The 987929-nt window shown below is 39.8% G+C and overlaps 9 protein-coding genes and 2 long non-coding RNA genes across 32 annotated transcripts; 5 read left to right on the forward strand and 6 right to left on the reverse strand.

Annotated features, from left to right (window-relative positions):
• Window positions 1-231: 231 nt before the first annotated feature.
• ACMSD (aminocarboxymuconate semialdehyde decarboxylase) lies at window positions 232-30043 on the reverse strand. 5 transcript variants are annotated; one of them, XM_085584870.1, is made up of 10 exons: window positions 28832-30043; window positions 19147-19191; window positions 16454-16550; window positions 12660-12709; window positions 11127-11363; window positions 8984-9077; window positions 7329-7424; window positions 6691-6863; window positions 612-710; window positions 232-397 (listed from the first exon to the last, which is right to left on the reverse strand). In XM_085584870.1, the coding sequence occupies exons 1-10, from the start codon at window positions 28859-28861 to the stop codon at window positions 335-337; spliced, it is 984 nt and encodes a 327-aa protein (XP_085440996.1). In that variant the 5' UTR covers window positions 28862-30043; the 3' UTR covers window positions 232-334. The 5 variants fall into 5 exon arrangements, with proteins under 5 accessions (XP_085440996.1, XP_021404373.1, XP_021404374.1 ...); XM_021548698.3 differs by lacking the exon at window positions 28832-30043 and adding an exon at window positions 22338-28816; XM_021548699.4 differs by lacking the exon at window positions 28832-30043 and adding an exon at window positions 19325-22314.
• A 42-nt stretch (window positions 30044-30085) lies between these two features.
• LOC146766878 (uncharacterized) lies at window positions 30086-39697 on the reverse strand. 3 transcript variants are annotated; one of them, XM_085584874.1, is made up of 4 exons: window positions 39169-39697; window positions 37701-37771; window positions 34675-34811; window positions 30086-30896 (listed from the first exon to the last, which is right to left on the reverse strand). In XM_085584874.1, exons 1-2 carry the CDS (start codon window positions 39695-39697, stop codon window positions 37704-37706), a joined length of 597 nt encoding a protein of 198 aa, XP_085441000.1. In that variant the 3' UTR covers window positions 30086-30896; window positions 34675-34811; window positions 37701-37703. The 3 variants fall into 3 exon arrangements, with proteins under 3 accessions (XP_085441000.1, XP_085440999.1, XP_085440998.1); XM_085584873.1 differs by having other exon boundaries at window positions 34675-37771; XM_085584872.1 differs by having other exon boundaries at window positions 34675-39697.
• On the forward strand, window positions 39468-124587 carry TMEM163 (transmembrane protein 163). Of its 2 annotated transcripts, XM_021548733.4 has the most exons (8): window positions 39468-39804; window positions 44738-44857; window positions 91443-91486; window positions 92582-92673; window positions 106209-106305; window positions 119102-119213; window positions 122405-122546; window positions 123433-124587. In XM_021548733.4, exons 1-8 carry the CDS (start codon window positions 39651-39653, stop codon window positions 123491-123493), a joined length of 822 nt encoding a protein of 273 aa, XP_021404408.1. In that variant the 5' UTR covers window positions 39468-39650; the 3' UTR covers window positions 123494-124587. The 2 variants fall into 2 exon arrangements, with proteins under 2 accessions (XP_021404408.1, XP_021404410.1); XM_021548735.3 differs by lacking the exon at window positions 44738-44857.
• Window positions 124588-130361: 5774 nt separating this feature from the next.
• MGAT5 (alpha-1,6-mannosylglycoprotein 6-beta-N-acetylglucosaminyltransferase) lies at window positions 130362-241409 on the reverse strand. Of its 3 annotated transcripts, none has more exons than XM_021548729.4 (17): window positions 241341-241409; window positions 199179-199567; window positions 195375-195542; window positions 183538-183614; window positions 182003-182092; window positions 173980-174051; window positions 172751-172912; window positions 171697-171866; window positions 170694-170828; window positions 164896-165029; window positions 160854-160987; window positions 151388-151537; window positions 144861-145007; window positions 142074-142190; window positions 141191-141265; window positions 138651-138808; window positions 130362-137448 (listed from the first exon to the last, which is right to left on the reverse strand). In XM_021548729.4, the coding sequence occupies exons 2-17, from the start codon at window positions 199414-199416 to the stop codon at window positions 137250-137252; spliced, it is 2226 nt and encodes a 741-aa protein (XP_021404404.1). In that variant the 5' UTR covers window positions 199417-199567; window positions 241341-241409; the 3' UTR covers window positions 130362-137249. The 3 variants fall into 3 exon arrangements, with proteins under 3 accessions (XP_021404404.1, XP_021404406.1, XP_021404405.1); XM_021548731.4 differs by lacking the exon at window positions 241341-241409 and adding an exon at window positions 221445-240699; XM_021548730.4 differs by lacking the exon at window positions 241341-241409 and adding an exon at window positions 214743-215002.
• Window positions 241410-275556: 34147 nt separating this feature from the next.
• On the forward strand, window positions 275557-692225 carry NCKAP5 (NCK associated protein 5). Of its 6 annotated transcripts, XM_085584141.1 has the most exons (22): window positions 275557-276163; window positions 286743-286848; window positions 307509-307661; window positions 360329-360457; window positions 458427-458500; window positions 497006-497069; window positions 521187-521320; window positions 563784-563874; window positions 578204-578353; window positions 599579-599647; window positions 606044-606082; window positions 611293-611412; window positions 630286-630390; window positions 633833-634021; window positions 634494-638329; window positions 639029-639206; window positions 643227-643305; window positions 660915-661232; window positions 663412-663548; window positions 664995-665124; window positions 667612-667799; window positions 690606-692225. In XM_085584141.1, exons 4-22 carry the CDS (start codon window positions 360389-360391, stop codon window positions 690885-690887), a joined length of 6252 nt encoding a protein of 2083 aa, XP_085440267.1. In that variant the 5' UTR covers window positions 275557-276163; window positions 286743-286848; window positions 307509-307661; window positions 360329-360388; the 3' UTR covers window positions 690888-692225. The 6 variants fall into 6 exon arrangements, with proteins under 6 accessions (XP_085440267.1, XP_077641043.2, XP_085440265.1 ...); XM_077784917.2 differs by lacking the exons at window positions 275557-276163; window positions 286743-286848; window positions 307509-307661; window positions 360329-360457; window positions 458427-458500 and adding an exon at window positions 471079-471515; XM_085584139.1 differs by lacking the exons at window positions 275557-276163; window positions 286743-286848; window positions 307509-307661; window positions 360329-360457; window positions 458427-458500 and adding an exon at window positions 471079-471515 and having other exon boundaries at window positions 639086-639206.
• On the reverse strand, window positions 460506-471744 carry LOC110480605 (uncharacterized). The gene is made up of 2 exons (XR_002467134.4): window positions 471705-471744; window positions 460506-470948 (listed from the first exon to the last, which is right to left on the reverse strand). It is a non-coding gene; the product is annotated as an uncharacterized LOC110480605 (long non-coding RNA).
• Window positions 692226-693188: 963 nt separating the features above from the next.
• LYPD1 (LY6/PLAUR domain containing 1) lies at window positions 693189-709882 on the forward strand. Its single transcript, XM_021548633.4, has 3 exons — window positions 693189-693486; window positions 694451-694588; window positions 708008-709882. The coding sequence occupies exons 1-3, from the start codon at window positions 693435-693437 to the stop codon at window positions 708241-708243; spliced, it is 426 nt and encodes a 141-aa protein (XP_021404308.3). The 5' UTR covers window positions 693189-693434; the 3' UTR covers window positions 708244-709882.
• Window positions 707214-810835, reverse strand: GPR39 (G protein-coupled receptor 39). Its single transcript, XM_021548632.4, has 3 exons — window positions 782966-810835; window positions 781857-782865; window positions 707214-709129 (listed from the first exon to the last, which is right to left on the reverse strand). Exons 2-3 carry the CDS (start codon window positions 782722-782724, stop codon window positions 708606-708608), a joined length of 1392 nt encoding a protein of 463 aa, XP_021404307.3. The 5' UTR covers window positions 782725-782865; window positions 782966-810835; the 3' UTR covers window positions 707214-708605.
• A 155-nt stretch (window positions 810836-810990) lies between these two features.
• SLC35F5 (solute carrier family 35 member F5) lies at window positions 810991-841411 on the reverse strand. Of its 8 annotated transcripts, none has more exons than XM_077784920.2 (17): window positions 841363-841411; window positions 837204-837271; window positions 835554-835632; window positions 832646-832787; window positions 831476-831619; window positions 829522-829584; window positions 828283-828364; window positions 826743-826933; window positions 825517-825598; window positions 825104-825191; window positions 824484-824548; window positions 824047-824151; window positions 823414-823573; window positions 821894-821984; window positions 820058-820212; window positions 819482-819570; window positions 810991-818561 (listed from the first exon to the last, which is right to left on the reverse strand). In XM_077784920.2, exons 4-16 carry the CDS (start codon window positions 832778-832780, stop codon window positions 819489-819491), a joined length of 1443 nt encoding a protein of 480 aa, XP_077641046.1. In that variant the 5' UTR covers window positions 832781-832787; window positions 835554-835632; window positions 837204-837271; window positions 841363-841411; the 3' UTR covers window positions 810991-818561; window positions 819482-819488. The 8 variants fall into 8 exon arrangements, with proteins under 8 accessions (XP_077641046.1, XP_085440273.1, XP_085440275.1 ...); XM_085584147.1 differs by having other exon boundaries at window positions 835446-835632; XM_085584149.1 differs by having other exon boundaries at window positions 837176-837271.
• Window positions 841412-854458: 13047 nt separating this feature from the next.
• On the forward strand, window positions 854459-883356 carry ACTR3 (actin related protein 3). The gene is made up of 12 exons (XM_021548646.3): window positions 854459-854624; window positions 869444-869499; window positions 873051-873175; window positions 873753-873863; window positions 875255-875350; window positions 875892-875999; window positions 877947-878090; window positions 878842-879015; window positions 879381-879473; window positions 879920-880045; window positions 881596-881679; window positions 882073-883356. Exons 1-12 carry the CDS (start codon window positions 854581-854583, stop codon window positions 882166-882168), a joined length of 1257 nt encoding a protein of 418 aa, XP_021404321.1. The 5' UTR covers window positions 854459-854580; the 3' UTR covers window positions 882169-883356.
• Window positions 883357-931836: 48480 nt separating this feature from the next.
• On the forward strand, window positions 931837-947428 carry LOC146766879 (uncharacterized). The gene is made up of 3 exons (XR_014956691.1): window positions 931837-935109; window positions 942674-942802; window positions 943612-947428. It is a non-coding gene; the product is annotated as an uncharacterized LOC146766879 (long non-coding RNA).
• Window positions 947429-987929: the final 40501 nt, after the last annotated feature.

Genomic DNA, 987929 nt, shown 5'->3' on the forward strand with positions numbered 1-987929 from the left:
AAGTGTAGTCAGTACATCATTTTCTCAGCTCTTTCCTTCTTGGGAATCAAATCCTAATAACTTGGCATTGATTATAATTCAGAGATTCTTATAACTGCAAAAGATGAAATCTCTCCTTTATTATGAAAGCAGGGATTTCAGAATTGTTTAAAAACAGCTTAAATCCTCAGGCAATACCTGTGCATACTCATTTCCAGTACCCTTGCTTTTGCTTTGGACATAACAGGAAACTGTCAGATAATTGCCAATTTTATTTTTCATGAGCACAATTGCATGTACCAATAGAAATGCAAGGCTATTATTTCCAAGGTTTAGCCACCTTAGTACTTCATCATTATTCAAATTGTTTTCTGCTAAGACCCAAAAATTCCAGAGCATTTCCAGCCTTGAGTTTATCCTGTAAAAGCAAAACACATAGATATATTTGTGCTTAGCTCATATTTAACTCAAATGCTTTTACTTGTGCTTTAAAAGGAGCTGCTGCAAAGAGACTGAAGGGTCTCTTCCACTCATTGAAGAAATCAGCGTACTATACTGATTTTTCAGTGGTTTATCTCATGTCTTGAACAGAGACTTATAAAGGAGGGAAAATTCAAATGTAAAAATCATACCTTCAGTTTATAATCAAAATCATCCATTGAATCAATCAGTTTTCCAGGTTCCAATTCCCCAAGTGGAAAAGGGTAATCTGTTCCCAAAATAACTTTGTCCTGGTAATAAAAAAGAAGTGTACATTTTGTAGTAACATTAAACAATAGAGTTTAAATAATATGGATATTAATATGTACAATATTATAGTAACATTAATATTATATTTTAAACTAATATTTTTTTCAGATTTTTAATTTCTTTTTAATTAACATTAAACAATAGAGCACATGCTTTCTGGAATGTATAATGAAATACAAGAAATTAGATGTATATATTGGACTGATTAATTATGAAAGTGAATATGAAGATCATAACTTCCACTAGGAAAAGAACAAAGCTTAAAAACAATTACTCAAGAGGTTTTTTGATGAATTTTATTTGGAAAAAAATGCAGGTCATTTGTTAATAATTTTTGTGGTATCTAACTGAAGTTATGCTATCTAAATTCTCATAAGGAGAAAGTTGAAAATGCAAATCCAAGGCTTCAGGCGTGTCTATTGCTTGGGTGAATAAAACTCAGTCAGAACTCGTTATAATGTTTGTTACCAGAGTTCAATTCTGAAATAGAGTGGAGGAAACATAATTCAGTTATTTTCTGAAATGGTTTGCTTTTCTTACTTGTCAAAGGCTTTTTAAAAAAAATAATTTTTAAAACACATTTCATACTTAGACTGATTTTCTGTACTGTTGTGCTGGTTAGAAAGGTAACAGCCCCTGCAAGTGGTCTGCCTAAACTCAAGAATTAATCTTGGTTAAGTTGCCATAATTAAATGGCCAATAAAGGATACACACAATTCTTCCTTCTGAGTTCTGCCTTACTCATTTCATGCTCTGCACTGGTGTGGGAATACAAAATATATTTGAGACTTTTGGTTACATTTCTTTAAGAATCTCAGGAAGTTCTCCACCAAATTCAGGGAAGATGGTTGGATTAGCAGTCCTGAATTTGAAATTTTTGGCTAAATACATCCACATAAATTTAAAATTATCAATGGATGAGAAGAATGTGCAATAAGAAATACAAAACAATAAAAACTATCTTCTCTGTGCTACTTTAAAAGATGTAATATTGGCAATGGGGTACTACTGAAAACATGATACAATGTAAAATTACTACAAATACATAAATTTGAAAAAAGTATTAAATTTAATTGGTATTCAACTTGAGATAACAAAACCTAAATCTCATTTACAAAATTTCATATATTTCTGGAAGTCTGCAGCTTTTTTAAAATGTCACTGTCTTTGGCTGGGACTAGATATTAACTGTGGGTTTGAAACATGTACCTGAAAATATGGGTGACATAACATGATTTGTTTCTGAAAGAAAGTCAGTGAGAAGAAAATTCAATAAAAATCTGTGTGCAACACCCCTTGTTATCAGAGATGAAAAGAAACTAGCAGATCCTGAATAGGACCATATTGCTACAGACTCATTTTCTCTCTGGAATGATATTTCCCCATTTTATCAGCCTTGGAGAGGGCATACTGCCAACTCTCTTGATTTTATCAAAAGTCTGTTTTCCTTTACACTTCATCTCCTACAGACAGGAGTATATGAAAAAAACATAGTTTTTATTTAAAATGTATGTTTTGAAATGTCTCATGGATTTGAAATCAAAATTATTGGACACTTGTTATAATGTTTGAATTTTGGACACTTGTTATAATGTTTGAACTCTGTTACCAGAGTTCAATGCTGAAATAGGGTGAAAAAAGCCACCTTTCAGTTATTTTCTGAAATGGTTTGTTTTTCTTTTTGTCAAATGATTTAAATTTTTTTTATCTCCACTAGATGTCACCCAAAAGTCTCTGAAAGAACGTACACAAACCTTTGCCCAAAATCTAAACAGAAGAGACACATTCTATTGTTCTCTCCTATGTTCTGTCCTGTGTTCTCATTTATTATAGAAGAATTAACATAAGATTAACATAGGAAAATTTACACCCTCTGTCTAATAAATCCAGTTCTGAGCATAGATTATACAAAATAGATTTGGATGTGTGTACTTTGAAGCAGCTAAATCTATTCTTTTATTAATAATGTTCAATACCAAGATGCTTTATTCAGATAAGCAAAACAAATGTCATGTATTTTATGATAAAAATAACTAACTAAAAAAAATACCAGGTTTATGAGAGAAAGTGGGTTTTTAAGTAAAAGAGAAGGAAATGTAGAATTTGTCCATCTGTTTACTAGGGAAGGTAATGTAAGACAGGAAGGTTTGTATATTCCTGTTTACATTTCCTACATAGTAAACCATCTTCAGTTTTGTACCCATCTATAAAATACCTGTCTTTAGCAACCGGCTTCAGAGGAGTGCTGTGAAGCCTCTGCAGATGAATAATGCTCCTAGCATAAGGGAAGTACTGTTATATTCTTCCAAACCATATCAACAAAGTCAATTTTCCCTAGAAGACTTGGAGGTCATTTCCTTAATTAGCACATCTCTCCTATTAGAGAGGTACATGGGGCTAATGATTAACCTCAGTGGACCCAGCTACTCAGCACAAATTTTTTCACAGTAATAAGGACCTACATCTGAAAATTAATCTCAGAAAGCTTTAAGCATGACTTCATCCTCTTGCATAAGGAAAACTGTATTTGCCTTGAATTTTGCCTTCTCTCCTACTGCCATGATGCACCTGAAGAAAAGTCCAGAACGCTGTGGTCAGTTCAGCTCCAGCTTCTAGCCAGAGAATACTTTGCCTTTGGATGATGACTCTGGAGGAATCACCATGGGGAAGTTTTTGCAGAGATGCACTGAATCATTTAATCCCATGTCAACCCAGTTCTTCACTTTTTATAGCCAGCAACATTGGGGATTTTGTGTTTATTTGTATTCACCTCATGCTACCTTGTCATGGGGGGAGCAAAGGACTGCAGCGATTCTGCACTCTTACAAGGTTCTTTCTCAGGAGTGTGTATTTCTGCTTCCATCCCCAATTAACCTGCACCCCAAACTAAGAAGGGAGGAGATTAAATGGACACGACTCATCACAGCTGTCAGTGGATTTTAACTCTGATCAGCTCAAGGCCAGCCCACCACACGCTGGTGTCAGGAGTGCCTGCTCCCCAGGGGCCCAAAGCCATGTCCAAGCACATCTTCTCTCACGCTCATCCCTTCCTGCACAGCTCTGAGCTGTTCTCCGGAGACCTGGCCTATTTCAAACCTCCAGCTCACAAAGTTACAGTGTCAGCCTCAAGACTCCATCAAATTGTTTTTAGCCCAGCATTTATTAATCTTATATGTGTTACTCTGCCAACACACGTCTGCATTGAAAGCGCTGAGATATTTGGTGCTTAAATATTTGACTCATGGAAGGGTGTTATGTGAGAATGTCAACTTTCCTTAGAAAAAGAGGGAACTTTTTAATCTTCACGGTTATAAAGTTTAAAATCGTGATGTGAATGTTTTTGTTTTCAAGGACAAAATGCCTTAGGCTATTGAAAAGAGAAAGAAAGTTCTCCTGAGTGTAAAAAACATGTTTTTGGTGTCTGACTCATGACTTTTCAGCACTGAGATTGCACCTGATGTCACATTGTTTTAGCTCAAAATACTCAGAGGAGAATTAGACACCAACATCCTGTGTACTATGCTGGCCAAATTTATTGTGTTAAGACTCTCAATCTTAATAGTCTGTTGCAAAATAAATAAGACACCAGAGAGGCTCATGCTGAGTGACATTTGGATTATCAAATTACAGTCCATAATCTCTCTCTCCTGAAAATTACAGTTGTAAAGACTAATTACAGTTAAGGACCAGAGTCTATGTGTAGCTTCTTAGGATGAAAAGTAGAGACATTAAAGTGTGGTGCAAAGACAGCAGCTTTCCCACAACAACAATAGTTTAGAAGAGCCTTGAGATGCAAAACTTCTGACTCTAATGCAGAAGTACCCCACGACCTGTGTGCTACACAAGTTCAGACAGAAAAAACTTCAATTCTTCAGCAATGGATTCAGCATCCTGTTGTACTTTCCCTCCTGCTTTGCTCTTGACATCTACAGTTCAGCTTAATGGATTCAGATCACAAAAAGAATCTGTGGTCTCAGCCAGCCTGAGTCACACAGCTGCTAATTTACCAAAGTCTTTCTAACAATGGCAAAAAACTTCCCAACATTTTAAAATGGATAAAAAGAAACAAGCGAGTGATCTTTTCGCCTTGCACTGGCAATTTAAAATTCAAGAGCTAGATTCATCCTTGTGTACTAGAACTGCATATACAATGAAAATATACTTTGAATTAACATGGTCTGGATTTGGGGAGATTTCTCAGAAAAGGAGGTAACAGAGGCAGGTGTTGAACTTTTACTCCATAAGTCTTTGGGTGTCTTGTAGAACGGATGTGCACATCACACAGAATAAAATTTTAACATCTATTGTAAGAAAACACCTTAAAGCCACTTGCTTTAAGATACAGTAAGATTCAAAAGATAATACATCTCAGAAACTACTGGGCTGTGGACCATGATTTGTTTTCTATTTAGATGCTGTCAACAGAAAATAAAAGAAATCAGTATTGGGCAGGAGCCCTAGAATTTTATTAGTAACCCATCTGGTGCCTAAACTTAATCTCTGGCACAGAGATGGCAAATGCCACTTTAGTCAATACTGACTGATGTTATCAGAACTTTCCAGTACTAACAGCTTATTCCAGACTTAATTTTTTTAGTAAATTGACCTGGGTTTTATCTTACTTGTTTTTAATGCAAATAGGTTCCATGGCAGATTTTTTGCACATTTTATGGGGCTCCTTCCATAAATCTATTTTTGGTTCAGTGTGGTTTAACCAAAAAGATGTCTCCACTCCTTAGAGCTGCAGTGTTACTGTATTGTACAAAGATATACATGTTACAAAAGTTTCCCTACTATTGTTTCAAGCTGTAGTTGTGCTGTCACATGGATTTTCCATGAATCTTCAAATGCAAAGTTTTCCTATAAGGCACAAGTCCTGCAGTGGAGCTGCAGGCAGAACTCCAGTCACAAAGCTACAGACTTCAGGTGCAGTATGAACTGAAAACCCACAGATTTTAAAGTGTGATACCTGAGCTCAGAGTACTGCAATAAAGAAAGCAATAGTGCTGCATTGCTATTTTTGCCTGGCCTAGCCAAGTCACTTCTGTACCAGTTCTAGAGCAGATTTATTGCAGTAACCTGTTCAGACTATTAGAAATGGGAAATCAACAGATTCTTTTTTGTAGAAAAAAGCCCCAGTCAGCTGAGTGGTGTTTGTGAACTTTGGTCATACAGGAGGCCCTGATGACACCAACCATGTGAGTCTAGACACTGATGTACAGGAAACAGGACTGCAGCTGTTGAGACAAGAAAATCCCTGTCAGAGCTTGCACTTCTGATTTGACATCTGGGAGGTATCTGCCTCTGGCTGCAGACACTGTGAGGTGCAGAGATCAAGGCACAAACATAGGTATCTTGTTGATTGTAGTGATCCATTGGAAGCTGGCATGAGGGATTCAATCCCTTCCTGAGCATTTACTAAATGAGAAGGGATTATTTGAATGCTTGAAGATTTTTCTGTCCCATGCTGTACCTCATTTAAATGGTTTGCTAAACTACAAAGATTTCTTTACAAACAACTAAAATACTTCTGCAAACCCATTATGTTTAATTCTCTCTCTGAGGTACTCACAAAAGCTTTCTTTATTACTGATTTTTATTCTGTGTGTAACTTCCCAAGTGAAAATACAATTTGATTTTTTCGAGCATGCACTTGAATTTGAAAATTAAGCCCTTAGAAAACCAGATTCCAAATTGAAGTAGTCTTTGCTTGAAGTCCCATCCTGAACAAGCTCAGAGAGGGATGGAACTAAGGTTGAAAGTGCATTATTTCCTGGATTAAACCCACCATTTTAATAAATCCATATGGTAAAAGCATTATCAACATGGCAGAAGCCCATCAATTTATTTCCCTGTGTGACATTATCTTCTTCCTTCTCCTTTCTTCTCTTCTCCTTTCGCTATTTCCTGTAAAATTAACTGAAGAGTGACTCACCCGCGTCTGGAAGCTCTAAAACTCACCTCTCCTACTACACTTGTTAGCAGCCTTAGTGCCCCACCGTCGTGGACAAGACTGTCTGTGTAAAATGAGCCAAGGTATTTTCTTGGATCCACCTTGTTATCCATGGCACACAAATCAGGGCGCATGTTGAATCCATGGGAGATTCGACCCACTGTGTATGGAAAAGCTCCGCCTGCAAGAAGGAATTTTTAATAACTTTCAATAAACTGAAAATATGTGAAAAAAGGGAGAAAGCCACCTTATCACCAAAGATCCATAAGTTTCCCTGTCAGCTATTTAGAAAGTAAGTGCTTTGGCCCAGTGGTTTTTTATTCCTTTACCTTCATTAGCTTCTTTCTCAATTTTTCTCACTTCTTCACTACTGTGATGCCCAAATTCCTCCTGTTGCTTCCTCTTCCCTTTCCTTAAACCACCTGCTGCCTCCCCTTTCCTTTTGTTTTCCTTAACTGTTGTAGCAGTTCAAGCCCTGCAGGTTAGAGAGTGATCATAAAAGCAGCTGATCTCTCAGACTGTCTTCTGTGGGGTGACAGTGATGGTGGCAGGCTTCACATGGTGACCCCATTAGGTGAGATACCAGAAAATATAACTGCACCATGGTCAGCCAAAGAACAGGAGTTTCATGTGGTACACTACTCACCTCCATGTGCAAAGCAAACTTTCAGCTTAGGGAATTTTTCAAAAATTCCTCCCATAATCATGGAGCAAATGGCCATGGTTGTTTCTGTTGGCATGCCTAAGAAGAACAACATCTTAATTGTATAAGAGCTTTACTTTTTAAACTTCCTATTGGATTTTTAAATGTTATTTTAATTTTCTTCCATTAGCCTTGAGTCAACTGAAAAAGTAATACTTGCAGGGCAGCTGCCAAAGGTCATGCATTATTTCTACTGGAGGGACACAGAGTTGAGCTCTAATTAACTGAAATGAAGATACAGGCCTGGAAGTGAAGGTGTTCTGAATTCTAAGTCCAGTTTTTGCTCCATACCACTAGGACAGATGATGGGTTGGGTATGTCCTGAGATACCCTGTACAGGCCTGATTCCCATTATCCTCACTCAGAGCCAGGGTGTCTTGTCACCTCTGCTTGTGGGTTTGTGTGGAAAGTGTAGTGATGCATTAATGGATAGTCCAACACAGATTTGGGGTTTGGTTACCACATGATGCCAGATCCAACACTTTAGAATTAACCTGTCTCTCTCTTTGCTCCTGGCTGAGCTGGATTCCCAGTTAGGAAGAGAATAGGAATATATATTCCTACAGCAGACCTCAGCTTCTGATCACACCCAATATATTTAGAATATCATGCCATTTTAAACACCCAACTTCAGACATGCAGCTTGAAATCAGGAATTGAGTTCCCCTAATTTATGGGGGAAACAACACCTATCCAGCTCAAAAGGTTATTTTTATTAATGTTTTACCATACACTCAGATGCAAAGCATTATTTGGCTTAGTAAGAAAACATTCTATTTACACTTTGTTAAGTAAATGCAATAATTTTATTTTCTTCTTAAATCTGTGCTGTTGAGCCTGATCTGACTAAGACTAACCAATAAATTTTCAAAATAATGCACTGGTGACTGGGACAGCAAGATTTTCCAAGTATAATGTGTATGATATGTATGCTGTGTTTGTTTTTCAGAACTGGTGGCAGTGCAAAACCATGCAAAACAAACCAACACAGAAGAAAATACATGAGGGCAGCATTAGGTCTAAACATTTCTGGGTAGCAGAATAAACCTGCTCCTGTTATTCAATGGTATGATTTACCTATCAAATGGGGGAAAAAAACAGTAATCAGATAATATCCCACACCTACTGACAACTTTCACAGTACATCTTGTTTCAGCTACAGCTGATGTAAAGTTAGATTTATTTCCTCTCTGGTCAACCTGTTTCTAAGAAATAACCCAAGAAATTCTAGGAAATAATGTTTGGTTTTGCTTATTCCTTCATTCACTCCTGTCATTTTTGAGGAGCCAGTTTCTGAGATGATTCACTTCTTACTTGTTATCTGCTCTTTGTATTTAGGGCACGAGAGAACATTATATTCTGTTGCTAGTCTGAATTATTTTAATTTGAAATATTTAAAAGAAAAGCCGAACAAGCTTAGAAACAAATGAATGCTGAGTTTACACAACTGACTTTATCATAATAATAGATGTAAAAAAAAAGAAAGTTTGACAGAAAAATTATATAATTTTCTCCGTACTTGTACTTTACTTGGCAGCAATCTCCTGGACATAATCCAGTTCATAAATGTAGGTTAAGCAAAGTAAATATATACTTACCTATTAGCCAGGGAAACCAATATTTGGACATCCTCCCATCTGTCGGCATGTCCCAGGGATGCACAAAGAGACAGCAATTTAATTTCTCAGCAGCCTGCAGCAAAAAGAAAAAGTCTGAATCTTGACTAATCATAGCAAAATGCATCTTAGATCTTAGTCATGCTTTTCAATGACCTGCAAATCTGTACTGAGCAGTAGTACTAGTGATGAAAATAGGCCCACATGTAACAACTATAAGCTATATTGTTTGCTATATTTACTCCTCTGAGCCATATTCTGAAGTCTCCACTCAGTTTCACAGTTCTTCCTGTGACTACAGAACTGGAAGCATAGATGCTAACATCTCTTTGGTGAACCAAGTGTTTCTCAGAATAATGCAGTATAAAAATGCTTTTCCAGCCATGCTTTTCAGCCATCCTGTAGTATAAAATCAGTTCAAGAAAACATTCTTTTGGTTTCATTACACATATGAGAATGAATTCCCATATTGTCCTATCAAATAATTTGAAGATGGTTTTGCAGCAATTTGCTGCATGCAGAAATTTTCATTGAGTTGCACTACATTTTTCCCCTTTGGCCCTATGCCTGGTTTTAAAAAAAATTTAAAATATTCCTAATCCCTTCTCAGAGTTCAAAATCTGGCTATATTCTGATCAATAATCCATCTCTACTCAAGTACGGTAATTTTTCCAAAACTACTGACATAATTGGAAAGGAAAACAGAAGACTAGTGTTGGATGCTGACTCTGACTGTAATTTAACTGTGTGCTTAAATTTAAATACACAGTCATTCATACGCTTAACCAGGATTTAGCAGCTCATTTTGTCAGATGTATTTCTGGACATGTTCTTGTTGCTAAGGAGATTATCACACATTTGAAAAATTTGGGTTTATTTACCCATACATGCATAAATAAAATCTGCAACTTTTGGATTGTGGAGAATAATTGCCATCTACATTTTTAAACTAAAAATAGCAATTAAATAACTGGCCTGGTGGTTTGACAAAGTTCATTATCCAATATGGCTTAATTTCATAATCTGTATTATCCAGAGATGTTTCTAAAAATGAAAGGGGTTACTTCCTACATGTGTGAAACATAAGTTGAAGGATGTACAGTATACAATATACAGTATACAGAGAGATGCCAGAACAAGAGAGGGAACTCAGTAGCAGAGACATGGAGTTACTGGAGAGAGTTCATCTCTCCTGTGAGGAAATGATGAGAGAATTGGGACTGTTTGTCCCCTAGAAGAAAGGGTTCAGTGGAGATCAGGAAATTTCAGTTTGCCCAGAGGGATTGTGGAGTTTCCATCCTTGGAGATATTTAAAACTTGGGATCTGGCTGTAGGTGGCCCTGCTTGAGCAGGGGGCTGGTCCAGGTGGCCCCCAGAGGCTCCTCCCAACCTCAGCCACGCTGTGATTCCATAAATGTGGGTATCTCCAAGAGCAGATGTTGATATCTGACTGGATATGGCCATAAAAACAAGTAGTCCAGGTGCTGCACCAACAGAGTTTTTGAATAAATTGAGCATCCTGCAAAACAACTGTGAATCAATTCCCGGCTGAGAGCTCTAATAACTTGAGAAACAGATTCAGAATGGACATTGATTAAACCCCTAATTTTGACAAATTACCACCCTCATCTGGACTTCAGGCTATTTAAGAAATGCTATCTATTAATTAATTTGATAATCAGTACATTCAGTTTGGAAACTTTGGTCCTGTTTACATAGTTCTGTGTGGTACTTTGGTGCTATAGGTATTTCTGATAATCTTAGGGGGGTTTATCAGTTATTTAAGTAGGACTGGATACAGTAACTTGAATTCAAATGCAAACAGTGCAGAAGTGCTTTATTTGATGTTGCACTTATCCTCACAAATCAAGAAGGCAGATCCACAGTGAGAACTCGTATAATAAAACAAAATTTTTTATTCATTATTATAAAATATGTTTCTGAATATGTTGTATCATTGCCATCATATCCTATAAAAAATTACCATTTACAATTAAAGCTGAGTCTCTCTGATCACTAAGCAGATTAGAAGGCTGAAATGACGACTCAATGTGCTTCAAGATATTTTTAGACAGATTTCCATATCACAGAATTCCCCCAAAGAAGGGAAGCAACAGCTACTCACAGCATAAACATCGTACAGCTCCGGGGCATTCAGGTCCCAGTCATTGACATGAGATCCAATCTGCACTCCAGGAAATCCAAGTTCATTCACACAGCGGTGCATTTCCTTCACAGCCAGCTCTGGAGCTTGCAGAGGTATCGTGCCCAGCCCAATAAACCTCTTGGGGTACTTCTTTACTGTAGCAGCTAAGTCGTTATTTAATATCTGGGCAAGATCTAAAGTATCCTGAGGTTTGGCCTGGTAAGATAGGAAGCACAGCAGTACATTTAAATATAGTTCTCAAATGTTATCACCTTTGGAAGTTATTGGATAAATGTCATTGCAAACAACTGGCAGGGTTTGAATCCAAATTTGCTTTACAGTTCTGAATAGATGGAAACCAGTGGGGCTAAATTCTGCCTCACTTTAAAACCTCTGGGTGCAGTTCTGCTTTTTCTTGTGAATATTTTATCAACTGCTGTTGCCCTTACTGCTCAGGATGAGTGTAATTAAGCCCAGGTTGCTGATGCACATAAATACCTGGTCTTTTGTGTAAAACAGTCCCTTGGTTTTGTTTATCCCCATGCAAAAACCTCAGTATACAATTTTTATACATAGCAATGAATATTTACTCTCCTATTACTGGAACTGAAGAAACAAAAATAAGAAATGGGAGATGCTGGAACATGTGAATTCTACAGAGAAAGCTTGAGCAAACTTATCTAACATTTAGAAAGAAATAACATCCATAATTCTAATAAGGAAGTGCAATATCCCTGCAATTAACCTGTTTTTTTTTTTTTCCCCAATACATATTTAATGGAAAATATTCCCTTAGATACAAGAATAAAATTTTGAAGAGATGTTACTAACTAGAACTTCTGAATATCAATGCTATTTCTTGTATGTGGGCTTAACACAGTGGTTCTAAATGCACAAATCCATTTACATATAAGCATCCTTACCCGTGCACATTGCTAAATAGTCACATTCAGAATGTATTTAGAACAGCATTTTGCTGTGATTTATCTCCTCAGCCTGTCTTTGTTTCTTTGAAGCACTCAAAATCACCATGTGGGGAACATAAGAACTTAAATTTGCTCCTGAATTTTAAGATTCAAAGCATTCCAGGTTAATGAGTCCCATGCCACATTTAAAAGGAAGTGGGACAAGGCACAAATATATCCTTTATGTCTGGGGTTTTTTTTTCCCCTGAGAAAGTATTGATTGATGTCTAGCTTTCATGGAATGTGTACATATATGTCTACCTGCCAACCATGGATTCATTTTGGATGATTTCTCTCAATTTCCAGCTGCCCCCATAAAGCCCCCAGAAGAAATTCAGTTGCTGTTTTATCTTCTCTCTCTGTGTATGATCTGGTGTGGAACTTTGCCAGGACATCCTGCAGACATCTTCTCATACCTGCACTCCTTTCTTGCATTTTCATTTTCAGCAGAGCAATTCTAGTGACTGCTTCAATTTGTAGGAAGATGCTTTTGTATTTTAAAAACGTTGATACATATGAATTACAAAATATGTTAGTTGGAACCTACCCAGTAGCTGAACATTACAGGGACTGTGGACAGGACTTGGACGGTGACTCCTGAGTAAGAAAAAGCAAATATTAGTGCTTCCTTTTTTGTTGTCTGTTTTTGATAAAATGTTACAAATAAGAAAGTACTTTGTTTTGAAAGGCAGAATGTAAAAGCTTTAATGATAAAAAAGACTGATTTGACAGTGACATCGAGAAATGATTTTTTTTTTAAATTAAGGATCATGGCAATAAAACTCATTGTGTATCAATTTATTAGAATTTGGATATTTTTGCTAAGTAGAAAGAAAAAACACTACCATTGTCATACTAGCTAATTTGTGAAATTAGGGTTTTTAGAAGGATTTAGTATGCACATGTACAAACAATTAAAATAGCAATTTAGTATTACTCCCACATGAATGAAACTGACATTAAACCAACAGAATATAACTCAAGTTTACTTTGGGGTGAATTTGTTATATATATTAAATAAATTAATTAATTAGCCCAAAGCATTATATTAACAATAGTTATTAAACAATGTTTTCCTAAGTGTTCCCAAAGCTATATTGTGTTAGGTTTCATTCATCTTTTGTCTGGACTACTGAGGTTGTAAATAAAAAAAATATGCCTGTTTTCAGAAGTAACTTTGATGTTAAAAATAAAAAGAATTAAGCCCATGTTGTTTTGTTTCTGCTCAAGCACAAATCTGTATTATAATATTGTGGGTGACAGGTTACAGGAGTGAAAACAACAAACCTGGTAGACAAATAAAATAAACAATAAAAAGTAATTAGAACTTCACAAAATATTTACATGCAAAACTGTTTTATTTTGGTGGTTTTTTAGGTTTGTTTGTAATATTTTTGCACATCTCTTGTCCTGCTTTAAAAAATTTAACTTGGTTGTTAGTGGTAAAACTACTAGAACAAAAGATGGCAGAAAGAAACTCCATGAAAATGAACTCTAGGAGAACTCTAAATGACTTGTCAAAATATTTGAATGATTAAAATGATTTATCCTCCTCCACAGAAGTTTAAGTAGGAAACAAGAGAAGAAGCTGATTCAGATTGCTACAAGATCTGATTAATGTTATATACAGCAGCAACAATTTCGAGGTAAGGATTAGGGCTGCAAAATTACATAAATACTGAATTATGCAAGTTAGATCATCCACCAATATGGACACTTGATTAGTCTGTTGAGAACATTATCCATGTTTTCAAAAATAACCATTGTATCTGCTTTCAATCCATTCTTACACTTCTGAGCAAATTTAACATAAACCTTAAGGTTTCCAAGCTGACTGTTCCTAGACATTAGCTTTAGGGAGAAGAATCAGCACAGAAAAGCCTCTACTTTTTTACCCTCTTCAGAGTGTTTTACAAAGAGAAAATAACATGGAAAGGAAGTTAGGATGAACTGATATATTTCCTCAAACAAAATTGTGATGATTTATGTCACAGAACTGTGATGTTAATTACTTTTACAGCTTGTTTTATTGAGTTACATGGATAGCTTGCTTTATTGAGTGGATCAAGACAGAAGTATGCACATCAATTAAACCTATGACATATGGTTGGGAGAACTAATTGAGTCTCTTTTGTCCACTGGAGACCATTTCTTAATATTGGCAAGATTTCTTGGGCATTGCACAAACAAAGCCTTTTAGCAAACAAACTCTAAGTTTTCTCTCCAAGTTAAAAATACCTTTCAGTGACTGATTTTAATTTTGTTCAGCTGGGAGATTCCTTGTATCTTTGTCCCAATATTATGCCATGTTTGGAGGTTAAAATTTGGGTATGATCTATCTCAGCCTGTGTAAGAGAAAGCAGTCTTTGAACTAAGTAGTTACAGCTTTCCAAACTGAAAAGGAATAAATGTGGTCCATAGTCTTTATCATTAGCTGAAAGATGAAAGAATGAAAAACACTAAGGCCTTCCCCCCTGCATAATTAATTGGCTGATGCCTGTATGTCTGGAGTTCTGTAATAAAAAGGGACATTTTTAGGGCACAAGTCACCAGATGGTGCTGTAACATACAGGTTTAGATTATTTTTTAACCAAACAAGCACTGTTTAGTCCACGAAGGAATATTGTGATGCTGCTTTCATGATACATTTTATTTTCTGGAGAGCTGCTGCAAAAATTTGGAAAAAAATCCTCCTGTGTTTTCCCTCTGTCTACAACAAATATATGGGGCAGAACTGTTTTGTAGAAACTTGCCATTAGTGCTGAGGGAAATATCTGAAAGAGAAAGATGCCCAAAGGCTATTTATGATCCACTGTGTAGTTGAATGATTTGGTAATCCCCAAAATCTCTGAGCTAACTCACAGAAATATTCCAGTCTAGTTATGATTCTATGATTCTGTGACAAGACAGCATATTTCAGAGTTTGCAAAGTCTTTCTGGCATTCCTATTAAATGTCTAATGGTTGTAGTTTCAAATACTGCACGGTGAAAATGAAGTAGATGAAAATTGTCTAAATTGTGTTTACATAAATTGCCCACTACCTGGTGAGTTCCCAAGCTAGCCTATGTTATGTGTTGCACTAAACCTCCCTAAGAAAAATAACCCTGACTATCTCCTAACACAGAATCACAAAATAATTTAGGTTGGAAAAGACCTCTAAGATCATTGATACCAACCATGAATCCAGTTCTGCCAAGCCCACCACTGAACCATGTCCCCAGGGACCACATCTACACATCCTTTAAATCCCTCCAGGGATGGAGACTACACCAGGGCTGTTCTAGGGCTTGACAACATTTCTAGTGAAGAAATTTTTGCTAATATCCAATCCAAACCTGCAATTTCAGGCAGTTTCTTCTTGTTTATTATTTGTTATCTTGGAGAAGAGACCAACTCCCCACTGGCTACAACCTCTTTCATGTGCTTGTCGAGGGTGATAAGGCCTGAGAGGAGGAAGCAATAATCATAAAGATGCTACTTGTACAATATCTGCTCTTTTAAGCAATTCAGGTGTTTGTTCCTTATGATAAGTTGAAGATATTCAGGTTGTGTCTACTGGGAAACTGATGCAGAAATTATTCAGGCCTCAATCTAAGAAAAAATAATCTTTAGTAACATAATACTTCTTTTACAAGAGTAACTTGGAATTACAGTATTAATAAGAACTAGTAAAAATAATTGATCAGCCTAGAAATTCCTTCCCTCATCCTGTCTCCCATTTTATCAACCTTATTTAATGGTTTGCATGTAACATGATGGAAAATAAATTTGCAAATTTGGCATCTGGTTAAATTTCTAAATGAGGAAAATCCTTTTCTGACAAAGGAATTGTACCAGTTCTCTAGGCTCAGAGTCCTACAGCAAAAACACAGAATGAGGCCGCAACAGGGCCAAACAGAAAAAAAGGTATTAGAAAAGGAAACAGACATACAAGAAATCCTATGTGTAAAAAAAATATTTTTAACATTTGGAACAAAAATGGAAGGCCTTCCTCCTCCTTTGTGAATCACGTTTTAACTGGAATGTATGGTGCCATTTCAAGTCCAGGGTCACTCATCCTTACTTTCGTCAGTGAGTTCCTTGGTATCTTAAATCCCACCAAAATTAAAAATTTCTAGTGGGGAATAAATTGCTACTGAGAAGGAGGAAAGTTATGGGCTCAAGTTCCTTCTGAGTATAAAGAATATCAGTTTCCAATTATTTTCAACAGATTTAAACCAAGTTATTTGTATGCTAAACCTTTTTTTTTTTTTAATATTGTTGAACACTTTCAGATGGACTGACAGAAAAGTTGTTATTCTAAATGAAGCACAATGATTTGAGTTCCTTTGTGGAGGTACCTGACTGGTCCATCTCTTTAATCCGTACTTCTGGATCCCAGCAGTTCTCTTGAATAACTCTAAAAACCTTTCCATCCTTCATCATCTTTGCCTGACCCTGTGAAATGACATTTTCATATATTATAAATGTGACAAAGTAGGACCTGCTAATTTATAGTCTCTTGATATATTGTGCTCCTTACAGAAATTCAGTGGCAAAATTTTGATCTTTTATTTCTATTCAGTAGGTATTTTTAAACAGAAACTATTTTAAAAATAGATATGAATAAAACAGTAATTTGTAGTTCAGATTTAATTCTTGAGAATAATAAAAAAATTCCCTTCCTTTTGCAAGGTACATCACTCTACATTTATTTGGAAAAGATACCAGGTACCTTAATCCAAGTTTATCCTCAGACCAAATTTTGACCTCAAAACAATGCTCTAATTAAATCTGTGCTAAATTTTCCCTTTGGGTATGTGTGTGTTCTTTTAAAGTCAATAGCATCACAATGATTCCAGTAACTACAGAAATAATTGTGCAACACAGTTAATTTCAGTCCAATGATTTCTTATCACCAGTGATACTGAGACAAAAGGAGACCTATTGTGTTGTCTTCAGATTACATCTTCTCCTTGGGAAGAAAAAAAAAAATATTGAAGAATTTGGAAAAAAAATCTCAAACAAAACTTATACACAGTATAAACCCATGACCTGAGTTAGTGCAAAACCTTTCTCATATGCCACCAATTTCCAGACATAGGAAGTTCAAAATGTTATCACAGTCATGAAACTTAATACTGTTCCTTTATCAGCATGGAAAATTTTGAAATGTCATATTTGGTTGATTTGTGAATTGTTCCAAGAGAGAAAGTGCCACCACATTAAGCAAATTGCCTGTTACAATTTGGGGTGCCCACCAGCTGCTACAGACACAACAGGATTTCTGCTGGCACAAAGGGATGAGATACAATTCACCAACACCTGCAAGCCCTGAGTATTTCTTGGTTGTTTTAATCTACTGCAAGGCTAAATGGAAAGTCAGAGGATCCCCTGGTGCTGGGCACGTGGGGTGGGTCAGTGCAGTCATGCAGCAGAGGCACTGGGCAGAGAACACTCTCCATCTGCAGGTAAAAACTGAAACCCACACAAGAAAACCCTGCAGCTATTCCTTCACCTTCCCACTAAACAGGAGCTGAGGGCAAGGCAGTCTTTGGGCCCTTCCAGAAAGGGAGTTCTCTCTCTCTCCAAAGGCCACTTTATTTTTCCTCACAATTTTTCTAAAGAAAAGAACTTGTTAAATCAGAATATTTACTACTAGTGTGCTCAGCCGGGGAGCTTCTGTCCCCCACTTCTGAGAACTCAAACTGTTCTTAACCTTGAATTTGTTACTAACTTCATACATCATTCACAAATATACTGTCCTAATGAATATTTTAAAGCCATCCTCAGAAAATCTAAGTGTGCTGCCTTGGCAACCTGTCAAGTTACTTGTTAGCTGTATCACAGGTTGTGAAAATTACTTGAAATTTTAAAACTACAGGGTCCTGATCCCCTGGTAAAATACTTCAGGTTTTTTTAAAACTGGTTGTCCAACCTGATGGAGAGGTTTACTCAAATACATTAAGAAAAGTTTAGTGCATTGATACATGTTGTCCAATAAACAAAAAAAATTTTTGGGGTATGAGAAAAAGGCAGAGCAGAACTGAGCACTTCTTCACATATGAACAGATCACATGGACTTGTTCCATTCTATTCTATACTTCTCTACTCCATCCCATCCTAAAAATTATCTAGTATTTGTTTTGATTAATGTATGTGGAAATTAATTTAAAAATTAAGTCCTGCAGGCTGATTTGGTTCAGCAAACTACATTTAAAATACTCCCGTCACTACACTACTCAGTCACATCCCAAATTGCACTTTTAAAATAAATTAAATTATTAATTAAAATTGGATGTGATTATTTTCTTCCAGTTTGACCCTGGTGCTTCTTCAGAGAATGGTATGGGAGGCCTTTGGAGTTTCTTTAAATCCTAGGAGTTAACATCCCCAGTTCCACATGTCTGAACAGGATTTTATTTTGCCATGCACTTGTCATGCAGAATTTCCAGACAGAAGTAGGCCGGATGGAATTCTCAGTGGACCATGTAAGGCCATTATTGACTTGCCACAAAGTTCCTCTGCTAACTATTTTTAGCACAGAATTTTAGCATCAGACCTGTAACAAAATCACCAGAAATGTGTCCAATCCCTGTCTCCTTCCTGCAGCTACCAAGTATCCCAAAAGCTGTGCCATCCAAACACTGGTTCCACAGGTGGCTTGTTCTTGTTTATTAAAATATTAGTTCCTTTAGGGTTAGCTTCTCATACAGATGACTGCATCTGACTCAACCCAATCTGCATGTAACCTGCTTTAGGCTGACCAATCTTGTTGGAAAAATTTTTTCAGAGCTATCCATTCCAAGTGTTAAAATGAGATGATAAAGAAGAATGGATGCTGGTTCATACAAGAGAGTGTGACTTTCATCTTTCAGGCAAAATGTTTTGGTGAGGTATATTAGGACTTAGCCTGATAGGACTAGACCTCTAGAGAAATCTGTATCAAAGACAGAGCCAATCTTATTGCTATTTTGCTTCTCAACAGATCAGCTGAGAGTTTCTATTCCTGATGATGACATAAGATCAGCTCTGAGCACCAAACAGCCCAAACCTTGCAGTGATGATCCAGCTGTACCCATCCACCGTATCCATATCTCTGTGGAGGAAAGAAGAGAAAGCCAGGGCTAGTTAATTCTCTGCAGTAGTAATAATAATAACAATAATTGTAATAATAACAATAATAATAATTAAGTTCTTACAAAAATATTTCATTCAGGAGAAACACTTACATATGCTCAGCTTTGAGCCAGAGTAGCCTCACTGACTTCACCAGAAGTGCCGAAGTGTAGCTGGACTGGACTAAGGGTATTTGTAAAGCTGGAATTGTAGTTTCCAGTTCAACAACATTTTTAAACAACTGCTTTAAAAATGCTTGAAGTTGCTTACTACATTGATGTTCTAAATGAAATAATTCTGACACTGAAAATATTAAATTAAGCATCTGGCAGTGTGAAAATTGAGCCGACAATTTTCCTATCTGTGATCAGTTAATCATTAGCACAAAGATGCATTGATTCTTCTTTTCAGCTTCCATGACTCAGCAGCAGGAGTGAAGGTCAGCCTCTTGTCTGTTAATATTTAAACAGGGAAGAGAAGCTAAAAAGGAAAAGCTTAGATGCTCATTGATTCTTTCAGAGAGATTCAGAATTGTTCATGCAAAAAATGCAAAACATACATAAGGTGCTGATTTACTTTCATAAATTATCAACTAGAAAGGAGTGAACTCTTGAATCTCTGAGTGAAAGCAATGCTCATAATTCCCATTTCTCTAAAAAAGAAACATTTAAAATGAGACTAAGCAAGAGCAGGCATTTGTTTTGCTGAAGTGTAAACAATTTGGACACAGTCCTGAATTTCCTGTGATACCAAATCACACTTAGTGCCACTGTGAGCTTTCCTAATATGGGTGTGAAGAGCCAAACCTCCCGACCTTAGCCAGAGATGCAATCACTGTGTGCTCTGTTTAACTATGCAACTATGTAGATTTCATTTAAATTTATACATTTATGGGTTTATACACATATAAAAATACTGAAAATTTGGAAAAATTGAATAAGTGACAACTAAAGAGAACCTTAAACTAGATCCGTGCTAATTGCAATTGTAAGCTGAGCAGAAAACAAGTATCTGAAAAGGGTACTGAAGGAGCCCATAGGCAAAAGAGAAACTCACTGGTCTGGTTTTTCTGTTATTTTTCTATACTTGTGATATTTTCCTAAGCTGTTAAATCAATATCTTGACAATAAAATTTTCTAGTTTGACGGTCCAATATTTACAAAGCTGGAAACAATAGAGAGAAGTTTAGCACTAAATAAATGTATGCATGTTAAGATGCCTCATTGGTTTTCTTTGCATGATCTGTGTTAATGGCTTGAATTTCCAGAAGACTCCAGGGAATTCTGAGAGTTGTTTTCTATGCTGAACCCATTAATAAACCATTGAATTGCTCAGAACAGAGGGAAAAAAACCTAGCAGGTGGAAATTAAATTTTAAAAGTTTGGTATTTGCCTTTTTATCTCTGTTTAAAGAAATACAATGCTGGCCCACAGTGTCTAACATTAGTGAGTTTAGTCTTGATGTACATCTGTGAACATCAAGGGTCATTTTATCTCAGTGAATTGATTATCTATTTAAAGTGCTTACAGACAAATGTTGCCCTGATTTTTAAAAGTGTTAAGTTTTATTTTACAGTTCTTTTGAAAGCCTTAAAGTTCTCATAAAACTTCTTCAGCCTTCTGATCTGTTTACATATTTCCACTGGAGTTCTCATGCACTGTCATGTAAATAATTATCATTTTTCATTCTTCTTTGTGAGAGGACAGAGTTGATGGGCTGTTGGTTTGACCACTGTGGCTGGAGAGGTGGTAATTTCACCCTCCAATCCACAGTCACCTCTGGAATTCTATAAATATCAGATGCTCGAATAAAACACTCTCCTTTTTGGCCTTTGAACTTACCAAGTATTTGTGTACTTATTTTGTGTCCAATAGCAACAGACAAAAATATTTAATTTAAAAAAAACCCCATATAACATCAGAATTAATTTTATAGGTGTTTTTATGAAGTTTTTGCACAAAGACAACAAAATCTGAAACGCGCAAAAGCAACCCGTCTTTCTAGTACAGTTATTTAAACTCCTATCCATTTAAAACAGACCTATTTATTCTAAAAGTCTCTGTATCCTCACCTACATCATCTAGTGTATATGTTTTTCATCAGAATCTGTTTTTATTAGAAACAGAGTGTTCCAATAGATATTTATAAAAATCCTCCTATCTGAACAAGGAAACAAACATTCCTTTCCAGGAGGTTTTATGCATAATGATGCTATTTTTCACAACTAATGACGAAATAATTCTATGTATGTGTTCAATATCAGGTTTTCTCATTACTTTTTTTCTAATATGCTGTTTACATTTACCAGCTGCTCTCTCTCTAATATTGACTGAAACTGGACTGCTTAAAATCACAGATACCCAGAGCTAATAGTTATGAAGTCCCTTCAGACTGATTACATTGAAACTTAAATGACATTCTTAGTTCTAAAATACATTTCACAGGATCATGAAAAATATTGTGGACAAGAATACAAAAGCAGCAGCAACAACAACAACAAAAACAACAAGAAGTTAACAGAAATTCACTTATAGCTTCAGTGTTTTGACAGCTGAGATTTTCTATTTTAAATACAACAGGCTAATTCTTTCCAGTAACTGAAAAAATAACAGATATTAGTAAAATTATCATCATCAATTAACTGTACTTAGAGTGATCCCACTCTCATTGAAATTAATGATTTCATGCCTGTGGGTATAATGATGTGGATGAATTTGTCTTAGTTAACATTAATTTTATCTAATATTTGATTATTTATTTTATTTAAAACAAAAGTGAATACCATTTAGGAACAGAACAGCTCTATTTTTATGAAGAAAGTGGAATTTATACCTTATTGTCCAAAAATTTTGTGCCTCAAAAAACTCAAGGAAAACTTTATTAATTGCTTCAATATACATAAAAAATGGGGAACGGAGCCCAGTTTTGCATCTCATTCTGACTGGACTCCTGCTTTTCAAAGTAGTGCAATATAAATATTTTACAGTTGGAAAAAAAAAATCCCAAATTAGACAAAAACCTAGAGATATTTACCCCAGAACCCTTACTTCATTCTTCTTTCAAAACTCACAGTGGTAGAAATGGTTGCTGATAACATAAGGCACTGAATATCTAAACTCTTATTACCTTTTTCAGGTCAGGCCATTCCTTAGGTAGAATGTGGCTATGAATATCAATTTTCATTTTTGAAGTGCCAGAGGAGAAATACTCCTTCAATGCTAATGTTTTGTGTGTGAGTGCTGCTATCCCTGCTGTCCCTGGGTCACAGGTTATTCACTTTGGCTGCTGTCCAGATCCACCTGCTCTCCTATCAGGAGAATGGGATGCAGTGGCCAACCAGAGAGCCTAATTCCAGAGGAGTGGCTCTCCAAAAGAACAAAGAATTTGAGCAGGAAGTCCCGAGGGCAAAGGGAAAATACTTGTTTATATCGGCACTATGAAGGGATTTATTTTACACGGAATCTAAAATGACAAAAATAATTCAATAAAATTGAGTTAGTATAAACGTATTAAGCATGCTGACTTGAATTTCTTCCTTTCTCCCTCTTAGGTTGTGAAATTATTTGTAGAGTGCATATAATATACCCTTGGAAGAGCCAGACATCCTCATCTATTCTCTTTTTTTGTCATGTATTTTCTTTACAGTTATATTAAAGCCCCTCTAAAATATTGAATTTTAGTCAAATCTATGCTCTGCATTTTATATTCCCCCTCCTCATCATTGGTTCACTCAGGATATTTACACAAGCTACTGCATAATGGTGCTTATAGCCTCTCAAGATGCCTCAATTATACAGTAATACATAGATGTATTTCAAATATAACAGCTTCTACATCCTAAGTTAAGCTTAACTGGAGCTATTTCAGATTTCTTGTGAAACTACATCTCATCTTTTGCCCTTTGCTCAATTTAGAATTACACTTTGCTTAAGATACCCTTGCTCTTTATTTGTGCCATATTTTCGTCTGTAATTTATTCCCCCTGTAGTTTTATTTCAGTATATGTTACTCACACAACATCCTCATGTGTTTGTTAACCATTCCCTGATTAGTTTTTTAGTGAAAAATGCTCATTTTTTCTCTCAAACACTGTTGTGAATCTTGCAACTTGAAATCAAGCATCTTGAAAAATAAGCATATTGGCCCATTTTGTTTTATCCTTTTCCTGACTTGTCTATTTGATTTGGGCTTGAAAAAAACCCCAGACTCTTGTATTTCTGTACTCGTTCACTCATTAAGCAAGTCTGCTTTGGATTTGGTCAGATAACTTTCACAGGAGTTATTTTTCATGTCAACTTCTTGTGACAGGGTTGGTTGGTTGGTTGGTTGATCTTGTACTTCTCTGAAGCAAGAGGTCACTGAAGACTGAATGTTCCAAAAAAATAGGACGCATCAGTTTTGGGAAAGTATTCCCTAAATATTCCCTAAATGTTCTCTAAAAGCCAACAATTTGCTTTAACAGATCAAAAACCTGGGATTGAAAATAGCAATTATTTCTGTCCCAAAACCAAACTCAATCTCTTTATGACCAGGCTGCCAGGAGAGAGAGCAAAGTTGCTCTCCTGCTCCCAGGTGTGACAGCCATGCTGTGTGGTGTGGCACTGCAGTGTCAGCCTGTTGACAGCAGTGTTCCTGCATGGACTGCAGCTGACAGAAGAAAGAAATATTGATTCAGCTCTGGGAGCTCTGCATCCTGAATCCACAGCTGGGAGGCACACACTTAGAGTGAGCCCTCCAATGAAGAGATGTCTGGAAGACCATTCCCTACTTAAGCACAGAAAGCAGAATGAAGTGAGGGAGAGGGGCAGGGAGAGATTTGTGCACCTGAATAGTCTAAGGCACCAAGAGTCTTCAGTCACCAAAGCTGCAGGATTCCATGCAGAGCTCAGCTGCATTTCTTCAACACTGAGCTTAATTTTCCTCTGCTCTAAAAAAAGCTGTAGTTGTTAGTTACTGCTCCCAAGACACAGCTTAGCTTGCAAACACTGTAGTACTCCCACGCTGCATTTCATTTGTCAAAACACATTATTTGGAAACCACACCAGTTGAAGGCAAAATGCCACTTGATCAGAGGGCAGTGAGACACCTCTCTGTATCCAGCATTATCCATTGGGTCACCAGCAGAAAGACCTTCACTGGTTGGGAACAGAAAGCTCTTCAGATAGGCAGGCACCCAATGTACTCTAAACTGGAAAACATGACTAACAACTCCTTCAAGGACAACCTAGCTAGAGACTGTTCAGCCAAGGCTGATTTCAGATACACACACACAAACCTAGCAGATCTACAGGGTTTTATTTCACTGTAGGGACAAGTACTAAAGTGAAAATGGTGTTAATTGTAGGGCAGTAAGTGCTCTTTTCTGAAGCTATTTAGCTGCTTTTCTGAAAAAAAGTGCAGAATCTGAGATTTTGAGTCTTCAGGATGGAAATTCAGTGTTATGCTCTGACTTTGCTTATCAGGTTTCTTTGTGTTAGTGGGAAAACCCTGACATCTTCAAAAGAGTCTGCATCAACAAACACTGGTAAGCTCTGCAGAGGGCTCTGCCATACCCATACTCCAAGGCAGCCCATTTCAATTAGGCTGAACAAAGACACAAAGAGGCAAATTCAGGATGCTGATCTTAGTACTAAAGTACTCATGCCAGTTTTTTGTACCTTCCATTTTTCATGCTCCTCTCTGGCACCTGTTCTTGGAAGTGCACATTTGATTGTGCAAATTGTCTGTTTTACACATGTGCACAGCTACAGGAAAACAAGTGGAAAACTCTTTGTGCTCAGTAGCTAAGATGAAGTACTTAAAGAATACGTTCCTTTCCAAATGAAATAAATGTTGAGCAGCACACTTATATTGGTTGCTTAGCAACAGGTTATCCTTTGGCTGTGCTGGGGACTGCATGGGTCCTTTGAGACTGCCATTACAGACCTGCTTGGAAATGTCAGATTTGGAAATGATGCAAAAGTCCATAATTCTGTTGTTTTTTTTTTTTCCTGTGGTATCAAATAATTAAACCTCTCCTATTAAATTATCCTCATCACAGAACTTAAACCTCTTCTGGGACTCTAAAGCACACAGACTTCAGTGGGAGTGGTGTGGTCTGAGTTCTGCAGGGAAGAGCTGCAATGGTTATGGTTTCCCTCCTCATGAGGAATTACATCATGCAGCATTTCCCATGTGTAGCTCTCAAGTCTATTCTTCTCAGGAAGACATTATTTCACCTAGCACAGCTACAGCAGGAGGACATATCCAGCTACAGCCACACCAGTAAAGTCCTTAACCAAGATGTATCCCAGAGTGTGGGTGGTATTATGATTCCCCAAACACTCCAGTGTGGCTGCCTAAGCTCCTGGTGGCTTGCACAGCCAGCTGGACTGCAATGCCAGGGCTTCCTTTATAACATTTACAGAATGCAAAAGGCACACACACCTCCAATCTACAGCCAACTAAACCAACTCAAGGTGGCAGCAGTGCAGGTATACTCATTAAATGCTGAAGAGCGGTAGATTTTTCACTTTGTTATTAAAAAGCCTTTGCAGAAACAAAGAACTGTGAGTCTCTGTTTAGACAGACATCAGAGCTGCTGCTGCTCTGCATCTTGAGCCCATTGAGCCTTGCAGAGCATTTGGGCTTTTTAGCTCAGGTGTGGCACTGTACTGGTGCCTCTCTGATGCTTCCAAGATCTCTATTAACTATTAACTCTGCATAGTGAAGCTTCAAGGTTGCACAAGCTGAGGGTGGTGCTCTCCAGGTGGGCTCTCTATCAGACCTGCCACAGCCTTTTTGTGTCACTAAAATCTGAAGTGTAAAGATGTCCAGGAGGTTGCTGACACCTTTGGCAACCCTGCACTGCTCTGTGACCACCATCCTACAAGAGTTCTGATGAATCACACAGTGGTGAAACAAAACAATGCCCTCTGCCAAATTAGTGACCATTACTGTGTTCTCTGTACCTAAGTGAAGCCATTAAAAAAATCCTTATTTCTAGAAAATATTACATAGTTGAAATTCAACTGCCATTCTAACATAATAAAAGAAAATTATATGGCTACCCTTCAAATAACATAATTATTTTTTTAATACACTACAGTTGCAATCCTGCAATTTACACTTACTGTGCATTTATCTTGCATAGAGATATTCTACTAAAAATGTAAATTAAATAGGTATTTTCTAAAATGTCAGTATGAAAAAGGTAGAACTTCATTTTTCCGGTGTAATTAGACTCAAGCAAATAAAAATTACTCTATTTAAGCATGAACCAGGCCAAGGCTCACTCCTGTGCAGTGGCAACAACCAGACAGATACCAGCAGCATAAACGTGGGCCAGAAAGAACAGATGGAATGAAGCTTAAAGATACCAAAAAGTTGTAATTTTCAGGTTCATAGTCTATGGTAACATCTGAAATTGTTTCAATTATTTAGAAGGCTGGTGCCTAAAACAAATAAATAGTAACTTCTGCTGTATGTTGTCTCAGCAACTTTTTTTCCTATGTGCTAGACAGCCAAACCCTCACTTTTCCCTCTTTGCAGAGGCCTCTCTGTGATACTCTTTGGGCACATCTGAATTCTGGGGACAAGGAGAGTGTTTTCAGAGCTTTCAGTGCTTCAGAGAGGAAGTGAGGGCCAAGGCACAGAGCTCTCCAGATCTGCAGATGTTTTCCATGTAAATGTTTGGGGTTTTGTGCTCCAGCTACATTTATTAATTCATTTGGAGGGGGGAGTTTGGCAGAGGAATTCCTCCACAGAACATTTCTGGAGCCTACTTTCACTTGCTGAGTCCAGCTACAAACAGGCCTTTTGTTTTTTTATTCTGACATTAGGAATTTAATAACACCCTCTGAGGATGAGACACCTTCTCCACAATTACTAAAATAGATCAACGACTTCCTGGCTATGTTTAAACATGCTTTAATAATTTTCTTGATTTTTTTAAATTGATTTGCTAAAAAAAGATTAAGAAATTGGCACTTTCTTTTTCACAACTACAGCCAGGACTGTATTGCAGATACATCAAAACATCTGTGTTAATTTCTGAGTGTCAAGATCAGAAAAAAAGCTGCTCCTAAATAAGATCTATTTCCCCCTTCAGAATATTGCCACTCATGTCCACCTAATGTTTCATTTAAACTTTTTAACATTTGAAAAAGATTTCAGATGTTTTAGAAGAAGTATATGGTAATGAATAATTTCAGACCCAACAGAGATACCCCTTAAGTCGCCCAGTTTCTACAGAAGAGATCAATCAAGTGGAGATTGAAAAGTAATTTTGATCCCCTGGAAAGACAGACCCATTTAAATGAGGAATCACAGAGAAAACACCTTGCCTGCAGTTTAGTAATTAAACACCAGAGTGCTGCTTTTGGACTAGGTGTGATGGCCCGTGCCAGCTTGCTGCCTCAGAAGCAAGATGTGCATTATAAAGGAGGAATTTTTAAATAATGTTGGAGCAGCTCCCTGTGAGTGCTGCAGGCTGCAGTTTGTAGAGCAGCAGGCAAAGCTGCAGAGCTCCCAGGGAGCACAGATCTCCTATTGATGGCCCTGGGCTTTGCCTGTGGGACGTGACCGAGGCTGGCCTTCCCTGGCCCATGCTGAAACGTCAGAGCAGCACTGGGGAGAGCTGCTGCTGAGCACAGTGGTGATTTATCATCAGTGTTTCACACATTAATATCATGCACTGGCTGGGGAATGGGTGTTTTACAATCCCTTTGTCTCGAGTAATTCAGCTTTTTTAGGAACAGAAAGGAAACACATGCCTCCAAATATCCATTTTTCTACCATGCTTGCTTGTCTCTGCTGTATGTTATTGAACAACTGGGTGTATTGGAATCCCCTGGGGGCTTGAAGCACAACCATTTGGATCCCAATGCAGGCTTCAAATACCAGGATTGGGATGTTGCTTTTCACTGAGTGTTCACCATTGACTAAATAATAAAGGAAATTTCTGTCACTAACCTTTCCATATGAAAATCTGTTAATTAGCAATACAATTTCATACCATTTGTGAAATCCCAAGTTTTGGATCCTAGTAATGAAACATGTGTGTTTATTAAAATTAGTCAATAATACAATTAACAATAATTAATGTCTACTAATTTATAATATTATTAACTAAATAAAAGCCACATTCAATCTCTTCATCTCAAGTGACAAGAGGAAACTAGTTGCTCTAATTCAGTGGATCTATACCCTAGTTCATATCTGCAGTTTGTAAGTTCTTCAACAATTTAATTGAAGGCAGCTCTCATGAGGTATTTTTTATAACAGTGTTACAAAAAGGTTGAATCCCAACACCCATCATAGGCAAATACAAACCATAAACACTTCTATGTCAAGGAATCATACACTGCATTATCTACAGCCATGCACTGCACAGGACAATTAAACTCACGGTTTATCAAACCTCAGGACATAGTATGAGTAAAATAAAGTTTTAAACAGAAAACACAAACAGTTTAACAGCCTGACTTCATGGCAATCTTTCGGTAAATTTCTCCAGGTGGCATCAATCTGCCCTTTTCACAAAAGCCAATTTAGAAACCAGCACAGGTTCTACTTTTCTATTATGTGTTCCAACAGCATGAGGATTTAAAAGACATTTTTAATACTAAGCCAATATTTACCTGATTTCTTGTTCTTGGATACTTCTCCATTATTGGCCCAGGCTAACTGAACTGGTTCATCCAGCTCATATTCTACACCTCTCTTACAGTAAAATGTTGCAATATTGGATTTTCCCTTTCCAGCCTGGAGCCTCTTACATTCTACATAAAGAATAAAGAAAAAAAGCCAGTTCAGAATACAGAACACAGGGAAGTGTACCCTGGATAACACATATCTGATCAGCTCTGTTGAAGGTGTTGGACTTCTGCTCTGCCTTAGATGGCCCTTCACTGGTCAGGACCTTAGGTTCTCGAAGCCTCACTCTTGAGCACCACATAATTTTGTAAAGGGATTGCTAATAGTTCATCTGGGTGTAGGAAACAGCAGCATCTCTATATTTAAACTTGAAGTGATAAATTATTCTGATTACCTATCCTGAATTAGCTACTAAATTAAAAAAAGAAAAGTTAATGTGGGGCTCTTTATTGAAAAGCAATCTTCAGCACTGCAGCTTTACTGAGCTCCTCCTATCACTTCAGCTGAAGCCATGCAGCCAGAAAGGAAGCAATCTGCAGCATTGAAGTAATTCTTTAAATGTTAAATGCAGAAATGGTTGGACAAGTTTTATTCTAAAAAGCACAATGCACACATGATCAGATATTGTTGCCATGGCTGACTTCCTTTATTGCTTTGAGTAAATCCATATTTGATGCATTAAGGATTGAGTGGGTTGCTGTTAGGTTGTAGAAGTAGGTCAAGTGATTTTTAAGCCACAGTCCTAAGCATAGACTAAGAACAGACACAACTGATCATTTCTTATTTTTTAAATCTTTAGCATGTGAAATTATAGTCAACCTATTATTAATTTGCACTTAATGCATAATGCCATCTAGTGGGAAAATCAACAAGTCTAGATGCAACAAGTCTGGATATCCCATGCAATATCAGTCTAATTAGTGTTGCAACCACTGGACAGTTTTAATATGGAAATAATTTAAAAGCAGAAGAACCTCCACAAAAACAAATATTCACAGATGATCACTAAGGTCCCTTCCAACTCATATTGTTCTATGACTCCATGAAAATTTAAATATCTTCCAAACATGTTTTATCCTCAAAGTTAAGATAAGCAAAACAATCTCAATTCTATCTAAACTTCTATTTAAAATGATTATGGGATGCGAAACAGACCTCGGTAGCTTCTTGATTTTATTTCCTGATTAAATTTCATTTAGAGATTGAATTTTTGGTAAACACAATTACACAAACTTCAGGTTGATAAAGGAGACAATTTGAAGTTTATTGATACATCAGCCAGAACAACCTGTAATTGCAGAGAGTTTCGCAATTAATGATCTTCATAAGCATGAGGTCACTTTTCTGTACCCATAAATAAAAAAGGAAACAAAGTAACCAAAATTCAAAGTTATATAAGGCAAAGGCAGTAGACATATCATACAATGATAGAATAGAATAAAGGGCTTAGATAGACGATCAGATAAATAATGTACTCCATTGAGAGTCCTTCTAAAATCAACAGTAAAGTAATGATCCAAGAGGAGTAATTCACCAGGATTTTATCCTTCAGGAAAACATAGCACTTGTCCTTTATGGGTAAATTAACCTGCTCTTAGGCTTGAATTATCATCTTCTCTAACCCTCTGCACATTTTGTGTCAACCTGCTTTGATATTATTTTATTTATCAGTTATAAGGTACAACCTTACAGCAGTATAACCCCTGATGTTTACATTGGTTAAATCAAAGAACTTTGGGCCTGAAGGACCCTGTGGAGATCATTTAGTTCAACTCTCTTCTCTGGGAAGGACCATAAGCACCACTGTCCTGGGTCAGCTGTGGTTACCTGTGGCTTTTGTGGTAGCTGAACTTAGAAATCCTCCAAGGGACAAGTTTCCACCACCTCTCTCTCATTAACCTCTTCTGGTGATGGATGCACAACATCATAGTGAAGAACATTTTCCTAATGTCCCATCTGAACCTCTCATGACACAGTTTGTGACTGGCTCAGGTCATTCATTCTCATTCTCCTTCTTCAGTTTTGAAAAGGGAAGAAGAACAAGCAATTCTATGGTAGAAGTAAAAGAGATTTTACACAACAGAATAAGAGAAAAATTTATTGTATTAAAAAATTGACTGTGCCCCCCCAAATTCTCAGCCTGAAAGTAAGACTCAAATGAGTAAGGCAAGAAAGAGCTATCCAGAGCAAAGTTAGAGGAGTATAAGTTAAGAAACATGAAGCAAAAAGTCAGATCTATCTTATAACTAAGTAACAACTACACCCAAACGCTGATAATCTCTTACAAGTCTTTTCTGGTGCAAGAAGTGTGCTCAGCTGCTCCAAGGGCAGAAACTGGGCTCCTTTTGTGCATTAAATAGGTCTGTATGAGTGTTTTGAGGCTGTGACTGCCACAGTGAGGCCTTTATCTCCTTCACATGTCTGTGTTACAATATTGGTCCACTTGTTAAAAGTCCAACTAATTAAAAAACACATCACCTTGCCTCTGTTAGCTGCATTTCAAACTTTATAGGAAGAAACTTTTTTTCCTTGTGACATGCACAAAAAATCCTCTCTGACCCAAATATGGCTTGTAGTTGACTCAACCTGAAAAGTCACTATGTGATGCATCTCCTGCTAACAAATTATACATTGGTATCCTAAATGTGACAAAACCCAGAGATGTGAAATGAAGACACTTCGGTACAAAGATAGGACAAAGTCTGTTGACAGGTTTTTAATTAAAGAAAAAAGTGAAGAAAGCAGGTACTTTTGGATACACAAATCCTGAAGTTAAGAAGACTGTACACCTAGCTACACTTTCTGAGCATATTATTTGGAAATTAATTAAACCAGTTGGTTTAATGAAACTTATTATTTCTATTTACAGATATTGCCTCTGTTTGCCTAAATATATAACTACAATTTATTTGTATAGCCCAGTATCAGCTGTGCTAGTCAGTGGATAGAGCAAAAGATAATCAAACTATATAAATTCTGTCATTAAAATACAACATCTTAAAATACCCATTTTCTAATAGAAGAATGTGAAAATTAAGTGAAACTTCTGCGGCTATTAAGGCATCCCTGCACCACAAAACCAAAAGTATCAGTGGTCTTGATTATGGAGAGGGAGCTGCCTGCATTACTCTGTGACTGCCTGTCCCTTGATAACTTTTAGGCATCATCAAAAGCTTAAGGCAGAATCTGAAAGAGACAGAAATTGACTTTCATCATACTCTGATCAAATTATAAGACTGACATTGTCATCCTTCTTTTTGGTTACAGGACAATTTTATTGTGGCAGAGGTTCAAAATTTCACTGACATTTATTTTGAGTTTCAAACTTCAATTGTATTTAAATTTTTATTTTATTTTTTGTTTAAGAAGGCATTTATAGGTGGAGTGGATTTAACACTCTTCATTCTACAGAGAAAAGTTCTTCAATTTCCTAAAGGCACTCGTCTCTCTTGTAAAATTGGCAAATGCTAACAGCCATGCACAACTCGATCACTGCTAATATAACATAAATGTTTTATTGGGGCTATTAACCAACTACCTTATCCATCTTCCATAAATTCAGATCTGACAGTGTTCACTATGGATAGACAAATGTCAATATTCACAGTGTATTTCCCCATGCAAGACCAAATAGAGATCCATTGCTTTTCCTACTGCTGCATGCAGAGAAGGGCCCGCAACCTTTTGGGTTCAAACTTTTGGGGTTGAATTCCACTAGAAAATGGCCCCCATTTCTTCTTACAAGGAGTATAACATGAATTATGTGCTTCACTCTTTAGGAGGATGAAAAAAAAACAAGCAATATACCATGAAAATAAAGAATGCAGAAATCTATTATCGCTCCCCTGTATGTTATTGACAATATTTCCACCTTTTCCAAAATATTAGTATCTGGAGAATTTAATTATTTTACTACAGCATGTCCCTTCATTAAAATGAAGTATTCAACCCAAATGAGTGTCAGGAATCAGGAAACTAATTTTATTTCCTCCAGGAAAAAAAAGCAACCAGTAACAATCAAACAGGCAAAAAACATTAAGTGGGTAACAGATTCCTCTAGGTATTAGAAATCTTATGTTTATCAAGACCTAGCAGAATTTGATTTAAAGTGTCAAACATCTGCTTGATAAGGTGTCAAAAAGCCCCCAAAACTGACACACAGAGAAATGTGTATGGTTTTCTGGCTATGAAGAACATGTTTTACAAAATACTCATTTTGGCAGAGGCTATCAGGCTGTTTCCAAACACCCTCTATAGTTATCCTTGCTAAATACTCAGGTGGGAATGTGCAGATCCCCAGCAACAATTCATTTGGCATCAGAAAAGGATTAAATAGTCTTCAATAATAGACAGAAATATTATCATCTTATAGAGTTTATCAAACAACTCACAGCAAAAATGAGCTGTGCAGTACTTACTCAAGACCAAAGAAGAAGCAATCTAAGTATTATTGCTATAGAGAAGTAGAAAGGTAATTCCCTCAAACACTCACACAGGGTTTTTTGATAAAGATGAAAATACAGCAAGAAAAAGAAATTGTGTTGCTGATGACACAAGGAATAACATACTAAACTAAATCACAAATTAAAGCTTAAAATATGAGTAAAGATGTGAGTTGGGCACTATTCCCCTTAAAACCTATTTTTTATTTTTCTTTTTCTGTCTTTTCTGACATGGGTCCTTACCTTCAAAGTAGGGATTACAACTCTTAATTTTTTCATTTTTTAAATGCACAGGATAAAATTTATAAACTGTAAATATTTCATACATGCATGAGGGGAATCTGAGTATGAAGTAAATGTGTATCTACCTTTTCATGCAGCCTTTTTTAACAAAACCTGGGTCTGGCATGGTGGGAAAAGGGCTCAGTGGACATATGCATCAGGAGGAATGGACTTAGCAAGAGGAAAAGTGACTCAATCTATATATGATAAAAATAATGTTTTGTGATTTCTGTAGTTCACTTATCTCATGTTTAATCATATGAACTTAATGGGAAATAGTGTAAAAATTTTTTAAATTAATGCAAGAAAACTTGAAGTTATGCAAATACATTGGAAGTGTCTGGTTGTTAAGATGCTTTAGGATGGGAATTATCATCAAGTAATTATAAGCATTTGCATAAGTTTATTACAAAATTATATTATTTTGCTTCCTAGGAATTTCCCAGCTTTCCTTTTTTCTCTTCTTTGATGCAAAAATGAAATATCACCTGTTTAAAGTCACATTATCCAATAGGCTATGTTGAAGTCTCACTGGAAATAAGATCTCTCTACGTAGGAAAAAAGTGAAAAAGAGGAAGATTATGACTTAAGTAACAGGTTGTTCCATCTTGAAAATGAATTTTCCCTTTCAGTTCTCTCCAATACTTGTGATATTAACAATGAAATAAAACCACTGTCAAATAAGCCACTTTTATTCAGTTACACAAAACCTGGAAATGAGAGGTCTACAGTGGTATAAAGAAACAACATTGTTTGGAATAGACACATTTAGTCCTCCTTAACTGCAAAATATTTCTCTGAACAAAATTGTCAGGTTCGTTTTTATGGTTTCTCATATTTACACAGCAATTTTATCTTGAATTAAAAATGGCTCTTAAAATAGTTGGAAAATGCTTGCTGTAAAGAATATTTTCCAAGATTTTCTGCTCATTTTCAGATGAATATTCTGCAGCCTCTGCTTTTATTCCTCCTTTGTTGCCACAATGGAATCTATTAGTGTTTGTGGCTTGTGCTGGCTGTGGCATTTTTTGCAAATATGATCCTGCAACACCATTGTATAGGGAAAGGGTAGGCGCTTGTATGAGGTGTCATCAATTACTTACCAAGGTCACTGCATGCCGTGTTCTCTGGGAATCGTATTATGGACACTCTTCACAGCCCGAAGGAAAAGGTACTGAATTATCCTATTCTTTTGCCAAAATAACATTCTGATTACTTTTGACCCAAGTTAATATTCAGTCTAAAAATGCCAAGAAGAGAGACAATTTCAATTTAAACTCTATTTAACCCAGTGCAAGAGAAAAACACTAAATCACCAACATACATTGGATAATAATTTAAGCAGGTTCAGTGATTGAAAAATTAGTGTAGTGTTGTGTACCAACAACATTATTTTTTGTTCTAAATTAAAAAAACAAGGTGACTAATACTAGGCTGAGAGGTAGCTAGACCAGGTTAAAAGAACCTGGTGTTCTCATCCTATTGACCATTGAAAATGCTGTGGGGCTACAGGTGAGCTACAGAATAAGAGCAAAATCTGTGCCTGCATGCCACCCAATAAACTAGTGAACAAACAAACAATGAGTTAAAAAACATTCTACAGTGTGTAGGCTAACTGGTTTGTAGAAGAAAACTGTAGTAAAAAAGAAGATTATGGCAGCCAATGTCACACAGGATTGTTGAGGTATTATTAAAAGAAGTTATAAGGTTTCTGAAAAAAGAAGTGAAATACAGAATTCAGAGGTTTTCATCGCTAAACATATTTAATCTAGTCATTAGAAAAGGACATGTCTAAATGATTCAAGTATCTTATCACCTCATCCACAGACAGACATGAGTAGGGAGCTGTAGTGCAAACCTGCAGAGCATTTTAAGCACCATGAACACTTATGGAAGGTGCTTCCTTTTGGAATATCAGGATATCTCAGTTTCAGACTTTGGTCCTACAGGAGTGACACTGAAGATGAGCTATAGTGATGACCTTTATGGGACTGATGGGAACCTTTAGAACTGGATTGGTTCTTAGTTTTGTCTGAGATGTGTCCCTGCAGCGCTGCTCCTGCAGTAGGGCCATGAAAGGCATATTGATCAAGTAAGAAGTGAGAATTATCTCTTGACTCTCAGCCATGAAATGTCTGATAGACCAAACTAATAAACCATCCTGGCTGACACTTGCACTTCCTGATACTGCAATACAATGCCACTGACAAACACAGCATTTTGCTGCCAAAAAAGGGCAGTTTTGTGTTTAGTATATGTATGAAATGCAACCCAGCAAACTAAATGGTGTATGGGATTATCTTGCTCTTATGCCTTTAAGCACAATAGAAAATAATCACCAGGTCAGCTGACCAGCTCTTTCCAAATCTGCAGGAGTGCTCTTAATTTAAGTGCTGCACTTAAGATGTTGGTCAATATAGAACATGGACAAGTTAACATCAATGAAACCAAGGAAAATTCCTTCTCAGAGCCTTTGAGTGCGCCACTGAGTTCTGCTAATTCAAGTGAAAACATTCCAGTCAGTAGTGCTAAAAAGAAAAGGAAAACCAGAAATTCAAATCTGACTGATATACTCATTTATAGGAAGGAGAGAGGGAGGGAGGGAGGGAGGGAGGGAGGGAGGGAGGAAGGAAGGAAGGAAGGAAGGAAGGAAGGAAGGAAGGAAGGAAGGAAGGAAGGAAGGAGATGAAAGAACCACAACAAAGTGAGACCACAGACAATACAGATAAGGAAGAAGTTCTTTGTGTTGCTGTTTGCTGTGGTGCATGAGACTTCCATTTAATTTCCTGAAATTTCCTTTCTCTGGAAGTCAAAATGTTAGGGAAATTACAGGCAGCTCCAGCTGGGAACAAAGTTCTGCAAATGTGTATTAATCTTGCAGCAGCTATAAAAGAGAGGATGGTGTCAGTCTACTTAGACTGAATCCAGAGACATGCCTTTTTTTTTTTTTTTTAAATTGATTTTGTCTTTCCATTATTCCTATCCAACAAAGGGAGGTTTGGGGGACCAAGAAATAATATAATGTATTAATATGGCTATTAGAGTGAGGCTTTTTATCTTCATTAACTTTGCCTATGGGTTTCATACACAAGAAGTCCAACAGGGCTGGAAAACAGGATCCATGCCTTTAAAAATCTAGCCCTACATCTTTATCCAACTGAATATACTTTGTGTGGAAGTAATGAGAAATAAGAGACAATTCTGGAAAGCAGCTTCCAGCAGCTATGATATGACAGTCTTTCTGCTTAGTAGCCAGTTTGTATAGAAAATGGTATGATCTGAAAGGCCCTTCATTGTGGATCTGCTTAGTGTTTTGAATTTGTATTTGCTAAATGCAGTGTATGACCCTTCTAATGCTGTGTTTGAAAGCACTGAAGAGAGTCATTTAAAAGAAACTATAATACTCTTTGCAGGCCTCATATTCTTTGCTATAGCCTGAACACTATAGCAATTATACAATTAGAGATAGCTCCAGTCCCTGCCAGACACAGTTTTATGTAAGAACAGCAATTGAGGGCAACTGAAAAAAAGAGAAAGAAACCCATTAAAGTTTAAAACCTGTGCTTTGGTGTTCCTAGTTCCTATTTTTCTCTAAATCATTTGGAAACCTACACCTTTGACCTCCTTTTAAAGAAATGGAATTAGGAATCTCCAGGCACTTTCCTCTTGGTTTGATTTCTGGAAGTTCTAAGAATACCAAAATAGCTCAGAGAGACTTAAGAGAAAGGAAGTAGTGTTCAAGGAAAGTCACTGATCAGATTCACATTTATCAAGGAATAAGAAAGTTCTTACAGGAATGGATCAGATATGGATTTATCTCCATAAAAGATGAGGGATCCTGCAATAATTGCATTAGGGAGCATTGTATCTATTGCAGCAATTTCAAGGTACTCTTCATGGTTTGTCCTGGCTGCACTCTGCAGGGGATGGTGTCACCAGAGGTTTCTGTGTCCCTGTGAGGTCCTGAAGAGTGGTTGGTCTCCATTCCTTCTCTCTGATCAAGTTACAAAACTGGTTCTACTCATTTAAGGATTCTCACTTTACAGACACATTTTAAGTGAAAGAGACACATCACAATCTATTTTTATGGTAAGCAACAAAAGGTGAGGTTTTTCTACTTTTCATTTACCTCTCACATGCATACATCCATCTGCTGTAGCATTTTGCAGGTTCTAGGTAACCAGAGCTTGATAAAGAGCCCTTAAAGAAAAAAATCCAATTTTTAAATGCAATTACTAGTTTTCAACCCCTCCCAACTCAGCCCAAACCTCAAAATAACAGTTCCCTCAAAAGAACTCACTTGTATTAACTTATGCACATGACAGCAAAACTCTTTTGACATTAACATCAGATAGGCATGTTGTAATTTACTATCCATTTCATGAAGAAAAAAGCAAGTAATTTTGGCATTGCTTATATTCATATTAATGCTGATCCAACTAGAAGAGCAAGAACTCTGGGATCACAAAGCAGGGTAGCTGCTCACCTAAATTTCACCTTCACCCCTAGCTAAGGATAGTGAGGGGTGAAGGTGAAATTTAGGTGAGAGGCATGAAGGCTTCAAAAATATTTCATACAGTAGTATGGTATACTATTCAGGAAGAAATCGTAAGATTAGGTAAAAACACCAATCTCTCACATTAAAAGAGCCATCTCCATTCCATAAGATTGGCAAAATGCCAATCAGTTTCTAAACCAGTATTTTATATCACTTAACATTTACTTATATTTTACTTACACTTCTTCAAATAATTAATGATTTAAAATTCAGATGGAAAGATTTTGAAGATTAGTATACAGTTTTAAGAGGCATTTCTTAAAATGAAGACATTTTGGTAATAACGTTGCACTGACCATTTTTAGACAGGTGTTACTAAACTGCTACAAAACTTTTTTGTAAGGCTGATATAAGCAAGATTCTGACAGTTCTTAAAATTATGTCCCTATGTTGGCATAAATATTAATTTCTTGCTGGCCTTTCTATACTTCCCAAATTCACTTATTTCTCAAAGGAGAAAGGCAACCTGATCTTCAAACAACTAAGATGGGGATTGTATCACCAAAGGACCAGAGCTGCAAGGTCTAATTGTCTTTTGATATTTTCCTGGGCAATTTTTTCAAGTCAAAACACACTGCAGCTTCAAAATATATCTGCATGCTAGTAAGCATGCAACTAGGAGACTGTGCTTGCACAAAGAACGCTTTGTTTATTTGCACCTCTCCATCTAGTCATTAGAAACCAGCACAGAAGAAGCAAGCAGCCCTGGCACAGATGTATCTGTAAAATTTTACATTTTAAAAAACCATTTCTGCGCTCCTGAGATTTTAGTTTTCCCCCTGTGTTCTTCTGCAGCCCTAGGAAGGGCAGGTGAGCAACCTGAGGACAGCTCTGAACGCCAGCAAGTCTAACCCCACGTTTCAGCAGGAGATTGCTGCATGCTCCAGGGCAGTCTTAAGGCAACTCGGGGTTTGACAGAACGTCAGTGCCGCGGGGTCCGAGAGGCGCCTGTGTGAGACGATTCTGCTCTGATCCCGAAAAAGGGCAAAGTCACAGGGAGAACGGACAAATCCCCAGCCAAGGGGAGCTGTGTCTTCACCTGTGTGAGGGGACGCGAGGCGGACGGGGCTCGCTGCGCAGGGCCGGCACCCGCAGCCCTCAGGAGCGGCGGGAGGGCTCCGGCCCGCGCAGTCCCCGGGCGGCTCTTCCCCCTCAGGCTCGGCTGAGGGAGGAGGAGAGGAGGAGGAGGAGGAGGCAGAGCGCGCCATGGCGAGGGCAGGCTGAGTGAGGAGGCTCCCGCTCCCTGAGCCGGAGGAGCTCGGCGGGGCGGGGAGGGGACGGGCAGCGCCGGGAGGCGGCACCGCGCTCCACCTGCCCCTCTCCGCCGCGGGCAGTGATGAGGCGGCCGCGGGCAGCGGCTGGCGCGGAGCAGCCGGAGTTTGTTCGCTGCCCGTCCTCGTCTCCCTGATGCTCTGAGCCGGAGACTCCTCCTCTCCCCGGGCTCGCACCCGGGCTGGATGCTCCGCTCGCTCCTCGCTTCCCTGCCACAGCCGCCGGCCGCTGCCCGCCGCCCCGCAAGAAATGGAGCCGTCCGCTGCCCCCCTGGACACCACTCCGGACCCCGCCATCGTGCAGCCCCCCGGGGCCAACCCGCCGGGTGCCCCCCGGGAGCAGCAGCAGGAGCAGCTGCGGATCGGGGAGAGCGGGCAGTTCAGCGAGGGGCTGGAGGACAGAGGTGAGCGCCCGTCCGTCCGTCACCCTCCTTCCTGCACGCTGCTCTGCGCTGTGCCGAGCCCCACCGCCTCCCCCGCGTCCCGAGGCGCCTGATACCCACCCCGACGGTCCTCCGACACCCTCTGCGCAGCATCCTCTCGCTCGCTCTCCTGGACCCGCACCATCCCCATGCCGCCGCAGCAGCCCTGCCCGCCCCCTTCCCTTCAGCCCCACACGGGTTCTTGCCCCCCGAACTCCCCGCTCCAGCCCAGGTCGCCCACCCCTCATCCCGCCGCCGGCAGCCGCTTAGCATCCCCCCCGCGCCTCCCTCGAATCTCTGCCCCGTTTTAGCTCCCGTGCGAGCGCTCCGCGACAGCTTTGAAGTATTTTTATAAACTCTATTCGTGGCTGTTCCCACCTCGCCAGAGAACTTGCCTGCCTGGCGGCGGAGCGGCTGCCGGCGGCACATGGCTCCACAGGCGGCGCGGGGCGCGGGCGGCGGCGCTGCCGGGGCTCCCGGGAGGGCCGGGGCTCTGGGGCTCTCCTCGGGAGCCCGCTGAGCTGCCCGAGCCGGCGGGGTGGTCGCTGCCGCCCCCCGAGCAGGGCCACAACGGGGCGTTTCTGGGGTTCCGCCCCAGCCGGGCTGGGGGTTGAAGTCGGGGCACTTGTCTCACACCTTGTGTCCCTTCCCCCACCGAGCTGTGCAGTTCCGCACAACTCGTTTTTTGTTATTTACTTAAATACCTGAGCAGGGACGGAAAGCTGCCTGCTTCCAAACCGCGTTACGCTTTAGTGCGAAGCACATCCATTTCGGACATCTGTTCAGGGCTCACTCACCTGCCGCCCACAAAGGCAAGCTGCCATTTTAACCCTCCCCACTGCCCTGTCCTCCACAACGCCTCCAGGCTCCTCTTCCACACAATTTGTCTCCATCTTTTAATTTCATCTATTGGCTTCCGTTAACCTCTCTCTCTGTTGCCTTTTTCTTCCTTTTCCATTTTGCTTTCAGCATCCAGGAGTCCCTTTTGTGTTCTCAGTCTTCATCCATAGCCCTTTTACACGTAACCCCCTTCTATGTCCTGTTCTTTGCCCAGCTTTGCTCACAAATCGTAGACACAAAGTAGAGGAGCCAGGGGGAAGAGCGTTCACCACCTTCCTGACAGCTTCCAGTCATGTCAGGGCTGGGGACAGCCCTTACTCAAGGGGTACCCTCACTGTCACTGCCAGTGGCTGAGGACAGACACTGTGCCTGCCTCAGGGCACTCTGAGGCTTCAGCTCTCTTTAAATGAGGGAGGAATTTTGATTATGGTTCGAACATGGAAGTTTGGTTACAGAAAATTTTAATTAGTGCCCAGTATGACAGAGGCAAAGGTGAAAGCTGTTCCTTTTGGTATTAAGGGTAATTCCATAAAGATAGTAGTGTGTGTTGTATCTAACCTATCTCTTTCTATGAGGGAGATGAAACTAAAGCTGCTGATTTAATTTTCTTTCTTGCCTCCATGCTCTTTCTATGACCCTTGCAGTACCTTTTTTTTAGCCTTTCCTGTAGTTACTGATTCCAAGTATACCAGGATAATTCCCAACCACTGTAGAGGGAAATATGGTATGCTTTTTGCAGGTTGTCCCTGTTGAAAATGTTAACAGTCTGTCCTTTTAGATTGTACTTTTTCCTACAATCCTTTCCAATGAATCATACCAGAAACAGTTATAGAGATGATGCTTCCATGCTTGCTAAAAATAAATACTAATCCTAAATTTTGGAACTAGATATTTGCTCTTTAAGAGCCAGATCCAAAATTGGTGATAATTTTGTGGATGGGACCCTTAAATTAACATCCTTAGGTGAACAGGTTTTTTATTAGCCTTATCTCTTCCACAATTTCTAACTTGACATTTTAAAATGATCCCTTAGCCAAATAGAAAAGTACTTCTGGTAAGTCAGCATATGGTAAAGAATATCCTAGAATCACTTCACAAATATGCCAAGCTTGTGTTCTGCAACTGTTAGGCAGGTTTTTTTCTCCTTCTGATTTTTTATGGGAAGAAAATCTGTTAATATGTGAAGATGCTGAAAGATAAATTAAAAATCCAGTGAATTTAATCAGTTCACCATCTTTTCTATACCTTAAGGATATCCATGTGTTAAATAAATTTTTGGCAATAAAATTACTCAGTATGTTAATTTCAGGGCGGAGGAATTTCATTTGTAGGTGCCAGCTTTTTATTTTTGTAGCAGTGCAGGTCATACTGAAAGATTAACTTTCATCCTCCTGTGGATGCTTGCTTTCTTATGGTCAGTGAAGAAATATGGAAGTTTTCCTTGTGAATTTTGTTCTTTGTGTGTAGATTAATGAGCTGTTGTTGCCTTTAAATAATTTTTATTCTATGGGCTTGGTAGTCATGTGAATGAGTTTGTATCTTTTGGGGCTGGCCTCAGGACACTCGTAAGAATTACATGATCTTTCTTGGGGGTGGAAATTTTAAACACAGAAAATATATTTGAATTATTTCAGGAAGGAAGGGATCACATCGCTGACAGCCAGAATATGCCAGCCATTTTGAGAGACAGAGACACACACACACACGGCAGAAGTGGATGAGTTTTATAAAGACTGCAGTCTCTGTCATACTGGACATGTGCTTGACATGTGAATAGTAATCGGGAGTCTTGCACTAGCTCTGGGGCTTATTATTCATTCCTCAGTTTAATTAGGATATTGTTTGATTTGCTAGTATCAACTATGGATGTTGGACTTCCCAGGTAGTATGAGCTGTAGCCATGAATTAAAGGATGCCTTAAAAGAAAGAAAGAGGTGAGGCTATCTGTCATTCTGATCTGTGTTCATTTGAGGTTTGAAATATTGAGAGTCAAAATTGGCTGAAAAAATCTTTGCTTTATGTTCCAAAAAGATTTGGACCATAATTTGAAATTATTGGTTTGGGGAGGGGACAGGAGGGGTGAATACACAAAATGTGAGAAGATGTATTTTCTCTATGGTTAGATTAGTAGAAATCCCTCCTATGTTTCAAGATGTGTTGTTGAATTACCTCATAGCAGACAGCAATTAAACTGTACATTGTTATATATAGTAGCAGAAGATAGGCCAAACATTTGTGGGGGAAAAAAAAAAAAATCTTCGCACAAATGAAGGCAGGCATGTGAGAAATGGCTGTGCAATCAGTAAAAGACTCAAAGCTTTTGGAGTTGTCATCTATCAGTTTTTTTTTGTATTAGACAGACAAAGAATGCAGGTAATAAGAAATGGACATAATTTCATTATAGGGATGGGTCCATGCAAGTTTGTATATTCTTTTCCATTCATAAAGGGGGGAGTGTGTAGCACAAAGCGTGATAATGTTTTAAATTTTCTAAAAATACAGTATAAGCATGAAATTCTCAGACTGGCTTTCTGAACTCCCATAAAGAAACTCTCCATGCTTTATTGTAACTGAGGTGTAAAAAGCATAAAGAATTTTTCCAAGACAGCATGTATCCCACCATTATGCTAGGATTACAACCAGTAATTTTAACAGTGGCAGAATAAAATCTGATGGCTCAAATTTGACCCCCCCCCATATGCCTGCCCCTCTGCTGACATATTGCTGCCCCCAAGGCAGAGATGTCTGATTCAGTTCTGAATTGATTCCAAAACCATTGCAATTTTCAGCCAGTATATTACAGTCAGTTGAAATTAATATCTGTAAATGTTAATAAACTTGGTTAAACATGGTGTGGATTCAGGAGTACACTGAGTCCCTGCCTTGAAAGTGGCAATAACCACCAGAGAGAAAACGGAGGAAGGTGAGGATAGTACCAGCTTCAACTCTTATGTTTTAATCTGATGCTGAGTCTGACACAGCCCCTGTTCTCCACCCTTTGTCTGAGACCTGAGAACAGCTACTGAAAGTCGTTCTGTTAAACCAGTGTCTCAGTTCAATGCATTCAGTGCAGGCAAATCTCTCTGAAAAGTGCTCATCATCTGAGAGGAACCACCCACAACTTCTGGAGTAACTCATTAAGAAATTTAAAGCCATCAGGTTTTCTCTCCAGTAAAGCAGATTTGAGCTGAAACATAATGGTGAGAAAGAATGTATGTTTCAAATTACATGAATGTATTAAGCATAAACGAATCAGAATGGGATATACAGAATGCAAATATGTAAAATTCTGAATGCATTTTAGAAGTGGCTTAAGACTCAGATTGAGAGAATAAAAACCAAAGAATGTTAATTTATGTTTAAGCTGCATTCTCTGTGATGTAAGACCAGTGGACAAAAGACTTCCACAGACTGAAAGCATCAAAAAAGAGAAAAAGCAATAGCATTTCCTTGTGTTCAACAGCCTTCTGCATTGATTACAGCAAGGACATAATTGGTTCTTCAGTTAGTTCTAGACGGAATGGGTTCTTACCCCAAATGAAGGACAAGGTGCTCAAGAGGCATTTTCAGCAGTGACAGCTTTGATTCTGGGGCATGCCCACTTGTGCTTTGATGATCAATATGTGCCGTGTATCCCTGTGCCTTGGGAGGCCATTCCACAGGGACTGGTGAGCAGGAGTTTTCTCCTATGTTAATTAGCCCCAGGATCCTCAAGTTCTGAAACAAGTTTTGACCTGAGGGAGTATAGGACTGAGCCATTTCTTGTGCATAGGTACAGGTGGAAATCATATTGATTGTGAATTTCCATAACTGGAAGACAGTGCTTTTTTTAAGGGATTGATGTGTGGGTCTTTCTGTGTGGAGTCAAAAGAGCTTGTGTGTGTTCTTCTTGCTTATTCACATGTTCCTGGTGGCCTCATTCTCTTAACCTTAATAATATGAGCAGGGTTTGATTCTGTTTTGCTTTTGTGTGTAATATAGAATGTAAATGTGTGTTCTAGGGCTGAACTAACACAGCTGTGTTTTTAAGAGGAGCAATGCATTGTTCATACATTCTCTGCTTATTGCTTATCAGGTTTACTAGAAAGCAGTACAAGGCTAAAACCTCATGAAGCTCAAAGCTACAGAAAGAAGGCATTGTGGGTTTCCTGGGTCTCCATTATTGTCACACTGGCTCTTGCAGTGGCTGCTTTCAGTGAGTATTGGGAATATTTTAAATTTCACACCTCTTCCTTTTTGTTTTTATTTTGGTCTCTTTCTTTCTTTGTAGAATCTTTCTCATGGTTTTTTTTCTTTGCAACTGCTAAAGAGGTTTTTCTCCAGACTGCCTGTATCTGCATGGTGCTTATAAATTAGTAAAACTGTTGGGTTTTTTTCTGCAGAGTATAGGGTTGTTGAAGGTCGGAGAAAGAAACAGGAGATGTTGATTCCTGCTAGCATTTATACGTGTGGAACTGTTCGTTTTGGAGAATAGTGTAAAAATCATTATGCAGTGGGTTGCCTTTTACTGAAGAGGTCAAATATGACAAATCTTATTCTGTTTGGAATTTGTAGTGGAAATGCTATAATAAAGAATAGTGAATTTTAAGGGAGAAATATATAATTTATCTGTAGTACACTGACAGATAACCTAAGGCAGTACTAATCTGGAGGAGAAATTCAGTTTTCTTTTTAGAACAGTGTTTTTCTATAAGTTTCATGACATTTTTCTAGTTTACCTTTAAACAAAAGGATTTGAGTGAGGAAAAAAATCCAAACTAAACCCAACCCACTTTCATATGAGAAAAAATGAAATCTATTTTTTTTTTTATTTCAAAACAGGAAAAAATGAATCATTGTGTAAATACAAATTTTAGCTCTATGCAAATTTGAGAAATACAAGCTTTCTATCTTGGGCAATGAAGTAACACATGAAAGACAAAAAGAAACATGGAATGTGGAATAAAATCTTTTCAGTGGCACATTCTCTGTTTTAGAGAGGGAAAAATCAGAAGTGATTGAATTTATGATTTAATACAAACAAAAGGAAGGCTCTGTCTTGGAGACATCAAAGAAGTCTCAAAACATCATTCTTAAGCTTGATAGAGACAGACTTGTGTTGTTTTTCTTTTTCTTTTTTCTTTTTTTTTTTTTTTTTTCCTTTGGAATCACAGCAGCATGTCTTTTGTTATTCTAATCTGCATTGTATGACCTGCTGCTGGAAGCTGGTGTCAGCTCCCAGGAGAGGTGATTAAAATCTGACCAAATGGTCTCTGAAAACTCAACATATATTACTCAGAGCAATTTATATGGAAACATAGGTACAACAATTTGGTTCAGAAATAAGAAAAAAGATGAGGAACACTTAGAAGCAGAATCTGACACTGTAAAAAATCTGAATGTTAACAAGAGAGTGAAACAAGTTTCCATTTTGTTCTGCTTCATGGAAATGCAGTGGTCTGTCTTTGCTACTGAAGCAACATAAAGGTAAATACTATGTTACAGAATAACCTGGTTACCTCTAAACACTGTAGTTTTAAGGAAAATTGTGATATGGCTTAATTTTATTTTTAATTTTCATTTGTCAGCGTTGCAAGAATTAAATGTAATATAGATAACTAAAACTCTATCTTTTAAAAGGATCTTTTAAAACATTTTAAAATATTATTTAGGCTGAATTCTTTTTTCTTTTCCTCGTTTCTGGCACTCTGGTAGTGTTTAGAGAAACAAACAACAGCAAAGAATGTAGTGCCTGTCTGGATATCCTGTGGCTGCATATTCACCTGGAGTTCACCTGAACTACTGAAATCAGAGCAGACTAATTATATGTTTTTGGAATGTATCTGTCCCCATAGTTTGCTGAGGCTAAATTTATGAAGTGTAAGAGAGAAATCAGCACACAGATACATATTAAATCTGTATGGAATCTCTTATTAGGTAGTTGGCAGTTAACTTACATGCCACAAAAGCCTTGCCAGGGCTTTTCATGTGTTTATTATTAATGTTTTTCAATCTTTGAAGAAAATACACTGACTTCTGGGATCACTTTGTTGTCCCCATGCAATTTCAGAAGTTCTGCTCATTTTACTGCCTTGCACTGGCTGCTCTCTTCCTCAGTGCTGTCCTTTTAGCAGGTTCCTCCAGCCAATCCATGAGCTGGGAGAGATGCCAGGTGACCAGAAATTGCTGCCTGTTTGATAGAAATGTTTAATTGTCACTTTGGGGTATCTGACACTGACAATTTAGCAATAGAAAATAACTGCTATTTAAAGCATCCTCTTTCCATTTTACCTCCTATCTGTAGTGGTGAAGTGTTGGAAATACAGCCCTGATGTTCCATTTCAGTAAAAAACAGGGACCTGTTCTGGTAATTGTCAGGCTGCACTGACTATATTCACTGCTCTTCCTTATTTCTCTAGAAATTCCTCATTTAAATTCCTGTTTTATCCCCTTCAAAATGCTTTCTTGCAAGTGCATGCCACATGTTATAGTCAAGATATTATGCCAGGGAACTGATGTTATTTGATTACTATAGGAAAAATGCTAAAGCGAGAGTAGGGAAGAGGTTCAGGAAGCTCCTTTTCCAACCAAGTGCTTGTAAGTAGACTTCCTTCCCTTTTTATGGTCCACTCCTCACCCTTCCTTTCAAGGCTGGTCTAGTTGCCTCCAACACTGCATTTTTCCAGCATTAGAGTAAATTGTGATGGTTTATCTTGATTGGTATGAGGTGTTTTCTTTTGGTGGGATTATGATGCTGCCCTAGCTGAACTCTGATCGTTCACTTGGTAATTTTGAAGGAGACTGAAAAATCTCATGTTGATCTGAATACATAAAGCAGTTTCCTTATTAAGTAATGTTTATGGCAAATAAGGTTTGAGATTATGGAAATCATAGAATTTTAAGGTTGGAAAATACCTCTAAGGTCATCAAGTCCAACTGTTAACCCAGGACTGCCACATTCATGGCTAAACAGTGTCCCTAAGTACCACATCCACACGTTTTTTGAAAACTTCCAGGGGTGATGACTCCACCACTTCCCTGTGCAGCCTTTCCCAGTGCCTGGCCACCCTTTCAGAGAAAGCTGAAAGCTGGGTATGGAGCAGAATGACTGCTTAAGGGAAAATGAAGTTGTCACCTTTCATTCACTAGTATTGACAAGTAGGACTTAGACCATGAAATCAGCTTTTCCACTTAGCTGAAAGAACAGATCTCTTACTGTCAAGCACTTAATAAACCTAATTTTACTGCAGAAATGCTGTACTTGTAAAGGACCATTTGGATGCTGTCTCTGATGCTGCTTCTGCACTCTGAGGTAACCAATGTGGTCTCATGGCTCCGAGAGCTGTTGCAGATGTTGCTCTCCAGCATGAAATTGCACAAGGCTTCAGTAAAATCTCTGTAGACTTAAATGTGTGAGGTCCTTAAGGTGAAAGGAGCCCCATGTATCATCTTTAGTGGCTGAAAATTTGGTGCTCTCAGAATATTCTGGCACTGTTGTTTTGTGCAGTACTTTCATGATCGAATGCGAATCAATGCCTGGTCAATAAATTAATTTTGCTCTTCATTTCAGGGCTGTCTGAAATATGCTTACTTGTAGAATTCTCATCAAGAGTGGATTTACTTTATTATAAATATATAGCAATAAACAGAGTCTGAGCATGATAAAAATTATTAAAATGAACATTAAATTATTCCTTAGCACCCCAAGTAGGTGCTAGAATAATAATTCTAATATAATTATTTCTGGATTACAGTAATGTAAGAAAAGAATGATAACAGAATAAGAACATATTTTTGTGCAGTGTATATCTATGTAGTATAAGACTGCAGTCATTTCATAATAACAACTATTATTTCTTCCTGTAGCTGCAGTATTATGTGTTCATACTGAGCCTAGTTTAAGAATCACAGTAGAGAGCAGGTGGTATAGAATTCTGGTGTTTTGAAACCCATTATTCTTAGTTTCTTGACATTTATATTACTAAAGTATAATTTTGAAAAATATACAAATATAGCTTCTGCTGTTGCAGTTCAGTTTCTGCTCAGGCAGCTAATCTCTGATAATATTGTCAAAGCAGAAAACAATCTTGTTCTGTCTGGTGTTTTTTGTCCAGTATAGACTTGTGATTCACAGAAAGCAGAGTGTTCATTCATCTTCCTGATCTGATCAGCCAAAATTGTTTCACAGTGAATGGAGGAGTCCTAGCAATGCATCAAAACAATGTACAGACCAAATTCTGCACTGAGGCTTTTCTTTGTAGCTGGAGACTGAGAGAAGGTTTAGAATGCATGGGTTTGTAAATGTGAGCTTTGTGAAGGCTGCAGCCAGGCTGTCCCAGCGTGCCCAGGGCAGGTCTGCACTGGTCACTGGGAGAGTGGAGGGGCTGCTTGCAGAGTGCTGGGAAATGGCAGTGGGTGCTCACATCTGTCCCCAGGGCTGCTCTGGAGTTCCCCCCTTTCAGCTCATCACAGGTAAGGTTCAGCTGCACAGAAATAACCGAGTGCAGCAAAAAGTCTCATCCTGGTGTTTAGTCTGGTGTAGTAAGAGGTGCTGGTGTTTTGAGAAGGTGAATTCCATTTATATGTATCAAATCTCAAGTGGAAACTCAGTAGGTAGAATTCTGTGAGTGTGGGAGTATTTTACAGGATTAGCTGTTGGCCCATGGATAAGATGTTAAATGTAAATGCAGACACTGATATTCTGATTTTATATTAAAAAATTATTTGTGTTTCAGAAAGAATTGCTTAAAAATGATTTATCACAGTGAGCTCCCACATACTGGGAGGCATTTTGTTTGAAATATATGGTGCAAGTGCTTACAAATTTCAGGGTAGGTTTTGCTTTCAGATTAATGCTTTATGCTAATTCAGATTCTAACAATTATAAATGCCAACAAACATAGAAGTTGTGTATCCAGGCCCACTTTTTTCATTGGAATGACTGTATTGAGTCATAAAGTCTCATGTGGGTTAGCTGTAGGACATGACTACTGGTTTTTCTCTATTCAGGTGCATGCAATTGAAATTACATGGGACAAGCATTGAGCAATTGAAGTTGTTGTCCTGTGAATGCTCACATGTGGGTGTACTGATGTAATCTGTCACTCCTCATCTTAGACAACTGAGATGGGGAGTGATTATATTACTTTACTGATGAATATATAATTTTCTCTGTGGGCCATTCCTATTCATGCTTGAAAAATTAAATATATGTGGGCTTTCCCTGATGCTTGCACAATACTTAGCATACCCTGGGCACAGCTGTGAATCATAATAACACTACTAAAGAAAAATTTAGGGGAAGGTTCATGGTTCTGAGGCTCTTTAGTTTGGATATTCTTTAAAGGCCATTACTTTCAGACAAATGATGGACATTCAGCACTCAGGCTGAGGTTAGAGTGTGTCATCTGGGAACCTAAACAAAGCTCTTCAGGATCACAGAAAATATGAAAAGTCTTGGTCTTTGTGTTTTCTCATCCAGTAAGGACGCAGAATTGCATTTCTCACTCCTAATGCCCAAGAAAAGGGTTTTTAAAATATTTTTATTTTCTTGAGCAGAGTGCATTACATTTATTCAGAAAGTTACATTTCAAGTCACAATTCCATGCAAACACTTAAAACCAATTAAAGACTAAACAGAGAGTAAAGCTCCTCCATGGCAGTATACAGATCCCTCCCTTTGCATGTTTCTCAGAGTGTTTAATTATGTCAGTTACAAAAAGAGAGATGCTTCAGGGCTGTAGCTTCACAGAAGCGTTAATGAAATCTGGAACTCAAATTCCCAAGGAAGAGTTCTGATATTGGTGACTCTTGTGTTTTCCTGTCATCCTCGTTACAGCTGCACCGCTACAGGTGAAAATAGAGTTTGGTCCTAACCATGTTACACACAAAAGCTAAAAGACAAAAAATCCTAATCATGTTACACGTAAAAGCTAAAAGACAAAAAATCCATTGCCTCTGCAGCACTGGCAGAAGACAGCCTTTTGTATAGGTCAGTCTGTACTTAATGACAGCAAAATGCAATTTTCATTCACTGAAAATGAAATGAGAGGCCAGTAAGGGCCTGTCTATTTTTTTTTTTTTCAGGCACACAAAGCTCTAAGTGACTTTCTTGGGAGGAGAAAATAACATATGGATGTCAGGTTCAAGACTGATAGCTCTTGAGCAGAAGTGTGGGTCTAAAATCTGCAGTGCTTCACACTTCATGAAATCTTTTCCTTAGTTGGCAGGGAAAATGGTGGTAGAAGTCTGTGAAATCTAGAACAGGCTAGATAATGATATAATATTTTTGAACAGCAAACAATTAAAAAATTATTGCTGTGCTGGAAGTTTGTTAAAACAGCTGAATTTTTGTTTAAATACTAACCTTTAAAACACACTAGTTTGTTGTGCATTTTTGCATTAGAAAATTGCAATTTAATAATTGCTTATGTTAAGTATACTGAAGAGTTTTCTTTTCTTATTCTTTTCTCATGAGAAAAGTTTGTCCTGAAGAATTTTGAAATTAAAACAAGGCTGAAGATGAGGGAAAAGCAACACTGTAACATGACTTCATGAAGAGTGAGAAACATGCAAGTACATTGTTTAGGCTGCTTAGTGTAATAATCACAATCACAGTTGCTGTTTTATTCTTCCTTTACAAGGTTTTGTTGGAATTTATTTTGTGTGGAGAAGATTGGAATGAGTCTGTGCAACATTTAGACCAGTAAGAATGGCAAATGAATTGACATCTATGTTATGTAACATAGGTAATATATGTTGTATTTAAATTATAGCAGGAGGTTTTAGACACTTGAAATTTGCTCTTCAGTTTTGCCATCAGATCCCTGCTTGGATTTTGTCAAAGGCAGCTCTGTGTTTGATGGTTCAGAGGTTCCAATGATGAGAATACAGTTGTGTAGCAAAGTGCAATATACAAATAAGTATAAATAACTAAGTATTAGGTAATTGTATGGATGCCATGGGTCCTACTTCTATCCCTGAGAAAATTCTACTGTGCCCTTACAGACAGGTGTGGGTAGAGAGTTAATTTTTCTTATGGGAAAAGAATTTAACCCTGAATGGGGAGGATTTTAGGCAGACCTCTTGGTGCTAACTGGGTGGTGGGGGACGATGTTTCCTACAGCCATCCCTAGCTTGTAGTGAGTGAAAAATGTGTATCTTGACTAAAACCAGATGGAAGTAGTTGGGAGAAAAAAAAAAAAAGATGTAATATTAAGTTTATTGCATGTGATTGGTGTTAACTGTTATCCATAAAAAACCTGCTTGAATTTTATGTATAAAATTGAAAAGAAACGATCCTCTAGCACAAGTCTCAATTGTTGCTCTTGCTGTATTTGCTGGATCACATAGGTGAGTGTACATCTGCCCTTTGAAGGACCATCTCTGCAAGCTGAAAAGTCTAATGTATTTTCAATCAATTGCTGTAGAATCACTTCCACAAAGTAGTGCCTTAGCTGTTGCAGGTTTGTGCAAAGGCATGAATGTATAAACAGATTTCTTTATGAATGCCTGATATATCAATAGCATTTGGTTTTCATAGATAATTTCATATTTTCTTTGCTGTCCCAATTTAAAAATTCACTTCTTTTCTTATTGGCAAAGTTGAACTTGTAATTCTTTGTATCTGGAGCTGAAAATCAACAATAATGACATAAAATGTATGTTTAATATTCATTGTGTAGTTTCACTTTATTGTTTGAATTTTGAGAGTTTTTAAAGCACTGCTGGATTCAAACTTCACAGGAAGCAGTGAAAGTAATGAAAGTAAGTGCACAACTTTCTTCTTAGGTTTCTTCTGCCAGAAATTTAAAAATATTCATATTTTTTAACTTAATATGCAACAAAATGTAACCTGGTACCTCAGTTAATTTTTTTAATAACATTTGTAACTTTTACTTTACTGGGGAGGTTGATAGTGCTTGGTGTTTCCTTTTTGGCACTTATTTTCTGTGGTTTTTCAGTAACAGTGTTTGAGTTCCTTTCATTGAAAATATAAATTAGTTAGATTTTAATACTTTCTCAGAACAGAATATTATTTGTAAATAATTTTGTAAACTAATTTTATTAAAACTGCACTGTAGGAGAACTTAGTAAAATAATCTCATAAATGATATGTGTTCTTTACCTTGCCCTTGAGCTCCCAGGAGGTCCATCCCTTGGAGCTGGATGTGAAGCCATGGTAGTGTTTGATGAGAATTGGGAGCATCTGGGAGCTGGGGGGGATTCACAGAGTGGGAGCAGAGAAAATAACAGAGAATGAGGTTGGGTGAATAGGTGGCACCACCCCGATGAGGTCAATAACCCAGTCTGAGCTGAAGGACACTTTGGTTTCTGAAAATACCCCCAGCAAGAGCATAAACCTTGTGTCCTGGGTACTGCTCCAGGTCACATGCCGTGACACTTTGTGAGAGGAGACATAAGGATACTGTGTGAAAAATCCAGTCTGGTAGATCTAAAAGTTGGGAAACTTTGATACTTTGTGCTAAATGGTGGTACAACCTGGTCAGATTCATGTGGCTCAAGTAAAAATCATCAAAGTCTTTGGTAAAGCCTGAAACAAGTTTTTAATGGACACTAACCTTCATCTGCAAAGCTGTCTTCTTCAGAGAAGCCATAAAGAGCTCCTGTGTATCTCTTCTGACTTTTGTGTATGACTTCCATTACTGTTCTTTTCTTCTCTGGGTATTGCAGAAAAAGGGACAGAGGAGATTATCTTCAGAGTTCAAAGAAGCAGATTAGTCAGTGCTTAGTCAAAGAAGAATGACCAGAAATAACCAGCTGGTATTTTGCTAGACAGAAGAACTGCAGAGGAAGTGGGATGGTCTGACAGATACCATAAAAATAGGTAGACAAGAGGCATCTGCCTTCCAGGAACTGTTGCAGGATAAGTGGCTTTTGGCACTTGCACCACAAGCTCTCCTTTCTGGAGAGATCTCTGAGCCATTTTTGTGCCAGGTGTGATGCTGAGAATGAGTAACATCTACTGCAGAACAGGATCTTTGGCTGAATCCTAAATGGAATTTTCTCATCGGATATGAGGATTGTTTATCTTCTGCTATTAAAGATTTTGCTTCAAGGAACTATTAAGTACAATGTATCTTTTCAATATATCAAAGTGAAGAAAATAAACATCTAAGTGCATTGTCCACAGATCACATTCTTTAGTGAAACATTTTAATGGCCAAAGAATGACAGTGTTTCCCGAGGCTCTGAAAGAAAAATTTTAGAAGACAGATTTATTATTGTGTAGTGGGAGATTTAATAGGCAAGAAATGCAGTCTGCAGTGTCAACTAGGATGCACAGTTGGGGAAAAAAAGTAACTCCATGCAATCCCATTTTGGTAGGGAATGATAGACAGGTTAAGGTATGCTTGAAATGTTGATGTTAAATTCACATTTAGTGTGAATTGAGTTTACTGTTGCTCACAGGTCCATGAAAGGCACAGGGCAGAGCCAAGGACCCAGCATCAGACCCGGCCAAGGCTGTGGAAGCCAGAGGCAAAACTGATGGTGATTGCAGTGGTGGCAGATCACTTCCCAAATGCAAGGCTCAGGGGCTGTGAGAAAACTGCTCAACAGCTCCAGACAGCCTGTGCAGCACTGGTTTATGGGCATCAATTTGCATGTGTACTGGAGCATGCTGCCAGGAGTGAGGAAGACAGATGTAAGGCATCAGTCTCAGCTTGTTGTGTAAAACAGGGCTGTGTGTATGCCCAGAGGATTATTGTGTACCTCCCAAATTGAGAGACATCACTATTCTCTGACTTGCTGCTGAGGCTGACATATATCAGGCTATAATGTCTAACTATGTGGAACTAATAGTACCCAAAAGAGCCAATTCATCTGCTCATTTTTGTGGCACATTAAAAACTAATAGTAAACTGTGTCTCCTTTTCATTTAGCATGACTTGATATTTCTGTGTGCAATTGCCTGCAACAAAGAGAGATTGTTTAACAATCTTTTCTAGCCATGAAAAACTGAGTCAGCAAATTAAATTATTAAGATTTTTAGTTAAAGAGGTAGAAATCATAGTTCTGTGCCCTTTACCATATGAGTTCTGACTGTGGGAAACCTGTAGTTACTGCCTGTGAATGTGTCAAAAACCCAAACCCACAATTATCTCATACTGAGAAGTGGGCAGGAAAATGATTCAATTTTTGTGTTTTGGGTCCTGCCACTTGAGCAAACCCTACTTAAAGTGAAATTTCCTGTTACTCTCCCACTAAGAGATACTCACTGGGTTATTGTGTGTACATTTGCCTGCTGAGAAACATCTGGTGGATGAAAACAAGGCTGTGATTTAAGGGATAATGTTGCAAGTGATGTTTAATGGCTTATGGAATCTTTAGACTCGAAATCACCTGAATACACTTAAGGTAATTTATAGGGACAGATTTTCAGCTGAAGGCCATAGATTTGTTGACTTCCTTGGGTTTATTTCAATTTGAAACAAATGAGCATCAGTCCCTAAAGCATATGACAAATAATAGGATGAACTTGTATTAGAGGAGGTATTTTCAGACTCCGTTTAGCATTACCTTTGTGTTTTGGTAGTAAGTTTTTTCTCACTTTTGTGAGGAAATATTTGCTTAAGGCAGTCTGTCTTGACTCTTACAAGCATTTTTAAACACCGGGGAAAAAAGGTGAATTAACAGCAACTCAGATCCTGCTAGGTTCACAGAGGCTGGGCCAAGAATTTGCTCCAGGGACTGTTCTAATCCTGGGCATGGCCCAAACTTTCTTTGTGGCTTTGGGCAAATGATTTTACTGCCATAAATTTGTTCTCCATCTGCACACATCAGGCTTTGATAAATGAAAAGGTAACTGATTTTTCTGCCAAAAATTGGAGTGTTTTGCTATATAGTAGCTGACACATTTATACACAACCTATGTCTTTCAGAGTGACAACATGCTCTGAATTTTGTATGTGCAGGAAGGCATTGCTGGCTGCTCCATCTGAGTATTAGACCTACTGATTTGTGGGGTAATTTCCAGAGTTTGTTGTGGTTTAACTTGTGGAAACTGTTTCAAAGTCCCAGGATTTCTAATGCTGTAGTGTACTGAATGCATTTAGATGTTTTTGACTTCTTGTTGCCTGTGCAGGGGTAAATTTACATTGAGTAATGTGTTTTGGGCTGGTGGGTTTTGAGGAATGTGGTGCTACTCCTGATGTGTTTTGGTGGTGCAGTAAACCCAGTTGAGCTGGAATAATTTGCAGACAATTTAGAGTAAGAGGAGAGGGTTGGGTAGTTGTGTAGGGTGGTGGCTGCTGGTGGAATAGCTTCACTTTGTGCAGGGCCTCTCAAGGTCCCTGAAGTACTGAGGGGCTTGAATATTTTTTTTCCTGCCTTTTTTTTTTTTCTTCTCCCTTTTGTAGGTGGTAGAGAAAGGTAAATGTTATTAACATTGGTTTTTCAGTGCTAGTAAGCTTATCTTTGTTCTCTTTCTTTGAGTAACCATTCTTATTGGTCAGGTAGAGGTTGGAAAAGATTTTTACAACTTGAAACTGCTGTCAAAGGAGTACAACTGAGAAATGAAAAGGGCAGGAGAATGCTATGAAATAACCTGCCTTGAGTTCTAAGTGCATGCAGTTCTTGAGATCAAGGAGGAACTCTTTACAGAGGATGACAGTTTAAAAAATTTGGAAGTCTCTTCAAGCAGCAAGTAAGATGGCTTTAACTGTTGACAGTTGTCTGGAACACATTAGTGAGGCCTTAAATCTCAAGGAAGAACCTATTTTGCCATGTATCTGTTTAACCCGATGTTCAGTGTAACTTTTCATGACTGATGTTATTTTTTGCAGGGCTATGCTAGATTTGTTGCATGTACTTTTTCTCTTTTTGGGAAAAACTGAGCTGGAGGTTTTTGTAACAAAGCTCAACAGTCCAGAGTTCAAAGAGAGGTTTGAAAGCTGTATAAAAAGTGCAGTTGGATTCCCTGAGGTTATCAAATGTTTTCCTCTTTTTGTTTTGCCAAGAGTTGAACAGACATTTGAGGTTTGTCTAGCTCAGGTGTGGCAGTCTAAAACTAGGTAAGTTACATTATTCACAGAATATATAGACAGATTGGTCACTGCATTTACTACTCTGTAAGAATCTGCTGGTAATTTGTAACTGAGCTGTGAATATTTTTCAGGGCATGACACAGGAAAGTGAAATGGGTGTCTAATAGATCAGATTAGGTACAGCATGTATGTCCCTGGAGATTGCTGTGGTGTTGGAGGATGTTTCCCTGCCCCTTGTAGCTGAAAAAATAAGCAAAAATTAATTTATGAAGGCTAAGGAAGTGTGCCAACATGAACACTGTCAGGCAGAATGGTGTCCCTGATGGTCTTTTTAGGTGGCTGGAAGTTTGTATTCCCCTATTATAAAATGGAGAAGTCAGTCTTTCCATGTTGTCTTAGAACCCTAATAAACAGCTTTCTGCATATGAATGTTCCCTTTATCTCTCCCCCTGGTGTTTTTAGAGTTCACTGTGAAATAAATGCTGTTCTGCAGTGACCGTGAGGCACACTGGAGTTTAGTGAGTTGGTGATTTGTTACCCTGGCTGGGTACTCTGCACATTTTCTGCATAGGCTTCCTGCTGCAATGCAGGTTTCTGCTAAGCAGTAAAAACCCTTGCTAAGTTTTGCTTTTGCAAAAAAAAAAGTCAAAATAATAAGCCAACTTCTGCAGTAGAGGAGAAAAGGCTTGCTAAGTATGGTATGACTTGGACAACATAGAAAAGCACCCCAAATGCTGGGTTAAGTTTGTTTGAGAATTAGGGCTGATGGTGCTTATTATTGATGGAATCCATTTTTCATGACCAAATGCACATCACTTGTTTAAAGTACATGTTTCTGTGATGCTGTGCTCTTTCCTGAGCCTGTTATACTTATTATTCCTGTGCATGGAGAGGAACTTCAGGTAGATGATTTCAGGAAGAACTACTAAAGGATTGCTCTCTTGCCTTATCTTTACAGCTACTGCAGCCTTGTGTGGCATTTGAGGATGTGGATGGGAAGTAAGAAAGTTCTGAGGAACAGGAGATTATGTGCTAACAGTGCATCTCTTGGGTCTACAGGTTAATCCTGGGAAGTGTTTTGTGTGTCACAAAGTCCTGTTGTTAAATCTTTGAAACACATTTTGTGTAAAGAGCTGCTTTCAGTCCCGGTGTCTTTGCTATTCTCATGTACACTGGCAAAGCTCAGTGTTCCTAGAATGAGGATAAACCAAAAGTTTTTTTTTTAATCATCATATGGGCAGATGTCTTGGGTGTTTTTAGAGGTGGGAATTGTTCTGATGGTTGGTTTGCCTTTGTGCATTCTTGGTTTTACTGTGCTGTTGTAGAGAGATGAGTACAATCAACCTTTATTTCAATGGCACTCTTAAAAATGTAGTTGGGCCTGAGGATTCCATGACTTTCATCTAACTGAAGGAAGCAGACATACTCTCAGTTGGAAAGAAAGGATGGAACTCGGTGACATCAATGCTAAACACAAGTGGAAACAGACTCTTAAGTGGATCATCCAAGGTAAGACCCATCAAAACTGGCAGCAAACTTCTTCATAAACAGGGAGGCGATATTCCATCATCCTGCCCTACATAGGAGAGGACATGTGGGAAAACAGATTGCACAACTGGGTTGCAAAGAAGCTGCAGGACTAACAAATTGGTGTGGAAATCTCATACAAATGTATAAACAGAAGTGTGCAGGTCCTGTGGTTTAAAACAAGGGCACAAATGATGGGTCTTGCTAAGTACTATGTAATAAGAAATGACTTAGAGGGGATGTAGTGCTTCTAAAAGCATATTCTCAGTTCCTGAGCAAGTCAAAGCTCTCAGGAGAGCTGGGGCAGCTGAGGACTAAGGGTTATAAACCCAGGCTTGCACTCTTGTTCCCTACAGTCACTTCCCTTGCTGACACAAGGGTGTTTATGGCATAATGGTATAATATTACAATACTGGTTTTATTCAGGAGTGTCTTACACTGTCAGCATTTGAAACACTCAGAAATCTTTGGAGAAAATACTCTTCTGAATAGAAATAATTGAGTTTTCTGGAGCTTCTGATATTCAGCTGTGTTTGTTTTAATTTCTCATACAAGTATGACTTGGTTATTCAAGAAAAGTAAAGGTCACATGATGAACTGATTACCTTTGCTTGTAATTAATCTACTTAACTATCATTCAGGTGATACATTTTGCAGTTAGTTTAAGAAATTATATTGCCACCTGTTCCTTACAGGCAGTTTCACAGTTACAAAGCAGTTTCAGTCCAAAAAGCAGCAGCTTTGATCTTTGGTTTAAATGTGTCAGTCTCTGGGGTCCAATTAGGAAGGAATGGAAATGGTTCTTCTCCCTTCCTGGTGGCCTGGGCTTCACATTTGTTGGCAGATAGAACTGGAAAAAATATTAGTTACTACACAGTGGAAAGACACCTTTTAGACCATAACATTTACAATCTGTTTTCTTTTTGTGTGTGTATACAATGATTTCACTAGGTTAGATAAGGTGCAGGGAAATTAATAAAATGTATCCCATTAATGATGCTGTGTAGCTCCCCTGCTCACAGAATGTATCTGCCTTGATTTCACTTCTGCAACTTTAATCAGAATTGATTTTTGCCTTTATGTGTTTCTGTCTTGTGATGCTGAAATTAAGATAAGAAATGTCGAGGTCCTGGGTCAGCAGAAGATGTTGATAAAGGGGTTCTGTTTGGGAGATATTTGGTACTCATTATCTTCTCTGCAATCAGTAGGAATCCTCTGATGTAGGACAACATCAATAGCTGGGAAGAGTTTGACATGCAAAAACTTGCATGGCTTTAGGAAAATCTGAATTTGGTTTCCAGTTCTGGTGCTGGTAGGGCATTTAACTTTTCTGTCACCATGTTGCACTTAGATTTCAAGGGCTGCATTTGGTTTTCGTAACTCTGATTTAGGATGAAGAATTAGAAATTAAATAGAAATTAGAGTTTTAAATGACTGATGTTATTTGTTTTGTTTGCATTGAGATTTTTCACATTGTGCTCCTAAGCCATAGTAAGATCCATGATCTTGAGATTTTCAGGAAAGAATGTATTTTTCTAAGTGTAGATATAGTAGAATATGATATATAATTCCTCCAGTTTTAGGCAAAATGACTGTGCTAGTTAGTTAAAGAAAGCAAAGGAATACAGAAGAAGGTACTTAGGATCTTGAAAGAGGTTTAGAAGCAATTACATGTGGTTTTGTTGAATTTCTTCCTTTTAGCTTCATCTATAATAAAAACTCCAAACAAGATTGTTCAGAATTCCAATAGATAGGGACAAATCCCCTGGCCTCAGAGGTGGTTTTGTAGGATTCTTCCTCCTTCTTCAATAGGCTCAGAATTTAATTTGCTAACAGTATTAATGATTGGAAGGAATATTTGGTATTCCCCTTGGCTCAGATGACCCTTCTGGAATGTTTTCTGCCTTTGCTTACTATGATGAAATCCCCAATGTGAATACAGTTTTCTGTACATGAAACATTTGTTAATCTTGCTATGTTCATTTTCAGTGGTGGTCAATTCCAAATGGAAGAACAAAATCTAATCCTTTATGTCCCTCTGCTTTCAGTGGCAGCAATACAGGGTGTGGTAACTGATCTCCTTCTTACTCCATGCAGACTTTTGTCTGTTTGACAGCTGGAAGTTTGGGCACTGAGAGTTATTAATCTTCTCAAATATTCATTCAGCACCTGTGGCAAGGGCTGCCCTGCTCTGTGTTTCATTTCACAGCAGCTGTGGTCCTGAGTCAGTGCCTCCAGTGCTGTGCCCACTTCCACAGGCACTGGGGAGGGATGCAGAACATCCTGTTACTTTGCTGTTTTGTGAAATGGTGATTAAATCTGAGCTCTTTAGCAAATAACAGAGTGATTCATAGCGCTGCACAGAGCAAATGTTGAATTTGGAGATTAGTAAAAATAGTAGGGATGGCTGCTTCGAGCAACTATCAAGTTTCTGACTCAAAAATTAAATGACAATTTCTTTCTTCTTTTTGGATTATAGAAAGACTGAATTTAGCTTTAAGGGATAAGAAGGCAACAGAACCTGGAGACATTAATTCTTTATGCATTTCTATTGTTTTCGATTAAATGAAACAATTTTTCAAATAGAAAATTTCTTAGCTTTTAAAATATTTCTAAATTTTTTATTGTGAAGATAGATGATTTATCAAACAGATAAGGGATATTAGGCAACCTCCTCTCTTCTGTGCTCATTGTAGAGATAGTGGTGCAATATTTCAGATATTTCATGATACAGACTGTCTTGCTGATGTAGTTCATATGGTTAATTCCATTTAGCAAGAGTTAGGTTAGTCATGAATGTAGTAGACTTCAAAGCAATATGTTTGAATGGTTTTCAGTCCCTAGCAACTGAATGGCTTGTCATCCTAAAAAATTAAATTAGGTTCTCCAGAAGTACTTGAGAAAGTAATTGTTTTATAATTTAGGTTTTGGAAAGGAAAGGTTGGAGAGGGAGAAGCAATCTTATTCTGGAAAAGCACATTACTCTTAAATGCTGTTTGTTGAGCAAGAGGGAGATTGAGGATCCTAAGAAAAACAGGAATTGTGTTTGCCTGTACTTCAACACCCAAAAGAGTAAACAAATATCTCCTGCTCCTCTCATCCAGATGGAGAGAAAGAGAACACATGTAGCCCAAATTCCAGTTTTCTGTTGAGATGCTACTGACTCTTAAAGGAAGATGAATACAAACTCAGAGTCAGTCTGGTGGATGTGGTGGGTTGTTGAGATACTATCAGTGTGTAACTTGTCCCCTCTGATATTTCTTCTCTTTAATTTTACTTTTATCTTCTGAAAAATAGGAAAGATTTTTTATTTTCTGAATAAAAAGCCCATAGAAGAAAAACTCCATTAGAATTACATTACATGCTCAGTAATATAAGATACTATTTTAGAAGTTATACAGTTTTAAAGAAGTGTATATTCCCTTTCTCTTCCTCTTTTTTTTTTACCCCCTATACTTTTTGGTTTTGTGTTTCTTTTTTTTTCAAGTGCCCACTTGTTTTGAATCTCAAGTTATGCTTTGTTCAAGTACTTAAACAGTACATTTCAGACAATTCTGATCACTGAAAGCTTTATTTTTTATTTCATTTTTGTCATTCTTAGGTGAAAGTAAGTGGTCTTGGATTGTATATACAATGTTTATTGACTTCAGAGGCAGGTGCCTGTTCTTAAGCTATTACCTGGCTTTAAATAAGATGAGCATTGACATCCTTGCTGTGTGGTGTCAAGGGCATTTTAACCAGCTCCTCTTCGTTTCTGTGGTTTCCCTGGCTGTGACTCTGTTGTTTTGATCATGTCTCAGAAGTGCAAATTCAGGTCCCAACTCTGTACTGTGTTGCAGTATTTTATGCTTCTGGTTTATTATTTATCACTAAATGCCTGTGAATCATATTTACTATTGCATGCCACTGGGAAGGTTACACTGAAGCAGAATAATTTGAATACTGATTTTAGAAGTCTGACTCTTAATATCTCAGATCACCTCTCTGAACATTCTCCCAGTGGATAGTTTTGCATTACATGTTGTTTTCTTAAAATGTTTAGGAGGAGTTGTTATAGAAATAGTGCAACTTTTTCCCATATCTTCTTCATTTTAAGAGAAATCTGTCTGCAATATTTTCAGAGTAATATTTATGTTTATTAATGCTTAAGGATTCATAGGCCAGGGCACTGGCCTTCCATCAAGTTTGGTGTTTTCAAGATGTAACCCCTTGCTGGGGATTGGCAACTCGGGATTTCAGATTTAATTGTGTTTGTCATGCTGTGCCCTGTGTTAACAGGCAGCTTTTGAAATTGATCAAGTCAGGGATTGAAGTCGATGAAGTTGTGAAGTTTGAGTCAATTCTCTGCCAGCATTCAGAATTTCAGGAGGAAACCCATGAGTGGTTGGTTAACAACTGCTTGTGAGGAGTGTTTTTGCACCAAATATGTCTGGGAAACCCAGTGCTGGTGAAGCACATTTCACTAGGAACCGAAGATGAAGGAATGGTTGTGTAGCTGAGAAGTACATTAATGAATTACTGACAAATATTTACGCATTGTTGGCTTCTGACCTGCAGCCTGACTTGGGCATGTGTTGGGTTTTCATGTGTAACAACACCGTAATTATCAGACAGAGAGCAGAGCATGGTAATAGTCCTCATGGGTACTTCCAGTAATAAATATAATTGAGTTCACTGAATAACAGTCCTAAATGTGCATTGATTTCTGAAAAGAGAAAGAAATAGCGAAATGATTTCCAATTAAATATTTATTTTATTAGTGCAGGAGTTCAGGAGGAATCTTAAAATTTACCACTATGCTTTGAAGCAATCTACTGGGGGAAATTGTAATTTTAAAAATTGCACCATGAGTTAAATTTATACCAACTCAAAATACCAAACTGTTTTAACAAGCTGTGTGCTGTATAAATGAATAGATTAAAGCTGTGTTTGTGTCAGAACCTGAAGGTGCTACCACTGTGGAGTTCTACTCCAGCAGCTTTCACACATCACATGGCAGCTGTGGAAGATGCATTGCTATTAAATCAGCAAGGCTATCAAAGAAAGGCCTCTGAGGTGTCTGATCTGTTTCATCTGGTAATTAAATGGTAATTATGCAGTCAGCCATTCTAGTGTAAAAGTTTGTTTAAGGCAATGTTGGAAATTAAGATCTTATGTAGAGTAGAGACTTTTTGGGGGGTATGCTGCACTTTTTTGTTTGCTAAAATTGGGTGTATCAATAAAAATGTTCATGGATCTAGAATAAGAATGACCACTGAAAGAAATATCAACAAAAGGATGATAGAAAATTTAATTTAATAATTCCATCCTTTAAAGCATCCTGTTGCTTTAAATGGGAAATTATTTTTTAACTAAATCAAAAGCCTACTGTGGAGCTCCATACCAAGAGAAACATGTGACAAATCTTTCCTGCATAAATATTGGAACTAGGAGATCTAGTGTGCAAGGACTGAAAGCTCGCCTCACTGAAAAATATTTTATAACCTTGATACTGTGTATGCTGTGTAAAAATTGATATATTCAAGAATACACCCTATTTCCCCTTCTGCCATATGAGAATGTTTCCCTCTATAGTGAATTCTGTCTCCCAGATGCAGTATTTTAATTGACTAATTTTGCTAGCCCAAGTTTTCCATATTATTTTCTAATACTGACATTTTATCATCTAGAGATATATGTATGTAGTCACTGAAGACCAATTCAACATTGGAATGGTTGCACTGTGAGCTTCACTATTGACTTCATAGCATGAGTTTTTCTGGTTCTGATTTTGCAAGTTGAAAACATTTGGAGGAACTCGAAAATCTCACTTATATTTTTGGTAGCTAATATTTTACCTAAGGGGAACAGCTCTTTCCAACTTATGCAGTGATTATTGCTAATCCTGGAATAGTGCCTTCTGATGTCTTAGCATTTGAAAGTACAAGTGATACTTGATATAAATTATTCAGTGTTCTTGAAATATCATTTATAATACAGTATAGTCTTACTGGTGGCTGCAAGGCATACTCGGCCCTTGGGCTTATTTTGTGCAGACCTGGACTAAAAGGACTGAGAAGAGCAAATGAGATGGGAAGAGGTGCTTCCTTGGAGCAGTTCTTTGGTTTCCTGCTTATTCTATCCTTTGAACATTTATCTTTCACTCTTCTTAAAACAGTGACCTCTTTCTGAGCTGGGTGGTTGAGTCTGCAAAGGAGAAGGTTCAAAGCTTCACTGGGAGAAACAAATGTTCTTAGTGGATTTGTTGAGTTGATCACATGCTTTATTTAGATTTGCAATCAAATGCATTTCAGCTCTTCACATGTATTTGCTTCTGAAGGTCTCACAGTGCATGCACAGAAAGAGGTGTTTGGCCCATTTTCTGTCTCCAAGGGGTTCTGCAGTAGTTTAATTTCAAGGGTATGCAAGAGCAACACTGGTTCTCCAGACATGTCTTCAGCAAACCTCAGAAGTCAGTGACATTATCTAAAGCTCTTGCCTTTTAAAGAATAATGTTCTGCTTTGAAGAAAGGAACTCCTGTAAGTTATTGATTACTGCTCGTGCCATTTCTGAAGTGGTTATGAATTAAAACTTAAGCAATGGACTTTGATGTCTGACATAATCAATCTGGCATGAGGAGCCTGAGTAAACATTCAGAATTTGCTCTTCTAATGCATTTAGAGGTTTAAAAATCTAATGGCGTTGCATAGGTAGCCCCTAGACTTTTGACTGAAATACAATTATCCCAGCCCTTAGACTGGGATACAATTTAAGGATCACAACCATCAGAGATCTTTTGATAGCTGGGCTTGATGTATTTTGCTGATGGGATAGTACTGACTAGTGCATGTATATTGAATTGTCCTATTATCATTAGTGGACTCTGCAGAGAAAGACAAAGTCCACAGATACAAATCATAAATATGTCAATAGAATGTAAGTGAGGCTTATTTAACCTTGTTTAATAGAGAAGAATCACTTATAAAGTGCTATGGGATATTTCATTTATGGTTTGATACTTTGTTTTTCTTGGAAGAGGCTACTCTTTGGAAGCATAAACACATTTTCTGCCATAAAAATGTTTAAATCTAATAGTTGGACATCATCCTTTGCTAATGCTCAAGTATAGCAGACAGGGCTTTGCTGGTGTCTTCTTGAACAGCATGCAGCATGATTAACTGGACTTGGGACAACACACAAACAGAAACCTAGAGGATTTTCTGTCCTTGCTTCCCTCACCATCCCTATCTCAATTTTTTGTGGTAATCACAAATGCCTTGGCTTAGCCAAAGTTCACTTGGTTACACACCCCAATCCACTAATGTCTCCTGAAAGCAGACAACAGAGGTGTCTCTCCCTAGCAGAAGAGAAGATGGCTTTTGTAGATCCACTGCCTTTCCTCCCTCCTGCTAAGTGTTTTCTTCTGGACCAGGGTGAGTCCCTGGGAACCATGTAGGTGTTCTTCTCATTTGCTCAGATTCGTCAGGGATATGACACAAAATAGCATTTTGCTGTCTGTGGCTTAGCAGAAGCTTCCTTTTAGCTTTTTATTTAGCTGTTTACCCTAATAGTGTTTTAAGTGGTATTTTTAATTTGGCATACCTGAACAATCAATATCATTAAAATGCATTTTATGGAGAAGGTATTGAGTGATTTATTCAGAAGATGCAGAGCATGGACAGGAGATAATTGTCCCTTGCCTGTATAAAACACATTCTAAGCACCAAGTCTAATGACAATAAAAAAATCCCAGTATTTGCAGTTGTAGCTATTAATCTTTCTTAATGAATATAGGGGTTTTATACCTTAGTTATGCAAAAACTATAACTTTCAGATGGGAAGATTCTGAATTATTCATGTTTCAGTCATGCATCAACACATATGTGTCCCTTGAGATACCAGTGCTGTGTATTCTGCTGTTTGTTGGTTTTGGGTTGGTTTTGTCAATATTTTGTGGGGAGACTGGCAATTAGTAAACCAGTGTAACAGAAAACTGCTCTCATAATGCCAGACATGGAAAAGATAAGTAATTTGACCCACTGGAGAGGATTATGTTTAAAATGTATTTGGATTTTATTTTTTTCTACTTATTTTTTATCTCCCTGCTAATTTCATTCTTGTTATCTTTTAAATAAAATCAGCAGTAATAGAATTACAGATCCATTGAAATCTATCTCTGCAGACTGTGCATGATGGCTGTTGCTATGCAAAAGTGATGTGGTCTCATACTGAGAAGATTCCAAGACTCTTGGTGGTACATTGTGCTTAAAAAGCACTTTTCCCAATGATGACTCCTTCAAAGGTTAGTTTTTTATTTATTAGACTATGGGCTCTCCCCCAAACATTGCAAAGTACTCTATAAATAGGGCACAGAAATACAAATACCTTTAAATAGTTTGCATGCATAATGATTCCTAGCAATCCAATGATAACCTGGATTTCTGTGTGTATTTGGAGAGCACAGCTGTTCTGACTGGAAATGCTGTCTGCCCTGGAGCTCTCCCTGTATTTTGTGGCCCACCAAGGAATTGTTATTTGGGGACATACAACATTATTTAGGGTAATTAGTTAGGCAGTAGTGACTTCTGGGTTTCTTCCAGCAGTGACACATCATCTGAATGCTGGTTTCAGGGACACACTGCTCTGGTAACATGGATTAAATTAAACAGGGATCAAAGGGGTTTGCTAATTTATTGATGGCAAGTAATTAGCTGGCAATCAGTAAGTTGTGCATTAAGGATCAACACCAGCAGTGCAATGGATAAGCCACAACATTAAGACATTTGAAAAATGTCTATTTGCTACATCAAACTCTCTTGTACAACTAACCCTAACCTTCCCGAGGTTATATGTGCACCCCCATCCCTTCATTACAGAAATAAAGTTTGGAGCCTTCCCTGGCCATGTGCTGGATGTGTTGCCACCCCTCCAGTGGTGACAGATGTGCGGGTTCTGTGTGTCCTCCACGGCACATCCTGGGCACTCCCTGAGGTCCCTGTGTGTTCTGGGTCCCACCTGTGCTGTTCCTGGTGGTGTCCCATGGCTTGGAATGCTGGCTGCACATGGAGCCAGGCAAGGAGGCTGCTCAGCAGCTCCTGGGCAGGGCTGTAGTGCTGCTGGGGGGACTCCAGGTAGTGCCAGACACCCTTGGATTGCAGCTATTCCCATGCTGTTTCCTGCTGTTGTTACAAATGCTTATGTTTCTTTGTTTCAAAAGTTTCTTCCTTCTTCCCCTCGTTCCATCCTCTTTAGCACAGCCAGTTTTGGGCACACAGTTCATTTCTGTCTTCTCATCATTCCTGTAGGGATTACTTGTATCCTGACATTTTGTTCTCATAGACAGGGAATGCTGGATGTTCACCCCCTTTCAAGTAAGTGTTTCAAAGACAGATGGATGTTTCTTATTCTCTCTGTTACGAATTCATCAAGGCAGGGCAAAATTTACAGAGCTGATTGGGCCCTGCAGGGATTGTTATGTTTTGCATTTTGTATCATTCTCTCTGAAGTCACAGAATCAGGCAGTAGCAGAGGTCGAAAAGGTACCCCAGAGATCAGACTGCCAATTCCTGGCCTAAGTGCTAGAGACATCTTTGCCTTCTTGTCCTGGAATTCCTGCCTACTCCAGCCTGTTCAAGTTTTTCTGAAGTTCAAGATAAGTATTTAAGTTATGATGCTAATTGATATTATATGGGTTTCTTATTTGCACTAAAGTCTCCAAGCATTTTTTTTTCCTTTCAGAAATAGCTTGAAGTTTAATAGGTTTCATGTGGACATCCATATGATGAGGGACCTGCAAAAATCTGATTGTAGAAAGAGGATTGTTCCTGGGATTTGATTCTTTGTATTGAGGAGTAAGAATTACAGCCTTCAGCATTTCTGGAAACCTTGGAAGGTGTAAGCATTGGCTTAGCTAAAGAGCTGAGTAATTCACTCAGAAAACAGTGAACAGTCTGCAGAGTGGGTTTTTTTTTTCCTTCTGAGCTCTGCCAATGTATGTTATGGAAAAATGGCTAAATGAGGAAACTCATGAAAACATTTCCTCAATTCACACCTCCCACTCAACTGACAGTTCAAAAACTGAGTCAGAAGGGCTAAGAATTGCTCAAAAGTACTGTTGGAATTTGGCAAGCACTTTGGAGCTAGGATTTTATCTCTGATTTGTAGTAAGACAGCTACTGCTGTGATCAACTGCCATAAGTTTTGACCAGTGAAAGTCCTTCACTGAAGAGTAATGGTTCAAATTCAATTATTTTTTTCTTGCCACTTACTCAGATTTTTGATATTGGGAATCCTTAGAGGCTCTGTTTCTTCAGGACAGTAGCAAACTGCTGTTGTGTTAAATTCAGCTTCCTCTACTTGCTCCATATTTTATTAGATTGTGCTTAACTGCATTGTCCATGGCTGCAGTCTTCTAAAGAATTGAAATACTGCTGGATTGCCCATGTAATGGTAAAATAAAGTGTTAGTACTGTGAGCACCAGGAGGCAGTTTTACTTCAGCATTCAGGTGTTTGATGTCTGCCTAACACACCATTCCCTAGGACAGCCACTGTGGGGTTAGGAGGGTCAGGTCCTGCTTCACCAACCTGATCTCCTTCTACAGCAAGACAGCCCTCAGTGGATGAGGGAAAGGCTGGGATGTCTGTACCTGGGCTTTAGTAAAGACACCACCTCCCACAGCATTCTCCTGGAGAAGCTGGCTGCTCATGGCTTGGGCTGGTGCAGTTTGCTGGGTGAAAGCCTGTCTGACATCCAGTCACAGGGACCGGTGATGACTGGATTTACACCCCGCTGGGGCTGTCACCAGTGGTGCTTCCCAGGGCCCAGCACTGGCCCAGCCCTGTTTAATTAACATCTTTTCTGATGATCTGCACAAGGACATCAAGAGCACTCTCAGCAAGTTCATGGACAACATCAAAGTGGGCAGGAGTGTGGATCTGCTGGAGGGCAGGAAGGCTCTGCAGGGGAGTCTAGACAGGCTGGATCAAAGGGCTGAGACCCTTGTGAGGTTCATATGGTGATCATGAGATTTAGGTATAGTGGGGGGAAAAAAGGGCACCTTATTCTTACAACTTTGGTTATAATTACTTTTGGCTTCTTTATTGATAAGGTTTGCAGGATGATATTCTTAGAATATCAGACTGGGTGGAAGGGCAGAGCTTGAGAAAAATGGTTGTTTCAGAATAAGCAGCAGTATTATATATTACTTATTTACATTTCTTTCTTTGAAATTTTAAAATTTAGTTACCATTTTACACAAATGGAACTGCCTCAGTGCATGTGCTAGAGCTTGAATTGAAACTGTTTCATGGTTGAAATCTGAATTTATTTTCAGCCCAGTTGTGTTAGCCATCTCCAGCATGATTTTAGACCACAAGTTGCTAAATCCTATAAAGGTCTGTATGTGACTCTCCAATAGGAGTAGAAAAAAGTAAGTTTCTAGGGACTTGGTGTGTGCAGAAGTATTTTTAGCAGCAAAATTGATACTACACTGTACCAGAGCAGGATGAGTTTTGTACTTGTGTAGAAATTTTACTCTGGCCTTTTGTGATTTTATATTTTCTTTGAAGTGTAAAATAGAATCTGATCTGTTTGAGTATACATGGGTGTTCTTTTTGTTTGGTTAAACAGAACTGGCATAATATAGGTGTGGAATTTTAATTCTAATCTCGCTATAAACTTCTAAACTCTTACTCTGTATTACACTTATATGTCAGGTTTTTGGGAAAGGAATGACCACAAAAATACAGTGGCTCTAAACCCACTGGAATATCCAGTATTTATGTGGAAATTTTAATGAGACTTCCAAAAAAACTCTACCTCTAATGTGAGTATTTAATATACTTTAGAAAGTTTTGTGTTGCAGTAGACTATAGTGGCATGACTGATGTTACTAAGTGCATCTGTTTTGCTCATAAACAGACATAAATACAAATTATTTTTGTTGTTGACATTAATATTTATGTTTCAGGGTCTGTGTATGAAATAGGGATTCTGCTGGAAAATGAAGTTTGTTTCAGGCTGCTTATTATACATATGAAGCTTTGTACCCGTTGTTTTATTCCAGTTATTTTAAAAATAGAAATCAAACAGATTTCTTTTTTCCCTAATATACATATTGGATATGATACAAGGACTTTTAGACTGCAGACAACTAAAGAACATAAGACACCTTTTATTTCATTATTTTAACTTGGAAACTTAAGTGCCTTACTTCTTTACAAAAGCAATCCCTCAAGGATGTATAGGCAGTGCTGTGAGGTGAACATTTAATCCAGATGTTTCTAAGGTGCTCTAAAAAAGCTATCGACTCTTGTTGAGAAATTTGTACATGTTTTTATTTTCTTTCTGTCAAACCAAAAAAATCTTCTGGTTATCTCAGCAGGAAAATGCTATGTACAAGGGCTACAGGAAAATAATATGCATTTTTTTGAGTTTACTCAAGCTACAATAACATGAAATATCAGCACGTTACACCAGAAATGTAACATAGGAGGTGTTTATGAATCAAGTATAGAGAAGGATTTTACCTTTCCTTTAAATCACCAAAAGTGGGAGATGATTTTTTTTTTTTTCATGTACACAACATTTTTTGGTTTGTTTTGTTTTTGTCCAGATTTCCAATCTATACCCAAGGCACCCAAATTCTCTAACTGCATAAACCAATGCTTGAATTTCTCTGAATGTCTCTCTTGACTTCAGTGACCAGGTTCAAATCCAGTTAAGTACTTGGAGGCTAATGAACTTGGATGATATCTTTGTGTAGTGGTTTTGGTTCACCAATTTCAGATTTAGGATTAGGTGAGATAGGATTTAGGTGAGATAGGATTAGGAGAAAGGTTTTTGTGGCCCTGGAGCTGCTGGCAGGACATTTCCACGCTGCTGAAACTTCAAACACCCTTGGCTGTGTCTGCTGCTGTCCGACGTGCTGCAAAGGCTTGACTCAGCAGCAAGCAGGGCTGTGCTCTGCAGCTGCCAGCTTTGATCCATCCTTTCTCTGGATAGCTGCCTGAGGTGTCATTTTGCTGGTCTCAGTTGCATCAAATCATGTTGCCTGCACATTGCTGCTGAGAATTTGGGTGTGGGAGATCCTGGAACAGACCTGGCATTTCTATACCTTGGAAATAATGGAGGAGGGTATGGCAGCCACCAGCTGGAACAGCTAGAAGCAGCAGCCAGAGCTCTGTGCCATGTTTTGGTTAGCTGGGAGTAGGTGAAGGAAGAAAACTCTGCTGCTGCTAGGATAAGTCTGACAGCTCCTTCCTCCTGTTTCATCGTTTCTGGCTACAGATGTCGAATTTGTCAAGGCAGTTGCAGTTTGGGGGAGATTCACTGGTTTTAGATGCAATCTCTGGGTGGACGTGGAGAAACTCAAATCCCAGAACTAGGCAGCTCTTGTGCCAGCTGGTCACATGAGGATCCAGCAACTGCAGTTTACCTGTGTGAGGGAAAGACAGGAACTGAAAAAGGTCTGTAAGAATGAACAGTTATCAAGGCAAGGCTGGAAAAAGAAGGTTTATCCAAGCACATACTGGCTGATAGTGCTTGTTTATTACCACATGTCCAGCTCTAATGGAGGCAGTAGTTCAACATTTCTTGTTCAGCCCATTTGACCAGTAGATTGAGTCATTTTGACACCTTTATTTATGTGGTAGTGTAAAAAGCATGTAGGCAGTAAGACTGTGTAAAATCTTGTGCCCTCCAAATCCTGGAAATACTGATAAAGTTGTAACCTTACCCAAATACATCAGAATCCTCAAATTTTAATTCATCTGCCACAGTGTTTTGATCATGTGCAGAAGTTAGCATGCATGTCTTAGTGGCAGTAACCATGTTGTGTGAAAAGGGATTGTCAAAATACATATTATTTACCAGGACATGAGCTGTTCTGGCAGAATGAATCCTGTTAGCATCATATGACTATATCCTTAGTGTAGCCCATATTAATACTTTTTTAGGTCTGGCAGAAAGGGCTGCATGCTTCAAAAGCACCATCATGTAATATCATAAGACTATTAATACTTTTTTAGGTCTGGCAGAAAGGGCTGTATGCTTCAAAAGCACCATCATGTAGCATCATAAGACTGCCACAAACAGCATTTCATTAGTGAGGAAGTGGCAAATTCGTCTTACTTGAATTTCATGTCAGGATGAAACATTACAGGTAAAACTGACAGATTAATAAGTTCCTAGTAGGGAACTTTATGAGAGAAAATTCCCAAGTAAGTGTTTCTGTTCAGGAGGAGACTGCATGGGAAATTGGCTTCAATCAAGAATTGGTTCTTGGTCATTAAAAATGCAAAAATCCCTCCTGTGTCTGCCCTTAGCTCTGCTAGCAGAATGGAAAAAAAGGAAATTCCCACAACTAATAAATGACACATAGCTATTAGACATCACACTTATTTTTATGTCTGTTTACAAATCTGTCAAGGAGTTGCTTAAAGACACTTTTTAGTGAAAGAATGTTATTTTAAAGTCCTGTCTGGTTGAGTTTGAAGTCTGGTTGACCTTGGGTATCTGTTACCCAGAGCAGTTAACACAAGTAGGTTGTTACACCTGGAATGTAATGGTTGAAGGATTCCAGAGCATCTCTGGGGCATTCCCATATTACTCTCCATGTAATATTCCAGGTTTTTTAGAGAAATCTCAGAATTTCTTTTTTTTTTCTTTCCTCTTCTATGTATTTTTCAAATGCTGAAAACCTACGGAGAATAATTAGCAAATAAACTTCTGAAAAATTTTCTAATTAATGGGAAATTGGACTCATGAAGCTTGGCTCTAGAGTTGAAAGGAACATGTGTCTGTGTGCGCAGCAGCCCTGTGTTCTTTCCTTAAAGGATTTCAGGGATGTAAAGTGATATGTTGGGAAGACTCTAAATATTTTCAGAATTAACCTATAATCTACTAAAATAATGAGAGAGTGTTACATATAACAATTTGGGTAATCTTGGCCAATTTAAAGGAGATATTGGACTTGGGGGAAATTGCCAGTTTCTATGTGGTAGTTTACAGAATCAGGACTTCCACTTGATATTTATTTATTAGTGATGTTCATCAGGATCCTTTCTTTAATGCTTATTATGACTAAATGACTTTTTTTTTTTTGCTATCGTATAGAAGAACAGCAAATTTTGCGCCATCTTATGTGGCAAAAATTGCTATGCTCATAAGCTTGATATTTCCTATTAAAATTAATAGGAAGAAAAGATAGTATTATGTTTCAAGACTGTATTAGTTTGCTTAATAAATACCTTTGTTTCAGTGCTAATAACCGATGTGTTCATATAGATTAAGAGTCCTGGGAGAGTAAAGAAATCTGCAGCTCCAGGCCTGCACGTGTTTCCTTTTGTGACTCGCACGTTTGGGGTGGGTGCGGGTTTTCAAATGCAAATGAGAGAATCCTCATTAGAGGGAAGCAATTCGGCTTTAGAACAACCCCTTGGCCTTTTCCCCTCCATCCAAACCTCGCCTGGCACAGGCAGAGCCCCCACGCTGCTCAAAGAGCAGACGGGGGCTGGATCTGATGCAGAGGCACGTCCTCTCTATCCCAAGGAGCGAGTGTTGATTGAACACGTTTGCTGAACGTCCCTTGAGCCCTGCAGCTCTGTTCCGAGCACTTGCCTTTGCTCTGGAGGGAGCTGATTAACTCTATTTAAATGCTACAGCAGCCACCAAAAGTGGGCCTGAAAGAAAAATGAGAAGATGAAATATCTATCTGCCTTTCTATAAATAAAATGCAGGGAATGATTAAAGATGAGTCTGACCTTATTTAATGCATTCCCTTACAGGTCTTTACAACACTGCTGTGTATTTGCTAACAAAAATATCCTGCTCCCCAGGGTCATCTGATTCTGCAATATATGTATATAAGTAATAAAAAGTATAAATATGTGTTATCAGACCTCAGTTAGAAGCTCCATACTTTCTGCTTGGAAAGGAGGGGACAGGATAGAAAGCTCACACAAGAGGCTGGTTTCTGTTGTGTGTGGTTTTTATTTTTATTTTTATAATACCTACTGCCTTGAATGTCTTCATAGGCCTTTGCTGTGAAAAACTGATTTTTTTTTTAAAGGGCCGACTCTTCTATTTTTCTCTTTGTTTTCATATCTGTTGTTAAATTATTTTAATCAAACAGAAAACTAGAATTATTTAATTTGTTTTTAGGTTTATCTCAAATAATTTTATGAATATAGAATTAAAAATAATGGAATCACTGTTAACAGGTTTGCAAGTACATGCTTTGAAACTCACCTAGAGACACATGGGAGTGTTATTATCCTAAAAAAAGCTGTTCAATGTTTATGATTAGTATCCAAAAGGAATTAAAAAAAAGAGATCCAAACCTGTTAATTGGAAATCTCCACAAAATATTCACTTTAGAATATTGAGACATTTGAAAAAAATTGACACACCTTAAGTTTCTTAGTTGTAAGTAAGTTATTGTGAAGGTCTTGCTTTCTGATAGACCTAAATTTTTAAGGAGTGCAAATTACTTGAAACTGCTTATCTGTGCTCAAGATACAGAACTCCTTACTATGCTGCTTCTCAAAAAATATTAACTTTTTTTTCTGTTTTGCACTGTTGAAATTCTTCAATGTTCAGTGAATAACAGCATGACTGATCTGTGTAATATTTCTTCCTCAAATAAAACTAAGAGGAATCCTGCCTTCATTCCACAAACAATAGCTGCATGAGATATATTCAAGATTTATGTTCATTTATACAATATTTAAAGTGAGAGCAATTCCCAGCATAGGGAGATGTCAGTGTTGCCATGACAACAGATGAAGATGTGGCAGGATGGATGAAGCAGGTCTCAGCCTTGCCCAAGCTGGAGCCAAACCTCACCTGTGGCTTTGAGCCTCTCACCTCAGGAGCTGAACTGTGCTGCTCTCACTGTGGGAGGTGAGAAAAGGAGTAGCTGGCCTTGGAGGGTGAATGTGAAGAGGTTTTTTTAAGCCTCTACACAATTCCCCTTGTTCTGCCCCATTTGAAGTGTTTTCTGCTGGTGACACAAGGCTGAGCAGGGATCTGCTGGTGATGGCTGCTGACAAGTGTGACTGTTCCTGTCTTTGATGGCTTAGGCCAGCACTGCTTCTTCCATTCTGTGTTTCCACAAATGTCACAAATGCCATTTCTGTCAGCTCAGTTCGGTTTACCTTCCCTCCTCCTTGCATGTGTGATTGTGCCTACACACACATGGAAAACACATGGAGGCATTTGTTTAGCACCTTTCCTGAGCTACACTGTTCTTTTCTTCAGTTGGAAGATGTAAACAAGTGGCTAGTTTGCATTTGATTTGATGTGAATTCTGCTTTGTCCTTCCTTACAGCTTCTCAAATCCTCAGTTACACCTAAGGGCTGAGGGAGTGGTTTTGGCCAGTTTTTTTTACTGTTTTTCAGTACTTGAGCAGCTTTAGGGATGGTGCTTGTTCTGCAGTAGTTCCAAAAGAAGCCAAATGGAAAATAAGAATAGACATTGGTGTAATTTTCATGTTCTGATAACGGACTTATGTGTCACAAGAAACACACTGCACTAAAATCTATTACAGAGAGGACCTGCATCTTTAAAGTAACATCAAGGTATACCATTAATTGACCAAACTCTAGGAAATCATCTCATCTCTGCAGGACTTGCTGTGCAGACACTCCTCTGTCTTTTTAAAGTTTATAATAATCACTACAAACCTGCATAATGACATTACACAGGGTTTTCTTTGATGCTGTCTCTAGATATTTTTATTCACACAATATTTCAGTCTGGTTGTAAAATAAAAGGTGAGTTAAAAATTGTTTTTCAAGTTACATTACGGTTTCTTTAGGAAAGAAAGGATGTTTTCATTATCCTTGCTGTGATAAACTTTTACACGGATTATTAAATAGTTCTTTTGAAATTTAAGGATGAACTAGTACCTTACTAATGTGCTTTGTTTTAACAGTTGTTTTGCCTGTGGATCAGAACTTTCTCACAGAGTTAATTTTATAAGGAATTGAAAATGTTCTTGGTATGGAACTGTACAAATTTAAAGTGGTGCTGAGAGGAAACAGATGCTGTACATCCATTTCAGGTCAGCTGCCAGAGATTAAAAAAAAAATTTAACACCAGCAGATTTTTTTACTTTTCTAACAGTTTGTCTGAACATCACAGAGTGTTTAAGGCTCAGCCCCTGACTATTATCAAATCCAAATTTGCAAATAATCAAAGTGACTTTAATTAACCTTTTCTTAAGGTGTAAGAATCTGAATCTGTTTATTGCTGGATGCCAATTCAGACTTCTGTCTAAATCTGCCAAACTAATTGTATCAATAAATGATAAAGACTGTATTTTAGACAGGTAGAAACTGAATTATATAGGGAAACTAACTGGGCACAAGCAGGCAATCTGAATGCATGTTAAATGTCTAATATTACTGAGTATTTATAAAATTGTTTCCATTTGCTTGTGCATATATTCTAGCTGTCTCAATGAACTTTTCTGAGAGTGCTCTCCAAGGTACCTGTCATGAAATTAATCATCTGGCCTGTGTTCAGTACTGCAGTTCCCAAATGCCAGCCCCTGTTTTTACAATTGTTTTCACTGTAGAATAGAAGAATTCATTGATCCCATTTGTATCAGTATAAAGCTGCAGACTTTTAATCCTGAATTTATTAAAGAACATCAAAGATATTGATCAAATAATCACTGTTTCTTGTTGTTCCATGACATGAAATAATAGCAGAAAAAATTGAGAGAATAATTTGTATTAATATACAGGATGAACAAAGATAATTTGCAAATTTATTTAAAGTTCTTGCCATTATACTTACTTAATAACTCTTGATAAGCACTTTTTACTCCTTTATTGTATTTGCTTTTGAGTAAATGCTTCCTTTGCAGCAAAAGCAATACTTGGTGAAAAGTCATTACCCAGTTCTTAAGGAAGTGGCTTATTTTGGACCCTACTTCATCAGTATCACACCCCAACAAGTCATTATCTATTGAGACTCTGATATTGAAAATATTTCCAATTAAATTAGTGTTAATGCAAGTGTTCTGCTAATGCATCTGAGTCAGTGATTGTCAGATCTCTGCCCAGATAACCAGTGAGGTCCCAGCTGGGGCTGGTGCTGTGTCACTGTGAGATGAGATCTGAGCCACCCCAGCACCGGGGAGCAGCCTTGGACAGTGTGGGTGCCAGTCAGAGTCATGGGGAGGAGATATTTGAGCTACTAATGGGCAAGATTAATTTTATACATAATTGTAATTGTACAAGAACAGGAGAATGCAGGTATTTCCCTTCTAGGCTGGAAATTAGAATAATATTAAAAGCCATGCCAGTGAGTGAGTTCGCTCATAATTCCCACTGTAAAGTTTGTAACCTGTTGATTTTGTTAAATCAAAGCCCAACTCTAACAGTAAAATCAGGTAGGAATCAGTGTTGGCTTTAACACACAGCTGGCCAGGTAGGGATCTGTCATTTTGTTACTGTTATAACAAAAGCAAATTCCAAAGAAGTCTTTTATACAAAAGAGGGATGATTTTGCTGTGCATTCCTGGGAAGATCACGCATGTGAAGGAAAAAAATGAAAAAAAGTAAATAAATGGAATCTTTAGAGTATGATTTAGACTTTTGAGCTATTCCTCCTCTGAATTTTCCCTGTTGTGACTGGGATCCTTCAGGCCACGATCAGGACTTTGGTTGCATCAGTTTGAAATGTTGAAAGAGAACTGTCATTCCAAGAGCTCATTTGTGTACCAGGGTTTTGGATGACATAGCTGGGGGAGTTGTGCCCCAAGATCCCTCCTGGATAGTTTGTACGTCTTGTGGCTGATAACTCAAAATACAGTTCAGTGCTAAATGTCACAAAAAGTGAGCTTTTAGTGTACCTGGTGACTGATCTTGAGCCATGGCCCTTGTTTTTTTTGTCACATATTTATAAAAAATGCACAGGAGGCCAGAAATAAGTAATTATTTTATTTGAAATGATGAGCCTATATATATGCATATTATAAAGATTGCTTTCTGTGTCATAAGAGCTTTCTTACACATGACATACTGAAAATTCATTTAAAAACATTAGAACTACATGTCTGCACTGTGCATGTTCAGAGTGATCACCTCCTTTCCTGTACCAGGATAAATTCTTGCTGCAGAAGAACTTTCAGAATTGTTCTTAAGCCCTTTCAAGACTTTATGTGTGAACTGTGACTAATCTCATGGCTTCCATCTGGAGCAGCTGTGTCATTCCTATTTCCTACCCCAGAGGAGTCTCAGCTCTAGCTCTGAATTATTTTTTTTCTCTCTGGAAATTCTTTTCAATTGCCTTTTCTTTATTTTATTTTTTGACAGAATGAAGTAGTGTATGGCAGTATATTTTTTAAGAGATAGTATGCAGAAGGAAGTAATCACGATGCTTAAGAAGCTGTTAAAAATTCTCATTTGAAGAAAGCATATTATCTTTCAGCATTTCAAACCTTATATTTGCAAAATAATGTTTTCACTTGTAAGTATTCTTTTATCCAGCACTATCGTTTGATCAAGTTGTCTCAATTTCCATGGAAATTTTTAGACTTTACTACACTCTATTCAAAATGGGAAATTTTAAATTTCAGCTGAGTGTTACAAACACAGACAATTGCATGAAGGTAAGATAATCAAGTAGCATAAATAAACAAGCATATGTGAGGAACTTGGTGTAAATTTACACAATCTGAGACTCTGGACTCGTACTGCTATGTATGTAATCAAGTTACCATGAAATACACAGCGAGATGAATTCAGAGTACTCTGGAACTCACTGTAATTCTCTTTGCATGGGTGACAAAAAGTAACTCGTTCTTTCTTCCTTCCAAAAGTAAGCTGCTATTAACATAATAATATAATCTACTTTTTTGAATGTTGCAATAGTCTCTCCTCAGGGGTAGAGGGAAAATATTTGTTAGACTCTTCTATAACAAGGATATAAAGATAACTAATTTGTGTGCTTGCTTGCATTAACTTCAAATAATTTACATTCATTTTACACTGCTGATTTTTATATTCTTGATTTTTCTCTTAAAGTGGCTGAATGAACTTGCTGCAGTGTCTTTTGTGCTGCTGCAAAGCCGACTTTGCATTGCCTTATGGCCCTGACCATCAGGCAGCTGGAAGGATGAGTAAGAGCAACCCAGGGAAAACAATGCAAGAATTTGTAAACTGAGAAGGATGTCTCACCTGTGGGGGAGGCTGGGAGGTCATCAAGAGCAGTGGCTGAGCTCACATAGGGCTGTCAGTGAGTATGAAATACCTGTTTTGGCTGGGAAGGTTTGGCAGAAGGAACGCGTCTCCCCCAGCAGGCAGCAGGGAGGGAAATCCCGGCCGGGATCCATCACCAGGGGCAGAGGGGTTTGTGTCATCTGGGGACCCGGGCTGGGCTGCACGGGGCCACCAGGCCAAGGAGGTTTAAAGCCTCGCCTTGCAAGGAAGGAAAACATCAAGTTGGCACAGTGGGAATGGTGAGCAAGGCATCTTTGCTCAATCTGCAGTGCTGCAGCAGTGTTACAATCTCAGGCATCACAAACCCCACCTCTTCTTCTGAATTAATCTCAGCTTCAAGGGTCAGGATTGGTGACCACAAATCCAGACCACCAGATTTTTTGTAAATATAAGTCCAGCGTTCTGGTGTTAGTAATTCTAGGTTTCTTGCTTTTTTAAACCAGCAAGTATTTTCAACATGATTTAGAAATTAAATTAAAAAACCCAACCCAAACCCATCATTACTGATATATGGAGCCAGAGAGTGAGTAGATACTGGCTGATCACTAAAAAGAGAACAAATGAAGATCTAAGAATGATAAAAGTGTGTGTGTGTTCCTGTTTATGTGTTTGGGGTTTTTTGCTTTCAATAATGTGAAAAAATGTTTTAAAGAATATAGTCTTGCCAAAATTTTTAAAGACTTTTGCTGTCTGATGATTGTAGAAAACATTTTAACTCATTTAAAGTTACATCCATTTTCAGAAGGCTAACTGTAGAAATCTTGAAACTGGATTTTCAGAGACTATGATTGTAATTTCAGAAAAATTAAGTCCAGATGTTTTGGATGATTCCATGTATTGTTGGTGCTTAGTGTCTTCCACTGAAAAGTCATTAGAACTCCAGGTGAACTGCATATCAACCCACCCTGCTTTAAACATTCCCTGTATACTGATCCATAACATTTTCATCTTAGTTGTGAAGGCAGCATAACAGGAAAGAAAAGCAGAAAGATCAACAGCAGAAATCCTTTATATATTAAAAAATATGTATATGCTGCTTGGCATAACAGGTTTTATCCTGGGAATATGTTTGTAAGGCTTTCCAAGAGCTTGCTCCTTGGAGTTGTGCATGCAACAGAAAAAAAATAATGCATGCAGTTTGAGTTTTATTGTTGTGATTATATGTTGTAAATAGTGGTGTACAACCTTGTAATATCCCTCTGTCTTATCATCACATTTTTTATGATGTTATCTGGACTGCTTTCTGTCCAAATAAATTAAGCTCATCTCATCAGAGAGGATTGCAAGTCTTCTGTTACTTTGATCAGAATTAGCAGAAGATGTGTCAAGCCAATTACTCTAAAATTGGGCAGATGCAGAGCAGTGTGGTATGTCAATCACTTCAGGGGTTTTCTTTTAGTTTTACAACTCTGGCTCTGTCAGGGAAGCTCTTCCCAGTCTTTGAATTGCTGGGTATGATTTCCTGTTGCTGCCTTTTGTCAAGACCATGCAATTGGAAGAAAACTGCAGCAGTTGTAAAATGTTGTGAGGCGCTTTATTTAGAATTGCTACATTTAAAAGCTACTAACAGGGCTTGTTTAAACAAACACGGAACAAAGGAAATTTGCTAGTAAGGCTCATATTTAATTTTCACTTTTGTTTAATGATTTGGAGCTCACAGCTGATGTGATACATTGGGTTTGCTCTTGGGCTGTAGACCAAGCCTGAGTGCAGAGCTATTTTGTGTGTGCTGTGTCTGTGGCATCCTTGCTGTCAGAGCATCCCCATGCTACAGCACTGAAGCAGGATTGATGACAGGGTTCTTTATTGCAGCCTTAGCACTAGATTATTGAGATTAACACATTGTCTGAGCAAGAGATTTGTCTGAAGGGCCTGCAGTTCCTTCCTACAGTTACATTCAACAGAGAACCAGCAGCCAGTTGCTTCTCTCCCCAGAAGGTTTATTTATATTTCAGCTTAGAAAGATAAAAGATAGCACAGAGGACTTATTTTTTCTCTTTTTCTTTTTGACTTTTGATCTGTTTAGCAGAATTGTTTGTGTTTGGAACTTGACTGTTTAATTAAATTTGTGCAAGAAGGGTGAATTTGCATGTCTTGGTGGTTTTTATTAATGGAGTATTAGTAATCCAGTTCAAACTTGGAGATTTCCTGGCATTCCAGCAGCTGTATAAGAAGTAGAGCCAGGATTTGCTATCTTTTAATTGATGAGCTGAAATGAGTCAATTTTACTTGAATTACTTGGACTATTTCACTGCTTTGTGCAAATAACATAATTTTCCCTGAGTTAGTTTAATGTTACTTTGATTGTGACCCATTATAAAATATAAGGAAATAAGTGATAAAAATCTGCCATTTGATCTAACTGAATGAAAAAAGCAACATTTTCAGTCATCTCCTTATAACAAGTTACCTGACCATAGAAATGAGTTCTTAGTGTAACAATCTAAGTGATAATCTGCCATGGATTCTCTGGCAATGCAGTAAATGTAAATAAATATTGATAGGACAGTACTGAGATTAAATTATGAATAAACTTGCTGATTCAGAATGACCATTGTTGCTTTGACATTTTGTAGGTTTCTTAGCAAAATGGACCAGTAAAATTTATGATAATTGTGGTAGTTTTCCAATTTGCCCTCTGTTCCAAAGTATCTGTTACTTTATTCCACTATAATCCTTCCAGGTGTGAATTTTGGTGCTTTGTCTATGTGCCTCATAAAGAAATTCTTGAACATACTGACCAGTAAAGGGCCAGCAAGTGATTTTGCATTTTTAAAACTGCAGATTCTTAGAGTGTCCCCACCTCTGTGAAAATTTAAGTAGTTTATGATGTTAAATGGCAGAAATTGAACTCTCACTTGTTAAAACTGAAGATTACATAGAAGGATTTAATGGGGTGTGGAACAGCTGTTAAAAAGTGTGTGGAGGTGTCCTTAGCATGACATGCTGTGTGCTTACGTTCTGAGAGAAGGTTTTCAGGCTCATACATGCTAAAATGGGCTGGAGAAATCTGGTCAGATGTCCTTTCTCCCAGTCAATTGAGGTATCTAAATTTTTTCCACATCAAAAAGCACTTTTAATGTGGAATTCTGTTTAGACATGTATGTCTAGCCAGGTTTTAAAGTTTCCCCAGTAAGTCACTTGGCTGTCTGTGATGGTGGATTCCTAATCTCTCTTTTTAAAAGGAAAAATTTCTAAGATTGTGCTGTATTCTGGCAGCCTGCTTAATTGTACTTGGCAGCTTGTTTTGGCTCTGCAGCTGCTCGCCAGCCTTCTAATTAAATAGGGGTGCCCTGATATGTGTCTTGTCTCTGAAATCGATAGGGATTATGAAAAGGGCTGTGAAGGCAACTAATTATCTCTCAACAACCAATGCTTTTCAGTTTGGATCTTCCCTGGTTTTCATATTTCTAAGTTTATTAAAATGCTCAGAGAACAAACATTTAGTATGAGATGAAACCTCATGAGTGTGAATTTCCTCTGGCCTTGTGCTCACACACCTTGTTCCTTTCTTGGCAGGTTCAGGAGAGCCATATATAGAGAAATAAATAAATAAATAAATAAATATATATAAAATATAAATCTCCAGCTTTGGTTTTGTTCATGGTGTGCATGGGCTCCAACCAGGAGCAGCCTTAGGTCTCTAAATCCCAAATGTAGACGTGAAGAGAATTTATTCTATTTCTGTTTATCTTCCTCAAGAACAGCATTGCAAGACAACCACCTGTGAGTTAAGAGAGGAATCAGACAAAAATATAATGGAAAATGCCAAGCAAATATCTTCTTATAGCTTCATAAAAAAAATGGAACACAGATAAGTGGTTATATTAGAAATAATTTTTAAAAAAAGTTTCAGCCTGCCTCTATGTTCTCAGGTGCCTGACTTTGAATGTAATTTTTAATAGCTCTTTCTTATAATTTTTTTGGGTGTATTCATTATTTGGTGTCCAGCTGACAGTTTTGTATGGACTCCTTTTTCTCTGTTCCAAATTCAGAACTTTTCAAAGGGAGCTAAAATGAAAGATGCTTAAAATAGTTACCTTTGCATTCATGGCTCCACTGCATTTGTGTTCTAGATGTTTCAGCAGGACAAAACCAAGCTTTAAAACCTATCAGTGGAGGTGCACAAGTCATATAAGTTTCAGTAATTATAATTAGAGTATACTAATGCAAGTTAAAGGACAATGCAGAATCATTTTCAAAATGAATATTCTTTTTCAGCACTTGATACACTTCTGAAGACCTGCTGTATTTCTCTATAGAAGGAAAATTGCTTTGATTTTCAGAAGTCTGTTCAAATACTTTTAGTATAAAAATAGTCTCTCACAACTGTTGAGCTGTGGGAATGCCATAAAGCTCCTCCAGATTGTTTCTAATTGGGGTAATTTTCCATGGGTAAACTTTGCAGTTCTCAAAGTGAAGGCTTTGACAATGTGAAATATAAAAGGCAGGTCATAGCAGGACACACTTTATTGAAATAGAGAAGATATTGATGGTGCCTGCTGTCACTCTTTGCAGAATTACTCCATTTTTTTGTAGGGGGAAATGATTTTCCCTGTGTGTAACCCCCTGGACTGTGGAAGCACTTGCACCCTGTTTTGGAGACAGAATCCTAGGAAATGTGGAAGGGTTGGCAGTAGGGTGTGTGGGACTGTGCCCCACCTGGATTTACCTGCCTTTTCACACAGTTACACTCTCTCTTCACAGTCCAGTCCTTCTGGATTATTAAATTATTCCCTAATTATTATAATTATTAATTTAATTATTAAATTAATACCCTGAATCTGGAACTCCGGCACTTGGACATTTCTGATATATTTTTTCCAGTCTAAATCTGTCAGACTTCAAATTGAGCACCTTTGTAAAATGAAACCAGTAGGCTTCCTTACAAACAAATAACCCTGTCAGGGGCAGGGGATGCAGTTCTCACTGATTATGCTCTTTCTTGGAAGTGTGCTGTCCTTCTAAATAAAAGTTATTAGCAATATATTTTTCTGACAGACACCAATATACAGTCAGTATATTGCACAGCCAATTATATTCATACACTTATTGTTGGCTGTGCTGCAGTTACCCTGAATCCTTGCATATAAATTCTATGTTAATACATCTGAGCTTTTGTACAATATCTGTCTTTAATTATCTTTTTGAAAGGGTCTCTTCATCTTTCTAATGTGACCACAGGACAGGAACTTACCAGAACCTGAGAATAATGGCAGTGTTTCATCTCTTTGATTAACAATTCAAAACTTTCAGTGATTGGTAAAAATGTTTAATCTGTGTCCTAGCTGTTACAGGTTTGAGGATGCATTTGTAAAACATGAGTTGTTTGAACCAGTATGAAGATTCCAGAAGCCCTTTAGATCAGTTAAGGGTCTTCACCTCAGTGTCCTGACTTATTCTGTTAATTTTGTTTTAAACCAACTGGTCAGACCCCCAAAACCAGGTTATTTTCTTTTGTGCTAAGTACATCCTCAATGCTTCTCTTGCCTGCAGTCAGTGAAACAAAAATAGGGAGAAATTTTGTGTTTGGAGAGTCTCCCAGGTCATTAAATCTAGATAACCCTTGTCTGGAAACAGCAAGTTACAAATCTTGACCAGAGGGCTTTAGGAACAGCTGTTGAGTGCTTCTGGTGTATCACCCAACATTTGTGGTAATTTGTGGCTTTTTTAGTCAGGGTACCACTCCTTGTCCCAGTTCAGGGTCAAAGAGCTTCCTTTGGTTTTGGAAGCTAACTCCAGGCTTGAAATGACAAAGCTTGTGGATTGTAGGTATAAGCTGCAAAATCTCCCTGGTAAATGTTCAGTTACAAGCATTTGCAACATTCTAGGCCATTTCAGTTGTTATATTTGGAGTTGGGGCATCAATAATACATAGTTTCATTAAAAGACAATGTGCTTTAATGTCATTGCAGTAAGTTATTTTGGGCATTTCAAGTGACCCCATTTGAAATACAACAGATGAAAGTATGCACCTGTATATTCAGTTGCAGAGAGTTTGCACCACATATCTAGCTGGTTTTTTATAGACCTAAAAGTTTTATTATTTCTATTCTGAAATGCCAACATATGCATTTAGTATCCTGATAAAGCTCAACTGGAGCTGTAACATATGGGCCCTCCTTTAGCTCCGGCCCCCTGGAAAGCCAAAATGAAACAAAAAGACCAAGTCCTCCTTTGCTCTGATTTATTTGTGTTCTCTTTTTTTTTTGAGATGATCTTGTTTGAAAACAGAAGGTTGGCACCTGAGAGAGGAAGCACGGGCGTGTGTGAAGCAGTGGGATGCCAGACAGGAGGGATGCTGCTCTCTCCTGTGCTTTGCAGAGCACTTGCACATGCTGGAATATTGCTGGAATATTGCTCCTGAGCAGTCCTGGAAATTACTGCTAACTCTGCCTGATGGGAATTGCCTGATTTCTGGCTTTACAAACAGTTTTCCCTAAAGAAATGGTTCCTGGTGTTCATCTCTAGCAATGCTGGGAAAGAATGCCATAGAAAAAGGACAGCTCTGCTATAGCTGGCTGACCATTTATTAGTGCTCTACTCACTGAAGGGTGGCAGGGAAAGCTTGCTGTAGTAGAAGATATTTCAGCAGCTGTTAAAAGATATCCCAGACATTTTTTCCTTAGTTTCTGAAATCAGGGACAGATCTACTGTCAGTGCCTGTGTGTCTCTGTCATTCAGGGGCTTTATACCAGGCTTCTTTATATCACTGCTATGCTCAGTTTGCTGTGTGTTGCAGCTGGGTCACTGTGTTCTCCACAAGGGGTAATGTTTTCATCATTTGGGAAGTTATCTCTTGTTTTCTGTAGTAGGATTATTTCACAGTTCAGGATTGGGCAGTCCTGTGGGTTTGCCCACTCTGGCCCATTTGTGGGACATGCCAGGGGAGGCCTGGCTGCTCTTTTGCTGGCAAAAGGGGAGGTGAAAACAAACAGAAGTGAATCTGCAGCCTGAGTGAGGTTTAGTTCTGGACTGTTTTGCCATTCTTGGTTCTTTATATTGCTGAGCACCATGGTATAATGGATAATCAGTTTCAAATGGAAACAAAAACATGTAAGCAAAGGGAGTTAGGGGAGAACTGGCACTTCTTTTCAAGAACTACAAAAACAGGTGTTAAAAACTTGTATAATTGAAACATTAAAAATGAAACAATATAGAAAATACTGAAATCAGCAATAATAATAATAGTAATAAATAATGTTAAAAATCTGCTAACGTGAACAAACTGGAAAGAACTGTTTAAATTAAACTCAAGGGAAAACCTTTGAACAAAGTCCTGAAACTTTCTTCTTCTATTATAATGAGGAATACATTCAACTTATATATGCTGTTGTATCTCACTGCAGGAAATGAAATTCTAGAAGTTTGTAGCTGCTAAAGATTTGGCCATGGCCAAGCAAACAAGCAAAATAATTAACTGCATAATAAACAAGGAAAGACAATTATTCCTGGAAGGTTTTACTACTACCGATAGCAAAGTTTCTTGTCTTACTGAATCAGCAAAGATTTTTTTCAGGATACCTTGAGGATTTTTTTGTGCTTTCTTGGCCTGAGAGTGATGCCCCAAGCAGTGGCAGAGCTGAAGAGTTGATGCCTGGTCTAGAGCCTTGTTCACTCAGTCCCAGAACTGAACTTCCCCAAGGACTGAAATCTCCCAGGACTCTCCTGCAGTTCATTCTGCACAGCGTTGCTGTGACACCTTTCAGGCAGGTGGAAAAATGAACCCTCTTTGGGACTTCTCTAAAATTGATCATGAATTCTAATGAGATGAAGATCCAGGTTTGATGTGCATGAAGTTAAGGCTTCACTTGGTAGATACATCACAGTATAATGGTCCTGAGCAGAAATGAGGGCCTTTAAATGATGCAATATAAACTGAGAAAATGAGCCAAAGGTTTTGTATAGATCATGTTTTTACACTTTTGCCAATTACTTTGGGATAGAAAAATGGATCTAGAAGGATGACACTGATGAATAGCTCTGGATCTACCCATGAAGATAAGGTATCTGGTAGACTTATGTCTCAGATACTGAATATGTGGCAGCCATTTGTAGATGCTGATGCAGAAATTTAATGCATGTGCATAAAAATCCTTACATTTTGCTCTACTAGAGTTTTTGGGAAGGGAGAAGGCACCTGAGGCACCTGTTGATTTGGGTCAGTAGCATTTTTAACAAGTATTAACATGATCAGATATGTCTGTTGTTTGCCTTCAGTTGTTGTGAGGGATTTCTAGAAAATAACTGCTTACTTGTTTTTCTCTATTTGGAAGGGATTTATTTTGAAAAATTTGTTTTAACATTAGTTTAGATGTTTTACCAACACTAGGCAATGAAAACAGACTGTATTTCAGTCTCACTTGTGATTCAGCAGAACTTCCAGTTCCTCTTGCTCGTGACTGTACAACCTGCAAGATCTGCATTGTAATATATAGAGATATAAACCCACCACTTTCAGCAGTGTTCAAGTTGCCCGACTGATTTCTGCCAAGTGCAGGTCATGTGCTTTTGAAGCCTTGGTATTTTATGTGCTGACATCCAAGTGTGTCTTTCAGAAAGTCTAATTTCAAAGCAAACATGATGGAGTGATTGTCCCATCTAGAGGAGCTGCCTAAAAATAATTTTTCACTTTCTCAGTAGGTAAAAAGAGATTTTTATGACAGATGGAGGAACACTATTTATGTACCATCTCTCATTTGTAGTCAGACTCATCCGAAAAGTTTTGTTTGAAAGACCTGGAGTCAGAGTTAATTTTCTATCCTATTTCTTGTCTCCTAGCTTTGTACAAAAAGATGCCTGGGAGCCCTCCCAACACAGGGGAGGAAATGAGAGTCCCAGGGTAACGGCAGGGTCCTCACCCTGGAACGAACTTGAGCTGGATTAAACCTGCCAAAGGTTGGTGGCAGACTAGATGTCTGGAAAGTTAAATTGAAACTATTCTGTGGAGTTAAGGCCCTAGTTACATGATTTCTCTCTGAGGCACATGAAATGAATAAAACCCTTATTTTATAGAAGGTGTAGGAAATAAGGTATTTTTTTAAATAATTTGGAATTACTTTGAAAGAGGTGAAGGAATTGCAGCAAAACCTGACCTACAGGCCAGCAGACTTCACAAATTGATATTGCTGTGCAGGTGGAGACAGAGGTAGATTTGTTGCTTACTGTGCTGGCTCTATTTTTAGCTTCTTACTGCTTGCAAGTTCTGTTTACAAATGTCAGGAAAATGCATTAGGATTATCTGCTTTATTGTAGAGGTAATAAAACATTGTCCAATTTAGCCAATAAAACAGCTAAAAGCAGGCTCCCACTGTCATGGCAGTGCAGCTGCTAAATGTGGCCTCACAGTGGTTTTATGCTGCCTGCTCTATTCTTTCCTCATTTCTTGTTTCCCACCATTGTTGTGGCTCAGTATGGAGATTAGGAATCTCTGGGGGGTTTTATTCCCATTTGGGAGTAGCTGAAAATGCACTTTGAGAAGAGGGAAGGTGAGGGATCAACAGAAGCTCTGTGGCCCATCCCTGCAGTGCCCTCCTGGAGCCCAGCAGTGGCACTGGAGGTGTAAGGTCCACAAGTATTCCTCTGCCCAGTGCTCTCAAATGCTTGGCTGCTAAGAAATCCCTCCCCAAGAGTCCTTTCAACTCCAGTCTGGAGTGGGAACCAGTTGTTTTTAGTGGATGCGGTTGGTCTGGTGCAGCCTGTATTGGCTGATGCCCTGTAATCCAGTATTAGAGCTGCTTTCACTGCCACAGAACCTGTATTCAGGGACAAACATCCTGTTTAAGCTGGGATGGCTTACTGGGGGGCTTTATGACTGTACTTGCCAGCTAGAAGTATTAATGTGCTTAGTTCAGGGCTGAAGGCGCTTTAACATTGTAATTTGACTCTGAAAGAAAAGAAAATGTGTTGTTTATTCCATTAGAAAACCAGTATGTCAATAAATAATACAGAAATATGTCTTTCCAGTGCTTAAAAGGTCTTTATTACCTTTATTATGGCCTTCTACCACTAAAAGTTAGTGTTGTAGGATGCCAGTACTAGTCATATTCACTAATTAGCAATAAGGTTTGAGCAGAGTTGTGACACAGAGTTGTGTTAGTTAATACTTGTTTTTCATTGCTGATTTAGATGGCTCAAGACAAACAGATTGTGTGTTACTGCTGTGATAGAATACATAAAATAAAAATAGTTCTCATGCAGAATTCCCTGTGCTTTAAATATACCAAATATGTCCCTTCAAGCATCCTTAAGGTGTGGAACTGCTATCTGTATGCAGTTCATCACCAGAGAAATTACATATTCATTTTTAAAGGAACCATACAATTAGTTAGTTTCAAGTCTGGATGTGAGTTAGGAAAAAACCTGGCAATTTAGTAAAAACTGAGGAGTTAATTCCACTAGAGGGGTAAGCTAGAAATAGGAGTAAATGTGTTGCTTTGAACTGCATCATATGGAAGCAGCAATGACAGGAACATTGCAAGTTTCTATGTACCTGTGAATCCCCATCATTTTTTTTGCAACTTCTGCTGATTTTGAAACTATATGCCTCTGAGGAGGCAGACAATGAAAATTTGATAGGCAATATATTATTATGCAGTGAAGTGTTGAAATTTGCAGATCACTGGCAAGTCTGACCAAGAAATATAGCTTCTTTTTTTTTTTTCCCTAGGGAATGAAGTATGGGAAATGATGGTTTAAAATGAGAGGGAAATATAAATCTACACTGTTTCAGTACTCTTCATCTTTGAGAAAATTGGAGTCTGGAGAGGAACTTTGATGACTTGTCTTTGTGTTTTGGCCAAATGTAATGATAAATTCCAAATATTTGTGACATCTGGCTTGCTCGTGACCACACCTAGGTCTTAGATCTATAACAAAAGGAGTTTTTTTCCAAGAATTTAATTTCTGTTTATCCAGATAAGTGCCACAGAACTGCAGCTTGCTGTTAACTGAAAAGAACAGTCAAATCATAGCGTCTCTCTTCTGCCAAGCTGCTCTAATGAACACTGAGAATTAGATATTATGTCTGTCAGCCTAACATTGAGAAAGTCATTTATGAATCTGGTTTTTTGATTTATTTGGTTTTTTTCCCTATAAAAATATGTTCTTCTTAAGTTAGCTGATACCTGTTCATATAAAAGTAGTCAAATCAGTCCTAGGCTTTATTTCAAGCCCTCTTAATACTGCAGCTGGAGTTCTGTGGGTTTAATCAGGGAGCAGAGGTTCAGGTGGCCCTTCACAAAACACAAAAAAAGCAAGAAGGATGGAGTGCTCAGTGCCTGAGAGCTTTCCTGGACTTGCTGTGACCCTGAGAGCTACATTTGGTCAAGTCCTCTCTCCAGGAGACTCCTCTTCCTGCCTTCTGCCTGCTTGAGGTATTAGTTCTGGCATAGGCCTTCCTAGAATTGGAAACTGAGGTGATAAAATTAGGATGTGAGGAGTGAAATTTTTAAAATTGTATGTTTTTTTCCTAGGTGTTAGCACATTTTCAGTCTTGGTTATTTTTTAGAAGATACTATATGGTCAAAACCTGGGCTGCTCAAAATTTTTCCTGCTGATATTTTTTGTGTTGGAAGCCACTGAAATGATGGGATCTGAAGCATTTCTGGGGCTGTGTGAGTTACCCTGGGGCTTTTTGCCTAAAAAGAAATCTCAATGGGCCTGTGTGGTTTTCTGTCATCCACTTCAGGTGGCCTGAAACTCCTGGCTGGAGCAAGGAGCACCTTGAGATGTGTGAAATTTTCTGAGAATTTGATATTGTAGTTTCAAAATGTTTTTGTTCAAATCTAAAGCACATCTTGTTTCATGAGCAGACTTTCTGGATGCAGCTCAGTCTTCCTAGTTACAGTCTTGGAAGAAATCTCTTAAAGTGTTCTGACCATTTCCTGTGGCACAAGGTCTTTTGCAGACATTTTTGAGTGTTCTAGTGGGAATTGGGTAAAAATAAATCCATGTGTTAAAACTGGTTTTGTAGCTCTTGAACAACAGAAAAAGAAAAAAAAAATGCAAAGAAAGTTTAAGTGATTCTAAATAGTATTTTCTTTCCTTCAGCTGTCTCCGTAATGAGATACAGTGCATCATCCTTTGGATTTGCTGTAAGTAGAGATACAATTGAAATATCATCTACTCTTTTTTTTCTTTTCCAAGGGAATTTTCTGAACATGAAATACTGCATTTTTTCTTATGGTAAATTCATGGAAAGTTGTGCAAGGTCAATAATAGATTAGAAAACATATTGTTGAAGTCAAGCATTGGAAAGGGTGGCAAAGATACTCTAATTATAGTTTCTCAGTTTCTGCCAATTGAGTCCTATCCTGGAGTTAAACTTTATGCTTATACTTTATTGTTGATAGATGTTATCCAACAGATATGGTTTTCTTATACAAAATCTCTCAACTAAAAATCAGTTTGGTTATTGAACTTGAACCAAATTCTGAAGTTCTCTTCTGAACTGTTCCCATTGAAGCTGATGGTAAGACTGCTCTTGACTTTGGGATGACAGCTTTCCTCTCCAGTCCTTGCCATGACTTTCCAGATTAGTGGCAGAGCAAAAAATTCCTAACGACAAGCAATGACTCATATCAAATAATTTATCTTTAGCTTTCAATTTTGAAGGTCGAATTGACTCTGTAGGAAGTTTGACATGAGAACGAAAGTTCTTACTGTGGGACAAGCCTGGTTTTCAGTGTTCCTGACACCACATCTGCATTAATTGGGAATACAAACATGGCAATTTTGCTGATGATATAGAATAATAAATTCATATAGGATGAAATCTGAGTGGGATTTTGCAGAAAAAGTTAATATTTTCTTGGTTGGAAACAAAAACTATTGGAGGAAATTAGTGACTGCAGAAAAAAGGAATGCTTGACATGCATTTTTCTACACTTGCCTTTGCATTAGGATCATATTAGTATTTTAACTCTTGAGGTGCTACAGTGGCAGACTGTGATGTTTGTTTCTTTTCTTGATAGATTAAAGGTTCAATTTTTTTAATCCTTTGATTTACTTTCTGAACTCTGAAATGTATCGCTGTGCAATAATACATGGTGAAAACATGAAGATCAATTCAATAAACATAAATTGTGCTTTCCTTAAAGCGATTTCTTTGAAGCTGCTTTGTGCCTGTGCAGCAGGATGGTAAATGCATTGAATGGCCCACAGAACAACTGTCTCTGTCTCTCTTGCAGTTTGATGCCACCCTGGATGTTTTGTCGTCGGCGATAGTTTTGTGGCGTTACAGCAACGCGGCCGCAGTGCACTCTGCACACAGGGAGTACATGTGAGTACACTTCTTCCTTCTGCCTGGGGCACGGGCCTGCAGAGCTTCTGCAGAGCCTACAGATTCCAGAGCTTTGACAAAAACGTTTTCTCATATCAGCAAGTATTCTTGCCTTCTGTCAGCTGCTCGCTCCCAAACACGCAGCCTCTCCTTAGGCAAACCTCCCTGTGCTTGTGATTTTCAGTTTCTTTTTAGCCAACATAGCAATGGTTAGGCCTTTGCAATTTGTTTTCCCTTGCAGAACCTGTAGCAAGTGAACTGTATCTGTAATAGATTTGTAAATCTTTCATTTTGCATCTTACTGAATTATTCTTACCAGAGTGTTTTTTGATATTGATGCTTGTATTATGTTTGTACTTCTCTCAAGAAGTTTGAATATGAATCACTTTAATTTTTTTAAAAGTAAGAGTATAACAGTGATTCATATCTTCTTTATGCTTACTTTGCAAGCAATTTTTTCCCATATTTAATGTTTGATGTGTTTGTCCTATGAGGGAAAAAATGTCTTTACATATGCAGTGCAGTATTGATCACAGTGGGAATTGTGTTCTGCATCATTGTGCAGCATTTCTATTGGTAGTTGAGAAGATCAGGAGGAGACTGAATCAAGAATTTTTCCAAATAGTGCATTTAAAACATTTAAAATTCCTACTCGAATTTTGGGTATCTAGGTAGAGAATTGCAGTACATTTGCCTGTTTTTGGTTTTTCTGTGAACTGCCATTGCTGGCAGCATTCCATCTGGCTGGAAAATAGCTCAACTGCCCCCTGGAATGGACTGCAGTTTTACAATAAAGGGGGATAAGGTAGGTTCTGTGCTGAAACACCTCTAATGATGTCCCTTTAATAAAGGGTAACTTGATGAAACTGAACATTGCATAACTGGTAGGATAAAAAAAAAAAATACAGAAAACCAACAGAAAAAGCCACACTGAAGGGTCTCGGTCACATCTTCACAATCTTTTTATAAAAACTAAGGAAAAGTAAGCAGTATTTTTACATGCCTTAGCTCAGGCTTATGCAACAGCTTGCCAGGCCTGCAAGCTCCTTTCTGGCAGGGCTCCATATAGAACAATTTGGAATAAAAGGCCATAAAGGACTGATGTGGCATTGATTCATAAAAATAAATTCAGAAAAATGTGATTAAAATTAGTCTTCCTGCACAGATTTGGAGATTTCAACAGACATTTTCTTAGTATCTTGCTTTTGTGGGTGTCCACAGAGATTCCTGTCAACATTCAATTAACATATTTTTGAAATCTTCTGTTGTGCTTTTTCAAGTGAACCTTATAAAGTATTTAAAATAGAAAATAAATCCCAGTACAAAAGAAGACTTAACAAATCCCTGTGGTAAGCCAATAAAGTGAACAGGCAAAATAGTAAACATATTTTCCTGTTTTTTTATGCTCATTTTTAATTTGCTTTCATATAATCTCTCTGCTTTAATGAGGCTGAATTAAGTCAGTGAATTACTTGCCATGCCCAATAGTTGCAGACAGCTAGGGTTTCATGATGAGTTCAGTATCAAGTGAAAGAATGTTCCCATATGCTGGGAATATGAATCACTGGATAGTCAGCCTGGTTATCCCTGTTTCCAGAGCTGACAGGAGAGCCACCACAGTACTGACAGCAAAGAGATGGTGAGATGGTTGTGCTGCTTAAGGCAACTCTTACTGTGTCAGATTTTTGAGGGTGGAACACAGCTAATTTCCTGTTGTGTTTAATCAATCTCTAGCTTAAAACACTGCATGTAATTATTTTTCCTCCTTGATGCTGGGAAAATGTTGCAGTGATTCTTGCTGGCTGCTTGCTCAATTTATGAATAATCTTTGCATCATATCTGCCTCTAACTCCACCTGGTCTGCCACAATCCCTGTTTTCTGGGGGCCTCCTCCCTCAGACTCCTGGATGGTGTGGTGCAAATTTGTGTGGGTGCTTAGGCTGTGTTGTGTGTTATTCCTGCTTTTGTGTGTCTAGTCATATTCTGCCTTAGTGCAGGGGTCTGTTTACCAGAATAAGGAGTGCCAGAGTAGCTTCAGTTTAGTTCTTTACTTATATGTCTGTCTTTTATTGGTTTAAATATTACACTTGTCTGTGTATCCTAACATATCTGAAAAAAACCCCTTATCTCCTTGGCAAAAGGCAAGTGGAATTGCCAATTAATTGTTTTGCAGATTTATAAAACTTTCTGTTTCATGAACTTGACAGCAAGAGATTGATCCAAAATCTGTTAAAATCATTGTAAAGCCTCTCATGGGAAGGCAGTGTTAGATTCAGTCCTAGCTCTTGGACGTCATTGAGAGAGAACATAGACTGAAAAACACACCCCCAGGAAAAGGTACAGAGAATACAGCCTGACTCATGATGTGCTATGAATTAAATACTGAGAATAAAATGCTAAGATGTGAAAGAAATGCGTAGTCTTACTTAAGCTGTAGCCATATGGCAGTTGGAGCTGCAGCATTCCATGGGCTGGCACTCCCAGGAGTACAGAAGTGCTTGCTGTGCCAAGTTCTGCTGAGAGGAACCAGAGCATTTCCATTTGACTTCAGGGGGACTGGAGTGCTGAAACCATCATGCAAATGTGTCCTGCTGAGCTTAACTCTGTTTAATGCATTTCATTTTTATTAGATAATTTGATTTCTCTTGTTTTCTGGGGTGAGATGAGAAGGTTCTTTTTCAGAGTTCATCCCTTTGGTTCATCCCTTCCCTCCAGGGTGTCAGCCACAACACACAGCTCAGAAGAGGCTGAACCCTTGGCAGTGGCACCAGCCCTGTAACCATTTGTTGATTCTCCAGATTCAGCCATCTCAGATCTTTCTGCTTTGACTGGGAGGACTGATGAGAAAACTCCTTTTGCTCCAGAGTCCTTTACTGCCACTTCTAGAGCTCTGTCACCCTTCCTGCTGCTGCTCAGACTGCTCTTGGATTGGTGCCCACATAAAATCTGAGGCTAAAACATTCAGCAAGATCAGGAATTAAACCACTGCAAGGTTGTAGGCCCTGAGATACTGCTTGACTCTGCCTAGCTGCCTCATTAATAAAAGAGAATGTGGGAGTGGGATGAATATTTGATGTTTTTTAGAAGGGTCCTTGAAAGAATTGTAGGTCTTGAGGCAATGCAAGAGTTGGGAAGGAGTGCAGATATCTGGGAAGAGAGTCAGTACATGCATAGTTCATGAGTACTTGATCTGCTCAGTGTGATCTGCTAGGTTGTAAATTAACATGCAGAAAATGTAAAGGTGCTGAACAAGTCATCAAAAGAAGCAATGATCAAGGAATTAAAGAAAGAAAAAAAGTGCTGAAATAACTGGAGTAATAATTTGAAATCTCCACTAAAGATTAAAATTTCCAACTGAAAATGGCTGAGGCATTTGAGATGTGCAAAGAAATGTCAGTGGTCCACCTGGCTGCTCTCCATAACCAGTTTACAAATACCTTGAATATTATGCCCTTTAGTAAACCCTTAGCAACTTGGTAGCTTATTGGGTTGCTGAAGCAAATATAAATCTGTTGAAGGAAGAACTTTATTGACACTGGTTTGGCAACAGTGGTTTTTCATGTGCTTAAATAAACCCAGTAAATAGCTGAAAGAAGATTCCCATTAAGAAATTTCTTAATGGAAGACTGGGAAAATGTCTTATGAGATGTTGAACTAGTCACTGGCTATACAGCCAGGGGCAGCTTTTAGCTTGTGTTAAATTCAGGAATGCAGGACTCGGTTGGAGTGCATGAACTGTGTCTGAGGAGAAAGTGAGAAATACCACCAAAAAAGAAAGGATGGGAAAAACAGAACCACCAACAAACTACATGTACGCAGCCTTGTGGGAAAACTTTAAAAACCAGAGTTTTTTCAGTACAGTTGGTTGGAAAAATCTTTATTTTCTGTACAATGCAGTACAAGGACCCAGGATCTGCCTATGCCTGTGGGATCCATTGATTCTGGGATTTTTGGCTACTGGGTTTTTTATTGCAAAACCCAACTCTGTACAGCATATTTAAAACAGTGATTTTTGACAGTTGCAGCTGGTGTTTGCTATATATTATTTTGTTGATGGTATCAAGTTAGATTCTGTGTTTCCCAGGAACCAGTCTGTCAACATCTTTCTTAACCCAGTGCCAGAGTAAATAGGAATCCTGACTCATAAGGAACATTCTGGATTATGGCAAGAGCAGAAAACATACATTTCTTATGTTTCTTTCACTGTTTTGGTGTAGTGGTTTTGTTTGTTTGTTTCCTTGGGGTTTTTGATTATGTATTTCAGACTCTGGCTAATGCATTCCTTAATTACTTAATAAGAAAATTAAGTTATATCATGGACTAATCATTTTAAACACACTTGTGGTGCTCTATGTTGCCATGACATAATACATAATGGATGCAGATATGTCCTTTCTTTTTTTTCTGTTGGTGGAGCTGTTGTCTGAAACATGAGCAGTAATACTAAAATTACAGGAATTAAAATCTACAGTGTTGTAGACATGGGTGTAGATATCTGTCATACCTCCACCTGCTTCTGAGAAAGTTTTTGCCAGAAGAAGAGAGTCATTTTGCAATTAGACATTACCTAAATGCTTTGCTATGTGCCTGTAACTTATTCTTCATCTCCACACCTCAGCTGTGGCTGTGGATTTGGTACCTTCAGGATGCTGAGCTCATTTGCCCTGTGAAGAATTCCTGTTCTGGGGATTTGCTTCTTAATGGGTTCCTAAATTATGGGGAGGAAGAACTGGTGTTCTCACCTGTTTTGACATTCAGAAGAACACAACTATAAGAGCTTAACCCAAGAATTTCTTATTTAACTTATTAAAGAAATCTTTAGAAAAGAAAGATATTTGATTCCTCCTCATCAGAAATTACCTGAGAAATCACATGAGAAAATGTGATGAGACCCTAAGACAGAGAGAGCCTCTCCCTCCAAAGTAATTGTTCGTGTTCACATGACACCCCTTGGAATCTTTACCCTAGTATGTGTTCATGGGGAGTCTTGCAGGAGTTATACTGAATATATGTGCATTATAATTAGGCATATGGGGATTGTGATGTATCCTACTTTTGCACTCAAAGCTTGAAAGAATTAGAAGCCACCTTTTATGACTGTCACACTGCGAAGTTAGGTCTGGCTTTTCTCTCTTCCTCTGATTCTAAAATAAAGCATATTGATCTATATGGTTCCAGGGCATATTCTCTCTTAATTCATAGAATTAAATAAAACCACCCAAATTTTCAGTATTTCCATTGTATTTAAATTTTCATGTGAGGATTGGCTCTGCTGTACTGGTTAACCCAGCTAAATGAGCACTGTCTATTTAGGTAGTGTTGAATGAAAATAATCCTCTGGGTTCAGACCCAACATATCAGTCACATTGAAAAAACTGTGGATAATTTTATCTATACCATACATACGAAAGAGACTCGAAGCACAGATGGCAAAATCCACACCTACCCACAGTTCAGGGCAAACCTCTGTGGCTGGAGGCAAAGCTCTTTTGTGATGAGTGAATGGAATACCTAAGGGATCTGGAAAATGTCAAATGCACGAAGCTGCAAACAGCAAAAAGCTCAGAACCCACCTCTGCAGCTCATGTGTGGTTCTCAGCTACCAGGGGTTTGGCCTCACACCACATTTTCATGTCTCTCCCACAGAATGAGGCACAGTGAAGAGTTCTCAAAGGGAGTGCTCACCTGTGCTTGGATATCTGCTTTATAGGAGGAGAAGTATAGTTTCTTCTTAACCACACTGAAAATTTCCAAATCATTCTTTCTTCTGAAATATTTGGCCATAATTCTACATCCAGGTACAGTGCTAGATACAAGAGGTGCTTCATATGGCTGATTAAATTACATAATAATTTTTCCATAAATTCATTATCCCATATTCAGACAAAAGTCAATCACTCACAAACTTTGCTCTTACCTAGACAGAAATGGATTTATGTCTATGGTTGTGCAAGCACACCCAGAAAAATTATTGCACATACAAGTTTTATTAAATATGAAATAGAAAATGTATATATTTATATATTCTAAAATCTGTTTCAAAAACTGTGGCATCTGTAGTCTTGGCAATGATTTTTCTGGAGCTAGATCCAAAACCTATGAAAGCCTTTCCTTTTACTTGACTGGTAGTTGATTAAGCAGGATTTGTGTGTATTGCCTAGTATTTACACGTAGGCCTGTGTATATTAACTCAGGGATATGATGTTTTCTGTGCTGGAGTTTGATGATCACCATAAAAATGAATATTATAAAAGTTCTCAAAAGGCTTTAATTTCCTGGTTCAGGGGAATGGCAGAGTCTCTGATCATCTGCTGCAAGGGAGGAGCAGTGCTGGAGCCAGGAGGGTGGTTGTAAGGCAGGTGTACTCCAAGTGCAGCTGCAGAGTCTGTGCAGACATAGGAGCTAGAAAATAGGTCTTGAGAGTTTTTGAATTCCCCCCAGTTGTAGAAATGTCTGTTAGCTTTTTTCTGGCAGATATTTCATACCTGGAGTATCAAATTATTTATGGAAATGTTGCCCCAGTTCAGCTGCATGATGTTAAAAGTATGTAAATACCCTGTTCTGCAGCAACTAGTTGAAATCCTAAGGGATAATAAAAGTTTTAGAAGGCCTGTAACACTTTCAGCACGAAATGGCTCCCTAGCAGAGCTGATCTGAGTCTCAGACATAAACAGCATTTGCCCTCCATGTCTTTCATGAAGTCAGACCATGTGGCATCACAGCACACTTTTCTAACACAATAATTGAAAAATTGATTTTCAGGGGTCATTTGGACTATTACTTGTATTCTCTTTATTGTGTAATCTAGTTTGGGCTTATGTGTTTTTATGGTGAGAAAAACAGAGTAGCTGTAATGATGCTGATCTGGATCCTGGCAGTTGGGGGTGGATTATGGAACATGTGTGATGAACAGCAAGCCCACTTCCTTCCTTTTAAAGAGTGTCTTAAATTGACTCCATTGCCTCCTCAGCCAGCACCAGACAGGTGTAAATACCCTGAACAGCTGTGATTCTGTACAGTTTGGTGTCCAAAACCTCTTCAGGAACTACACCTGATAACAAAGAAGCTACACCAGTAGCTAATGTAACTGCCTAATTGGACACAAGGAAGCTTTAGATTAGCAGTAGAGCATGACAAATAAGCAGGAATCTCAAGACTGAGGCTGATATTGCATCTTCTGCCTGTGTATTCCCATAATATGTCACAGTGGCTAGTTCTTAAAGAAAGTCCTTAAATGAGTTTGAGGCAGATGTTATAGTTGGAGTTCTGGATGTCGCCCTCATGAAAAATGAGACTACCATGTTGCAGAACAGCAGTAGATGTTAGTGAACAGCTGCATTGTAATTTGGATTTCTCCATTTAAAGGAAAGAGCAGCAGAGCTGTGGCACAGTGTGCTGTACACTGGACAGGTCCTTCCTGCCACAGAGGTACAGTCCCCAAAATAGAGCTGCTGCTGCTGCCCCTGCTGTTTCTGGGCTGTGCTCAGGGGTGCTGTTGCTGTGCTGGCAGACATCCCCAGCTCAGCTGCTTGGGGCTTCCCTCTGCTGCTTTTCACACCCTTCTTTCATGGGAGGAGTGGCCCTTGCTCAATTCCTCACTTGTGTGACAGCTGATTTTCCCTATTGTGCTTTTCATCGTCTCCATCAAGCAGATCCCACTGATTTGCAACCAGAAAATCATTTTTTGGTGACCAAATTTGAACCTTTTCCTCTGGCTTCCAACATTCAGTTTTGACTGCACTTGAGAGTTCCTGGGCTGGCTGTAGCTGCATTTTACACTTGGCTACTGTAAGTAGGCTATGAGAGCTGCCATAGTACCAGTGTTATGTGAAGGCAGGCATAGCTGAGTTTAAGCAGGCTGACAGCCTCCCACCCAGAAGAAATGTGGTGCAGGTTATTGCAAGTTCCAAGTTATTAATGAAGGAGCAGTCACAGAATGTAATTTGTGTTTGGTTTTGGGAAGAAAGAATGAAAACAAGAATACCAGCGGGGCAAAGAGATAGTAAAGGGTTCCTCTCATGTGGTTAGACATAGAAGACAATTGAGAAAAAAGTATAGATACAGAATTAGGAAGTGAATGAATACTTCATGCTCAAAGATATTTGCCTAACTTCTGACAGCAAAAACCTCCTGGACAATTGCCTTCTGTGTTACACCATGTGACTTCCCCTGAGTGATTCCCTACATGATATTCACTCTGTCAGCCACAAATACTGAAATCCCTTCTAATCACAGGGAAATAGGATTTAGCACTTTTACAGTTTTTATTAAGATAATTATTTTTATAATTTTTTTTTTTCTTCCTTAAATTCTAGTGGTTTTATTGGTGGGTTTACTCAAAGATTAAATTCCGTATCCATCATAAAAGCGATTTTCTCAGCTTTGCTGAAGAAGCTCACATTACTCCTGGGCTTAGAGCTTGTATTTTTCTTATTGGCCTGTAGCTCATTTTAATGTGAAGTTACAGTTCCTTGCAAAGTAATATTTTTTACCACTTCAGTGGTGAAAACAGTCTGCAGAGATTTTAACATTTCCTTTTCTGTGGGCTATTAGGAGTCATTAGTACTGAAAGATCTTGACAGAGCCTGCAGAGTTAAAGATTTTGTGACTAAAAATGAATAGGTTCACAGGATACTGCAGGTTGGAAGGGGCCTCAGGAAGTCTCTGGCACAGACTCTTGCTCAGAGCAGAGTGATCTGTGAGATCAGAATAGGGCACTCAAAACTTCATCCAGTCAGGTCTCTAAAACTTCCAAGGATGGAGGCTCCATGGCTTTTTTGAGAAAATGTTCCCCTATTAACCCACAGTGGAAATCTCATTTCCCTTGGGAAAATATAATGTGGTAAGATTCTTAACAATCAGGGAAATGCAGAATTAAAATAGAGTAAACCAGCTCTTGCAGGATAACCAGAATACATGTAGAAATTAGAAGTATTGTCTTTTATTTACAGCATTGCAGCTCCCAGAGAATTGGATGAGGGACAGGAGCTTGTTTAGATGGCAGCTTTGGAAATGTGAGAATAGAGTTTCTATCTCAAGAATATGAATACAAATCCTAGTGGTTTATACAATGATATTTTTTTTCCAGTTCTTTTTGTCATGTTTACCCTTGTAGCTCAGCTAAAATGATCAAAATGTTTTCCATGAATAAGGCAAGTAATCTTGGTACCAGAAAGGCAAGTTTTTAGAGTGAGAACAATCAATCACTGGAAAAACCTCCCCAGGGATATGGCAGAGTCCTTGTTGTGGGAAGTTTCCAAGATGCAGTTGGACAGGGTGTTAGAGAATCTCATCTCGGCACTCCTTTGCCATGAAAGGTTGGACCAGATGACATCTGGAGGTTCCTTCCATCCCAGACTCTTTTGTTCTGTGAGTCTCTTTGCTTTAGTAAAGTAATTAACTCCCCCAGCCCCACCCCAAAATAACCCATACAATCAAAACAGTTTAACTAATCTGGGATGCTGTAATGAATGAAACAGGTGGGAAAATAGAACAAAACTGGGAAGTAATTAGACCACTCTTGACAAACTTGTTTTATTCCACATGGTGTCATCATATTTCAGGCATTAGTTTAATGAACTTGAAGCATGGTGGTAAAATAGTTTCCAGGCTGTAACAGACAAACCATCAAGCACATGGGACCCTTTTCCCTCCCCACTGCCCCAAAACAGCCCCCTGTGAGCTGCTAGGAGAAAGTTAGCACATTTTTACAGATTGTGTTCATATGCATCACTAATTTTTTTCTGAATCCTTAGTTCTGCTGTAGCACCTTTGCTGCATGAGAGCAGATTGGCTTGAGAGGAATAATTACCATGGGCTTCATTGCAAACCCTCATTGGTACTGTGCTGCTGTAAAGATTTGCCAGAAAGAGAAAAGGATGATAATTGAGAAGGGAAAATTTTTGCATTGGCTGCTTCATAGCAGTCAGTGGATATAAGAAAGACTTCATTTCCAGTCAGATTTTCCCTGATTTTGAGGTAGTTTATGACAGAGCTCGTTACTCAGAACATATTTGTAATTTCCTTGCTATTATCGATTTATTTTTTATAAAATGTTTCCAAACAAGTAGCTGAGAATCTAAACCTGCAGTCTTAGATCAATCTGACTGCTGCTTACCTGGAGGAAAGGAGTCAACTCATGGAAAGGGTGTTTAGTGTGGCAAGACCATGCTAAAGGTAAAATTCCTTCATTACGTTGAATGTTAATCACCATAGAAATCTGAGTGAGATTAATCTCTTATTCTATGTTGGCAACATTACAGAATTTTAATCTTATCACTTTCTGTAGGGAATTACAACAAAGAATTGCAAACTATGAGATAGAATTAAGGCTAAATTCATGAATTAGAAGGCTGTTCTGCTGCATCTGCTAAATGCAAATGAATTAGATCGTTGGAGTTACTTTCTTTAGGAAATTAATTCTATCATAAAATGAGGGGGAAAAGTGCCAACGTACTAATAGCAGCTTGAAAATTGAGTTTGTGGAGATGGAAGCCCCTGAATCTCAGTACTTTTCACAGCTACCTGCTTAAAAGCTGTTGACTTATGCAAAGCAACAAATTTTTGATTAAGGAAAAGAATATCACATGCTTACAGTGATTGATTTCCTTTTCTGGTTTCCTTATGAGTTTTGAGAATTTGTCATCAAAATGAGGAATTATGTCTATTAGAGCTCCACACAAGGAATATGTGATGGAAGAGGTGAGGTGGCAGCTGTGTGTGCTGTAATGAAGTTACACTCATCTGCTTCTGATGGGTGTGAAATATCCAGGGCTGCTGTAGTACAAAATGGGTATTTATAGGGCTGTATAAATATAAATGGGTTGTATGTGGGTTGTAATACTGCCTTCAAGAAAACATCTTTTGAAAATTGTCAAGATGTAGCACTCAATCCCAGAATCAAGCTTTTGTTTTTAAGATTTATACAGGTGTCTGAATTCCACTAGGAATGATCTAGCAGGGACATAAACTCCAAAGCTGTATAAAGTCTTTGATGGTTTTGAGAGTCTAAATTATTTCACTCTCAATGCCTGAGGCTGCAGTACAACCAATGTAACAGTGTTTCATCTGTGACAAAATCATACTGAAAATTTGACAGAAGTGATGAGGTAACTTCTAATACAATGAATTACACTTCATATTGTCCTCATATTGCCTAAAATCTTCTGGATTTTCACATACAAATACTGCCTCAACAACATGTCAAGAAGTATCTTGGGCATATCATGATCAGCTACCAACACCTACAGCAAACTAAAGAAGACTTGATGATTTCACTGTTAAATCTATAATATTAAATTCTCTTGTAGTTTTCATTACTCTTGCATTCCATGCCACTGCTTTAAGGAAAAAAAAAATAAAACAACCAAAAAACCCCAGCTTTGAAAGTTGAGTTAAAAGTTGGTTGTTGCCTGAATATCAGATAGATGCCCTCACCTTGTTCTTTGTGAGTTAGTCTTTTATTCTTCAAACTATACTGCATTCTGAAAGATTCCAGAAAGCTTATTGTTTCTGAAAACCAAATAAAACTTTTACACTATGTTTTAAAATGTTTTGACTAAATTTTCTCTCTTCCTCCTTCTTTTTAGAAGCAATATATTACATGAGATGGAGATGATTCCAGATTCATGCATTCTTTATTAGAGCTTTTCTGCTGCCTGTCAAACCTGTAGCAATCAATTCTTTTGCGTTACAGATCAATTACAGCTGTAACTATTTAGTAGATACTTAGTGGGAACCTCTGACACTAAGTCAGGTAGAAATGGCTGTAAAATAAGGACATGATCTTCAAGAGGTTCTGGAGATGTGAGTCCAGGGTTAGGACAAAGCTATCAGGGCTGTCAGTCCACCCTCACTTCTGTATCACTCCTCTTTCACTAGTTTTTATAGGTACTTCTGAGTTGATTTAAACCTGTTTAGAAATGGCAGTTTGCTCATCTAATTTAATTGAATGTTATTAATGAAATTGCATTTGCCAAGCACCTTGGCACTAACACCCTTCATGTGCAGTTGGAAACACTCTTTAGTTACACAGCAGTGATTGTTAGCAGATGGAAGTGAGCTGGCTTGTATTAAAATTTTTGTGGTCTAGTACAGTGAAAGTAGAGCATGCTTACGATAACCAATTGCAGCTTGTTTATTATGTACTACAGTTTCTCAGATTAATTTTAGGAGGTTTGTTATTTTTTGTGTTTGTAGTTGAATTTTGCATGATTTGCAGGCTAGTTAGAAATTATTTCTTTCTAGCAAATGAGATTAAAAGAAGATACAGTGCAGTGTTGTGTTTTGGTGGTTTTGCAGATAAATCAATACGCTCAAGAAGGCAAAAACCATCTGTTTTTTTGCTTGAAGTACTATACTCATGAATTTTGCATGGCTGATTCCAAATGCCAGCATATAAAGGAGAAGCTAGGCTGGCTAAATATGACTACTGAATGCTTATTCAAACCTCAGCCTGCATTTCCTTCTGCTGTTAATACCCTTGTCACTGTTGTTATAATCTTCCTTTTCTTCTATCTACTTTAGCTATTTCTGGGTAAGTAGGTGGATAGGAATTCTTTTGCCACGGTAAAACTGAGCTGGAGAATAAGAGAAACAGATCAAGATTGCTGAAGCTGTTGTGTGTCTGCTGGCAAATTTGCTAAATATTTGCTGTTAGACTTGGGTGTTTGGCAAGTCCACAGAGATAAATAGAGAGTTTGGGGTTATGTGGGAACAAAATCCAGCCAGTGGTCAGGGCATTCCGCTTAGGGGATGTCTTCCCCAGAAGTGTGCAGGGAATAGAAGCTGTGCTGAGGGAAAGGGAAGATGCATCCAGCAGGCATCCAACGGTAGGTATTGCTACAGGAAGTGGGATCCATAGTGCCCAGCTCACAATTTGGGGCTGTATTGTTTTAAACCTGTTGAGGGGGATAGAAAAGCTTTTCTTTCAGAGTGGCTGTCAGATAAAATGTCAGCATATCCTTGCAGGAAGTTCATGTATCTTATGTCAAGCAGTCACTGGCTTAGCAAGGGGCCTTAGGCAAGTCAGCCAGCTTTTATGGACCAGTTCCCGAGTCACATCATGCCTGACCGGGGAGGAAAGGGGAGGAAACAGATGTTCCAGGTTCTGTTATGCTAATGACAACATTTACCAAATATCTCTGCTGGCTGGATAAAGAGAATGAAGTTCCCTTCATTATTTCTAATGGGACATCCTAGCAAAACAAATGAACACAGAGAAACAGTCCTGCCCCAGAGGACTCTGTGATAAATCACCAAGAGCAGAAGTGGCAGGTCTTTCTCTCTGAAACATCAGAAAAAGGAACATCATCTGGTATGGCCTTTCTTCTCATACATAATCCAGGTTTTAAGAATGGGAGAGGAACTGGATGAACTGGATGTTTCATTCTGTTCTTTAATTTAAGCCTCTATCTCTAGCTCCTTAAGACATTTTTTTGTTATTAATATTTTCTCACCCTCTGTAACCCTGGAAGAGTTGGCAGCTTTAAATATGTTCTTAACACTTTGTGTTTTTCTCTTTTTCTTTTCGCCAGGGCTTGTGTTATCTTGGGTGTCATATTCCTGCTGTCATCTATATGTATTGTGATCAAAGCCATCCATGATCTTGCGAAGAGGGTGCTTCCAGAAGTGGTAAGGTGATTCCTGTAATTTTAAATGTTTTCTTTATTCCCTGCCCTGCCAGTGGGACTGAGAATTGCCAGTGTCTCCTTCCAACAGCCCCACCGAACTCTGTGGAGATCTAGCAGGTGCATTTCCTGCCTGGTCTTCCAGCAGTATTTTTTATTTTTGTGATGGAGTCTAGTCTACTTCTAGAGTTTAAATATGGATTTTTTTATAGGTTTGACCCCAAATCTCTCTCAGCGTAATCACTTAAAACTTCTACACAGGACTGGAGGCCTCTCTGGGCTTAATAAATGTACTAGAATTTTATGAGAAGAATGTTTCCACAGTGGCTTCAGTATTTTATTTTCAGTGTGGAAAAATATTTTTGGATTATATTTTAATGTCTTCCAGCTCTTGCCTCCAACTCCAGAGTCATGTATGTGTAGCAGGGATGAAACACGTGAGGGGAGCATGCTGGATGAAAGAGCTGGCTTTTAGACTGACTCACTATGGAGCATCACAAAGGGCTTTTCTCCTGCTCTCTGCTTTTTTGGCTGTGAAAGCAGCCCTTACCTGGCCTGTAGGGTAGCTTTCCCCAGTGACCTTTCTCTCAGCTCTGCTCTGGCCTGTCCTACTTGCTTCCTTTCAGCACTGGCTATTAACTTCTACTCATCTTAACAAGGTGCTCACTGGGAAAACCATTTGGCAGTGGTTCCACTCCCACAAGATTCTTCCTAATGTGCTCAAATAAAATGAGGCTTCAGTTCAGTTGTTATGTGCACAACCTGACTCAGAGCTTTGTCTTCAGCCTTTGTGAAGTTTGGTCAGGTTGTGTGCTCAGCCTTTCACATCGAGGATTCACCCTGCCAATGCCATTCTCAAGACAGCACCACACAGAAACCAAAACTCCTTCCTTTCAACCAGGAGATGGAGGCAGAGCTGGAAAATCAAAAAGCCAAGATGGAATTCCATCAGGTACCCACTGTCAGCCGTGCAGATGAGCTACTGGGTCCTGTGTTCTCATGGAAACCTGCAAGGAGTTGGGCAGTTCCAGAAGCTTGTTTTCAGCAGTTTATTGAAATCTGGGGGAAGATGAGTAGCACAGCCCATGAGTGAGCATGTTACTGAGCTGCAACCAGGTGCATTGTTTGACTGCAGGTGATTCATGTTCTCTTTGCATTTTGCTTGCCCTCCTTTCCAGTCCTCATAATTTACTGCCTCCTCAGCTTTGCCAGCATTACAGCACATGGAGTTCACCAGCCTGGTTCTGTCAGAATGATCTGGGTTAGCTTAAACACTTTCAGTAGTCAGTTCTTAAACCCAGTCAAAACATTTTGACAGAACTGGGTTGGGGAGTGAGCATGGGGCATGTGCCAGTGAGGCTGAAGAGGAGGCAGGTGAGGGTGAAGGGAGACCCTGCTGTGATGGTCAGCTAAGGGACAACTTCTTAACTTGTCTGTAGCCAAACAGTGCAAACTGGCTACAGTTTGACTCCTGTATAGTGAGAAAATTAAATATATCGTCCTGACCCAGTGACGGAGAAGGGAAAAGGGAGGTTACAACTGTAATTCAAACACTCATTTTTGTGAAATTTTTGGTAGTGTATATCAGGTTAACTTGGATATCTCAGTCTAATTCATTACAGGCAAATAATTATTTTCCCAGTAGGAACTAAAGTTTAAAAGTCATGTTCTCTATATTTCACTCTTTCATCATTACAAGTTCAACATACAAGAGAGGGTTCTATTTCTGACATGGGGCTAAATGTCTCATATTTGGATGGTGAACATTTTTTGTTATTTGCATTTTATGATTTTCATGATTTTTACGATATTGTACTTCCTCATTTTTAATGTTTTTAAATGCAGTCACAGAAGGAAAATATATGGAATCAGACCTATAAATCTAGATGGATAATCTTCTTCCTGTGACTGCTCTCACACATCTAGGCACTCAATACTACCTACAGTTTGAAGGCTGTATCTGGCAAGGCACAGGCTGTGGATGACTGGTGGCAGGGTAAAAGCCACACACACAGACCTAAAGGTTCATACATGGCAATTCTGCCTGCAATGTCGGCTGGAGCATGGGATGGCAAGAGATGGTACTTGTGTTCAATGTCTCCTAAATGACATGGCAAGAGTTTTAATTTCAAAGCCTTCAGTACATCTCCCTGTGGGAAACTGATTCAGCAGGGGTTGTGTGACAGGTGAAATATCTCTGTGTAAACTCAGAATAACAGTGAAAAATGGGAAGGCTCAGAGGACAGCACCACTGCTACAAGTCATGGCCAGTGAGGTATAATGCCTAGGGGTTGCCAGCATTAAAAATAATTGGGGGAAGAGGATGTTGTTGAATAGAAACCTTTCCAGTTGCCCTAGCTGTGCCTGACTGTGACACTGATTTTCAGGTTGCTTGTTGCTCCCTTAGCTGCTCTAAGCAGAAATAGTTGTAGTTCTCAGTTGTTTGTGTCTTTGTTGATTGATTGGGCTCCCAACAAAGCTGCACCTCTCCAGGCCATATCATCAGCATCTGAGCAGGGGGGAAATCTGCTCAAATTTCATCAGTAGGAGGCAGAAGTTTCTGCCTCTGCTCATTTATCCAGGGTGCTGTCTTCTACTTCTTGGGCCACAGATGAACTAATTGCTAATGATACTAAATCCTGTAGTATATTACCATGTAATTTGGTTTTAATGTATGGATATATATCATATACATAACAAGAAAAATGTCTTCTGTTAATAGTTTTTTGCATAGCAGTGAAGTAACCAGTTCTGCATCAAAATGGTGACCTGAAGTATTTTCTGGTGGTGATACCTGTGTTACTGGGATTTGATATTAACTTGCTATTCTGAGACCAGGGAATTATCCTCATGGTGTGAGCAAGAACAGAACATTAAGACCAAGGAAAGGTAGTGTGCCTCCACTGGTGTCCCAAACTGGTATAAAACTGGGGTGAAAGCTCAGCACTAAATTAAGAGGATCTGTGCCTCAACAGAAGTTTCACATGTGAGTCAGAGTTTTGTGATTTTTTTTTTTTTAAACAGTTTACATCCTTGTTGCCCTTTATTGCAGCAAAGGTCACTGAAAATGTGGGTAATTTTTAAAGCATCTTGTGAAATTTTAGCTGTGTGACTTCAGTCTTAAGGGAGATAACGTGCCAAAAACCCAACTGGAAAATTATGATCTTGATGTTCAGATGCTGAACACAAAGTTGGTACTGTCAGCCCTGAAAAGGGAGATGGTTTGGAATGCACTGCTCTACGTGGAGAATTCAAGATTAACCTAATGATAATAATAATCCAAAGCAATATGACTGACTGCATTGTTCTCAGAGCTATAAAGTCACTTTTTATGTCTTTATTTCTGGTAAAATTCAGGAACATTGTAATAATTTCTCTGAGTTAATTTTAAATTACAGAAGTTTTGGAGAAAATACTATGATATGGACAAGTTTAATTTTAGAAATTAAACAGATTGGATACTTAAGTATCTACTTGCTAATTGTAAAGAACTATGAATAAAATCCTAAAAGCAGAGTCAGTAACTGTTGAATGATTCTGGATCAGTTATAGGAAGTTCATTTTATTTCTTGTTGCATTTGAGATACACTGGGTATATATCTGTCAGTTCTTAGTATGCACATAGCAAAAAAGTTTTCTTGGAAAAAATTTTGAATTCTTTGATGTAGAGATTATGTTGTCCTTAAAGTGAATCTTGAAAAATTTGCTTTCATGAAAATACTAGCAATTAGAAAAAAATATAAAAATCATGTGATTAAGAAATTATTTGAAATATTTTCCAAACATTTTGAACAGATATTCTTTTACTTACGTGGACACTTAGAAACCAGGAGTCTTTTGTATTGTTGTCATTTCATATGATGCTTTCAGGTGCAGGTCTGGCTATCCTCAGAAGGATTCAGAGAACCAGGAAGAGAATGACAGGTTTACTGCACATTAATGGCATTTCCACCTTGACTTCCCCATTCTGTAAGGGGCTTAAATGTCCATAGATTCTTGCTGGACTGCAGAGAGGTGCTCAGTTTACAGGGCAGGAGCTCATGGTTAGCTCAGTCAGGCATTTTCCAGTCACCCATTTGAATTCTCTTTTCTTCCCTGCTGAATGTAATTCTGTTGAAACCCTGTGAATGACAGTACTCTTGATCTGCACTGGCACAGGAGGGAGGACAATTAGAGCTCCTGACTTTCTGTATTTCTTAATATTGCTTCTGCCTTCCTTTCCTGCTTCTTGTTTGTGTTACCTCTTGCTGTGTAAAAATCAACAGTGGGTAGTGCTCCATCACAACACAGGCTTTCAGCACAAGCAGTGATTCTGTAATTCTCTTGAATGCCTCAAAACCTTGGGAAACACAAAAATATTGTATTTCTTCTTTTGGTTCCCTAGCTTGCTATGCTAAGGACTGTAGTTAACTTTGGCATAGCCTGTAAGGCAGGATAGGAATCACTAGGTAGATTAATTAGTTTAAAATAACTTGGATGAGTTTAATGAGAATTGTTTGTCTGGAATTTTGACTTTGGTAGTGTGTGTATTTCCTACATCCAACAGCAACCATGGTCCTGCTGGCCCAAAAGGCCCAAATTTGGTTTTCAGTGACTTTCTTCATGCCTTTCTTCCTAATTTTTTTCCATCTTTAAATGAGGAAGCCTGGAGAGCCCATGGAATTCAAAGGATAAGGGTCACCAGGGATTTATGCAATATGTTCACTTTTGCAAATTACTGTTTAGCACTGAATTGATATTTTTAGAGAACTTTAACTGTAGATTTCATTTTCTGTGGTTAGCAGCAAGTCCAGAAATTGTCATTATTAGGTAAACTTAAGGTTTTCCCTTTTCACTGCACTTTATATTTATATTATAATTAAAAAGAAGCTTCCCCTGAAAAATGATATTCTGTGTCAGGAGAGTTGGCTAGACAATTAATTATACACTTACTATATAATTCTGTATTTTTATGAATTATACATCTCTTAACTGTGTGGAAAAGTTCATTTTCAAGCAACTGAGATATAATAATAATTCTCAGTGTTTAAAACACAATCCCTTATGTTTTTTGGTATTTGTGATGTAGAGCAGTGTTCTTCAACAATGATCCATAGAATGGTGTATGTCTTGAAATTATTTATTTAATGAAGTAATGAACTTCAGGGCTGATGATAAGGTAGATGTAGAATTATTGCAACAGAAGAGATCTGTTTGTCCAAGAGGGCTGTAAAATGAATATGTGCAGTGAGAAGTGGAATGGATCTTTTTCTCCCACAGTTTTGAAGATTTTTACATTACCTTTTGTGAGCATTAAAAAACATACGATGGGTCTCTGATTCTTGGAGAGAGGAGTAAATGAGTTTTCATGTAGAGTTTTCATGTCACTTCCAGAGGGGATTTGTCTCCCATGTAATCTCACCTTGGATTTGTAGAGATGCTTCATTTTTCCTTTGGAGGCAAATTTGGGTGTGGGAGTGGAAGCAATTTCTGCCAACACGGACGCCCCAGTCGCTTTGTCGAGCTGCGACCTCCATTCTCACTTGCCTGAAAATATTTTTAATTAAAGCTTTCTCATTTTGAGAATTTAGAGCTGTGCTGACATTTTCCACTTGCCTTGGAGCACATTTGGAAGGAAATCTTGCTGTTTCTCTCCTACACTTGTATCTCTAGAATGCTTTTTGGGTAAGATTCCTGTACTGTTTTGAGCCCACACCCTGCCCCCAGCCCTTTCCAGGATCTTTCATTGCCACTATCAAACCCCCAAAAATAGGGAAAGATCACAAAACCCAAAGAGACCAACTTTTATACAGGAGAGAGAGATGTGCCATTGATGTGTGGGAACATTACAGCTGCAAATTCCAGTTCTTTCTGTGTTCTTGTCCTATTTTTTATGTAGCTGGAATTTTTTTATTTAGCTGGGAATATTCTGTATGGGCCTGCTTCAGCATGACATGCTGCAGTTATTTCAGTTTCATATCATTGATCCCCAAGGAAATATTTTTCACCAGTCAGATCTTTGACTTTTTTCCCCCCCTCCCTCCTTTTTTTTTCCTTTGTTCCAGCACTTGCTGAAAGTGTTAGATGAAGTAGGCCAGCTGCTCTTCTTTCTGGAGTGTTTGGAATTAAAATTTCTGATAATTTTAGCTCTTGTTCAATACACCTGAATTTAAAAGCTAATCAGTAATTGACATTTGGAAGAGAAAGTCTTCATTTTTGTTTACCCTTCAGGTTAATTTTAAATGAATATTTTTCAGATAATGTAATTTAAGATGGGTTTTTTTCCTACAATGATGAGTGTTGAACCTAAAATAGAATAATTTCTTGTTGGCTCAGAAATAATTTACTGAGGCTCCCTTTCCTCTAGCTATGAGATTCAGAATATTTCCCTTATTGTTACTTTCAGCATTTGTTCTGCAACCTGTGTTAGCCATAATAAGATAATTCCCAATAGAGGAAGGAATTACCATTCCTTTATTGATGTTTCAGAGAGCAATATCCACAGCCAATGCTGTCCCTGAGGATTTGATACACACACATTTCACTACAAATAAGAAGGAATAGTGATTTTGCATACTGTTGATGACATGCTTGGATTTCTAGGTAAATTTTAGTGATTTTTGACATTTTATTAATATATTGAGAAAGGAATCTGAAAATCCTTGAGTGTGGGTTTTGAGCATCGTTTTGTGTTTGCATTTGCTGCTGTTAGTACTTGCCAGCTTTGTGATAAAAAAAACCTTCATCATTTGCCCCTTTACCTTTGTCCTGTCAAGTACTAGATATTCTTGGGTAGTGCAAATATAATTTAGATGTGAATTATGTGCTTTATTTTGACCACTGTCACAAAGAATTTGCAGACTTGTTTCTTGAAGAAGGCTCAAAAAGCCCAACCCAACCACACTGAGAAAGACTGTTTTAATTTCACCTGGGGTTGTAAATCAATATCCATTTACTATTCAGTTACTGCTTGCATTTCCCTGGGTAATAGTATAACACATGTAATGTCAATGCAGTTTGGCATTTGTCCTCATTAGTATGGCAAAGGACACTTTTTTGCAAGAGTAAGCAAGCATCATGCAATATTTGTGACATTTCCTGCAGAACAAAGGAAAGATGTAATCAGTTTGGGTATGAAGGACGTGCACCCATCTCGTGTGGTGCCTCCAGTGCTTTTATAAATGAAATCTCTTGAAAAATTAGGCCATATGTTATTTTATTGTATGTTATTGATTACAGCTGAAAAAGGAAGGTAGGGGTGACACGGTGTAGATTTGTGAGCTCTAATTGATTTATTAGTTTAATGGTTTAAAATAAACACATCATAAACATATATTCAACAACGTCAGCGGTTGGATTATAGGCCAGGAGCAACATAACAAATAACACTTAGTATTGCATACACATATGTCCTTATACAGGTTTCCCTATACATTTATAAACCTCATACATAATTTATTGCTTGCCATTTCAAATCAGAGTATCATATACATTAATTATACATTAGAATCTTGCTTTATAATGGTTATTTCTATGTATGGCTTGGAGTTTGGCCTAAAATACATGTGTTTCTTGCAGGTTATTGAGAACGTTGTGGATACTTGAAGAGTAAGCCAGGGTTAGGGCAAATGAACAGCTACACATCATTCTTTTCTTAGGTGAAAAGCCTAGTTTCCAGATTTTACCAGAAAGAGATTTTTCCAGATTTTATAAGAAAGAAAAGCTGGTGGCTGCTCCCCATTTGGTGGGTGATGTGGAATGCATTGCTGGTCTCGGCTCCCTGCTCATTGGAAAAATCAGTCTCGCTCCTCTGAGGGTGGACAAATATAATTTTAATTTATGTTTCATAACGGTGTTTAAACAGTGTGGATGAATTCTGGGAGAACGGGAAGCATGACTGAACTAATAGTTAAGCAGACCCTTTGCAGGAGTCCTAAGGTCACCTAAGAGAGTTTTCTGCAGCTCCCAGTCCCCCAGCTCCAATCCCCCGTGCCTTGCCATGGCATCCAGCACACCCTGTCTTTGTTATCTGTTTCTTGAAAAAGCATTCTGTGCTGTGGGATTGCTTTGTCACACCAAAGACAAGTTTAAACATTCATGAGATTTTTTTTTTTTTTTGCACTAATAATAGATCTTTGTATCTCCATGTGAAGAGACTGTCTCCTGCCTGAGTCAAGACTGGGCTGTTGGTTTGTTTTCTAACAGTGAAGTGCAATTAAAACTCATCCCTTTTGAAGCTTGCTAGTGAGAGAGACCCTCTGGCTTCCCAGGAGCTGCCTTTAGACTGATTATATAAACTATTTATTAAGAGAAAATGTGATAGAGATTTCGACTTTTTTTTTTTTCTTTTTTTAAGTGTTCGTATTAGAAACATCTCTGTTGTTGCTCTCTATATAGTAACATAATCCTTCAGGGGAAGAAGAGGGAGTCCTTTTTGACTGAGTAACTGCTCTGCTGAGAGGCTTTTAGTGATCCCAGTGTGCCCAGATGACTTGGCAGCTGCTGGGGGAGCTGGAGGAGGCTGGAAGGCTGTGGGAAGTGTGACTGTAGGGATGGGGAGCAGGGTGGGAGCAGAGCCTGGCAGGTGCTGGGGGAATGGTCACCAAGCACCAGGACTGAAGAAGGGTCATTGCTGGGTTCCAGGAGACAGATGGTGAGTTGCAGAGATGGGCAAAATTAATATTTAACAAAACAAACTCAGCTCAGTTTGGGCCAGCCATGACTTTGCTCCTGCCAACACCATCTGTAGCATTCCAGAAACACATCCCTACCTCCTCAGCCAAGAGGAGCCAGGCTCAGCAGAGGAGAGGCAAAACACTGTGAGACACCAGCTTCTCTGGAAAGGGAAAAAATGGCATGAAAAAGGCAGTACCAGTAATTCCCAGCTCCTGCAGGAGTGTGGAGGAACTTTTGGCTGGTTCGGGGAGAGTGGAGAGTGGAAGAAGGTCTGCAGCTGTTGGAGGGGGAGAAGCAGCTTGTTCTGGGATTTTGCAGTAGGATGAGTGACCAGGAAAGGACAGAGCTTCCAGTGAGAGCTACCAGTGAATATCTTTTAACTCCACGCTGTATGGTGCATGAGAACATTTTTATATCCCAGAAGTGGAAGGACTGTAACTAAAGGAGAGGGCGGAGAGAGGAGCTGGTAGAAATAATGCATGAAATCAGGGCAAAGTTTTAGGGTCAGAATTAGAAATATGCATTCTAGGGAAAGATTAGGAACACAAATTATCTGCAATTTTGTTACTAAGCTAGGAATAATTGGGTTAACATATTTCTACGTAATAAGCCAAGCGCTGAAGAATCCATTGGAGTTTTTTTTATTTTTTTACATTCTACAATAGATTCAGGAAGAGATCCAAGTTGCAACATAGAAACCAACAAACTTTTTCTTAAGCCATAAGAGTACTGCTGCTTTTGGTGAAATCCTTGAAAGCAGGGACAGAACTGTTGTGACAATTTTGCAACCCACTCTTCTCAACTGCACAGCTGGGGACAATGCATTTGGATAAAGTGGAGGAAAGCTGCCTGCTGACTTCTATTATTCCTTTCTTAGGAATGGTAAAAGAGAAAAAGATTTTATTCCTAGGAAAGCTTTCTTCTGGGAAAGAAAACATAAAACCACAGTATAAAATCTAACATAAATTAAATCTTAAGCAGGAACAGTGTAGCTATAAAAGTGCTGTGTAATGAGAAGGTAACCCAGGATGGGCACCTTGCTTTATGTACAGTGCTGATCTATACATGAAGCCATCTAATCAGATATAGGTGTCCTTTAATGAAGGTCTCATGTGCAGTGTAGTAGCAGTGAGGGAATATGATGAAAAGAAATGGAAAAGGAAGGCGCTTTATTTACCACACTGGGAAGCCTTTATCGTATGGAAATGATCAGAATTTAAATTTTTATCATCTGTCACAATTTGCTGCTGCTTTAATTAAAATAACACCAAGGACACGTGGGGTGAGCCTGGCTGGATGTGCTCCGTGCTCCTAATGACTGTCAGATGGGAAGGCAAGGGGTACCGAGAGGGCAGGGCTGCGGGAAGATCCGGAGGGAGATGGTGCCAGATGGCTCGGCTTATTTTATTAATTTAGATCTCCATTACGGCTTTTCTTCCCTTCATCTCTCCGAAGGACGAGTTCGTTTGATGGGAATCATTTCGCAGCCGCCGGGGTGACGCGTTTAACTCTCCGGTGCCCGCAGCGCGTTTGTCACGCGTTTGTCACAGAGGTGTCCCACACCTCTGCTCCAGCCCACAGCAGCCCTCCCTCGGCTAATTCATTGAATCCTGCTGTCCCAAACCACTTCCAGCTGCTTGGCAGCAAAACAGTGCCAAAGTAACGTCGTGAGCTGTTTCTCTTCTCTTTCACCCTCGCCTGCTCAGGGAGCAGCCCGGCTGTCCGTGCGGCTGAGCATCCCCGCTTTGGGCTGCGCTGGTGCACCCGCAAAACCTTCTTGGCAGCAGCAAATAGCCTCACTCTTCTTCTTCCAGCTCCGGGGCGGCTGGACACCCAAAAAGAGCAGAGAAGTACTGAAAAAAGAGAGTTTGAAAGGCTTTTTTTCCCTCTTGGGTTTGGTGCTCGCAGCCGCGCTCGGTTCGTGCGGGATCTGCCGCCTCCCGGTGGCTCCTGCGAGGAGCTGCGGCACAGAGCTGCTGCTTTGGGTTCGGAGATTTGGGGTGTGCTTTAGGGATCTTGGGGGTTCTTTAGGGATTTTGGGAATTGTTCAGGAGTAAAACTGGGAATATCGCCTTCCAAAAAGATGTTTGGCACAGCCGAGAGCGTCTGCATTCAGAGCAGGGTTTTTTAATTTCTTCCCTTTCTTGCATCCACGGTGATAACAAAGGAGCTTTGATTTGTTTGGTCTTTTGCTTTATCAGTGGTTATTGGATTAGTATCGAGAACAAAATGAGTTTTGTTGTGACACTATAGTCTTATGTGATTCAGTGGGGAGGAAAAAAAAAAGTCAATCTTAAAAACAGTTTCTTTATCCTGAATATGTATCCTCTATAAAAAAGCCTGTTCAGCAACTGGAGCCTTACACTTACCCTGTATATTAAATATTTGGTAAAATATTAGATGAGATTAGATTAACACATCAGAACTTGTTAAGCTATCAAAATGAAGTCTTTGAGCACTGAAAACACACATTTTTGAGAAAGATACATCAAAATTAGAGGCATAGTTTTGACAAGGATCTCAAAGTTTGAGTGTTTTTTGCAAAGCTTGTCCAGACTTTTGAAGCTTTGTTGGCATTTCAGACCTTCTGAGAGCTCTCAATTTTCCTTGTTAGATTGACAGCAACCAAATATTGCCACTATTTCCTTAGTCCTTCCCTAGCACTCGGAAATTGCCTGGATATTTTTCAGCTGTTCTGTTAAAATAACTTTATGAATGCTTTTTATCCTACCTTTACCCAGTACTTGACTTCAGTGTTCTCTTTGCTTTTATTTTACTCTCTTTCCCTCAGTACATTTTGTCTTAATATTGTTAATATTGTACCAGGTCTAGAGAGAATGAGCTCATGATGTGAGTAAAGTAGAATTTCAAAATCATATGACATACAGAATTGTAAAAAAAAAAATTGAATTATTTATTTAGGGATATGAGTACATTATACCAGTAATCTAATTCCCAGTATCTTCCTAAGCAGCTTTCAAACCCATTTTTTGATTTCTTTGGGTTTCAAATTGCTGCTAAAATAATGAAAATGGATGGAGCTGCTGCTGAATCATCATGACAATGTTTGGTATCAACGGGGACTTTCACCAGAGTGTTTTCATCTGGAACAGGGTCCCAGTGGCACTGGCCCACTTAGACCTGCAGATACAAATTAAAAAAGAATTTTTGCTATTTCCTTTACTTGCATTGGTGTTGCAACAGCTTGAATTAAAGCTTCTATCAAGAGTAATAAATGAATCTTAACTCAAAGCTCTGTGGTTAGGTGGCAGGCAGGCTGAGCTGTGGGTTTTTCTGCAGCCCATGGGCTGAGGTACCTCAGGGGGAAGAAGGCACAGGGACCCCCTTTAGGCACCTTATTGCAGCATGTCAGCACCCAGCAGTGTCCTCCCAGCCCAACCAAACACAAACCTGTCAGCAGGAAGGGCTGGGGGCCTCCTGATGGCCTTTAGAGAATGGTGTTAAACAGTAATAACTAACTCTTTGCCCTGCACTGACACACAGCTCTCTCCTGAGGGAGCCTGGGGAACCCATGTTTCACGTGCAAATTAAGCAATGGGAATGCTTCTGTGAAATGGAAGTCCAATGAAAAATTTGTTTTCTATGAAAAAGCTAAACCTTACTTTGCACATCGGCATCAGAAGTTTTATGGATGTAGTTTGAACCAGACTTTTGAAAAAGGAAATGAAACAAAATCAAAGCAAGCCCAGAATCAGAAACAACATTAAACAGTTATTTCTTACACCAAGAATCGATGTTGGTCTGGTAAGTGGGATTCTATTTTCAAGCCTTCCTCCTGCCTGTGGAGACTTCATTACTGCTGGCATTAGGCACAGGATGACCTGGCAGTCTGCACTCAGCCCAACAGGTAAATATAATCTCCTGACTCTGAGGAGGCTGGGTCAATTCACAGTTTGTTGATTGGAGCTGTCATTAATTATGGCTGCAAAAGCAATTGCAGGTGACAATACAAGCAAAATCAGCACCAGCTGTTGAGGCAGTCATAAGGTAGGAAATCTTGATCTCAGGTTGTGTTTCTCAGTAGCACAAATAATTGCACAGTAATTAGTACTATTTTCATTTATTAGGTGGGACATGACCAGAAGACATACTAATGTCTGACATCTCTTTTTTTTTTCCCCCAGGATGATTTTCTGTATAGTGTCTCTGTTCTAAGTGGGATCCTTTGTACAGTCTTGGCAGTAATCAAATTTATGCTGGGAAAGGTCCTTACAAGCAGAGCACTGATAACTGATGGTGAGTGTGACATTGATCCTGCTGCTTTTAGAGACTTCCAGGGACCCCTTCATGATGACAGCTGTGAGAGAGCATTGAAGTAAGGCAGCCACTGAGAAATGGGAGAAAACCCAAACCCTAGAACAGGCTGTGGTACCACTGGTCTCTAGCACAGAAAGCTCAGCTGAAATGGAATGCCTGGTGGAAGCCAAACAGTGAATGTGTGGCTAGTAAGCAATAATAGAGTTGGAGGTACAGCAGATAATGGATTAGAGGTGTATTAGTCAGCAGGGGGATATGACACCAATTTAGAGAGCTTTGGTTAAGTCACCTCCATCCTCCCTGCCGGTGCCTGGAAAGCTCAAATGAAGCAAAGTCTGCTGCAGAAAATTGCCTGCCTTGAGCAGGGATCACCAGCAGCACCCACAGTGCTGGTGGGCATCCTTTTGGTGTCATTTGTCAGCAGAGGAGCAGAGCTGCTGGGGCAGGGCAGATGTGAGCTGCCCTGCCCTGCACTCCTCTGGCCCTGCTGGGGCTTGGCACAGGGTGGATCTCCACGGCATCCTTGGAGCCCCTCACTGCCACCACTGCATCAGCCCAGCACCTGACTGCTTCTGGTGATAAGGGAGGTTTGAAATCATGCTTTAAAAGTTGGTCCAGATATTCCTCTTACTGACAGGGCTCAAGCTCCTGAATCCTCAGAAATCCCAGGGATCTGCCCTTCAAATGGGTGAGGCCACAGTGATTGCAGAAGTTTCACAGCTCCCTGCAGATCTCTCCCAGTTTTATCTGCCAGGGAAGTTTGAAATACTCAGTAAACAGACACTGTAGGGGTTCATGACTCATGGGTTGTGCTGCCTAAATTATTTTACTCTTTGCTACAGATTTCATTTTAAGGAAATTCAATTTTCAGTTTACTCTAGAGATACATAAATTTTGCTTTAATTTAAGCAAATTAAACATATTTTTTTTCTGGATGATGTGTGATAGCACGTATTATGAGTATCTCTATCATCCCACTTATATAAATTCTTCATGAGTAATTTATATTTTAAATCTGAAAGAAGCAAAAAAGGCATCAGAATAGCAGTGAGGGGGTTACAACTAAGATATTGCCTCCCTGCATTTGGGATTATCTCCCAACAGACTTCCAGCTCAGAGATCTTACTCTTTCCAATGGGCTCTGCCACTCTAGACATTTTAAAACAAAAATAGCTCCAACCTGCAAAAAGGATTCTGGAAAGGATGCTGGGAACTGCAGCCCAGTGAGTCTGACTTCCTTCACTGCCAGGGTGGAAGTGGGACACGTTGGCCATTTCAGAGCTGTGCCTAGGCAGGCAAATGAGGAACCCTCCCTTTAAAAAAATTTAGCTTAGTTTTGAAACAAAGCAGTTTATTCAGCCAAAATATTAACTGAAAATAACTCCAGCTCTGAATTGTTCTCCTGTATGACAGAGAAATCTCTTTTCCCATAATTACATCCTCATGCTAATGATACTGCTTCTGAGCTGCTCATTCTTTGATTAAAAAAATTAGGGAAAAAAGTATACAATTACCTCAACCTGGTTTTTATATCTCTTCTCCCCTTTAAAATTACTTTAGAAAATGTAGGAGGCTGATCTTAACATGTGTGGTTAAATATCTGCTTTCACAGGGTATATTTACATATGTACTTGATTTATTAACGATCAGGAAGAGACAATGTGATTCAGCAGCTGAGACAGATTTAGCAGTCCCTTGCATATCTTTTTTTAGTGTTTTCTGTTTCCTGCTAATTTACCTCCTGTGATCCCTGGCTCCAGATCAACAAACTGTTTTGAATAAAAGGAGCATGAATTTTTCTTCCTAAAAAATAGGCTTATTTTCAGAACAGCAAATTCTCTTTTAATTTTTTTTGAATGATTTTGTTTTAGAGTAGGGCTTAACAGCAATATCTCTTTAAATCCTAGATGTACGAATCCTAATGAGGCAAAATGTCAGTTGTACTGTTTGTTTATAGCAAAAGCTCTTGGTCTTTTGGGTAATAAAAATAGTAATTTCCTGCCTTGAATTTTGTGACATCCCAGAGGACAATTCTGTGACAGTCAGTGATGTCAGCCAACTTTCCTGCAGGTTTTAGTTACCTGTTTCCTATCCAGATTTAGCCACCTGTTTTTTCCTCTGCTGGCCTTACACTCAGAACAGTGTCTGGATTAATACCTGCAGCCATTACATGATTTCCTGCCACATCAGCAAAGAAAGGTTTGCCTGAATGAGAGTCAGGAAGGGAAAACAATTTCCTTTGCAAGTAGCTTTTAAATTATTTGGAACCATCAGCCAAAAATGGCATGAAAATGTTTTATTATTTTGTGTGAATCCATCGTGCTGATGGATTCTGTATTAAGCTGGAGCAGAGGAAGTAACACTGGTTTAAAAATTCTAATTATTAATTTATATTTTATATTTGTTATATCTATAGACACAATATACACCATTTCAGCATGTGTTAGCAGTATAAATGAGTAAATAGACAAAGACTGGATGTGAGAAGGGTGGATCAAAGGACAGGCTCAGGAAAAGTGTCAGGTGTATCATTGTTGGCAGTCATGGGGAATTGCAAAAACCTGCCTAACTCCTGTAAACAGCAGCTGGCTAGAGCTGATTCACCAAGCAATAAAGAATATTTCAAGTCTAATATTTCATTTGTTATCGAGGTTAAATAGTGTATGGATCTACCAAATTAATGAATTCTCAGACTTTTTTTTTTTGTGTGTAAAACAATAGGGGTAACTTTTGGGTTATTGTGGAAAAAAATCAAAAAAAAGAATTTGGAGTTGAAAAACAGAACACAAGGAATGACTTATAAAACCCCAAATCAATAATCAATCAAACGGGAGTTGAATGGAAAAGGGCATTAATTTTTCTATTGGAGAAAAAAAGAACAAGTTAAACAAAAAAAAGGAATCTAAAAGGATGTACATTAGAATTGTAAATAGTAGATAAGAAGCTACTGTGGTCTATCTAAAGCATAAATAGAAAATATTACTAGGATTATCCTGTATGTCATCAGCAATGTCTATAGCTCTAAGCAATGGTGCCAAGTATGTAAATAAATATATGGAATGGGATAAAAACTCCAAGAGAGGGCCTTTGACAGGTCACTGTGCAAAACCATTTTCTTTCCATGAGCTCCTGGTGTTCATCCTTTAATTATTTCTTTTCTCCCCTTCTAGGTTTCAACTCTCTTGTGGGTGGAATAATGGGATTTTCCATCCTTCTTAGTGCAGAAGTGTTTAAACACAATTCTTCTGTCTGGTACCTGGATGGCAGTATAGGAGTGTTAATTGGACTTACAATATCTGCCTATGGAATCAAGTGAGTATCTCCTGGGAGCAGGCAGGGCCCTGTGTCCAGTAGATGAGCTGGCCCTGAGACATAGGAGGTCACACCTATAATAGTTTAGGTAATTCCAGTGAAATCAGTCCCTGGAATTTATTAGACAATGCTGGAGCAGAGTGTGTGGAAAGGGTTATAAAGGCCTGTGTCCTCCACATCAGCTGGAAAGCAACCAGGACTTAAAAAGAAATTGGAATACTTTTAGATTCTTGTATACTTGAAATAAAATATCTCCAAAATAACTACAAATTATGGATAAAATCAGTCCTCCTTGCATTTATGGCACATTTCTGAGCTCTGCTTTGCCTTTGGATTAAAGGAAAGGTGCTCAAGTTTTTAAGAGAGATCTTGCTATTGATTTCCATCCCAGCCCCACCTTTGGCAACTTCTGAAGGTTCCTGCTCATGTTTCAGATGCTGTTTCTCTTGAATATTAAGATGCTTTCTTGATTCACACCAGAAACAGAATAAAAAACAAAACAGAGCTCTGCCATGCACTTCTGCCACAAATTTTTGACTTTATCCATTATGGCTTATATGCCACAAGAGAAAGTGGAAGATGGAGCATCTTAGTTGGAATTATGCCAGTTGAGAAGCAGCCCTTGGCCAGGCTGCAGTCAGCTCTCAGCTGGAAGCTGTGTGGGTTTGGCTTTTGTTTTTTTTTCAACTTGGAAAATTCAATTAACATTTTAATGGGAAGTACCGCTCTTAAATAGGTGGGTATAATCACAATTTCCACTGTAAAACTAACAGTTCTGGAAAACTCTAAAGGCTGTTACGCCACCTGAGCTCTTTTTTATTCATAAATATTTAAATATTCAGTTCTGGGGCTGTCCTGTGCATGATCCTTTGTTCTCTCCCTGCAGGCTGCTCATTGATATGGTGCCCAGGGTGAGGCAAACACGCCACTATGAGATGTTCGAGTGAGGCTGCTGCCCTCTCCCTGCAAGGACTGTAAAACCACAGCATCCTACGTCTTGGCAAGTGGTGCCACTGGTATTTTCCTGAATATGCAGTTTGTTTCCCCGTGGTCTGTTTCTGTTGAAGTTTGTTTGAATGGGAAATCTCTCTGTAAATTTGGCATATTGTGCACACTGCTTGCGATTCAGCCAAACAGCAGCGTTTTGGTTTTTTCTTTTCTTATTTATTTCCAGTATGCTATTGATTCCTGTGACAATAACATGCAGTTTGCAGCTTGAACTAGCTGCCATGTTGTATATTCCAGAGTGAAAGTGTTCTCAATGGTGTGGTAAGCCTGTGGGTAAAGAAGTGCCAGTTTCAGATTTGAGTTTTGGATTTTTTTTCCCTCTGGCCTGTATTTTCCCAAACACATGCTGTAACAGGAGTACAATCCTTGCTAACCTCTTTGACTAAGAGTATCTTACAGAATCTGGACACCAAGAGCTGTGTTGCTTAAAACACTCAAGTACTACTACTTCCACCCTCTTGTTGAAATAGACACCCCAAAAGAGCAGGTACTGCCCTTTCTGTGATCAGAGAGATACTGCATTTTAACCCCAAATTAACTGAAACGATACCTCTTCAATTTCAATTCTATTTTTCCTAATGAGACACTGTTCATAGCTTTGCATGGACCAAACAAGCACACACAGTATTACTGTACAGACCAAAACCAAAATAGTCATGCAGGGAAGAGGAGCTGCTCAAGGAATGGGATTTTCATCTCCCATTTTACCATGTGCAGCTGTACCAGCGTGTGTGATGTTGTGGTTGCTCTGTAGTCTGACAACGGCACAGCAGCGGCTCAATCTCGTGGCGAGATACAGATCTATTTATTAGATTTAGATTGTCCTGTAAAGTGTTGCTCACTTTCCACCACACATCTTATATATTACTTAATAGCAGGTTAAATGATCGAAGAATCTTGATGTATAATCAATAAAACTGGTATCTATTTTATACGGTATCTGTAAGTAACATTTGAAAACTATTTCCAGAATGTATGATAGAACAAAGTCTTCCTGTATAGCAGCCTATTAAACTGGATTCCCTGGCTATAACCATTTTCTCTTTATTTGATGTATTCCAGGTCCCGTTTTCACAACAGAGAATCAGTATTATTGCTTCTATTTATCACAGGTGAATAAAAAATAGGACAGACCACTGTAGAGTTTGAAATAAGGCCATGGTAAGTAGGTGAGCAGCTAGAAATGCCCATTTCTAGTACATAACAAGAGACTGGATGAGAGTGGATGTACAATTATACTGATCAGTGAGGGATGTACAGTGGAGACACTATTTTTTTCCCATGTGTGATGTTAAAACTGTATTTCCCATCATCTGGGACTTGACCAGGTATAGTAAAAGCCCACTCCCACTGATATGTGTTGGAAGAGACCCCCCAGTGGTTTCCCTGACCTGGCAGTACCCATATGAGTGACAGCATTGGAAAGAGAACATGCCTTGATACAGGATTCCTTATGGCAAAATGAAATTTGCCCTGCTGCTATAGTTTGTTTCATGTATTTTGGATGAATTAAGTTTGCATAAGTATTTGTATGCTAAGTGGTGCTATCAGTGCTGATGCTGCTTGTGCCTTGCTGCCACAGGATGATGTCACTCAGCTGTAAGGTGACAAAGGAGCTACTTCAGAAGAGCATTCAGCAAGGACTCCAGAAGGACTGGAAAGTGTAGGACTGCTCACTGTACTCAGCACAGGTGGATTTTTAAATATCAAATGCCACCCCAAGACCCTGTCTTCCTGCACAAGACCTTAATGTGTTCTTATATTTTTGCTTTTCCCGTTATGTTTCTTCTCTCAACACCAGTTCCATGAAGGGAGCTGTGAGCTGGTATTTCCTCACTGTTTAACAGTGTTAGGCATTTTCAGCCTCAGAATCACAGAGCCAGGATGCAAACCTAGCAGTATTAGACATTTCATGGGTTTGTTAGTTTTCTTGATAGTGTTTACCCTTTTTCACCTCCCTGAGGGCTTTATTCCCACTCAGTCCCACTGCTAATTTTGAGAATGACACTTGAGAACTGCAGAAGTGCTGCTCCCCAGGGCCATGCAGTCTAGCAGCCTGTTTGTAGCCCACTCCTGCAGAAAACTGAGAAGTGACATGCTGGTGGCTGAACTCCTGATATAACTTTTGCCACACCAAAGTCCTAAACCACTGGAAGCATGCAGGACACTCAAACCAGCACCCAGCTGAAACATTAAATAGTTCTGTTAGAATGCTGAGTGTAAACAGGAGCAGAGATGTGCTGCTCTTGCACACAGGAAGGTTAAACATTCAGTTAATGAAGTTTCACACTTCTGGAACTCTGGAATGCTCTGAGGATGTTTCTAAGTACAGACACCTGAAAAGGGAAAGTGGTTAAACAAGTTAATCATACTCTTATCAGATTAATTTAAAGCAGTTGCAGAGAGTTTTCAATTACCACAGGTGCTTCAAAGCATTGCTAGTATTAGCAGGTAAATGCAAGAAAATAACAGAAATACTTGTGATACTTAATAAAGTCCAGGAAAATATGAATCTCAGAAATGGTGATAAAGCCGGCTGGCATCAAGGATACTCTGTGTGGTATGTGACAATAACAGAGAAAATAACTGCTCATCCATCTCCTGTGACACTGCTCGAGCCAGCCACCCTCAGAGGGAACAGTTTCTATATGAGTTTTCTTTATTAAATGTCAGTGCCAGTTGATTTTTTCCAACTATGAGATGGCAAGTGTGCTTCCAGCTAGGCTAAGGGAAGGTGGACGTTTCAAAAGCTTCAACAGCTCAAAAGCACTCGGACTAATCACCTGAACCTTGGCACTGGCCAGCATAATAACCTGCCTGGTGATCACAGCAGCCCTCAGCACTGCCAAGGGTTCTTTGTTGTGCACGGGGAAGGAGCTCAGTGCTCACACAAGGAACAGCACTGGCCAGAATGAGGCTGCAAACTGACACTTGTTAAAGTCTGGCCAAGCTCAGAATTGCAAATTAATCCCTGAAAGTGACTGTGACACTGAGCAGATGCTTTGAATCTGGCCATATTGTTCAGCAGAGAAGGGAGCTCAAAACCTCTGTCAGGATTACACCAGCTGCTATCTTGAATCCCCAGCCATGATGCACACACACCAGGTAGGCATAGGAAATTATAATGTTCACTTATAGCTAAAAGTCAGATTTTTTTAAAATTTTGATTGTCATTTTAAAAAATCACCAGAATAACATCTGCTGCTGATTTATTCCATTTTACTTCTTGCTATAATAGGCAGACCATAAATAAGCATCAGCTAACCATGGTGGAAAATGAGCCTCAAAAGAAACTCCCTGATGATGTTCCAGGAATGTACCCGAAGCAGAGATCCCAGACAAGAAGCTCCTCAGATGTGGGCAAATTCAGCTGTAGGTATGCCTGCAGCTGGGAATGTACCATGAAGGTGCTCACCCTGCTAATACCACGTTCATTTATGCAATCCCAGCTGCTTGGGAAAAAGTGAAGGCATTTCTGGCATTCTTTTTTGTGGGCCAGCTCATGGAGATACTATGCCACGGGACAAGGATTAATAGAATAGTTTAGGGTGGAAGTGATCTTTAAAGGTCATCCAGTCCGTCTATTAAGCCTTAATACCATGCAGACCAAGAATGTTTGTTCCCAACCTGACAAGGCATTTTTCCTTGGCAGTCAGATAAAGAGCTTAAGGAAGCTCCTTGAACAGAGTTTATCCCTGGAATTCACAGACTTGTGTAGATGCTTCACACAGTTTTGCTGTGCTGGCAGTGATTTCTCACCTCTCTGCCTGTGTTGGGTGTGCTGCCACCGAGAGGAGCTGTGACAGAGCCATTCCTGTGCCTCTGGCTGTTTATCCAGGACCAGGAGCTGCACAGGAGTAGCACACAAAAACACATTCCTGTGGCCTGGCATGTGAGGCCAGGTTATGCAATGTGAGAGCATAATTAATGCAAGCAACAGACCAGCCAGGGATGCTTCCCTCTCCTGTTCCCCCGAGAATGGGAGCTGCAGTTTTCCTTTCAGCCAGGGGATTGGTATTGGAGATAGCACTGAACAGTTCCTGCTTTTTCCTTGTTCAGTGAGATCAGCTGCCCCATAGTGGGCACAGCTGCCCCCAAGCCTCCAGCCCACTCACCTGGAGCTGCAGGAGAAGGGGACCTGAGTTCAGGTCCTGCAGGGGCTGACACCAGCACCACCACTCAGCTGCAGGCAGACCCAAAGTACATTTTCTCCCAAGTTAGTTTGGCAAGTAGCTGGGAAATGTCCCATTTTGTCAGCTCCCACTGCTGGCACCAATCCCAGCAGCCTTCTGAACTCATCTCATGCAGACACAGGCTGCAGGATTATTGTCACCTCTCACCTCACCACAGAGCAAGGAGTGGAGGCTCCTCTCAAACAGACCAAGTGACAACACCAAACTCCTCTTACTGGGCAGATCCATTGGGCAGAACCCAAGCAGAGCTCAGGCTGATCACACCAGCTACACCCTCCTATGGAGGTGAGGAAATTAAAGCCAGGAAGGGTCTCTAGGGATTTGGCAGCTTCCCATTCCACCATCCCCTGTACTTAAATGGAAGCACCAGCTCTTACCTCCTGAGCCACCAAAGGCTCTCACCTCAGAACATTTTCTTTGAAATTGTTATTCTTTCAGCATTTTTGTGCAGCACTGGTTTGCTTTGACATGTCTCTCCTCACAAAGGTGCAGGAAGCAGATGTCTTCAGCCAGGCAGTGCTTCCCTGAGGTCCTGCAGGAGCAAGGACCCCTGAGCCAAGGCTCCCAGCAAAGCAGGACACGCGGTGAGACCGAATAGCTGGAGTCTGTTCTCTGCAAACTGTCCCCAGGTTTTTTTGCTACAAAGATTTACCACCTAGATTTCAGCTAAATGCAATCTCCACTGCCAATAAAATAAAATAACAAATCCTGACAAGCATGAACACAAATACAGAGGAGTGTGAGGCAGCAAAGTGGGTGCTCCAGCTCTTGCACGCTGAGGGGAAGTGTTTTGAGAGAAGCACAAAGTCCCAGCAAAACGTTTCCATCTGTGGACGCTCTACCAGCTGGAGTTTGACTAAACCCAGTCTAAGCATGTGAGAGTTGAAGTATCCAGTATTTAAGCTCCCCCAAAGGAGCTTTCCAATACAGCTGCATGGTGTATTTTTTATTCCAAGTTCCAATTTTCAGATATTTTTTTTCCATTATGTGACTGCAACACAGCCCACATCTAACTCTAGCTGCTCACCATTTTACAGATGTCTCTTCAGCTTTTTAGATGTCAAAGCTGAACAACAATTAAGAGAATGAAACAGGAAGGAAAACATTTCCAAAAATAACCAGAACAAGAGCTTGAATGAGCAGTGTCCTCCACTAATTCATTTTGATGGTAGGAAACATTTGGAAATTGTTGTATGTTGAATAGCAACACAGAACCAACAACATTTTCACCCAATTTAGTTCAAGGGGAAGTATGCCAAGGACCATAAAAAGGGGCAAGTGGTGAAGGATATTCACATGCTTTTCCTCACTGAAACAGCCATAAAGGCTCTTACAGCAGCACTGCACAGTGGAAAAACCACCCTCTGCAACCACAATGCACAGAACTCCCCAGTGAAGAGACTGGCCAAGTGGATATCCAAACCCACTGCACAAACCTCTGCCAGCCTGCAGGAATCTGTTTGGCATCTTCATTTATACTCTTGCTTAGCAGGGGTGTGTCATTAATTGGGAGAGGGGCAATACAAGGCATCTCAAGCTGTGTTACTGACTCCTGTACTCTTCTGATTCTACAGTACTCAGTTATGTGTGGCCACATTAAAAACAAAAAACAAAATCTCAACAAACTTAGAAGAAGGTAATGCTGGAAAAAAAACAAAAAAAACCCCAAAAAACAAAACTAGTTGTTGCTTCTCTCCAGTGTAGTTGTGTTGGTTTTTTTTAAATACATAGCAACTGTGTTACAAATGGACATTTTTTTAACAGATAAAGAGCTGTCTTTTAAATTTTACTATTATTTTTTCCAGTGCATCCTGCTCCTGCATTAATTGCTCTATTACTCTTGGATGCCTCCACCAAAACCTCCTCATATTCCCAGCAGCTGACAACAGAGAGCCCTTCCCTCACTCTTGGCTGGGCTAACAAAACCCGAGGTGGGCAGAAAAGGCTTGTCAGCAGGATGGGTGCCACTGAAACACCCTGACAGCTCCCCTGGAGAAGTTTCACTCTGGACATTTGTATTTGTTCAGAGCTGCCAAGGTGATTTCATGTGGCAGCTCTTGAGTGCACTGACTGCACACCCCAATCCCATGTGGGCCAAATCTTCACGCCTGAGCCCTTGTTCCTCATGCAAATATTTCATAAGCTCCCCAGGGCTCTGCATGTTAAATTGGATCCTGCAGGAGAACACTCTCGAAAGCTGCTGTTTTACCACAGTGTAGCTCCATCTTTCAACTCCACAGTGCATTGTGCCACTAGGTGTTGCAGGCCTGAGAGCCACTGCAATTCCAGTCTCACTTTGCCTTTCTCCCAAATTTACAGTGTGCTGTAACTGAGTGTGCTGTACATTTATAGGAAAGCAGTAATTCCTAACTACTGCTGTGACAAAACTGCCTCCTGAAAGGAGACTTGATGTAACCCATTATCCAACCCAGGTTTAAAACAAAACAAAGCAAACAGTTCATTACTCACCTGATGTTCTGCTGGCTATGGTGTGGGACTTACCTGTGCAGAGGTGGGGCAGCAACAGAAACACCCAGCTGCAGAGTGGGAAGAAGCCACAGAAATGCAGTTTGGGATAAAAGGCATTCCCATTTAAGCACAAAGCAATCATAAATCCAAATCACACAAGAAAAAAGTTTATTGAAAAATAAATTCTTCCTAGCTTTTTTTTTTCTACAACAGTGAAAACAAAGCATTTTTCTATGCCATTACAGACATTTATTGTTCTAAAAAAAAAAAAAATTAAAAAAAATCCCATCCTAATGAACCCCAGGAACTTGGCAGTTTCTGAACCAGTATCTGTTTGAATCCAACTGCTTGAACGTAATATAGTGGAACACAACCATTGAAATAAAACAAAGGATTAACCTATCAGGGGAGAATTCAAACCAAACACCCCGTAGTACCAGCCTGATCCTGAAGTTCTTGTGTCCATTTAAAACCCCTCATTGACTCCACATTATTGTTTGCAAAAAGCATTAATTTACTTTTAGTGAATTCAGTTGGGTTTTTTCCCCAATTTACATTGCTACTGGGCTTATTCAGACTCTGATCCTCTTCACCCATGAAGAGGGAGATTCCTCCAGAGAATGATGCAGACTAGAACCCAAAGAACTGCCTCAAACAGCACTCTGGAGAATCTCCCTGCAGTGGTCAGCTCAGCAAGCTCACGGGGATCAAAGTCACCAAGCCCAAATTAGCTTTGTAAATATTCCCTGATATTTTTCTTTTGGCTCTCTTAGAATCTTCAGGGTAGCTTTCTCACAAAATTTCCTTTCTTTTTTCCTTTAGTAAAAACTGCCATTTCCTCCTCCTCTCCTGCATTCCTTACAAAAACCAAATCAAACCCACGACGCCTTAAAAAATACTTTTCACTGTCACTGTACTGCAACAGACCTGATAATGAACAGAAATTAGTTCTGGGTATTACACCATTAAAATGAACTGCCTTCAGACAGCAATTGAACTTGATTTATCGTGTGCCTATTTGATATTTCAAACTACTTTGCAGCTGCTGGAGCCTGAGCCAGGTGGTGTTGCATGCACTCGGTGCCCGGATGGCTCCAGGAATGCCAGGCGTTATTTACATGCTCTCCTTAAAGCCAAGATTTGGTGGCTCCTGCAGGACCCAGGGCTGGCATTTGCAGTGACAATACAGATGGGTTTTCGTGCACCAAAAGCAGCCACATGCTTTGGTGGCTCTGGGGACAGCAGGGTCCTCAATGCTTCAGTTCTGTGAGCCCTTACAGGAGGTGACAAATTCTGGTCCCATGCACAACTCACTTAAGTGAATTGCACCTGCACTGAACTGCCCAGCAGAGAGAAGGGTTTCAATCACTTGAGCACAACTAATTTTTTAAAGCAGTTTCTGTGTGTTGAGGGTGAAGTTATTACTAATTTTATAAAAACTTTAGGACCTGGTTTTATTTGCTCATTTAATAAGCAGGTGGCTTAGTGCTCTTGAGAGAGGTCTCCTGAATTAAAACACACTTTTATGTGTTCTAATTACATGAATATGCAAAGGATGACACTGTTAAAAATGAACAGGTCCCAGTTTGCAAGGCACATCAGCAATGGTTGTACTTTGTTACTTTTCCTGGAAGAAGGAATAAAAAATGATGCCTCACAGCTGAGGCACTCTGGGGTCTAGCCTCTGGTATTTTCAACACATTCCTACAGTAAACATTTTACACTGGATACATGGAGTTGCTGTTTACACATTCCATTTAAATATAATTACATTTGGAAGTTACAAACTAATTTAAAAAAACCCCTACATAACCACTTGAAAATGTGTGGATGAGATTTAAGTCACTGCCCATAAAACAGTGTGTTTTGAAGTTATATTTACAGCAATATTATTAAAGCAGATCTCAATAAAATCCTCTATATTCCTGGCCATTTCAGCTCCAATGAAAACACATCTGTCAGTGCATTATTCTCCTTGAGTTTACAGCAATCCCTACAACAATGGGGCCAAAGGAGATGGAAAGAGATCACAAGTGAGAAGTTGAAGGCATAGCAGCTGCAGGACAAACATCACAAGGAAACAGCCATGCCAAAGGTTAGCACCCCTGAAAAAAAGACTGGGAAATCAGAAACTGGTAACTCTTGGTCTCTCTAAAAATGAACAATGAAAAATGCCATTCCTCAAACTCCCAACTGTTGACTGAACAGCAATTTAACCACGTTTTCAACTGATACCTTAATAATTAATCAATAACATCAACTTAGAGCTGATCTTGTGAGCAAGAAAAACTGGTTGCTGATATGTGAATAACATGCCCTGGAAGTGTTTGGTCTTTATCATTTAAGGTACAGTGCTTTACACTTATTAAAAAGGGAGGGCTGATTCTTTAATTTTAAGAAACATTAATGGAGGAGTTGTGCTATCACTGAAGGCAGGGGGAGTCATGAAGTTAATGAGGCTTGGATGAGATTATATCCAGCCCGACTCATCCCAGTTTATTTATTTTACTAGCAAAATCTGGTCCTGAAATGAACTCTGAGCAAAAGACATACCTGAGAAAGCAATTTGGGTTTTGTTTATATGAACAGTGCTGCAAACTCAGAAATCACTTTGCAATTCAGATGGGCCATGCACTCTGAGAGGGGAGGGAATGTCTTTTATATTAAGAACAAATGAAGGAGGCTGCCTAGGATTTTAAAGGGCAGTGACACAACATGACAGCCTGATTTGGAGCTGATGATATCAAGAGAAATTTTCAGTGAGTCCAATTCTTGATAACCAGCAAGGTGCAAAAGCTGACACAAAGCAGCTGGGAGCAGAGTGAAGCTGGAAGGTGCAGAGTCCTGGCTCTGGCTACAACCCCATCCCAACTGAAATCTGATCAGCAGCTGCCTTTGCAAAACACCATTGCAGAAAAGTAGTAGCATAAAAAAGGAAATCCATCTGCAATAAGCTGACCAGTCCCTGCACACTGAGAGCTGCCAGTCCAGCTGTGCTGAAAGGCCTGTGTGCTCTGGAAGCACCAGGAACCGCCCCGTGTGCATCCATGCAGAGACATCTTTATCTGAAAAACCCACACCTCCCAAACCTCAATGTGGATCTTCAATTTTCCTGCCCATCAAATCAGCTCTGGCTGTTCCTGGAGGTTTTCTGTTATCATTGTCTCCCTGGGGAATGTTCATGGCTTTCCTTTGCTCCCTGGTCAGTGAACAGACATCCTGTCCCAGCAGGAGCTCTCATGCCAAATCACAGATTCTCAGTACATTGCATTCTGCTTGCAGAAGCAATGTTTTGCAGGAATTATTAAAAGTTATAGTATCTTTTATCTTATTAAGTCTTATCTAGTTTTAGAACAGATTTCTCCACTACTTAAAAACATTCAAAATTCACAACACTAAGTTGTAGAGTCATCAGCACAATTTACCTGGAATTAGTGTTCCATTATACTTGTTCAGACAGTATCCATAATCCAAACATACATCCAAACCCCAAAGAAAGTAAAAAAAGGCACATAAACATTAAATACTTGTAGAAACATAATCTGATATGAACAAGCAAACACACTGCTGCAACTATAAATTACAAAAAGAAACATAGAAACTAAGCAAAAAATGCAAAAAGCAACTCTATTTATACATGTGCAAATCAACTTGCATATATGAAATAAATGAGGTTTTTATTGGCATTTTTAAACAGTGTGTATTTACCAACTTTACCTTTCAAAGGCAAGCCTTTTATGTTAATTTTAATAAATATGTAAATGCTTCTCTCAAGTTTTCTAATCCTGTAGGAACAAGATTTTTGAAAAAAACTAGGTCACATACAAAAATACAAAATTTTAAAACAAAGAATGTCTTGATATGAGAGATATGTTTAAAAGCTTGTAAAATGGTTTTGTATTCAACTTTTGACATTTTTTTTCCCATCAATCGCAGATCAATATATTCAAATGCAGTCATGCAAAAACCTGACTTCTGAGCAAAGGAAGCTGCAAGTTCTACTGTCAGACTGAAAAGAGCAGCACAGTCCCCTCTCTGATGTCCTTGCTTGAGTGCAAGAACTGGACCACACACCTCTATTCTTCAATTAGGAAAGAAGATAGTTACGGAACTCAGACAGAAAGTTGCCCCCTAGCCTGAAATGTGGATATCTAAAACACGTTTCAGTCAATAACTCCAACTTTTCCCTAGTCCCACATGGAATTGCCTGAGTGTTTATCTGCAGGAGGATTCACTAATTGCTCACGGGGAGCGTGTGTGGAGCTCAGTGAGCAATGCCTGCAGAGTCTGTGCACTTACAGTTGTCATGACAGTCTCCTTTTACAGGAATATAGACTGAAGATGTAGGTATTGATTTGTTATTCTTCAAGATTAGTGAGTCTTCTCCATAGGTTTCAGTGGAAATAGGATCAGAGACCACTGACTGAAGCAAATTTGGATGTTCTCTCCCTGGCTGAAGTGCAAGCGGCATCGGTGCTGCTGTTGCATTTTTGCCAGAATGTATAATTCAGTTCAGCAGACTACAAAGAGTGCTACAGCATGAAAAAACAGAGCTTATAATAAACTCTCCCTGCTGTGGTAAAGGCAAACTTAGCATTGAGCAAAGCACTAGACCAGAAAATGTTATAATAACAAATACCAAACCCTTCCCATCTTTAAAGGTTTAGAGGCAAAATCAAATGCAGTATGTATTGCCATGTGGGCCTTACAGCAGGGGGAACCAAGCAAACATGTATTTACAGCAGAGAATTACACTACAGCAAAACCCACGTTTTGCATCCTTTAAGTGCACGAGCACAAATCTTTGTTTCCAACATAATTCTGTGATATCCCAGTCTGAAATCAATTCCTGCCTGAGGAACATCAGGCTGAACTACTGAAGACAAGTCCTGCTGTTGCCTTTACTTTCAGCACCAGGTGGAAAGTCATACATTGTGATAGGCAGGATTTTCTAGTTGCACAAATATGCACAGGTATGCAGGGGATATTTTATATAAATACAGAGAGAATTGTTGTGCCTGCTCAGACCCATTTCCAATTGTCCTCCCCCAGCTTTTCCAGGGCAGTGAAACTATGGCAAACTACATTTGTGCTGACTGAAGCAAATGCTGAGCTATGGCAGCAGGAGGGATTTTCATACAGGTTTGTGTTTGTTTTCTTTTCATAGAAAAAAATTGCCTCCCATTAGAGAACCCAGCTGTTCTGTTTCTGGAAAATTAATCTAAAATACAGCAGATTTTTACATCCTCAAACCCAGATCCTGCTGACCCTGCTGCTCAACAGCTCCCACAGACCCTTTTTGGATACTCAACAACCTCCTGTGTTGTGCAGAGCAATGTTATGGAGTGTACAGGGTAACACTGTCAGGAGTGTTGAGGCAGGAAACCAAATGCTTGAAAAGGCTCATTCACTGCTTTTAAACTGGAATTTAAAATGTAGACAGTTCTGGAGGATTTATCCACAGTGCAATAGCATCTCCCTTGCCTGGTCTTTGGTAGGTCACCACATCCATCAATATTCCCACACAGATAATGAACACTGCTTACCAGAAAAATCCGAACCAAGATATGTCTCAGAAAGACCTACAGATGCTGACTGCAGATTTGTTTCTTACTAATCTTAACATGTAACTTCCTGACAAATTATGCTGTCAAGCATGTCCCCTTCTGCTGAAAATAACAAAAATTACCTCTGTAAAAAGAAGGTAGTTTAGAGGAGTTAACTTGCTTCTCTCTCAAAAAAAACCACCACCAAAAAAACTCCAAACCCAACTTCGATTTAAATTCTGAACTCTTGAATTGTTTTCTTCTAAATTTGTAATTGGTATGCCTGATCAAAAGGGAAGAAGAAACAAGGAACATGCAGAGCCCTAAAACCAGAAAAACAATCAAAGAACCCAAGAGGACTGATTAATTCTTTTCTTTTCAGTTCTTTGTCTCCTCTTACTTGAACTCCAGAAAAAAATTTCTCGTTAAAAACCTAACTAGTTGTGAAGACATTTTACATTTCTACCATACAATAATTATAGTTAGCTTAGTTTAACCTTTCTATGTCATTCAGCAACACTTAACTACTGGAAGCCATAGCAAACTGAGGCTCTAACAATAATATTGCTCCAATGATGCTGAATACTTTTTGCTTCACACAGTATTTCTAGTAGACAGACTACAACAGAAGCGTGGGCAAATTCCAAGGATTACTCTCTAAATGGGACCAGTAAACTGTGATGAGTCCATTCCAAAAATGGTTGTGTGTTTTTGTAGCTTTTCCACACTGAAGAATGCCACAACCCCAGTGAGCTGTGCAGTCACCAAGATGTGTCACACGCTGGCAACTGCCTATTTGCTCATTTGTGACACTCTGCTTAGGCTGCTCTGGTGCAGCAGCTGTGATGCAGACAATACCTTGTTGTATACAAATATTTAATTTTTAAAAAAGGAAAAAAACCGAAACAACAAACCTGGGCCCAACAGCAGGGTACAGAGCTCTCTCATTATTCCAAGTTCTTGTGAAGTAAACCACTTTATAGCCATTCAAGCCAAAGCTGTACCCAAACCAGTGAATAAAATGTTAGTCCTCCTTCCCCAGCATCCGCTCCCTCAAGCACACTTTTTTCAGTTTTCTATTGGAATGAAGTTGAGATCCTTTAGCTAACCATGATGGGGGATGTCATAACTCATTTAAAAAAATAGAAAACACTTCACCCAAACAGCAAAACCAGAAGTTTGATGGGTCTGGAAATTTTCTACAAACTATTCTGTGCAGTCATCTTCAAATTACTGTCGAACACGAGACTCATTTCTCTTTGCAAACCGCTGAAGGAATCTGAAGAGTGATGCTGCAAATGTCCTTACAGGAAGAAAAGATCAGTTATAGCTGTTTATTATGAATCCCTCCTCTCTTAGTAGATAATTCTGCCCAGCAATGATAGCTCTGCCTGCAGCGGCAAACCTGGACCAAAGTGCAGGAAGTACTTAGGAACTCCTCTCCAAAGGACTCTGGTTGTCCCCAGCTGGGAGCAGCCCTGCTGCTGCTATAGGCAGTCCTTGCAGAGTGCAACCTGCCCCTTGATATAGTCCCTGCAGGGGCAGATCCTTCTGTGGGCAGGGTGGGAGCCAGCACAGCTGAACAGTAGCAGGTCACCTTGGAAAACACAGTGCTTCCTCCTTCCATCAAAAGAGGGGACCAGGATATCATTTGCAGACTCCATGGTGAGACATTCGATATTATGCCTAAAAAGCAAAGCATGTGATCTGTATCACACCTGGTTCATGAGAGTTTGGTACAGTTTTCAACCTTCCTCACTAAAAATAACAAACCCTGCTCTACTAGATGCTAAACCGAGTGCATTTACAAATGCAGCTTTCCAGAACATGACTTCTCTGCTGTACAGATTCTCTCTGCAGAGGGCAGTACAGCCCTTACAGCTTTCCTGTTTCCTAAAGATTAATAAAAGAAGTGAAAGAGAAAAAAAATGCTTTTGACTATTCCCCAAAAGCTAATATTTAAATACACCATGGTTTTTCAGTAGGACAGACTCAAAGGATCTGAAATCAGGAGATACTCTCTTTGATTTCAGGAAGTCTGTTCCCCAGGGAAGCCCCACAGAGGCAGGCAGCCCTGGGCAGCTGGAGGTGGGTGAGCTGGACTGGGAGGATGAGGGATGCTGCTCCTGGGCTACAGGGAACAGGGCCTGCAGCTCCCAGGAACCAGCCAGCAGGAAAATGAAAAATGCCAGTTGCCATTTCCTGACCACAAGGCTTAAGCACCAGGGTAGCAATTCCAGCAAAACCTTGTTTTTCACTTATTCTGGAAACATTGGTAACTTCCAGCATTTAACAGACAGGGTTTTTTTTCCACAGGATTATGATTTTGTCTAGACAGCTAGAAAAGAAAGTTTTTATATGAGCTGCTTCTGAACTCCACTGCAAATTACAACTTTTCAAAGAAAATACAACCCCCAAAATCGTCTACAATGTTATTTAGCAAAAAGTGGGGATGGAAAACCTAGAAAGCAGATTCCCCAGCAGCCATTTGTGGGAGCCTGGTTTGAGGACTTTGTTTTCACTCTAAGAGGAACACAGACTCATTTCCAAAGAGCACCTAAAAGCAGCATTCCTTTCCTTAATGCATAGCTGGTGAGTTTTACACATCTGCACCAACACCTCCAGTGTAGCAGGGCTCACAATTCTCTTCCCAGGACAACAGAGACAGAAGGGTTGTGTCCCCTGTGCTCCTGGCAGGTGCTCTCAGCAGTCCCCACCACTACCACACACCCCACAAAGCACTGCCAGGCCCTCACTCACAGCTTGCTGCAGCCAGAGCTGCTCTCCCCACCTTCCCTTCTCACTCAACTTGTGCTTTAAATTCCAAGTGTGTTAAAAACCAGTGCAATAAAGAGACCAAACAACATATTTGTGCTAGAAATACTTACCTAAGCAGAGCTTTGTCCTTGTTAAGATGCTGGAAGAAGGAAGGCTCACAGATGAGCTGGCTTTCCTGACAAACTTGCTTACAGGATTTTCCAGGTTCAGCAATTTTGACTTGAAGGGCACTTAATGGGGGCCACATCACCTGCCCGTGACAGAAATCCTGCAGTGACAGATCATGTTTTGTTATGACAGGTTCAGACAACATTTCACAATACTCAGACTGTATTTTAACATTTGGCAACTCTCACCAAAAGGTGATCAAATAATTTGGGCCTGGACCATCATGTTTTGCTTCCTCTGGTTAAACCAAAACTTGTGTGAACTCATCTCCTCACTGTGACCCAAGGCCCCCAAAGTCATTTACTAGTTCTCAATATCAGCTTAAGCTCTTTTCATTGTTTTGATTTCTTCTCCTGAAGGAGCAAGTTTTCATACTTCCAGGTCTAAGCACAAAAGTAATATTATACAGTCATGAATCACAAAGTATCCTGAGTTGGAAGGGACCCACACATTTCAAGGTGAGACCAAAGGAGGTGTCCTCCTTCATCTGTCTTTTCTTGCTCTTGGGTGAATGTTCTCACTCCCTTTGCCAAACTCTGGGGCTCAGCTGACCCTCTGCTGAGCCAAGTCAGTTTTCTGACCTCACAGAGTCCTGCACCAAACATCTTCTGCTGGGTTATCAACTTCTCTGCTTGGCCACATCTTTCAAAGTCAGTGTGTCTGTTCAATCAGCCCAGCCTGCCTCCTCCAACAGCTCCCAGATTTGCAGCAGGGAATCCCTGCTGCTCTGGCTGTGGTTGCCTGGCTGCTCCTTTGACACCAGAGCCAAAACTGAAGCAATCCCTCCTCCCTCTGGTTCCCAGCCTCTGCTGCTGCCTTGCAGAGCAGACACAACTGTGTGTGCAGCCACAGAGCAAACGGGAGCAGGGGTGGGCTCAGCAGGGGTGGGCTCAGCAGCCACACTGGGCTGCTGGCAGGGGCAGGGCACTGCCAGGATGGAGCAGCTTGGAGACAAGGCTGGTTTAAGGCAGCTGAAGGTGGCACTGCAGGCTGTGCAGCCACAGCCCACAGTTCTCTTACCTCAGACCATACAGGCCTTCAGCTGAAGGTATGGAGAGTTCACCAAACCTTTCTTGTGAACATTGTCCTCCCTCCTGACCCTCTGCCAAGGCCCCAGAAGGGGAACTCTGGACACCTTTAAATGCTACAGCTCCACTGTCCACAGAGTGACCAGTGGGACAGGGTATCTGACCCCATCTCTTCACACTCAAACATCCCCTGAAGACCCCACTGTCATGGTCAAGGCACACAGCCACTGAACCAGACCAATTCTTTATTCCAGCATCTTTGCTCCCATTTCAAGCTTGCACTGCTTTCTCTGTTCTTCCTGCCTCCACCACAAACTAGTCAAAATAAGGTCTCAATCTTTATTTTTTCTTTTTATTTTTGGTTCATCTGACATGTTAATTAGGCAAAGTGTTAAGTACATGCAGCTAAAAAATGTCCTTGAGTATCCTGGGAGCTGTGAAAAACCACCGGCTTTCAACCATTAGTCAAAGCAATGAACAAAATTACAATATTCTGTGGATTTCTGAGAAGCACAAGGGAGGGCTTAGCCCTTGGGGGTGGGCCAGAGGGAAGAGACAGGTTTCAGCCACAGGTGCCATCTCTTGATTGTCTCTTTTTCTCCCTTACATTGAGCTCCATTTCTTTCTGATTGACAAATGCTCCCAATTATAACTAACTTGGGTAGAATAATCAAAAGCAGTAGTGACACTTTTACAGGTTTTGCCATCAATACAGCAGCAAAAAGCTTAAAGTGTTCATTGGCAGGGAAGTGGGAATAGCTACACTGTGTTTACTGCCCTCCTGACCTGGAGCTGTGTTATCCTTTAGGACTGTCTTTAACAGCACCCACCTTCAAAAACACAAGTACAGACAGATGTCCAGTGCCCTTGAAAGAAATCCTGGCAATTAAATGACATTTCAGAGATAAAGGTTATTCCTATCTCTGTTCTGCAGCTGCCAGAACAAAAGGCAGAGCTGGCTACTGCAACAGATCTGGCTGGCTTGGGCAGAAGTCCAAGCAAACACACAATTTCAAGAAACCAGGATCCCATGTAAATCTCTGCAGTTTATTACTCAACTGAACATCTTCTGCTGCTCTCAGCTGGCAGTAATGCCCAGGGACCAAAAGTCCTTTAAGTAACTGAGTTCCAAACCATTTAAATCTTTATTGATTGAAACTAAATACTTGAAAAATCTGCCCAGAGGCTGCAATTCTGCCCAGAGACTGCAATTCTATCAAAAAGTACCACTGTATTTAAGTGATCCTTCTTGATCCAAAGCTTTTATGTGTGTACACAGCTAAGGAAGTCACACAGGTGCTGAAAAATTGCTTTGCCTTTCTGCTTTCATATAATGCCAAGGTCTGCACAGCTACTATTCCTACTTGGACAGGAACAGTAGCACTGAGCTTTAAAATGGAGATGGTCCCCCTTTCCAACATAATCCAAGAGTCATCCACAACAGAAGTTCATACCTGTCTTTCAATAAAGGCGTTCATCCTCTGAAGCATTCCCTCACAGGTAAATTCATAGGGCAAATAAGGGTCAATCTGTGGAGACAGTGTTAAGGTTAGGGGGGGTTTTAGTTTCAATCAACTTCGTTGTGTACTCTGTGACAGCAGCTTCTGGTCCAAATACTCCATTACAGCTTGAGTAACAACAAAAAGTTACTAATAAACTCATTAGCAAATAATAATTTTACAAAAATAATTTTATAAAATTATACAAAATAATTTTACAAAACCATCAGCAGGTTTAGCTGATTTTTCTCCTTTTTAAAGGCAATAAGAATTGCTCCATGACTATCTCTATGGAAGCTCAGGGTACACTGCAAAGTGGCAGATGTAAGGCTAGTCTGAGACCCTCTGGGATTCCAGAGCTCCTGTTTTAACTAAGTTTCAGTTCTGAAGTTGAAGTGACAAAACAGAATGTGATATCTTTGAAAATTCCTTCATACTCTTCCCCACCTTGAAGTGCCCTCATTGCCATTCCACACTGTGAGTGCACAAGCACTTCTGTGGGAATCTGAAGGCTACAAAGTCAGACTTGAGCAGAGCAGAGTCTGCAATGCTCCAAGAATCAACAATGAAACCTCCTCACTGAATGCACAGAGAACACATCTTGCTGTATAATTCATATGTGAAATTCTCATTTCTATACAAATTCACCCATTTTTTCAAGAACCTGACATATTCAATACTAAATCATGAGAATCTCTATACCACAGATAGAAATAACCATTTTTTCCAGTATCCTATCAAAATGCTGCACTCATTAGACTAACATTGGGAAGCACTGTATGTGCAGTACACACTACACCCTCAAGTGCTGATAGCAAATTGAAGAGACATTTCTCACCTTTTGATTCAAAATTGATTTCACGGCCTTCTCAACCTCAGAAAGATCATTGATGTCCACAGTCCACACATGGGGCTTCCCAATATAAACTTCAGCATAGGGATGCTGAGATGTCAACTGAAAGAAGAAATTATATTGGTAAAAATTAATGTGTAAAAATACCCTTGCCTCTCACTCTCTTAATCACACTTTTTGGATGCAATGCACTAGGATAGTGCAAAAATTCAGTTAGAACACAACAGTCAGCATCATTCCTTCTGAGTTACTTTTCAGATTTTCTCTTTAAATTTAGAGTGTGAATTTAGTTGGAAAACTGCAAATCAGATAACACAGATCACAAGTAAGACATGTGCACCCCTGATTTGTGGCTTCAATTCTCACAAAGACCCACATCACAGAAGACTTGATGTTTACTGAAATTATTTGCAGCCTGATCCTGCTTCCCCACAGCTCAGCCACAGAGCCTCCCTCCTTCTTCACAACCTCTCACAGCCACAAGTCCTGTTAGACCTGCATGGCTGCCTCCCAGAGATGTCATCCTCACCCTGCATCCTTCAAATATCAAACATTTCCAGAGTGCTGTGAGCAACAGTGAGCAAAGTAATTTTTATAGCCAGGGATCAATTCTGACTCTCATGACAGAGTAGAAGAGTAACGTGACCTCACCAAGAGTGAAAACCAATATTTTGCTCACCAGTTTGTCAGAAAACAATAATAATGAATACCCAAGAGGGTAACTAAGAAAAGCTGTATCAGAGTTGCTTTCAGAACTAGCAGGACAGCTCAGTAAGTATTTTTGGTGACCGGTCACCCAGCAGTGAGAACATGTACATGAACACACAAAAGGGAGCAAAAGCTACACAAGGAGAAGAGGTTCACACCAGCCTTGGAAGAAAACTGCATGTTCAATAAATACCAAAAACCCCACAGGACAGGTTGTTTATAGGCAGTGTTTATACAGCTGCCTCTATGCTGTCGTTAGGATAAAAAGACATTGCAGAAGATCTGAAGCAGGAAGCAGTGTCTGTTGGGAAGAACCTTCTGCACTAGGAGATATACTGTACTTGATCTTTTCTTCTGATCTGCAAAAAACTGTTGCATTCACTATTAAAAAAAACCATTAAAAATAGCCCTTACATTTCACTTGTGGAGAATAGCAACTTGCAAAGGTTACTTTACAAAACCAGAAAAGCAGACTTCAAATTCTTGTATGGATAATCATGTCACAGAACTACATACATTCTTTTTGTTTTTCTTTAGCACTTGAAGAATGGAGAGAAGCATTTAAGGGCTTTCTTAATCCCAAAGAACCAGCATATGGATTACTGACAATTGGATCTAAATGCAGCTGTGAAGAACAGTCAGAGAAAATATCAATCTCAGGACAGGTGAGCAGGGCATGTGAAGGCAGCAATATATGGATAAGTATGATGTATTTTGCACTTGAGCAGTCAGTAGGGATTATTTATCTGTACAAGTCAGGTACACAGCATTTCTGTTAGTGCTGACACATGCCATCAGGATTTATCATGGCATTCCAAGCCCAGAAATTCCCACAAAGCACTTAGATGGGTTCAGATTATTTACTGAGCCTGACCAGTTATGGTGTTTGGGCACAGAACAACTGGAAATGAGACCAAAACTGAGGGACTCACTGAAGAAAAATATATAAAGGTGTCAAGTCCAAGGAGAAAGTTTAAGCAGGCTTTTATTCCCTTATTGCTGTCTCTTTGTTAGTAACAGACTGAGAGAAGAGGCAAGCTTCAGCTTGTACAGGACAAGAATTCAGTGTATAACAAGAAAGGCAATTACAGTTGGGGATCACAAAATTATAAAGAATTTTTTTATGTTCCTGATTGAAAATGGGAAACTCTTCTGCTTATCAACCAGCTGGTGCTGCTCAGGACACAATTTATATGGCCCAAGCATAACCTGAATTGGGAAGTGTGGCTGTGCAAGGTTCTCATCACCTGCATGTTACCTGAGAGCTTTCCCTTGATGTAAATACATAAAGAATATATGTATATACACCTGTGAGCAAGCCATGGCCACAGACATGAGTGCTGATGTCAGAAATGGCTCTGTGACTATTAAATATTTACAAGTATAGGCTGAGTTTTACCTACACTGAATAAAATAAAAATATTCCAAAGTCAGTGCCAGGATGAGGGGTTAGTTTACTTAGCTTCAGTCTTCTCTCACTAGAGCCTAAACACACTGACTGTTTTAAAAGCTTGGAGTTTGGTTTTCCTGTTTTCTTCAAGAGTCAGTTCTGCAAAAGTCTTCAGCATTTAACCACACCACAGTGGGTAACCATTAATACCTTAACTCAGAAAAAAAAAATCCCAAAACACACATAACCACCCACAAATGCCCCTTTCATAATTTACTTAAACACCTATTTACTTCCTGCACAGTACACTGCAATGTCTGTTTCTTCAACAAAATAAAAACACTTTCAAATGCTGTATCAAAATGACACGATCTGCTCCTGGGCAGAACATCAGGTTTCCAAGTGAAACTTCAGTTTATGATGTCTCAGTAAGAAGTAGCAGAATGTACCTAAAGGAAATCTACAGGTAAAGCTTGAAGTGTGCCAACAACACCATTTTAATTGTCCTACAAAAATAAGGATTAATATTCCCTTTAATGACTAAAGAAAAAAGCAGTTGCACACCTGTGGCAATAAACCCTGAACATTAATGCAATTTCTCCTACACACTGTTACTAAAAGGAAACCCACAAGCATTTTCAATTCAAAAAATTATCAAGATTAATAGAGCTTACCTCTCGGAGTGTAGGTTTGCCTTTGAAAAAATCTGTGTTTTTGCTACTTTTTGGTGGGTTAAATCTTAAATTTAGAAAAGCACATCCATTGGCAATAGCCTCCAAGGGAGCTGGCCCTTCATATGGAAATCCAAGACCAACAAACAGCTGAAAAATACAACACAAGGGATATTTCAATTTTTGTTATTCACAAAAAAAGCTAAGAGCTAGCTTAAAAGAAACAAAAACCCATTCTAAATATACCAGCCTGACAAAAATGCAATGCTAAGAAGAAAACAGGAGGAATTCAACAGCTCACCACCTCCCACCCAAGCAGCAATGGAATGTCCTGCAAAACACATTTGACAATCATCATCTGTAATGAGCTGAGGTAACAAGAAGACCCTTTTAGGGCTTTTTTGGGCGGGGGGAAAAATTGGTGTTGAAGTGGAAGGTTCTAAAGTAGCCATCTCCAGGAACAGCTGCACCAGTGTTTTCCCACCTCCCAAACCAGCCAAGCCGCTGGCTTTGCCAACACAACACGCTCCTGCTACACTAATTAACAATCCTAATTAAAACGGTAGGTGGCAGCAAACAGCAGCTCACGACACTGGAGAGAAGCAGCAAGAGCCTGCAGGGGCTTCAGAGGGTTCAACACCTCCAAGGGAAACCGGAGCAAAAATCCACCCCAAAGCTTTTCCCCCTCCTGCTGAGATTCCAGGTGCTCTAGAAAAGGCTCTGCTCCACTGAGAACACATTACGTGTTTTTTTGGAGTTGTTTGAAAAAAGTCTTGACCCCTTTCCTGGCCAAATATAATGGAACCCCCTGAATTAAATATAGGATTAATTCTTGATCTTCATTTGAATGTTTGTGTATAATGGGAGAACTACAAGCTCTGAGTTGGAACAACAATTTCTCAGTACTGCTGCAAAACAATGTGTATGTATATCTATATATATCTATATCTATATATATCTACTGCTTTTATCAGGACAAATAAAGCACAACTTTCATAACTATGAGAGTCATGCAATCAGGACATATATTCAAGGAGGTCAAGGCATACTATTCTGCATTAAATCTTCTGCAACACAGAAATGAATCCCAGTAACAGAACATTCACAGCTGGAGGCTCCTCCTAGGAGCTGAATCTAACATTGATGTATAAACCTCCAGTCAGCCCTGTCGTGCACAGGCATTGCAGCATCAATCCTCCCCAACCCATGGCAACAACAGTATAAATTCAGAGTTGGCTCATTTTAGAAAAGCAAGTTAACACTTCTCAGCATAGCTGGGGACACACAATTTGCACTGCATGGAGCTGAATATTGTAATTTCAGTTTTCAATATTCAGGTTAAAGAAGTTGCCTACTTGCAAAAAGTTTCTCAACTCTCTTACAGATTTATACATCTTACAGAAATTCTCCAGTGGCTGACAACAAAAAGATCCAGAAGCTATTTCTACTAAAGATAAGTTATATAAATTCTGGTTTTATATATGGCATAAAATACACCACCTTTCAGTCAGAGAAATGCATACTACATATAATCTCAAAAGAGGCTGAATTTATAAAAAGATAATCTGTTGAAAACAATAAATGAAGGACATGAAACCATTTCATGCAGTCTGCACATAAAATATTATTTATTTAAACTATCCTTAGTTCAGGCAGAAAACCAGCTGAGAACCAGCAATTAAACCTATCTGAAGTATTAATTCCTCCTATGATCCTGTGTTTGTCAGTTATGCAGGGAATGCTGGGTTGTTTGCTTAGTTTTGCACTCTTTTAATAAACTGCTGCTGTGCACTGCTGAGTTCTGTGTCTGACTGGTCCATTTATTTGGGAGGAAGCTCCATGGGAAAAGAAACATGGGTTTATGTTTTGGCAGCACGGAGAGCACTGCCATCACTTAATCTATAATAAATAGCTTACCACCTGTTTCCCATCCATTTTCCAACCTCACCTCTAAGCAGCACTGTTCCTTTGAAGGAAGAAAGAAAGAAGGATGTGTCTGATCCCTAGAAAAGGGTGTGTGTGTTTGCTGCCTGGTGGCCTGAGGTTGCAGCCTGGCTCACAGCTGCCTGCAGCCCCTCAAATCCTTCTTTCAGCCCTTCTATCACCCTCCAGCACATCATCATCATCAAACCAGCTGAAATTCCCAAACTCAATCCAAACCCTTCTCCTTATAAATTGTCCCTTCTAAAGTGTCCTTGCCTATGGCAGTGGGTGGAACTGGATGACCTTTAGGGTCCCTTTCAGCCCAAACCATTCTGTGAGTCTCTAGAATTACTGTTCCTTGGTTAGGGAGTCAGTATTTTTGTCTGGCATAAAGAGCAAAACAGAAATATCTTACATGCCTCAAGAAAGTCATATGATTAAAAGAGCAAGTATTAGAAAATACAGGCCTTTTCTGTAACTCACAATGCTTTCATTTGCTAGTCCTTTGAATTACATGCAGTTTGTTATTGCCAGAAAAGCTGGAAATAACAAGGTGCTTCCTAAGAGTATGCAAGTCACTAACTGAAAAATAATTGAAAAAAAGAAAAAAGTAGAAATAACAGTCAACCATTTTCAGGTACCAGTGAAACAAACATCATCATCAATACAGATGAGGCTATGGGGAAGACAAGGCTCTGTCCCACAGAGTGAAGATTTAGACCAGACTGTGTTTCCCCTAATTTGTGGTGTAGCTGCACACTGCTGCCTCCACCACTGCAGGTGCTGACTGTGATTTCTCATCAGAGGGAGGTCTGGTCACCCAGTACACCACGGGAAGGCACCTGCACCCTAGGCCTGAAGATCCATATTGCAAAATATTCCTGCAAAAGTCAATCCTTTTGTGATTCAAACAACTTGAGAAGAGAATCACTAGGTAAATATCTTTTCAGCTGATTTTATGAAGTGTAAATATATATTCCTTCATAAAAGGCAATATGAAAACAAAGTTTGTTTGCCTGTGTCTGTGTAAGCAGGATGTTGTTCCTACTTTTATTAATCTCCATACAGGAATCACAAAACCTACTTAGTAAAAGAATTTGAGCTCTCTGAAAAATTCACAAGGACTTGAAGGAAAAAGTTGAAACTTTCTCGAAAGGAGAAATATTTCTCAAGAATTCAACACTGGTCCCTCCAAGAGAGCCTGGTCCAACTCCTCCAGCTGCCCACTTGGCAAGGAGCCCTGTGAGTTGGCAGGAAGGCTGCCAGCTCGCCTGCCCCATTCTCCTCCAGCGTGATGAATGGCTTTCCATCTCCTCATTAGGAACTGGAGCCATGGCTCGTTTTTGTCATGCTCTCCACAGCTGAAGCAGCCGTGGTGAATCTCAAACAGCCCCTCCTGCCTGCAGAACTCCCTCCCTCTGAAATCTGCTGCTTTATAGCACACACACAACGAAATGGCAGCTGCACGCTGCCTGGAATAGCTGTGTCCTACAGCTACTGCAGGGACCAAAGACATTTTGGGAATGCAAAGCCCTGATTAACAATCACAGGCTGAGCCCTCACCTACTGGTATTTTGCTGTCTAAGGACAAAGTGAAGCAGTGCAGCATAAGCTGACACTTCTGACTAGGATGAATCATGCGATTTGTTAAATTATTATTTTGCTCTCCCTTTCTGAAAACCAGAACATTTGTCAGCTGACCTAACAAAAACCTGCTAACACAGTGCTGAAATCACAATCCATGATAGGCCATTCTTGCCCTTGGTCTCAACACATCTGAAGGTTTCTGGAAGTTTGAGGACAAAGGCTGCTGACTCCTCACGATGCTCCAGACAAGCACTGCACCCACAGAGGTTCCCAGCCTGGAGTTATGGCCCTGATTATTCACACACCTGCAGCACAGGGATAGTCTGGTGACAGAACCCCATAACTAAATTCATTAGGGGACTCTGGCCATGCTGCCTAGTGAATGAAGTGATTATGATTAAAAAGTGTCCTTGAACTTCACTGCATGCATGTGCACATGGGGCTCCTCCGGGCACAAAGCTCCTGTTCAAGTCACCTTGATTTTTGTGAGAAACCTGCACTTACTTTAGCAATTCAATCCATGATCCATCTGATATAAACACAATTGACCCACATAGGCAGCAGATGGCCACTGGTGACAGGTGAGAGTGTTTTGTACTAAGCTGTGTTCAAGTATTGCCATTTAAAGAGTATTAAAAACTGGAACTGTGAATATACAGGCAGCAAGAAGACTTGGAGCAAGTGTGTCTGTTGATCAACACTGACAGGTAACCATATGCTGAGGAAGAACAGCCAGAGTACCTATGAGATACAAAGCATCAGCCACCAAAAAAACCCAAAAACCCACCCACCCCAATCCCCCTCCAACTGAAAAGTCCAAAAAATGAGATGGGAGATCTCAGTTTCCACTTTCAGTGCCAGGATGCTGCTGTTTTACTTTTTCTGCTCAATTAGATATATTGGAACTGTATTAGGCAGGAATAATAAGCAAAATGCATGATCCAATAAGCCATATTTAATTTCATTTAGTTGAAAAATCAGAAATACACTGCACTCTCATTTCCCTGACAATACTTATGCATTAGGAGAAGCAGATGGACTATTAACAGCTTATCATCAGGGCAAAGTTTTGTTAGCCTGGCTGTATTCTAAATAAATCATTTCCTTAAAAGGAAAACAGCTTTTGTCATTTGCAAACCTGCTAACGTAAGTTCAGCAAAGCTATATAAAAATACTGCTTGCAGATGTAATTTTTAAAACCCTGACTTCCTGTTATGGGGTTCTGAAACACATCAATGATTTTCTCAGTACCATCTACTAAGAAATGCAGCAAATTCTGAAAATTATTTTCCACAATGTTATGAAGGAAAAAACTAACCATAACCAATGGCCAACATCAGAATAAAAATCATTAAAATCTGAAATGCTCCAGGACTCTGACAACAACACAGCACAGATCCATGCTTTTCACCAGATACCTTTCGTGAAAAATAAGCAATTTGCTATCTCAGGAGCACTTCACAATCCCAACAGTCTCTTCCATCTGATGTTGCAATTACTGCCCAAAATCTGAGTGGAAGTAGTCTGCTCCCTCCTGTGTCACAAAATCCATACAACTAAACTGCAACGTGTAGGTATCAACTTGAGTTTGTCCTAAATTGAATGTGACTTTACATTGCATCTTAGAGCACAGCAAATATAACCAATAACAACTAGATGAGACATCTAGTTAATACTGAAAAGCAAGCTTTTTAATGTGATACATGCAAGATGGCTGATAAAAAATGAGAGAAAGGCTTAGTTAAACATAACTATTATTATGAACTGGTACTTGTATAGGGACCTCAGTAATTCTACAGAAAGTTCATTTGCTTATTTTACTATTTCAGTGACTTGAACACATGTTTTTTTAGGAGGTAGTCACTGTTCATACCTGGGGCTATTACAAGGCAATATTCAATATTCTTCCCATATTATGATTAACACAGGGATTTCATACTCCACACAGGCAAAAGCTGTGTAATCTCAGATTATCTATTATGAAAGCAAATGTTGACTTTTAAATATGAAACATTATGTGTATCTGCATGCATCAAGCACATACACACAGTGGTTGTATTTAAAAACTCATAATTTACCAACAGCTGTCACACAGAGATGTCAAATTACCATCATTTTCCCAGGTACTTCAAAAAGGAGCTCTCTGCACTTGTGTGGGAAGCCTAAGAGGTGCTTTTTTTTTTCTTTTTTTCTTTTCTTTTTCTTTTTAAAGAGATTTTTCTGTGGAAGTGCACAGCAAGAAACTGTCAGCAGTGGTGCACTTCCACAGATTCTGCTAATGTTAAACACACAACTCCCTTCTTTCACCAACTTGAAGGTAAACATCCTATTTAAATGTAATCTAGTGAAGCATTTTAATGCTACAGAGTGCCACAAAGATGATGGGAAGGGCAGAGAACCCCAACAAAACTGTGGGGACAAAAGTTGATTTCCATGTATATCCTGTCCCTCATCTTGAGTTGCCTTGGCTCTGGGCCACAGGCAAAGCACATCACAAAAACCACTCCTGTGCCACTCTCTGGGCACAGCTGAGGCAGGGCAGGACATGAATGGCAACTGAAGGAAGGGCAGCTTTGCTCTCCTCCCTGAGAGCAGGGCTGCTCTGGGTTAAAGCCACAGGGAGGGCACAGCAGGCACGTGGCTGGGCAGCTTTTGGATGTCACCTAACGTTGACCTCAGGGATGTAAAACAGAGCATATTCTCAGCTGATAATCTCCTTGAGCTGAATATCACATTCAAGAAAATGAAAAATGCATTTATCCCTGTTTCTCGAGCTGGTTGTTAAATGGGACTGTAGGTTGTCATCCCAATTTTCTAATATGAGCTGTCAATCCACCAGACAGACATGATGAAAAATGTATTCTTGGCACACAGAACACAACTTAAGCTCCTTTACACATGATAATTTTTTTCCAATGCTTTTAAATTAGGAGCTTATTCATAGGAGGTGAAATGCAGGCACTTCAGACACCCTCTACTTGGAGATATTTTTTGCCACCACTTCTGCTTGACAAACTTACTTTGGTTTCCCTCAGCAGAAACTGCAAATCCCTTCCACTGAGTATTCCATGGTTCTTGACATAGCCAGGAATGTACATGGTGCTTGTCCCATGAACAGTTCCATGGACCTCCATATAGGTGTGGATGACATCCAGATAAGCCTTCTTATCCTGTAATGGCAAGGAAAAAATATTTTTAGTCGTTACAAATTTGAAGCAGCAATATTTAATCAGAGTTGGCTTTTCAATCTCCTGTATCACAAAAGCCAGGGAAAGAAGTTCACTCATTCCTATTTGATTTCTAGAATGTTTGATCTTTAAATTATTAGTTTGGTTTTCTACTAAACTGGAAGAAAACTGCAGCTTTTTCATTTAAAGTTAAGGTATAAAGAAATGAATACCAAGACCCTCTTAATTTCTAATTGGACACAAACCAGGGTGCTATCAGACAGCTGTAATCTCAGTATGCTGAAAAAATACTTGGCCTAAAAATACTAAAAACCCATTTTGAAATATCACATTTTCACTGTTTTGGTCAAAGATGCAAAATAATTATCTTCTCTGTGAAAAAAAGGGTGAATGTCACCTTAGTAAGATGCAGTCTTGCCAACTGAATAACTGAACACACCCTTTATCTAAATACCAGTGCTGGAGTTCCATGAGAGACCTACAAATGTTCTGCCTACCTGAATCTTTAAAAGCATTTTGGAAAAGACACAGAGAAGAGCAATGGCTTTAATATTTCATTTAAAAAAAAAATAAGAAAAACTAGTACACCATCCTAGTTTGCACACAAGATTTACTTTAATTTTCAATGCCATATGTTTTTTGAGTTTTGAAGACTACTGGCATTCCAAGGCAATTAGCTGAAGACTGTATTTACACGTAGTCTGCAACACAGATCAGAAGACTTTCCCTCAATATTTGCACATAGTTGTAGTAATAGCTCTAAAATCAGGCAACAAGTTGCTCTTCTTGGCAGCAAGTGAGTTTTTACCAATTCTACTTTCACTCACTATTTTTGTCATGTAAATTTTGTGCACAGTTCCTCCACAGCCCTGTGTGAAAGCTGGCCAACAGTTTTACTGAAGTTCATTCAAAGGACAAAGCAGACTGATGAAAATCCTGTCTTTTCCAACCCTGGAGGAGCAGATGTCACACCTAGGTGGATGAGTGCTACTTCTTACATCTTTTCTTGCTGAATTAATTGCTGCAGAGGGTGTTTAATGTGTGTGACAGTGGCTTCTCCCCTCAGCCTGCTCTGCTGGTGCTGGGCAGGATGGGCTGAGCCACCCCTGAATGCCCCTTCTGGCAGCTCTGCCAAGGCTGCACCAGCCAGACACTGTCTGGGAAAAGTGTCACCTAAAACAGCCAACAGATAAAGACAAAGATGCTTTCTTGTTCTTCTGGCTGCTCTTGTTATTAATTAACACAAATTATTCAAAAAACTAAAAGCTTGTTCCATTTTTTACTTCGAATCTGAATTGCTCTGCAAGATATGTTCCTCATGTAATTGCTAAAAACATAATTACAAACTGTGAGAAACTTGTACACTTTGTCAAAAGAAAATCCATTTAGAACTTCTTTGGAAATGAGCATGAGAAATATAAAATGAGTGGCCTGGCCTTGTTTCCAGAGGATACCTTCATCCTGCCTGCCTGGCTTTTAACACATGCAGAACTCTGGAGTGTTCAGGGTTCTGAATGGAAGAGAAGCAGCAGCTGCTACTGACACCATCCACCTGTGGCCACAACATCAAGGCATTGCCTCAGATTTACTGGCTCATGGCACAAACCCTGGTGACACAAATGCACTCTAACTCAAAAAAAACCTGAGCAACAAGCAGCTAGAAAGATCAAAACCAAGATTACCTAAAATTGCACTTCTTTTCAAGACTGCAATGACAATTTTACAAACCTTTTACAGAATACTTAGCTATTTAAAAATGACATTAACCATGCACAGTCAAAACTCGGAATAGTACTTAGGCATATAATCAACTTCTTTCCCAGTTCAGAGTCTAAAACCATAAATAAAACATTTCTTATCCAAATGAATGGATACTTTATCCAACCAAAATCTCACTCTTTTATTTCCTTACTTTGAGTCAAAACCAACTGCTTTCACAATCACCTACAAAGTACCATAAAAGTACTATTAGCACCTTATACTTCACCTAAAGCTCACTAAAATTTGTCTCCTTTTGCCATTAAGTAGTCCTGAATTTCCACATTCCTTGCAGACAAGTGTTATTTTGGATCATAAAAGTAGATATTCTAGGAAGCCACCTCAGAAAAATGATCAGGACACATAATCAAATTCTAGACATTAAAAAGGGTGAATTAGAAAATGAGAGAGTGCAAAAATGGCATTTAAAAATAGAAAGGCTACATGTAAATAAAGCAAGAAATGGGACTTGCAAACAAAATACTAACATTCCTTCAACTATTTATTTGTTTTTTGAGTTGCTCACTTGGGAGCAATTATTCTTTTATCTTAAACCACTTGAACTTTACTTTCTCCAAAGAGACAAGATCATGAGCTGCTGGGGACTGATGCAAACCTGACATTCTCTGCAGTTTCTGTCAGGCTGCACTGCTCACCCTGCTGCCCCCACTGCAAACCTAGACTTAGAGGATGGAAGATAATCACATTTTAAAAAAGGCAAATTATTTCTCCTCAGAAGCAAAATGAAAATGTAACAGTGAGTAACAGCTACACAAGCCTTTTCTGAAACAATTTTTCAGCAGCTAAAATAAACATGCCATTCAGAAAAGGACTTTTTGTTGATCACTGACTGTAGAACTGCTATTACTGTTCATCAATCACTTCCACCTACTTTTAAAAGCATCATGATAAAGCCTTTCTCACCAAAGAAATCAAGTGACAACTGTTTGATAAGTCTTTCCCTAGGACAATGTTGACAACAAGACACAGTATGAAGAGGTGAAATTTTAAGTTTGGTGGGTAAAAAACTTAAAAATAAAAGCTACAAAAATATGTGGTGGAAACACAATTCATCAAGAACTAAAGTCTGTTTTTAGTTTTCTCAGTGTAGTAGCTGGTGGCAATTAACAACTCTGCTTTATCAACAGTTTGCCAATCTAAGGTAATGACAGTATTGTGCAATTTTGGACCATTTGGGTGCCCTTACAGAACACAAAAATTTCAGCACTGAATGAAATCAAGCACCACTACAGGCCAACTGCATTATAGAAGAGTTTGATTCAGAGTCCTCAACTGTTTTATGGCTTGAAAGTTCAGACTACAAAACATATGTAAAACAGCCCATATATCCAGCCTCACTTCCTTGCATAGAAAGATTCAGAAGGGAATGGTTTTATAAAGCTTGACAAATGTAATTCAGAAAAGCAAGTACTGGAATACATCTTTGTGTATCCTAAATGCATACTGTAAAGTAGAGAAGTCCCATCATCTGAGTGCTTATCTGTAGAAGTGTCAAGTCAAAAGTAAGCCAAAATTCAGTGTACATGCAATGTATGACAATCAAGATTGTGACACAAACATAATCTCTGCTCAAGAACTGTCACCCTCTCAAAGACTTCTCAAGACATGCCTGAATAATGAATATCCTGTCTAGCAGGGAGCTAGAAGAGTGCACAAAGGCTGGGGAATAGTAAGAGATTAAAATGCATACAGTGTTTTACTCACAAAGAGTAGATTAAGTCTCCTCAAAGTCAAATATGAAACTTTCAAATTTATAAATCTGAATTTGCCCTGAATTCATAAATGGATGTGGAGAAGATTCAGTGATTCATGACTAGTAAGTACAAATTCTCCACTGACCAAGTAATCTGAAATGTAAATAAAGAGTTAACTATGTAACCACATAAACCCATCAAAATGACAATTCTTCCTGTCCAAGCAAATCCTCTCTCACCAAACTGGTAGCATTTTCTAAAGAAGCCAATCAGCTTGTAGGAATTCTCTGGAGTTCTTAAAGGAATTAAATCTCTTGGGGAGAGATTGGGAATCACTCTTGTGAATGAACAGTCATCATGTGAAAGAGAACAGAGAAGTGACACAAGGAAGCTGTCATTATTCACAGCAACAAAACCCAAACTAACTTCAAAATGTTGGATAAAAAATCATAATATTGAACACCTGGGTTTTTAAAGCTTGGGGAATTCTCTCAAAGCATGCATACTCAATAACTTAAGAGACCAGGCTATAGTCCTGAAATTAATGCATATTCATCACATTTCCTGAATACATGCACATGTGCTAATTATTGCTATGGACTTGTCTGATATGGTTCTGGCTCTTTTGCTGCATTTTTTTCTCCTTGAGAGTATCTCAAATATGTCATCAAGTCATAATGTACTTCTCTGATCCTTCTTTTCTCAAACACACAATCCTTGTTCTCAAAACTAAGATAGCAGCCAGTACATATTCATCACTAATTCAAGTAAACAAGGAGGCATTAGCTGGCACAAGACTAGTAAGTCTCAGACACAGGGAGTTAACACAAGACCTCATTAATCTCTGGCATTTGTACTAAGCACTGCATGGTACAAAACTCAGCATTAACCATGAATATGGGGATAATAAACTATATGCTGAAGTTCAAAGTATTTTCCAACATCTTCCCCTACTGCTGCATAGACTTCTCAAAGAAATAAAACCTGTTTGGTAACTTAAGTAAAGTGACAGAAATATTGAAAACCAGTCCTCACTTCAAGTGTGGAAAGAAACCCCTGAGCCAACCAGTGTCACTTTGCATTATAACACCACATGAAAAAAATCAGTCCATTATTCAGTAGCAGTCAGTCCACTCACCAACCAAGTAAATGACAGGAATTTTTTGGAAAGAAATTCAGAAATAAAGATAGTATTATTGAACTATTCTGTAAAAAACATTCTCTCTGTCCCTCCTCACACACTGCTGCATTTCTGGTCCATTTTCTCAAAAAGAAGCTGAAAACATTGGACAGTGTTCTGCGAGGGGTAAGAAGGATCCAAGACACAGGACAGTTTCCACTGCTACACACAGAAATCTGCAAGAAATGCTTTAACAAAGTTTGAAAAATACAACTACTCAGAATATGAGGGAGGTTTAGAAACCCATAGTTGGCATAAAGAACGTGGACAGCGACTGACTATTCAAAATGTCCTATACAAAGAAATCCAAACAAAGCTCATAGGAGACAGGTTTAGGAAAATGCCCAAGTTAACTATTTCCCCTGCAACAGGTCAGAAATTTGAGGGACTCAATGACAGAAAAAGCTGACAGAGGCAAAGCCAAGTTTGCACAGGTTCATGATCAAACACTTTGAAATCACCTCTTACTGAGATCTCAATAATGTGTGAACAGACAGTTTATCAACAGAGAAACACATTCAGGAAATACACCAAATTAAAAAAGCTGGAAAGAGAGAGAATTTGCAAGGGAAGTATTATATAACTTTGCCATGTTCTTGCTCTTCCTGAATGTCCATTTATAGTATCTTTTTTAGGCACCATTTATCTACGAATAAAACACACATTGGCACATATATAAATGCTGCACAAAGAATGAGTGTAAAACATCTCAGTGAAGGTTTAGGATTTCTGGCAGAGCTTGAAGAACCTTATCCACTTCCCTATCCTCATCTTTTTCATCCACGAAGGTTTGGGGCTTTTTAAACAGAAAAAAGTTTTCCTAAGAGGTTTTCCCAAGATTTGACAACTTCATTTTCATGCAATGCACACCAACACCTGATCAGCAATTTCCTGCCCTTTGAATGGATATTTCCAGAGCCAAGGAGACATCCTTGTTCACTGTAAGTGCTGAAGGAGAAAAGTGAAGGGGGTACAGATGAAAATAGGAAGTGGGACCAGAGGAAGAAAAGGTTGTGTTGGTCTTGTGCTAACCAAGTAACAGTAGATGATTCTGTTAATCTGTACTGTGAGAGCTCAGCAATTCATTTTGCTGCTGAAGAGTTCTGCAAAGTGAGAAGCTGATCACTGGCAGGCAAATATCCATGAAAAAAAAGTAGATTTTTTTTCTTCATTCATAATAAATTAAACTCTAATTTTCATAATGTATGTTAAAGAATAAGCCTTTAAAAATAAGTCTTTAAAGCTGTATGCTTATTTACTGCACTCATTTTTGACTGACTTGTTTATGATTCATACTGCTCTCAGAAGGAAATGGTGAATTTCAGAAATGTTGCTGAGCTAAAGTGTCTGGTTCATTCCTATTTGTTAAATTTGTGGCATAGTGCAGGACAGTGCCCCTAGTGCAGGCTCTAGGGTTTGAGCCTAGAGCTCAAATTGATCAAGTGATCAATTTTGATCAATTGATAAGCCCCCAGTGTTGCTGCACATTGAGAGGAACACAGAACAGAACAACCACAAGACAAGTTTGTGAGTGCAGTGACCACGTGGGAGAAAAGGTGAGAGGGAACTTCTGTCCTTTTACTTATTTTTCTTTTAGTTTAGAAGTTGAAATAAAATATTTATCCAAAGCACTATCTTAAATGTGAAGTACAAAAACAGACCAGAAGGAAGGGACTTTCCTCCCACTCCATGCAAGAGGGTGTATGATGGGGAAATTACATTTCATCACATGTTCCCTGGAGCTATAAAGGAACATTAGTGTGAACAGCCTCAGTGATGTGCTTTCCCATGGAGAACAAGCTGAAGGTAACCATTTCCAGTGCAGCTCTTCAAAAGTTGCTATGCAGGCAGTAGATATTTAAGGAAAATGCCCAACTTCTCAAGTGGCATTAGTAAGAAACTCACACATTATTTTGTCTCTAAATATACATATATTTTCAATATTTGCTCCATTAGACTACAATAAAATATTAAAGCAGTCATCATATGTTATGCATTGATGCCTATTTTCAGATACAAGCAACCTTCTGACTTCTCTTACAGCAATAAAAAAAAAAACCAAAAAGAGAAAGAAATAGTAAGTACTGGAAAATAAATTTTACTTTCTCTAGGATTAAGGGTCAAATTAGTGGGAGAGTATAACAGTAATTTGCAGGAAGAAGAACAAAGAAAAGACTTAGAAACTGGAGCTAAGGCAACATGAAAGGCTTCAAACATTCTCTTTTAATTGAAATGGTCTGTAATTAAAGCAAATTTTGATAATAAGAGAGCATTATGGGTTTCACATACATTTTATCAATTCCTTTTTTCCCCCTCACTTTGGCATAGATAGGACTCTCTTTACTCCCTAGTACTGCCAAAAATCCCAAACAAAACCCCAAACCTCTTATGCCAACAAACACTTTCCCAAAACTTGGTAAATGCTGCCCTTCATAGCTTACCTCTAAAGATAACCTTTAGAAATGTGGCTCTAAAAATTCTTTAGAGCCTTCTATTTGTTATCCTCAACCCACCTAGGGTGGATTTAGTTATCAGAGTGAAACAAAGCAGATTTGTCTTACACTCTGCACCACAGCACCACACATCCCTCCTGAGCTCAGGAGATGCACCCAGACCTGGCCACTGTGGGGTGGGGTGGGGTGGGATGGGATGGATGTCACTGGGCTCAGGCACACAGAAAAACCCATATCCATGGCTATAAAGCCATGGTGTTTTATCCAGCCCCAGGGTGAAGAGGTCCTGTGCACACCTCAGCCCCACTCGGTTTAAAATAAACAATTTTTTGTTTATTTAAATAATTTGCTTGGTTTAAAATAAACAATTGATTCCCAAAAGCACCAAAGTCTGGGGACAGGAACACTCTCCCCTCCCCACTGTGCTCCTCTAATGACTGATCAGCCCCAGCACTGCCACATGTACTCTGTGCAGATTACACTTCTCATTAATTGGCCATATTCAGTAGAAAGAACAGGAGCAGGATAAATAGATTAGTCTGGTTCCATACAAGCCGTGGTGGCAGATGAAAAGAGCACTGAACAGGGAAAATGAAAGAAACGTGAAATAAGCAAATTACACAGACACAAGATTAGTTCACGCTTTCTCTTGATCACAAGAATTGGATTTTATCACCCCAGATAAGAAATCCCACACTGTAACTGATTCAAAGTCTATCTGCAGTGATTTGCACTTTATATATGAGTGCATATGGGCATGACTGCAGTTACAATCTGCAAGTTACAGCTTTAATCTGCTCGATGTTACCAGCACACAGTACACATTTTAATATGGCCAGATACCAAATCAAACATCTTGGAAAAAACAAGATAGGAAATACTGATAAAATGCAGCAGTGACTTGAAAAGCAGCACTTTAAGAAATGATACAAAGGTCTTGGCTGAGAGTTCCTAATGGTGAAAAGGGGACCTGTCTAAAAATGAGACAGTATTTCCTTTTTGATTTGATGCTGGTATGACCCACATGCCCTTTGCAAACACTCACTTTTCAAGAGGAATGTGAATAATCTTGAGAAGGTTCAGAGAAAACAGACATGTGAAAACTCTTAAGGATTAGAAAGCACAAAGCTCTCAGGGGCTCAGCATATATAGGATTTTCAGGAGACGACTGTGGGTTACTTTGACCTCAACCTATATATTCCTACAGGGCAACAGAACAGAAACATCATCAGACATGTTGAGAAAGTTTATAGCTGCTGCTAAGACTAGAAACAACCATATGGAAATCTGTATCAGAAATAAAGTCTTAAAAGAAAAGGCAATTATTGGAGGACTTCACCTGAGGAAACAGTGAGCTTTCCCATTGTGTGCTGTTTAAAAATCAAGACTGGGTGTTTTTTCCCAAAAAGCCAAGTTTTTGTCTTAATCAGTCCATGATAAGGAGGTTAGGGGCATACAGAATATTTGGGCACACAGAGGTGGAGGTAACTTGGAAGAAATCCAGCTACTAGTAATCTCTTTGAAAAGTGCATGAGGTGCACTTTTCCCAGGTGTGTCAGCCTGGAAGAAGGAGCCACAGAAAAGGATAATGGCTGAAAGAAAGAGGACCATTATGACTTTAAAACACAATATACTTTAATTTAGTGAAAACATCACCATTGGTTTTGTTATTCTGCTGTCCTCATCTGCAGATGAGAGAAAATACAATAATGGTAATATTAAATAAACAAAACTCTGATATTATTACAGGGAGATAAAATGAGACTGCACACTTTTAGAGCCTTTAGTGATACAGCCTTTCCATCTCAAAATGCAGCCCATTTTTTGTTGTAGCTATAAGAACAGAAGCAATTGAAAGACAGGTTTGCTTATGATTAATGATAGTTCACACCTTAAATTCTACATTATGTTTACCAGCCTTTTGCATTTTCTAAAATTATTGTGACATTAAAACTATATTTTTTAGTCTACCAGAAAGGTGTACAGAAATAGCAAAGGACCCATATCAATCTAGACAGAAGTTTCTCTAACAGAAAGACTTCAAAATGTTCAGTTTAATTATTCATATGCATTTGTTTCCAGAAATAGAATTTAATGGGTTTAGACAGATGGGAAACTTTCAAATTTCAAATGATGCTTTATTTTATTGATCAACATAAATTTACTCAAGTATATGAGTATAAAAAACTCACCTTCCAGAAATTATCTACTTTGCCATAAACGAGAGATTGATTCTGCCTTTTGATGTCATTAATGTGTTTAATGTCACTGGAATTCAGATGCTGCTCTACCACAAATCCAAGGAAGCTGTTGTCTGGAGTGTGAGCTGTAAGAAACAGAGCAGATTCAGAACCTTTGACAATATTGCCTAATGCTACATTAGAGTGAATGTTGTCAGAAGAGAAGCTATAAGGAACATATTATGCAACTGATCACCTCCTCCTTCTTAGTACAGAAAGACACATTTGCTTGCTTTATTATCCAAAATAGTTTTTATTAATTTTAAGTCCTGCTTCATACGCCTACTGGAGTAAGCAGCTATTTTCTATCTTGTTTCTGATATTAAAAACTCTGCAGCTGGACTGAGTCCAATGGTAATGATCTTTTTTGTCTGTGTGCTAAGCTTTATTTTATTATAAGAGATACAAGAAACAGAAGAAATTCAGCTTGACAAATCTCACAGATAAAATACCATCAGTTTGAAAACCCCCTGAATTTATGCTTGCTAGCAAAGATGCAAGCAAAAATGGATGTTGCTCAATGGCATAAATAAATTTTAGCAAATTTCTTGGGTTCACCTCCTACACTGGAATTACCAACAGCAACCACCCAACTCTCTGTGTATTATGTACCCAAGCTAATTAATGGCCTATCAAGTCACACTATGCAAATCAGAATACAAATTGCATTGCCTAATTCACCCAGACACAGTGATCATAAAATATTTAAATGTGGCAACTAAAGACAGCGAAACTTTTCAATCTAATCCAGGAAAAAAAAACAAAAAACAAACCAACTAAAAATAAACTGTGTGCAAAGGATATGCAATTTATTCACAGTTTTTTATATTAATTTTAGCTCCTGTTGGTCTTTTTTCCAGCAGTGCCAGTCAGTGTTCTCCCCCCATAAAGACACAGATATTTAGGCTTATTAAAAGTAAGGGGTTTTGCTGTTTTGGATTGTGTTTTTTTTTGTAGACTGGGTGTTTAATTCCAGTGATGGACTCCAGCTCTCAATGCTTCAGGTAGAAATCCATCCCTACTATATAAAAACTATTCCAACACATGGTGGGGGGGTTTGTCTCTAAAAGTGCCATAGCCTCACAAGTGCACATAGAAAAAGAAAGATCCTGCAATAAACAGCAGGATCTCCTCTCTAGGCCTCCTGTTAAATTCTGGCAGACAAGCTGACAATTAATCACATTTTGAAAAGCCTAAGAACACAAAACAAAACAAGAAACTCCTAAATCCAAAGACAACACCCCAGGCATTTTTGATATGTGCAATGCTAAACCTCTACTAGAGTTATTAAGGAAAAAAATTCTATTGCAGTTATGAGGATTTGCATTTTTGTTCCTGAAAAATCAGCCAAGTGGATAATGCAGGAGAGCAGAGAAACCATGCACAGTGTACACGTCCCTCTGCCATTACATTTAGTCTTTCAAATGACAATTACTCTTTTTCCACAAAAAATGCCTCAGCAACAGCCAGGCACCCACTTAGACCCAAGGACTTTTTAGAATTTTACACAGCAAACAGCACATTTCAAATATGTCTGAAAAGGGGCATTTTTTCCATCCTTTCATATTTTTGGATGAGAGACTGCATTCAAAGGAGAGGCAAGGCAGTACACAATCAAAAGAAAAATAAACCTTTGTTAAAGTTAGCACTTAGAACTGGTGGAATTCAGTGCCTCAAGCATCACGGACAGGAAGCAGCACTCAGATGGATTTTTAAGCAAGATCACGCACTTTCACAAGTACCAGTGCTGTTATTTTGCATGAAGGTATTTGAATTAAAAACATGGAAAACATTAAAAGGCAGAAAAGCTCTCACACTTCTGGGAAACTCAGAGAACAGTCAAGCACTTGGTAATATGCCACAAGTTTGAATATGGCTTGCTTGTTGCTCAGGATAATTTTCTGCCCTTATAATCAGAGTTCTCAAAACATAATAGAGTCTGGGGATCTTGGGAAGCTGTCCAGGGTTCCAATCTGCCATAAAATCTTTACTGATGCATAATGTGCACTTTTAATCACAACCCCATAAAGATGGTGCTATCTCTGCAGCAGAGAACAAAACAACAAATATAAACTTTAAATATCACAAAACATGTTGACTCTTCTGCACCTAGTACAAAAAAAAAAAAAAGAAGAAAAAAAAAGAAAAATCCTTGAATAATCCACAGCACTGAAATCACTCCTGCTTCAGAATTAGTTTGCATGCAATGTATTTACCCCTTTTCCTGCAGAGGAAAACCCACAGTCATTTCCAGCAGTAAAAATTTGAAATGGTTATTTATTAAAATTCCAATACAGTCATACTCTTTGGAAAATTCATTATGAAGCAATTTTCTCTGCACAAGAGACTGCACCAGTGGCAGTCTGTACTGCCACAACAGAGATCTCTAGAGAGAAGATTTACTTTTTTCTGCATTTCATGGAGTGGGACTGAGCAGTGCACACACAGCACACAGCTGTACCACCAGTGTTCATCCAGCTGCTTTCACTGAGTGCATCATCCCCTTGGTGCTATCTTGAACAGGACCTCACATCTGAATTTCCCAACAGCTGGACAATTTAAACAAAGGAGTCTCTTTTCCATTTAGGACATAAGGCAATAAATATTAGCAAATGTGGATATAAAACAAGCTCTGCTTACTAATATCCAGACACAAACTCTGCAACCACTTTCAAGTCACATTTCACCACCACATGTTTTGTTACTTGCTTCCCAACAACTGTGAATGCAGCCTTTTATCTCTTGAACAACCTTCACTTATATTTCTCTGGAAAAACTTGCACAGCAAATGTTGACAGACAAAATATGCCTCTCTCAAGAATTTTACAGGGCAACTGAAATCAAAAGCATGTCAACCTGACAGCAGCATGTGTAATTCTGCTGTGAAAAGCAGGAAAGTTTCAAAGGTTGATGATGAAAGCTGGTGAGAGAGAACAGAGCTCTGGTCTTTATATCAGACAGGGACCAGCACCAAACTCTGGAGGTGGGCTGCTCACCTTGAAATGTTTCCTTACAGGTTTGGGCTGAGCAGCCTCTGCACCCAGCAGAAGGCACTGCCTGAGCCTCCCTTGCCCTGCAGCAGTGACCCTGCTCCTGTCAGAGGTAACACACCTGAATTACTGCTACAGCAGCCAAGAGACTCAATTCTGGAATCCACTGCCATAAAGCCAAAGATTAGGTATAGACCAGGTCACACTAATCATTTAATCTGACCAAATTTATAGAGGATTTCTACCTTTTTTGGTGTCTCATATATTTTATAGGTTTGGCTAGGGTCACTTTGAAAGATAGTTATTGATGCTTGAAAGATCTACAGCAGTGCTGAAATATATGACTTATTTCACAATAGCTTTGTACACTGCTGGCAAATAAATGTTAGTCAGTTTACCTGAGGGTAAATACTCACAATATGAAAACAAGCTAGGTAAAATTTTTTACAAAGCCATAAAAAGGTAGATACAAAAGATTTTTTGCTGAGAGGCCATTTTTAAATTCTGAACACAAAGAAACAGTGAAGGGATGCTGCTGCTGAGCTGTTGAGAAACAAAAGCAGAAATGCCACTCACTAGCTAACATAGTTCCAAACTTCAGTTCAACATGATGAAATGCAGGACTGCAGTTTATGAAAATGTAACCTAGCAAGCTCCTCAAAGATCTATTGCTTCATAATAATATTAGAGAAAGCAAAAGTAACAAAAACTTTTGTTTGTTACTGATACTTGAGAGAAAAGCCAAGCACCATTTTCCACAGACACTCAGTGCATAAATTATGTTCCCTAGCATTACTTATATTAACTCAATATTTTTATTTTCTTATTGCTAAGTGGAAGCACAACAGAGCTTTTGCAGTCTACAGACACTGGCACAATTCTTCCCATTTAGCAGTTGCATTTTATTAAACTGTGAATTTGTCTTTCATAATGAAAGAAAATCTTCTCAATGACAGCATTCCTTTTTAAAGCTCTAAATTATTTACAAGCACAGAAGTACTCACGGAACATTGTATAAAACTGCTGTGGATTGAGGTTCCACTTTCCCCATGGTGTCTTGTGGCCTTTAGACTGGGCATAATGGGCATGGTTAAACTCTGGCTCAGTCCCAAAGGAGTCCAGAACTCTTAGCATACACCTGAAAAAGAAAAACAAATTTCCTGTAGGTACACCTACATATGTCTACATAAGAATATGCATATATATACATATACACACACACATAGTCGTGATAATTAAAATGTGTTCTGTGGAGAACATATAAACTGAAGGTACATTTTAATTTCAAACATTTATTTTCATATTACATTCACAAAGATGTTATGAAGAGTAAATTCAAGGATATATCTGATATTCAAATAACAACCCTGGAGCTTATTTTGTCCTTACAGAATGAAGCTATGCTTTAAAATCCACGTAGAGCTTATGGGAATGCCACAGTGGCCACCTGCATTTCCTAGGGCTCTGGAGTAGAATTTAGGCAGAAGAAGAGAGGATTTTCCATGTGTTTTCTGAAGTTTTCAACCATTAGCACAAAGCAAATGAAGTAACCAGGGGCCATATGCCAAGAAGATCAGAGCAGAAGAGGACAATTGTGTTTGGTCTCCAGGTTCTGACTTTTAGACCTGCTGTAAAAGCACTGAAGATGGTTTAATATGCTGAGTTCTTGCAGTCAGCTCATTTATTTGTTTATGAAACATTTTGTCACAGACTTTTGAAGGAACAAGATAAAAGTCAATTACCTGCATCACCCAAAACACAACAGAGAGAAATCCTGGCACTGGATTACAAAGGGCCTGGGAAGAGAGAATCACACTCACCCTTTATTTAAAATCCTAATTTCTTGAAAAAGAAAGGGCCAGAAAAAGTGTCAATATGAAGAAGACAGTACATGTTATAGGATGGAGATTCTAGAAGTTATGTTTCCAAAATGCTGCCTGCCAAATGTTTGATATGACTTGGTCATACTGACCACTGCCACTGTAGTGCATGACACAGCTCCAGAGCTGCTGACTCTACCATTCTTCAGCCCTCTACAAACAGAAAACTGCAGAAAAGACTTACACAGGAATTAAATACCATGTGCAATTGTGTTACAAACACAAACTCTTATCAGTACACATTGTATCATTGGGTTTGTGTGTGCTAAGGAAGGGACACAACCACATGGGTGGCAGAGAAGGGAGGCAGCTGCAAAACTTAAAATTAAAAGTGGCTATTTTTCCCAGTCTTCAACATTTCCCATGCTCCAAGCCCATATGCACATTCTGTTCACTAAAACACCTGATTTTGGTGTTTAAATGTGAAAGAATTTAGCTTTCACAATGTGAAAGAACTTATCTCCAACCATTTGTCAACTTAAAAACCAAAATACTTTAGTCCCCAAAATAAATTTACATGTTACTTGTATGTTGCTCCTTTCTCTAAAGTATTTAATAATGTGAGAAATAGGAAAAAAACCCCAGCAACTTTTAAACTCTTCTATGAAATGCTACCTTTGTATTTCAAAATACAAATTGAGAAAAATGATGTGTTTTTTTTAAACCTTCAGAGAGATATTTGAAACAAAAGAAAGTCAAAATATACAACATATTATGATTCACCAAACAACAAAGCTGACAGATCACTTTCTGTGCAGTGTTTTCTGTCAACTGTTCTCAATGAAAATATTTTACAACAGTGGCAATTATCTCTGCATCACACAAAATACTCCAGCAGGACCAAAACAAGTTCTGCACTGATGAATCATTCAGTAATAAAAGCCCTCTTATTTCTTGGCAGGTCTTAAAACAAAATTCCTCTCAAACATACAGCTTTTGGCCAGGTACTTGAGTAGAGGAGAATGAAAAATAGGAGAAAGCTACTGAAAAACTGCAACATTACTGGAGTTTGTCAAGAGATTTATGTAAGGACCACCACACTGCTTTGTTGCCTCTTTTTTTCCTGAAGTCAGATGTAAGATAAAAAGCACTAATGGTTCACAGGGATATGAGGAACCATGTCCAATACATGCAGGGTCTCTGAATCAAGACAGGCAATGTGATGCAACAGAAAGCAGGAAAGTGAAAACAATATTTCTATTATTTGGTATAAACAAAGAAAAAAAAGATGACAGAAGAAAAGTGCAAGTCTGTGCAGGAATGGTATGAGAGATCAAAGCTTCAAGTGGTGAAACTAATCCCTGAAATGCAGAAGAAAGGAGCTGGTAAAGATTTAAAATTTAGAAATGAATGTAATTAATACCAGTTATGCTGAACTGATATTTTAATATATGTAGGAATGCCTTGATTGTCTACTCTACTACTACAGTCTCCATTTGTTTCACTTGATAATTTAGATGCCTTTCATTTTTAAATTATTTTTGCATACAATGCATTAACCTTTCTAAAGTGAAATAATTAATTTTGAAAATGATAAAACAGCATTTTTTAAAATAATTGAGGGATATATTTTAAATTAAAATGCGAATATGGTATACCTTTAATTTCAGTTTTCCCACTCTTCCTTCCTAAAATGTCACCTTAGCTTTAGCAGTGAAGCTGCAGAGAATTGCAGCGTGCCCTGAAATTGGTGTCAGAATAAGTCTATTCTCTGCCTAATTAAAAAGAGGATTGGTAGGTAGTAAATTGCTTTAGAAACATCCATATTAGTCTTTTTTGTCTAGCACATTAGAAGTGACAATTTTAGGGTTTATAAAAAAAAAATCAGACAAAAGTAACCCAGGATTATTTAAAGGGAGCTTTTCCTTCCCCTTGAGTATTGGGCAGAAGCACAATCTTAACAGAGCTGACCCAGTGGAAGTATTTATATTTATACACATTTTTTTTGTATCCTTCTCCCACTTCATCAGGCCACTCAGTATTTGCATTTGAAATCTCAGGACAGAAAATAACCCTCCTAAAAAAGATGTGTTCTAGAGAACACGTACAAAGCAGGAATGTTGCTCATTTCTCAGGATAGCTGTCACGTTAATTTATTTCAAGAAAAAAAAAAGCCAGCTGGATTGTTGGCATATGGGAATGAGTCATTGCTAGAGAGACTATGGAAAAATGAAAAAATACCAGATTTTTATGTGCTGCATGGAGGATGAGGGTGCTAAGAAATATTACACTCCTCAAAGTATATTAAACTATTAATTTGTATGTTGATTCATTGCACACAAGCTGCAGTCAAACATCCACACCTCAGAACTGAAAAACCCAGCACATCCATCCTTGGAAATAAGGTGCACTCCAAAATGAGATGTGTTCTGCTGTGCTCCTGCTATTTGCAGCACCAATTAGCCCACAGATAAAGCACATTCTACCAGAAGTCACTGGTGCTCTCAGCTGTGCAGAGGAGTCTTTCAGAAATACTCACTCCCAAAGCAGCAGGGTCATTCTTTTGAGCTTGCAGTTCCAGAAACCTGATTTGCAACTACCAAAAATTTCCTCAGGGCTCAAGTTCACCCAGAAAGATTATATAAAGCACTTTTAACAAGAGACTGTTCTGAAGGGAGAGGCTTATTCTGCCACTCTATTCTGATCTGAATTGAATAAAAACATTTTAATTCATTTCTTTCTGAGTCTGGTCTGTATTAACCAGACTGAGCTGACCTGCGCACATCCACTGAAAAGCTTTTTTTTTTTTTTTTGAGACAATTATTCCTACTGGCATAACGTATAACTGAGAAGGAAATCAAAGTTTGTAAAGAACAAGGGCTAAAAAGCAGCTTTATTTGTGAAAATGTTTACTTTACTGGAATTAAAAGAAATGGATGCCTATGTTCTTATAAGGCATTTTGTGGTTTTAACCTCAAAACATTCTAATGATAAAATTTATAAGATAACTCATGATGCTGGGAGAAAAAACAATGATTGGAAGAGGATCCTGAAATAGGAGAGAGACAGCATGCACGCAGCTACAAATTAATTCCCCTGCTTTAATCAATTCTGTAGTCTCTGCTAGATTCTGGATCTTCTTTTGTACACTGAACTTGAGAAAAAGCATCACATAATTAGAGAGATTCACAATAAATGCAACAAGTTTCATAAAAGGTGTACAAAAGATGAATTGTAAGTAATGATTCAAACCCCCTAAATGTATGTATTTTAAAAAAGCAAATTGAAGGAAAAGCAGTAGAAAGGCTGGCAGAGAAGAGAAAGAAGTAATTTATTCTCCAGAACCTTATTAGAATTACCAGTAATGGGCAGTTAGCAAGAAACCAGGCCAAGAAAAACACTTTAATGAACAGCTTAACTATACAAAGCAACATGCTGGGGCATCTTTTTCAGTCTTCAGTGAAAGATGAGGCAAAAATCTCCCATGAAGTACAAATGCATCCTCATCTATTTTTCTGTCGGGTTATGGACTGGATGAGATTCCCTTCCAGTCCATGAAATGCAGTGTTGTAGAAGACACACATTAGGATATTTTTTCTCCCCCAAAAGTCTCAAAACATTCTACAGTACCCAAGGTACTTGGAGTTAAATGTAATTCTGCTCTCCTAAACAAGAAAACACCATTCATTACCACAAAATAGTAATCAATGAAAACCAGATTGATAATTGAAGACATAATGAGTCTATGAAGAAAGAAAAATTGCATAGCTAATCTATAATCTCACTATGTATTTCCATAGCTCTGTTACAGGATATAGCAGACAGGTAATTGCAAGCAGACAGGAAGAAACATTTAAAATTTATAAGAAGGTTTCATATCCTGACCACAGTGCTGCATGTGATCTCCTAGTGACAATTACATCTGGCAGACAGACAAGCAACTGCTGCTCGGTGGAAAATGGGATTATCTTTATTAGCAGGCTCCTAAAAACTAGAATATCCATTTACCCCCCTGCTTCAAAAAAGAGATTAAGAGTAATCTAATCTGCAATGTTGATCACAGTACTCTCATTTAAAATTACACTAGAAAGATCCAATGCTCTAGAAAATCCTGAGGCTGAAAGAAAACACTTTCTCTGCCATGAACACCTTCCAATACCTTCCCTCAAGTAGGATTTACTGGACTTCGTGGCTTATGGAACACAGCTAATTTGAACATCTATAGAAAATTCAACATCAGTAATTTAGATGTGGGGTTCTTTCATGCTGATGTGTATTTGTACAATGCACAGGAAGCTTAATGGTTTAAAGCTATTGACAAAAAGAAAAGAGGTTTTAGAACTATAGAGGTGAAGAAAGGTGCAAAGTAATTTTTGAGTGCACCCTCATCTTACATTGCCAATGGAAATATGTTTATAGATTACAAAAGCAACAATACCTGCAGTTTATTCTTCAGACCTGCCCCTGAACTCTCTGCCCAATATCTTAAGAAATGGAACAGAAAATTGCACTGCAGTTGTTGGGCAATACAATTAGAACAGATAAATCTGCACAATCATTGATCCAGTGTTGTTACAAACACCAACAAGCAAAACATGCCTCTGGTATTCCAACTAAACAACAAAATGTAGTAATCTCTCAGCTCACCTACTAATTTACAGAAAAAATGGGGAGGGAGAAGTGCATGTAAAGAAAGGAGGGAAAGAGGGGCAGAGACAATGATTTATCAGGAGGATAATTAAGATTTTTAAGATTAAAAATATTTGATTCCAAGAACCTCAAGCTTCCTGGGGACGATAATGAGGGCATGCAAAGAACAAGTATTAGGCCCTTTAATCCTAAAAGCTAAAGACAACAGAAAAGTGCATTTTCACTTCTAAATAAATTCACGTAAATGGACTTATTTCAGTATTATGACATGTGTCATTCAACAAAAGCTCCTTAACAAAGCAGTTTAGAGGGCAAGTGAGTGTTATACTTACTGGTAATGAACCCATGATGGACCAAGGGTTTTCTTAAACTGAGTCAGTCCCACAATATCAATATAAATGAGTTCTACAATTTTATCCCCCTGGGTCGGGCAGCCAGATCTGTTACCTACAACTTTCTTCATAATCCTAAACAGAGAAAGAAGCAACATGAAAAAGCATTACTTTCCAAATACCTTGAATTGATGCTGTAATACTACTTATTCCAATAATTCCTCTTTCTAAAAAGGTTTTACTCTTTTACTGTTTTGAAAACATGAACCATGTAAGAACACTGAAATGCTAGAGATGCTCAACATTTATTTTCACTAAATGCTCAACTAATTTTCACTAAAAATCTTGTCTAGTTTAAGCAAAAGAATGATATATTTGAAATGCTTAAAAATAGCGTACTTTGCAGTTATTCAAAATAATTTCTGCCTTCTATTGACAGCTTTATAGTATAAGAACTCTCTATAAAACAATGCTGTCATGTAATTTAAAAAAGAAAGCTGCAGAAAAAGCACATGTGCTCAAGCTTCAAACAGATGTTTTATGTTGGCAAAGCAAGACAAGGAAGAGTAAGGAGCAATTTGACCTAACACAAGCAATTAACTACATCAAAAGTAACATGTTTAAAGAACTTAAACCTTTATCTTAGAATAAGATACTGAGTGAAGAACAGCAGAAACTGAAGCAGAGGACACAGAATTAGGCTAGTCTGTAACATTTCCCATTGCAGCTGGTTAAAGCACCTGGAATGTTAAAGACTAAGCTGCTTAGCTAGAATTTTACAACATTCATTTATGAAGTCCCAGGAGCCTGAAGCAATAATGAAAACACATTATCCTTTCCATGGCACATATACTTAGCTCATGAAAATAATCTTATCCTCTGTTTAGTGAATTATCACTTTCATTTTATGCTTCAAGAAATTATATACTGTTAATAGAAGCTTCAAGAGTTTACAATTCTTTTCCTCTAATTCTAGTTTCAAAAGTGAAAGTAATCTCCTTACTCCTTGAGCTCTGCCAGTGAAGCTGAAATCCTGATGTCATGGCCCAGTAAGTAGAGAGATGTAATTAAATCACTCCACTGGACTAATTCACCAAGAGGGCCACCACTAAACGCATTTTCTGCAATCTTGAATCCTGATTCTTTTGTCAAAAGCCCCAGATGAACAAGGATCTGGAAAGGAAAGTCATACATTTGAGTTATCAACATTAAACATGCAACTGTTATACATTACAGCAGTTTTTCTTTCTATTAAATTCCAACTATGGCCAAGAAAAAAAAAAAAATCAAAGCAAACAAGCCAATACTTCCACCCAAATAAATTCATTTTGTAATGAATGCAAGGACTGAGAACCTCCAGCAAAGAGCTGAGCCAGGCAGGCTTAAGAGAAGGTAGAAATATGGATATACACAGGGCTGCTGTCACTCAGAACTGGCTCCAGAGATAACAAGGCAAAAAAGCAAACCTGTATGGTGTTTGCAACTTTTGGCTTTATCTTAACCAGCTAAGGTAATTAAAAAAAATTAAAATTCTATCAAATGAACTACACCTTTTCACTTTAAGTATCTCATGGCTTTAAAATTGGACTGATTACAAGAGGTCTAAACTGATCCAATCCAAAGTTTTGGTCAACTTTAAGTCTACTCAAATCCAAACCCAAGATACACCATTTAGAGTCTCAATTTTGGACAACAAAGATGTACAGTTGCTGTTTCCCATGACTACATAAAACACTCCAGTATCATCAGCTTGCAGTAAATTCACAGATTCTCCCTTTAGAATATACTCTGTATTTAGTCTACACAGTCTCTATTTTATCCAAAACTGTAGAAGTCAGAAAACTTACTCCAAGAGTGACTCATGCAAAACACGTAAAACTATCTGTAAAGCAAACACCCATTGCAACAGAATTTCAAACAGCAAAATACTTCTTGAAAAGAGTATAAACATGAGCCTTTTATATTTTCTTTTCCCACTCTGAAGCTACACCTGGAACAAGAAGCTCGAAAGAACCCAGGTAACAGCAAGTGACATGAATAAAGGTGTTCTCATTTACCTTTTTTCGTTTTCTTTTCTCCAAATTTTGTTTTTCTGCAAGTGATTTAATGGCCTCAATCCAGGTATCAGCCATTCGTCTGATGCGCAACATCATCCACCTGAATTCCTCGTGTCTTGACATCATTTTGTACAGATTATCAAAGTTGATACGGATTTCAGCCTTCAAGCAAAACATTAAGAAACACCCCAAACATTAGTTATTCTTCAGCATACTTTCCAGAAGTTATAAAACTGTTCAAATGTGAGCTCTTTATATTCCTCTTTGAAAAAAAAGGAATAGAAATAAAAAAAAAGTTACACTCCCAGCACGTTAAAATTTTAGTTCAAGTGTTAAACATATACTTAAACAGACATTTCTAAGCTACATAAATTACTGTTATTTTTATTAGTAGTACTTGGTAGCCCAGAATAAGTTTGCAATGTTTCACAATACATTTATTTCTGTAATATAAGACCTGGTATTGCTTGTGTGCTTCAAAATGAGGTATAGGTATGTTTAAATCATAATACAGAATAGTGGGCTCAAGATTTATGTGTATCATGAATCTTCCAAACACAAGGAAGTCTCCAATTACAACAGAAAGGAGGAAACATTACTAGGGTATAAATTTTAAAGGAAATACTTGTTTTAAAGATAGACTATTCTAAGATAAATTAGTGTTAAAAAATGAGGCAGCCTATACCTCTATTATGTAATAAGTATTCATATGCAGCCCAGTAATTATCTTAAATTATCTTAAAATACCTAATTACTACATAATTAGGCTGTAACAATTTAGAAACAACTCCGTGTGTTTATAGTATTTAATGGGAAAAAACTGGGAGTAATCAAAATATTGCTACAAACCTGAAATGGATATAAGCCTATCCCATTAATGCAGCTTTGTAAAAAAGATCCATATTTTTGGGACAATAAAAATGGACATTTTCACACATACTTAACACTGGTGAGAAGTTTGTGGATTTGTGATTTTTCTCAGTATCTGCATAGAGTATTTCATAAACACAAAAATGTTTTTAATTAATATCTGCCAGCAAAAGCACAATACAATGACTGGATACATGAGCTACACACGTCAAGAAGGATTCCTTTCAGCTTTGAAGAATTGAGGAGTAAAAACTGTAAATAATATTTTTAGCATTTATGTGGCATAGGATATTTTGCATCAATCACAATTACTGAATTATTGCTCCTGTTTGCCCTTATAAGGACATGGTTGTTCTTACCACTGTTTTTTGATCAGTTTCTTCATAGGGATTTTTTGCTCTCCAAGGTAAACGAGGACACCAATTTTCAACCTATAAAACAATCACATAAAAATAAATAATGTTACTTTATTTTTAGCTGCTTGACCAAAGCCCTCACTCACTGCCTTTATATTACACCTTTATAGTTAACCTGATGACTTAAATAAGTAATCAGCTGATAATAAGGTGATAATTTCAAGATAAAACTGCTGTTTTTGCAGAAAAGGCTTAAGATTGCTTTCTGCAATTCAATGCTCTTTTAACCCAGCAAATTTGCCACCAGAAGTCACATTTAGATATTCATTCAAGATAATGAAAACAGAAGATCAAGGCAGAGGTCAACTGCTAAATGCTCAAAATACAATTTCTCTGAGCAGTTCTAAAATGTTTTCAATAAGATTTTTATGCTTCTATACCTTACAAAAATATGTATTTTGGAACATTTTCATCTCCCTAGAATATCTTTATAAAAAGACAATGCTTGCTAAATCAAAGGATCAAAGTTCTGCCTTGCAGCAATGCAGACCAAAAAGTAAGAATCATTATAGAATCAAAGCCACCATGTTTGAAGGCTGTAAATAAGGTAATCATAACAGAAGTAACAATATTCACAAGCATCAACAGCTGTGATTCTCAGAGAAACACGATCAATGCAAATGAAATACTTCTATTATTGTCCACTAGAAAATAAAGAAGTACAACAGGGAGCAGTCAGTGAAGAAATAGCAAATGGATGCAAGTCACTGAGAGCTCCTGAGCTGCCCCCAGGAATCCTGCCTGTTGTGTAGAATCCTTATTATTTATATACCTTAAGAAATGAGACCACTTGCTCTGGGGAAGAAAGAATCTCAGTGTTGGAGGCAAACTCATGAAAACTGAAAGATGACTGCATTGTGAAAAGGGGGAAATGCAAAAATTTATCAGCTGGCTAAGACACCCCATCACTACTGATTAAGTTCACAACTCTCAGAGAATTGAAAGTCAGAGTTGGTTTTATGGTTTCTCCAATCACAGACCTGTCAAAACACAATTTTAGCTTAATCATGCTGCAGAAGGCTGGAGCATTACAGATTAAAGGCTTAAGATCACACCATATGATTGCCTAGAGAGCCAATCACATGAAAATAAATGAATAGCCATCCTCACCTCATTAAAAGGAAGAAATGTATCAATCTTGGGTTCCTCAGACAAATTATAAAAAAGCATTTGGAATGCTATGACTTAGCCTACTCAATGTGTTTAATATAACATTTGAAAGCAGTGACTTATCAACCTCCTTTGAAAATATCTGATTCTTCAGTGGTCTGCAACTCTGGAACCACACCAGAAAGTGCAATTATCAATCCTAACTTTTACAACTATAAAGTTGTGGCAGAAAAGAGTTGCAAGCTCCACATTATAAATCATGCACAGTCACAAACTCTCTGTTTTCCTTTGTTTTAATAGTACAAATTTTGCATTATTCCTAGCATTAGAACTGATCTAAATTAAGATAAGACATTTCAAGGACTACTGTATGTGCTCCTTTTCTGACTTTATGCATTTCACACTGCACCACAAGGCATCCTAAAGGAACTGCAGATTTTTCAGGGCTGCCAAGGACAGTTCTCTGCATGCCTCACTGCCTGAAAAACAAATACATTTCTTTTGTGCTTTTAGAAATATTCCCTCTAGTCTAAAATAAATTATAATAATTCTCATCACAAATAAACACTTAAGGAATAGATTCAAAGTAATATCAGTGTCTGCAGTTGGTCTGACTCTCTTATTGATATTATATTTTCCCTTATTGATCTTCAGCAATGATGGCAGAAAGGATTATGATATCATTAAAGTAAATCTAGATGAAAACTCCATCAGAAATATACTTCAACTTTGCAGCTGTTTAGGCAATACAACAAGCCCTAATTTTGAGCAAGGTGAAGGAAGGCAGTGATGTTCATTTGGATTCTGCTCTTTAATTTGTTCATTTGATCATTTAAGATCAAACACTAAAATTGCCCCTGAAGAAGGAACCAGGGCTCCTCTTGCCCATTTCCAGCACTGCCTTCCTCTCACTGAGCTACCATCAGTTCTTTCTCAAATTTACTCCCTCCATAGCAACCTACTGTTGTACTGTCATGTAGATGATTTAACAGGAAGGATGTGATACCAGACAGATCAGCAGGTAAAGATGACTTTTGGGAAGCAGCAAGTGCAGATTTGAAGACAGACCATTTTTTGGATGAGTGATATAAATGTTAAGCTATTATTCAGAACACACTATATTTATCTTTGTACTGTCATATTTTTGACTAAGACCAGCTGTGCCTCCTGTTCCTGGTGCTGAATTCAATGCAAATCAAGGGCATTAGATAATCTTTGATCTTGCTCAGGAAACCGTGTCTACCTGAGAAGTCAAGTGTTCCCTGCTTGGTTTGGAATCCCATTAGTCACAGCACTGCCTGGAGTGTAAGTAGCCATCTCCTTAAGGTTAAGTTGCACTGCAGTTAAAAGTTCAAAATTTAAGTGCTACATCATTTCCGATACTAGAGAAAAGATGGTATTCTGAACTGCTCTGAGGTGTTAGGCTAGGTTTAGGATGAAAAAAAAAACCCAAACAAACCTAATAAACTTGAAGAGTATTTGCTTTATAGAAGCTTTGCAGGTGTCTGTTCCAGTGACTCTTCCTCACACACACTGAAAGTGAATGCAAGGCAAGATTGCAGCACTCAACTCTATTACAGAGCAAATACTTCAAGGAGAGTTTTAAGAACCTGACAAACATCTGTAGCACTGGAGTAGTCTGAGCATCTTCAAAATTGAACCAAAGTATACTCTGCCTGCAGCTCTCCACATCCAAAATTTCAGAAAGACCTTTATGCTTTCAAAGAGTCACAGTGGGAGTTGAATAAAGCTGGAGCTGAAGGCTACGCTCTGAGCACTTGGGATAATCTTCATTTTGGATTCTGCCAAAGGGCAGGTGGAGCCCATCCACAGAGAAGCTAAAACAACTTTCTTTGCCAGGTAAACACACTGCTCAGTGTACTTCTATCCATGTTACAGTGCTGCTCTTAAGTGTCTTAAGTCAGTCCAAGAGAGAAGAATACACAAACAAAAAAATCCACTGCAATATGTGGTGAAAGAAAGTGCATCTTTAAATTTCTTAGGCAGTATGAATGCAGGTAGTGAACTTGTAATGTCACAAATCTCTTTGAGAATTTGATGTGAAAGGACAGCTCCCATTGGGAAGGTGACTTGTTCAACTCCTGTTTTTTGTTTAGCATTTTCCTCAGTGACAGAATCCCTTTGAAGAGGTTTCAGAACCTGTGATGTGCAAGATGAGTGCCTGTCTGGTTAGTGAAATGGAGTAGGATGCAGGCAGCTTTGGATGTGGTTCTTTCAAAGGCAGTCTCAAATGTTGGGTGTTAGGTACCCACAGCCCCAGTGACATTGCAACACAACATTTCACACATCAATCAACAAACAGCCTCTTGTCTGCCTTCAGCAATGGGCACTGTATTTGATTCCTCTCATATACTGGCATTTATGTCTTTTCCAACAAGTCATTAAAAGACTAATCCCAGTTTAAGGTGACAGAAGAAGAAAAAACAACAGCCCAAATCACCCAAAATCAGGCCAATCTACCAACAGGTAATTCAGGGATAAAGTGCTGACTATCATTAGCATTTCACTTTCTTAGGGACATATGTAAGATGACTAAATATGTCTGAACTTTTGGTGATTTACATTTCAGACAACAACACTGGTTTTGTGAAAATTCTGATTATTTGCACAGAATTGAAAGAAGCTGGTTTGATGTTACATTACACTGAAGAAATGCAAATCATCAACTCAATGTCCAGGATTAGCAGCAGAAATTGTGGAAAGGGGACTTCCCCATGGACATAAGCAAATTGCAGTAATTTAGAAAAACCACAAGGATTAAAGGAATCTCTATAATTATGATACCCAGGAATTTTCACTAAACTGTGCCTCAGACTACAGCTTGCACCCTGGAACCAAATCCATGTTCAAAATCACCTTTGGTTTGTATTTTACTGCTTTAACCCTGAAAGCAGAAGTAAGAATATGAAGAAAAATACTCCCACTACCAAACTGTGCCTTGTGTTTCCATCAAGTCTGAAGAACTGAAAATGAGAATTCTCTCCAACAGTGTATTAGCACATATGCAAAAGCTACAGGAGTCTCACAGACTGGAATTCAAACCAGTTTTAAATCTCTGAAGTGCTGGATTCCAAGATGGGTACCAAAAATTACATGTCCACCTGAAAGGTGAGCTGGAGATCCAAAACCTGGGATTTTAGAGAGACCTGCCCAGCTCCAGCAGGTAAGCACCAGTGTAATGGGAGGGGGTAACTTGCACCACAGCTACCAGCTGACCACCAGTCCCACTCCTGTGGAAAGCAGCCCTCCCAGAGAAACATGTATGTAGCTAAAAAAAGAAAGAAAGAAAAAAAAGATCTATAAGTTCCCTCCATTTTCTCCACTTTTTTTTCTTTTTAAAGCTTGGAAATAGTGTGAAAAACTCATTTTCTAGAAGATATTTTTAAAAGTGTCATTCTTCAGCTGCAAACTGACATTTTGCAGTGAAATATATTTTTATACTGCCTAGAAATTAATTTTTCCCATTTCTGCCCAGAGGCAATGCAATCCCTGAAAATGATAACTGTGCCAATGCTATTACAGTGTTAAACAACTGCTTTTTCCATAACTGAATGCTAAGTTTAAAAGTAAGTAACTCTTCTCTTTGGGCATCACAGTTAAAAAGAAGCAAGTTTAACTTACTTTTTAATGTTTGCTATTTCTAATCCCTGTCTGGCTCTGTATTCAAGACAATTTAAGCCTGGTTTTGCTATTCAGGCCATTTCTATCTCACCCACTCTTAAAAGACTCCAGCACAATTTGTATTCTGAGGACCAGAGGTTGGTGGAGCAGAGGCTGCCCACAGAAGCTGTGGCTGCCCCATCCCTGGAAGTGTCCAGTGCCAGGCTGGACAGGGCTTGGAGCAGCCTGGGACAGTGGAAGGTGTCCTGCTCATGGCACGGGTGTGAACAAGATGAGCTTTGAAGCCCCTTCCAACCCAAACCATTCCATGAGTCTATGATCACACAGCTGCTTATCACACCCCAGAGAAGATCCAGCACCTGAAGCAGAACAGTGAGAAAGAAGTGCAAAAATTCTCTGTTTCACCTGCAAGTTTGCACAGAGGTCAGCATTAAACAAAATGCAGAAGCCTGGACATGCTGGGTTGCTTCTTGCTTTCCTTGGGCTGCCACACTTGCCTCCCATTCTGCTCAAGCAGCCAAGACACAGAGCACTGGAGAAGAGCTGTGTTCCTGCAGGTGTTCCTGTCACCCAAAGCAAGGCAGAACTGCTGGTACCTGCACTTGAGCAAGCTCTTCAGGAGGGAACACCTGGGGCAGCCTGGATTTTGTCAGCATTGTTTCTGTTTGCAGACACTCATGGGGAAAACATAACAGGGCACACGTCTGATACCCAAAGGCTGGGCTTATGCCAACCTTTTGTTTCTAAACCTTTACATAAACTGTGGACAAATTACTTTCTGTCTCTGTGGTTCTGACCCATATTGCACACCAAAATTAAACATTTCAGGCTCCTTTGTTTACAAGTTTAAAATTACATTATAAAGAGTACTGGATGGGCATAATGGAACACCCTAACTGAACTGCTTCAGAATAAAAAAAGTAGATCACAGAAGAGTATAAAAGAGCATCGACACTTGTCACCATTGACTGTAGAGGTGATTTCAACAGTAAAAGTAGATATATGCATAATTTCATGCACATTGTTTTTCCAAACTGATGTTGTACATAATTTGATGCATACATTGCCTTTTGAAACATGCACATAACACAACCATCTCACTCCAATAGTCTAACCTTGAAGTAAAAATGAAAAATCTTAACAGTAATATCCTTTCCATTACCCTAATGCATTTTAATATTTTAAATCAGCAGTTCTGACTTGAGAGCTCTGTAGGCACATTTATCATTCAGCTGTACAACCACGCTATAAACTGTCAACTCTTCATCACTGTCCACATTGACAAATTACTTTGCAACAGCATTTCCCAGTTATCCCTAGCAGCCAACGCACCTCATAAATCCACATCATTGTAGTGTTATTAGAATTTCATTTCATGCTTGCATTCGCAAACATTTAAGCTTTCAACCTCTGCTGCTGGACATTAATCATGAAATTAATCATAGGATTAAGAATGCCAAATTTAAACTCAGGGTTAATAACACGCTCACCCAATATTAGTTTTACATTCTGTCATAAGAAAATACTCTAAAAGTAAAAAAAAAAAAGAAAAAAATACCTTTTTCTGAAGTTACCAAATATGTCCACAGGCTAATTGCACTTTTATTCCTTCATGAAATGAAAAGTTGACCAAATTAAATATTGCTGCTTAAAGAAAAAATTCAAATCCCAACACCCTTGAAAAAATAACCATTTGGCCTCTGAAAATCTGTTCACATCTGGCCATGAAAGATCAATTATGAAAGACCTAACAGCATCAACTGACTTTTCAAGACTGATGATAAAGGAAGATTGTCACGTAAAAACTTGGGATTTAACAGAAAGGCAAAATAATAAATGTCATTGAAGAATATTAGAATCTCATGTTCAGCTGAGATACATCATCATTTTTAAGATATATCTGCACTGAAACCATGAAGCACCTGCTGGTTGACAGAATACTAATGACCAAACATAGCTCTTCTGATGCGAAAACAAAACCTCCTAGTAGAAACCTTAGATCAACTTCAGATGATTATGAAACCATATCTCTAGCCTCTATGATAAATAACAAGATAAATAATATAGTTGTCCTGTATCTTCTCCTTCCACAGCTTCACAGCCCATAAATAAATCAACACGTGGTGCTAGAAATGGAATGAGTCAAAACTGTGATTCAACCCAGCCTTTGTTATGCCTTCAGATAAATGTTTTGGATATGCATTTAACTACTGCTGCTTCAAGCAACACCCCCAGAAGTTCAATGACAGTCAACTGAGTAAATCAACAGTAACTGCTTTGATTAGAACTGAATTATTTATTATAACAGACTTACTGTTTTAATCTCAGATATATAATTCAAAATCCCAGCCCAACCCTCCCAATCCTACAGAAGCTACGAAATTATTATTAGTTGCAATCCTGCAGCCACATTGGCTCTTTCAGCTCTTTGCAAGCAGTGAGCTACTGGATATCAATACTCCTTCTAAGATCAGTTGCCATAAGTTATCAAAATTTAATTTATAAGAAAGAAGAGGCTGAGTGATCAAATACACCTGACTATTTCTGGTGCATGCACACTTCAAGCCAATAATAGAGCTCTCATGATAATTACTTGACAAAATTAATTCTTGGGAAAGAATTATCACCCAGGAAATAGAAATAAAATCTCACCAGGACAAGTGCCCTACTCAGCTGTGTACAAAACACATCAGGCTGTGACAGGTACCGAAGGCTTTAGCCAATATAGCTGCAACTTCACTCAAAAATGTGACATTCAGGTTCTCTTGTTTTGTTCCTGCTTACAGATTCCACAATTCTGAGCAGGAAGTGGCCATGCTGCTTAGGACAATGGACCATCTAGCACCATTTTATAAATTTTCCATTCCAAATGTCTCCCTAGTAGTACCTCAGCAGCTGCATTAAAAGCAACAGAAAAAGTGTTTAAAGGCAAAGATCTCTGACTGAACTTCACATGCAGGTTTAACAGGATATCCAACGTGGCCTCCCTGGAGAGCTGCTACGTACATCACTGCAGTTACAAACATTAGGATTCTTCAGGCTAGAAACCCCTACAGAGTTTATGAATAATAGCAACACACTTAATAATTCAGTTTTAATAACTTTTTCCTCTTTACCCAATTATTCTGAACAAAATGATGATTTCTTTCGGGAGAGGTAGAAAGCTATGAAGGCAATATTATGTTCCCCTTCTGCAGATGAAAAGATGACTGACCTCACTGAGGTAAATAAAAAAGGAGCATGTGGACCCATCTACACCATAGCTCGCGTAGCAGGGATCCGATCGCCACATATCTTTCATCCACTGCAGCAGAACAAAAGACACAAAAGTTTATTAGGCTCAAGTACAACAAAATAGCTTTGTTTCACACCCAGGAATAATGGAGGAAGTGGCAAAGTGACTATAAATATCACAAGTAACAACCCAGGAACTGATTAATGGTTAGCGGCACTGTATCCATGCTTCCAGTAATGCTGGGGAAGCAACAGCACAGCAGATGTGAGCACAGCTTATACAAACTGGCAGCCAGGCCAGCAGAGACAAATATCAAAAGGAGAATTAAACTGGGATCCAGACATTTGGCTGTGGCTGGAGTTGAATGCATTGTGTGTTTCCCACCATGACATGCTTCCTCTAGAATTTCACATATCATTTCAGTTACCAAGACTGAAATCTGCCATTTCTGCAGAAGCAAATAATTAATTTCAGTTCATATTTCAATATTCAAATAATTTATTACATAGTTACTATGCAGCCTGTTTGCCAAAACAGATCAAAACACAGACCAGAGATTCAAAATGTAGAGGCTTTTAATTTCATACATACTTGAGTATTTAAGCAAGCAGAAATTTTACTGTTGTCCACCACTAATCATAGAATCACAGAATACTTTGGGTTGGAAGAGAGCTTAAAGATCATCTCATTCCAATACACCTGCCATGGGCAGGGGCAGCTTCCATTAGACCAGGTTGCTCTGAGCCCCTTCCAACCTGGTCTTGAACTTTTAGGGATGGGGCATTCACAGTAATAAATAGATCTTGGAGGGAAAAAAGAAACCCCTTTAAAACCTCCATCTCTGCAAGTTTGTTGGAGTTTGTTTCTTTGCTTTTGTTGCCTTTTTCTTTCTTCTTTTCCAGCTAAAGTCTGATGGGTTGTAATATTTAGGCTTTCCAACTGCATTATTAGTAAAATACAGCACTTATGTAGAAATGCACTGTGAATCCCAGAATTCTGGCTGCACACTTAGGCACTGGTCACTTGTGAGCAGAAGAGCCAGAATGTTTTCAAGGGAAAAGGGGAATAGTGGAACCACACAGACCTGTGGGCAAAGAGATGAAAGAAGTGCAAAGAAACATCATGCTGGAAAAGGGGCTGGAGTGAGGTACCCACAGAATCACAGTCCTGGGACAGGGGTGCCCCAAATTACTCATCATGGGGAAGAAATCAAGGCTTTTCCAAAAGGAGTAGTTTCTGAATGAAAAGATAGCATTCCAACAATAAGGCTTTTCAGTAAATAATATAGCATTTTAATATGGCAGGTTTTGCTGCCTGAAGAGGATACCACTTTATTTCTCTGCAGCACTAGTATTAAAGGCTTGAGGAGAGCAATGCTGCAGTGACATACAGTCCTAAATATCCTATTTTTTGACTCAGTTTTTCTTGCTTACTTCACTACTGAACAGTGACCTCTTGCAATATATGTTCTATTTTTAATAGAATGCACATAAGATTAAAACCAGTTCACTTACCTTTATTTTCCCTTCACAGTGAGGAAAACCATCCATAGGAGGCAATTCACACTGTTCCTGGGCTCCATTTATGAGATCTAAAAAGAAACACAGACCATAACAGCTTCATTTCACAGTTCTGGCAGATATCCTGATGAATCCTGCCTTTTATTTTCATGAATCCACAGTCCAGACTGACTGAAGGGTCCTACTGGGTTATATTTGTTACAACATTAAAACTCAATGTACTCCTTTTTGACCACATGAGAAAATGGTTGCATAGATTTCAACTCTGACTGGAAGTGAAAATGCTGAATTACAAAAATCAATCTATGAAGACTCAAAAATGAAGCTAATCCATACTGAAAATAACAAGAAGAAAATAATTTCCTAATCAAAGTGTGCTTGAGACTACTGAATTGCAACAATTTGTTTTCATTTGTCAAACATTTATGGGATGTATATATCTCTTAAACATAAAATTAGTTTTTCAAGCTCTGCTATCACTTGATCAAATACCCATGATCCGAAACTTGGCACCAGATATATGACCCAATTAATAAATGTTGCAATATGATCTAATTTAACAACTGAGTAGCACTACATCACATCTCACAAGAAATATTTCCTATGGTCTCCTAAGGTATTTTTTCTTCTTTTTTTGCCCATTTTAATATTTTTTTCATTCTAGATTATTGAAACACATTAAAGACTGTAATAAAGAGCAGGATTTCTAGCCCATGAGCCAAGGAAAAAGCAGTGGTTTTAAAGGACATCATCCCTTCAGCACCAAGGGACTTTCTTAGAAGAACCCTCTAATGCAGGCCTTTAAGGCAAGAAAAAATTATTACCATGGTGGAGAGATTCCTGCCAAAGGCAGTGGAGGAGGTTTTCAATTTAGGTAGTTCATCCCACAGTTATCTAAATTATACCTACATCATTTCTGGCTTTTTCTACAGGCAAGAATCAAGATCATTAAAGTCAGCCAGCCATCAACCTGGGAACACTTTATACTGTGGCAGCAACTGTGCACCAATTTCATCCAGAATATGTTAATTAGAGAGCCCAGAAGAAAATACAAAAAGAAGGTTGCAGTATTACAATAGAATAGTGACAAAAATCTGTGGGTAAAAGTTAAAATGTTGCATTATATTGTTATATGCAAGACCCACGACCTGATCTATCTATTTTCCAATTTTTTTTTTGCAAATAGCTTCTTTTAAAGGTAAAATTTGAAATGTGAGCCAAGAATTGCAAAATGAACTTGATAGGGAAAGAAGGAAGGAAGTCCCTACTTTTTTGTCAGTCTCTGCAGCAGGAGAGATTTGACAAACTGAGCTGCACTGCCAGTGACAACAGCACTGAAGCAAAGCAGTTTGTACAATGACTTTGTAATTTCAAATCAATAAGCACTTTCAAAATAATCTGCCTATCCTCTTATCCATGTGGGATTCTTGCAGACCAGACCACCGACATCTAAGGCTCCGATTTCTGCTCTGAAGAAGAACATGCAGAGCATGCATACAGATAGCAGCAATTTAAAGCAGATTCTCAATTCAGTCAGTAGAGCTACATAATAATAGGACATTTTGCTTTACTGCAGTTCAGGAATCAGACCTTCCACTTGCATCACACCAGAATCAGTACATGAGATCAAACAGTAATAAAAAGTCATGGTTACTACATGGTAATTTTCAATAATAGTAAAATTCCATTAGAAGACCTTTATGGTCTAAAAGGGCTCGTGTGGGTTTTTTTTTTTCCTCCTAAGTCATAAGTCTGAATGCAAAATAACAGTTTTACGCAAGGCATGTCAATGTCAAGATCTTCCTCAAACAAAAAAAGGCCTCTGAAATGTCTGGTACAACATCAGAGATGCAGCTCAACCATAGGGAAAGTTTAACTTTCAGCATCATACTAAATTTAGGGTGGAAAATACTGAATGCCTGGGTATAGCTTGCCAACAAGAATGAGCCATGAATTTTGTCATTAAAAAAAAAAAAAGTCTTCTATCTCAAGTTAATTATGCTATCATATGATGGCTTTCCTCTTCAGAAGGTTAGTCAAGCAAATCCTCTCTTCTACTTAAGACCTATTAAGTACAGAGTAATACATAAGCACAAGCTATAATTCCTTATTTTACAGCACACAGTGCCAAGTCTATCACTTAGACCATATTTCATTTTAATGGGAATCTCACGGCCTGTTAAAGAAAGAAAAGATGGAGGAAAAAACCTCAAAATCCAGACAACAGCCTGATTTTTGGTAAACACAGAACTGCAGTTTACATGTTTGCTTCTGTCATGTGTGAACACCTTCTCTGCATCCCAGTGTGTTTTTGTTGAGGCAAAGACCTTTGCTGCTGTTCATTACTCACAAGTTTTACAGGATCCCTGTATTTGTAAGATCTATCTGCAAGAATAAAACCCCTCTTCCAACAGTCACACACTGCACCAGCCCCACACTGCCACAGGTCCCATCAGCCGTGGCAGTGCCACACAGAGACTTCCCAAGCACAAACCCTCCCAGCCCTCCCTGCTCCTGACCATTCCAAAATGGAAAAAGGAAGAGAGAGACATTTTTCTCAGCACAAGCTACAGACTTTCTCAGGCTTCTGGTCTCCCCTGTGGCCAGCTGCACTAAGGCTTTTTCAGAGCAGTCCCACTATTGTTCTTCCACTGGGATGGGTTACACACAAACAGAGCATGGATCTCTCCAGGCTAATCTGTACAGGGAACATGGAACACTAATGCCCACCTTTATCACCTCTAACCATGCTGAAATATTAATGTGGCTGGGAGTATTACCAAGAGTATCTGACATCTTTCCTCCTTTTTGCCAGCAACAGTAAACACTTCTAGGACCCACCTTCCTCAAAAATATTCACGTTTTTCTCCACCACAGCCCACAGACAGAGGAGAGGCTTCACACAATCACCAGCTTCCCACCCCCATCTTCTCATTCAGCCTTACCATGGATCTATATCCCAAATATGTACATCAGCTTTCATTTGCTTCATTCTCAGCTATTAATCAGGTAATAGCCCTGTGAAGGAAATTCTATATAACTTAAATACAAACAGTCCCATGAAACAATTTGCATAAAACTACTATCCAAAGCAGAAAAAAAAAAGTTGCAATGTGTGCATACAAGGGAAATGAATGTGAAAGAACAGGAGAAGGAACAGAGAAATGTAACTCTGTTCCATCTGAGTATTCCCTAGAGAAGCAGTCTTTCCTCTGTGCCCACGAACTGGGAGCCAGCTGATGCAGTCAGACTGGAAACACATCTACATCAAGGACTGCTGTCCAAAGCAACAACTGCCTGCAGAAATGGGCAAGTCAGTGCTAGTCTCCACACATAAGCCTGAGAATTCAGTGCAGAGCTCTGAATTCACCAGTGAATAATCCTGACAGTTCCAGTGAAGTACTACTTGCTCTGATCATACCCTTTCTTCTTGGCCACTGGCAGTGGGAGTTCTGGGTTGAGAATCATCCCTCGCAATTTTTTTTCTTAATGATCAGACCCTGTATGAAGAATTACATTTCTGCTCCTCTTGCTGCTCATCTGAACTCAGCATGGAGGTGTGTTTGAGCTTGCTGGGAACACCTCATAGCTGTCTCTCCTTAAATAGGAATCCAGAGGTGAACAAATCTTGTGTTTGCCATGAGCAGCTGAAACCAAGCTCAACCAGAGACCAGCAATTCACACTTCTGAGTGTGATCATAAAGACAAGGGAGATGAAGAAGTGGAACCCTGGGGATACCAATCTACACATCAGGATCTTCCAAAGCATGAAAAGCAAGCATTAACATACAAGTCAAGACTTAGGAGGTTTTCATCATTTGGAGATAAAACTCCAAAGCCTAGTATCTCATCAGGATTCTTGTTAAAAAGTCTGGATAGATGTATTATGCTGTTAGCAAAATCTTTCCTGAAGGGGAAAACTACATTAAACCAGACATTACTTTTGTTAGAAAATAGTATTTGAGAAACCACAAGAACTTTTACCCTTAATTAGGATATATGTAATGTAATATGCAAGCTCTGAAATCTCTTTTCCCAGGCAAAACTTAGAACTTACAGCCATAAAAAGTTATAAATACAGCTGTCAAGTTAGTACAAAACAACAGCAGTTAATAAACACACTTTCTTCTCCTAAACTTTGTGTGAGCCATTATATTAATTTATGTTTTACACACACCTGGTTTTGAATTCATGCATAGCTTTTCTCCTCTTGACTGCTGCTATGAAAAGACATAATTATTAAACATTTATCTCGTATGATGTTAAATTAAAAGTCAATGTATTAACAAACTAAAAACATGAGCATAGCACATTATAAACCTAAAAGCATGCAGTCGGTACAGATAATCCTGAGAAAAAAATAAAAATACTGATAAAACACCGACCAACTGCAGATTTAAAAGAAAACCTCTTTAAATACTGTTTGTGAGGTCCTGGGATATTTAAAATACAACTACCAAACTCCATCCTCATGTTTAGAAAGGAGCCATATGTTCCCTTCACAGATGATGTACAGCTTTGCAGCAGACATCGTTAGAGCACAGCAGGTGAACCTGAACTTGTGAACAATCCTCAGTTGTTTCAGTGCAAAGTCTGGCACGTCAGCATCAACGCCGAGGCAGATCTGAGCTGAGCCACCAACCCTGCCCTGGAAAAGAAGCTTCTCTCTTGTTGCTTGCCATGAGCACTGCACCTGCTAAAGCCCCAGGCCTTCAGCACCTAAACACCAGCTCACAGATGCAGCTCTTCATTGCCTCCTGCATTTAAACTCCACAGGTTTTATTTGTAATAGTAAAGGTTTATAACACCCACGTTGAGAATGATGCAGCTAAAAGCACAGTCTGTGGTAAGGAGCTGATTTTTGTTTGCTTTCAAGTTGCTCTTTAATAAAACAGTAAAAATGAGCAATAGTAAGAGCTACATGCATATTTCCTCCCTTTCCTACATCGCACGTCCTTCAAATAATGTGCTTTGTAATAGGCTAAAAAACTCTGTTTCAATTTATCTCCATCAGACAGTTAGGAAGTCTAGAAATATTCCACTAAGACAGTACTCTGAATAAGAGTTATAATTAGCCACTCAGCAGTGAGTGCTGTTTGATAGGTGCTCTGTTTGTCACAAGAGTTTTAAAATAACAATATTGGTTAAAGCAAATTAAAAGGCTGCAATACAGCTGAAACTGCAAGCTGACACCAGCAGCCTAGCTACTCTGCTAAAGACCAGCTTGGTGTTCTTCTGAGAATAGAAATGTATTAAGAATTTAACACGACACTAAAAATTATGTACTTTGGAACCTTGAGGCTTAAACTCTGATTTTCAGACTAGTGCATATTAAAGTATTTTTGATGATATACAGCACAGATAATAGCTCAAGTCAAAAGTGTTCCCATCAGCAGATCTCATACAATGCAGAACCTCCCTAGTGTTATAAGGTCAGAGTAATCACATCTGATCAAATATTCACCAATTTTATCTCTGTTCTCCTTCTGGTTTTAATCATTAAATATAAGTACTATTCTTACTTTAATTCATGAAACGGCCCTCTTGTTTCTATTTCAGTCCTGAAATCTGTTATCTGTGGTTAGACACAGACTCTAGTTAAGGCTGGTTTAGTTTGTGTAAGGTCTTCTTTTCCTTCTCCAACTAATTAACACATTCTCAATTCAATCCACATTTTTCATCTCCAGCTGGTAAGATTTCTTTAAAGAGAGAATCTGCAGTGTGAGCTGAAAGCACTAACAACATATTCAATCAAATGAGCTAAAGGTTTCAAGATTTTAAATGCAGAGCACAAAATGCTTTCTACCAACATTTTCGAAACTTCTGTAGCAAAGTGTTCGTATGATTTAAAGAAAATTAACTTTTCTACCTCTAGTCCATCCTCACACAAGCTGTGCTGCTGTGTTCCATTAGCACTACTGAAATCAATGCAGTGTTAGGAGAATTCAAGTAGTAGTCAAGTGGTTAATCAAAATGCAGCCCAGGGGACCACTAAGAGCCCCTTCAGCATTACTAATACAGCCTTGCACTGCAGTGGAAAATATTTACCAGTGGTCTTCTGCACACACCACACTGTGCTGTGACAGCCAGGTTTGAGGGCACAAAAAACTCCCCAGATCCACATACCTGCTTCTGTGGGAGGGGGGAAATCTTAATAAATACACATATACAGTGTGGAAAAAGAATACGAGTAAGGCACAGTAAACATGAGTCAAAGCAAAATATCACCTCCAGGAAGCTGCTATCTTGACTATCAGAGCCAATGCAGTCCCAGACCCTGCTACAGCTGGTACACACTGGTGCCCTGTGGGCACAGTCAGTTTGTGCTCCAAGGCATGACACCATGCTGACTGAAGAAAAGCCTACTCCAGTCCTCTCAACACAGGAAAGCAGCTTTGGAATTTAAAACAATATGCAGTATCTTAGCTTTTTTAATCTCTGCAAGTACAGGACTATGTGGAACTGTGGTTTCAGACTGCTAAACCCAACAAGGCTGAGTAACAAAATTCGTCAGAGAGCCATGGAAACAAATTCACTGATCCTGAGGTTACCTGAGTCTTTCCCCCCAACCTAAAAGGCATCAGCGTGGCAGCCCCAAGTCCTCAGGAATAAGGACATGGAAATACCACGACAAAGGTCCTTCTCACCATAGTAACATTATAAAAAAAAGCATTCTTGTAGCATTGCCAAAGCTGACTTGTCAGCCTGCCTTGCTACAAATTCACGAAGGATGCCAGATATCTGACAGGCATCCAAGCCATCATGTCTTAAATGACAAGTATACACTGAAGTCTGCATCTTAATGAGTGACTTGAAAGATGTTAAAACTGAAGTTGCTAAAAGGGAACTGAACAGCCAACACAGCAGAACAAGTTAATGCACAAGGCAGAAAAGCTATGGAAGCTTTGAACAGATAGACAAGAAATGTCCTCCCTCACTGTGCACTGTGACATGCAGCAACCCGAGCCTGGCTGTCCTTAGGCTTAGCAAGGGTCCTCCAAGCACCCTGTACACCTCCAGCTGTGTACAAGGGGAAGGCTGAGGAGGATTTAACACAGACCTGCACTTGCTCAATTTTGTGGGATCAAAGACACAATTAAAATCTCTCAAAGCAGCACTTTCCAAGGCAAAAGAATGTTTTGTAAACAACCAGTCTGGCAGAGTTTTCAGTACTATTATTATATCTGGGGTGTTAGATGGTCAAGATTATCAAAAATTTAGCTTGTCACTGAAAAAGCACAGAAAGAGCAATGACCACCTCTAAAGAAACCTATCACACAACACAACATCCTAACCCTACTCCCACTGCTTACCAAAACTATCACATGAAGAAAACAGAGGACTGATTCTCTGATCATGTTTCTGCAGATTTCCCTATCTGATGAATCATGACAGTGCAATTCTGTCCCACAAAGATCAAGGATTTCTTTTATCATTGTCTTAGAAAAGCACAACTGTTAAAAACTAAATTGCCTAAACCAAACCGATCCTGTGCCTGTCACATGGAACCAAAGATGCAGCTACAACAATAGCAGCCCTGTAGACAAACTCTGCTTCAAAGTGCCATGGTTTTGTATTTCCCCATTTCTGTTTAATCACCTCTACCACAGCAACTTTAAATCTACTTATGGTGTCACTTGTGGCAGTGCTTCTAAGTTTCCTGTTTTAAAGGCTGGTGAGAACTCTTATCTCCTAGACACTCAAAGTTTAGATTAATACTTTCCTGTGTGTATGGGAATATATTACTCCCCACAGATGCAAAAAGGATGGCTATCAAATATCTCAGAAGCTTTTCACATACAGGATAGATAAATAGAAAAAAGAGAGAAGGAAAGATGGCTTTATTGCTCTCAAAACTAATCAACCAAAGCTTTAGAAGCATCTATATTAACAATTCACTCTTTCATGAACAACATGGAGGTTCTGAAAAAGCAGTTGAATATTGTCAATATCCAAACCACCAGATTGTTTGATGGTTTTGTGGAAGGAAGAAGAAAAAGCAAAATATGCTTGCAGTTTTATACATGGATCTAAAAAGGGTGGGGGGGGGAAGGGAAAGTAACACTTAAACTTCAACTCAAGCTCCCCATGTGCTCACAGCTTTGCTTTTCAACATATTCTGTGCAACCTCATGCTCTAGCACAAGTCCCATCCTCAACTCCTCTAGGATTAAAGATATATATGCTATTAAGAGCTTATGTTCTACTATCCTTTCATACAACCAAAAAGAGAAAAAAACCATTTTGCTCTTAGGCTTCCCTTAAACTAACTTCAGAGGGAGAACCAGGTGCAGGACCACACTAAAGCTAAACACAGTGAGGGTATGAATACACACTACAGTGTACATATACACAGCAATTAGATTGAGAGTCACAAAATCAGAGACTGGTTGGGGTTGGAAAGGACCTTAAAGACAGTCTTGTTCCAATCCCCTGCCATGGGCAGGGACACCTTCCACTAGACCAGGTTACTCCAAGCCTCATCCAACCTGGCCTTGAACACTTCCAGGGATGGGGAGTCCACAGTCTCTATGGACAACTTGTGCAGATCTCAACATTCAAATTTCTTCTTAACAGCTAATCTAAACGTGCCCTCCTTCAGCTTAAGGTCATTTGCTCTTGTGCCATCTCTCCATGACCTTGTGAGAAGTCCCTCCCCAGCTCTCTTGTAGCCCCCTTTAGGTGCTGGAAGGGCTCTAAGTTCTCCCCAGAGCCATCCCTTCTCCAGTCTCTCAGCCTGTCTTCATTAGGAGAGGTGTTCCAGCCCTGTGATCAAAACTCAAGATTGAATCAAAAGAAAGTTTGAGTTCACCTACTTCAGAGACAGTTAAGTTACAGTCTTTGCTAAATCCTCAATAATTTATACTACCATTATCACTTTCTTATCATGAAGAAGTCTAATCCAGATGGATTTTCTTCAAGTCCTTTTATCTACCAAAAACTCCACACCACCACAGAGTGATATTTCCATGGCAGATTTCACCACTGCTGCCTCAGTTCTACACCACACTTGATAGACGTTGTGGAACAACTTAAAAAGAAAAAAACTTTGTTTCATAACTCAAAACAAAGATAGGTATTTTTTCCAAACTGCTAAACAGCTTGATTATTTTCAATGCCAATGCTTCCTTTTTCTTCTGCTGTCAGGCTTCTTCAGAGAAGTTATTGCTCATTCCTTCAGGAAGTAAATTACAGTGAATTATAAACTCCAGGTTTCCACATGTCCTGGCCCAACACTGGACTCCCCCAGATTTTGTAGCCCACCTTGCTTTACACAGTCAAGACTATGTTTTGTTTTGTTGAGTATGGCTTAAAACAAAGAAAAATAAGCTTTTCTATTTATTAACGTCTATGCTTGCAGAGATGCCTCAGAAGAAGAAATGCTGATAAGAAAGTCTGCTAACGACATTGCACTGTTTCACTGACAAATAAGGCTATAAATCACTTAATTTACTGCAGAGCTTTAAGCAGCAACTCTTGAGGCAAAAAAACCCCAAAAAAACAAACCCTGAAAAACTCAAGAAGCCTTTAAAAAAGATTACCACAATTATTAAACATTGTGTTAATCAGATGTTCCACAAACACTATGTGGAGCATAGTGTGGTCCAGACAGAAAGACCAAAATTATTAACAATTGCTAACATGAATTTGTCTAAAGTCAGCATTAAAATATTACAACTGGTAAAGAGAGGATGGGTAATCCTAACATCCTTGTTGTGATCATTTCATAGTGTAAGAGCTGAATGTTATAAAGAAAAGTATCATCTGTATTTCTACACATACCTCTTTCAACTCCAACAAAATGACAAACTGTTGGGTAACAAAATGCCTTCACCACAATTTTCACATTACCTCAATTGCTCTAACACAACATAAAAGGGATATAATTGAAATATTACAGACAAAACAAACATTGGTATTGTCACAATGTCCTCACCTAGCTCATTTTCTGAACAATTCCTTCCTAACAGAGAAGATACTTATATTCCAATTATGCTGGAATCATATGGATTTCAGAGTGTGCTGTCAGGAAACTGCCATGAAGGAAGAAGTAGAGACAAGTTTTTCATTTCCATTTGACTGCCTCTGATCTGAGTAATTGCCATTGACTGCTTCAAATGGATGAAGAGCAGGCACTTAACACGGGGGTTAGGTTCAAGCTGTACTCTAACCCAAGGTACTATTCAGTCCAGAGGTACCCGAGCAGTGACATTTTCCAGTCATCAGCACAATACTTTAATTGAACCTTAAGGAACTTCTACCTAAAGGTTTTTCCTGTTGCTACTGTTTAATGGTTGCCTCAGACATTTTAAAATCAGCGTACCAAGAGTCAGAGGTAAAAACCAGTGGCTCTGATGAGAGGAATTGTGCTCTTTGCCACAGAGCAAGCATCAGGCAAAGCAATGAAAACATTTCAAATGGAAAACTCTTACCAAGCTCCTTCAATGTTGCTCCTGAATACCAAAACTGTGAATCTAGCCCACTCCAAGAATAATAAATAACATTCAAATCATCCTAAGAACTGATGAAACATGTTTCCTTTTCACATAAGAACAACGAACCTTTGCCTATAAATTTAAAAGCAACAACATGAATATACATGTTCCAATTATCTGCCAATCTAAGGAAATAACAGCTCTTTTGTCCAGCTAATAAAGAAAACATACAGGGATGTTTTTCATTTTATATATGGCCCAGAAACTCTAACAGTGCTGTACTCATTCACTTTCCATCTCAGTGGAAGTTTTTCCAACCAAGATCTTGTGCTGGATGCCTTGTGGCAAGAAGGTGGCAGAGCCTGCCAGAGCCCTGCAGGTGCTGCACCTCTTCACCTTGTTCCTGATCTGCCTTCAATTCTGCCGAGGCAAGGCAGAAGGGGGGAGGGAAAGGTGTGTCTGACCAAGAGATAACATCACTTCAGCACCCTGGTACAGAGAAATGCAGTTAGGACTGAGCAGCTGAGAGCAGCTCTGCTGCCACACTGTCATCAGGCTATCACTTGCAAATCTGCTTTCCCAGACTTGTTCCAGTGGCATTTCCCTACCAAAGGCTGCATTTGCTTCTCTATTTTGAGAATTTCAGCAAGTAACACCTTCTCAACAGAAATACTTATTTTTGCAGGAAACCCAAAGACAGACAAGACATAGGAGCACAGTTATCAACTTATTTACCAATTTGCCTAAACTCTTCTGCTCTGTTCTTTTTTGGGACTGCAAAGATCATTTGACTTAGACTCAGACTTTCCTATGAGTCAGGACTGCCAGTATCTCTTTCAACCTGGTGGCAGAACAAAACAGTCCATTCATTGAAGACAAAATTAATGACTTCAAATGCCATCTCAAAACATGTTTTTATTTTAACTGAATGTACCAGGTAGGTGATCTCTCTGTGTCTAATCCTAAGAGCCTTTAAACACTGTAGGGAAAGACATTTTTAATCACCAACAAATATAATAAATGTTTTCTTTCAGTTAATAACCAATAAAGTGGATATGGTAGAATGGCAGAGGAGATTGACACCAACTGAAATTTAGAGAAAAGATCTCCCCAGTTTCATCATTCTATGCAACCATTTAAAGCATGAAACATCTACTATAAATGTGTGAAGTATTCCCATTAGCAGAGATTTTGATATTCTAATGTGCTCAAGTTATCACAAAAAAAAAAATCTTCCACTGAGCTTGGACTTCAGTTTATCACTGATAAAGGCTAGACTTTGAATTTTGTTTTCTAAGACATTTCAAATATCTAACTGAAAAATCATGTTATGCTCAAGAGAGAAAAGGTTCAGATTAAACAGTTTATAAATAATTTTAGTAGTTACCATACACACCTGCTACATTAAGCTTTTCAGCTGCTCCTAAGCTGGGAGCAGAAGTGGTGGTATTGTTGGTCGAGTTTGCTCCTGTTCCATTAAGTACAAGATTTTCCACCTTGGACTCCAACTTCCCAATGCGCTGCAAGATATTATCCAACAGAACAGCAAGTGTCTTTTTCAAATCTGCAAATGAAAATGAAATGTTAAACTGCTTAACAATGCAGTGCACACTTGCCAGACAGATCAAAAAATAGATTCAAGATTCAAGGATGAGACTGGATATACATATATATATACACATACATACATACACACACTTTCTCTGTGCAAATCTTTGCCATTAGCAGCTCTATGCACACATGTTCATTACTTTGTTCAGCCTGAGATCCAAGTTTCCTTGGCCATGGCACTTGTCAGCCTGTATATTTTATGAAGCACAGTGCTACTCATAGATATCCACATTCAAGGTGAAATGTGAGCCTTTACGGGAAGAGAAAAATGCTTGCTTTGCAATGGCTCAAGTAATAAGAAGCTGCTTAAATAATAATGAGTCTAAACCTAAATCCATATTCAAGCACTATCAGAGGAACAGACTGTTGCTACTCAGTCACCTGGGAACAAAAATCCCCTTCCCAAAAAGGACAGCTTTAAGCCTGTACAACAGCTTCTGCACTAGGAAATTAAAAATAGATAATAATTTCTAAAAAAAAATTAAGTTCAACCTTTCTTTTCTTTGTAGTCAGAAAGCACCAAAAATCACCAAAAATGTCTCCAATCTGCTGGTGATTGTCTCTGTTTGGTATGACACAGGGCTTCCTTGGCATGGAAGGCAATGAACAATAGCAGGAATTTGCATATCAAATGACAACATGGAAAGAGATCCCTGATATTTTTTCCCTTGGCTTTTATTTTGTTCAGATTCCTTGAAGGAACACAAGACACTTTGACAAGTTAAAAGAACTGAGGGCAAGAAGTGAAAACTAGATCACTATCACACAAAACTGTATAATTATAATGGCAAGAAGCCAAAGAAGATGAAACTATTATTTTTTATTCATTTACCCTTGTAAAGAATGAAGAATTTGGTACGAGGAAATTATATTATTTTTCCATTTAATTACAGAAAATAATTGCACGTGTTTTGGTATAATGTATTCTGGTTTTCACAACTTTAGAATCAAATAATATTCTGATCTATAACAGAAAACTTTTGCATACATCTGAAGACATTCTACTGTCTCTACAGCAGTTGTAGTTTTGCCACATTTATTCCATGCTTTTTTTTTTGTTTTCCCATGACTATCTCAATTCTTGTGCAAATGAGAGACTAAATAAGAAAATGCTATTATTTTAGAAAGCATATAATTGTTTTCTCCAAGCAAAAGGAGAATCATATTTATTCCATGGTGCCATAAAGAAAGCCTTTCTCCTTATAACTGTCATTTCCTTTCTCCTGTAAAGACCAGAAGGTGGAATCTGAAGCAGCAGTCCACACATCTGGACTATTTTAAAAGGGGTCCAGAAGTTATTTAATGGCACAGTATGCAGAAGAAAAGGAAACTCTGGATTTAACATGAACAAAACTGTGGTAGAGAAGGAAGAACAGTAGTGAAAATAATTCAGGAAACAGTGAGGAAGAAATGTAGCCTACATAAAAGCATACACAGATAATAAAGACAAAAGATGTTTATTTAAATTTATAATTTTTTAGTTCTGATACCAAGATACTGATATGAGAGACATCTTGTCAGAACAAAAAGGGAAATGGAGGTTAGTTTGAGAAGGGGAAGTCAGAAGCACAGATTCACAGAATTTTTGTAAAATAACCATTTACTGCTATAAAGAAAAATCTAATATTCACTGTGTATATCTGAACTACAACTTTTAAAAGGAAAATGTTTGAGCCACCTACCTGACAGGTGAATACATGGCAGAAAGAAAAAGTGAGAAAGTAAACAAGCTGTGCAACCACAATTAAGGAATGACTGAAAACCTTTCAGGTAGGTAAAAGCAGCCAAATGCAGCAAACATTTAATTTATTCTTGAACATAGGAATCACAACTGTGCTCACTTAAAGCAATCAGAGGATGACATTAAGAAAAATAAAAAGGCTAAATAAGCAAGAGCATTAATTTTCACAGAACATTGAAGAAACCTCTACCAATTATTATTAACATCAGTCATTAATGTGTTTATTTATGAAGAGCTAACCTGATTATTTGCTAGCAGCAAGTCATTTGGTATGCCAAACAAGACAAATTAACTTATTAAGTAATTACCCTACCTAGTTTCATATGCTATTATTTAATACGGTCTAATTCACTCACCACAGTGCTTTTCCCTAAAATATTTTCAATAACTGCATCACCATTATTTTCCATCTTTCCAAACTACTCTGTTGAAAACACTGGGCTAAACTTAAAATTTAAGTCTTTAATCTTAAAAATCTTCTCAGCCATGGACTTGAAATTGTAACACAAACCTTGGCTTTCCCTTCACAGAAGTGACACAAAGTTATTTCACCCACTTCCAAATGCAGTTTAACTTCTCCTTAGGAACTTGACCAGTGTTTGGAGACAAGTCAACTTATTCCCCAGCAGGATTTGGAACAGGAAATTAATGCCACAGGCAACAAGCTGCAGGGGGAACTTTGCTTATGGATATCCTGTACCCATTTTAATCCAGTTACCTTCAATATCTGGCGCCAGACTGTTTGGGTTTTGTTGTCTATTTTCTTTCTCAGTTCATCCACCATCACACCCCTGCACAGTAACAGGACACTGGTAATGGCTATACAGCAGATAAAGTTTTGTTTTGAGCATAATCACACAAACCTCTAAGGATCTCTACTGGCTCAGAAATCCTCAACCCAAATATTGATCTATACCACTCTGTTTTGCTTGTGATACTTTGTAAGGCTACAGCTCCAGAATAGCTCAACATGCAGCCACAAATCTGGAGTTCCAGAATAAGGACAGGCTGCTATTTAAGCAATGGAGAAATTTAACTGCTAGCAAATCTAATTGACTACTTAGTTTTCCAGACAGTCTGGAAGTGCATAGGTAAGTAGGAAAGAAAATAAGTCTAAAAACTGCTAAACAAGTAAGGTGTATTATGTGATCTTAACAGATTGAAAAGGAATCACACCTAACCTGAAATTTGGTTATATTTTTTTTTAGTAATATTTTCAGGTAATACGCTTTGTTCTTTTCTGATTCCTTTGTCTGACACATGCACAAAACCTGAACTCTCATGTACAAACTGGAAGAGAGTAAGCATTAAAAACAACTGCCAAACAAAGCACTAAAATTCACGGAGTTTTCTGCCCTGAGGCAAACAGGATATACTTAAAGTTAATTTAGGATTATACCAGATAAATAAACTTAAACATTAAGTAAATTGACTGAACAAAGAAGTGAAATGGGAAAGAAGAAAAAAATAGTAGGTCTCCATTTTAAACTAAAACAAGTTTTACCACAAGGAATTTCTTAGATCACTGAAATGAAAACTGAAAAGCCTCCCAACTTTCTTAAAAACACAAAAAAAGTTTTTCTTTAAACTGAGTTCTAACAAATAACCTAAAGCATACTAGATAGAGCTACTAGAGAGACATAATAAAAATTAGCAGACAGCTTCATTTTCAAGTGACTGGAAATGTAGAGTTTATCCCACTTAAAAGGGAAGGCCATTTTCTCCATTTATACAGAAAATGCACAGGGTAAAGTACTGCTAATTGAGCGGCATTATGAAGCAAAATATTTGGGCAATTGAGGAAAAAGACTTAATCAGATTATCAAATAATCCAGAGAACACACTTACCATATGCTGTCACTGTCCCAACATAAGGCCCATCAACTACATTTTTATTTTCTTCAGCTAATGCTTTGATGTATCTTTTGCTGAGATCTAAAATTTGCTCACGCAGAACTGAACTGCTCTCGTGTTGTGTTTGTTGCTGAATAGTAAAATGCAGAAGCATCATTCCCCAAATAAAACCAAAAGTCACCAGAAAAAAGCCTAGTTTCTGAGAGGACAGCTTCCATGGAGAGAATGCCATGATTCCCAACAGATTCACACAGTTACTACAAAGGTTCCTAAAGCAAGAAGCCAAACAGCAAGTACATGGTCCAGGTATATAAATATCACAGAGCAGGACTCAGTCTTATTCCAACTCCTTTGTCAACACATATCCGTATTTCAGTTCCATCCTGTTGCAAGAGAAGAGAAAAAAGCAGAGTTAGCACACCTCAAGTTTTTACTACCCACTCTAGGTGTTCCCTCTAACTGGTACAAACCAGAAGCAGACAAGATGCTTGTTTTGTAAATGCTTAATTTGCATGTCTCATCATTGTACTGTGGCCGCCAGAGCAAAAAGAGGCTGAGAAAAGCACTGGAAAGACAACAAAGCAGGAGTGATGTGCCCGAGCAGGTGGGGAACACCTCACAGGATCTGGATCAAATTCCCTGCCTGAAGAGGTTTCTAAGCTGTATTTCAAAGTAAGGCTGCTGTAACATATTTATTTGTGTGTGTGTACACAAAACTTCGCGATGCTGCCAGTGTGGCAATTGAAGACAATTCTCAATGTAATTCACTTCTCAGAAAACAAGTAATTTTAGCTGGCAGTGACACTGCTCAGAGCTCCTGGCAAGAGCTACAGCATATGGCTAGATAGGTGATCAGGAAATCAGACTCCCTCAGGGGTAAAGAGGAAAGAAGAAATCTACATTATTTAAGCCAATATACTCTCCTGGCTTCCACTGCTAGCAGTTGGGAGGCTGGAATAATGTCCTGCTCCTGTGTGGCCTCTGCTGTGCACAGCTACTCCTCAGCCATCAAACACACTCCAACGAGCGTGCTCTTTGCAACTAAATTGAAAACACAAACTTCTGAATGCAGCAACATGTCTTTTATATATAAACTATATATATATATATATATATATATATATATATATATATATATATAATATCCTCAGAGCTTTTCATACACAAGGGAAAAGGAATTGTAATAAAGGCCTTCAAGATACAATAGGACTACCTTTTCGAAGTAAACTCAGTTGCACAATGAATCCAAAAGCAAGAAATGGTCTGTGATGAGAGTTAGAAGAAGGGTCCTTAGCTTAAAGTCTAACTAGAAGAGGGGTAATTAAAAGGTAATTAAGTGTAACCTATCATGTTAGAACACAGATTTGGTAAATTGTTATTCTTTTAACTTCATAATGCTCCTGGAAAGGATTAGAGAACATAATGTTTCCTTCCATTCTCTGCTTGCACAAATAATGCAGATGTTGCTCTGTTTTAATAGGATAATTACTCAGATCCCTGCTAGTTAAAATTCCCTGTAGATCTTCTGCTTCTAGTTGAACCAGGAGTTGTGCAGCAGGACAGAAATACCTTTGGAGCACTTACCTTCTATGTGACGAGTGTGCACATTGCACATCACTGATTAAACTGTAGAACTGAAGGCACATTACTTAAACTAAAAGCAGGCAAGCCAGACACTGTCCTGTGCACTCACACTGCTGATAGAGACATCTGCAGCCATCTTTTGCTTAAGGAGGAATGGGGCAGAGAAATTAATTGCAAGTACAGTGAAAAACATCATAAAGCCCTCAAACTGGCTTTTTTCACACTGAAAATATCTCAGGAAAGAAAATGAACAGTCTCAACAGAGAAAATTAAGGACTCTGTTTAATGCTGCTCTACATAAATTTCAGTTAATTTTCCAAGAAATGGTAGGGAGAAGTTTTACTTCTTACTGTTTTTTAACTATAGTCTTGAGATACTTTTGATCTGAATGAATAATAGAATAATGTTACTTCATTAAAACCTGAAAGTTTTACTATTCTTTTGCAATATTGGGTGAGATAAAATATAGAAAATGCCATAGTGTAAAGCAATATCACAACTTAAAAAAACCCCTAAAATGTTCCAGATAAACTTCCTCAGTGACTTAATTTCAAGTAAGCACTGACAACATCCTCTACAGCAATAAGATCTATGGTTAAACAGTCAATATTTCTTCCTCAATTATCATGTTTGTGAAGCAGAAAACACTGAATAAGAAAGTAAACCTATCACCACCATATTTTAACAGATGAGTGCTAATGATTTTTTATGACTATTTGATAATGGAAAAAAATCACCTCTGAACATAATTAACATTAAAAACAGCAATTAAAAATGCAAGTATTTCACAGCCTTCTGTTTATAGTTCTAGAACAGAAAGAAAGACCATGTAAGAGTGTAATGACACTGAACTACAAGAATGATCTTCTTAAAGAGATGTTGACTTTTGTGTTCTATTTATCAACAGAAAAATTAATCTTAAATCCACTTAAAACTCTAAGAAGGCAGACAGTAAATGTTAAACTTGTGTCATAAGAAAGGACAAAAATTCAATGACAGATGGAAGAATGGCCCCCACTATTTCAACAAACAAACACAAACCCCCAAACCCAAATATCACCAACAAGCCTTATTTTTTCCTGAAGCAACTTGATGAGCTCCCAACAACATGTACTTAACTAATTAACTTCACAGCCCTGCTGGTGGCCATGGAGGTTTATAAAGTGCACAGCAGAATCCCAGCACTCCCATGGGCAGCTACACTGACTTTGGTATAAATTTAATCCCAGATCTGACACCTGTCAAGGACTGCAACACAACTATTCCCCAGTTAATGATTACCACATTCCTATAATGAGTCATTGTTTGGTACCTAAGTGGACAGTGGACAGAGGATATCAAGGGGTGATGTGGAATGCATAAAGACAGCAGCACAGAAATGTCTCCATGTATTTTTGTTTTGACAGGAAATTAATAGCTGAACTGAGCAAGAGCTGAAGCTATAAACACACATTTGTCTATGATAATCACTGATGGATCTTGACTGACAAGTTATTTCTCTGCTCATACCAAGTAAGACATCCCAACATTTCAGGTGGTAGTATATTTACCTTATTCTTCTGCACATCTTATAAATCTTACAAAAGAGATAATCTTGTTAATTACTAAGGCTTTTTCCTAGTCTTGTATCCAAATGCAGATCTCTAAAGAGGATATGGACACCGATGTTTGTTTGTGCCTCTAAAGAATGACAGGTTTTTTTTTTTACCCACTCCCCACCCCTTTTTTAAACTTTGGAAAGATGTGGTTCCACTCTAAGACATCTCTTGAAATAATTCCAGCACCCTCTGGAAATTGGATGCTTTAGTTGTGAGTTTGTGAAACTGTTAGGAAGATAACTCCTCCTGACTTAGTCAGAGCAGTTAATGTACAAAAACTAAACACCAAGTGTGAAAAACAGGATGAAAGGATACATGAGGCAAGAACACCTCTAATAAACAGCATCTTTGTCATGTTCTTTCTCAAATTCAACTCTAACCAGCCAAAATCCCACCACAACCAAAACAAAATTATGCGGGGTAGTAGGCAGGTGTTTGGGGTTGTTTTTAAACAGTCTAGTTACAGCTTCTGTGAAAAACATACTCAATTTACAACTCAATTGTCCCTACCCTGAACAGAAATTATTCACATATTTCATTGAAAAAGGAACCTTATACCCATTTATCCAGGTATAATTTCAAAATACTAAATGTATTATTATATAGCTTCTTCAGAAGCACATTTTTTTCTGTTCTGTATTTAATAAATCCTGTCCAACAGCTGGTCAAGTCACTAGGTAGAGAGGATAACATTACCATTCTGATGTCATCGCTACAAAAGAAGCTTCACATTACCAAGAATCATCTTGGATAAGTACCCTAATTAAAGTGATCTGTATGTCAAGGCTGCAAACCACACATTTCTCAGCATTTTAAGATTTTACCTCTTTTTTTTTTTAATGCTTAAAATAGAGTACAAACAGTTCATCTTCATGTGACCAGATTTTGGTGACACATATCCACATATTCCTCTTCACTTTTTAACAAGGAGAATTAATCATCTACAAGAGATTAAGCAAAGTCTTTTTATAAATATGTTCATATACACAGCTTGATAGTCTCTGTCCAATCTGTACCTCTATTAGAAATGGTACTTAGGGTAAGCTTGGAACACCACTATCCTCAGGATACTCAGAATTAAATCAGGATATTCAGGATTAAACTCTTCATCAGTTGAATGCACCATTCATCAGTAGCTACACAGTTCTAAAACCTTAATTGTCTGTAGCCAAAGCAGAAGCAAAGCTTTTGCATCCATAAAAACAGCATCTTAAATTATTAGTTATAAACTCAAACATAAGCAACCTTACACATCATGACTAGTAAACAGTGTATATGTATTTTTGTACCATGTGGCTCAGTAAAAATAGTATTGCCACTACTAGGAAAAGGCCTGTATTCCAGTGCCAAACGTGCAAGGGCCAATTTCTGGCCTCTTACACTTCAGAAATTATTCTAGGAATAACTGTATGAACTAGAGCTGCATACCAGGTGCCTCATGTCATAGCAAAAGCTTAGCTATAAGAACCAAGGGCTGGGAAATACAGGCACAGGTTGAAAGGAGAGGCCCCAAAATTGTGAGTTACTCAGTAATGGTCAAATACTAGTTAACAATTAGACACAATCCTCAATTTTGGAAAAAAACCCTGTTTTTCTTTTAACAGCAGCAAAAGCTGAAAAGGAGGCATAGTAGTGCTTAATAAAAGAAAAGGCATCTGGGACAAGCCCATCAGTGCTAAATCCATGGTACCAGCTCTGTGGTACCCTCTGCTCACAATTTATAATGAAATTTTACAGACTAATTGCTCTGACTATGCAGTAGTAAAGACTAGGATTGAGTAAAACCCAGCCTTTAGTAACAGGTATTGTCAATGAATGTCAATCTACCCAAGTTCTGTTTTAAAATTTAAAGCTGGTTTTAAACTGCCTTGTTTCATCAGCCTCCTAAACCTTCAGTCACAGCCAGCTCTCATTCTCCTCTTACATATATCCACCCAGACACTAACAGCAGGTATTTGGATGCACTCATGCCACCCTGCCTGATCTATTTTCCAGATTGTTTCCTTTAGAGGGCAAGCCACCCTTCTGTTTGCAACTGTTTGATTCTGCAGAACAAGTTGTTACAGACCAGCCAAGGACAAACACCAAGATATGAACCTCCTCTGTTCTTACCAAGGGCGTGCTAACCTAATAGCTGACAATAATTCAAGTGTGAAGCCAGTGGGCTGCCAGCACACCAGAGCTACAGCCAGCAAACACAGAGTGAGTTAAAACACCTGTCCTATCCCAGACCTCCTCTATAAGGGATGCCACGAGTCAGGCTTCATGCAGAAACTGATGCAATATGTCCTAAAAGGGATAGGCAATCCTCTAAAACCTCTTTTCTAGGAGTAATGAGTCCAAACTGGGAGTGCTACATTTTAAAGAGTTTAAGCCAGACGAACTTCCAGTATATACAAACTAGAATTCCAGGCTGATGTTAACCACAGTCTCCTACTGCAGCTGTATTGCCTAAACAGATGTGCACTATACCCTAACCAAATGCAAATTAATGGATTTCCTGGTATTGCAGTTGTTTATTCCTGTGGGAATACCCCAGCAGCTGTCCCACCCCATTTGGCCAGTCTGTGCTGTGAAACAGTGCAATCTGTGCTGTGATTATGAGATGCTGGCTTCCCTCAGTCCTTTTGGAGGCTCAATCTACCTTTTCTTCTTTCAAACCACAGCACTAACAACTTAGTTACGGCCTCCTACTTAATGCAGGCAAGTGAAATCAAAGAACAGTCACATGCTCTGTTGGTAGAAGATAAGAAAGGATCAGAGAAGAGGAAAAGAAGCCTGATTTCTGATAAGATTAGTTGCATTTAGACACAATGTCTGCTCATACCGCTGTCAGGTGCCTTTGTACCACACACATTTGACTCCAGTACTGACACTGCAATTAATTAACCAATACACTTAGGAAATATACTCTATTATCATTAAACCATCCATACAGCTAAACAAAACTCAGTGTTCAGAAGCAGTTGAAGCAGCTGCTGTTCAGCCACTGACCATGTTAAACACATAAAGCAGAGGTCAGACAGCAGAACAACCTAAGGCTGAATCCACACCTGCTTAGGGCGCCAAGGGTTGTATCCTGCCTGAGTGGATCACAGAAACAAAAGAAGAACATTCATTTCAATAGGTCAAGTCATAAATTTGAAGCCACCTCAAAACATTTTTGTTAATATTAAAGCAAACTTTCCTCATACAGTTGTGAACAGTCCAATAAAAGGTGTAAGAAGTCTGATAAAAAAGCTGATAGAACATCCTGGAAGGAGCAGAAGCATGTGAGCAAAGCTGGTAATACTCAGATCTGCAAGTCCTAGGTCTAGGTGAGGGCGTCCAACTGGTTGAAGCTCTATATATTCCCTACACACCTCACAGGCTCCCCAGGAAGAAGAGGTAGCTGAAAAAAATCATGCAACTATAACAGATTTATGCACACTTTTGCTAACTGCACATTTTATAATTTACATTTCTTAATATAGAAAATAAATGCATGAAACAATTTCCCTTAACTGTATGATGGAGTCTTAGTTTTGCTGTTCCTACTGCTGCTCAATTTTATTTTCAGCAATGTTTCTGCCAACCTATTCTCTTCTTCTAGCTGACAGATGTCACTGTGTCTTCTCGCTCACCACCCCTCTACAGCTGATGTGGCACCGTGAAGTGTGCCTGAAGTGGCAATTTGGGATGTAATCCCATGAAGTGAGAAAAGCAAAACAACACTGGGTCACAACAGAAGCAGCAGGACAGATGGACTGAAGGAGACTAAGAGTATAAATACTGCAGGTTTGGGGTTTTTTTAGGTAGGGAAGGCATGTTTGCTTTTGTGCATGTGCATGTAGTACAAATTGGCAGGAGGTGGTGGGATGAAAGTTGAAGGAAGGGAAAGCAGTCTCTGATAAGGTGCCATAAAAACAAGTAAATTTTCATCTTGAGCAAGCAGCTTGCCTTCGCTTTTAAAAATATATTCCCCCACTTAGAAACAATTTGGGTGGCATCCCACTTTAATTCCCCCATGTGGGTCTGTGCTTTCACAGAGCACTCTGAAGTGTTTCAAATTTTCTGCCTAGCACATCACTTGCTGTAGTTTAGTCCTACAACAATGAAACCACCTGATGTTCTTCCTTTCATGCTGTTTGCTTACTGTGATATTTTAGGAAGGAAAGGGTAGAAAAGGAAAGAACACAACCGATAAGGGGAAAAAGGATCAGAAAAAAATCCGTAAGGAAAAATCCTTATGTGTTGAAATCCTTAAAGTACATACACTGTTTACTGATTAGAAACACTCCAGGCAATACATTTAAGAAGATAATCACAAACCAACATTATCTTTAAATAAACTGAATGAATGTTAGGACTAGGAACAGGACTTCAGTGAACTTCAGAAAATCAGAAATGTTCCTGACCTTGAACAGGCAAAAGAAGTGTACATTTTTACAGCCATTTACAGTCAAAGGACAGGGAATATTAATAACCTTCGTCTTGCTGCTGCATTAAAACCACATGCCCAAAATAGCATTTTCTCACTGAAAATACCATTTTGGAATGTCAGCATGCTGACGAGAGATTAAGAAATAGTTTTTGGGTTTTTCTGGGGTTTTTTTGTTTTTTGGTTCTTTTTGCAAGAAAGCAACTTACAGAGCCTGAGAGCCCCAGTCATCATCTACAAAATCACTAAAACCAGTGAAAAAAGTACTCATGAGCATGATTTCATGGCTTCAAGAGTCCTTGAAGCCCACTGCACAAACAAACCTTTAAGCTACTTCATTAATTTAAATGAATTTTAAAAATAGGACTCATGGCCAACAAGTTTTATAATATTTCTAGCGGGGATAAAGTACATATATTTTTCTCTTCCCCTCCTTGCAACTCCTCCCAGTGAAAGGCTAATATAGGACATCCTCTTCTGTCATTCTCAAGTTTACATTTGACACTTGTCCTCTGAAGGGTGAAATCATGGCACCTGCAGAGAAGCAGGGTCTCACCCTTTTCATATCACCTGGATGATGCCCATAGCAGAACCTCCTTGGTTTCTACACAACAATCCCATGTTCTGGTAATGCTCTCCCATTTCTTTAGGGCACAGGGTATCTGTGGCAGCAAGAGCTGCAAGCATTGCTATGAGATTATGCAAAAAGCTTTATTTATTTTTAATGAATAATAAAATTAACTTCAGTCTATAATCAAAGCCACCAAATTATGAGGCACTCCAAGAACGACTAAGTTTATTACATAGAATTTGGATCCATTAGCTCATTTCTTGCATTAAGCTGATAACTCCAGGCTCCAATCTCACCCACTGCTATTAACCAAAAATCAGCCTGTTACATCACATCTTGTGGTCTGTCCAAGAGGAAAAACAAGCAACTCTGAACAGGAGCTCTGTCCAACTCTCATAGGAAAGTGAAAACCTTCTTTGTAGTCAGCAAGAAAGCTCTCATCAATGTGGATGCCCAGCTTCATCCCCTGTCAAATCCATGGTCAACACACTAAATGTGGTCTTCAGCCATCGTGCTGAACCCCAGACAGCCAAAAATAAACACAAGTTCTAAGGAAAGATCCAAACATGTTAATGCTCAAAATACTCACTACATCTTACAGAAAAAGTTTTTCAAAAATAGAAAACAAAGAGTATAAATACATCTGTGTTAAAGAGTTAACGTTTTTGAATTTTCTACAATTTGCTGGGAATTTTAGATAAAATAAAAGTAAATTCTCATTAAATTTGGTTTAAATGAATTGTTGCTACAGGATTATACACACAAACATTTGCAAAGGACAAATACCAAGGGAAAAAACAGCAGACTCTATTAAAATAGAGGAAAGCAGATATAAATATATAGAAAATTTTTATGTGCAAGCTATTAAGCAAGTGCATATCAGATGACAGGGAGGACAAAAAAGTAAACAGCTAAGCTGACATTAAATGAGTCTTCAGAAATATTTATCTTTTGTTGCTTTAGAATTTCTTGAACTTGGGTCAAAATATAACATTTCTTCCAATGGATTTGTTCTTGGCAAGCATGTTGAACAGATTCCAGCTTATGTGGCTAGACAAATGGCTGAAAGTACAAGTTGCATCTCCAGAGAACAAAATTTAATGGAATTAAAATTTCAATACTGTCACCTGTTTGGAAGCAACAGTGCTGCTGATTATTCCATCACTCAATGTATTTAAGACTTTTATTATTGAAAGGATGAAATTGTAATTTGTAATCTAATGCAAAAATTAGTAGGGCAGCAAAATATTTTGACCTATTTCCTGCATATATCCTGTTGCTTAACACTTGTATTTTTCAACAGCTGATAGCACTAAAGATTAGAGAAGCACTTTTAATTGAAATGAAAGAATGAAAACTGCCAGTGTTTCTTATTTCTCTTTGTAAGGAGCAACAATTTGTCATACAGAGATATCAAAATATTTAAAGGGACATACGTGAAGTTCTGTACATGTGCAATGCAGCCCATCAGAAACCTACAGTCACAGAAGACAGAACGTTATTGCAAAGGGCTTGAAAGTAATGTTAGAGGAAACATTAGACAAAAGTTTCACTGTCTACACAGTTCTGATCCATTCAACCATAAAACAGTAATAACAAGAGCCTTCACACAAAACCTCTGCACGTGATTCTTACAACGCTGGTAAGAATTTTAAAGCTTTGTGAGAAAATGCGACAAATACAGAACAACACGGTCATGACCCCAATAATATTTTCAAAGGAGAGCCAGGTGAGGGCAAACATAACCACATTATGTCCTGTCACTGACTGTAACCACTGTATTGCTTGGAGGGCATCAGCTTTCCAACCACCTGCAGGATCAATAAACTACACAAGTTTGCTCTGCAAACAAATGAGCTGTATTTAGTTTATCACAGGGCACGACTTCTGAACTATTTTGAGTAGGTGGAAAACAGCTTCCCCTCTTTCAGTATCCCTAGACAGCTGTAGAACAACTTGTACTGGCAAACTCTGAGGAATAGCTTCGTTTCAGCTGTAGCCCTTACAAAGCTAAATGGGGAGAAAAAAAAGAAGTGACGTGCAGAAAACAGCCGGCACAAGCAGCATAAGGAAAATGAATTAGTAATAGGACTTTGTGGTTTCTCCCCAGACTGCTGCTAGGCAGGGAGAGGCAGTTCAACACACAACCCCACCACCACGATAAAAAATAACGTGAAAATGTCCTAGCAAGCAGCAAAGGTTTCTGATCTGGTGTTTTGCACAACACAGTACTAAAGGATGCATACAGAACCCCCTAAGCTCTCCTCATTGCTTACACAAAATCATTAACTATGTTCCTCTTTTTAGGCTCTCTCATTCCCAGGTTTTCAGTTCTCTAGATAGTGATAAGCTACTCCTCAAAAAAGCTATTTCATGTGCTGGTTCTGGTCCACACTGCCATAATGGTTTGGGTAATGAACTTTCTTTAATGCCTCAATGCTTTTAGTAAATAATCCTAATTACTAGAAAGGCCTCCTTTCCAAAGCATGCTTTCTTGAAGCTATTATCAATACTCCCATTCCAGGTTTGGTAGCAAAAGTAGCTTCATTTTCAGTACGGAAAGGAAACCTTTACTGCCCCTGCAATGCAGTTTCAAAGTAAATGTACATTAACATCCTGGAAAATTTAATTATTTACAATATTGAATGCTTGGGTAGTCATGAGCTTCTTCTTCCTTCTCCAAGGTTCTAGGTAAACTTGAATAAGAAAGTTGTCCTTAAGTAAATCAGAAAATAAAGCCTGAGGTCTGTCTTTAATAGACACAGAATCACAACTTAGGTCTTGAAATCTCTATTTACGTGAGCAAATACCGCAGCAGAACAGGAGCACATCTGCAAAAGAACCCGACAGGTTTTGAGGATGTGACATTCACACCAAAAGTGTTTCAGCTCAGAGGTGTGGGTGTCTGTCAGTGCTGGGAGGATGGTGCTGTGGATTGTATCTAATCTGGTTTTAAAGAATAAATACCAGCAGTTCCACTTGCATTTCTGGAATATTTTCATTACAGAGCAACTCAGTTTGTGGTCTTCTAGACTACTCCATTATGTGTGTGTGTGTACATATATATAAATATACATATAAATCAAAGTGTTATTAGCAGATTATCAATTCACTTCCAAAAGCATGTCTCATGAAAACCCATGTTTGAGCACATTAAACTTCTCTGACCTATCAAACTCATTCATGTTATAGATACAATCAAGAAAATTGCCAAGTAAACTCATAAATCAATTGCCTGTAGTTGTTCTCTCAAGTAATGCAATTTGTAACGTTAATGGCCAAAGAGATATACAAAACCCTTATTGCTTCCTTTACGTGCATTTTGGTTATAGATCAGCACACAACTGCAGGTTTACTAAAAACACAGCTGAAAACAGTTCAGCTCATGCATGAATGAGCTTTAACTTTATCCAAAAGGGTTTCTTGAGCTCCTGCAGCTCTGTAACTTGCTAAGGCTGCCCACACCAGGTATTCCCCCTTTTACAGACCCCTAACCACTGCAAAAAATGCAAATACTGCAAAGATGAATACCAATTCAGTTTTCTGTAGTTTTATTTTTTCCACCTCTTCTGCTTTTTTCTTGTTCCCCATCTTCCCTTACCATAGAAGCAGAAGCTTTCTCAGCCAGCTACTGATTCACAGAAAGCTTGTAGACATTGCATCACCAATTTGACTGAAATTCCAACAGGAATTGGAAGTATGAAGGAAAAAATTGGATGACTGAAAGAGTCTTGTTTCATTGGGAAGTCACAATAGGATAAAATTAAACGAAATTTTGTGATTCCGCATTCTAGGTACAAGAGATTACAGATAAATAATATTATCAATAGGAAAGCAGAGCTAAGCTCTTCCTTTTAATTAAGAGCAAAAACTTGCAAATGTCATCATTTCAAGGATACAGTAATAGATAAAATTTCACAACAGCAGACAGGAGAAGAAAATTGTAGAGAAAACAGTAGGCAAGCTTGAAAATCTGATGAGTGGGGAAATCACTATAAGAAACACAAAGTATTAGGCTGGTAAAGAAATTGAAAGATGAAGAAAGGGGAAGAAAAAAAAAGTACCCTGAGTGAGATGGTATATACAAACATCTAAATGCAAGTCTAAGAGAGTAAAGGAAATGAATGTTAAGCAGATGAAAAGGTACTAAGGAGAGCAGCCTGACAGACATGGGCTACACAAACTGAATGGCTGAACACACCAGGGCAGGCAAGACCAAACACAGAACATGAAATAATGCTAAATCAACACTGTGATTTCCAGCAGACACAAAACCGATTCCAATGCAAGTGGCAAAGCATAACTAATCTGTTCCCATACACAAATAGGACTTTAACCACTGATAGAGGAAACAGTTTGCTCGTCAAGTTATCGCTATTTCCTGATACACCTCAGCTGCTACAACTTTCATCTTGAGTGAGAAGCAAGTGGAGCTTTTAGTTTATGAGAAAGTCACAGTGAACAGACTTCCAATATCAACACCTTCCTTAAATAAAATACTTAAGATAACAGGAAAGTTGTTCAGAATTACTATTTCTCAATACTACCATTAGTCTTATCAATATATCAACTTCATAAAAAAATTAACCTCTCATAGGGTCAGCTCTCTATGTAATTTATCTTCCAAAGACTTGCATCGATTCAAACCATAAGGATCCAGTCCTTAGTAAACAGGGTTTGTTGTACTACATATATATACATTCATGAGTATAAGAATTTCCACAGCTTTCAGTAGTCTTCAGGGACAAAATGTAACATTATCTTCGCATAAGACATTATGGGTCTATGCAAATGTTGCTTCATAGGCAGTCTGGAAGCACATGGTAACAGGAAACAAAACCACAGACATTGCAAGAACATATTCAAGATCTATGTGGAGGATGAGGAAAATATTTGGTATAAATTACATATTAAGCATTTATGGCTCAAGAAGTCCAAAGTCTAGGGTCCCATTAATTACTTAATTAAATTGGTGAATATCATCCCATGTGGTCAGTGACAATTCAGAGTAATACTTTCTAATGTTCCAAACCAGCCACCCTCTAACTTATTTCAGACACTCACATAGGAGAGATACTCAGAAACACCACATACCCACACAGCTAACCACAGGTGACAGAAGAGACAGAAATAAACATTCTTTATAGACTTTGGTGATTTCCATTAGTTCCTCCACATCTATTTTGAGAATAAATTCAGAGCCTCAATGCTCTGACAATGCATAATTAATTACATTTATTGACAGAGGTTAGAACATTAGTCAAGTGTTGTCACATTAAATATTGCACAAGAGTGCCATGAGGCTTTTTTTGATACTGTGAAATCTGAAGATGTTCAAAAGATGATTTTAAACCCACCCTTGTGCAGAGTCATGTTTAAGCAGTTTTTTACAGGAGTCAGTTGGCAGCTCAGTGCCTGTTACTAGCACACCACCACCTCCCAGCCCATGTATTTCCCCCAAAATTTGAGTGCATTCACTTGATCAGGCTTTCAAATTGTACTTTTCTAACAACAGAATATGCTTCCTGAAGGTTGGCAAACATGCTTCATCACCAGCAGCCACACTTTAGATCTTGCACTGGGAATCTTCCACATTTCAACTGCTGGCTGCATAGTGAGTGTCAAGTAGAGAAACACTCCCTTGCATAACACTCTTTCTGCATTTTTATATAAGCACTAACCAAGAAGCACATACTGCTAGAGAACAAAATTATTTTGCTGCATATCAGATTTTTCAAATCTGATAAAATGTACTTGATCAAGTATAATTTAAATATCTCATCTTGCTCTTCTTCCCCTTTGCTTATATGCCATCTAAACTTCAAATCCAACAAAAGAATAATCCAAAATACTTGGTATTAATAACCAACCAAATACGTGGTATTGGCAGAGTTTTGTAGAAGCAGCAGCTCTCATTATTTAAAGTATTATAATGCACTAGAGGCAAAACTTCATGAGAAAAAATATCTCATTCTTCCCTGAAAGTCAACCATTTCTGAGGCAACTCTCAACAGCCAAATAAGAACACTTTTGTCACTTTAGGATAATAAATTCAGTGGAGCAAAAAAAAAATCAATACACAACATATAGTGCACATATGTATACAGCAAATAAAGAAAAAACTCCATACAGGACTTCTTGCAAAATCTGCTTTATAAAAATACACAGGAAAACGACCTTTCAGACTGCATGACAGTGGAAAAAAAAAAATATGGTAGATTGGCATTTTCCCCCACTTAAGTCAACATTTCTATCTTTCTGGATGATAGGGAGAAGGAAGCAGTTTGAAGGACAAAGCAGGAACCACAAATAACCCAGATCTAACATTAGCAGTTGGTGAAAGATAAATGCCTAAGAAGTTTTATGAGCAAAACTGAAGTGACATTGCAAACACTGCAAGCAAATAAACATCAGGAAGATTAAAAATGCAAGCAAGCAAGACTTAGAGAAATGTCAGCAAAACCACTAGCAAAAAACCTCCTCACACTACAGCCAATTCCAAGTACTTTTACTTTTTAAAGTACAAGAGTAGAGAGCTTTTCCCTTTCAAAAAGAGAAAGGCGCCAAGACAGCCCACAATTTTTATTCAAGAACCTTGACAAGAATTAATTTTTAATTTTAGTGTTGCATAACTCAAAAAAAAAGTCATCCACTGAATTAAATTTACTTTAAATAAAAATATATTCACTAACATTTTCTATCCTTCCTCCTTTGCTGAAGTTGTTTTTATATTGCAATATGGCAAGAAAGTTTTGGAAGCTCAGGTCTGGAAAGAATATTAAATTAAATACCTGTTGTGCAATTTTCCAAGAAAAGCAAGCAAATGGGACCAGCTAAAACAGAGTAAAACAAAACCCAAACAAAAAAAGAATTAATTGAAGAAGGAAAGTAGTAACCCATAGTTTTCAACAAAACACATTGCCTCATGCACCATTTACAATATAATGAGAATTCAAAGGAAATAAAATGTATAGAATTTGTAAGAAGGTAAGGTTGGTTACAAATTCCAGTGACACAGACAATGCATTCATCCCCATTTGACCTAAGCTTTCAATTAAAGCAGGAGGGAAAAACTAGCTTTTCCATCAGTATTGTTAAGGGCTAAATTGTCAAGAGGTTTCAAGTCAATATATAAAATGAAATTACAGGGACACGCCACAACTCAAGTAACATATATGTGCAAAATAATATAAATGTATAAATGCAATTTCTGCGAATCACAAAAGCCCCGCAGTCCTGACCATAAAATTGCAACCCTTATGTTCATTTTTCTGTCTGGAAAGTCAGATTGTAGGTATCTAAACACATCAAAGTGGACAATACAATACAGGCCACAAAACAACAATAAAACAACAATAAAAGGAATTTTAAAAAAGGAAAATTACCACAGCTCTGTCCTTGGTAATGTTGGATTTCAGTGAGGTACACAGCGAACACCTCCGATCATACAGAAAGGCTTTTTAAAGCCACACCTACCTCTCCAGACTGGAATTTGCACTGCACTAAATCCTGCTCAAGGATTAGGAGACTTTGCTCTCTGTGATACCAAGGACAAAGTTCTGTCTTGTGCCCAGCAACCCAGCCATGCAGCCAGAGATAAGAATGGATGGACTGGACACACGCAGAAACAAACACACAAAGAAACAAAGCTTGGGAAACGTTGCTAATAAGAGCAAAATTCTCACTTCCTTGTCCTGTGCTCATCACAGCAGAGCAGAGCTTTCAGAAGAGATCTGAGAACGGCCAGGCTTTGCAGAGATTAAAGGGAGATTTCTCACCCATGTTAGGGAGGAGGAAGGCAGAAAGCAAAAAGATGCTTTGCACAGAGTGGATCTACAGGCAAACCCACCGTGGGCAGCGCCTGGGCGAGGTTGGGAACCTCCCAAGCCCTGCTCGGGGAGGAGGATGGGGACAGGGAATGTAAAGCCAAAATGATGACATTTCAGTGGGGGAACAGGAGGGGAGCAAAGGATGGGTAAGGGGAACACAGTCAGACCAGGGTGTATGGGATAGTACAGGGAGCTGTCAGCACAGCAAGGCCAGAGAAAAATCCTTTTACACTAAATTGAGACTAGAAATGGGGGAGGTGTGTTGGCCTGTTAAAACATTTATGCTACATGACAGGCTATACCTCACGGAAAGTGTGTCAAAACTCTGCAAGACTCACGCTTGGGGGTTTTTCTGCCTCTTTATTCTTACTTTTAATATTCTCACATTCAGAATTTGGAAAGAGAGGCTGCTACTGTGGCTAGGAAAGAGTGGGAATGAAGTTTGATTTAAGAGCCTAACAGAGGCTTACTGTATAATATAGGATTTACATGCAAGAGTATGTCACTGCAAAATTAATACAAATTTACAGGTTTTTTTCTTAAATAAAAAAGGTCTGTTACTATCCACATTTAATCACTATAAAGGAGTGAGAAAAAAATCTGAATCTCTGCCAATACCAACATCTTCCTTTACTACAGAAGTGTGCCTTAAATGGAAGTAACACAAAGAAAAGTAAGGGATTTTTTGTCAGTCATGCCAGATGACTGTAAATTTAAAAATGCTCAGAATTTGTTAACAGTTTCTAAAATATTTTTCCTTCTAAATTTCAAAGAATTGATGTCTCAGAGGTGTATCTACAGAAGTGTTGTTTTTACTTTAAAAAGGCTTTTTGAATTTATCATTAAGACTGTTAAAGCACAAAAGGTCATTTTCCTGAATTTTAATGTATCCAACAGGTTAAAGAATCCTAGAGAGATCCTTCATGTTATGCAAAGTACTGTCCTTGAAAGTTTTTGTTGTTTCTACCCTTGAGCCCACAGCATTAGGATTTATTTTAATTAACTGAGAAATATAAGACAAGTGGGGAGAAAAAAAAAAGTCATTTTAATTATGGCAACTGTCAACAGTACAGCAAGAATTTTAAAGAAATCTCAATAAATATGCAGAGGCATGTAAGAGATTTATGAACACGCCCAAATACCCAACTAACTCCCACAGCATTTAATGAGACTCTCCTGGGTAGTCATGTAGGTGTCTGAACACCTTCTACAAAGCAGACTCAGGGTATGGCTGAGCATAATTCACACCTGTAGTCCCCATCAACGTCACTCTGGTGTGGTGGGCTTTTGGCACCTCCAGGAAAGCCCACACATTTAAGTCACTTCTGATTATCTCCATCTGTGCACATTTATTCCTGTACAAAATTATCTCATCTCTGTTTATAGCTTAAACTTCAAGCTTAGACCTTGGGCTCACACATGGAGACAGGAATACTAACAGCAATTTATAAAAGAGTAGGAGTGAGGCTGGAATTTTTCAGCACCAGCTTATTTCTTCTTTCTCCCTCCCCACATCCTTAATGTGTTAAAGAGGGAGGGAATAGAAAAAAATTCTTCAGGATTTGGAATATTATACTTGCTACATTTGGAAATATAAATCATAGCTGTAATAAGTATTCATGAGAGTAAGAAAAGTTTGAGATTTAAATACTGGTACTGAAAGTTAACTTTTCAGCTACTCTTTGTGATTTGCTTAAACATGGAAAAAAATTAAGAGACCTGCATTTTAAGCTTTAAGTATTTCCAATTTTCCTCATAACAAGAAATTGAAGTTTAAAGCTCTGCTTTTTTGTACTGTACCAGTTTAGCACTTGAATTTAAGATATTTTTATAGTAGTGCATTTTATAGGTTATGAATAATCGATATTATATATCAATAAAAATAATATACAGCATATTATACAGAAAAATAGACTAACATAATGAATTAAGAAGAATCTGAAGCAAAAGTATATATATATACACACACATACACTTCACATATATGAAGTCATTTTCCAGCACTTGACTACTTGACTTTTGAGAGGGTGGTCAAAATCTGTTTAATTGTGGTATTCAGAAAAAAAATGTGATCACTTCAAGGACTAGCTATTCCCATAAAAATTGTGTATATTTAGTAAAATCTTTCTTGGCATCATCTTCAGAACATTCATATTAACAGATGGAATAAAAATGTGGCTCACAGGCAGGACAGACTGACCTTCCAGGACAGGACTCAAGGCAGATGGGACAGCAGAGTTTAGGAACACTGCACATTTCTGTCTCCAATTAGTTCAGAAAAAGTTTGTCTGGGTCAGTCACTCAAACCTGAAGACCGAATAGAATTACAACTTCCTCAGGTCCTGCAGAATCATAATAAATCAAATAAATATAAATATCACAGCCAGGACTTGTGCACCAAAACGCTGGGCCCCCTGCAAGGGGATTTATTGCTGTTTCAGGAGCTCACATTGCTTAGAAACGTGGTCCTCAGGAACACAGGACAAGGCTGACAAGGAGCCTGCAGGGGCTGAGCAGGCAGGGACTGCTGCTGTGCTCCCTTAGAACTCATCAGCACTGCACAGCTGATGGCACGGTGACAGTGACAGCCCACAGGGACCCGGCCCAGGCTGCAGTCAAGGTAAGGAGAAGGAGATGAGAAGACAAACCTTGGAAAGCCTTTTTATCCTCTGCAAACTGAAAGAGATTTAGTTAACAGCAGAAGCAGGTGAATGGGTGATCACTGACAGGGTTGTCAAGCACTGGCACAGGCTGCCCTGGGAAGTGGGGGAGCCACTGTTCCTCAGAGATGGAAATGTCACATGGATATGGCTCTTAGGGACATGGTTTAGAGGTGAACTTGTCAGCTACAAAAAAAATAAATCATCATGAATTGCAGCACTTTAAGAGGGCATAACTTTCATCAATCAGAAATCCATCTAAATTATGTTACTCAAAGTGAAAGTGCATTCATTTACAGTACAGAGAAAATGAAAACTACTATAAAATCACCTCCACTCATACATTTTTGTTCCTTCTTTTCTTTTTTTTTTCTTTCTTTCTTCCTTAAGTAGTGAAAGTAGCAGACAGTTTCATTTAGGAAAATAAAACATAATACACTGACTAGTTAACCCACCCACTGAATGCACTTAGGTCTCTTTTTATAAAAGATCTTTAACAATGTACTCCTTGAAGAAGTAGAAGAAAAAGCTTGACCCCCAATCAGCATTTCTCTCTTTACATGTCTGTTTTCACATTGTGCCTGATCTCTCCATCATCCTTAACACCTACTGCAGTGCCTGGCAATGACCCATTGTTACAGCTTTGCAAAGTGACTGAGCAACTCTTTCTCTGGTTTTGAAAAAAAAAAAAGATTGGGGAAAAAAAACCCCAAAAATCTACTTTAATCTTCTTAAAATTCATTCATTTGGCTGAACACAAACATGGTGTTTCTCAATACAAAAAGTGTCCTTGTTTTCTAACACCTGTTAAGTGGTAGATTGCACAAAAGCAAGACTACTTTTGACAGTGTAGGATTTCATATCCAGCTTTTAAAATGGCAGTTGACCTCCCCTTGCCCTTCCTAAGTATTTAATTGCCTTAGTCTACTGACACACTGAGCCACCATCACATAAATCTCACCCAGCACACATTCAATATTTCTACTTTAATATTTACTATTGAAATATAAGATGGCCTTTTATCTGTGTTCTGGTTTTAGAATTAGATCACATCTTTCTCCATTGCTGTAAACTGTTTATTTGGCTTTGTGAGGGATTAATTTTTTAGTCTGTCACACAATTCAAGTAATTCAAACAAATACTACAATATTTGTGATAGTACTCACTGACACAGATGTGTATGTGGAATATACAAGAAACACTGTCGTGGTATTTTGATGCTTCTCACACTTATTTAAATTATACTATTACTACCATAAGCCTATGTTTACCCATCTTGATCTGCTGTAAGTAAAATATTTTCAACACAGTTGTAAATACCAAAGAACAGCATCAACATAAGTCTGTATGTAACCAAACTCAGAGTCAGCAACAACAGCAGCAGTAAAAGTCAACCAAATGAGAACACACACATTGGAGACACAGTCCAAGGTACCAAGCTGTACACTGTGTAGGCTTTTAAAGGATTGCTAAAACTTCAAAGACTAAAGTTTCATGCTTCAAATATCTATTCCAAGCATCTTACTAGATTTATGCACAGTTGGCTTTTAGAAACAAGCCATACAGATAAAGAATTTTGGAGCCATTACTACAAATTTTGCAACTATTTACCACAAAAGGACAATAAAATCTTGCAAAACTTTTTTTTTCTTCCAAGGAATAAGCATTCCTTCATGAACACAATTTTTAACATGCAAGTAAATGTATTTTGGCCTCAAATCTTGGCTGCCTTTATGCGAGTAAATGATACAAGTCTTTTGAAAATGCTTTGAAAGAACTGTATATCCAGTATGAAAGAAAGGATAGCCATAGACATTCTTCCACTCAACAGCTTTCCATAATTACAGCATTTTATCAATGTAATTTTATGCAGGTTACTATCAAACTCATTCTGTTTCCCAGACAGTCCCAGAATACATTGCAAAATATCATTAAGCAAGTGTATGAAAAGCATCTACTTTCATCCCAAGTGATTAAAGACAAGCTTGGTCAATTCTCCTGTTTAAGTTAAGGCAACACCAAAATACAGTACACCTAATTTCAGGTCCCTTTTAAAGATCTTCCCACTGTCTCTTTTCAACAGTACCTTCCTCCTCAGAAAAGAATTCTGGTTTGTCTGAGTTACCTTACGAGTAATACTACAAAGCTCTCTTTAAAATGCCTGTTTACCAAGTATACATGTAAATATGCTCACTTCAGGAATTTGCTGAAAGTGAGTAAAACTTGACTAGCACCTCTTAAATCAGATGCGAGTCTCCACTAGTGTAATGAATGTGCTTATCCCATGCATATAAATTAAAACCATCCCCACAAACAGCCCACTTTTGATACCTCAAAATCTGAGGTTTTAAAATTAAATTAAATTAATTATCCAAATAACTTGAGTATCTAGGCAGTATTGTCTCTTCCATGTGACTGCTGCCAGGTAAGTAAAGAGCAGAAAGCTGAAGCTGTGTGTGATTTATACAATATTCAAATCAGCTTCATAGAAATGATTAAGCTTACCAAATCTCTACAATTTCAGCTTTTTCAGATTTAAGAAACACTCAATAAAGTTCTGCAGATATTTGATATTATTTATTTCTACACTGTGGGGAAAAAAACCAAATGATAAACAAGAACTGCAGAGGAAATCGAAGGGAAAAGGAAGAAATGGAAGTAGATGTGGACAGAAAAAGGAAGTAGAAGGGATAAAAGAGGCACGTAAAGCCTCAGTGAGAGATAATGCTCCCTCTACCCCAACAGCTGTTGAAGAACAGTAGCTGAATTGATTTCTTCCTTAAACACACCCTCGGAAACTCTCCAGAGCTGCTGTGGAAGGAAGCACGGGGGAAAAAAGCCCTGCAAAGTTCACCTTGATGTGCGTGGGAGAACTCCCGGGACCCGGCTGCTGTCTTTCACTGCTGACACTGCCCCCAGAGCTGCACTCTTCTGCCTTCAGAAGCCAGGAGCATGACTGTAACTGGGTTCTAGGATGCAGGGATGTCACATCAGGCATGACATCTCCCACATGAGTGTGACATCCTCCTACTCCCCAGCCTTTCACTTCAGCCCTCTTTCCAGAGAGATGAAGACCTCACCAAGCCATTAGGGGAATTCTCTGTGCCATGGGAACAGAGCAGGTTTCAGTACACAGTGTGCATTGCAAGAGCTCTTTTGAGGCAGTAAAACTTGGGGCAGGGGGACCCACAGAAATTTACATCAAGCTAAATCCAATACATGTCCTTTCACTGAAATGGGCAAAACCTATCAATATTAGCATGCCAAGCCAGCAAAAAAACCCACAAAGTTTAAACAATATTGTCAATACAACATAGTATTACTCATACACGTCACACTTGTAGTGCAAAGTCTCATCTCTCCACCTAAGTTTGGCTTCCTTTCCCATCATAAAGGGCATAGAAAAAGGAAATAAAACAGCTTGAGGAGCTAAAACCTTCCATATAACGTTCTAACATTCGAGATACAACAGACTTTATTTTTCTGCTTCCTTCCACTTTTCACAAAGCTGAATAAAAATTCACAGAGGTGACCTCATAAATAAGGCTGGTAAAGCATTATGGTCACAATCTGTAGGAACAGGTGACAAAATGCTTACCTTCCAAACAGACACACACAGCAGATGGCATCCCCTCACTAAGTGTGGAATTGAGGAACAAGGCTCTCTCTGCAGTACCTGACAAGCACATGAAAGGTAGTGCTAACAAGGAGAAAAACATCTGGAAGAGAGTGTTTATATATGGAACACAGTTGTTGAATAAGCAAACGGAAGTGTGAATTTGCATTTGTTAGTGTATCTATGGTCTGGCTGCTTTGCAAACAGCTACAAGGCAATGTAAGGAAAATCCAGACTGAAAGGCTCAGAATATTTTTGGGGCAATGTGTACACAATGCTTTCCCATATCTCTTTTAGAGCATGTGAAAAACGACAGCTTCAATAGGAGATTTTACTTTTATTTATATATTAAAGAAAATAGCATTTTTTTTTAAACTTGTGCACACAGGAAATAATCGTGTCAGAAAGCCACAGCACAAGACAGTCTGAAATAAGCAAACAATCCATTGCTTTTTCTGTTAAATTTCCAGTTGTCATTCTAAATTAAAACAGGAAGAATTTAAGGAGCTGTCTGTTTTCAGATGAAAATCCCATTCCTAAACAGGATTAGTTGGTAACCTAAAAATATCAGTCAGTAATCTCCAAAAGTCATAAGCTCATGCACCCCTATACCAATCACTAACCAAAAGAAATTAGGTCAGAATTCAAATCAGATCACACCAGAGTAGCATCAATCTTCTTATTTCAGCGCTGTCACATTTTAAATTTTTCACACAATTTCCACATAAATTATTAAAAACAGAGATCTGCCTCCAAACAGAGACTAACTAAAAATGACATTCTAGTTTATTGTGACAGTTTTAAAAAATACATATTTTCAGTCACTTAAGACATACATCTCTAAATGCACCCCATCAAGCAAACAAAAGTTATTTGACAGGCTGCTTTAGTTTCCTTAAAATGATCTGAGATTAGGTGACAGTTCTTCTGTCACTGCCATGGACTACTTTCCTTGTACATACCCATACTTTATTTTCTATACATAAAAAATAATAAACAGTACATAACATCAGGCAATTTTTGAAATTCATTGGTGTAAAGCCACACAATAAAATCACTGTCTCTCCTACAGCTTGGTTTCCTTTTCACAATGACAAGAGTCTTCCAAGATGCAGATCCAGGACACACATAAAGTATTTGAGCATATTACAATAACTTGCATCTGAATGCCATTAGCTGCACTATTAAAGAAGCGGCCACTTCAGCTCACATTCTTAATTTCCACGTCTTGACTGACTGCCATTTGGGCAAAATCACAAATATCCAATGAAAGCATCTCACTTGGTTCTGTGTTCCCAGAAGTGGCATCACTGGCTTACTGACAATTATCACAATTTTTAATGGCTTTTAACCTTGGTGCAGTTCACTGATTGCCACTGCTGACAAGGAGAGACACGGAGCAGCTATGACCAGAAAATAAGTTTCAGCTACAACTTTTAGATAGAGGCTGACTCCACAATGAGAAGTAGCATGGTACTCAAGCCTTATGACATCTTCAACTCTAAAATTCACACTTTATCTACAAACTTGTCACCAAAGCCAAACCAACCGGGTAGCTAATGGCAGCAAGACACTTCAACACTTTTATTTTAACTAATTTTATGGTGACATTTATGAGCTGTAATAAGCTATATGAATCAGTGTCATAAACCTTCATAACACATAACGAACTAGAGGGTAAAGTAAGTGGTCTGCCTCCTAATTAAGCAATAGTTTAAATTCCTGCCATGCAGAATAAACCTCTTATTAAACATCATCATTTTTGACTTCTTATATAACAAGTTTCTGTCTATCCCTGACTTAGTTACAATGACAATCACAAGTCTACAGACCAGCAATTCCTTTGGGAAGGGGCATTTATTGACTGCAGTTTGAGAAAACATAGAAATGTCATGAGAAAAGCAAAACAAAGTTTTCACTCCTCCCACATAACCACCCCAAAAATGCCCCAAAAACCCCACATCCCAAAAACACCAAAATAACCCCAACAACAAAACCCTGCCCAATGATTTAACCAGTGTCTACTGCCTCATCTTTCCTAGTAGAAAAAACCTCCACTTCCTCATGTGCTCTGAGCCCATCAGAAAGTAAAGTACTGTCAGATAACCTGGCACATGAACACTGCTCTGTACCAGCAGACATTTGTATCACAATATCAGTTGTGCAAATGGCATTGAACAAGCAGGGGTTTTGTTTGACTTTGTTCTGCTTTTCTCTCCCTTGGATCAGTTTACTTGCAGTGGACCATCTCTGCTAATTTTAGCTGCAGTTCTCAGTCATTTTCAGCCAAATCCAAATAGTTTCTCAGGAACCCATACTCCCAGGCATGTAACATCACACTGCTTAACTCTGACAAACCAAGTTTGCATATTCTTGCTACAGGCAAAGCAGAAAAAACTGAGTTCTCTTCATACCACAATCTAGCAGTGATGCATAAAAAACAATCAAACCCTGCAGTGAAGAAACCTTCACTTCATGCTCTCTTGTGATAGGGTATCACAGCTAGGAGAGGAGAAAGCAAAACCAGCCAACACAAACTCAGTTTGAATGCAAGGCCCAGTGAAGAGCTGTGGGACCCAACTTACACAGCCTGTCATGGGAAACAGGCATGAAAGCCTTTCTCCTGTCAAAGTGGGCTGACAAAAAGGTTTGCCTGGACAGTTAAATTTTCTTGCTGCCACAGCTGTCAGAGAGCACTCCTGCGTGGCTTGTCACTTGTCTTCAAAATGCAGAAGTTCCACAAAAGAAGGTAAACCTATTTCTTTTCCTCTTCTCTCCCCATCTCCGCTGGAGCTACAAATTAATTAAAAAAGCTCAAGCAACTATAAAAGCCATCAACAAGAGGCAGGGAAGAGTACAATTAAATAAACCCAATAATGTAAAACCCAAACTGCAGGCAGACAACTGAACACAGTATTCCTGGGTTGATGTCAATATAAGGAAGGTTGAAAGAGCATTGTGTTACAATCTAAGCCTTAGGAGTAAATTTATTTACACTCATATCAACATAATAATTTTCTAATGCAGGAAAGAAAGCAGTTCAAACTCCCATCTGAAATACAGACTGAATAGTAATCTCATAACCTTTGTTATCTGTTAAAAGCTTGATGGACTTAGTTAATGTTTATAATGTTACAAAGCATTAGGCCTCCATGAATTGCTTACCTCATTTTGAAATGGGTACCAAGGCTGATGCTTCTTTTCAAGGAAAGAAGAAACTTCTAAAATATCTTGTCAGCTCTACCCAAAAGGCCTACAGAGCTCTTCAGTTCCAACAGGACTGATCCCATGATCCTAGAGCTGCTACTTATGGGTTTGCCCTTGAAGAAAGTCTTGCCAGTGACACAGTACCTGAAGGAGGTGAAACTCTAGAACAATCCTAGCATTTCTCAGTAGTTACACCAGATTTGTTATGAATCAAAACCTACTAATGCTAATGTCAGAATTATCTTCTGACACAAAATCCACAGAACTTTGTTACAACAACCATGAAGAATTAATTAACCTTTACCAGCCTAACATCTTTCTTATCAACCATATTTAAACAAACCAGTACTGCCTGTATGAAGTACAGACAGCCCTTAATAAGAGGTCAAATGAATCAACTTATAAAGACCATTTTATCAAGTGTGTGGCAATATAGTGTGGACACCTTATCCTGAAAATGTATTAATGGCTGCATGCCAGTCCTACTTCAAAGAAGGCTGCCATGCAAGTCATAACTAACCCCTCCTCCTAATCATAAACATGAAAATTCCTTAACTCTTGGACACATGTATTCAAAATTTAAGAGGGAGGGCAGGCAGACAAAAAGGAAAACAAAAAAAACCCATGAAACCCATACAGGACTTATTTTCTGCCAAGGGCAAAACCACCAGGCATTCTCTAAAAGGCTGAGATGACTCTGAACATTTTAGAGGATGAGGTTCTGGGCATCGTATTCAGCAAAAATGCACTAAGAACTTGGAAGTCAAAGAGAGCTTCCACAACAATAACAGGTCATTTGAAAAACAATTATCAGAGCAACTTTGGAGGAAAAAGTGCATATACATAAGCAAATAGGACTGGACAGAAGAAAATAGTTGGCAGAAAATCAAGATCTTTAGATGCAATTGGGAAATACGTTTCCTTCATTTTCCTCATTTCTCTCAAGTTGTTAGTAACCTCTAATTTTCCATCTTTGTTGTATTGCTTAAATTAACTAGTATTTACCGAATGTTTTAAGTACATATTCTAACATTAGATAACTTATTCCAAAACAAAGTTAGTGGGTACTTTTGCTATCACTGTAACTAAGATCTGGGAGAAAAAAAAAAGCCAAACAAACCCAAGAAGAAAGGGTTTTTGTTACCATAACAAACAATAGTGAGGTTTTGTCTACATACTTCTTTGAAGGTCGTCATAATGGGCAATAACAAAGGAATTGTTATCACCCAGGTTAAAATATGATGAATTGTAAATAAAGATCACGACTGCTTATATTTGAGCTGAAGTACTTATGCTGGAAAAAAGTATACATCCACCATCTGGTGCACAGTAATTACAGAAATTAAAACCACATTTCTGTGGCCTGCCTTTAACAATTTTTACTGATACAGTAATACTTGATCTTCTTAGGGAGTATAATCTAAACTCATGCTGTTAAATGATCATAAGACTATGCAGTGCATGGCATAAGCAGTTCATTAAGCTGGAATCTTTAAAAACACTTGTTCCCAGTATTAAGGGAAACAGTTCCCGTAGGTTCACATCACGCCACTCAATTTCATCCACAGCCAAGGCAAGTTAATTTCACACCTGCTGAGCGATATCATGATGGATGGCACCACAGCAGGTCATTAATTTTGTTTCCTTTTGATTAATTTCACACCATAGACTGGACACAGTTTTTTGAGCTACGATGTCTAAGAGCAGGGCTTAATGCCTGCAAAGGGCTAAATCAGGTTTTCACTGCTTGCCAAAAGGCAAAGAACCCAAATGTGGTACAAGTGAAAGGGAGCTTCACTAAGCTTGGCACTGAACTCTGACATGGTTACAGGTATGGCAGGACAGTCTCACTGACCAGTGTAATTTAAATGTACTGTTCTTGAATACAGCCATAAAGCAAAAATTCTGGATATACCTTACCTACAATCAAGAAGACAAAAGTTAGTTTTACTTGCCACACAAACCCTTCCATCATTTACTTACTGGTGATATACCTAATAAGGTATATTTACTAAGGCTACTGTATTTCCCAATTTCAAATTAAAGAAAAAAAAAAACCTCATGATCACACAGGATGAAAGCAGAGGAAGGAAAAGTTAACATTCAAAGATGACAACAGCAGCCACTGTTGCCAGCAGAGCAGAAGGAGAAGCAGTGGGTCATTTTGTCACTCTAGTCAGTGAGGACATCTGGGGCCCTTGGAAGCCTCTGGCCCCACGGCAGAGGGTCCAGGCACAGCAGAGGGCTGAGCTGAGCCAGCAGCTGAGGAACAGCCTAAGCTCCCTGCACTTATCCTGCTGCTCCAAGCCACCCAGCCTCACACCCTCCTTTGTGCTACATGTGCCAAATCACCAGATCCCTCGATGAGCTGATTCAGCTCGTGAAAACAAAAGAAGCCTTTTTCTTACATTAGCTTTCTGCTTGTTTCACAAACCAAGCTGTCTAACAGATGGGTCAGGTGCATATCAAAGCTGGTGAAAATGAAAAGGAAAAACTGTATTTTTTGGTAGCAAAGAGATGTTTAGCTTAGCCCTTCTCCCCCTTCTAGGGAGTGATTCAAGGCAGCAGCCCCAAAAGCCTTGTCCTCTCTATTGACTATGGAAGGACCTGAGCTTCCAAAACTCAGATTAGGATGTGTTTTCATCCCTTCTTTTCCTTTTCTCTGTGCACCCCAATATTCTACAGCACAACAAATATCAAGGAATCATTATTGCTTGTCACTCCTTCAATGCTTTTGCTCTTTTGTTCTTCAAAACAGTGTTTCACAATATAGAATGAGCAAATTTTTAGTCTCTGATCATGAAGAATAATTTACAAAACACAGAAATGCTCATGCTTACCAGCAGCCATGCTAAGCTGAAACTATTGCAGTTAAGGCAAAATAGTGGTGAGAGTGACAGGGACAATGGTTTTGTGATTTGACAAATGGAAATGACATGGGACACGTGATTCAGTACGCATGGCTTAAATCTCTCAGCGTGACAGGCTTAAGTGAGGAAGACACGAACTACTCTGAATCCATCTGTGCCAGCAGACTTCTCCAACCAGAAGTCATTGCCCCCTCACATCTGCCCATGGAATTAACCTCAGTGTCCCCTAGACATTACTGCAAACTAAGTAGGGCAATAATTAATTTGCTATTTCAGCTACAAAGCTGGTCTTGCTAGTTTGATTTGCATAGTTCAGGCTGTGTAGACTGGCCTGTCCACCAAGATTGCAGCAACCTCTCCTACAATCATCCTGCTGTCCTCTTCTGGTTCAGCACACTGACTGACATCATGACTTACTATCAAGTACTTGATCAAAGGCTCTGCACAAAGCTTGAATAGATGCTGATTTGATGTGCTATAATGGTTACCTGTTTATTTGCCAACATGTAATTTTCAGCATGAACTGAAACGTTTTACTGTCAGCTCCTATAAAGAATCTAAAAACAGGATGAACAAGAAGCTGGGTTAATAGGACTTAGCCACAGAATGGAAATTCAAAGTAAATTATCTCAATCATCAGAAGCTGCAAGCTGGATTTTGTGGATGCACCTCCCATTGCTGGCAACCAATTATGACAATTTTGAGAGTAAGGACTACACAAGGAAGAGCTACAGCTTCATCAAGATTTGCAGCAGCTGTTCTTGCTCATCATCACCATTACATGGTTCACATTATGAATGGGAAAGTGAACATTTCAGTCCTTTTCCCAGTTACCCACAATACCATATAAAAAAAAAAGAGTTTGTGAGAGAACTAGTTTTGAAGTTTACATTCTTGAATGTCTAGAGAACACCTGGCCACACTTCCCTTTGTATGTCTCAGTTCTAGGGGCTGCTGAAGAAGCCACTCACTTTCTATCCAAGATCTCTTTGTAGCTGAAAAAATCCCAAACAATAAAACATTCCCTACCCATTCTAAAAAAACCCCACAACCTAAAACAAAACAACCGCCCAAATCCCCCAAACTGAACACCAATCAAAATCCCTAACTAAGCCTCCCAGGTCACATTTCTCAAACTATCAACTTCTTATCCTCCCGTAAGTGTGGTGGTACTTTCAAAATCTAGAAATTTAATCTGCCTGTATATCATTTGAAATTAGGAAACAAGAGAAGTTGAACCCTCAAAGCAAGTCTTAAATTGTTTTTTATTCATCTCACACAAATAATAAAAAATTAAGGTGAAATTTGCTATAAATGCATAGATTAATGCTTACCAATTCTCTTTAATTATGACAGCAATTTGTGAACTAAAACCTAAGTGCAATAAAGAATGAATTTGAAACTGCTACACGTTTGCATATATTCATTACGCACATCACCACATGACAGGCAGAATCTTTGAAGGTGAATCCCAAACAAGTGATTACCACTGAAGCAACATGATGGAGAATGAAGTAGACAAATGATGTATTTAGCTTCATCCTATCTTTGTCCCTAGAGGAAAGCATTTCCTCTAGTGTGGGAAGGGGAGGGGGGGAAAAAAAGCCTAGAAAATTCAAACATGTTTTCCCCCAACACTAATGACCCATTTTAAACAGTCTTATGTAACTCAAAAATGAGATTATATTCGCGTTGTCATGGATTTAATCTTATATTTTCCAGTCTGAATCATATCAGAAGGTTATTTACCTCACCTTCTACCTTGTCTTCCTTCTGAATTTTCTCAGTTTAAGAAATTCAGTCCTCTGTAGCTTTTCAAATGGATTAAACAAAAATAAAGGGGCAAGGTAATTTTGGTGAGGTAATTTTGCACTTGTCTGAGCTGTACAAGGTTTATACAATCTGAAGCTATGTAATTATGTTAAATACCTTGTACCTTCTGAAATTTTTACCAGTCCTGGAATTCCCCCATGTGTGCTCTTCAGCGTGTTATCAAACATGCACGTTGAGCTTTTCCCGCTGCAGTGCTGGGAACACAAGCCAGTTCTTAGAAAACTGTCATCAGGTGAAAAGCTTTTCCAAAAACAAGGAGAAATGGGTCCACTTTGATAACTGTTCTCTAAAAAGGTCACATAAACCTTAGCATTCACAAATCTCTTTGCCACTCATAGTTGTGTGGATGGAAGAGACAAAAAAAATGTTCCTTCTAGCAGCAAATCTTGCTGTGTATCAACTAAAAGCTCCTCCACACATACGATGGACATAAATATGGATGGATATAAATTGAAAACACCACCTATGTACAACAAAATATCTATATATTTGTCAAACATTATCTGAATAACAGGGATAAGATCTACAAGACAGTTAAGTCAGACTTCCAAGGTCCACTCAAAAACATGAGGTCACTATTTAGGTTAGTTCTCCTGTGTTTCAACAATACAAACACATTATAAACAATATAATGTAAACACCAAGGCTTCCTTTCTTCTCCCACAAACATTAAAAAAAAAATCTCTAGAAAATGCCTCCTAAATTGCCTCCTAAATACAAATGGTTTCCAGATGAGAAAGAAAATTCAATAGGCAATATTGTCCATCTCTAGAATGGTGACAGTGAAAAGGTCTGCATTTTGATCTAACAAGGTTCTTCCTAGAGCCATGTTTATGTTAGTTAGGTAAGTGTACAAGACATAAAATAAACCCACAGACCAAAATACTCATATATAAATATGTACTGAAAACTCTACTTTCAGACAATCCATTTGAAAATTATTACAATCCAGCAGTTAATGTAAATGCACAAAGCTGCCAAAAAGATCACTTACAGCTCTGAGCAGAATGTAAATGATCTTGAAATAGTACTGTAGTACTAGCAGAGAGGAAAACAGAGACCACTTTACTGATACTACCATAGATTAATGGATTTCTTTACTGTTTAGTCAAACCTAATGAAGAGAAAAAGATAGGCAGAGACAGAGGAATAGATTTTCTAATATTATGAAAATACTCATTCCTTTCAACTCACAGGGGAAATGTGCTGGCAAAAACATCTTAAAAGTTAATACAAAAAGCCTTTCTCTTTTAAACTGTGTATAACTGGGCTACATTGATTTATCTTTGTAACAGCCAGGATTTGACAGATAACCTGCAAAGAACTATTTAAGGCATTATCTTATCACATTTCAACATCCTGAGCAGTCCATTTGCTGTGTAAGCTACAACCATGAGGGTCCAACACAGACCATGGTATACTATTGTGGCAAGCACATTTCTCTCCCTCTCAGGATTTTTCACAGAGGTGCACAGAGAGAAATGAAAGAGAAAACAATTTCTATTTCTGCTCCTTGTTTTTCCTATGTGGAATGTGTTTGGAGAATTGTTTACCTGGAGTGAGTGCTTGATTGGATTCTGGTGAGGACTGGTTGAGCCTGATGGCAAATCCAATCCACCTGTGTGTGGACTCTCAAGATTGAGAGGGTCACGAGTTGTGTTGGAGTTAGAGAAAGTAGTATGTAGTTGTAATATCTTCCTTTTTATATAGTATATTAATGTATGTTAGCGTAGTTATAATAAAGAAATCATTCAGCCTTCTGAATTGAGTCAGACATCGTCATTTCTTCCCATTGGGTTCACCTGCATTTTCAATATCCTATCTCAGTCTTACACCTGAGTTATTCTGCCTCAAGTGGGTAAATGTGGACTTGAGCCACGTGCATGCAGAGGGCATCAGTGGCTCTGACTGCAGGGGGGACACCAAAACACAACAGCCCCCACTGCAACAGTGGCTGGAAGTGCTCAAGGCCAGGTTGGATGGGGCTCTGAGCAAGCTGGTCTCATGGAAGGTGTCCCTGCAAGAAGGTTGGAATGAGATGAGCCTTAAGATGCATTCCAACACAAACCATTCTGTGATTTTTTTATTAATTCTATTATTAGGTCTGGTCTTAAGGAGAATAACAGTTCAAGCTACGAGCCAGACAAAAGAAAGAATAATTTTTTTCAATAACATTTTCCTCTGTACTTCACAGGAATATATTCCTTTCTGCAGCTTTTATCACTTAATAGTTTCCTATTTAGGCTGTTATTTTAACAATTGGAAAATTTGTACCCTACAGTTTGGACTCAACATATGACTTGAGGTTCAGGACTGAAAGAAGCTTAATTATGAGATGTCAGCAGTTAGCATGGATTTACCAGACATATCAGAAGATAGAATTTTAAAGGTTGTCTAAACTAAGATTTCTTTGCTACCTTGGTCTGTTCAGCTTTCCCAATTCTAACAGACCACAGAGACCATGTAAAATTTCAAACTTACATTTTCTCCATAATATTTTCATTTGTTTATCCTGACTAACTCTTTTGGGGAGGTATAAAGATAGCCTTAGATGAGATTCCTACACATTTATAATAATCAAGCCAAATATGTTGTTCCAATAATATACTGACTATACTAGCAAATGCATGGAAGATAACTCTGGTGCAAATAATCCCAAGACAAAAAAAAAAAACCTGTTGACTAGGAAAAATTACTGGACATGAATGGATTACCCAGTTTTTCAATGTGCTATTTCATTTTCTGTGAATTCAAAGCTCGTGGAACATGGGCAGTGAGTCAGACCTTCAGTAAAATCACCCTCAATCATTATGGACATCCTGAGGTTACCTGAAAAAGCCTCATCAGAAAAAAAAAAAAAAACAAAAACCAAAACAAAAACCTCAACACAAAACCAAAACAAACAAACAAAAAACAACAGGAAAGAGGAACTGTGTGGAAACTTTGTTGTGACAAAGAAAAAGATGAAGATCAACTGGCCTTCTGAAGGTATGAAATCAATGCTTCAAATAATTTGTTTTCATAAATAGGTAATAAGCAACCCAACAGAAAAGTACAAGATGAATGAGATCAGCTATTATTAGCTGATTATAACAAAGATTCAGCACAACTGCACATACACCATTCAGAGACTTCATAGACTTTAATTGTACAGAAAAAAAATCCATTTAGACTTCTCCAATAGGTGGAGCAGGATGAGTGGATTCTCTTTTGGTCAATTCAAGAAGTCAAGGAGTTTAGCAAATAAGGACATTTCCTATCTGTTTTAATATAAAAATTAGGTTATAGAAACTGAAAAAGAATTTCAGAAGAACATTCTGTGGGATGGGAAGGAATGCATGAGGTAAAGCTTACATGTAATGTGTCCCAAAAAATTCCAAGTTGCATGGTGAAATTGCATCCTTGAAGATGAAATGTTTGCAGTGAAATGGCAAAAGCCATTGAGAAGTCTGGGTTAATATAGAAATCATGCTGTTTTTACAAGCAGAACAGGGTATACAGAAAGCCATCCTCACATATAACTGAAATCCCACAACACCAAAGACAAATTATGCATGCTTAGATTGAGAGATCCCCATGACATCCTAAATAAATTGGAATAAAGGAAATAAAGCTGAACCCCATAGTAAACTGCACTGAGGCACACACACAACACAAGTGACAATATATTAGCAAAAGAAGTATGAAAATAACATTTGACAGATTTCTTTCTCTGTTTGTCAAATGCAAGGATGACAGAGCTGGTCAGTACAAAATAACAAATGAGAAGGTTTTAATTCTGCATTTTTGTGGCCTGGACAAACATCTTTATCCTGAGCAATGGGCTTGATCCCCATAGTACAGGCAAGGTAGACACTGTAAGGTTCCTACAGTAATTTCTGCCAAAGTACAATGCTGCATCAGCAGTCTTTTTAATTAAATGTCAAATTTTAGTTAAAGAATAAGGTGGGTGGCATACTTAAAAATATTCTGTAGCTTGTCAAAGGGCAAGAGTACACCTTCATTAAAAAACTCTTTTCATAATGCTCACCCAAAATCAATAGTGTGAAATCTGAGTTGTACATCAGGAATTTATATAGTAAGGAAGCTTTGTTGTTTTTAAATTTGGATAAACAGACATAAAAATGTATGTTGATTGAGGGCAATGGAGTTCAAGTTTTCCATATCCATCACGAATAATACTCAAAGGTAGAACAGACTTGAGATACAAACAACACTTTGAATAGACCCAAGACATTTCTAACAAAACAGAATACTAATGGTGGATGGGGAAAAACAAATCCATTCTTTAAGTACATGGGATGAAGAAAACCTGCACTTCAAATGTAGGGGGGAAAAAAGAACCCCTGCTTCTTAACATTTTTTTAAACCCCAAATAATGAGCAAACATTCTTCAGATCTCCATCTCATACCCTTCTTAAGTCTAAAAAATATAAAATTGATGTAGACCAGTTTTCCACATGAAGTTAAACTACAATACTATTTTTCAAGTACAGCTTTTTAAAAATGAAACTTTTTTCCATTTATAAGGCTCACAGTTTTCTTTGCTCTAGAAGTGGCCACATACATGCCAATATCTCAGTGTGTAAGAAAGTGTTCCTAGCCATGTTTTAAGTAACTCAGTAGTGGAATTCTGTGACATTACACAGTGCAAAAGCTATGCAACCAGTGCATATGGAAACTACGACGCCAGGAAATGAATCAAGGTACAAGGTCTTTAATAGAAGCTGAAGAGAAGCGAAACCTGGTACAAGTTTTTGCTCTGTATCAGCCAGTACAGCCCACAAAGGTAAGTTTAAGTGTACACCTGGGCCTTGTTGTTCTGGTTTTAGTATACAGGGCCAGAGGTTTAAGTAGCATCAACTCAAAAAGAGCTTAAGTAAACTGCAATGTGCCTTTTACACCAGCACAGAATTCACCCACTGTGGTTAAACTCTCCTTACATCACTGGAAAACTCTAGTCCTTTCACCACAGACCTGTGGTAACACTGAGTCCCTGCTGGCAATGAATCAACAGTGCTGCAAGCACTGCTCCTTTACTGCAGGTTCAGAAGCCAGATTGGATCAACCACTGAAGGGGAATTCCAAACTTACAGTGGGGAAGTCCCATTTCCACAGAACTTCATCACAGATGCAAGTATGCAGAAATCTGTGATGGAAACCAAGACCCAGAGCATCCTCTAGTCTGGAACTCCTTCTTGCAACCTCAAATATTCTCTAATTTATCTTGGGGACAATTTTGCCATGATAGGTCAGGTGAAAGTTACTGTAACCTTTCCCTCAAAGAAATAATGAATAATGCTTTTAAATTATCAATCCAGAACTCAAGGGGAGTCACTTCAGATACTGAAAGATTTCACAGATTCACAACTGGGACCAAAACCTGACATCAATAAGCTGCCCGAGAGGCCTCAAACCACCAGGATGTAGATCCAGTAATAGGTCAAATCACTTTCTGAAACCAAACACTCCTGCAACTTGGTTTCATTTGTCACATCATTATACAGCCAGAAGTTTTTATTTTACTGATTATCCATTTTGTTAACTTAGGAATGCTGAGCTACTGAAAAAACTCAGGAAAAGTATTCCAGCAAGACCTACAGCTTATCTATAAGGAGCACAGTTTGTCTTTCAAGAGAAGTTATCAAAATAAGGAATTTTTTTTACTATTACTGGTGATTGATAAACCCTACTGTACTTAAGAAAATGTATATTTAAAATAACAAGCTAATGTTTTATTTTAAGTTCTAACCATAAGCATATTTAAAGTATACCCATAAAATATGGCAACTTGATTACAAGCTCTTAAAAGTAGACTAAGTATTAACATAAACTGGTTAATTTAATCTGTAGTAAAATAGCTGTTAGCTTTAACAGAAAAGCCACTGGAAGCATTCTGCTCCTGCGTGCTTTTCTGCATTCTAGTAAAAGAAAGTAGCTGCATAACAGAAAGAGAGGTGAAGTGTAAACAGAATGATACTGCATTTCACCAGGTTCTTGGAGGATCAATAATCCTGATAGAGAAACTGCCTTTCATGAAAAGAAATACAGGGAAGCAAACTGCACATTTTACAAGAACTTAGAAAACCAAAACAATGTGCAAGGGACTTATTGGAACAAGGTAGCTTTAATAATGTGGTCAGATACTTAGGCTGAAGTCTGAGTGGTAAAGATTGAGAAATCTTTTTTTTTACTTCTCTACAGCATGTTCCACACCCTTCTCCTCTACTGTCAGATCAAACCTGTACAGGGAGGGGCAGAGTCTAAGGAAAAGGAAATTAACTGGAATGCCTGTTACAGAGGTGTAGTGGTGCAGCATGAAACTTTCTTGAACAACTTAGAGCTGGTATTTTCACTCTTCTAAATCTAAAATATAGAAAATTAAGTCACTGCACAAACTGTACTTGAACAGGGCCTGTCAAGAAAAGACTCAGAAATTACTTAGCAAGCAATTACATAATCTTGTTAGGAGCTAAATTATCTGTTCAAGGATTTTTATTATGAATACTATACCAATTTTCGAATTCACTGAATGGAAGAGTTACATATACTATGCAGACAAGGTTTATGTGTCTAATGAAATGTTTCAGATAGTCCATCTTCAATCAAAACACACTTTATGCTTCATTTTATAAAAAAGAAGGTAAAAATAAAAGAGAAAATACATGTTTAGTGATGTGGGTCCTTAAATACTTGAAATTGTCTTCCAGGTATATCACATGCATTCTTCAGAGTTCAAAAACTGCACTGAAGCTGCATTGAACAGTAATAGTTCTCTGCAGAAAAGGATCAAACAGTGAGAAAGGATGAGAACAGAAAAAAAAGAAAGGTGAGGGATAAGACAGCATTTCAAACTCAAGAGAACTACTGCCCAAGGGACTATATGCTCATACAGAAGATTCTTATTAGTAAAACAGTAAAAATGTGTTAATCCACTCTGGTCACACATATTGCAGAGAAGAGGACTATGACACAATGTGGCAGAATCCAAGTGTTCAGTATCTTCCAAAGGTGAAAAACCATCCGGTTCACACAACATAATCTTTGGGCAGGAATGGTAATTCACTGCAGTTTATACCTTTTATGACAATTTAGAATTGTAAAATCTCTTTGTTTGGAAAAGGTACTTGAGATCATTGAGTCCAAGGGTCTATACATCTTTTAAACACCTCCAGGGATGCTGACTAAGCCCTGGTCAGCCTGTTCCAAAGCCTGACAACCCTTTTGGTGAAGGAGTTTTACCTAGCATGCAATCTACTACTCCATTAGTAACTGTCTGAGAAAGCCTTGCTAGGAGCTCAACACAGGTTAAATAAAAAGCTGAACTAATCACAGTGCACATAGGAAGGGAGAAACACAACCTTAACAGGCAATAGGAACAAGCAGCAGTAACTTCATTATCTAACTCTAACAAGAGTGAAGAAAAAAAGCTTTTAGTTTTAAAACTATTCTAGGGAAACACAACCACAAAGAATACATTTCATGTCAAAAATTATATGTAAAGAAATGTAACATACTACATGACCCACGAGCAACAACCAATTAAAGTAAAATCAGGTTCAGCCTGCTACTTGTAACGCAGGAAAATCCTTTTGTCTAAAGGACAAGGTCAAAAGAGGTGGTTGATCACTTTCAAAGATTACAGGATTTTATCAGGATATAAAAATCAGTATGACAACTGTCAGCAGGTTAGACAAATAATCAAGGTTAAACAGTTTGGAATGCCTGTGGGATATATGAAAAAATACAGTTAGCTAAGAGGAATAAGAGGTCCTTGTGAGACTCAAAGGGCCAGGATCACAGAATTCTTAACTCATACAAACCATAAATAATAAATCAAATGAATCACAGCATTGACTTAAGCTTTCCTCATGAAAAGGATTTTGCTATTTGGAGTACTATAAGAGGGAATCCCTGTCCCCCAAAGTATTTCCTCTTGGTACTTTCACTGCAGCGTCTCTCTAGTACACAAGCTGCCACATAGGTATGAAATCTCTTTAGCAAGAAGTTTCTAATAAAAGAAAGAGCTGCATCATAGCCTGAGTGCATGCACAGACCTTGGGCTTGAAGGATTGACCTGATTAAAGCTGACCAGACTTCTCCTTGTGGGAAGGTAAGAACAAAACTCAAAATCTATCTCAAGACAGCTGAACTACTCCAGCTTGAGTAAAAGAAGGCTATCCATTCTGGTAAAAGTCTGCACTGCCACAGAAAGCCAGCCACCGGCTCACACCTGGAGACTGTGTCAGTATTTGTGTTGTCAATGCTTCATCATTATGGTGGCTCCTCCTCAAATGACATCACTTCAGAGGTCTTATTTCATTATCCAAAACCCTCCACTGAACTAGTCTAAGTTTCTACAAAACTCTACTCACCCCTTCTTTGTAGCCATAAATTACAGTAAATTATCAACTCACAGGAACAAGGAAGAAATAATAAAAAACAAAATAGGGTCAAAAGCTACAGAAATCTACCAAAACGTGATCTGAGATTTATACCTCAGAGAAATTACACTTCCTTACATTATAGGTTTAAGCTCTTCAAGAAATGAAAATAAATAGAAAGGAAATAAATAGATAAGGAAGCCTTCAAAACTTCAATATTCTATGCCAATAATAGGAGGTGTATAGAGGAAGACAAGAGGGTTTGAGTGTGCAGGCATACAGAGGGTAGAAAATGGAAAACTCCACTTTTTCTCCTGAAGTATGGAAGGACAAGAGATTTGTTCGTTTTTTGTGTTCTGTGTTGTTTGGGGCTTTTTTTGTTTACGTGGTATATGAAATATAGAGATGCACAAATACTAACTTTGCAAAAGTAGAGAGGAATAAAGAATGACCTTATTCCACTCCAAACAGTTAAGAATGTTTTTGAAATAGAAGATGCAGTAATAGCAAAATTGCTTGATTCCTGAAAGAGTTTCCACTCATCAGATTCCCAGCTGATTAGCACTGTGCAGCATATTCATTTCCTCAGCAGATGCTTCCAATGTTTTTCACCAAGAATTGCTGCTGGAGTACTCTGGTTCCAAAACAGGCAAAGCAGAAAAGTTCTGCAGACGCTTTTGGAACAATGTGATGTAAGTGATAATGCAACCAGAACCTGGCACTTTGATAATCATCACATAATTTTCACATCTACTTAAGAGACTAAGCAAACACTAAGTCAAAAAATCTGTCGGCAAATAATCATGTTTGCCACTGGATCTCACTTGGGACTGCTCTTCCTAACAAAAAACCTGAACTAATTCTCTCATTCTCTCATAAAACACCAAGTCTCTTCTATATCTCAACCTTCTCAAAACATGAACACTGCATTCATGTAAGCCTTCAAGACACCTACCACATAACTAACAATACCTGCTAAGGGCAGTTAATGCCAATGACTCCTGAAGTTCTATTAAAATTCTGGAGCCAAGATGAGGAATTAAACTGCACTCTAAGCTATTTTACCCAACAGAAGCAAAAGCAGAGTGAGCTTGTTAGATGACGGCAGCATACAATGCCAAAAACATAACCCAGCACATGAAATAAAAAAAAAAAAATTCAGACTTGAAGGGAAGGGAGTGGTGCTAATAAAATTCCACGTACTATCTGAAGCATAGAAATTAACAATACAAAGCTTTCTTTTTCTTTTTTAAACAAGGGAACAGAAGGGAATCTGGTTGGAGGGAAATTACTTAAAACTGGAGAGCAGTTGTCTTTATTCAAAGTCATTTTAAGAATTCAGAACGCTTCATTATTTTGCCAGATTCTATTTCATGAAGCAGATTAAGGATTTTACATTATTTGCACCCAGTGTTGCTGGCTGCTTCCCAAGTTTTAGGCAGTCTAGTTTGGGGAGCTTAGACAACCTGATCTTCTTATATTCAGAATTCAGTCACTTTTTCTTTCAGCATCTTTTCAGTCCAGGCGTATAAGCTGCCTTCCTCCAGGACAGCAAGATGGATTTATCACCCAGAAAAGAGGAAGCATATGTTCTTATTTAATCCTTATTCTGTTCATACAAAATAAATCCATATTCTACACAAGAGCAACAAAAAAAAAGTCTGCATATGTGAAATCATGAAGAATAGACATTTTTTTCAGTAAATATACTGCTCCACAGGTCATTTTAGGAATAAACTACTCCCTACATCTCAGATAGGCAAAGAACAGAAAGCTGAAGTGAAAGTGCCTTGTATGCAATAAAACCGCCAAGAAAAAAAGGTGGTTTCCCCCTATTGCTAGGCTTGGTACAACCAGCAGTAATTATGTGAACCATGGGTGCTGCAGTAAGCAGGGTTTCTCATGAAGTACAGTCAGAGTCATTACACAGAGATGAAGGAAAAAGGTAAATCACCCATTCAGACTAAATTGAACTTTGAGTCCCCAGGCAAAATGGTTTCACTAATATAGAAACCAAGAACTAACCGGTTCCTCCTTTTTTGAAAGCTTTTTATGAAATGGCAAAATTATTCTGGAAGAACTGAGATCACCTCATTGATTTGGGAGCAAAGGTATACCCTCAGCCTGGAAACAACTTTAAACACTGTCTCCTAAGGACAGAGATTAGCAGATGAGTACCAGTGACTCCTTCCACCCATTTTACACACAAAGCTGTTTGCTGAGATAAAGCACTTGCAGAGCACTAAATCAAAATTCATTCCTGTATTTAGTATTATGAGTCATGCTGTTGAAAAAGCCATCATACTATTTTACGGGGACAAGGCAAGAGAGCTTTTCAGACAAATAAGAGTGTATAATAACATGAATCTCAGGAGTGAGCCTTCATTTAAAGTGTTCTATTCTTGCTGCAGTTATCAAGAGAGATTGATGTAACAAGATCTAGTGCAAGAATCGAGAATTCATTTTCTCAGGTTTGGTGACCCTAACGCTGGAAGGAAAAATTTGCTCTCAAAAGATGAGACTGATATTGTACCATACCTGGAAAAAGATGCAACCTACAGACTCTTGACAGTGGGGAAAGCCTCTACCAAGATTTACTTCCTCAAAACCGAGTGACATTTATTTTCCCCCAAATATGCTGAAAAGTAACTTAGCATTAAACAGTTGCCAAAACTCAAGAAAAAACAATACTCTGTTCAATGTAGGTCCGCACACCTATGCAATCACATCAGGTCAGACAGTACTTTTGACAGAGAAATCCCTGCGACCAAACCACAAGGTGATGTTGATGTGTAAGAAACAACGAAGCTGGCAAATAAAAAAGCACTGTTTTTTCCAACCCAAACCTCAATGCACCTCAAGCAAATAAAAAAAGAAAAAAAAAGAAAATAAAAAAAGAAAAAAAAAGGAAAAAAAGAAAAAAAAAGAAAAAAAAGAAAAAAAAGAAAAAAAAGAAAAAAAAAAGAAAAAAAAAGAAAAAAAAGAAAAAAAAAGTAGCCGATATGGCAGCTCAAGGCACATTTGGCACTGAGATGACAGCTCTCAGGAACCTCTTTCTCAAATTCACTTCCTAGAGGTTTACAAAGCATTGGAGAGGGAACAAAACCGGCGAACCGGGTGGAACCGAGAGCTTGTAAATGGCATCGTAAGGGGCAGATTTCAGCAGACCCTCGCCGAGGATCCATCCTCCCACCCGCGGCAGCGCCGCCCGCGCCCGCTGGAACCTCTGCGCGCCGCTCCGCGCGCCCGGGGCCGCCCCCGCCCCGCAGCCGCCGCCCGGCCCGGCCGGCCCGGGGGCCCCGCCGCTCCCCGACCGCGGAAGGTCGTTCCGCAAGGTGACGGGGGCGCCCGGGCCGCGGCCGGCACGGGCCCCGCCGCTCCGGGGCGGCCGCTCGGCGCTCCCCCCGTCCCCGCATCCCTCCCGCTCCGCGCCCACCGCCGCGCCCGGGCAGGCGGGGGCGATGCCGCCGGGGCGGGGGGGGGGTGTTGGCGGGCGGCCCCCCCCGCTCGGCTGCAGCGACCCCCGCAGCGGGGCCGGGCGCGGCGGCGGAGCCCCGCCGGCCCCGCAGCCGGTGCCGCCTCACCTGTCCGGGCGGCGCGCAGGTCCCCGCGCCGGGCGGAGCGCGGCGCAGCGCCCATGGCCGAGCGCGGGCGGAGGCGCGGCCGCGCCGCCGGGGGACGGGCCAGGCGGGGGCGGGCGGCGCCGGGGAGCGTCTGCAAAGAGCCGGCCGCGCACGGGGGCGCAGCGCGGCGGGGCGGGCGGAGGGCGGGGCGGCGGGGCGCGCGCGGCCGGAAGCGCCTGTGACAGGGCGAGGCAGAGCCGGGGAGTGTCTGCAAAGTGCGCGCCCGGCGCGGGGCGGCCGTGAGGGGGAACCGCCCGGCCGTGGCCCGCGGGTGTGGGCACGGCGCCGGGCACGGTCACGGCCACAGCCGCCGCCCGCCGTGGTGAGCGTGCAGAGGCGGCTCCCGGCCCCTCCTGCGAGGGTTTCCCTCAGCGAAGCCGTCAGGCCGGGCGCGGAGCCCGCGCTGAGCCGACGCGTTGGAGCGGCCAGCGCGTTTCCTAAGCATTAGGAACAGGTATTTGTGTCTGTTCAGCCGCTTAGGCTGTCCTAAAACACGCTCTGCACGCTGCCAGAAGTTGGCCTGTGGGCGCCCTCAGCGGCGGGGAAGCGGCGCGCTGCTGCAGGGCCATCTGCTGATGGCAGTTCGGGCTGGCGGCGCCGGCTCTCGCTCGGCTCGGCTCGTTTCCCCCAGCCGGCTGAGAGCTCATAGAGGCTGGGTGACATCTCGTGGCCAGTCCTGCTCTTCTGCATGGATACAGCCTTCTTGCATAAGGACAAACATCAAAGTGAAAAACTGTTTCTGGTCACCTCCACGACCTAATATAAATTAAAGAAACATACCTGAAGGTTATAATAAGATGCAAAACTCTGGTCCATATTTGTTGCAATATTCATCACATCTACATATTCATCTGGTTTCGAAATAAAAGTTTTTAAAAATAAAGCAGATGGGTATGATGTTGGTCACAATGGACAAAAATCCTTGCTGGTGTTTGGTGCTGTTCTGGGATTTCTCCACACAGGACAGAAAATGATTATTCACTTCCTCAAGGTTTACAAATGCATGCTGAAAGATACTTGTCTGCACCCACAAGCATCTGCAACAATGCTGGGTACCTGAGAGTTTTGCTTTTCACCCAGCATTGTGCTGTGATCCTATTTAGAAAAGCTCGCTGGCATTTAATGACAGGGTTTGGAAACTTTATGAGTAGCAGAATGATCAAAGCTTTGGACATCCTTCTGTGTAAGATGGGAACTTCCTAAATGATCTGCTGTGGTTTGTGCAATGGGCTTGCATCACAGGGAAACAAAGCAGGTGAAATACCAGCAACTACAGTACTTTCAGTCTTTCCCATTTATTATGGTTTTAATTTGTATAGCTCATATACAGGAGCTGACCTAACACTGCAGTCACTTTTGAGTTTGATATGTTCTTATACAGAATATTATACAACAGTGGTCTCCTAGCAGTGCTCTTCCCAAAGGGAACAGTAGCCCTTATTCACTCACAGTTCTCAAGCTGGATTGTGTCTACCAGCTCCCCCACTGAGGAACAGGATGGTACACTACATAGTCCACAGTATTTATGTCTGATATAGCAATGTGAAAAAATATGGCAGTTATGAGCAAACTACGTGCCTTGAATAGGGAAGTGAAAACTGCATAGGTGAGCAGGCATTATTGCAATTGGGGCCCTGGTGCTGGCATCTCATCTTGCCTGTTTGCATCTCTCCAGGACTCCATGCATGCACTGATCCCCTGACCCTTGGTGCAAGGAGGAATCATTAGAGAAGTAATTAAAGAAGATGGTTGATGCCATCTGTTGGTTGTGTGAAACCCCCTAAACATTGTATAAGGCTGGAACTGTACATCTCAGCCTGTTGCTAACTGAGAACTTTTGGGTTACTGTGAGGCCTGTGTTTTCCTGAGGGAAACAATTCTATTCTGGCAGAGACATTCAAGGTATCATCTATTGACAGTGTTTTCCTGCTTGACTTTGTGTCCAAAACTTGCAGGTACAGCCCTGCCTTGAGTGACAACAACTTGGTGTGATTGAGTGCCAGTCACAGCTTTGGAATAACAGAGACCTCGGGAAGCTGAGATGCAGAAGTCACATCTGTACCAACTCCTGCTTGCTTGCTGTGCACTCAGCAGAAAAGGACAGGAATAATCTTAAGCAGACATTGAACACAGTTGGGACTGTTTGTGTTATGGGAGCAATTCTTTGGCATTTCTCTGCACTGAATTTTGGAGAATTCTGTTTACAGACCAGCAGTGTTTGATTACATAAAACGTAAATGCACAGAAATCACCAGTGCTAACTCCAGAATTGCTTAATGGTACCTTTAAAGTAGTATATTTGTTGAGTTTTCCATCTTCATCTTCCATCTTCAGTTGTTCAAATAATAAACTACTGTAAGGTGGAGAAATGTGACCAGAGCATGGAGAACTCTGGGATTATTCACAGGCAATACTTCCATAAACTTTTCCCTAGAGAAGTGCATGTCAGACGTGTTCCCTTTTGACTTGCAACACTGTATAACAAAACTACAGCACACACATAAAATGTAGTTTGTCTTTCATAACAGCAAAACATGTTATGATGAATTATATATTATTATTAGAGAATACAGACAGAGAAAATAGAGATCTAGTAATCTCTTTCCTGTGAGGGGGACTACGTTCAGCATTCCTGCCTCTGTTGTGGTTCATAGCCCCCCTTTGGGTCAGGCACAGTGTTACATCATGTTATACTTGTATTGCCACAGCAATAAAGCACTTGGGATAGGCACTAGAGAGAATCTGCTTTATAATCTGCATCTCCTTCAAAGCCCTGTTGCCTAGTTTCTGAAAGGGCCTCATCCCTCTATGTAGGATTTCTTTCCTTCTTTTTTAACCCTCTGAATATAATTCTATAAGCTCCTCTGAATAAAGGCTTCTTAGCTTTGCAGACACTAAGTGGACTCTTCAGTGGTAGGCTGAGTATTGTATTATTAATGCTGAACATGACTTCAAAAAAAAAAAAAAAAAGAGAAAAGAAAAAAAAGACAACAGGAAAAATGAAATTTGAACCAGAGATAAGATAAAAAAGACCTTCCTGAGAAGTATCTTTGTCTATTCTTTGCTAAACAAATAAAATCATGCTTGAGGATTCCAAGATATGCTTTTAAATCATTCTGTTTGATGTCTACCTTGGCTTTATTGATGGAATTTAATTTATTGCAAAATGGTAACTGACTCAAACCACTGTGCTAGAAATCAGAAAACTTAGGTGTTCATGTTCAAGAGTGTATCTTGCTTTTTTGTTTGAATGCTCTGATTTCTCAGGACCTCATATATGCTTTTTGAAATGCAGTACAATGCAATTCTGAAAAGCTGAAACAATATCCAATCCCACTAATATTCTGATCACAAAGTGAAGTCTTGAGGAGTCACAGTCTCTCTTCTTAGTCACATTTTGAAATTGCTGTAGAATAACCTTGGTTTAACTCTGATTAAATATTAGAAGAGTAGGTAATAGAAAATGTTCCTGTCCTTCTCCCATAATCAGACAACTGCCCTGTTTTTAAACATGAGTAAAACTTTGCAGTTAGGATTTAACTGTATCCTTTCCACCAAGTTATTATGGATAGTAAAAAGTCAGATTTTTAAAAGGTATTGTAAATCCTGCCCAGCTAAAAACAAACAAACAAACAAAAAACCAAATAAGAACCTATCCAAACACCCATAAACTATTCTTTGAGTCTTGCTTTTGAAAGTTTTCTTCAGTTCCCTGTTCTCAAAAGTAACAACTGGGCTATAAAATTTTCCAGCACCAGAGAACATTAATCTATATTCAGACCTGCTCCTTTCCACAGATATTGTAAACATAAATTCTGCAAGTATTTCCGTTAACTTTGCACTGAGATGTCAAGCAGGAAATAAATTTTTGGGTTTAGGCACCAAACCAGACATTTTTAATAGGTACTTAGTGTGTCCACTAAGTGTACTAAGGAAATTATTTGAGATTTCTTTTCAGATATCACACTAGCATTTCAATGCAAAGTGGCATCCAATTGTAAAACCCCACAAGCACAGTATAAACCTGGTTGAGCTGATTCTCCATTGTCTTCTTTCTTTTGCCATAATTAATAAGAGTGGCCAGGCTGTTCATCCACCTTGCACAGGTTTGAATGACAGCTGGAGGTGCCAGGGACACTCTATGTTCTCATTTGAATGCAAACTGAAATTCCATCATGATTTATTTTACAGACTTCATTGGGCCTGGGAGAATTAGAAACTTCCCTGAGGAAACAAGTCACTGGCCACTCATGGATATTTGCCAAAGAGATTCTGCAGCAGATAAATTACTGATGTATAAAAGGAGAAAGAATAGGAAAGAACAATATGGATGAGTTATATGTCTTAGTGTTCAGTGTGAAGGTAGTAATTTTCTACATTTTCCCTCTTGTATAATCTTTATGAAGCTATTGAAGTAAAATGAGCAGCACCAGGGCTTGATGGTATTTGTCCAAGGGTTTTAAAGGAACTTACATCAGAAATTTCTGAGTAGTTGTCTTTGTTGCATTGTCTAATCAACCTCTTTTTGCAATTATCAGAAGCACGAAATTCAGAAAGGTCTTAGTGGTAATGCTGAAAATTGGGAATGGATGGCTTAGTCTGGCTTCTGCCCTGATGAATCTGCAGAAAATGTACTTAGGCTGCCTATAGAGAGCATGTGTATAATAGGTAAATATCTGCCTGTGATCCTCTCCTAATGAGGGAAACAATAAGCTCTCAGGCTGTTTTGTTATTTGAAGGAGCCAGTAAACACCTCCCTGATCTGCATAATGGTCTCTATTCAGGTATCAGTAAAGTTTTTCACAAAACCGTGAGCAAATGCTGTCGTTAAAGGAATTAAATCTCCTTGGGATGTTATAAAATTCTTCAAAAATGGTAGAAAAAATAGAAAACAGAAATAGGGATATGGGATCACTTCTTGCTGTGGAGGAAATTTGGAATCTCTCAGGACCATGTTTTGCTACCCTGCTTTTCAGCATATTTGTAAATGGTCTAGAAAGGGGAGGAATATTAAGGTGACAGTTGCAGATGTTATAAAATTGCTGAGGATAATAAAATCTAAATCTGATTGCAAAATGTTGCAAAAGGATACTGGGATGCTACGTGACAGGGAAATGAAACAGCAGATATAATTTAGTGTTGGTAGTACTTTGCATGATAAATGCAAAATTACATTAGAAGTGAAAAGTGACTGCCTATATAACCAAATGGACTTTTGATATTACTAATCATAAATGAGATTGTGAAAATACCTCAAGGAGTTTCTGAAAATAGGCGTTCAATGTTCAGCAGTGATCAAAAAACCACAGAGCTGGAAATTATTAAGAAAGGATTTGTGAACAAAACAAAACATCCCTTTGTCTGTATAGATCCATGGTACACTCAGATCTGAATCTGTCAGTTGTCTTTCTCTACATCAGAAAATATACAGTAAAGCAATAAAGGATGCTAGGAGTGAGCAGAGATTTTGAATAATATCATATGAGAAGAGATGAAGCTGACTAGAGATTAGAGAAAGGGGCAGTTTGGGAAGGAGGTGATAAAGTTTGACTAAAACAAGATTATGAAATCACAGATCACAAATGGATGAACAGGGTAGGATTGTTCAGTGTTTGACACAAGAAAAACCCCTGTGTCACCCAATGAAATTTTGAATAGTGGATTTCAAGGGTTTGAAAGAATGGAAATAAAGGATATCTGAACTCACAGTCCTCTGACATCTCAATGATTTTTTAAAAGCTAGAGAGAGCTCAGATGGTTAGATGATCTCTGTGGGATATTCTGCATAATCTGCTGTCAATTACAGAAAATAATTATAAAGTAGACTGAAAATCATGTACACTGAGTTATTCTGAGCTCAGCAGATTGTTAGGCAGTAGGTCCAGAAATGCTAGAATCACAGGATAATGGGATTATAGGCTTTGATTAATTTCCATAAAACATTTCTGCACAATGATGCATTTTTGGACAGCGCTTTTCAGGGAAGCTGACGTGCAAAATATCAGCAGGACATATGAATAAAAGCAGCATCTTCGCATAAGTGATTTTTATCATTAAAGACTACTTTTCAGAATTTACTGTAGGAGAGCTGATAAATCCAGGCCATGAACTCCATGACTGTTCCAAATCACCCTTTAAGATATCATCTTAAAATTTGCTTTGTCTTCCTCACTAGTCATGTGTGAATCTGAATTCATTGAACAGCTTGCATACAAAACTACAACTAAGCTAATGCTGCAGATTCCCTCTTTTTCTCTCTGTTCTAGTCCTCATTTTCAAACCTTGCTTTTTACTCTTGTTCTTCTTTGGCCAAATTAGATTTTGAGCCTATTAGCTGCTACAGAGTCTTGTTGAATATCAATCACAGGGAAGGGAGTCTGTCATGCACAGCACAGGAAACTGTTGAAGGGATGATAACATCTTTCACTTCTAGGTATATAGGCTGATTGGGGAAGTGAAAAAGAGATGTTACCCATATGGGTAGCATTGCATAATTGCTTATCATGTGTGGGTTTGCACCTTCCTCTGAGATAGAGCAAAGACATACTACTAGAATTTGATGGCCCAGTAGTCTGATCTGCCCTGACAACTCTTTATGTTCTGATATATGTGACCTGTCAGTGTCTATACTGGGAAGATAAAAAAATAAGTTATTGGTGAGTGAAGACTAAAGTATGTGGTAAGAGATTTCTAAATGAACAGTTTTCAGTTGTCAGTGTGCAGTGAACCACTGTTGTGGAAATGAGGCAATAAATGGCAGCAATCTAGGTAAAACAATTTACTGTAACAACTAGAGTTCAAATATTTAGCTTTACTTACTTAATTATGTGAGAAAGCACTGCTCCATGAAATAAAGATGAGGCAGCATTTTTAGGGACACAAAACTGAAACTGGGAGACTGGGCTTAGAGTCATTCACAGACTGATTGCAGCTATGCAAATGGTAAGAATTTCTCAGGACTTCATAGAAAAATATTTAGAATTCAGAAAAATTGATTGGCAAGTCCTCAATAATGCATTTCCTGAGACAATCATATCATAAGGATATGCATGGAAGTTGATCATGTAGATGATGTCTAGTGGGCATGGGCATGGTCTCTATATAAAGAGCTCTTAAGGGTCTTTGTAGTTGGACTGTAATTGCATAAATGTATGCATAGATGACTTGTTTATATGAAAAGCTGTGCTCTGTGAGATCCTGAGTGCTGTAAAGTCCTGTCAGCTCTTAGAACAGAATTTTTCAAGAGATCTAAATGCTAAGCAAAACAAAAGACTGTTGTAGCTGATTTTACTTTTGAAATCATCCACTTTTGTTATAAACAGAACAAAATAAATCCAGCATCAAATGTATATCAGGTACCAAATTCCTTAAGGACTGGTAGTTTCTGCTAACTGCATGATTTAGGTGGAATGAAGAAACAACAGAAATAACTGCCTGAAAAGCACTGTAAATACAAGGACTGATGGATAGTAAATTTTATGCTTTGGTACCCCCTTTTTAAGAGACCAGAAAGCTTTTAATCTGTCACAAGAGGTTTCCATCAGATGCCTTCTGCTTGATGTAGCTTCCTTTGGCATTGTGGTTGATTCAGTAAAAAGTTCATGCTACATCCTGTCATATTATCCAGCCTTGGCTTCAGAGGCTTCACAAACACAGCACGTCCAGTTCTGGAAAGGCTGAGTACAGAAAAAACTGCTCAAGAGGAGCATTTGATTTTAACTTGTTCTAGCAGACACTTGGCTTTATTAAGAAAAAAATTACCTCCCTTCTATCATACAGAATATTATCATGTTTCTTAAGGGAACTACATTTAAAATGATAGTAAAGGAGGATGTTTTACAATATGTGTTTTTAAATGAATATTTTATACATTATAAATGCTCTAGGTACATGAATAATATAAACAGGTGCTATCTGGTTGCTCTTATCCTTTCTAGACTTTTCCCATCATTTAAATAATAATTTAAAAACCTTTTAATATGTTGTTAGATCCTTTTTATTCGTCTTAATCTTTTGTATCTCTTTACAAAGATAAAGTAAAGCTCCTGTTAAAGAAGTAATGTGCATAGCATGTTATTGCCTGGATTAATTGTTTGGGACTGATTTGAGAATAATGGAACTCAATGCTTGACTCTTGCACAGATATATGTGTATGACCTTTAGCAAGTCAGTTTGGCCATGGTCTAGGAAAAAGTTAGACATTTATGCAATTAGAAACTAACATTTACTTTAAGGTGCATCAAGGTGCTAATTGCACTTTGCCTCTGTTTCTGTCTTCCTCTTACTTTTTTTAGTTTATACAATAAACTCTTACTTTTTTTAGTTTATACAATAAAAGCCCAAAAGATCCTACAGTGTGTCTCAACCATATCTAGCACAACAGAGTTCCTGGTCCCTGCTGATTCCAAGGAAATGCTCTTACACATCCTGCTCACTGCACTCCAGCTGACCCTAATGGAAGTGTTTGCATGAATAATTTGAGCTCTTTGTATATAATCACATAGGAAAATTGTATTGCCCTGGGAAAAAAGAATGGGCCCTCCTTTCCTTGCAGGATACACGTTCTTTATTGTGGTAGGTTTGATCTCTCAGTGTAGCCTTCTACTCTCTGACCTCAGTGTCAAAAAGCTTCCTTTTTATTGTTAGGTTTTCTTTAACTTGTTCCCATATGTCTGATGCAACTAATGGCAATAAAAGAAATCAAACAAAGAAATTTAGAATTCTCTTAGGAGCCACAGAAATGATGCCCTGAGCTGTCTGTTGATTTCAATAAGTAATTTGCCAAAAGACATTTAATGGACTGTTTTAAAAGTAAAATCAGCTACAGCAGTGGTGTCGCTTTTGTTTGTTTTTCCTGACTCATTATCTCAACAAATGTAATTGTGCTGTCTTGTATTATGGATGTACATGCAGTTCAGACCTCTGTAAACTTTAAAGTATCAGTTACTAACAAATTACTTAAATGCTAGTTGGTTATGTAGCATAAAATACTATAGATGTACTATGGAGTATTTTTATAAACATGAAATTAGAGGAAAAATCAAGAAGTACAAACCAGTTTAAAGCTCAGGTAAAATGAGAGCTGTTCTGAATTGTGGGTGAAATTTTCACCATTCTTGTTTAGAAATTTGAATTCTGTGAGCGGTTTCTATGGTTTTTAACTCCATATGCTAAATGTGTCACTAAGAATATGCCTGAATTTGATGCAGTCAAATTCTACAGCAAGGGTTTATCTCAGTCAGAAGTGCCTATTAGAAAAAATATCATTATGCACTTGCACACATACATGTTTATTTATATATATTTATGCCTTTGGAGCAACAGTGAGACAGCGAGACTTGTGAAATTAGACTAGGTGAGAACAAGAAACAAATTCTTTACACCTTAGCAAATTTGCATTTGTGCACCAGCATTGCAGTTTCCTGCCTTTCTCTTAGACCTCTCTGTAACAGAATCTGTAATAAGACAGGTACTTAATTGCAGGAAGATTGCATCAGTCTCTTAAACTGTAATAAATGAATAGATACCTTGCCAGCGATGGCAGCAGCAAGCCCTCTTCCTCTGTGTATAAAGGTGTATGTGCTGGAATATTGCTTAATCTGGTAATTTTGTTTAAAAATTAATCTAATCCTAGGATTTTACTAATGAATTAGTTATATATATATATCAGAAAGCACTGATGCAAGTTATATCTTCAGTGTTACAGTTTGGATCAAACCCTTACCTGCTGTTTATTTGATATCCCTACTTTTTTCCCGTTCTCCCCAGCTCTGGCACAAACTAAGATCTGAAACACCACCCTGAGCTCCTAGAAGTGCTCTAATATCATACTGGTGTTGTAAGGGCTTTCTCAATGAGTAGCCTTGTTGGCAATATAAAAAGAAGTATTCTTTGTCTGGTGAAATATTCCCCCCAAGCCATGATCAATCTAGGAAGTGCTGCTGGATCCATGGATGTTAATGTTCCATTAGTCCCTGCATTTATGGTCTAAAGTGTCCCTGCAGATCGTTATCTGTCACGTTTTTTTAAACCAAGCAACATCTCTTTCAAATACAGAAGATTAAATTTTGCTTGACGACCCATTTTTTCCCCCTTTCTATGTTTCTTAGACTAATTCTGACCACTGTGAATTTTCCAAAAGGTACTTTTGATTTATAAAAGTCTTTCAGTTAATTAAACCCTGACAACTTTCATGTTTTCCTTCACATAGTGGCAGCACCAATCTGCTGTTCCTGCAAATATCCCTAAAATATAACCTAGGATGGCAACTTCTCAAAAAGCAAAATACTTAGAAGTGCACATGGCTCCTTCTCTTCAGTTTGAAAGCTTGAATTTCCCAAAGGAACCTGCAAATATATGAGAAGGAGCTAAACTACCTCACTTGTAGAATTGCATTTCAATTAGTAATGTAAAATGCAAAGTCCTGATTTAGGTAGATAAACAGAAAAATGTTTGCTGTCAACTAGAATATTTCCTGTTCAAAATTCACTAGTAGGGAAGACTCAAATAAAACAGATTGTATGGTGCAGCCCTGAAAAATACCAATCTTTGCTGAATAAGTAGAGATGAGGGGAAGGATCCATCCTGTAAGATCTAGACATAATAATATGTACTGTTCTTATTATGTGCAGGTGCTTCTGTTTGAAAAGTACTAATTAATGCTGGAATGTAAGCCAGAAAAAAGGCAAACAGTCTAGGATGAAATCTTTTTAATCATAAGAAAGCAGGAGTAAAATAACTTAGTTTATTTAAATTATCAAAGGAAAGGCTTAAAGTAAATGCAATTGCTGCTTACAGATGTATTGGCTGAAAAACACCAGAGAGAGAAAACAACCATTTACCTAAAAGAAAAATCTGGCATAAAAACAAATTAGGCCACAACTACATTTAGGCAGGAAATGATTGCTGAATGTCAGATGTTTGAGTTTCTGCATTGTCTTTCCAGGAAGAGTAATGATAGTAAAAATACTTCTCTCCCCAGAGAGTTTTGGAGATGTTCTTCTGGTCAGCTTATGAAGGGGATTGTGTGACACAGCTGGCTGATAGCAGGAACTGAATTTTTCAGTTTAGAAATTCCATTCTAGCATGTTGCTGTATGTATTGGTAGTTTCTCCTGGGTACCAGAAGCAGGAAGCACAGTGTGTGAGGTGTATACAGGTAGTACACACTCTCAGAGAGCTGTCATGCTGTCAACACTATCTCTAATGAAAACATTCACCATTCAGAAGGCTCTGAAATTGCAATTGCAATTGTTACAACTCATTCAATTTTCCACTGCTGGGAAGTGTACCTTATCTTTAGTTCTTAGCAGTTTGATGCTTTTAGCTTGATCAACAGGCTTAAATGAAGTGTCATTTCTTTTTCAGTTTTTCCATTTTTCTGGCCCATCAGATGATTTGAGAGTCTGAGACAGAGTGTGTGAAGCCCATATGACCAGAAAGGCCATGGCAGCTTTTCCATGAAGTGATTTAGCCAGGCTTTCCCTTGGAAGGCAGGGTCCCTCTTAGAAAGGGCAGGGTAAGTGCACAGGAAACTTTTTTCCTTTTTATGTAGCACATTCTTCCCTGAAGCGCCCCAGCCTATTAATGTTCCCAAAGCCACACCCTCTTAAATACACAAAGAGGGATTTACCTAAAAATACCTAAAAATCCAAGGTGACTAAACACAAATATTCTTGATTTACTCTGTTACGCCTGTTTACTAAGTTCAGTTATTTTTGTCAACGCCTTTCAAAGGGCAGCTAATGGGAGGCATCTTTAGCATGAGAGACAGGCTGCCAGAACTGACTGTCTGGGCTAAGTTCTTACTGAAGTAATGCTTTGAATATCCTTAGAAACTGTCAGTAGCACTGTAAAAATCCCGAGAAATGTTTTTCTCATCAGTTGTGTGGAGGAATCACAGAAAATTTATGAGTGCATAGGCAAGCAAATGATATTGTCTCAGTTCTTTCCTCTCTACAAAAATTATCATAGAAGAGTTCTGATGTCCTAAATCAGTTTACAAAATGTGGAGCATGTATTTAGGAATATGGAATATATTGTCTTTGTAGGTGCTTGTCATGAGAATCTACAGTTTTTTAATGCTGTTTTTCCCTACCAAGCAATCCCTGTGATGAGAGCAAATTCTGTCTCTTTATTTAAATCAATGTCTCATCCATTGGGATAACTTGCTCATTAGGTTAAGCTGCTAACAGCAACTTTTTTTGAATGAAGGGAGGGAAGTTTTTATTTTTAAATAAAAACTAGTTTGATTTAACCAAGTGGTGTAATTTGGTTAAGGGGTAAAAGAACAGGTGATACATGCATAGACCAAAGATATTATTTAAAATATTATCAGTGGTCAGGAAGCAGTACTGAATAGACAGAAAAAAATTGACTTGCAAATAGACCTTTGGGAGGTTATAACTCAAGTTACATGTATTATTCAGGTAGTAATAAAGCCTGGAATCTCCATTTGGAGATAAATATTTAATTGTCTAAAGCAGTGCACAGGTAAAATATAGGGGGAGGGTCCACTCACCCAAATACCACTTTCCCAACAACCACTTTCCCAATTTAATGAGAAAACGTGTGCAAGAAAGAAACACGAGATGCACCATAATAGTGAGTTGTTTGAAATCATTGTTAAGCTTTCTGAAGACGCAGTGGTAGCTTTGCAATCTTAGTTTCTATACGTTACCACTCCATATGTCCTGTTAGTGAGTCATGCCTTTATTTTACAGGAACTAAACAAAATGTACGGCAAAGGGTGAGCAGGTGGAAGAATGATGAGAGTTTTCAGGCTCTCATTTGCAGAATTCCTGTTTCTTTTAGTTCATATTTGTTAGACAATCAAAGTTCACATCTCTTGTCTTTGAGTTAGTTCAATATTTAGCATCCATTTAGGTTGGTTATCTTTTTTCAGAGTTTTTGTAGTGCCAGGGAGCAGCTGATACAGTGAGAGTCAGAGGTGCAGGGACCCTGCCGAGTCTGATTCATCTGCTCATATCCTGCTTCCTCAATGACTTGCATGGGTATTCTGCTAAGAACAGCCACTGAGATAATCTGGCAGGCAAATAATTTAATCACTGTCATTCATTTTCTGTTTGCTGAATGTTAAAGGGACAGGTGAAAAATAAGGATGAAAGGAGGTGAAAGCTCTGTTTTTGGCTCCTGGTTTTTATTCCTTTTAGCTGCTGTTACAAGTACTTTATTATTTAGACTAGCCAGTAGGGACTTGTAATTTAGTAGACATGACAATGGATCCTAACTAATCTACATAAACAACATAGGGCACCACTAACAGTACAGTCAACTCTTATTTTTATCAGTTAATTCAGGAAAAATTATGATGAAGTAGACCACTCTCAAGTTTTCACGGGAGAGGCATGTCAATGACCAATTTTTCACCCACCAGCTATTTCTCTTGGAGGACTTTAACAATAGCTTTAGGCCTTAATTTGAGAATACAAACACTAGTAAAACACAGAAGCTATACTCTCCTTCTCATCAGTCTGTGGGCATGGCCCATGTGAGCTCCTGAATGATTTGTATTTGAATAACCAAGACTGCACCCTCTGTGTGCTCTGCTGGCAGTGGTGGAGGATGGGGAAGGGTGAATGCAACTCACAGTACAGTGTGAGGTTAATGCACAACTTCTGTTGAATGTTTAGGATGCAGGAATTAGGGGACAGGAGAACAAAAGTCTCTCTTGATTGTTTCACTGAAGTGCTTCTCTGGGGTACTTATCACATTAGAAAATACAAACCATGATCCAAGAAATAAGTGTTATAAACAAATCCCCCCCCCCCCCCCCCGGAGGAAAATTTTACTGCCTTTGTCTACAAATAGGACCATTATCCATAATGGAGGAAGCAACTGGAGAGTGCACGGGAGAAACACTTTGTGGTTGTTTAGTTTTAGTACCTTGTATGCCTGTGTGTCCCCAGTCTTTGCTATGATAATTGCAGGCAGCTATCATGAATGGATCATTGATTACCATCTATGACTGAAAGCAGCCAGGGTAGGGAGCAATGTTAAACAGTGATCATTTGTATGTCAGTGTTTGATGGCACTGTATCATGACAAGAAAACAGTGTGGGGATTTTTTCCCTTAAAAAAAGACAAAAAGATGGTTGATACAAAGACATGGTATTAATTACTCATTGCATGGTACCTTTTTAAGTTCCCATTTCAAGAGCTCTTGCTGCCATCTCTATGGTACAGAGCTGGCATCTGCTAATCCACTCTTGCAGATAATAAGTGATTTTGTGCTTTCCAATTTATTCTTTTTGGGAAGAGGTATAATCACATATCTCCAAGAAGTTTATTTTGCTGTGCTGGTGGCTCACACAATGCTGCTAATTGTTCTGTTTACTAAAGCATCTCTTGCCTCTGCATCTGTGAGCTGCTGCCACTGACTGGGTGCATTAAATAAACCAGGGCGATAACATCAGACTTTCATTGCTTCTAATTTGCCTCACGTGTACTTACAAATGTCCTGTGACTGTATACCTACTCACAGCTGTAACACTTGTTTTCATCTGTATCAGGAAAGCTGGTTTAAGTAGGACTGGCATAAAGCCTTCTGGATACAGTCTTTTGAGCCTACTTCCAAGGTTTTTGCTTTTAACAAACAGCAGAGGAAAACAACTTCCAAGTACTCTAAATGTAGCACGACCATCTGTTGGCTTCAGAAATGAGATAAGTAATAGCGATGTATTTTCTGTTATATGTCGTGGAACCAAAGAATACTTAAATTGCTTTTCATTTTCTTTCCTCATTATTTTAAATTCAAGTAATTTCTAATACCTGTATTCTGGATTTGAGCACATGTCAAGGGACACTTCTAATGGTCATTTCAGCTGCATCTGGAAAAGGGCACAGAGACTGGCAAAGGGGGCGATGGGTGTAGGGGGGAAAAGAGCAAGATTACAGTGACACTATTCTGGTCTAAAAATCTCCAGTCACTGACTATTTCTTGTCTGCCTCTCCTGGTAAATGTCACTCTGCAGACACTGATCAGACAGTGTAATGCTTAGGAGTTTATTTTGAGTTAATGGGCTGGTGGAAGTTGAGACTGTGCAACATGATAAAGAAAACTATTTTTCTTTGCAGAAGTATCAATTTCCACAATATAGCCACACCTAAGGAAAAGAGGAGGAGAAATGAACTCCATTTATGGGAAGCCCCTATACATAGTCACCAGGAACAAGGAGGAAAAGGAAAACAAGAGCAACTCCCGTTTGGAGAAGTGCATTTTGATGTACCTTCTGTATCACAATAACTGTAGCTCAATATGGAACTGATTTACATGATGCACTTGAAACGGAAACCCTAGAGACTAGGCATACATTTTTTGGGCAGATGTCCCAAAACACTGTTGATAAGGGACTTGGAAAAAGATTCTATGTACATCCCATCATGTAGGCACACAGTTTGTGGTAATTGGGAGTGGGGCTGTGGCCCAGCCTCATCCCCAGTGGGTACAGCTGTGAGAAGCAATGAGCCATGGAGTGCCCAGGGGCACTGACCAGCCACCAAAGGGACCAGAGGACACACAGATGCAGTGCATGAACATGAGGGTATAAAAGGCTGGGCTAAAGAACAAGAAGGGCCAATACGTGAAGTCTTCTGGAGTGGTATTACTCTGCATATGTTGGAGCCTTCTGAACTTGTATACTTTATGTATCGTGGCCATCTCAACTGTGACTTATGCTGTGACAGTGTCATCCTGAAGGCAATGAAATATCAATGAGGATAACGCAGTAGGAAGTGCAGCCTCAAAGGAGAAAAAACCTTTCATTCAAAGCCTCTGAGATCACTTCACTATTTATATTCAGCCATTCCCAGAAAACAGACTGAAGGAGGAATCAAATAGTTTTATGACTTCACAACTTTTAAAAGTCTCTTTAAAGCTCTTCATTAGTATTCACTCTTCAAAGGCAGTCTGTGGCATTACAGAGTATTAAAGGAACAGTCTGGAAAAAAAAAAGCTTTGAGAACCAATTACTAGAAAGTGAGACTACAAAATGCATTTATCTGTTACCTTATCAAGACTGGATAAAGATTGATTTGGAGAGGAGTGTCTGCCTTCACAACATTCACTGCTGATAAGTCACCTGTCAGAAGTCTCTGGAGAATGTACATATGACTAAAATTAATATACTCATTGTAGTACAAATGATGTCCATGGCTCAGGTTGGTGAAAAAGCAGTGTCCTTATCATTGCTACATCTTCAGCATAAGTCAGGGTAAGTAATATCTGCCTCCATTTCTTGTAGTTCCAGGTTGCTCCCGAATGCTGTAGGCTCTGAATAATGTCTTGTAACATAGCACAAGAAGACCCTAGGAGGACTACATATCTTCCTATTTCTCCCCTTCTCAGGGCCAATACGCTTCTTGACAAATTAATGTGGGATATGGTTTAACTTTCAGGTTTTAATAATTTAATTTTAATAATTTAACTTTATGTATACCTACTGCAATGTTCTAAGGTTTCCATTAATTATGTATTTATATTTCCCTTCTGTCCCTCCCTTTGTTGCCCCTTGTTATAGAAGTGTTTGTGTCTGGGAAGCAGGGATTGGTCAATATTGTGGGAGTTGTTCTTGTCATTGAGTGGACTTATTTAAAGGAGAGCTTGTGTTGCTATCATCTCTAAAGATGCCTGGGCTCTGAAATCATCTCATTTCCTTTGCAATATTCATAGTTAGATCCTTCTGACAGACTATGGTCTATCCTTAGCTCTCATATATGTTTCCCTGACCTCTGAAATTTCTATTCTAAGTCAGCCAAATGTAATACCTTTAAAGGAAAGTTTTTAATAGTAAGAGGAACGAGGTAAGAATATGTGTGCATGTGCATGTATGAGTTGTGGGAGACAAGGATCAAAGGAATTAAGGGATGTCTGGTCTCCATTAGGAAAAGCAAGCTCTGTATGACTCAGGAGGTACCTTCCAATCCTTCCCATATTCCTAGTTTGAATGACAGTTCATATTGCATATTAATTTTAAAAACAAACATTGGCATAAAATGATGTATTTTTTTAGCACTAACACATTAACAGCAATCATAGTAGCAGCTCTGTCAAGAGCCTTTGCTGCAGGAAGAGTTGATATAGCAGTTTGCTGGAGTGGCTGACAAATGGATTGACTGAAGCAAAAAAAACTTGTTGGGAAGAAAGCATATGTGACCTAGACTTTTATGTGGTCAAGCTACTAACAGCCCCTGGTGTGTGCCAGTGGGACAGGGCAGGAAGGAACAAGATGAGATGGGCCCCAGTGAGTACTGGCAGCAAAGCCAGCTGCTGGGCTGTAAGCTCCTTGAGTTCTGCCCTGAGGTTCAGAGCTGAGGCCCTTGGAGTGCTTCTAGGTGAGCATGGCTCAGCTTGTGACCTGTGCAATGCTTTCATCTGGCTCACCACGGCTTCCCCAGAGCAGACAGGGAACAGCTGAGGCAGGAGGAGCAGCCCACAGGGCTGAACCAGCCCCCAGGCCTGCCAAGGGATGGGCACTCGAGTGGAGCTGCTGCTCCTAAAGATGGGGGCTGCCATGGGCAACCCCGAGTCTCTGGGTGAGGCTGTGGCAGGAACAGGATGGTGCTTCTGGTGATCACTGCTAGGAGGGCAGGGAAGGGAGTGCCCTGGGCTGGCAATGGGTTTTGTGGAGCTCAGAGACAGACGTGTCTGCTGGTAGGTAAGTGGGAAGAAGAATCTTCATTCCCAGAGCCGTAAGCTTGCCACTGAAGAGCTGGAATGTTCCCTCCAGTATCCTGCCAAAAGTGCCTGAGGAGCCAATGTATTTTTCCTCCTCTTTTTTCATCACATGGGCTTCCCAGACCAACAGTTATCTCAAGTTTAAAAAAGGAGCTCCAGGAGGTAAGTCTTGAATGAACGTTGACTTCATGGGACCATTGGTTAAGAGACAGCAATGGATGCTGCCCCTCTGTGCACAGACTGTATGAAATCACCGGGAATCAAGGATTTGATTCTGCAGGGTTGATTTTTCATGCTCCTTACTTTACCACAATGTAGCCAGGTGAGGAGACTCAGCTGCCAGAATAGTTTCTGGGGGGAGGAATCTACATGACTTAGAGACAACTCTTGTTTGGTTTCTGAGTCTTTTTTATTCTGCTTTGCTCTGTTTGTATTTGCTAAATGCTGGACTGTAATTGTAATGGAGAGTGTCACACTGGAACAGGAATTTGAGAGATTCACTGCAGATTTACTGAGAAGTTCTTGTGGACTCTGTGCACAGAAGAAATTGATTGAGGTAGACAATAAAAGTTGTGGTTCATTAAAGTATGAATCCAAGACACAAACAAAAACTTCTCTTCCATTTGCAGACTCAGCTGGAAAACTAAAATTGCTGAAAAAGATTTATTTTTCTCTCCTTAACAACAGCAATTATTTTTAATGCAAGTGTTCTGGCTATTTCACATAATTATTTGGATTTTTTTCCTATAATATTCCCCAAATATTTCTAAACCTTTGAACAAAGGTTTTGATTGTAGGTAAGTTTCAATAATAGCTCTGTACATTCAATAATAGCTCTGTACATTCTTCCTTTAATATTCCCCAAATATTTCTAAACCTTTGAACAAAGGTTTTGATTGTAGGTAAGTTTCAATAATAGCTCTGTACATTATGAACAGCAGCATAAGAATTAGTCACATGAAAAATACAAATCTCTCAATTTTAGACATTACAGACATATTTACAAAGTCAGTCCTAATCCTTCACTGTGTGTACACAGACACACCAAGTGTAGATGGATTGTATGAACTTGTGTCTATCACCTGGCACCAGAGCAGGGCTGAACCCACACTCAGTCACTTGTAGCAACTTCAGTCTTTTGCAGTGCATTAAATGGGATTTGAATGACTTGATCTTTAGTCAGAGAAAGGAGGGAACCAAAATTATCTTTGTTTCTCCCTCTTTCCCCCTCTTCTGTCTGCCTCTTTCCAAGGATTTACATTCAGATTGGAACCATAAGTGGTTTCATTCTGTCCTCAGATCTCCCTGCCCCAGAAATTAAAAAAAGCCTGTGATAAAGTGCTTGCATTAAGTAGTGTTATGAATTAGTGGTGCATGATGATAATAAAGAATAAGGGATGTAAAAATGCATGTGTAAACTAGTAAAAAAATTGTAGTTCTAAGCTAAGTTCGTTTGCTTTGTAATTATTTTTTTATTTAAACTGAAATTGTTATAGTTGTTTATTTCATGACCAGTATCTGGTGTGTGATTCATAGCACTATCAAAGCAAACAAGTGCTAACTTTGTGATTACCTTATTAAATAATTTAGGAATAACTTTATTAACTTTATAAATTAAACAGTAACATTGCCTTCTGCAAACAGCAAAATCTATTTAAATTGCCTTTGGGAATATTTCCCAAGCGTTTATCTTTGCTAGTCATTCCATAACAAAAAATGATCTTTTACTTGTGACCAGCTGCCACATAGAGAAGCACTGAAAGCTGCTTCTAACTTTTCCCAAGATTGTTTATTTACCAGTGACTGATACAAAACCAGTGCTTTTGTATCTATGTAAAACATCCTATTTTGGATCATGTAGGCTATATATATCCATTTTACATAAAAAAGATACACATTACCCTGTCACATTTCTAGGATTGAGACAGTCATCTATCTCTCTCTCTCATATTTCCAAAGGGAAAGTTTTCTCTCATGATTTAAATAGAATAGAGTGCTTTCTGTTAAGATCATATTCACCAAGGCACTAAGAATAAGCATTTTAGCAGTTCCTCTAAGTTTTATTTGCACAACATGCTTAATTGTTTTACAGAGTAGCTCAACAGTATTCATTTTCCTACATGTAACACATATTTAGGGATTGTTGTTTGTCTCTTTTTTAGCTGAGGCAATACATGGCAAGAATTTTCATTCCACCAAAACAAAATCTACTGGAATGCAGGCAGTGAAACCAAAGTTTTCCAAGATCAGTAGCTCTAAGCAGACCTCACCAGCTAAATTTTTCAAGCCTAGAAACCCTGAGAATCCAATCAGACATTTTTTTCCAGAGATCTCTGCATTGGGAAGTTTAAGAGCCCAGTTCTGAGTAGCCTGTAACATAATGTTACTGGGGGAAGAGAGCTTATATCATATATGAAAAATATTTTGATTATTTCCTTCCATTAGATCAGCTGCATCATCCAAGCCAGACATTAATTTCTTTCTTTGGAGTCTTCATTAAATGCTCAGTGAATTTTTTTTTTCCCCAGTGTCATAAACTTGGAATGCTTATGTTTGCTCAATCTATTTCATTTAGTACCAGAGGGCTAAATGCTGATCGGTGACCTTGTGACAGTGATCACCTTATGATCTCTTGGTTTTAAAATCTGTAGCTTTCTCTGTGGACAATCATGTTTTTCTTCTCTCCCCTGCTCCATGACATAAGCACTGCATGCTCACCCTGGGACCCAAAGCTGTCAGCCTGTTTTTTTTCCCTACTGATGTAGAATGGGCACATAACCCAAACCCAAGAGCAGGTTCCTGCACTGGCCCTAAAGGAAACAGAGGCTGCTGATAAAAAATTGGGATCTTTGTCCTAAAGCTGGCTGTTCCCAGGCTTTTATGGAGGTACAGAGCTGAAGAGTAGAATTCTGTCTGCTTAGTACAAGGTGCATTGGGTGCTGTGGTACACAGATCCAAAGAGCAACAAGTGATTTAGTCTGCCAGCTTTCCTCAGCTGTCAAAAGTCAGACTTCCTATATAATCTGTGGTGAGAAATAGTCCTGACACAAAAACAAAGCCAGCCAGACATGGTGCTTAAATTAGGCACTCCAGCAATCTTGTATCTCAACTCTCTGGTTATGAAGGGGAGACAAATATACTCCCTGCAGATTTTATTTGTGTTTGGGAGACTGCATCCCTCAATACACAGAAATTGCAATTCTGCTTTGCCTTTCTACTGTACTCAGAAGAAAAGTCTGCAGTACAGATGTATGAAGACTTACAAAATCTGTTTTTAAAATCCTTTTTGAGTATATAATGCAGAGATATGAACAAAAAAATGCTCTGTGACTTGTCATCTATTGTTTCAAGTTCTCTATCAGTCCTGAAGTCCTCATGCAGGCTGGGTTCTGGGAAGTGGGAATTCAAGTTCACTAAAGGTAAAATGTTCCAACAATATTTATTTAATTTAGTTCTTGAAGGAAACAATGCCATCTTTCCCACTGCTCTGCTTGGTACAGCTGCTGCTACTGACTTGTAGTGGTACTTTGAGATGACTTAGAAAAAAGCAAGGAAAAATAAGATTAAATTGTACATTAAATTTTAAAATAACATGCAGATACTTAAAGTACAAATAATTAAAAAATACATTCAAGTTTATCTAGAGAATTATGCTCTCTAATAATGGAAACAAATAGCAAATGTGGGTTTGGGAACATCATGAGACCTGTCAAAAATACAGCCATTGAGCAGGGAAAAAAAAATCATTCATTCATCAAATCCACTGTGAATGAGCTGCTAAATCACATCTAAACTGAAATTATTGCAGAGTGTTTTGTCTAATAATTTAGACAGTTGAATCTAGAAATGGAAACTCTATTTCCTTTCTTCTCTAGTGGCATAAGTCTGTCAAAAATCCTAATCTTCTTGAAATCAGTGAGAATTTTAATCTTGATTGTAGTAAATTTATGGATTTACCCCTGGATCTTGCTGCTGCAAGAAATATCAGTACTAGTGATTCCAGATGCCAAAACTTTTCAGGAGCAATGAAAGAGAACTACTGGAAACTGAATAATTTGATAAGTACTCAACAAGGAGGAAAGGTATAGAAACCAACAGCTCTCACATGGAGTAGATGACATGCCTGAGATGGGAGGGATAAACAAATACATCTTCACAAATACTGAGCCTCTTCCACTGTAGGTGAGAAAATACAGAGGGAAGGTTTGTGAGAAAGAAGAAGAAGCAGTAATTCACAGCCTCTACAAAAAGGAGAGTGAATGTGTGGAGAGGCATAGTACGATATAAGTTCAAGAGGATTAAAAACAAAAAGGGACAGAAAAGCAGCCCCAGTTTTACACAGACAGTGGTTAAATTTTCAGTGGGGAACAGAGCTACAGAAAGCTGAATTTCTGTCTGTTCTGTATTTGCATCAGCAAACCATCGAAGACTGTTTCATATAAAATAAGGAACTGAGATTTCATCTTTTGCTGGGGGGAAAGCACAAAACCACAAGAAACTTCCTGTTTGGTTTATTAAAGTGAACCCCCCAAAATAAAAACTTATTTCAGTTGGAACAGGCCTACAAGAAATTTGTTGCTAGAAGTGAAATACTATGGGAATCACATTCATAATCAAGAAACTGGAATTTCCAGTTACTAAAGCAGAACAAGAAGCAGTAATAAGGACTGTGAACGTGATGGTATTAAAAATTCTCTTTTGTGTGAGGGTTGTCCAGAATGCTTTCTCAGAGAGGAGCGAAATGCCATAATTCCCACAAAGTGCATATGACAAATGATTGTGTTGGAATTGCTACTGAGTGTTTCTGCTGGGAGAGAGATTAACAATTTATATAGATCCAGTTTAGTAGCAGCATTTATGGTTCTTAAAATGGTATCACCTTGGTGAAGGTTTCAGAGCTGTCTGCACCTTGTATAGGTGTAGAGTGAAGCACAAGCATTTTAGTAGGATGTACAGAATATTTGACCATCCATTTTGATACATGGCATTGAGAGGAAGGTGGAATTCCAGCCAGTGTGAGATCTGCATTTATTGCCCAGGACATTCAACGTCCAAACTTTTAAATGGATATCTAGTTCTGCAAGTGTTTTAGTGTTTCTAGTCAGGCTTTGAGGTTTCCCAGTTCTGTGAAGAACAAGCAGTCGTGGCTGGAGGGGCTGGGTGGGGCTGACACGTTCAGCGGCAGGGATGGGTTTTCCTGTTGTGTTTGATGCATTTGACAGTGACATCTGGTGACCAGTTTTTTAAGTGCAGGTGCTTCAGGATTCTGCTCTGCTCTGCTTTACCTCCTCTGAGGTGACAAAAAGTCCGTGATCTGAAGCCAAGGACTCTTAGTGCCTCCCTCCTCTCTCATCACTGGCTGGATGCCCTACAGAATGGAGAGAGCAAATTAGACCAGAGCAGCTTAAGGCTTTCATAATCTTTAGTGAAGTCTCTGCATTCTGCTTTCATCTCTTGTAGCATCTGTCTGGTGTAAATACATTAAAGGAGCAGAGGAAAATCCCTGAGCATTTGTAATAATCTTCCTGCTTACTTTTTGTTTATACTGTGATGTTTGGCAGTAGGGACTCACTCACCTTTTGCTCTGGCAAACATGACAGAGAAGAGTATTCTTAATTTCTACACTACAAAACAAATCTTATGAAAAGGTTGAAGACAATAAGAGCAAGTAAACAGGGAGAATTGTGTCCTAACATTATTGGGATGCAGGTGCTTTCTCCAGACAGGCTTTTCACAGGATAGGGAGAATGTGGATAAAGGCACACATAGGTTATCAGCAACCTTATCATTCAGTAAGCATGGACATGCCTTCCCAGGCTGTTCAGAGCCTGCAGTAGCTGCCCAGACTCCTCTCTTGCTCACCAACTCATCTTGCCTGTTCCTTGGGTAAAGCTGGGAGAGGAATCTTGGCTCTTTCTAAGTCTAATCAATAAAATATACCGTTCCTGCACTGCAGAAAGTGAGCAGCTTATCCTTTGAGGCCAGCTTTATGTTGCTTCTCCTTTTATAAGAGAGTCAGAGATACAATCCTGGACTCCAGTCTCAGATCTGAATGTTGTTGAGTTTGAGATCTGGGCTAATACCAAAGGATTCCTAAAGTTCAGTTTCATCCCATGAGCTTCAGTTTGTTCTTCAAATCACAATTTTAGTCCATATCTGCCCATGTCACTGGTACTTCAATTTGAATATATTATTTATCCATTTTCCCCTTTAAAAGAGGCAGGTCTGGGGGTGTAAACCCAACTTTCCATGCATTTTGATTTTTTTTCTGGAAGTAAATCAACAGTGGAGCATTACCTGTGAACTGCCTGGTGAGCCTGCAGGTAACTGCTTTGGCACCACACTGCTGTATTGCCATTAACCATTCAGCTTTTGCTTTTTTCTTTCTTGCCAAATTTATGTAATAATGCCCAGACTCCAGCAACAAAATGCTTGTTTGTTCCTGCAGGCCTGGTGTTGCTGACTTCCCATCTCTGTGATTCTGTACCATAGGGCTGTACAATTCTCTTTGTGTGAAAACTTGTTCTCTGTAATTTGCATTACCTTTCTCTTCTGTGTTACCTTAAACTTCATGCACCTTGGACCACCTTCTCCTTGGGCCAATGTTTTTATTAAACTGCTAAGCAGAGCTAGGATTAACACAGGCTTGAAAAGGATGTCCTACTTCAATAGTGCTTCTTACCTACCTAACAGTTATTCTTTTAATCTCAATTTTTCCCACTAAAATAATGTCCCTTGAGGCAGTGAAAGCAATTTTTGATTGTGTATTGAGATAAGTTCCAATGGATTGAGTCTGTCTAAAAATCTAGTTATCTTATTGAAGACTCCACAGATTACCACAATCCAGTGTGATAAAACTATGTGTAACTTTAGTTTTAATTTAATTTTCCATCCTAGATTTACTCATTCTATAATAATTGTACTAAAGTCTTCCAAAATGTCAATAATATCCTCTCATTTGCTCCATTTAAAAATACACATAGCATGTTTTCTTTTGCTCTGGGTACAGAACCCTAGACAGTCAAAAAGATATTGCTTGAAAAGAGGCATTTTGTGCATTTGAGGGTTGAGTGAGTGATTCTGTATTAGTTTTTCATTTGAGCATGTAAAATCCCAATTTTATAGAATAAAATTTTGCCATTTACTTATATATATATATATATATATATATATATATATATATATATATATATATGACATATGCATTCTGTTCAACTACGTTTTAGCCACTTAGAGTTATCCAAAGAAGTTCAATCCACAGGCATCATGTCAAACCCTTTCTTCTTTAGGCAGCTGTTTGTGCATCATAAAAGCAACAAACAAACAAGAAGGATGTATTCAGTCTTTTCAGGCTCCATCAGAATTTAATTTACTTACTATGGACTCTCACTGAAACTTTCAGGCATAATACAAATGAAGATAGTGTAGTGTGATTTCTGACAAATAAAGAAATTTCAAAAAAATTAAGAATGCAAAGTACTGATTAAAGAGTATTTGAAATGCTGTATCAGTTTATGAATCATCTGCCCATTGGTCATAATGTACAGAAAAATGAAAAATTAGCTGAAGGATATTAATTAAGGAAGATTAAAAGAAAAAGGCTACTTGGCATGAAAAAATAGAATGTGCTCATTGTTGAAATGAACTTCTAACACTTTAATATGTATATAAGCTTATGATGTGTGTTTCACTCATAATTGTAATATGTGGAATCTGAAACAAGCAGAATGTGCTCCAGAATTGGCAATTTCTTACAGGGTTGAGATCCCTCTCTCAGCCACTGCTTTTTGAAGTGGCTAGGCAAATTTAGAGCCTGGATTTTCCAAATGGTTCCTTTAGGTCAAGATTTTAAGAAATAAAAGTTTTGTCTTTATTTGTAGTCCTTTAGAGAGATATGTCTGGGGACAGTTTCTGTATGGGCTCTTAAATGTTACTGTATTTGGTAGCTTTCTGTTTTATAATACCAAGAAATAACTGTTTTTTAGTGTTCAGGACCAGAATGTCCCAGACATTTTACACAAGTACCCATTTGATTTTGGGAGGTCAAACAGACAAGGTGACGTCCAAAAATTTTTAATCTCTCCTTTTCTGTTCCAGATTCTCAAGAAAGATGGTAGTATTTGGAGCATATGTGTCCTAAGTTTAAGGTCTCCCTGTAATGCATGAATGCAAGTATTACCTTCTGTTGAAGGATCTTCATGGGAAGGAAAATCTATTTTAGGAACCACTTGTGAGTGGGAGAGAAGAGGAAATGAGGTCTCTTGGATATCCCTCCTCCATACAGCATTGCTGTAAACTTTTCTTTCTGAGAAGAGAAAGATTCCCATTTGTTTTTCATTCAAATATGTTTAAATGATTGCAAGAGTAATAAAATCTAATACCTATTATACCTGTATTTCAGTGCAGCAGAGTCAAACTCAAATCTCAAGTGCATTAGTTAACAAGAGGAGAAGCTGTGAAATACTTTCAAAACTATTTTTATACCCAGTTGCTTGGCACTTTTGGAACACATTTTCATCCTAAATGTTGAAACCAGTTTGCTCAGATGGGGGATGGCCAGGTCAAGCATTACAACTTCAGTACTTTCGTGGCTCTCATGGAAGAGCCACTCAAGAAGACTGCCCTGGCTTCACCTGCCCAGCTGTGGTGCAGCTGTGCAGAGCTGCACCGTGTTTGGAGTGCTGCCCTGGGTTTGCCTGGGTCAGAATTCACTTTCTTATGGAAAGATTCAGAAACTGAAGCTCGTTTGAGTGAGGCTACTGGTGATACTGCACCAGCCATGGCTGGTTTAAAGAAGGCTTGTTTGTTCCCCAGAAGTATCAGGACACAGCAGAATGTGTGGGTGACAGCTAATGGAGGAGAAATGTCTCTGCTAAGCCATGCCAGGCTGCAGCTGCTCGCTGGGGAAAGCACATGTGCAGAGGGGCTGGAGACCACTGCAGTGGGGATGAAGGATGTGCTGCCAGGCCAGTGGTGCTCCTTTCTCTGCCAGGTGCCTCTTAACTTGCAATTCTGGCAAGTGCTGGATGTGGTAAAAGGTTTTATTGTTGCTAAAATTTGAGAGGAAAAAAAAAAACAAAACCCAGACTTTAGCATGCAGAAATGCATGTCAGAATATTATCACTCCTTACACTGCCTGTCTGCCTCATCCATTTCTCTTCCAACATCTGTATGTTCTGGGTACTTACACACCTTTTCCACCATAAAAGGGATATTTTCTAGCAAAGTGCTGAGAAACTGAGGGAATTATACAAGGTCATACAAGAACTTGTGATAAACACACAGTTGAACCTAAATTTCTTGTGTTAGGCTGGAGGTCTAACCAGTGTCCCATGCTACCTTAATGGAGGGAAACATCCTGTGGGTATCACCCTCCATAACTTCTGGGGAAGGCTCATTTCTCCAAATCCAGCATTCCTTGCAGTGTGAGTTACCAGCAGTTTACTGAAGGGTTTGCAGTGAAGGAGCTTTCTGGGCTCCTGCTGCTCCTAGCTGACAACGGAATGCCTAAAGTTTTTCCCATTTGTCTTTTTGTGCAATAATAAAGGGCTGAGAAGTGCTGTGAATCAAAAGGTTAGCTGCAATCATACATCTGGCACAGTGAACTGTTCTGCACCCTGCTGTGCTGGCATTGCTTTGTGCTGGAAGAGTGAGTTGTGATGTGCAGGGACAGGTAAAGTGTGCTCTTGCCTCCAAATGAATGAATGCTCTAAAGTGTGCATGTGCATGATTTGGACATGTTTCCTGGATTCCCAAGGAAGGTAATGAATGACAGTGAAGGAAATCTTTCCTACAGAATTTATGGCAGCTTGAAGAATTCCTCTTCTCTAATATTCTTATAAGTGCTGTGATCTAGAGCTGGTTGAACATTCACCCCACTGTAATATTTTGCATCTGAAAGGTGTTGATTTCACTAGTCAAGGTATATCTCTGCCTGTAAACTTGTCTATGAAATTCTTTTGAAGTTACTAATTTTGCTGTGATTGAACCAAAAATAAAGTTATTTGGCTATTTGAATACTGATACTCTCTATGAAATACTTGGGATGTTAAAAATACTTGTCTCAAAACAAAAAAAGAACAGTTACCCAAGACTTTGGAAATGTTTGCTTAATTTTTATGCAATGAAATTATATCTTAAAATGTCAAATTTTCTCCACAAATGTTAAGCTCTACACTTAGAACTTCCCTTTAAGTCTAGATGACATCGCCATGTCAACCCTCTAATAAAAGCATAAGCATGGAGAATATTAAGCTTTTCCCACCCTAATGCAAGATCTGTCTGTAATGCTGCTATGTTGACATGCTTCTCAGAGCTTTGTGAAACACTAATTTGAAAGGTTTTGGATGTCAAGCTCATTTTGGGGCGAGAAGCTCCATTTTACTTCCTCTCACCAGAAGGACCTATTGGCTATCTGGTTTCAGAGCAGGAGAATGTACACTACTCAAAATTCTGCGGTGTTCAGGCTGTGCTGACATTTCCTTCCTCTAAAGATGAAAAGCTTTGACACCCAGCTCTGATCAAGCTTCTCTTTCTATCCACATACTTCATCAGTCTGTGTTTCCTACACTTAAAATTTATCTGTAGAGTACCATTACAAGGTATGTTGCATGATCTCATAAAAGAGGCAATGTGCTGTAGTGGGAATCAGTCATGTATTTATCAGCATACCTATGTGTTTGGTAATAATGTGTATTCGTCTGTCTGCAGTTTTAGCCAGGAAGTGGTCTCAGATCAAAGTCTGTCATATCTTTAGACATCTTTCAATTGGTTCTGCATTTTGGAGTCACTGTTCCCTTCCAGTTTAAAGAAAGGCTGGTTGCCTTTAACCATTTGTAGTTTGTACTGAAACAGAAGAGAATACAACGGACACACAATGACTAATTTTGTGCCTATTAAAGTACACAATTTTTGGATGGAGGCAGGTGTTGTGCATCTCACCATTACAACAGGCATTCTCATTCCACTGCTCAGTACCTCTGCTTTTTTAGAGTTTTGCCACTGTATTGCCTGGAAAGCTGGATCTCCTCTGGGTACTAGAGCTGCTGCAGGTGCTGCCTGTTGCATTTTTCATGATCTTCCTGCAGTCACTTTGTGCCTCCCACCGAGTGATTGTCTTTCTCTGTCTCCTTCTGCTGTGAGAGCAGTCAGCAGGCACTTGTGGGTGCCTTTCCCAGGGAGGTGTCAATCTGACTCCCCCATGTCTCACTCACTGCAATGATCCAATGTAAATGTTGTGAAGACCTATCAATGTCAGAAGAGCTTTCTGTTCACAAAGTGCTTTGATGCTTTTGAAATGTGCTTCCTTGCTCTCAGGAGACTTTATTCAAGGTTAAGTAGTTTTAGGAGAAGCTTGGAGCTATTTGCCATCTAGTTTGAAAGAAGTGATTATAAGAGCAGTGGTTTCTATTCTCTCCTGAACTGGCCCAGGCTTAATAAAATTTGTACTTCCTAAATTTTAATTTTTAGTTCTTAGCAATATCAACCCCAGTAATTCTTAATTTAAAATAATGTGAGATACCGTTTAGGCTCTGAAGGATGATTTTAGGGGTTTTTTCAGTTATTCAAAACCATTTATCATCATATCTTGTTTTCTCCCAGCTAAACAAATTGTTCTAGTTATTCCTTTCAGAGAAGGTCTCATAAATGACTTATTATTTAACAAATCTAGTGTCTGAAGCAATCACCTTTTCTTTTTTTTTTTTTTTTTTGGCACTGCCTTCACACTGCCTAAAATAGCCACTTCCTCTGTCAGGGGAAGCAGCATGTAACTCCAGACTTTGCAGTTGGCTTTTCTGAATATCACACAAGAATCCCAGAATGCTGATACACGAGAGCGCAAGCCCTGTTGAATGTGTCTCTTTGCTCTCAGCAGCTATTTTGTACTTCTGTTTCAGCACTTTTGTATCCATTTTTTTTCATGTTAAAAAGTTTGCACAACAGGGAGAAGGGTACAAAATTTATGAGGCAGCAGTGGTAACTTCAGTCCTAAATGAGCAATTACACTTCATAGTGAAACATGACCAGCTGGCCCAGCCATCTGGGTCTGGTGATGCTTCCTAAGCTTGTTTTGACTGATTTTGAAGGTGTCTCTGTGGAAGTGCCAAAAATGAACAGAGACTTTGCTGCAAGGGGACTTTCATCACCTATTTGTTTCTTCATTACAAAGACACGGGAACGAAAACAAAGATGGCTGTTTTCACCTCTAATTGGGGACCTCAGCTTAGTCATTTAATTGAGGTCAATCATTGCCATCTTGGGTAATGATATGAGGCCATCCCAGGTTGATTTGCCATAATAAAATCCCCAGCAAATAATAAGTTTAGATAAAAGACTTATCTAATACTGGAGGTGCTATTTATGTCTTCTGCAGAGAGCCCATCTTTGTTCTGGTGTTGCTGTTTTGCCACAATTTTATGTAAGCACTTCCTCTGTGTGTGCATTAGCAGCAATAGAAGATGGCACACGTCAAACCTCTTTTGACAGAAAATGCCTTTAAAAATCTTTCCAGGGAGCATTCACTTTACTTTAAAAACCTTTCCTCCCAGTGAGATGCCTGGAAAAGAACTTCATATTTTAACGCATTTATCTCTTCTGTAAAATTAATTTTTAGAAGTGGATATTCCTTGTTTGTGTCTTTGCTCTGGTGCACCTGCACAGCATTGGATTTTTCTTCAAAGTAACATGCTTGAGGGTTTTTTCCCCTGTTTTTAATGTAGCTAAATGCTTCACTTCAGCTCTGATCTGTGCCTTGCCTCAGTGAAATTGCCATTAAAATCCTACTGCTGCTTTTTATCCTAGTGGGCCTCAGACTCTCACAGTTGTGGGAGCTGCAGTTTTGCAGGAATCTGGCCCAGAGAGGAGGGAGGAGGCTCAAGGATCCTGGAGAGCCGTGTGCTGGCAGCTCTGTAGCAGCTTTCAACGTTGTTGGACTCATCTGAAAAAATACAGTTAGGGATAATCTTAAGAAAAGAAGAAACCCAAGAATAGTTCAGAGTGTTTTTATTTTAATAAATTAAAAATCTCATGTTAGAAACCAGAAAATCAGTCCAGTAGAAAATTCTCTGTGTTTTCCTGGCCCTACTCATAAATTATCCACCTTTCTTTGAGTCCAATTATTTTAACCATTTCAATACCAAGTCAAGAGCAGCAGACTACTAGATTTATTTCTTGGCTTTTTGGTGTGTAGAAAAATCCTTTACTTTTTCAGCTTTGTTTACACATCTACAGATATTAGAAAAAGAAGTCAAAACTACTTTCCCTTGCCCTGATATGGTAGAATTAGTTTCCCTTGCCCTGACCCTGTTGGAGCTGTTGTTTGCTTACTTAGGGCTGGGTCTGCTGCCAACCTGGGGCACTCACCACATTATTCCTTTTGAGTTCCTTCCTGTGTCACTCATTGGAAAAGTGCTGCCATTTCTCACAGAAAGAAAAAAGGAGACAGTGAAATGGAAAGCTCAAAAAGCAAAGTGTGGTTAGTTCTAAAGGATAGCACAGTCAGTAAATGAAAATTATGACTGGTTGTGATCAGGAGAAGGACCGGCACAAGTTAATACTCTTCTAGCTCACTTCCATATGAAGAATGGGCATAAACCCATTTGTGTGCTGATTTGTATGAGGACAGGGACTGGCTGGGTGAAAAAGAGCCTGCCGCTCCCACCCGGCACTTGTTGAACCATCCGAAGGCTGGGAGCGAGATTCACTGCCGGCGTATGTGGGAACGCGAGCGACTCCTGTGCCGCCGTCCCAGCCGGGCCAAGCCCCGCGGCTTCTCGGCCGCGAGCTGTTCCCAGCCTGCTCCCGGCACACCGGCCGTCGGGGAGGGCAGGAGAGGCCCGGGGGAGGCCGGTGTTCCGCAGGCAGGGCGGCATTCCGAGCGCGGCTCCCGGCAGGTGTCAGCAGAGCCCCGCGAACGCCGCGGGCTCCGAGCGGCGCTGGCAGCCCGCGCGTCCCGGGCAGCGCGCTCGGCTCCGGGCGGCCAGCGGCAGCGCAGGCTCCGTACCGCACTGGGTAATTGCGGTAATCTCAAATGTTTTCATAGCCTACAGACGAGGCGTTTACAAGCTGGAGTGACTCTTTCTTCAGTGCTGGTGTATGCCCACTGTAAATGAGCTCTCTGGTATTCTTCCTCACAGTTGCAGCCTTTAAAGTGGGTTTTCGTGTTTCCCTGCCTACTTATTCCTAATGAAGCACATGAATTCATAATGCGTATCGAGATCAATTCATAGTGTGTATTGAGATAACATAGCCTAAAGCAGGAAAAAAGTAGAATGACAAGTACTTGGCCTTTACTTATAACTTGGTTGTAAAGGGAAGGTCAAAATTCATATGCTTTACAATGAATTTCTAGCAGCTGTCAACTGCTTCCCAAACCTTATGTCACTCTAATTACACATGATTTTTATACTTAACTTCTAAACTAAAAAAATTACGAGAGCTCAAAATCTACCTTTGTTAACCAAGGGTGGTGATGTGCTGTCTTACAGCTGTTTGATTCATGGATATCAGTCCATGCTTCTCAAAAGCTCTGTAAGTAGTTATGTGTTAGCACAAATGTGCCTATTCACTTTCTATGACCTAACGAGTGCATTTCTGGAGGGTGCACTGAATCTAAGAAATGCTTTGTTTTAAGAGATGTTCTAACATATGCCTCAATTGTACGTTTATAGATGGTTTTAGAATATTCTATTGTTTTTTAACAAGGAAAGCAATACATACAATCAAAACTGTTGAAACTATTTTCAGAAGTTGCTTGGCTATCTGAAAGCTGTCTTATTGGAAGACAAAGATGATGAATAACCACTGTCCTGTATATCCACTTCTGTGTCACAGCATTTTCCATTTGCAGATCTCAAAGTGCCTTCTTTTCTGTGACTTGAGCACTTCCCTGATCCATCTTTTTCCTGGACAGTTCTGTCAGATGAGTGACTTCTTGTTAATGGCAGGCAGAGCTGGTAGGAAATCCTCCTCATGACACTCTAGAATTTAGGAAGATAAATTTATCTCCTTTGAAACACAAGTACATCTTACCATTGTCCTTAATGGAAAATTTCTTCTTTGAATGTGTTCACGTATAAGAAATTAATTTTATTTTCTCCTTTTCCCTAACTAGAACAATGGGGAAGCCCTTGAGCATTACAGTAGATTGTCCTTCTTTTCCTCTTGCCCAGGTATCACCAGCCATGGGTCATGCATTGGAGTGTGGTACACAGCTGTGTGTGTCTAAATGGGAAGTGGTTCAGAGAGCTCCCCTGGGATTACCAAAGTGAAAACAGGCCCCTGGGGCAATGTAGATGGTTTGCCCTTGTCCAGGTGCTGCTGCTGTCCCTGCGGGGCTTGCTTTCCATGTGAACAGCAGGAGCAGGACTATGGTCTGCCATCCCCCTGTTCAGCTTCCATATAACATTACTTTTGTAGGATGCTCAAGACCAATCTCATTTACCTTTTGTACATATTTTTCAATATTTTTTGCTAAAGAGACTTGCTCATCAATATTTGAACTCCAACAGAGAGTTAGTATTTCAGCTGATCTCTATCGATTCTCTCAAAAAGATGTTTTACCAGTAAAAATGGATTGAATTTTATTGAAGTGGCAGAAGATTTAGAAACAAGATATAATGAGGTCTCAGACTTTTTTTTATTTTAACTTTCACTTGCTAAAATCCTAATACATTGAGCATAAGTGAGAGAAAGCAAGATGGATAGGAAAAGGCAAAGTAATATGGTAGTATTAGTCTCAATTTCCTTTGCAGGACATGTATGGGTAATTTTGACATCTTGCTATGTACATTTAGAGAATGGAGTACTCAAATAAGCTGAGCTTTTCCCTCTTCACATTGATCTGGTCAGGTTCAACATAACCTATCACCTGGCCAAAAGCTCATTATTTTGTTAAGTGAGTCAGCTGCATAAGCAGTTCTCCTGCTGAACGTGCTGATCCTATGAAGTTATAAATTATTGAAGACCATTTTTTGTTTTGTTTCAGCCAGAGAAATAAGGACACCTCATCACTTCTGCAGGATCATGTGTTTCTTGGGGTTCACACAAATCAGTTTATAAATGACAGCGTTAAGGGCGAGGATGGCTTTGCTGAATCAGCAGCACTACCTGTCTGTGTCCAGAGAGGAACAACAAACACTGTTCCAAGAGCACAGAAAGAAGGGGCAACTTAGCAGTGGTACTGTGAGGTGGGAACAACAAAGGGACAAACAAAGTGCCCCCAAAACAAACCTGTCCCAGCTTGTGACCGGTTCTGGCCACATCTGTCACTGGCTGTTTGACCTTGAGCAGCTCTCAGGGGAGGGTGGCCAGAACATGCAGGGACCTGAATGCCTGGGCACAGCTGGCACTGGGGCAGGCATCTGGCAGGAGGAGAGGGGCTCCAGCACAGCTGGGCTCTCCTGGCAGCTGTCTGGGGAGGAGGCTGGCTCTGAGGGCAGCCCTGCCACAGCTGTCCTGCTGTTTGCCCTGTGCAGCCAGCCTGAGCCCCTTGTGCTTCCAGAGCTACAGCATCCCATTCTCGGGACAGCCTGTGAGTGAGGATCCTGAAAGCAATGGGGAGCCAGCACTTTGTCTAAGCATAAAAGATCTGATAACTGACTTTTAAAAGGCTTCCCAGTGTGTCTCTCCAAAGAATCAAATAATGGCTGATGATACGTCAGTTTTCACAGGGCTTTGAGGCAGATAATTATACTGCTCAGAGACAGGCTGTTCTGATTACTTCTGCAGGGAATAATATATATTTGATCTACCTTTCCACCAAGAAGTTTCAGTGGAGAACTGCATGGATGATTGACAAACTTGTGCCAATGGAAATTTGAAGGAACTTGCCAGGTATTCTGTACAGGACAATGGCATTATACAGTCTTGTGGCTTCAAGTGGTGCCTGCTAAAAATGAAACCTGACTATTCAATTAAAATGATATTAAATGGTATTCTCAGGCAAATGCTTGTCCTAAGCAGAATTGCAGCTAGGGGTCTCTGTGTACTTGTAGGAGGCAGAAGAATGCCAGGCAAAAAGTGCCTTAGAACTTGTTTGTCACTCTCAGAAGTTTGTCTTGCTGTGTACTGGAAGGATTTTCTAATTCCAGGTAGGTAAAATGCAGACTTTCTGTTTCTGTGGCACCAGCACTTAGACCCACTCCTACTAACACCATTCCTTTTTGTGGGATTGCGTTCTGCATCTGCCAGCACATTGATGATTGTTGCAGGCACGTCTTTCTCTGGCTTTTCTGGGATTTAAGGTGCTCCCTCATGGGTTACCTGGCAAGAAAGGCAGGGTGTGGCTGTGTAGCTGAGTTTGTGAGATGCCAACAACAGCTGTTGTCCTCTGTAACTTTGCCTGGGAGTGTTTTACCAGAAAGAGTAATTTAACATGAGATAAAGAGCTTTTGTTTAGCACCCTCTTAGTGGTGTAAGCTTTTCCTTTCTGCAGGTCTCCATATCCTTTCGTCTGTGTGACCTTGCAGGCATGACAATGACCAGAGGTAGTGATGCTTCCTCTAAGAAAAAGAAATTGTCTTCAGGAAAAACTCTGGCTGACCAGAAGTGCAGTATTACTGATTTGGTCCCTTTTTAGCAATGATACACAGCATTTAAAAAATGGCATGCACTGTGTAGGATGAGGAGCCCAGCGCTGAAGCCATTTGCACACATCTATGGCACAGCCAGGAACAGAATCTCAGTTTCTTAATCTGGAGGTCAGTGGGGGTTTGGATGCAGTCTCTCCCACTAATGTCTGTTCCATAATAACATCCATGTTTTTCAGAACAAAATTAAAATGAATTGTCAAAAAGTGCCTGCAGTAAAGAATGTGATAAGTACACACAAGTGAACAGAGAAGCCATGTAAATCTCCTGGATTGGTTTAGTCCCCAATGGCTGAGATTTTTTTTAGATCAAAGAAATGGAAAAGAATACAGAAGTAGGAACATGAGACAGCCCTAAATGTAGCTGCTCCAGGTTTGTCATTTCGCAGGGGAACAGACTGACAATGGAGGGAAGAGGTTTCTGCCTTCATTCTTGCTGTATTTTTGGACCTCAAGATCGTTATTCTCTATTTGAAGAGTTTATAGATTCATGATGAGCTGCAGGTGGCTTGTGGAATCAGGGTGACAATGTATCATTCATTAGGACACTTTTTGCTGACTAAAAGTGTCTTTTAAAAATGAATTGGTTGATTAATGAGCATTTTTATTAATATTATTAATTCTCAGCCTACTTTGTACATGGAACTGACCCGGAAGAAACTTGTTCAAAAAAGCATCAGAATTTCCCAAGTAGCATAAAGTGAAGTAGCAACCATCTCTCTATTGTGTGCAATCAGTAAAGGAACAATAAAACTTAGCACAACTGGAAACTTCCAATTCTAAAAATAACAGCAGAGTTTTTTTTAACAAAATATGTTAGGAATAAATAGTATATATGTAATGTACACCCTAGCTCATAATAGAAGTAAAAGTTATCCCTTTTACTGGTACAGAATACATATGAGAAAGTGCTGAAAGGGTAAGAGGGGACCAGCCCGTCACAACAGGCTGTCTCTTGCAAAGTGCTTGTATTTCCCCTTTTCACAGAAGTCCACGGGAGCTGAAGGCATACTGCACTTAGCACTTATCTAATATAATCAATTTTTAATGTGGCTTTCACTTTGGGGCATCATGTTGTATATGAAAACCCAATCCAGCAATGTGAAGCAATTGCTAGTTTGTCTAGATGCTGTGGGGTCAGAAAGTACAAAGTCTTTGAGCTTCAACTCTGTTGAAGCTACTGAAGTTAGCTAGATAGACAAAGTGGTTTCACATTTTTCAGTATGTTAACACTGTTTGAAATTCTCATTTCCAGTTTGCATCAGCAGGGCAAAAAGTAGTCTTGATGCTCTTCACACTGGCATTACAAATGCTTTTGTTCTTACTTTTCTGAGGACATTTTGAGCTTTGTCTCTGATTTTTCTAAAATATGAAATTAAGGGACATATATTTATAAGGGGAGATTGTGGTTGTACAGTTGGACCCCTTCTGTTCACACATCAAAGTACATTTGCAGATTATGGAACTATATTTTTCCATAGTCAAAAAAAAACCCAAAACAACTCCCTCTGCACAGTTGGGATATGTAATGTAAATGTTCTGGATGTCCTCAGTCATTTTCTCCTGTGTATGCAGGGCACAGAGAAGTGAGAATAACAAATGCAGCCAAAAAGGGGCTTGCCACTGTGATCCAGTCCTGCTGCTGCACATATATGGAGTCAAATGTTAGAGGTCTGAATCTCTTTGGTGTCTGGTTGACATGGCTTTGCCCTGTGGAGTTCCTTATCCAAACACAGTTTGCTCTTCCAGTTCACTGCTTCGTGATGCTTTGAAAAAACTGAAAACAGAAGCTTAGATAATTATGAAATGTCTCGTCCTTACTTGGTTGTTCACAACTTTCTGGGTTAGCTTCATCTTCCAGTCTTCTTTATTGGTTAGAAAAATATTTGGGCTTACCCTGTATCAGCTACAGTGATTGTGATCATTCCTTTATTTCAAGCTGGTTCCATAGAAATAAAAAGGGCTCATTTTCCTTTTCCACATCAAAGCATGCTAAGCTTCTTGTCTGTGCCTCATCAAAGGAATGATTTCAACACATGTATTTCTCAGAAGATGACAGGAGGAACTAGGAAACAAAATTGAAATGAAACATTAATTTAAAAGAACACAAGCATCCTAATTGGAGCTTTACTTTAACAGATTTCCCCATGTCTGAAAAATGATGGTTGGGAGCATAATCAGGCTTTCGGCAAGCACCATCTCTGAATTGCTCCTAATAACTCCTAAATCTGTTTGCTGTGATTTAAAAATGAATTTAGAAGCTATCATCTGAGTGGTAATCTAAGGGACCACATCTTGATCCTTTGCTCAAGAAAGATGTATTCATTAAAACAGCTAAAACCAGCAAAGAACAGAAGGTCCCTGTGATATTCTTATTCTGAAATTACTTCTGTAGTCTGTACAGCATAAATCATATCTGGGCCAGCTAAGTTCCCCTGATTCAGATAATGTTACATGAGGGATGAAGTGGAATAGAGTAAAACTCTGTGAACCCAAATACAGTGGGTCTCAAAACCATGCTCAGCTCATGCAGCTAGATCATGCAGCTAGAAAACCACTGCAAAAGTGAACATCCCAAATTCTTATCACTAAGGTTCACAGTGGGTATAAAGACTATACTTTGAGGCTGGGAAGTAGGGCCTGGCACAGTGCAGTTGGCAAAAAGAAGCTGCTTCTGTGTCCTTTATAAATGAAATAATTGTCTCATTAATATTAACATAAAGTACCCAGCCTCATTCACCAGGTTAAATTCAATAAGGTATTGTGAATGATTGAATATATTGCAGCTTACATGTGCAAAGACATCCAGTACTAATTCTTTCAGAATACCCCAATGATGGATTTTTGAGGGTTTATAAGCAAGAGATTAGAAAAGCCACACGTCAAGAGTGAAAGCAAGACAGACATACAAACACAGCCTCTGGGATGGAGGAGCATTTATTAATAAAAAGAGACATCCATACAGTGCTGACTGCTAGCTAGTGATGCACACCCATGGAGTGGGTGTGAATTTCCCATGGAATTAGATAAGGTTCAATCTAATCCTGTTTATTATTTGATTAAAAGGCAGGGTAGTGGGAGACCTGCATCTTCTCTGTTGGAGCCCATTTTTTAGTGCTCAACTTTGTGTCAGGCAGTATGAGATGGAAAGCAGCTGCCCAGGCAGTGTCCTGGGTTTCAGGACTGTGTGTTCATTGAAAGGCTGTATATTATTGCATCTTGTTCCTTCATGACTAACACTCAGGAAAAGAAAACAAGGGAGGCAGGCAAAGGACCTTTTGATAAGTTGGACATACAGTGTAATTAGAATGGGTTTTTTACTGCTGCTTTCAAAAATCTCGTCTCACTTTGGTTTTCTACCCTTGGGCTATGCCTTGGTCCAGATTTGCTGCCAGCTCTAGGTCTGAAATGATGACTGCAGCAAGGCCTGAAATAAGCTCTAAATGATAAAACAATTAGGAAAAGAAAGGAAACAGGTTATCTAGACTCTACAAGAGAAACAGGGGAACTTGACCTGGGCCTCTGAAGATAGAAAATAGGTGATGGATGGCATGTGGGATGACAGAGCAATGTAAGTTAGGATGATAATTCTGAGACTTCATCTGCTTCCTTTTGAAACTCTGTATTTCCTTAAGGGAAGTGCTATAAAATATCTGTGTTCTTTGGTCAGGCTTCTGATTAATTTCAGGATCTACTGTTTAATAGGAAATGGTTCAGGAATCTTTCTACAAACTTGCTACTACTGCTGTAAGTAGTTTAGCAATGTTTTGCATTAGTTTTTCAAATATTTGAGTTTAGATAGTTAACAAAAGGAGTATCTTCAAGTTTAGTCCCTCAGGAGAGCCTGTTATACAACTTCAGTGTGCACACTATGGCTGTGTGAGACAGCTGTAGATTCATCTAAGTGTGGCAGAATGGAATTTTGGCTGCTGATGGGTGTTTTTAGGTACAACTGGAATGCAAATACAAATAGCAGGATGCTCCAATAGGCAGTGAGATACCTACCTGAGCAGCTGGGGGATCCTGATCCATAGCATTCCCCTCAACTATGCAGGCTTGCTGTTTTCTCAACACCTCATTTGGAGGCCTGCCTAAAAGCAATCTCTTCCAAAGATTAAGGCAGACTAGATTAGATGATGCTAGAAAACAGGAAAATGGGCTGAAAGGGGTATCTTTGCCCAAAGAAATCCCTTTGGTTAGTGAGGCCAGCAGCTTGAGAGGTATTTTCTCTTTGGGAGTGATAGGACTTAACAGATTCCTAGGGCAGCAGAGGCAACTAGGATAATTGGTTTGAATTTTATTTGTCTAGGAATTTGCTGGTTTTTTTGATGTAGACCATGTGATAGCTGCCTCTGTTTTGTTTGACCTCAGGACTGAAGTTATTCTGGGGGACCACTTTTTGTGTGGTGCATCTTTTTTTTTCCTCTGCTGCTATGTCTCTTTCCAAACACAATGGAAAATGATGACTAGTCAGGAGAGCTGAGGCTACCTTTTGGGCTGTTTCTCCCTTTATTTGCCCTCTTGAAAGAACATCTGGGACTCTTCTTCTAACACTGCTTTGATTTTTTTAGCTCAGGAGGAATGGAAGCAGGATGCTCTCTGTGAATCAGTCCTAACCCCTGTTGGTCTGACAAAGCAAACCCCAAGTTTTTTGACCTTTTTGGCAAGTCTTTTCTGTTTATTCATGAATTTTACTGTGGTCAGGACATGGGAAAGATTTTGGCTTTACATGTTTGCACTGGAAAATGCTTCTTCTTTTGTTCATTCAAATGGAGAAAAGGCTTTTGTTCCCCTCCTTGTACTGCGAGTCTAAGAGGAAACTGCCTGTATTGCCATTGCTGTTTCTACATTGCCATGGGAACAGATTTGAAGTGCTGCATCCATTAAGTCACTTAACTGAAAAGTGACACAGTTTACCCATTCAAACTGCACTTTTGCCACTGCTCTGTGTACATCAGCCTGGTGCAGCACGTTTTTTGCACCACCTTGGTCCCGGAAGAAATATTACTGCTTGGATGGCTCTTGGCTCATGGTTTGGGGTGGGATCAGTGACACAGTCAGAGCATTGTGCTCATGTAGTTGTGATGCCAGCTCACAACCTTAAAACTTTCAGTATCCAGGGTTCTAACATTTCAGGGAGATGGTTCAGAGGTAGTGCAGGTATCTACACTGACAGAACATGACCCTCATACAGCCCTGCATTTCATTGCTCAGCGCTTCCTCCTAAACTTCTCACAACTCTTCATATTCAGTCACTATTTAGTGGCACAAAGCTTTAATATCCTACCCTTTTTTTTGCTCATTTTGAAGTTTTTCTGGGTCTGGAATGGTATATCAGGATTCATGTTACTAGAATGTTGCTAAAGCTTTCAAATACAGCTCTTCTGTGGGGTAGTAATTACTGGTTGTTAAGCATGGCAGAGTCAGGAGAGAGTGAGGAATGAATTGAAGCAAAATGAAGCCTCCTGGAGAAACTACTGTGCTCATGTTTTTGACTGCACAATGCTTAATTGCTAGAGAAATTCTAAGCATATATTAATTAGTATGATAATATCTATCAAAAAACTGTATGAACTTATGTATTCTTACATAGTGTTGATTCTTTTTTCTTTTCCCTTTTAAAACCTACCCCAAGAGTGAAGAATAGAGGAAAGTAATTGTTGAATCCATTCATATTTCAAATGAGACCAAACTCGCAGCCTTTTAACCTCATCTACAGGACCTGCTGGTATGAACATCTTTTATGAGGAATAGCATTATTGTTTCAGGTTCTATATTTGAAAGGACACAGAATGTAGAATATCGATTATAGAAATGTACAAAGGGAGTTGAATGTAGTTGATAAATGCCATTGGTGTTCTGCTAATTTGTGTTTGTCACGCCTGGTGCTATAGGTGCTGCAGAAAAGGTTGTTGGCTGGGTTCAAAAGGGCAATGAATTTGCAGTGGGTTATAGGAGATGGGCTGCTAGCAAATCATACTGAAGTCACCACATGAGAAAGGGAAGGAAGGAAGCAAGGAAGGAAAGAGTGAGCAGATTTTTTTTTTCTTTTCTTTTTTCCTTTTTTTTTTTTTTTTTTTTTCCTGACACCTCCATCTTTAGTACTGCCAGACTTTCCCCAGTTGGGGAAAATATTAATTCTCTTTATCTCTTGCACAGACATATGTAGGCTAATTTCCAAATACCTGCCAACAATAAATAATTTAAATCTTTGCTAAGAATTCATGACATTTAAAATATCTTTAGGCAGTTACTTGACAGTTTATGAAGAGGAAGCTGGGTGCAGATGAGAAGCCAAGTGGTAGTAGCTGAGTATTTGAAAAAATTGAAACAAGTTCACAAGGATCCTAGAACTCAAAAACTTAAAAAAAAAAATCTAACTCTGAAAAGGAAGTTAAAATACTTTTACTCTCCCTACAGTTCTGTGGCACAAATTACTCTTTACATTGATTCTAGAGAAAATGGTGCATTTTGAAGTGCAAGGGAGGGCATGGTTAAGTCTGAGCTTTGACATTTTAAGAACAAGGTGCAGGTTAGAGTGACACTCTATACAGTGGAAACGTCTCCTTTGAGCTTTCTGCAGTGGGTTCTGTGTGAGTGGAATTCTATTTGGTAGCTGATGAACTGCTCTTCGGGAATCTATTCCAATCTACTTGACCCATAGATGATACTTATCAGTAGCACAAGAGTGAGCATTTGGGATATGTCTGAAAAAAGGTTTTATGGCTTAAAATGAGAATTAACCACTTACCTGAGTCTCAGCCACGATGGTCTCATTTAGTGAGAAAAATTCTGCATGTTTTGCTAGCAAAGTGTGTAGAAGATAACCAGGGGGTTCTGTGAATATATGGGGAATAAAGAAAAAAGAAAAACAAAGGAAGAGAGGAAAGGAAGGGTGAATAAGATGGGACTGGAGCAGTCAATGACTTCTTTGTTTTGGTCTTCACCACAGTTAATTATGATTAGACACACCATGAAGTTAATTTTATGAAGGGGATAGTTGTACAAGGAAAGAATAGGTTTTGTGCTTTCTTGTTAAAGAGCTCACTGGACCTCAGGCTTGGTCTAGAGTAGATCAGGAGTCCACTGGAGTAATTTTTGAACTATTAGTGTCTATCTGTAAGATTTCATCAGTTATATCCCAAGGGAGAAGAGGAAAATCAGCCCAGCCATTACCTTTTCATGAGAAAGTGTGGAAGGTCTAGTTGATACCAGAGCAGCCAGTCAAATTTCATTTCCTTGTGGATTCTGTGTTAAGACAACCCAGACATTATTTGACAAAAAAATTAATTTTGGTAGAATAATTGAACTACCAACAGCGTGGAAACAATGTAATTGTCATCTGAGAGGTTTTAAGTACTTTTTAGATAAAGATTTTTTTTTTTTGACCATTCCCAATGCCATTTCTCATATGCCATTTAGGTAAGTTACTCTATGCAATAACAAAATAGTCACTGCCATAATAAATTTTTTTTTTTTTTAAAGCCAACTGTTCATCTGTCTGAGTCCTAAGCCATGGCTTAGTATGGAACTGGGAAGGCTTTTGAAATTGAGGCAGACCAGATGGGTCTGATGTATACTGAGTTCTAGTCAGCATTTTATTTAAAATTAGATAATGAAACAACCAACTCAGTTAGCAAATTTGTTATGACACTAAATGAAAAACAGGAAGGGAATGAAAGATCGTGAAGGATGGCATCAGAACAGAGACTAAAGTGAAAAGAAGTGCCATTATATTTTTGGAAATCAAATACATACGTACCCAAGGCATGGACTAGTCAGCTGTGTGCCAACTACTTGATGCAGTTGTTAAAAGGCAAATATAATTCCAGAATGTTGTAGGAGGAGTGTCAAATGTAATTACTCTGCTCACCTCAGCGCTGTCGAAACCTCAGCTGGAATCCTGCCTTCAGCTCTGGGCACCACACTTCCAAAAAGACTTACAAACAGCTGAGATTAGAGTAATGAGAACAGCAGGTGTTACAGAATACATGAGATTGGAGATAAGTGATAATTCTTTTTTCCTCTCACAGAAAAAAAAAATGAATTGCTTAAGTTGTGGCAAATATTTGCACAGGATTTGAGGTTTCTAATTGGATTTATAATGTCTGTCTGAGAAGAGACAGAGGCAGAGTTGAGGTGGTGAAGTCTTACAGGAGCACCCCTAAACTCCTCATGGGATAACTTTGAAGATGCTTCTGGGGAATTTGTGTTTGGTGTTAGTTTGTCTGAACATACTGGGCTGAAGTTTCTGCAGCCCATAGTCTGCTTCCTAAGCCATCCTGAAGTGTGGCTGGGCCTGGCCTCACCACTTCAGTTCCTGGCTTTAACTGTGAAACATTCAACACATTCCCATTGGGAATGGGATTTTCTTGGTGTTATTCATGTTATTCTGAGCTTTATTTCCCCAAGAGTACTCTATTTCTTTAATACTCTCCTAATACCATCTAACTCTCTTCACTTTCCATATTTTCCAAGCCTTTTGCTTGCTCTGGTTCTGTCAGCCATGCTCCTGGCCTTTCTTTGCTCTTCAGATTCTTGTAGCCCCATGACATTTTCATGATGTTGGTGCAAAGTATGAGAAAGAATTTTCTCACTAAGGGTGACAAAATAATTGTTTAGACCTTCTAAGTCAACCACTTACATGCTGAAACAAAAGCAGTATAGTATGGAGGTCCATTTCATTGTGATTTTGGTGGGACTTTAAATGACACAAAGCCTGAATAATTTACCTAGGGAAGATATAGACTTGTTTTCTCCCATGGAAAGATGCCAGGCTTTTCTCAGAAAACATTTTCTCACCTAAATTGTTAAGTACAGTGTAAAACAGATGTTCTTTTACTGTTTATATGGAACATATAGGATTCATTATATCTAGAGTTTTCAGTCAGTACCTAAATTCAAATTTATGTATTTAACCTGGAAAAGGACCTTGAAAGTGCTTCTCTTACACACATATTTTAGTCTCACTTACCTATCCCTTTAGGCTAGGTAGGCTGCTACTCTTATCTCTAGAGTTGCCATGGAAACAGTTCTACACTCTCCTTCCCTTTCAGTCTGTCTCTCCCAGACAGAATCTGTCTTTTTTTAAATTGTGGCCATGCTAAAATGGAAGTAATACCTTAATTATTGAATACCAAGAGTTACCTCACCAGCTGATATTGAGCGAATAAATTTGTCTAAATTAGTGAAGTAGTGCCAAATGACAGGGTGAGAAACTGTCCCTGATTTTTCAAACCTTTCACTCCTCATTTTCTCCAAAATTAAATTTAAAACTGCTTTGGGGTCCAAGACAAGTATTTGTATGGTAGAAGTTTTTCAAATGAAGAATAGTCTCTCTTCAACTGTGTACATGTTTTTCATCCTGTTGCAGCTCCTGGGTAATGGCAATTGTTTATGCAAATATAATTGACAGACAGTCTTAATGATTTTAAATTTTGAGGAGCTTTCAATGCAGTCTTCAAAAGGAAGATGTTCTGTTTCCAAATATTGGCAGATAGGTATGATCTCTACATGGCAATCAGGTAGGAAGGTCACTCACTGAATTAAAAAAAAGTCAGAAATGTAGGTTTATAAAGTGTTGACATTAAAACAATCATATTAAGCAAAACACATTGAAGTGGATGTGACTTGTCTCATCCTCAAATCTCAGCTTTCAATAGAAAATTGAAGCTAAAAGGAAAGAATATAGAAAGCCTGTATTCCTGTGATCCTTTATCTTGGAGGGGAATTTATCACTGTCTGATAGAAGAGGCTAACAATACCCCTACAAAAAGGTTAGGATTATACACTTGCAAAGTGAACCCATAGCTTTAAGGACAGAAAGGAACTGTGGTAAACGTTACCAACCAGAAAATGACAGGCATTAGTTCAGTCACTACCTGGTCTCAGGAGGATTGACATCTGTGTCTCATGTTTTCTGACCAGAGAGGGGTGGCATGGTAGTCAGTTTTAATTTCAAGTTAATGGCAGCCAGCTACTGTATCAGAATGTTTGTGAAGTAGTACCCCATACAACCACTATATGGTCTAACTAAAAGTGGAGACACCACAAACAATTTAGACTGAATTTCCTTTTCACAGAATGGAATCACAGAATCACAGAATAAGCTGAGTTGGAAGGTACCTCCAAGGACTATCAAGTCCAGCTTCTGGCCCTGCACAGGACCATCTCCAAGGATCACACCAGGTACCCAAGAGCATTGTCCAAATGCTCCTTGAGCTCTGTCAGGCTTGGTGCTGTGACCACTTCCCTGGGGAGCCTGTTCAGCGAGGGAAGAGCCTTTCCCTGATATCCAACCTAAACCTCCCCTGGCACAACTTCAGGCCATTCTCTGGAGTCCTGTCACAGTCACCACAGAGAAGAGATCAATGCCTGCCCCTCCTCTTCCCCTCATGAGGATTTTGAAGACTGAGATGAGGTCTCCCCTCAGTCTCCTCCTCTCCAGCCCAAACAGACCAAGTGCCCTCAGCTGCTCCTTGTATGGCTTCCCCTCAAGGCCCTTCCCCATCCTCATGGCCCTCCTTTGGATGCTCTTTAATAGTTTAATGATTTTTATTATATTCTGGCACCCAAAAGTGCCCCCAGCACTTGAGGGGTGAGGCTGCCCCAGTGCAGAGCAGGACCCTCCCCTCCCTTGCCCAGCTGGCCATGCTGGCCCTGATGCACCCCGGGACACAGGTGGCCCTTGTGGCTGCCAGGGCACTGCTGACTCATATTCAAACTTCTCTCAACCAGGACCCCATTATTCATTTCAGAAATAATTTTCTAGCACCTTTGAAGATGAGTGGTCAATACAAGCCTGGGCTGAGAGTACAAATCATGGTGTAGAGTACATATAGAAAACATTTGAATTAAGAGTAGGGGGCAGAGCTGGACGTCAAGAAGGCTGATGAAGTAGGGATGGATACAGGACAAATGTAAATTGTAATTTACCCTTGGGATAGCATTAAGAACAGAATATCAGCTGGCAAAGCTTCAGCTGGGTGTGGGACTGGAGCTCGAGTTGTTACTGACTTCAGAAAGGGTGTTGGCTCAGTGAGGTATCTTTAGGTCACACAGCCTTTTATGTGAGCATTATTTCATGCAAATCAAAGACTGTGGCACTTTTTGAGAGAGACTAAAGTTCAACAGATCATTCATGTTCTCACATATGCCTTGTAAAAGAGGATATAAAATAAATCTCAGCCATCAGGTATTATTTTTATTTCCTTTATGAATCCTTTAATTGCAATGTGACCACTTCAGGTGGTTTGCCTGCAAAAGTATCTGAGCTATGCTAAACTCTACTAATTTCAGCTTAAATATCTCCAGCTCTATAGCTGCAGCTGACTTAATTTCTATAAAAATTATCCTGACATACCAAATCCTGTAGTGAGGATGTATTGAAATAGAACTATGGTAAAAGTTATTCCCACACACCCTACGTGGTTATGAACTAAATATCTGTTGGATTTCAGCAGATTTAGAATGGTGTTTGTGGTAACACAACTTTTAAGGCAAGATGATACAAGTTTTGAGGCCATGTTATATATTCTTATAAAAAGGGGAATTAAAAATGATTAGCGCAATTAAAGCTTGTCAAAATAATTACAATAATGACAGCAAATATGAGAATTTATCTGCTTATGCATAATATAAATGACAAGAATAGGTAATAAAATCAGCAAATGCAAAAATTATAAAAGTTAATGCTCTAAAAAAACAGAGGATCTATCATTAAAGAAAGTTTCTTTCATCTTCTTATGACTATGTCTATTCATTTGAACCTGTATTGTATTAAACAAACTCCTTTGTATGGTTCAGTGTGTCTCAATTAGGATTCTACTGCCCTGTCATAAAGCTCATGACAGGCTAAAAGTTTTCTTTTATTTCCCTGTTTGTGAAGCCTGCCAAGTTCTGTATAAGCTGTCACTCACTGTATTGCACTCAATGGATGAATAGAAGTTTGTCCACAATGAAGTTGTCCCATATTTCTCAGGGGTTTTTTAGACCATTTACAGTCTATCCTATCTTCCTAAATCCCTTGCACAGAGCCCTGCCAGGCAGAAATGCACTAAAACATCATACAATGGACGTGAAAAACCAGCAAGAATATCTAGCATTTAAAAGGTATTCCTGGCAGTCTTTTTTACAAGTAATTTATAATAAAAAAGTATGGTATGTTAATGAATGAACTGATTCACCACTTTAAATGTGAAATGTTAGGATTGTTGCTAAGAGTGCTGTGTCTGTAACCACAAGACAAAAGGATTCAGTAATAGCTCCTTCTACTTGTCATCCTGACATCACTGCAGTGGTTACTCCTAGAATATGCACATGAAACCTGTCACAGAGGCATCACCCTCTCCCTGCAGAAATCTAAATAGGCTGTGCAGTGTCAGGGTACAGATAAGGGACACTGGAAATGTCTGCTTGCTTCCATGCACATAGATAAGTACCTTGCAGAAAAGCTCACACCAGGTAATAGGTCTTTCCAGTGTCTTTATTTCCGAGGTAAACAGCATTTAGTAATGAATTCCAGGCTCTGAATACATAATGGAGGTATATTTGGTGCTGAATTGCATGAAGATATTAAGCGTGAGTAGCAATTTAGACTATTCCTAGAAAATTTGCATTGATATAAAAATGCAAAAGATCAGAGGGAGTTTTTGATAAAAGGTTCACAAAAGGGGCTCACAGTTCTCTCCAGCTACAATGGGATGTGAGTGTCTCAGCACCATTGTCTTATATAAAGATGCAAAAAAAATAGATTAAAAACAAAATAGTTTTTCAGAGCATTCAGTGTTCAAAAAGGGAGAGAATTTCTGAAGTGTCATCTGCATCTGCTCTGTGGCCTCTATTAAGTTGGATGAGAATGGAAGGAATTACATTTTGGTGACTGAAAAGGATGAGCAATCTTTATCCTTATGCTGCATTACCTTACTGTACCCTGTGTCCTGAAATGTCTTGTCTCTTGATCACTTTAGTTTTTTGAGTTTTATTTGGGTTTGTTTTGTTTGGTGCATATATGCCATGGGATGAAATGAATACCCATGTTGCCCAAGTTAATAAATTTACAGTATTTCTTTTATCAATTCTCCTTTCCTAGTATTATGAGAACTGTGGAAAAGAGCTGTTATTGGACTGTGTTTTGACCTGGCTATGTGTGAATAAATTGAAATATGGTTTACGATTGCAAAGTGACAGGAATGAAAAAGAGTGCTGCAAAGATCATTGCTAAACTTTTCTGAGGCTTTCTTGTCCTCTCTGTCATGTCTGGGTGAGATATTTTGGTGTGATTCACTCTGATTTCAGCTGGAAGGCATTGATTGTATTAGTTTACAATTCTGTAAATCAACTACTTTTAGTTATTCATGATCCTTTTAGGGTAGACCTTGGTTTTGAATCAGTGTCTCAGTGAGATTCAAGCTAAAATTCTAACCCTTCTGAAGTTAAATGGCAGGTTTGGCATTGATGTGAGTATTTCCAAGATTTGCATGTGGTGGAAGCATTGTTCTTCTCACGTTGTACTTAAATGTTATGAGGCACAGCGAGATCTCAGAGCTGAGAGCTCATTTCTCTGGAGTTCAGCAGTATGATTTTCAAACTGGGGAGAACCATAATGCTCCAGCTGTTAAGGATTACCTGTTCTTCTCCTTTACAGGAAAGACATGAGGATGTGGTGCTGTGCATGTGCTGCTGTACAAATACACACAGAAAGCTTTTCCAACTGTGTAATTTGTTAGTCAGGTCTCCAGGAGCTGGAATAATTCTTGGATCTCAGCAGACCGCTGAAGTTCACATGGTGATTAAGGGACATGATAAATAAACCAATGTTTATTTCTGCAATCTGTGCAAGGTTGTAACCCCAGCTTTCAGACACATGCCACACTGAGCTACAGAAAGCCACAGCACTCTTTAAAGAATGAGTTTCACTTGTCACCGTCACTTCCAGCCTATATTCTCAGTAGAAGTAACCCAGTTAAAAAGAACAGTCAACAGTAACATTTCACATGCACTCTTCCAAAGCAAAACTGTTCTGCTGTTAAATTGTATGTCCTGCCTTTGGTTTGAAATTCTTCAATGTCTTCTCTCTCTGGATTCCTTCTGGAGGAATTATTGGACAATTTATCATTATTTCCCTTGTGAAAAGCTAATGCCTGGTCAGGGCCATAAAACATGAGTGTCTTATTTTTAAAGTCACCAGACATTTGCTTAGGAATGAGAGCTGGAAATCAGTTGGAGAGGGATCCCTATTCAGTCTTGAACCCTGCAAGCCTTCAGTGAGCCACACACACACACAAAAAAAACAACAAAAAAAAAAAAAGTGGGGATCCACTCACAGACTTGGAGGAAATTTGGGCTAAAGTAGCCAGCTGAGCTTTTAAGGTGTCTGGGTTAGATGGAAGCCATGCCATGAAAGCCCTGTGAGTGAGGCAGGGGTTAGCTGGTGTAGGGGAAGGAATTTCAACTCTGAGCTCAGACTGGGGATGATTTTCCATGTAGGCAGTCTGGATTTTGTGCTCTCAGCTCCATGGGGGGCTTTGGGATTCTGTGGGGGCAGCTTTGTCCTGGTCTCTGTCTACAGAGAAAGTGCTGCACTCCTTGGGTTTGGCTCCAGGTAGACCACTAAGGAGGGGGTAGATCTCTCTGGTAATTCCATCTAGGATAGGAAAGGTTTGTGAGCTGAAAATGATCCAAAAAATTCTCTAAGATATCTGTAACTATATGTGGTTGAAGTCTACTAAACTGAAAAAGTGTTATGCGGAGTTAAAGGCTGTTCACTGGCCCTAGAAAAGGACTCAATAATTTGGGTAGAAATTCTGTCAAGGAATCTGTGTCTTTCATCCAGCAGATAGAGATCTATATAAATGTAATTATTTTTATTTTAATTAATGATTATGATATACAAGAGACCTCTCTTGCTTATTTTCCTTGGGCTTTTATGCTTCTTGAATTACATTTTTAATAGTGCTGAAATACCTAGAGAAGGGTTGCAGTGTGTTTCCATCCCTGTATCTGCTGACAGGTCTGAAAAAAATATTTGAAGCTGTGTTTCTTTAGTGGGTGATATATATTTTGTTTTGCAAGAAAGATGATTTTACTGAAAACTGTTGTGTATATATATGAATTCATTCTAGTTTTTGAGTATGAAAAATGTGAGGTTTTTTGTATTTCCACAAATATAATAAGATTATAACTTAAAATATTCTAAGTTTTTTTTTTAATTAATAGATTTTTCTTGTAATTTTAGTTGGACTTAGAACACTTTAAAAGAAACTTTAAAGGAAAAAAAAAGCACAAGAAAAAGCTTATCAAAACTGCAAAAAATTTAGCTACCTGTTTTGGAAACATACAAAATAATGTTTCCACACATCAAAAATCTTAATAAAGTTAAATTTAACCTTTATCATATGCAACTCCTCAGTGAAAGATTGTAGAGAGTGGAAACACTGACATTTTTTCGTATTTACCTCTATGGTAGGTACAGCCTGCTTTGTATTTACAGACTTTTTGTACAACTGCAATTCTAAAAGTAATCATATTCACATAAAGACAACAACAGCACCAGAAAAAACACTGAATCACATAAGGGATGATGAAAGTACTTATCATTAAGTGTTACCTTTCATTTGTGCTTCAAGAACACTGAATTCCATTAGTAATAATTCTTTACTAAAAATTAGGATGAAAGTGGTATTTCCATGAGTTTTGGCTGCAGAAACTGACTTAGTGATTAAAGTGCAGCTTTTGAGGAGTGCTGTGAACAGGTTTTCAATATAGCATATATTTTTAGAGCTCTGAGATAAGAAAAATGATGCATCTTAAATTGATTAGAGAACATCTTTTACAGTTAGAGATGCTGCATGACCACTGTGAGTTATGCATAAATCTTATTTCTTTTTGGCAATGATTTTTCTACGTGTTTTGATTTATGTCATGAGGTGAATGCCAAGAGACGAGCAACATAAATCACAAAAATGAAGGAGCCTAATATGCAATAGCTAGTTACAAAATTCATACTTGGTATTAGATGAAATAAATTGTAAATACTCAGGAGATGATAGAGTGCCATAATCTACGGAACTCTTAATCCAGCTCTGCATGCAGAAACTTGACAAGATGACTGTGCTTGTTCCTTTGGGCAAAGGAACCTTTGGGCAAGTTTGGTTTCCTTTTGATGTTAATGGCCACTTGGCTTTCCTGATGCCAAGATCTCACCTTGGATCATGATTCTTCACAAAAACATTTTAACAGGAGGAGCAGAAAGATGTTCCAGCCCCTCTAACCAGTGGAAAAGAGGGAGCAGAGCATTAGAAAAGAGATTTTACACAAAGGCGTTCTGTGGAGCAGATTTTTATGTTGTGTGGTGCTATCAACCTGTAGCAGTTGGATGTCTGTGGAATCCTTCCAGGGTTTATTACAGAAGGCTTTTTTTGCTGTCAGCCTTGTCAACCTCTTTCCTGCCTGTGGTCACAGGTTATGTTTATTTAGGATGTGTCTGAGGGACAGGGCTTTGAAAGCACAACAGACTGTGTTCACCAGAAGTCCAGCCAGTAGTACAAGCCAGCAAAATTTTGTATGTGAGAGTTTACATGAGCTTTTTAGTGCTTATATAAATAAAGAGGGGACATCTCCATCTATTTTTCTGGTAAGGATAAGGAAGATTGAAATGGCAGCATTAAAGGAAATCAAATTTGAAAACATAACATACAGGCAAACAAGCATACAGGCTACAGGATTTATGGAATTGTGCAGCTGCTATGAAAGAGCACTTAATAAACCTTAGGGACAGAAATATCTATGGAGAGGAGAGGCAATCAAAGAAAGTCCTGGGATTTCTAATTTAATTTTGAGACTATTGAGGGGGATGAGCCTAGTGGTAAGCCTGAAAGCTGCAGATAGCTATTTCCCAAGAGGATCTAAACAGCAGGCCCTTTTGTGAGGTAGTTAATGAGGAGAAGAATGTGAATTGAGGAAGGATGATGGAGAGATTGGCTAGTGCAGCTAAAACCAGCTAAAGAGGATGTGAGGGGTAAAGGCTACCAGTGTTAGGTAGTAGAGTGTCATCAAGGAACAGTCGGTCTTTCTGAGAATATGAGAGGAAGAAATGAAGGAATTTCTGCAGTCTGTTGTGTACAGAAGCTCAAGGATGAGCAGTGTGAAGTTCCATATAACATAGTTTTCAAAAACACTGATAACATCTTTAGGATGAACTAAATAACCTCCCTCGTAGCACACTAAGTGAACAGATGAAATTGTGTGGCCATAGCAAGGATGTTTAGTCAACCTGTGCCTGGTTTTCACACATTCAGAAGAGGAGAGGAGGGAAGCCTTTGCACAAGCACATATTGTTTTGTACTCTAAAACAATGCAAATTGTTGGATTTTGAAAGAAAACTATTTAATGACATTGAGGCAAGCTTGAATTTTGAATAGCAACAGAGGAAGATGCAGATTCTGTGTAGCTGTGCAGTGCCAGCAGTGTTTTTTATAAGGAGATAACTCATACTGAACTTTTTGCTATGTTCCTCCTGTCTCTAAATGTACTTGAGGTCTTTTAGCTCAAAAGACACAAGGATTGGCACTTGCTGTATAGTTAGCACTGTTGTTTTTTTCTCTGTTACCTGGTCTAAGACAACTGTAAATATGGTAGTAACACCACCCTTATAGAAATGTGCATTAAAGCTTAGCATAAATACAGTTCGAGTGCCTTAGACTTCAAGTAGGTTATCCCCAACACTAAAACCATCTCAAATCAACACAGTGAAAATTATATCTTCTGGATTTCTGCCAGCTCTCCTGTCACATCTTGCTCTTTCTCCTGCTCCAGCTCCTTTCAGGGCATAACCTGAAGACTAGTAGCAACTTGAAATCCACCAGACACAAAAGAGTATTTGCAAGACAGAGAGATTTTCTTTTAATGATGAGATTTCAAATGATAGGTATGGGAAACATCTTCCCCTCTTCCTTTCTCCTTTCTTTATTTATAACTATTTCATTCTCATTTCACCACTGGATTAGCAGGCTCTGTATCAGTAGATATATGTTTTCAATATATAAAATTGAAAATACTCTGGTCACTGAATGAATGAAAAAATACCCTGCATGTGGTGTGTGAACATCTCTCCATGTGCCTTCTCTTGCTGACCTTGCTGGTGAGACCTGTTAGCATGGGAGCCATTGAGAAGGGCAGGAGACAAACACAGGTTTATGTGCCTAATCTTACTGGCAGGCAATATCCTGGAGAGTTAATAAGATGTGAGATCACAAAACATCTGGAGAAATATCAGCTGACAAAACTTACTAGTTCTGATTCATAAGGAATAAATTGTGTCTGACAAATCTGGAGATGGAGAAAAGCAGTAAAAATGAGACATTGGATTGGCACTTGGAAAAGACTTGGAGAGGAATTGCGACATTGATGCTATGTATAAAGATTTGAAAGTAAAGCTGTAGAAATGACTTAATAGCTATGCTCAGGATGACAGGCACTTGGTCTGGAGAGTTCTTTATGCACAATCTTTAACCTTTAATTAAATTAAAACTTTAATTCATCCTTAATACACAGCTGATCTGTGCTTAGTGAGCTCTGATCACTTCACATGAACTATAATATTTCTAAGAGGGCAATATAAGAAAACAGCAAGTTAAGACAGAATAAAGACAATATGATCTTAATTCTTTAGCTGAATACAGCTCTTCATGGATAGGGGCTTTTTGTAATTACTTGATCTTTAGAACAGACCACTTTCTCCACCTGTGTCAGGCTCTTTAAAAGTGATCATTCCTTGTATTCCCAATAATAACAAAATCTTTTCTATGTATCACTATCTCAGAAGAGATATAACCTAATGTAAACCACAAACTTCTAGGCAGAGGGAAAGTTATGTGGCTAAGGAGAGGATATTATTCTGCTTGTATACAGTATCAGATAATAAATTGCTGTTCTGCAACTGGTAACAGTTTAATATTGATGATCCATGTGTGTCTGTTTGCAACAGGGCTGAAATGAACATTAAGTTATTCATTAATTTGGCTAAGTAGCTGATACTGTACTAGAGGGAATTAACTCTAACCACCAACTTGCTATTTTATCTTCCTGGAAGAGGCTGTGGGAGATTTTCTGCAGTGTCCAGGAATCTACAACACAGTTCACCATCTATTCTGTCTGTTTATCACAGGCTGTAGTTTATTAAATGCTTTGATACCCCTTGAGATTTCAACTGCTGTGCATGTAAATGGGTTAATGTGATCTGGTTCATTTTGTAGCTGTTTGTGGGGAATTATTATGCTGTGTGCAAAGTGCTGAGCTGCCTATATGAAGTTCTAACATAGGAGCTGCAGAAATTATCTGTTTAGAACTTTAAGGAAGCAGTAACCTCCTGTAGGGTTTCACAGCCGTGGTCCTAATGTCAAGTCCTTAATTTTATACTAGAGATAGAAAGAAATCTTTCTCCAGTGAGCAAGATTTTGAGCAAGATTTGCTGTAAACCTGAAATCAGTGCAGGTTGTTTAGAACAGAGCACATTTAGTGGCAAATGTGTATCTGCTTTCTAATTTCCTCTTTGACAGACATTTGGGAGCCTGAGCTGACTCTCATGAGAAACTCTTTCCTCCCAACTGTGGTCCTAAATCAATAAAATACTTGAGCACATATTTAGCCGTAGGTAGGTGCCTCAGCCCTGCAGATTTTAACAAATACCAAGATTTGTTTTAAACATATGTCTTAATTGCAGTTGCTTTCCTCAAGCAACTTTATAAATCCTTGTGTCTGAGCTTCAATTCCTCTTCCACTCCTGGAGGAGACTGGAGTTCATCTTATGCCTGCCAGTGCTATCTAGTATTTGAGGGATGCCTCCCAGTGGAGGCATCTGAAAGCAGAGCACGATGCTATTTTTTTTTTTTCCTAGCTATGAAGGATGAAGGCTTTTCTATAATGATGAAGTTTCTTCCATAAATTATAGTAAACCAGTAAATCTTTTTTTTCCTCTTTTATTTTTTTTTCTCCCAGAGTAAAAACCATCTGCGTATTGCAAATGGTTAGCATAGTTTTTGACACAGGAGAAAGCTTATGATGATGCTATGCAGAGATAAGAAGGCTGTGTGGTATAAAAGTTCATCTATATTTGTCCTTAAGAAAGTCTACGTGCATCAGTGTTGGAGAAAGCCATTTCCCATATGTGCCTCAGATGGGTGGTGTTTGAGGATGAATGGATTTCCCCAAATAATTAACAGCCAGTGTTTGCAAAGTATATCCTTATCTTTTGATGGGCAAGGATGCAAATTCAAAAGTATTGGCAGAGGTTGTTCTGAAATCCTTACAGATATTGTAGATAAACAACACAAACTGGTGAGTGCAACTATCAGTCAGGGAAGAGTGCAATTTGGGAAGATTTTTTTCAGGTGTTATCATCCTTTAGCTCTTGTCTTGGCAAAACGGTTCACAGCAGACAAAACAGAGCTTGCATATTAGAGCTGTTTATGAGGTGTCAGATCTGACCCTGTGCAGGCCAATCCCAGTGACCCTGGCTGGACAATGGTTCAGTGCCATGTCACATGTGCACCCAAACACAAGCCTTAATTGTGCTGACTCTGCAGTCTGTGGCACAATACCATTTCAAAAGCCCTCATTCCTCCATTTTTGTTGGATTTATTCCTGGTTAAACTTCTGCTTCTCCTTTTATCTCCTCATTATTTTTTATCTTTTTTTTTTTTTTTCTTTTGAGGACAATGGATGTCATTTTGTATTACCATTACATTTTCTCTCAAAAAGGCAGAAATGTCTTTTCTTCTTTATACTGCGGGAAACCAACATAGCTATACAGGCCCAGAGCCAAAATAATCATATGCTGATAAATAGAGAACAAAACTCCAATCTGGATTTTTTCCCCAAGTGGGAAAGGTTCCAAAAAAGAAGGGTAGGCAAAGAACGTGTAAAGAATTAGAAACGGGAAGTTCTAACAAACTGTTCAGTAATGTGCTATAATGTTAAATGCATAAGATATTAACATAAATTTTCTTTGGAAGTTACATGCCCGTGCCAATGATTTTTAATATGAATGTAGTAAGATATGAATTCATTGGAAATTTAAAATGCTTTATAACTTTTAAGCAAGTATGTAGTGAAATAAGTTTTCTCTGGTTTTGTGTTTAAGAATTATTTTTGTGAAATGAAAAAAACAAGGTTTCTGCACAAGCAGGGGTTACACAGAAAGAAGCTCTAACAGCTGGAGTCCTTTGACTTTACAGATGAGGGTAATCAATGTAGTTCAGCATCAATCAAAACCTGTCTCCAAATTCAGGCTTAGGCTCAATACCCACAGAACATATGCCAATACCCATAGAACATATGTCCCCCTTACGCATTCAGCACAGTGCAGTTACTGATGGGCAAACTGCAAACTTTATAGCAACTTGGCTCCTAAATTACTAATGTGTTCAATATTGCACAATAACATCCACTTGAAGTCCAGGTACCTCCCCATGAGATGTAGAATCTGCATGCACAGGGAGGCATTGAGAGATACCAACACAGGTACCAGAACAGGGGGAGCTCATTACTGGGGAGTAATTTTTGAGATATATAATGTAGTTTTTCCATAGAGATAAAAATAGGGAAACTGCTGAACCTGCTGGATTGAGTCTTCATTTCTTGATGATCAAGGGCAAAGGAATGACTTTGTGGAAGGTATTTGCTAACTAAGCACATTTTGCTGACTGTATACAGAAGTGAGTGGGTGAAATTCTGGGGATTTTCTTGTTTTGTACTATTGTGGTGTGGGCTTGGGTTTTTTTTTCCTTTTTTAATGCAGGTGTTAGATGAGATGATCTAACGGTCCCTTCTGGCCCTAAGGCAAAGTGCAGCCTCCACTTGACAATATTCATAGAGCTTTCTAAACCCTTTTTACCAGGCCTTTGGGGAAGAAGGTTTCTAATAGGGAAGAATTTTATAGAGCAGAAAAGTGTTTGCCAGCAGAAATATTTGCTGTTGGCAGTTGATTGTTTTGGGGAGAAGGAAAGGTTTGCCAGGGTTTCCATTTGAAATGTCTTTTAAATCTCCATTAAAGGTGCCTGTGGTAATGCTCAGGCATGTCTTTGTATATTTTTCCCTAGAAAAAAATAAATAGGTTTTTTTTTTTTTTTTTCAAGACAGAGAAACAAGAGTTTACATATTATATCATGGCAAAGGTAAATTCAGTCTCATGGTTGTGTGTCAGGGAAAAAAAAAATAGGGAGTATTACTAACATCTGTCTCATGTCACCTTTCTCAGAAACAATGCTTTCCAGCTTTATAAATTCATCCATCTCTTCAGCAAACTGTCAGAGATTTAGAGAAGGAGGGCTGAAATTTGGTTAGTTCTGGTTCACCTAAGAGCACTGTGGGCTGCCCACCTTTGAAAAAATGATGGCCACTTTTAAAAAGCAGACCTAGAAACATTTATAAAAGTAGCGCAAGGTTAACGATGGACTTTGTGGGTAAGTGACCAAACAAACAACTCACCAGCAACCAAGGTGTCAGACAGGCCATTGTACAGGTTATGCACAGCAGGCAGCCCCTGCTCGTGTCTGCAAAACAGCCAGGAGTAGTTCAGAAGTTTGTGGGAAGGAACACCAACAAAATGCAAGTTTTTTGCACTGTTTATCCATCCGTAATTTAGAAACGATAATAACTGCTGGGAAAACACTCTGCCTGGGACCCGCTCCCTTCAGGACAGCGCCAGGAGCCCATGCTGTGCTGCACAATCTGTCACGGAGCCGCCTGAATAGCGCCCACGTCAACCTTTTGTCCACACCACAACAGTGACAACTGGCTCTGCAGCTCTTGGGTGCTGCCGGGTGGGGTGTCCTGCCAGGGGACAGATGTCATTAAGGAGTGATGTACAGCAGGCACCGTGGCTTGTGGGGCACACAATGCCCACAACATCCAAAGGCCATATGCAGCGATCTCATTAGTTCCTTGATTGCCTCCTGCACAGGCTGTTGGAAATGTTTAAAAGTGCAAGTTCAAAAGGGAAAGTGATGTATCATGTTTGGATTTTCTCCTTCGGTCATGCAAAGCAAACAGAGAACCTGCTGTGTTTGGAAGCCAGAATTTTTAGAGACTAAGGCATATCTTAATTGCGTCTCTGTTACGTGGCTTTGCTTCACGCTGAATTTCACTGCTGTCTTCCACAGTCAGAGAGTCCAAAGAGGTATTGAAGATATGTAAAGTCATTTGGGCATTTTCAACCTGAAATATTTATCTGCTTGGTTCTGTTTCAGTCCCAGCAGATATTTATCTTCCGTTAGGAATTTAAGGGAGCCATCTGCAGAGTTTCTAGGATGTTCATCTTTGGATACAGCTGTGAAGAAAAACACATGATGTGGGTAATGTTTTACTCTGTTCTTTTCAGTTTTATTTCTCTGTTCTCAGTTTTAAATCAGTATTTTAGGCAGACTCACGTTCAGCACCTCAATCTGGTGGGTTTGTCTACAGCCTACTTTGGCAACGTTGGGAAACGTTTTGCTGTTGATGCTCAGCAGCACATTGCACTGTCCTCACTCCCTCTTTTCATCATTGGGAAGTTCCCTTCTAGTCCCCTCTTTATGCTATTTAACTGTGATTTCCCAGCTTCTCAGAAGTGCTTCTTTCTGCCTGAACTGGGCAGCCCTTTTAAAGCAAACATCATGTGGGGAAAGTTTTCGGGGCAAGATTTTTAATAGAGGCAACAACTTTGTTTTCAGAAGGATATATTCAATTGCAATTGACAATTTTGAAACCACTGTAGACCCTTTAACTTTTAAACCTAACACAAAGAGATGCTGTTATATTTCTTACCTACAATTGCATATTTTTAAACTGATGCAAAGGCAACTTGGATGCTTTGGCAAACAAAGGCATCTGTAAAGATTTTTCTAATCTTACCTTACCATATAATTTACAAACTCTCCAGTGAAATGCAAACACTCTAGTAAAAAGTGTGATTAGATATTATTATAGACAATAATTAGTAGGAATTGCATTCTGTAAGGGTTCTTCTGTTTTTCTTTCACTGTCTTGCTCTTTCTGATTTATTTACTGTGGAGTGTAAAAGTTACTCTTGATTTTGGATTCCCAATTTATCTGTTAATTTAACTGCTAATTCCCAGTTCAACTTTTTTTTGAACTTTGCTGTCTTCATAGTTCTGAGTTCAGAGTCATCATGGTCCCTATTCCCTCACATCTAAAATCAATCAGCACAGCCTTTAGTGACTCTGTTTGTTCTCCATAGACAGACTTTCCAGAAAGGATTCTGGAAAGAATCCTTCACCCACATTACAGTGCATTGCATTCCCTCTGTCTCCAAATGAGGATGCCTGTGTAGAGTGAATTTGGGATTGGAACAGGAAAATGGTGTGGTATTAGTGAAATATGGCAAATAGTTGTCTGCCTGAGGTATTAGTTCATCCTGTAAATGTCATACATGACTCTAAATTGTGTTTGCAGGCTACACTGTACTGGCTTTGAAAGCCATCACTGTGCTGGGAACTCCTAAAAGGTTTGTGTCTGACTGACTGAATGCAGTGGGGTGTCCAAATCCTGAGGGCAAGTCCACCCTTGTGTCTCCCAAGTGGTGGTGGCTGAAGTTGGAGTCATAGCTCTTTTGTGCATATTAGATTTCTGGTAGGATATCCCAGGGCAGCACATTAAAACTGGCTTCAGTATTAGTCATTTCCTGGCTGCTCTTTCCCTTTAAAGAAGACACCGTCTATGCCTGTGACATAAGAATAAATATTTTAATGTAAATATTTTCCAAGTGGAATTACTCATTATTAACACAGACAGTTCTGAAGGCAAATAAAAACATTATGTGTCAGCAAAAACATTATTATTAAGGAATTCAGACTTCAAACCACACCATGATTCATAGAGCACCTGACTGATTTTTTTTCTTTTTGCTTCTTCTTTTTTCCTCTTCACTAAATATGAAAATATCTTATGGAATATCAGGGTGTTCAGAAGGCTTATATTGGTGTCTGATAAACTGGAAGAAGGAGGGAAAATGCCATGGATAACACGGGTCTGATGAAATTTTTTGGAGTGGTGGCGATGGAGACATGAAGTAGTTAAATTATCTTCAAGTAAATTTTGAATTTCCCTCTAGTTCCCCCTCAGTTTTTCACACTGTACTGAGAAACATTCTTGCAGGGACAATTAGAGTTTTGGTGCAGGTCTGAACTTCACTGCCAGAGGGATAGAGCAGGACTCCTGTTTAGTTGCTGTTCTAAACTGACTGCAAAGAATACTTCTGATTTTTATTTTTTTTTTCTTCTTTAAGAATACTTTACATTGAATCACATCAATTTTTACACTGTTTGAAATAATCTCTTGGAAGAAGAGAGGTTGAAAGATATATAATTAATTGCCAATAATTTAGTTTATAATATTTTAAGTAACTAAATTTTGGTGGCTTCATCTGGTTTTTTTACTTTCATTTTTCATCAAATAAATCTCCTGTGCTCTGTACCTTCCTTCCTCAGGTCTCTTAAATCACATCTGAACCTCTTTTATGAGGCCTAAGGGAAAGTCGAAGGTTATATTCCTTACTTTCTTTTGTAAATATGTTACAGTCCATTTCATCTAGAATCTGGCTCTTTTCACAGCTGGTTGTTGAGTCAGTTGTAAAGGCTCTGCTGTGATTTAAATCACTTAATAATCTGTCTTTTTTTTTTTTTTTTTTTTTTTTTTTTTTTTTTTTAATGCAGAACACTAGCATTAAGGTAGTTCAAGATTTAAGAAAGTACAGCCTGGAATTCTAAAAGTGTTTTATATTTCCTTTGTAGATCTGGTATGTGCAAAATGAAAAATAAAGTAGTCTTCATCCTAACCTACATTTTAAGAAAAATTGCTGCATATTCGATCTTAAGTAATACTCAGAGCAAATAATTCTTTCACTGCTTAGTTTATACAAAAAAATATACCAAGTTTTACCAGATTATTTTCCAACTGAAATGAAGCAAGAGGACAGGAATGCATATTAAGATGAATGACACTTATTTCAGAGGAATAGATGACTGATGTACTTTTCATTGTCCAAAACTCAAGTTCTAATCTCTGGGATGTGGTTTTATTCTCTATGCTCCCGCAGACTAATCAGCAAATCAGCTATCAGAACTTATGTTGAGACACACAAATTTATCGTCCTTATTTTGGTGTGAACTTCATTATTTGAGGAAGTCGGGAGTTTTGTATTTTTCTGCTTTTTAGAAAAAATAAAAATTTCCACAGATTTCACAGCCTCTGTTAATATGAATACAAGCATTTTGTTTACAGAACATTGAAAATAATTGAAATTATTGAAAACCATTGAAATCAAGTGGGTAATGAAGACAATGGAAGGAAACAATACCAGTCCACTTAATGGGAATATCCTTGGTGACACCCCTGCACGTTCTTGGGGCTGCTTTCCTTCCATCACACACTGCAACTCTTGCTCTTCTCTCATGTGGCCGCAATTTAAAGCCTTTGTCTCTTGGGCCAAGTTCACATTTCCTAGGCACAAATATAAAAATGTGGTGCTTTTGCTGTTTGTAAAACAAAACAAAAGAAAAGGAACACTGAAAAGCACCATGGTCTTTTGTGTGAGGAATTTACCAGTGTTTGTGGGAATGGTCTCAACTTTGCATACTGGCTTTATCTATGAAGTTCAAATCAGGATCCTGTTTTATCTGCAGCTGAAGCTGACAGCTGGGAAAGGAGGATAAAAACCTTTGGGGTTTTGGCCCATCATTAACTGCTTTACAGTGAAAACTTTTAAGCGTCTGAGCTAAAAAATGTAATGTGCATCCTCCAGCAGTACATGTTTGTTCTTGATTCTATGATCTCTTGTTTTCTTGCCAGAGGGGTAGGTGGATTTGCTGTGCTGTGGAAATATGACTAAAACTTGGCCTGAAACTTAACAAATTGTACACTCTGCTTATAACTATTAAACCACAGGTTAGCAGATCTATTTTTAAATTAGCAGCAGCTCTGAACCCTGAGACTCTTCTTTCTGCACTAGACATGAATACAGGTGCTGGAGCAGAAGGAGCAGAACTCTTCATGCAACTTTGAGCAGCCCATTGCTCCTCTCATTCGTCTATCAAAGCTCTAGTTTCCACTCAGGCCTCTGGTTTTTGCTACAGCACTCTTCCAGTGATCCAAGATCCTTTTGTATAAAAAATTGCTTTTTCTCCTCTCTCCTCTCCCAGGTCAAGTTTACTAGTCTATGACTTGGCCAGTTTTTCTGTATTTTTTTCTATGAAATGACACAAGTACCACAAATGTGCACTGTTTTGTTCTTGTACAGATAGAATAAATAGGAATGACGACAGAGAATCCTTCCTACAACACAGAATGGAAACAGCTCAGATAACCTGGAAATCCTCAATGTGCTGCAAAGCTGTGGCCTCAGTTGTACAGTGATTTGTCGTGCTGAGGTCTCTCCAATCATTGACCAAATGAATGCATCCTCCTTCTATTACATTTTCCATACAATATGTGCCTCTTCTATATAAAGGCATTGCTGAATCTCTGTAAATTCCCACTCTGCACCTGAAGACTACTTTGATGCTGTAGACAAAAAGCATTGCTTTCTTCTTGGATGAATGTGGCTCCTTATTCCCCTACAGCATGCCCAGTCAACTTCCATCTGGAGATTTTTAATTGGGAAGAAGGAGGTGGCAAATATTTCCTTTTAATTGCAACATGACAGTAGAGTAAAAATAGCATCTCAAATATTTTTTTTCTGCTAGGGCTGTTAAGGCTTATCATCCTCATTTTCAGCTGCCTTCCAAGTCATGAAAAGCAGAACCTGTACATTTTTTCTTTGGAAAGAAAGTAACAACCAGAACATGGTGATAGCTCAGGAAAGCTCATGGATAGCTCAGGAAAGAAGCCATGTGAGGCCACTGAGGCCCTGTGCAGCCCTGTGCCCAATTACTGTGGGGGCTGAGTGCAAAGAATAGTGGCAGAAGAAGAGAACAATGAAATGCTCCCCACGTGCTCCCGTGGTATAGACAAGTCAATCCATCATGAGTGCACAGCCTAGCATCTGGGAGATCCAGATGATACACACTGGAGCTTTCCTGGATCAGCACTAGTGTCTCTATTGTTGCCTTTTAAAAGCACTTTTCTAGTGAGGCCTAGGGCATGATTGAAATGCTTGTTATTGCAATTGCTGTGCCTCAATCAATCTTCATGTGTGATATGAGGCCGTCCTGAGCTCGGGCTCTTTATCTGCCCCTTGTGCTTGCAGGTTTTAAGAACACTCTTACTGACATAAGAGCTAAAAATTTATTTTATGTCAACTGTATGCATGTACCTCACAGTGAAGAGAACACATTTTAATTGTGATTCTAATTGCTCAGAGCAAAAATATTTGTTTTAACTGACTGGTTCCCAGACAAACCTTCATCTTGCTGGGTTTATGGCTGTGTCTTTCTAATGTACATTCCTGTGGATTATTTTGCAAGCCATCCCTTGGGTGTGTTGAGCATCCAAGCATCCTTGCAAACAGTTACTGCAGATTTATAGCTATAATTCAGGTGAATCATCATTCCCCTTGTTAAAGTTTTACAGCAAAATATTTGGCTAAATGCAAATGGGAGAGGCCTATTTGGGGATCAGATTAAAAGCAACCTAAGTTTGTCATGCAAGGAAAATTGCCTTAGACATGCAGTTTATTTAGATTCAATAATTCCACAGCTGGGCAGTACATTTAAAAGTTAATTGCTGGTCTACTGTCAAATTCTCAGGGTATGATTCACTGTCAGTGTGTTATCAACACAAGACCCTCATGCAGGGTTTCTGGGGTGGAAAGCTGATGTAAGCAATCATTTACAAGAGCACTCTGCTGCAAGTGCAGAAGGGTTAACGTGACCTCAACACACATGGTGCTGACCTGGGTAGCTGGAGGATGCATTGACTCAGAGCATCACTGCTGGGGCTCTGCAAACTCTGGCTATAAACAAACACCACATTTGTTCCTGCAGACGTCCAGCTGTCCTTTCTCAGTCCTGCACCATGAATATGCTTAAAAGTGCTTTGTCATCAGGAGATGCTTTAAGTAATCCATTATATTATTTTGAACTTAGATAAAACCCATCTGTGGGCTGTGTGGTCAAGGAGGCACAGGCCAAAAGCTGTGCTGGCACAAATCAGATTTGATCTGGTGAATGCTTATTGTTATCCTGGAAATAGAAACAGAAGAGCAAATTCAGCTGCCCACACTATAGCACCTAAGAGCCTCAGAAAATGGAGGAATAATGTGAAGAAGGAAAAAGTACCTTAAACCTGAATTTCAGGTCAGATAAATTGAAATGCCAAACTTACTGCTTCTTCCCAGACTGGCTGTTTTATTTTCATCCTTTCTTCATCAGGGATTTTGCTTTTTCCTTCCTGTTATTTGCTGGTTAATTGACCAAAATGCTCTTGTTCTCATTGGAGTGTTTATATATGCTCATGTTCACTAATATGAATAATTGTAAATAGCACTATCCTACAGAGGTCTGTTTGTTCAGAATTTAGCCACAATTATTTTGTGAGGGAGAAGTGGCCATATAATTCTCTGCTGTGCTCAGAGAGATTCAGTGGCTTTTGGAGGAAGAGTGAAACAGTAGGAAGATCTTACAGAGCTCTGTGACCTGCTTTAGTTTTGTGACCTAAGAAAATTTGGATCTGTTTACTAGTCATGCTGCAACTCTTTGTCCCACTCTCTTTCCCATGTCCATATAAACAAAGAAAATTCTGCTACAAATCACCTATGCTCAGGAAAATTTAATGCAGCAGTGCATCTATAATAGATTTTTTAAAGAATGATTTCTCAAGTAATAAAACAATGTTCAGCTTCTGTAAGTGCTTTCAGCAGAGGATTTCTTAGTTTAGTTCCTTGCCTCTTTCTACCACAGTCATTTGAGGAGAAAGTTATCCCATTGTGCAGAGCAAGGAACTAAAAGAAGATACAATGACAGTAATTCTGTGCTGACTGGCAGATGTCCATTCTTTCATTTCACCTCATGGCTGTGATTCCTGGCCCAGCTCTGCCTTTATAAACTGGGTTTTCCTTCTGCATCATCCTAGAACCCAAACCAACTACTGCATGGTGACTGCTGAGGGCACAAATCCTCTGCATGGAGATCCAGTCATTGGCACTTGTGCAACACCTGGTACAGCCATTCAGAGCTTGTCAGCCCAGCCCAGGCCACCTGTTACTCCACTATTTTAGTTCATGTTTTAACACAGACCAACTAGCTTTCAAAAGGAGTTTTTTTGCCTTGATTTAGGCCCTTCTTTAGCCCTGAAGCAGATGTAAAACAATCAGCTCTCAATATTAATACAGCCCATCCTTCTTGGTTATATTCCCTTGACAAAACCCTTGGCCCATGGGCAGGTTTGCCTGGTGAGGGCTCTGAGCAGGCTCTTCCCTTTCCCACCTGCAGTGCAGGGGCTGGGCAGCAGAGACATCCTGTTCACCCAGAGGTGTGGGGGGCTCTGTGGTAGGACCCCCGCTGTTGGGGTGGGTGTTTGCTGCTGGCTCTGTGCTAGTGTGGGAAATACTGATGGTATGCTGATGCTTTCCTTAGCACCCTTTGCCTTTAGCTGCTCTTTGGAAGACACAGAGGAAGATGTGGCTTCCTCTGGGGGCTTTCTGTGGAAGGCTTTCAGAGTATTTTTGTTGCCAAACATCCTTAAGTGATGGGGGCCCAAGTTAGAATAGAGTAGGCAGAAGGAGTTCTAGAGAGCCCTGAATCAGTGCTTCAGGTTCAAGAGGAACAGAAGTTCAGCATGTGGCTTCATGTAGAGTCCTGACTTCAGTACGTGCTGCTGGTTTGTTTATTTTATTTTTCTTTTTTTTTTCTCTTCAGTCTCTCCCCATGCATCACATAGGGCACTGAGGCCAGCCGTCATCTCAGAGATCTCACACCAGGCATAAAGCAACCACCACTGAATTTATACAGGGCTCATTAGTGTGGTGGCCACTTGGATGCACTGTTTTCTACACCTACAGATAATAAGTGGTGAGTACTGCCACAAAGAAAACCAGCTGTTAACAAAGAAGGTTATGTAACTTGCCCAAGGACACACTTTGAAGTGGCTGATTCCACCCAGGTGGTTTTTTGTGGTGCACCACAGAAAACAGTTCAGTTTAGCATGAACAGAATCACCTATACAAACTTTTAGCAGTAAGCTAAAACCAAGTTTTCTACACTAAGCAGAATAGACCCTGACTGCTTTGTTTCAAAAAATTAGTTCAGATTGAAATGGGAAGAGGTAGAAACAACACTAATTCCCAACTGTCACTGTATTTCTCATTTGCTGTACTGAGAATCTACAATTGTGTAACAGTGAAGACAATTTTAGACTCTTTTCTGCTTGAGAATACACTAGGTTATGTTTTACCTGTCTTTTCTCTGGAGGAGAAAAGCTTTAATTAAGTCTTACTTTAATTACGTCCCACCTATACTGTACCTAAAAGCATTATGAGATGTCATTTACTATATCCCTACCTTCTGGGAAGGTTTAGATGCTGAATCCTCTAATACTGTATAAAATTCCCATTGCTGTTATTAAATGAATATTTGAAACAAGTTTATTAATATAGTCACTGTTATAATAATTGCTAAGTAGTGGTGAAAACCTGAGTGATTAAAGTACAATCTAGAACTTTCTTCCACCAGAGAAAAATATTAGAATTCTGTGTTCATACAGAAATTTTCCAGTGCTGGTGGTCCAGCACTGATGATCTCTTGGTATGGCTCGTGTCCTGGATCAGAATCTTATTTCACAAAAATTAGTGTTTTACCAGTGTCACTGGTAACACTGTACATTACCATTCTGTGCTGTTCCAAGATATAGTTTAATTAAAAACCACCTGCTCTGTTCAGATTGCCTTACCTTAATTAAACTAATGAGAATGTCATAACTTCTGATATTTACAGAAAATAATGAAATGAACTTTCAGGTATTGTTTTGTTACAAACTGGGAGTGCTTATGAGGAAGAGATTATTAGAAATGTGCATAAGCAAAATTTTCCATTTTGTAGAGGCTCTTGATATCCTCTGCCAAGCATCCATCAGTTTTCCTCAACCTGTTAACTTAATGGAAACTTAAGCTGATAAAAGTAATAAGAATGAACAGTCATGGACTTCTCTGTCTTTCCCAACTTTTGTAAATAACTTAATCCTCAGTGAAAAGTCCTCGAATAGTAGTAGGTGTTTTAAATATTTTAAATAATTTCAACAGGGTGCTCTACATTTTCCACAAGATGAGAGTGACATATTGATGCCTTTTAAAAATATATCGATTTCCTATAGTTCTTCTATATTTTCAAGTTGTCACAGATTGACATGTGAGTCTGCTTGGTTAAAAGGTAAACAAGATTTCATCAACTGAAAATGGCATTTGTCTTTATGCATCAAAGTAAATATTGTTCACTTGAGGATGACGTATCTCCAGGGCAGCAGACTGCCTCCCCTGAAGGTGAATGTTCATCCACGCAGGATGCATAATTTGGATTGGTTTTGTTCCACCCCTGTTTACTTTTGCCCTCCAGTCACTTTTGTTGTCCAGACCTGTTTGTAGTTGATTGCTTTATCCCACAGCCTTTGGTGTCTTCTGCCCTGAAAACTTGAACTCTGAGGCCATGCCCGTGCCAAGGAATGGTCTGGTGACTTTTGTATCAGCCAGGTTTGGTCTTGTTCTCCTCTTCATGACCAGATCATTGCCTTCTCTGACTGCAGTGATTAGCAAAGCATCAATTCTGAATCCAAACTAATGTTTAAAATATCTTTTCCCTTTCCAAGTGAAATGTGGCAACAGGAAAATCATGGTATTTTGATAGGAAAATTTGAGAGGTTGTGGTAAGAAGCCCAGGGACATGAATACCAAAATAAGCTTCAAAATTTGTCTTCATGCTGATTAATATGACTTTATAGCCTGCCAGTTTTGCTGATAGTATGGATTTAACCTTGAACACAAACTAATTGTTATTTTTTGAAGAATTTTTCCATATTTAGCACTGAGGCCTACTTAGAAGAATGTAATAGTGCTGGAAATACCTTATCAGAGGAGTGTGTGTAGCAGATAACAGACCAACAATGCATGCAGCTTATCTTTAGGGAACTGATCCATCAAAGGGTGTCTGTCCTCTCCGCTCCTGGTATTCCCTAACATGCCCAGTGTTCCAGTTCCAATCTCAGAGATGTTGTTCCTTCAAAGGAGTCACAGACAGATGACATTTGAACTCCCAGCAGACCGATGGCATGGAAGCATTTCTCAGATTTCTCTTGCTGCAAGGGAGGAGGGGGTTGGTTTCTAACATCTCCCAAGCCCTTGCAACTGCTCTCAAGAAGATGAGGTCTTAATGTACAGGGAAAGTGAATGTCTTCCTCACCTATTCTACTGCTGCACAGCATCAAGGCCTTGTAATCAGATCATCACCATCCAAAAAGAATAAGAGACATTTTGTATCAATTCTTTCATTTACCAGGTCTCAACTTTTCTATTCAGAAGCATAATATACATTCATAACTGATCATGGTATTGTTAAGCCCTGTTTCCACTGGGGATATGTCAGCATGGATAAGCAGTGCAGTGCAGCAGGAGTGGTGCAGTGGAGTATAATCTTGCCAGGGACCTGCCAGCCATGCTGTGAGTTGCAGAGATTTTGTACAGTCTTCATGAAGATATACCCTATGTGTACGTAGGGCTGAATTGGATGTAATTCCCTGAAGGAAGAGAGCAAGGGATGCAGAACCAGATTTCAAAAGAAGGTCGGAGAAAGAAATGTATTTTAATAAATATACATCTCTTCCCATACACCACAGCATGGAGGGAGTGGTGCATGTCTTGTGACAGCTCTTGGGTGATACTTAGGAAAGTATTACAGGTCAGTGGAGCTTAACTCTGCTGTTATCCTACATTTGTCTGTGCAGATTTGGAAATACTGAAATGTATAGAAGGCAGATGGAGAGGCAGAAAATGATGTAAAATGTACAGAGGAAATCCGACTTTGTGAGAGAAAAGGCTGCAATTTATTCTCTGCTTTCCTTCTGCCTGCCTATTTCTGTTAGGACCAAGGTGAGCCTGATCATCCAATTACTGGCCTGCAGAGTGTTTCACATGGGCAGCCTCTGGATTAAAGAAAAATAATTGAGTGACCAGTGTTCACACCTAGTTTTCAAATGGTAACAATAAGCTTCATTTTAATACTTCCACTTCCTGGTTTCTGGCATACAGGCTAGGTGACATTATTCCTGGGGTCCTCTTCAGAAACATAATTTTTGTAATTTCTCATATGCTTCACTTGGACTCTGCTGGGATGATGTTTTAATAAATCCTACATGCTTGTGTTCTCATTGCCCTCACCTCCTTCATTTTCAGCCAGGTATCAGTTACACTAATAGCATTATATATCTCCTGAAGGTTGTTCTGTTGGACTAGAATCTGGCTCACTGATGCATAGAATTTGCATAAGAGCATTCCAGCTTTTCATTCACTGTGGGGTGTCTCCTTTGCCACAGTTCATTTTTGCTTATGTGTGTGACTGTAATGTGGTTTTTTTTCCCCTCTAGTCCAGCTGAATGCCAAGAGCATTTAGGGAAGGGAGGCAGCAAAGAATTGCCATTAGGCATGGTGGAAGTATTCTTTACTGCTTGATATTTCTGCATTTGAAGGATTGATTATCTTTCCTTTGATAGCCCCCATATTTCTCTCTCTCTTCTATTCTTAATAGTTTCTGAAATTTAAAGAAATGTCTTTCCTTTTCCCTGTGCTTAGGGCTAATAACTGTCTTAATAGTAAACGTGTCTTATGCTTAAGTTTTGTCAAGCCAAGGGTTTCCTTGCAGAACTGCTACCAGAAAATTAGTTTAGTGTACAGCTTTTCTGAGGCTTATTGTTGCTGTGATTTGAATCTCAGATAAGGCTTGAAAATAAATCTGTCCTCTTTAGAAAATCACGCCAGTACTGTTTCTTTGGAAACATTTGCCAGTGTCTCACATTTAAATAATGGTGAAGATAGATATTGAAGCTAAATAATGGCCAATTGTCTTCAGTGTCCTGTAAGAGTCAAGGACACATCAGGGCTTCATGGCTGTCACCACGCAGTCCCTGACAACGCAGGGGATTCCCAGAGTGACAGCATGAATAGTGTGCTGACCTTTCTCTTCCCAAGTTTGCTGCTTGCCCCTCAGCAGAGGCAGGAGGACAGGAGCTGGCTGTTGTCATTTGCCTTCCTGCCTAGAACTCCTCTTCACCCATCACACTGTTCTTATTGATACTCCCCTGGATGTTTACACCCTAGTCCTTCTATCAGGAAGAGTCTGTGTTTTTTTAAACAAACACGTAAAGTCATGTAGGCAAGGCTGTGAAGTTTTCAATGATGCGTGAGTAAGGATTCATGTATGATGTATCTTGTTTGCTTGTAATGAGAAAGGATTTTATTTTAATTTAAAGCTGAGGTCACAGATAGTTCTACAACTCTTCTGTCCTTGCCACCTTTTGAACTCAGGTGGAATTTTGTCATTTGTTTTGGTAGGCTACAGATGAGACAAATATATGCAGCTCTCTAATCTTCTTTTTCTGCTAGGATGAGGGTGAAAGAATCCTGGATTTAAGCCCCACCACTGTTTCCTTTGGCTTTAAGAGATCTAAGGTGCTTCTTCGTGCTTTCCAGCTGTGAACCTGAGTTAGCTCTGATCTAGGTTGTGGCCACAAGTGGGACAATTATAAACTGAGGAAGGCATGGTGGAGCTGGGGTCCTGTCACAGGCTGGTCATAGGCATTGTGCCTTCAAAAGGAGGAAAGCAAGAATATTTCTGTATGTCGTGGATATATTTGAGGATGAAATACATTAAGTGAGTGTGGTTCACTGGGTTACTGTAATAATGCAAACAGAGTCTGGAGAGCTGTTTGGCCCTCTCTCAGTGAAGTATCATAAGGTGGTTGAAATAACAAATTATTTGGCTTCTCATGTTTTATCATCTGCTTTGGCAATTTCTACGTGTTTTCAGGACTTTTAAAAATATTTTGTCCTGTAAGTTCCCTTAAGAACTCAGTACACTAAGGTACTTAGTACATTCAGTACACAGGAATATAAACCAGTTAACTATGGAAACTTCCGGAGTTGGATGGAGTCAAATTATTAAAATATGCAGCTCACTATGGTATAATGGTCTCTCTCTGTGGCATTAATCCTTCTCCTTTCCATACAATGCACTTGACATGCTGCTTTTCTTTGTAGGTGGCAAGTATTGTCATAACTTCACTTCAAGAACTATTCACCTTTTAAATGCAGAAAACAGTTCTCATTGTGCTTCAGCTAGAGAATAATCCCTTTTCTTTTGCTCCTTCATCCTCCACGGCATGCTGGTGATAAGTGAACTCTCAAGCAGTTACAATTTCACAGGAGCTTTCATGGATTGCAGAGCTCTGGGTTTTTCAGATACCATGCGTTCAATCAGAACCACTTGGAATGTTTCTCTGTTTTTAAATCTGACCTGTTAATGTCACTACATTCATCCTAAATGCTGCATTTTACAGTGGGATTTCTTGTGGTTCTCTCCTTAATGTCTTCTCATTTTTTTTTCCTGAGCAGCTGTTGGTAGCTCTCCCTACTGCTGTCAACTCTTAAACCTCTGCATTACAAACTGCAGGCCAGGGTGAACATACTACATTAAATCAAGGTCTGCAAAGCTGGCTTGCAATACACATTAGGAGCCCAAAAATAAAGAGAAATGGAAAACGGAGCCATTCCTAATGTAATGTCCTGAACTTAGTTTATACTTTGATCCATGAATAACTAGCACATTAGAAACTTTAAAAATAATAATATACACAAAAATCTAGCTGGTGACATTCTTGCTGTGCTGCAAATATAGAAACAATAATACCAGTGTTAAGGCCACAGTGCTGCTACATCAGATAGACAAACAGCACAAGAAAGGCCCCTCTGGAAAGAAAGGGATGTTTGAAAACTAATGCTGAGTGCTGTGAACCTGAGACCTCTCCCTAAATGAATTAGCTGATAATCCATTCTAGTCCCAGGATAAGCAAAAACGTAGCAGAGAATTATTAATTACATCACCACACCTATGTAATGGAGTTCACTGTAGTTATGTCGGAGATGAGGGTATTCAAGCAGTTTCTTTTGATGAAGTAATCGGGCTGCTTCTGGGGTCTGTTTCAGCTGCTAGGGGCGTGCTTCAAATGTAAATGACTGCCAAATGGATTCCTTCTAAATTCCAGCCAATTAAAATACATTTAAAGTGCAGCTGGTGGAGAGCAAAAGGCTGACAATTGCATAAGAAATGTTGGAGCATGAAACAAATCCCTGAAGTTTAGTGAACAGCAATTATTAAATACTGCATTTCTGGAGAAGTAGAGCAAGCAAACAAACGAACCTTCCGAAACTGCAGTCAGAGGCAAAGATGACACTTTTACCACCAACTTAAAAGAGACAAAGCCGGGAGTGTGTTTGTTAGGGTGTCAGTTTTCCACCCTTGGCTCTTTAAACCGTGCAAGTTTGGCAGCTTGCCCTATGTGGTGCTGCATACAAATATTGACAGAACAGTGTGGTATTTGTTAAACCCCTTCTTGGGAAGCAAGTGATTGAAACTCTGAAGGAAGATCTGAGAACCGCAGACATTATATTTTTTCTCAGTAGCACTATAATATTTACAGAATGAAACAGAAAATAGTGAATGGGGTGTAATGAATGACCTTCCTTTTCTGCTTTGCCTTGTAAGTAAGGACAGATTTTTTTTTGTTTAATGCTTTAAATGTTATTGTAAAAGAGGTTTACAGCTAGTAGCACTGAAAGATGCCATTAACACTTTTGATTTAACCTCATGTTTTGGGAAAAAGCTTGGCTGATAGAACAGACCATGTTAATAGGTGAAAGACTTTGCCCAGGAAGTTGCTGTGTACAGCTACTGTGGATAATGTGTCCTATAGACGTAGAAACCTTACAGACATTTTAATTCACATCTGTATTTCAATGTTGGTGCTTTCCAGACATTTTATGCTCATGTCTGTATCTGCCTAGAAATGAGATTTCCAATTATTCTGCCTCTACTCTTCCTTAGTAAAATTTTATCTTAACCTATTCAGTTGTACTGATTTTAGAAATGGAAACAAACATTTTATAGGCAGTTCAGAGAGGTTTTTTTTCTATGCAACATTTTATTGTCTTTAACCTTTTGGTATAAAACAAGTTACTGAAATCAGGTGAATCAAAAGTGTTCACTATGTTATCTCAGGTTTTTCTTACTTGAATTAGGAAATAATGAATTAAATATGAAAAAAATGTTTTCCAAAACTAACAAATACTTGTTTCTACCTGTGTTATATCTCACCACACCACACAAAATTCACATGAAATAATTTGAAATTCTTGATTGCTTTCTCTTCTAACATATCCTACTCAATAAGTCAATTTTCAGTTCACTTTTGTTAACTGTGAGTAAAGACTGCTGCAAAGTTTCTAGTGACAGATCACATTGCAGCACTAGGGGTTCAATTAAATGTGCCTTGTTAATTGTTAATGTGAAAGTAGCACAGGGCACGTGCCAAAGACAGTCTCATAAGAAATAAGCTTATTGCTAAAAGAAATGTCAATTCAATTATAAAATCAAGTTTTAAAGATATTTGTCGTGAAACATAAAGACAAGTACACATACACTGAAAATAACTGTAATGCAGTTAATCCCAAAATATTCAAGTGAATAAACATGAAAAATCTCTGATTTTTTTTAAATACCCTTATTGATTGACAATCATTACAGAGGGCAACCCATTGAATACAATGAAACTACCTTGTTTGGTTAAGTCCAGCTGATTCCCAGTCACTGTTGCTAAATTAGGGTCAATGTCAACAGCAATAGGCATGATGGAAGTAAACAAGTCTGTGTGTTTATGAAATACACAGTATATATAAAATAAGTTTTAGCGGCACCTGGCCTATAGCAGCATTAAAGGTTTGGTTCAAGCCCCACAGCAGTAAGGGCACAGCAAGGTGCAAACAACAGTTAACTGATTGTAAGACATATTTTTTATTAGTTTTGAGATCTATAGACCAAGAGTGCAACATAAGTCATTTATTATTACAAAAACACATAACCCCTTTCTAGAGTTGCAAAATGAGGAAGCTGGTGACTAAATGTAGACTCACTGAAAAGTCAGCTCATGGTTTTCTTTTTCTAATGGAATCTCAGGGCTAACAAAACTTGTTTTAAACAAAACCTCTATCTCAAACAGACTTGACTCAGTATAAATCAAAAGATGAATCCAGGTCCTCGTGCATAATAACATTTTTCATGTCATTTGCTTTTCATTTATGCATATGTGCAATGATGGATGTATCCCCTATGCCCAGTGGTTCATGTGATATATCAGTTACCTTAAAGAGAGAGAGAGGTGTTAGAAAGTTGTCAAACAAACAGGTGCAGAGGATGCATTGGCACTTTGCCTTTCCTTCTTGATCTCATTGTACCAGCAGTGGGCTGGGGTTTGGATGTTTGCAAATTAGAGCCTCCTTTGCTGCACAATTAATCAGGGATCAAGTGTCTCTTCTGGGAGCTCACTGGCCTGCAGGAACTGCTGCCATGCTCTGGAGCTTGGAGGAGCTTAGATGGAGCTGTGTGAGAAACCTTCCAAACTGCCTCGCGCTTCAGCACAGGTGTGGATGGAACACTTTGGGAACACTTACAATTTTTTTAGGTGTCCCCAAGGCTAAATATCCTTTGTAAAGCTGGCTTTCTGGATTATTTCCTTGGATATTAGCCCTTAAATTCTGCCAAAACACAGGCAGATTTCTATTGGGCTTTTCCCCAGAATGACTTGCTGAAAAGTTGTACAACTTCGGTGTGTCTCCACGGGGAGAATTACCTAAGTCCGACTGAAGGGTCGACATAATTTAGAATGGCAAGCAGATGAGAACTTGCCTGGAGTTTTCCCCTGGGTGGTTTTACTCAGTGATTCTGCTACAGTAAAAGCCACTACTACTTCATGCCTTTGGCAGGTCAAACTCTGAAATTTTTGGGTATCTGAATATATACCCTCCTTTATTAAAACCTCACATGGAGCTTGCACAGGTTATACTGCCCACAGGACTGGGGAATGGCTGTTCTGCTGGTTTCCTGAACAGTGAAGTGCACTTTGGTTTCTACATTAAAACAGCTATGAATTTTTGGTAGGATTTACTATTCTTTCACCTAAGGAAGGTGCTCTAGAGAATTCTGGAGGACAGAGCCTGGTCCTAGATTTAAGGAAAGTAGTACAGCAGTGGAGGGATATCAAGCAAATTAGTGGATAAAGATGAAAGTTTGACCCAGCCTGAAGCCTAGGTAGTAGCAAAATTCCTTCTGCCTGGGCAGAAAGGGGATTTTATTCTAAGTGTATGTTATTCTCCAATAGTTGTTAGGATGGAGGCCTCTGCTTTTTACGTTGTGCTGCATCTTAATCCTTGATAATGCCTCGTGTATGGTAAAGTACAAAGGAAGGTATTGGCCTAAGGGAGATGCTCCCCTGTGTCAGCCCTGGTAACTTTGAGGTTTGGCACTGGTGTCTGTGACAGGAGCTGCAGGACCAATGTGTCTCTACCACTGCTCTCTCCTCCACCATTGTCACTAGAGCTGGTCCTCTCGTTATCATTATCACTCCAGAGCTCTTGGTCTGTCCTCACATGTGAGGCAGTAGTATAATGGGATTTGAATGCCGACATTTTGCCTCTCAGTGGACAATGGTCTAATGGTCTTTATAGGGATTTGCCAAACACCAGAACAGCTTGGAACAAAATACCTTTATAAAAGCCAAAAATATAGTGGTTGTCTTCCAGATTAAAAGTGAAACTCGCTGATGTTGATTACAAATAGACTTTATAATTTACACCAAAGGAGTGTGTGACAGTTTGCTCATAATCTTGTGACCTGTGAACTGAAAGCAAGTGCAACTACTGCACTGTCTTTATAGAGAGATTGCTGGAAACAGCTAGAGCAGCTCTCATGTTTCTTTACCTCCATCAAACAGTAAACTTTGCTCCTCAGTGAGGTGACCAATTCTTGCCTTACCCTTCCCTTACTGGTAATTTATGTGAAAAGTACAACTGAAAGAACATTTTATGTCCCTTGCTGGTGGTATCATAGACCCACATTGTGGATTGCTCCTGCCCTTTGGGCATGTTACTACAAACTAAAACCTGCTGAGAAGCAGTTCTGGGATTTTGGGGTTTGCAGGATTAAAAAAAATAATTTCTCTGGGTTTTTTATTAGTCACTTTTGCTAGTTTTTTTGTTGATTTGGTTAATATTTTCCATGTAGGAAAGTTGGGGGACAAGTTGTTGTGAGGCTAGATAATTATTACCAAACATAGAAGCTGTGTAATAAATGGAGGAAGAGAAGAAATTCTAAAGTAATATAAATAGTTACACCCTTTCACACAGCCAGTGGAAAACCTAAATGAAAGAGTAATGTATACCAGATGTGTGTATCATGCTGAGTGTAATTTTGCTAGGAATGATTTCCAGTAGGAAACAGTAGAAGGTAAGCAGGACAAATCTGAGTGTACTGCCCTTGCTAACAGGGCTCTGTGAGCACCTGTAAGTATTTGTGGAGCCAGTTTTTGGTAAACTTCCTTATTCCTTATGCCACAGTTTTATGGCATAAGGACAAGTGAAACAATCAACAGTCATTGACTAGCCAAAGAAAAATGGTCAATAGTCAGTGATGAAGCACAACCTTACAGCTATCCTTGAATTACCCAAGATATGGAACTGGCTCTGCTAATGCAGGGTGTCCTTCAATTCTGGGAGCCTGTAGGAGCTGAGGCAGCTCTCTCTGCAGAATCTCACCACCATGGTGAATCTCTCTCTTTACAATCTTTAAAGAGATAATTTCAGTCCTCACACTGTCTGTCGAGAGCCTGTGGATAAACTGACATTAACCTTCTTAGGGCTGCTGACACAGTTTGTTGGTGGCACAACAGGCAGCTCTCCCACCTCAGCAATAAAATCATCATGTACACGGTGAAGTTTTAGTTTTCCAAAATTGGGCAGTTCAGAGCAGTAGTTTAAAACCTTAATTTTGTTATGGTAACTAGAGTTGATAAATGAGGACATCACACTTAAATGAGATTTTTAAGGCCTGATGATCAGTGCCGGTAGCTGTGGTTCACAAAATGGATCCTGAACCTTAGAGAAATTATTGTTCCAGACATATACCCTGCCTGCAGGACCAAAGTTATTTTCCTGCCCAAAGTCAAGGACTTGTCCCCTTGCTGTCTTCTGTGGTAAGAACAACAAAGCAGAAATTCAGATTAATTTTTATATTATTTCTTCTGTGGTAGCCCATGTGAATGTCATCTTTGTTACATCAACCCAGGAGAACTTAGCCTGGAAAGGTACCCAAACTCATGACTGTGAGCTCTATTCCTGTAAGGTCAAACCGTGTCTCTAGACACCAATTTTTATAAATGTGACTTCCCCACCTAGGAAGGAATTGCCTTTATTTTTTTCATTTGTTGGAAGAAAAGTAATTTACTTCTGTTTTCCAGCCTCTCACCCACACTGGCTCAGTTTTGCGACTGGTCCTAAAGGAAAAGCCAATTCTTTATTCCTTCCAAATCACCCTTCTGGAGAAAATAAGAGTAGCTGTGTAGTTCCTACTCTTTCCACCCCTCAGAGCCCATAGGGGATGTATGCAGAGACACAATCCAAACAGGGCCTCTACTTGTAGTGCTCCTCTTTTTTCAGTATAGAAAGGCTGTGTACAGCTCAAAAATGAAACTGACCCACTGCAGAAAATTATATGGGGGAAAAAATGCATTCTTAGAACCATGTTCACATCCAGAGCAACAGTTTTACTGTTTTACTGATGTCTCTTACATCACAAGGTAAAAGGAACAACTATTCCTTGTTTGTGCAGGTAAAATATATATATATTTTTAAAATATACTTTATACTTCCCTGATTCTCCTGTGGAGAAAGACAGGGATTTTTTTTTCTTTCTTGCCATTTTTGTTCCTAACAATTTACATTTAATGTTACAACATATATTTGGCCTGAATTATTTAACATAAATGCATGAATTGTTATGCAGTCTTGTAGCATAGAGATACACGTTACAAGGAATATTTGAGTATAAAATTTCATAGTTTACAAAATCCTCCAGAGAATAATGCAATCCTGCTTTCTTTTTGCAATCTAAATCCAGCTGAGCTGGTTAAGGGCTCAGCTGGGAGGTTTGAGGGATCACCTGCTCTGTGCAGGTAAAAGGGGATATCCATGCACGGGTGGGGTGTGCATTTACTGCTCCTGTGTGAAATGAGTTCTGGTAAAGGGCTTTGTCACTGCCTGGCCTGAGGTGCATGACACAGATGTGATGTACCACTACTGACAGTAAAATCTGAAAGGATAATTCATGGACTGCCTCTCAACAGCAGAGCTTTCTGAGGGCAGAAAGCAAGGCCCTGTGCTGCTGCTGGTCCCCTCGGGAGGCTGGGGTGGAGTGCCAAAATGGAATAATTTTGAAACTGAATATCTTTAAATGGATTCTTTGTTCATTTAAAGGAGATAGACTGAGGAGGACAGAGGCTTCTCTGGGGAATGTCATGGCTTTGTTGTGCAACACAAAGACTGTGTTTGAATCAAGATCTGGGTACTTCTAGCAAGGTCTTTTCTAGCAACATGAGCCACGCACTACAATTTCTTCAGAACCCAATTTCTTACTCTGAAGTTTGTATGGGCTTTTTGAGATTGCCTTCTGTCTCATCTTCTGAGCTAACTTCTCCTCGATGGAGGATCTGTAATGAGGAGCTTCTTTTATTGATCACTGAGAGTTCCACACAGGTTGTGCTGTGATGAAAGACATTTTCTCTTTTCTCTAATGGTAAAGCTGTTGATTTACTGCAAGGCAGCAGGCTGATCTCTATGCCAGCACAATTAATTGGAGGTATTTTTTGCCTCTACAAGGCTATTTTCTTCATACACAAGAAAAAAAAAATAAAATAAGAGGACGTGGAAAGCAGACAGCAGAGCAAACATGGGTAAATACTTATGTTTTTTATAATTTGAATAGATCTTGATATGGGATTTGTTGAACCTACTAGCTGAGCCTCAGTGCAGCTGTGACAATTGGTGTCATCCAAGAATGTGCTTGAGTGACATACTGAGGTGGCTTTAGAGAATAACTTGTTCTTTAATGTGATGTAAGACATTGGAATTTAGGTGCAGCCTCATTTGGGCTTTGTTAATACGAGAGGATGCAGCTTCATGCTGCAGGTGCTGGACACAAGAACTCCCATGGTGGTAGTGCAGGTGCTTGGTTAAAGCACCCCAGGGGTGTTTCATTCATCCCTGCCTGGCTGCTGCTCCTGCTGCTCCCAGCACTAATATTTTGACAGTCAAAATCAACAAACCTGGAAAGAAATTCAGGTTTCTTTCAGACCAGAGATTTGTTTGATGGGTCAGAGAGCTTCAATACTGTGGCCCAAAACTCTGCCAGTTATGGAGTGATGAAGGGAAGAACAAGTACAATTCTCTAGGGATTTAGTATAAAATCCCAACACCTTGGATCTTTTCTTTCTCTCCTCTACACTATGCATTTCTCTTACCTCCCTTGGGAAAATCTTATAAGATGTTTTCCTCTGCAGAACCCCTGTGATTATTGCTTAATTTTTTGTACAATATATTTGACCATTGAAGAGGATTGCTTGAAGCCACATGATCCAGGAATAACTATCCTGAGAACAGTCTGCTGAGACCTCACAGTTTTATTTTATGCACTGGAGGCAAAGGCTTCAAGCCCCTGGCAAATAGTGTTACAGATCTCAGTGAGATCATTTTGCCACTTTGCTCAAGAGAAAACAATAAAATAATTATTCAGGAGGAATATTTGGGAGCTTGAAGAACTTTTTCTCTACACCAGAGCCATGACCTGGCAAACAATAAACAATGGGAAAGTTTGTCTTAGTAGACAATTTAGAAGTATAAAAAAAGCTGGAATTCTTTTAACAAAGTGTGTTCTCTTCTCCTCAGAAATTTTGAAAACTGATGTCACTTGTAATTCTTCAGGAAAGAAAAAAAATCCCTGCAGTTTGCAGTACATCAATGCAGGCATTTTTCTCCTGTCTAATCTATAAAAAGACATTGTATACAAATGTTATTTTCTCTGCCAGAAATGCATTCCTGGAACATAATAAAGGCTTTTCTGTTGTTGTTCAGCAATTTGGATAATAGTTTCTCCATGAAGTCTCATAACATTTATTTACTCCCATAAATTATTAGACCAAGTGGTTTCAGCAAAGCTAGAATCCCTCTGCAATAAGCTTTCCTACTGAAATAATTCTGTAAACATTATGCCTAAAATAATTTCAAATGACAAATTTATAAGAATAACATAATACAGATGTGAAATAAATCTGTAGACCTCTGTGCATAAAGTACAGAAAGTTTTACTGAAGATTCATCAACCATATGGATTAAACTAAGCAAAACTTTTTCTAGAATTATTTTCTAGAATCATTGATAGCCTTGAAGAGTTACAAATATTTCTTCTTTGGAACAACTGGGTTGCAGTTATTGTGGCAACAGCACTTTTATTTTTGCTGCAGCCCCATGGTCAGCCCTATTAGTTACAGTTTAATGGAAGGGAATTTGAGGGGAGTATTCCTCTCACATGGTTTGGCAGGTGTGGGAGGGAGAAGGAGAGGTGTGTCTCTGCTCTCTGTGTAAAATAAATTGTGCTGCATCATGTCTGAGGGCTGAAAGGTCTGACTGCAGCAAGGCTGGGTTGGAATCAGCACTCACACAGCCAAACTTTGGGCAAAGTACTTGTGGCTCAGCTTGTGTGTATCTGCTTCAAGGACACCTCACCTTTGCCAGTCCTCATTTGTACATAACCCACTGGGAGGATGATGGTGCAATCAGTAGTGCTACATCCTCTGTCACTGGAGCTGAAATTCTCCTGCCTTTTTTATTTACTTTGCTTCTTTGGCATCTTGCCTTCACCCACTGATTCTGCTTTACATTGCTCTTCTTGCATGCAGGAAGTAATAATCACTGAAGGTGACCAGAACAATGCAAATAAATGCATTTGAATTAAAGATGATGCCTACCTGTTTTGTATTTTGGGAATCTGTTTTATTCCACTATTTCCTAGAGGTGCTCATTTAATCTGAAAAATGAATCACATGGATTTAACAATCTTCATTTTCTTCACTGGGGTACTAGGTATCATCCCCCTTCAATGAATTAAAGGTTGAAGTTTAAATTGGACTCAGGAGGCATGAAAAGAGGATGCCTTTAAAAACTAATATATTAGATAGTCTTTGGAACTCTGATGTGAGACAAGGGAAAAAATAACAGGTGAAAATACCCACAATTGTTGTGCTGTCTGTGGAGGCAGAATTATAAAGTTCAGTGTGGGGGTCCATGAATGGGCTGGGAGAACCCTCTCCTCTGCCACAGCTGCTTCAGATCTGGAATTCAGGTAATAGAGCAAACCAGACTTAGCCTGACTCTGGTTTCCCAATCATCTAATGTATCCTATGGCTGAAAATATTATGAGTGTCATCACGTATCTCTCACAATGACACCTTTTTTTAGCTGGAAGCATAAAGGATTTCAAAGATATTGGAAGGTGAATATTGTGAATGTGGTATTTTTTAAATTTACTTATTTTTGTTAATAAATCTTTTGATAGACTCTCATTTAAGGCATACTTGTTTTTTGGTTTTGTGTTAGTTCAGTAATACTATCCCCTCCAAAATTACACCTTTTTCTTTAAATCAGACCTCAATTTTCAATAACTTCATGGGGGTGTTTTATTTTTATGAATTGCTTTTAGGCCTCACTGAGTCCTACAGGGCTGAGGTCCCTTTGCACTCCTTTGCATCTTCCTGCTGCCATCAGTGGCTGCTGGCTCTTGGAACAGAATTACTCCACGGAGTGCTGAAAGTAGGTTAGGCTGAAGCTCTCACAAGCCTCCCTGGAGGGAGTTTCAGATGTGCAAATCCCAGTGAACTCTCATCTCAGCAAAATGTCACTGAGACATCACACAGGCAGGGCTGACTCCCTCTGCTTCCTCCTGGAAACTTTTGGAAACTGGAAAAGGATCTGCAGTGTCAAGAGAGGTCAGAGTGCACGTGTAAAGTGCTCCTGTCTGTGCAGCTCGCCCAGTGCTGCTCCTAAAGTTTCCACTGGGACAACGAGTTCTTTTTAGCTGGGCAATTAGAATATGAAACAAAAAAAAGGAGGTCATCTAAATAGGGCCCCTTTGTAATTTCTTACATAACACTGTGCATGGTAAGAACGACTTATTGACCCTACTTAGGGCACAGAGGGATGATAGACACTTCATAATCCTTCCTAGGCAGGGATTGCTTTCAAATTGGTGGTGCTGCTTTTATTGAAAAAATGCTCTTTATATGTATTTAGGATGAAGAAAGCTAAGGTTTTAAGAAAAGAAACATGATTACTGAGAAGATTGCTTTCACTTTTGTGAGATTTCTATCAATCAGTCTAATAGTAATGAAAATCGTTGGAAATTTTTGCAAAGTTAAAAATGGGCTTTGGTCTTGTCCTTGGTATGCAGGAAAGCCTGTCACTGACTCCTGTATCCTTGGAAAGACTGAGGTACTCTAAATCCCACCTAAACACCTTCTGGATGCTAACTGCAGTATATTGCTTGAATAGATTTCAGTTTTCTTCACACTGGTAAAGAACTGAAACTTTATTTTTTCAGTTGTAGGTTTCATTTAAAGTTATTTCTAAATAGAAAAATTGCACAATTATCAGGTTTGGGCTTGTTTAACACACTTGAAGAGAAACTACAGAAGAAAAGCCATGAAATGATACATTTCCACATCTAATTAAAAAAACCCAAAAAAACTATTTTTTTTTTTTCCCTAACCAAAGGAAGTATTTTATTAGAGAGAGTAGTGAAAACTTTTGATCACTGAACATTTTTAGAGTTTTTGGCTCATATCTAGGTAGGATCTTCCTCCAACCAACCACATAAGGATTCAACTGTTGCAAATGTGCAGTGTAGTGTTGATACCCTTTTATCTCTTTTCAACCTTCCCCTCAGTCTGTATGCACACATACAGGCAGGTCTGTTTCTGTGGAATCTAGAGAAATACTGAGTAAATACACTTTGTACACATGAATTGTGTAGTGTCTCATTCTGCATGGACAAAATGATGTAAGATCTCTTTGGTCAGTCATACAGAGCTATGGGTTTTAATTTCCAGAATTAGTAGTCAACCAGGTTTGCAAAAGGTTTTTAATTTCCAGAATTATTAGTTGGCTAGGATTGCAAAAACAGTGTCTGGCTTGCCCAAATGTCCTCACTGTGATATCCCCTCTTTCTCCCAGAGTCTAGAAAAATATTGTCCTCTTGGTACTCACTTTGTGATCTCTATTTAACAAGTAAATGTCAGGGCCAGTGGAGGCTACAGACCTGAAAAGCAGCATTCAAATGGTCAACCCATGATGGTGCAGTGTCTGGGTTTCCTTTTAGCAGTTACAAAGGGCACATTAACACCTGATAATAAAAAAATCATTCTGTTTCACAGTTCTGTGTGTAATTGTAGTGGGGATTCAACATACTTTTATTTATTTTTTTTAAATAATGCATGGGTCAGTGAAATGGCATCTTCTCCCTACCCTCCTGCAATACAAATCCCAGAAAAATCTTTAAAATAATTTCTTATAGTTCAGCCCCACCAGCTTTGATGCATTTCTACCTACCTGTAAAAACAGAGCACAAAACCATAATTAATAGACTAATTCTGACTGAATTTACTAAGCCAAGTAGCAGTTAGGGCTGGTCTGGCTGTTCTGGCTGAGGGCTTTGGAGTATTGAGACTTTTGGAAAGGACCTATCTTTCCCTGCAAGGTGCCTGAACCAAACAATAAGGTATTTTGGTAATCAGTGCATCATTGTTTTCTGTGCCCTATTAGTAAAATGTATCAAATAACATATTTTTCTCTCCAGTACCCTTAAAAAAATAGTTTTGCTGCAGTTGGAAAAAATATTTTGCAGTTTAATTTCCATAGTCAGAGGCTTTTCATTAGCAGAGCTTCCTATGACATTGGTTTATTCTACATGTAGTTCAGTAATATTATGGACTATCACAGCAGTTAAGCATCTAGGTGTACAGGTTTTTGTAATCAGTCCCTGACAACATCTGTCAAAACAATATGGGAAAATCCTGGCTTGTGTTGTCATTACAGAATGGGACAGTTTGTTTATTCAATAGAAGAAATAAAGCATATTGAGGGAAGGCCAGAAGAGTCACTCTGACTCAGTCACTGAGACTTCCAGCTTCCAGCTACAGGATATTTTGGTTCCAGCATTTCACATCAATAATAAACAATCTTTATGGGAACCATTGAATGATGAAAATGAGATCACAAATTGAGAGGCAGGCTATATATTTTTTGATCTGTTGTGTGCTATAGTTTACATTAGGGTCAATCTCAAGATCGGAAAGAGGCAGGTTCTGTACCACAGCATTTCAAATAAATGTTTGCCAGCTACATGAGATACTGTCAATAATTCATCACTGTAATTCTTCCAAGATGGTCTGTTGATGCAAACTGTCAGAGCACATGGTAATAATATGAGCATTTATGTGATTTACAGTTCTACAAAATGGCAAATAACTAGAAATTTCTTGCACTGAAAGTATGCATAGGCTCTCTGGATGTCAGAAATAGTGTGTCTGACACAGCTGCAGCATGCATAAATCATGGTCAACTCTTTAAAAATGTTCTCTGGATATAAGTACATGCTCTTATACTGGCATCTTCAGAGTCCATTTCCAATATCTGAGTGACAGATTGTACTTTATGTAATTGTGCAGTTTCCTATGTTCTTATTAACTCTTTCATCTCCTGATGAGTTCAGTGGTTACAACAGTATATCTTGGTCAGTAGAACTGGTAGAGCTCAAAATACAAACATTTCCCTAACATGTAGCATCTCCAGGACTTGTGGGCTTTTTCAGTAATTTGGGTATTTGGCAATATATTAGAAATAGTATTGCACAAAGTGGTTTATAAAATTTTTGCATGTTCTCTCATTCAGAAAGAAACCAAGAAATGGTGACTCGTGGTAATTTATTTTTGTGTCTTGAAAAAATTCAGGTGAGAGGCATTCTTTGATGGCAGCTGTGTTAAGTGCTGGTTGCAGTGGAAAGAGATTCCTCATGTTTCAGCTCAGTTCCCACCTATGCACCAGCCTTGCTTCCAGAGCTGTTCAGGTCTGTATATGCAACAAAACACTGCCCTAGCAAAAAAGTGAAGTTGTTTCCACTTGTTCAAACCTTTCACGTTCACAGATTGATCTTTTATCAGTGCATGTTAATTTTTAACTGGCTCAGGATTTATCACGCCCTGCACATAACCAGCTCATGAATGTGTGATTTGGAACACTGGTTTAGAAAATGTGTTTACATTGAAAGGAGTCAGTACCACTGAGTTCTTTGGGATTTTTTTTTCCTTTTTGTTTCTGGCATAGCGTGTAGAGTTGAGCCAAATTCCTCTTTTTAGCACCACTATGGGAGCTGAGGGCTGTGGAGACAGAACACTATCCTTTGAACTGGAAACTTGTGTGTCATAAGGATACTTAGCAGCTTCAAGCACTTTACAAAAGCAGAATTTCTGTGTGAAGGAATCTCCATTCTTCCCAGGAGTAGATCCACTGGATGCTATCATTCATACTTGAACAGGAGTGAAGGAAGAGAAATGGAAGTAAAGGGCAATCTCTGGCATTCAGTTAAGGTAGGAGAAGTGGTGATACACTGGATTCCCCCTTGTTTTCCCCTTTTAACCATATAGTCCCATGAAGGCACTTTTGTAGTTATTAGGTTGGAGAGGTAAATGTTGGAGAGATTTGTGTCAGAGCACAGGTGTTTGAGACTTTAAAGGCAATCTGTGCAAAAGAGTAGCCTACTACAAGACTCTTCAGGGGGTACCAGCCGGGTGGCAAAGTCAATACTCGACTCAGTATAGAAGATAAATTAGGTTTTTGTATGAAGTTAGTTTAATAGCTTTATATCTTTCAGTAGAGTGAAGAATAAAACCAATATGCAAAAGTTCAGGGGCACTTTGTGCAAGCACAGCACACCTCACTGCACTGATTGATGTGCAATGGAAGATCCTAGAGCAGCCTTGTTCCTGGACACACACATGGATGTGACTTCATTTTAATGCAGGATAACTGTGGCTGTGTGTGCCAGTCCATTTCTGTCCTACCATTCCCATGGATTTGTCTTCTCTCCTTTTTGAGGTTTCTCAGAAGTGCATGTGGATCACTGTGGACAGATAAGAGTTCATGTGTGCGAGCAGCAGGGATGATTTTCCTCCTGGGAGCTGAGCTGAGTCACCCTGAGCTGTGACAGGGAACAGGGGAGGAGGAGGGAGAGCATTCCTGGGGTGGGGAGAGGGACTGTGGCTGCTGACAGCTCCCTGTGCAGCTCTGGGCTCGGTGGAGAGAGAGGAGCTGTGACATGAGTGACTGTGGATTTGTGAAATCACTGCCATGCCTCTGTGGTTTTGTCCTGGAACAAACCCAGGTTTGTATGGCCTCTGCAGAGTGCCATGACTGAAATGTCTGTCTGCCTTTCCCTGGAGGCTGGCAACTGTCCTTCTGGAGCCTGAGATGGCACTGCATGGCAGGGATGAGCCACAGGCAGCGTGAGGTTTGCCCTTTGGCTTTGGGTCTTGCTCAGGAATATTCTTTGTGGAGGCATTTCTCCTTTGGTGGTGCTCGGTGTGATGCAGCTCATGGTACATCTGCCCAAATCCCATGGAAGGTAAAGGATTCCCATGGACATTAACATTCATTCTGCCAGCTTTTAATTGTGGTGTTAAACACATGCACAAGAGGCAGTTTTGTGCCTCTGCCTGTGGCACAGAGGCTCATGAGGCAAGAGCTGTGTCCCCATGGGGGTCCTTGCCCAGCTCCAAATCTTGCAGCCTTTCCTGAAACTATTGGTTACAGCTCAAGTCTTTTTGGAAGGACATTTTGCCTAAGCAAATGTGTCAATACATGCCTGTTGGAAAGCTCGGCGAAATAAATCATTATTCTGTTGCTCAGTACAATTTATTGTAGTCTGTCAATATCTTGCTTTTAAATATGTTTTAGATAGCAAAAAGGTATAGGTTTTCTTTTGGGGTTGTTGAAGGGAAAAACAATGAAGCTGAAGGGAAAAATCTTGTAGGTGGCTTTGGGAAGGGTGGTAAAAACCCCCTGAGAACTACACTTTAATGTTTATTAAAAATCTGGTGTTTTCACTGAAGCTGCCTTTAGGAAATGCTGTGATTTCATTTCAGTGATGTGCTAAGAAGAAAAACAGAATTTCTGAGCTGTTGTTTCCAGCTTTATATAGGTTGAAGGTTTATTTTCTGCTTATGTTTTGATAAATTTTCCTTGCAGGCATAAGGTGTAGAAACTTTTAATTAAAGCTTAAATTCTAGAGCAAGGAGTAAGTGTTGTGGTAAGGTGCAGGCACTTGGTCATTGTGCAATTCCCAGAAAAGATTTCTGTGAAGCTGAGGTGGCTGGTTAGAGGGCTTGAGCACTGACAAACTCAGATGGAAGATATTCCAGGGGAACACCTTCTTTGGGAACTGTCTCTGCTGTTGCCTTTCTTCCAACACTTTTGCTGTTTTTCCTCAAAAATACTTCCATAGTATGACAACTTGAAGACAACAGCTTTCTGTATGTGTAAAAAACTAATATTTCCTAGTTAGAAGATGTGGCATTAATCACTCTGAGGTGAGTTCTTGGCATTTTCTGGAGAAGCCAATTGCCAATTTAGGGAGAGTGCCAAATCTATTTAGAGAGAGCTATGCCTGAATAGCTAAAATCAACGTTCTTCCTTCTCTTTCTGGAGAAGCGATGATTATTGAGTTATTGAGATTTTAATAACTACAGAGAGCCTGAGAATGTAGACTAATTTGCAAGATGTATATAAAATGTATGTAACCTTCAAGGGAGTTGATGGACACTGTCACTTGCTGGGTTTGTCCTTCTAGGGGATAAAATCAAATGGCTGAGCGTGTATTTAAAAAATTGTTACGGCTGCAGGGAAAATATTGGAGCCATGAAGACATTTTCATTAGCTTGGAGATTAGAGAGGCCTTTTTGGCAGGAAGAAAATGTAGTTTGCTTGTAGCACCTGCATATACTTGCATGTCTATGATCTTCCAGTTTTTACAGCCTGTGGTGCCTATTATCTCCTTGATATACTTGCAAAATTCATATGATGTTCTTCTAGAAGTTCTGCTGGGTGGAGAGGAAATACAGTGCCTAGTACAAACAGTTCCTTCAGAATGCTACATTCCTACATTTATCTGTCATGTAGAAAAAATGCAACTCAATAACCTATTTTTAGCACAGTTTCTGACAGTAGTAATTAAATATATTTTTAAAAATCATACCATGTAACAGTAAAGAAACTTCTGTCATTTTATTTACCATTTCTGGTACATAGCCCCCGTTAAGTTACAGTGGCATTTGTGGTTTTTCTTGCCAACTATCTGGTCATTGAATATTTCTGAAGAGAGAAGGGGAGGAGGAACAAGAAGATAGAAAGCTTATTTACATTATTTTCAGTATATTTTTGTAACATTCAGTTTAGTCTTGGTTGTAATTTTCTCTTTGGTAATGCATCTGGGCAATCTAATTCTTAATCTGTTTCAAGTATGATGGTCAGGATGTTGAGTTTGGTCCAAATTTTCAGGTATGTTGGGCAGCAGCTGGAAACCTGTCCTAGGGTGACATTATGGTGCTTGTATCCCCAATTGTGTGTTCTGTTTGTGCTTGATATTATGTTCTGTGCTTTCAGGATTGACTCTGAAAGTGAAGGTTTGGTTTGTTTTGTTATCAGCCAGCTCACCTCCCGCCATGGTCTGTTGTCTAGGAGAGGCTGGTGCTGGCTTGCTTGCTTGCTCTTGCTCCTGCTTTTGCTTTTGCCTTTGCTTTTGCTTAAATTCAGCTAGGCAGTCCAATTTTTTTCTTGGACTGTTTTTGTTTTTTTTCCTTCCCTTTCCTGAATACCATTCCAACCTGCTCTGGACTGGGACCTGGGAAACACCAAGGAACACCAAGAGCCATCCCCAGCGCCCAGACCTGGGCCATCATTCCCAAGAGAGACTCTCTGTATTTGTCATCTCTTCAGATTGGTGAAAGAGTTTTTGTCATCTGGTGTTGTTCATCTTTTGGTGCTGGGGAGTGTTATGCTTGTTAAATAAACAGGTTTTTCCCACTTCTCTTCGAGGAAATTCTTCCCAATCCAGGTTGGGCCATGGGGGTTTGCTTTCTGGGGGCTCCTTCTGGAGGTTTTCTCCCAAATTTGCCCTAAACCAGGACAAAACCACATTCAGTGAACAGTCCTATTGGATTCAGCAAAGATGCTGAGAGTTATTCCAGGAGGTTCCCAGCACTGCAGGTAGAGAAAGAGAAAAATCTGAACTGAAAACTTCAGTGTCATCTTATCATTTGCCCAGAATTATTAAATATTCAGTCCAAACCTCTAATACCCAAGTAAAAGTTAAAATATTTCAAGCATTCATGACCTTTTTCAGGGGTAGTGTAACCCTGGAGGTACTGCATGCTGAATAAGCTATAACTGAGTATTAATCTGTGAATATTTTGTAAATAAAGTTTTTCATAGATGTAATTCTATGTAAAAGCTTCTGAAAGGCATAAGCCCCAAAAATAGAAATCTGACTTTAGGGTTTTGTCTACAAAATTAGCAATAAATCACTATAAAATAGCTATTCTACACCACTTCTCAGTGCAGCTATTTCTAATGCTACATGGTGAGGTTGCACAGAATGACAGCTGTCCTGTCCTGTCTTATTTTGAAGGAAAACTTACATGGAGACCAGCCCAAAGCCTGTCTAGCTCAATATAATTACTCTAATTTCTCTAATTTGCAACTATACTTCACATAAGGTGAAATGCTGACCCTGCAATGGGAACAAGAAAAGTCTTTTGGAGTAAGCATTTTTTGAATACAGTGGAATACCCAAGCTTTCTACAGAATAAGAATGACTATTATGTTGATATTGGTTTGGGTAATTACAGTTAGATTATATCACAAAATCACACATCAGCATTACTGTTCTGGCTGAAATCCTGATATTTTAAAATCCTTTGAGTGGCAGAAAATCCTAGGTATTAATTTGGCCTTATTACAGAAACAAAAAGAGATCCTGATATGACCTAAGGCTACATAACAATAATTTCCATCTATTAAGAGACATGTGCCAAAGCCAGAGTGCAGCAGAAATTTTTCTTGTCCAAACTTTTGGGATATTTCTGAAATGAAATGGAGACAATGTGCACAATGGGCCTTATTTAGAATTCTTTGAAATTGTCCATTTACCTGTAACATCACATAAACAATACTACTAACACCCACTCATACAGAGTAAGACTCATTTCTGCATGCTGAGAACTTCTGTCATCTGTAATTCTGGAGGGATAAGGAAACAGCAACAGAGCAGGGCAGATGCCAGAGGAACTCTTCCAGGTCTCTGCCATGACTGACCTCTAGGTCAGCACACAAGACTTGACCCAAATCATTCAGTAAAGCAACCTAGAACATAAAGTAGACCAAGAATATCTGAGTTAAAATTGTAAAGGCTTAATATTTTCAGGATTTTCCAAATATTGCAAGCAAGTGGATCTGGCTAGTGGCAGCCAATCCATGTAATTAATACATGTATATCCATGTGTGTATAACACCTAAGTGCATGGCACTTGGCCTTTGAAAACAGATTGGGTTGATCACCTGAATTTCTAAGACTATTTGAAATCAAGGGAATGTGGAGCAGACCCCAGCAGTGCTGGTCAGTGTGCACTTGGGTTTTTGCTCCTTTGCAGGCAAAGACCAGTGACGTGGCCTGAGCCTCAGCCCTTCATTTATCAAAAAGCAAGGGTGAGTCTTGCTTCATGCTCCCACAGACCTTCAAAGGTGGCACTCAAGCTCAGAGTGACTTTTATTCTTTCAGTTATGAATGGTGTTCTAGGCTGAATCAAATGAGCCCACACCACGACTAGGAAAGCCTTTTCAGGTTGTGACTTATACTGTGAAGATAAAGAATTTTCCTGCCTTTTTTCTGAAAGCAAAATGCACACTGTTAATACTTCTGTGGTCATAGGGCAGTGTCGTGTGGAGATCCTGAGCTGGCTCTGAACCTGCTCCTGGGCTGGGGCAGGACTCTAACACTCCCTTGGGTCTCTGCCAAGGGTTTTCCTGAGCTGGGCTCCATGCAGAGAACTAAGGTGGCCAAGTTATTTTCCAGAACCAAAATAACTTGCTTAAAGCTGCTTCAAATGTCTCTGCAAAGCATTACACACACTGTGTGAATTCACCCAGCACCACTGCCATACACTTTCTACAGCCACATATGCTGGAACAAAGGGAATGGAAAATGCAGCTACATTAGCCTGCTAGTATGCTACAAGAATTTATCATGTTCAACTCCAGATGAGCAAAAATTTGTCACAGATCTATTGTTTTCTGTTAGTCGTGTTTGTGTTTATACTGACATCAGTGAGCCAAAGTTGGGTCATGGATCAAACCAAACAGGGACTGACAGATACGCAGGGTCCTGTTGAAGGGTTTGAGAAAAGTTCCATGTAAAAAGAGGAAAAAAGTTAGACAATAAATAAAAGCTATTTTATTTAGATCTAATTCACATGGAAGTCTGCATCGTCTGATTTTATTTCCTTATTGGGGTTGTTTCTTTTAACCATGAATTCCTATTAAAACAGCTCTTTGACAACAAAATTAGTCAGTCATTTAATTTTAATGTGTGGCATTAAGTAAGCTGGGTGGCAAATTGTCTTCTCAAACAGATTGACTTATTTTACCTGTGGGAAAGGAACAGCTGAACAGCTAGGAGGGAAATCTGCCTGATCAGAAAATTTATTGTAACTTCCTCAGTAGAGATGAAATTGTTTGGTTTAGAATGCTAGTTTGCTTTTGATGTTTTAATCTAACTGAAGGATTTGTCATACCATTTGAAATTATCCTCAGGGTTGGAAGCCATCACTGGAACTTGCAAAAGTAATTGATACTTATTCTGTGTTGTTCACTGTGTTTATATGGCTACAAGATGAGTTTTTCCTCTCTTTATAGCATGCAATCAAATCTTCAGCACTGTAGTGGAGAAGGCAGTGTGGTAAACTAGAACAGCTTTTGTTTGATATACCTGTCCTTTTCTATCCAGGGGAACAGGATGGAGGCTTTTACTTTTTGCAGGAAGACTGAGAAAACTTTCTCCTCACAAAAATAATTTTGTGCTTTTCCATCATTTTTTTTTCACAGAGACACTTTGGCCTCTTGTCCTGAAAATTGTCTTGCTATCTGTTATTAGTTGTAATCACAGCATACTGTTGATATCCTAATGTGTGTACAGCTTTCTACAACCCAGGATTTTTTCCAGAGGAGAACTGAGAGGCCTGAGGACTTGCACTGAGGTACTTTTGAGTAAGACTTCATGGTATTGTCCAGGGCTCCACTTACAGTGCTGGGAGCAGTAATTCCTGAACTCTAATCTGTTGGTGTCTTTTCTTGGCCTTGAAGCAAACTGCTTAAGCCTTGAACATTTTTCCTGTGACATGGAACCACTTTCTGCAGATTTTATGGGTGTTAAGAGACCAGAATACTGGCAATGCATTTCAGATCACTTCTTCTTGATAACAGTCATTCATTAAACTGAGACAGTTTTTATCAATTTATGTTGTGTGTCATAGTATGGAATTATATGGTATTAAAAGCAGGCATGTTGTTACAGCTCTCATTTACTATGTCATCTGCTGGAAGCAATTCTTGCCTGCCCTGCTTTGAAGATGGAATGGAAAGACCCAAAGACAACTTTAAATTATAATAACAAATGTGAGAATGACTGTTTTCTTACTTCCTTTAGGACAGGATGGTGCTGGGTGCCAGTTATGGTCACTCTGGACATGTGTGGCCTGGTGTGGTTGGAGCCCATGGTGACACTGATGTATTGTTTCCATAGGCATCATTTTGGCCACTAGAACTGAATAACAGAATGTGTGTGTGTCTCTGTGTGTGTGTCTGTGTGTATTTGGCAAAAGGTGGGTGACAGGACAGATCAGCTTGTTACTAGCTCCTCATCATGCCATCAGTGGAACACAGAAGGGAGATGGCAGGGAAGATTTGTTCCTCCTCTCTCTGTGGCAGGGGCAGGAATTGGCCTTTTTGTGTATTTTCTGTCTTCTGGTGAGTGTAGAAATAAGAATAGTTGCACCCCACAAAAAGAGCTTCAGATGGTAAGCACATAAGAGAAGAGTAAAACCCTGCTAGGGGAAAATTTACCCTGTCCAAATCAGTTCATTACTTATTTTCCCTCCACAAGCAGCAGTACATAGGAAAAAAGGAGAGATAGATTATAATTTAGAGTGAAAATGTGGAGGTGGCTTGCAAATGGCTGAGAGGCAGATGACAGCTTTTGATTTTTGTGATATCCCTGTGAGAACTTCTTTTTAATACTTCATTATCACATTAGGTGTTAGTAGTGCCATGTGTTCATTTATTCGAGGGAATTACTCAGAACTGCTCGTTATGTTGTGGATTTGCATAATATGTTTAATGGTAATTTAAATAAAATTTATTTCAAATATATGGAATCTTCTGTGAAGAATTTTTTCTCTAAATAATCTGATATGCTGTTACCTCTGTGCCACACAGTGTAAGGCTAAACCTTCCAGCCAGATTCTTATCTCCATCTGGTGTGTGCACATGGGAGGACAGTTTATAAAGCCATCTGAAATAAATTTGATCTGAGTACAGTCTCCTGTACAAAGCAGGAGCTATGAAATCCAGGAAATCCTATGACTGAGGGATGAAGAATGCTGTTCCAGTGTTTGCCTTCAGTTTGAGAAGACTGAATGTCAGTGTGCTAGGTGTCAGGATGAAGCAGGACAAAGTTAAGCATGGAGTCAAGAGCTCAGGGCTGTAGGGCTGGCAATCTCTGGGCAAAACTCTCTGCTCTGACATGCACAGAAATGTGGCTGATTACTCCCATCCAACGGCCAGTTCATTGATTAAAAGGGTGAATGGGCTTCCATCCAGGAGTGCAGCAGGAAAACAAACAGCTAGGCTGAAAAACAAGACTATTTAACCATCTGAAAGAGCAAGGGGCCATCCCAGCTGCTGCAGAACCTGTCACAACTTGGCTGCCAAGAAGCCAGATGCTTGCATCAGAGGAATGTGTGTTGCACAAGGCTGCTGCTGACACACAGCGCATGTCCGAAGAGGCAGCAGCAGAGTGCAGATTAGTCAGCCTTGCCATGAGCTGCCAGCCCTGCTGGATCACTGACACCTGTACAAATACATGCTTTCATCAGAAATAGATTATGGGAATAACCTGCTCATAATAGAGACCACTTTCAATATCCAGCAGAGGATCCCTGTCCATATGTGAAGTTAAACACTGCACGACTGATTTAATGATTGGATCCACTGGAATCTGAATTTGCAGAGGCTTACTCGTGTGATTAAGGATATACAAAAGGCCTTCAACATCATTGGTTTTGGGCCTGCTCCAGAATCAGCTAATGCCATTGATTTCAATTAATTCTGGATAAGATCACTGGTGGTTGAATCAATCGTTTGGTTCCAGAAACAACAGGAAAGGCAAAGAAGAAATAATGACTTAAACCTACGGAATTAAGGAGAGCCAGTCCTGTGTACTTATATTTTGTAATCATATTTACAGTATTTCTGAGTTCCCTTGTAATACAAAAATTCAGCTTCTGCCTACTTCTTCCAATTTCAAGTGGCAAACACTCAAAACAAACTTTTTGTGATGTCCTTAATATCAAATTTTACAATGAGGCAATTTGTAGTGAAAGGCTATGTCCTTTAAAGACATCCTATCAATTTTCTCCAATGAATGCTTTTCATAGAATTCTACTGAAGCAAAAATTATGGAACTGAAAAAGATTTAGAAATTGATTGCAAATCACTGCTGTGGCAGGAGCAATCATATATGCTCATTTTAGCTCTCAGCTCATCTGAAAAGGCTAGATTAAACATTTCATTTTAGACTTTCCTGTGTGTCAGAATTGGATATCAGGGTTTCATCCTGACGCTTATGGACAGATTTCCCATAGTGTGGGATGTGAGTTAGAGTAAATGTTTCCCTACAAAGGTGCTCTTCCAGGAAGTAGAATATCATATTTTTCAGCTGCAGGAGTGACAGGGACTGAGGAGCAGTAGGTTGTTACAGGAGCTCTTGGAGAGGGCACCATGGCAGTTCCAGGCATGGAGAGCACAACTGGTAAGGACAAAGCAGATTGCTGATATCCCCAACCCTGCATGTAGCAGAATGGCCAATCTGAACACAGTTACTGCTGTTATACGTTATTTGCTGCTTTCTCTGATGCTTAAATTCATAAATGTGACAGAAGAGAGAGCTATTGTTTGTTCCAGCAGTAAAACCTGCCTTTGCTAAGGACCTTTTCCCTATCCTTGACATGCAGGAGAGGTAAAAAGCTCTGAAAAATCACTTAGCAAGGTTAAAAACCAAATTATCTTTGTGATCAAAAGCTTACCAGCCAATCAAACTACTTCAACTGAAGGCCAGTTTTTGACAGTGAGTATCTGAGGAAATTCATATACAGCCCTCACACCCTTCCTTTTATTCTCTCCACTTATTTCAACTTGTCAGTTTATCTTCTCAGCCAGCTACCTCAGGAAAGTGCTTACTCTGTTTGCTTCTGACACCTCACATCCTTGTAGGTATATGTTTTGTGAGACATAGCTTTGTTGGTAAAAGTGAGCATAATAGCAATTTTCAAAGAATATTTGCCTCTTCAGTACTCTGGAGAAATTTCCATGATATTTTAGGAACCAGCTCAACATTTCCAACCATGTGCAATTCCAAAGTGGGCAAATTCTGCAGCCTACAATTTATTTAGCTTTTTTTTTTTTTTTTTTTTTAATTTGTACTCCAGTTATCTAAGTATTTACTATGGGATCAGTTTAGGATTTTATAGTCTATCATATTACAATCTGTTGGGATTTTAACCTCCTGCAATTTTGCCCTAGACTCTTCAGCCTGTCAGCTTGTCTGCCCTTGCCTCAGCAGTAGTTAGAGAGTAAAACAAGGCTTTTACATGGGCTGGTTGTCTGAGACTGCACTGAACCACACAGGACTCTCAGCACAGTGGGAAATCCCTCGGGGAAAATGTTCTTAGCTCTTCCCACGTGCCTTTTAACTCTTCAGGCTGTGGGGCTGATCACCTCTGCTGCAGCTTTAGGGGTCTGTAATGAGAGACTGAACCTTGACGCATCTGGGTCCAAACTATTTTCTGCTCCTGAGCTGGTAAGGAGTGACCAAGCACATCACAAGTTCAGGGATTCTGGCATGGTTCAGTAAAGGTGCAGTTTAGGTGACTCAATCTCAGCCAACTATAACATTTTCCAAGAAGATGTCCTTGTTTTGGGTTCTTCAGTGAGGATAAATTTTTTGAGTTAATAACAAAGTAGAGTCAAATGTGGACAGTGAACTTGAAATAGTATGGATTTTGTGTTAGTATGAGACATGGGGTCTTTAAGAGATCCTGGCCATACTGTGGGAGGTTAATTGACAAGCTTTCCTAATATCTGTGTATACTTAGATCAGTTTGTAGTGTCTCATCTTACCTGCCATCAAAAATGAGGCAGTACAAAGCTGAATTATTTCCTCAGATACAAGAATCAGTTCAGCCCACTGCACATCAGGCCAGGAGCAATGACTGCAGCTCATGACTTTGACTTTTTAATCTTTTCACTCAACCTGCAGCTAGTCAAGAACTGAATTCTGCTGTTAATTTTGCTCTACCCAAAGTCCTGGCATTCCTGCCAAAAATAAGTTATATCTGCACAGCCAGCAGCTATATCTCATGACTTAGAATAGAAATTAGATGGATAAGTGCACTGACAGGGTGAGCTAATGGCCACTCCCTTAATAAGTGCTGTAATTTGAAGAATGCAAAATCTGTTTGTCCACCCTCATGGCAATTCTCCTCTTGGGAAGAATAACTCGCTGGTTAAATCCACAAATCTCAGTACTCATTTGGTCGTGCATTTATTTTTACAATAACCACGCTTCTGAAAAAGTCAGAAAAATTGCTTTCAGGCAACTCAAGTCAGTGCCTCTGCAGTGCTGCCTGACCAAAGACATGTGAATAGTGCGAGTGCTGTCCTGGTCCTGCTCACTCAGGTGTGTTAAGCCTGGAAATACATTAATATACCCTAGGAAATTTAGTAAGTGCTAAATTTTGCTAAATAATATAAATTCTTCCTGGGACCAGGCTGCAATTTTCCTTAAGGCTCATCCTTTTTTATTTCATTAAGTGCTTGGCTTTTTCAATTAAACTAGTGGTTTCCTTCTTTTATGACTGTATACTCCCTTTCTTCTACATGTGTTTGCATTAGTGTCACAGAGAAAACCAATTTTGTCATCAAGAGAGCCTCAATGTAACCTGTATTTTGAAATTTCATAACTGCTTCTAACGGCAGGAGAAAAAATTAATTTAATTCTTGTCTGAGAAAGCACACTATTAATCTGTGATAGATTTAAGCAAAATCTAACTCTTCTGCTGATCTAATGGGCTTGTTTCTTATAGAAAAAGCTGAAGCCTTCTGGAGCTGTGTATCCAAGCACAGGGCCTTGTTCGTGTTTGCTTAAATGGCCCTTATGAAGCTGGAACTAAAGCTCCATGGTTTGAAATGGATCTGATTCAATATTATGTGTTAGTACTTATTACTCCCATAGCCCACTTCATCCTCACAGTATTTTGAAGACTTCCTGGATCAGACTGGCAAGCTCTTAATGAGCAAGATATAAAACCTTGCTGAGTGCAACAGATGAGGAACACAGCCCTGTGTGTTTGAGCCACAGAGGTAAATATAACTGAGTTCCACAGTGTGGTGTTTCTCATGTGCTACAGGCTGATTAGCCACAGGAATAAACGTAGGGGATTTACAAAAGATCTCCATCAAAAGTAAAAACTTATATTTTGGAGGCAGCAAGTGGCAGAGGTAGCAATTGCCTGCGTGAGCAGTTGCAATGAACTCAGCACCACTGTGTCAGCAGGGTATTGCTGCCACTCAGGGCAAGCACCAAGAAAACCAGGCACTTTGTTATTAAGGTCACACAAATGTTTTTAATGGCACTCTTTCAGGCTAAAAGCAGGATTTCAGCTTGCAGCTGACTGCTCTTGTTCAGGTGTGTAATTGCATCTAGCCTGATTTACAGCAGCTGAGGATCTGACCCAAGATTGGTTTTCTCTCTGTAAATACAGGCAGAATTTGGGGCTGAGGCTTTTATGTGTAGCAATTAAAAAAGCAGTGAAAACTTGGCTTCCGCTCATCCCTCAGCTCAAGTTTCGCTTGTTTTGTTGTTTGTGGAACAGTTTAGGGTGTTTAGATGTGAGTGGCCAGGTGTTTCCAATATTGAACCTCTTCGTGTGGAAACGTGCACAGATAAGAGAGCTCAGCCTGTCACAAGCCTTGCTGGTGCTCCTCCGGCGTTTGAAGTTCTGACTTGAAAGGACTGACTCCTGAGCAATCGAGGCACAGAGTCCCAGCCGCTCTCTTTCAGCAGGAACTCTGTGACACAGATTCAGATTAGGAGCTGGGTTAGTGCTCCAGGGAGTTCCCCGTGCCTCGGTGGGAGCCGGGTGCGTGTTTGAGCCCCACAGGGCTGCTTGGGCTGGGACCTCCCCTCTGGGAAGGCAAGGTCAGTATTTATGCCCTTAGACCTTGTGGATATCTATGTGTGATGCTGTTTCTTTTGCTTCCTTGTATTTTCATCTTTGGAAAGTAAGAGGGTTTTCTTCAAAGTGCGTTGTTACTGAAGTTGAGTGTCTTAAATCTTGCAAAGATTATAGCTTGTAATTCTGTAAGTTTAGAACTTTAGTTTCAACCTACTGAAGTTCTCTGCTCTGCACTGTAAAATCCAGGCAGGTTTGCACCCCAATTGTTTAATAAACAAAATAATTAGGAGAATTCAGTGATAAATTGTGAAATATGCAGTGCTGTTTTTTTTTTATTTTCTTTTTTCTCCCTGTGTTCTTCACGTGGTGAAGTTTAAGTTTTCCTTAATTTTCTGCTTTCCCTGCAAACACTGTTTATTCATTCTAGAAAAACATCAGTTGGGTAAACACAAGTATTTATATGTGTAGCGCTGCAACTCCTACTAAGATGCAAATTGTGCTGCAGGGAAGATAGTTTGGGCTTTTCTTTCCTCCTCGCTTTTCTTTTTTGACAGTCGGTTAATAAAGACTCAACAATAAGCAGCTGCCTGTGATGTCATTTGGGACTTTGTCCACAGAGCTTGTATTTACAAGTACTGAGCAACTACATAGCAGCAGCAAACCCAACTATCAGCAAACTTCATGTCTGCTGTTACTGAAGGACTTTGGTGCTGTGCAGGGTGTAGAAAGCTAACTCTGTTCTTCTAACCACAGACTTTTAAAGCTTGGTAAATAAACACTGGATAAACTCAAGAGAATTTCTGGACTGCAAAGACTTCTTACGGTTCTGAGTTCTCCAGGGCTGGCATGTTTTGACTGAACTGCTGCAAGTAAGGCTTTTGCTGTTTTGGTGTTTTTATCATCTCTGTAAAGCTTATTTTCTCTAGGAGTGTGTCAGCATTGCTATTTGTAGTTTTGTTTTAATTAAAAGAGCAGCAAGTATGTAGTTGTTAGGAGTAATTACAGCCATGCATCTGACTGCGGTTCAGGACAAATGAAAACTTCATTCTGGCTTTTGTTTGTACGAGATTGCACTGAAGTGGCTCTCTCTTAAATTAAGTGATGAAACTTTAACATTCTTGAAAGTCTCCTGAGTGCTGTCATTAACTGAACAAAACCTGGGCTGACTGAGATTGTTCTCTTGTAATTTAATTATATTTATTTGAATATTCAGGATTATTTTGATTTTTTAATAGAAATTCCTTGTAGTTTTAAGCACAGTTTTCTTTAAAAATTATTTTGCTTCTTATGCAGGCATTTATTTCAAACAAATCTTGATTATTTTTGACTTTTAGCTCCTGTTCAAGTTCCGGAGGTGTATAAGTTTAAAAGAGGGAATCACACGGTGCTTTGAAACCTGATGCTTTTTGGAAAGAATAAATTTTTAATTATATGAGAAACTGTAATTTTAGTTTTGAGTGTTTATGTTAGGAATCGCATCACATCCTGAAATATCAGAGCAGAAAACCTAGCTTTTTGGTAGCTGCTGTGAAAAAACTTTGTGCTGCCTGCTGTTTGTGGGACACACCTGTGTTTCTGACCAGAGATTTAACTAATTTTCAGGACAACTAGCTGTGGTTGGCATGGAATTATCTGTGTTTGACAGAGGAGTAAACTGGTCCATAGATGTGGTTAATTAAAATTTAGTTTACCCACTTCAAAAGCTGGTAACAAACCCCAGGTCTCTTGCTTCTCATTTCACTCTTTCACCATAAGCCCATTCTAAATTACTGTAATTTCAGTAGTAGAGACTTTTTCCAGGATGTAACCTAATCACAGTACTGTGTATGAGGAACTTTTTATTACTGTTTACCTCTGTTTAGTGATCTGTCTTTGTGAAGACATTTATGAGGATTGAAATCAGAAAATTATGGTCGGCAAGTGTATGAGGGTAAGTCAGTACAAATCAGTCAGACAGGAATTGGAGGATTCCTCATGAATTATCACTATTTATTTTGGTTTGCTTTGCTGGCTACTGACTTTGTTTGCATGGCCTCTCAGTCCCACCAAGCAGCAGATTTTTTGGGGGCTTCTTATTAAAGTCAGAGGGGCTACAACTGCAATGACCCTGTTTCTACAGCAAATCAAAACTGTCCAGCTCTTCTTTTTTGATGCTATAATGTGGCTTGGCATGTCAAGATACTGTGCAATTCAGGAGCTGTTGTTCTGCCTTTCCAATGGCAGCGTATTCTCCTGGTGGGTGGAGGGAACCAACCTAAATTTAGCTCTTCATTAATACCATGGGAATGGCAAAGGTTTTTTGTGTTTCAAATGGGTGTGTAAATAAGAGCCTGTTTTTATTCTTCAGGTATTCATCCTCATTTTTCAGAAATAATATTTAAAACGTTTATATGGTCTTTAAAAGATGTTTTTGTAGCTCAGAAACTTCCACCAAATGCAGGAGTGAAGAGCAGAGAGTTGTGATAGCGGCTTTCCTTTGGGGAGATGGAATGGGTTTGATCCCTATCACTGACTCCTGGAGCAAGTCTTTCCTTTCCTCTGTCACCTTGTGGCCAGTAAAGATGATCTACTGTTGTGAACTGATAATTTACACTTGCAGAGTTTCAGATATTGCTGGCAAATAAAAGCCTTTGAAATCTTCAAGATAATTAGAACAAAGTGAGAATAAAAATCCCTACTCCAGTTATTCTTCTCACTTGAATTTTAAATGCAAATTGTAATATGAAAAATGTGACTTTTACTGCTTTTAAAGAAAACTTCATGGGTTCCTATGGTATTATTTTTGTACATGAATTGTGTATAAGTGTTTAGGGGGCTTAGATTTATGGAAGTAGAAATCCTGCCCCAGTAAATGTAAAACAGGAGGGTACAATTCCACTTTAGTCATGAGCTAATCTTCAGCTAATTCCCTTAAAAGCAGAAGCAGACACTCAAAACCTGATGAGCACGTGGGCACCCAATTTTCATTTTCCTTCTCACATTTACATTTTCCTTTTATATACCAATGTAGCAAATTAGGATATAGATTGAGCTCACTTTTCAGCCAAGAGATCCCCTGGTTGGATTTTTCTTGAGAAATCTGCCCAAAGATACAGAGTATAATCTGATATTATTCTGGGATGGCATTAAGAGAGATAATTGCCAAGAGAATGTCAATTCTTTGGGCTTTCTCACCATCTGAAAAGAAATGGAATAAGAGCAGACTCCAGCCTATAATCATCTGACAAGTGGGATTGGGGTTGGACAAAAGACATGGAACAAAGGTGTCGAAGGGAATCTCAGCTGGTCGAGGAGCTCAGCACGGTGCAGCCAGGGCCAAATGCAGCAGGATGCTCTGCAGCTCCTGTGTGCCTCTGCATGTGTTCAGCTCCTGGCAGGACTGCAGTCATGCTCAAGAAAAATTCATGCCAAAGCTGCCAGAATACCTTCAGAAGTTACAGCATGTAACATGCTGTTTTATTACTAAACCAGGATAAATGTACAATGTAAATAGAACATGAGCCATTAACACTTGTAATGATCTGTTCTTTACTGTCTACTGACACTGCTTGTGCAGCATGCAGGAACGTGAATTACATTAGGTTTCCCCTGATGGTTACATGAATTAGTCATGATTTTTTCAGGATGAAAAGTTAGATAGCTATTATATGAAAAACACTGGGAAATCTTTTATGTGCCCATTGCTTGGCATTGAGGTGGATCAGATAAACGGGGTTTGTACAGTGGCAATGGCTTCTGGAAACGGGCTGTGACATTGCCTATGGGCTATGAATGAGGCAGACCCTGAAAAGCAGGTTGGATTATAAAGCAGTGGATAAAAATTATGTTGCTGAAATATGGTCTATTAATATTGACACACAGCAAGAACAAATGGCACTGTTAAACTGCATGTTTGATAAGCTCTCCACAGGACAATCCTATTTGTTTCCAGAGCCAAACCAGCCTTGGATAGTGTGTGCACACAATAGGTCTGGACAGAATCAAATGCATGTCACAAATTATTTTCTTTGACAATGCTAATTGATTATTATAATTCATTGTTCTCTAAACTGTTAAATTCAGTACTTTACCGTATCCTTTTGTTTCTTTGTTGCTCAGACATAATACAAAAAGGAAGAGTTAATTACCACATGCAACAACAGAGGCAAATTTCATTGTCTGCTTCACTTTGATTGAAGCTATATTGAATCACCACTGTGGATTTTCAGCAATGGTGGAAAAAAGAAGGAAGCAGGAATTCTTTTGCAGTGAAGTTGCTTTTGGTGGTACCTAGCATTTGTATTTCAAACAGTATCCTTTTGGCAGCTGGACTCTATTATGCTTGTTTTGCCTATACTGAATATTACCTAATTGTGCAAAACTGAAATCACATGTGTGCATCAAGCCTGTGGGGAATCAGTGGCAATCCTTGAGGAACACAGCACGACTTGACACAAGTAGAAGGATTGCATTTGTTCCTAAAATTACTTACTCCTCTAGATATGAGCATTTGGCTTGTCTCTTCAGTGCTCTGTTGATGGCCAGAGCTGCATCTGGTGGGTGAAAGGAAGTAATGCTCTCCTCAAGGGAATTCTGGAGAGATTAAGTGATGACTTAATTTATGTAAAGTCCTAAAACTCTGCTGTACTCTATCTCCTAAGATTTGGTGCAACTGCTGTAAAATGCAGGATCTTTTCTGCTGTTCTGAAATTATCTGCAAAATGGTCCATAGTGGTAAGATTTTGGGGGGTTACTTTGCCAGTAGAGGGCCGTGTTAAACTGGATAAAATCCCTCCCTCTTGGACTCAGATTTTCAGTGAGGAACAGCTTAAAGCATATGGTTGTTTTCAACAGCAAAATGAGTAAATAATTAGATCTTTTAGAAGCTATTGAATGATTAATTATTTAAAATCAGAATCGCATCACTTTTACAGTGCGACACGGTTCTGTGTCAGTCTAATCAGACTGAATTCTGGCCTTTAAAATACATCACACCTACCTGTTTATTCTGAATTGTTCAAGGTTGATAGATAGGGCCCTAATAAGTCATTAAGCTGACGTGATATACAGCAGCAGCATGTGCTTCTGCTATAGTGACACAAATGAGAAAAGAATTGTTTTTCAGAGGTACAATCACGTTTGTTTTTTGATGTGGCCTATAAACTAGAACTCATTATTCAGGCTCTAGTGCTGCAGGAGTTGACCTTTGGCAAAATATTTTGTTATCCTCAATCTTTTATACAGGCCTTTTGTGAACTCTGCTCAGCTCTCATTTTGCTGATTGCATTTAAAATCATTTATTGCACAGTGTTTGCCCTTCTAGCAGATGTTAAAGGATTCCCTGCCTCCCCCTTAAAGGCTACTCCTCTGCAGCATCTAATTATAACCTACACAAAAGATTAACAGATGTTATAATTGTCTTTACTCATTGATTAAATAGTTTCTGCATGATTTGCTCTCTCTTCCTCTCATTGCTGATTTGTGAGGTCTTTCTGGATGAGTCTCGTGCATCTGCAATTTGTTAACAGTGTTGTCTTCAGTTTTTAACTTTTTGTGTCTGTGGTTCAGTTTGACCAGGTTATTGCTATTCTGCTGGACAATGTGACAGAAATGTGTTAAAAACAGGTGCATGAATACTTGCTTTGCACGCATTCATGTCCTTCCTCTTCCTTTTAACTACTCCATCTAAAATATGGATTTAATGGATTTAAACTGGAGACTGGAGGGGTAAATGCTGAGAGTTTCTTAGCAGTGGTTTTGTCCCTATATTTCAGTTGCCACTTGCAGAGAAAATTAGTGGCTGAGAAAATCAGTTAAAGAAGAAAATTCCTAGGAGGAAATTTCTAGTGGGGCTTTCCTAGTAGGACCATTAGAAAACTGTGGGGTTTTTTTATTTTTTAAAAATATGGTTAATCTCTCTCACTTTTCAAAAAAATTAAGATTACTCTGGTTTTGAGCTAATTAATCTCGTCTGTGTTTTGTTCCCACGTTGAGGTGAGGGCTCTGTTCTTGAATGGATCCATAGTCCTTCCCCTACAGCACAACAGTGCCAAGCTTAGCAACTGTTGTTTTATGTTCTTATAAATCTTGTAGCATGTTGAACAGGGCCAGACCAAACAACGTTCCTTTTCAGAGGGGTGAAACATCTTGCACATGTATTTAAACTGCTGGGGTTTGATTCTACCAAAGTGTCCTTCCTGTTGTTTGAATTCTGTACAAGGTTCTCCTGCTTTCCTTCATTAACACAGATATAAATAAATGATAGGTCCAAGGTTTCCATGATAGTCTTGGGAAGTCTCTCAGTTCTATGAAGCTGCAGCTGGCCTAAGCCTGAAGGGCTCTGCCTTGTTTTGCTCCAAACTGGTGTAGCAAGAAAGAAAATTAATGGAAAATATTTTCACACATGTTCTCAGAAAAAATCTCTGAATGGGTTAAAGAGAAAATAATGTGATGCTTCCCCAGCCCATCCCCCAAATCCTCCTCAAGCACAAAGCTGTTTCCTTGGTTCCTAAGTCAGAGAACCACCTCATTTTGAGGTTGGGCTCACCTTCTCTGGCCAAAAATATTTTAGCATTTTTTTACTACCAAAAATACTTGAGTTCTCTGTGATGTCTGGGAATATTGATTCAATTAATGTTGGTTCATGCATATGTGGGACACCCTGTATGAGTCTGCTTTGGTGCTCTGTGTATTCTCTTTACAGTGAACACCACACATGGTGCTGGCTGTGAGATTTTGATAGAGAACCTACAGCACTTTAGGTTTTTATTTGGTTTTTATATGTTGGTACCTAACATATAATTAATGAGTTTTAATAGTATGATTGATAATCTTTGCAGTGCACAAAAGCATTTGTCCAGGGACTCAAAACTGCTCTAGAAACAGAGGTACTTTGTGAGAGATCACTGTATCCTCCTTGTCTTTAAATGACATCTCAGTGCCCCTGAATACTTTGAATTTATGAGCTGGGGGGAGCAGATTATAGATTCGAAATAAGAAAATTCCAGGGTGCCAACTGTGCTTGCAAAGTGTATTTTAATCATATTGACATCTGTCCACTACTTGTAATATTTCTTAGAGGTCATTGAGCAGCCAGCTGATGGAAATAATTTTTTTTCTATATCAGCCTTATCTGAGTTTGAAACGCTAATCCGGAGGTAAAATGCTAAAATCCTAATTATCAATAATCAAACCTGTCTAATCCCCATATTATGCTGGAGGTAGAAGGCCCAGGTTCTCTTTGCATTTACATATGAGAAGCACTTAGAAAATACTAAAAGTTCAGCCAATTCAGCCATTATGGATTTTTAACACCTGCCGCTATGAAGGAGAGCATTAAAATGAAACCTGGTGTAACATTTTAATAAACAGCTCTCTGTTATGTCACTGCCTGTTAGCTTTGACTTTTGAGACCAAGATCTTCATCTGGATTTTGAGGTTGCACCAGTAAATGAAAGAGAGCCCCAAAAGACTGGCAAAGGTAGCACAATCTACAAGGCTTCAGGCTGGCCATTCTCCTTGTGTCTCTGCTTGAGAATCTGTAGACTTGTCTGGAATTTAATTTTTTGCTTTGCCTAAACTAGTAAATGCTTTTCCTTAAGCTGCAATTCTGTTCTGGTGTTATTGATTGGAAATGCATCATGATGTTCATGGCAAACCAATTCTGTCATTTATAGTTACCAATTTGTCTTCAATCAAGTGAATTGCTTTTCTTTTTGATTACCAGGAAATCCTCCCATCACAAGGAAAAGCTTAAATAAGACATTGCCAAGAATTTATCAGCTAGATGATAGTTTTGGGTGCAGACCTGGGAACAGAATGGTTTGTAAGATACTCAGCCACACACAGTGCACCACAAACCCTAGGCAGGGTTTTCCTTGCTCCTGGCAGGGAGCAAATCTTACTGATGGGTCCTGTCTCCCCAGAAAAGCTCTGAAATGTCACTTTTACCCACTGGCTGTTTGTTGGAAAGCAAGTTATGCTTTACCTGTTTTACTTATTCCTCTTTACCTGAATTCCAGGTTTGGATCCTATGTGTCACTGAGGATTCTGAGCTTGGATGCAGAGTTCAAGAGTTCATAAGTCTGGGAAGCATAACTGAGACCCCTCCTGAGATCTGTGACTTAACCAGCCCCAGCTGAGGGTAGATCCCTTTAGCTCTGTTGGATGTGGTGGCTCAGCCAGGTGGGAGGCAAAGCAGAGGTGGAGGTTTAACTCACAGGATCCTCATCCAAGAATAGGAAAGTATGGGAAACTTGTGTGTTTAGGGCACACCTTTAGGCAAGAAGTCCCATGAAGGCCCCACCTAGCTTCTTTTCTTTTTTCTTCCCTTTCCGAGTCCCTCTGAGTTTCTCTTCTCTCCAGTAGCTGCAGGTAATATTACTGTGAGCCAACAAGGAAAATCAAAGGTGAACAACATTAAAGACTGCAGCAACTCTCTTAATTCCCCCACTATTAAAGAAAAATATGGACCTCTATAATTAATTTTTTTTAATGCTGCTTTAATGCTTCCTAGTTTCCCCTGTGAGGAAGAAGGGTTTAAATCTGTGGAGGGACTAGAGGATATCTGTCTCACCTATGTAGCTGCTTTTGGTGGCAGAATCTTTTCTTCATTGGCTTTAATTCAGTTCTAGCTGAATTTCTCCCATCAAATTAATTTTGACAGAACAACAAAGATGTGAATGAGAACTGAGTGTCTTCCACTGCACAGAGCAGAGTCTGGAGAGAGGATTATTCCCCTGTTTGAGTTTATAGTGATGTACACATCTGGTAGATAGAGTAATGACACAAAGAAGCAGCACTAATAGAAAGTTTCACTATTAAAGTCTTTGACAAAGAGGATTTATTCAGTAAATGACACATATATTAGTACCTTCACAGGGCAGTAGAGAAACTGAGACAGGAGAAGTCAAACTAAATCAAACTAAATCTCCAACTCAAAATATGGGCAAACATTTACGGTTTACCTAAAATGAACCAAGTAGATTTTTTTTCTTCCTTGCTGATACTCAAAACTGTTTTTTCCCAATCCACCTTTTTTTTATGTAGAAAAAAAACCCCAAACTTTTAAAGGTTATATTTAGTCCTGAAATACACTCTCAAATTCATAGAGGAACCTTTAGAACATTCAAGTGTATTAACATTTTTCCCTTCCATACTAATAATACTTTTTATTTCCCAGCTGAATTTTGAGCTAAATAGTAATGTTGAATAACTTGTTATTGCAAGTCTAGAGAGGTGCATAAACTATACACTTAAAGGCTTTATTTAAATCTGCATAGCATTACTTCCAAGAAGTAATCTAGGTAAAAATTATCTACTTGGAGTCATTACATGAATTCGATAGGAAAAAATGGATGACAAATTCTGTGCCAACCCAACTGTTGTTTCTAAAAGCAAAGACATCTTTCAGATTTTAGTGAATAACTGACTTACAAATTGCCAATAGTTTTGGTTTGGTTGGTGTTCTTTTAGGGTTTTTTTTTCTTTTGTAGTTGGATTCTTTTTACTTTGCATGTAAAATGGACAGATGCTTGAGAGAGTGATTAAAGAATCCTAATAGTATAGCTCATTTCTTTCTAATATTTTCTGGAAAGTACTGTATCCATGGTCCCAGAGTGTTGGATTATTATCTGTGATGGCAATCTGCATTGGCACTGACATTTCACTTGATAAAACTGAGCACAGGTGAGCTAAAGACTGAGAGAGTGACATAAAACATAGAAGAGCTATGGACCTTTAAGTAGGAAATTCATTATTATTTTTTTAATTTACATTTTTATTACATTTCTGGCAGATGGAGAAATTAGAAATCAGTGTGTGACAAACAGTCTTCACACTGAGGAACTGGAATAAGCACTGCCAGCAGCTGATGGCATGGGGAGGAAGGATAGAGTAACATTTTTTTCATATACAAAAACCTTCATCTCTAATGTGGATGAACTACAGCAAAGTATGGAGATGCTGAGAAGAAAGGCAGAGCAGGCTCTTTTCCTCCTCATCAGGATTTCTGGATATTCTGGCAGCATTCTCAGTATTTTTTTGTACTTCATCCTGCCCAATTTTTTCATATGATGAGTGTTCCTTTTGTTCTCTGCATTGGATTTCACTTTAGGTAATTTCTTCAGATACTCAGCATCATTTTCCCCTCTTTAATTCTTTTCAGCCTACTGTCAATAAAACAAGTCAACTTCTCGCTATCCCTACTGTTAGGATATGTCCTTCAAACTTGTGTGGATGGTCATTCCTTGACATTTTAGTCTCCTCTTTGTCATTGTTTAAAGCTGCTATGAAGGGACTGGTTATTAATTCCCCACCAAGTCAATACTTTAATCATCTTTGCTGCAATTGTACAAATTTCATAAAATTTGTCTCTATCCTTTTGGCTCAGGCTGAATTCAGCAATAGAGATGAGATTGTTCTAAAATTGCAGGGGTAAGAGGTGGAGGGCTGCTTGAAATGCCACCACTGTGCAGTGTTCTGTCCCCATTAAGAAAATACGCATGAAGACAGAACATAATTCACTTTTAATGTTTCCATGATAGTTTTCTTGGCCATAAGCTGAAGGTGGAGTTTAATCAATATGTATCAATTCCTTTCAATTTATGGTCTTGATATCCCAAAGTCCTACATGCTCTGCTGTGTAAGAATAAAGCGAACTTATATTGGCTGGGATATCTCCCTGGGGTTTTTCTTTATGTATTCTCATCAGTGTATAGGGAATACATCCCACGAAAAAACGGAAGGTGGTACAGCAGAGTTGTACTCTGTCACCTTTCTGCTATGACCATGAAGTACAGACACTGCTGAAGGATTAATGAGAGCTGCAGCTGAATTCTTTTAGGTCATCCTTAGGTGATGTTAGGTCAGCTGAAATGTGAGTAGACTTTTAACTTCTGTAAAGGCTGAAAAGGTGGGGAACCAGCTAAAGGATTTCAGTGCCTATTCTTATGGGAGCTAGATTAGTTCTGTCATCTCCAAATTCTGCTATGGTCCCATTTCTTGTGTCTTGTCCATAGCACTGAATAGAAATAACTGCAGGGTCCAAGGACCTGTAGCTGTCCTAACTGCACAGAGTTACAGAGCTCTGAAGGCAATTGCACAGAAAAAGAAGTAATACAGGAATCTTTTTCTGATAGAAATATGCATGGTGTTCTGTGTGGGAAGCACCTGGAGCTGCTCAGCTGACTGAGGCTGTGTGTTCTTGCTTTGCTCCTTGCTAGTCCATCCCTTCAAACCAGGGGCTCAGTTCTGGTTTGGCTGGAAGAGATCAGTGCTGTCTTTCCCCTCTTGTTCTTCCCCAGGGTGGACTTTAATCGTGGTGGAGGAGCTATTTTCACATTATGCAAATGGCAGAGTGGAGTTCTTTCTCAGCTGCCCCCTTCCCAGGTCAGGGAGGGATGGCATGCATTTCACTGTACCTTATCTTCCCTTATTTTTCACAGGACAGAATTGGATTATGAACTTGATTCACCTTCTTTTCTGGGCTGTTACTGAACTAATACCTTAATCATGAGGTTATTGCCTGTAATGTAAGGACAGCCCCTGTCCCACTGGGAGTGTCTGTACAGCAAGGTGAAATGTGAGACACTGTGTTACAACCCACAAAGCCCCAGGTTCATTAGGAACAAATTCTGCAGCCTAGACACTGACATTTCCCTCTGATGCACATGACTTTGGTTCTCTAAGGATGCACAGAGCTGGAAGCTGAACATGTTACTAGTAACTAATGAAACATTTTTTCAATACTTACTTTCTACAGGGTGGTTTCCTTTGAGCCATGTGAACATTTTGAAGTGTCACCCAGTGCTCTGAGGAGTAAAACCAGATGTCTGAAACAATATGTTAAGATTGTTTAATAATTTTTCATATCCACTGAGCTGGAATACCACAGTAAATAAACTTATCTTTTATTCCTTTAATCTTTGCTGGCAAGGAGGACCAAAAGGAGTTGCATTTATTTGGGATATTGTGACCACCACAGACATCATCATGTCTTTGAGCAGGGCAGGTGGAAGGGGTGGAGTGCACACAATGAACTGATGATTTTTAGTGGTCCCTCTGGACTGTGATTACAACAGATGGGCAGGCAAAAGAGATGCTGACTGAAATGCATCTGCCTTGGAGAGGGAGGGATCTTTAGGCACATTTCAAAAGCTCCTACTTCCAATTTCAAAAACTGAATTGGCAATCCACCATTGCTTGCAACAGAGACCCTGATATAGATCTCACATATAGGTCTGAAATTTTTGGACTTTCTTGAGCAGTGCCTTGATTTATACTGATAGAAGAAAAAAATGAGAAGAAAACAAAAATCAAAGTGAGCAAAACATAGACAACTTGACTATGTGTTTTAAATTATTTTCTCCAGTTAGTTGTCTATCAAACTGATTCAGGTGCTGAATTTGATTTTTCTGGAACATATTAGATGAACTGGATGTCACTGCCCCTGAAGATTTCCAGTTCAATGTTTGATGAGATTTTTGTTGAGTCTCTGCTGCCAACCAGCCACTTTACCATGATAAATAACTAGCCCTGTTAATGATGTATTAGATTAGAGGTTACATCTAGTTGATGCCAGAGGAGTCATTATTGGGATATAAATGGAGCATTTGCTTTTGAACCTCAAAATCACCACATAACCCTGTAGGCTTGTGAACAGTAACAGTGAAATTTCCTCAGGTCCCGAGTTCAGCTTCTGCAGGTGGCTGGAACTGACTATTTCTGACTAAGCTCAGCTGTGGTTCCCAAGGGAGACAAATGTGTGTTGAAACCCCCAGAGGCAGCTGCTGCTATGTTCAGAATGTGCCTTTTGCAGGTTGACAGCCTTGCACTGCTGAAAGAGGCTCAGTGACTAAGGGAGTCCATGTTTACCACATAATAGCCTATTTCACATAATTTATAATAGTATTTGGTAATAAGTAATGTATAATAATAGGTGGTTAGAAACTGAGCCAAGAAATGGGAGCTTTGGATCTAATGTTTCCTTCAGCCTGAATAGCCTCAGTCATGCTTAGATGTCTCTTTCTTGGTTACAGGTCTTACAGTGTTCTGAAGGATTTGATTTCAGTGCAGAAGCTCAGGATACAGAAACACCATTGTCATAATCTGTTTTTTATTGATAATAACACTATAATATCTCCTTTTTCTTCTCATGCTGTCCTGACTACAGATTCATGCATTCTATCTGCTTATCTTTCATCATTTTTGTCTTGATAATTTTATTGCATGATATGAATGCTTCATATGTCCCATAAAAGCAAACAGGGGAGGGTAATCCTTTGACCTTTCAGCATTCTTTGGTGTAATTTACTGGTGATTCCGCTCCTCCCTGAGGCATGGCCCTGAAATCCTATGATAAAAATGGACAGCCAATCCAAATAGAAAACACTGAAAAGGTTAAAGCTTTGATTATGTTAGTCTATAAATGTTCATAGTCTCTTTTTTTCTGCCAGAAAGAAAATGAGAGCTGAAAATGGCAATGGATGAATCATGCTTATTACAGAATACGGAAATGATATTGGTTCAACCTGTTCCTGTTAATGCTGAAAGAATATAATCTTGAGCCTTCTCATTTTATGTCACTGCAACCCACCTTATCCTCTTAAATGAATGCATGCATCCATTTAATTAACCTGGTGAGATACTGAGATATAAATCTTTTAAATGCTTCTCATGCAATTCATCTTGACAGCTGTCGTAGTAATAGCATCTTTAATGCCATATTCTTTATTTTCTCATGTATTGAAATTCCTGGTATTATTTTGAGCACACTGATAGGTTTGCTAGATTTAAGCCTTTAATCTTAACTTGTTTAAATCCTCAGAGCAGTGCTATAGAAAGCTTTACTGGTTGTTTAGTTTGCTGAATAAATGGAAGATTACCTTGCATGAAGAAAGCATAAATGTTTTGAAAACTGTGGCTGAAACATGGTGGAATTTAGAGCTGGGATGCTTTCTTTCAAATATATTTCTAAAACATTCTACTGAGTCTCTTTGCTGGCAAGTGATCACCAGTCAGGAATTGCATGAAACCATCCTATGTGCTCTACTGCTTCCCTTCTGAGGGATGGGGTAAGAGCAGGAGAGATCCACAGCATTTGGCTCTCAAATGAGGCAGCATTTGAGACTGCCATGTGTCAATGTCATTGTGCTTCATTGAAATCCCAAAAAGTCAAAGAATCTTGGGATAGTTAGGAGATCATCTAGTCCAACACCCTGCCAAGGAAGGGTGAAAAATGAGAAGGTTCCTTGTCTGGCTCTGGCCTTTCCCACACTTTGGAGCACTACTTTATCATGGCCTGGTATATGATGGGCAGATAGTGGTAGGACAAGGGGGAATGATTTTAACTAAGAGAGATTTGGGTTAGGTGTTAGAAACCCTTTACTCAGAGGGGGGTGAGGCACAGGTTGTCTGGATAAGTTGTGGATGCTCCATCCCTGACAGGCTGGATGGGGCTTGAATCAACTTGGTCTAGTTGGGTGGCACCCCTACACGTGGTGTGGGGGTCAGAACAAGATGATCTTTAAGGTCCATTTCAACCCAAGTCATTCTATGATTCTATGACCTCTGGAAAGTTTTCAGTCAGAATTTTAGGACCACGGGATTAGGGAGTGTTTTGGGTCACAAAATAACTTGCAGGGCACAGTTGAATCTGGGCACTGCCTCTACAGTTCCAATAAACTTTGTAACAGCTTTTGAGATTGTAAGAAATTTGGGGTGTATGAAAATTAATTATTCCACAGGAAAACAACATCAAAAAATAGAACTAGAAAAGAATGTTATTCTGTCCAGATATTTCAGAACCACTTGGCACATATTTTAATACAACTTTCCAAATCCAGTCAATATCTAGGTATCTAGGCAGAGTGGTATAGCAGTGCTATGTTTGCTGTCTTGTAATTCCCATAATATTCTACTCATCTAAGCATTTTAGCTTCCTGCATTGGAATTTTTCTAATTTAATTAACTCATTAATGCTAGCACATGGCACATTCTCCTTCCCTGTCTGCAAAAATGCAGTTTGCTAATCTAAATAGCAACCTAATCCACTGGGTGTGAGTGCATGACATGTACATTAGTGCTAATGAACTGCTGACCAGCCTCAGCAAATACCTGGCAGCATTTGGCATTGGGCAGGGCCTGCCCACAGTGCTGCTGTGAAATACACTGGGGCAAAACAAAAGGCATTTAGCTAAGTGTCAGGTTGTAGAAGTGCTGATGTTGTTGTGGTTTTCTATTTACCAAGTGTTGAATTTTGAAACACCAAGTCAAGGGAGAATTTAGGAATTGTTTTTCTGCTTTGTCACTTAGTCATGGCCAAGCTAAATACCACGATGGGGAGAGATAAGGGTGTGGAAATGAAACCATGTTCATGGCTGCCTTTTCATGACTAGGCAGAATGCTTTGAATACTCTGCTATTAGGGGAAGAAAAAAACCAACCCCCCCAGAAAACAAGGAAAATAATCAGATTCATTAATATAAACCTAATATATTTTTACTGGCCCATGCCTGGCAAGATAAATGTAGTGATTTTATAGAGCTGGACATTGATCTGTTAAACAAACATCAGCTCTTTAATTCTGGAATCTTTTTTTCCCTTCCAGTTCTGGGAGGCCCTGATAAACTGTGCTGGCTATACTTCCCCTGCAAAGACCACAACAAACACCAGTGCATGCACACTGATGTTAACACCAGAGCTGGCAAAAGAAACCCAGCTGCAAAATCACAGACTCAATTTAATTAGGTTCCTAGGAAACTGAATCACTCCACAGATTGGTAATGAGATAGAAAATCTTTCACCTTTAGGTTACCTGTTCATTCTAACTAACATTTGTATTGATGACAATCTTTACTTTCTCATTGCTGCTTCTTGACCTGTGCCAGTGATATTACTTCCCTCCTCCTCTCTTTGCTGAGGGATAATACCAGTTCTGGTTGTTTTCTCTGAGTCTTAGTCTGGCTGTCAAGCAAGCAGGGCTAACAGAGTAGGAAAAGCATTTAAAGATGATCACTGTGTAACTCTGGCCTCATTCTGTTACACAACAGTTAGATTTTCACAAACCACAAGTCCTCTCCTCTTGTTAACACCTGGGAAGGACAAGCTGGCTGCTGAGAGGGAATACCTTGCTGCCCCATGGGTGTTTTGCCTTTTGGCAGCATTAAGTTGTGCAAAGCCAAGAGTGCGGAGGCTGCATTGTATCTACTCTGAATTTAAATAAAAGGGTGCTGATTTGCAGAGATGTCATTTTTGTCATGTGTCATAACTGTTAAATTTATACATGTTTGTAAGAGAAAAATAAATACAGTCCCTTTCCAGTTACCAAACAGATATACTGTATGCTAGTTCCCAGCTGGCATATGTTGGCATAATGTGAAATTTCTGTTGAAATGTGACTGCAGTTTCAAACTGCCTGAAAATATCTTGGATGCTTATCTGAGGAATATGATGTTGTACGTTTTCATCAGCTAAAGCAATATACATCAATCATCCTTTGTTACCACTAGAAATGAAGAGGGTATTGTAATCCAAGAAATTTCTCTCATGGATTCTAGAGAGTGCTTTTCAATGTTAATCACACTATTTCTCGAGGACATACTTTTCAAGCCATCTCCTGAAATAATGAACATTCTTGTACTGAGTACTAAAAATACTGCACTTTAGGATATATAATCAAGCTGATGCCTCGGGCTTGCTGGCTTCCTCAGCAGTGAGGGCAATACCCTCACTTGGGTCTTCCTCTGGGAGTTTTTTCTGTGTCCATACAAAACCTTGAGCCCTGAGCTCAATGCAAACACTGGGCAAAAATCTGGGACCTGCATTGTCTTAGACTGGTCCCCATACACTTCTTGGGGATACAGCCTTCATCCCCGAGTGCTCTACACCAAGTATCTGCCCCCATATGCTCAACATAGATGAGCTCCCCCTTAGGGAAGAGTCCTAGAGCAGAAACATTTCTTGCAGCACAAAGAACTAGAAGGGGAGCCCCCAAAAATTCAGGAATATACACATCTGAGAGCAGTATGGGTGAAGACACCATAAATCAGGTGTGACTTTGCAATAGTTCACAGTTCCACCAAGTTAAATGGGATCATCAGGGCCTGAGTGCTGATCACTGGTATCTTTGCTGTAAACATATTGACAAGCAAATTGGTCAGGGAAGACAGGTGAATTTCCACAGTGCATTCTCTTGGTAACACAAAACCAGTATCTCTGATGTTTGGGCAAAACTGGTTCTCAGCACTTTGGCATTCCAAGACTGTTCCATCTGGACAGCTGTTCTCTTCTGCTGAGTTTCACAGTGGATGTGTTAGCTCCATTTTGAGTTTTTGTTAGTCTTTTGTTTGGTCTCAGAGGAAGAGAGATTTACTTAGGAGGGCCATTTTTCCCTTGTGACAAGCAGTATGATGCACAAAAATGACTGTTCCAAGATGGAAACCTGTTCTGTTTTTCCTAAGTGCTTCCCTCTGATGATCATTTTTCTTTAAAGGCCTCCTGAGATGGGTACTTTGAGGCATCAACATATGTTGGTACAGGTGATGTATTATCTTGTCTGATAATTACCTGTGATCCAAAACTTTGTGTGCTTAGCCTTAGGTGGTTAACTCTTCAGAGAGATGTGTGACAGCCTGCTAAAGGTAGTGTGCAGAGGTGGGAGCTCCCATGGTGTGTGTGGGGGAAGCAGTGGAGCCAGCAGGTCTGCAGCTGCTGTATCAGTACATGAGTAGGTCCTTGTGCTGTGCTAGTTATGGCTAGTAAATCCACTTCAAGTGCCCAGGGCAACATATAAACTATAGGAATAATTAATTATAATCCTTCCTGCTTTTACTTCTAAACTAGAATTTGGGGTAGTTTCACCAAATACCTGCAGACAGAAACTTCAGGCACTTAACTGAAATTAAGTACTTGACCTTCCATGGGGATTACTGGCTCCAGCTGTAGCTCTCACAAGCTCATTTTTGAGCGATTCTGTGCTCAACAAAGTCTCCCTTGGTGGAAATCATGCTCTCCAGGCATGACTAGGTCTCCATGCTCAGGAGAATGATATAATGATTACATAAGGTCATTTGCTAATTTCTGGCATAATCACACGAACAATGTAATGCATTACTGCTGTGTTTGTTTAAATCTATTGCAGTGTTTCTTTTGCTCACTAATCAGGAAACAATGGGAATTATGTCATATCACACCATTGAGATTCCTTATTAGCTGAATTAAATAGCATGTGTAGTTTTAGGGTAGGAGCCACAAAAAAAGCAAGCCAAGGCTTACCTGTAAACCTGAAGAATACCTCACAAGGCAGCAATGAGCACAGTGCAATGACAAATTTTCCTACTATTGTAGGTACATGTTCTCATTGCATATGTTAGATGAGTATATAGAGAGGTTAAATTTAACCTATTTGGGAGAAAAATAGCCTGGATTCTGGTTTTGCATGAGTATAAACCAGAAGTACAAAAGAAGTGAGGAACCACAAGTGCTGTTCAATAGAAGGCTGGATTCACCACTGCATGGCTTGGTAGCTGGAGCACTTGGGGCTTCCCCATGGGAAATGCTTTAAAAGGCAGTCCCATTGTGATGCCCCCAATGATCCCAGGCAGTGCTCTGGATTCCAGCTGGCTTCAGCAGCTGGGCCTGGGGCATCCTGCCCTGCTCTCCTTGCAGGCAGCTGGGCTTGGCCCACGTTCAGGCTCCTGCGTGCCCTCGTGGCAGAGCATTTGGGGTCAGCTTGAGGGAAGAGCTGCAAAGGTTTTATCCGCTTGATATCCCCGCAGCGACAGATGGGATCGTTCACAGGTGCGTGAGAGGCTGAGTCTGTCCACAGGCATGCAAGTGTGTCTGCAGGGCATGTGCAAGGCTGCTTTTGGGCATGCCAGCTGTGCTACCATGCAGCAGGGCTATTTGTGCATCACCTGGCTGTGTGTGACCCAAGGTGATGCTCACAACGAGCAAAAAAGGATCAGAAACACACCGATCTTCTTTTGCCCGGTCTTGTTTTTCAGTCAGTAGGACTGTGATATAGTAAATACAGTCACTGAGATGCAAGAGAAAACTCCTGTGCATGGTTCTCTATGAGTATATCTGCCTGCCTTAACTGGCATCTTAACAGGCTAGATTCTGATTCCTGTTATCATTCTACTACTCTCTGTACATCCCAAATAAATTCATTAGCTTTGCCCGTATTCCTGCATCACAAACAATAAATATCTTAAAATACAAGCTGAAACTTTCAGATATACATAGCAACAAAAACATTTAGGAAGAGAACTGGTAGTTGTTACTTGTAAGCTGTGGCTTGGCTTTAGTGGAAACCACTGGCCAGCAATTACCAAACCCTGCAAAACTGGAAAGATTAATTCCCTCTGTGGTAGCTTTATGGACTGAATTCCCTGGCTGTTCTGTACAGGCAGTAAGGCTGTCTGAATATTACAGCAGAATCTTTGACCTTAAAAATGTAAGGAAAGTGCTGAGAGCATTTCTCTCGATAAGGATAATGGGAGTTGAAAGCTTTTAGAACTCTTCAGGATTAGGTCCAAAATTTGTACATCCCAGTAGCAGCACAGATGTGCCAACAAGCGGGGCTTACTGAGGAGTGCAATTAATGTGAAATAAACTGTTTTCCTCCCCCTGCCCAGCCTCAGGTAATTCATTAGCTCTGCAAATTCAGCTCCCTTCCCAGTTCAAAAGATTATGGAAACATGGGTGTATTGCTAAAGGCAGTTGTAGCAGATTTTTTTACTTTTCTTCCACCTTTGAGAAGCAACCCAAACATATTGGTAATATTTCTGTTTGTAGAGTTTAGATTTTTCAGAACAGAACATTTATTCCTGGAATATAGCCTACTAGAAACGCAAAGTTATTAGCTATTACAAAGTTAATGATGGAAGACAGTAACAGTTTAGTAGGGTATTGAAATAAGCATTTAAATATTTTACTTTTTTTTTTTCTTTCAGTGATGTTGAAAGCAGCCTGACATTTCTAGTCGGTCAAAAGGAAAACAAATAACTACAGCTATGGAGAAAAAAAGACAGATACAGAAAAGGGAATTTGGGAAAAGACTTTCTCTGGACAGCAGTCTTGTGGTAAGAATGAATATTTACTGCATTTACTGAATATATCTTGGCATAAAAATTTAGTTTTTAAGAGGCAGTATTCACAATTACATATATGTTAAAGATGTTTATCTCTTCATCACAATATCACAACACCTTGTGATTATTCAGATTCTCCAACAAAAAAGTACTGGAGGAATTTTACAACATCCTAGGTAGAAACTTGTCATCAAACACGTCCCTGAATTCATTGAATTTGCACAAAGAACAAATCCTGACAATTATAACAGATTTTTTTATTAAAATACTACTCAGCTTCTGTGGGATCATCCTGTGTTGCTTCATACATAGTATATGAAGGCTGTAAGTGGCTGAGGTCCTCTGTCAGAAATGTTTATCAGGACATCAGCAAAAATGTATTCACTGTAGCAAATCTATAAACTACTCTAATACCTACCAAAAGAGAAGTATAAATGCCACATGCTGTAAAAATTGCTTTTCCTGTACCTACAATTTAAATTCCTTGGAGATTGTAGTCTAGATTTATTTTTAGCTAATATTTTCAAAGGATGACTGAGACAAACAAAGAGGTTTTTAGAGCTATATGCTGAAAATGCTCATAGATGCCAGAAAATGCTCATAGACATGGAAGAGTTGTGTATGAGGATAAAAGTGCCTGTGTCAGGTATTTAGCATGACAGTCTGCAAATACTGAAACTGGCACAGCTGAGAGATCCAAGGATACCTGTGCCATCTCTTTGACACTCATAGAGGTGGTGACTGTGGGACTCCAAAGCCCTTTTGTCTGCAATGCCACACCTGTGCTAACCCCATTACCTGCATTTTATCATATTATAACTATGTAATTTCCTTCATTTTATGCTAAAATTATGGTTTGGGCCTTTTTTCTCTCCAAAGTATAAAGCCCACTGGCATGCTAATAGCAGTGAACATGGACTCAGCAGGTTTCAGTCTATCCACTGATGCTCTTCAATCACCTGCTGTGTTCTTTATTGGGGCCAGCAGAGCAGTCCCACCTTCCCAGCTTTCCACCCTTTTAAGGACTCTGCTCCTCTCCCTCAGCTAACAGGCACATCTCAGGTAATGTCAGGCGGCCAGTGAGGAAATGTGCAGAGAATGTTTAAAAAGGGCTCTGTGCTTTTCTTGGCACCATTTCTTATGCTGATGAATTACATCCCTTTTCTCAGAAAAGAATAATTATTTGGAGAGAAATAACAGCAGTGAAGAATAGTGAATTCTCTCCCAGAGTCTGAGCTGCTCAGGACCCTAAGAAAGAACTGTTCAAGCTGCCTCTCTTCAGGCCATGCAGCTCAGGGCTCTGATACTGAGACGTGACTGATTTCAGGTTGCTCAGCCTGCAACAAAATCTGCTCTCTTGGCTTGCATGCACTCAGCAGGTCAGGTCCTGCTCCCAGCACTTTAAAACTCTTTCTAGCTTGTGGGCAGAGAAAGAAGGTTTGGTATGAACTCAATATCTTATGTAATACACCCGGAGACAGACAAAATCTGAAAGGTTTTGTAGGCTCAGAAGTCTGTTTAGTCCCAAGGCCTAAACCTCTGTTATTGGTTCTAGGCATACACAGCCCCAAAACAGACTTCAACCTAAATCCTGCAGCTAAAATGTACTGCTGTGATCTAAACAATCCACCACACACTGTCAATATTTATCTGAAGAAAAGAATACTCATAGAAATTGGGTACTGAAAGCTAAGGGAAATGTTAGCAGTTGTGATTTTTACATAAAGTCATTGTTTAGTATGGCAAATCAGTACTATTCTCCACTAAATGTTCTCACTGATGTAATGGACTAGATTTAGCCTTTACTAAATGTATTAAGATAGAAACTTCCATTTCTCTGGGGTGACTGTAATGTGCTGTGTGGATGGGAACAAAGAACCAGATATTTCTGGCTTCCAGTCCCACCTAGTGGAAATATGGATTTGATTTACAGGCAAGGTAGGGCACTGTGTCTAATTCTTACCCTTCCCTATGAGTAAGGGGAGAGTAAAGAGAGACATTTACCAACAACATAGGAAATACTGTGTGTGTGACACTATCCAAAGTGCTTTGTGTTATAATCAGTGCAATGTGCATATTGAAGCACCCGTAAGGACTTAACTGGAGGAGAATCAGAAACCATGGCTGTATGGGAGGGTGATACTCTCTCCCTGCTCTTAGCAAGGGCTAAGTAGGGTGGGGAGACTGCACACAGCTGGAATCAGGCTTCAAGCACTGGCTTGAGGTCAGTGAATTAGTGCCAACATGTGGCAGCTAAAATTCTGTGGCTGATTAACCATACTGGTGTTAAAGTGGTGAAGAAAATGTTTTGAGTGAAAGAAATATTGCAATACTTCAATATTTTGTATGCCTAAACCCATCATGCTGTCATCACCCAGTTGTAAAGCAATATCTTCTGCTACAGGTGGCATTTACAGGTTGAGTTTCAGGGCACACATCCATTTGCTGTACTGGACTGCTTTAGTCCAGTCCCCTGCTTGTCTAAGTTCTTGGGTCTCTCTTGTCCTCTCTCTTCCTAAGTGTTTTGTGTTTAACCTCAGGCATTCAGGGTTGGACACTCTGCTTGGGAAATCTGGCCTTGATTCTCTCAAATCCAGCTTCTTCTTGTTTGGTGGAGAGTTCAAGCATTATCATATCTCAGAAAGAATTCTAACTTCTGGGTGTTTAAAGAAAATATGTTTCTACTTTTGCACTCTGGACCATGAGATACAAATAGGCGTTTCTGATAACATTCCTTACCCTGCCTGGCTCTGCTGCTTTTCCCATCTGCATCAGATTGTAGTCTTCTGGAATGTTTTTTTCCATGATTTAATCTACAAGTATTGCATAGGGATGTTAAAAAAACAACCCAAAAAATCCTCTTCCTTCCTCCGCTCTTAGACTCTGAATATACAAGTTATGAAGGTATTTGATGGCAGAGTAGGAAGAGGAAAGAGGTGTTTCTGAAGAAAAGACAGGCATTACTTCTCTCTCCTTAGGATATAGATCTGGGCCTTCAAAATACAACCATAAATTTTCATCAGTGTTTTGTTTTCAGGCCTGCCCCATCAAACAATGAGTTTCAGGCTTGAAATAAGAAAGATCCATGTTAGGGACATCCTTCCAACAGGGAGAAATTCCAGAACTAATAAACTATCTTCCTTACATCACGGTCACAGTAACTACTTTTGGATCACTCAGCTAAGGAAGGGTTCAGTTTTATTTCCTCTACTACTCTACCCCTAACATGTGGTGTCTTGGGGAAATAAGCTTTACAATGAGAGCAAATAATAATTTTAAAATTAAAAAATATAAGTGTACAAATATGCTCATAAAATGTCAGTCATAGGGCAGTCCTTTTTAAACTAGGACTGATGTGATTTTTTTAAACTATGAGTGGTGATTAATGTTTTACTGGAAGTTAGTGGTTTGAAACCATGAAGTTTAACAAGCTCCAGAATCCTACCACCATTAAGAAAAGCCAGAGGAATTGCTACTACTGCTGCCCAGGTCAAAGGGACATCTTGCTGTTAGCTTCAATTAAATTAGATTTCTATCAGCTTTTAGTCATAATATCCCAGGTGGTATTCCAGAAATCTCCAGCACAGCCCATGGCTGTTACTGCTCTGCAGGTTTCCAATATTGACACCATGCTGAAGATTTGTTATACACCCATTCATTTACATTTGCAGCCAAAGCAGGTAAGCCTGCAGTGACATTGATGTTTTATAGTTTTGTATTCAGGTGAAACAGTTAGAAAATATTAACTTCATAACAATTCTCACAGGTAATTCTATGAGATCAGTTAGATAGAAAATAATATCTTTGTAATTTCTGCCTGGCATTTAAAACCCAAAACATACCACCAAAGGAGGATATACCTTTTACAGTTTCAATATTGTTTTATACTACCTTGCTGTCTCATCAGCAGTATCTGTGATGCTACTGTATTTTGAGTTTATAAAGTTTTCTTCTGCAAATTGATTCCAATCAAAGCACTGCAATTCTGAAAATCAAATTGGTTTGAGATAGGAGAACTAAAGATTGAATCTTCTTTGTTTTAAATAACAGATCTGCATTTGTCATGTATTTATGACATTTGTAAGGCTTTTTTATTGCATATGTGGTTACAAGATGATAAGATAGACAACAGTTGAAGAATAAAGTGAAACTTTTCATTCTGGTTTGCTGTGCAAGAAGTCAGGACCAAAGTAATTGCTGTTATTGCCACAGTGTTTCTGTTTAGCATGAAAAAACAAACTGCAGAATTCATAATATTGAAGGAGCGCATTTATTTGGAATACATTGCTTAGATGTCATGTAACACGTCTGATTATTTTCTGTTAGAAGAGAAACAGTTCTTTCTGAAGAACATTTTGCTTTGTGTGTCTTAAATCCTTTAAGTTTAGTTAAATAGAACAGCTTTACAAAATGCAAGAGTGTGAATATTTCACGGGTTTAAATTTTCTAATGAATATTTTTTTTCCCTGTTGAATCTTGCATTTAAGCATAACTGGTTGAAAATAAATAGTGAAAGAAACTAGATAAAAACAGGAAGGAAATAGATTTTTCTGAGTCCTTTATTCATTTCAGGTTGGAATATACAAAGAAAACTAACATGAAAATTCGTATTAAAAAAAATGTACTTTGATAGAATTTAGGCACCTTTTTTTAGTATGGGTAAAATGAAGACATATGAGAAGATTTCTTTGTTAATATTTGCAATTTATTATTTGGTATGTGAGGGAGGTAGCTTAGACTAAAAAAGCCTCATGAAAGGATTGATTGTATTTCAGGTTTTCCTTACAAAAGTTCTTAAACAAAAAGAAAAATGAAAAACCCCAAACCATAAATAGACCCAAAGCCAAGCTTTTAAGTAATTTGTGTCAGATGAGGGGAGTGTTAGAACATATCACTGCCACCAGGGCCACGTTGGCTACTCTATTCACTGGGGTGTTCTTTGAAAATAATAAAAGCCCTATCCTTTGCCTGATCCAAACTGTCCAGTTGCCTCCCAGGCCCTTTTGATCAGGAAAAAGTCAATGTTTCAAGCTGTGCTCTTTATTTATGTGGATAATTCCCAGCCTGACTACACACATGGCTCACCCTTACAGCTGTGGTGGCATTTAGCTGGGGAGATTTGAGAACAGAATATCTTTTTGAAGCAGCCAGCATTTATCAAAGCAGAAGTTTTTGTTTTATTTAAAATGAGGCTTTTGCTTCTGAAAGCAAGTTGTGGTGAAGTGCTTCAGTGGTGGCTCATGAACTGTGCCCTGCTGCTTTCATTCTGGTCACAGGCTCCCGTGGGGCTCTGTAGGATGGGCTTTAATGGCACCACTTTGTTGTAATAGGGGTAGAGTGGAATGTAATGAATTGCTCTGGAGCGTGGGAGGAATACCTTCATCTGCCTGCAGCTGGATTGGTGGCATGGCCAAAGCCACCGAGTTCAACTGGAGACTGCTGAGAAGTGTGCAAGTGTTCTCCGGGACTGGGAGCCAGGAATTTGGGGGTTAGGTCTGACATCTGTCACCTCAAATCAATTCCTAACTCGGTTTAATAAATTTTTAATTCAGTTTTTTTATTAACAAAGCAGTTTTCTCGTCAATAAATTGGGTGTTATAGTAATTTCTTGCCTCATAAGTATTCCAGGAATAGTCTGCTATTAGTGTGAGCCTGTGGCTTGCTTTGATGTCCTCAGATGAAAGGTGTCACAGAGAACGTGATGTTGGAGCAGAGGTGTGAAAAGTGCTGCAGCAGCAAGGCAGGAGGGGAACCCTTCATGTCTGGAAATTAAATTCTGGGAATAGCTCTGACTATTTTTTTTTTTTTTGCTAGTTGACTGTGACATTCACAGTGCATCTGACATCACTGTGCAACACAACATAATCCAGCATTTCAAAATGAAAGGTGGCATTAAAAATATTGCCTTGTCAGATGTCGGTTAATGTTCTAAGTTTTGTACCTTGAATACTTTTTTCCACCTAAAAGCTGCTACCAAATTCCTTTAAAGTCTGCAAGGACTCCATTTTCTGTCCTCTCAAAACTTGAATTTTGATTTGTATGCTAATTTAAAATTCAGAACTTTGTTCATCTGGGTACATCATCATGGAATAGCCCATGTCAGAGTTAGGAGCTGCTGCATGAGTATCGTTCACACTAGAAAATGCACCCAGATTATAAGCCTCAAACAAACAGTTTTTGGTGTTTTTCAGAGGCAAGATAAAGCAACCCTAACATCCAGTGCATCCAGGGGGAGAGTAAGTCAAGGAGAACAGTTTAATAAAGGTAACAAATGTGGAATTTTGATGTAGAAGACAGAATATAGGGAAGAACAGCAGTGAAGCATAGGTTGTGCTGCTAACTGCAAAGGTGAAGGTTTGCACATTCATGAGGAAAACCATAAGATATGGAATTGACATAAGGGCTCAGTAAACAGAATTCTAAGAAAAATCTATTCATAGCATCATAGAATGGTTTGAGTTGGAAGGGATCATAAAGAATATCTTGTTCTAACCCCTCTGCATCTTCCTCATGGCAAGGATTGTACCACACAATTCTGCAAATCTGTCAAGGACATCCACAGACTGGACAGATGAAGTGCTATCAACTGCCTGCATAATAAATAGTCCTGGAATTGACTGGAACTTTGTAGAAAAAGAAAATCCCAGTGGGGTCTGAGTGTGTAAAAGCTATCTAAATGAAACAGATTCTGTTGGGCACACCCAGGGCCTTTAGAACCTGGACTTTGAGAAAATGGAGCTATCTATAAACGTAGTGCCAAAAGCACAGACTGCTCTGCATTTGCATTTTTAATAAAGTGAAAATTGAGACTAGAGTTCTGGTGTGTTAGGCAGAAGAGCCATCCAAATGGATCAGTTTACAGCAGAAACTGCTGAGAGGTGAGGAGAAAAGAGAAACCACTGATATGGAACAGCAGTGTTTAGGCTTGATATTATCATACCAGTAATACAAATAATATAGGGACCTGTGGTCTGCATGGATTTAAGGACATCACATACCAACACAGTAGTACATCTAAGATACCAGGAGTGGAATCTACATCAGCTTGGATAAAGAGCACAGTCACTAGTTACACAAAGAGAGATGATGGCACTTCTGGGTAGCAGTGGTGGAGATGGCTGGTTTGGGTTGCATTTGCAGAAAAGGGATTTGAAAATGAAGAAGTGTGTAAAGCACTAGATGTCCTGACAGCAGTTGGTTACTGTAAGTTACATTTATAAACTCTGGAGCAGCCTGGCAAACCTTACAACAAAATTAAGAAACACAGTGGCTGTGAGTCCAAAAGGAGATGAGGATAAACAATGAGCAGTGGAGACATGCTTGTAGAGAGACCAGAAATAAAAAACTCACAGCCCTGAAAACAAATAGTGCATGGAGCATGTTGTTCCTGAGCAAAACTTCGAATAATATTCCTACTGGAATATAGCTCAATGGTTTATTGATCAAAAGCACTGACTCCAACACAGGCAGAAGTGCTTTCTGAGAGAGGAATTGTTTACCATTTGTTGCTGCACATCAAAAGTTCCATCAATAGGTGTATAGGGTGACATGGTGACAGCTGAAACAGTAACCACATCCCCAGAGATCATGCTTTGACAAACTGCTCGTTTTGCTTTCTCATGTCTTTGGCACATAAATTTAAAGTGACAAACACCAAGCTTGAAGGTTAAAAGAGAAGCTTTATAAGAAATGTATGCAGCTGATCTACCCTTGTACATTGTCACAGAACTGAATGCAAAAGTGAAGGAAAAGTAAGAACAGAGAACAGAAAAGATGGTTTTACTTGGGCCTGCAAATTAGCTGGCAGATGGACTGGGAAAAAACAGGGCAATCATATTCTGTTGCATTCTAAAAAAGCTGGAAAATTGGCCTATGTTGCTACAGAATCTCAGTAATTTCACTGTCAGACTTTTGACATTAAAGTATTAAATTCTCAATAACTCCTAATAAGCTTTTAAAGACACTGATTTAGCTGCAGAGGAGGAACTAAAAATGAAAATGAAGGAAAAAGCAAGAGATAAATGCATGAATCTTGGGAGTTATTCAGGAATGAAAGTTCAGCATGGTACAATAGACAATTTGGGTGTTACAAAAAGAAAGGGTGGTAAGTGTTCAAGCTGACAAACTCCATAAATTGAACTGTGTGAATTTTGTGGTAATTTCTAGTTGCAGATAGCAGGGCTTGGAAGAAAGAAAACATAGTTTTATCTTGGTGCAGGGGAGACAACTGTGCTATTTGGCTTTCCTCTTTTGGACACGTTAAGGAGAAATTTTACTGTTTTTGTTTGATAGTGGATTGTTATTTTGGGTGGAACCCCATGTCTCAGAGAAGTTTGATGCTTTGCAGTGTGCACACCAGGCTCTGCTCCCCAGGGTTTTTGGGAGGAGCTGGCAGGTGCCTGCCCTGTGGTGCAGAGCCAGCTCAGCAGCCTCCTGCCTGCTGCTGCAGACAGGGGCCAGCAGCTCCAGGGGTGTGAGCAGCTCCTGGCTGTGATCTCAGGCTGCTCTGTCCCTTTGCCCTGCCCCACCAATTACAGAGTGGAGCTGTGACAGATGTCAGTCCAGCCCCAGAAGAGGGGAGCTCACAGAGAGCTTTGGATTTAAGGGGAGTGTGCACACCTGCTGGCTGTGTGCCATACCATGATGTGCCTCTGTGACATTCACATTCTCTGGACAGACAGACATCATTCTGTCTCTCAGGAGAAGCACAGAGAGAAGAGAAAACAAACTTTATCTCTGCTCCTTTGTTTTCTCCATGTGGAATGTGGTATGGAGATTGTTTACCTGCAGTGATGGAAGGTTTTTTGGGTTCAATGACCAATGGATCCAGCTGTGGCTTGGGCTCTCAGCGGAGAGTCACAAGTTTGTATTTAGTTAGGTAAATAAGAAGTAAGTATGTAGGATAGTATAGTATCTCTTTAAATAGTATATTAATGTAACATAGTATAGTTTTAATAAAGCAGATCCTTCTGCTTCTGCTCTGGAGCAGACATCATCCTTTCCTCCTGTTGGGGGTTGCCTGATTTTCTGATATGCCTCGTGACACGAGGCTGCATGCCATCAGCCTGGCCAGGGATAAGCAGCTACCAAGGGACATGGATGTTCTGGGGACCCTTATCTAGCTCTGGTAAGCTCCCAAAGCTGCAGTGAAATTGGACGCTTTGCATGCCCAGATGTTAAGAGCAGAAGGCTGCCTGTAACAGGAGATCTGAAGAGATTGGGGTTAACTAAGTAGGGATTTTATTGACAAACCTTTTAAAATGCTTCATGCCTTCAGCAATTAAGTATAACACATATCCTGAGAGGCACGAGTCTCCTCTGTGTCTCCCAGTTGACTGATTCAAGTGGAATACGTTTCTAGGGAGAAAAGAAAGGAAAAAAAAAAATGCCCTGTGTTGTTTTATAGTGTTGACATAATTCCCTGCCCTGCAGGACCAAGAACGAATAGTGAATTTACCCTCCTGTTAGGTCAGTTATGGCATCCACTCAAATGTCCTATTCTGAATATTGTTGCATCCATAGGAAAATCTCAATTTCTTTTCACAGACTTGTACACATGCTAATATACAAAGAGAATAAAATAAATCTTAGCAAGAAGATATGTAGGCATTTCCAGGTTGTTTTGTTTTACAAATAGATGTGGTCAACTTTCACTCATGTTCTCGAATTTTGCTAATTCTGTCCACTTACAGTGAATGTGAGATAACCTCAAGTCAAAATTACTGCTCTGAATTATTTGCAAACCAATATTTCCAACCTGTGCTAAAAATGTTGAGGTTTTTATATTTTAGCTCCAGTTGGAAAATTCTGGCTTTGTTCATATGATTATATATATATATATATATACACTTTTGGTCCCCTTGCTCCTTTAATTGCACAGCTATAATAGATGATGCACACTAAAATTTATGGTGTTCAGTGTTTTGCTTCACAAGTTTGATCTTTAGATAAAGCGTGCCTTACTGAACATTTCAGTTAAATCACTGTGTGTTTTGCCTTTGTGGAATAAGTGTTTCCTCATTAAAAACCAAGCTGCCAAAGAACCGGCTAAATCTTCCACGTGGAAAATGTTCTGCTTCATGCTGTCAAGAGAGCCATGCAAAACTCTGCAGTGTAAATATGTCTTTTTGCTTGGACCCCTGGAGGCAGGGATATTTGAGGGTAGGTACCCCGATTCCAGACATTTTTCTGTTCTAGGCAGTCTGTAGGTGCTTGTGGAGCTCTAATTGCTGGGAATGGCTCTGCTCCTGCCCCTCTGAGCCTGCCTGTGTGCTTTGGCTTTCAGGGCCTTGTGTGACCCAGATAGGAAATGAGCTGGGATCATTGCAAGGCATTTAAAATAATTGGGTATCAACAGCTGGCTTTATGGGAAGCTAACAGTGTAAATCCAGAGAGTTTTTATGATTTCAATGGGTATTTTTTCCTAGCGTATAAAGCAGATCCAAGTAATTTTGGCTGGGAAACAGTTTCCCAACTTATTGCTGTAATGATACCTTAGAGTTTTTCATTATAGTGAAAATCTCTAGTAGGTCTGAAGGGAAAAATTACCTCCACTGTTTCCAGACACCCAATATGTTTTTTCTGTACTAGAATTTATGAGTTTTGGCAAAGATAAGTCACAATATGATCAGGTTTCAGGGCAGTGGTTTCTTGCACTGAATCCCAAACAAAAGTGTAACTGTTCAGAAGGTTCCAATGTGTCTTTGGTGATGTAAAAATATGGAACACTGCTTTCCAAAATCCTGCCAGTCTTTTTGTCTCAGTGTATTATTTACTACACAGTGTATTGAAAGAGTTTTTTGAAGTACAATTTAATTCTCATCTTCTTTGAATGTTTTTACGGCATAAATTGCAGTCCCTGTCAAAAAGAGCAAGATTTGACTGTTGATGACAATTATTTTGTTTCTATTGCTTTGTAAGTGGATTCAAATATACCACCTTTCCTGGAAGACAAGTGCTTGAATCAAATGAGAGGTGTAATGCAGAATTTGTCTCAGACTGGGATGTTAGACTGGGTCAGAACAGGTATTTCCATCCTGGGAAATTTGTTTCAATGCTTTGACATTTTGGTTTCAATTAAATTTACTTTTTTTTTTTTTTTTTTTTTTTACTTATAAATGTTGGAAATATCTTCTCTTAAACTGAATATTCTTTTTTTCCATCTTTGTTGCATCTTCTATGGCCTTAAATGCACCACGCTTGAGAGTGCAAACAAAAAGCTTCTGATTCATAGCCAGAAAGGGGTGTGGGTGTGTGCATTGGAGTCATGTAAATTGATGTCCCCAGAAATGAAAAGTCTTCTGTTATCCTAAAGGAAATATGTTATTTTTTTAAGAATTACATTGTCATTTCCCTTCAAAAATTCTGATTTTTCATGTGGAAACTGCAGTCTCCTCTGGAGTAGTCTATAGAAAATTCCCGAATAGCTTTGCTAAAGCTGTAAAAGATGCTGGTTTTACTTTTAGCCAGACTATCTATTGCCTTACTCCACTAAAAAGAAACTTCAGTGGCACTGATTAGAGATATCTCAGACAGGAAAGTGCACACTCCACGTATGTTAAAGTGATAGAATCTGACATTGCAAGTACTTGCATCTTATTCATGTCACATGGAGTTTCATTCCTGAAACTCAATGGATTTGTTCTGATGGTCATTTACATGAGACAAGAATCAAGCTAATGTCCTCCATTTATTCTGTAGGTGTTTCCATTGAAACATTTTTTTAGTTATCAGCTAGTGTGTCCTGCCTGTTCCTCCTGCTCTCACTGAAGGTTGGACAGGAGATTTCTCTCATGTTGTGTCTTTGTAGATTGGATCATCTTGTGATACTGAATCATGCTGGTTGTCACTGGCAAAGCAGCAGGTTCCTCCTAGCCCTCTTCCCTGTGTGGTTCTGTTTGATGGGATTCTTATATGCTTTCCAACCACTTTGTAATCTCAGTTTCATCTGTGACTTCAAGCTTTCCTTTGAGCATCACATCAACTACATTGTCAAGGCTTTCTTTCTTTTTTTTTTTTTTTATCTGCATAGGAATCCAGGAAAAGCTCAGGTCTTGCTGTCTCAGCAGGACACAGAGGGTGTGATTTATGTCTGGATAACAGCACAGGTTGAATTATTGCAGTAGCTGGTTCACAGCCTCCCAGATTGGCTGCTACATGGTGTTCTTAAGTTTGTGCAAAATTCACTCTATGTGCTAAAGGACATCCAGTTAAATGTGTCTGAAATCAGCACACCACACCTGTACAGGGCAGTGAATTATGTTGGAATGTGGCATTGTTTAAGCCTAAAAGGTTTTAACTATTCTCCCCTCCCCACATGCCCATATCCTGGGCTACCCCAGTGTCTGTGTGAAGGAGGAATGGATTTAATGAATGTAACACCCCACTGCAGAGGTTGTCTCACAACCCTCACTCATTGTCCTTGAGGCCTTGGGCACTGCTGGTCGTGTTGCTGCTTTCCTCTGGTGCAGAAACTCTGATTCCTTTCAGAGTCTATCCTAAGTAACCTGGGAATTTCCTTTGACAGAGGTTATGATTTTCAAAGGAATTAAGTTGTTTTTATTTTTGCATTCATCAATTTTATGGTTATAATATTTTGATTTATAATTGCTTAGTTCTGCAGGTTGTTAATTGACTAATGACAGATGTATTACTTTGGACATTCCACTTTGGGTACTTTGTTTACAGGAATGTTGGAAATCTTGAAACAGGGGTCCCATTAAGTTGAACTCTGAAAACTTTCAAACATCTTGAGTCAGTGGTTCTTTTGAAAATCTTAACCAGCATGCCTTCACCTGTCCAGAAATCACATTTACAAGTTGTGCTTGACAGGGGGTTGCTAGCTGCAGAAATTCTTCTTTACCTATGAAACTGAAGTAAAGATTCGTAATCATGCATGGATCAAAGTATTCTTCATCTGTCAAAACTTTGCTAATGCAGATATGATCATTAAAATTACTTTTCTATCTATAAAGTATAGTTTATATGGCACCAAAAGATTTTGAGTACAGAATTAACTTTCTGAAATGAGCAATTATATTAGTTAATGCATTTGAACATTAAGAGTAATAAAAAACAAAATCCTTTAGGTAATTTAGGGATGTGAGATGATTTTTAAAAATACTTTAGTGAAGGAATAATATTAAAATTTTAAAAAGTTAGGTTTACAGTAAGTGCATTTAAATTAATTTCAAACTGTTTTTTGTAGCTACAAGTTTCTTTTTCAGCAGAGATTCTTCTTTCTTCCAAATGGTAAATATATACTCCATGTTCTTCCATTTGCATAAAGGAGAGAGCAGCAGTGCTTTCTTGCAAACTGTTCAGAATAACTGTTAAATCCTACTGGGGTGGGACAAGACTGGAAAGATTCTATTGTTTATCTGATTTTCCACTACCTGCAGAGGCTGGACAGGGCACGTGGTCAATTCCAGCACTCCTGGAGCTGACAGTGGTGTGAGGACATCATGTGCATCATATGGGTCCATCTCAGATGTCACACAGCCCTTTCTAAGGAGGCTGCTGAGGCTGGCTTCTCTGCCTCTTCCTGACTAGAGGTGTTGCTGATATTTGGGTCAAGGACAGTGTCACTCACTACTCCATCCTGCTGATCAGGATCAATTTTAGGCCACAGAAAGGGAAGTCTAACACAGCCTGCAGCTTTCGTACCCACTGTCTCCTCTGTGCCACTCAAAGATGTGGGCTTCTCTCAAAAAGACTTTTACTCTTTTGAGCCTGAATTCAAGATAATACCCTGCACTGTAATAAATCAATGTACCAAGAAATAAAGGTTTTAAAATTCAATTTTTAATGCTTATTTTCAGATGATTAAAATATCTTTACAATCCTTCTGTCTTCACCCTTCTGCTGATGGTGTCAGCTCTAGTTTTCACCCTTTTGCACTGGCAATGTAGTTACATAGTGCTGTAGCTGTGTGCACATGTGCTGCCAGGACAGCTCTCATGCACAAAACTCAGTCCACATGGACTCAAGAGAAGGGATGGACCTGAGCTGGTGCTCATATAAGCTGGTGCTGGGTCAAGGTACTGACTTGAACATTTTTCTTGCACTCAATGGGGAGCATTTGAAAGTCCTATCTGTATATAAGCCTAAACTTGCCTTGCAGAGATGCATGCATTATTTACAACCATAAATGTTTCCAACCCTTTCATAAAGCTAGCCTCTAATACTTATTTCTGTGACATTCTGCAGTCCTGAGGTGGTAAGTAATCAGCTGAGGTTAGTGATATCATCCAGTATGCTTTTAGCCAAGTGTGCTCATGAGGCTTTATAATACTCAGGTGGAAGCCTGAGAGAAGCCAATAAGTTTCTCAAATAGGAATCAGTTGCTATGAATTAAAATTGAGTTGACTCAAATTCTTGGACCCAAACATTTCTTAGCATGTTTAGCTTAGGACCCATCTCAGATAAGAGGCAATAACCAAGCCAATATATTGTCTGCTGGTGGAATTCATGATTGCTGCAGCTTGCTGAGGTAAATATTGTGGGTGAACTTTTAATAGTTCAATAATTTCCTGACCTCATGTAATGGAGATAAAATTAACTGGATCTCTTGCTGCAGGGTATAACAGGGTGTCCTGTAAAGTCAGGAGAAAGTTTGTCCTTTCCTGGTACTTAACTTTCACTAAGATCTCAGTACTGCAGGGAGCCGACTCAATATGCAGCTGGTTTGATCTGTGTCTTGTCATGTGTGTTCCTATAGGATTAAAAGACAAACAAATGCTCCAGAGGTGGAGTTCAGTGTTTTAAATGCATGAAATAAAATTTAATACTACAACAAATATGTTTCTTTTCTTCACATTGATGTTAAAACTTAAGGTGTATTTAGGTAATGTCTTAAAACATGGACCTTTGGAAATAGGGGTTTCCAGTTTCAACCCAGAGATGCATTTTATGTAAAAGTATCAGAAAAAAAAAATTGCAATTTTGTTACAAATAAATAAGGGGAAGCCTTGTAACTCTTGTTGGCCTTGCTTGGACTGTGAGTTTGGAATTTCAGGACTGGAGACTGATAGGTATTTTTATCATTGCCTGTAATGCTCATTAAAATACAAAGCACACTGCTTGGGCTTTGAGCTTGCTCATATTTGCATTCATGTACAAATGTAGGCAAAATTTTATGAAAATGCCAATCCCTCCAGGCAAGATAGGGAACATATAAAGATATGCTTAGACATAAGCCTGGAGGCACACACAGATGTTTGAGGGACAGTGTGCTGGAGAGCTCCTTCAGTCTGCTGGCTCTGTGGAGGTTAAGGGTGGAGATCCACGAGGCAGCAAAAATACAAGGGTTAAGGATGTCTTAGAAGCCATGAAAATGCCTGAGAAGGGTCAGGTAGAAAGGTGATGGGATCAATAGCCCAGCTGAAATGCCTCTACACTGATGCCCACAGCAACAACCAGGAGGAGATGGGAGCCACTGCTCAGCACCAGCGTGGCCAGCTGGGCTTGTCCTGCTGCACTCAGCACTGGTGGGGCTGCACTTCAAATCCTCTGATCACTTTTGGGTCACAGGCTAAAAGAAAGGCCTTGGAATGTGTCTGAGGAAGGGCAATGGAACAGATGATGGGTCTAAAGCACAAGTCCCCAAAATGTTTGCAAAGCACTGGGACAGGTGCCTAGGGAAGTGATGGAGTCACCTTTCTTCCCTGGAGGTGTTTAAAGGACAAGCAGAAGTGGCATCTGGGGACATGGCAGACTTTGCAGTGCTGGGTGGACAGCTGGACTTGGTGATCTTAGAAGTGTTTTCCAACCTAAGGGATTCTTTGACGTAATATATATGTATAAAATCCCTTTTAGGGTGACCTGGGAGCATCAGAAGCAGCTGTGAGATCACAGGCAACCTGAACCAGTCATTGTTTATTTGGAGAGTGGTTTAAGTGTTATGGTAGGATGAGACATGAAGAAGGAGGGAGGGGCCATAAAGTTTAATGCTAACCAGCAAACATCCCCTCTTGCTAATGTACATATTACAGAAAAATTTTTCTGTCAGCCTCCTTTTCAAAATTAAGCTTTCAACTTGAAGCCTCATTGGAAAGGAGAGACAAAACCCGATTTCATTCCCATATGCTTCAGAGTAAATCAAGCATCACTTTAAGAAAGTCAGTGAACCAAGCTCTTATGTGATAGAAGTTGGCATAATCAAGCTATTTCAGTTTATACTAAATAAGAATCAGCTGTAATTAAGAGCTGAACACTTAAGAAGGTGTGACTAAAATCAGGTCAACAGACTAGAAACCTGAAATGTTTCCTTTTGCTAGAGCTATGTAAGGACAGCTTTGAGGCTTTTCCATGAAGGGCAAAGTGGTGAGGTTTCTACAGATTGATGCTGGTCTGAGTGAAGGCAGAAACCTGTGAAATTTCTGTGTTTTGTGAGTAGAAGTCTCATCCGCGTACTCTTTTCTCTGGTTTTCATGGATCTCCATCAGAGGAAGAAGTGTCAATAACTTAAGCACTTAAGCATTTTCAGTGTTTTGAACTGATTGCTTGGTTTTTATATCAACTGCAGAAATCAAGTGCTCACTGTAAGTATCCTTCCAATCATCCTAGGGACTCAGTCTGGATGCAAATATCTCATAACCTGTAGGTAAGTCCTTTCATATATTAGTTAACTGAGACCATGAATATTTTCATGCCTGGGCTACACTGTTCTCATAACAACTTATGGTATCTTACCTAACATCCCTTCCTCTGGTGAATGAGTCAAGAGGATGAGTATCACACAAGATATAAAATGTGTTATGTTAAATTTCCATTTCCTTGAGGGAAAACTTATAAAGAGTGAAAATTACTAATTATCATTTCTTTAACAACTGTAATATTTAACTAAAACTGAGGAGCTTCCCTACAGTTTATTGGAGGAAATAATTTCTTAAGTTAGTGGTGCTAGATGAAATCTGCTGTGTTGCTCCCTGATGTTTGTCTGCATTGGAAGGACATACATCTTGTTGGAAGTTTTTCTAGACCAAAATCTTGGCCTGACAAAGCCATATTCTTATGTAGTTTGCCACTAAGACCTTCTTGGGCTCCTTCAGGGGAAAAGAGGGAGATCTGTAGTGCTCTCACTTCCCCCAGACACCTACCCTGAAGCAGTTTTGCTTGTCCTGAGAGCTCACAGGGTAGAGCTGGAGCTGGAACTAAACAGATGTGGTGCTCTCATAAAACATCATGTGTTCTGCATCAATGGGGGAAGCCTCTTCCAAGGCTCAGAGGAATAATCTTTTTGCTTGCTAAAGTTCATTTCAACAAGGTTGAAAAGTAAAGGAATAATGCAACAATGCAATGGTTAACTTGGACTAGCTGTCTTGAATTGAAGAAGTCAAGGCACTGCTGTTGCTTGGTTGCTCAGTTGGTGTTAAATTTTCCCAGGGTGCACACAGGATGTGTCAGAGCCATGTGGCAAGGAAGGCAATTAGCTGTGCAGAGGAGATAAGCCATGAGCTGGTGCTCCTTGTGTGTACCTAGGGGATAGCAAGGAAGCAAAATGTGTGCTGCATTTCCACCTGCAGTGCTCCTCAGAGCTGCTCATTTCTGTGTGCTTGATCTGAAGAGTTCCTTAAGAACCAGACTGATTTACAGGCAGCCTGAATTTTACACATTGCATCAGAGAGGGAGTTTGCACAGATTGAGAGAACAAAGCACAAGGCAGTGCTGGATCCAATGAGCACAAACATGCCTCAGTGAATAGCACTCCCTGAGCTTATTTAGCACCATACGCTGCAAAATGTGCTAAACAAAGAACAAATTGCTGCTTTAAAGAGCTTCCAGACAAAAGAATCCCAATCCATATGATACAGTGAATAATCTGTGCCAGATAAGCCTTCTAGCTGAAATGTTCAGAAGAAGTTCTTAATTGGAAGGAGCAAGGGAATGTAAGTGGGAGTTATGTGTATATCATTAGGAAGAGAACAAATGTCTCCAGCTTTAACTAATGTTGACTACAACAGATTAAAATAAAATGGAACAAACTGACACTTGATTTGAAGCCTGAGATGAGTGTTAATTTGAATTTTCTTGATATACCTGGTTTGTTTCATAGTCTCAGGATTACTTAATTGGACACTTTGTGCTTTTTTATTCTAAGAAAGGTGAGGTTATAAAAAATTACAAAATAACAAAACAACAGCAACAACAAAAAAAGCAACCCAACCCTAAACAAAAAAAACCCTAAAATCCCTTTCAAGTCAGATACTGTTAGAATTTGATAGTCTGTGACTCTGAATAGAGTTTGACTCACCATACCAAATATCCCCAGATCAATCTCAGCTTTTTTTCAATTCAAGAATTGCTTTCAGCTCTTCTGTCAAATAAGTCGCTGCTGATGGGTACCCTGTGATACCTCTGAGGTGAAGATATTTTTGAGGATGATGATCTTCCACAGAAGTTCAGCTTTTCAAAACTACAGAGGGGATGGGAGAGAGGATTTGCTCACCTAAAACTTAAATGCTAGTTGTTGTCTAAGCAATGTGTATATTTTTCTCATTTACTGATGCTCAGCTTTGATAGGAGGGAGAGTTATGGAAGGACCAAAGGCAGGGAAAATATATTTAAATTTGAGCCCAAAGCCTTGACTCTACAGTGGTCAGGACAGCATTTTATTATTGTGCTTTGTTGAGACATCTCAAGAGCCTGTGTGGCACTGCTGCTTAGGCACCCATTGAAATCAGTTTTAAGGAATGCCAGAGAAATGATATGATGAATTATACTCAGTGAAAGTACAAGGATAGACCATTCAGAGCTTGCTTTTTCATATTCCAGTCAGGTAAAAAAATCTCATTTTCTAGTGGGAAATAGAATTAACTTCTCTAAGACCTCTTGAAATCTCTTGTTCATTTAAAGTTTGTATTGTCTCTTCCATGATTTAGCGCTCTCTCATGCTGAAGTTCCTCTCCTGCTGTGGGAAGGAAAATACAGTATTTAGGGAGAGACTTTACATTGACTCTTAACTCTTTATGTTTGGGTAATTTGCAGGTTGAAATGCTGCCATGTGTAGTAGCCAACATTGCTCATCTCAGGCTTTTTCCACACTGGATCTGTCCTTACTTTTCACCAGAACACATTTTCAATCACACCTGATTATGGGTATAAACCTCATGGCTGCTATTCCCATAAGTAATCTGAGCAACTTGAATGTAAATAATGTCAAAAATGTGACCTTTGTCCCTAATCCTGCTATTCTGAAAAAGCTTTTTGGGGGATGATTTTAAATGCGATACTTCTGTATCCTACAGCATTGTCAAATTTACAGTTCAGTTCCTTGCTTCCATAAACTTTTAAAGCAACAACACTGACAGTTCAAGCAAGCAGAGTTATTCAGTTCTGTGCAGATCCTGAGAGTCTATGAAATTATGATGTCAGAAAGATTCAAGCCTTGCTTTAGTCAACCAAAAATATTGACAGAAAACAAAATTATTTTTTCTAGTGAACCTGGGCAGTTTATCTCATGCATCCAAGCACTTTTCTTGGACATGACAATGTGAGTTGAGAACATTGTTTTATCAAATACTATTCCAGCTGTAGGATCCCATACCCTGCAACTGAAAAGACCTTTAATGTTCTGGTTTCTTGCCGTTTTCTATGATGCCCACTGTAGGAAATATTTCTGAGGTAAATAAGCAATAAACCTGTCACTGGATGAATTCTGTTTGTTCAAAGAGACAATGACTGTCCTTGATGCAAAAGCTGCACTTTCAGCTTTGTGAAAGATGGAACTGCAGGAAGAGAAATTGCACTCAAAATATGTTTCTGTGAGCACTTGTATTAAACCTGAGTTTTTATCAATGTTTGTAACAAGTACAGCAATTCAGAATATTTTTTTTCTCTAATGATGGAATAAATAAGTAAATGAGCACAGCTTGAAATTTGGAAGCTTTTCACATCTAATTTATTTAATGTATTTATTTAACATATCAAGATATTGCAGCTGAAACTGTGGAATTCTTGATGGAAATTAGTATTTGGATTCAACATGCCCATAATTAAACCAGAATTGATGAGCTTAAGCCATGTTGTCAATAAGACCCATGGGAGCACAAAATGGTAAAAATTATGTTTAAATGTTTCTAGCAGAGACACTGATACTTATTTGCCAGTAATTCCACTACAGTTTGAGGAGAGAAGATATATTTCAAATTGTGTCTATTTTTTTTAAAGTTTACAAAATATAAATTAAGTAGGGATTATTTGGAGGATGAGCTTCATCAGGCAGGCACTTACATGTCCTCCTCACCTGGCACACTTGGTAAGAATTTAGGTGTGTGATATCTTCTCTTCATTTGCTCCATCAGCATGTGCTTAACAGCTTCATATGTGAAAGCAGTCAGGAAAAGAAAACATCTGTGTGGGGCCTTTCAGGCAGCAAACAAATGGCTGATAAAGCATTGACCCAAACCAATTGCTGCCAAATGGGCACACACAGGAGGCATCTGCACAGCACAGGATGGAGAAAGGAAAACCACCTGTCTGAAGCTGCAGCATTTCCACACATATAAAGAAGGAGGTAACTGCAGTATTTTAAATATCATTACGTTACAATTTTACAGAGGACTACAAGCCTGTGAGTTACAAGGGAGGCACATTTGATATGGTTGAATGTATAATTTGGTCAAATTATGATGCCTGGGGCATGACCAGTTATCATGAAGGCTTCTCTGGAAAGTGAAATTACTTTTTGTTGAGGCATCCCCTAAAAAAGTAGGACTGTCAAAAGAACCAGCAGCACTATCACAGGACTCCCACACTGCAGGAGGATGTGGGGTACCATGAGTCACGGGGTTTTGGAGCATTTTGGTGCCTGGTCAGAAAAGGAGAGGTGAGAGCTGTGGGATTGTCTTGAATTCTTGTGGATATCCTCAGTGTAGCTTTGGGATACACGAGGTGTTTTGGGAATGAACTCCTCTGCTGCTCCTGTAGCCAGCAAATGTCCCCAGCCTGGCCACAGTGACGTGACTCAGAAGCCCTCCAGGTGGGAATTAGGAGAGCTCTGCAAGAGAGAGCTCATAATTGGGGTAGCATCTGTTGCAATGGGCTACTGTTCATTTGCTTAAAATGCAGATAAATTGCAGTTTGTGATGAAACTTCTCATATGATAGATTGGGCCTTGTTCTGGATAGTTTGGCACTGATACTTCTGTTATGTATTTTCCTGAAGGAAGGAGATAATGCTGTGGGTTTTACTGTGATTTCTCTGCTGTAAATTTGATGCTATTACTGTTTTTTGTTTTTCATTCTGCTCACTCGGCATTGTTGAATTCCCATGAAATAAGGAAAAAAGTAATCTTAGAAGCAAGGTTTAATCATTGTTTTTCCAGTTTTTGAGATACAAAAGCCACGCTAAACTTATTTCCAGACTGTTTTCTTCCATTTTCTCTCCTTTCCCTGCTGATGTTTCTAGGCAATATAGAACCCTAGAGCAGCAGTAACAAAAGGCAGTGTGGCTGCACCCCCAGCAATGTTTTGATCTTTTGCTCTTTCTATAACTGTGAATAACACAGAGTTTACTTTTGTTGATGACAAACAGGCACCATGGGTTACCCTGGAAAACAGACAGGTGCTGGCCCTGGCCTGAGAACTCTGATAAAAACTCCTATTTATATGGCATTTTCTATTAGATCTGGAAACAGCATTAAATTCAAATGCAACTGTCAGGCAACCTTCTTGCATATTCTATCAGTCCCAAATTGCCAAACAATGTCAGGAATTAGAGTAATTCAGAATATAAGACTGAATTCATAGAGCAGCTGGCCTTTGTCTCTGCACAAGGCTAACTCGGATTTCACATTGCCAAGCTGAGATGCTTCAAGTCATATTAGAGATTTCTAACATCTTTAGTCAGACCTTACATCTCTATCAGAGATGCTTATTTGAATGTGGCCATCTGTGAATTGCTGACAGACTTTCTGAGCTCACAGCATATGTTTGTGCAAACAAATATAAAATAGAGCATAGAAAAGTCTGTATTGGAAGGGTGATGATAAAAAAGATTGCCTTATCTCTTGTTGAAGGCTCCAGGACTGGGCTTGACTGTAGACTTAGGTTTGAGCAAATCTGTGTAGAGCTGGTCATAGCTCAGGGCTTTAGGGCAGTGGCTCTGTGCATGTAGATACAGACTGGAGAGTTGATAAATGAGGCAAAGGGCTTGTAAGCAAATTCTGCTCGTTTTAAAATATGGACAGTATAGAGTTAAGCTAGCTTTTACTGTCTGGAATGGAGCAGCCAGTAGATTTCCTCCTTTTAACCTTACATCTAGTCTCAAGAGCTACTTCAGCAAGCAGAATCAAGCATGCCTTATTAGTTCCCTCCTCTGACTGGATTACTGAGTGAAATTCTGTGGCCTTCATTATTTAGGAGGTCAGATTTAAGATAATGGTGGTCCTGCTGCCTGTGAAATCTAGTACTTCTGCACTTCTAGAGGGTTGAGGATCAGGAGCTGGATTTTGGTGTCATGCCCTGGCATTATCTCCCCTTGTTATTCAGTTCACACTATTACTTGTGTGATTCCCAGAGGGGAAAGCGATTTGCAGCATTTTATTGTTCTTTACAAGCCAACAACCAGAGAAAGCAAAATCTGGCATAACTTTTCAAAGATGATGGGCAAAATGGAAGTGAAAAAGCAAAACTGGTAATTAGTGGCTGCTTTCAGTGATAGCTGTGTTTTTAGTGTGGCTAATTCTGTGTCTCAGTTTCATTTTCAGCCTGATGGTCTGTATCTTTCCTGAAGTGCTTTGCAATGCTGTAAGAGTGCTCTGGAGGACAGGGTATCATTTTGGTGTGTCACTTCTATTTTCTGGGTAGAAGTGACCACCAATAGTTTGAGCAACTTCCATCCTCCCCATGGCAGGACTGTGCAGAACAGCTGGAAGCAGCACAGGAGAAGAAGCAAGGGAAGCAGCATGGAGGGAAGCAGGGGCAGTTCAGGGGAGAACTCGGGCACAGTTGCTTCACAGCAGCCAATTGCTCTCCTTTCCATGACTTTTGGGATGGAGGGAAGAGCTGCTGTACTTTTAATAGAAACGTACCAGCTTTACAATTACTTTGCCCTTTTGGCCAGAGGAATGTGCTGTACTCAAAACACTAATTTAAAACCAAGAATTTCTAAAAAAAAGTATGAATAGTATGAATGAAAGAGCCGTTTCAAAGAACAAAGATGCTTTTATATTTATTTTGGGTTCAGCTTGTTTGTAGAAAATCTATCTGTTCCTGTTCTCTCTGGACTAATACATCAGACTGTGACTTGTCCTGTCTGCTTGCATTAATAGCACTGCTTTATGATAAATGTTATAATACAGTGTGACTCAGATGAGTTTCCTCATGCCTTCAATGAAGGACTGTCACAATGAAACCTTAAAGAATGTGCATCTTTTGATTCACCACTCCATCAGCACTGCACTGATCCTCCAGCCATTTTTAGAGCTATTTGTTTTATCTTTGCCATGTATGGCTTTGCTTTTGCTTTTAGAATCCAAATGGAATTTTCAAACTGATCTATCAAAGGCCAAGGTGATCTGGTATGAATAAAAGAAAAGAAATAGGAAGAAGAAAAGTTGGGACTTTTGAAACCTGTCAAATTTTTGTATCATGTTCTTCACATTAGGGCCAAAACTCAAGAAGAAAAGTTTGATTTTTAACACTGGTTTTTCCAGGACAGAAAAGTGTTCCAAAGAAGACCTGGGAAACTCTTTCTGAGAACTGTCGCAACCAGTGCAGACCATGTGATAAGTCTAAGAACAATGTCTTTATTATTTTGTTTTGTATCCAGCAGAATAAAAAAAATAAAATTCTCTAACTCTCTCATAAGATATAAAATACCAGATAAATTTTCTTGCTGAAATGTATCAGATTTTTATTAACGAAGGCCTTTGGCATTTCCCAGTTCAGCATAGGAAAATTCTGAAATGTGTGTTGAGACATTTCTTTCCAAACTCTTTTTTGCATTATTTTTGCATTATCTTGGATTGGGCCATTGACACATCACAGGGAAGTTGCCTTTCCCTAGAAGTGGCATAAATGGTGGAACATCTCCTGAAATGGGAAATTTTTTCAACAAGGAGCTATAGGGCATGAGTGGGGTGAGCATAGAAACAAAGCTAAGAGCTTGTTCTAGTTAGAACTTCCATATCCCAGAAATAGTAATACTTAACCCACCAGGATTTGTGAATCCTAGTCAAATGAAATTACAATGCATGAATATTGTGCCAAATTTCTATTAGCTATTTTGAAGTTATAAATTCTTTTATCATCTCAAGTATGCTAAAATTGTTCCTGATCTCCTGCCTGCCTATTTCATTTTAACCAATGTTGACAGCAAGAGCTGGTAGAAGCATTCTGAATTAAAATGAAAAGTCAGTACAAAAAACCCCCAAATTATTTTTGTAAAATAATTAATTAATTTTGTTGAATGGACTCCATTTGTAACACACTCTGTCCTGTTAAACAAAGATAACAATGTAATAGATCTCCACAACATCCAGACACCTGAGGCAGGCATTTCTTTATAAAATTCAGGGACCAGACTGTCCTCTCCTATTCTGTCTCCTTCACTTTCTGTATGTACACACAGACATATAATTATAAATGACATGTCATTTTTTGAGGGCAGAATTTGGTTCTGAGTTAGGTACAGTGTGTTTGTGGAACTAATAGCTATAATATTTCTTTTGAAATGTTATATTCTGTCTCCTATTTCTATTTTGTTTGCCCTCTAGGTAATCAAATCCATTTATGGTTAACTGATATCAAGTGAGACATGACTGTAGTGATTGTATAAGTTAGGAAAACTGAAAGAGGGAGTTAAGTTTTTTAGATTATCCTCTGCTCAGCAGTCAGTGCCATGTGCTGTTGACAAAAGAAGAAATCACTCTGCAAAAGGAGAGACATATATTTTTGTTAAAGGTCTTGTATGCATAGAAGGCATGCATAGAAGTGGCAAATAACTTAATTTTACTGGCAAAAATAGTAATTTTACCACAAAACTCTTAACATTGTATCATTTGAAGTGATACCATTGCTCAAAAATCTTGTGTGTTAGACTGATGATGCTGCAATAGTAATATCTAAGGGTGAAATGAAAATCAAATGAAAGTGTATGTGGAGCCACTCTGAAGATCTGTTCCTGTGTGTGTTAGAAATGTGATTCTCCACACTGAAGAAAACACACATCAGTGTCATTTCTGGTGCCCTTCATGCACTGTTACAGTGAGTAGTAAAAGGTCTCAGAACTGACAGAATAGAAAATTCTCTTGTGTTTCACAATCTTTGTGCTCTTCCCACTTTTTGAGGCAAGAACAGATGCATGATAAGAGAAAGGAAAACCAAGGGACATCTTGGTTTCTTTGGGACTGTATGACTTCAGGTGTCATTGCCCTGTGCTAGTTATATCCCCATCTGTGCCTGGGTGTGCTGCCTTTTGTATTTGTGCAGGCTAGAACAGCGAGTCAAGAGCTGCTGGGACTCAGAAAACCATTTTTGGCATGAAGTAATTGTGTTTTCTCAAGTGGAATTCAGCTCAGAAGTGGAGGGGATGCCAGGCACTCAGAGATATTGTTCCCTGAATCCTTCTCTCCCCAGCTGTGTTCCTTCAGATGTCTGTGGAGCTTATCCACAATGCTGTGAGAGAGAGGAGCAAAGCTCATGGAAGACTTATGGCAAGCTTTTACTGTGCCCTTGAAGGGTGTGTGGAATCTTGTGCTTATCTTGACCTGCCCAGTTTATTTACCAGATCTTTAAAAACTAATTCAGCATTACTTAGATCACTTCTTATTTGTGCTGGAAATGTCTGCATTTGCATTTTATGTATTTAAAAGATGTAAATCCATTGAATACAGCAGAGTCTAATTGAGAGAGATGATTTTTGAATCAAACTTAAACCAATCTGATATTTCTTTTCTTCTTTATGAATACCTGCATCCCTGAAAGTCCTTTTATATCCAATAATTTGTGTCTCCTGTAAAGATCCAACGTCCGTTCCCTGGGAACAGAAGGCACTGGTTTAGCAGGAGAGCACAGGCTGCCACCAGAGCTGTGCAGCTGACACAGCCTGATGCCAATAGCCTGGGAGGCTAAATCTGGACTGGACCCTTCAAGGCCAGGAGAAATCCTGCTCCTGCTCATGTGTGCTGTGCCCATGCTGTGGCAATGACATGCTGCTGCTCTCTGTGCTGAGAAATCCTCTCAGGGGTTCACAGGCATGAGCACAAGCCATGATGTTGGCTTGTTCCTTGACTGAAAAATTCAGTCCCACAGGAGCCCTTGTGTTGGGTTGGAAGATTTCTACTGGGGTCTGTCAGTGAAGAAGATATCAGAAACTATTCCAGTTTATTCTCTGTAGCTAAGTATCCCACAGTAGGGTATTCTCCCAAAGAAAAGGAAATGTATTTTGCAAAGATATGGTATGTTAGGGGGAAGCTGTCCTTGGCACCTCTTTAGATGCTTTGCGCTCTGTATTAATAAATTCAGTGCCAGCCCAGCACACACCACGTTCACCTCCACTATCCAAATTCATTCCTCTCTTTTAAACTCAGTTTGGTTCAGATCTTATTTTGTTCCCCATTCTATTGAAAGATTCTGCATTTCAGAGCCCAACTGTGTCAGGGGTTGCCACTCCTGGCTTTGGCCCAGGTTCTTCACTCAGGTTCCTTTCCCTGTCTCTGCAGAAAGCAGCAGTGCTGTGGCCCTTCTGTATCTGATACAAATTCTATCATTTTTTGTTGTCTGGTACAGAATGGAAAGAAGTAGCATAAAATATAGCAAACCTACCTCTTTCTGTTTCACTAGGAAATTATTTTGTAAAAAGCTCATTATTGCTCATAAGAGAGGGGTAATGATTTGGTTGGAAAGATGCTTTTGACTTGTAGTTTAAAAAAATCTCAAATTAACACACATTTGAGATTTATATTTTATTTTTTTATAATTTATTTTCTGCTCTAGATACAGATCCTGAGACCATTGCTCTATTACAACATCATCTTTGTTTGGGAGATGTCAAGCAATTGAAGAGATTTTAAATCTATATTGTATAATTTTATTTTTGATGAGAAGGTAAAATATATTTTCTAAACAAATTTTTGTACCTTAGATTTTATTTCCATCAAGCCTACAATTTCATGCTTTTATGAAATGAATGCAAACTATCTCCTAATTATTCTCCTTCCTGTGGGATTTGTTTAATACAAAATGTTATTTGTATTAAAATAGTAACTTCTGGTGTATCACTTTACAGAGGATTAAACTTACTCTTGAATTATTAAGCCTTGACTGTGAGAACACACATTTAAAGATACAATGCTGTAGAAAACTCCTACTTTAAAGTACAATTCCCACAAAGCCTCCCTGTGATAATGGGTGATGTGCAGTTTTCGTGGAATTATCTCAGATCTAGAAAGTGCAATGCCCAATGCCCTGCTTTTGTCACCTCTCCTAAGATCACACAGACCAGGGAACACAAACTGTGTCTTCCCCTGCCCACAGTCCTCCAAAGCTCCCTTCCCCCAAATTGTTCAGTGGAACTATAATATTTAATAGTATTTTTATATTTTTGCTGTTTAAAGGTTTCTGTTTTCTTGAATTGCTGGTTAAGCTTTGCCTGCTCAGCCTCCTAAACATTGGTTTGGCTTGCAGGCTGGAAGCCAGGGGGCTCTTCCTGGCTTGGGAGGCTGTAGAAGAGTCTGTGCTCAGAATTAATGATGCTGGGCTTAGCTCCTTCCTGCACTCTGGGAGGACAGCTTCTGTGCAGAATTCCTTGACACCCCATGCAGCCCATCCCAGCTGCCAGTTGCACAAACCTGGACAGTAACTGGGGTTCTGACTTGAGAGAGGCTGTCAAAAACCATGATAAAGCTGCATTCTTTTCAGAGGCAGAGAATGAGACTTCAGTGAGGAGTCTGGAGCTGAGCTGAGCCATAGACTTCACCCTCCTGTGGCTTTCAGTGAAATCTCACCGAGGTTCTCATCACCTCCTCCTGTTTCTGCTGCCTGGCTGAGAGGGAAAATATTGTTATAATGTACTGTAAATTCTTAAAGGAGAAGCTTGGCTTTAGGACAGGGTGTGAGATAATCAATAGTTCTAATACACAGACTTCCAGGTGATAAACAGAATTTCTGGAGTTGTGTTGGTAAAAAAGTGAAGGACTTATGTGAGGAAACCTGTTGGTATAGGAACTGTAGGTTAGAAGGGTAGACTGCAGAAAAGCTGCAAAGTCCTTTTATTCCATAATGCACAAATTTCAGAGGTCTACTCACTTACAACAAAGGCAACAGTAGTTTGAATTTGTAGCCCAAAATGGGAGAAAATCGTAAATTAGGCAAGATTTGATGTATGAAGAAAAACATTTCATTTGATTTCTGCTATGAAAAGCAAATAACTTATTAGGGAGGAGATATTACAGGAGCCTACCTCTAAAAAGAATAGAGAAGAAATATTATAAGTTGGGAAGCTTATAATACCTTTTCATTTTGAACTTTGCTGATCAGAATGAATCAAGCAATGGCCAGGAATTCACAGACCCATGGCAGATGTAACTTCTGGGTCAATTTGTAAGAAAATCAAGCCAGAAATGGGTATTAGTTTTGTTCATTTTCTATAAGGGAAAAAAAAACCCAAACACTGAGGATCTGCATCATCTCTTACACTAAGCTGCCAATAAAATAGTTGCAAGTGATGGAATTTGTTTGTGGTGAGCCTTTTATTCATTGCAGGGACAGTAGCTGCAATTTTCTGTAGTTTATCACCTCTAAACACTCCTGTGCTGGCATTATTGGGATCTGTGCTTCACTCTAGTTTAGCAGTTCTTACTTCACATGAATTCAGTTGCTCTTTTAATCTACCCTTTCCTTCCTCTTGTTTAAAACCATATTCAATAATTTCTTTGTAAATAGATTCAAATCAGGAAAACAGAGGATTTCTGAGCAACTTCAAGTATTGATTCAGCAAATTCCTGGCACAGCCACAGCTTGAGCCTGTGGTTCTGCCAGTGGCCATTGCTTGAAGGCAGGAAACACTGGCACCAGTTGAGAAAGAATTTGTTGAGCTTGATATCTTTTAAGTCATGGTAGTTTATTTCAGAAATATTGCCCAAAAAGAATGATAAGCTTGAAAGCCCATTTTTTCAAGTGAACTCTACAGGAAAGAAAAGAACTGAATATCTTAATGAGCCTTGCTGTCGAATAAAGTAATTGTGGAGAAATTGTGAAGAATATCACAACAATCTTTATCCAAATGTATAAATTATCAACTCTTGACACATAATTATTGAAAAAAAGTAATTGGCCAATACAATTTGTATGGCTCTAGGGACTCTTCAAAATTTGTGAGCATATCAAATGTCATTAATTATCTCTGTGAACTCCTGGGACCTCAGCTGCTCTCATGTCTGCAGGAATAGACTTCTAAATCTGACTGCTGCAGAACCAGGAAAACATATTATTCTTCAGCCTTTCACTCCAGTTTCAGATCAGTGTCTCCTACATGTTTTTGTGTTATGGTTTAAAAAAATAATAAATAAGATTGATAATATAATTCTTGGACTCAATACAGACTCTTCCTCCCTTTAGTCATTAGGAAAATATTTTCTCTAACTGATCATGTTGTAAAACGTGTTATTTCAAACCACAGATATTGACAATTATTATAAATCAAGCTGAACAGACATAATTAAAATTTAATTTTAAGTTTGTCAAGGTCTTTGGAAGCGTATCCTACAGGCCATCTGTGTCTAGCTCGTGGCTTGTTTCCAGCTGACTTTGGGCCAAAAGTTGACATTGTTGTTGAACCCCCTTTCAAAAACAATTCCCAGGCACTTCAGAGGGTGAGTGCCTGTTAAGCTGAGTGAAAATTAAATGGAGTTTCCAGAATTTGTCATTAAATATGTGTTGTGGGAAGACATGGTTCTAAGAGCCGAGATACTGAATTTTAACTAATATTGCTGCTTGATTTTTTCTGATTTCCTCCCCAGTGCTGACAAATTCAGTGCCTGGCGTTGCCATTGTGCACTTCTGACAGCCTCCCTGAGAATGGTGAAACATCAGAGGGCCAAAATGAGTCTCTGGGGGCTTTTCACGTGTGCATCAGCCTGGTGGTCATGTGGAAAGAGAGGGAGGCTGTATTTGAGGGCAACCTTGCATTCTTGAATTTGCCATGGACTTGTGCCATGAACTCCTGCTAAGTCAATGAGGTTTACAGAGTGTCAAACGCCCTTGAAGGCATGTGGGAATGTATATTTATAGTGAATACCAAAAATCGGTGAGGTGAGAGCAGCTTCTCTAGGCTCTCCTCCTACAAAACCTTATCTATATTTCACTTTTTATTCATTGTGTTTTTTGTCAGATGTCAGCAGCCTGTTTGCAGTACACGTTTTAATAAAGCATGTGCTTCAGCCTGCAAGTTCAAGGCTTTCCTGACTCCAGCATGGTTGTACAGATATTCTGAGCAGGACTGGCACAAGGTCAAAAAATACTCAAAGTGATTCATTGTAAGATAAGGCCTGAGCTGATACAGCCTCAAGCTAGGATAGGTAGATGCCTATGTCGTTACTATAGTAATTTATTTATGAAAATTAAAAAAAAAATAAACCTTGCCTATTTTCAACTACATGTTTACTCTTGGCAAGCTGGAGTGCTGATGTAAATTTTCAGCATGAGTTTGCTTAGCAACTCTTACAAGATAGAAGTAAATTAGAATTATTGTTCTTTCTTTCAATATGGGCACAATCTGATGGTTCTGTTAAAAGGAATTCTGCAAGCAGAGCAGGGAGACAACTCCTAATATCAACACTCATGACCAAAAATATTTAGGAAGTCATGTCTTAATTATTTTTTTTAACTTTCCTTTTGGTTATCTTATAACTGTTTATGACACACAGTTTAAAAGCCAGGGATTACCCATGAGTTAATAATTCTAATACCCCTTCTGTGATTTTGGTGGATAAAAATCCACCAACCTCAGAAACCAAAACCAAATCCTCAAAATCCTTAGACTATCTGTCTTTTTGCTTTCAAATGTCTGAAAGCATCCAGGAGATCATTGGATGTATTTACTGCTCAGCTATATTTCATAACTGTATTTTAATTTTTAAAATCATGATTGCTCTAGGGGCTAGTGATTAGATAAGTGTTCAATATGTTCAATATATTCAGATGGGGACTAAGTACTACTGTTCATGGATGAGGCATTATAGTTACTATAGATAGTTTAATGAAAATGTCAGCTCAATTTTCGGTAGCACCCAAGAAAGAAAATTTTACTGGAGAAGAAATTGAGACTAGAACTGTCTGAAAGTGTTCTTTGAAAGCATGACACTATGCTTGCCATCCTCTTAACACTTTCACTTTGTCAGCTTCTGCTGGCCAGTTTCAGAGCCCTTGATCTGGCCTAGTTTGTCTGTTCTTTCCTTTTCTGATACTTGAAACTCAGACTCTGCTTTGTCACAAATCGCATTGTTCTAAGGTGTTTTTATCATACAGTGAAAGATTTTCTCTCATTCATTTTTCTTGATCTATTAAAAAAAAATATATAAAGAATGGTGAATGCAAGGAGGAAAGAGGATATCTCTTCTTGAAAACTTATTGCTAAGTATCCTGTAGCAATTCCGGAAGTGAAAAGCAACAGCTGACTGAGAAGATAATTGTACTCTGTAATCAACCTGATGGAAGCAATGAAGCTTTTCCAGTGTGTAATGTTTTGCTATTGCTTGGATGTCTGTAGCTGCATAAGCTTTTAGAATGCTTTTTAGCTACTAAGAGATAGTATTATATGCTGTTTAAATGAATTTTTACACATTTTGTAGGCAGCAAATATATTATTTAACTGGAAAGTCACCTTGTAGTTATGAGCAGTCTTTACACTTTGCATTTAGATGTAAGTGCAGCATGAAAGATGCTCTAAAGCAACTGCTGAATTGGTTCCTTACACCCTGATTGTCCTTCTGCCCTCAGTCACAATCTGTAGAGCAGAATGTTTTTGGTAGGATGGGGTCAAACAAATTACCCTTAAAAGATTAAACTTTAATTATTTTGATTGAAGATGAAGATTAACTCTACCATAACTCCAATTGTGTTTATTAATTGTGATCAAATATCATGTGGGATTAGGAACCAGTATCTGCCTCTGGTTCTGAACCAAAAATAATGATTGAGTACATATTTGAAGATTGATTTCATTAATAAAATCTGTCACCAGTTTAGCATTAATGCTTCAGGAAAGGGAAATCAGTGTGGCACAATATTACTTAGCCTACATTGATAACTGTATTTGTAACCTGAGAACTTTGTCAGTGGAATTGGCAGCTTGTAATTACATTGGCATGGCAATTGGAGTGTTTGAGTGTGAAGTGATTAGAATTGATGAACCCTGATTAATGAAAAGCCCTAAAGGTTAGTCAATTATATTTATATAATTGAAGACAATCTCAATTAACTGATAACAGTACTTTTATTTTAAAATCTTATTTTATTAGTCAGTTAAAGATAAAAGTAAGTTTTTGCTTTGTTTTGCATTCAGTGAAGAGATTTATTTAGGTGGGATCAGTGAATTAGTGAATTTGACAGTGATCAGTCATCCACTATAGAAAGTTTGATGATATCCTTGCTTATGCTCTGCATCACTCAGTGACCACCCCTGGACTTCTCTGGCTTGATGAAATTGTAAGTAAAGGAAGAATATGTCTTCATAATAACAATCCCAAACACCATATTAGCACAGCAGCTAAGCTGTCTGTCAAAGCATGGGAGTGTTTGAGGCATTTCATTTTGTTAACTGCTGCTACAGGAGCAGCAGACATGGAGACAGTAATTTTAGCAATTAGGATGGTCTGTATGTGAAGTGATTCATAATATGCTTGTTTGTATCTCATCAAAGCAGATACTGGGTGTTATTATCTATGAATGCTAAACACAGTGATTAATTACACTGATGTGCAAGAAAACAAGATAACTTGCATTTTCATGATAAGAAAATGCTGATTCCCTTTGTCACTATAATAAATGGTTCTGTCTTCTATTTCTTGCCTGTTTAGATGTATAGAGATAATATTAATTACTTTATAATTAGCTATGTGTACAAATGAATACAGCCCAACAAATGCATACATTTCAAAGAATGGCATTTCTGTCTGCATGGAGCACGAATTTGGAGCTATTAATCTGAATTTGTAGTGAAAAAACAGAGAAACTAATACTTTTCCTATGGTGCAGGGACTCCTGGCATATAATCTAAGCCCCTGAATACTGAAAAAATTAGAGACAGAAAAAATGTAAACCACCTCCTGTCTTTCATTAAGCCGTTTAGAAGTGTTAAGCTTTAATCACTTTAATCACAGGGAGCTGAATCTGACACAAAGAGTCCAGTAACACCAGATACTTGTGCCAGGCTGGCAGAAGGCCTCTCCAAGGACCATTTGGGAAATCTGGGCCCTTTGGGCTTTTCTAGAGCTGCAATTTCACAACCAGATTTCCTGTGACTGAGGTAGTTCGTGCTGTCATTGTATGGGGCTGTGCAAGTTCTGCAGAACTGCCTGGGACACTTGTGGGGAGCTAAATTATCTGGATGGGGAAAACAATTGATGTCTCTCTACTAAAGAGATTATGGGCATGGTTAAATTTTAACCAAGGAAGTGTTATTTTATTTTCCATTTCACACTGGTACCTCTCAGATTGGCTGCTCAGCCTTGGCAGCCCTTGCCATGCAGTGGGAGAGGAGCAGCCCAGGCTGTGCCCACCAGGGCACTGCACAAAGCCTGCCCCACACAGAAAAGGGCTTTTTGCAGCTGCAGTTTTGCATACTCATTAACTGTGTAATCTTTAATTTTATCCACCCTCTACTTCCTTTAAGAGGAATATGTACTCGAGCTGGTCTTTGGAAGGAATGCAGTTAATGCTATTCTCATGCATAATTGGGTATGTCCATGGGAAGCAAGTTCATTTCTATTCCTGTGGCCAGATATGACTTGGATCATTTTTTAGCAGCACATTGTCTGTGGAGGCCAATGTTCCTCGGGGAAGTGGACACTTCAGAATTTCATTGTCTCTTGGAAGGCGACTGTCTGGATTGCATGCACATCAGTCTGAAATACATCTGAATCAATGCTGATCTTAATAGGCATTAAAACCTTAATTTTGCTTTTATAACTATGAAACTGAGGGGAACAATAAAGAAGCACCACAAGCAGCAAACAGGCTATTTTGGAATGCGTGTGATGTGAGCATGTTCTGCAGACTATGTCATGCCTCTACTGAACACAAAAAGCTTTTTTCAAAATATTTCTTTTAAAAGAGAGAGAAAGATATGCAAATGAAGTCTATTAGCAAGATGACTAGCTACTAAATGCATGCTATCAATTTCTATAAAATATATGTATAGATTTACCATAATATACTTGCAATAAAAAATAGAGTAGCCTGAAAGATGACTGAAAATAGAATATGATTAGGGGAGTTAAACCCTGACTTTTAGATGCACTAAAAAAATGTAGTGTATGCTCATTTATGTGCAAATGTAATGGAAAAAGGCTGTAGGTAAAGTGGCAAAAGCCTAAGCAAAATAAACACTTAATTTTCTTTTATTGTACTTTGTGACTATTAATAATATGACGGTACTAAGCAGAAACATTAAACTAAGCAGGGGACCAATAAACGTTCCTAGACTGTGCAATGCTGTTGATATTAGTGGGTAATAGCTCCAGAGTTCACATAAAATGCAGATTGAAGTACAAAGAAGATGTTTAGTGAAGTCAGCAGTGGCAGTGAACTGTTCACAGGTGAAACTAATAACCAGAGGGCAGGCACAGCAGGGCATTTGCTGCTAAAGGTATCGGACAGGAACTTTTCGAAGCACTTCATCAGACTGTCTCTGTCCTCAGGGAAGAGATTTGATAATCCCAATTTATTTCTCTTCAAAACGATCTTCTGAAAGCATTAGTAATTATGTGCCATGCTTCCATTTATAAACATCCTGAAAAATGCAAGGACTATAGGGTATGCTGAAATAAAAGAAGTCCACATTGATTTAGAAACATCATGCTGAAGTTATGAGAGCTGATTTGATACCACACTGTTGGGTACGTGAATGAGAAACTGGATTTGGAGTTAATGAACCGTAATTAAGTTCACTCACTGTGACACACAGAAGAATGTAAGACTCGACAGTAGTCACACTGTGCTTTGTTTTGCCTTGCAAATCCGGACACAAACTGTTTCCCACATCTTTATCTGAGAGATCATAAAGAAAGTACTGACTGCACAAGAAATAAATAGCTGTATATTTAATTGAAGAAAGGAGATCTCCTCCTCTCCTGTGCCCTGCATGCTGAATGGCAGGGGGCAATAAAAGTACAAAACTGACAGAGTGTTAGACAAAGAGCATCTTAAGAGTGATGCATTTTACCAGTGTCAGTAGAAGAACTAAAACAAGAATGGGTGTTTAATTATATTAATGTGGAATAAGATCATTCAATCCACAAAGAAAATAATTAATTTATTGAAATACTTTTTTTGTGAAGTGTTTTTATTCAAAACAGTATGTAATTATTTTCATTATTATTTTATTGTAAAACATATTCTGCATTTCTAGGAAAAATTGAGAATATGGGTTTTTTGCCTGACTTTGATCAGCTTATATATTTATCTAATTTTCCCCTCCTTGATTTGATTTATGATTGGAATAATATGATAAGTTAGCAGAGTTATTAAAATAGTTTGTTTGTGTGCACATGGCACAGTAGATAATCACTGATTATGGTATCTCTCCAGATGTCTGTTTCTTCAAGACAAAGAATATAGTTTGTGGATGGGACAACTAGCAATAACTAAAACAAGAATGAGACAAACAAATTGTCCCATTTATTTATGGTTCTACCCAGCTCTGCAGTGAGCTGCTCTGCTGGGTTTCTCAGTGCAAGAAGGAAGAAGCTCAGGCAGGGGATTTCTTCAGTGAACAAAGAGCCAGGGTGCAATTATCCTCTCTAAGTATCTCTGTCTGCATTTGCATCTGTCTAGGAAGAATTAGGAAGACTGCTGGTAGCATTTGGCATATTTTTATCTCACGGGCTAATTAACATGGCTTTACCCAGAATTAGATATGGATAGAAATCTTTTACTAAATAAATTGGTTATGTTTTAAGATACTGAAAAAGACTAGACTTCTTCTTTCTGCTGCGGCATTGAACCTCAGGATAAAACTGCAAGGTTGTCTCCAGAAGACAATCTTAGAATTAAATTGTCAGGACTCTGAAAGTCTCCCTTCCAACAGGAGCCATCTCACTCACTCAAAATCCTGAGATCTGCTGTGATGGCTGAGCCATTGAGCAAACTCTCAGCATGTATGATGGTGAGCACCCAGTGAGAGAGTGAAATGTGAGAACTGGACTGGAAGAGCTTCCCCTAAGCTGGTCAGAGCATGCAATGAAGGCCAACTCTGCTTTTCTTCAGTAATCTATTACCATGGAATCATGGGATCTGTTTAGCAGGTTGGATGTAGATGCCACTATTTTAAATCTGTTGAAGGGAGAGACTAATTTTCCTGTCTGCTCACTTGTCAAGTCATCTCGCTTGGTGGCCCTGCGTTGCCTCACCTTTCTCTCACTGCATTTTAGGAAATTTACCTCTCAAGCCTCTTGTGAAGAGCTGACTTGGCCTTCTGACCCACCATTAGTGTAAAGCTCAACTCACCATTCTGCTTGAAGAGGTGTTAAAAGACATTCTTGTTATTTCCCAGGTCTTCCTCCCTCTTCAGAAAAATGTGTCATTAATAGCCAAAAGATACTGCTCTCCTTCAAAAACCTTTAAAATACATATTTAATGCACCATATATTAAAAAAGAAAAAGGTTAAGGTGACCTCTATTCTGAAATCCCTGCTTATTCTCCTGCCCTAAACCCACATTTTACAAAGCATCACTAAGTTACCCTCCTATATCAAAATCCTAGCAAGAAGGATTAATAGTATTTTCATACAGCAGAAATGGAAACAAGATACTAGATGATGAGGGGAAGGATTCCCATCACTTTCAAGATGTGGATCATCATCCTTTGGAGGCAACAGTACATCCTGATGATAAGTATTTAGTGTTTCTTTAGTGACAGGGATCTCTTTCACCCCTGCCTTTTGCCTTTCATTCCTGTACCTTGTGGTACAGCTGCCATCCATTAAGTTTTTCCAGCAGGGTAGCACATAGTATTTCAGAGCTTAGTTACATGTTCTGGCAAAGTTCAGTTGCCTGGAAACTGCTTGTGAATTTGGGTCAAATTTTCCTTCTCATTTCAGGAAAAAAATAAAAAAAATAAAAAAGCCAAACAGCAAAAGACCTCTGTTATTGAGGGAGAAGGAGATGATTTTGTCCTGCTTTTATGAGGTTCAGTTCTCTGCCTCAAGAGCATTGCAGCCTCCAAGCAATAGGTCATTATATTGCACAGGACATTTACAGTCCCTTTTGTTCACTCTTTTCTACTTTGTATAAATAATTGACTGTCCACTGGTACAGGAATAGGAATCTAAATCTCCCACTACAGAACAAAAAAAAAAAAAAAAAAAAAAAAAAAAAAAAAAAAATCTTTCTGCCTAATTAATTATTCTGTGCAAAGTGAGGAAGCTTCACACAGAGGGAGGGAGAGACCCATTCAGGAATCACTTATTTCAGGCTCTCTCAAATTGGCAGCTCCAGTGGCCTCTCCTCAGTTCATAACTTTTGTCCAAACCACACTTGGGTTCCAAACATGGGATGTCTCCAGCATTCTGGGTGTTATGCTTTCTGTTATTTTACTCAAGCTGCTGAAATTAATTTCTGGCCTCGCTGTCTGGAGAAATGAGATGCTGACAGTTATAGGCAGCTGTGATGAACTGTCACATCAGTACAAGAAAACCCTGAGTAAAATGTAATATTCAGTGAATATTCAACTGAAAAAGCAAGTTCAGCTTGGCCAGCACTGTACTAAAAGATACTTCCTCAGGTCCCAGAACACGTTATGTCTGAATAAACTGGAAGCTGCTGAACCTAGTATAGCTCAGGATTTCTGATGCTGTCAGTCTTAAAGAAACCTGTGAGCTTTTCAATTTTTTATGAGCGTATTTATCGTCACATACAAACCTTTCTCTAGGTCATTCTTTCAGATTACTGAAATGATACTTTATGAACTATAACTTTGCATTCTTTTATATTCTTGAGTCACAATCTGTCTGGTATGGTGCATTTTATACCTTATTTTTTAAATATCTTCTTATCCTGGTTACATGATAGCACTTGAACTGCAGGTTGTATTCATAAAACCAGGGAGCATTCCAAGGGCATTGGCACTTAATACATTGCAGGTTACAGATTTGATTTTAAGCCAAACTGTTGTTTTTGGCAAGTGTATTTTCCCCTAAACCTGATGCATTTGAAATATTGATGCAGAGGAATTAACTGTGGGGATCCAGATCAAGAGACTTATTCTGCTGGATCAGCTGCCTAAAGATGGTCCTTCCTTTCTCATCTCATTAATGATGCAGGACTTTCATGCACAAGTCAAGAGGTGACTTGACCTTCTTTTGCCCTCCGCAGTGCACACTGAATTTGTGTAGAATCAAATGGGCACTCCATGTAGTAGATATTAACACACTATTAACACACTATTTCAATAAATGACAGAAATACTAATAAATCTTAATGCCTCTGGTTTTAAAAATAAAGCAGTGGTGCTTGTAGAGCTCATTGTGTCCTAATACTCAGGTGAAGGATTCATATTTATTTCATCACTGTTTTCCACCATCAATTTGATTCTTTCGACAGCCTCCACAATAAATCGAATTTCAGAACTGACAAATATATATGTCTTTGCAACAGGGACAAAAGCTACAGTTAAAAATTTTCCAGCAATTTTCTTAGTCCTTGAAAGAGAACAAAGTGCAATTCTTTCCTAAAGGAATGTTGGCCCAAAGAGTTAAAAATAATGAGTTTTTCTCAATAACTTAGGTAAATGTGGCCTCAGATTTAATAATTGGATATGCAGTTCTAACCAATGATTCTTAAAATGAACTTGCACTTCTTAGTTAAAACTTCTGTCCTAAACAATGTGGTGCATTCATTTCCCAAGTGCTTTCCAGGACAGAGTTTTGAACATATTTGACCAACTACAGAAAAAGATAATTTGGTTCTCTGATACAATATATAAAACCTAGCAGAACAGAAAATTTGGAGAAGAGAGCTTGATTCTTCTCTTGTTTATGTTTTCATCTTGAGTCCATGTATTCATCTCTGAGTCCACCTGTCCAGTGCAGCACTTTGAATCTGTAGGTGCACAGCTGTGTTTGGAAGTTAGCACAAGTGTGATTAAAATTTATTATCAGGTATAGTTTCTGTTGGATCTATCTCAGAACTGAAAATAGGTAGGAATGGAGACCAAAGCTGTGGGATACGACTGTGCTGTTTAAGTGAAATTCGTCCCATGGTGAAGATGAGAGGTACAATGTCTGTGAGCCACTTACACCCTGCTGCTATTCAGATCTGAGGACAGAAGGGAGAATTTAAACACTTTCCTGCTGGCTTTGTTATCATTCAATTTCTCACAGCTGTGGACTGTGCTGAACACGTTCATCATTTGGCTCACAGCTTCCCTTTCTACTGAGGCTTCTTAGCCACGCTGCAAAGAAAAGCACCAAGGGGTTAAGCATCAAAGCAGTGCAGTAGAGAAGGAGGAGGAGGAAAGAAGTCATATTGGAAATTACAGATGACTGGAGCCTGGAAGAATGAGACGTAGCAGATTATTTATAGTGATGCAAAACTGGAAGTCAGTACATCCAGGACTCTGCTGTAGTTGGCGAGGGAGGAAAACAGGACCTGACCCTGCCTGAGCAGAACACGGGATCCCATCACTGACTGAATTAATGCACATTGCTAGAGTGTGGGCTGGCTGAAAAGTCTTTTTTAATTTTGTTCTTGGCTCTTGTGATGTCTTATGAGTCACAAGTCTTTTATTGGCCTTGTTTTACAGATCAGAGAGCAAGAGAGCCACAGCGTTTACCTATCTCATAAGGAAAATGTGAGGCTTAATTAATGTTTGCAAAGGCCTGGTGGATCATCCACCAGAAATGTTACATCTGTGCTGTGTTATTCTTATCCATTGCAAAAAGTTCTCCCTCGACCTTTTCTCTCCTTCTAATGACCTTTTAAATCCAAGAAAATATTATTGCAAATGGCTTGGGGCTTTATTTAATATGAATTACATATTCTTCAGGGCCAGTGATGTGAGGACATATATCACTTAGGGCCCAGTTGACTTCCCTTATGGTGCTTTCTTAACGAGTACCATGGCTTGTCTGGCCCTGCATGAAGTGCAGGATGGCACTTGGAAATGAGGATACAAATTTCAGGAAGCACAAGCCTGTGACTTTGGGCTCACAGTGTATGAGTTGGACTCCAAAGGCTGTGAATGACAAAAGCCCCGTTTTCAACGCCTGATGCATCAAGGCTGAGTGGCTTTTTTTTTCCCAAAGCATAGTAGAAAACAGGAAATTTTCATTGATGGGAAGAAATCCAATTGACATTACTGATATCTTGTGGAATTACTTGAATTATTTATGATGGTAAAATAATTGTTTATATTGTACTCAGAAAATGAAGGCAAGGAAGGAAATATGAAGAACTGTGCTTGCTATTAGACACAATTGCCATCTATTTTTAGGGATATTTTTAAAACTCAAACCCACAAGGTCTTTATATCTAAGCTATATTTGTATATCCACATGTATGGCTCAATGCACTAATTAGCAAAGCTCAGGAAGTCGTGCAGAAGAGATAGGGATAGAGATGAATGTATGAAAAACCTAAAAATAGGGTGAGCTACTCTCTATACACTTGTTGGTCCTGCACAGAAAGGAGAATTGTGCTTTTTTTTTTGCAGCTGCTCAGTTTGGAATGCACATTCTGGGTATTTGTGGCGTTCAGTGCTGTGTCACAAGATTTTCTAAAACTCACAGACCGTAATTTCCTAACCTCCAAACATCAACTTCCCCAGCGTGAAGTGTGTCGATTTTGGATGTCATTGTGCTGTCATTAATTACTGTGTGGGCTGGGAGCTGGTGTTTGCCCACAGCCCAGTGACCAGAACCTAATTACATTCACTCTGCACAGAGCCAGGCCAGCGCCAGGGCTGTGTCGTGTCAGCGCATCTGAAAATTGTATCTCTCGTGGATGCTGGAGTGTGAAACTCTTTTGTTCCCAAGAAAAGCTGCCTAAACAAGCCGAGGGCAGGGCTGGTTGAACCCAGCAGAGGAACCTTTAGACAATGAAATTAAGCTCTTCCCAAGTGTTGTTTTTTGTTCTGGCCTTACCAAGTCATTCCTCGTGACTGAGCAGCTAAAACCACTGGATTTGTGATCTGCCTCTGTAAATACTTGTGCTGCAGAAGTCAGCCCTGCTCTTTTTTTTTTTCCCTAAGTGAATGAGCCCTCTGGGCCATCTCCAACCAAGCTGCCTGTGGAACTATTGGACTGTAATCTTTCCAAATCTATGAACTGCATCTCTGTGCACCTGCATGTGGGGCACCTCGTGTCCCCAGCTGGATTTGGGTGGAAAATGGAAGGTGGGGAGTCCTCTAAAGCTGCTCCTTCCCCTGTGGTGGCCTGGCATGGGCTCGTGGGCAGGAGGAGCTGCAGGAAGACACAGCCTGCAGCTTTTTTCTCTTTATTTTAGGCATGGGCCTGTCTGATCCCTTTTCTCAAGCAGACTTCAGCCTTTTCTTGTCCTGTGGCTCTTCTCCAGGCATTTGTTGCCTTAGAAGTTAGCACATTTCCTAAGACAAATGCAAACAAGTGACTTAAAAGGGCACAGGTATTATAAAATAAAGACCTTTAGCTGAATCTATGTAAATGATCACTGCTGCTTTGTATTATATAATAGCATAAAGGGTGTCATGGTTACAGACTGGGGATCCTCAAAACACTCAGGAGATCAAGAGAGTGCTGCTGTGGTGATGGGATTGCCCATGGACTTGCTTTTCCAAACTCTGAAAATAATGAGCATTATAGATTCATAGATTATTTAAGCAGACTCTTCCCATGATTTACAAACCTCTCAGAAAGTGTTGATAATTAATAAGCTTCCAAAGAGAAATTGGGGGAAGTATCTGCACAGTGTATGGCGCTTTTCATTATCCTAATATTTCTTGGGATGTGAATGATGGCTTGCTTTCAGTGAGGAGCCATCAGAGATAAATTCCTCCCATCTCTGTGACAAAGAGCAGAGTCTGTTGAGTAGAACTTCATTTCCCCAGAATGGCAATACAGGCGTTTATGAGCTAATCAAAGGCAATGCATCTACTGCCCTTTATTGAAATCCTTGATAGCCTTGCAAAACAGATAAATTTTTCTTCTCGTCTTCATGACACACATTTTTCCCCATCCATTTGATGTAGGCAATTTCCCTCAGCACAGATGGGACTCTCTGAGTGTGTCCCCACTGGCAATGTCCATTGTGCTGTGTCCCGAATCTGGGCACTGAATGAGGGGCTGACACACTCTTACTTTCACTGCTGGGTGAACAGAAAGGACCCCATCATAGGCAGATGTAGCAAAGTGGAAATGGGAGCAGAAAAATGCATTTATATTGGAAAAAATATTCCAATGTTTGTGGCTGCTGTCAAACCTGGGGCTAATGTAGCTTTTTTCCTTTTGGTGGGGTAACCCCTTAGTAAATGGAGGCTGGAATTTGGTGCACAAGAGCACTTAAGGCCAGAGTTAAGTAGTCAAGGAAAACAGCAACAATAAAAGGTTACAGATTAAAAGAGGTGATTCTCTTTCCTGAGCCCTGAGGACTCGTGATCCCAGTCTGTACTCATTAGGCTACAGCACAGTGTGAATTCTCAGTATGGAACTTTGATCTGAGGAGGTTTTGATGGCCTTTGAATGAGCAAGTGGTATTATAGCTAACAATAACATACCTGTCTTCTGTGATCGTCCAAATACCCTTTAAGGAAGCAAGTAATTAACCAAGACCTTTTGCCTTGGCTACAGCAGTTACTGAGACATGATGAGAGCAGAGGATGGTACATTGATGAGATCTAAATCAGTGTATGTAGCAACATATCACTGACAGAGCCTGCAGAGGAGCAGAGTTCACTCCAGAGAAACAATTCAGAGCCAACAAGCTCTGAATTTGTCAGAGAAAAACAGGCAATTGCTCAGGATACGATTTTTCCAAAATTTGCAGCAGTCAGTATGCTGAAAGTATATTGTTACTATTTTCATGTTTTAAAGATACAAATATTGCAAATATATGCAAATATGCCATATTTTTGAAAGAATTTGACAAACATTTAAATGTTTGTGATTTGCCTTTTCTTCCTAAGTTCCTATAAAGCATACTTAGTTGGCCAAATAGAACACAAAGCTCTCAGAAGAGTGGAAGACAATTTTCACTTCAGGCATAACAGCAAAGATTGATTTCCATTTCCTGAATCAGATAAATGACTTGCTTTTTGAGAGGAAAATGATTTTTAAATATTTTGTCCAGCTTTAGGTATGACTACAGGGACAGGATTTTTTTTCTTGCATTTGTGGAGACTACTTACTCGTTTGTACATGCTGCAGCAAGCATATATAAAAAACAGGTTTTAAAAAACAGATTTTAAAGCAGCTAAGAAACCTTTTGACTGTATTCTGCAGTAGTCTCATATACTGCTCTCAAATCTGATCACATAAAGGTTGAAATGGAAGCCTTCAGGCTCTCCAAATTCAACTGGTTTGGAAAATGCCTCATGAAAATTCTTGTTTAGTCCAGGAAGCCAAACACTGAATCAATATTTAGACTGAGGGCTGGGTCTTTAGCTGGCACAAAACCACTTCTTTCACTGATGTGAGCTGGGGATGGACAGACTTTGCAGCCACTATTTCTTATGGTTTTGTTAGTTGCCTTGTGGGTGTTTGGTACAAGATTTTCCTTTCATTCCCTCTAACCCAGACTTGAGGAACTACATGCAGTCTCCATTTGCAGGAAGATGAAGTGTGACTAAGTCTCTTGCCTCTCTGATGTTGTAAAAAGCCTGGAAAACAATAGCTTGGAGGCTCTTAAACTGTAAGGCAAAGAAAACAGATTTATCATTTCAAATAATATGGTTTATACAATGATGTCAAGATTTTTTCAAACATACAGCTAAAGATGCTCTAATTTATCCCAGTGGAGAATCTGATCCTAAATATTAGTCAGGAGACAAAAATGAACTGTTTATGCAGTAGGGATAACCTCCCTCTCTTTTTCACTCTGTGTGTCTCTGGGCTGACTGTTCCTATGGAGATCGCCAGTCTCTCCTACAAGCTCATCTTATATTCTGTCTTGGATGGCTACTTACAGTTGAGATCCACAGGATGCTGGCTCGTTCCCATTTGCTTTGGAGACAGCAAATTTTGGCAGCAGAACAGCTTCCAGTGCCAGCTGGCATCAGGCTTGACACAGCTGTAGTAGTGGGACAAGAATTTACTTACAAACAGATCTCCCTGTTTGAACCCTGTGTAGCCATCCTGACAAATGGTGAATGCACTGAAATGTGTTTGCTGAGCTCAGAGGATGCTGCTGAAGCTCAGATTTGTACAGTTCAGAGTCCAGGGGGCAGCCAGGTAGCTGCACCCCTTCTTCTCACTGCCTCTACTCAATTCCCATTCCCCCACACAATGCCCTTCCAGCTTGCCCAGTGACCTAGAGGAGAAGTAGGTGTTTGATCCTTCTGATCTCAGGTGCTGCTACTCTTAAATATTTATTAGTTACTTGCAGGACCCACAGGGGAAGGTGCATTATCATGCTTTGCCTTATTTTGCTATCTGACTTGGGTGTTGCAAAGAACCTGATGTTTAAAAACATGCAGAAAAGGAGATATTCCTGCTTAATTTCTAAGGCTTAAATGTGGAAAGCAAAGGATGTAAGTCCATACATGAATGAGCAACAGGAAGGCAAATATTTCCTTTATTAAAGTCAGTTCATACAAAGCTTGCTAAGGGCATTCAAAGATAAATATATGCTTTATCAATACTGGTATAATGCATGTTTTTTCATTGCTATGGGTTTATCTCTCTTCTGTTGGATTTTCTTCTAGAAACAAGAGATTAAGAGAATGCAGCCTTATTTAAAACCAATTCCCTGAGCTCAATCTGCCCCTTCTGCTTTTGCCCATTGGAAAAACCCTTTGTAATCTGGTAAAGCAACAAGAGAGCCTAAGCAGGGAGCAGTTTTTGTGTAAAACAGTATATTCCACCCTCAGAGCTTCTGTAGCTCTCAGTCATTAATCACTTTCCAATCAGCCCCTTTCTCTGACTTTACAAACCAATATTCCAACACCCATTTCTTGACGTGGTGGAAGCGGTCGTGTGGCAAGTGTTTTCTAGAGATTTGCAAAAAAATTGGAGTAGAGCCTCCCAAAAAGGAGGACAACAATAGAAACTGAAGTACCTTATTACAAAGGGTTCAAATTTAAGAGGGCTGGATAGAATCATCAGTTTTCTACTGTATATCTACATGGACAGGATGAGGAATAATGATAATTAACATTTCTATGCCAAAAATTCTAAAACTGTTTTACAAAACATTGGACATTTGTCATGTGTGCCTTGTTGCTCAGTCCCTTTGCTTTGTGCAGAGATAATTTGATGTTTGCGGAGTCCTGAGAGTCCCAGATACTCACGTGCCTCCCCAGGAAAGCAAGCAGAGAGCAGAGAAAAGGCAGCTGTCACTTCTGGGCTCCAAGCTAGGAGTGATGCCATATCTGTGACATGTGCTTCCTGTGGTTTTAGAAAATAGTTTGGTTTCAAAGTCTTCCAAGAGTTCTGAGTGGTCTTGATCTATGCTGCCATAGTAACAATAGTCTGCCAGCTGGAGCCGTTTTTATTTTTATGTATTGGATATGCTAACAGGGAGACCTGTCAAAAGTCTGTCTAATGGAGGTCTAGTGGTTCCTCAAGTCCCGAGAAGCCCATTTAAAACCCTGTTTTACAGCTTCTTGATTCCCTCCCTCCCAAGGGCAGCCTAATGGTGAATGTGAAGTATATCATAATGGATATTTTCCTTCAAATCCTTCAGCTTTAAATCCTTTCTTTTTCTAATTCTAGTGCGAGTTCATCTGCACTCTCCCTGTTGTGCTCTTGTCTGCTGTCTGTGGAGATCTAGATTTGTTCTAGTAAGAAAGTGCTGTGTGTCACAACAGATACTTTACACATCCTTTAGGCTTCTTCTTGGCAATAAACAAATAAATAAAGTCAGCATCAGAAAAACTTTGCAGACAAAACCCATACTATTTTGCTTTCCTTTTATCTTCACAAAGAAGCCAAGGAAGATAGTGCAATAGCAACATGTTCATAAATATAAACTGTTCATAAATATAAACACGAGTATTTATGTGAATGTACTGAATTTGGTAATTTCTGCATAGAGACACTTTTCTCTTCAGACTTTTATGCATTTTGCTATCCTTCCCAGGGGCCAGGTGTAACAGATGCTTCTCAGCCAGTTTTCAACTTTTATGATCTTTACTATTCTTTGGTAGATACGAAGGAAAATTATTTCCCAGATAAAGTTTGAAGGAGTCACAAACTCAAACAACTTCCAAAGAAATGACTTTGCCCTCCAGCTGTTCAAGTGCATATCAGCATTTCATTTTCTGTAGCTGTCTTGGTGATTTTCAGCTCTGACCAAGAGGTTCAGCCTCTCTGAGTTTGTTTTGCTAGCTTGTAATGTTAAACTAATTTACCAGGTAAAGTTTATAATCTTTTGTCTAAATTATTGATATAGAAGACATACCTTGATCATAGGCAATTTTGTCATGGATTAAATGTATTTTTCTCCATTTTATTTAAATCCAGCAAATTTCTACTCATCCAGCAGTGGAGATGAGAAAAAGATTGGTATTTGTACTGCCAGCAAGCCTGTCTTGGTTCATGCAGGAGACAATGGTCAAATTAAGCAGATCTGTTCATTCAGAAGCTGTTTCATCCCCAGTGATGTGTTGCACAGCTGAGGGCACCTGCACTGAGGTACTGCAGAGCCTCCTCTGCTGCCTCAAGGAGTTAAAACTTTGCAGGAACAACCCCCACATCCCCTCCAGCTCTTGTCAAAGGTGGCTATTCACAGGCAGCAGGCAGCTCTTTGACAGTAAATGGTTTCACATTTTTCAAACTCAGTTTACAAAAGCTTGCAAAGGATCCAGAGCACTCCAGAAAGTTTGGCTCTTTTATAATGTTTGTGCTCTCTCTGGCTGCTGGGTAAGTGATATGTATTGACAACAGTCACTCCAATCAACAAAGATTTTTTTGTTGTTGTTTCTGGCAATTTATAGGCTGTTACTGCTTTTCTTGCATTGATCGGGCTCACCATAATATTCAGAAAATCCATTTTCCTTTTTCCAAAACAAAATATTTTAAATCTGTGTGGTTCCTCTTAGTCCACTGTAGCTCCTGCTGGTGAGTATCAGCCTTTCAGAGCAGCCTAAAGGAGAACTAAGGGACTTTCTTTCTTTAATGACCTTCAGCTGACCAATGTTTGATTTAAATTTTATGGGTAAAACATGTTGTTAATCGCACAGCTATTTGCATTTATGGCCTGCAGCCATCCTTCCCTGGGTTGTGATCTCTTTCAGTCTCACACTGAGCCAAGCTTGGCTTGCCAATATCTGGATGTTAGATTTTCCAGCATTTCAATATATGGATAGCACGGGAAATGGTGTTTGTAGCTCTTGGGTGACACACTCACCTCAGAGCCACTACAGAACCCCACAATGAGCCAATACCCACTGCACTAGCTGGGCTGTTATCTCAGGCAAGATAAGGGAGCTATAGGATGTATAGGGTGAGGCACTGAGGAGATGAGGTTTTGCAAGAGCTGCTGTGGCTGCTCCTGGGAAAGAGGGAGAGAGACGGGGGAAAAGGGAACAAATTTCCTCATCATTCTCCCTTGATATTCATGAATGAAGAAAAACTGAAGGTAAGGTCAAAGGAGGGTCTTTTCTGCCTCAAGAAAGTTCAGTTGCCTTCTTGTGGAAGGCAATGAAGGTCAAAGAATAAAAGAAGTTTCCACTCCTCAGGTTATAGTTTGGGGCAGGAGGCAGCAAAAGTTTGGAAGGGACACTGTGATGCTCTGAAGAGAAGTTGGCAGAAGAGGAAAGAAGTTTCCTTGTTTTCTCTTTAGTTTAAAAAAAGCTTAGTGACCTTGTAGCAAATGTCCTTGTACGGAGGGATGACCCTCGGGTCACTGGGAGCTGCACGGGGAGAGCGTTCCCACTCATGGGAGGGAACGCTGGGCTGCAGGACTAATTACCCTCTCCACATTGTGTGCCATCAGTTTTATTAACAGTGCCACATTCAAAAATATTTAATGTTTCAGAGACCTTTTGTTTCTTTCTGAAAAGATCCAAATAGAGGATATGGAGAAAGAATTTATTTCTGGAAAGGCTGAACTGCTCAATGCATTCTGTGAAAAGCAGGTATTTATTTTTTACCCCAAGGCCATAGCTGTGTGTTGCACAGTAGTGAGGGTTTTGAATTCCTTCATGCCCAAAAAAGTGAAGTATTGTTTTCAGAAAATGCTATAAACAAGATATTGGGGTGGCTGAGCCTACTATAAGAAAACCATAATATTTAGTGTGACACGTAGTCTGTGTAAGTGATATTTTCATTTATGTGTTTTTTCAGCCATACATACTGAAAAGAAAACTTTAATAATTGATGAACATTTTTTATTGTTTCTCATTAAAAAGTCATGTCTGGTTTGTTGTGTGATGGGGCAGACATGGCAGTGGTGGCATGGCAGTTATGTCAGATGCTGTGTGCTGTACACTGTTCAGATTTTAATGAACAATTCTAAGACATTCTAAGGCAAAGGAAAACGTTATGAGCTTATAATAAGTGTATCTTCTCATTCAGCCTGTGGCACTATACTCAATTTATTTAAGTGACACTGAAAAACAATTGCATTCCTTCAGTCTCTTCCAACATCTACTGCAAAAAATGCATTACCAACACATGTGATGGGAGAAGAAGGCTTATAGCAGTGCTTGGAAATGTATGTTGTCTGATATGTAAAACCTGCATACTTGGATCTTAAAATGCTTAATATGAGTTGAAATCTGTTCCCACTGAGGTCAATGGAAGTTTAATCACTGACTGATTTCACTGGGAACAGAGGCCAAAAGTAAGCACCTTTTACAGTCCCTCACAACAATTCCTGGCACAGAAATGTGGCAGCTACAAAGACAGTTCATTTTTCACCCGAACATAGAGCACGGTCCACAGTTTTTTGGGTTTTTTAAATTTAAGTTTGTACAATTTCCACTGGGGGCAATGAGAATTTGACAGAATTAGCTCAGTGGTCCCTGTGAGACAGTGAGACCTCAGCTGACATGCCTAAGATTCAGAAGGGAATCTGAGCTCCATTTGTTTCAGTGTGTACCAGGAAATGTTCCCCTTTGCACATGCAAAGTCCTGAATGTGCTTAAGAGTTTCAAGACAAATTTTCACTGAGATCTAAAAGTTAGAATTTGGTCTCATTCCCCAAACAGTGAAGAATTTGAGCAGCATAAATATACCCGTCAAGGTCCCCATTTCACTTAAAAAGTTATTTACGAACGCAAAAATGGAAACTTGTGATGGAAGCAGCAGGTAACTCCTTGGTGAGCTGCAGCACAGGCAAGTTTTGGAGACAATTGTCAGAAGCCACATGACCACTGAAACAGCTGCTTTATTCTGTGCTGAAGTGCTCCACAGACCCATTTATTAAAGAGCTAATTCTGCTCTATGTGAAATTTTTGCTCTTCAGTTCTGAATACCATCAGGGGAGACATCAGTTGGCAGCAGATGTGGAAAGCTATTCTTGTTGGCAACCTGAACAGCTTGGCTGGGGAAATTCGTGCAATACTTAAATAAATAAATAATGGATAAGGAGTCAGAATTGCATTAAGTAAACAAAGATTTTCCTGTACCAGGTTCATAGCATTTTCTTCCAAGGCTCATGGTATTTTATATTACTTTAAATATTAGGCAGATTGTGATTATTCTCAGGTTTTCTGCACTCCTCATTATGTTTGCAAACTTTGAATCTATTTGTTTTCAAAAAAGCAGAAAACACCCAAACTTGAACACAACCTTGAAAACATAAAGGTTTTCAGCTTCACAGCAAAAACCCCCAACATTCTAAACTCAAGAATGTAGTCTTTTCTAAAGGCTTTCTGATGTCTAGCAATCTTGTTGAGACCTGCAGATTTCAGTTATTAAATAATTTTCACTGAAGTCACATCCAGTGATAGCTTTTTGAAAGCAGCAACTCAGTCACACCGAAGGTGACCTCATGACCAATCCCTGTGTCTTATCTTGTAATTCTGCAGCCAGATGAGCTCTGTCACACAATATCCCTGTGACAAAACTCCCCTTACCCAGTGCTGGCTCCCTCCCTGTGATTGTGCTGACAAAGGTGAGTCTACAGAGTTTCCCCAGTGAAAAATAACAGTTAATAAGGCATAATTTGAATGTTGCCACTTTTCCCCTTTTTAACCAATTAAAAGGATGTAAAGAGCCACATAAAAATCTTCTGTCAAGTGATCTCCAATGCATTTCCTCCTGCCAAGGCCACAGGCAGTAATCTTGTGCTTGGTGATCTTGTGCTGGGTCTGAGCAGGAGTTTTGCAGCGGGATCCGGCTCACAGCCCCCAGCAGCTGAGTGCTTCCAATGACAGTGTCAGGGAAAGCTTCCACTAGTTATGAAATATGGGTCAGCTGCTTTGGCTATGACTATTGCATGTCAGTTAATATTTATCAAAGACCAAGAGAGTAGCATTTGTTCCACTAGTTTCAGGGGCCAATTGTGCATGGTTTGGATTTCAGAATATAAAATCGCTTCTGACTGTTTGAGGCTCAGCATCTATTTCAGGGCAGGCCGAGGGTTTCAGAGAGCCCTGGGGAAGAGGGTGGGGAGTTAAGTTGCTCAAGAGATTGTTTATAGGTTAAGAATCCTTTTCTATCTGCAATAACCATCACACATATGATTTCCCTGGCTGATAAGTGTCCCCTGAGGGTTCGTGCCCATCAGGCTGAGAGGCAGATGTGAGCTTCTGTCAGCTTTTGGTGATCTGAAATCATGTCATGCTGGACAAGACCCTGTACACTGACCCTGAAACAGAGAGCTTGTTCTCTTGGAGAGAGAGGTGTGGGAATGGAGCTAAGCAGCACTGAGTGCCTCCTGTGCTTGTGTGCTGGTGAGCTGCCTGCTGGTCAGAGAATGGCAGGAAATCTTCCCAATTCTTCATCAGCCTTTGTGTCAGGCAGTGACACAATGATCTTGATCTGATCACTTATTATGGGAACTCATTCTGTACATCCATGTGTACAGAGATATTTTCAGATCTGAATTAGTCATTAATAATGACTAGGTTACTTTAAGCAATGTTACAGGGATGTAAACAATCTGTTTACAGTTCAGCTGGGGAGTACAACTAGGTAGATTCCACCTCTTGTATCTCTACTGCTCCTTGCAGTAGAGTGGTGTGAATCTCCCATCATTTGGTTGAACTGGTTTCTTTAGCTCCAAATATACTTTTTTTTTTTTTTTTTTTTTTTTTTGGTGAAAAAGCATAGATGGAGGACAGGGAAAAAGAGATCTGTGAGGAATATTTGTATATGTTATTTTGAAACCTGTAGCCTTTTTCCACATCTTTTTGGAAAGAGCACAGTTTATTTTTAAAAGTCAGCATTCCATGCCCAACCCACTCCCCAAAAACCTCCCAGACAAGAAATCAAACTAAGACATTGTAACATTCTTTTAAAAAATCTACCTTTTGAGACAAAATGTTGCAGTGAACTGGTAATAATTGACTTCTTAATGTTAACCACTGTAGCTTGAAGCACTATACAGGTTTTGCATCGTTGTTTTTGCTGCTTGGTATTATTAGTGCCTCTTAATTTGGAAAGCAAAACTGTGTTCCATTGAGAACAGTGCTGGCAGATTGCCTGTGCCTAAGAGACACTCTTAACGTGCAAATAAATGTACATAAGTGGTGCAAAACATGAATTCATATGAGCCTGTTCATAGCAGTGGGTGGCTGCATCTCCAGCAAGTCCAACTGAACTGGTTTGTTTGCAGACAGCAAAAACAGCTCTGGCTGTGCTGGAGGAGCTGCAGGAAGAAGGAAGCTGCAGCCACAACTGAGAGTTAGATCAGCCCTAAGGAAGCACTTCCTTCAGCCTCTGCTTAAAAAAATGTCTAAAAAACCACATTATTTTATGCTGGCTTGTTGAAAAGTGTGTGTATATTGGAATTCCTCTGATTATTGGGAGTGATGTTCTCAGTCTGCAGCCAAGAGTGATCAAGAAATGCTGAAAATCCAACAAAGCCCTTGTTTTCTGTGGGTGTTGCTGTGGAACAGAAATCATGGCTGTTTGTTCACCATGGTAGTTTCTCTGGTGCATTGGTTTGGCAACTGCATCATGTGTACATGAAAATGCATCCAGGAAGAAACCTTCCAGGCCAAACAAATGCCTTTGATAAGATATCTATACATGACTAAGACGCTGCCTTGGAAGCACACCCACTTAGTTTGAATTAAAGGAGTAGGATTTAGGACAGGAGATATAATCCAACTTGACAAACTAGTTAAATATTGACAAGAAGCAGAAAGGCAGCAGTGCTTGTGCTGAAGAGAAGAACACACTTCTGCTTCTCTGATTGAGCACAGCCAGGATTTTCATACCCACAATGGATGGCTGCAGCAACCCAAAAGATTCAGCCCAGTCCAATCATGGTTTGTCATTCCTTCAGTTGTTAAAGGTAGGTTTGCTTTCCCAGGCAGCTCCTACCTTGTGAGGGAGCAGGGTGGGTACCTCCAAGCTGCTTTAACTTCAAGGAGGTATTTTTATTATGGGTTACACAGTTGCATGCAGGCTTACACTATTGAAAATTTAATGACTGAAAAAGAGGCAATGGAACATAATGCTGTACAGTTTCTGCTTTGTAAATCAGAATGCTTTTGCACGTGTGTATGTGTGTTTATTTAAAATGTTTATTTAGTTGGTAGAATTATTATAAGACTGTTTTAAACCAGCTATTAGCTAATGGAGAGACCTCATTGCTGGGGTATTAGGAGATTATGGTTTCATTTACCATAATGCACAGAGATAGCCCAAGTGTCCTGCTTTTTATTTGTGTTGTTTAAATTTATATACATACTTTAACCCATTCCATAGCATTTTGTCTTTCAACAAAAATCCTCCTATAATCCAAAAGGTTGAGCAGAGATGCTGCTCCACATGATAACTGACGAGATATCTAAATAAACCCTGACATATTAACTGCCTTAGATTCCTGTAACTTCATATTTAGAAATAAGATAATGTAGTGTAGATATGAGAAACAGCCATGTTTGCTTTTCCAACAAGGTAATTAACAGCTGGAACTTCTGAAACAAAAAACAACTGGAGCCAATCATCTCTTCTGTATTGCCTTAGCAGCAGTGAAATTAGGGCACAGAGGAAAATAAAAAATATGGTTGGGTTATTAGCACAAATGGTTTTATAAACAAATAAAACATAAACCAAATTGTAACAAGCACATGAGTGAGCGAACAATAAAATATTGATTGTTTATTTTTGCATGTGGTCTCCCTGGGAGACATTTCATAAACACATGATGATGTACATGTCAGAAAGTGATTGTTCTGTACCCCCATAACTGCAGCATTGTTCTGTACAGTTCTGGGGAGCCATATGGCCTGAACATACCATACAGTTCATTAGTGAGCATATTACAGCTTTATATAGCCTCAGAGAAATGTGGCAACACGTGATGTAATGCTCATGGACAGTAGTTTGTTGGCTCATTTACCAGTGCTTTAAATAGAACTATGCTGGGCACATTAAATTTTATGGTTTAGCTTCTAAAGCTGGGAAAGAACCCTGCACTCTTTCTTGTTAGCAGTCCCTCTGTATGCAATGTTGCAGGGAAAGGGAGTTGTGGAAGGAGGAAAGCCTAACATTTATATGCAACCTGATGTGCAATGGACATTGCCTGGCTCTGCAAACACTGGGAGCAATGCTGAACCCTGGTTGTGTTCTTAGACAGAAATCACAAGCACGTTCTTGATAAAAAACTTGGATCCTGGCCCATGGTGCCATAGCCAAGGTACCAAACAGAGAAGAAAGCCATTTGTGGCACTATTTGATTAAGGATTAATATGCTGTGGCTTAATCTAATCAGGAATAGTTAATCAATTTTGCCACCTTACAACATGATAACCTTTGGTATTGCAAATACCTTCAGGTCCCAATGTGTACGGATCACTAATATTGAAATCAGTTTTCTGGTTTTGTGCTTTGCCTGAGTTTTCCAAGTGTACCTTGGCATGCTGAACCCCTGTTTCACAGAGCAATGCAGCCAGCATTTGGTAAAAAATGAAAAGCTTTCATTGGTTACTCTTTGGGCACATCCAGAACCCTTCCACATGCAGAGCTGCCTGGGTGTGACTTGCTTTTGCAGTACTGGGGTTTTCTGCTGCTGCAGCTTTATTGAGATCAGGGGAGTTACTGTGGCTTAACCCAGAATTGCACAGCGCTGACATCAGCCTCGTTAATCCAGGAGGGAATTCTGCACATGGAGAGGCATCCAAACTGAATATAGTTTTTCAGAAAGGAAAAATGGAGCTAGGAATCCAATCCAATATAAGGAACTCAGATTATTACATGTAGCACACAGTGGAGTGGTATCTGGTCTACAAACAATTCTGTGAGAGAACATTCCTCCCAAACAGAGCCTGATCATTTTAGAGAAATGGTTCAAATTTGCAGGAGTGGGGTACAAATCCCTGTTTCTAAATAAAGGTGATTAAAGAAACAAAGGAATCAAAAGTTTGCTCTTAGTTTGCTAGAAATGAAGGAAATATCAGGAGATTTGTGTCAGAGCAAGAATCTCACAATAAGCACTGCTAGGGACCTCATTCCATGCATATTTGAACATTAGCTCTGATTTGGCTTTGAATCTGAATGCAGACTTCGTTCTCATGCTGAATCTAGAGACCAAATATATTTTCTCTCTCCCATTTTTTTTCCCAGGCCTTGCTAATTAATAAGATCTGTGTGCATTCCAACCCAAGTTCCAGATTTTGACATCTTAAGGACTTCAGCTATTTAAAGCACAATTCCCATGCATAAGTCATAGTAAACAAGAGTCAGCAGGAAGTTATCTTTCGTTGCTCAAAAAAGTAGTGAGTGCTAAATTAAATAAATAGCATGTCTTTTTAATGTTCTGTCACACAGACTAAAATCAGATAGAGTTTTTATTGAATCTGGCCCAGAGGTTACAGAATAAAATAAATAGAATGAAGCTGATTTAATTCTCCTGTTTGTTCCACTCTAGTTGGAGGAAATATTTGCCTATGGAGGAGAACATTTTGAACAAATTCAGAAACACTTTTAATTTGCATCTCAGAAACTTGTAAGAAAGTGTTGTATTGTGGAGAAAGCTTAACTTTGAATGATTAGACTGACATTATTTTTCAGTGCATTGTCACTTAATGTCACACTCCTATTTATGCAGTGAAAACCCTGGAGCTACTTTGTGTGATTGAGCTAAGCCAAATGTTTGGCAGGAGAATGGGGATTTTCAAAATTAGAAGTTGCTTCTTTTGGTGTCTGGTTTTGTTTAACTATGGAAACAGAAGCTTAAGGGGAAGAAATTTTGCCATGTGATTAAATGGATGGAAAAAAGTGGCATGTAAAGTCTCCTCTATGAAGCAAGGTAGCTGAGTTTTCATGCTTGTTTGAAAAAGAATACAACATCTGTTTTGGTAACCATTTTTGTGGTATTTTTTTATCAATTTGAATAAAAACCGAAGAGAACAGGAAAGATGTAAGAGCAGACTTCTAAGCCAAGTTCACAAATTGGCTTTAAAAGTGATTGATAACCACTCAACATAATCAGGCAGTATAGTGTAATCACACTTGGGACAGAATGAGGAGGTTCATCAGGCTCTCCCTGCAAATGCTACAGAAAACAGTTCAGTTAGATTTTGTGTTTCTGGTGAAGTTCCCTTTAGCATGAAAGGAATTTTGCCATGGAAAGAAACACAGAATTGTCCATTAAGGCAGTGTGTAATCCTCATTCAGAACCAGTCACCTTCCCATCAATAAACAGGGATGTCCCTTGTTCTTTGGCACTAATACAACACTGATCCAGTTGGTGCACTTGATATTCCAGCACTGTGCAGTTCTCCCTAGTGATAATATCTCTGTGTAGGATATACTTTCAATTCAGGCTGAATTTTGAAGAAATAATCTTGCAGCTTGTATTTTCTTTGGATTGTGTTCTGATCCTTGGCCCTGCCTAGAACAGAATTAAAATTGCTTGGCAGCTCCTCCCTGAGACTGGAGCTTTAAAATCCAATTTAGAGATTTTAGATTTCAAATGTGACTTGAATCCTTCTCAAACTTCTTTATCTACTGTGTTCATTTCTCTATGTAATCCACTCCTCAGGCTCCAAGATATGACATAAAATGATATTTTTAAAGACATATTATGTGGAATATTTTGAATGCCTCCAAAGGATATAAATAGGAGAATAAACGTTGGAAATAGTTATGTGTTTTAGAATCAAAAACAGAAATGCCATGTTTCAGCAGTGTATAGTAAAAAAAATACTTCTGAAAATAAAAATGATGGAAGATTGTATTTATTAATTTATTATTTGTAAATAAATCTTAGTTTGTACTATGGACTCTTTATATTCTGTGTGAAAGTAAAGAATGACTGTGAATTATGGTCTAGTTCATGGAAGACAATCAAGCAGCACCTTACAGGTACAATTGTTGTCACAAACAGCAGGCAGAGTCTGCCTGACCCTTCCCCTGTGCTCACCCTGAATACTCATGTCCTTCCTGTATGCAGTTTGCTGGGATTCCATATGGCTCCTCTAAAACTGCCAGACATGTGGGAAAGGAAAAGCCTGGATTGCACACAGGATAACAGCCAGCTAAAGCCTTCAGATATTCTGCACTAAGGTCCAGTTGGCTCAAAGGGTTTGTTTTTCTCCCTATGGCATTTGAATGTGCTGATGGTCAGGTGAGCACTGCAGGAGTTTCCAGCCCCGTCTACTCCTTACTGAACTTCTCTTTTTAATTCCTAGGTATTCAAAAAGGCAGAGGAGTTATTTATAGTATACAGCCACAGGCACAGAAATCAATCCCCAATAATTTTAAACAAACAAACATCTGTTTGGCAAAATATTTACTAGTCAATGCCAGAATTTAATAAGGCACATATAGAAAACACTGGTAGAAGGAATTAAAGGAAAAACAGGAGGAAAAAAGACACTCAGTGAATGCATCTGCTAAAAGGTGGATATTCCCTGTAACTGCTACTGGAGGCTGGAGACAGGATTTTAAATGTGTTTTGGTGGCTGGCAAACTGTCTTAAGGATTCTGCTGGATTCCTGCTGGATGTGACCCTGTGACACAGCTGGTGCCTTCAGGAACAGTGGTGCTCCGTGTCCTGTGTGTGCTCTGCTTTATCTGCACATAAGTATGTTACTTTTTTTTTTCTCAAACCTGAATTTTTGCTTCACACAGTATATGTACATGTATGAATGGAATTTGGTAGCAATAGTATTAGTTTTCTAATTCCTTCTACCAGTAGCAACGGTTTTCACTTTTGTATACAGTAAACTGAAGTAGTGTGAGGTACAAGTCTGCTCTACAGGAGCTTGGAAGTCCAGAGGAAATAGGTCAGGTAGAGGGAAATGATCAGGGCAAAGGAGTCCCCTAATTTAAAACATTTTTTAACTAGAAGAAAAAGCCCTTTGCTGGCATGTTTGCTGGAAGAATGTTCAAAAGCAGACCAGTTAATGCAGACAGGGAAATCTCTTCTGTATTATTTTCCTTTCCAGCCCTGACATGAATCTAAATCCTGGATTTGTTGCTGTTTTATAAAATGTGTTCTCAAGAACTTTGTTTTTTTTTTTTTTTTTACTTTTCTGCCTTTGCAGTATCATTTCCCCAGTGTTCCCAATGCCAGCAGTTGCACCCAGATTATGCTGGGTTTCTGGGTGTAGCAGCAGGGACTGCACTGCACTTCCAGCTCCTGCTTCAGACTCCTCACTTTCACACTTGGCATTTGCTGTCTTTTATCTCTCATTCTGTTCAATATTTTGTGCTCTTTTTTTCAACGACTTGGTTGCAGTTCTGTGGGGCTTATTTTAAAATTTGACATCCTGAAGTTTCATTCCTGACATCAATAAGAACTCTTTGCCCAATATCACTGTCCCCACCATCAGTCACCAACACGAGAATCGTGTGTATTTCTGTGAAATATTTTGTCACCCTAATCAGAACTTCCATATCTTTCCAGGGAGGTATTAGGAAGCCCAGCAGATCTGCTAATGTCTGGGTATTGTGTTGTTTGAGAGATGAGTTAATGCAATCGCATTTTAAATGTAATGACCTAAATACTCTTTCAGCTGACTGTAAAGTAAATGGATAAATGAAGCACATTGTGGTTTATGCTTCATTGTGTAATGTTTTAATAGTCTGTCATGCTTGGTGACAAGGACTTCATCTTAACCCATACTTTTGATGACTTTGTTAGAAATCTTAAGGAGAATTTTATAATCCTAAGGAAAATCTCTCAGGTGGCTTGTTTGGGGTTTTTTTCCCCTAAGTTCTCTGGACCTGCCCACCTGTGACAAAAGTCAAGATAAAGAGCAGTTTGCTGTGCTGTGCAGTGTTTCTCCTGCTGGGCCAGGATAAATCAAAGGCTCAGCTAGAGCTGTACCTTTCAGCTGGCTCCCAGCACTCAATGTCACCTTTCTGTCACCAGCTTAGGATGATGCAGTTTGCTCTGCTGGTTCCTGGGCTGAAAACCTGACCCTCAAGGAAAACCCAGCAGTGTTGCATGTCTTAGGTAGGGAAATGCCTTGTTCATCTCCTGCTGCTCCCTGAACCAAGGCTGTGAGCACAAGATCCTCCAGGATTGTTGCTCTGTTGGGTGAATTCTGCTCCACTCTCCAAGAGGGCATTTTAAGGCTGGGGCTCATAAAAATCTCCATGGCAGTGGAGCCCAAAGCCTGACACCCTGGCTGCCTTTCTGTGCATTTGGAGCCTTCCCAGAATAAGGAGGGAGGTGGTTCCCAGGGTCTGCAGGGAACAGAGGTTCCTGCTCTAATGTCAGGTGCCCAGCTCAGGGCTGCAGGCAAGCACCATCCAGGCACTTACCAAGAGTCCAGAGCTGCCTCTGGATACTGACTGCCCCTGCAATAATAATCAAACAAACTTGTTTGGCAAAATATTTATTAATTTCTGCCAGTGTGGATACTAGGTACACTCTAGATCTGCTTTAGAGGACTTTTAAAATTTAGCTGTTGTCTAAAGCAAGGACTATGGTCCACCTTGTGCAGCAGAGCATCCTCCAGTTTAGGTCCTGCCAAGACAACCATGTTGCACAGCAAATTATCATCAGACTGAAGATTCTGGAGAGTTTGGTAGTTTATGGGTTCACCTATAAGTTTTAACCTTGGCAGATGTCTCATGGATTGTAGTGAGGGAATAATTGGTGTAAAAAACATGGAGTTGCGGTCCTGCGATAAAGATTTGTGTGAAGTACAGAACTTCAATTGGAATGTTAAAGATATATATAGCTATAGCTAATGCACAGCATTTATTGGAATATGCCTCAATAAATCTTCCTTTTATAGGATAATTAACTACAAGGAGAAGAGAGAGTGGGAAAATTATAAGTGGAAAGTCTTTTATTTGCCAAAGCTCTGTGTTTTAGACATTTTACATAGTCAGTTTTATACTGTGCAAAGACAGACCAGTGATAGAAAATCCCACTGGCATCACTGGGGTTTTCTGTTCTCGCCTGACATTAATCTCTGCTTTCTTTACACTCTGATTAACAGTTTTCTGTTACTTTTTGTGGTCGCAACTTGGAATTAAATGAGACAAACCATGTTTAAAAATCAGAATGCATTCTGGCAGACAGATTGTTGGCACTGGTTCCTCTTTCTGTGCTGTGCATGAAGCTGTGCTCAGGATCTCCAGTGAGCAGAACGCAGGCCACAAGTGGATCTGTGCAGAGGAGGATGTGAAGTTGAAGATACTGCAGGTTTAGGACCAGAAAATAAGGTGGCATATTAATTACATTGTAATTACATTGTTTCATATTTTATTAATAGTTTCCTTGGCTCCCTCCTCCACAAAATAGTCACACCTTTTCTGGTCCCCCACTCTGCAGAGTAACTTGCAGACATACACTCTATTAGACTCTTTCAAACTCTGCTTCTGGAGTAAACAAATGGTGGCAGCTTTATAAAACCCTTGATATTGTTCCAGGGTTTAAAACCTCTGTTTATCCAGGATTCAGCAATGACAGAAATTACTTTCATAACACAACTCTAGTAATGCTCCCTGCTAAGCTTGAGTCCTTGAGATATCATTCATTAGCTCTCAAATTTATGTTTACTCTGTATTGTCTGCAGGCAGACTAGTTCTCCTTTTAATGAAGGAGAACTGGATTTTGCTCCTTGATCCATGTAAGTCAGCATCTGATGTTATCTTGGGGATAACTAACAAACCTCGAGTTTTAAATAGAAGGGCCATGAGCTGCTCCCTCTGTGTCAGGAAGCCCTCCAGATCTTCCCAGGCTGCTGCTCTTCACCAGGGGAGGAGGGAGGGACTACAATTTGGTGTGAATGTAAATATACCCAGGATATTATAAAGAAGGGGAAGTTTGAATATAAACAAAATAGTAAAAAGGGCACAAATAGCACAGTGATCTACCAGGAAGTGACAAAACTTCCAAAGGGAATTGGAAGGAAAGAGATGGAGAGGGCAAAGATGAGTGCAGTGTGTCAGTGGACATGAGTTCCCTGGGAAGAAGGGTCAGGGTGGGATGGGAGCACTGAGTCTGACCCTTCTGCCTTGTCCATCCCAGTGAGAAGCTCTGCACATGGAGCACTTCTGGAAGCCTACATCCTTGCATGCTTTAGAGATACTTGTTTGGCTTTGTTTTTACTAAGAGAATCCTCAAATGGATGCAAAACAAAACTCTAAGTAATATCAAGCTCACAGAGGACAGCAGACTAAGATGAAAATCACAATTTCTGGTTCTGGTGTGCTGTTTCTTGGTTTGGAAGTCATCAGCCTCTTGCATATTTGGCAGTGGTTTTACCTTGGCTGAGGTCAAGGGCCTCACTGTAAGGGCCTGTGTGTCCTGTCTTTGCAAACACAAAATAAGATTCAAGGTTCTGAGCTAACAGAGTTGTAAGCATATTCTCAAAAATAAGAGATTCCACACTGAAGAACAATTACTACTTGTCATATTCCTCCTCACAGCTTGTATTACACTCTCAGTATTTTGCAGTGCTTGAATTTTTTTTTTGGCCTGAAATCATTGCAGTTTTTCTAACACGAAGGACAAGTGATAGCTTAGAAGTTACCTAATGAGGAATTGTCTTATCTGCATCCAGGGATTCAGCTCTTGCAGCTTCAGATTGCTTAGACCAGAGGGTTTGGATACCCAGCTGCCCACTGCCACGTGTTTAAATTGTCCCACCAGTAGAATGTGTTGCTTAGGTTTGGTGCCCATAAATCCTCAGTACATCACTGACTGTGGCAGTTCTTCAGTCACCCAGTGAAGGAATTAAATACCAGGTGTTATGTGACTGTAATAATGAATAACATGTATTAAATTCGGATTAAATACACAAAGCTTGATTTGATGGAATATCTAGGTAGTGACAAAGGAACTCTTGTACCACAGAGTGTTTTGAAATGTGCATTTACATGATGCATGTTAATTAATTCATATTAATTCATTATATATTAATGAATTATGACATATTTTAATTATTGAAATTTAATTATTATAACATATTAAATTTAATTAATTCATTATAATATATTTTTTATTATATCAAGGGATATATCAATCCAGCTTTAAAATAGGCACATTTACATACTACCAAGAGTTCTAACTCATGGACAGTGACTTCCTGACATCTGTTAAGCTTGTCTTCACTCAAGAAAGGGCATAACTAAAGTTTCAGAGCAGGCAGACTTTGCTCTGGCAAAGAAAGGCACATCTGGATATCCTGGCTGTGTTTATCAGTTCACTGATCTGTTCTAACCTGGATAAGGAGAGGGTACAGAATTAGACTGTCTTTTATAAAAATAAGCTACTTCCTGATGAATGGATTCTCCCTCCTCCCAGTGTAGATGAATGTCAGCAGAGTATCTCAGCATATCTGTGTCAGTACACACCCTGCTGATGACATCCTATGGAGGCACTCACTGAATCATCTCTTCACCTTTTCAAGCAGTATTTCACACACAAGCAGGCAGCTGTAGTCTGTGTTACTGAGTCAAGCTTGGTAGATTATTTTCTAGAGTAAATAAATTAGACTGCACTGATCTGCAGATGAATTGTCATAGTGGGGCCTGTCTTAAGCAAACACTACAATGAGAATCTCCTGGATTGTGGTGTTGTCTGCACAAAAAATGTGACCTCCAGAGGAGCACAACAGCTCCACTGAATTTGCATATTACTTATTTAATCTGAATTAATGCGGCCAAGTATGCAGGTACACTGAAAAACCATGTAATGCTCTCTTAAAAAGCTGTGTACAGGCTTTGGCCAGCTCATTTTGGTGTGGGAAAGAGGAGGCACATTACTTTGGCTGTTCTTTGTACCCTGAAAAGATGCTCTGAGAAAGGAGGCAGACAAATCAGAAGTGTGACAGAGCTTTTTTCCAAATGTTGTTTGGATTTTTATGTGAACAAAAGTTTGATTAGCTTGGGGTTTTCATTATTTGTGACAAACAAAACTCAGATGCTGTAGTGTCCTGCACTTGCTTGGCTGTCTTTATAGGGACATTTGTGAGCTTGGCACGTCTTTCATTACAAATGAAGTGGAAAATATCCAGCATTGTATCTGGTGTTGGGTTTCATCACATAACTTTCAAGCAATCATAATCTACAGTGAATTTTTACTAAAATAAGATACATGTTTCCTCAGATTTAGTGAAGAGAGTAATAAAATCTGGATTAGCTGCTGAAAACTCCTATGAAAACATATTTTCAATATGTGAAAGGGGGAGGAAATTATTTCTCTGTCTTCACAATGAAATGGAGAGAAATAATTTTAAAATCAGTTCAGTCTCTTTCTCACTGTCTAACATCTATGATGCTCCATGCCCTTTGTACTGGTGTCAGATAGAGAAAACTCATGAATGATGCACCTTTGTAGTCACAACTGCAAAAGCTTCAGCCCTACATGTTTCCCTATGAAGGTTAAATAAATAAAACAAGCAGTCAGTACGTAGTTCTTGAATTCCTGCTGAAAACCAAGATTTAACATCCTCTCAGCAGTGTAAGGTTGGATTTATAGAAAGAGAACTCCATAATAAAAACCCTCACGCTTTTCTCTGGACTACAGTAAATCAACATTTTTCAGTTTCTCAACTTCTTGCAAAGTTCTTGCACACCTTGAGGAAGCACTGGGCAGGGATCTGTGTTTCAGGTCCTTTCAATTTTTTAAGAGATGCTTGCATTATATATTGCACCTACCAGTTGTGGTGATGGTGGCCACATGGCATTAAAATAGAGCTCAAATTTGGGCCACTTCCCCTCACTAATCAGGTGTCAATCTACAAGCAGCAGAAGGTGAAATGCACTACTGAAATTCTTTCTCCTTTTCCTGTAAGGTTTTGTGTTTTGTTGTGTGTTTTTCTTTTTTCATTTGCTTTTTTGTCCTAAAATCTCACAAAGCACTTCCTAACAATACAGTTGCAGTACACTTGTGTGGAATATCAGAATATCACCAGACTTCTGTGTAGCCTGTCAAAATTTCCTCAGTACCCCTTTGCACAAATTATCTCTGATAATTCACGCCAAAGCATGGAGTGATTGCAAGTTTCCATGTGTTATAGGTATTATCCATAATACCCATACTATAGGTCACTCCAATGTTCTTCTCCCCAGTGTGTTTATGAGCCCTTCAGCTTTGTGAGCAAATTTGACCATGGTTGAACTTACATCAAAAGGAGAATCCAGCAAAGCTCTCTTGGTTAGCCCTAACTCGCTGTTTGTGAGGTGCCATTGCTGCCCTGCAGCCCTGGCACCCAGAGGGGCACAGAGGGAGCCTTGGCAGGGCTGAAGGGGCTCTGCTGCAGGACTGATGAATGCACAATTGATGCTTTCTGGAACAGCACTGCAACCTCTTCTTTTAATCACACTCCACTGAGCAGGGCTGCTCTGTGCCCTTGTGGGGAATGCTTTCTGGCAGTGATTTTTTGAGCTGCATCTCCAAGCAGTGGATAGGCTGCCACCAAAGCCACTGCACAGAACAGCTGGCCTAGGTGGTCTAAGCATCCATGAGTCATGGTATTGATTATTGCAGGACATTACATACAGGAATGAAGCTGGACAGACTGAAAACTCTACTGTCGCTATAGGACATGAAAAGTACAACACGAGCCAATGCGATGGCGAGGCAAAAAGAAGGATGTTTATGTTTATTATTTTGACTCTAGCCTTTATACTTTTTTAAAGTGGATTGGAGAGTGAATGGGCCACCTCTCCAAAGACATTGGACAAACTACCAGTATATTAATTTTTTCTACTCCCACGAAGGAATGTAAAACAACATGTTGTTTATAGAAAATATGTGGGAAAGTTTTTCAGCAGAATGTAAACTCAGAAGGCTTTAGAAAATCTTAAGAATTAGGGTGACACTCTACACGTGGAGTGTCAGTCCACACAGCATCAATATGTGAGCGTGGGCATGGTCCTGGTTCTCTGCTTCCTTTGCTGGCTCTCTGTTGAACAGACAGATCAGTGCAAAGTCTCAGCCCCTCATCTTTAAAACCCATCAGCTGACTGGCTCCTGCTACCTTTGAGATCTCTTCTCCTTCCAAACACCTGCATCCCAAAGAGCTTCCAAACAGCTGCATCCCAAAAAAGAGAGAAGCTACATTTTACTGTGGGAAATAGATTTTTTTCCCAGAAGTCTTGTAAAGTAAAAAGAATATAAAACAAGGAAAATACCAATTGTTTCCAGAATTGATGGTCAGATTTAGATTTACATCAGTAATTCCATCCTACATGTAACCTGTTCTGCTGGCTCAGTTGAGTACACAAATGGACACACGGTAAATTGGGCTATTTCTCCTGTAGAATAAGAAGGGAAAAATAAAATAGATTTATTATTTCTCCTTTTATGTGCCCTAGGTTTCTTAGATAAGCTGATGGAGTGGACTACGTAGATTGCAATTTAGGGAAGAAAAAGCTGCAATTTGTTGGTTTTCTTGTTCCTACATGTCAGTGGGCATATGTGCATGTATGGGATGTGAATAGGAGATACTAATGAGTCTCAGCAGTTTGTTAATTTTCTCTTTTGTTCTTTCTGCTTGCTGTGATGAAGCAATCTGGGCTGCATCACTGAAGATAAAAATATCATGCCTTGAAAGTGAATAATAAATGTAATCTATTAATTTTTCTCAATTAACCTAAAAGACTGAACTGTGGCAATACTTTCTCTCCTGGTGACATTGATCTAAGAATACGACTGCAGTCCTGCCTAGCAAAAAATCTCAGTTTAGTTAGAAAATATTTAATGTGCTCTCATCAATGAGATCACTCCCCTCAGATCCTCATCTCTGGGAAGTGCCAGGCAGGAATCAGCAGGGCTGTCACCTCCAGGATAACAGGACTGCCTATCACCAGGTGCTTGGTGCCACATTGCAGCTGGCACTTCAACATGAGCCTTGCTTTGAAAATGCCAGTCTTGCAAAGTTGCCATTCCCAGAGATCATCCTGTTTGGTATAAATACACCTATATGAGGTAGGAACAGAAAAAGATGATCTCAAAACCCATGTGGTGGGCATGTGATGAGTTCAGCGGAGCTCTAATGTTCATTTTTGGGTTGCTGTGTTAGAGCTTTGCATAATTCAGTTGGAAATAGAGGTAGTGGGTGCCTGCATATTTTGGAAGTAGGGTGCATGTGTGGTGTAGGGCCTTGGCTGAGCCTGTGTGACAGGTGCAGTTTTCTCTGCTGTCACTTTTGAGGCTTGGAAGCTGGTACTGAGGGAAGACGATGTATCCCAGAGTGTTTGTTCTGTCATGAGCAGACTAAAAGTTACAAGATGTTATTGAAAGCTGTGCTCATTTCCAGGTTGATTTTTATGCATATACAATATGATAGCCAAAGACTTTAGCTCCTCCTTGTTGTGTTCAAAACACTGACCTGTGAAATAATGCTTAGAATTGATCACAGATCCATAACATAGTCTACCTAATGTGATAAAACTCCTTTAGGTATAAGGCACAAATAAACAGGATCTGAAGACAAGGACATGATGTGTATCTTTATCAATTGTATATTAAATTATTGTTCGTTGTTACTTTAGTACTCTTGTGTTATTCACAGTGTCTATAGATCTTAATGGAATAAATATAGTATCTGAAGGTGGAGAATATTAGAGCTTATTTTGGCATAAACTGCTTGATTATTGGAACTTCCTATTAGAATTTCCTGTAAAGCTCATTTATGGAAATAATTAGAAACAAACTCTTCAGATCCACTTTACCAGACTAATCTCCTTTACAAATTGCCACTCCAAAGTAATTGGTGTCTCTCTGTTCTGAGAAACTTTATCACAAGTAAGAAATGCAATACCAGGTTTGAAAATTAATACACTATAATCTTCTGATGAGTATTGGACAGCACGTAATGAGCTTATGCTTTTGCAAGCAACTGAGTGAGGAGAATATGGCTGAAATGAAGGAGGAGAGCTGGGATGGGTCTGAATCCTTTTGAATTAAATTTCATAACTTAGAGGATAAGTAGAGCTATGATATTTGGTTAGCAGCTGTACAGGGTAAACAGTGTTGTGACTCTTTGGAAAGGAATATTCCGTTTTTAGGGAACTGGGTTTGAATAGGGACGATCAGGAGTAGTTATTTTAGAGACTTGAAACAATACTAGAGTGCTGTACCCTGGCACACACTGAGGTATAATAGAGCTGTAAGTGCAACATAAACCTTTGTCATCTGGCAGAAAACCTCCACAAAAGTAGCTAATTGGAAATGCTGGACAGTGAAAATGTAAATGTAGGTATTAATTTCACAGACTTTGCCATAGATAGGATGCTCATCAGCAATTTCTCATGTCTTATTCTTAAATATCTCTCATGGTAAATGATTACCTTTTGCTGCACAGCAAAAGGAAGGGATCTAATGTGCTTCTTGACTGGAAGAATTTCAAATATAAGTGATTATATTTCTCAAGGAAAAGATCAGCAACCAATATATTGTTGCTCTGTGCTTTTATGAGAATTCATGAATCTGTGAGTTCTCTCCTGGTTAAAGAGTGAGTCTGTGATGGATGTCAGCTGGTAGCATCACTGCCAGTTGCACTGCAACTTAAAACAGTCATCACCAGGGGCTTTTAAATGTCATTTCTGCAGAGTCAGATCATGAAGCCAAATTCCTTGCAGGATAGAATGTTGCCCTCTTCACTCTTGCAGTGTAGCTACTGTAAATCTTTGGCACTTCAAATTTAATATTTTTAATTTTTTTTTTCAAACCAGAGTTTACTTAGCAAAAGAGAAATAAAAAAATCTTGTGCAATTTGTGCATTTCACGGGTAAAAGTGCTCCAGAACCAAAAGCAGCCTCATATGAGTGTGCTGTCAGATGAGACACACCAAGAGGATGGCCCAAAAACCTGAATTCCCCTGCTCAGAGATGAGTGAAAAACTGAGGTTATAAATACACCTTAAATACCAGAGTTATTTACCAGTGTGGGCAGGAACATTCCCTACACTGCCTCAGTTCAGACCCTTAATAAAAAGCCCACTTGCTCCCAGGGCTGAAGTGAGACCTCTCATTTCTGACAGCCCCAGTATCAGCTGTAAACAGCCAGTGTGAAAATATTTGTAGTCAGGGAGCAAACCCTTCACAGAGCCACAGAACAAATGGGTCCTGCAAGGTCCTCTCATTACCCACCTGCTGATTTCTGTTTTATCCAGAGGCTTCTGCCTTTCTGTCCTCACTCAGCCTGGAACAAACTTTGGCCCTGGACGGCAGCTCCCCTCGAGCAGCAGCGTGAGGCTGTCCCTCTCACTTTATCCTGGAGACTACTGCACCAAATGAACTTAAAAGGGCAGTGAGAAAATGGATTGGCCACAGCCAGTACCTGAAAATGACAACAAACATTTTCTGCAAACAGATGTTGATGCCAATCCACACATTTTTCTTATTTCCCAACTGTTGGAACTACCCATGAGTTGGTTTTCATTATGTCTAACCATCTGTAGATGCCTCTTGTTTCATAACTTTATTTCCTGCTCACAACTTACTCTTTTAATTATCTACTCACAAACTTTCTCTTTTAACCATCAACTGTCCAGGAATTACTTGGGAATGCACAAATTGCATCTGCTGCTTAGAAAGAAGTATAAGAATCTTAACTCATTATCTCATTTCTCCATCACAGATCAAGATAGATCTGTTTGCCTATATGAATGTGTTAAGGTATAAAAATATTCTGAAGCTGGTTCCCCCTTGAATATTTCTTTAACATTTGGTCAAATATGAAGCTTTTTCTCAAGGATTTTTTATTCCAATAAAATGACAGTCATAGTATTTGAGAACTGGAAACTGTAGATCCTTCCAGCAGACTTCCAAGGGCTGCAGAGACTTGTTTCTCAATTACTACAGATGAAAATGATGGCTCTGTGCTTCTTATAGGTTTGTGTATTTAAACTACTGAGTATTCTACAGGAATGAGAGATTCACAATACTGTTCTAAAATCCTGCAGAAAATACAATTTTCCATTAAATTTCATGTTTTTTTCCAGAAGAGCTCATTTCTTAAATGAGGGGCAGGCTGAAGGAATAAATAGTGAAAGGGAGCATTAAGATCTCATTAGACAATTAGACTTCACAGAATCAAATATACATTAGTAAAACTTTAAATTGGCTTCATTAACTTCTCTAAATTATGCATGCATTAATGGGATTCTTATTATTAATTCATGCAATTGTTTATACTACTTTTTTGTTAGGGCTTTATTTATTTATTTATTTATTCCTGCTATTCCAGCACTGCATTGATGAGACTCATTAAATGTAATGACGTTTGGCAATTTATCACAAAGCTCTTTCCAGATCACCTCTACTCACTCTTTCCTTTGGAGAAATTTTTTGGCATATATCTGGGAGGCAACGGATTGCACAATTTTCTTGTATGCAGCATTTCAAAACCTGCATGCCTGAGCAACACAGTTGAGTTTTTAACCATCATTCTTTCATTTTCTCTCATTTATTCTTATTTTAAAAGAGCTCTTTCAGACTTTTGTGTTAATTCTAACCACAAAAAAAAAATGCTTAAAAATGCATAGAGTAGTATAACAGCTTGGTTAAAGTCAATAATGGGCTTTACCTGACTGTATTTTATCAACTACATTCAAAAGGTGCTGTGGAATAGCTTTTCAAATACTAAAAAGCTCTATTATTTAATACCATTGTAACATCAGTAATATAGAAAATAATGTATTCCCAATAGTGCATAATGAGGCTGTAAATTCCTTCAAGGGTTCTGGCAACATTATGAACCACCAGAGCAAACTCGGATTTTTTTTTTATTTTGTTTTTTTTTGTCAAAGCAATCAATTTATGCAGCTTTTGAAGCAGATTATCCTTTCAGAGCATGGTGGGACAACAACGAAAATGTTTAAAACCCCAGCCAGGCTGGATGGCAAGGAGGCAGTGCAGGGAGTGGCACATATGAAAGAATCATCCAAAGTCCTGTTGCTTCTGAAATGTAAACCACTGAGTCAAAGGGTATCATAAAGATATTTTTTTTCAAAGGCTTGGCTGTAAGAGATTCTTACTGAAATTCAGGTTTTAATTAAAGAGTCTCCATTTCAGATGTATTCCTGTGCTTACAGGCAGCAGTCCCAAGCAGTAGGTTAATACAAGATTATGTGAGGAAGCCAGCAGTTGCTCTGCACAAAGACACATACACCTCAGGGTGTGTTTGTCCTTCTGTTACAAGCTGCATCTTAATGTTTTTGGTTTTTTTTTCTATTACTGGTGATTTGAGAATTGCTTAGGCCAGCAAACATTCACCAGTAATTGCATAAAAATAAAATTTACAAGGTGATCTGTAGAAGTGTAGTAAAAATGATGAGGGTCACTTATGAGAAATGAAAGAGTGGCAGAAGATGATGAATATTTTGAAGTTTTTAAAGATTTAATTATTTTTCTGCCTCTGTAGCTTTTGCCTCTTCCTTTCCATCCAGCATTACCAGGGTAGTAAAGGACATCACACCTGCACCAACTTAGTGGCAGCCACACGATGATGACCTGAACTGTAGAGTCTGTGACTGTCCAAGGCTTTAGATTTTATTTTGGAGTTGTCACATGAACAGGCTTTTCTAAAACAGCTCCTTGAATTGCAGTTTCCTTATGAACATCTTGTTTCTGTGAGGATATTTCTTTGCTCTCTGGAACTTGCTGGGTTTGTGCTCTGGCTCTGCCTGAAATAGGAGGGATTTTCCTACCATACCCCTGTCATTTATTTAGTTGGATCTTCCATGGTGGAAAAGCTTGGCATGTTCCTCTCTTCTTGTCCACTTGTTTTGCAAATATGTGTGTTTTCTGGCACAGTCCAAGCCTGAGGAAGGAGGGAAGTTGCTTGCTGGTGTGGGGAAGGGATAACCCATGACTTTGGCTGAAATTTGTGCTGGCCCCTGGTTATTGTTCAGCCCAAGCTGGATGGGCTGAATTGTTTGTGACAGATGTGCAGTGATCAGCCACAGTGAGCTTGCCCAGCTCTGAAAAGGACACAGAGCTAAGGATGGAGAAGTTAAGTTTCAAAGAACTGCTGTCTGCATAATTTTCAAAGTTCTCTGCACACAATTGTAACTTGTTTAAATTTATACCATATCAGATCTCCTTCATGGGAAATCATGGACACTGACTGGAGGAATTTTCAACAAAGGAGCTTTATAAATTCCTCTGATGCATTCTTCAAAATATGTACATCAACATCACCCTGCACCAGTTCATATCCATGTGCCTAAAAGAGGGAACAACCTTGTCCTTTGTGCAGTGCACAAAGTTCTCTGTTTATAAAACCTGTTTGGTTTGTAATTGTGAACACCCTGGCAGGTACTTTCTCCTAATCCCCAGGCAGTGGAGAGGAAAGTTTCAGCGCTCACTATTGTGCAGAATTATCTCAAACACAATAGATCTTCCTCATGACATAATCTCCATAGCAACCTCACATAATTATGCACAAGATTTGAATGTAGCAACAAAAATAAGTGTGGCAGGAATTGTAAAGAATAGTTATATAGTGTGAGACAGATGTGGGAGTAGATTACGTATAGAAAACTGAAACACAACTGTTCTCAGATGTAAAAATGAACAACAGACAGAAAGATTGCCTACTTTCTATTTTGGAGAGTGGTGATTAAGTCAATATATTATCTGGAAATTGGAGATGATGGGCTCCAATATCTCCTCATAATATGGAAGTTCCTGATAATGCCATAAGAGTTTGAGGAATGCCAGCAGCAGTTTTATCCCACTTTCATAAGATTATTGCAGCTATAAAAAATGATCTCTGAGTTGTGGATTGGCATGCAACAGCTAAATGTAGCAGGGTTGTTGGGCTTTTTTCCCAAATTTTGTTTCAGTCTGTTTTTACAGATTTATTAAAAGGAGTTTAAAAATATTATGGGCAGTTTTGTCATCATCCTTATTTAATCTGCATTTATATAATTGATCAATCAGTCAATCAATCAATGAATCTATTTGTTCTCTATCTGTTCTTTGGAATTTGGCTGCCAATATCTTCCACATGAGCAGATTTCCATGAAAGAAGGACTTTGATATCTTTTGTTTTCAAAACTGCACAAGGATTTAGGAAGAAAATGGGGGAACAATTTTTAAAAGTTTTTTTAATGTCTCATGCAGTGTTTTTTTTATTTCTCCCAATGCTCCTGATACTTTGTACAGAATCCTAAATTAACAGCCAACCCACCTGTGAACACATTATGCAACACACAGATGATATATTCTGCTTATGTGTTCTCGTGCTGATGAACCCAATGATCTCCTTGTTGGATCCTGTCCATCTCTGAAGTGGGGGCATCTCAGTGGCCCTGAGTATTTTGAGCTTCAATGGTATTCAAGGATACTCAGCAGCAGATTCAATAATTCAATTCATGCTTCAAGGGCAATAATTCTGTGTCAGGACATATCTGTGATTAAATCATCCTGATGGTGATGTTCTTTTAATTATCATGGCCTGATCCAGAGCACCACATTTAACCTGGCTCTTTTGAACTCAGTCAGGTTGTCTCCAGCTGATTTTGACTAATGCCATAAAAACCCTGGTATAATTACATTATTAAAAGTTCAGCTAAAAATATGGAAGAAGAAGATATATTAAACCAATCCATAAAATTTCATTCAACTATTTGTATTCAGCTAATGTTATGTGTTTTATTCAAATTCAAAGATTTATTTTGATCCAAAACAAATTTAAGCCATAAGAATGGATAAGTTCTTACTTTCAATATTTTATGCAACTTCATTTCAAGTCTATCTTCCTCAAATACCAGATCCCATGGATAGCAGAGATAGGTTTGGAATTGCTAATGGTGGTTTTGGTTTTGCTAATGTGGTTTATTGAAGACTCCCAGTTTTGTTCATAGGTGAGGAAAGATAGACCAAGAATTGACCATCATTCCTAATCCATGAGGTTTTTTTCCCCCTGAGGCATTAATACTTTTTAATTGGAATAATTTTTAATGTGACGTGAAACTCCCAAGACATCTCTTTGCCCTTGTAACCTCTAGAGTTACCATCTTTTCCTCTTTGGATCTCCTGGATCTCTCCTTTATTTAAAAACTAAAAGTCTTGTCTTCCAAGAGCTGGTAAATATCTTTACTGCCCTTCCTGGCTAAATGGCAGGCAGTGGGTCATCATTTTGGGTACCTTAAGAACAAATTAGGGCAAAAGTCAGTGTACTGTGTTTCCTCCTCCTCCTGAGAAACAAAAGGTTTGTAGAACTGAAATGTGTAGTTCAGGGTGGAATGGCCTTGGCTTGCCAATGTTGAGCTCTGCTAAATCTAAGCAAGGTTTATCCCATGAGTCTCTGGGTTTTGAGTGCACTGACTTGCACTAATGTGAATTAGTTGTTTTGAATCCTCTTTAATAGAGCATTCAAGATTATATTACCTTCTGTTTTTAATTTATGTCACTGCTATTCAATTGGTTTATTAATGTTAGGTATTAATGAGTTTTGGAAATTTTTTTCTTGCATTCAATATATTGCTTTTTCTTACACTACAATTAAAATCCTTTTCAAATGAAGCAAAGGTGACTACAAGAAAATAATTGAAAGTTTGACTAAGATTTTCTAGAAACAAGGAAGCAAGCACTGCATCCTGTTGAGGTCTATTAACATTTCCTACGACAAAATGTTCTGTCTGCTAATATAAAACATAATAAGATGATTTGTCAGTAGATATACGCTGAACTTCTTATTCCACTCTCAGTCCATTTTATTTGCATATAAAGTGGCACATTTACACCCAACAATAACTAGTCCTGAAGGAATGATATTTAAGGGGAGAATATAATTAATCTATTCAGGTCATAAACATTTTCTTCAGGGCAATGGGCAACCATCTAAGACAACATTCATAATTATTCATGGACATTACTAAAACAGTTTAGAATGAGCTGGCAAAGATGAGAATGGGCTAGATATTGCCATTTTCTTCCAAGGACATCTTTATGTTTGTCTTTTGCAGCTTTTTGAGGATTGTATTAATGAAAAAATTCTTCTATCTTTTGTATTTGGCTTTGTGTTGATGCTGCATTGTGTTCCACAGAGTGCTTAAACATGATGCAGGTATTGTGTTTCCCATCATTTTATGTCAGAACTCAAAAAAAGCATCCAGGAATTTTGCTATTTTTCAAATATTATGACCACCTTGAATGGAAAATTGTTACAGAGCTTTTTGGCATGTCTGCCAAATAAGAAGGTATTTTTCAAGTACGTTTCCATGCTACATTATCTTGGGTGTCTTGGCACATATTTTCATATACTTCAACTATTTCAGTATTATTTGAATGTTACTTAGATGGAAGAGGAGAAGGAGGTGCAGGATTCTGCTGTCTGCTGAGTGTATTAACTGAAGGTGCAAGGAGGGTTCATGTTGGTACCAAATAAAATTCAGAGGATGATGTGGGTTAATATGCAACAGCTGAGGGAGAAAATGTGGGGGACCCTGTCCCAGCTACCTGAGTTCACACGTGCACTCATTGTGACATAGTAATTTAAAAAAAAAATGAAAGCTAAAAGGAAAACAATCCTAATCTAATCCTAAAACTAAACAATCCTATTGACAAAAGTCAATAGCATTTGCTAAACCATTGCTCTGGCATAAGTTTATTGCTGTGGCATAGGCTCAAGCCAGTCTACTCAGCTCCCTTTAATACCAATGCATGTCTTTAAGGCAGCTTTATGAAATAAATTTTTACTTAAAAATATATTTTTGAAATTAATTTTATTTTATTAGACACAAAAGGGCCAACAGATAATGTTTCAACCTAGAAAGGAAGTACACTGAGACACTTCTGAGGCAATGTATTACCCTGTGATGAAGTGGCTTAACCACACACAGATGTCACAGAAAAGTAACAGTCACAAGAGAGAACCTGAAATAACTGGTAATTACTGATCACAGTACAATGCAAACCTGTCTTATGTTGATTAACTGTAACTAATTTATGTGAGTTTATCATCTTTATAATTGATTTTAGCTATTTGTGGATGCTGCTAAAGAAAACAACAGCCCACATTTACCAGGCAGGAACCACTCAGTTATTGCAGATGCAGCAAGAGATCCAATTTGGTCTTTAAAGTCCAGATTTGCTTTAATCTCAGCTTTAATTTGTTCCCAACAAATTCAAACTACTCACAGAGCAGTGTCAAAGGACTGGCCACAGCTGATGATCAATTTGTCATGCTCTTATTATCACTGCACTTCAACTTGGAGGAAAGCAGAGTTTGGTTTGAGCTTGATAGGCAGAGGAACCAAAAGCTGCACATCTCTGTCATAAGGCAGATGGGCTGGTGTCAGCGTGTGCATTTTGCTCTGGGAGAGAGGGAAAGGCTGTGCAGCCACCCTGCATGATTCACAGCATTTTCCTCCAGATTGGATTTTTAATAATCAGACGTCTAATTGGCCAAGCAGACGGCTGCTCAGACAAAAATGAGAAGGCTCTAGGGGCAGAGCTGTCTTTCTGAAGACCACACAACTATTTGGGATTTAGGCCTTCTCTGAAAATGTGTTTCTAATTTTGTCATATCTGTGAGAAAAAAATTCTGAGCCTAGGCGGGATGGAGTGAAATGTTTTACTTTATATATATATATATATATATATATATATATATATAATGTTCATGCTCTTAATAGCTTTTACAAATGTAATCACATTTTTCCTGTGGGCTCTTCATGTTGTCTCACTCTTGGTTTCCTACTGACACCTGTTCAGCTGTGTGCTCAGCACCTCTCCCTGAGCAGGTGAGCAGTTCTGGCACTGCTGATTGCCATCCATGGAGGGACTCCCCTTGTCTCATCCTCTCTCTGCTCTGCCCTCTGTGATGGGTTTTTACCTTCCTGATGAGAAATCAAGCCCTCAGAGTGAATGCAACGGGGTGGGTTGCAGGAAGCAAATGGCAGAGCTGGCAAGGAGAGGGCAACAGGATTTTCCATTGGCTCCATCTCTGCAAATTTCCACTGGGATAAAGAGAGCTGCAGCAGCAGTAAAATTCACTGCACCTGGAGCAGCTCTATGGAAGGAGGATTTCTGTCTGTGGTGTGACAGGAGAGGCATGGCCTGGAGAAAATCAGTGATGAGGCAATTGAGAGCAGTGAGCTGCTCCTGCAAAGTGCAAACTTTTCAATCACCATTGTGGGCAGATAATAAGAATCTTTTCATTTATATTGTAGAAACACGTTCAAGGCAGCAGCAGAGGTGTAATAATAGACTTTGCTTCTGGAGCTGACAGCAGGGGATTGAGATAATCCTCAGGCAAATACTGGTCTCTGTGATTTCCCCTCTTATTTTATGAAAGGTCCTGTTTCTTTCCTTAAATCTGAGGCCTGTTTGAGCTTCCTGAAATCTCAAGACTTCAGTGGAAGAGCTGGATGGAGCCAGGAGTTCAGGCACCTCCTGCCTAAAGCCTAAACCTACCCCACACCACTGGCAGTGACAGAGTTTATAGAAATGGGATTTTACAGGAAAAGGCCACCTCCCCTTTGCCAGCCCAAGCTCCCTCCATGCATTCCCATCCCCCTGTTCTTGTCCTGCTGGAAAGAGACAGCAGTGCAATATAATGAACAGAAAATGTTAAGTGTTTAGGTAAAAGGGAAAATTCACCTGTATTCAATCTACCTTTTAAGTACCATAAATTTCCCTGAGAGAAATTGAACAGTTGTTTAAGGGACTCAGGTATTTCCCGAAGTCCTGCAGTAAAACTTATCTTCTGCAAGACCAGCACTACTGAAATGAGAGGACCCTGAGTTCTTCAGCTCTGTTCTCTCTTCATCACCATCTTTAATGTTTTTTACTCTGAAGAAATGGGAGGAGATCATCAGGCATCTAATACTTTGGGAATGTAGGAATATGGAAGACTGACTTCTGCTTGGAAGTCTGGGGATAGCCCAAGGTTAAAAGCCTTCCAGGAGAGGTCAGCTGTGAAGGGTGTGCTCACTTGTAATGGGGTTCTCTTGAGAAATTTAAAGTCCCTCCTGAAACCCTGATGATCTGCCTTCGGTGTTTCTTTCTGAGTGCCTGCACTTTATTACCTCCTAAGGAGCTCCCAGGGCTCCCAGTGAAATTTGTTCAAGTGTTTGCAATCACACCAACCCACCCACCCAGCCCCATGAAGTCATGCTCATAAACTGCAGGATGTCAAGTGTCGTTGGCATTCCTTCATTGCCTCCAGAGCCCAGGATCCTCCTGCTAGCCCTGACCCAAGACCAGGCTTATTTATGACTTACAACTAGAGCAATGTATGTGGTTTTTATTAAGCAAAAACCCAGGGGACTAGCTTTTAAATGAAGCAAAAAAAAATATGCACAGGAGCCTAAGTATCAGTCATTTCTGTAACATACCAGGCTCTCCAGTAAATCATAATGCAATTGATGCATTGCATAGTTTGTGCTACAGACTAATCATGTCAAGGTGACTGAAATGGGCTCTTCATTCATTTATAGCTTTTTCTGTGTTGTCAAGGATCTAATGCATTCAGTTTAGCTATAATAAGGATGAAATGCATAGTTATTTTAAACAGAAACCACTTTTATGTAATCAAAACACTTTTGGTAAAGTAAAAATTTTGAAGTGTTCATGGTTCAGATGAGCTGCATGACTATTACTCCTGGTCTTGCTGTTTCAACTATTTTACTGACAGTGGCTGGTTACTCTTGCAGGTATGAGGCTGAATTTTGCCTTACATCACTGGAGTTGACTCCTGGACAGTTAATGATAAAAATTTTACTGCAGTAACATTGTCACTTGTAAACTAACACAAATGTTCTAAGTAACACCCAACACCATATGAAGGTTTGAAGTTAAGCACCCACTTATTTTAATAGCTTTATTTGTTTCATTTAGCCCCTAGAAGCCATCATTGACATTGGACCATTGCTTTTAATTGCCTCACTTAAAAAGCACATTTCAAAGTCTGTAATTGTTTATGGGGTTCATGATCATTAAAACATTGGTTGTACAACTGATATAGAGAATTTTTTTTTTACATTTTTTAATTTTCAGCTTGGCAGGTGACACTCAAGTGAGCTGTCCCATGGAAAACATGTTTTCATAGTCAGGTTCCTCATGCAGGGCAGAGGCAGAGAGTAGCTGTGGAGTCACTGGTATTTAATGTGAGCTGGCAGGAGCACAGCTGGCCCTGACATGTGTCACAACATAGAGCCAGCATGTGCATGGAAGGCAGCTCTAGTGACTGGGGAGGTCCAGCCCTGAAACAAGCTTTGGCCTCTTTATTCTCTCCCTGTGCATCTGTTCTTGGCATGAAGGTGTGTTTAGCTCCCTACAGAAAGTGCTAGGATCCTTTCATGAACATATTTTCACTCACTGCCCTGGGATATAGTGATCTCTTTCAGGACAATCCTGGGGTTTTTTTCCAGCAAAATCTATTCTCATACAAACCTGTACATAAACTGCCTTCATTTAGATACACAATCTCTGATCATTTTGCTCTGCCTAAAGAAAAATAAGCTCCTTTAAATAGAAACTTGTGTTTAAAACATCTTGGATAAATGTCCTGCTTAAAAATTCCTACAAAATACACTGAGCTGATACAACCTTTTTCTTTTACATGAAATAATGAAAGTCGAAAGTTCTTGATACTGTCAGGCATAAAATGTGCTCAGGCTGCCAGCTGTGCACCTGCATCCACAGGGAACACCTGTGGATTGCACAGCCACTGAGATGTCACTCCAGCTTTCTGCAGAATTATTTCCCCTTTTTGTTATGTGGAAATTCCGTTGACATCTCTAACTTTGTGAGTGTTCTCATTGCGTCCCTTCTCTCATTACTTATCACCATTTATTTGGGTAATTTTGCAGTAATTATGCAATGAAAACTGGTGCAGTAGGTTCCATAGGTTGGCACAAGGGCACATTGACTTGGGAGACAGTTACCCTGAACTGGATAACAAAAACCTGCCAAACACCAGCAGCAGGTTCTTGGCAAGCAGAATGGAGTATGGAGAACCCAGGGATGCAATTTATCCACGGCTTGTCTTCACCCTCAAAGGTGGGGGAAGTTAGCCCTCAATAGAAGCACCATGCAGGTGAAGTTTGTTCCATGTTTACCTTGTTCTGGGCAGCCGGGCAACAGGAGGTGTGGTATTAAATCCTCCAATAAATTAATCTTCACTGGCATAATGCTTCCCTACTCTTTCATTTCTCATCCCCTTTGCAGCCTGCTTGTTTCCATGTATGCAGGAGAGAAGCATTTATGACATGAGAGTGAAACGCAAAACCTCATCAAAGCTCATGCACTCTATTGCATTGGTACTCCAGACCACTAAACATTTAATAAATAACACTGTGACACTGGCTTTTTTCCTTTTGGAAAATAATTATTAGAAAGTAAGTTCTGGTAAAAGGTCTCAGATTTTTTGATGTACTAAAATTTATAAAGTAATTTAGAGATGCAAAGAACTGGATACATTCTAAGTGTTATTATTCATGACTAATCAACCAAACAATTAACATAAAGAATGGCAGTCCTCTTACTTGCACTTTTGATGTTAAATGAAGGGAGACCAATGATACATAATGAATGAAGATAAAGCCAAATGAATTTCTGAATTTTGTTTGTAGATGAGTACATACATCAAACGGCCATCTGCCCATAGAGAAAGGATTAGAGGTCTGCTGCCACTTTCATTCACAGCTCACAAAGGAAGGGAAATACAGGATTTCTCTTCTGTAGTCTCAGGACAAATCTGTTGTAGATATGAGTCTGATAATTCTTGTGACTCAATATTAGAAGACCATAAAAAGTTAGAAACTGAGGATACAAAGTGCCATGTCAAGAGCCATAGTGAACCTCATGAACTTTCACAGGACAGACTGAAAGGTCTGTGGCTCACTGATCAAAGTGGGTGTAACACTGACTCGAATTAAAAGTCAACATTTCTAGAGAGTTTCTATAGAGAGTTTTTCTAGAGAGTTTTCAGAAAAGAGAAAAAGACGAGAAAGAGAATATATACAATGAAATGAAATGAAATGAAATGAAATGAAATGAAATGAAATGAAATGAAATGAAATAAAAATACATCCATATGCTATAGATTTTGGCAACTCACATCCAAAATTACTTGGAATGGAAGAAGCCTTGCATGTACATTATCACCGAATCTTTTGGTACATCTCAGCAAAGATGATATGCTGTATCACAATTTAGGAAAGATTTTATAGGCCAAGTTGTTAAATACCAATTTAGTTCATAGGCTGCAATTTTGAACAGTTACCTCTGCAGAGTATTTCAATCTCATTAAAAACTATTGTTTTTAGCAGATCACATGAAGGAAGACATTTAGTCTGTCCTGCAATGTTCCTTCTCCACCTGAGATAAATTCTCAGCTAGCAAGAACAAGTGTATTTGGGAAAGCATGCACTGAATGCTCATGCAACACCATACACACTTGTGGCAAAACAAAAGTGAGGAAAGGCTGTCCATGATACAAAACACTGCAAATAGAATTTGGGAATTTTTTATTTTAACAAGCGACACAAATCTAGTTTTCTTCACACAGTTTTCCTTGGATATTTTTTGTTGTATATACAGATTTAAATGCTAAATTGCAGCCTACTATGGATGGTGTACACTGTGTAATACATATCACCTGCAGACTTCAGAACTGAAGAAGGATTCAGGTCCTTTGTGAATCCTGCCAAACACTATCAGCAAGTAAACAGTGTTTTTATCTTCACCACTAAAGGCATTGCTACTGCAGGGTTGAGAGGTGACTGGTTGTGAGCTGCTGCTGAAGGAGCAGCCTGCACACTGGCTTTGAGTGGGAAAGGTGGTCAGAAATAAGGTCACTTATTTTGGGAATACTTGATTTATATATTTGAGACTATAATCTCAGTCTCTCTCTTCAGTGCAAGCTTGCATAGGGTTGCATTTTTCTAGTGTTCATTCATTGAAAATTTGTGTGTTTTTTTAAGATCTAGAAGATTACAAAAGTATGAGTATAATTATTACCTGAGTAAAGAGATTCTACACCTTTGTGATCTATCCAACATGGTTAACATAAAACAAATGCTTTAGAAAATGCCTATAAATTAAGATTTTTCTTCTAGTATTTTCATATGAAACACTAAATGTAGTGCTTCATTGAAAAAATGGCTTTGCTACTTGCACTTGCATGCTTTGTTAGAAATAAAAATATGTATAAAGATTGTTTTCTTCTAAAATCCCACAGTTGCATAGAGAGTGACTCCTAAATGTGTTTGTAGATGATCCCTATTTTAAATGTTAAGTAACTGTTTAATTTATGTAAGGGAAAATAATTCTGCTTTACTGTTGTTATTATTGGCTGGGATCATACTGTAGTAAAAATTGAAAACACTTCTCTTTTAATTCCTGAAATAATGCCCAGTACTGAGGTTGCTGATCCTTTCCCTACAACTGATTTGAAATCTTCTTCCCTAAATCTTGGGATACTGATCGGTACTGTTAGAAACTTCCTTTCAGAATAAGTGGAAGATTAATTTTTTTCTTAAATTTAGTAATAACTCTGCCCTTTTCCTTTCAAGTGTTTATATATGTTTTCTTCACTTCTGTGGGAAAAATACTTTCTAAATAGCAACAGGCTTATGAGAAACAAACTTTGTATATTAAGAACTACTGATGTGTAGTGCACCTCTACATCCTTTTGTGGGTATATACATCTATATCTATCTTTCTATATATATATGTATATACAGTTTGTGAATTTGTTTCCTTCATTGCTTTTGGCTAGCTGCAGAGTAAATGTCCAGATTTTTTTATTGATAACTGGAAATTGCAGAAAGGAAAAGCATCTGACATTGTGCAAATAAAATACCTGTCCCTTTGTCAGACAGGTTTACAGCCACATAAAAACACACAAAAGGAGTGAAAACAACTGCTCAAATGTAGAGCAGATTTAAATCTTGCTTCAATAAAGCTGAAAAATATTAACTGACTTTTGGAGTAAGGGGGGAGATGGAGAACATAATGTTTTGAGGTGTCTTGTGCTGGAGCTGGAAGCAGCACATTGTTCACTTTTAATTTCCAGTGATCAGACACAGTTATGGGAAAGGCACTCAGGTTTGGCATCTTTCCCTGTGCTTAACAGGCACTGAAGGTGACATCCAGGGATCCCAGCTGGGATTCTGAGTGTCTAACCACTTACACTGGCACAGAGCAGGATGTTTATATTTTTAAGCTCTAGAGCTCTACACAAATAGGCCGAAGATTTAGCGAGGACACAATAATTGCTTTTCTTTCAACAGCAGGTGACATATTCCCCACTGAGAAAAATATAAGCCTGCTGCTTTTAGTCATAACACGAGCAACAGGAGGAAAATAGATGAGAAGGTGGGAAATGTCACCAGTTGTGTCTTGGAAAACATGTTTGCAGGCATGAGCGAGCCTCTAAGTGCACAAAATTAAAATGTTAAATGACACATCTATGTTTATGGTCCATGATCCACAAGTCACATAATTTTATCATTTAATAATAATTAATTACCTGAAATATTTAGATTTCAGAGAATGGTGAGAACTGTTTCTTGTTCCCTTTCCTTGCTGTGTGTAGCACACCTTGACTGAGCAGGGAGCATTTCTGTGTGCCTTGGGTGGTGTGAGGACAGGGAGCAGCCTCATGGGCTGGTCCAGGGAGGGCGTGGGCTCAGAAGGGGCTTGGATGCTGCTCTTTGTGTTTACAATGCAGACAGTTACTGATCTATCACCTTACCAAGTTAATTAATAGCCAGAACACCACACCTCTCTTTGTCGCTGTTGGACACGAAATGAGTACACAGAAGCTTGGTAAGTTCAAAAGAGAAAAAGACCTAGTTTTATTTAAACATATGGTATCTATAGAATTCTAAAGGTGATCGTGGATTGGAGGATGGAATTACCACCTCTCCAACCACACTGGTCCAAAGATCAATCAATCATTTCTCTCCACCCACAGAGAAATATGTAAACTACTCTATTTATACATGAAATCATGTGGGAACTCTGACTCTTAAATATATAAACATTATCAGAAGGCTAAAGAAGTTTTATGAGAACTTTAAAACTTACAAAAAAACTATAAAAGAAAATTTAACACTTAAAAAATCAGGGCAACATCTCTTACTGAGTCTCTCATACTGATATTGATCACACTGCGTGCCTTTCTCTCTCACTTGCACTCCCTAAACTTGGAGTTAATTTTCAAACTCAGTCCTCCCTGCACTCTTGTTAGACTGAGATTTTCCTCTGACCTTGGGTGGCCAAGGCATGGACAGCAGGGTAGCTGTGCTCCACATCTGACTGCCTCTCTGGGAGCTAATACATGGTGATGGAGAGAATGAGGTGAACTGGTGGCAGAAATGGTGAAATCCAGTCTAGAATTGTGCTCAGGTGTCACGGGGATTGCAGTGCTATCCACTAGAAAACTTTCCCAAGGCTTTAAGGAAATACAAATAATCATTATAAAACAAATTAGTGCTCTTGTATAGATTACAGGTTAGTAAATACTTCTGAGCTTGCAGTCATGTTCAAGAATTTCCTCTTGATATGTGCCTCATGTCTTTTTCAGATAAAGCAGTTAGAGCATATCAGTGCCATAAATTAAAAATCAGATGCAGAGGAAACTCCCAGATGTCCCAGGAGAATAGTACATCTCTACATTCTTCCAACTTCAAGCTACATTTATGATGTACTCTATTGGCTAAGACTTGAATTCTACCTTTTTTAAAACAAAGGTTTTCCCCATGTTGCACTAATCATGGCTAAATGCATAATTATTGACTTGTGGAAAGCAGAAAACTCTGCCATGATTAATAACTTTGTATTGGATTTCAAAGTAGAGCTCTAATCAGGAGCATTTTAGGAGACAAATAATCTAAAGGTCTTTTTCAGTAAAATTTCAAAGATAGAACAACTTAATATGACTTGAGATTTATCAGCTGATACATATTGGCACAGGCAATGCAATCTGCCAAGCAGCAAACAATCACTGAGATGTCTCTGGAACCGATTGTGTGACTCCCTCATGGGAAGGGCCTCTCCAGGTTTCAGGGCTGTAAGATTAAGTCACAGGATCTGAACTAAAGAAACACCTTTTGAAAGAGCTGTTTTCATGTGTGTGTGTGAATAATGCACAACCACACCTGGCATGTTTTGGATGTCAGGTTAGGATGTCACCAGGTTTCAGGACTGGAAGGACTGAGCTTGTTTTGTTTTCACCCATGGTCCTGCCAGGGTGACTCAGAGAATGGGTCTTGTTCAGTGACTCAGTTTCCCCCAGAATGCAGATCAGTCCAATAATCTCTGTGAACTCCTTAACTTTTTTTGGCATTGCGGGAGAGCCTGAAAACGTTTGCAGTCTGAAACAGCAGACTCGTTTGCCTTGTCTTAATCCTCCTGTGCACCATATTTACTTTGTGGCTAGACAGATACTCTCATATTCAGCATGTCCTTCTGGCCCCAGGCATGTGATGCATGAATGCAAAGTAATATAAGGGGGAATTCTGCTATCCACATAAGTGATTGAGTCTTTCAAATATGTACAGAGGGAATTTTTCTTCACCTTATTCAGTATGAATGCAAGGAAAGGAATTTATAAGTTTGGCTCCCTTGCCCTCCTCATCTCAGAAAATGAGAAGCAAAGCAGTTAGATACACAGGAAGGAATGGGGAGACAGTTTTTTAAATTTACCAAAAGGTCTAGAGGCATTTCAGAAATCTCTAAGGAAGCAGAATGAGCACATACCCCTTAAAATCTCATCAGGTGCCTATCTATGTCTTTAGCTGTTAAAATGCTCCATCTAACACTGTGTTGTTTTTGTTCTTTTGTGGTTTGTGCTCCTCCTTTCAACAACTGGAGTGACACAGGAAAAAGTGGCTGGGCTGAAAGACCCAGGCCATACTGAGCCCTGAGATTTGTTTGTTTAAGTAAACACTGCAGAGTTAGGCATTGTCTGAAATCCTAGTCCAGCATCCTCATCAGGAGAGGCTACATCAGGAGAACTGATCAGGATGTCAGGTCACATCCCAGGTGCGTGGAGACCTTTCCTTTGAAGCTCTATCCCATCACTGCTACACAAAAACCATTGGGTGGAACAGTTTTCTTTTACAAGACTCAGTCATAAAGGGTACTTAAAGAAAGGGAGGTAAGACAAGATAAATGGTTCTGCTCACCTGCAGAACTTTTGAGTGCTTCCCTCCAAGTCCTTGATCATGAAGTGTTAAGGCAGCTTCATGCTAAGAGCTCTTGCACTGCTGTCACAGTGTGCCACTGTCTCCACATCCAAGCAGTGACTCTATGACACTTGTTTGTGACAAAATGTCCACCGAGTCCCACACAAACAGGATATTACTGTTGTGTAGTGAGGTGTTTGGTCTAAACTAAAAGAATTTGGAAAGGAGAAGAGGAGAAAGGTTGCTTTTCACATAAAGGACTTTTTCTTCAAGAGAAAAATTGCAGAAATGACAATGCTATGCATTTATATAGAAGTAATTCAAAAACTTTATACCAACTAGCTTGCTTTTCTTCTTAAAGCATTTGTAGATGATTCATGGAAAGTGTTATTTCTATTGTTCAAGCATATGAAAAGAAGCAAATTAACTCATTGCATTATGTGGACAGTCAAAAGAAGAGTTAAATGGACCATACGACTTTCCTTTAAAACATTAATTTTCTTGTGTTGTCTTTGATTTCCTTCATAATAAAATGTTCACAATAGCCACTGGGTATTACTGTATGAAAGATAAATTAGATCATTCCTATTAAATGTAAATCCTTTTCTAGACTTGTCATCAGGACATGATTATTGTAAATTTCTCTATATATGTGAAATGCCTATCCCTGAACACATTTCCTGTTGGAAAACAAGAGATTTTCTGAGTCTTTTCATTTAGATACTGTCAAGCTGATGGCTATGGAAATGCTTTTTAAATGAATGATTAAGGACTGTATCTAAAGTTTTGAAATTGGTTTTTCTCCCCTGAATAAGTTTAATTCTGCAGCATCAAGGAGACCTGCAGATGCTCAGCACTTCTCACAGCAAAGCCATGCAATATTACCTGGGCATGGCTCAGTTTTCTGATTCTCTGGATGTCTGTAACACCTGAAAACCACATTTACCTGGAGGGCCTCTCTTTGTGTGAGTGAGGCATGAGAAATTCCTACCTCTGTGACTTCTGATGGGAGCTGGGCATCTGGGAGACCTGCCCTGCCTGAGCTGTGATGCAAGGCAGAGCCTTCAACACTAATCAACCCTTTCAAAAATAATAGCTATGAAGGGCATGTTGGTGTAGATTATGCAGATTTGAAAGGGAAAGAAGCACTTTCTGGGCTGGAACCTCTTTTAACTGCTAAATTCTTTTGAAGCTGTTGTTTTGGGATTTTTTCTCCTCTCTTTCTCTTCTCAGATGTAGTGTGAGGTCAGTATTTCTGATCTAGACTATGCACGCAAACATCCTAAGGCTTAGGAAATGAATCTAAATCATTAGCTCTTGAGAAAATCATACAATAAACTGTGAGTCATGCATGGTGTACCTACACAGTTCAGATGCAGAATTTCAGCCTTTCTGTTGTACATCAATTATTGCCACTAGTTTTGAATACTCAAAAACATGAGAGGCTTAACAAAGGCTAGATAATAGCAAGAGGCCATTACATTCCAGAGAGCTTGTATACAATAATTACTATTCCCAAATGAAACTTTTTTAAATCAGTGTTTGAAAATCTTGTGGTCCAATTACTCTAAAAATCATCCATTAACAGTAGAGAGTGAAACCTGATTACTTTCAGCATCTTGTCTGTGCTCATTTTGGACTGACATGGCCTCAGTTAATTCCCTCAAGGTCAGCATGATTCCCAGTTGAAGCTGGCCCATAACACCCTTGCACACTGGAAATGGGATGTTGCCTTCATGTGAAAAAAATGCTTTTAGGTACAAGATTGATAGAGGGTGGGTTTTTTAATTTGCTCTCTCATTGTCTCAGAACAACGACAGCCAAGTCTTCTGCAGGAAATTGTGTCTCTGCCTCTGGTTCCCAAGACAGAGACACTGTCTAAACATCACAAATTTGGCAGTACAGAGCGAATAGACTACCAGGACTCATCACTGGTTGCCATAGATTTTCCAGTTGATGATGATAAAGGTCTTTAAAATGTAATTCAGTTAAATATCACAAAGAACTTTTCCAGTAAGCTTCAGTTAATAACACAATTGTATTACCAGAAATATAAAGATTTATGCTTATATTTCCACTTTTAATTCCTATTAAGTTTCCTGCAGATTAAAGATTCATGTGTAAGAAATATGGACAGCTAAGTATATCACTTTGTATAGCACACATAAAATTAAAGGCATTTTTAAAGTTAGCATTTTGAATGCTAACTGGCAAGATGGTGTATAAAACAAAAAACTATCATGTAATCTGAATTGTGTCTATATATCCCGTGTAGCAGCTGACAATGAATATTTATCTAAGCAAATATTTTCCAGCATTTCATGCTACACTTTGTGTTTGTTTCAGTCTGATTTGAATAAACAGAATGCTCTGCAATAACTGTAACTAATATCTTTAGGCATATAACACTTGAGATGTATCTGCAATTCAGTGCAGCAGTATTCAATTGCAGAAAAATTATTAGCATTAACCAGGAGCTAAATTACACCTCTGATTTCACTGGTACTGCGTTGTACCTGTGAATTTTATAATGCTGAATGAAATTAAACTTTCACTTTAATTTTTATGAAAAGAAAATAGATTCTTGATAAATTGAGCAGCATCATTATGTTTGTTTAGCATCTACCATACATGGCATAATGGAGTTACAAGTGTTCAGGAGACAGAGCATAATAGTACATCACATCACTTATAGAAGCACAAGATAATAATGGTTATTAATACAACTGTAGTATACAGGATTTGAAGAGGGAGGTTTTCTTTGCATCATAAATTAAGGGGGAAGCCTACCAATTCCTATTTTATGAAAAGCTTTGTATGAGGCTCAGTTATTCCCTACACATTAAACTCAACAACTGGCATCCAAATTCACCCCAGGAAATGCACCCCAGGAGCTCTCCTGCTGCCATTGGGCATCTCCCTCTTAGCCCATGGGTCTTTTACTTGTGCCAGTGCAAATTGCCACTGTCCCAGACTGGTACCTATGGCTGTGAGAGTTTATAGCCTTGCTGGGGATGACAGGGTTGGAGTTGCAGCCCAACAAGAAATTGTCCTTGCAGTGCTTTTGTGCTGTCTGTTCCACACAGGTTTGACTTGGAATTAGTGTCTGTAACTAAAGGCACTGCTTTGGCTTAAGTATTTAACAGGCACACACAACATGAGTGAATGCCTGTGTTCTGTTTGCTGACACAAATATTCCAGTTCTTATTTCCTTTCTGGGACTTTATTGAACCTTCTGCTTATAGCTTACCATTAAAGTGAAACATTTTCCTTCCACTAAATCCACTTTCACTAAATCCCTGATACACTAAAAGTTTATCTCCAGCCAAGATCACATGATCCTGTCTAGCCTACACACCACTTAGGAAATGCCAAACTTCTTATGATTAATCCCCTGACCCAGAAAGTCAGGTTCCATCGTGCTGCCTGCCTGTCCTGCATGGGGACTGTGAGCTCCTCACAAGAATCTGCTTTGCAGAGCAGTCCACCTTCTTCTCAAATGGAACTGAATAGTTATTTACAAGAAAATACATTGAATTTTGCAGAGGTGGTTTTCTAAAAATTTTCCTACCTTCAAATACCCACGAGCAGGGCCAGTCCTGTTGTATTAATGAATGCTTTTATTTTCTTGGATATCTTGTGGAAATTAGTCCATGAGTTGGACTTGAAGGGTTGAAGAAAAAGTGTGATTTAGGCAGCAGTTTACAGCTGATCCATGCCTTGACTCAGTTGTGTCCTACAATCAGTCAATATCCAAAGCTGAACCTGATGCAAGTCCTAGTAGTGACAATAAATGTGTTTCAGGCAGACCATGAGTTGACAAAGCTCCCTATGAGCACAACTCCTGCTTTGTTTGCAATAAACTGTGAAAATGCAGAGATATATTTTTGTGTTAGCTTCAGATTAATTTCTTTTTTCTCTGTGCATGGAGTGAAAAATGAATAGGCAATATTTAGGAGCATATATATTTGCAGGTTCCATAATTTTTCTGTGTGTTTGTGTTTATGTATCATGCAGATGATATGGATGGATGTAAGTAGTCACACTAAATTCAGCATATCATGAAAGGGTGGAATGCTGGAAGCAGCTTCTGAGATTTTCTGAGCAATGCTACATTATTAACTTGGAGACAATCTTTTCTTGACTATAGATGTGCACAGGCAAGACATTGCAAACGTGGAGATTAATTTTCAAATGTGCTATAACCAGCTCCCTCCTCTGTGTGAAAATGTTTGTGGCTATGGCAGAGCACAATGGCAAGTGGAAAAAAGAGGGATAGTTGGAGAAAGCAAGTGAAATATGTCTGGAAAAGTGATCCCAGCCTGTGGTGCTGTACATCATCTGCTCATCTCCAGATTCCCTGCTTTCCATCCATACAAACCCTAAAGGGTTAGTAATTTGGGTTTTACTAAACCTCAGGTTACCCTTGTCCTTAGATTGGGGGTCAGAATCTGGTGATCCTCAAATTACCCTCACCTTGTTTTGTCCACTGGTGTTTGGACGTATTTCAGCATCATCAGATTGATGTGCCTGTAATATTGTGTTGGATTTTTAAAATATCCCAAAATATTTTTGAGATATTTTATATGTGGGAATGGAGACTACAAGAAAGACAGAGATTAACTTCTTACAAGAGCATGGAGTGACAGGACAAGGGGGAGTGGATTCAAACTGAGAGAGGTTGGGATTTGGTATTAGGAGGCACTGGCACAGGTGCCCAGAGAAGCTGTGGCTGCCCCCATCCATGGAAGGATGGGTGTTCAAGGCCAGGTTGGATGGAACTTGGAGCAACCTGTCTAATAAAAGGTGTCCCTGTCCATGAGAGTTGGAACTTGATGGTCATCAAGGTGCTCTTTAAACCAGGACATCCTATGATTATATATAGTGTATACTTTATAATTTTTGCTATTGATTTATAATGGTTGAATGAATGAGCATCTACTGTTTGTTTATTAGGCTGCTTTTAGTAAAAATTAAACTATATGAAGATAGGCTTCACTTATGTGAATGTACATTGTTCCTCATCAGAAGTTGCCAGAATAAATGTGAGGACAAGTGATAACAAAGAAATTACAGAAAATGGAGAAAACTTCAGGTCCTGAGGTATTTGTTGTTGGATAGATGACAGTGGTTCAAGTGAGTTTAAAAGTCTGATGCATTCTGAGAATGAAGCATTTTATCTGTGAATCCCAAACATCCCTAATAATCCTAGAATTCAATTTTCCCAACACTGCAATAGACCCTATTAATGTTTTTCTATCCTTATTGTAACTCCTTGTCTTCTTTAGACCGTGGGACTCATATGCAAGTGCCATATGTCTACGTAAGTCAAATGCCTCCCACCAGAAGTTCTTCCATGTGTTGTGGTTGATTTATATTCATAAAAAACATTCAAAAATTATTCAGAAATTGTAATTACTTGGTAATGTCAGAAATTGATTAATTAAATGCTCCGGTGTTTACTCTGCATTTTTAGGACTGCTAACATTTCTGGGCATTTTCGTACAGCATCAGAGTGTTTGCTGGGTGAAGTTTATTAATGTAAATTGGATTTGACATAAACAAGACTACAGTTAATTATTTCATGTAAATATACACACTGTGTAGCAGCAAACTCATAAAATCTGCACATCTTTCTACAACTTTTTTTTTTAAACTCTGGATGTCTGTTTTAGCTAAATGGCAAATTTCTGTCACCTTAAATGACACTGTCACCTTTTCATCGTGAAAATTGATGGGCTGTAAACATTTATGTCTCTCTGACACCTCCTTAATTTACACATGATCATCAATAACTTCCAGCAACCAGGAGCTCTTACATGTACCATTATGCTAAGCTTCAGTTTCTCTGTTCATTTTGTATTTCACTGTACAGAGAGATTTTATACTCAGTGAGGACAAGAACTTTCCATAAGCTGCACTAAATGGGAGAGCAGCCCCAAACCTGCCTGGGAGACACAGCCAGGCTGCTCTGACACAACCTGCTTGTCCATATTCATTCCTCTTCCTGCCAAAAGACAAATTTTTCCCATTTTCTGCTGAAATCTTTGGCTGGTCCAGTGGTGTTGTTGACTTTTTTGATAGGTTAGAAGCTCAAAGGGTTCTTGGTGGTTTCCTTCCTCTGGGACAAGCCCTGATGAGTGCAGTCCATACTCTGCACCATCACCTGCATCTGCTGCAGTTCCTGCTCTGTCACTCAGGGTCAGCCCTACCCAGCCACTTGAACCTCAGGATAACTGGGTATCCATGGAGATTTGGCCTTTATGGAGACTGTTTTGGCTCCATATCCAAATTAAGGACATCCACATTTTAATGCTGTAGGGATTTATTACTCAGTGACTCTGTTCATGGGTCTTAAAAGCTCCACAACTTAGAGGATGCAAGTGCAAACTTTCCTCCTATGTTATCATTCTTCTCTATTTCAAGATGACTATAGTAAATTCTAGGTAGTGCTTTATATTTCTTTTTACTGATTTATACTTTCAGGGGAAGAAAATCAGCTAAAAGTGGCATTGATTTGCCTGTTGGACCAAATGTCCAGTTTCCTTTTCTTCTACAGATAAATGGAATAATTTGCTCAATATTTAGCAGAAATGACATAATTTCCATAACCTGCTATTTGCATAGGAAAAATATTGGTTTGTTTGCAACTACCCAAACCAGCCAAGCACCTGGAAATCTGACTGGGGGTGGGGGTTCCTGCCAAATCTTTTTCTCACCTTCCAGCTTATGGCCTACTGCTCCACTAAGCCAGGAAAGCGCTCTTGCAGAATACTGGTCCATACATTTCTCCTGCACATGAGACAGGAGTTTTGCTCCTAGAAAATGTCTTTATGGAAAACAGAAGGGTTTATAAGCTGATGGGGAAAAGCATAATACTGCAGCATTCTCTCTCCCCATTCTCTTCCCTGTAGGGAAAGGACACTAGCATCAGTGTCACTGAGTAGCAGGGTACCCACAGTTATCCCAGAGGCTGAACTCCTTTAGGGACAAACTGGCAAAACCCAAATGCAGTGGGGCTCTGTGTGCCAACTGCAGATCTGGATATCATTCCTCTGAGAACTGTCCCTGCATCCCTGTCCTCAGAGAGCACAGGGTGCAGAATCTGTCTATCAGCCAATGAGTTTGTGCTGTTTCAGGCTTTACTAAACTCTGCAGTGTCTGTGGATGCTGCTGGTTAATAGGGTGCAAAGTGGAAGCCAAGCAGCAGCAGGAGGAAAACCCAGCTGATTTTTTATGAAAACAACTGGCTCCAGATGAATTGGTAAATCAGTTTTAATCACTGCAGCTGATGAACTGTTCACTGAGGCTTAAGTGATTTTGAACAATTAAAAAATCTGTTCAATATATTTATTAAAATATTCATTACTGCTTTTCCCATAATGGTGTAATGTGCACAAGGGCTCTTTCCAGCCTCCTGCTCCATTGCAGAGGCTCTCAATGAACACTTTCATGCCAGTTTTTAATAAAACTGACAATTAAAATATTGACAATTAAATTAGCAATAATGGCAGTTATAAAAGATATTATTTTCTCTAAGACATACGGTTTAGCTTTCATTGTTATTTAGGACCAAAAGTGAGTAGTCTAGCCAGGTATGGTATTGAAAGGAGTGAAAAATTACTAATCCTAAAGGGTTTTATGTTTTTTTATAAGTGATTTCTTTATACTGTGCAACAGAAAGCTCACTCAATTCTCATTGATATTGCTTTAGGATATGAAAAACATTGTCTAGACAAGAATACATATATATGTATATATAAAAATATATATGCGTGTCCTCTTAGGCTGCTGGGAAAAAAGTCTATTTTCTATCAAAGGTTTATGCAGCAGGATGAAAACAAAAATAAATATTTTATAAAAGTTATAATATTCTCTGAAGTCACTCTCCCCAGATTTAAAGCTTTACCCTAGGGCACTCTTCCAAGATCCTTCAAAAATGACTCGTGTCTCCACACGCAGTGTAACAGCTTAGATATCCCCCTTGTTGCTTTGCTAACATCATTTCCTAATTGCAACAGTCTGCTGTTTAGCTGCAGACAGCTTTGTTGTTGTTTGATTTCTAATAACCTTTCCCTGTGAAAATGTGACTTCCTGAAGTGTAGCAGATGATTGTGGGCTCTCCGTGGAGCTCCCTGTCTGCCGGGCTGGACGGCTCCAGACTCTCAGAGGAACTTGGCTGGGCTCTTATCCCGTTGTTCACTCGGCTTTTCTCTGCTCCCCACTGACCAATGTTTTCCCCTGTGGAGCACAGGAGCCTCAATCTGTGCTGCTGCTCTCCTGCCTGCTTCCAAATACAAATATTAGGGGAATCAAGGAAGTTGATGATGTTGTGGAAGACTGGGCAAGGGCTGCGTGCACAGAATTTGTCCCAGCCGAACCAGGAGTGCAGTTAGATGTGCCAGGGGAAAATGGAAAGCTTTGGGCTGTGCAGGGCTGAATATGATGTTTACCTCCCAGCCGTGCTCCAAAACTGGTCTGCAGGAATGTGAGTGCCAGCCTAGTCTCTGTCCCAGTTTCCCTGCTTTCTGCACAGCTCAGGCAACTCAGCCATGCATGAGGCCCTTTGCTGGGAGCTTGCTCAGGACAGGAGAGCGCTGGCAGGGGGACAGTGGCCGTGTCCCCACGTGCCTGGCTCAGGTGTGTGGGTCTGGGGGAGCTGGGGTGTCTGTGCTGCAGGAGGGGACAGTGTTGTAGTTGAGAGGGTCACAATACAAAGCAACACGCAATTTTCAGAAGGTTGCAAACCTGTTTTTATTACAGCATGCATGTTTTTTATATAGTCTTACAAAATTCATAACTTTACTCACTGGTCATGAAAGACAAACAAAATGCTCCTGGGACTAGACAGTTGCAGGTTTCTCTTATTTATCCTCCTTCCTTTCTTGGTTTCTATGTCAATGACCTTGGTAGAAAATTCTTTCAGGGGTAAACATGGATCCTCTTCTCAAACTTCTCTGTGGCTCCCAGAGGTCACTGCAAAACCTCTTCCACAGGCCAGTCCCACCCATGGCCCTGCTGCCCAGGGCAGCACAGAGCAGCCTTCAGCTCCTGAGTGGCCCTATTGAATTAAGTAGGTAGTCAAGTGATTTGCTGGTATCCTTAATCCTTTTCACATCTCTCTAAGCTCATTAAACTCTCTTTGATACCAAGCTGTGCAAGTTCCTTACGAGAGGCAGAGACTTCCTACTATTCCTTTGGCTTGAATTTATCACCTCCAGCTTCCAGCGAGGGACTCCTGTGCTGGGAGCCTAAGGTTGCTTGAAGGGTTTGATCTGTAACAATGGATGGGAAAATGTTCTGTGTGCTGGATAATTTTTGGTACCCTGCCCAGCACAACAACAGGATTATGCCAGAACAAATACCCAAGCAACCAACCAAAATACCAAGCAGTGGATCCCAGGCCTCAGTGGAGGCTTCATTTCCTTTCTCTTCTCTGTTTTTCCTGACAGTCATCCAGCTAACAAAGAAAAGAAAAATAAAACCCTAAAAAACTAGCAAAACAATTAAGCATTGCAAAGCGAGATATTTAGTCCTGTCAAAACCCCTATATTTAGGTGTGTTTCTAGGCTTGTGCTTCAACTCAAATCAGCAATAATCTGGGTAAAGTAATTCTCTAATGCTCTCTAAATTAGATGAGCTGGTATGTGACATTTGTGTGCCATCTCCTCCTGCATGCCAGAATACACGCAGCTGTTAGAAAGATTTTCTACTGCACTTAAACACATACAGAAGGTTTTTTCCTTAAAACAGTGCCATCACAGGAGGAGAGATGGAAGATTGAATTTCTCATGGCTGAAAGGTAACTAAGTCAGAAGAAAAGGGACAGGTTTCACGCATTATTCTGAAGAGGATTTTAATTTTTTGTTTGGTTGTTTAAATTTTGAACTTCTCAGTAATCCTGCAAGTTGTGGGGAATGGCTGGAGGTAGGAGTGACACTCCAAGCAGAGCCAGCAGTGCAGGCTGCTGAGGTCTAGTCCAGGTGTGGACAACAGCATGGCTGGCACTTCTACCATCAGCACAATTGCTATGTTACAGTATAAACGTACATAAATACTTAAATTTGGAGCCTCCAGCTTCAGATTAAAAATGCTGTGTCATTTCAGAAGTAATGTCCATTGTTCTAGGGGGAGCAGGAATTGTGACCCCCTTTTGAAAGCCTGGGGCTGCTGTGCTTTTACAGCTTTTCTCTCCCATTGGATTGGTCTGTCCCATTAGCATCTGAGTGCCATCATGTCTGCCTACATGATTTTTATCCCTACATCAGAAAATGAGGCTCCACATAATCTTCCAGACTCCACAGCTTTCCGTGATACTCAGAGCCTGCCTGGCACAAACATTCACATGACAGAGCTCCAAGGAAGCTACAAACTGCTTGTATTTCCCCTCTAGATGTGATCTATTGGGCACTGTGAAGTGCTTTAATGAACTGTGTACATTGTCTTGTTGAACATAAAGCCAGAGACTCATTTAGGTTGGAAAAGACCTTTAAGGTCATTGAGTCCCACCATAAAGCAGTGTGATTACTTTGGGGTTTTTACTTACATTTTCTGCTGTCACTGAATGTGCCAAGCTATTCTAAATCACCAAGTTGTCCTAAATCTCAAGTGACCGTTTGCTATTTGCTTCACGCTGACAAAATGATAACACTGGGTCCTGATCCAGGGATGGCAGAATTTGTCTTGTTGGGATGGTTGATAAGAGAAGAGAGCAGAAACCTGGGCTTAGGGACAGGGCCTTGTCTAAGCAGATGGCTCACTGCAGACACAGCTGGCACATGAATGTGCCAGGAGAAAGGAGGTGCTGCTAACCACCATCAAATCATGGCTGATTTTTTTACATCACTTTTGCCCACTGACAAGATTACATACTCCCAGGTTACTGGTTTTTAAAGAGAAACAGAATAATATTTCTGATTTGTCATAAGAAAACCTTAAGGCAGCAGTCATATAGGATAAACACAGGGCTTTCTTCTTCCCCATTGTCCTTATTTCCAAAAAACACTTTTAAGAAAATTGCTTCAGAATGAGGTTTTTATATTATCATGGTAGAATTTATGCAGAATAAAACTGCTGAGCCTATGTTTGCCTGTAGGGCAAAGTGAACTGATGAATAAATCAGGAATATTGTTTAATATTACATTAAAAAGATGTAAAGGTATTAATACTAATTTATGCCAGATTCACTGTAGTAAAAAATACAAACTAAAATAGGCAATTTGTTTTAAAGAACTTGGTGCAGCAACTAATCATCATTATATATTTGTACAGTATATATTTTGTGAGCTCTAATACATGCATATTCCAGAATGATTTTATTTGAATTAGCTTAGAAGAAGCTTCCTGCTTAATTGCCACTTAAGTTCATGGTATTTCTCAGGATTTCCATTATTTAATGTGTTCTGAAAGAAACAGCTATGTGATGCTTCTATTTACAGCAGTTAGAATGAAATTTAAACTTGCAACCACAGAGTTCAATGGAAAGTTTTACAACACCCAAAGCTTTTCAAGCCATGCAGTTTGAACAGGATATGGCTTAGATGCTTTTTGGGAGCTGAGTCCTACTCTTGCTTCCTGTTTGTGCCAGGGACCTTTCCTTGTGCCTTTGCAGACCACTCTCCTTCCCTCCCTCTCTCTCTCTCTGAACAAGAAAATAATTACTGTGGACAGAAAGATAGAATCACTTGGAACAATTCCAGTCCTAAAAAATAAAAAGGTACATTTATATATAAATTATGATCATTAAAATCAGCTATAACATTTATCTTCACCTTGAGGAGACACAATGATATACAGTCCCTGTAGTGGCTGTCTCATATTGCTGGTCATGAAGATAAATGGCTCAAAAGAACCAACTACTTTGCAACAAAAATCCGTATTTGTACACTAAAGAAATAATACTAGGAAAGAGACAACTTCTAATGCAAACAAGAACCCCACAAAGTGGTTCTGTGATGAGTTCAAAGGTAAAACAGTGGAGCTGTAAAATCTGAGCTTTTATCTCCAGAAAGTGAAGATGGATTCTTTACTTCAATATTTGCAATTTCCTGAAGTATGAGGTTCAAGACATATTTTTGCTTTGGTGAGATATTTCAGGACTGATAGACTTTGAGAATAATAGTAATGTGACTGTGTTGGTACTGCTGTCATCCAAATATATCATACTGTATCACATGATGCTGTGGGCTCATTCTGAAATATTTGATATAAATAACACTGATGTTGCCTTCCTCTTGGAAATGAGGTGGTGTATTTCTATTACTGACAGATTTCTCTGCTGAGAATAAACATCATCTCTTTGCATTGAGTTTAAAGAATAGGCTTCAATAGGAAAAAAATCCAAATTTTTCATCTGGTCAAGATTATTTATCAGAAGTTCTGTCTAGACAAAAGTACAGGAGCCTTCATAGAGCTGATATTGCAACTTATTGCATCTGCAAAAGTTGGACTGGAAAATAATATAGGGGCTGAGTTATAGATTCATTTTCAAATAGGGTACATGCTATAGTATTTTTCATACTGTCCATAAAATAAATATTTGAGTCAATTATTCAGTTCACTTTGATTAATATCTAAAGTAAACCAAGTGTGTACCAAAAACAGTGACTGCACTGCTGGGAAGTTATTTTTCAGTCTGGATCCAGGGAAGATTATTCTGGGCCTGGAATATGGATATGAATTTATATGTACACTAATTTATTTGTGCTGCTTTTGTACCTTCAGTGCCTCATGTCTTCCCCTGAAATAATCTCTGAAGTGTGCAGTGCATTAGGCTACTGCCCTGTTCATGTAATATGAATCCAAATGTGAATTTAATCTAGATTTTTACATCACTGTGATTTCTGTGTATGGGATAACTTCAGGAGCAAAATCAAAGTGCACTCCACAAACTGATTCTGACTGTTTTTTTACTCAAAATTTTACAAATACTTTGAACATTGAAAAACTAATATTGTAATAATTTTTCATTTAGGAATATATGGACTCCAACAAATACATAGAGCATTTAGTGACTCAGCTGGAAGAACAACGCTGGAATTTATGGAGGCAAGTACTGTGCCACACATGTTTATTTATGTTGCTATTTTGGAAATGATCCTGCAAATCATAGTTTCCATTTTTTAGTTCAAATGAATGATTGGCTATTCAGTTTCTCCATTTTTTAATTCTTTGCAGACTACCAAATCTTACCTCATGAAATAAGCAGGGCAGCACACACGAGTCGAATCATGCCTTTGTTAATCAGGGCAGTTGCACACCTGCACAGGTTTATTCATGTTAGAGTTTCTAGGCAGTGGATGCTAACTCTACTTCAGATTCTTTCAATTGGAGTGAATTTCAGAAATTGCCTTATATCCCTGAATATAAGTGTTTCCATTGAATGGCACACAAAATCTAGCCAAAATACCACCATAGCAGCATGACCAATTGAGAGTTTTTGAAACTAAAATAAACACAGGTTTACAATTTTGCAGTGCTCTTGATAGTCTGAATTTTCTGTATCTTCTCTGTTCATGTTGCCCAGACTTCACCCTGGTTTAGGCAAAGCAGGGATTGCCACATTGCTGGTGGGTGTTTCTATACTGCCTACAGCAAATTTGCTAACTGCTCAAATCCTATCTAACTTAACATTTAATACAAAGGAAATGGAATAATAGCAGAGATAAAATTCTTTCAACATTCAAAGCAATTTTTTCTTAATTCAATGTTTAACTTTTGTTTTTTTCTGAAGACATATGAACAGTGACAGTCTTTTTAAAACACAGTCACATATAAAAGTATCTTCAGGGAATAATTTAATGTTCATAGACTGAAACCTATTTCACCTCAGTTCTGATCAAGTGAGAAATAATGATCTGTCTGATTTTTCAGGTGAATGCCTCTCATGTACAAAAAAGAGCAACTTTGCACATGCCAGTATTAGTTGTTCTGCACCTCACAAACTTCTTGACCTATGCAATATAAAGCAGTATCACAGCATTTACAGCTTACAGCATTACGAAAACTTATAGGAAGACTCATAAAGTTTGTGCTTAATTCCCCCTTTTCTTAAAAAGTAGTCAAATATAATTGGCTACAAAAAGTTGAAATTTTCATTTAACATTACAGAATTCAGGAGACTAACTTTGTAAGAATGAAGGTGATAGCATATGCAGATGACAATACTGTGGTTAAATATAAATGAATAATAAAAAATTAAAATATTTAAAAGTCTTTGAAAAGTAGCTAGGGTAGTGACTTTATAATAAACAGACATACAGACGTGTTCTGAAAATTCAGTGGTTTTGAAAAACCAAACCCATTAATTTATTTTTAACATTATTTATTTTCATTATTATTTTTATGGGGTGTTGGCATAAAAAGTTAAGACTGGTAATGAGCACTACAAGAAAAACCCTTCTGGTTTAGCCAGTCTTCTTTGAACACTTTATTCCTCTCTTTTAAATCTCTGAGAAGTTTCGTGGTGAGGATTATGCTAATAGCTGGCACTACACAGGGGCAGTGCTGGGCCGTGTACAGCCAGGCAGATGTCCTAATAAATCAGCAGAGCCCTCTCCTCAGCCTTCATTCTGCTCCTGATTTGTGACTGCCACGCTCTGAGCGCAGGGGGTCAGCGGGCGCTGAACCTGACATTGACCGAAAACCCCCACGGTGCTCGGGGCTGGCCCATAAATCCCACACACACAAATCCTGCCCATTTAGCTCCTCCAGCCCCACTCACAGCCAGCACAGATTTATAGTGCCCAGGCCCAGGCAGAGGAGACTAAACCCAATGCCATGGTGCGCACATCAATTTTACATTTCCTTTACATCTCTGCACGTACAACGGGACCCTAAAAGACATGTGGGGGGCAAAGTTTCTTTTCAGTTTGGAGGACAACTGTTTATGCACAGCATTAGCATCTGCTGTGGAACATTTATTGCTGTAATTGCTGTCCCAGGAGGACTGGCAATGGTTAGGTCACGTTTTATGGCTTTCCACTAAAGCAGACCTCTAACCCAGCTTCAGATTCCTCCTTCTTAAAACCTTGACTACAATGAGACAAGTACCTTGGTAGTTTGTGGAGATTTTATTAACACAGCTTTTTTTATACTGGACATTTTACAGTAGTTATTTTCACATTATTGATAGCATAGTTGACTTGTCAGTGATTCCCCTATTTCTCAGATTGGAGCGAAACACATTTATTCAACATGAGACAAATTTGACCCCCATCAATGTAAATCACCAACATTTACCATTGCAGGTGATGTACAGTAGTGGTTGTGCATCTCCATGTACCAGTTTAAAAAAGAAAGGAAAATATTATTATGGATTTTTCTGCCCTACCCTGTCTGAAAATAGCTGTAAATAGGACAGAATTGGGTCAGGTGAGTGGAATCCATTTGCAATGTTGTTTTCTACCTAGTAATTTAATGCTTTAGTTCAGCTAATGTACAGTTTTTATGGCAGAATCACATGGACAATCAACTGAGAAGCATAAATTTGCTCCTGTAGTCTTTGCTAATTGACTTGATGATAGATCTTAATTTTTCAGTCTTGACACACTGATCAGTGGCAGCAATTACTAATTCTCTTAACAGAAGAAAGGAGTCAAAAGTCATAACTCAGCATAGGATGCTTTCCTGAATAAACAAAGGTCAAACCCTGGTCTTCAGACCTTTCCAGGGAATTTTATTAGTCTTGGTACTGGAACCAGGACCAACACTTCAGTCTGCCTTGCTGAAAGCCTGAGGATATGCTGCAGCTCAGACATGACTAATATGTAATAAGTTAATGAAGGTCAAACAGCACTTCCCCACCTTAGTACAGCAATGTAAAACACAGAGGGGAGGGACCAGAACTGCACATGAGCATTGCATTGCATTTCTCCTATGCTGTATATTCAAAACAGAGTTTCTTAAATAGATCTGCTCTGCTTTCATCAGCAGCATTAGCATGCTTCTGTGCCCCTGGTTTTAATGTCTGTGTACTAAAGAGGTGCCAAGTATTAAACAGGTTGCTTTTGCTGTAATAATGAACTTCCATTGGGAAGCCTTAATTGCTAACAAGCAAAATAGCTCAGTGAGAATTCTTAATGGTGAGCACAGATTAAAATAACAACTGTGATTAGCTTTAAACTGCTTGACTAGCAAAAGACTAATCTTAAGGGAATAAGTTGCTTGGCACACAAAGGAAAAACCCTGTGTATGATATTACAGTAATGAAGGCTGAGAAAAAAATCAAATGCTGCCCCAACTAAATAAGGTCATTCTCTGCACAAGCATCTTTTCCTTGCCAGGGCTTAGTAACTTGGCCCAAGGGGAATGAAGGTGTAAGCAGCCAGGTCTTGGGGCCAAACCCCCATTTTAGCCCATTCTGGAAGTTTTCATAACAAACATTGTCTCTGCTCTATGATGCTAGTTTAAGTTATAGACTGTATTTGGAATGAATTATCTTCCAAAATTGTTGTTGTAGTGTATGATTAGAGGTTGGTGTGGTGTGGTGAGGTGTGGCAAGTGCATGAGGCTTCTTGATCCACCTGTCTGGTCATACCATTTTGGCAACACATAAAGCCAGGAAAAAGGGTTTTAGTGCTATTAGCCACTCAAGCCTGCCTCTTATCTCTTCATCAGTCTTTGGTTTTGCTGGGGTAGTGTTTTCTTGGGGCCTTTTTCCTACATCTCTACAGAACTGCTACATGCATATGATAAACTTGAAAAACCCATGCAAACATTGATTCCTTTTAGTTTCCTTAGTATTTGAAGCTGAAGCTGAACGAGGTAGAGTAGAATTGAGTTTGGCAATTAGGAGTCATTCCTAGGTATTCCTAGGAGGTACTAATTCAGATTCTTCCAACTAACATTGTAACATACATATCTCTGTAAAGCTGAGGTTTCTGATTAGTGACCTCATGTGTGAAAAACACACACATAAAAACCATAAAAACCATATAAATCTGTGAAGTACTATGGAGCTCACAGTACTGCTTCAGATGAGCATTTCTACAGAGGATTGGTGTTTAAATATGCACATGAGCATACCAATTAAAAATGTATCTTATTTTTGGCCAAACATGCTTTTCTTTAGCTGAGTATAAATGTGGATGGTTCAGTGAGCAGCACAGATGTAGTTACTAAAAGGCCCCAAAAAGCACTGTCATCCTATTATCTGTGAATGAGAACCACTTGCTTCCTCTGACTCCCGAGCACCATGCCCATGTCACACCACAGCTCTAAAAGATACTTCTTCAGGACCAAATTGGGTGAGAGCAATCTGAGTAGTGAATACTGAGAAAAGCAAGGCTTTTACTGTTTGCCTTTTAGATTTTATTTTTAATAGGGTCACAGAAAAGTAAGAGAGGATAGTTTAAAGATTACAACTGGACCTGATGGACTATGTAAATCCAGTATAAATTCTGAATGTGTAAGCACAGGCTGAATAGCTGCTAGAACTCTTGTTGAAGTTGCAGTGGAAACAGTGCTTTTTTGAGGATTTTATCTCAATGTTCAAATCAAGACTGATCATTGCCTTTCAAGAAAATATAAATGCTTCACAGAAGTTTATACCTGCTCAGATTTTTTATTAGTTCCACTAATTAGTCATATAAAATAATTGTCCTCATCTGATTAAAGTTGATAGCAATTTTATGTGCAGCTCTTTACCAGATCAATAAATAAATCTCTTTCAGCAATGAGCTATTTTAACTCCACCAGGGCACATTTTTGCAAAGTATTTACTAAGCTGACTTAAAATTAAACTCAACTTGATGTGCCCTGGTAAATGAGAAATATGATTTGCATTATATATTCATAAAAGTATTAATTTTAAAGAACATGACTCTCAGCCTGTTTCCTCTAATTGGAAAAAACTCCCATTAACACTGCTCATCAGTGCTGCATGAGTCAGGAGTGAAGTGTCAAGCCTCAGTATTGAAGTCATTACATAAAGGACTGAGAACTATCTGAACAGAAAATAATCTTGATACAAGCAAATATCTCTGTATCTATGCTAAACTACCCAGATTTCAGAACTGCTTGCAAAAGATGAAAAAGTGCTCCATAAAAAGTAACTTCATATGGCTGTGTTTATAAAATTAAATAAATTAACCAATGCTAAATTATAAAATGTTAATAACATTCTGTAATTAATTAGGGATTGGGGTAGTTTTGCACAGATGTATACTTGTCATAATAGTGAGACTGCCAGAGCCATGAATTGATTTTGTTTCTCTTAAATTATAAAACAGAAGGCCTTGAGCAAAATATATTCTTTAGATATATTTGGTAGAATAAGGATCACAAATGTTCCCTACCAAGTTGAAAGGAAAAAAAACTCCAGCAGGGAAGTATGTGGAAGGTCTATTTGGCATATGGATGTTTGTTAAAAGCAAAATGCATGAACAGCCCAGACTAAATTAGTTCCTCATTTGTATGCTGGGAAATGAAATGTATAATCCTGGCATGGTTCTGCATTTGTTTAAGATTTCTCCTAAGAACAAACTCTTTTGTGTATGCAGATATACATGTTACTGTAGTGGCTATTTAGGGTTAGGGAGAAAAAAAAGAAAATCTGCTCTGAAGTGGTTTTGTCTGACGCTGAGTGCGAGTGGCAGGATTTTGTCTGTCCCCTGCAGAGCAGCCTGGCCCAGGTAGCAGCACCGGGCGCTGCACAACTGCTGCACAACTGCTGCGTCGCTGCATGGGGGCACAGCGCTGACCCCAGCCCAGCCCTGCAGGGAAAGCTCGGGGCAGCTGCTCCTCTCACAGCACCCAGAGGGGAAACCAAGATCTCCTCCACACAGCCACCCAAAGAAAGGAATACGTAATTAACGGGTGGTGATGCTCTGAGATTACTACGTTCTTCTTTAGAAATCAAACGTTTCCAAAAGGAAGCTGATCACAAGTCTCATTTTATTATTTGGTGCTGAATTTACTCTTCCACTAATGTCTGCACACAGCCATGCTTACTCAAATTGAATCATATTTCACTCTTCAGATAATCCCAATTATGTTATTGGCTTTATTCACAGAGCAAAGAATAATTTCAATGAGTAATGGTGGCATTTCCCTGAAGTCTTCTCTAAGACTGAACAACTTATCTTTACACAGATAACCCTGACTCCTATTTGGCAGAGGAAAATAGATTTACCTATAGATTTGCCTATAGATTTACATCAAGGCAACAACTGAGAATTCAGGCCCTTATAAAAACAGGATGTCAAAATGTATTATAGAAATGAGGACTGCACAGTCACAGGCTATGAGACAGGGTTTTAGATGGTATGGTGGGTTTATGAAAGAAAAGGAAAATTTATAAATTTGCTATTTTCAAAGGAATGGTACCTTACTGATCTGTTTCACTGATGAAATCTACAGGGCACTGCTGGTGGCAGATGTGGGAAAGGTTGAGAAATTGTACATGAAGTTATGCAAGTCAGGTTAGCACCTTTCCTTCTAAATGACTTTTACTCCTGATAGAGAAGTTAAATAATCAAGTTTAGCATTTTTATTTCATTCTTTAATGCTCAACCTTTTTTTTTTCCCTAAGTTATATTAAAGCAAGAATTTAAGATGCCAAGTGAGAACAGGGCTTCATTGTTCCACACAAAATGTGAAATTGTTTTCATCTCCTCAGCCCCAAGCAACAAGAAATAATATAATTCCCTTTTAGCAAAGGAAAGTAATGGAGCTTGTACAAGAGATCCATGTGTAAGTCAGAGTTTTGCTGTGTTCAGTCACAGCACTGTGTACTGTCAGCCTGTTCAGTCTGAGGGATGAAGTTCCCACATCACTGCTTGAATCTTTAAAAAGCTCTGTGGCTTAAAACATGCTTGGTGGCAACCTTATCCCATGCAGTGTGATGGGAGAGGGTTTTCTTGTGTCTACAGTTCATGCCATGATGAGGTGTGGAAGAGGTGACCTTTGTTTGGATGTCTCCTCTCCAACTCCTCTCCTTGGCCCTTGCCACAGCACAGTATAAAGTAAATTATGTCCTCTCTCAGGGGCTTGGCAGTGGCAAGGTGAGCAGAAGACAAGGGCTCTGTCCTGCTCTCTCCAGGCAGTTCATTTTAAAGTACATGGATGCTCCTGTGTTGAAGAAACCACTGCATTTTTCACACGAAGAAAACCGTGGATATAAACCGTGTGTCATGTGGCTGGGCCTGTTACAAGACAAATACTGCTTGATTTGAAAGCAGGACTCCTGTGCAGCCCAAATACTGCTGTGACATCACTTCTTCCTGCTGTTTAATTGCATGCTGATCCATCACTGTCATCTTCCTGCTTTTTTCCACAGCAGTCAGCACCTCTGTCCAGGCTTTGTGTGAGACTGGCACCTGAAGATCCAGTTTCCCTTTCCCTGAGTTCTGTAGGACTTGGTTGGCTTCCAGTTCCCACGTGGTGCAGGAGGTTCAGGGTGTGTTTTGTATCAATTCTGCCCGCTGTACAAAGTCTTTTTTATGTTAACAAATTATATTTTTCATTGCTTCATTTGTTAACAAAAAGGCATAATAGTGCCTATAGCAATCCAGATTCTGGGATATCACACATTCACACTTTTTTTTTAATCAAGAGTAAATTCCAACATATTCCGCTGTAGGGAAAATATCATGCATTTATAGCACAAACCTGTATAAACATTATTGTAATAAGTTCCACTGGGGACAAGGTTTCAAATATAAAGCAGCATTCATCACATATTAAAGATATGAGCATAGTTTTCTCTTACTTAAATCTGCGTAGCTCACAATTTGCTAACTCTTGCTTATGTAGATACTCCCCTGAGATTTTCAAAATTTAATAGAAGCTTGCAAAATTCAGGGCTCTTAGTTTTATTACCACCTGATTAGCTAAGCAGAATTCAGAAAGTATAACTCAAATAAGCAAAAAATAAAAACCCCAGACTGAGCTCCACCAAATGCTTTGCAGTAAGGAGATGCCAGTTTTTGCAGGTTATTCAGTTTGCTGTCATTTATGTAACACCTTTAAAGATGGCAGAGGGAGAAGATGACCTGCTTCCACACTCTGCCAGAATCAGCAAGTGCTCCTATGCCCTGTAATGAGGAAGTTTGATACTACCTTAATAAATCTTCCCAGTTCAGTTCTCAATAATGCTATAATAAATCCATTATTGTTTTTCATTCAGTATGTTCTTAGTCCTCTGCCAGGCAAGCCAAAAGCCTCTGAAGCCCTTTTGAAAGACATAAGTATATATGTTGTGGCTCCTAAAACATATGTACTTCCTGTATTTTTATGATCTTCCACTCCTCACATTTGGGAGAATTGAAATGCCAAGGAAATATCTATCTTCCTGAAGAGTCCTGGGAGAAATTGGTCCAAAAACACACCAGAGATGTAAACACTCTCAATTCCTCTCCTCCTTTCCTCTAATAACAGTTGCAAATTTTTGAAAAAAATGGCCAAATGCTGTACCCTCCCTGTGACAGTAAAGTCATGAATTCACTTCTGCTCTACAATGTGGAAATGTGCAAGTGGCAGCACTTGACCCTTTTTTATTTAGCCAATTCAAAAGATACTCAGAATTCCCATGAAGAATCTAAATTCTAATTCCACTGAGATCCAGAGAAAATTTTTATGGAATCCTTTTTGGTTTAAATGTACCCATTAGCAGCAGGAGCTGATGTTAACACACATCAGCATGAGGCAGCAGCCAGGCCGCCTGCCTTCCTACAGCTCTGCTGCACTGGGAAATTTCAGCATGGTTATTGGGGACCAGTTTGTTCTGCCACCTCTCCTCCAGTGACTGATTTTTCCTGCCAGCACAGGGCACTCCTTGAGTGTCCCTGTCACTCCTGTTGCACAGCTTTTTGTGCAATAGCCTGGCCTGGCAGTTTTCCTGGGCACACAATCCGCAGAGCTGAAGTCCTCCAAAGGGCAGCGCTGCTTCAGGTCTCACTGAGCAGTGCCCTGTGTCAGGCTGAAAGAGCAAATGTTTCCATTAATGACGTCAGTTCACACCATTTCCACCCTGCTCATGTTTAACAGAGCCCTGCAACACCGCTGGTGTAACCTTGTGGTAGAACATCTGAAAATCTGGTATTGCGTCACCCATGCACAGCCTCAGTCCTGTGTAAGCAAATATATAATTATTAATAGAAGGACGATAAGTGAGTAAAGCTTAATAACTGCATTTCGGGAGGTTTCTTCCCCCTTCCAGATTTTTGAGCAAGAAGTTTCTCTGTGAAGCAGAAACAGTCGTAAAGGTTCCTCTGTTTTTGTTCTTAGACCTCTGCCAGGCAAGCCAAAAGCCTCTGAAGCCCTTTTGAAAGACACAAGTACAAATGTTGTGGCTCCTACAACATATGTACTTCCTGTATTTTTATGATCTTCCACTCCTCATGTTTGGGAGAATTCAAATGCCAAGGAAATATCTATCTTCCTGAAGAGACCTGGGAGAAATTGGTCCAAAAACACACCAGAGATGTAAACACTCTCAATTCCTCTCCTCCTTTCCTCTAATAACAGTTGCAAATTTTTGAAAAAAATGGCCAAATGCTGTACCCTCCCTGTGACAGTAAAGTCACGAATTCACTTCTGCTCTACAGTGTGGAAATGTGAAGTGGCAGCACTTGACCCTTCAGCTGAGAATCAGAAATCATTTTAGGAAGTATCTGTCCCTCCGATGGTAGCTTGGTGTCTCTGAGAAAATGAAACAAAATCCCCCAAATCATGCATTTGCCCGTGCCAGTTGTTAGGTTGGAAATTTAAAACTACGGCTACCAGCCATGTATTGAGCTAATGCTATCATCTACTTCATTTCAGTGTTTTGAAGTATGAGCACTGCAGTTTTGTCTATCTCTCAGAAGCAATGGTGAGCCAAGTCATGAGTTTTGTTTGAAGACTGGTGTATTATCTTGCAAATGCCTATGCTAGACAAAACTGTGCAAGCCTAGGGACAAGAAATAATGATTTGGAACGTATACTTGTTGCTGTGTATGAAACTGAGATACTACTAATCTTGAAGAGACACAGAAGAACAGTATCTCAGCAGTCAGATACAGTGCAGCTTAATATGCATAAAAAACACTTTCAAGTTGTAATTATAGCTTTAAGTTGTAGATAAATATTGGTTCTTTTCAATGCTAAATCACTTCTAGTTACAGAATAAGTGACCAAGTCTGTCACTCTTGATTTCAGTGAATGTAAGCTTAGGCCTGAAAATAATTAACAAACTGGCAATATATATTTTTTTTTGTTGTTGTTGTTGTTCATTTAGCCACTATTAATCTAGCAAATTTGGTGCAACCACTCCATGTTTTCTCTAGGAATTCAGGAAAGGAGAATCATAGAAAGATAAATGAGGTCTTCAAATTGAAACTTTGTATGTAATAATTTGCAGACTTCATAGAAAGACTTGACCCTGACTAGGATAGTATTTTAAGATCTGCAGTAGCACTCCTAGGAAGGGACCATGATGATGCCATTGATTTTACTACATCTGGAGTACCAGTTGCAGTTCTTGTCCCCACTTCAGAAAAGGTGCAAAAAAAACTGGGTAAGTTCAGGGGAGGGCAGAAAAAGGTAATCATAAGCAGGAGTTGGTTTCCATTTATGGGACAACTAGGACTCTGCAGTCTGAAACAGCAGGAACCCAGGCAGGGGAACAACAGCTAAAGTGTGAGCAGCATGGAGAGGAGCTGCTTGTCCACTCCTTCTTTCAGTGCAAGAAATAGAGGCTGTTGGATGAGAACAGGCATTGAAAAACAAATGAAAGGATGACTTTTCACCTAAACAAGGATCAGAGCATCTGCACCACGGATTTTAAAAGTGCATGTGGGTTCAGTTAGAGGCTGGACAGTCATGGAAGGGAGCTAGTGAGATGTACTGAGCACACAGAGGGCAAGCTTGGGTCAGGAGATCCCTGAGCTCCCAGGGGGCTGGAGAGAGGTGAAGTGCTGGATCTTCCCCTTGGTATTTGGGGTTTGCCAGTGAAATGACACCGAATTACACAGACTTTCTGGACAGATCCAGTGCAGCCACTCACATATTATACAGGCTCGAAAACCATGCTGCATTTGCAGTCTCCATCACTAATTAGGAGAGAATCTGGACAGGAGGTTTAGGTTGTCTATTCAAGCAACAGGCATTAGAGTGTGATTATATTTTATTGTTTGGTTTGGTTTTATTTTCTGTTTAAACAAGAAATTAACATATCTTCTATTCAGTAGGTAAAACTGGCTATTACAAGAGTTGCTCAAGGTGTTTTCCTACAGGACAAAACAGTTAAAACACATCAGCAGACAGGGTCATTGTTTAAATGATGAAATCATATTTGAATGGAGAATAACAATCTCTTTGGAGACCCCAAATTCTACTGGGTTTGGAGAGGACCTCTTATGCCATGATTAGTTCCTGCCTCATGCTGCTTTGCAGCTTTCTGTCACACATTTGCAGTATTTAAGAACATCACTGTACCATTTACTGTGATTCACAGTGCTTCACCCCATTACAGTTAATTAAACCCAAGATCTTTGACTAGCCCAGGACTCTAGATCAGCCCTCAGAAAATGAAGCAATTGTGTCTCATTAGGGGAGAGCAAGGTGCCTGTATCCTGGAAAGGACATACTTATAGGTTTGACAGATTCAAGCAATTTTGGAGGTTCTCATTTCACACTGGAAAAAGGAGTTGCCAACCTGGAACAAAATCTGCATTGAGACATCTGGATATGGGTTTATTCAAGACACCACAGCAACACATTTAGCTGCAAAGACTGTTTTCTGTACCACCACAGAAAGAGATCCCTTCTGCAACTTACTGCACTGTCTTCAGACATGGCTAATCTGTTAAACAAAATCTGAGCATTATCCAATGATTTATTTATTCTGAGCTCCTCTGCTAAGAAATCTCCAAATTCAAAATCCAGAACTCCTGCCACCTTCATTTTTGAAGTTCTGCTCCTCTTTGATTCTCAGATAGAGCTCTACTTTTTGCTTCTTGTCTCAGCACCATAGATGAGGATTTACTTTGCACCCTGGTTCCTGCAGTCTCTTCACTCCAGTGTACCCACTGTCTCTCATTTACATTATGTGAGTTTTTCTCACCTTGTTTCCATGATCTCTCACTTTCTCTCACTGGACTGGGAAATCCTGCCTGAACTTTTTCTCACTGTTCACTTAGGTTCTCTTACGCACACCACGTATCTACAAATAACTGTATCAAGTACCAGTTGGATTTTCTTCTAAAAGGAAAAAAAAAATTTACTTGCTATTTTTGGATTAACAGATGCCAAAGCTTTCAGCGACTCTTTTGGAACTGCTTTTTCATATACTACGCTGTTTAAAAGCGTGCCGGTCGTGCCTGTGAGTCTCCATCCACCAGAACTCTTTCAGCCGTGTGTCACACACCAGGCCCTCAGCAGCTCTATGGGCACAGCCGCTGCCCCTCGGTGCATCCAACTCATCCCGGCGCCCCCACCACGCCGCGTGTCCTCTCTCCTAACTTTCGAGGACAGCTGGGACGGCATCCACTCGAGCCGAGCATTCCACTCGGGGCTGTGCGGAAGGAAGGTTTTCCCCGTGATGTGCAATCCCGCGGGCAGCGCTGCGGCCAAGCGGAGCCGCGCGGCTCCCGGAGCCCGGCCCGGGCAGACCCGCCCGCCGCCCCCGGCCCGGGGGCACCCGGGGGCCGCCGCAGACAATGGCCCGGCCTCCCCCACCCCCCCGCCGCGGCGAGCCCCTGCCGCCGCCGCAGATTTGCCGGAGCCATTCAGTTGCGACCGATTGCGATCGCGGCAGATGGGCTGGATCTGACAGCCCCGCTCCTCCGCGGGGCCGGGGGCGGAGGGGCCCGGCCGCCGCGCTCCCCGCCCCGCCGAAAGTGCCACCCCGGGCGGCCGCCCGCCCTCCCCAGGCACATGTTACGCGTCCCGCGGCTGCGGCGGCAGCGGGAGGAGAAGCCGCCGCGGCGGAACAAAGCGGAGCAGGCGAGCGGCGGCGGCGGGGCGGGCGGCCCGGGGGGCGGCAGCCGCTCTGCCCAGGCGGGGGGCGGCGGCGGGGGGCTCCCCGGCCCGCCGGGACGCGCGGCCCCCGCCCGCCGCAGGATGCGCCACCGCGCCCCAGGTAAGGAGCGGCCGCTCCCGCGCTTCCACCCGTCCGTCCAATCCATCCATCCATCCATCCATCCATCCATCCATCCATCCATCCATCCATCCATCCATCCATCCATCCATCCATCCATCCATCCATCCATCCATCCATCCATCCATCCATCCATCCATCCCTTCCTTCCTCTCTCCCTCCCTCCCTCACCTGCCCGCCGCGCCTCCTGCCCGCCCCGCCGCCGCCGTCTCCTCCCCTTCCCCGGCGCCCCGCGCCCGCCCCGGCGGCGCCGCCGCTCCCCCGCCCGAGGCCGCGGCGCTGCGCGGAGCCGGGCGCGGCCCGCGGGCGGGGGGAGGCACCTGCCGCCGCATCCCGCCGCCGGCCCGGCCTCCTCCCCGCCCCGCCGGCCGCGCCGCAGCCCGCGCCGGCAGGAGGCCGGGTCCCGGAGCGCCGCGGGAGCGGCGGGCTGGGACCGGCCCGGCCGGAGCCCGCACCGCCCCCGGAGCGCCCGGCCCCGCCGCGGGGCTCGGCCCGGAGAGAAGAGCAACCCGCTTTTCCCCTGCCTTCTCCTCCCTGATCCACGGGCAAGGAGCCCGCGGGTCTGCATTCTAGCCCTGTTGCTTCAGAGGCAGCAGATTTTGTTCCTGGTCTGTGCCTCTTGAAAGAGCATCCTAATGAGTTTTTATTTCTGTTTAAATTTAATTCCTGATTGTTTAAGGCTTGACACCTGCACATTGCACTGGTGGCTGGATGCAGACTGTTCTCATGGAAGAAGTCTGTTAGGTAGAGAAGAGATCTTTCTGAAATGAGTTGAAGTACACAAAGCAGTAGGGTCTAAGGTAAACGCAGAGTGTTGAGTGACCCGCTGCTGGCCACGAGGCTTTTAGCTGTTGATTCTTTGGCTCTGGCTGGATGTTAGCTGCATTATCCGTCTCCCGAGGTGAGGTTACCCAGGGAGTGACAGAAATAAGGTGGAGTAAGTGTGAGTGGGCTTTGCAGCAGGAAAAATGCAGAGCCACATAAATACCATACTGTTGCAAACTATTTTGTGTGTTCACAATTCTTTTTCTCCGTGTAACCATATAGAGTCCCTTACTGAAATGGTTTTGTAAGTGTCCACTGCCCATCCCTTAAAACCAGATATTCCAGATGAACCCTCTGTTTATCATTAGGAAGCAAAGTTGTAACAAGGGAAGTATCACGAAATAGAGAAGTGATTTACATTGGAGGGGCTGGCTGTATACATTACTGGATTGCAGATAAGCTATGTAAGTAAACAGAAGCACAGTGCTCTGTTATTGTGCATGACTATGGAGATATCATGGGACTCTTTTGCTAGTTAATAGCATAAGGCTTCGTGGGAACTGTTTGATCTGCAGGACTTTTGCTTGGCAGTAGTTTACTTAAGGTTATTACACCCTGTTTGGAGACTTGCATTTGCTGGCCATTATTGCTTTCTTAGCTCCAGGCTTCCCAGAGTTGCAGGTTAGTAGGTCAATAAAAATTGCACTGAAATGCTGGAATGGGTAGTCTACAGTTTTAAATGTGGTTGGGGAATAACTAGGCAGTAATCAGAATGCTGAGGATTTTTTTTTTCCTGCGCATTTTTATGCTGGTCACTGGTGGTGAACCAAAAATATTTTTTTTTTTTTTGCCATGAATGCCACAGATGCTTTTCTTGTTAAGAGAGGAAACAAATCATATAAGGTAAATACAGAATTCCCTTTCAGCATAAAGCTTGGTTGAATTTACCAGGACTTAGTTCCTTTTGCTAGTGAACATTGGGATTAATGCCACTGGCATTACATGAGGCTTGCCAGTAGCAAGAATAAAAATGTCATCAGGTTTCTGCTGCTATGGATTTACACGTTTCTTTTAGAACCTGAAATTTGCTGTGCTGTGGAGGGAAGCAGTATGGAAAAGTACATTTGTGTTACAAATGCTCCAATAAAATTTCGAGCCATGTGGGTTACAGCGCTCGGCGGGCTCGTTGTGACCCGCTGGATCGCGAGGCTGAGCAGGGCTGTGCTGCCCTGGCTGAAGCCCTGCCTGTTCCCAGAGCAGTGCAGCGTGTGCTGTAATCCCCATTCCCACCAATCCTTGGACCTGGAGGTTGCCTGTGTCTCTGGAGCAGTCCCACTCACGTCACAGCACACAATTTACAGAGTTAAAGTGAGACATATGGTGTGTCCCCCCACCTCGGTGCTGTGCTCATCAGGGAGGATGGATTGGATGCTCAGTGCAGAGCCCTGATGGAAAACCAAAAAATACAAAACATTCTCAGTGGTTTCAGCATCTCTCATGTACTTTCCCCTTTCACTGAACATCATGGACAGGAAGATCATATACTTTAGCTCAGAAATATTGTATGTTATTGTATGTACTTTTTGGCTTTTTCAGTCTGGTCTCTAATTTTTTAGAGTGTTTCCTAGCTTTTTCTCATCTGCTTTTTTGCAGTTTATTGCATGTAGTCACTTTTCTTGCTGCAGTATTAATATATGCTTTGTAGTACTTTGTGTCACCCTCTTTCTTTAGCAAAGAACTTCCCTTTCTGTAGTAATTATTCATGGTTAGCTCTTCTGCTGTGCCATGTAGGGTTGGTTACAACTGTTGTAGAGTGTTATTGCTACACCAGTTTGTCTCCACCAGATAAATCCCTAAATAGATAAGCCCAGCAGCAGCCAGGTGTTGTGCATAAATCCACTTCTTACGCTAATTAATTTTCCTTTTAAGACCCTGATTTTGCCACCACTTAGACACCTGCTTAACCTTGGAGTTACAGCATTGGAATGGATATGCTACTCTGCATGCAAAGCTAAGTGTGTGTGTTCCTGTTCACTTGTAGCTTGCAAAGAGCTGCTGTACAAAAAAAACCTCAAAACAACCCAATCCCCTTTTGCTTTGCTCCAGTTCTCAGAAAGTGCAATTCAATAGCTGCTGTTAGTTTGGTGATTTAGCTAAAACAAAATCCCATTGAGTGATGGAACTGACCTGGGACTGGTATTTTAGACACAGACCTGGTGTTACAGTGTTTCTTCTCTTGGTTGATGTTTCTATGGATGTTTAAACCTTCTTTTTCCACCTGCAACTGCACCATGGTGAAGCTGAGACTATCAGAGCAGTAATGCAGAATTTCCACTGCTCAGAAAGGAGAGAATGAAAGGGCAATTTTAATAATATTTTTGTAAGAACATCAGCCAGAAGGTTGATGGTGGGATTTGTGTTTATGCTTCTATTCTGAAGAAGGTCTGGAGGGATTATTACAGCAGCAAAATTCTTTTTCTTGGTTCTAGCTATTTGATATTTAGATCTCATATAATGGAAACTCCTAGGAGTGATGAAAGAATTTATAGTATTAGGACATTAGATGATGGATACAGTCTCTAGCTGATGTGAATGGAATTTTAAAGAATATACATGTAATTTTGATATATTCAAATGATTTAAACCTTAAGAGAAAATTATGCTGCAAGACTTATGTCAGAAATCCTCAAATTGTCTGTTTCTTTGAGAATTTATTTTTCTTCTGTACTTATCATTTGAAATGAAAATAGGAAAGTTTTTTTTTTTTTCTGTAGAAAGAATCGTTAAAGTGCAGAACTTAATGGCTCATAAAAGAGAATCAAGTACTTTTGCATCTTGCTGTGGTGTGTGCACTGACGGTTGGCATCTGAAACATAAATTATTCCTCAGAATGATCAGAATGAAAGTAATATCATGGAGGAAAAACAGAAACAAAGTTCTCAACACTAGTGTGTGCTGTGAAAGAACAAAAGGAAGTGTTCTTCTTTTCCCTGTCTCCCTTTATAGGATTTCTCTTAAATCCTTGTGGTTCCAAGTGTCTGAGCCAAACATATACCAGTTGCTATCCATGTACATCTTTTTTCCACCTTCTAATAACTTCCCTTGCTTTGTGTATAAACCCCTCTAAAAAGGCTCTTGGCTCCTGATGGCCTGTGTTGTTCTAAATGGACAATGCAGCTGCTCTCTCATTATGTCCACTTGAATCCACTCAGTTCTTCTCTGTGCCAAGGCTTTACCCGTGCCCTTGATCTAAACCACTACAGGAAGCTAAAATCCTTATCCCATTGTGTAGTTGATGATGATAAAGTAATTTGTGCCTGGCTATGGCACATTCTTATTCTGAGTGGGTTTTTTTATTCTGAAGATGAGGTATATGCTTTAAGCATTTCAAATTATAATTTCAGGTTTCATTGCCATAGTCATTTCTGTGACAACAGACATTGATCTTTACAGATCTTTTATTCAGTTTCTTTCTCTTTCTTTCCCCTTCTTTGAATTGGCTGCCTGTGTACCTCTTCTCCATGCCCACTGTGTGTGTCTGCATTCCAGTGGATGTTCCTAGTGTCAGGCACAGGAGCCAGCTGGCATTTGTAAAACGATGAGCTCAGTGACTTACTGCACCCTGAAGGGCAGCAGTGTCCTGACTAAGAACACACCTGTGTGACATGTGGTCAGAGGGGAATGTAGGCCAAACCCAGTGCAATAAATGCATCTTTCTGTTGAGTTTGGGAGAAGACCAGAGCTGCCAGTGGAGCCACAGTAACCATGTGTTGTGTCCTGGCCTTCTTGGCATCTGCAATAAAGTGATTCCTGGTGGCTACCGAGCACGAGATTGAATTGCAGTCATTCCTGGTGGTGTTAATGGGAATCTGACGTGCCAACATTCAAGCATATAAAAATATTTTTTCATGTAAATAAGCACATGTGGTAGTAGAGAAGACTGCTGGGAATGCCTCTGGTATCTACACTCTAGGTGGGTGTTTGTAGTTCATAACATAGGAACAATTTGCTCTAAGTTTTGCTTCAGGGCTCTCTCTCAAGTAACATTGGCTTTACTCCTACTGCTAGAGCTTCTGTCCTGGAGATGAGTAAGTTATCCAGTCACCATTTTCAATGTTACCTAATGGAAATGAACAATTACAGTCTTGTAGTATGTGGCTATGGTTTGATTTATTTTTTAATGCCCAGTCTTGTTAAATAGCTTTATTTACATTTGCTTTGGCACTGTAGTAGAGCCCAATAAGGAACATTATCAACTGGCATGGCACAAATGAGAAAATACTTGGTTATTTGCTGTGATCCCTGGTGGGTCCAGGACCACACCTCCACTTCATCTCCCAGCTGGACCAAGAGGTTGCACCAGCTGCTGGTCCTGATCATGCAGCAAGGAGTCAGCTGCTGGAGACCTTGCATCTGTGTTATATCTGGGGTGCTCAGGGTGTTGTCCTGGAGCACAGCTGCAGGGGGAAATCAAGGCACGCTATCATGAATGGCAGGCCCAAGACCTTAGATGTCAACACACATCAAGTTTTCACTGACATCACATTAAATTGGCAGTGAAAATGTGCCTAATGAATTAAAATATGATCACAAAGAATGTCTCCCAAACTTCACATTGTATGTATGAAACACAGCTCAGCTGTGTTGATGAGAGAGTTAGACTGCAGGGTACAAAGAAAAATGAGGAATTGTTAGTCAGAGAGTGAGAATAGATTTGTTTTGATGTCAGGGTTTCTGTTTATTCTCAAAGCCTGACATTCTCACTAGGCTGGATATCTGAAGAGCTGCTTCAAAACTGCTGAGCCTCCGTGGCTGGCACTGTGTCTTACAGGTCCAAATGAGACTGGTGGGTAAGAGGAGCCTACAAACGCTGATGTCTTGGGCTGCCTCTGCCCAAACTCCATATCTGAAAGCCAGGAAGTCCCTGCACATCCCAAGGTTTCCTATTCTGGACTCCATGTAAAACATCTCCTGATTTGAGAGGAGGAGGGGCTTCACAGTTCCCTGATGAGGAGTTAGGAATTGGTTCCTGAGATTGCAGCTCACAGAGGGTCAAACAGCACTCCTGGTGATAGGAACACCACTTCCTCTTGATAGGAAAGACATGGAAGAAAGATGAGTGGCAATGTAGTTGTTCAATGTTCAGAGAATGGAGTAAAATCAAGGATAGCTGTTGTTTTTAAGGCAGGAAAGACTGTAATAGACCTGTATGGCAAGGAACTGGAACCAGGGACAGCAGAAATCTAAGGAAAAGTAAGGAGACCAGGTGAGAGGAGGGACTGAGACATCAACATGATTTGGGCAGGTGAGGAGGAAGGAAATTATCTTCTCTAATTTTGATTAGCTTCCTCTTGGAAGAAAACAGTGAAGTTGTGTTCAGGCAGGTTTGCATGAATTAATCAAAGGCAGAAAATACTTAACTGCAAAGGGATATTCTATTAAGTTTGAAAAGCTGAGTTTGGAAAGTGTCAGAACTAAAGAATAAAAAAAATGAAGTGGAACAACCTGTTCAGTCTTGAGATTTGTGATACAGGTGTTGTGAAGTGTGAAAGAAGGTGTGGAGAAAGATACTAAGATCTGCTACAGCATGCATTTCAGTGGGGAGTGAAACAAGCTGTAAAACTAGGAGAGTAAGTGTGGCATTAACAGTTGTTAGAAATCTTTCATTTTACTGGGACTTGTTTTCTAGGGTAGAGCTACTTGTGTCAAAGAAAGAATCAGATTTTTCGTAACTACTTAAATATTTTTTTGTTAAAAGCCAATGCTCTTAACTTATTGGTGTAGTGTGCACTGTTAAAGCAAATGGTGGATTTTCTTCCTTCAGTAATGAAAACATACTTTATTATTTATTGTGCATTTCCTTGTCTGATTCTGGGTTTTGTGCAGGGGTGGAGGCTGGATAGTTTGGGATGTATCAATATGTGAGTTTATCTCTCCCTTGTCATGTAAAGGCTTTTCTAAGGGAGATATTTTTAGCAATACTTAGATAAATATTATTAGAGTCTGGATTAATCTCCTTAACGTCTTCACTCAGCAGTGTGTAGCTCTGATAGTCTTAAGTACGGTAGGCAAGACAAGGTTTTCAGTCATGGGTGTCTCTGATGGGATTAACACAGGAAAAGATTCAGGCTTTTGGCACACAAACCCTATTGTCCCTCCTTTCAGTTCTGTTAATCTCCTCTTTTCTGGTGGCAGCATGGGCCATGTATTTTTGACTCAGGTCCAAGTTAGCTGAACCATAACTTGGTTTGTTTAGTAGTAGCTGGATCAAACCAAGTGTGGGGCCAACCAATAAATAGTTCTGGTCTGTTTTGGTGCATTTTTCTGCTGATAAAACCATGTAAAGGAAACAGGTGAATTAATGAGAGCTGTTGTTAGATCTAAAATACACCCACAGTTCCAGCCAGGCATGGATTTATTGATGGCACTGTGGGGATCTAGGCATGGCATGATCCTCTTCCCTCCAGTTACCCTAATCAATGTCAGATGCAGAGCTCCTACATGACAGGATGAAGTCACAGCCCTACAGCTGGGTTTCTCTTCCCATTTGAAGCAGCAGTGAATTTCCCTCTGCCTGCAGAAAACTTCCCCCTTTTTGTTGTTGGGTTGTTTTTCTTTCTTCAGTGTTATTACAAATTATCCCATCAGCAAGGTCTGGATAGGATGTGTGAAAGCTCCTTTCCAAATGGTGAGACAGTCAGTGAAATAGTCTTGATTAAGACTGCATTGAAGGTCTTAATTTATTTCTTTGACTGTCTAATAGGTAGTGTAAGTAAATAATATTTCTGAGAGACTCCATCTGCTGCTTTACAAAAAAAGCTGCTCAACATGGCTAATTTATTAAAAATAAGGAACAGGCATGTATTGTTATAGCTGCCAAAAATACAGCTTAGACATCTTCTCTATAAGAGAAAAAACTCATCTGTGGAAAATCATACAGCACTTGCTGGATTGTTGAAGGTTGTGACTAAGGGTACAAGGAGACAGACCAGGGTGACTGGAAAATAATATTTGGGTTTTGCCCAGGGCTGCCCCTGGGGAGTTGTGGCACCTCACCCAGTCAACCCCAAAGAGGAGGCTGTGCCACCCTAAAGAGGGACCTGCAGGGGTCAGAATTGGATCATTTGCTGTGAGCAAGAGAAAATGCAAGAGAAAACATGATCTTGACTGACTTGTTACTTAAAGTAATTCACATTGATTTAAAAACTGAAAATCACCTACTTCAGTTTGGAGTGAGCTGGCCAGTGGAGTAGTTGGATTAGAGGATCTCCAGCAGGCAAAATGGGGCTACAGCAGCCCAGCCTGCTGTGAATCCAGCCTGGGTCCAGCTCTTACAGGCAGATCCTGGTGAGCTGAGGAGGAGGTGGATCCCAGCTCCTCAGTGGCAGCAGCAGCATGGGGATACAGACATATGTGGATAATAGAGATTTCAATCTGTGACCTAAGTTGAATTTTAAAGTTGTTTAAATGTCCTGTACTTTATTTTTCAGTTATTTTCTGCCCATAGTCATATACTTTTTTGAATGAGACCATCATTGATTTGTGGCTGCTCAGAGGTTATCAGGGTTACCCAGTGCCTCAGCCACGCTCATGTTTGGGTTTGTAGTGCATGTCAAGGTCCCAAGGTTTCCAGTCAGATCCTTCAAGAGGTACCATTTGCACAGCCCCCAGCAGACCCAGCCAGTGGAGTGTGGCACTGGGGAGAATTTGTCTCTTGACTGGACATAAACCTGCTCTGTATAACTCTGCCCTTCCTGGGTAGTCTCCATAAGCCATTTAAATAAGATTTGCTGGTGTCAGAGGAGGAGTTTTCCAAAGCAACTGGAGAAAGGTATCCACAGGGAGAGAAATTATCCACTGGAGAATGCCACAGAGTCACAAAATTGTGATGCAGTGGTGGAACTGTGTATATGCTTGAGATGCACGTACACTCCAGCTTTCCTCCTTATAAGTAAGTTTCTTATTGAGTGAAAGCTTCCTATTTTTTGAGTGCTATTCTGGATGGAAGACTTACTTCTTCAAAGGTTTGAGCCTCATCAATGACCTGTGACTACATTTCCACAGGAACTCTTCCGTGGCTGGCAGTGAAACGTGCCACATACATTTGCAATAATGAACCTCTGGCTCCTTTGTGTCTTACCTTTTTAGGGAAAAATCCTTCATAATCTCTGAGCATTCATAAAAAATTATGATTTTGTCAGACTGTATTAGAAATCACAGCTTTTGTTCAGGCTAGTTATATAGGATAAAACCCTTCAGAAAGGAGACGTTTCAGTTAGTGAAATGTGACAGTTAAATAACATTAGAGATTTCCTCTTCATCTGCAAGTATTTAACTGAGTATTTCTATCATAATAAGTAGTACAATATTTTCTGTTAGGAGATTGGATGGTTTTCACATGGATATTTTAGACAGCTGTCTATTCTTACATGTTTTTATGCAATTTTTGACAGGTTATCATAATAATTCTCAGTATGAGGATAGTTTATAAGGCTCTGTATTATCCAGGTCTGTAATAGTGCTATAATATCAGCTTTGCTCCCAACATCAACCAATATTTTGCTGTGGCTAATGTGCAGCAACATCATAGATGTTGATAATTATGACTGGTGCCACTGACTAACCCTCTAAAAGTAGCATTTTGATTTTTTTTTTGTGCTGCAGTGGGATGGCAGCCAGTTGGCCTCTGAAGATAGTTTCCATAGCTACTGTCCTACAGAGAAAGAAAATGCTGCCACAGCATTTTTCCTTTGCACCTTTATAGTTTTTATGCAAGCTGTCAAGACAATTAATTTTCATCAGATGTATTGGTTATTAGCTGTTGAATGCAGGGGGGCATGGGTTAGTACAGATGATGAAAAAGAGTTTTGAACTAAGTCAAACATCAAGAGATTTCTTTATGTACACAATATGAATGCATTTCAGATTTACAAAATCCCATTACTGCAGCATCTGATATGCCAAAATGCAATCTATGCTCAAATGACAAGGTCCTGAGACTGCTCAACTTTATTTCTGAGAATAAGCAAGCCTGGCACTGACTTCCACTGTTGTTTGTTGTTGGATATTATAATCTAGATTTTTAATTCCTTTTCAAAATGAAATGAAAAAGAAAATCCTTGCCTCTCAGGAAAGCTCTCAAACTTTGCATAGTTTAAAATAATGTTACATGCTTCTGTGCATAGAAGAGCATAAAAAGGGAAGTAAATAATAGAGTAGTATGGTGTGTAACAGTGAGAATTGGGTATGAGATTATTTCTTGTGCTTGGCCTGGGTAATGTCTTCATTTCTTTCTGCAGTGAGGCTCAAGGCATGTTGTTTCAAAGTTGGAGTGGTTCTGGGAGTCATTAAATGTGGTTCTATTACCACCTCAAACTGCACATTTCCTGTAGAGTGCTGAGGTAGAAATAAGTATTTGAGTACTCAGATTGTAGTATCTGAGCAATTTGTGAAAATTTATGCCACCATTTTTCATTTTGTGTAAAATAACAGGAGGGGCTCAGTCAGCTCTCTGCACTTATTGATCCTGCTGCTTTAACCTCTTCATAGGTTGTAATGTTGGCTCTACCCAGGTTTGTCCTCTTCTCTGATGTCCAGGGACAGTACACAGATATTTCTGAATGGCTCTGACCATAATCATTGACTTCAGGATCAAACCAAGTTTGCTTAGGAGGGCCAGCACCAAAACACGTGCATTAGAGCTGGTGAAAACTCATTGACTTCAGCAGTGTTAAAATCCTAGTGAAAAGCAGAGTGCTTTGTGGGAGTACAGGAGAGGATGTGGAGGGAATTATAAAATGTATAGAGAGGATGAGCATTGGGGGGTACAGTTAATAAAGTTAATAATAAAGCATGGCTCTGGCCTTCAGTGGGACTGTTTGGCCAGGGAATTCCTGGGAAAATCCTCTGACCAGGTTTAATATCTAAATGAAAAAGTCCAGCCAGAGTGTGACAGTGGCTGGAGGTCTCTCCTGAAGAGGAGATCAGTAGGCTAAAAGTCTCAAGAGTCACAGAGAATTTTCTTTGTGGCAGGGACACAGGACAGGGTTTTATTGCCCTCCCTTTGCAGCAGATCTCTCCCTGTGTGGTTTTTGGCTGGCAGAGGGATGTGTGCCCTCCAGGATGGCAGGAGGCCGTGGAGCAGAGGGTCTGTCATTAAAAGCCCATCTGGGGGATTGTGGCCAGCCCTGGAGGAATGTCCCACAGGTCCTGCTGAGCCACTGGGGCTTCCAGCAGGTGCCTGAGTGCTCCTGCTGGCCCAGGGAGTGGGGCTGAGCCTCTGGCTTGCCAAGGGCTGGCAAGCCCCAGCCTGAAGTGATTTCTAAACCCCGCTGATCTCCAGCTCCAGTTATCCCTCTCCATCATTGTCCTGCCCTTAGAAATCCAGGCTGCTTGTTTGTCTGGGGTAACTCAGCTGATTAAATGCATGTCAGTGGAGATGGGCTGACTGAAAACAGCCATCTGGCTGCCTGTTTAAAGTGTTAAATTACTGCTTGGTATGATTGGCATCATTTTCTAGTGGTCTTAAATACTCTTCTTCATTAATACTCTTGAATGGCAGTACTTGTCTGCACTGAGAAACATTTTCCTCACAAAAGAAAAGCTGATTGGTATTGTTGCAGGTAATGCTCCAAAAAATATTGCTGCTTTTAAAGAAAGTGTTTCTTTGGGAAACCGTGTAGACTATAATCTGTGTATAGGGGAAAAGAGAAATTATTTCCCACCTATCTAGAAAATAAATTGTTTTCTTTATCTGTCACTTGCAACTCCGAGAAATTGGAAGCTCAGGATTTTTAAACACAGCCGTAGTTTTTATAGGTGCATGCAGAAGCACTGTCTATATGGAGGTACAGTTTTTCATAATGGTTTCACAAGACAGTGCTGGGGGAAAGTACCTGTTGATAGACCTCATATGACTTGAGAGTTTATCCTTTTCTATCCTTTCCTTATCTTTATCTGAGACTGGGAAAAAAAGCAGCAGTATGCTAACGAAAATAATTTTGAATTTAGCATGTGGCTTTATTGCCATCTAACACACTTGGACCTTGTGTTGATGCCAAGAGTTTTGCAGACAGAGGCCAGGGAAGAGCTGCTGATGTTGGCTTTACCTTCGTAAGGTAAAGGCTTTGGCTAAGGGCAAGGCAACACCTCTGTGTCTGGGTCATGCCTTCTCACCAAAAATGTTTGATGAAGGGATGAATATGTGGGTATTTTGTGCAAAAAAAAAAAATATCCTGGCATTTCATTTCTGTGTGAAATTAGGTGATAACAGCTTTCAGTGTCAGCTGTGAAAACTCTTTTTTGTGGGATGTGCAGTAATGAGCAGGTATAATAGGGAATGATATGCAACCTAAAAACATATGGGCTTTTTCTGCTTCACTAAAAAAATCCTTAACTTGTCTTCTAGATAACCTCCAAATGGCAGATGAAACTAATTAAGACAATATCTTGTTAAGGAAAATATGTCAACATGGAAGTGTCTTAGCACATCAAAGTCTGCTGGTTCTTGCAGCCTGGTGAAAAAGGAGAAGCAATTCTATTTTGCTTTGGGGACTTTTGGGGAGGAAAGTGATCCCAAACATCTCTTAGATATTGATCCCCTGAGTTCAGAGCAGCTCTGACCGCCTGTATAACAACTTAGATCATTAGTGACATATATTCTGTATGGATAAGTGCTTTCAGCTCTTTATGCACTCTTGTAAATCACTGTGGAAAGCCACAGTTACAATTTTGCTAATGAACCCAGGGAATGGAGGAGTTTGCTCCTGTTGGTTTTCTCTTCAGACAATTGCTGGTTATTGGGGGTGGATGTTAAAGTAGGTGCTTGTTGCAGCCTCATTCTGATACTTCTGTTATTAAAATAAGGTAAAGAAATTAAGGTAAGCTTAGGTTTAAGCAGAAAAACCTCAAGGTATCGATATATGAATTTCCTCTCTGTTGTTTTGATCTTATGTACTACAGACATGGCCATGATGAGGGAGATTTACCTACGAAATTAATTACCTGTTTTATATATGTCTGTTTTAATTCCTACTCTAATAACCTGGATACTTAAAGTGCAGTTCTACTTTATGATCTCTAATATCAAAGAAATTTAAAATCAAGATTAGGGTCACTTACTTAATTGGAAAATACCCTTTATTGGATTTATTTTCTTGTTACAGCTTTTGACTTTGGGATTAAATTCTGAAATAATCAATACCTTGATTTGAAATGGAGCTTTTCCTAATTTTGTAAATGAAGTAATCCTTGTGGTGATGCATTGTGAGCATTGTGTGATTTTTATTTTGCTTTCTGCCAAAGGTGATGTAGCTGGCTGTGGTGATGACTGTAATAAGTTATTTCAGAGCACAATTCATTACCCAGATACAATGCATCTGCTGTGGAAAAAGGCAAAGAGCTTTATTCAAACATCAAATTATTTCAAAACATGCTTTTTTTTTTTCTGAAACTGGAGAAATGTGGAATTGCCTAAGTGTCTGGTTGACATTTGAACTGCTGAAAGCATTTCCATTTTAATACTTCAGACAGTTAGTATTTCTTAATATACATTTAGTATGTTTGGAAATGCCTGAACACTAACACATCTTAATCCTTATTCATCTGTATCTTTTAAATTACTTGTTTTGTTTGCTGTAAGTTGAACTTCCATTGAAGTTGATGCTATTTGAGCTCTGAGAAGTTGGCCTCATTCACAGAGCAGAGCTGGCTGCTGTCTTTGGGGAAAATGATTTAAAATGCCCCAAGAGGGTTTTGTTTGTCTGGGGTTTATTGAAGGTGTTTGCTTCCCTGATGCAGGTTCTAAACAAAAAGTCTTTTTTTAAGATTGTGTTTACTTGTAAAATGCTGACAGTACACTCTTTAGTAATAGCATTTTCAGTCACATCACAAATAACTGAAAAAGTTCTAAGTAACAGTTCTGGCCCAGCTTTGTTGAGCTACTAGCTGGAAGGACAGACAGTACTGAGCTTTCACCTGATAATTTTTTGTAGTTCAATATTCAGAGAGAAAGGCTTGAGATGTACTGAGGCAAATTCAGGGTTTCACATGTTGAGCTTTCTAACTGAGCTCAGTAAAACAACTTGAACAACGCAAGTGGATCGTTGTGCCTGTTGTTATTCAGTCTTCCCTGTTTTATTCCTAGTTGCAATTTGACAGTATGTGTATTTAAACACCTTCATAAATACAGGCATACTGCCATTGCCCCACTGATATGTCTGGATTTCATTTTCAATGTTATTAAGTGTTACACTGGTATATTACGTGGTAAAACTGTCATTGATAACTTAGTTTCTCCATCTCTAGTTGAACATGTTGGAAAGCATTTTGCATATATTGCCATATGCTGCTTCCATTATTTAAAGTGACAGCTGTAATTTCTCTGTTGGAATTGGGCTGTGTGCAGGGCTGTGTGCTCAGTACAAACACTGCTCTTTGAGGAGCACTCTCAGGCTGGGCTGAGCTCCCTGTAGAGCCATGTCCTTTCAAAAGCAAAGCTTTTCTTCTCCTTTTCTAGGTCTACTGAGACAGCAAAGCTTGGGTTTGAGGTTTCAGTTAATCATCTAATTTGTCAAAACACTAATCAGGCAGAGCCCACTGCCTTTGACTTTATCTAGTCTTCTTTTATAGACAGAATGGTAGAAGAAACAATTATATCATTAGCATGGAACTGATTTTATTGCCATAAGGCTGCATGAATATGAATTTGTGTGTTGGGTTACTGAAGGATACTTCAAAGTGATTTTCAGCATACTGCTTGTTTTCTTTCTGGCATGGTGAGATGTGGTGTCGAGAACATTATTTTGTTTAAGGCACAGTGAAACACGTTCCTTAGTCTGGGGGAGGACAGTGGGAAGTCCAGCAGTTTATAACTTTTTCCAGGGAAGTTTGTATTACAGCATCACTTTAAATTAAAAAAAAAAAATATATATATATATATCCTTCTTATTAGCTTTCATCTGTTTTTCTCTTCACAAAACTGTAGCTTATCCAAGTCCACAGAAATTTATACATAAGTCTGAATTTCTTTCTCTTTTGAAAACTTTGCATTCAATAAACAGGATTACATTCCTGAAGCTGAAAACTAAGTGGCAATTATTGCCTCTAGGTAAATCTTTAATAGGTCATTTAAGAAACGCTCTCAGAAAATAATTATTACATCTGTCACTTGCTGAGAATCCTATTGGAAGGCACCTGCAGGGGCTGTATCAAAAGTGCTATATCCAAAAGTGTAATCTCTCTGTTCAGATTATTTGATTTTCTGTATAATGATGTGAGAAGAAATTCTCTTGTATCTCAGGTGGGTTGGTAGAGGACAGCAGGGATGGGTTGCAACAGAAAACACTGCTCCAGGGGCCTGATCTGAGTTTCCAGCTCCTTTGGCCTTAAAATGTACACAGTTCCCAGCAGAAACCTGTCCCCTGACTGAGTATACCAGAAGAGTATTCTTGAGGGTGCAAAATGAGATTACAATAAGAAAACAGTAAGTAAAGAAAATTACTCTTTCTGACCAGGTTTGATCCCTTTTAGTTTTTTCTCTGTGAGTGGAAGATCATTGCAGATTTGTTAGTGATTTATATCAAAACATGCAAGTATTGAACAATTGTGAAAACACAAAAAAAAAAAAATGTCAAGAGTTGTGAGCAAAGTGAGCACAGCATAAAAATCACTTTGGTCTTGTTTCTTATCCATATGTTTTTTACAAGGTATTTCAGAGTTCAGTTAGAACAGGACATGAGTGACATCCAAAAGGTTATAGAGTTTACAATAAATATAGCTTAGAGAGAAAAAAGACATAGCAAGTGCAGCCTGTTAGGAAAACCATAAGTCCTCATGCTGTGGGCTTTCTGCATGGATAGAAATACATCACACTGTGTAACACCTTCCTTTAAAAAGAGATTACAAAGGATACCAGGAATTGTTGTGATGATCTGGGAACAAAGGAGTGGAAAACAGAGGTAAGAGGGCAACCAGTAATGAAGCAAAATCAGGTATCTTCTTTGAACTGTAGCAACAAAAGTGAAAAGCTTTGTAGAGAGCAGGGAGGAAAATCTTTCTGAGCATTCTCACAAACAAATGAGTACTGGGTGTATCTCTTGGGCAGAACAAAGGAAAGCTAGTTATGAAGAAAGCAGTGGGATCTACAAGTTTGGTTTGGTTGAACTTAGTATCCAACACAATGAATTTGGGGTTTGTGCCTTACACCCATTTTCTTTTAGTGTTGGGTTTCTTTTTTTTTTTTTTGGTTTAAAAATGTATTTCTGCCTTTTTATTTCCTTAAATGTACAAGAGGTGGCTTAGGGGTGTGTTTCTGGGATCTCTGGTTTACAGACCTGGTTGAATATAGTCTTCATCACTCTTTGAGAATTTGTTGATTTTTTTAAAGACGGTAATTTACTACCAGGATGTGGAATCAGTACTTTGCATGAATGTTACCCACAGAATGTAAAAGTAATTTGGATTAGGACTAAGCAAATGCTTTCTGACTCTAGTAAAAGGTTTATGTGGAAGGAAAAGGTGCAGTGAGAAGTCACGGTAGTGAACTGACATTTCTTGCTGTTAGTTTGTGTCTGGTTATGAAAAAAATGTTTCCATGATTTTCAGCTTTATGTGAAACGACTTCATCTTTATAGAGGACAACCATATGAATTTCAGCTAACACCCTCTCAGACAGCCTCAGGGGATAAGATGGAAGGAGTGAGAATTCTTCCATGCTTTGATGCATTGGTTGGGGAAGTTACACTCCTGTTAAGTGTGATGCATTTTATGTTAATAAACAAAAGATCATTAACTGAAGACTGAAGTGCTGCCAATCCTGAATCTTTCATGAGCAATAAATTCTCATTAAAAACCCCTTAGGGAAATGCATGTCCTTTCAAAAGAATTTCCACAGCACATCATCTCCACGTGACAAATCTCCAGAGAAAAAATTTATATGAGGAAAAGTGATTGGGAGAATTTGTTAGCTCAACTTCCAAGTCCTTTGCAAAAAGAAAACCTTGTTTGCTTGTTTCTTCCTTTGTTTTTCATTTTCCAAGGTCATCTTGTATCCAGTATCAGTGAAAAAAATAATTCACTTCTGCTAGAAATGGCTGAAGGGGTTTGGGTCACAAACCAAAGAGTTCATCATCTAGCAGGAGAATTATATCTTCTGGACTCCAAATAGTTACTTAAGAAAAAAGCCCCAAAACATAAGTAAACCATACAATAAAAATGATAAAAATCTGTATGCTGTAAGGATCTGATACTTAATGCCCCAACCAGAAACACAAGAACTGAGACTCTAGCTAGTCTAGAGAAAGGCTTGACCCAGATTAAAACAGAACAGCAGGCAGAGAGAGGAGAATTTACACTCACAAGCTGGGAGACACTGCTAAGAGCAGTGGCACTGAGGAGGAACAGCTTTGCTTGCCCTAACAGGAATTCTGTGCATGACCTGCAGCAGTAGGCTGGCTTGAAATCTGGAGTAGAGCAGAGGTGCTGAACGATGTGCCCAGGGCAGGCAAGATGGGAGAGGTGCCCTTACACAGAGTGGTTCCTCTTTGATCCTTGCTCTGTTTCTTCTTCCTTGAATATCCATTAAAAAATAATCTTTTGACAGCTCTATAGGCAGAGCTTCTCCATTCACATCTCAGCTGTTGCTTTCAGTGTCACCAAGTCACAGAAGTAAAAATCTGGCTTGTCTAGAAGCAATATCTGCTTCAGCAGCACCTTCCTTGTGTTGGTGGCTGATGTGTCACCAGGCCCATGTCAGCTCTACCGAGCAGCTCAATGTCACCAGCTTTGGTGCATCCAAAGAGAGCAGGTGTTTTTGGGGATTAGGACAAAAAAAAAGCATCTTGTGGGCCTGTGAAATGAAGAGTGGCAGTTTGTGTGTGTTGGGAATAAGAGGGATTAAAAGGTGGTGACTTACACTGTTGTCTCTGTCCATGGGCCAGACTTTCATGAAGCAGTGACCCTGTGCCTCTGTCTTAACCCACTCTGAACTCAACTGTGCTATCAGGCTAAAATGGGAAGTTTTGAACAACCTGTATGGTTTTATCATCCTGCTTAAAGAACTGGAGCTCCTGGACATATACTGCTGAGGGAGGATCAGGTGAATGAGTCATGTACCAGAGGGACAATTTGCTTTTCACACTCACCTGTACTGAGGAAAGTCATAAGAATAATGTGGTGGCTCTGAGGATGCCATCAAAAAGCAGATAAACACTGCAATATGTTCTAATCAGAAAAATGCAAGCTGTAGGCCTTGTGCTGTGAAAGGATTCTCAGGAAGAAATGTGGTACAATTTAAGGGGTTTGATTAAAAATGCTTTAATTAGTGTAAAATACTTTTTAAAAGTATCACCTGAGAAAAAGAGCAAGTAGTAATTCCCTTAGAAAAGAATGGGGATCTCTGTAGAACAGCTGCCTATATTATGATGTAAAGTTTTCTTTTGCTGAATTAATATTCCATACTGACTTTTATTAGTCCTTTCCTTCTTTTTTTTCCTTTTTGAATGCTGAGGTTTTCAGTGATGATAATTCTTTGAGAACTTGGAAGATTGCCTGATTGTACAAGTTCCCACTGTATGCTTCTTGGACTACAACTTAATGGCAGAAATAATACAGCATTAAATATAAATATTACTATTTATGTAACATTAAAATTGATAAATCAGTCACTTATGTAAAAAAATTCCAAACTACAGCAGTGTGAATTTGTCAAATTACTTCTGCTCTATATTTTAAGGTGTGTATTTCAGAACAGAAACAATCAGGTTTATAGTTAATGTACCACTTTTAGTAATAACAAATTTTGTTATTTGTGTGATGGATCCAGTGCCCATTTATTTGTAGCAGTGAGTTTTAGTAGTTTTTCTGTGATATACTGAATCAAAAGGTTTAAATAGGGAGCAAATCTGTGCAGAATTTGGCCCTGCTAAAACCTTAACTTTGCTTTCTGGTAAATGTAAGGTTTGCATAATGCATGGACTATTTAATTTATAGTGTGAAAACTGGTACTTTACATGTATTTCAGAGCTCAGTATTCTGGTGCTCTTTACTTGGTGTTTTTTGGCACTTGGGTTTTGATGTTTCATACTTGAGGAGATTGCATTCAAGTTGATAGCCAGGTGTAACTCCCCTGCCTGCTGCAATTTACTGCTCTGTGTTTGGGCTGTTTATTAAAAGAAGTCTGTATCTCTCACTACTCTCTGCAGATTCTAGAGATGGTTAAAAAATGTGGGGTTTTCCCTCCATTTTTGTCTTTCTAGAAAAACTCATTTTTGTCGTTGGTCTGGAATCTCAGACCAAAAGAAAGGCTTCAGAGGAATATATCTGAAAAAAGAATTGCAGTTGAATGCATAATCTTATGAATAATGATCATAAAGTGAATGTTCCAGGAGATTTGTAAAATGATTGCTTGGTCTAATTCATAATTATCTCAATGATTTGGCATTGAATCACACAGACATTAATCTTTTATCCTCCAACTGAATATGTGCATAGTGGGGGGGAAAAATAACTTTTTTTTTCTATTTTATTCTTAGTCAAGAAACTGCATTGATTGTGATGGTTGATAACCACCCCCATGTCTTGCTTGGTGGCTCTATTTCTTATCATTCTAATTATTTTGCAGTAACTAATGAAAGTTATTTATAGAGCTTTTGCTCTTCACTTGATTATTTTTCTGCAGCAGCAAGGTTAAAAACCATTTCAATGTTCAGAAGAAAAAAAACCCAAAATTTTAGACTTTGGGTCTATACCTCCTTAACTATGGCTTTTTTGCCTAAATAGGTACAAAATTTAAAAGGTGGGCAGTATTGCAGAGTCAGTGCTAATAATGGAAGACACTCCAACATTAATAAATAGATATATTTATAGATATATAGATATATTTTAAATATTGTCTGAAATGCCAACAAATCATTAAAATTTGCTGCCTTGCACTCATAATTTCAGAGCTGAAAAAAAATCAATGAAATAATAAAAATTGCCAGTGTGAGAGAGGATGCTTGTGTTAAAATTGCATTGCTGCCCATTCCCATGCTCACAGGAGGTGAATTTCCCTGCTCAGGTGCCCTAAGAGTAATTTGTCACGGAAACAATTTGGAGATAACCTGCCATGGACTCCTGATAACCTTTCCCTTCTAATTTCTTTGCCATAACTCCCACGTTTTAGCCAAAGACAATGTTCTTGCTTTTATAACAAAGGCTCTGCCCTCATGATGTTCCTCTCTTTGCCTCCTCCTTTCTTACCTGTTCTCCTGTGATTTCCTCCATGGCATTTCTTTTGTATTTGGTGTCTTGTTTGGATGCTTCTGGAAAGTAACTAGATTGTTGTCTTTGAACTTCTTCAGATTAATCTACATGAAAATCCACTGGAAATTGGTGAGGACCCCATGAGGATTGCTGATTCTTATTTTAGATTATAGTTATAATTTTCTTTTTCCTTGCTGTTAGTGTCACCCAAAGAAAATACAGTTTAAGTAAGTTACTACCCGTTTCACTTGTCCTGATTTGGCAGAATCATGCATAATAGAAGAGAAATTTAATGTAAATTGTATTTTCTGTAGGCTTATCTTTTATTACCAATAAGTTAGCAGTGAATAGGAGCTGCTCCTTGCTGGTGGCTTGCCCTATCTTTCCTGCTTCTGCCTGACAGCATTAGTACTTCCATTATTGTAACTCCAGTCCTTGCAATTATTGTAAAAGCAGTTAAATGAAGCCCGTACTTCGCTCAGCTTTAAATTTGCAATGAATATCTTTTTGTTGTGGATGACTCCTTTATTGGCAGGCCTGGCTAAGGCACGGAGGCTCTGGAGGCCAGTTCCACCATGCTGTGACATTTAGGGAGCGCGTGGCTGCAGGTGAGGTCGGGGGAAGGAGCCTCGCCAAGCGCCGCAGCCGCAGTCGGAGCTGGAAGAGGCGCGGGAATTCACTGCAGCCATTCCACCCTCGGCCCTTCCCCTGTCAGATCTCATCCATCCCATGGGGTCAAGCCTGGTCAGCACTCAGATGGGAAACATCCTCGGAAAACCAAGAGCTGAGAGAAGCCAGGCACAAACTGTGTCTTTCTGCACAAAGTAGCACCCTGCCCCTGGGTCAGTTGTTAGCACTGTGCTATGTTTAATCCGTGTTTGATGGGGTTTAGTGGTGTTTTTTTATGGTTTGTTGGGAAAACAATGCTGTGGCTACAAATAATGATACAGGGGGAAAAAAGTTAAGAAGTAATTTTGATAGGTAGTAGACAAGGAGTGGTTCCAAGGCACAAGGAGATTTTGGAGGCCTTGCAAATTCAGGTTCTGAGTCCCTGTCAATCTTCTGTTTGCTTTTTATCCATGAGAACAAAGTATTTATTAACCTTGTGAATCTCACAGCAGTAGTGTAGAGTGGAAACTTGGCTGGGATTTCACTGCTCCGAAACAGCCTCCAGAAGGCATGGGAGGACTCACTGGAATATGGCTTGGCCACTGTGCTTGGCCACAGTCACCAACAACAAAAATATGTTCGTTGTATTTTCAAAACTTGACATTGTCAGTGGTGATTTTATGGCTTTTCAAATAGTGGAAGTTATGAGATGACAGGGAAGGGTGGGCTTCACTTTGTGGTACAGGACTGATCGCTTCTAATGAAATTGCTTCAGAGTGAAAAATTCCAAGGCAGGATGAAACATGAAGGAAACACATTCCTGCTCTTGAATAAAAAAAGGTGGGTAAAGAAACAAATTTGTAACTTGGGAGCTTCATACCTATTGAATTTTGTTGTGCAGAGGAACAGGAAAAGTTTGAAAAATAGGAAAAGGAAAAGTTTGAAATCTGTATTGATGTTGACACTTGTCAAAAATGTCAGAGCTGTCAATGTGTGCTAGAAGGTTGTGGGGCTGATCAGGACAGGAAAGAACAGTGTCAGGGTGGACAGGGTGGATGGTGCCCTTCTCCATGGGATCATGGGGCTTAAGGTTTGCTGAAATATTAACTTTTTCAGATTATGTCCCTAAGATATTTTCCATTCTTTTTGAGACATGACTGTGTTCTTCATTAAAGATAAAATTACATTTCATCATTTAAACAGTACTTAATTACTATTTACCACTGAAAATACATCCTGGTACTGTATAGCTTAGGTCTTGGCAAATGGATATATTTCAGCACAATTTTACTTTATTCAGAAGCTAATTTAAGTAATATCTTTCTTTGTTAGATGGAGATGCAAAGCCCTAAATCTGGCAGTTTCTGAATCCGAGGTTTCTAAATAAAAATGAAGATCAGTGTTTGGGAAGCTGAAGTAGACTGCTGGAGATTTTGGGTTTATTGTATCAATGTACAGTAGCAATACAAAAAGAACAACTGAGAAAAATAGAGTCTTTCATGGACCCAGTGCAGCTTTTATTGTGGCACTTGATCTGAGGAGCTGTGTTACCACACCAGGAGGAGATCAGCATTTGTTCAGAGCTCGGGGTTTGTGCCTGACTTGACTTCCCTGCCTCGGTCCTGGCGGATGGGGAGAAGCTGGAGCAGCTCCGTGGTGGAGCCCGGAGCTGCTCTGTCACCTGATGCAGAGCTCCTTTTGTCTGGCAGTTGGGTGACTCCAGCCTGGTGGGAAAGGAGAGTGAAGGAGAGATTTTAGTGTAAGGAGAGTTCCCAATATGCAGAATTATTTAGCACGTTTGTGTTTTTCTTGGACTAAATGAGCTTTCCTCAAACTGCTGTTTTTTAGAACAAACTACTGCAATACCTACCAGTGATACTGAGATTTGAAATGTATCTTTCTTCCACGCACACACTGACTACTTTTGTGCTTGGTTCCATCTGGTAAGGATATAATTAAATCCTTGTTTGGCTTCTTTAATTATTTCTTTGCAACGTTTTTGGCTGGGAATTTTGCCACTTACAATACAAATATGCAAACCTTAGAGCATAAACTGTGCTTTCAAAAAGCATTTTTGTAAACCTTTTGTCATTTGGAGGCTTTTCAAAAGAGAACATGAGACCTCCTCAATGAACATCTTTTAATTTTTTAAATCCCCAGAGAAGATTTTGTTTCCTTGCAGGTTGGCTGTAGTTGCTAATTAACTTTGTTAATTTAATATGCTATAGGAATGAAACATGCTTGATTAAAAATAAATAAAACCATATAGCAACAAAGTGATGCTACTGTTTTTTTCTGTTTAAAAGCTAAGATTAAAAAATGAGATTAACTTTGAAGCTGCATGTCAAATGTTCTTTGCATTTGAAATATCTGAAAGGCTAAAGCAGCTAAAATCTTCTGGTTTTTGCAACTCAATCATAGTAAAATGCATATTCAGTCCTAACACCATGTTAAAAATGGGGGCTGAGAGTAGTCACTGAAGGTGCTGCCTGAATCAGAACTGACTGAGATGGTGGGTAATAACATGAGGGTTTATTTGGTCATCCTCTAGACATGAAGGTCCTTGTTTTTTCCTGTCATCTATCTCATATGAAAACTTCCAACACTCCAAATTAGTTTTAAATGCTGTCGGCACGTTCCTTGCCCTGCACACCGGCGTGTTTGTGTGGAGGTGGTGGGAAGTGGCTCACCATGGGCCGAGTGCATCCCTGACAAAGCTCCCTGGAACAGGCTCAGGGATGCCTGTGGTCCACAGGCATGCTGAGCTTCTGCCCAGAGGAGGGAAACCAGCTGCATGGTCTGGCTGTGGGTCCACAGCTCCTTCACCTGGGGAATGCAGGTGGGAGGGAGGAAGCAGGAGCACAAAGATTGTTTGCCTCAAGGCTGACTATTTGTAGACACTGTTGGAAAAGTTGGCTCTTCTGTACCCACTGTGGCACTTTTTTTCCCCTCCCCTACATAATAGGTTTCTTTTTCATTTTCTGCTATTGAAAAGCGGTTGTGTTCCTAACAGCAGCAATGCTATAAACCAAGTTAGAGAATGCCAGACTTTGCTGTCCTTTGCTGGGAAAATTGCTAAGAAAAGCCTTTGGGAATCTCAGCCAGGATCCCCACCCAGATAGGGCAGACCTGGCATTGATGGAGGAGCCTTCTTTGTGAATGGACCTTGAGTGAAATTTATTCTCATAGAATTCCAGAAATGTGTAAGTGATTCCATGCTGAAGTTAACATCGAGTGAGGGAAGTAGGAGTATTCCTGATGTAGGAGACATAGCTAAATAAATCTCTCCTGACCACTGGCAGGAAGTGTATGGAGGAGTGGTTTGTGTGGGGGGGTTGTTTTTTCTACCCCCACCCCCCGCATATTTTCTCATAAAATATCTTTAGGCATTTGTTTTGCAATTAAAAGGTCAAAACCTCCTCAAAGGGAATACTTGCTTTTTCCACTAGAACATATTAGGGCACTGAAGCAGTGCAAAAATGCAAGGGGCTATTTCCAGCAAATGAACTAAATCCTAAAAATAGGATTAACCAGTTTTATAATTTGCCTGTGATAGTATCTGAGCAAAGAAGGGGGGGAGTGTTACTTGTCTTTTAGAAGATGAGTTTAGGACACCTGTGTTAAGGCTCTTGATACTGGACTAATGCCACTTCTCAATTTTCCATAATTTTTCACATGTGCCAAAGAAGGTGGAGAACACAAACATAATTTCTACAGGGCTGTGGCTGTATCATCTTCAGCTTGTCCTGGTATTCAGTGGTTTCAGCATCACCCCTGTTTACAGATCAGGGCTTTGGCAATGCTTGGTGCTAATCTGATACCCACGATGGTTGGCTGAATGCTGAGGGGTGCAGTGAGCACGTGGGGTGCTCAGTGACCAGCACAGAGACTCAGCTTGAGCACCACATCTCCTGCAGGAATGGAGAGGGGGGCCTGGTGCACTGACCCACACTGAGCTGTGCCTGAGTGACAGGAGTGCTGCCATTCCACAGGAATTAGGCAGGCACGTGCAGATTTTCCTCATCAGGAATGGTTCCTGAGAATTTAAAGGCTACTTTTTTTTTCTGCAAGTTTGAGAATGAAATACCATAGAGCAGTTAGTTTTCCATGCTGGATGAGAGTGACCCAGTCAATGGTAGGAGCATTTTCACAGCCTGGGTCCTACTTCTGCCCTGGCTTGGCACCTTTGCGGGTTTTTGGGGGATGGAGTTTCCCCATGCCATACAATGGGAAATTATCTTTCCTTTTCTATGTAAGCTAATCACTACTTTTCATTTCTTTCTTACAACTTTTCAGTGTACTTGAAAATGTGTTGTGGTTGCCAAATCCTTAATTAAACAAATTACTTACTAGTTGAGTTGAGCCAAACATTTGTATAAGGATCTTATATGAAAAAATGCTAATTAAAAAAATCTAATAATTCAGCGGTTGCAAAATGCATCACAATGTATTTATAAATAGAATAGATGTTTTAAATTTCAATTTTATGCATGTATTTATTGATGGTGCAACAGCCTTCTGGCATTTGTTAATATGGTGCAGAATAAAGCTGATGTGCAGGGCTGAGGGAGAATAAATAACACAATCTGATTTGCACAGTCTGTTTCCATATCACAGGCATGATGAGCTACTTTGTTGTTTGAATGAAGCAAATGATGTTTGGATTCAGCTGATTTATTGACAGCTCTGTCAGACTGCTCCGAAATGAAATAATAACACAACCACCAAATCCTGCAGGGGAGCCCAGGGGGGAGAGCGGGGCCTGCCGGGGGTTACCCCAGCGATGTGCAGGAATGCTGCCCCTTTGGGGGAGCAGTGGAGAAGGAACTGCTACTCACAGGCTTTTCTTTCCTCAGGGAGAAGCTGTGTGTGGCTCGGCTGCAGCGGGAAGTTGCCCAGAGTAAGAGCGAAGGAGCCATGGTAAGCTGTGCCTACTCGCTGCTTTGCAATTCTTGTCCTACTCAGGCACGTTTGGTCTGGCTGAAGGTGGTCACCAGAGCATCCAGGCTGCCTTGGACACAACCAAGGGTTGCCAATTTATGTGTTCATAAATATGAGGAAAATCAAGGCTTGGCTTCCTTGGAAAAGCCATGGGAGAGAAAAGCTGCTTCCATTCCTCATTGGAATTAGAAGCAAGGCACAGAAAGGCAATTTCATATCAAAAAGCAGTAGATTTACTTTCCTGTTAAATCTTAGCTAACCACAGAAAAAATGAAAGAACACAAGCATAGAAGCTTAGAAAAACCCCTCAATCTGATCATTTTGTATATCATGTAATGCTCCTTATATCTTCATTTTTCATGTACCAGTTCATGAGATTAGCCTTGTGAGCAAAAGATGAAATGGCAGATTTTTAGTTGATCACAAACCTCTATTTATAGAGTGCCTTAGCTCTTCAAGACAATTTTCTTTGTGAGCCAACATGTGCTGAGTGTGCTTAATTGCTTAATATCTGAGGAGCTGTTTCCATCTGTTAAGGAGTTTGTTTGTCCCTATCTTCAGATAAAATGTCTTAAGCTTCCATGGGATAAAGCAGACTTGTTCAAAAACCATAAAATCCAAACTATCATCTTGAACATACATGGAAGTGCCACTGATCTGAGTGAGTTGCACAGTTGTTTGTGAAAGGCTTTGGTGGTCCCAAGTTTGTTTAACTTTGTGGGGAGCAGCTGTAGCAGGTCTCTGGGGAGGGATGCTCTGTGAACTGTGTGATGCAGGATCCTTAAAGTCTCACCTGCCTCCAGTGAGTGCTATTTACAAACCTTTAGTGATTAACACAAGGAGGTGAGGTTTGGAGGGACCTAAGTGACAGGTGGGAGAAACCAGCTCTGGGTTCATTGCTCCCACCACAGCCCCAGATGTGCCAGCTCAGCTGTGGGAGCCACTGCCCTCTCCCATCCCAGCACCATCCGGATGTTCCTGCCCTTGGGGTCTGCAGTGGGGTTGGGCTGGCCACAAGGAGACTTTGAGATGGGGTTTAAGCAGCTGGGAAGCCTGGCCCGTGGATAATGTGTGAGAATGGGCACAGAAGTCCTGGAGGAACTGAAGAACAAACTTTTATCAGGTAAAGTTGCAATGCAGGAGTCTGTGACTGAGATTAAACTCCTGCTGCTCCGGGAGGATTTTTGCCAGAGGAAGAATGGCAAAGATCCGGCATTGGATTTGCAACTGCATTTTGGTTTTCAGTGTAAATAAATGTCAAAATCTGGGAAGAACTGTTTACTCTATTTGAAATATTTCCTTTATTTTTTTTTAAACTAGCATTCCCTTGGAGGCATAGCAGTAATATAATATATTGAGTGTAAAACATACTTAGTGGGATAATCCAAGACTATATGAAATGAGCAATACTGATTCACCTTCTAGAGCTGGTAAGGCTTTTGGTATGTGCACCCACGCTGTGGTCTCCTCTCTTGCCTGTCAGACACTTCTTTTGCCTTTCACTATGGGTTTGTGGATCACTTCTGTCTGCTAACCAGGGTGTAATTTTGTATAATTTGTTGAGAGGCCAAGTGTTGTAACCCATTAGGAGCTGACAGGTAGCTCTCTGGGGGTGCAGTCTTCCCCCAAGGTAAATACTGGGTAGTTTTTTCCCCCTCTTCCCTGAGGGGTAATATGCACAATTATCCTGCAACTAGAGCCGAGAGCCAGCGCGCCTGTAGAGACGTTGCTTTGAAGCAGTTGATGTATGGAAAGTTCTTTGTGTCTCAGAGCTCAGAGCTGGTCATTTTAATATGAAACACAGCAGTCATTAATTAACATTAATGAACTTGCGGGGCTGTGAGCAGCAAGGGTCCAGGGGCTGGAGTATTTGAACCCAGGGGAGGCCAGGGATTAAGGAAGTCGCGGAGCCGCGTTCCCAGGGCGAGGAGCCGGCTGCGCGCCCTGGCTTTGGAGCAAACACTTCACAAACGCTCCCAGCGAAATTTCGGCGAGGGATTCTGGGCGAGCAGCCCCTTGGCAAGCGGCGGGGCTCCCTCCTGAGCAGTGATGCTGCCAGCAGCCTGCCCGCAGGGTGCCCAGCCCTGTGCTGCTCTTTTGGTGTGATGGGCATCCCCCGGGCCAGCGGGCTGGGCAGGGCCAGCAGCCAGCCCAGGGCCTGGCTGTGCTGGCACCGGCTGCACTCGGCATCAAAGCAGGGCATCCCGCAGCCTCCCTGCCAGTGACAGGCCCCAGCTTTATTTAATCACTCATTAGCTAATCGCCTCCACTCGCCCCCGTTTTCTTTTTGTTTGTTGTGCTGGTTAGGTTGGCGTGGAGGAGCCAGCTCCTTTGAGAAGGGCGCAGGTGACAGCGCGTGGCACCTTTAGTGGCACCTCCCGTGCCTCGCTCGTCTCGTGGAGGGCATTTCTTGCAGTGTGAAACAAAGCAGGCAGCACAGGGAGCTGCCCTGCCTCCTGGGAGCTATGCAGGCCATCACACAAGCCTTTGGCAGGCTGGCACCTCATGCAATACCCACTAGCATTTTCTGCTTCTTTTAAAAAAAAAAAAATTATTTGGGTTTTGCTGTCACAGATAGGTCACAAGGGTAAAAGGTGACCACTTCATGTAAAACATGCTCATTGTAAGGGTGAGCAGAGCAGGGAATGTGTGCCTTGTCCCTGTGGGTGCTGGAAGGATGTGGGGCAGTGGGTTTTCCCTGTCCTTCCCACTCGAGTTCACCCAGAACCCCTGCAAGGGAGACACACACATAACACCAGTGACTAATGAACACAAAGCATGTGCTGCAGAAGCTGCTGACACTGTGGTGGCTTTGCTTACAAAACAGGTCTGTGCATCTGTAAACATCTGGTGAGTGATGATGGAAGGGATGCACACAAGGAGAGGTTTTCCTGAGGCTGAAGAGCAGTCGGCGTGTGCTGTGTGGGACCCACAGCACTCCCAGAAAGAATTGGGCTTTTGATATTGTCCCAGAGTCGCAGTTTTCCTGACTGATTTGTTACTGGAAGGTACTACAGAAGATGAAGACACTTCATTTCAAGATAAATGTTTATCACCAAAACCATACAAGTAATTTGTAATGTGTTTTTTCCATATGTCTGTGTGGAAAATCTGGTACCTCATTGTTGGATTATGTGGATTTAGGATTTATTTGAATTGTGAACTGAATAATTCAAGCTGAATACCTGGCAATTGCTCACGTTTCTTTATTTTATGAACCACCATCAGTAAATATTGATTGTTCACTATCAAAATGTGGAGTTACTGCAAATCCCTCCCTTGAAAGTTCCAGCAGCACTGAGCCAGGATTGTTTGGTTCTTCCTGTCACTCGTGGTCTTTTATTTCATAGTCTGCATATTCACAATTTTCTTAGTCGTGTCTCTTCTGACTCATCAAGGATGGCTCTTTGTGAAGGAAATTGAGATGATCAGTTCATATGTGTACACTTCTCCCTGCATTTGATGGGGACTGTGCAGGTGTCTGTAGTGACAGAGATCCCATCTTTAAAATAAGCAGCTTTCAAAGCAAATCACAAGTTTATTTTAAAACATACTGAAGGCTGAAAATCACGCTAGTCATCAAAGTATTTTTTATATCTTTGAAGTGCATGAATTTGCACCTTTGGACACAAAACATGACCAGGAAAAGTGTTCATTGTTGTGAAATTTTCTTAACAGTAAACAGTGCCAGGTTAGGAAAAAATTGAGAAAAATTTTGCCACACTTTAACAGTAGAGGTCTTGTGGCAGAGTAAGTGTTTTAGCAGTAGTTTAAAAGCCTAAAGTGAACCAAAAGTATATACAATTACATTAAAGTTTAATAATTACCCAGAAATTTTTTTCTGTTACATTTTTTTATTTGATACCCTTATTTGTATCTGTGCTATACAGTTTTGTTAGTTTGTTCTTTCCATGCAAGTCCTTTAGTTCAACTCTTGTTTTCCATTAGTTCAGTGGCCTATAACCTACATGAAAGAAATTGTAGCACTCTGGCAATTTAGCTGTGAAGGTTAAAGTGGGGTGCTTCTGCCTTTTATATCTACATGGGTTTCACTTAGGGTGGGCCCTGGGCTCTGATTTACCATGTGTCCTGCTGCGCCTTTAAGTGATGCAAAGTGATTATCATGGGCTCTTCCTGGTACCCGTCTATTCCACACCTGCACCCTTTTGTTGAAAACACACCATGTTAAGTGAATGTGAGCTCCCCACTGAATAGGTTTTCACCCTCCGGTAATCCTTCTGCATTAGATTGATTTATGAATGTATCAGATTCTTTGTTAGCATGTAAACCACTAATTAATTTAAAGCTCTCTGTGGAAAAATTAAAGCCCTGGTTAAGGCTTTCAACAGGCTCAGATGGTGCTAATAATGGAAAAACAAGTTATATTAATGAGTTTTGATGTGATCAGCACAATTCTTGCTTTACAAACAGTTTTTGCAGTAAAACAGTGGAGGCTGCAGGTTTTTAAATAAAGAGTGGAAGAAGTAAGAAAGAAAAGGCTTAAAAAAACTCAGAGTCAGTAACATGTCCCATTATTATAAGGAACCGAGTCACTTTTGCTTGTTACAACTTTCTTAAATGTAGTGGATTTAGATATATGTAACAGCCTCTTCAGAAACCACGGGAAGTGCAAACCACTCTTGTTGCCAGATTGAAACGTAAATTGTAATCAGCTTTGAGAAGATCTGCCTCTTCTCATCAAGCGCTGCCAAACTGGAGTGTTCACATGGAGATGGATGTGTTGAAGTGCAGAAAAGGTCTTGACTGAAATTGCATAAAATCAGCTGAAAGTTTGACTGTGTTCTCAGCTTTACCAAATTACCCAGGGGTTTGTAATGTATTTTCAGTAATTTGCTCTTTATTCAAGTTCAGTCTTTGAGCATGGGTGCTAGTTTTTTGGTGAGAAGAAAGAGACCATACCCCAGCTTGATGGTGCTTTGTTGAGCTGAGTGGAATGAAGATAGAAAGCAAAATCTTCTTTTTTTTTTTTTTTTTTTTTTTTTTTTTTTTTTGTTGTTGTTGTTTTTTTTATATTCTTGTAGGAAGCTGAAAATGCACGGTTAGAGAGGCAGCCTGTGATTGTAGGAAATTGTGCCTCTCCTGGGAGCTGCATTTACCTCTCCTGGTGCTCAGCTCCTCCAGGGCACTGAGACTGAGGCCATCACCCTGTGGTCAGCTCCACAGCTGACACTGATGCTGCCCCATTAATCAGCTACAGGGTCAGCGTGCTCAACTCCCAACATCTGCACTATGTGCCAGGTTTTTAGTGAGGAGGGGAATGCTCAGGTTGCTTTTGAGCCTGGGTGTTGCAGATGGCAGCACAATGCAGAGGCGCTCGCTGTCACTGGCGTGATGAATCCTGCCATCCCCTCTGGCCGTGGGGAAAGCTGCTCTTGCAGAGGCACCTGGGTCATTTTAAAATAGAGGATATTTAGTAATAAATGGAGTGTTAAAGATGAGGTACAAAAGGCTAAATGTTCTTTCCCACCTTCTGGGTCCTTATGTTCTAGGAAAGCATCTATCTGTGCTTTAATTAGAAAGTAGCAGAGAGAGAGAGCCAAAGTAGCTGTTTTGAAATGTCTCATTGAATATAAAATACCCTAAGCCAGAAAGAAGCAATCTGACCCTCATGCTGCCCTCTCTGTGAAGCTGTGTATTTATGCACAGATAGCCCTGCTGTCTGGCTCCTTTTTCTGAGAAACTTCATCATACAGCCCTCATGGAAACTCAGTGACATTAGTAGCAGCTTTAGCATCAATAATGATTATTGAAATTCTTTACAAGCCTGGTTTAATGCTCCTGGACCTCATTAGTTTTTCATACTTCATTAGGCCAAATGTCCTCATTCACAACTTTGCAGTTTTATCTTCAGTGGTTTTAAAATACAACCTTATGTACTGAGTACCTTTCATTGTTTGCTTCAAATTTGCAAATACGTATTTGCAAATATTTTGAAATTCTGTATTTTAAAGACATTATGAATTTAGGTATTCTATATGAGTTAAGTAGCTGACACTTTCAGCAGTCATTTTCCAACGAGAGTCTGATTGCCTCTGCTCAGAGCTGGCCGCCATTTGAAGCATGGGTTACTGTGGGGCAGACAATGAGTTCCAGAGTGCAGTTTATCCAGCGTGGTTTATCCAGAGTTCAGTTTATCCAGGTTCCAGAGTGCGGTTTATCCAGCGTGGTTTATCCAGGGTTCGGTTTATCCAGGTTCCAGAGTGCGGTTTATCCAGCGTGGTTTATCCAGGGTTCGGCTTATCCAGGTTTCAGAGTGTGGTTTATCCAGCGTGCTTTATCCAGAGTTTGGTTTATCCAGGTTCCAGAGTGCGGTTTATCCAGCGTGGTTTATCCAGGGTTCGGTTTATCCAGGTTCCAGAGTGTGGTTTATCCAGCGTGGTTTATCCAGGGCTTGGTGTATCTAGGTTCCAGAGCGTGGTTTATCCAGGTTCCAGAGCATGGTTTATCCCAGGCAGTTTATCAGGGCTTGGTTTATCCAGGGTTCAGTTTATCCAGGGTTCAGTTTATCCAGGTTCCAGAGTGTGGTTTATCCAGGGCTCAGTTTATCCAGCATGGTTTATCCCGGTTCCAGAGTGCAGTTTATCCATCGCAGTTTATCCAGGGCTCAGTTTATGAAGGTTCCAGAGCACAGTTTATCCAGGGCTCCGTTTATCCTGGTTCCAGAGCACAGTATCCATCACAGTTTATCCAGGGCTTGGTTTATCCAGGTTCAAGAGTGTGGTTTATCCAGCATGGCTTATCCAGGGCTGGGTTTATCCTGGTTTCAGAGCCTAGTTTATCCAGGGCTGGGTTTATCCCAGTTCCAGAGCGTGGTTTATCCAGGGCTGGGTTTATCCCGGTTCCAGAGTGCGGTTTATCCAGGGCTCGGTTTATCCTGGTTCCAGAGCGTGGTTTATCCAGCATGGTTTATCCAGGGCTGGGTTTATCCTGGTTTCAGAGCGCAGTTTACCCATCGCAGTTTATCCAGGGCTCATGTTATGCAGGTTTCAGAGCACGGTTTATCCATCACGGTTTATCCATCGCAGTTTATCCAGGGCTCGGTTTATCCAGGTTCCATAGCGTGGTTTATCCAGGGCTCGGTTTATCCAGGGCTGGGTTTATCCCGGTTCCAGAGCGCGGTTCATCCAGCGGGCTCCAGGGTACCGAGGGATTCCCCGGATTGCTGCGCAGCGCTGCCGGCTCCGGCCGGGCGCTCCCCGCTGCCGCCAGCAGAGGGCGCTGCAGCCACGGGAAAGGCGCCGCTGGAATTCCCGGGCTGCGCTCGGCTCCCGCCGATCCAGAGGCAGCGATGCTCCACCCGCAGCTTCCGCGGCGTTCGCCGGAATCACCGGCTCGGAAAGACCAGCACTGTATCCAGAGGAGCAGAAATAAGCTTTTCCCCTTCAGCTGGAACTCACCGAAGTGGTATCTCTCTCTTCAGCAAGTATTTAGTCAGCGTAAAAAAAAAAAAAAAAGTCAAACAGAATTATGTAAAAATCACTGAACACGGGGAAAAAAAATACAACATCAAAATGCATTTATATAAGGTCTGAAAGTAAAAGAGAGGCAAGCTGTAGAGAGCATGTCATGTTGGCTGAACTGCCCTCCAGTAGAAATTGCCATTTCTAGATAACAAAGGGGATGTGCAAGTACAGAAAGGGCACGGACAAGCTCTTAGCATCCACGGGTGGACGGAGTATCGGAGTGGCAGTTGGCTCCAGCGGGAAGCAAATCCTGCTTTATGACTGGAAGCAGATGGATCCTGCTCTAGGCAATACCTCACTGCCTAATGGGAGTGATGTGCCCATGCACTAATAACAGTGAATTGGAGACATTTTCATATCAAAGGTTAAGCTCTGCAATCCTGAGCTCCTCCAGGCAATGGCGGGAGTTGACTCAAGTAAGCCACACACTCGCTGGATTAATATTTTTGCAAAGGTGACCTGAATAGGGCCACCAATCTGCAGGCTGAAAAGGCAGAACATTTCTGGTCTGGTTTTAGCTCATGCAAAAAAGGGATCTCAGGTAGGACTGGATTAGTCACAACATCTAAGGATGAGGAAGAACAAAGGTGAATGTGCGCACTGGGACAACAGTTTTAATTTAATGCAAACTAGGAAGGTACATTTATACAAATTAATAGTAGTGAAACTGCTGTTGTATACTTGGTGTTGCAACTTAGTTCTTGAAGTATCTGGGGAAATTAGTATGTTACAAGAAGTAAAAAAAAATTACAAGAAGTAAAAGATAGATTTTTGTTGGTTCTGATTTGTTTGATTTATTTTTTGGTGGCCAGTAGTTAAATTATTACTGTGGAATTTATAATACCAGCAATTGCTTCTGTAAAAGGTGTGGCTCTGTTGTTAATTTGGGGAACAGAGGAAAATCCATTAATTTATCTTCTTAAGACTTCTTTTTAATTTTATTTTTTAATTAAAAGTTTTGATTTTTTTTCCTTGCATGGGGCAGAAAAGGTTACCAGGAGGGAGAGAATGTTCCTGTATAAGGAAGGACAAAATTTATATATCAAGAGTTGGTCAGTTGTGCTACTTCTAATAATTTCCCATTTATTTAAATTCATGCAGTGTTCTTGGAGCTTGTTCTGTGAAGTGCTGACCCTTGGAATGAGTCAGCTTAAGCAGTGCTTTAAATTGCAAGTGAGAGTACAAACTCCTTACTGCAACAAGTCTTTGTTCAGCATCCAGCCCATGGAGCCCTGATCCATTACTGCTCCACGGCACCAAGAGAGCAGGGTAAGGTTCTGCTGGCTTGTCAGCTCCCTCTGGGCACTGACACAACAGAGGTATATATATAGGAAATAATCTGCTGGGGGTGAATAAAAGAGAGACAGCAGAAACTGGGAAAAACTCTTGGCCCATTTCTGACCACTGAACAGTAGACAGGAAAACTATTTACAGCTAATCTGAAAAAGATTTGGACTTTATATTTTGGACAGTATTCTTTGTGCCATTAAGTCCCATGAGCTTTTTTGTTGTTTTTTTTTTTTTTTCTTGGCAGAGCATAATCACATCTCTCTGCAACTTCTGTCCAAGATTTAAAAGAAATATTAAAACTTAGTAAGGAAGTAGTGTCTTCCTGTACTAAACCTATTTAGCTTTGTACAGATTCATATAATTCGGGCAACTGTGATTATTCCTGTCCTTTCCTTCCCAAGTCCAGTTCTCATAAACTTTAATTCAGTTTTTGCTTTGTCAGGAATTTCCTTTTACATACTTTTTGTTTGTTTTGGCTCCGTGTCCATTGCATTGTGATAAGGCATCTTTTGACATTCTCCGGGATCTTTCATAATGAAGATGTCATGACACAGTTTTCCAAGTCTGGAACTGGTGATCAGACTTGCTTGCATGTCCTGCAAGAGGAGACTGTCTAGACTGTGGGAATGACTGTGATGTTTGGATTGTGTTATTTCCATACCGCTTGGCATGATGCACTCTCTAGTTAGTCTGGAAATTAATGACAGTGCCAGGCCTGGTGCAGGGCCTTACCTGGCTGTGAAGTGGCTTTTCTTCCTTCTCCAAACTACATGGAAAAGTTGTGCCTTTCTGTGTAGTACCTTGCTGCGTGACTGTAAATAACCAGGTGCTTAAATCCCTTCTTCACTACATTCATTAATGGTCGTGTTCCTTAACTTTGGTGTCCTGCAAGGCCTGTAATTACCTTTGCCACCTAAATCCTTTATAATCTTGGAAAATATTAAATTTCTGATGTAATGTGTAAAACAATCTTTGCTCCGACTCTTCTGCTGTTTGTTTGCCTGTGTGGGTAGTGAACTCTTTGGGGAGGAGGCAGGGTCTTCTAAATAGTGCTGGTTGATGGTTGGATCCTGGAGTGCTGGTGTGCCATGAACAGTCACAGCCCAGGGGCTTGGAATGAATTAGTGAGGGGGGATTTGGCTCAGTGTGTGCCCTTCACACCACTGTCATTGTGTAATTACATCTTTATGATGCACATTGTGATTGGCATCCATGGTGACATTGCTTATTTAGAAATACTGAGTGCTGGGGAAAAATCATTACCTCTTGGGAACATCCTGTTCCTGGTGGTAAGGATTAAAAAGTGCCCCGTGGCAGTGGCTGGCACAGTTTTCCATTTAAGAAACTTTTTCCATGGATGTCTCTAGAGGAGCAGGTCAGAATTTCCAGGTGCTTGTTGGAAATCTTGAGTTATGTACTACTTCCTGATGTCATTCATAATTAACCACCTAAAAAGGGAAAACCTGTGATGTAGGAGATATCGTCAGAAAACACATGCACTAAGTGAGAAGTTGAAAATTATTTTCATACTAAAACTAGCCTTTGAGAGTTGCCAGCTCTCTTAGTCTAAAGGCAGGTTTCCAGTGCTTGTATCTTCCATCAGTGGATAAGGGAAACCTGTTCACAAACAAATGGGAGGAGATAAATGGAAGTGAAGGTGTGAAGACTGCAAGTGATCTAACACACATCAGAAGGAAGAGCTTGAGAAGGAACATGAGCAGGTGAGCAGAAATACTCTTGTGAGCCACAAGGAACAAGAATATCAGCTCTGAAAATGTGTTTAATGTTTAAAGGGGGATAGGCAGGAGAAATTTTTCTTAGTTTTGCTCTCTCCATGTAGCTACTGGCTTACAGCTCGATGGGTGGGCAGGAGCAGGACCAGCATTGGTCCGTGGCATTGGTTCCCATAAACCCACAGCAGCTGAGCTGAACCAAACCCTTGTGCACCTGATTCCCAGGAGCCCAGCTCTGCTTGCGTGGTCATTTGCTGTGTGGGTGGTTCTTCTCAGCCCCATTTAGCCAAGTTTGGTCATAATTCTCCTGTATTGAATTTGATGTCAAACTTGATGGCTTGAGTGAGTGACAGGAGTGGTTTGTTTTAGTAATATATTGCAGGAGTCCCCAGAAGCACTGGGGAAGAGCAAATTTCCTGTTCTGCAAATGTGCAGCAGAATTTATTTCTTGTCAAAACTTAAAGATTATAAAATTACAAAGAGCTTCACACACCTTGTGCCCAGTGGGCTGTACCCAAACTGGCATGGCTGGGATTCAGGAAGCCTCTAAATCCTTGCTGAGCTGCCCTGATTCCAGGCAAAGGGGTCACTCTCCTGCTTTTAAAGTTTCTGCCCCAGTGAAAGACAAAGGAGCTATGTGTGGAAATGATATGAAACTTTAGTGTGCTGGCCAAAATGTACTAAAAAATTCAGAATGACTCTCCTGACTTCTGTTGCAGTGCTCTACATGGTAGAAAATGTTCATGCAAAGTCCTGAGTTTTAATTATGTGATTATGTGTTTTATTGTCCAGGAGCAGAACTTCTGCTCAGTCTAATAGCTGCTGATTTTTTTCAACTAAGTGCTGAAGGTGGAAGTAGCAGAAGAGAGTAGACCTGCACTACTTGGTTCTAGTAGTTAGTTTTTTTCTGTAGAAAAGGAAACATATTTTTTCTCTTCAAAAATATCAAGCTAACATTTAAAATTGTCAACACTCACTATTAAGTTGAAAAAGACAGATTGTTATTTTAGGTCATAAATTAGATGTGTATATGACTACATGCAATTAATAGATGAGGATAAACTAGGGTTAAATCCCATAAAACAGATATATCCTGCATAAAAAGATTATTGTGGTAATGAAGACCAGAGAAGTAAGTGTAAGAGTTTTTATATCTGTTTCTGACCTTCAGCTGTACAAATATATCCAGGCTAGTTGTCCTAATAAGGGGACTAAAGGAGTAGAGCATCTAAAGTCTGGCACTTAGAGTTGAGCTGAATTTGGTCTCTGGAAACACAAACAGAAATTCAAATAGACCTATTACTGAAAAGTGATAGTGCAAAATTATATCAGGTGGACACAAAGTCTTTTAGTTATTTCATTTTGACCAGCAAATGAATTAAATACTGCATGAAAAATTGTTTGGTTTTTGGTTTTTTTTTTCCATGTTCTGCCAGGTACCAGACTTTCAAACTCAGGTTGGCCCCTGAAAGTTGAGTCAGTTCTTTTGAGTGTGTGTGTTGTCAGCACTTAGATTTTGTAGTGGCAGCTCTGTTAAAAATACCGTAGATATGCCAGCTAACAGAAAAACCACAGTATTTCCCTACTGCCTATGGCAATGCCTGCAGGGGTAAATATGGAAAACAGACACATTTGTCAGAAAACAAAAGCAGTAGGACTCTGGAATCCATGCAAGGAACAGCTGAGTAAATAAGGCACCTTTTTTTGCAGTTACTTACCAACCATAAATGGACTCTGTAAGTGGACACAGAAAAACTGTAATAAGTTCTGACATGTTCATGAGGAATGCTCTAAAGAGCCTGAGGAAAAGAAATGCTGTATGGAAAGCTAGCAGCAAAGTAGTGATGCCAGAGGTGTTGAATGTGTCAGCTAAGAAAGGCAAATAGAAGAGTGTGTGTGAAAATGAAATTACTGTTTTATTCCAGACCTGTGGGGGTCTGATGGCACTGCTCACTGCTCTGAGCCACATCTTATGACTGGCATGGTTAAGTTCTACTTCTCTCAGCCTCATAAATTTTCTTTAACCTTAGATCTATTTCAATTAGCTTCTTGGCATCCTATTTACTAGCAGGAAATACAAACACATGAATGAGAAGTGCAGAAAGTGAGGAAGCCCTAACACCCTCCAGCACCAGGGCAAAAAACCACACTCTCCTAACCTGTGAATAAATCCCAGAGCTCCCTGGAACACCAGAGTTCCAATCTGTTCAAGCCAAATAAAACTCTCAGGAGTGTGGTTTTTCCTGCTGCCTTAACTCCTATCTCACTAGCACAGATCCGAGTGGGAAGCGCTCGCTTCAGCCCCGTGCCCGTTTGTTCTGTGAGCATTCAGTCCTTTAGGAAATAAACCTTTAGGAAATAAACCATTTCTATCATCCAAGGGCCATGTTGGCCAGTGACAGAGGAGGCAGGCACACAGGCAATGCAGATAAGCAGGAGGCATTTAGGATGTGGCTGTGTTCCTGTTGGGGGTTACTGTCACCCCAGCTGAGTGGGCTGGGATTATTATTATATAATAATACATATTTTTATATATTACTACATGTAAGTAATCCCATATATATTATATGGGATTACTTATATATAAGCTCCATCTTCTGCTTCATCACACCCCACCAGGTTCCTGCAAAGCCCTGCTGGGGCTCAGTTAAGCTTAGGCTGGTTCCTGTGCTGAGCCTCAGGCAATTCTCTGCTGACTGCAGAGGCTGGTGGCCTCCAGCTGCTGACCAGAGGGATCATCTGGGGCAGGGACCTTGGCTCCCAGCACAGCTGGATCTGCCTGGTGGCTGGGCCCCTCCTGGGGCTCGTGCTCTGGGCCTGTGTCCCTTCACTGCACACTTCAGGGAGCAGAGAAGGAAATACTGCCTTGCTTCATGTGGGTTCCATAGGTTAAAATCCATACCAGGTGTGCAAGTGTAGCACGAGTGACACATCACCTTTCATTGCCTTTTTCACCTGTCCCTTCTCTTCTGCCCTTTCACAAATTGTGTTTTATTTCTGCTGGCTACTATTCTGTGGGGCAATCAAGAGGCATTTTAAAAGATTTTATTCCATTATCAGTCTCGATGAAGGGTGAGACATAAGAGATGTAAAACTCAATGCCACTCCACCAGAAGCCAATGAATTTCCTGATTACAATACCTTATAAATCTTCTTCAGTCTATTAGCTTTTGCCACACAATGCTGCTATTACCTCTAACACCAATCACCTGTATTTTTACCCCACATGGTCCTGCTACAACGCAACTTTAACAGTTCTAATTCTCTAAAATATTTAGTCTTTTTGAAAAGTTATATTTTGAAACTTGTTGAAACTTGTTTCTGGTTCCATCTCTCTCTCAATAATGTCACCTCTCTTCCATGACCTTCCTAAGTCAACCTCCACTGTAACTAGTTCTTTTAAATGGACAGGCATCAATGTTTGAGAAATCAAAGTTCAGCATGACTATGAATTCATAGACTCCAATTCACTTCTCTCCCCCCACTCTCTGCCCTTCATAGCCATTTGCAAGTATGCAAAAAATACTGTTCTGTGGAAATGTTTACAAAATGGCTTATCAAAATATTATTACCTGGTTAGAAGGAATTTAAATAAGTGTTCTGAGTCTGAGCTGACCACTGTTTGTCACAGTCTATGGAATTATCTTCCATAGACACTCCAAACAATAAAGACAGCACCTGGAAAACACATGACTTTAAAAAATATTTTTGTAAATTGTTTGCAGCAGATATAGACAAAGCTCTTTGTAAACAAGTTACCCTGATTATAAAACTTTGTTTCTAAAAAGAAGATATTGTATATACCCTGTATAAAAATACTAAACAGTTCTATGCCTAGTTAGAAATCTTAATGTAATGTAAGTCACCTTACCATAAAAAGCATGTAGCAAAGAACTTGAAATTATAATTACCCATTGTAATCTAAGATGTTTCAGGAATTTTTTCCCCCTTTTTTTCCTTAGCAGTGCCACTCTTTCTAATTTTGTTACTGACAGAGTTTTTTACTTCACACTTTCAAATACTAGGTATTCATATGGATTATATCTATTTAATGCAGTTTGCAAGTTTTTATTTGAACTTGGAAAACATTTCATTATGTTTAATTTAGAGAAATGAGATTTCTTTAATTGCTGTCTGTAGAAGCTATTAGAAGCTCAATTACATTTGCAAATTCATTTTTAAAAGTGTTATCATTTAAAGATTACTAATTAAAAAAAAATAATCATGACCTGACTATGTGGGACTTCAGGTTCACTAATAATATTCTCTCTACACCCTTCAAACTGTAAGAAAATAACCATTAAAATAGAGGAATGAATTATGCTAAGAACTGAAGCAAGTCTTCAAAATTGGGCTACCAATTGTGCATCTGAATAAATAGCAATAGTTTTATTAGGGAGACAAGGATTTCAAAATATGTATTACTTCCCCACGTTCAACACTGCAAATCTGACTGAGAGATGAGCTTTAAGGAGCTGAGAGAATGATGCAGGTGTTCCAGCTGTGTGGAGCCCACCAGTGCCTCTGCTGCTGCCAGGACACAGTGCAGCTGTGTGCCAGGACAGAGCTCACTCCAGGCTGGTGTGGCCATTGGACACAAAATGAACACACAGAAGCTTGGGGAGTTCAAGAGAGAAAAAGAGCTAATTTGGTTTTTGACCTCGCAATAAATAGAATTCCAAAAGTGACAGCGGATTGGAGGATGAAATTGCCACTTCTCCAACTACACTGGTCAAACCTACAGTCCATCAATTCTCTCCTCCCACAAAGAAGAATGCAAAACAGTCATTATTTACATGACAGTGCATGAGAACTCCAGCAGAATTATGTAAACATTAGCAGAAGGCTAAAGAAATTTTATGAGAACTTTAAGGCTTTCAAAAGAACTATAAAAGAAAACTTAACACTTTTAAAAATCAGGGCAACAGTTTGGTAACTCCTGCAAGACTATGAGGGGCATTTTTTGCTATTTCATTTCTTTTCCCAAGGTGACTCTGATATTTGGTGTCCTGTCATTGGGTTCTTCACAGAATTAAAGAGCTGCTGGGCAGTCAGAGCTCCCTTTTGGAGCAGTGGCTGCTCACCACAGCTGCTGGAGGGGATGGGCACACAGTGATACTCACCAGCTCTCAGCCAAAAGGTTTTATGAGCTATTTAATTTTTTTTCCCTTGTAAAATAAATGTTATCACAACTGCAACTATATATACAGTACTGCTGGTGTAATAGCCTGCCTAATTCAGATTAATTGTAGGCTTGCCATGATAAAGGAGCTTCAGCACAGCAGTTATTCTGTCGCACAGATGCAATTAAAACCATATCAATGCAGTATAAATAATGCTAAATTAAGTTGCTGTCCCTCCACATGGTGGCAATTTCGAGCTAGTGCACAATGAAATCTAGCATCTTATTTTGTTCAGAAGGAGTAACTACACCAAGAAACAGTTTCTAATTTCCTTGAATAGCTCTGGAGCAGTGTTATCACCCAACAATATGAAGTGTGTAAATTGCTGTCACTGAAATATCACTAATAATAATGATAATAAAGAGCATTTCCTGTTTTTTTTATTCATCTTAGAGGTAAGAAAAGCTTGAGGTTTACATCTGAAAGTCATGGGATACTTGTGTTAGTCTGAAATGAAGCCAAAGAGACGGATGTGCTAGCATATAGAAATTTCATAGTGGAAAATTATGTATTTGCTTCTAATTATTTAATTTTAGCTGGTTTCAAGGCATTTTTAGAAAATTCTAAAACAAATTATTTAATGTCAGTTAGGTTTTCCTACGATTTTTTGGGCAGCCTGTCATTTTGGGAGCAGAACGCTGTTCTCAAGAGCCATCAGTTTTTCTTATTGGTATGAAAAAGCTAGAAGATACCAGCCTAAAATTAGGATACTGCTTTTTATACTATTTATATCTTACTGTTGCAAAGCTGTAGCAGGAATAAGTTTAAGGAAAATGGTTACATCATAAAATAATTAGGGAAAAAAGTAGACATCTATTATAAACCAAGGCAATGTCTTCCTTAGCCTCTGTAGTACAAGTCTGTCAGGTGAAAGGTGAAATGAAAAAATTCATTTTGATTGCAAAGCAGCCACACAACCTCACCATTAACTTTCTTATGTTGAAGACATGTGGAAGTAGAGCTACTTCTCCTTCCATGAACCCTCCAAGTGTTTATGTTATTTCTGTTTTCACTTCAGTGCTTCACTGTGCTTTATATACACCTGTACCTTCATTCCTGGGAAGGCTTTGGATGTTTAAGTGTATTTGTCAGTATTCCCAGTGTAGCTGAAAAGGTAATAAGGGACAAAGGCATTTTAACTGCCACTGTTGGAAAGCCCTGCCTTCAATAGCTGATTAATTTAATCAGTCTTTCTTCAGTAAAATAATTCAGCTTTAAGCAGCCTGTTAAAGTTGTAATAAGCACAATAAGCAGTGCACTTCTTTTCTCCCCATTCTATGGGGGAATGTTTTTTTCACGCTGACAAAGTCCACTACAAGGAATGCTGCAATGTTCTGCAAAGTTGTTTGTCAGTGCATGGGTTTATTTTTGCAGAGGAGTATTGATTACAGAATGAGAAACATTTGGTTTAACAGGGATCGATGAGTAGCAAACAAAGGACACTGAAGTTTGACTCATTTTAATTTGAATGAAAATACAGTACCCAGTGCAATTCATGATGAAATAAAAAATTATATATGCTCTCTGGTTTTTAATCACATTTCTTTCCTGTCATTTGTGAGTGAGATAGGTTCAGATAGGGGACTGTAATATCCTGTGTGCTGGATTTGGGACCAGGCTGCATGTGAGGAGTTTGGGGGGAGAGCACTGGGCTTTGCAGGAGGGGGACAAGCAGGTCCACCTGCCTCTGGAGAGAGGGGAAAATCTCACAGAGAGATTCCCCACCTTCTGTGTAAGAGAGATGAGGGAACCTCCTTGGACTCCTTGATCTCTTTGATTTGCAAGGCCCAAACACAAGCTCTTGCAAAATACCTGTAACACAGGGAACATCTGTACTTCCCTTCCCTCAGCTGCCTGGGCCGTGAGCAGCTGGGCTCAGGAATGTTTTGTGGTACTTGAACAAATACCATTTGATCACCAGGCATTTTGTTGTGAGAATTAAATATTCATTGCATCAGAAAGAATGAGTTACTGTGTTAAACCAACTGGGAGACCAAGTTGCAAATCACAGTTTCTATTTCAATTAATATTTCATAATTGATTATTGAAAAATGGAACTGCTTCACCATCCCTCTCTCATCTCTTGTCCCAGGCTGTTCTATGGCTCCTGCCTGCAGCATTCTTTCAAAAGGGCATACAAGGGTGATAAAATAGTGGGCTTGAATACTTTGAATGTGCATATTCATAAGAGTATTGGGCATTGACATTTCTAGAAAACTAATTTTAGTGTGCTTCTAGTAGCTGCTATTTGTTTACTTCATTCAGTTGTCTTTGTTGTCTACTCCGTGTCTGCATTCTCTCTGGCTCTTTGAATAGATTAAAATATTTTAAAAAATAGTTTAATCTTTTCTTCCCATCATTTAAATTCTTTGCAAAGTGACTGAAATCAATATTAATTGCACAGAAACTGTGACACTCTTTAGCAAATGCTTTAAAGTAGTTGTTAAAAATTTAATGTGAAGGTTATTAGCCTGATTTTGGGCAACATTAAACCTGTGCTAAATATTCTCATGTAGACTTTTTTAGTAGACAAAATACTGGTCCCATATTTGCATAATTAGCAGCACCATAGTAAACCCTTTCTTACGATGCACAGGGGAAGCGAAGAACAAATTCAAGACTAGAGGATTCTTATTTCTACTTAATCAGTAGCTCTTTCCCCTGCTTATATAACCTTAATGATGAGATTTCATGTGTGCCTCTTGTAAGACATTTTTGATATTTGAACTAATCAATCAGGTTATATCTAGCTGTTCTGAAGAGCTGCTTTCCATGAGACCCAAGACTAAGCTAAAGAGAAGGAGGAAGGAGCAGTTCCTAATGGAAGTGCTGATGGATAGCAATGCCCTGTACAGCCTGCATGGTATGTGTGCACCCCACACCTCTAATTCTTCACTTGCAGTCATCTTTAAATCTTCACACACCTACATGCTTTTCTTTAACATACAGATAAAATTATTGATTATGACGGTATGTTTTTTTTATGTGAGAGATAAATTAACAAGTTAAAAAAGAAAATGCTCTGATGTGGGTAGGCTGACCTCAGCCTTGGGTCAGCTTTGCTTCTGCTTCCCATCCTCAGCAGGACCTAGGGGACAAAAAATTACAAAAAAGTTTGTTCACCAAGATAAAGACGGGGAGGTGGGGAGTTTTGGAATGAGAAATTTGCTTGAGTAAATGCTTGACCCTAATGAGGAGAAATCAGCAAGTGCTTCTCTACAAAGAATTTTCATGAAATTGGTCCTGCCATTCTGATGAGACATTTGATGATTTTACCAGCAGTAACAGGTAACAGAGGTAAAACTCCAAGTCCCTGAATTAGAAGGCTTTAATGTCATCCATGTCTAGATTTAAAGTTAACAATGAAATAGCCCTGAAACGAAAAAGAGGGAAGACATCAGCATTTCTGTGCCAAACCCTGCCGTGCCACACATTCCCTCTGTGTGCTGGTGTCAGGCTGTTCAGAAGCAAAGGACCTGTTGTGCATCCCTCACCCCACAGCACCACGTGCTGCTGTCTGCCTTCCAGGCTGCCACCTGCCCCATCCACACTCACACCTCCTCACTCCACCACCAGACATTTGCACTTTGGTAGAACGTGGAAGAGCCGGCTGCTGACATTTGTGACACGTCCCAAGGTAATTAAGGGAGACACAAATGGTTGAGCTCCTCTTGGCAGACACCTGTATGGCTGCACAGGGTTAGTCCTTAGATTGAGAGCACAGCTATTAACCACTAACTCAGAGAATAAATGGTGCCTCTTGGTCTCTTCATGGAGTGCTGAGGAACAAGTCACATTTCTCTGTCAAGCACACGCACTCCTTCCAATTCAGTTATAAATGCTTTTCATGCCTTTTGTTTTGAGCGCGAGTAGCTCAGGTTGGATTCCTTCCTAAACTTTTAGAAGATAACGTGAGGTACATGTCCCTACCTGGGTGAGGAATGAAACATTTTGACACGAACATTTCCACAGCTACACAAGAAGGAGCTTGCTGAAGTGCAGGCTCTGGCTCAGGAGCATAATGAGCAGCCCGTGAAACTTTGTTCTGTGTTAAAATATTCCGGTACTTGCATGAAAGTATCAGTAGAGTTTGCTAACACTGTCTTTCACTCTAGTTTGTTCACATGAATTTTTTGCCTGTTTGGAAAGTTGTCAGGAATTTGACTGGGTGGTGTGATGAAAGTCAGGCTCTCTGGGGAGGCTGAAAAGGGGAAGCAAGAATCAAGTAAAGGTTATGCTTCTAAGAAGGGAAGGGTACAGCTGTGCTGCAGAAGGCAAGGAGAAGAAGTAGAGAAAAATAGTTTGAGCAGAGCTTGTGGAGAGAAGAATCTGCAATTAAAGAGGAATTGGCAAGTGGGAATACATAACTTCATTGGAAGATGGCAATGATTTTTCTAGTGCTAAAATGAACTGAAACATTTCACATGACACTTTTTTTTATTTAACCTTTTCTTCACAGAGGATGCTAATTCTATTACTTTCTATTAAGCTTATATTCACTATAAAACCTTTAACCAGTTCTATTTATTTCTTCTCACACACCTTTTAGGTTTTTTTTTGCACAGGAATAAGCGGGGTTAGCACAGCGGAGCCTATAGAGTTCATTATGTCAGCACAAAATTCCTGCAGTTTAGGGATATGTTTTCTTCTTCCAAGAGACAAAAAAATCTAAAAAAATCTCTTTTTAATCCTGGCCTTTCTTTATTTTAGGCTCACTTCTCTCTTCTGACACTTCATTATGGATTTTCTGTGTTTGAATAAAAATCTAGTTTTCTTTTCTGGTGGATAAGGTCACTACTGCTGGGAGCTACTTTCTGTGTGTAGTATACTTTAGTGTTTTGTGTCCTGCAGACTGAAAACTTCCCAAGTGTGGGTGGTCTCTTACACCTTTTTCTCCCCACTTCACAGTATTTATTGTCTGTGATCTGGCTCAAAGCAGATCTACTTTCTGTCTGCAAGAAATGGCAGAAGTGCTTCAAGGTTGCCAATAAATTCTTGTGAAGAATCCCGGCAGTGAGGGCTGATGGTGTTGTTGCTGTGCAGATGTCCTGTGGGCAAGTCTTGGCCCCATTCATACAGGAGGGTTTTGGTAGCTAGGAAGAGAACTCAGAATTTCAGGGTCACAGGTCAATGCTGTTGTTTGTGGTCTTGCAGCCTTGTGACTGGTTTGTTGTTCATCCCTAAACCTGAAAGGAGCAGGAGTTTTGTACAGCAGCACTACATGCTCATGTAACTAATAATGTGTTGTAATTCTTGCCCATGGGTGGCTGAATTGGAAGTGGACATTTAGCTCATTGCAGAAGTTCCTAATGGTTAGTGATTTCTTTCCTGAAATGTTATTGCTCTTGTAATGCACATGTGTTGCTCGTTTAAGAGTGCTTTCCCTTAAGGTTATTCCTATGTTCTTTCTTAAAAAAGAAGTCCCCATGTGGATTTGCTGATCTCTTTGTGTAGGATGTGTATTATCACACAGCCTTCCCCAAGTGAATAGGAGTAAATGGCAGCAACAGCATTCTCTGACCTATCAGCAAGAGGTAAATGAAACTTAGAAATAGCTTGCACAGCTCTTTGACCTGTAGGGAGAAGTTTGGGTTTGTAAATCTGTGCTGTCTATGCAGTTCTCTTCCAGAAGGTGTGTGTTTGTGATGAGCAGGAGCTTGGCTGTGGGTACAGCACAGTCCTTCTGCAGGACAGGCAGTGGAGCTGTGGCAACCTGCAGAACACCTTGGCAGCGAGATGGAGAACAGGAGATTCATCTGTTAGAGTGTCACTTTTTGTCTGTCCTGTCCTTGGAGATCTGGCTTTGTAAATCATGTGGGAAGATTGATTTGGGGAGCAGAGCATGATCAGCATAGCAGACAGACAGAGGTAGTTGCTGTGTAGGTAGGAACACAGTGTGTGGTAACTGGGAGTGGGGCTGGGCCCAGCCTCATCCCCAGTGGGCAGAGCTGGAAAAAGCAGGTGAGCAGCATTGAATGAGCCATGGGGTGCCCAGGGGCACTGAGCAACCACCAAAGGAACAGAGGGCACTCAGGTGCCATGCATGAACATGAGGGGTATAAAAGGTTGGGCTACAGAACAAGAGGGGCAGATGCTTGCAGCCTTTAGTGCAAGAAGTGGTTTGAACTATTCTGATGTGGTAAGGTGTTGCTTAAAGCCTTCTGAAGTTGTATTGGTGATCCTCTGTTTGTGGCCATCTGGACTGTGGCACTGCTGTATCACAATAGAGATCATTGTGGCTGTTGTGATGCTGACTGAGCCTTGAGGGCATGGCTGATTCTCTGGTTTACAGTCCTTGTTGTAGTTTAGCTTTGCTGTGTCAGGTAGCTCAGGAACAGCCTTGGGTCAGCTTGGCCACTCAAGTGTTCATAGTAGCAACTGATTTCCTCCAACGTGGCCTCTCAGTTCCTGTAGGAACAGCTGCGTCCTTGGTTTTTAGCACAGTTTCTGTAGACAGCAGAAGATATTCTGAAAGCTTTTCTTAAGTCCTAGGTGGTAGTTATATATTCCTTTTATGTCATTTTCCTTGTTACAAACTGACTCAGGTGGTCCTAGATGTCCCTTTAGCAGCAGTGAAGCTTCCCTATAAGAGGAGATGCTGACAGCATTCAGCAGGAGTTCCTGGAGCAGGATCATTTTGAAGCTGGCATTGATGGGATCTAAGCTGGAGCAATACTGACTGCTGTGAATATTCTTCCCATATCATCAGCCTGACTTATCCTCTGTGAGCCAATTGCTGTCTTCTGCCTGGTGCTGAACTCTCTGCTCTTCCTCCTGTGGCAGAAACTGAGGATTACTCAGCACCTGGCAAAACATGGCTATGGAACACTAAGGCCAATGATTAGATAATTCAGTTAAAAAATGTGTTTATTTGCCAGTAATTTATTTCTTCTTGTGCAGTTTTCCATTTTCCAGGTATTACATATGGCCAACCAGACAGAACCCCTCTGTTCTCTGAGTAATTCCCCTTATTTTTTCACAAGCATATAGATATTTCATTTAAACCTTTTCAGCCTCCCTTTGTGGCATCTGCTTATTTATCACTGTCTTTAAGATCTGTTTTCCACTTGGCAATGTTCATATTTTTAGTCCCCTGGTTACTGCTATTGTAAATTATTATCCAGTAAGATTTATAGCTGTGAGATTTGTACAAATAGCCTGTCTTCCCCATTTAATGGCTTATCTCTAAGATACCTTTGTTATTTACTAATGAAACTGTATGGATAATTTTAATATATGTTTTTGCAGGTGTGTCATGAAAATTAAGGTCAGACATGGAATTACATCAGGCTGTCTGACAGGCTGCAAATCTCCCAGCACCATAGGCACAAAGCAGATGGGTGGGGATCCCACTGTAGTTTACAGTGACCCAGGCTGTTCCTAGGCATGGGAACCCCATCATTGACAGGGAATAATGTAGTGCCACATGAAATCCTTGGGGGGTTTATTGATTTGTTTCCTCATTTAAATTCACAAGGATAAAATTTAATTTCCCTTCATTTCTGTTTAACAGGGGTCGCATGGAAAAGCCTGTAAACACATTTTTTTAAATTGCAGTAACATTTTTAATAACTTTCAGGTTAATTTTTCTGCTCTTCTTAAATCATATTTACTCACTATTGAAATAAGATTTTAAAGTCTTTAGGTACCCTTTATATGATGCTCTTTATTTATTTTTTTAAGAAGGGTTAGGCCATGACATATGCAGATTTATCCAGGTAGTGGTGTATGTTATGGGTTGTGTTTTTTGATCCTATATTTTAAGAAGTAGCAAAACTCTTGTCCTAGTTGCCTTTGAGAGCTGTTATTAATATTAATGATACTTTCATTGGTTTGATTTGTACACAGATCTTAAAAATGTATTCATTATTGTATTTCATTGTCATAGTATTTCACCAAGTAAATTCAAATAAACTCTGTTCTACTGATAGGGGTCCTCCTCTCAGCCAAAAAAAAAAAAAAACAAAACCAAAAACTAGTAGCTGCAGAATTTTCTCCTTGTGAGATTGAAGCATTCAGGGATGGGTGATGAGTTGACCTCTTGATTTGTTTCATGCTTCCCATATCTTCATTTAAGCAAGATGGGTCACAGATCTCAAATATATGTTTTTGTATTTATTTTGAATGCAGGTAAAGGAAATGCATTTTGAAGGAGAGGAGGGTGGATGTTTGTTTTTCATTATGCTGATATCCATGAGTGAGCTGAGGAAGGGTAGCTCAGTCTGGTGGGACATTCTGAAAAAATTCTTTGCACTATAACATTGTGCACAAAAAAGATGGCACTGGTTTAGTAGGGTAATTATTTTGATTTGATGATGATTTTTTTCCCCAAATCAAATCTCAATTTTTTTTTTTCCCCTAAAAGTGTGCTTTATGTAAAATTAATAAAATTTTATGGTATTTCAGCGTGAGAAGCTGATCCATGAGCTGGAGGAAGAAAAGCATTTGAGACTTGAGAGCGAGAAAAGATTACGGGAGGTGACGCTGGAGTCGGAGCGGAGCAGAGCCCAGATGCGGGGGCTGCAGGAACAGTTTTCCAGGTATGAAGCACAAGTAAACTGCATTCAAAATATGGCAAAAACCTCCTTTGGTGCAGAGACATTGTCCAGTCCGGTTGATAATTTGAATGGATCTAATCTAAGGCAAAACCTCCTCTCCCTCAGAAATTCTGTAAACGCCACTGGCTCTTGGTGAAATGATTGTTTGAATACTGAAAAGGTTTTTATCATTTTGTGGGATGGTGAAAATTTTCATTTCTAGGGATTTTGTGTTTGCTGGAATTCCAATAATTTTCTAAGTGTAGGTCTTCTCAAGAAGTATATGTCACTCATAAGTCAGTTTGTAAGCAAGAATGGGTTTGATCAGTCTGAATAAAGAGAGGAAGAAAAAGTGAAGCCTTTGGGCAGCATTGGGCAAGCTCATCCTTGGACCTACTTCAGATCTCTTCCTGCATTGCCTGGGCCACAGCTTTGGGCTAGAACAGAGCTCCATTTACAAGAGAACCAGTTTAGAACAGGGATCAACACAAACCATTCATATGGTAATAGTAAGGATTTGAGTTATTTATTGTTTTCATGATACATCATTAGATCTTGTACAGCAAACAGATTTTTTTCGTTGTTTTTGTCATGTGCACAGAAACAAAACAATCCAAAAACTCAAAAGCAACAATGGAATTTCACGTGTATTTTCCATCAAGACTGAATATTAATTCCTTCCCTTAGACCACTGAATTGTTAAAAGCTCAAGTTCAGCTTAATAAGGTGAAAACAACTTGGAGGTTTTTTTTTTTCATTGATTAGGTTTCTTGGGGGTTTTAGGGTTTTCTGCTTTGGGCATTTTTTGGTTTATTTTCCTTATTTCCTTGGTGTTTGCTATGCTCCTTCTCTGATTTGAATCTGGGTTTCTAGGCAACACTGCAAAAACCATTGATAGCAATAATAAAATTTGTTCTCCTCTGTTACTTTGTGTTCGGAAAAATTTGCATTAATTCTCTGCAGAATTCAAAAAATCTATTTAAAAGAACATAAAGTGTTCCGTTAATTCTGAAATTCTCCATTAAAAATGCTAAGGACATTTCTTTTTTTAGTTTTCTGTTGTTCCTCCTCATTGATCCTTGGCTTCAATTTTACTTATTCTGATGAGACTCCTGGAGTAATACACACAAAATAAACCCATCCCATGAGTATTCCTGGGTAGAATATTTTGCTCTATTGTATATTAATCTTTGTTTAAGGAAGAATTTACTGAGGTCCTGATTTTAGAACAGTATTATTGCTGCAATAGCTAGAAACCTGTGACATTACCTTTGAAGGTGTTGGGGCCATGGTTACGAAAAGAAGGAGTGAGGGGGAGCCAGTTTTCAGAGTGATGCTCCCAGTACCTTCACAAAATTTTAGCTGATGCATACTCAGATCTTTTCAAGAGAGCTCGTCATTATTCCTGTGGAATTGCAATAGTCTGATTCATTTCAACCATGTTTCTGAAAAGAAAAACTATTTTATTAGTCAGGATCCCTGAAGTCCACTATCTTCAAATTAATCCATTCTTTTTCTTTCACTTCTGTTTGCAGTTGAGTGTGCTTGGGTCTGTGAAGCAGAGGGACACAAGTTCTTTGAATTAAAGTTGTTTGTCTCTTTATGTCTGTCCCTCTGATTTAGATAAAGGTGAAGTGCCTCTAAATCAGCACTATGTTCTTTTTAAGGCTGTCTGCACACTGGCTAAACCTTTTGTAGGCAAACTTAAATATAATTTTTCATTAATGGCAACTTGGTTAGCTGTGTTATTCCAGTGAGAAAAACTCCTGCTGGCCTCATCAGGCTGTGGTTTTATTTTAGTCTAAGCCAGATGCTAGGAAGAGAATGAGTCACTGAAATATTTTGTTTTATTTTAAAACATTATCTTCATTATGATGAATATTAGAGGTTATTTTTGTCAATTTTTAGTAGACTATTAAGATATTTGCTTACACAAACAGCCTTTCTCTCTAAATGAGTGTATTTTTTCTTATCCTGTTTGAACAAATAATGAACTGGAAGCTGGATAATCTTGTGCTAGAGATTCTGTATTGTTCGAAGGATATGTAACCTTTGCTTAATTTGAGCACAATTAAACAGGACAAGACAAATGATGATGGAAGGAAATGTTAAAATCAAGTGAAGAAGATGACTAGAGAATAATATTTTGGACTCAAGCATTCTGTCTTTCAGATGTGGATAGATCAATGTAAGAACATATACTACACCATAAATCTTCTATGCATGTGGAATTCCTGAACTGAGAGGATTTACCTAGACATTTCTATATATATTTCTTCACATTTCAAACTATTTTCTTTGCATGATGGAAAGAATGAAATATAATAGTTGGTGGTCATCTATAAGTTGACCTTCGTAATCAGGAGAGCAATGCTCCCTATTCCTAAATGAAATTGTGGGGAAGCTTTAATCTGTCATATAATCATATGGTTTGAGATGGAGAACTTCAGAAGGTGAGGGGCTTCTTATTGAATGACATTTCTGTTGTTACCAAGTAAGCAATATTTCAGCCTAGTAGTCTGAAATAAATCGAAGTTCTTTCTTAACACCTGCATAAATCTGCCAGAGCCTTAATGTGACACAGTAGTTAGTTTGATAAATATGTGATACCTGCTGAAAGAGCTTTTAAACTGAATTTTCTTTTCCAGAATTGTAGCATGTGTCCATGTAGTTTTAAACCTGTTTTAATTTTATTGGAGGTGAAATATGTTTGAGGTGTGGAGAAACCTTGCAGGAAAAATATTTAATACCAAACTTGGGTTTTTACACTGCAGTTGGATACTGTTATTTTTACATTGCCTTAGTATAATCTCACCTTGAGTTGAAATACTTGATGTTTTCTTTCTTAAACCCACTGAGATCTGTTGCTTTGCTGCAGCTGTTAAATTCCAGAAGGCTCTTTTTGGCATGGCATTGTACAGCTCAATGCACAGAGACCTACCCTATAAAAAGAAATCAGCCCAGTTTCTTCCAAGAGAGTGCCATGCAGTCTTAGTTTCCCACCTCTGTTGTGGTACACTGTGTCTCATTTACCTCCTTGTTGTTGGTTTTAGCTGTGCTTTTCCTGCTTTCAGCATTTTCCTACAACAGTAGGAACAGACATGCAATGACTCTGCCCACAGCAGTAGGTGTGATTTATGGTATCATTCTAAAAAGCACACTGATAGACACAAAATAAATTAATTTCATTTCCCTGCTGTACATCAGTAAGCAATAGAACTTGTTGGCTTTGGAAAGCATAAGGTTCAGGTGACTCTAAACTGAAATTAAATGTTAAAGCAGTAAAAGAGGTAGCTTTACTTAAGTTTCTTTGATCACTATTTTGGTCTGAATGCAACAAGTTCAATAAACACTATTATAAAGTGGAACTGGAAACAGTAACTGAAGAGCCCATTATCAAATCTTAAAATCCCTTTTGGGTATATTTCAAAAACTGTTTCAGTTAAAGTTATGTTGTTTATTGGTACCAATGTCTGTGACTGGAAAATTGCCTCAGGCTTTTAGATGTTATTGGAAAAGTAGGAAATGGTCCTTGTTTGATCTGCCAGGGCCCTGTGAATGGGATGAGTGCAATTCTCATTAGACTGTGTATTCCCCTCACTTTAATATTGACTGTAGGGTTAAGCCAGTTGCTTCTGACAAGGGAAAAAATGACTGCTACAATACTTGGCATAAAAGAATGGTGTGGTTGTAGGTTTAGGCACATCCTTCATGTATTTTCCAATTATTGTAATTCCCCTAGCTCTACTCTGTCTTGTCAACAGGTGAGTGGGAATGATAACTGTTCTCCTTGCAGCTGTGATAAGGAGATTTTTGTGCATGGCATCAGCATGTTTATGTGGAGTCATCACATTGTAATTTCCAGGGTTTGCTCAATCTGGAGGTCACACCTGCTTTCACCTCTGTGGCCTTGCTGCCATGGCTGCTAATCCACATCCCTCTGAGGCCATGTCTGGGAAGTACACAGGAGCTCAGCTGGCCCTGTGTTTGGCCATTTTGCCTAAGGTCAACCATTAATAACATTTTAATTAATTTCTGGGGAGATTAAAATGCTGGCAGCTATTGATGGCATTCCTTTGATTCTGTCATAGCAGGGGTGAGTAAGGTGCTACGTGGGAGTTCACTCTTTTCTCTCAGAGGGATGTTACAGAGGAAGTTGTCTGCAATTCTTTGTGTAGCCCTGCAGTGACCTCCTGCCATTCTCCCTGCATGGCCTGTGTGTAGGGCTGCTGTAGGAGACAGGCTGGCCCAGAGACAGAGTCTGTATCAAAAGCTGACCTTGTCATCCTGCCCTGTGGTTTTGATACCACTGGATTTTATGAGCTGATACTGTATGAAATGTCACATTGGAGGGGAGCTGGTGAGTGAGTGTCACACACAGGTGAGTTCTCCACGTCTGGTGTGTCTCTCCTGTTCACCTGCTCCTGCCTTGCTGCCAGCTGCAAGATGTCAAACATGGGGAAAGTTGACCCTGAGTGGCTGCCAGGTGCCCACCCAGCCACTCCCTCACTTACTGTCTTCCAGAGGGCTGGAGAGAAAAGAATAGCAAAAAAGCCCTCATGGATTACAAACAGGAGATCACTCACCAGTTACCATGAAGGGGAAGGATTTGACTTGTTAAAGATTAATTTAATATTGCTAATTAAATATAGTGTAGGGTAGCAAAACACAATGATGGAACTAAAACCACTTGTTCCCACCCATCCCTTCTTCCCAGACTCGATTTCATTCCTTCACTCTTGGTTCTTCCATCTCCTCCCCTGAGCAGCAGGGTGGGTGTCAGGGATGTGGGGAAGGCTGCTGGATGCTACAAGCCTCAGGACATGGTGTGAATGCTGCTTTGCTGGGACTCTGGCCCACTGCTTAGGGAATTGACCTTATGTTTTGATTAGAATTGACAGAGTTAAAGAATGAAGTTTCTTTTAGATTAACACTGTTGGGGTGAGTACATTAGTATTTTTATTTATGTGCTTCTACAACACTTAGGTACATATTTCATCTATAACAGTTACTCAGAGCTGTCAAGAACCATTCTAAGATCCAGGAACTTTTGTGTGAATAGTTTTCATCTGACAGAAAATAAAGGAATGGCTTTACTAAACTCATTAATCTAAGCCCAAAGAGGAGATTGCTTCAAGTTTTTAAGAGATTTGACCTCACTCAATTTCTGGGCTACTTTGTACTAAATATGCTGGTTCCCTGTTGTTTGAGCAACAAAAAGTAAAATGAAATTTTTGTCATTTTTGATACCAGTTTTTTCCCACTCTTTAGTTCTGTGTATGAATACGATGGTTTTGAAAGTACATGCACATGAGAAATACCTTCAGTGAGTATGGTGGCTCAGTTTTCTTCAAAAACAAAATACTTATTCTTGTTTTAGAAACCATCAGGTTGAAATAATATTTTCATACTGAAGTTGAGAAAGAACAAAAGCAATGAGCTCAGAATGACTGCAGAGAGCGACTGAAGAACCAGGGTAAACTTGAAACGCAGAACTCATGCTGGGACCAGAAATTATAGCAGATTTTATTGCATGAAGAATATTGACTTGTGTAGCACTTGCAGAGAGCAAAGGATTGCTTTGCTCCAGGCATTATTCAAGATGCACAGGAAGGGACCTGCAGTTCTCCATTTTCTGTGGGCTCTGGAGGCACTGTGGCCACATGAAGAACAAGCCCTATTTCAGTACCCACTGCACTGGTAAATCTTGTGGTGGTATGTCATGACAGCCCTTAGCTGCTGAAAACTTCTTGCATGAGGACCAGAGAAAAAATATTAAAGAGGAAATGGAGGAAATACCCAGACAGTGTGGTGTTAAAGGCCTTAAATCTTTACTGTGGAATAATATTGTGGAGAGTCACCTTTGAAACTGTGTTATCATCAACCTTTTTGTACCCAGTAATTCAAAGAAATCTGTGTAAATAGAAATTATGTCGCCATAAATGGATTAGATTTAAACTAGGTAAGAAAAGGTGAGAAAAAGGCCAGCAAAGAACAAATGTTCTCTTAAGCTCTGTCATGGATGACTCTGCTAAAATAAAAGGCTGTTTGTTTGGGGTTTTTTTTTACATGTCAGTCTGGTTTGAGCTACAGGACTGTCCAGCAGAGTTTTTTCCTACACTAACCCAGTGATTCCACCTCTCTTTGACTTCTTGTCCTACCCTGTTGTGTTGTACAATGGCACTTTTTATTAATGACACCTTTCTGACGTGGAGGTTATGGGACAGTTTTGAAACCTCCATTGCACAGCCTGGCAGGGCTGGTGGTCTTTCCTATGCTCCACAAAGTCACACAAAGTGAGTATTTGCCCTGGAGAGTCAGAAAGACACACATGTTTAAAATCAATATAAATAAGACTGATCCTCTGATTTCAAGATTAGCTTTAATTGCTACCCAAATAACATGGATTCATCCCATTTTAGTTTATTGATCTTCTCAGACTTGTGGTTTCTTTTGTCAAATGATTGAAAACCCGTGCTTAATATGAAATTTGCAGATTATAGACTGTTTCTCTTTACTAATGGATCAGAGAAACGTGACTTTGTGATCACAATTTTTATGGTTGTTTTCCTGTTCAATGCTTGAGGTGGCTTGTATTAGTAATTTTTCTGTACTATAAAACTTGTAAACTGTAAATGTAACATTAATAGGCAGTGGTGTGCATTCAGATTGATGGTGGTAGGTGCAGAGCAAATTAAACCATGAGTGAATAATATGATTAAAAAGCTGGCATAAAGTCAAATGATCTTCATAGTTATACTTCTCTTTTATGGACATGATTGGGATCGTCAAAGGTTCATTGGTTGACTGAATCTGTGTTTTACCATTACAGTTTTACATCAAACTAAACCAGGGAGCCTCCACTCCCGTTTTAATTGCAAGCAGATAGAATCTGATCCTGAAGAGTGCTTATCCTTTTTAAGATTCTGGGGTGACTTCTGTGAATCTGATCTAGTGGGTGGCATCCCTGTCCATGGTGTGGGAGGTGGGAGTAGATGATTTCTAAGGTCCTTTCTGACCCAAACCATTCTATGTTTCACCTCTCATTATGGGCAGGAGGAAAAGAATGTTCCAGGTACTTTTGAGAGTTTAAATAGCACTTAAATAGTAGAAAGATACAGATTTCTGGGAAAGAGGAGAAGATCGTGAAATCCTGACTGTTGTCTCTCTGAGTAGAATAATAAAGGACTACTTTGTTTTGTCTCAATTTAAATCAAGGGTTTCTGGTTTTCAGGTGTATATGAGGCAGGGAGGAGAAAAGGCCTTTCACAAAACTACTCTAAAGGAAGTGGTACAAGAACAGTACAGGAGATTGGGCACAAAGATGTCCCTGTCTGGATACCACCTGTTGTACCCAAAGGTGGGCTCTGTAGATAGGGACTTCTGCTCTCCTCAGTGAGAAACTTCTTTGGAATCACATCTTTACTCACAGTTTGCGTAACTGATTTTCTAATGCTGGTAAAGAGCTGGTCCTTGAATGTGACCAATACATAATTTGCAAATATAATCAGTTTTTCATCCTGCTCTGTGTAACCTTTTAAGTATCTCCACTAAGTAATGAAAATAGAATTATTTATCAGCCTGACTTGAAGTGGTAATGCATTTTTTCAACCTAGTAGTAATTCCTAGTCTGCATAGATTGGATTGTTTCACAGGAGAATTATTATGGTAATTTTAACTTTATCTTAGAACTTGTAATTATTCCATAGTATTGTTCTAATGCAATGGGTTATGCAGCAGTTCATTTGTTTTTCAGTGCTCGAATTTGGACAGGACAACTTAAAATTTTTATTTTTAATCTTATTCTTTTACCAAAACATTTTGGAAATGTTTGCCTCTATGCACACATTTCAAATATCATTATTAAATGTTGCAGTGACTACAGTTAAAGCTGAAAAGCTATTATACTAGATGCATACTTCTGTGGAGTTTTGCTTTTCAGGGTATATGATAAACATTAAGAGAACAGGATGGAATTTTTTTTCCTTGTATTTATTGGCTTCTAATTATTCATGCCTTACTCTGATACTACATTTTCATAGTTACTCTACAAGTCTGTCCTCGGGGATTTGTCTCCTGAAGGCATGAGGAGTTTGTTCTAGCTGCATGAATATTGCTTGTTCATTTTCTTGACATATATCATGTAGAGGAAAAAAAAAGGATTTAAAAAAGAAAAGATGCTTGGTTTTAGTCCATCAGTATCAGCAAGGACAGGTGTGAGGTCCTTCTGATTCTTCCCAGATTTAGATCTACACTTAGCAGAGGGAATGTTCCTTGGAAAGAAACAGGCATTTCTCTTCTAAGAATGAAACAGAGGGACAAATTGGACAGTTTTATTTAAGTCATCTGACATGATTCAAGCAAACAAGGGACATTGGTGGGCCAAATCCCCACCAGCTCCTGAAAGGGGCCAGGTAATTGCACTAAAAATGTAACATAAGAGTTGGGTATGTCTGGCTTATGGCAGGAAGGGATCTCAATAATTACTTTGGGCTTTGCCTGTAAAGGGTTAATTGCTGCAATCTTGATAGTTTTGCGGTATCATTAATCATCCTGAACTTACATAACTAATATTGTTATAATTCCTAACTCTACAGGGATTCTGTCACAATTTAGTAACAATTACTGTCTTCTATTTCAGATAGCTTATATTGTAGAGTATTGCCAAAAATCTTAATGTGATTATCTTTGGTCATAATGTGTGCTTCAGTTTGCAGATACTGTAAGCAAATGTAGATTGATTTGAATGATTGTTTCAGTTTAATGTGGCTTTAATTCTGTGTGTAGTGCCTGCCCCATAATCTCAAATTTTAACAATTGGGCACTGCTACTCCTCAGTCAAGCTGTGTGTTAAATAGCATTAATTAAATACGTATTTCAGAAAACATCCATCTTCTAATCATGCAGTGTAATAACTACAGATAGGTTATCCTGAAAACATTGTCGAGAGGATGTCAGTAGAATATTGTATTGCATCAAACAATGAGCTCTTGTGACAACCAGATAATTAAGGATATGCTGCAAAAGGATTTGGAGAAATTGCAAATCCAGTTCAGAACAAGTCACATTATAGAAATCACTTTTAGCCCTTTAGGATGTTGTTGCACTCTTAGTTTACATTTTACCTTGAAGAAGATTTTTTTTGCCTCATTCTGTTCCATGATAACTGGATTCCAGTTCAATTGCTTTCTAGGAAGATAAGGGATTTTACTCTTCTTGGTTTTCACCTCCACTCTAGATAGGAAGGAAGTGGCATGCAAGGGAAAAGCTGTATTTGTCATGAGAAAAGTGGTTAGGGGGAGATGAGAGATCTTGAGACTTAATACTGCAAGGAACAGGGATTTCTGTAGTCTTGTTTTGGCACAGGATGTTGTGCTGGATTTTAGAACTTGACATATCTTTCTCTGCAAGTGTTTTTGTTTCTTTATATTTTTGTGGGATTTAACTGTCCATGTTTCCATGTCAGTACATAGCAGAGAAAGTTGTACATCATACCAGAACTGGAAATCCAAGCCAGTTGTGTGTTTTGCACTGAGCCTTCATTCTCTAGGAATACAGATTAGATTATTAAACTGTACTACCCTTATCAGAGTCTGCAAGCTGCAGTCTGTTAATTGAATGAATTTGGCATGACTTGAGACACTGCCTCAACCTGATCAGAAGGAAACATTGTTCTGTCTTTAGCTGTAGGCTTCATCCTTCATCCTAAAGCCTTTTTGTAGGCACTGAGTTGATTGTGCTTTTATTGCTGTGCACTGTTTGTCTTCATAGGGAAGATTCCTTCCAGTTTGTGTCTGCTAACCATGAGAAAGCTGATTCTTTAATAGGTCATATGGATTTATAAACAAGTAACAGTGCCCTTGTGTATATGGCTTTTTACTGGAAAAAGCAGTAGCAAACCAGGAAATTCTGACCAACACTGCTACTTTATGAAAGGCAGGTAAGGCAGAGGAAGGTAACCAGTAGATTAAAAAGCCAGGGACTTGGCTGATTTAATTACAGTCACAATTACAACACACCAAAGTGAGTTTGTGTTGAAAGTGGCCTACAGTGGAGATCCCTCCCATTGGCCTGTTGAGTGCAAGTGAATCTCATCTTGTGAATTCTGTTAAAGGCAAAATATTTATTCATCTTCTCAAGTACTGCAATGTCTGCTGTTGCTATACTTTTATTCTCAGACTGTGCAGAGAAAAACCACAGAACAATCCAGTTGTCAATGTCTCCTTATGAGGCAAATGCCTCTCAAATTCTGTTCTTACTTCATAGTCTCAGCCCTTCAGTGAGAAAAAAGCTTCTTTTGCTTAAGCCTAGGCAGTAGTGTATAGTGGGAAGGTCTCTTATATTGGTGTGAATTTACTGTAGAAAGTTAAAAAAATACTGAGTTTCAAACAGGCCATTTGGATTTGTTTCTGAAATATTTGTTGACAATTTTAGTGTATGCTGGGGAGAATAATGGATCACTGGTTTCACTAGTATTGTACTTTAGTGAGTGTCCTTGTGAAAATATTTTAAATAGTCTAGGTTTCATTCAGCTGAAATTTATAGTGTTGCAAAATAATGAACAATATTTTCCTGTTCCAGACTTGCCTGCATTTCACTGAGCCCTGTGCTGCATATTTTGTGACATATTTAGTGTTTATTGCAGTGCTACATGTGTATTCTGAACTAGTGTGTAATAGTGCAATTATGCTGGCAACTGCAATGTGGAACACAGGCACCAAGATCCATTGTAGTGCTGGCAGGATGAGAAATGTCAATTGAGGCTGTCGCAAGAGGTTTCCTAATCCTGCTGAAATAAAGAGTGAGATTCTTTCTGAATCATTGCCATCTGGAGTATATGAAAATTTGAAATAACCTTTTATCATTAGGTTGGAACATGCTATGGAACAATATTGGCATTGATGGAGTCCTAATGAAATGAAGTACAGTGCAATGAGAAAAATTCACTGCTTCATTATTTTGTCTAGGTTCTTCACCCTCCCCCCATTTATGAAGGTTATTATTGAGTAGTTAATAATGTTTTGAATCTAAAAGATGCAGTTTCTGTTTACAATAATCTGGCATTTTAATATCTAACTTAATCTAGTTACAAATACCAACATGCCTGTGGTAGAGAATAATTTGTAATTCATACTATAACCAGGTAATTTAGCTCACTTTCTGTATTTTCTTGACTCGCTCTACTTATTTAATAGGTATTTGTTGCCCAGAACTTCTTGTGCCTAAAATTAGGCCAAGAAACTTTTCCTTGTCAGGAACAATTGTGGCACATACTCCTTCCATGATCTCCCCATGCCTACTGTGCAATATTTGTGTCCAGCTGTTGCACACCTGTTCTGTTCTGAGCTCCTCCTATTTGTAGCACATATAAATACTGCTCATTTTTTTGGTCTTATATCAGGTTCTTTTAACAAATATATACTGACTAACACCCAGCAGAGTTTGTGAATGGCCATTTTTCTAATTCTTGCATTCAGAACAATCTGATATGTGCTGAGTTTGTGCTGTTGGGGAAGGCTCATGTGATTAGTCATGTTTCTTGTTAAATATACTGATGTGTTGGAATCTTGGAAGCTTCTTCTTGTATCTTTGATTCTCATTTTGAAGGGTTAATCATCATGATGTTCAGAGAGCTAGATAATGGTCCCCTTCACTGTTCAGATTAAACAGTATAAAGTCTGAGTTAGTGCTGGATTTAGAAGATGAAGGATTAGGACTGTTTAACTAATTCCTTTGAGTATGTGATTTCATTCTGATGCTTAAGTTGAAGTGGGCCAGTGGCTTTTTTATCCCATAAATATAGTAGATAAGAATATATTTTATTTTAAGCGTCTTGTTTAGTCTCTGTATATTCTTATGTAATTCTAACAGAAATTTGTCTGCAGTATTGAGATTAATTTAATGCTTAAAGAGTGCCAGCCAATTCTTGTGCTTATTTCTGCTACACAGACAAACCCAAAATATTGCTGGTTATTCTGTAAGTGATATCGCTCTCAATTTCATAAATGCATTGAGATTAAATTAAAAAAACCCTATGAGTATAGTCTTTTATTTCTCAATGTTTTGTATTCAAACTTTTTAGTTAAACCTCTAAATGCATCTGCTGTTGTGTTGTGTGTACATGCCAGTAATTGTAATCGCAGGAGGACATTTTAGGTATTCTGAGAGTTTGCTTCATTTACCTGCTTTGGTATAATCTTCCAAGACAAGTGCAGGTTTTACAGTTAGCTAATAGCCTGTGAAGCTGCAGAGATGAATTAAAAAGAAAAGCAGCACTCCTCCCACTGAAATACTTCAGGGTAAGTCCAGACTGGGGTGGTAGCTGATGTGTAAGTGCTCAGTGAGTAACACAGCACTAGAACTGGTGTCTGCATCAGTGAATCCTCCACTCCCTGCTCCCCAGGGAATATTCCCTGGACTGCAGGGAGCTCCTCAGTGCAGAGCTGCTGGTCAGGATTGACACCAGCTCGTTGCTTATTTGAGCTGCAGCACTGCCTTGGATGAAGGAATGCATATCCTGCAGAAATGACAGTCAACAACGTATGCTGGGAAGATAAAGGGTCAGTCAAAGAGATAATCTCACTTTCTGAAATTTGAAATCTACATTTCAAAAACACGTTAATTTAATAAATGGTAATAATAGCTTCGTTGCCCTCCTGGTCCATGGAAATAGAGATTTGTGAAGACTGGTCAAGTATTGTGTTACAGAAGTTGATACAAGTGTAATAAACAATATGATCTAATAATTCAGAGTGTTCCCAGCTTAAAATTTTCTGTTTCTGACCTGAAGAAAAATTTGTGTAAGCATGTTTTACTCTTTATTTTCTTGTTCCTAAATCAGTTGGCTTTAAAGAAGATTATGAAAATGATTCAAAATCTCTTGGGATTTGTTTCCTCTGTTTTCTAAATGAAAATAGTGACGTTTCACAGATAAAACAGACAAATTCTGCACAATTCACTAACTAGTATTGCTGTGAAATTATATATGGAATTAAGAAATAGGATGGGAAGCATTTAAACATGGAAGTAAAAACTTGGTAAGTGAAAATCTGGTGCCTCTACCAGGTGAAAAAAAAAATATATACAAATGAAAGGACACAAATGAACTCTAAACAGATGTCAAGCCTTTCACAGACAGATTGCATTTAATGTAAGCCATAAAAATGTTTCAAGTGGCTGCTGACCCCATTATTCCTAACCCCATACTCAGTGGCTGATCATCAGACCTGATGTCTTTCAATGTAGTTGTACATGGATGCTTGCATAAAATCTGCCTCGTGCACCTCTGGAATAATCCAGCATGTGCTTTGGTGTTGCTCCTAATGATGGGTGAGTAACAAAAGACACAGTCCACCTGAATCTGGTGTGACTAATCAGAATTGTGCAGTTATGGTATGAAATGGGATCTGTGGGCAGAGAGAGTGATTATAGCACAGGAAGTGTGTGCCTTTGCTCTGACCCAGCCAACTGACTCCCATTAAAACAGACCCACAGCAGCCAGTGCTCAGGGAACTGAGCAAGAAAATTGACAGCTCCTTTTGTCTTCTCTCCCTTTCCAGAATCAAGAATGGTAAATTCAGGTAACTTGTCCTTAGTGAGGAAGGCAATACTGGAGTGCTTTTTTTAAAAAAAAAAAAAAAAAAAAATAATAATGCTATTTTAAGAAGCACATTTGAAGCACTTATTACAGGATTTTTTTTAGATTTGAGGTGTTCATAGCAGGGACAGAAGTGCTTCTCCAGGAGTTTTACAACAAAACTAAATTCCCCAGTAGGATGTGGGTAGAAACAGCTCCTCTTATTTAAGAAAATATCCTCATAAGCAGATCACCTGAAAAATGTTTGTGTTTATTTTTGATGGGGGGTGGCAGAGCAGAAGGCTTCATTTTTCCACCTTTTTTTTTTTATTATTTTTTTTATTTATTTTTGAGAGGTGTACAGGGTTGAGAGGGAAAACTCTTGATTTCATTGCAGTGTTCACTGAGGGCCTCCCTTGTGTGGGTGTTGGATGCAGTAATTTTTTTTTTTTTTCAGTAAAGCAATGTCACACCTGAGACAAAAGATCCCAATCTTGACTCTGAAGAACTTCATAAGGTGTGTAATAGGATTGAGTTCTTCATCAGGCATTGAATACTTGCCTGGAAAACAAGGGGAAGTGACAGTTGATCAAGCCGATTAAGCAGCATTTAATTAATATTAAAAATATACTATAAAAGATTAAAATTGAAGATAAAAAAAATGGGGTAAATGGGAGAGAACAGTGATGGATGTCAGGAAAATATTTTTCAATCTGAATTTCCCAGCTCCATGGTCTAACCACCTGTATGCTACTGATTATACAAGGCCTTTTACAAATACATTTTCTAAAAACCCTAAATTGAAAAATACCTGTCACACATTTCCAAAAGTGGCTGTCCAGTGTAGTGAAGTTTTCAGTCAGCAGCAGTTTTCTCACAAATTGAGAAGATGAAAGCTCTGCTTACCTGGTCTAAGTCTGCAGGCTCCCAAATCGGATTAGGAACCTTTGGAAAGGAAAAAAAAAAAATCAATCTACTGTATAATTTTGAGTTTCAAAATTCAATGTGGCATAGATGATGCTATTTCAATAAACAACTTGCAGGTCCAGTACAGAAAATGACTCACTGCAAGCACGTTCTGATTGAGTTCTGTTAAAGCTGATTTAAAAGGTTTATTGTATTAAATACTACAACAGAGATACCTCGCTTCCTGATAAACAGAGTAATGGCAGATCATATCTTTCTAATTTCCAAGCGCAGTAGATTATTATAAATGTCATTAATTTGCTCTGATGTATTTTTTCAAAGGGGAATAAAAGGATATGAAAAAAAGTTGAAGAACAAGAATATTAATGAAAGGTGGGGGCAGGAATAACGCTGCTTGTCACATGCCTGGCTTTCCTGTTTGGGGTTTAAGAAAGTCTGGCTATTAGGATGTGGATTAGTGGAAGATTCATTCTTCTTCCTGATGTAGGTCAGACACTGGCTCACATGTGGTGAAGAAAAAGTCTGATTTCCCCAGCAGCAAGGGGGAACAGGAGCTCTGCTGACTTTGGAGCGGAGCACCAGACAGGATGAGTGGCTCTGGTGTCCCGTGTGCTCATGCAACAGATTTTAAATGGGGATGAGTAATGAAGGCTTCATGCAGAAGAGTCTCTGCTCAGTGTGGGGCCATGTTAATGTATTTTTTTTAAAAAGCAGCTCAGTTCCTGAGTAGCCCTTTGTGAGAAGTCATTTGTCCAAGTCAGAAAAAGGAACTGGCAATGTTCCGGAACGAGCACAAGAGGAGTGTGCCCAGCAGAGCCTATGCACTGGAGCCTGACTTTAATTTCATGCTAAGAGAGGCTGTTTACAGGTATTGCATCTTTCTGGAGAAACTTTTCTTGTTGATTGTGCTAAGTCTTAGAGAATTTAAGATGAGTGATACAGTAAAATTCATAAAGCTGGTTATATACTGATAGAGTTCACACTTGTGTGCAATCAGTTTTAAGAGGTCTTTAGACCCTTTTTGAGAACTTGGAATGTTGGTCAGAAGAACTGTTCCTTCTTTCAGTGTTTTATGTGAAATCTCATCAATTTTCATGCCATGGAAAGCATATAACTTTGATATGTAGCAATGTGTGATTTATGCAAGTCACAGATTTAATTTACCCATGATTTAGATACTTTTATTATAATAATTTTATAGATTTATCATGGGCTAGTTCCGCTGCAGCAAAAGTGTTCTGACAGCTTTCTTAATCTCATTTACAAGTTGTGATAATGCTATTGCTGACTTAAAAACTAACATCCAAGTTTTAGCAGTCTTCTGCCTTCTCCTTCCTCATCATTTTAGTTCAATTTTTTTAATTTCCATAATTTAAAAACCGGTCATGGCAATGACTTCTGAGAACTGCCTGCACACAGACCACGTCTGTCTCATGTGCATCTCAGGCTGGATCTTTGAAGGTTTGTCTTCTTTAGAGACAAATTTACAGTTGTCATTAACCATCTATCTTATAATTTTAAGATGTTTTTGCTCTTACACCTATATTTACATTTTTTAGAGTTTTTGCTGCTCAATTATATATTGCTCTATTAAGAAGTAACATTTAAAACGAAGATGAGAGTATAGCTCTAAACACTTGGAGGAAAACCTTACTCATAAACCCAGTATTAGGCATCTTTTGTCTTCTTTCTTTTTGAATTTCTAGTTTCCACTGTCCAGTTTAGTCATCACAGGAGTAGAATAGAAGTGCAGAATTCTTTTTGTGCAGTTAAGTCCCTGAGTTTTTAAGCCTTGATATCAAGAAAGACCCTTGGTGTATAGGATGAGACAGTGCACAGGTTTTTAAAATGTATGGAAGGATTACTAGAAAATGAGAAGTTCTTGATACAGTGCAGTGCTCTGTAAAAAACAGAAAATCTGTTGGTTTGTAATTTTTGTATTTTTCAAGCAAGTTAAATTTCTAACCCAAATATCCCACAAATCCTAAATTGCAATAATAATTGAAACAATATTCAGGGTCAGATATTAAGTCATCATTATAATTTTATTTATTTGGCTTCTCTAGCACCTTTTGGATGGATGGCTCATGAAAAACATATAAATAGCTGAGTTTCAAAAGAAAAAAAGTAAGATTTTAAAGTGGTGCATTGCATGTTGTCAATTTGTTAATCAATTTGTTGTGCATTGATGTTGCAAAAGCAGTGACTTAAACATCCTTGAAGACTCCTTGTGGGCATCTTTTATTGTAGAGCATTATGTCCATGAAATAAGTGTTGTCATTTGCAGGTGATACACCTTGCTATGTCTGTTGGAGCTTCAGTGTGCTCCCATGGCATGTAATTGCTACGAGGTGGCTGAAAAATGTGTGTATGCTGCAATGGAGTTAGTTACATCCACCAAGGTGAGCTGAGTGCCTTTGTTGTGTATAAACTGTAGGCTTTCCTCTTGTCAGCTCTTCTTTCAGATTTCAAAATTATGCTGGCTGATATCATTTTAAGGAAGTTCACAGTGGAAATTTTAGTAATGGGGGTATTGATTATATGTTCAAAGCGTGACACTTGGAATCGTATCTTTAATTCATTTCTAAGGAAAGATTATATCTGCCCCCTGCGGGCATTTTAGTAACTAATCTGGATGAATCAAATTCTTCCTGCTGGGTGTAATTAATTTTTAGGCCAATCTAATGTTTTGTAGACTGCTTGTTCTGTATAGATCAGTTTGATTGCAATGAGCTGTGAACTACAGAATTTCTTTCTGGGTACACCAGCTAGCTGAAGAGGTTACATCAGCCAACTGAAGACATCAATCTATCTTATCTATCTTATCTAGTTATCTATGTCTGTCTTTTCCTGGTGATCACACTAGGAATGTTTTCCACGTTCCACATTTTTCTCTTTATCCTTCTTTCAGTCTACTGCCAGTACTCTGGGAGAAAACATTGATGCAGAGGTTTGGGGTATTTCCTTTCCTTGTCTTGCTAGGTTAAGCATCTTTGTGAGATGATTCTATTGATAAAAAGTTTTCAAAAAACCCCTAACCATAACCAACTTTGTTCATATAGAATATCTAGGGATATTGAAAATTGTTTACATCTTTTATTTATGTCTTACACATGTTATCCTATGAGACAGTGAGAAGTTTGTTTAGACAGGCTGAAGTTTCTTTCCTTTTATTAGGCAGGTTTTGATGTACAAATACATAATAAGATATTTAATTCCAGGAATTATATTCTTTCCCATCAGTCCCTTCAAGTTCAACTTGTGCAGTTAGTTTAATACTAAAGGCACTTTTGGTCACAGAGCAGCTCTAACACTGCTGCTGACATGGGTATGTTCCACCCACTTTGTGTAATGCAGCAGTAAAATGGGAATATTTCTCTGTAGGCATTTCTGTGTGTTTCAGCACTGTTGAGGGTCCTAACAGAGAAATTGTGTGCTAAGTGTGCAGCCTTCTTTATAACTGGTGAACTGTATTCCTGGGGATTGTTTCAGCAACAACAGTGGCTTTTTTTTGGCAGGTGAAGTTAATGGTTTCTGACAGGAATCACTATGTAGGCTTGTTTTCTTCAGTTTGAGCTCTCATGTGTTAAGCTTTCACATGTCAGACTTAAAAGAACTTATCTGTATTTACAACTCGAGGACATAAAAATAGGACAGGTTTTGATACCACATTCTAAGGCTATTTTATGAATTTTCTGGATTTTGATGTTTTAAGTTTGCATTTCAGGTTTTTTGCAGTCTGTTATCTCAATCATTATTTAAGCCTGCATAAAAATTACTCATTTCTAAACTTAATTCTCTCGATGAATTTTCTTGTGCTTAAAATATCATTGCTATCTTTTGTTCTTGAATGGGAGCTACCATGTATAAAATCGTGTGTTTAAGCATTGCATACTGCAACGCTGTGCTCAGGAGATTCTTCATTGACCATAAGCCTCTGTCAAAACACAACTGATGGTTTTCAGCTCCAAAAATGAGGAGACTATATAGGGGAAATCCAAATTTATCCAATTAGTCATGCAAAATCTCTCCCAGTTATTCAGGAAGTCTGCTTCTATGACTCTAAAAGGCATAATTAGTACAGACATCTTTAGAGAACTATTTTAATTGAAAGGGTAAAACCCACAAACCAAAAACAAATGTCAAATATCACATTTTTTTCCATGCCTGAATATATGACACCTGTAACTTCTAATTGCTGAAATATGCACATGAGAAAAAAAGGAAAACTTTTGACAATACTGTTTGTGCATATAATTCCCAACTTCCTCTTATGAGTGAAAGAAGTAAAAATATCTTATTTTACTGCTATAAAGTTTTTCATCAAATTTCTTACCAATATAGAGAAAGGTAAGAAGAAGCCTTTGTTGCAGTTCTGAGTTAAATATTCTACTCGTGATTCTAAAATGTGAAGTTTAGGATTACTGAAGTGTAGATGTGCAGAGTCCTAGCATACTCAGATTTTGTGGAGGATTATCCACTTGTCCAAAGCCAGATACATGCCTTTATCTGTTACTGAAACCATGTGAAATTAAAAATAGAATTTGCTTCATTTGTAGCTTCCAAGAAGAAACACACAGTGAAGGTATTTGTTGATAAAGGAAATGAATGATAGAATCATAGCGCCACTGGAGAAAAATAAACCAAGATTCTTAATGAGCAAATTCTGCTATTCCACATTTCACAGGGAGCTTTTATCTTGAGGTTTTGCTCTTATGGATCTGATAAGTAATTAATCTAGATTGAAAATCCCCCTGTAGTGGAGGACAAAACTCTTTTGCCAGCAGAAACATAGAAGCAAAAAGATGTGAAGCTACTTAACAGCAGTCAAAACCCAAAATGTGTGAATTATGGCTGTCACCTTTCTCCTGTGAAACCACACTGTTAGATGGAATCTGAATAGAGGTAGGTAGATATTCTGTGATACATTTTTTTGGCTCTCTTTGCACTTACATAATTCATGGCCATACATTAACATGCACATAAACCAACCTTTCATAATACTTCAGAATCCTGTCTTTGTGCTGAAAGACATATGTGAATATAGATTGTAACAGTCCCTGTGGCTATGGTTGAGGAGAGGAAGTTGCAAGTGGGGAAAGTAGATGTCTTCCAGCTGAGGATGAATGTGGCAGCTGATGTTGGAGTAAGTTATGTTAATATATGCTTAACATTGAATTTGCTGCCTACTATCATTTTATTAGGAGTTCTTAAACAAAAGCTTTACCCTGTAAAAAAAAATCATATCTCAAATACTACCTGTGATTTTGCACATGAGCCTGATATCAGTACTAAATATCTGATGTTCTTAGGGGTTTTTTTCTGTTGTGGAAATCCTCCACTGATTTTAGCAGAGCTTCATATTTTTCTTGTGCAAGTTCTCCTTAGCTGGTTACACTTGTAACATAAATGCTAGTATCATTACAATTACAAGAATTACTTTTATTTAAATATTAATGGCCATTTAAAAGCTTTGCAGCAACTTTTTGATCTCGTATTCCTTATGATAGCAAAGTATTGAAGTAAGAGCTCTTCCCGTAACCTGGATTTGCTCACTGTAGTTCAGGTCCAATGCCTCTGCTCTGGGTCTGTTCCATGGGATGGCAATGTGGTAATAGAGTGAGAAAGTCAAACCCTATTGTCTTGTTTTGCTTTTTAATGAGAACTTCTCTTTGCTTTTATTAGAAGAGGACACTTTATCCTCTTGGAAATCTAATGTGATTAATTTGCTAGTGGTGGCTCCCATACAGCAGAAATCACAAGCAAAATGAACACCAAGAAAGCATGTGGTAGTCAAATGTGTTTTTACTCAGTATGATCTTTGGTAATATCTTTATTTGTTTCTTAAAATTTTACTTTGCTTTCCATTTTAAAATCCTTTTTTTATTTTTACTGATGAACAGCATGTACCTACTTAAAAATAAACAAACTGAACAAAGCACAAGAATACTCTCTTGGGAGAGCTCATCATTCCATATGATGCTGTTTAGTAATAGATCAACATAACACAAAATTCTACTTTATTAACTTGATTTTACTACTGAATATATACTTCTGAGCTTTGTTACTTCATTATGTGATTTTCATGTGTATTGGGCTAGTGACAATTTTCTTAAGATAGGACACAAAATTTTGGGGTATCTTCTGGGGATGTGTAGATCTAGCACTTGACAAGTGTATTTCTGTCCACAAACTCTGGCAGCATTAAAGAGATTGCTGTCATAGATAAGCCTTGCTCTCCACACACACTCTCCTTTTGCTTAATAGAAACTTTTGCATTATGGAACTGCACTAGCATCTCTCCAGCAAGCAGTGTCTGAGCATGGCCATGCTTGTCTTGCCTGTTCCATGCCCCTCCCCAAGCTCCACATGGATGTTTGTGTCATTCTTCCATACAAGGGTAAGAGGACAAGAGGAAATGTTATGCAAGTTATATATGAAAATATGTCTACCATAGTAATGTTGAATCTTTATCCTATTTATTAGCTATTTCTTCTTGCGGAGGGAGAAGGTTGTGCTTAGTTTTCCATTTTAACAGCTCTAAGAACCTCTGAAAGTGACAGGGAAAGAAACAGGTTGGAAAATTTCAACAGATCAATATGTGCTTGGGTATGGAAACTGGTAACTAAGACAAACCTTATCTCCAGAACTGATCAGTGGTTTTTGCCTGCTCTCTGAGGAACCTCACATTAGCATCTTTCATGCCATAATTGGCATTAATAATGTGTTTTGATAGAGCTGAAATGCCTCACTGAGCTGCATGCCCTCTAAATTTTTAGGAGTGTCCCATCCCATTTACTGCTGGAAACTCCTGATGGCTCCATGGTGTCTCTGGGTCAGTCTGAAGGAGCTGCAGTCCCAATACAAGGTCACTGCAAGAGTCCTGTACCTACTCCTCTTCCATTAGTATTTCATGAGCAGGAAAGGAAAAGAAATGAAATGTGTTTCCCAGCTTATCAGAGCTGTGAGGGGAGTTGCTATTAATTACGGGAACAGAGTGATAATATTAATATCTTTGCCTGGCTGCTCCTGCATGCAGTATCATATTAAATGCAGTAAGAAAACATTTGCTGTCTTTAAGGAACACGGGGATGAATTAGCTCCACTTTCTCTGGGCTTTGTAGGTCTGTTGTATAGTTGGAATTTAATATTAAAAAAAAGTAAAGAAATTTCTAGTGAAATAAAAACATACCTGCAGAGGGAACAAAACCCCCAAAATGAGGTGCACAAGTACCCACTATGAGAAGAGTGCTGCTGAAGGGTGATTAAAAAGGTCTTTGTGCTGAGTGAGAAAGCAGCCAGAGCTGAGAGTGAGACTGCATCACATCATAGAGTGTGTAAATGACTGCCACAGGTGAACTGCTCAGAATTTGTCTTTTAACTGTTTGGAAGAAGAAATGATGGTGTAGGGGATGCCCTCCTTTGACCCCTCAAAGAAAGCAGCACCTGGGTCAGAGCTGGAGGACACAGTATCTACACAAGGAGGGGTGAGGCTGGCTGGCTGCTCTGCTGTCCTCCAGGAGGGACATGTCCCCTGACTGGCACATGAATGGCATGCTCATGGGAATATTCTCTTTTCCCCTAAAGCTGGTGTCCTTCTAGAATTAGTTCCTTTTGCATGGGTGTGCGTAGCTGTGCAGTCACTGGAAAAAAATTGCCCCATGTCTCTGCAGCAGTTGGTAATTTTGACTCTTCTTGTCACTCTTCACAGTGGCCATTCCAACTACAGAGCTGCAGCATAAAAGGTCAACATCACCTTTCTCTCCCCACACCATGTGGTTGTTGTGACCATGATTTAAGACACTTTCAGTCCTTGGTAGAGATGATAGTTGTATTCAGAGTGCCCTCACCAGAGTTTGATGTCTCTAGTGCTGCTCTCCACCCTTCTAAAATCACTCTCAGCTCTGTCTCAGATGCACAAGCTCACTTCATGAATCTATCTTATGATGTTCTTACTGATTAGGTTCTACATTGTTCTTGGCATGGCTGAACTTTCTCCTCTATGAGTTGAATTTGGCCAAAGGTGTAAAAAAAAAAAAAATCATATTGCTACAGTGTTCCAGCCTTCTGTATTATTGTGTACAATCCTCATTCTGTCATGACTGTTGATAGCACTTTCTTATCCTTTTTCTAAGTTCTTATCATTATGGCATATATAGATTCATGTGCTAGGGGAGACTAGTCTCATAATACATTTAAACTGCAAAGCAAATAGTATTAAATTATTAGGAAGTGAGTAATCTGTAAGATTACCAAAATGAGATCTTCTAGAATGTTAAACCAGGGTATGAACAACAGAACTCAAAACTTTATTTTGAAACCTACCCTTTAGACAGCTTAGACAATGAAAAATTATCATTCAGCCAGGGAGAGTTTAAATAGCAAAGAAAACTGATATAAGATTTACCAGGCAATTGATGGTCATGGCCTGATGCCACATGGTCCTGACAGAATGCACAATTAACCTTTTTGTTTTAGTATGTCTGCTTCAAATACCTGCAAGGTTATAATATTACTCTGGGAAAATGAATTTGAGTGACCTACAGCTAAGTAATGACATGAATAGTAACAAGAGATTGCAGTGAGGAGATAAATATTCCTGCTCACCCGCTGAACCTTATTAACTATGTATGTTACAATATTCTTGGGGCAAGTGCTTGGTTAACATCTCCTTATTTTCTCACAGTTTGTTACAGGGGATAATGTTAGAGCTTCACAAAAACATTACTTGGGTACACTTAGCCATCAGATAAAATTAAAGCTGTTGTTTCTGCTTTGCAACGTGTTGCTTTCTAAAACTATTACAGAATTTTTGTGTGTAGCAATGATGCAGATCTGGGAACAATTTTTTTGAACTTGTGATCTGTTACTGTTCCTCATAACTCCCTATATCACTGGGGAAGATGCAATATCTGAATTTCTGCCCATAAGCTGTGGAGAAGTTGCTGTAAATATGTTGCCTTTCTAAAGTACTTTTTTTTTTTTTTTTGTAAGCTGAAAGACATACACTCATATTACTTTCTTCTTTTAAATAGAGGCTTTTGCTGTTGCAAGGTACTTGCCTTGGTAGTAAGGTTACATCACTCAAAGCATCAGCCCCAGTCTGGTTGTGTCCCACTGAACTCAGACCTCCAGAGTTTCCTCACCTGCTCTCAGTGTCCTTTCCATACAGGGCAGCCACTCTTGGGAAAGCCAAATGCCTCCCTGACACTTTCACAGAAATGGCAAAAATAGAACTTCAGTAATGGCTCCCAGCCAATGATTTAATTAATAAAAAGTGAAAATTGAGGATAGGAAAATGAACTGAGAGCCTCCAGACCAGAGCTGGCCAAACTGAGATCTAGGGTCTGGGTTGTAGAGCATGTGGGCATTGATGATTTGGAGGAGCTGATGGCCAGCTAAGAATAAAGTATTCTGGGATAGTTCTGTCTTACTGCTATGTGAATATTAGTCTGAAAATAAAATAACTGTTTTCCTTGGGTTTTTTTTTGGTTTTTTTTGGGTTTTTTTTAAGTGAGATTTCTTTATAGCTGAATAAATGAGCAGATGAATAATTTTTTGGGAAGTTTTGTTGCACCTAATTTAGGGAAGCACAACACATGGGCAGTGCTGTTGGTGATGCTTCTCTGAGAGAGAATTCCCATTAGGAAGTTGGTGTTACTAACACTGTGTTTTAAATAAGGATTAAAAACAAGATTTCCAGATATTGCTGATTCCTTTTTCAGTTGTTTCCTCAGACTGGAGAGAGCTCTGTGCTGACTGCCAGGATTTAGCTGTGTCTGACTTCACAGATGTGCTTTTGTACAATGGGTTCCTGCTCATGCCTCAGGTCTTATTACAATTGTTGTCATCAAACCAGCAGATTTAATATGGTAACGATTGTGATGCTCCAAAAATATCCCTAGTAGTGGAAAAAGAAGCATATTTTTCCTCTTCAGGTACCAAGATTAAAAGAGAAAAATCTATTTAAGTGCTGAAAATTTTCCCTTAATCACATTAATGTGTCACAAATATTTGCTGTTTGTTCTGTAGCAGTTTGTTCCTGTGTTACAAGAATTTACAGAAGAGAGAAGCAGAGTGTTTAAGTTAGGGAGAGGAAGACATGGAAGGGGAGAAGAGGAAAATGTAACAAACATGCATGAAGAATTTTGCTGTGAACAACATTTGATTGTAGTCTTGCTTAGGGCAAAAAAGAAACACATTGCTGTTTAATGTATTGCAGGTAGGCAGTATACCAAAGTCAGCCTGTTGATGTTGAGGTCAAAACATCTTTTTCTTCATTATTGCAGTGCTCTTCTTCTTGTAGCAATCCAGAGAACTTAAAGTTCATTTTCTTTGTGGAAAACAGTGGGGATAGCATCCCCACAAGGTAATGTGCTAATCTGAATGACAAGGAGGAGGCAGGAAAGGAAACAGAAATTTTTTCCAGCAGTGTCTCTCTCTTGCTTGGAAGATCAGATCTTCCTGACATACAGCTGCAAAACAGGTTTACTCAGTTCTGCAGCATTTTGAACTGGCTGCAATAACTAATTTTTCTGAACCCTTGGAGTGGATGGGCAGCCTTTGTGATGGCTCATCGTAAATGTTGACTTACTGGTCCCATTTGAAAACAAAGTGCTGAGCCACCTTAATGAGGCTGTCCTGCACTGTGCCCACGTTCCAAATAATTAAATTAAATTTAATATGAGTCCTGTTTAATTACAAGAGAATTGATTTGATTATATTCCCCACAAGGAAGGTAGATACAAAAGGTTTCAGTAATTTTAAAGCTCCTTGCAGTTTGTAGTTGTTACATCTCTGTTAATTGTGAGTTTTGGAAAATAAATTATATTGGAAGTATATCTGGAGTGCGTACATCATCTTTTATCTTTTGGCAATATCCACTTAATTCCAGATACTGTTTATTCTTTTCTGAGGATGTTTGTGTACAGTGGGCCTGGAGAAGGTTGTGTAGCAACCTGTGACTGCAGACTGGGAATGGACCAAAATCAGGCAGTTTCTTCCTCTTGCATTTCACTTTTAGTATTTTTTTTTTCTTACCATTCAATAAATATGTATTTGCTTGTAAAAGTGAAAGCTGAACAGAGAAGAAAAGCAATCACTCTCTTAGTGCATTTTTGTATTGGTCATCAGTTCTGCAGTGCTCCTTTATGGGTAATACCTGCAGATTTTTGTTCAAAATGGGACATAAGGAAAAAAACAAGTCAGAGGTTAAAGAAGGCTCTCTGTTTAAAAAGTAAATTACTGTTAAACTGGTGTAAGTAGCTGATTAAATTGGTGTGAATGTGTAAACTTTGAAAATTTGTACTCCATTGAATTTTGAACTGGACCCATAAAAATACAGTGATCAACAAACTGATAAAGTAAAACTTTAGAATAATGCAGCATAGGCCATCAGAGCATTTCCTGGAGAATATGTTACTGAAGTCTTATTAAGTCTTCCTAAGTAACATATGTGTGCATTATCTGGTTCTAAAGTTAGAAAAACATGGCATTAAGATCCCCAGTCTTGCTTTTTATAGTGGTGAATATGCTGTTAGTAACTCAGATAAAAAGAAAGTGAAGCAATAAGTTCTTGTAAAAGTAATGCTAATTCTGAGATACCATTTTCTTAACTGTTGAAATGGAAACAGCCAAAATATTTAAGAAAAACTGTCCAGCAGAATTTTTGAAATTATATTAATGGGAATTCCTTATTTGCTATTCTTTTCTTTAATTGAATATTAAGTTCACACGAAAATTTGGGCTGGCTCTGGATTTGAGTGAATTAAAGCTGCCTATCATGTCTGAGGCAGCATCAGCATTGGACATAATTAGCAGAGGGACTGAGCTTCTGCAGAGATTTAAAAATAGGGCACCAAGGAGGAAGCCCTGGAGCCACACTGGTTATGTGCACGTGTGGTGGTGTAAATGACATCCAGTCAAAATGACATTGAAACTTGATAAAGGTAAAATGAAAATATTATCCTTTAAAAAAACAAAACAAAATGAAAGCACAACCCACCATCTCCTAACTCTGCTCAAATGCCACCAAAATGGTCACATTCAATCATCCAGCTCTAGCCTTCAACTTTTTCCCATTGAAGAAAGTTGAGGACCAGATCTGAGCTTTTCTAAGACTTGTGTTCTAGGAGGTAGCCTGAATTAAGCAATTATATTAAAAACAAAAATGAGTGGCTTTCTTTGTCTGTTATTCTTGTTGCATGATGAAATACAAAGACCTGAATGCTGACATGCTCACCAAAAAAAAATCAAACAAAAAATAAACATATTTAATGGAATTAAATAAATTTTCTTTTAAAATATTTTTTTTTCTGAATGTGTTTTTCTATCAGTTTTGACATATGCCATGGGTGACAGAATTATTTTACACTGCCACAGGAAGGCATGTCATCTTATGCTGCTGAGCACAGGTACCTGCTGAAAAAAAGGGACAGAAAGGAACACCATTGGGTGAATTCCTACTATTCATATTACTAGGTTATATAAAAAGTCTTGTATACAAATGAGATTGGAAATTCTATTGAAAGGCCTTGGCTCAAAGGAGGATTTCATGCTTCTTTGGAGGACGGAACCGTTTCAGCAGTAGCTGAAAGAAGCATTTGCTTCTGGTGGTGCAGTGTTTAGAGAAGTCCATACAAGAGTGATTTGCTGTATTTTCTGTTTATTTTTTTAACAGGCAGTTTATATTCCCTGGCCATTGCAGTTTTGGTTGTGATTCACAGTGCTGTCCACATGTCAAATTTATCTTGCAGAAGTGAAGCACTACTGACCTTGTGTTTGTAGTTCATAAAACTTTAGCTATCAATCGTTTATATATGTGGCATTTTATCTCAATTTTATGCAACGTGTGGGCAGAAATATATAAATTTCATATGAGATGACATTCATTAGTATATATACTTGAGAGTTTTAATAAAGCATGAGTGTTGTAATTCAGTGTAATCTGTGCAGTCTGCATGGCTTGAAAACCTCAAGCAAAATTTTTCATCCCAAAGTAAACATGAATGAAAAAATAGACATCGATATATTTTTTCCCATGGTATTTTAAAAATAATTAGCAGTTGGAACTGGCTGTCCTCTAGCAAAGTTTAAGTTCAACTTCAATAACTGGAATAGATTGCAATTTTAAGAATATTTTTCCTGAAAATCAGGCTTGCAGATTTATAATATTTCACATTTATATATAACTAGTCATCCATATAGACTGGGTAATAATATTTTTTTTAAAACAGATTTTATGTATGGTTACCCATATGTACATTTGGACTCTGAAGGTAACCTGTTCATTTCTTCTGAAAAATGAAATATCTTTATGAATCTTAAAAAGTTAATTTTTTTTTCTTATATTTAAAATGCAAGTATTTTAAACCCACTACAACATTACATCATAAAATAGTCATTATATTAGATCCACACTGATTATAAATTTTCAAAGCCCAGTTCAGAAGTGCATGATACTTTTTTCTTCCAAACAATGATAGTTGGTGATTCTGTATTATTTTATTGGAGAATAATCGTATTTTAAATATTGGGATTACAGAGCAAAATTTAAACTAAACCAGGGAGTTGGTATTGAGTCTAAATAAAGGACTCAGATGTAAAACAATGCCTTTACATTATTGAAGAAAGTAGGAGGCTGAGTGTACTTGTTGTGCTTTGGTAACAAAGGACTGAACTGGGATGCTGGGTTTTGTTCTGACTAAATTATTAACCAGTCACTGACATCTGAAAGGAATCTTGAACCCTTCTGGCTGACTGACTGGGCAAGTTACCCACTTTTCCTGTGCCTTTAATTTTCACCAAAAATGAGAAAGTTTTAGGACCAAACAAAATGTAGGAAGTGCCAAGTGATTTTGGATGTCATTTTTTTTTTGGTTGTCCAACACTGAGGCTTCAGTACTGTCAGGTATTCAGGAAAATGAGATTTTTATATTCACAATTGAACACTGTTGTTTATTAAAGGTGTGTTTGTGCTGGAGTTACATTCTCTCTTCAGATTACTGTTAATACACAATCTCTTAGGTCGATTAACCATTTTTCAGCCCGTAATGCTTACATTTAAATTCCTCCAGTTTGGATGTGTTTTGTTAATGTTTGTAAGCAGGTGCTTGGAACAACTCTCTTGACAACAGCAGCCTCTGATAAATAATAAATAATACTCAATAGCAAAATGAGTTGATTACTTATGTTTTAAGCTAACAATAGCTTTTTTCTCTTGCTTTAATTTTTCATCAGTGAGAGCCTGAAAGACTTGTTCCCAAGTGAATTGAAAATCCAGAAGCTTTCCACTTGTTCAAAGAGTTGTGGATATAATCTATTAAAATCAAGATGTATTTGCTCAAATTCTAAGAGATTTGCCTTTAACAAACAGTGTTAGGAGTCAAACAGTGAAAGTGATCACCCCACCAGTTAAGGATTTGTCTCTCCTCCTCCCATAAGACTGTTTTTCATTTGGAGATGCATCAGTGTAAATATCAAAACAAAAAAGCCTGTGTGAAGAAGAACATGGCCTTTATTGTAAAATGAGTTACCATATTCCTTCAGCAATTCCAAATCTTGTTGGATTTATAATTTTTACATTTGCAAAGAGTAAGTTTGTTTTTTTAGCAGGTTTAGTTTGTGCCATTTGCAGCCAAGCAATTTCTCAGAACATGCTATATGTTTAGTTAGCTTCAGCAGTAAATTAGGGTTTGAGATCATGAAGATTAAGGAAATCTATTACACTTTATTGTAGTATTCTGAAATTACTTTGAAGTGAATCATTAGCAATGAGCTTAACAAAGGTATAAAAATACTGGGCTCATAAAAAGATTGTCAGCATCCTTATTTTATAAGAATGTTGAAATAAAAATGCTGTTTAGAACTCACTAATGCAGACAAATATGAACAGACAAAATAGAACAGACAAATATGGATAATTTGCAAATTGCTATTATAACAGTTATTTTAAAAATAAAGTGAATGTGGGTGATTTAATGTAATTCAGTTTCATTTTAGTTCAATTTTACACTCAATGCCAGCATTGGATGTTCTGCAAGATAACATTGCTTGCGTTTGTGTCAGGTAGGATTGTCTCTGTTGAAGGCAGATTGTCCCACTCTACAGCCACTGCTCTGGATGTGGCTTTTTGCAGGGATGGGATTTTAGTCCATTTGCTGTGTTCTTCCCTTTGCTGACATCTTATCTAAAGCCATGTAGGCTGGCAAGATGTGTTTCCCTGAGTGCAGCCCCCCTGAGGAGCTCTGACCCATCCTGGGTTTTGTTCTGTACAGAACCTGTCCTAGGTTCTGTACCCCTGCCCTCTCTGCCCACCTTGGCCTCTCCAGGTCACATCTGCCTTCAAATCTTTTTTCTTAGAACTACAGAACATTGAAACCTGAGTACATCATTATAATTGTGTCATAAAAGGCAGCTTAAATTCACAGAGCAAGCAGGAGTCTGAAGTGTCTCCTGTGCCCACAGGCTGGATTGCTTGAGTCCAGCTTTTCCACCTGTCCAGCTATGGATATAAAAGGACCTGACAAACCTCCTTCTCCCATTGTGGGAATTCCCCTGCCATGCACAAGAGGTCCTGCCCTATGCAGCATCTTTGCCATGATGAGTCCTACCTTTCTGGAATGGTTCTTTCTGGAGAACAAATGGAATATTTCAAGCTTTGGTGCTGTGAGGTGCTGCTGTTCAGTGCTTGGCATTCATTCCCAACACGTCCAGCCCAGCCTCTCTTTCCTGTATCACTGTGACTTCTTTGTTGTTATTGCTCTTTTCCCCTCCTGGACATAGATGTCTAAATTGGTTTGCCAGATATCAGTCTCCAGCATGGTAATAGTGTGTTGTAAGATAATGATAGTTTTCTTTCAACTTTTTACAATATTTAATTAAGGATTCAAAGGGATCTTTGTGTTGATTCTTGCTTAGAGGGGAAAAGGAATCCCTCAGGGGAGTCACTAAATAATTTCTTAGCAAGGCAGGCTTGTGAGGCTTTGTTTCCACCAAGTTAGCTAGAATACAGCCTGTCTGTTCACTGAATCACAAAGGCCCTGGCTCTATGGAATGAACTGTTGAGTTCAGTGGAATGACTTGTGCTCAAAGTTAGGCAATTTTGCAATAATTCATGCTGGCATGGTTTGAAGCTGGTAGACACAGTAGTTTCTAGAGTCATCTAATTTTTCTGAATTTTTCTGACATAAACTCAGAATCTTGTAAAATGCTGAACCTCGTGTTTTACAGATATTTTTGAGGTTTTCGTAGTGGACTGCCATATCTGGTATCAGTTCTTGTATATCCAGGAAAAAGAGTGCTAATCTAGTTCTTAACGTAAGAATTTTATTTGCTGAGTTGGATTTTGAGGTATTTTAACATAAATGTGTTTATTCCTGAGGCAATTTTTGAGATAGCACAAATTGCATGGGTAAGGTGACAGTTTGTAATAAACTAGTGATGTTAATACTACATCTAATATTAATTTCTGTAGCTAGAAATATGTGTTAAATATGCTCTGTTTGCTGTTCCTTGGTTAAATTTTTGCCTACTGAATGTATCAGCCTTTTCTCTGCAGCAGAGCTGTTCCACTTAGCACATGTTCAAAAGGCTGAGGATTTGTCCCTTGAAATGGAAGTCCCTGAAACTTTCTATGGTTTTTATTCCAAGGGATGATGGAGTATGATCTGCATGAAAATTGATTAAAGTTGTATCTTCGTGGATCTGTTCTGAATACTGCTTGTGAGAGGTGAAAGTGCAGAAATGAAGCTCTTGTCTTTATAGAGCTGGATGGCAAAGATTTGCATTTCTCAAAGCTTTCAAGTTATGTCAGACCTTATCATGGAAGCAGCCTTCCTCTTCAGGGGAGAGGAGGGAGTTCATATTGAGGCTTTTTTTCTGATGAATCTTTGATTAGTGCTTCACTGGTATTTATAATCATCATAAAGCTGTTATGAAATAGAAACTGTTAACTCAATTTTCAGAGGGAAAATCTGAAATGAAGCCACAGAGGTATCCTATGACAGTGGGAAGTCTTGAAAAGAGGCTTCTTGAAGCATTGGCCGATGTTGGCTGATTAACTGCTGGATCTTCCTTTCTGAAGCAGATGAGTTGTGAGCTGATTTTGTTCTCTGCTTTAGATATTATGGAAAAAAAGAATCCTAAATAGTTATGCTAAATATTTTTACATTGGAAAAAATCCCTGTAGAAAACATTAATGAGCTTTTCAGTAAGTACTGCTTTTACAAATGACCTAACTTTTGTTTCATTATAGTCATGTTCTGTGAGAAGTAAACAGGGTAATGTTCAACTGGTGCATTATTTAGAGATTTTTGGTGTACATTTTGAAAGCTTCATACAGAGCTGTGCCCACAGGATTCCCATTAAACACAATGGGAGCCGTGTGGCTAAAATCCTGCAGAGCTGTTTGAAAATGGATCCCGTGCTGTGCTGAAGATAAATGATTAAAGAATGAGTGCTTGAGCGTGGAGGAGGGAGTCATGTTGTAATTCTCCACTTAGGGCTGCAGTTGGACTGAAAATCCTTCTCTAAGCCCTTCTTAAATGATCTGTTTCTCAAAAGAAATACCAATACAGTACAAATTGTTAAGCATCTGCACCTTAGAGGCGTCTAGACATCCTTTCACTTCTCTTTTCTTTACATTTAACTTTTTTTTGTTACATTTTTCATTTTCTGTCTTCTTGCTTAAATTTTTCATACAGCTTTTTTTTTGTTCTCAAAGTTCTCTTACATCTTTTACTCTATGTTGTCTTTATTTCTGATCCTCGTGTCTCATATTGTTCTCTTCCTCTCAGTTCTCTCCTTTCTTTGTTCAAATGGGAGCAGGCAGTAGTGGAAGGACATCCAGGCAGCAAATATTTCTGTGCATTTCAGTGCAAATCCTGCATACGGAAACTTTCCCCTGCATTCACCCTGTTCATCTCCAGGATAATCCAGTTTAAAGAGAAGGGCTTCAGCAGTGTCAAATTTGGTGTTTTGAAGCTGTGTACTCCTTTTGTTACATCATCCAGTGGCTAGTGGCTGTGACAGAATACTGTGCTTGGAAAGATGTAGAATGCTTTATGGAACTTAGAGACATAAAACTGTCTCTACCTTCTTTGTTTATTTGTTTTAATGCAGCTTTTATTTTTTTCCTCTTGCATTTCATTTGTACCTTGATATTATTATTTTTCCCTTCTTTTTCTTATCTTCTTTTGCTTTGCACAGTCTTGCACACATACAGAAAGGGAGAACACGAAAATTATTAATGCCAAAATACATGTCCTGGATTTTTTGTGACCAGTTCACAATTAGTTTCGTGCAGCTCTTGCTTGTTGGTATCAAAGCTGATGGTGCTGTTTATGACACTACTGCAGCACTCTTGTGTGCACTGTCATGTATTTTTATTGCCTCATTATCAACTGCTTGGTTGTAGAAAAGCTGTCAATATAATTTTAGAGAGGCTACCACTACCTAATGACACAGGTAATTAAGCCCTTGGAGACCATTATTCTGACCATATATTACTTGTTTAGGTTGTTTTGCTCTGCTGCTCTGGCTTGGAAATCTAAAGCCACAAGGCTTTCGTCCTGGCATCTGCCATGACCTGCTCTTGTGGGTGTTTTCTAACCATCTGAAAATTAGACTGTAAGAGTAATTATTTGTATATCTGAGGTTTTTCTAGTAGCAGATCTGTATTGCTGCTTACTGCATCTGTCCTGCAGAAGGATAAACTCTCTTTGAGCTGGGCACCAGTAGAATAGAAATTTGTGTTGTTCCAGGCAGTGCTGCAGGAGATCTACCTGGATGAAGGCATTCCTTATGCTCAGGAATGGATACTTGGCATTCACTGTCCTGGCAGTCACTTTGGATCTACTTTGAGGCAAAACATGTTGGAAGCATTTTATTTATATATTTTTCATTCCATAACTTGGCAATTTGGAGAGTTTGTCGTTGAGGTGGTCCCAGTGATACAGAAGGGACACCAGGGCATCAGCTGCTCCTGAAGACACTTGATCACAGCTGGTCAGCCCAGAACTGCCTCATACCCTCTGTTTGGAATATGCTTGAAGATCCAAAGCAAGCTTTCTACTCAGGAGAAGAAAAGAAAGACATATTTTAGATATACTTATAGCAGCACATTATCCCCCTTGGAATTAAAGTATCATATCATTATTTGTAATGTAAACATCCCTGGGAGTATTCCTACACATTTCATCCAGCTTTGCTGATCTTATATTTAGAGGTTTTCAGGAAGTTACAGCTGATGTGAAAATCTCAATTTTTTACTTTCTTTATTGTAGTCTTTTTGAGCTGAAATTTGGAAAGACTGAAGTCCAAAAATTCCAAATAACTTATATTTATTAAGACTGCCTGTTGTCTCTTTAAAATTACTTTTAAGCAAATCTCATGGTTGGGAGCCAGAACATTGTTTCTTTGTGAACATCAGAGGTGACCCATTTGGGGGGGGGGGTGTGGTGGAAGTTTCCTCTCATAGCTGGGTCTTGGGTAGTTACCTGTGCAGAAGTTTGGGCCTTTGCAGTTGGCCATACAATGTCTGGAAGGGGCTGGAACTGTGAATTTGATACTTGATATAAAACATAGATTATTGAACCAAACTAGCAATGGTTTCTTGAATTATTTTTTTTTTTTTTAGAGTCCCATTGACTCTGTTGGTAGTTAGTTTTTCAAAGTCCTTAAATTCACAAATAGCATTGTGACATAATGCAGAAATTTTGCAGCTGTGTGAGGATGGTCTTGGTATCACCTGTGACTCAGAATTGAACCAAGAGCATTTTAGTTTTGAGTGGCTGTGCAATGCTGTAAGTAACTTAAAACAATAATGGTTGGTCTGCATCAGGGTCCTGCTGTGCAAAATGGAATATGAGTATTTGGAGGAACTGGTAGATATATCTTTCCACCCAGCTAACCATTTGCAAATATGGAAAAACAAAGATTTGTTTAAAATGCAGAAAAAAAGAAAAAAGTAAACCCCTTCCATAATTTGAAATTGGAAATATTTGCAGTCTGTACAGTTGCCTGTAATTTTTTCTGAAGCTTTTAGTTGTGACTATTTCTGGTGCCTCCAGCATGAATATCGTTTGAGCTTATGAACATATGTTTAAGATGACACAATAATTAACTTTCTGTGTGCGCCTCGTTCTATCCACTTATGGTTAATGAAAATATCTTCTGTCCTAAGTTCCCCAGTATGCTACTGGGGACCTGTAGGAGGGACAGCCCTTCCAGTTGAAAAATCCTTTCAATTGCTGGTGAGCAGCTTTTCTGCAAGGCTTAGTCTTGGACTGGATTTTGTTCCTCCATGCCTGTAACTTACAAAACCGTATACAGGGCTGGTGATGCAAGACACCCATGCAGTCCATATGGCATTTGTCTATCTGTCAACACAGAAATAAACATTACCACTGATTTCCATTGCTGTGCAGAAGCTTTTTGCTGTAGATAGAAGTTTGATGAGTGAAATCCATATGACTGAGAGAGACAATGGAAACACTTCCAACGTTTCCTGGCTCAGAGGGTAGTTAGAGCAGTTTCAGAGAAATGTCAGGCCTGCCACTGCATGACAACAGAATTCAGACTTGTGTGGGAGCACTGATGTGCCAGTGCTGAGGTCTTTCAAAATCCTACTCTACTTATCTGGTATTTTAAGAATACCTTGAAAATTCCCACTGGGATCAGTGGCCAGTGGTTCAACACAGTAAAGGCTGTGTTCAGTCTTTCAGTTCTGTGTAATTTGGAGTGAGGGCATGGTCCAGGGGACAGAGAACCTGATTGGGTTGTCTGCTTTGGGGAAGGATCCTCCTCTACTTGTGTGACTGCAGCTCAAAGCCTGTTTCAGCCCAGCGTGGCCATGCAGTCGTTGCCTTCATCATGCACAGCGTACTTGTGGTGCTCCTCATCCTCAGAGCTGCCCTTTGGGCAGCAGCTCAAATATGCTTTGAGTGTGTTTTGGAAAGAGGGGTTTGCATGAGGATGTGAACAGAGCATGGCTTGTGCAGTTTGGATTTGCCACTAGCAAATGCCACAGGGCTGAACTGCCCTGGGCCTGGGGACAGGGTGGTGATGGTGCTGCAGGAGAAGGATTTGCCTGGATATTTCTGGATTGATAAGCACCTGTGCTGATGGATAGAAGGAATAAATATAAATTATACATTACATGTGCATCTTGCTGCTACTGTTATGAAGGATATTATTACTTTATTTTCCAACTGAAATATTAAATGGGGATACTGAGCATTCTGCTTTGCCCAGCTCACTGCTATCAGGCTTCTACCAGTGCTGTATCCTAAAGAGAACTGAAAACCCCTTGGGGCTTAAAGCCCCAGCATTTCCCATCTGTCAGTTCTCTTTTAAAGTTTATCACATACGCATTTGCACTTCTCTCTCTCTTTTAAATCTATTTCCAATATCTAAATTCTTTGTGGGAGGTTGTGTTTGTCTCCTGGGTCCCAGCCCTTGAAGTCATGGGCTCACAGCTGAATGCAGGGGCTCCTCAGGAGGGGCACGGGGCACAGCAGAGCTGGGGTGGCATCCTGGGGACCACCATGGCTCACACATGAGACTCTCAGTGGGGATGCAGGACACTGGAGAGGAGCCTGCAGATCAGGGGCAGAGCTGAGGAGAGCAGGCACCATGTCTGCTCCTAATGGGAACCCTGGAAACAGAGAGGAATAAGCAGCATCTGCAGCTGAGACAACCACTAATTTAATTGAAACCAGGTATAAGGGTAGAAGGAGAGACACTCCTGCAAGGATGCAGTGAACAGGAACTGCTGGTGATGAGATTTTTTTTTTTCTGTTACATCTTGTAAAGCCACTTTGATATTTTCCCTGTGTAACCTGATCCATTGCAAAGCTCTGAATGGAGTGATGAGGGAAGTGAGATGCAGGTAACCCCAAACTTGAACTTCAAAATTACTAACAAATAGGGAAACAGATTTATCTGGGATCTGAGAACAGCTCTTTGGTTGGATTATGAGATTGGAGAGGGAGCTGGGAAGCTTGGACAGAGGTACAGAGTTCTGTCACAATGCCCAAAGAGACAACCCAAGTGCAGCTGGTAAAAATACCAGCTGGTTCACAGGTGAACAGGGGCTAAAAGAGCTGAGAAACCAGAACCTGTTCCTTGGTCTGTGATCAGGTGGTAGGGAGGGCTGAGACAGCTCAAGGAGCTAAAACCCAGACCACATCTCCAGGAAATCTATAACTAAAAAGAAAAGTCAGGAGGCTTAAGTGGGAGAGAGACAGGAAGATTCACTATTTCACAGAAAAGAGCTGGAAAAAAATATCCTCCTGAGAATTTTAACTACACTGAAGTAACAAGCTGAAGATAGAGAAAGATCTGTTATTGATATTTTTCTCTAAGACTAAAAAATTACCCTGCACCTTGCATGACATGAGAAAGAAAAAGCTGAAATATAAAGCTCAACAGCTGCAGTGGGATTCTGTAGAAACCTTTGGATACATCTCTGTAACACTAAATCAGAATCAAGCTGAAGGAATTCTTGTGACATACATTTGAAATAACCACCAAGTAGTGTCCCATCAGCTTGAGGATGATGAGAAGGGAAGGTGGTAGCACCTAGCAAAAGGTAGCTGCCAGCCTGTGGAAATCTGGAAGGAAGTAGGTCAGGGGAGAAGGGGATGAAACTGTCATGGAGAGCTGCTCTGTGGGGATGGCTGAGCTGAGACTGGGTTAGGAGAGTGTTTATTTGTGGCAGAGCTGGGAGAGGCACAGAGAAGTTTTTCTGACCATGACATTGCTGTGGGATGGCACAAAGGACGTGCCTGCCTGTGAAAGTGATGTGTGGGAGTCCAGGGCATCCCTCTGGCTGCCCTGGCAGCTCTGGGACCCTGGCAGGGGTCAGGAACCCCCCTGGACAGAGCCCCCAGAGACACTGGCTGTGATCTCTGGCCATGGAAAAGAGTTTTCAATCTTACAGGATGAATTACAAGCTCTGAGTGTTTGATATAAGTAATACTTAAGTGTGGCACGGGTGCAAAAGTAAAATTTTAGGATTCTAGATTAGGGGTCCAAAGGGGACAAGATGGAGGAAATTGGGTGTGCCTTGTCCTTTTTCTCCTTCTTCATGCCCTCCATGTCTCACTGTGGTGTTGGCATTTTTCTGTTGGTTCAGGCTGGGGACACACTGTCCAACATAGGTGACAGATATTGGCACGTTATTGTAAATCCAGCCCAGGGAGTTTCTGGTATTTAATGTTTGTCACATCCCACTGAGGGCAGAGCCCCACACGCTGCCCTGCAGGACAGAGCTGGGCAGGGCAGCAGAACATGTGAGAGATAAACAGAATAAACAACCTGGAAACCAGCACAGACCAATTATGGCTTCTGCTTTGGCAGCGGGGCAGAAAGACAGAGACTTTCTACAATCTCAGATCATCAATAGCACAGATTCCGAGAGTGATGGTCCTGAGAAAACTGGTAGGAAATTTAGGAGCTTGGCTGCTCAGTAGTGATGCATCAAGCTCAGCAGGCTCTGCCCAGCCTGGGCTGGTTGAAGCTGTGCTCTGGGAGTGGCACCAGCAGGGCCAGGCAGGAGGGGGAGGCAGCAGAGCTGTGAGAACCACAGCACTGAGAAGCATTAAAAGCCAGTCTCCACAAAAATCCAGAGGAAGTTTCCTCTTGCAGCCTTGGACACGTGAGCACCTGTGTGCTGTGGGCTGCTCCCGGGGCAGGGAATGATGTTTCCTCCTTTCCACAGGTTCCTCTCTCTCCCTTGGCCAGAAACACAGTCAGGAAAAAAACCCCAACAAATTACTGCCCATTGCAATTGGATTCATTTCCTGGTAGTCTCTCAACAGCACAGGACAAATTGGATATTTTCAGTGTAGGAATGATTTTGGTTCAGGAGGAACAGCAGCAAGAACCTATGGATCATAAATTCAAGTCCTCAGCCCTTGACATGTGTGTTATTAATTCCCTAAATGAATCATTTATGGCTTAAAAGTGTTTGTATTTCTCGTCCTGTTACTCTACTTAGTAGGCTGGTTCAGAGTGTCACTTTTTCAATTATTAAAAACATCCTAATTCCAGCCTAAATGTATTCCTAACCACAAAATATAACTTATTTTTTCAATCATCTGCTTTAGGTTGATGTTTTCTTTCACACTTTACCATTTTCTCAGTGATTCTCTTGTGTAAGTCATACCTGGCCACTTAAACCTTTGGTCTCTTAAGTTTAGCAAGATGTTTAGTCTCTTCTTGTGGCACAGACTGTCATTTCAAGAGCTTCAGAACAGTCCCTTTTGTGGAATCCTCTCTGGATAAGCCACTCTTGAACACTTGTGGTTGTAATTGTAAATATCTTCCACATGGAATCTTGACAGTGCTTTCCACAGTAGCATGAATATTTTATGTTATTTAAATTCTTATATTTCAAGAACAGATTCTGTTTTCTGAATGCCTCATTTGTTCTTCATTTTTGTGCTTTGAGAAATTTATCCTTAGGTTAAGTCTGGTGGAGATCTGTTCCCCTAAATAACATTTTGTTAGGAAACTTAAGGAGATTGTGTTGAACATGGTTTTCTTTTATTTTCCACTTAACCGCCGCCCCCCCCCCCCCCCCCAATTTATTAAAAAATAGAAGCTGAAAGGAACACACTTGAGTTTTAAGAAAATGACAATTTTTCCATTCAAATGACAGATGTAACAGAAAATTTAATGGCACTATGCGAGATGCTTCAGATGAATAGAGAGTAAATAAAATACAAAGGAAAGGGGAAAATAAATGTTCTTAAATAGTGCTTGAAGAATGTAGACTCAGAAGTGATAAGCTTTAGAAACTGATTTTTCAGATTTTAACAGTTTGCTAGTTACATAAGATACAGAGAATCCTTGGCAAAGTAGTCCAGCAATAAGGCAAAATACACATGTGGGGATAACTATCCTAAAAATAATCTGGAAGTGCTGGATGTTGGATTGGGTCCAGCTGAGATATTAGAATCAAAACCAAGAGCAAATAACCTTTTGTGATTACCAGAAGGGGGAAAAATATAGGTCAATGTGTAGAAATAGCCTTTCATAAACCTCATGATTTTTCTGCTTCACTTCCAAAATTTTCATACCCTTTGGTGGCCTTGTTCAGGGAGCAAAACATGGGATTCTAAGCTAAATTTATAGAGGCTTCATTATTTTTGCATTCTGTAAATAGGATTTGTAGTAAATTGCTCTGGCATGTGTTGTCACTGAGGAGAGTTTTATTGATCATGAGATAACAATAGCTTTTCAATTAAGGTGCCATTAATTCATGCATCAGAAACTCTCATTCGTATGAAACAAATCTCGATTATCCTCCTGTACCATATTTGGTCCTAAAAATGGACAACTGGGATGTGAGTGAAGCAGCAGCAGCTCACAAACTGCAGGAGCACTGGCCATCAGAGCTTTGCAGTGAATTTGACTGCAGGCATAATTCACCTCCCTCTTTGTCTAAACCTAATTTTCTCTTCTTTTTCAGATATTCCATGGCTACCCAAAGCTTGTAATATCCTCCCAGGGCTGGTTTGATAGTGGTGTGACCCCACAGTCTGTTATGTTTGTGGTTCAACTCAATGGCTGTAAGCTGTTACAGACTTTTATAGTAGCTGCAAACAGTAAAACCACAGGAGTTTCAATTGTCTTTAACTGAGCTCTTGGTCATGTTGCAAATATTACCCTATTGCTTAGAAATCTGGGTGCTGATGGAACATGTTTCTGATTGCCACAAGAAGCTGAGTGCTCATCTGTCCCTATAAGGCTGTTCAACAAGGCAGGCCTGTGGTCCAGACTAGATTATCTGAGTTTGACTGAAGATTAAAAAACCTATTGAATTTAAGAATTCATAATTTTCCTGAGCTAGTTTAAGTGATCATAGTAATATGCAACTAGACTTTATTTTCATTAGTACTCTTAGGTCTAAATTGAAAAACTGTGATTTAGTGCTGGTTGATTCTATCCTTACTCCCATTTTTGTTTGTTTATTAATTCAGAAGAATGTTGTGGAAGACAGGCACTGGAACTGCATTTGCATAGATAAACACAATAATTAAGAATGCTATTACACCATTAATTTAAAAATGAAATGGTGGGCATGTTAAGAAATTAAATCTTTCCTTGAGGACTGCACAGGAATTTATGGTGTGAACCAAAATGATTTGTTCTTTCATGTAAAAGGCATCTGATTGAGGTCAGCCTATGAGCAGAAATGGCTCCAATCTGCAACTGAAAAACTGTACCACTGTCTGCACTAGAGATTAGAGCTGGCTTGATTTTATGCACATTTGGTCAACAGATGGTCAGACTATTCTGTGGGCATTCTGGCAGTGTAGAAGTCTGCACATCAATGACAAAAAAACATCACAGGAATAAGTAGAACGTCAGTGTTCATCTGAGCAGAATGAGCACCCAGTGTCAGCTTCTTGAAAAGTAGTGTAGTGGGCTGACTTGAGAAAACCTGGAATAACATCACATTGTTGCTTAATTAGCCAATGCCATCCATTCTGATGAGACTGAAAGAACAGAAAGAGTATGAGGCCCTTATAAAAGATAATGCTATTGGCCTTTGGCCAGAGCAGTTAGCTAATGTTTTCTGTCTCACTGGATTGTTACCTTAGAAATAAACAAATATAAAAAAGATATGCTGTGACTAATTCTTCTGCTCAATTTCATTTGGAAAGAGTACTACACAAAAGTCATGTTTCTCTAAACACAGTAGAAATAAACAACAGCAGGCAGTTCCTGGTCTGATATGCCCAGGAAAACTGGCAGCATCTTCAAGGTCACTGTTTTAATATACAGTGTATCTGGCAGTATGATTTAAGGTATTCCTTTCTCTCTCCTGCTTTTGCATCACCCTTACGCCTGTGCCACAGCAGTTTTTCCCTTCTCCAGCCCCTGTTCCATCTGGGCTGTTTTTCCAACTATCTCAAGGGACTGAGACTGCTTGAAAGGAAAAGAACAAAATATGAAAGGGAGAGAGAAAAACTCTTGGAACAGGGCTGAAGGAGAGGCTGTGCAGGGGTGAGAGTCTGTGTGGGACTTTGGGAGTGGGGAGAAGTGTGAGGACCTTTGGCTGGAATTTTCACCATATTTTTTATTGTGAAACCCAGTGTCTTGTTGTTGTGTTCATCACTGCTCCTCTGGTTTTGATCCTTTTCCTCCTCTTACCCATAGCTGAAACCAGCCCTACTGTTTGTGATCAGACTTGGTGACATCTCCTAAGCCCATGGGATTTAAGTTCTGATCCACCTTGAAAGGGACCAGTGTTTCATAGGTGGCTTCCCTTTTTCCTGTTGTGGGAAGTAGAGGAGCTCCTTGTGAGCAGGGTTGGTGTTATTCCAGTTCTTGATGAACGTGTGTACATCAAAGATGACTTTTGATGCTGCCTATGAACAACATCTAAACCAGAAGTGCAAACCTTCCTCTTTTACCTGATGGAGCTGAGATGGAGGTACCAGACTGGAGCCTGCACTGAATTTTTACACCTGTTTGAAGGGCAGGGAAGGCTGAAGGTGTTCAGCAGCTGTGCCCCTGTGGAGCCAGGCAGTGGCACAGTGGTGGCAGTGATGCCATGGGCAGCCTGAGCTGACAGACCCCACTGCTGGCTCAGAACGCAGCTGTGTGTGGGGTTTTTCATCTGACTGCTCCTAAGTGGCAATGATCTTATTGTGGTGCTGTTTGCACTGTTAACAAGGTGCACACATCTGTTTTTAGTTTAGTAACAGAGCTCGGGTAGGATTTAAACAATACAAGTAATTACTGTGCATATTCAAAAGATAAAAGAGTGGCCTTAATGTGTTATTCATAACATGAAGCATGAGAACATTATAAGGCTAGGATTGTCTTTAAATATTAATTTCATGGTAGCCATGGATGCATTAGGCTCTTGTAAAGAACAAAAACACTGAATGCAACTCTTAAGTTTTTTCCATGCAGTTGACTTTTATAATTATTTTTATTCTCTAGAATGGAGGAGACAGTGAGAAATCTGCTACAGAGCCAAGGATCCCCAGGCCAGCACGGAGAAGGAACTGTCAATATCATGAAGGTCTATCAGGTATTAGTGAATTATTACCTGTTTTTATTGTGATAGAAAAGTTATTTAAAAGAAAAATCCCACTACTGAGACAAATGTGTGTGGCATCATTTCCTCTATTTGTTGATTAATTATGAATACTTGTAAGGGGTAGTTGGTTCAACCTGCATTTTCCCAGGTGTTCTCTCAGCAGAGTTTAATGTTTTTCACTTTTATTGTCCTTGTGTTATCTGCTGTTGTTGCTCCTCATAGTTCACAGAGGACAAAGACACTAGTTTTGAAGCCTTTATTAAAGCACTTAATATTTTAAGTCATATGTTCCAGCATCTCTAGTAAACATAGGTGTTTTTGACAACGTAAACCTTCAGATTGTGATGGATAATTTTACCACTCCTGTTCTTATTGGGTGTGAGGATCCCTATAAAGCTTCACAGTTTCATATTCCTGCTTGTGGCAGGTGCATTTTATCACCCTCACTAGGGGTAGAGACAGAATGTCTCAGGACAGAATTTAGGAGAGAAAGATTTTAGAGGTTTTTCAAAGTGAAGCAGGTCTGTTTGTAAGACAGAAGAGTTTTACATTTTCCTAACAAACTTTTGCATTCTGGAAACAGTGAACCTAAGGTGGTGGAAAACCTTTTAATTTAAGAGTCTGGAAACCAGAGTGACCTACATTTCAGCTAATCAAATATCAGGCTCATGAATTCTTAAAAATATCACTTAATTAAGTCAGTCCTGTGCTGTATATTTTTAAGCAGAATAAGAATTCTTATAAAATACTGAAATAATATATTACTATACCAGGTAGTGATCCAGCAGATAAGACACTTTTCAAAAGTTTTAGTTATATTAGTTCATTCTTACAGCTGATGGATCAAAACTACAGCAGTATAGCTAAACAAAAAAATGTATATTAAAGAGTATTTATCACTGTAATTAAATTTTATTTTTAAGCTTGGGTTGAAGAGAAAGGAATCTTTTAGTTTAACCTTCAATATAATCAAATTTTCTTGTTAAAATGATAGCCTGTAAAATTTAATTTCAGGACAAATTAAATTTTTTTGTTGAAGCTATAATAGAACATAGTACTTTTAGATACTGTTGACAAAGGCATCTCTATTTTATGCACTATCTTTTTGGAGTGCAAAACTGAAACAGTTCCCTTCTCTTATTTCTTTATGGGTTTAAATCCATACATCCTGCTCACTCCTGTCACCACACAGTGATTGTTCTGAAGTGGGCTTGATGTCAGTCTCTCCTTAAGGTGGGTTACTTGTCTGCCTCTGTCTATTCATAACAGACATCTGGGATGATTTCATTATCTGCTTTTCTCTGTGCTGTCTTACTGTGGAAACCCCAGTAAGGTGATACCACAATTAGGTTTCAGCTTCTCTGTGTTTTATTTTTGAACTCTCAAGAAAAAAAGAAAAAAAAAAAAAAGCTGCAGTTTTGTTTCATAGAACTGAAGGTTTGGGGGTTCTTTATTTTTATTTTGGGAACAAAACTGGGAAAAAAATTAGCTATGTGGTCTTTGAAATTTGAGATTTTGTGTGCTGCTTTCCTAGAGGGGAGATAAACCAGTCATTCCAATTTTGGTGCTTGTATATTTCTGTATAGTTTTTTCACTATCGTTACTTGTTTCATAATTTTTGGAAAAAAAAAAAAAAATTGTGTATGGTCTTGGGTTTTCTTCTTCTTCTGGGCCACACTGATAGAAGTACTCACTGTCTCCAGCCAGGCAGGAGAGTGGGCACTGTGGTGTGCTTTGTGTGAAATCACCTGGGTTTATTTTCTGACCAAAAGAACAAGGCAGTTGTGCCCAGATACAAGAACAGTTCTTCATTTTCCTTCAGCTCCAGAAAACAGCCCTCTCCACTCAGCTAATGGAGCCTTTTTCTTCCCTTCCTTTTGGACTCAGCTGTGTTTGAATTTGATGGGTGCTACTCCGGGCAAATTCCTCAAACTGGAGCTTTGCTTTTTTTCAGAGTGAAGCTGTTTCTGTCCCAGGGCCTTCAAACACCCATATATCTGTGTCTCTGGGATTATTTTAATGCATAACAGCTTCCTTCCCTTCCTGTTCTCTTCTTGTTCCTGGCAGCATTTTCACTCATGATATCTCTTAGCTTGTTTTTTAGCCATTTCCATTTCTTGAATATTGCTAGTATGCAATCTTCTTTGCTTATGGATTTCTTCTGCAAATCCATGACTCAGAAGCAATGGGTTCTCCTCTCCTGGAGGAACAGCTAGGCTACTGCATCATACACCAGTCTGTGGCTGGTAAAACAGGTCAGAAACAGAACATTTGTATTGTGTTGTGAAGGTTGTGGGTTTTTTTTTTTCTGAATGTCGTTTTGAGTCATCCACCCTCAGATCCCTTTTGTTCACTTTTATGAAAAACGTGGACAAATGGCTTTTTTCCCAAGGAATGGCTGCATTCTCATGCCCTGGGGTGGCTCCCTGCCATGGAGGTCAGCTGTGGGCTCACTGGGTGTGTGCTTCTCACAGCCACACAGTGGAACTGGGCAGTGACCACGAGTCCCAGCCACAGCTCGTACCCAAAAGGCTCCTCAAAACAGGTATTGGGCAAAGAATCTCTGCTCTGAAATGTTTACAAAGCATTTTAACATTGAGAAACACGTCAATGAAGCTTTCTATCAATCATTACTATGTTACTGAAACCAGCTGTGTGGAAATCATGGACACACACATACCATTTAAACCAATAATGAATCTTGAATAAGTGCTGTGTCCAAATTCAGCAAGATGCATCAATATTGCAACAAAGTCATTTCATTTGTATTCCTCCAAATGTACTCAGGCAGTTTTTTGATATATTTATGAGCATAATTCACAAATAGGAATAGAACCTGAAATGTAAAACCGAGGTAATGTTGCTTAAAAACACCAAATGTAAAACCCAGGTAATGTTCCTTAAAATCACTGATGTATTCAGGTTTTTGGGAACATGATAACTCTATTATCAACATGTATTTGTAAGGAAGTATAAATGAAATTTTCTATGTTATATTCATATGCATAAAGAAACCTTATTGAATGTATAACTAGTAACAATGTTCTGAAAGCCATCCCCTACAGTCAGCTACCTTATGGAACAGATCCAGAACCTCACATTTTATCTGTGATTAGTGTGATCTGATCAAAACTGTATGATCAGTTGGTTCAGTGGAGTAAGGAATTTTAGTTCACAACTCTGTTTCTTAACAAATGGGGAAAAATGAGGTGATTTCCAGTGTCACTTATCAACATATTTCCCATATTCTCTGACACAGGGGTGACTTAGTTTTAGTGTTTGAAATTTGTTGAAGTAAATATCTGAATATCATAAAAGATAATTCTGCACAATAAATGGTTTTGATCTGTTGAATATTGTTTATATAAATTTTTTAAACAAATGTAATGATTGCTCTGGAATGTATGAAATTGAGTTCTTATTATAATACCAATATGCCTGACTCCAGAATAAATATTCTTCCTAATGAACTTTAAATGTTGCATAGTGCTAATAATATAATAACAATAAGAAGGTGGAACATGCAGTGTTATTGCAATATTTTGTTAGATCTTGCCAGTATTCTTACTTAAAGCAAAATACTCTCTTTCTATAGAGCTAGGTGCCTATGGGATTTCAATTTGCTGGACTTAAAGATCACTTATGTGGTTTCTTTTGGGTAAATGAATTAAGAAGCAGGATTGTAAATAAAATTCTCCTTTATTATCATTTTACATAATAATAAAGAAAAAATTATAATGAATGTTTGCATAAATATAGACAAGAATAAATGTTATTTGAATAGCCTTAACCATCATATTTCTTACTTTAAATTTTATTTGACTAAAAGACTCCACTCTATATTAGCTTTATGGTGTTTCCAAGAGACGTTGACCACCTAAAAATAAGATCATGAAAGGCCAAGCCAATAGCTCATGTATTCCCCAGAAATAACTGTGTGCAGTTCTTGAAGCCCAGACTTTAAAGGCATCTCCCTACAGACTTTCCTTCCTGAGTTTGCCCTTGAGATTTGGATATCAAAAAACTTTCCTGTTTGATCACAATGCTGGATACTCTGAGTCTTCCCTGGTTACAGATCACTTAAAGACTTCAAGGGGTTTTTAACTCATTTTGACTTTATGTCAGTGTGCAGTGATTGAAATAGATGAGGAAGAAAATTTGTTTTAAGTTCACAATTTAATATCGTTCTGAAATTGCCCATGTGACACTAAAGCTCAGGACAAACATGGTACAGTCATATAGGGGAGGTAAGAACATACACAAGTGATAAAGGCACATTTCAGGTGGCATTGTTGGCCACATCAACCCCATTTTTTGTCTGCATGCTTTTGTGTTACTCAAATGTGGAGCAGTTGTTGTGGCTGTCACTTCTAATTTGTACAGCCGTTGGTGTCAACAGCTCTTTCATGAGAGGAAAAACTGTAACCATTGGCAATATAATTTTATCTTAACAAAACTATACAAGCTTATTGTTCAAGCAATTGATATGTAACATTTTATAGATGGGCCATGGCCATGAATTGGAAAAAAGGCACTAGTTGAATTCCCTAGCTGAAATCCACATAGGATTTTTAATGAACTTCTATTGCAGAAAGAGGATATATATCCTTAAACATCTGTCTCTGGAGTGGAAGCGCCCACAGGGGACTGCATGAGCTAAGCCTCCTAAACTACTAAAGAGTACATTACTAGGCAAATATTAGCAGATTTGTGTCTCACAGAGAAGGGCAGAGAGGAGCCATCCTCACTCTTGGGAGCTCCACTGGAAATGCTGGGATGTCAAGGACACAAGCACTTGCTGTTGGACTGCTGAAAAATCCAGGGCTAGCCTTTTCTGGATTTCCACCACTATGCAATTATTTTGATAAATATTTCACAAAATGAGGTTGGATTCTTTACCCCCAAAAGAGGGTGATTGTTCTTCTGAGACGCTGTTCAAAATTTCAGTTTTGTTGCAAAGAGTTTTCCCTTTTTGGTTGTTTGTGATACCAAGACACAGCAGTGGAGTTGTGTTTAACACAGCAAAATCTCATAAGTGAAATGTGCCATTTGTGTTCATGTTTACCAGAAAACAGAGTGTTCTTTCCTTCCCAGAATCATGGAGTCACATTTTTTGTTGGAAGGGACCTTAAAGATCATCTTTATCCAGCCCCCTGCCATAGGAAGGGAAACCTTCCACTAGACAGGTCACCCCAAAGCCTGTCCGAGCTGGCCTTGGCTACATCTAAAAACAAAGCACTACTAAACTAAAGAGAAAGCAAAGCAAGGATGTCCTGAATTTACAAAAGGGTTATCCACATATTTGATTATATCCCATCACCCACAGTTTTTGCCTGATTCTGACCATCTTTCTTTCCATCAGGGGTTGAGAATGCAATGCCAGTCCTTGGAGTACCAATTTTGGTGAAGGATAGATGAGGTCTCCAGATAGAAATCCACATTTTCACAGTGTAGAGGTGCCATTACACCAGCACTTTAATCCATCACACATCCTCTAAAAGCCTACAGAAGCAAGAGGCCAAGACTGACTGATTTGATGGTCTTATATTGTATTTACTGACTATAATTCTAGTTTACATTTTCCTCTTTTATACGGTGTTTCTGTCTTTAGCTGTATCTTTCTTCTGGTTCTATGAGAATGAATCCACAAAAGTCACCCATTGCCTGAACATGAATGTTTCACTTTCCCCAAATGAAAGAATTTATACATGATGAAGTGGATTGCTCTTTTCCTACTTCCCCTTGTCCATAAAACTCACTGTTCATTCTGCATTTTGATGTTATTTCCTTGATGTTTTCCAGCCAGCAGAAAGCAGTGCTAGTTGTTAAATTTTTAGAAGTTTAAAAAATGTAAAATTTTGATTAATTAAAAAAATCCAAAATTTTGCTTATTTTATAAGGCAAAAAAAAAAAGGGAGAGGATGCTGAATTCACACTCATTCTGTCTTTGAAAATTATTTTAACTAATACATTCACTTAGCAGTACACCAGTAAATTTATTTTGGAAAGTGTTCTTCTGATCAGGAAAAGTTAAAATAATCTGAATTACAATAACATATTTGAAAAGTTAAGTTTTGATCTAATCTGGAATGATTGTTCCTACATCTTATTTTTGCACAAAGATGAATTCTGATTTTCTTTCAGAAGTTTTCCTGACAAGGATGGGAGACATAAAACTGTTCCCTGGCACTTACAAAAAAATTACCTGGTAATGGAATAATATTCAAGGTTTTTTTCTTTCTAATCCCACTGGTAACTTCTTAGGTCAGCTTCAGCAATTGTGCTTATGGTGGGAACTAGTCAGTTAATACACTGATCTCATTCCACAATACTATGGAAGGAAAATTGGCTTATTTCTAGCAACTTAAATCCAGAGTCCTTTTTTTTTTCTTTTTTTCCTGAATTGCTGTTACATAAAATTTACTGAATTTGAATTTCAGAATAGTTTGGCTTATTTCTACTTCAGTCAGGGGAAGGTATTTTAATACTGTAGCTTTTGTCAAGTGTAGTTACTGTAATACCTACAAACCCCTTCAAAAAAGTTTAAATGCTGCCTACAGGTTTCCTGGAAGGAAAGATTATTACTTGAAGTATGGTACTATAATGAACCAATTTCTAATAGAATATCTGCCTGAAAAATCACAGTGAATATTATTTATTCTCCTATTACCTTATCTAGATATATGAAGGAGCAGCTTCTTAGAAAGGGTATTTTTTTCCTGCTGGTAACTTTGCTAATCAGTGTGACTGAAGGTTTTTATTTTGAGAAGGAAGCAGGAGCAGAGGAGCTCCTGGACACTGCCCTGCCCCTGCTGTGCCTGAAACCAGGATGGCAGAAGGGTCGGTGCTGATCCCTGCTCTGACAGTGCCAGAGTGGCTGTTGGTAATGGGAATATCCATCCACTGAGGACAGGAGCTGGCACTGGGACCTGGGACAAGAAATTCCATCTCCTCCTGCTGGTCTGAGGAGTACACTCCATCCTCAAGTGCACCCTGAAGGTTTTCTGCTCTTACTCTCCTTTCCAATCTGAACTTTTTCAAAAGAAATATGTTCTTGATGCACGCAGCGGCCAATAAAAGCATCATTGGGAAATTTATTAATGCTGTTGCAGAGCTGTTCAGCAGGGATGATAACTTGTACTGGTGGGGAGTGTTATGAGTGGAGAATAATGTGGAGAACATTTAGATTGATGCACGGGTGGAGGGAGGCACCTATCAGAAACATAAAGTATGAACTTGCTCCTCTTATCCATCACAAGTGTTTAATCTAGGGAACGCTGCTGCTTGCTCTACTCACTTTGTAAGTGAAATCCAGAGATGAAAAAGAAGAATCCAATATGTTTTTCTGACAAGGGTAATGTTAAATCATGAACAATTTGGGATGTTTCTGTAAACTTTTGTGATACGTTGCATTCCTTTGTTTTCCTTCAATTTTGGTCAGCTTGTTCTTAACAAAAGCTGTTAGCTAAACAAAAATGTATTATTATTACACTTACTGATGTGCTGTCTAAGGAAAGCTATATTTTAGTCTCTCCTTCCACTGGGAGAAAAGAAAGCAAGAGAAAACAGCTGAACACAGATAAAAGCAAGGAAGGTAAAGCAGAAGTCATATTTGTAGCCTTATACTAAAAGATAATGTCAATTGTATATAATTTTAGTTGCATTTAATTTTTTTTTCATATTGTAACGTTTGCTCAGTTATGATTTGGTTTGTGTTTTTTTCAGGCCTTGGTTATTGTGTTTAATTGGATGCCCATTAGGAAATAAAGAAAATTTTTTTTTTCAAGTTGCATATGGAAAGAAAGTATTCAGATGACAGATATCTCTGGTTACTCCTATACTTAGAGTCCTGCAGGACACACTTACTTCACCTTAGACTTAACAGATGTGTCTTTTACACACCTCAGGTTTTGCTAAACAAAATTGGTTATACAGCATATCAGAAGATACTGTGAATTTTCAGATGGTATATTTAGGAAAAAGAGAAAGGGTTGGGGAGAAAGAGGAACAAGGTGACACTGGAAAACAAATTTAAACTTGTTGGAATGTTAAGTCTGTAGTGCTTGGAGCAATTTCTGCCTTTTTTCAGCCTATGCAGTCTGACAGCTATTTGTGCATTGCTTTAGGCTGCTTTTTTAATGAAAGTACAAATAAACCCTCATCTACAGCTTTTATCTTCATCAACAGTCTAGAAAATCTTATTTTATAGTGCTCACAGTGAATAGTGGTGAGCACTAGGAGGTCTGCACTGGGAGCAGTGCTGAAAAGACATCATCTAAGAATGCATCAAGACTGTAGAATGGTCTTGCAAGAAAAAGCATTCACAATTTATAAATACAGTGCTGTGGTTTGACTGCAGCTGGCAACCAAGCCCCACACCCCACTCCAGCAGGATGTGGAGAAGAAAACTGGGAGGGTAAAAGTGAGAGACAGCTCATATATCTGCATGAAAAATCATGCTGAATATTATTCTCCTATTACCTTATCTAGATGAAGAAGGAACAGCTTCTTACAAAGGTTCTTTTTTCCTGCTGGTAACTTTGCTAATCAGTGTGAGTGGAGCTTTTCATTTTGAGGAGGAACCAGGAACACAGGAGCTCCCTGCCACTGCTCATGGGTTGAGAAAATCATAGTTTAATAATGGAAATGTTAAAACAACAACAAATTGTAATGGAAAGAAAAATAACATAGAGGAATAAACCCCAAGAAAGAGAAGTGATGCAAATGTAAACAAGTGCTCACTCCCCACTGCCTGATGTCCAGCAGTCCCTGAGCAGTGGTCCCTGGCCAGCCTTCCCCTCTTTATTGCTGCAGGATGCCAGATGCTCTGGGACATCCCTGGGGTCACTTGGGGTCAGCTGTCCCTGCTGTGTCCCCCCCAGCTCCCGGGGCTCCCCCAGCCCCTCGCTGATGGGGTGAGGAGCACCAGAGCCCTTGGCTCCATGTAGGCACTGCTCAGCAGTAATGAGATCTCTTGGTGTTGTCAACACTGTTTGCAGCACAAATCCAAAACACATAGCAGCTCCTGTGAGAAAAAAGAGCTGTACCCCAGCCAAAAGCAGTGCAAACATAAAACAATTCTGTGTATGGATCTGGAAACTGCAGTTTGGGTTGGGAGGGAGAGTCTTGGTTGTAGGAAGAGTGCTAGAGTGTAGTGTGGTGTACTCAGATCACCACATTCAGTCACTGAAATCTAAGATAAGTATTCAGTAAATATCTTATTTAGAAGGTCATGTGGAAGCACACCACAGAAAGCACTAAAGTGTTTTGAGGTGTTGAGTTTTCAGCATAGTTTGGGTTCCACATAGACTGGATTCTTGGATGCCTGTTACAACTGCCTCTCTAAAGAACAATTAATAGCTACATTGTGAATATTTTATATTTTTTTTCCTCAGTTAAGTGGTTATGAGCAATTATAAACGCTGTTTAATTATGTGTCCTACATTTATTTTATTCTTGGTCGATTAATGTGTGATTAAAGTGTGGTTTTGCAAAATTGCAGGCACGACTCTCAGAAGAATTTGAATTTGCTACCATTGTAAAGCCTTTCTCTCTAATAAATTTCAGAGTTGAGGAATTAAAAGGAATTCAGAAGAGATGATCCCACTCAGGCATCACAATCTGACACCCAAAATGGAAATAGAGATCTTTTGTATCTGAGGGATCCTTACTGCATTGCATCTGAAAAACTTCTCTGAAGGACCAGTGCTTATCACATGAAAATGATCTTTAGCTTCTACAAGCAAAGATGTCATTTCTAATTATTACTTATCACTTTCCAGACAAGCAATTCTGTCATCCAACACTCACTGGAAAAATCAGCATTTCAAAGATGTTGATCTTTTTTAATTCTTGTTTGGTTCAATCAGATTTTTGTCAACGTGTGCTTGTGAAAGAGTGCTCATTTATAATCAGTGCTATAGATCCCAGATCCAGTTACATTTATTAGTATTAGTATTAGATTAAGCTATCTTATATTATTATAGCCACTTGTCCAGTGCCTAATCATAGTTTTTACTGTAAAAAAGAAATTCTAGAATAATCTTTGACAGCTACTTCTTTTTTTTGTCTTTGTGTCTTCTGATGTGTACTCTTCTTGGTTTGAGATTTTATAGCTTCAAATTGAAATATTTTTAAGTGCTCTCTCTTTTTTTTTCCTTTCCTTTTCCATGTCTGTATGTGTGTACTGTTATTCCTAGAAAGCATCTTAGAAAGAAGAAAGGGCTGAGGGTGTTACCAATAAAACTTCTAAAGTGACATAATTTCTGAAATAATAGTTAAGAAATAGCTGGCTAAGTATCCCTTTGACACTTCTCTTTTCCTTGAAAAGGTGACAGTTCTCAGAGGAAAGACATCCCAATGACTGATTGTTAGGGTTGGGAGCCTTTAGCCTTTCTTGGGATGAAGAAAGAGGTAATTTCTGAAATAGGCAGTTTGTTCTCTTATCTTTTGAAAGCTTCTCTATGATCTTTTCTATCACTGTAGTTACTCCCTGTTTATCAACAGTGAAAACACTTTCTTGTTCAATATTCTGAAAGGTAGATGGAAGGGAGAAGAGAGAAAATTGGCTTTACATTCCACAGGTTCCAGTAAATTATCATTTGCAATTTCAGGTGGATTTCCTGCTGCCTTAATTTATTGTTCTTACTTTATTTATTAGTGGAAAGAGGGAATATTATACTGCTCTTCCTTAGTGCAGCTAACTGAAATCCAGCTTTCTGATGAGTCTCAGTCAGGGCACTGTGTTGTGCAGCTTCATAGATCAATGTCTTTAGTGATTTATATCCTTCATTGATCCTGGGTGCAGGGACTGTTTCCATCCCTTGTTTTCCACTGGCCACGGGGCCCACGGTGTTTCAGCAGAGGGTTCATCAGCACTGGACTGCTTGTTTCATTTATGGAGCAAACTGAATACTGAAAATGGTCAGGGCAGGATGTCATTTATGATTTGCAAAATACTCTTGGTTTCAGAAGAGCAATGACAGTTTAAACCAGCCTGAGAAGCTTCCACAATGTGGAACTCAATTGTAAGTTTCTCATTAATTTCTGTAGGAAAGGGTCTACAGCAATCAGCATAATTCTAGTTTCAGTAAGATTTCAATCTTTAATATTTTTATTTTCTCTTTGTTAACACAGAGCATTAGAGAAGTAGATGAGCCTTTACTGCAGAATTCTCATCAGGCTGTTGTGTTTGCATCCTCTCATGGTACAGGCATGTATCTTAAACTCATTGGGCTGGGGAGACCCAGAGTGGAGTCTTTTTTTCTTTTCTTTTCTTTTCTTTTCTTTTCTTTTCTTTTCTTTTCTTTTCTTTTCTTTTCTTTTCTTTTCTTTTCTTTTCTTTTCTTTTCTTTTCTTTTCTTTTCTTTTCTTTTCTTTTCTTTTCTTTTCTTTTCTTTTCTTTTCTTTTTTCTTCTTCTTTTCTCTTCTCTTCTCTTCTCTTCTCTTCTCTTCTCTTCTCTTCTCTTCTCTTCTCTTCTCTTCTCTTCTCTTCTCTTCTCTTCTCTTCTCTTCTCTCTTTTCTTTTCTTCCCTTCCCTTTTTTTTTTTTTTTTTTTAATAGCTGTTTTATGTCCAGAACACCATTTCCAACTGTTACTTTTTCCCAGAAATTAAACTGCACTGATCAGCAGGAGAGCACTATCTCTGCCTTCGCTGGACTTCGCACCAGGAAGGATTTTGTTATTCAATTTGAACACAGCCTGCCTGTGACTGTGCAATATGTGAGGCACAAGCAGAGACTGCTCAGGAGTGGCAAAAGATGCTCTCTGGGATAACACAAGAAGTGTAGGACTTCAGGGAGAGAAGGAGTAAGCTACTTTACTCATTGTTTGCTGCCTTCAGCACGCTCACCCCAGAGCCCTCTGCAGGATTTGTCCAACATCCCACAGGAGATGCACATTTCCTCTTCCTTCCCCTTCCTTCCTCCCCAGCACTCAGCTGCCTTTGATTTTAACAGATTTTGCACAATCAAAAGGTTTCTGTCATTCCAAAAGCATTTGTCACCTCACTCTCTAGGGATTTGACTTCTAGCACAAAGGGTGCTTTACAAATCCCTGTTTGCTTTCTGGACTGTGGATTTTCCACTCTGCCCTCACTGGACATCACCCAGGCGGAACTGGTGAATGTGATGGGGCAGTGCCCTCAGCCCATGGCATTTCTAAGCACAATTTCTAAGGTTAAAAGTTTTTCCTCTGTTCTGCACCTTTTCCGTGGCTGAAATACAGAAATACATTTATTATTGCTCAGTAATAAACTGCTTTTGGAGCTATGTCAGCTGTACTTCAACACTCAGGCAGGGGTAACAGCAGTAAAGTGTCATGAGGTATTCAAATGCACATCAGAGTGAAATGTGTGTTCTGATTGTGCCACTAGTGTGCAAAGTTCATCTAATTTTGTAATTAGAAGATGAAAAGGTTACTTTTTCATGTGGCTGGGATTTACTCTCTGAGAAGCTGCATTTCTTCACTTTCTGTAATTAAATGTCATAACCTGTGCTTTCTTCTACTTGTCCTTTGAAATTGCTGCCCTGACTTTGTGCAGGAAAAGTGACTCTGTGCATGTGTTTATGTTTTCTTCTATTGTTAGCCACATCCAATTCAGGTCACATCCCCTCCTAAAAACAATAGTTTGAATTTGAATTGCATCAGAGATATACCTTTGTCATTTCTTTCCCCTGAGTTCATTGTTTTATCTCAATGCACTCCTTAGGGCAACTTGAAGCAAAAATGGTTTAATGGCTCTTTTTCAGATACTTGATTGTTGCATCAGCGAGTAGCAAGCATGAAAAAACAAAGCCCAAGAACTATATTGAAGTTTCCTATGTGATCAGGGTAGCAGTCATGTTGGAAACCTGATGGAGTGGCTCTTTGACATCTGTGTTTTGGGGCACAGAATGAGTTCTTTGCCTCATGGTTTGTGTAAGGATGTTCAGTAATTAAGCCCATATTATATAAAACTAATTTTTGATTAAAGTTTTAGCATAGTAGTAGTCAATTTCTAAGCTAGTTAATATTTTAAAAAGACATTGTTGGGAATGTGATCCAGACTGATTTTTTCAGCATGTATTTTTCATATAGTTACCTATATGAAAAGGTAGTATATATATATATATATATATACATATATATATATATAGGTTTAGGAAAGATAATGTCTTGCTATTACCTCTCAAACACTTGTATTTGCACATTATTCAAGCAAGATAAGTTCTTTATGAAGATGCACACTTCTGTGCTTAGAGTGCATATTGTGTAATAGTTATGGGGAAAGCATCTCAGTTTTGGGGTAATGCAGAGATCATGAATGTCTGAACTTTTGCACATAATTATCAGAAAAGCACATGAAGATGCTCATTGAAGGAATTCTCTAGATTTGCTTTGATGCCCAGTATTTATTGTTGATTTATCTCACATTTTCCATTCTCAAGCTGCTTGGGAGTTGTCAGACTGCATCTGCTCATGCAGTTAGAGAAGGTGGTTTGCAAGGTAGAGCCAGTCCCTCCTGTGTTGTGCTCTGATGGTGGTTCACCCTCAACATCTGTGGAATTCTCTTTCTTCCCCTTTTGCTTGCCTTGACATTTTGGACAATGTTTTGCATTGCCTGCTTGTAGTCTTGGTGTTTTCTTTCTCTGTCTCACTCTGCCTGTGGACAGAGAGCTTGGACAGATAATTATTGGAGTTAGCAGGATTCACTGTTCAATCCTATGATTTCTACAGAACTCTGGTAAAACTCAGCAGTCTTTCAGAAGCTGCAGCTGGTAACAACTCAGGCTGACTGACTAGAAATAGGCTGGGGCACTTCTGAAAGTTTTGTTGCCAGTCTCACTCTCTCCAGTTATATGCTAGAGCAGATCTTAAATCACTATTCATCCTGTAGCAGCTTGATTCTCAGCCCAATATTTAATAATTCAAATATTAGCTCTAGATGAAGAAAGGTGAAAGACATGAAGTGTGAACATATGTTAGCTTTTCCTCAATAAACTGCTTTATTTCTCAGTGGCAAAATGCTGCCACTGAAAGCTGGCATGTTCAATGTTCATTGCAACTTCTAAAGAAGAAAATGGAAGATATTAAAGAAATGACGAGTTCTGAGTTTTAAAAATCTGAAGTAGAAGTAGCAGTTAAGTTGTGCATACACTTGCAGAATTGGCATAGCGTGTCACAGAGCCTTCATGACTCCACTTATTTAGTACTTTAATCATGTCACCAGCAACTTCCTCTGTCTTTTTTTCATTCATATACAAGGGAGAATTGGAGATATTTGCATAGTTAACTTCACTTGCACCTGTGAGTAATGACATTTTTAAAAAATCATTTCAGGAAAAGCTGTCAGAAGACAGTAGGAGATGTAAAGAAGGCATGGAAAAAATTCGCACACGGGCAGATGAGGATTCAAGAAGTGAAAGCAGCAGCACTGAGGAGGAAAAGGAAAAAACAAAATTGCTCTTGGAGCGTTTGAAAGCTCTGGAGGTAAGAAGCACAAGAGTTTCACACATAAAAGACCACCCTCCCCCCTGCCTCATTCATTTATGGGCACTGAATCACCCTGTAGTATTAATCTAATCTTTCACAGTTCACCTGATTTCATGTTATGGGGTATTTTTTTCACAATTCATTTACCAAGGGTGAACAAGAAACTTAGAACCACTAAAAGGATTCCTCTCTAATGCTGAGCATCACATATCTTTAAAAGGAACTTAATACATTATTTTAATTCCTTTGAGACCATTCAATAAGAAAAATTGCTTTTACTCGTTTTGTTTCAATTATTAATATTGCAAGACTAATATAGGTAGTTTAACAACTGTCATAAAACTAGTTTTGCTCCAGTGTAGTTTATTGCTCAGTTTTTAATTGCTGGACTGCTTGCTTGGGAGAGCTCAGGCTTTTTTACTGCCAGGCTGTGGAAAATCTATTTCCTTGTGGACCTCACGGAGAGCTGCACACTCCACATTTTGAGTGCATTTCTGGAAAATTAGGATCTGCAAAATACTGCACCTTGTGGTAGCTTCTAACTAGTGGAGAAGTTTCAACGTTTTCTAAGGCAGACATGGACAAGGTGCAGGTAAAACTTTAACCACAATATACATGAACTTATTTTGTGCTCCTTGATAGAAGCATGGGCTTCAATGTCTATGAAAACATGAGACTGCATATTTGTCTAATTTTTAACTGCTGCAAAGTTAAAATGTTCAGTAAATATCTTACTGAAGTTGTATTTTTCACTTTTCTAGTGTGTCCTCCATTCTCTTCTGTTTAAGCATATATGTAGCATTATAGGTATGGGTAAATTATTGCCTTAGAATGATCTGAGTGACATTTTGCCTGTGTAAGCTGTTGGTAGACAATAGATTTATCACTAGCACTATACATTTTTGTTTAAGTATGAAGGCCCTTTTACATAATTTTTGGGTTGAGCTGTACTCTGATAGATTAAGACTCTGGATTTTTGTTCTTGAGGACTTTGTTAAAAGTAAAATATGAACAGTTACAACCAGTCCTGTTTGCATCTAAATACAGGATCTGAAATCTCAAAGGTGTGGGCAGTTTCTGCAATTTTACTTGAAAGGCTTAGACTGTTTGTAAAATAAAAATATGTAATATGAGGTAACTCTAATTTTGCTCTGGGGAGAAAAAAATACATGCTACTAAGTGTTTAAGACAGTAGAACTCTAAAAAAAGTGTACAGTTTAATGTAGTCTTGCTTTATCTGTTGATGGAGAATGACTGTAGGTTCCTTGTGGTCTTTTATTTCCAAAATATGCATGATTTCTGTTTGCTTTGCCTCATTCTTAATCAGTCTGCATGACATTTGCAGTTCTGTATGTCTCCAGTTGGTAGGGAGGTGTTCAGTAAGGTCACAGCCTTTATCAGTTGTGGCAAATTGCCCAGATGCAGAAAGCAGCACCAAGGACAGGCAGGATGTGGTCCAGGGAGGGCAGTGGAGACTTCTCCTGACTGGTGGCAGGGCTGAGCAGTGCCTTGCTCAAAGCCACGTTAGAGAATGCCAACACTTCAGGATTAATCTACATAAGGAGTGTAAGGAGCTATCAAAGGAGAACGATGAGCTCCACGGCCAACATTAATTGTGATCCAATATAATCAAAACAAAGTGTTGTTAACTGTGTGTTGTCTAACATTATGTATTTTTGCTGCATTTTTCTCATGAAGAATATAAATTGTAGTGTCAAAGACTGTAGGGCTTATTAATTAAGAGACTTTTTTAAAAGTTACGTGCAATTAGCTGTTCTAATTCCTTACTATTTTCAGACTAATTATTCTAAATATTTTATTAGTCAATGTAGAAAGGAACAAAAAATTACTGTTTGTTAGTTTTTTGTGCTGTGAGTGTCAGGATCTTTAATCTTACTTTACATGATTAGATGTTACTGAATTAATGGAATCAGAAAGGCTAATAAAGTGCTTACTAGAATTGGTCCTCCATCTGTGCCCTCTAGAATCTGAGCACTGCCTATAAAAGAAGCTGTTAAAAGTAATAGAGTGTGTGACCTAATCCATTAATGCCTATTAATATAATTTAATTAATATCATCAGTGGTAAGAAAGCTTTTGATATTTCTTCCTATTAGTTTGTTTGTTGCTCAACTGTAGTATGTGACAAGCTGCTCTGTTAGGGAATTGTAGAATTATTTTATTCTCCTCCTCCTCAGCTGAGTTCACTGGCCTGTTTCTTGGCTGAGCTCTTAAAGTCTCTACAAAGGCACATGTATTAGAAATTTACATTTACACACGTGTATAAATGTATTTGACAGTGCACACCTAAGAAAAAGCCTGCACAAATGGTGTGAAGTTTTTATTCTATAGAAGCTTAGATCCAGCAGGTATTTTTTGTTCTGGTTAATACCTTCTCTTGGCTGCTCACACAAAAAGTTGGGTAAATCTGAGCTAATTTTCCAGTGAATGATGTACCAAAAGAGAAAAAACTATCCACCAGCTCAGGGATAAATGGGTAGCTTCTCCAGATACTTGTACAATAAAACAGATTATTTAGCTTCTTTTGTTTGGAATGTCTGTATGGGATAATCATTCCTGTTCCATACATAGAGCAAATTGTTTCTGCCTTTCCTGGCATACTGTAGATGTGAGGTACATGGTGGTTTCTGTGATTGGGAAAGAGCCTGTAGTCATCCTGGTCAGGTGGACCTGGAGCAGGAAATCTAAGAATAAGAAAATGGGCAAGGCTTCATTTTCACAGGAAACTTTCTTTAATTAGCTTCCTCCTTATCATGGGAGTTGTATTTAAATTTTTTTTTTTTCTCTCAATTGTATTGCCAGATATATTTCAGTAATACCTTTTATGTTTTTATTACCTACTGTTTATGCTAGAAATTTTCTCACTGAACAGTACAAATCAGTATAATAAAGTATCTTTGCAGTCAGCCCAAGTGAAAGCTATCATATACTTTGGTAAGAGATATCTACACATATTCTCCCATTGCTTCTTTTGGCTATATTTTTTTTACATCCTTTATCACTTACAGCAAATCCTATTTCCACTTTACTGATTGATAAATACCATATGTTTCTAATCAAATGAAACAGATGACAAATAAAAAATCCTTCACACCATCTTGTGTCCCATTTTACATAGTTGAAATTAATTGTGATTTCCTGGATATCAAAATTCCTTTATGCCTTCAGCATTTTTAGTTGGCTGCTCTTGAAATGCCATTTAATTTACTTCAGTAGTTATGATCAAATGCCTTCTAGCTCTTACAAAGAAAAAAAAATTCTTTAATATCTTCTCTGTGTATTTGGAGTGCTGCAAAAAATGAAATATTAATGAAATATGGTGAATAACATATGAACTCTGTGGTGGAATTTCTTTTTTAAATTCTGGTTTCATCACCAGAAGAATTGTAGCCAGAAATATACAAAAAGTATAATTTATTCTGGACATGCATCACCTCCCATACAGCAATTCCAGATTTTTTCACTATTTTCACAATTACAGTAAAAGAATAATATTTCCAAAGTCACATACATACATGTTAGAGATTTTTCACAAAGCCTTAATTTGCTCTCCTGGGTATGTTAGGTGTTATATGGATTTTCATTTCAAGATTGTCCACTATTTCTTTTTTCCAGCAATAACAATTTACACATTTACAGTCCACAGAGGGAAGCTTTAAGAATATTCTATATTACACAAACAGTGTCTGTAAAGGCCTTAAGAGTATCCCAAAGCTTTGTTATCCAATATGGAGCTTTGGGTTCTCTGCCCCAATTTAGCCTCAAATGACTGAAATGCAAGCACCAAGCACCTGCATAATTGCAAGTGATTTAAACTGATATACAGCTTTAATGTCAGTCTTAATCTAAACATGTCTGTAAAAGCTATAGTTACTTTGATTTTTAAAATTTAATCAGTGATAAATACTGTGTCAGCTTTGAAGGCTTGTTAAAGTCTGTCATTTGCACAGACATTTATGCAGAGAGGGTAATTCAATATGAATTAACCATGTCTGACTCTGTGAAATGCTCCAGCTCTTTTGGATGTCCTTCTTTGCAACTGCAGTAGTGCAACTTGCTTAGAAAGTATTTGCTTTTTGCTGCTCATGAGGTGACTGGGACAGAGCACAGCTAACAAACACCTTGTTAAAACCACAGTATTTGCATTCAAAATTAAATAAACACGGGCAAAAAGGAGGAGGTTCCCCTGGTTTGCCAAGTGTCTGCTTCTCCATCTGCAATGGGCACGAGTTCTTTCAGCCTCCAAAATACTGATTGAGGGCTGCTCCCAGCCTTGCATTTTTCAGCAAACCACTGGGGTAGCATTAGATGTTAACCTTGAAGTTATTGAATGAAAAGCCTAATTCATGTGTGAAAATCTCATTTCTTGTGGGTGAGTGAGACTCAGTGAAAGTTTCAGTAAACTAAGCTGCAGTAGAAGCAGTATCTGCTGGGGTAGAATCATGAAACCACTCTAATTTTAATTAAATAATTTTGCCCTCTTACTCTTTGCAGTTCATCACAGAAAGATGTGTTCTGTTTTAATAAATTGAGCTTTGGGATAAAGCTCACTCAGGATAATAAGCTAAGTGTTCAAATATATTAGAGGAGTAATTTCCCTTTTATCATCACCATTAAACAAATGAGGAAGTATGTCAAGTATTTCCGATATTATGTTTTTACTACTCTACAGAGGAAGAAAGACATGATGGCAATGAACTATGAACTATAAAATAGAAATATGAGAAGGGTACATAATTCCTCTGGGTGGATTGAGAGGATATTCCTCTGGGTGGATTGAGAGGATATTCCTCTGGGTGGATTAAGAGGATAACTTTGAATGGGATGCTGATGGTTTTTATTTTGCTGTTTATTTTCTCTTTTTTGTTTTTATTTGAATGATTTTCCATGTTCTGCAAGGTAAAAATGTTAAGAAAACAAATAATTATTTTCTTTTCCGTGGAAAGAAACACACCATATGCAGAGGCGAAGAGCCCGAGTTTCTGAAAATATCTGTGAGGAAAGACTTCATGTTTATTGAAAGTCAGCTGATTCACTGGTGTATAGGAAATGTGAATCACTTGACTTAGATGCATAGAAAAATCATGAAACTTTTAAATATTTTGTAGCAACATTCTAAAAATGTTGTAGCAACCAGTCTTGTTCCAGCCCATGTGTTTAATCTGATTCAGCCAGAAGCCTCTTCTTAGCCCAATGCCTTGGCCATCCACACAACTAGATCCATTATGCCAATTTGTCACAGAAGACCAACCTACTTAATTCTAATTATTGGATGATTTTACTTTTAAATCTTTTCAGGAGACTTTTATAATTTGTTTTCTGAACTGTGCCTAAGAACTCTTTTGTTTTTTATAGCAAGGGATCAGACAATGAGGTAGGCAAAGTCTTATTTCCAACCTTACACGGTGGCTGATAATGAATCAGCACAGAATTGCACCACTGCTTTCAAAACCAGCCCAGTTTATTCCAGCTCTTTCCAGATAACATTATTGGCAAACTGTTTCAACTTTCCAAGTGCTGAGTAGATTTTAAATTAAAACCTAACAAGTGCTATTAAGCTGAATGTTTCCTATAACCTGTTGGTGCTTGAGCTCATCTGCTGTAGGTCCTCAGTGGCTCAGTTGGTCTTTGAGAAGCAAATCTCATGGTTGTTACCTGTTCCTCCTTGCCTTTGTGCCCTGGGGAAGTTTCCTCCTGCAGTCTGTCCTCCCCTGCTCTGGCTGAAGTCCTCAAAATCTCATCTTTCCCAGCTGTTTGTACCCCTCCTGCCAGTTCCCATCTTCCACCGTGGCTTTTCCAGCCATCCCTCCAGGGTGTGAGGCTCCAGAACTGGCACAGGGTTATCTGTTGGGATGTTACTGGAAATAATATCCTCATATGGATGAGGGCTTATAGAAACCTCTCCTGGGCAGACTGTTCAATTCACTTAGAATGTGGTGAGTATTAAGAGAAGAGGATGGATTTCCTCCCGATGTGTAAAATATTTATCTTTCTATTTTTCTCTCTCCTTTTATTTTTTTTTCCCCTAAGCCGCTTGAAATTCAGGGCAACTTCTCTTTTGGCATAGAAAAATCAAGATGATCTAGTAGGGATATGAATTTACAACAGGGGTGTTGAAAATAGCTCTGCCCACTGGATGTAAGAAGAGCTGTTCAGATTTACTCTCATTGCTGTAACCATATCCTGCCATCACTAGGGACAGATTTCTGATCCACTGTTCACCAAACAGTTCCATCTCCTGAAATGAGAGAGTGCCTTGGTAAAAATAACTGTACATTAAGTCATTGTCTCCGTGGTCCAAGAGAAGGCCATGCTTACCTGCATTTCTCTCACTATTCAGTTCAACAGAAGCCTAAAATGCTTTTTAAAATCAACCTTGGCACCTCCTGGGAATTTTAGTCTGAGTTACAAACAGTATTGTTTTCTTTTCTGATTAAGTCTAAGGGAAAATAAGAGAATATGGAATTGCATCTCCTATGCCACACCATGGCAGTGGTTCAGAAACTAAATGTTTTGGATCACAATGTGCAGAGCTTCTGAAGGTTTAGCACATACTGAAAAGGTAAAAGCTTCCAGATCAGCTCTCTGTTTTGTACTCTCACATACCCACAAAGCAATAATATATTGAAATAAGCTAATTCAACCAAGTGCTCAACAGAGTATCCTTCAACTCTTATTCCTGTTCTGTTGTGCCTTAGACCAGCATTTAATAGTTTTCAGCTTGTCATCGTGTCATACCCCATCAACTACTTGCAAATTTTGCTGCATATCAGAATTTTTCTCCTTTAGCCTGCTCATGCAGTAAGCAGGTTTTAGTGAGAGTTACTTTCCAGCTTGAGTGCTCATCACACACATCAGTGTATCCCAGTGAGGTACAAGGCACATAGGAAAGGAATGAGTAACTTGTGCTGTTCCTGACTTCTTCCTTCTCTAGGCAGAACAATATAAAATGCTCTTTTCCAGGATAGTGACTCCAACATCTTGCATGGGGGAGAAAATACAATATATGCATATGTTTTATATGCGATTTTTTTACTTCACATTAATATTTTAGTCAGGGTGCTGTTTAGCATATCCTTTAGTTCACCTACAGTGGTGATTTTTTTCTCTAAGTTTTGGTATATATATTTTCTGTAAAAAGCAGGTAATAAATGAATTGTTTTCTAGGATTTTTCCAAATTCCAGTCCAGTGGCTCTCTCCTACAGCTGTGTACCACAGAGCTTTCTCTGTGGTACTTAGCTGGCTGACATAAAAACAGTCTTTATATAGTTCAGAGTATTGAATATGGCCAGAGGAATAATGATTTGGTGCCAGAAGGTCTGAGGAATAAGTGTAGTCAGTGAAGAAAAGGTAAGTCACAGAAGTCAAGGAAAATCATTTTGGTTTTATTAAACCTGTCAATTTTTCTCTATTGTAATGAATGTTAACTGTATTCTGCACACAGTCCTTGCTAGGTTGCAGTGAAGGAATCTGCTATTTCAGTCTGCCTTTTATAATCTAATGATAGTTTTTCAGTACCCTTCTTTCCAAGTGTGTGGTGCCTTCTTGCAGATAATCAGCAGTTAATGTAACTCACCTTTTTCAGCAATCAGGCATGTGGTACAATGGAGAATCCACTCTCCCCGTGGAATGGAATGAGATTTCCCAACGCTCTGTTATAGATCTAGGTGCCTGTGTTTATCCCCACACATCCATCATTGCAGAGAGTGAGACTCAGTAATTTTTTTAAATAGTTTCTCTCAGCTTTGCACTCTGGGCCTGGCTCTCCACAAGCCTTTTCTGTGAGTGTGCTCATTACTCACAGTGGCACTTCTTTCAGAGGAAGGCTACTATGTGACAGAGATTTTTAGAATCACATCCTGTATTTTTAATTTACATACTAAAGCATGCAATTTGGTTGGCAGTAATGACGTTCTACAGTTCATAAACTAAATAAATAAGTTGCAGTTCATTTCAAACTAACATTATTTTAAAAATCCCAGTATTCTGTCAACATTCTGCACTGGCTGCATAGGAAATCCCAATTAATTTACCTCAGCTGTTTGAGCTGTATCCCTTACAACTCCTTGCTTAGAACAAAGTAAAATTATTTATCTTTTAATTTCTCCTTACTAACATTGAAAATGCTTAAACCTTATTGATGTCTCACGGTGATGTACTTTTTCTTAATTTGATAGTTATTTCTTTTTTGTTCATCTTGTAGAAATAAAGCATTGGAGATTATAGAAGGGATGCTGGGCAGGTATATTTACACTCATACACTGGAATTAGGGGCACTGTGCTGAATTCTACCCTGTAAGGCTTGGGTCCTGTGTTGGGAAATGCTTAACTACACATGTGAAATCTGTATGATTAACGTACTCTTGAAATTCAATATTCACTGGCTTTATTATGCAGCTAATTTGATAGTCCACAGCAGAAAATACCCAAATGATTATTTTTAAGTCTGCTTAATCTGTCATGGTGACAAGCACAGATTTTAAGATTAGTTATAAATATATAGAGAGGATAGATAAATCAAATGTGGAATAGTCTGACATTGGTCCATTATGCATGAAACAGATTTTTGCCGATGGTTCTGTAGATACCTGATTATCACTAAGTGTTAAATTTCATTATATAGTGAAAAAAAGCTACACATGGATGCATTACAGCCTCATGTGCATGGATGTGGATAGCTACATGGACATTTTAGTGTCTGCTTCAGAAACTATTAAATGTCAAGGAGAGTTTTGTTTATTCATAAGGACAATCTCTTTTTTTTCTGTTTGTTTTTGGTTTTTATTATGTTTTCACATATTGCCCACCCCTCCCAGTTAAATTGCCTTTCCCCATATGGGGTCAGATCCTCAATTTTTTTTCACTTTAGGCTGAGCATCATTCCTCTGCTCCCCAGGTGGGAGAAATGGGTCTGTGCTCTTTCAGGAATGTGCAGTTCTCACCTTCCCACACAGAAGGGAAGGTGATCATCCCTTCCTGACCCCTGGGCCCATGTTTGCTGAGCAGGAGGAGTTGTGGTCACCTTGCCAGGCAGGGCTGCCCAGCTCCATCTGGGATCTGCAGGCACATAATGCCACCTAGAGGGCAGAGCTCCTTCCCTTCCATCATGGCTGGTGACACTGCTCTTCATCTTTGTGATTCATGGGTTTTCCTATTCCTCTTCTGGGTGTTGTGTACTCAGACAAGGCCAAGACACAGCAATTATTTAGGAGAAGTGCTCAATTGGTGATTACAGCTGTTAATAAGCCTGCAGGTTTCTTTCTTGTCTTCGGTCAAATGATCCGTTCCTCCAGAAAAACCCTTCTGATTTTAAGTGTTCTGGGTCTCAACATTTAAGTTCTTCAAGAAAAAGTTATTTTAAATAGAGGAAGCAAGTAATACCTGTATTTTTCATTCAGCTTTTCATTAAACTCTAAGAAATACTTACACATTTACTACTTTGCTATACAAAATCCTGCAAAGTTATTGCAGCAACAGTTTCAGATCAGCTGAGAAATGGATGTGAGGGTCATGCATTATGTGAGACTGCTGTGTGTTTAAACAGCAGTTAAAGTATTTTCTTCTATTGAGTCTGTCCTGCTGCAAGACTTAGTTAGAATTACTCTTAATGGTAATCTGGAAAGGAGTGGAGGCTTCTCAGCATTGAGGTCATGGGGCTGAAATCGCTGAAGTTTCTCCTTAATTGCCCCAATAGCTCCTCCTTTTTCATCCTTTGAAACTTGCTCATTCAGACCTTAGATGTGTCAGAGAAAAGTCTGTTGCACCCTCCTTGGTAATTTCCTTCAGTCCTATTTGATGCCATTATACTTTAGCTGCTGTTACCAATAACGACCATTAGAATATTCTTTTTATTAAATAACAATGAGTGTGCTTTCTGTAAGTTAAGTCTGATCTGTATCTCATAAAAAAGATTTTGTAGCACATTGTAGTGTCTCCCCAGTGCCGTGCAGAGATTGCTGTTACACATGTACATGTATAAATTTGATTCAATTAAGGTAGGAGGTGTGAAGCAGAGAAAAATGTTCTGTTGCAAGCTTTATAAACAGCATCTTCTTTTTATATAATGCTCTGCCATGCAAAGTAGTTCAGGTAGCAGAAGCAGTGTGGTTGCATGGAGCAGATTTCATTTGAGCTAATTGGCTCTTCCTGAGAACCAGAATATTGGCCCCAGCAGAACAATGCAGGAGCAACCTGAGCCAGCTTTAGCAGATCTTTGCAGATAGTGTTGACATAGCTTCATTTTTAGGGAAACAGTCTTCTTGGCCCCTCTGGCACAATATAGGATTTTTCCATTCCATTTATACTCTTTTTCTCAAATATTTTGCCCTTTGCAGTGACCCCAAAATTTTACCCATTTAGATGAGTAAAAATAGATATTCTTAGTTCATTGTAAAAAGGAACTTTGCTAGTATTAGGAAAAACCTGTATTTTTCACAAAGACATTGAATGGAAATAAGAGATGAGAATTGCTTCTCTTTTTTTGAGCAAGTGATTTGCCTCGCTGGTGACATCTGTCAGGCAGGAATATTTCCCAATTGCAGGCCAATCTGACAGAGCAGTAATGTGATCAGCTCTAGGTATATGTGACATTGCATAGTATTTCATACATTGATTTATTTTTGTTCCTTTCTCTACATTTCCCTTTAGGCCAATTGATTAATCACTGATCCTGCTCTTGAACAGGAACTTTTTTAACAGCAACATTTCCTCATCTTTGATACTGATGTTATTTATTTGGCTATCAAATTCAGACATGTGAAGGTGGGTGCAGTTCCAGTGGTGCACCTGAGCTGTGTTTAATTATGTGTGATGTAAATTTGGCTCATCCTGCAGATCAGGGCTGCTGCTGCTGTGCTTTTCCCACCTGAGCTTCTTATCAAGGCTCCCCTGAACCCCATCAACTTTGACCTGAAGTGTGTGCCATATGAAACTGCCATTTTTAGCCAAACCTTGTTTTTTTAAGGACTTCTGGTTTGCCACATTCTCCCAAAATTGTGGTCTAAGGCATTTCTTGGACCTCTTAGAATGTATTTTACCAACAAATGTAAGTATGAAGAACAAAATCTGAGACAAATTTTATATGCTGAAGAGCAAGGTTAATAATTGAAAAAGACTTTAATGTAACACAGTGGCATTTAATAATATATAATTACAATAGAATTTGATTCCATGTAGCTGGCTTGAATGCATATATTTCTGTACAGATTTTTATTTTCTGTTTTCATAACATACAAAGCTATAAAAATATCCAAGTAGAAAAATTGCTCTGGCCCATATCTCTTGTGTGCAGGAAAAAGTTCCCAACAGGCCTCTCATTTATTTTGGTATTGTGGGATTCATTTTTGTCCTGGCAGTTGGTTTCCTTAGGGCATCCCTATTAATGGTGGAAGGTTCCTGTTATAATTGTGTGTCTGCCTTGGGAATAGTGTAACAGATCCCCAGGCTCGTGCTCTGTACATTTTGGGGAGTCACTCTGATTCCAGGTGACCCAGCAGCAGCTGGAGCTGCTGTTCCCATTTCTGTAAGAGAAACCCAGTCCATGGATCCAAGGGCACGCCACGGTGTGAGCTGTGGCCTGGGCAGTGTGATGGTCAGAAAAACCACTGGAGATGAGGACACTCACAGCTCAGCCAAGCCAAAAAGCCACTGTGGATGGACCTGGTGCCATCAGCTCAGGAGGAGACATCTCCTGTATCTAGGTAGGGTCACAGCCTGATGCTGCCACATCAGCCAGGTTCCACAGGGTCCTTATCCCATCTTCTCTAAGTGAGCTCAGTCTGCACAGGGCAGAAAAAACAAAGCAAAAAAAACTCTAATGTGCTGAATCTTTTAAAAGACAGAATTTGAGACCTGAGCTATTGTTCTTCCAGGCCAAATACAAGTACTCTGCAAATTCACTCTAAAAGATTAAAACTTAAATGAGTCAGAATTTTCAATTTAACAAATGTCAGTGCAGAAGCCACATGTTGCTGTGTGGAGCAAGGGTCATTGCCTAATTCTTGCTGTGTGCCTGTAAGAACAAAAGAGAAAAACGTTCAGAGCTCTCAGGAGAAACAGGGTGAAGTTTGCAAATAGAGTTTCATTTCAGCTAGCAAGAAATGAGCAGTAATTCTGTGATTCAGTTATTAGGAGCTGGCTAGTGGCTACAGAACAATTGCTGCACATTAGGTGGCATTTGATGCTCTCCACAGCACAGCACCAATACCTGTCCTGCTCCACTTGGCTTCACAACTCCTTAGCTGGGAGGGACAGAAACAACTGAAGCCATCAAGAGAAGTTCATTTTGAAAGACCTGGGGAGGTTGACTTATGGGTGACTTCTGCTGAAGAGAGTGGAATTGCAGGAAACATCGCCTTCAGGAATAACTCAGTGCTCCCATGTAGTTAAATGACAAAAACTTGTTATAAATTTATGTTGGGAGCTGTGAAACAGGCTACATTAATAGCTTATTGTGGTGGAAAGCTTTTTACTTGAAGTCTTGAAAGGAACAAAGTAAAATGATTCAGCATAGGAGAAAACTAATATATTTTATTATGTTTAAAAATACTTTGTGGCAGTATCAATTATATCATCACATAATTTTTAAATCTATTGCATAGTGCAACAAAGAAAAGCCATTATTTTTCTCAGAATTTGAATTAAAAGAAGCTCAAGGGACGTATTTTAAAGTGGAAAACTTTATTTTATTTTTTCCATTTCAGAAAAACTCATACATGTTTTCTTTGGGAAAAAAAAAATATTTTCCCACTTGCTTAGCAGAGAACTGATATGAGTTTCCCATCACCCAAAACTGGTTGACATTCAAGCTAATGGAGTCAGTGTTTTCCAGACTGTCAATTTGAATAATTTTATTTCATAATTATGTTTACTTTAACTAAATTAAGGAACTTAGGATAAATAATTAGGAAAAAAATATTTCTTGATAAATATTTAGCATCTACTTTCTCTGAAGTCAGAGCAAAACATCTGTTGTTTTACCTTCCAGTAAGATACAAAATAATTGGGTGTGGGATACACTTGTGTTGTAGGTTATGCGTTAAATGAGGGGACAAAAAGCAGGAAGGCACTAAAGGCTGAATATTTTGTTTCTATCATCAGCTCCCATGAGCAAACTCAGTTGTGTAATTTCCTTGGGGGAGTGGAATGGGTAAGTGGGGAGGAGGTTGCTGTTGATGTCCCTTGAAGATGGTGCCAAATTGAGCTCCAAATTTTTACTGTTTACTATAATTTAATAGCAGCCCTTCGGTTCAGGTGCATTGAGCAGCCTGGAAGCACCAGTTCAGGCATTAAAGCAATTTTTTTTGCACTGACCTGTGAAATTATATTTTATTTTCAGTCCAATGTTATTAGAAAAAAAAAAAAAAATAGAAAAGCTACTTTAAAAGAGAATTGCTGCACTTGATAGATAGAATTTCTAGAAATTTAAAAAAAAAAAAAAATCCTGAATATACTTTATGTAATCCTTGTCTTCATGATACTTAATTTCAAGGTTTTCTACCTGTGAAGGCAGTTTTGTCTTTTTTTTCATATCCACTTCCCATTGCCAAGAATAGTACTACTTCCATATTTTCCCTGAATGTCTCAGAGACAAGATGGGGAAGATAAGAAGTGTTTTCTTCTGGTATGAAGTAGCCCAAACATTAATTTTCATATACAGATTTGAAATGCCCTATTCTTTTCAACCTCCCCATTAGATGAACCTTGAAGCTTTGTGTGCTGCTCAGGTGTGGATAATGAAATCACAGCAAGTACAAAACTGTCACAGTGTCACTGAGCTCATGGTCAAAATTGCCCAGCTTTGAAGGATAACTCATTTACAGAAATTCTGAAGTGGCCTCTCTTATTGCTTGAAAAACTGTCTTAAAATACACGAGTTTTCTTCAAGATCTGAAATTAAAAAGAAAAAGAGGAATTACCTTTTAAAAACCTTTTTTAAAGTGGTTGCCATATGTATAATTTCAGAAGGATTCAAAGCCAAAATTTAGCTATTGGTTTCAATGTCACTCCTAAATTTGATAAGTCTTCTCCAAAACGTTTCCTTGCAAAGCAAATATTTTCTTTGAAAATAACTGCACCAACAATTTTTTATTGAGCTTCAGCACTGGGTTAACAGATAGTAAATGGTTTTCAACTAATGTGTACTAATTTCAAAGAATTACTATTCCAAAGAGTTTGAATTTCCCTTGTCAGGAAAAAAATGAAAGAAATGCAACTGACCAAATCTGATGTGATTGGCTCCTGTAAGAGTTCAATGCAAAGATGCTTAGGTATGTATCACATACATGTTGATATTAAACACAAAATGCCATTTTGTATTCATCAAGTCCTCACCACTTCTCTTTATCTGTGTTAGTTGTAAGAATCTTAGTTTGACTTAAAATTTCAGGATCTCAGACCTTTTTTCATGGACCAGGGATTTCTATTTCTTAGATAGAATAAAGAAGTGCCTGTGAATATTCCATAGTGAAGCACAGTGAGTCTGTCAGAGTGAAATGCTCTCAGTTCTTTAGGAGAGCAATTCCATAAGGGAACAAATCACTTAAAAAACAAGAAGTGAGGGGAAAAAAGAATGGGATGGGAATTTTGGTGGGGCTTTTGACTCTCCATGCTTGTACTCCTGTGCTTTATCAAATGTACATGTGTTATATAGACCATGTCCTTAGCTTCAGGAAATACAGTTGTATGCTGGCTGTCTCTGCTTCTTCAGACCTCTTTTACTTCTCATGCTCAAAAAAATGTTTTCTATGGGATCATTTGGAAGAATTTTTTTTGGAGAAAAAAGGCATCCTTCATAATTTTAACGCATTTGTACAAAGGCCCCTGTTGACAATGCTCTGCCAGTGGAAATGTTGAGAGTCTATTATTATCTCTGCAAACACAGGTAGAATTTGCTGTTTTCTACAATTTGCATGCAGGTAAACATACAACTCTATTATTGATATATCTGTTAGCAGTAGCCTAGGTCATTATTTGCTTGCAGATAAGCCTGTGCTTATAATGCAGTCTGTTTTGCTAGATCTATTCCTAAACTTCTTAAAATGTCAACTCCAAACATTCCTGTGGTGTCAGAAGGGAAAATGTTGAAGGTTTTAAAGTGTTGTAATTCTTAGCTACTTTAGAGTTAACTGAAAGAAAGAAAAAGACAAATATTGCTATTTTGAACCAGTTGAGAATTTCTAGCCCCAAATTCTGGGGTGGGGGAGGTATTTTACAGAGGAATTCCCAGGCATATAAGTTTTGCTTTAGTCAGTTTTAGGACACAGTCTCATCAGCAGTGTATGAATCTCATTTGGTTCTGGTTTGTTGGATTTGGATCCTGAAGTTTGTATATTTATCCAATATAAGTAAATTTGGAAGAATAAATTCTAGTTGCACTCTTCTTTCCAAAGGGAGGCTTCCTCGTTTAGGTTGGACACTCCCTGTTTCATCTTGTGTGAACAGGGAAATGCTCAGCAGACAGGAAAAGCTTTCTGTGGTCATGAGCCCCATGCAGGACTGTGGGTGGGAGTCTCTCCCTGCAAACTGCTACAAATCTGAATAAATGAGTTTTGATCTTTGGCAGCATGAAATCAACACAAATTTAAAAACTGTTACATAATTTCTGCTGTAAGTTCATGTTTAAATACATGAATCTGCTCATCAATAATTGGTGAGGCATCATAAGAAGCTGCACAGACCTTGGGCTGCTTTTTTGTTCGCAACATTTAAACCCAAAGGGTTTTTTGTAACCTTAAGTGGTTGGTTTCCTGATGTTGAATAAATATCTTCTGATTTCTAGCATACATTAGAAGGTTGTACTGCTTTCTGTGAGTCTGCAAACCCATGGGTAGCACAGCTATAGCAGAGCATGCCCTGGGAGATAGACTGCTTTTGAGATTTAATATGGTTTTATAACAGTAAAGAATTAAAAGAAAACATTGTTGAAGTTGTGAATTGCAAGAATGATCCCCACCAGTGCTTCCCAATGAGGTTTAATGTGGCCTTTTTATAGACAGAATTATAATTGAGACTTGTATGGTTCTGTGTTTTATTATTTAACATCACATATATATCACTTCCATGCCATATTTTAAGTGAATGGGAATTAAACACTGGCTGAGTATTTCAGATAAAATATGTCAAATGTTTTAAGTGGGGTTAAATATAACAGGCTATTAAAAAAACAGAAAATGATGCTGCTGAGAAGGCTAAGTGTTTTGAAGCAAGGGTGAAAAGCCTGGTTGTCATCATCTCCCATCTCCATGATACAGAAGAAATAGTTAAGACTGAGTCATTTAAATAAAAAAGCATTTTATTTATGTATTATTCCACTAAATTTACTGATTATTTCATCAGTAGGTAGCACTGCCCAGTCTCAGTGGATGTAGGGCCAGGGAGCAGAGCTGTTCAGCAGGGAGATGCTCCATGGTTGCCCAAGCTTTGCTGTGTTGTGGAAAAAGTGTAAAGGACAAGGTGGAAACATCCAAATGTTGGCAGGTGGCCTTGAGGTGCAGTTCTCATTTTACACCCAGCAAAGAGCTGTCTTTACTAATATCAAAGGTACTGGAAGGTGGCCAGTGGAAATGCTGTCATAGTGCTGGAATTAAATTAAGGCTTTTGTTGCTACAATTACATTGATTTAAAAGCAAAAATGTAATTTTCAGCTCTTCTGACTAGCATAAGTATGGTGTTAAACTTTTCTCTGACAATTTGTTGGATTAGTATTTCAAAGGACAAATTCTCTGCATAGCAGAGACAAAAACATGCAAAAAGTTCCCTGTGACCAAAGACACAGAGGTGGTTCAAGTGGTAAACTCTTCCTAGAAGAGCAGCTTACCAAAAATGCTCCAAGGACCTAAGGAAAAAGTGCAAAAGCATCACTTCTTACTTTGCCAACAACAGGGTTTGACCTCTCATGTGCTGTAGGAAGCTGTGACCACAAAATATACAAAATCAGAAGCTGGAAGCAGGAAAAAATTGCTGAGTACATTTGAAGTGCTTGGACAGCTCTTAATACACTGCACTGAGCATGACAAATGAATGCCTGTGTAAATCAATAAAGCTTTCTATAAATGGACAAATGGTTTAGGATGAATAACAAAGGAGTGCCCGTGGTAACTGTGGGGTAGCATTCTGGCAGGGATTTTAAAGTTCACTGTCATAACTTTGTTCCTCTTGACCTTTATTGATGATACCTTCAGAGCATGCTGAGCTGCTAACTAGACATACAACCTTTAGACCTTCATCTCCTGCCTGTGACTAGATGATCTTTAAAGGTCCTTTCTGATCCAAACCAGCCTATGGTTCTATGATCTCCTCTTCCCTTAGTACAAAATGCATATCACTCCCTGCTTTCTTCTGTCTTCCCCCCCCCCCCCCCAATCCTTTTGTTTTGTCTCAACTCTGAGATAAAAGTTGAGTAAGGAAAACTATCTTGTACATAATTCTCTTTTAGTCACGCTTCTCTTTTATTTGTGCATTCTAGTAGAAAATTCAATTAATTTTAATAGTTAATTAATAGTTTTAATTAATTTCATTGTCATTACAAAAGCACAGAGGATTGTCTGTTGAAGCATCAGGTGTGTAGCCTGTTACTAACTTTGAAACCATGCAAACAGCTGTCCCACAGGAGAAAATATCTATGGGAGAGAGAGAATTTAGCTGACTCAAAGACATTTTATCATTAGCAGGGCTATATTTTTTCATCCTGAGGAAGGAATTAAAATCAATTGACAAAGTCTCTTATAATGACTGTATGTTAGCAGTGGTATCAATTCAAGGCAGCTTGTTTTGTTAAAGAGTCTGAACTTCTACTTTCCAAACTCCATCTCACATTTCAGAGCCATGTTGTCCCTAATTCAGGAAGTTGAAGGCTGCTTAGCATCACCCAAGTCATCTTTGAATTTTCCAGTGTTGGGAGAGACTCTAGTGCAAAGTACTTTCTCCCAAATCAGAATTGGGAGGGACATACCTGGAATCTGTAATGATCCAAAAGCAGCAGGTACTGATGTTTCATTTGGTGGTAGTTGTGCCACAGCAACTTTTGGCTGACTGGATGTTGCTGTGCCTTGTGAGCTGTCCCCCAAAAAGCAATGTGTGTGCCTGAGGTGCTGGTGGCAGGCACTGAATGTTCCATCTTTGCTGGGCTGCATCACTTTTCGTGTTGGCAAGGCTGAGGGAAGAGCATGATTGTTCATTTCTATGTGTGACATAAAATACACCTAAATTCCTGGAGGACAGCTGTGCCTAAAACTAGGAACCACTACAGAAATCAGTGGCTATCTCAGGACTCTCAGCTGCTTGTTCTCATCAAGCTCAGTTTTCCCTGCACAGTCCCCTGCCAGGTCCTGGATGGGAATACAGCTGGAGTCAGAACTGTCACTGCCCCAGCTGCCTGCAAGTGTGCAAAAGCTTTCAAGCTGTGAGAAGAGAGGGGGGCTTCTTGCTGCAGCTTAGCCTTCTCCAAGTGTGGCCTGAAAATCAAAATGGAAATTTAATAGCAGTTTCCTTCAAGGAGATGTACTCTGCCTAACTGGCAAAGGATGCCCCAAATATACAATATGAGAGGAAGGCAGATCCTTTGGAGCAAAAATTGAGCAGCCTTACAATAACATCAAAACCCAGTGATTTCTGTGAAATAAATGAAGGTTTGGATTAGGAGGCAGGGTTTTGAGACTGTAAGTGCTATGACAAATTTTCCAAATGAACACTTTCAGGGGAATGAGGATTATTATCAAGTATTTGGTTGCACTGTAGAGTGATTTAATATATCAAGTACTGGTTTTCCCATGTTGTAGGAACTGGCACAGATTCTAAAGCAAAATTCAGTCAAGTGTTCCCTTCTAGTCTAGTCCTCATTACAAGAATGCCAAATAAATAGGCATGATTTGCTTGGCAATCAAGAAGCACAAAAGTCAAGTTAACATTGAGTGCATTACATCCTTTCTCTACAACTTTAAAACCAGTGATGTGAGAGCGGGTTTTATAATACAGATGTTTCCACTGTGGATTGATAAGAGCTAAATATAGCATTTATTTATAATGCTGTCAGGTTTACTTTTCCTAATTTTGGTATCCTGTTTGTAATGGAATAGCTTGCTGAAATCAGAGGTTCAGTGAACAGATCCAGGAAGATTTAGCATTCCATTTTATAGCATTCCAAAACATGGAGTAAAAGAAGCATGGGGAGCTCTCTGTATATTTCATTATTGCTGTAGTTCTTTTACAAAGTTCTGTGTGTAAGCATTCTGCCCAAACTATTTTAAGATAAAATCATACAATGTATTTTATGTTAATAAAAATGAAAATTAAAAATAAAATGCAGAAATATATCAGTATATGTGAGTGGAAGGCTGTGCAGACTAATCCTTTAGTGATTCCTTCAAAACAGTAAGAATTTCTTTTGGATGGCATTTTAGGGGTATATTCATAGAAAAACACCTGAGAATCTTTAACTCAGGAATATTTTTATGTAACAAACATCTCTTTATTTTATCAATCAATCTGCAAGAATATGTCTGTAAAAGCAAACTACAGCCTCTTCAGTCTGAAGGACTATTTACCCTCCAGCTTCTGATTTTTTTTACTGCTGCTTTTGCAGTTTCTTCTACTTTGCTTCTTCTGCATCTGCCACTTTTTGCTGCCTCATCTCACTGTGCTCTCTGCAGGATCACCCATAGACTTTTTATGGCCGTATGTTGAACCCATTCATAGGTGACATTGTGAAAATATGATGCAGAGCATTTTACCACCTTTGCTGGCTTTAATTGTACCCTGGAGGTAAAGCTCAGATTCTCTACACTTTGCTTATTTAGACTTTTAAATAAGTAAACTCTATATGCCCTTGTTTCTTACCACACTTTTACTCTTCAATCTCTTTCAAGATGCTGGATAATAGTGTATGTTTGCTTTTGCTTCCTAGCCTGGCATTTATGATTCAGCTGAATTTGAAATTTTTTATTAATGAATCAATCTAATAGACTTTTGAGATTCTTATTTTGTTGATTCATTGACTTTTTTTAACAAGGAAGAGGCAACTGTGCATCATTTACAGAGTCATTCCATACAGCACATTACATTAATTTTCCTGTAAAACTGCAAATGTTAACTGTATTTATCACTGTTGTTTTGTGTAACCACAATTCCATTGAAACAGCAATTGTTTAAGTTTTATAGGTTGACAGAAGATTAAAGTAATGCAAGTACTGTAAATTTCATAATAGTTGTAATTATGGGAAGGTATTGATTTTGGTGTTATGGTTATGTGATGGGAAGGTTATGCATGGGAGGCAGAGAGATTTCTAGAGCCAGTTTTAACTCATAGATTTTTATATATGTTGTTTTAGTTTCTCAGTCTTTAAGAGAAGACTAATTGAAACTTGCTCTGATGAAACTGCTTCACACTTTAGAGATTTTCCTCATCCCATACTGTAAGAATTCTTAAAGTCAAATATATATATATATATATACTTTAGTTTACTGGGATTTACTCACCAGATTGTGCTATTTTTGAGTTTTCACTGTGCAAAAATGTGAGCGTAATGAAAACTAAAGACAGATGAAAGGCCCTATTGCACAGGAATTTTTATCATATTTAAAATTACATATGTGGGAGGGAAAAAAGATGTAGCAAAATACCTCTCACTCTTGAAATAATAATATTTTTTTTGTAAGTAAAGACAATTAAATTTATCAGGGTCAGATGTAATAATTCACCAATTAGCTGTAGAATGACCTGTGCATGTGGGGTTCCCCACTGCAAAACCAGGCTTGAGAGGGGCTGCCACAGTTAAAATTTACATGATGTTGGCCTTTGTTTTTCCCTGTGGTAGTGGCTGCCTCTGTTTGTGTCCAAGTGGTTCTCAGGTAGAAAGTTCCCTCTAAACAGAAAAGGGAGAGGAAGAGAGGAAGATATGTCAATATCTTTTATAGTGTTTAATTGCAAATTCTATTGCACCTGACAAGGTGAGATGGTGGACATACATGGAATATCTGCTATGATATTGTTCTAAATTGTAATGCAGGGTGTGAATAGTCTCATAAATGACTGTCACTTTTGGTTTTACTCAAAGCACCAACCTACAGTAAAATAAATTGCACTTATTCTGGATCTTGAAGAAGTACAGTAGGTAAGCCCCCTGAGGATTTTTATGAATTGTCATGTGGTAAAAGATATCGTTTGCTAAATTTACTTATTTACTTATTTATTCCATTTTACTGTAGGCAGAGAATTCAGCGCTGGCTCTGGAAAATGAAAATCAAAGAGAACAGTATGAAAGATGTCTCGATGAGGTAAGGTAGATAAAAAGGTTGTTCCTACCTGCTACTATAATTAAATTAATACAAATTAATCTCCCCCTCTCTTAGAAGGTTGACATTGTTCTGCAATTTTTGTATTACCTCATTCTAATTAATTCCAAGAACATGTGTCTGGCAGTCAAAGGTGTTGTTCTCTATGACCTCTGCTGTAACTCCTGTTTTGACCACAGCTCTTCACTGAAAAGTTGATATCCCTGTGACCAATCATTGCTTTCATGAGGAGGAGGAGGAGATTACAATTTGCCTGTTAGGTGCTGTGCACTCCTTTTCTCTCAGGTGGGACACCTGTGGCTGTGGCTCCTTCCATCAGGAATCCCTCAGCTTTCCCACGTGATACATTCCATAATCCTGGAATTGAGTCTCTCAGCTCCCCTTTAGGGTTACATACACAGCTTTGAATGCTGGCTTGTTTTTTTCCTAGCTGCTGGCTAGATCAGAGCTTCCAGTTACAGCTGGAATATAATTCACCCCTCACTTTCTGTCTGAGCACTCCGGCAGTGCCTTCATTCCAGAAGTGCCTATGGTCTCCTGTTGCATGGAGCTTTCTCCACACAAGTGCTATTGTTCCTCCCAGTCAGGCTCCCCAACATGCCTCAGAGTTTAAAGCAGTTTGAAATCTCTTAGTGGCTCCAAGAGTTGCTTGGTAGAAATCATTTACCCATTCCATAATAAGGATGTGTCATGGCATAAGTAATTAGCTGACATGCAAACAAAACAAGAGCCCCAGGTGTACCTTGGAGGAAAGAGTGCGTGAGAAGCAAACCACCCAGGGCGGATGACAATTCCAGTCATCACTGCAGCTTTTTACATTTTTAATTGGCATTTGCTGAAGTGTTAGAAGGCTGAGCAATATGGCTCTGGTACAAGAAACCTCCAGTTTAGTGCAGATTTTCATCAGCAAATCCTCTCTTTTGCCATTGTGGCAGATTTTTGTCAGGGAATTTGCAGATACATCTTCCCCCTGGTGTACAGCAGAGCCTTTGCAGTGGCCTGAGTCACTCTCAATGCACACTCAAACCATGCATGGGTATCTTGGTGATAAGGATGAAATTACCATGTAATTGCTAACTTCATTTTAAATTACAGAGCCTGACTTAAAATTATTTTCTGATTGTCTAGGACAAAATCTGCTTACATTATTAGTTTTGGAAATGAGTGAAGCACTGTAACTGTCCCTTTCAGCAAAACACTCCATGTAGATTATAAAGGACAGAAAACATGCTTTTATTCTGTTTGCAGTAAGATGGTGGATTTCTGACCCAGGATTGTTTTTCATACACCGTTTCAGTTTAAAGATCACAGAATTAAATTAAACTATGCTCTGAACTTTTATTATCTTCAACATTATGTTGGCTGTTTTCAGTACTTCTGTATTATCACAACTGTGTCTCCATCTTCTCTCACTGTGTTAACTTTTCCAGGAGAAAGTGCTTCTCACCACCTGTGGGTTTGGGCTTCTCTGTTTTTTTGTTCATCTCATTCTTTTTTTTGTGTGTTTCACAATGCTTTGGCAGAGGCACTGTAACCAGCATTGTTTCAGCTGACACAAGCTTGGACCTAATGCCTTCTGGTCACTGGGGTGAAGAAGTTGTTGCCCATGACTGAGGCATGAAAACCTCATTTAATAGCTGCAAATTTTGCAGGAGTCCTGGGTCAGTGTCCACCTGAGCAGGTTTCTTTGGTGGATCTGCACAGGAAATCACACATCCTCATCCTATTTCTTAGAGTAACAGTAAAGATATTAGGAGATGAAACAGAAATTTAATTAGTTTAATAACAAAAAACTCCTTTCCAGACAGGATTCTTATTGGAGATCTTAAGCAAATAAAATACTTCCCATAATTTATTTTTTTTTTACAAACTAAAAATATTTTAAAATATTTCCACTCTAAAATTTCTTAAGGGCTTTAAGTCTGATGATTACTCTGTTCGTAGCTCATCTTACACCAGCCCCTCTTCTTGAAAATGAGAATTTCTTCAGCCATTGCCTGTCTGGCTCTCAGAACCCATTCAATGTCTTTAGGAGCAGATGTATTTCAGGAGCAGCCGTGTAGCTGTGTGTGCTGCAGCCCCACTTTGCTCAGGGGCACCTGGCAGGTTTGGAGTGAGGAGCAGAGCTGTTCTGGGAGCACAGGGCTGTGATCACAGCCCAGCCTGAGACAGCTGAGGCTGCCACTGAAACGTGTGTGCAACCATGATTTTCATTTTTTAGATTTTGCCTCCGTGCGAGTGCCTACTACAACCATGATTTTCATTTTTTAGATTTTGCCTCTGTAGTCAAATTAGTTGTGAGTGCAGTGAACTTCTCCTGGGCTGATGCACAAGGAATTCTTCCCTCCCAGGCCATCCTGGCTGCTCCATGCCTGGGAGGCTTGACAGGCACTTGAGGAATTGAAGGCTGGGAACATCATTTGGGAACCATGGAGAGAGTGCTGCCATCTCTCACTCATCACTCAGCAGCCTCAGGTTGCAGCTCCTCTCCCCTGGGCACAGGCAGACTCTGCTCAGGGCACTCCAGCACCATTTAACCTGGCCACCCTGGCAGTGTCACCTGCGTGGTCCCTCAGGGTCACAGCCAAGTGACACTTTCTATGCACAGCGTGCTGTCTGCTCAGGTCTTGGTGGCCATTAAGCTGAATATGAAGGAAGTAAAAATACCCACTGTGATTTTTCTGCCTGTCTGTAGCAAAGAGATACCAGAGCTGAGTTTTTAAAGCTATGCTTGCCATTATTTTCTCTCATTTTTCCTTTTTTTTTTTTTAATCAGTTATTTTACATAGTATTTTTCTTTCATATAATGCCCTACATTTAATATTGTATAAATGCCTGCAACTGTGACATAAAAATGCATGCTCTGTAATCATTTTCATGGTTAAATTCAATGAAACTCAAATGTTCAGAGAGATTAAATCTGAAAAGCACACGGGTCAAGCTGAGCAGAGTCCTTTATGAATTTTAACAATTATTCACTGATTTTAAAATAATTGTTCATCTCTGAAGTGTAAATGTAAAAAACTTGGAACAGTATTTGAAAAAAGATGTCATTGAAATTTTCTAGTACTTGATAAATAAGAAAAGAGCTTATTTAAATTCAGACATACTCCATAAATGTATCTTTCTGTTGCTAGAAAATTTAATGCAAAACCCAGGATTGTCTTCCTGTACCTTTGGGCTTTGAGGTTAACATGCTTTATCCCAGTTTCCTGTTGTAGAATTCAGCTGTCAGTTTATTGGTAGGTGGCAATGTCATGGTTATTCACATCACTGTGCCAACTGAGATTTCTGTCAAAGCTTCACCATATTCACATGCAGGAAATTATGCAACTTAGGGTAGTTGATGTTTTTGCTGATGTTTTAAGAATTAACTGATCAAAAATGCAGAGTTATCTTTAAAAAGGCATTCTGTTTTTAAGATTTGAATAAAAGATAAATCTTTTATTTTAGTACACTTGAAATGTCTTTGTACATATGGAATTATACATTAAAAGGCAGCTGTGTAAAATCTCAGTACTTGTAAAAGGCATAACAGATGTTGCATTAGGGTCTCTTTTCTTTGATTCATTCTTTTTATACCTTTTCTATTAAGACCACTTTATGACATATATTTGTAAACATAATTGCCTAAGGAAAAAGTAAAGCTGGATCTTTTATCTCTTTTATTGCAATCCAGAAAAGGAAATATCACCTAAAGATCTTGGCTATTAAGTTCAGAGGAAAGGCAGGTAGTGTGAAAGCAAGGAGTGTCACCTTCTGCAGAACAGCAGACCAAGGAACCAGCCAGCTCTGTTCTATTCCTTGTTTCACCTTGATTAACTGCAGCTATCACAGGTCAAGTACTTTTACAGTCTGATTTTTGCTGAGAACTTCACATTTTCTCCATCTCAGAAGTCAATTCCTCTGCCTTCAGTGATCTCAGTTACCACAGTTTTAGGTAGTTGTGACTATCAGTTTTGTGGGGCTGGTTCATGGTGTTCATTCACATCCATGGTGTCTCCTGATACCTGTAAGTTAAAATAAAGTAGACTGTTGAGTTCAGCAGCTTATTTCCATATGCTGTAGGAGTAGAATGGCAACCTCATTTAAAATGCAAGCATTTGGCTATGATTCCACTTATTGAGTGCTAAATTAATTTTAGAAACTTCAGAACATTTCACTGAAGGCTTCCCACCTCTGTTCCTGCTGCATACCAAAAATACAGACCTGAAAATCTTGAATGGTAATAACACAGTGTGCCAAGTTGCTAGATAATAGAAAAAAACAGCCACATTTTTCTAAAGAACCTGGTTATAGATCTTTCTTATTGATGAATGGGAGCTATGGATCACTGGCAGGTACTTCCATTTAGATACCTATCTTCACTGGAAAGTTTGTCATAAATGCATCAGCAGGTTCAGTTTTTCCCCGTTTGGAATATTATGCCATTTACACTCCTCTGTACAGTATGTAAAGCTGTAGGAGTCATTTTGTAGGCTATGCTGTAGTGAGTGACTAGGGCACACTTCAAAGAGCAATTTTTGTTCTTCCTTGGTAAAGTAACTCAGTGTCAGAAAGTAAAGGAATAATGTATTTGCTGTGGTTTGTTCAATTTTCAGGTAGAGCAAACAGACCTTAAAGTACCTGCCAGAAGGAGCAGTGTCGGATGGAGAGCCCGAGAGCCTGCAGGGCAAGGCACATGGGCTTTCAAACCTCACATGTTTACTTCTGTTGGTTATTACTGTTCCAATATTAGTCTGTGTCTTCTGTTAAATCACGTATAGAGCTATTCTTTTGGAGCACTGTTCCACAGGCTGCCTGAAGTTAGGGACCGGCTTGGATAAAAAAAATTTGATACTAGGCAATTTTATGAATATGAATGAAATGTTGCTTTTGTATGTAGCAAAACCAAATTATTTGCAGAAGTGAATTAGCTGCTTCAGCTCTTTGCTCCCCACTGAGTTTACATCAGTGCTGGTGGGGGTTTTATTTAATTTGCCAAGAGTTACAAGAATCAATGCAGATTATTTAATGATACCTGCATAAATTTTACTGTAATTTCTGTAAACCGAAACCAAATCAAAAATCTCTTTTTTCTAAGAGGGACATCTCTACTTGCTCTGCCTAAATGTAGAAGCAAAACTGATAAGTCAGCGCATAGTGTGATAATATGTGCATATATGGTGTTGAACCTTCAAGTTAGCACCAATAGAAGATCTTATCTCAGTCTTTCTCTCCTTCCTTCTTCCACCTCACTGCCCCTATCCTTGGTGGTAAATATAAATTAGAAAGGATGCATAAAGTAAATAACTTCAAAAATTCCCTGTTGAATATATAGTTCTGTTAATCAATGGTGTGTAATCTCATTCAAGTCAATTATGCTATGTGGGGTGAATCCTTCCAACACATTTCGATGACAGTAGGTACTTTAATTTTCTGTGCCACTTTATGGTTCCTGCTTGTCACGATAGATGTACCATTTTGTCAATATTTAATCAAGAAACAATTAAACTTCATGAAAACACTCAGGCCTCCATCCTTGGCTGGTAAAAATCCGCTCTAGTGAATGCAGTTAATCCATGCTGATGCACACCAGCTGCATCTTGAGCTATGAGAGTTTAATCTACTGCAAAGAAGAGACGACAGAAGTTGACCAAATGCCCCTCATGTCACGCTGCAATTGATACAGTGCACATTTGCTTATCATAAGGACCAGCACAGAAGTAGATGATGTGAATTTCATGTATTCTTGCTGGTATTATCTGACTAAAATAATGAAAATGCTAGAAATTGTGGTGATTGTAGATGGAAGGGGGAATATAAAGCCACTGGCGACTGTGAAACCAATACAGCAATGTTTATAACAATCTTTTCCCTCACTCTGGTTGGATCTGTCCTTAACCCTTTGGGCCCCACACCGAGTGCTAAAAAACGACTGTCGTGGTTTTAAGCCCAAACGGAGATGAAGCACCACACAGCTGCTTGCTCAGATCCAATAGAATGGGGAAAAGAATCAGCATAAAACCTTCCTGGCAACTCCCCCAGCTTATATCACTTGACATTCTGTGGTGTGGATTTTCCCTTTGGCCAGTTTGGGTCACCTGTCCCAGCAGTGCTTCCTCACAGTTTCTTTTGTGAACATCCTCTCTGGCAGAGCATGCGACAAGATGAAAAATGGTCCTTGACTTAGGATAAACACAATTTAACAAAAAACCAAACCATCACTGTGTTATCAACACCATTCTCACTCTGAAACCAAAGCACAGCACTGTAACATCTACTGAGAGGAAATAAAACCTGCCCTAGCTGAAACCAGGGCAGGCCACAAAAGAAGGGATTGTTATGCATACACACACATGATAACATATGTAAATTCGTTTACTTTTTCTCTTTCAGGTGGCTAATCAGGTTGTTCAGGCTCTACTTACTCAAAAGGTAAGTTGTGATTTGGGTATTTCCAGTGTAACTTAAAGCTTGCAGATGTTCATTGTTTATTTGAGAGATATGTATATATTCTTAAATATTATACATTTTTAAACTATGTTCACACATTCAGTAAGCAGGGGAAGTACTGCACAGGAAAAAATACTTGAGGGATAATTGCAAATCTGGCACAAAGAAAAGATTCACTATGACTTCTACAGAGATCTGTTCTGCATGAAGTCATGTCTGAAGTTCCAATTTTCTGAAGTGGTCTTTGAGTTAAACATGATTCCATTATTTCATTTTCTCAGGGAGAGAAAGAGGGAAAGACAAACAAAATATAAAGTTCTATAACAATAAGCTGTGAGCATTTCAATATTCATGGAATGATTCTTTGTGAAGTCTAGACCACTTGATGGATGTGGCATTATTAAAATGCTTTGGATCATTTAGTTGTAAAAAGATGGTTTGGAAAGAGACATAAATGCAGTCTTTTAAAGCAGATAGTGCAAAGGAGAATATAAACTGTCTTGTCTATACTTAATGACAGGACAAGTAATAATGTTCTCAAAATGCAGCAGAAAACACAAAGTTAAAATAATCAAAAAAACTCTTGCCACATGCACAAAAGTGCTCTAGATGCAAGTAGTTTTTGAAGACCAACTCCAAAGCATCCATTTATGGACATCATTCTGCCCAGCAGGACATCATCCAGAATCCTCTCTGCAAAGGGAAGGATGGGGGCAGAGGGGACAGGCTGGGTTGAGAGTATCATTGCTCATCCATGAGTTTTGGATGCACAACAAAGGTTTTTACTCTGGAAGAGGGATACTGCCTTCCAGCAGCTGGAAGTTGCAGCTCAGAGGTGATTTGTGCAAGCCACAACATCCAGGGAAGTTTGCCCTGCTGCTGTTTGTACTGTGTTTCTCTGTTTACACGTAGGAGTAGGGTCTGTGCATCATCAGAGGACTGCAGAGCTGTTCCTGTGACACCTGCTAGAAATATAACTTGAGGTATTTTCTAAAAAAATCCCAAATATGTGCTTCAATACAGTTTAGCTGGAAATTGAGGTATTTTTTCATGTTAATATACACAAAAACCTCATACACATTTTGTATTATAAAACTGTATGTGGTGAAATACTCACCAGAGGGTTAATCTCAATATATTAATCTCTAGTTTGGGAATATTTTGATTGTTTACCAAATGGAGAGAGGAGCTTGCTGATCTCCTTTGCAAAGGTGTCAGACATTTTGATGACTACATACTTCCTCAGTAATTAATCCTTCCAAACCTATAGGATCCAACGAGTTCCTAAGGATACAATAAAAGCAGATCCCAATGCATTTAATAAAGTGATTTACTTAGGGTTGATGGGATTTAACAGCTGCTTACCTATTACTGAGTAATAACAGCTAATTTAATATCCATAGAAAGAGGAAAGAGGGTACTTTTCTAAATGCTAATGAATATTAACTGTATAGTGCTCCTGACACCGTTATTACAGGTCTTTTTATAAGAAAAGACAGGAACACAATAGTGTACGATAAAGAGGAAATTGCACTCCTCACACCAGTCCCAAAAGGGTAGATATCAGAGCCCAAACAGTAGCTGGTAAACAGATAAACCTAGCATCATGCAGCTGAGCAGTAAGGCAGAGTCAGTCATGCCACGGAGAGATAAAACACGTCAGGAGCAGAGCAAGACATGGAGAAAAGCTGAGAGCTTTCACAGAAGGGAGAAGAGTGATTTTGTACAGTAGCACACACTCCGTGGGCTTTGTTGTGAATTTGGAATCATCCCTCAAGGACTAATTTTCACTTAAATTAAGTGCATGCTGTAATGTAAGGAGTAGAGCACCGTGTGCTTGCTGGGATGTGGAAGGACTGTGATCCCACTGAGAGATTCTGGTGACACAAATTGAGTGAGCAAAGCTTGAGTGATTTGTCAATGTCACTGAATCCTTGAAATGGAATTACAGTCTTAAACATTCCCTTTTCAAGTACGTAATTTGTTACAATACATATAGAATTTCTCTAACATGAGGGGCTTTTTTTTGATGTGACTGGAGAAACTATGTTAAATTGAATTTGTGCTGAGTTAGACACGCAGCATAATTTCACAATTTTATGTAGCAAAATTCTATGGATTTCTACCACTTACTAATAGAAAATTTGCCTCTAGGAAATTTAAGAAGTCAGGCATCCAACAAAATTAACTGAGGCAAACCTATAGGCTATAATACTGAAAACATCCATTCTTTCTCCTTCTACCCAAAGACTTCTCATATAACATGAGCTGATTGGACTGCTGAGAACTGGATTTTTTTTTTTTTTTCCATGTAAGACCTGGATCAGCAGCTTGAAATTTGAGCTAAACCATTCAATTCGATATTTTTGTGCTCTGTGTATCTACTTCTTGTAATCTCCTCCATAGGAGTGTGTTCAGGATGTTACTCTTTACTCTGGGTTCTATATGAAAGCTATATCTCCATTTTCATCAATTACATAAAAAATAAGTGAATTAAGTGTTAATTAAAGCAGAAAGAAGGATGTTCAGAAGGAGAGCAGTGTTTGTCTGGAATCTCTACTGAGGGCATTGGATCCCATTTTGGGGAAGAGTGAGTCTGGTTCACACTGAACGGATAAAGCAAGACCACAGAGAGGCTCAGATATCACTACACTGAAACCCTAGGTGTACTTTCAATATCTGGGAGATTGCTACCTTAATAGCTAGTTGTTTTGCCCACAGGAGAGGAATTATATGCTTCAGACATTTGACATATTAATTGGTAATTTTAGGACTGCAAGTTTCTAAACTCAGACTTTATTTTACCAGAATACTGCTACTTTTATGTGCCTCATTTCTCCTCTGGGCTGTGTGTGGCATTACCACTGGCAAGGTTTATAGCATCTGGGTGGGTAATCTACTATCTTATATTTCACTTTTTTACAGAAATTCTGAAGTTCGAAACATAAATCTTATGGTTTTAAAACTGTAAGATAGGATGGTTTTGGGCAGAGGCCTTGCTAAGATTTAATTTTTTTTCTATACTGTTAGTTTCTGTGAATCATTTTTCCTGTTCAGTGCCCTTAGTAGTCTTGAAATGTTAAGCACTGTAGTAACAGCCAAGGCTTAGCTTTAAATTCTTGGAGTGTGAAAGACAGATAATGATGGGTCTTGATGCTTTCAGTCTCTATTGCTAATAGAGATTCTTGTGCAAGACCAGGGATAAGAGGTCTCACTGGCAGGAAACAAAGCCTCAGGGCTTTAGAAATCATCAGCCTCGAGATTTTTTGAGGGTCGTGTTGGAAGGCTCTTGCAATTTCAACTGAACAGCCACTTGACAGCCACCTAAAACAAATGTTCTAAAACCATCAGGAGAGAATAACTGCATTCATCCAGTATTCATAAAACCTGATACATATGCATAAAAAGATGTTTACAGTTTTCTGAGAGTCTCAAGATGAACATATTTTGTTGTGTGTTCACCTCTTATAACCTCAGTGCTGGTTACAGCAGAGACTAGAGCAACTGTAGGCAAGAATTTAAGCTACATCTGAATACAATTTCCCCCTCTGACTTGTTTTCTCATCAAGCCAGATCATCATGTTCTTAATGGTTGACAGGACAGCATATGGGGGTGCTGAGGCCTATTTCTCACCTTCATATGTTGGAAAGTAATATCAGCTAGGCAACACCCACAGGGCAGCAAATGTCCTAAATTTAAATAATGGTAAGTATTTTATAGATGTAAATTTAAAAAAAAAAAAAAATCCAACTGAGATAGGTCTGCAGCTTATTCTTTTTACATGTAATTTTTATTAGGAGACTACCTTTCCTGGTTTGTGAAGTTCTTACCTCAAAATGGGCAGCTGCACAAAATACTGCTGAACAGCTCAGTGTCAGATTCTGCCCTGTCAGATTCTCCAAAATTGTCTCTCTAAGAGAATCCTGAGTTCCTCCAGGTGACCAGGAAAAGCAGGTTTTACACTGAAAATAGATATATACAGAGACAGACAGATAGATATTATCTGTACCTGAAAGACATTTTATTGGCTTGACTGGTTTTACACTCCACCTCTGCTTCTAATGGCCAATTTTAAATCTTTTTCATAGAATCATAGAATTGCTTGTATTGGAAAGGACCTTTAAGACCATTGAGTCCAACCATTAACCCAGTGCTGCCAAGCCCACCAAGGCGTGTCCCCACGTGCCACATCTACACAGCTTTTAAATGCCTCCAGGGGAGATGACTCCACCACCTGTTCTAATGCTTGACAACACTTTCCATAAGAAATTTTTCCTGCTGTACAATCTAAAGCTCTCCTGGAGGCCATTCCAGAGGACATTTCCTCTTGTCCTCTCCGTTGCTGCCTGGGAGGAGAGACCAGTGCCCATCTGGCCAGAACATCCTTTGAGGGAGTTGTAGAGAGTGAAAAGAGCCTCTTTTTTTTTTTTTTTTTCAGGCTAAACACTGCCAGCTCCCTCAGCTGCTCCTCATCAGATTTGTGCCCCAGACCCTTCCCCAGCTGCACTGCCCTTCTCTGCACTCACTCCAGCTCCTCAGTGTCTTTCTTTAGTGAAGGGCCCTGAACTGAACACAGCCCTTGAGCTGTGGCCTCCCCAGTGCCCAGCACAGAGGGAAGATCCCTGCCCTGGTCCTGCTGGCCACATCATTTTCATACAGCCAGGGTGCCACTGGCCTTTTCCCCACCTGGACACATCCTGGGGTGTCTGGGAAGACACAGCCCATCCACATCTGGCACAGCAATGCTGACTGGGTTGTTCCAGGAAAAGCAAGGATGGGATCAGACTTCAGAGGAGTACCTTGAAGGCACAGTGCCACTTTGAACTTCTGCCTGATTTATGCATTTTACTCAGCTCATGCTTATTACAATATCCATCTATTAATTGCTGCTTTATTGCTTTTTGTCAGCTGCAAGATGGAACACATTGCTAGCAAAGTCATTTTTATGCTAACAGAAAACCCTGAAAAGAGGTGCCAGGTTCTTCATGACAGGAGGTGCTACTGTTCTTTATGACAAGATTTTCTTCAGTGTTATAATGGATGATCAAACAACCAGAGAAAATGAAGGAGCACATTTTTCTGATTTATACTACTTTAAAAGTTGTGTGTTTATTTCTTCTTAATATCATTAGAGTTTTTACGTGCTTCTGTTACCTGCTTTCTAATCTTACTGTTTTCCCTTGTGCTGCAGGGTCTGAGGGAGGAATGTATAAAGCTGAAAATGAGAGTTTTTGATTTGGAACAACAGAATCGAACTTTAAGTGTGCTTTTCCAGCAGAAAGTCAAACCAGCTTCTGACCTCCTCCTTCAGGTAGGAAATGGCCTTTGTAGGAAGCAAGCTATGAGCTTTATGTTTCTCAAAATTATAAAATACTCCTTTTCAAGGCTATGTCAGTAAGTGGGAAATGACAGTTGATAGATTTAATATATTAGAAGAATATCTGTTATCTGTACTCTGATCCCATTGAAACTGAAAATGTGTGCCAGTGTGCTCTGATATTGCAGGGAAATCTGGAGAGAGGAGCACACCTACAGAGTAACTTACTTTTTGAGATGATTCTTCTCTATGATAAATGGAATGATACGGGTTCATTATCCCTCTGCAGGGGAGAAGCTCGTGTTCCTTAACATCCTGCTTGATGGTGAACAGTGTAATTTCCTGTGAGAAGACAGCCCATTTATTTAACTTCTGCCATATGTGATACTGTGCTGGTTTCAGCTAACTTGCAAGGAAGGGTTTAAGTACATCTTCACAGGCTTGGAGTGATTTTTTTTTTTGCCAATGTTTTATGGGAGGATATAGCTGAGAAACCACTTGACTCATGTCTCAATCATTTACCATTCTGGAATACTAAGAGATGTTTCAGTATCCTTCTTCATTTGGCAAAGTCTGTTATTGTGAATGAATCCATTTCTTTGTCATCCTTTTGCAGAAGAATCGCTCTGCAGAAGTTCCAACAAATCTGACCATGAGCTAGGAGAACAGCAAATGGGGACTAATTGGAACTTGCAGGACATGTCAGCTAAAGTGATATTAAATGTGTATCTTAAAGCCTCACTGCTCTGTATCTGTAACTCAGGAAAATTTGGCCCTTGCACTGTTGTCCAGCAGCTGAGGGCTGCTGACTCTCCTGCAGAAACAGTCAGGGAATCTGCACACTGAGGGCAACTGGTTGTACTTACTGAGGAACTCTAAAGCACAGGCAGGGTGGTTCCAGGTCACCATCACAGGGATCTGGGTTCCTGAGTTTTCCTCAGGCTCTTGTTCTCTCTCCTGATTTTTTGTTGATTTGGGTGTTGCTAGGTCAGGACCTCCTCTATTCTGGTTTCCTTTCTCTCATCCCCTGCTTCCTTTCCTAGTTCGTCCTTCATAGACTTCTGTACAGAGATCTGATTTATCTTTATTCATCAAAATTTTGACACATCCACCACAATGTGGATCTTCATTGCTTGCTTCTGCTTTTGACAGTCTCATCAACTGCTCCTTCTTCCTGGTCTGGGGTAGTTTTTTCTTTCTTTTTCCTGTTTCCAAAGGGTCTGACTCCAGCTGATGTCAGCTTGGGGTTTGATTGCACAGAAGTCACATGCTGCACATTCATTGTACAAATGCAGATTCTATTCCCTATTCCCTGCATGGCAACAAAAAAACCAGGTTATTCTGGGAATGCTGCAGAAGTGTTGGATAGCATCTTAAAAGTGGGATCAACACTTTGACTTGAGATCCTTGAAACTGGATTGTGCAGCAGTTCTGCAAAAAAAGTCGAAAGAGATGAACCTGCACCAGGTGGAAGAAAGAACCAAATGATCTCACACGTTTCCCTGAGGGATTCAAATTATTTTACATCATTGTTCTTGCACAGTTTGGCAGGAACAAATGTACATAGATTTTCTTTTCCAGCCTTTTCACTTGATTTGTCATTATTGGCTGAGGACAAAAGGGAATTAAGTTCATTCAGAAAGTCCACATCTCCCTGGAGCAAAATTTGCTGCTATGTCTGTTCTCTTGGTATCAAAAGGTTTTAACTCAGTAGGTGAAAAAAAAAAAAAACAGAGAACAAGCTGGAGTGTATGTTAGAAAAGGAAGAACTTCTGCTAAAACTCTTCGTATGTCCTTTCTACCAAAAAAAAAAAAAAAAAAAAAAAAAAAAAAAAAATCCAAGCCAAACAGGAAATAATGTGAGTTTCCAGAATTTTAATTATCCTCTAATTATACTCCAGATTCAAATAAATAGCGTGTAGTCTGTGATCTTGCAGCCTGAGATGCAACATCTGAAGAAGGATGTTTTCTTAAGACTGAAATTGAGCAAATACTGTTGTGTCCCTGCATAAAATTAAAGTTTGCATTATGTATTCTTGGAAGTGCACACAGCCCAGATTTAGAGCAGGAGGTAAATATTGGTTTAAATGTGTCACTCTGCAGAAAAGTTATAAATATGTGCTTAAGGACATTCCTGTTTGATCATGACCCCAGTCAAGGGAATGGGCAAATTCTGCTAACTGAGGGTGGGGCATGGGGTGTTTTCCCTTTGATGTACTCTCTGATAAATACAGTTCAGTTTTATTTAATGCTGGTCTCATCACCACAATCAGTAAAACTACACGTTTTGAAGAATGCCATGGTAGAGGGCACAGGCTAAAAATAAAGAATGTTAGCTAGTTTTTCTGCATATCAGCCTCTGTGATTTCAATGTATATTACCATAAAATTATTCCATATTTGACATAAAGAGGCTCTTGTATTACAGAATAAGCTTATTTTTAAACTGTAAACATTTGGCTTCTCAAATTTCAAGAGAACTATACATTTCTCTTTTTAAAAAAAAAAAAAATTAAAGGCAAGTGTAAATTTCACCATTGCCCTAGGTTTTTGTGTGTATGATTGCAAGCAGATAATACATGATGTGTCTTACATATCAGATCATTCACATCTTTTTTCCAGTGGATGGATTGGTACAAGTGTTTTAAATTTTGCCTGCACACCTGTGTTGGTTTTGCCCATGCTTCTCACACAGTTCGAAAGAAACATTCATTTTGCCACCAATTAAAAAAAAAATTAAATTCACATAGTACAGTTTCCAAGACTGCCTTAGGAATCCTTCACTGTAGAAAAGGTGTTAAAAGTGTTACTTTTTCATGCATTTACATAAAGTGTAAGTGCTTATAAAGTTGAAGGGCCTAAAAGTGTTTTTGAAGCAGTGTGTGTTGAGTTTGTGATTGTGTGTGTTGCCACTAAGTTCCCTGCTACAAGGAATTTTTGTGTGCTTACTGCCTGCAGGGAGTGTCACAGCATCTGTGTCATTCCTGTCATGAAAAGATAAGTAATGCAGTCTCTGATGCAAAATTTTAGGAGGCTAAAAAGATATTCAGACTTTTTTCTCTTCACCTCTTATACTGTAGAGAGTTTTAAGAGCAACCCTATCTTTCTGGGGACATTCTTTGGAGCTGAAGTGTGTGATTTACAGAGACAGTATTGGAATAGATAAATAAGGAGAAGGCTGATTAACTTTTTTTTCATTATTTCTGTTTTATAATACTCAGGAAATCTCTCTGAAACAGTTTTTTTTTTTTAAATTATGAAGCCTTGGAAAAGTGTTTTGTGTCAGCACCATCTGAGAAAGAGCAATAGTTATAGTTAAAACCTAGCACAAAAGAGCAGATTCTGCCTAAGCAGCCTTCATTTTCCTCTGTTAATGTGGTTGCTAAAAAGATATTAAATTCTGCCTGTCATAGCAAGAGGGATTGTGTAGGAAAACCAGGAACTCCATTTTAGTGACCCCCTTGTACTTCATCTGCAAGTGGGACAAAGAGCTGGGGATAATACTCAGAGATTTAAAACTGAGTAGAGGAAAACCAATTATAAGTGAAGAGAGAAATCTGTGGAAGTGATACACAGGAGGATGCTGAAAGGAATAAGACAGGGATCAGGGGTTGCCTTCTTATAAATATCTCTTTTTAAAAATTTTTGATATCATATAGTTCTGTTTACATAAATTCAAGATGTTTGCTAGATGAATTGTTCCCGTGGGAGAAGCCTTGCTTTCACTTTTCACACAGAAAGTTGTTGTCACATGGGTTTTTTATAAGCCATGCAGGATTTTTTCAGTGGAAAGGGATAAAAAAGTGGCAAGTAGCAAAATTTATTGAGTTGATTTATTTGATTAAATAAGCAATAAAATTTTCATAGTTGGGAAAGTATAAGATAATATTTCTAATCATAAGATTTACAATATCCCTGATCTTAAACTATATTTTCATTGCCATTTTATTTCCATCATAAAAATTCTACTTTATCAAACCCAGAAGCAAGCAGGGAGATCTCCTGAAGCATTTATTTTCTCCTTGTGTTTCTCTGGCTGAATTACTTATATTTATTACTCATGGACCATCCACACTGTTTAATTTTACACCTAAAATTTTGCCTAAAATTCTACAGCACAGAGCATTGAATTCTCCAGTGGCCAAGGTAAATAATAATTACTTTGTGATGACTGCATTGGTACGAGCCCTTTTAATAACCTGACAGCTCTGCCCTGATGTACAAGACAGAGCGTGGCTGTACAGGCTGTGATGGAACCTTGCACAACTTAGCAGGAAGGGGTAAATTGCACCAACGACATTATTATATATGGGAAGAAGAAGAGGGCACTTAATTGCCCTAAGACCTGCCAGAGGGAGATGGAATGTCTGGGCTCAGAGCCTGACCTCTGGGGCAGACATCCTTGGGCATGATGAAGTGTGAATGCAGGAGGTTAAAAGTGAAGTTGCATTGCTTTAGAGCAATGAGATCTGTGTGATATTTAAGTGTTTCAGAGAGCAGGTGTTTGAAATGGGTTTGAAATGAAAGCTAAAGATGGTCACACACTGTTAGGGAACAGTTTGTCAGCATTCCAAGGCACATTTCAGTAAGTGATTTGTTATATGCTGGGTAGCAGTAGAATTTCCTTCTCACAGAAGTCAGGTGCCTGCAGGCTCTCGAGGGAGCAGGCACACTTGATACCAAATCAGCAAATTGTTTTTAAAGTTGTGAAAGTCCTGCAGCTGACCTGTTTATTTGCTTATTTCACATTTATTCCTCTGTATCCATCAGATTGTCAGGGCACTCTTTTCTGCAAATCTTCAGGAAAGTTCCTGCTCCAGAACAAACTCTGTCCTTTTCTCCTCTGTAAGCATATCAACATAAATAAGTTGTGGCAGGATCTGTAGTGAATATTTCCTTACTCAGAAATCAGGACTGGTGGCTTGAAGGAGAAATTAATTCCAGATCTGCTAATTTCTTCAGCAGTAATTGAATACTGCTTGCAAGTTAAGACAATCTCCAGGGCTGTATCGACAGAGAAGAAGGTGATCATATAAATGTAAAGCATGTTTGAGATATATTAAGTTTAAACTAGTACATTAACCTTTATCCAAGAATTACATTGCTAGCAGAACCCCTTTTAAGAGGTGTAAGAGTGGATTTTACTCTATTTATGGTTCTCAAAAGATTTCAGGCTGTTGCCCTGCTGGATTAATTCCTCCAGGTCAAGGCTACCAAAGTGCACAGTTAAAGTTATGAAGGTCCTGCCCCGGGATCTTCATGAGCCATCAACCTTGCAGCCATGAGAAATGCTTCTGTATATCAGGAATCAAGACACTGATCTAGTATGGAACATTCAAGATTTTGAGAATTTTAAGAAGAAATTAAAGAACATTCTTCATGTGAGGATGGTGATATCATTATTTCCAATCTTGCATTATCTCAGTAAAATGTAATCTACTTACTATTTCTTCCATGTCCTCACTCACCAATAATATCTGAGAAGACTGAACTACAAAACTTTGAAAGTCTGTATTTCATCTCAGCTTAAATCATCAACATGTAATAATACATTATAAACCATATTTATTACTTGCCTTGTTTGCAGCTCCAAATATATGCTGCAGAAATATTACAGAGATAAAATATTTAGGAGAGACAATTGGTTAGATAAATGGGTGACCAAAAAGTCAGTGATGAGGGAAGGAAAGGAAAGATCCCCCTTCTGGAGAAGCTCGATCCAATCTCCCTAAGCCATGTGATTTCTAGTTTTGAATGCACAGCAGCAGCACAATGGAAGAATTTGGTGGTGTACCTGATGTGCAGCCAGCCCTGGAAGGAGCTCCCAGAGAGGTAGGCTGATAAAAGAACACAAAAATTGTTTTTTAGAGATGGTGGAACGAGAGGAGAGGTAGGGCAAGGTCCCTCACAACAGACCAGACTAAAGCAAAGCACAGTGAGAGGGTCAGTGGAGAAGAGCATTTTAGCATGAGGAATTTAGATCAACCCACCTGATAGGCCTGCTCCATCAGTAATTTGTGTTTTGGTGATTTACCTTCTTGTCAGACTGTTCTCCCTTACTTCAGCAATTCAGTTCTTACCAATTTGCTCTCAAACAAAATCAAAACATTTAACTTAAGCTCCCAGGGGATGTAGATCTGATGAGAATGATAATGCATTTAAGAGGAAATTACCCCCAGCTGCTCAGCATTCTTCTGTCCAAGTATTTTAACTAGCCTGGAGAGGTTCCACAGAAAACCAGTGAAAGGTTTTCCATGTCAACACAAACGTGACATTCTGTGATACAATTTTAAATAAATAAATTTCAGCTACCGAGTCTAAAAATGAGCCATTTCCATTATCCTGATAAAAATAAATTGCTACAGCTATAGCAAAACCATCAAATCAAATGAGCAAATAATCCTCAGAAAAGCTACAAGTGATCCTTGCTGAAGTTTTTATGAATGATTTTGACTGAGGAGAGCAATATTTTTTAAGTTTTGAAGACACATAAAGGCATTATTCAAGAGCAAAGAGAGTATTTCAGAGTAAGCACGTGTCAGGAGACTGGTGGGGCTGTACTGATGTGACAGGCCTGGACAACAAAAGTGAGATTTTACTGCCAATTTTTAGACAAAGAAAAATAAGCAACTGACACTGAGTAAGCCAACAATTTTTCTTTATTCTATGCATAGATTTTTATTGTCAGTGATGAGCCACATGATGGCAGGAATCCAATATGGCATTTGAACCCCTAAGCAAGTATGTGGACAGAGTAATTAACTACAAGAGTATTGTTCATGTTTCTTTCCTTTATTCTGTGTATTCCATATGGGAATAAATTTTTTAAAAGAAGGATTTCCACCATAGGAAAGAATATTTCTGTATTCCTTTCCAAACCTGTCCTGTGCTTCACTCTTAATAAGCATTAAAAAGCTTATTAAAAGCTTTTTTATTCCATGCAGTTATATTTAACCTATAGTAATGCTTAAATTGTGGCTGCTCTTTCAGCCTGTTCTGTTTGTTGAATATACTAACAAGATTTATCAGCAACTTTCCATGTGAATCCATTCATAAATGGTCAAGTGTAAGTACAGAGGCTGCTTAGACACTGGTTGTGGATTTAGTGAAAACTCTGAGTTACTCATATATTTCTGTTTTGTGTGACCAACACATCTGTGTGTTGTCTGATACATGTCTGAGTTTGCATTTTGCAATTTATTTATTTTAATATATAGTTATATCTAAGCCAAGAGTCACTCATTCAGATTTTCTTTCTAAATGGAAAAAAAAAAATTATCATGGACATTCTGACAGCAAAAATTAGCATGGATTTGTTTAATGTTATCACAGTATATGATACATACTGTGTGATATCAGTGTGATCACAGTATGTGATACACACTTGGTACCTACAAGCCACATGTTACATATAAAAGTGCAAGTTCATATCATCAGGTCAGCTTTTAAAGCCTCCTCCCTTTTGGATTTCACAATGGAATAAAATAGTAGCCTCTGCAAATCCTGCTTAAATGCAGTGTGCTCAAACAACAGGTGTGCAGGGTAATTGTTTTCTCATCATGGTGCATATTTCATACTCTGTAACTCTCAAATGGAATACCAAAAGAATGTATAAAATTAATTAAAAGATTTAAAGGGCTCTGTCTTGTGGTAAAGTGGAAATCTATTGAAATTCTAAAGCACTACGGAATTATAACCTTTATTATTACAGATCTATGATTTTCTTTTTATTGTGCTATTGGAGCTAAGTATGTAGTTCATTTTTATTTTCTTAAAACTTTGAGATGTAAAGAAAGGATAACCATACAAAAGCATATACGAAACAAATAATAGATAAAGGCTTAATTTCATCTGTTATTACATTCAATTAATATAAAACCTCATTTATATTTTACTCTATTACTGTTTTTGTTACTGTTATTTAAGTGCAGTGGCACTTTGAAGAGGTGAAGCAATACAGAATCATGGCTCTTTTTACTGAGAAGTAGGTGTGCCAATAAGTGTTCTGCTTCATAACATTTAAACTGTTCAGATTATATCAGGCCAGTGTGAATTGCTAGTAATGTAAAATTACACATTCCATCAAATGAAACAAACTAACATTATGCTAAGTGGGTTGAAGCACATAAGGTTACTCAATAGGTATTTTCTGTTGCCATCTGTTATGGAAAAAAAAAATTTTCCTCTGATATACTTTATACTTTTGTATATTCTTACAGATACTGCATGTAGAAGAATTAGATAGTTAGATAGAAAATTATAATTGGAATAAAATGTTACTCATAATGGATCATAAAACACCTAAGGAACCAACCCCATCTTTTAGTATTGAATTTTACTAATGATCTCCTTTGTTTCCCAAATGACCTATCTTCTTTAATGATAGTTTGGATACTGGAAAGATTCAAATTCTCATCCAAAGGCCGAGGCACTATTGACTAAATCTCTGTTGATTCGCTGAGAATGTGAAATACTGTATTGTGAGATAAAATCAGCACGAGGTGCTCAGTGAAACTGAAGAGTCCATTAGTGCCTTAACTCTTAAATTACCATCTGTAATCTCTCTTGATAAGGACGACCTGAAAGGAAAAGTTACCTTTGCCATTAAATCTTTAACAATGTGATACTGACAGCCTGGAGTTTTTCTGTATTTTTAGCATCTTTAAACTGCATCCCTGCTCCTTTCTTTCTCTAGATGCAGGCAGGCTGTGTTCCATTAGTCACCAAGCGATGTCTGGGTGCAGGAAGGGGCACTGATTTGTCTGTGTCCTGTGTGCATCACAAGGGCATCTTCCACATTATGAATTAAACTCCATCTTACTGCATTAGAAGTATGGAAAACAGACTGCCAAAGTAATGGCATCATGAATTAATAGCAGTGCTTTAGAAATCTCAAATATACTCCCACTCTTCAGCTCATCTTTCTGGTATACAATTTCAAAAATGAGCAACTTAATTTCATAGTGTTTTGATCCTAAATTTTTATATTCAGTTATATTTTAAAAGCAGAAATGCTCAATCATTTTTTTTTAAGTTTCTGTTATTTACTATTAACTGTTTTTCTCTAAATAAGCCTTGTGTACTTTTTCTGTACAGTAGATGCAGGCACAGACACAGATCTAGGCACAATTATTGTGAGTTATAGATGCTGCAAGTGTGAGCATGAATCAGAGATTAGCATTGTGTTTTAGAGGCTCACTTAGATTTATTTGACTAAATGATCCCTAGGAGATCATGACAATAATTAGAAATATGGGTACTCTCTGTCCTGTCACCAGTCTTCACCTGGTACTTGTTCCTGGGGGAATAACAAATGGATTTGACCTTTCATTTAGGTCTTCAGGTCCTTCAGTCACATGGGACCAGACTTCTAAGTGCTCAGGCATTGTGTTGAGCTCTTCTAAAAGTCTGGCTACTGCCAAAATGGGAGTTGATCCCTTCAGAAATTCCTGTATAATACCTCCCTAAGCCCTGCTTTTATCCACAGTGAGAAAAGGATCAATTCACAGGGGCCCAGGTTCCTTGTCAGGAGCTGGCTGGCACAGCTTCTTCTATGTTGAGAGGGTTTGCAGCTCTCAGCCACCTGAGCCAGAGGTAAAACTCCCAACCTGGGCCAGGCTGCCTCTGGCTGCAGGGTGGGAGAGGGGATTTTTCCATGCTATCCCATGGCAGGCTTAGCCCCATCCCTCCCACGGCCAGTTCAGGTCCTAAATAATTCTTGGAGGGTATGGTGCCTTTCCTTCCAGGAGCACAGCTGAGCCAGGAGCTGTGACTGGCAACTCTCACTCTCCATCTCCTGGTCCTCTTGCTGCCTGGGCAACAGGAGGGAGGTGCAGATGAACATGGGCAGTGCAGGGCTGTGTCCCCAGGCCATCCATGCTGGTACCAGCACCAGCTCTTCCTCCTCACCCAGGCTCCAGCCTTACTTGGTCTGCATGGTCAACCCGATGCTGAGATCATTCCAAGGTTTCTCATCACTCCAAAGTAGGCTGGTGGAATTCCAGAAGGTCTGAGCTGCTTGTTGAGATCAGCAGGTCTCCAGAGTCGTGCTGTGTCCTACACAAGCCCTGAGATTTTGGTGTATCAGGATAAACCTTGAAGAACTTGAAGTGCCATCTAAAGGTCTTGTGGTCAGATTTGGGACTTTCAAGAATGAAATACCACTGGAAATGAACACTTATTACTATCTAGAAGCTTTATTTCTGGAAAGCAGTAGAAATCTGGGAAGCCTATGGGGTAATTCCTGTCCTGGCAGAAATTCATTTCATTTCAGTAGGAGCAGTGAAGCAAATAATTCCTACCAGCTGGGAATCTACCCACTTATTCTTTCTAAATCATACTTTTAAGTAAGTGCTTTGAGGAAAAGGAATAGAATCAAGTACCTTGTATCCAGGTATTCAAGAAAAAAGTCTCTTCTTATTAGAAATTCTTCTGTCAGAGACAAAAACAATGCATTAGGGTTGGAGAGAAAAATATGTATGTAAAAGCCTTAAACTAACAATAAAAGTATTTCTTGCGACTCTCCTCCTACTTTTAAACTCCTTTCAATCCACATGACATTTCAACAGTATTACACACACAAAAAGAAGAGGGTGGAGGAATAGAGTAACTTTTTAATGCATAATACTGAGGCAAGGAGAATATGGCTTGTTCAACATTAACCTTGACAAATTCATGCTCTTGTCATTTAAATGAATGAACCTTTCCAGTGCCTAGATTACTGAAGCTTGGGAAGCAGCAATGAGGAAGGACTGTAAAAACAATGCCCATCTCTTTTAAGTTTTATGGGTTTGGTTTGGGGTTTTTTTTTTGAGTAAATGAATGATTTCAGTGAAATCCAAATAAGGATGAATCTGTTCACTTGAATCCCCCGTTCACAGCCAATGAACTTCCCTGTGAAACAGAACTTGCCCTCCTGGGTTGCCATGTATTGATCTAAAACATCTTCCTGAGCCTTCTCTCTCCTTCTCCTCCTACAGGCAAAAGATTAGTGTTAGATAATAGTATTAATTTTCCAGACATCTGCACATGTTTTAATAGCCTTTAGAAGGTTTGAAATGGCTTCTGTTTGACCACCACAGGGCTAAAATGCCATTAAGACTTAGATTGTAGCAATACATAACAATCATGGCCCTGTAGTTCAACCTGGCAATAAAAAAGCTAATTTATTTTATTGGAGATTTAAATTAATGTGATGAACTCCTCTCTCAACAGGAGCTGTAATGCCACTCTCACTAAAAATATCATGTCCCTGCATATTTTCAAAACCTGATAAAACACTTATGACAAACCTTGTGTATGTATTGTATGTGCTATTTTGGAGTGTTTGCACGTGTGTTTCTATGTCCATATCAAACTCCTACTGTCCCTGAGACCATTTTTATTTTTCTGTCATATCTTCATTCTGAGCCTCTTTTCTTCTGTCATCTGGCTCGTAGGCTCAGCAAGAAGTGATTAATAAGGCAGTCTCCAGTGTTAGCACTGGGGTTTGTTTAACACCTTGAGATCTGGAATTTTCTTGTGGACAAAAGTTATTGCTGCCTAGGTAAATTCAGTTGAAAATCGTTTTTAAAACAGACCTATGCATTAATAAGGATATTTTTGAAAATCTGTGAAAGAACTATTTAGACTTCAGACAGTTATCATTTCCAGCTATATGCCAGAGGAAAGCTTCAGCTTATCCCATTATAAAGTGATAAAGCAGCATCTGATGGCAGCAGCTTCTGTGATAAAATGATCATGGCAGCACTGAGAACGAATCTAATAAGGGAATTGATCTGTAGATTCCAATTCTGGTAGAGCCAACATTGATCAACATAAATGTCAATAAGAAGATTTCACTGAGGTCTGCCTAATTCCTTTAGATTATTTTGGGGCATAGTCAGAAAGTGAATGTGAAAATGGATTTTAAACTGTAGGAATCACAGGAATCACAAAGGCAATGACCAATGTTATGTTGTGCTACCAGGAATGTCACTGGCTGTCATTGTATGAGCAATTTAGCAGCATGTTGAAATTAGTGAGGATCTTTTAATCATATAAGGATTGATAATGTTGCAGAAGACCTTTCCCCTGTGTTTTTATATTACAGCATTTCTTAAATACTGTGAAATTATAAAAACCAGCCCACCTTTTTACTGCTCAAGCATAGATAGCATGTGTAGGACATGTCAGAAAAGATTAATGGTATAGTTCTTCACTGTTGCAGGAATTCAATATAAAGTCGTTTCCGAATAAAAAGTATAAATTCAGTATAAAGTTGTTCTTTCTAGCAATGCTGAAGTCTTAAAAACAGAATGTTTTTTTTTGCGGACAGTGTAACAGCAGCAGGTGTCAGGATGTGCAGAATGTGTCCTTCACTCTTTGGTGTTGCCATAATTCACAGCACCTACCCCTCATTTAGCACAGTGGAATTGACATACTGAGTAGCGTTAGATCAATGGGAAGACATTTAGAAAAATAAGAGACAAAATACAAATATGTACTTAATAAAAGACTCATCTCCTGCACAGCACTGTTCTCACAGCATGGCTGCTTCACCATACTCCAAGGAGTCTTCCATTTGCAAGCTCGTTGAAAACATTTTTTCATTAATTATTCACGTTCTGAGTAGCTGATTACTGAGTCATTGATGTAAACTGTTGACTTTACAGTAATTACAAACCACAGGGAACTTTATACATGCATTTTCCTAAGAAATTAAATTAGCTCATTTTCATATTACTGCAATATTTACAGACTCCTACCATAGTGCCATTAAAATGAGAACTAGTACTTAGGAATCTCAGAGCTTAAAAACAGTGATAGACATATAAAATGAAAACTAGGATCAGAGGGGATTATTTTGTGTCTTTTAATGTAACTTTTATTTAAAGCAGTTTATAAAAATTAATAAAACTAAGGATTTGGAACAGGAGTAATTTCAGCCTTACATTAATGTTGTCAACTCTCTGAAGAATACAGAGGGATTATGCTATTTGTGTTTATACATCAAATGCTTGCTTAATACCTCCCAATTTATACTCTAGAATATAAGTTTCCAGCCTCTGGAGTTACTTTGGGTCTAATTCACTGAGTTTTGCCATTTCTGGATCTCTCAATAGTAATGGAGAGCTGCAAGCTTGGAAACTCTGCAGACAAATCAAACTGTTTTACTTTCTGTGCTGGAATTACCTTGTTAGCAGAATTTTCTGATGTTGTTTTAGCACCCTAATCTTCCATACAAATGTTTCTAGTATCATATCCTTGTACTTTGTCTTGGATGTTGCCTTAGTCTCAATAAACTCACCCAGAGGATTTGCCAGCAAACTAACAAACCCCTGCTAATTCTGGAGTTGGATTTAAAGTCTAGCATCTTCTGTAGAGATTTTTTAGAAAACTGTGCCTAGTAGGAGGGAAAAACAACAAAAACAGATGGAAAATACCAAATTAGAACTTCCGTGGAAGAAGTTTTATTAGATTAATGGAAAATTTAGATTCACACAGTTAATTTAGATTCACTTAAAATTTAAGGACTAGCTGAAAACTTCCTCTTTTTCTTTTTTTTTTTTTTTTGTACTAAGAACTCATTTAGCTTACTGAAATGCATTTTAAAGTTAATCCTTTAATATTCACTTATGCACAGCACATCCTCCTATCACCACTGAGCAATATTGCATGTTTGTGATTGTTTCCTGTATTTTAAAGAGCTGAGGTAGGATCAATAAAAGTCTCCAACTGCTTGTTCAGAGCACTGTAAGAGTTATCCTGGGGCTCACCTACTGTGTGTTAACCCTTTCCTCCTACCAAAAGTACATTGGAACAACAATAACCCTGTAGCAACAGAGAAATAGAAAAACTAGTTTAATGTGGTGCATTGGCTTTACAATCAGAAGTTGGATGTTCCTGCCTGTGCAGAGCTTTATTTATAGCTTTAGAGGTCTAAGTGATGCACACCTAATTACTTTGTATTATGGAGGAGTATTTTAAACAAAGGGTGTTAGTTTTTCACTCCAGTTTTAGCCCCAATCCTGTAAATGGTTAAAAACGGCCCAACATTAAGAGAAAGAATAATTTTCATAGAATTGTGGACTAGGTTGTGTTGGAAGTGACCTAAAAGCTCGTCTCTTTCCAACCTCCCTGCCATGGACAAGGATACCACTCACTAGACCTGGTTTTCATTTACTAAGCAGTGTTAGCCATGGAGTTCCACTTATAGGAAGTGAATACGAGGAAATAATTCTGAATTTTCTATTAAATAGATAACTTCCAGAGCTGGAAATAATTATTATACTTTTGGCTTCATTTCTGTGTGTACACAGTGTGCAGTAGCAAGTATATTTCCTATGTTGGTGATTATTAGAATTAAAAAACTGGAAGTATCTTCTTGCAGCTTTTACTTTTGCTTCATATTTGGCTGGGTTTTGTTAACAGCCATGTGTTCAACTCTCTTTAGAAGACAGAATTTCCATATGTCAAAAGAATATATATTCCAAAGTCTTATTTGTCTAAAGACAAAGTTGATTTCTACTTTTGGAGGTTTTATTTTTTTTTTCCTTAGATATATTTAATTTTCTCCTTAATTCCAGAATATTTAGCGGATGAGTAGTTCACACTTCATTTTTTGAACAGTGCATGTTCTACTCTGGGTAACTTTTGGTCGTATGGGTGAAGGATGTTCTCATCTCCAGCTGAACCTCCCCTCTGAAATTTATCTAAAGACTATAAAAATCAAGGTTTTGCTTAATGAAAGATGACGCTTCTACATAAACTAATAATATATAAATATTTTGCCTAATAATATTTTTTCCTTCTGTGGCCTGCTGCCTTTATGATGAAATGGAAATGTGAAGCTTTTCCCTGCCAGCCCAATTTCAGTGGCTGGGCTGCAGAGGGAAGCAGGCCAGAATGTGTCTGCTCAGGTTTGTGATGCCCTGAAAAACAGCATAGACAGGAGAGGGCCACACACACCAAACAAACATTTACAGCTCTGGCATGGAGCAGCAGGATGAAAATGTTTCCTTGGTATCTAGAGAGAGAATATTGTGAATGATAGACTTTGGCTCATGTGAGAAAAGCAAAGCCAATTGATTTAATAGCAATTAACTCATCCAGTATTGGAGAGCTGTGTACTCTTTGGCATAATTCATTGAAAATTGTTCTGGCAACGCTGCAGACCATTAGATGTTCAAGAAGGAGATGGGAACTGATGGATATTCTGCAGAGCTGGAGTCAAGAGACACAATGGTTAGGGGGGTCTCTGTAATATTGCCTTGTGCCAGCAGGTAGTAGCTTTCTTTTATCTTCCTAGAAAGTCTTAATAAGAATGCTGCTGGGGGAGGGGGAACTGCCTGCTGGTTGATGGATTGGTTATCTGCCTGCCAGATAATTGTATTTCCTATTGCACTTGATATAATAGGTTTCCACCTAAATTATCAATTCCTTTGTTTTTATTTTTCATGTGGGTTACAGGAGTTAATCTTGGCATTGAACCACAAAGGGCACTGCCTTTTCTGCATCAATCTCACAGGGGAAGGAGGAGCTTTTCTGCTGTTGGTCACAGGCATCTGCACAGAAGTCCCCTCTGTTCTGCCCTGGCCTCTCAGCACCCCCTTTCTGGAGAGAGGTGGATCCAGTCAAGCTAAGATGTGACAACCTTTTTAGTCCAAACCTGCCCTGTGGTACTCAGTACAGGGTAATTTCCAAGGAAGTTGGCCCAGTCCATGCTGTATTCAGCTCCACATGGATTTTCAGGTCTGCAGCCCAGTAATCCTGATGCTTTTCTGTTTCCAGAGGGGTCCAGTGCTCCCCAGCACTTCCAGTGTCCCTCATTTCCCCCTTATCATTATATAGGGCACCAACAAATGGGGCAGATAGCTTGGATTTATAATTGTACCTCTTCAGTTTCATAGTTAAGTGTTCATTTAATCTGATGTGATCTCTTCCATGGAAGTTATTCTGTGCAGTGGCCTGCCTTTTGTTGCATTGTGTCACGATAGCATCAACAGTGAGTTTAATACTGTACAATTTTCAAGGCAGCAGTAACTCCTTGATCTTATGTGACTGTCATCTGAAAATACCCATAAAGGACACAGTACATTTTGTGTATCTGAAAAGAAATCAGAATGAAGATACATAGCACAATCTGTTACTTGATTTTAAATACATCATTAATGAGTTTTTTTAACAAATGCTAGACTTTTACCCATTCTTTAATTAGACAATGAAGAAGGAAAAAGAAAAATAAATGAAAGAGAATAATTTTTTCTTATGCTTTCCTTTTGTAATTGGATGAATTGCTTTAGTGCTGTGTGATTATATTTAATTAATGACCTCAAACTTTATTATGCTGTTTGTAAATGCTAGTCATTGTTCTGGCCACCTCTGTTAGTTTATTTGCATATGTGTGGGGAGGAATATTCCCAATGTGATGATCTCATTTGATACAGAAATATAATCACATTATACATCTCGAGAACACACTTTCCTTCTTTGTTAATCATTTTAGCCTGCTGATTTGCCTTTGGTACTGCAGTTTTAGAGAGTCACTGAGTTTAGCAGTGGCAAAGGTGACTCAAACACAGCGTGACCCCTGTGCAGCCCAGCCCCTCTGGTCACTGAGCCACTGGGGAGGGACCCCAGAACCCTGAGCTGTTTCCAGCTGGGCTGTGATTGATCACTGGTCAAAAATTGTCTCTGATTTCTGCCTGTTCTTACTGATCTCTGCTCTTATGTCTGACACAGATTCTGTATTCTGTAAGTAACACTAAATTTCACTGGACGGTGTTGTAAGGGAATATTTTGTTTCCCGTAGTGAAATGTTTATATGTTCCCATTTAAGCAATAAAATGGCAAAGTGGAAAAATGAGAAGACAGTATTACAATTGTAAAATTCCTTTAGCACTATTTCTAGGATCCTTTTTTCCTGGGAATATACATTTTCACCTATAAATGTTCATCCATCTCAGGTGTCCCCAGTCACCATCTCCAAAGCACTTTGTAACTTTCACTAAACTGTCTCAGGTGACTGGTTTCCCTGGAGAAAGTAATTAATTAGTCTGCAAACCACTTGTTCATAGCCCTAGTGACTCTTGGTTCTGAAAACAGTGGGACTCTCTGGTGGCTCAGTGATGCAGTTGGAATTATTGTCAAGAGGAACAAATTTACAAAGTCAGTAAATCTGTGACTTTGGGCAGGCATTTTACCTGGAGTTTAAATCTTTAACAAACACCTGACAGTAATACTAGTGGTAGAACTCTGAAAGGTGCACACTGAATAACCAGGCATCACTGATGTTAAAAACACATAGCCTGGATGCAGTTAGTATTTGTAATGAAAAGTATCTTGGATATGGAGTGTGTGCAGCATTTTATTTAATCTATTCAACAATATATTGGATAATACACATTTATACAGAATATTGATCATTGAAAATATTTTCCATAATCTCTCTGCAACAGACAGTACCTCCTTAATAAACCTGGATGAATAAGTAACTCTTGAGAAATGACTCCCAAATTCATAATTAGAAGTTTTTTTAAAAATTTCCTAGATTGTCTGGAATAGGTGCCTGAAGCAGAGCATGCAGATAACAGAGGCTGTTGGAATGGCTGCCTGCTTTGTTCTCTGGCAGATTAATTTCTGCAGTGGGTACCCAGAGAGCAGGCTGGGGAGTAGCTGGGTGGAAGACACCGTGTGACTTGCATTTCAGGGCCCTGCAGAGAGTTAATGCTCCACTGTCTGAAGGCACTTCTGGCTACAGATGCTTTTTTCCCTCTTTGGCCAGTCTTTTTGGATGGACAGGCTGATGGGGCACTCACAAGCCTCGACAAATCTCCATGGTTTGTATCCCTCAGAGTCCTCTGGCAAAGAACCTGTCAGGCTCTGCACCATTTGTGTACCTCCAAGCTGAGTGGGGTAGATGTGATCTCTTAGGTTGCAAGACTGGAGAATTAATGGGAAAGTGCAAAGAGCCTGATCCAAAGTTCCTGTTTCTTGGGTTTTATTTTCTTAGTCCATTTGCATTGATTTCAATGGACCCTGAGTCAGATCCATACTGCCTGTTACATGGTGTGTTGGCCCAGGACTAACAGGGCTTTAGATAGTTTTTCTTTTGAAGTCATTGGCTGAGACATTCACATAAATCATGGATTTTATTGAAACTGCAATTAAACCAAACCAGCCTTAATGCAGACTGAAAGCCCTAGAATTGGTGTGCAGGTGAACATGGAGGGAAAGGCACAAGCTTAGCCATCCTTCCAAGCAAAACTGAGAAAAACTGTGTATATAATCTAACAGCATGTGAATATTAATGCACAAAATCCTCTGAGTCCCCAGTTCCCTGATGCAATTATTTTCTATTCACATTAATTGTTCCTAACAGATGACATTAATGACTTTGAGTTAAAATGTGTGCAGAGGAGGCCTTCAGCAGATCAATGCTGGTTAAAAATAGGGTCACTTTTGCAATCATTCACGCAAGGTGTAACAGCTCGTAAATAAAACAACATTAACATGTTGATTGATTTATAAATGTTAATTTTGTACTTCATTTTTACGCTTTTTTTCTGAAACCTGTCAAACTCTGTGGATAATGGTGGGACTCGTTCATTTGTTATTGTTGTGCATGAAGTAATGATCAGTTGCAAAGCAGTGACTAGAAGAAAAAGTAGAGTTTGTTTTGGATGAAGGATGATCTGTCCTCCAGACAGGAAGTCTTGGACAAAGTGCGCACAAAGAGGAACATTTCAAATTAGAACAAATCCTCTTTTACCTGAGGCTCTTCATTTCCCTTGAAATTTAACAGCAGAGTTTGGGATTTTAAAAATGCTGATCTGCTGAATAGCTGACAAATGCTTATGCTTTGCTCCTTCCCTTCTGCACCCCCCAGAAACTCCATTCACGCATCTTGGACCTCTCCTCTGGGGATTTGCTTTCAGAAGCAGAACGGAACCCAAGCCTGGTGCAAGCTCGAAGTGCTGATGCTCAGATGCTCGTGAGTGTTTGTGCTGCCCTTGTTCCCCTCCTCTGGAACCTCCTTTTCTCCTCTGGAGTCTGGTGTCAGGCAAGAGCCATGGAGCTGATCTCTGAATTGAAACACTGTTGAGGCAGATAACAATGCTTTTACTTCCTTCTGTTCTCTGAAATTCAATATTGTGTGCTGGGTTGATATGGTGAGCAGATAGTGTCACTGTGTGCAAAAAAAAGCGTAAATCTTAGCAATGTCCCCGATACACCTTTTTGGGCATTGATTACATCTCAGAATCTCTGAGAAATGGTCAAGGAGCTTTTTATTAAAGCCCGTGCCCCGTATTATTCATCCCACTTTTATGATATATTATGTATGAACTTTTAAAAATTCATGGACTCTGCATTTTTTTTTTTCAGAGGAGGTGAGCTTTGTGCTTATTTGGCAAAATGTTCGCCAGCGTGGCTTTCATGTTTCATTGTCAGAGAAAAGTAGCTTAAAAAACAAAAATCACATACAGGGAAACAAAGAGTACAAGAACAGAACATTGAACCTGCTTGTGCCTTTGATCTTGAAGTATAGTAGTGTCAACAAAAATGTAATCTCCCTTGTAATACCTACTTTAATGAAAAGACATTGTTTCAAAGATTCACAAAAATGCTAACAACCTTTTGCATTATATTTAATTAAGCCTTCAGGTTAAGTTGCTCTAATATAGAGTTTTGTGTCTTTAATGGTCTGATTATTTCAATTTTCTTTGATTTCTAGTGAAAATTGCATTCTTAAACTGTAACACTACATTCAAGCCTTTTTACTTTAATTTCATTAAAGGTAATGACTACAAAGGCATGATTACAAAAATGAAAATTTCACCATGTCAGTTAATAGACCCATATGCAAGTTAAATGTATTTAATTAATGCATCATAAACATGCTATTCAAAGTACTTTCTTGAATAATTTAGAGAATAAAGGCAAATTGAAGGGGAAAACTCCACTCTCTTAAGTGTTCTGAATGCTATCTAGAAACTGTGTAGATACCCTACTTCATAATATGGAGTGACATGATATTTTTTGCACATTTTCTCATCTCTTAAAGATGATTACAATAATATACTGTTCTTTTGCTTTGCTTGGATAGCTCCATTTTTTCCCATTGCTGAAACAGTAGGACCAAATGCCTTTCTCCTCTCTCAGGTGCAAAGGAGACAAAGTGTGAGAGGTTGGAGAGGCTCTCAGACGAGCTGAAGATGACAGGAAGGCAATACCTGTCACTGTGCTGTGATCTCTTTCCTCCTGCAGGAGATTCTTACAGGAGAGGATTTACAGGCATCCTTCCCTTGCATGCTGTGATGGCTGGGACACAGCCCAGTGTAAAGGGCAGAATTCCACATGACATGTTTTCCCAATGCCAGAGCCAAAATGCAGAGGAATAGCCAGAACAAGCAGCTGCTGCCCTTGGCCTCTGTGCAGTCACCTTCCCCACGAGTGACACTGCCACAGCTGAGGATGCTGATGGCAGGGGGTCTCCCAGGGGAGCCACAGTGTCAGAAATAAAGACTCATTTATCTCAGCAAAACAACAAAATCTGCTTCTGAGCCAAAAACACAGGCATCAGTCTGCCTGTGATGCTGAAAAGATGTATTCTTCCCAGAGCCACTGGATTTAAACGCTGCTCCTCCTGCATCCATTTGACTTCCTAGGAGAACACGTACCAATAATTCCCAGAGATGAAATGTGCTCTTGGTGCCTCTAAATGATTTTCCCATTCATAGGTTTTGCCTGTGACAAAGAATAATGATTTACCCAGTAGTTACGTTTGTCAAAACCAGAACATTATGATGTCAGCTGAGCGATGAACAGCTGTACTGATGAACTCCTCAGGAGTAAAAGTTCTGCTCTCTCCCATTCAGCTGAAAAAATGTTCAACCCCAGTAGTAATAAATGAGAGGAGCATGGGGGAATAAGTGGAAGAAATTAGCAGAAGGCAAACAAACACATCAGTGCATGAGAAGTGCCTACAAACTGAGTGTTGTTCCAAAGATTTCCATGAAGAAGCTGTGTCTAGGGCATACACAGCCTTGATAATTTTTTTTATGAACTCAATAACTTTAGATTTCTTGTTTCTTCCTAGGTGTAAATTCTTCATTGAAGCAAAATTAATTTGAAGTCTATCTACATACAAAAATCAATAAATATTGTTTCATTTTGCCTTAATGAAATCCAAGGGGGAAGTTTTGTGAAATGAAGGCACAGAATCATAGATTCACTCTGGATGGAAAAGACCTTTATGACTGAGATCATTAAATCCAACCATTCCCCCACCACTGGTAGAAAGGTCCCTTGAGATCAATCCCACCACTAAACCATATCCCCAGGTACCACATCTACACAGCTTTTAAATCCCTCCAGGGATGATGACTCAACCACTTCCCTGCTCCATTGCTTGATAATTCTTTTAGTGAAGGAATTTTTCCTGATATCCTATCTCAGCGTCCCCTGGCACAACTTGAGGCTGTTTCCTCTTGTCCTATCAGTTTCTGCTTGGGAGAAGAGACTAACCCCCACCTCATTACAACCTCTTTTCATGTAGTCATGTCTGGTATTCCTGGTAATTAAAATGATGTCTTATTCTATAAGGAAACTGGAGAATAGTGCAAGCACTTAACACTAAAGAAGCTCCAACGCTCTTAGGCTCAAGAATATTAGTTTGAAAACAAATTAAAGGCATCCTAGCTACTCCTACAGAGGTTTAATATTTTACCTAAAGTGCTATCTACTCTTCATTACTCTCTTCCTCAAAGCTGGCACTTAGTCACAGTCAGCTGAAATTGCATTTGGAAAGGGGCGATAACTACACAAGTACTAAAGGCAGCCATAAAGTGTCAATAAATTGCATAAGCAAGAGGCTTCAGCTGTCTGCGAGCGACACGAAGATGGATTGTCCTACGTCAGAGAGTTTCTTAGACAAAGCTTTGAACTAGATAGGAAACCAAAATTAGACTGTAATGGAGAGATTCCATTCTCAGTGGACATTCCGCTCAGGATACTAAATTAATTTACCTTGTCCAGGCTGTGCAGCCTCATCTGTTACATTGTGGGGCTATAATGCAGTTGTCAAGATGTACTTGTATTCCTATAACTTTGTTTTCTGTATCTTACCGGCGCACGCTGCTTATGTGTGAAGCATAATTCAAACAGACTCAGAATAATCTTTACAATAAGAAGAGCAGAATGCTAGTCCAAGACTAAAGAAGAAAATACTGAGGATTGTGGGTTTTTTTCTCCTGACAAATGCAATTGTTAGCAATTCTAAATTTATTTCTCTGTATTAAATTCACCCAACGCTAAATTGCATGAGAAGAAGGTGTAAGTGGCTTACTTGCATTTTCTTTGCCACTCTTAATCAAGGGGAAGTTAAATGATCATTTTCTCCCCATAAGATATTTCAATTTATTCTCATATTTTAGGAATGCCAGCAGAATGTGAAATCTAGCATACCTGTCTTGAAATGCCAGAGTCAATTAAATGTGACAGGCTCCAGCCGCCTGTACCCTCGGAGCAGCTGCAGTAGCAGTGAACTCTCCCTCTCAAGTGCTTGCAGTGAATATTCCAGTGGTTCCTCCTACACTTGGAATGATGGAAAGACGAACAAAAGGGTAAATCAAATTAATTTTCTTCATGTATTAGTTTAAGTTAATCTGAAACAAGATTAATTGAAAATCTGCCTGTTTCAGAAGTTTTTTTTTTGCTTTTCTCTCATTTTTATATTGAAAGCAGTTGTCATTAAACTGTTGCCCCCCCATTTAATTTTTTTGGTGATTCCTTTATCACTCCAGCTTACTTACAGTCTCCTCATTTGTTCAGACATTTATTCTGCCTTTCATAGTCCAAACTGCTCTTCTTCTTTATCTTAATCCTTCCATTCTTATTGTTCTTCCTACAGGTTTTTAATGCACTGCAGCCTTCACACCACTGTGAAATCCTTTATTAAAAAAGAACTTTGCTATAAATAGCAAAGAATGGAATGGAATGCCCTTATGCAACCCCCATATTTCTTTACCAAAATGGTAACACTTTTATTGACAGCACTTGTGAGTAACGCAGGTGGTTTTTATTTTCTTTTGACAGTCATCTGTGAGATGGGATAAAAGAATAAGCATTGGTTCTTCTCTCCCAAGCAACCTCTCAAGTCCTGCAGATGATCTACCTCCAACTCGTATCAAGGAAAACCATATCTTAGAAGGGCTGAAAAAATTGCAGGAGCAAAAATTACTACTTGAACCACCTTCAGTAATATCAAAATGGGGTTACAAAGATTGCATGAACTCCAATGAAGGAATATATTCCCCTGGAATTAAGTGTGGCAGCCATAATGAACAGACTCACTGTAAGCCAGTGGAAATGGGAAGTGTTTGCATTGAACACAACAAAACTTTCTCTTATGATTCGGATTCCCATGATGATGCAGATGATGACTCTTCATCCTTACTGTTGCTGCAGGAAGTTCCAAGCAAAGACTGCAGGACCTATTGTAACAAATTAACTCATAGCATTTCTGACAGTCTCTTTGACTGGGATCCTAACAGGAAACATTTGCCAGAAAGAAGTTCATTTTTTAATTCAAAGGAAAGACCTGAGAAATTGACTAGTTTTGTCAGTGGATTTCAGGCAGAAGTAAAATCATGTACCAGAGCAAAGCTGCCTGAGTTACAGTTAAATCAAAGCCATTCTAATATAGGCTGGAAGGACTTTAATTTTCAGCTTTCAGACACTGATGACAATGAAGTCTTGGATGAATTGCATATAGAAAGCAGTGATGAGAAAAGTCCCTCGGATTTATTAGCAGCTCCCTTTCCTGAGAAGTATACGAAGACCTCTGACTTGCTCAAAGTCACAGAGAACTCTCAGTTTGTATCTACTGACATAGAAGAGAACCAGATACCTGTTCACCCAGACATTAGGCCAAAGCCATGTAATTTCATTAAACAACAAAAGGTTATAAAGAAGACCTCTTCTGAAGAGTGCATTACGGTAATATATGATGCTAAGGATGGTGAGCCAATTGAATTCAGCTCACATCAAACTGGAGTTGTCACTGTAACAAGAAATGAGATTTCAATCAACCAGCCACAAACTACATCCTGTGCAGAGTACACTGAACTGATACCTCAGGGAAAAGCTGATTTGCAGCCAGGACCCAGTGCTAGAAACTACACTGCTTCAGAAAGACAGGAAGATGAAACTGGGAAAAATACTCTTGAAGATAATACAGGGAATAAAAATACACCTGTCCCCCTGACCTGTGGTGAATCTTCACGCTGTGGAAGGGTGACACAGCAAAATCCTTCACGACAGAAACTAGTGAAGCCAGTGTGTGATCCATCACACAAGGCCAATTCAAGCTCCACTGTGCATGTAGGAATCAATCCAAAGCCAAATGTAACTAAAATCCCCAGCAGAAGTAAGTTTTCTCCCCAAAAAACTCTGATGTCTGAGAGTGGGGAGGCACCTGTAGCTCTGTCACTGGGCCCTACAGCCCTTGAGAAATCACCTGCTCTGCCACCTGTAAAGCTTTCAAGATTCAAAAAGGCTCAAAGCCCACCTCGTCATTTTGATTCAAAAGTTGAATTTCAGGTTCCAAAGCCCCCTGCCCATGCCCTGCCTGACTTGAAACGTCCTGGCAGAGGAGATGGGTCAAAGTATCCAAAGAGTCAGAGTCCAGCATCACCACTGTTGCCTCAGCACCTTATAGAGCCCAGCAGCTATGGGGAACCTCCAACCAGAGACTTCCATTGTGATTTAGCTACTGTAGAAGCCCGATCTCCATCCCCACCCCTTCCTCCAGGCAGGTCAACATCCCTGTTGATTCGACCTAATTATGCTAATTCTCCACCTCTAGCAGTAAAATTAGGAGGAGCTGGTCCCACTGAAACAGCAAAAAATGTATTGAAATCATCTCCATTAAAAGGAACTGTGAACTCTGGCCTTCATAATCAATCTACTCATGAAATGCAAGCAAAAAATATATCTTCTGGGGCCAAAATTGAATTATCTTACTTTCAAGAAAATGCAGAAGGAATTATGCAAAATAAATGCACATCTCAGCAATCCCACAGTGCATGCCAAGGACTTTCCAAAGTTTCCACAAAGCAAGTCTGCCCAAAAAACTCTAATCAGGTGGGTCTCCGCAGGAACCGTGAGTATTCCAGCACAGATTTTCAAACAGCCAGGTCCTTTTCTTTAGGCTGTCCGTCACTGGAAACAACTCCTTCACAAGCCACCTATTCCAGCAAAAACAATATTTCCAGTGACAGTGGGTTGGATCAGCTACAAAAGATGCCAAACGTTCTCCCCACAACTCCTCAATGTCACACGACGAGCACAAGTGAGCCTTTGCTATCTCAGGTAAACAATTTCCCGTCAACGCTGTTTCATGCCGGTGACGCTGCACACGCCTCTCAAAACTCTAATGAGAGAGGAATGAAAACCCGTCTCCCTGTAGGACTGAAATTATTTGTCAAATCTCCCCAGCTTCTCCGCAAGAGCTCTACTGTTCCAGGGAAGCAGGAAAAAGACAGTATAAATGCAGCTTCCAAAAGTAATGTGAGTTCCAGTAAGCACAAGCAAAGCGAGTCGGTGCGTGTAACCACCAAAGGTGCAACTGATGTGGAATTAAAAGACTCCAGGTGTGATACTGAAGTAAAAAATAATTGTGCTGTGGGACTTAGTATGGACACAGCCTCAGCTCATTCACATGAAAGCTGCAACTTGGTGGTAGACAGAGGAGATGGATTAGAAAACAAATTAGTTAAGAGGTCTGTTTCTTCTGGCAACAAGTCGCACTTGAAGCCAGCTCTGGGCATGAACGGAGCGAAAGCTCGTAGTCAGAGTTTCAGCATCCACACAGGGGAAAAGCCATCTGCCCCTGTGACTGAAGGTCTCGGGAAAGTACGGACTCAGATTATCACAAACACTTCTGACAGAGGGAATTCTCTAACGAGGCAGAACTCAGCCACGGAAGGGCTTCAGATCAAGGCTACTCCTGGGACAGCAGAGACTCTTTTATATACTACTAAACCCACAGAGAATTCTTGTTCTAGACAAGGCTCTCTTGGAAATATGAATTGTTGTAATAGCCAGCATGGAAGCCCAAGCAAATTGCCCTTCAGATCATCTCAAAAAGTAGACCAGTTTCACAGCACTTCAAAATGTGATGGAAACAAACCATTTTCTCAGAAAGAGGCACGTAGTCTTTCTGTGCAGAGTGAGAAAAGCACTGAAGGCTTTAAGCATGAAGCTCTAGGTAAAAAAAGTGTTCTGTCAGCAGAATTGGAGTTGGAAGCCTCGGCTACTGTATCTTCCAAACAAATTTTGTCCTTCCAAAATTTTGATGGAGTGAAGTGTCCTCATAATCTGGAAGCAGCAAGGTCACGAAGACAGCAAATGTCTTTAAAATTAGCAGAAACCTCAGAGAAGGGTAATGATCTTTTGAGCTCACCATCTCTGCAACCTACAATAGAGGAGAAAGTCATGTTATGCATTCAAGAGAATGTGCAAAAGGGTCAGGGACAAAACAAATCCCCCACTGTGGAGACGAAACAAAAGACTGGGCCTTCTATAGCCAGTTGGTTTGGCTTCCGAAAGAGTAAGCTCCCAGCACTGAGTAGCAGGAAGACTGATGTTCCTAAAACTAAGGTGGAAAAAAAGGATGCAAAAGTTTCAGGATTTGGAATTAAGCAGGCAAAATTAGAGAGAAGAAAAGAAAAGAAGAAAACTGAGCAACACTGTGAAATAGAAAATCAAATTAACAGGAAAGCTGACAATGGTGACATTTTGGCCATGGAGAGCAAAATCATGACGCCTTCCCATGATTCTCCTAGTGAGACTGAGTGTGAACAAGTCAGAAGTTCTACCACAGCTGCCTACTCACCAAAAGACAGCTTTATGAGAGAACTTTTAAACAGGTAAAACTCCAGAACACAGTTTGGGATGTGTTGATGTCCGTGTAGCTCTACAGCTGTCCAGATGTGAAGTTCAATGTATGTTCTTTTTGTGTTAAGAATGCACAGTAGCAAACAGTAGGTGCACAGTTGGGACTTTAATCTCTATAGGGAAAAAAAAAAAAAAGCATTAACAATGAGATGATAATTTTGTTCATGTTACTTTAACCAAACCATTGGTCTTTGAAATTAAAGATTGGCGAGTTACATCCAAGCTGATAATTCAAATTATTCCAGAATCAAGAATCTAGGCAGATGGTGTGTAAATATAGAGGGTAATTAGGTACATATTTTGATGTATTCCATCTTCCTGTACTGTATCCAGAAAACACATATTTGGTAACTTGTCAGAATTAATTACCTTTTCAACTTTCACAACCTTTGGTCACAGAAGAACTTAGCAATGGGCATATTGTGTTTTCACGTTTGCCCCACAGCAGTCCCAAATATAATATAAATCATCACATGTGAAAGGCTAAATTGATATACTACCTGAAATTGCAAGTGACAGGTTTGATCAAGGCTAGTTAGAAACATTTATCACTCAAAGGTCTAGAGACAGAAAGATACAGAGAGGTTACTTTAAACATTAAAGGAATGGGAAAGTAGAGTGATTGAAGAAGGGCAGTGCAATTTATCAGAGGAATCACTCTCTACCTGCAGAGTTGATAAGAAAGCAGCTCAGCAGACAGAAAGTGGATCAAATAATGTTTCCTACAGGAGTGTGTCGAAGGGCAGCTCCCAGGGCTCCTCTCCTCATGGCAACTCTATCAGCTCTCAAGGAAACCACAAGAAAAACAGCAACACAAAAGCTGATATGGAAATGCAGAATCAGACCCTGGTAAGTGCTTCAGTACATGAAAACATGATTACCTTCTTTTTAACTTCTGGATGTGTTTCTTATTGCCATTGCAGGCAAACAGGATAATAACTGTTTATATATAAGATGTTGTGTAGCTAGAGGATTGTGAATTAATACAAAAGTTGGCAGCTTGGCTATAGGCCACATTTAACAGATAGTCATGAAGATTCTGCTGCTTCTGCTGGCAATTCAATTCCAGTGAAGATACATGCACAATGATGCTATAATCATACTGTAGTAGAGTGAAATGATAGGACCATTTTTTAAAATTTTATTTTTTCCCCTTTCCCTTAAAATTGCATGCCAGTATTGAGCATTCCTCTGAACATTATAGAAGTCATTAAGCCTAAAAAGTACACTGCTGATGTAGAAAAGGCAGATTATTCGACCACATTTGGGAATATTTGTCACTTAAGAGGGAATGTTCAAAAGCAAAAACATACATTGGGCCTGTGTCTCACTGTGCCATTAGAAATCTCCCTGTTAATGGCCTGATAATTTAATTTGCTCAGAGAGGAGGAATGTTGTAACGTAGAAGAAAAATTACCCTGTTTTCTGTTGGCTGCTAGAGTTTGGTTCTGGGCTATCTTTACTGCATTAGGTGTTCACACAGAGTCCAGGATTGTAACCTAAAGTCAGGCTGAAGGGGTGCCCTTCCTGGTGAAGCCTCTTTTAATTAACCTTAGAATTTAATGAGCAGTGTCTTGCCTAGCAAGGACTTTCCCCATGATGTTTTAAAGTCCAGCACAAGGAGAAGTGAAATGCTTTTTAACCCTATAGCATTCTTTCCTCATTACTGAGATAGCTGTCTTGTCCATATTATTATGATTATTATTAACCATAACCACAATTCTAACCAACAGCCTGGAAATTTGTGCCAAATATAATACTTACTCTGAAGCTAAAGCTGTTCCTTGTGTTGTTCTGATTGAAGGGAGTTACTGAAGTGCAGCACATACAACTGGGGGAATCTGAAATACAAATTCTCTGGGAGCATTGCAGAAAGCTTTGTAATGGGAAATGAAAAATCTCTTCGCTTAAGGCTGATGTTGAGGATGCTTAAGGTCAAAACATTCCATACATAGTTTCAAGACATTCCATACATAGTTTCAAATTCAGGCAATTTTTTTTTTTTTTCACTTCAATACAGACATCTTTGCTGAGAGCATCTGCAAGGTCATTTAAAAAAAAACGTATGCAAAATGAATGTGTTTGAAAACTTTCCTCCTGACTTCTCTGGTATCATCTCTTCTTTGAAAATGTAGATGTCTCCTGCATTATAAAACCACAAATTATAAGCATATCTAAGGCTGTCCTTGTAGTGTCACTGAAAGGAAAGAGAGAGAATGAAAGTCTGGAAATGTGCAATATGCAGGAAATTCAATCCAACTGATCTAGAACTTAGATAGCAGAGCAGAGCCCCTTATCAGAGCCACTCAGTTTAACTATGCTCCATTTAATATGGTCCTGACAGCTTTCTTCACTGTACAGAAGTACAAAAGCTCTACACATTGCTTCTACAATTTCCTTCTTATTATTTTCTAATGCTGCAATAATTTGCTGTGCTTTTTGTCTGTCATTTTGTGAAGTCTTTCTAAATGCTGCAATAATAGTCTTTTAAGTATATCTTAAAGAAACACACTTCATTTTGTGAAGGAACTACAAAGATTGTTCTTAATGTACATAAATAATGGAGAACATAGTTTTTAAGGACTTATTAGTCATGGTGAATAGGCATTACTTCTGTTACACCATACACTTTTGTTAGCAGGGAAATAAAGTATTTTTGTATGGTTTTTGAAGATTAAGTTGCATTTATATGTTTCAAATTTTTTTGAGTTTCATATTGTGTTTACTGTGGCACTTAATTCCTCAAAGAAATATCTAATGCCAAAAGACTGATGGCATCTAGAATAACGAGATTTAAAATGTGCTTACAGTTATTATGCTAACTTATGAAAGATTCCTTAAAATTCCTCAATATGTGGTATTTCATCTTGTCCTCCAAACTTCTAAAAGAAAAACAATGCAAAGTCTTTAAATTCGAAGTTCATGAATCTTATTACTATAATTTCCAGTTATTGTTTGCTGTCTGCTTACTTTGCAGCAGATTGCACAGGGCTGGGAGATAGCTGTGACTGAAAACAGTCACATGCCTTAGCATGGCCTGTTGCACATTTTTTTTCCTCATAAAAAGATAAAATTAATGCTTTTGGAGAAAACAGCATAAATCTTTTTAAAAGCCCTAAACCAGGAAGATTTCTTTTCTTTTCTGAACAATGCAAAGTGCACTCAGTCATACGGATCAGTGAGGAAGCTGCTGTATTTCCAAACTGCTTATCAGGTAATGCTGCTGCTTTAAATCCTGGCCAGAACAGTTTCTAACATTAATTTTCTAGCATGATCTCTTCCTTTAAAAGCTATTTAATTTTTGATGATTAAATCACTTTTCTTATGACGTGCCAGGTAAAGGCTTGAGGCACTATTATGCCATAACATATGCACCAATTACCTCTGATTTCTGTTCATGCAAAGAATGTTATTGCTGGACTGGCACTGAATTTATGGAAAAAGCAGTGTTCCACCACTGGTGGCCTTGTGCATTCACCTTCAGAGGGATACACTTCCCGTTAGTGTTCATCAAAAAAGCACTTTGCTCTAAAGGCCAGCCAGCAGAAATACGTAACACTTTAGCTTACACCAAGGATATTCCATGTTCTCCAGTACTTTTTCATGTCCTTGGCTGGAGCTTAAGGTTTTGTGCTGCACAGCTTCATTTCATCTTTGTGATTTTATTACAGCCCTGTGTGATTTAGAACAGCCCCAGGTTTCACTGTGTGAGGTGGAAACGTGGCACCAAAGGAGTTTTGTGTGGCACCCTGTGTGTGCAGTCTGGGTGTTTGGGGAACACCCATGGATCTATCTCAACATTATGAAATGTCACTGCAGCACTTGGCCATGCCCTGTGCAAATGAGAGAAACTGTTCCACCTGGAGCTGGGTGCCAAATGAACACTCACCTCCTCCTTTTCCCATAGCTTGAAGAGAGGCATTTTGTAAGAAAGAAAAGATGTCATCAAATCCCTAGGATTAAGAGGTGATAAATGCACTTTTAAAAATCTGGAGAGCAAGTCTTTTGGTGTCATACTTTGGCTGCTCACAAGAGGTCAACAGGGCTACTTGTGGAACCCAGCAAGCAGGATTTACACTGTGATCGAAGATATGTCATGGAAATGATGATAAATTCCAGTGGTTTAGATTACAAAATGTGCTCTTGTTATTTTGAGCGTGCTCTAAGCAGTTTGAAACAGCAGAGAGTGATTAGCAAATAACTGTAAGATCCCTGAGATATTGAAAGCAATTTTTTTTTTTCTGTGGTGCTGCCTTTCCTCCTCTCATCACCCAGGAAGTGTCTTTATTCCTGTTTGATTTATGTAGCATGGCAGAAAAATATGTCTTTGAAATGGAATTGTGGCCACTGATGGCACATGATGGAGGGAAATTTCACTGTGTGCTAGGGAGGGACCTAGGTTATCTCTGCAATTGGAAATAGGAGTGCAGAAGAACAGGGCAAAGATATACCTTGGAAAAAACCATAATATCTGAGGGATTTGAATGACACAAACTTGAATACCTGCCACACACAGGTTCTTAGAGTGTACTGCATTCTTAAATTAATTTTTTCTCTCTCTCTAGCTAACAAATGCTTTTAAACAGGGGTGGAAATAAAAACACCAAAGTTCAGTGTTTGCAAACTGAACTAAAGAGAATACCACATCATATAGGATATTTTTCATTGCTGCATGTTGTGATTTTGAATGAAATTAAAGTTTTTATCGTCAGATATCATTCATAGAACACGACAGGTTATATATTTCACTCTCTTAGCTGCCATGTAACTTTACTCCGATTTATTTCTGAAAAGAATTCTGTAGTTGTCATGAAGCAACATAAACAGAGTCACAGATGTTCTTCACTTTTGTTGTTGCACTATGTACAGGCTAAAGTAGTCACAGAAAACCTGCAAGAAGAAGAGGAGGACACCATGACAAGGACTACATGTCAGAGTCATGTGATAGGTACAGAATTATATTTTTCACTGGATTTTATTGCTGTCAGTTCTTGTGAAAAATACATGTTTCATTCTCATTACTTTGTTTGTTTGCCCCCTTATGTCAGCTTTAGCCTTCATTTAGCTCCTAAATAGCCAGATTTCATCAAATGCATGAGATAAGTACACACCATTACAATTGTGGGTCAATGCAATGTTGGATTGGAGGTTCTTGGGTTATGAAAGATCATTTCAATCTCCAAGAACAGTGGGTTACATAGAGTGGCTTAACATAAAGGCTGCTGTGCATGGCACCTTCAGTGTGAATTACACTGACATAGTATAACTGTCATCTGGCCCTGAACTAGTAAAATTCAGAATAAAATTTAAATAGCAGAATAATTGCTGTGATAAACTAAACCACAAGGAACAGCAAACAAGTGTCTGTTCAAAAGATTTTAAAGCTGTTCTTGAAAATCAAGTTGCCTTTGCTGTGGAAGGGTAGCACCATCCATCCTGCCTCGTGATTGGCACTAATTTTTAATCTCAGTACATGTAAAAATATCTAATAGGCAATGGAGGGCAAAGCAGAAGTCTGAGGTTTGTATGAGAGCAGTGTGTCACAAATATAAACAACTGACTGAACAAGAAAAAAAAAATTAACCTTTAGCAAGTTCCCTTTGCAGAGAGAGACTGCAGTAAAAAATTTCATTAAAAAGTTAATATCTGATTCCATTTCTTCTTGCCAGAATCTCTCATTTCACTGGTCCTGCCAACCCACCAAGTCCAAACAGAGGTATCATGTCAAAACACATTTCTTTTGGGGGCAGGAGGAAAATGCTTGCATGCTTCATTGACTTGCACAGCCCTTTCAGTCCCAAATTCAGACAAACAAACTCTGGCTGTGTTACCTGAAGGAAAGATCCCTAAACTCTTCCCTCTCTGAGAACTCAGCCATAGCCTGGCTCCATGACAACAGCTGAATAACAAGCACTTTGTGCAGTGTGAGGCTCTGAGGCCATTCTGTCAGTGGGCACGAGCCCTGCAAACAGAAATTCGTGCCTCTCATGCTGTGCATAAAGGACTTATTTTCTGTCACCAGAAATTGCCCAGCAGAGAACACCTCGCCTAAGATTGCTCAAAATTATTTTTCCTCACACTGAAATAACTGCTTTGCTTCTATCCCAAAAAGTCTCGAAGCTTTTACTTTGAATCATGGGAAATGTTTCAATTTTTTAAATCTAGATACTGAAAAAGAAAAGAAAAAAACAAAGAACTATTTGCATGTTTTAGTTGGTTTTGTTTGTATTTTTTTTTTCTTAAAAAACTCCAGAGCATCCTTGTTCATGAGTGTAATTGGTGGTTGTGGCTGAAGCCTAGTTGCTATATTTTGATATTTTATTTGTTATTGTATCCTGTAATATATAGTTCTGGTGGGTTTTGAGAGTATTAATATTTTGCTCCTCCCACAGGCACCAAATGCAAGTCTCTGATAGGACATATGTGGTTATGGAGCAGGTTGTCAGATGTTTTTAAAATTCCTTAATAGAGATTCTGGCATTTTTCTGATACAAAAGTTTTCATAGAGAGATACTAATTTTTTTCCCTCCTGAAACTCTATGCAGCCACAGCTTCTTTCACTAAGTTTTCCCATGGCCTCACCACCCCTACATTAAAGAATTTCTTGCTAATTCCTGAATCCACTTTCCATCAGCTTAAGGCCATTTTCCCTTGTTTCCCCATAAAACAAAGTTTGCTGTGGGTTTTTAGCTTTATTTTAATGCATTTATTCTACTGGATTTTTATGAAAACAGACTTAGAGCTGAATGTACGGTAGAAAAACTATCATTAAGCAGGGAAAATGTTTTTTATGCAGCAGGAAAAGCATGTGTTTCTGTAGCTGTCACTAAAATAACTAAAATGACAGCAGTCCTGCCCAGCTAACCCATAAACAAGGTACTAATAACAGTCCTCTAGGTAGGTGTCATGTGAGACAATTCTGGTTCATCACATTCTAACAGTGAGATACTCCTGGGTATGAATCAAAAAATGTGTAAAATACCAGTTGCTAGGTTTGTAATTGTCAGTTGCTGATCTAACCAATTTAAGTATTTTGCTGGCTCTTCAGATTTGCTCAGTTGAAGGAAAGCAACAATGCCTGGTTCCATACAAATTCCCTCCTCGTATGCTTATATCTCAGAAACACATGATCATTACCATAGGAAGCAGTCATTATATTGTGCTGTGTTGTTCTTCAAAATATATTTAAGGCATTTTGAAAGTCTTCTAAAATATGTTACATGCTGGATGCCTTTGCTGAGGTGTCAGTGAGGAAGCAGAGATGCTGCCAGGGCAGAGCTGAGCATCCCTTTGAAGTCCAGTCATCCTCACAGCTCTTCCCTCAAGCCCTTTGCAGTAAAGTAGTTGTGTTTTGAAAGAGGGATGAAGTGGAAAATGCTAAAATACCTAAGAGGAAAGGACATGATGAAAAGGTTGAAAGGTTGACTTCCTCTTCATGTCATGACAGACTCCCCAGCTCAGACAGGTACAGCATGGTCTTCAAGTATTCCTATAAATAAAATTCCTTTATTGAATGCACAGATGATGTGTCTAGCTCCTGACAGTATTGTTCCCATGTAAACATAAAAAAAGGCACCTTATTTTTACAAAGAAAAAAAAATCCTCTTCCCCCCGAGGGAGCAGAAGTGTCATTATTTGTCTTGAATTTCCCCATTGTCACAATGACCCAAAAACTCACAAGGCAGTTACAGATGACACCTTTATATACAGAATGTAATAACTGGATTTCTTGAGAGGAACAAAGCATTTGTTAAAAAGTTCAATATTTCATATTTCAACTGCTGTTTCAAATTAGCAGCTGCTCCTGGAAAAGTGTGATTGTATTAATTAAAATGCATTCAGAATTTTCATTGATAAACAGCTTCAAGGGAAAAATCAAAAATCCATGGCACAAACAAACAAATGCTAATTACCGAAGAATTCATTCTTGCAAACAGCTTCATGTGGGAATACTAGGGTATGCAGCAACAGTATTTTTGGGTATACACAAATTAACAGGCTGTTTTCTTTTTGGGAATGTATCTGTAATGAACAGGAAATTTAGTTGCAATTAGTCATATCATTCTTCAGTGTTGATATGAACCTCTGCTGAGGCTGAAGGGAAAGACTGAATGCCATTTTCTCAGACAGCAGCACTGGTGATTTATAAAACCCCAGTTTGAAAGTTGCATGATAATAATTTTTCTGGTCCAGTTTCCATTTCTGTTACCCCAAATGGGTGAAATTTTGCTAGAAGAGCAAGTCAGCATGGAATAAGCTTTTTGCTAATGATATACTCAAGCTTCACACAAAACACAGCCTCAGCTTAAATAGGCTGATGAGAAGTGTCTGAGAAAGTTTCAAGTCTGTTCTTAAATTTACACTCAGGTTTCAGTAAAAAGAAAGAGGGTTTCATTTTTTTTTTTTTGTCACAGATATTTCAATGTGTGAATATGTTCATTTTCCATTGTGGGTTTCCAGCAGGCATTCCATCCTTAGCAAAATAAGTGAATCAAACCTTTCTGGTCTAAAGCACTGAAATTCAGGGAGTACATGGAAGCATGGGCAGCTCATCTGAAGGAATTGTTTTATTGAATTGGAAAGCTTCTGGTTTCAAATGTTATATTTAATATGTCATTGATTGAGCTAAAAGGTCAGATTCATTGTATAAGAAAAGCCTGTTTGGATACCAGAGGCAGCATTGCAAGTAGATTTTTTTCATCAAAATAACATCACTGGTAAGAATAAAATAGATTTTAACAATCTGAATAGACCTGAAGTTTCTTGTGGGTTTTCTAGGGAGCAAATACTTGATAACAGGAGAATTGGTCGTAGCAATCCAAAATCCATCTGGGTGTTGCTGGTACTGCCTGCTCCACTGGAAGCACAAGGTTCTTCCTACTGCAGTTGTGTGGGGAGTTAAATGCCTGAGGCAGGCTGGGGTTAGAATCCACAGCAGAAAGAGTCACAGTTCCTGGAAAGAAATTACCTAACTGTGCATTGACCCCTGTCGTTTGTTTGGAGAATTCCAAGTGAAATTCAGAGCTGGGCAAAGATTATGAAGATAAATGTAGCCAGAATTCTTGAAACGTTGGAGGACTTGGAACTAATATTTGTCGAATTCTCATTAGAGGTCCAGGTCAGTTGCTCTAAATGAATTCATCCAGTGTCAAATGGGAACCTAGTAGATAATAGAGAGCAAATGTCTTCAGACTTAAAAGGGTTTTGAAAAGTCTCTAGCTAGGTAAAGGGTTGGGCTTCCACACTATTAAAGCAACATTAAAAGTGCACTGTAGACTTTGGTGCTTTGTGCCAGAACAAAAACACACACTGAGGGCAAGGGATTCTTTTGTAGCTCTGCCTGTAGCCCAGCGCTCAAATCCATTGAAGTTCTTGATAATCATCTGCCTTATGGCAGGTTTTATTGAGGTTTTCTCATCATTTTTTTTCTGCTTTCCAAGAACAACCTTTCAAAAGGGTTTTGCAGCGTAATTTAAAGGCAATCTGGTCAGAAAAAGGAAACTTTTTTATTTTATTTTTTTTTATTTTTAATAAACTTTTTAGAGCTTTGTCTTCTTTAGGGAGCATTTGATTGAATCCCTCAGATGCTTCATGTTCCAAAGAGGAAGTATACTGAATATTTTTTTAATGTGTTTGCATTGTGTTTTAAAATCCACTCCTTTAAGCTTTATAGGCAGCAAAGTGCTCAAAGCCCATTTTCAGTAGAAACCAGGAAAGTCCTTCACAGCAAGTTTTATAGATAGGTTGCCAGCTCCTTGGTAATAATTTTACAGACATACTGATAGCAAAGGTAGAACATGTAACTTTGCAGATAGAGGTGGGTTTTGACTTGAAATGTCAGCATTACAATTATTTGTATTGACATATCAAATCCTAAAGAGGAAAACCTTGGCTTTTGTATTCTGATATTGTTTTATTCAGCACCCAGTAGCCATACTGTGAAATTATATATATGATAATAAGAAACCCCACTTCATGAGCAGACTTGTCTATGAGAAGGTATGCATTCTTTCTAGTGCTCCAGATAATTTTTTTCTGCCTCCTCTTTTCTTCCTGATTCTTATATATATTTTTCCCACAAATAGATCCATTTTCTCACCTTTCTTCTCATGTGTGTTCACCTGCATTATTTGAAACTGGTGGTCACTGCTTGTGTGGACAAGCACAAATCCAAACTACCATCCAGAGCCTTTCTGTATCCATACCTATAACCATTTCTAACCAACAGATCCTTGCTCCAGTGACATCTGCCTGGTTTTTTTTTTTTTTCTCTTGGTTTCTTTCTGAAATCTAAATCTGATAAACACTGGAACTGAGAAATTATGTTTCACATTTCATTTCTGAATGTGTCATTTAATGTACATAGTCCAAGTGCTTAGTTATATAAATTATCTACTGTCTTATACCAAAGCTTGCTGAAAACAATAGCAGTCCCTCTGCTTGTAATAAGCTTGTACCAGCTTTCCAATGAGAGAAAAAAAATATTGGACACCCCCCTCTGCCAAACCAAACATTTGGTTTTGTCCACCATTATGTAAACTACTGAAATTGGGTGTTTTACTGGGGTACTAAGCAAACAGCTATTAAATTCATGTTTTCTCATTCTTGGGGAATTGAAATAAATGTAAAGGAAACAAGCCTGATTAACGTGGTGAATACATTAAATTTTACATGCATCATCCTAAAGCATGTCCATTAAGTCTGATGTATTTGGGCAAACACATTTACATTAAAGAGCCCTCAAAACCTGGAGACAGATTACGTGAGGTCTGTAATGGATTACTGAGATAAATGTAACAGGAAAAGTGAGAGAGGAGGGATGGTGAGCAAACTTATTGTGTTACAGCCTGTGCATTCAGTAAAGGGAGGTGATCCACATCACCATGGAGAGGCAAAGGGATAAGCCACAATTTGCTTAAATGCTCAGCAAATCACTGGGTGCCTCCAATGCATGTAATGAAGAACAATATTCAGCTTAGTAGCTTCTCACCTCAAAAGAAATCCTCTCTTGTCATGAAGTCTCAATGCCTGAGAAAACAATTTATCATTGTCAGCATGAATTCCTTTCATCAGGCCATTGATGGAAGTTAAGAACCATTTAGCAATCATAACTGATACAGCAGCTGAATCATTAATTTACACATTTTCAGATAAAGGGAAATCGTTTGCTTTATCTTCCCCATCACCACTGAGCAAAGCTGTGGAAAGCCTAGAAGTCTCTAGATGTGAGGTTGCTGTCTGTAGAAGTCATCAAGCAAAACCAGTTGTCACTGAATCCATTTCCAGCCTGGGTCTGTTCCTATTTCACATCTGCAAAATGTTCCATTCTGATACAAGTTGTGATAAGGTATTAGATTTTTCATGAACCCCTTATACGAGCAGTGGGACAGGTATGCATGGATTTATTTGCTCATCATACCAAAGCTGTTTTCCCATGTCCTGTGTGCATGTGGAAGGTGAGAGGTTGGTGTTAGATCTGTAGGTGCTGGATGTATTGCTTAGCAAGTGTGCTAGAGCCTTGAAATGGAGTTCAGCACAGCAGGCAACTTAAAAATCTGCTCACTTGCCATTCCTAACCAGCTCCCAGCTTGGCTGTTGATCCAAAGGGCTAAGTTCCCAATTGCTAAAACAATGATGAATTGATAAATAGTAAAATAAATTGTTTGCCTCTAGCAATGCTGGGATCCAAACTTGTTCATTTTAAAAAATATCAAAATAGAGCAAAAAAGCCTCAAACTCTAATGCCACAACTGTCCTTAAGGATGTGAGAGACTTTCACAATTTTATCTACCATGATGTTACTGTACAGACAGGAGGCACGTCTGAATGTGCACAAACAGAACTGAGATCATCTGGATAAGAAGCAGTTCCATTTGTATTTTGACTTGCCAAAATACTTCAGTCTATCTCTCTAAATTTGTGCCATATGCTGCCTCCATGTAGTATCCCCAAAGCATTTACGTTTTCTTGCAATTATCAAGAACTATTCTTCCCCTTTTGTACTCCAAAATCTTCATTTTCTGATCCTTCAACACCATTGAAATGACCTGTGGCTGTTGCTTACTTACTTTTCTGACCCAGAGTAGCTAAAATGAGTCATCGCTGCTGGGAAATCTGATTTAATCACTAGCAGGCACTGCAAGAACAACTGACTGTCCTGTGTGTAGAAACATCCCCTAAGGTTGGACGTGCTGCTCAGGGACCTCATCAGTCAAGTTTTTTAAATCTTCCAGGATATTGTTCTACATCTGTCCCTGCCCAGTGTGCCATCTCTCTGGGAGATTTTTACATAACATTTAGCAGTCCCATGTTGCTGTGCTGCAATATTCGTGCTGCTGAAGATGTTGTGTGGTCCTGCTGTTGCTCATTGCTTATCACAAATACTCACACTGGTGCATAAAGCTGGCTAAATATCCTTTCCTCATTCTGAGTTTCTCTGCACATTCTCAGTGGAACTCAGCCAAGATAAATGCCTGCTTTTTTTGTGTGTGTTTTTTTATGGGTGAGAAGGTGAACAAGCTACACTGCAGAACAGACAGCTGAGAGAGGAGTGGCATTCTGTGTTTGGAGCTCTAGAAACAGGATGAATGGTGTCAGCTGTGCTGTGCTCTTGACTTGTTTGGCATTTGGGCATTGCTGCAGGGATTGATTTTGAATTGATAGTCTGGAGGAGCCTATGATAACAGAGAGAAACTTTCTGCACATTTTTCTAGTTGATACTTGTATTTTTGTGAAGATGATGGAGAACCTTGCCAATGTGAATAATAAGAAACTAACATCCATTAATGTCTTCTAATTTATGTCAGCTCACCTTCTTCACAGTCTGGCAAAGACAAATCATTTCTTTGTACTTTAAAGATAGTACACATAGCATTTGTCTAATTGCCAATTCTTCTACAGCTCTGCTGCTGCCTACTGTCTAGCTTGTCTTCCCTCTGTGGAGAGAATTAATATTTTGGCTCAACACTTCCTTATTAGCCACAGTGATTTGCTGTTAATTTTCTTCTTTGTCATTACATCTACTGTCCCAGAAATACCAAATTTTATCACTAGAATGAGAAGAGTGTCTCGTTATGCATTATATACAGGATACAGTCTAATTATTATTCAAGATACTGAGAATCTGCTGGTCTCATTCAGGCTTAAAATGTCAATTAAACAGGATGGCCAGATTCTGCCAATCTGAGGTTGGTGCTGCTATGTTGATTTACAGTACTTTACAATCTAGCCAAATCTATATTCATATTTATCACTCAAATCAGGACTGTGCCTGATTATCCTACCTTTTACAGGACAGCACACAGGTATTCTCTATGTCAATGTGAGTCCTTCTGTTTGAAACTTTTTACTTTCCATGGTTTTCTGCTCCTGTCAGGGGCCATCTATGGATGTGTGTATGAAACTTCAGTCATGCATCTCCCATTAATTCATGAAGTACAACTGAGCAAACTGAAAAGCATTTCTAGGGAGGATGTGTTATTTTAAACATGTTTCATCTGTGCTCACAGGGACTTTATGCTTCTTTTCTACAATGAAATCTAGTATAACTTTTATGAAAAATACATTTTTATCTCAATTATCAGTTAAGCTTGAGCTGTATTGGCATATGCCTTTCCAGATTCTCACTCTGAGGATAGGATGCCTATTGCTATTTTTTTTTTGCTGTTTTTAATTGAGTTTGAGCTTTGATTCATGTCTTCAGTCTGACACCTGAATTGTTGACATATGATTATGCAATTAGTCATCATTGGAGATCACAGAAAAACAGACTCTTCAGAAAAAAATCACTCTAAGAGAGAAATAATACCTACACAATTAGTGCCTATGTTTTAATACTAGATTAACTCAGTTTCTCTGTGTGTGGACAGTTCACCGTTAGGAAAAGGAAATCAACCAATATATTTGCAGTGAACAATTTCTTTACTTCCTTTCTTTAACAAGCAGAGGTGCAGTATGTTGTTTCAAAGCTGGCATCCTAATGGTGTTTTTGTAGCACCACGTAACATGGCATACATTTTTCGCAAAAAACCAGAATTCCTAAAAAAAGAATCTCGCTTCATTCTTCTGGCTTCAGATCATGATGGTTTCTTACCAGCTCCTGCTTGCCTGCAGTTAGTTCCACATTGAGTCAGCTGGTTTGGAGGAGCTGAACTTGGTTACCAGAATGGAAGGATTATAGTGCACCTCAAAGTTACTTAAAGCTTTGTGCTCTCACTCTGCTAATAAGTTTATATTAATTAAGAAATAAAATCCTTTTTTTTCAGATGTACATCTATATTTTAAGTGATTGTTAGCAGTACCCTTAAGTAAAGCCATCTGCAGGGCAAAACTAAAAATAAATTATTTAAAGCTTCATTTAATATTCATGTGGCTTTAATTTCAGTATTTTTTTGTACTAACAAACAAAAAGCAGTGATGTTACAGAATAAATATAGCATGTTCTCTAGTGCATTTGCAAAACCCAGAGATTCCTATGCACTTAGAAACTGGCCCATGTTTACCAGAGACAGCATTTTTGCTTAAAGCACTATCCCTAGTCATATCTGTTGGGAGTTGAAAATCAAAGAAAGCATCTCACTGTGAGTGAAACCAAACTCCAATTTATAAGAGAGTTGCTTAACAGCAAGTAAATCAGTGCTTCCATCCCTTATCCTTAAATGCCTCCAGCCCAGTCATCAGTGCACAGCAGCCCTACATGGAACAGCCAAATGCTGCCCTGGGCACCATGTGCAGCCCATGTCTCTGAGGTGGTGAGTGCCACCTCTTCACTTCTCTAACTGAGGTTTAATGCAATTATTCTTAAAATAAACCAGCTGCCTCTAATAATACCAGCAAAACCCCAATCTTAATGCTTTTTGTAAGTATTTTGCAGCTCGCTGTTAATTCCTGAGCAACCTCCAGGAAAGCTGAGTGGAGGTATCTGTGCACAAGCATTTTTCATGGCAGGATTGCAGGTTGGTTATGCTCTGACTGCCAAACATCCACGTCCCTTATTTATCCTCATGGCAGCACTCCAGGGATGGAGAAGTGGGATTATCTCTGTGTTTTAATGTGAAGAACTGGGGCATAAAGCAAGAGAGATAAAGGCCTGTGGTGACATAGAAAAGGCATGACTGAGGCAGCCTTAGCACCTGGGTAGAGAAGAAACCATCCTGTCTTGGGCTTTGCTGTTTGCAGGCAGGATTTCTGAGAGCTGGGATGTTCTGTCCTGTTGGAAGGGGAGCATCCACCCCTACCTCAAATGAGCCCTCCCCAGGGTGTTCCTGAGGCTGTGGAATTGCTGCCTCCCAACCTTCACATTTCAGGGTTCTGAGGGAAACAGAAGGCTCTGCTCAGGGAAAAAGCCTGGGAAAGCTCCATTCCTGCATGGCAGCAGACCTGTTGCTTACCATGGATTCACACCTTGCTTGAGATGTGAGGACTTCTGCTTCTTCTCAGCTCTTACTCATCTGTAACTTTCTCAAAGATAGTTGCAATGTTGTGAGGCTTGTTGGCAGTGTAAAGCCAAAGGGGGATATACAACCAGAAAAGAGGAATAGCTCCCCAAAGAATTTCTAGGCTGGCTTCATTGACAGCCAGGCTGCACCCAGTCTTCATTTAATTACCTTTTACACAGAGCTCCAAGCTGCTCTTCAAATGAATTATAAGTCTCAAGATACCTTTCCTAGTAGGATTAAAATAGTATCTATTCTTAATATCCTGTCTCCAGAGAACAGTGAGTAGATTTTTAGAAAGAAAATGTAAGAGCATAATACAAAAGAGATAATTCCAGGTGCCTTTGGCTGTGAGATTTCCCCAGCTGCAAAACTGCACATACACCTTTGTATTTAATAGACACTTACAGATGTGGAGTAGGAAATTTAAAAAATTATCCAAATTCCTTCTCCAGCTCACTTTGTCCTCTTTAACAACACTATTCCACATAGCTTGCCACCATTACAAGCATGCAGAAAACAGACCTAAAAGCCTGGAGGAGGGTAGCAAGCAATTGTTGGAAAAAAGGTCTATAGATAACTACTAAATTGGAGTACAAGATCATTAGTATTCTCTAAATTAAAGTTAATCTTGACTTACTAGTGGAAATGTATTTTAAGATGGGACTGGAATTAAAATGAGGAAGCAATTATCTGTTTCAACTCAGAAAATACACTTCAGATGGGATTGTGGTCATGGAAAACTGTGAAGACAACTGACAATTTATTGGATAAATGACATATTGAAGTTTGTGGGCTTTGCAAAATAAAGCGTGACTAGGAAGAAAATAGAAAGAATACTGAACAAGTTGATAAAGTATGTATTTATTTAGTTTATTGTTATTATAAATAGGCATAAATTGTAATCCCAGATTCAAGTAGCCATGAATGAAGTTCCATCATTTGAAAATAACACAGCACAGTCCTTCTCCAATTTATACTTCCTTAATATATGTTGGAAATAATCCCATGCCACCAGTGCAGTGCCCATGGGAGTGTAGGGCTGTGAAAAGTTGGGTCTTTACTTGTTTTAACTTGGATAACCTCTTCCCCAACATTTGGGTTTTTTAATTTTGCACACTGACTGTACCTCAGATCTAGCTAGAAAACAATAATGCACTCATCTTTGATCAACTGGATCAAATTATAGTGTAAACCCAGAAGGAATAGTCTACTTTAAATTGACATCTATTTGGCAGAAATGCATTTTCTTTTTTTTTTTTGTGGTTGCTTTAGCATTGCAGATGAAGAGAAGGATGTGCAAATAAAGAGATCTGTTTTGCCATCTGTAGTTTAACTTCTTCCTGCCAATGCCACATGTAGCTTAAAGATGTTTATTAACTTTTAAAAGAATTTTGCAGGGACCTATCAACATTTGAAATATTCTTCTGAAAAGAAAAAAAAGAAAATCTATTAATTTTTAATTTGCCATGTTTCAAAATGCTAGGAAAAACTATACTCCCTTTGTGTTCCAGAAGAAAGCCAGTAGATGTTATCTGGTTCCCCGTGACAGCTTAGTGGAAACTCTTGAACTTTCTAATGCAAAGAAAGATAATTTGTTAGAATTCATGTATTCTGTTACTGACAGGAACTACGTCCTTCCATTTTTAATGTCCTGGGTACTCCTTGAAGAAAGCCTATTCAGTGTTATTTACTTCTCAAAACCTGTCAAGGCTTGAGTGTGTACTTCTGAAAACAGCTTGCTGGAAATTTCCCAGCGAAACTGTTCTTGATACAGAGCTATTTTTGACTGATATTTTTTTCCTGAAAATGCCTGCTTTCTGTGGAGAATTCTGGTGGATACTTAAAGATTTCAGCTGAAATTTCTGTCAATCATGTACAGTTTTGTAGGCCAAAACTTGAAAATTTATGTGAGGAATATCTCAAACCAGCTGTAGTGGTGAACACAGAGGAGGATTCCACATTTTTCATGAGGTGGGATGCTTCTTTTAAAGAAAATATGTCCCTCTGCTATTAGTATTATGCCTAGAAAGCCTGATGTAAGTAGAGCTACATGTGATCTTTCTGACATAAAAGACATTTGTCCTCTTGGTTGCTGCTTATTTTTAATGTTAAGATAGGTTTGCCATCGAAGTTGAGTAACATAAAGCCTTCTGTAACTTTGCCACCTCCAAATTGAAACTATTTATGTGCCATCTGAAGTAGAAATAGGGCCTGTTTGCAGTAATTACATCTGGTAGCCATCAGTGTGTTTCATAAGTAACACCATGGTGGGGAATGGCTGAGGTCATTGAGCTGCTTCTGGAAGTCTCAATCCCCTCAAGCAGCACCAAGAGCTTCTGTCACTCGTGGCACAAGTAGGTAGAGAGGCAGAGCTGCAGTTACAACACAGTAGCACACATCATTATTTCCTCACCAACCTGTAAGTCCTTTCCTCTGTGCCACCATCCAGAAATGTCTCCTCTCGTTATGCCAAATTTGAAGTAGGTGAATTGCCTGACCATTTTGAGTGATGCTGTGTATGCACAAATACCTGTTCAATAGAGCTGCTGATTGATGCCTTACTTCAGCTCTGTGGGCAAAACTTTGCATCTTCTGGTTTCTGTGAAGGTTTTTGTGGATCATTCAAGACTCATAGAAAAACTCACATATTGTTTTAAATAGGTGGTCAAAATAAGCACGAGTTATTTTATAGACTTCTCAGCAGTGTAACAGTCCCTGTGTAAAGCAGGACTTGTGATTTGTGAATAGACTAAGCATCTGTGAAACTCATTTAGGATGCAACATAAAAAGACTTTACTAGAATGTGAATCTTTAATTTACCTGAGGAAACATTATGAAACACTCCCCAGTTATTTAGTTAAAGGTTTGTTTGCAATAACATGTGGCATTATATCCCCCTTAGCAAAAGCATGTTTTTACATTATAGAAGAAAAGTGTAATCAGAAGCTTTGTTTAAAAGATATGTCACCACCTTATTTCCTCTCTTTTATAAAATTCATAAAACCTCTTCATTACATGCTAGGACTCAACCATAGGTTCAACTTCAGAAAGGCTAACATATCCCTAATCTAAAAGTGGGATGGATTTTGCTCCACTGCTCATTTTGACTAATACCCTATTTTGCAACAATCAGTGTAGAACTTAACTGGGGCTGGACCCATATTTTTTATTTTGTGCTGGAAGCAATTCCCTTCACAGTAGCTGTTCTATGCTTCATTTTGTATTTTCCCCCCAAACTGATTTTTCTTTCACATGCATTGTATGAAGAAGGGAGCAGAGAAAGGTGCTTTGAGACAGCATAAAGTAGCATGGGACCAGCTCAGAGGGAGAGTTCCTCTCACCTCATGCTGAGCCAGAGCAGCACTTCTGAAGGAACACAAAAGCAGGGTCAGCACTCAGCTTCCCTGGGCATTCTCTTCCAGTCTCCAATGAATTGTACCAAGGATGCTTTCTGAGACAGAGTTGATGTGTTTCTGATATATTAGTGGCAAGTGTTTCAGAAGAAATAAAAAAAAAAAAAAAAGTTGAAGAATAATTAGATTTAATTATTTGTTGCTGGTATTTAAGATACATTTTAAAATTATCTACGCTCAGGAGAATGCCCTAAAATACTTCAATTAATTCTAAGCTGTCAGTTCTTATCAGTGGGGTATGTTTACTTCTAACTCTTTAATTTTTGCATTTCAGAAGAAAATGTAAGAAAAACCCTATAGAATGAGCTTCTAGAGTTGTTTTCCCCTGTGATGATCTCATTTTTAGAATTCCTGACACATGCCAGCCTGAGCGTATGTCCCTTTCCTACTCTCTTCTTGTGCAGACCCTCAGAGGGGTGCAGAGTTTTCACAGATCCCTTTTATTCCATCTCTAATTTGGGTGCTGGCTCTGTTGAAGAGGCCTTGGTGACCAGAAAATGTTGGTGAAGCAGCAGTGATGATGCAATATTGCAAAGCACTGTCCAGCTGCACCAATTGCCATGGTGTTCAACTGATGGAGTGCATGAACCGCAGGATTGTCCTGCACGTGAAAATATTAAATTTGAAAATTAGCAAGAAGTAGTTCAGAAAACTTTCAGAAAACTTTCTATGCAGTGGTTTTTTGTTGTTGTTTTTTTTTCCTGTGGTTAAGAGGCTTCTCAGCATTAAAGATTCTCCTCAAATTTTCTAATGAGTTCTTATAATACCCTATCATCAAGAGGTTCCCATGCAGTCAGGAGTTTCTTGACTTCCAGAAAATAGAAATTCTTCCTTGTTTCTGTTTTCAGTTTGGAATTGTTCCTCTACAGTAGGACTTTAGGTCCAGACTCAAATCCCCATGAAAAGAGGGAGGGGAGGGGTTATATTCAGGCTTTTGATTCTAGTCTGATTATTCAGAGAAATGGCTGATGATGAGTCTATCTCTGTCCACTATAAAGCCAATACCATTCTTTGAGCTTCTTTCTTCCCTGGCAAAGAAAGAGGAGGAAAAAAAAATCAGAAACAGGCAAGGAATTTGGCTGGTATGCCAGGAAAAAATCTCAAGCAAAAGTAATTAAGCTCATATATAACTCTTTCCAGACTTTAATGTTTCACGGAGTCATTTTTCATCTACTGAGTGGTACTGTCACAGCAGCAGAGATTTAACTTTTACATATTTTCATTATGTAGTCTTGTGCAGCTCTTGCTGATAACAGTAATTTGAAGTGTCAGTGCAGCTGATGAAATCAGATGGGCCATGAAGCTGTTTGAAAGCTGTCACTGGGATGTATAAAATACTTTTTATTTTGCAGTTGCTTCACAAAAATTTTAAAAAACACAAGCTAATGTGTATTTGTTCTTTCAGAAATACAAATTGTTCTGAAAGATACATTTTTAGTTGTATTATATAGATTTTGGGGTAAATTAGTTACTTTCAGTAATGAAAATTAAAAATCCACAAAAAATGTTGTTGTTTCTTCTGGATTTAGGATTAGGTTTTTGAGGATTGTTCAACATAGCTGAGTCACAGAATTTTCAAAAAATCTGTCTCTAAGTGTCACAACAGGAGTTGCCAAGCATTGAGCACTTTGAAAACCAGACCCTTTTTTGGTTTTTCACAACTAAAAATTAAGCTGTATTTGATGTTTTAAAAATCTGTTTTCTACCTGGTGTATTTCCTTTATCATGGATAAAGTCTCTATGAAGGAAAACTATAATTGATTTAAACTATTTTCCTTTTAATTACATATGATACCACTGGTGTACTCCTCCATCACTCTCCCAGTTATTTTGGAAACAGCAGGAGACTGCCTATTTTTGGAAGTCTGGCCCTCAGTATTAATTTCTTTTGCTTCTCTGCCATTGTTTTCATGGTCCATTGCTAGATGTACACAAGGTATTAGTGGGCAATAGAAATCCATATGTCATTTTAAGAAACACCCTCAGAAGATAAAGGTTTCCATCTTTCTACTTCACCCTTAGCCAAGGCTGTAGCTTTGCTTTTTGATACACATTTTGATCCTACTTAATTTCCCTGTAATAATTCAGAGGGAATGGCTTTTTCATTTCTTAAAGAATAGTAAGAGAGGAAACAACACTACAGGGTCCTTCAGAGTCCCTGTGGAAATGGGTTCCAAATCAGGTCTCACACTGACATGTGAGAGAGGGGAGACTCCTCAGATTTCTGATTTTTATGATTTTTTACTCCGTGTCTCTCTGCCTCTCCAACACATATAGGCTGCTTCTCCTTTCTCAAGAACCATGAAATAGAAATACATATTTAATTTATTTGTAAGTACTTTCTTGCTTGTTATCAAGAAAGGCCTATTGAGATAAAGATATTTAACAAGAATGACTGTGGTAATGTTCTTAGTTCAAAAATAAATAGGCAAAACCCATAGAGGAGAAATATTTCCAAATTTTTGAGAATATTAGAGACACTGCAGAGGAAAAAATAATGAAAATTACTTGAAAGAGAACTGCTAACTACAACAGACTTAAATAACAATTGGACATATCATAAAAAAAGTCAATACTCAGAAACATAAAATAGACATGGAGAAGATATATTGGGCCATGTTCTGCATCTCCTGCTGGAGTACAATTGTTCAATGCAGTATATCTTTAGACTAGTGAAGCCTTAAATTTTTCAAAGCAAAGGAAATTCCTCTGCTTCCTTTGGGATTGTCTGCCACAGACTTAAGATCTTGCTGTCAAGGGATGTTTCCAGACATTTAACCTAAATTATGCTCATTTTCCAACCATTAGTGCTGAAGTTCCCTCCTTGGTGTTTATAGCTCTCAGAAGGACCTTGCCATCACAGTCTCTTAGAACAGTCTCATAGAAACAAAAAGGAAGTCTCTGGAAAGTGATAGGGAATGAGAGGGCAGGGGGGTGGCTTGTACGTGCTGGTTGCTCAAATAGCAGTGAGCACACAGCTGCACTTGCACCTTTTCCTGTTCCATGGTTCATGCAGCATCTTTCCAATAGGATGAATAAGCTGGAGGGCTGTGTGGGACCACAGTGCTTCCAAAAAAAAAATATTAAAGGTGTCCCTGCCTGCCATTGTGGACACTTAGCCAAACTGGGATGTGTGACAATGTAAAGGCAGAGCTGTTGCTGTCCAAGATTTGCAGGATGCTCGGAGAGATGGGTACCTCTAAGAAATTCTGTAAATCTTAACTTTATGTAAGAATATGTGATACATTTTGGTTAACACCTTCTTGTATGAGAAACAATAGGAAAAAAAACACAGATGTGGAGAGGCCAAACCTTTGTGGAGTGTGGGCTGATGTTGGGATAAATATATTGCACTATTCCATCCCTCACACTGGTCCTCTCCAGACATTCTATGGGCTTTCAAACTAAATGATTTTAAGATTTCTTCTGTAATTAATTTCCAGGACCTGCCCCACTTATCCATTGTCACACTGTTGTTCCAAAGCAGGGCAATGCCAATGTTGTGGCACTTGTTTAATCTCACTGCACCCCAACAGGTTATTTCTATTTATTCAGTTAGACAAGGTGTCAAAAGCATTCCAGTGACAGGTAACAGCACACTCACTAAGTGCAAAATGTTTGCCTTCCCTTGAAGAAGCCCTTTTTCCTCTCTAGATCCTTTCTCTGATTTAAATACCTTTAGCTCCATCCCATTTCCTGTGCCTTAGAGTCCTGCTGCCAGATGAGGACGCTGGACAGCGGGATCGGGACCTTCCCCCTGCCCGACGCCGGGACCCGATCCACGGGGAGACACGGCTCCAAGCAAGAGTCACCCCTGGGAACGGGAATCTCTGCAGCCCCCGAGCAAGTTCCTCTTTCAGCTCCTCCAGTAAAAGCCAAAACTCTCGAGCGAGAAGTGCCTTCAGCAGCCAAGAGGAGCCAGGAGTCCGTGGAAAGTGTAATCAGCCACTCAACATCTGAGCCGGCCATGACTGCCAGAGCCGTGCGGCCTTTCCAAAGCCGCCTTCCCAAACCAGCTTCCTCAGGTGAAATGTCAATTCGCTGAAAATCACATTCTTGCTGCCTTGGCCTCTGTTTTGATTAGCAGAAATCCTGTAGTAATGGCAATTGTTAACAGAAATGTTAAATGTGGAGCAGAAGATACTCTTTTTATGAATGTGTAAGGTTAACAAGTTTGTGACCTGAGGCATATTGGAATTTGGTTATACAAAATGCTTATCTGAGAAAGAAAAATTAGTTTAGTACTTAAAGACTTTTGTCAAGAAACAGTACTTGAAAAGAAAAGAAAAAAAAAAAAAAAGACATATGCCAGCCTTGGAAGTTAACTTGAAAAAGAATATGGATGTTAAGCAATATTCAGGATCACACTGTACAAAGTACAAAGCACAGCCATGTTGTGACATAGAAAAGATGAATTCGTAAAGACTTGCTTTTGATACTGGATTTGAGCTAAAGACTCATTTGGCCTCAATGCATAAATTCTGTCCCACTGAATATATGGCTTTGACCTCAAACAAGGCTCTCATTACTTTCCTGCATCATACAAACACATTTCTATATATGAACATAAAATACCTGACTTTCACTTGTGAGCTACGTGTGTGTTTAAGCTATAAAACAAGAGCTGACAAAGGTATGAAAGGACTGGAAATCCATCAAAGCTCCAGAAAATAACTCTGTAGTAGTAAATAGTTCCACTGAAGTCCTTGCATTTTTTATAAACAAACATTGCCTTTTTATATAAGTTTTTGGAAGGCTCTGGAGTTACTAATATGTATGTTAATAGCATTAAAAAATATTTAGCATTAACAATAGGGAAATTTTCATAGCACAACAGATACAGCAGAAAGCACAGTAAAAGTAATTTGTTTAATGGAGAAGGGTATTGTTTTATCTTGTCCAAATGCAATGTCAGTCATTGATTTGGGTTATGGTGATTAGCACTTTGTCAGTCCAGTTATTGCTCATTAGCAGTTGTATTTAACTTGTATAAATCTGTATCACCCTATAAGAGAGATTCTGTGTAATTAGCATGTAAGGTTAAATATCAAGTTTGAGCTTACTTTAAGGCCATCAAATATATATGTTCTGCTAATGAGCTGACATATATTGAACCTAGGAGGAAAGAAGCCTCTCTTATATGTCCATAGGATGCATAACAGAAGGTTTCTAATTAAACATCTTAGAACTCAGTTGATTTAACAATGTTCCCAGTGCAGTATTGTAGTGGTATAATAGAGTGCAAACACACATTGTATGCTTTATTACAGACTCCCTTGCTTGTTTCAAATCAAAGCTAAATAAAAGATACTTCAATATTTAGTATTTTTAAAATAAGTGTACTGTTAATTAATGGTACAGCTTAGAAGGATTCAGAAGAGAAATCTTAGTTATAGATTATGTGCTGCATGCTTGAATGGCCACATGTGTGACCTCAATTCAGCAGTGTGTTATAGAGTAGAGCCCATGATTAAACACTGTCATTATAACAAATTGAACAGAAACTGCAAGCATTGAATTGCTTCATAAGAAGTCAGGAGCAGTAAGATTGTTCTGATCTTAATGCTAATATTCACTGCACCAACCTTGTAGGGTTTGTATCTTAATTAAATTGTCATGAAGAGATGTTACAAAAAAGTAGTATACATCAGATGATGGGGTCAGCTCATTCTTTACTAGACTATCTTCATTCAGTTCTTCTCTCCCTCACTTTCTCATCCAAATTACAATTATCATTTTATTTCATATGCACCATATATCTTCTTTGATGTTTCGATTTTGCATAGTGCAAATATGGCAAATAAAAAAGCTGGCTTTCTGCTAGAAAGGTATTTCCAATTATATTTATATTAAAAGATTGTTCTCTAAGAACATGAAATAGCAGAGGAGATCCTACAATGCCTAGAAGTAGTTACTGAATGTTGTTTCTTGGTTGAAGGGGTATATATTTTATAACTAATGAAGGTATTTAAATTCATGACTTCCTATTCTCTTGTTAACTGGAAAAGGATTTGGATGAAATTCTGCTACTTTAGTTAGAACTATTCCAGTAAGTTAGTAAATTCTTCCTTTGAGTAGTAAAATATTACTGGACATAATAAAAGTATCACAATTTGCCCGCAGTTTTTACTGAATTATAATTGACACACTATCATGAAGATGCTGATGAGACCTAGAATTTAAATAATGTCTCCCTTAATTCAGGAATAATTAACCTTGCAAAGCAAAGTGAACAAGAAGCAAGCTCTGTGACCTCTGCCTCATTAGAACACACTGAAGAGACAGCAGAAAATAGAAAAGTGCTTCCAGAGTGGACCCCCAAGAAAACTACTAAACCAAAGGTATAAGATAAGTAGTGGCATCTCTTAAATGAGATGAGTACTGTGGCCAGTGTAGAGGTATCAGTGTTTTAATGGTCAGTGTTTTAATACGGTGTGAAGAGTAATTAACAATCTGACAGCTGCATTTACTTCCTTACCCTTCATTCGCTGTTTCATTATTTATCAGTAATAATAATACAGCACCTAAAGGTTCTTTGTCCTCCTGGTTATAAACATGTTTTAATTAAAATCCTCTTAGGCACTTATAGAAAAGGAAATGGAGACCTTTTACCCCATTCTTCTCTTCTAGAAAGTTGATCTTGTTTGTTGCTTTTCATGAGATTGGGATTGTTTTTTTCCCCAGGACTAGGTTTCCTTGTCTGTATGGCTGTGTAGCATGAGAGTTTGAGGGATGCTATGGAAGTATTTTGAACAGGAAAATACTCTAGAGTATGTTCCTAACATGTGTGTACTCTAACATGTTTCTGTGGGGTTTTGGGACTAGACTCAGTTGCAGTCTCTAATGCTGGGCATTCCTGGCTGCATGCAGGTATCCTCCGCTCTGCTTCCCTCTCCACAAGTGGGAGATGCCTAACAAAAGGATGTCCTTCTGTATCACTTAAATACTGCAGCATGGATGGAAAGATGGGGAAAATATTACCCCTCTTAGAGAAACAGAATTAAAATCTCACTAGAGGCACCAGAGTAGGGGCACTGGGTGGTGTTTGTACATGCCATCACCCCAGCAGCATCAGGCCTGGCTTCCCCCTGCCTGGTTTGGGGGGTTTATTGTACTGAGCTGCTGCTCCTGAATGGTTTGAACCTTCAGGCTTTCCATGATTAGAAGCTGTCCAGAGCTGTCAGTGTTCCTCTTTATTCCCAGAAGAAAATCGATAATACTGCTTCCTGGAAAGAGCTGGCAAAGGAATCACCTGGGAACTAAGGGCTCTCCAGTACTGTAATATAAGTACCAGGACAAGAGACATGAATTTAGGATTTCCTGATGTAGAAATGGTGTATTGTCTACTGGCCGTCCTCACTGTCTCTAGAGCTGTTTGCAGCAAACTGTTTGTGGTGTGATAATTTTTCATGTTACAAATAGACTGCATTAAACATACTTGAGAATTTCTAAACTTGGTGGATAAATTTCTGAACTTGATGGATAAAATTATCCAAAAATACTGGTGGAATCGAAAACAATGTTACATGAGGAGGGGGGAAAAAAGTTAAAATGTGGATTGTTTCTGCCAGACTGTCTCAGGGGATGTAGCAGGACAAGAATGGTTTATTTCCCCCATGTCAGATTACTTACCTGGAGGAGTCAGACTGGTAATGCAGACTTTCCCAGTTGAACTACCTGTTTATACTGCATGATGAATATAAAATGTGCTACTCCCAATACTCTCTTCAGCATTATTTTGATGTATTTGCATTTTCTGACTTGCTGCCGTACCTTTCTTTGTGTAGGACACAGCTCTGAGGGTGTGCACGTACTCGGCGAGCAGCACTGACAGTGAGCCAGAGCCAGAGTACAAAACCACTTATTTCAGAACTGCACAGGAGACTCTTGTGGAGTTAACAAAGAGCAACAGACAAGGTAATTGAAAATTGGTACATAAAGATGTATGTTCCTCATCCCCACACTGACTCAGCAGCAGATGGTGCCCTTCATTGAACTGTCTGTTTAGATTTCACTTTCTAACCCCAAATCTTTCTTCAGTCTATTTTTCCATTAACTTTTTATTACCTTTTTCTTTTTATTATGTGTAAGTGCTTTTTCCCCTCTTCCACAGTTTTTGCTAGTTGGGGCCTAACTTGGTTTTTATACATAAACCTCTGTGGTGCAAATAAAAATAATTATATTATTACAAAATGGAAAGTGACTATAAATATAGTTTTCCTTTTTTTTTTCTTTTTTTGTTATACAGCCAGATGAAATAATGCAGTGATCAAGGCCACAGTTTCCCAACCTCTGTATCAAGGTGATGTTGGTTATGGTGCCACAGTGAACTCTCTCATTTTCCTCTCTTTATATATTACAGCTTTCAAGTAAGAAAGCTTTTAGTGAGAACTGATGGCAAGTTGGAATTTACTGAATTCCAGTAGATCAAAATACATTAAGTGAAGTTCTTGAGATAATAGTTTTCTGTGTGTTTAATAAGCTGGGAAATTGCTGCTCAGCAGCCTGCTGTGCTGGGAGCCACCTTGCAGGGCAGATGTGTGCCCTGGGGCTGTGTCCTTGTCCTTGCAGCCCCTGGATCCCTGCAGGTGGGAGATTCTGCCCAGTGCAAGCTCTTGGCACCAGCCCCAAGCCTGGCAGAGGTCAGCACCACAGCACGGTGACAGTGGCACAGAGAGCACCAGGGGTGGCTGGATGATCTTCTCTGTCTCTGATATTTGGCATTTTTAGAGCTCATCCATCGCTTGTGATTCCATGGGAGAGAGCAGAATGGGAAGCCAGGACCATTTATTTACATTGCTTCTGCAGCTTTGTGGGTTTAATCTGTAGAAAATATTGCAAGTCATTTTAGTCAGCCCATAAACACTTCTTTTACAGATTTTGCTTTTACAAAGCATATTCTAATGCAATAAATGTGTTTTTTTAAAGAAGTAAATAAGCTTTTTTTTTCCTACATTCATCACAATTTGCAAAAAAAAAAAAAAACCACTTTTATCATGTGTTAACAGTTGCTTTAAATGGCAGTAGATTCCAAGTTTAATGATATTTAAGAATGACTTGGGGTCGCCATCTTACATAGAGATTCATTAATTTTGTGTATATGCCTCCTTTTTGAGCCAGTAAGAGAATAAAACACGTAATTGTGATTGAGACAAATAGAAGATTATGACACATTATTGCAAAAGTATTTCTGCTGTGCTCATTCCTCATAGTCAGGGTTTCTGTTCTGTGCTCTCTAAATGCTGTTCTCACATGGAATTAACAGCCATGCTTTATCCCATTCTGTGTTCAAAGGTCTCAGTGTCTTTATGCACACAATTGATATAACCTCAAAGCATCCACATGAGGCTGGGCCAGGGGCTCCAGCAAACCAATCCACAGAGAATATTTTTATATGAATAGATAATTGCATTTATTAGCTGAATCCCCAGACTCACTGGTTGAATAATTATAACGTTGGAGTGATTTTCATTTTCCATTTATGAGCAGGGAACAGAAAGACTTGAGTGCCCAATGCAAAGGCTATTAAAAGTCAATGATAAGACTTTTGTTGATTTAATGGGCTTAGCATGAGATTCCCAGTGCATTGCCCAATGTTACGGAGAAGGTCAGTAGAGAACAGGGAATATGCCAAATATTCCAGACCCTTCTCTTCCAACCATGAAAGTGTTTTGATTTCATTCTCATAAATTGGTTCTACCCTGATGTGATTCTGTTAGAGGCATTGCAGGCAGACCTTCTCCTAAGGCTGTAGGTTATAAGGCAGAGTTGAAGTTTGTGTAACAAGTATTGTGAGAAAAGAAGTTAATGTTCACATAATGTTCTGTCTCCTGTGTGCTTTCATCAGGCTGCAGAAAATTCCCCTGGTTTTATTTTGTTCTTTTGGGTAAGTTTTCAGCCTTGGACTTCAGAAACCAGGGCTTTATTCCTAATGTTGTTGTGCTACAGCAGGCTCTGAAACAAGCACCACTTTCTTGCCTTGTGTATTTTTTATGTTGTTGTAGTCATTAACTAAAATTGTAGTGAAAAGGAAAGAACTCCCAAGTACAGCCAAACTGAAGGGTATGCTAAAGGAACTTAGCACATCTGCCATGTAAGTCTATTAAAAGACAAAATCTTGCTGCAAATAATTAAGTGGGAAGATTCCCCAAATTAACCACCTTGTCTGTAATTTGAAAAGAAAGGAAATTAATTCTGTCTCATGCTATCTCCTCCAGCTCAAACATTATGTATGAACAGTCCCCACATATGCATTGGAGAATTAGAAGGTAGTATTTTTTATGTTTCTATTGCATTGAATTTCAGATACCTTAAAGAACAATTTAAATACATTTTAAAATCGTAAAATTACATGAAAATCTGTGTAGACTGTCATAACGATATCATTTGTTACATCTCTTGCAGCTGTGCAGGAAAAACAAAGTCAGAGAAGGTCGTTTTTGGGGAACCCATTGTCGATTTTGGATTTATACCAACACAGTCTCTATGGTCAATTTGGAGAGGATGGACCTGAACAATTAGCACATTACAGTTTAATTGAGCAGCTGAGTGGAGCTTCCAGTAAAGACAGCAAGACCAAGGAGAGCCCAAGTGTGAGTTACTGTAATTTTTATATTAGTTCCCATTTTGTTCATTATTATTTTTACTTTTGTTTTTTAACTCGAGTCTGTTGATTGATTACTAAAACCAGGCAGACTTGAAAAAACAGCATGACCTGCAGAAGAGTAAAGATATGAATATTTTTAGAACAGGATGCTACATTTGAATGCTCACCTGTCATAGAATTAGACTTACAAAATTGACAAGTAGAGACAGGTTAGTGCTTGTACTACACCATTAGTGAGGAGTTGAAATTTAAAACTAGCAAGTAAATTCAGAGTTTATCTTTTAAGGCTGCTCCTTCACATATAATGAGATAGTTTATATAGAACAACATGTATTAAATTACTTAAAACTCTGGAGAAGTATTCCTGAAAATTCAAATGAAATTATGCTATGGAAATCACCTGTCTTCTGGTTTCTTTGGGGATCTTGGTGGCAGATTTGATGGTTTTAAACATTATTTTGATGAAGACCAGTCCTGATCTGATGGGTTGACCTTGGTGCTAAACAGAAACAAATTTGTTTTCTCCTCTTACTTCATGTGAATCCACTTCCTTTTCTGTGTCTAGAAATATTGAACTGACATCACACAGTCTCAGCAACCCTGAAGAGGAACTTTTCAACCTGTTGTTTTCCTCCTCTGTTCTCATGCCTCCTCCTCTCACCATCTCACTCCCTTCCCTCTCTCCTTTGATCTAAAAAGCCAATTTCTCTGAAAGTAGAGACACCAGTCATGATCCAGTGTAACCATTTTGATTCCATGTTCAGTGTGTTTCCTCAGCTCTTTTTAGGCACAAAATCTTTCATTTCTGTGTGTAGCACTCAGCACATTTTGGGAATGTAACACTACAAACAAAGGTGGTAGCAGAAAATAAGGAATGAGCTGCTGGTTTGAAATTTACTGGTGTAGTGCATAAATGAAAAAGAGTTTTTATCTCTTCCCAGACCCCAGTTTTCAGTTTCAGGAAATGACTGTGCTTTGCAACTTCAGAGGTGATTAACCAAAGTTAGAGTCTTAGAGCTTTCAGGAATCTGGGCCAAATATGCAGAAGGAATATGAAGAACAAAATGGCAGTACTCCTGTTTATTTCAACTCTGTTGGCATCAAAGTCCTGCTTAACTGAATATTAAATTGACCAAAAACTTCAAAAGAAAAATCCTGAAATGTATGTGCCTCATTTCCCAATCAACACAATTTCATTAGTACCCAGAATATTATTCCGTTTTAATATATGTGGGTCATATTAGAAAGAACAATTTAAAATAATCTGACTTCAGGTTGGGAAGGGAAAAAATGAAAAAAGGGCAGCAGAAGGGTGTTAAAATGATATGTGCAGGAAAATAATCTGAGCATCCACTTAATTCCTCGTCTTGAACATCCAGAAATTCATAGCTTAATTATGTGTAGGAGATGAATTATATATGTGTGCATATATATATATGAAAAAATACATAAAAATCAGTTCTGCCTTCTGAAGGCCAAGGTCTTTTGCTATTAACAGAGCAATTAGATTTGGTTCCAGTACAGAAAAGTGACTTAGAGTTGCATCTACTTTTAATTAATTAGTTTCATGTATTCCTTGTATATGATATCTCTCCAGTGTGCCCAATCTGCATCCAAACCTAAAGAAAACCATTGAACAGACCTTAGGATCCTGTGAAATCCCATCCTTTAACCAAAAGGCATCAGGTGTAGCTCAGCCAGCACCAGCATTTTTCATGCATTATGCTGAGGAGCTCTTGAGCTTTCCTTTTAAGGGTCTGAAATAGTTCTCCAAACAGCATTGCCTCTCCCTGAGCAGCAAAAGCTCAGTAAAGCACTAGAGATTTGCCTGTTAGTATTAAACTTTTCAGCATGGCAAATGATAGGAAGTAACCATGAAAAGCAGCTTGCCCTGAACTCCTTGTTTGAAACAATTTTTTGTTTTAAGCAAATTTTTTCTGAGCTGTAGTTTGTCCAACAGAAGAAGATCTTCAGTCTGTTTAAATCAGAGCTATGTGATCTGCAACATTGCCCACAAAAAGAGTGGGAGAGCAAAGACAGAGGCACTTATGGGCAACAAATTTAAAAAAAAAATCTCAGTGTATAAATTTTAGGGGGAGAATAATGCAGTTTTCATGCGTAATATTTGGTATTTTGAAAAAGGAAACGGTAAGAGCTTTGAATTTAATTCCCAAGTGGCATTTGTCAAGCCTTGGAGAAAAAAACCAAACAAAAGATGTGTGTCAAAAATGCGTCATGATGGGCAAAATGAGTTTACAGTGCTTGTCTGAAGAGCAAGTGTGCTGAGACAGTCTCTGAGCCCAATTAAATTGGGCTGTACAGCTCAGGATGGCAGTGGTGCAGACTGGGGCTCTAATGAGGCAGTCAGGAAGCTCTCTTAGCCCAGACTTGTCATTTGATTTGTCTCCCTCTCAACCAATGCATTCACCAGCATTGCCTGCAAAGTTTGTACACAGCCAGTTTCATCAGCAAAAATAGTACTGTGCAGGAGCTTCAGAGGAGAAACAACTGATGGGCCATTACTGTGATAAAGGGACACTGCAGGGACAGTTTAAGGAATCAAAAAGTGCTTTTAGACATTGAAAGGGAAAATTACAGTCTTAAACAGCATCCTGGTTAAATTCTCTTGGCATTAAGACAAATTTTACCTTATTTTTATTTTGACCTGAAAAACATATTCTGAAATTATGTTATCCTTTGGCACACTGCAGAATTTTGCATGAGAAAAGCAACTCCCAATTTCAAAGAAAGGAATAAATTGCATTGAATCATCAGCAGAAAACTTTCACCTAAATTAACAACCATGGTGTATTTTCCTCATGTAGGATTTTCCAAACAAGAAACATTCATTTTTACATCTATCAAGTGTATTCTTTTTATTTGAACAGTAACTGGTTTAATACAATATGTGCAGCACCTGATCTGAAGTCCACTGCAGGCAGCCCATGGGAGACACCTTGTCAGTGAAACTTCACTGAGCCCTGCATTAAACAGCTGCTCCTATTCCCTGCACCCTGGGACTGCCCTGAGCACTTTGCCAACATTATGACTCTTACCTCGTTTATGCCGTGAAAAAATTATTTCACATTTCATCAGCTAATTTACTGTTTAGACTTTAAAAGCTCAAGTGGCTTTTTTCTCTTCAAGGATTCATAAAACAGGAGGAATCTCCCTTCCCCAGGCACATTGTTTAATATTAATGTATTTTATAATCAAACAGGAACCATTTTGAGAAGTAACTGAGTTGGTCAAAGGTTTTATTACTTGACCATCCTTATGGTCTCAAAGAATTATGAAAAATATGTTTACTTCTCTGTCCTTAACCAACCATTACATACTTTTACTCTCTAATACAGTGCTTCTTGCTCTCCTTTGTCCTTACTATTCAATTTAAGTCACCATCAAGATTTGCTTGGGGTTTCAATCATGAATTGAGAACTTTAAAGAAAAGATCCTTATGGAAGGAATTGGTACCCATCAGAAGTTTCTCATTCCTCTTGATTTTCCCCAGTTGTGACGAGATACATAAGAAATCTGACATTTCTGGCACAGTTACCTTGTTAATTGCATGGGCACTTGAACTGGAGGACTCATGTAATGAGAGTTTTCTCTGTGCAATGTGAGTTGTGGCCACATCCACCACGGCAGGGTTTGGGTGTGTGGAACAGATGATCCATGAACAAGATCAAATCCTTGTGTCTGGAAATTCAAGTAGACATTAGAGTGAGCTGCCAAATACAGGCCAAGCAAAAATTAGAGATGTTGCTGCTGTTTAGGCTGTGCTTGCAAATAGGACTGACCTGGCGGCATTCCCAGATAAACTCAAGGATTTTACAGCTGAGTAAGCTGATTGGGAGTTAATGCTGCATGATTGACCTGTTGTGCTCACATCCTCCTATTAGCAGAGAAAATACCCACGAAAGGACTGGGAACAAGACTAAGTCTGGTAATTGCACACCACTTGCCATCCTCCAGGATCTCGGAGCATTAAGCTGATAGCAGAGAGGTGTTCCAGCCTTGCTGAATTACAGCCTCACTTAGAGCAGCCCAGACACCTCTGCAGGCTACACTAAACAAGAGTGAGGGGGAAATAAAGAAAGGCCTGAGCTGCTTCTTCTTGCATCTCATCTCCTACAGAAATCAGTAAGACCTGAGCTGGGTTATGAACTAGCAGCACAATGGGTACTTTGCACTCTTCACCTCTTTAGGCAGATCTTGGAGAATGTGCCAGAAAAGTTTGTGTGCCTGATTTGGGTTCTTTGAGACCCTTTCTGAAGGTGGCTTGCTCTCTCTGGAAGAGAGAAGCTCTTCAGCTTGTGAATTAAGTCTCTTTTAAAAAGGACTCTCCATGTTTAAGTATCTGAAGTAATTCTGAGGAGACCATGTGCACTCTGCTTTCACAGAATTTTTTTTCCCATTATCAGATGTGCTTAGGGAGGGATTCTGCTTATCACATGTGGAAAAGCCAAAGATTTCAGTCCAGTTAGCACTTGGGAAGAGCTGTATCCTAAGACTTTAAACTGGAAAGGAAGTATTGCCCTGGGGAGCTACTTTCTTCCTTTCCCCTGACCAGCTGCTGCCTTACCCTGAACACCAGACTTTCAACCCAAAGTTAATAATATGAACATTGCCCCAAACTCTCCTCTGTGGAAAACTTAATAAAAGTCAGCTATTGTAGTTACCATCTGTATTTGGGAGAGTGAAACCACATCTCAGGGCACACTCTGGTGAGCACTAAATAACTGCTTTCCTTTTACTTTCATGTAACATGAATACCTGCAGCTGGGGCAGCCCTGGGTGATATTTTACTGGGCCAGCAGGATCTGTTTTGCTGTCTGGAAATTGGTGACAGCAACACCTATGTAATGTTACAACCAGAAGAAAACAGCAAACGCTCCTGATGGCCTCGGTCTTGGCTTGTTTTATACAATGTCTGTGTTACTGCAAATACAGAGTTTGAAGCAGCTCTTACAAATTATTATACCAGAAAGTAATGGAAGGTAGAAGAGGTCCATTGTCAGTAAGAGAAATAATCTAATGGGCTGGATCAAATACAGAAATTAGGTGATAGTAGCTTTCTGTGTACTAATTGCATAATTTAGTTTACTTCACATCAAGCACAGGAACCTCACCTTCTCTTTGCTATTTTTCCTGTGAGGCTTAAGAGAAAGGAAGATGATGAGGTGGGGAGGGAAATCAGCTCTATTTGGTTTCCTAGACCTGATGAACCTAGGATATTAAGGAAGAAACTGCCATTGTAGAATCTGCAGTCTCACTCATCCATCTTTGGTGTTTTAAGATAATTTATTTTCTTTCAAGTAAGGAATGGATATATCAAACCATTGCATATGTTCAGAGAAGTGATCTAGGGATGTAAACCTTTGGTGGTATCAATACTCAGCACCACCATGTGGGGACCTCTGAGCTGCACATTTCCAGGTTTGGTCAACATTGCCTCAGTAGGATTTTCCCACTGACAGGCTTGGGGCTGCAAGATTTCCTTTCTGTGTAATCAAAGGGGTTTGATTCTCAGATGAGTGATGCAATACTTGTGCCATCAAAGCAGGGACTGTCTGAGCAATTGCCTGAGTTGATGTAAAACCCATTGTCAGGGGAATTATATAGGAGTATTTGACAATGTAAGTGACAAAAACCACAGGAGCATAGTGTGATAAGAAAACAGATTTGACCATCCATGGGAATAATGCAAAATTAAACATATTTTTTCTAACCTAAAGTCTGATTTGCTCATATTAAATTAGAAATAGGCTATGACATCTGCAGACATCTACAAATTACTTGTATCTGCACGGTTTTTTCCTCTTCACAGGACAAGTTCACATTCTAAGATCTGCTTCCAAGCCTTATATTCCCAATGAGGTCTTTATTGTTCCTAATACCTTGCCATCAAAGTTGCCCCCAAAAAATAAAGTGAAGAGACAGCAAAACAAGCAATTTGAAGCCTAGCTAGGCAGTCTTCTGGGACCAAAGCCTCACTTGACACACATCACTTAAGAGAAATGTTGTGCAGTGTGGAAGAACATCCTTACAGCCAGCCTGAGGAACTGGCTTGGCAACAGTAAAAAGCTGCAGTTATGGGAGACTCATTTCTCTCCTTGTGCCTTCTAGGTGAAACTGCTGAGGTTTCTTATGCTGCTGAGAGTTTTAGTAAAAAATTATGCGATGGAGAGTGGTTCAGCAAGGAGGATGATAGCATTCTCTATAACTTCCTTAAGTTTTTAAAAGGCTTTGGCAAGAGAAAACATTTGGAATGCAGTGTCCATGAGAGAAAATAACTTTTTTAATGGTATGCAAGGGACATTTTTAGGGAAAAGATAACCCTAAAAAAAACCTGGAAGCTGCTATCTGCTGAAGTAGTTCTGCTTCTAGCATTAATGGCCTCAGTAGTTTTAGTAGTGTGGCATCAAAGCCCATTCTGACTAGCCCTCCAGCTGGTGTAAAGGCCATTTTATGTTTGGTTAGTGTATTTATGGGGATGGGTAGGTGGCGACGTTTTAACTCAAGTATCTTTTAGCACACAGTTTTAAGAGTATTTGGGCATCAGTGAGGGACAGAGAGTCTTTGGCATAGGAGAGCAGGCTGTGTGGCATTTAAAGCACATGGTGTGCAAGGCTAGCAGGAGAATGGTTTGGATGTGAGTCTGAGAGAAGTGGAGGAAGTGGGAGCCAAGGGCTTCAGGCACTGCTGGGCATGTAGGTGCAGCTCCAGTGCCCCTGGCACAGGGTCACCAAGTGCTGAACTCCCCAGCCACTCACAGCACCACTGATCTGTGCCTCTGTGCCTTGTCAGCTGCCAGGAGCAGATGTCTGGGCTTGTGATTTAAAGCAACTCACCAAGATGTCCTGTGGCCACAGCTGGAGCCTTGTGCTCACTGAACCCCTTTGGCACTGTAAGGAGGGGAGAACTTTGCCCTTTCTGAGTGGAAAAACTTGATCACTGGAGCAGAAACCCCATATCCCACCATCTCAGCAAGCAATTTCAAATTACAGGGAGAAGCTTGTCTTTTCAGCATATGAAAGCTGCATAACCACATCACACACACTGGCCCAGATGTCACAGAAAACCCTGCAGGTCACTTGCTGGAGTCCCTGAGGGTCAGCCCAAAGCTGCTCGTGTGCAAGTGCCCAGAGCAGCTGTGCAGCTGTGCAGAGCAGCTGTGCAGAGCTGTGCATTTACAGGCAGTCTGTCCCAGCTCTGATGGCCTGGCTACCCCAGGTCATTTCTCAGCAGGGCTGAGCAGCTGCAGTGAGCAGGGTGTGGGTAAGACATTCAGTCCCTGCCCACCCTCCCTGCTCGCTGCAGACACATCCCCAGCACTCCAGTGTCCATTTGCCTTTGGAACTGGAGATTACTTCTGGATTTCATAGGCACGGGGGCTCTTAGGTGTAAGTAGGAAGATCCTTTAGTCTAATAAGAACCAAAAGTACATACAGAACAAAAGTATAATTTGCTAGTGGTTTCCCTGAGTGGGAAATGTTCTGGGCTGTTTTTCAGAGGTTTGACAGATGGAGCTGCTGTGATTTGCAGCGTGGCCCAAAGTGCACTCATGTTTCTGCCATTTGTAACCAGGCATTTCTTCAGTCCCCCATCTTTGGAAATAAAGCTGCAGGTTTCATTTCTCTCACTATGGAATAGGAATATTATAATAATACTGTGGGCCAAAAGAGAATTCAGGAAATATTAACAGTGACAAGTGATAAATATTAGTAAGCAGGTGAGATAGTGTAATTGTTGTAATGATATTAGTAATAAAAGAAAAAGCTGAAAAATACATTGGACCCAATAAACATTGGATTGACTCAATCAAGATAAGAGCAGGAGGACACAGGGGTGTATTCAGTGAGCTGTTTGTTTTCTATTGCTGGAAAGTATTTTGATCCAAGAGGACCATGTGCTTAGCAGAGCTAAATGAGATGAATAACACTGTAAAATTTTTGTGAATTGTTTTTTCAGCTGAAACTTGCCTTCACCATCTATAACAGTGATATGTTTTGCATAAAGCACACAAACATCACACAGAGAAGGCTGGGAAATGACTGATATTTTGGTGTGAGAGTTTTGTACCAAGGAGAGTATTTGAGGAGTAAATTACACAGATAATGGTAGCAGGAATTGTGGCAATATACTGAGAATATGTTGGCAAATTATTTCTATTTTTAACAGGACACTTCTTCTTTCCATATGCACATGACAATAATATCCTAATCAATGTAGTATTTTATGTCTAATATTGACAAAAAACATATTGAAATAATTTTTTGGTGTTTATAGTTTGTTCCATTAGCTGTTTTCCTTTCCCAAAAGTGATTTGCCTTTTATTGAAATTAGAAGTTACATTAGATTTTGTGCAGTATGACACATGGACTCTCTCTTCTTAAGAAAAATATTGGTAAATATTTTTAGCAAGTGCAAACTTTCTACTTTATAGCAGGTCCCAAAGTGTAATATTTTATCTCTTACTATATTTTTAGGCCCCAATACATAAATTTCAGTCTTTTGCAGCATTCATATTAATTTAATGAAAAGTAATGTTTGTATTTGATAGGAGTAAAAAGCATAGTATTTAGCAGATTTAGTAGCAATAGGTGACACAGGAGACTTTGGGAAGTTCACAAGATGGAGTTACAGAATTCAAATGTCTAATTATCCTTCACAAAGGCTAAGAGTGATACAAGTTTCCATAGCAGATGTCAGAGTCCTGGCAGCCTGAGCTGCTCCTCAGTCCCTCAGGGATTGAGACACAACCTGATGGCTCTGCTCCCATTAGTGCCACCTTCTCTCAATTTCTCCATCCTTTGCCTCCTCATTAATAGAGGTCACTACAACTTTTACCTACTGTAAAAAATTGTAGGCTGAAGAACTTCTCTTAGCTACTCCACTGTTATTCACAGCAAATCAAACCCCGAGTGATTATTATCTGAAAAATTGCCAGTCAAACACTTTAAAGTGATTTTTCTGACATCCTATTACATATGCACATATCCTATGGGTTACTGAATGCTCTGTAAAGCAAACTGTAAAAAAAGGTCTCAGATGGTTTTGGGAGGATGAAGAGTAAAGCAGAAGTGGGTGGAAAAGAAGAAATAAAATATGAATAGTGTGCGTTGCTGTGGCTTATAAAATTAAAATGTTAACTATGCAGTAATAGTTTATGATATTTCTTCTAACAAAAAAAAGTTACCAGATTGGGAAACTTGTTGGTAACACACATAATAAGATTTGAAATGTAATTTTCAGACAGTGCCTGAAACTGAAGAGCAGAAGTAGCTGAGCAGACAGCACATGCTTGCTGGTTGCTCTTGCAAGAATTATTTTTTTCTGCATAGACTAAGAGGAGACTATTTTATGGCCTCTAATCAGTAAAAATAAAGGTCATGGTTTCTTCAAGCTTCTTTTCTTAATGGCCGTGCCTAAATGGGTATTTAAACACTTCAGCTGCCCAGTTTTCAAGGGTGCTACAAATCTGTAGCTCTTGCTGATGTCTCTGACCAATTCATGTTATTTTGATCCTGTGAAAATCATGGAGTTTATAGAGGGCTTGAAAATTGGTTTCGATAGTCTCCCTGTAACTGGCAGAATTTTGGTCTGTAACATCCTGCTTCTGTGGGCAATGACATGGAACATCAGATACATTTCCCCTGAGTTAAAAGGAAGGCCAAATACTGTGCATTTCTATTCTGGTCCCACTGTGCTCCCATTAAGATCATATCATAATGAAATTCTTCATATTTTTAAATCCATTTCTTTATTGCATTTTCCATAACATTAATGCATGGGCAACTGGAAAAAGCCAAAACTTTCATTTGTATCATCTTACAGGATATTTTTACTATCACTATCATAGGAACATCATCCTATCTTTTAATGTTCCCTAGAATCACTACAGCAAGCCAAGAGTTCAGAGGGCTCAGCATTTCTATTAGAGCATTCCTACAAATAAAATCCATGGTGAAAACATGGAAGCTGTGTTATGACATCATTAGTGGCATGGTGTTGAGAACAGAGGCAGCAGAGCAAGTCAAGGACAGCAGCCACCATTTAGAAGCTGGAGCCCTCCTGACTGACTGCTAAATACTAAATTGTCTTTGGAGCTTCTGTTTGTTTGTGGCAGCTTCATCCCTTGCTGTGATGATGGCAGAACATGAAGCGTCTGGCCGGGCAGGAAATTTAGGTATGAAGACATTTATCTTCTTGTCTTGTTCTACAAGGCAAATCCTGCTGGGTTTCTCCCTCCCATTCCACAGAGGCTGCCCAGTTAGTGTGCTTGGGAAGAGGAGAGGGGGCTAAGGCTGATGTCACCCGCAGGCGTCACACGCTCTGCTTTTAGCTCAGCGCTGTCCTTCTGTTCCTGTGAAAGTGCTGGGGAGCCCACTCTCTCTCCTCCACAGCCAAAAACTTCCATACAAAGCAGGGACTTGGGATTGCAGCTATCTCGTGCCATTCCTGGCAGAGATATCTGTGGGAAGGAGAACTTTTGCCTCCATATCCTGTTTCTCTGGTAGGCATGGAGCCTGGATGTCAAAGGATAGAAAAATCCAGATTTATGAATGTAGCATGATGTGGATAATTACCATTCATATTTACTCAGCAGGAGAAGCCACTCAGAGTCCATAGGCCCCAGGGCACAGAGCATGAAGATAAATATCTCCACAGGTTTCATAGGCTCTGGACAGCACAAACCCTGAGAGTTTTCACAGAACACTCCAATAGGAATGAAATCCCCAATGACTCCAATTGATACATCAAAGCCTGCCTTGCTGCTGCTGGTAGCACTAGAATTTGCTAACCTGTGCTAAGCCAATTTTTTGAGACAGTTGGGAGTTTAACAAACGTATTTCAAATGGTATTTTGGAGAAATCTCAAGCATGAGGGGAACTGGTCATGTTCTGTTCATTGCAGCAGATGGCATCCCATTTGGTGTTTGTTAGCTTTGTTTGCAGCTCAATATTTTGTTTCTAGGGGAACTCAGTAAGTTAAATAATTTATTTCTCTAATGCATCAAGAGTCTGATCCAAACTCTACTAAAGTCAGTGGAAAACATTTGATTAACTACCACGTTCAGTGGATTAAATGCCAGGTTCTGTATGTTGAAGAATATTTCAGATGCTCTCTGGTAAGAACCTCTGTGAGGCCTCTGCCTTTCCACAGAGAAATTTTTGCCTGCAAATAAAAAAAAATATTCAAATACATTAAAAAAGCTTAACAGAGAGGAGTGCAGGACTGTGGAGACAGGGGTGATGTTCTGGCTGAATATCCAAATTGCTAAGCCTCTCTTGCTATGAAATTCCCCATTTTTTAAATAAAGAATATAAATAATACCTTCCAGCTGCATTTGGAATTTAATCTAGTACTGTTAGCAGGCTGCTTTGAGAGCTTCGAAGGCCCCATAGCAGCACTAAGCAAATAATCATTATCACTTAATATTCTCATCAAGTATTCTTGCTCAAGATGGGATCTTGCATTGCAAGGGCTAGCCATAAACACATTGCTCCTGTGATGAGGAATTTTCCAAATATCAGAAGCAAATTCACACCCTGATCCTGCAAATGGTTTTGCATGGGCAGAACTCCACCACCTTCAGCAGTCCTGCTGTCCATACAGATTTCCTAACCATGCCTCTGCATGGAGCAAAGTTTTATTCCATTGTTACAAGTATTTGAATCCCGAGTAATCTAAGATACTGCAGAAAGCAACACTTTAAAGACTTTTTTTTTTTCCTAATAAATATTTAATGCCTGCTCATTTTCAGAATACAACATTTTTTTCAGATTCTTCATTCACTAGTAGGGCCTGGCATCTGGTTTGTTCTGTATTTTCATCCTGATTTTCTATTTGTATCATCTTTGGGCGTTCAAAACGTGAGTGTGTGTTAACTGTACAGTGTGTCTGCATGAATTCCAGTTGTATTTTAGTCCTCCTAGTGGCCTATTATATTAACAATATTACAGTCTGTGGCTTAGGCATAGGAACATGGTCTACATCACCAGTACATCGCTGCAGTTGCAGCATTGATACTGCAGTAACACTCGTGCATTGCTAAGGTCAATAAGTCTCCTAAAGCATTTGTCCAGCAGATCCAGTCATGTGGCAGCTATCACTTCACACATTTGTCTTTTTATACAGAAATTGCAGTGAAATCAGTGAAAAAAACCAAACCAAAACAAAACAAAACCAGTAACTACTCTTCCCCTGCAGGAAGCCCACTGTGGGAGCAGGAATCCATGCTGCTTCTTCACACCAAATTCCTTCTTCAGTCATACCCAGCTGGGGTTTTCTCACAGCCAGACAAGGGGAGTCAGAAACCACAAAACCAATGTTCCCAATATATCTTTTCACTGTGCCTTTTTTCTCTGAAAAAGCCTCGAAAGCCTTGCCAAAATATCACCTCACAACCTAGGGAGGGCCTTTTACAGCCCTGGTGGGCTCAGCACAGTTACTTCCCTTTCAGGTCCTGTTAGATGCTTAACCTGAGCTTTGCTGGTACCCAGGGAGGTGGAAAGGCAAAGGTCTGTCCAGCACTTGTCCTTGAGTTTCTGTTTCAAGGCTGTGCCCCTCACAGGGAGTTTGCAACCACTGATGCCTCCTGCCAGATCCCAGTGGGAGCCATTCTGTATGCCTGGCTGGGCCACCAAGCAGGAGAGAGCTCCTCATGACCAGAAACAGATGTACTCCTTTCTAAAAGATGAAGTAAACACATCTAAATCCATAAATTGCCTAGAATTCCCCTCGGATCACAGCCAGATGATATGCATGTTAATCAAAATGGATATCAGTGCTTTAATTCAGTGAGGAGGCAAGTTCAACATTTATAAATCTCCTGGCTGTAGGAGCTTCCATCTGCATCTGTAGCAGTGGTTGTCTTGGTGCCCAGCATTGCTCTGCTTAATTGTGATTATTTCTAATAATTCTGTTTCTTAATTATCCTAATAATAGAGAAACAGTATTTATTTTTGAGCATCCTTATAGTTAAAAAAAGACATGAGCATTTCAGACATGAATTGCCTGTTCCCTGCACGTACCCCAGTGTGCATTTTGCACACACCAAGTGGGTGTTTTAAGGGTGTGAATGGCTGGCCCCAGAGTCAGGAGCAGCCAAAGAAAACTGCAGGGAAGGGAGCAAAGCTCCCACATCCCAGTGGGCACCTCCTTGTGCATGGCAGCATTGCTGCCATCCCTTCCTCCTCAGCACCTTCAGCTCCCCTGGGCTTCCCCAGGGATCCAGGAGCTCCAGCCACCAGGTCTGGCTTGGAAAACCTGGCCTCCAGCACATCTGAAACTCACCCATGGATTTCTTAGCTTTTAAATTGCATTTTTTTTTAACCTGATTATCTTCCAAAAGGTTGTCTAAATTCTTGATTAATTTTTGGGTTGGCTGTTTAATACAGTGTTTGGTTAACTAATTCATGTAGTTGTTTTTAATTATTGCCTTGCTATAAAATCATCCTAATAGAAGGTTGGGGGGTTTTTGTTTTCTTTCCAGTAGAATAGCAAGTTATTTTGTTATTCAAACAAGGCTTACTTCCTGCTGTTTTCAATAAGATTTTTAATAAATATGTAAATTTAAAAATTAATTTACTGCATACGTTTGGCAGCATGATTCTTGAACTGACAAAAGTTTGATGGATTGTAAAATTATCCTCCATAAAAATCATCAGTCACAGTAAACAGAATTTATCAGCCTCTGGTAATTCTACAGCTTTTTCTTCATCTTATCTCCTGTTAGGAACTCACTTAAAATTGATTATAATATAGTATGTTTCTAGAAATGTAATTCATTCATATATTAATTAGATTTTAGGTTAATATCCCATCATGGAATAGGACATGAGCCAACAGTGTTCTCCTGTTGTTGCAGAACTGCAGTAGAGAACCCTTGATTACTGTTCCCATGTGGTTTAACCACCAGGACTAATCACTAATCAAATTCAAACAACATAAAATGGAACATCCTTCATAGCATTTATTTTCTAGCTGACTTATACTATAGGCTTTTTATTGATACAACTTGCTGTACTGAAATGAACTAAAAATTGCAAGAGAGGATTTATCCTTCTACTTTAATTTGCTTCTGCAGCCTGTGCCTGAAACTCTGTCTTGGGTTTTTTGCGTGTTGTGCTGCTGTCCCTGCAATACTCTGCCCTACAGCAGAGATAAATTGTTTGCATAAATGTAGAAGGTCCATGTAGATGACTGTACTGTTATGTAGGATTTCTTAGCAGATGAACTTAAAGCATAGGTTTCCATCTGCAGTTCATGCTTTGCTTGAATCAGTGCTGAAACTCAGCTCATGACATCAGCTGGGGAGGTGGCAAGTGCAGTCGTGGAACCAGCATCAGTATTTGCATCTACCCTGTCCCACTTTTCTCTGAACACAAAGGAACTTCTCTAGTCTCATTGCAGACTCAGAAAGCAGTGTGCATGTGCTTCAGGCTGCTGCAGATTTCCTGGGGGGGCAGCTGGGCTCTCCCCTCTTGCCCTGCTCCTCCAGGAGCACCCAGCCAGGGCAGGACTGCCCAGCCCCAGCCCTAACCCTCTCGCAGGGAAGCTGTAGAGGAGGGCACACCTAGTGGGTTTCTTTCCTTTGTGCCTTTCAGAAGCCAGGTGTCACAGAAGGGCAGTGGGTTTTGGTTAGAATCATTAGAGGTAAAAATCTCTGTTATGTAGATTTGATTAAAATCTGTAGTGGAAAGGGAAATGTCAGCTTCAGGCTCGTAAAAAAAACTATGTTCTTGGACTGGGGTTTAAGAAAGCTAATTCAGAATTTTTTAACAATGAAGAAGACCCTGTTTTCAAATTCTAAAATGTTGACCTCTGTATTCCTGGTGAGAGCTTGGAAGAGCTTTAGCTCTGATGTGTGTGCACTGTGGACATGAAGGTTCCCTCTGCAGCAGCTGAGCAATCCAGTCACACAGATGGGTCTGGAAAGATTGTCTCTTCCCAAATTTCCTTCCCCCTCAGAGGCTAAAAGTAAAAAAAGCCCTATTTGCTGTGGAACTTTGTTTAAACTACCTCCCTGAATCATTCTGAGAACTTGCAAGAAGGGACATTCCCTTTCCTTCCTCTGCAGGTCTCCCAGCAGAAATTCTTGCTCACTGAACTCTCCCCAGACAGCACAGCCCCCTTAATGCCCTCAGCAAGCCAGTCCTCATAGCTGGGAGAATTATTCCTACATCTTTTTGTCATCCTGCTGATTTCCTCTTGATCTTGCCACATTATCTTGCTTCTTCAGTGGTTGGCTCAATGATCTTAAAGGTCTTTTCCAACCTAAACAGTCCTGTTATTCCATTATTCTCTTTCTACTGCTTCTGTCTTTTTATCCACAGGTCAGCTGGATGGTCACAGGCTATGAATCTAGTCCAGTGCACAAAAGACAGGATTACTAGTGAGGAAAATTCTTACCCTTCCAATTACCTTTTGCAGTACAGTCTTGGAGTGCAATTCCATTTTTCCAGTTCCAGTATTTCAGGTGAACGACATACAGACAAATTGTCTTATTCAAAAAAGCCAAAGGGGGAAGATGAAGACAGGTAAGAACACAGCTAATACTCAGGAACAGTAGTATGAGAATAGTTCAGCCATACAGAAGAAATTACTCTGATTACTGAAAATGTCATTGAGATTATATGTTATATGAGTACAATCCTGCATTTACTGAGTTTGAGAGGATCTTTTTCTCATCAGTCAAATGGAAGATAGAATTTGTACCTTTAAGAAATGCATTTGGTACTGGATTAAAAAAAAAAAAAAAACCTTCAAGCTGTTTCAAGCTGTACTTTTTTCCCCTTCTGGATTCAGGTCCAGGTCAGTGCAAGTATCCAAATTTAAAAAAAAATCAACCAAACCTCTATTCTAGGATAAAATTGTAGCCCTTTTTTTGTACAAAGCCCCTTCTTTATTGAAGCAATCAGCCATACTTTTCTCAAGGTAGGGCTAATTACTTTCATTCAGTAGGACAAACCTCTGTATATTTAAATTCCACAAGGTTGAAATACAGTCTGATGAAGACTGAAACAGTGAAATTATGTAGGACTGCATAGTTCCAGTACTATTTGGTTATCACTGACAACATAACCCTTCATATAATTCTGTCAAGGCAGAGTGACCTTGACCTTCAAATGGTTAAGTCAAGTTCAGTGCCTTTGTCACCAGTCTAACCTTTCAGTATGATTTTTTTTCACTGCCATTTTTTTCAATCACTAGAAAATCAGAAAAATCTTGCTATTTAACTCCCTCTACAAGTAAAGCTAAAAGGATCTCTGAGAAGTTAAGTGAATTCTATACATCTCTTGTTCATTTTCAGTCCATCAGGTTCTAAAAACTGAGCAACAGCTTCCTTTCTCACCATGGATATTTCTTCCTTAATGCCTTGTGGTGAGGTTCTGATTGCACTAAGCATTGCTTTTAGTGGGTAGATTCCCTCTGTGAGAAGCAAAATTGGTGATTCTGCCAACGTGAACAGAGTGAGGCTGTGCTTTGCCTTCTGGAGAAAGTACTGGTGTTTAATTGCTTTTCTTTTTAATACATTGCCTCAACACACTTGGCTGAGCACCAGCACCATTATCACTTTCTGAGGTATTGCCACTTAGAATTGTATTTTCTTATTCCTTTTTTAATAAACTTTGTCCATGCAGAGTTGGTATAGCCAGTGGCCATTCTGAGGCACTATGAGAAAACAGCATTTTTGCCATTCAGGTTGTACCTGAACAAAGGCAAAAAGCCTGGGAACTCAGACCTCAACACCCTGGTTTATTAAATTATGCCAAAGTTCAAAGAGCGTTGGTATAAACCTAATCAGGTCAAATAGTCTTGTCATGTCAAGGAAATATTCATGTATGAGGATGTTAATCTTGGCATTAAAATGCTGAATGTACTGAGTCATCTCATCATTTAATGAAAATTCTGCTTTTGAAAGCATAAGGCCCAACTCACTAAACTAAATTCTTTTATCTCCTAAACCACACAAGAATTCAAGCTATAGACAAGTTTCAAATCCTCAGTCCATTGGGCAATAGCTGTTTGTCCAGATCTGCAGCTATGGATCATACACAGTTTGTGATAATCAGCTGCTTTTCCTCCAAGATAATTCACTTACAATTCAGGATCATGAGAAATGCTTTCCTTGTGATACTGAAATATATTTGTAGATTTTTATACTCTGAAATACAGTAGGTAAACTTTGATTACATAGTCATTGTTACATTACCCATAATGCCATAAGGGGATGATACATACCAATGTATATCTGGCTTTCCTATCAGCTGCTGAACATACTAATTAACTTAAAAATGCTTCCTAGCAATGCTTTTTTTAACACAAAAGAAGCTGGCACTTATTGTTTATCATGGAAATCTGATGGTGTGTCTCTGAGAATGTCATTATCTGCTACAGCAAAATAATTTTGGGATTTCTGCTCAAGTAGAAAAAGAAAAATGATTCATTATTTCAGAAATTATTTTACTGTCAGTCCAGAAAATAGATGAAAGCTTCTGACAATGTACAATGGAGAGCAAGGCTTATCTTATTATTTAAAGTTATGCTTTAAAGAGAAAGAGGTTCAAATATCCCATTTTTAGCTCAGCTGTAATGCAGCAGAGGTCACGCAGTTACAGCTTTCACCTTTGTGGTTTGCTGGATGTGGCTGTGTAGCTCTTGTCACTGCAGAGTGTCACTTGTTCACCTGATGTTCAGTGAGATCTGGAGATTGTTCACTTTGCACAGAGCCTGCATGGTATTCTGTCCTGCCTGGAGGACAGACAGCCACTGCCCAACCCTTTTCACATGACACCTTCTACTGCAAACAGTGGTGTGACACCAGAGAATTCAGTGGGAAGTTAGTTCTGATGAGACCAGCACATCTCTGGTCAGAAAACTGCCCTGTATCTCCTTGCTCTACAAGAAGCTGTGAAACTATTCAAATTGTCCCACTGAACAGGTTATGTATGAGCAGCCCACATGGTGCTGCACCAGCAGATCCCACTTAGACCCATTGTGTCGTAAATACAAAGCAGTTACAGGACTTAGAGGATAACTAAATTGGAAGAACTGTGAATTTAAAATAAGAAATAGTGGCTCCTGGGATCAAGTTTACCCTGAGCATACGCAGACAAAGCAACAAGCAATTTTTAAAAAGTAAAATCTGGAAAATTGTTTTCCCTTGCAATAAAGTTATGAGCAATAACTAAAAAAAACCAAAAGGGAGCATACTGTGTATCTTCTATTAGAGATCAGATCTGAAACGAAGGTCCTTGAGTTACACAATTAAGTATTGATTTTGCTGATCTATGTTTAATTCTCATAGCAATTTTGTTGTTTTTACCCAATAGTGTTTTGCAGTTATACTTCACTTGAAGCAATGCTCTTCTTGCTTTTGTGTTAATCTAAAAACTAAATTGCCCAATGCATGAGAGACATAAATAAAGTTCATTTTATTCCTTTTTGTAAGTGATTCTGAGCTCTTTAAAGTGTTGGTTAACTAAACTTAGACAGCTGGAAAATACATTTATCCTGCAGAATGGTTCATTGCTATTTCTGGGCTCTGGTGGGACTCATAAGCATAGCCTGACCTCCAGATAATCAAAGCTTCTGTGTGTTACCACATTCAAGAAATGGCCTTGCTGCTGCTTTCCTTCCTGCACACGAGTGTGGGGTCCTCTGTGCCTGCGAACCAGCCCATCTTTCCCTGCTCCTGCTTCCCACTACACTTGAGGGATCCTTGTGCTGTTCAAAAGGGCTGCAGCTCTTCCTGGTCCTTGATCACACAGCTCTGAAAAGGCATTCTACCCACACGTAACCTCTCATTTTTACAGTTTGCAGAAAACCTAATTTGATGTCTTAATGTAGGAATAACACCTATTTATAATGTATCAGTGTAACTGCAGGCTAGTTTTGTTTTCCTAATTTGCTGTGCTTGAAGTGACACGCCAGATTTCATTACATCACTAACGGGTTTTAGTTATTCCCTTTAGGATGTTGCCAGCAAGGAAACATTATTCTGATTCATGACTCATGGGTTTATATCAAAGTGATGTGGCTCGTGATGAATGTCTGTGTATGTCAGGAAGAGTTTCTCCTCTTCTGACAACTGCTCACTGCTCTCAGGTGGTGCAAGGCACCCCATGCTGGGCAGGCAAGAAACTCCAGCTGTGGGAAGCTCTCCACCTATACAGTGGAGCAGAACAACAAATTCTCCCTGTACCCTAAGGCCATAAGGGTACAGATTTTCCAGACAAAAATACACTTAGGATAAGTAAAAGAAGCTAACCATTGATCTGCTTTAGGGTGATGGGCCAGAGCTGTTACAGAGGCTGTGAAAACTACAGTTCTTGTCTGTACTGAGCCTTTTTTCCTTTATTTCTGTTATCTGTCTCTTGTAGACCAGAATCAATTAATACTTAGGAAAACATACAGAGTCCACACCAAATGCAGCACTCACCTTGATCACAGAACACATCAGAATAGTCAACAGCAAAGTCAACACTTTAAGGCTGAAATGGTTCTAAGCATTGCAGCTCAGAAGGATCCTGTGCTGTTAGTCCATCTTGGCTCTTGTAGCAGCACTGAGCAAAATCATGGAGTCTTTCTCTTTGCTTGGTGACAAAACCAGCTGTTCACTGCACAGAAAGCCACGCCTGGCACAGCAGAGATATGAGTGGAAAACATGGCTTAGAGGTTAGGGGCTCCCTACACCCCTTCCCAAATCCCACCCAGCCCTCCTGGGCGTAGGACACACCCGCCTCACCTTCCACTCTGCAGAAGCAGCTGCTGAGTACCATTTCAGCATGATTCTCAAATGCATTCATGAACTAATTACTTTAAAATACACCATGCTAACCTCTTTGAGCTAACCCCTGTTCTTTGTTATAGCTGTGACTCTGCTGCAGTCAATAGCAAATCTACATAAAAAAACCCAAAGAAACTACATAACCATGTACACAATTCATCAATCAAATTCTAACTATAGTTGTTTTGCTTTTGTCTTTTGATTAATCTAGCAGCTTTTGAGACCGCCATGAATAATAAGAAACTTATTTAAGGTTGAATCTAAATAAACACTCTTTGCTAGCTAATTTTTTACAAGTTGTATACATAGTAACTAGAGAAAAAAAAACTTGGGTTAACATTTCTGTTCTGACACAGAAGATAAAGAAATGACCAGTGACTTTTTAGCTCTAGGAATGTATGTAATTGTGTTTTTGTGAGAGAAAATGATTTGTTGATTGTGCAGATTCTTACATTAATATCTCTGCCTAAAGTTTTATTTTTGCTTATGAGTTTTCTTCTGTGTTAAAGAAAGGAAGTTTCAGGTTGTTTTACAGAAGGATATAACTGGGCACAAAGACACCTAAAAAGGACAACTCTGTGTCCAAGAAATAAGTATAACTTATTTCTGAATTGTTTCTTGTTTTGCTAATAAATTTTTCTACTACTGTTAGAATCAGTTTTCCCTTTAAGCTCTGATATATTGTAGATGTACTGTTCACTACTCAGAATCTTTTGCCAACAGGTTTCTCTGATGAGCTTCAGTTCACTTCAATTTCACTCGATTCAAGGTCTTTGTTTAAAATTTGTAGAGTACTTTTGTTCCCTGCAGTTTCTCTAATGTACTTTATAAAATAAATGAGAAACTAAAGTGTGATTAAAGTAGGATTGTAGCCTAGGTTGTGCTTGAAGGGTGTAAAAAGCTATTGATACTGCATATATGCAGAACATACCAATGAATTCAGTCTGGTTTGTCCTGAGGTGTGAATCCATCCTCAGCAGGATAGCCAGAATCCTCCTCTGATTGTGATGCTTCACCCAGACTGCTCTGTCCTGCAGATTCTCCAGGTGCTCCTCCTGCCCAGGAGTTGAAATTGGCTCCACTGGAATCAATGAGAGTTTTATCACAGGCCTTACTAACCCCAGTATTGAGTCCTGCAGTCTCAAGTCTGTGCTAACTAGTCACATTCAATTTATCTAAAGAAAAGCTGTGAAGTGGGAAAATTAAAGACAGAGAAACATCATTTAGTCTGCCATGTAATAAAGTATTTTAGGCTTAGCACTCTGAAAAGCAAAAAGTGCTAACATGTGTTATTGATGCCATGGCTGAGAATATTCTCATCTGGCCTACAGAGAAATGAAACAACTTTTTCAGTATTTCAAATGAGGGCAAAGGGGAGAGCATTTCCAGGTAAAGTTGTGAAAAATTTCTGTTGTAGGGTCCTAAATTTATGTTCATTCCCATTACCAAGGGTAATATTCCTCTCAGAAAATATTTTAATTACAGATATTGAAGACCTTAGTTTTAACTGTCATCTAAAATTAGAATCCAACACAACATTCCCTAAAACCTTTTAGACTCAAGATTAATTAATGCACCAAACAGAAAATGTTCATTTGCTAAGACTTTAGGATCTCCTGTTGCTTTGCTTAAGTTTGTTTGAAACATTTCCCAAAAATAGTAATCTAATCCATGCATTGTCATTTTATGAGATGTGACAAAATCAGAGCAAAACCAGTCATTGGAATGGCATTTCAATTTTTATCTAACTATCCATCAAAACAAGCAATCAAACTATGTAACAATTTGTCTTCCTCTCACCAAAGATTGCCAGGGAGAAACAGCACAGTGTGCACAACATTTCACTGACTTGAAGCTTGAATTCTTCAGAAAATTGTAAGGACCCTTTACAACTGCACATGTAATGACCCACAGCATCCACACATCTGCCCAAGCTATATCTTCAGTGTGCTTAAAATACCATTTCATTTCTACCTAAACAGAAATGTTCATGCCTTGGATTTACAGTAATTTACTGATTCTGTCTTTGCCATCTGATGGCTGTACCAAAAATGAGGAATGGCTTTGCACTCTGATGGCATATCTCAGAATGCTTGAATCTTATCTGCCCAGGAGGTTATTGAATGTTGATTGTAAAATGTTGAATGCTATCCCATATATCTCTGGTAATACGATCTGTAAGAGGAGTTAGTTACTCAGATTTTGAAACACTCTATATATGAACAGCAGGTCATTTTTATTGAGCTGCTCCCTACACAGTTCCCTAATGATTCCTTGGTCAGATCTCTGATTGAAAATACCAGTAGCTCACAAAGGGATAAAATTACTTTGGTACAATCCTACCGTGTGTTTTTAATATAATGTGCTAATACATGGTCCAGTGTTGCCACAGAATTCTGTGGGAAAGCCTGGCCAATATCTGATTGATTCTGGTCTGTGGGGATCGGCCCAGTTCTCTGCAATTTCCTCTCTTTTTGCTTTCTTGTCTATTAGAGAGGGTTTGGCTTTGTGGAAATCGATAGGCTTATACATGCAAAATGTGAGGCTATTCCCTAGCAAGTTTCATTTGCATCCTTAATTTATGGAAAATGCTGTTTTCTCCTCTGCACTTTTTTTTTTTTTTCCCCCAAACTCTACTTAAACAAATACCTATTTGAACATACTCCCCTGAAGTATTCGTGCAGGAAAAGATCTGAATTCCTGTGAGGATGGTGGAGATGTTTAACTCATGCACAGCCAGGGTGTGCTACTTAGGACCTTAATAGCACTTGAGTGTTACATAAATGTAGTTCTATTTGTCTTAGCAGAATCATTAAAGTTATGATTTATCCTGAAATGGACACTAATGTCCTATTTAATCATAACAGTTATTTAAGCATCTAACAATCTATTTCCTCTCACCCTGTGAACTTTAGAAAGATGGTAATTAATGGTGTACAATAGGATAATTTTTAAAGGAATATGCTTCCAATAATTCTCCCACTTTTACAGAAATTGAAGCCAACTGAAGAAACAAAAGAAGATTCCCAGAATAGAGTATCTAAAATTTCCCTGGAGTCTCTCAATAAATTTAACAGCAATAATGTACTTTTATTAGAAAAAGAGAAGAACTGTCTGAACAAGGTTGAAGGACAGAAGGAAGAAAATGGAAAGAAAGAAGCGGCTTCCTTGAATAGCTCGGGTCGGCAGGATGTGGACAATTTGGAATCCTTGAGTGATTCCCTGTATGACAGCTTCTCCTCCTGTGCCAGCCAAGGCTCCAACGACGTTTAGGAACACTTCCCAGCAGGCTGCAGCACGGAGTGGAGCTGAAGGTGAGCGTGGAGAGAGGAGGGAGAGGAGACTGTGACAATTCCCCCTCGAGCTCGCTCTGCTCCCATCAGGGTGTTCTGACCTCCCACCACACAGCAATAAGGCAGGGCAGCATCACGGTGGTGCAGGGGACTCAACACACCCAACACAACGAATACACAGAGTAAAGTCTTAATTTTGCACTTTTGTGAATATCTGTACAGTTGTAAATATCTTGGGAAAATATATTTGTAGGGATACACGACAGCAATAAATATTAAATTGGTGCTATGCTCCTGTAATGGCAGATTACTAACTTAAAGAAATTGGTGTGAATATTAACAAAAAAGCTAGTAGATTTTTTTAAAAAGTTATAATTGTCCTAGTCTTAAAACTGTATGTAGAAACACTGCATTACCATAAACTCAAGTCTGCCAGATTGTCTTTAATAAACTCTCATGAACTCCCTTTTAGAAAACATATTTTATTTTTTCTTTTTAGTGCAATTCCATACAGGTATTCTAGGGAAACATGCATTTCAGTTATTGCAACTTCACAACAGGTGTCTTATTTCAAAAGGGTTTTGACTTTTGACATGGCAAGAAAATTAATAGATTAAAAGGCCTGATACTGCTGGCATTGGCTTCATCAATCATGCACATAACTGTTTGAAAGATCAGGGTCAAAGCAATTCACTTCTGACACAAACAGGAGTCCTGTAGGAATGAGAACCACATAAACTACCCTGTACTTCTAACTGCAACGTGGCTTTTAAACTTCCATGTCCTCTGCACTGTACTCATTTCCCATCAAATTATAAATGTACCATAATGTGTTATCTTTTCTAGTCTCTGTTTGGTCTTAAGTAAATTCTGAACACTAAAATTATTTTTTTAAAACACTAAACAACTCCTGTTTGTGACACACTAAAATGTTGGTGCTAACCAGTACTAGTTCAAACATATCTTGGAGCAGGGGGATTGGGCTGTATTGGGTGTTTTTGGTTTTTTTCTACAAAGGTTGTTTATATATGTAAGGGAGAGTCTATTTCAAAGGTTCTGTGTATTTTTTCTAGATGTGAAGTATTTATAACTGCTTTTTGTACAGCAATTGTAAACTAGATATATTTGGAGTATTTCTAGACTCTACGGTTTCTTTAGCACATGCTTGTTAATCTTTGAAATATTGTATGATCAGTGTTACTATTTTGTGCAATTTGTTATATTTTAATTCTTTTCTGCCCTAAACTTGCATCGTCTTTTTCAACTTTTAAGAAATTTTCATTGAAACATCTTTCGTAAATAAAACTTCTCTTGCCTACCGGTGCCTGCTGAGGGGTTTTGGGAAGGGGATGATGTTGTGACAGCTTGGGCTGGGTCAGGGGGTACCCACCGGGCCGCCCCGCAGAAGGGCGGTGTTCAGAGAATTCGTGACACGGGGCTGTTAAACAGCGATTTCAGCTTAATTAACTCTTCCTTGGAGCAGAGCTGTGGAACGAGCACTGGGAAATAACGTGGTGATGCGGAGAGACCACGGAGACGGTCCCAGCAGGGACGGCGTGGGCGCGGCACCGCGGGCTGCCCTGCCCGTCCCTCCCCACGGGCGCTGCCCAGCCCCCGACGGCTCCTCGTCACCCCATCCCATCCCATCCCATCCCATCCCCATCCCATCCCAATCCCATCGTCAGCTCCCCCCGGCCCATCCCGCCGTGTGCCCGCGGAGGAGGCAGGGTCTGAGCGCGGCCACCGCGCCCTTTCCCCCCCGTTTTGTTACGCTGGAATTCCCTTTTAGGGGGCTGGGAGGAGGGAATGGCGGGGCCGCGCCTCCCCTCAGCCCCTGCCGGGGTCGTGGGTGCTGCGGGGCGTTCGTGGGAGGGAGCGGCGCTCGCAGCGGGGCCCGGCCCGGCAGCGCCGCGGACGCGCTCCGGCTGCCACCTGTGCGCTCGGGCGGGGACCGGCAGGGACCGGGACACGGCACGGACCGGGACACGGCACGGACCGGGACACGGCACGGACCGGGACGAGTCCCACGGCGCGGGGTCTGTGCCCGAGCCGAGGAGGAGGCGCGGATGCGATGATGAGCAGCCCCGGCGGGCAGAGGGTCGCGGGGCCCCTCGGCAGCGCCGTGCGAGCCGAGCCCGGAGCTGGAGCCGGCGCTGCGGGGGCTCCCCTCCCTCGCTGAACTTCGCCCGTCCCCGCGGCGCTCCCGGCGAGGTGCGGGGCGGCTGGCGGGGATCCCCGCCCCGCTCCGCCGGCATCACATGGTGCTGGAGGAGGGAGGGAGGGAGGGGGAGCCGCCCCCCAGCCCTCGCTTCTCCTACAGTTTCTTCCAGTCTCAGCGCTCAACTCCGGCGAGGCTGGAGCGCGGCGCGGGGCTGGGCAGGGCGGGCTCCGCCGCCGGCTCCCGGGGCGCCGCTCCGCAGCGGAGGCGGCGGGCAAGCGGCACAAGTGCGCGGCGCCTCCGCTGCATCTCCGCTTCTGATGCCCCTTCGCGACTGCACGCCAGCCCGGCGGCCGCGGCTCCGGGAGGATGCGGCTCTTCCTCCTCGCTGCAACTTTCTGGGGATTGTGCCTGGCGCCAGGTAAGGGCTCCGCGGTGCTGGGAGCCTCCGTCCCCTCGCCGCCGCTCGACGGAGCTGCTGCCGGGCGCTACAAAGGAGCGGGGCGGCGGAGCCCCGTCCTGCCCGCGGCCCGCAGAGCCCCCGCCGGTGTCCCAGCGCCGGCTGCCCGCGGGGCGAGCGCAGCCCCGGAGCCTCTCCGCGGATGCCGGCGCTGCCGCGGCGGGTCGGTGCCCGCGGAGGACGGGCTCGGGCCGGGGGTCCCCGCCGCGGGACGAGGGTGCGGGAGCCGCCGGCGGAGCGCCGCTCGGAGCGCCTCGTTTGCATGATAAAGGCGGCTGGCGAGGGATGCTCCGCCGCTTTAATTGTGCACGGCAAAATAGTAATTAAATCATTTGTAATTAATTAGGAGCTAAGTAAACCCGTCGGCACAGATAAGAGCCGGAGTATCTCGGAGCCGGGTTGCTGTCTGCGGGGCGCGGGCGGCTTTCAGCCCGCTGTGCCGTGGGGCGGGCGGTGGCTGCCCGGCTGTGCCGGTACCGATGTCGGTGTTGATGCCGGTGTCGGTACCGATGTCGGTGTTGATGCCGGTGTCGGTGGCCGTCGCCTCCTGGCGGCGGCGTCTCCAGCGCCGGAGCGGCTGCCCCGCGGAAAGGAGCATCAGCAGAGCCGGCAGCGCTCGGCTTCCGCTGGGCGTGTTTTACTTTATCTTTGTCAAAGCGATACTTTATTTGGCTGAGCTGTTGAGTAGCTAGGAACGGCGAAGGGGGAAGGATAAGGGAGATTTCTGGCACGTGTTGGTTGTTTGGGTTTTGTTTTGGTTTGGTTTTTTAATGCTATCGCTGTTATTTAAGGGCAGGTTAGATGGGGCACTCAGTTGAGCAGATAGTGTTCCTGCCCATGGTACGGGCTTGGAATGAGATGATCTCTAAGGTCTTTTCCAAAAGAAAGCATTCTATGGTTTTTAACAAATCTCTATCTGTTCCAGGTTCGGGTTTGCAAATACAGTGTTACCAGTGTGAGGAGTTCCAGCTAAATAATGACTGCTCCTCTCCAGAGTTCATCGTGAATTGTACAGTGAATGTTCAAGATATGTGTCAGAAAGAAGTAATGGAAAAAAGTTTTGGTAAGAATTTAATAATTATTCTTCTGTCTCTCTGGTTTAGGTAGCATTTTGGCTCCACCCATTCATGGTGTTCAGCTTCACATGAATCTTGTGTCCCTACCTGAAGGGACTGGATTCAATGTCTTATACTTCTGAGTGGCTTTGCAACTCAATGAAGTTAAGCATTTTCCTTTAAAACTGGTGTAAAAACTGAAGGATGCAAGCCAAATGTTGATAAAGCCGGTTAATACACAGCCTTATAGGTCTCTGATATAGTTTCCCAGCACTGGGAAATTAATAACAACAAGTTAGTTTAATCTCATTACAGTTAATTACATGGGCTTTTTCCCCAAGAGATAGAAGAGCATTAAATTAGTAATTCCCTCCTTTCTTTTATTTACTCAAGCAATTTATATACTCTGAAGGTTCATCTTAAGGGAAGGAAAGTGTAGTGATCTTTGCTTTCATCCATTAAAGAAACCATCAGGCAAAAGGGGGAAAGAGGTTTTTTTTTAAAAAAAAAAGTTGGGGCAGGGGGAATTTATGGGGGAGGAGAAGGGCACAATGGATTTGTCATACCAATCTTTAAGGTCTTTTTCCCTTACTGCAATTGCTATTAAAGTTAACATATTAGGACAGCAATGTGTCCAAGAGGGAATCAGCTGTGTTTCTGCACCTCGCTTCTGTTGTCTTTTGAGCTGTTTTGTAAATGGCTGGGTTCTGTTCAGCATGGTGGAGCTTTAGAGAGAACTCTCAGGTCTCACACTGCTGTGTTGCTCTGTAGCTTTCTGTTAGGGACTCTGGGGCTGTGTGAGGAGGCAGGAAGGGAGCTGGAGCCCCTGGAGCCTCCTGCTCTGACTGCAGGCAGCTGAGAGGGTGTCAGGCTTTGGAATGGACAAGGATCAGCCCCTCCCTGGGAGCCCCAGCCTGGAAGTGTCCCCTGGGCCAAGCCTGGGGAGCAGAGGGCAGCTTGGGGCTTCAGAACCCTGACTTAAGGGGATGCTGCTCTCTGGAACTGCCCATCTCCCAGATCTGGGGTTTTGCTGTTGGTGGAGATTGAGCTGCAGTCTGTCCTTTCCCAGCAAGCCCTCCAGGAGCTGCAGGATGCCTCTGGTGCAGATCTGTGCAGCCATCCATCCAGAACAGCAACAATGCTTCTTGGGCTTAGCAAACTCCTCTCCCAGTGCTTGTCAGGCAGCTGGCCCCACCTGTGCTGGGGATTTCAGGTCACTGTGTGATCAGCCCTGGATAAATAATTGTTGTTACACGTCAAAAGTAGCTGAACTGCTGATGCTCTTTCATCCTGGGTAACACCAACCACAGTGACTACTGCTGTGAAATACTTAAACCTGTCCAGTGTAGGGAGGGAAAAGCTGGGTTTAAGCTGTTTAAAGGAATATTAGTCTCTCTCAAGTTATTTTTTTACTGGAGTATTCTATTTCAAGTTGACTTGAAAAGGGTGGTGAGGGTGTGAGATAGCAAAGCCTTCAAGCAGTCATTTAGACATACTCAATATTTTAAATGTACCTGGCAAACTGTAAGTATCTCCTCACCACAGCTTCTGCAGTACTTTCATGAGGTTAGACAGGATGTTGTGATTGGGAGGGCTCTAGATGTGGTAGTAGACACAGACAAAAAAAGTCAGATTTGAACTCTTTTTCACTGATGCATAACTTGCCTTTACTCCTGTGAAAGAATGGGTTGCAATACAATAAATAAGCAGCTCTTAAACTGCTTGGTGAGGTTTTTTTCTGTGCAATTTTATGTTTTTTCTCAGTAGATCCCTAGATTTTTTTCTTTAGGAGGTCGCTAGCATGCTCTGCATAGCAGGTGCCACTCTATTACGTTTACTTCTATAAATGCATTTCTTATTAATTCTAAGTTCAGAGATTGTAAATTTCAGCCAGTTAATAAATTAAAATTTTAACCTATTTCAAATTGAATGAAATTTACATTGCAAGCTTAGTTTCTGTTACCCTCAGTCAATTTTAGAGAGGGTTGGTTGTAAAACAGAGATGATTCAGTTCATCATCCTTTATTGGTTTTATTTCTAATTGATATTTAAATGTGTGCAATATAAATGCCTTACTCTCCCAAGTTTTATTAAATAATTCATTTTACTTCTACCAGTATATTTCATAACCTGATTCTTTTGGTTGTTGCTTATTGCTGAAATGTTTCAAGTATTGATTTTAATTTATAATAGACTTGAGTTTGAGCTTTTAACCCAGAAAATGAAAGATGCAAATTTGCATTTATTTGACAGCACAGTCTCCTAATTAGAGTTCTTTCCTCTTGACTAAATACAGTCAAAGGAGTGCAATTCTTGTAGATTAACCCATTTTTGTTATTAATAAACCACAGCTGTGTCAGTGAGCAAAGTGCTGTAAGTTATCTCAAACTTTATTTAAAAGTTACACGCGGTATTTGAGCTAAAGCTCAGGGTGGGAGTGGGTGACCATCCCTGTGATGGAGCCACCCTTCCCCTGCAGGAGGGAATTTTGTGTTTTGCTCTTGGGGGCTGCTGGCTCCTGTCTGTGCTGTGCCTGCAGTGCAGCCCCAGCCTGTGGCCAGGGACTCTTCTCCACGAGTGTTTGTTGTGTTCCGGAGTTGTGCCACAGCTCAGCTGCATTCTGGATTAAACTCCCTGTCCTAGAAGCACCACGGTGGTAAATGACAACCCTGGGCTGTTCTTCCCAATCACCTTGTAAAAAGTTCCTTAATTACAGAATCACACAGAATAATGAGGTTGGAAGAGACCTCTAATATCATCAAGTGCGACCTATGCCCTAACACCACAACTGGACTATAGCACCAAGTGCCAAGTCCAGTCTTTTTTTAAACACATCCAAAGATGGTGATTCCACCACCTCCCTAGGAAGACAATTCCAGAATTTTATTATTCATTCAGTGAAATTTTTTTTCCTAATATCCAACCTAAACCTTCCCTGATGTAGCTTGAGGCTGTGTCCTCTTGTTCTGCCAGTTGCTGCCCGGTGGAAGAGACTGACCCTTCACAGTTAAGCCCTCCTCAGTTTCTCTAAAATCAGTGCTTCAGATGCCACTGGGTCCTAGCTCAGCTTCAGGTGAGAAATAGCAGCAGCTCAGGCATGTTCCTAACCCAGAGCTCAAAAAGTGGCTGTTCCTGTGGCAGCCTCTAAGAAAGCAGGTGTAAGTAAATTCTGTTTTGAATTAGACCATCAGGCAGCTGATCTCAGCTGTTTGTTGCACCAGGTAGACATTTGCTTCTTTGGACAGCTTAAAGTGAATTGAGCAGCAAATGGCAAAGTACTTTTCTCTCTTAAGGCTGAGTTGTATGTAAAACTTTTGCCAGGAAAAGTTTAATGATGGTTAGAATTCTGTTACAGTGGGAGATACTGCATTTTCCCTGTGATAAATAATCTTGCTGATTAATTTGGTAATTATATCTCAAAAAAAAAAAAAATCTTTATTTTAGAGGGAGGAGTGATGAGAATGGAAAGTGGCACTCAAGACTGTACCACAAAATTTTTTATCCCACAGAAATTAATGTAAAGGATACGTTTCTAGTGTATTCTTCAGCTGGATAAGTAGTGTTTTAAAACTGTGTAAACTGAATGTTTGACAAAGGATCGAAGTTCTTACCATAATTCTACCTGCAGATATCTTGTGGAAACACCTGTGGTGGATTCCCTGCTCCCTCCTGCCTCTCTCTTTCCAGTCTATGGACTTTTAAATTGGACATGTCAGTGCTCCTTCATTTTTAGAATATATGTAGCAACAAAGAAATCCCACGGTATATTGGGATCAAGTGAAACATCTTGGTGATAGATGAGTATATAGTGTGCATATGCTTTTATATATATTATATAGCATAAAAAACATACTGGTAATGGTAGTCTTGCTTTTTACTGAGGGGAAGAGTTATCTGAGCATAAAGGCTGATCTAAAACCTACTTAAGACAAAATGAAATTTGCAGTGTGAATACATCAGCGAGGGATAAAGCAGGAGGGATGAGACAGGCAGCCCAGAGAGGTAGCCAGTCTCAATTTCTTGGAACTCTCTGCAAGTAAAGCTGCCCACGTGCATGTTTTGAACAATACACCGTCTGTTCTAATGTCGTTGTGAACATACTTTTATTAACTTTTGCAAGAAAAAGAAAATTATTCACTGTAGCAATGCCAAAACTTCAAAATATCAGGGATTTTTCTGTTTGCAAGCAAATCGGGAAACAATCCAATTATTGTATTAACCTGCAATAAGAAATTTTGCTTGTTTGTTTGGTTTACTATGGTTCTTTTAATGCAATTAATTAGTATATAACTCTGCAGTGTAGTTAAAGAAATTGCTGTGATTGTATGCTTAAAAGTAGTGCATGGAAACACCATAAGTAAGACCAGCATCTACAGTGTTGAATTAAAACTTTAACCATTTCTTTGAACTCTTTCCAGCATTGGTTTTCCCATCATTTGTTTTGCCAGTGGCTATGTTGTAAAATGAGTTGGGCTGTGGTAAATTCTTTACCTGTGATAATTACCTGTGATTATTACCATGATTGAGTTGTTCATGTGTGCAAGGATTACAGAACCACATACTTTTTTTCTGTGTACATGTACAGAATCCATTAAAACCAATATTAATTGCATATTTATATCAAGGGGAAATTATGCTCTGGTGTACTTTTATTGACAAAGTGATTAAAACGGCAAACAAAGTTTAATGTTGCCAGAATTACTGTAGGCATTAAAGGTTTATAGGAAGTTGTTGCATCCCCATTATCTATTTAGAAACAGTAAGAAACATCCACTAAATTGGTGGTGGATTTTTTTTTGTTTTCCTCCACACTTTTTGGTCAAAGGATATCAACATAGCAGAATTTGTTGGTGTCTGGGGGGCTTTTTTGTTTGTTAATCAAAGCAAAGCACAATATAGTAAGTCTTTATTGATAATTTTAGAAGATAAATAAAAAATTTGCATGGGATAGTTGGTACCTGTAATATCACACATTGTGCTACCAAATCCCAGTGAAATGAACATATAATATCGATATTGGAAACAAGGTTCACTTTTGATAATGAATAAAAGACTTGCAATGGACGTTGTTAATTTGCACTGTATGCTGAAAACTTGAATCTGTGGATACATTTCCATTCAGAAACACTTTTTCTCAATTGTCAAAGCCATTTCCTTACTTGCAAATCTCTTCCAATCTTTGTGTTTCTCAGAAAACTTCCAGCCACTTAGGGAATGAACTGACTTGAGTGTTTCAGCTAAGGAGAAATTAAGAGAGTGTTCAGCAGGTGTGTCCTGACTGCCTTTCAATAAAGAAAAGCAGCAGTGGAGTTAACAGTTCAAGCAGTTTATGACTTGAAAGCCATGACAAAGATCCGAGTGCAGAAGTGATGAAGGCTGCATTATTGTAAGGAAGATGGGGTCTCTGGTCCAGCAAGTTTCATCTTTCACAGGATGTGGACAATAGCTTTTTATGTTATTTTATTTCTCAGGCTTGCGTGGAAGATATACAAATGAATTTTGTGATGATACAGTGCCCACAGCTTGGTGTCTCTTAAACCTCTCCTGAGAGTTTCCTATTGCATTTCACACACAAATGAGTTTGTGTTTCCAAACCCTTTTGAAGCCTGACCCTGTCACTCCTTTTAGCTCCCAGTGACCTTACCAAATCATTAGCAAGCAAGCTTTAATTAATCCAAACAGTTTTCATTTCCATTTTTCCTTTGTAGGCTGGATGGGGTTTTTTTTGTTTGTTTGTTTTTTTTAAACCTGACAAAACTGGATTTTGCCAACTTACCAATAAGTCTTCAAAACTGAAAAAAGCCATATAAAACCCAGGAAAATCCTACTCTTAAGTTGAACAGGCTGTAAAATCCTGAGTGTAAAAGTAGCTAAACATTTAAAAGCAGAATGAATTTCCAAAGTTCTGGCATGCAAGTGCCAACATCTGAGCCATCCCACTGAAATTGCTAAGGACATTAATTAGGGATGCAACAAGACTATTCACCTGTAAAATTATTTATGTGACTTTTTGCAAGGATGTAGCACTTTTAACATTTCTAAAGGCAAAAGGTTTGTGGCTTCCCTTTATCTCAAAATGTAAGGATTGTCAAGAAAAATCCTCATACAGAATTGTGAAAATTGAGTCCAAGTTCACCTCTGTCTCTACAAGATAAAGTATATTTAGGTCTTGATGGCAAAGGACATTTAGATCCTGATTCCTTTGTATCAGGTAGGATGGAAGTTTTGTTGGGAAGATTGGGTGTTGTAGTGCTTGACTGTACATCCACACTGGTGACAAGGGAAACAAATAAGAACAGTAGGAAACCAAAGAATTATTAGATATGCAGGTGAAGGTTGAGCTTTGACCTCTCATTTGTAGCCTTCTGTGGCTTTAAAAAATATTTGATAACACCACCATTAGCAGTTGTACTTCACTTTCCCAGCCTATGCACTTTTAAGCATTTTAATGCCGTGCTTCAGCTTTGCAAGCAGTGACAAAGACTTTTTTGTGATGTTTTTTGTTGTGAGCAACACCGCTTTGAGTCACATTTCTAGCACCAGAATTAGAAGGCACAACTCACAAAAAGATATCAGGGTAATCTAAACCCTTGTCCTGTGCCAGTCAAAATTGTCCAGTTTTCTCCTGAGCTGACTTAATTTCTGCAAGGTGTCATGTCAGGGTCAGAAGGAGAGTGATGAGGCCAGACTTTCATTGTCAAAGGCTTCCTGTTGGTTTCTGGGAAAATGTGCAACTTTTTAAGAGTGCCAAATATATGGAGGATTTGTGATGATATTAGGCTTTCATATAAAATCATGATGACAATATGCTAAGTGAACCAGGTGGTTTATTTTTGTTTTGCTGAGAGGCAGAGGGCTCTGGGTTTGTTTTATTTTTAATAGAATTGTGTACTCTCTAAGGACCTAAAGGCATGAATATGCTTTTATCTCGTCTATAGAATGCATCAAAGGGAGGGCCAGGATGAAATAGCTGCAGTCCTAAAACACAAGATTAAAAATCAGGAAGTGTGTGCATAGCTTTGCAGTAGATTTCAAGTCACATACTTGCAGTGCCTTGGGTTTTTTTTTAGTCTGGAAAACATCGACCATGGGAGCTCACAGTATTTAAGTAGCTGTTTACAAGGTGATTAGAAAATTTTGTGATACAATTTCTAGCAAGGTGCAAATTATTTAAACCACTTGTCTCGTCAGCTTTCTCTGTGGAGTTCACAAGAAGAGTTAGTGTGAAGTGAAACTTACAGGACATGGTTAGATATTTTACATTTGCTCAAATTATTTGGGGTTTTTGGGAGGGGTTTTTGTAACAATGAGTTTACAGCCATAGCTGAAAGTCTGTGTGTTGAGGAAGCTTAATTCATACTTTAAACCAATAAAAACATGATCTGACTACAACCACAATTGTTTGGGGAAGCACAACATCAAAAGAATGATTGATTACTCTTCAATATTCAGTCACCTTCTACAATATTTAGGACCTTATTAGATAAAATATTTATAATCACTTTCTCTAGAACACAGCAAATCACAATAGGACCTCTGGAGTCTGTCACTGATGCATGTGAACAGGTACCAGCTGAGGAAATGATCATTATAGCAAAACCACTGAAGCCATAAAAAGATGGGCATGCAACCTAATAAGGAAATTGAAAAACATGATTTGCAAACCTGTAGTCTGAACCAAATTTTTGTAGCATTACTGATAGAGTAAAATGCAGAAATAGTCACATTTATATTTTATGTTCCTTAGAAGGTGATGTTCACCTGTTTACATGTTATTCTTGCCACTAGTATAAATTCTCATTTTATTTTTTGCCATACATCAGAAAAGAGCTTTTCTAAGTCCTACTGGGTGCTGAATTTTGCTTGAGTGCAGGGCAAGCTAGTGACAATTGAGGGGAAAAAAATACAGAATGAACTATATGAATGAAATTACCAAGCAAGTGTAGCCAGGCAGAGCACACATCAAGTCTATGCACAATGTAAAAAAGCTGCAGATTCACCAAGAGCAGAAAATGGAAGTTTTGGTGAAATAAGACAGCTGGAACGATGCAGGATATTCAAAGAAAGGGGTATTGGTACATAAGCACAGCTGTCAGCTTGTCTTGAGAGACCACCCAAAGAGATCCTGTGCAATTCATGCTGATGCAAGGGCTAGGACAAGACTGGGGGGGGCTCCTCCTGAGTTCTGTGTGCTGCACTGTGAATTACCCACTGCTGGCCAATTTCCCAGCTTTTGCCTGGAAAGATGGGCAAGATTGAAACACCCCATCTAAAAGAGTTGAGTGGAGGTTCTGTCAAAATTATAAGTGTACGCCTCAAACTTGCCTTGATCTACCTGCTGGCTTTCTCAGCTGCTTACTTGAGGATACAAAACTTTTCTACAGCCCTTTTTGTGCTTCCAGCTCCTGGTGCAGCCTTGAAGAGGCTCAAGGATGCCTCAGTGGTGGGCCTTAGTTGGACACAGACTTCTTTCTCAGCTCCAGAAGATAAATGTGGCAGGTTTGCCCAGAGCACATGCAGGGGATTTTGCTAAAGCACTGTTTGTGGAATGAGCTGCACAAGACTGACTTCAAACATGCCTGTGGAATTGGTTAAATACATATACAATATCAAATATACATATAAAACGGTGTAGAAAAAAGTTTCCTCAAAAAAAGTGGAGCATCAGTCACAGCCCACAAGCTCAGAGAAGAGCTGGCTTGGAAAGCTCAGTGTTGGGCAAATGATGCTGTCCCCTTCACTGAGGCAAGCTTGGAGAGGAGGGGTTTGTGTCCATGAGGTCCTGGGGTGAAGGACAGGGCTGGGATTTCCTGCTGAGCTGTGCCTTTGCAGAGTAGCTGGGTCACAGGAGTGGGAAGGTGACTTTTTTTGGAAATTAGGTCGCTGATCTCGGAGGTGATCCCCTGCTTGCCTGTTTTGGCTGCTGTGCATCCTGCTGGAGGACACTCCTGAGAGTACAGGTGCAAACTGCATTTGCACACTCACTGCTCGGATCGGGCTTGGCTCTGGAAAGTTGGAGTCATGCTTACACAGCAGCTTTTTTGTCTGCACCTCCTACAACAGAACAATCAGAGGTGTCTAATAAGGTTCTTTTCAATCAGAGAAAAAAACTGGATCTGCTGGTGCCTTCTGCATGCACAGTGTAAGAAGTAGGTGTGATGTCACCTTTTTTGGTTGTCCTAGTAACAAGTTAAGCTGTTCTTCAAGAGAAATGCACTGGGCTGTGCAGAGAGGGTAGAGGAAAGAACTCTCACTTTTGGATTTGAATAAATTAATGCTTGAATTGTTTGTTACAATCAAGACAGAATGCACTTGTGTAAGGACAAAACAGTGCCAGGGTGCAGATGCACAGGACTGGACTGGATCCAGGTGAGAAAATAAATATTGCAAGCAGGAACTATAGAAAAGCCTAAAGATTTACACCCATCCCTTCATTGTAAGGAATAAGGCAGAAATAACAGTTTGGGCCTTGACACTGTCTAAATTTGTGATGACTTGTGGGGCAGAGAGGGGTGTAACCATGGACAAGTTTCTTAGTCTAGAAATAAATTTTCAGTGCCAAATTTAAGCCCAAATCTGCTTTTAAAAAAACCCTGAAAACAAACATTTTGCTGTTGTAGGTATATGTGACAGGAGAGGGTGTGGGATACAAGCTCGTTATCACACAGCTGTTCTAGCTCTGTGTACTCCCCTCTTTTCTTGAAATTTCTTGATCTGCATCCCACAAACCCTGAAGCCAAAAAAATACCCGGAAAATCTGTTGGTCAGTAGTAGGTCCTTCACAGTAAAACATCTTTACAGTACCTAAATTGTTGTTGGGGGTCTGCTGAATCCTTGAAAAAGGACAGATTGTTCTGGATTTGTCCATCAAGTAATTGGGTAATAAATACGCTAATTAAGTATTCATCAATATGCTAATTGATCACTGGTGTCAATTGTTGAGGGTGGGTAGCTGGGAATGACCCCATCCTGGTAAAAGCAGAGTGTAAAAAGTGAAGTCTCCTTGCTTAGCCAATGACTCAGAACAATCTGAGGTAGAAGAAAAGCTTCCAGAAAGGTTTGCAGTTATTTTTCTGGGTGATATGTTAATGAATGCTTCAGGCTGATTGCTCAGGCAAGAATACCCAGTAATTAGCAGTTATGTCTGTGGTATGGGTCTTATGAGGCAGATAACCATTCTGAAGAACTGTCTGCAGTTCAGCCTGCTGGTGGCAAATGATTCAGGGAGATCTTGGGGATGGTTTTGGAACTGGCTCAGCAATACTGCAAAGGAGGAGTTTGAGGAGAGATCTCGGGATACAACTGGGAGAGGAGGCTGCTGTCCTGGCTGAGCTGAAGCTACTGGGGCCCATTAACCTGTTTGCTGGAGGGAGGAGATGGTGTCCCTACCATCACATCATCACACTCAGTTGTACTAATGTATTTCCTACCAGAATTACGATAGGAAGAACATTTAGGAGTAAGTGAAGTCACAGCACAAGTGTTTTAAAAATGTCACACCTGCAGTGCTAACATTCCCTCTTTCCCCACCAACTTCTGTGCCTGTTTGCATTGTGTCTTCCTGTCAGGATACTGCAGAAGCAGAGAGGGAGGGAGCACAGCCTGGCTGTGCTGAGCAAGCTTGCTTTGTACCTGATGCTTTGTGAAAAGCGCTTAAGAGTGATAGCAGCTGGTTTGTGAGATCAAGAGACTCTAGCAGTACTCAAAGGAAAAAATCTTGGATGTGAAGGGCATGTTGTTAGCAAAGGAGCTGTTAAAAACCTGATGGAAATGCTGAGTTTTTTAAGTAAAAAATCTCTCAAAAAATTTAGATTATTAAAACAGGGAATGGGAATAAACAATCATTTGGGTGTGAAATTTCCCATTGTAAGGCATTTACTGAAAATCCACTGGAGAAGTGTTACATGGGAATTTTGCTACTAGTCAGATTATTCTCCCTATTTAGGTGTGAACATGGTGCATCTGTTCATGAAACTTTGAGTAGTAAAATTTCAGTCTGTGCTGAAATACTGTTTTTTGACTTCAAAAGGAGCTGAGGATTGTTCTATGGGATTGATCCTGGAGAACAGATCTGTTGTAAACACATGGAGTTAAGCTGCAGGACTTTCATTTTTTTGCAGGAGCGGTTTCCTAGAGCTGTCTGGTGAAAACCATGCCTCAGAAGGTATCATCTAATTGTTCACAGCAGTGAACAATTCTAGTCTCCTAATCTATGGGAGAAGTGCAAAGTGGGATGTTTCCACACTTATAAATTATCCAAACGAATAAATCACTAGTTCAAGTTGCGAACAGAGCTTTGCAGGAAACCTGTGAAAAGGAAACAGCAGGAAGAGAGTGATCTATAAAATGATGGGAATAGGAAATCTGCCAGGGTCAAAAGCTTTTTAGAGCCTTGTTTTTGGAGGGGAAAGTCAAATTCACTGCTGTTCATTTCTGCTGAGAAATGGCTGAGTTTTGTGGGTGTTTGTTGCTCAGGGAAATAATTTGTGATGGGGAGATGCAGGATCAGGTCATTGTGCCTGGTTTAATTGGATACAGGGAAGGGGAAGGAAAAACATTAATTGTAGCCATGGGAAGGGTCATATCTGCCTCTGCTCTGGGAGGACTGCAGGAGGAACATGAACAAAGCATCAGGTCTTTTTGGGGAACATCAGCTGAGATTTTGGTATTGTAAAGCCAATCAGTGGCAGCACCACTGAGGCTCCTTGACAGCAGTGGTTTGTCAGCAGAGACAGAACTCCCTTCTTTTTGCAAGCCGTAGTAATAAAGACTGCATTGCTTTATCTGTGTGCTTTTGCTGTTACAGGGAGAACAGCCCACAGCTCCTCTTCCTTCTTGAGAAAAGGCTCTACCTGCTGTGTTGATTGATTGAAGCTCACTGGAGACAGAGGAAGATTTAACACTCACTTGAGGGCTTCTCTTCATAAGTTCAATGAGATAGATAGCCTAAAAACACGTTTCGGAGTTGAGATTTGCAGAGGGAGAACACAAAACAAGGAAACCCCAGCATTGTTGGGATGGCAGCAGTGTTGTGACAGTATAAAAGAATTGCTTTAATTAAAAGCCTCTGAAGACAGGAAATCCTTCTTTCTGAGCACTGCCCAAAGAAAGGGTGTTCTGCTGCTGCTCTCAGCACTCAGAGGTGCAGTGGCTGATGCCAAATTACAGAGGTTTTTCCTGGGCCATGGAGGTGCTGTAGTGGTTATTAAGTCTCTGGGGACTGAACAAATATCTGCAGGCACTGTACATCCAGTACCAGGGTCATATTCCCTCCTCACTACCCTCCAAAAAAAAGTCTCAATCACTGTGTGTTTAAAGACATTTTGGGCCCATGCCACAGGATGTAAAGGCACCATTCTCCAAGGGAATTCTGATCCCTTGCTTTTCAGGAGGAAAAAAATAAAAACTTATTGAAAATCCCATACTCAAAAAGAATAGTGATTTTATCATCCTTAGGAATATCCCTACTACTTTTTGTAACTAGGAGCAGGCAAACATCCATTATCAATTTCTATTATGTGTATGTTTTTCTAAGACAAAATTTCTACTGTATCACTTGTAGGAAAATTTTGGAGTAATGAGACGAGGAAGTGCCATAACCATTTTCCACTGTGACAGAAGAAAATACATCTGTGTATTTTAAAGCCTTTATAAACCATGTTAAAATAGCAGCTGAAAGTTTATACATCAGAATGTACTTTTTCAGTTACAAACAATCTGAGAAATTATAAATTAGCTTATTAATTAAAATTACCTTAAATTACGTTCAAAAAGGGAAGACTTTCAACTCGAGAAAGACACTTCTATAGAAATGGAAATTTTTGTTATTGAGGGTATTAAACTTCAAAGATAAGCAAGAGCTGAGATTACCTGGAAAAGTACTTCTAGTTCTTCTTCAAAAAAAAATTAGAAGGGGAGGGAGGAGGATGAAAGTTTTTCTGATAATCATCCTCTTTTTACTCTTAGTTACCTGTCTGTGTGTGGCAAAGGAACAAGAAAAGGAAAAAAAATCCTCAAAAGACAAATTAAGAGCACAGAAAGCTGTAATTACTTAGACACCTTAACTCAGACATGTTCAGCAATAGAAACAAAACTAATTTTCCCACTAATTGCATTTCAGTTATAGCAATTCAAACAGTTTATTCTGAAAGATGAAGAATTCCAGCTATAAAATGCATCATTTGATATACATTATGCAAATTAAATCTGTAATATTTTTGGTTCCAACCGGGATCGAACGACAAAGAAATCCCGGGCAGAGCGACCGCGGTGCTGCGGCAGTGCGGGGCTGTTCGTCCTGTCACTGCTGAGGTGTCTGAGCACCAGCAGTGCTTTGGGGATGTGCACTGGGCTTGCAGCTGCTTTTGAGCAGGATTCCTGTGTCGAGCGTTCCCCTCAAACGGAGTAACCCTTGTTGTGTGTCACAGGAATCATGTACCGCAAGTCCTGCGCCTCCTCGGCCGCGTGTCTGATCGCCTCCGCCGGCTACCAGTCCTTCTGCTCTCCTGGCAAGGTGAACTCCGTCTGCATCAGCTGCTGCAACACTCCCCTCTGCAATGGTCCCCGGCCCAAGAAGAGGGGCAATTCTGCTGTGGTGCCGAGGGCACACGTGATAACCACTCTTCTGCTCCTTACGTTTGCTCTGTTGTTCTTGTACTGCTAAACTTCAAGCAAGTTGGTTTGATGGGTTTTTTTTTTCCCCGACACAATTTGTCCTGCATCCTTCTTTCTTCAAAGACGCTGCAATTATTTTCTGTTTGTTTCCAAGTCCCTGTCAACAGCAAGGGAAGTTCAGTGGCTGTGTGAAGAAGAGGGGCTGATATTTTTGTCAGCTAATGAGTTCAGTTAGCAGATTGAATTTCCAGTGTGCACTTAAAAATCCCAGCAGGATACAGACCTCCTGTACCTTTTGCATAACTGGAAACAAATCCATCTGACTTATTCCTTTTGCAGTGTTGTGGCTTTCCTCATTTCAATGTCTATGTTTTTAGTCTCATTGCTAAGCATTAACTTTGCCTTACGAAGTCATACTTGATGTTCACAAAGGCCGTTCTGTGTGCCCTGACCGGGCTCTGAGCCGGTCTCGAGGGGCGCCGCTTCCAGGCTGGGATCTCCTGGTGCAGGACCCGGCTCCTGTGGGCTGCAGCTGGGCGTGGGCTCCTTCTGGAAGGTGCTGAGGAAAACTTTGGCGTCGCCCTTGGTGGAAGAGCCGCGCCTGGAGGAGGTGAAGAGCAGCGGGCGCAGGGAGCGGCCGCCCCGCGCCCCGGAGCTCTGGTTGGCCCTGAGGAACCTCTCCCTGTTGGCGTGCTGCAGGGTGAGGCGGCAGCACAGCACCTGCAGGAACACGCTGCGGAACTGCCGGGAGGAGATGTTGTACAGCAGCGGGTTCACCACCGAGCTGAGGTAGAAGAAGATGTCGGCGATGGGAAGGAGGGTGATGTAGGCTTTGAAGTAGGGGACGGTCCAGTCCTGCTTTGGTTTAGCAGCAGCCATGATCCTTCTGACCTGGTTTGGCATCCAGCAAACCGCCAGAGTGGCAATGATCAGTCCTGCAGGCGGAGAGAGCAAGAAAGAGGTCTGTGTACGTGGGGGAAGACACATAAAATGCTATCAGTTCTGCACTTACTTGTTAGGAAATGGTACCAATTTTTCAGTGTTTTGCTTGACAGCTTTTTCTGCCAGTAGCATTTTCTGTTTGTTGTTTTTAATAACTGTTGCAAGGTCACTGTGGCACATGCTCAGACAAAACACTGCATAGTGTTTGGATGGTGTTCCTTTGTACCTGTTGTCATTTATTGGTTCTCAAAGTGTTCTTTCTCTGATCATCCGTGTCTTTGGAAAGAATACAGTTTTATTTTGGTTAACATTTCGTACACTTCTTCTGTCTTTCCCTTTACTTTGAAAAACAAACACAGTAAATAGAAACTATAGCCATATTAGATCAGGCAATACCCAGAAGAGATCAGATTCTTGTTTGTACTTTACAAAAAAGAAAATGTATGCATAATAATATATTTCGTGTTATTTTTGGTAGATTTCCTCTTACAGAAGCTATTTTTAAGTAAAATGTGTATGGATCTTTTTATGGTAATTAAGATATGTTGGGCTTTCTTAAAAATCAAATTCCAGTGGAATTAAATGATGAATGTAAATGAGAAAAACCCAAGCCTAGTCATGAAAGTGTAAGCAGTTTCAGATTGTAAATTACGCTTTAAAATGTGGTATCTGACCATTTTGTATTTATATGTAAATATAAATACATGTTGCTGCATCACTAATGGCATTAAAAAGGGGTGGCCGAAGTGTCGGATGTCTGAACGTTCTGCCCGCGTGGAGCGTGTTCCTCATGGTGCAGCAGCCCTGCAGGAACATGCCAGGGCCTGGAGCTGGCTGTTCCCAGCAGGACATGGAGCAGGGCACCTCAGTGGCATCCTCTGCTGCTGCTGTGTGCCAGCGCTGGAAACCCTGACACCTTGTGTGACATCCCAGGTGCACAAAGTCACTCCTCTGCTGCTCCCCTCCCTGTGCAGGAGCTGTGCCTTACACAAACTTTGGAGGGAGCAGAAGCTGTACCTGGCTGCTTCCCTGCAGCAGGGAGTGTCCTGCTGGGGCAGTTCTCACCCTGTGTTCTCCTCACCCGGTGCCTGACCTCTGCTCCCAACAGCAGCACAGAAGCTGTTTCATTCTTACTTCTCTAGGCTGAGCTTTGCCCCCACTGGACAGGTCACTGTGGCAATGCCATTCAGAAATAGCAGGGTTTTGAAGCCAGGAAAAGGACACTTCACTAGCAGGAAGATGGGAATGTAGCAAGGAAGGGAGGCAGGAAAGAGAAGAAAGATTTTTCATAACTTTGAAACTGCCAGAGCTTCAGGCTATGTCCAAGTTCTCGCCACCAGTACCCCCAAGCAAAGAAAAGGTATGAAACACCTTTAAAAAAAAAAAACACACTTTTTTTTATTATCTCCCTGAATGAGCTACCAAATAAAATCTGTCCTTTGGATCCTTTGCTTCTGTAATCACTTACTGTCACAATAACTTTGTTGGAATGGGGAACTAGCAGATCTTAAACCTACAGCACTGGCTTAAGAGCCCTGGAGGGCTGTTGTTGGCAGGCCAGCAGTAAATCCATCACCAAAACCTTTGCCATTTTCAGGTCTTTGCCTACCAGAACTCTCCTCAACCACTGTTTCTTTGCTCTCAGTCCCACAGTCCCCTCCCTGCCCCTGACTTTCCCCTGCCACCTTGCCTCACTGTTCAGTACCTGCTCTACCTCTGTGATCTGAATTTTGCATTAATCCTGGAAATGTTTGTGGCCTGCAGTGCTCTTTTCCTGCTGTCAGCTTAACAACTGTACGGTGTCAATCATGGGCCAAAAGAAAATAAGGCCCCTTGAGCAGTGACTTGTGATGAGCCTTATAAAAAGGCAGTGGAAGGATTCTGTTGTTTCACTGGGGCTTTTTTCTCTGGTGGAACTTAAACACAAAGCTCACAAGCCCAAATCTCTGGAATTCTCATGAAATTTTACCAGAAGATGTCTTTCAAGTGAGGAGAAAATAAGCTGTATTGTACAATCATTTTTTTTTGTTGTTGTTCTTAGGTAGAAACAGGATCCTTCATCATGCTGATTAATAGTTTCCTAAATTATGAATGCTGCTGTGAAAAACTGTGAGCAAACAATGCGTGCATTCATTTTTAAAACCCAACTGCATTGCTCTGAGATGTCTTGATTTTTTTTGCCTCTATCTGAATTCCTTGTCATTGACTTTTCTTTTTAATTCAAACTGCCAAGTACTTAAGATACCCCCTTATATTCCTCAGACACTTTTGTTCTGGAGAAGTGAATATCTGGTAGTGTGTACAGTGAGTGAAAAATGAGCTGCTTGTGCCCTTGTGCAGCACAGTGAGGTTTGTCTCTCGGGGGGCAGGAGGGGATGCCTGCAAAACTGTTTTCCAGGCATGACTAATTGTTCATTTTCACACTTGGAGAAGATGCTTGTTGACTCAAAGGAGATGCACCAGGCAAATAAACATGCTGACAGACTGACAATATTTTTTCCAACTTTCACACTTGGCATGGCAGCGTGGAGCAGCAGAAGAGCACCTCGGGAAGCCTCTGAGCTCAGCCCTGCTGCTGCCAGTCTGAGCCTGGACTCCAGGAGTTTGTGTTCTGCTGCTGTGCCAAAGGTGCTCAAACAGCCTTAACCAGCTTGGATGGGAACCACACTGAACCTTACACCTCTAATGGATTTTTCCTGTGAGCTTGCTGCCTGGTGGGAATAATTCTTCACATCTCATCTTTGCCTTCCACTCCTTCTTATTAAAGGGAGAAAGATGAGTAGCTCTGCTTTTTCCCCTCCATTTTCCTGACCACTGTATGGAAGTGACACAGAGCAGAGCTTTATCTTCCATGGAATAACAATATATATAAACAAAGTAATGCTGTGGTTCTGCAATGTCCATCACTGGTGCTTGAAATTTCCAATTCCCATTTGAACTATTCCAGTTGAATCATCAGAAGGGCATTAGAGAAATGCCAGCAGAAGCCAGGAGCCCTTGTGTTACCTTCTGTAAATAAGAACATCTCAACTTTTAAGTAAGAGCAGGAGCTTAGAATTCATTTAATATTGATTTAGATATTTTAGGTTAACAAACAAAACAAAAGATATGAAAAGGTCCTTGACTGAAACTACATTATAAAGTTAAACCATAAACAAGCCACAAAACAATTTACCCCAAAATAGGAATTACCACATCCTTACTACTATTTGAATCTGGAAAAAACCCAGCCCAAGCCTCTTTACAAATAAAGCATACAAATTTAACAACACTTTAAATTTGGGATTCATTATTCTAACTTCCCAAAAGTCAATCTCACAGTATTAATTCTTAATATGTGACAAAGGATCATTTATGTAGTAAAATAAACCTAGCATTTAAGTGCCAATAGTATAAATATTCACTGCTGGCAGAGAATAGGAGTTTGGCAGTCATCTATCCCTTAGCAATACTTTTTTATTACTCAGAAAATTCCTCTGGGCCATAGGGGACTGAATTAAATTCATTATGAACTTTATTGGGAAAGATTTTAAGTATGTGCAGATGTCTGGTAGAGAGGACTTCCTTTTCCCCACTTTCCCTTGTTCTTCTGTTACAGATTTTTGTCCTTTTTTTCTCTACCTAAGCACTTAAATCTGTCTCCTTTTAAAACCCAGTGGTTTGCCTCTATCCTGGCTGCTGCCAGTCATCCCAAAAAGCCTGAAATTGTCAACAAGATCATAATTGCTACCAGGCAGTGCCAAGAACATGTTTCCTTTGGCTGCCACAGCCCCTCAGCTGGGGCTGTCGGTGACCTCAGGTACACAAGGGTTTGCCTGTGCACCTAACCCTGACCATCCTGGAGGGTCAAGGTCTGCCAGACTCTGCTCCTGCTCTGTCCCAGCCAGCACAGTTAGACCTCAAACTTCGCCTCTCTGGGATTTAATTAATGACACAAAGGCAGGCTCTCAGCATCTGCTTGTAAACTGACATTTAAATGGCAATTGTCAGTGGAATATAAGCATATGGTTACTGAGCTGTGAGTCAAGTGCAAGCAGAAATGCAGTTGGTTCAGAGAAAGAGCTTTTTTTAGTGTTGGTTTCACTTTTGTGCACTTGGCCTGACTGTACTCAAAGGCACATAACACTGATGCTTAGTCACAAAGTCTTCAAACAGTACATCAGAAGTGCCAAGAAGTCCCAACAGAGGAAGAAAGACCACCTTTAATTATTAAGTTTACCATCATAAAGCAATGCTAATTGTGAGGAAAGCCCTTTGTCCCTACTGGATTCTGCTACAGACTGCTTTGAAAACGTGCAGAAATACCTTCCCACTAATCAGGGTCCCAATGGTCTCAATAGCAGCCACTAATAACTCAGGAGAAGGGAAAAAAAGCAAAGACAGCAGTGCTAATTAAGAATGCTATTTTCAGGAGGTGGGGTTTGGCTGGTATGTGTGTTACATTCATATTTTAACCTGGAAAAAAATCTTGCATTTTGTTAGAAATTAAGACATAAGGCACTAGTTGATTGTCTTTCTAGCTTCCAAGAAGAGTCAAGGCATGAAATGCAGTCTTCAGTCCCTGAGATGACCTTCCCAACTGCAGCTCAATGCAGTACTGTCTTCCAGCTGCCTCTACTGCTGCAGCTCCCTCCATGTGAGGAGTCAGCTGCCATATGCTTGCTGTCTCCTGACAATTGTCATTGAAATGTCAGATTACAAACAGCTGTTGCTTTCACTGCTGCAAGTTTGGCTTGCGAGTGCAGCAAGGAAAGCAGGCAGAGTGATGCCTGATGGCAGCTGCCCCTCAGCACTGCAGCTGCTCTGCCTCGGCGTGGGAAACTGAGGCAGGCTGGAGCTGCTCAAGCAGAGGACTGTCTTCCATGCTCTCCAGTCTCAAGGATCTCCTCCTGGTTCTTCTTCGAGCAGGGAAGAGTTTGGAGCAGTTTCTCTGCTCCTCGAGCAGCTGAGTAGAATTTCAAACCCAAGCCTGCAGCTTTTAACATCTGGTGAGTACCTGGTGTCAGCCACTGTCCAAAAAGTGACTCGACCTCCTCTCCATCTCTGACCAACAGCAATGAGCTGTTGATGAGCAGGAGGGTGGGAAATAGGAACAAACCTTCTATTTCTGTTCCCAGTCCCATCATTGCCATCATCGTCTCCCTTAGGTTTAAGGTCAGAAAGTTTAAAAGCAAGAGGAACTGCACTGTCTCTTCAAGGCTTCTGTGGAAATTGCAGCGTTTATGCCAGAGCTGGTATCTCCACATAAAGGGTCTGTATAACACAAATCACGTGCTAGAAGGCCTTTGTATATCCTAAATTAGTCTTGTGATATTCAGTGCTGTCATGCCTGCATCCTTTTTGTACAGCCCGTCATCATCTCTCTGGAAAACCTCTGCTTTGCTCTCTAAGATCTAGAATAAGGGAAAAAAGGGACAGACTTGGGATAATCCTCCAGACACAGAGAAGTGGCCACGCTCCTCTTGCCCACACACAATTGCAGAAGGGCCAAGCAGGCTGCTGGGCTCTCTGTGGCCCCAGAGTGCCCAAAAATGCAGCTCCAGCTGGCCCACAGACACACTCACACTTGTCCCACGGGTGTGAGATCAGCCTGCCACAGGGCTCCTGTCACATCCAGCTGTGCCCACCTGCAGCATCCTTGTCTGGGCAGTGACCCACAGCTGGGTCTCAGAGCAGCCCTGTCCCTCGTGTCCCGTGCTCTGTGTCCCTGTCCCTGCGGGCAGCGAGGAGCTCCTGGGCTCTGCAGGGAGCACCACCAAGTCTATGAAACAGAAGGGGTGGTTTCACTGCCCTTGCCAGTGTACTCATGACCATTAATCTCCTGTTTCCCAAAACCCCAGCACCCAATCTGTATTCAGTGCACAATGCCACAACCATCAGTAAGGTTTTGCTTGAATGAGGGCTGCACTGTGCTCCATGGGCAGGATAAACTTTTAACAAAGATTAAAAACAGGAAAAGAATACTAATACAAACTTCTCTCTTGCCCCTCTCAACCACATGCAAGTTTCTTCTGCTGAAGGACAAACATTAGAGTAATAATAAGCACATATTGATATATGTTGAGGCGAATATAAAATGTATTAACCTGAGAGATAAATATTGATATTGCTTAGTCCGTGTCAATATTTAGTTCAAGGGACAATAAATTTTGATATTCACTGAAACAAGTCAATACATGCATTGCTACATGCATTTTCTATAAGCTCAAGTTACTCAGCAAGTCTCTTTTATTTTGTAATCCTCAACTTCCAGAATCACAGATTTGCCTCTCAGAAATGTTTCTCTGTAAGAGAAGAAGGCAATAAGTAAATACAGGGAGAAAAAATGAGAAGATATGGCCAGTGTCTATCTCCCAGGGATTTCCTGTTCAGTTTTTCAAAGCACCAGGGAGGCCCTCAGGCTCCCTTGTGGGCTCTGACACTGGATCTGAGCTGGCTGCTGAGTGCAGCCTCCTCAGAGAACAGGGATTTCCTCATGGCTGCACATCAGCAACTCCCTGCCTTTGCTCTGGAGCCACCTCTCTTACAGACCACATACACAGGTACCACAGGCAAAGCAAAACTGAGGTCAACCCCCTCTGCTGCCTCTGCTGCTTCTGCAGGGGAACCAGGGGCAAAGGAGAGAGTGAGACAACATCTTTGTCACCAATACAGGCAGGAGAGTGTTCACAGAGAGGCTCTGGCAAACACTCCCAGAGCCCTTCTCAGAATGGGCATGAACTGAACAGAAGCCAGCAACAAACTCGTTATCATCGTAAATACTGCTGGAAGGATTAAGCATATGGCCTGGGACAAACAGCTGAAAACCAGCTCCATGAACATCCCATCAACAGCTTCCAGCAAAAAACCAATGGACCAGCAAGTCCCACAGCCTTTAGAGGCATTTGGGTCCATCTCATGCTCCTTTTGCTCCTCCAGCTCCAAGGGTGCTGTGCAGCAAGGCCACGTCTCATTAGAGAGCACACTTGGGTGACAGGACAGTGCTGGCCCATGAGCTGTGCAATATGTGAAAAGCACTGAGGAAAAACCCATCTGCCTCTTGGGTCAATAAATGAACCAAACCTGCAAGATTTTAATAAATATATTGCTGTTCTGTTGCACATAAAGTTGTGTCTCTTCCAACTGAAGCCACCATTAAGAGTCTCACTAAACCCCAAATGCTAAAGTGACACACAAATTCTTTCTGTAAATGGCCATTCTCTGCTCAGAACAGCAATGTGTTCAAGTGTGGGGCAGTGACAACACAGGGAGTCTGGCTTTTATTTTATTTAAAGCTTTTGTAGATAACTGGAGTTGTCAGGCATATGAAGAAGAATTGCACACAAGTATTTGCCCCAAGGCATCAGAAAATCTCCTGCTGCTGCTTTTGACACTTCATTTCACAGGTGACTACATTAATCATCACTGAGGCCCAGCACATGCTGCAGAATCCAAAATATATATCTCACTTGGACTGGACAAACTGCCCTGCCTTAAATCCCCTTAGGGGTGGCTGAGATCACTGAGACCAAGCTGGCTTCTCAGAGCTTCTGGCCAAGTGTGGTGCCATTGAGCAAACCAGGGATACAAAAACATGCCCACAATCCCCTCTCTGGCTGACACCCCAGCATCACCCAACAGTTTGCTCCATTCAGGTCCTCCCTGCCCTGCAACATACATTTCCTCTCTTGACTGGCAACAGAGCTGCTCTGGGCTGGCTGAAGCACAGCAACATCCCATCAGTGACTCACTGACAGAGTAAGGCCAATTTTGTGTTTCCAGAAACCTGACCTTTAATAGAAGCCAGTGCTGAAGGAACCTACCCAGAAGAACACCTGAGCTTCCTTGCAGAGGGGCTGATGATGCTTCAGTGTCCATTGCACTTCATCTCTCTGCAGCTGGTAACAGCACACTGGGTTGAGAAACACAAACACTGCCATTAAACAGGAAGATTACGAGAGATTTACATGGAGCTGAAACAATTGTCAGGTCTGTGTATCATTGATCCACACAGCTGGGACTTGCAGGGCACCACAGCAAAATCTTTTCTGCAGCACTGGAACGTAACTTAGGGGGATCCCATCACACACTTCTCCACGAGCAATGGCAAGCATTGCTCTTCAGAAGAATCAGCTATTTTTACTTTGCACCATCATCTAACAGCTCACAGACCTTAGTTAGAGTGGAACCAGAGGCACCAGAAGTTGCCAGGGGAACACAGATATGCAGAACATAATTAGTGAGGACACAAGTGTTAACAGTTTTACTCCTTAGCAATTTAAAATGACTGACAATTATCTTCAGTTCCTAGCAGGGTCAATTTTTGCTTCACAAATATTTTTAAATACTGTCATTTCACAGTACAAACAGGAGAAAAAAACCCTAAAAACACTCAGAAAGGTTTCGTGACAGGAGTATCGTTACCGAACGTCAGCAGACGTTTTGCGAAATAGCGATTCAAGTCTTGATATGCTTTTAAAAACCAGACACGCTCATGCAGAACCAGAGGGAATCGTGTCAGTTCCAATACTCGGTGTTGGGTTTGCATGTCAAGGGTTTGGCAGAGGAGGGCTGCAGAGGTGGCCTCTGGGAGAAGCTGCCAGAAGCTTCCCCCATGTCCAGTGGAGCCAACACCAGCAGCTCCAGGACGGACCTGGCACTGGAGGTTTGCCCTGCTCTTCAGCATTAATCTTACAATATCAAACTCCATCTTAGCACTCCTCATCAGCTATAATTCAGTCCTAAATATGCACAACTGTGCATGCTTTAAGCTCTGATGCTGTCCCTGGGTAAGTCAGTGCTGAGTGGGGAGCCCCTGAGTGCAGGTTTGTTTTTCAGGTCGCTCACCAACATACCACAACACTTTGCCTGGGACCCCGACTCTCTGCACAGAGCCAAGGCTGTCCCCAAACATAAAGGCCAGCAGAATTTCCAATGCTCCCTTGGCCTCTTGGGTGCTTTCCCTCACAGAGGTGGGTAAACAGTCATGAACTTACAATAAATACCAACCTGGCATTTGAAGTGAGGGCTGACTGTTAATTCAGGTGCCCATCTCGTGCACTTTGTCAATAAGAGACAAAATCCAGCATCTGTTTTTGAGCTATTCACTGCCCTTCACAAGCACAATTTGCCAGTAAAACATAAAAGCCCATTAAAATCAGGGCTACTTTGGCAAACAAGAAGATCAAGGATGTTGTGGAAATATTCATTGACTCAGAAGCAGAAGACATAACAGGGGAAATAAATATAAAGTGCTCGCTTTTAGAAATTTTAACATTTCAACTGTCAGGAAAAGACACACTTATTGGAAATTGCTATTTCTGAATTGAGAAAGTATTTTAAAAAATCACTAATATGGACTGAAATGTGTAGAAGGGAAGAGGTTTAGTTCTTATTGATGCTTCTTCCTTGCAAAACAAATTCTTACCATGGTTGCTTTGATTTTCTTTTAAAAAGACTGAAGACCTGTTTTCCTTCTGCATTGGCGAAACAATGGGAAAAATACATCTTCCATATAAATCTCATTTAAATTCTGCATTCTAACTAGCAAACACAATTTGGAATCGAGAGGTTTTTTTTGTTTTTACATTACAAAATGAGCCGTTGCAACATTAAACAGCTCATCTATTGCAATTCAGCAGGAGAAATCATTGAACAATCAACTGCAGAATACAAATACAGAACGAGGCTCTATTAGCTCTGCAGATACATCAGATACTTCAGTGAGCTTTGCCAGAAAGACAAGCTTTAAATATATTTTATATGTAACTGATGATCATGGGGGGATCAGCAAAGCTCTCCCTAAATGAGAGATGTATTATCAAGACACAAGTCAGATTTTCGTACGAAAAACCTGCAAATGAATAAAACTTGATCTATTTTAGCAAGTGAGATGAAAATGGAATTATTGATGCACAAATGGTAGCACGATCATGCTTGCCAGCTGCTCTAAAAAACAAATGCAATTGGAGTTTATGTTCAGCAGCCTAAGTGAGAAGAGAAACCAAAGCAAATTGCCATCAAAATCATCTGTAGTTATCCAAATTCCACCAACCAAAAATCTGCAATGGGAAGCAGGAGCCAGGGAATGGAAGAGCAGAAATTCCCAAGGCAGCTGTGGCACCGCTGGCACGAGGCTGACGGCTCAGGGGCTCAGCTCTCCGACTGAAGCCACTTCTTTGTCCTCCTCTGCCCCTGAGAACAGAGATGATCACAACCTGCAGGAGGGTGGGCAAGGAGCAGTTTGGTGGTGGCAGACAGTAATCTTTTGGAAGGGCTGGGGAGAGGAGGAATCTCTGATTCAGCCATCTCCAGTGGCAATCCCAGCCCTGCAGGGCTGAATGCCAGTCTGACTCGGAATTGTGTCCTGGCTAGCATGGCAATGGGGGAAACAAAGTAAATGCTAAACAACAAGGCAGCTTTATTTTCTAAATTAGGCCTAACCTTTGAATATTTGGATCAAACCCCTGGGTAGTGGTGAAGCTCCTTGAAATCACTCTAAGAAAAATGTCCCAGGCAAACAGGGCTTGTTTGCAGCTCCTCTCCAAGGCTATTCAAGGAGCTGTAGTATTTTGATTGCAGCAAAGTTTCTTCTCTGCTAACACCTGAATCTCCTTTTATTTACATTTTGGAGCTGTCCAGAGAACTGTAATGAGTGCAAACCTGTCAAAACCTCCTTTCTCAAGCATTTTCAAGGAATATCTATGCAAAGCAAAGAGCATTCTTCCCCCTCACCACAGCCTTGGCAGCAGTTTCAAAGTTTCCCATACCAGGTCAGAAGGCAAATGTGCTCTGCAAATGGCATTCAGGTAAACACCTGGGCATGGATTTGCCCAGCACACAGCCACCATCTGGTTTGAGAGCCTGCTGTCTGTGCTGTGATATTTGCACTTTGCTTCCAGAAGCTGCTGGGGACCTTGAAGGTATCTCAAGTGGGCAGCTCACAGCACATGTGAGCCAGGGCTTCTTCCTCTCCTCCACAAACCCCACCTCAGCCTTGTACCTCCTATAGCAAAGGATGGCAGTTCATTTTGCTGCCTATAATCTAATTAAAATAATCTCCCTTATTTAAAGTTTGGGGAAAAAAACCCACTGTATGCTCCTTTCTTTTATCCAAGCTCCACAGGGTACATTTTGCTGGCCTTTTAACTCTCATTTCTTTCCTTGGGGTGAATCCACAGCTAACAAGAGTATTCCAGGTGGAAGTGGAGCATGCAGCTAGCTCTATCTTTTGTAGCACCTTTCCAAGAAACACTAAGAGCCATAAGATATTACTGCAGGCCTGAGAAAACTAATTAAGCTTGAGCTCCAGGTACCCAACAGCTTGCTCTATCCCTCTCTTCCAGAAAATGAAGGCATAAAATGGTGCTTTTTGAAGGAAACTATATAAACAAAGCAAAAATCAAGATGTAGAAATGTATTCCGTTATGTAGTCTATTATGCCATTTTTAATGTAAATTCTAGAATCTGGTGATAAATATTGTGTTTTCTGGAACATAATGGGCATGCAGAGGATTTTAGCAAGGACTAAATCTACCCTACTGTAAATTACAAAGTAAGTTTCTTCCTCCAGCCTCATGCAGCTGGTTCCAACTGTGGACACATGTGAAAAGAAAAGACTTCTACAATAACCCTTTCACATATAATAAAAATGTAACTGTGGAAGAGAGAAAGAAGATCATTAAATATCAAAATTCACAGCAACTTAGAGGGTGATTATAAGCATTTGGGAACTTTCCTATGCATTTATATAGCACTTTAAGTTCAAATGTTGGTCTTCAGTTTGACCCAGACCACGACAGAAATAGATAATCCTATTGCTTCTAACATTGCTACATAATTTAGTAGCTGTTCTGCCCCTCTTAACACAGGTATATCCACTGGACTTTCATTTCTGCTCCTCCTTCCAGAATGGCCTTTTCCTTTGAAATAAGTTTTTCTACTCAGAACTATCAACTAAGGCATCTTGAGAAGAGTTTAAGAGATTTTCAAATACTTTCTTTTGAACTTTGTAAGGTTTCTACCTACTAATGAGTGAAACCCTAACTCCCAAGAAGTAATAGAGCTAATTTTTCTCAAAGTATTCAAGAGAAGTATATCCAAGAAGTATAAATCATCTTCCCCTATGGCAAGAAACTTCTTTAACCAGTAAGTCACTGACCCCTGGGTAGCTGTGAGGGGGGTGACCCTTCCAAACCCTGTCTCTGAAGTCAGGGAAAACTCTTTTGGTGCTGCACCTTTACAGCCTGTTAGAGCAAAACAGAGCATGGGATCTGCTCTGGGGCACTGATGGGCTCCTCCACCTCTTTACTAAGGCAGCTGGAACACAAGGGCCTCAAATTTACCCCAAGCACCAAGTAAATAATGTCACCTGATTTGCTACAAGAATATTCCATCTACAGCATCTCCCTAAATCCAGAGGCAGCATCTTCAAAACCCAGGCACTTCTTTCCTACTGCTTTCCATATACCCAAGTTAATTTATTGGACAAAAAATCCTGCAGAGATGGAAACTAATTCCATGTAGGTAAAAGCAATCATGTACACTGGTAAACAACAAGAAACAACCCAGAGGAAAACCATATTTTAAAAGGCTGGTGCATAACACTGGGATTGCACTTGCTCTGCTACCCTGAGCCACCTCATTACCTGAGTGATTGTAGAAATCCTGCTACACTCACTCTGAACCTCACAACAGGATCAGGTGCTGAATGCAGCTGAAAATCTGTTTAATTAGCAGCTGATCACAAAAACCAGAATGTACTTACTTGCATCTCCAGATAATAGGAAAAGCATTTCAATTCTTATTGCTATAGCCACATTTCTACATTAAACTGTATTATTTTTTAAATCTTGTTTGCAGTCAATCATATTAACATGCCCTATAGGTGTTTTTTGCTATGTACTTAAAAAAACCCCAATGGACACAGTGTGGAAAAGCATTTCAGCACAGTTTGAAGACCTGTGCTTAATTTTACATTCTTTTTTTGGCAAAAGTAGTCGTTGATCTGCACTGAAATTCATATTTGTAATAAAAGCCCCACTCAGCTGCTCATATACTAAAGAAACAATTCAAGGCTGAATAATGTACCAATTCAAAAGCAATCTCTCTAAGCTACAGGAAACCTCTTGAGTTGCAAGTCTGAACAAAATGAAGCCTCAACAAAATGAACCACTTTGAAACTAAATGAAAATTTAGCCAATTGATCTGAACGAGAGAAAATCCTATGTACAATGCATGTTTTTTAATGCACACTAGAAAGACCTGCTAGAAATCATGTTTGGGGAAAAAAAACACACCAATAAATCAAAAGATGGTATTATTGTTTGTTGGTTTATTTTTTCTAAAGGATTTTTTTTTATATAATGGGATAGTGGTTTTATAACTTTGTGTTTATATAGCACCTGTCTAGTGCTGAAAGAAAAAAAAAGCAAAACAAAAACCACTGGATGGTGTCCTAAGAGGGATGTTCTGTCTTCCAGCTTTAATTTTTAATCTGCCTTTTGGTGCACCTGGCTCCTCACAAACCTCTCAGCTCCAGAGTTGAGATCAGCACACCAGGAGCCATCCCTGGCTGAAAAGAAAGGGAGGGTTTGGTTTGTGCACTGCCGTGAGCTACTGGGGCAAAATGATTGCAGATCAAAATTATGAGGTTGCTGGAGCAATTGAGGCTGGCAAGATGAAGAGCAGAGGGAGGGGCACGATGCAAATGCTGGATGTGCAGCATCCAGCAGTGCAGCAGGAGCAGGAGGGTAATGGAAGAAGGGAAGAGGGGATGGTAAGAGAGGAGGGTTGAAGGCAGTGATCGTATCAAGAATCTTATTTTTTTCAAAGCGGCATGCCACAAGAAAATGTTATTCCCACTGATGCAGTAAACGAGTCTGTTTTTCATGGAGGTGGCTTAAGGAAATCAGGGGTGGGCAGAGGAGAAGGTCTAGTCATGCAAAAGCACAATTTGCAGTTGGAAGTGGGTTTTGAACAAGTCAAATGAGAATACCTTTCGGGAAGACACAGAGCTCAACCTCATCTAGGAACACTAGGAAAAAAGGGCACTTACAAAATTAACAAGGACAAAGGCCTTTTTTAATTAATTAAAAAATAAATTATAAATCATTAATTAAAAAACTTTAATTAAACATAAATAATTATGGTCAGCAGGCTCAAAGATGGGTTAAGAGGTGTCAGTGCTGGTGTATGTGCCAGCAGCAGGCAGGGATTCTTTCCCATACTGAGACACAAACTGGTTGGGCTTTAAAAGAAGCTCCTTCCCAATCTGGTCCCAGGGACAAAATTAAAAGTCTGTTGCAACAAGATGAGCAGCAGTGTTAGACATGTGGGACTCAAAAGAACATTTTACCCATCTGAAGCACTAAGAGAAAGAATTTGCATTGTACATTTGTACAGAACAAGGGATTTTTTTTTTTCTAATTAAGTGGTATTGAAATATGCAAACTGTGAGCTGCTCACTCACCCAGCTTGAATTTACAATGACAGTTTACCTTTAGTTCCACGCCTGGAAATAGGGGATAAATCAAGTGATAAGCTGCCAACAATGGTCTCAAAATGGAGAGCACTTTTAGCCAAGAGCTCCTTGGAGCTTGCTGAGCTGGCACTGCAGATCCAGCAAGATTACCCATTAATGGTAGCAGCTGAAGGCAGGTACAACACCATAACAAACTCCACTGGTGCACACTCTGCCTCCGTGCTTTAAGGGGAGAAGGAGCAAAAAAATAAAAAGCTGCTGCCTTCAGGAGGTGTTTCAGGAACAAAAGCACTCGGAGCATTTCCCAGGGTTGAGGAGGAGGAGGACAGGTTTGGTACCTCAGCCCTCATGGGCACCCAGCACTGGCTGGAACCTCGCTGCACCCATCCACCCTGCCTGGGAACAGGGACTGCAAAACCTCTGTCCCAAAAAAGAACCATTTTCTGCAGCTGTCCATTCAGAGGAACAGCCTCCTGCACCGCTGTTTCAGCAAGGATCCCCTCTCCACATCTCCTGGGAAGTTCCCCCAGCCAGGACAGGGACCTGGGGGGTCTCTGTCACACACTTACACCACATGAACAACGTCCTGGAGAAATGAGGGGCATCAGAGCTGGGAGAAAAATAAAGCACAATAAAACCCCGAGGCCACAAAACAGAGCACCAGCACAAAGGCACCAGACTCAGCACTCAGGATCGACTTCTGCCTCAGAGAAACAGTCAGAAGAAAATGCCACCTCTCATTTGTGCCGGGTTCCACTTGCCTCCACCAGCCAGCTTGGCATCCTCCCTGACAGGGTGCCATTGGTTCCCAGTGCAATGTGTCTGGGAAATCAAATTGTTTCTCAAGAAGCACTTCCTAGCTCGTGCACTTCTTCAGAGCTGCCATGCTCGGTGGCAATCAAAGTGTCTCAATAAATATGCAAAAGTGTGCTCAAGCCAGAAAGCCTTCCAAGGAACCAAGAGAGCTTTTTTTCCCCTTTCAGCACGGCTCGGAGTGGCTCACAGTGTGTTTTTGTCAACAGCAGTCAGGCAGCAGAGCACAGGCACTGCACAGGAGGGTGCCAGCCTCACACTCCTGCGGGGTGCCAGTCCCACGGGGTGACACCAGGGACACGAGCGCGGGATGGGAGCAGCCAGGAAACACACACACACTCATTCAAGCTGCTCTAGCTCACAGCTCGAGGAAAAACCCCTCTCAGCCCTGTGTGTAGCAATGCCTGATAGCTGTAAATAACTTTTTCTGTGTTTAATTCATGTATAATGAAACAGCAGTGAGCAAATGCGGCTCAGCACTCAGAAGAAGAGGCTGCTCAAGCAAATGCATCTTCGAGCCTGCATGGCAGAGCCCTCTTGCTGTGCCACAGGCTAATGGATTCCAGTGGCAAAACATGAGTGTTGCACATTTAAATATTAGATTTGTTACGCAGCTTTAAAAGCAAAGCAGTTGTTCCACTTCCAAGCAGGAAGGTCCTGTAGTCCTCAAGTGCAAATGCAAACTGTAAGCTCACTTTTGACTAGAAAAACAAGGCCAGTGGTAACACACAGTGTAACCTTTTGGTTGCTCTTTTTAAAATGGATTTGAACTAGGAAGATACTATAGGTGTTAAGAGATTTCCTCAGCATCACAGAGACAGCACTGTCCCGTGGCAGAGCATCAAACAGATGTGGATGTCCTCCTGGAATCTTTTCTTTTCATCTCTGTTGTCTTCCTGGACAAATTCACTAGCCAGAGCAATGGCAGAGCATTACTTCAGCCCTTTGCCATGATTAACATGTTCATACTATGCTGCAAATCTTCCTTTCAAACTTTTTTTTTTTAATAAAAAAATATTACTGCTTGAGAGAAAGAACCCCTAAATTCCATAGTTTGCAGAAGAATGTATCCATATTTGTTATATGTTAATGCTTTACCACGGCAATTAAAAGACTGAAAAACAAACTCAAGTGACAGGTATATTTTTCAAGATCACTGATCTTTTAACTAGGGGGGAAAAAATCCGAGCTTTAATTGCACAAAGCTGCATATCATACTTCTCTCTCTTGAGATTTCATTATAGGCCTGAAACCAGAGAATTGCATTGCCAGCTCTTGCCTGCTCTTCCAGCTATTTCTGGTTTTTAATAATTATTCATTAATTGCAGACTATGATAAGATCCTTGCTGTTTTGAAACATTTTCCCTCTGGCCCCCATACTATTAAAGACCCTGATTGCCTGCCAACAGCGTAAAATTAAAAATCAAAGCACTACCTCTGAAAGGTTTAATATGTGCCACATTGAAAGAGTTTCTACAGCTTACAGCCATGTAATTGCATCACCAGCTAACTGCACCATCTCTCCCAGCCTCTGAAATGTTTTCCTTTGAAACATCAGCCGGTGGGAGCAGAGGTTTTGTTTAACACCCTGATGTACTCTAGGTGCATGCCAGAGTGTTTTTATGTCTCCTGTGCCTTTCCCTGCCCGGGGCAGTGGGAGGGAAAGGTGCAGCCACCCGGACACAGGCACCCTGCTCCCAGTGGGGAGAGGAATTAAGGAGGGAAATGAAGAGCCAATAGCTCAAGGAGGAGATTAAAACCAAGCTGAACCTCCCCTATACCTCCCCCACTTAAAATCAGGTGGGGTTTTGTGCCTGTTTTGTGCCTCTTGCCCCTGTTACAGACCCATTTCTCCCTCTTGGTGCTGCTGCTCCCAGCTAACAGCAGCCCCTGACTCTTCTCCTCCTGCCCTGGGCTGCCCAGCCTGCTCAGCCCACAAAAAAACTTCCACCAGTCCTTTCTTTATGGATGTCCTCTCCAAAAGGGGTGAAGCTCCCACATTTTGCCAGTGAAGGAGCAGGCACCCTGTGCCAGTGGCTGGAATAATCCCAGCAGCTCCAGTGACAGGCAGCAGTTCCCATCCCCGTCCTTTTGCTGATCCTCCAAGATCTGAATGATATTTCTGCGCCTAAAAATCTCATTTCTAAATCTTATTGCTTCATCATAAAGGTCATGTGGATAAGGACAGGTTGCCAGCTCCCAGCCTAGGGCACACTACTGCAGGAGCCTGGAGAAATTTGTGCAATTGAGTTGATCAAAGCTGGTTTAGACAAAGAAAACCGTGGAGATGTAGCTTGCATTGATCGAAGTGAAGTCATGATATGCCAAAGGGGAATAAAGATGCCCTTCACACAGTTTGGCTTCTTTAATGATTTCAATATTAACAGTGCTCTTTCCCAGAAAAAGGCAATTTTCTACCTTCATTTTTTTGGAGCCCTGTGATTATTACAAGTGCCAAAAACTGTTTAATGCTTATAAAACCATACCTTAGAAAGATATTACTCCTCTGCAAGCCCTCAAATGAAGAGGCTTTGGTTATTTTTATCTGTTTGTGCACCAATACACACTTTTAATTCAAAATCTTGGTCCTGCCTGCGCTGTAATCTGCTTGTCCTTCCAGTCCATCAGGTTTCACTTTCACAGTACTCCTAAAATCAGGCTCCTGCAGTCTTTGTGGAAAGCTGGGTGCCTCTGCTCTGCTTACTCCCCAGCCTATAGGCTGGAATTCTTCTCTGTTAATCCCATATTATCATTGCAATTAAAAACATCAACACTGTAGATAACAGTAGATGGCTTGATAAGACAAAGTATATCTCTTCACAGTGGCTTTAGGGAGCCAGAAAAGCAGCTGTTTGTTTTCCAAACTGCAATTTAGAGGTTATATAATAAAATGTACACTTTGTTTTGCAGAGATTTACTGTATTTCAGCCTGTTCCCTGAAGAGGAGGAACACTGCTGGTGCCAAGGCACTTTTAATGCTGGTGCCTGTGTTGGGGAGCAGGACAGGACATGGAGGGACTTTTGGAGGGGTAAATGTGAAAATGCAGATTTAGGCTCACAACATCAGGTACTGAGACCTTGGGCTGACTCCATCCTAAAGCTTGGGCCTTAGAGTCTAATTTAAAACAAAATTCATCTGTCATGGTAATATTTTTTTTACTGGAATTGTACAGATTGATGTTTGAAGGAAGTTTCTGGTCTAGAAATTCAAACTGCAGACACAGAGTGCACTTCCCCCCAGATTTGTAAGAATTTCCATGTAAATTCATGCTCCGCAGGGCATGTACATTTGAAATCCAGAGATCATGAATAGAGATGAACAGCACCATGTTAAGGACAAAATTATTAAATGATAAGTCCTCCAATATATATAAAATAAAATGCTTTCATTCAGGATTAGTCTGTGCTCCCAGAGGGAAGCCTGTGTGGAGATGGAGCACAGGAGAGGCTCCGTGCCAGGGACTGCACAGCACAGGGACACCCCCACTGCAGCCTGTCACCACCCATGGGTGAGGGCCATCCCTGACAGGGTGACAGGGGAGGATCAAGGGCTCTGAGAGCCCACAGAGCCAACACCAGTCATCCTGAGAGCACTCCAGCCCCTGCCCTATTCCCACCTGGCCCTGCCTGCTGCCCTAGGTGCATGGGGCAGTCCCTGCTGCACCATCTCCTACATCCAGGCAGGGGGAATTTGCATCTCTTCCCTTCTGAGCCCCTCTCTGATTTGGTGTCTCTCCTTCCTGGTGTTGTTCAGACATGTTCCTCTCCTGGTTTGGCTCTGCACAAGCAAGGCCAGAAGGAACCTGGGGTGTGCCAATCTGCTTTGCACCTCCCCACCTTTCCCTGCACCCCAGTGCAAGCCTGCAGCCACCCCTTCTCCCCAAATTCCTGTTTTCCCAGAATCTCTGGTCTGCCAGCATCTCCCTCTGCACATAGGAACAACAGAGATGACAAAACCCCACACTTGAGATGGTGCAGACATAAAACCCACCTGTGACTGACAGGCATGGAGATATTTTTTCCTGCCTAAAAGGACAGCACATTGACTTTTATGCTGCCTGTGCCTGTGTTTCTGGGCTGGGGCAGCAAGGGGTGAGGCCACAGTGGTGCCCTGAGTGCTCCCCAGAGGAAAAAAGCTCCCTGCAGGAACCCAGGGTGACAGACAGGGAGCAGAGCAGGGATCTAAGGGCAGGGGCTGCTGAGAGTGGCATGGTTTGAGCAGTGGGATGGTTTGAGCAGTCACAGCTGTGATGCTCAGGCAGCCACTGTGCAGCAGCCTGCTGCACCAAATTCATACAGCCACTTCGTATTGCCACCAATTAGCTCATTAAGGAAAGTGCTGATTAGGAAGATGATGAGCATGATTTACACATGTTGGCTATTCCAGATGTTAAAAATGTTCTCATAAGCATTATAGCCTGATTTTTTTTTTTCCTTTCTCTTTTTTTTTTTCTTTCCTTCTCTTCTTTTTTTACTTTTAATTTTTTTTTTTTTCATTTATTTTTCAAACACAGAAGGACTGGACTGTTCACGTGCTAGGTTGGTACACACTGACCAGGTAACACACACCTGGAAACACTGCATCTCGTGTGTCCAGTCCTCTGTCACTCTGCTTAGCAGCAAGGAACAAAAGCCTGACCCCATAGCAAGGTATTTGGGCTGAATTGCACTCCCTTGTTTCTCCTGACCCCAGCATCTTATACAATAAATTAATGGCTGGAATAAAAACCTGCAATGAAAGCAGAGGGACAGTGCTGAAAGTAACACAGAGGTTGCTGTGGGCACTAAATAACAGGTCTGGCCCTCAGGTCAGCGCTGATGCCATGTCAAAGGCAGCCCATCCCTCCAGTAACTTCTAATGGCACCATGTTCATTCCTCTGGTTCTGCATCTGGGATGTGACAATCATTATCTCAGGGGCAGTGCTAGAGCCACAGGTGCTAACCTTATCTCTAAAAAGTAAGCCCCTTGCATTGCACAGGGAAGGAGGCTTTGTTCTGAGTTGTAATGTCAACTTTTCTTTACTGCAATCTGGTCTCACTCACAGAGACAAGCTGGAGATGCAGCAACAAAGCCAAGGAGAGAAAACGGGGTTCCCAGCAGGATTCACAGAGCAGGTTAAACTTTAAAAGGCACATTTGTACCTGCAGGACAGGCTTACAAAGTACCCAGGAATCCTGCACTTCCCACAAGAAGAGTCATTGCTTTCTGGGGCTATTTTAAACTAAGAACATCATCCTTTCTTACACTCTCCTGCACTGGAGTGCCTTTTTTCTTCCCCTTTTCAAAAATCAACAGTGAAAACTCTCTAACTTTGCAGTGTTGTAATGCTGCAAAGGTCTCTCCTATCCCTCTTAGGAGGGATCAGAAAGACTTTATTATCATTCTTCTTATTATTCTTTTCCAAGTCCACCTAGAAAAGGACAAAGACTTGGGTTCTGAAGGCCAGACTCCACCATGCACCTCCTTGGACAGCCGTGCTGGGAGCAGACAGTGCCTGTTCACATCCCAGCAGTGCAGGGCTGTCTGCCTGAGAGCTGCTCATCGCTGCTGGCCACGCCACCTGAGCTGCTTACACCCCAAAGTGCTGAGGCTGAAGAGAAGAATCCCTCCCTGCTTGTTTCTCCAGCTCTTGCCTCCATGCTCACAGCCCTGCAATACCCAATCCACCAAGGAGAAGGTGTCACGAGTGGACACCGAGCACAGCTTGGAAAGATCAGATTCCAGCACCTGGAATTGTCCTGCATTATTTGTCACTGGAGACACACAGTGACCTGCATTCAGCCCACAAACCATTAAACTGCTCCGTTTCTCAAGCAGAAAGGATCTGGGGGTTGTAGTTGTCCTACAAATAATCTAATTCATAAACAGGTTAATGTACTCTCATTCCAGCTCTCTTTCTGGGTTGCAATAATGGCAAGTCTTACCCACAGAGCCTGCAACTGAAGCTAACAGAATGGCTCATCCATTAAAAATATGTTAAATATATTTTCTTGCAAAATTATTGCATAAAATGACGATACTGATGTGAGGAAAGTCTGCACTGTATTTTTCCTTTACTAGTCACATGGGAACAATATGCTTAATCACCTGAATAAAACCTGCATTGCATGCTGCCCAAACAATGATCTGTACAAGCCCTTCTGCAGTACTGAAAAATTTGTTACAACGGAAACATATAAAAATACATCCAAAAATATGTTTCTGGCTCATGCAAATGTTTCTGTTCAATTCTATAACCCAAGGAACTACATTGGTCTCTGGTCACATCTCTGATTAATGAAATTTTGGTGAACCTAGGAAAAATACCAACAGTTGTAACATCACAGGTAATAGCATTTTTTCTTTTTTTTTTTAATATGCTTGGAAATTAACTTGAAAGATGTCACTATCTGAGCAGAAACCATCTAATGGGATGTGTACGCTCAGGGAACCAAGCAGCACAGTTATAATTAAAGTTTCATTATCATTTCCATTAGAAAGGAGTTTCCAAGGGATTTGATTCCACAATAAAAATCGGCTCCATGACGATGCTTTGGTCGCAGGGTCCCAGGACGTGTGGGAAGCTGCAGGTAATTCCTGCCATGCCACACTCACAATGTGGTTTTGGCAGAGCTGTGTGTGTAGGGTGGGCAGGGAACCCAGCCCAGCCCCTCTTTGCCTGGCAGGGCCCCTGAAGAGCAAAGCTCAGCACACACCAGGTACAGCCTGGAGAATATTCCCAATGCTCCAGGGGCACAGGAAAAGGTCCTGACCCTTGTTTTAGCTTGGCAATTGCAGAGCACAGGAAAGAAAAATTAAAATATCACTTCTCTGTAAGAAAGTGCACACAAACTGGGCGTGCAGCTGTGGCACGAGGTGAGCTGTCCATGCAAGAGTGATGAGGGAGATCGGAGCCTTTTACTCTGTTAAGTAAGAAAAGCCCCCGTGAATTTCATTAAACAAACTCATTCACCCGTGCCTGTAAAAGCACATCCGTGTCTCTGGGGAATTTGCTGTTGGCTCAGTTAGGGTTGCCTCTGGCCAAGCCCTCTCCTGACAGGTAATAAGTAAAGTGATGCTCAGAGCAGGAGTGAATTTATCAAAGGAAGGAGCTGAGGCTTTCCACACCCCTCTCCCTCCATTCCTCCTGGCATGCTGTAGAACATGTCTTTTGTCACCACACCACGACCTCAAGGGCACCTTTCAGTCACAGCAATAAAAGACTTTGGGTGCAAAGTAACACCGTGATACCAACACAGAACAATGAAACATTCAAATGTGAAATAGAAAGATACGGAGGGGGAAAAATTGCCCAGTGCTGGACCAAACACTTTACAAATCTACAATCCTGGAGTCACTCAGCTGTGCTGTGCATCATCTTGGTGTGCAAAGCCTCAGCGGGTGAGCAGAAAGCAGAATTTGCAATGGAGATAGGCATTTGGATAAAAGATCTGAAAACACACTTTTAAGGGGTGAATTGCTTATTAGCTCAAGTAAAATTAGCTGAAAGCTTTATCAGATTCAAAAAATAATTGAAAATGTATCAGTATTTAACAGAGACCGTGAGCAGGAAAACAACCCCATAATAAATAGCATGAAAAATTCACAAGTTCAACCATACACTGAAGGCCAGAAGTGAAGATTTATCCCATGTGAATAAGAGGAGCCTGGTAGTAATACAGCAACCAGGAAAAGAGACTGAAAACTTATTTTAGCTTTAAGCAGTTCAGACAAAATTAATATATCACTTATTAATGTGTGGAGAGGTGCCCATTACAGATGAGCGTCCAGAGGCACTGAGACCACCTTTCACACCAGAATTTAGTTACATTTACAAGGTACCATATACAAAACCTTTTCATTAAAAATCAACACTCCTTTTTAAACTACCCAACTAGTCCTGTCCCTCCCACCAGCATTCACTGTGGCAGAGCTGTCCCGTGGTGTCCAAAGGCATAGTTTGCTAATGTCACATTGCTGAATTTAGTGAGTGGGAAAAAGGAGCAGAGAAGCTCTTCTGATCCAGTCACCAGCCAGTCACCCACACATGCACCTCCTAAAGCCACAGGAAAAGGACACAAGTGAAGCAGCCTAACAGGTGAAAATTAAAAATACCTATCACCTCAGGTCCCACTTTCACCTTGCACGGTGGAAAGGCGAAAATTCCCAGCAAGCTGGATCCAAATGGTCCAACACACATGCACAAACCTGGAAAGCCTCCAGCACTGCTGAAACATGAACAGGCTGCTTTTCCTGCTGGCTTTGGTCACTTCTTTCAGTGCAGCACATGCACGAAATGCTTTCCACACCTACCCCTGGTCCGGTGTGTTTTGGGGAGGAGCAGCCGGGCTCATCCATCCCCTGGCTCTTGGAGAAGTTGCAAATTTGTCCGACTCTTGTGAGGATTTGCAGCACAGCCCCAAGGTGCAGCTGCACCTCCTTTGTGTACAGGGAACACGTGGAAAACTGGGCTCAGGCCAGCCGGGGCTATTGATGGTGCCAGGCGGGCAGGTGACAGTTCAGCTGGCTGAAACATTCCTTTGCTTTCCTTGTCAGTGGAGCACTTTACAATGGATCTCCCTGAATAATTCATGGCGAATGGGTCTTCATGTGTGCATAGCAGTGTTTGATTTTCCAACTTACTGCACTAATCTATAAATACTGACTATAAACATTCCGAGCTGATAGCTTTATTTTATATTGCACTGGTAATTATTTTTTTTTTTCAATTTTAAGCGTAACAAGAGACGGCGCAGATATTTCAGTGTCTCCCTCCTTGAGCAGCAGCCCATGCTCCCACATCGGTGTTATCAACATCTGCCGAGCCGCGGCTGCTGCCCGGGAGAGGCTGCGGCAGTGAATCAGAGAGCGCTAATGAGCGCCTTAATGAACTTCCCGCGGCTCAGCGCCGAGCTCCGACAGGGGCATTAAGAGCATATCCTGTAGTCTTGAAAACCGAAATGGTTTGTGGCAGTTTGGTTTGTTTATTTATTTAAATTTTTTTTTATTTATTTTTTAATTCGCTTGCACGCTCGCCGTTCGGCGCAAAATCGCTGCTCGGGAGCCGCTCGGCGAGAGGAGCGCACGTGTCAGAGAAAGAATATTATGTCGCCATCCAGTCTGAATTTAAACTGGAGAATTAAAGTTAATTAGGGAACATATTCCAGCTGGACTTTTGCCAGCTCCACTCTGCCCTGTAGAGGGCTGCCAAACCCTTACTTGCCTTTCATTACCTGTCTTCCTGCTCACTCTTCCCTCTATATTGTCATCAATAAATTGTTTATTTCACTTTTATTACTTTTATAATATAGTTTGTTAGTACTGCAGAAGATATTGTTTCAGCAATTTAATTAACACTACATTCTGTAAGTCAGCTGCTGCTACTTTCTATAAAAAATTCTGCTACACTTCAAAATATTTAAAAATAAAAATAACCTAGGACCCAGGAGAAAATTATTAAAACAACAACAACAAAAAAAAAGTCCTCCAATTGGACCAGGAATTGTTTCCATGGCACTCTTCAACTGCATATGAGAAATATCAAAAGCAGTCCCTGAACTAATGCTGCTGAGAGCCTCATATGTGTCTTTATAAAAGAGAGCATAACAAGAGGTGTAAAAAAATTAAGATACTGTAAATAAAGACAGCAGTTGGCATTGTTATAGAAAAAACCCTGCAATCTTCTAGCCATGCAGCCATTAGGTTAATAATGAAAGTTTCATTCTTTTTCTGCTAGTACCCACAGCTCTTACCACTGCTCAAGTGACTGCTTTACACAGGTTTTTCTCCTCTCCCTCTTCTGTAAACCAAATGATCACAAGGTAATTTGGCAACATTTTTGCTGCAAGTCTGTTTAATTACATGGCAACCGTGCTGGGTTTTGTGGCAAGGGAGACCTAAACACTCTGCAGCCCTTCCAGGCAATCATGCCAGCACACAGGGTCAGAAGGAAAAATGCTAAACAAATCTGTTATTTCCTGATGATTTCCTGGGACAGAATGATTTGCATGCAAACATCTGGGCTTTTGTGAATTCCTTCCTCTAAGAAACAACTTCGAAAAGGTAATGATGCTCTAAAGACACAAGATTTGGCCTAAAACTCACTCGCAGCTTCTGGCCAGCCTTGGTCTCTGTTGTCCCACCTTTGATGGCGTTTTCCATCCGTCAGATTTGGGGACGCCAGCTTTGGGAAGCCACAGCTCAGCCAGCAATCCTGTCACAGCCCTGCTAGCCCAGGTGCCTGGCCACCCATTTGTCCTGTTTATCCAGGAATGCTGTGGGATTTTGCAGAGCCACTGGACCACTCCCTTCCTGACTGTTTTCCAAAGAAAGGCTCAGCAGTCTTTTGTTGTTCGGTCTTAAGGTCGTTTATTGCAAGTTATCTAAAAGATTTTCTTCTCTGGCTGCTGTGGTTTGCTCACAGCTCAGGCAGAGGCACACACACACCCTGACATCCTCTCTGACCCCGACTGCTTCTTCTCTCCCTGCCCAGGGCTGCTGCTCTCTTTTATATGGTACATGACGTGTGACATGTTTACAGCTTTTCCCCAATGCCTATTACCTATATTAAATGGTGCTTTTCTACTCTAAACCAACCTGTGAGTGCCAACATCACCAAGAACATGGAGGTAAGGAAGAAGAAAGAAGGAGGACAGGGCAGGCCCAAATTCCTCCATCTTAAAACTTCTGACCCCCATGTACAAAACCAAAACCTCCCTGTACAGCATTCAAAAATTCTTCCCTCTACTTTGTGACTACTTCTACTATAATATCTAAGCTTTTGTGACTTCTTGTTCTTCCTGCAAGGTTGGTAAATCATTCCATGGTTCAAATCCAAAATCCCATCTGTTTCCAGCTGCTTGCCAGGGTCTCAAATGCTTCTGACCTGGGCCCGGAACCCACAAAAATGACATTTTGAGTTCCAACAGGAGTGGAGCACAGGTTTAGCACCCAGACACCCCCACAGAAACCCAGCACGCTCCAGCTCCCCACCATCAATTCCCTGCAAACACAGCAGGGATCTCGGGGTACAGCTGCAGGGAGAGATGACCTAAGGCAAGACAAGGCATGGGAGGTTGAAGGGCTGGAAGCACAACACACCACTGCTAAAAACCTCATCGTGTCACAACAGAATGGTGACAAATATACCTCCTGTCACTGCAGGGGCATTTCTCTCCTTTTTACCTCGCAGCTCTGAGAGGAGCAGCCTGCCTGCTCGCATGCAGCTGCTGTTTGGTCTGGCAGAACTCTGTGATCCTTCCCTCCCTGTTAATGCATCCACAGGCTGTGATGTTTGACTGCAGTACTTGCAGTAGGGCAATGGCTGGGAGTTTCCACAGTATTTTCCTCCTCTACTTCTCCAGATCTCACTATATGAAAAGAAAATCTCCATAGGGCATAAACAGCCTGCCAAGTTTGCTGCAGGCACCCTGGCACGAGTGAGCTGAAGATAAACAATCACAGGAGCTGGTGTCAACAAATCAGCTGAAAACATTTGTTCTGCAGTTCTGTTTTGAAGTTCTGTCCACAGCCCTTCTATCAGTGCCATATTGTTTTTGCTGATGATGGAAAAGGGCTCTTTGGTGGCAGGGTGTATTTTCAGGTTAGCACACTCCTTTTGGCTTCTGTGTCCTTCTATCAAGTGTAAAGCTGTTGGTTATCTGAAGCATGCAAAATTGCAAAATTAATATTTTCAGTCCTACAGAATTTTGTGAAATGGAAAATACTCCCCACCCCCAATTAGGTCAGCCTTTTGGATTTTTTCCTGCTTCATTTAATCACCCGAACAATTCCTCACTCTCCTTCCTCTAAGTCCACATATATTGGTGAATAGATTGGTGCTTGGTCCCCCTTCTGCTGCCAGCACAAATTTAGCTGCCATTTCCATGCTGACAACTCAGATCTGCCTCTCCAACACCGACCTGTCTCGGTAAGTCCCAGTGAGAGGCTCAGCCTGTCTCCCTGATCCCTACCTGGATGTCCAGCTGTCAGCCTGTGAGCAGTTTGGATGGAGCAAAAATTGAAGTCCCCCTCTCACCACCAATTCTTCTCCTGATCTTTCCCAAACCTGCTGCCTCACTGCCCATCTCCCTGGCCCATAGTTCAGCCTCCTGTCCTGCCTGCAGCAGGGCTGGGTCTCACCCTCACTGATTGCCTGTGACCCCAGCTCTCATTATGCAGCACACACTGTGCTCATTTCTTCTTCAGCCTCAGCAAACGTTGTTCTGCTGTGCATCCATCCCAAGAGCTTAACAGAACTTTTTCCTGGGGTGCTGAGATGGAACAGCTTGCCCCTTTCCCCTCTGCTCCTCCCTTCCACCAGGTAAGAGAGGGATGCCAAGCTGGCACAGTTTGCACTCTGCTCCTACTCAACACTGATTCCTCAGCAGCAAATGAGACCTTGGAGCCCACATGTCCTCTGGCTTCCTTCTACTCTTCTTGGCTTTAATTAGCTATTCCTGCTCTGTCCTGGGCATCTCCTCACACTTATCATCTGCAAATCCGAACTCAGCTTACTCCAGAAATCTTTCAAATCCCTACAGAAATTCCTGCAGTATTTGATTGCTTACATTCCTTTTTAAAATTCATCATTATACTTACATGGCACCTGGTTATACATCCTGAGCTGCTGTGAACTTCAGTGCTGCACACTGTAATACTGCCACTTTTTACCATTGAAATGAAAACAGAATTAATGTACTCCAAGGAAGTAGGGTTTAACTAGAGCAACAGCAACCCAGAGACCAGTGCCTCCAAGGAGAGATGCTTTACAGCATTTGCTGACCATCCTCAAGCATTTATTTCCAGGTGCCTGGCCACCCATTTGCCCTGTTTATCCTGAAAAACCTCTGAAAATCAAAAGCTCAATACAGTTTTCCAGGATGGACTCCTTACTTGGGACTTTACAGATGTGGGGCAGAGCAGAGCTGTGCTCCCAGTGGCTCCTCTCCCTGCCCCATCCCACAGCAGCACCTCTCCCCATTGCACCCTCAAAGCAATGCTTTGAAACCCTCCCTCTCCCTTTTCCTAACAAGCCTCTGCCAAGGGACAGGGAAAATTCATTGCAGCAGGAGACTGCTCCATGGTAGATTAGTTCAACATCATGTTTTTCAGAAATAACTTATTGTGTCAAAATCCCTCAGCTGGGCTCTCACACAAGCTCAGTTTACTGTTGTTGGCTGCAAAGGGCACAGAGTAGATACTGAAGGACTCAAGAGTAGTATCAGCATCACCAAACAGAGATCCTCAAACACATTAATTTGGTCTGGCAGGTAATGAAATGAGACGTGCCTACATTAAAAGATATGTTTATGGTTTGAGAGATTACTTTTGATTTTGAGTCCTAAGCATGCATCAGTCTGCATTTCCTTTTTCTGCTGGAAACATGGAGACTTTAAAGGAAAAAAAAAATTGCATATTATGCTCAACCAACTACATTTTATGAAGTCATTCATACAATTAAGAGAATAAAAGCATGAGATGCAACTGCACTGTAAATGTCAAGTCCTGCAAAACGCCATTTAGTTTGGGTTTTCCCTCCTAACACTTCCCCATGGCTAGAAGGAAAACAGACTCCAGCATCCAAAAATGATAATTTGGTTAAAGGGAGTAGAACATACAGAAATCTGGGGCTAATCCCCAGTCATTGCAGGAGGTGTACTGATCCACTGTAGTTAGACAGCAGATTACTGTTCCTTCCTGCTAATGGCAGTGCTAATTCAGAGTTCTCTGAGCAGCTCCTGCTGCCAGCACAGCCCCAGCCCAGCAGCCCCCACGCCTGAGCAGAGCAGTTGCACTGTGTCTGCTGCAGAGGCAATTGGCAGACGTGTCACAAACCTGATGTATCACAGCTCTGTCAAAATTTGAGGCAATTATCAACTGGAGACACAAAATAGATCTGACTGCTCCGAGCGCTGCCCCTGCACTTTCACACCCGCCAGCGCCAGCAGCTCTTTGCCACGCTGTGCTTCCCACCACGCTGGGGTGCAAAGCACAATTCAATGATCAAATGCAAAATGTTTTGTTACACACAAAAGTCAATAAGCTGCACAGAATCCTTTAAAACCTACACAAACAAATTGCATTTCGTAACTGCAAATCCTCCGTGCAGATGATATTTTCTAAACTTCTGTGTGGTTCTATTTAGATTTCTTTCTTCTCTCACATTCTTTGATCTGCTTATTACACCTTTTTTTAAATAAAAATGAGGTTTGGGATCAGTATTAGACTCTGCTGACAGTCACAACCAAAGCACTCTGTACAATGCAAAAAAAAAAATTACTCCCTCAGACTAGTTACTTATAATGTTTACACAGTAATCATTGCTGGAATTTCAGCATTATGGTATATTCATCATAGCTTGACTTAAATTCTGAGACCTCTTACCCTCCGAAGAGCCAGGCTGTTGATTTGCTTTTTGGCATTTCAGAAAGCAGCCTCAGAATACAGAATTTGTTTCCTGTTATTTAGCTATTGTTGAGAAATCTGAAAGGTGATGAAAAAGGGAAAATAAATAGCTTTTTGCAAGGTGTTGGTATTCTCTCTGTTGGGAATGGAGGTCTTTCCTCTCCTCACTGTATCCGTGGCAGGTGCCAATCACATTCAGTCAGTCTCACAGGATTCATTTTAAAACTCACATTCCCAAGTACAAAACTAGGGGGAAGGGTCTGGGGCTTTTTTTTAGCAGCCAACTCCTTTTTCCATTGCTGTTGTCAATCAGCTGATCAGAAGGGAGGGATCCAAGAGTGGCAATTCCAGATGCTAGAAGGAAAACCAGTAAACCAATTTTTAAGTAAGAAATTGCTCTATTGCTTGAAGTGTCTACCACCATGGGAAGTAGAAGAGTAATGATTAGTGTCTGGTCTTTTTGTGCACAAGGCTGTGCTAACACCTAGAGTATGTGATGGCAGCTTGCTGTCCTTAATCACAGAGTAACCTTGAATATTATATATCCTCTACCACTTCCAGTCCTAAGCAGCCAATATTTTTTGGAAGCACAAGTTTCAGAAATTAAATTAGTAATGGAGTGTGGAGAGATATGGCCAATATCCTCTGAGTGACTAAAGCCGTTTAGCTCCCGGGTTTCATTTCAAAGTAGGTTAAATAAAAAGGTACCCAGCACTATCCCCATCCCTGTGCCTTTACAGTCTGATATGCTCTTTGAAAAATAGCATTGCATCAAAAGAATGCAGCATTTCTCTGTGCTCAGTGCACATCAGCAGTTCAGGGGGAATTACTGAATGTAACATGTAGGAACACAGCACTAAAGGGATGTACAGGTCAAGGAGCCCCATCCCTTGCTATTAGAGACAGCCACATCATACAATCACATTCATAAATTGATTAATATCCATCTGCAAAATAAGTAGGGTTTTGCCCCCAAAATCCCAGTGAAAGGCTTTTCCAGAACCTCACCTTTTTGCTGATTAGAAAGCTGCTTCTAATTTCCATCTCAAATTTATTCACGGCCAGTTTATTACCAATTTGTTCTCATGCCAGCACTGTCCTCTAGCTGAACCAGCTCCTTTCCCTTCTCTCCCTGGTCTTTGCTTCTCCAATGTATTTATAGACAGCAATTCACATCCCCTCTCCACTTTCATTATGCTGGGATAAATATGGAGGCAGTCCTGATGCTCTGACATAACCAAACTGCACCATCCCTGTGCTCACCCTGACATAATTTCCATGGGGGTTGGTTCACTGAAGGCCCCCAAAGTCACCACCAGACTCCAGAGAAAACGCCACTGCTACAAAAAGTGACCATTTTCCCAATTTCTTGGGAACACTCATCAGATCAGATTTGCTTCATCACTCAGAAGCCTGAAGGAAATCCCTGAGGCTGCAGGAAGCCCATCTGCAGTTCTGCCTTCTAGAGTCATGGGTTTCTGGCAGAGATATTTGTCTTGGACCCCTCTATTTTTTCAGTATAAGAACCAAGTGCTTAAATCCAAAATTTAAATTCCCAAATAATGTATCTGTCAGACTTTTATCCAAAAAGTCCTGGGAGAGCTGCAAGTAAAGGCCTGCCAAGCCTCTAACACTCAATGCACAGGAGCTGCAAAGCTCACCTGGCGTGGTGGGACACCAAGGGACATCACAGGCATGGGAGCACTTGGGTTTACCTTGACTCTCCACTCTGAAATGAACTGGGCTCATATCCAGTGCTTCAGCTCCTTCAGCATCCAGGATGGGGCTCTTCCTTTCACCCAAAATCCTCTAAGGAGGTGAATACCAAAGAACGCCTACTCCTTGGTGCCTCAAAAACCACAGTGCCAGATTTTTCCAGGTCTCACTGAAGGCAACTTGGAAAAATCGAGAACTGCAGTGAGATTGGAAAAACACTGGTTTTGTGAGGCATTTCTCTGTTGCTTTGTTCTTTTGAGAGTTTTAAAGTTCTTTTAAAAGTTTTCTATACTTTCTGATGCTTACCAATTTCTACTGAATTTTCTCACACTGTTCATATAAATAATGATTGTTTTGCATTCTTCTTTGTAGGTGGAGAGAATTGATGGACTGTTGGTTTGACCAGTGTTGTTGGAGAGGTGACAATTTCACCCTCCAATCTGCTGTCACTATTGAGATTGTATATATTAGAGTCAAAAAATAAAATCTTTCTTTTAGTTCTTTTTATTCCCTCTTTTACATAGCATGTGTCTGTGAGTTATTTTGTGTCATAATGTGACATTTCTCTTCTGCTTGGTGGTGCAGTGGGTCTGAGACTGGCTGGGGTACAACATTCCCTCAGTTAATTGTGGGTTTTCCAGCTCACAGTGCTGCCATGGGGAAGCCAAACCCGCACACAAACCTTTCCAAGCTGAGTTTCTACACAAACCAGGCCTCGGGCAGATGAGATTCAGCAGGGCAGGAGAGCTGCAGGAGGAGGAGGAGGATGGGCTTGGCCCTGTGCTTCATGTTTACAGGATTCAATCACAGCTTGTGGCTGATGCTTCTGTATTATTAGATATAAAAGGGTGTTGATTGTTATCAGACATCAAAGGATGCAGCACAAATCATCCCATCAAAGCATCCAATCTGAGCATTACCATCTGTACTGGCAATGCTTGCAAATCAAACAGGCTGTTTGCAGCCCTGTCATGACTACCACCTATATTCATTTCTCTCCCATTTTCACGTGATGGTGCCCATAGGTCAGAGCTTAGATTCCTGTAATTCTGCTCATGCTTTTTACTCAATGGAGATGCACTGTAAAACTTCAAGAATTCCACCTAATTTCACTCTTATTGCTCATTTCTCTGCTGGGAAAAGAAAAAAATAAAGGAAAAAGAAAGGAGGATACTGTCTTTCTGGTCTTTACAGATCCTCAGCAGATGCTTTGTGTCCTGTCACTTTTCCTTTTCTCTAAACCTTTAATATTTATAGCCTCTACCATTGCAATCTTTTACAAAAATAAAGCCAAGCTCGATCAAATGAAGTCAGTGACCAAGACAAAAGGGTCATGCACAGTTTAAATGGACTCTTCGACTCCTTCCAGTGCTTGTAACTGAAGAGGCCTTCAGTGGCCTTAGGACAAATTTATGCTATAACCTCCAGGCCAAGAGATAAACAGGAAAAAAATGAGCTGAAAGCTTTAATGGGTTTGGGCCACATCCTCACTGGGAAACAGCTGCTGGGCTGCATTTAAGGGCACTGCAGCCACTCCTGGAGGTGCAAGATCAGACAGAGGGAATGGGCACAGTGACAGCAGAGCCACCACTCCTGTGCAGATTCCCTCCACTCCCCCTGGTTTAGTAATGCAGCCCCATAAACGTGAAGGGCAGCAGAGCTCACCTGCCCATGAATGCTACAATTCATAGGTGACACCTTTAAAATCACCACTCTCTGAAATAATATCTGTTATCCACACATTAGTTGTCTGAGGTGGTCTGGATTTGGTTTTTCTTTTTTTTTTTCCCATTTCTCAGTGGTATTTCAGACTCATAACTAAGTGAGTAAGCAACAAAATAAGTTGCTTAAAGTATAATAATAAAAATCACATCAAACAGGTCTGCATTCTCTGAAAATAACCTAGGCCCCACTGGGACCAGAACTCCAGAGAATTCTCTATCTGAGGTTTGTTTTCTCCTCCCCTGACCTTGGAAAAAACATGCATTAAATGTAAGTTTTTATAGAAATACATGAATAGTTTTAAATGAAACTTTCTCCAGGAAAAGATTGTTCAGTCACAGGGGAAATTTCTGATGTAGCCAGAGAGACTCAACCTCAAAATGGCCAATAATGTGGAAGTTCAAACCAAGTCACAGCCTCTGCTGTTTATCTTCAACAATATCCCATCATCAAATTATTCATAGAGGAGGTTTTCTTTTGGGGGAGTAACCAGGGGCAGGGGGGGTGTGGAGAGAGCTCAGCCCAGTGCAAGAGAGGAGAAAGCACTGATATTTTGAAATAGAAGGTAGAAGCGGAAAAGGTATTTAATCTAGCTACACCTCTTGTTGCTGCCTGCTTTAGAATTGAATTTCTAAGCTTCAGTCAAAGCACCCTGGTCTGAAAAGGAGCATTCACATGAAAACATGTGTCATTTGGTCTTCCTGTCCCAATTCCATGTCTGTCACAGAGTACTCCTGACAATCAAACACCCCATAATGTCACATGCTGTACCAGAGCTGTCTGCTGAAGTCTCTATGTTCACTTTCTTCTCAAGCACAGACACTGCTGCTGCATATTAATAACCCCAAATATGTAAAATTCTCTTTTCTTTTGAATAAATTACTTTTCAAGCCTTGTTTTTCTATTCCACTCAATTTACTTCCACTAGATAAAGATGAGACAACTACAACTTCTAATTCATGTCCCTTCCTACTTTGAATAAAAGCATTCAGAAGTAAAATTTCAGTCTTAACAACTGCTCTGAGAAGTTCACCACAGCAGGAATTTTGTGACCACAGTAGCTGACCCTGCACACTGTTGGTGACACTCCACAGTGCCTTCAGGAAATGCTACCTGTGCAGGACAGAAAACAGCAAAATTTCAAGGAAAACATTAAAATATTCACCTTGCAGCTATTAACATCAAAGGCATTTCAGTGTCAGAGCCTGGCATTTCTCAATAATGAGTAAAAAATCAGAAAAGATTCCTGTTGGGAAATAGACACCAGCAGCAGCCGTTTGAGGCAATGTGCCAGCTGGACTGAATTCAAGTCTCAGTAATGTACTCAAAAGAAAAGGAAGGTTTTTAAAGTGATGGGGTTTCTTTTTGCATTTCTATGCCTTAAAAAACAAAAACCAACCAAAACCAAAAAACCCACAACAATACAGTTTGAAAGACAACTAAAGTTTCATTGTCTCCTTCCTTACAGCTGTCTCCACTAGGCAGAGCCCATCAGCCCCCTGAAACCATTTCACATCTCTGAATGGACTGGAGGAACTGTCTTCTAGATTTGAACAAATACATGAAGAGTAGGGATTTGGTGCTTTCCAGCAATGTCCCCTTAGATCATGTTTTCCAAAACCTGTAATATGCACCTCTAGATTAAACATCGCCCATCTCCCTCACCAACCAGGATGTGGGAATAGAAACTGGAACATCCTTCCATCAGGTCAAAAAGAAAGCCACAACAAAGATTATAATAGCAATGTTGAACTTCACAGATTGGCATGAAAATTCCAGAGAATGACCCCAAATTCTGGATGAGAACTTTGATACAGAGAGGCTACTCTTAGTCAAGAGAGATAATACCAGGTTTCGTGTTTGATGCTAACACCTTTTGTAAGCACTAAAACAGTGCTTAAAATTAATGCTTAGCATGCATTGGGAGGAATCTGCCTGGGAAAACTTCCAGTTGAGGTTTGGGGTTTTTTCTTCCTAGCTAGAATCACTTTAAGTAACTTTGATGCCTCAACAATGCATTTTCTAAACAATTTGCTTGATCTAAATTGGAGGCATTATGTTACAAACAAAACCACTGATTCTGATGTAACTGATACAGTTTTCAGGCATTTAGCTTTGTTAAAGCCCAACTCCCTCCATGAAGCAATTAAGGCCATTTGTAAACCTGAAGAGCTAATGTAGAAATTATAAAATTAAGGCTAATGGACTCAATTATAATAAATGCATGGGTCAGCGATTGCAGCAATTTCTCAGCCCTTTCTTTATGTCTGGGTTCAGCTTAATAACATACTCCATCTCACAGCGCTGGTGGCATGGCAGAATCTGAGCTCCAGAGTGGCTGAGAGGGCTGGAGCTGGGAGAGGATGGATGGAACCATCCCTCTGCCTCTGGAGATCACCTGCAAGCCTCACCCCATGGAAGGTGCCAGCCCCAGCAGCACCCCACAGCCCCAGCTGCAGGACTGCTCCCTGGGGAGGCATCTCAGAGCACACACAGACCTCCTCTCCCTCCCCTCCTGCTCGTTTTAGAGCACGTCCACTTACACTGACAAGGCTTGGTTTTTATCATTTCTTCTCCTTCTCTTGCCTGGGGTTTCTTTGTAGTTCCAAAGACCTTGGTGATTTCATTCTCCTGAACACATCTGCTATTTCCCAGACTGAAGTCCTCAAAATCCTTTGCGCAATGTCACACTTGGTTACTGAGAGTGTTTTGAAGTGAATAGAGAGGTTTAGCTTCAGAGACTGAACAGCAGGAGATGATTAACACTTAGGGAGCAAAGCTGTTTATTGTGTTTTAAATAGTGCAGAAGAGTTTGGTTTTCAAATTGGCTCTAATTAGTGCAATGTACTTGTGCATGTGCACACCTGATTTCTACTCCACGAGAACCAAGGTCCTTATCAGACTACAGAACAAGAGCACCAAAATCCACAGCACGAAAGAACAGCTGTTTTTTTCTTCTACAAATGCATGCTCAGGTGGTTTGCATGGGGGAGGAGAACACAGGCACTGAGCTACCCTCACCAGTTCTCAACACTCATCCTCAAAGGGAAATGCAGGCAGCAGCCGAAATCTCCAGCACAAAAACATTGATTGACCCCGGTTCTTCCATCCTGCTCTTCACACTTGCTCCCGAGGTGCTTTCCTCCTGGGATTTTGAAGCACTGTTTGCCTCTTGCTGCTCTTAGTAACACGTGAGGCAGCAAAAGAAAAGAAAAGCTGGGAGCTTCAGTGCTCCCCTCTTCTCCAGCTGCCTCCAGGAAGCCATTCCAGGATGCAGTTTGATTGCTCCTAGCTGAGGAGACAAGTGAGAGCAGGCAGCTGGGACACCTGATGGTCACGCTCAGTTCTTTCCTCATCTCCTCTGCTCTGTCTGCAGTTCACAGCTAAGACTGCACACCACAAATATCCCCAGAACCCCCACGTGAAGGTGACTGAGGCACCCTTGGTGCTACTCAACAGGCACTTGCTCAAGATGTTGTTCATCCAATCCTTTCCTTGTATTTCACAGAAGTTTCTGGAAGAAGATTCAGGAGCAAAACCCTTACCCAAAACAGCTGCAGGTTGTTTGTTAGCAACAACATCTCTAACCTACACTACCACAGCCATAATGAGAGGAATATTGCAATATCTCACCAACAATAATCCAAGGAGCTTAAATGAGATCTGCCCGTAAGCAGCACACCATCAACTGTATCTATTAGCCCTACAGGTACCTGATAAGAAGCAAATTAAAATAGTGGAGATCAAAGAAATGGGAAATTATATTGAGCTGGCTCACATTAAATAAATTTCTTTACTTAGGCTCACTGGAGACTGATGCTTAAATTGCTACAAATGGAACTGCCATAAAGACAAAAGAGATTATTGAGTCTTTATGCCAATCATAGGGATACAGGACCAGAGCTCTGCATTTTGAAAGCATCTTCCAAGCCAGAGAGAGAGTGAGATATTAACTAAATCTAACGTTAAGACTTAAAATACCTTTTGGTGTCCATTCAAATCATCTGGAAATCTATTTCAGAGATGCTGTCTAAAATAACAACAACCTTAAAATATACCTTTGAGAGAAGGAGGCAAAATCCACACAGTGCAATCTAAAATTATGTATTGTAACACAACAAAGCAGCCATGATTCTTTAAAAAAAAAAAATAGAACAACAAGAAATGCATTGAAGGTGTTGAATAAAATCACCAGCACCTAGATTTATCCAGAAATATCAGGGGTCATGCAGGTATAAATCTCATTCAAAATGTGCCCATGTGGTGGGGACAGTTGTCCCAGCCTGGAGGTGTGGGTGTACAGGGTCACTCCCAGTGTCACAACACCACACATGGGAACAGCTGCACAGAGCCATCCTTTCCATTTACTGGAGTAAAATGTGACAGGTTAGACGGGTTTGTGTAATTCACGACTGATGACCACAGCCTGAATAAGTGTAAGAGACAAAAAGGCAAGTTGGAATTAAGTGAGAAATAACAACAGGCAAAAGCTCATGGTTTTATACCTCTGAGTTCAAGTGCTGGGAGGGGGTAATGGAGCAAGAGAAAAATTACTGATTTTTTAGAAGAAAACACTTTTTTCTTTACTTGAAAACAAGGAAGGAAAAAATATTCTGAATCTAGCTTGATGAATCCCTTCAAGCTTCCAGTATACTACAGGAATAAAGTAGACATCACAGATAGAGCTTTTGACATATGTTAAATTTCCTTCTTTGACAGAGACCTGAAAAATACAGAACATCTGCACAGTTTTATAGTGATATTATCCTATAGTCCTAATGGCTGCTAATTATCCTAATGATCCAGTCCTCTCTGTAGATTAGAGATGCATTGCGTGATTAAGGTATGGCTGAAACTGCCATCCTAAATTGAAATTAAGAGCCAAAAATAATGCAGCGTATCTCATTTCACCATCACCACTGCCCAGCACAAATGCACAAAGGCAGCTTTTAAACCTGAGCTCCTTCATTGGAGATATCTTGTCCCTGGGCACTCACTCTGGTGGCCAACAGGGAAAGATTCTGGAGGTGACTTCTCTTAAAAGAAAATAACTGTAAAATCCTGATTGAGCCTTTTCTGTCATTCTGATGGAGCGTTCCTTGGTCTCTTCTCCCCACCCTGCTGGAACCCCCTCAGCCTTTCATGGCTCAGCATCTCCCATGGTGGGAGCACACCCAGATTTTTTGGAAACTAAAATCACACCACCACACACACAGCTTCTGGGATGGTGAGCACAGCAATTATTTATTCTATGGGCCCTAAATGATGTACAGAGCAGCAGAGAGTGCGTCAGGCAGTGCAGTACTAATCATAAATCAGACTCAAATAAATTAGTGCTATCTTTTCAACTGTAGCAAATGTGTAGTTATTCCTTTCAGATACATCGTAGGTCTTTTATCCAGGGTAGCATCAAGGTTAAAATGATTAAGTAAGTAATTTCATTAGCAATGATAAATGTTAGCGGTGATAGAGAGCGATTTTGGATGCATTTCATAGAATCACAAGATGGTTTGGGTTGGAAAGGACCTTAAAGATCATCATGTTCCAAGTCCCCCAACCACGGACACCTTTCTTTAGACCTGGGTGCTCCAAGTCCCATCAAACCTGGCCTTAAAGCCAGGGGTGGGGCACCCACAGCTTCTCTGGGCAACCTGTGCCTCTGCCTCATCCTTTTCCTGTGAAGAATTTCTCCCTCCTATCTAATCTAAACCTGTCCTTTGTCACTTTGCACAGAAGCAGTTGATGTTTATGTGCTACCAAAAACTGCTGTAATGGGCAAGCATCAAATACACCCACCACCACTTCAAGAAACATCTTTCCAAGCCAAAGTTCAACTCTCAGATTTCACATTACAGATGCAGCACATTAACACAGCACAAAATTTGATTACTTCCCTGGACATGCAAATGCAGTCACTTGAGTTAAACACTGCAGAATAAAGATGTCCCAATCCCCAGGGATTGGGAGCAGGTGCTGAAGTGTGCATGGACAGGGACGTGCTGTGCTGTCCAACATCCATTGCATGCCCTCTGTTCCCCTCAAATCCTGGACCCCATCCTCCCTGGGATGTGTCTTTGCTCTTAGAGGGGTTTTCACCATCTGCCTCAAGCCTGGCATTTCCTTTCCCCTGCCAGCAGTGATCCTCCCCTCTTTCCTCACCTGTCCTGGGTGATGGTGGGGAGGAAAGGGGCAGGGTCAGGCATCAGGACTTCCACTCAGTGACTGGCACAGAGTAGTGAGGTGAGGAAGAGAGAGAAAACCTTCAACTCCTTTGCTTTCCACCTCTCTGGTGAAAGCAGCTCTGAGTTGTTTTGTGCCATTAGGGGTCCCTATTAAATTTTGTACCACCTCCTGCTTGCACTGGAGCACAGGCAGAGATCAGCTTAAACATGGAGGGAGGAAATAATGTCTGCAGACATAGATAAGGAGATGCTAACATTCAGAAGATTGTTCTCCTGAAGCCCAAGCATCCCTCTGGAAGAGGCAGTGCTGGCTGGGAGGGGCAGGGCACAGCCTCAGGAGGAGCCAGCTCTTCACCCCAGCAAAGCTCTTAGGAAGTAAGGAGACTGCTAAAAACCTGTGTGGGGGATTTATAGTTAGGTTAATTTGCTTATTTTTAGCCTTCCCAGAATTAACATCAGCCAACACTTGTCCAAAGCAGGATCTCTACCAACAGCAAGTCCTGAAGCAAAGCAGCAGGGTCTGAGCTGTGGCTGGGCTGCTGAGGCCATGGCTGGTGCTGCAGGGACAAATTCAGCCCCAGGGACAGGCAGGGGGCTGGTACCCACAGGGCTTCCCCAAAATCATGCAGGCACAACAGGGTGGAAGGCATCACTGCATTTAAGGCACTTACAGGTTACTGTGCACCTGTTTGATACCGTGTGCTACAGAGCATAACAGCATTTAGCAGCTGCTGTAAACACTGTGGTAAAGGTCTTTGAAACAAGTCCAAACCTTCTGAAAACTCCACATTTCCCGTGGTTAACACTGCATTAGGAACACTGGGCTTGCATTATTCAAGATTCCCCACTGCATTTTGGTTCTTATACAGGTTTATTTAGAAGGAAGAAAAGTGTGCTGCTCTCTGCACCCATGTGTGACCAAAGTGCTTTACACTTCAACAGAATGTAAGAGTCTCCTAGCAATGCATGCTTAAAGCCTCGGAGCTGATTCAGGTTAAAAGCATCAGGGGAAGGAGAAAAAAATCAAACAAACCCCACCTAATGTGTGTACATGAAAATGCTGACTTCCAGAGCATTCAGAACTCAAAAGCACGGAACCAATTTTCTCCAAAAACTTGGAACTCCCCAGTGAGAGCTATAAACAAGCTAATTTGACATCGCTAGCTCCAGCCAGCTTAGACTTATGAGTGTGCACATATTTTATTCTGAAGTTATGGGAAAAACATATTTTCCCCATGCTTGCATAAATCAAAAACAGCTGAACCAATTTAGCTTAAATTAGAGAGAGAGAAAGAGAAAAAGAAAGAGGGGAAGGGGAGGTGAAGAAGGAAGAAAGGAAAGGAGAGGAAAGAAGGGAAAGACTAAATACAAAATCTTCAATCTATGGGGAGGGTGAAAAAAGAAATCCTTAATAATCAGGAAACATTCAAAATGCATTCAACAGCTCTGTCTGCAGTCCCACAGAGCTGGCAATTGAATGTCACTGCACAGTACCTTGTGATGGGGATTATTTATGCTCATTTTAAACAAAAGATCCCATTAATGCTGTACTCCAATGCTAGCTGGAAAGCAACAGCAGGGAGAGGCTGAGCTTTCCAGAGGGATGTGTCTGCTGGCCAGTGCAGCACTCAAACCACACACTGCTGCCTGCAGGGATCTTGGAGCATCAGAGACAATGTCCTCTCAGGAATTTTAATTTTCCTTCCTGTATTCTTGGTGTTCTGCTCCCACCACCTCAGGTTCACCCCTCTGCCCCTCAGCTCACCCAGCACATTCTCCTTCCCCCACCAGAGCCACTGCAAACTCCAAAGGAGTAAACACTGAGGATGAACCAAAATAAAGTTTAAACATTAAGAACCAAAATAAAGTTTAAACATTATCAAGCCCTGCCCTGTCCCAGCACAGCCCCCACCAGCAGTTTCTGAGATGCTCCCTGTGTTGCTGTGCTCCCTTCACTCCCTGTATAGCTTTTCCATAAAAGTCTGAAGTGCTGCTTCGAATTCAGACTCCTGACCTTCCCTGAACCCTGCCCAGCTCCCTGAGGGATGTGGGGATGCCACTTGCTGTGGTGTGTCTGTAGCACTGAGCGCCCTGGTGCCCTGCAGCATCTCTGGCTCTGCACAGCACGTGCACAGGAACAGCCTCTGGCATGTCAGCCCAATAGTTATGGTCATTTATAGTTCATGTCTACAGCATCTGTTCAGCTAGTTTGCTTATAAATAAATTTGGAATATCCACATGGCAATAATCCACCCAGATTTGAAGGAATTTAATACACAAAATGCAAATCAGAGAGTAAATGAAAAATTAAGTGACCGTGAGAATCGGTTTTCACCATGCAGCGCCAGCTTCAAAATAAAAATGAGAATCGTAATCCTACTTTACATATAATTTTCTGCAGGGTTGTGTAATTTACAACTTACACAAAGCAACAGGAAGATTAAAGACATCTTATGAATTAAAACTAAAGCACTGGGTAGACTCCCTGTGGTAAGAGTTTATTACACCCTATGCAGCTCTGAGGAAGCTGAAGTGTGTTTGTCCAGGGAGCCGAGGGTGGCATTTCCAACACATTTCCTTGGAGGAAGCACAGGCAGCAGGTATAAACCCTTCCCACTGGTCCCCCTGCAGCTGCCTGGGGAGGGGCTGCCACTCCTGCCACCCCAGACCTCTCCCATTCCAGGTTCTGTCCCTTCTCCCCTTCCTCTTCTTCCTCACCTCCGGAGAACCCTCAGCCGGTGTCGGAACTCAGAATATCCCTCAGACATTTCTGGATGTTCCGGGTCCAGGTCAGAAGCATTTGAGACCCTGGCAGGCAGCTGGAAACAGCTGTGACTTTGGATTTGAACCATGGAATGATTTACCAACCTTGCAGGAAGAACAGTTTATATATTATAGTAGAAGTAGTCACAAAGTAGAGGGAAGAATTTTTGAATGCTGTACAGGGGGTTTTTAAGTCCTGTACAGGGGGGTTTTGATTTTGTACATGGGGGTCAGAAGTTTTAAGATGGAGGGATTTGGGCCTGCCCTGTCCTCCCTCTTTCTTCTTCCTTACCTCCATGTTCTTGGTGATGTTGGCACTCACAGGTTGGTTTAGAGTAGAAAAGCACCATTTAATATAGGTAATAGGCACTGGGGAAAAGCTGTAAACATGTAACACGTCATGTACCATATAAAAGATAGAAAAGCACCATTTAATATAGGTAATAGGCACTGGGGAAAAACTGTAAACATGTAACACGTAATGTACCATATAAAAGAGAGCAGCAGCCCTGGGCAGGGAGAGAAGAAGCAGTCGGGGTCAGAGAGGATGTCAGGGTGTGTGTGTGCCTCTGCCTGAGCTGTGAGCAAACCACAGCAGCCAGAGAAGAAAATCTTTTAGATAACTTGCAATAAACAACCATGAGACCGAACAACAGAAGACTTCTGAGTGTTTTTTTGGAAGCACGGGTTGGAGGAGAGATTTTTCCACCACACGGAGCCACCCCCGACCTAGGGTGAGTTCTGGCAAGCTGGGAAGGAGGGGGACCTGCAGCACCAGCACCTTGTGCCATGGAATGTTCCCATCCCAGCCCTGGGAATGCCCTAAAGCAGCTGCTCTGCAGAGAGCTCTTCCTTCTCCCACTCGCAATTCCCACAGCTTCTAAGAGGAAAGAGGCCCTTTTCAAAATTTCAAAACAATCTATTAATGTTTCTGGAAAAAAGTGTGACTATATGAGATCACGTAGGAGAAAGCAGGCTTTCACTGGGACTTGGGTAATTTCTCTTGGTTAATGTTTTTTTTCTTTTCATGAACAGATGTTTAGAACAAAACCATGAGAATAAAGTGCCATCAAGATGGCAAACTCCTCTGATTTATGAGTTAGGGGATGCCCCAATTCTTTCCCCTCCAATGCCTTGAAAAAGCGGGTAGAAGAGAAGTCCAAAAGAGAAGTCCAAATCTGGACATAAACCATGCACAGTTTTATCTTTAGCAGTATTGTGACTACTCATTGTAAAGGAAAGCAAAGCATTAAACAATTAGTTAAGAACATAAATCCATACAATGAGCATATAGGGTCCACATCACAGATACCCAGTGATCCAATAAAGTTGTCTAGGATGCAGTCTTAATTCCACAGGATAACTTAATTTCCATTCCCTGTAGCCCTTTTATCTCAACCCCAACTTTAGGAGTCTTCATAAAAATGTCTGGGTCTGCACATGTATGTAAAAACTTGTTTCCAATCTAATTCCTACTTTGGGTGAATTTCTCCATGTGTTCCTGCAAGTCTCTCTGTGATTACACAGGAAAAATTGCTTCTGCTGCACCTTCTGGGGCTGCTCCCTGTGCTCACACAGGCACACACACAGTCCCACTGGGGGAAGGTGTGCACTCCTGAAAGGGGCCCTGAAGTTTCCAGCTTTCATGGCAAATGCCAAGCTTTCTGCTGGAGCAAAGCATTGGAAATAAGAAACCTTCCCACTGCTTTTGAGGGCAGAGGAAGCACAGCACTGGTGCAGGATCACTGAGATGTTCTGTGCAAACTCATTTTCTCTTCCCATGTTTTGCTTCTCACCGCAGCAGGTTTATCAGCCTGTGCCACATAAACTTGATTGCTGTTATTTCTCTGGGTCCAGAGTCCTTAAACTATACTTTAAACCTACTGTAAATGATTTCACTGCATTGCTATTCTGTAAGCCATTAATCACTGGGAATGGCAGTCTGATGGAGTGAAATGCCTGCAGACAGCTTGCACCTCTGCTTTTCCAGGCTTTTTCCTGGCTTTCCACTCTTCCAGGTGGTGTCTCTGCAGCCCAGCTGCCCAGGGCAGGGCAGGAGAAGGGGGTCCCAGCTCCTATGGCTCAGCCCCAGTTCCTTGCCTCCTCTAACAGCCCACGTGTTGTGGGAACACAGCACAGAAATACACACATATTAGGATACTTCTCTGTGGGCAGGCTGTACTGGAGGAGGAGACCAAACCATTTACCAGCATTTCAGTTCCAGCACAAATCATAGTCCAGTAAAAAAGTTTTACTGGACACAGCAATTTAAAAACATTGCTTGGATACAGAGAGTGAAGGCACTGTTGCTAAGCCCTTTATTTCCTTGGGCTGGGAAAAATCCACATCATCCTCCTCATCAAAAACTGGGGAGGAGGAGGAGGGAGAGAGGGAAAACTAATAAATACATTGAGACAGGTCATTCAGAGTTTGGGCCTTCAGTTCTCATCATTTATTACACTTTTTTTGCCAGTCTGAGTACTGGACACAATCTGTAGCTCAGGCAGAACACTTGAAATTACACCTATTCTCTACCTACTTTATTTTCCCCTGTCCCTTGCAAAAAGTACTCCATTCCTAAGGAAGCATATCTTAAAAGACAGGCACAGTCCTTAATTCAAACACAGTGCAATTGTAACAGCTCTTTAGTATTCATAATTAATTTTGGGGAAAAAAAATCATTCTATTATAGATGTACACAGAAGAGTAAAACCTGTAATATGAATGAGGACACAGCACATTAAAAATGTAAATTAAGAATTAAATAGCAAAACAATGGAGCACTGCCAATATTTTTATAACCATACAAATTGCTCATCAGTATCCAGTGTCATGTTGGCAGATTTGTTCAACAGGGAGTATAAAGCCAGAGACAAGATGATAGACTATCCTTTCTAAAGGATGTACTCTCAGTGCTGTCCTGCCTGTTCTGCATTCTTCTGCTTTAAAATAGAGAGGTGAATGCACTTGGAGCATGAGTGATGTGTTAGAAGAAGGAGGCTTTTTTCCCTAAGTCGTGAAAAATTGGGTTCTCCTACTTCATGCACATTCATCTGGAAGCTTTTTGCATCAAAAAGTAACACTCCCTGTTGCAAAGCCTCCCCAAAAGCCCTGTTGTCAAAACATAACTATAAAGTCCTTTTTGTTTCAAACCATGTGGAGTATAGTGAATGCAGTATTTTTATGCCACAACCATCATACACAGCACTTAAATTCCTACACCATAAGATCAGAGTTCACTAGTAAGATCTCTATGTGGTGTATTCCTGCTTCCAAATCTCCTCGAGAAATTATTGGATGCACAGGGTTTTGACACTTTGAGTGGGAGACTTTGCACTGAGATTGTGAGGGGGATGATCACCTCAGGAGGAAGGCCAGCCCTCCTCCCCATCACACTGACACAGGCTGGGACTGCAGCCACAGTGGAGTGAGGCTGGGAAACTTCCATTTGGCTGCTCCAAGGAAACCAAGGAGAGAAAAGGCAGCATTTATGTCTAAAGATTTCTACTTATAAAGCAGGAATTTGTTTAGCACCCTGAAATATTTTGTCCCCATATCACTGCTGTAAAAAAAAACCCATTCTCTTGGAGAGCAGAAGGTTTGGGTGTGGGTCTCAGAGTCAGTCAAAGAGAGAAACGAGAGTTTCTAGCCAGGCAGAAGCCTGGGAAAGAGTTGGAAAAGGATGTAAATAATTCTTTATCTTTCTTGTTATTTACATTGTTTATAGTTAAGTTCTATCACTGTGTGTCAAGCACTTCAGGACCAATGGAGTTGGTCCTCACGAAGCTCTGTATAAAAGAGCAGTGTATTTTGAATAAAGGGGAGTTTTACTCTCAGCAGCCTTCTGATCAGAATCTCTTCATTCCCCCTCAACAGTGACATTTGGGATTTTAGCTGTGTAACTGGAACCCTCACACGACACAACTCTGCACACAAATGCCCATTTCCCCTTATCTAGGAATGAACAGCAGAAAACTATTTTATGACCCAGACTCTTTCTCATCAGCACTTTTTCACAAGGGTCAGCACTCAGTCCTAAGGGCACAGTGTATCCTTGTCATGTAGGATGATATCCTTTTTACACTGAAAAAAGGTGCCTTGTTTTAATAAATTAAGTAAATTTAAATGTGAACCACAGCACATATCCAGGTGCTCAGTATAGATTTGGTGTTTCAGTGGTGACTGTCACCAATTTACTGAGCAAGCCATGGGTTCCCAACCACAGCAATGGCCATGTGAGGAAAAATAAAAGAGATGGGGTCCCCCTACTCCTGGAGTCCTTGCATCCATCTCCCTTCAAAGTGCAATGCTGTTACTCAGTGCAGAACCTCACCCTGCCCTGAGGGATGGCACTTTCTGACAGCAGATTGTCCCTCCCTGGGACCTCTCCTGGCCCCCATCTCTCAGCACCCCTGGGACACCCAGTCAGAAGGAGTTTGCATCCAACCAGCCCATCGTGACTGATCACTAGAGAGGGAAAACTGGGTGTTTGTAATGTGTGACTGCTAAGCAATTCTCTGAGATATACACTGACGACATTTTAAACCCCAATGCAAACACTACAAAATCCACAATACTCACTATATCAAAGCACATTGGAAAATGGATGTATTGCTTTTCTCTTGAAACTCGAATTTCTATATTATTAAAACAGTTTGGGAGATGGGAGGAGGAATCTGATAGATTTAGGGTTTATACTTTTCTCCTAGTACATTGCCAGGAAGATAAAATATTTAGTGGCTTCATATTCCCTAACCATATTTTTGACAATATGCTTCATGCTCTATTTGCCACAAAAGTTGTGACACTGCAGTCAGTCTTCAAAGAATAAAGTATGCATTTGTCATGGCAAAAGATCCAAAAATTTCATTTTTTATTACCCTGCCATTGGTTAAGTCAAGCTCTGATAATTAGGATATTGGATATTTATGAGGAGCTATTCTGCCTTTATTACTGCTTTAGGTGCCTGTTGACAGATGCAGCAAGACAATTTACATTGATGTGTGAATTTGCCAGTATTTCAGTAAAAATATCTAAGTCTAAGTCTATTAGAAAAAAGGTCCACATCTCACTCTTGGAATATATATTTCCAATTAATTCTGGCTCCGTAGCATTTCCTCTGGCATGCTGTCATTGAGGGTTTCTATCATTTGTTTGTTCTCTGATCGAATAGTAGCTGAAAATAAAGTCCAGAGGGTAACTGGATAAGAGGAGGTTATTAGATCAGAAAGGCAGAATGAACACCACAACCTCCTGATCTGACCCGCTCAATAAACACGGGCTGCAGGACTCTCCCTCTGGATTGATCCCCGCTGCCATTACAGCATGGAGGAAGGAGGGGAGGGAAACTCCTTCCCTGCACCAAACTTGGTAGAGACTTGGTGACAAGAGAGCAACACCCGAGTGGGTGAGGAGGGAAGGTGCAGCTCAGTGCCAGCCTCTTTTCCCAACGCCCTGCCTCAGGGAGTATTTTCACTCCTGAAATTTCACATAAACTAGGACTGAACTCTGCTTTCAGATCTGTTCAGAGGATGCTGTACCTCTCACACCATGCTCTCTCAAGCTGCCCCTCATCTCCTTGCAACTGCAATTTTTTTTCCTTTATCCCAAAGATTCAGTCTTACTATTGATGCTATGTGATAAAAGCGCACTGATCCGTTCCCAGTTAATCTATGTCTATTCTGCAAGCAAATGGTTCAATACTTCCTCTAATGATCTGCACATTTCAAATCTTCTTATGCCTGAGAAAGCTCCAGCAGAAGTTTATGGTAGCAGAACCATAAAATCAAGCATGGAGCAATATATAATTGCAGGAGACTGTATGTTGAGACCACTGATTTAAGCAGAACTGAGTAAAACCTTCGTGCCTTCAATTACAGACACTTGAAATGTCCTGCCTGTCGCAAGCATTTCCAGGGAGGAATGAGACAGGAGGGAAGCTTTATCATTACAGCCTTGGCATTTACACCCAACAACATCATACACCTCTCCTGCTTATTGCCAACACCACTTCAGTGCCTTTTGGGAGTGTTGCACCCCCAGAGACAAAAGGGAAATTTGACCCTCGCAGCTGAAATTACTCGAGGACCTCACATCACTCCAAAGGAGGCTGGGGAAAAAAGAAGTAAAAAGCAGCTTACTCTTGTGCTGAGCCCTCAATGAACCTCTGGAGGGTTTCTTACTGCTAAAGAGGAAATGGTTCTGCAAAAGAAAGGTGAAGAGCAGCAGTGCTGACTTCTAAAGTGGGAAGTTCAGGGTAATTTATTCTAGCAACTGCCTCTCTTCTCCCCTTCACCAGCTCACCATTAATCCACCAGGTCCTCCTTAGTCAAGGTGGCAGAGGGAAAAGAAAGTTTTAAATCACATGTCCTTCCCACAGCAAGGCAAATGAAGGCCAACCACTCTAAATAACTGTGTTTTATTAATAGGATATTTACAGCACTTAATGATGCTTTGGCATTTTTCTGTAATGGTCAACACATTTTTTTCCCCTGGAAGACTTTTAAATTAAGCCACATTTTTTGTTTTGCTCTGGCTTCCACCTGAAACACTCCTCTGGGTCAGAGATATTTACAACACGGATGGTTGGAAAACAGCTTAGAAGGAAGAGGCAGGTGAAGGATAACACTTCTTCTAACCTGAGCTTTAATAGGTTTTCAGAGGGCTTTAATACATTTTTCCAAGTGTGAATGTGAGTACACTCCTTTGGCCTCACTGACACCGTGCTCTGTCAGGCGAGGCAGGTGAAGGGGAACAGAGACATAGAGAAAGCAAAGAGCACCATTTAACCCAACTGTACAAGTTATATTTGAATTAGCTTTCCTTGGCTCTCAAGCTCTATCAAGTCCACAAAGATTCTCCAAGCAAGAGAAAAACCAGGTAGGTAGGAAAGGAAGACTCACCAGGAGAAAGCCTCAGTTTAAGTGATTTGATTTATTCATAACAGCCAGCCCCACCATGGCCACACAAAGGACAATGCAGGGGCTCTGTTATTGCTGCCTCTCTGTAAAATGTTTATTTTGCATTAATTTTCCTGATCACAGAAGTTATCATATCAAGAGAACAGATTTTGCTCTTGTGCTGTCTCTTCTCCTCCCATTGACAGGAATAAGATGGGCAAGTCAGAAGCTGTGGCCAGAGTTAAAAAGTGTAGTCATACCCCAGGAAAGTCCTTAACCAAGAAAACATCACAAAATTAGTGGCAAAAGCACATTTCATGTGTCAGCTGTTGGAACTCAATGATAGTGCAGCAAATACATTTCATAAAGAACAAATAAAGGTGACCAAAGCAAAGCATCACCATGGGACTCCGCCTGCCTCTTCAAGGCTGAGGCACCCATTAACTGCAGGGCACCAGGAAGATGCCCAGTAACTTTGCAGTGAGTTCCTGCTTCCTGAGGACCATGATGTTGCACATTAGGTGCCCAAATTGAAGGAAGATTGGAATGAGGTTAAAGCTATTAAGCTTCAAAGACACGGGAAACTCAAATCACAAATCTGGAGGAAGAGCAGGAGAAATTAGAAGGAATAGAGTAGAAGTTGTTTCCTATGAGTTTCTCTCCTGCAGAAGTACCTGTGGAATATGAGGTTGTAAAAGGTTCCTTCTAGTTGGCAGAAAGAATTTTTCTCCTAGTATGAAAAAAAACAATATAAGACATGTTTTTAAATAAAGTAATTGATTAAAGTTAGTTTTTCTTTTACACCTGATTAGACCAAAAAGCTACATCTGAGAGGTTTGACAGCGCTTGGATCTCATGAGCAGCACATCGGTTGGCTGCATGTTTAATTTAACAAAATAAAGCCAAGTTCAAAGCCCTGCAGACATGCACAGCAAGGAGCAGGACTGCCAGAACACCAGCTGTGGGTGAGCAGTTCATGGGGACCACAGCCCTGTGTGCACAGCACACCTGGGAGCCAGAGCAGCACTCTGCCCTGCTCAGCTGCAGCACCTGCAGCCCACAGTGCTGGTTTTGTTGCTTTTATGCAGGCAAAGATATACATGGCACTAATAGCTAGAGATTAGCATAATTTCTCAGCATTCAAGATTGCTGTCTTATGGCTCCCAGCTTCCAGAGGGAAACTCAGCCTGCAGCCATGAGATATGCCAGGAGCAGTGGATTTTGATCACATTCCCAGTATTCAGGCACGAAGCACTAATGTCTTCTTATTCAGTGATTATGCCATCTTTTGTTGCAAAATCCTAACTTGTACTTCTTCAGCACGTTCTGTCGGTCAGTTTGTGCCCAGCCTGAGCCCACCCAGTGGGAGCATCAAGGGCACTGTAAGCCCTGAAGAGCTAGTGCATGAGAGCTTTTGTTATGTTTCTCATTAATTTTGTGATGTTTTCTTGATTAAGGGCTTACCTGGGTGTGACTACACTTCCTAAGACTGGCCACAGCTTCTGACTTGCCCGTCTTATTGCTGTCACTGGGAGGAGAAGACACAGAGCAACAGGGGATGAGCCAGCAGGTGCCTCCTGCAGGCCCCCAGGCTCAGTGACAGTGATGCACTGAGGTCTCCAAGGCAAGCTGAGCATCCACCCATCCCTCCAACGGGAAATCTGAAATCCACGCTGCGAGGCACGGGCAGAAACTGCTTAATTCTGCAAGGAGACTCAGTCATTGCTGGGAGGTGCCAGCACTGGGCAGCCACAAGCTCCTGCAGCCCAGAACCCAGGCTGGTGCAGGGAGGGAGGAGCAGCCAGGCTTTGCTGGGATAATGTCAGCGTTTGCATTTAACCCCTTTCTGACCTCTGTGTAAAATGAAGGTGCCTGGAAGCAAAACAGAAATAGTAATGAAACAGCTCATTGCTCAGTTCACAGTGAGCAAGGACATCAAAAATTTCACTACAGAAGGCAGCAGCCACAGTCAGATCAGTCTATTTGATGTTTGAATTAGAGGTTAAGGGCGGAGGAAAAGGAGACTCTCGTTGTTTGTGATAAAACTCATCCTTCTCTCTGGATACTGCTAAGCCATCCCTGCCAGGGATGGACTTTCATCCCTGGCTCAGACTTCTGAAGAACAAATCTTTTTGCATTTTGAATGCACCAGATGGTATGCCTTTACAAAACTGGCCTCCAGGGAAGATACCTCTAAAATCCCTTCCTGCAAGGACTTCACTCTCTCCCGCCTCCCCCCCAAATCACTCAGTCCAGGCTCTGTGTAATGTGGGACAGAAGCATCTGCCTTTCCTTTGGCAATTGCATTGTGTTATGCTATTAAGAAATACGCCCAATCTGCCTTCTTTTCAGCTCAGTATATTGTACTTCTCCTAGATTGATGGATACCTCAGACCAAATAGTTCTGCATGGCCTAGGCTGGGGTAATTGGATTACATTTATGTGAAACCCAGACATTCTCAGGGGTGATTTTCTTTTTCAGACTGCCATTAGAGTCCCAAGGAAAGCAAGTACAAAAGCCTAAACTAATCTCACATTAAACGGGATTTTTTTTTTATTGAGTTGCGCAGGGCAGTTGACTTTTAATAGGAATTCCACATCTAAGAGACTAAAAAAATCCCCAGCCTCCTAACCCCAAGGGAACGACTTCAAACCATGAGAAATGAGGAAATCTGCATTAATGCCCACACAAGTGCTCGGGCTCACCCTGCTGTGCCCTTGGGTGCTGGCAGCTGATAATTCACACAGTGGCAAAACCCAGGGTAATTGACTCTACTGTAAGAAGTATAACACACTTACAAAGAGTCTGAAATGATTATCAGGATGGTGTGGAAGTGTCTGAGGCACAGGGAGAAGGCACAGCTTGGAGCAGGTCACTCAGTGAGGCCATAGAGGAGCTGGGATCAGAGCCTGAGTCTGATCCCAAAGCCAAGGGCAAATGCATTTATGGCTGGCAAGATGTGCTGGGAAGGTAAGCTGGCAAGGTACTGGTAAACTCATTCTTCTGACTTTGCTGTGGCAGTGGAAGAGGAAAAAGTCTCAATCTTGAACAGAAAAAAAAACAAAGATAACTTGTGACATATTTTGAGTGAAATATTTTGAATGGCTGCTGTGGCCAAGGACTCATTTGGATGCGCCTGCAAGGACACACAGGGCACAAGCAAACCTGCCCAGTGAGAAAGGGCAGCAATCACTCCTCATTCCCAGGAGTGAGGTGTCCTCACAGCACCTGGATCTGCACCCTGTGGCTGGCCCAGAACCAGGAGATTTCTTTGAACTCTGATTTCCAAAATTTAAATAACCATTTCGTCCTCTGACAGGATTTTGTTAGTATTTCCCAAGGGCGAAGATATTCTTGCTTGAAAATACAATTCAGAAAACACTTTCAAGGCTACTCTGAAGCAGAGGGGAGAACATTCTTTCACAGACATGAGGGGTATTAACTATTTTCCATTATCTTACTAATTGTCTCATAACATCCCAGCAGCGTTTATTTTTCTTAGTGCAATGGAACTGAATTACATCTGAATGGGGAGTAATTAAACTAGTTAGCTCTTTTTATTTTGTCTCCCTTGCAGACACAGACCTAATTTGGGTTCATCTTGAATGCTGTTGCTGTAATATGAGCTGTACTTGGAACTGAACAGAGGACATGGAGTAGTAGTTTAACCTGCAGGGAAAAGAAACACGGAAAAATCCAAGATAAATGGAATCAGAAATGCTCCTCTGATTGGATTAGAGTCTTTTCCTTCAGAGCACAAGACCTTCAGCAGGGAAACTATGAATTGTGTCTCAGAAATTAGCTAATTTGTAGTGTTTTGCCTGTGCTCGTAGCCTGGACCAGAAGTGGTGATGGAGCCTGCAAAGAGAGTGGTCAGGAGGGAGGAATGAGCCCAGAAGTGGATGCAGAGATCTCCCAGGAGTGTCCCAGGGGGCAGAGGCTGGGAGCCAAGGCACACTGCACAGGTCCCTCCTGCTGGGGTGCAGGCAGCAGCAGGGACCAGAGCCCAGCTGGCTTCAGGTGCACAGAGGGGCTGATTCCAGCCACTCCCACCCTGCAGTGGAAGGTCACTGTGCCCAGCTGCTGGCCCTGGGAGAGCCCCAGTGCTGGGACAGCTCTTTTCCTCCTCCCCCCTCTCACACAGAGCACTTTTCTGCTCCCCAAGCAGCCAAATGAGCACCCAGTGCTGCCCCACGGGCACACGCTGAGTTTGGTGTGGCTTGGGGCACCCCCAGCGCTCTCCCAGATTTTTCCTTGGGAGGGTGTGACATCTTTCAGCCTGCATTTCTTTTCCCTCTTGGCATCACCGAGTTTGTCATTCAATGGTTGATGTCATTTTTATGTTTGGAGAGGAAATTAGTCAGAGCTCGAGGATAAAACAGCAGTGATTTCTGTTACCCACAGGTACAGGGAAATGACATTACTGTGTATTTGTGGGAGTTAGGATGTGTCACCACGGATGTGCCACAACCCTGAGAGCCCCAAAACTAGGCTGTGCCCTCAGTTCTTCCTTCTCTTTGCCCTAGATGGATTTGCTATTTATGGGGTGGGAGGAACAGGGCACACCTCAACTGTTGATTCTGCAGACAACAAAATACCTTTTGGTTTTATCTTCTTGACATACTTAAGGCTTCCTTTTCCCAATGGATCAACTATTTTGTGACCAATCTTTGTGACCAAAATAACTAAACAACAAAATTGTTGCTATAAATACCTCTTGTTTGATGAGGAAAAAAAAAAAAAATCCCTTCCCCATCCCCCATCCCCTTCCTTCCTGCTCCCTCTTTATAAATGCCTGGTCACCCCACACTCAGATAATAATAGGGAATAGAGAAACACAGGAGGAAGGACAAGATGAGAATTAAAACACTGAAGAAATGGAAGAAATTACTTCTTCCATCAGGAGATTTTTCTAGCAAGAGCAAACAGAGATTTTTTTTTCTTTTTTGGGTTTTAAAGACAGCCCTTGAGCTCAAGCCTAGAGCTTAAATGAGAATCAAGGAGAGCTGGTTTTAAATCAATCTGTTAAAATCCATTCCAGAATAAGCTGCTTACATGGTCTGTACAAGTCATGTACAAATGGGAAGAAGGAAAATCTAGCACTGGAAGTCATAGGAAGAAGCTTGCTGGACCATGCATTCCTTATTGAAAAAAAGCAGGATGTAGAAAGTAACTAACCCAGCAAATTACTTTTGGTATAAATGTGATGTTTCTAAGTTTGCTCCAAACTGGAAAAACCTGTTAAATTTAAAACATTCTTCTTAAAACCAAGCAACCAAACAAACTCAGTCTTACACGGTAAAGATATATAGGCTTGGTATCATTAAGAATATTTTCTGTAAGAAATAGAGCAATATGACAGTGAACGTATCATTGACAAATTTACCTATAGATCTGTATTATGACAAACATAAAAATCTATCTACACTACAATACAGCTCTTCATAATAGGTTTTGATAGCTGAATATATAGAAGCTGTCATGAATATAAATGGAGGGAAACCTGCTTTCCAGCTATTCTGCAACACAAATCTTTTTGTGTGTCACTGAAATAATTTCTGCTGCTTTTTAAAAGAGAAGAAAAAGATACTGGGAATGTACTCCTTTTTCCAGCTACACCATTTGAAGCTCTCATCCAATTTTTCTACAGCAAAAGCACAGAGAACCTGAGGGCAGAGTCTCTGAGTGTAAGGGCTACAAATTTAGCAAAATTATTGCTAGTTAATATGTTTATTTCACAAGGTGTAAAGAACAGAATTTATATTGTTAAATATAATTGTAGTGATGGTGTCATTGGGACAGAACAACTTAAGGTAGGGGCTGGTGGAATTACATTTAATCCTATTTACATTTTATTTTGGATGAAGAAGGAAGAAAAGGGTTTGCTACTACTGAGCAGTGAGAAAACTGCTGTTCCATAACTGTGAGGGGCTAAAAGTAGCTATCCTTTTAGAACCCCCATTACAAGCAAGTTAAATAAAAAATAAGCCTGGCCGTACTGTAAGCAAAATATATGCATACACTTTGGTGTGTGGTGGTGAGGCATGAAAAAAGTGTTTCAAAAATAAAAATCTTCACTGGTTCTCCAAAAGAAACAGAGGCAGTTGGACAGCAGGATAAAAATCTGAAGTTGTAAAAGCTTTAGTTGAACACAGAATTCAGACTTATGAAAGGAATAAAATCTTTACTATGCTGTGGATGGGCAATTTCCCATAAAGAAAATCTTCTCCTGTCCAGTGCTTTCTGTTATTAATCCTTACTGTGTTTCAGATTATCTTCATCTGTAACCCTTTAGAAGCAATACAGCTTTATGAAGCTGGCACCTCTTTCTCTAACCAGAGAATTAAAAATTCCTCTTAGGCTGGGCTCCAAAACCAGAGTGCTGACAGTATCAGCCCTTCCTCAATCACACTGTGCACACACCTCTGGTCAGCAGACTTGGGGCTGTTTTCAGGCACCTGTCCTGCCTGCTGGAGGAAGAGCACAAGAGCCATAAAAAACCCCATTATGGCTGGGGTGTAAGAGAGAGCCATAGATTTTATTCACATAATTCACTCCTGGCTTATAGCATTTTATAAGCTACAAAGAGGATGTTGTCTTTGAAGCATAAAGTGGTGGACACTTGGCTGTCACTTAGGTCTTATGGGCATCCAAGGGGAAAACAACCTCTCTCAAATTGAATTGGTTGTCAATTGGCTGATGAGAAGCTCAAAATTACCCAAAAATGTGCACTTCCAGCCCAGAAAGCCCAAACCACATCCCAGGCTGCATCAAAAGAAACATGACCAGCAGGGCAAGGGAAGTGGTCCCTGCCCTTCTACTCCACTCCCATGACACCTCACCTGGAGCTCTGGGGGCCCAGCATCAGAAGGATGTGGAGTTATTGGAGTGATTCTAGAGAAACACAGAGAAAATCAAAGCAGTTTGGTTCTCTCTGTAACCTGGTTTAGTGCTGAGTGTCCCTGCCCATAGAGGACAGTTGAAAAGAAATTGTCTTTAAGGTCCATTACAACCCAAAACATTCCACATATTCTATGAAATCACAGCCTATATAATCACATTTTCCACAAATAAACTATGAAATTAAAGACAGGGAAGACTTCAAAGAAATTCCCTGTATTATGTGCAGGTACATACCCATACACTGCTGTTCAGCCAGCTGGGGAGAAAGAGATTGCAGGTTGGGTAAAAAGAAAAACCAATCTCCAACAACTGTTTAATTTTTGGACTCAAATCAAGTGCCATGAGTAAACTGCATGCCTTTATCCCATTTAGAGATCCCACGTGTTTGTTCATTGCTGATTGACCTGGAACTGGCATATTGCTGGGAGACAGAAAAAGGAGGGGAAAGGAGAGAGAGGTTTCAGCTTAATTTCTTCACATATGGATATCATGGGCTCAGAAAACCTGAACTATTAGCATCAGATGATGGCCTGCAAAAGTCCAAAGTATGTGTGCAGCAAGCAGTGAAGTGACACAGCACTCCCAGAAGTGGCTGCTCCTGTGGACTGAGGTGTGCCTGAATTAAAACCGTGTGGTTTCTCTGCTCTCTTAATTCCATCACGTTCCTGTGCACATGAAGCTGTATATTAGGAATTATCCAACTCAGGATACTCTATAATTCTATAATTCCATACGCTCCACGTGCCACGGGATGCTTACCCTCCTAAATGCAGAAAGTTTGGTGCAGCAGTGTGTCTGAACGTGCAGCTCTATGAGCAAACAAAGCTGCAGGCTGTCCCTGTGCTATTCCAAGGGACAATCAGACTCACCCAGGAGAGCTGCAGTCAGTCCATTTGGAAATACAACTGTATTTGGAAATACAACTGCCCGTCAATGCAAACCAGGGACTCTCTAAAGAAAATAGTTGGCTCAAGATGGAGAAGAAAAAAAAAAAAAGCCTCCCAACAGCTCCATGCTCAAGTGAAAGAGAGGAAGTGCTTAAAGCAGAAAAGTCCCATATCTACAGGAGATAAAAATGAAGACTCTTCAAATGCAGATCAGGGAGAGATGAGGTTTTGTAACTCTGCCAAGGGAAAAATACAAACGGGCTGCACTTCAGAGCCTCAGTGCAAGTTATATTAAAGAGCTTTCTTCAGAGAAGCAAAGCCTTTGTCTAGTCTAATCTGCAAATACACAGAAGTTATTTTACCTCTGAGCAGCTACAAGCTGGTGCAAATAATCCTCTTCATCTTCCAACACCAGCATCAGAGGTGGCTGACAATGAATGTCTACTAGCAGCATTTCTTGCTACTCAAATCCATCTGCTTTTGACAGCTTACTGAAGCTCATTTTCATCTAGTAACCCATGATCAACACCTTAAAAAATGCAACGCATGTTGGAGCTCCTGGTAATCATGAGCTCCTCAAACATAAATAATTGCTGTTACAATGAAGATTCTTGCATGTGCATTTTTGGGAAATGCTGAAACTTGCAGCACAGTTGTCATGGAGCCTCTGGTTCTCAGAAGCAGCTGGGCCACTTTTGTGAATAAACATTTCTTATCTAGTTTCAAAATATTTGGTACATGCACTTAAAATGTAATTGCTCTGTTAATAAACATTAGAGGAGATCAACTTTATATGTCAAATTCCCTTCTCACCATTCTTTCTGACTCTATGTAGGTTTTGTACATTTTGACACAGAAATTATTTGTTCTTGTCTGCACAGTGCATCGACAGCAGGACCTGGTCTCAGATTGGGCTCCAAAACACTGTTTTGTGATAAATAAACTGCCAGTTACATCACTGAAGTACCCACATTTATATAATTCAGTGCTGCTTCTGCTAATTCAGGAGAGGCTGCCCCATGTCATTGTTCTCAGAAGCTGGTGGTTCTGAATGAGGAGCATACAGGTGCTTTGATTTTTTTTTTAACTTGTTATTATGGCATAATAGGTTGCTTGCAGATTTAAATTTTATTCATGAATTGTCTGCACACCTGCAAAATGTAGGAGATTTATTTTAGCTTGTCTTTTTACAACTGGTCTGAGGATGAAATGCAACTTTGCCATAAAGTTCACCAGCTGCAGAATTTTTCTTCTTCTGTCCCATAATACTCCTTAGATGAGGTTCAAGTGCATTAGCAGGGAAGTTTCAGAGCAGATTCTTTTTTACTTTCCCCCAGCTTTTAAGTGGTGTATGTTCCTCCCTGGGTACCTACACAGAACTTGCAAATACTAATGAGAGGTGTGCGTGTGTTCCTGTGGGAAGGCAGACCTAATACTGAAACTCTGCTCTGCTAGGTGCTCACATCAACAATTTCATTTGTTTTGGCTAGAGGAGTCTATGATTTAGTCATTAATCCCAAAATAGGATTTTTACACTGAAGTGATAGTTAATCTATAATGGTGCTACTACATTTAAAATAATAATATTGTGTTTAAGAATCTCACAGTGTCTTTTCCTCCACACACAGTTTTACACACCTTTAGGGACGGCTACCAAGCATGAGGAAATAAAGTGCTCCCAGCTCAAAGAATACTCCAATTATACCTTAAATTATGCAAACCTAGTGAGTAACTTTTAACCAGGTTAAAGGTGTCCAACAGCCAGCTTATTAAAGTTTTAAAAGGGGACAACAAGGAACAAGCCTGAAAAATCCCCACACCCTCCCAGCTCCTGAATGCCTCTGACTGCAGCCAGAGTCAGCTCACTTTTCTGCCTTTCCTTCCACACCCTGAGAACTGGTGGTTGGAGAGAAAAGAAGATGCAATTTTTTGCAAGGATGGACCTAGAGGGAGCAACTTAACCTGCTTGGCATTACTAACAACACAGCCTCTACAGGCAAATGGGGAATAAATTCTCATTAGCCCAACATAACAGCTAAGGCTAAAGCATACAAGTCACTTTATGATGATCTGCTGGAAAATAACTGTCAGCCACAGCACCCTGATCCACCTGGTGTCACAATAAACAAAAGTGGCTTCACCCGTGTTGAATTTTATATGAAAAACTGTTTTGTTCTGCTCAAGCTATCAATTTCTAATTTAATTATGCTGAATATTGAATTTTACTTGTGCAAACACAAATTGTCAATACATTATTTCGCACCGAAGGATTTTAGGTCCATTCCTCTAAGACGATGCATCACAGTTTATTGAATATCCATAGCATTGACCAATTTTTCTTCTTTGCTTGTATACAAGAATTACTTATTGTAAAAAACTTATTTTAATACTCAGATGATGACAAAGATATGTTCCCAATGTTATTTCAAGGATATACTTAAAAAGCCCCCAAACTTTTAGTAATAAATAAGTTGCATGTTCACAGGATAGAAAGCAGAATAATCACTCAACTGCTTTAAATAAATTGTGGTACCCTAATGCTAATCAGCTTTAGTAACCTCAAAAAAAAGGAAGTGAATGTACATTCATTTATATTCATTAACTAGGCAGGTTTTCTATTTCAGGAAAGCAGAAGGGTTATCATGAGACTTTTGTTTCTATTCCTCCCATAGAACATCAGTCTTTGGATCAAAAGCATGATGTTTCACTTTAAACAGATTTTTTCATGCCTCAGAATTTTCTCCTCAAAACCACACTGAGCAAAAATGATCAGAACAATTGATACATTAAAATAGAAGGAAAATTAAATAAAGTAGATTTGAACCCTAGGGACACTTGGATTTCTTAATGCTGCTTCAAGGGATAAAGAATGTGAAAATCATGATGTAAAGATGGCAATTATTTCTGACCTGAAATGACTTGAAGGCAGAGTTCAGTAGAGTTCAGTCAGCAAGATTTTTGTCACCCAAAGTCCAAAATGCTTTTAGCCCTACTGAATTCAGTGTGATGCTCTCCAGTGAACACTGACAAAAGTGATGTTTGCCCCACTCTCCAGGCTCTTGGGGCTTTTGCTGGACAGGTCTTTTCCCAAAAGGTGCCTGATTCTGCTCAAAGACTAAACCAAGCAAGCCAAACCCCCACGCTGCTGCTCAGTGAGAGCAACGTGCCCTGAGATGTGGCAAGTGGATTGGTGAGAATGGCTACCCTGATCAGTCAAAACTCCCACGTAAATATGTTTGATAAATGTAAATAAATATGGGCATCTATAGACAAGGACCATTGCAGCACTCCCTGGTGTCAAAAAGTCCCATTTTGTGGCCACATGAGCCCTGAGGGAAGCAGAGATGGTGTGTTTCTCACTGGCTGCTTCCTTTGAGCTGGCTCCAGGTACTGGGCCTTGCATGCCAAGGTCAAATATCACAACATGTATTCACTTAAGGGTTTTGCTGATCAGTGCAAATCAGAGTTTGCTGATCAGTGCCAATATTCCTCCAATACAAGAGGAAAACCCAGGTCATCTTGGCTTCTCTGGAGCCATTCAGTGCAGCTGACCAACTGCTTTCTTCTGCAGGACAGGCTAGTGGGCAAGAGAGGCAAGAAGCACACCATAAATTCACTCTCAGAGTGAGAAAAAACCTTTCCCAACAACTGCTTTGTGTTCTAAGGCAAAGAGAATGAGAAAACAAAGCATTGCAAGACATCACAGAAAAATACATATTTTCCTTTTGTCTTTGTGGCTCTTAATTTGGGGGGGTGGAAGGGTGCTTTGTTTTGGTTGGTACATTTGGTTTCATTTTGTTTGGTTTTTTTGCTTGTTTTTGGTTTTTTGTTTTGGTTTTGTTGTCGTTGTTGTTATTTTTAAGGCAGTTCTTCACTAGAAAGTAGCAGAGCATCCTGCTATGGATGAAGCACAGTGGCCAAGGGGTCAGGCTATCCATTTCAAGTACTATAAGACAATTCAAGTGAAAAGTGATACATCTGAAAGACAGAAAATAAAATGCAGAGCTTTATTACCAAGAAGGTGAACCAGAAAACAGCATACAAAGAAATGCAGGCAATTCAGTAGTAAGGAGAGAGGGAAATTCACCTAAGCACTGCCATGGACAGGAGTCCCAGCAGGGGCTCAGACTACATCATGAGAAGGACTATTCCCTAAGACTGCTTGGACCAACATCAAATACCTTTAATTTTCACTGATGCCTATTAAATTGAATTAATGCAGTGGAGCTGTCTTGCACCCCAAGAGACCCCTGGCACAAGTGCCAGCTCCAAGAGCAGAGAATTCCTCTCTGGTTTCCATTCCCCAGCAGAAACATCAGTGTTTCATGGAAGGCTTGCAGGAGCCCATGCTGGCCCCCTGACACTGGCCATGCAGTGCGGGCAAGCTGCCTTCCTCCTGACATCTTCACAAATTCAGGAGCAATTCTTCACCTTGATTGCTAAAGACTAAAAGCAAAACAACCATAATCAATTAAAGCATGCAAAGCCCAGGAGGAAATTTAAAAACAAGCTCTCAAGGTCAGAGATGGAGTGGAAATAGATCCTTGCTGACAAGAGGCAGAGCTTCCCTGAGCTGGTGGCTACATCTGCAGGACAACTGCACCACGTGCATTTTCAGCATGTCAGAGAAGCCAACAGAGAAGCTGATTGGCAGCACACAGAAGGGTTAACCCTCAATTCCATGACAGAACTTAACCCAAATAAGGTCTCTGATATCAAGTCTGAAGGGAAAATAAATCAATTCTGGTTCCCATGGGTAGGATTTTGCCACTTGATTAGAGAAAGAAATGAATCTTTAAAGCATACTTACAGGAAAGGTATTTTCCATTTTCATGAAAGATGGGGATGGCTGCATCCCAAGTTAATGAAATCAAATCTTTTGTGCCTGTTTGAGGATTTCATCAATTTGAATTATGCAAATATCAAATACAGCTTCATTGTATAAAACTTCAAAATGAGAATCAGAATCCTGGATATTCCATAATATCCATGGGGGCCAAAATTATATCCCCACTTCCCAAACCTAACATGGTTTCAGTGAAGGCCAGAAAGAGGTTGTGAGTTTGTCCTGCAGCATTGTGTTCCAGCTATGGCAGTCAATTTAGAGGACATTCCTGCCTGTCAGCAAATAAGCATTAAGTCATTTCAAATTTCACCTCCATTTGATAAGGTTAAAGCAATTCTCTCGTGGAGATAGGGGCTCAGAGGCAGGGGTTTGAGTGGTGGCCATCAGGCACGTGGGCTTGCAGGAGAGCAGCAGGGCAGCAAGAGGAGGAGCAGCACAGGGATATCTTACCCTGGATTCAGAGACCAAAACATGCAGGAAATGGCTCCTGAGATCTGGATGTGCACCAAGGGGGACTTGTGTGGTCCCAGGACACCTTTCTCAAAGCTCCCTTTTGGAAAAAGGTATTTGAAAGGTATCTGAAATGTCCAGCTTGCTTAGGCTTGCTGGACCTTGCAGGTCCAAGCAGTCTCCCAAAGGAGGATACAGAGACACACAGGCCACACCAAAGAGCACCAAACATGACTTTTCCATTCCAATCTTCTCCCTCCAAGCCAGCAGAGTCCTTGGCTTTATGGCCAGAGATGTGTCTCCACTCCCAGCACAGGCAACCACACCACAGACTTGCAGTCATATTCTGTACCCCAAAATGATCACATTCTCTACCCCAAAAACTGAATGAGCTCGGTCCCACTCTCCACTTGTAAAACCGTCCCTGGCCATGTCCTTCTCATGATTAGAAATTTTCTCATTTCTGTCTGTGCTCATTCATGGTCCCTATGGACCTATTAGTTCTTGTGCCAATGTTCTCATTTAGATCAATACAGAGAACATGGCAGTATTTTGTAATATCAGAGTGTTTGCACTGTAGGACAATGTTTCCTAAATTGTCAATATGTTCTTAGTAATAGAAAAGAATGCATTCAGATGTTAGCTTGGACCAGGAGACAAATAGAAAGGGGACATTTTTAAATTCCAAGTTGCTATCAAAAAGCTTTTTAGAATTCAGTAGACGTGTACATGAGCAGGAGGCAGGAAAAGGGAAGGGAATCCAGCCAATGGAAGGCTTCAGTCTCCAGACATTAACTTCAAACAATGAGTTCCCGAGGCTGCCTCCAAGTACAGCAGGTGGGGAAAATTTCCAAGAGAGGGAACAAGGGAAGCACTGAAGGCAAGAAGAGGAATACAGTCACAAACCTCCACAGGCACAAACACTGCTCCAGCTGAGGAGGGGGTGGCCCTTTATGCCCACCAGAGCAGCGGTTTCAGAAGAACTTCCTAATTTTGCTCTTCTATTGCTGTTTTTTGGTTGGTTCTTTTTATAGCAAATCTGTAGTCAGCATGGATTTAAAGCTCTTTAAAAGTGGACTTAATCAAGGGTACTACAACTTTCAGACTCAAGTCTCTAGGCTAAGAGGAAGGTGTGCAGGCTGGAGGGAACATTCTTGCTCTGCAGCTGTAGGCAATTGCAAACCACTGGACATAACCTGAAACAAACAGGCTGGGCTCCTTGGGCAGTGTCTGAACATGCTTAGCATGCCAGGCTTAACCCATTGCACAGTGAGATCAGACTGATTGTGCCCAGAGTCACACTGCATATGGCTGTTTCTCAATCCCTTTTGCAAGGTTTTCAAACTAGGGTGCAAACCAGATCTTCCTCTTCCCGTGGCACCCACTGCCCCACTGTACAGGTAACTCAGAGCCAGCTGAATTCTTCTGTTTGCTACATTAAACAATGCAACCTCTTTTTAGCTTCTGTTAAAGGTCTATCTCTCCATTCTCCAGACACCCTGGCAGCCTTTTTTTCCTCCAGCCTCAATATGGGTAGTTACACATTGCATATTTTCAAAAGTTCAAGTTTAAAAATAAATATATTCCAAACCATTAAGCTTCAGTAGCTAAGTTACTCCTCTAGAATCATCATCCAAGATTTCAAAAGTTTGTGTATGTCTGAAAATGCTAATACATGCTTTTACACACTTTGGCAGAAGCTGATGCCATTATTACTAGCACTAAGCCTTAGGCATTTTGGCTTCCAAGACAAAACAATCCCTTAAACACCATCTTATGAGCACCTGTGACACAATCCATTTCACCCATTTTAGACAAGCATTTCTTTGAAGCAGTCAGAAAGGTCTGCTGAGTAAACCTGTGGCAGAAAGTCAGAAGGCTTTTAGCAATTTCACTGTCTGAAGGACAAGGGCAAGCAGCAGCATGCTTGCTTTTGACTTCTGTTTGACCTTCATCACACACTGCTGGTTCTTATCTCGTGGCTAAAACCTGACATGTTAAAAGTTGTGTTCACAAGAAAGACTGTTTGAATATCTGTGTACTCTGTTGCTGACGGACTGCAACCTTTAGCTACCTTAAAAATTTTATTCTGATTTTTGGTTCAGTCTTAGTAGATTCAAGAGCTCTCTTCTACAGAAATCTTTAAGCATTACTAAGAGATTCAGCCAGTGGGGACCTTCATTCTCAGTGTCTTTATAAGGGACAAATGTCAGATTTCTTTTCAAATTCAGGGAGCTAAAAGTTGTCTTTATTGGAGAGAGAGACAATGTGAAGCACAGGAATTGTAACATCAACAAGTACTGGAGCTCATAAAACAAGACACATTTTGGTATACATACAACAGAGGTAAGTAACACACCCAGAAATGAACACCTTTTTTTTCTAAAAAAGTTTACATTTTAGGGGCAGAAGGATGTGGGGGAAAAATAACCAAAATTTGAGGGAGAACATTTCAATCCCTTTTTTTTTTTTTCTTCTTGTCTACTCAAAATTTTTGTTCTATCATCTTGAAAAGCTCATGTTCCTGTTCCTGGCTGAAGGCAGACAGATTACATGCCTGGTTTTGCATATACAGAAAGTTTCATACTGAAAGCAGACATACTGGGACACACCTAGGACTCATCTACCCATTAATTTCTCTCTGTGATGATCCCACACAGAGATCTGCAGGAGAAGGAACAAGGGATTTTCCTTCTCTATTCACACCAAGGTCTTGGCAGTATCAGGAGTATCTAGAGTGGAGACTATATCTTGCTCTTGTCAGCACTATCCTTCAAGGTTATATTTAACCTCTTTTAGGATGTCATTTTTACATCTGGCTTCCACAACAGTTTCACAATTTAAATTTTGTGCCTTAGGGTAAAAGGGCAGTTACAGCAGTAATTGCAGTTACAGCAATTAGAAGAATTATATAGATGATTACATTATATATTTTTTATATAGAAGGCATAGGTATATACTGAACTCCAGGGATTTGGTTATGAAGGGGCAATCAAGAAAGTCTTCAAATCAAAATCACCTTCAGCAGCACCACACCAGACATACCACAAAAAGTCTGGGCATGAGGTGGCTGCTCATTTAGCTGTGTAAGACAATCATTACACTGAACAAAAAGCAAGCTGGCAATAATATATGGAGGAACAAATCAAGGTGGATTTGCAGAAATGCTGTGTGAGCAGCGACAAAATATTTACACTACCCCCTGAAAGGGGATGAGTCCCTTTGCAAGGTTCAGCTAGAGATTGGAGCAGATGCTGCCCAATCAAACATGGGGAAAGAAAGCCATTTACAGAATAGATGGCTAAGAAATGTTAACTTCTCTAATGAACCCCTGGTGTTTTTATATTGATGATTAAAGTTTCATTTCCTGGTAATTGTTACACGTTGCCCCTGTTTGCAGGTGGTTGTCAAGTGCTTTTTGAGCACTCACAGAATTCTCCCTGCATGCTTCTGTAACAACATCCACCTGCTGATGGATCCCCAACTCTAACATCATATCTGCATTTCAACTTAATTTCCTTATTCTAAAAATTGAAAAGAACAAAAATGCTAGGTGCTTTTAAGAGGAAATTAATTCAACAACAAGAAGCTCACAGACAGCTGAAGAAGAAACATGGAAAAGTTAGCTCATCACAGTACCAGACCTCTTTTTCAGTTTCACCTTTCCTTGAAAGTCACAATTCATAAGATTAAAAGGTTCTTGGCAGACTCATTTAATCCATAATATTCTGGCCTTGATTACTCATCCATGAATAGCAGAGATCAGAAGGATAACTGCTTTCTCACCTAAGCAGTATAAGCTTATGATACGCTCAAAAAAGGCTGGAACACTGCTACAGCACATTGTGCCAAATAGAATTTGAAATCTCTGTTTATCTTCAATGGTTTAGGAACTCACCTGCTACAATGAAAGGGAAGAAGTCTTTAAGATACTGGTCAGTTCTCAGCTTCTTACACAAACGTTGCCTCCAGTAAACCAAGAGGTTTGGTAGGATAATCACAGATCCATAGAATGATTTGTGTTGGAAGGGACTGTAAAGCTCATCTTGCTTCAGCCCCCTGCCATGGCCAGAGACACTTCCATCAGACCAGGCTGCTCCAAGCCCTGTCCAATCTGGCCTTGGACACTTGTCCAAGTCCTTTGGAAGGCATCCTGGCCTCCAGGAGTGTCAGCCACATCACTCAGCTTGGAGGAGCAAATCTGCAGATGTGCTGAGGGTGCACTCACTGGGACACCCTGTGTCATTAAGATAATAAATAACAAAACTGAAAGCTTCACTAACAAATGCACAGATATTAAAGTTCTTCCCCATTAAAATTCACAGGCTTACAATCATTGTTAAAAGATAATGGCCCCAACATCAGATAGGAAAACAAAAGATTTAATTACAGGAGCTGCGGTATAATTTGAATATGAAAAAACAGAGGATAAGATAATGCATTTAGCTTTCACAGGTGAAGATTCCAATAAATTATCTGTAAACTTCCCACAAATGACTCCTACCTTCTGAAACTGGGGAGTTGCAAGAGCAATTTACATTTGAGATGGCATCTTGCTCAGAAGAGAGAGCAAGAAAATAGATGAACTGGGAAATTAATGCTTAAGACATTAATCTCTTGACCAAAGAATAAGGGCAGTAGAAGTTAATCTACTTCATACCTGTAGCAACATCTGTGTTTCTCCACTTTGAGAGAAATAAATCTTCCTGCTTTCTTATTCACTCTGAAGAAAAAGACATTTCCCAAGGCTTCTACTTGTAAGAAAGGGTATCTTGGGGAGGGTTTGCCATGATGCAGTGTATTTTTCAGAAGTTGAGGTGACACAGCCTGTCCTCAACTCCAAAGGCAGCATTCCCCTGCCTGTTTCTTGCCACAGTGAGGGATGTTGCCTGAACTTCCCTAATTCCTTCTCTTAGCATTTACCTAGGAGTTCCAGAAGAACTAAGAGCCACTAGGTTTATTAACTACAGCTTGTAAGAGAGAGAGAGAGATTAATAATATTAAGTTTAGGGCCAACACGGGTAATGGTCCTTAATGAGGCTTAAAGACTTTGGGCAGCTGTAAGTACAGGGCAGAAGTGCTTCAGGAATAGCTGGGCATTCATTCTTTGGGCAGCACAGATGCTGAAGCACAAAGAATCAAAAGCTGCAATCCCTACAGAGCAGGTGAAATCCCAGCTTCAGAGCAGGTGAAATCCCAGCTTCCTTGTGAGCATCAGGTGAAGGACAGGAGCGTGGCCACAACTCTAACCAGGCACCACTAAAGCTCTCATTGTCCTCATGGGTTTCCCAGCACTCAGGTGGCCCCAGAGACCCTACCTGCCAAGGTATCATATATGGGGAATTATGTGAATTACATTAGTGGTGAATCTGCTCCTCTGACTACAGTATTTGCAGGGTGAGGTTGTTTTCAAAGCTGCAGACTTTTCATGCTGAAGTAATTTTTAAGTACTCTAATGCAAAGTGTAATCACACATTGATTTTTCCATTAAAACTACAAAAATCTTAAATACCTTGGGGGTGCTGGCCTCAATTAGTCCCTCTTATTCAATTCTATTTCTCTTGGTGTTGTTTTGCCATCCCTCAGTGTAGGAGGAAAGGAAGAATGTCCACTTATGCCAAAAGCACAATCTTCAATTACATGAGTCCAGTTAAAAGCAGGGGTAGACAAATTGCTTTCTGTACAATAGGGAGGAAAATTATGCTGGACTCTCCCTATGTTCCTTTTAAAATTGCTGTGTGGGAAACCTGAACATACAGATGTCGGGATTTTGGAAGTTTGCCTTGAGTCTATTTTTTTTTAACTGACAGAAGTTCCCTCACTCTTCAGAGAAGATTATTTGTACACAATTGCCCTCAGAAGCCATCATCCCTCAATGCAGCCTTTCCATTGTCACCTGTTGAATAGCTGAGCTTCAGTTTTGTGCTACCAGCATTCAACAGCACTGATTGGTTTTGCCACTGACACCAGGTTAGTGCTTTTGCAGAGAAGAGGAAGACAACTTTTACCAAACACCAGCAGGAAAATAATTTGCTTTTATCACTTTTTCCAAGAAACAGGACCGAAAAGAAAAAGCTTCCCAGTTACAGAGGGTGGATACCCCAGACTCTGGTCTGTTGGTCTAAGTGTCCACCCATTTCAGTGCACTGAGCCTTCTACTTGTCTTGTGGAATTCAAAGCCCTGCTCAGGACAACATATGGATGGAATCACCATACAAAACACAGAGAGATTAAAATCACATCCAGCTTACAGTGTACTTATCTTCAGACATGTCTGCAACAAGGTGCATGAAGAAAGGCAGCTCGATGGAATGATTAAAGAAATGAACCAAGAGGAGTCAATAAAGTGAGTTTAAAGAACGTGGGCTGCAGCTGTGTTCTGGGATCTCATAAATTAGGTTATTCTTTTCATTTTTGTTCTATCCCTACCCTTTAGCTTTTTCAGTAGGGAAAAACCCAGCCATATTCCAGCCTATGAAGAAGCATCTAATTTTCCTGTAACAGAAGTCTATTGTAGAATTACAGTGTGTCTGAGTCATATCTAGATGACAACCATGCATTTTTCACAACTACTTGAAGAACTCTGAAGTAATTTGCCAAGTGCCTTACAAAATACACTTCTTCAGTGATCTTTTGAGAGGCTATTCCTACACATAATACCTTTATTCTGAGCAGAGCATTAAACTGCCAGCAGAAGTATATGGGAAGAAAATGGTGCTTTATCTGAAGTTCTAAGAGATCCTTTGAAGTTCTGAGTCAAGGTTTTAGCTAGATTCAGCTAATGGCTCAGTAAAGCTGGTCATGGTGTTTACAGAGGTTTTGGTGCTTTTATAGAATAGCCTGGCATTGCTTTAACAGCCACCAAAAAAGTGGCATGGCCTTGGTCAGGTCTGACTTCCTTGACTTCCTCCTGCCTAGCTCTTCCAGCCTTTCTCTTATGCCCATTTTCTTTTTTTTTTTTCTTTCACTTCGAGACAGGGATTCTGTCATTCCATGGCACTCACCAGTATCAGGAAACCTCCTGTAAAGCAGACCTGCTCTGAAGCTGTCTGTCCCATACCATATCACAGGAAACCACCACTGCCACTGCCTTCAGGTTGACACTCGGCGTATTTGACACACTTAAGTGTTACACCACATTATAAAAATTAAAACCCTCCACTACACTGCCTTTCTCTGATGAAGGCACTGCTGTAGGTTATAACAAATTCCCTTGCCTGCTTATTAAAAGAGCTGTAGGATATCTGCTGTCCAGGTAAAATTCATCTTTCATCAGATGGTCCCAAAGCAGAAAAGTTGCAGTTCTGTAGAGGTGGGAAAGAGAGAACAGTGGGAATTTCCTGCCTCACATGTCCCAGGGGAGGTGATGGTGCTGGATGGTACCAACAGGGCCTCCAGCTGGGCAGGTCCAGCATCAGCTCTGGTTTCTGCAGACAGCTACAGCAGTGCTTTAATGCACCAACACTTCCATAGCAGCCAGATCACTTTGATATTTCTCTCCTCTGGATGGAACATCTCAGAAAGGACAGATGTTTCATCATGGACAGGAGATAGAAAAATGCTGCCCAGATGTCAACTGGCAAAGCACCCACCATGCCCAGCAGCTCCACTCAGCAGATCTGTGGAAACAGAGGAGTGCTGCTCCAAAGGGCCAGCTGGAAATGCATAATAGAGAGAAAGAGGATGTGGCAGCACTAATGGACTCTTATTTCAATGTCTGTACTGTGGTAGGCTTGAGGCTGCTTTATGCAAAATGATCAAGGCTTTTAGCAGAAGCTCAAACTGAAGCTGCCAAGGGAAACGTCACTGAAGCTTTAGAACCAAAACTTTTTTCAGCTGGGATCATCAGAACTCACTTTGTTGTAGAGTCAGTGTGATGACAAACCACAGAGCTGGTTTTGTACAAACATGCTGGACAATGACCAGATTGGTGTAGCCATGGCCAGTGGACAGGCACTGCTGGTGGTACATTCCCTCCAGCAGCTCATCCCATACTGCTCCTCTTTCCCAGTGTTAGCACTTCCTAAAGATTCTTAACTTACTTTCAGCTATGGAAGCATTCTTTTTGTAATATTTATAATTATTGCACTAGTTGGAGCCATCTTTTATGGAATCCATCCTTTATATTCATTTTCTGTGTTTGCTACAATCCACTTATAACATTTATAATATTATAAATATTATAAATATTATTATAAATTATATGCTTATTATAAATTATATGCTCTCCAAACCCACCTTTTCTTGAGAGCTCTCAATGCAGGGGCCTCAGCTCAGGTGTTGGAGCAGCAAGAGGTCCCCAGTGGCACCTTGTGACCATTTAGGTGGTCACTGCCTTCATGGCCATAGGAGAAACAAGATCGAGTAGCCACAAAGACTAAATTGATCCCTGTCAGGGTGGGTCAAGCATATTAAGCTTTTAAAATACTGTTAAAAGCTTGCATTTCATGAAAGAGCCAAGTGTTTTCAAACTTATTTCAGCTACCCATTTTCTGCAGTGGTGTCACGCCATCCAGAGCACCTCCTGCAAGCATCAATACCATCTGTGGCAAGTAATCTTTCACTTTCAACATTTACAATTAATTTCCATGAATGTTCTCAAGTGCCACACAATAACATGACACTAAAAAACATAAGTTCCTCCCGGTGTCATCCTCTACTTAGCTTTTTCTCATAGTCAGATTTATGGTTTTAATCTTTGTTTTATAGAACTTATCACTTTTAACAACCAGAAGAAAATGCTAAATTGTTTTTATTGCTGTTAGATGTACAAAGACATGATGCTATATACCGTCATTTACATTTCACATTAAAAGTGAAATATGCTGTGAATGTGCAAGTATTGGTTTTAATTTGACCCATCTGTTAAATGAAAAACAAAGAGGACTTCTAAATCACAATATTTAAATTCAGCAATTTGTAAACAATTTATATGTTCATTTCTTCTGGGTTAAAACTGCCCTAAAGCATCACTGTTATGAAATCTCCAAATTAAATTGCTTTGCATTGTTCTCAGAAATGCAAGCCAGAGTTTCTTCCTGTGCAGTTTATTAATTTATTTCTCAAGCCAAGTAAATTAGTGAGACTTGTATTAAGAGTCTTGCCACTAAAATAATTTTGGGGTATTCACACAAGTGTCTCCTGCCTCCAGAAAGGTGAGAGTACAGTGGAAGTGTCAGATACACTGGGTGGCAGATTCCCTTATCATAAAGGGCAAACCAGTTGCTTTCATTTTTTCAGCACTTTTCCAAACAGCACTGCATCTCCTATTCCATGCTAGAGTACCAGGAAGAATAATCAAGAAGAGGAGGAAAAGTCATGTTAATTTACCTTCCCCTCTCACCCTAGCCAGGATTTGGATCTTGGGTTTGGCTCTAATGTAGCTGTGGTGATGTACAGGGAAGGGAGAGCCACACATATCTAAGGATGCCCCAGGCAGCACTTCAAGAGCAGATCTCTGCTTGGTGCCACAGGTGTGTTTAGCTCCACTGCTGAGCCTGAACCCCAGAAATCCATACTGTCACTGCAGCGAGGGACACGGAGCTCTTTTAACAAACCACAGATGGGACCTCTCCATGCCTTGTGAGAGGAGACGATTTCTTCATTTTCACGCCAGCTTCATGGCCTGACACGCACCATGGCAAAAGCAGGACTCGATGAGGAAGCAGAGTATCCTCAGGGGAAAAAAATATTGAAAAGGAGGAAAAAAATAATGCAAAATCTAATCTACTTAAAGTTGTAGAAGCGGACAGGTGCATGAATTTCAAGTCCTTCTCTGCCATATCAGAGCACCAAAAAGCAGCACAGAATACTGGGTCTACTGTGCATTCCCACCCTAGATGGTTCATTTATTAAACCCAGCATCACAATAAGAGACCCAACAAAACAGGAACTAGCAGAAATGCAGGCAGGACATGATTAAGGATGCCTATCAGACTATCAACAAACGTGGAGACTGCATGGGTCACTGCCCCAGAAAGATTCCAAGCTGGTGGAATGACAGCTCAATTAGGTTTTTGTCTGATGAATGTGGCGAGACAGATCAGAATCAAATATAATATCAGGGTTACAGGCCTTCAAATAAAAACAGAGGGAAAAACATTCAAAGAGGGTGACCACAATTTGTGAGACCACCAAATCAGCGCTCTGGTCTGGCTTCCTTAATGCTCAAATGCAAAACAGCCACAAGTGCTGAGGCTGGGAACTCTCCAAGGAGCATCCTGAATTAACAGGGAAATGCCTTCAGAGAGAGACAAGCTTGAGATCTTGCAAGACAGTCTTCCCTCCCATCAGCAGCCTTACTAAATACACTCATATTTGTAATTTACTGGGAAAACATCCAAGTAGAGCTACTTTCTATCCAGGCAACTGTTGCCTATTCCTACCCCAAAGGTCAAGCTGCAACAGCCTGTCACCCATACTGCTGCATGTAGGCATGTAATAATATCCAACAAAAATAGCAGACAGTAAGTGGATTTCTCCTCCTTTTTCCCTCCCTCCTGTTCTAATGACAAAAAGAACCAAAAACATACAGAAACATCAGGCTTCTTGAAATGTATCATCAGAACCAAAAGTATTATCCCTCATTTTATGCCACTTTCAAACCCTTTGGGAGAACTTGGTGAGATAAAAACAGAGGTTTCTGGAAAAGTGGAAAGGGAGGGGAGGCGGAGTAGGACATGGCTCTTACCCAGGAATAAAGTGATCTGTTTCCTGGAGCTCTTGCCCTCCGAACTTTCACTTTTCCTTAGGTACTCCTCCTGGTGCTTTAGTCCACCCTGCACTGCCACTGTCCCTTTCTTGTGGGTCATCAGGGCTTGCATCATGCTGTGGCACATGAAGGTGACGGATCCCAGCACCACGACGTACACAGCAAAGGCGCCGAAGACGCTGGCTTGAAACAGAGACCACTTGGAGGAGAGGCAGGTGCAGATGGTCATGTTGTGCTTCAGCTCAGGAATGTAGTGCCTGGGAGTAGGTCTGACACAGGAGCTCGTTCTCTCGTAGCCCTCGATGAGCTCCAGGGGATATTCCGTGCCCATGGCGAAGAGCAGGGGCAGAGCCACAATGACAGATGTGCCCCAGACAAAGGCGATGAGCAGCTTCACCGTGCGGGGGCCGGACACAGCCTTGAACCTGAAGGGGTGGCAGATGGCCACGTACCTCTCAAAGCTCAGCGTGGCCACGTGCAGCACGGTGGCATAGCTGCAGGCCTCGAAGAGGAAGTAGTAGAGCTTGCAGGCAATGTTGCCATTGGGGGTAGAAAAGGGGCTCCAGATGGCACTGAAGAACTCCACGGGCATGCCCAGCAGGATGACCAGCAGGTCAGAGCAGGCCAGGCTCACCATGTGGTCAGTGACCTCCTTCTGCAGGTAGCCTTTCCTCTGCAGGATCCTGGTGACTTTGATGGTGATGCTGTTGCCCAAGAGACCCGCGACAAAGATGCAGATATAGATTAAGGCCAAGGTGATCTTGACCCACAGAGCCACCTCAAACTCCGGGACATGGCTGTGGTCGATGAGAGGAGAACAGTCTGAAGTGGGTGTCTCTCCTGCCATGAGCAGTCCCAGGGTAGAGGAGGTGCTCTCCTGCCTTCTCCAACTTGCAAGTTCCCAGCAAACAGATCCTTCCTCACTTTGCCCCAGAGCCACACATGTCCGAGCAATCAGGTATAACGAGTGTGTCTCAACCAGCCACACCTGTGGGGATTGTTGGTTTGTGAGCAACAGCCTCTGAGTCAGTAAGTGACACAGAAAAATCTTTCAGCTCTTACCTTTCTTTATAGCAAACGCCTCTTACCCTTTTTTGGATTTTCCTCCTCCTTTCTCCATGGGGTGAAGCCGCTGTTCTCTAGCCCTTCATGGTGTGAACTGCTCTGCTTTCCATGCTTGCCTGTTCCCCAGCAAGCAAAGCAGCTTTTGGTCCTGGCCCCAGCAGAAGTCAGAGTCTGTGTGGTTAACTGTTAACCATTAACCAAAATCTTGGCTATCCTTAGTCACTGGCAGCACAGCAGGTCTCGAGAGAGGAAAAAAATAAAAGAAAGCAATCCCCTCATATTTGAAAGTCACTTCCTGTCACAGGAAGAGCTGTTTCTCCTAAAACTGTGGTTTGGTTGTCAGGTTGAGTGTGTGAATGGTGCTGAAGAGAAAGTATCTCCTCCTGAGTTTAACATTCCCTGGCCTTCAGACTTCACTGCTGCATGTGTCACTGCCCACATGCTTCAGTACTTCACATTTCCTTTAATGAAGACCTCAGCATCTGCAGTGCTGGTTATGGAGCCTGTGCAGCCACAGAGTGATTTACATCAACAGGAGGTTCTGGTTTTTAGCTGCTGCTAATGAACTGGTAGCTTCTTAAAATAACTGCTTAGACAGACTCTAAAGAGGCTTCTTGGAAGTTACAAAATAAGATGAGCTCTAGATTTAGACGTGGATTGTTTCCCTTCAAGTTTCCATCTCCTCATGTTAGATAACAAAAATAACCAAGTTAGTAATCCCAGTCATGCCAATGCTTTCAAATAATCTGGAGTAGCAGGGATGCAAATGTTCTTCCCCCTCCTGTGTCTCACCCCAGGGGGAAAGCATTTAATGCAGTCTTTAGTTTTAGTTTCAAGCCATAGCGCTGAAGGCTCCCAAGGTAACCCCTGGAAACATTTCATTAGAGGGTGTGTATATAGATTAGGAAACCTTTAAATTACAGTGCAAAACGACAGTACAGTTTTTGCAGCTGTAATAGAGAGAGGCCCAGTACAGTGACCTGCTCCAGTGCCAAATCTAAGAACAGTGGGCTCACAAAGTAATTTTTATTAACTAGACAAGCTCATGTGACAATTGCAGCTCATGATAAAAGAGAAACATTAGGAAGTTGTTATTAAACAGTCTCCTCACATTCAGTGGTTATCACTGTACCTCAGCAGCCCAAGTACACAATAAACAAAAAGATGCCCCAAACAGGATAATCAGCACCTGTTCCTGTGCATTATTTATGCATTTCTGTTTCCAAAAAATCACCTCAAACCTGGCAGAACTTCAAGCTGTGTAGTCCCACTCATCTTTCCTTACATTTGATAATTCACATTTGTTCTGCTCAGACAAGCTTTCTATTATTACCCCATTTCTTTCACTTAATTTTACTTTATAAAAGTGTGAACAAAGATTACATATGCATGACTGAATTGTGGAAATGAAGCTAATTAAAATTTGCTGCTTACCATCAAAAGGGAAAAGGAAGAGAGAGAGAGCAAAAGAGAAGGCCCAATAGGATTAGATCTCCCCCTTTTTTTTCCACACCAATTATAAAATGCAGAACACAATTTTACGTTTTCAATATTATCTTTAGAACATACACAAAGTTTATTAAGTTTCTAATAAAGAGCTGGTGCCACAAAGGGGATAGAAAGGAAAGAGACAATTGTGGATAATCATAGATGGAGACCATTAAAAATAAAATAATCCTCCATGGGTTACTGGACTAGATAAACCAGGAGAAAGTATTCCAGAGTAAAATGACTACCGTGGGTGATTACAGAAAGATATATCTTCCTGGAGAGAGACATTTCTCCACAGCTAAATATGCTTGATGCCTCTTTGTGGCATGGAGGTTGAGAGCTCACAGACTTTACCCTGATGGATGTGATACCAGTTTATAAACTTAGGATTTTTATAATGGTCCCACCTTAGGCATTTCATGAAGTTTTCCTTGATATTTTGTAGCAGTGAATACTAATAGTTAATTTCTGTGTTGTTGCCTTTTCCACAGCAGTCCTGAAGGTGAATGTGGCCTGTGCAGTTGTACCTGGGAGAACACCTCAGGGAGTCCCTCCTGCCCCCATTTGCTGCAATTGCACACCAGACTTCAGCTGCTGAGGAGGAGGAGGCAGGAGCAATGAGGACAGAACCCACTGTATTTCCTTCTCAAATCAGCACCCATGGATGCTGCACGCTGCCAATCACCTGGCAGCCCCTTGGTGAGGGAGCTGAGCCTCCTGGGGATGCAGATCCCACGGGCTCAGGGTGCAGCTGGCTCTGTGTGCCACCACCCAGCCACTCCACGCTCACACAAATGTCTGCAGTGATGCAGTTGTTGGGAAGAGATGACTGAGAAAGGAGCACGGAGTGTCACTGAGATGTAGCACAGATTGCTGGTGCTGTCGTGCAAAAGGTGATTTTTCACCTTCAGAGATAACAAAGCTGCTGTTGTTATCCAATGGAGTGTACAAGGTTTCCCAGAGGGCTATTTTGCTTTCTTGTTTGGTCCTTGGGTACCACCATGGTACAAAGCCTTTGGGGCAGAAGAGAGCAGAGCTTTACCATCCATCCCCTGTATGATCCATCCATCCAAGCTGCCCTTGTGCACCTTGCAAAGCTCACCCGCCTCCTTGCCCCCCACCATGCCCATGGACCAAACTCCTGAAGAGGTAAAAACTGTCAGGTAGCAAAAAATGGAATGAATGTTGGGAAAACAAACCCATTGGGCAGATGCTGTTGCATTTGAGTAAGCAGGTGGCAGATTAACCCTTTGCAGGGTGCAGGGCCAGGCTGCTCCTGCCTGCCCAGCCCTCCTGTTAGCATTCAGGAGCACACATAATCACAGGATATGATTATCTGCAGGTGCTTTTATTGAGAGCTCTGGGAATCAGGGGCACAGACCCAAATCTGACTCCGACGTGGCTTTCGAGCTGAACATATTTTATATTCTATCGTTATATAACTCACATAATTAATTATTAAACATATATTGTTCTATTGTATACATTGACATGAGTTTCTAGTGATCTTTCTTAGGCCCCTGACCACAGTTTCTCATGATTATTCTTACGATTAAACAGCAATTATATTTAATTACTAAACAATCATCCCATCTAACAATTATATCATTTATCACGTACTAGCTACACAGGTGCAGGTCTAGCAAGGTACAATGTCTTCATGCACCTAGGGTATTTATTTTTTTTTTCAGGGCCTTCTAAGCTTAATTTTCCTTTTAACCCTAAATCCCCATGATTTTACTTTTACTGTCACTTCCCTCCCCTGCTGAGCCAGGCTGGTGCAGCATCACCCCGTGGTTCCTGCCCGAGTGCCAGGCTGCTCTGGCTGCTCAGGCACTGCCACACTCCCTTATCTCGGCAGAATTATTTCTCGATAGCTGCGTTGTGAATATTCAAATCCACCTTAATTGGCTACGCTAATCACACTGCTCCGACTGGTTTCTGTTCTCGACTGTTCAAGCTACTTGAGAGGAACAAAGGAAATATCTCGGTTTCTTGCTTCCCTTAGCTTAAAACTCTAAAAACTAAATGAAAAAGGAGAGCTATCTCAAAAGCAAAGAAAATGAGGCTGTGAAAAGGATTAACTTTTTTTTTCAGATAAAAACACATTGACTGTTTTTTTTCTTGCCAGTCTTTACCATTTCCCATCTCAGCAAACCTCTTGTCCCCAGAATAGCTGTGATACCTTTGTCTTGCCGGTATTTGTTTAGAGAAAGTGAATCCTGGGCTTGTTCGATTCCCTTTGAAACACAAAGTAAACAAAATGAGATTGCTGTCTGCAGTGACAGCTACTCTGATCTGCACAGGCAGAGGGGAAAGTGCTGCAGGAATGAAAGGAAGAAGCAACGCAGACAAAAGTGAAATGTCCGAGTGATTTTAAGTATTTTAAGAAATCAATTTGCTTAAGACAGCCCATGTTGGCTTTGTAAATTATTTTTCATTAGAAATTTAAATAATTAAAGACAGCTCTTAGACAATTTGAGGCTTCTTTCTGTTTTCTTGAATCTAAGGAGCCTCTTTACCCTTGAGATCCCTTTCTATTCTTCTGGTGAGTTATTCTTGAATCATATTTTTCTCCTTTGGAAGATTATTGTGATAGTTAATAATAGAAATAAATCCAAGCCTTTTGTGAAATGTATTTCTTATTAATTTCCCTGGGAGTTTGGGTTTGGGTGAAACAGTTTAGCAACCATTGTACTGTTAACTGCTTGGCTCCTTCTCTTCTGGCAGCATGAGAGACTGGGTTATGTGAGTGGGCAGTGGATGTTCCATGTAATCTGAATATCCATATTGAATTCTAATGGAATTAGATTACCTCCACAAAGGTGGCACTTGGAAAACTGGCATCTTTTATTCAGCCATGTGCAGGCTTTACCTGCTGTAATGCCATCCTCTTGGAGCAGTGCATTGTGAGTGTTTGCTTATTTGGAGGAGAGAGACAGGATTTCAAGAGTGCTTCCAGGATACACAGTGAAAAAGGTCTCTGCTCCAAATCATTTCATCTAAATAAATAGATGAAAGCACTTGTCTGCTGGCAGTGTATTTTATAAATTGGCAAGCAACATGAGAAGAAACTGGGGACGGTGAGAATAAATGGTTTATCCAAGATACAGAAAATCTGTGCAACACCTGAGACTCCTCACCAATACACTGGATTCCTGCTAACTTCCTCATATGACCTGCAGCACCCAGGCTGCTGAGCAAGAAATGCACTTCCACATGCCTTCACTGGCTGCTCTGGTGCTGTTAATTGATGCTAATTCATGGTAATTAAAGCACGAGTACAGCACCAAAACACATAACACAGTCATATCTGGAACTGTTGAACAATGCACCACCTGCTGTGTGATCTCCCTGGTAAATTAAAGACATTAAAGCTGTTCAAAGCCTTCACCCAATTGCAGTGCTGTCTGAAGTAAAGCCAATGCACCAGGAGGTCTGTGCCTTGCTGTGGTCAGGTGGAAGAGCACTTTGCCTGGCAAGGAGGTGAAAGGGTTAATGCTCCAGCCTTGGAGCAAGGGCAGAGATGCCCTTCTCTGTCCCTAAACACAGCAGGAGGTGTGGGCAGGCTGAGAAGAGGCCACCAGTCCTGGCCCTACATGGAGAGCAGCTGACTAAACAGGCTGGAAAATGCAGGTAAATCTGAAATGAGATGGTCCTTTTTGCATCCTTTGGGCATGAGGCACCAAAGGAAATGAGCTTATTTATATCCCAGGCCTGACAAAGGAGCTGTAACTCACAACCAAACCGAACACATACACTAAGCCCAGGTCCCAGTAATCACAAATCAATTGTATTGAACTCACATCCAGAAATATCTGTCAGGCTTCCCTCTCTCTGAAGCACAGTGGCACCAAAGCACAACATTTGGCTCAACAAATCTCAGTCTTGGGGCACAATCCCCACCACACTGAATCAAATCCCATTCTTCTCTGTGTAGCTTCTAAAGTGCCACCTTGTCCAAATAGATGTTAATGGCTGCAAAATACAATTTAAAGCTTCTATTTGAGAGCATACTCAGCTCCTTGTGCCATATTTTAAGTGAAACTCTTCTGTGCAGTGTATTTTTCCAGCCCATCTTTTAACAGAAGTTCATGCTTTGGGATGATACTATGCTACTTCCCTAGAAAAAAAAAAACTTGGGATTTCTTTCTCTGGATGTAGCTCATTGCTGAAAGTGACAAGACAGAGAGAACTTCTGGGAAAATGCATCTCACATCCTGAATTCTCCATAATTTTATTTTAAAAATCTTCAAGGTCTATAACCTATGGAAATGGTTGTCTGCAGGTACCAAAACAAAGCAGTTCAGAGCTCTTTCTTTTTTCTTTTTTTTTTTTTTTTTGTCCTTGCTAATAAACCAACAGAGAATATTCTTAAAAAATATTGATGGTTTAATTCCAGTCTCCTGAAAAAAAATCTTTATAGAAATACTAAACCTTATCATTGGAAGAAAAAAGACAAAAATTATCTCCTTTCTTGCTTCTTGTGCTTGCCATTTTGTCACTGTCAGGACTTGCACTCACGTGCCCAGCTGAGCTATTACAGAATAATTTTGCCTTTTTTCAGAAGTCAGATGATGAGGTTTAGCCTGAAGTAAACCAAGGAGAGCTTTTTTGACTCAATTTTAAGGAGTCTTAGCAGCACATCACCACAGTAAGGACATTCCTGCCAGCCTGCTCCTTCTCATTAACAATACAGATGATGCCAAGATTCAAAATAGCCAAGTTCTCCCTTTAAGGATCTTTTGTTTTACCATTATATAGTTAATTCCCTTGCAGAAACATCAAGAAATTAAATTTTAAATAGCTTGTAAGAAAAAAGGCAGAGTGTTTCACCTGTTGCTGTGATCTGGGCTACAAAGCTAGTAACAGTTACCTCTGGATACAGCAGGAAAATTAATATTATACAGTAATGTATGCATCTAGGAGATGCCACATCCAGGTTTCTAAGTAAAATGTGTAAATTCTGACAGAGATGAAACCTGCCCAGAATGCATGGCTTCAGTTCTTGTTCTCAGCAAAAACATTAGGTGAATTTGGCTCCAGGATATTCTATCACCACCAGCTCAGTGTTGACTCATGGAGGATTGCATTTTTTCTTCAGTGCATTTTAGCTGTCATTGAAATGCAGAGGCAAATATTAACAGTGTAATGGGATTGTTTGGCAATTTAGCACTTTATTGATAAATGCAAGTCAAGCAAGGAAAGTATAAAACAAACAAACGTGCAAGTGAGTTGATCTAAATGAAGAGCACACGCTCTACCTCAGAGTTAAGGTTTGCATTGCTGGCAGTGCTCATTTCTGATAGCCCTGCACAGTGTGTGTGTGGTTCATCATTTGCTTTGGGCATGCACTTATGCTCACTTTATCTGTGTAACTTCCTTTATTCCAGAAATGCTTCAATTAAACAATGACATGGGAAGTGGCTGCTCAGTGTCCTACAGATCTAAATCCCAAAAATGAACAGGGAAAATAGGAAATGGGATCCCAAACTGTTTATTTCATCTGTGTTTATGTGGTTCTGCATTCTCTGCAAGTGGTTGTTTAGGCACAACAGGACCACCTATGATCAATAAATTGTCAGGACCTCACACACCAGGTAAGTAGAGCTCTTCTGTTTGGGAGAAATACAAAAACACCTTTGTCTGTAGTGAACTCAGTGCTTTTATATAATTTTTGAAGCATGAATTATATAAAGTTAACATGAAAAATATTTTAGTTGAGCCTTTTTTTCTCTTTGCTCCCTGAATCTCTAATTCTCTCCCTCTCATCCCCACCCCTGTTGACAATAGTTTCTATCTTTGTTCCATGCCATGCTATTCCTACTAAGAAAACATCTGCTTTCAACAGCTGGAAATGCCAGCCTGCTGCCACAAGGCCTGTTGTGACACCTGACACTGTCACCCCAGGAGTGCCTGTTGCCAGTGAAGATCTTCCTCCCTGGAACCAAGACCTGATTGATGCCCTCCTAAAGCAAATGTGCAAAATATTCCTGTTGCCCTGGGAGCCCCTCTCTTCTCTGCTGACAAAAAGGGCTCCCAGCACAAACACAGCTTGGAGACAGCATGTAAAAATCTTTGTGAGTGCATCAGCTGCCATATCCCACACATTTTGTGAATGTTGCTTTGATTGCCCAACTGTTGGGAGACTTCTCTTTGTTATTGTAGCTCCCAGCCTTAACTTCTCTTTGATTTAAGAGCCATCAGGAAGAATCACTGCATGCAGAAACCAGCTAGCAATGCAGACTGCTCAAGAGTCATCAGTGTTACAGGACATCCATTCAGATGAATAAAGGACTCAGGTCTAGGTCAAAGGAAATAACTCTTCCAGAATGGACTCGCCTGGTTTTCTCCTAAATAAACATTTGATAAGGAATAGAAATTACATGGAGCCCACAGATAGTCTCTCCAGATGCTACCCAGAAAGAAGAAACTGGAATTTGTGAAAATATAAAGTTTGAACACAGACTTGTGTATTATCGATAGGAAGGAAAGGCTTTCTAGGGCAAAAAAAGAAACCTGGAACTGTCAAACATCAACCAAAATCCTAAAGGATAAGTCAGGAAGGAATTCTAGAAAATGTTTTGTGTGTAAATATTTGCAAGATTAGACTTGGTCTTGGGTTTTGTCTGCATGTCTACATAAGCCAAGTTGAAAAATGCATTTGCAAATTCTGTGTGAGATTTGCATGGAGCTCTGCAGGTTGGTGACTGACTCAGGGACTCTGCAGCTCCACTGCAGCTCCACTGCAGCTCTGGAGGCTGCACAGGACTTACAACAGACCCCACTCCAATTTTCAGCACTCATCTCCAAAGCAAATTCTCAATAGAGGACCTGCACCCAAAATACTCAGAGACACAGAGCTGAAGGGCACCTTCCACACAGGATACCTGGGGTGGGCAGGAGTGCAGGTTCATGGACATCCTACTCTCCTCCTAGGGTATATGGGCACAGCTTGACAAAGGAAAGGAAATAAGGGAGCAAACCAAGAGACAGGGCTGAGGATTGCTGAGTTCCACGGGGTAATTGTTCTCTTACTTGGATCAGGCTCCACAGCCTTGCAGTGAGAAACTCCTTTCTGCTGAGGTTTCTCTCTTTTTTGGCCCTGAATTGACAAAGTCTCCTGTTACCAACACTGAGGTCAAGCCTGGCTACAGGGTTGTAGGAAGCCCCAGACTGGGGACTGCTGCTCTGGAAGTTATGTAGTGCTACCATAAAAATAAATGTCAGTCTGAAATCTAAGTACTTTACATCTTTAACTCCACTGTATGGTGAATTCAGTGAGGAGGAGCTGAGGAACCACTAAATGTGATCAAAACAGCCATTTTGCTTTGTTAAATGAAAATACAAGCTCTTTTATTTGCTCCCTTTGCTACTGGCAGTGATAATTTGCCTCCCACTCTGAAACAGTTTGGAATAGAGTATCACACCCATTGTCTGTGCTGTGTAAAGCACCATTGTTTCATTCCCTCTTTGATTGCAGCATCACCTGTGGAGACTGCTGTTTCCAAGGCATTGCATCTCTTACCTGGAAGCTGTGAGAAATGACAGACCCAGCTTCTCAAACTGAGGGGTGTCACATCCTTCCCAGGGAACTTGGGATGTGTCCCTGAGAACTGCTCCTCTTTGCTCCGTGTGAAACAGAAGGAAGCAGAATCTCCCATGAGCAGAGAGATTTCCCTCTCCCTGAGCAGGTGGCTGTAAAGCCCTTCCCCCTTTTATCCAGACTGGTAATTCCTGACTATTTTAACCTTCCAAAATATTTTCAAGTAGTCTAACCCGTGGGAAACAAGCTGTTACAGATTTCTACAGCATGCAAGCTGCAGCAAGTCGTTGCTTTTTTTTCAGTCATATGCTTTTTGAGACCATTTACATCTCTACTATGGTACAAATTGCTTAATAATTGTTTTTGACAGGTTAAACTGGTAGTGAGTATAAAAGAAAATAATCCCAATATAGTAAACTGAACAGTTCAGTTCTCTAACTCATAACACTACTGGAAAGCCTTAGGGAGCAAACAGGATGGGAATCCCACAGACCAGGGTTAGATATAACACAGGTTAAAAATTAACATTATTCCCTGACCTTATAGCACCCATAGGAACCCAAAACTCTTGTGCAGAATTTTAGATTTACAACATAAATAGAATAACTGCATTAGAATGCCATGATTTGTGTTACTATTCCATGGAAACACTTTAATTCTTTTTTATCTCCTATGAGATCCTTCCCATAAAGATTTCTCTAAATTATACCTTCTGTCCTTCAGTGTTGTGGATTAATAAAGCTTCGCTAATGAGGATTAAATAGCTCAAGAACTCTGTGATGTGTGCAAACTGCCTTAGCAAGATTTGTATTCAGAACCAAGAACTTTGTTCAATTTTCAAAAACCTGGAATTATGCTGCAGAACTTCTTTAGGCAAAATTTAACTGTCTTCAATGAAAGCTGTGCTTTTTCACTCTTAGGCTCATTACATTGAAGACCAGAAGGGAACAGGCTGGTTGGATCCCATGACAATCCCCCAGTCCCCCCCACAGTGAGCATATTATCTTCTGTTTGGCTGAGATATCTGTACCCTTCTTCACCCAGAGACCTCAAGAGATGGAGGCATCATTTCTTTTTGTAGTTCCTTAAAATGTGAGTAAAGTTTCTTATTTGCACACTCTACCTCTTGTTGTGACTAATTTAAGTCAAACAGTCCTTAAGAAGGGACTTACACTCTGTTCAGTCACTCATGTACTGTCACCTGTGTGTGATCTTCCTGATTATTTCTTCCTCATCCCAAGATATCTGGCCCTGGTCATGTTTGTTTGTTTTCTACCTGGAATCCAGCTTTTTTCACCTCTCAGTTTTCCCATGTGAGGCATTACTGCCTTTAGCCCAACCAGGCTGGTGCACCTGGGAGATACCTTCCGAGTCCCATCAGATATTTCTCAGCTAACACTTCATTCTTCCTCCTCCTCCTCCTTTCTGCTACAGAATCACCTTGGCAAATGGCACTGGGTTTCAATTTATCTCCTAGAGCATCTTCCAAGCTGCTGTTTTCCAGAGAATTCTCCCTTCTGCAGAAGCATCCCTTACAGGTTGTCTTTTGATTGCATTTTGTGCACGGGCTCAGATTTATTGACTAAACTGTCGAGCAAACTGGGATACCCTGCCCTCATGCTGACCACTGCCCCAGGCTTTAATCCATGTACTTGCAGCTGGATCATTGATAAAAATGTTCAGTAGTTTCAGATGCTGTTTGAACTGTGAAATACATCCAGGTTTTTCTGGTTCCCAGAGGGGATGCCCAGCTCCAGCCCGTGATTAGCCCGAGCTCATCAGTGGATCTGCTGCACTTTGTTTAATGTTCCCCCAGCCAACCTCCCTGGAGCAATTTAAGAGTTCTGGAATAATTACCAATAATATCTCATTTTTGAGATCTGCTAGCTCATTTTCAATGCATGGTTCACTGAAGCTGCAGAATGCAAAATTTTTCATCAGAATATAAGAAAAATATTATCAATATCTATACGACAGCCATTATCAACACATTTGTAATCTCCTTCAAAATCAGGCTTCCTGCATAAGCTATATTTTTCAGAAAAACTCTGCTGATTAACATTTGTTATATTTCTGTCCTTTGAATCTCTATCATTTAAATCCCTTATTAACTTTTCCATTATTTTGCCAACATAAGGTTGAGAGTACAGTTTCTTACCCATGTCAATTTTTTAAAATCTTTATTACATTAGCTATTACATTAGCTATTTTACTCCACATTTCATGATTTTAAAAGAGCATCACAAGGCCAGAGATACCATCTTAAAAATCCTCTTTTCAGTTTTGTAGAGCACAAGATAACCAGGTCTGATGCTTTGTTTAAGTCTTCCTGCTGTGATATCAACCAAGAAACTTCATTGAACATTTCTGAATCACTACAGACAATTTTGCTGTCTTCACCTGGAAACAGCCTAACACTTGAGTGGGGTTTGAAGGATTAGGCTGTGATTCAACTGAAATATCCCATTGCATCACATGGCTGTATTTAATTTCTAAGCTCTGCTGAAAAGTAAATTTACTATGCTCTGCCTGCATAGCAAATGTCTGGATACCACAATCCTACTGCAATCAACTGCAATAGTTCTTCAACAGGTTTAGGTCCAACCCCAACTGAATTATGAATGATAAAAGCTGCTGAGGTGAGCTTTCCAGCTCCCCCACATCTCCTTCCTATTCCTGACCTGACAGTAGGGAGCCAGTGCTTGGAAAAGATGAATCACTTCCATCTGCAATTTGAGCAAACTGGTGTATTAGCTGTGCTGAAGGCTTTAGGTACTTGGGCAGGTGTGAATCTGTTTTACAGGGTTTTGGTAGGAATGCAAAGAGAGAAAAGCAGGCTGCAGATACCACATTTCTACTTTGTGTCACTGAAGTCCTAGTTTTGCAGCATCTGTATAAATAAACACTGAGGCACGAGTGGGTAACCTGCTACCCAAGCACTGCAGTGACTCTGTGTGGAAGGATTCTTCTGAGCTCTGTTGTTCTGGCTTAGGCTGCTCATAAGGACAGTTGTTTGCTTTTGCAGCAATAAAGGATTAAGACTTTCATGTTCTGCTGAAATAAGCCTGCAGTCTTTATTGCTGCAATGCCAGAGCTCTTCATCAGAAGCACAGACTTAGCAAATCACGCAATAAATGCATTATCAGTTTTACCTTATCAGAAAAGTTAACATGAGCACACTGCTAGGAAAAGTCTGGCTGGTTTTAGTGGTACATGGGCTGTGCTTTCAGCACCAATTCTGATCCTGAAGTATTCTGGAATGCCCAAAAGGATGGCATGTAAGTATTTAGTTTATGACAAATAAGTGTCAGTATAAATTCTGAAGCAAAAATTGCAAAGCTAGATTTCTTGTTTGACAGTAGATTTCCAAACAGTCTTTGTACTGTGGTCATGTTTCAGTGCTGAGCTGTACAATTTATCCTAGGGATGTCACTGCACACGCTCAGATTACTGTGAACTTCAGACATTGGGATAAACATTTTATTAAGTTGCTGCCATGGTGAAGGTCTGGAACTAGAACCGGTTTGTCTTGAATGTCTAAGATATTCCTCAATGGCCTCAGAGAAACTTTTAAAAGCCAGGGGAAATGAAAGTTGTGTGTAGATTTTAGACTCAAAGCTAGGCAGTAAGGACTGAAATTCCTTGCCACACTGGGACAAAGAGCCAAGAGTGTGACACAAGCTCCCGGCCCCAGGCAGCTCCCTGCCAACAGGGCTGGGCTGGAACTCCTGCCCTGCCACTGAACATCAGAGAGGCAAGAACCAGAGAATCACCTGAGGCAATCTCCTGCCCCTTGGACTCACTGCCAGACACAGACTAAAGCTGCTCTTGAGCAAGACTCACCAGGAAGCCATCTAGGGCAGGAAGAGTGTTGGAGCAATGACCTTTTTATTTTTAAGGCCACGTTGTCACATCTTCCTTTAACTGCTGTGAAATTCGATTCCACCTTTGGCAGCACCAACAACTTTTGAGATCCACCTTGTTCCCCAGGCTCCAGTCCCAGGCTGGGCTCTCCTGCCCTGCAGGCAGGACTGGGGTGTCTTGGTAACAAGGGGTTAAACCAAAATCAGTGCATCTGGTGCTGGTTAGCACAGTAATAGGCACAGGTTTATCTCTGGCTTATAGTGGGTTACATTCTTAGAATAAGGTACCTTACCAAAGTGGTAAGGACTGAGCCACAGCCTTGTAGAGGGCTGGAAAAGTGGCAGACCCATCATAAAGCTCTTTCTTCCAGCTCCATGAGAGATCCTGAATATTCCACAGCACTCAGATTAAAGCAGAAGGAGAAAGGAAGAGCTGGCACTGTCCTCTAGGGACATTTGGCTTCTTATGTTAATGCTGACAATTTTAATTACACTTATCTTTTTTATTCCTCTCTCCCACATTGCAGAAACCCTAGCCAGCTCAGTGAAGAGGCAGAAGCAGACTGGGAGCAGCAAACACCTGCTTTTCCTGGAGGTAATGAAGAATATTATTTACCTATTGAACACTAATATGATCTTAAGTAAGAATATGCAGATTCAATTTCATAACCAGCTAGGAAAATACACACTGTCTGTGCTTGGGATTGGATCCACAGGGCCACAGAAGAGTTTGGCAAATGGCTTTTTCCACATTTTCATGTGTATATATCAGTGGTCAGCTCCATATACATTTTCAAAGGCTACTGTTCATTTCAGATAGCTCTTGCCATTTCAGCTCTGGGAAAAAAAATCTTGCTTTTTGTACCTCTATGAAGTATTATTTAAAAGTCAAAGACTTATGGTTACCTGGCAACCTATAAATGATGCCTTTGGAAAAGAAACCTGGAAGAAGGGACCTATTGAATATCAGTCATCTTTCCACATTGTAAATGAAACTCTCTCACAAAAGACGTCAAGTGTAAATGGGTCTTTCCACTCTGGGATTAGTTTAATGTTAGAATTATTAGCAAAATAGAAAAATATAAATATGTTTATATGAATAAACAAGGAGGTAAAACTTCTTCCCTATCCTTTTCACACTCCTAGCCTGGCCTGTAACGTCACCTGAGCTGAAAAAGGTTCAGCTCTTTCTGCAGGTGCAAATGTTTAATTAATTAGTTAATTTAACCATAAGAACAGTGAGAAGAGTACACCTGAGTAGCTGATGTAGCCAGGGCATTGCAGTTTTCTCCATCTCAGGCTTCAAGCCTGCCCTTACCCATCCCATCAGGACCTCAGTGCTGGTGTCTGTCCAGTTAACAACACATTGAGAAAACTTCTTCTCTTCCATTGCCACTGTAATTCCACAGTACAACCTGGCTCTAGATGTGAGCTAGAGTTCATTACAAGAGTCAGAGAAAGCAGGATGGACACTGAAGGGTGAGATGACAATTTCAGAGCTTTCTGAACTCCATGGAGAGCTGGGCACCAGGGCTGCTCTTCCCTCCTGTGGCTCCTTGCTGAGCACAGGAGGAGCTCAGGCTGTTCTCTGCAGATGCAGCAGCAGCAGCACCACCCTCCCAAGCAGCTGAACACATCAGGACACAGATGTCTGCTTTGGTATTAATATCATTTCAGATGTACATTAGAGGGGCAGATGTACAATCTGGGACTACATCCAAATTGTCATTTAAGGCAGTAAGATAATCAGTAAGAATTTCTTCCCTTTTATTGTTGCCCATTCTTCCTCCTGCAAGGAGGAAGCAAGGAAAGCAAATAAAATTTTAAATAGCAACCTTTAAAAAAATACAAAACAACAAAACAGAAAAAATCAAAACAAAAAACCTGACTGAAGCATCACAGTGGATACAGCTCTATGGCACATTATCAGACACTTGATTATCCCTGGAAGTGAAATGGCTTCTGAAGTAAACAAACACTTAAACCTGCCACATCGTAAAATGACTTTATTTAACTGAAGTTCAGACCCCACTTAACAGGTAGACCCTATGATGAAGAGAAAGATCTTAAAATGTGTTTAAAGGTTTCTTTTCACAGTTCCTATCAACAGTTACCCCTCAGCTCCCACAGTGGAGTCTGTTCTGTGCCCTCTGGGCTGAGAGCACTGTAGGAAGGCAGATGTCAGACAGGACATGGTGTTTGTACAGTTATTTCCCAAGCAGTGAAGCAGAAATGATAAAGTTCACCTTCCTGGTAAAATTCAGAGTAGGTGGGATTCCAATATCCTGCATTGTTCCTGAATGCACACTCTTATGAAAAGAGCTGTAAGACTGTCAGAGAATATTTCACACGTTCTTTGTGAATTGCATAGACCACCTGGAAAAGCTGCAGGAAATAGTCTGGAAGAGGGGAAAAATCCCTGCCTGACTTAACCTCGCCTGAAACAATATTCTTCAGACTGTCTTGGATACAGAATAGTTATTTAAAAAATGGAGTTTCTTCCTGCTACTTCACTTCTACTGTACAAAGAAGAACAATAAAAGGCTTTGCAGTGGTGCAATCAACATTCATTCTTCCTGGCCCTTGTTCTTTGAGGCCAGAAGCTGCTGTGCTGGAAGATGCTAACAAGAAAAAGGGTTATTGTGAGGTTTGTTATCTGCATTATAGCAATGGCAAGCTCATCAGCACAGACAGGAAAAAGATCTGCCAGAGCTACTGTTTGTTACACAGCACTTTCATCCCCGGAGAGGCGGGACAACTACAGAATCTTGTGGTAGAATAATGACAATAATATCAGACTCTATTTTTTCATCCCCCAAAAACCCAAGCTCCAAACCCAAAGCTGCTTTTTCCATAGAAATGTCACATCCTAGAAACATCATAAAGCCCTTTTGATGGCTGAGAGCTGTGATACTGAATTCATGAAAGCAATAGAGTCCTGGCCTGGGCTCCACTGTTGGTGAAATGGTGGGAAACAATCAGATCACTGCTGGCAACTTGAAAGCTCAGCAGGAGAAATAAGAAAGTACAACAGGATTTCACAAATCACTAGGTCCATAGTGATAAAAATGTTTTACTTACATGTAGAGGAGGAAATAAAATTTTCCTAATCCCGAGGCACAGGCTGTGTTGTAGGTGGGTGCATTTGTCAGATCCAGCAGACATAAAACACTCAAGGAAGAAAAACAATCAAATTGGAAACAGCTGCAGATTACAGAAGTAACAAGATGAAAGTCTACCAAGTATCATTCAGCCTTTAGAATGTGCAGATGGGTTTAAAAACCCTGAACCCTGTCCTAGTGTGTATTATTTAAAGTTACACTCCTAAACCCAAAGACCTTTTGTAAGATTCTTGCAGCTGAAATCAGAAATAAGGCTCCAGTTAATTTTAGCAGGTGCCCACAGGTATCCCATACAGTACAATTACTCATCTAGAAAATGAGGGGGAGGGAGGAAATATTTTGTATTATGATTATTTTCATTTTCCTATGACAAAAGAGATCACGAGCACATTAAACAAACATATATCAAATAACATCAGGTACACTTCTTCAGAGATTTCAATAAAAACATTTAACAGAATGCAGCTGAATGCCTACAGTATAGTATCTGCACCATGCAGTGCAATAATTATGCACAATTAAAACCTACTGTGCAATTTTGTTGCCATAAAAGCTCTCTGACTCACACCAATTGAAAGATCTAAAACGACCTACTACAGAATCACTTCCCACAATTAAATACCAATTCACAATTTCCTGTTTATGGCCAAAATACATTTCCCACTTCAGTCTGATCTTTTCGCAGTTGTGGTGTTTAAAGCTCAGGCTCTGAAAAAGTGAACAAGAATTAGCATTAAAGTAGCTTGGAGAACACTTCCATGTTTCATTTCTAGGAAACACAGCTCTCATTCCCATCTTTGAGGCTCATAATAGGTACTGAATAATTAGGACCATTGTGAAATTTTGAAGAAAATCTTAGAAATATAGGAAAGCTGTGTTCCCACTCTTTGAGAATGAATAGTGCGTGCTCATTTATTTGTATGAAATCCACAGTAAGTACAGGTTTATGTTTATTATTGGGTCTGACAATTCTTACGGTTCCTCTGCAGAACACATTACAAAGTGTAAGAAATTTAAGACTTCAAAGTATTAAATTAAAAGTAAAAGCACTTCCAAGAGCCAGAAATTTTTACAGATCCCAAAACTTACTAAAAGGCCCTTTGATGGGAGCTGGAAAGGGAGAAAACCCAGGAGAACATAACAGGTATTTTAGCCTCTTTCAGTGGAGAGCATCTCAGATCTAAAAATGATGTATAAAAAGAGACACTTATACTTATGGATGTCCAGCATTTCCCCCAAAAGTGTTTCTTTTACCTGCATCACCAAAAAAGGTGTTTTCCTGCTGGCTTCAGTGAGGTCATAATTTTATTCTTTGGAAAGTTTCACAATCAGGCCTCAAGGGATCCTGAACAACATAGCTCTTGCACAGACAAAAAGCTCACAAAGGACCAGCTACCAGTGATGATAAAAATGTCAAATTTTTACCACAAAAATATTATTTGGTCTAAATTTATGCAAATACATAGTTATTACCAAGGAGGGTGTTCTGATCATGAATAAAAAACAGAAGGAGAATCAACTTGAAAATCAATGAAACAAAGAAGATATGCCAAGGTTAAAAACAGATCCTTAAAAAATATTTAAATGTGGTGGTTGGTTATTTACTGATCCCTTTGGGGTAACTAGGTTCAATTTTTGTTAGGCACCCATATAAAGAAGAACTCAAAACAATTTGCTGCTTCTCCTGACTTGCCTTCCTCAAGGGCTCCCAAGATAGTGGGACACCACCCAGATCTCATCAAGCTCACATTTGAAGAAATCCTGACCAGCCACAGAAGCAAAGATAAAGTAATCTGAAATAATATCTCCATCATCTTAACACACCAACACACCACCAGGCAAGATTTGTGATTCCTGAGAGCATCCTGTCCCTGATAAGCATCCTTTTCCTTCTCCAAACTGCTCTCCTTACTGTTATCCCTTTTGTCCCACAAGAACCTGGCTTAGGCAGCTCAGCCAGTGGCTTTGGGAGCTCAGGGCAGCAGAAAAGCTCCAAAATCAGCATTTTAAAGCAGCCTGGCTCCCATGCAGACTTGCAGTCTCAGAGTGGCTCAGGGTATCTTCTGTCACTGTAATTCTTCAGCTGTCAGGCTGCAAGCAAGAATTACCTCTATATGAGGATTTTTTCCCCCCTGTTATTTTCTATATGTTTGTTTTATTTAGCTCTCAAAAAAGAAATTTTTTGGGGAAACAGCAACTTTGGCCATTTGAATTCACTTTATTATTATTTATTATTCATTTGAATTCTGCTTTATTATGCAGAAGAGTTGTTTATAAAACTACTAGTACTATCTGAAAGACTATCATATGTGATGGATGGAACTGACTACATATATAATTGTTAAATTATTTTGCATTTAATACTTTATATTTCAGGTTATTTAGCTTCCCATTCTATACCTTAAACTTCTTTTACTGAATTAAAAAGTTGCTGTGTATGTACAAAGAAGCCAATGTCCCTTCCTTGGAAAACTCATCCAAGGAACATGGAGCCATTAGGTTTGTTTCACTTTCAGGGTGTGCACTTATTCCATCAAAAATTACAAAGTGCTATCACAGTCACCTCAGGCCTGGCTTGCAAAGACAACACCACATCCTGCAAGAAAGGACAAGAAAGGTTTTGAATTTTAAAATTCAGTGCACAGAATTTCAAATCAGAGAGCACAGCAGACAAGAATTCCTTGTCTGCTGTTCCAAAAGGCAGGATTTTAGGCAGGGAGCTCTGCCCACAGTCAGGCAGCAGGAGCAGCTGGAGGGGACAGGCAGATTTGTCACCCATTTGCTCTGCTGGTGGAAGCTCAGGCTGGATTGCAGGGGAGGGAGTGGAGACAGCACCTTTCTCCTACATCCCTACAAGCAGCTGAACCCCCTGAGGTGTTACTGACCAAACCCAGGCTCAGGTTGGAGTGTTCAATGACAAAGCCACCTGCAACTTTCAGCCTGAGCCTTAAAACCTTCCCAGCACAGGGACAAGCCCAACCCAACACCTGCCCAAGCCAAGCAAAGCCATCAGCAGCACAGCAAGAGGTGCTGGGGGTGAATTCTCAGGTGCCACCTCCAGCCCCAGGAGGAGTTCCAAGGAGATGCTCCATGCCCCAGGCACTGCAGGATGTGTGGGAGCAGGGCAGCTCCCAGCCTGCCAAAGCACACATGGGCCAAGCACCCAAAGCAGAAATTTCTGTAGCATTTTTCTGCCCTTGTCTACATGGGTCAGAAATATCACATGAGGTCCCCCACGTTTTGGGGCACAGGGTGTCAGCTCTGTGGGGTGGTGTCCCTGCTGAAACCAGGGGTAAGGTAAATTTTGCAGGCATCTATGGAGGTCACACTGTAATGTCCAGATGAACCAAAGTCAATGTTACAGCAATCTCTGGAGACCCCATAAGTAGATCAGGATGAAAGAGTACCAATATGAGCTTATGTTAGTAAGATTATGATTTCAAGGGCATATTTTGGCAGCTCCCTCAGACTTCATGTCACTTGGGCAAAGCACTGTGTCCATGAGAACCTGTGGGAAGTGACAACTGGAGGACAAGGTTATGGAAAGACACAGGGTAAAGCCCTCCTTTGTGAGGAAAGAATAAAGTAACAGAGCTGCTCTGATGGTTTTCCCAGCCTCATCGCTCCACGCTGTGCTGTGAACCCACACCCACCCACACCTGAGGGCTCCAACAGGAGCTCCTGGTGCTCACCTGGCCCTGCTCACACCAGGGATCTGAAGTTGCAGGGCTCCCTCTCCACAGCTGGTGACTCCAAATCCTCCAGAGACTCCAGAGCACAGCCCAGAGCTGCTGCTGCTCGTGTCTGTGCCAGACACGGACATTCCCACAGCTCTGCCACAGACCCACGTGGGCAGTGACACCTGGGGCTCTTCAGAAAGGGCCAAGGGCACCAGGGGCTGAGGGGACAAATGTGGGGGACAGCCTGGAGAGTGCCCAGGGAGGGCAGCAGGGGCAGGAGGCACTCACAGGGGAGGACACAGTACAAAATCGGCCAGGAGATGGCCATGGCCCAAAAACTGTGTGAATTTAGCATGAGCTCCTCTGAACTAAGTGCCTGAGGTGATTAGAAAGGGTGGCAGGTTTTAACAGCTAAGGGCTGTATGGGATAACTATACAAAGACACCCACCAGAGTATGGTTTTGCCATAATATTTTTGCTTAATTTCTATTATGCTACACAGAATTGTAAATAGATGCATTTAAGTCTTTCAACACCAGTAAGCATTACACGTCATTATTTTGTTTTTGCACCTTACACATCTGAACCTATTTCCTAAAGAGAGTTTGAATGACACACTTCAGTGAGATGACCCTTTATTACAACATGTGCAACCTCTCCCTTTCTCCCTGGCCATGTCTGTAAGACTGAGCAGCAATACTGAGCTGAACACCAGGTATTGTGGCAGCTGTCAGGCTCAGCTTCCTGCCTTAATTATGCAATAGGCTGGATAGTTTAATAATTTGGATATTATAACTATTGTCCATATTACTATTCAGATAACTCATACAGTGTATATTTGATAACATGATCTCTGATTGATAACTAAACTGAATCTTTGATTCACCTGAAGAGTCAATCAGTTTCCTAATTCTTGAAGCATGCTTCACAAGAAGGTGTCTTCACCTTCCTTTCACTTGGGATGAGTGATAATCATACTGGGTGAAAAAAGCTTGATTCTGCATGCCAGACCTGCCTGCTGGTCTGGAAAATTCTATACAGGTGTTTGAGCAACATGGACATTTACAGGCCATGGACCACAGCCAGGCAGTTCAATTAGTTGTATAATCTTCCTCTCAAGCAACTGCAGGCAAAGAAATTTTGCCAGACCTGGATTTGAAATAGCAGAACAGATGACCACTAAAGGAAACCATGAATAAAACTATCACACTAATTAAGAGTAAATAATTATTGCAGTGTACATAACTGATTTTTAAAAGGATGTTCTGCAGACAGAAAATTGCAGCAAGGAGGTACTTACTTTGCAAAAGGATCAAGACTAGTGACAAAACTAGAGATTAGAACTCTCTTCAGGAAAATCAGCATTACTAAGGGTCAAGGACAGTCTGCCTTTCTGTTCTCTTGGCACAATTTTTTAAATTTATAACCAGCACATAACCATGAAATCACTAACCCCAAGATGCGCACTTTAATCACTATCAGTAATAACATTAATATCATTGCAAAACCAAACAGTTTTGGGAAATAGTATTAAAAAACTCAATTCCAAGTACAGTGCTGATAAGAACTGCAGCAGTAACTAAGAGAGAAATGGAAAGACAAAATTAAAAACTCTGCAATGCTCTTAGGGTGATGGCCAACAAAGAAGTTGCATTCAATATAAAGAATTTGTTCACATGATCCACATTGGCTCATGCAATCCGCAAGGAGCAAGACATTTCTTCTGTTCTTACTCTCACTTTTACTGTAACAAGCCTCAGGTGTATTTCTTTCTTCTAGTCACATACATTTCAATTTGCTACCAAAAAATCTACAGAAAAGTTACAAAATCAATTAAACAGAAAATAAGCACCCTAAGGACTGCATTTAGAGACAGTTATTTACCCACTGTAGGGATTAGCTGCAGATTATCCATTAAAATCAGATTTTTTTCATTGATGAAAATTAGCACAGCTCCATCCAAATAAATTGGGCCATGCCTTTGACTCCCAGTTGATGATCCAGCCTGTAACAGTCTCAGAAGTGGGATTTTGTTCACCTGAACAAAGACTCTGTGGGATGCCTCCGAGCAAAAAGTTGCAAGTCAATGTTCACAGCAAGCCCAGTTTCACACCACACCTGCTGAGATGTTTCAGCTCTCCTGAATTCTCCAAAAGGCTGCTTTGTCTGCAAAGGAAGGGAAAAAACCCTTCCAATGCAGCAGCAAATTTAGAAGGGAGAAAGGGACACCCTTTATTTAAAGCCCATAAAGCACAGAGAAACCTCAGCTCAGTGGGACAGTGAACATGTGGGCGAGGGGTAATTTTTTAGATGTTTCTTCAGAGGGTTACAATTTACATGTGAGTATGTACAGTTTTGTAAAAGACTCACTTTTCAGACTCCAAATTTTTGGAAGCCAGACTATCTCCAAGGAGTAACTTGGTGCATATAAAGACGGGAAAAAGCAAAACACAGTAGGTTTGTGGGATTACCATGTGATTAAAAACCAAACAAAAAGCACACCAGAGTACCACTAACCAGCAGAGTCCATTTACCAGTAGAAGAATTTCTCCTACCTAACCTCATTTTGATGATTTGCAAAATGCAGGAAAAACATTTTTAGAGGTCCATGAATAGGTTTAGAGGCAGCAAGGTGGCTCAGAGGAAGTAAATGTTCAGACTCAATAGATTGTGGGTGGAAAGTGATGAAATTATCTCTAGCAGGATGTTTTCAAAACATTTTTCACTATGTACAGGTTTTTCTAAGACAGAAAAATAAATATGCAAACATCTCTTGGGTGTTTCAATGCTGCAAGGTATGTCTGGTCTAAGGGGACTCAACATAAAAATTATTTCACTGCTGAAAGAAGGAGTAGCTAAGAAAACAGCAAACGTGGAAAAGGTTTGATCTTCCAGGTTTTGGGATTTACTGATAATTACCTTAAGGGGCAGAATTGGAGATGGAGGGAGAGTACTGGCATAGCCTTCACCCTATTTACCTCTCTTCCAACTCCTCTCTCCTTCTTGGTTTAGTCCTTTCCCTGGTCTCCCACAAATGTGAATTTTGAGGAGACTGGGCCCGTTCTTCAAACACTGAATCTCAGCCACAGTTTCTAACATTTCTACATCTCCATTATGATGGCTCTGCACCCTCTGATACAGGCACAGCTTCTGCAGAAGCAGTCAAGGTAATCTGACATTTGTTACATTAAAGAAAAAAGATTTTTAGGTGTTTGGAGCAATCCCCACTCTATTTTCAAACAGCTAAAAGACTTCCTCTAAAAATGTAACAAATAGTAGTTCATCTTCATTGGTGTCTGTCTGGTGGCACCCACAATAAAGGTCCTGGCCCAGCACTGATCTCTCAGTGCTGGCACCTCTAGTGGGGACTGATTAAGGACTTTGGGAAGTGAACTGACTGCTCCAGTGGCACAGGTCAGGCAGGGCAGGAGAATTAGGGAGATTGAAGGGAATATGAGAGACAAGATGGCAATAATTGCTGCAGGGCCTGGGCTGAAAGCTGTAGCTATTGCTGCCTTAAGAACTGAGGCAGTAGTTCTTAATAGGAGCTGTAGTTCTTAATGGGAATTACAGCTTTCTGCCCAGGCCCTGAAGCAAATGTGCCAACAATTTGCTGTCTTCTTTTCACCACCTAAAAAGAAATTGTAATCATTACCATGATTTTAGGAAGGGGAAAACCCAAACTACTGGTAGGTGAAGGAACTTTCCCAAGTACAATCAGTATTGTGTCTACTCACAACACTCAAAGCAGAATGTAAAAGATTGGGTCCTTGGAATAGGTCAAATTCAGAAGGACACTGTGGAATTGACTGGAGGAGTCTAGGGTTTCTCTAAGAGTTCATTCTGTTTTGAGTTCACACCCAGCAATCTTTACCTTGAAACTATCATCCTCTCCTGAAAAACCAATCCAAGCAAGAAGCACAGTGTTTTCTAAACATATAACAAAATATTGTTATGTGGAACAAGCAGCTTTGTTGAAGAGTTCTCTTGATGATTGACTTAAAGGCCAACATATACTTCAGATTTAAATAGTCTGGTATGTGAGGAGGAACACACAAAACCAGGATTCTCAACTCCTCTGTACTTCTGCCTCTTTGCTATACTGCTAGGGTGACTCTGCTGCCAATTTTTCAAACAATTTAGAATTGCACTGTCTTTTTTTAAACCTGTGAGAGGAAAGGTGGTGAGGGGGGGAGGGAAGAAAATGAAGAATTTATAAAGGGAGACATAAATGTGTCAGTTTTAGAAATCATCTGCAAAGGGAGGAGGTAGGTTGGCAAGTATAATGGCAGACCAGAGCCAGAAAGAAGAGATAGATCATTAAAAGCATTAACTAAGTGTTTTGAGGAATTACTTTGTCAGGGTGCCAATATGACATTATTATTATTTCATGACGGATTTGATGTGTCACCAAACCTTTATATTGTTTAGACCCCTAAAAGCAAATTAGTGTTTTTTAAAATAATTAAATAATTCAGTTTTTGAGTGTTTTGAAACTTTTAATCTATGACAACCTGAAGGTGATTCATCCACTATTCACAGAACAGTTGAGACTCTCACAAAATTGCTGTGTCTTGAAGTTTTAACAAGAAATCACCATTCTTACTCTACCCTTGAGTACAAAAGGAGTAGACAAGGAGAGGAATCATTTCAGCTCAGGCTGACTCCTTTTGCAAGAGCTCAGGTATACCTCATTTAATGGAAATCCATTATGCATCTAATTCCAAGGGGCTGCTCATTCCCTTCCATGGCTCTCCATCAGCTACTGACAGATCATCCCTTTGTTCTTTTCTTCTCTAGGTTAGGCTGGTCCTGATTGCTCCTTTGCATCTCAGAGAGGACACTGGTTTAGTCCATCATCATTTCCTTGAGAAAAAATATTTCAGTGAGACTCTATTTTACCCTAGGAACACATTTTCCAGGAGCTTCTCTTCCTACACTTGAAACTCACTATGGCCAACACATTCCTGTAGGAAGAATAATGAATCCAACTCCATTTTTAAGCACTGGGGAGAGCATCACATGCAAAAGAGTGACAGATGGAGCTGTATCAGCTTTTAACAAACAGGGAAAGGGGAGGTAGAAGTCAGTCTCAGCACTTTTGTCAAAATGTGTTCTTAACAAAAGACATGTGTTAAATTACTAACACATGTCCATAATATTTTTAAATATTTATACTATGAACTAATGACATCCTCTCAATTAGTGAAAAGTGTCTTCTGTACATTCCTTTGTGAGGAAAGAAACAAATAAAAAGGTGTGCATGAGACCCAGCTCCTTCCATCATGGTCCTTGAATCAGATTTCCTCTTTATCTCCCTTTGCTCTAAGACCACCACATGTCCCATGGTCAGAAACCTCTCATGGGGCAGCACTTTCCTGTTTGCCTGCAACACCACTGCCACAAGAGCCATCTGCTTATAACTCATTTTTTTCCTTCCAAAGGGATTTAAAAAAAAAAGTAGCTCTACTGGCAGATGAGCTTCTTTCTAAGTGGGAACACTATTACAGATAGACAGAATGTTCCTTTATGTTTATGCAGCTTCTCCAGCATTGTGTAAATGCACACTCTGCAGTATAATCATGAGTTTTCTATCACCATTAGCAGCAGGACTTCAGCAGTTAAATCAAAGAAGCCTAGAAAATGCCCCAACACTGGAAGATTCCCACAAAGAAAAGCCTATTTAGATAATTAAGGAATCTTTATGACATGAAGAATTTCATCTCCCAGCAAATTATAACACATTAGGTAATATTGCCAAAAAAAGTCCTGAAAGCTTGCAAAGCCACAAACTGGCTTTTCTTTCACGCGATCTTGAAGCAGTGGCTGGGTGCAAGAGGGGGGAAATAAGGGGGAAAGAGGAAGAAGTGTTCACATTGAGGTCGTAAACTATTGTTTCTTTGGGAACCTTAAGTTTTGTCCAAGTTTTTAAAAATCAATATAAATGGAATATACTTGGGTTGCAGATATAAATAAAACCCTAGAACGTCTCCCACATGCATACTGTTGATAGGAATAGAAGTCTGAAAATGGGGTTTAAATCGTCCTTCTCAGAAGCTTTAAACCTCACCTTGTAGTAAGTGACACTGAGCTTCTGGCAAGCAGCAGTTTCATGTATGAAATGTGCCTCCTAAAACTGAAGAGCATACAGAGTAGAACAAGATAATGTGTCAACAAATTACATCCTAAAGCCTGAAAGCAATCCAGAGAGCCTGCACTGATTCCTTTGTACACAGAAAAGTACTGGGTGTCAGGATATCACAGAGGACAGTTTAGATCTTAACAGCCTAACAGAATAACAAGACATAGATTCACACTGTGGATAAGAAAAACAAACGAAGAAATACCCACAAAACAACAACGACAAAAAAAACAAATCACAAAACAAGTTCTGACCTCAGCTGTTTCCCTAGGAATTCCTCCTGGGTCCCCCCACATCTTTATCAAAGCCTCCACTGCAAAACCTACTCCCTGTGGTTCTGTCACCACCTGCCCCAGCCGTCCCCTCAGCACAACTCATCAAGTACTGACAGAGCCGAAGGAAGTGATGCATTTTAGGGTTTTATGGTTTTTTTTGGTAGAACCTGCCAAAAATTATTCCAAATTTCACTTTATCTCTACGACTTAAAAGGGAGGATTCACACAATGACTGGGATTCTAGCCATCAGTTAGGACACTAGAAAAGGAACAGGCTTGTTATTGCCAACTTGCCTTTGAAAGTATATAGAAACTTCCTAAGTAAAGTGACTTCAAATTCTTTACTTGAGCTCCAGAATTCCTGTTGCTTGTCAGGGAATATGAGATTAACTCCTTAATTAGTCAGTGGCAAAGCAAGTATCTCCTTGTTTTAGTGTAAAGAGCTGCTTCTTGCTATAGCTGTGCAGTAATATTTAGGATCTCAGTAAAAAAGAATTCAGCTGTAGTTAATCCAGAAAATTCAGAAAAGCCTATGGTGGATTTTTTTTTTTTTCTTTTTGATGAAGTATTTCAGTAAATGCCTATCAGCCCCGAGGTTTTAATTATTAAAGACGCTGAAAGTTCAGCTGCAAGAAGAAAGGTGAATGTCTAGCCCTGGTTAACTGCGGGAATCGGGGATGATAAACAGGTAAATTAATTCTCTTTTCACCACTTACACTCTAATTGCCGAGCAGGAGCCGCGGGATGGGCACGGCCGGAGCTCCCCCTGCTGCTCGCAGGCTGGGCTCTTTGCCATTCAGATAAATGAAGAATAAAAACCACCTAACGCACCAAAAATCCGTGTTTGACCGTGTCTATGACCCGACTGTGGTGCTCTAACCCAGCCCCAGCAGCGGCATCGGGGAGGAAGGGGAAGGTAAAAGCGAGGAGTGCTGCGGGTTGGGATAAAGGAAAGTAAACTGGGAAAGCCAAGCGTGGCCACAGGCACAAACCGAGGGTGAATTCCATCCCCAGGAGAGCCAGGCCCTGCCAGTGCCGTGGGGACTTGGGAGGACAAACACCATCGCTCCCAGTGTCCCCTCTTCTTCCTTCCTCTCGACGGGTTTCACAGCTAGTCTGCAAGCCAAACTGAGTTAGTAGAAGAAGAAATTAATAAATAAAATATGAGTTTATTTATAACAAAGAAGAAAGCAAAGCCATTAGCATGGAAACTGATAAAATAAACACAAAAGATACTGGCAGTTATAAGATACGCGCCTTAGTGAGCAGCGTACGTGCCTTAATAATTTCATGTAAATTCCTACCAATTAATTATTGACGTTCATTACTTTGTACCAATAAAATACAAGCTATTGCTTTGTCCAATGAATATGAGCTGTTTTGATGTAACTAATAACCTAAGATCACACTTTGTTAAGGGTATAAAAACTTAGGAACAACGTGTATTGAAGAAGCCGCGGTTGTTGTCTCTACAAGTTGTGTACTATGTTGTGTATCCATCTCACCAGTGACACTTCCCCCCCCTTTAGGTCCTGAGCACGCTGTCCCAAGGTCTGGGATGTCCCCTGGTCAGCCCGGGTCCCCCTTCCCGGCTGTGTCCCCTCCCGTGCACCCCAAACTCCTCCCAGGGCGGCAGGAAAAGCAGCACGGCCTCGGCTCTGCAAGCCCTGCTCAGCAGCAGAACACCTCTGCATTTTCACCCTGTGCTCAGCACAGACCCAAACCAGCCATGGGGGAGGAAAATCAACCCTGTCCCAGCCACACCTGCACTCACACCAAGCTGACACCAAATTACAGCCTTCCACAGCCTGGCTGAATTCAGGTAACACCACACATCCCAAATCTCCCTTTTAATCCCAGCCCTAGTGACCATTTTTTCCTAAATGATAATATAAAACACGTTAAGCAGTAACCCCAAACAAATACCAATTCCTGTTAAGAAAATAAGATTTATAATCTTTATTGTTTACTTACACATAATAAATATAATACAGAACAAAAACATCACACCCATTGATTGTATTACACAGGCTGTTAATCAGAATACATTACATTTTCTTTTTATTAGCCCTTTTATAGGGTTTTGGTACTAGATATTAAGAATTTCAATTTATAAACCTTTTAACATAAAAACAATTTTCCAATCTGCAACTTCATGCATGTTTCAAATATTCATCTATATACTGGTTTTGTTAAAAATATATAAGCACTGTTCAGTATATGCAATAAAGGACTTCAATTTCCATTCATTAGATCTCTACTAATATAGAGAATTTCAAAATAACTAATAGCTTAAATCTGATTTTAATTAAAAATACTTATTCTCTATTTTTTAACTGACCTCCCATCAGAAAATGAAGTGACAGGACAAATATCCCCAGGCAAAAGCCAGTGTTCACTTTTAGAGAACAAAGGGTAAAAGCTCTGGTTCTTGCTTCAGCTGTATTATCCTGGAATAATGGAGACACAATTTGGTATAAAGAGGGCAGGAGGAAACCAGAGTTTCTGAAGAGATATGGATCTCCATTTCAGATTTACTACTGCCATCCTGCTGTTTTCTTGGCTTAAAAATCACTGCATCAAACCCTGATATATGTTTTTCTCTGCATGAATATCCTTGCCATTAAATGGAAATCAGATTAAAATGCTACATTTCTTTTTTATCAAAAATAGATCAAGGTTTAACACACTCTGAAATCAGGTTTTCAAGTGCAAATGCAATACACATCAGCAATTCACGTTCTGCTTTCACTAAGGAAAATGGTTAAAAGATGATGCATAAAGATGTTTCATAGAGGATACTTGGATATCTGGAACTTGCTCTGCTCCCAGAACATCGGAATTATCAGCAAACTGTACAGACTTCAGGAGAAAAAAAGTTTTCTTCAGGTGAAAGCTCTTCAGTTAAAGCAGCTTCCACTTGAATAGTGTAACTGAGAATTCCCTGAAACTCAGTACAAAATGAAGCACCAGAACAACCACCAAAACTACAACTGGTTTTGTGCATTTTTTAATGCACTCATATTTCAGGGGTTTCATAACTCAAGGTTTCAAAACCAATTTTGTTTTACTAATATCTACTCCAAAGAGACTTTACACGAATTTTAAATCATTACAAATGCCCCTTCAGCTCTATAATGCTGAAGCTGTACCTCATACTTAGTACATTTCTCTAACTGCATTCAGGTAATGTCAGCTCCACACCTGGCTGTACTTTCCATGTGGCCTTGTGTAACCAGCCTCTCATGAGTGCCAATTGACAGAGCATTTCTTTATAACTGCATTGGATGGGCTTCAAAAACACCAAACCACAAACAGAAAGTACCTCCTAAGTCTCCAATTATAACTTTTTCCATTATTTTTTTTTTTAAACAATCACAGGGCTTAACTTAAGCCTTCAGCTTCAATATGAAATGACTATTTAAAATACTCAACCATAGACCAATAAACTACTGCCAAGCAATTCCTATGCAGAATTGGGCTATGCAAGAAATTACCCCAGTGATTTTACAGCATATGCTTCCTACTTCCCTACTAATATTCCTGATTTTTCTATTAACATTTCTGTCTTAAATTTTTTTAGTTTTGTTTTTTCTTCTTCAATAGGAAAGTGGCATCGGTTGGAAAGCCCCTGCTGTTCTTACCTAGCTAGAGGAAAAAGTAGATTCTAAAATGTTTTAGGTATTACTCATTCTGGCAGTAGAACCAACTTAACTGGTATGCAAGAGGTCAGATTTTGGTAAAAGAGAAGCATCACCTGTGACATAGAAAAGGAAGACTTGTGAACTGGCCACATCAGTAACAAATTGACTGGTATCATTGATAAAAATACATTTGCATAAAATAAAGTTAGTTCTGTGCTAAATGACTAATTTCCCTCAGCTTGATAAGTATGGAGGCTTCATTGGTTTTATTTGGTAGGGTTTCTTAAAAACAGTAAAAAAAATCAGGAACATATGCAAAGAACTATAGAATGAACAGCCCCAAATTTTTATTTCTGGAGCCATTTCAGTATCCAGTCATATTTCTTCTGTGAAACATAAAGAAAATTTGTGCACCTTTCCTGAAAAAACCTTATGAAGTTCATTAATAAAAGAAAGGGAATATTAGATGCAACTTCATAAATTGAGGAGCAGTTAAAGGACTCTGAACTTGTAGAACTAAACAGCTGCTTTCTACAAAAATCCTCAGAGAAAAGCCCTTTATGCTTTTTAAAAGTAGAAAGTGAAAGTCAGATGGAATTCTGGATGCATTCCACATCACGACAGGCATATCCAAAAAAGTCTGGTTACCTACTAACACCAGATGTAATGACAAGAGTGAGAACATAGATCTCTAAGTAGTCACATTACATGTCAGATTTACGTTTTATGTCAGATTTCTAACACCACAGAGGACTGGGCAGTCAAAATACAATTACACTGGCTTTAGCTAGAGAGGAAATTCACTTTGCAATGAATGCAACAGGGCATGGAAATGGAAATGTCAAAGCAGAAATCATCAAGAGGAAGCTGATGCTCAAGGCTGATGACTATGATCACGTTCTCGTGGACAAAAGAAATATACAGCAAAGTGCAGGGGTTAATATTTCTCATGCTGCTGATTTTAAACAAAAGTCATGTGGCAAGACAAATTCACCTTCCAAATAATTAAGCTGCATACTGGCTAGGTGGAAATAGCTTTTGTGATCAGTAACAGTAGTGTGTTTACTATCCTTACCCTCCATTTTTATTACTGAGGCCTTAAAGCAAACCATTCCAATTACATGCTGCAGACAGAAATACTGCAACGGCATAAAGGTCAACCTGACTGCAGAGTTCTTTTCAATAAAGTTTTACTTTATTAATGCTGTCTATGACTCTTGTGGGCTTTGGATCAGCTCCCATTCTGGACAAAGTAACTTTACTGGAAAAACAAACAAAAATATCCCCCAAAGTGATGAGACTTTTTAAAAATTTAATGATATAAATTAATATATTTATGTTAGAGATTTATACTGATCTATCCCAGAATCAGATTATGTATTACTACAGCACTGCCTAACCCTGAAAGTTAATGTCACTGTCAGGTCAGAAGTGCAGCTTCAAAATCAGCAGAGCAACTATTCATTTCTATGGTGAAGAGGACAATTAAATAGAAAATCACACACATTTCATCACATTGTTACTTTTTGGAGAAACATCCATTCTAAAGTGTTGGGCAGAGTAAATTTTATTGACATCTTTAAATGATCTTAACATTCTCATAGTGATTTACCTGATAAGCCTAAAAAAATTCAACATGGAAGTTACATGATGTGAAATGTTTGAGTGAAACCTGGAAATGTTTGTAGGGATTTTAAAAGCAGGAATTAGTTATTGGCTTTGACAACATATGCTATCATCCATATTTCCCTGAGAAATCATGCCCTGAAATGACAATGCAAAAAAAAAAAAAAAAATACAACATTAATGAAATCGTGGATTAGACAGGGAAAAATGCATAACAGTTTATGAATCACATGAATGCTACTAGACTTATACCTATTAAATCACAGGCTACATGTGACAGCCAGAAGAGAAATGGTAACTAACTCAAAACTTATGCCAAGTAAAGGAAACTGATTCAAAGTACCATCCTACAGTAAGCCATATAACCCAACACTGATATTAACATCAGTTTGTTTCTTGATTTTTAAGCATGCCAGTTCTCCACTTGATCTACACTCTGCCCTTCTGAGGTCTATTTCCATACAAAATTCAAAGTTCAAATTCCATATGAAATTCATAAACTCAGCCTATCTCCAAAATTTAACTGGTTTTCCCTGCTAGCTCAGTTTAGCTGAGTAACATAATTCCCCTAAGCCAGGAGGATCTTCAGTAGGGAATAGGAAAGACAACATTCAACATTAAGAGAAATGGAGCCAAGAATTACAAAGAAATCGTTTTGCCACCTTATTTAAAGCCATCACAGCTGTGAACAGCAATACCTAGGCAAGAGTATTGTGACAGGAATGACAAAATACAGCAGCACACACCAAGAAAAGCAATTTGCAGGCCCTCCTGGTTTTGTTAGTACATTCCAAGGAGGACTGCCATGAGTAGACCAAGGATCATCTGCAGTTGCCTGGGCTGAACAACAGCCTCCTGCTTCTGAGTCTGTGTGCAGTCGCTACACAGCCAGACCAGTCCTGTCCTACAGCCCCTACCCCTTACAGCCACTCTCAGAGGCCAGAAGCCAAGGAGCAGGATGCAGTGAAGACTGGGAAAGCCAAAGAGCAAGCCCTCAGTGCCTTCAGGAGCATTCATGTGCCCCAGACTTTGTTACAGATGTGGCATTTCCATCCCTTGCTGAACCAGCACTACATCTGCAGCAGCCCCTTGTAAGGAACACAAAAACTGAAATCCTTTTCTGCCTTTGAAGTGCAACACATTGCTTATCAAACTAGGCAAGACTCACCAAGCCCCTAAAAGCAAAGGTATGCTCTGTAAGCTTTTGGCAAATTATCATAATTTCCTTCATCTATAAAAACCAAACAGCCCCAAAACCTCAATTGCACACAGAAGAAATTGTTGGTTGCCTCAAAGGATTACAGGAATTAGTTCAACTGTTTGACAGAGCAACAAATAGTATTCATTCCCCATCCTGCAGGCCTGGGGAATCACTGTTCCTTAACCATTGAGTGACAATCAAAGAAATGCTCAACATTATTTTACTAAAGCATATGTGGTTCCTACAAGAAGTCAGAATGAAGCTATCCCCAAATTGAAACAGGAAGAGCAATGACAATATACCCTACCACACAGAGGTAAAGCATTCATGAGAGAGCTCCTTCACATTCCAGTTGTGTCATGGGGAAGAAAAACCCAGCATGTCTCCATTGTGTCCGAGGTACCTGAGAATCAAAGCTAAATCTCTTGTGCATTTACCAAACATCCATTAGAGAGCTATGTAATTTACATTTCAAATCAGACATTTATATTTATAAAATATCATTGTACTAAAAATCACAAGGTTTTGTAGAAAAAACTCCATCACATTCTATTAAATGCAGGAACAATGTTATATGTCATAGCTTCTGTAATTAAAAGTGTAACATGCTTCCTCTAATTACAGGGGCTTCACTGTTTAAAAATCCTTTCAGCAAGGACAATTTGTTTTGTTCCTACTATTTATAGAACTGTAATTTAATGCAAAAACACAGCTTAAGCTACCTAGTGCCACAAGATAAAAATATTTCATATCTTATTAAAAAAAAACCTACATTTTTGTGAAGAACATTTGGAAAGCCCTGACTTTGAATTTACTGAATGTTCTTCAACATTCCTGGGGTCAGAGAGAGAAGAATATTCTCTTAGTACTTCTTTTCTTAACTTCTCAAACTAACGAATAATGAAAATTAATAGTCATATACATGGGAGGCTATGATGATCTTTGACTTTAAGCCATGAACATAAGGGCAAATATAAATAACAACTGCATATTTGGCATTACAGATCCAATCCAGTTTGCATGACCAATTGCAAAAAACAGTCATAAAAATTTTGCTACAAATACTGTCATTGCCCATCTGAAAGCAAACTCAGTTTTCCCAGGCTTAGTGCACTGATGCCACAAGTTCCAGCTAATTCAAATTTGGAGTTAAAGTCTAGTATTAAATATTCTGTAGGATCTCATTGAAACATTTAATAAACTGAAAATAGACTTTTATTGTGAGTAGGCATTAACAATACTTCTTGAAAAAAAATTAAAGCAAACATCCTCTAAATTTGTCTTAATTTTGAAGGACAAATCCAAAACCTAAGGAAACTCCACCAATCAAAAAATGCCTGAAAATTCTACCAGAATAAAATCATTTCAACATACTGCATTTTCGATCTCTCTGCTTGTGGGGTTTGGAAATTTAACTGTGAAATTAAATTGACCTTCTTGTCTCTTTTGGGTTTGTGATTTTTTTTTTTTTTTTGTGGTTGGTTTTATTTTAATTCTTGTTTAGGGTCCAAGAAGGACTTACTATCTCATCTTAAAGAGATGCCTCAGATTACCAAAGTTTGTAGTGCAATCCAGTATTAAAAACAAGAAGGAAAAACTTGATAAAGGTTAAATACTTGAACTGAATAGCCCCAGGTTCATTTTGTCTTCCTACTCTACACACAGTTCTTGTATTAATTCCAGCTGCTGGCTCAAATTCTTCCATAAATGTAGAGCTTAAGCATGCTGCTTTACTGCATTCCCTCTTAAATAATAGTTTTATTACCAAAACACCAAAATTGCTTTTGGAAGGATCATTACTGAGTACCAAAACATGAAGAGGCATTTCTGCTACGAACCCTTCTGTATTTGTGTGGAGGGACAGTAGAAATACCCTACATTATTAATAACCTTGTTATGTGGAAGAAAATACTGCTGGCTAAAAATCCATCTTACATTCATTATAAAAACCTCAAATCCATCAAAAGCCAAAATTAACTTTGATCTAAATGTCTCATAGGCCAGGAGCTGAAAAATGGCATTGACTAATTTCAAATATTCCTGAATATAATTATAATAGCTTCTCTGGATTCAAAAGGATTAAACACTGCAGTGGAAGAAAGATAATTATCAGTTTTAGAATAAATTTATTAATACAGCTGGGGGAAAAAAAAAAAATGCAAAGACCTTTCCTCTTCATATTGCTTAGCAGATCAGTGTAGTGCCAACCCAGTGACTGAAAACTTTCACTGTTCATTTGATCTCTTTCACAATGTGGCAGCTACACCTGAAAATTTTCATATCTGATAGACAACTGGGATTGAGAATGGTCAAGATGGTATAAGAATGTATCCCCAATAATATTTTACCATTCACTGAAATTTTAAGCATTCCTAATTGTTGGGTGGTTTTTTTATTTTTAAACATCAGCACCCAGTGCCATTACAAGGCTACTCAAAATGGCCTAGGACATTCTATATGTAGTGTTCCAGGACCATACAAAGATCCTGCCTCAATTAATTATAGGAATGCTCTTAATAAATTACTTTTCCATTTTCATCTATTAATATGCAAATAGTTTATACAACATAAAAAATTTAATTTGTACCTACTACAGGTAACATATCTCTTTAGCTTTTCATCTGAAAGCCTGTAAGACTTGATGACCTGCAAACTTATTTACATAACCCACTTTAGAGTATCTTTTAAAAATAATATTGTCCAGCATTTAACAAAATTGTGACTTAAAAAAAAGAAAGAAATCACTTAACAGCATTTGCTTTCTTGATTTTGTCAAGTAATGTCACCAGGTTAAGTGTTATAAGGCAGGTTGGTTGCTCAGATGGACTAAGACTCCTATGGTGACAGGCATGTAGTAGATCTGTTCATTTATAAAATCAGATGAAAGCAAGAAAGAGAAAAAGTTTAGAGTTTCAAAAGAACTGAAACTTCTTATTTTTACTACAAATTCAGAATAGGCACTGAAACATGACTCCTTAGGGACTTTTCCAGAAGATTGTCTCTTCGCTGGGCATCATTCCATTTTTAAACTAAGAAGAAGAAAAAAATTATCAGTGGTACATAACTCAGGATTACAAAAGAGAAATTACCATAAGTATTTGTTTCCATCTTACTAACAAAGCAAAAAACTCCATGCCTTCCTACTTTACAATTACTGTTTTGGTTAGAATATTTTTAGTTTCATTATTAGATTTAAAAAACATTGCAAAATGAAAATATACTTCTCATGTAATTCTGCACATATTATTGAAAACCCTGAAGCACAGGGCTAGGAGAGTTCTAAACTTTGTCTGCTTTAATGCTCCAAGCTAGTACTGACAAACCATTTAATGCTCCTTTTAGAGACTTGTGCAACCTCCTCTTAGAAGTGGGATATTTTGCAAACTCTTTAGCTATTATAGTCTATTTTCCCTATGCTTACAATGAGAAGTATTTAGGCTAATACTTAATGGAATTTACCAACTTATTCTTGTCATCCACAAACACAAGGGCTCCTTTCCACTTTCTGGACCCATAATGATGAAGTCTGGTAATCTTAAAACATCCCTGAATGGTTGGTGTTTTTCATGAGCTGCAGCAGCCCAAACTGAGACCCCAACAGCACTGAAGAGTGAATTAATTACTTCAGATCTCTACCAAACAAATCACCCAAGCCAAGAAGTTGTATGGCTCTTCTGGTGTACTGACTCACATCCAGTTTTGGAAGAATTTTGTAATACTCTTTAGTAAAAAACTACATTTCAAAACCACTGACTGAGAACTGTGAGAATAACGCTTGGCAACAAGTAGTAATAATAACTTTGAAGATAGACTTGAAAAGTCTATCCATCAATACAGAATAAGACTGACAGCATGCTCTATAAAAATGAGTCCTTGCACAACACAAATACCACCATGAAAACAAATCCTCACCTTTCTGTGCATTGTTTGAGGTTTATTAAAGGTTTACCTTTTGACTATGAACAGCAGCCATCTCCATCCTGTGAAACACTATGCATAGGGATGAGGCTTTCACACTGCTCACTTTCTTCTGGCATTCTTAAAAGAAACACATTTATTTAAAGTCATACAGTAATATTAAATTGATTGTTATGAAGCCAGCATAGGCACCAAGTATGCAGCTGTTTGAACTTCAGCCATTAAAACCATGCAAATACTCTTAAATTTATCAAGTGTACTCAAGTTTGTACAATTTTCATTGCATGTGCTGGGTACAGAAATTATTACAGATGCATCAAGGGAAAAATCGTGACAACCACTAGGAAACTTTTAAAAAAACTTTTAAAACTTTAAAAAAAAAGTAAACAAACTTCACATCTTTCCATTTTCTGAGCATTACATAGGTTAATTGTATGAATGGATTAGTAACTACTGCTATTAAGAAATCAGTGCACCTGAATATAAAATCAGGTGAAAATAAACAGAGTATGAGTACTGTGGCTTATAAAATACTGCAGGATTATAGGATATTGGAAAGGATACTAGAAAGGCTAAAGCGACAGGATTCTAGCTTGTGACTCTCTACCTCTGAATTCGATGTTTTCTACAAATAAAGGCAAAAATTCTTCTGATTCCCACCATCACTGGATCCCAGTTGTTATAGTGACACAAGAGAGTTGCAATGAAAAATGAAAAAAATACTGGTACCGCTCCTGCAAAAAATAACCAGGAAAACTGCACCTGGAATTGAAACACAAACATCATTCACTTGATAGCTCAAAAAAGAATTTACATTCTGTGTATTTGGAATGATTATTATTGTAAGTTTGAGATGCAGTTTGAGTTATTTTAAACAGTGTGAGTTATTTTGTACAATTTCTATCATTACTGCTTCTTCTAAGAAATGCATAACCTGTTCCCACTGATCCATTCTTAACAATGGAACATTCTGTTTGCACTGGGAGCTGAATGAAAACTGCTATTTACAAATAGTCTCGGGTTTAGGTTTTTAGTTCTGTTTCTGGTGCCAAGGAGAAAGTCTCCCAGGCATTCCATAGATTGGAAAGCAATGACCTTTAAAGTCCACTCCAACCCAAACCATTCCATGGTTCTGTAACTCCAAACCAAGGGCACAAGGACAGGGAGAGCCTGGGACCTGCCTTTCAGGAGGACAGGGCCATGAGCCGTGGGCACAGCCCCCCCGTGTGGAGACAAGATCCAAAACCGAAGACTTTGGAGAAAACATTCAGCACCTGACACTGATGATCCTCCTCAAAGACCTCATCAATTGCAATTGTTAAGCCCTGCATTTCCCAACTGATTTCCAATGCAATTCTGAACGCGTTAAGTTGCCAAAAGGAATCAGTCATAACAAACCTGGTTGCAATTTCCTAAGATTCAGATTTATGTTAGAAAATTACACCCAGAAAAATAAATACCCAGAAAGTTAGTAATTATGAATATTCTATAACTACCATGCCATTTGACAGTCATATGCAGGCTGCACTTATTGGTATATTAATCTTTACATTACATGGTGCTATTCTTGGGGTGTCCTGTGCAGGGCCAGGATCTGGACTGGGTAAGCCTGACAGGTGCCCTTCCAGCTCAGCACATTCTGTGATTCCATGATTATTGGCATGCCAGTGGCATTCTTGTGCAGGGTTCTTTTAAGTAAAAACAAGGCCGGCCAAAGGCAGGGCAGCTAAAATTTTTGTCGGGTTACCTGAGATGTGGACACCTGAGACTTCAGGGCACAGGGCTTGGCTTAGGACAGTCTGATGTCTGTATGAGAGACTTGCACAAATACACCTGTGCATAAAACCTCCAAGTCTGCAGGACCTTGCCTTTAATCAGGGTCCCTCACTTGTGCTTTTAATACTAGTAATTTATTTTCTAAAATGCAAGACAGAACGATTTTATGTCCTACAACATGAGTTAAAAATTTGCCCTTTTGTTACCAACATCAGCTGAAAGTCATCCAACAGAGCTTGGGAGATGTTTCTGCTATTTGAAATGCCTCCATGCTGCATTAGTACATGAAGAATAAATTAATTGTACAAGATCTGGACTCTGTGTTTATTCAGAATAAACAGTCTAGAGATTAGGCTGTTTACTGGGAATTAGAAAAGTATAGTCCATTTTTCAGTGCATCCCAGAGGAAAGTTTAGATAAATCACTTCAGAAGATAATCTAGCATTTTCATAAATTGATATATGTAACTATATATATACAGCTCTACCAATATATTTGCACATAGACACTTTGCCTTGCAAAAACACTGAACAGCAAAGCCTCTTTTTGGCTGTAAACATTCCAAGTGCAAAACTTGACTAATTTTTTGTACCAAATACACCAAGCCTAAAAGAATTTAATTAGAACAAATTCTATAAACAATGATCAAAATTTAGTAGTGCCTTACCTTTTGCATGCACATGTCAGCTATTATGGACAGAGGTATTGTAAGGCTTAGGGCAAGTGTGCCTATCAGTGATGAGGTAAGAAAGCAGCCCCTAAAAGACAGTAAAATCATAACAATTACACAATTTAATGACAATAAATAATAATTATAATAATGAGGTCATACTTAAAAGACAACCAAAGTAATACATCAAATGAGGAAGAAAGTCTTAGTTATTGTTTAATAATCAAAAATTAACTCACACCATCACATTCCATCATAAATCTGTGAAAGAGCATAGAATTCTTAACTAGGCAATGGATGTCTTCTGGGCTGAAGTTTAATTCAAATACCAATCTGTTGAGATGATGAAAATTTTCCTATTTCACATGTACTAACTTCATCTAGAAAAATATGCATTTTGTTTCCATACCATGATTCTCTACAGCATAAGAGACTGCTTCTGAGTTACAACCAACCTGTCCACAGAAAACTATAAATGAATAAATGGTACAGAATCCAATAAAAATTTATCAGCAGGTTAAAAAAAAAAAAACAAAAACAACAAAGGGTCACATCTATCCATACATTATTTAGTTCGTAACATGTGCTTGGGTGGAGTAAATAGGTTAAATTATATTATTTACTTCCAAAAAAAGCAAAGAAGGCTATACTAGTGGCACACTGGACTGGTAAAGAGTGATATCAGCACAAACTCTGTAATTAGTCCCAATCCAACACTCTAGGGAAAAGGAACTGAAGGTAACACTAGCTCTTAACTTGACTGGAATATAATTCTGAGTAATTAAACAAATATCATGTATGTAAAAAAGTCTCTGCACACCCATGTACTAAACCCTATACTAGTACTTGATTTTGGGACAAGAGACAATGTTTGAGGTTTGGGGGTGTTTATGCGTTTGTTATTTTGTCTATGTTAAAATTACACTTAACTTTACATTGATACTGAGCTGAGTTTAATGTTACAGATTAGATATAATCACAAAAATATTCTATCAAGAAACCAGTTCAATTGCAAAGGAACATATGCTACAATGCATTTACACCTAGGACTGGTGTCAAAGTTTGCCAATAAGCAAAAAAAATCATTAAAATTCATACATAACTTTACACTTGAAAAAGCAAACAGAAATCTACACCCCCTAAAAAACCCAAAAGGTTTTGGTGGAACTCCATCTACTCCACCTTCATCTTTTGTTGCACAATTGTGACACAACTGTTACAACAGAATTCATAGTCTTCTTTTGCTACTGCAGCTCTGTAGCAAAAAGTCTCTTTGTCTCAAATGTTAATTCTGCAATAAGCTAAACACAGTATTTTAATTACTACAAGCACACATCAGCTACTTTTTAAAGTTAGCTGTCGTCTTAACAGGACATTGTGACACAATGCTAAAACTGCAGGTGTAGGTAGAAAAACAAGGAAAAAGGAAAAGGCACAAAGCCCAACCAAGAAAATTTTACATCTCAGCATAGGAAAGATAATTAATGTGAAATCTATTCAATGTATGAAGTACATACCACAGCCAGAGAAACTCTGACAAAACTGTTCCAATAAGGCCATTTATGACAATGCACATCCATATCAGTTTGTTGGGAAACTCAAATGCTTCAAACCCAGTATAGTGAAGCAGGAAGAACCCTGGCCACAGCAGCAACAGATTAAACAGTCCTACAAAACCTGGATAGAAAAACAGTATTAAATAAATCATAATAAATTTTCTTCAGCATAACTAAAATATCAGCTAAAATCTGTTATTTTGACAATATGCATATAGAAAAGCAGTCATGAAACAATATTTTAAATCTTTCAAAGGAAACAAATGTAAGAAATTTAACCTGAAATTCACAAACTAAATTTGCATCAGATATTTACAGGTTTGAAATTGAAAAGAAAATAAAAACTAGAAATCTCATTAAGTCAGTGGGGCTGTCTGCATACCTACGGGAAGTTCCTCTCATTGTTAAGGCTCTAAACAAGAAACAATTCACACAACCAGTCTCTAAAGGACTCACAACCATGGGAGTAAGAGGCTTTCTCTTCCTTGGCTTTTCTGAGCCCCTTTACCACTCAGACACAGTTCAGTGCCTGAAAGCATATCATTTAATCACACAGTGAATTAAAACTTTCAACCGAGTTACTTTCGGTCTTACCAAAGAACATTGGTATGTCAAGTTTATCTTCTCTATCTACTTTCCTTTTTATCATTACTATGTAGACAGCGTACAGCATTGCTCCTACAAGAGACCAAATGGAACCTGGAAAAATGGAAAAAATACTTATTTGAGATATGCCAAACATGTTATGACAGCAGGATCAACTCTCCTAAACTTCCACTGATTACAGAATCCATTACTAAATGGAAAACATGGGAAAAGGGAGAAAGCTCCAAAATAGAAATACTTTCCCAATATACACATAGGATGGAAATTTATCTAAAATGGCAAGTTTTAGAAGTTTAAACTATAAAGCCAGATTGTGAAATGTTACATGAATAAGAGATACAGAGCTTGCTATATGACTACTTGGTACTGTCAGAAGATGGTACTGATCACTGCATATTCCAGAAATAAAACCCATAAGTAAATACCTATTGTATCTTTTCCAGCAGATTTTTCAGATCCAGAAAGGTTAACAAGTACCACACCACCAATGCTAGCAAAAAAAAAAAAAAAAAAAAAAAAGAAGAAATGCAAAATGTTGCTTGAACTCAGGAACTTCTTTGCAAAAACAGATAAGAGAAAAACAAATACACAATTCTATCTTTAGACATTTTTAGTTAACCAAAACCCACTTCTGCAAAGACAAAAGTTTTCAACTGCTAAGACATAATCCCAAATTTAAACCAACAAATGCTACTTTTAATTTCCTAGAACAATGCAGCAGGCATTTAATGAAAGAGGCTGAAAACACTGAGTGTCAAACTTTTTGACTATTACACAAAAATAAAACAAACCACAAATGAACAACAAGAAAATAAATGTATCTATTTCCAACAGAAATTAATTTCCTACAGGAGAATGAGATTTGGAAATGGTTCATGATACAAAGCATTTAAGAATCCTTAATTCAGTTGCTCAATTCAACTGTGAAACAAGGAAAAGTGATGGGTATCATTTATTGTCACAGATAACACAGGTCCAGCAGGTACAGTTGTCCTCTCACTGTACCAGGGAGTTTTGGAGCAAATGTTCCCTCTCATTATCTTACCTTAAAATAACAGCTAATAATTTGGACAGGGTAAAGCGATCTCCACTGTTACTGGGAAAGACTGCAGCTAAGATTAATGTAAAAAGCCCTGCAAGAGAAATTCAGAGGAGTTTATACAATCAAGTTTTTCCAGTAGTTTGCTCAGAAAACTACACAGCTTCAAAGTTATTATACTGCAAATATATTCCTTTAATATAGAGACGTAGCTGCAGAAGTACACACACAAGAAGCAGGCAAAATATGAAAGTACTTGAAAAAACCTCTGCAAATGCAAAAGGAACTTTCTAAACACACATATTCAATGCCTTTAGGTCAAATCCGCAAGCAAAAATGTTACACAAATCCATTGTAACAAGATTTTTATGATACAAACAGTGTTGTAATGCACTTCAGGTAGTGTAAATAAAACTTACCAGAGGTTGATGACAAGATATTAACTATGGCCACTTGGGTATCTGACAGAGCTTCTTGGTATGAGAAATTTGCCAAGAACCACTGGGGAAAAAGAAAAATAATTTTGTTATTATATGGGTAGCAACAACAGAGCTTAAGTTTCTCACTGCAATAAAATCCTACTTAAAAAAAAGCAACTCCAGTTATTTAAAAATAAAATCAGAACTAAATTTTTAGCTTAAAGAGGCTTCCAACTTCTATTAAAGTGGAAACCATATTAAAAGACAGCAGCAAACTTAGAACTGGCTCAAACGAACCATATTCAAGTACACATTGAATAATGAAATAACATACTTCAGAACTTGAAAATAATTAAAATGACATTATAATAGCTAGTCTGCAGTAACTAAAGGTACTTTTGACTTGTTTTGGAGAGCTTTAAGATAATAACTGCACAAGGGCTGCAAAGAAATTTCAGTAATATATGTGACATTAAGTCACCCTAATGAGGTTTTTCAGAGAACTTAAAACCAGCACATATCTCCACTGTTAAAAACGAGCATCTCTCATGCTCAATGCCCAAAAAATACTTCTTAATTCCTCCAAAAAGGAAAAAAAATGGCACATGTTTTCTTACTTTTTGATTGAGATCTCACTAGTAAGATCTCAGATATATTCTAAGGGAAGTAACCACTCTCTACTCTTAGTAGAAATATTCATAAAGTCCAAGCAGAAATACATGCACATGCCAGTAAGTGTCCATGAACAGACTAAACAAGATTTGTTTCGGACATGAGGACACTACCACAGAAAAAATTACACCACTATTTTCTGGTACATGCATCAGTGGTATTATTGTTGATGATGATGATGATAACAATAATGCTTAAATAGCTCTACGTCCTGAGGAAAAGCCATGATGAGTCCTCACCACATAGAATCCATCTGGCAGTATCAGTGAAGGTGCTTCTAGAAAAGGTATCACTGATCTGCCCTCTACATTTTTCTGTCTCAAAAATCCTGCCACTGCAATCTCTTTCTCTCCCCAGAACTGAGGTATGATGCAGCAACAGCATCCACCAGCAAATCCATAATTAAATCTTGCACAAGGAAAGTTTTACTTCTTATAGCACATTTATAAAATAAGATTTAAAGAATACAAGTTATCTCAATACTTATTCACTATTATTATACAAGTTTTAAATGCATCTTATACTTAAGTTTTGTGGAAGAAGGGAGCACATACCACGAAGCAAAAGAAAAAGCTAATTTTTGCTACTTGGCTTGCAGTGAGTTTTCCTACAGTTTTTAAGATGGATTCCTGCTCCTTCACTGTTGGATATGACATGCGGGACAGCTTTGCCTCCAAAGCATGGCTGGATGGGAGCTGCCGGATCTCCATGATGTTACTGAACCTCACACGAGGCTTCTTGGGTGCTTGAGAGAAGGAAACAAAAGGAAAAAAAAATTAAAAAAAGAAAGATATTCATATTATTATTAAACATTTTAAGCCAACACAATACGCAAATAAAACTATGATATCGTAACACACCATTGATTACAATACTACACAAATAACAGGTTCTTATACAATTAGAAGACATGCCATCATGATTTATTAAACTAATATTTTGTTATTCAGGAGGCCACTAATAAGACAAAGCACAATTAATTACTGTTTTCAATCTGTAAGTTGTCCACCCATGAAAACCTCACTGAAAAACACCACCCCTGCTCCCTGTCAAAAATATCAACAAAAGGTAGCAACACATTTTTAGACAGGATTATTCCATCTTGAAAAGCATTATATATATAAGATTGTGTTTAATTGTTTAATAGCCAGACAAGCAAAACCTGCACACAACTATACCTAACTGCAAGGACAATGATTAATTTAGAAGATTAAAGTCCAACAGACCTCAAAGCTTAGCAGAGACCATAAAGTCACTTGCCTTTTTGAAATCCAGTCTCTAACTAATCTTGCAAACTAGGATCAGGTTTTATTTAGAAGGTTATTTTAGTATCATTAGCTTCCTCTGTAAAGAAAACATTACACTAAACTCTACAGGCAAATATTAGCTTGAATCAACGTGAAACAATACTTTATTTCCTAAAAAAAGTAAAGGGAAGGCTGCAGCTGGAACAATTCTGAAGTGATTGGTGCATGTTGCCACAGGAAGCAGAGCCTACCAAAGTGGTCCCTGATGTGTGCCATGTAGAAATTAAGAGAGCTTCCCTTTGATAAGCAGGAACTCTCTGCTGAGGATTGGCTAACTGGATGTTTGGAAGACAATCTTCCCACAATTCTGGGACAGTTAGGCCTGTTCAGGTACTATCACATGATAGTGAGGCTTAAATAAAACCAGAATGCACATAGACTGTTGAAATTCTTACTTTGACAGCTTTGCTCCTGCTCTAAAAATGACAATAGCTTGTTTTTCCAGAGGCTGACTCACTGCTGCTGGTCTTACAAGCCCAAAAGGAAAGAACCAGTTCAGAACTGAACCCAGTTGGTCCCTTGAGATAAACATAGGCTGCATCTGTAGTGACCAAGAAAGGTAAACTGAACGACAGGCCTATGTTTTCTCTGCCTGAAAGTAAATATATGAGATTGCAATTCATGCAATAAGAGATTTCAGAAAGAAGGAAAAAAAAAAAAAAAAAAAAGATGAGGGGAGGAAGGGGAAGCACGTCCTGCAACATGACAGCAGCTATACTAAACAAAGAGAAAAGTAACTCCTGCACCAAAGAACTAACATTACAGCATTCCAAAAGTCTTTACTCACTTTTCTCTGCATCACTACTATTACTGCCATTTTTTTCAGTTGGCAAGTCATGAAACTTTACAGGAACATATAAAGGTTCACTCTGCAATGAATCAGTATAAGTAAAAATACAGTTAAGCAGGATATTTAAATTATTACCAGTAGAATTTATTTAGTGAATTAAAAAAATAATAAATAAAAGCTTGGCAAATAGTAAGAGAACCAGACTTAAAGCATGTCTGCACACAGGGGATAGAGTTGTCAAAATTCATGTATATAATATACTGTATGTTACACATCTTGGTAAAACACAGTACTTAAAGAGAACTGTGCTCTTTTGTGTGTATCCTCATGCACACAAAATTTATGGCCAGAAAATTCCCACCTACTGATTTAAAATTACAAAATAAGTCATCAATATTACAGATATTTCATTAGCTATAGCTTCTGCCCACATTATAATCTAGAAACATGAAATACAAAATGTATGTAGAAAAATTCATATACTCATTTTCTTCCCATGACCCTAAAATCCCTTATTTTCTTCCCTAGACCTACACATCAAAAATCTTTGGGAAATATCTACAATGCAAAAGGCACTTAGAAGTAGTTCAAGCATTTAAAACTTTTGCTAACAAGTTTTAAGCTACTTGTTCAGATTAAATTAATAAACTGTAAAAGTGAAGTCATGAAAAAGAGCTGATAGTTGGATTTTCATTAGGCTTGTTTAGGACAAGAATTTTGGCACACATTTAAATTAATGCAAAATTGCCCAATTTTGTAGAGTCGAGTCCCATGATCTTAATGAACTGAGAAGGCCAAGATTTTATTCTGAAATACAGATAAAGTTGAAAATCTCCAAAAATTTAAATGAAAAATACATCTGAAAAAAAATCTCTTCAAGTAATTCTGTATAAAGTATCCATACAGTAATTTGCAATACTCAATTCCTTCCCCAACTCTATTAAACAAATGGTACTGAGTTGAATATGTAAAGGTTTTCTCTGCACAAAATATTTCTCTGACAAACTACTAGAGAAAAATTCAGTTGAGTGCTTTATTGAGCTGAGAACCCATATTTCTTATAGTAAGCAATACCATTATTTGCACTACTTATTAGTAACATACAAGCAGGCAAATTACCAACCCCCTTTGACAAAACCTATTACACTTAAAACTGCCATATTTTATATACAGTAAGTCAAGATAGTTGTGCCAAGTCACTGTGAAGCATTGACCTTCATAAATTAAGGCACTTACCAGAGAACTGTTCACAGTGCTATCTGTTGTACAAGCAGCAAAATAACCTTCAGCATCTGCAAACTAATTACAGAAATTTTAGTGTAATAAACTACCAAGGGAAAGTTATTAGTAACTGAAATCTTTGAAGAGTAAGGGTTTTTTATGACTTTTTCCATCATTCTGTCACAATTCCCTCTCGCCTTTCAGCCCTCCTGCCTAATACCAAGAGGGCTTACAAGTTCATTAATTAATTTCAGTACTTCCTTGTACCTATTGAACCCCAGTGAATTAAACTACTCAGGTATGAATGCAGGATGAGGCTCTCAGATACAGAAAACCAGCAAAACTCAGTCTTAGGGACACAATTCCCACTATATGATTGTGCATCTATTAACAAGCAGCTTCTTTCTTCATTTTAATGAGGCTGAGTTCCTTTCCCTCCTCCTGTCTACACCTAACCAAACCAATATTCCCTGATCTGCAGCTTGCTGTTCCACCATGATGGTAGCAAAACTATTAAAACAAAGCCTCTATGTGGAAAAAAACTTAAAAGTAAGGTGTGAGTGTTTCTCCAAGCAATCATTGAAATAAAACCATATAAATGGATGTGTTGTCCAGACTAATAAACACAAAACACTTTAAAAGTACTTGCAATAATTACAGAGTTGACTATTGAACTACACCCCTTGAGGAGGAAGGAATTTTCTAACAGCACATTACAGTCCTGTCTGCACTGTTCTTTTGAAAAGGAAAAATAATGGGATTCCAGTAGCAGTGTCATGAGTGCCACACACAACATGTGACAGACTGGGCACTATTAGTCATTGCTTTCCAGTTCATATTTCATTACTGTCAGCAAAGAAACTAAGTTCTGTTTATTCCCAAATTATCTTATGAAGATTCTGAACAACATCAAGTCTAACACATGCCATATTACACACAAACACTTGGTAGTAAAGGCTGATCTAGCAAAAAGTGTATCAAGATATCAGCCAACTTTAAATATCTGTGTTTAACTCAAGAATTTTTAAAAAATATTTTTCAGTTGTTTTTTGTGCTTTGTCTTGTCTTAAAAAAAAGAAATCAGATAAAAGTCATGTAACACTTTAAATATGATATGTTATGCCTGCAACTGTCACTACCAGTGAAGTCTAACGTACCCAGAAAATCTTAAGTCAGTTTCTTTCAAACAAGCTATTTTCTATGAAGACATGTTGATTAACAGCATGTTCTTGGATCACATTTTATGGGGTTTTTTTATGTGAGATTAGTATAAGGCCAAATGCCTTCCTGCTTCCTGAGTGCTGCTGCTCAGCATCCTGAAACACTGGCACAGAACAACTGCTCTTCCCAGCATCTCTTGGAAAAAAACCCAGTATTTCTGTCCATAACAACAATTTTAGGTTCTAGCACAAACTATACCTAACTCTGGAATGGGCATCAGAAGGTCACTCATGCATAAAAGCTATAAAAAACAACATTAACAACAACAAAAACATAATTCTAACACCGTTTACTAAATGTAACTTTAAACCCCACAAAACAGTCAGCAAACAGTTCATAGTTGTGCCAGAGACAAAAAGAGTCAGTGCTAAAAATCAACTACAAAGTTCAAGTTCTGATTCCATTGGCTGCAGATGCTGGGGAGTTAAAGGGAACCAAGATCCAGCAGTGAATTTCATAAGCTCTTGTTAAGAGGAATTATCCTCTGCAATTGCCCAGGATACAAAACCAGGCTGCAGGGACCAATGGCCTGGCCCAGCAGAGCATTTCTTACAACTCCTGACACATCTCAAATTGCTTTTTCTTGCCTCTCATCCCTTCACATGACAACTGTTATGGCTGCCTGTGGCATGATTCAGCTTACATCTCAAATATGCAACCTTTGCTATTCTCTAGTGTCTATTTCAAGGGAGTTTAGTTCTGTACAAACTTAGAAAAATATCACAACATCTAGAGTTACAATACTTACAAAAGCTGCATGCCTTCCACGAAATCCACGAGTACACTGTTGCCTCCATGGCTTCCAAACAATAAATCCGAAAAGGTACAGAACAAACATGGATGTTTTTGCAAATGTACTGAAAAAGGGTTTGTTGTACCTTGTAAAAACATACTGTGGAAAGAAAATAATTGCAGCACCCAAAATTAACAAATAGGTAAGAGTTCACAAAATTAATGATCAGGCATAAATATAGAGTCCAGAACAGTCTGGTTCCCAAAATACCACAGTTGTGAGTACTGGCATGGATGACCAAAGGAACCAAGTGGCTCGACCCGTTCTGGGGGAACCCACTCCCAAACTACCTCCAATGCCAACAAAAAGAAGACTTGTAAGAAACAATGCCACAGAAGGAAAACTACTTATTACTTGTATCTCACCAAGCAACACATTTATCTACTACTGAAATCAAATAGCACTGAAAATACATTTACATACAAATATTTTGTAAATTGAAGACCACTTTTATAAGCAATAATATATTAATCATAAATTAGAGAAGATTACTCTGGCTAAATAACATTTCGGTATCAAAAGTGACTCCACCAGCCCATTACAAAAAACGTTTTATTAATATCACATGATAAGCACAAACATTTGTATATGCTTAGCTTCAAAACTGATCTAGAACATAACTTAATGACAGTTCAGAGAAATGAATTTAGGAATTTATTAAAAACTCTATTTCCACTGCTAAACCTCTGGTTTAAGTCCTAAAATTTAATATGAAATAAATACAACAGTTTAAATATGGTTAATATATGAACTAGATGAAATTACATGGTTTAAACTCCATTACATCAGTCCTTTCATCCTGAACTTCTGGATGTTCTGAACTACAATTCACCACAACAATCAGCCTGCCATGTTACAGCGCATTTACTAATTTTTAGGAATCATATGGGCATTATTTTAATCAATATAGCAATAACAAAATGAACTCCCTCATTACAGAACACAGTGATGAGTTCATGCTGTTTCATTTTAAAGGCAACAGTAACACCTTCTGTCTCAAAAGAAATGGGCACTGAATTGAACTTATCTGTACGTTTTAGTGGATTCAGGCTGGTGAAACACCAAGTGTTTGATAACCTTGTTTCTGCTGCATTTTCTCTTTAAAATGTGTGGAAGAATACTCACAGAAGTGAGTTCTGAAGAGGCCACCCAGATGACATCAACCAGGAGGAGAATGACAATTCCTAGAGCCATTCGCCTGCGCTGAGCAGATGAGCTGCTCTGGGAGCTCATCCGGTTCATGATAAAAACCCACACCATTTGGAACCTGAGAAAAGGAGACAGAAATAAAACACAAAAGCTTACAGTGACACACAAAAAATAAACAGTAGGGGCAACTGCTTCATACACATGAGCAAGGCCTAATAGGCAAGGACACACATGGCTGTGTTGTTAAAAAGCAGATCTTTGACAGATCCGGCAGGAAATTTTCTGAGATATTAGGGACAATTAAAAGTAAATCTTGACTTGACAAAAATGTATCAGCTGCTTTAGCAATGAAGTAAGAAAAAAGTAGGTAAAAGACAATGTCTTTTTGGAATTTACACTACAAGTTCTGCAAACAGTATAAATTAGATTGATGTGTTGTGACAAATGTCAGAAATGTGTTTAATCTTAGAGGCATTCAACAAATATTTCAGAGGACATAGGAAAACATCTGGATAAATTATAAGCCTTTACAACAAGAGTTGATTCAATTAAAAAATAGAATAATTAATTGTAAACTTAAAAAAGTAGACTACGCATGTATTTGTATTAAAAATTATAAAGCTACTTGGTAATTTATGAAATATAGGCATGAACCAATTCTAGTGAAAATCTATCAAAAATTCATTAATGCTACTGCAAAGGAATTCAGATTTGTGACACAGCTTTATAGATGCCCATTGGATAGCCTAAATTTATGGAAGGCCTAAATTTTGGAAAACTTTCAATTATATTGCCATAAAACTTCAAATACAAGTGACAGAGACTGATGACTCATTCTTGTACTAGAATCCATTATGTTAGCCAGACATGTATGTGGTATTTCTATCATTAACCTTCACTTATTTATGTATGTATTTTAAGAACCAATTTATTAAGAGTTCATTAACTACACAGAATACCATAAACTCAAACACCACCTCTGAGAGAACTGCTCAAGGAACTGCAATCTAAGTCATCTTTACAGAGCAGCTTCTGACTTTCACAGTAAATAGAGGTCATCTGCTTTGCTAATATGGTCTAATAAATTTAAACTGAACTTTGTTTTTCCCACATGTCAACATACAGATGCTTTCTTTTCATTATTTACAAATGATTTATGAAAGAATCAGTGCAATAATGTCCTCAGTGAGTGAGGAAAGTACATTACTTTTTTCCAGAATCGCCTGTTCCTCAGATTAAGGATTTAAATGCCCAGATAATGCAGGAAACAGTGCTGTGATCTCCAATGTGCTTGTGCATGAGTCATATTCTATACAGTCTCTGCCATGCTTAGATCTTGACACTTTTTCCTCCATTTCTCAAAGGGCCTCTTTCAAAAGGAAAATGAACAGGCAGAGTTCCTGAAGTATAATTATACCACTAGATCTATGCTGATATATTCCATGTGTGGGCATCAGTTCTGGATAATTACTCTGCTTTTCTGATAAAATGCTGGGACTGACAAAAGAAAGCAGAAATTTTTAAGTAGAGAGAGGCAAAGTTATGAAAGACTCAGCAAGGAATTATAGTTTCTACCTGATACAGAATAAAAGAGAAAATATTTGTTCTCGAAGAGAGAGCAAATGAATGTGTTATCTTAAACTTGAGGAAACAAAAGTTTTCACACTTGAAAGCTTATAAAGGTTTTTTCGGTTTTTAGGAACTGGTTTAACAAATACTATGTATTATACTCTACAAACTTTGCCTTCATTTTATTATGACTAATAGCCTATAAGCCATTACATGAAGTTACATTATATATAGCCTAAAAATTACTCATGTGTTTGCATAGTATGCAGCTAACATGGAAGCTGGGCATAGAAGAGTTGAAACAAGCTGGAAGGAAGAAATCTCATTCCTGTCAGGCTATAGCACAACTCAGGGACAGTGGGAAAGTATCCTAGAAAGAGAAATCACTGCAGCCTTCCACCAGTTCTGTGCTGCAGGCAGGAGGAGAGAGGTAGCTGGGAGACAGGGAATAGCAGCGGCCTGATCAACTGGACATCTCCACATCGGATGTTCCCTCACACCTACAGCTCTGCTGTTCCCACCACAGGCTGCTTCAAAGCACACTCTGTGAACAGAGATCATGCACAGATAACATTCACACTCTGCACCTGTTTCATCTTGTGCTCAGCTTGTCTACTTTAGGCTTGAACAAATCCCTTGCTTTAAAATCCTTCATCAGGAGCACAGTAAAGGATGATGGAACATCCAGCCCTTCTTAAATAAGAGGTTACACAAAGTTATTCAGAGTCTATGCACATTTTACACCATTTCTTCTGTATCTTTGACAAGTAGATGTTAAAATTCTAAATAAAGAGCCCATAATTATGCTTTGGAAGTTGAAATTTTTTATATGTTGCAATAAGAGCAGCTATTACTTTCTCATCTGACTAGCAAGTATCTGTTTAACATTTCTGTGTGCCTAATATAGCCTTTGCTAGATCCTTCCCTAACAAGGCAAAAAGCTTAACAAGAAGAGGTGTCTACAAAGTGCAGCATGATCACCTTCAAGATAACAGTCGACTAAAAAAGTTACCAAGCAGCAGTACTAAAATGTCTGTAAAGTTCAGCTGAAATTCAAAAGCCTACTGAAACACAAATACTAAGTTTTAGGACAGAATTAAAACCCTGTAAAGCATCATACAAAGTGCAAAAATGCAAAGACAATTTGAAACTACTATTTTGAGAAGTTTTAGACAGACACATTGTCCCACTTATTAACAGTACTCACTAATTTGCAATGAAATGTAATTCCATACTTTTATGATTGGCTTCTGTACATTGAGGGTAATATGCTCTGCTAGAAACGAACACACATGAACAAGACTTCTCATATTACCTTCCACAATAACTGTAAAAAAGAAACAAAAGTGGTGACTAACAAACTTCACACTTCATGTCGAAGTGAAGATAGTCTCCTAAAAAAAAACCAAAAAAAAAGCAAAGTGTGAAACATCATGGCATTGGTATATTAAGCGTTTATCTTTGCAAAATACTGTCTAAAATTTCAAGTTCTACAGTGTCTTCTGTAGCTCAAATCCTAAGTGTTGGGAACATACAGATCTAGAACCTTAACATTGGCCTGCACCAAAAATGCCAGCAGGGCAGCCCTGAATTGCAGGAAAATAGGATCCTTACCTACTTTTGATATTACAAAGAACACAATCCCTTCTCTATTAATATACTACAGGAGGTTCACAGGAACAAGAACCTGATGATGTTAAATTCTGATTTTCTAAGCTGTGCAGAGAAAGACACTGTTTCTTAAATGCACATTCCTAAGCAAAGAATGGAAACTTTAGAACTAGGAAGGTAATGGAAGAACATACAAGCTAGTTGGCCACAAAACAATCTAGAAAGATAAGGCACCTCCACGTTGTGTCATGTGAAAGCCCAGTATCTTTCCTTAAATGGATACAGCATTACTGTTGTATTAAAAGAACATCATCTTACATAAAACATTTTTTTAAATTTTTAAACTCAGTTCCAATAAACACATTCAATAAAATTCACTTTAAAATATACCAATATATAGGAAAAGAAACATTATACAAAATAGAGCCATAAGTATTATTGCCTACAGTGCTGAAATTTTTTTATTGTTATTATTATTAATGTGAAATGTTGTTAAGCTCTGTTTTAGGGATGTCCTGAATCAACAGGAGTCACACACTAGGCTAAGGAATCTCAAATTAGTGTCCCAAACAGAAGTGGCAGCAAGGGCAGAATTAAATAGTTACCCAAAATTAGCTTTTGATCACCTGTCAAGCATGGCTGAGAGTCTGTAAACTGTTAACAGGGAACAATAGCCAAATTCATGTTTTTCAGCTCTTAGATTAAGAGGTAACTCACTAAGAGGGACCCCAGAAGCTCCCTGAACTCAACATTTACACACAGCAAGTTCAAACCTTTTCCACAGTTTACCAAAATGATCATAACTGCTTAAAAAGACCCAACAAACTGGAAGATGCATTTTTTAAGAAAAAGACATGTGATTATCCATCCTCTTTTCCACAAAGACAATGCTCACTGTAGATCCCGCACACCAAGGCAATTAGTCACAAAATCACAGAATATTTTGAGTTGGAAGGGACTCACAAGGATCATAAAGTTCAACTCTTAAGTGAATGGCCCAGGGATTGAAGCCACAACCCTGGCATTAATATAGTAGAGTTTTACCCTTACAGAACATTTAATTTATCAAGTGCAAAAAGTTATGATAAATTTAAGCCACCAGAAGACACAGACTGCAATAAAAATAATGGTTTAAAAGTAAATATAATATTCTACTCTATTAATAGAGCAGAAACTGAAGCCCTTTGTTTCCATTATTAGGAAATAAATATGCTTTCCACACAGTGTAGCTTTAAACATACCAGCTCAAACCTGACATTTAAAGGAATATTCATTTAAAAGACTTTTCTTAATATCATTATAATTTTTAGCAAACAGCACTGAGACCTTTTAAAGTCTCCTTTTTTTTATTTACCATTCCAACAGTCTTAGAATTGGTGCTGTCATCTTGCAGAACCATTTCTCAGCCAGTTACAAGATCTTCTGAAAAACAAACATTAAAAATTTTCTTGTCATGACACTGTACTTTGATTTTAAAATGCTGCAGTACCCTAGATCATGTAAGAAGAGCCACCACTTCAATTTATGATATCAAAAAGATATAAAAAGCAGTCTCACTGTGCAGCCTACAGTGCATGTTCAGACAGCTGACTGCACTAAAGCCAACAGGCTCAGCAGCCTGTCCAACTCTCCTCTTCTGAGCATGCAACAAGCAACTTCTGAGGGCAGGAAATAAAACTGCACCATTGATACTCATCTTCAAGCTTATTTGGGCACCATCAAATGTTTCTTTGTGCGGATTATTTCCACATTACAAGCTCCACCCAAGAAGAGAAAATCATGTGAAACTCTCAAACTTTTACTGCACTGACAATTAGGGAAAAGAATATTATAGGCCAAAGAATTGCCAAATCATTGCAAAACAGAAGTATTGCTGTTCTGCCTGTTCCAGGAGGGAAACACACAGCCTGTCTCTCCCCTCCACCACCAAAAAGTAGAAAAAAAAAGAATAGCAAGAATGCCAAAAAAACACAGAACGGCATTTCAGTCACAAGCAATGGTGCAAGCAAGTCAACTGGAAATTCTTCCTTGTATTTACTCAAGATTAGTCCATATACAATTTGAAAGACAACATATCAAGATAAGGCTTGCAGGCAAAATAAATGGGTTTCGTTTTTCCAGTTATACCAGCTGCTCCAACAATACAAGTTCTGAGATACAACCTCCTCTCCCTTTTAACATGTTCTGTCATCGGGTGATTCTTGTTTCATATTGGATTGCTCTTGAGATAAGAGAAACAGAGACACTGCTTTCACTTTAACCAGAAAAAAAAATGAAAGTAAAATGATTTATATTTCTATGTCACAATCTGTAAGCCTACATTAAAGCAGCATTAATCTAACACAATTCTGATGTCTACTCAACCTCCAAAGAGTACCATGAGATCACAGCAAAGGCAAGAATATTCAGGAGAGATGGAAAAGTGAGCCTTATGCAACATGACTACTACATTCACTGCAGCCCTCTAATTTTTACTCAAAGAAAGTTTCCTGTAGGATCTCAGAATACAGCGAAGCAAAAAATCCAAGAAAGCAGCCAAGTTTTCCATACCAGTATTGAGTTCTGCAAGTAGACATCACTGCTCCCATCTACATAGAAGTTATACAAGACCAAAATCTGCACAAAAAATTCATTAATTTTACTAGCAAAATAAGAGAATTTAGCTTAATCGAAGGTATGTTTTAGGAAACTGTTGATATGTAAGTGATGCTATCAAACTGTCATGGCACAGCTGGAATGGACATTTAGGGAATAAAAAGAAAAAGAATGCCTGAACATTTTCACCAATGAAATGAAAGCTTCCTATTTAGCACTTACTCAAAATTCATAAAACAACACTTCAAACAATTTTCTAGAATTAGCAGTGCAGAGTATTAATCTGTTTCATACCTCAGAGTCCTTACCAGCTACCAGCCTATCCAAGCACACAATTCTCAGTAACTCCTGCAGCATCCCCAGCAAGGCTGTGACCCTGCTGGACCTGAAGTCTGACTGCAAGGAGTTAGAAACACCAAGTTTCAGGTCAGCAGAGTGAAAGCTGACAAACAGAACAGACACTGACCTCCTTGTTATTCTTGTCCAGCAACATTAGGAGAAAAAACTCCATGTCAAGCTGCCAAGGCTTCTCTAAGCTTCACTATGTACACAGCAATCTCAACCAGTAGCTCCACATTTAACATCAGCTAAGGATTACAAATGACATCCATTTCACATGCTGCAGATCTAATCTTGTCTAGTGCAAGGACTAAACATATCGTGCTTTGTCACAGGACATACAGACACAGATTCCTGATAAGAACCAGCAGGGCAGCTTTCAGAGAGACACCCCGGCAGCTGGAAGCTGAGCCTTCCAGGCAAGGTAGAAATCCATGAAATCACTGCACTTGGAGTGAACTGGGGGTCTCCTCCTTTGGGGAAAAGTAGCAGGAACAAAGAGGAGAAAATGAGTAAGTCTTCTTAATGCACTCAGAGAAAAGTGAATGCCTAAGAGCCAAGATATATGGCTGAAGCCCTGGGGACCTCGGGGGAGAAAGAATTACTAGAAACTCACAACTAGAACACTGGAAACTGCAGAGGGAAAGGAAACGGAGCTGCAGCCCAAGCAGGGGAAGCACCCCTCACACCCCCAGCGAGGCAGGACAGTACTGCCAGCACTGAATGATTCAGAATGACTGAATCAATTAGGCTGGAAAAGAGCTCTGAGATGATCGAATCCAACCCATGACCAAACACCACCCTGTCAACCAGACCATGGCACAGGCTTTCCTTAAACTCCTGCAGGGATGGCAACTCCAGCACCTCCCTGGGCAGCCCATTCCATTGTTTAATCACACCTTTTGCAAGGAAATTCTTCCAAATGTCCAACCTGAACCTCCCCTGGCGCAGCTTAACACTGTGTGCTCTTGTCCTGTCACTGCTGCCTGGGAGCTGGACCTGGCTCCTGTCAGGGAGCTGTGCAGAGCAAAAAGGTCTCCCCAAAGTCTCCTCTACCCTGGGCTAAACTCCCTCAGCTCTCTCTGACGCTGCTTACAGCGCTTGTACTCCACACCCCCGGCAGCTCCGCTGCCCTTCTCCGGACACGCTCCAGCGCCTCCAAGTCTTTCCTGCGGCGAGGCACAGGGCAGGGCAGGCACAGCAACACAGGAACACAGGAACACAGGAGCACAGGAACACAGGGGCACAGGAACACAGGGGCACAGGGGCACAGGGGCACAGGAACACAGGGGCACAGGAACACACAGGGGCACAGGAACACAGGGGCACAGGGGCACAGGAACACAGGGGCACACGGGCACAGGGGCACAGGAGCACAGAAGCACAGGAGCACAGGAACACAGGGGCACAGGAACACAGGGGCACAGGAACACAGGGGCACAGGGGCACACGGGCACAGGGGCACACGGGCACAGGAGCACAGGGGCACAGGGGCACAGGGGCACAGGAACACAGGGGCACAGGGGCACACGGGCACAGGGGCACAGGAGCACAGGGGCACAGGGGCACAGGGGCACAGGGGCACAGGGGCACACGGGCACAGGGGCACAGGGGCACACGGGCACACGGGCACACGGGCACAGGGGCACAGGGGCACAGGGGCACACGGGCACAGGGGCACAGGGGCACAGGGGCACAGGAGCACAGGAACACAGGGGCACAGGAACACAGGGGCACAGGGGCACAGGGGCACAGGAACACAGGAGCACAGGGGCACAGGAACACAGGGGCACAGGAACACAGGGGCACAGGAACACAGGGGCACAGGAACACAGGGGCACAGGGGCACAGGAACACAGGAGCACAGGGGCACAGGGGCACAGGGGCACAGGAACACAGGGGCACAGGAACACAGGGGCACAGGAACACAGGGGCACAGGGGCACAGGGGCACAGGAACACAGGAGCACAGGGGCACAGGGGCACAGGAACACAGGGGCACAGGGGCACAGGAACACAGGGGCACACGGGCACAGGGGCACAGGAACACAGGGGCACACGGGCACAGGGGCACAGGAGCACAGGAGCACAGGGGCACAGGAACACAGGGGCACAGGAACACAGGGGCACAGGAACACAGGGGCACAGGAACACAGGGGCACAGGAACACAGGGGCACAGGGGCACAGGAGCACAGGAGCACAGGAGCACAGGGGCACACGGGCACAGGAACACAGGAGCACACGGGCACAGGGGCACAGCCGCTTCCCGGCCGCGCTGCCCGCCCTGCTGCGGGCACGGGCTCGCCCTGGGCACCGCGGAACCCCGGCCCGGCCAGGGGAGCTGCCCCGGGGCTGGCAGCGCCCCGTACCCCGCCCCCCGCACCGCCGTCACGGCCGGACGGGGCCGAGCGAGGGCGGCGGGACGCGGGGCGCTCGCACACCCCCGGCCCGGGCGGGCACGGCCCCCCTGCCCGCACGAAGGGACAAAGCTCCCGGCCCCGCTCAGCCCTGCGGGGCTCTCGCCCGCGGTGCCCCAGGCAGCGGCGGACCCGGCCCCGCTCCCGCCCCGCTCCCGGTACCTGAGGCCGCGCCGGGCCCGGCGCCCCCCGCGCTCCGTCCGGCGGCACCGCCCGCCCGCGCCGGACACCCGCAATCCATCCCCGAGCCCGCGAGCGACCGCCCCGCCTGCCCCGCCCGCGGGCCGGCCCCATCGACCCGCTCGGCCAGCAGCTCCACACCCCTGTCCTGCTGCCCGCCCCCCGCCCGGCTGCGGGAGGGGCGGCGGGGGGAACGGGGCCGGGAGGGGCGGCGGGGACGGCGCTGTGCCACCGTCAGCATTCACATCCACATCCACGGCGCTGTGCCACCGTCAACATCAACATCCACATCAACATCCACATCCACGGCGCTATGCCACCATCACCATCACGATCCACAGCGCTGTGCCATCATTAACATCCACAGCGCTGTGCCACCATCGCCATCATCATCCACAGCACTGTGCCACCATCACTATTAACATCCACAGCGCTGTGCCGCCATCAACATCAACATCCACAGCACTGTGCCACCATTAACATCAATATCCACAGTGCTGTGCCACCGCTGTCCACCATCACCATCAACACCGCTGTCCCCACCACCACCACCATCACCAACCCGTCCACATCGCCATCCATATCCCTGTCCCCATCACTGTCACCATCACCATCTCTAACCCCATCCCTGTGCCCGTGCCTATCCCTAACCCTAAGTGCTCTTCCCACTGAGAACCCTGTCCCCATCCCCATCCCCATCGCCATCAGCGTTCCCATTCCTACCAGCGTTCCCTTCAGCGACCCCATCCCCATCTCCATCCCAGGAAAAATCACTTCCCTTTCCTTCTGCTCATTCCTGTCTCCATGTCCACCCGTTCCCATCCCGTCCGCAGGACGCTCGGCCCCGTGTCCCACCGGGAAGCCCCGCTCTGGGCACGGCTCCGGGGCCGCTCCCGGCTCCTGCCCGGGGGAACGGGGAAGAGCCGGAGCGGCTGCTGAGCCCGGCTCCTGCCCGGGGGAACGGGGAAGAGCCGGAGCGGCTGCTGAGCCCGGCTCCTGCCCGGGGGAACGGGAAAGAGCCGGAGCGGCTGCTGAGCCCGGCTCCTGCCCGGAGGAACGGGGAAGAGCCGGAGCGGCTGCTGAGCCCGGCTCCTGCCCGGGGGAACGGGGAAGAGCCGGAGCGGCTGCTGAGCCCGGCTCCTGCCCGGGGGAACGGGGAAGAAGCGGAGCGGCTGCTGAGCCCGGCTCCTGCCCGGGGGAACGGGGAAGAGCCGGAGCGGCTGCTGAGCCCGGCTCCTGCCCGGGGGCACGGGGAAGAGCCGGAGCGGCTGCTGAGCCCGGCTCCTGCCCGGGGGAACGGGGAAGAGCCGGAGCGGCTGCTGAGCCCGGCTCCCGCCGCTCCCGGGCCAGCGGGACCAGCCGGGAGCGGGAGCGGCGCCGGCCGTTCCCAGATCGGCCGCCTCCAACGAGGGAAGGGAACAGCAACTCTGATGGAGCAGAGCTTGCTCCGGAGACACGGGCGTTTATACAGCCTCTTCCAAAACTTTACGATAAGCAAGTCAAAGAAAAACAAACAAACAACAACCACCCACCAAAAAAAAAAAAAAAAACCCAAAAAACTAAAATATGGAGGAAGAGAGCACGGACTGAAGAACTAGAGATGGAGAAGTGGGATGGAGCTTGAAACTAGTCTGTCAAAAAAAAAAATAAAACAAAAGGGGAAGAAGCAAAACCGAAGTGAGCAAGACCCTTGAGAAATGTCCTAAAATGCAGTGAGGTGGTGGAATCTTAGTTTCATAGTTACCATAATCTTTACACTGTGTGATACAAAATTTCACAGGACGTGAAAGTAGTGGCAACTATTAAATTTTTGCTTCACTTATCAAGACACATTTAGGAGCACAAAAAAATGATATTGTGTAGACATGCAAGACAAATTAAACTTTCAAGATGTATATGCCAGTGACTAACAAGTTGCAAAAAGAAATGCCAGACAAAGTCGTCTATCAAAAATATTGAATAAAATGAACTTTTACAGGCTTGGATGAAATTGCAAAATCAGATTCTGGTCTTGTTTTGTTTGGTTTTATAGCCAATACTCTCTGTAATCAGTACTATTATTATTTAAGAATTAAGCTCACAATACCAACCTAAAGATAACTCAGTGTATGTCACATCTTGCAGATTATTTAGTATTCACCTGCTAACAGAAATAAAGCTTTTGGCAAAATTTAGCTATTACATATTTTGGAAATTTTATAGCAAAAACTGTTAAGAAGCAATAGTAAGCAATGTATATACATGAATAAAAATATGTTTAATTGTTATTAGGTGATACATATGATATAGCTATGACATTGTTTTAAGTGCTACTCACACTTACAAACTGTTGAAATCAAATATGATATTTCACCCTTCCTATGGGCTAGTGATTGAAAAAAATTAATTCCCTCTCATATAAAAATGTGATAGCTTATCATAATTTTTCTAAAGAGATTTTAGGTAAACGGAATTTCTTAGACAGTTTCAGGAAAACAGCAGTCCAGTTGAAATGGTGTGTCCTGTGGAATTCAGAGGAATTGAAAAATACACACAATGTAACTGCAAAAACATGTGTGCATCTTACAGCCTCTAATTTTCTTGGGTCTATGTATGCAGATCTTTGTTTAGTATTTATACAGAGACTCAGTAAACTTACACAGCTTATCCAAGGTCATTCAGTTCATCAGCAGCAAAACCTGAAGAGAAAACCAAAGAGTTATGACTACAGTACTGCATGTAATACTTTCCTATATCTAATAGTTCATTTACTAAATAATATATTTTAAATATTATGCATAATTTATATTAAAATGGGGTGAATGTTTTATATTTAAAAAAAAAGCTCCATTGCATTTGAACAGGGAGAATAAATAAGGCAGCAGGGAAGGTTGAGATTCCCAGGCTCTATTTCACCTGATCATGCATTAGCAGAAAAAGCTTGGTTTGCTACCCCTGGAAAATGCTTTCCCACAATGATCTTGGCAGTAGTGATGACAAAATACCTGTGATATGCAGATTTTCTCTCTTTTTATGCTTTAGTCTCCTTTGACAGTGGAAAGCACATGAAATCCCACCTGAGTTAAGACCAGATTTCTCGGTGTATCTCCATGTGGTCTCTCATGTATATGAGTTTTTTTCTTTAGGAGGCAATGCAGCAGTTTGCCCCTCAATATGGCAGCACAGTTAAATGCACCTTGTTAAGGTTCTGATTTTAAGCATCTTGACTAGGGCAGTCAAACAGGAGGGCACTGTTGTCCTTCAGGTGGAGTGCCAAGGTTTCTTCATCACAGGATGAAGCATTTACACTGTGGTTCCTGGGGAATTTTGAGAGAAACAGGTCAGCATTGTCAAAAGCCCAGAATTTTGTAGTTATTACACTTAAAGATATCACTGGACTTCTGTATTTTTAGCTCTTGATTAAGCAATTTTCTTCCTATTGTAAAATTCACATGATGATCTTGCGTCTTCTCTGAAAGAAACTAGTATGAGAATGATTTGTCTTTTGTTTTTGTGACTTTTTCAGGAATTAGATTTTAGTAAACACATGTAATAAAACAATATGTATCTTGAAAGTACACACATACTGCATATTTATTTTTCTTGCTGTGAATATTTTAGTTACATGCATAGCATTTTTGTAGGCAAAGCTAAATTCTATTTCCCAGCATCACTGTAATATTTTCATAAAGTAAAACATCTACAGAGCATGCAAACCTTCTAAATTGCACTTATCAAGAAAATTTTAATTATTTTTCTGCTCATACTTACAAGAACATAAAAGCTGATTTGGAAGAAATAGATCAGATCCCAAGAATGAAATTTAATACTCTGTTGGTGTCATAATAGAGGTCTACAAAGGAATTGAATCTACTTATTTTAGAGAAATGCCTAAAAGGATTTGGAACACATCTTTGATGAACAAAAGGTGTTCCCCTTCCCTGTTGGGTCAGACCAGAAGTCCATCTAGCTCAGAATCCTGATGCCTCCCCAGTGTCTCATAATGGATACCTGGGTAAAATGGTGTTGGAAACAAGGGATTTGTTTCCATGGAGCAGCCCTTCTAGTTTTTAGAAACAAATGGGTACCAGCATCCTTACCTGGAAGGATGTAATTCAGCCAATGCATTAAATTGCTCTGATGGACCCATGAATTTGGCAGATCCCTTTTGTGAACGCAGTAACACAAGAGCTGTTATGGATTTACTGAGGCAGAATCTTGTGACATAACACAAAATCTTTTGTTTTGCTTGGTTTTAGGCCACTGGATAATAATCTTGTCACACAACTTGTAATCCTTGCTCCATTTCACCTTCTTTGCATTATTTGAGTTTTAACTGTCTTATATTTGTCCTCAACTGTCTTTGAGGTGTTCTCACATCCTAAGTCCAGCTTTCCAAGAAGTCTCTTGTGACTGAGGGATTGATTTTATTGCTCAATTATCCGCACTGCCTTCCTCTCCTTCTGGAACATTTCTTGAGAGACTGAAATTAAAACATTCATATGAATACATGAAATATAGTTAGACTGTTAAAGTTACAATTTCCAATCTGTTTTCAGTCCCTTTTTTGTGTATTTACAAACATTTTGTGGTTTTGACCTTGCTGAGCTGTTACATGGTTGTTTTCTTAATGTTTTACCTGATGACAAGGCTCTAAGAAATCTCAGTGCTTAAAAATGTATTCTTTTGAAAAAAATCTATGCTGATCACTATAAGAACTACTGGCGCTTACAGGAAAAATGTTACTCTGCAGACGTAATAGAAGAAAAATCCACAAATATTTTGTAATTTTTTTTATCAACCATTACTTTTAATAGCTGTAGAAAATTAATTGGAACTGAGAGTTTTTCTGCTTCCTACTGAACATTACTTGCAAATATTAGCTAGTAATAAAATTACAAATGAGTAAAACAAGTCATTTGGGGAACTTGCCATCACTCACTTCAGTCTCTTTACTCTGCTGATTTATAACAGGAAAGAAAACAGGAAGTTTAATTGGCAGTGGGGTTTCCCAGACTGAAAATTATTAAATTGCTATCACTCAATTATTTTCGGTAGATGAGTTGTGATCATTAATTGTTATAAAAAAGACAATTTAAAAAATAATTTGAAAGCCTATTCAAGCAAACCAAAAAGTAAATGGAAAGTAAACCTTTTGGAAGTGTTCTGAATTACTGAATTACCATGCCACTGAGAGAAATCATACGTAGGAGTGGATTGCACGTGTAGTGTTCATGCAGGTGAGACCATTTGAACACCAGGGCTGGCAGAAATGCATGTGTGAGCATGATTACCTGTCCTGCTGGAGATAATCCAAAAACACCAAACAGGCTTTAGCAGAGAGAGCCAAAAGTGAATTTTATTTACACTGAATATCACCATGAAAGCAACTCTTCTAAAGGTCAAGTCAAGCAGTTCTCCCAGCACAAATCCAATCAGATGGAACTGCTGAAAATGTGACCCCTCATGTTCAGAACACAGAACAGATTTTTACATTTGTGCTTTTGCACATTCCTGTATGAATAATCACAATGATTCAGGGAGGCACATTGCAACATAAGGTGGTATTCAAAGGGAATGGAAGCATTGCCCAATATGGCAATAGGGAACTGATCCCTTGCTGGGAATGCATAATGCTCCAGAGAGGGCAGGGATTCTCCTGGGAAGGGCTTAAAGCAATGGAATCAATGTCCCATGTGGATTCTTACCCCATCAGCATGGGAGACCTCCTGTGTTCTATAGAGAGAGCCCACAAATGGATTAAACTGGGAGCTGTTCTGCAGGGAAACACAGGAGATGAAGTTTTGTTTTTCATATCTTCTAATTTTAGCATTGGTCTTCTCAGTGCAGATGCTCTTAAACTGTACCAAAAATGAAATGTTATTAGGTGAGGAATTGCATGGACAGAACTATTGGTTTGGGGCTTTGCTGGTGCACTATTTTTAGATCAAAATGTTTCAAAGTGTATTGTTCATAAAAGTCAAGTGTGTGGGCTTGTTAGGATGGCACACCAAATTGAACAGCCATGTAGTGCTCCAAAAAGAGATTTTAATGCCCTTATTCTCACAGTAAGGACTAACATAATTAATGTAATCTGTTTGTCTAGAAGATTTTGTCCAATTTACATATTCATTAGCATAATTTACCAGAGTGTTTGCTTAAATACTCGTTTTTAAAGCAGCAGAGTGAGAGAAACACTTGAATACAATGTGTTAGTTTTGATATATTTTTGATACTGGACATGTGAAGACCACATCATTAAAAATTGGCTGTGGCCTTCAAAGACATCCACATGATCCTTACAGTGTCAGACACAGCACTTCAGAGCTGCAAATCAGCTTTTATATTTTTGGTGATTCATTAAGGTATTATTTCAGGAAAATTTCCTGTGGTCTTTCAGCAGGACAAGCAATTTTACAGAAATGAGTTAACAGTTTTTTTATATACTACCAAACAGAAACAATAAACCCCATATGGAAGCCCCCAGCATTCAGAAACAGTGCTTTGAAATTCTTTCCATTTTGTATGCAAGCAGCATTGTCACTAGAAATAGATTGAGTTGTACACTTATCGAAGAACACAGTATTTTTAAAGTGTTCTACTGCTGACTAACTTAAGTGGTATTGTATATTGTTTCTAAATAAATCATACATCTTAATAAGAAACTTGGACTGCAGATAGCTGTGATAATTGGAAAAAATGCTGCATGAGCTGTTCATTGCCTTCCCCCAGCTCTGGTGGGGGAAATGTTCCCTATTCTGTGAGAGAACATTCCCCATCCTCCTAGAAAGAAAGCAGCCAAATAATTCAGCCCAACAGAAGGAGTATTTTGAAATATATCCCATTTTGTCTAGAGACAATTGGAGAGTGCTCATCCATGCTTCTTCAACAGAACTGTGGATGCTATAATATCCAGATGACTGATACCATATATTCAAGGGGCACCCTGCTACATCCAGAGAAGGACATATGTCCATGTGAATTCCAGATTCTCCTCCTATCCCTCCTCTCCTTCCTGCATTATCTCAAAGTAAATACAATAAGAGTAATGTGGCACAATGACCATAAATGGGATATTATAACCTTATAACATCTATTGTCTTCTGAAAGCTAATCTGAGGAGTCAACAGTTTGGGTCAACTGAAGAGAATATATTTTTATCAAAAGTCACACGTCAAGGAGAAATCCAAACACATAAAATATGAGTGTTTCTAAGCAATCCTCTTATTAAAAGCCATTTAGAATGAGAGGTCAAATATTAGCAGCCAAACCCTCTCAAAAGTTGATAAGCAACAGTGAAAGCCAGAAAAATGTCTCAGAACAGAAACCCATTTGTTTACCTGTCACACATTCAATTACTTGCAGTTTCAAATGGTTGGGTAGCAAAAAAACCCATGGTGCCATTGCACTCTCTTCATGCTACTTCTGTTGTGAAATGACCCACCTGGTTCACCTTGATCCTCTTTTCCAACCCAGTTTTCCTTGCTCTGGTACTTGCCACTGTTCTAAGGCTCAGTTTTACCCTTGTGTGCTTCTGTGCTCTGCTGAAAAGCTCACATAACAGTTAAACACCTGCTAAACTGCAAACACACTGGTTTTATTTAGCACATTGCTGACATCTTTGGAAAAAAAAAAAAAAAAAGGACCACTAAATTAAAAACAGTGATTTTACATAAATTTTCAAGTTATCATGACATTTACTCAAATTAATGTTCATGACACAGTGAGCATGGAAGTTGATGCAGGTCAGGCATACACAGCTGTGATTGATTCAGGTTCTCAATTCAGTTGAAGTGCATAAGTCACATGAAAAAGGCAGCAATCCACATTTGTTCCAGCCAAGGAAGTAAATAGGTGCAACAGAGAACACATAATAATGTTTCAATTACACAAGCCCAGATTTTCTTTTTGTGGGCAAATTATGCATTGCTGTTCCTTGGCTCCCAGGTGTGACTGTGTGGAGCCTGTGCAGTACAGATACAACTCCAGGGCAGAGGTTTGTGCCCTGCTTTGCAGTTGTAGGAATTCTGCTGCCATCCTTCTGCTAGTTCATTTTCAGTGGCAATATAAAGGATTAAGATGTTATGAGAAAGAACAGAATTAACAGCATGCAGATAACCAGTTTTGAATGGAAAAGCAAGCTGTAAATAGGAATGCAGTTTCCCTCAATTTCTGCAGATTTTGCCTCAACCCAGAACATAAATTCTTAAGGCATCATATTTTCAGTCAAATTCTTTTTCTGGTTTCTCTTTTGATACAAAATTTGCTGTTATTCTTACCAAATGAAATGGGTAATAGTGGTGTCATCATCATAATAGTCCAATGACATAAAGAAGCCCCAGTTTATAAGTTTATCTCTTCCTTACACACCTTGTTTCAGTGTACCAAGAATTATAGCTGGGTTTTTTTCCCATCCTTCATTTAGAAAAAAAAATATGGACTAATTATATTTTGGAAGTTAATGGTTTTAGTTGATCTACATTGAACTCTTGGAGAGCAGCCACATCAAATGAGTTCCTGGTAAATTGCCATGACTTCATCATGTGTAGCTCCATGAAATTACATGCCTCCCATATGGCTCTTGCTATGGCTGTGCCAAAATCACCAATTACACTGTAATCTTGCTTGTGACCCTTCTTGGAGGAAATCTACACACACCTTTTATCTGGGTAGATAAAATGTTTTGGTTTTTTTTTTTTTAGCTCTCTGTAGTATTCTCTCAACTACTGGAAAACTTATTTATATTAAAATATTCAGAACATGACAGTTAAGTGATTAAGCAGTGTACTTTATAATAAATACTTAACAATAAAGAAATACCGAGTAATGGATAACCTAGACATGACTTTTCTTGGCTGTTACTTTAACTTTTATTGTCATGTTTAGCTGGGCTTAAGAGCTGTTCACTGTGATGTACTGGATATTAAGGTGACTTTTAAATTCAGTTTATAGCAATCTGAATGGCAACATGCTGATCCAGGCATCAGATTCTTAGCCCTCCTATGCATTTCCAAAATCCTTCCACCCCTGGAACTTCCTTTTGTTTGTTTTATTCTTCTCTTACACTTTACTGCACTTCCCAAGCCTGGATCTATATATGGATTCACAGTGTTGTTCTTTCTGCATGTTCAAGGGCAGGCCATTAACTGCATGAAAATTATCCAGAGTGAGCAAGATGCTGAACAGCTTCCCACACAGCTTAGCAAGGGATTTGTAATGCTTTTGTCTAGGTACACACCTCTTCAGGCTGAGGTACTTATGTGAAATTTTAATACCTAGCGTTGCTGTAGCTGGTAAACCATACAAAACATCTTGGAAAACTGTGGATCCCCATCACTTATTTGTATAACACTTGCAGCAAGCTGTCTTCAAATTCCTTCCATCTGAATCAAACTGTTAGACTGCATCTCTGTTTACCTGTTGATTAATAGAAATACTTTCCTCCTGACTTTAATCCTCTCATTCCTTATTCATTTGTATTCATCTGCATTCCCTTGCTCTGTGTTTACATCGTGAACTGCCTGGAGGCAGATGGCAACAGAAGGAGGATGCTCTGCAATGGTAATTGCTTCTGTTATCATGGATGTTTAGGAGAAGATCACCTACAATCCAGCTGTGCTTACAAACGCTGGACTTGGTGCATCATAGAAGGATGCTGTTGCTGGATTATGTGTGCTGTATTTCACAGAATCATAAAGGTTGGAAAAGACCTCTAAGACCAGCCCAGCACCACCATGCTCACAGCTAAAACATGTCCCCAAGTGCCACATCCACATGCTTTTTGAACACTTCCAGAGATGGTACCATAAAGGCAAATAAGGTTGATAAAGGCAATTCAGGCTTTTGTTCACTCCCGTTCCATTGGTAAGATTGACAATATACTAAGACATTGCCTCTACACATTAAACATTTAGTTTCTGGTACACCCTGAAACAATGAAAAGCTTTTCATAACTCAGGAACTGACTTCTGGCCAAAAAAGAATTAAAATATTCATAAAATTACTCCATGAATGCAGACTGTAGGCTTTTCTACTGCTCCCGTACCAAAGAAATAAGTAAACGTTGAAAAACCTTTCCATGAGAGACATATACCAATCAGCATAACAGCTGAATTTCAGCTTTATAAGCTCTATGCTAAAAAATCCATCAAGATAATCTAGATGCCATGCATAAAACTACAAAAGGTCTATACAGAAAGCAGTATTGAAATTTAAATTGATCTATTTGAATTTGGATGAGTTAATATATCAAACTTGTGTTTATGATCCAACAACGTGAGATAACACTGCTCAAAGATAAATCTTGCCCCTTTATTTTATTGGACTGGTGCCTGAGTCCACAGCCACCTGAAAAATGCATCTGGCAAGGCTAATAAAATGAAATATGAGATCTCATGGCCAGGGTCTTTCAACCCCCTTCCCTTGCAAAAATGTGATTGATTTGGCACCTTGATACTGAGAGAAATCCTATGCTTTTTGGTTCTCAAATGTAAATTCCACAGTAATTCAGTAAATTAAAATGCACTAGCACTGGTCTTTTTCAATGTCATTCTTCGTGCAGACTCAGGAAGAACACACACTGATAGCAAGAGATTGCAAAGGATTTGCTTAACAGAGTTGTTTCACTTTCCATATGACCTGCAGTACTTTTTTGTTCTGCTCAACCCTTTTGTTCTGCTCAGTGCCCCACCATTTCCCAGAAAACACTTGTACTCACAGGGAGGAAAAGATAAATTCAGCAACAGAATATTTTCTGTAGAGTGCATTACACTAAGTGCTTTTGGGTGTGATTTAAAGTTTTACAGTGAAATGATGCTTCTGCTAGCAGAAAGTCTCCAGCACACTATCACAGCCATTCTACTCTCTGTCCTTTGGCTTTGCTATTAAGGTTAATAAGACTAATCAGGAGCATTATTTGGAAATGCTAGGTAATAAAGGTTGGCCAGTTATGGAACACTAACGATTGTTGATTGTTCTGTTTAAATCTCACTTCAGTTGGGTAAATTAACTCTGAGGGGTCCTGATCCCCTCTGTGCTGTATGGCCTGGACAGGACCTGCCAACTCCATCCTTTCCACATGCCTCAGGTTTTTGTGCTCCTCTGGGAGGATACTTTAACTCCAGCAGCTGGAGCTCAAAGCTGCTCTCTCATCCTGTGATTCCATCTGCCAGATGCAGCAGTTGAACCTGCTGCATGTATAACCCTGACTACCACATAATAAAACTGAGAGGAGAGTGAAAAGTCCACATAGTAGTTTATATCCTAACTAGATTTATTTTAGATAAATATTTACCTATGCACACACAGCAGCACATACAAAGGAAAGGGCTATTTGCACTTTCTCTGAAAAGCTTTCAGAGATACTAATCTTTAATATTCTAGCACAGCACAGCTCACAAGCGACACAATATCCTGCAGAAATCCCTTTCATTATCTGTAAAATGTCTCATAATGTTCTAGTCATAATTTGCTTTGACATTAAAATAAAAATGTTAATACTCTCAATATCTCCTTTCCTAGCTTATGTTCCTCAGGAAGATCTGGCAGCCCATGGAAGCCAGATGGTGGCTTGAACTTCCCAAACGAACTGCCTGGCTGCTGCTGCTACAGAAAGGGATGATTTTGCTCTTCCCTATCTCATCCTGAAGGGCATGTACCTAGTCCTTCCTTTGCTTTGGCACTGACTCTACCCCTCCAGTGAAAAAAGGCAAAGAGGCTATTAATTAGAGATAGCTGAAACCAGGTGAGGAGAACATGCTTGAAGAAGGAAGCAAGACCACTCGGAGAATACTTGGAGAGTTCCCTAAGGGACATGGGGCCACCTGCAGCCACAGAAGTCAGGATGTCAGACCAGGACTAGGACCAGTGTGGAGGCTACCAGAGGGATAAGGCAAGTTTAATATCAAGGTAGCAAGCAAGGCTAGGATAGCACAGACCTACAGCATAGCTCAGACAAAATCTGAAGGGCCAGAGCTGATCTTATCTGTGTCTCCACTTTGCTGGGACAAGGACTATGGGGTGGAAACCCTTGGTGATGCTTATTAGAACCATTAAGATCTATCAGTGCCCACTGGGTCCAGACAATTACTCATTTTGATCGACTACCAAATTTGTTCACATCTTGACATACCGATTATACCAAACTCACACCTTCCTATTACCAAGGGAGGAGTAGCAAGCGAAGGATTGAAAATACCTGAAATACCCAATATGAGAACTGTTAAAACACTAAGATACTTTGAAAACAAACAAAAGTAGTGTGTGGCTGCAGGGCGAGGACTGGGCCAGACCTGGTGTGCTCAGCACTCTGTCCTTCAAAGCCTGAAGAGCTGTGGAAGGTGGAAAGCCAGAGTACAGACTATATTTTGTCCACCTGAACACCTGATCCCAACAGTGCATTGTCTCCTGCCCTCTGTGGGACAAAGATGATGGGGCGAGTCTGTCATATCTCTCTTACAAGGAGGGTCTGCAAGAACTCGGCCTGTTTAGTCTGGAGAAGAGAAGAGATCTCATTATTCCATATAAATATCTCAAAGACAGGTGCCAAGAGGATGGTGCCAGACCCGTTTCAGTGGTGCCCAGTGACAGGATGAAGAGCACTGGCCAAAGTTTCACCTCAGCATGAGGAAGAATTTCTTTACATTGAAGGTGGCAGAGCCTTGCAACAGCCGCCCAGGGAGGGTGTAGAGCCTCCCACACTGGAGACATTCCGAGCCCATCTGGATGCACTCCCGTGTCCCTGCTCCAGGTGACCCTGCCTGGGCATGGGGGATGGACCGAACGATCTCCACAGGTCCCTTCCAGCTCCAACTGCTCTGTGGCTGCCCACGGAGCTGGCGGAGCCGCGTCCCTGGCGGTGTTTAAGGAAAGCCTGGATGTGGCACACGCTCTGTTTGACACGGTGCCGTTGGTCACTCTCGGACCCGGTGACCTCGGGGGTGTTTCCCAGCCCGACTGACCCCCGCGACAACCAGCGAGCGAGCGGCTCCCGCCGCCCTGAGGGCGCCCGGGCGCTCCGCCCGGCGGGCGCGGCCGCGCCACCGCACGTCACGGGGCGGGGCGGGGCGGCCATCTTGGGCTGGCCGGGCCGCGAGCGAGCGGGCGGGGGCGGAGGCAGCGCCCGCCCTGCGGAAGTCCCTCGGTGCCGCCGAGCGCAGCCCGCCGAGCCCCGCCGGAGCGCAGGGCTGCCCGCCGTCCCTAGCACCGCCGCTACCGACCAGCATGGCAGGGCGGCTCCCGGCCTGCGTGGTGGACTGCGGCACGGGGTGAGACACGGCCGCTGACAGCTCGGGGCCGCCCGGGGCGGGGCCGGGCGGGTTCCGCCGCCGATGCTGCTGCAGATGGCGGCGGGGGTCGTGCTGCCGGGCCGGGCAGCCGCGCCCGAGCCGCCGCGGGGCCGGTGCTGGGAGGGATGGAGCGGCCCGGGCCGGGCCGGCCGGGGGGAGCATCCAGCCGCTTTCCCTTCTCCGCCCTTCGCTCTCCGCCCTGCGGGAGCCTTGTCCCGGCGCGGCCCCCTCGCTGCTCTCGGGGCGCCGGGGCCGCCCCCATCGGTCCCGACCGGGTGCGGGACCTTGTGCGGCTGCCGGGCCGGGGGCGGCGGGCGGCTCCCGGGGCCGCCAGGAGCCCCTGGGATGCCCCGGCTCGGGGGAATCGCCGCTCTGCCCGGCGCCGTCTGGGGGAGTCGTGTGTATTCATTTTTTGTTTTAATGTGCGGATAATGTCATTTATTCTGTGTTACTTCTCTCTGTGGAAGAAAAAAAACCCCTCCCCTTCCATCGAGCAGGCGCAGAGGAACTTCCTTAGTTTTGTCAAAGCCTCTTCCTGCTTTCGGGCTTTTATACCTTATAAGGCAGTTTTCAGTGTCAAACCTGAACCAAATCCGCTTTGGAAACGCTTCTTTTCGTTCAGCAGCTGCCAGGCGGTGGAGGGAACGCGGTGCCAGCGATCCTTAGGAGCAGGAGCGGTGCGGGAGGAGGCCCCGGGGCTCCGGGCTGGCTTGTGCGCGGCTCCGGGGCCGGGCGGGCTCCGGGGCCGGGCGGGCTCCGCGGGGCCGCTCCAGCGGCGCGCTCGGAAGTGCGGACCGCGCTGTGACCCGCGGGCTGCGCCCTCGGAAAGAGGAAACGTCCCTGTCAGGCCGCAGTTTTTCATTGGAAGGGCAAGCACTGCTGTGTTTTCAAAGCTCTTTTCGCTACCACTGGTGGCATGCTGCTGCTTTAACTCGTTATTGACTTTTGTTTCACTTTTCATCCCTCTTGCTAAAAATAAAGAAAATTTTCATTGAGCGCTCTGTAGATGCAGATATTTATCATGCTTTCTTGAAAGGGTGTGTTCTTCTGCAACCCAGCTGCTTATTTCTGAAAGCATGTGCTCATCATCCCCTCAAGAGAATCTGTTTGGTGTAGGACGTTAATAAATTGGTCTTCAGGAAGAGCAGGTGTATGTATGTGTGTGTCTGATGCCTACACGTCTAACAGCTGTATGAAGAAGTCATTCCTATAGTGAAAGCAGAATTAAAGCCTTGAATTCTGTGGGATGGTTGAAAGTTAGCACAGTGGGAATGAGGGTATGTAACTGAGTGTAGTAGAAGTATATGTGAGTTTAACATGTGTATATGCGCTGTTTGTCTTTCAAAGCAAAAGATCCCTAACTACTCTTCCACATGCCACCAGAGGCTTTTTCCCATCCCACATGTTTGTGTATCACTGGTAGTCCCATTAAAGGCAATAATTATGTCTTTATAGGTTTGTAAAGTGCAGGTTGTGACCACTGGATTAGAAATTAGCTTAAAGCTTTCAGCAGTGCCGCACAGGAGCAGCGTGCAAGCACAGAGCTGTGTAAGATATAACTTTGTCTTGTTGATGTAAGAGGTGTACCAAGGGACATGAGTGTTAAAGTGAATGTGTGTGCAAGTACACCATTAATCAACTTCTCTTCAGATGGTGTACTCTGTAATGTTCTTGAATATTATATTAGCCAAGTCTTGCTCCTGTTTAATTTGTTTATTTCCCTACAAATCTTTAAAAATGCTCTGAGGTGCTGTCTTACTATGCGCCGTATTTTTTTTAATACAGTCCGGCCTATTTTAATCTCCAGGCTTTTCATTTCAGGTGCATTTCGTCATCCAAGGCTGTTCTTCCATAAAATTCTGCTTCAAGAAAGTGGGGCAAAGATTTGTAGCACTATAAAGATTGCAGAGTGTTGGGGTGGTTTGAATTCAATAATTTCAGTAGACAAAAATATAAAGTGGTGAATTTACAAAGGAAAAATAGTTGAGATTAATAAGAAACAGGTGGGTTATGATAGCATGATCATGCTCTTGGCTTTTATTTTTTATTTGGTGTAGCCCTCCCAGTCCATCTCACTTTTTGTGTGAGAACACAAACTCTGTCAGCCCTGTGGTCAGTGCAGATCAGCTGAGGTTTCAGTCTTCTGTCCTGTGTGCCAAAATGACAGAAAGCAGACAAATTAAATATAGCTCTCAAAAAGAGGAAAAGTGGTTTTGAAAATACAGCTGAAACAGGGTAAAAGGATGAGCCGTGCTTAGAACAGGCTTTAAATGTGCACTGGTTTTCCAATAAGTAGGCTTTTTTTAGAGGGAAGGGTTGATAGTTTGTATTCTCAGGAGAATTGACCTCAATCAGCAAAAGGGCAGGTGTAGAAGTGGTATTGAAGAGTGTCTTCCTGTGTCTTGTGCTTGTAGCCACAGTTCAGTTTATCTGAGTGTTAAGTTTGGGTGGTTCTTCTTTTAAATGTGTGTGTGCATTTTTGCGGGCTAAGACAGAGGGATGAGAAAGGCAGCAGAATTGTGCTTTTCAGCATCAGCCTGCACAGATTATACAAATGATAAGGACTCATTTCAAAGCATAAAGACAAAAAACACAGAGGAGATTGGGGAGATAACATGATGATTGTTGCTTGAGGTTTTAACAACTCTGTCAAACTTTTTAGGGGTCATCTAAGTACATGTCATACATCTGGAGCTGGGAAATGGGTTTAATCAGTGACGTGGCAATCAGATGCAGCTGAAATTCTTCCAGTGTTACGTTTGTACCCTGAAATTTGCATTCTGTGCTTAAGCAAACTTGATACCTAGAAAATAAGGTAATTGATATCTAGTAAGAGCAAGTAAATACTTGTGCTTTTAGAAGCTGCTTGTCTGAAGCACTGTCCTTGTAATTGTACAGTATTTGTACGTGATATGAAAAATCTGAAGAGCCTGGTTAGTTTAACATAACTGTTAAACCCAGTATTTTATTTCTATAACTGATAGTCTTGTCTAGTTTAGTTTTAAAAATATTGTTTTGTTAGGTAATCTGTAGAACAACACTGTGGACCTTATTACCAGGAAGTCTTTGTCCATGTTAGTAGTGGGCTTGACTTCACTTGGCTGCTGAGAGCCCTTCTCTCTCTCTTTCCACAAAAGATAGGCACCAGGTCCATGAACAATGAGCTATGAAGTAACATCTATGTGCTTTTCTATTTATATCCTTCAAAAAGTGGAAAATTTTTAATTTTCCTGAAGTCAGTAGTTATGCTGTGAATGAGACTTACTTCATACTTGGTGTATCTAAGAATTACATGCATTTTAAACACAAAAATTAAAAATAGAAAAATGAGATGGAGTTCTTCCCATAAAGTATGTGAGCAATGTACCAAAGAAAGGAAAAGGCTCTTAGTCATTTTTTAATCACAGTAGGCTGCAGTCTTTTGCTCTGTGCCTTTTGGGTACTTGAATTGTTCTTGCTGCCTCTTCTACAGGCGAGCACAGCACTGCCTGCAAGTCATGATTAAAAGCTCTTCCTACGCCACTTTGGAATTTAGTTTGATTAGGTTGACAAGTAGATTTTAACTGTGTCTTTCTGTGTGAATGCACTTTTTTCCTTCACTGTGACTTGTATAACACTGAATTAGCTCATTTGGGATGGCAGATAATTGCAAGTGTTCAAATTAATGGCTCTTCAGCTGAGCTGCAGTAAGTGGCTATGCAACTACTGCGCTTCCAAAATGAGAACTTAATTATAGCACAATTACAGAATATTATTTGTATTTTGTATACCTGAACTTTTTCTGCAGGTTTGTGTGCCATTTTTCAGGTGGATCCAGTTGATACTTGAGTGTCAGTGGTGACCAGCTTCTCCAATATACCAAGAGTCTTTTGTTGGGAGGGTCATGTCTGTTGGTAACCTTTCTCTTGAGTAAATTGGTTATATGATTGTGTGGAAAAAACCCAACCTGTTGTCATGGGTCTTGTTTTCTTCCTCCTCCTATGCCAAGCTAGGCCCCTTCTGTATTTCCTATGCATAGTTTGCAGAAGGTGATGCGTTTTTTAAATTTCTTTCTTGCATACTAGGGATGAATTAAAGGTTTTAAGGTTGACTGGAGAAAGAGTTCCTATTCTTGATGGGAATTCAGGGTTTCTTGGATACCTCCTGGCAGTCTGGGTTCCCTCTGAGCTGAGAGCCAGGAGGATTGAGGCTGCTCAGGATTTCCAGGGTTTCTTGATGGGGAGTTGCAAGCTGTTCTTTGGAATGAGTCACATACATCTCTGAGGGTTTCTTGGCTGTTTGGTCTCTCTAACCAGTGCTGTGAATGGAGAAAGAGTAAATTTGGGCACACAGAATCTCAGAGAAGCAGAAGCTGGCTGGAGTGAGCTTTGCTTTAGGGAAATTCTCTACAAACCCTACTGCTCTAGTTAATCTTCATGCAACACCTCTATGGCTCTTAAGGAGAGCAAAGTGTTTATGGGTTCAGTGTCTTCTGATGTGATAAGGTGTAACAGGATTATGTCATTCTGTTTCCTTCTGGGTTTTGACCTGAGAGTGTAAATTAGTACAAGATCCATGAAGAGCAATAATCTTCACTAGACAGCAAAATCTGTGAGGTGAGAAATGCAGTGCTATAAAGTCAAGGTAGGGGGAAGTAACAGGCTGTTTTATGAGCTCTTGAACTTTTTTAGTATCTTATATTGTGCCTTGAAATTATTTTTCTTTCCTAATGTTCCAGACATGGGTTATTTCTACAGGTTTTTCAAAGCCTAACTTCTGTCTAGTATAAAGATTTCAGTACCGTATTTTTGCAGTTTATACTTTAACTGGACATCTTGTCATGATCTTCTGTGGTCTCAAGTCTTCATGAAAAATTTCTTTTTTGGGCTGAATTTTCTCTGCGTTTTGTCATCCCAGAAGTAGTTTTTCAATATGGAAAGCATGGAAAAAATATTTCCTTGATGGCATTTGGAAAAAATCCTCTTCCAGGGTTTTAAGAGTATCTTTTGCTTGCCAGTGGCTGAAGTGTGGTTAGGGAGGGAGGGGAAAATGTCTCATCCTTCACGTGGAAAAAGGAATTGTACTAGGTTTAGAATTAATTTAATACATTTAAAAAACATTTTCAGGGAGACTTTGAAGGCTGATGATGACCTGTGGTGTTCTTTTGGATGATTCTAATACATTACAGTCCATGTTGCAACACTAAGTGCTCAGAGTATGCAATATAATTAGGAATAATAGGAGTTCAGGAAGGAGTACATATATTTCTATTGACTCATGCTTTTTTTTTTTTTTTTTGGGTAATTCTGTGATAGGAATAATTTTATATCTTGTTTTATTTAGTGCATTCCAGAAGCCATTCAAGATGCACAACACCTTCCAGTCCTTCTGTTTCTGCTTCTCTTTTCCTGTGTCTCACTTGTGCTTGATACAGAGGAAAGGGGCAGTGGCATTTCAGGGCAGAGGACAAACCCACTTAATCCTGAGCTGGATCTGTAAAGTTAAAGATTAATGAACCTCCTTGTATGAACTGCAGGGCTCCTGCTTGGGGCAGGGTGTGAGGTGTACCTGGGATGGGCAGGTTCCATTCATGTTCCTTGGTGTGTTTAGTACCTGGCTTGGACTTTCTGCCCAGCAAGTGTGCTGATTGCATGACTCCTAGAGACATTTATTTGTCTAAAATGATAGAAAATACAGTTTTTATGAGTTCAGGAATATCGAACCAGTTTAGAGTAGCAATCCATGTGTTGTATTGGTTCATAGGCACATGTAAGAAACTTTGCAGTAGGTCTGTTAGTTCATGCAATTGGAAAATTTCAACACAGTCTCAACATTTAGTTTCATCATTGAAGACTTTCTTTGGGACATGCTGAAAGGTTATAACAATTTCAAATGAACTTTTAAAAAAAACTTTAAATGAATGCTAGTGCAAAATTACAAGACTTTAGGGGAGACAAGGCTAATTTCAAAGGCATACTTGGGTTTGTCCCCAAGGAAATTCCAAGGTTTTTTTTGCTCTATATAAGAAAAGGAATCTCTATTGCTTTAATCTTTAGTTTTTTGATTTGGTCACTGAACTAAAATAAATTTAGGTGTACCAGTCTTAACAGAAATCATCCCTGGCCAGATGCTTCAGAATACCAATTGGATTGCAAACTTGTCAGTGCCCTTAGCAGGATTACTTTAACCATCAAAATGAAGCATCAATCCTTTCCAAGGGCTACTAGTGATGTATTGCTGGGATTTTGTTTATTTAGTTACATCTAAAATTGAAACAAATAATCATGTTATCCACTGATTTAATGTAGGGTATAATATGATTCATATTTTTTTATTTTTACTCTGATCGTGGGATTGCATTTTTAAGACTAGACGGAAGAACTCTAGATAAATGTACGGTTTTAATTTTTCTGGGATTTCCTTTTTCTCTTTATTATTCTCTTGTGGTCAGTGCAAATGTTTGCAGCTGTGCACAGGATGTATTTTGGCATGCTCAGGCTGTAGAGTGCAAGATGCAGACAGGAGGTTGATAGTTTATTTTGATAAATAAATGCTATCAATGGATGAATCTGGATTGTAATTCTTATCACCATATTTCTTATCTAGGTTTTCAGTATTAGTATTTTTTTTTGTCATGACTTGCCTTAGATATCGAACATCGTTTATCATCTGCAGGAGCTTTCACAATACAACTGCTTGCATTTTTACTGTCAGACTTCAGAATCTCTATGATCCTGTTAAATGAGACCTGCTTTTTATATTAAACAAGATTTACTGGTATGTTTTTGTCCACAGCTGAGTTTTGTTCTACGAGCCAACTGTTTCTGATCAAAACAATCTTTTATTAGAAGTGTGGTGTAACATGATAAATATGTAATTGGTGCTGTAGTGCAAGCCTGCTCTTGATGGAAAACATTTGGTTACCTGCTGAAAGGCTGAAGTGGTCATGGGAGTGCTGAGACAATCCCTTGGTGCTTGCTGGGTGCTCCTGCCTCCATCCCTGCTCTCCCAGGCCATTCAGGCTCATCCTCCCCCTGCTCAGGTTGATGGGATTGGGGCCACAGCTCTTGGATCAAAGCTGGAGCTCTCAAGTGCTGAACCTGTGCAAATAGCAAGCAAGCACAAAAGCTCAACTTCTTTCTTTTGTTTCCTTTTTTTTTTTAATGTTGGACAGCTTTACAGTTTTAGCTCCTTATTACATTTGCTTGAAGAAACTTGCAAGTCAAGTCAGGCTTTTTCTGCATCGTAAGATTTAGATTTCACCTGTTTAATTTCATCAAGTGTAGGATTTTGTTTACTTGCAAGTTATTTATGTGTTCATTCAATTTATCCTTCCTTGCTTTATCTGTTGAAAAATATGTACAATTCATTTATTTTCTTGGTTTCTTCCCTTCCTGACAAATGTCTGTGCAGTCATAGAATACTCTGAGTTGGAAAAGACCCACAAGGGTAATTGGGTCCAACTCCTGATGTTCAGCTTATTTTGGGTAAATGATGTAGAAAGTTGCCAAATAAATCTCCCCCTCATACTAAATAACTTACACTGTTAAGCAATTATTCATGTAAGACTGCCAAACTTTTGGGCATTCTTTCCTCAGTATTTGGAAATACTGCATGGAGTAGGCAGGCTGTGAAAAGTGCTCAGAAAGCCTGGAAAAATGAAATACAGATTTATTAAAAAGCCTATCAGTATAGGTGAGTGCTGTGTGGGTGTGGTGTAACACAGAGGCACTGTTAAGACACTTGTTAAAATGAATTAGTCTGGAAGTCTCAAAGGAAGTAGTGAGTAGAGAGGGAGCATTTTGCCTTTGCCAACACAAACTACTCTACTCTCATTATACAAAGATAATATCCAAAGCCATTTGTTCTTCTTATTTTGAGGAAAATGCTGTCAGAGAAAAGCTTTAACTTTTGTGTTAAAGTATGTGCCAGCATTAAATATTAGAAATGGGTTTACAAATACAAATTGAATTGACAAAGACTACAAGTTTATGTAGTAGTATCATCTGGATGCCAGAGTTGGGATTTTGTTAGTTGAAAACACTTAAGTATGGGCTGGTTTCAAGTCCACTTTTTGTGGCTCAATTATAAGCCAGTTTTTTTTGACATAAATGTATCTTATCTTCCTCTTTACTTTGAGGAGAACTTTTCCAGAGTCAGCTTACCAATATTGTTTGGTTTTGGTTGGTTGATTTTCAGAGATTTGGTGGTAGTAAACAGAAAGCAAAATTGAAAGTTGTTGCTCTTCTACTCGATCCAAATGTTAGTAAAGTTAGAAGCAGCACAATGCTGTAGCTTCCTCTGTTCTCCAGACTGATATTCAAAATGTCACCTGGAGACCTGTATTACAGTGCATGTGTGATTTATTCTGAGTGCTGTGCAGCACAGGCTGCTTTTGTCCCCATGTGCCTCTTGGTCATTCTGGTCTGGCTCTGTGCAGCTGTGTCTGTGGTTTTCACTCCCCATTTTAGCTGGATTTTACTAGCAAGGACTACAGTTGTCTGTGCTGTGAGCTGTAGAGGTAGCTGCTGATAAAAAGTAGCACTGGAAAATTTCTATACAAAAATAGAGATGCCTTTAAAGATAAATCAGCCTTTTTTGAAGGTGGTTTTTATCTATTTAGGAAATAAACCTTTGCTAGAAGCACTTTTCTTTCAAGCTGCTTTTAAGCTAATTTAGTAAATTGCTCAGCAATCTTCTTATGGTTTGTTTTACTGTGATAGTTTCAGTATGTGGCACAGAAGTATTTGTTGCCAAGGTGAAGGCTCTTGCTTGAGGGGGCTGATATTTTAGGGGGGAAATACTGTAAAATAATAGTTTCAAACACACAGTAGTACAGTTAATTCCAAGGTCAAGCTTGTAAACTGTGAGATTTGTAACACCTCTGCTACCTAGAGGTATCTACAATTTAAGGTTCTCTTTGCCTGAGTGCTTCTAATCTTGTAGGTTTTTTCCATTTATAGGGCAAATTCTTTGTTATCCACTATTGATTACTTAAAACACTTGTTGATCAAAAATGTTTTGAAATTTGACAGAAGCAGGTGCTCTTTAAAAATGCAAACTAGTAATGTGTGAAAGGTAAACTATATTAGCTAAAGATGTAAAATACAAAAAACCTGGCTAATTCCAAAATCTTGCTGTCTTAAGTTTTATCAAGGACATTGCAAAAGAGATAGTAAACTAATTTATTAATACAAGTCCCATTTTCCTAATGTAATCAGTCCTTCAGGGACTTCTGCTACTGCTTAACCAGTTTGCACTTGATGCTAGAGCTGGGACCTTTTTAATGGGGCAAGACATCTTTCCTCTCTCACTGGGATTTTCTTATTTCTCTTTACATGATTTGAAAAGTAAATACTTCCTTGGCGTTTCAGTCCCATCTGGATGGGAGAACAATCCTGGTACAAGAAGGATGATAGAAGAAAAGCAACAAATAAACACATAAGGGCTTGTTCAGGCTTTTCAGTCACAAGAGGCTCATATATGAAGGCTAGGAATTCATTGATGTTTGAGAAATGTTCAATTTCTTTTTAAAGCAGCTGTTATCAGAAGACATCAGGCAGTAAAAACATGTTATCTGTCTTTTAATTCCTGTCTATGTAGAATTTATCCAGTTAAAGCAAGAAAGGATAAAGACTTTTTGATAAAATCTTTGATGGACAGACCCTATGCAAGAAGGAGCTGGTATTGAAGAGCAGAATCCCTTTCCATTCTGTTTAAAAACTTGCAGTTTTTGCCATGAGATTTATTTCATGCCCTTTTGAATATATTACCACAGGCATGGTCTCCTTAGAATCTCCACAGTCTGAGCTTTTCTGTACTGTACTTAATTACAATTTTTTAAGTTAAGGTAATTAAGCCAGCAATGAATGTGTGTTGAATGATGAGTGTTGCAATCATGTTGCTTTCTGTCTTTGGCCATTGTTTCCTGGAGTCCTTTTTCCACTTGGTTTCAGTAAAGAAATGTAAAATATTCCTGCTCTGGAGAATTCATAAACACATGAGAAGAGGCTCTTGAGGGAAATGGGAGATTGGCTCCAGACCCATTTGCATGGAAGGGGATATGGAGCAGGGATCTCCTGCTGCCTGAGCCAGTAAAAGGCAGTATCAGCTTACATTTAAGAATAAATGCATTTAACTGTGTAAAGCCTAATGTAGCCACTGGATGTTAGACTTGCTTGGAGCATCATCACTTGGATGTGTTCTGCGTAGTAGTTGAGGTGTGTTTAGGTAGGGAAACCTTGCTGGGCTTGATGCATGGGCTGTGATACACACCAACACAGAATTTTAGAAGTTACACACGTGTGCTGTCCAGGCTATGGTGCCTGGGAAGCCCATTGTATCTGTAGGGTGAGATGCAGGCATAGGATGTGTTGTATTTGGAGTGAGAACTTGCACAGAAGAACTGTGGCTCAGATGGTGAGCAGTAATTCAGAACCATCATGAAGAGAGCAGTTTGAACAACAAGAAAAGAAAAAAATAACCCTCTGAACAAAATGCACTTGTTTTTCTAGTGATGCACCTTGAAGGTAAACCAGAGCACATTTTGATTTCCTTCAGTTTTTGGTTTTTTACTCCCACTTGCTTTACTTTTCTGACAGAAATTTTTTTTTTGTTTGTTTTTCAAGTTGCTTTATATCTTTCCAGTGGGACCAGCATGGCAGGTACATCTTACTTCTGTTTGTGTGTGCATTAAATATATGACGTTTCTTTTAGCCCAAGTCATTAGGAGCAGCTGAGGAATAGGCTGCAACCCAGATTTGCTCTAAGAGTTGGAGATCAGGTGATGCTTGTCCTCATGTGCTCTTGTCTGCTTGTGCTCGGTTAACTCCTGTCTTTGTGTGGAGCTGTCAGAGAAATGGCACTCACAATTTTTGTTGGACCCCCCCAGCTCTGTGGTACTTCAGGAGCAGCTTGACAACTGCACTGCCCACAAAGCAGTTGTCCCCCTATTCCTCACTTTGCTGGAATTGCAGTTGTGCTTGAACTAGGGTGTGTAACTCGGGAGAACAGCACATGTTGTGGGTAGGAAAGCAGTGGAGCAAAGGCACTTGGTCATAGTGTGTGGTTTGTAGATGGAGGTTCTGGTAATGACATCCTTGTTACAAGTTCTTACCCTCAGCACTGTTTCCTTTTGGCTTTAAAATTGTCTGTGTGACTAATGCACAAGTAACCTCCCAGTGGCATTGCTTTTGTGTCATAGCCTCAGAAACATCTATTCTAGGTGAGAGAGCACATGTAAGAAATCCCATTAGTGCTGCTGAGAACATTGTGGGAAGCCCTTTGGCTGTCCTTCCAGAGAGCTTCTGGGAGAGAGTGCAGAGCTGCTGTGCAGTTTCAGGATGTGAGTTTGAGGGTCATGATCACATGCTGAAGATATTTCTCCACTGTTACTAGAGTTAACTCGGAGGGAACCTTCATTAGTTGCTCTCCCAAACCTGGTTGTGCTATGAATGTCCATTACAAAAATGTAATGTTTTATTTGTCACATATCTTTGTTGACTAGAAAGTGGTACTGCCTTAAGTCACTGGGGAGTATCAGCACTATATATATATATATATATATGCTGAGAGAGAGAGTGTGTGGGGGTGTATATGGTTCTTCATATACAGACATGCACATGTATGGAGAATGTGCACTGCTTTTAGATACTCTGTAGCTGATTTTCTGAACTAAAGGCCATGGTTATCCAACAGATTTTTTCCTGATTGTTTCTTAGAGGTTTTTTTTTTTTTTTTTTTTTTTTTGAAATATGAGTTAATAGGCCTGCAGAAACATTTCAGGGGGCTGAACACAGAAATAGAGGGAAACACCCAAACAATCAAGGCTTTCACCTTTGGGATTTTGTAAATCAGTTCTGTGTTACAGATTTTGATAGAAATCAGCTTATACCATTACACTCCAGCGTGCAGTGCCTTGTGCTCTTACTGCTGAATGCCCCAAATTTCATGTGGGAAGCTGAGTGTATGTCTCATTAATGGGGTGTGCCTGCCTGTCTCCATGCAAGTCCCTTCTGCCATTCTTTAGTTCTGGGTAACAAGACCAGGGCTGATTTATGGAAAATCCAGTGTAGGTACTGCCTTATGTTACCTCTACTATCAGGATTCTTTTTCTGTAGCAGCAGTAATTTCTGCCCTGGAGAAACTGGGGTGTGCCTTGTTCCCCTGTGAATCATTGATTAGTCAGACACACGTTGTTATGTAAGAATTCCTTATGGAAACTGTATACTTGTGGAATCTGGATTGCCTATAGTATCCTTCTTTCCATGTGATTTAAATATTTACTTCAAGTGACAGTGATAGATCAGATCAGTCTGAATAAAGCCTTGTATCTGCAAAAGTTAATTTGTAAAGAATCCCATGGTGACTAGATTGTGCATTTATTATTTAATTTTTTTATCGACTTTCATTCAGTTTTACCTTAGCTTTTTAGCTTCACCTATCACACTTTTAGACTCCATTTCAAGTCAAGAGTACCTCTATAGGCATTTAGTTATGAAAATCAGATTTAATGTTTATAATGTTCTGTGCCATGGTCCCTGGCTGTGCTGTGAGCCTGAGGCTCCCAGAAGAGCAGGGGTCCATCCCTGGCCCATGTGCCAGCAATGCTGGAGTTCCAGGGGTGAAAGGAAGTCTTGTACATGAGAGATGTGAAGTGTTGTGTAGGACACTGTACTGGAGACTTGCTGGTACAAGGCTCTAATGTTCAGAGATGTCATGCAGGTTCTTTTCCCCTTTTCTTGGAAGCCTAAAAATGCAGTACGTTTTTTTTTTTCCTTAAGTCAGTACACTTCTTGCTGAGTAGGCCGTAGTATTTTTATGTATGCTGATTTTATGTCTGAATACGCTCTTTTTATGTAAAATGCATCTTTCATGAGCTTATTTTTCTTTCAGTCTTGCTGGCTGTGTGTGTGCTGGGCAGACTCCCACACACAAACAACTAAGCTGCAACAGTTCAGCTTTTGCTTTCTTTGAAATACTGAGTTTAATAATCACACGGTTTTAACTTTTTTAACTGTTAAAAAACACTTTTAATCTAGTTGTAGGTTTATGTAGCATTCAGACTCCAAAGTTCTTGTGTAGATTTAGCTTTAAAATCTGCATTCCACAGTTTTGGTTTGCAGGGGAAGGTAGAGGGAGTGAATCAGTATTTGCTGGTTTACTTAGTAATTGTGGCACTAAAAGCCTCTTAAAACACTGTAAATGTAGTGAGCAGTTGTACTCTGCATGATTAGGTTAAAGAAGCACCAGTTTGTGGAATTCTTGGTATTTCTTTTGGGACGTTGATCTTAAAGAAGAATATCAAACTTCAATGAGCAAAATCCAAATTGCGTGTCCTGAGGTGAGGCACATACGGTGCCTAATGTCTTCATAAGGTGTGAAGTTCTTTCTGATATTTAGTTTCTTTTTCATTACTTGTCATCTTCTGCCTGCGGCGTTTTCTTTAAGAAACATTCCTGATGATTGGTGCGAAATCAAGTTTCTCTGCGTGGTTACTCACGACTGTTACACAAGATCGGGTTTCCAGCTTTGAAAATACATCTCCTGCAAAGCACCTGTGGTGTTAGACGAGGTCCTGTGCTAACCACTTTGTCATTCGGAGAGAAACCCACCTTGCCTCTGAGCATCTGCTCTCTTGGCCGGCTCTGGTGGGTGCAATTAGCGTCAGGGATGGAAATGGTGCGGGTGTCACTGCTCGCTGCTCTGAGAGGCGTGGCAGCGGCGCTCCTCCCAGCCTGGGCAGCCCGGCCTCCTCCTGCCTGGGCTACTGCCATGAATTTATGCTTTGGGAGAGCTCCTGCTGCCTTACACCTCCTAAGATCTTCCAGCTTTACAGCAGAGTGCTGAAAGCTCGAGAGGTGCTACTACAGCCTTCATGCCTTTGCTGGTGGTGCTAATTCAGTGCAGCTGCACTAAAATAAAACAAGAACTTTGTCACGTCTGTGTTTGTTAAAAACATGTGGGTAAGCTCTAACTCTTGAGCTAGAGCTGTGCATTTTGGTCTGCATGGTTTAGAATTTGCCTCTGCTGCTTTAGTGACAACATTTCTAGCAGCTGGTTTTGGTATCCTGAGTTTTGATGTTATTGTTCATGAACAGTTTGCTAATTTCTTCAGTTTTCTTGCATCGTGATAGTGAAGATAATGTGTACATCCATAGCGCATTCTGGAGACTGGGTAATGAAGATAATGTATATATCCATAGCATTTTCTGGAGACTGAATGAAGGCATGTAGTTAATGGCATGTAGTTAATTTTCCCTTGCTTTCTTTACTCTTATTGGACACATTTTGACAGTGTTTCCCATTTGTGAAATGGAATGGCTTTTGCTAGGATTTGGCATAATCAGCTGCTTGTGACATGAGGATGATCAGCCCTGCCTCATGCCCAGCTGGCAGTCCTTGGGCAGGGCAGCTTTCCCTCCTATAGTGGAATTACAAAACCACTTTTATCACTAGCATTAGCTGTATGAAAATATTTCTATAGAGATGCTAGCTGCTGAGCAGGGAGGAACAAAAATTCTACTCCTGAACATTGATAGATTGAATTACATATTTTGTGTTCCTTAGTAAAATGTTATGAAGTAGAAGTTAGCAGTAATGCTTGCTTGCATTACTGTGCAATCTGTGGCTGGGGTCATTGTTTTTTACTTTAAAAGAGAGAAGTTCTTACTTTGCCTTAGTTGTTTTTGTTTATTTTTATAGAAAATTCAGTGTGGTGTCCTTCTGATATGGGAAGAGGGGTCTGCTCATTAAGAAATGAGTTACCTTGGTTATTTATGGTGTTAAATATTGCAACCAAATCTTTTTTGCCTCAACAGGTATACAAAGCTCGGATATGCGGGTAATACTGAACCCCAGTTCATTATCCCTTCATGTAAGTATTTGTTACTTGTGTATGCTAAAGTCACTCTTGGACTGTCTGTAACATGGCAATAAAAAACCCCAACATTAAAAGAGGATGACTTGACCCCTGAGTGATGACACAGAGTAATAATGTGGCTTTTTTGTTTTGCTATGGATACTCAGTTTAGAAAGATACATTCTTTATAAAAGGATACTAATAAATAGTTGAAGCTAATTTTTTGGACATTGAAATAATGTAAAAATCCAGTAGCATGGCTATATTTACCTTTTAGTAGTTTTTTTCTGTTTAATGATTTATCTTGTAAAACGTTGAGTTGATTATAACTGGAAAAAAATTAGTATTGTATTATTTAATATCTCTAGGATTTAAAACGTTCTGCTTGCCTGGAAGTTGTCAGTATTACAGCTATGTTAATTTACTGTATTTTGCAAATGTAACAAGAAACCATGTCAGTTTTCCCCCCACGTAGAATAGCTTATTTATTTGCTCCCTGGCTCCTGAGCTGTTTCTTCCACTTGAAGAGATAGAGTTCTACTCCAGAGAGTGGAACTCACTCAGCTTCCCTTGGAAATGCTTCACCTTTTGACCTCCTACACCACTTGGCAGTTCCTCATTGTTCCTCTGTGCCAAAGTAATCACGGATTACATCCTGGTGAAAAAGAATAATTAGCACACCCAGTTTTCCTTGCAAATACAACAGGAAGAGAGCTGGAACTAATACTACTTCAGCACAGTCACTGTGAAATAAACTTGGAAGTTCAGGCTCTGTGTTGATTTTTCAAGGAAATGTGCTTCAAAAAGTAATTATCATGGAAAGATAAGGTTAATTGACTTATGTGAGAACAGGAGGATGCATTCAGAGAATCCATTCTGTATCTTCTATTTTGGCTTCTAATAGGTATTTCTTAGATTGTTTGGTTTTTTAAAGTAACTTTATTAAGTTGATTTCAGTGTCATAAAACACAGTTTTGCTTTTCACACAAAAGCTACTTTAAGATTAGATATTAATGTTTCTAAACATTTAAAAATGCTTACAGTGCTCTTTAAACTTTGTAGCACTTGTTAAAATATAAATGGGAAAGTGGTTATTTAATTTCAGAAACATAGTGTTTACATACTTTTTCTGCATCTTTAGATTTGGTTATTTAATTTGAAGATCACTTTCTTGTTCCAAAAAAGAAGAAATCTGATATTTTAAACACTGGGAATGAAATGACCTGTCAGATCATTAAGCAGAGAAATTTATCCAACAGGGATGCTATTAAAGTAGAAGAAAAGGAAGGGAAATGAGATTTTTTGACAGCCTTTTGATGCAGTGTGGTGTATGGAAAAAAGGATGCTCAGTCTAGATGCTTCTACAGCTGAAATGACCCTTGACTGCAATTCTCTCAATAAAAAAGGCATTTTTCTCATTTGTGCTGCAGTCCAAACTAGATAATTACAGTAACGGCATGAGTTTGTGTTAATCCTCTGCCTGGAATGAAATAAAATAGCAGTGGGTTAATCCACAATAGAGGAAACAAAAATAGAGTACAGCAGTACTTAGTTTCAAAGTAAAATGTTACAAAAAAGCACTTTGGTGTCTGTAATTTTCTTTATGTTATTCCCTGTGGAAAAATGGTTTGATTTCTCCTTGCACTTCCAGCAGTGGCATTTTATCAGTTTGATTCTCTAAAATAGTTTGCTGTTAAACAGGTCTGAGCAGCATTCCTTGTGCCTTGTTCATGTGTAGCTTATCTTATTCACTCCTGCTCTTAACAAATTTTTATCTCCTTATGAGATGTTCTTGATTTTGGTCTGAATATGCTTCTGTAGAGATGATAAATGCTTACATGAAAAGTGAAGTAAATGAGAATATATTAGGCTAATTTTTTTATGTGCCTTGGGTTCACTACTTTCTTCCCTAGCTGCTTTTTAGATCTTAGATCATTAATTTTGTTTGATTTTTACTCACTTAAGCAGGTTTTTCCTACTGTTTGTTAAAATGGGAGTCACCTTCTTTCCATTATCCAGTAGTTCCCTTGATTTTTCATTATTTCAGTTTATCTGTGATAGCTGATGGCTTTTTCTTCTAAAAGAAAAAACTGGCTTGAGTAGTGTCAGCACAAAAATTGATTCAATAGAAGGATGTTATTTTCTTTTTCCTCCCCTAAAAGCTCTTAATTCTTGTGCCAAGCAAACCAAAGGCAACTGTTCCAAGTATTGCTGGGGTGCTGCCCATCCTCAGGCACAGCAGCTGAGGTTTCAGCAAGATTTCTTTTCTTGTTTGTATTTTCAGGATATGATTCTTGCTTCAGGTTGTTTGCTCCTAGTTTCTGCCTTTCAAATGCAGGGCTGAACAAGCTGGCCTTGAGGGCAGCAAAATATTTGAGACCTCCCATCTTGTTTTAGGCTTGTAACAGGGTGCAACCTGTTGGGTTTGAAAGTTAGTATAATCCTGTGGCAAGTGGTGGATTTTATTTGGAAGTTCTTGAGGATAAGACACATCTGGACAGAATAATTTCCCCAGATGTGTGAGCACTGTTACAATGACCTGAAAATATTTGTCAAGGTTCCTCTCTTCACTTGCAGCAAGCACCTGCCTTGCAACATTTCCTTCCCTGTGATTTTAGCTTCTGCTTCCCATCTACGCCCCTTCTGTTTGGCTTCCCCCAGCCTTCTGCTTCCTCTCTGCTCCCCTGTAAGCAGCTACAGAAGTTGCAGTATGATTCAGTTTTCTTCCTGAAGAGCTCAAAATAATGACTTCTGTTCCATCCTGTCCTGTCTTTCACAACACTCAGCTTGGTTCCTCTGGCTCTGCCTGGGTTGCTGAGTGTGGGAAGGGAGGAGGATGAAGATGAGGAGGATCTGTGAGCTCAGGGTGCTTTACCCTTTAGCTGCTGATTTCCAGGTCCTGTAGCTGTGCTGCCCTGGCTGCTGGGCTTGAGACTGCAGCTGTTTTCATAACTTCTTTTAATCTTAGTTGTGAGCAAACATAACTTCTTGCTGAAGGTGAGAACTAGAAAAATACCTCTGCCATTGAAAGAGCTTTTGGAGCACAGCCTTAGGATAGCTGAGGCTGATTTAATGTTGCTTGGATATGTGAATTTCCTCATCTGTGTAAAGGATTCTCTTTAAAGGCAATTACTAAGATTTGAAAAAATACAGCAGGTATTGCTGGTGATGCAGTCCTGATGACTGGGGAGTGATTGTTTTTAAAAGAACAACAACACTAATAATAATACTTATCATTGTTATTTTTGGAGTGTTCAGAAAATTAGCATGTTTGTTGAAAAAAATGAGATCTGTAGAGATAGCCTATTTTAGTGTTCTTGAGTATATTTTATCTTTCTGATTGTATGTTGGTGTCTAACAATTAAATTTGTATTTAAGTCTGTTACTGTGTTACTTTTTAGTCCTTACCCATGACTGGAAGTCAAATTATCTGTGTTCTATACAGCTTTCCTTTACAATTGAAACAAAGGATGACTGTGATCAGTGTGTCTGTTTTTCCAGTGTAGGTTTTCTTTTTCTGGTGAAGGATGTATGACCTGCAATAATATTTGTGTTCTCTGTTGAAGGTATTGCTATCAAAGAGTCTGCAAAAGTGGTGGATCAAGCACAAAGGAGGGTTTTGAAAGGTGTGGACGATTTAGACTTCTTCATTGGGGATGAAGCAATAGAAAAACCAACTTATGCAACCAAGGTATTAAGAATTTTAAAAATAATTTTTCAATACTGTTTAGCAAGCATCACGTGTACAGTAAATATAACCTTAAGAATGCTTTTTGGATAACTTAAATCTTATTTATTTACTCTGTTTAAATAGGAAATGAGCTTTGATATTAGTTTTGTTCACCTTGGGGAGCCTGTGGGAATTTGCAAAACACTGTGAATATATGTGTTACATATATATATATTTCTTCATAAGTCAAAGGAGGCTGAGAGGGTGTTAACTGCCACATTCTCTTGTTCCTTGGCAACTTCTATCAGCAGCATTAGAGTGGGACACTGGGCTGAGGGAGCTTTTGGTTTATCCCTGTGCCACCATTCTGCTGTTCTGAGAAAAATGCAATGTGTTGTCTCTGCTACTCAGGATTGGAATCAGAATTTTCAATAGGTGTCACATAGGAATAGGGGAAACCTAAATCGAGGTTTCTTACCTGTGTAGGTCATATACTTTTAATACAGTTGAAAATATATATTTTTTTGTTTGGTTTTGGGGTTTTTTGGTTTTTCTGTCTTTTTGTTTCCAATTATAATTTGATATTTTTCTCCAACAGTGGCCTATCCGCCATGGTATAGTTGAAGACTGGGACTTGATGGAGAGGTTTATGGAGCAAGTAATCTTTAAGTATTTAAGGGCAGAACCTGAGGACCATTATTTTCTTTTGGTAGGTAAATATATGCCCTGCTTAAGAAGTTCTGTATGATGAATACCAATGTGTTGATTTATGTAAGTTCTTAAATATAAATATTTGTATTTTGAAAGCAGAAGTAAATAAATTACCTAGAGCTTTCTTAACCTGCCTTAAGCCATCCAGGTTCTTTAATTTTCTAAAAATGTCAGTGTGTATGAACAGCAAAGATTTTTCTGTTCTCATTTCCCTCCAAATTATCTGATTCATCACTTTCTTACTTTCTTTCTCCATTGAGTTCAATAATCTCAAGTTTATGTGTTTGAGATAAAAGCAATACTTGTATTTTGACTTTACATAATTGCAATTATTTTGTTTTTACAGTACTGTCATCTGGGTGAAGTATCTAGAGAGTAAATTTCTGTCTTTTATTTTCTGTGAAACTGGAAGGGTTGATTGTCATATTTGGGCTGATTAGATCTCAATTAAGGTCAATGTTATTCTGAAGCATCTGCTGTTCCTTAGTATTTTATTTAGGGTCATTGAAATAGACAATTTGGTTTAGTGTGATATTTATAGACCAAGTTTTGAATTAGAGGTGTTGGCCATACCTGTTTAAATGCCTTCATCTGCTTGAAGCAATAATTAGGTCCAGTTGCTCAAGGCTGTGTCCAGCCAAGCTGTGAATTTCTCCAAGGATCAAAATGCCATTACAATCCTGGGCCCCTTTTCAGAATTTGACCCCCTTTAAGTTATCTTTTTTCCTCCTAATACCTACTTAGGATTTCCCAAGTGGAGTTTTATGGCCCTAGCCCCTTGTCCCAACACCTGTGTGAAGAATCTGACTCCCTCCTCTTTTACACAGTTGCTGCAATGGAAGAATGATGTTTTCTTTTCTCAAGTGTTCTGTAGCACTATCCAAAATGCTCCTTCAGAGTAGAGCCTTGAGTATGTTTGATATTTCAATGAAAGCTATAGCACACTATTATGTTTTGTGTTGTTCAGCTTCTCTCACTGGAGTACAATCCTATAGCTGAGCTTCTGAAGGAAAACAGCTCTTTTCACTGAGAAATCTAAAAAATGTCATTCTTTACATGTGCTAAACTGCGTCCTTTGACATATTTTTGATAGTCCTTGGTTCTTTCAAGTGAAATCAAAATCAAAAGTTGTACTGAGCTAACCCACCCACAAAGGGGGTCTTGGATGTAAATTCTTTAGTAGTAACTTATGTAATTTTTGCTGCACTTTGTTTTTCTTTCTTTTAATGTAATTTGCATAAATTTTTGAAATCACCCTTTGTCCGTTACTATTTTTACGTGCTATTGTTGTTGAATGACTCATCTTAACTGAGGAGTTGGTGGTTCTTTTTTTTAATGTCAAATGTTTGGTTTGAATGTAAGTAAAAGATTTTTTTTTTTGTCTTACAGACTGAGCCTCCATTAAATACTCCAGAAAATAGAGAATATACTGCTGAAATCATGTTTGAATCTTTCAACGTTCCAGGGCTATATATTGCTGTTCAGGTAAAGGGAGGACTGTTGAAAGTCACAACTGCAGTATTTTTTCTTGGGCTAAAACTAATTTTACAGTGAAAAAACTGTGTAAGTGGTGTTTGGAATATGTTTATGTCCTTCTGGTTGGCAGTTCCAGCACTGCATGTTTGACATGCTTTGATTCTCTGGGTGGTTACTGGATACTGTTCCTCTGTTACCTCTACAGGCTTCTGAGCAGTAGAGTATGATATCTGTTGCATCATAAGTAATTAAAAAAACCACACTACATCATAATAACTTTATTAATCCAAGAACTGAATCCCTTTCAATATGAAGTAATTAAAAACTATGAGCATGGCTGAAAAAAAATTCAGGCAAGTGTCAAAAATTACATTTTGCAGCCTCTTTTTTCAAAGCTGTTGTATAGACATATATAATATTATTAAATCAGTTTATGTGCTGTAAATTACCATGGGGGTGCCAGTCTGTCCTTGGGAGGAGTGGTGGAAAGCGAGGTCTGCAGGCAGATGTTTTGCCAATATTTGATTTTAGTGTGTTTTTTTTTCCCAAGGCTGTCCTTGCCTTAGCTGCATCTTGGACATCAAGACAAGTAGGAGAGCGAACGCTGACTGGCACAGTTATAGACAGTGGAGATGGTGTCACTCATGTTATTCCTGTGGTAAGTGTGCCTCAAAGCTACACAACAGCTTCAGAGAGAGTTATTTGTCCTCTGAGTTCTCTGAAGTGTACACCTACACACACTGAAGTATAGAAAAGAGTCTTCAAAAACATTAGATAATTCCCAGGGCTGTGGGTGTCAGTTTTGGTTAATTTTGTAGTGCAAAAACTCTTGAAAACTTCTCTGTAACCCCGAGTTTGGCAGGGCTAATTGTCTTGCAGTGACTTACCTTACCAGGGCCATGCTAAGTGATGAGTGAAATTGCTGTAGCACATTTCCATTTTGGCTTGCTGGTAAGAGTGAATATACTCTTTATAGTAGTCAGTACAAAAAGTTTGACTTATTTTCATTTAGCTGAGTCCATTTATATAAAAAGTAGAAATTATACAAAGTATTAGATGGCATGTGTAGTATTGTTTATAATTTTTCTTTATCTGTTCCCAGTATTTAGTAGTGTTTCAGCATACAGGAAAAGGCAGAGTTCCTGCTTGACTGGAAGAAAACAACCTCTAGGGTTGGTTAATGTTGAATATCTGTTCCAATACATCAAGTTGCTAAAGCAGAAACTTGGATGATTGCATGATGTTTTATTAAATAATGAACACCTAGAGCTGCAGTAATTTTCCTTACTGTCAAATTACTGCCCATCTTTCCTGGGGTAGCTAACTTCATGGCTATGTACCAGCTATATTTGTATTTTCAAAATGAAGTTAGATCACAATTTTTAAGACAAAAATCTGTACAAATATTTATCATGCCACAGTAACGTCAGTTTTTTAAAAACAGGAGCATTGGTGGTGGTCAAACTTACATGGTCATGTAAAAATTTATTAATTTGGGGGGAATATAGTGCCTAAATCTTTATGTTGTTCATCCAGGTTAGTGTATTTTTAATAAGACTTAGGAAACAATTGGCACCTCTGACCTTCTATAGGTAAACTTTTAAAATTTTACTTAGTAGTTCAAAGTTACTGTTTAAAAGAGTTGAACTTCTGCTGATTTGTGGGTTAGACGTTTTTTTAGTTGAAATAAGAGTAGGTAGTCATTTGAAGCATTAACTTCCTTTGCAGAATGTCATTTACTTCTGAAATTTTTAAATATTTTGAAAAATTGTCAACAATATTCTACCATTTCTGTTATAAAATAGATAAAAAGGAATTAACAAATGCTTTTCTCTGTAGTGATGTAGTGGTAGATTTTTTATGATGTTATTTTCTGTGTTAGTAAGACATTTTTGTAGGAATGTGAGGTGTGTGTATACGGGAAAACAAGCATTTTATGAGTGTGATAGCTGGATTCCTCTGTTTGGATTTAACAGGTCTGGTAGGGTTGAAGGCCAACCTTGCAGACTTGGTTTCTTTGTTTAAACCAGATGTTTTTAGTGCATTGATGGTGGTCCCCAGGGTGAGTGTGACTTGTAAGGGTAGGTTGATGGATGAGGATGGGCCAGTCTGATGTTCTGAGCAGTCTCAATTAATGTGCTGAAATTATGCATTTTCTCCCTGCTTTCAGAAAATTAATTTTGGTTCATGTGGATTGTAACGTCTTACATCAGTGGCTGTGACTGCAGGGCCACATCAGTTATTCTAAAATAATATTTCACCAAAAAAGCTTCCTTGACCTTTTTGGTAAGAGTAACCTCATTTTGAAGAGAAAATAAAGGCCAAGGAATAGTGAGTATAGTGATTTGTCTGCCTTATGTACTAGTGACCTTTCTGTTCCTTCTAACCTTGTAAGAATTATGAATCAATGCCATGCAAAGTAAAGTAAGGCTATGCTGTGAAGAATTGGATTTATGGTAATTAAATGAGCCTGTCTTAAAGGGCTTTAGCCTCAGAATCACAGGTAGTTGGTAGGAGTTTAGACTCCATGTCTTTCTCTCTCCCTTTGAGCTTTGATAAAAGTAGTTCTTATCAGTACCTTTGTCCCCGTTAACGTTGTGTACAGGCTGAAGGATATGTGATCGGCAGCTGTATCAAACACATTCCAATTGCTGGCAGAGATATCACATACTTCATTCAGCAGTTGCTGAGGGAGAGAGAAGTAGGAATTCCTCCTGAACAATCCTTGGAAACAGCTAAAGCAGTGAAGGTAATGTGAACATTGCAGATACTAAAGTTATTTTATATCACAAGTTAGTATCTTGTTTTAAAGTACAGGAATATCTGAAAGTAATTGTACTTCTGAGTAATGGGCTCTAAGTAATATAACAATATCTTAATATTTTAATAACATGAAATATATTAAACTCAAGATTTACAGTTGGGTTATACTTGTTCAGTTTGGCCTGGAATTTCACTCTTCACCTGTTGTCTCCCCTTTCTCTTCTCCTCCATTATCATTATTGTTGTTATTATCCTGTTGCTATTATTATTGTAATGTTCTGTAGGAAATACTGTTGGCTGGATGTGTCATATAAAGAGCTGTAATTGCTCTTACATTCTTTCTGAATATTAATGTGTTCTTTTTTGTAATCCACATTACGCAGAGAACAAAGCTATTCTGAAAGACATTCAGCTTAAAGTACAATTCAATTTTGTTTCTCTGGCAGTTCTTCAGTGTATTTCAGAATTAATTTCTCACAATCTTCAAAGTTTAGAGGAAAAGCAGAAGAAAAGTAATTTAGCTCAGCCAGAGCCTTCAGTGCTGCACAGAAATGATCTGTAGTAGCAGAACCATTATCTACCTGTGTACAATAAATGGCAGTTCAGTTGTTTTGAGGCCTGTTCTTTATCTGCCAATTGAATACTTACTCTTAAAAGATAAAATTACTACATTTTTGAAATTTCATACCAGTTTTCTATATTTTAGATGGTTCTAACTGTATCTGTTCAATTTTCAGGAGCGCTTTAGTTATGTTTGCCCTGACTTAGTAAAAGAATTTAACAAGTATGACACAGATGGTACAAAGTGGATTAAACAATATACTGGAATTAATGCTATCTCAAAGAAAGAATTTACCATTGATGTTGGTTATGAGAGATTCCTGGGGCCAGAGATTTTCTTCCATCCTGAGGTAAGTTGATTTGAATTGTCTATACTTCGTTTTAGATGTGTTTTAAATGATAGCAGAGAAATCCCATTTGCAAAATTGTAAAGAAGTAGTTGTCTTTACTTACATATATTCTTATTTATAAGTAGATATGGACTATTATTGCAAGTCAGTGCTTTGATTCTTGATTGCTACTGATCTTTATACAAATCCAGGTTGGTACACAAAGCACTTATAAATGGCAGCAAAATATTTAACAACTGTTTCCATTATTAGTTTTCATGACATCTCTAGTATAGTAGAATGGTTCTTTCCTTTTTTTCCTCTTTTCCTCTTTGCAATAAATGGTCCTCCACAGTGACTTGACTTGATTTTATTCCTGATTGCAGTTTGCTAATCCTGACTTCACACAACCAATCTCAGAAGTAGTAGATGAAGTTATTCAGAATTGTCCTATTGATGTTAGACGTCCTCTATATAAGGTCAGTAGCTCTAATGTCTTTTTTTATACATATACATTTTAGAGAAATTGTGATATTTATCAAGGTAGATATTTGAAACTCTTAAAAACCAATACCAAATGAGCAAAATGAACCATTTTCCTAGAAATGGATCCAATATGCAGAAGGGTTTGTTGTTCATGTAGACATTTTTAGAATGTGCTTTTCATTAGGGACACAAAAAACTGAGCAAAAGTGGTGAGAGGTAATAAGATATAAATGGATTTTAAAGCACAGACAATTTTAATGTGGCAAGCTCTTGGTGAGTTCATGTTGTGTCATGCTTGTATGCTAGATAATTTACAGTAAAAGCATACCTGCTAACTGTTGCTTTTAAAACTGTATTTAGATATTTAGAATTTAGGAACTGGGTATTGTGATGACTTGCATTTTCAGACGTGCTTAACAAATTTTGTTATTCAAAACAGAATATTGTCCTCTCTGGAGGCTCAACCATGTTCAGGGACTTCGGTCGCCGTTTACAGCGAGACTTGAAAAGGACTGTTGATGCCAGGCTGAAACTTAGTGAAGAACTTAGTGGTGGCAGACTGAAGGTTGGTTCATGCAGCTCTTGCACCTAACAAGTATCTGTTACCTGGAAAATGTGCAAATAACATCTTGCAATGATCGTGGTCTTTGTTGAAATGTCTTTATCTCATTTGCAGTTCTTACAGAGGCTTTTCAGACACTCATCCATTACACTGATCACATACCAGCAGTTGGTCACTCCAGCTGTCTTTGTGCTTGGTGTTTATTGATCAGTTACGGCTCATTGTGCTCAGTCTCTTGAGCTTGAAGATAAGAGAAATGAATCGAGCTCATTGTTGAGCCACCAGGAGAGTCAGGAGCACGTGTCCTGTGAGGAATGAGGGAGCCTTGACTAGAGAAGGGAAGGCTTTGGGACTCCTGATAGCACCTCAGTACATGTGGGGAGTTTACTGATTTTGAGGTAAACTCTAAATACCTTCCTCTGCTTCAGAGCTTGCCCTGCCTTGAGCATGAGGCCAGACCAGAGATAGGATGTGGTCCCTTCCCACCTCAATTATCTTACATTCCTATAAAGGACTTCATGTTTTTACTAAACTTAATTTATGCTCTTTCCACTGCAGACCTCTGACCTAACTGTTTCATCTTTCTGTTGTCCCTGCAAAAATAAAGGACCAGCAGAGAAAAAAAAAAAAAAAGTGTGTTTTTTTCCATTTTAAGCAAAATTTATTTTCCTCATTTATATTTTAGAATCCAGCTAGGTGAGCTCAGGCAATCCTTTAAAGCCCCAGCAGAGCTTTATAATATGCCATGTAGACAACTCTGAAATTTCAGTCATACACAGTTCTCTGGCCCAAGAAGCATCACTTAGTCTGTTTTCTTCACTAGACTTGTACCACTGAGTAAAGAAGCAGAATCTGAGTAAGGAAGTTGGATGTGATTCTTCTTCTATTCTAAGTGCCAGGCATGGCACAGTATCACTGGCTGGAGTTTTGCAAATGTGTTGCAGAACATTTTTAGATACTGTTTCAAACTTCAGCAGTCTGGGCTGGAAAAATAAATTCTGAAACTGTTACATACACTGTCAGTTTTGAGTGGCACAAGTAAGGAATAGGTTGTGTGCCTGTGGAGGGAAAGGGAATGGCTGACTGGAAAGAGTTTTATAGTTCAGAAAAGCATGACTGACTGTATTGATCCTGGATAAACGTTCAGTCTGCAACTGATGATGCTTTGTTAGAATCATCACATGAATTTTGAAAATTAGCTTCCCAAAATGTGTTTTTTTGAAAAGTTTGGGTAGTACAGATCAATGCTTATAAATGCATAAATGAATAGTCTATCAAGAAATTAATCAGAAAATAGTGTGAAAAAATGGGTGTGAATGGAACTATCTTTGTCTGATAAAGCAAGTTACTTATCTATAAACAGGAGCTGTTTCTTACTCTTCATTGTAGAAAAGCAAGTCAGATGCCATAAATGTAAACTTACATGCACAGCATTTATGAAAGTACTAATTTATGAAAAGCAAGCTTGATATATACACTCCTTTAAAACTAGGTCTGGTTTCTACCTGCAGAAATGACTTTTAATGTGTTGCCATTCTCTCCTTTTTCTGCAGCCGAAGCCCATTGATGTCCAAGTCATTACACACCATATGCAGAGATATGCAGTCTGGTTTGGAGGATCAATGCTGGCTTCCACAGTGAGTTTAGCTGTAAAGCTGAGCATGTTTGGGCCATTCTGATTGTGCTTTAGGAGCTCTCATCTCACCTTCATTGTATATTAAATGTGATTGGGGAATTTCTGATAGGCCTCAGGTGGTAAATATACTTTCCCTGTTTTTGCATTAGACTTTAAAGGCTTGGAAGAGCACAAGAAAGCTGAATTAAAGCTTTGTGTGAGTTGTTAAATAGTGCATATTAATTTTGTGGCAGAATGTATTTTTTGTATTTGTGCTTAGCCACACATGATGTAAGTTAATTTTAGGATTTCTTTGCTATCTTTGTTTTTTTTTTCTACTGGCCACATAAAAGTTAATATTGTTAAAATAATGTGTCTATACCATACACTGATGGTTTTTTCCTTCCCTTTACAGCCTGAATTCTACCAAGTATGCCATACCAAAAAAGATTATGAAGAGATTGGCCCTAGCATCTGTCGTCACAACCCTGTGTTTGGAGTCATGTCTTAAAGCTGACCCTGCTGGGGTCAGGGATGGGGAAGTGGGGAGGAGGAAGAGTCTTTCTGATTACTTGTTTGTCTGATGGCTGGTATTAGGATAACAAACATGACTTGACAATAAGAAAAAGACCAAACACAATTAAGCAGGATCATTTTAATAAGTGTCTCAACATGCGGATGTAGTGGAAAGCCAAAATGATCACGTTTTTTCTTTAGATTGATTATTTGAACCTGTGCGTAACAAAACAAAAAAAGTGGATTTTAGTTCTTTCTGTGCCCTGATATTTTGTATATTAATGAATTATCCAAGATTTGATGGGATTTGATGGTGTGTAGATAGTCAGCTCTCTAATGCTTCCATTGTACCCTTTCATGGGTGCAATACAGGAGCTTGTTTATATTTCATACTTTTTTATACTTTGAGGAAAAATACGAATAAAAGAAACTGTAATATTTGAGGAAAAATATTTACCAGTGACCAACTTGAAAGTAAATTAAAAAAAAAAAAAAAGAAAAAGTCATGACTCGTGCAACTAGCTCTTGCAAATCATGACCAGTCTAAATCCTGGGTTCCATACAATGCGAGTGCTTTTGGAACTAAGAAGCTACTATCTTGGATTAACCAATGCCTGCTAGTGCTTTCTGATTACTTGGTGCATTTTCATACTATCTCTTGCTTTAAAAAAAGGAAAAAAAAAGTAAAGACAAGACTGTTGGACCAGTATTGCAGTTCTGTAGTGTCATTTCTAATTAAACCAAATAATCAGGTTATCAAAATTTGGTGTATTTAAAGCCTAACACCATTCCAATAAAGGCACAAAATTTCTTTTTATGTTGGTGTCAGACTTGTTAATCTCATGACATGGGAAGTTCTGAGCATGGGTCCCTACATATCCACTGTGGCTTTTGAGGAGTGAGGTTGGTCTGTGAGGTAGAGATGTAATGTGCTTTGTGTAACTCAAGTGTGAGCATTTTAGAACTGCAGTTTGTGTGTTCAGCTAGCTAGCACTTACCTAGAGAAGCCTGACAGCTCCTCCACTGTTGGGTTTGTTCATCTACTTTGTTCTGTAACTTTTTTCCCCCCACTTTCTTGCAGGTGGTGCTATTCAGGAGTCAGCACTGCGTTTTCAATCTCTGTGGTTTTTCTGCAAGAAAATACCATGTAGATAAAAATAAAGTGGAAACAATCTCTTTCTCATTCTTTCTACAAAGAACACTTTCTGTAGTGGCTGGAATTGCTTACAGTTTGTTAGTGTTTGATGAAAGAAAAATCTTCTTTAGGCACTTCTGAGCCCGCAGAGGGAGTTGAGGCTGTTTGCATAGAAGACCACAAGAGGGAGATATCCCCGTTTCTGCAGAGTTGCAAAGATGTCTCACACTTTCATCAGAGAAGCTTATCAATTACCAGAGCTTCAAAACTTGGTAAATGGACTCCAAAACAAGGATAAATATGGGAAAGTGTTTCTGCAGCAAGCTTTGTAAAAAACTTACACGCTGGACTCAAAGAGAACATGATGCAAACAACAAAATTTTGAACAATTTTCTTACAAAGCTATTAGTGACATCTCTAACAGTAATACAGTATTTCAGTTTTTTAGAAGTCACTTTTTAACTCAGTTTGAGTCATAACCAATTCATGTGGTAAGGAAGACTAATAGGGCAGATACATTAAAAATGAAGTTCGAGTTGTGCTTTTCCAGCAGTCCTGGTTCTGCCACTGTATCATACTCTAGTGACAGGATATTTTGATACAGTGCAGTGGTGTGAAGATAAGGCAAGAATCTTTTTCCTCTCTAGAAAAAAAGTCTTAAAAATTCACTTGAAAAACTTAATTTCCTGACACACAGATACATAACAGTGAGCAAGTGCAAAGAAGAGGAGTGAATTCCTCTTCCTGTCATACACAGCTGTAGGGAGACCTTGAGTGTTACACAAATTCTGGGTTCATCTTCCTGAGGCACCAGGGAAGCTGCTCTAATTTTCTATTTGTCATTTGTGTAGAAGAGAATGGAAGGCAACCATGCCCTCACACAACTATTGATTTTTTTTTTAATAGCTGTGATCTAAAGTTATGTTAGTTTTCTCATAGAATGAAGTAAGTGGGAGATTTTTGTTTTTTTTTTTTTTTAATACTTAAAAAACAATACTTTTCAAAAAATACTTTATAGAAGTTACCCAGCCACAGTTGATTTTGAGTGTGTTAACTAAAAAAATAAGTATGAGCAGCTCCTGTTAATGACTTGGACTGCACAGAGAGTCATCAATACTTAAACACTCCAGACATAATAGTAAATTCAGTCCTGTGCAATGGGAATAACTTTCTGAAAATGCTCACATCAGTGTTCTGCACCTGTAACAGCAGATCCAAGTCAGCTCTGCTGGTGAGTGGTGAAGTGCTGAGCAGCCTGTGGGTCAGTCATCCCAGGGATTGTGTGAAGCACACACTGTACAACATGGAACACAGGCACTTCCAGGAAAACCCTCTGCAATCTTGAGATGTGGACCTCCCATTGTTCTGTGTGGGGTTGAGCTTAAAGCTCAACCGCATGGAATGAAATTACTTTTTTTTTCTCCAAATGCTTGTTACTGGGCAGGTGACATGAAGGCAATTTTAAGCCCCTGTAGGAGGATTTAATGGGACTGATATCACAGCATAGCTTTGTGTCCTATTATGAGACTGGCTGACAGAATCCCTTAGGAGATCATCCTAAAGGGCAGAGGAGTCCAGGCAGGCTGGACATTCTTCAATAAGGAAATCTCAAAGACACAGGAGCAGGCTCTCCCCATCTGCTGAAAGCTGAGCTGGTAATTTGCAATTTACTGACTTTATAGTATATAGTGTTTATAAAGGAGACTTACACTTCTTCTGTCCTGCTGCCTGCAGGATGGGTGGGAGCAGTGCTGGTTGTGCACTGAAAATAGCAAAAAGCATTAAACAGCTGCAGTCTGGTCTGCCCAAACTTGGCTTACTTTACTCTTCTCCAAGAATTTGATTTGATCCCAGTAGATGAGGTAGGACTCCAGGTTTAATTGTCTTAAAAGGTGGTAGTTCCATGCAGCTGAGCTTGGAATAAATTAAAGGTCACTGCCAAGTCAGTTTAGGCTCATCTCTTCATTTTGTGCAAATGTTTGTACCAAATATTAGGTATTATTGGGATGGATGAGTTATCCCTGAAAAGCTGCCTGGAGGTGACTGCTGGGCTGGGTGACCTCCTGCCAGCTGTGCTGGTGCTGTGCAGCCTCCCTCCCTTGATAACTGGTGTTCTCTGAGTAGGCCAAAACTCCTGTGGCAGTAAAATGAAGAGAAATACATCATTAGCATCACTTTGATTTTGTTGTTTGGATTTTTTTTTTTTATTTCCCCCCCAGAAGCAAAGTGCTGGAATAATCAGCTCCAAGTGCTAGTCCCCTGTTCAAGTTTCCTACTTTAAACAGGACAGAGATCCCAGCTCCCATGTGGATGCTGCAGGTGTCTCTTTCCTCTCAACATTTTTATGAAAAACCGGGTTGCTAAAGGGAGGGCAGAGCCTGGCCCGTGTTGGCTCCTTGAGAAGCAATGACCCCCTCTGTGTTTGGGCAGTAGCAGCACAGTGGCTGTAGGCTTTTACCCCAAAGCTGCAGTATAAATATATATTTTAGGACAAATGCATTTACTGCTGGAGGGAGGCCCAGAGAGCACAGCAGCAATTAGTTTATAGGAGCTGAAGACGTAGTGCTTGATATGAAGCATGTAACACTGGTGTGGCTGAGAAAAAAGCTTGTTTATTTTCTTCTTTTCACTAATTCAAATGTCAAGAAAGATGTTTTATTTGAAAGACAGACCAGCACAAAAGAAGCCATTCATGAAAGGCCAGAAGTTGACCAACATGAGTGCCCAGGACTCATCTTTTTGAGCATCTTGGAGTTCCAGTTCTTTTAAATAAATGAACTTTAACTGGAGCAGGGGTTTAAATACATCTCTCCTTCCCAGCTAAATGCACTGGCTACTCAACTGCGTAGATAATTTACCCCTATTCTTTTTTTGGGTCTCCCCCTCCCTGACTTGTTGCAGAGCCCAAGGCTGAGCCTGCTGCCCACAGCATGGCAAGGAGTGTGCCAGCACTGACTGCTCTGAGAAGCAACCCCCAAAAGTGCTGTTTAGTTGTGGGTTGGTTTTATTGTCTTCTCCAGTTTCCCAACTCTGATTTAGCCACACTGTGTTAGTGGTGAAAAATACCAAAAGTTGTCCCTCAAGCAATAACAAATATGAAACAACAGTTCTATCTCCCAATGAACCCAGAAAATCAGGAACATGCACGTGTCTGTTGTAATGCAGAGTTGCAGCTGAAGCACCGTGGGGAGGGGGAATTGGCCTTATTGCAGCACATTTGCAATATTATTATTGCAATTGCACGTTTGCAATAATATTACTGCAATTGGCCTTAGTGCAGCGTGTGTTTTAGATGTGTGAGGCTTTGCCCGGCGAGAGTGGGCAGGCTCGGTGCAGTCAGGGTTTCACACTTGGCCACAGGATGGCACTTTCCTACAAGAAATCCTGCGTGGCTGCAGCCTGGAAAACCCCTTCGCAATACCTGCCTGGGAAAAAGCAGCTGACTGGAAGCATCCGATGGCAAACCTTCCCGGAAAGGCTGTGCCTTGTACTCACGTCAAGGTGAGGAGGATTAGAGCCGTGTTTTTCCAGCTGGAGCCAAGGAATCCGTGTGTCCCTGCAGCTGCTCCAGCCAGAAGTGGTGTGAGCTCACCCTGGGTGCTGAGCAGGACCGAGTCCCTCGGCACAGGGAATCCCGGAGGGCACTGAGAGGGAACCGATGTCACACGCGGGATGTGACAGCCCTTCAGGGGATAACTGCAAGGAGGTTTTTGCACTCTCGTTGCAATTCAGTTCTGAGTTACCTCAACCTTTCCTTGCACCTGGTTGCAGGGAGCGCACCCATCCCGTTGGCAGAGCTCAAGGCAGGGAGAGCTCTGCTCATCGTGGTCCTGAGAGGGATTGGGTTTTAGAGTGCTGAGCTTGTCCCCCACCAAGTGTGGGTAATGATATTCTCACCCTGCTGTGGTGATCCTGCACGGATGTCTCAGCACTGCCCTCAGCATGGCTCACCAGGCATTTCTGAGCAAATCGGGCTGTTACCTGAGGGTTGATTTGGGGAAGAGGAAAGTTTATACATTGTTTTTTGGGAGCTGAGCCACAGCCAGGCTGCTCTGGTGTAATCACAATGTTCAGCTCAAGCAGAAACCCTGGGTGTCCTGGGTGGAGCTGGGCAGCAGCTGTGTGTGCCTCTCATATTTTACAGAGCTATGAGTATTTTTAGAAGAACTCCTCTAATAATTGATTTCACAAAGTCATGACCTGCCAGCCTTCTGCTCCTCTCTCACCTCCATTAACTTGTCTGACCTACAAAGTGTCTAATGTGGTTTATCTGCCTGATGTGCAAGCTGACAGCGAGCTCAAAAAGGGCAGATACACCTTTCCTCAGCTGTGCAGCACCCTGAGGGCAGGGATGATTTTGTTCTGGTTGGGCAGCCACCTCTAACTCATGGTCCTTTCACTCTCTTACCCCTGCATGCCCTGCAGCACCCTGGCAGCTGCTAAAACCTGTCCAAGTCAGACAAACATGGAACTGTCTGCAAGATAAAGGTGAGACAGATGCATCAGGAGCTGAGCCAGAGGGGCTGAGCACAGAAAGCTCAGGGTTTGGAGCAGGGAAAAGGGGGGTGCATCCCACAGCACAGCCTGGGTGTTTTCCCCAGTGATCCTGCTGCTCCTGGGGTTGTTCTGGTTCTGGACTTGGTCAATTGATGCTTCAGCTCCTCACTGCATGGATGTGGCAAAAGCCTCTGAGCGCTGTGCTGGGAAACCATGGTGATGGCAGCTCTTTGCTGGCACAAACACTGCCCACTGAAAACCTCTGGTCCCTTGCTCCTCCTCCTCCTGTTGTACTCAGGGAAAGGAGGGTTTCTCTGTTGTCTGTGCCCTACAGAGTTAAATAGATCAAATCTAATTGTCAAAGGGGTAACAGGAGACAATGCTCTACGACCTGTGGGGTCAATGCCTCGTTTTGTAGCACTCCACAACTTCTGTCCTCTGTTTTTTTTTTCCTTATTCCATTATGTCCATAATTCCCCTAATGAATAGGGTGTGTTTGCTGTGACAATAGACCAGGCTGAGAAACCAGAGATGGCATGGGGACTGGGGGACTCTGTGCCACTGGTGGTGATGTCCAGACCGTGGTCATGGTTCAACCTCCCCATTCATGCCTGCTCCATCTCCTCCAGCTGTAGAAGCTGCTGGGTAGCAGAAGTCAGCTGCTTTCTGCAGGTAATGCCTGTCAGGGCCAGGTGCTGTGACCCACCCTAGCCCTGATGAGAATTGCAGCAGCTGCTTTTCCAGCCTCCAGGAGACAGGGAAACCAAATGGCACTTTATCTTCCAATCCCCTAAGAGTTTAACCATATTATAAATGGCTGTGTTGGAGGGACAGGTAAAACACCCCTGGAGCTTGTCTAGAGTGAGAGGTTGGTGTGCAGGGAAGTGGGGTTTGAACTGACAGACCTGCAGCTGGGGTCTCCCTGGTTTTCCTTCTTGCAGCACCTCCGTGCAGCCTGGAGCCCTGCCTTTCACTTGGAAGGTTAATTATCCTTTAAATGAGAAATGTGTTTGGCTCCAGCAGTCAGAGCAAGGTTAAGGGCCTGGACAGAGGGATTTCACAGGGCTGAATCCTGCAGCTCATTGCAGGTGGGCATCCAGAGCTGGGCTGGGAAGAAGGGGCAGCTTTCTTTGTCTGCTCCTTAGCCCACCCAAGCATCTTTTCCTGCCAGCTTTTGTGACCACATGCATGCCTTCTGCTAGGTACACAGCCTGTTGGTCATAGAAATGGAATTTTTGTTAAATACCTATCTGTGTAGCAATTTATTCATTTTCACAGAGTTCTTGCTCTGCAGAAACTCAAGCAGGTCAGAGTAGCTTAAATAAAAAAAAATCTGAGGGAAAGTTCACTGGCATAAAAAATTTCTTTTAAAAGTTCCATTCAAAACACATTGGAAATGTGAAATTTTCTTGGCAGAAAACATTTGTGCCTGTCTGATCCTATCTGCAGGGTTTTCCTCTCCCTGGTGGGCAGTGCTGGTAGCTGCCTCAGCCCTGACCCTGGCAGAGGAGGAGGTGCAAAGATATAGAAAAATATAATTCGGTTTTTATAGTATTTGTATGTGCCTTAACAGCCTTGGCTTGCCAGTGACAGTGCACTGGCCTAAGTGAGCACGTAAAATGTGCACATTAACTTGGTAAACACAACTGGCTTTTCAATATTGTCTTTATATTGATGTGCACAGGCAATATTGATAAGGCATTTTACTCATTCCCAGCTGGATCACACACTGTGAAGCTATTGTGTATATTAGACCTCAGATGGAAGTGGCTCAGAAAACTCCAAATCTGCCCTTTAAAATTAAACAATTAAGATGTGATGGAAAAGGCCATTTAACACCAGGTCTTTACATGATGACTGCAAATCTTGAGTGACTTACTGGATAATATTTTTTATGTGGTGTCCCTCTGCTATGATTTTTGGTGTTCCATGGAAATAATGTGATAATTAAAATCTGGTGTGTTTTTTGAGTAAGTTACACGACAGAGGGATGGGGCACTAATGGCACTGAGGTGCCTGAGCTCTCTGTGCACCAGTGGGGATGGTACCCCTGCAGTGTGGGGCCCTGTGCTCCAGGGTGACTGCTGCCTGCTCCACATGGGGTTTTGGATAAGCAGCTCCACGGGAAAAGGGTGAAGGCAATCAGGAAAAAAGGAGGAGAAGGACTCACAGGCTTTTGTTATAATAACAGTACATAGAAATTTAAATTAGATTGCTCTCCAAGATTATTTCCCAACAATTGGTCACGGAGTCACATAACTAATCAAATTGTTACACTTGATGCCTATGAAATACCTGTTGATGCATTTTCTCTCTCCTCTTTTCCTGCAGGAGATACAAGTGCAGTAGTGCTGCTGGAGCCCTTGGTCTGTGTGCAGCTGTGTTTTGGGGAAAACCACAGAGCCTTCAGCGTATGATTTACTGGAGCACCAAAACTTGCTCATCCCTTCCTTGGCTCACCTGAGCTGAAAATACAATCTCCTCTTGAAACAACCCTGCACGCAGCTGGGTGTAATTCAGCCCACAGCTTCTGCTGCCTTAATTCACAGAGATCAATTTACAGAGGGAAGCCTCCAGCTAGCTGGCACCAGGTGGTGGCTTTGGCTTCCTGAGGGGGAGGGTGACAAATACAAGTGGCCTGAAACAAATCAAGGGATAATGCGGTGCCACAGAACGGTGCCGGATGCCTCCTGTCTGCGGGTATCTAATACAGCTAATAAGCAGCTAACATTACTGCCTGATTTGGCAGGAATTATTACCTGCTGAATGGCTTAATAGATTTCCAGTCCCTCTGTGTGTAATTTTCACTCGTCCCCAAAGGAAAGCTATATAATGTTTGCCATAGCTGTTTGTAGAATTGGGATGCACCACAGGTGTACTTTGGACTTCATAAACTGCTTGGTGTTACATCCCATTATGCTTCTTGTGGGGCTGGAATTACTGGGAGCTCTTCTGGGGCAGCAACTGCTACTTGGGATGTGATTTTTTAAAGCAGGACCTTTGTCACTGCAGTGTTTGTCTTCATTATCAGTAATGCACAGACTTTGGTAAATCTGCCCAAGTAACTCTTGGACAGCTTAAAATATGTTTAAGTGGTTGCATTCAGAGGTTTTTTTTTTTTTTTTTTTTTTATGAGGGCTGTGCTTTTAAATAAAGCAAGATCTTGAAAAATTGTTTTGTCTAGTGGATCTTTTTCAATAGTTTTTAAAAACAGTGTATTTAAATTAGCAGCAATGGTCACAGGTTTAATCATTTAGGTGGCCTATCTTATAGGAATCTAATTCACTATTTCCGATTCTAGTTCAAGAGGAAGAAATAGATTCCAGTAATGCTTAGAAATCATAAATTAGATCCTGACAAGATGCCCTATACCCATGTCCTTATATTAGGGGAGGAATGGTGTGATGTGGTGTGAAATGAAGAGAAGGACCCAGGCATGGAACACAGAGGGGTCCTGCTCATATTCATTAGCCAAGATGATTGCAGTAGCTAAATATCTGATTAAGGGATATATAAAAATACCTATTAAATAAAATAAGCCTGCATGGGTCTTTGGCTGGTGTGTCTGAAAATGCCTTGCAAAGCAAGGGAAGACTCTCTGAAGTGCCCACCCAAGGGACCTGTGAAAATGAACAGCACAGCAGAAATGCTCTGTAAAGGTCAGCCAGGACTGTGCGTGGAGCCTGAGAGCTCAAGGCACTTGTTTGGCACAGGGCTGCCTGCTGCAATTGTTTTTCAGAACACAGGACTTTTAACTACAGTAACACTTCGTGCATCCCGTGGTTCTTCTGTCAGAGGAAGTGGGGAAAACTCCCCACCCAACAAAATAAACCAAGCCCACTCCTTGCTCCAGATTGGTGCATTGCCACCATTTAGCAAAGAGACTTTAAGAGGGGACAAAGGGTTTGGTACATGAGGATTTTGGTTCACCAAATTGAGGGCTGATAATGGCACAGGAGCTTTGCATGTCACATCCAAACTCCCTGGCTGGATGGCAATTCCTGCTCCAGGGTACCTCCAGGTACAGCCAAAAATACACCTGGAAAAAAGGGGTACTACTTGTAGTCTGGGGATGTTGCTTGTGAAATGTCTTTTAAAAAATATACCATAAGTGTATTATATCCTCAGTGATACTGCCTTGAACAAGCAAGCAAAAATGTTGATGCTCTCCAGGCAGAAGCGAGGAAAATCAGAGCTGTAAAGGGTCTTTTAAAGCTCCATTTTTGTTATGACTTCAAGTATCATTGCTAGAGCTAGCTAAAAACAATGCCCATGTCCAAGGGTTTTTGCAAGTAGAAAATGTAACGAAAATCCAAACATCCATTTAATGGTAAGGACAGTCACTATTTAATGGGAAGAAAAGTGTGTTTTCTCACTATGCACAAAAACTAGAAATGCCTAAAAAGATGTCATTCCTGTAATGGTTTGTCATGCTGAAGCTTCACCAAAACTGCAAATAAGGGCCATCAGGAATGTTTCTATTTTATCTTTAGTTAAGTGGGAAGCTGCTGGAGCAGATTGCCTTGATGGGGTGGGAGGTTTTCTCTGGGGCAGCCCAGAGGAGGGGCTGGGTTAGGACGTGGCTGGCTCCCAGTGTTTGTGGGAAGTTGTCCTGTGCTGGTCCAGGCTGGATGCAGGATCCCATCCTCCCATCCCTCCCTGCCTCTGGAAGCTGTGGGACCTCCCAGGCAGCTCGATCTGGCTGTAAGGGAGGGTTTCCTGCTCTTCCAGCAGGCTGATTCACATTCCCTCCACACACAGCTTTCTTTGGATGTTGCCATTTTGTAAAACCCTCAAGTGTGTAGCTGTCATGTCTCCTTCCTGATTCTCAGCAGTCCTTGCTGTCCTGCTCACCAATCCTGCCAGTGTACCCAGTGCACTGCCTGCCTCCACTCCCTCTGGAGCAGCAGAACCTGTGGCTATTCCAGGGAACAGCCCTGAGCCATGGTCACATTTTAATGATATTTACCAGTTTCTGCTCACATTACACTCACCTGATTTATTGTCTGTTTTTGGGCTACTTCTGTTTTGTTGCTTTCAAGGCTTCATTCTCTTTCTGACTAAAAATTCCACATTTTAGTTTGTATTTCCTGTATATACAAGGTGGCCTTTTTCTTCTCTCATTTAGACAATACCTGTCTAACTTAATTATCCTCTCTGGACTTCTCAGCCTCTGAATTTGCCTCTTCTACAAATGTCAGGGATCTGCCACTAACTCCCCATGACACACAGTGAGGAAAGTTATAAAATGCTGGCCCTAAGTGGTCCCCGTGGTGCCCCAGTGGCACTTTAGCCATGGAGCTGGTGTGCAGTGTGCTGCCCCAGGGCCCTGTCCCCACGGCTGGGTGATGTTCAGGAGGGCATGCCAGGTTTTATTTGCAGCTTGTTGTGGTTTATCCCCAGGTGACAACTCAGCCCCACTCAGCTGCTCACTCGCTCCCACACCATGGGATGAGGGAGGGAATCAAGAGTGGACGTGAGGAAAGCTGAGATAAAGAGAGCTCAATAGGTGAAATAAAAGCTTTTCTCTCAAGAAAATCAAACCAGGGGATTCGTTCCCCACTTCCTGTGGGCAGGAGGATGTTCAGCCATCTTCAGGAAAGCCATCTCCAGGCTTTGTGACACGCAGAGGTAACTTGAGAAGGCAAGAACCACTGCTTCAAATATCCCCCCTTCCTCCTCCTTCCCCCAGCTCTGTGTGCTGAGCACGCTGCCCTGTGGTCTTAGGTTTCAATGCAAGATTCAACCAAGAGTGTGTGTTCTATTAGCATCTGTCAAAACCAGGTGGGGCAGTTTTTCTTTATCTCTTCCCCAACCAATCCTCCCTCCAGGAGATCTCTTCTGCTCATGGCCAGTGAGTGTCACTGCATGGCTGAGAAAATTCCATCATCCCCCTGGGAGATGCTGCACCCAGGGGGAGGAGCCAAGCATTCCTACCTGGGTAGAATCTGAGGCGTGGAACACCAGAGACAGACTTTTCCCACTGGATTCTAAGAGGAAGACTGGACCCATCTGCACCACCACTGGACCTCAGGAGGAGAACTGCACCCTTCTGCAGGGCCATTTTTTTAACAGAGCCACACCTGTCACTCCAGGAGGGCTGCAGCCACCATTTAATCAGACTAATACGAATGTCTAGACCCACAAGTTGTATTCTGACTCTGTCAATGTTGGTTTTTTTTTTTTTTGTGTGTGTGTATTTACTGTATTTTAATTTTCTGAGTAAAGAACTGTTATTCCTATTCCCATATCTTTGCCTGAGAGCCCCTTAATTTAAAATTACAATAATTTGGAGGGAGGGGGCTTACATTTTCCATTTCAGGGGAGGCTCCTGCCTTCCTTAGCAGTCACCTGTATTTTCAAACCAAGACACCTGTGGTCTGGGATATCTCAGCTGCCCTCTCCCTCCCAACTCCCTGTGTACCTCCTGCTGCCTCTCTGGTGGGGCAGGGTGAGGAGCAGAAAAGGCCTTGGCTCTGTGAATGCACTGCCCAGGGATAAGGAAAGCATCTCTGAGTTATCAGCACTGGTTCCATAAAAAAAATACAGAACACAACCCTTACTGTGAAAAAAAATTGACTCTATCCCAGCCAAAACTGGGACATAGCTGTAAGGCCATTACTTCTTGCTTTTATCTGACCCCTTCTAAAGTTGTTTTTGTTTATCCCAGGTGAAAACAAGAGGAAATCAAGAAACCTCATTTGTTCCCTCAGAGGAAAATCTGTCCTGCCTGATAAAAAGGATGTGAAGGGGAGAAGATAGTGGTAGGATGAGGCTGCAAGATAGGATATCTGAGACTCATGGGGAATGAGTTCTCACCTCTCCACCTACTAACTGACTACATTTCTTGTGCAGTTGAGCTAGAGGAGAAATCTTGTAGTTAAATAATAATAATAAAAGATAATAATTCAACAAGGAATACAAATCATGTGAATGTGAGTGAAATGTAAAGCCTTTTTGCTAGATAGACTGCAGAGGCCCAGTATATCCTGGAGAATTTAATAAATCTAATGAAGCTTTCACACCTTCAGGGACAGGGCTTAAACTGCTGGGCTTCCTATCCATCTTGGGATCAATAGTGCAGTTAAGTCAAAATCACCTGCAAATAGAGAACACAAGGTTGGGAGTGTAGTTCATCTCTCACAGAGGAAACAGAATAATAATCAAAAAGTCCAAGCCAGCGAATTTTAAACTTTCAGCATCATTTGTGATGCTGCTTTTCCTGGGATGACCCAACAGTAATTCAGGAAAATGTTCATGAGGGCACATGTAATTTCACATGTGGTAGGCTCCACTAGGCACCTTCATTTTTGGGGCCATGGCTTTAAGGCACTTGGCAAAGAGCAAGATCTCAACCAAGTCACCAAACCTGGCAGAGCTGGTGGGGGAAGTGAGAGACATCAGCTTGTGTTCTTTGTCACCTGTGTAGGTCCCAGGTGTGGCACTTCATGGAGAAATATCCTCAGGCATGGACAGAACATCTGGGGCACAGAAACACTCAGCTCTCGCTGAGGTGGAGCTCACCCTTCCACCTCCTCCAGCCCAAACACAAAAATAATTCAGATTAATTACCAAGTGGCTGAGGTACATTGCAGAAAAAACAATCTTATTCCCTGTGACTTTCTTTTACATCATGCAGTGTGTAAGGCTTTGGCAGTGGGTAAGTACCAATAAAATGGAGTAGGAAAAGTTCTGCTTGAGGAAAGCAAATTAAAATTTTGCCTTTGCAGGGGTGGAAGAGCTATAAAGTTATTAATCTTTAAGAGGTGATTGCATGGCAATATGTTGCCTTCTGCTGGAAAGAAAAAGAAAAGGTTATGTTCTAGAGGGTAAAATTAAGAGAGCTGACTGCAGTGGTTAAATGCACCATATATCCTGGGGTGATGTAGTTGACATGAGCCTGTGTGATGCCCAGAAGTGAAAACAGAAGGTTATGGGAAGGAAGAAATGAGCAGAAAAAGGGGCCAGCAAAATAGAGGACAGGTGCTGGGAGTGGACAGCTTCAGGGGACTGGTAACCATGGGGAGGACACTGGTGAGGATGCAGGGAACTCTCTCAGGACACTGTTATTTTTTTTTCCAGGCGGACAGCCCAGATGAAAATTAAGCTTCAGATTTGCTGGGGTCATGTAGGAGTGAGATCTGTTGGTCTGCCCACTCACACAGGGATCTGGGGAAGAAGGGATGTGCTGCAGGAATGACAGTGCTGTGTCTCCCTCGCTAGAAGTGTGAGCTAAGTGGCTTGGGGGGGGAACAGACAGCTTGAAAAGAGGTGGAGGTGTGAAAGAGGGCCCTGCTCAGGGATCTTGCAGGTCTCACTCTTCCCTCTGCATGCTTTGCACCTCAGAGGAAAGAAATATTCTCGTGCTTTCATTCCAAGCAATAATCTTGTGTTGCTTTAATCACCTCTCTGATCCTCAATCTGCAGAAAAAGAGTGGATTGATAAAAAATTGACCTTTGTGTTAACACTGGCTGTTTCTGGTTGGTAAATGAAAAATCTGTCCTTTATGAATTATGTCTATCTCTGGAACTGGAGTGAAGGATGGGAAATGAAACGTGTCATTGATACAGACTCAAATTTCATGGCCCATCAGTGTCCCTTGGTGTGTAGGGCTGCATGGCTGAAGTGGTCAGCAAAGTGGTTGTTCACAGAAGGACACGGGGCTTCGTCATCACTCCTTCTGCCAGGCTGGGCTGTCTGCAGACAGGATTTTATCTTAAGACACATAGATTTAAAGATAACTTCCCCCTCTCATTTTATTCCCCCTTTGGTTTGATTCTCAGCCTGGCAGTAAAGCTCGAACATCTCCAGCTCATCACAACATCCAGGGAGAGCTTGTGGGAGAGTAATGACCAAAAAACACAAGATCTGCTGGCAACTGCTGAATAACAGAGTGTTTTAAAATGTGAATCTGACACTTCCATTTTTTATTTATTGAATGTGGAGTACATGCAAATAGAGTGTCTTTGGGATTGCATGCTGAGCCCTGGGACATTTACAGATCCTAGCTATAAATCTGGAATAAGGCAACACACCCCCACTGTGATATCATTACTGCTGTAATAAATATGAGATGTTTCCTCTTTTCTCTCTTTTCCTCATGTGAGATACTGCAGATTTCTGCTGTCTGGTCCTTTGAAGACATCTGGGCTCCCAAACTGGCAGGTCAGCCCTGAGCTACTTGTCTCCCTTAAAACTGCTGGAAATTAGGGCTCAAGTTCTCAAAAGTCCACAGTCACCTAATCCATGTTAAAAGCACGTGACGACAGCAAGAATTAATTGGTTAATTGACACCAAAGCCTTGACAGCAAAATAAATGAAAACCTATCAGAACTGGGGAAAGCAGAAGGTAAAATGTGATAATATGAAAAACAGGATTATCATCTAGTCAGGTCAGGAGAATAATGTAAAACAACAGGACTAAAAGAAATGGCAATTGCCTGGAAATACAAAATAAAGGATGTGAAATAAAATTAGAGAATAGTATGAGAACCATGTGTAGGATGGTGTAAGGCATGATGAAGTCCTGTCTAGCAAAATTAAAGAGACAATAACAAGTAGGCTGGTGTAGATGTGACAGACAAGACTGGTGGGGGAAGATTTAACGTGAGGATTTCTTGGGCTGCACTAAGAATGGAGAGAGATGCTGTGGCTGACAGAATGAGATAGAAAAACTATGTTATACAGAATTATCTATAAAGCAGTATATTGTTATGGCCTATCTCAACTATGAAGCAGATTTAAATTTCACAGCTGATCACCTCCAGAATTTGGAAATGTCTCTGAACTCTACCTTCTCTACAACACAAAATACCATCCAGAAAATCCCAAGTAGTGACTGTAGCCTTTGACTCCAGTTCTTGTGGTGTGGGCTGACCTGGGTGCAGGTACAAGCTGTGGGCAGGGCATGGCATTTTAATTATTCCTGCTCTGCTTCCAGGGTTTTCCTCTAAGCAGTTTCATTGGTCTTTCCCAATTATTTGCAAAGGTGATATGCAAAACTATGTATATAGTTTGCATAGAGAAATCTTTGCTTGAGGAAGATCTGAATTGTGACAATGTGTCTTGGTTAATTCTTCTTCTCTTTATTATCTGCCTCCTTCCCAGCTCTGCACTAATTGAGCTCAGTGCTGGTGATTTGGGACATCTTGTGGAGGCTTCTGGCTTCCAGTCACTCAGACATATCCTCTTGTGGGTATTTCCCACCCTCACAGGACTGGTGAGGAAGCTGCATGTATTTCACTGCAGCAGGAAAATGCTGACGGGACATTTGTTCCACTTCTTTGTACTGAGCAAATGGACATCGGGAAAATTAACAGTGAAATTCATTTGGAGTTTAATTAAGTAGGAAAACCCCACAATTCAAAAGGCAGATTCCCTTAAATAGCAAAATGATTACAGCTAATAAAAAACTTGAGATAGGATATGCTCAGAAATAACATAGCCAAAATTAATAGCAATGAACTGTATATCATGTTGTAGCACTCGCTGTTTTCCTCTAGAAAGGAACAAACTGCCAACTGCATTTCAGAGGAAAAGGAGGGTTGTGTCTTTGAAGGGATTACTGCTCATGTCTTCACAGGGTGGCTTGGATCATCAGAGACTGCCTCAGCTTAGAACAAAGTGCTCAGAAATGTCACTTGGCAGTCAAGCCTATTGCTGAAATCCTAAAAGAAACAACTTACAGAAAGTTACTAGACTGAGTCTTAATTGGCCCAGCTGAAGCATCTTGCTGGGAATTGTGACAGGCAAAGTCAGCACTTGGATGTGTAATTTGTAACCCAATATGACTTTGGAATGATGTTAAGGTACAAAATGTGCATTTTTGGCAGCTGTGTTCCCATGTTGCAGTCCAGCAGGGCAGAGGCCTGCTAGTCAGCTGCTTGAACACAGGGATCTGGTGCCATTTGAGATCCCCATGGGCACCTTGCTGTACTTCACATCTACCTCAAGGAGGTCTCAGGTCTCAGATACCCTCCTGATGTCCCCAAGTCACCCCTCAGGTGGCAGTTCAGACAACTGGAGGGAGCCCTTGGCATCCTTGCTGGGTGGAGCAGCTTCCCGAGATGACAATTTACCTGTGCATCATAGGGTGAATCTGTTTGCACTGGAGTGGTGAATTACTGACAGAACAGAAGGGGGCAGGTTCAAGCCTGTCTGTGCCATTTCCTTTCCTTGTGTAACATCTCTCTGGCTGTCCCCAGAACCTCTGTGCTCCCCTGTCCATCACCAAGCCCTCCTGCTGTCAGGCAGGGAAGTGTTAAACCTGCCTCTGGCCATCGCCTTGATGGAGGGAACGGAGGAGAAGCACCTTTGGAAAAGGAGAAGACACACAAGGTTGCTGTCTTGTTCAGTGTAAGCTGTACATTATTAAAGGCCCAAGTTGTGTTTATCCAGAGCTCTTTGCTGGAGCTGCAAGATGGATAGAAACAGGAATGAGGGCACAAGAAACCCTTCCCTGAGGCAGCCCTGGGGCTGTGTGTCATCTGTGCCCCAGCTCCGACAGGATGTTGAATTTCTCTAGTGCTTCCCATGAAAGTCTTGCAAAACCTTTATTTGAGACTAAAAATCAGGCCCACAGGGGTAAAAAAACCCCCTTCAATTTCCAACAGCTTGTGACAGACGTGTCCAAGGAGCAGGGAAGGCAGCAGGGGGAAACAGAGACAAAGCATCATTGCTGCTGCCGGATCACTGGACCACCTTCAGCAGTTTTCAATGGCCAGAGCACTTCTTCATATGATTCCTGAATATCTAGAGAAGAAGCTGATGTCTTTGTAGCTGCTAGCCTGGGGACTCTCCTTTTCTGTGCTCTGGCCCTTGTGAATGGCTCTGGGAAGGGTAACAGAGGAATGAAGATGTTTTCCCTTTTCAAAAGCAGATACCCGCCCATCGCTCCAAGTCAGGCAAAGTGCCCTGGGGCACTGGGGTTTGTGGTTGGAGGCACGTTTTGGAGCCAGGACCAGGTGGTCACTCAGAGTGCCTCATTTGGCTTCAGCTTGGAGGTGCCCACATGCCTAGAAACCTACAGGAAGCTCAAGCACAAATGTGTATTTAATGATGAAACACAACTCAGACAGTGTTCCCTACAGCTCATCCAAAATATTCTGAGTCAATGACAATATGGGGCTCAAGGGCAGCAAAATGGGACCACAAATGAGGAAATTTGCTGTGGCCAAGCTGAGCTCTACCTCTTTGTGTGCATGGTTGGAACGACTGGAAATACCAGATAGGTGGATTTTTTCATCCTTCCATGTTCCAGACAAAATTAAATCAACATCCTCCTGTTTGAGCCATGCTAAAAGCATGGACATAGCCAGTTCATGAAGCCCATCTGCTCCTTTTTAAAGTTTTCAAGCCAGGTAACTTGTTTTTGTGTTTGAGCCCCTGTTTAAAGTCCAGTGTTTTCTGCTTACCTCTATTTCTGTAAATCCCAGTGTGCTGTGTGAGGGGAGTGAGTCTACAAATCTGTAACAGAGGTCTGCAGAGTGAATTAAATGTGCTGAGTTCTGCTTGGTGATCTTGCAGAAAGAAAAAGCTGAAAAACACAGAGAGGATAAAGAATGATCAGACTTGGTATTTTAAACAATTAACATTTTCAAGCCCTTTAAAATGGAAGAGAACATCTGTTAATAAAAGAATAAAATGGAAAAACCAAAATCCCCAAAACCAATTATGCGAAGCAGCAGCAGAAGCTCAGATCTGTTGTATGTTAGTTTTAATTTTCTAGTAACTTCTAAAATCTTGAGTGAGGAGTCACAAATGCATGTATTTGCATCTAAAGCAATTTCCAAAATGTGAAAGGTGAACAGCATGCACAAAGGCAGAAAATTAAATGGAAGTTAGACAGGACAAAGCACACAGTATTTGGGGAGGCAGAGCTCTGGCCACATTGGAAAATAAAATAAAGGACAAACTCCATGTTCATCAGTTCAGTAGAACTGATAGGAAATGTAAATTTTAATCCCAAATGGAAATCAGATTTTTGTGGAAAATGAACTGGTTTTTGTTGGATTAAAAAATCCAACAAAACAAACCTTAAAAAGCCCTGAAGTGGTACCTGCCAAAACACATTGAAGTATGGATCTGATCATTGCCTCCAAAGGGAAATCACAGCAAATTGGTGTCTCTGCTATGTGGCTGCACCTTTACAGACCATTTCCCCCTCAGCCCAGATATCTTCCCCAGTCCCAGGGAGCTCCCTGAATTTTAGCCCAATTAGCTATGAACAAATGAGCTGCCCCAAAAAATGGCAGTGGGGCACCTGTGCATTTCCCAGGCTTATTGCCACTTTTTGTTTTTTGGCTGCTCAAGTTGTGTGTTTCTTGTAAATGCTGCTCTTTTGGAAGCAAAAAGAGCTAATTTCTTTAGCTGCAAAATGAAAAATATGTTCCAAACTTGAGAAGACAGAAATGTAATGGTTGCACCTTTCAGGCTGACCTAGAGGTGGAGTGATTTCAATTAAAAATCGATTCCAGTGAGTACCAGACAGAGGAGAAAAGGAATAAAGTCAGTTTGCAAACTGTTAAAAGAAAAAAAAATGTTTCATTCGTATTTGAAAGACTAAGAGCGTTCAGACTTTCATTGATAGGGATAGGGAAAGGTATTATCTGTCTAGACGAGGATGGCACGGTCGCTGCACAGGCAGCTCGCAGAAGGACCAGCCCCACATCCAGCTGCGGCTGTGTCACACTCAGCGCTCCAGGGAGCAGCGCTCCGTCGGCATTAAAGCCGCTGCTCCCGGGTGCTTCCACTTCATTAGCAAATAGAAAGGCAAAATCATTGCAGATGGGTGGTTGGAGGGGGAGGGAAGGGAAGGAAGAGAGTTAAAATGTGTTAATGCGGCAGGGTACTGCTGAGGTGTGCTTTAGCATTGCTCGGTCTGGGCTGGCTGTTTGTGCATCCCCTGGTGCTGGGCTGCCCGCACAGCGATGGCAGCGATGAGACACTGATGACAACAATGACAGCGATGGCAGCGATGAGACACTGATGACAACAATGACAGCGATGACAACAATGGCAGCGATGGCAGCAATGACACAGTGATGACAGCGATGGCAGCGGCCAGCCCACGGCAGGGACAGACCCAACATCTGGCAGGGCTTGCTCTAAAATACCCAAACCAGAAACCAGCCACCGCTGCTGTTTTTCACTCTCGCCGTATCTGCTCCCGGTTCTGGGCACATACAAACCTTTATTTGCCAGATTATAATCGGTGGCAGGTCCCTGAGTAATGGTTGACCTAACATGAGAGAACATGAGAAACGAGGAGCTGTAGAGAACTTCCTACAGAGGCTGTTTCCCAGATGAGTTCAGTGATGGAAAGATGCTGTCCTGTTATTTCCCTAAGGAAGCCCAGCAGGCTCTACCTGACACTGCCATTTCCAGGAGCTGCCTTCTGCTTAGAATGGCAATTGTGTCTCTCTGGCACTTGTTTTATTTTTATTATTTATTTTGTCTCTGTTTTCTAATTCTACAGCTGCAGAGCCCATAAAATGTAGAAGCTAAATCACATTACTCACTCCTGACTCAAGGAATGCATTAAGGTGAATCTTGTGAGGGATTTCACAAGGCACATTTTGAAAATACAAACGGATCTTTCATTGTAACCCCATTTTCCTTAATTCCTCCAGAGACAATCAAAACTCCATTGAATTACAAATACCAGTCACGGTGGGATTGTGTCTGCAGACCCACAGACATCAGGGCATGGAATCCACATCACTTTTATGAGGTCCAGAAGGTCAGGCTTGTGGCCATGGCCATCACTGGGTCTGCAATGTCCAGGGCTCTGGTGCAGTGGGAGGGATTGCATGAGGTGTTGGGGGTGAAATCCAGGTGGCAGAGAGCAGTGCTTTTGCTGCCACCCCTCCTGCAAAGAGCACCTGGTTGTAAAGAATAATGTTATTTGAGCTACCAAAATTAATAAAAGAAATATTTTACAAGCTTTATTGTCTTGAACAGGCTGGTCACACCAAGACTACTGGAAAGAAAAAAAAAGGCACGTGTAGAAGTTCTGTGGTGAAAGAATATGGCACATATGGTGGTTCAAAAAGGGAGGTTTCTAAAATGTTGAACAGCTGAAGTTGGTTTCAGCTTCACAATTGCTCATTTCACACCTCCCCATGGGTAAATGGGTGTTGGAACACAGCCGTGGGAGCTCTGACTGTACCAGACATCAGCAAAACCCTGGGTTGCCTGCCTTGCTTGTTTTACTTATCATGCTGCCTGCAGAGAAAAAGCCTCAGCAAATGTAGAGGAGTGTAAAGACATTTCCCTGCACTCGTGAGAGAGGAGGGATGGCTGGAGCTGATCCAGAGGGGTGCAGGGGCACAGCTCCCCTGGCCCAGCCAGCTGCACCCTGCGGGTCAGGGACAGCCCAGCTCACTGCCACGGGAGGGGCAGGACTGCACTTGGTAGAATCAGCCTGGGAAAAAGCCTGAAATCTGATTAGAATGCAGCATTGCAGGAGCTGCCACCTGCCCCAGGTGGCTCTGGGGTCAGGGAGGAGCCCCCTGACACTGCTGCACTCCACCAAAGCAAATACAACAACATGGATTGTAAACCTGTGGCTGGTACAAAGTAAGAACTAACATGAGGAAGGGGAAATCTTATTAAAGTCATGCAGATCACTTGGGAGGTAGGGCTTATTTGGGCAAAATGCATTTTAATCTGATTTTAATGAGACTGATATTTTCAAAAGGATGTTGAAGAACACTATTGGGGATATAGAAGAAAAAAAAAGCTGTACACAGAATTTCAGTCTGCAGATTGGGTTAGGCTCCATCTGAAAGTGGTAGCATTAAGGTGTTTAAATTTTTTAAATTATCAAAAAGGAAATGGAGAAGTAACTTGATTACCCTGGAAATCCACTGGGAAGGAGTAGTGGTTTATACAATTAAGAGGCTCAGGTTAAAGAAAGGTATAATAAGAAGGAATAGCAGAAAGCTGAAGTCAAATACATTCAAATGAGAAATCCAGCACAGTTTTTAGCAGTGAGGATGATTAATTACTGGGCAAAAAATTACCAAATGAAGCAGCTGATTAACAGTCTCCCAGTGTTTCAAATTGTGACCAGCTGTCTTCAGCCCAGAGTGGACATCTTCAGCTGAATAAAATGGTGCCAGGATCATTTCAGTAGTGCCAGGGACAGGATGAGAAGCAATGGACAAGAAATTTCACCTCACCATGAGGAAGAACTTTACATTGAAGATGGCAGAGCAGTGGGACTGCTGCCCAGGGAAGGTGTGGAGTCTCAAACCCATCTGGACATGTTCCTGTGCCCCCTCCTCCATGTGCCCCTGCTTGGGCAGGGGGGGTTAGCCTGAGGAACCACCACAGATCCCTTCCAGCCCTGCAAGGCCCCACACATCTTCCTGCAGCTGCTCTGTGGCTCCTCATGGCATCCCATCCTGCTGGACACATCCTTGAGCACAGTTCTCGAGAGCTGCCTGGCTCAGCTAGCCCACGAATTGTTTGGAAACAAGTCTGAGCTTTTCCTCACTGTTGCATTGCTTGCCACTTTTTGCTGGGTTTGTTAAACACAATTATGTTTTAAATGTTGCACAGAAATTTGGACTGAAATTCTCTCTGGCAGGAAACGCACACAAATGCACTGAAAAAGACAGATTCCCACATACAAGGCTATAACTAACAATCATTCCTCATTCCATCATTCCTCAGCAGAATTGCTACATTTGTATTGTTAGGTGAAGCTACACAGAGCCTGGCACAGAGTCCATTAAGAAATCCCATTGGCTCTCCGGAGAACACTCAAAGCACAGGCACTAAGATGCTGCATTTAGAAAGATAATGGATAAAGATGAAATCAGTTTTTCAGATGAGCCTTCCATTTCCATAGGGGCTGTCTTTATGGTTTCAGTGATATAGAGTAAAAAGAAAGAGTATTCACTTCCTAATGAAATGAAAAGTTTTATTAATTTGGGGATATTCATTCCTTCAAGAGCTTCACTCCTGGAGTTCATTAACTCCTCAAATGTGGCTTGAGCTGATGCTGCCTTCCAGTCCTTGCCAGGATTTTCCTTCTGTTCCCTGGTGCTGGCCTGGACACAAAGAGTTTGCCAAGCCCCATCGTAATGCCTGCAGTTACCGAGCAGAGAGATTTCCTATCAAATGATGAGAGAAATGTCCTCATATTCAAATATCCGGATATTCTCAGCTGTTCAATCTGGCTGACTCTTGTAGCAATTACAGATCTCATCCTGGTCTTGCAAATCCTGTAGTGCTTACAGATCTCACCCTGGTCCTGCAAGGCATCCAGACCCTGGTAATTCATGTGACTCTCAAGGAAAGCCATGTAAGCTCATTTTCTTTGTTGAACCAAGTGAGGTGCAGCAGCAGTTCCAGCTGAGTGGCCAGGGGCACCTGTGTGCGAGTTCTCTGCAGAGCTGGGGTGCAGCTCTTGAGGCTTTTACCTTTCTTCTTTGCTTACCTTTCTTCTTTGTCCCACTTCCCTTAAAACATTCAATGCTCATGGCACTGCACGATGCTTTCTGAGTCTTAGTTAAAAATTGTCTGTGATTGAGATGTATCCCCCTGCAAGCTGATTAAAATGTTTGCATAGCTTTGCATTGTGGAAATCATCTTCACTGTAAAACTCTGCAGAAAAAAAAATCTCTAAAAATCAAACCAAACACCATTGTGGATTGAAACCTGCTATTCTTGCCTAAGCAAAAATGTAACCTCATTGAGTGGGTGTTCTACTGCCACAAGGTCAGCAGCATCTGTTCTTATGTATTCAAAATAACTGCTATGGGATAAACATATGACATTTTGCAGTATTTTTGGATTTTGTTTACTGAAACTAATAAATTATGAAAACATGCTTCCTGGAAGCTAGACTTTGATCTAAAGAAAGTTCATCTGTAATAAAGCCAAAGGAAAAGAATAGTATAGAGACTGATGATGAACAAATTTTTGAATCTGTAAGTTTATAGTTCTGTTTGTCTATACATGCACACACATCTCTTTCTATACATATACATGTTTTCTATTCTTGCTCCATCAACATTCAAAAGCCAGGAAGTATTAAAGTAAGTTCTTCTGGTTCCAAACCACTGTGATTATTTGCATTTTGCTAAACAACATATTTATGAGAACTTGCCCCCTTCCATCAATTATCTAGAGCAGAGTGGTTCAACCTATGGAAAAAGGTGATGTGAAAATCAAAATACGGTCTAAAATAGAAATGATGGGAAGAGTATCTTAGGTTGTAAAATTTATAAATAGTAAATGAGATTTGTGAGTGAAAAGCTGACCCTTGAAAAAGGACATGACAGGAAGAGGGGTGGTGATGTGAGCTTGTCAAGGTACAGCACGGGGAAGGAGGGAGCTGTATAAGTACTTTGAGGTCCAGAAAGTGATGAGCAATAAAACCACTTAAAGTCCCTGGCTGGAAGCGAAAAAAATGAAGGATGAGGATGCCAGTTATAGGGGCCAAGGTAATCATCACATGGCTGAGACTTCAACAACAGCAAATATCATCTGAAGGGAAGGGTGGGCTTGATGAGACACTTCATGGGAGGGAACAGACTGCCCAGGGACACAGCCAGAGGTTTCAGAAGAAACCTGGAAACAACTTTGGACAGAGAAGCAGAGAAAGCAGGAAAAAAGAATTGTGTGGCTTTGACCTGATCAGCACAGGGGACTTCCTGAAGAAAGGATAGTGAAAGGCACTTTTTTATAATCATGATCATGAATGTGTTCTTGGGGAGGTGAAGTGGCAAAAGGTAATAAAGACAGCACATGCTGGTTCTCTCCAATAATTGGTAAGATTTCCACATGGAAAACAAAGTTACAAAGGAAAGGTATTCCGAAGGTTTTGTTGTTTATGAAGAAATTTGAAAGCAAAGTACTGTGCTGTGGAGGTTGGGTAGGAAGTTGAACTGTCAGCTTTTTAGTGACCTGATATTCTAAAATGAATTGTTATAGAAAGTGGAATGCTGGTGACAAATGATGTTTATAAACTCACAGACAATTATCCTCCAGCTATCAGGAAAATCATGAACATTACACTCTTGCACATCTCCTCCCTCCCAATACAAATATGTAAGGAGGAGTGGGGCATTTGAAGTGTTTGAAGTGATGTGTGCACAGCACTCCAGGAAGGGTCACTGGTGTTCATGGCACTGTTCTCTATAACATGAAGTGGACCTGTCCCAGGGAGTCCAGGGCTACCAAAAGTGAGATATATGAGCAAAGAGTGAGGTGCTGTAGCTGTGTCCTGAAGAGAAGTGGATCATTGAAAGACCTCAGGCCTAAAATATAGCTAAAAAAATGTGCAGAGAAAGAAACTATTTCCATGAAAGGTAAAGGAAGAAGTACTAGACTTAAATTGCAGCAAGCAGGACTTAGGCATTAGAAGATGTTTGTAGTTCTGGGCTAGCTAAGCACAAGGACACTCTGATTCTAGGAGGATTCTCAAAACACATCATGGTGTGCTAAAATGCAGCCCAAACCAGCACTTCTCAGAATGGGAACTAGCTAATGTGCCACTGTCCCTTGGTGAAGGAGCCATAGGCAAGGATTTTCCTCTTCCATGTCTCTCTTTTTTGAACCACAGTGAAAAAGGCTGTAGGATTTCCATTGCTGAGGTTTAAAGGACAGAATTGTCAGACATTTGCCAGGGTTTTCTGCCTGTGTGGGTTTGTTATGTGGTTTCAATTCCAAGTGCAAACTTTCATCCGGAAATTTGAGGAAAAGATCCAAACACCCAAATAAAGGACACTGATTTTTATCCTTAATTCAACTTCTGCAGCAAGAATTTGGAAGCTGTTGGAGCTGAAATCCATTCAGCACTTGTGGGACTTTCTAATTTGCAGTGCTGGAAGGCCCTTTTCCAGAGTATAGGGCAGAAATTAAAAAGTCTTGGAAAAGCTGACGGGACTTGGAGAAAATATTCCTTTTCAGAGGAAATCTGCCTTGTGGCAGATCTGGCAAGGTTTGCCTGGAAATTAGCCCTGTTCTGCAATCAGGCAAAAGTCCTGATCTGAGCTCAAGATGTTTAGAGAGAAATAATTCAGCCTCCATGGCCATAGCTATCTCTGATGAATATTTCTGATTAAACTTGGCCAGTTTGTGGCACGAACTGTTTCTTGCCCCTGATCCCAGAAATGCATTACTTAACAGCACTTAATTCCCTAAAAATCTGCCAGGGCTGTTGATGTGAGGAAAGATCCCCAGCCACTGAAGCACTACGAGGGGTGTGCTCCTCAGAGTGCCACCACAAAAGCACAACTGGCTTCCTGAAATGCGATTTCCCGGGGGTGCCGGTGGCACGGCTGAGGGTGTGACATTACTGAGGGTGAGTGACGTTGCTGAGGGTGGCATTGCTGAGGGTGACATTGCTGAGGGTGGAATTTCTGAGGATGGCATTGCTGAGGGTGACATTGCTGAGGGTGGAATTTCTGAGGATGGCATTGCTGAGGGTGACATTGCTGAGGGTGACCTTGCTGAGGGTGGCATTGCTGAGGGTGAGTGACGTTGCTGAGGATGGCATTGCTGAGGGTGACATTGCTGAGGGTGGAATTTCTGAGGATGGCATTGCTGAGGGTGACATTGCTGAAGGTGACATTGCTGAGGGTGACATTGCTGAGGATGGCGTTGCTGTGCCCAGCCGTGGGGCTGTGGCAGAGAATTCCTGTGGGAACCTCCTCACAGAGGAGCCCTCACATCCATCAGCTGCACACAAACACCCAGTCCAAGGCTTGGGTAAAACATTTGACCCTTTATTCCCAAACAGGACAGAAATTAAAGAGTGAGGGGTGAGCAAGAGAGCTGACAGCTGGTGGCTGTCAGGAGCATGGCCCCACCTCCCCGTCCTGTGCTGTAAATTGATTTTTATTACATTTTTTACTTTTCCCTCCAGTGTTTTAAATTATTTGATGATTCACAGCCTCCTTTTTTTCTAGGAACTAAGTTTAGGGAAGGAGCACTTCTTTCACAGCCACACCAGATCCTGAGGGGAACTGAGGGTCTCCTTCCCCACTGTACCTCAGGGTGAGTCCCTACTCATCCCCAGTGACAAAAGTGACATTTTGCAGCTCTACCCCTTCTTTCAAGTGGATCTCTATGTTATAGCAAAGCTTGCTAGTCTTGGCAGAGGCAATTACTTCAACCTTGCTTAACTTCTTCCCAACTTGTATACACTGGAGTGTTTCTTATTGATGATAGTCCATATTCCCAGCAAAAAATATAAGGCCACAAAAAACTTGAGAATACCTCTGTCAGTCAAATATGCTTGTCCATAATTATAAAAGATGCACAGTTAAATTGTCTGTGGGAAAAATATGGCTGAAAGGTTGAAATTGACTATTTTGAAATTCAAATTGCCTGTGGGAAAATTTGAGCCATAATTTATTTAATTAACTGTATGGAATCAAGCCTTTCAGATATTTCCTGTTTTATCATGGGGAAGATGGTACCATTATATGGAAGGAGATTGCTTGTTACCACAGCTAGTTTAATTAAACTCATAACTTTTTCTAATGTTGGATGTGGTCTAGCATCCAGACTGAGTAGTGTAACAATTTATCATCAGTCTGGACATTTCCAGTAAAACAGCAAATGGTTTATTAAAACCATCATTATTTCTTGGCATTGGAACTGCTATTGTGAAAATCATCATGACAGCCACTGATTTCCATATTTTAAAAACTTGCAATATTTGTTTAAAACCAAAAAGTTTGTCAGAGCAATTTCCCTTAAAAATGTTAGGGTTTTTCCTATAGTATTGTGGTAAAAGGAGCTTTGGTTCTGAGTGTCTGCAGTGTAGCCCCAGTTCAGCACAGACCATGGCAGCAATTTGTTTCATACAGCTGGAAAAAACAAGATGCCATTCAAGTAGAAAATAAAATAGTTGGTAACAGCTTACTAGCTTATACTTATACTTTTTTGTTTTCTTTAGATGGGTAACTTTTTCTTAAATGTTTTCTTTCTCTAAGTGCTCTTGTCATTATCTACAAAACAGCTTCAGCTTTCATCAAGCTTTTGCTTTAGCCTCGGTCGTGGTCCTGTGCAGAGGGGTGCTAAACAAAGTTTTGGACAGAAACCAGTGTGAAGATGCACAATAATAAAATAAAGTTTCACAGTCCATGAATCTAGATGTGAAAGCTGTAAATGACAATTTCATTTGCTTAAGGGAAGCACAGGTTTAATGTTTAAGGTAACCAAAGTTTTTACATATGGTATTCTAAAATAAATAGAAGTGTTTCAGGCCTGCCACCACCTGAATGCCAATATTCTGAGGATGTCAATTCTGCAAGCACCTCCACCTGCCACTGAGTACTGCAGGATTTAAGCACATACTAGGAGCTAGCAGGTACCTGCTGTGAGCCTTAACAACCTTGAATTGCCTTTCTATCAGTAACGTGGTGATTATGTTACCCATACCAAAATTCCCTCTTGACCATATTTTAACAGATAAATGTGTATTTTGTGCTAACCTGTTGTGATAGCAAAAGTAGTTTTCCCTCTAATACTCTTCCTTCAGTGAAAATGGTGTATTCATCTAAATGCAGTTCTAGAGGGAAAAACCTTCTGGCATTTCCTCTTTGTGCTTTTGGAGACTGTAGAGAAATGTAGCTGTAAATGCTTTTATTTTGTGGTTTTAATGGAAGTGATGGCCTAGGTATCTGTACTCCCTGAGAGTCTCTGTAGCTCCTTCTGGCTGTGAAGCAGTTTGGGTTTTCCTGGTGCTGCAGCAGTCCTGGGAAGGTGGGATACTAATAGGATTGCAATGGTGAAAGGAGTTTACCACATTGCTCTAGGAAAACACTTTTCCTTCTGAAGTTACTCACCAGGTTCTGCAGAAGGGATTGAGAGGACCCCACTTACCCAGCAGGGACACAGGCAGCAGCTGTTAGATTTTCCACTGCTGTGTGGGTGCATGTGCACATAGAGGTCAGCTCCCATTCTGTCAGGATGCAGGAATGAGAAGCACTGAGTCATCTGAAGAGACTTTCTCTGAGTTTCTTTGAAAACAGAAAGGGAGGGGAGAGAAAAAATATTGTTCCTAAGTGGTTGCTTGGAATTACTTCTGGTAGGGGCCAGATTGCAATTACAGATGTGCTGAACGCAGTGTCAGCTCTCTTGACAAATTCAGCATTTGTGCTGCTGTCCACAGTATCTATTTCAGACAGCTTGAGCCATAAAGTGCTCTGGCTGTAAGATTGAGAGCAGGAGCAGAGCCTGCAGATGCTGACAGAGCCTCGGGTTCGTGTTCCTCACGTACATTCACACTGATTGCTGTAATGAGGGGACCAAGTGATTTTAAAATCAGGGCACCACCAATTTGCAGTTTTTCTGCAAGCCCTATGCCCTTCTGTAGAAGCAGTAAGAATTGAAGTTTATAACTTCACCTTTGCCACTCATCTGCTCAGTCTTTATTTGCATTCTGAAAGAGTAATATTGATCTGGGGACATTATTATAATTTCACTATTTCCTATCATGTTTTCTAGACATCCAATTGTTTGATTAGATTTTTTTGACCATTGCTGTGCTTGGAGCAGAGAGTTTTATTGAGTTACTGTGGATGATGCTTTGTGAATTTAGAGTTGTGCAGCATGCAGAGATAGTAATCTTGCAGACTGTATCTCTTGAATGAGATTGATTAGAATCTCACTGATTCTTATCACCTGGCCTATGTAAATAAAAAGGGTACCTGAGAGCCTGAAACCTGGCTGCCAACAGAAACTGGTCTTAAGGGATATTCCAAAATGTAGAGGAAAGGTAAGTTTATATTTAGTAAAAGCCAGTTGGAGAATTTTAATTAAACCTTGTCAACATAATTTATCTGATGTCTTCAAAGCCTGTGGGTTTCTGAAAATTTTGTCTTGCAATTAGGGTCGCTCTATCCATAGGAAGAAGAAATGTCTGACTTCATGAAACTTTTTATGTGACATATTTTTTTCCTGAAAGCAGGTTTTAAGTCTTAATATGCTTAGAGGAGGAATTCTTTCTGAAAGGTTCCTCAATACTGAGAGGACTTTTCAGGCCTCCAGAAAACAATCCCTTAAAACCAATTCTCCTGGCTGTGAACTGGTTTCTTAGGAGGAGATGTGTATTCAGACTTGGCGTGCTCCTGTGCCATGCAGTAGCACCTCCTCTGCTCTCCTGCCTTACTGCTGGAATGGTTTGTGCAGGTTGCACAGCTGACAGAGGAGGATGAGGTTGTGTTTGGTAGCATCCAACAACTCACCTGTTGTCGTGTGAGTTGTTGTTGAGCAATAAATAACAACTTGGAGCAAATGCAGCCTTGGTGGAATTACAGTTGGAAAAAGAGAATGATTGGAAGGGAAATATCCATCAGAGGTGGAACAGGCCTTTCATCAAAACGTTAATCTTTGAATGCACTCAGAACCTCCAGATGGGCTGGTGCTGCTTCAGCTGTCATGGGAAGGATGTAAAAAACAGAGGAGTGTTTTATAGCCTAGGACATGGAAATGGATGAAAAATTATCTTTACCTGGCTTTCATAGGTGTGAAATGGATGTTGGGTAGCTCAGTGCTGAGCTGAAGCACACTCTGCCTTGGGTGGGGGAAGCCCAGGTGCATGAGCCCAGGAATGCAGGTTTCAGACATGACTCCTTATCACCAGGAATGGGGGTTTGGGGTTCTGATTGTGTGATTTTCCCCTCTGTACTGGGATCAGAAATAGTTAAATGAGCTCTACTGCCTCTGACACTTTTACCAAGCCCTCTGTATGTCAGGCTCAACAGGGCTGAATAACCTGGAGGAGCAAGTAAAATGTTATTTCCTTATTAACTCCAGTCAAATGTGGAAATTAAATTCACACTTGACAAAGAAACAAAAACCAATTCTAATTTAAAAATAAGTACCCATGAAACTTAAAACTACTGAAACACCAGCTTTTTTTCCACCTTTCTAGTAAAGGGCCATTTGCAAGTTTCATTGCTCTGTTATCCTCAGGTTTGTCATTGTTTATAGCCTGGTTTGGGTTGAAATTTGTGGTATGCTGGAGCTGAATTTCCCAAGTCCTTCCTTCAAGTGTCTTACCTAGTGAGACGTATCTTCATATCTCTTATACTAACATGTAGAGCCTGACTGAAACTCAGAACATTGTTATTTCAGGCATTTAGCTATTTAGGATGTAATTAGAATTATGTGCTAAATTTTAATGATGTCAATGGCTTGTTATAATGGTCTGTATAGGTAGAGATGTGAAATAAAACATGTAGACTAAAAATTCTGGTTGAAAACTGCCTGACAAACAGCAGTTAGTTATGAACATTTTGCTAATGCCTCATTTACCCACAAAGCCACTTCACTTCATAGGAGCCTGTATGGTGCTGAGCGTTGAATTGATGATTAAAACAGTGTTGATAATACTGCCAATGTTTTAACCAGTGCTGGACTGTGCCTGACTCAAGATCTTCTGTTTCTCACAGTGGATTTTGGTGTCTGGCAACAAAGGGGCTTGAGAAGAAGAGGAATTTTCATTAATGTGCTCAGTTGCATCTCCGATTTCTACACCTCATCAATAGAGTTCAGGGATAAGAAGGTAGGAAAGCCCAGCAGCAGAGTTGCATCATTGGATTATATTAGGGTCATCTATTGGAGCTGGGAAGAGGAATGGCCCCAAAACTGTCTGGGTTGGGACACTAAAAGCCCCAAAAGTAGGTGTAGATTTTATTTGGCAAATGGGCATAAACAACTTGTCCCCAGACACTGTCATTAGTACCTGGGGCACTCCTGGGTTAGGTGGGTATGGCTCTGTTGTCCTGCAGCACTGACAATGCCTCGTTCCTGACCCCCTGGCCCTCCTTATGTGACTGAGAAACAGGAGATTTTCCACAGAAGCTCTGTGAGAAATGCCTTTACTCACTTGCCTCAAGGCATTCACCTGAATTGTGAATATCTGTTAAAGGTAAAATGCTTTTCCTCCTGTGACACCTTGTAAGGGATGGCACCTTTGTGAAGAAAGCATTGAAACAGGATCACAAGGGTGTAGACATGCACAATGAACATTCCAAAGCTTTGTGCAAAGTGGATGGTTGTGAGGACAAAGTTTCACTGCTGGAAGCATAAAATTTTTAAAAATGCTTGTTATTTCCCTGAAGAAGCCTGATATGAATCATCTCATTGATATTCTAATGGATTTATATGGTACAAATATTCTGATTAAATCAGAAAAATCATAATGACATCGTTATCAGATACATTTTTGTTCTATTTAAATTCACCCATCTATCAAAATTGCTCAGTGAAATACTAGAAGGGCACTCACTGGTTGCAAAACATATTCATTTCATATTCTAATGGACAGGAATTGATCTAATCATCACATCAGGATTCTTGGAGAAATGAAAAAGCAACCAAAACCCACTCAGAAGTCAAATGTTTTGGTTTTTGGACACTGATAGCTACAAAATTTGGAGCAAGATCTTTTCCTTTGCTCTGATTTTAAGACAGTTGTCTGCATAAAAAATCCCCCCAGATTCTTCCTTGTAACAAAGCTGTTGTCTCTTTGCTCCATCCTTTAGAACATTTTGTTCTAGTTAGAAAAAACAGGCTTTACAGAAGCCATGCTATTCCATGTGAAGCTAGAACAGACCTGGGATTGTGGCCTGTCTTGGATGAGTGCAGAATCTCAGAGCATTAGTGCTGGTTTGGGATCTGAACCAGGGGTTCACCAGGGAACTTTTGGGATGTGGATTTTTTGTCCTGGAGCTCTGATTGCTGCTGAAGTACTCTGTGAGTGGAAGTGCCTGTGAGGTGTCTGTGAAGAAAAGGCCAGGAGAAGTGTCTGGCTGTGGAGAAGCACCCCAAATGTGCAGAGAATATCAGGAAGGGTTGGGGTTCTGGACACTGGTCCTCTGCTGGTGGCAATGTTCCTCTTGGGTTTCTTATGTGTATTGCAACCAGGAAATCCTCTCCAGGAGATTTGCCTTTGATCACATGAACTTAAACCATATTGCTAAATTTTAATGGTCTTCAATAGTCTTCACCCTGCTTTCTACAGGGTGCCCTGATGTTATACACAGTATATGGGATTTTTGGAAACCTCCTCTCCGTCCTTTCCTGCTCTCTGGCCTGTCTCAGCCTCAAGCCATCTCTGTCTGTTTCCCCAGCATAAAATGCATTTTTTTGCATTCCTGTGAAGTTAGTCTTTGCTCCCTCAGACCCTTTCCTCCTGACAACCACTTTCTGTCGGGGAGATTCTCACATGTTTTCACAGGTTGCCTACAACCTGCTCAGTGGGTCCTTCTCTCTGCTCTCCTAAGCTGCCCAGGTGGACCTGCCTTGTCCTGCAGACAGGTTGCAGAGTGGCTTCCTGGTGAGCCAGCTCCTCTCTTGGGACACATCCAAGCTTGCCATCAACAAGCTGAGCTGGGTTGGAAGGGGAGATTTCCAGCATGGGTGTGCACGAAAAGCAGTGGAAAGGGAAGAAAGCAGCTAGCAGTTGAATCAAATCAAACTCTTTTTGTGGCTCCCTTCTCACATCTTGAATGTCTCCAAATATCACTGAACTTTATTCCCTCATGGCAATACTGCAGAGCCGCTGACAAAATCTGTTTGCATTTTTCAAACTGCTCTTTTAAATGCTGTGGAGAGCAGAAAAGTGATGCAGAGTTGGCATCATCCTTTCTGCTGCACTCTGGTAACTCTGCTTGGCCATGGTATGGCCAGATGCCCCCCAGAACTAATGAAAGTTCCCATTCCTACCTCATCCATAAATGCATGGTGCTCACCTGTGTAGTTGCAGGCTTTTACCCTTGTTACTCTTATCTCCCCCCTACTTCAATGCCTGTTGCACTCATTTGCACTTACATTGCATACAACTAATGTAATTACTTTGCAAAACAGATTAGTATCTAACACCTGCTCTACTTCTAATTAAAATAACTGCCTTTAAATTATTCATGAGGACAGTAATTTGCTGATGCTTCTCTTAGGGGTAATCCTTGCTTTGGCAGTACAGGTAACAGTGCCTGGTTGTTATGTTTGCTTTTTTCCTTAGGACCATCCTTTAGTTGCTTATATCTTTGTTCATCTTCTAGTCCTTAAACATATTTTGCTTAGGAGTGTTTCAGCTAAAATTGTTGAATCACAACAAAGTCTAAGAAGAAGTAATATATTCTTGATGCTAAAAATGCTCTTACAACAATTTTTAGCAGTGTTAGCAGAATTGGTCTTTTGCAGGCAACAGGGAACTGAAAGGGTCAACCTTTTATATGAAGAGATCTAACCCCGGTCAGTAGCAGGGGTGGTACTGCAGCAAATCCCAGTTCAATCACAAACCTTCCCAGAATTTCAGTGAATTGATTTGTCCAGTGGGGTACCTGGCTCCCCTTCTGCTGTCCCAGCTGTGGGATTTATCTGACAAAATCTGAGCATGTATAAACTCATAAAACAAAAGACCAAAAGGTTTGCATGAATAGGGATGCATTTTCACTATATTAACAAGAAACATGTCTGCAACACTACTCTGTTCCCTTAACTGATGTTCCTCTGCCTACCTGAAAGCATGGAAACAGAAGAAGCTCTCAGCTAACACAGAAAAATATTGAATAGTGAAGGAAGAAAGGATAAATTTTTTCAGTCTTACTTTCATCATGTCCACTTGCCATCAGTTCTGAAATATTAAATGTTCATGCCGTATGGATCTTGTTTTACTGAAAAATTAGAGTGATGACAAGAACAAACCAGATTAGAGCTCCTTCTTAATTATAGACTATAATTCTAGCACTGATGATCCTGAAGAATATACATTTATGATAATTAAAACTCAGGAAAATCTTCATAGTGAGAGTTTTCATCTTCACACCAGACATGATTTTGCAAGTTGCACTAATCATTTCTAGATATGCTTTTGGAAATGGCTGTGTAAGATACAATTTTTCTTTTACTTGTAGCAATTTGGAGTAAAACAAAGTGCTGCCACTTAAAATTTTTCATTGCCCTTTTACTGAGCTTAGGCCATTTCAGATGACATTTCCCAGGTAGCATGGGAACAAATCATCAGCAGGGCAGTCATGTTTAGCTGCTCATTAATGAAGTCAGTGTTCTGAAGCATGGATTGGCAGAATGAACAAAGCTAAAGCAATTACTAAACTCTCCGCAGAAATGTGTAGAAAATTGAGGGTCTCATTTAAATTGTTAACAGCTTACCAGTACTAGATTTGAACCCAAGAAACAATTAATTTGATCATCTGCCATACACACTAATTATAATGATGATGAAACAGTTGAGAATGGACCTCTTATTTGGTGGGAAAAGGAGATAGGAAGGTAATGTAATATGCAGTTGCTAGTGTATTGAATTGCTTTCCCTCTTGACATCACTTGCCCCTCTTGGTGGGAGGGAGAGGAGCAAGGGGAGGACACACAGGAGGTGCCACCGGGCTGCACTGAGGCTGTGCCTCAGTCACTGTCACTGGTGGTGCTCTGGGAGCAGCAGGGCCACGAGGAGCCTTTCCCACATTGGGGAGTTTCCTGCTCACCAGCTCCCAGCCCAGAGTCCCTTCCAGGAGAGCAGGGTTAGCATTACTAATGTCTCACACCACACCAGCCAAGTCATTAATTTTCTGATTAACAGCAGTTCTTACAAAAAGAGACTAAACTGTGCATTGCTCTAAACATAAATCTAGTGCAGTGGCACTAAATTGGGTGGGAGCGAGTAAAACAGCCCAACTGAAGCTCATACCTTGCTAACAGGCCATTTAGATAGGCAGGCCATAACTTCTGAGCAGCCTGAAATAAATCTGTGGTGTGTATAGTTTCCAAAATGCCTACATTATCTATTGCTTAATCAGTAGTTGTGTAAGAAATCACTGTGGTTATCGAAGCATAGGAAACAGCTTTACTGCTTCCATTAAGAAGTACCATTATGCTATAGCAACACATTATCTTCATAAATCATTTGTACTGGGAATATATTTGTCAAGTTTCAAACAGATTGTATAATTATCACATAATTTTATTTCAAGGGTTCATAACAGGGAATTAGATATGACATTTGGTTCTATAAACAGTGCACTTGACTCGCATAGCAGTTAGCCATAAATGTTTAAAGAACTTGGCTCTACAGGATTTTTATAATGCTTTGACAACAGGTTCTCAGAATTCATATTGTGCATATAACATGCATAAGGGCAGCTGGTGAGACATTGGACCAGCGAGGGCATGTGACAAATGCTGTGAAGTGAGCACAAGTGCTTTGCAGTGTGTCAGAGCTGCCAACGTGTTCTCCACAACACTTCTAGTCAAAAAAGTTATGAAGAAAAAAAGAAGCCTAGGCAAGGTTAGAACACTAATAAAACTTTCTATATTTGTTATAGAGAACCTCCTAAATGTGGAAGATTCAGAAATGTAAGAGGTAATGGACCGGAAGCACAGTGTCAGTGTTAATGATGTCTGTCAATGTGTTAATTTGCCTTTGTTCTGAGAAATACATCACTGATATTGCAAAAGAACCAGTGATTTGTCATGTCTAGCTGTATGACATGTGGTGTGAAACTGAACACTGTCCAGAATCTTTTCTGCTGTAAGTATTAGGACCTCCAGTATATTAAGGAACCCTAATATGGCATATCGGGTTTCGTAATTTCACTTATTTGCTGAAGTTTAGAAGGCTGACTTCATAATGACTCAATTTGCTCTTTTGCAAAGTGAATGTGAAATCCTCTGCCTCCTGTGGATGCCCACAGTGAAGTCTCCTGATAATGACAGTGTAAATACAGTCTTGTTTTCACAATGCAGCAATGCTGTGTGACAGGCTGACAAAGGAAAAGTTATGTCTGGAAGCAGTAAGCAACTTCCCCAGCTCCCAGGCCAACTATAAGGCTGGAAACCCACACTTATTACCAAGCACATCCTGCTTTCTGATGATTGTATTTCATTGCTAAGTCAGAATGTACAATCTTGCCAAAGTAAATTTCCTCCTCCTATTCTCCCTGTAGTCCTTTAAATCCGTGATCCATAACCAGGGAGCTGCTATCTCTGAAATTGATATGTTTTTCTGAAATGTTATGATGAATTGGGTATTTTTTTTAATAATCCTAAAATAGGGATAGATATCAAAACAGAGATCTGTTGTTGGACTGAATTCACTGGAGTGACAGCAGGGTGCAAATAAAAATGACCATTATTAAGCCTTTTTCCTGGTAAGTTTTGCTGGTAAATCCTAGCCTTCACACTTCTGAACTGTTTGGTCCTGCACCAATTTTTCCATACCTCTCGGTATTTACAATTTAAATAGTATTGACCTAAATTATTACTACAGTTTTACAGAATACAACTCTAACAGAAAAGGCTTTTCCTCTTTCACCTTTAGAGAGATTTTAATACCTTAAGTTATGATAAAAGATTATTGCATTGGGTAGCTGAATATTCCAGATACAAACATTTGAGGAGAGGGCACTTTGGCAGTGGTGTTCTGGACTATTTGCTTTTCACTCTGTCTCAACCTGATCTTACCTGGTCTTGCAGGATTCCTGCTCCTATATGCTGCATATGGCACAGGATGCATATTGAAATACTGGGGAGTACACACATCTCTCACTGCCTCTGACTTTGGGATTTATTTAGGCAGCTTTTGTTATTCAGAAATACAGATCATAGCTGGCTTCTGCTGAGGCTTTTGCTAGTATTTTGTTTACCCAAGGCAATTTGTTTTTACTTCTGTCACTGTCAATTACTGCAAAATTCATTTTCCTGGTGATTAACAAGTGGGCTTTATTTCCATCTAAAGGCTGTGGCAAGGAACTTGAGAGCTTAGCAAATTGGGTTGATTACAGGAGTGACACATGGGTGATGTCCTTGACACCAACGTACAGACTGTGATACTGCCAAGTATCACCATAAACGTCTGATTAGCTGAGCAAAGGCCTTTTGAGAAACAGTGTATCCTGAAGGCACTACAACTTGCATTTTTAATATATGGTTTCAATCACTTCTCTGGAAAGATGGTTAGTATTTTATTTTTAAAAAGCAAGCAATAGACTACTTGATGGCACAAGTTTTAAGTGAAATTGCTGCAGGCAATTCACAAGAGAAACAGACTGTGGCTGCATAACTGGTCATTGTATATTTTCAAACTTCTATTGCATTTAATTTTTGCATAAAATTACATAGTAGTTAGTAATCCTCTGTCTCCCAGCAATAACCAGTTGACAAAAGCAACTTATGAAACCAAGTTTTTAAAAGCAGTGAATTCAGAAAAATCTTGACAGCACTAATTAAAGAATACAACAAATAAAATTACTGTAATAAAAACGTGTAGTAACATGCAAACAAGATCACAAAGAGTATCAGTCCTGGGAATCTAAAATGTGAAGAAAAACTAGTGGTTGGATCTCACTACAACTTCTGCAATATTCTTAAGTAATACCAGCCTGATAGAGATAAGCCTTTCCCAATCTCATGGGAAATCTTTATTCAGTGCACTCCAGGTGTGTGGAGGATCAGACAGCTCAGAAGCTGAGCTGGGTAGTGCTGCCAACCTCTTGGCCCTGGTACAGTGGAAGCTGTGGGAGAGATAAACTCAAGGCAAGAACAAAAGTGAAGCCATCATGTCTGGTCACTTTGTCTGCTCTGACGAGAGAAGATGTAACAAGGACTTGATAAGAGATTTTGTTACTACAGGAACAGGGGTAAAGGGATCTGAGTGGAAAGTTCTGTATGGAACTTAGATAACTATAAATGCTGGTGACCAGTGTAATAAACTGGCTTTGCTTGCACAGCATGGTCTGTGTCTCTCAATCCCCACACATGTGAACTGCAGTGTGGGGGACAGGGAGAAAATTACAGTCCTGAACCCTTCCTTTGTTACCTAACCAGGGAGGAAGCACTTGGGTTACACAACCCATCATGCCTAGGGTGGGTCCACCTTAATGCTGTCCCTGTTTCCAGATGTGCCAGCTGTTGTTTCCGACTGCCCTTGCTACCTGCCCAATGCCAGAATCATGCTGATCCCATCCCCTGGGTGACACCAGCTCAGTCAGGTCCCTGTGTGAGATGGTCCCTGTGTCTGAATCTGCTTGAGTGTGGAAGGGGCTTTTCCCCAGCCACCTCCTGTCCTTCTGCCAAAGGCTTTAGCCCATGCTGACTCACGTTGTGACAAGCATGGCTCTCTGTTTGGAGAGCAGCCAGCCACGGGACCAGAGCCAGGATCAGCCACGTTGGGAAGGTCCTATGTGCTGCACAGGCAGTGCTCTGCTGGTGAGGATGAGTGAAGATAACCAGTTTTCATGTCATCCTTAGCTATGCTGGGTCACCAAAAGGGATTGTATCCCTTCTGTCTGAGACATGTGTGGAGCTATAACACTCCACATTCTTCAGGGCTTCTTATCCTGCTTTACTTCCAGGCATTTAGCAAACCCACAGGTAGGATTTTGTGTATAGGAGGCAAAGGACAGAAAGTGCAGCCTAGGGAGAGGGATTAAAATGTCTTTGAGTGTTCAGCCACACTGATTATTCACTGTGGCAGGGCTGTGTGTCTTGGACCACCGCTGCCCACTGAGAGCAGAGCTTGAGAAGCTGCTCACTCCTGCCATGGCCTTTCCAGCAGCTGCATTCCCAGCACATCCCTGGGTTACAGTTTGTTAGAGTGGCCTGTGAAGAGCCTCTGCAGAGCTTGTGTTAGGGCTGCTCTGAGTAACCCTGTACTTTTATGTGTTATTCAGAGACTACCTGAGAATGGCAAGGAGCTTGCCTTTTCTAAGTATGAACAGTGCATAAATAATGCATGTCTCTGTGCAGCAGAGCAGGGGAAAATGTTTGCAGGACTTCAGGACCAGAAGGATATTGGTATGAAAGACACAAACGTATACATTTAATTGTAGGGTTTTGCTTTAGTTTTTACTGATTTTGATGGAGAGCAGGGAACTTTAACATCTGCCTTATTTTGGCCTTGCTGGGCAAGATCAATATTTTATGCATTTATTTGGATTACTTTATAAAAAATCCAGCACCATGCATGCCTTGGAATAATCTCTGAAATTCAATAAAGACAAGACCTTTATTAATTCTTCTTTAATCCTACCCTAAATCAAATAGCTCTATACAAAAAAATGCATCAAAATAGTTCCCAAAATTGTTTTCAGTTTCCCACCACTCTAGTCTGTTGTAAGGCAGTGGTGTAAATCTATGCTTGGCCTTAAAGTGCCAAGTGGCCAAGAGTGCCTTGAAGGTTTATTAGTCTCTGGTTCATAAGGGAGTGAGTAAATATAAATTTCAAATGTCAAGGACTCTAAAGGAGAACATTTGGCTTTTTTCACACTAAAAATGATCAGTTGATGAGCTTGACTGCAGCCCCAGCAGTGGTGCTTCCAGGAAACAGAGAGGTGTGAGGGTCAGCTAGGGTTTTGATAAAACCAAAATCTTGAGTCATTTGGGAACCTGCAGGAAACAGGCTCATACTGCTTATCATATGGGCTACCAAGTTCTCCAAGGTCAGCCCTACAGGATTTAATATAGACTGGTTTTAAGATGCTAAAGGCTCATGTGTTCATTTTACTTTGTCTTCCTTTGTGAGAAGAGGTACCAGGCCTTCAGGTAACTTCATCTGGGAGCAAGTTGCCTTGCTGGTTTTCCAGCAGCAACTGAGACCATGTCAGAAGCTCAGGAGCATGTTTTTAACTTGTCCTTTAGAAATGGGTAGGGTCTGATTTCCCTTATTACTTGGATAAGGTCAGCTAGCAGCCTGTCTGTGCCATGGAAAAGCTATTACATGGATTAGTAAGGGTAAGAAAAACACTGCATCTTGCTAAAACTTCTACAATATTCTTAATTAAAGCCAGAGTATACTCAGCCTAATCTTAACTCATATTTACTTTGGTGCTTTCATTTAGAGGGATAATGAGAGAGATGTGCAGGAATATTTAGTTTGAAAAGAAGATTGAGTTGTGTTATCATAGCACTGTCAGCATGGGACAATGGCAAGGGAATAAGAGCAACACTGCCTGAGTGGCAGAGGATGCTCTGTAAAAACAAGGGGTTTTTTCTCTGGTTGGGGGTAAATGCTTGAGCCTAGATTTGCTAAGCATCCAAAATGTTTTTGGCAAGTGCTGGAATAAAGAAAACTTGGTGTTGCCTTTGCATACTTGCGGTCTTGCAAGAAGGCTGTGTAGCTGTGCCTGCTCAGCCCCAGGCAGCTGCTGGGCACTCCCAGGCTCTGGTGGGTACAAAGGGCAGGTAACACTGGACTTGCAAGTTGTCCTGAGCTATTTCTCCTCTCATATTATGTGCTACAAGCAGGAGACCACCGTGGGATGAGCAAGTTCCTGCACTACCCATGTAGGAGGCAATGGGGATGGGTAGAGAGTAAGTTTTGGTGTCCCTGTTTCCTTCTCTCCACTCTACCAACAGCAGAGGTGTAAAAACCCCATCTTTTCTCTTGGCCTGCCTCTTACAGTAACTGAAGTTTTTGCAGGTAAATGTCCATGAAAGCCCTGTCAACAATCATACAGGAATTTAAATGAGAAAATACTAAATAACTTTTTTCAGAAAAGAATTCTCCCTAAGTAAATCACAGAGCTAATGTTATAGGACAAATTTTTGTCAGATTGCACAGGGTTATACACTCAAAGAAGATATTTTGTACATAGTTATGAACTATCATTATCTCATTTCTCTTATTTGTGTTTAGAGACACAGTTTGGACCTAAGGCTTACTCAGTGTTTGGGACATGTTTTTTCTGTTAAAAGGAATATTTTTTGGCAAATTTTACTCTCCTTTGATTGTAGTCTTGGTAATGGAGGTTTCTTAGAGTGGGAAATTGGAGGAATGCATTCCTCTGTTTCTTGCTGTGCCTTCACTCAAGTATGTGAAACTTTGTCACAGACCAAGGCAGGTTTTACAGAACTTTGTAACGCAGTAAAAACCACTGCAGTACTTGATCTGGATACTTCCCATAGGACTTTAGGCACTGATGTGGAATGTGGAACATTTGAACACAAATGTGGTTGAAAATCTGAAAAATTGCCACGGACCAGAGGGAGGGGAGATTGGAGTGACTACACTGACATCGTTGGGGTCTTAGCTGGCTCTGGAACATTACATGAACCTCTTCCATAATGACAAGAAGTCTTCTCAATTACTGCAAAGTAATTGATATCAAAGCTATCTGCACCATTTTGTTAGTTTGGAAGGCAATGCTGACACTATTATCTCTTTGCCACTATCTCTTGAAAAACCAAATCAGTTTATTATAATTGCTAATTCTGAACACTGGTAGATTTTCTTCAACAATTTAGAGAGAAAAGCATGTCACAAACTTCCAGGCTCTTTCATTGAACTATAACTCATTTTTGTTCAAGATAATGAATGAGGTATGACTTGGTCATTCTAATTTTTGTTCTGTATTTCAAGTTGGAGACATTGCACCTTGAAATTAGACTACAGTATTTGCTGTCCCTGTAAAGGCATTATTTAATGAATTCCCATGTGCTACAAGTGGAGCAGCAAGCATACATTTTGTGGTATACGAAGCATATTTCAGTTTTTGTGTAACTTGCCAAAGTTGGAAAAAATTTATGTCCTTATTTGCTGTTGGAGCAGTCAGTTCTAGGCTTGTTAGGATGATGTTCTCAATTTTAAAATCAGAGCTTAAGTTCTCCTGGTTTGCATTTCCAATATCATGTGTCTCAGTCATGTTTAACATATGGACATCGTGTGTGCAGAGCAGCTCCCACACAGTGTCAGTGCCATTTTTTCCCTCCAGTGATGATGAGAGGCCCAGTGCAATTGGAAGGAACATCTTTGCTTTGTGGGACCTGACACTGCTTTTAAAGGATGATTTTTACAGGCACAGTCTTGTGCCATATATCCAAAGAATGCAATATGAGCTGTCTGTAGGGTTTTCTTTGTGTTGCTTTAGTGAGGTAGAAGAATATTGTGTAAATATGTTTATTGAAATAAATTATATAGATAAAAATACCCAGAATATTGCTTATAACTACATTTACTAAAAAAAAATGCTTTTAGTTGTATTTGTTTTGAAGTACATAGGAGTAAACAGACTAAAAGCTTTTAACTCAGTCTATACAAAGCTGGTAATGCAAAAATCAAACAGATTGTTCAGGGATGTATAATACAATAAAATCATGTTCAAAATACATCTTGAAGTGAAACAGGAGCAAAGATATAAAATTGTGGAGGAAGATTAAACTTTAAACGACAGCAGTCTTTTAGAAGAAGCAGATTATGCTGAATCTCTACTCTTCTAATGATAGATATTCTCACATTGGAGTCTGTGTTTTTGCACAGCCTGCACTGCAGAGCAGTATTTGCTGTTGCTGGAAAACAAGCCCTTCCACAAACACTGGGAGGGGAAAAAATGATGATGATATTTAGATGAATTATGCCATAGAATTTATGGAAATACTTACTACATTTGTTAATGAATCAGGTTTGTTAATGGTTGTTTAAATTTAGAATTTATTTCCTAAAATCATCCATAGTTTATTGGTGAGATGGAGTTGGATAGCAATTCCAGGTTTGGAAGTTGTATGTTGGATGCTGGCACAATGGTACCAAACCTGCATGTTTGCAATTGAAGAAAAAACTACAATATTTATTCAGTCAAATATTTCATCTGATTAGTGCTAATCAGGCCAGCAAGGGGGAATAAGTAAGATGTGGTTAAAAGGTTATAAAGTCTCATTTAGAATGAAATGCATCCTGAAAATACATTAAAAGAAATACTGAGATCTAATTTGGGAAAAATCTTGCAGCAAATAATTTATTTCTTATACATTTAATTTTCTCTTTCTACAGTAAAATCTCTCAAAATGTTTTGGAGTCCTTGTCTCTGTCAGTGCACTAAATTAAGCTGTATTTTGCATCACTGGGACATTTCTTCTGGAAAATGAGTTATTTTACCTTTTGGGTTGTTGCTTTCTCTATCCAGGGATTTTGCAGCTTTGCAGAAATTGTTGGAGCTCCTCCTGCACTCCTGTGCAGATTGACTCCCCTGCAAGCAGCTGAATTACTCAATGACTCAATCTCTGAAAACACTGGGCTTTTTGTAAATGTTTCTTAAATTACCTGGCAAAACACAAAGACGAGTAAGAAGTGAGTGAAGCATATACACTTTATTCCTGCAGTGAAAGCAGCTGGTTATAGATTTAAGAAAATGAGGAGCTGTGTTTTGCTTCTCTGTCCCTGTTACTACTGTGTAAATTACTCCATCCAATTAAAATGTAATGTGTTGACTTTATTATGCGATGGCAGATTGTGCTTACGCTCTAACAACCACTGTAGCTCACCAGAAAATAGGTGTGCTCAAAGCATGATAATGCTGTGTTCAAACCAACAGTGCAAGTAAAGTTGCTTTCTCACTGTGCATATTATGGGAAACATCCTTAAAAGCCTCTTGCCCTTGTCTGCCTGTGCTGGCATTGCCTTCAGTAGGAGCTTTGCCATTGACTTTACAGGAAGCAGGCAGAGGTCAACAGCAAGCCCTTCTCCAAAGGGACATCTGTGTGACACCAAGGAGCACTTTGAGCCAGGACAGTGCTACTGCTGAGCCTCGGATGGGGCTTCACAAGGAGTTGACTCAGTTCCCTGCTCTGGGGGAGATTTGCCTCCTGCTCCTTGCTCGGGATTAAGTTCTCTTGCAAGTGGGGTTAAGGGTTTTTCCTCTCATTTGTTTTTCTGGACTTAGATCATGATCCGAAGTGGTGTTACTGTGTCTATGCGAGCTGCTGAATCTTTTTCCCAGGTGTGACAGAGGCTTGGTTGTAACATACAGTGCTCTTAAACCCCAACTAATCAAAGCATCCATCTTCAGATATCTCTAAAGTTCTCCAGATATTAGCCTATGTCCCTATGGTACACATTAAAATTGAAGAAGTCATGAATATTATTCACAAATATGTGCTCAGTTACTGTGTGAGTGTGCCACTTGAATTTGACAACATGCACCGTGCTTCATCGTAGTGAAGTTGCATCTGCAATTTATAAAAGCAAGTACTTAAAAGAAACTAATTTCTGCAGTTGTTTAAATACAAATTAATTTTGATCAGATATTTGGCTTTAAAAAGTACCTCTTGGAGATAGCATGTGAGTCCAAGTGGGTACTCCCTTATCCAAGAGGATACCCACTCATCCAAATCTCTGCAGCACTCGGTATAATCAGACCAGAAACTTCCGTGTATGTCAAGATTTTATCTTGCTACCTGAATGCCATTGCAAATATTTCCCAAATTCATTGGATATTTACATGAAGCTGGAAGAAAATATCTTCAAAAGAACAGTTTCAAAGCCAGATTTTTCTCTTTCTCTTGCTAATCAATACACAATCTTGTTCTCAAATCAGAGCTAAAACCCCAGCAGAAGTTCAAAAGGAGTAGTCATGGTGTGTGGAAGCAGGATTTGGGCCTGTGAGAGGTGCAGAGGCTTTGATGGGAGCTGTGGGAGCACTCTGCTGCAAAATACTACCTTTCCTCATGTTTGTCTAAAACTGCTCATGCTTCCTCACAAAACAGGCCATCCCCCTGTGAGGGTGCAGGAATTTTAACTCTGTCAGCAAGTGCTACAGCAGGATCTGAGTGTCAGGAAAGCTGAGGTGTATCCCTCAGACATTTTTGGAGGTTCTGGGCCCAGGTCAGAAGCATTTGAGACCCTGGCAGGCAGCTGGAAACAGCTGTGATTTTGGATTTGAACCATGGAATGATTTACCAACCTTGCAGGAAGAACAAGAAGTCACAAAATTTTATATATTATAGTAGAAGTAGTCACAAAGTAAAGGGAAGAATTTTTGAATGCTGTACAGGGGGTTTTTAAGTCCTGTACAGGGGGGTTTTGGTTTTGTACATGGGGGTCAGAAGTTTTAAGATGGAGAGATTTGGGCCTGCCCTGTCCTCCCTCTTTCTTCTTCCTCACCTCCATGTTCTTGGTGATGTTGGCACTCACAGATTGGTTTAGAGTAGAAAAGCACCATTTAATATAGGTAATAGGCATTGGGGAACAGCTGTAAACATGTAACACGTAATGTACCATATAAAAGATAGAAAAACACCATTTAATATAGGTAATAGGCATTGGGGAAAAGCTGTAAACATGTAACATGTAATGTACCATATAAAAGAGAGCAGCAGCCCTGGGCGGGGAGAGAAGAAGCAGTCGGGGTCAGAGAGGATGTCAGGGTGTGTGTGTGCCTCTGCCTGAGCTCTGAGCAAACCACAGCAGCCAGAGAAGAAAATCTTTTAGATAACTTGCAATAAACAACCATCAGACCAAACAACAGAGACTGCTGAGCCTTTCTTTGGAAGCACGGGTTGAAGGAGGGATTTTTCCACCATACAGAGCCACCCCTGACCTAGGGTGGACTTTGCACTGAGGGATGTGAAGCCATCCCATTAAGCTGCAGGTTGGGAGCATGGATTGTCTCTAACATTTGTCTGAGCACCATCTCCGGAGCTGGTGTCTCTCTGCTGAGGAAAAATCTGCCTTGAGGGAATGATTTGACTCAGTGGGCCAATGATGACTGTGGAATACAGCAGCAGCTGGAAGGTGCTGGTTTAGCTGGGGGCCTGCACTCCTGTTTGCTCAGGGCTGGGCCAGGAGTCAGCTGGGGATGGGAGCAGGGCTGCAGGTGCCACTCGGGTCTGCGCCATCGGCACAGATCTCTGCGCCTCTGCACGGCTGCTCTGCACAAAGCCTTTGGAAATCTGGGCCACTTCCTCTAAAGGGGCTGACACAAACGAATGTTTAGCTTCTGTTTGATTCTTAGGCTACTGCGGACTGATTTATGTGTATTGTCTTGTGTAGGGAAGCTTTTAAGAAATTTTCAAGAAATCTTCTTAGTGGTATAACTGGCATTCACTAATCTGGACAAATTTGGGAATCTAGTCTTTAATGTAGATTCATGCCACTAAAATTTTTCTTTTAAATTTTTTATTCAAGTGTTGTGTTTGAAAGAGCTATGAGATATAAATTATCATAACTCCAATTCAAAAACAAAGTCCAAAATTAATTTATTATTTGTTCTGCTCCTAGGTGGTTTAGTTAGGCAAACTTTCATTATTTCAACTACTGTAATATTTGAATGGAACTTGTAAGACATTATGTATTCATGACTTTGTTTTAAATATATGACCAGCAACTTATTAATATTTCTGAGTTGAAATGTACTTAATCACTTGTGTTGCATTATGAATAACCCTGTTCTTTCCTGTAAGTTTCCATGGCAGAGAAGGATGCTCAGGGACTACTAATGGTACTAAGAGATGCAAAAAATCAGAGTACAGAGCATTTCTTCAAATTTTCCACAGAGTCAAATGAAACATTCTCTATTCCTTCCAGGTCATTAGTTTAAAAGGTCCTTAAGTTAGGATAACTGTGTTAGTCAAGAGAAGGCTGTATTAAGCAATTTGAAAATTGAATTTTTATCAGTTTTATGAAGATTGCTTCAAGCGTGTGGAATTGCAGAATTTTTAATAACTTTCTTTTATGTTGAACTGCCTGCTGCAGTTTTCATGGGGAAATAGAAGGAGTTGGAGATGAAATGAATGCTAACATGTCTGCTTCCTGGCTTTACCTTAGCAATTTCATAACTGGCAAGAAACACAAAATCCCTTTTCTGCTGTAAATCAGCATCTTTGAAAAAAGCCATGGGACAGTGCGATGGGTTACAGTTATTCTGTACTGCACTAATGGAAAATAGAGCAGGAAGTTAATTGAAAGAGCAATCATGCTGTATTTCTGAAAAGTCAAGATAAAATCATTTTTCATAATGAAAGGGGAAATAAGGAATATTTCTGGCATTAGACACAGTCAAGCTTTTATCTGGGGTTCTGCTGACATTAATCTTTGTTCAGAGGTGGAAATGCCTTTCAGAGCTTACCCCGAGCCCTGTGTTTCCCATCGAGGGAGGTTTCTGAGCTCCAAGGGGGCTTTGCTGGAGGGAGCTGGGGAAGGCAGCACAGGGGAGCAGCAGTTCTGCTCAGCCCAGCTCAGCTGCAGGAGCCACTGGTCCAGGCTCAGTCACAGGAATCACCAAGGCTCTGCTGCCCAGCCAGGCTGAGACACACAGGCCACGTGTTTGGCGGCTGAGGAACACTTCTGAGAGAAGAATTTTGCCTGCTGTTGTTTCTCCTGTTACATAAAAGGTTTGTTTCCTGTTTTTCCCAAAACACGTTGTCGGGTTTCAGTTATTGTACACTTTTCTGTTTCATTCTTCCATCTGCTTTTCCTTTCCTAGCATGTTTCCTTCATGTGACCTTGGATTATGCAAAGTTTTAGAAACCAATGCCTGCCTCAAGTTCCCCTCTGTGCTGGCTTCAGAGGGTTAGTTTGGGAACTGGCACTATAGAACTCGTAGAGGTAATACAGCACAATATTAAATAATTTATTTAATCAGCAGATCTATTCTGGTGCATTTTGAACTCTCCCTGGTTTAAACCCATAATATTAAAGGTTTTGAAAAACAAAGTGGAGCAGGATTCATATACAGTCTAGAAAGTAGTGATGCTGCTTTTCTTTGACTCAGAACAAAGCAAGCTCTCTTCCTTTCATGGTGGGCTCTTGCTAATTCCTCACTTCTGGCAGAGCACCAGATTCACTCTGAGAACATTAAATACAGCTCAGACCAATGCTGTTTCTCTGAAAGCTTTCTAGAGGAAGCACTTCTGTGTTATATACAGGTGTATGAGGCCTGGCATATCTGAAATGTGTTCAGAGTTTGCAGTCTGCTTAAGTAAAAGTGGTGGTATGAGTCTTGAGGTAGCAAACAGGCAGAAATAAAGCTAACTCTGTCTTTAAAATAAAAAAGAAAAAAAAAAAGAAAAAAGAAAAAAAAAAGATGCAATATGAGAGTAACCAAGGAATTGAAAATATTTTCTTAGTAGCTATAACTGTTAAGATTTTCAAGACCACTTCTGTGCTTTGAACATTTAAAACATCGTGCAAGCAGTCCTAACTGCAAATCCAAACATTCTGTGTGGCTTTGAGGATGTTGAGCCTTTGATTGTCACAGAGGTGCAGCTCACAGAAGAGCAGTGATTATAAATTTTGGGTTTTTCCTCTTTTTGATATTTAAATAAAGAAGTGGTTGGTTTTGCTACTGACAACTGAAAAATATTTCAGGTTTATTAACTGAAAATACAGTTTTGGAGAAGTATTAATATATTTATGGTAGAGCTGTTTTCAGTGCCAGGCAGTGTTGCACTCAGGCTGATTTCTCTATGTGGAAAACAGACTTCTTAGCTCTGTTTGTGCACTGAAGTTTTCCATCCTGGTGGGAAGTTCTGCCTTCCAGCTGCACCTGCTGCCATTTTGTTTTCCTCTTCCAAGAGAGGCATCAAGAGCTAATTCATGTTAACATTTGAGGAATGCCATAACAAAGCCCTTATAGGCACATTCAGCACAAATGTTAAAGGTTGTACTGGAATATCCGTAAGAGATTGAACTGTGATACAACAAATTACAAACACCACTCTGAGAACGGTTTCTAAATTAGTGTTAATGTTTCCTTGTGGCTTCTAGATGAGTTTTCATTGGAGCTCATAGAAAGGACTGCTTTCTCAGTATTGCTACCTGTGGATTTAACTTCTGATTTCAAAGAGTTTACTGCTTAACCCTGAGGAATTTTTCTTTCCTTCCCAAACAGGAGTTGCAAGAGTGGGAACACTGTTTTCTCAGAGAAAACAGATTGAATCAAAGAAATAAAGCACAAAATGTGCTCATATTTAAAAGGGTTTCTTTGTAATGGTCTTACAGATGAGTGTGCTTACCACAATACATGTAATATTTTTTTGTGCAGAATACATGTATTTAAACACTTGTATAGCATTGTATAAAAAATTGGAGCTTTGGAAGTAAAAATTCTTTAAAGTAAAGGTACAGAAAAATAGTCTTGATGCACAGCTGTTCCATCTGTTTCTGACAAGGGAACATGCAGGTTTGTATAGGCCCACTTTAATACTATATATAATACATATGCATGTGGATATATATATATATATATATATATATATATATATATATATATATATATACAAACATGTATTTTGCAAAATGTATACTCACTCCTGCAGGCTGGTAGATGACAGTCCTTCCTTGGGATGGATTTCCACATCTGCCTCTGAGGTGCAGTTTCTGAAAGTCAGAATATTCTTGGAAAAATACAATAAATAACACTGGTTACTGAAGATGAAAAACCTTTTCATAGCTTCAGTATTTTCTCAGATTTTTTACCCTCTTTGTTAGTGTTATCATCAGTGATCTATGACAGAATTTCTGATGTCTGTTTACTTCATAGTCCAAAGTGCTTAGTAAATGCTCTTATCTTTAAGATTCAGGATGAAGAAAATACCCCAGCATAGAAATCTGATAAGAAACTGATTCTTGAAGTTCACAATGCCAAAGCCAGCATTTGATGACAGGTTTTTCCTTGTGTTGGTTATTGGCTGACACTGAAGAAATACTCTGCATGTGCCATTTGCAGCTCAACAGTTGATTAATGTGCAGAGCAATGAAAATTTTACTGGGAAAGAGAATTTGATTGCTCCACCCTACAAGAGAGATCCCACTGCTAGAGCTCAATGCAGCCTGAACCACCATGGGCTTGGATTTGAAAACCATCACTCCTTTCCAGGAATCTCCTTTTAGTTTTACCCCTCTCCATGGCAATTTAACCAGGCTTTCCTACTCTAAGGCTGGCAAGCAGAAAAAGAGAAGGCAGAAATCAGCCGCCTAGTTTCTACCAGCAGGAAAAAGAAAATATCAAGTGTTGGAGAAACCTGGTCTTGGAAGGTTTACCCTCACTGCTTAAGTGTCAGAAGGGTTTGTATAACAAGAGAAACATCAGACTTAAAACTTTAATGTCTCTTTCATACTGATGACTGCAGAAGCCAAAGACACTTGAGTTTTTCTTGCTCATGCTTAGGATACTAGCCAGGAATAAAAAAAGTGGAAAATTTTGGACTAACTCAATAAAGAGGCAATATTAACAAACCATTGGAAGTTGTTATACAGGGTTTCTCTCCACTCCTTGGAGAGGTCCTGCTTCTTTTCTAGTTTAAGAAGCACTGAAGACATGGATTTATCATTCCTTCCTATCCCAAACTAGCTTATGTTTTTAAGCTGTTTGACATAAAATCAAAGGTTTTTAGGATTATTGAAAATAACTTTGTTGCCTACTTTGTAGTTTAGACTTTGATACCTGTTGGTAAGGCTGCTGGATTTTTCTTTTTCTTCTTGGACTTCTCAGTCATAGAAAAAGAAAACTGAGAATGTGAAATAGTCTGGAAATGTTTGCTCTTCCATCAAGAAACACAACATGTCCTTTCAAAGCTTAATTGAGCAGCACAAAGCTAATTAGCTGTCCAAAGACAGGGCATTTAATGCACAATCCAGCATTAATTTGTTCTACAGACTGAGCTTATCTCATATATAAATGCCTTTGCCCTGTGGCTTTCCAAACAGCTGCAATATAAAAAAAAGACTGATAACTCTGTCATGTAAATGTTGCTTGCTTCCTTCACTTGTGCATAAAATATTGAACTGCATGTGAATTGTAACTGGAAAGATTTCACAGTCACAATGAAAAAATAATTTGTATTTTTATTCCCTTCTAGCTGGGAATAATGTTATCACTCTGGGAAGCAAAAGCCATCATTTGAGGTTTGTGCTAGATTATCATTTACAACCTGTTAACCTAATGTGTAATTTAGATGGTATATTGAATAAATAGTTTCACGGCTTTTTGTGGGTAGTAAATAATTGCCTTATCGCTTTCTCTTTATTGTAAAATTCCTAAGTATATTTGTTAAGGTATTAAAACACAGAGGAATTGCTTTATATGAAGGAAGTTTTATGTTGTTAATCTTTGAGGCATACAGCATCATTTTCAGAGGCTATTTAACAAATTCTATCCCTTTTCCATCTCCAGTAAAAAAGTCATGTTTTTCTTAGGATTTGCAATGAGTGAATTCATGAAGGATGACTTTTCATGTCCAAATGCTAAAGCCTATAAATGTTACCCTGGGTGTCTTGCTGAATTCATTGTTCTACAAATGTTTGCAATCAATTTTCCCTCTTAATACCAGCTGATTCTTTTGCACATTACACTGTCTTTTGAAAGTCCCCTTAGGAAAGAAGTTTTGACAATTTTTGCAGAGATCAAATGTACCTGGCCCTTAAAATATGTTTGTAGTAAGGTTATTTTTCTCTAAAAAATTTTCTTTGGCCATCCATGCCAAAGAATTTGGAGGTGCTCGTGTGGGACTATGGGCTTTCCCCAGGCTCTGATGAAATCTCAGGAATGAGCTTCCAGCATAATTTCCCTTTTAGGATGAGTTCTAAAGGGCAAAGGGACAGAGCTGATGTGTACTTGGGCTGCCAGCAACTGGAGTAGGGAAGGAGAATGTGAAAGAGGAAAGGAATGAGAGAAAAAAAATATTTCAGAATGGCTGGAAGAGACAACTGTCTGTAAGAAAACTTTTGGCAGTGAGGTGAAATGTGACTTTCCAAAATTTAACACTAATCCATATCAAGTGATTAGGGGTAGGAAATAAAGATTTTTCTCTCCTATTAAAATTTTGTCAAGTAACTCTTTCTCACAGATGGCTTGTTCTAATGCTCCATCCTGGCTGGTGCCTGGAGATGAGTGGATATTAATCCACTCCCTGTGAGCCTGCTGCTCTGCTGTTGAATGTCCTGTGTATCCTCTCTGCCATCCCCTCTGGCCCATGTGTCTTTATTCTCTACTCTGTGGAGTCCCTTAACTCCATCCTCCTTAGCCTCGAGTTGGTGAGGTGTGTGTGGAAATAAAAAAGAAGGAAATCACATCATTATTTGCTCATATAAATTGCTTTCCCAGTATAGACTAATAGAGTGCCAGTGATTTATAAAGGTTATATATCAAGGAAAGAGATAATGGAAAGATATTTTCAATTTTTAAACTTCAAGTGAAAAAAAAAGGACAACCCTATGAATTTTATTGCTAGGTCATACTTTATCTTCCTTGTAGTTAACATATCTATATTTAAAGAAGCCAGTATTGAATTTCAGGGTTTATAGGAAGCTGTGGGTATTGTCCTTCCATTGTCAGCTTGCAGCTGCACACCTGGATGAGGTTTCTGGGGCAGGCAGCATTCAGCTGGTGAGTGCTCCTCAGCATTGTCTCATTTTGCACTCTGCTTTCTCCATCCCAGGGTGAAGGAGTTTCCCATGTGGTTGTGCTTCCCTCTCTGCCCTGCTTCAACGGGAGAAGCTTCTTCCCCTCCCCAGTCACCAAATGGCCATTGTGCAAATGGAAAAGAGAATTTTTGCCCAGGTGAAAGATGGAAGATGACTGATCACCTTCTCAAGATAACAGGTGGGAAGACAAGTCTATCCACAAATCAGTTTTTCCAGGACCATGATCTCCAGTTCATACACTGATATTGCTGATTTATTGAGCTGCTGATCACTCTGTCCTGCTGCATCTTCTGAGTATGAGGCACAGAGTGAGCACCTGGGAAAGGGCTCTGCAGCTGAGGTGTAAGAAGTGCCCTCCACAGAAATACACACTGTGCACTGTGTTGTGTGAGCAGAGAATAAGGGTGATGAGAGAATGGAAGATATTTATAGAGTCACCATCCATTGCAAATAAATATGGCCAAAAAATATGGTGCTTGTCATTTGGAATATGTTAAAGTTTGAAAGTGGTTAAATAATGCACAAAAGTGCTTTAGCTGAGAAAAGCTGGGGGGCTGCTCTGTGCCAGGGTAGAGCATTGAAAGGGGCAACCTGACTGGAGCAAGAGGAGGAACAGTGATTTTGGTTAACACATTTCATTGTTGTTATTCTGCCTATTCCTAGTGACTCTGTGCAGGTTTTCTTGATTAAGCATGTGGTCACTCCATCTAAATGCAAGCAGTGTCCTGCAGAGAGGTTCACATCCAATAGTGCTTGCCCAGTGTGTTTTTGAAAACCTGGCTTTTCAGACTTGTAGATTTTTTTCAGCTACCCAAGACAGTAACTTTTCATCTGGAATGCAGTTTTAAAAATATGGTGCATATCTGGCTGCAGCTACAAGATCTCCAGTCTTTCTGAAGTAGCAATCTCCATGTTGGTTGTTTAAAGCTGGCATTGAGTTCTAGAAAATCTAGAAAAATCCACCAGCTAAGCTAATGGTCTGAGCTAAGCAGGACAGGACTGAAAGAGGAACTTTTCTTTGGAGATCCTGAGGTGAACAGCTCATAGGTACTTTGCAGCTGAAATATTTAGAACATTCTGCCTTGATTGCTGTTGTTTTTAAATTAGTTTGTGCTTCTGACTGATTTTTTGTCTTTGAAATACTTGAACACCAAGTTAAGATTATTACAAGTTATGATTATTTAGATTTCAGAAAAGTTTGGATTATGTGTTTTATTACAACTGAATTAGTTCCTTTTGGTTGCCAGACTGTGTTATCTACACAAACCTCACTGCACATCCTCACTCCCAGCAATCCCTCATTTTGGCACCAACTTTAATATCATTGTTTATTCTTATCTATTATGTTCCATGAGAGATTTAGAAAAGGTTTCTTTTTTTATTAAATGGCAACAGTTATTGCTGATGGATGATAATTTATAACTCTCCTACCAGTAAGAAAGAAATAAGCCTTTTGTTTTTATTATGCTCTTGGTATAAAAGAAATGGCTGATTGCTGGTATAAAAGAAATAAAACAACTCATACATCCAGGAAAGCTTATTGCATTATCAGGCAATACACCTGCCTAACTGATGAATAGGACTCAGTCTTGCAGTTAATAAAAAACTGAAGTTATTTCAGGCTGAAATATTGCAGAATAAAACAACGCAAATATTGTTCATGACAATTTCACTATCATAAAGAAATTGGAGTTCTTAGCTGTGAATTGAAGAAAATCAATGTTCTACTCTAAGTCCAGGCTTTTGGCTTTACAGATTCATTTTTTGTATTGTTTTCTAGATGTCAAAATGGCCATTTTATCTGAAAATTATGTTCAATTTGAAGATGAAAATGACTCCATACTAGTGTAAATATTGCAAATGTATAAAATACTATGAATTTTCATTCATTTAGTTTTTCCTTAAAATAATATAAAAATATAATCACTCGGATTACAGACTCCAGTCTTCCTAGGAATAGTAATTAACAATAAAAAAATTTTTGCTCAGCTGTTATTTTACAGTCCACCACTAGACTACTATCCCGTGAAAATAATAAAAATCCCAGCAGAAGCAAATTGAACCATTTCCCTTCCACCTCTTTCCCTTTTCTAACCAGCAGCAGAACTGTGAAATAGGCTGCACAAGTTCCAGAGATAAGAAGCAAGGCTGGGTCAGCAGAATGAAGGGAATTGGAAGGCCAAAACCCAAAGCAAGCACCTCCCCCTCCCCTAAACCCCCACTTCTCTAAGACAGAGATGCTCCATTGTGTTTCACTGGCCTTTTGGCAGGATGTCTTCTCCTTGGCCAGGACCTGAGTTTTGCAGCTGGTCAGGGCTCCAGGACAAGCTCTGCATGTCTTCCTCCTTGCTGATTCCTTGCCTCGCTCTTTGGGAGCTGCAGCTAGGGCAGGGCACATGGGGCACCCTTTGGAATGACCTGAGCTTCCAATTTAAATTTTGGGGGAGGACCAGTTCATACTGTGAGTGGGAAACACAACCCCTTTATTTTGCTGCTCTGAATGTGCTCCATAAATGGCAATTCTCAGCTTGATGGTTCCATAATTATTGGAATGAATTTTGATGGTGAGGCTGACATTACAGCTTCTAGATAGAAGACATTTGTAAAGCATTTTTGTTCTTGTGTCCCCAGGACAAGATTTTTTGCATGATGTTTGAAGGGAGAGTAGGACTTGGCACCTTACAAGTTCAATGAAAACAGCTCTTACATTTTTGCCTCAGTTACATACACATTCAATATAAATTTTAAGTAATCTTCTGGACTTTACATGACAATTATTCTTGTTGCCTCCTGCATACACAAAGCCTGGGAAGTGCAAATTAACTGTTCCTTCTTTACTTCCACCTTGTTTCATTAGATTTTATGCTAGTTTCCCATGGTTCCCATTGACTGCACATTCTGATTCCTGTCCCCTTTGAATAAGTGAAAATACATTTACTTTGTAAATAGATTATTTTTGCAATTTAATGTACTTCAGGTCTTTAAGGTCAGAGAAAGTCTGCTCAGTGAAAGAACTGCTAGGTGGCTTCTGAAGCCTCTAAAAGCAAACTAAAATTATTGGGAAGTAGTTGTCAGATTCAAAAGTATTTGGCTTCACATGGTATGCTGCAGCCTTCCTAAACGCTGAAACAAATTGTTGGTTATCAGGAAAAGCAACTAGGTCTCAACTCCCATTTTATTTACATCATTCTGAAATGCTAACACATAAACACTTCTGGAAAGCAACCATATTGACTATTCAATGAAAAAGAAGAATTATCCTCCTCAGAGGGCAAGACCATAACAATTACAAATATTTTAATAATTTATTTCCAAGGCCTGATCCCATTACTCTACCTGACACATTCTAACTCCTCTTTCAGTCTCCCTTTAAAGAAGAAAACATCCAGGAATGTACACAGGGTGTTCTTGTTATATTTAGGGAGCATGATGCCCTCAAAAATCAAACATCTGAATTACCTGGGATAGAGTTGTGGTTGCTTAGTACTTTGGTTGGCTGACAAACTCCTCCAGCTGCTTTCCTCCTTTCTCTTCTCATCTGGCCAGGGAGAAGATAGGATAAAAATGCTCCTGGGCTCAAATAAAAGCAGGGGCATCACTCACCAATTACTGACATGAGCAAACAGACTCGATCTGTGGGAAATGAATTTAATCTGGAGCTGGGATGCAGTACCTCTCAGGAACACCTGCTGTGGCCTGGGCTTCTCCATGGGCTGAAGTGTAGCTATCTGCTCCAGTGTACTCCTCTCCACAGGCTGAGGGAAATTCCAGCTCCAGAGCCTGGAGCTTCTCCTCCCTTTCCTTCTTCTCTGGCCTTGGTGTTCACAGCACGGTCCTTAGTGCATCTCACTCCTCTCTGCTTTGCAGAGTGTCCAGCACAGGACCCCTCTGTGAGAAGAGTCTTCCTACAGCCAAAGCAGCTACAAATAAACCCTGCAGATAGCTGCAAAGAAATTCTCTGTTCAGGACTTTCCTGTAAGTAGTTTACTGCAGTGTTTCAGATCTTGTAGGGCTCTGCAGAGCCTTCAGGGGTCAGTTTGGTGGAACTTCCGAACTGGAAGTGTTCACAGCTGAAACCCAGGGAGATATGAATGCTTTATATCCAAAAACATGTTTACTGAAGGTAGTACTGACTCTCTTACAAGTCTTTGCAGAAAACTGCCAATTGCAAAAGCTGTTATTTTGCATCCCTGGTGTCTGGATGGCAACTAAATTGTCCTTGTTTTGAGCTCCCTTTGTCAGCAATGAGGCACATCAAAGGTGAATACTAAGAGAAGATAACTTTGGTTTATAATTTGATGCTGTAGAGTTCAGACACAATGTTCTGTATCATTTCTGCATGTAGTTCCTCTCAATTTACATTGAATAGGATTCATTGGAGAGTATTCTGCCTCTTGTCATTCTTATTAATGGACACTGAGTTTTCCCAAAGAAGTCTGACCTAATTCTCTTGGCAATTCTGATGCTATTTCTAAGACACTCAAAGGAGTATAAATGAATATATCCCCTCTGATCATAAAAATCAAAGCAAGCATCACACATTAATGGCAGACGGTGACCCCAAAGTTTCAATAATCTATGAACAACGTGCCTCAGCCAGGTTTCTCATGTTCAAAGACTTGAGCCAAGTCATAAGGTCTTGAGTAAGGCCTTATGCCCTTTGTGAAAAGATAGCATTTAGATTGTATGGGATAGGACACTGGGAATTAGAAAAGTCCAGCTTTTTCTGGTTCAATACCACAATGAACAATGTCAACATAATACTTTCAAACCTTCAGCTGCTTTTGTGTTTCCCTTTTGCTTATTATAATATACTGCATGTTGACATATTTATTCCTAAAAGAATGAATGAAGTGATGAAGCTTTCTCCATGGAGAGAGATTTTCAGCATGCTCAAACAGATCCAAAGAAAATATAACAGCTTCTGCCAAGACTGGGGCTATCAAACAGAATAGAGGGGAACACACTTTCCTATAGCACTTTCTTCCTGAAAAGATCAAAGCAGATGAAGTTTTATAACCTCTGGACTCATGTGAAGTTGTCCCTTGTTTGAGAATTGCAAATTTTCCTTGATTAAAAAGAGATTTTCTGAAAGATATCTCTTTTGTACAGTGATTAAAATGTAATAACCTCATGACATTCCTTAATAGAAGCTTTAACAGTCACCAATTTGACCTTTCCTTATTGCTTTGTGGAATATATATACTTATATAAAAGAAAGTGCTAGAATTGATTGCTTGTGTCAAACACTTCAGAGGATGTATAAGTTTTAAAATTGGCAGTATATTAAAAATTTTGGAGTTGAAATCAAGTTATTTCATAAACTTGGGAAGAATCCTAAGTGTCAGCCTGTACTTATGAGCAATCCTAGAGTAATAAGTTATTCACATGCACATAATAAAACCCTAAAAATACTAGTACTAAGCTAGGGAAGCAGCTGACTTACAGTGAGTTTTAGAAACAAAGCTGGGAGAGAATGTGTTTAAAAATGAGGGAACATGTAACACCTAGACAGTGTAATTTAAAACCTGGAGGAAGAAAAGAAGTTGGCTGTATGTGTTATCAATGAGTATTCCCCAGACAACTTGGTAATTTTAATGTTTTCTCGTTTCAGAAAGCAGTCTCTAGCAGGGTGAAGTGCTACAGCTTTTTTTTAGATGTGATACCATTCTGTCTTAATGCTCAGTCATGAGGTCATTTTACTGTGTGTAGGAGTGAATGTTCTGAGAGTCAGAAATTCAAGTAATTAAATCAGAAGTCAATTTCAATGGCTTAATTGGCTGAATATTCTTTGCCAAGTACAGAAAATGTGATAGCTTTTAGTGAGGTCTATTTATTTATGCAATTCTTCCATGAACTTGCATTTGCTCATTCTTGTGGTCTTGTATGTGCAACAAGCTCTTTTTGAATTGCTAACATGCTGCATGTATCGCCAGATAAAATGATGCAAGTTGCAGATTTTTTTTTTCCCTCATGACTTATTATTCCTCTTCATACAAAGTTTTAGATTTCTTTAAAACATTGTAGCTGCTAAATGAGAAAAAATTCCTCGGCACTCCCACTGGAGCCTCAAAGGACTTACACACATGCTTAAATATTTGGTTAAATAAAATGAATGTGGATTTGTATCCTACATGCTCTTTTCCCTTCTACAGATTGATGTAAGTATTAACACCTACTCATATTCAGGACTTACTGAACCAGGGCAAGCTTTACCCAGAGGCACCAAAAACCAGCTGTGAGGGGGTTACTTTGCATTGCAGTGGCTTTTGGAAGGCAGCTCGGCTCAGCTCAGTGCTTAATACCTTTACTAAAAGTCAAAATATTCTCCATATGTACTAGATGTGTGTTTGATTTAACATTTTTTGAGTGATTAGTTGGACCCTTCCTGCCTTTTACACAATAGTACTGTTTTAAGCGGTTCGGTATTTAATTGTGCATTTATAAAATGTGTTCAAAATTAGGATTGCGCTAAGGGTTTTTGTTTAATGTTTTTAAAGTGGGCCTAGAAGTCAGGTTTTGTTGACTTTCCATGGGGGTCATGGCTATGTTACCACTTCTAGCCCAGTGAAAGAATAGGATAAAACAAATCAATGTAAAATCATGCACGTGTCTGTGAAGGGCTGAACTCACTCCAAGTTGCACAGCGAGATCAAAGACAGCATTAGAGCAGAAATAGCAATATAACCATGGCAGCCCAGGCAGGGGTCACAAACCCAGCCAGGATTTACTGCAAGTTCTCCCAGCTGGCCCCTGTGCTGTGTCAGGAGTGGCAGGATCATACCTTGCACAGCTATGTGGTGCCGAGATGCCTATCTGAATTACAGTCCTATCTTTGACTGAAGTGAGGACAAGCTCTGAGCACTGAAGTCACTTTTGAAAATGAGATTTAGCTGAGTTTGAAAATTGGATTTCCCTGGTCTATTGACAGGCTTCTAAAGGACCAGCCAAGTGGGACGGAAAACAGGTTTATAAATGAAATATGTTATTTGCTGGCGGAACATTAGGGCTGCCTCTGGTGGAGTGTTTTGAATAAGTTTTCCACTGAAACTATTAGCGAGCTGAATTAAAAAAAAAAAAAAAAGTAATGGCTTCATTAGTTGCTATGATACAAATTAAAGTAAAAATTCTCACATTGTTATAACTGCTGGTGTTGTAAAATAAAATGTTCTGCATCTTACATGTTTAACTCACATTTCCAAAACTTTCCAGAATATATAAACAAGTATTCTGTTTTTCCACATCAGATGCTTAAAAAGCTTATTACAGCCTGCTTCTGCAGCTTAGCAGCTTCTCTACAGTACAGTGACTGGTGTTTGATATGTGAATAAAGCAGACAAGACACATCACAGAATATAAAAGGATCAAAACCAGAATGCTCCTCATTACCCCTGGTTTGTGCTCTCAGAGATGTAACAAACACCTGACTAGCACTGGAAATATATGCTGAGTTTTGTGCATCAATAGGTTTCTGTGACTTTCACCAGTGAAGTGTTTACATAAAAGCAATTCTTTTGTACAAACATTTATATCCATGAAAGTGTTTACATCTTAATCTGAAAAGAGAAATTATCACATCATTGGAGAAAGGCTCAGTGTCCTAAAAATGACATGTCTGCATGAGGATAATTAGCTTCTTAATTGCATGACAAAGTACTCAAGGTTTCATTGGAGATCAGAGGCCCCATTGAGCTAAGCTGTTTATAAGCAAAACTCTAGACACTTCCTTCTTCTTCCTGTAGGTATCTTCCTCTAAAATATGTTTCCTAAATCAGCCAGAAATTTCTAGACAAAATGCAAGAGCTATTTGGTGAAGTTCTGCTTTGGATTTTGGCCCCACTTTACCTTGAACTAGGTGAAGAGGACCCAAGGTAAGAAAACAGTAAAAGTTAGTGGAGACATCACTGAAAAATACTATTTTTTTTTCCTTAAGAGGAAAAAAGATTATATGCTGCATTTATATTTTAATTCCTCATTGTTTTCTTCCCTCTTGCAGTTATCTAAGTTTAAGATATCCTCACATGAAAGAAAATGGCACCATAAAGTCCATGTTAGTCTGTGGAAGACCTTTGTTGAATTTCCTGTATTTTCATGTTATTTTGGAAACCAAAGTTGAGGGGGACTTCAGACAACTGCAAACAAGAAGGAAAAAAGAAGAGTTTTAGGACTATATTACATTATGAATCATACCCTCCGCTGAATTTCAGAGTGTTAAACTTTATTGGACTTTTTCTAACTACCCTGGAAACAAATATTTAGCCAACCTGAAAGGAAGTAGGGAAGGTAAAGCCTCTTTAACACAGAATAGTCAGATTTTGACCTTTCCTACTGTGGTGTGACTGCACAGCATCACCAGTGGAGTGTAATGTGAGTGATATTGTGATGCCACTCACTGGAGTCATGATCAACATAATAAATTTGGTGCAACAAAATTAGCCTGTACTTAAAAGGAAGAAAATCTATAGGTGTATTCAAGGCTTGAAAAGCATCATACCCAAGGTGAGTTTACCTTGAATATTTCTTGAAGACGTGGAGGGTGCTGTTAGAACAATGGGTGAGGCCTAGGTCACCCTACTTTATAATACAGAAACCCAACTTCATACTTCAGAAAATGTAACAGCAGAGAACAACTGTGGCAAATAAAAATTTCTCTGGTTCTCTCCCACTCCATATATTTTAGACCTATCAGAAAAATGGCTGAAAAGTGGCCAAAAAAGTTATCAGGCTGCAGCTGGATTCATGTTTTCCCATGGAGGTTTTCATGAGTACTGGAGATGGAGCTCTTTCAGACAGTTTCACAGACCCATGTGCTGTGCCTGGATGCTCACCACTGAAGCCAGGTTAGTGCTGCCAGTTTGTTGGAATGTGTTTGTCTTTCTTTTTAATTTTTCAGTTGAAAATTACTGATCCAAGGGTGTACAGAGTGCTTAGAGGGATCATTCCTCTCAGTTCAGATGTCTCACACTGCTTTGCTGAAGGCAAAGATTTCAAAACTGTTGGTCAGCAAGTGACTCAGTCTTAATTTCCCCAAGATTTTTTGCAGCCAGAGAGTAATTTCTGAAAACTCCATCCTGTACCAGAGGCTGTCTCATCTCTCCCTTTCCAGGCTGGCCCCCAGAGTATTTGGAGTAGGGTGACCTGGGCAGGTTTTCTGGAAAACCTGTGGCTGGTAGCAGCAAATCCTCTTTGGCCCTAGAGGGTTCTTCCAAGGGGTGTAGGAATGGGAAACAGTGGAAAAGTGGTACAAATCATTTGTACAGAAGCAAGGAAAATGTCCACTTAATTTTGCGTGTGCAGGGGATGATCTGCACATTTCACTGAGATTGTCTTTATGTCTTGAAATGTGGATTCATCTTTCTCTTATGAATTCTCTTAGAAATTACTCTTCAAAAATGTGTCAAGCCATGTAATAGATTTGTGTGACTCTGACAAATTACAGGAAGGAACAAAAACATTTCTTTCTCCTTACTAAAAAAAAGGCCAATTTGAGACACTTTTCAACATGAGTAGCTCTAATTTAATGGCAGCTCAGTAGTCAGATCTTCTCAGTGCATCTAATGACAAAACACACAACCATTTGCAGTGGCCTGTCATTAAAAGAAATTGAACATATTGATGAATGCTCCTGAAATAATTTTTATTCTTTCCAAGACTTGCAAAGATTTTCAAAGCAGTTGCTTTGGATTTCATTTCAGACAACCGTGAAATGCTTAACTGTTACTTCACTGTGCCCAAAGATTTTAGTTTATGGTATTCTTCAAAAATCTGTGCTGAGAGATGTCCAGACAAGTGAAAATATTATGACCTGGGTGCAAAGAGAGGTTCAAACACCTTGGATGGTACTATCCCGTAGAAAATGATATGATGCTCCCTTATCTTTGTGAACTAAGCATGTCAGTGTCAAAGGACTCTGAATGGGTTTTTTTCCTCTTTATTTTCAGTACATTTTTGAAAAAAAAACAAAGCTAAAAGTAAAATCACTGAGGCAAGTTTTGACACATATAAATTCTTATTAAAATTTCTCTCGAATACTGCTTTATTTGTACAGGTTTTGTTTGCATATAATCCTGTACTTGTCATTGAAACGCTTTCCTTATCAGAAACATGACAGAGAAAATGAGTCTTCTTTAAAAGAAAACACTCAAAAAAAATTGGTAAATGTATCATGGATTCTGAGAGCTTTCTTGTTAAGCTGTATTATTTTCTTATTTTCTTTTGCCACTAAGCTCAAGTGAGAGCTCTTATTTCACATCATTAGCTTATGAAATCTCTTTGGTAAGCCAGGCTTCTTATTGGTCCTGCCACTTATCCAGCCTGATTTACAATGGTGGTCAATGGTTTTAGCTCCCTGTGACTTAAATGGGACTTGCAGCTGCTCAGCAGTTTTAAATATCAAGCCAGTAATTTTTTTCAGCAATTTATTTTACCCTTTGATTTTTCTAGTCTTTTGGGAAATAGTATTTTGGCTGAAGTTCTCCATTGTTGGCTTGGCTCTCCCTTCCCATGGGAAGGAGTCTGCTTTGTCGCCAAAAGTTATCTCATACAAAAGGTACATTTTAGTGTTAAAAGTAAATTAACTCAATCATAATAGTAAGAAATCTACCAGAAAGCTCTCTGTTTGTTATTCTATGAGATTTGCACTTTTCTTTTTAAACTTTGCTCCTCTTTTTAAAAACCAGTTGTTTCAGTTATTTTTTCCTTTTGGACTGATTTTGCTACCATACAAAAGTGTGATTGGAACATGTCTGAAAACCATACAATCTTGTAATCAATGCTGTCTGTATTCAGTATGTGACTGATTTAATATCAGATTTAATATTAAATATAATATCATTATATCAAAATAATGTAGATTTTGATACACCAAGAAGAGCAGATGAGTCTCTAGTAGTTAACTATAGTTACCTTTGTCCCTATATCTGTAAAGTTATAAAATTATGAACCTTGAGTTGTAGCTTTTTGCAGATGACTGAAGTCACTGGAGTGCTGTTCACCTTGTGCCAGGTCAGGAGCTGCTTTGAAGTGCAGAGTTGTGCACAGTTAACACCTCTGTCAGATATTTTGTTTCTTGATAGAAACCATTATCAGCTCGCCCACAGCCACTTTGCTGTTATTTGGGTTTTATCTTGATTTAGGAGTTTTTAAAATTTTGTATGCAGATTCTTGAATTCTCTGTTTGCACCCAAAATTATTCAGCCTCAAAAGTGTGGTATTGAGCTCTTGCAAAATGCTTGGAGGTGCAGTTTCAAAGCAAGGTATATTAAAAGGTTTTGTGGAATTGTTCAAGTAATGATCTCCCTGAAGTGATATTCAATTTATTCAGTGTCTACTTTGCTAATGATGGCCTGAGACACTGGTAATTAGATCTGTATCTGTTTAGTTTTTCAGAGGAAGATGAAACCAGGAGAAGCTGACAGGAGAAAAAGAAAGGCTAGATGACAGCCCTAGATACAAAGTTTTTCAAAGTGTGTTATAGATAAAGGTCCCTGTCTTGCTGTTTTGTAATGTAGACACAGGAGTAACAGGAAGAAATCTTAAGAAAAAACACTAAATGTGGTGCAAAAAAAGCCTCAGAGGTCAGCAACTCTGAGCTGTTGATAAACACCCAGTTTTCATTGCATATGCATTCATGCCAGTAGCAGCTAATTTGATGCATGTATGTGGCAGAAGGAGAAGGTGTTTAGTGTGCACTGAAAGGCCCCAGTGCAGAGATAAAGGTGAAAGGAAAAGCTGGAGATGAGAGAAGTGAGGGAAAGTGAGGAGAAGTCAGGAAAGAAAGATTGACTCAGATATGGGTTTAAAGAGATGGAACAGAGAATAGGATGGTTAAAGTACAAGAAACGTAGGCAGGGAAAATAACAGTAGAGGAAATGAAAGAAAGAAAAATTGCAAAGAAAGTTGAAAGAAAATAATGGGAAAGAAGAAAGATAGGAGAAAATAGGGCATATTTGTGTTGCTCTCAAAAAGCTGTGCACTGGCACACTACAAAGACTAGAAAAACATAAAGATTTCTTTTTTCCTTCTGCAGGGAACAGATTTGTGAGATTGAGACAGGAAAATATGGCTCTGAGCAGTGCTTTTGGGCATAGTGAAAATGATTATTTGTCTCTAAAAATTTCAGAGCAAGAAATGGCACTGGGGAAGAGGCTGGTGGCAGAGAGTGGTCCTGGCAATGCAGTGGCTGCTCTAAGCAGAAAAGCTACATGCCAAATTATTTAATGTATGAACAGATCCAACACCAAACCTTTACTTAAGTGTTGTACTGGGATTGCATCATCAAACCTGACAATGCTTTTATTTATCTGCTCAGAACTTAGCTTTGCTTAGGCATCAGCTCCCAAACCCTCCCCATCACTTTTGCCAGTCCCAGCTGTGCTTTGTGGCAGCACTGGTTTTGGCAGGAGAGGTTTGGAAGCAGGTCCCAGCCCCAGAGCCAGAGCACAGGAGATGCTGCTGGAGCCCATCTCTGTGGGAGAGGAACAGCAACCTGACTGCAAGTGGGATTTCCTGGTTTGGGCTTCCAGGACCTGCCTTTTGGGACACGTCAGGAAGCTGCATGGTTCATTTGTCAACCGAGCATGGACCAGCACCTCTCTTTAGTGGCTGCTTTGATATCTGAGATCTTGGAAGCCATTTTCAGCTGTAGGCTTAAATAGAAATGATTTTTCTGAGGTGCAGATAGCATCATGCAGTCAAATGGGAGGCTACCTCCTGGAATGTGCCAAGGATTTTCTAATTTTTGTCAGAATTTTATTTGTCTTTGATTTGTTTTGAAGCTCATTTATTCCTGGTAGAATTTATTTTTGCTTACTAGCACATATTAGAAAGAACTGTTTCTTTTAACTTTATTAATATAAACATATAAAGAGTCTGCCTAGAAAGGCATGTAGGAAATGAGCATATGAAGAGTTAACACACTTAAAAATCTCCTTGGTTGTCAGAATAATTAATGCTTCCAATAAACATGCTAATTAGTTGACATGGAGAATAATCTTCCTGTGTACATGTTGGAGTTTTTCATATTATCCTGAATGCAAACACCACCTTATCATATCCTTACCTTTGAACACTACCTCTACATCATTTCCTGGGTTTAGACACTTGTTATTGACTATACAAAGAGCAGCAAAAAGACTTAATAAAATCTGACAGCAGGCAGCTTTTCCTGCCTGAAAAGATTAAGTGCTTAGCACTTTGCATTTCAATTACCTAAAACTAATGGAAAAAATATTTTATATTTTACATTTTAGCCCCTTATTTGGCAAATTGCTTGTAGGAAAAAAATATTTCTGATCTACAATTATGTTATTCTTTTAAAACTGGTTGAAAAGTGGATTAATCTATTGGCTGCAATATATAACACTGATTTTTTAATTAAGCAGATATTATGCAAATTTTAATCAATACCATTGTGTGTCTTCTCTTTGCTAATTCAGCCACTGCCAGAATTTTAGCTCTTTCCTAGTCTAAAAGTATATTTTAGAACTGCTTGTATAAATTGTTTCCTACAAGTCATGACTATTCTAATCTCCATAAATTAGCTAAAATACTTTCTTATGCTTACCAAGGCCCATAAATGACCGTAATCAGTAGAGATTTTCCTATTTGAATGGTCATTATATGGAATAAAACACCAACTTGAATTCCAGTTCTTCATTTGTTCTTTTTGAACTCAAGAGTTTTCCATGCAAAATAATGGCTATTTAAAGCAGCATACACAAACAACTTGAATCACACTGTTTACTGAATACTCTCTCCATAAATTATAATTATATCCTTCTTTTTCAGTATTGCATATTTCAGTTTTAAAAAGTGCAACAAATCTCTTGATTTATGGATAAAGGACTTGTCATTTCAATATTTGAAGTGCGCTCTCACAGAGCAATCATGTATTTCCCTGCAGGTACATATTGGTTTAAATATTGTTAGTAAGAGTAAAAAGATCATTTTCAATCATGAAGGGAATGATGCAGAACATGGCTGGAAATGATACATGAAGTATAGCATAATTTTAAGGGTAAAAATGATGCTTCTGAGTTACTCAGTCAAATATTTCCCCTGTAGCAGCTGATGACATCTCTTGAGTGATATTGCCCTTTTAGCCTGGGCAGTTGCCAGCATTACCCTCATTTATTCTCTTCCTTTGGGACTGGAAATGATAATAGGGGTGAAGTATTCCTTTGGAGCAGCCATATTTATTAACAGATTGCACAAAATCCTGTTCCCTTCGAGAGCAGGGGAGGTGAGCTGCTCTTAGGGATGCTTCAGCAGGAAGTCCTTCATTAGAAGGGACCAAATTCACTTTGCTCCACACTTGCTCCTGCCACTTTCTTTGGTTTTGGCATGTCTTTCCTGCAGAGCTCTGGTTGTGTCACCAGTGCAGAGCAAAGGCTGCTTTGGGAACACCAGAGAGTTACCTAAAAAAAATCTCAAAAAGATGTTGGGGCTTAAACTTATTTTCTCACTGTAGTACAAGAAAACTGCTTTTCAAGACACAGAAATCTGAGGGAATCTGATAATTTTGGAAGCATTTCTGCATTAGGCTGCAACTGTCCTTTATGTGAAAATGGTTGAGACAAACATCCAGTCCAAAGTTCCTCTTCTCTTTGTGATTATGGAGCTTCCCAAGGATGTGGGAAAAGGCTCAGGTAGCACAGGAACACAAACCAGTTTCTTCTGCTCCTTGGTCTACAAATACAAGGCACATCCAGCTGCCAGCAATTCATGCATTAAAACAAGAGAAGAGTTTTCCTTTATAAATTCCTGACCAGCTCTGTTTTAATTTTTCTGAGAAAAATGCAGATGTAATTTTGTTGCAGATTTATTTTGGTTTCAAGCTAGTGATATGTGGTATAAATAAGGTCTGATATCTCCACACTGCTTCATGAAGTAGAAAAGTGACTCCATAAGATTTTATAAACTGCCTCACAGGGATGTGAGCAGCAGTCTGTCAGATGACAAGGTGCAGTGGCTCAGGAATAGCTCTGTGCCTGGGAAATGGGTGATGGATCATCCACTCACCAACTCCCTGAACTATTAGGGGATATATATGACTGATTTTCAGTTAGGGAGCATATAATCTTAATGACTGTCCTGAAAAAAAATTTAACAAAGTTCTAAGTGCAAGGTCCATCCCACATTTCCTCATGGCTAAGTGGACTTTTACTGTAACAAGAAGTCAGTTAATATGGTGTAGCACTGGATGAAAATTATAATGAGAAAATCAAAGAGACATTTTGTAAATGGGAAATGTCTCATTTCTGATTTTTTTTTTTCTGTTTATAGTGGAGATATACACTTAAAGCTATTTATTTGTTGATGGTGATGCAAGCATTTTACATGAGTTGAACATTTCTCTACCTCTTCTTTGCTGCAGTCTAACACAAAATACATGTTTTCAACCCTAAGACAGGCAAAGATATTGAATTAGTATTCAATAGATAAATTACTCTTCAATGGAAAGGGCTGCATGAAACTTTGTTTGGCAGTGTTTGCTATACATTTCCCAACACAAATGCATTTATTTTAGATTCTGTATAATAATCAACAGTTAGCGATCTGCAGCATGGGAAAGATAATAGAGTAGTTTGAGATTGCTGTTTCTGACAAGATTCTATTCTCTTACCATTTTTAAATACCTCCTCAGAGGTAAGGGATGGTAAAGGGGAGTTCCTCAGGCAGAAGAGCTGGGGGCAAAAGTCAACTCATAATCTCCAGTATCTCATAAAATGTGCTTATTACTGACAAAAAAAAAAAAAAAATGGGCATAGAGTATTGTGGAAGTGAATTATGGCTGCTGTCTCCCACTTGTCATGGCAACACAGAAGCATCACCTCTGAGACCACAGCCTTGAAGCAAATAGATAGTTTCAATTATCTAATTTTTGCAATGAATGAGACCTGTTTATTGGAAATCTATATGTGGTTGGCAATGGCAAATGGTAACTGTGCATATATCCAGTGCAGTGCTGGTTAATTTACAGCCTCCTCTGAACTTTAAAGCAGCAATGTTATTTCTAGAAATGGACACAGGCAGTATAAGCAGCCATGGCAGAATAAGGAAACTTTGTCTTTCTTCTTATTGGCTTTAAGTTTTTGCATTTATATTTATTTACAAGTGAGCCATGGCTGGAGATCCTCATTGGGGGAGTCAGGACTTTTTATGCCACAGTGAATAACAGATGATAATTACTGCTTTGCTGAAAGATTGGACAGAATTTGTGACAAGATGCCGCATGTGAAAACCAAGGAAATAAGGGTCACATTTGCAGCAGTAACAGATTAATAGATCACACAGAGAAGCTGACAGCAGCTCATGACAGCTTTAGCAGGAATTGTTCTCAATGGTGCAGTGATATTTTACCATTAAACAGCTCATTGCAAGTTCTGCATGTGATTTTGCTCTGTAGTCCCTAAGTTATGTACACAAAAAGGATGGCCAAAACCTTATTCTTGGCCTCTGTTTGACAGAGAGGCTTTTATGCAGTGAAATATCTTGCTCAAGTCAGTGGGGAAGTGCTGCCCCTTGGTCAGGGAGCCTGTGTGACACGAGGTGTCTTGTCACCTGCAAAGCACATTTTGACCATAACCTTAATCCTGCTGTTATGGGAAATCTCGAGGATAAGCAAAGCCACTGATAACTTGAAGGTTAGGGTGAGGGCACTTTCTGAAAAGACACTGGAGAATGAGGAGCATCCAGAATGGCTCATTCCCTTGTGTCCTGCATTCCTGTCCTGGGCATCAATAGCTCCATGTCCAGTTAAATTGTTGCACTGTTGTACAGACAGGAACGTGTCTAACAAAGACACACAGATGGGTGTGAGACACTATCTGATAAACGGAATTCTGGTCTACAGGGGCTTATAGAAACCACAAGCTACTGCTTTTGCTGTCTACAGGAATGGGGACTGTGCTGGGCATCAACCACAGTGGGGGGTGAAGTCTGCAAGTATTTTGCAATTCTTTTTGCTTTACAATGGTGTAACTCTCTCCTCATGTGAATTCAGCTTTAACTCTTTGATTCTTACTGATGTGTTAAAATTCTTGCAGGAATAGAGAGTTTATCATCCGTGTCTCATTGGCAAGAGAATTCAAGTGTTGTTACATTTTCTTTCTGTGAAGATGTTGAACAGTAGACCATAAACCAAGCAGGTGTGGCGTAAGCACTGTTTCCCTTCATTACTCCTAGGAAGGCATCTTTCAGATTAGGTATCAATTAAAGAAATTAGCCTATTCCTTGGAACTGAGCTCAGGGAGACATGCAGTGTCTCCTGGCCAGCAGCACAGACAGGTGAAAGATAAGCCTTAATGTACTGTGGTCTGACAAATGCTCAGGGTCTGGCTTTCTGCCTGCAGAAACAAACCATTAATAACAAGAAGGAGCAAGTTTTGGAACCGTGGCTGGATCTTGTGTATCCCTGTAAACCTAGGGACATAAAAAATCTTAGGCAAAAGGCATTTTCTTATTTTCAGAGTAGTTCTTCTCTTTTACGGGAGATCTTGCCAATATAAGTGTGGAACTCTTCCAGCATGAGATTGGAATATTTCACCAGCATGGCTGACAGTGCATCCCTGAATGCATCTTGTGGATTTATTTACCCTTTGGTCTATAAATGAACATCAAATGGGAACAGTACTCTTGAAGCAGACTCAACCAACACCTCTTGAGTAGCTGTCATTAAAGCCTGTCAAGGAGCTTATTTGAGCTCTGGTAATAAATGCAAAGGCAGTCAAAATCTCTAAGAAAACATTAGAAAGGCAGATGATTAAAACTTTGGGCAAGGTAGTAAAACTAGTGTAGGGGCTAAAAGAATGAGGAAAAGCTTTGCAGAGCCTGCACAGCTACCTGCATATTTGGGAATGGCACATTGACACAGTGAGCACAAACCAGCTACACATGAATTCTCACCCATATTTCTGGTTTCCTTTACAGCACAGCTCAAAGACTACTTCTGACCTTGGTGGGTCTTTTTCTTCCTGCCATCTGCACAACTTAGATATGGTAAATTGTCCTGGTTCCATCACTTCTGTAAATATCTCCCATGCAAAACCAGGACATAAATACATGACTAAAACAAGCAATCTCAGACACAATGTGCTCTGGGATGATCCTGCTGGAGCATGGAGGTTGGACCAGATAATCCACTGTGGCCCCTTCCAACCTGACCATTCTGTGGTTCTGTCACTCTCTGAAATCAAAACCAGAGACAGAGATTACATGTGGGCACTTCTGGTACACTAGTGGCACAAGGCAATTAGAAAAATTAGGATTCCATACTTTGTTGGACACTTAAAAATGGGACCCTAGAAATTGCATTCGATCTCCAGTTTCAGTAATGGCACTGTGTTTGACTTCAGAACTATTGATCTAAAAGTGATTTCCATTTTTCAATGGCAGAAGATTACTATCAGAGAGCCATGAAGGAAGTCATGACTGCTGTTGGCCAACATGCTACACTGAGAAGAGGATCTGCCTGCATCAGTGCTAAGATAGGAAGTTTCTTATTGATATCTTCTGCCAAATTAGATACAAAGATAATCAGTCTTTCAATAAAATGGCAGCCTAACATCCAGATCAATAACTGGGTCCCTCTCTGGCAAACAGAACAGAGTCAACCTTTTGCTGATATTTTGTTTACAGATATAGAAAATGCCAATCAAAAAGATGATATCTGCATGGCTTTTACTGAATACTGATCAAAAAAGATCTAGTGTTTATTGACCAGGGAGATGGGCTTAAAGAGAAAGAGAAATGTAAATATTGTGTTCAATGCAACAGAAGGCTCAGAAGTGAAACAGTCTGCAGCAAGTGAATATCCCTTCTTTACTGGGAGTACTGGCGCACAGGCCATTCCTGCTGCATTCCCTGGCTCCTGCTGCCTGCCCAGAGTGAGGGTGTGATGGTGTGGGAATCCAGAGCTTCCCTCTGGCTGCCCTGGAAGGTCTGGGACCCTGGCAGGGGTCAGGAACCCCCCTGGACAGAGCCCCCAGAGACACTGTCTGTGATCGCTGTCCATGGAAAAGAGTTTGAAAAGGATGAATTACCAGCTCTGAGTGTTTGATATAAGTAATAATTAAGTGTGGCACGGGTGCAAGAGTAAAATTTTAGGATTCTAGATTAGGGGTTCAAAGGGGACAAGATGGAGGAAATTGGGTGTGCCTTGTCCTTTTTCTCCTTCTTCATGCCCTCCATGTTTCACTGTGGTGTTGGCATTTTTCTATTGGCTTAGGCTGGGGACGTAGATGACAGATATTGGCAGTTATTGTAAATATAGCACAGGGAGTTTCTGGTATTTAATGCTTGTAACATCCCACTGAGGGCAGAGCCCCACACGCTGCCCTGCAGGACAGAGCTGGGCAGGGCAGCAGAACATGTTAGAGATAAACAGAATAAACAACCTGGAACCAGCACAGACCAATTCTGGCTTCTGCTTTGGCAGCGGGGCTGAAAGACAGAGACTTTCTACAATCTCAGATCATCAATAGCACAGATTCCGACATGATGGCACATGGATCCTTTCTGCATGGACACACAACAGCCCTTGTATAGCACTCAGTACCTCCTGTGGGTGTGGACATCTTAGAATACTCTGTTGTCCCCTTGTGCCTGCAGTGCAGAAGAGAAGAGCTGCTGGGAACTATTTTTGAATGGAAAATATGGGGAAATCATTCTGTTCAACAACAGTGTGTCTGTGATAATGACCTCAGAAGGACATAATAACTAATGTATTTTCACTAAGGATAAGCCCAAGATTTAATGGAAGAGTTGAGCTGGAAACTGCAATATTTGAATCTGGTATTTCTAACTTTTCCTTCTCTTCACCTTATACAGGCCACAAGATTTATTAAAATTTAATGTAATTACAGCTTTGACCTGTAAAATCTGCATGGATGATTTCAACGTCAAGGATGGTACAGCCTTGAGATACAAACTTTAAAGGAGGCTTAGAGTTATATCCTCAGTTATAAATCTTCACGGGATTGATACTTGATGGAAGAGTGCAGTCTGCCACAGCACAGGGTGAGATTTGTCACTCTTACTCAAATTTAGTGAGTACATTGCATTCCAAGTCTGCTCACTGAAATCAGAGAGAGATGATGAAACACGGTCCTTTCCAAAGAGCATCCCAGAAAGTTGCATAAATAAGCACTAGAACCCACTGGAAAATAGATGGGTGTAGGTAATGCTTAAAGGTTTATTTTGTGTCCTGTCAAAAAAATGGATACTTTAAGATAATATGAGGGAAGATTTTCCCATGCTATTATGCATTTAATTTCATTTTTATGGCACAGTTTTTCATACTGTACATGGTAACTGAATGCAGCACCTGGATTAAAAACATTTATGTCTTGTTTCCTATGGAGGGAAATCAATCCTCTCTATTCTTTGATGCATTTCCTATGGAAGAAAATCAATTTAATGTATTTTCTTTTATGTGAGTTGGTTGGTGACTGTAGGAGGGGGGAAATGATAAGTTTTACGTGCGTGTAATGAAAGAAAGTTCTTTTGGCTGGCAATTAAAATAATTAAATTTGGAATGAACACAATTATGCTTTCAAGAAGGATCCAGGAATGCAGTTTCTATGAGGTTTGAAATGGACTTTGTAGTGAGTGGGGACAGCCATGTTTCAGCCACCAGAATTAATTCAAGGAGACTGCAAGAAAATGAGTTTTAGTGAAATCCAAATTTGATAGGTGCCCAAATGCCAGTTCAGCCTCCTGAGTATGTTCCTCTGCTTCTCACTAACGGATGAGAATAAAACCAGCCTCACAGAAGATCTTTATTTAAAAAAAAAAAAAAAGATGCTCTTGTCCCCGCTGTGTGATTGCCTTGTTTTCTTTTTCCCCAAAGAATTGATGATTGAAAACAGGGAGATAACTCATTGTGGTTCAGTTCAAGGCAAGAAGAGGGTATCATGCAGCAATGAAAAAATGTATTACAAAACAAAAATAGCCTGATCAAAGTTATCTTGATGTCTGATGGAAACAGAAACTCTGCACCATGCTGATGGAAATGAAATATGGAAATTCAAGCACCCCAATTTCAGTCTCAGCCTCCCTCTGTCACTCTGTGCTGGCGAGTGTCCAGTTCTGGGTGTGCCCATGAAAGCCAGGGAGAGGCAGTGAGGAACTTCCCTGGGGGCTTGGGGCAGGGGAAATGCTCAGGAGTAATTTTGTTCATGGATAGGGAACTGCAAAGAGAAATCCCTGCTCCTGGTGATCTAATAAACCCATGGCAGAGGCCAGAGACAGACTGGATTTCCAGAACAACCATTTATTTAATAAGAAACTGTTCTGAAACACAAGCTTTCTATTGAGAAACTGCATTTCTTCAGGAGAAGCTTCTCTGGACAAATTTTAGTATTCTGAAACAACAAAAATGGTCTACACTGGTATATTCCTCCAAGGCAAAAGCAGACATTCTATCAGTGGTGTTGATGTCAGTGATTTTTCAGGCATTGCTGCTTTTGCCACTGGTAATTATTGTCTTAAACAGCAAACTCTTATTTATGTAATGAGGTAATATTCTTTAGAGTAGTTCTCATAAAATGACACTAAACTTTCCTAGGATTTAATATATTTTAATTTCTTTGTTGCAAATCTGCTGAGTTTAGGAGTAAACATTTTAAACATTTTTCTCTGCAAATCCACAAATCAAGATGCATTCTGCCTGACAGCCCCTCATTTGTAAAGATGTTGTCAGTCAGATCTTGTCTTCAGAAACATCTTTCTTATAAAGCTGTCATTCTGGGGAGTTTTCAGTCAGGAGGAGAAGAGGCATTAGAAATCAGAGTTTGAGATCTGCATGTAATTTATGGATGGGGATAAAATGAATGCTCTGCACCCACAACTGGGGCATGTTAACACCTCCTGCTAAGATAGGTCAGAAACTTTGCTTTCTCAGAGCTCTTTCCCTCCTGCTGCCTCCCACAAGGGCTGGCTGATGGATCCAGCCTTGGGTGGGCAGGAGGGTGCCCAGGGCGGTCTCACTTCAGGACAGGTCACCTTCCCCAGCATGGAGAAAGCCTCTCCCAGGGTCACACTCTGTAACTGCTGTTGCTGCTTCTCAGGGTGAAGCTTCCATGTCCTCCTGTGCTGTGCTGTGCCCACTGTGTGCTGCTTGCCCTGGCTGTGCTGAGGATGCACTGCCCTCACCAGCTGAAACCTAAAACACCGGCCTGACCCACAGCTGGAAGGGTCAACAGCTCCAGCTCAGAGTTCACAGGAGAAAACAGCACTTACAGCTCTTTTTTATACCTCCAGGCAGTATTTAGCCTGGAAACCTCTGCCTTCTGGGTCCATCCATTCTCTCAGCTGGAAAAAAAATAAGTTTGGTGTTGTGGTATTCATATGTCCTCTGAACAGAGAGAGATTTTGCTTTCTCAGGATTTCTCGTGAGAGAAGCTGTGAGAGAATCAGAGAAAAGAGAATCAAAACAATTCTTATCTCACTTGCTGCTGCTCCTTGTTGTGCCCGTGTGGAATGTGGTACAGAGATTGTTTACCCAAGGTGATTTCTTAATTGGATTCTGGTGATGGTGTTTTGGATTGATTGACCAATTAGGTAACAGGTGTGTCGGGACTCTCAGCAGAGAGAATCATAGGTTTTCTAGTTAGTTACTGATAGTTCTTATTAGTATAATATAGTTTTAGTATAATATAGCTTAATAAAGTAATTAATTAGCCTTCTGATATCACAGAATCAGAGCTCATCATTCTTCCCACATTGGGAATCGCTACACTGCTATGATGTTTCTGTTTAAAGAAGGAGGTTTAAACCAGCTTCAGAGTGGAGAAGCTCATGAGGGGCATTTGGCAGATGTGATGGCCTGGGCTGCCTTTTGGTGCTGCTTTGGGCAGTACCTTTACTGTCCCACCCCTGTGAGACCCAAATACAGGCCTGGGAAGGAAGAGTCCCCTTCCCACTGTCAGCAGCTGGAGTTAAACCTGGTGACTCAGTGACCTCTTTCCTCCCTGCCAAGTGAGAGTATGGACAACAGGTAAAGCCCATCTGTGATTTGATTTATGAGAGAAAAGGTACTAGAAGAGACGGTACAAAAATGAGGATATTGCATGATTTCCTTTATACTGTTTTCCCTTGATGTTTGCACCTTCTGCAGAGAACAGCAGGCAGGGTGCAAAATCCCCCAGAGTTTTATGGAAAAGAGGAGGAAATGAGAGAAATACTACAATATCCATGAAGTTAGTGGCAAAATTTTATTAGTGTCATTCTGTCTCAGACCACAGGAATTTTTTTTAGTACTCACTTTATTTAAGTAATTACACTAGAGCAGATTTGGCCCTCAGCGTTTCCACTGTGAAATCTTAATTTATCTGGGACTAATGTTTTACATGGTGTATAGAAAATAGTTTTAACTTTTCTCCAACTAAAGGAAAAAGGGAGCTGGCATTAAATAGATGTCTTGGGTCATATGGAAACTTTGGTTTATGTCAAGGTTACTGTTTCTCTAGAGTGATACTAGAAATTAAACAACCAAAAGAATTTGTATTTTGGGGAAAAACTCGCACCTAACTTATCATTATTAATGACATAGTTCAGATAATTGATTTTACATCCTATGGTTTAGCTAATGATTACAGAAAGGCCTTCGAAGATTGCATGTTAATGACATCAATTATCACAAATGATAGTCTTTATGAATTGTCATGAATATCAAGTGACACTTAGGATATGAACAACAATAGCATGTGATGTGGGAAGTTATTTGAAGCAATTAAGGTCATGAAAACTTTGTTCAGTACCTCTTTTAAAAAAAAAGTTATTCAATTATAATAATGGTCAATTTTCAGCAGACCAAAAAAAAATTCTTCATCTGGTTTCCTTCTGGGCATTTAGTAATGGAGCTCCCACCTGCTGTGTAAGATTTTATCATGTTATTTCTAGTGAAAACAATTTGCATTGGCAGCACTAATCAACTGGAAGTTTTCACATTATTTTTGAAGGAATAAATACCCTGAGTTTTGCATGCAACCACATTCTTCACTATCTAATTTCTCACTTGTAATATGAAACAAAAACCAAGGGAGTAAGGAATGAGGGAGTGTGTGATGTTTCACCGTTGTGCAATGTGATGGATTTTGGTTGTGTTTGGCCCTGACCCTCTGGCTTTGCCAACCTTACTCAGCTTGTGCATGCAGGAACAGCACACTGCACTTCACAGCAGAGGCAGAGTGACAATTAGTGCTTGTCATTAATTATCCCATAATAAGCATTGGTTGAGAGCCCACAACCAGCCAAATCCCCCAGCTCCATGTCCTCTGCCCAGGGAGCTGCCTCGGGGCAGTGGGGACAGCCCAAGGTGTGGCTGCCTGGAGGTTCAGGCTGATTCCCTGCCCTCCGTGTTGAGGTTTGGCCTTGGGGGAGGGCATTTTTGGGGGACACTGAGCTGGGCAAAAGGCTGGGGGGAGCCACCACCTGTGGGAGGATGCTGCTCCTTTGGGCTGCCCTCACTGGTCACTGCCCTCTTGGTCACTCTCATGCACTCTTGGTGCATGAGAGTGACCAAGATACTTGAATTATCTTCACTGTGAGCTTTGCTGTATTTCACTCTAAAAGGAAAAAAAAAGTTAAAACTGAGTATTTTAACTGAGAAGATGAACTGTAATAGTTCTGATTTTAGGAGGCTTATAAATGCTTATGAGCCCCATGGATCTGTTTAATGCTCTGTTCCGCTGCAGTTTCCCTTTGAAGTGAGGGACTTCTGATTAAAGTGATGTACTTTATGCTTAGAGCAGGATTTATATTGTGGTAAGATGTGAAAAGACTTGGTCAAGGATATGGAGCTAGTTGCACAAGTTCCTGTGGACAGGCAGATAAAGGCTCTGTCCTGGGGAACACCCAGGCTGCACCAAATGTCATAAACCTTCTGCTTAACTGAAGAAAGCAAATTATGGTTAAGGGCTAGTTTTTCAAAAGAGCTCCTGAAAAATGGAATTAATCTGTTCTGATGCCTTTTCTCCATGGTTTAATAAGAATCCCAGCAAATACATCAAACAAGAGGTAAAGGGAACTGCTGTGATGAGAACAGGGTTTGCTCCAGCTGGGAGAGGACTGACACCAGATGGGTGTGGGGAGCACAGGATTCATGCTCCCTCACATATGTGATGTTAGATCATGTGCAGAGGTGAAGATGCGGATGATGTGCTCTGCCTTTCTTGGAATCATATTATTACTAGCATTTTCCTGCAGTCTGTGCCTTGGGCTGATCTGTTGCCTCCCCATGTGCCTGTAGGGATGTGAGCCTGGGGAAGGTTTTGCCTGAGCTAAGTATCTGTGGAATTGCATGGGGCAAGCTCCTGCAGTGGCTCTGCCATGAGGATGTTTTGTCACTTCTGCAGACTTTCAAAAGAGTGATTTAAAGTGTTTGCTGACATTGTGCCCAGTGACACTCATCACAAAGGCACTGTCCCTGCCACTGCTCAGTTTAGGAAAGCACAGAAGTTAAATCACATTTTGGGCTCTGGAATGGTTTCTCTGTGGTTTCAGGAAAACTGCTTTGCTGCTGTCTGCCCCCTTTGAGGAATGGAGGGCAGTGATGCTTATCAGCTTCACAAAGACTTTGTGATAATTAACATTGTAAGATGAAAAGTTACTTGATTTTGTAACAGGATTTTGGCTTCTGTGTCTACTGATTGGAGACAAAAAAGCAATAGATGAAATTGCTCAAAGAGAAATCCAAATAACTTCAAACTCCACTGAGGTTTAAATAAACCCACTGTAGCACATTCATTTTTCTTAGGGATATGTAATAACTTAGAAAAAGTATTATAATGGACAAATATAAATTTTAAGTCTCACCAGCTCAGCTCTGCCTCTTTTCTTGTGCAGTGGTGCTATGAATTTTCTCTTCAGGCTGCCAGCTACTGATGCAGCTTCACATCATCTCTTGCCATTAAACTCTGGTTGAATTCAGTTTTAAAGCAAAACTCTGAATGGGAGGTGTATCATGGAATGGACACTTTGAATTTTGTGTTTGAACTCTGGTTATCCCACTTATCTTTTCAATGTTTGTTTCAAGCACAAACTCTTTTTTTGTGCCCTGTGGTCGTTTATATCATCATGGATCCAAATTAACGAAAGTACCAAAGCCATCTCCAGCTCCCTGGCTTTGACATTTTGGCAGTTCCTCATTTCTCATTTGAACTGAGTTTGTGGCTAAAAATTGTAGTGTCATCCACAATGCTGAAAAATAATTTGGTTCAAACAGATTTCAGTCTCTTCGAGGATCAAAAGCATAACAGATGAAAACACAGTATGTCAGGGGGTTTGAGTGTTGGTTTGAGACTTGTCAGACCCAAATTTCCTGCTTCTTCCTTGGAGCTAAAATGAAGTGCTAAAGATACACTGGGCAGAATCCAAAGAAAAATAATCTTCCAACCACACTGAGAGAAGTCTTGTGTCCTCTGATCCTTTGCCCTGAGTTTCTGCTGATAGTTATTTAACACATTTCAGAATGCTTTCCTCTGTGTGCACACAGCTGATGTGAACCAGCCTGCAAGAGAAACCTGTGCAGTCAGTGCTCTGCCTTGGTACAGCATGAAAGACATAAAGCAATTTAATGTTATTAGTTGCTAGCTGGCTGATTAGATTTACAAGAAATTGTCAAACCTTAAGCCCCCAAATAATCATTTCTCACCCAAAAAAAGAATTTATTATGCCATTAACTTTTTTCCCTAGCAGGTTTTCCAAAGTGAAATCACTAACTGCTATAAAATTTTTATTGCACATTTTAATTTATTTCTCACTCCAGTTAGGAAATATCTCAAAAAATGTATTTTGCTATTATCTACTGTCATTATTTACCATTCATAAAGAAAATATTTGTAGCTACTTATTCTATCCATTCTGAATTTGAAACCTGTGTCACTTTTCCTTTTCTCTTTTTTACTTTCTGGAAGGTCAGAGACAAATGATATCAATAGAAAGTTTAGTTTTTAGATGACTGAATGGGAAGGAGCAGATGCCTTCTGCAGACATGTGGCAACACAGGGGAAGGGGATGGAGGTGAAGGCAAAACTGCAGCAATTCAAGGCATTTTAGTGCTAAGACTACACAAAAGGAGTATGGATTTACCTGCTTGAGGCATCCAGGTTAGGAAGGTAATTGCACTGGGATCTCTGCAGTCAGCAGAGAGTCAGAGATGCTTTCAGGGGGAATGATCTTTTTCTGTACATTACACGGGGTCAGCTGCAACTACAATTCTAGCCAAGTGCTCTAAAGTGCCCCAAGTGAGGCAAAGCCCTTTTGCTTGTTAGTGCTGCTTTACGTGGTTTATGCTCTGCCTTCTGGAGCAGCTGAGGGTGCACGTGCCTCTGCCTAAGCACCCACTTGCAGAAGCTACAAAATATAAATTTTCTCAGGGATAAAAATTTTCCTGCATGAAGGAAAACCAATCTGTGAGAAAGATCTGGTGTGAAAATAAAGTACCAGGCTTGCATGTTTACTTTATGTGGATAACTATGTAAGGGACCTGGGGAAAGAGATTAAATATTTTAGAATGACACCAACTGCTTTTTGATCTCAGCATAGATTTAATGCTCAGTTCTGATGCAGGGGGGCTCCAAGCTGTTGGAAGCCTGAATTTCAGTAAGGATCTGAAACTTTAGCATCAAAAAGGCAGGCTCTGATACTTGCAAGAGGAGTGTAAAAGTTTTTGACAGAGAAGTACATAAACAGAGACCAAGACTGGGTGTTGATTGCATGAATAATGAATATTTCCCAAGTGTTTAATTCAAGGTTCTCATTTCCTGCAGTATAAGAGGCATCTCTGTGGATAAAATATCTCAGATATTTTCAAACCATCAATCGTTGCAAAATTCCTGGAAGATTTCCATGCAAGTAGTAATTGGCATAGAAGAATACAAAAAGAATCAATACTGAAACTATCTTCATAGTTCAGAATACCTAGTCTGGGAGTCAGATTAATCCAAACTTCAGAAATATTGGAAGTGAAATGCTAGCTGCCTCTCAGTGGATTTGGCAAATGGACATTTCCACTCTCTGTTATCCAGACTGCCAAGCCCTTGAAATTTTTCCTGCTGCAGCTGAATTTGCCCTCCCTGGGCGACCACCCCAGGCCATTAATGAGTGTGGCTGGGCAGTGTGGTGGGCATGCATGGGGCAGCTGTGCTCAGAGAAGGGGGTCTCAGTTACATGGTGCTTTCTATTTCTGCCTGAAATGTTCTGGTTTTCACTTCAGGCTCACCCTTAGCCCTACAGCACAGGGATGCTTGGCCAGCCACACAATTGTCAGAGCTGTTAAAGCTCCCGTGTGCTTCTGATGTGGTTTAGTGGGAACTTCAGCTGCAGCTTGTGCAAAGCAATGAGTGTTTCCAGCAACTGGTGTTGTTAGGCTCCAGCACTGCTAAAGAGAGTTTATGGGATTGCCTTTGAGACTTACTGCACAGATGAAACTCAGCCTGTTTTCTCTCCTTCATTCCCGTCAAATACTGACTGACTGCACTTTCTCTGCAGCTGATTGTCAGGACGAGATATCACAACAGGAAGAGCACACTTTCATTATTTATGTGTCAGACAAGAGGGTTCCTAGCAAAAGATGATGGGAAGGATTAAATCCTCCAAGCAAAATGCTTAGGAAAGCAATAAAGTACTGCTAAAGGCAACTGAGTGCTACATGTAGGTGCACTAGCTCTGCTGACACCTACTGCACCCACACTGCAGGCAGGTGTTTGTGAGAGACAATAACACAATTGTGGGCATGGTGTTGAAAAGTCACACCTCTCTTAACTGTCACCTCCCTCATCCTATAACAGATTGTTTATAAGACAAACAAAACAGCATTGCTTTACCTCACTGCCCCCAGTCTGGGCCTATTTCACTCCATGGGTGGTGGAGGAGGAAAGGTGGGAATTACGGTTTTTATAGAAATGATCATTTAATAAATCTTCATTTTCCTTTATGTATGTTAGCATAGGTGAAATTATTGCAAAGTGACGATTTAGGAACATTATAATAACACTTGTGGTGAAAAAATTGACCAAAGTTTTCTTCTGCACAGATTCATCTGCAGCTGCTGCACCTCTGCCCAGCATTTCAATGTCCCTCTGAGGGGACAAGTGTCACACAAATGGCACAGCAGGCGACAACAATAAATGTGTTAAAGCCCTCAAACTGCTCTGCTTCCAGGTTTGGTAAACTCTCATTCTCCTGACCAGCAGAAAGGGGCTGTGTGGATGGGTGGGTGAGGGTGGCACACTGTCCCCACACTGTGGGAGCTCGTGGGTGTGCCTGGGGTTCTCTGAAGGGCCCCTCGGGTGCTGGAAATGGACCCAGCCTGGGATTGCAGGATGCAGTGAGAGCAGTGCCCAAACTCAGACCTCACTTTTGCACCCATGCCTGGCAGCAGAGTATGCTGGGGCAGAACTGAAATGCTGGCAGTTTTCAGTCCTTCCCTAGAAGCATTTTCAAGGTTGTTTTGCAGCCACTTAAAGATGGGGAGTTTTTTTAAGGGGACAGACTCAGACCGCACTGCGATGCCTGTGCACTGCAGTGTGGAAAGTACAGCTGTGTCCCCTCCTCTGATGTGTTCCTCAGGAGTATTTTGTAAGTACATGAATTATGAATGGGTTTCAGTTGTCAAGAAAATCCCAAGAAAAACATGACACTGAGCATCGTGTTACTCATGGCATCCAGAAGTTATTTGAAAATTAATGGAAGATTATTTTCCACTCAGCTCACACAGACATCTGAATCTGGGTGCTGACAGCTACTGCAATGTTTTACATGAGAGCATGTGCAGAATGTTTTTAAAAGAAGAAATATCCTTCTGGCTTTGTAAAAATAATCTTTATGCAGTTGCACAATAAGCAGTTTCAGCAGTGAATCTGCAGTTCACCAGTACAAATGTTTAATGTGCAAACATGCAAATACTGTGAATTCATGGAAAGCTTATTTAATAGCATGATAGGAGCAATGCATATATTCTTCAGTGAGAATAAACTTAATTTTATCTTATCATGAGACATGTTTGTAATGTTGTTAATGCTTTTCTAAAGATGAAATGTTGACAACACATATTCCTTGCTATAAGAATAAATTAATATTGATTAATGTGAGTGACTTAATTTAAACTGTATTGTCATGTCATACCACTTAGATTTCTTCTGAATGATTTTAAAGAGAGGCTTCAGTTCACAAATAGATGAGCAACCATATTTATTTTAATTTTTATAGATATTTCTTTCAAGGTTTTTATAGATTGTCTTTCAAGGTTTTCATAATCTGTATACATGAAACTTTGAGCCTTGGTAAAATTCTCATGCAGCAGATTTTATCCAACTAAACTTGTCCTTAGTGTAACACAGTAGAACATGTCATTATGGGTATTATTCCTCTCTTTATGTTTGTGTCCATATTTCAATAATTGCTTTAATTTTGCCCAGACACTACTGGGTAAAGTAAATGTTTAGTCAAATTCTAAAATCTTTATGGGTTTGATGTGTTCAAGGAGTTAAAATATTTGCACTTCCAATGCCTGTGCTAAAGTTTCTGTATTGTGATTCTCTCAATTGCTTCCTAATATGTAAATGAAGAAGTCAAAGCATGAAGGAAAAAGTTCTTAACTATGTAATTCCTTAACATTTTCCTGTCTCTTCACATATATGTGAAAGAAAAGAGCATGCTGTGTAATCTTTAAAAAATCTTCTAAGCTATAGAGACTGTGAGGGTGGTGTGAACCATTGGTATCTTTGGGCTCCTTTGAATGAGTGCTTTGTGGCATCAGGTAATACTCGGAGGAGAGCACAACAATGGGACAGTGTTTATTAGGGTTTTTAGAAAATTGTTATAAATATCACCATGGCAAAAGAAGTTTCTGAATTCCTCCAGTATATAGCAGAAAGATTAGAAGGGATTCTGCAGGAAATGTATAATTAGTCCATTTCCAAGGCAGAACTGGCAAGAATGGGAGTATTATTTGGATAAGAAATCTTAGTGTTTCTGCGTGATTGGCACAGGCAGAGTTGTGGTGCTCTGTAAATTTACCATGACAATGACTTTCAACTGTTTGGGTTGCATTTCCCAGACCCCAAATCAGCTCCAGAGTGTAATCACATGCTAAGTCTGTCTTTATTCAAGATGCTCTTGAGGATATTTATCTTTCAGGGACCTCAGCAGCATCGAGTTGATATTCAAGATGAGCACGTATTGAAGAGCTGTTCCAAAGTGTGATGCTCTCCTGAGTTACCACAGTGCTGTGGAAATGTTTGGAAGAAGGAAACAACTCCCTGCTATCTGCCTCTGCTTGATCACAGCCTTTTGATCTGCAGCTGCCTGTAGTTTTCAATGGACTGCTTTCCAAGTACACCCATGAAATGTCACTTTGGGCTGCTGAGGAGCAGAATGTTTTAGCCCTGCAGGGAGAGTGGTGATTTGGGAAAGAGGAGGGCAGCTGGAGAGCTGTGCCCAGCAGGCATCGTGGGGCTCCCTGGAACCCAGATCCCTGCTCCTCTGAATCATTTCCAAGCACTGCAGTGCAAATAACTAATAATAACAGAGCTGTTGCTGGGGGAAAGAATCATCCTTGTAAGTAAGTAATCAGATGGAGTGGGATGCCTGCAGACTTGGGGGAAACAAGCAGGAACTGTAAGCTGCTTAGGTTTGCAGAGGCAGTTTTGTACGAGTTTTCACAGCTTCCTGGGAGAAGAAATATTTTCAAAATGGGTCTGATTGCTAATCTGATTATGCCAGCTCAGAAGTTAAATTGAAACATGAAATAAATGAATGCTTTTGGAGTTATGAATTAATTAAAAAACTAATTAGGACAGATAAAAGAAATGCAAGTCAGGGAATTGTTTTTCTTATCTTGGAATAAGAGCATTTAAATTGAAAAGATGACATTAAACAAAGCCTACAAACAACTGAAAACCATGTTAGGAGAAAGATAAGTCCTAAAAGGGGATTTTTTTGTTTTCCATCATGATACAGCTTTCCAAACTGTATTTCTGAAGAGGGAACAGCAGCTTAGAGGAGAGGATGTCTGCAGGCTCAGGGACAGCCGGAAGAGAAATGCTGAATGGGGACTGAGTAGATGGGAGAGATACAGGGCTGGTGAGTCTCAGCTTCACTGATGTCTGCTGAAGGCTGTGCTGCTGTGCATCGGGATTTTAGGGCAGGATCCTTTGTGTGCCACTAACTCCCAGCTGGGTGGTGGGGAAATCTGTGGCCCTGGGCCATCCTTGCCTGCACCAGGCACTAGTCCTGCACCAGTGGGTGGCTGCAGGCCCTTGGAGCACCAAGAGGAAGAGGAGGATGTTTTCTAATCACGAGTATGGAAAAGTTACATTCAGACATTTTATCTTGGAGCAAATTTTACACGAATGTATAAGGAGTGCCTCAGCCATCTGTCCATAACACCTTTGGTATGAAAATGTTGCTGTGCTGGTTAATAAATGCAATGAATAATGAAATATCTGTGCACTGACTGCAGGAGTTAGAGATTACTTTCAGAGATCAGATGAGAAAAAAACTCGTTTCTCTCAAGGCCTGGAAAACAGCCAGAAGGGAACAAACAGCCAGGCCTGTGGCACTGCAGTGAGACCCAGAGTCACCAGATCTTCCCCCAGGGACTGGCACCAAGAGCACCCATACCAAACACCCAGGAGGGGCTCTCAGGAGGTGAGAACTGCAGAGTTGGGGTCCTGAGGCTCTGGAGAGCATCCCTGGCATGGCCCTGAGGCTCTGCAGAGCATCCCTGGCATGGTGCTGGGGCAGAGAGACACCTGTGCTGTGCCACCCCACCCCTCTGGGTGACACTGTCTTGAAAAGTCCTCACACACCCCAGGCACACCAAATTTATGCTGCTTTAGACAGGTCACCAAATCTATTACTACAGCTGCCTTGAAATGCAGAGACTGTCACTGCTGTAATACATTTTAAAATCAGAAAGAGCTTTAAGCCCAGATGGTCTTACCAGTAAGAAAGAGTCCCTGCTCAGAAAAGCTGGGAGCAGCATAAGAATTTAGGAAGTTAAAGTGATCATTAACATTAACATATTTCTCTCCTCACCTACATGAACATGAGAAAGAGAACCATAGAGGTGATGTATAATATTCATATTTCTTAATGCATTACAGGAAACTGTTCAGACACTGCAGAGGAAAGATAGATAAAAGGACTTGTACAGAGGAGTAAATGTATATGTCCCTGAAATGTGCTGCAGTATTGGGTGATCACTCAGTCTGGAAGACAGAGACTGCATGGCAGGTACCTGGCTCTGACTTATTGAATTCTCTACTAGTAGCTTAGATTGTCTATTCTTGTTGAATTATCTATTAGCAAGAAGCTTAAACCAAACCAGAATAAAAAAAAAAAAACCAAAAAAAAAAAAAAAAAAAAAAGACAACAACAAAAAAAAAAAAAAAAAAAAAAACAACACAAAAAAAAACCAAAACACCAAAAAGAAAGGAAAATAAAAGGAAAACAAATAATTTCCTGAAGTAGTTACTGTCCAAGATCACAGTGAACAACTTAAAAAATCATAGCTCAGAAGGGCTAGTCTGGATGCTGCAGCCTGGCTATGAATTTCAGATCTAATTTAACTCTCTCTCACACACAGGGGCTGAATTTAACCTTACCTTAAATCTCTGTCAGTTACACTTTTAACTGTGTGGTGGCTGTGGGGATTCATGTGAGGAAAGCAGGGAGTTAATAATGTTTTCCTGTCTTCCCTGGACAAGGAAAAAGGTCTGTCTGGGGAAAACTCAATAAATCCCTGAAGCAGAAGATCATGGAGAAAACTTCATCTTTCAGAGTGTTTATAAAACAGTGTTACTACCTTAAGAAGCAGTCAACCTCTGCTGTGAGCTAGGAGTTCAAAAATAACAGACAAACTTGAAGTAAAAAAGCAAAAAAGAAGGATTACCATAATAAAATATACTTTATGAAGCCTGAGAAACTGAAGCCTGGCTTAATTGACCAAAAGTGTCAATGAAAAATGAATGGGGTTCAATAATGGATCTTCTCACATTTTAATACTTCTGTTCTAGTCACATAGTTCAGAAACTGAAGGCAGTGAAATAGTTTTTTTAAATTCACAGTTTCTTTGAAGTTTATGATAAGTTGATGGTTCAAAACATATTTTCCCATCATTGTAACCTACAGAAAGTAGCATAGCTTCATTTGGTTCTAGGAATTTAATGAGCACAGAAAGAATTTGGATAGCTCCCAGAGTGATGAGCAATGTGTCATGTCTAAGTGAAGTAAATCCTATGACTTTACAAAGATATTGCAGGAAAATGTGATCAGAAGCTCTCTGGCTCAGTAGGACCAGTAATGACAGTCAATGTCAACTACTCAACAATAAAAGTTCTGTTCAAGTTAAGTTCACTTATGCTTTGTGGAAAATTTAGACAGTATTATACTGATTGGATCAAAGAAAATGGGAAAAAGCAGGATTTAACTTCTGAGTTTATGCTTTTAGCTCATGCAGATCAGCCTTGTCTGATCATAATCTGCACAATAAGTTTTTGCCACTGCTGGAACTTCAAGTTTAAAAGCACATAGAAGTGCAGTATGTGGATTGGTCAGGTTTTCAAAAATCCCTACAGCTCCTGAGACTTTCACTAATGCAAATGAACTTGCCAAAGAACTTGCTAAGTTGCAGTCTCTTAATCTTGGTTTTCTGAAACTAAAATACTGAAATACTACAGAAATCTAGAGAATAGATTTCTGAATAGAAATTTTGTATTTCAGATAAAATACTGAAAGCACAATTTTCTTTAAAGCTTTTGCCTCTGAAATAGATTTTGGGTTTGTATTGACCATGGGCTAGCCTATTTCATGCCCCCTTTAGAGTGTTTACTCCTTTGGGTCACTGAGACATGTGACTGGAGTAGCTGTATGTGTTGTTTTAAAGAAGTATTATCAAAAATATTTAGAAGACCTTTTTGTTTTTGGCCAGCAAAAACAAGATTAGGTTTATTTTCTGATAGGAGGGAGACTTTGTAAAAAATAATTAACAGCGACACTTGCCACTGGTTTACTGAGGAGGTAAAAAAGGAGGTGGGAACTGATTTTTGAATTACTAGGCTGCCACCTGCCATGTGCACAGGTTTACCACATGGTAAGATGTAAACCTTGGACACAATTTTGTGAGGGCTGTGCTGCATAGAGGCAGGTGTGCAATTTCAAATTGATTTTTTGAGACTTCCATACAAGGGATGGCTTTATTTCACCCTCCCTTCACAGATCATTATGCCTTATGTGTGTATATATAAGTATATATAAACCCAAAGTGTGTTTGAATAAAGGAACATATGCTAGAAATCAATGCTAAATCTGCTTAGCAGATTTAAATATGTCAAAATAGCCAGAGTGATACTAAACCATCAGCAACTTTCTTTTATTAAACTGATTTAGCACAATACCAAGGACAGAAACAAGTACTAATTGGATAGAAAACACATTTCAATTATCTGTGGTGAATTAGCAAGCAGATAACAAGCACTAGATGTTACCTTCATTTGTAAGAGTTCCTGCTCCACTCTCTGGCCTTTTAACTCTGAATCACTCCTGGCTCCTCAGAAGCTTTTCAGAAAGAGGTTTCTGATTCCTGTGCAAGGATAAAATACAACTTTTTTAAAATACAACAATATTAACTGATCTGGAATGTTTTGTTTTATAAGCCAGATCATCTGCCTTTAATAATACTTGGAGAATTCAGTGATGTTTTTCTGAAGTGTAATTTAGCTAATTAGCAAAAGCCAGCCTGGTAATCAATAGAATCACTTGTATTACAGATGTCACTAACAAAACCTGTACTAGTTAATAAAACAAAAGGGTTTGCTTGCTCAGCTTTAAAAGGCAGAATGGCTGGTAGTTGCCAGCTGCTTTACTGAAAGTGCTGTATAATTCTTATGAATAAAATAGGACTCAGTTTAGGAGTTTCTTTCCAGGTTCAGAAGTGGTGATAGCAAAGAAACAAATTAGCTTCCACGTGTTTTGTGTCTCCAAAGAGCAGAGCATTTTGCAGGCTCACTTTTACTTTCCTTTCTAACAGCAGCAGAGCTTTGAGATTGCCAATGGCACAGAGTCTTTTCTGTGTTTATGTTTTGTGTGTTGCATCCATTAACCAATCTGAGAAAAGATGCCATACAACTAATATTAAAAGACACCAACTAGCAAGTATCATCCCCTTTGCAGTTTACATTAGGTGAACGTGTAAAGGATCAGGTCTGTTTTCTGCCATCAGCTCCAAAGCTGTAACAAATCTCAGTCCAAGGGTGCTGTCCATGGTCCTAAGCCAAAATCCTCTCCATGAAAATCCTTCCTCCAGTGTTGCCTTGCAGTGGTGACATCTAAACTGCATGCAGTCTTCCTCCTGGGTAGCTACCCTGGATTCATCAGGAAATGTCATAAACAGTAGATCACATTTAAATATTTAGAAATTATGTTAAAGATGAACGACCTCGTAAAGTCTGTGCTCATTTTCTGGGTATTTAAAAGGTACCCAGATATGTGGGGTCTGCAATGGGCCAGAAGGGTGGTGATGTATGAGCACACTCATGGGGGCTCTGGGGTAAAATCTGCTGTGCTCTTTTTGTCAGAAATCCCACTGGAAAGCAAAAGATTGCCCCTGCTAAATCAAAACTGACATGTTGTAAGGCAAGAATTAATTTCTACAGACTGGCATTTTTTGATGGATAGCTGTTTTGTTTGAAACCTTATGTCCAGCAATCGTTTAGCCAGTTTGGATGAGGTGCAAGGGCACAAATGCTGAATGGGCACTCAGGGGGAAACACATCAGCCAAGCACTTGCCATCCTGTAGCTCAGTATTGCACAGATAGATCTGACAGCATCTTTCTGAAAGGAGGCAATCCATGCTGCTGAGATGATTGGAAATGTGAAAACAACAGCACTTGTAGCTGGATTCTTTGGAATAAAGAAGGAATGAAACTTCAGTATTAAGCAGCAGGTCATGTTGCAAATCACCATCATTTTGTCATCTAGTTTGGGTATGATATTTGATAATAGGCCAAGTGACTCATGCCTTACCTTTGTTTTCAGAGCAGGTACTGAAATTTGAGTCAGATCATCCCCAGCAGAACTGTGATAAAGAAACTTTTTTCTGAACATTCCACAGGCTCAGCCCAATCCCAGGGCTGAATCTGTCTCTAGGGATGCAGCCACTGAAGGGAAAACACAATGATAAAGGACTTTTTCAGCTGGCTTATTTTATATCTGTGCTTGTGCTGGCCTTTTAAAATGCAGTATTATGCCAGAACTTAATTGCAGTGCTGTTAATTGCACGCAGAGCCATAAACACTGAGTTAATATATTGCCTATGACTCTGTGTGTGCAAATGTCAGTCACAGATTACTTGGCTACCTTTTTTGACATTAGATTTGTGAATATTTCTTAGGAAAGAAATCTTCACCAATATGAAATCTTTTGAACCACAGTGAGATTTAAGCCATTCAGGGAGCTGACTGCCCCATCTGCAAACAATGATGTGGAAAAATTTAACTTGCCAGTCACTGAAAGCTCATCTCTGGGTAAGATTCAAATATATACAACTGTCAAAATCAATGAGGAATATTTCTTAGGGGTTAGCAGTAATATTTTAAGAATGCTGGCAAAAATAGTTTCACAGCAAAGGTCTACTCAGCTACTCTCTGTCATGGCCAGATCTAAATATAGAAATTTATAGAAATTGCTTCTCCTGCAATTTTTACTTCTGTCATCTTTGCAATGTGTTAGTGTCACTCATTCAGTGTGCTCATCTGATCATCACATTTTCAGATGTAATCACAGTGTTGTCCATCTCACTGCCCAAACCCAGGGGAGTTTCTGGTGAGCTGCTGTTCACATCCCAGGTACCAAACTGAAGGTGTTGTGCCTGGGGCAAAGGGAAATTTACTTCACCCTCTAGATGCTGGAGAAGATTTAAAATCCATTTTCACTGTGTGTGAGGCAGCACGGTGTGGGCCAAATTTTTCTTTCAGAAATCCTTTACTGGCAAATTAGTAATTAAATGAAATGCACGTGTGAAAGAAGATTCTGCTTTCTGCCAAAATAAGAGTTTGTTCTTTATTTCTCCCCTCTTTCTTTTAAATATAGAATTGAAACATAGAACATTGAAAATGAAACACTGTCATTAAAATCCCAGAATATTTTTCTTTAGGAACACTTCCTTTTGGAACAGCAGCACCACTAGTACCTGTCTGTTACTAAATCTTGTTGCTTTAGCAGAGATTTGTGCTCAGTGGCTGCTGCTGTTCTTGTCAGCAGCTGCCCATCCCCATGATGGCTTCTGGCCACCTGCCTGTCTGGATTCCCCCAAATCCAGCTGCCTTGCTGTGGCAGGGGCTTTCCAGGGCCTCCCCTCCTTTTTGGACCAGAAAGGGACCAGGGGTGTGTTGGGCTCAGCTCTGTCTTCCAGCAGTGCCTTTTTAGGGAGGTGCTTTCTAAATTATACACTACACACAGCTTTAAGTACTTGTGTACCTACAGCTCAGCAGCATTCATGCATCTGGCTCTCCTCAAAACAAAATGTTATCTCTTGGGATGGAATTGAATACACTCCACTTCAAGTAATTTGTCAGAGAATCACCATTTCCCATGCAAAAGAGGGAGGCATTCTAATGTCTTCCTAATGCATTCAGATCAATCCCATGGAAAGATGGAGCCCCCACTTCCACATTTCTCAAACATTCTCAAATATTTGTTCACAATTCACCTTGATAGTTTTCCTGGCTTATTTAGAGCACTCAAATTTTGTCTGGGAAGTGAATTCTAAAGTTAAAACTCAGAAACAGAATTTGATATTTATGTGTGCACACATTCTTAGTATGAATCCTTATGCTTGCTCAACATGGGAACAGAAATACAGAAAGGAGGACCTCAAAATACACCTGGTTATAAATTTCTTGTTATTCTGTGAGTTCATACTTGGAAGTTGGACTAGAACATGTAGTGGATTTGGTAAAACACATAAATAAAGTGAACATAATTATGAGAGAGGCTATTTTCAGGTTCATCATAACAAAATTTACCTACCTACATCGTTTAATAGTCAAAATCAGATATAATAAGGCATCTTTAAAGCAGCTACTTGCTAAGTGTTGGTATCTTCTGTATGGTCAGGTTTGGCCTGGACAAAATGTCCCAAAGGAAATCCCACCAAGCTGGGGCAGCAGCAGAGTGACAGCACAGCAGTGGAGCTTGAAGTCTGACAATAATTTAGCATATGGATCAGATGAATTTGTTGAAACAGAAGGACAGTGCAAAGGAAGCTGCTGCTTTTTGGAAGGTGCTAAGGACTTCTCTTCTGATGAGAGTCCCACAGAATTTAGGTGCAGGAAATTATTATGGTGCTTGAAGGAACGTGATTTAACAGACATCTATTATGCTTCATTTTGTGAGCAATTCCAGGAGCATAATAGGGGTCAGAGAAGAAAAGTGTTGTTCCATTGTATGTTTACCACGGTGTTGCAGAAATACTTTCCTCTTTCCCTGCCTTCTCCCCAGTTAAAACAAAAAAGCCCCATTAAAACCCGGTAAAAGACACTGAAATTTTTGGGCATCCATAGATATGCCAGTGCTTCCTCTTTTGCTTGTGAGAGTTCAGACACACTGTAATGACTCAAAACTGTCCTTTCTGTAACTCTATTTTCTTCAGTTAAATTAAACCAGGGGGAATTTGCTCCTTTGATATTTCTCTTCCAAAGCTGGTTGAAAGTGTTTTACATGTGAAAAATGAGATTTTAAATGGAAGGAGAATGACTGACATTAATTTAAAACCCAAACTAAAGAGATAATTGCATACAGTAAAAGTCCTGTTACAATGAGGAGTTAGTCATAAGTGATTACATAAACTTTAGAGATTAAATTATTAAAAAAAATGTTTAGGATTAGTGGAACAGAAAATGCAGAGGCATCCTCCCTCTTTGGCAGTGATACTGCTGCTGGGCAGACTAGAATTTATTGGGGAGGACTCAGAGATTTGCTGAGGAAACATTTTGTTGCTTACCTCAGGCCACTCACTTATCCAGGCAGTCTTGCTGCTTTCTGGGCAGGATGGTATTTATTCCTTACTCCTTCAAGTTTCTTAGGCTTTGTATCCAGATTTACCCTCTGAAAGCAAAAAAACTTCCCTAATATTTCCCCCTCCTCTTCTTTTGCACCAAAGACAATCCCTTAGTTTTTTGAAAAGGCAGTTGCTTATGTGGAATAGCAATATTCACTGTAAATATTTTTCCTATATGAATTGTGGAAGAGATGCCAAATTCTGAGCACATCCATTTCTTGATTTAATTAGACCAACTGAATTGATTTGAATTAGTGACAGGATTAGTTAGCAATTGCTGAGGGGAAAAAAAAAGGTATGCATTGTATCAGCAAGCCTTTATTCCAAATGCTTTGGTAAAAACAGAAAGGTGGCTAAAGCATCATATAGGCATGAATCATGCAGATGGCTGGCAAAGTCACAGCAGTGCTACATGCTGATACTTATTTTGAAGTGTTCTATGCTTTGGAGTCTCATTTAATCTTAAAACCAATCAGTCTTGCCAGTACTCATGAACAAAGCCTCTTTTCAAATTTAGTGCTTTTTTTTGAATGCTTATAGTTAGATCCTATCAAATTCCAAGTTCTTAAAATAAAACAACAAAGCAATGTCTCTCCCCAGCCCAAAGCCTGATATTTTCTATGTATCAGAGTAATTTTGTTTTAAAAGCAGAGATTAGATTTGAAATGTCTCAGTAGAGGGGCAGTTTCTTTTATTGTCTTTACAAAGCTTAGTGCAACAGCAGTAAGATATTTTCTTGGGTCTTACTCATATTATTAGAAGTATCTCAGTGTTCTTTACTAAGTTATCCTGTATTCAGTCTTGGATCTTCTTGTTTGTGGCAGATACCTCGGGGAAAGAAACAACTGAAAATGTTTCAGTAACTTAAAAGGGCATGTTCCCATCATTTGGCTTTCAGACCTTCCACTGGCATAAAAAGGAATTTTGCTTTTAGAGAGATGTCAGTGTGACAGCTCTTAAAAAGTAGAACTAATGGGCTGCTGCTGCTGCATGGCTTTGTTTCCTCTAATAGAAAGATTTAGCTCAAGTAAGTGTGTCCTGCATGAAATCCCATGGCCCAGCTGGGTGTTAGGATGATGACTCACTAGTTTTTCTAGTCAGGGACATTATGGGGCCACATGTGTCCTTCTCCTTCTGGAAAGGGCTGTTTTCCTCCTGGGATACCATGGCAGGAGCCTTCAGCCTCCCTGCCCAGAGAGATGCCAGGCTGAATGCCAGCTGCTGGCACAGCTCTTGGGAGCTCTTGGACCCCCACCAGGAGGTCCTGTCTCTCTTTTCCAGCCTTTGCTTAGATTAGAGGCAAGGCTTCTCTGTTCCTGTGTTTCTGTATCTTGGTTTTAGGAGGTGGGATGGAAACAGTGATGTCCTGGGTTGTGATGGAAATTCCAGTTTGTTGGAATGGGCAGTTTCTTGGAACTGATCAGTTGTGTCCAAATTGCCAAAAGTTTGCAAGTCCCTGAGCTCTGATAGGGATGCTCTCATCCAGTCCAACAGTAAACAGATACATATGTTCATCTCTTATCTGTTTTCTGTTGCAATTTGTTAAACACAAAATTGATTTCTCTTCCTTCTTTTTCCTGCAAATTCTCTCATTAAATTAAATAGTCTGAGAGGAATAACCATTAAACCTTCATTTCTAATTAATTAAGTGGTTTAAAATCTAGGTCTTTGAACACTTCCCTAATTAATTGTGTAAAGCTAGATACAAAGTTAACAGAGAATGAAAGAGTATTACTTTAGGGAAGTGCTTTACAATAAACTATCAAGCTATCTACCAAGTTAGTGCAGAAGCTGTAAGACATTGGAGTTCTTACAGGCTAGAGGGGAAATCTCTTTCCAGCAGCAACCATGATGGGAGTGAAAATTCTCAGTTACAGCCTGATCATAAACATATGTGATACCATATGTGATATTCAATGCTGAAAATCCCTCTGTGTCTTGTCACACCACTCATGTGTCCTGTTCTGCCTTCAGCCTCTTCTTCTTCCCCTCTCCTTCTCCAGCATTTTCAACAGCTCCTTTAAAAAAATGTGAAAAAAAATCTCGCCTGAGCATTCTGGATTGTGCTTTTCATGCAGCCAAATATTTGATCTGTCCCTTCGCACTTGTGGATGTCATATTTCATTGGGGATTTTCTATGACAAGTCCCTTTCCTTGCTAGCATGTTTCCTGCCTTTTAAGAAACTTTAATACTTGACATTTTGCAGTTTTAAAATGTATGTTACTCTGCCAGTGGATTTACATAATCCAGCAGTTCCCAATATTATTGACTACCTCACTAGTTTTTAATGTTACTATGAATTTTATTAATCATCACTTATATCTGCTTCTAAATGCAATGTACAGCAGCACAGAGCTAAGACAGACACTTAAATTAAAATTTATACTGTAAGATCTATCAGTTCTATAATTTAAATCCATTTAGCATGAACTTTGTTGTGTAGTGTCATAATGCTTTTTTCACTTAGAGCATCTTTTGGAACTAAATCAAATGAGATACAGAACTTTGTTCCATCAGCACAGCCACTTTTACAGCCAAGTCTGTACTTTAATAGAAACACAACTTGAATTTCTTTTGAGATGGCCTATTTTCCATACACAGTAAATAAGTATATTCCTAAGTCTTTGTTATATGACATTGGCTATTTTTTGATCCTGAATTCCTGCCTTCCCTCCCATCCTCCCTGCCTCTTCAATATCCCAAGGCTGCAAAATACATTTCCATCAAGAGGGTGCCTGGCACTGACTGAAAGTTTCTGTAACTAGAAATAAAACTACACGACCCACAATGTCTTCTGACAGAACAAAGCAATCCATCAAGTTACAAAATGGGTTTTATTATTTGGTCACCTGAAATGGCAAGGGACTGAACTGAATACCCCAGGATGCCTTTCCAGCACTGTGATTAGAAACACAGGAAGCAGCAGATATGTACTCCCTGACATCAGGTCTCTGAAATGATTCTTTATTGAACTCCAAAGTCAATGCAAGGCCTATTTGTGTGGATAATCAAAATCCTTGCCATTTCCAGACCAGCTTCTCACAATAGTTGTGCTCCACGAGAGCAGTGAAACCACAGATGAGGATTCATGGGACCATGAACTGAAGATTCATGGGGTCATCTAATACACTCCCTTGCAGTTAAAAACTGAGTTATAAAGACTTTTCATAAATATATGAACACAGAAGATAAAACTGAACTATGGAATTAACTCCTGTTTGCAGTAAATGCAAAGACAGAGTCTGTTTTAACCAGAATTTACTACAGAATTCTACTCATTCAGCTCTTTTTTTCTTTGCCCTTGCCTCCATTCACTTTTACAAATTCAGGTTTGATGTCAGTTTTGGCTTAGATGCTCTGGAGAGAATGGGAGAAAAAGAGACAGCATTACTGGTGACACTTGGGTAATACATTTCCACATCCAGACTAGTCCCTTGGCAGTTATATGTCAAGAAATGGGAATAAATGAAACAGATTAGCACAGAGTGAGATTCCCAGGTGGTATAAATTGACATAGCTTCTTTGGGCAGCTTTTTTACTAACTGAAATTGTTTTTCACCTCTTGAAGATGTGAACCACAAATTGAAGCTATATGAAGATTGAAAAAGAAATAAACCCCATATCTTTGCTGTTCTAGTTTCAGAGTTTAGCCAAATACAATCTCATTAGGAGGTCTGTTATTTCATCACATTTTCTTCTGTGGCATCTGTCTCTTAATAGAGAATACTGAATGCTTGCAATTTCTAAGGATGTTTTAATTAAAGAAAGATGTTTGTTTTGTGACAACTTTTCCCCCTAAGAAGTAATAAGGAAAAGAAATCCACTGTGAGGCAATGCAATCAACCACCTCTAGCATAACACTACGAGAACTAGTTGAATTATTCACTTGTTTTGAGTGATGTTGGTGGATCAGCTATCAGCCCAGGGATCATGAAGTAGTGCAAGAAACTGCCCATCCAGAGGCTTTTCTCTGCATTTTCATAGCAAAATCCTGTCCCTCTGTTGAGAGATGCTGCAGCTGCCACTCAGGGGTGAAACAGAAGCATGGTACCACACAGGCAGCAGAAATAATAATATTTCCCCTGGATGTTACCTTATTTTAAAAGAAAAGAAGCATTCTGCTCCCCAAAACACACTTAGCTTTTCTTCCTTCCTAAGCCAGTAGCACTACTGCTGGTGCAGGGAGGCTGATGCTTGCAGGGATCAGATTGACTGCAGATGCATCAGCCATGCAGATGAGATGCTGCAGTCCTGTCCTGTACTGTTCTCACCCAAAACATTAAAAATCCTCTATTTGCCTGACAGGCCTATGTAGGTGTTTGGGTAGAGAAATATGTTACAAAGGGCAGAGCAAGGGAAAAGAGTTTCCTACCCTTAAGACCAAAGCATCCTATGGTGCAAAGGTCTTTTGATTCAATTTCCTAATTTTAAAATGTGGTAATAATATCTAGGTATCCCTTAAAGTACTGGGGTTTGCAGTGATTTTTCTGGATGTGAATATTTCCAGGGGGCCATCTATTGCTGGTGTCTATAATTCACCTTGCAAAAGAGATTTTTATATTCCCCAAATTTGCCTTTTGGGGATCCTACAAAGTGTACAGTGAATGCTTTCAACATTCGTGCACCTGCACTTTGAAGACTGAGGAAAGCCATAACAAAGTCTGTGTTTAATATTACAGAAAGAGCCAGTAGCCTCTTTCTGTATGAAAACAGCTTTGAAAATGTAAATGGATTAGCAGTTAATTGTTAGAAATACATATCCCTTCAGTTTCTCACCCAGAGCCCTGGGGGTGTGGTTGGAGGATTAAGGAACCAGTAGCTATTTCACAGCCCTGCTTAAAGACCCATTTGTGGCCTGGTGCTATGGAGAGTGCTGGGACTCCAGCAAGCACCTGTGGGCTGTCTGCTTTAATTTACTGAGCAGCTGGGAGGTAAATGATGATATTTCCGAGCTACCACAGAAGGAGCAAAGCTCTGCCTGTAAGCCACTACTTAACCACAGCCTGGATAGATGAGAATTCAATTCTATAAAGGAAAAGGAAGAAAATACAGAAATCTAAACCTTTTTTCTTTACATCAGGATGTGTTAGCCCTGGTTGTACTTCAGATGAGCCTCTTCTGAAGCTATATTTGTCTGCTGGGTGGTGTTGTTTCAAGTCTTTTAATTTCTTGATTTCTCAATATCATTCACTAAAATTAAAGAAAGGTTCAGAACATGCCAGTCAGTCAGTGCCTAGAATACTCCTTAATTTGAGACGGAAGGTTTTAATAGATTTGATTCAAATTGCTCCCAGAATAATGGGTAAGGTTTGGACTGCAAAGATCCTCATGATTTAGACAATGCCACAATTCCCAAGTAGTTTCTTGGCATTATGTTTTTCATATCAGCCACATCTATATTGTGTATAAATTGCTTTGGGATTCTTGGGGTGAAAGGCTTTAGATAAGTGTAAATTACTGTGTGGCCTGTAATTATTTTGAAGTGGTGATTGCTGGGCTGTGCTTTTTATTTGTATTGCAGGGGATTATGATTCTGGTATAGAGATATGGCAGCTTTGGAATTGGGGGAGAAATATGTTCTGAGACTTTGATTTATGTTTTTCCATTCTATTCTTTGAACATAGGTAGGAGGGCAAGAAAGAGAGCACAGACGTTTAGTGAACGTGTTCCTGCAGTGTAATTCATCTTTGAGGCTGAAACAGCAGGTTTATAAACTTGGTTAAGCAAGCTCCAATCTCTTTGCTGATTTTCTTACACCTCTTGGAAGCACTTTTGACAGATCACGCACTTTAATAAAAACATATTTTTTGAATCAATTTGGAAAACATACTGCAATCAAAATAATGGCTGGATTATGTGTTTGGAGCTGGTGTCCTTTTACTATGTGTGCTTGATGGCTGTTACATTTGCCTCAGAGATTGTGAGTAAATGCAATGAACAGTGTTTTCCTACAGGTACTGTAGCTGTCAGCCTGCATTTGAGGCCTTCAGCACCCCAGTAAGCATAAATTGTGGTATTTTCCTGAGAGCAGGATAATATAATTTCTGGATTTATTTGTTAGAAGATTGCACAATTGCTAGAGAATATAAAACTGCATATGAGATTTGGTTATTCCTGACAAATTCTTCTCAACATTGTGAGTCCCACAAGTCTTCAACAGCTCTCTGACACTTACTAAAAGGCTTGCAGCCCAAAAGAAAGAAGAAAGCCTTCTGATATCTCCTTTTCCTTGGTTAGTTTAAGCCTTGCAATATTGACTGGAATTTACACTGAAACAGTTCTTGGTTTGTTGCAAAGAACAGGAGTGGGATCCACACTGTTTTTCCCCACATCATGTTCTACTTTTTTTTATAAGCAGAATATAAAAAGGATGTTCAGGCACAAGGAAATGATTTCTATGCATGTTTACAGGATATTGGAATGAGCAGCTGGCAGTAACATTGTGTCTCATTAACAAGGTAGTGTTTTCTAACTGGTTGGATGTGATCCTTGATGTCACTAAAAACCCTTGCTGTATGTGTGTGAAGGTGTATTGGTGCATGTCAGTAGGAGACAAACACCATTCTAACAAAAGGAAGTAAATATGTTCCCAATGATTTTTGGGCAGCCAAAACTTTCACAGCTTGTCAGCTGAAGTGCAGCAGCAATCATGGTGGCTGAGCAGTGTGGGCTTGTGACTGACACACTTCTGACTGAACAGAAAAACAGAGATAAGGGGAATTTCACATGCTTTCTTTTTGAAAAAGCATCACAAATCTGAAGAGACTGGGAAATTTTACACATGGAGGAAAATAATTGTCTTCCAGAAGCATGTTAAAAGCTACATTTATGGATGTGAGCAATAGTAGTCAAGGGCACAGTCAAGTCTGGTCCTGAACTGTAACCCCCACTGTTGTCTTCATAGCCTGTTGGTAGGAATTATTCTTAAAATGTGAGATTGGGTTTCTCATTCATTACTGGTGCTGTGGACGAGTTCTCTTTTCAAATTCCTGTGGTTTGACTTCTCCCAATTTAATTTATATTTTCTTTCTCACCAGCACTTTCCTTTTACCATCTTGCATTTTAATTTCCTGGAGCAACAATTTGAGATTATGCAGAACCCTTATTTTACCAGGTGGGTTCACTTGCAGCAATCAGCACTGCTGGAACAACCCTGGCAGTTTGGAATGAGCCTCTGCTGTTTTCAGGATGCTCCCTCCTGCCCCAGAGGTGGGGAAACAAAGCAGTGACCTCCTAACAGCCACTCTGGAAATCTGAGCTGCAGTCCTGACATGGTTAGTGCTATCCCATCTTTCACTCTGACTGATTAAAATGATGGGTTTTGCCTCAACAGCAGAACATGTTATGATGGATCTTTGCCTGGACCTGATGCCTTCAAGTGTTTTCAGATAAGGGAAAAGGCTGATCTGTTACCCTGACTCAGAGGTAGTCATAACACATGGACACAAACTAAGCCAAACTGATTAATTCTGTGAGAAAAGAATACACCAGAATATTAACCACTCATCTGTGTTTTTATACATGTGGCAATGAGTTAGGGCCTTCCTCAGTGCCCTGAGAGTCTTGTAAAAATATTTTTTTAAGTTCAGAGACAGGAATACATGTCTTGTAGGGAAAAGAGACTGAGGGCTGTCTTCAGAGGTTGAGAAATCATCCTTTCATTTCTGGTGGCAATTTCTCCTTGTTGTTCCTTGAGCAATCTGCTCTGCAGTGTTCTAGGGAAAGTACTCATTTGATGGTAGATTATCTTTCATTTGTGAAAAAAATTATCATGTTATGTGCTATGAGATTTACAGAGAGTAAAGGGAGAATTTTTGTCTGTTATTCAGTACCACTGAAGCATTATGGAAATAATTATGGTTTATATTTTGTTCTCATTTTTTTTTCCTCTTAGTGATAGTATGCCTCTGAAATTTTGCTTAGGCTTGTATTAACCCAGATAGATGAAGGAAAATGGTCTATGTAGCCTTTTTTTTATAATTTTTTATGTTGTCATTGAGTTTTTGTAGTTTGTTTAATCTGGAAAATATCTTTTCTGCAGTCTCTGAGACCTATCATAAAATCCTCTACTTCCCCACTTCAGTCTCCATTGCTAAAAACTATTACTTTAAAATTCAAACCCTCTAAATAATGTAAAATTTCCTTTTTTTCATTAAGTTTTTCATTCTGGCTTTACTGGGAGTTGATTTCAGGATGATACCTCTACATACAAATAGTTCAGGGCAAAATCTCTCATCCCAAAATAATGGCTCACCATGACATTTGCTTTCATGAGATGCATGCATAGTGCAAATATCCTAGGAGCAGAAGGAGCTGTGGGGTAACTTCTTCGTGTTGAGGAGAGAAAGAATTAGATCATGTAAAGTTCTGCCAGGGTAAATTTGGCAAAGCCTTGACAAGTTTTTGGGCTACCTATTAGGTACATAAATACTTGAAATGCTAGGTTGACTATCAGTGTAGAAATTCTTGTACTGTTTCAAAAGTTTAACTACTACCTGATGTATAACCTTTAAGAAGGGGTCTTGCCTCTGGATGATTTATTACATATATTGAAAATAAGGGAAATGATCCTGCTTAAACGAAATACTCTTGCTTGATATTTCATTCAAGCTCGTTTGCTAATCTTGAACCTTCTGTAACTCCCCTCTGGACTGGCTTTTGGCTATGGTGTCAGCCCAGAAATCCACTGCCCAGGCCTGTCTTCAGTGAGCAGGAGGATCCCTGCAGAGCCAGCACTGGGCAGGGCTGTGATGTTCTTGCACAGCAAATGCTCTGCTTGATGTTCAAAGATTTTAAGGTGTAAAGAAGCACAAACCTGTGCAGAAATTTGATGTTACTTGACACTACTTCTGGCATATCTGCAGTACTCTGGCAGTTCCTGAATGTGACACCCATGGACAGGGAGAGATGGGTGGCTCTGCTCCTGTAAATCCTCACACGTGCAAAAGCATTAGTCACCCTGTAGCTCTTGCATGGTAGGAATATTGAATCCTGTTAGCAGTGTGAGTAATAGTTATGCATGAAATTAAATCCACTTCTCAGATAGATCAGGTTCACCTTCTTCTTTTTATACTGCAATAACTTGTGCAAATGGAAAGCTAAATGAACGAAGTGAGATGGAGCAGAGTGTTCCAGGGGTCTACTATGGAACTCATGTGAGACCAAAGAAAAAAGGATTTTTTTCTTTTTTCCTGAAGTTCTTCCCCTGTGAAGTATGTGTATTTGCCAATATACAGTGTGATAAAGAAAATTAAGACAGCTTGGTGGCAATGTATGCTGGTTTTTTGGATTAATTTTGTTTTCTTGGATAGTATTGCCTATTTCTCTGAAGCCTCATTTGAAAATAGAAAGGGCTCAGGGTTGCTCTTTTCTTCTTGTCTCTTAAAGTCTGGTAACAAGGACACAGAAGACAGACTGGAGGGATCCTGAAGAAGATACTCTTTGCTTGTGGCACTGCCTGTAGTTCATAAGAATTAATTCAGCAGCGCACAGAGACCTGCTAAGAGATGCCCTGCAAAGTGCTGCTCATAAAGGTTCTATCTGTGCAGGTTTTGGGGTGACACATTCAGTACATTCAGGAACAGACCATTTTCTCTTGCCTCTGCTTGCAGTTCTATTTCTCAAAAACCACTTGCTTCTCTTCCCTGGTAACAAGGCAGTTGTATGCAGGCTGTTTTTTCCATCTCTTCTCACAACATACTCCCTGCACTGAATCAACGATATGTGGACATTACTGGATCTATTTTCATGATATGTCCTGTTTCCAGGCAAAATCTAAAAAGGTAATTAATTATTATTGTAACAGGGAAGATATTTTTTTCGTCTTCTTACTATAATTCAATACCATTCACCTTCACAGAAAATTAAGTGAAGGAACCATTGTGCACCAATGGTTCCTTTGTGTACCAGAACTTTTTAGTACACCTTTTGTTTCCAAAAGGAGTTGCAAATATTTAATCTAAATATTTTATATTTAAATAAATGTGAATAAGAACAGAAAGTAATCATAAATAATGTACCCTTATACTTCAGTGGATATTAGCTAGTATAAATGAGGAACATCTAGATTTGCTTCTTCATCAGTTCCATATATTGGACTGGATGTTGTAAGTTTTGAGCATGTCTTTCAGCAATGGAGTGGATTCTCCTTGGTTTTGTTCAAAATTTCAGCTACTGAACCACATTGAGCTGGTTAGAAATCATGCTGCAAAACCTCAAAACAGTAAGCTGTGAGGGAATTCTGGAGTGCTGAGAGGAGTGGGCATACATCCAGTTAAAACAGCACCTGGCAGGGATAACACAGTGCTTTCCCAGTGGCAGAGGTGTCCCTTCACTGCAGCAACCGACCACTGTGGCTTAGCACAGCAGCAGCAGCTCCTGGCACTGCAGCCAGGCTGAAAGCTGGCAGCACACTGATCTCTTGAGTCTGCCTGGAGTTGTGCTTTACTGGAGGGAATTTTCCTTCCCATTCCCTCCACCAGCTGCAGGCAGATTGAAGGCTGCAGGGCACGTGGGACTGTGTATGTGTGAACACGTGTGTGTGTGCATGGCCACAGGGCCATCCATCCTCCTGGAGCAGCTTTTCCTGGGATACCCTGGGCTGTGTGTGAGCTTGCTGGCCATGAGCAGCAGTGCACGAGAGCTGCTGGCCTTTCCCTTGGGAGCTGCTCGGGGTGGTGGATATTTGGGAAGCTGAGTGGAAGCAGGCTCTGCCCTGTTCTGTTTCTGACACACAGCACGGCTCCTGGTGGGTAATTATTCTGAGGGGGCTGGCAGCCTCACAGTCATCCCAAGTCAACCTCCCTTGTGGTAGTAAAACTTCTTCATCCATAAACAGGGAAGTCTGTAATCTGATTATGAATTGGTGTGAATTAGAAATTGAGTTCACTCGTGTCAATAGCTGCCAATATGTGTGAGCACAGAATTAGGGCCTTGGTATGTGGAGCAGCAGTAAGACTAAATTTTATGTCCTTGCATAAGACAGAAAAGAGAGCAAATATTTTTCTACAGCCATAGAAAAACATGTTGCTATGACGTATCTATAATTTCCGATATACAATTTAATTTTTTATTTCTCAGGTTGGTGATTATGCAATTCATGTAATATGACAAAAAAAAAAAAAAAAAGAGAAAGGGTTGTGGGGATTTTTTAAGACCATAAGGCTTAGAAAATAAGAGGCAGGAAAATGTGTGGCTGGGGAACTGTATTGGGAGTTTCTAAGAGCAGGTTACTGCAGGACTTGAATAGTGATCAGGAGCCTCTGGGAAATGCTGCCTCTAGCCACTCGCTGCACTTGGACAGTGGGACAGGCAGACTTTTCCGTCAAAAGCAGGGATTTTCTTTTCTCTCAAACTTTGTGGGTAACTGCTCAATTTTCCTGGCTGATCATGTTGATTTTTTGCTCATTTTAAATCTTTCAGGAAGGAGGCTATTCAGTACACTGAGGGGCTGCTCCAACATGGGCAAGTGCCACCTGCTCTGTTGCATCTGCTCCCTGCTTCAATATTCCTCAGCATATTTTGGTAATCACTCAGTTATTTAATTGCACCCTAAAGGCACTGAAACATTTGAGAACCTCCTTGCAGGGCTAATGTGGATGCTTGCATTAGCAGCCAGCACCCAGGGTGAACTGCATTTTGCTAAGCAGCCAGTTCCCAAAGAAGATGACACCTGTGGAGGATTAGCAGCCACATCAGGGAACAGGAGGGATGGCAGGGAATGACATTGCTGGAGAAGCAAACAACAGAGTGGTGCTCAGGAGGATTTCAGCAGGCATTTTGTGGAATCCCCCTCTATTGATCTGCCTTGTTTCTGGGATATTTTATAATGACAAACCACACACTTATAGAGACTTTACAGCTCCAACCCTTGTTAGGTTCATCCTCTAATTAGGTCCCACCTTGTGAGAGCAGGAGGTTAATCAGCAAACTGTACTTTCTAGGAATGGATATCTCAAAATCTGTAGAAGTTCATTTAAAAACACTGCCAGCAAATTATTGATCTTATCATCACTATCTTTAGTAACTTTTTAACTCAAGTTGCCTTTTCTTTGTTATTATAAGGAAGAGATTTAAGAGGTTTCTCTATTAGCTTAAAGCTGGACTGGGGGCTTGCATGGAGGGTAAGCCACTGTGAAGCATAAAATCAAGCATGAAAACTTTACACAAAGTTCTCATAGGAGCTAAAAAACCACACAGATATTAATTTCAATTAAAATTGTCATGAGTTTATTCTTTAGTCTTAAAGCAGTTCCAATGTGAGATTCTTAAACACAAATATATTTCAAGATGAAGAAGAATGTCTTTATATCTTCCAGGCTACCTCTGCTTGCTGGAGCTCCTGGTGACAATAACTTGAAGTCATCATTTTCTTTTTAGGACAAATGTTTGGGCAGAGTATGGTGAAAGTTACCCTGTTACCTTTACCCAAACAGCCATTTACTCATTCCCTGCTCCTCAACACTCACCTTTGAGTTAAATCATGTCTCATTTTTATGTGAGGGGTTTTTTTTCCTCCTCTATATCCATTAAGTTTCATTCCTGTCTGCATACGACAGAGAGAGGTGAAAGAGCACTGCTGAGCCCCTGATATGCTTTTTAAATGTGGTTTTTATTGCTCAAAATCCAATAAATTTGCTAAGGTGAAGGAGGCTAATGTGAGCAGTCCTGCAGGCTAGAAGCCAGCCCAGATGCCTCACTTGTGGTGCTCAGAGATTATCAAATCTGGGCAGGAGGGACCATCTTGCTGTGCCTTTGCTTTGCATTTGACTTCCTTTGGCAATGACATTATTCTCAGTATCACTGGAGGAAACACTGATTGCTCTCTCCTCTCTGGAGGAGTTGTTTGTACCCAGGGCTGCTTTCTGCAGACTGAACAGATCAGCCTTTTCCTCACCAGCTCCATCTGCAGCAGCACCTGCCTTTGTGTCC

This window comes from Lonchura striata, chromosome 7, assembly GCF_050655825.1.
Source record: "Lonchura striata isolate lonStrDom1 chromosome 7, ASM5065582v1, whole genome shotgun sequence".
Taxonomy (NCBI): domain Eukaryota; kingdom Metazoa; phylum Chordata; class Aves; order Passeriformes; family Estrildidae; genus Lonchura; species Lonchura striata.

Coding starts and splice junctions, on each gene's coding strand:
- MGAT5 (XM_021548729.4), bottom strand. CDS start 199,416: ATGGCATTCTCTCCATGGAAGCTGTCCTCTCAGAAACTAGGCTTTTTT. Junction 183,615..195,374: donor TGAAAAGCTTAATGTAGCAG/GTGTGTATGGTA, acceptor GTTTCTTTTTAG/ATCTCATAAATGGAGCCCAG. Junction 174,052..182,002: donor TTTTTATTTACCTCAGTGAG/GTCAGTCATCTT, acceptor ATTGTTTTATAG/GTTGAAAATTGGTGTCCTCG.
- LOC146766878 (XM_085584872.1), bottom strand. CDS start 39,697: ATGGCGGGGTCCGGAGTGGTGTCCAGGGGGGCAGCGGACGGCTCCATT.
- TMEM163 (XM_021548733.4), top strand. CDS start 39,651: ATGGAGCCGTCCGCTGCCCCCCTGGACACCACTCCGGACCCCGCCATC. Junction 91,487..92,581: donor CATCATCCTTTGGATTTGCT/GTAAGTAGAGAT, acceptor TCTCTCTTGCAG/TTTGATGCCACCCTGGATGT. Junction 119,214..122,404: donor CAGAGCACTGATAACTGATG/GTGAGTGTGACA, acceptor CTCCCCTTCTAG/GTTTCAACTCTCTTGTGGGT.
- ACMSD (XM_021548698.3), bottom strand. CDS start 22,394: ATGAAAATTGATATTCATAGCCACATTCTACCTAAGGAATGGCCTGAC. Junction 9,078..11,126: donor AGCTGTACGATGTTTATGCT/GTGAGTAGCTGT, acceptor TTTTTGCTGCAG/GCTGCTGAGAAATTAAATTG. Junction 6,864..7,328: donor AGTTTGCTTTGCACATGGAG/GTGAGTAGTGTA, acceptor TCCTTCTTGCAG/GCGGAGCTTTTCCATACACA.
- NCKAP5 (XM_077784917.2), top strand. CDS start 471,094: ATGGCCCGGCCTCCCCCACCCCCCCGCCGCGGCGAGCCCCTGCCGCCG. Junction 639,207..643,226: donor AAATGCAGAATCAGACCCTG/GTAAGTGCTTCA, acceptor CACTATGTACAG/GCTAAAGTAGTCACAGAAAA. Junction 643,306..660,914: donor ATGTCAGAGTCATGTGATAG/GTACAGAATTAT, acceptor CCTGTGCCTTAG/AGTCCTGCTGCCAGATGAGG.
- SLC35F5 (XM_077784920.2), bottom strand. CDS start 832,780: ATGGTGTGGGTTTTTATCATGAACCGGATGAGCTCCCAGAGCAGCTCA. Junction 828,365..829,521: donor GCACTGTGAACAGTTCTCTG/GTAAGTGCCTTA, acceptor GATTCATTGCAG/AGTGAACCTTTATATGTTCC. Junction 824,152..824,483: donor TGCTGGAAAAGATACAATAG/GTATTTACTTAT, acceptor CCATTTTTCCAG/GTTCCATTTGGTCTCTTGTA.
- LYPD1 (XM_021548633.4), top strand. CDS start 693,435: ATGCGGCTCTTCCTCCTCGCTGCAACTTTCTGGGGATTGTGCCTGGCG. Junction 693,487..694,450: donor GGGATTGTGCCTGGCGCCAG/GTAAGGGCTCCG, acceptor TATCTGTTCCAG/GTTCGGGTTTGCAAATACAG. Junction 694,589..708,007: donor AGTAATGGAAAAAAGTTTTG/GTAAGAATTTAA, acceptor TGTGTGTCACAG/GAATCATGTACCGCAAGTCC.
- ACTR3 (XM_021548646.3), top strand. CDS start 854,581: ATGGCAGGGCGGCTCCCGGCCTGCGTGGTGGACTGCGGCACGGG. Junction 875,351..875,891: donor GGCTATATATTGCTGTTCAG/GTAAAGGGAGGA, acceptor TTTTTTCCCAAG/GCTGTCCTTGCCTTAGCTGC. Junction 878,091..878,841: donor AAACAGCTAAAGCAGTGAAG/GTAATGTGAACA, acceptor TTCAATTTTCAG/GAGCGCTTTAGTTATGTTTG.
- GPR39 (XM_021548632.4), bottom strand. CDS start 782,724: ATGGCAGGAGAGACACCCACTTCAGACTGTTCTCCTCTCATCGACCAC. Junction 709,130..781,856: donor ACAGATCACTTTATTCCTGG/GTAAGAGCCATG, acceptor CTCCGCCTGCAG/GACTGATCATTGCCACTCTG.